Here is a 1153433-nt window from a genome sequence, read left to right as displayed (position 1 = left end):
ACTGTTGCCAGGCCTGTCCCTCTCATAGGTTAACATGGGGGCTATCTTTAAATATGATTCAAGGGTAGATTCCCTTTGGGAGTGGATAGACATGTGGAGTTTGGGGTCTCTAAGCTCACAATTTAAAAAATACCTCTTTTAGTAAAGTTGATTTTAAGAGTGTGTGTTTGAAATTGCCACTTTTAAAAAAGTGAGCATTTTCTTGCTTAAACCATTTCTGTGACTCTGCCTGTTTGTGGATTCCTTGTCTGGGTCAGTTTGACAGTTGGGCTGGTTGCACCTCCCACTAGACAGTGACACAAAGGGAGCTGGGGTGTAGTCTGCATTTCCTGATGAGCCATCTGTGCTAGGAAAGAGGGGAGGGGAGGAGTGATCACTCACACCTGAAAGGGCTGTGCCTGCCGTCACACAGTGCAATCTCCAACCCCCTGGTGTGTGTTTGGGGCCTGGCCTGGGCAAGGCAGGATTTCACAAACAAGAGAGACTTTCCTTTGAAGTAGGCCTACTTCAAAGGGCAAAATGGGTATAAGAAGGGCACCCAAACCCACAGACTTTAGAACACTTCTGGAAACCAAGAGGAACCTCTGCCTGGAGAAGAGCTGTACAGCTGAAGAAGAAGAGCTGCCCTACTGTGACTGTGCTTTGTGGAGCCCTCCTGCAGTTGCTGCTTCTGCCTGTGCTAGAGGATAAAGATTGGATCTTGTGCTGCCTTTGTTCTTGTGAAGATCTCCATGGACTTGATTTAGAGCTTGCCTCCTGTTGTTTGAAGTCTCAGGGACAGCAAAGACTTCTCTCTGCCAGCACCTGGAGTCTCTGGTGAGATTCCTACTCTGCCAAGTGGTGCCCATCCAGTTCCTGGGACCCTGAAAGGAGAAGCTGGCATCCCAAAAGTAAGAAATCCACGCACAGACCGCCGTGCGGGGAAAAGATCGACACAACTCTGATCTGCAGCTAAAAAATAGATGCACCGCTTGCTTTGCGGCTGAAAATCGATGCTTGCCTGCAATGCGACCCGAAGATCGACGCCCGGGCTGGAGAAAAGATGCACATTATCGCTGACGGAGGCTGGTGAGATCGCAACCCATGCTGTGTGGTTTTCAGATCATCGTGCAGCTAGATTTCAGACGCAAACACCGCTGGACGTGTCAAAACGACGCAAGGCCCGCCTGGACCTGAGAGTGTTGACCGGATCTTCTGCGGAGAGAAGAAATGACGCACGCCGACCCGACCAAAGGAGAAACAACACAGTGAGTGATATTGACGCATCGCAAGCCCTTTTTGATGTACACTCACACTTGCTGGGGTATTTTTTATTCACCAAAGGTACATTTTCACACTAACAGCGTTGGTGTGTATTTAAAATTACATGAAGACTCTTTTTGCATTTTTAGTGATAACTTGACTTGTGTATTGTGGATTTTTGTCATTTTGGTCTTTTTGTGTTTAGATAAATATTTTCTATTTTTCTGACCCTGTTTTGTGTCATTTTGAAGTGTTTTCATTTAGTTACTGTGTGTGTTGTTACAAATACTTTACACATAGCACTCTGAAGTTAAGCCTACTGTTTGTGCCAAGCTACCAAGGGGTTGAGAGTGGGTTAGCTGAGGGTGATTCTCTTTTACCCTGACTAGAGTGAGGGTTCTTGGTTGGACAGGGGGTAACCTGACTGCCAACCAAAGACCCCATTTCTAACATTATAGTTCCACCATGGATGGAAACTCAAGCATGCATTGTGATTGTCTGGCTGCAACCTGAAGGACAATTTGTGGCCACCATATTAGGATTCAGATACTGAGTCCCAGATTCATACAAAAGAAATTAAAATTAGGGATAAAGGGTAAGGATAGTGGTATTGTGACCCCCAGGACCATGTGGGGAGCCTTTGGACCAAATGTAAAAAAATTGCATTTTTATGCTGCCATGAATGTGCATATCCACTGTGAGCCACAGCATGCACTCCTCCACACCCCACAGAGGGTTTTGCACAGGGCATGTGCCATGGCTGTGTGAGACAGGGGTGGTGCAGCCAACTCAGCACCTTGTACAGCAATGTACAACTTACTTTAGATTAAAAAAACATAGAAATTAACTTGAAAAAACAATGGTTAAAGGGATATTATAGTTGGGGACACATATTGGCAATGTCCCAATTGGTAATGTCCCATTAGCCCTTCAATTGGAGCACTATTTATGGGCACACAGACTCATCTGTTTGGCAATCTTCCCACTTTCAACTCCCTGAAATAATACACCTTTATCATACCCCTCCAATTAAGAACGTTTTTATGACGCTGAATGCATTTCCTTATGATGCATAAAACCTAATTGTCCTTTAATTCTATAATAATGCTTTAATTTTAATTTTATTCTGGTGCGCCAAAAGTGTTAAGTTGACCAAACAGCGTAAAATAAGGTTCAGAGTAGTAAGCCTCCTTCTGGTAACTTTCTTCTCTTATTTTCCTACCACGCACACACACACACACACACACACAACTGTACTCAAATGTTCTAAATTAGTAAGATAAAAGGTGAGGAAAGCCCCGCCAGAATATATATTAGTTAAAAGAAGCTTGCACACACAGGCGTTAGCAGTGTCTGCATTCACTCACTGAGCTATGCTTTGTCAAATTTACTAAAGAATGTTGAATTCAAAAGCCAGCACATTTCGAAAGCAGAGTCCTACCCTGGAATGACCAAATGTGCAGAGCCTTTCACAACTGCTAATGCGAATCACAATGCGCACATTGCAAAATCTTGTGAGTTACAACTGATAACAAAGAAGCATTTCCACTTCCTCAGAACTAACAAGGAAATAATTTAGAGATTTGCCAGTGCTCATTCTATCAGATAGCACTGAATGGTTACTGGCTTCCAATGGCAGGTGGCATCTATTTACAAAGTGAAAGCTGGACCTGGTATCCCGTTTCTTCTTTCTACTCCCGTTGACACTGAAAAGAGCAGATGATCTTCTGGACCACTGCATCAATGTGTCTTAAAAATGTCCCACCGAATGCCTATGCAGGGATGAAATTCTGCTGTTCCAAGTTCGCCTCCAGCTCTGCATTCGCTACTGTGCATCACGGGGCTGGTTTCGAAATCAAACCCCTGGCTGTCCACGAGTAGAGAAAAACACAAAGATATAGGATTGGTTGATTCATTTTACGACTCCTAATTTGCTTGCCATTTAGAAATAAGAACCCCATAGAAAGTGGATGAGTGCAAGCGTCGAATGGAGCAACATGAGGCTCAACGCAGTGTGCTCTCAAACTGCCTGTCACACGGCTGTGTGGAATATGATAAAACATATGAGGAAGGAGAGGATGGTGAGAGGTAACATATCAGGATCTGAAGCCCAGATGTTGTGATACCAATGAAAAACATTATCTCTCTTCATCTGGGATCTGTTAAGGGACAGCAGCAATCGATTATGAGCGGCTTTGCTCTAATTTAAAGAGAGTGGTTTAAGGTTTCTGTCCATTTTCACTTCGATTTCTTTCCTTTACCTTTAAGTTTGAATTACATTACACAGAAGCGACTGCTCCTTTATTTTGATTGCATTGCACGCTCTAAGTAGAAGCAGGTTTGAGAGTCTCTGCAGATTGAAACAAATCCACCCACCAGACTCTCAAAGCGAAAAAAAGACCTGGGATGAACTAGGAGGCGCGCGCCCCTCTGTGCTCAATAAAAGATGAAAACGCGCTTATCAATTAGCGCTCTAATTGTATGATTGCCAAACACATACAACCTAAATGCATGCCTGTGCAGCCTGTGTCTCCGCTGAAGCTTTCTGAAGCGGTTTATTGTTTCAGATAGTTTGTCTCAGATTGTTTCAGATCCTCTCTGCCTTTCCTCCTCCTAATGGAACTTGCCATTCTGTTTACAAACAAACTTCCGGGGAAGGAAGCCTGCTAGCCGGGGGAATGTAATACTGCTCTCCTGCCATATCACCCCTGTCAAATCTCCTTAAACTAGCCGGCTGATGAAAGTTGCAAGAGGGCAGTGAACAGTCCCTTCATGCTTTGAGAGCAGTCCGTAAAAAAGGGGTTTCCTGAACTTTTGGCCTCTGGAAAATGCCCTTGTAGCTGGCCAACTAATACGAGGTAACAGTTGCAACAGCAAGTTCCCAATATACTTCCGATTTCTTTAACTAGTCATCCTTGCGCACAATTTACATTCCAATTCGTTTTCATTAGGACCTACTTATCGTGAAGTGTTAATGTTTGTACTTGGTTTGTGAGAATAAAGCTAACATTCTAGTACGACCCCTATTGAATGCATGTGAATCTTTCACAGTAGAATATGCGTTCCGTCTTAGGAGAGATGGTACACATAACACTCACCTAAAAAACAAATTAAAAAAAATCACTCCTTTTTTAAATTGAACAACGTAGAGGCAAAAGAGGTAAAAGGAACCGGCAGGTCTAAAAAATATTGTGCATCTAGCAAATGGTGTGATATTCAGTGTGGCCGCAGGGACAGATAGTCTGTTGCTACCAGGTAACGAATTGTTTTATCCAACAAAAACAGCATTACAAAGCTGCGCAGCAAAACTGTCATTGAGATTAGATTGAAGTAAACCAATGTTGAATGTAATGATAACAATGAAAAAAAGTCACTGCCTGTGTTCGCATTTTCCTTGTTTATTTTTGCCACATAGCACACTGAAAACAGCCAATTCAGTTCCTGTTTTCCATACAGTAAACTGGAAATAGCCGACACGTTTTTTTTTACTTCCGACATTCTCAAGGTTATAAAAAGGTCACAACATACACTGAAGGCACATTCAAATTCGAAGTCTAATTATAAGTATATGGTTATCGTCGACGCAAAAAAGTGCTTCATGCTCAACTGTAAAAGCATGCTTGCGTATCTGTCACTGTTAACCGCTGAGCCTACATTGTAATACCCAGGCTCTACAAAACTTGAAAAGCACGGCTAAGACCCTGGTTATGCGTGACCTCGTTGTCTTTACATATTCACGTGACCTAGCAGATCACGACTCCTACGGGCTGAGGTGTTTACCAGATGTAGTAACTACCCCCCGTTTCAAGATTGTCAAAGAAAAATGAGGAAATGGTGTGAAACTGGTGTTTTTGCAACACATTTTGCATTGTTTGTAATTTACCTGAATCTGGCCAAAGGAGGACTATTACCTGAAGACTTTGAAATCCAATAGCACATTATTATTTATATCCTTTCCCTCTTACCTCCAATGATTGTGATTTGTATTCTCAAAGCTCAATCGGTTGCTGGCTAAACAGCAGATAAAGCCTCCCCTTTGCCTTCTGGCACAACCGAATCTCCAGCCCTGACTGATTCCACCTGAAAATCGCAAATAACAAAAAAACATATCTTTGATTTTAAATGACCAATTGCAACCTCTGAGCCTTGCCATGACCCCTCTGCAATTTTCCTGCAGCCAACATGTTGGGAGCCTTAAAAATCTACGCAAGATAATTCAACTCCTACTCAGACTCCCTTCAATTGCACCACCCACACTCTTTCCAAGACATTTCCTTTAGCCCAAACATATTTTCATGTCCTGAGAATCTAACAACGAATTTGGTAGCAGGCTCACTAATCAAATAACAGCACTTGGAACTCCTCTGAACTCCATCTTCTGTATCTCTTAAAATATCCTCTGATCATAGAACAATTCTGTACTCCACATGTTCAGTTTTACACAGAATGGAGGCGATGTCACACAGATCACCCTTCTAAACAACCATTGGCTCCAACATTTGGCTTTGCAGCGTTGGGGAATGCAGTTTTTAAAACTATTCAAAGGGACTACTTTGGGTGTGTAAGTGTGCAAGAGCAAAATGTCGTCACTCACAGAGAGATGTGCCAATGGTTGAAGTGGACTGACCCTATGTCCCTTGCTGTATCCTCCGGTGTACTGAACAAAAATCTGAATGGCACACAGGCAGAACAATGGATGAAAAAATCTGGCTGAAAACCCCTATAATTAAGTATATTGCATATATAATTTTATAAAAATCAATAGGTCCTGGTTGACGTCAGACCTAAAGAGCTCAAACATGTTCAAATGAAACAAAATCTCATATCTCATTCTCCAAATGCTTTGCCTGATAGTCTTTAAGTAGCTATATTTTACAAGTTTCTTAACACAACACTCGTAGACTCACAGGTTTCAGGAAATTATTGTAAAAGTGCTGAATTTCCACTCCACTCCACCTTCAACTACTAAAAACCTTGTACAAATGCTTTGCTATAAAGATTCCTTGACACCCATCTGACCTTGAAACACTAGATATTGAGACTCCCTTACAGATACGCCACTATGAAACAACATTCTTGTCCCGTGCAACAGCATCTCCATGACAACAGCATCATCATGAAACCACATGCCTGTTCTGAGACAGTCTATCACTACACATTAATTGAAAGACTGCATTGGGAGACCTAAGTGTTTATAATCATTCCTGATGAAGTAGGAATGACGTTAAATGTGGTCTACTTCTATTTAAGTTTATAAACATCATCTGCTATGTCCCTCAACAAACCCTGCCCCCTTTCATTCTAAATATGAACGTCTACACCCTCATCAGCCTACTCAGGAGCTTCTACATTTTCTTCCAGTCCCCCACTTACTTAGAAGTCCCCCACAGCGAACACACTGGTTGGCCATAAGATATGTGTGATGAAAGTACAGTTCTCCAACATATGTGAAGTTCTTGATGTCCTCAGGGAGTGATGGGTGACACATGTTTTTACCTCACATGCCTTCTCCGCGCAGACTTTGCTATGAATGCCTTTACCACACAGATAATATGTGAGGGTGCAAGCAGTGCATGGAAAGTGTACGAGTTTATAGATTTTAAGTATGAGTTACAGTTACTTGAGATGACTCTAACTCGTGAAATGCAGGGGTTTTGTTTGTTCCAAACGCTATGTTTTAACTGACATTTTCACCTAACAATAAGTCCCTTCTACCTTTGGTTTTTAAAGTGAATTTCCAGGGTTTATTTTTAATGTAAAATAAGATATGATTACAATATGTCACAGTTTGTACTTCTCATAAGTCACCAGTTCAGTTGGGTGTTGAAAATAGAAAAGGGAAATGGGGAAGATAAATGTAAACTGTTTGGACGTTATGGGGTTAATCAAATAGTTACGATCAGACAGCAGTGCTTTTGCTTTAATTCCTGCCTCCTTTAGAGCCCTTTTGGCAGATTTCCTTTACCACAACCAATACCATTCAGTCTTTCATTTGTTTACTTTCTTCTATGTGGACTACTGAAGCCCTTGTTAGATTTCACATTTACATATGATTATCAGTCATACTATCTGTGATTAAAAATTAGTTGTGCGCGCAAAATCAGACACAGTTAAATTATGAAATTGTTATTTAAAGCATTTGTGAAGCATCCCTAAAAGCCTCCTAAATAGATGACGTATTTGCCTTTGATGGTAATTCAACAAAAATCGAGGATAAAATAAAAGGTTTATTCAGTACGAACAAGTTAAAATAATAAAGTCTGCATACTAAACCTACATAACCTACACAATAAAGCCCAGTACTCGAAGATACAGAGAAGTCTTATTTCTGTATCATTGAATTTACTAGTTTATTACAAACAGTACCCTGAAGCACCAGATATTTTATTTATACTGTGCTCAAAGTGCAGTCATCTTGATTCCCTATGCACTCGGTAACACACCACATGCATATTGAATTAAATTGTGTTGCATTATGTTGTCCCCAACGTGAAGAGATATGGCAGACAGATGCCAAGGTACTCTGTAGGTTGTACTTGGTTAGAAGAGTGGACATAAAAGTGTTTTGATGCTGTGCAGGAAGATAATGTCTATGCACAAATCATGTGTAACGTGTTGCTGCAACTGGGCAAACGGTGGAGCGAAAAGGAGGCAGAGGAGTGAGAGCTAGGATGCCTATGCTTATAAAATATTGTTGCTGATTGAAAGGGTGTGAGCTGCAAATTGAGATTGTTTGAAAAGTGTTTGGTGTCATGGTAAATGTCTCCTATACCAAATGTTCAACTTAGGTCAACTTAGAAAAACGCTATAACTTGCAGAATTCATGTTTAGCACATCACATTTAATGCAGTTCCTTTTTTTGGCCCTTTCCCCAATAAATTTCATCAGGATTGATCAGTTAAATATGTTGTGGGAAAATATGATTGGGATAATTAACACACAATTAGGAATTCTGATCCTGCCACAAAGTGTTGTCTGCACAAGCATGTGTTATAGGAAATGTAAAATATATACGCAAAAATAGAATGCAACAACAGACATTGGCAGAAAGCGCTACGCAGGTGTATGACATATTTCGGACATTTTTGCTTATGCAGGGTCATCCCCAATCTTTTTGCCTCCTATTTGTTCTGACCTGTTGCTGTTGGCTTTTGAACTCTGAGCACTTTACCACTGCTAACCAGTGCTAAAGTGCCTATGCTCTCTGTGTAAATTGTATTGTTGATTGATTTATCCACCATTGGCATATTTGATTCACTGGTAAGTCCCTAGTACAGTGCACTAGAGGTGCCCAAGGCCTGTAAATCAAATGCTACTAGTGGGCCTGCAGCACTGGTTGTGCCACCCACATAAGTAGCTCTATAATCATGTCTCAGACCTGCCACTGCAGTATCTGTGTGTGCAGTTTTAAATTGTAAATTCGACTTGGCAAGTGTACCCACTTGCCAGCCCTAAACCTTCCCTTTTCTTACATGTACGGCACCCCTAAAGTAGGCCCTAGGTAGCCCCAAGGGCAGGGTGCAGTGTGTGTTTAAGGTAGGACATATAGAAATGTGTTTTATATGTCCTAACAGTGAAATATTGCTAAATTTGTTTTTCACTATTGCAAGGCCTGTCCCTCTCATAGGTTAACATGGGTGCTACCTTTAAATCTGATTAAAGTGTCGATTCCCTTTGGGAGCGGATGGACATGTGGAGTTTGGGGTCTCTGAGATCACAATTTAAAAATACATCTTTTAGTAAAGTTGATTTTGAGATTGTGTGTTTGAAAATGCCACTTTTAGAAAGTGAGCATTTTCTTGCTTAAACCATTTCTGTGACTCTCCCTGTTTGTGGATTCCCTGTTTGGGTTAGTTTGACAGTTGTGCTGTTTGCACCTCTCTCCAGACAGTGACACAAAGGGGGCTGGGGTGTAGCCTGCATATTCTGATGAGCCATCTGTGCTAGGAGGGAGGGGAGGAGTGGTCACTCGCACCTGAAAGGGCTGTGCCTGCCCTCACACAATGCAGTCTCCAACCCTCTGGTGTGTGTCTGAGGCCTTGCCTGGGCAAGGCAGAATTTCACAAAGAAGTGAGACTTTTCCTTTGAAGTAAGCCTACTTCAGAGGCCAAAATGGGTATAAGAAGAGGACCCAAAACCACAGACTTTAGACACTTCTTGGGGTAGACAGTCTACCTCACAGACACTTTTGGACAAGAAACCTGCTGGTGAAGAATCCCTGAACCAGACCTGCCAAGAGGAATTGCCTGGTTGGCCAAAGGACTCACTGGGACTGCTTTTCTGACAAGGACTGCTGCCTTGCTGTTGCCCTGCTGCCTTGCTGCTCTCTGGCTGTGCTGAGAAGTGCTATCCAAGGGCTTGGATAGAGCTTGCCTCCTATTCCCTGAAATCTCAGGACCAAAAGGTTTTCACTCCTGCAACTGGACTCCTTTGTGGTGAAAATGTGATGCAAAGCCTGCTAAAAACGACTCACAGCCTGCCCCGCTGTGAGAAATTCACAGCACGCCGAACCGGAACGACGCAGCGTGACTTCGCAAGGAGAAGATCAACACTGCACCTGCGTTGCAAATGGAACTTCGACACACGGCCCACCGGATCAACGCACAGCCGACCCGGGACGACGCAGCCCGACTTCCAGAGAGGAATCGACGCAGCGCCTGCCATGCAGGAGAAATGTTCATACAACGCCCACTAGATCGACGCAGCGCTTGTGACTTCGCTCCGCAAGCCCAGGATTTCACGCACAGTCCCCGGGGCATCAGAAACCCCCGCAACCCAAAGAGGAACCAAGACCGCACGCCTGAAATCGACACAAAGCCTTCCCTTGCGTGGAAAATAACAACGCAAGTCGGTGTGCGAAGGGGCGAAACCAATGCACACCTCCCCATTTTCCATGCATCGTCTTCTCTGCGGTCCCTTGCAGAGATTTTGCACGCGAACCAGGTACTTTGTGCTTTCAAGAGACATTTATTGTTTTTAAGAGACATTTATTTGTTTTACAAAGACTTAAGACACTTTGTATCACTTTTACAGTGATATCTTAATATCTACTTATTGCATTTTAATAGTTTTGACCTGCATTTTATCAGATAAATATTATATATTCTTCTAAACACTGTGTGGTGTATTTTTGTGGTGCTTTATGGTGTTATTGTATGATTTATTGCACAAATACTTTACACATTGGCTTCTAAGTTAAGCCTGACTGCTCAGTGCCAAGCTACCGGAGGGTGGACACAGGATAATTTGGATTGTATGTGACTTACCCTGACTAGAGTGAGGGTCCTTGCTTGGACAGGGGGTAACCTGACTGCCAACCAAAAACCCAATTTCTAACACACGGCCAACCAGACCCAGGGATGGGATCTTGTGAAACTATGAGAAGACTGACACTACATGATCAATCAGTGCAGAAAATGAGTATTCAATCAGCTTGGCACAATACAGATCTCACCGCTGGTGAGAAAGTTACAAAAGGAGAGAATAGGTGGCACAGTGTTGTGCCATTTGTAGAGAATTTAGTGGACTGGACTGAACGACTAGTGTCACGGATGAGTTAATGGCCCCAAGAAGGATCTCTTGATCCACACGACATGGCAAATGCAGAAGATTGCATTCTTTATGTGGAGGGAGATCCAGACTCAGGTTATTCCTTCATGTGGAAGTGTTTCCGTATATGGCGGAAATATGATAGACTACATAATCCCCAGCATTCCACCACTCCCTTCCATCAGATGCCCCTGATATGTAATGCACCAGGGGCACCTCATTATGTTCCATGGCCACAAATGGACAAGGAGCATCTTAGAAAAGTGGTGGTGCTGCTTACAGAGAAAGAAGAGAAGTGGATTAGAGCTTTTGAAAAACAAACTGCAGGTATTACTTTAGCAGCAGGCAACATAAAAAGTCTGCTTAGCTGTCTTGTAGGAGATGAAATAGGCATTGCCAGATATTGGATCTCTTAGAACTCAGTCAATGCAGTCAAACAAGGATTTGCCTCGGTTCCTTAAAAGGTTGAAAGACAAATTGGTTTAAGAAGTAGGCCAGGTTTGAAAGGTAAAAGGAGTAAATGCTGTATTATTTTATAACATGGTGAAAAAAGGGTTACCCTCTGATGTACATGATAGCCTAGATAATAAGGTGGCGTTAGAAGCCAAGCCCTAGACACATATACAAGTGCATATAATTCATTTTTGTAAAAAGAAACAGGAAAAAGAGAGGAACAAACAGGAAATGATGGACAAAGCGACAGCCACATTAGTACAGCAGGAGTTGGCAAAGAAAGGAGCAACGGAAGGGACTGTAGCAGCAGCTGCCACTCAGATGACTGCAATATTTGTGGGATTGGTCTCAGGGACCACTCAACAACAATACCCACAGCAACAGAACGATGTAAGGATACAGGGAAGTAGTGGATGAGGACGAGGAGGAATAGGAAGAGGTAGGATTGGTTCTCAAAGACTGGATTCGGTTTGTCATTATCGTCAGAGGTATGGACATTTTATTAGAGACTCTAGAACTAAGAGACAGGATGAGAAAAATTGAACAGTAGGAGTTTACAATCAGCCAGGGAATACAGTGGTACAGTCACAACCTAATCTGCAAATCAATTATCATGTCCTATGGGCATTTATTATTTTTATAGAACCAGAAAAATGGTTAGAGACATATTGGATGGCCAACTGTTTTGTGATGACAATTCTAAGAAAACAATTATGGTTTTTCAAAGTGACATACCATTGAGGACTGTGTTGGAAGTGAAGACACCCACACCAGGAAGAGCTTTTAATTCTGTTAGGGAAGCGATCTGTCCTAAGTACCAGGCATTTCATGGACTAAGAGTCCTCATGATGTAGGCCTTATTCATACTGCTACACCATTATGAATTACATTAAAGGAAGGTGATATTTTAACCAGAGTGAGACAGTATCCTCTTTATGAGGAAGCAGATAAGGGCATTGCCCCTACTATACAGGCCTTTTTAGAGCAAGGAGTAATTTACCCTGGAGTATTTCCTTTCAACACCCTGATTTCCCCTGTCAAGAAGTCTAAGGGCAATACTTGGGGCATGGTTCAAGACCTACACCCACTGAGTGATGCAGATGTATCGGATTTTCCAGTTGTTCCTGATCCATCTACCATTCTGAGATATATTCCTCAGGATGTTAAGAATTTTTCCATTATTGATCTGATGAATGCTTTCTTTAACATCCCTCTTTATCCAGTCAGTCACTATTTGACGGCATTCTCTTATCTCTGGACTCAGTATCTGTTTTCTTGTTTGACTCAAGGGTATTGTGAGTCCCACAGAACTTTTAACAGAGTGGTAGGAAACAATTTGTCAAATATTTAAACTTTCAGTGTGACAGCACCTTGTTGCAATATGTCGATGACATACTGATTTGTAGTCCTTCTAGCGGCAGTGTAGAAAGGACACTACATCTCTCTTAGTTACACTGAGGATACAAAGCAAAGAAAGACAAAGAATAGTATGGTCAGGAGGAAGCTCATTATTTAGGATAATTGTTGTCAGCTTCTGGACAATGAGTAAACCTTGAAAGAGCAGCATCCATTTGTCACATGATAAGAACCAGTTAAAGGAATGCAGAAGTTTTTTTGTCTCTAAAACTATGTGAAACAATGGGTTTTTGATGATAGTACCTTGATTGTGCCTTTGTTAGCTTCTATCAAACAGGCCAAAGATAGAGATGACAGGACAGAATGGACATCAGACGTGAGGGAGACTTTTCAGAAACTAAAGACTGAAATAACAAATTGTCTGCTCTTGGGGATTCCTGATTATACCAAGGAATTTTATTTATTTTGCGGTTGCAATGGTCAGGAGATGATAGCCATCCTTACATAGAACTACAGTTTGGGATTTACGCCCACTGCATAGTTCAATGGACAGTTAGATCCAGTGATGTAAGGACATTATCCCTGTGAACAGCCTCTTGCTACTGCAGCTTTTCCAGTGCTGAAGAGCACCCCATCATGGGGAAACCTTTGAAACGTTATGCAGAACATGCAGTATGTGCTATCAGTCAGAAAGCTAAGACTACTCTGACTACACTAAGAGTTTCAGGATATGAGGTGATACTGTCACTACCATCTTTGAAGATTGTAAAGTATCATACAGAGAACCCTGCAACATTCTTTGCCCATCAGAATTAGATTCTGAGGATGATGTGCATGATTGTGCAACTTACGTTCCTAATGTGCCTGGTCAAGCAACAGAGGATCCGATACCAGATAGCACTGTCTATTTTGTTGATGGTTCTTCTACCATTGACCAAAGAACAGGAATTAGATGCACAGGTTCAGCAGTAGTCAGAGCACAACAGCATGACTCTTCTGATACACCCCATATAGTGAAGCAGTTGGCATTACTACTGCATTCTTCTGCACAAGTCTCAGAATTAATAGCACAGCACAGGTCAGTGGACAGGATTTTGTGTTTCAGGGTAATGTAATAGCGGATTGGGCAGCTAAAGCTGCAGCTAGACGCATGTTCCCACTCTTGCTAGCAGCATCACAACATGTGTCTGAATCTAATTCCATCACACACAATGATACACCATATTTTGCTAAGACAGGGCATTTATATCTGTGAAAATTGCAGGAAGCTGCTACTCAACATGAAAAAGAGTTATGAGAGATTAGAGGATGTACCCAGTCAGGGAATGGCCTAATATATAAACAACTATCTGAAGGTAAACCAAGGATGCCACAGGACTTACTTATGATGGCGCTTGATCAGTTGCATTTACCAGCTCATACTTCAAGAGATCACTTGTCTATGCAAATACAAAAATATTGGTTTGGTCATAATCAGCATGACATTCCATGTACCTTCATATTTGCATTGTCTGCCCCAGCAGCTTTCTCCTAATCCCACATTGAAAGTAATAAATTCCATCATTCCACAACTACAAGGTCCCTTTAAGAATCTACACATGGACTTTGTTGACATGATTGATAGGTGCAGCAACTATAGGTATCTTATAGTTGTGGTCAGCCCTTTTTCCAGATGGATTGAACTAGGACCATGTGTTCATTCTGGTGCTAAATAAGCACCTACCTTTCTAATTCGTGAAGTAATTCTATGATCGGAAATTCCAAAGGGAATTAGATCTGACAATGGCACCCATTTTTTTATGCAAATACCAACAAAGTTAGGGATAAAGCGGAAGCTATCATCTGTGTACCACCCTAAAGTAATGGCATATTGAATTCCTAGATGCTACATTGCATAAGAAATGGCTGTGTTGCCTACCACTGGCACTCTATTCCCTGAGTAATACATCTAGTTCTGATCATCACTTGACGCCCCATCAGATAGTGACAGCAATATTTATGAATACGCAAGTCTCTGCCACCAGAAGTAGCGTACAAAAGGAAAGCTTTGCAGAAATTCTAAATGATGAAATGCGTGTGTAATTTTCTGATTTAATGAAAATCGCAAAGTAAATTTCTAGAGAGATGACTAAGGAAAAGGAGAAGTGCACCAACATTAAGGGCTACCTCTCAGTTGTCCACATAGGAAACAAAGGGCCTTATTATGAGTTTGGCGATCCGACCGCTGGAACCCCACTACAATGGTGGGGAGACAACTGCCAAGTCGGCGGCCTCCCCACCACTCTATTACAAACTCCTTTCCAGGCCCACAGGCAACATAGTGTGGCAGCATGGCGGCATTGGCTTCAGCTCTCATGGAGAGCCATGGCCAATGCCACCACACTGTGTGTGCCGGCAGCACACTCAGAATGCTCACTTTCTGCCATGTCAGACAGTGGACATTCTGAGTGTGCTGACAGGAGGCCCCTGCACTGCCCATGCCTACAGACCTTCATGTGTACAATCCATTCAGTCCTCTATAAGGGTCCTCTATCACTTCTGCCAGAATGCACATTGGAGGTTTTGTCACATTGTGTTGTTGTATAGCCATTTTAATTATGTATCTGGGAACGTTATTTTAGCAACCAGGCCTGCTTCTTGTGCCCTTTAGCCTAGTAACATTTGATTCTGCTTAATTTTATTATTTCAGAATCGGCCATATTCATGCTGGTGTTTTATTTTTTTTATCTAGTTGTTCTTTCGCCCCGGAAAGCATTGCATTTCTTAACATCATATTCTTTTCACTCTGTGCTTTCCTCAAGACTGCAGCAAGATAGGATTGTTGGCACAAATAGTACACTGCATCTCTAACGTTCACAGAAACACATGTATACTTACGTAGAGAGATTTCTCGGAACATCATCTGTTTCATTATAAAACATTTTCCCTGTTTCATGCTCATTAAAGGGAGGTTCCAGCCAGAAGACAATGACTGCATGCTGTTTAATTTTGTTACAGCTGCTTGCTGAGACCACCAGTTCCCTGGCCCACATGGGGATGGTGTCTCTATAGATCACAGGCATCTTCACCACTGTCACATTCAGGTATGGGGGATTATGTCTTCCCAGGGAGGACCGCCAAAGGGTGGATTAGGGCTTATCCTTCTGTGCTCTAATCTAGCTAGGGTAGAAATTGCATATAGTGTGCATAGTGGCAGTATGGTGGGACTTTTTCTGTGTTTCACTTTCTTTGTCACCATTTTGCTTCCAGTATGTTTCATCATTCTCATTACTGCATTTCATGCCATTTTATTTAAGATGCGGCTGATTAAATAAATCTCATTGAACCATTTTCTTCCTCTGTTTGTCTCTGCATGTGTGAGACTAATGCAACTGAGAGAAAAGGATGAGATCTGATCCACCACGATTTCCCTGAGAAGTCATCTTGTCATGCATCTGGTTACCACAAATCGTCCCTGCTCTTGGGAAGAGATGAGGTGCTGCTCGCTGGCCGGAAACAGATTAAATTTACAGTTGTCAGATGGTGTGGGATTAGACTCAGTTCCCCACAATTCAGATGATGCTGCCGCCCAAATCCAGCAGCCTCATTAGCATAATGGGAGTCAACACAACACAGCGCCCAACCTTTGATCATGCACTCATTTTGGGATCCTCCTGAGTATCTCTTTCCACTAAGTGCTAAAGGCACCTCAGTTCTATATAGGTAGACATCTGTGGTGTTCAGGAATTCCTCCTCAGCTAGGTAGGTAGTACGCTGTAGGTTGTTCAAGCTTGAACCTTAAAAGGATCAATTCCCATTTGTGTCCTTATCTCTGAACAGGTATATTTACCATGGCGAACCCACAACGGGTTGCAATTGCAGTAAACATGCAACCTCCCCTTACTGCTCACTTTCTAGCTAATGGTCTTATAGCCCTGCGGGGTCCAGAAAGATTTGTAGTTAAGGTTCATCCAGCCCATTGAACAGAAATATTCTACACATTGGTCTCCTTTCTAGCAGTCAACGGGAACCATAATACATTTCATCATTTCACACCTGCTAACATATTTGCACAATACAGAGCTTATGCATACTTAGAGATACCTCTATCTTAAGACCATAATAATTGGCTGGATGGCACCCTACCCCACACAATACCACAAGCTAGGTTAGGTCCACTGAGCAATGATGGTCCAACCTGGTTTTTATTGGCCACATATGCACCACATCCTGATGCAGCCACCTTGGCAGTAGCTGAGGTTCGCCAGTTATACATTGAGATTACAGCAATATATAGACTATTAGTGCAGTTTGTAATAAAAACATTAAATACTGACCCAGCACGAGCTGCCCCAGCGCAACCACATGCAGTCACAACAGGCATTAATCCTACAACTGTACATTCGATCAAGAGAAAGGTACCCCCCAAACGAGAGAAATTCTGTTTTGGTTAGCTCAAAAAATAAATGTGCTGGAGGCAGTTTTTCCCTATACAGGACCTTAAGATAGACATAGAATCCTCTTATCTGCTTGCCATTTGGGATGGTTCCCACAGTAGACAACTGCAAGACTTGGGCCACAGTATTTGCCACATTCTATGAGACTGCACATGGCACAATAACACTTGCAATCTTCCGGAATTGTTGAAACAAATTCAAGATGAATACGAGGCTGCCCTGGCCCTGGCCCTGGATTTGGTGATGCAATTAATAGGCAATTTTACCACTGTATCTTCAATAATATTAAGCATTCTTAAGGAGGAAGTAGTTGCACTAGAAGTGCACATGCAGCTGTGGGACGTTCCTTTACAGGATCAAGAACGTGAGCTGCCAATGATTACTGCTGAGAACTACTCTGTCATTGGGAGCCAGACCTACTAAACAACATTACAAGGTAAGTCCGATAAGGATTCGAACAAGCAAGCAACTGAGAGTTCTAAAACATGCTGGGATAAACAAAAGCAAACATGTAAAAAAGAAAAGGGAGAATCTCTGCATTTAGAGACCCCTCAAAACTGTTAGAATCTTAGAAATAGAGATAATATAAAAACTCCTGATATCTACCAATATACTGATAAATGCCAATCTCGTTCCTTTCACAACTCACCAGATTAACGCAAGGAGAGAGGAAGGTGGTCAGAACAGTGAACTGAGTATGTGAAACCGAGAAAGGAGTCACAACGCTCGTCAGACTTTTTGTTAAGGAAGAAGAAAAAAATCTCCAACAAAAACGTCAATTCAAAAAGAAAAAAATGGCAGCAATTTCTATACAAAATGCCACTCAGGATGAGAACTTTACTGAAGAACAGGAAGTGGGCACTGGCCCTGCTAGACAGCGCGGCAAAGGTCTCAATAGTTCTCCGGAATCTTCAAGAGCATCTAGAGGTGAAAGCATCTAATGACTTTTTGTGAGTTGGGACAGAGGACAAGCGCATCTCCACACCCGATAGGGTGTATGAATTAAAAATACAACTAGAACGAGACACTCTGGCCCATATTTATACTTTTTGACGCTAAACTGCGCTAACGCAGTTTAGCGTCAAAAAGTTTTGCGCCGGCTAACGCCATTCTGAAGCGCCATGCGGGCGCCGTATTTATTGAATGGCGTTAGCCGGCGCAAGCAGACCGGCGCTGCCTGGTGTGCGCGAGAAAAACCACGTACACCAGGCAGCGCCGGCGTAGGGGGAAAATGGCGCATGGGCGTCTTAAAATGGGGCAAGTCAGGTTACGTCGAAAAAATCGTCGTAACCCGACTTGCGCCATTTATTTTCGACGCCCATCCCCCATCAACATGACTCCTATCATTGTAAAGATAGGAGTCATGCCCCCTTGCCCAATGGCCATGCCCAGGGGACTTCTGTCCCCTGGGCATGGTCATTGGGCATAGTGGCATGTAGGGGGGCACAAATCAGGCCCCCCTATGCCAAAAAAAATTATTAAAAAAAAATAAAAAAATACTTACCTGAATGTCCCTGGGGTGGGTCCCTCCAGCCTTGGGTGTCCTCCTGGGGTGGGCAAGGGTGGCAGGGGGGGTCCCTGGGGGCAGGGGAGGGCACTCTGGGCTCATTTTGAGCCCACTTGTCCCTTAACGCCATGCCTGACCCAGGCGTTAAAAAGCGGCGCAAATGCGCCGTTTTTAGCCACGCCCACTCCCGGGCGTCTCTTTTGCCCGGGAGTATAAATACCACGTAAAGGCCTGGGAGTCATTTTTTAGACGGGAACGCCTCCCTTGCATATCATTAACGCAAGGAAGGGGTTCACGCTAAAAAATGACGCACATTCCGGGAACTTTGGCGCTATTCGCCTCTAACGCCATAGTATAAATATGGCGTTAGTTGGCGTTAGTTTAGCGTCGAATTTGCGTCGAAAAAAACGACGCAAATTCGGCGCAAACGGAGTATAAATACGGCCCTCAGCGCGCAATAGACGCTTTCTTTTGTGATTGCGTAGTTACCATCTATGATATTTTTATTGGCCGAAAAAGATTGGCCACTAGAAATTGTCCGTAATCTCCCATATGAATCCTATTTCTCACCCCTTGCTCCAAAAGAGCTCAGGGAGACTTGCTCTATTGACTGGGCATTGGCACAGGCACCTACATTATGTAACCACCATGTAGGGTGGGATAAAGATTCTCTCTACCATATAATACCAATTAGATCCCAACCACAACCTCAATCCCAATATGCGATAAAGCATGAACCTAGAGCACGCATGAGGAAAAACCTCACACAGCTAGAGTACCAGGGCCTAATCTCACCAATGAACAACCCATTGTTCTCCTTAGCCAAACCGGACCATTTATATAGAATAGTCTTAGGCTACAGACATTTAAATACTCACACATGCACATTTGCCATTCAAAATGCACATAGGACTGCACTTATTAGCAATATAGTGCACAAAACGTACCAAATATAGCACCTGAACGTAGGGATTTAACAAGCCTTTAGTGTCTTAGGTTCATTGAAAAAAAAAATCCAACTCACACAAGGGTCTAAAAAGAGTCCAGGATTGTTTGCAGTAGGCACTAAACATCAATACTTCGCCACCTCAGTGGTTACATGAAAGTTGGTGAATTCCATCCACAACACACCTACTTGCAGACCTTAGGGGACTGCACTGCACAACTAGCAGAGCTCAAGGCTCTGTTGATGGCATAGGAACACATGGATCCAGGACAGTTAACATTAATCATTAGTGATTCGCATTACTGTGTCCAGTCCTTCAATGAATATCTACATTGCTGGCACCGGAATGGGTTTATAGTTTCAAAAGGTAACACCTTAGTAGCGGATCTGAAAGAAATGCTACCCAATGTCCATGTAGTTCAAACATTGGGACATCAACGTATTGGAATACACGTTACCGGCAATACATCGGCTGATGAAGTGGCCAAGTCAACAGTAGTTACGGCTTCTGTTGCTGCAATAACTCATTCATGGACGAGGTTGGATGATGAGTTGATTTAAGCAGCGCAGGAGGGAGTTGCTTCTGCCTATTCTGCCTATGCTGTTCTGGCGGCTACTAGTTCACTATTACAAGCATGTTATTGGTGGCCAGGCCTATACAAACAGACCAACCAGTATGTCCTTTGCTGTGACATCTGTCAGCAAATAAAAGGGTTCAATGTCAAATGCCCACCACAGACACCCCTCTTAATTTCCAACCAACCACTACAATGTGTGTACCTGGACCATTGTGGTCCCCTTACACCTGATGGTGCATACAAATACATCCTAGTCGCTGTTGACTCATGCTGCAGATTTCTATGGGTATGGCCATAATGCTCAGCTGACGCTCAAACTGTTATTAAAGATTTGCAAGTCTTTCTCAGCACATATACAAATGCAGCATTCCACTCAGAACAAGAACTTGCTTTCCCCTTAAGGGTATTTAGGGACACCATGGCTTCGTTAGGGTTCCAGCTGTATTTTTCGTCTCCATATCATCCTGAGGGAAACAGTGTTGTGGAGAGAAAAAAATGGGAATTAAAGCCATCCTTAACAGCTAGGGTATTAAGCACAGGTCGCAGTTGGCTTAATCACCAGTATGGAGTCCAAAGAGCACTTAAAAATCTGCCCAGAAGGTCCTTGGGAGTGCGTACCCCATATGAATTCCTTTTCAGAACACAAAAGTCTGTTCCAGATCTTGATGGTCCTGGCGCGGAGGCAGCAGATAGACCTTTTAACACCTACCGACTGGATTCTAAAAGGTGATGATCTAGTGTGTGAAAAAGATTGCTGTGAAAAAGGAGTTCAGTCAGGTTCCAGTTCTGGGAATACATGATACAAGGTGTTATTGTACCACCGCTGCCTGTTTCTAAAGAAAATTGATTTGTCTCCATCGACAATGTCAAGCTACACTATATGGACGATCCTGCACAGCAGACCTAGAGGACTCCTGGGAAGACCCAGACTCCCATTCATTACAGACCAGGATGTTCCTCGACAGGTTTTAAGCAGCAACGCTGACACCTCTCTGAGCTTCAGGAGGGTGAAAAATGATATTTCATTAGTCCCACTAACTTCTGTGATGAGCAATGTCAACAATCTTGAGAGATATTACTCAAATTCTGCTTAAATGGATGGAATAGTCTACTATGGACCACTGAGGGAAACTTCTGAGAGCTCTCCTGCTCCAAACACAGCTCCAGTGTTTGCACAAAGTGCTTCTGGATATTTTGCCAATGTCAATGACACCTTTTCCGACTCATCTGCCTCTTCTGTAACAAGACTGTCAAGAGCACATAAGCTGATAAATTGACCTAAAATTAATTATTTCATTCTTCCATGGGACTATCTGTGGCTCCTATTAACTGCACTTTCCTTCCATCTTTGGATTGGGCTTCTCATCATCTTTTTCCTACTAATACGTGGTCATTAACTTCCTGAACGCTCTACAATTGAATTGGTGGATGAGGTCCTAAAACCACATTTTTTCTCCCATAATGTCTTCAGAGAATTGTCCCTAGGGAGCATTTCAGCTATACAAATTCCTGATGGGATTGTTTGGGATAAAGTATCTTTTGATATACATGTCCGGATGGAGATTATTCAAATTCCATATGTATTTAAACCTTTAATGAATGATGTAACTATAGCTGGAGTTGTTTCTGATGATTGGGATGTAAAACAGTTGATTCTATGATATCTGAATAAGAATATTTTACTGTATTTGAAAGTGAAGATGCTTATCAATCGAAAGAAAATTATGGAGATATGTTCTGTTATAATTATTATGGACATTATTACAGTCACTGAGCAAGTACCCCAAAGACTGTTTTTAATTACAGACAATGGGAACATTGTCCAACTCTGCCAATGGGGAGTTCGAAAACATACTCTGAAAAGGTTACATATTTTTTGGGCACAATGTTAAAAATACTGAGTAATAGTATTTTAAATTGCCAGTGATGGAAATGCAACACATCTTATTAACTGATACAGAATTGATGTATTCTGATTCCTTTGTTTCCCAGTTGGATAATCAAGGCTATGCATATTGGCTGAAGTCGATTGATTTGAAAAGTGCATGGTGAACTAAAAATTGGCAAGTAAGGAAGCTTTATTTTTAGTTCAAATTATATTTTCAAATGAAACTGTATAACAGACAAGTTGTTTAGTCTTGGCAAAAAATAAGGATTTGAATGTGCCCAGTATCCCTGCCCCTGCTGAATTTTATAAATGGTAAACATACATTAATGTAACTGAAGATCAGCTCGATGGGTGGGTCCAAAATGGAACTTATAACACATCACTTTCATGACCTGGTGGATGGCTATTGTGGCCAGTGGACACAAATGGTTGTCATGCACATTTTGTTAACTTCTCAGAGGCTTTTAGAACAAATAGACCAGACCCTCGCTATGTGTCATCAGAACATTTGGGTATAGTAACAACATACAGTGTAGGGAAGCTATGCCAAAAATGGCTAAAATGTTCCTCACTAGTTGCTCTTAAAGAATACCTCAGTCTCCTGTCTAATAACATAGACTTGCAGGATTTCCTGTTAGGCCCCAAAAGACAACGTAAAAAGTGCGTCTACAGTGAAATTTGGAAATTTTCTCAACAAGAATCTGCTGCCCAATTAAGGCAAATAGATCAGGAAAATTTACAAAAGCTTTGACGGTTGTAGATAATGGGATTAACACCTTGTCCGACCACATATACACTTTAAACAACATTGTCTCATCTGCAATGTGACATGTCATTTTTACGACATGGACAGAGTCATCTAAGGTCCATTATGCAGCTGGGTTGGACACTAAAGACACGGAAATCTGGTCGCGTTCCCAGGCAACATGTCAGCGTGAAGGAAATATTTTTTGCATTTAATTTGACACGACAACAACAAATAATGGCTAAAAAAGGAAGTAACTTATATTATGTTAAACACCGTAAAGTTAGTAAAGTTTCCTTTTTCTGCTGAATGGTTAATACATGGGTTTTTTAATCTTCCTATTTCAACACTGCAATTCATGTCCTGCTTGAAAAACATTCCAGTAGGCTTATATGAAAGACTAGTAGATAATTACATTCACAAGGTGTGAAAGCTTCCCTTTTCGCGCAAATGTTTAAATTACATGAAAGAGGTCTTTCTTAGTGGCAGTGAATGTGCGACTTCTATGAGCCATTTGATGGTTTGTAGGCAGGTGTCCTTGCATGGGGCATCTAATGCTTAGCCATCGAATTTAGCTTCCTATCTGAAGGGAGTTCTAGTCCCCTTGATTAGACCTGCATACCAGGTGCTCTCTAATGAAAGCTACGTGCTTCTCAACAGTAAGAGCTGTTGTGCAATGCAAGCGGAATTTTTTATGTCATTTTGGTCTCCCAAATTGTCACCTGTTGCAGGAATGTTCTTTTTCCCCCTACACAACAGACAAAAGTAGCAGATAATTGGCATCACATTGCTCCTTCAAATGTGAATTTTGAGAAGTTGAGCAGACTAAAGGCTTTATTGTTTCAAAGACATGTGGCGTTGACATCTGCACGCGATACCTATGCAATCCAAGTGGGGAGGTCATCTGCAGATATACAGTCCCTTTTGAATACAAACTTTCCGAGACACTTTGGTGAGCTCGTGGGATGAATTTTTAACATGTCTAGTACTACTGGGAATGTACATTTCTTTAAGACTGTTCCTGGTTTTGTTAACACCTTCTCCTATATATTTGGCTTAATACCTTCAGTCATACACTCAATATTTTTGAGTATTTTCAGCGGATCTCCTGTTACTTGGGCTGTAATAGTTGGCATCTTGCTGTTGCTGTTTTTTATTCGCAATGGCTGTCCCATCGCAACAAAGATGACTGAAAGCACTTCCACCAGCGCAATTGTGTCGTGAACACCTGATGCATTATTTCGGAGCACCACTCCTAGAAGAATTGGAGTGCAACTGGCCTCTGTCATTCAGACCAGTTTTGGATTGTGTGCAGCCCGTGTTTCGATGCCTTTGGTGCCTTTTTGAATGTGCACTGAAGTTTGTCTTTCTACGCAGCGCTTACTCTCATTGGAAACTGATCTGTTGATGTTCTTATTGAGGCTCATTATTAGACATGTGCGTTGAGGGTTGTTTTTCTATGGGAAGCCATCTATAAGTTGCCCTTCATGGATCATGCAGCTCTTGACTCAACATCGGGCACAACACGGAATGCTGCTGCCTCAGTTGGAAGTAAGGCTTTAGAACATGAGTGCTCATTGGTTTTCCTTGGCACTGATTTGGTCACATTACCTCCTGCTGAAGTGGAACAGTTCCTTGCTTCAATTGTCCCGAATGTAATTGGAGATTTTAAAAATGACATTGAGTTTTAATTTTGTTTTTTTTGGCGCCACTGCTAAACTTTTAAATTGACCCCTTTTAATATTTCACATGCTCAAGTGTGTTTAACTTGTCACGATTAATGTTTATGTATATAGGTTTTAACCAGTTGCATGCCACGGACGTAATGGTTACATCTGGTGGCACAGCGCTGCTAACCAACTCACTCCCCCCCGGGTAGGGATGGCAGCGGAAGCGCTTCTGCTGCCACCCCAACCCTCCCGGCGACATTTGATGACATCCACGCATATCACACAATGACATCATCAGAGGTCGCCCCATCGCACTGGAAGCTATGCTTCCACTGTGACCCGAGGAGAAACTGATTAGTTTCTCCTCTGGAAGGGGGAAGGGGGAGGTCAGAGAGGTATCAAAGGAAAGGAAAGGCTTTTTCTTTCCTTTGATGTCTCTCTGAGAGCGATCCTGGTTAAGGAATGTCTTCTAGACACCAGGGATTTTCTTTTTTACAATTTCACATAAGGGGATCAGCACCTTAGGCAAGGGTTGCTCCCCATGGGGCATATCATTTTAGGCTATTTCTGCCCCCCTTGGAGGCAGATCAGACTATTTGTCTTAGGCCCATCTGTCCCCAAGGGGGGGCAGAAACCACTAGATACCTGGGATTTTTCATTTATTTTGCTATTTTACCTAAGCGGATTGACCCCTTAGGCAAGGGTCGCTCCCCATGTAAGCATATTTTTTTAGACTATTTCTGTCTCCCTTGGGTGCAGATTGGCCAATTTTAATTAGGTCCATCTGCCCCCAAGGGGGGCAGAAGCCACTAGACACCAGGGATTTTGGATTTATTTATTTTACATAAGGAGAGCGGTCCCTTAGGCAAGGGTTGCTGCCCATGGGGACATATTATTTTAGGCCATTTTTGTCCCCCCTTGGGGGCAGATTGGCCTATTTTAAAAAGGGGCCATCTGCCCCCAAGGGGGGCAGAAGTCACTAGACACCAGGGATTTTTGATTTATTTATTTGACATAAGGGGAGCGGCCCCTTAGGCAAGGGTCGCTCTCATATGGGCATATTATTTTAGGCCATTTCTTCCCCCTTTGGGGGAAGATTGGCCTATTTTATTAGGCCTGTCTGCCTCCAAGGGGTGCAGAATCCACTAGACACCAGGGAATTTTGTTATGTTTTTTTACATAAGGGGAGCAGCCACTTAGACAAGGGTCGCTCCCCATGGGGTCATATTATTTTAGGCCATTTCTGTCCCCCTTGAGGGCAGATCAGCCTAGTTTTATTAGGCCCATCTGACCCATTAGGGCAGAAACCACTTAGGTACCATGGATTGTTGTGTGTGTTTTGTTTGGGGGTCCACCTCTTGGGTAAGGGCCACTCCCCTTTGGGGGCAAGGGTCGCTCCCCATGAGGGCACATTACTGTTGGCCATTTATGCCCCTCTGGAGGGCAGATCAGACTCTTTTTATTAGGCCCATCTGCCCCCAAGGGGGGCAATAACCACTTAGGCACCAGGGATTTTTTTGTGTGTGTGTTTTATTTGGGGGGCTGCCTCTTGGGTAAGGGCCACTCCCGTTTGGGGGGGCATTCATTTTGGCCATTTCTGTCCCCCTTGGGGGCAGATTGGACTATTGTTGTAAGGCCCATCTGCCCCCAAGGGGCAGAAAGCTCACTAGACAACAGGGAAGAATTTATTTTAAAAGAAGAGGGTGGGTGCATGGCCATACCCCCACCCTAGATAAATGGGGACAAAGTAATTCTGCCACCGGGGGACAGATGGGGTAATTACCCCTGATGCGCACCCTGGTTGGGGGGCAGGAAGGCCACTAGATGCCAGGGAATTAAAATAAAAATAGAGGGGTGGGGGCTACCAACCACTAACAGCATAATTATGCCCCAACTGAAAGGGGCAGCAGTCTTTCAGCCCTCCCTGCAAACTAAATCTCATTCCAATGGCACACAAGAGGACAGTTGACTCTTTACACGCTGCCACATAGAAAAATCTATCAGACCTAGACCCAACTAAACATCTGGGTGAGTCCAGGGTGGTGTGATTCACCTGCACCCCACACCATTTTCTTACCCACAACTCCAACTTTGCTTAAAAGCATGCTTTTTCATTATATTTTTGGGATGGAACTTTCTGGAATCCACAGGAATCCACAAAAACCCTACCACCCACCATTGTCACATCTATACCGATAGAAAATTCTGCCTCACTTGTCAGCCTCAAAACGTTTGGAAATAAACCTCCCTTTTTGTCCCATTTTGGTTCCCCCACAATTTTTACTTGCTTTTGGCCCTTCCCTGTCACAGGCACTTTGCCCACCTAGACAAGTGATGTACCATTTTTATCGGGAGACCGAGGGGAACGCTGGGTGGTAGGAAATTTGTGCCAGTGCAGTGATCCCACACAGATATGTGAGGAAAAATTTATTTTTGTAGCTAGATTTGAGGTTTGTGGGGGATTCTGGGTAAGAAAACGCTGGGGGAACCATATAAGTCATACCCCCTGGAATCACTTTGGTGCCTATTTATCAGAAATGTCTGGGTTTGATAGGTTTCCCTAGATGGCTGCCGAGCCCAGGTCTAAAAGCGCAGATGCCCCCTTTGCAAAAACATGTAGTTTTGTAATAGATAATTTTGATGTGTTAATGTTGTGTTTCAGGCACTTCCCTGTCACCGGCACTAGGACTACCCACACAAGTGAGGTACTGTTTTTATCGGGAGACTTGGGGGAATGCTGGGAGGAAGGAAGTTTGTGGCTTCCATCAAATTCCATAACTTTGCAGCACCGAAATGTGAGAAAAAAGTGTTTTTTTGCCAAATTTTGAGGTTTGCAAAGGATTCTGGGTAATAGAACCCCGGGAGAGCCCCACAAGTCACCCCATCATGGATTTCTCAAGATGTCTAGTTTCCAAAAATGTATAAGCTTGCTAGGTTTCCCTAGGTGCCAGCTGAGCTAGAGGCCAAAATCCACAGCTAGGCACTTTGCAAAAAAAGCATCCATTTTCATTGGGAAAATGTGATGTGTCCACATTAAGTTTTGGGCGTTTCCTTTTGCGGGCACTAGGTCTACCCACACAAATGAGGTATCATTTTGATAGGGAGACTTGGGGGAATGCTGGTGGAAGGAAGTCTGTGGTTCCCCTCGGATTCCTGAACTTTGCAGCACCAAAATGTGAGGAAAAGTGTTTTTTTAGACAAATATTGAGGTTTGCAAAGAATTCTGGTTAACAGAAACTTGTGAGAACCCCACAAGTCACCATATTCTGGATTCCCTATGTGTCTAGGTTGTAAAGGTGTATAGGTTTGCTCGGTTTCCCTAGGTGCCGGCTGAGCTAGAGGCCAAAATCCACACCTAGGCACGTTGTAAAAAACTTGTCAGTTTCCATTGGAATAATGTGATGTGTCCACGTTGCATTTGTCGCCCCAAGTGGGAAGGGTATGCTTAGACGTGGATCCTGTGCTCACTGCGCCACTGGATTCAAGCTAGCCTAGCTGATGAAGGGTGATACCCTGAAACTGGTCCTAGGATGTTTGTTTCCGGTCCAGGGAGGAACTGGCTTGACAGTTCGGGCTGGACTGTTCCCATGGGGAACAGGGTCAGACTGATTTGCATATGGCTGGGTCCAAACTGAGGTGGCGTGGTGAGCAAAAAAATCAATGGATTAAACCCAGATCTTTGTGACTGGGGGTGAATGTTTGCATTGTTCAGCATTCCATCCATCATCTGTTCTTTTTGCATTTGTCACCCCAAGTGGGAAGGGTATGCCCAGATGTGGGTCCCATGCTCACTGCGCCACTGCATTCAAGCCAGCCTAGCTGATGAAGGGTGATACCCTGAAACCGGTTGTAGGATGCTTGGTTCTGGTCCAGGGAAGACATTGTTTGGCAGTAAGGGCTGGACTGTTCCCATTGGGAGCAGGGTCAAGACTGATTTGCACATGGCTGGGTCCAAACTGAGGTGGCGTGGTGAGCAAAAAAACGATGGCTTAAACTCAGATCTTTGTGACTGGGGGTGAATGTTTGCATTGTTCAGCATTCCGTCCATCATCTGTTCTTTTTGCACATGTTGTGTTTTGGGGCATTTCCTGTCATGGCCACTAGGCCTACCCACACAAGTGATGGTACCATTTTTATCAGGAGACTTGAGGGAATGCTGGGTAGAAGGAGGTTTAGAGTTCCCCTCAGATTCCAGAACTTTCCATCACCGAAATGTGAGGAAAAAGTGTGTTTATTGCCAAATATTGAGGTTTGCAAAGGATTCTGGGTAACAAAATCTGATGAGACCCCCACAAGTCACCGCATCCTGGATTCCCCTAAGTATCTTGTTTTTAAAAATCCCTTTAAAAAAGGTATGGTAGGTTTCCCTAAGTGCCGGCTGAGCTTCATTCCAAAATCCACAGCTATGCACTTTGCAATAAAAAATATGTCAGTTTTCAATGGAAAAATGTAATGTGTCCTTATTGCATTTTGGGGCTTTTCCTGTTGCGGGCACTAGGCCTACCCACATAAGTGAGGTATCATTTTTATGGGGAGCCTTGGGGGAACACAGGATAGAAGAACAAGTGTAATTGCCAATTGTTTATCTCTACATTTTTGTCTTCCAAATGTAAGACAGTGTGTAAGAAAGAAGTCATTTTGAGAAATGGCCAGTAATTCACATGCTAGTATGGGGACCCCCCCAAATTCAGAGATGTGCAAATAATCAGTGCCTCTAAACTCCTTTAATTGTTTCCATTTTGGAAATAACTAGGTTCCCTTGATTCCTATTTTTTACTCTTTATATTTTACTAAATGAATTGCCGTATAGCCGGTATACAATGAAAACCCATTGCAAAATCTAGCTCATTTATGGGCTCTGGATACCTTGGGTTCTTGATGAACCTACAAGCCCTATTTATCCCTGCAACTAGAAGAGTCCAGCAGACGTAACAGTATATTGCTTTCAAAAATCTGCCATACATGGACAAAGTTACAGAAGAAAACATAGACAGAAATGGCTGCTTTTTTCAATACAATTTCAATATTTTTGTATTTCAACTGTTACTTTCTATAAGAAAACCTTGAAGGAGCTACACAGGTGACCCATTGCTGAATTGAAAATGTGGTCTACTTTTCTGAAATGTTTAGCTGTCCGGGATCCACCATTGTTTTTATACCCATTTCTGTCACTAACTGGAAGGAGTCTGAAAGCACAAAAAAATAATAAAAATGGGTATGTCCCAATAAAATGCCAAAACTGTGTTGAAAAATGTGGTTTTCTTATTCAAGTCTGCCTGTTCCTGAAAGTTAGGAAGATGGTAATCTTAGCACCACAAACCCTTTGTTGATGCCATTTGCAGGGAAAATCCACATGCTTTCTTCTGCAGCATTTTTTCCCATTTGTTCCCCCCCCAAAAAAAACTTTAGCTGTATTTTGGCTAATGTCTTGGTCTTCTCAAGGGGAACTCACAAACTCTGGGAACCTTTAGAATTCCCAGCATGTTGGAAAAAAGGACACAAAATTGGTGTGGATAGCTTATGTGGACAAAAAGCCCAAAAAATGGTTTGGCACAGGAGGGGGAAAAGACCTAGCAGCGAAGGGGTTAAAGCATTGCATTTTTGTTGTTTTATTTAGGGACTAGGTTGCTTAACCACTTCTGAACTGACAAGGGGGAGTGTTGTATAGGCATTTTAGTGATGTCTCGGGACATTTTATTTTAGCAACCAGGCCTGCTGCTCGTGCCCTTTAGCCTAGTAATATTTTATTCTGCTTGATTTAATTATTTCAGAATCGGCCACATTCGTGGTGGTGTTTTATTTTCTTTATCGGGTCTTCTCACCTAGGAAATCATTACATTTCTTAAAACAATTTTTTTTCACTCTGTGCTTTCCTCAAGGCTACAGCAAGATAGGATTGTCAGCACAAGTGGTACACTGCATCTTTAATGTTCACAGAAACCCACATGTCCTTATGTAGGGACATTTCTCAGAACATCAGTTGTTTTATTATAAAACATTTTCTCTGTCCCATGCACGTTAGCGGGAGGGTCCAGCCAGAAGACCACAACTGCATGCTGTTTGATTTTGTTGCATATGCTTGCTGAGGCTAACGGTTCCCTGACTTGCATGGGGATTGTGCCTCTATAGATAGAAGGCATCTTCACCACTGTCATATTCAGGTATGGTGGATGATGTCTTCCCAGGGGGAAATCCTGAAGGGCGGTTTAGGGCTTATCCTGCTATGCTCTAACATAGCTTAGGTAGAAATCACATATAATGTGCATAGTGACAGTATGGTGGGACGTTTCCTGTGTTTCCCTTTCCTTGTCACAATTTTGCTTCCTCATTTCCTCATTTTCATTATTGCATTTCATGCCATTTTATCTAAGATGCAGCTGATTCAATACATTCATTTGAATCATTTTCATACTGGGTGAAACCTGTAAGAAAGGATGTGATTCATCATAGCACGTTGTCTGTGATTCTAATGTGGCAAAGGCTGACAAGTGTGTGGTAAGATACTGTGTCAAAAACTGCAGAGAAGCCGAGCAGGCTCAGGGCGACTGATTCTCCTCTGATGAGTAGGGTGCGGATGTGGTCTTTTATAGCAATCAGGACTGTCTGGGTGCTGAGGTTGGATCTTAAATCTGATTGGGACGGGTCTAGTAAGATGTTTCTCTCTAGGTGTTTAGTGAGTTGGAGGTTGATAGCTTTTTCGAGGACCTTGGCAGGAAGCGGTAGTAGAGATATCGGGTGGTAGCACTGGAGTTGGTTGGGGTTGGTGATGGATTTCTTGAGGAGGAGTCTGACCTGTGTGTTTTTACAGGCTTTGGCATAGGTGGCTCTGTCTATTGAGGTGTTGAGGTTGGTGGTGAGTTGGCAACTGATCTTGTCTCTTCCGAGGTTAAATTGTCACTGGGGACATGGGTGCTCCTGAGTGGATGGAGCTCATAAGTGTGGTTGTGTTGGCTGTGCTGAGTTGATTCCAAGCAGTGAGAGGATGGTGGGTAATGGGGGTAGGTGGGATGTTGAGGAGGTCTGTGGGTTGGGGGTTAAAGTTTCTATAGACAATTTGTATCTTATTGTGAAAGTGGTCAGTGAGGGCTTTGCTAAGTTCATGGGAGGAGGGGGTAGGGTTTTCGGTAGCTGATCGGTTGATTAATTCTCTGAGAATGTTGAAAAAAATCTTAGGCTTTGATGGCGTTGGTCTGTATTCGATGAGACAGGGCTGCTTTTCTTGCTGCTTGATCTGGTGGTGGTAACATTTGATGGCTGATTTGAAGATGGCTCGGCAGACGTGGTTCTTGCTGGTGCGCCATTTTCTTTTCAGTTGTTTGCACTTGTGCTATGCTGCACTGAGTTCCTAGGTGTACCAGTTTGTTCATTTGTGAGGTTTGTGAGTTTTGTCTGGCTTGGTTGGGGTGACTTGGTCTGCAGCACTGGTAATCCAGTTGTTGAAATTTTGTACTGTTGACTCAAGGTTGGTGGTGACTTCGAGTTGTGTAGTGCTGAGGGTGTCAGTCCATTGCTGCTGGGTGACCTTGGTCTAGCTGCAGGAAGTGTTGCTGTCATGATAGGGGATGGATGGATGGGTGCCTAAATGGAGAAGTGTACGATGGAATGGTCCAACAAAATGAGTTTCTATGTGTGGCTGTATCTGATTCTGTAGCTGGATAGGTAGAAGAGCATAGGTATTTATGCTGGCAAGTGTGAAACTTTCAAGGAACCCAGAGTCCATTATGCACTGCCTTTGGTTACCGGAGAGAGCTATTATATAGAAAGCCTAATTCCTTCATAAAAGAATGACAACGTCATGTGAACTACCAGTAAATCATGATTATGTTTGTGAACCCATATCAGCAGCCTACAAAGGGTCAGTGGGCTTTAATCAGATAGGTCTCTTGAAGAAGAATATCAGGTTAGTATTGTTTCACTGCTCTTTGGACAGACCCTCTGTCAGATCATGTCAAGGGGCACAGGGCAGAAGGGGCTTCTGAGCCCCAATCACTATGGCTGAGATAGTTTGCCACTGGTGTACTGGGGACTATATTACTATTACTCTGCAAACTTGGGCAAGTAACTCTCACTGCACTTAATTCTCAAGGTTGTGGGGGCAAGCAGTCAAAGGCTCCTCAAGGAGGTAGTGTGGGTGTTCAAGAGCTCAAAACTCAACAATCTGCCAACAACACAAAAACATTTTGTGCAGCCCAATGCTTTTCATTTTTCCTTAAAAGAAAGTACTTAATTACATGGCATAACATAATACTGGCAGTTACACAGCATATAGAATTCTTGGCATGGGAAAATGTACTGATTATACAAAGGTTCCATTCACTAAGGGTGTAGATCTACCAAGAGCTCAGTTTGTTTTCACCTTTTTTGCACTTACCTGCAAGTTTGTTCTGAAGACCTAAGTTTGTTAATCATTCTGCTCTTCAGTCTCTAATCCACTCATGTGGGCTGGGTACATGCATTGGTCTTGCAACTCTTTTAATGTAGATGCTGCAGTTGAAGCTTCACTTAGAATTTGACAGCAGGGAGACTTCAGTGTGGCTGCTCACAAAGCAGCTCTCATCTTTGGCAGTAGAGGCTGGGTGCAGATGGGATGCTGGAATGGCAGTTGTGTCATCCAGGACAATGTTGACCTTGTGAATGTCTTTGGCAGTCATGAACCATGGGCCTATCAGGGCTCCCACTTCAATTAAACTGATGCCTTGACATTGCCATTGGTAGCACCAGTCCTTCATTTATGTGCACTGCCAATCATACACATTGCCTGGTACTTGCAGAAGTGTTTATGTGGTTCTCAATGAAAACTAGTCAGGGCGACGCAGGGACCATTTTGACTCATTGGGTCAGTCCTGGTTTTTCACCTTTCTCGTCACTCGCTTTATCTGTTTATTCCTTATTCTGGGACCCCACCTGGCTTCTCCTCCTTGATAGTCTCACCTTGTGTGGGACCAGACACTCCTTAACTCTCTCAGCAGGAAAGCAGGATTACAGGCCCCAAGCAGCCACTCGCGCAGAAAGTGCAGACTTGAAGTGCTATTTCCTCACTCCAGGAAGACATGCTGTCATTGATACACAACCCTGCTCACACAGCAGTCCAGCGAATATTCTGTGAAATACTCCTTTCCTTGGACATGGAGAACTTGGAACTAGGACAAAGGTGGGTGGTTTGGATCCTGATTGGAGACATTTTCCAGACAGGAGATGTCTAAAGTTTCAGAAATGGTGTGGGGTGGTTCTCTTTCAAAAGCCATTTTGTGGCTGCTACTCATACACAGCCTTTGAGCAAGGTAATGCCTCTCACAACAGACAAAAATCATGATGACTGCAAGTAGGAGCACCAAAACAAGGGAACAATGAAGTGTGGCTGGCTGCCAACTGTGTTCCTACAGTAGTAGTCAGTAACAGCAAAAGGTATGCCCTACCAAGAACTTTCTCACTTTAAACAACAGAAACTTCAGACCCACTGCTAGCCCATACCATCCATCCAATGGCATTGAGAGAAAGAAAAAGATTCATCAGCCCTTTGTTGTAAGGTCTTAACTGAATTCCTAATGGGATCCCTGTCTCCATTCTCCTTCACTTCATGGTTTGATTATCCACCTTTCAACCACATGAGTGCAGTCAATACACTTTCTGGGTAACTTGTATTCACCATCCATTTTGTGCCATGCTAAACCTCTGACCACCCAAAATACATCCAACTGGTCACATTACTCAGACTCAGATCACACACAGAATGCTATTACTATAGATGTGCTGCACATTCACTGCATGCACATTAATTTGCTATACACATACAAGCTGAATGATAGCACAAACCTCAGGTTTCTTGTGACAGCGGAACTTAATATGACGGGGTCAGTAGACCACTGTCTCCTTGACACAGGTCACATTATTGATCCATAAAAACTCGGTACTCTGCCCGCATCACTTGTATGACATACCCAGGGAGCGGTCAGTATTCTTACACGTACTATGAGATCATGCTTCTTGCACCCCTTCAGGTGACAGGACAGATTCTGGACCTCACATGACCAGAGACCTAGGTTCCTGAGCACACACTCAAATAGAGTGTCACCAGGGCCAAAGAAAAGGTCAGGATGACATTGGTACTAGCAGTGAGGCATTATGGCAGTAGTACACATTAGTTTGCCATGCAGGGGACATTCCAGTCCCAGCACCATATATTGATGTTATCATTCAGGCCACTACATTTCAAGGTAAGACTCACACGGATGGAGTGTTCAATGCAATTCAGTCAGTGGCAGTCAGTCATCCAGGGGATAAGAGGCAAAACATCATGTTTGGTGCAAGACCTACCCTCCAAGAATTTCAGTATGGCAAAACCTGATTAAAACTAAGCTAGAACAATAAACGAAAAACAAAGTGAAGAGCATCTAGTACCAACTCCCCTCCCCCTACACTTAAATTGAAAAGTATATGTTATCTGCTGCTTAAACATACTGTGAGTCCCCATAGGAATAAGGAACATCAGTACTACTTTTAACGTAATAAGGAATCACTGCACCCAAACCATAAACAAGCACACATAGAAAAACCTGAAGGAGTGAGTGGAGTAGCCCTCACACATTTAAATATAGTCACATAATCTGCATCTCCCAACTTAAGACATATGAGTGCTATGGTGGAACAAATAGGTATGAAAATGCACACCTGCCACTGCTGAAAAGCCTAGCTCAACCATTGCTAGGTCTAACATAGGGCGGGTCAGTTGGAAATGATCAGCAAGTTGTGCATATTGACAAAGTAACTATAGGAAAAAGAAATACATTTTGTCAGGATATGTGCTTTGGGTTCATTTTAATACGGGGCCTTTTGAGAAGATGAAGTTCATGCAAGACGATGTGGGGGATCTGCCTGAACTAGTGGACCAAGAGACAAGGGGCTCTTTATTGCCAATAACCATGAAATGTATAGTTAGGGCCTAGGTTTGTATTATTCCTTTACCACTTTTGCAAACTTTTGACCCAGCCTTGTTTCTGATGAAGTCTGACTGTTAGTCTACTTCCCTTAAAGCTGCAGCACATTGTACTAGGATGAACCTTTATCCATGTCCATGGTGCTTTTAGCATTTCAAAAATGAATCATTTGCCTTGATGAAGCACTGTGAATTTTACAGGACAGAGAGAAAGTTGTGAAGCTCCACTGCTCTAAGTTTGCATTTGACATCTTCAAATGATTTCCTCAGTGTTTGACTAAACTAATATAATACAGAAAGATCATTATGTAGTGGGAAACATAATCAACAGTTTCAAGCCCTCTTTCAAGATATTATCTCTATCATTGTAGTTGAATACTTTATCGATCATTGGTCTGGACATCTAGTTGGCATGTTCCAGCTGGGAGAATAGAGGCAGGTTTCCCACCATTGGAATCATATTTTCCATCCCTTACTCCAGAAAATGCTTGGGTTGCTTGTCTTCCACTGCCACAAGAATCCCAGAAAACATAAATTGTTCTACCTCATCTGGCCCTCTGTATTGTGCAAGTGGTCCTCCAGGGCTTTTTATGTTGCAGTCAGATGAGCCACAGATGTTTGTACTTATTTAACTGCATCTTCCATATCTGATATCCAGGATTAAGCAGTACATCCAGGGTTAAGCTGCAGAGTTCCTTTGACCACATTGCGGAGATCCTAATGCAGGAGAGATGCACTGAGACCCACTTAGCTAATCTTACCCTCTAGAGCAATGTGTGATGACTGAATTGCCGGAAGTTAACTTGGGTGATGAGGAAGGGTCAGTCTGCTCAGCAGAAGTGTCAGGTGATGATGTTGTGAGGGCTTTGATCTTCACAAATATATCTAGGCTTTCTCAGTGGAGAGTGCTGGCCATAATGAAACAGCAGGAAAGGATCTGAACATTGCATTAGTTTAAGCTATTGCCATGTGACACCACAGGGTCAGAAGCCAAGGAAGACAGGAGATTGTGCCACCCATCTTTTGGTATGCTGCAAACAATATGTTTATATTCCCCCTGGGGCTCATACCACTTCGCCAGGTGATTCGATAAACAAACTGTGTTCCAGGAGCTAGAGGGTGAGTAGAGAAAGATCTGCCATCTAGCCAATCTGTAGTAGCCCAATCCACAAGGGACCACAGGGCAGGCACCCACCCAATGAAGTTAGACCACCAACTCCCTTACCAACTGTCTTACCCACCTCAGCAACATGGCAATGGTTGGTGAGGTTGTGGTTCTAGGACCATGATGAGGTTCCCGTTGGACTTACTGGCTCTAGAAATGAGGATGGAGAAATCAACGTCCTCCACTCTCCTAGAGGTCAGGGTTGAGTTTCCCCAGACAATCTTAAGCTCGTCTATCCACAGCTATCCATCACTCAAGTGGTTTGGCAGGAGACACAAGCTGTCATTACATGATGTGTTTTCCCCACTTTGAGAACATGTTATTAACCTGAATGCTGCATTGAATTTGGAACACTTAGGGCCATATGTACGAACACATTTTCCCATAGACACAGAATGGGTAAAACCCTTTGCTACATCTGGCCCTTAGGCCCTGATTACAAGTGCAGTTGCTATTTATCACACATGATAAATAGCGATACCACAGGGTATGTTATTTATCTGGTGTGATAACTAGAACCTGGGGAATAACATGAAAGTTTTGGTGGTTAATGTACCGAAATTCACATGATATGGTAAATACTGCATGCTTTTCCCCTGTTAAAGTTTGGCCTGCTGAAATTGAATGAATATTGAGGTATTTAATGCATCCCATAATGACCAGATGTGCTAAATACAACAAAATACATAATTATGCCCCCTGCGCAAACCGAGGTTCATGCAGAAGTTAGAAAACAATGACCCACTTGTAATCAGGACTTAAGTGTATTAGTGCCCAGCATGCCTCCTCTCAGGATATGCTACTGTATGCAATACACACTCAATCAGGGTCCTTTCTACAGGTCAGAATAGAGAGGGACCAGAAGTGAGTTCAGCCAATTTAACCAAGCAACATTGACTTGGCTGTTCATCTGAAGTGCTGGCTGTCTGCTCCAGCACCTGCCATTGGTGCTTTTGACTCTCCATCAGCAAGCCTATAGTCCAGTGGACAGCCAAGTGGCAAATGAGATGGAGAGGAGGGAGGCCTCTGATGCAAATTTCAGAATAGCCTCCTGGTAGCAACAGCCCAGAACTACCACTGTCCCAGGCTTTCAAAGTTGTTCCAAATCCATATCCTTCCTAAGTCCATCAGAGTGGTGCAGTGGGATGTGACTTTTTAAATGATATGTCAATAGAAATATTGTGGACAGTTTAATAATAAGTAAGTACTTAAAACATGCTTTAGTTGTACTCCCAATAAATGAGTCTTTGAGTCCCAAGGTTCAGTCATTTTAGCTGTATAAGGCAAATTGCAGTTTCAAAGTCCATTTTGGGCCGGTTAACGACTCATGAGTAAACAGACATGGCTGGCTCTATTAGTAGTTCTATTTAGGCACAAATGAATATCTAAGGTGGACTGGTTGAACTACTGCTTCTCTGTCTTGACACATGTATAATAGCACTAGAGTCACAAAAATGTACTTGCCAAATGACAAATTTCGAGATCTGGTATGGGTAAAAGTTAGCAATTTCTTCACTTGTTCACAGGACACTACTGCACTTCTTGCTTGGATTTTTGAGTCTGGTGCTGCATTTTAGGGCTCAGTGTATATAGAAATGACAATGACTGAGCCTAGATTTGTCAAAGAACTCAATTGTTTAGAAAATATGTAAAGATTTAGCAGGTCACTGAGCACAATTAATAATGCCTCATACGGTATATGTGCTATGGATGTCAAGGACTCATGAACTGTTGGATAGAACAAGATTGAAAATGTAATTTGAAATGATGCACAAATATGATACACATTCTTTCTGTAGGTTGTGTTCAGCCTGACTGGCGTTACCATAGGTTATTTGCAGAGGCACTTTAGGAAGCACAAGGTCCTGTAGGCAGAATGTTCACTGGACAAGAATTTTGTTGCAACACTGAAATTAGAACTTATGTGAATGTTTTTGTATTAGAGTGCTCTCGTACCGCTACTTAGGCCTAATTTTTGTCAATACGTCATACCGTTGGTGGTGGGGTTGAGGTCCTCTCTTGATCTTCCCTGATGATGAAGATTATGAGAATAAAGTTATTGTAAGTCTTGCTCATCATCATCGATATTATCAAACTTCATCGAATGTAGGGAGTAAAAGAAGCCATGGCCTTGCAGTGGCAGCTCGTAAAAGTTGTTTGGAAACTAAGATGCCACTAAGGTCTCTGGCCAAAAGGGACTGAAAGTGTGAGACACTACTTCATATGTTCTCCAGGAGGTGTAATGACACAAATGGAAACCCTGTCAGTAACAACCATCATCCAAGTTATACAGCACATGAGGTGGACCAACTATGCTGTGTGCATGCATGCAATGCTGTGTCAGAGAGCTGATAGTGCTATCCCATCTCTCAGATTTCTAACAGAGCGTTGTATGCCCTCAGCCAATCACATAATGTTACTGGCAGCATTAGGCATATAGCCTGTTGCCATTCCACATGTTGTTTCTTGTAAAATGCTTAATGGTTATCCATGTATTGTAGGTCTGCTCCATTAGACACAGTAATGTTTATGATCACATTTTCGGTCAAAAAGTGTACATGTATGTGTGTACCTGTGTGTTTGTGTGTATGCATATCCATATGTGTGTTTGCATGTTGGGGCTCCCTCTGTGGGTATGTTGCTGTCTGGTAGCCACCACCTAGCATCTGGTAGACCACACTTATGGCAAAGAATAGGTACCTGGTCTTGAGTCCTTTCCTGATTTCCAGCAGTGCGGGTGGATCCGAGAGGTGAGGGGTAGGTTGTTCCAGGCCCTGGCTGAGAGATAGGAGAAGGAGCGACCTCTGCTGTGGCTTCGATGTATGTGAGGGGTATGAACGAGGTAAAGGGAGGAGAAGTGCAGTTGTCTGGCGGGTTGGTGGCGGTGGTTGATATATGCCGGTCCTTGGTTGTGCAGGGCGTTGTAGGTGTGGGTTAGCAGCTTGAAGTGACATCTCTTCTGAATGGGCAGCCAGTAGGGCTTCCTGAGGTGGGGGTGGTGTGGGTCCGCTTGGGGAGTTCGAGGATGAGTCTGGCTGTGGAGTTTTGTATTGTCTGTACCCTCTTCAGGAGGTGCAAGGTGACTCCTGTGTTGAGTGCATTGATGTAGTCCAGCTGGCTGGTGACAAAGATTTGGGTGATGAGACATCTGGTGGTGACCTGGAGTCATCTGAAAATGTTGTGGAGAATGTGAAGAGTGAGGAAGCAGGCAGAGGAGAATGTGTTGATCTGGTTTTTCATGGGGAGCTTGCAGTCCAGAATGATGCCGAGGCTGGGGGCCGGTCTGTTGGTGTTGTTGAGGGCCCTAGTTCTGAGGGCCACCAGGAGTCATTACACAGGGAGGTGTTGTTCTTGAAGAACAGTACCTCTGTTTTGTCAGTGTTTAGTTTCAGGCAGCTGTTTTTCATCCAGTCTGCAAGTTCATCGTATGCCTGTGAAAGTTGGTCTTTGTGGTGGAGGGCTCTTCTGACAGAGAGAGAGAGAGAGAGAGGATGAGCTGGGTGTCATTGAAGTAGGAGATGATGTTTAGTTCGTGAGTTCTGACGATGTCGGCCAGGGGGATCATGAACATGAACATCATTGGGCTAAAGGATAAGCCTTGAGGTACTCCACAGATGATGCTCTTGTGGGTAGGGGTGTAGGGAGGAAGGTTGATTCTTTGAGTTCTTCAGTTGAGGAAGAGGCAATCCACCTGAGGACATCTTCTTGAATTTCGATGTGGTGAAGTCTCTTAATGAGGGTGTGGTAGGATACAGTGTTGAAGGATGCCATAAGACCGAAGAGGATGAGGGCCACTGTTTTCCCTCAGTAAAGTAGGGCTCTGATGTCATCTGTGGATGTGATGAGGGCAGTTTTGGTGCTGTGGTTGGCTCAGAATTCAACTGGTAGATGTCCATAGGCTGTTGTTCTCCAGGTGTTCTGTGTGTTGGCAGTTGATGGCTTTTTGGAGGACCATGACATTGAGGGGGAGCAGAGAGGTGGGACAGAAGTTTTTGATACTTTGAACTGTCTGTAAAATCTATGGTATTAGACAATTTTGAAGGTAATTAAAAAAAATGGATTGGGTTATTGTTACATTTTACATTTGTTTCTGTAAAATTAAGATTGTTTTACTAATCCATAATCGTATTCATATATATGAACTCAATTCCTGAAATCAAAAGCAAGAAGTAATGTAATCTTAGTAACTCTGCTAAATTAAAAAGTAGACACTGAGGTTAGATTAATTTATATTAATTTATATTTTCTGCAAACATGGTACATATTCAACATATACACATTCACTGTATCTAGTGTGTGCTTTTTAGTGAATGCAACTCAAACTATACAATATACAAGTGAACTTACTTAAAAAAGCCAGCATCTTAAGCTGGCCCAGTCTGTGTCTTTGTGATGAAAAAGAGAATGGAATAAGGGAAAAAAGTGGAGGGGGTAGCAAAAAAACAAGGGAAAAGGAGGAAATATTCTGCCCTTCTTCCATTCTTTTACGTGTTGACATGCCGTATGCAAAAACGTTTCTTCAGTTTGTTCATGTGTCTAATTTTTTTGTTTAATATGTCTTTATTACCATCTAAAATATCACATTTAGTGAACCATATATGCTTATAGATAAATAACAGCATTCTAGTTCTTACAACTTTCATGGATCTTGTGGTGCACGTACATAACAGTGTGTCTGAGGGGCAGACGAACACATAGGGCCAGCTGTCCAGGGGTGTGGAGGCACAGTCCTCCAACCTCAACTTGTTGCCCATACTCATCAACAAAGGCATAACGCCATCAAAGCAACAATAATACGTACAACAAAAACAAAAAAGAACCATTGTAGGGGTGGCAGTTGTGTATTAGGATAAAATGTCTACAAGAATCACACAATGGGGGTGGGGGGCAGTGTAATGATGGGGTAAGAAGGAATGAAGCCTGTTGTGAGTGACAGACAAGGGGGCTACCCATCTATGGGCAGGGAGGCAGCTGCGACTTGCCCCCTCAGCTGGGTATGAACTCTCTCAGGAGTGGCCCTTTTCAGTCTCTAGTAATGGTCAGTTGTCAATGGGGTTATCTAATTTGGCAGCCAATTAGAGCATATATGTGTCCCAAAGCATGGCAACTCCAGCTCCACCCTGTTGCCTGGTGTCATATGCAATTGTGCCTTCTTCAGCCACTACCCACTTATGTGCCACCTGGAGCCAGCGTATCACAGATGGGGGCTGTGCTTCCTTCTAAACCATTGCCTTCAGTTGCTTAAAGAGGACCATGGTCAAGTCTGCTAATTTCAGATAATAGTTTGTACACTTCATCTAGAGGTAATTAGCACATTTATCACTTCTGAGATATGTTCCATCAACTGAGACCACAACTGTGCCAGAATTGAACAGTCCAAGACCATATGTTTGTTCATTTGGCTCATCCCAGGTTTTAACATCATAGGGCAAAATATATGCCACTGATTCTATAAACTTGCCAGGTTTCCAACTGGCATCCCACCCCATTTTGATTAGCCAAAATGTCAAAAAAATATACATAGGAACGAAGTTACAATTTCTATAATCCTGTAGTCAGTGTTCATGACCTGCATCTTAGAGAAATGAAGACAGACAGATTTTATAGAATCAAGACTGAGTATGTTTGAGGCACTCAGTTAGCCTTTGATGTTCATCAGCTTTTTTAAATGTCACCAATAAAGTTGGGAAATTTCTCCTTCATGAAGGCAGGCATAGTTTCCTGACTTCACTTTATTTCATGTGTTGGGAAAACTATCCTGCACAACCTGATGCAGGTTTGGGGTCAACAAACTTTCTAACCTTGCACACTCCTAGTATAAATGTCAATTCCAGTGTCAGACCTGCATAACCTGTTTTTCCCAATAACAGATTTTCTACTTCATGAATGTGAGGTTGTCTCTATTTTATAAATACAACTTGGGAAGAAGCTAAATTTGTAATTGCTGATTCATTGAAAGATTAAAGTATTCTTCTTCTTGTCCTTAGAACCTGGCCTAACTTTTTTACAAAAAGACAATAGTATGGATGAGAGATTTATGCATGTTTACTCTATCATGATGGATTGGCTCAATTCATCCTACTTTCAACTCCACAAGTCACTTCAGTATTCTGAGTACTAATTCAGGATCCGCTTGGATTCTTGTCCTCTTTCTCAGCTGTAGATGGCAGCTAAGACATTAGCATCCAACTTTTTTCAGGCCATGCATCTATCCATAGGCTTAGGTGCAGTGCCTAAGAAGGTGCTTAAGGTGGTCATGAAGTGGTTAAAAAATAGATATATCTGGACAATTGGTCCCACAATACCAAAAACTTCAAAAAGTGGGATTTCTGATTGGCAGCTGAAGAAGCTTTTTACCACATCTCCCCTTTTGATGCCACAGAACCTGGATTGGTAAAGGTACCGCAGTGCCAAACAACCAGATTAGCTGGCCACAAGCATGAGAAAAATGTTATAGCCATCATGACAGGATTTGTTGAATTGGTCCCTTTGTCCTAAACTTGTTAGAAAAAATATTGTAAGAGAAAAGGTAGGAATACCTTGATCTCCTGGTACTTGTGGGGGGGCCCAGAGAACTCCCCGAGGGGCTACCTTTTTATAAAAAGAAATTGTGCCATTGTGCCTCAGTACTCCCACAGGTTGCTGGGCACCACTCCGGTGAGGTACCATGGTACTCCAGTGAGAGCCACTGCTCAAGCTTTGACCCATGGTGCTGTGGTACCATGCACTCGCACTCTTCTCCATGGAGCTCTTGTATGGGGTGTGATGCTTGGACATGGTACTGCAGTACCCCCCCAATTGTTTATATATATATATATATATATATATATATATATATATGTGTATATAATATATACATATTTCTGTGTATGTGTAGAATATATATATATATATATATACATATATATATATATATATATCCACTTATCATCCACCCCTAAACAAGCCAAGCTCACCAAGCTGGAAGCCCGATACACCGCACCTAAGGCTTTACAAGTTTTTCCTTTTATATTTTATTGAGTTGCTCGTCACGAAGTGCAGTGCAAAAAAAGACACACATATATATATATATATACAAGAAACGAAGAACAAGGGCATTGCATGGAGTCGGAAAGAGGCGTCGCTGGAGTTGGTGCAGTGTCAGTCCCTTCCGAGGAAAGAGGCATCAGTTCCGCGCTGCCGACCAGATGGAGGTGAGGTGTCGGTTCCGTCCAGATGTGGGGAGAGATGATGCAACAGCGTCCGTGATGTGTCGATTCCTTGTGACCCGGCAGGGTCGCTGGTTTCAGTCCGTCAGGATATGGTGTGTCAACTTCGCAGTGTCGCAATGACCCTGATTGATGTCAGCGGAGTCGCAGCAACATCGGACTTGTGTTGCAGGCCTCGGTCGTTGCATGCAGCGAGGTCCATGGAAGAGGAGCAGGCTGGGACATCGTTCCGGAGTCGCTGGAGTCGGATACTAGAAAAAAGCTAGTAGTTGAAATCTTTGCTGTCCTTGAAACTTCAGAACAGAAGGCAAGCCCAATCAGAGCCCTTAGAGAGCATTTTGGGGGGGAAGTCAGAGTCCTTCCAGTGCAGTCAGAGGCCAGCAGGACAGCAGGGCAACAGCAGGGCAGCATTCCTTCATAGTAAAGCAGCCCAGAGAGTCCTTTGGGCAGCCAGGCAGGTCTTCTAACAGAGTTCAGGTGCAGGTCCAGAAGTGTCTCAGTTGGTGGGGTCAGAGACCCAGTTTATATACCCAAAATGTCTTTGAAGTGACTTGAAAGAGTGATGTTGAAGTGCACAAGTTCCGCTTTCAGCCCAGTCCTGCCTGCTAGAGTCCCGGTGGCGGTTTATTAGCCCTTTGTGTGAGGGCAGGACACTGTGAAATGTAAGTATCAGGCCCTCCACCCTTCTAGCCCAGGGAGACCCATTCAGTAATCAGATGAATGCAGATGTGACTGAGTGTCCTGTGTTTGTGGTTGTCTGGGTGAAATGCACAACTAGCACAGACCAGGGGTTAATTTGAGACAGGCTGTAAGGCACAGATGGTTTTAAGTGTACAGAAATGCTCATTTTCTAAAAGTGGCATTTCTAAAATAGTAATATAAAATCCAACTTCAACAACAAGCAGGATTTTTTATTACCATTCTGACCATACTAAACATGACCTGGTTACCCCTTTCAGACCAGAATCTACCACTCAAAAAATATATGAGGGCACGCCTAATGCTATTCTGTGAAAGGAGCAGACCTCACAGTAGTGGAAAACAGATTTATGACTTTTTCGCTACCAGGACAGATAAAAAAAAAACATATGTACATGTCATACCTTTTACCTACATAGCACCCTGCCTTATGGGTTACCTAGGGACTACCTTAGGAGTGACTTATATGAAGAAAAAAGGGAGTTGGCAAGTACTTTTAGATGTCAAGTCAAAGTGGCAGTGAAACTGCACACACAGGCCTTGCAATGGCAGGCCACAGACATGGTTAAGGAGCTACTTGTGTGGGTGGCACAATCAGTGCTGCAGGCCCACTAGTCGTATTTAATTTACAGGCCCGGGGCACATGTAGTGCACTATATTAAGGACTTATAAGTAAATCAAGCATGGCAATTGGGGATGAACCAATGTTACCATATTTAAGGGAGAAATCATATGCACATTAGCACTGGTTAGCAGTGGTAAAGTGCACAGACTCCTCAAACCAGCAAAAGCAGTGTCAGGAAAGTGGAGGGAGGCAGGCAAAAAGTTGGGGGACGACTACCCTAAGGCTGTCAGGTCTAACATATATATATTAAATGAACTGTGGTTTGAGGGTCTTTGGGGTTGGCCACCCACCAGTGGTAGGCCACAGATGTACCGAATGAAATTACTTGAAATTCACTGACTCTATGGGGCACTGTCAGAATAACAGGATGATATCCCCAGTGATTTCAGCAATAATAACCTTTGAGACATCAAAATGATGTCCTTTTTTATCATAAAAATGTGAGGTCATAAACTATAACTGCTGAATTTCAGTGTTTTATATTTATTATACTCAGAGGGGCTTTCATCCCGCCCTCTCCCTATGTTGGTCTATTTTAGTATCAATCACATTTTTCATTCACCCACTTCAGTCATTAGCTAGCTTCACTGTGAGTCATGCAATTCTGCCGTTTCACAAGGAGCACATCCACATACAAACTAGTTTTCTTCTTTGCTGGGGCCTGCTATGGGAATGTGTTCTTTCTGAGCCCCAAAAATTATATTTAGCTTTTAGTCAATGTTTTTTTTCAATATATTAGTAAGGGCCCGGAAACTCTCTCGACAATAAAGTTGTACAAAATTCATCACAGAATCCCCATTAACAAAGACGAATGGCAGCCAATGTCAGACCCATTGGCTTTGTCGTTGCTTGGTATATATCTGCTCTCATTTATGAGTCCTAGAAAAACTCGTCTCTTGAGATTGTTCATCGTTTTAACTTTTGAAAAATTCCGACTAATTTACAAAAGTGAACCGTTTTCATTATTTCACTAGAAAAACTGTAATGCCTCCAGAAAGACAGAGTTGCCTGCTGGATTAAAGTAAAATAAATAAAGGGTAATGGCAGGTAATCGAGTAAAGCCACAGTTGCTCTGTAACACAAATCTCAGTTTACACTGCTTGCTTTTCCAGATTCCTGTTTTTCTCATCTCAGATTACTAGCCCTGTGCGTAGATCATCCGCAGTTTCGTAAATCAAAGCAGGATATAAGACATAACTCAAATATCTAATAGAAGTAGATAATGGTCTTTTCTCCTTATTCACATATCATATCTAAATCATTAATTTGTAATGGTTAACGCTCTAGCATGTAATTGGCGTCCAAGTGCAACCGTTTGATGTGCTTTGTTAGCCAACACATTTTGAGGAAATAATCAGGAAAGACATGTCGATTCAAATGGCTGTCCGGGAAATGTGTCCAAGTTATGTTGAACTGCTAAACAATGTTTTTAATTCAAGTGAAATATGTTTGTTTTTAAATGTAAGGGAGTTTGTGAATCAATTAGATATGATGATTACTTTCATTATATCCACTGAAGTTGCCTCCTTTTCATAAGCTTTACAATTCACTTAAATCTTGGAACTCTGTTTTGCAACATGCACAAACAATTAAATGGGAAGTTCAACCAAACACCCTTTTTGGAGCATCTGAATGGCTCTGGGCTTAAAATCACATAGTTATACAATAATTATTTTTTTCCAATATAATTTCTGTCAGCTGTTCCAACCTTAACAGCTGAAAATTAACACCTGGCAGCCACCATTCTCCTTCTTCCTTGACATTCTCTGCTACATGTCAAGAGTGTGCCTCATAAAAACCAAGGGCCTCTTACAAGAATCTGATGCATAGGCATAGATACTAATGTGTCAGATTTCTTGCACTTTCCTAAGATCCCCTAGCGATGCAATGGGTGCGCTGTATTTACAATAGAGAGCTCCAGGGTGCACGTTTTCACAGATGCATCAGAAACTCTGAAACAACTGTTGGAGCTGAACTCATGCATTGATGGAGTAGCATCGGAAAAATTGATACTACTCCAGCAATGCAAGGAGGCTCCCATTTCTCTGAGCAGATGGAAACATTCTGATGCAGTGAAGTTGCAGAATGACACATTTAAATGTTGTAACTTTCACTGCATCAGTTCTGCATGGCTTTTTGCCTGGGAACTCCTACCCTGCATACATTATACTTGGCACAGGTATCAAATGACGCAGGGCTTTATAAACTGACGCATTTGGTCCAATGCTTCAGTTTGTAAATGTGGAGCAATTTAGAGCACTGCTTGCGCCACCGTTGCAAAATAACAATGATGCAACATTGGTGCAAAGGCCTTGTAAATGAGGCCCCAAGTAGGGAATATCATGGGACCTTAAAATTGCAGACAGAATATCTAGTGACAAAAGTTTTAAAGGTATGTATAGATATTCTATGCCTAACTCCAAATAATGTACTTTAACAATATATACACACACACATATCTCCTTCATGGTATGTAGAGGCGTAGTTAAAAATAGTGAATCTATACTTTCGTTATATGCACTTCCCTTTCAATATGTTTCCCCTCAATATTTTGTCTATGATATTATGATACCATGATATTCCTATGCTCAAGACTCATTTAAAGTGTAACAATGACATATGATAGTTTGTTACTGGATGTAAGGTCATTGATCAGCACAAAGTAAGCCAATCAGAATTAGTGTTATAGACCAGCAAGAACCATGACATTTTTTATAGGATGCAGACATGTAGATGTATCATATTAGGAATCCAGAGTAATATCTCTTACTGAGAACCTGACAAGAAAAGTCAGTCTATAGATTTAAGCCTCTCCTTATGAAAAAAAACAATAAAAATCACTTAAAGTTTCAATATAGCACCATCATCAGGTTGCAAGGAGTGGCAGGATGCCAGCCCAGATGTCTTGATGTCTCGATCCAGTTGCATGCCTCTTTGGGATCCGTGAAGACATAACTTCCCATCCATAAGAATCCAAAGTCTTGCTGGGTACAGGAGAAAGTATTCCTCATCAGGCTCACAGAGCCTGCATTTGACTGATAAGAACGAGCCTCTCTGGCAGTGCACAGCCAATGTATGATCTGGAAAAAGTGTTATACGGACATTGTCCACAGCAAAGTTGGTACATTTGCAAGCCTCTTTGAGGATAAGGTCTTGATTATGGTAATTTAACACACAAAAGACTAGTGGTCTGGGATTGATTCCCAGTGGAAGCCTCCGGGCTGGTACGTGGTAGATTACAACATCCGGACCCTCATTGTTATCAGGGAAGCCCTCAACTTGGGCATTGTTCTGTCTAGAGTGGCCCTCAGTGTCCTTTGCCCTCTCTTCTAGTACATGTATCTGGTCAGTAACTTGTCAGTAACTTGGCGTACTTGTGTCTCCGTCTTACAAGTCTGTGGCTGCAGCGTAGCAAGTGAATGTTCTGTGTCACAAACCCTATCTGTTATCCGATCATCAGCATGTAAAGGAGTAAGGTTTGCAGTGACAGTGTTAATTTTACTTTCAAGTGAGACTCTGGATTTTTCAATAGCTGCTAATGCTATGTCCAGTTTATCTTCATGGGTAGTGGGACAGTCACAGCAGGCTGAAGGCTCCGTTGAGTCAGACAATTCTACAGCTGCAACTGATTGGCGTGAAGGTGCACCTGTGGAGCATGAGCTTAGGTGACCCATGTAAAGTTCCAGACAGGATTCCTAGCATACAAGATTGGTATACAGCGAGGGTGGGCCCGCTTGCGATGGTTGGCACTCACAGCAGCACAGGCAGCTCAAATATCAATCCAACAGTGCAATATTGAGGTAAGATCCTGCAAGATCCCTATCCACCATTAAGCAGTGAGGAGAGGGACCATCAATACTTGCTTGCCCCAAAATAGATTAGTTCATCGTAGAAAAACAACACAACCAAGGAGGAGGTAGTGATGTTTGGCGCCCAAGTGCACTCGGTGTGCAGTGTAGCATGACCATCCCCAGAAAGCAAGCTGTATCGCAGTGACGCTTCACCTCCTCAAATGCAAACTAAATGTAGCGGCTGTCTGGATCGCAGCAGTTTTACAGGCTGATTGGGCAATAGTAGATGTGAGTCCAAAGTGCACTGTGTTGAAACTCAGGTTTTATTTCAATAAGTACAATGCACCCATAAGCTCATAATAGGAGGCAAAGTGATCGAGACAATTCACAGTGGTAGGGCATAGGAGCAGGCAACCCAGGTAATGACCAACAGAAGGTAGGCCCAAAGTCTGCATGGGGAGCATTGATCCCAGCAAGACCTCAAAGGTAACTGTGTCATGGATTGCAGGTCAGCCAGACAACATTTGGGAGCATGTAAAAGGTGGATGAAGACCTGGTGCATTGCAGGTGGCCAACAACATCTCCTCAGTACCCAAAAAACAAGCAGCTAACTCACAAACCAGTGGCTATATCTTTTGTCCAGACCCCACTGCCTGTGAATCCGAGTGCCACAGTTCAAATCTATGGCGTGTAGATGCTGCACTGCAATACAGCTGTGGGTCATGTATTGCGAACCCTCCACAAGTAAATCAAATGTGGGAGTGGTGAGGGGAAAGAATGAACATGCATGCATCAGTGCCAGATTAACCGCCAATGCCGGATTTTCTTCAAGCAGCGATCAGCACCACCACTGCACGGCTGCATGGCCGGACACGCTCAACGGTGGCAACAGTAATAGGGCACTCGTCCCAGTTTGTAGTCCTCCAGTGTATCCCTCACCAAGTACTAGTGAGCAACAAATATAGTGGGGTACCAGTGCTCAATAGGGGCGGCGTGAGGGCAGCAAGCAGCTACGGGAGTCCTCCCATATCCCACGGTCAGCACGTGCAGCTCCCATGAAGACCAGGGCGCAGCAAGGTTTCTTATTTTCTTCATCTACTCTGAAGTGCGTGGGACATGCAGAAAGTCGTCTTTAGCAGTAAAACAGAACTATAGACTGATTTCGGTCACCTGTCTTGAGACCAACTCCATGAAATACGTGCACACATAAATAACTGAGGCCATTTTCTGAAAAGCAAAGCGCAACCCAAATGAAATATCGCCAAATGCATTTAGGATTAATTACTGAAAACTCGAACACAAAGACTGCCAAATCCGACAGTGAGTAGGCTTTTATGTGAGTTGCAGCCTATAGGCTTGTAAGAGAAAGGGGAAAGGCCAAATGCTGCAGGATTAATTTACTGACTAGCTATAAAAGAATTAGTCACAGGAGACCTATCTTGGGGTGTCTGGCAGACATCAACACTTAGTCTCATTGTAACAAAAATAGTTCACAAGGATTCATAAAACACTTTTTCTATTTTGATTGCTTTTAAGTTTTAGTTTGTTCTTTCTTACAAAATCTGTGGTGGGTCAGAATTAAAGGGCTGGCTTGCTGTCTTAATGACCGCAGCATACTGCAGGCCTTTTTGAGCCGGATGAATACAAAGTTGAGGACTAGTAGAATCAACATTGTAGTGAAAAACAAAGTCCACGGGAGACTTTGTGGGATGCAACGTTGTTCTAGTGCTGAGACGTTTGCTGAGGATATTGGAGTATTGCAAAATTAATTCCAAACAACTTTATCATTATATCCAGTACTAAAGGCAAGGAAAAACTAGGAAAAACCCTTCGTGTTTTAAAGGCAAGAATTTACACTTCTTTAAACCATTTTTTAGTTGTCTTATAGCAAATACCACAATCCCATGTACTCCGTACAAAAGGAGGAGACGTACACACAGCACTGGTTCTTCTCAGTTACCCAACAAGCCTCTCACACGTTATCATTCACATCGCTATGAATTAGAACTGCTCGGAATCCTGCACAAGAAACATTTCAACTGAATTCTGTAAAACAAAATAACTTCAGTAGGTCTGAGGTGGGTTATGTCTTGACCTGGCCTATCTGTCAGTCTGTTACTCTGGCATTGCCAGAGAATCCAATTTGAAAGGGGGCAGTGTGTTGGCCACTTTGTTTAATTCTGTCACGGGCCACGTGACCAAAGAAAGAAAAACAGCCCATCTAGTAGTGCCAGAGTGACAAGATGTCCAATAGGCCAGTCCAAAAGTGGTGTGGGTCTTCTTTGCAGCTATGCAATGTTTGTCTAAATTTTCAGTGCTCTCAGCTTCTGGGCAGGTCAAAGGTAGCTTTAGGTCAGTGATCTTCTTATCGGTTCTTTTATTCCCTCTCTATTTCTCCAAAGTTCTAACGCCCTGGTTTAGTGCCTCTGTTACCAATTAACTGCTACAGTATCTATGCTGTGGATTGTTTCTAGTGGTTATGATTTGTTTCTTAAATCATTGAAGCTTGTGGATAGAGGTTAATCCATATCTCAGAAATTCTTTGGGTGTTTTCAAAGTACAGAGTAATTGCCTCTTGGTGTCAATCATTATCACCTTGTGAGGTTACCCACCTCAGAATGAGCACTCATCACTAAGTTTTCAATGAATGTCAGGATCATTTTTTTGGATACTTGGGCAGTTGATGATTTCCGGTTCATGGCAATGTCCTACTTAGCAGGGACCATGGCCAAGAATCTAGGCACACCGCCAGTTTCTTCACATCAGATCTTCCTCCTACCCTGTCTATTTCATTCTATATATGTCCACAATATTCGGCAAAGGTCAGGCAGAACCAGACCACGTGGAAAAAGCCTACTTCTGGGTTGCTGCTAGGAACATGCTGTTGAGAAAATTGAAAGCATCATGTGCACTTTCTTGAAAATAAGGTTAGCCCTGTGTAAATACTTAAGTTGCAGAATTTGATTCTGTCATTACTTGGGACCTTAATATCAGTGCTCAATCTCCAGCTGTCAGTTTTCTACCAAAGTCATCATTTGACATGAAGATTTTCCAAATTGCATTTCATGGAGTCAGTCAGTAAACTACACAGCAATGTCAATGATTTCTTTCTATTTCTCAGTGTTTTTAATGTTACCAGCACTCTATGTGTGGGTCGTTCTGAAGTATTTACCTGTCATATTGTGCATATCAACCATTTAATCGTCTCATAGGGCAGGAGCTGTCCCAGTGGGATATCATAGGTTTGAAGAAATTCCTGAAAGGTCTTTCTTCAACCAGAGTTGTATAGGCCTGCCAAGTTTTTGTGTCCGGACTCCTCTGCTATCACCTAGTTGGCTTGTAGCCTCTTCCCCCTCACCAACTCATTAATCGCTTTCCTAATTTCCCTGTCCCCATCACAATCAGTTAGAGCCGCACACTTATAAAATAGTCGACAGCCAATTGAGTCCTTTATTGTAGTATAATTCTGGTTAATAGGTTCTGCTTCAGTCATATACCTTTGAGTCAATTAAAATAATTCTCTCCAATCACTTTCCACCAAATAAAGTTTCCCAATGCGTTTTGTCCACTGAACATTTGGAAATTCTTCAGGGTTGAAATAAAAGATACAAAAGTTCATACTTTTATGTATAAAATAGGTCTAGCCTACTATAAAAAAAATCAGATTCCATCTTTGAACTGTAGCAGGTGACACATATCATCAATAATAAACTCGCATTGCCTTATGCATGTGACAGTTCACCTTACGTGAAATAAAGTTCTTCGAATTTTCATTTTCATTTGTTCCAGTTAGCAGTAAGTTACCGTTGGGCGAATTGATATCACCAAATGCTAACTCAATAAACATTAATAAAAAACAAAAAGCACTTTATAGCAGTTTATAGTATATAAAGTTCATGTATGTGTTTTTCATAATTAACAAAGTCAATAGCTGCTCTTAAACCTCATTACACAACTACCAAAGTTAAAATATACCTTCGGTATTTTCTAAGATAGTAATATACAGTCTCCATATCTAATGACATGGTTGTTTTTATCGCAAAGTTTCCCATATCATGTATTAATAGCTATTTGTTAAAATGGCAGCTTTGTATGAATTAAACAAAAGCGGTTAGCAAATGGCTGAGCAATTTGTCACATATCATATATGTCAGTTGATTCTTAAGAACATTAACCCCTGATAAGCCATAGGAATATCTATTAAGCCATCAAAATGCTTCTTTTTAGAACACCTAAAAGCCAAACAAAAGCAATTATTTTACTCTATGATTTTCTGATGTACTTTATCTGCATGTGTGTGAGCAAACTGCCCACCTGATACTAAATCAAATGCCTCTTCCCTGTTTGCTTTTGATATAGCAGTTACTGGTCCCTCTTAATATGGCCATGATAAGTATACATGTAAAAACATTTAACATATAGATTGCTATTTTTTTGGCATACTCAAGATTGCATTTTTTGCTGCCCAGCAATATCCTTTTTGATAGATCACAGAGAGGCCTGGGAATAGCAGGAAGAGTATGGTAATGGTACTGGGTCCCGTCTTCCAAGTGTCTTTGGACTCCAAGAAATAATGGCATAAAAGGCCTGCTCCCATGAATCCCCCTACTGCCTTAGCCATTGCACCACTTATACAGGTGGAGCAAGAGGCAGCAAAGACCCTGAACAAGAATTTGACAACAGGTATGTGGAGGACATGGTTCTGGAGGGGCTTGCACAGCTTTTGAAATAGAGAACAACAGACCACAAGATTCACACCCTGCTCAGTGGATGACCTGATTTGAATAATCAGTTATGCATATCTCCTGGAAAGACCCTTTTATCATGATCTAGTCAAGTATTGAATTATCTGCAGCATGTTTTGCTGACTGCAGCATATTGACATTTACATTGCAGAGTGACCGGCAGGAGTAGTTTTTCTAAAGATTCCTCCCCTGCACCCTCAGCCTTTGTCCACAGACAAGAAAAAAAGTTGAAGGGTTCTGTTTGTTTTCACTTGGCCCTCCTTTGTCGCAGGCTTTCATTATGGTTGCCAGTAACATGCTTCAGCCATGCCCACTGTTTCAGGACAGGAAGCCATTAAAACAGTGGTTGGGCATGCTGCTGGGCATTCCAAGGAACAGTTAAGCAATGCCTAAGGCAAGCTCGCCTATGAGCGCACCATTCTCACCCAGCACCACCCATGCTGCCAAATCCCGCTCTCACCAGCTGGTTTATGCCAAAAGTGAGCTTCTTTTACTCTACGCAGGTAGTTTAAGTGATCATTATACGCACACAGCATCTTCTTTCTCCTATCCTGCTGGCATGGCTTTTCCGCCTACCATAGCTTCTGACTCCAGTCCTCCTCCATACACCATTGAATTGCATACTAATTAATCTATGGTCCTTTCCCAAACACAGGGGCATATGTTTGAGAGGCTTGCAACACCATTGCTCCAACATTTTTCACAGATTTGCTGTGCAACCACTACTTCTTAGGTCTTAGGTTTGTCTCAAAGCTGCACCTCAAACAGCTGCACCATGCAGAAATAAATATATGCAAGGTAGGCGTTCCTCTGCAAAAAGTCATGGAGAACTTTGACTTTGGCAATATGTAACACATCATATGGATGCAGCATGCAAAGCCCAAATGAGCAAACATTTTATGTGCATCAGTAACCCAGACATAGGAAATGATGCAGTTGCTGTGCTGCATATACCTAAACATACAAAAACCTTTGGCAACCTCAACTACACCACGGAGGCCGTTATTCCACAAGTAGGAGTAGCGAGGAGACCACCACCACATAGGCGGCAAAGGAGGATGGAGCATTTGTTCCACCAGCTAACCTCCGTCATCAATCTCAGGGAGGATGAGGTGATCAAATTCTATAGGCTCAGGAGGGAGTTAATTATGGAACTGCTGCAGAAGATTGGGCCAAGTCTGCTGCCGCCAACTCTAAGGCCCACCAATGTTCTTCCATATGTTAAACTGATAGCTGTGCCATTCCAGGTGCCAACAGCAAGAGTGGCAGGAATATTTCAGGCATTTTTTCTTCTTGCCTACTGTCTTGGATGCCATTATTCCCCTCACACCACAGTAACTCCTCTTCCCCAAGACACAACAACAACAGCTGGAGACCAAGCAAGGCTTCTATGCCATTGCAGGGCTTCACATGTCTTGGGGCTTATAGACTGCACAAATGTGCAATTGGTTCCCCCCAACAGAAAAAGCACACCTGTTTTGTAATAGGAAACACACAGTCGATCAACATCCAGGCCATTGTGGCTCATCTGGGGAGGTTCACCACTGTGCTGGCAGAACACTCGGGAAGCACACATGATGCATACATCTTCAGGCACAGCATCATAAATGAACGCTTTCAGAATGGGCGATATGGGGATGGTCTATTTGTTGGTAAGTAAATCTGAACTACAGAGTACACCAACTCAAAATGTAGAAATAAATGACAGACTAGCCATATATGTGTCTGTTTACAGAGCTAAGGCCATCTGTGCGATGGGTGTGCCTCAAACTTGCATTATGGTACATGTGTAATACAAATCCATAACTCTGATACATCAATGCACACAAAACCTATTTGGGTGGTTTCCTATGTCAAAGCATGTATGACTAATGCCTTTCTGTGCACAATGTTGTGTTACTTCACTATGTGCAAAGGAGATGTCCCATCTGTTTTGTGTGGGTGTTTACATTAAACTGTCATGGTTGGTGACATATGTCATCTATAACAAACAAGGGAATCCTGGGAATGCATCAAAAACATGTTGCCCCCAGCTGAGTTCTAAGAAGGATGAGTAACTGTAGTCCCTGAACTCACTACTACTTCCTAAGTATGCTGCATTCTGTGGCACACATACATAGTTGACTATGCCTCTATGGGCTATATATGTGTAGGAATGTGTCTTTTCCTTCATAAAGAGTAATCTGCATTTAACACAGGCACCCTTGCACCATAGTGCAAGGGTGTCTATATTTGTGCTAGGCTGCCCATGGCGTGTCTGTGCAAGGTGAATGGACAGGAAAGTGCACTTTGGCCAAAATACTGTGCAACATTGCCCTTTCCCAGTAAGGCAGTGTGGAGTAGATAGGTCACTTGACGTACTTCACAGTGCTACTTTCCTAAATTTATGCCAACTAGTATCATGTGCACATAGGTGGTCATTCTGACCTCGGCGGTAAAAGGCGCTTACCACCGGTCAGAAGACCGCCATAACACCGCCGGTCGCGGTAAACCGCCACGGTCATTCTGACCCACAACTGGCAAACCGCCAAAAACCCGACATCAACAAAAGTCCGCCACAGCAACGGCCAGCGCAAAACTGGCGATGACCAAACCTCCACCGTCACGCCAACAGAAATACGCCCATGCCATTCTGACCCACAAATCCCCGCAGCGGTCTTTCAACCGCGGTATTCCATTGGCGGTACACACCGCCGCGGTCAAAATACACACACCTTTACAAAACACTACCACATTGGACAATTCAAAATACACACACCTGAGACACATACACACACCACTCCCACATACCCACACCAATATAAAACACACACCCACACTACCCACAACCCTTTACGACCCAAAGATTTTGGCAAGTGAGAGAGAGAGACAAGCTAGGAGCACCCACTGAGTCTGAGCCACACAACACCATCACCCATACACCATCCACGCACCTCACAGCACACACCCCAACACATCACCCCGCACACCCTCACACATACCACTCACACTACACCCATGGCACCCATAAACCCTTACGACCACAATTGCGACTGAAGGACAGAGAGAGACAGCACAGCATAGAGTAGACCATCACACAGAGGCAAATCACAACATCACCCACACAATTTCCACGCACAAAACACCATACACCACCACACTCACCACACTCTACAACACATACACCACCCCTCACCTCATCCACACCACCCCATGGCACCCCAAAGACACCCCAGGTTTTCTGACGCACAACTCAGGGTCATGGTGGAGGAAATAGTTCGTGTAGAGCCCCAGCTCTTCGGGGCACAGGTGCAGCACACCACCATTGCCAGGAAGATGGAGCTATGGAGCAGAATAGTGGACAGGGTCAACGCTGTGGGACAGCATCCACGCAATCGGGACGACATCAGGAAGTGGTGGAACGACCTATAGGGGAAGGTGCGTTCCATGGTATCAAGGCACAACATCGCGGTACAGCGGACTGGCGGCGGACCTCCACCTACTCCCCCAGAATTCACAGCATGGGAGGAGGAAGTCTTGCACATCCTGCATCCTGATGGCCTCGCAGGAGTAGGCAGAGGAATGGACTCACTGCACATACCCATCTCCCCCACAAGCCACCATCACAAAAGCCCCCACAAGGGAATGCCAGCACTGGGGTACACGGCCACCCACCCAATACACGAAATGGCACACACAGAAGCAATAACCATACTCTTATACCCCTGCAGGACCCGAACGCCACCACACCGCACCACACCGCCCAGGAGGGTCCAGAGATGTCCATCCCACCCCCAGAAGAGGCCCCCAGTGATGACAGCAGCTCTGTCTCCCTGGACCCAGATGACCAGCCCGGCCCATCGGGGATCTCGGGACAGTCGGTTCCCCACAGACAGCCACAGGCTACAGCAGACCTAACCCCCTCTGGGAACACCAGCACAGCTCCCACCCAGCGGGCCCATGCCTCTGTCTCCAGGACACGTCAATCAGCGGTGTGTCCACCACTACAGGGCACCCAGGTTGACCCACCACCCCAACAACAACAGGGACCTGGGGGCAGTGGTAGTGGGCACACGGTCCAGGGCACAGAGGCCCAGGGAAACAGGGGAACTGGGAGGGCTGCTGTGCGACAGGGGGGGGACAGGCCCAGGGAACCGACTCTCCAAGAGGCCCTCTCCTCCATCATGGGAGCATACCACCGCTCCCAGGAGACGATGGCGACGGTACTGGCCAGGTTCCAGGAGATCCAGGTACTGAAGGAGGAACAGTACATGGGGTTCAGAGAGGAACTGAGAAACATTAGTTCCGCAATGGGGACCATCGTCGTGGCCCTTAACCAGATAGTCACCACATTGCGGGACCATGTGGCACCACAAAGGGCCCCTGTCACTAGCCTGACCAGGAACAGCCTACCACCTCCGCTAGTGGACAGGAGGCCCCCACACAACGACAGGCCACCAGAACCCCACCTCCTGCAGAAGAAGAACCACCCCGCAAGCGGTACCTGAGATCTCACAAGAAGACAGAGTAGGATGCCAAGACCCCCGCCAGCAAACGATACCCCCTGATGTCATCCCACTGTCCCACATTGTCACCCTGTCCAAACTTAAACTGCCCCTGCTCCATCCTTCCACAGGCATATGGACAATGCACCTGTGAGACTGAAAACTGGACTCTGCCATGGACATTACTCCACCATCACCCATCACCGTTTTACAATCATGTCCCTAAATTTATCACTTCAATAAAATCACTTATTGCACTTAAATAATCTGGAGTCTGCTTGTATTTTGAACAAATGTGTTAGACATAACGGTGCCAAAATGTTCAGTTACATTGTGATGACAACATACCACTGTCACACAGCTGTAGTCCATGGGCAAACAAAGCAGAGGTCACGCAGTGGGGCCCACAGCTCTGAAAACGGAAGGGAAAGTCACAACTCAGTTAACAGGAACTGGGGGGAAACACAGACAGTAGAGAGGCAGGAGACTTTAAGTAAATGTAAAATGGCTGGGTTGATTCGTACCTGTGTGCTACTGAAAATACTGTTGTATCACTGTGTCCCTGTTGTCTGTGTCGTCCCCGTCGTCTTCCTCCTCTTCACTCTCCACAGGCTCCACAGCTGCTACAACACCACCATCTGGACCATCCTCCTGCAGGAAAGGCACCTGGCGTCGCAAAGCCAGGTTGTGAAGCATACAGCAGGCCACGATGATATGGCACACCTTCTTTGGTGAGTACATTAGGGATCCACCTGTCATATGCAGGCACCTAAACCTGGCCTTCAGGAGGCCGAAGGTCCGCTATATCACCCACCTAGTACGCCCATGGGCCTCATTATACCGTTCCTCTGCCCTTGTCCTGGGATTCCTCACTGGGGTCAGTAGCCACGACAGGTTGGGGTAACCAGAGTCACCAATTAGCCACACACGGTGTCTCTGTAGCTGTTCCATCACGTAAGGGATGCTGCTATTTCGCATGATGTACGCATCATGCACTGACCCAGGGAACTTTGCATTTACATGGGAGATGTACTGGTCAGCCAAACAGACCACCTGGACATTCCTCGAATGATAACTTTTTCTGTTCCTGTACACCTGCTCACTTTCACTGGGGGGAACCAAAGCCACATGGGTCCCATCAATGGCACCAATGATGTTGGGGATATGGCCAAGGGCATAGAAATCACCCTTCACTGTAGCCAATTCGCCCACCTCAGGGAAAACAATGTATCTCCGCATGTATTTCATCAGGGCAGACAACATTCTGGACAAAACCTTAGAAAACATAGGCTGAGACATCCCTGATGATATGGCCACTGTTGTTTGGAATGATCCACTTGCCAAAAAATGGAGTACTGACAGAACCTGCACCAGAGGGGGAATCCCTGTGGGTTGGCGAATGGGGAACATCAGGTCTGGCTCCAGCTGGGCACACAGTTCCTGTATAGTGGCTCGGTCAAGTCTGTATGTCAGTATGACATGTCTTTCTTCCATTGTCGACAGGTCCACCAGGGGTCTGTACACGGGAACATTCCTCCATCTCCTCGCAAGTCCCAGCGGACGGTGCCTAGGAAGGACAACATGGAGCACAGAGTCAAGCAACCCACAGGTACGTAACCACAGCTTGCACAGAGCACGAATCGCTTTGCATTGAATGGCTTGTATGAGTGGCAATGCAAGGCCTAGGCGACGCAGTACAAATTAAGCCATGTGGGCCCTTGAAATGGTGGCTGCCTGACCTGTGAAGTGTGACAATGGGATGTGAGGTCAATGCGCTGGCGTGGCACACCGTGGCGGTAGGCGGTCGAAGACAGCGGCGCAAAGCAGCATTGGTTAACATTGAACCCTATGGGTCTCAGGAGCCAATGACGATGTGCACCGGCGGTCGCGGTACGCACCGCCGCGGTACGCACCGCCGCGGGCGTGACCGCCATCTTCTATCTGCTTAATCACTCGAGACCTGATCATCCACAGGAGAGGACCTATACTGCAAGTGCTGCTGTGACCTCGGTCTGGAAGATACAATGGCTGCTGCGACTGGGGAAAGGGCCCCTGCCTTCACATCTGAGGAATTGGAGAAACTTGTGGATGGGGTCCTACCCCAGTATGCGCTACTCTATGGTCCTCCAGACCAACAGGTAAGTACACTGGGACCATGCTTTGTGGGCAATGCCTGTGTTGAGTGGGGTGGATGAAAGATGGTGGGGAGGGGAGCGAATGAGGCATGCATCGCACGACCTATGAGAGCATGTGCCATATGGCAAGGTTGGGGAGGGGGGGCCACTCACATCGACCATGCAGAAAATTATGTATTTTTTTTTCCCACCCTGTCCATGTCACATAGGTCAGCGCCCATCAGAAGATCGACATTTGGCGTGCCATCGCCAAGGACGTCCGGACCCTGGGGGTCCACAACAGACGGGGCACCCATTGCCGCAAGAGGTGGGAGGACATCCGCCGCGGGAGCAGGAAGACCGCGGAGGCTCTGCTGGGGATGGCCTCCCAACGTAGGAGGGGTGGCTCCCGTCAATTGACCCCCCTGATATCCCGGATCCTGGCGGTGGCCTACCCCGCTTTGGATGGGCGCGTGAGGACATCACAGCAGACACAAGGGGGTGAGTACCAGCACATTCTGCTATGTTAGCGCACAGTGGAGGTGTCTGGGTGGGGGAGGAGGGCTGTGGGTATCTCTAGGCCAGGGCGACTTCTGTAGGCTGGTCCCCTCCGTAAGGCATGCCCCTGTGCCCCCGCCCCCCACCTCTGTAGGGTGCTAAGTACAGCTATCCATGGCCCTGGGTCACCTATGTGTGCAGTTGTCATCCATAGGCTTGTAGGCCAAGTCACAATAATTGAGTAGTGTACACCGAGTGCGCGGCGTAGTGCAGGGGGCTTCTGTGTCTGTCCTCTCCGCCAACGGTGTCGCCAATGCATGCACTCAACATGTCATTTTTTCTCCCCCCCCCCCTTTTTTGTGGTCTTCCTGTTCATGTGTGCATTAGCATCATCAGGTGGAGGAGAAGTAGCATCGGAGCACGAGGGAGCTGCATCTCACATGGCCCCGGAGGGCCATGCAACCGACTCCGAGTTCACCAGTGAGACGGAGGGCGAGGGGAGCTCCACAACGGGGACCCGTGGAGACGTCAGCGACACAGACACGTCCTCGGAAGGGAGCTCCCTTGTGGTGGCGGCAACATCCGTGCCCACCGCTACAACAGGTACAGCCGCCACCCCGCGCACCAGCTCCGCCCTCCAAGCAGCCCCTCAGCGTTCACCCCGTGCCCGCTCGGCCAGGAAGGCGGGCATCTCCTTCGCCCCAGGCACCTCAGGCCCTGCCCCAGTTACCCCTGCTGCCCTCAGTGAGGAGATCATTGACCTCCTCCAGACGCTCATTGTTGGGCAGTCTACCCTTTTGAATGCCATCCAGGGTGTAGAAAGGGAGGTGCACCGGAGCAATGCATACCTGGAGGGCATTCATTCGGGTCAGGCTGCCCATCAGCGATCGTTCAACGCTCTGGCCTCAGCACTGACGGCAGCCATTGTCCCTGTCTCCTGCCTCCCCCCTCCAATTTCCTCATCCCAGTCCCACTCCCCTGTTCCTCTGCCTATCCCAGCCACACCTACAGACCAGCCTGCACACACATCAACACCCAAGGGCAGCTCATCCAGACATATGCACCACAGATCACACAAGCATTCACACATGCAACATCCACATGCAGACATGTCAACAGCCACTGCCTCCACTGTGTCCCCCTCCTCCTCGTCTCCCTCCTCCCTCCCTGTGACGTCTCCACTCACACCTGCATGCACACCACCATCAGCCAGTACGTCCATCACCAGCACACCCACCAGAAAACTCCGCACACGTGCAGTCACCACCCCCACTGCCATTTACATGTCCCCTGTGTCCTCTCCCAGTGTGTCTGTCACCCCCTCTTCCAAACCACACAAACGCAGGCAGCCACCCACCCAACAGCCATCCACCTCACAACAGCCTCCGTCACAAGCACCTGCACCCAAAGACAGCACACTTGACTCTCCTACAACCACATCCTCTTCCTCCACTTCCATACCCACTGCACCTACCCTTCCCACTGCTCCTAAAAAGTTTTTCCTCTCCAAACTGAACCTCTTTGCATCACCTGACCCACCCCCTCCATCTCGGAAGGGTCCAAACAGCACCTCAGCCACCACAAGCCCTGCACCTACAAGGACAATAGTCCAGGGCTTTTGGAGTCCACCAGCTTCTAGGGCAGCAACATCGGCCAGCAGCAAGGGGACAGCCAGCCCACCCCCTGGGAAAAAAACTAAAAAAGGGAAGGGCCGGCGCGAGAGGCCAGAGACGGCAGCCCCCAAAGGCAATACCCTGGCACCGTCACCTGGCACATCCACAAAGGGAGGCAAGGGCCCCAGAGAATTGGCAAAGGAGGGCAAGGGCAGCAGGGCGGACATTTCCGGCAGCAGGCGAGCTGCCCAGGAGGGCCCCACCAGCCCCATTTCGGATGTGAAGGAGGACACCCATGGGCCCAGGACTCCAGCACAGGAGGGCCCCGCAAGCGAAAGGTCGGATGGCGACTGAGCGGAAAATATTGGCCCGATCTGGTTCCCTGGGAACACATGTCACGCACCGCTGAACAGGGCCCCGCCGTGACAAGCACCGCTGAACAGGGCCCGCCGTGACAAGCACCGCTGAACAGGGCCCCGCCGTGACAAGCACTGCTGAACAGGGCCCCGCCGTGACAAGCACCGCTGAACAGGGCCCCGCCGTGGCAGGCACCGCCGAACTGGGCCCCGCCGTGGCAAGCACCGCTCCGCTGGGCCTGTCCTCTCAAGCACCGCTCCGCTGGGCCCTTCCTGTCACGCACCGCTCCGCTGGGCCCTTCATCTCAAGCACCGCTCCGCTGGGCCCTTCCTGTCAAGCACCGCTCCGCTGGGCCCTTCATCTCAAGCACCGCTCCGCTGGGCCCTTCCTGTCAAGCACCGCTCCTCTGGGCCCTTCCTGTCAAGCACCGCTCCGCTGGGCCCTTCATCTCAAGCACCGCTCCGCTGGGCCCTTCCTGTCAAGCACCGCTCCGCTGGGCCCTTCATCTCAAGCACGGCTCCGCTGGGCCCTTCCTGTCAAGCACCGCTCCGCTGGGCCCTTCCTGTCAAGCACCGCTCCGCTGGGCCCTTCCTGTCAAGCACCGCTCTGCTGGGCCCTTCATCTCAAACACCGCTGGCCCATTGGCAGGGCCGGATCTGTGTCGGCCAGGGCTTCACGAAGCACTCTGGGCACCATGCCTCCTCCAGAACCAGTGGAGTCTGTAATCCACTTGATGGACTGTGGCTTTGCACTCCCCAGGATGGTACAGTGGGCAACCCACCCACTGTAGAGACTTGTGAGACTGTGGCTTTGCACTCCCCATGATGGTGCAGTGGGCATGGAGGCCCCTCGTGGATCTGCCGTCGTGGACTGAACTGGCTGAGGTGCCCCCCTTCCCTTCCCCCTGAGGTGGCTGTCGTTTTACTATTTGATGCCCCTGCAGTGTTCTCTCCAATGTAATCGGGTCTCGTGTGTGGGCTTCGCCCATGTGTTTAGGCCCATTGGCCCACGAACAATGGATGATAGCCAATATGGGCCGGACTTTTGACCTATGTATATATTGTTCATGATGTAATATATTTTATTTATATTTTCATATTTCACTCATGCTATATTATACTTCATTTTTAATGATCATTTTATTTTGTCTTTGCATTCTTCCGGGGGGGTTGGGGGGTGTCACTCTGACTTGTTGCTCTGCATTGATGTGTGTGTTGTAGTGGGTGAGGGTGGGGGTGGGTGTGTGGCGTATGTGTGTCCCCGTAATTTTTTCCCTCCCCCCTCCCCTGTGTCGTAGGTGCAGTACTCACCGTTGTCTTCTGCGCCGGCGTTCGTGCTCCTTGTAGAGGAGCAGGTAGACAATAGCTGGTAGGATGTGTAGTTCGGGTTCCATGCTGTCCAGATTCCTCGTGGGGTGTATGGAGGTGAGCGTTTTCCCGTTCGAAGTTTGTTTCCGCCGTGTTTTTATCGGCGGGCTCCCGCCCCGGAAAAGGTGGCGGATTGGTGATTTGTGATAGGGTGGGCGGTACATTGTCTGCCGCCTGTCTGTTAGCAGTGACCGCCGCGCTGCTTGTCTGTACCGCCGTGGTGGTCGGAGTGGTAAAGTGGCAGGCTGTGTTGGCGGTTCCCGCCAGGGTCGGAATTCAATTTTTTGGGCCACCTGCCTGTTTGCGGGTTGGCCGCCACTTTAACACCGACCGCCAGGGTTGGAATGACCCCCATAGTGAGAACAACGTACAGCAACATGTAGCTAATGATTACAGATACTAACATTCCTACAGTAATCTGTAAACGTCAATAACTACGGAACATATGTGAGCAAGAATGTGTCACTACACTCTGTGTGAATGAATGGAACCACATCATCTGCACTGGTTAATACATGCAAGTATTCTTGTATGTTGTCCAAAGTGACAGGACCAACACTGGAAGAAGTATATGCAAAGTCCATGTGCGGTATGCAATGTAACTGCAGGCTCCAGAAAGGTTGAAATATGAACATTGTGTAACTTTATGGCACCAACAGTAAAAAACAGACTTATGTCTCACCCATACTGACAGTGTAGGTATACACATATGCATAGGGATTAGGCCATATTGACATATGTAAGCAACTTGAAAGTTCACAAGTTTTGTGATGTAAGTTACCCAAATAAACTGCATACCAACACAGCAATGGGACAAAGCTTAACACAATGCTGTCAAAAATATCAGACATATGTCATGAATGTAGAATAAAATGCAACCTATTAATGGTATTGCAGTGTAGTCAGGACACCAATGTCAACATTCAGTTGGCACAGCAATGATGACAGAGAACCACATATTCCCCTACAGGTTAAAGTCATGCACATACTTGTTAAAAAAAACAAAGTATTGTGCATAGGTTTGTAGTAGACAGGTACTTGTAATGATATTACTGTGTCCCATATAAATATGACTCACATTGCAATGCCTATCTGTCAATAAAAGTGCACCATGACAACTTCTCAGTCAAAAACAATAGCTGAAGGCTGAGAGTAAATTTGATAACAATACATGTTACATATTTTAATGGCGACAAGTATGCACCAAAATCACATATTAAAGTAAGTGAAACAACTGTGTCAATGTCTTGTAGGCCACCTGCAACATCAGTGGTTTTACATGGACATATGTATGTGTGGGTGTCTAACATGTTGACCATGTCACTAAGTACCTAGAGTAGACCAAATGTCAACAAACTGATCATTAATCTGTCACCTACACATGTAATGAATGCACATAACATGGAGTGAGCAAGAACTTCTCTAACTACCCATCACAGTAAGCTACTGGAGAAACATGAACGTTAGGATGTAGAAATGTCCAAAGTATCAGGCCATGGTCATCATTTGCTATTACACAGAGAACTAGAAGATACATGTGTAAACGTATTTTCAACTGTATATGTACTACATTATGTGAAATGCTGTAGGAAACATGTATGTGTTATTCAGTACATATAACACACATGGAGAGGGATGTTGCTGAAAGAAAGAGCAAAGTTATTAACATACATCATTTCTTTTTAACTTTCAGCTGACCAAGGAAAGGACTACAGCCTTAGGTCATGATCCCAGTAGCACAACCCCAGACTGACCCAGAGCAACACTACAACCAGGCACTGGTGAAGACCCACCATATTTTGGATTACACTTTTTGTGTGCTGCAGTCCCGAATTAGATGCCTGGACATTTCAGGAGGCAAATTGGAATACTCGCCCCCTGTGGTCTGCAAGATCATACTAGTCCGTGCCATCCCCCACAACATTTGACCCTGTCACCAGGCAGGTTGCTCCCACCATCTGCCACGCAGCCCCCTGTGGGTTGAACCTCCGTTGCCGCTTTTGCCGCCTGACTACTCGCCCCCTTTTTTCTGTACCCCTGCGCTTGGCTTCTGTGCCACTTTGTTTTTTCATTCTGTGCCCCTGTGTTTTGCTTTCTGTACCCCTGTGCTCTGTTGTCCCTCTCCCGCCATCTTTTCCCGCCGTTTTTTCCCCGGGTTTTCCCCCGGGTTTTTCCCCGGGTTTTTCCCTTGCTGCTGAGCCCCTGCTGCCCGCCCCCTTCACTCCCATTGGCCGCCCGCTCCCACCTCCCAGCCGCTCCTCCCTCCCTCTGCCCTCATATGGAGGCCGCGAAGCGGTGGTAGAGAGCGACCTTTGACCCTGTCACCAGGCAGGTCGCTCCCCCCATCTGCCACGCAGCCCCCTGTGGGTTGAACCTCCGTTGCCGCTTTTGCCGCATGACTACTCGCTCCATTTTTTCTGTACCCCTGTGCTTGGCTTCTGTGCCACTTCGTTTTTTCATTCTGTGCCCCTGTGTTTTGCTTTCTGTACCCCTGTGCTCTGTTGTCCCTCTCCCGCCATCTTTTCCCGCCGTTTTTTCCCCGGGTTTTCCCCCGGGTTTTTTCCTTGCTGCTGAGCCCCTGCTGCCCCGCCCCTTCACTCCCATTGGCCGCCCAGCTCCCACTTCCCAGCTGCTCCTCCCTCCCTCTGCCCTCATATGGAGGCTGCGAAGCGGGCACGCCTAAGGCAAGCCCGTCTGCGCCCGTCCGCGCCTGGACCGCACCCAGTACCAGAACCCCTGGAACCCGCACCCCCGCAACGCCAGACTGCACTACGACGCAAGCACCCTCCACGCACTCAACACCAGGCGAGACCACCCCTGCTACCGGGCCACCCCGAAATGCACCCAGGGGCCTTTCACCTGCCGGAACTGCAGATTCACCAGCATCCAACCCTCCACACCACCAGCCAGAGAACCCAACCACCTCCGCTGCATCCTCCACAACACCCGCTCTGATCGCAAGCACGCCATCGAACTATGGGACCTCCTAAACTCCACCGCCCCCGACGTCGCCTTCCTGACGGAGACCTGGCTGAACGCCAACTCAGCACCAGACATCGCCACAGCCATCCCACAGGGCTACAAGATCTCCCGCAGAGACTGCACCAACGGAGTGGGAGGAGGAATCGCCATCATCCACAAGTCTCCATCAAAATATCAACGAACACCGATGACACCCTCACCACCGCCGAGCACATGCACTTCCAGATCCACACTGACCCCAACACCACCCTCAGAGGAACTCTCATCTACAGACCTCCCGGACCCCGCCCACAGTTCAGTGACACCATCGACGACCTCATCAGCACCCACGCCCTCGCTTCCACGGACTACATCCTCCTCGGGGACCTGAACTTCCACCTCGAGAACAACAACAACGCCAACTCCACCGCCCTGATTGACAACCTCGACAACCTCGGACTCAAACAGCTCGTAAAGACACCCACTCATTACGCTGGACACAAGCTCGACCCCATCTTCTCCGCAAGCCCCCATGTCTCCTTCAACCACACCACCGAACCACACTGGACCGACCACAGATGCATCCACTGTACCTTCAGAAAACCCACCACACACTACCACACCCAACAGCTACCATGCCGCTGCTGGGGCAAGGTCACCGAGGACCAACTGACTACCGCCCTCGCCCTGAGACCACCCACCGACCCCGACACCGCCGCGACCAACCTCACACAGTGGATCAATGACTGCGCCAACACCCTCGCCCCTCTCAAGACCTTTTCAACCAACCACACCAACAAGAAAGCTGCCTGGTTCACTGAGGATCTCCGGATCTCCAAGCACACCTGTCGGAAGCTGGAGAAGAAATGGCTCCACGACCGAACACCAGACAACCACACAGCCCTCAAGAGCGCCACCCGCAGACATCACCAACTCATCAGGACCGCCAAGAAGACCGCCTTCAAGGACCGCCTAGACAACAACGCACACAACACCAAAGAGTTCTTCAGCATCGTGAAAGAACTCTCCAACCCCAGCTCCATCACCAACGACATCCCGCCATCTCAAGACCTGTGCGACTCCCTGGTGTAGGAGGCTGGACTGGCTTGTAGTGAGTACCAAGGGGTACTTGCACCTTGCACCAGGCCCAGTTATCCCTTATTAGTGTATAGGGTGTCTAGCAGCTTAGGCTGATAGATAATGGTAGCTTAGCAGAGCAGCTTAGGCTGAACTAGGAGACGTGTGAAGCTACTACAGTACCACTTAGTGTCATATGCACAATATCATAAGAAAACACAATACACAGTTATACTAAAAATAAAGGTACTTTATTTTTATGACAATATGCCAAAGTATCTTAGAGTGTACCCTCAGTGAGAGGATAGGAAATATACACAAGATATATATACACAATAGCAAAAATATGCAGTATAGTCTTAGAAAACAGTGCAAACAATGTATAGTTACAATAGGATGCAATGGGGAAACATAGGGATAGGGGCAACACAAACCATATACTCCAAAAGTGGAATGCGAACCACGAATGGACCCCAAACCTATGTGACCTTGTAGAGGGTCGCTGGGACTATTAGAAAATAGTGAGAGTTAGAAAAATAACCCTCCCCAAGACCCTGAAAAGTGAGTGCAAAGTGCACTAAAGTTCCCCTAAGGACAAAGAAGTCGTGTTAGAGGAATAATGCAGGAAAGACACAAACCAGCAATGCAACAACTATGGATTTCCAATCTAGGGTACCTGTGGAACAAGGGGACCAAGTCCAAAAGTCACAAGCAAGTCGGAGATGGGCAGATGCCCAGGAAATGCCAGCTGCGTGTGCAAAGAAGCTTCTACTGGACAGAAGAAGCTGAGGTTTCTGCAGGAACGAAAAGGGCTAGAGACTTCCCCTTTGGTGGACGGATCCCACTCGCCTTGGAGAGTCGTGCAGAAGTGTTTTCCCACCAAAACAATGCCAACAAGCCTTGCTAGTTGCAAATCGTGCGTTTGGCGTTTTTGGACGCTGCTGGGGCCCAGGAGGGACCAGGAGGTCGCAAATTGGAACTGAAGAGAGAGGGGACGTCGATCAAGACAAAGAGTCCTCACTGAAGCATATAGCACCTGGAGAAGTGCCAGAAACAGGCACTACAAGGATGCGTGAAACGGTGCTCGCCGAAGTTGCACAAAGGAGTCCCACGTCGCTGGAGACCAACTTAGAAAGTCGTGCAATGCAGGTTAGAGTGCCGTGGACCCAGGCTTGGCTGTGCACAAAGGATTTCTGCCGGAAGTGCACAGGGGCCGGAGTAGCTGCAAAGTCGCGGTTCCCAGCAATGCAGCCCAGCGAGGTGAGGCAAGGACTTACCTCCACCAAACTTGGGCTGAAGAGTCACTGGACTGTGGGGGTCACTTGGACATAGTCGCTGGATTCGAGGGACCTCGCTCGTCGTGCTGAGAGGAGACCCAAGGGACCGGTAATGCAGCTTTTTGGTGCCTGAGGTTGCAGGGGGAAGATTCCGTCGACCCACGGGAGATTTCTTCGGAGCTTCTGGTGCAGATAGGAGGCAGGCTACCCCCACAGCATGCACAAGCAGGAAAACAGTCGAGAAGGCGGCAGGATCAGCGTTACAGAGTTGCAGTAGTCGTCTTTGCTACTATGTTGCAGGTTTTGCAGGCTTCCAGCGCGGTCAGCAGTCGATTCCTTATCAGAAGGTGAAGAGGGAGATGCAGAGGAACTCGGATGAGCTCTTGCATTCGTTATCTAAAGTTTCCCCAGAGACAGAGACCCTAAATAGCCAGAACAGAGGGTTTGGCTACCTAGGAGAAAGGATAGGCTACTAACACCTGAAGGAGCCTATCAGCAGGAGTCTCTGACGTCACCTGGTGGCACTGGCCACTCAGAGCAGTCCAGTGTGCCAGCAGCACCTCTGTTTCCAAGATGGCAGAGGTCTGGAGCACACTGGAGGAGCTCTGGACACCTCACAGGGGAGGTGCAGGTCAGGGGAGTGGTCACTCCCCTTTCCTTTGTCCAGTTTCGCGCCAGAGCAGGGGCTAAGGGGTCCCTGAACCGGTGTAGACTGGCTTATGCAGAATTGGGCACATCTGTGCCCAACAAAGCATTTCCAGAGGCTGGGGGAGGCTACTCCTCCCCTGCCTTCACACCATTTTCCAAAGGGAGAGGGTGTCACACCCTCTCTCAGAGGAAGTTCTTTGTTCTGCCATCCTGGGCCAGGCCTGGCTGGACCCCAGGAGGGCAGCTGCCTGTCTGAGGGGTTGGCAGCAGCAGCAGCTGCAGTGAAACCCCAGGAAGGGCAGTTTGGCAGTACCAGGGTCTGTGCTACAGACCACTGGGATCATGGGATTGTGCCAACTATGCCAGGATGGCATAGAGGGGGCAATTCCATGATCATAGACATGTTACATGGCCATATTCGGAGTTACCATTGTGAAGCTACATATAGGTAGTGACCTATATGTAGTGCACGCGTGTAATGGTGTCCCTGCACTCACAAAGTTCAGGGAATTGGCTCTGAACAATGTGGGGGCACCTTGGCTAGTGCCAGGGTGCCCTCACACTAAGTAACTTTGCACCTAACCTTTACCAGGTAAAGGTTAGACATATAGGTGACTTATAAGTTACTTAAGTGCAGTGTAAAATGGCTGTGAAATAACGTGGACGTTATTTCACTCAGGCTGCAGTGGCAGGCCTGTGTAAGAATTGTCAGAGCTCCCTATGGGTGGCAAAAGAAATGCTGCAGCCCATAGGGATCTCCTGGAACCCCAATACCCTGGGTACCTCAGTACCATATACTAGGGAATTATAAGGGTGTTCCAGTAAGCCAATGTAAATTGGTAAAAATGGTCACTAGCCTGTCAGTGACAATTTGGAAAGAAATGAGAGAGCATAACCACTGAGGTTCTGGTTAGCAGAGCCTCAGTGAGACAGTTAGTCACTACACAGGTAACACATTCAGGCACACTTATGAGCACTGGGGCCCTGGGTTACCAGGGTCCCAGTGACACATACAACTAAAACAACATATATACAGTGAAAAATGGGGGTAACATGCCAGGCAAGATGGTACTTTCCTACACAACCCCCCCCCCCAAACGAAGGACAATAAGACTAGCCATGACCTGATGAGTCTTCATTGTCTAAGTGGAAATATCTGGAGAGTCCATCTGCATTGGAGTGGCTACTCCCAGGTCTATGTTCCACTGTATAGTCCATTCCCTGTAGGGATATGGACCACCTCAACAATTTAGGATTTTCACCTTTCATTTGTTTTAGCCAAAGTAGAGGTTTGTGGTCTGTCTGAACAATGAAGTGAGTGCCAAACAGGTATGGCCTCAACTTCTTCAGAGCCCAGACCACAGCAAAGGCCTCCCTCTCAATGGCAGACCAACGCTTTTCTCTAGGGGTCAACCTCCTACTAATAAAAGCAACAGGTTGATCCTGGCCCTCAGAATTAAGTTGTGATAGGACTGCCCCTACTCCTAATTCAGATGCATCAGTTTGGACATAGAATTTTTTAGAGTAACAAGGGCTTTTCAGGACAGGTGCAGAGCACATGGCCTGCTTCAGCTCCTCAAAAGCTTTCTGACAGTTTGCTGTCCATAATACCTTTTTAGGCATTTTCTTGGATGTGAGGTCATTAAGAGGGGCTGCAATGGAGCCATAGTTCTTAATGAACCTCCTGTAATACCCAGTGAGGCCTAGGAAGGCTCTCACCTGAGTCTGAGTGGTAGGGGGAACCCAATCAATAATTGTTTGGATTTTCCCCTGAAGTGGTGCAATCTGTTCCCCCCAACAAGGTGTCCCAGATAAACCACCTTACCCTGCCCTATCTGGCACTTTGAAGCCTTGATAGTGAGGCCTGCCTTTTGCAGGGCCTCCAAAACTTTCCATAGGTGGACCAGGTGATCATCCCAGCTGGAGCTAAAGACAGCTATATCGTCCAAATATGCTGCACTGAAAGCTTCCAGCCCTTGCAGGACTGTGTTCACCAACCTCTGAAAAGTGGCAGGTGCACTTTTCAAACCAAAAGGCATTACAGTAAACTGGTAATGTCCTCCAATGGTAGAAAATGCAGTCTTGGGTTTAGCATCTTCTGACAATTTGATCTGCCAATACCCTGCAGTCAAATCAAAAGTGCTTAGATACTTGGCAGATGCCAGTGTATCTATGAGCTCATCTGCCCTGGGTATAGGGTGAGCATCAGTTTTGGTTACCAAGTTGAGACCTCTATAATCTACACAAAACCACATTTCCTTCTTTCCATCTTTAGAATTTAGTTTTGGTACCAGTACCACAGGAGAAGCCCATGGACTGTCAGAGTGCTCAACCACTCCTAGTTCCAACATTTTCTGAACTTCTTGCTTTATGCAGTCCCTGACATGGTCAGGCTGCCTATAGATCTTACTTTTGACAAGTAAACTGTCTCCAGTATCTATAGTGTGCTCACACCAAGAAGTGGTGCCTGGCACAGTAGAGAAGAGTTCTGAAAATTGTCCTAGGAGATTTATGCAATTATCTTTCTGCTCAGCAGTAAGACAATCAGCCAAAACTACACCTTCCACAAGAGCATCTTGTTCTGTGGAAGAGAAGAGATCAGGTAGAGGATCACTATCTTCTTCCTGTCCCTCATCAGTTGCCATGAGCAGGGTGAGATCAGCCCTGTCATAGTAGGGTTTCAGGCGGTTGACATGGAGCACCCTAAGGGGACTCCTGGCAGTGCCTAAGTCAACTAAATAGGTGACTTCTCCCTTCTTTTCAACAATTGTGTGGGGACCACTCCATTTATCTTGGAGTGCTCTTGGGGCCACAGGCTCCAAGACCCACACTTTCTGCCCTGGTTGGTACTGAACCAAAACAGCCTTCTGATCATGCCATTGCTTCTGGAGCTCTTGGCTGGCCTGAAGGTTTTTACTGGCCTTTTTCATGTACTCAGCCATCCTTGATCTGAGGCCAAGTACATAATCCACAATATCCTGCTTAGGAGCTTTTAAAGGTTGTTCCCAACCCTCCTTTACAAGTGTGAGTGGACCCCTAACAGGGTGTCCAAAAAGAAGTTCAAAGGGGCTGAAGCCCACTCCTTTCTGGGGTACCTCCCTGTAGGCAAAAAGGAGGCATGGTAGAAGGATATCCCATCTCCTGCGGAGTTTTTCAGGGAGACCCATAATCATGCCTTTGAGAGTTTTATTAAATCTCTCCACCAGTCCATTTGTTTGTGGATGATAGGGTGTTGTGAACTTGTACGTTACACCACACTCCTTCCACATGGCCTTTAAGTATGCAGACATGAAATTGCTTCCTCTGTCTGATACTACTTCCTTTGGGAAGCCCACCCTGGAAAATATTCCCAGGAGGGCCTTTGCCACTGCAGGTGCTGTAGTGGTCCTTAAAGGAATTGCTTCAGGATATCTTGTGGCATGGTCCACTACCACCAAGATAAACCTATTGCCTGAAGCAGTAGGAGGGTCAAGGGGGCCAACTATGTCAACCCCTACCCTCTCAAAGGGAACCCCAACCACAGGCAGTGGGATAAGGGGTGCCTTTGGGGTGCCACCTGTCTTGCCACTGGCTTGACAGGTTTCACAGGACTTACAAAATTCTTTTGTGTCCTCAGACATCCTAGGCCAATGAAACAGGGGAACAAGCCTGTCCCAAGTTTTCATTTGTCCTAGATGCCCAGCTAAGGGAATGTCATGTGCCAGTGTTAGGAGGAACTTTCTGTACTCCTGAGGAATCACTAATCTCCTGGCAGCTCCAGGTTTAGGATCCCTATGCTCAGTGTACAAGAGGTTGTCCTCCCAGTAAACTCTGTGAGAGTCACTGACATCCCCATTAGCCTGTTTGACAGCTTGCTGTCTGAGACCCTCTAATGTGGGACAGGTTTGCTGTGCCACACTCAGCTCCTCTCTGGCAGGCCCCCCTTCACCCAAAAGCTCAGCAGTGTCTGCTTCCAGCTCCTCTGGTGTAGGTTCTGCACAGGGAGGGAATTCTTCTTCCTCAGAAGTTGAATCCACTGTAGAGGGAGGGATAGTAGGAAGTGGTTTGCTTCTACTAGCCCTAGCTTTAGGGAGCACTTGGTCCATTGTTCCAGGATCCAAGCTTCCCTGTCCTTTTTGCTTTTTGGCCTGAGCCCTTGTCAAAGCAAAAATATGCCCTGGGATGCCCAGCATTACTGCATGGGCCTCCAACTCCACATCTGACCAAGCTGATGTCTCCAAATCATTCCCTAATAGACAGTGTACAGGTAAATCTGAAGCTACCACAACTTTCTTTGGACCAGTCACCCCCCCCCCAGTTGAGATTTACAACAGCCATGGGGTGGCTTTGTGTTATGTTGTGAGCATCGGTTACTTGGTACTGGTGTCCAAGTATGTGTTGTTCAGGGTGCACCAGTTTCTCAATCACCATTGTGACACTGGCACCTGTGTCCCTGTAGACCTGGACCTCAACACCATTTATTAGGGGTAGTTGCTTGTACTTCTCCAAGTTATGGGGGCAAGCAACCAAAGTGGCTAAATCAATAGCCCCTTCAGAGACTAAAGTAGCCTCTGTGGTCTCCCTAATCAGACCAACCCCAACTAAATTACCAAAAGTGAGCCCAGCTACTCCCTTGGATTGGCTATTAGTAGGTTTGCTCCCACCACCACTGCTATTAGTAGGGACACTAGGTGTAGCAGTAGGGGTTGTAGTGGTAGGAGCAGTGGTGCCTTTCTTTGGACAACTGGGATCTGTTGTCCAATGGCCTTTTATTTTACATAAATAGCACCATGGTTTCTTTTCCTTGTTCTGATTAAAGGAGGATTTGGGCCCACCACCCCCACCAGAGTGTTTTTGTGGGCCTGATGAAGACTCATTTTTAGATTTGACCCCACCCTTGTCAGAAGACTTACCATCCTTCTTTTTGTTGCCATCTTTGTCACCCCCTGTATGAACTTTTCTGTTCACTCTTGTTCTGACCCATTTGTCTGCCTTCTTTCCCAATTCTTGGGGAGAGGTCAGATCAGAGTCCACCAAGTACTGGTGCAACAAATCAGACACACAATTATTAAGAATATGCTCTCTCAGGATTAAGTTATACAGGCTGTCATAATCAGTAACTTTACTGCCATGTAACCACCCCTCCAAGGCCTTCACTGCCTGGTCAATGAAATCAACCCAGTCTTGTGAAGACTCCTTTTTGGTCTCTCTGAACTTTATCCTGTACTGTTCAGTGGTTAAGCCATAACCATCCAGGAGTGCATTCTTAAGAACTTGGAAATTATTAGCATCATTTTCTTTCACAGTAAGGAGCCTATCCCTACCTTTTCCACTAAATGATAGCCATAGGATAGCAGCCCACTGCCTTTGAGGGACATCCTGTACAACACAGGCCCTCTCAAGTGCAGCAAACCACTTGTTAATGTTATCCCCCTCCTTATAAGGGGGAACTATCTTGTGCAGATTCCTGGAATCATGCTCTTTTGCAGGATGACTATGGGGAATACTGCTGCTGCCACCATGGGTATCTAAACCCAACTTCTGTCTTTCCTTCTCTAATTCAAAAGACTGTCTATCCAAATCCAGCTGTTGCTTTTTAAGCTTCAGTCTGGTTTGTTCCACCCTCAACTTATTGAGTTCCCTCTCTAACATTCTGTCATCAGGGTTGGTGGGAGGGACATTTCTAGAAACAGAGCTATGATGGGAATGAACAGAAGGAGACCTGTCCCTTACAGAAGGCACCCTAACAGCTTGGTTTACAGAAACATTACTACCAGTATGGTGAGAATAAATGCTTTTGCTATGATGTGAGACAACACTATTTATTTGGTGTGGCTCATCATCATTACCATCTATGCTAGATTGTCTAGTAATGGGCAGGCTAGGAAGTTTCTTTCCTGAATCTTTTCCTGGGGGAGTCCCTGAAACAGATTGGGAACTATTAGGTACTTTTTCAACAGATGGGGCACCTATGGCCTTATTCTGTTCTCTAAGCATGTTAAGTAACAGTTCCAAGGAAGGATTCTTCCCTACACTCAAACCTCTCTCTATACAGAGACTCCTTGCTCTTTTCCAGCTAAGGTTGTCATATGCAAGTTTGGACAGATCAACACTTTGGCCTGTGCCAGACATTTTTAGAGAGAGTTAAAGTGATAGAAAAAGAGAAAAAAGTTTTCAGAACTTTTTGGAAAGACAGAAAAAACTTTTTAAACTTTTAAGAACTTTTTGAAAGTTTAGAAGTACTTTTCAGCACTTAGAAAAGAGTGAAAAGAGGAAATGCAAAACTTTTTGGCTATGTGTATATACACTGACCTTGTTTTGTATATTTTTCTCTTATGAAAAGTACAATGACAAGAGTGGTAAGTAGTCTCAAGCACTTATCCCACCACTGCACAACCAATGTAGGAGGCTGGACTGGCTTGTAGTGAGTACCAAGGGGTACTTGCACCTTGCACCAGGCCCAGTTATCCCTTATTAGTGTATAGGGTGTCTAGCAGCTTAGGCTGATAGATAATGGTAGCTTAGCAGAGCAGCTTAGGCTGAACTAGGAGACGTGTGAAGCTACTACAGTACCACTTAGTGTCATATGCACAATATCATAAGAAAACACAATACACAGTTATACTAAAAATAAAGGTACTTTATTTTTATGACAATATGCCAAAGTATCTTAGAGTGTACCCTCAGTGAGAGGATAGGAAATATACACAAGATATATATACACAATAGCAAAAATATGCAGTATAGTCTTAGAAAACAATGCAAACAATGTATAGTTACAATAGGATGCAACGGGGAAACATAGGGATAGGGGCAACACAAACCATATACTCCAAAAGTGGAATGCGAACCACGAATGGACCCCAAACCTATGTGACCTTGTAGAGGGTCGCTGGGACTATTAGAAAATAGTGAGAGTTAGAAAAATAACCCTCCCCAAGACCCTGAAAAGTGAGTGCAAAGTGCACTAAAGTTCCCCTAAGGACAAAGAAGTTGTGTTAGAGGAATAATGCAGGAAAGACACAAACCAGCAATGCAACAACTGTGGATTTCCAATCTAGGGTACCTGTGGAACAAGGGGACCAAGTCCAAAAGTCACAAGCAAGTCGGAGATGGGCAGATGCCCAGGAAATGCCAGCTGCGTGTGCAAAGAAGCTTCTACTGGACAGAAGAAGCTGAGGTTTCTGCAGGAACGAAAAAGGCTAGAGACTTCCCCTTTGGTGGACGGATCCCTCTCGCCTTGGAGAGTCGTACAGAAGTGTTTTCCCGCCGAAAGAACGCCAACAAGCCTTCCTAGTTGCAAATCGTGCGTTTGGCGTTTTTGGACGCTGCTGGGGCCCAGGAGGGACCAGGAGGTCGCAAATTGGACCTGAAGAGAGAGGGGACGTCGAGCAAGACAGGGAGCCCTCACTGAAGCAGGTAGCACCCGGAGAAGTGCCAGAAACAGGCACTACGAGGATGTGTGAAACAGTGCTCGCCGAAGTTGCACAAAGGAGTCGCCGGAGACCAACTTAGAAAGTCGTGCAATGCAGGTTAGAGTGCCGTGGACCCAGGCTTGGCTGTGCACAAAGGATTTCCGCCGGAAGTGCACAGGGGCCGGAGTAGCTGCAAAGTCGCGGTTCCCAGCAATGCAGCCCAGCGAGGTGAGGCAAGGACTTACCTCCACCAAACTTGGGCTGAAGAGTCACTGGACTGTGGGGGTCACTTGGACAGAGTCGCTGGATTCGAGGGACCTCGCTCGTCGTGCTGAGAGGAGACCCAAGGGACTGGTAATGCAGCTTTTTGGTGCCTGCGGTTGCAGGGGGAAGATTCCGTCGACCCACGGGAGATTTCTTCGGAGCTTCTGGTGCAGAGAGGAGGCAGGCTACCCCCACAGCATGAACAAGCAGGAAAACAGTCGAGAAGGCGGCAGGATCAGCGTTACAGAGTTGCAGTAGTCGTCTTTGCTACTATGTTGCAGGTTTTGCAGGCTTCCAGCGCGGTCAGCAGTCGATTCCTTATCAGAAGGTGAAGAGGGAGATGCAGAGGAACTCGGATGAGCTCTTGCATTCGTTATCTAAAGTTTCCCCAGAGACAGAGACCCCAAATAGCCAGAAAAGAGGGTTTGGCTACCTAGGAGAGAGGATAGGCTACTAACACCTGAAGGAGCCTATCAGCAGGAGTCTCTGACGTCACCTGGTGGCACTGGCCACTCAGAGCAGTCCAGTGTGCCAGCAGCACCTCTGTTTCCAAGATGGCAGAGGTCTGGAGCACACTGGAGGAGCTCTGGACACCTCCCAGGGGAGGTGCAGGTCAGGGGAGTGGTCACTCCCCTTTCCTTTGTCCAGTTTCGCGCCAGAGCAGGGGCTAAGGGGTCCCTGAACCGGTGGAGACTGGCTTATGCAGAATTGGGCACATCTGTGCCCAACAAAGCATTTCCAGAGGCTGGGGGAGGCTACTCCTCCCCTGCCTTCACACCATTTTCCAAAGGGAGAGGGTGTCACACCCTCTCTCAGAGGAAGTTCTTTGTTCTGCCATCCTGGGCCAGGCCTGGCTGGACCCCAGGAGGGCAGCTGCCTGTCTGAGGGGTTGGCAGCAGCAGCAGCTGCAGTGAAACCCCAGGAAGGGCAGTTTGGCAGTACCAGGGTCTGTGCTACAGACCACTGGGATCATGGGATTGTGCCAACTATGCCAGGATGGCATAGAGGGGGCAATTCCATGATCATAGACATGTTACATTGCCATATTTGGAGTTACCATTGTGAAGCTACATATAGGTAGTGACCTATATGTAGTGCACGCGTGTAATGGTGTCCCCGCACTCACAAAGTTCAGGGAATTGGCTCTGAACAATGTGGGGGCACCTTGGCTAGTGCCAGGGTGCCCTCACACTAAGTAACTTTGCACCTAACCTTTACCAGGTAAAGGTTAGACATATAGGTGACTTATAAGTTACTTAAGTGCAGTGTAAAATGGCTGTGAAATAACGTGGACGTTGTTTCACTCAGGCTGCAGTGGCAGGCCTGTGTAAGAATTGTCAGAGCTCCCTATGGGTGGCAAAAGAAATGCTGCAGCCCATAGGGATCTCCTGGAACCCCAATACCCTGGGTACCTCAGTACCATATACTAGGGAATTATAAGGGTGTTCCAGTAAGCCAATGTAAATTGGTAAAAATGGTCACTAGCCTGTCAGTGACAATTTGGAAAGAAATGAGAGAGCATAACCACTGAGGTTCTGGTTAGCAGAGCCTCAGTGAGACAGTTAGTCACTACACAGGTAACACATTCAGGCACACTTATGAGCACTGGGGCCCTGGGTTACCAGGGTCCCAGTGACACATACAACTAAAACAACATATATACAGTGAAAAATGGGGGTAACATGCCAGGCAAGATGGTACTTTCCTACACAACCCCCCCCCCAAACGAAGGACAATAAGACTAGCCATGATCTGATGAGTCTTCATTGTCTAAGTGGAAATATCTGGAGAGTCCATCTGCATTGGAGTGGCTACTCCCAGGTCTATGTTCCACTGTATAGTCCATTCCCTGTAGGGATATGGACCACCTCAACAATTTAGGATTTTCACCTTTCATTTGTTTTAGCCAAAGTAGAGGTTTGTGGTCTGTCTGAACAATGAAGTGAGTGCCAAACAGGTATGGCCTCAACTTCTTCAGAGCCCAGACCACAGCAAAGGCCTCCCTCTCAATGGCAGACCAACGCTTTTCTCTAGGGGTCAACCTCCTACTAATAAAAGCAACAGGTTGATCCTGGCCCTCAGAATTAAGTTGTGATAGGACTGCCCCTACTCCTAATTCAGATGCATCAGTTTGGACATAGAATTTTTTAGAGTAACAAGGGCTTTTCAGGACAGGTGCAGAGCACATGGCCTGCTTCAGCTCCTCAAAAGCTTTCTGACAGTTTGCTGTCCATAATACCTTTTTAGGCATTTTCTTGGATGTGAGGTCATTAAGAGGGGCTGCAATGGAGCCATAGTTCTTAATGAACCTCCTGTAATACCCAGTGAGGCCTAGGAAGGCTCTCACCTGAGTCTGAGTGGTAGGGGGAACCCAATCAATAATTGTTTGGATTTTCCCCTGAAGTGGTGCAATCTGTTCCCCACCAACAGGGTGTCCCAGATAAACCACCTTACCCTGCCCTATCTGGCACTTTGAAGCCTTGATAGTGAGGCCTGCCTTTTGCAGGGCCTCCAAAACTTTCCATAGGTGGACCAGGTGATCATCCCAGCTGGAGCTAAAGACAGCTATATCGTCCAAATATGCTGCACTGAAAGCTTCCAGCCCTTGCAGGACTGTGTTCACCAACCTCTGAAAAGTGGCAGGTGCATTTTTCAATCCAAAAGGCATTACAGTAAACTGGTAATGTCCTCCAATGGTAGAAAATGCAGTCTTGGGTTTAGCATCTTCTGACAATTTGATCTGCCAATACCCTGCAGTCAAATCAAAAGTGCTTAGATACTTGGCAGATGCCAGTGTATCTATGAGCTCATCTGCCCTGGGTATAGGGTGAGCATCAGTTTTGGTTACCAAGTTGAGACCTCTATAATCTACACAAAACCACATTTCCTTCTTTCCATCTTTAGAATTTAGTTTTGGTACCAGTACCACAGGAGAAGCCCATGGACTGTCAGAGTGCTCAACCACTCCTAGTTCCAACATTTTCTGAACTTCTTGCTTTATGCAGTCCCTGACATGGTCAGGCTGCCTATAGATCTTACTTTTGACAGGTAAACTGTCTCCAGTATCTATAGTGTGCTCACACCAAGAAGTGGTGCCTGGCACAGTAGAGAAGAGTTCTGAAAATTGTCCTAGGAGATTTATGCAATTATCTTTCTGCTCAGCAGTAAGACAATCAGCCAAAACTACACCTTCCACAAGAGCATCTTGTTCTGTGGAAGAGAAGAGATCAGGTAGAGGATCACTATCTTCTTCCTGTCCCTCATCAGTTGCCATGAGCAGGGTGAGATCAGCCCTGTCATAGTAGGGTTTCAGGCGGTTGACATGGAGCACCCTAAGGGGACTCCTGGCAGTGCCTAAGTCAACTAAATAGGTGACTTCTCCCTTCTTTTCAACAATTGTGTGGGGACCACTCCATTTATCTTGGAGTGCTCTTGGGGCCACAGGCTCCAAGACCCACACTTTCTGCCCTGGTTGGTACTGAACCAAAACAGCCTTCTGATCATGCCATTGCTTCTGGAGCTCTTGGCTGGCCTGAAGGTTTTTACTGGCCTTTTTCATGTACTCAGCCATCCTTGATCTGAGGCCAAGTACATAATCCACAATATCCTGCTTAGGAGCTTTTAAAGGTTGTTCCCAACCCTCCTTTACAAGTGTGAGTGGACCCCTAACAGGGTGTCCAAAAAGAAGTTCAAAGGGGCTGAAGCCCACTCCTTTCTGGGGTACCTCCCTGTAGGCAAAAAGGAGGCATGGTAGAAGGATATCCCATCTCCTGCGGAGTTTTTCAGGGAGACCCATAATCATGCCTTTGAGAGTTTTATTAAATCTCTCCACCAGTCCATTTGTTTGTGGATGATAGGGTGTTGTGAACTTGTACGTTACACCACACTCCTTCCACATGGCCTTTAAGTATGCAGACATGAAATTGCTTCCTCTGTCTGATACTACTTCCTTTGGGAAGCCCACCCTGGAAAATATTCACAGGAGGGCCTTTGCCACTGCAGGTGCTGTAGTGGTCCTTAAAGGAATTGCTTCAGGATATCTTGTGGCATGGTCCACTACCACCAAGATAAACCTATTGCCTGAAGCAGTAGGAGGGTCAAGGGGGCCAACTATGTCAACCCCTACCCTCTCAAAGGGAACCCCAACCACAGGCAGTGGGATAAGGGGTGCCTTTGGGGTGCCACCTGTCTTGCCACTGGCTTGACAGGTTTCACAGGACTTACAAAATTATTTTGTGTCCTCAGACATCCTAGGCCAATGAAACAGGGGAACAAGCCTGTCCCAAGTTTTCATTTGTCCTAGATGCCCAGCTAAGGGAATGTCATGTGCCAGTGTTAGGAGGAACTTTCTGTACTCCTGAGGAATCACTAATCTCCTGGCAGCTCCAGGTTTAGGATCCCTATGCTCAGTGTACAAGAGGTTGTCCTCCCAGTAAACTCTGTGAGAGTCACTGACATCCCCATTAGCCTGTTTGACAGCTTGCTGTCTGAGACCCTCTAATGTGGGACAGGTTTGCTGTGCCACACTCAGCTCCTCTCTGGCAGGCCCCCCTTCACCCAAAAGCTCAGCAGTGTCTGCTTCCAGCTCCTCTGGTGTAGGTTCTGCACAGGGAGGGAATTCTTCTTCCTCAGAAGTTGAATCCACTGTAGAGGGAGGGATAGTAGGAAGTGGTTTGCTTCTACTAGCCCTAGCTTTAGGGAGCACTTGGTCCATTGTTCCAGGATCCAAGCTTCCCTGTCCTTTTTGCTTTTTGGCCTGAGCCCTTGTCAAAGCAAAAATATGCCCTGGGATGCCCAGCATTGCTGCATGGGCCTCCAACTCCACATCTGACCAAGCTGATGTCTCCAAATCATTCCCTAATAGACAGTGTACAGGTAAATCTGAAGCTACCACAACTTTCTTTGGACCAGTCACCCCCCCCCCAGTTGAGATTTACAACAGCCATGGGGTGGCTTTGTGTTATGTTGTGAGCATCGGTTACTTGGTACTGGTGTCCAAGTATGTGTTGTTCAGGGTGCACCAGTTTCTCAATCACCATTGTGACACTGGCACCTGTGTCCCTGTAAACCTGGACCTCAACACCATTTATTAGGGGTAGTTGCTTGTACTTCTCCAAGTTATGGGGGCAAGCAACCAAAGTGGCTAAATCAATAGCCCCTTCAGAGACTAAAGTAGCCTCTGTGGTCTCCCTAATCAGACCAACCCCAACTAAATTACCAAAAGTGAGCCCAGCTACTCCCTTGGATTGGCTATTAGTAGGTTTGCTCCCACCACCACTGCTATTAGTAGGGACACTAGGTGTAGCAGTAGGGGTTGTAGTGGTAGGAGCAGTGGTGCCTTTCTTTGGACAACTGGGATCTGTTGTCCAATGGCCTTTTATTTTACATAAATAGCACCATGGTTTCTTTTCCTTGTTCTGATTAAAGGAGGATTTGGGCCCACCACCCCCACCAGAGTGTTTTTGTGGGCCTGATGAAGACTCATTTTTAGATTTGACCCCACCCTTGTCAGAAGACTTACCATCCTTCTTTTTGTTGCCATCTTTGTCACCCCCTGTATGAACTTTTCTGTTCACTCTTGTTCTGACCCATTTGTCTGCCTTCTTTCCCAATTCTTGGGGAGAGGTCAGATCAGAGTCCACCAAGTATTGGTGCAACAAATCAGACACACAATTATTAAGAATATGCTCTCTCAGGATTAAGTTATACAGGCTGTCATAATCAGTAACTTTACTGCCATGTAACCACCCCTCCAAGGCCTTCACTGCCTGGTCAATGAAATCAACCCAGTCTTGTGAAGACTCCTTTTTGGTCTCTCTGAACTTTATCCTGTACTGTTCAGTGGTTAAGCCATAACCATCCAGGAGTGCATTCTTAAGAACTTGGAAATTATTAGCATCATTTTCTTTCACAGTAAGGAGCCTATCCCTACCTTTTCCACTAAATGATAGCCATAGGATAGCAGCCCACTGCCTTTGAGGGACATCCTGTACAACACAGGCCCTCTCAAGTGCAGCAAACCACTTGTTAATGTCATCCCCCTCCTTATAAGGGGGAACTATCTTGTGCAGATTCCTGGAATCATGCTCTTTTGCAGGATGACTATGGGGAATACTGCTGCTGCCACCATGGGTATCTAAACCCAACTTCTGTCTTTCCTTCTCTAATTCAAAAGACTGTCTATCCAAATCCAGCTGTTGCTTTTTAAGCTTCAGTCTGGTTTGTTCCACCCTCAACTTATTGAGTTCCCTCTCTAACATTCTGTCATCAGGGTTGGTGGGAGGGACATTTCTAGAAACAGAGCTATGATGGGAATGAAGAGAAGGAGACCTGTCCCTTACAGAAGGCACCCTAACAGCTTGGTTTACAGAAACATTACTACCAGTATGGTGAGAATAAATGCTTTTGCTATGATGTGAGACAACACTATTTATTTGGTGTGGCTCATCATCATTACCATCTATGCTAGATTGTCTAGTAATGGGCAGGCTAGGAAGTTTCTTTCCTGAATCTTTTCCTGGGGGAGTCCCTGAAACAGATTGGGAACTATTAGGTACTTTTTCAACAGATGGGGCACCTATGGCCTTATCCTGTTCTCTAAGCATGTTAAGTAACAGTTCCAAGGAAGGATTCTTCCCTACACTCAAACCTCTCTCTATACAGAGACTCCTTGCTCTTTTCCAGCTAAGGTTGTCATATGCAAGTTTGGACAGATCAACACTTTGGCCTGTGCCAGACATTTTTAGAGAGAGTTAAAGTGATAGAAAAAGAGAAAAAAGTTTTCAGAACTTTTTGGAAAGACAGAAAAAACTTTTTAAACTTTTAAGAACTTTTTGAAAGTTTAGAAGTACTTTTCAGCACTTAGAAAAGAGTGAAAAGAGGAAATGCAAAACTTTTTGGCTATGTGTATATACACTGACCTTGTTTTGTATATTTTTCTCTTATGAAAAGTACAATGACAAGAGTGGTAAGTAGTCTCAAGCACTTATCCCACCACTGCACAACCAATGTAGGAGGCTGGACTGGCTTTTAGTGAGTACCATGGGGTACTTGCACCTTGCACCAGGCCCAGTTATCCCTTATTAGTGTATAGGGTGTCTAGCAGCTTAGGCTGATAGATAATGGTAGCTTAGCAGAGCAGCTTAGGCTGAACTAGGAGACGTGTGAAGCTACTACAGTACCACTTAGTGTCATATGCACAATATCATAAGAAAACACAATACACAGTTATACTAAAAATAAAGGTACTTTATTTTTATGACAATATGCCAAAGTATCTTAGAGTGTACCCTCAGTGAGAGGATAGGAAATATACACAAGATATATATACACAATAGCAAAAATATGCAGTATAGTCTTAGAAAACAATGCAAACAATGTATAGTTACAATAGGATGCAACGGGGAAACATAGGGATAGGGGCAACACAAACCATATACTCCAAAAGTGGAATGCGAACCACGAATGGACCCCAAACCTATGTGACCTTGTAGAGGGTCGCTGGGACTATTAGAAAATAGTGAGAGTTAGAAAAATAACCCTCCCCAAGACCCTGAAAAGTGAGTACAAAGTGCACTAAAGTTCCCCTAAGGACAAAGAAGTCGTGTTAGAGGAATAATGCAGGAAAGACACAAACCAGCAATGCAACAACTGTGGATTTCCAATCTACGGTACCTGTGGAACAAGGGGACCAAGTCCAAAAGTCACAAGCAAGTCGGAGATGGGCAGATGCCCAGGAAATGCCAGCTGCGTGTGCAAAGAAGCTTCTACTGGACAGAAGAAGCTGAGGTTTCTGCAGGAACGAAAAAGGCTAGAGACTTCCCCTTTGGTGGAAGGATCCCTCTCGCCTTGGAGAGTCGTGCAGAAGTGTTTTCCCGCCGAAAGAACGCCAACAAGCCTTGCTAGTTGCAAATCGTGCGTTTGGCGTTTTTGGATGCTGCTGGGGCCCAGGAGGGACCAGGAGGTCGCAAATTGGACCTGAAGAGAGAGGGGACGTCGAGCAAGACAAAGAGCCCTCACTGAAGCAGGTAGCACCCGGAGAAGTGCCAGAAACAGGCACTACAAGGATGTGTGAAACAGTGCTTGCCGAAGTTGCACAAAGGAGTCCCACGTCGCCGGAGACCAACTTAGAAAGTCGTGCAATGCAGGTTAGAGTGCCGTGGACCCAGGCTTGGCTGTGCACAAAGGATTTCCGCCGGAAGTGCACAGGGGCCGGAGTAGCTGCAAAGTCGCGGTTCCCAGCAATGCAGCCCAGCGAGGTGAGGCAAGGACTTACCTCCACCAAACTTGGGCTGAAGGGTCACTGGACTGTGGGGGTCACTTGAACAGAGTCGCTGGATTTGAGGGACCTCGCTCGTCGTGCTGAGAGGAGACCCAAGGGACCGGTAATGCAGCTTTTTGGTGCCTGCGGTTGCAGGGGGAAGATTCCGTCGACCCACTGGAGATTTCTTCGGAGCTTCTGGTGCAGAGAGGAGGCAGGCTACCCCCACAGCATGCACAAGCAGGAAAACAGTCGAGAAGGCGGCAGGATCAGCGTTACAGAGTTGCAGTAGTCGTCTTTGCTACTATGTTGCAGGTTTTGCAGGCTTCCAGCGCGGTCAGCAGTCGATTCCTTATCAGAAGGTGAAGAGGGAGATGCAGAGGAACTCGGATGAGCTCTTGCATTCGTTATCTAAAGTTTCCCCAGAGACAGAGACCCCAAATAGCCAGAAAAGAGGGTTTGGCTACCTAGGAGAGAGGATAGGCTACTAACACCTGAAGGAGCCTATCAGCAGGAGTCTCTGACGTCACCTGGTGGCACTGGCCACTCAGAGCAGTCCAGTGTGCCAGCAGCACCTCTGTTTCCAAGATGGCAGAGGTCTGGAGCACACTGGAGGAGCTCTGGACACCTCCCAGGGGAGGTGCAGGTCAGGGGAGTGGTCACTCCCCTTTCCTTTGTCCAGTTTCGCGCCAGAGCAGGGGCTAAGGGGTCCCTGAACCGGTGTAGACTGGCTTATGCAGAATTGGGCACATCTGTGCCCAACAAAGCATTTCCAGAGGCTGGGGGAGGCTACTCCTCCCCTGCCTTCACACCATTTTCCAAAGGGAGAGGGTGTCACACCCTCTCTCAGAGGAAGTTCTTTGTTCTGCCATCCTGGGCCAGGCCTAGCTGGACCCCAGGAGGGCAGCTGCCTGTCTGAGGGGTTGGCAGCAGCAGCAGCTGCAGTGAAACCCCAGGAAGGGCAGTTTGGCAGTACCAGGGTCTGTGCTACAGACCACTGGGATCATGGGATTGTGCCAACTATGCCAGGATGGCATAGAGGGGGCAATTCCATGATCATAGACATGTTACATGGCCATATTCGGAGTTACCATTGTGAAGCTACATATAGGTAGTGACCTATATGTAGTGCACGCGTGTAATGGTGTCCCCGCACTCACAAAGTTCAGGGAATTGGCTCTGAACAATGTGGGGGCACCTTGGCTAGTGCCAGGGTGCCCTCACACTAAGTAACTTTGCACCTAACCTTTACCAGGTAAAGGTTAGACATATAGGTGACTTATAAGTTACTTAAGTGCAGTGTAAAATGGCTGTGAAATAACGTGGACGTTATTTCACTCAGGCTGCAGTGGCAGGCCTGTGTAAGAATTGTCAGAGCTCCCTATGGGTGGCAAAAGAAATGCTGCAGCCCATAGGGATCTCCTGGAACCCCAATACCCTGGGTACCTCAGTACCATATACTAGGGAATTATAAGGGTGTTCCAGTAAGCCAATGTAAATTGGTAAAAATGGTCACTAGCCTGTCAGTGACAATTTGGAAAGAAATGAGAGAGCATAACCACTGAGGTTCTGGTTAGCAGAGCCTCAGTGAGACAGTTAGTCACTACACAGGTAACACATTCAGGCACACTTATGAGCACTGGGGCCCTGGGTTACCAGGGTCCCAGTGACACATACAACTAAAACAACATATATACAGTGAAAAATGGGGGTAACATGCCAGGCAAGATGGTACTTTCCTACACCTGGCCACCTTCTTCCACTGCAACATCACCGACATCCACGACAGCTTCAACCCCGACCCCCCCGCACCCACCACCGAGTCCACCACCCCTGCGACTACCACTCGCACCAGTCGCCTGACCGTCTGGTCCAGCGTCAGCGACGAAGACACCATCAAAACCATGAACTCCATCCACTCCGGATCCCCATCGGACCCCTGCCCTCACCACATCTTCAACAAAGCCAGCGCAGCCATCCCGCCCCACCTCCGGAAAACAATCAACTGTTCCTTCGAGACAGCAACCTTCCCAGAAAGCTGGAAGCACGCCGAGATCAACGCCCTTCTGAAGAAGCCCAAGGCGGACCCCAAGGACCTCAAGAACTTCCGGCCCATCTCCCTGCTCCCTTTCCCGGCAAAAGTGACCGAGAAGATTGTCAACAAACAGCTGTCCCGCTACCTCGAAGTCAACAACATCCTGGACCCTTCCCAATCCGGTTTTTGCAGCAACCACAGCACCGAGACAGCCCTCATCGCCGCCACTGACGACATCCGGACCCTGATGGACAAAGGAGAAACAGCCGCCCTCATCCTCCTGGACCTATCAGCAGCCTTTGACACGGTCTGCCACCGCACCCTATCAGCACGCCTCCATAACGCTGGTATCCAAGAGAAGGCCCTGGCCTGGACCACATCCTTCCTCTCCGGCAGAACCCAGAGAGTCTGCCTCCCACCCTTCCGCTCCAAAACCACTGAGATCATCTGCGGCATCCCACAGGGATCCTCCCTCAGCCCGACACTGTTCAATATCTACATGGCCCCCCTCGCCCACGTCGCACGACAACACAACCTCAACATCATCTCCTACGCCGACGACACCCAGCTGATCATATCCCTTAACCAAGATCCCCACAACGCCAAAGCTAACCTCCACCGAGGAATGAAGGCCGTAGCCGACTGGATGAAGGACAGCAGACTGAAGCTGAACTCAGTCAAGACGGAGGTCCTCATTCTCGGACCCACCCCATCAGCCTGGGACGACTCTTGGTGGCCCACGTCATTAGGCACAGCCCCGGAACCCACGGACCACGCACGCAACCTGGGGGTCATCCTCGACTCCACTCTCTCCATGACCAGGCAAGTCAACGCCGTCTCCGCGTCCTGCTTCAACACCCTCCGTATGCTCTGCAGGATCTTCAAATGGATCCCCCTCGACACGAGAAAAACCGTTACCCAGGCCCTCATCACCAACAGACTCGACTACGGGAACGCCCTCTACTCAGGAATTACAAACAAGCTCCTGAGACGACTCCAATGCATCCAGAACGCCTCGGCCCGACTCATCCTCGATGTCCCCCGCCGCAGCCACATCACACTCCACCTGAGAGGCCTGCACTGGCTCCCCGTCAACAAGAGGATCACCTTCAAGCTCCTGATCCACGCACACAAAGCACTGCACAACACCGGACCCACCTACCTCAACAACCGACTCAGCTTCCACACCCCCGCCCGAAGCCTCCGCTCAGCCAACCTCGCCCTCACCACAGTCCCCCGCATGCGAAAAACCACCGCCGGTGGCAGATCCTTCTCCTACCTCACCGCCAAGACCTGAAACACTCTCCCCACCATCCTACGACAGACCCAGGACCTGCTGGCCTTCAGAAGACTCCTCAAGACCTGGCTCTTCGACCAGTAGCACCCCCCTCCCCAGCGCCTTGAGACCCTCGCGGGTATGTAGCGGGCTTTACAAATGCAGTGATTGATTGATTGATTGATTGACTAACTCATTGCACACGGCTTGATGGAGGAATTCGGATCTAAACTTACCACTGCATGGCAAGAGTAGTTTATCCCTGCCCTTAGTGTATAAGTGAAATGTTGAAGGGATCACAAGTCTTGCATGATCCCAAAGGGAAAATATGAGTTGAGTGTGTGCCATTACATAGTCCTGTGTCAGAGGATGCTGTCTTTTTTGACAAGAGTGCCATTCAAAGATCTGCTTTCAGAGTAGATGTACTACTACTAACGTTGACAGAAGTAAAACAGGGATCATGTATGTTTGGCATCATTATGTTCTTTCAACATTAGTATTGCAAATTACCATTTGACCCTGGTTCATTACAGTGAGGCGTAATGGCACAGTCACCTATTCCAAAGGTCTGTTGCTGTGTGATACGCTCACCCCTAGCTACCATCAGTTATAAAGAAATATTTGTGCATGATAACACCACGTGTTGAACACGTGACTATGCAAGATATACACAGCAGAAAGGTTGCAATGTGTAATGGTGTGCACATGCTGAGAGAGTGTGTGCTGCTAGAGTGTGTTCACCTTGAGACACTCTAGCACGGTCCAAAGGGGGTGTAGTTCCAAACAATGGGCCATATTTATGGGCCTTTGGTGCAGGGCAACACAGTAAGTCACCTTGCTGTACTGCCCTGCATCAAAGGGAAAGGGCAGGAATGCCCGTATCTATGGCATAAGGCACATTCCATCTTTTCCCACTGCACTAGTGCTGTTTTGGCTGCCTAGTGCCAATGCTGGCGCACTCACACCATGGGGTAATGATGCAAATATTGCATGCAAGAATGTTTGTGCGCATGAAGGTTTGTCTTCCTGTTAACCAATTCATCCCATGATCGATATTTCAGAATCTGCCTTTGCTGCAGAATTTAGCACACATAGAAAAACAGAGTAAAGTGGAGAAGTTCTAAATTCATGTAATGCCACTTCTGGGAAGGTACTACTTACTGGGGTATTTTCTGGTTTATCTCTTGTTGTATGTTTGGCAATGCATATATACAACCATCAGATGTGAATGGCTACCCACATGCAACATTCAAGGAGCCTCTCTCTGTAGCATAGGCAATGCAGTGATTTGCAATATATTATGTCACTCATGACTATTGATACTTGTCTGGGCTACTCAAGCTGACCTGTTAAACTGGCCTTGTTCAACTATAGATAAATATATTTGCATGGTACATCTACTGTGTTACATTGTGCAAGTGCAACACATATTGCTAAATATTTATAGCCCTGAGAGAAGGCATGTCTTTACCACCACATTACATGGCAGAACTCCACTAGCTTTGTGTGCAACTACATGGCTGCCTGACAATCTCAGGCGCCATATTGGAATGAAACCATTTTTTAAAAACTCCTGTTAATATGTAAACTGACTGGCACACACGCTGTAGTATGGGTAAGCCAGCCTGTCTCTGTGGTTCCCTAAGTGTGTTTTGAATCCGTAACACATATTATGGCAGGATTCCTGACATATTGAAGTAATAAATACATTGGGCTGATTAGGAATTATAATAGCATTGTACATCCGACCCAGGGTAAATAATCACAAGAACATATGACTATGGTGGATATCCAGGTGTGTATCCTTGTAACGACTGTGACAACTTGAGTGTGATCCGAATGCTCTACATTTCTGACTTGCTTTCCTATCATGTTGCCCGACTGGATGAAAATTAATGCACATGCACTGCTTGAGCCCAGACTCACTCCACGGCCCATGTGCTGGCCCACCAGTCATGAAGTGACAGGGACATGAACTAGTGACAGGGACATGAACTAATGACACCCACCCAGAATCACCACCATTACACTACTCTCTGTCACACAGACCTGCCAGGTTGTGGCAACCCAGTCCACAGCTCAGCAATGTGCCATGCACCACTGGATGTACTTAAGCATATATGACATAATTCCTCCATCACCACAGTTACCCAAGTCCACCCAAACCTTCTTAAAACTACAAAAGGAAGATATAGTTGAAAATGTCTCTATACATTACAGTATTTACTTGTTTACACAATAAATTGTCACTCAAGATGTCACACCTAAGAAGGCATAATATCACACATAAATGCACAATGTCCAATGAATTTCACACATAACCCAACTTTTAACTTGTCTGCTATAAATCCAGGCCCAATGAAAGTGTGCCTAAGGTGTCATTTCCTGAATTCCACAGTCCTCGACATTAGATCCCACACATTAGGCCTGTTTGTGAGTCAAAACCCACTCATCACCTTTGTGGCATGGCAAATTGCATCAGCTGCACCGTTCTGAAGCTGCGCATTGACACCAATGTGTTGAAACTAACCTTCACATGTTCTAAAGCACTGTGCATTCATTGTGCAATGGACATTTCAGTACCGATGTGTCATGGAAAATGGCGCATTTGATGAAAATGAGTGGGATACACCCAGGAAATGACACAGTGGGTGGCAGGCTGTGTACTAGGAAATGTAAAGTTACTTTCACTTTCTCTTACTCTCTGTTAGTTTGTGCTTGGTATTGGAGGTGTTTTGAGAGTGGCTGATGTTGCTTTTTGGTCTGGTCCGTGACTGCTCTGTCTCCATTTTTTGTTCTAATTTTGTCTATTTTTTATTGTAGTGTAAAATTGTCTTGCTATCGTCATTGTTCTATCGGGTGTTTGTACATTTTGGGGTTCTAATTGCTTAGCTGCAAGGTTAAGGGTTTTTATTGTGGGTTTAGTGGATATAATGTGCTTGTGGACATGTCAGGAAAGGATAGGACTAAGAACTTGAATGAGGCATAGTTTGGGGGCTGCTATGGATGCTGTCACATTATGTTCCTAACATGATGGCATCAGGGGGTAGAGTCAGCCAGGTCTACCCTCCAAAGGGATGTAAGGAGCACTGAGAGAGGGTGCTTTGGCACATGTCCAGGGTGTTTCGGGTGGGGAGAGCACCGTTCACCAGCTAAAGCACTGATTGGCTGATGCTGTTGCCCGAGAGGCAGATTTGGTACACCACCTTGGTGTGGAGATAGGTAGACAGGTAGGTATGTATGTGTGTTCCAGCTGCATATAGTTGTGGAACTATCACAATGTACACATTTGTTAAAATTGTAACAGACACTTCATCTAATGTTGTGTTTCCTAAATTCCTGTGTAAATCTGTGAAAATGCTATTTTCTTATTTTCTGCTAACTGTGGCCTGTTGTATGATATGTTTCTTTAAGAATCAAAATATGCAAGCTTGCATTATGAAACCTGAGCTGATGTCACGTAGGTGTTTGTGCAGGGCATTTCCCAAACATATTTAAAATTGGCACAGGTGATGGGTGAGGAAAGTAAGGTTCAATCTCCTATGAGCTTAATGCTCTAATGTGTGCTGTATTGTTCTGCACATTTGTAAGTTTTAACATGACACTAGGAATTATATTTTGTCATATAGGTGGGCCTTACAGAACTGAGATGTATACCATCTTCCAAAGCATGCACCCTTTAACCATGTGTCAAGGTAGCATGCTTTGCCGCTAGTCTGCACTCTGTGCACCTGTGACGTGATTAGTCTGATATGGTTGTCATGATGTCACATACGGGCTATAGCTGTCCTTACACATCCAAGCAATAATTTTCCCTGCCTCTGGCCATAGCTTTTGCTCCTTTGTGCCATGGTGAAAGGGGTCCTGAGATGATGTTACCCAGCAGTACTCAAAACAGTCACATCCCTGTGAGCTACATCTTAGTGTCACCTTACAAACACCTCAGCCATGTTAGGTGACTAGCTGCATCTCATATCTTCAGACAATGTATACATATGTGTGTCCAACATGTTGAAATTTCCAAATCTCTGGGATGTCATAGTACTGCTCATGATATTTAGACCATGTATTTGCATTATTTACAATGAAATGCACACATTTTTATCTTGTGTGTGGACCACCACCTTTCACAAGTGTCAAGGCTGCAACATTCCATGGTCCCAATGCTGCCAGTACAGTAGCGAAATACAAGCCTGTACCATTGTAAGATTTGTGTGTGATTCATGACAGCAGTATCATTGTGAAGCGTATGGTGATTCAGCAATCACATGTAACCATTTTGCACTCAGTGTACATGCACATCAGTACTTGTACACATGATAATGTAAAATGGACTAGGATTTATGTCAATGTGCATGTAGGGACAATGTACGCATGTCAAAAGGATTCATTAATCTTTCCCTGCTGTGGTGATGTTTGCTCACCAACAGGTGGCACAACTACCATCATCAGGCACTTAATAAGCTGATGTTCCAAAGATGCAAAACGTGACATCCAATGCATGGCACAACCATTACAAGCAATGACCCAACAGATGTGTGAGCCTAGTGGATTGAGCAAGGCTTATCTTGTCTTGCCACAGTATGAATGGCTATGTCCATAAATGAGTTAGACACTGACGATTTGGAACACATTACCCAGACAGCGTTACCAAGTTTAAACATTACTGTGTCATGTAACTTATAATTGAGTACGTGTCCAACTGCGAGATAAATTACTTCATTTTGCATCATACTACGCTCATACATGCTATATACGTAAAACCTCTCCTGCAACAAAAGATCAATGTGAAAGGCTTTATGCAAGATCAGACATTCATGCTGATTAACACTTAAGATGTTTTCAGGCCTATACCTGTTCCTGTAGCTATGTTTGATAGCAAACATCCAAACGTTTCTAACTTGTGTGACCAAGTCTGAAGGAAGGCCATTACAAACAAACCATTCTTCTTATGAATGATGCTGCGAATGTGGTTGAGATAGTGCACTATTTTTCATAATCACTGATTAGAGTCATAATAGAGGACATATTGGGGGTCATTTCAACCCTGGCGGTCGGTGTTAAAGCGGCGGCCAACCCGCCAACAGGCAGGCGGTAAAAAATATGGAATTCTGACCCTGGCGGGAACCGCCAACAGAGACCGCCACTTTAACACTCCGACCGCCACGGCGGGACAAACAAACAGCGCGGCGGTCACCGCCAACAGACAGGCGGGAGCCAATGTACGCCCACCTCATCACAACGCACCAATCCGCCACCTTTTCCGGGGCGGTAGCCCCGCCGATAAAAACACGGCGGAAACAGACATTACGAACGGAAAACGCTCACCTCTACACACTCCACGAGGAATCTGGACAGCATGGAACCCGAACTACACATCCTACCAGCTATTGTCTTCCTGCTCCTCTACCAGGAGCACGAACGCCAGCGCAGAAGACACCGGTGAGTACTGCACCTACGACACAGGGGAGGGGGGGGCAAAAAATTACGGGCACACACATACGCGACACACCCACCCTCACCCTCACCCACAACTACATACACATCAATGCAGAGCAACAACTCAGAGTGACACCCCCCAAGCCCCCCGGAAGAATGCAAAGACAAAATAAAATGTTCATGAATTTTGAAGTATATTGAACGGCTAAGTTAAAAAATATATCCAACATCTATAACTATATATACAAATGTAAATTGTCCTGTGCAAATTGGGTATCAGCCATTGTTCGTGGGCCAATGGGCCTAAACACATGGGCAAAGCCCACACACGACACCCGAATCCATTGGAGAGAACACTGCAGGGGCATCAGATAGCAAAACTACAGGCACCTCAGGGGGAAGGGAAGGGGGGGCACTTCAGCCAGATGAGTCCACGACGCCAGATCCACGAGGGGCCTCCATGCCCACTGTTCAATCCTGGGGAGTGCAAAGCCACAGTCTCACAAGTCCAGACCGTGGGTGGATTGCCCACTGTGCCATCCTGGGGAGTGCAAAGCCACAGTCAATCAAGTCCAGACAGTGGGTGGATTGCCCACTGTGCCATCCTGGGGAGTGCAAAGCCACAGTCTCACAAGTCTCTACAGTGGGTGGATTGCCCACTGTGCCATCCTGGGGAGTGCAAAGCCACAGTCTCACAAGTCTCTACAGTGGGTGGATTGCCCACTGTGCCATCCTGGGGAGTGCAAAGCCACAGTCAATTAAGTGGATTACAGACTCCACTGGTTCTGGAGGAGTCATGGTGCCCAGAGTGCTTCGTGCAGCCCTGCCCGACACAGATCCGGCCCTGCCCCTTCTGCCAATGGGCCAGCGGTGTATGAGACTGCCGTGCCCTGTCCAGTGGTGCTTGACTTGAAGGGCCCAGCGGAGCGGTGCAGAGACGGCGGGGCCCAGCGGAGCGGTGCTTGACTTGAAGGGCCCAGCGGAGCGGTGCAGAGACGGTGGGGCCCAGCGGAGCGGTGCTTGACTTGAAGGGCCCAGCGGAGCGGTGCTTGACTTGAAGGGCCCAGCGGAGCGATGCTTGACTTGAAGGGCCCAGCAGAGCGGTGCTTGACTTGAAGGTCCCAGCGGAGCGGTGCAGAGACGGCGGGGCCCAGCGGAGCGGTGCTTGACTTGAAGGGCCCAGCGGAGCGGTGCTTGACTTGAAGGGCCCAGCGGAGCGGTGCAGAGACGGCAGTGCCCAGCGGAGTGGTGCTTGACTTGAAGGGCCCAGCGGAGCGGTGCTTGACTTGAAGGGCCCAGCGGAGCGGTGCTTGACTTGAAGGGCCCAGTGGAGCGGTGCTTGACTTGAAGGGCCCAGCGGAGCGGTGCAGAGACGGTGGTGCCCAGCGGAGCGGTGCTTGACTTGAAGGTCCCAGCGGAGCGGTGCAGAGACGGCGGGGCCCAGCGGAGCAGTGCTTGACTTGAAGGGCCCAGCGGAGCAGTGCTTGACTTGAAGGGCCCAGCGGAGCGGTGCTTGACTTGAAAGTCCCAGCGGAGCGGTGCAGAGACGGCGGGGCCCAGCGGAGCGGTGCTTGACTTGAAGGGCCCAGCGGAGCGGTGCAGAGACGGCGGGGCCCACCGGAGCGGTGCTTGACTTGAAGGAGCCCAGCGGAGTGGTGCTTGACTTGAAGGGCCCTGTTCAGCGGTTCTTGAGACGGCGGTGCCCTGTTCAGCGGTGCTTGTCTTGAAGGGCCCTGTTCAGCGGTTCTTGAGACGGCGGTGCCCTGTTCAGCGGTGCTTGTCTTGAAGGTCCCTGTTCAGCGGTTCTTGAGACGGTGGTGCCCGGTTCAGCGGTGCTTGTCTTGAAGGGCCCTGTTCAGCGGTTCTTGAGACGGCGGTGCCCTGTTCAGCGGTGCTTGTCTTGAAGGGCCCTGTTCAGCGGTTCTTGAGACGGCGGTGCCCTGTTCAGCGGTGCTTGTCTTGAAGGGCCCTGTTCAGCGGTTCTTGAGACGTCGGTGCCCTGTTCAGCGGTGCTTGACTTGAAGGGCCCTGTTCAGCGGTGCTTGACATGTGTCTCCAGGGCACCAGATCCGGCCATGACATGGATTTCACTCGTCACCCGACATGTGGCTGCCGTGCCCTTCGTGCACATCTGTCTTCTCGCTTGCGGGGCCCTCCTGTGCTGCCGTCCCGGGCCCGTGGGTGTCCTCCTTCACCCCTGGAATGGGGCTGGTGGGGCCCTCCTGGGCAGCTCGCCTGCTGCCGGACTTGTCGGGCGTGCTGCCCTTGCCACCCTTCCCTGCTCCTCTGTGGCCCTTTCCTCCCTTTGTCGGTGTGCCAGGTGGCACCACACTTCCTGACGGTGTCAGGGTAGTGCCCTTGGAGCCTGCTGTCTCTGGCCTCTCGCGCCGGGCACTGGCTTTTTTGGCTTTCTTTCCAGGGGGTGGGCTGGCTGTATCTTTCCTGCTAGCCGAAGTAGCTGGCCTTGAAGGTGTTGGACTCCAAAATCCTTGGACTATTGTCCTTGTAGGTCCAGGTTTTGTGGTGGCTGAGGTGCTGGTTGGAGTCTTATGAGATGGAGGGGGTGGGTCAGGTGATGGAAAGAGGTTAATTTTGGACAGGAAAAACTTTTTTGGAGCAGTGGGAAGGGTAGGTGTAGTGGGTATGGGAGTGGAGGAAGAGGATGTGGTTGTAGGTGAGTCAAGTCTGGTGTCTTTGGGTGCAGGTGCTTGAGCTGGAGGCTGTCGTGAGGTGGATGGCTGTTGGGTGGGTGGCTGCCTGCGTTTGTGTGGTTTGGAAGAGGGGGTGACAGTCACACTGGGAGAGGACACAGGGGACGTGTAAATGGTAGTGGGGGTGGTGACTGCACGTGTGCGGAGTGTTCTGGTGGGTGTGCTGGTGATGGACGTAGTGGCTGATGATGTTGTGCATGCAAGTGTGAGTGGAGACGTCACAAGGAGGGAGGAGGGAGACAAGGAGGAGGGGGACACAGAGGAGGCAGTGGCTGCTGGCATGTCTGCATGTGGCTGTTGCTTGGGTGAATGCTTGTGTGATGTGTGGTGCCTATGTCTGGATGAGCTTCCCTTGGGTGTTGAGGTGTGTGCAGGCTGGTCTGTAGGTGTGTCTGGGATAGGCAGAGGTACAGGGGAGAGGGACTGGGTTGAGGAAGTTGGAGGAGGGAGGCAGGAGACAGGGACAATGGCTGCCGTCAGTGCTGAGGCCAGAGCGTTGAACGATCGCTGATGGGCAGCCTGACCCGAATGAATGCCCTCCAGGTATGCATTACTCCGGTGCACCTCCCTTTCTACACCCTGGATGGCATTCAAAAGGGTAGACTGCCCAACAATGAGCGTCCTCAGGAGGTCAATGACCTCCTCACTGAGGGCAGCAGGGGTAACTGGGGCAGGGCCTGAGGTGCCTGGGGCGAAGGAGATGCCCACGTTCCTGGGTGAGCGGGCACGGGGCGAAGGCTGAGGGGCTGCTGGGAGGGCGGATCTGGTGCGCTGGGTGGCGGCTGTACCTGTTGTTGCGGTGGGCACGGATGTTGCCGCCACCACAAGGGAGCTCCCTTCCGAGGACGTGTCTGTGTCGCTGGTGTCACCACGTGTCCCCTCTGTGGAGCTCCCCTCGCCCTCCGTCTCACTGGTGAACTCCGAGTCGGTTGCATGGCACTCCATGGCCATGTGAGATGCAGCTCCCTCGTGCTCCGATGCCACTTCTCCTCCGCCTGATGATGCTAATGCACACATGAACAGGAAGACCACCAAAAAAAGGGGGGGGGAGAAATAAAGACATGTTGAGTGCATGCATTGGCGACACAGTCGGCGGAGAGGACAGACACAGAAGCCCCCTGCACTACGCCGCGCACTTGGGGTACACTACTCAATCCGTGGGACATGGCCTACAAGCCTATGAATGACAAATCCACACATAGGTGACACAGGGCCATGATTAGCTGTACTAGGCAACCTACAGAGGTGGGGGGCGGGGGCACAGGGCCATGCCTAACGGAGGGGCCTAGCCTACGGAAATCGCCCTGGCCTAGGGTTAGCCACAGCCCTCCTCCCCCACCCAGACACCTCCACTGCGCGCAAAGTCAGCAGAATGTATTTGTACTCACCCCCTTGTGTCTGCTGTGATGTCCTCACGCGCCCATCCAAATCGGGGTAGGCCACCGCCAGGATCCGGGACATCAGGGGGGTCAATTGACGAGTGCCACCCCTCCTACGTTGGGAGGCCATCCCCAGCAGAGCCTCTGCGGTCTTCCTGCTCCCGCAGCGGATGTCCTCCCACCTCTTGTGGCAGTGGGTGCCCCGTCTGTTGTGGACCCCCAGGGTCCAGACGTCCTTGGCGATGGCACGCCAAATGTCGATTTTCTGATGGGCGCTGACCTATGCGACATGTACAGGGAGAGAAAAATAAACAAGAATTTTCTGCATGCTCGATGTGAGTGGCCCCCCATCCCCACCCTTGCCATGTGGCACATGCTCTCATCTGTCGTTTGATGCATGCCTCATTCGCTCCCCTCCCCACCATCGTTCATTCACCCCACTCAAACCAGGCATTGGCCACAAAGCATGGTCCCAGTGTACTTACCTGTTGGTCTGGAGGACCGTAGAGTAGCGTATACTGGGGGAGGACCCCATCCACGAGTTTCTCCAATTCTTCAGAAGTGAAGGCAGGGGCCCTTTCCCCAGTCGCAGCAGCCATTGTCTCTTCCAGACCGAGGTCACAGCAGCACTTGCAGTATAGGTCCTCTCCTGTGGATGATCAGGTATCGAGTGATTAAGCAGATAGAAAATGGCGGTCACGGCCGCGGTGGTGCGTACCGCGGTGGTGCGTACCGCGACCGCCGGCGCACATCGTCATTGGCTCCTGAGACCCATAGGGTTCAATGTTAACCAATGCGGCTTTGCGCCGCGGTCTTCGACCGCCTCCCGCCACGGTGTGCCACCCCAGCGCATTGACCTCACATCACACTGTCGCACTTAACAGGTCAGGCAGCCGCCATTTCAAGGGCCCACATGGCTTAAAATCTACTGCGTCACACATACCCAGGCCTTGCATCAACACTCATACAAGCCATTCAATGCATTGAGAATCGTGTACTGTGCAAGCTGTGGGAACGTACCTGTGGGTTGATTGACTCTGTGCTCCATGTTGTCCTTCCTAGGCACCGTCCGCTGGGACTTGCGAGGAGATGGAGGAATCTTCCCGTGTACAGACCGCTGGTGGACCTGTCGACAATGGAAGAAAGACATGTCATACTGACATACAGGCTTGACAGAGCCACTATACAGGAACTGTGTGCCCAACTGGAGCCAGACCTGATGTCACCCATCCGCCAACCCACAGGGATTCCCCCTCTAGTGCAGGTTCTGTCAGTACTCCATTTCTTGGCAAGTGGGTCATTCCAAACTGCAGTGGCCATTTCATCAGGGATGTCACAGCCTATGTTTTCCAAGGTGTTGTCCAGAGTGTTGTCTGCCCTGTTGAAATACATGCGGAGCTACATTGTTTTCCCTGAGGTGGGCAATTTGGCTACGGTGAAGGGTGATTTCTATGCGCTTGGACATATTCCCAACATCATTGGTGCAATTGATGGGACACATGTTGCTTTGGTCCCCCCAGCACGAGTGAACAGGTGTACAGGAACAGAAAAAGTTATCATTCCATGAATGTCAAAGTGGTCTGTTTGGCTGACCAGTACATCTCCCATGTAAATGCCAAGTTCCCTGGATCAGTGCATGACACGTACATCATGCGAAATAGCAGCATCCCTTATGTGATGGAACTACTTCAGAGACACCGTGTGTGGCTAATTGGTGACTCTCGTTACCCTAACCTGTCATGGCTACTGACCCCAGTGAGGAATCCCAGGACAAGGGCAGAGGAACGGTACAATGAGGCCCATGGGCGTACTAGGAGGGTGATCGAGTGGACCTTCGGCCTCCTGAAGGCCAGGTTTAGGTGCCTCCATATGACAGGTGGATCCCTAATGTACTCACCAAAGAAGGTGTGCCATATCATCGTGGCCTGCTGTATGCTTCACAACCTGGCTTTGCGCCGCCAGGTGCCTTTCCTGCAGGAGGATGGTCCAGATGGTGGTGTTGTGGCAGCTGTGGAGCCTGCGGAGAGTGAAGAGGAGGAAGACAAAGAGGACGACACAGACAACAGGGACAGAGTAATACAGCAGTATTTTCAATAACATACAGGTAAGAATCAACACCGGAATTTACATTTACTTAAAGTCTCCTGCCTCTCTACTGTCTGAGTTTCCACCCAGTGTATGTTCACTGAGTTGTGTCTTTCCCTTCCAATTACAGAGATGTGGGCCCCACTCCGTGACCTCTGCTTTGTTTCCCCATGGACTACAGCTGTGTGACAGTGGTATGTTGTCATCACAATGTAACTGGACATTTTGGCACGGTTCTGTGTAATACATTTGTTCAAAAATACAGGCAGACTCCAGATTATTTTTGTGCAATTAGTGTGTTTATTAAAGTGCTCAAATTTGGGTAATGGTTGCAATTCGGTGATGGGTGATGGTGGAGGAATGTCCATGGCAGAGTCCAGATTTTGAGTCTCACAGGTGCATTGTCCATATGCCTGTGGAAGGTGGAGCAGGGGCAGTTTAAGGTTGGACAGGGTGACAATGTGGTACAGTGTTATGACAATCCGGGGGTATCCTTTCCTGGCGGGGGTCTTGGCATCCTTCTCTGTCTTCTTCCTAGATCTCAGGCACTGCTTGCGGGGTGGTTCTCCTTCTGCAGGGGGTGGGGTTCTGGTGGCCTGTTGTTCTTGTGTCGGGGCCTCCTGTCCACTAGCGCCGGCGGAGGTGGTAGCCTGTTCTTGGTCCATGCTAGTGACAGGGGCCCTTTGTGGTGCCACATGGTCCCGCAATGTGCTGACAATCTGATTGAGAGCCACAACGATGGTACCCATTGCGGAACTGATCAGTTCTTCCCTGAACCCCATAAACTGTTCCTCCTGCAGTCCCTGGATCTCCTGGAACCTGGCCAGGACCGTCGCCATCGTCTTCTGGGAGCGGTGATATGCTTCCATGATGGAGGAGAGGGCCTCGTGGAGAGTGGGTTCCCTGGGCCTGTCCCCCCCCTGTCGCACAGCAGCCCTCCCAGTTCCCCTGTTTCCCTGCGCCTCTGTCCCCTGGACCGTGTGCCCACTACCACTGCCCCCAGGTCCCTGTTGTTGTTGGGGTGGTGGGTTAACCTGGGTGCCCTGTAGTGGTGGACACACCGCTGATTGACGTGTCCTGGAGACAGAGGCATGGGCCCGATGGGTGGGTGCTGTGCTGGTGTTCCCAGAGGGGGGTAGGTCTGCTGTGGCCTGTGGCTGTCTGAGGGGAACCGACTGTCCCGAGGTCCCCGATGGGCCTGGCTGATCATCTGGGTCCAGGGAGACAGAGCTGCTGTCATCACTGTGGGCCTCTTCTGGGGGTGGAATGGACATTTCTGGACCCTCCTGGGCGGTGTCGTGGCGTTCGGGTCCTGCAGGGGTATAAGAGTATGGTTATTGCTTCTGTGTGTGCCATAGCGTGCAATGGGTGGGTGCCCGTGTACCCCAGTGCTGGCATTCGCTTTTGGGGGCTGTTGTGACGGTGGTTTTGGGGGGGATGGGTATGTGCAGTGGGCATGCTTAGGTGATGGGTGTCCATGGTTTGTGGTCACATGCAGGGCTTGGTTTTGGGATGGGTGGGTTGTGATGGTGAGACATTAGCAAGGAGGATGTGTGATGGAGGTGGGGGGGGAGGGCGGGGGTATGATTTGGCATGCCGGTGGGTGGGGGGGGATGAAGTAGTTGAGATTCGACTTACCAGAGTCCATTCCTCCGCCTACTCCTGCGAGGCCCTCAGGATGCAGGATCGCCAAGACCTGTTCCTCCCATGTTGTAAATTCTGGGGGTTGAGGTGGGGGTCCGCCGCCAGTCTTCTGCACCGCGATGTTGTGTCTGGATACCATGGAACGCACCTTCCCCCGTAGGTCTTTCCACCGCTTCCTGATGTCGTCCCAATTTTGTGGATGCTGTCCCACAGCGTTGACCCTGTCCACTATTCTTTGCCATAGCTCCATCTTCCTGGCAATGGTGGTGTGCTGCATCTGTGCCCCGAAGAGCTGGGGCTCTACCCGAACTATTTCCTCCACCATGACCCTGAGTTCAGCATCTGAAAACCTGGGGTGTCTTTGGGGTGCCATGGGGTGGTGTGGATGAGGTGTGGGTTGGCATTTGTGGTGATGAGTGTGGTGCGTGTGGTGGTATGTGGTGTTTTGTGAGTGGATGTTGTGTGAGTGATGGTGTTATGTGCCTGTGAATGCTCTGTACTAGCTGGTGGTGTCTCTCTCTGGCCTTAGTCAATAAATGGTGGTCGTAGGGGTTTGTGGATGATGTGGGTGTGTGTTTTATATTGTGTTGGGTGTGTGGGAGTGGTGTTAGTATGTGTATCAGGTGTGTGTGTTTCAAAATGACCAATGTGGCAGTGTTTTGGAGCTGTGTGTGTATTTTGACCTCGGCGGTGTGTACCGCCAATGGAATACCGCGGTTGAAAGACCGCTGCGTGGATTCGTGGGTCGGAATGGAATGGGCGTATTTCTTTTGCCGTGACGGTGGAGGTTTGGTCATCGCCAGTTTCTCGCTGGCCGTTGGTGTGGCGGACTTTTGTGGATGTCGGGTTTTTGGCGGTTTGCCTGTTGCGGGTCAGAATGACCGTGGCGGTTTCCAGCGGCAGCAGCGGTGTTATGGCAGTCTTCTGACCGGCGGTAAGCGCCTTTTACCGCCGAGGTCAGAATGACCCCCATTTTATCTCAAATCATGGAGCTGTAAGGGTGTAGGCACAATATCAGTAGCCTTTTTGTTTTTCTCGTTTGTGTACTGCAGCCTGAGGTATGGCTGCTGTAATCTGGGCTCAGGGGAACTTGGGAATGCTTCAAGGTAGTCCATGTCATCCTTATGTGAAATGGAGTGACACAGAAACAATTTCACAGATGCCATGGAGGCTGTATGGATGTAGCCTGCAACTCTCTATAACCATGGTGTTGGACCATTCATTTGTAGACTGCCTGACTGAAGCTTAGTGTGAGTGTAGATGTCCACATGGAAGGATAAAAACACAAGCCCTTGCAGGTGAGCATGGAATTGCATTTAAATGGGAAAGTCATAACCTCATATACTCTATGTCCCATTTCCTTGGACTTTGCAGCAATGTGTACAATTCCACATGCATGGAGGCACTTTGTCCACTGCACATAGCCCAATATATTGTTCACTGACTGGTGAGGTGAATTATAATGGCCAGCACAAACAGTGTCACCCCTGCCTCATGGTACAAGGTTCCCTGCATCATATACCACATATTACTTGTACAGATGAAATTCCAACATGCATGCACACAGTCCTCACATGCATTGCCTGAATCATATTGTGAGAGCGGTAAGCAGCCTTGGGAAATTGTGTGTATACACATTCCGATGTGAGAAAGGCGACATGTTATTTTCTATAGCTGGATCCTAGATGGTTTATGTTAGATTTACATGGTATTTTCAAGATTTGACTTTGGTGAAGTGGACAACAGTTATGTCTTACAAGAGGTAGCTAAACCCATTCCATGTTCTGACTACTTAGCACTGGATGTGTTAAGGTAACAATTTGTGTTGCCTTGTGTATTTCCAGATGAGTAATGCAATGCAGAGGCACACAAACTTGATTTGCCTAGCCTACCACATTTCAGATATGTAAGTGAAGGACAAACCCAGTTGCATGATTGAATATCCACAACAGGTAACAATATCTGAACCCTCTGCCCTGTTCCATATGGGAAAATCACCATGCTTATTAGTCAGTTTCAGGAATGATATGGTTAGAAATCAATTTATATCTGCATTTCCATATGAATACCTTTGTAGCCAGCACTTGACTCAGTTAACCTTGCTTGATTAGATGTTTTTCTACTGAAGGTATATTGTTCATAACACTTTCTCAATATCCGGTCCTGTGCTGGCTTGACAAATGCAATAGTATGACAATGTAAGCCTATTCTTGCAGACATCATATATATTTTCAACTTTATCTGATATTTGTTCCCTTTAGCTCCCTAGACAACAATGCATATGAAGAGGCACAGCAAAATTACATTAGATTGAAATGCTATTGGCACATTTGTCCTGTTGCAAAGGCCTTCAGGAAGATGAGGGCCCTGTACAAAGAAAGGAAGGCAGCAGGAGCCTGGCAAGGAGGCAGGCAGGCAGAACAACAAGGCCAATCCAAGGACAAGAAAAGACTGGAGAATGACCAACAGCTCCATCATGGTCCTCAAGCCATTCCAGGCCCATCATTAGGACATCCAGTGCCAACAACACAGGGTCTTCCACCCACCACTTTACATGGGACTTAATTTGAAGAACATGCTCTGAAGGACCTGCAGAAACTCAAGATTAGGTTTGCAGGCATTGAAACTGAGCTTGCCAGTCTCTGTGCCATAAAACTCACATTGCAGTGGGCCATTGAGCACATCAATTTGCAGATTTAACTCTTCCATGGACAATTCCCTTTTCCCATTTTTCTAAACCTGTTATTTGTTATATTGAGTAAATTAGTCACAGTATAGTTTAGGAATCAGTATAAGGATAGTGTAGGTTAGTTTTAGGTTTTTACATGTTTGAGTAGGTAGCATATTTTAAGAGGTACTTTTAGATTGATAGCTTTTTTAGTCAATGAGGGTTGATGTTTTGTGGTTGTAAAAAAAAATGAAGAAAATAACAAAATATATATTTGTTTAGGTTTACATATACATGGTAGTGTATGTTTACGATATATTTGAGCTGATGTACGTCTATTAACAGTGGTGGAGTGTAGATGTTTAACCTGTCATTTGTATATAGTAGATAAGATGGTTGACCATAAGTTAAGATTGGGTAGGCTAGAGCTGAGGTTAGTTAGGATAGGCTAGGTAGGTATAGGTAGTTTTAGATAAGTAGGTATTGTGTAAGGCAGTGTTAAGTTTAGTTATTTTAGACTAGATATGTGTAGTTAGATTAGATTTGTGTTGTATATTAAAACAAACATTCTACTTTCACTACTTCGGCATCCATTCTTAACAATGATTTGCTTAAATAGAGTAAGTTGACCTGCTAGCTTTGTAGTTGTGTTGTTGTGCCAGAGGCCTATGGGGAATCGGTAGTGTACATGACAACTGAGTCAAGTGTGGTTGCTTTTTGATCAATAGCCACTGTAAGTGGGCCTCGTTTTAATTATTTTTTCACAACACACTGCAGGGAGCATAATACTGTTGCACTCTGTGTGAAAGTTATAGAACAAGTATAGTTGGGACAGTTTTTGCAATATAGATGACAGATTCCAGGCTACGGTGGAACACATTGGTGTCTGCCAACATCCCACACACCCTTGCACCATTGTGCAGGTAGCTCTTTGTTTTTGGCTGGTTTCTACTCATGAAGTATACACACCTGCCTTTAGAACCTCTATCATCATTGCCTTTGACTACTTGGTAAGTGTTGCACTACATGAAGTTCACTTTGGGTAACTACTTTTATTGATTCATGGCCATAAGTGTCTCATGTCAACTTCCAGTGGAGATGTGTTGCTTTATGCCTGCGTCTGTGCTCTGCCTCCCATGAGACAATGTGTGTGTACAAAATACTATAAATGTAATGTGCGGTTGCACTTGCAGTCAAAACATATGAGGCCTTATCAGGAGCAGAGTAGCACATTTGTCCTACCTACCCCAAAGTAGCATTATTCTGCCTTTCGCGTAGACACTCGGCCCCAACAGTAAGTGTGTGCATTTCTTGCAAACTAACATACAAGGTATTGGAATGCCCTTGTGCAACCTTGCATGGTACAGTTATTATGTTAATTCAGGAGGAGTATAGGCTTGAATATCTGACACAAATTAGTGCACAAATGTTATTTTCTGCACTTTAGGGTCTCTTCAGTGAGACCATTGGGGCTATCATATGTGTTTGATCAAGTTATCAAGTTCACTGAGTCAGAGATATGTGCAAATGTATAATTGGCTCACATGGCTCACAGACGCCATTTTTAGAAGGTAAACATTTGTATGTTTCATTTGAGCTTCTCGCTGTGTGTCAGTCAAGTACCTGAAGCATATTTTCACACCCTGTTGTTCCATTGTTAAGCAGCACTTTCCTCATTTTGCCATTGCAGTGGATGTACTCGTTGTTGGTGCATATCCTAAGAGAGCATGTGTTAGAGATGTTTTCTCACTTTCCTTGAAATGCTATGAAATTAGTTAATTAATCCATTAATCAACAAACAAACAACACTCTGGTTTATAGTCGTGAATTTATTAAACAATACATTTTTGGCTCAGCATGAGCTTTCTTGTAGAGGCAAAAACAACAAAATTGATTGTGAGCAAAAGATGCCCAGACAGAGTCCATTTGGGAGACATGTCATGCAACATAGAGAGGTGATGAGAATTTCTGTGAGGAGGTAGAATTTGCCATTAGGGAAGGTAGGCTTATTTAACAGTCCACAAATGGATAAGATTAACAGGTGCACAAACAAAAATGTACAGTGCTGGTTGGCTAGGAAGGTGGCATAATGACAGACACAGGACCACTGGAAAACTGGCAAGTGGGCACAGATAAATGTTACCTGGCAGTTCTCCGACAGAAGTTGGAGAAGCCCACATCTTCCTCCTCTGATGATTTCTGTGCCTCCCCCGAATTCGTGGTGTTTGTGTGGGAGGCAACTGAGGCACTTGCACATCAAGGGAAGGAGATGTGGCTCCCCTGTCCATGGCAGCATTTGTATGTGGCAGCAAGTAAGTCAGCACAGTGCTGCAAGGGACTGATGGCAGCTCAACAATGCAACAACGTCACTATAGAGGGCAGCCATTGTTGTTACATATGAGACCAACTTGTGCTCCATAGGTGCCATTATGTTAATGGTGTTCCTTTTCCCTGTTGTGGATGCAATATCTGCCACCTAATGGAGAGAACAAAATCCTTGGACCTGGAGCTTGGAAAGCCATGGGAACTAAAACACAACATAAAAAGTGTGGTATATGTAATGACTTGCCAATGTGGACTGATGTATGTAAGAATGACCACAAGAACAGTAAAAACACACATTAACAATCATGGGATCACAATTAGGTGTAGGAAGACAACAACAAAGATGATGCACCACTTTATAGAGGTAGGACACAGAGATGATGATATAAATGGTTTGTAATTGAACATTTAGGGGGGACAGATAAAAACGTAGCACGGAAACTATTCCACATAGAACAAAGATGGGTGTTTTGCCTTCACACTAATGTGCATGGACTTAACTATGAAATACCTTAGAATCCCTTGAATAAGGGGTAAGAAAGAATGATCTGTAGCCTACTCGCACAAAATTTGCAAGATATTGTGAAAAAGTGACTCTGTTTCCAGAACTATTTCTAATGAGTGACATACAACTCCGGTCATAGAACTAAAGGCAAGAGCTGTGTTGGGCCCTGGCACGGTATCCAGACTGTAGGTAAAATAGGCCCTTGTTTAATGTATCCACTGTAACATTGAGCACTGTTATATAATGAAAAGAGGTCCATTTAGCAATGGAATGCTTTCCACAGGCAACCATCCCGTTAACAGATGAGTCAAGAAACAACGGATCGCTAGTGTATTATAAAATATATTAAGTAATTGTGACAAGAAAATAAAATTAATGCAAGTTTTCAGGAGCTCTTGGTGTAGACCCCAAAAATGTCACATTTAATTCAGCCTGAAATTTGCCACGCAACAGTGGTGTACAAGAGCACCAGTGTATCACAGTATGCAAATTTAGGATGAAAATACACTTAACACAGGCTCTGATAAGTTTGGAGGGTAAAATAATAAACATTACAGCTTAGTCCAGTTGTAATATGTCCATTCAAATTGTAAGATGGGAGAAATTACATTTGAATTATATGACCAGTCGGCACTGGAAGATTACCACATTTCCCATTAATCCCTCTGTGACAAGTGTGGATGACATCACAGAGGAAGATGGATGCCACGTTGGGGGTGCGACGATGAATAAGCAGAGAGTTAAAATCCCCTGCTTCTGGCAACTAGGGGCAGCAGCGGCAGCACTATGAAGGGACCCTGAGTAGGTGTGAATGGTGGAGGAGGACCCACTTTGACGAAGTAAGCCGGGCGCGGGCCGGGCCCTGTCATTGAGTACTTGTGGCATGGGAGCTAGAGCGCCATGTTGAGAATCAGAGTCCGATCCGGACCAGCATACAATTTTTCTCCTGAGTTGTGGGGAATCAGTTTCTTGGCTCTGTTGTAATGTGTCTTGTTGTGAGAATGATGGTAAGTGATACAATACAACTGTGGGACTGCAGAGATCACATGACAATATGAGCTGGCAAGTACTTCAGATCAATATCGCTGGCATCACAATATGGCAATATGAATGTGCAGTGCAATATTTGTGTGAATAATGGCAAAAGAGAGACTACATAATCATGAAAGCAAGGAAACATATTTTTAGATGAGCCAGTGTTTATTTCAGGCTAACATCTCAATATGGCAATGTGAGCATGGCAGGACTGGGTCCTCAGGGGTGCACGAAAAAAAAAGCGACAGTACAAACTGTAAGTACAGCCTGAGATAAGTCAGGATAAGGGAGATACCCGCTCAGATAACCCCTGCTCACCCACTTGGTAGCTTGGCACAAGCAGTCAGGCTTATCTCAGAAGCAATGTGTAAAGGATTTGCACATAACACACAGTAATAAATGAAAACACTACAAAAGGACACCACACCAGTTTTAGAAAAATAGGCAATATTTATCTATATAAACCAGGACAAAATACGATAAAAATCCAACATACAGTAATAAAAATATGAATTATGCAAGATTTACGCAAAAATATAGTCCCTTGAAATCGATAGATCCACCTGGGGCTGTCAGGGCATCGGGGCCAGCTACAGTGTCGGGAAGACATGTAAACAGAACATTTGGATTTCTGATCCTCGCAGTGAGCTCCGGAGAGCGGTGTCACTGGAGTCGCGGTATCGGTTTTGGAGTCGGTGCAGGAGTCGTCGGGCCCTTGAAGTCATACGCGTTGCAGATCGAAATCCGGGCTGATGAAGTCAGGAACATTGGTGTGGATGGCGTCACGGCTGCGGTGTGAATTGGGACGATGCGACGTGCAGTGCCCACAGGTCACGGTGCTGGCAGCAGCCTGGTGACAGCATCCAGCGGCATCTGTGAGACTAGGGCTGTGGTGTGAAGTGGGGCGGTGAAATGCGTGGTGTCACCAGGTCACGGTGCAGGCAGCAGCGTCATTGTTGCTGAAGCACTGTCATCCGTAGGCCCAAACCCGCGGCGTGGGAGGGTGCTTTGTGACCCTTACGACCGGGTCAGCAGGCCACGATGCAGACAAGGATGCCTGGTGATGACACTGGAGTCGATAATGCTGGTGTCGGTGGACTGGGGTTGTGGGGCGGGATCGGACAGTGCTTCGTGCACCTCACAAGTGGTGTCCACAGGCCATGGTGCAGGCAGCGGTGCTGGTGTCAGCCGGAGCAGCGACCTTGCGGAAGCCCAGGCTGCGGTGTGAACAGGCGATGCCATAGTGCGAGGCCCACAGTTTGTGGTGCGAGCAGCGGCTCAGTGAAGTCATCCGATGATGGCGTAGGTGAAACCAGGGTCGTGGTGTGAAGCTGGGCAATGCGGCACCGCACAGACTCGGCAGGTCACGGTGCAGGTCAGCGGCGTCATTGGCGGCGTTGCAGTGGTTTCTCCTCTTGAACAGTACAAAACACACAGTTCCCACTGCTGCAGGTCAAGGAAACTGAAGTGTTTGGTGCCCCTGAGACTTCCAACAGGAGGCAAGCTCTACTCCAAGCCCTTGGAGAACTTTTTCAAGCAGGACACAGCAAAATTCACCCTTTGCGCTCTTTTCAGGTAGAAGCAGCAACTGCAGGCCAGTCCAGCAAAGCAACACAGCAAAAGGACACTACTCCTCCTTCAGCTCTTCTCCTGTGCAGAGGTTCTTCTTGATTACTGAAAGATTCTACCTTTCTGGGGATTGGGTTCACTACTTTCACTACCCCTTTCTTCCTTTGAAGTTGGCTAACTTCAAAGCAAAGTCTCACGTGTTGCAAGATCATTCCTTGCTCAGGCCAGGTCCCAGACACCCAACAGGGGGTTGGAGACTGCATTGTGTGAGGGTAGGCACAGTCCTTTTGGGGGTAAGCAACCACTCCTCCTTCCACTTTAGCTCAGATGGCTCATCAGGATATGCAGGTCACACCCCAACTCCCTTTGTGTCACTGTCTAGAGGAGAGGTGTAAACAGCTCAACTGTCAAACTGACCCAGACGGGGAATTCACAAACAGGCAGAGTCACAGAATGGTTTAAGCAAGAAAATGCCTACTTTCTAAAAATGGCATTTTCAAACTCACAATCCAAAAACCAACTTCACTAAAAGATGCATTTTGAAATTGTGAGTTCAGAGACCCCAAACTCCATATTTCTATCTGCTCTCAAAGGGAATCTGTGCTTGAACATGATTTAAAGGCATCCCCTATGTTAACCTATGAGAGAGATAGGTCTTGCTTGCAACAGTGAAACCCGAGTTTGCAAGGATTTCACTGTTAGGAGATGTAAAACACACCAGTACATGTCCAACCTTTTAATACACTGCAACTTGCCCATGGGGCTACATAGGGCCTACCTTAGGGGTTCCTTACATGTACAAAAAGGGTAGTTTTGGGCCTGGCAAGTTTGGTTTAGTTTTTAAAATTTATAGAGCGCATAGCGACCCAAGGGCATCCCAGCGCTAAAGCAACAAAGCACGAATAGGTAGAATGATCAATACTAATTACAGACTAGAATAGTTTTAAGCTTTTTTCTGAAGAGGCGCTCCGACGATTCATAGCGTAGCTCCATGGGAAGGGCGTTCCAAAGATGGGCAGCCTTGCTGGAGAAGGAGTTATTGCCCCAAGCTCTCTTAGACCGAGAGATGTGAGCATACCTGAGAGAGGAGGAACGTAGATTCCTAGAAGGAATATGCAGGAAAATTCGTTTTCTCAGAGAGATGGGACCCTTACCATGTAGGGCCCTGTGGACAATGCAGAGAGATTTAAAATGGATCCGTTCTTTGATGGGTAGCCAGTGAAGAGTAGAGATAGCCGATTTGGCGGACGAATATTTTGAGGAGTGAGTAAGGAGCCTAGCAGCTGCATTTTGCACTCTCTGCAGCTTCTTTATAACATAAAGTGGTGAGCTGAGGAACAGAGAGTTTCCATAGTCCAGCCGGGAAAGGATTAAGGCTTGAATGAGGATTCTTCTGGCCGTAGGAGGGAGAAAGGTGAGAATCTTTCTGAAAATGCGCATGAGAGCAAAACAGGTAGAGGAGACTTTGTTGGCTTGGGAATCCATAGTAAGCCGGGGGTCAAGCAGCACACCTAGGGGGTCATTCTGACCCTGGCGGTTGACTACCGCCAGGGCCGGGGACCGCGGATGCACCGCCAACAGGCTGGCAGTGCATCCATGGGCATTCTGACCGCGGCGGTACAGCCGCGGTCAGAAACGGTAAACCGGCGTTGTCCCGCCGGTTTCCCGCTGCCCTAGAGAATCATCCATGGCGGCGCTGCAGGCAGCGCCGCCATGGGGATTCCGACCCCCTTACCGCCAGCCTGGTTCTGGCAGTTTTGACCGCCAGAACCTGGCTGGCGGTAACGGGTGTCGTGGGGCCCCTGGGGGCCCCTGCAGTGCCCATGCCAATGGCATGGGCACTGCGGGGGCCCCCTAACAGGGCCCCACCAAGATTTTCAGTGTCTGCCAAGCAGACACTGAAAATCGCGATGGGTGCAACTGCACCCGTCGCACCCCTTCCACTCCGCCGGCTCCATTCGGAGCCGGCATCCTCATGGAAGGGGGTTTCCCGCTGGGCTGGCGGGCGGCCTTCTGGCGGTCGCCCGCCACCCAGCGGGAAACTCAGAATTACCACGGCGGTCTTTTGACCGCACAGCGGTATTCTGACGGCGGGACTTTGGCGGGCGGCCTCTGCCGCCCGCCAAAGTCAGAATGACCCCCCTAGAGTCTTAACTTGAGGTTTGGGGGGAGGAAGAGTGCTGAAGGTGTCTGAAAGCGATGGGAGAGGAAGAGCAGGGGAACCATTGCCCAGGACCAAAACTTCTTATTTTCCATCGTTAAATTTGAGTTTGGACTCATTCATCCATTTGGCGATGTCACTCATACAGCGGGAAAGGTTACCCACCGACGAGTCTCCAGAGCTGGAGAGGGACACCACCAACTGAGTGTCATCTGCATAGGTGACCAGTGACAGATTATGAGGGGCGATCACTTTAGCTAATGGTGACAGGTAAACATTAAAAAGAGTGGGGCTAAGGGACGAGCCCTGGGGGACTCCACATGCCAAAGGGAAGAGGCCAGAGAAAAAGGTACGGTCCAAAACTTGGAAGGATCTATCTTTAAGGAAGGAGGAAAACCAGGAGAGGGCGGAGCCTCCTACCCCTATATCTGATAGTCTCCAGCAGAGAAGATCGTGATCGACAGTGTCGAAAGCTGCACTTAGATCAAGCAGGATAATGGCTACGTGAGTCCCTAGATCTAAGAGCTGGCGAGCCGACTCGGTTACGGTGAGAAGAGCTGACTCAGTGCTGTGCAGGGCTCTGAAGCCCATTTGGGTGGGATTGAGGAGCTCATTGCTTTCAAGATAACTAGTTAGTTCAGCGTTGACGTGTTTCTCAAGAATCTTAGCGGAGATAGGGAGGAGGGCAATAGGTCTGAAGTTTTCCAATAAAGTGGGGTCAAGTTTAGGTTTCTTCAAAAGGGGCTTAACAACAGCGTGTTTAAATGACTGGGGAAAAGAGCCCGAGGATAAAGAGTTGTTAAGAATTTTAGTGCGGAGGAACAATGGTATCTGCTACATGCAAGAGAGCAGAAGGAGGGGCGGGGTCTAGAGGAGAGCCAGATTTGATTTTAGACAAAAGGTTATTAGTCACCTCATCGGTGAGAGGGGAGAAGGAGGTTAAAGAGACTCCTACAGAACGGGAATCTATGTCCTTACAGATAGGAGCAGATTCGCATAGGCTGGGAACCCAGAGTATATACTGATGACTTTTTCTTGAAAAAATTATGCCAGTAGATCACTGTGGGTAACAGAGGCCTCCGTCATGGGGGTAGATATGAGAGGTGTAGTCAGTTCTTTAAAAATTTGAAAAATTTCTTTCTGGGGACATGAAGAACATTCTATTTTCTCACCATAATAGATGGACTGGGCAATTTTAATATTATGGTGATATATTCTGATCGATTGTTTGTAAATCTCTCTGTTGGGGAGACTGTAGTTTTTACGTGAGTGCACTTGCCAGGTCGAATTGGCAGTGGCAGGTCTGAGTCATGTTTACCAAGCTACTTATGTGGGTGGCACAATCAGTGCTGCAGGCCCACTATTAGCTTTAGATTTACAGGCCCTGGGCACATCTGGTGCACTTTACGAGGACTTACCAGTAAATCAAATATGCCCATCATGGATAAACCAATCAACAGTACAATTTACATAGGGAGCACTTGCACTTTATCACTGATTAGCAGTGGTAAAGTGCACAGAGACAATAAACCAGCAAAAACAGAGTCCAGTAAACCATAAAAACAGGATGTCAGAAGGCAAAAAGACAGGGGAGACACGCCAAAAAGCTGCCAGATCTACACCTGTATTTTGATAGAGAAACACAACGATTAAGCCCACCTGAAGTCTACCCTCATGACTTTTCATGCAGTACCCTCAACCTGTTCTAAACATGCACGCAGGGACTGACACAACTTACCTGTTGTTTTGTTTTATACATTCTGACCAATAGTGTGTGACACTAAGTGGGACTCTATCCTCTAGTGACTGATGATGCTTTGCCCTGACAATTGCAGGGTAAGATGCACTGTACATCAAGTTTTAAGTTATTGCTATGATTTCACCCATTTGTCTTGGCACTACTTTGAATTTGTGAATAATCACAGTTTTATGCACAGAGTGCAGTGTGCAATGTTACTCAATTTTGGGTGTTTTTTCGGTTCCACAGGAAATGTTTTTACCCAAAACTAAGGAATATGGAGAATATTCTTAAATAATAGAGATTGCTTCTCCCTTCTGTTATGCATGTCCCTAGGAGACACCTAGAGGACCAGGTAGTAATGAATCTTTCCTAGTTGCATGTATGAGAACACAACACGTAACAGACAGTAGCCCTTCTGCCCTGACTAAGGCTACAAGACTTCATTGAGAATAGACTTTTCTAAGCAAGTACTTATAAAGAGTCCAAAACATGTTGGCATTGCATAAGGTAGCGATTAGGTTGATTACACCACTAACTTGTTTTTAATCCTACCCCGTGCCATAACCAATACAGTATTATCTTTAGACAGGCACAAAGGTATCTTAAATATCTTCTATAACCCTAGTTCTCACTGATCACAAAAAGCCTTTTCTGATCTACCTGTCCCAATAGGAGCAGGCTTCCCTGAGGGGTTATGGTTGAGACCGCCAAGTCAGTATCATCTTGGCATGGTGGGTCTTGGCCAATGATGAAGCATGCCACTATCAGGTGGGTGAGGCCTTTTCATCCATAAAAGAATATCCTTTGGTGAGGACTGATAAATGCAAGGGTGATAAGCTAGCAGCAACTTTAACCTTAGAAATATGAACCCACTCCTCTGTGTGATATATTAAGCATTGATTGGGAGTTAGTGGAATTGATGGAATACTCCTTTCTCTCTATAGTGTATGTAATGATGGTCCCCAGCCTGGTGGCAATCTTCAGTGGAGCCAGAAGTTGAGGCCTGTTGTACTTGCTTTTCCCTCATGACACCAGCAATATTAGCCAGGGACTCATCCATCCTTTGGAGTCAAGGATAGGTTTCTTTAATCGTCCTTATTAGGACTGAGGCACATATGGACTCCCTACAGGCTTCTCACTATGTTCTCCCTTGCCTCCCACACCACATCAACCATTCGTTGCTGGACTCCTACAACTCGCCGTTGGCATTATAATATGTTAATGATGATCTATGATAGGTGTTGACAATATTAATTTTGCTGACATATGATTTTATTGTCATTCACTTTATGTTACACATGGATGTGTTGAACATGTGTTACTCACAGTAAATGAGGGCAAGTTACACTGTTTGAGGCTTGCACATAGCAAAATCTGTACATTGTTCACACAGCCACTGTGTGACAAGGGGGTCATTTTTATGTCATAACACACATTGTCCCACATAACGACTTCGGCGGTCTTGAAAAAAGACCACCGAAGCTGCGGGCGCCACTATACCGCCAGTGCTGGCGGTATTGGTAGCACCCTATTTTTACATTTCTGCTGGGCCAGCGGACGGAAACATTGTTTCCATCCGCTGGTCCAGCGAAAAAATCACATCAACATTGCAGCCGGCTCATAATAGAGCCGGCGGCAATGTTGATGTGCAGCAGGTGCAGCAGCACCCATCGCACATTTCACCGCCCAAAATTCAGGAAATCCAAGTGTATGGGCAGTGCAGGGGACCCCAGGGGCACCCCGAGTCCCCCTTACCGCCAGCCTCACCGCCATGGACAGGCTGGCGGTTGGGGACTCATAGCAGTGCTGCCCTGGGGATTATGACCTCCTGGCGGAAGCCTGGCGATATAGTGGAGAGGCCGGCGGTATGGCCGTGGCTAATGCACCATGGTCATAATACACTAGCGGAACACCACCAGCCTGTTGGCGGTGTTACCGCCAGTGTTCCGCTGGCCACCAGGGTCATAATGACCCCCATTGTGAGGCAGTTACACAGCTTTCTGGCCTGCCCTGGCGGAAAGGGTGAGTGCAGGTATAGGCCCCATTAATCATGTTGATTGGATTATTTTCATAACATGGCTATACTGATGTAAAGTTCACTAACTGATACTATTACTGAGGATTTTGCACACTGACACCAGGGTTCTTGCATTGCCTGTAGCCATTACTTGACAAAGTGATGTTTGTTTGGTCACTTCTTAATTTTTGTCCATCATTCCTTTTACACAGTACAGCTTGTCAATTTCTCTCTCAGTGCTGTATTTCATGCAATTTTCACATTCATATGGCCAAGGGCTCATACTTGACACACATCCACACAACTCCACACAGCAAGTAGCTTTGATACACTGTAGGACTGGGTAAGGTCATGTAATTACCATGGTTTACTTATCTGTGTGTACTTCTATGATTTCCTAACATACACAGACATTTCCAAAGTCTAGACAAATAGGAACTGTGAACTATTGCTGAAGGGGTTTGTAGAAAAGTGCCACTGTTGGCATGGTTACCCCCCCCCACTTTTTCATTACATTGATGCCAACTTTGATTGAAAGTGTGCTGGGATCCAGCTAATCAGGCCCTAGCACCAGTGGTCTTTCCCACAATCTGTACATTTGTTTGCACAGTGTGCACACCCATGGCACACAGTTAAGTACCTTGTAAAAGGTACACCTGGTTCCAATAGCCTTGTGGCCAGGGAAGGTCCCCAAGGGCTGCAGAATGCGCTATGCCACCATGGGGGACCCCTCACCAAGCACATGCACACTGACCCTGCAGCTTGTGTGTGTTGGTGGGGAGAAGAAGGAAATGTTGACATGGAACCCCGCTCAGGGTGGCATGCCCACAAACCACTGCCTGTGGCATAGGAAAGTCACCTTTCTAGCAGGCCTTTCAGTCCTAAGGCAGGGTGCACTATACCACAGGTAAGGGCATAGCTGCATGAGCAATATGCCCCTACAGAATCTAAGTCCAGTCTTAGACATTGTAAGTGCAGTGTAGCCATATTGAGTATATGGTCTGGGAGTTTGTGATTATGATAATGGCTTCACTGAATACTGGGAAGTTTGGTATCAAACTTCTCAACACTATAAACCCACACTGATGCAAGTGTGAGATTTATTGAAAAATGCACCCAGAGGACATCTTAGAGATGTCCCCTGTTTGTTAACCAAACTGCTAGTGCACGACTGACCAGTCTGTGCCAGCCTGCCACTTTCAGACAAGTTTCTGACCACATGGGGTGAGACCCCTTGTGTTCTCTGTGGACAGAAACAAAGCCTGTCCTGGGTGGAAGTGCTTCACACCTCCCCCTTGAAGGAACTTTAACACCTGACGGTGAGCCTTAAAGGCTCAAGGCTCGGGTTACAGTGCCCCAGGGCACTCCAGCTAGTGGAGTTGCCCGTCCCCTCCCAGACGTAGCCCTACTTTTGGCAGCAAGTCTGGTGGGAAAATTCGGGAAAACAGGGAGGACTGACCACCCCAGCTAGGACCACCCCTATTGTGTCCAGAGCTGAGGTGCCCCCCTCCCTGCAGATTCCCCCATCTTAGTTTGGAGGACAGGGACCAATAAGGTTAGGTTTGTGTCCCCCTCTCCAAAGGGAGTGGACACAAGAAGGGTGTAGCCACCCTAAAGGTCATTAGCCATTGGCTACTGCCCTCTGACCCCTGTAACGCCCCTAAATCCAGGATTAAAGGGCTCACCTTAACCCAAGTCATCAGATTCCTGGTGACCTGACAGGAAAGAAGGACTGCTAAGCTGAACCCCACCCTGGGCTGACCTCTCCTGTCCCCCACGACGATGCCTGCAGTGTCAATCCAGAGGACCCCCCCTGACCGCGCACGTTCTGGACGATGATACCCATGGCCAAAAGGTCCACTGCACCCGCGGCCCCCTGGCCTTGGGGAAACCGACCTCCGATGCAGCAACGTTCATCAGGCGGCCCCCTGACTTGTCACATCAGCTATTAATATTTGGATCTTCTCCCCACTAAAATTGCTCTTCCTTTTCCCTTGGACTTCTGTATGGACACCTTGGCTGGTATTGGGGATTTTTCCTTCACTGCATGTGCTTGTCGCTTGAAGAATCTAAGAATGCTGACTGACAAAAAGGAAAATCATCTGTCTTGGTCCTTTTAGATCTTTGGCTGCATTCAACACAGTGTTCCATGCCATCTTTTAACATCGACTGGCAGAAATGGAGATCCGGGGTCAGGCCCTAACTCGGGTTAGGTTGTACCTTTCCACACACACTCAAGCAACCTCTCTCAGGCTATTCCACTCGAAGTTCAAAACAATCTCTTGTGGTGTTGAGCAGGACTTCTCCATCAGCCCCAATCTTTTTCATTCTTATGTTCACCCTCTGGCTTTTCTTATCGATTAATTTGGCCTAAAATATATGTTGATGGCACACAATTACTCTGTCCTCTTGAAACTCTGATAAGCACTCCCACTCCTTCCAAGCCTGCTTGTTCAGTGTGGTTAACAGGATGACTTCAAATTCGCTTAAACGGAAGATTGACCAGACAGAGATTTTTATGTACTCAGTTAACACTGCTGTCATGGTTTTACTTTCTCATCTTGGCCTACCCACCTCGGTGCAGCTCCCACCACAGTTTCCCAAGTAAGAAATGTTTGTTTTCGCTTAAATTAGTATCTGTGATTTTCATCTCATTTTGTTATTTGTCATCTACCACCTGCTTTCTTCCTTTGAAGTTATTGTGGAAGATTCCAACACATATGCCCTCTGATTCATGTTGATTAGTAGCTCTAGTATCTATTATGATTTGTCTATACTACTGCAACTCTCTGGTTCTCAGTGCTCTCAATTATATCATCGCACACTCACAGCAAATTCAAACACTCCTGCATGAATAGCTCTCGACGTTCTTTCACAGTTTCTTTCTTCTGCAGCTTAGAGCTCACTTCATTGGTTACCAATGATGGAGAGAATCATCTCAAATCCATGTGCATTCCAAGCCCCAAATACAAGCAAACTAGAGCAGGAGGCCATGGTTTTTAATAGATACAGTAAAACACTGGAACCCACCACTGTCCGGGGTAGTGTACTTTTGATCACTTTCTGTAATTTTACAAAACCATGAAAACCCGCCTCTTCACTAGACCCCATAAAAAACAGGTTAAACTACTCATTGTTTTTAGTAACTGAGCACTAAGACACCTTATTGGTAGCTGCATACTTTATAAATTATTCACAAATTCATCTGGAGGAAGACCTTTGTATGAGACCACAACCCGTACCGAAGCCTGTCATGTTATTTTCAGGCTGTTAGCACACTGATTCACTGACAGAGGCCATACTGAGAGGAGGCACTCAAATTAAGAGCTACACCACTCAGGATTATTATGAATATCATCCATCCGCATAAACAGCCATATTGGAAGTATTGATCAATGCAGTGTAGGTTCTACTATGGGCACAAACAGTATGAACATTAAGACATTGTATTTTATGTAAACGTTACCTTCAAGCAAGAATCGAAGATTTATTGGACATATAATGCAGTACTCAGTCTCAGAAATCCTTTAGCTTTGCTAGGTGTTAGAAATAGGGTCTTTGGTTGACAGTCAGGTTACCCCCCGTTCAAGCAAGGACCCTCACTCTAGTCAGGGTAAAAGAGAATCACCCTCAGCTAACCCCCGCTTACTCCCTTGGTAGCTTGGCAGAGCAGTAGGCTTAACTTCAGAGTGCTAGGTGTAAAGTATTTGTACCAACACACACAGTAACTTAATGAAAACACTACAAAATGACACAACACAGGTTTAGAAAAATAGGAAATATTTATCTAAACAAAACAAGAACAAAACGACAAAAATCCACCACACACAAGTCAAGTTATCAATTAAAAATCAAAAAGAGTCTTTAAGTAGTTTTAAATACACACTAGCACTGCTAGAGTGAAAATGTACCTGGTGCGCGTCAAAAATAACCCAGCACGGACGGGTGTGCGTAAAAAATAACTCCGCACGGCGGTACTTGAGTCAAAAATCCAGCTGCACGATGATCCAAAAATCATGCAGCGCAGGTTGTGATCTCCCTGCCTCCGTTAGCGATGCTGCGCGTCGTTTCTCCTGCTCCGTGCGTCGATTTTTCGGTCGCGATTTCGGCGAGTGTTGTTTCTCCGCTGCGGAGCCAGCGACGTGTCGTTTTTTCAGCCGCGGATCGGATTTGCGTCAATCTTTTCCCCGCACGGCGCTCTGTGCATGGATTTTCTTGTCTTTAGGCTGCCAACTTCTCCTTTCAGGGTCCCAGGACTGGATGGGCACCACAGGGCAGAGTAGGAGTCTCTCCAGAGACTCCAGGTGCTGGCAGAGAGAAGTCTTTGCTGTACCCGAGACTTCAAACAACAGGAGGCAAGCTCCAGATCAAGCCCTTGGAGATTTCTTCTCAAGATGGAAGGCACACAAAGTCCAGTCTTTGCCCTCTTACTCTGGCAGAAGCAGCAACTGCAGGATAGCTCCACAAAGCACAGTCACAGGCAGGGCAGCTCTTCTTCCTCAGCTATTCAGCTCTTCTCCAGGCAGAGGTTCCTCTTGGTTCCAGAAGTGTTTCTAAAGTCTGTGGTTTTGGGTGCCCTTCTTATACCCAATTTCTCCTTTGAAGTAGGCCTACTTCAAAGTAAAATCTCTTTGGAATGAGAAATCCTGCCTTGCCCAGGCCAGGCCCCAGACACTCACCAGGGGGTTGGAGTCTGCATTGTGTGAGAGCAGGCACAGCTCTTTCAGGTGTGAATGACCACTCCTCCCATCCCTCCTAGCACTGATGGCTCATTAGGATATGCAGGCTACACCCCAGCTCCCTTTGTGTCACTGTCTAGTGTGAGGTGCAACCAGCCCAACTGTCAAACTGACCCAGACAGGGAATCCACAAACAGGCAGAGTCACAGAAATGGTATAAGCAAGAAAATGCTTACTTTCTAAAAGTGGAGTTTTCAAACACACAATCTTAAAATCAACTTTACTAAAAGATGTATTTTTAAATTGTGAGCTCAGAGACCCCAAACTCCACATGTCCATCCGCTCCTAAAGGGAATCTACACTTTAATCAGATTTAAAGGTAGCCCCCATGTTAACCTATGAGAGGGACAGGCCTTGCAACAGTGAAAAACGAATTTAGCAATATTTCACTGTCAGGACATATAAAACACATTACTATGGGGGTCATTACAACATTGGCGGTAAAAGCCGCTTACCGCCGTGCAGAAGACCGCCAACACACCGCTGCGGCCGCGGAAAACCGCCACAGCGATTATGACCCACATCTCGGAATCCGTCGAAATTCAGACACCCACACAACTCCGCCACACCAAAGGTCAGTGATAAACTGGCAAAAACAAAACCTCCACCGTCACGCCAACAGAAACACGCCCATGCTATCACGACCCACGAATCCACGCGGCGGTCTTTCAACCGCGGTATTCCATTGGCGGTACACACCGCTGCGCTCAAAATACACACACATCTCCAAAACACCGCCACATTGGACAATTCGAAATACACACACCTGATACACATACAAACCACTCCCACACAATCAACACAATATAAAACACACACCCACATCACCCACAAACCCCTACAACAACAATTGCGACAGAAGGCCAGAGAGACAGCACAGCATAGACAACCCCACCACACAGAGGCACACGACACCATCACCTACACAACATCCACGCACAAAACACCACACACCACTACACATCACCACACTCATCACCACATACACCACCCCACACATCACCTACACCACCCCATGGCACGCCAAAGACACCCCAGGTTTTCAGAGGAGGAGCTCAGGGTTATGGTGGAGGAAATCGTATGGGTAGAGCCACAGCTATTTGGAGCATAGGTGCAGCACACCTCTATAGCTAGGAAGATTGAGCTATGGCGAAGAATCGTGGACAGGGTCAACGCAGTGGGACAGCACCCAAGAAATCGGGAGGACATCAGGAAGAGGTGGAACGACCTACTGGGGAAGGTGCGTTCCGTGGTCTCCAGGCACAACATTGTGGTTCAGAGGACTGGCGGCGGACCCCCACCTCCTCCCCCACAACTAAAAACATGGGAGGAGCAAGTCTTGACCATTATGCATCCTGAGGGCCTCGGAGGAGTCGGTGGAGGAATGGACACTGGTAAGTCAAATCTTAACTATCATATCCCCCACCCTACCTGCATGCTATCACACACCCCCACCCTCACCCCCTCCCCTATCACGCCAAATCCTCACTAATGTACTAATAACACAAACCACACATCCCAACACCAAGCCCTGCATGACACAACAAAGTATGGATACCCCTCACTAAAGCATGCCCACTGCACATACTCATAACACCCCCTAACCATCATCACACAAGCCCCCACACAGGAATGCTAGCACTGGGGTACACGCTCACCCACCCATTGCACACCATGACACACAGAGATGCAATAATCATGTTTTTACACCCCTGCAGGACCACTACCTAATGTCACCAGACAGGAGGGTCCATGCATCTCCACCCCACCCACAGAAGAGGCCCACAGTGATGACAGCAGCTCTGGCCAACTGGATCCAGATGACCAGCCCGGACCATCGTGGGCCTCGGGACAGTCGGTTCCCCTCACACAGGCACAGCCCAACACAGACCTTCCACCCTCTGGTAACACCAGCACAGCCCCCACCCAGGGGGCCCATACCTCAGTTCCTAGGACACGTCAATCAGCTGTGTGTCCACCACTACAGGGAACCCAGGATAACCACAACAACTGGGACCTGGGGGCAGTGGAGGTGGGCACACGGTCCAGGGGACGGAGGCACTGGAACACAGGGGAACTGGGAGGGCTGCTGTGCGACAGGGGGAGGACAGGCCAAGGGAACCCACTCTCCACAAGGCCCTCTCCTCCATCATGGGAGCATACCAACACTCCCAGGAGATGATGGCTACGGTCCTGGCCAAGTTTCAGGAGACCCAGCGCATGCAGGAGGAACAGTATTTGGGGTTCAGGGAAGAACTCAGAACCATCAGCTCCGCCCTGGGCACCATCGTAGGGGTGCTGAAGGACATACAGAACACCACGAGGGACACTGTGGCACTCCAAGGGGCCCCTGACACTAGCATGGACGATGAACTGCCCACCACCTCCGCCGGCGCTAGTGGACAGGACCCCCCGCTACAGGACAACCACACCAGCACCCCACCCCCTGCAGACGGAGAACCACCCCGCAAGCGGTCCCTGAGATCCAGGAACAGGACATAGCACGATGGCAAGACCCCCGCCAAGAAATGAGACCACCCTGATTGTCATCCCACTGTCCCACTTTGTTACCCTGTCCAAATTCGAACTGCCCCAGCTCCACTTCCTATGCCCATATAAGCAGTGCACCTGTGAGACTAATAGACTGGACTCTGCCATGGACATTCCTCCACCATCCCCCCTCACCATTTAGCCACCCCCTCCAATAATTAGCACTTCAATAAACACCCTTGAACCACAAAACAATCTGGAGTCAGTCTGTGATTTTTTAAAGTTGTATTATCTATGACAAGGACAAAATCCATTTGAAGATTGTAATGTAAACATACCTATGTCACACCTCACAAGTCCATGAAGGATGCAAGCAGATGACACACGTTGGTAACCACACCTGTGAAACTGTAATGGAAATGTACAACTCAGTTACCAAATACTGCTTCAAATTGACAGACAGGATAGAGGTAGAAGAGTGAAAGTAAATGTACTAGTAAAGAAATTGTTCTCACCTGTGTGTCACTGGAAATATTGCTGTATGACTGAGTCCCTGTTGTTAATGTCTTCTTCCTCAGCTTACTCCTCATCACTGTCCACAGGCTCCACAGCTGCCACAACACCGTCATCTGGACCATCCTCCTGCAGAAAAGGCACCTGGCGTCGCAAAGCAAGATTGTGAAGCATAGAGCAAGCGATGATGATCTGGCACACCTTCCTTGGTCAGTAGAATAGGGAACCACCTGTCATATGCAGGCACCTGAACCTGGCCTTCAGGAGGCCAAAGGTGCGTTCGATCACCCTCCTAGTCCGCCCATGGGCCTCATTGTAGCATTCCTCTGCCCTGGTCCTAGGATTCCTCACTGGGGTCAGTAGCCATGACAGGTTGGGGTAACCAGAGTCCCATAATAGCCACACCCAGTACATCTGGAGTTTACCCATCACATAAGGGATGCTGCTATTCCGCAGGATGTAGGAGTCATGCACAGAGCCAGGGAACATAGCATTTACCTGGGAGATGTACTGGTCTGCCAAACATACCATCTGTACATTCATCGAATGATAACTCTTCCGGTTCCTGTACACCTGTTCACTCCTGCGGGGGGGACCAGAGCTACATGTGTCCCATCAATGGCACCTATGATGTTAGGGATATGTCCAAGGGCATAGAAGTCACCTTTAACTGTAGCCAAATCCTCCACCTGAGGGAAAACGATGTAGCTCCTCATGTATTTCAGCAGGGCAGACAGCACTCTGGACAACACGTTGGAAAACATAGGCTGGGACTTCCCTGATGCCATGGCCACTGTTGTTTGAAATGACCCACTTGCTAGGAAATGGAGCACTGATAGCACCTGCACTTGAGGGGGGATTCCAGTGGGATGGCGGATTGCTGACATCAGGTCTGGCTCCAACTGGGTTCACAGTTCCTGGATTGTGGCACGGTCGCTCCTCCATTGTCAACAGGTCCACCAGCGGTCGGTACACCAGAGGATTCCGCCATCTCCTCACATGTCCCAGCTGACAGTGCCTAGGAAGGACAACAGCGACCACAGAGTCAACCAATTCAGAGGTATGTACCCACAGCTACACAGAACACGACACAAAATGTCGGATGCCTGACCTCTAAACTGGGACAATGGGTTGTACACGTTTGCGGTAGGCGGTCGTAGACCGCGGCGCAATGCTGCATTGGTTAACATGGGACCCTATGGGTCCCAGCAGCCAATGACGAAGTGCGCTCGCGGTGATGATACGCACAGCCGCGGATGTCACCGCCGCGGACGTGACCGCCATTTTCTATCTGTTCAATCACTCGATACCTGATCTTCGACAGGAGAGGACCTACACTGCTAGTGCTGCTGTGACCTCGGTCTGGAAGAGACAATGGCACGTGCGTCTGGGGAAAGGGCCCCTGCCTTCACTGCACAGGAGTTGGAGAAGCTCGTGGACGGGGTCCTCCCCCAGTACACGCCACTTTACGGTCCTCCAGACCAACAGGTGAGTACATAGGGTGCAAGTTGTATGGGCTATGCCTGGGTGGAGAGGGCTGGATGTAAGTAGGAAGGGGGCAGAGTTCAGCGAGCATGAAGGAGTGTGAATGTATGTGCCACATGGCAAGGGCAGGGATGTGGGCCACTCACTTCGACGGTGCAGTTGGTAATGAATTCTCTTCTTCCCCTGTACACGTCATGTAGGTCAGCGCCCACCAGAAGAAGGATATTTGGCGTGCCATCGCCAAGGACGTCTGGACCCTGGGGGTCCACCAGAGACGGAGCACCCACTGCTGTAAAAGATGGGAGGACATTCGCCGCTGGAGCAAGAAGACGGCAGAGGCTCAGCTGGGGATGGCCTCCCAACGTGGGAGGGGTGCTCGTCGCACCATGACCCCCCTGATGTTCCGGATCCTGGCTGTGGCCTACCCTGAGTTGGATGGGCGCATGAGGGCATCACAGCAGACACAAGGGGTGAGTACACTCACATTCTCATGACTTTGAGCACAGTGGAGGGATCTTGGTGGGGGAGGATGGCTGTGGGTTTCCCTACGCCAGGGCGAGTTCCGTAGGCTAGGCCCCTCCAGAATGCAGGCCATGTGGCTCTCCACCCCACCTCTGTAGAGTGCCAAGTACAGGTCTATATGCCCCTGTGTCATCTATGTGTGCAGGTGTCCACCATAGCCATGTAGGCCATATCCCAGGAACTGCATCTGTAGAGCCCAAGAGCGCGGCGTACTGCAGGGGGCTGCTGTGTCTGTATTGTCCACCAACGGTAGCGGTAAGCCATGCATTCAACCTGTCTTTCTTCTGTTTCCCCCCCTTTATGTGCTCTCCCTGCTCTCTTGTGCATCAGCATCATCAGGCGGAGGTACAGGGGCACCGGAGCATGAAGGGGCTGCATCCCACATGGCCATGGAGGGCCACACCACGGACTCTGAATACACCAGTGGAACGAAGGGCGAGGGGAGCACCACGGCGGTCACCGGATCAGCAAACAGCGACACGGACTCGTCCTCCGATGGGAGCTCCCTTGTGGTGGCGGCAAAATCTGTGCCACCCACTTCTACAGGTACAGCCGCCACCCCCCCTACCAGCACCGCCCTCCCAGCAGCCCTTCAGCCTTCGTCCCGTGCCCGCTCACCCAGGAGGGTGGGCATCACCTTCGCCCCAGGTACCTCAGGCCCTGCCCCAGTCACCCCTGCTGCCCTCAGTGAGGAGGCCATTGACCTCCTCAGGTCACTCACTGTTGAGCAGTCTACCATTGTGAATGACATCCAGGGTGTAGAAAGGGAGTTGCAACACAGTAATGCATTCCTGGAGGGCATTCATTCTGGTCAGGCTGCCCTTCATCAAACCCTGCAATCTCTGGCCTCAGCACTGATTGCAGCCATTGTCCCTGTCTCTAGCCTCCCCCCTCCAACTTCCTCCACCCAGACCCAATCCCCTGTACCCCAGCCTATCCCAAGCACACCATCAGACCAGCCTGCACACACCTCAACACACAAGGGCAGCTCTGGCAAACATAAGCACCACACATCCCACAGGCACTCACACAAGCATCACCCACATACAGACACAGCAACATCCACTGCCTCCACTGTGTCCCCCTCCTCGTCATCTCCCTCCTCCCTCCCAGTGTCATCTACACTCTCACCTGCATGCACTACAACTACAGCCACTAGGACTCACACCAGAACACCCAGCACCACACCCCGCTCACCTGCACTCACGACCCTCACTACCATTTACACGTCCCCTGTGTCCTCTCCCAGTGTGTCTGTGACGACCCCTCCCAAAGTACACCAACGCGGGCACACACACACCCAACATCCATCCACCTCACGACAGCCTCCAGAACATGAACCTGCATCCAAATCATCAAAAGTAACCCCTCCTTCAAACCCCTCCTCTTCCTCCACTCCCAGACCCCCTCCAGCTACCCGTCCCAGTGTTCGTCAGAAACTTTTCCTGAGCAACCTTGACCTCTGTCCCACCACCCCCCTCCTATTCATAGGTCCCATAGTAGCACCTCAGCCAAAAAAAGTCCGGTACCAGTGGTGGCTGTTAAAGGTATGTGGAGTTCACCGGGCACCAGGGCAGGCAGTGTGACACAGAGCCAAAGCACTGCCAGTCCACCCCCTGTGAAGCACCAGAAATTGACAGACAGTGCCCGACGGGAGAGGGTGAAGACTCTTGTAGGCAAAGCCACTCACAAGGGTCCTGGGGGGAGTGTCGAGTCAGCTGTGACTCCTCCCAAGGTGGGGAAGGGGCAGAAGAAGTCTCCAAAGTGAGGGAAGAGCAGCACGGCGGAGAAGGCCGCCATCCTCCCTGCTGCCCAGGATGCCACCGCCAGCCCCATCGTCACTGGTCTGGAGACCACCGCCAGAGTCAGTGCCCAGGAGGGCAGCAACATCGTCACTGGTCCGGAGACCACCGCCAGAGTCAGTGCCTAGGAGGGCAGCACACTCGTCACTGGTCAGGAGACCACCGCCAGAATCAGTGCCCAGGAGGGCCCCGGCAGCCAAAGCCCCGCTGGGCAATGAGAGACCGCCATGGCACACACCGCTGCACAGGTCAGAGACAGCAAACTGAAGCACCGCTGAACAGGACAAAGACCGCCATGGCAAGCACCGCTGAACATGGCAAGCACCGCTGAACAGGCCAAGCACCACTGAACAGGGCAAAGACCGCCATGGCAAGCACCGCTGAACAGGGCAAGGACTGCTGAACAGAGCAAAGACCGCCATGGCAAGCACCGCTGAACAGGCCAAGGACCGCTGAACATGGCAAGCACCGCTGAACAGGCCAAGCACCGCTGAACAGAGCAAAGACCGCCATGGCAAGCACCGCTGAACGTGGCACGCACCGCCAACTCAAACATCGTTAGGCCATGTGCGGCAGGGGCAGTGACGGAACTGGGACCGTCACGGGGAGCATGATGCACTGTGGGCACCAGTCCCCCTCCAAAACCAATGTAGACTATTATCCACTTGTGAGACTGTGGCTTTGCACTCCCCAGGTTGGTACAGTGGGCAAACCACCCACTGCAAAGATTTGTGAGACTGTGGCTTTGCACTCCCCAGGATGGTACAGTGGGCAAACCACCCACTGCAAAGACTTGTGAGACTGTGGCTTTGCACTCCCCAGGATGGTACAGTGGGCAAACCACCCACTGCAAAGACTTGTGAGACTGTGGCTTTGCACTCCCCAGGATAAAGCAGTGGGCCAACCACCCACTGCAAAGACTTGTGAGACTGTGGCTTTGCACTCCCCAGGATAAAGCAGTGGGCAAACCACCAACTGCAAAGACTTGTGAGACTGTGGCTTTGCACTCCCCAGGATGGTACAGTGGGCAAACCACCCACTGCAAAGACTTGTGAGACTGTGGCTTTGCACTCCCCAGGATAAAGCAGTTGGCAAACCACCCACTGCAAAGACTTGTGAGACTGTGGCTTTGCACTCCCCAGGATACATCCATGGGCATGGAGCCCCGTCGTGGATCTAGCGTGGTGCTGTCATCCGGTTGAGGTGCCCCCCTTCCCTTCCCCCTGAGGTGCCTGTTGTAATTGTATCTGATGCCCCAGCAGTGTTCTCTCCGTTTCTGGACAGGTATCGTGTGTGGGCCTCGCCCATGCATTTTGGGCCCAGTGGTCCATGGACATCGAAATGTGCATACCTGCACTACTAATCGTGATGTATATATTTGGAATGTGTATACATTTATGTATATATTAGCTTACTGTATTTTGATACATTACAATGGTTGTACTTCATTTCCTTTTGTCTTTGCATTCTTCCGGGCGGGTTGTTCCTGGGATGTTTGGTAATGCATTGGTGTGTGTGTTGTAGTGTGCGAGGGTCGGGTGGGGGTGGGGGTGTTGCGTGTGTGTGTCCCTGACTTTTGCCTCCCCCCCCCTATGTCGAAGGTGCAGTACTCACCGTTGTCTTCGGCGCCGCCGTTGCTGATGTTCGTAGAGGAGCAGGAACACAATCGCAGGGAGTATTTGGAGTTCCGGCTCCATGGTGCCCTCCTTCCTCGTGGAGTGTGTTCAGGTGAGCGTTTTCCCATTGCAAAAGCTGTTTCCGCCGTGCTTTTATCCACGGAGAATCCGCCCTGGAAAAGGTGGCGGACTGGCCTGTTGTAATACTGTGGGCGGTACTTTGTCTCCCGCCTGTCTGTTGGCGGTGACCGCCGAGCTGCTTGTCTGTACCGCCATGGCGGTCGGAGTGTTAAAGTGGCTGTCTATGTTGGCGGTTTCCGCCATGGTCATAATTCCCTTTTTTGTTCCGCCGGCCTGTTTGCGGTATTACCGCCGCTAGAACAACGTCCGCCAGGGTTGTAATGACCCCCTATATGTCCTACCTTAACCATACACTGCACCCTGCCCTTGGGGCTACCTATGGCCTACCTTAAGGGTGTCTGACATGTATGAAAAGGGAAAGTTTAGGCCTGGCAAGTGGGTACACTTGCCAAGTCGAATATACAGTTAAAACTGCACACATAGACACTGCAGTGGCAGGTCTGAGACATGATTACAGAGCTACTTATGTGGGAGGCACAACCAGTGCTGCATGCCCACTAGTAGCATTTGATTTACAGGCCCTGGCACCTCTAGTGCACCTTACTAGGGACTTACTAGTAAATCAAATATGCCAATCATGGATAAACCAATCAACATCACAATTTACACAGAGAGCATATGCACTTTAGCACTGGTTAGCAGTGGTAAAGGGCTCAGAGTTCAAAAGCCAACGGCAACAGGTCAGACAAAATCGGAGGCAGGAGGCAAAAAGACTGGGAATGACCCTGCATAAGCAAAAAAGTCCAACACTAGGCATTCACTGAAACCATTTGTTGTCTAAGCTGATTACAATGACTCTGTTCTTTTGTAAACGGTTCTTATGTAAACTGCTTGTATCTAGTGTGTAACTGCTCTGATGTAAAGTGTTCGGACATACACTGGGTCTTATTCACTCTATGAAGGTGCAAATTAATAAAAATAAATAGAATTATGCAAGGGGTGTGAACCATCATGCCCAGGACCAGCTTTGGGTTGAAGATAGTGTCATTATTCCATGACTGTCAACAATATGCCAAAAATTACTACCATATATGCAGTCATAAACAGCAGACCGACAATCCCATCAGGCTGTGCACTCTTAACCCACTAATCCCACATCGCTTGCTGAGATGCCATATGATGTAGTCATATGGGAAACCTGCTGACCCACCATCTTGTAGGAAGTAGTAGTAATGCCTGAATTAATGGTGATTAATGACAATACATCGATCCCCTGAGTCTGTGACACAGGCTATCCCAAAGCTGTCATTTAGTGTGCTGTGGATTGTGGCTTGTAAGAACGTTTTTGTGTTTCTGATTCTTCTGTTGCTGTATCAAGACCAGATAAAGGAGCCTCCTTCCGCCTGCTGATATACACTTTAGCTGGCAGGGTAACAAGGATGTTGGAGTGGGATGATGATCAAAAATATGGTACAGCTGTGTGTAATACATCATAAATTACCATTCAATTCTTGGCTCACAGAAACCCAACTACTTGATGGAGCACTGAAAACCACAGAAAGATCACAAGAACAAAAGTATTTTCATTCTCACTGCCTGTAAATGGAGGAACATTGGGGACAGGCCCATATCACTAACTCTCAAATGCAAAGTTGAGTAAGAGGCATTCTATAGTGTGCAAGTAGCTAGGACACTAATTATGGCATGGAAAACATTGAATTGCCATGCACCATCCAGGAAGGATTGCTCACACATTCCAAGATAAAGTCCTAGATAACAGGAGCAGGATAAAGCAATGCATTAATCTTAATTCCACATAGGATAAACAGCCACCAACACTACATTGGATGGGGAGTGAGAAGGAGAGCTGAACACTGTTTACAAGTAGATTTCATACTAATGCCTTCGCAATGGGCTTGTACGAAAGCTGTATTGGTTTCATAAAGGCTTTTGACTGATACCCCATTCCATCTCAATTTGAGCATTGAAAATGTTCATCCTCAAAGGAATTCATGCATTCATAGAAAATCCAGTATAAACTTGATCCTTGGTATGTAAAGAGTGAAACAATAGAAAGGTTTGCTGCGACCTGATGGGATTATGGCACAATTTTATAAAACCTTTAGCTCTGATCTAGTGTCCCATCTAACAGCCCTGTTTAACTACATGGCTGTGGCTTGCACAGTCACCCACTAGATGAGTGAAGCATTAATATCGGTCATCCTGAATCCCAGGAAAGATCCACATTGTTGTAGTTCATACAAGTATATTGTGCTGCTAAACCTGGATGCCAAACTGTACTCTAAAATACTAGCCACTAAATTGGACAAGATTATGCCTGACCTGATCCACCTGGATCAGTCTGGTTTTATCAAAGACAGGCAAACACATTACAATTTATGGAGGGTGGTCCACCTTATCAAAAAGGCTAATAAAACATATTCCAGCTATACTCTTGGCACTAGATGCTGAGAAAGCTTTTGACTGGTGGACTTGTCCACACTCTCCACCGTTTTGACTTTTGTGAAAAATGTATAACCATGGCACAGGCCAATTATGCTAATCCACGGTCACACTTATTGGTCAGTGGGTTGGGCACTGACACTGACCTTTTCAGCTTAGAGAGAAGGGTGAGACAGGGGTGCATCCATTCTCAATACCTATTTGCCCTAAGTATCGAACTCCTAGCAGCCAAGGTGAGTGTAACTCACTCCATCCAAGGCCTTCCATTTGGTTCATTATTCGCAAACAATGTGCTGCTGTTTCTTACCTCCCCTCAGACATCTCTGGTGGCTTTGGAAACTGAACCGACTATCTATTAGACGGTGGCAGGTTTTAAAATCAACTTACAGATCCTTCCTGTTAAATTTGACAGTGCCTACCAGTGCAACAGAAGCCTTGGTGGGCTCCGCTCCTTTCCACTGGACCAAAAAACAGGCATCTCCTATCTGGGTATTAAAGTCACCCTCATGTGATGGACTTGCACAGTGCAAACTATCCCCTACTCTTGGCAGCAGTAAAGGCTGACTTTTACAGATGGGCACCCTTGTACAGTTTGTGGCTCTGCATCATCCATGTGGTCAAAATGACTGTCCTACTGAAACTGTTATACCTCTTCCAAGGGCTTCCCGTTGAGGTAGATCATTACTTTTTACCTGAATTTCACTCTCTGTGAACCCAATTTAAACGTCAAGACCTCAGGGCCTGACTACCATACAAGTTGTTGAGACTAACAAAAGACTCTGGGAGTTTGCACTACCTGACTTTCATCTATACTATAAAGCTGCACAGTTAAGGGTGATCTCTGAATGGTCATTAAAAGAATCCAACAAACATTGGCTCCACATGGATAGAGCAGTGGTGGGTAGATACATATGGGCTGTCCTGTTGAAACTGAAGGTAGATCGATCCCCTAATGCATACTAAAATGACTCTTAAGGTATGGAATGAGGTGAACCGAGCCTCTGGGTATACTATGTTCCCCTCCCCCTTTACCCATATAAACATTTATCCTGCCTGTACACCTGCGCTTACACCAGGCCCCTTTGATCTCTGGAGGGAGTGGTGATGTCTCACCATCTCTAAATTGTTTCATGGGTGGGAAATGTTCACCTTTGAGAACTGCCAGTGAGATTTTGTTCTTCTGAGCTCAAAGCACTACCTCTACACACAGTTAAAACATTGGGTCCTTCACCAGAACGTAAGTACAGCGGCCACCTTTTGAGAGGTTTGCTAGACAGGCAGGTGGCCACAAGGGTTGTATATCATTCCTTTATTCCCTTGTGATCGCCACTATCAATGTCCCTCAGTCCTGCCACATCACCTTTTGGGAGCGGACACTTGATAAAACAATCCTGGATGGAAGGTGGTGCAAACTTTGGAGAGACATCCCCAAATGTAATCTCTCCAAGGGTATGAGGGAGGCACACTATAAAGTGCTTTATTACTGGTACCTATACCCTGCCAAACTGAAAAAATGTTTCGAGCCACATCTGATCGCTACTGGAGGGGCTATGGGCTACTTGGTGATTTTCATCATATAGGATGGGATTGCCCGATCATTCTCTCATTCTTGTCTGAAATTCTGGCCCAAATTAAGGAGATACCTGCTGGAATTACGGGATGAGTCCCTTAAGCATCACACCTCTGGACACCAGGTGATTCTGTGGCTGTGCCTCGGGGCAGCTAAAATAGCTCTAGCCACTTCATGGAAAAAAAAGTGAGACGCCCTCACTGTCTCAGTGGCATGCTTGGCCTTTGCAGGCTGTAACTACGGAGAGGATGGCCAACATTCTACTAGATAATTATAAAAAAGTTTGAATATACCTGAGGCCCCTTAAGAGAATTCCTCTCCGCAGGCCTCCTGCTTTTTGCGTGTCCCACCCAGACGCGGGTACTCCATCTCTTTCAAATTTAAAGTTAGCGGATCTCAGGGTATCGCCTTGTGTACTTTGTTTCCTGCTCCAATACTCCCTCTAGCTCGTATCTCTCTCGCCGCCAGCCACATCATGTGCCACTATGGCTAATGCACTCGTGTACTTTTGTTTAGGGTTATTGGGAGGAGGGGGATTGTGTTGGGTAAACTGATTATTCAGTCTTGATGTACAATCAACAGCTGTATCTCTCCTAGATGCACTGATTAACCAAGGATACCGCTATATGGCCGAAACTGTATGTAACATTAGCAATTTTGAAGTGCATTAATGGTATCTTCTATTGGCATTACTGTCGTTATCTTGGTATCTGCCCAAGAAATTCAACAAAGAAAGTTTGACAACGTAAAGGTTGCTGCTTTTTCTACAAAATTTCCTAGTTTGCATCTCACTCTCTATGCAAGTGGAGCCACTTTACCCAAACCCCTCTCTTAAGTTACACTCAGCTTACTTCCAATCAGGCTAGATTTCCCTGCTAATTTAGTGAATAAGGGGCCAGATGTACGAAACGTTTTGCGACTCGCAAACGGCAAAATTTGCTGTTTGCGAGTCGCAAAACGCGTATCCCAATGCAGAAATGCATTTAGCGAGTCGTTACCGACTCGCAAAATGCATTTCAGACTCGCAAATAGGAAGGGGTGTTCCCTTCCTATTTGCGAGTCGCATTGGGATGCAATACCATTTGCGACCGCATATGCGGTCGCAAATGGCATCGCAGTTACCATCCACTTCAAGTGGATGGTAACCCAATCGCAAATTGGAAGGGGTCCCCATGGGACCCCTTCCAGTTTGTGATTGCACCCAAAAATATTTTTTCAGGGCAGGGAGTGGTCCAAGGGACCACTCCCTGCACTGAAAAATCCGAAACTAAAGGTTTCGGATTTTTTTTTAAGTGCAGCTCGTTTTCCTTTAAGGAAAACGGGCTACACTTAAAAAAAAAAAACATCTGCTTTATTGAAAGCAGTCACGAACATGGAGGTCTGCTGACTACAGCAGGCCTCCATGTTTGCGAGTGCCTATACTCGCTATGGGGCCGCAATTTGCGACCCACCTCATGAATATTCATGAGGTGGGTCATTGCGACACCATAGCGAGTTGCAGTCGGTGTCTGAGACACCGTACTGCATACCAATTTGCGAGGTGCAAATTGCGAGTCGCATGGACTCGCACTTTGCACCTCGCAAATTTTTAAGTTGCTACATCTGGCCCAAAGTGTTGATAAATTTGCTGCTAATACTCCGAATTTTCAGCTGAAAATCCCAGAATATCCTACTCAATTCAGCCTGATAATGTACTGAAAAGTATGGTATTTATTTCATTCCACTAGTAATACTGACCAGTAATAGCAATTTTTCTTCATTTAGGGCTACGAGCCTGGCCTGAACGAGTGCAATAGATGGGAGGAGGGCTTTCTTTTCACAATAGTAAAGCATCCGGCTGCAACCTTTCTGGTCAACATGATTGGAAATACGTTTATTACTTCATATCTTTTAAACCTAGGGATTTTTCCTGCACCATTGCAGAGTATTCTGACCTTACTAAAGTAGTAGCATGGACTAAGCACATCATGCAAAGAAGTGCCTAAAATACAAGTTTCATGAAGGCAGTCTAAGGAAATGCAGGCATCGCCAAATATTTGTTTGAAATACTATACTTCCTTCGATTTGTTTTGCAAGTGGAGCCCACAGAAGTTTCAAATGAAACTTCGGCCGTTTGCATTGTCAGCACAGTAAATCCATACTTACATTCTTGAAAAAAAGCACATGATACTAATTTAAATTGAAAGCAGAACAAGGACTCACCTTTGCTTCACCTGAAAACGAGCCATGACTAAAGAAACCTGGAAATAGGGGCAAGACCTTATTTTTGTTAAACCATACTCCGGTGACACAGGAGCACTATGGATTACTAAGAAGAAAGTCCATGTAAATTTCTTTATACTTTTATATTTCTATGTTAAGCCGCAGACAAGGAGGAGGCCATTTTGGCACAAGGTACGCATGATTGCAATAGAAAAGCAATATTTCGTTGTGCCAGACATTGCAATAAACAGGGAAACATTTGGAATAGAAAGAATTGACGAAGCTAATATTACTGATGTTTGCTGACAGCCTATCGGCTTTTCCAATGCTTGGTTTGTTAATCTTTGGCTGTCCATGCAATAGTGAGCACACAAAAATTTGACGTCCTCGCATGTTTCTGTAATAAAAGTTTACAGAAACATTGAATGATGATCCCCACTGTGTGCACGTCCATGCATAGCCACAGGTGGACATCTTTGAATGCAATTGTAATAAAGCTTTACAGAAAATGTAAAGATGGTTGCCTGTGCGTCCATCTTTGAATGAGTTGGAAGTCGAAAGTTGGCAGTCTGTGCTTGCGTATGCAAATTCATACACACATACAGGTAACACTCTTTCAATAGAGTCTTTCAAAATGTGTTCTCCACACGTAGTAGGCACATGGTTTATATTGCACTGCAATCAGCAGCAATGGCCTGGTAACCGTATCTGGGGAGCTGCTAGGCCCTTGCAAAATTTGAAAAAGTGAAAAAAACAATAAGTATTTGGGAAAAATTGCATAATGGCTAACACGTCAATGGCATTAAAGGGTACTACTTTCTTTTGAGTAATGACATTGTGGTTTGGTGGAATGCCAGCACTCACAGAAAAGGAACAAGTTGTTGAAGTGGTTTGTCCCATTGCCCTATGCTGTACGCTCTGTGGGTAGAAGGAAAATGTGAATTACGTTGAAGCAAACCAACAAATAAAGTGAGATGGCTGAACACCCCTATAGGGTAATATATAATATGTATACTTTTGTAAAATCAGAAGGCTTTCTTTGGCTAATGCCATTCTCAAAAAGACTAAAGCAGAAAAAAGTGAAAATGGCACACTGTGATGCGGGTGTTATAAACACCATACCAAATTTCACGGATATCTTAGCAAACCAGGTGAGTGAAAAGGAAATGCATAACAATACAGCCATCAGTTACGAGGAACAGCCTTTAAAATTGACGGAGATCAAGAAGAAGGTGAGGATCCCTCTTATGTACAGGAACACATGTCTGTAAAAGTATATATGTATTTTTAAAATACAATCCTAGCTAGTAAGGCAATACAGCATAGCACAATAGAGTGGTTTTATACAGTGTTAAAGGGGTAAAGTGCAAGCATATTTGTGGGTAATGGGACTTTCTTCACCTGGTAATTCTGAGAGGTAGTAGTAGATTTGGGGCCAGATGTAGCAAAGGTTTGCGACTCGCAAACGGGCCGAATCGCAATTTGCGACAGTGCAAAATCGGAAATGGGATGCAAAAAGCCCATTTCCGACTCGCAAAAAGCGATGGGACCCGTTTGCGAGTCGCATCCCTTGCGACCCCATTTTGCGACCCGCAAATAGCAAGTCGCAATTTGCGAGTCGCAAACCTTATGCAATTGCAACTCGCAAATTGCGACTAGTCGCAAAAAGCCCAGTTTGCATGTCCCATTTACCACTAACTCAGAGCAGGTGGTAACCATTACCAAAGTATAAAAGGGGACCCAGAAGCCATCTGGGTTACTCAAGATGGCGGAGATTTACCTGATAGCAGTGAGGAGGAGAGTCTACGCAGCCCAGCAGAGGAGGAGGAGGGGCCACAGACAGGAGAAGATATATAGAACCAGGCAGACTCTTTTTCAGCAAACTGAAGAGGAGATCTATGACAAATACCGCCTTAGCAGCGCAGCCATTCTAGAATTAATAGATTTACTCAAACCACAGCAAGAACACCAGACTCTGCGTGGCTGTGCCATTCCTACGCATGTGCAAGTACTATGCTCACTGCACCTCTTGGCCTCAGGGAGCTATCAGGGGGTCATTGCTGTGGCAGGTGGGGTATCCCAAAGTGCAGTGTCAAGGTTCCTCAGGGCCTTCCTAGATGCCTTAGTCATGCACATGTCTCACTTCATATACTTACCAAGGAATGAGGCAGAAATGAACAGCACCAAGCTGGACTTTTACCGCATTGCCCACTTTCCCCATGTCATAGGGTGTGTAGATGGGACACACATTCAAATATGCCCCCCTGCAAATCTGGAACACATTTTCCGCAACAGGAAGTGTACCCACTCACTCAACATACAGGTTGTGTGCGATGCCCATTATGTCATCACGGACATCGTAGCTAAGTTTCCAGGCAGTACCCATGACTCATACATTTTTAGGCATAGTGGGATACATCAACGCCTGGAACGTGGGGAATTTGGAGACGGTTACCTCCTAGGTAGAGCCACAGACACTTGCAGACATACACACAGGTCACTGTGCACGACTATCTGACTTCCTAACAGTGTACTTTTGTGCCCAACAGGTGACAGTGCCTATGCTCTCAGGCCTTGGATCATGACTCAGTTTTTAACACCCAGAACTGAATCTGAGAGGCAATACAACAGTGCGCATAAGAGGACCAGGAACCTGATAAAGCGCACCTTCGGACTCCTGAAGGCAAGATTCAGATGCCTCCACCGCAGTGGAGGCGCCCTCCAATACACCCCCATTACCGCATTCAAAATTGTGGTCGCATGCGCCATCCTCCACAACATAGCCACCCGACGTGGGCTACCTCTCACCCCTGCAGACCCAGATCCTGATGATGAAGAGCAAGAACAACCACATCGCAATCAAGGGGATAGGAGTCTAGCTAATCAAGGCAGACTGAGACGGGAACACATTGCAACACAATATTTTGGACGGTACGTGTCAACTCCCACCATACTCACCTATTAACCAAAAGATCCATTTGTTAAGTGGAACAAAAATAACTGTTTTACTACTGTAATTAAGAACTATATACAAGTAGAAATTGTCCATGGGCAGGAAAATGCCAACCAGTCATGTGGCACATTAACGCCATGTGCCACAGTTCATGGTCCTGGGTGTTTTCTATGTTCTCCTGCCCCTCCTGCCAGCCTGGCTGGTGCCTGCTGCGTCCATGGTGCTCTGCCTACCACTCCTCAGCACCCTGCTGTCAGTGGCAGAGACACTGCTCACTGTTGAGCCCTCTTCACTGTCTTAGGGTGTTTCCCCTGTGGCCCTTGACATTTCCCGTGTCTCCATAAGTTCTATTATGTGGGTGAGACGTCCCAGGCCCCTGGCAACATCCCCAGCAAAATGGGCCATCTCTATTTGCAGCCCAACTGTCCTCCTCGACAGGCCTGTTGTATTAATGGCGAGCCTGCCGATCGATGTGGCCATCCTGTCCAGTCGTAGCATTATTTGGCGATCTCTGCGCCGCCCAGCCTCTGCCTGGGCCAGCAGTCCTCCCGCCAGTTCCCTAATGGCAAGGGCAATGTCCCCAGTGTTCTGGCACATCATGTCCATGCGTCTGGTGAGGTGCTGCATGCTTGCATGGTTGGTTCTCACAAAGCGATGCAGCACACCACTAATCCTGCCCAATATTCTGTTCTGCAGGCGCTGACCCCGCAGCAGATGTGCCTCACTGTTGGTTGGAGGAAGTCTCCTGGATGCAGACAGCAGCCCAGATGGTCTTGCCCTGCGACGCCTGCGCAGCGGTGGCTGCCCTGTGCTCCCACCTGTGTCCTCCCTGCCTGTTGCTGGGGCAGCTTCTGGCGTGAAAGTTGCAGCAGGTGTTACTACTGCAGGGATGCTGCTGACGGTGCAGGTGGGGGTGCTGGCGGGTCCTGGGGTGTCCTCCTGGGCCTGGGTGCTTGGGGTGTTGAGTGTGTCTTGCTGGAGACCTGTGGGACATGGGGAACAGACTGTCAGTGTCTACTATCTATTGCACACATCCTAATAAACATTTGTCTATGAACTGCCTATTTGACTACATTTCCCATAATGCATCATTCTGGCAATTTCTACCCTGAAATGGAGCTATTTTGGTTGTGCATGCACCTGTGTACATGGTGGGTGGGGGTTGACATTGATAGGGGTACAGGCTTATCACATGGTACTCACTGGTTGATGTGCTGGGCTCTGAGGTGTCCAGGTCCCCAAATCCACACACTGCCTCCTGCTCCAATGTTTCTTCCACCCTTTCTTCCAGGGGTGTGGGTGGTGGCACAGATGATGGTCCCCCTCCAGTGCCTCTCATCTCCCGGAGCCTTTCAGCCACCCTCTCCTTGGTCCGGGAGCGGAGGTCATACCACCTCTTCTTAATGTCCTCGATTGTCCTGTGGCTCACACCCAGGGCATTGATTTTATCTTGGATGTCCTGCCAGAGTATTTTTTTGGTGGCCTCAGGAACATTGAGGGCTGCTCTCCCAAAAAGCTCATCATGGTGCTGACAGCATTCCTCTGTCAGCACCTCCAGCTCCCTCTCAGAAAATTTTAGTTTTCTTTTTCGTGGGGTTCCCTCCATGGCAGCTGCTGTTTGTTCTGTGTGAAGACTGGCAGTTATAAAAGGGTGTGGTCCTCCCTCCTCCCAGGTGTATTAGTAAACTTCCTGGCTGTGATGTCATCATCATGTGCCAGGAAGTGTTTCCAGAGTGTTCTGGTGTGCTTTCTGGAGTGTTCTGCTGCACCTGCAAGCAATTTTCGAGGTAATCGCAATTTGCGACATATACTCGCTAATTGCGAGTTCGTTTTTTGCACACTCGCAAAAAGCGACCTCGCAATCTGCGGACTTGCACAATGCGTTGCGAGTCCGGCTGCGAGTCGCAAAATCGGATCGTTTTTTTTTTTGGCATTCCAAATTGCGACTCGCATTTTGCGAGTCGCATCAACTCGCAAAATGCGAGTCGCAATTTTTATTTTTGCTACATCTGGCCCATAGTTACTTGTTGGGGGCATGTTACTTGTAGAAGTGGCCCTTCAGATGCTTCTTGAGAGGAAGAAGTGATGGATTTTGATAGATCTGTTTCAGGATAGACAAATATAAATGTATAAAACCTAAGAAATAGACCTATGTGTAACATATTCTTTTTAAACATGGCTTTTGGTAGCATTTACTATTATCAAGAGAGCGCAACATCTACATTAGATGACATCACAACAACACGGCTGAAGGCAAGATTCAGATGCCTCCACCGCAGTGGAGGCGCCCTCCAATACACCCCCATTACCGCATTCAAAATTGTGGTCGCATGCGCCATCCTCCACAACATAGCCACCCGACGTGGGCTACCTCTCACCCCTGCAGACCCAGATCCTGATGATGAAGAGCAAGAACAACCACATCGCCATCATGGGGATAGGAGTCTAGCTAATCAAGGCAGACTGAGACGGGAACACATTGCAACACAATATTTTGGACGGTACGTGTCAACTCCCACCATACTCACCTATTAACCAAAAGATCCATTTGTTAAGTGGAACAAAAATAACTGTTTTATTACTGTAATTAAGAACTATATACAAGTAGAAATTGTCCATGGGCAGGAAAATGCCAACCAGTCATGTGGCACATTAACGCCATGTGCCACAGTTCATGGTCCTGGGTGTTTTCTATGTTCTCCTGCCCCTCCTGCCAGCCTGGCTGGTGCCTGCTGCGTCCATGGTGCTCTGCCTACCACTCCTCAGCACCCTGCTGTCAGTGGCAGAGACACTGCTCACTGTTGAGCCCTCTTCACTGTCTTGGGGTGTTTCCCCTGTGGCCCTTGACATTTCCCGTGTCTCCATAAGTTCTATTATGTGGGTGAGACGTCCCAGGCCCCTGGCAACATCCCCAGCAAAATGGCCCATCTCTATTTGCAGCCCAACTGTCCTCCTCGACAGGCCTGTTGTATTAATGGCGAGCCTGCCGATCGATGTGGCCATCCTGTCCAGTCGTAGCATCATTTACTATTATCAAGAGAGCGCAACAGCTACATTAGATGACATCACAACAACACGGTCATAACGGGAACTGGCACAACCTCTCGCTCACTTGCCTCACTATTTCTGTTGCATTAGTAAGTGCCTAACTGGTTTCTGCGCCAATACAATCAAGACTGTTTTCTTTAAAAATACTTTGTAATATTACATTTACAAAATGTCTTATTAAATATACAATTTAAATGTTTAGGCCTGGAGCAGTGCAATTTAGGTTCCATCCTTTATTTGTCACAATTTACACCATTATATAGTAGTATTTTACATTACCTTCACTGTGTGCCTTATGGCCTCATCACAAGATTGGCAGTCCTAGGACCACCAACCCCATGGTGGCAGGTCGGACCGCAGCGGCTGTTGCAAGATTGGCAGGTGGCCCCGCTTAAAGACTGCTGTCCCCGCCAGGATCAAAGAACCCGACGGGTTGATGGTGGTCAGGCTTATAACCAGCCATGGTGGTGCTGAACTCAGCATGGCGTGGCTGATGACAGCCACTCTTTCTGCCAGCCTTTTCATGGCAGGGATACCACCATGAAAAAGCCGATAAAAAGCCAGTGGCTGGGGCCACATGGGGGACCCTGCACTGCCCATGCACAGAGCATGGGCAGTGCAGGGGCCCCCCTGCCCAGCACCTTCGGAATGCTTTGCAGACTGTGCAGTCGGAGGGTGCTGGAGTGTTAGGATATTGACCTCGGCTCACCTAAAGGGAGTTAAAGCCAATTTCCCAACACTGTTCCCACTGGGCAGCCCGGCGGGAACGCATTGTAATATGCTCCGGGGAAACGTCACCGCCATGATGGTGGCATCTGCCCGTGAGTTTGGCAGTCCCGTGTTGGGACCGTCAAACTTATGATGAGGCCCTTAAACTCATTAACAAGTATGAAGCATTTAAAAGTATTAACAAAATGTAATCATTGTGGAGGTTACATATTTACATACAAATACACTAATATTTGGTTAAACATGTAATCAAATCAAATCAAATCATTAACATTTATAAAGCGCGCTACTCACCCGTGCGGGTCTCAAGGCGCTAGGGGGGAAAGGGGGAGTTATCGCTGCTCGAACAGCCAAGTCTTTAGGAGTCTCCGGAAAGCGGAGTGGTCCTGGGTGGTCCTGAGGCTGGTGGGGAGGGAGTTCCAGGTCTTGGCCGCCAGGAAGGAGAAAGATCTCCCACCCGCCGTGGAGCGGCGGGTGCGAGGGACGGCAGCAAGTGCGAGGCAGCGGAGCGGAGGGGGCGGGTGGGGACGTAGAAGCTGAGGCGTCTGTTGAGGTATTCCGGTCCCTTGTTGTGGAGGGCTTTGTGTGCGTGGGTGAGAAGACGGAAGGTGATCCTTTTGCTGACTGGGAGCCAATGCAGGTGTCTCAGGTGTGCGGAGATGTGGCTGTTGCGGGGTACGTCGAGGATGAGGCGGGCCGAGGCGTTTTGGATGCGTTGCAGGCGGTTTTGGAGTTTGGCTGTGGTCCCGGCGTAGAGGGTGTTGCCGTAGTCCATGCGGCTCGTGACGAGGGCGTGGGTCACGGTTTTTCTGGTGTCGGCGGGGATCCAGCGGAAGATCTTACAGAGCATGCGGAGAGTGAGGAAGCAGGCGGAGGACACGGCGTTGACTTGCTTGGTCATGGTGAGAAGAGGGTCCAAGATGAAGCCGAGGTTGCGGGCGTGGTCTGCGGGGTTCGGTGCGGTGCCGAGGGCCGTGGGCCACCAGGAGTCGTCCCAGGCGGACGGGGTGTTGCAGAGGATGAGGACTTCCGTTTTTTCAGAGTTCAGCTTTAGGCGGCTGAGCCTCATCCAATCTGCGACGTCCTTCATACCCTCTTGTAGGTTGGTCTTGGCGCTGGCGGGGTCCTTGGTGAGGGAGAGTACAAGTTGGGTGTCGTCGGCGTAGGAGGTGATGATGATGTCGTGCTTGCGTACGATGTCGGCGAGGGGGCTCATGTAGACATTGAAGAGTGTCGGGCTGAGCGATGAGCCTTGAGGTACGCCGCAGATGATCTTGGTGGGTTCTGAGCGAAACGGAGGGAGGTAAACTCTTTGGGAGCGGTTAGCGAGGAAGGAGGCGATCCAGTCCAGGGCCTGGCCTTGGATCCCGGTGGAGCGTAGGCGGGTGATTAGGGTGCGGTGACAGACGGTGTCAAAGGCAGCCGAGAGGTCGAGGAGAATGAGGGCGACTGTTTCACCGTTGTCCATCAGGGTTCTGATGTCGTCTGTGACTGAGATGAGGGCGGTTTCCGTGCTGTGGTTGGTTCGGAATCCGGTTTGTGAAGGGTCGAGCAGGTTGTTGTCTTCCAGGAAGGTGGTCAGCTGTTTGTTGACGGTCTTTTCTATTACCTTGGCTGGGAAAGGTAGAAGAGAGATGGGGCGGAAGTTTTTCAGGTCGCTTGGGTCAGCCGTAGGTTTCTTTAGTAGGGCGTTGACTTCAGCGTGCTTCCAGCATTCGGGGAAGGTAGCAGAAGAAAAAGAAGAGTTGATGACGGTCTGGAGGTGCGGGGCGATGATGTCGTCGGCTTTGTTAAAGATGAAGTGCGGGCAGGGGTCCGAAGGGGCGCCGGAGTGGATAGAGTTCATGATGGATTTGGTTTCTTCCGTGTTGATGTGGGTCCAGTTGTTGAGGGTGATGTCCGGGGAAGCGGGTTCAGTGGTGTATGGTTGGGTCTGGTGTCCGAAGCTGTCGTGGAGGTCGCTGATCTTGCGATGGAAGAAAGTGGCGAGGGATTCGCACAAATCCTGTGAGGGCGTGACGGCGTTGGCGCTGGCGCTGGGGTTGGAGAACTCTTTGACGATGCTGAAGAGTTCTCTGCTGTTGTGGCTGTTTTTGTCTAGTCTGTCGGTGAAAAAGTTCCTTTTGGCAGTGCGGATCAGGTGGTGGTGTTCGCGTGTAGCGTTCTTGAGGGCGGTCATGTTGTCAGCGGTGTGGTCCTTGCGCCAGGCCTTCTCAAGGGCACGACAAGTTTTCTTTGATTCTTTGAGGGTGTCAGAGAACCAGAGAGGTTTTTTGGTGTTGGTCTGTCGATGCGTGCGTTTGAGGGGAGCAAGGTTGTCAGCGCAGTTGGAGATCCAGTTTGTGAGGTTGAGAGCTGCGTCGTTGGGGTCGGTGGTGAGGGTGGGTTGGTTGGCGGCGAGAGCGGAGAAGAGTTGCTCTTCAGGGATCTTGTTCCACTGTCGATGAGGGATGGGTTGAGTGCGGAGGTGGGAGGTCTCGCGTCGGAATGTGAAGTGGACGCAGCTGTGGTCGGTCCAGTGTAGGGCAGAGGTGTGGCGGAAGAAGACGTGTTTGCTGGCGGAGAAGATAGGGTCGAGCGTGTGTCCGGCGATGTGGGTGGCGGTGTTCACCAGTTGTTTGAGGCCGAGGTTGGCGAGGTTGTCGAGCAGGGTGGTGGTGTTGGGGTCGTTGTTTTGTTCCAGATGGAAGTTGAGGTCGCCTAGGAGGATGTAGTCCGGTGAGGCGAGGGCGTGCGGGGAGATGAAGTCGGCGATGGCGTCGCTGAAAGAGGCGCGAGGTCCGGGAGGACGGTAGACGAGGGATCCTCTGAGGGTGGTCCTTGGGTCGGTGCGAATCTGAAAATGCAGGTGTTCAGCGGCGAGGGGGGGGTCTTCGGTGGAGGTGGTGACGCTGATGGAGTCTTTGAAGATGATGGCGACACCTCCTCCTACTTGGTTGGTGCGGTCTTTTCTGGAGATCTTGTAGCCTTCGGGGATGGCGGTAGCGATGTCTGGAGCAGAGGAGGCGTTCATCCATGTCTCCGTGATGAAGGCGACGTCCGGGGCTGTGGAGTCCAGGAGGTCCCAAAGTTCAACGGCGTGCTTGTGGACGGAACGAGCGTTGATCAGGATGCACTTGAGGTGGTTGATGGCGCGTGGGCTTGTGGTCGTGGTAGTTGCGTGGTGGAAGATGCGTTTGCAGGAGTTGCAGGCGAAGGGTCCATGGGTGCGTTTGGGGTGAGCTAGGAAGCAGGTTTTGGAGCGCCCTGGGTTGAGGGCGTGGAGGGTGGTGGGGTCGTAGCGGATCAGCGGGGCTTGGGGGAGCTGGGGACCAGGGGTCGTGGCGCTGGGCGTGGGCCAGGCGCGGACGGGCGCAGACGGGCTTGCCTCTGGCGCGCCTCTGGCGCACCAGCGGCGTGCCCGCTGCGCAGCCGCGCTGCGGCCGCCATAAGAGGTAGGAGGGGGGGGAGGGGTCAGCTGGGGGCGAATGGGAGCTGGGGGGCGGGGGCGTGCAGGAGGTCGCGGCGGGAAAGCGCGAGGGAGGGGGGGGACAGGTAGAGTGAGAGGAGCTGGGGGAGGGGGTTTAGGGTGGAGGAGGGTGAGTGTTAGGAGGTTTGGAGATTAGGGAGAGAGATAGGAGTAGGGTTGTGAAGATAGGGGAGGGGGGGTTGTAGAGGTGGGTGAGGGAGAGAGGTAGAGTGAGAGGATAGGGAGATAGGTAGTAGAGGGGGTGGCGGGAGGGGGGGAGAGATAGAGAAATAGATAGAGAAAATAGATAGAGAAGTCGATAGATAGGGAAATAGATAGATAGACAGATAGGTAGGTAGGAGGAGGTGGAGAGTGGGGGAGTTAGATAGTGAGATAGGGAGCTAGAGAGATAGGAAGATAGGAGGAGTGAGAGAGGTAGATAGCGAACGGGTTAGCTAGGGGTGAGAGAGGGGGAGGCGAGTGAGGGAGGGGGATGAGGAAGGAGCAGGAGGGCAGGCTCGGGGGAAGAAGACGGAGGAGGTAGAAGAGCCGAAGACAGGAGAACAGAAGACAGAAGAACAGAAGACAGAAGAACAGAAGACCGGAAGAGCAGAAGACAGAAGAACAGAAGAACAGAAGAACAGAAGACCGGAAGAGCAGAAGACAGAAGAACAGAAGAACAGAAGACAGAAGAACAGAAGAACAGAAGAACAGAAGACAGAAGAACAGAAGACAGAAGCACAGAAGATCGGAAGAGCAGAAGAACAGAGAAGAACAGAGAAGAACAGAGAAGAACACAGAAGAACCGAGAAGAAGAACACAGAAGCACCGAGAAGAACAGAGAAGAAGAACACAGAAGACCGGAAGGACACAGAAGAACAGAAGGGAAGAACAGAAGAACAGAAGAGAAGAACAGAAGAACACAGAAGAAGATTGCAGAGGGGGAGCGAGGAGGAAGAGACAGAGAGGAGGAAAAGAAGCAGGAGCAGGAGAGAAGGTGAGTGGCGCGGGGCAGGGCGAGGGGCTGGGAGGAGGGGGGTACTTACAGTTAGGTGGGTCTCAGGAACACAGGAACTCGGGAACTTGGAGGAGCTGCAGCGGCAGGGGGAGCGACCTACCCTTGGGTCAAGGGTAACATTACCTTTCCTATTCACATTTGCATTTATTCTGAAGGTTATATTTGTGTCTGTATAATAATAATGTATTTGATTTCACGTTAACTCCTAACTTAACTTATCCTGCATGCAGGCTTCATATTCAAATGAATTTAGCTATGCCACTGTGCTCTCTCATTATTTTGCAGGTGCATTATCATGCTTTTTGTTAGCTGGAGAAAGGAGTATTGCTGTATTAGCCTGCTGCAAGTGAGGTCTGAACTTGGCAATCAGCGTGGAGACTTAACTGTTGGAAGTAGGCCTTTGTTCACCATGTATCAGGACGCAAGATGTTCAAGGTTGCAGTTTACAGTCCCAGTTTGGAGGGGACACTTAAGGGAGGTCGCAAACGCTGCTGTTTGGTAACACATTTATTGGTTCTTCATGATGTAAGAAAAGATAAGACTGTTACTAAAACTCCTGTTATTTTAACTAGCGTTCTCACAGTAAAGTAGGCAGATTCCCCTTAGACTTGGAGACGTACAGACTTCTCTGCTTACTCTATACTTGCACATATGAAGCTTTAAGCTGGACACTTATTTCCTTTTTCTAGATGTCTGCAGAGGTCTATACTATGCAGGTAGCTTCTGTGCTCCCTACATAGAAACCTTGTGTTTCACCTGATCATTTTGATGTTGATCTATGTTTAGAAGATGGAACGACAACTTGTTTCAATGTTTTTCAATAGTGTATCGGCTGTCACTATTCTGTATCTCATCCCATTACAAATAAATCTGCTGTGAGATTTCAGATTACGACCTATATTTGGTGATTCCAGGGGCCAGATGTAGCAACCCGTTTGCGAGTCGCAAACGTGGGTTTGGCATGCAGAAATGCATATTGCGAGTCGTTACCGACTCGCAATATGCATTTCCGACTCGCAAATAGGAAGGGGTGTTCCCTTCCTATTTGCGAGTCGCTGTGGGATGCAATACCATTTGCGACCGCGTACGCGGTCGCAAATGGCATCACAGTTACCATCCACTTCAAGTGGATGGTAACCCACTCGCAAATTGGAAGGGGTCCCCATGGGACCCCTTCCAGTTTGTGACTGGACCCCAAAATATTTTTTCAGGGCAGGGAGTGGTCCAAGGGACCACTCCCTGCCCTGAAAAAATACCGAAACAAAAGGTTTCGTTTTTTTTTGCAGTGCAGCTCGTTTTCCTGTCAGGAAAACGAGCTACACTTCAAAAAAAAAAACTGCTTTATTTAAAAGCAGGTCGCGAACATGGAGGTCTGCTGACGTCAGCAGGCCTCCATGTTAGCGAGTGCCCATACTAGCTATGGGGCCGCAATTTGCGACCCACTTCATGAATATTCATGAGGTGGGTCATTGCGACCCCATAGCGAGTTGCAGTCGGTGTCTGAGACACCGTACTGCATTGGGAATTGCGACTTGCAATTTGCGAGTCGCTCCGACTCGCAAATTGCAAGTCGCAATTCCCAACTTTCGTACATCTGGCCCCAGGTCCTTATTGAGAAGTCACATTGGCTTCACAAGACTGAAATGGATTGTTGAGGCCTTCGTTCTGCTTCAATGCTTCAAGTCAACCAACAAACGTCCAATTACCAATGGGAAAAAATCTTTGATGACTTTACTAAATGATTGAGGTGTAAGCACCCACGTGCTGTCAGGCAACATGCTTAATGTGATCATGGTGCTCTCCATAAATAGAAGTTTACTAAGTGAAGGGTGCAAAAACAAATGGAACACGTGCTGACATTGAAATCACTCTGAAGGGCAGGTTTAAGAGGCCATTTTTGGAAAAATCCTAAGTAAGTAAGTGTCTTCAACCGCACCGACACCCCTCCCCCCGCGATTTTTCATAAACGAAAAGGCTGTAGTATTGTGAGAGTGCCCAAAATGCCCCTTTATATTCTCAGTGCATAATACGAGGAATAGAAAACAGAGTGTGACTGGTCTCTCATTTTATAGCATGTTGAAAATGAATATTAAGGGGCTCTAAACACAATTACAAGAATACACAGTGTCCAGCGCTTCACAACCTACCTACAGGCTATCAATGCAACAAGAGAAACAAAAGAATTGCACAGACATATTCCTCCTGCATTTTATTGGCTGGTTACCGTGGTATTGACTATCCAATTATGGAAGTATCTAAGACATCACACACCCCTAATCAGAACCAACTGGTCTCAACGCACACCATAACAGACTGATTTTAGATTGACATGCTGTCTACATATAAGACAAGATATACAACCCAAGCAGACTGAAATGCAACTTACGATTACATTTGCATACAATTTTTCTTTTAATGGCTCATTTACAAGTACCTATTTTCTGCCTTTCACCATCCTCTATATTACAATGACCCAATTCAACTAGTTCTCCACTATAACTTGCATTTTTAAGCCTGGCCCTAAATTAGATCTCTGTACATAAACCACTGATATGAAATACTGGAAAGCAATATTATGATATTCAGAAAAGTTAAAGAATGACTTGAGCTTAGCACAGTGCCCCACAATGGAATTGATAGCTGTCTACACTAAAATAACAGAAGTGGACCCTGAATCCAAGAACATTGGAGCTATTGTGAATCACAGTGAGATTCTTGAGGTTTAAAGTTATCTGTGATGAAGCAGAGTTTTCTATATCTTAATCTTCGGATTTAATCATTAAATAACCCCTGCCTCTGGTCGTATGTAGAGGTGGGTCGAACCTGTGGAGTTTTGTTCCATGGAATTCCTCGGAGGTAAATGAAAACTCTGTGAGATTCTGCAGAGTTCCATCAGTGGCCAGAAATAACACATCGCACTGCGCATGCTGATTTTAGTGCTGGGAGGTCATTCCATGCTGAAAAATAAGTGCAAACAGCATCATGTGGTGGGCCTCAGGGCACTACTACTTGAGTTGGTTTTGCTGCCACTCAAGTAGCATCTATCTCACGGCGAATGGTCACGGCCATCCACATTGGGAAAATCTCACTGTTTGCCCTCATAGTGCCCAAAAATTGAGCTAAGGGATACCAATTCTTACTCACCAACTTACCATTGGTGAGTCATGCAAGAAAAAACTCAGCCACGGGGCGGTTAGCGCAATTTGTCCAGAACTCCATGTCACAAGTGTCATAGAGAGTGGCAAAAATTCCACCACCTCCACCTGTGAAGCGGGATTCCTCATCCACACTAAGTCATATGGACCTTTATTCATTGACCATGAGAAGTGAACAGGAGCGATCATCCACATCAAACTCTATAGGCAATACAACTGCTAAGGACTATTAGTACAGTTAATAAAAATAATTTGTGTGAGTTAAATTGTTATATTTTTCAATTTCTTAAGTTTAACTCCACCGGTGGAGTGGAATTTATCATCCACTCCTAGTCATATGGACCATTAAGGCAATCACATTGCTAAAGACTTTTAATACAGGCAATAAAGAGATCTCTGTGTTAAATGGTCTTATTTCTCAATTTCTTAAGTTTTCATTATTTATTCAATAAGAATTAGGCCCTCATTACAACCCTGGCGGTCGGTGATAAAGTGGCGGTAATATCGCCAACAGGCCGGCAGTAATAACTGCAAAATTATGACCACAGCAGAAACATCTCTGACAGACACCCACTTTAACACACCGACTGCCAGGGTGGAATCAACAGGCACCATGGTGGTAACCGCCAACAGCCCGGTGGAAGACAATGTTCTGCCCACTGTATTATGAGACAGGAAAGCACCACCTTTTCTGGGGCGGTACCGACGACATCAAAAGCCTGGCGGAAACACTGCACAGAAGGGACACAACTCACCTGTGGAGACTCAGGGAACAACCACGCCGCCATGGAGCCTGAGTTGCATGCCTTCCCCATGCTCTTCTACCTGCTGCTCAACTATGAACACCAATGACTGTGAAGACGACCACGGTGAGTACTGCTGCCTAGCACACAGGGGAGGGGGGAGGAAAAAGAGAGTGACACACACACGCAACACTCCCACCCCCAACACCATATTGACCCTGTAACCCTCAGGAATAATGCAAGGACAACTACAATGGAGTAAAAAGAGTGTAATAAGATAAGTATAGCAGTAATACATGCATCCAAATCAAAAAGTATATACATTTTTACAAATCAAGGGACACTGCCCAGTCCTCAAAGTTCTTGGGCCACAGGGCCACTTCACAAAGTCCAAGGCCCACCTCACTCCTGCAACAACATGGAGAGAACACTGCAGGGGCATTAGGTCGAAAATAGCCAGGCACCACAGGGGGACGGGAAATGGGGGGGCACCTCAGCCGGAAGATGGTACAATGCCACTTGTCCTGGAGGAAGCAACCTGCCCTGTGCTTGGTCCAGAGGAGTGCAAGGCCACAGTCTCTCAAGTAGGTGACTTGCCCACATACTCAGGAGGGGGCAACATGCCCTGTGCTTGGTCCGGAGGAGTGCAAGGCCACAGTCTCTCAAGTAGGCGACTTGCCCACATGCTCTGGAGGGGGAAACATGCCCTGTGCTTGGTCCTGGGAGTGCAAGGCCACAGTTTCTCAAGTGGGTGTTTTGCCCACATGCTCTGAAGGGGGCAACATGCCCTGTGCTTGGTCCTAGGGAGTGCAAGGCCACAGTCTCTCAAGTGGGTGACTTGCCCACATGCTCTGGAGGGGGCAACATGCCCTATGGTTGGTCCTGGGGAGTGCAAGGCCACAGTCTCTTAAGTGGGTAACTTGCCCACATGCTCTGGAGGGGACATCGTGCCCGGTGAGCTTCATCCTGTGGAGGATGCGGTGAGTGGATGTCTTCTCCGCTGGTTCTGGAGGAGGCATTGTTCCCTGTGCTCTTGATCTGGGGAGGCTGGGGTTGGTGGGTGTCTTACCCCCTGGTTCTGAAGGGGACATCAAGCCCTGTGATGCAGATCTTGGGGAGTGCAAGGCCACAGTCTCTCAGCTGGGTGTCATACCCACAGGATCTGCAGGGGCCAGGCCGCACAACAGCCCATGGACGCAGGACTACACACTGTCTGCCGGCAGTGACGGCTGTTCAGTGCTGGCAGTGGTGGTGGGGGGAGGCTCCAGCCCTTCCCCTGCAGCCTCAGATGGCTGCCCACTGGCGTTGCTGCTTCTGGTGGTGGTGCTTCTGGTGGAGCTGCTAGTGGTGGGGGGAGGCTCCAGCCCATCCCTTGCAGCCTCAGATGGCTGCCCACTGGCGTTGCTGCTTCTGGTGGCGGTGCTGCTGGTGGAGCTGGTAGTGGTGGGGGGAGGCTCCAGCCCATCCCCTGCAACCTCAGATGGCTGCCCACTGGGGCTGGTGCTTCTGGTGGTGGTGCTGCTGGTGGAGAGGCTGGTGGAGCTGGTAGTGGTGGGGGGAGGCTCTAGCCCATCCCTTGCAGCCTCGGACGGCTGCACCACCAAGGTTGTTGGTGGTGGCTCAAACTGAGTCCCAGGACCAGGGCCCTTGTCTCTACTGTCTGCTGTTGCGGGCCCCTTGCCCTTCCTTCCTACAGCTGGGGCTGGCTCATTGCGCTTTCTGCCTGCAGCTGGGGCTGGCTCCTTGCCGGTCCTTCCTGCAGCTGGGGCTGGCTCCTTACCCTTCCTTCCTGCAGCTGGGGCTGGCTCCTTGCCCTTCCTTTAAGCACTTGGGGCAGGCACCCTTTCTGTCTGGCTGGTGGCCAGGATCCTTGCCCACCTGTAGTTGCTGGAGACACTACTGTGCCCATGGATTGGGTGGCTGAGGTGCTTGCCCAGGTTTTGATCACCCTGGCCTGACATGAGGGACGGAGGGGGGGGAGGGCTAGGGAAGAGGTCAATGGTGGCAAGGAAAAACTTCTTAGGGACATTGGGGCGGGAAGAGGGCGATGGTTTGGGAGTGGAGGAAGAGGGAGTGGTGCTAGGAGGTGTCAGCCTGCTGTGTTTGGGTGCAGGTGCATGGGCTGGATGCTGCTGTGAAGTGGATGGCTGTTGGGTATCTGAGTGCTTGCATTTGTGTACTTTGGGAAGAGGGGACATAGACACAGTGGGAGAGGACACAGGGGACGTGTGCATGGATGTGGGGGTGGTGACTGCCAGTGAGGGGTGTGTACTGATAGGTGTGCTGGTGATGGTGGTAGTGGAAGAGGATGTAGTGCATGCAGGTGTGAGTGGAGATACTACTGGGAGGGAGGTGGACGACGAGGAGGAGGCAGTGGATGTTGTTATGTCTGCTTCTGGATCGTGTTTGTGTGAGTGCCTGTGGGATGAAGTGTGGTGCTTGTGTTTGCCATGTCTACTCTTGTGTGTTGTCCTGGGTGTCTGCTCGTCTGACTGTGTGCTTGAATATGTTGGGGTTGAGGGGAATGGGATTGGGAAGAGGAAGTTGGCAGAGAGAGGGTAAAAAAAGGGACAATTGCTGCCATCAGAGAGGAGGCCAGAGCCTGGATTGATGTCTGTTGGGCCACCAAGCCAGAGTGAATGCCCTCCAGAAATGCATTGGACTGTTGCATTTGGGCTGCCAACCCCTGGATGGCATTCACAATGTTTGACTGCCCAACAGAGATGGATCGCAGGAGGTCAATAGCCTCCTCACTCAGGGCAACAGGGCTAACTGGGGCAGGGCCTGAGGTGCCTGGGGTGAAGGAGATGCCCACCCTCCTGGGTGAGCGGGGCACGGGAAACTCGCTGAGGGGCTGCTGGGAGGGCGGTGCTGGTAGGGGGGTGGCGGCTGTACCTGTAGATGCGATGGGCACAGAGGGGCCCGCCACCGCAAGGGAGCTCCCATGAGAGGAGGACTCAGTGTCACTGGTCTCAGCTCCTGTCCCCACCGTGGAGCTCCCCTCGCCCTCCGTCCCACTGGTGAATTCTGACTCCATAGTTTCGCTCTCCAGGGCCACGTGGGATGCAGCTCCCTCCTGCTCCGGTGGCACAGCTCCTCCGCCTGATGATGCTAATGCACACAAGAACAGGGAGACCACAAAGAGGGGGGAAAGAAAATAGAAAGACATGTTCAGTGCATGCAATACCGCCACCATTGGAGGACACTGCAGACACAGCAGCCCTCTGCACTACGCCATGCACTTTGAGTTCCCTAATTGACCACAGGGAAATGGGGTACAAGGCCTATGCCCGATTGCACAGGAGCCTGACTAGGTGTAGATGGCTCTTACCACTGGTGGGGATTGGATGCCACTGAGCCTCCCTCACAAAGGGTCCTTGCCTACAAGGCTCGCCCTAGCGTAGGGGAACCCACAGCCCACCTGCCCCATCCAGACACCTCCAATGCGCGCTGAATCAGATGGATGTGAGTGTACTCACCCCCTTGCGGCTGCTGTGAAGCCCTCAAGCGCCCATCCAACTCCGGATATGCAACCGCCAAAATCCGGAACATCAGGGGGGTCATTATGCGACGGGCACCCCTCCCACGTTGGGAAGCCATCCCCAGCTGGGCCTCCGCCGCCTTCTTGCTCCAGCGGCAAATGCCCTCCCATCTTTTCCGGCAGTGGGTGCTCCGTCTGTGGAGGACCCCCAGGGCCCGGACGTCCTTGGCGATGGCACGCCAAATATCCTTCTGGTGGGCGCTGATCTACAGGAATCGTACAGGGGAAAAGGAAAAAGAATAACCGTCCGGACCGTCACAGTCATTGGCCCACGTTCCCACCCTTGCCCTGACGCACATACACTCACCCCCCATCCCCACCACTCCAAACAGGCATTGCCCATACAGCATGCTCACAGTGTACTCACCTGTTTGTCTGGAGGACCGTAGAGTTGCGTGTACTGGGGGAGGACCCCATCCACTAGTTTCTACAACTCCTCCGATGTGAAGGCAGGGGCCCTTTCCCCAGACACTTGAGCCATTGTCACTTCCAGACTGAGGTCACAGCAGCACTTGCAGTGTAGGTCCTCTCCTGTCGAAGATCAGGTATCAAGTGTGTGAACAGACAGAAAATGGCGGTCACGTCCATGGCGGTGCGTACCATCACCGCCGGTGCACATCGTCATTGGATCCTGGGACCCATAGGGTCCAATGTTAACCAATGCAGGATTGCCCCTCGGTCTTCGACCGCCTACCACGACGGTGTACAACGCCAGTGCAGTTACCTCATATCCCCTTGTCCCACATTACAGATCAGGCAGCCGCCATTTCAGGGGGCCACATGGGATTAATTTGAAATGCTTCCCACATATATAGGCCTTGCATACACACTAAGACAGGCACATAGCGGATTGACAAATGTGTGCAATAAAGTTATCTATTTCGTACCTCAGTGTTGGCTGACCCTCTGATCGCTGTTCTCATCCATAGAGCACGTCCGCTGGGGATGGCGGCAATCTCCGGTGTACAGACCGCTGGTGGGCCTGTCGACAATGGAAGAGCGACATGTATTAGTCACCTACAGACTTGATCGTGCCACAATCCAGGAACTGTGTGCCCAGTTGCAGCCAGACCTGATGTCAGCTATCCGCCATCCCACAAGAAACCCCTTCTAGTGCAGGTCCTGTCAGTACTCCATTTCCTGGCAAGTGGGTCCTTTCAAACAACAGTGGCCATTGCATCAGGCATGTCCCAGCCAATGTTCTCTAACGTGCTGTCCAGAGTGTTGTCTGCCCTGCTGAAACACATGCGCAGCTACATCGTTTTCCCTCAGGTGGAGGATTTGCCTACAGTGAAAGGTGACTTCTATGCCCTGGGACATATCCCCAACATCATATCCCCGACACATGTGGCCTTGGTCCCCCCACGCAGGAGTGAACAGGTGTACAGAAACCGGAAGAGTTACCATTCAATGACTGTGTAGATGGTGTGTTTGGCCGACCAGTACATCTCCCATGTGAACGCCAAGTTTCCTGGCTCAGTGCATGACGCTTACATTCTGAGGAATAGCAGCATCCCTTATGTGATGGGGCAACGCCAGAGGCACCGTGTGTGGCTATTAGGTGAGGACATGGACCTTATACAGTGTGAATACAGTGTGAATAGTTGTCTGGGGTTGTCCCTAAGGGTTAGTGTCTGTCTAACAGTTGTCCCTCGACATTTGCAGGTAACTCTGGCTACCCCAACCTGTCATGGCTACTGACCCCAGTGAGGAATCCCAGGACAAAGGCAGAGGAACGCTACAATGAGGCACATGGGCGAACTAGGAGGGTTTTAGAGAGGACCTTTGGCCCCCTGAAGGCCAGGTTCAGGTGCCGCCATATGACAGGTGGTTTCCTATACTACTCACCAAAGAAGGTGTGCCAGATCATCGTGGCCGGCTGTATGCTGCACAACTTGGCTTTGCGATGACAGGTGCCTTTTCTACAGGAGGATGGTCTTGAAGGAGGTGTTGTGGCAGCTGTGAAGCCAGTGGACAGTGAAGAAGAGGAAGCAGAAAAAGAGGACATAGACAGCAGCAACACCGTGATCCATCAATACTTCCAGTGAGACACAGGTAAGAAGACATCACTGCCTCCTACATCTGATAAAATTGTTTGATCTCTCATCTGTCTGTCACTTTTACCCAGTGTATGGACCCTGATTTGTCACTTTCCCTTTCGATTTCACAGATGTGGGTCACACTGTGTGACCTCTGCTACGGTACCTCATGGAGTAGAGATGTGTGACATACGTATGTTGACAATACAATGGACATTGCTATTTTCCTCAGTTATTGCAAATACACAATTGTGAAAGCACAGACTGACTCCAGATTGTTTTGTGATTTAAGGGTGTTTATTTAAGTGCTAAATAGTGGAGGGGGTTGTGAAATGGTCGGGGTGATGGTGGAAGAATGTCCATGGCAGAGTCCAGTCTATTAGTCTCACAGGTGCATTGTCCAAAGGGGCATAGGAAGTGGAGCTAGGGAAGTTTAAGGATGGATAGGGTGACAAAGTGGTACAGAAGGATGACATTCAGGGTGGTCTCATTTCTTGGTGGGGGTCTTGGCATTGTTCTCTGTCTTTGTATTGGATCTTAGGGACCGCTTGCGGGGTGGTTCTCCATCTGCAGGGGTTGGGGTGCTGGTGTTGTGGTCCTGTGGAGGTGCATTCTGACAACTAGCGCCGGCGGAGGTGGTGGGCAGTTCATCGTCCAGGCTAGTGTCAGGGGCCCCTTGTTGTGCCACAGTGTCCCTCCTGGTGTTCACGAGATCCTTCAGCACCCCTACAATGGTGCCCAGGGTGGTATTGGTGGATTTGAGTTCCTCCCTGAACCCCAAATACTGTTCCTCCTGCAGCCGCTGGGTCTCCTGAAACGTGGCCAGTACCGTTGCCATAGTCTCCTGGGAATGATGGTAGGCTCCCATGATGCTGGAGAGGGCCTTGTGGAGAGTGGGTTCCCTGGGCCTGTCCTCCCTCTGTCACACAGCAGCCCTCCCAGTTCCCCGGTTTTCCTGGGCCTCTGTCCCCTGAACCGTGTGCCCACTACCACTGCCCCCAGGTCCCTGCTGTTCTTGGGGTGGTGGGTTAGCCTGGGTTCCCTGTAGTGGTGGACACACTGCTGCTTGACGTGTCCTGGGGACAGAGGTATGGGCCAGCTGGGTGGGTGCTGTGGTGGTGTTTCCTGAGGGGGGAGACTCTGTGGTGGCCTGTGACTGTGTCAGGGGAACCGACTGTACCGAGGTCCCAGATGGGCCGGGCTGGTCATCTAGATCCAGTTGGACAGAGCTGTTGTCATCACTGTGGGCTTCTTCTGTGGGTGGAGTGGACATGTCTGGAACCTCCTGTCTGGTGACGTTGGGTAGGGGTCCTGCAGGGGTGTAAAGGCATGATTATTGCATCTGTGTGTGCCATGGTGTGGAATGGGTGTCCATGCTTTGTTGTTGCATGCAGGGCTTGGTGTTGGGATGTGTGGTTTGTGATAGTGGGACATATGTGAGGAGTTGGAGTGATTGGGGTGAGGCCGTGGGTGGGGGTATGTGATAGCATGCAGGTAGGGTGCGGGATGAAGTAGTTAAAGCTTTGACTTAACAGACTCCATTCCTCCAGCTACTCCTGCGAGGCCCTCAGGATGCAGTATAGACAAGACCTGCTCCTCCCATGTTGTTAGGTGGGGGGGGAGGAGGTGGGGGTCCGCCGCCAGTCCTCTGAACTGCAATGTGGTGTCTTGAGACCACGGATGGCACCTTCCCCCATACGTCGTTCCACCTCTTCCTGATGTCATCCCGTGTACTTGGGTGCTGTCCCACTGCGTTGACCCTGTCCACGGTTCTGCGCCATAGCTCCATCTTCCTAGATATGGTGGTGTGCTGCACCTGTGATCAGAATAGCTGTGGCTCTACCCGGATGATTTCCTCCACCATGACCCTGAGCTCCTCCTCAGAAAACCTGGGGTGTCTTTGCGGTGCCATGGGGCGGTGTGGGTGATGTGTGAGGTGGTGTGTGTTGTGATGTGTGGGGTGTTGTTTAGGGGTATGTGGTGTTTTGTGCGTGGATATGTATGTGTGTTGGTGTTGTGTGCCTCTGTATGCTGGTGTTGTCTTTGCTTTGCTGTCTCTCTGGCCTTCTTCTAAATTTTTGGTAGTAAGGGTTTTTGGGTAATGTGGGTGTGTGTTTTATATTGTATTGAGTGCGTGGGAGTGGTGTGTGTGTATTTCGATTTGTCCAATGTGGTTGTGTTTTGTAAATGTGTGTGTATTTTGAGTGCGGCGGTGTGTACCGCCAATGAAATACCGCAGTTGAAAGACCGCTGCGTGGATTTGTGGGTCATGATAGTGTGGGCGTATTCCTGTTGGTGTGACAGTGGAGGTTTTGTTATTGCCAGTTTATCACTGACCTTTGGTGTGGCGGACTTGTGTGGGTGTCTAGATTTTGGCGGATTCTGAGCTGTGGGTCGTAATAGCTGTGGTGGAATTCCGCAGCCGCGGAGGTTTGTTGGTGGTCTTCTGCACGGCGGTAAGTGGGATTTACCACCAATGTTGTAATGAGGGCCTTGGTTTCAACTTCTAACCCTAGCCTGCAATACAATCAACAACACTGCCAAATATATCCCATTAATCATTCATCAGAATATCAAGACCATTCACAAACTTGGCTGAGGAGCATCTACATTCTAGTCATTTTTTCGTTCTCACTTGAAGTGACTCTTTGAGGACCAATGAGTCACATATCCCTTCCTTATTTAAAAGTGACTTAGCGCTGGTTTCCTGGGATTGGAGCACCACTGTGGTATTATCACATAATTTTTCCTTTATTTTCTCTTTAAAGTGATGTAATTAGGCACTGTTAGTCCACTGATCAGGGACGTTTTCTAACACAGAATGTGTAATGTGTTAGTTTCAAAACTGTCAGTCCGTTACTGTGACTTCTGGGCCCTTTCATACCAGCTGTGCTCTGGTGATTGTCTGAATAAAGAAAGTTTAACATAAAATGTAATGATGTATATCTGGGCACAACAAAGTTGGTGATGAGTGAGAGTTCATCCTCTGGATCTATTTAATCATTACTTTGTAGTTTCCAATGCAAATTATCAAGGCACTGTACGTGTTTTGGATGTGAAGGGTCCAGGGATCATTTTTATATTTTGAGGTTTGAATTGTTATATTGTTTCAAAAACACTTTTACAATCTTTGTCAATGGTGGTATTAGAATTTGGTATATGTTTTAACAGAAACTCGCATTGTGCAGTTAATTACTTTCTATGCCGGAGGCTGAAGTTCAGTTGGCCCAACGCTTGACAAAGCAGCAGCCTGAAGCACGAGTGATTTTCAGCATGTGACCCTGGAGTTCGACGCTTGAGAAGGCTACTCTTGAGTTTGCATGCGCTTACCTTACACGAGGCCATTCATGAGAGCTGAGCGCATCATTTATATAGGCCTTCCCTTACTTGTGAATTCCTCCTTGTGACACATCATGATTAGAGGCATCAAACTTGTATCATTGTCAGTATTCTTCAGGGACAATCTGCAGCAGTAGAGTAACTGAGTCTACGCTGTACTTTCCTCTTCTGGGACAAACTTTGTAGATTTCAGGAATTATGCATCACAGCACCACCTGCTGGTTATCGATCACAGTGACTGGCACACTAAATACACATGAGGAATATGTTTAACTGCAGCACCACCTGCTGGTTTCAGTGATCAGCACATTTTTACCTCATAAACTTCTTCAATATTATTTGTTGTTGTCAGTGATCAGCACACTTCATCATTTCATCATTGCCTTACTTTGTTACATTTTCTTTTTCTCTTTCTACCTTTTTGAATGGCTCTCTTGATTTTATTAGAAGTATTTTAGTATCAACAATTTCATACATTTACAAAAATGCAGTCTGTCACACCTCCTAGTCCATTTTTACAAGATCCAGGCGAACCTCCTCTGAAATGGAATTTATGGTTTAGATCACTCAAGGTATACTCGGTTGCTATTGATGGTATGAAATTCAAACCTGCTCACAAATGTACCTTATTGTATTATTATTTAGAAGTAGAGGAACAGCATCTATTTGACTATTTACCTTAATTTTTCAGCGGTATGGGTGATGAGTATGATGAGTTAGAAGAGACGCATTTTTAAGGAAAATTAAATTTGGTAGTGCATCATCAAACATCCTTTACACATGTACAAGCCCCCAATGAATCTATTGATTCAGATGTCACAGCGTTGAAAATGCTTGCTACTTATTATGAAATTGAGGGTTTCATGTCTCAAATTATACATGACCGAATTGTGTCAAGATGTTATCATAAGAAAATTCAATATAGGTTATTAGCTTGTACAAATCCATCTTTTGATGAGACCATTGATATTTCTAAGAGTATAGTAACATCTTTGGAAGATTCTCATCAATTAGGTACTGCCAATTCACAGACAAGTTTTGCAAAGGTATTGCAAGAGACTACACATAATAAACAATCAGCTGTACATGGTCCTTCGACCAGTATTGACAGAGGCAAAGAGTCATTTAAACCGCTGTGTTACAGATGTGGATCTTCATCACATTTGTCAAATTTCAAACATTGCCCCGCCACTACTAAATAATATTGGAAGTGCAAGAAAATCGGCCACCTTGGGAAGGGGAAGTAAGCAAGTAGGTATTAGGAGTGTACAAGATTAACATATACAAAATGAAAAAGATTGACTAACAAGTAGAGGAGTTGGTGCTTTCAATAGATTTTCTAGAGATAGGTTCTGTTCACAGCAGAAAATAAAAACAATGACCCACACATTCCTATTGTGATTTATGGTATTCACATCCTGTTACTATTAGATTCAGGTGTCAAAATCACAATAATTTTGGTTGAAAAAATATAATGATCGCTGGAGTGACAAAATATTATTATCTCCAAAAGTAATTGTTACTGCATTTAAAACCTTTAAAAGTAGTATAATAGAATTAGATGATATTTTTGGGCAAACATCACATTTGACACTAAATCAATCAGAGGAAAGGTTTTTGTAGCCCACAAAGGTATTAACAGTTAAGGTTGGCGGCATCAAGTTGATTTGAATCTAGTGATTAGACCTGGTCACAGGCAGCCAATCACTTTGATCAAGTCTGTTACAGAACTAACATCATGGAAACACATTTTCAGAAAAGTATTTCAAGATAAAGTCGGCAAGGTCAAAGATTTTGTTCACAATATCAAAGTTAGAGAGAACAGAATTCCAGTCAAGCACAAATTGCATACTGTTCCCTATAGCATAGAAAAAAGGAATTGCTATCAATTTTAAAGAAAATGCAAGATGATGGTATAATCAAACATGCTGATGCTAGTTTGTGGCTTTCACCTGTCGTTCTTGACAAGAAAAAAAATCTGGAGAATTGCGCCTTTGTGTAGATTTAAGATCACTCAATGAGGCGATTTGGGTAGAATTTTTTTGTCTTCCATGTATTCAAGATTTGATCAGGACTGTGGATCAGTCCAAATGGTTTTCAAAACTGGACCTCAGAGCGGCGTATCATCAGGTTGTGTTAGATGAGCAATCTTGCACTCTTCCAGCATTTGTTATACTTGATAGTGTATTTCAGTGTTGTTGCATACCATTTGGACTGCCCTCAGTGGTGTCAGTCTTTCACAAAGTAATGACAAGAATGTTAAAAAAGTATCAAATGTAGTGATATTTCAAGGTGATATTTTGATTTTTGTTGATACTATACAAGAGCATGACAAATGTGTTCAAGAGGCTTTATCTGTTTTAGAAAATAATGGAGTAACCATTAGAAGACAAATATGTATTTTGTGTAATGAGATAGAATATTTCAGACATGTTCTAAATGCTGAAGGAGTTAAAGCTAAGCCTAGCATTGTGAATGCCCCATATCGCATGACAAAGAACAGTAGAACAGGTGAAATTCTTTCTTGGACTATGTGAATTTTACACCAAATGTATAAAACATTTTGCAGATTTGACTGTTTCAAGAACTTACTTAAAAAGAATACAGAATTTGTATGGACGGATGCATTTCATCAAAGTTTTGACAGTATCAAACAAAGCATTTAGTCGGCTTCCTGTTTACAACCGTATGTTGAAGGTCATCCCAGTTCGATAACTGTAGATGCTAGTGCATAAGGTATGGAAGCTGTCTTGTCACAAGTATGTAATGGTAAATGAGTCACAGTGGGATTTGCATCTAGAAGATTTACAGACGTTGAATTAGGATATTCAGTAGTAGAAAAATAAATTTTAGCTTGTGTCTGGAGTGTGGTAAAATGTAAACAAAATTTAAATCTTATCTACGGGTCAGGCAATTTTGCTTATCCACTGACCACAAACCACTTGTGGATATATTCTAGGGGACCAAGATAAAGAAAACCACAACTAGGTTGGACAGATTTTCTATGAAACTGTTGGAATTCAATTTCAAAGTAACTGATATTGCTGGTATTAAGAATGTTAAAGCATTCTTTTTCATCTAGGTTACCAGTGGAGGATGATATGAATAAGGAGGGTGTACAGAAGGAGATTAAAGAATGCATCATTGTCAAAGTGGAAGAGATGGTAATTTGTTCTGATGAATGAATGGTGTAAACGATTAAGGGAGGATGTTGTTTTAAGCAAAGTGATAACACAGATGAAATAGAAATGGCCAAAGGAAAAGTAATTAGAAATATCTTTACAACCTTATTGCAAAGTGGCAGATGAACTATCATTGGAAGGTGAATTATTGGTAAGAGGAGAAAAGTTAGTGCCTCCAGAATTTTTTCATCAACGAATATTACAGACTGCGCATGTAGGGCATTTAGGTGTTAGTGCACTGAACGTAGAGTAGGGAATGATTTCTGGTGGCCAGGAGTTGATACAGATGTAGAAAGATCTGTAAGGTGTCGCTACAGTGATAAGCATTTAGGGCCAGATGTATGATTCTGGCCCATTGCGATTCGGTAATTGCGATTTTTAAGAAATCGCAATTACCGACTCGCAAAGGGCCATGTATCACATTTGCGATTCGGTAATTGCGATTTCTTAAAAACTGCGATACTGGCCCCATTCGCAGCAATTTGCGTTTTTTTGCAGAATAGCCTTGAGACCTGGATCCAGGTCGCAACGCAGCAAATCGCAATTTTGTGGTCTGGGAATGCCTTTGATGCATTGCAGACCACGATTTTGCACTCGCAAACGGACGATTTCACCGTTTGCGAGTGCAAAATCATTTGATACATCTGGCCCTTAGTAACCACTACACCCACACTCATACCTGTGGTGTCTCCAAGTAAAGTGTGGCAGGGAATTACTGCAGTTGGGACCATTTCACGTATTTCCCTGCAGAATAAGATATTTTATAGTACTTGTGGATCATATATCTAGGTGGGTGAGCTTCTCACAGACAACGGAGTTCAGTTTCCCTCTACAGCCATGACTTAGTTTTTGGATAAATGTGGAGTAAAATATGTACGTATTTCGCTATGTCCTCCTCAAGCTAATGGCAAAGTTAAGAGCTTCAATAGAGTTTTAATTGAATGTATTCAAAGTGCTGTGAAGTCCAAGGTAGACTGTGAAACTGCCGTTAGAGAGCTAATTGTGTCCTACAGGTCGACTCCTCATCCCATCACAGGGGAAATGCCATTTGAATGAGAGGGAAAAAAGTGACATCTTCTTTATGTCCCTTTTGGAAAACAAACATGATGAGTCAAGGATCTGATGTGTCTAGAGCTTGTGACAATGTAAAAGTATTGAGTGACAAACATACGCTATCAGAAATAATTGAGAGAAAAGGACAAAGTGGTTAGAAAAAATAATGTGAGAGTGGGAGACATGATGTGAATCAAAGACCTGGTGTTGCAGAAAAAAGTGTCTTCCAAGTTTTGAGATCCTGTTAGAGTGGTGAAAGTAAGAGGAAATGTGGCAAGAATGTTGACTGGCCAATGGTGGAATCTGTCATGAGTTGATCAATTGGAAGAAGGGATATAGAAAGTGAGCATGGGAACATCATGAAGAATTCTAAATCTGCTATATTAAGAAAACGTACAAGAGTTATTAGATTGCCAAATAGATATGCAGATCAATTCATTTTGTATGGGTTTTTATTTGAATATTTATTGATTGTATATGTGCATTTGATTGATTGCATAAAATGTAACTATTATTCTTATAACTATGCGCATTTTTCTTGTTAATATTTTGATTAGTTACATTTTACGGTTATAAATGTATAGTATACATATATTATTAGACATATTCTTTTGTCCTTATTCAAGCATATATAGGAAAAGATATGTGGTATTTTTACACACAACTTCCTTTATTTTATCTTTAAAGTGATGTAATTAGGCACTGTTATGTCATTGATCAGTGATATTGTAACCGGGCCACTAAGTCCCTGGTTACTACTGTCAACCCTGGACCAGCCGCGCAGTACCCTGGGGGCACCGAGGAGCAAAACAGCCCAGAGGAGTTCTGCCTAAACACGGATATCCGGGTTTCTAAGGAAATAAAGGAGAGACTGCTGACACGCACAGTCTGAGAAGTACACAGAAGAAGAGGACAGAGAAAGAAGACGCATGACCAACACCAGAGGATGAAAGAGGGGCCGCAGGAGGTCAAGACACCAAGACGCTGTCTGCGAAACAGCGAACAGGAGCATTATCACGCCACGTCCCTGGAGGGACGTGGCTAACGCACGTACGTACCTGGCTTTGAAATCCCTATAGTGCGATATTCAGGTGGGAGGAGAAAGCGGGTGGTGTGGGTCGAGAGCTGGGGAAAAAGCAATAAGAACAACTCAGCACCGTTAAAAGGACAAACGGAATCAATTTTTTTTAATATCTTTCTTTCTTTGGGCATTAGTGAGGGTCTTACTAACAAACACCACCAACGGTTGTGAAGTAAACAGCCGCCTGCTTAAGTTCAAAGAGTAATTTGGATCGTACACAGCAATACCCCACAAACTGGTGAGATTTTGGCACCTGTTAATAGTTTCACGGTCCCCCCACCTACCACCCGCACTTACCCTTCTAACCATACCCCAGAAGCCCCGGAATACCCCACTTACCTTTTTTGTTTGTTTGTTTGTTTTCCTCCTCTTTTCCAATCGAACTTCATCCGGGGGGCAATTCCGATCTTATCCAGACGACGGGGAGCGTCTTTCCAAAGAGAAGGTTCCTAGAGGAAAACCAAAAAAAGGAATTAGAAGTAATAAAAGGGATGAGAAGATTCATAAAAGAAAGAAAAAACAAGGGACTTAAAAGCAGAGAGAGAAGACAATAAGGGAAAGACTGAAAAGCTAACAGAAAGGAACTGAGAGCAAAGCGAACACTGACGGCATAGAACTCATAATAGCAGAAGGTCATGAAATAAGTGAAGTAATAAAATCACAATGTTCCTAACACCAGAGTGCGTCTATTATAGAGTCTTTTACATCCTTTCTTTAATAACGCTATCCCCTCACCTCCTACAGATATGTTCTATGATAGAATGTGTAATGTGTAAGTTCCAAAACTGTCAGTCTCTTACTGTGACCTCTTGGCCTTTTTAAACCAGCTGTGCTCTGGCAACTCTGTCTGAATAAATAAACTTGAACATAATACCTAGCGGTGTGTATCTGGACACAACAGTCACATTAGCTGACCACCCTTTCTCCCACACCTCAGACTCTTGAAGACCAACCCTACTAAATCCCACTGATACATCCCAATTTCCAGCTGTGATCCCACTACAATGCCTCATTACTTGATCAGAAATATGTGATGTTCTCGATGGATATGTTGGCATTGGAGCCATACCTTGATTTATTGTAACAGACCTATAATATAATAAACCAAATTAAAATTGACCTCATGTATCATGTGTTTACTCTTTGCATGAATGCTCTACTATGCTTAAATAAATAAAAAATTATTTCCCAGAAGAAGCATGTGACTTAACCCTGTTTATTTTTGTAGCAAAATTTCTTTCTGATGAAATAAGGGTAACATGAGAGAAAAACAGTGCGTTATGTTATCATATTTCCTTAAAATTAAGAAGCAACTTTATCAAGTATAAAAAATGTATACCTTTTCACATGCAATTGCCCATATGTAAGTGCCCTGTGCAGGACTTTGACAGAATATGTGGCTAAACTGATATTTATTTTGTGGACCACATAGGCTTGCATCATGATCGCATTACCAGGCATATTTATGAATGTACTAAACCCAATATGTGCTATGTATCAAGAAAGCAGAAACAGTTTTAATTCAGTCATTTTTAATAATCTCCAGATTGATTAATGTGGGAACTTGGGAAGTCCTCAAAAATGTTGTGTTTTGGGGGGAATTGTAGAAATCCTGTTTGTAATTGCTATAGAAATCATCTCAAGTGTTGGTTAACAGCACAGCTGTTGCTTATGCTGCTACTCCTTCAGGATTTGAAAAACTGTGTGGTTAGAGTAGCTTTGCATTATCTAGTTTCCACTTATCCCAATGTGTAAATTGGGTATGTAAGACATCTTGAATCAAGCATACTTGGTCACAGAACCCAGAAACATTATGTGCTGTCATGAGAAACCGTTTCCACAAAAAGATGTAAACTCAACAACTGTCTGGTAAAGATCTGATTATTACATATATGTATTAGTATACAGTGTTACTTCGTATGGTCTAATTACCTATTAAATGATTACACTAAAATAAATAGGGAGGCTGAAATGTACCCCTCAAAAATGTATTTTGTTTCTATCTTCATATCAGTGTGACCAGGACAAATGCATCATTACATTTTATGCAATCAATCAATCAATAATTTATTAAGCACGCTACTCACCCGGTAAGGTCTCAAGGCGCTGGGGGGTGGCAGGAGGGTGCTAATGCTCGAAGAGTTATGTTTTGAGGCACTTTATGAAGGCTAGGAGGTCCTGGGTCTTGCGTAGGTTGGTGGGGAGGGAGTTCCAGGTTTTGGCGGCAAGGTGGGAGAAGGATCTGCTGGCGGAGTGGTGCGTTGGATGCGGGGGACTGTTGCGAGGGTGAGGTCTGCGAAGCGGAATTGGCGGGTCGGGATGCGGAAGTTAAGTCGTTCGTTGAGGTAGGCCGGTCCAGTGTCGTGAAGGGCTTTGTGAGCATGGATTACGATTTTGAAGCCGATCCTTTTGTTGATGGGCAGCCAGTGTAGAGATCTGAGGTGGGCAGAGATGTGCTTGTGACAAGGAAGGTTGAGGATGGTGCTCATGGCGAGGGAGGTTGAGGATGACACATGCGGTGGCATTCTGGATGCGCTGGAATTTTCTCTGAAGCTTGGCTGTGGTTCCAGCGTAGAGGGCATTGCCGTAGTCCAGTCTTCTGCTGACGAGGGAGTGGGTGACCGTTCTTCTGGTTTCTATTGGAATCCACTTGAAGGTCTGCGTAGCATACAGAGGGTGTTGAAGCAAGAGGATGATATGGCATTGACGTGCTGAGTCATGGAAAGAGATGTCTAGTATGAAGCAAAGATTGCATGCGTGGGTGGTGGGTGTCGGGGTGGTCGTAGGGTGGCAGACCACCATGAGTCATTCCATGCTGTCTTGTTGGGTCTGAAGATGATGATCTCGGTTTTTCCTGAGTTCAGCTTGAGGTGGCTTGCTGTCATCCAATTAGCGATGGTGAGGAGTCCGGCGTGGAGGTTGTTCTTGGCGGCAGAGGGGTTCTTCGTGAGGTAGAGGATGAGCTGGGTGTCGTCGGCGTAGAAAATGATGTTGAGGCCGTGGGGGCAGACGATGCTGCCGAGCGGAGCCATGTAGATATGGAAGAGGGTGGGGCTGAGTGAGGATCCTTCGGGGACTCCACATATGGTCTTGGTGGCTTTAGACCGGAATGGAGGGAGGCAAACTCTTTGGGTTCTTTCGGAGAGGAAGGAGACGAGCCAGTCCAGGGCTTTGTGGCGAATTCCGGCGTCGAAGAGGCGTGTGTGAAGGGTTTTGTGGCATACAGTGTCGAAGGCTGCGGAGAGGTCAAGAAGGATCAGGGCAACGGTTTCACCCTTGTCAAGTCTGTCCTGATGTCGTCAGTGCAGGCGATGAGGGTGGTCTCGGTGCTGTGGTTTTTGCAGAATCCAGACTGGGAGACGTTGAGTATGTTGTTGTCCTCCAGGAAGCGGGACAGTTGTTTGTTGACTATCTTCTCTATGACCTTCGCAGGGAAGGGAAGTAGAGAGATAGGTCAGTAGTTTGTGAGGTCTTTGTGGTCTGCTTTGGGTTTTTTGAGCAAGGTGTTGACTTCAGCGTGTTTCCAAATATCTGGAAAGGTGGCGGTCTCGAAGGAGCTGTTGATGACGGACCGGAGCTGGGAAGCAATGATTTGGCTGGCCTTGTTGAAGATGTGGTGGGGGCAGGGATCTGTGGGGGAGCCTGAGTGGATGGAGCTCATGGTTTTGCTGGTTTCTTCATTGTTGGCGGGGGTCCAGGGTGCTCAGTACATTGGTGCAGCAGGGTGCTGTGGGGTTGGCTATGTCGGTGATGGTGATGGTGGGTGGCGGCGTTATGAAGCTTTTGGCACAGTTCGAACTGTGAATACCACAGCATATGTTTTTGCCATAAGAAACAACCAATATGTTTTTACAACATGGTTGTTTTTCACGTAAAAAGAAATCTGAAAGGAAAAGAAAAAAAGAAAAATTAAAATTTCCATCATTATAGCCGTATGTGCAAAACTTTTGTCACAAATGTAGTCTCCAAATTGCATTTTATAACTAAAAATGTATCTTTTGTCTGAGAGATAGAAACTAATTTTCCATATTCTAATTGTATTGATTCCTAAATAGGTAACCTTTTAAGTATAGATGGTTGTGAAAGGAAATTTAACAAGCACTGGCAGAGCCAAATTTGCCATTGCCTGCTTTTTGCTAGTATTAGTATTGCTAGTACGCCACAAACAATAGCAAATCCATTGGAATGTCATCCATTTTAGAAGCATATCGATTAAATTTTCAAAATGGTTCTCACATTATATGTAGAAGCGACATCTTGGAAAATTATTATGTATTAGTGGTGCTTGTAGAGCGACCACCACACAGAAACTACAGAGGTAAAAGTTATTGTAAGTTCCTATATACAAAAATCCATCCTTAAGAACTATTCACCACAGTATTTGTTCTAGTCTTTTTTTCTTTAAAGCCTACAAAAAATCATGCTTATCTCTCCGGAGCATTTCCTTATTAGCCAAAAACGTAAATATAAAATATATGTTGCAACAATTCAATAAGATACCAGCTCATGTACAAAATAATATTTATTGATTGTTGGCAATGTGGACACTCAATGACACGTTGTTAATATGCACATTTTTTTTAAGAATGTTGCAACTTCAGATCTGAGCAGCACAAGAGACGCAATTATGGGGCACACAATGTGTGGAAAATTATTAATAAAAAAATATATGCATTGCATTTTTCAGATTTTATTAAAACTAAAGTCTCATTTTGCTTTTCGCTTGTATCAAAGTACTTTTTTCTTGAAGTTCCAACTAAACAGATGGTGGTGATGCCTCTAGCTCTTTTATGCAACCAAAAACTTAAGTCCATTCCCTAGCAAGGAGCCAGACTCTGGGGGTCATTACGAGTTTGGCGGTCCCAGGACCTCCATGTTGGTGGTGGCGGTCGTATCGCCAACAGGCTGGAGGAGAAGACCGCCAAATAATGACCATGTTGAAATTCTCAGCATACTGCAGCCAAAGCATCGTCAGCACTGCCACTGTGGTCTGGCTGTCTCAGACAACGGTAGACACCTGCAGGCCGTCAGAGACATGTTTCCTCCAGATAGATTACGAGGCTGCACACCACCCAGGTTTCTGCCGCTGTCGCACCACCACAGAAACCCAGGCGGAAACCAACTGCATAAAAGGAGACACTCACCTTTAGGAAGCCATACTTGTCCGGAGCCGCAGAACTACACATCTTCCTGCTGCTCATGCTCACCCAAAGACTTTGGAATCTACGATTACAGCAACCGTGAGTACACACTCTTACCTGTCATTGTTGTATTTTGTCAATTTTTGTACACACACAACATACATTGGGGAAACAGATGTAAGGGTGACACTCATACATAACTGCACACTAACACGCATTTTCACATACAGCTACACACACATGCACATATACACAACAAACACCCCACAGCCACCACAAACACACACACATACACATGTCACAAGCACACACAAGTACACACAGAAACACTGCACAGCCCCTCACTTACACAGTACCACACAACACCACAACACATCACAAACATAACACAACCCCACCATCTTCAATCACTTGGCAGGGACCCACAGGGAACACTCCCAGGGACACATCACACATACTTCACAATGTAACACCAACAGGCAAAATACACATACAAATACACAATCAAACTACTTACTGATTGACCTACAAAGAACACTGTGTCCACCATTTCATGCATATAACATACAGTCAATGCACACAAAGCCACACAATACACCAACAAACACATCACAACACAAACAACAACCAATACCAACACAACAAATGTACATCACACAACACATACCCTACCACTTTTGGACAAAATCACTGCACACAACCTCACTTAGGGCCAGATGTAGGAACGGAAAATTTTGCGACTTGCAAATTGCGTGTCTGACCGACGCGCAAATTGCAACTCGCAAAATGGGATGCAGAAAGGTGTCTCAGACACCTTCTGCGACTCGCTATGGGGTCGCAATGACCCACCTCATTAATATTAATGAGGTGGGTCGCAGTTTGCGACCCCATAGCGAGTCCCTGCACTCACAGGGATGGTGGCCTGCTGTAGTCAGCAGACCTCCATGTCTGTGACTGCTTTTTAAATAAAGCAGTTTTTTTTCTTTTTGCAGCCCGTTTTCCTTAATGGAAAACGAGTTGCAAAAAGAAAAAACTTCCGAAACCATTTTTTATATTTATTTTCAGACTAGGCAGTGGTCCATAGGACCACTGCCTGCTCTGAATTTTTTTTTTTTCGGCATTCACAAAGGGGAAGGGGTCCCATGGGGACCCCTTCCCTTTTGCGAATGAGTTACCACCAGTGTGACACTGGTGGTAACTGCGAGTTGGTTTGCGACCGCATTCGCAGTCACAAAGCATCTCAGCATGGCGATGCGGTCGCAAAAAGGAAGGGAACACCCCTTCCTATTTGCGAGTTGCATCCTCAAATTGCGAGTCGGTACCGACTCACAATTTGAGGATGAGCATCGCGTTCGGCCTTTTGCATGCCGCAAACTGCGTTTTTCACAGTTTGCAACATGCAAAAGGCTTCCTACATCTGACCCATACTGCCTAAACAATACACAGCCCAAGCAGAACGCACACACACACACAAACACACACACACATACAGATACACAACTAATGCCAGCCACAAACAACTCCATACTAGGGAACAAAATGCATGACAAAGATGTAACCAGGAAACCACCAACTGGTTTGTTCAAGTAATTATTTTGTGTATGAAATATTAAAAGCAAAGACCATAGGCCGGTCCATAAGTCCAATGTCTGAATACACACAGTGCATATATGTGTGCCCCCAACTTTACTCCTGACTGTCAGGTAACCGCCACAGGAAGGGCATCTATGGGGCATGCAGGCACCTCAGGCGTTATCTGGGGAGGTGAAGGAGGGGTTGGGTTTAGGTCCTGCAGGGGGGCCTTGGGATCTGGCTTGGGAGGGGGGGTTGGGCTTGGACTTAGGTTTAGGGGAGGGTTGGCTTTTAGGTAGAGGGGTAGACTTCTTGGCAGGGGGTGGGGCATGGGAACTTGGAGGGGGGCATGGAGGTCTTGGAGGTAGAAGGGCCAGATATGGGGAGGGACACAGCATGTTTAGAGGTATCATGGAGTGGGGAAGGAGTAGGGAAAATGACAAACTCTGAAACAAAAGGAGAACGTTTTTAGACGGGGATGGTCATAGCAAAAGGGTTTGGGTGGGGAGGGAGAGGAAGTGGTTGTCTGAGGTGTTGGTGTGGATGCCTTCGGTGCATGTTTGTGTGAGGTATGCTTGTGGGTGGTGCGTGTCTGTTGGTTGAGTGAGTGTGGGCGTTTATGTGTCTTGGAAGGAGGGCGTTGAAGGAGCTGGGAGATGCCATGGTGGGTAGGTGAGTGTTTGTTGGGGTGGTGACTGCTGGTATGGTGGATGTGCTGCATGTAGGCATGTATGTGGTTGTGGTGTCTGCAGATGTGGTGACTGGGGTGGATGTCTGAGGGTCTTTATGGTGCTGTCTAAGGGTATGATAGGTGTAGTGGTTGGATCTGTGAATGTTGGTGTGGTGTCTGCAGGTGTTTCAGGTGTGCTGTCAGAAATGCTGGGGGTGTCAGGGCAGGTTGTGACTGTTTCTGTGTGTACAGGTGTATGTTGCTTGTATGCATGCTGATGGTGTGTCTTATGGTGCTTGTGTTTGTCAGAGCTACCCTTAGGTGTTGAGGTGGGTGCATGCTTTTCTGTCTGTGTGCTGTGGCTGAATCGGGGAAGAGGGGTTTGGGATTGAAAAGAGGAAGGTGGAGGGGGTACAGGAGACAAAGAATGACTGGCTGCTGTCAGTGTGGATGCCAGAGCCTGAAAGCATCTCTGTAGGCCAGCCAGTGCAGCTTGAATGCCCTTTAGGAATGCATTGCTCTGTTGGAAATGAGTTGCCAGTACCTTTATGGCATCCACAATGGTTGACTGACCCACAGAGATGGACTTCAGGAGGTTGATGACCTCCTCACTGAGGGCAGCAGGGCTGACAGGGGCAAGGGCAGAGGTGCCTGTGGCAAAGGAGATGCCCACCCTCTTGGGTGAGGGTGTTCGGCAAACTGGGTGGGGTGCTACAGAGAGGGCAGTGGTAGTAAGGGGTATTAATGTTAGCCTCCATTGTCCTTAATGAAATCAAGATTCTCTATGTATGTTAATTGGAGAATTTCATTACAGGACTGGAGGCTTCCATTATTCATGTTTAAAGATTTCCAATGCTACCCCACTCACATGTTCCACTGGTTTATGATAAAAAGTTGCAAAAGCTCTATCACTTGACCAATCTGCTGCTTTCATAATGTCAGCAAGTGTGCCTCCTGCCCAGAACACTTTACTGGCCATAGCAACCCTAGAGGAGTGAGCCCCAAATTTAGACATGTCCATTCCTGCTTCAGACATAACAGTCCTCACCCATCGTGAAACAGTAGCTGTTGAAACTGCTCTGTAAGGTTTAACATAGGAAATTAACAGTTGATTCTCACTGTCTGGTCTGAATTCCAACATTGTTTGTTCAAACTGTTACACAACTCACTACACACAATTTCCTGCATTCATTAAAATATGGTTAAAATATTTTTTAGAAATCATATTGGTCCTTTTCCAAATCTCAAAAGAGGCCCCATCTGGGGTATATAATCTACTTGAAATCTCAAGTGCTTTTACATCTGACACTCTTCTGAAAGATATTAGACAGAGCAAAGTTGCAAGCTTTAAAGAAATCTATTTCCTAGAAAGATAGGAATTGTGAGGCCATGAGACAAACAGGTTGAAATTGTGATTAACATTCCAAAGTTAAACATTCCTATCAAAGCCTGATTCCTTTCATCACTCTGAGTATCAAGGGGTCACTACCAATAGGGTAATCATTCACCAAGGAAGGACAGGCCAAAATACCAGACCTGTAGCAATTTACGGTTCTTTAAGAGAGGCCTGCTCTGAACAACTGTGCCATGAAGTTTGCCACTTCTACAAAAGGAGCCTCCACAGGATCCAAATTTTCCTACAAGCACCAACTACACAACTTACTCCATACTCCATACTCCTGCATATCTTTTCCTGGTACCTGGTTCCCATGATTCTTCCAAAAGATCTTTAGCCTATCCTGAAAGGCCAGAGTGTCCACCAGATCTCCTGAAATCTTTCAGACAAGAATGTTCAGGTTTGCTTCCAGCACCAAAGGATGCTCCTCACTTTCCTGTCCTTCCAAAAGAACTGACGTTTCTAGAATCATACAAGAAACCTCCACATCCAGTTCCATTATTCCTGGAATAAACTTGTAAGCTCCTAAAAGGAGTCATTAGAATGATGCTGCAACATTCTTTCCGGACTTTCTGCAACACCCTCTGGATCAGTGCAAAGGGAGGGAAGCATAACAGTTCTTTCCCTTCCAAGTCTGCAGTAAAGCATCCACCACCAATGCCCTGGGATCTGGGCTCCAGATGTAAAATTGCTCTATGTGATACATCAGTCTGCTGGCAAACAGATCTATCTGAAAGGGGCCCCATAGGTTCTGGATCTTTTGGAAATACACTTGATTACATTTCCAGTCACTAGTATCACTTAAGTATCTTGAATTCCAGTCTGCTCTAATGTGCTGATGACCTGTGATAAGCTCTGCCTTCAAGGCGATTTTCTGGCTCCAAAAAAAATACCAATTACTTTTGGCAAACTCTGCAAGTTGCTTTGACCTTGCTCCCCTAAGCAATTGATATAAGAGACTGCAGTGAACTTGTCCATTCAGATCAATACTACACTGTTGGCAAGAGTGGACTTGAAACTCATTAAGACATTGAGGCCTGCTTACAACTCCAGTCAATGTATATGTAGGTACAACTCCTCCCCTGGACCACCTTCCCCTCGCTCTAGTTTTCGTAATTTGGCACCCCAACCAAGGTTGCTCGCATCTGATTCACCAATAAATTCTGGGGGATTTTCAAATGTAGCTTTCCCGTTCCCACTGTCCAGGTTGTTCAGCCATCATTTGAGGTCTTCTTGAGCTTCCTGGGACAGGGAATCATATCTGCATTCCATAGACAATTCCTCAGACCCATGGTTTTCAGTCTCTGAGCAGCACTGTAATGCAATGGTCCTGGGGAGAAGGCCTGAATGGATGAAGACAAGAGGCCAATCACCCTTGCCAGATCCCTCAAACTTAGCACTTATTTTCCTAGAACGTGAAATGCCAATTTATCTGTGGCAGACACAGTTGGGTTGTGCTGATACCTGGAATCCCAACAATGCTAGATTCTGTGTGGGGGTCATGATTGACTTCTCCACATTGATAATGAATCCTAGCCTTTGCAAGAGGTCTGTGTCCATGTCATGTGCATCAACAATTCTCCTTGATCTTGAGACATCATTAAAATATCATCCAGATAAATCACTAAACGTAGCCCTCTTTTTCTTAAGAAAGCAACTACAGGCATAGGACTTTGGTGAAGCACCAAGGGGCTGATGAGAGACTAAACAGAAGACAACAAAAACGGTACAAGACACCTTTCCAGCTGAACCGCAGATACTTTTGGAAGTCTAAATCCATAGGGATTGTGAAGTAGGAATCCTTTAGATCCAACTTCACTAACCAGTCTTTCTTCTGCAAAATGTCTCATAGAAGATGGATCCCTTCCATCTTGAAGTATTTGGAAACTAGAAATCTGTTCAACCCTTTTACATTTATTACAGGCCGCCATCCCTTGTCCTTCTTTTTTACTAAGAAACCAGTACATACAAAACCTCTTTCTGATTCTCTGACTTTGCATATTGCTCCTTTGAGCAACATTTGGGAGACCTCTGCATCCACCAATGCCAATTGCTCCTGAGGCAGTGCTAATTCTCCCAGATGCCAATCCTTATAGGAAATTTGACAGAAATCTTTTGGGGATCCTCTTACAGACTCTAACACCCATGCTTCCTTTGTTGGAGTTGATCAACTTTGGGCAAAAAGTCATAATATTCCTCCTATTTTTGGTTGGGAAAAACCAATAGGAGGACTTACCTTGATCTACTGATCCTTGGGATCTTCCCCTGTTGCCTCTTGCACTGGAAGCTTGACCTCTTTGCGGTTAGAAAGTGTTGGTTGCTCTGAAATTTCTCCCATATGCCCACTGGTCCTTTTGGTAGTATTGGAACCTGGGTATCCCATGGCTGACAGCCAGTCCCCTCCTGTCAGCCCTTCCAAAAACTCTATTGTTAAACATTCTTCTTATATTTGGTTGTGCCTTACTAAAGGCAGTGAATGAAGAGACATATTTAACCAAGGTCTTAATAATATTGTCAGCAAATAGAAGACCATTTGGGTCCTCTGGAATCTCTTTGTTGGCGAGGTAAACCAACAAAGGACAAATTTTCATCAAAATGGCCTTCCTTCTCTTAGCAATCAGACTGGCATTAGCATTTCCAAGGAGGCATAAAGCACGCTGACCCGAGCCACAGAGATGCTCTAAGTCTGCAGGGATGCCCTTAAATGAAGCTTCCTCAGCCATATCTAAAATCCTGGCCAGCGGACCTTGGATGTCTTATAATCTGTCTTGGAATTGTTTGAGGCAGCACTCAAGACCTTTCCTAAGATCTTTCCCCATCTTAAAAAGGAAACTCAGAAGTTCTGGGTCCAAATTAGGTGTTAGCCCTGACTTATTGTCTAGGAATGGTCTTGGACATTCCGCACTCATCCAGTTCTGCATCTCCTTATCAAGGGACTTGCATATCCAAAACTTAATAAAGGAAGCCACATGGTCCATAGGCCACCAATCTCAGTCACTTAGGTGGACTATGCATGTAGGGTTAAACATTTCAACACCCGAAGAATCTCTAATAGCCTGTGAATTTGCTGGCAGATCTAGGTCCTCATCAAGGATGTCATTCTCTAATAATTCCTGCAGATCAAAGACATTCTCATCTACCTCATCTTCAATATCGGTATAGCCTGAATAATCATCATCAGGATCAAGACTGTGGTCTCTTGTGCCATGAAGGCTATTCATTCTTTTCATGCTACAGGGTACACTTATATCCATTGCGCCAACATGGTTCCTCTTGCTATGTGTGTCGCTCTGGACACCTTGCTCCTTTGTAGCGCTCAGGCTACCCAGTGATTGATCATGGTTTCTCACAGTGCCCAGGCTGTTGAAAGTTGAGCATGGTCATTACACTCAGGGCGCCCACTGAGTGTAAATCAGTTTTTCGTTTTTTAGAAGCCTTGCCTCCCTTTTTTACTTGAGGAGGTGTCTCTTCATCTGACATTAAAATATAGTCCTCCTCTGAAGGTGAACCCCTTTTACTTTTTCCGAAGGCTGCTTCCACAGCCTCTTTGAGAGAACAATTAGTTATTTTTAAACATGTCCTCATTTCACTGAGTTATCAGTATCTCCAGTGGCTTATCAGTTTCAAACATTTCTGAGGTGAAGAAAAAAGACCACATCTTAAAACCCTTTTCTTCTCTTTTTTATAAAAAAATAGATTACTATTAATTATATTACCATTAATTAAAGAAAGTTTTAAAGTAACACTGCTCTCTACTGGTTAAAACTCCCACCTACATAATGTTAACCGTCAGTAGGAGCATGTTGCCATAGGAACGCCTTGGGTGTGCCGCATGTGTTTGTTGTAACATGAAGAAGGGTTTGTCCCTTTTCTATTACAGCGATATGAGCTGCCTACTCAAAATACAAAAAGGAGACGACGTCCGTATCCTTGACCTCAGCGCTCCGGTAGTCAGGTAAGTGTTAGCCAACGTTAAAGGACCCCTTCCAACCCATACATTTTTAGCAGTGTTGCCAGATTTTAAAAGCCTTCTATAGCCCAAAGCTGTTGAACGACCAGCCCAAAGTAAGCCCAAATGAACCGGTCCCAGCCCAAAAAGTAGACCAAACTTTTAACACTGAACTAATGCAATCGTAAGCTGGAGCAAACATTTTAAAGCATAAATCAAATGCCATCTAGCATTCCCAGTGTGTATCTGCAGTCTGCTCTTCTACTGTTCTACTTTCTGGGCTTTTCATTAAATGGGCAGAAGACCAACATTTAACTCGTTTCCTGCCTCCTTTAGACGTACTCAGGCACTACCCCTACACTTGTTTTAGCGGGCTACCTCTACCCTGGACAGTGGAGGTCAACAGGGCCCTGCAGAAAAATACATCCTTGTGTGAGGTGAAAAAGGCTGTTTGTGTGAGGCGATAGACACCCTTCTGCAAATTGCTACCAGAGGCCAGAACAGTGACCCAAACTCCATGAACTTGAACTTAAATTATTGGTAAAGGCTAGTGTTTTGTGTCAAATGCAAGTAATGGCTACGCTGAGCAGAGCATGACTATAAGTGATGTCAATAATTTAGGCACTAAGATCACGAACAGAACCATGCAGTGCGGCTGAGCACTGACCATATACCCTCATTTCGCTTAGCTCAGCCAATGAGACCACATTTGTGCTTGCACTGCCTGCAACTGGAGTGAAATAAATGAATAAATCAGCTGAGCACACAGTTCAAAGTGCATTAAAAAAGGTATGGGAACTGTGATGCTGCATGCAATGGGGCGGGGTTAAACGTGTGGCTATAAAAAAAATATATATATTCTCTTTCAGGTAGTCACATACATAACTCATGCCTTAAAATAAAAAATAAAGTTACGTTAATCACTGTATATTATGAAACCTCTATTAGTTAACGCACTGAAAGGTCTGTGTATAACCAAAAAGCCACAGAATGAAATCTTCACTGCTGCAATGGAGAATTTTGTGTTGTGCAAATGTAAGTCATTAGGTTAAACTTGCATTACTGGCAGTATCAGATAGACTGATACCAAACATGCAAAATGGTTTCAGATAAAATGGTTTAAGTAATACCCAAACTGAATGATTTATTTGTATTTAACTTCCCTGAAAAGCACGCACTGCGCAGCTGGTAACCCCCTTGGATTACGAGTTGAAAACAATAACTTTGTCATCACCAACCTTCATGTGATTCCATCCAGTGCTTAATTTGAGCTTGTTGTTTCCGGTGCAGAGCACTGGCACTTATTTTTGAAGGACGGCACTCTTTTTTCCTGCCTCAAGCATTTACTGCGAGCAAAATACACATATGGGAAAGACCAGGAATGCAAAAATGAAAAAGAGCATCAGAAAGGGAGAGAGCAGAAAGCTGCAGGAGTGAGGTGAAATGGCTTAAAATGGACTAAAAAGGCCCAACAAGGCTTCAGGATTACGCTGCCCTAGTATTCCGTGTTTGCACATTTAATTGCAGCAGCCGCATGTTTAAGAGGAGAGCTTTGGGCACCGGCACATTTTTATTTACAAACTAAGCACTGGCTATGCCAATCATTCTAAGTCAATCCTGCTATGCTTTAGATCCTATGCACTCTCAATTCACAATTAGCCCCTGAATATTAAAAATAAGGAATACATCTACTCACAACAAGTCACAAAGGCAGAAATTGAAGGACACTTACCTTGTCTTCCGCAGCTGTGCACCAACAGGCCGCACATGAGTGTAGTAGGTAGCACCTACACAACAGGAAGGGGCTAGGGGGGTGTCACCCCTCTCCTGGGCCCCAATCTTGCACTCTGGAGCTGGCTTTAATTCGGGGTCCACTCCAAGAGCACAACAGGAGAGACTTTTTAGGGGTGGGGGTGGCACCACCACCACACCTGCGCAGGCTGTCGCATTGTTTCAGCACTTTGGTTCTCTGCTTCCTATTTTCCTCTCTCGCAACCTGACCTCCTTTTTGCTTCTTCACCTTTTGACGCTTCACATCTCGCTATCCCATCTCTGTGTCTTATCCTCCTACCTATCACTTTTGTTTCATATTTGGTTTCTTTCTTCTCTCTCTCCTTTCCCCTCATTCTCTTTCTCACTTTTGTTGGTTTCTCTTTTCAACTGCGCTTTCATTCTACCTCTGCCACTGACTGTCTTTCTCCCTACCTCTACCTTTCTGTCTACTGCTTTCTCTGCCTTACCTACCTCTCACCCTTATTACTCCCCCACCTTCTCTCTCCGATCTTTTCTTCTCTATCAACTTCTTTATCTACCCCGTCTAACTTAATCTTCACTTCACTTCCATTTAACTTGCCTCTCTTCCCATCTCTCCTCTTAGGTACCTCATCTTTCTCTATTTTAATTCTGTCTTCTTGCACCTTCTCATTCCGCTAAATCTCTACCTTTCCCTTTACCTCCTTTCTCTATTTACCTCGCTCAACGGCAACCTCTTATAGCTCCTTCTACCACTCATCATCCCTCTGTCTTAAACGTCTTGTTGCTCCTACATGCTGTTACTCTCAAGACAATGGAACCGCAGAGCGACTTTTCAATGGTACTTCAAAAAGCTTGCCCAGTAAAAATAATTCTCCTTTTACTCAATTTACAAGCTCCGCTGTTGCCATACATAGCTCAGGTAAACGGTAGATTGTGCCGAAGCCAACATGATTCTAAAATGATTTTAAAATCTTACTGTTCCTTGAAATGGCCAAAGAAATCCAGTGGGTTCTCAGGGTTTGAGCCGCTGGTCGCCACTTGTTAAGTAATGCCCTGCACACAATGTCAGCTTCAACTGTGCTTTATTCCCGCAACAAACCGTTAAGCATCAGCCACACTCATTCCTACCCCAACCGTCGTCTGTCTCTCGCCTTCACCACCCGAAAAATTCCTGAACCCTGCTGAATCTACATTCTAGGCATGTTCTCATAAACACATACATATAAACACAACAGGATACTTACCACAATCTTCATATAATCGCACACAAAGAAGGGGCATAACACAAGCCCCTGTAGCCCAGCGAGGAGCAACCCTTAACCCTTCAGGGGCCCCTCAACCCTTCGAGGGTTCCCCATTTAGCACAGGATCAATAAATATATGTGAAAATAGGCAATTAAGGGGATCCCTCTTCATATTCTGTGCCGGGGGAGCATCATGTTGTGTTACATCACTGACTGGAAGGTCTGTGTGGCTGAGGCTCTGTGTGCGCGCCGCGCCGCACCGCACCACGCAGTTGCAGATTAGAGGCAGCAGCCCGCGCTGCCGCACAGGCAGGCAGGCTCAGCCTCAGTGGTGATGTCACTGGAGTGGGGCCGGCCGCACACAGACAGGCTCAGGGAGGGTCCAGGGGGTCGGGCGGGAGGACACCTATCTCACGGGGCGGGGCCTGGGGCAGTACATCTCCGGCGGCGCCGGCCCCGCAAACAATTTTGCGCACACAGGGCTAAAAATAGCCCAACAATCAGGCTCCCGCAATTGGGTTTTTTTCCCGTACAAATGGGAAAAATATCGCCCATTTGTGCGGGAAATCGCCCAATCTGGCAACACTGATTTTTAGTAATGTGCGGGTTAGACACAGTCACAAGAAGGGTAGGAGCTGAGCTTGAACTCTTCGCCACAGACCTGTATCCCCAGAAGGACACTCGGGTTAAGCCGAATGCACAGAGGCCACGAGCTGAGCTCTCCGCCATCAGTCTGCATGTCTTTTGAAAGATGTGCAGGCTCTAAGGGCAGAGAAAAATACTTCCATATGAAAGAAAACGTGGATAGAGTAATTGCAAATGTATATGATGTCCCCTTAAAACGGGAAATCAGATGTAATAATCCAATAAACCAGATAAACCTGACCATACATTTGTAGGGTAAATACGATTAAAAAATATACCCACTTACCTCATGAAGGTACTCTGTAAAAAAAGGATTAGATGAATATGACACAAGCATCAGGATAAGTAAGGGCGGGATACTTAACTGTGTAGGAGCAGCAAATAAAAGTGCATTCAAAATTAAGATCTTTTTATTATGCTTGCATGATACAGGTGAGTACAGCTTTTCCCCTCCAGCTTATGGTCTGGTTTAAATTGTCTTTTTCCTTTGTTAAGTAAATAATATATGACTTTTAATTGTGGATAATCTTTGTCGTACTGATGGTGTCCTTTGATATGTTTGTTTCGTACGAAGGGAATTTGGGGGTAGGTAAAGGACGTTTTATACTGCCATAACAGTATGTTTTTCATACCGGGGAGCGAGTTAGTAAACTCGCTAACCCAGCTCCAGAACATTGAGCAACGACCTGCTCTGCAAGAAATCAGAGTGTCGGAGTGCTGGGCATTTCACACGGCAAGCAAAGAGCTTCTTCTTAAAGTCAATCTTTCTTCACTTTTTGGGCTCTGGCTTCAAGGGCAGAGCGCCTAATTTCTAACACGCTCACCCATATCCCACTTACCACTCTTTCTTGGCTCCAATTTCAATGGCAGGGCAGCTCGTTTATAACGTGCTCACAACACCCTGGGGAGCGATGCCTGAAGGCATACTGCGTGTGGGCTAAGTCTTCATGAAATAGGAAGAGGACCTGCTGCTTAATCTATGAAAGATTGGAAGGAACGGCAATTTTAGTTTAGGCATTAAGAGAGCGTAGCATTTATGCTCAATATTAACATGAAATGTTTATGAACTAATGCATAATAATGCTGCATAGAAAATGTATTAATGTACTTTTGCTAAACACGCGCTTGAAATGTGCCCATGGGGAGTGACCACCAATGTATACAATGACTAATGAAACTAATAACAATGAAAATGAGATGTTTAATGTATGATTTTACACTAATATTAAGAATTATATGTTAAGGTTTTGCTAATAAATCATTAGGCTTTAGTTAGCATGAGTCGAGGCCTTGCTGCCCAGTTTTTCATATTAAATGTGTTTTTCTAACGTGCAGTGTGCTGACTTGCTGAAGGACATGTACTTGTATTTTTCCAAAGCTAAAGGATGAATGTAACCTTAGTAGATCCGTTCTCATGAAATTCGACTTGCTAGGAGAAACATTTTTGCTGAATGCAACACTGTAGACTGATAGCAGGTACAAGGTCACCTGAACCAGTGCAGACAATGGACCTACTGACTGAAGCTGCGAGAGGACCACGAGAGTATGAAATCATACCGGACATTCTGCCCACTGGAGACGTCAATCATAAGAACCAATAAACTACGTGAGAACTGTTATGGGGTGACAATTTTGACGAAATCATTGCAAACTTATTGGATGGAGATAGTGGGGTGCCAACCCCAACCAATCAAGAACTAGGGGACTGTACAACGAAAAAGGGATAAAAAACCCTATGACACAGGGAGCCATTTAGATAGAGGAGGGGGAGATGCCGTTGCGAATTTTGTTATGACTCATACACTTTGTCACTCTGCATAGAGACTTTGTTGTTTGGTTCTTCAAACCATCCTTGCCTAGCCTTGCCCGATATATATACTTTTCCTCCTTATGAGGGAAGTGTCCCTTTCACCCGTTTTGCTGTGTTTCCCTGACTAATGGCGAATCAACTGATGTCCTGAGGACGAAGACGGAATCTGTATGCTGACCCATTACGGACGGTAACTATATGATGATGAAATTGTAATTGTCTGATTGCCTTTCCTTTCTAGGTACCAACTGCTTCTTTTGACAGGGACCATAGTTAGATGTTTTTCCAAATTTGTGTTACCAAATTGTTTTGCATGAAGCCCAACATGCCAATGCTAATTCGAGGTTAGTTAAGGGGTTCACTAAACTGACGCAAACAGACAAATGACTGGTACAATGTTTTGTTCAATCAATCAATCAATAGTTTATTCGGTCCAAATTTGGGCCATTTAAAAGATTTAAAAAATATATACATACGTACAGAAAGATAAAAACCATAAACCAGTACACAATAAAAGGAACAATAGTAAAAAAAGTAGGGGTCCAGTAGCTGCCTGAGAAAGATTATATAAATAGGAGGGGTGAAAGAGGTGCTCGGAATAGTCTCTGGATCTTACCCTGTACATAACCCTGAACAGTAGAATAATGATAACGTAAAAGCTGTTGTGTGGCACATCTCTATATAAAATCAGGCATTGAAACTCCAGACAGTAAAACTGATTAAAAAATTTAAGAAGTCAGACAGTGGTAGATGATGCTCTAGGTTAATTAGTTTTTTTTTTTTGGGTTAATTAATCCAATAAATAAATTGCATCTTGACAATTATAAAATTAAGTATAATTTTAAATTTATAAAACACTTTAGTTAAAATAACTCAATATAGCACTTATTCAGAGATACGGTTTTTTGTGCTCAATAAGTCGCGGTTTACAATTAGAGCCCAAGGCTGATATAACAGGATGCTGATTTACTGTTTTCAAGACAGCTCTTCAAACAGTGAGTTAAAATCTAGAATAGTCCTATTACGAATTTTCCATGCTGCTGCCAGATATTTAGAAACAGCGCTGATTATCAGTATGGAAGTGTCGTATTTACATATTCTGAATAGACTGTTGCGGGATAGTGGTTGGAGTGTTCTGCACAAGGGAATAATCCACTTCCCTCGGGGACCTTTGTACAGAGGGCAGAAAAATAGGATGTGTTCAGCTGTTTCCTTGCATAAATGACAATTTATGCATTTGTCCGATGGGGAACTGTTAGTCGACCAACCAGCCGTGTAGCTATTAACCGCCAATGTCCCGTACCTGAGCTGGAGTAGTAGAGAGCGAGCGCGGGCTGGTATGGGTAGATCCAGGGAGCTTTCAGGGAAGGGAACGTGTTTGACCAGCAGGAATTCAGCTGTCAGCCGACCTGACACATGTGAACCGAGAGATTCCTCGTTGATTTTTGCCCAATAATGTTCTTTGATCAGGCGTTTGGCACTGCCAGGAATCATCTCGGGGTTCTCCCAGTACTGGGATAGACTCAGTTTGGTCCATGCCGCTTTCATCTCCCTGAGCCACCGTACCTTTTCCCATCCGTGATGAGGTGGTAATAGTTCTTTAACTGCTGCCCTGTAGGGTTCAAGTTCGTCTGTTTTCCATAGTCTGACCCAATACAGGAGTGGTCTTAGATAGGCTATGTCTTTGATACTATTTAAGCCCAGGTCCAGTCTGAGGGGGAGCATTGGCGTGCCCCTCCCCAGTCTAGATATGTGTCTGAGGAAGTTGTTTTCTTTGGTTTGGAGAGTATCCATCTGTCTATGTAATCCCCAAAGTTCTGCTCCATATAGGGCCGCAGCACGGATTTGTGCTTTATATATTTCAGAGATAAGGATCAGAGGGGGGCTTGTGGCAGTGCTAGCTTTGCGTCCTATTACTCCACATCTTTGGCTAATTGTTAGTGCCCCTTTCCTTATGGCTGGCTCCCAGCTGCCCTTGTCGGATAGTCTAATGCCCAAGTAGTCATATTCCATTACTCTCTCCAGGGGAGTTAAATCCATCTTTATGTTTGCGCTGAGCTTCTTGTTCGGGGCGCTGTATATCATAAGTTTGGTTTTCTTATGGTTTATGTCTAATCCATAATTTCTGCAGTAAACACCAAACTGATTTACCAAGTTTTGAATTCCCATGGGTGATTTAGACAAAAGAATAGTGTCATCTGCGTAGAGTAGGCAGGGGACTTTGGTTCCAGCCTGCTTGGGAGAATCATTTGTGCAGTTTGCTAAGTACTTGATGCAGTTGTTTATGTATAATAGGAAGAGAGTTGGGGCCAGGACGCACCCCTGTCTAACTCCCCTCTCAATAGCCACTGGTTCTGTGAGATCACCCTTCTTGCCGTTCCTGATTTGGACGTAGGTATTTTCATGTAGGCGGGTAATAAGTTTCAGAAGGCCATGCGGGACACCCATATTGGCTAGCGTCAGCCATAACTGGTTTCTGGGGACCAGGTCGAACGCGGCTCTGAGATCAATAAAAACTACGTAAAGGTTACCCCTTCCTATTTCTACAGTTTTCCATTTTATTGTTAAAAATCTTAGTACCTGATCTATAGTACTGACTGCTGGTCTGAACCCTGCTTGTAGATCAGAGATGGCGTTTGTTTCTAAAATCCAGTCTTCTAGACAGGACAAAATTTGCTTTGCAAAGATTTTTTGGAAGTTGTCGAGTAAGGAGATTGGGCGATAGTTGGCAGGGTTAGAGGGGTCGCCTTTCTTAAAAATGGGGACTATCTCTGCTCCCAACCAGGAGCTCGGAACAGGTGCTCCAGCAGCTATCTCATTTGAAATGAGGTTTAGGTATGGGGCCCATACATCTGGATTTGTCTTGTAAAGGTCTCCTGGTATTTTATCAAGGCCGGGGGCCTTTCCCCATTTCATTGAGGCAATCGCAGCCTTGGTATCTGCCAAAGTGAATTCAATTTTGGGGGTCTCGGAGGTCATGATATGGATCAGATCCCGGGAAGCAGCATCGGTGGTCCCCAGGTATAATTGGGAAAAATGGTCGGACCATTCTGCAGGGAGTATTGAGGCACCAGGCGAACGGTGTGGTTCATTGCTGGCATCAGCTACCAATTTCCAAAATTTCGTGGTGTCGTTTGTTTTAGCAGATTCCAGGAGGAGGACCCATCTTGATTCATCCCATTCCCTACGGGCTCTACCTTGTTCCTTTTTGTAGTCTTTTCTAGCTTCCCTTATATAATCCATCTGGCCACCTCTTAGGGCTCTCAGCAACTTATGCTGTGCTTCTCTGCATGCAGTGTTGAACCATCTTGCGTTAGAGTTCTGTTTAGGCTCTGTTGCCGACTCTTTAGTAAGTAGAGTTTTTAAAGAGTTAAAAAACAGTGTGTGGGCTGCTATAAGCCCACCACTATCTTTCGTGGGTTGAAGTATATATTCCATATGATCCGCCAGCTGCCAGTACACTTTTGCCAAAGTGGTTATGTCAGTGTTCAGGGATTTCCATCTAACATTTCGCCTGTTGTTGGTCAGTGCGAGCTGCTGACTATAGGACTTGGGGCAGGAGGCTTCAAGTAGGGGTAGTAGGTTCCTGAGTGATAAAATCAATGGTTCATGGTCGCTTTCCTCATGTTCTGTGATATTCATATCGACCATGTGACCCCAAAGGCGGATGTCGAGCAAGATGTAATCAATCTGGCTCTTCTGCAACCCACGTTTAAATGTGGGGTGAAGGTTAAGATCCGAACGGGAACGGCCATTGCAAGCCCGGAGACCGTGTGCCAATGTAATGTCCATGAGCTGGTATGATAGTCTGTTGATTTTAGGTCTTTTGCTTGACACCAGCTGGGGGATGCCCCAATGAGCATCTTCATCTTTATATAGTTCCTGGGCCAGTGAGTAGGGTTCAAAAGTGGTGTTAAAATCTCCGGCAATGAGAATAAAATGAGAGGGTGATTTATCGGTGAGAAAATTGTCTAAAATAGTCAGTGCGTTGGACTCATATTTATTGCCCAGGCTCCTATTATAGATGTTAATTATTAAAAGTGGTTTCTCTCTAAGGGATGGTATTGATAGACCCATTAGATCAGGGCAGCCCAAGTCAATTGGTTCAATTTGGCATTTGAGAGAACAGCTGAGCCATATTAGCAGGCCACCTGAGGGTCTCCCTGAATTCACCTTATTTGCTGGAACCCAGTAGCTTTTGTAACCGATTCTATATTTAGGCTCCAGCACCCATGTTTCTTGGTAGAGACATATTTTATGTTTGTCTATGAATTTTCCCCATTCAGGTTGTTCATTTTACTCTCCAACCCGGCAATGTTCCAACTGAGGATGGTATCTAAGCCATCTGGTTTGTTATGGGGAGCTTCAGCCACGGGATTCTCTCTCGGGGCTAGGGTACCGTGGGGAAGCAATATGCCCTTCTCGGTCGTGTCTAGGGTGCTTCCAGCCCCATCTAGGACAGGGGGTGGTCTAAGCCAATCAGATACCTGGAGTAGAGGTGGGTTTGCGGGTTTGCTGTGATCTAGTGGGTCTGTAGCTAAACTAATCTCAATCACCCAGCGCTCCTTATCTGTTCCCCCGATATGAATTTCAGAACATTTAAGATAGTCTGACTGGGCGAGAGCGGGGGTTAGAGTAGATTCACTAGTGTTGCTAATGGGAGTATATTCGGCCCCACAGTTGATTTGCCCTGTTTTATGAGTTTCATTTTTCCCAGCTATAGGATAGTTTTTGTTCCAGTTGCTTGAACCTCGGGAATTAAGAAAAGTCATGTGTGATAGTCAATCGTTTTCGGAGAGTGTGGGCGAGGCAGGATTGCAACTTGGCTGGAAATCAGTTGGCATCTGAGCCCTAGGAAAATCTCTGGATGTCATTGTCACCCCCTTGAAGCCTGGTGCAGCTTTATGGGGGTAAAAGGCCTGATGTTTTGTTGAATGATGCGCTAATGATAGTCTGCTAAGGTTAACCTATGTTGACGTCGTGCTATGTTCTAATGTTTGTGATTCTTGCCTTATTTAAATCTTATTCGAGTTGCCATATGGTGTTTCTTGGTTTTGAGATTAATAAACTTGCTAGTAGAATTGTAATCAATAGGGAATAAACTTCATATAATCGTACTAAACTGGTGTGGTTATTCATGACTGCAAGGTCATGGTGGTTCCTGAGTCTTATTGATGACGTTATTGACACATTGATTGACATGTTGATCAGTTATCTCATCCTAAGGTGTCTTCAATCAGGGTCAAAAGATTCATTGGCCTAAAACGAGTCCTAGAGTGAATAAAATAATCAGAAAGGGACGCGTTAGCAGTTTTGGTAGCAGAGCGACGGTTCTGGCATATTGCAGGTGATTTGTGAAATTTGTGTGGATTTAGGCCAGGTAACGTTGTTTTAGTAGGAGTGGGCATACTCTGCAGTATGAGAGTAGGGAAGCCGGCGAACTTCATGTGAGTGTGGCGCTTTGTGCTCAAAATTATCCACGTGGTTGTTGGTGATGTACGGACCCGGCGTGGTCTAAGACTCCGGAGTATATTGAGAAGTGTATGAGACACTTTGTTTATGTTGTAATTTGTGTGGTTTAATAGGTCAATTGGGTGTGGTTGACAAGTCGAGTTTGAGTCAAATTGTGTGATTGAAACCTTCGATGGAGATTTGGCAAGTTCTAAAGTGCACTAGAACACACCATTGACAAGTCAAGAGTAGGATTTGCGGGTCGAATTCTGCTTGCGAGTGCGGGAGCTGAGAAGGAGAGAGTAGCGGGCGAGGCTTCAAGTGAAATCTCTGTAAAGTTCTGAAGCGATTGTGTTACCCTTCCTTTAGTAAACTGGCAAATTTGTTTTTTTGTTGTTAAAGGTGCTCGCAATATATTGCATTAGTTTTGTGTGAGGAGGACAAGCCGCACAACTTTGTCAGCCGTAGAGAGAGTGTGAGTGTGACGTCATTTGAGCCACGCTGGGATAGGTCAGTTGCTGAGAAGGGTCGCGCACGGATTGGCAGCCGTCCGTGAGAGGCAATTGGTTGAGAAGGTAGGCGAAGAGTGTTCTGGGGATTAAAGTCACTTCCTGATTAGATTCCAAAACAAAATAAAAGACGCAAAAATGAAGTTTTTCAAGGCTTTAAAGTGTGCTTTGAGGGGAGATACATACATTACAGCGAGTGTAGGGGAGCCTACACCACCTGAGGGTACTCCAGATTATATCGGAATGGAGGAGAAGGGAGTCGCGCCATGTCTTTGGTTAAAGCAGTGGTGCAAATTTACAGAGAAGGAGGGATGTTTGGCGTTTCCGGAACACGGAACGTTTAATATAAGAATTTTGGAAAATTTGCGGTTGATGTTAAGTGTGCAAAAACCGCCCCCGAGACCAGCTCAGTATGAGGCATTATCAGTCTGGGATTTAATGGCCATACAACAGAGGCAGCAGAAATTTTTGAGGAGAATGAAAAGAGCAGAAAAGACTTTAGTGGAAGCTAAATGGGACAACGAGACCAAAATGTGGAGAAGGGGAATAGTTGACTAAATGTTTCTGGCAATAACCCAAGAAGATGAGATACTGGGAATGAAAGCCACTTGTAAGACAGACAAGGGCTCTAGTAAGCCAAAGGAGGCTCAGAGGTCTTGGGTAGATGAAGATGATTCAGACGATGAAGAGTTTCTTAATCAGTTGTTACATGATCGTCCGCCACCATATGCCATAAATGACAATGTACAGAGCACTAGTGTGGGTTCTGAAGACCCGGCACAAAATAAGGGAATCACAAGTACAGTGCAGACAAGTGATACAGTTTTGATACAGAATGGTGTCAATGTACCCACTGCGCCAGACACACAGATACAGTTGCAGCCACCACAGATTCAGAGGCTTTATCCTGATGTTCCCGTATTAGAGACAACTACGAGTCTGATGGTACCATCTGATCTGATATACACGAGATCAAAGTTGCTGCCCCAGCCGCAGCAACAGGTGATTCCGAGTTACACTTCTGTTGCAGGACCGCAGTCAGTACCTACAGCACCTATGATGAATCAAGCCATGGGAGTTAATGCTCCACAGGGTATGGGACTTGGACAGTCACCAGCTGCTATATCATTACCAATTACTGTTGGTCCACCAGTACCACTGTATGCACAAGGTAAGCCTGGCATATGTGATCAGGGAGTAATGACCCAAGAGGCAATAAGAGGAGGGTCTACCGGAAACTTGCAGGGAATGACACAGGGAGGACAGACAGCTGAAAGGTCCAGATCCTCGTTGGACTTTAGTCCGATTGGGGTTCCTTTGGAGACGATGAGAAAAGCAGGGTTGGGAACACTAACCCCACAGGTAATGAGTACAAATACGACACAGACACCAATGATGCAGCCTGGAAATGTCTCGTTGCAAGGCTTAACAGTGCAACAATTGAATGAGTGGTTAGACAAACTCAACACTCCGCAGACTACTACAGTGACCGCAGAGAGGTCAGAAAGGGAAGAATACCTGAATTTTGTGAGACTGGGTGTATAAGCCATGGAACTAGTGGAAGGAACAATGGGGGTGAACAGACTAGAGGCATACACGGAAGCAGAATTGAGGTATCTGTGCCCCAAAATAACCAAGGAGGTGCTCAAATTTGGGGAGCATTAGAGAAATGGGAAGGCAGATGGGCAAAGAAAAGAGATAAAAAGAAAGGTGATGGCCCAGAACCAAAACAGGCGAAAGCTGCACCGGACACAGGGACAATACAAATGTTACCAATGAGAGAAACAGCGGGAGGGGTTCTAGTCCATGTACTGTGGTGTAGAGGTGACATTCTGTCATTCACAAATGATTATCCCAGGTTGAGGGAGAAGCCTATAGAGTGGTATCAGCAGACGGACAGGTTTGTGAAACTTGCGAAATGTCTCTGGGAAGACTTGAATACCCTGTTTGAGATAATAGTTCCAGCTGACTTATGGCTTGAGTGCAAGAGGGGTGTGGATTGGCCGACAGAGGAACCAGCAAGGGACAAGGTTACCGGAGCACCATCTTCTGAGGTGATGAGGTATTATCACAAAGTGATTGAGTTTTTGAGGCAGAAAGTGTCGCCGAAAGTGACTGATTGGCAGAAAATTGATCGAACGTCACAGGAGGGCAAAGAGTCCATACATTCTTACTATGAGAGGTTGTTAAAGACATTTAAACATTACAGTGGCACAGACATGAATCACCTTGTGTTCAGGTTTGTCGGAGGGCTGAGACCGGAGATTAGCCAGATGATTAAGAATCATTTGATCTGTCAGTATGCGAAATACTGTAGTGACGAGATTGAATAGATGCAGAGAAAGTTGAAGGAGAAAGTGATGGTGATGCAAATTAAGGCAACACAAGCAGGGATGCAGGGAAATGGGATACAGCAGATGATACATCAGCAACCGCAGGGAATTGGAGTGTTTCAGGCACAACCAAGAGGTTGAGGAGGTTTTGTGAACCGTGGTCCAGATATCAATACCATTGTGGTTCAAAATGATGTGCAAGGGATGAAAAAGGTGACACCATGTCACACGTGCGGGGCGTGCGGCACTGGAAGCGGGAATGCCCAATGATGGTGCAGGATGTTGTTCAAGAAAGCAATGATACCAGTACATTTCAAAATGTGAGGGGTCCAAAAATGAGGGGCCGAAATCCAAATTTTCAGAATAACATATGGTGCAGATGCAGGGTCTCCAACCCATGTCACAATGCAAATGCCACGTGTTCAACAAGCACAAATGCAGCAGGTACAACAGCAGATTCCCATGGTACCTAGACAGCAAATGCAAATACCATTAGCTCCAATGGGACAGCAACAGGTGATGCTTCCTCAACAAGTCACAGGTCAAACAGTGAGTCAAAATAACACAGTACAGCAGTTCCCATTGCGGAATAAACGATGAATGGTCGGATGAGTGCAGGCTTGCGGCGTCCTTAGAAGTAGATCAGAGGGGACCTTATGTAGAAGGAAAGGTGATGGGTCATAAGGTTTCATTCCTAGTTGATACAGGAGCTACACGCTCTACAGTCAGAAGTGCAGAGGTTCCGAAATTGCCACTTTCGAGGCGTACCATAAGAGTGGTAGGAGTAGCAAATCAGTTCCTGACAAATCCGATTACAGATCCAGTCCAAGTTGAGATTGGTACCTTCCAGGGATTACATAGATTTGTAGTCTGTGACTCGAGTCCCGTATCCCTACTGGGAAGCGACTTGCTATGTAAAATAAGGTGTTCAATTACCTGTTCCAATGAAGGGATTGAGGTACAGACAAACAGTGATGATGAAGGGGACAATGGTCAGTTCTCAGAGTTAGAGACGGAGACCACAAATGAAGAATACCCTTTGATAACCCTATTCCCGATGTTCACAGTGATGGACTTACCAGTCGAATTACAGGGAACAGTGACAGAAAAGGTGTGGGACCTGACAGGAAAAGAAGTGGGACTAATAAAAGGAGTAGAATCGGTCAAAGTAGAGGTGAAGCCAAATGCAGTGTTTCCCCAGGTACCGCAGTACCACATGGCACAAGACGTCCTTATACAGGTGACGCAGATAATTGCAGACTTTATAAAGCAAGGTGTTCTAAAAGAAGTGATGAGCAGCCTGTGTAATTCACCAATAATGGGTCTGAAAAAGCCTTGCGGGAAAGTTCGAATTGTTCAAGACTTGAGGAAAATAAATGAGATTGTGGTAAAATGTTGCCCCATAGTGCCAAATCCAGCCGTGATCATGTTTCAGGTTCCGTGCAATGCAGAGTGGTTCACAGTTGTGGACCTGTCTCAAGCATTCTTTTCGGTACCTCTTCATGAGGATAGCCAATTTCTTTTCAGTTTCAAATTCCTGGACAAGGTTTACAGTTGGTGTAGAATTCCTAAAAGATTTTCTGAATCACCTTCCATCTTCAATCAGATACTGAAGAAGGATTTGGAGTCATTAGAACTGCCTTTCAGTTCAACTCTAGTGCAGTATATTGATGATTTGTTAATTGCGTCCAGAACAAAAGATTACTGCAGGTATGACACAATTGCCTTACTGAACCATTTGGGAAAGAATGGACATAAAGTGTCCCCAAAGAAGCTGCAATACTGTCAGAGAGAGGTGAAGTACTTAGGTCACCTGATTGAGAAAGGGTCGAAAAAAATATCCAAAGAAAGAGTGACAGCCATATTACAGATGAATCCCCGACAAATAAAAGAGGCCAGGATGTTTTTAGGAATGGTGGGCTACTGTCGCCAGTGGATTCCCAACTTCTCGATTATCTCTAAACCTTTGGTGAGATTGACTGTTAAAGAAGTCCAGGATGGCCCAGGTGCCATAACTATGTCTGAGAAAGAAATGAAGGCATTCATGGAACTGAGAGAAAGCATGTGCAGGGCACCACCTTTAGGTATGCCTGATTATACAAAGCCTTTTGTACTGTTTTGTCATGAACGTGATGCTTGTTCTTTGTCTGTCCTGACCCAGGACGATGGAGGTGCAAATCGCCCAGTAGCATATTTTTCAGCTACTTTGGACCCAGTCGCAGCAGCCTTAAAAGGTTGTTTGTGTGCAGTTTCAGCAGTTGGTCAAAGCCTCACACAGTGTGAAGGTATAGTGATGGGACACCCTTTAACAGTAATGGTCCCACATTCAGTTGAAATCCTGTTGACCCGAACAAAGACTCAGCATATGACAAATGCGAGATTGACAAAGTACAAAACAATTATACTGGGATCACCCAATGTGTCTCAGAAGAGATGTACTGTATTGAACCCGGCAACTTTACTTCCTATTGATAACGCAGACATTGATGATTCTGAGGAGGTAGAGCATGATTGTCTTGAGGTAACAGATCTGTGCACCAAACCGAGACCTGACCTTAAGGATACCCAAAATGATTACATTATATTTGTTGATGGTTCATGCCTGAGAGACTCAGTAGGAGTACTGAGAGCTGGATATGCCGAGTGTACAATCACTGGTATCTTAGAAGCTTCCTGGCTCGAAAGAGTATACTCTGCTCAAGTGGCTGAATTAATTGCTCTTACTAGGGCATGCCACGCAGCTGAAAATCTGAAAGTCACTATCTATACTGACAGCAGATACGGATTTGGAATTGTACATGATTTTGGCCAATTGTGGTCACAGAGGGGTTTCCTGACCTCTTCTGGTTCACCAGTGAAAAATGGCGAGAAAATTAAGGACTTGTTGCATGCGATTCAGTTACCTCTTGAAATTGCTGTGGTGAAATGCAATGCTCATGTTAAGTCACAAGACTTTGGGGGTCATTACGACCTCGGTGGTCTTTTGAAAAGACCGCTGAGGCCGCGGGAGACAGAATACCGCCATTGCCGGCGGTATTCCTGTCTCCCTATTATGACATTTCCGCTGGGCCAGCGGACGGTAACAGTGTTACCGTCCGCTGGCCCAGCGGAAATGTCACATCAACATTGCAGCCGGCTCGTAATAGAGCCGGCTGCAATGCTGATGTGCAGCGGGTGCAGTAGCACCCGTCACGCATTTCACTGCCCGAAATTTGGGCAGTAAAATGCGCGACGGGGCTATGCCTGGGGGCCCCCTGCACTGCCCATGCCAAGTGCATGGGCAGTGCAGGGGCCCCCAGGAGCACCCCAAGTCCCCTTACCGCCAGCCTTTCAATGGCGGTGTGTACCGCCACGGACAGGCCGGCGGTCGGGGACTCATAATCCCCAGGCGTAATCCTGGCGGGAAAATGGAGGGGCCGGCGGTATGGCCGTGGCAATTCCGCCACGGTCATAATTGCTGGCGGATCACCGCCAGCCTGTTGGCGGTGTTACCGCCAACATACCGCCGGCCACCAGGGTCGTAATGACCCCCTTTGTGTCAATGGGAAATGGATATGCAGATCAAGTCGCAAGGTTTTGTGCATTAAACTGTATATCGTTTCGAGATCAGTGGGAATTGTTACCTGAAACTGAAAATGAAACATGCTCAAATTATGCATTAAGGGTGGTTGACACGTTAGACTAATTAAAATCATTGCAGGGACGTGCCAGCAAAGAGGAGAAACGTTCCTGGCAGAGAATGCAATGCATACAGAGATATGATGACTTATGGGTTTCAGAGGAGGGAAAAATGGTTTTGCCAAACAGTCTTTTGTCACAATTTGCGAGGTTTTACCATGGTCAAGCACATGTTGGGAGAGACGCAATGATCAGGTTATTCAAAATCGATTCGTTCAATCCAAAATTCAGACAAGCTGCAGAAGTTATCTGTCACAGGTGCATCATCTGCCAGCAGATGAATGCGGAGAAAGGGACTGTGGTGAATTTGAGCCACATTGGGAGAGAAGGAGGTCCATTTAGCAGAATGCAGATGGATTTTATTGAGATGCCTGTGTGGAGGACTGAGATACGTGTTGGTGATTGTGTGCATTTTTAGTCACTGGATTGAAGCTTACCCTACACATAGGAATGACAGTCTCACAGTAGCTAAGCTGCTGCTTAGGGAGTTAATACCACGTTTCGGGTTCCCGATCTCTTTAGAATCAGATAGGGGAAGACACTTCGACAATGAGGTGATTAAGCTCTTGTGTGCTGCATTGAACATTGAACAGAAGTTGCATTGTAGCAATCGCCCTGAAGCATCAGGACTAGTGGAGCAGATGAATGGTACCTTGAAGTCGAGAATGGCACAAATGAGCTCAGCTACCAATCTGAAATGGCCAGATGCATTACCCTTAGTGCTGATGTCAATGAGAAACACACCTGACAAGAAAACAGGCCTGTCTCCTCATGAGATTCTTATGGGCCGAGCTATGAGATTGCCCGCAATGCCTGCAAATGTTCTTGTGAATATCACTGATGATATGGTGTTGGACTACTGCAAGGGTCTGGCTCACGGGGTCCGCTCTTTCTCTCACCAGGTGGAAGCTACCACATTGCCACTGATAAGTGATCCAGGTCACACCCTGAAAGCCTGTGACTGGGTGGTTGTAAAGAAACACGTGAGGAAGTCGTGTTTGGAGCCACGTTGGAAGGGGCCATATCAAGTAATACTGACAACTATTACTGCTGTGAAATGTGCAGGTCTTCCAAATTGGATACATGCCAGTCACACAAAGAAGGTGACGGGTCCAACTGATCAGGAACTTGAAGTGTCCAAAACAACAGCTGCAGAGAAGGAAGTCTCAGGGCCGGAGAGTATTCAAAGGGGAACTGAGACTGAAGGAGAGCCTGCTGAGGACGGCTTAATCACTCAAACCGTAAACGAGATCCAGAGGAGTGACAGTGAGCCTATCTCAGCTGAGACAACAGGGGAACCGACACAAAGAGAGGCTCTCCCAGAAGCAGACGGATACAGGTTTGAAGTTGAGCCCATAACTGACCCTGAAGGCGAAGGGGATGAGGCAGAAGGAAGTCGAGGTGTTCTGACTCCTCCTGAGCCACTTGCAGGTCCATCAAGAGAAAACACCATAGTACCAGAGGAGGGCACTGTTCAACAAGCTGAAGGATCGAGCGGAAATAAAACACTTAAAGGAGATAACTGGCCAAAGCCACAAGCTGAAAAGGAAAGAGTGATCCCTAATGAAACAATAGAGGAAGAAGTTGACACAACCAGGAAAGAAGATCTCAGTGAAGGAGAGTTACAGGGTGATCGTAAGCTAAAAAGAAAGAGAGTTGCAAACAGAAGATACGCAAGTCCTGAATGGGCGTATGCAACAACAGCTGAATGGCAACAAGAATTCCTGGCATTCTGTTTTGATCGAGAAATTCCAGGTCAATACTACGGCACCTGAATTCAATCATAGAAAGAGACTGTGTTAATATTTTGAAAAATTTAATAAAGAAAGAAATCTGAGAAAAAGAACCTGATAAATTACCGATGTGACACTGATAAACTGAATTGACTCTGAAAAAACGATTACGACAAGCTTCTAACCTGATTTGACAAAGGGTCCTGGGAGTGAGTGAAACGCTGTAAATACTTGCTAAAGAGAAAGAGACTTTGCACAAGAAAGAAAGAAAAAAGAAAAAAAAAGAGCTTTTTGGTCTACCTCAAAGTTGATTGTTTGTTCCTATTCTGCTCTCTGATTCTTTATAGATCATGAGTAACACTAGAGATAATGATAAGGGTAGGATGCTTGGTTGGTTGAGTGTTATTTTAGGCATTGCGTGCATAATAATAACTATAGGCGTGATTGTGGGAATGCCATTGGTGTATAAGAGTGCAATTAACAATGTTTCAACTCCTGAAACTGCTACACTAACACCATGGGAGAGGTTTGAGCAGGAGACACAATACTTGCATGAGGGAACTAATTCAAAAGGGGGACTATCTACTAATGTCTTCTATCGCTTGCTGAATGAGTATGTTGACACAATGGATGTGAAAAATTGCTAAGTGAGCACAAAGATTCCTTCGTCAGTACAAGAAGGGGTTACTTACCATAGTCTGCCATTAACATATGGGATAAGTTGTAGTCTGCTACTAACAAGATTCTATGATCAAAAACATGTTCAATACTTCTACTCTAATTTAGATGTAGTGTTTTCTTTTGTGCCTGTGATTCAGTTTCTAAACAAATTAGCTAAAGAACATAACATAAAAATAGTTAGGGGTTTCTTTGAGCCTACACTGACATTTGGGACAGCTTATGCGCACCGCAATAATCTAACCTGCTTACTGACGCCGGTAGAAAAGAGCTTCTTAGATTAGACTGATAATAGAAGAAAAGCATTAAAGGAAAGGTTAGAAAAAGGATTAGAAAAAAAAAAGAAAGCTTGCAAATGATTATGCTTATAGTGCAATAAAGACACAAGGCAAATTAGCTATAGATGCATTACACGTAGGAAGGCTTTGCATATATAGGCCACAATCTGAGCATGACACTTTATTTGTGGGAACGAGTGAGTGCAGGCATGTGTTTTTGTTTCAGAGTAAATGGATTTTCATGTTAAATGGACAGGATCCAGCGATCCCTGGGATCTATTATATATGTGGACTTAATGCTTGTTACCGTCTTCCAGAGGGATGGTATAGGACATGTTATTTGGGAATAGTTTTCCCAAAGATCTACCAGATTGATGACTTAAAACAACTTCCTAAAATGTCTGAATTACATCATACTAGACAAAAGGGAGAGACAGCGGCTGCTGTCGTAGGTGACATATTGGGAGCCATAATTCCTTCAGTGGGGGTTATCGTAAACTCCATAAAGATTTGAAAGTTGACTACTATTGTGGATAACATGCTGACAAACTTCACAGGGGCTATACTCCTGATGGATACTGAAGTTGCTGCGGAGAGGGCTATGACTCTTCAAAACCAGCTTGCTTTAGACATTCTTTTAGCGAAGAGTGGCGGAGTCTGTAAGATGCTTAATGAGCGCCATTGTTGTGCATTCATTCCAGATAATAGTAAAAAGATTAGAGGTGTGCTTACTAACCTAACAAGAGGCAGTGCAGATTTAAAGGAGCTGAAGGAACCCTGGGGTTTGGAAGAAAGTTGGAAAAGGAATTACTAAAGTAGGGAATTGGTTTAGTAGTATTTGGAATGGGGTACTTGCAAAAATATTAGGGGGTTTATTGATTATTCTAACTTGTTTATTTGGACTGTGGTTATCATGCAAAATTAGTAAAAGAATTAAAAGGAATTTGGCAAAACGCAATAAAAGAAAAGAAGAAAAGAAAAAGGAGATTAAAGAAATTTCGGAAAGATCACACGGGGAAAGAAATTGAAATGTGTAGCTTAAGAAAGTGAAAGGTTGTGAAGGGAAAGGTTTGTGTGATGACAAGTGTCATCAGAGGAGGGACTGAGAGAGCGTAGCATTTATGCTCAATATTAACATGAAATGTTTATGAACTAATGCATAATAATGCTGCATAGAAAATGTATTAATGTACTTTTGCTAAACACGCGCTTGAAATGTGCCCACGGGGAGTGGCCACCAATGTATACAATGACTAATGAAACTAATAACAATGAAAATGAGATGTTTAATGTATGATTTTACACTAATATTAAGAATTATATGTTAAGGTTTTGCTAATAAATCATTAGGTTTTAGTTAGCATGAGTCAAGGCCTAGCTGCCCGGTTTTTCATATTAAATGTGTTTTTCTAACGTGCAGTGTGCTGACTTGCTGAAGGACATGTACTTGTATTTTTCCAAAGCTAAAGGATGAATGTAACCTTAGTAGATCCGTTCTCATGAAATTCGACTTGCTAGGAGAAACATTTTTGCTGAATGCAACACTGTAGACTGATAGCAGGTACAAGGTCGCCTGAACCGGTACAGACAATGGACCTACTGACTGAAGCTGCGAGAGGACCACGAGAGTTTGAAATCATACCGGACATTCTGCCCACTGGAGACGTCAATCATAAGAACCAATAAACTACGTGAGAACTGTTATGGGGTGACAATTTTGATGAAATCATTGCAAACTTATTGGATGGAGATAGTGGGGTCCCAACCCCAACCAATCAAGAATTAGGGGACTGCACAACGAAAAAGGGATAAAAACCCTATGACACAGGGAGCCATTTAGATAGAGGAGGGGGAGATGCTGTTGCAAATTTTGTTATGACCCAGACACTTTCTCACTCTGCATAGACACTTTGGGCCTGATTATGACCCTGGCGGACGGCGGAGGCCGTCCGCCAAGGTACCGCCGTTGAATGACCGCACCGCGGTCAAAAGACCGCGGCGGCCATTTAAACATTTCCTCTGGGCCGGCGGGCGCTCTCCAAAAGAGCGCCCGCCGGCCCAGAGGAAATGCCCCTGCAACGAGGACGCCGGCTCAGAATTGAGCCGGCGGAGTTGCAGGGGTGCGACGGGTGCAGTTGCACCCGTCGCGTATTCAGTGTCTGCTTAGCAGACACTGAAATACTTTGCGGGGCCCTCTTACGGGGGCCCCTGCCGTGCCCATGCCATTGGCATGGGCACGGCAGGGGCCCCCAGGGGCCCCGCGGCACCCCCTACCGCCATCCTGTTCCTGGCGGGCGAACCGCCAGGAACAGGATGGCGGTAGGGGGTGTCAGAATCCCCCATGGCGGCGCAGCATGCTGCGCCGCCATGGGGGATTCTAAGGGCAGCGGTAAACCGGCGGGAGACCGCCGGTTTGCCTCTTCTGATCGCGGCCGAACCGCCGCGGTCAGAATGCCCTGCGGGGCACCGCCGGCCTGTCGGCGGTGCTCCCGCCGACCCTGGCCCCGGCGGTCTTAGACCGCCGGGGTCAGAATGACCCCCTTTGTTGTTTGGTTCTTTAAACCATCCTTGCCTTGCCCAATATATATACTTTTCCTCCTTATGAGGGAAGTGTCCCTTTCACCCGTTTTGCTGTGTTTCCCTGACTGATGGCGAATCAACTGATGTCCTGAGGACAAAGACGGAATCTGTATGCTGACCCATTACGGAGGGTAACTATATGATGATGACATTTTAATTGTCTGATTGCATTTCCTTTCTAGGAACCAACTGCTTCTTTTGACAGGGACCATAGTTCGATGTTTTTCCAAATTCGTGTTACCAAATTGTTTTTCATGAAGCCCAACATGCCAATGGTAATTTGAGGTTAGTTAAGGGGTTCACTAAACGGACGCAAACAGACAAATGACTGGCACAATGTTTTGTTGAATGATGCGCTAATGATACTCTGCTAAGGTTAACCTATGTTGATGTCGTGCTATGTTCTATTGTTTGTGATTCTTGCCTTATTGAAATCTTATTCGAGTTGCCATATTATGACTCTGCTAATGTGTTTCTTGGTTTTGAGATTAATAAACTTGCTAGTATAATTGTAATCAATAGGGAATAAACTTCATATAATCATACTAAACTTGTGTGGTTATTCATGACTGCAAGGTCATGGTGGTTCCTGAGTCTTATTGATGACGTTATTGAAATATTGATTGACATGTTGATCAGTTATCTCGTCCTAAGCTGTCTTCAATCAGGGTCAAAAGATTCATTGGCCTAAAACGAGTCCCAGAGTGAATAAAATAATCAGACGCGTTAGCAGTTTCATTGTTTTTTTTCCAGATGCCTCATGAGCGTTACTATGGTAATGCAACATTGAAACTGTTACCGTTTTTCCAGGTCTAATAGACGCGAAGGGCATCAGGGCTTTTATTACTTTTTATTTAAAGTAGTATAGGAGAAAAGTGTAAGTAAACAATTTCTAGAGAGACTTATTTACATAATTTGGTTCAGAGTTCTAATTTTAATTATACCAGACCTAATATTAATTTTTAATAATGTCTGAACAATCTTCAAATTCATTGCCCTCTGCTCCCCCAGTAAGGATGTGATAAAAAATTGTTTAGATAAAGAGTTAAAATAATTCTCTAAAACAAGCTGTTGCAGCTATTTTTAATAAAAGAAAAAGAGACCCTTTTTCAGAGGAGGAATATATTTCTCTCTCGGAGGAGGAGCCTCATGTTGTTATTAAGAAAGGGGGTAAGGCTTTAAGGAAAATCAAACATTTATGAAGGGAGATGCCTAATGCCCATAAAGACTTGAGACAAGGTAGCCTGAGCCCTACAAAAGACCAGGGTGTCCAACGTGCACAATTAGAAGGAGGGACCAATCTGGTGCAATCGGTATAGGTATCCCTTGCAGCACAAGTGGAATGAGTAACCTTCATGGCACAAGAGATGACTTCTACTCCCAAAATACATCTAACGATGATTTAATTTATGACAGTGATTTGGATATGGTGGTTTGGCCCACATGAAATTCTAGATACTGATTTTCTTGAAGAAGATTTGGCTCAGCCTTCTACTTCTAAGACTGTTAAGGATCCAATGGGTGCAGATATGTTTAACCCTACTCTTTTTACTCACCTAAGGTGATTGAACTGGTGGCCTATGGACCACGTTAGTTCTTTTATTAAATATTGGATCAGCAAGTCTCTGGATAGAGAGTCTTGTAATTTAATGAGAGCAGAATACCCTAGACCTTTCCTGGATAACAAGGCAAGAATTACACCTAATCTGGATCCAGAGTTATTACCCTTCCTGTATAAATCAGGAAAAGATCCACGAAAAGGACTTGAGCATTGCCTTGAGCAATGCCAAGATAGAGTGCTGGACATTTTGGGTCCACTCTCCTGGATTTTAGATATGGTGGAAGAAGCTAGTCTCAAACAAGTCTCCGTTGACATAGAGTTACTTTAGGGGTTGGAGTCAAAGGGCTTTATGCATGCTTGGCAATGACAATGCTGGCCTTGTAGCTGAAAGGAGGAAGGCTATTTTTATGAGAATAAATTCTAAACTAGGAGATTTAGCAAACAAAGAATCCTCCAGTGACCCTAATGGGCTACTCTTTGGGGAATGCTTTGTTGAGTGCTTAGACAATTATATTTCAACTTTTACTGTTTTTAGCAAGGCCCAAAATAACATGCAACAGATGTTATACAATAGAGTTTTTGGAAGGGCTGACAGCAGTGGACTGGCAGTCGGCCGTGGTATACAAAGGTCCCAATATTATTACCAAGACCAGCGAGGTTACCAGAGGGCTTTCCGCCCCAACTTTTTTCCACAACGAGGCAGAGTGTCTCGTTCCCATGGCAGAGGAAATTTTAAAGGAGCTGGTGATCATGGTAAGTGTACTTCTTCAGTTGGTGTTTCCCACACAAAGGTAGGGGGAAGATTGCGGATCTTTGCTCAAAATTGTTTAACCATAACAAAAGATTAATGGGTATTGCAAACAGTGAAAGGTTTCAAAATAGATTTTTGGGACACCCCTTTCCAATTTTGTCAACCAAGAGAGTTATCTTTGGATCAAGAACAAATGACACTAGTAAATTCAGAGGCTGCTCTCATGTTACAAAAGGGGGCGATTTCTGAGGATTTTTTAGTCAAGAAAAAGGAAAAGGGTTGGCGTCCAGTAATAAATCTAAAGAATTAAACAAATTCATTGTTTACAGGCATTTCAAGATGGAAGGGATCTATTTTCTAAGAGACATCCTTCAACACAGAAACTGGATGGTGAAGTTGGACCTAAAAGATGCATATTTCACAATCCCCATGGACGCAGGTTCACAAAGATTTTTGCAATTCAGATGGAGAGGCATTTTATATCAATTCTCTTATCTTCCTTTTGGTCTATCATCAGCCCCTTGGTGTTTTACCGAAGTGATGCATCAAGTGGTCGCCTTTTTAAGAAAAAGGGGCGTGCAATTAATAATTTACCTGGACGACATACTGCTGATGTCCCAGGACCAAGGGGAGCTGTTGAGACATATGAGGTCGACCAGAGAGCTTTTGGAATCCTTAGGGTTCATTATCAATTTTGGGAAGTCAGTCACTTACCCTTCACAGGTTTTGGAGTTTCTGGGTTTTCAGGTAAATACCAATCAGACCCAACTTTGTCTACTTCAGAAGAAAAAAAATCAAAGATAAAAAAAGAAGTAGGCCATGTGCTTACACAGGAAATGGTGACCCTGAGGGATCTAGCAAGGGTGATAGGGCTCTTTTCTTTTTCCATTCAAGCTGTTTCTCTGGGTCCTTTGCATTATAGGGCTCTACAGAGAAGACAGTAGGTTCGAGGAAGGGTCTTTGGTATGCAGATACAGTCCCTCTATCCCAAGGTGCTTGAGAGGATTTAGAATGGTGGTTGAACAACCTAGGGAGTTGGAATGGCAAAGAAATATTTGGGAATGTTCCAGAATTTACAGTGGAGTCGGATGTGAGCAACCTTGATTGGGGTGCAAAATTAGGAAAGATAGAGACTGGAGAGAAATGGTCCAAGGAAGAAAAGTTGTTGCACATAAACTGTTTAGAAATGCTAGCGGGATTGAATGCCTTGATGAGTTTAGAATCTACCTTAAAAAACAGTGTATATTTGATCCGAATGGACAATTTTACAGCCGTATCGTACGTCAATTGGTTAGGGGGACCAAGGTCAAAACCTTTGTCAGAACTAGCCAAAAATATTTGGTATTTTTGTTGGGACCAGAGAATTGTGTTGAAAGCAGAATTCATTCCAGGTCAGCAAAACCAGACAGCGGATTGGAACTCAAGGTATTTGAGGGATTCTAGTGACTGCAAACTGAATCCGGTGTATTTAAAAAAGATTCAGAGTCTTTCGGGTCCTTTACAGGTAGATTTATTTGCCAGCAGACTGACATATCAAGTAAGAAAGAATTACAGTTGGAGACTGGATCCCAGGGCTCTAGCAGTGGATGCTTTTGTACAGACTTGGAGTGGAGGGAATTGTTATGCTTTCCCACCATTTGCACTGATTCGGAGAGTCTTGTTAAATGTTCGAAAGGAATGTTGCATGTTTGTCCTGGTCACTCGTTTTTGGACTTCTCAGGTGTGGTTTCCAGGGGTAATGGAATTAGTAGTAGGTCCAGTATGTCCAGGCCTGTTGGAATCTCAAGACAAAGAGGAACATCCTTTAGTTCTAGAAGGGACTTTGAACCTTCTTGTTTGGAGGATATCACAGTATATTCGGGCCTTTCAGGAGAGGCTAAAGTTTTATTGAATGTGTCATGGGCATCAGGTACAAGAAAAAGATACAGAGGTATATAGAGGAAGTGGTGTTGCTGGTGCTTGGAGAGAAATTTGGATCCCGTACAGGCACCTATAGTAGAAGTTGCAAGCTATCTCGCTGAACTTATCGGGTCAGGACTCTCTTTCAGAATTGTTAACTGTTACAGATCAGTTATTTCTGCAGGTCATTCCCTAGTTAATAACTTTGCTATTGGGAGTGATCATTTGGTTTGCAGAGTTATTAAAGGAGTAAAACTTAAGCAGCGTCCTAGGACTCGCTACGATTCTTCATGGAATGTTAATAAGGTTTTTGACCTCTTTATCTTTTGGACAGATAATGTTTATCTTTCTTTGAGACAACATTTTTTGAAATTGGCTACTTTGCTTTGTCTTATTTCTTTTAGAAGAGTGTTGATTGTTAAAGCTTTGGAAATATGCAATAGGTTCTATTCCATAGATGGAGTTCATTTTGATATTTGGAAAAGGACTAAGAAGATGTCTGAGAACATTTTCTATACGCTTTTCAATTCATGCAAAAAAATATGTTTTGTGAGTTCTTTGAAAGTGTATGAGCAGAGGTTGTTGGAATTTAGAGCGGACGGTGAGGATCAATTATTAATCTCATATGTGAAACCATATAAGGCTGTATCAACTGCTACTATCTCCAGGTGGGTAACAGTGAGGTCTGAAGCTGGGATTGATTTATCCAGGTTTGAAGCTCCCTCTTCCAGAGGGGCAATGGCTAGTAATGTTTTCTGGGCTGGTGGAACACTAGCTGATATATTAAAGATGGCAGTCTGGTCAAAGTTTTATCTTAAACCAGTGGAGCATGTGAGCAGTCTGGCACTAGAGAGCTTTAAACATGCATAATGGTAGCCTCGGTCTTGTAATGAAATGATGATTCTCCATTTATCATACAGGGAGAATCTTGATTTAATTAATGACAACGGAGGCTAATATGTTGCTGGGGTGGTCCCAGATGGGTCTGCCACTGCAAGGGAGTGTCTACTGGAGGAGGATTATAATGATGAAGAACAGGATCCAGTCTCCCCCACGGCACTCCCCTCATCCTCTGGGCCACTGGGTCCCTTGGTGTTAGTGATATCAGCACTCCAGGTCCAGTGGCCAGCAGCTTCCCCACTTGGCTGTGCCCTGTCTCCCTCAACTGCTGATGCTGATGCAGAGAAAGAGAGAGAGAGACGATCATCATATTCTTAATATATACATGCAGAACACCATACAGAACAGTAACAACACAACTATGTCTAATAAAGCCCCAGATAGGAACCATTTAGAGCCTACATCATGTCTCAACTACATACGTTCAACATTCCTTTATGATCACAGTATCACCCGCAACATAAGCTAACCATCACAAGACTATGGGGGTCATTCCGACCCCGGCGGCCGGGGTCGGCGGTAGCACCGCCAACAGGCTGGCGGTGCTCCACCGGGCATTCTGACCGCGGCGGTACTGCCGCGCCCAGAAACGGAAAGTCGGCGGTGTACCGCCGACTTTCCGCTGCCCATGGGAATCCACCATGGCGGCGCAGCTTGCTGCGCCGCCATGGGGATTCCGACCCCCTCACCGCCATCCTGTTCCTGTCGGTTCCGACCGCCAGGAACAGGATGGCGGTGAGGGGTGTCGTGGGGCCCCTGGGGGCCCCTGCAGTGCCCATGCCAATGGCATGGGCACTGCAGGGGCCCCCGTAAGAGGGCCCCACTTTGAATTTCAGTGTCTGCTCAGCAGACACTGAAATTCGCGACGGGTGCTACTGCACCCGTCGCACATCCTCCACTCCGCCGGCTCCATTCGGAGACGGCATCCTCATGGAGGGGTGTTTCCCACTGGGCTGGCGGGCGGCCTTTTGGCGGTCGCCCACCAGCCCAGTGGAAAACCCAGAATACCCGCGGCGGTCTTTTGACCGCGCAGCGGTATTCTGGCGGTTCCCTCCAGGCGGGCGGCTCCCGCCGCCCGCCGGGGTCAGAATGACCCTCTATATCACCATTCCCATCAATCCAGCAGTATCACAAACAAATCATGCACAAGATGATTTGGCTACATCTAGAGACTCTCCCTGTACAGAACATCACTGTGTCTCAACAAATCATCCTTAGGAAATGCTATTAACTGACAACACAATATCATGCCTCCCCCAACCCATACTTGCCCAGTCTATCACCAGTAGTCATGTAACATGAAAGGAAACTGATCTCACTTAAATTGCAACACAGCATGTTGCTTTGCAATCACATACCTAACATCTGGCTGTCCAAATCATTCACATTGTGAAATACCTCAGATGAAAACACTACATAGGGCATACCCAAATAGTGTGCCACAAAAAATAACATAACATGTCATTGCAACATCTACCAAAAGTGTCTAAAAATATTTCAAAAGAGTTTCTGGACCCACCTACCTAACTCATTGACACATAGACAGCAAATGTCGGGCCTGCCATAGGGGCCTACTTCACCGTTAATATGCATGACGGCCACATACCATTCCACTATACATGCTGAGTAGAAACCTCTGCATGATTACATCAAAACACCTACATCACTTACAATACTCCAGACATGTGAAACCTAATACCTTGTACAGAAGTAACACTTACATATCCCACTACTAATGTAACAATGAATGACACATACACCTAGAGTTCAGCAAATTGACTGACAACATATCCCATAACACTAACATCTGTATGTCAGCTGGAGCCCCTGCTACACTATCAAGTCAGGAAGAAATGAGCTAAGCCATTGCTAAAACTGTCAAAACAGCCTCAGATTATCAAAGGTAAGTCTGGCAAAGAAGAGGTTACAACATAACAACAGGCATGAAGTATCGATTGGCACATGATGTAGGCACAACACAGTGTATGTTGCACCCATATAGGTATGGTACTGCCCTATGTCGCATAGACAAATTACATGGGCTAAGGGATCAGCAGGCTAGCCACTTACCTTTTCAACACAATATCCATGAAAAAATATATTTGAACACATGTTAATGATATGTCTTGTACTGTCATTGAATTATTACCACCATGATTTTCACTATGTAGGATGTCCACCCTGATGAAACTTCACATTTCACACTGTGTGGTTCTGACATAAGAATGGGGAAACCTCCTCAAACCTCATAGGAAGTGTAGTAAGTTTGCCATATTAAAATCCTGATTGGGATGACAGCCTCACATGAAGTTTACATCTATTTAAGGGCACAGGATTACTTGGCCCTGTTACCCATCTATCAGACCCAATGTTGCACATAGAGCAAGATCCAGTGGAATTGGACTGGTGAGACCAAAGAGATGTACAACTTACCAATTGGGTATATGGACTGTGGAGTGGTAGGTGGGAAGGGTGACACAGCAGGTTACACATCTGTATGGCTGAGTAGAGTTACACATATGACACAGTCACATGTGCATCACCACGTGCCTTCATCCTATTGGGTTGACATAGGTGAGTAACATGTCCCTATATTCAATACAATGTGTTTCAATGTTGGTAACTGTAGTATTATGTCTTCCTAGCAGATCCTTTACCTGTAGCACTTACCACAGCTGCAATACTTAGACATTATACACTGGCAGGGGCATGTATGTGTGTTTTGTCAGTAGTTACCCCCTTGTGGCTGCTGTGCTGCCCTCAAACGCCCATCCACTTCAGGGTAGGTCACTGCAAAAATGCAGGCCATAAGTGGGGTGAAGGTCCGACATGCACCCCTCCCTTCTTTGGAAGGACATCCCCAGCTGGGCTTCTGCTGTCTTCCGGGCCCAGCATTTCAGGTCCTCCGACCGCTTTCTATAGTGGGTGCTTCGCCAGTTGTGGACCCCCAGGGTCCGCACTTTCTTGGCAATGGCACAACAGATTCCCTTTTTTTGATTGGTGTTGACCTGCATGGTTGACACATGCAAAAGGTAAAAGTTATGTCCACATGCACTATACCAACACAAGTGGACAGAGCACTTCAGTGACACAAGCAGGCAAACATTCCCATCCTCTCAGTTCACATTCATGTACAAATTAGCAGATACATGCATTAACACATTCACTACTTTACATTTCAGGTACACCATCATACAACGCACCTTTCACACATTGGTATACCATTGGACTCACCTGCTCCTCTAGTGCACCATAGAGCTGTTCATACAGGGGTAGGACCTCCTCCACAAGCTTGTCTAGCTATTCTGGAGTGAAGGCTGGGGCCCTATAATCTGCAGAATGTGGCATGATTGCTCCAGGAGACAATACACAGCAGCTCAGGTAGTGGAGGTCTTGGTGGCAGCAGTGTCAGGAGTCAAGTGAGCAATACTGCAGAAGATGGTGGTCATGTCTGCCACGTACAGGACCATTACCACCGCCGGTCATTGCCATTGGCCCAAGTCCACCAAAGGCATCAATGTGTTCCAATGGCAATTTCTACCACATTGTGACATCCTACCGCCATGATGACAGCTGCCGGCGGACTTAGGTCATTTCCACATCTCCAGTACAGTAGGTCAAGCGGCTGCCATTTTGAGCAGATTTCACGTATGGAAATGTTTTGAAATCTGCATCATAAATGAAGCCTTATTTTGTGCAGTATTTCTGTAAGTACTGCCTTCATGTTTAGTTGTCTATTTGTGCATTTGAGTAGTAAAAGCTGTGTAACTGAGGGATTTGTGGTGATAGCAATGTATACCTATTCTCAAGATCCTATGTGCATTGTTAATGTAGATAATGTTCAAGAATATGTGTACGGGATGTAAAGTCGGATGGACTAACAAACACAGACAGTCACAGATGAATATGCATGTGTAGTACATTCGGTAATTGAGGGAAGTTCACCAAGAAGACTGTCATTGGATGCATAGCTATGTGCTGTACTATAGACGTCAGAGGTTGTAACCGACCTCAACAGCAGATATGTGCGACTCGTATGTGGACATTTACATGATGTGTACATTATTCATGTCACATACTATATTTGCATGTTTCCACATAGTGACCCTGCCATGAGGATAGGAAGACAACCACCAGTGTATCGTCCTTTAGTAGACCTGCACACCATGAAGGAAAGTCTGGCCACTGCGTACTTTCATAATACAGTGGCCCTATCTGCAGGGATGCCTTAGCCCATGTTCAGTCTGGTTTTGAAGGATGTACTGTGTGCATTGTTGAAACAACTGGACAGCTACATCAGGTTTCCACAACATGCAGATTTGGCCTATGTGAAGGCAGAAGTTTATGCTATGGGGCACATTCCACATGTGGCTGGAGCCATGGATGGCACCCATGTAGCCTTCGTTCCCCCCAGTGCCAATAAGCAGGTGTAAAGCAACAGGAAAAACTACCACTCCATCAACGTTCAAGTGGTATGTCTGTCAGACCAGTACATTTCACAAGTCAGTGCAAAGTATCCAGAATCAGTCCATGATTCCTTCATCTTGCGGAACAGCAATGTCCCACTGCTGTTGACACAACTCAACACAGAGAAGACCTGGCTGGTTGGGAAGTTAGGTTTGAAATGTGCGTTTGCAAAGTATGTTTCCTGTCATCACAATGTTGTATTTCCCACATATATGTTTGTGTTGTTATACCAATGTGTTCATAGAGGACTCTGGCTATCCAAAACGTCGTTGATTGTTGACACCAGTGAGGTACCCAACCACACCAGGGAAAGTCTGCTACAATGAGGCCCAAGGGAGGGCAAGTTGTGTAATAGAGCAGTATTTTGGGCTCCTGAAGGCGAGATTTAGGTGCCTGGACATTTTAGGAAGAGCCCTCCTCTACTCATCCAACAAGGTATATCAAATAATTGTTGCCTACTGCATGCTCCACAATCTTGCCCTGGGACGTCAGATACCATTCCTACCAGATGAGGGGGAGAAAGCAGAGCCTGTGGGTGGAAATGTAGATTTGCCAGGTGATGAATAGCCAGATGAAGATAAAGCAGGAGACTGCAGGGCAGATCTCATCAATCAGTACTTCAACTGACTAAAGGTATGTGATGTCTACTTAATGTTAAGATTTCATTTTGTAACCTACAGTTGATGGGTAGCATGTCACCTAATTTTAGCATCATCTATGGGGTTGTGGGTAGCTCCAATGCCTTTGAGTGAGTTGTGTATGCAGATATTAGATTTGTATTGTGTACTGGAAAGAGTGGTCTACAGTGTCATGTTTTGTTATAGCAGATGCAAAGTCACACTTGTGAACATAACTTTTCTGATTTGAGGAATGTTTTCTGCTATGTCCTATGCCTTATCTCTGTCAATCACAAATTTGCTGAGTTCCAGTTTGGCTCCTCATCCTTGGCAAGTGACAGACAGTGTCAAAAGCGGATGGGAAGTGCAGGCAGAAATGAGATGTGGGCATGGCTGAAACCAGGTACTAATTGCCATGAGTATGTGGAGTGTAACTAACATAGCCAGACTGCCAGGACACTGGGGTGGAAATGTGTTTTCCCTTCAGGTTCACCTGTAGGGTACAGGAGGTGGTCAAATGGTGTCATTTGTATCTCCATGTATGTCTGGCTCATGTGAAAATGTATAACCATAGCCTCTCCCATCACAATGGTTTCTGTTGAATGTAATCTTCCTTGAACCAGCTGTCAGTGTGTTCCTACTTTGCAGACCAATGCGCATGTAACTGTGGACTGACATAGGTCAGTGACAAGCCTTAAGGTATGTGACCATTGTGAGTGAAATATGCCTGGACTGGGGACATCAGTACTGATCTCTGACTGTACCATGGGGTATGATTATTAGGAAGCTAAGGTATGGATTTATGGTTAGGCTTTACCAGGTGATACAAAGGACTGGGTGAACTGTCTGGCATGCTGGATGGCACAAAAAAAAGCTGTACAATGCACATTAGTGTCATTGTAGGGACACAATATGTGAATAATCAATAGATATTGACCTTTAACCGGATATACTGCATGTGCATCCACTTTGCCACCTGGCTTCCCACCCCAGGTGAGTACATTTGTATCTTAGGATTCTTTATTCTATGGCCATTATGAATGGGCACTCAGCTATAGCTGTGCTTTGGTTGTGCTGATAATGGGAGTAGGCCATTGTATTGCTGTCATTGCCATAAACTGTTCCACACTTAAACATTCAAGAAAGGTTAGATTGGTAGTTAGTTTCACATGTATGATATATCATATTTGGTACACTGTTCAGCTTTTCACAATGATAGGATATTGTATTCTGGGAGTTGTAGTGGTATGAGATGCTAGTATTTCACGTGCAATTTCCAAGGGCTGTGGGGCCAGGTAAGTTTAGTGGACATGTGGCATGCCAGAGAGGGGTATTAGGTCACTTGGACAGAGGTGTAGTTGGGTGGTGTGTTAATTGGGGTAGGGTAAGGTTTTGACAGAGCAGGGCAGTAAATGGCAACTGAATGATATGAATGTTGTGGGTACTTATCCGACTCCACTCCCCCACGTATTTTTGTCAGGCCCTCAGGATGCAGTATATCCAAGATCTTCTCTTCCCAAGATGTAAAAGTAGGGGTGGGAGGTGGGGCTCACCAAAAGTCTTCATTACCGCCAGCTGGCGCCTGGATGTCATGGAATGTACCTTCCCCCTAAGGTCATTCCACCTCTTCCTGATGTCCTCCCTTGTGCGTGGATAGATGCCTACAGAATTGACCTTGTTGACTATTCTTTGCCACAACTCCATTTTCATGGCAATTGATGGGTGTGGCTCTACCCAGACAATTTCGTCCACCATGACCCTCAACTCCTCATCCTCGAAACATGGATGTTTTTGTGGGGACATGGTAGTGGAGGTGAAGATTGTGCGTTAGTGTTCAATGTCAAAGGCTGCAGAATTAGGTAAGTGGTGAGGTGCGGGTGCTGTGATGTGAGTGGGTGATGGTTGTTGTGGGTTGTGTGTGGGAGTAAAATGTGTGTTGTGTATGTTGTGCAGGTTTTTGATGTGTATTTAGTGAAATCTTAATGGGTGCCTATTCTTACTCTTTGTATCTGTGTAATGTGTTGGTTGTCAGTGTCTGTGTGTGACGTATTGTTTGCAAAGGATTGTGGATTGTGTAAGGCTGTGTTATACATTTCAGTGAGAGGGTGTCTCAGGTATGTGGATGTGTGTCAGGTATTGAGTATTTAAATTATCCAATGTGGTATTCTATTCAGTGAGATGTGACCACCGTGGTTGGCACCCCCAATGTTTTTTTCACTAGGGTGGAACCAATGTTATGATTCGTTGATCCCAATGTCATTGATGGGTTTTTGTTGGGTTGGTGGTGTTGGTGGTGGCACCGCCTCTTTCCCGTCTTCCAGTGTCCTGGCGATTTTGGAACTTTGCATGTTTTTGGCAGACTTCACAGTGCAACTCTTAATACGGTGGTCCGATTACCACCAAAATGGCGGTCTTCCCTTAAAACCTTCAAAGTCATAATGAGGCCCTCTGACTGTATTTTGTTTTTTGTGCTAAGAAAAAATGCAAATAGCTTTGCCAACAAAAATAGCCAGTCATGGGCTCCTAGGAGGGGCACTAACCCACACATCTTTACCCACCCAAGAAGTCAAAAGTGGTCTAGTTATTTTCGTAGCTTAAGGAAACATCCAAAAATGCACCTGGCTTCTATCTGGGGCACAGATACACAAGTCTCTGCCCTAGGAAGGAGCCATTACATCACTTAGACTCTTTACTCACAAATAGGCATGGTATTTGTAGTTTGTTGAAAAGTCCATGATACCCAAGTAAGCAATAGAATTGTGGTTTACAAAGTGTTTTCATACATATTGACCAGACATCTTGACAATGAAAGCTATTGTGAGGTGAGAAAAGTATGCATTTTTTAAATGTTGCAAAATCATAGGGAGTTATTTAAACCACTACAAATTCTGGATTACCCACAATATTAGGTAATTCAGAATTTTTCTGAATGTTTTAAAAAAAAAGTTATTTTTGGGACGCTGATTTACAAAAAAAGCCAAGAATGTCAAGAATATAACAAGCAACTGTCCATCTGGCATTCCCACATTTATCCCAATTAAAACAGTAACCCACAAGTCTTGGTGAGGGTGAATGACAAAATTATCAGTTCAAAAATATTGTGAGGCATGCATAATGTATCACAAATATAGTGACTGTAACAATAGCGAGTGGAAAAATATAAGTTAAGAATATTGTTTTTCTGTATACAAATATCATTAAAAAAATATTGTATATAATATTGTTTACTCTAGTTATATTAAATGTTGATTTTAATTTAGTTTATATAAATTAGTTATTATCTTAATTTTCAGTGTCTTATTGATATATTTGTTTTAATGTTTTAAAACACAATTTGCATTTCTTTAATAAGTAACTTTGAATTTAGTACTGGGTGGTTGGATTTGTAGGGGACTTGGCTGAGATGTTATTTAAATTACAAAGGATTGTTTTTTAATTTTGAATTATGTTTTTGTTAAATATTTCTTTATTGATTAATTATGTAAATTGATTAAGTGATGTTTATTTTAGTTATATATGTGCATTTATTTGCATGTTGAATAAATATATCATTCTTATTTAATGATGGTAATTTTAATTGATTATTTGTAATATAATTTGTTTGTTATGTTTTAATTAATCTTAGTTCATTAACTAGTGTATTTATTTATAACATTTTTATTTATAATTTATTGCAGTTGTGTGGTTTTGTTTGTCGGTAATAAGGAAGGAAGTGCATTTTTTTCAAATGTATTTTTTATTTGTTACATTGTGTTGTATTATATTTGATTTTTATATATATTCTTAATCTATATAGTGTATATTTTTATTTTTTAATGTTTTCATAATTTTGAGTTGTTAGGTATTTAGTGTTCGTTTAAAAAGTATTAGGATATGGAATGATGTGTGCAACTCTTACAAAGTACAACACTTTCCCTGGTTTTGCTTCTGTTGGATTAGGAATATAAAATTTTAACCCTCCTAGTCCAACACTTTAACGGCTGTTGCTTGTATTTGAGTGGGAAGGCTTAAACTAACTACTCAAATGTTGCTTATGTTGGATGGGAAAAGGAAATCTAACCACTCCAAAGTCCAATACATTCCCTACTGTTGCTTAGATTGGGAATAGTAAATATAAACCTCTCAAAGTCCAACACTTTCGTTGATTTTGCTCACAATGGAAAAGGAATAGTAAACCTAACCTCTCAAAGTCCAATACTTTCCCCAGTGTTGCTTAAGGTGGAGTGGGAATAGTAAATCTAACCATATCAATGTCCCACGCATTCACTACATATGCTCAGCTTGGAGTGGGAATTGAAAATATAATCCCAAACACTTGTCCCACTCTTCCTCAATACAGTTTTCCAACATTTGTTTAAATTGAAGTTAGATTACTGAATTTCACTTCTTTGAACCCCAACACATTTGCTAGTGCTGTTTATTTTTTATTGTTGTTATTTCTTAATATTGTGTATTTTTTTATCTTTATATTGCTTAAAAACATATAGGCCCTCATTACAACCCTGGCAGTAAATCCCGCTTTCCGCCGTGCAGAAGACCGCCAACATACCGCTGCCGCCGCACACCCACACAAGTCTGCCACACCAAAGGTCAGTGATAAACTGGCGATACCAAAACCTACACCGTCACGCCAACAAGAATACACCCACTATCACGACCCACGAGTCAACAAGGCGGTCTTTCAACCGCAGTAAACCATTGGCAGTACACACCGCCGCGCTCAAAATACACACACACTAAGAAAACACAACAAAATTGGACAATTTGAAATACGCACACCTGATACACATACACACATCACACCCACACACCCAATCCAATATAAATCACACACCCACATCACCCACAAACCCTTACAACCAAAAATTTGAAAGAAGGCCAGAGAGAGAGACTACCTAAAACAACACCAGCATCCACAGACACACAACACCATCACTTACACAACATCCACACACCTCAAACAACACACACCAACACATCCCCTCACACATCACAACTGACACCACCTCACACATCACCCACACCACATCATGGCACCTCAAAGACACCCCAGGTTGTCTGAGGAGGAGCTCAGGGTCCGGGTAGAGCCACAGCTATTTGGATCACAGGTGCAGCAGACATCCATTGCAAGGAAGATGGAGCTATGGCGCAGAATTGTCGACAGGGTTAACGCAGTGGGACAGCATCCAAGAACACGGGATGACATTAGGAAGAGGTGGAATGACCTACGGGGGAAGGTATGTTCCGTGGTATCTAGACACCAGATTGCTGTACAGAGGACTGGCAGTGGACCCCCGCCTCCTCCCCCACAACTAACAACATGGGAGGAGCAAGTCTTGGCGATCATGCATCCTTAGGGCCTCGCAGGAGTAGCAGGAGGGCTAGACTCTGGTAAGGCAAATCTTTACTACTTTATCCCCCCACCTGCATGCCATCACATGCCGCCACCCTTACCCTCACACCCATCACCCCAACAACCCACAGATACTCTACTAACACAACCCACACATCCCAAAACCAAGCCCTGCATGTAACACCAATGAATGGACACCCATCATCAAAGCATGTCCAGTAGAGAGACTCATTCATGCCCCAAAATCACCAATCACACACCGGCCACAGCAATAATGCATGCACAGGAGTAGAGGGTCACTCACCCATTGCACAAGATGGCACACACAGATACAATAACTATGCATTTACACACTAACAGGGCCCCTACCCAACTTCACCACACAGGACATGCCAGACATATCCAGTCCCCCCACAGAAGAGGCCCACAGGGACGACAGCAGCTCTGCATGCCTGGATCAAGAGGACCAGCCTGGCCCATCAGGGACTTCGGGACAGTCGGTTCCCCTGACACAGTCACAAACCACCACTGAACCTCCCCCCTCAGGAAACACCACCACAGCACCCACCCAGCAGGGCCATCCCTCTGTCCCCAGGACACGTCAATCAGCAGTGTGTCTACCACTACGGGGAACACAGGCAACCCCACTAACACAGGACGATCAGGGACCTGGGGGCAGTGGCAGTGGGCACACGATTCAGGGGACAGAGGCACAGGATAACAGGGAAGCTGGGAGGACTGCTGTGCGACAGAGGGAGGACAGGCCCAGGGAACCGACACTCCACAAGGCACTCTCCAACATCATGGGAGCTTACCAACATTCCCAGGAGACCATGGGCACGGTACTGGCCAAGTTTCAGGAGACCCAGCGGCTGCAGGAGGAACACTACCTGGGGATCAGGGAGGACTTGAAGTCCATCAACACCACCCTGGTCACCATTTCAGTGGTGCTGTCAGACCTTGTCAACACCAGGAGGTACACAGAGGCACACCAATGGGCCCTGACACTAGCTTGGACGATGAACAGCCCTCCACCTCCACCGGCGCTAGTGGACAGGAGGCACCGCCACAGGAACAACAGGCCACCAGCACCCCACCCCCTGCTGATGGAGAACCACCCCGCAAACGGTCCCTGAGATCCAGGAACCAGACAGAGAACATTGCTAAGACCCCCGCCAGGAAATAAGACTCCCCTGAATGTCACCCTTCTGTCCCACTATGTCTCCCTGTCCACCTTAAACTGCCATTGCTCCACTTCTTATGCCCCTTTGGACAATGCACCTGAGAAACAAATAGACTGGACTCTGCCATGGACAATCCTCCACAATCACCCCAGCCCATTTTACAACCCCCTCCACTTATTTGCACAGAAATAAACACACATCGATCACAAAACAATCTGGAGTCAGTCTGTGCTTTCACAAATGTGTAATTGCAATATCTATGGAATATAGCAATGTAAATTTACTTGTTCACATACCAATGTAACACAGCTGTAGGCCAGCAGTAAGCATAGCAGAGGGCACAAAGTGGGACCCAGATCAGTGAAATGGAAAGTCAAAGTGACAAGTCAGTGTCCATACACTGAGTGAAAATGACAGACATCTGCTAGCTCCAACAATAGTCTGAGATGTGGGAAGCAGTTACATCTTCTTACCTGTGTCTCATTGGAAGTATTGCATGATGATGTTGTTCGGTTGTCAATATCCTCTTCTTCTGCCGCCTCTTCTTCACTGTCCTCAGGCTCCACAGATGCCACAAGACCACCATCTGGCCCATCCTCCTGCAGAAAATGCACCTGCTGTCGCAAAGCCAGGTTGTGCAGCATACAGCAGGCCACGATTATCTGGCACACCTTCTTCGGTGAGTAGTATATGGATCAACCTGTCAGATGGAGGCACCGGAATTGACCTTCAGGAGGCTGAAGGTGCGTTCTATAATCCTCCTGGTTCGCCCATGTGCCTCATTGTAGCGTTCCTCTGCCCTTGTCCTGGGATTCCTCACTGGGGTCAGTAGCCATGACAGGTTGGGGTAACCAGAGTCACCTGCAAATGTCGAGGGACAACTGTTAGACACACACTAACCCTTAGGGACAACCCCATACCCAGACATCTATGTCAACTGTATTGGGACCTTGGCCTCACCTATTAGCCACACACGGTGCCTCTGGCGTTACCCATCACATAAGGGATGCTGCTATTCCTCAAAATGTAAGCGTCATGCACAGAGCCAGGATACTTGACATTGACAAGGGAGATGTACTAGTCTACCAAAGACACCATCTGCACATTCATCGAATGGTAGCTTTTCCGGTTTCTGTACACCTGTTTGTTCCTGCGGGGGGGGTACAAATGCTACATATGTACCATCAATGGCACCAATGATGTTGGGGATATGTCCCAGGGCATAGAAGTCACCTTTCACTGTGGGCAAATCCTCCACCTGAGGGAAAACGATGTAGCTGCGCATGTGTTTCAGCAGGGCAGATAACACTCTGGACAACACGTTAGAGAACATTGGCTGGGACATCCCTGATGCCATGGCCACTGTTGTTTGAAAAGACCCACTGGGCAGGAAATGGAGTACAGACAGGACCTGCACTAGAGGAGGGATTCCTGTGGGATGGCAGATAGCTGAAATCAGGCCTGGCTCCAACTGGGCACACAGTTCCAGGATTGTAGCACAATCAAGTCTGTATGTGATTATGATGTGTCTCTCTTCCATTGTCGACAGGTCCACCAGGGGTCTGTACACCGGAGGATGCCGCCATCTCATCACCTGCCCCAGAACACGTGCCCTAAGGAGGAGAACAGCGAGCAGAGTCATCCAACACTGAGGTATCACAATGTGTTATTTGCAGAAACGTTTGTAATTTGCAATGTGCCGGTACATGTCTGTATTCCCGGCCTGGATAGGTGTGACACAGTTTTTATCCATCCCATGTGGCCCCCTGAAATGGAGGCTGCCTGACCTGTAAGGTAGGACAAGGGGAAATGAGGTAACTGCGCTGGCGTTGTACACTGTCACGGTGGGCGGTCGAAGACCGCAGCGCAATTCTGCATTTGTTAACATTGGGTCCTGTGGGTCCCAGGAGCCAATGACGATGTATGCCGGCGGAGACGGTACGCACCGCCGCAGACGTGACTGTAATATTCTGTCTGTTCAATCACTAGATACCTGAACTTCAACAGGAGAGGACCTACAATGCAAGTGCTGCTGTGACCTGTGTCTGGAAGCGACGATGGCTACAGTGTCTGGGAAAAGGGCCCCTGCCTTCACTTCGGAGGTGTTAGAGAAACTAGTGGATGAGATCCTCCCCAGGTACATGCAACTGTAGGGTCCTCCAGATAAACAGGTGAGTACACTATGAGCATGCTGCATGGGCAATGCCTGTTTTGAGTGGTGTGGATGGAAGATACATGGGAGGGCTGAGGCCTGCATGTGCGGATATTGAGTGTATGTCCATCAGGGCATGGGTGGGAACTGGTGGGCAATGAGGATGACGGTCCGGATGGGTGAGTAATTTCCTTTCCCCCTGTACCATTCCTCTAGGTCAGCGCCCACCAGAAGAAGGATATTTGGCGTGCCATCGCCAAGTACGTCCGGACCCTGGGGGTCTACCACAGACAGAGCACCCACTGCCGTAAAAGATAGGAGGACCTGCGCCGCTGGAGCAAGAAGACAGCAGAGGCCCAGCTGGGGATGGCCTCCCAACGTGGAAGGGGTGCCCGTCGCACCATGACCCCCCTGATGTACCGGATCCTGGCGGTGGCCTATCTGGAGTTGGATGGGCGCTTGCAGGCATCACAGCAGCCACAAGGGGGTGAGTACACTCTCATTCAGCTGACTCTGCGCGCATTACGAGGTGTCTGGGTGGGGGAGGTGGGCAGTGGGTTTCCCTAGGCCAGGGCGAACTTGGCAGGCAAGGTCCCTTGTGAGGCAGGCTCTGTGGCACCCTAACCACACTAGTGGTAAGAGCCATCTACACCTAGTCAGGCTCCTGTGACTTCCAGGGATGCAGCAATTGGGCTTAGGCCTCGTACCCCATGGGCATGTGAATTTTCTAGAAACTGTTAGTGCATGGTGTAGTGCTGAGGGCTGCTCCCTGTGTGTTGTGCCCGCCAACGGTAGTGGTGTTGCATGCACTGAACATGTTTTTCTTCTGTCTCCCCCCCTTTTTGTTGTCTCCCTGTTCTTGTGTGCAGTAGCATCATCTGGCGGAGGAGCAGTGGCACCGGAGCAGGAGGGAGCTGCAACCCACTTGGCCCTGGAGGGTGAAGCAACGGAGTCTGAAGCCACCAGTGGGACGGAGGGCGAGGTGAGCTCCATGATAGGGACAGGAGCATATACCAGTGACAGCGACTCCTCCTCTGATGGGAGCTCCCTTGTGGTGGCAGGCACCTCTGTGCCCACCGCATCAACATGTACAGCCACCACCCCCCCTACCAGCACCGCCCGCCCAGCATCCCCTCAGCGTTTGTCCCTTGCCTGCTCACCCAGGAGGGTGGGCATCTCCTTCGCCCCAGGCACCTCAAGCCGTGCCCCAACCAGCCCAGCTGCCCTCAGTGAGGAGGCTATTGACCTCCTGAGATCCCTCACTGTTGGGCAATCTACTATTTTGAATGCCATCCAGGGTGTTGAGAGGCATTTGCAATAAACAAATGCATACCTGGAGGGCATTCATTCTGAGCAGGCGGCTCAACAGAGAACATTTCAGGCTCTGGCCTCAGCACTGGTGGCAGCCATTGTCCCTGTGTCCAGCCTACCCCCTCCAACTTCCGCTACCCAGACCCAATCCACTGTACATGGCCTATCCCAAGCACACCATCAGACCAGCATGCACACTCATCAACAACCAAGAGTGGACATGGCAAACATAAGCACCACACATCCCACAAGCACTCACACAAGCACCATCCCCATGCAGACACAGCAACAGCCACTGCCTCCACTGTGTCCCCCTGCTCCACGTCCTCCTCCTCCCTCCCTGTCTCGTCTCCACTCACACCTGCATGCACTACATCCTCAGCCACTACCTCCATCATCAGCACGCCCATCACCACACACCGCTCACTGCACTCACCACCCCCACTACCATTCACGCATCCCCTGTGTCCTCTCCCAGTGTGTCTGTGAGCCGTCCTCCCAAAGTACACAAATGCAGGCACACACCCACCCAACAGCCATCCACCTGTCAACAGCCTGCGGCCCATGCACCTTCACCCAAATTCAGCAAACGTACACCTCCTACAGCCACTACCTCTTCCTCCACTCCCAAACCCCCTCCAACTTCCCATCCCAGTGTGTCTAAAAAACTTTTCCTGGCAAACCTTGACCTCTTCCCTTCACCTCCCTCCCGTCCTTCACCTAGGGCCAGGCTTTCCAGGTCCCAGCCCAGCACCTCAGCCACCAAATTCCCAGACACAGTGGTGCCAGCAACTGCTGGGTCATCGAGTACACCACCCATCGGGGCTGCCAGTGTGCCACGTAGAGAGGGAAAGGACATTCCACCACCTGCCAAGGTGAAGAAGGTGCCCACATCCCGAAGGAAGAAGCCGCACCTACCAGCCACCAAGGGCTCCGCAAAAACAAAAGGGGATAGTGGCAAGAGACCTGCGGTACCATCAAAGGTGGGGAAGGGACAAAAGCAGAAGAGCAGGTCGGGACAGGGCACAGTGGCACCGACTGAGGGACCAGTGTACTCCTTCTGTCCATGACAACACCAACCTGTACGGCGGCGAACACCGCAAGCTGCCCCGCCACAAACCCCGCCACCAGCACCGCCACCTGCACAGCCACCTGCACAGCCACGTCTGCAGCCTCAGCGACAGTCCCCAGCATCTTCCCCAGTGACATCCTGCTGTGTCCCTCAGCAGGTGCTGACCCATGCACCACCGCCAGCACCACCACCACAGACACTGCCGCAAGCACCGCCACTAGCCCCGCGATGTGCTCGGACAGTGGCACCACCGCTGACATGGCTACTACCCCCAGTGGTCAGTCGTCCGAGGCTAGAGGAGAGTTCCTGGACCCTGGCCAGCTTCCATGAGGCATGACTTCCATCACTGTTTGCACCTGCAGGTGGAAGGCGAAGCCGCAGCAGTGTGGGGTATGTTGCTGCCTCCATGGTGTATCTTATTACTACCTGTTCCTCGGCAGTCTTGAGGCACACACACCCAGGTGAAGGAATGGTACCGACCACACTGCACGTGGAGCACTCTGGGCACCATGCCCCCTCCAGAACCAGTGGAGAATGACATCCACTACCCCAGTCCTTGGCAGGATGAAACACTCTGGACACCAGGCCCCCTCCAGAACCAGTGGAGAATGACATCCACTACCTCAGTCCTTGGCAGGATGAAGCACTCTGGGCACCATGTCCCCTCCAGAACACTGGAGACATACATCCACTACCTCAGTCCTTGGCAGGATGAAGCACTCTGGGCACCAGGCCCCCTCCAGAACCAGTGGAGAATGACATCCATTACCTCAGTCCTTGGCAGGATGAAGCACTCTGGGCACCAGGCCCCCTCCAGAACCAGTGGAGAATGACATCCACTACCTCAGTCCTTGGCAGGATGAAGCACTCTGGGCACCAGGTCCCCTCCAGAACCAGTGGAGAATGACATCCACTACCTCAGTCTTTGGCAGGATGAAGCACTCTGGGCACCAGGCCCCCTCCAGAACCAGTGGAGAATGACATCCACTACCCCAGTAATTGGCAGGATGAAACACTCCGGACACCAGGCCCCCTCCAGAACCAGTGGAGAATGACATCCACTACCTCAGTCCTTGGCAGGATGAAGCACTCCGGGCACCATGCCCCCTCCAGAACCAGTGGAGACATACATCCACTACCTCAGTCCTTGGCAGGATGAAGCACTCTGGGCACCAGGCCCCCTCCAGAACCAGTGGAGAATGACATCCGCTACCTCAGTCCTTGGCAGGATGAAGCACTCTGGGCACCAGGCCCCCTCCAGAACCAGTGGAGAATGACATCCACTACCTCAGTCCTTGGCAGGATGAAGCACTCTGGGCACCAGCCCCCCTCCAGAACCAGTGGAGAATGACATCCACTACCTCAGTCTTTGGCAGGATGAAGCACTCTGGGCACCAGGCCCCCTCCAGAACCAGTGGAGAATTACATCCACACTCCCCAGGATAAAGCAGTGGGCAAACCACCCACTGGAGAGACTTGAGAGACTGCGGCTTTGCAGTCCCCAGGATAAAGCAGTGGGCAAACCACCCACTGGAGATACTTGAGAGACTGTGGCTTTGCACTCCCCAGGATACAGCAATGGGCATGGAGCCCCCTCGTGCAGCAGTGGCGTTGTGGGTTCATCTGGCTGAGGTGCCCCCTCCCTCTGATGTGCCTGTATATTTTCGATCTGATGCCCCAGCAGTGTTCTCTCCGTTTCCAGTCAGGTATCTTGTATGGGCACCACCCATGCATTTTGGGACCAGTAGTCCACGAACAATGATTGGTACACTATCCGGACTTGTGCAGTTGGTGTACATATTTGTATATACTGAATTTTGAATTTTGACTATCAGATTTTTCATGATTACAATCGTTACAATCATTTAATTTTGTCCTTGCATTCTTCCGAGGGGTGAGGGGGTGTATATGTAATGTTGCTGCATGTATTTGTGTGTATGTTGTTGTGGGTGAGGATGGGGGTGGAGGGGTCCCTCCCCTCCCCTGTGTTGTAGGTGCAGTACTCGCCGGGGTCATCAACGGCATCTGACCTGCTCCTGATAGAGCAGGAGGAAGAGCAGCATTGGTAACACTTGTAGTTTGGGCTCCATGGCGTCCTGGTTCCTCGTTGGGTGTCGAAAGATGAGTGTTTTCCCTTTTGTGTAATGTTTCCGGCGTGCTTTTGATAGCGTTGGTTCCACCCCGGAAAAGGTGGCGGATAGGCCTGTTGTGATATGGTGGGTGGTACTTTGTCCTCCGCCTGTCTGTTGGCGGTTATCGCCGCAGTGTTTGTTTCTACCGCCATGGCGGTCAGAGTATTAAAGTGGCTGTCTATGTTGGCTGTTTCCGCCATGGTCGTGATTCCATTTTTTTTTCACCGGCCTGTTGGCGGTATTACCGCCGCTTTAACACCAACGCCAGGGTTATAATGAGGGCCATAATTATTTGTTTACATTTTATATCTCTTTGGGGGTGAATCACTGACAGGCCTGGTGGGCTGCAATAGGCAGGCTAATTCTAATTAGCCTAACGGTACTTCAACCTGGAAAAGTGTAACATTCTAAAAGTCACTTTTCCTGTATGTTTACTAAAAATCCAACTTCACCATAGGTTTGCATTTGTAGGCTTTCTAAGTCAAAGTTGCACATATATCACTTTAATTGTACCTTAGCTTTTCTTATAGAAAAACAGCACAGCATCTATACAGTAAAAATAGCTCGAGGGGCCTGTCACTGAAGTAACATATCAACCTTAAATTCTTACATGCTGCCCTTTTAAATATTATGCACCCTACCTTGTGGACTGCAAGACATACTTTTGGGTGATTTACTTAATAGTAGTTTTGGATCCTGCCACAAATTATTATTTTGATAGGTCTACCAGTATGTCTAAAAGCTGTAGCAGCCAGGTTACTTATGTATTCCTGAGCCATGTTTTTTTCTGTAATGTTAGTGGTTTGGGACCATTTGTACTGCAGTCCACAGGAGATATTAAACTTCCAAGTCATGGGTGTGGTTCCTGAACCATGTACTATTGCCTTACTGCAAAATGTTAAATGTGTCAACTAGAGATTAGACAATTTTACTTTGTTTAATATGTTTTAGGGATCAGAAAACATACACTATCTATTGGACAGCAGTGATCCAGTGTGCAGAGTTTAAACACCAGCATTCTCAGTCCACAGAAATTGGAGGTGACCATGCAAAAAGAAGCATTTCCTCACAATGGTAGTACAAAAACACTAAAAAACATTGCCCATTTTCACACAGCTAAACTTGATCATCAGAATATATATCTTTATTATAATTACATAATTTAAGAGCATACACGTGAACAAAAATTCTTGGGGTATTTATTGTTGAGCGGATGCAGAAACTGAGTAATTATATTTTGTAAGTTTGTCATACAGCTGTAGAAGAAGAGATATGTTTCCTACTATGGTAACTTTCCATTTCTCACAACTTCCCAACTATCCTAAATTATACTTGGTCCATCATGTTCACATTTTCACAGGCATGCATTTAGTGTTACACATCCTTAGCCCACTAATATTTTATTTACCTAAGTATATAAAGATAAATTAACAATATATTGTAGACAATTGTGCCATTAGAGCTAATGACATTTCAATGATTCTCTGTGAATAGATACTTCAGCATCTGTTACTCATTGTCCATTACACCCATGCCCTTGCCTTTAAGGGGGAATGTGTGTTTTATTGACTAGATTGATGACCTTAAATTTGGAGAACCAAACTTGGACCAGGCTTATGCGTGGACTAGATATCCCTAGTAAGCAGGATGTCAAAGTGAGTTGAACACTGCTGCTGAAAGAAGCTGTTATACATGCCTAAATCCTGCTTTCTTCCTTAGGTCAGTCCAGTACTTAGCAGTGTTATACATGCATAATAAAGCACTATGTAAAACCCAGTGATTAAAAATATTACTTGACAGAAACATGTTTGGTTCTGAGCAAATCGCTTTGAGTTTCATTCTTGAAGTACTTATTAAATCTGTACACTTAGGTTTACACCCTCACACGGGAGCTGATCTCTCATTTTTTGTAAGCGCTCATGTTTCTAAGAACACACTTGGAGACGTGCATCAGGTGCAGATTTCAATAAGTCCCCCTTTAAATGCTTTGTGCATTTCATTGTATGTGCATGCAGTTCCACATGCCTAAGCGTACATAGTATACAAAAGTGCTTTCTAAAGTGACTTTACAAAAGCAGAGCTGAAATGTTGACTGTCCAGTGGCATATTTTTCCCCCTTGAGAAACCACTTCCCATGCATGCATAGCTGATAAATGTGTGAATACCTATAACAGCCACACGCTTATCGACGAACATAGGACTTCATTACGGGTTTGGAGGTCTGACCACCTGACAGACATGGTGGTGGCTGCCAAAAGACCGCCATGTTGGCAGTCTCACATAAGTGTTGAACAGGCTAAACCGTGAAAAAACACAGCCACAAAAACAACACCGCCAGCCCGTCAACCAACCACCAACTGTATTATGATTCAGAAATCACAATGGCTGTCCTTCCTTGGCGGTCTACCAGTGGCGGCACAAACCGAGGAGGTCGGCGGTTCCCACAGAAATACACAACACCATATTGGATAGATTTAAAATCCACACAGCTGACATACATTCACACACCCAAAACATCTACAAATTGCAGTATAAAACACACCCCGTCACACACCATAATCCTTTGCATCTATAAAGCCACACATAGAAGCCAGAGCCCATAATCAGATACACTGTAGCATGGATTAGGCACCCCTCCACCTTTCACAGCGCACATATCCAACACCCACACAACACACCCCCCAGACATAATAGCACCTCCACACATCAATTACTAACCTTCACCCTCTCGTCACACCACACCTATACCCCAACTTCCTTTTTTTGTGTTGGCTACCACCACCATGTCACCACATACCCCCTCCCCATTTCACAGATGATGAGTTAAGAGTCATGGTGGATGAAATTATCAGAGTGGAGCCACACTTATTTGGAGCCCAAAACCAACAGACTACAATTGCGAGGAAAATGGAAATGTGGCAAAGAATAGTGGACAGGGTGAATTCTATAGGCAGCTACCTATGCACAAGGAAGGATATCAGGAAGAGGTGGAATGATCTCATGGGGAGGTGCATTCCATGTCTGCCAGGCACCAGCTGGCAATCATCAAGTCTGGCGGTGGTCCCCACCTCCTCCCCAAAAGTTCACATCATGGGAGGAGAAGGTCTTGGCCATCCTGTATCCTGAGTATGGGTTTGCTAGTGCTGTGGATGTCAGGTCTAACTCAACATTGAACACTGAGTATGAAGATTTATATTTGTGAGACATTTGAAGTAGAGACTGATATTGATACATGTGAACTCCATCTTGGGAAACCTTGAAAAAACTATGCGCTCCATAGGAATTTTGCTGTATCATTCAATGAGAATACAAGTGGTTTTTGGGCTGAAATGGATTCCTTCAACAGCGATAAGCCTTGAAAAAGTCCTATAATGGGACGAAACATGTGTCGGCTGAATCTTATCATCATTTGTGGAAGTACCTGCAGACGTAATCTTTATCACTAACTGTTGAAATACATGTGAATGCTGAACAGCGACTAATCTTCAGCTATGAAATAATATATTTGTGAAGAATCTGTTAACTTGTTTTCTTCTGTTTTTACATATATTCATGAGGCCACATATTAAAATGTAAATGTCTTGCAATGAGAACTTTTTGGAAAATAGAAATGGAAATTTTGTAATTATTATTTTTTGCTAAATAAATTAATTCCCCCCAAAGAAGGAACTAACTGATACACACCCTTATGTCCATGTTGTAAGTTGGGATATCGATTATGTATTGTTTTGGGAAAAAACGTTTTTTTGTTATTTGATTGACATTTTTTGTTTATATTAAATATTAGAATGAATTGCAGATGTTTAAGAAATTGAGATTGTGTGTGTTCCACTATATGGTTTTGGGCTGAGAGTAATACCTGGGGGAGTGGAGTCGGGTAAGTCACAACATCAATAAGGTCCCAAAATGTACTGTCATGCATGCTCACTGATCACCTTTTGCCACCTTCAGTGTCACACCACTCTCGACCCCTGTGTCCAAATGTCCAAATACTCCTGTCTGGCATATCACATGTGAAGTTAACTCACCTGGGGGCCATTATCTCTGTATGGTGTGGGCAGTACAAGCACTGACAGCACCACAACTCCCAGAAGGGACTGTTCCACCATTACTAAAACCAGAACAGTATACCATATTGAAAATAGCCTTGCATGTATACTAAACAATGGAGTATACTCACCTGAATGGTTCCCAATTGTATAGTCTGTGGGAATGACAGCAACGCTATTGACAGTTGCTAGTACAATACCACTAACACACAGCTACAATTGTGTCCTCTGCTAATCTGTCCCTTCTATCTCCCATCACCTAGAAAACTGTATTCACCTGGGGGGATAGCAATTGTATAGTCTGTTGGCATAGGACATATATTGACAGGAATGCTAAGGACAGGTGCCACTGGTGTACCCCTTACACACAACTAAAACTGTGTCCTCTGCTACTCTGTATCTTCTACCTCTCATCACCTAGAGAACTGTACTCACCTGGGGACATCTCACATATATGCAGTGTGCTTTACTTGGTGTAACCTGCTACATATAGCCAGGTAGAATGGTAACTCCAAATTTGATGGTCAGGTCAGTGTCCACATGACATTGTGGAGCAGTGTGTTAACTCAACAATTAAGTTTTGCTAACTGGGAGGTACCCTGAAATATATTATGCTCCACTGTTGCCAAGATATGAGTCTATGAACAGACATCCAAGTGCATCCTGTAGCAAGGTACTTAAACATGAAATGTCTGTAGCAGAGATGTTAGGTCTATATTATTGAAACTAGGTGTCACTGTCACATAAGGGGATCGATCAAAGTCAATCTGTATATGGCCCAAAGCATATCTGCCTGTACAAATTGGTGCTGCATGTCACAATACAACCCGTAACTGTCTGTTTCTCATTTTCAACAGGTCTACCTGCAACTGGGGACATGGAAAGCACTCCTGAGACTGCCACTTCCCCCCGGATAAAGTCCTCAGTAAGGAGAGCTCTCCTGAATGTGTGGATGTTGAGGACGGCTCTGGCCCATCTGCGGACCTAGTCAGATGACAACTGTCAGTCTCACCCTGCCCCTATCAACTCCTCCCAGCCCTGTTGCATCTACATCCCAGGCAACCCGCCACTTCCAAACTTGTGTCCCAAGGACAGTAACCACCATCATGTGCCCCCGAGTCCAGGTACCGGAATCACAACTGAAAAACCCTGACAAAGATTAACCTGGCAACAGAGGCAGTGGCAAACTGTGCCAAGGGTGCAGGAATGTGGGGGTAGGGTATGTGGGAGGGATGGTGTGGTCCAGTGGCATGAAGCTGCTAGGGATAGTTCCAATATGCCAAGGTGTGATGGGCCGGGTACTTGCCATGCTGGGGGAGGTCAAGCAGCTGCAGAGGAACAGCCACCAGGAAGTCATGCAACAGTGGGTAGCCCATATTGCCCACTTGGTCTCTCTAACAGGGGTGCTGAGAGACATCAACACCACCCTGAGCAGTGAACATCCAATACACCAGACCCACTCCATTGGCCAAGTTACACCAGCCCTTTCAACATCTGCGGCTCCCAGTGGAATGGAGGCCCTGCCAGGAGAAGGACCTGACCTGCCTCACACACCCCTGCCTCTGTAGCTGACGAACCACCCACTGCAAGCGTGGACATCCACCCAAACAATCAGGAGGTGCAGATTGTAAGACAACAACCACTGCCAGGAAGTAACCTCTAACTGATAGATTCCCTTTGTGTGCCTCAGATGCACCCTGTTGATTTTTCTACAACCCCTTTCCAATTTTACAGGATAGTAGGACACTGGACTTGGGACTTCAAATGTTGTGGCAGCTACTCTCATGATAACATCCACCATGACTCGTCCCTTCACTTTTAGAACATAAGTTTTTGTCATCACATTCATCCTAATCCCCTGTGCACATAAAAATAAATACAACTAATACATTATGGGGGTTATTCCAACTTTGGAGGAAGTGGTAATCCGTCCCAAAAATGACGGTAAAGTGACGGATATACCACCAGCCGTATTACGAGTCCATTATATCCTATGGAACTCGTAATACGGCTGGTGGTAAATCCGTCACATTTGGGACAGATTACCACCTCCTCCAAAGTTGGAATAACCCCCTATATGTGTATCAAAGTCACTTTTTCATTAATGTGAGTTGTTGAATGCAAAATGTATTTTGTGCTCATGATTGACTCATAACAGGCTGAATGAAATGTGAGGAGGGACATATCACAGGTAGTCTCATGCTGAGGATCACTACTAACAAAATGACACAGGAGGACAGTCACCAAACTCTTTTTTAATACGTTGTGTAGCACATAGGCTGCCCGAATGTCAGGACTGTCATGGCCAAGTATGTCTAAACATTTTTTACTTCTGCCTAGGTTTCAGTAAGTAACATCCCAGTGACCCCTGAAGTAAGAGGCATGTCAGACCATGTCCCCCAGAATAGCGCAACAGATTAGTGGGAAATGTCATCTGCTTGACCCTTATCACATACCAATAATATGCCTATCAAATCAACATACCCCATAATACAGACAGAGGACAGTACAACAGTCCATAGTCAGAGAACCTTCCACTAACAATGGTCAGGCATCTGTAGGCATGTTACTCACCCATGTCAGTGTTGACACACATGCACTGTAGCCTGTAATGAGAGAACACAATGACAGCTACATACAAGTCAAACAGGATCATTGTCAACTCAATGTGAAGGTTGAGGGAATGGATTGCACAAGATGACATATGTCAAAGACACATGATCACACACATGAAACCATTGGACCCACATACCATGGCAAACAGGTCCATTGTGTTGTGCAGATCTTTGCCATCCCTCTGTCTTAGCAGCATGGGCATGGGACTCATAAACCCCCCAAACATGTAACACAGTACTTGCATCAATCCATGACCACTTCACATGTCAAACTAGCTAAATCTACCTGCCATTAACACATGAGGATTGCATTGTGAAGAGACCTGGAAGGAAAAAGTGCTAAACGATTAGTTTAGGCAGGCAAAGGCTTGCATGAAATAGAAAATTGTGTCCGAAATATTGTTTCTTTGATTGTATGGTTTGACTGCCCCAAACGAACGAGATCCTCATGGGAGTCACAACTCCAAGTCTAAACGTATCAGAAAACCTGAGCTGTATACCTCATAGCATCAAATGTCCAGTCTGATGGTCACGCAGAGACCCTTCTCAACTAATCCTGCCCCCTACAGTACCCCAAGAAGTCAGTGAAATTATAAGAACATCACATACTTACACTCAGGTGAAGGACTGATTGATGAGATCTGCCCGCATGTCTCTACCTTCATCCTCATCACTGTCATCCTTACTTGGCATTTCTGCCTTCTCACCTAGTGGAACTGCTAGCTCCCCCTCATCTGGGATGCATGGGATCTGTTGCCTCAGGGCAAGATAGTGGAGCATGCAGCAGGCTACAAAGACACACTTTAGCAGGTGAGTAGAGGAGGGCTCCCCCAGACTTATCAATGCTGTGGAATCCTTCCTTTAGGAGCCCAAAAAGCCACTCCATAACACTCTGTGTCCATCCATAGGCCTCGTTGAAGCGGACTTCCCCTGGTGTGGTTGGGTTCCTCACTGATGTCAACAACCAGGGACAGTTTGGTTAGGCCGAGTCCCATGTAAGGAATTGTGATGTGTGTGCAAACATGAGTCCAGGGTATCACCACATTTGGCAGCAGACGTAGCATACAAACACACATGACATATGTAACGTACATACCAGTCTGGCCCTCTCTGGGTACTGTTGTGTCATCAGCTGTGGGATAGCACTGTTCCGCATGATTAAGGCATCATGGACTGAACATGGGTACCATGCACATTCTTGGGGAATGTAGAGGTCCACCAAACACACTACTTGGACATTTTTGGAGTGGAAATTCTTCTTGTGCCGATACACCTGTTCATTGGCATGTGGGCGAACAAAGGCTACAGGTGTACCATCAGTGGCTCCCACTACATGTGGGATGCGTGCCAAAACATAGAACCATGCCTTCACATGGGCAAAGTCCTCACATTGTGGAAATCGGATGTAGCTGTTCAGGTGTTTCAACATTGCAGAGAGTTCATCCTTCAAGACCAGACTGAACATAGGCTCGGACATCCATGCAGTTAGGTTCACTGTATTTTAGAAGGAGCCTGTGGCCAGCAAGTGCAGTATTGACATGACCTGAACAATGGGTGGTATGCTATTTGGATGACTGATGGCAGGCATCAGATCTGGCTCCAACTGACCACACAGATCCTTGATTGTCTGCCTATCTAGGCAGTAAATGTGTATGACATGTCTATTGTCCATGGTCTGCAAGGCTGCTAGTGTACTGTACACATAAGGTTGTCTGATCCTTCTCATTCCAGGGTAACAATGTGAGAGAAAATAAGAAGGTATGTCAATCACTTATTGTGCCCCTTGTAAGTGACACAAAATATGTCCAATAAAAATATGTGACATGCTATTTGATAAAGTGAAAACATGATACACAGCATATACCAGTGGTAAAAGTGGCACAGTAGTTGCATGTCATCCCCTTGCCTCAAATAGGATAGGTACAAATAAACTAATACATCAATGAGACTATGTGACACTAACATCAGACAATACCTGTGATTAAATGCCCAAAAACATAAGATTGCCCATGGCTGAGAGAATGGTGACTGTACCACCAATGATTTGTTGAAATTAGCAGAACAACATGACAGCATGATCTTTCAATCAGGACAATGCCAGCACTATCGATTATGCTATAGAAATGTTTTCTACATTGTGCCACACCAAATAATTACCTTATACGACCATCGAAAGGCTTTAAAATGGTGACCACCTGACCTACTCCACTGGACAATATAACACGGCCACAACCTTCAGCGGAAGTTGTCATGGCAGAAGGCGGATGCTACTGTGACAGACATTGCCATTGGATAACATTGGTGCCTGTGGCAGTCTTTGGCCAATGGTAGTGTCCGCCGGCAGTGATGGTCGTGTATGTGCAGACGAGATTGCCATCTTCTGCTTCATCTCTCACGTGACTCCTGACACTGCTGCCAGCAAGACCTGTACGACATGAGCTGCTGCCTCTGGGAGCAATCATGCCACCGGTGATAGGGCCCCTGCCTTCTCACCAGAAGAGCTGGAGAAACCTGTAGAGGAGGCCCTACCCCACTATGAACTGCTATAATGCACCAGAGGAGCAGGTAAGAGCACCATGTGCACATATGTGTCTGTAGTTCTACTAATCTTTTCCTTAGTTAGCATAGATTTATGAGCAACATTTCAGATTGTGTCCTTAAGGCCCTGGAGGTGCAATCAATGTGCTTGAATGATTTAGTTCCTGGGCATGTACCTAGGTAAAGTGACAGGTTTAGAGCCCTGAGACATTGTGGAGAGTGTGCAATGATTGTTCCTTGAGCCACCTTGTGATTGATGCACATGGTTAGCTGAGGTGCCATGACAGACATCACTAGTTAAATCCAATCATTAGATGTGCCTGATGTGTGGTCATATATGGCAACACGACAGCAGAAGGTTTTGATGCATGCTGTTTGCCGGTTTGTCGTCATACTTGTGCCCTTTCTGGATCTGCACATACATCTGTGGCCACATCTGGGCTTGTTGTAGTGTTGTACTGAAGCCAGCTAATGGCACTCTATGGCCCTAAGCTCTGCACAATGACCGCCATTGACACTTGGGTGTGGGATACATGAAGTATTGTGATGCATCTTACCTTTTGGGACATGGTATCATGTGTTGATTTGTGTGGTACGCCTGCAGAGAAAGTTGCATTTTCAGTTGCCACTTTCTGTAAATATTGCCACCTGGTCTGTTATGAAATAGCTTTAGCACTACAAGCGTGAGACTGTAGCCACACCCTGTATCTTTAAACAGCATGTGAAGATTGAAAACTCATGACTTACTACTAAGGTTCATCAACTGGAGCCTATGCCCAGTGATTACAATTATCATTGCATTGGGGGTATGGTGGAGAGCTGTGACAGATGTGCTCAGATAAACTCTGACTATTTGTGTACATATCCTTGACAGATCCCATGATCACACTGCCCTGTTTGTTCCTTAATCCAGCTATGATGCATACTGTGCATGCTCCTAAATATTTGGGCATTGAACATCTGCAAACAGTATGTTGTACACTGATGTTCCCTGATATATGAGCCTGTGTTTTTTACAGGATGTGGGACCTGTCCAATGCAAGGCCAGGTATATCTTACTTTAACATAGATTTTATGTGCACACTGGTTTTGGAAGTATGTTTAACATTTTATGGACTGACACAAAGACCCTCATCCCTGAAGTAGCATGTGGGTGCACATGTATGTGCATAGATGCACACATATAAGGGCTTGCATCTTTGTGTGCACAACATGTGACTCCTTTGTATGTTGTCCAATCAATATGGACCTGTTTGTAGCCTGGCTGTGATGTGTGGGGACCAGATGCAGCTTGTGATCATCAGAGGTTGTGGTTGATTGTGTGCAATGTTTGGTGTACCTGTCACTTGCCATATGGTGTGATATGTTGTATTGTGTTCCTGATCAATATCATGTGGATTGCTCATGTCACACAAAACACACTGCTTTACTAACTGGTCAGTGCAGGGGCTGAGCTGGTGGTTGTGTCTGCATTAATATTCCTCTATCTAATGACTGGTAGGTGCCATAGGTGGACAGGATGTTCAAGACAGGATGTTATTGTCGTGTTGGACTGACTTGTAATTAACTGCCTGTTCTTGTGTGGGACTTGTAGACTTGATTTTCTGTCTTGTCTTTTGCATCCATGGAGGTCAACACCCATCATTAGAAGGGGATTTGGTGAGCCATCGCCAAGAAGATGCGGACCCGGGGGTCAAAAGTTGGCGTAGTGCTCACTGTGAGAAGAGGTAGGAGGACCTGAGATGCTGGGCTCGGATCACAGAGGCCCAGCTGGGGCTGTCCTTCCAACAAGGATGGGGTGCGCGTTGGACTATGACCCCCCTAATGGCCCACATCTTGGCAGTTGGATGGGCATTTGAGGGCAGCAAAACAGCTACAAGGAGGTAAGTACAGACCTGACTCATGTTTGACCCTTTACCACGTGATTGGGTGAGGGACAGAATGCTAGCTCTGACAATGTGGGAAGTGTCACGTGTCACAGATCTTCTGTGCTCACATTGGTGTGTATGGGTCATGATTGCCACCAGGTGTGCACAATCATTTCGGTATGGGACCTGGTACTTCAATATAGGGACCCCTCAGTCCTATAGCACAGAATGGAGCACAAATGACTGTGTTTGGTGTTCCAGTAATCAGCTTTTACTACCCTGGTGGGTATTAGTTTCTACCAACAGATCACTCCTCCCTAAATTCACAGTAGAAAGGTGGGTAGCTTGTTGCTCTCTCTCCTCTGCTATGTATTAGGGGAGATGTATATGTGTAATTTCAGTTCAGGCAGGGGCCGGACAAGTCATCTCGATTGTATGTTTGTTAGACCTGACAGACATTTTGCCTCCCTCCCTCCATTTTTCTGACACTGTTTTGCTGGTTTTAGGACTTTCTACAATTCATCAGTGCTGTCCAGTGCTAAAGTGCATATGATTTCTCCCCTAAACATGGTAATATTAGTTCCTACCCAATTGGCATATTTAATTTACCTGTAAGTCCCTAGTAAACTGCACTATAGATGTCCAGAGCCTGTAACTTAAATGCTACTAGTGGGCATGCAGCACTGATTGTGCCACCCACATAAGTAGCCCCTTAACCATGTATCAGGTCTGCCATTGCAAGGCCTGTGTGTGCAGTTTTACTGCCACTTTGACTTGACATTTAAAACTACTTCCCAAGCCTTAAACTCCCCTTTATCTACATGTGTCACCCTTAAGGTAGGCCCTAAGTAGCTCATAGGGCAGGGTGCTATGTAGGTAAAAGGCAGGACATGTACTTATGTGATTTACATGTCCTGGTACTGAACAACTCATAAATTCATATTCCACTACTGGGAGGCCTGCTCCTCTCATAGACTAGCGTTAGAACTGCCCTTATATACTCTTAAGTGGTAGATTCTGATCTGGAAGGAGTAGCCATGTCATGTTTAGTATTGCCAGAATGGTAAGAGAAAATCCTGCTTACTGGCAAAGTTGGATTTAATATTACTGTTTTAGAAATGCCACTTTTAGAAAGCCAGCTTTTTTCTGCTCTTACTGCCATCTGTGTCTTATAGCCTGTCTCCAATCCATGTCTGGTCTGTGCTGGTTGACAGCTTCCCTTGTAAATTCCACCCAGACAGCCATAAGCACAGGACTCTCAGTCACATCTCCATTCATCTGCATACTGAATGGGTCTTCCTTTGCAGGAAGGGTGGAGGGGCTCACACTTACATTTCAAAGACTAATGGCCTTCCCTCATACAAAGGACTGATAACCCCCACAGGGATCCTGGCAGACAGGACTGCACTTCAAAACCACTCTTTAAAGTTCCCCCACCTCAAAGGAATGTCGGGTACATAAACCTATACCTGAACTCTGTCATAGGAACTGCCTGGCTGCCCAAAGGCCTCATCTGGGCTGCTTTGCTGAGAAGGACTGCTGCCCTGCTTGTTTCCCTTCTGGCCTCTGACTCTCCTGGAAGGACTCTGCCTTCCTCCAAAGTGCTCTCGATAAGGCTTGGATGTCAAACAACCATTCCCTCACCCTCCACACCCAACCCCCCTTCTGATGACAGTCCCTGTGTGGCAAAAAAAGTATTCCTTTGTAACCTTGACTTTTTCCCTACTCTGCCCCACGTGACACCCCCAAAAGATCTGTTCCCCTTTGAAAGGCATCCCTTCCACCTCCAAGGCCTCCGCTACTCCCCCTACCAAGAAGAAGTCCACTCCTCCCAAGAAAGTCCCCCCAAACTAAAACCAAAACCCAGACCTCCCAAGCCCAACCAGCACCCCGCCACCCCCTAATAATCCCTGAGATGCCTGCCTGCCCCCTTGATGCCCCTACCTGTGGAGGACATGGCAGTCAGGAGTCAAGTAGGGGCACCATTTTGTGCCTTTGGTGCCAGACAAACACTTTTGGACTGGCCTATGGCCTTGGACATTCATATTTATTGCAGTTTTAACTCATCAAAGCCAACCAGTTGTTGTTTTTTGGGTACATCTTTGTCCTGCATTTTCTTTCCTAGGTTTCTGTTGTTCCTCGCTGACATTGGGTGTGTGCCAGTATTTGTGTATGTGTGCTTCTTCCTGCTTCAAGTTATGTCACGGTATGTGTATGTAGCTGGAATGTTGTAATGGCATTGTGTTGTGTTTGTAGTGAAATGTGTTTGTTGTATTGATGTACAATTTGGTCCTGTACGGTATGTGCCTTGTCCCCTGATGTGGCTATTGTGTACATGTGGTGTGTGTTCAGGAGTTTTGTCAGTGCATGGAGTGTGTTGAGGTGTGCAAGTTTGTGTTGCTTTTCTGTGCATGTGACTATTTAGGTGGGTGTCCCTCGGAGCTGATTATTGTCTTGTATAATGTCTGGAGTAGTGTATGCTTTGTAGCCTTGCCCTTCACCCATATGTGTGACTGTGCATTACATTTGTGGGTGGTATTGCTTATCAGGGAGATCTAAATGGGGACTGTTCATGTGGGCATGTTTTTGTGGGCCTTGTTCCACATAAGATATGTCCCAATATGGCCTGTTTCCATGTATGGCTTCGCTGCTCCCATCGCTGCTGTGCCGGTGTTCTTGTAATGTGTCACTTGGTGTGTTTTGACTATTTGTGTCTGAGTGTTTTGTGCATGGCATAATTGGTCTTATGTGCTGTGTGTGTTTGTGTGTGTGATGTGAATGTTGATTGCTGGGTTGTTTGATGGTGGGTGTAAGGAAATGGGCTCCCTGTTGCAATTACCCCCCACTTTTTGCCTGATACTGATGCTGACTTGACTGAGAAGTGTGCTGGGACCCTGCTAACCAGGCCCCAGCACCAGTGTTCTTTCACCTAAAATGTACCATTGTTTCCACAATTGGCACACCCCTGGCACACAGATAAGTCCCTTGTAAAAGGTACCAGTGGTACCAAGGGCCCTCTGACCAGGGAAGGTCACTAAGGGCTGCAGCATATGTTGTGCCACCCTAAGGGACCCTAACCTAACACATGCACACTGCCATTGCAGATTGTGGGGGTCATTCTGACCCCGGCGGTCTAAGACCGCCGGGGCCAGGGTCGGCGGGAGCACCGCCGACAGGCCGGCGGTGCCAAGCAGGGCATTCTGACCGCGGCGGTTCGGCCGCGGTCAGAAGAGGCAAACCGGCGGTCTCCCGCCGGTTTACCGCTGCCCTTAGAATCCCCCATGGCGGCGCAACTTGCTGCGCCGCCATGGGGGATTCTGACACCCCCTACCGCCATCCTGTTCCTGGCGGTTCGCCCGCCAGGAACAGGATGGCGGTAGGGGGTGCCGCGGGGCCCCTGGGGCAGGGGCCCCCGTAAGAGGGCCCCGAAAAGTATTTCAGTGTCTGCTAAGCAGACACTGAAATACGCGACGGGTGCAACTGCACCCGTCGCACCCCTGCAACTACGCCGGCTCAATTCTGAGCCGGCGTCCTCGTTGCAGGGGCATTTCCTCTGGGCCGGCGGGCGCTCTTTTGGAGAGCGCCCGCCGGCCCAGAGGAAATGTCTGAATGGCCGCGGTGCGGTCATTCAGCGGCGGTACCCTGGCGGACGGCCTCCGCCGTCCGCCAGGGTCAGAATGAGGCCCTGTGTGTGTTGGTGGGGAGAAAAAGGCAATGTCGACATGGCATCCCCCTCAGCATGCTATGCACACAAAATACTGCCTGTGGCATAGGTAAGTCACCCCTCTAGCAGGCCTTACAGCCCTAATGCAGGGTGCACTATACCACAGGTGAGGGCATAGCTGCATGAGCAATATGCCCCTACAGTGTCTAAGTCTATTCTTAGACATTGTAAGTACAGTTGTGGCCATATTAAGTATATGGTCTGGGAGTTTGTCAAAAATGAACTCCACAGCTCCATAATGGCTACACTGAATACTGGGAAGTTTGGTATCAAACTTCTCTGAATAATAAACCCACACTGATGCCAGTGTTGGATTTATAAAAAAATGCACACAGAGGGCATCTTAGAGATGCCCCCTGTAATTTACCCAATTGTTCAGTGTAGGACTGACTGGTCTGTGCCAGCCTGCTGCTGAGAGACGAGTTTCTGACCCCATGTGGTGAGGGTCTTTGTGCTCTCTGAGGACAGAAACAAAAGCCTGCACTGGGTGGAGATGCTTCACACCTCCCCCCTGCAGGAACTGTAACACCTAGCAGTGAGCCTCAAAGGCTCAGGCTTCGTGTTACAATGCCCCAGGACACTCCAGCTAGTGGAGATACCCGCCCCTGGACACAACCCCCACTTTTGGCGGCAAGTCCAGGGGAGATAATGAGAAAAACAAGGAAGAGTCACCCACCAATCAGGACAGCCCCTAAGGTGTCCTGAGCTGAGGTGACCCCTGCCTTTAGAAATCCTCCATCTTGATTTTGGAGGATTCCCCCAATAGGAATAGGGATGTGCCCCCCCAACCCTCAGGGAGGAGGCACAAAGAGGATGTAGCCACCCTCAAGGACAGTAGCCATTGGCTACTGCCCTCCCAGACCTAAACACACCCCTAAATTGCGTATTTAGGGGCTCCCCAGAACCTATTAAACTAGATTCCTGCAACCTGAAGATGAAGAAGGACTGCTGACCTGAAGCCCTGCAGAGAAGACGGAGACACCAACTGCTTTGGCCCCAGCCCTACCGGCCTGTCTCCCCACTTCAAGAGAAACTGCAACAGCGACGTGTCCCCCAGGGTCCAGCGACCTCTGAAGCCTCAGAGGACTACCCTGCATCTAAAAGGACCAAGAACTCCAGAGGACAGCGGCCCTGTTCCAAAGAAACTGCAACTTTGCAACAAAGAAGCAACTTTTAAAGACCATACGTTTCCCGCCGGAAGCGTGAGACTTTCCACTCTGCACCCGACGCCCCCGGCTCGACCTGCGGAAAACTAACTCTACAGGGAGGACTCCCCGGCGACTGCGAGCAGGTGAGTAGCCAGAGTTGACCCCCCTGAGCCCCCACAGCGATGCCTGCAGAGGGAATCCAGAGGCTCCCCCTGACTGCGACTGCCTTCTTCAAGGAACCCGACGCCTGGTAAAGACACTGCACCCGCAGCCCCCAGGACCTGAAGGAACCGAACTCCAGTGCAGGAGCGACCCCCAGGAAGCCCTCTTCATAGCCCAGGTGGTGGCTACCCCGAGGAGCCCCCCCTAGCCTGAGGGTGTACTTTTTGTGCCTGCTTGTATCCCCCCCCCCGGTGCCCTACAAAACCCCCCTGGTCTGCCCTCCGAAGTCATGGGTACTTACCTGCTGGCAGACTGGAACCGGGGCACCCCTATTTCCATTGAAGCCTATGTGTTTTAGGCACCACTTTGACCTCTGCACCTGACCGGCCTTGAGCTGCTGGTGTGGTAACTTTGGGGTTGCCCTGAACCCCCAACGGTGGGCTACCTTGGACCCAACTTTGAACCCTGTAGGTGTTTCACTTACCTGCAAAACTAACCAAAACTTACCTCCCCCAGGAACTGTTGAAAATTGCAATGTGTCTAGTTTTAAAATAGCTTATTGCCATTTTTGCTAAAACTGTACATGATATTGTGTTGATTCAAAGTTCCTAAGATACCTGAGTGAAATACCTTTCATTTAAAGTATTGTGTGTGAATCTTGAACCTGTGGTTCTTAAAATAAACTAAGACAAGGTATTTTTCTAAACAAACAACCTATTGGCCTGGAACTGTCTTTGAGTGTGTGTTCCTCATTTATTGCCTGTGTGTATGTACAACAAATGCTAAACGCTACGCTCTGATAAGCCTACTGCTGGACCACACTACCACAAAATAGAGCATTAGAATTATCTCTTTTTGCCACTATCTTACCTCTAAGGGGAACCCTTGGACTCTTTGCATACTATTTCTTACTTTGAAATAGTACATACAGAGCCAACTTCCTACAGTGGGGATGTGTGTGTTCAATTACACATTAATGTACATGTGAGTTGTATGTGTGTCCAGTCCCTGGCCAGTGTTGGGTGTGAGTGTGTGAAATGTATTGTGACTAACATCATCTCCTGTTTGGGTTCTATTTACAGACTTTTAAATTAGGATAAACATACTTTCTGTAGATTTCTGCATAGATGTGGGTTTATATTTCATTCTTGTAAAATAATGTGAGTGGTGGTATCCTTTGATTTTAAGAATTCGTTTTAAAGACACTACATGTCCCATAATGCACTATAGTGGGTAGTAGGGAAGAGACTAAAAATAATAGACATTGAAAAAAACACTTAGACACTGTGAACAAGACCAGTAGGTCGAAACGCGTCAGTGGTGATGTTTGGTGATTCATACGACTGCAAATAAATAAAAAAAGCACAATAACTCTCATGGAGTGCAGCATCACAGTTGTTATCAACTGTTTGTTTTGAATATATCTATATCTATCTCTCTCTCTCTCTCTCTCTCATTCTCTCACTTATATATATATATATATATATATATATATATATATATATATATATATATATATATATATATATATATATCTTTTACTCATGCCAAAACAACATTAGACATAATATAGGGTGACTCCTAAAAGAGCTTTTTTGAATATTTCAATAAAAACATTTATATATGTTTGTCAATCCAAATTTTCAGGTTTGTAATACAAATATGGTTTACATAAGTTGACAAATGTTCACCTTCAGGACAGTACAGTGCTGCATTGCCATATTATATATTTAAATGAAAAATCTAAGATTTTATGATTGTGAAGTGATGCTGACACTGCCTTCTTTGCATGTCTTTGAGTCTTTTCAAACTTAGCAGCATTTACAGTAGACCACTTTAACTTTTGTCTCTGACAAATATCTGAGAACACAAAATGTTGATGGGAAGCATAGACATTAAGATGCTCATCACAATACATTCCGTACTGCTGACCCACTTGGACCTCCAACTATTCATACTGAAGCTTTGGTTGCCATGGAAAATGTTCAAAATTCAATGGAACAATGAAAAAGGTCATAGATAATTTAGACAACTTAGGGGCTCATTCCAACTTTGGCGGTCAAATAACTACGACTGTTAAACTGCGGGGAAGAGGCAACCGTCATAACTGTTGCATCCCCCCTTCCCCCAGTCGTATTAAGATGTTCCTACTGGGCTGACCGGCGGGAAAATTGTATTACGACGTTCCAGCTAGTCAGATCGGTGGGAACAGTGCTGTGGTATTTGTCCTCAGCTCACTAAAGGGAACATAGGCAAATACCGTAGCACACCAGTACCCTTCGAATGTGTGTGCATTCTGAGGGGAAGTGCAGGGGGGCCCCTGTGGCCCCCTACACTGTGTTTCTGCCAGACTTTCCATAGAGGGGTCCGTGCCATGCAAAGTCTGGCAGAAACACGTGTTGTGATCAGCATTGCAGTGCTGAATTCAGTGCCGCTGTGGCTGACCACAAGTCCACCCTCCGTCAGCCCATCGGGAAACTTGTTCCCGGCTGTGATCCCCTGGTGGTCCAACCATCAGGGTTATAATGTGGCAGTCGGACCACCTGGAGTATGGTGGTCCAACCGTCACCGCTGGCCGCCAGCCTCGTAATGAGGGCCTTAGTATCTCAATTGAATAGCAAATAACTAGAAATTTACAAATAGATAAAATAAGCAGGTGATCACAGTCTTTAAACTGAAAATGGAATATATGAATCTACTAATTATCAAAAATAATTATGATGTGTAAGTGGACAAGCAGGCAAAGGGAAACGCTTTCTCATTAAAGTAATTACTGCTTATGTGCATGATATTACTAGTTCTAATTTATCTTGCCTAATTACTGCTCCTACTGGATTAGCAGCACATGCTATCAAAGAATTACGGTACATTGTCTTCTCTTACTACCTGTGGAGCATGATATAAAACTGGAATACTTGAAATTGAATGCTGATACATGCCTGAAACGTGGTCCTAAAAAAATTAAAAGTTCCTAGTGTCATCAATGATGTCATTTGAGATGTCATCAGAAATGTCATCAATTATGTCATGGAACCTGTTGTGATATAATATGTGAGGTCATAAGAAGTGCATGGTGGGGGCGAAAGTTATAGCAAGCTGTGCTAACTATAACTGGTGAATTTATGTGGTTTTTTTTTAGTTCAAAATGTTAATGTTATGATTGACATATTTACCTAACTATAATGTTACTTTAAACTTTGTTTTTTTTTCAGTGAATTTCTAATTATTATTTTTAAACAAAAACAGATCATTTTATCACACTTAACTACAATGTTATTTTAAGACTTGATTTTTTTCAGTGAATGTCAAGAGTTTTTCAAAGAAAAGTAATATTTTATTGCTATCTGTAGATCTACCCCCCCCCCCACTGAACACAGCCTTCTGCCTTGTACAGTAGGAGTTGACCACAGGGCCTTATGTCTTTTTAAAAGACCAAAGCCTCATGAAGCATATTAGGCCCTGTGGCCTCGGGCCTTCTTTTTTCTAAAGATGAAAGGGTGCACCTTTACCCCCTTCCCAGAGCCTCAACAAGCCCATTAGGCCTTGGGAATTCCAGGCCCTGATGTTTTTTAAAGGGGAGAGGAGCCAAGGCTCCCCCCACCTCTAAGCCTTATTGAGCCTTGTGGGCCCCACCCACTAGGGCTTTTTTAGAAAAGGAGAAGGGGACCATATGGCTCCTCTCACTGGGACTCATTAGTACCTGGGGACCACATGCCCCAGGGGGTTATGTTTTTAACGGGGGCAAGTGTCCCCCCTCCTCGAGACGTATTTGGCCCTGGAGACCCAATCCCCAGGGACATTTTTTAAGGGGAGGGGGACACATAGTCACCCTCCCTAACCCTTTTATAGGCCCTGGTGATGCCATCACTCAGGGCCATATCTCTTTTAAAGGGCATGGGGGCGATGTGATACCATAGTGTGCGCCACTCCACTGTATAACGCACTACTCCACTGTATGCCCCTGCTCTGTATGCCATTCTACTCCACTCCAATACAGTGTACGGCATCCCACTCCACTCTGTTTTACGAGATGCCACTCCTCTCTATGACATTCCAATGCAGTGTACAATACTCCACTCCATCTACAACACGGTATCCACTCCACTGTGTGACACAATTTTCTGCTCTCAGGACATGACAGAATATGAGACCCACTCCAGTCTATAGCACTCCAGTCCATTCTATGACAGTGGAAATCACTCTGCAACACTCACTCTTGAACACTCTACTCCACTGTATGATACATCAGGGCACTCTATGACACGCCTCTCCACTCCGCAACACTCTACTCCACGCCTCACCACTCTATTGCACTCTACTCCACTCCACTAAACTATAATGCACCCCACTCCACTCCACTGTATGACACCACAGTTCGCTCTATGATATGCTACTTCACTCTACGACATACTACTCCACTCTATGGCAATAAACTCTACAATATTTTACTGCACTGTAGGCACATGATTACTCCAGTGACATATACAACAAAGCCATTGGGTCTGCCTGTATCATATACAACTAGGACTCCAAATAGACAAAGCCATATTTTATTTAGCCATTGTTTCGACTGCATTGTTGGCAAAATGGCATTTTCAGGAATCCTCCCAAGTGCAAATGATCTGCACATTTCAGCAGCAGCTTGAGTCTAAATGAATTGGCGTGCTTCACACATGGCATGTCAATACACCCAATACCATGGTTACTTGCCACAATAGGATTAACTACAACTTAACTTTGTACATTGTCTCTGCATACTGTAAATCAAAACATTTGGAAGTAGATGTCACAATACAACCAGTAACATTGTATGTTTTACACCAACATGTTGAGCTGCTGCTGGGCTCACAAAGACCACAAAACAGACTGCCACTACCCCCCTGCATCAAGCCCTCAGTGAAAAAGACATGCCAGGACATCTGGATGTGGAGGACGGTTCTGGCCCATGTGGACAACCTGGTCAGACGGCAACATTGAGTCTCACTGTGGGCAGTACATCACCTCTCATCCCGTTTGCCTCAACTTCACAGGCAGCCATTCACCCCCCAACCTGTGTACTGAGCACAGTGTCTACCATTTTGTGCTCCCCTAGTTCTAGATCCTGAGTTGCAGCACAACACTTTGGACAATGATGGGCCAGGATCAAGTTTGGAGAGGGCACCCTGTGGTAAGGGCACAGGCCCATGGGTTAGGGTGCGTGGGAGGGATGCTGTAGGCCAGCACCGTGGGGCCACTGGGTTTGATCTTGGCCAGGACACCATCAGCCACATCTTAGGGGGTTATCTGGAGTCCCAAGGTGTTGGACCTGGCCTTTTTACAGGGTCATCCCCAAACCTTTTGCCTCCTTCCTCCTATTTTCTTCTGACCGGTTGTTGTTGGCTTTTGAACTCTGGGCACTTTACCACTGCTAACCAGTGCTAAAGTGCATATGCTCTCTGTGTAAATTGTACTGTTGATTGGTTGATCCATGATTGGCTATTTTATTTACTTGTAAGACCCTAGTAGAGCGCACTATATGTGCCTAGGGCCTGTAGATTAAATGCTACTAGTGGGCCTGCAGCACTGGTTGTGCCACCCACATAAGTAGCCCCTTAACCTTGTCTCAGGCCTGCCATTGCAAGGCCTGTGTGTGCAGTTTCACTGCCACTTCGACTTGGCATTTAGAAGTACTTGCCAAGCCTAAAACTCCCCTTTTTCTACATATAAGTCACCCCTAATGTGTGCCCTAGGTAACCCCTAGAGCAGGGTGCTGTGTGGGTAAAAGGCAGGACATGCACCTGTGTAGTTTGTATGTCCTGGTAGTGTAAAACTTCTAAATTCATATTTATACTACTGTGAGGCCTGCTCCCTTTATAGGCTAACATTGGGGCTGCCCTCATACATTGTTGAAGTGGTAGCTGCTGATCTGAAAGGAGTAGGAAGGTCATATTTAGTATGGCCAGAATAGTAATACAAAATCCTGCTGACTGGTGAAGTTGGATTTAATATTACTATTCTAGAAATGCCACTTTTAGAAAGTGAGCCTTTCTTTGCGATTAAATCTTTCTGTGCCTTACAATCCACATCTGGCTAGGTTTAGTTGACAGCTCCTTGTGCATTCACTCAGACACACCCCAAACACAGGGTACTCAGCCTCACTTGCATACATCTGCATTTTGAATGGGTCTTCCTGGGCTGGGAGTGTGGAGGGCCTGCTCTCACACAAAGGACTGGCACACCCCCTACTGGGACCCTGGCAGACAGGATTGAACTGAAAGGGGACCTGGTGCACTTCTAGGCTCCTCTTTGAAGTCTCCCCCAACTTCAAAGGCACATTTTAGTATAAAACAGGGCCTCTGCCCTACCACCTCAGACACTTGCTGGAGAAGAAACCTGAACCAGAACCTGCATCCTGACAAGAAGAACTGCCTGGCTGCTCAAAGGACTCACCTGACTGCTTTCTACAAAGGACTGCTGCCTTGCTGTTGCCCTGCTGCCTTGCTGAACTCTTGCCCTGCTGCAGAAGTGCTCTCCAAGGGCTTGGATAGAGCTTGCCTCCTGTTCCCTGAAGTCTCTGGACCAAAAAGACTTCTATCTTTCAACTGGACTCCTTGTGTGGCGAAAAATGTGACGCACAGCTTGCTCCGCAGTGAAAAATTCACCACACGCCGAACCGGAAAGACGCCGCTTGACCCCGCGAGGAAAAGATCGACGCAACGCCTGCGGTGCGATCGGAACTTCGACGCACGGCCCGCCTGGACAACGCCGCCCGACTTCCAGAGAGGAAATCGACGCTACGCCTGCCGTGAGGGAGAAAATTCCACGCACAGCCCACCGGAAAGACGCGCAGCCGGACAACATGCCCAGGATTCCATGCACAGACCCCGGGGCGCCTGAAAACCCCACGACCCACAGAGAAGACTGTCCGCGCACCGGAAATCGACGCAACATCTTCCCCACGTGAAAAATAACAACGCAAGTCTGTGTGTGAAAGGGCGAAACCGACGCACACACCATTTTCCACGCATCTCCTCCTCTGCGCCCTTCCGGGTCTTTTTAAAGACTTAAGACACTTCATATAATTTTTCAGTGATATCTCTACAATTTCTTATTGCATCTTTTATCGTTTTGACCTGCAAATATCCAGATAAATATTATATATATTTCTAAACACTGTGTGGTGTATTTTTGTGGTACTATATTGTGTTTATTTATGATTTATTGCACAAACACTTTACACATTGTCTTCTAAGTTAAGCCTGACTGCTCAGTGCCAAGCTACCAACCAGAGGGTGGGCCCAGGATAATTTGGATTGTGTGTGACTTACCCTGACTAGAGTGAGGGTCCTTGCTTGAACAGGGGGTAGCCTGACTGCCAACCAAAGACCCCATTTCTAACACAAGGTATGATGGGCAAGGTCTTGATTGAACTCCGGGAAATAAATCAGCTACAGAGGCATGTGCACAGAGACATGCGGGAACAGATGGAGGCCACAGTACCAACATGGCCTCCCTAACATTCATACCACCCTAAGCAGGGATTTTCAGCAACAGTCTACCCCTTCTTTTGGCTCATCAACACCAGGCGCATCAACATCAGTGCCAGCCACTGGAAGGGAGGCCCCTCCAGAGGAAGAACATTCCCGGACACCCCTGCCTCCTTTGCAGCAGACCTCCCCCCCACGCAAGCAGGGACATCCAGCAGAGAATCCAGGAGATACAGATGGCAAGACACCCACCATTGCTAGCAGGTGACCTTTTCTTAAAGAACCTCCTGTGTGTGTCACACATGTACTCTGTTGACTAATCCTGAGCCACCTACCAGTTTCAATGGGATGAGTACTCTGGACTTTGGACTCTCAATGGTGTGGCATTTACTCCAATGATTTCATTCACCATGACTGACCCCTTCACTTTACATTTTTGTTACTTTCTGTCCAAAAGTTGTTTTCTGTATAAGCATTGCAATAAATTCCCCCATAACAATCTCGTTATCTGCTTGAATAATTTTCACATTTTGCTATGTAGAGATGTAAGATTGTGTGAACCATATGATGAAGACACAAGCTACTTGTGTAAGCAGGGATATGTTACAGGTACACAGTTTCCAGCTCAGGATTACATACATTACACCAACACATCTGTACATGTGAATGGTCAAACCACAAATTTTATTACATTATGCTGTCAATATGTCTGGACTCTTACGAACCAGATTGTGTGACTCATACTGAGTCAAAGTACAAATTACAAGGTACAGACTCCCAGACCACAGAAAGAAGGGATTTGCCAGACATTTTCCTGTAGAATAGGCAAACATTGAAGTTGTTGCTGTCATCAGTTTGAGCCTTATCACATACCACACCGAAGTAATCCAACATCACATAATGCAAGATACAGAAAGATGACAGTACAACAGTCCCTGACCACAGGCCCATCATAATCCAATTCCCATGCATCTGGTGGTATAGCACAAACATATGTCAGTGTTGTGGCACAGACACTGTGGCCTGCAATGATGAAACACATCTACAGCTCTAGATTAGTCATACAAAAAAGTGTTCATCCAATGTGAAGGTAAAAAATGACTTGGTCAAAAGCTAGGGCTACCTATTTGCTGACCACATGAATATACAAATGAAGCATCAGTCCCACAACAAGACACAAAACAAGTGCAATGTGCACTTCTGTACCTCCTCCCACAAACTGTGCCAACTGCCTTGTTACAGGTCTCATACATTCAAACTCTGCGATCTACATTACCTGGAACAGTCCATCTCCACTTTGTATGTCAAAACAGCATCAGATACCTACCAATGACACAACTCCGAAATGCCCACATGAATATGTCATGGTGAGGGCACCTGTACAAAGAACAAAAAAAGGAGTACAGGCTTGAAACCATACCTATGACACAAGTCACATAGCAAACAAATGGAAAATAAAGTATGTTGCAAGGAAACTGACACAAACAAAGCAACATCATCAAAGTGGGGATGTATCAAAAGCTTACTCATCATGCAGCCTTTGGCTGAATGTTGCAGTGTTTCAGCTACCTAGTTGTTTCCAAAACACTCAACTCTACCCATTCTCACAACTACATTTCATCGTACAGTCACAGTCATGACATCACATTACATACACTCATGAAAAGAAGCTGTTGATGAGATCTTCCTGCAAGTCAGCTGCTTCTTCTTCACCACTGACATCCTCACTTGGATTCTTACCTAGTGGATCTGGAGGCTCCCACTCTTCTGGGATGTACGGGATATTCCTCTGCAGGACAATGTTGTGGTGCATGCAGCATGGCACAGTGATCTGACACACCTTCCCAGGAGAGTAGAGGAGGGCTCCACCACCTGGTCCAGACAGTGTAATCTGGCCATCAGAAGTGCAAAAGCCCGCTCCACTCGCCTCTATATTCTTCCACAGGCCTCACTGAAGTGGACATCCTCTGGTGTAGATGGATTCCTCAGTGGCTTCAACCACAAAACTGTTTGATTATGGTGAGTCTCCTGTTAAGGAATGGGACATAATTGCAAAAAATGAGTCCCTCACTACATGATTGTAGCACCTGACATTGAATCCACACATTCAGGACAGGTGTGACTTACCAACCAGCCTGGTCTTCTTAGGGTGCAGTTGTGACTTCAGCTGGGGTATGGTGTTGTTCTGTATTATGAACGAATCATGGGCTGAACCAGGATAACGAGCACAGACATGTGAGAAGTAGAGATTTGCCAAACAGGCAACTTGCATGTTGATAGAATAGAAGTTCTTTCTGTGGTGATAGACTTGTTCAGTGGCCTGCTGTGGCACCATGATGTCAACATGTGTGCTGTCAATGGCCCCACCACATGCAGGAGGCAGCCAGAACCATAAAAAGCAGCCTTCACATTGACTAAATCCTCACATCGGGGGAACCTGATATAGCTGTCAATGTGTTTCATCATTGCTGAGAGGAAATCTTTCAACACCAGACTGAGCATAGGTTGGAACATACCAGCAGATAGAACCACTGTATGTTGGAAGGACCCTTCGGCTAGGAAGTGCAATACTGACATGACGTACAATGGGTGGTATGAGGGTTGGATAACTAATAGCTGGCATCAGATCTGGCTCCTACTGATGACACAAGTCCACTATTGTTTGCCTGTTCAGGTGGTAGATCAGTATGAAGTGGCATTCTTCCATGGTCTGAAGGGCTGGCAGTGGATGGTAGACAGGAGGTTGTTGCATCCTCCCTCTCCCAGGGTACCTAGGTGTGACAAGATATGATTTGTAACATTAGTCAGTGTGCTTCCAGTGACACACATGATGCATTTCAATAATATCATGTGACAAAGCATTTCTGACTAGATAGACATGACACCCATTACACAACACAGCTGGTAACTGCACAAAGGTCACATGTGACCTCCATGGTTTTCAGGACTTAGCCACAACATGGATTTGGATGGAACTCAGAGAGGGTCATATGTGACCATTATTTTTTTTCGGGATGTGTCCTCAACATGGATTTGGATGGAACTCAAAGATGTGGAACACAATTGCCCCTTGAAATGTGACTGTATATTTCCACCACCAAAAAAGACTGTCAGCAGTGGTGGTCCGTGCACCGCTGTTAAGTGCCATCTGTGCCCTGCAGCAAGCTACAATGGGGGTTGAGTAGAAGGAACTACATGACAAGACAGAATTAGGATTTTGTGATGCATCTAAACATAGAATATAGGTGAGACATAGTTTATAAAGGCAAATACAGCTTTTCAAGCCGCCAAAATGGCAGATGCCTGACCTACTCCACTGGACATTAGGAACCTCCTGCAACTGCCGGTGGAAGTCACCAGGGTGGTTGCAACTGTGCCAGACACAGCCATAGGCTAACGTTGTTGCCTTTGGCAGTTGTGGCCCAATGGCTGTGTCTGCTGGCGGTGACGACCACATTCATTGCAGACGTGACCGGCATTTTGTGCAAATTCACTCATGTGACTCCTGCCCCTGTTGTCAGCAATACATCCACAACTTTAGCTGCTGTGTGCCACCTATGGAAGCAATCATTCTGTGTCCAGCAGGCGATAGGGCCTCTGCCTTCTCTCCAGAGGAGCTGAAGAGGCTAGTTGATGACATCCTAACCCTGTATTGACAGCTCTATGGCTCACCAGAGGAGCAGGTAAGAATCTCATAGGCACAATAGATACTGTTCAACACCATCCTTTCCCTTCTCACAGGCTACAATGTGCCCCTGTGTATCAGTTAGACATGTTGTGTGCCTGTTGTTGCAGTCTGTGTGGCATCAATGGGATGTGCATGGTGCAGATGTTGGTGGCCAGTAACATATGTTAAGTTCAGTCACATTGTGTTGTGTGTTGTGTGAGGTGTTTCGAGGTCCTAGATCCCCCTTGTATTGGATGCACATAACTAGGTAAGGAGACTTTACTGCCATCTCCTGACATCTTTTTCTTTATGATGTTCGCAAATTTCAGACAACATGAATGTGCATGACAGCATGAGCTGTGTATGCATTTTGTGTGAGCAATTTGAGGATCTTGTAATCTGGCCTTGCCAAACTGTAGCCTGGAAGGCATATCCTCACTCACTCTGCCCTTTAGGTTGCCACACACACCACATGCCAAATTGATGATGATCACATGATGTACTGTCATTCATGAAAGTGATGGAATGGAGTGTCATGTATGTACTGCATGCTTAGCCAGCAGAGACCAGGGCCTGTCAAATGTATCTCCCAGTACAGGACACAGTTCAGACTGTGGGAGAGTCACTGTGGCTATGCAATGGTGGTACTGTGCCCTGTACATGAGTAGGTCCTATCATGTGGTCAATATGAGGCTCTAGTAGCAATACTTGCCCTGAATGCCTTAGTTGAATGATTAGATTTGGAATGAGTACTGAGGTAAATCCCTGAACTAGTCCATATGTGCATTTATCATTGTTGTCAATGTGACTCATGACAGGTCCCTTGCTTCAACAGCTCTGTTGTCACCTTCACAGAAGTCACATTTATCTTGCACATGCTATTTGCACTGATGACAGTCCCACAGTGCAGACAGTGTGTTGCTTCCTGGGAGGCGATGGCATGTGACTCAGTAGCTTAGTCACATTGCAGAAATTGTACAATGCATACCTAAGTATGCTGGATGCCATCTCTGTGTGATAGACATACATGTCCAAAGGAGTGCTCTGTGGTACAGGTATATACCACAGGACCTACCCCCCGAGGTGGCTTGAGCCTGCATTTGGTAGGCCACATGTCCACACATACATGCACAAGTAAGACACTTTCTGTACCCACCATGCCAGCCCCTTCATTGTCACTCAAGCGTAAGGGTGAAGTCTGTACTATGGCTGTTGCTTAAAGGGACTGTATGCAGTGAGTCAATCTCCCAGAGTGTGAATGTGTTGGTCCAATCAGGCCCCACGAGTTTACAATTCAGAAGCCACATATGTGTGTAGTGTTTCATTGTGGCTTACATCATAGTATATGTTGCTGGAGCATGGGCTACCTGATGTGAGTAGGTTTGCTTAGTCATTGTAGGCTATGAGCAGAGTAGTGGGTTAGTCTGCAGATGGATACAAAAGTGTGTAGCCATGTCCCTGTACTTATACACTTGTGATATGTTAACAAATTGAACATTTCTAGCTTGGTTTTTCATACTTGTGTGACCCAACCGACTGTGTGAAAACCTGTGGAGGTAATCTCTTGATTTATCTTTTGCATTCATGCAGGTCAGTGCCCATCAGAAGAAGGAGACATGGAGAACCATCGCCCTGAATGTGTGGACCCTGAGGCTCCACAGCCAGCGAAGAAAACCACTGTCGAAAGAGGCCATCACCGTCATGGAAGTGCACGGCCCTTAGCCTGTCCTGTATCAAACACCTTATGAAAAGGATAAACTACCTCTGACCTCCAGTCTCTTGGGCTGTGTGAGTGGGCTATCTTCTCCTACTATTCATGTTGTGGCTTAATGCTTTATTCATAAAGAAATAGGTGCTGGGGCCTAAGTTTTTCTTAGACACCATCACCGATGCTGCTGAACATTAAGGTTTATAAATACCAGGTCCTGAATCCACCTCAGACTCCTTTTCATTCAAAATCCTCCACTTCCTGTTTTTTCATCTCACTCTTGCAGGGCTTTTCATCCTTACTTTGTCCCTATGCCTTGCTTTCATTTCTTTTATCTTCCTCCTTCTGTCTACCTTTTCTGACTTTCTCCTTCTTGCCTAGGTATCAATTCTGCTGATGAAAAATTGCTGGTTCAAATCAAGCAATGTAGATGCCACAACAGCTGTCGATTATTTTGTTTATATTTGAGCTCCATTTGCTTATTTCATGTGATGGAATTGGGGACATCTTTTGAATAAGAAGGCTTTAGGATGCTTGTCGTCCTTTCAAAGGTAGGGGTGGGCAGAATATTCAGTTTTGCTCATGGAATTGGAGGAATTTTGGCAACGTTGTGTTACTCTTGTAACACAGGGTTCAGGACAAATTCTACCCATAGCCACACGGCAGAATTTCTTTTTGCATGCTGCTCCAGAACAGTAAGTGGGTGAGTTCAGGTGAAATTTCCAGTTCTCTAGAATGATTTCCAGTCACTAGGAGGATATCTGGAGAGATTTTTCTAACGCAGGTGGTCGTGACTGATCAAGGTCAGAAGGTGGATGCTCCAATAGAAAATCTACTCAAGCAGCAGCAAAATCAATTTGAGTCGCTGCACACTCTGGAGCACTCGCAATGCTGTTCATGCTGATTTTTCAGCATGGAATGCACTACCAACTCTAAATTACAATGCGAGCAAAATGACATGCCTATTACTTCCCATTGGCAGAACTCTGCTGAATTCCACAGAGTTTTTATGTAACTCTGCACGTTCCGCCAACCCCAATCAAGAGCCTCCTTCTCAAAACTATTCACTCACAAGTGTTTGTTATGCTCAAGCACCACCTGCTCTAAAGATTGCCTTGCTTGCCATAAATTGCTGCATCCATGACAGTAGGATCTTGTTTTATTCACTATCCAGCTGTTGAGGGTCGAACTGCTGCATTCCATGATATTTCCTTTTTTATCTGCTTGCAGTTGCCCTTGTAATGGGTCTTTTAGACACCTCTTGTCATAATTTGTCAAGTGATGGAATGATTTAGTGCTGCAGAGGAACCATCTTTGCTGCATTTCTAAAACACCAAGGGACAGATTTAAGAAAAGTGGCGCTGCACCACTTTCCTTATACCCCTTAGCATCCCACTACCGCCACCATGAGTGCACTGTATTTAAAATATGTTACACCATGGCACACTGTAGGGTGCAATAGCTTCAGCATTTATGACGTTACTGATGCATTGTTCAGGGTTAGTGCAAAAATGTTGGCGCTAACCCTGAACAGTACATAGGGGCCCATTGTAACCAATGGTGTCCCCCCTTTTAATGCCTGCTCTGAGCAGGCATTAAAAATGCTACATGGCTCAAAGAAATCTTTTAGATTTCTTTGCATAATTTTTTCGGGCCTCATAACGGGGGAACTCCCCCTTGCATACATATTGCCTGGCACAGGCATAATGAGGCTCAAGGGGTTAGAAAGTGATGCAATGCATGCATTGCCCCTCTTTGTAGATATGGTGCAGAGTTTTTGCCATAATATCACCACATTAGCGTAAACAATTATGCTAATGTAGCAATATATGGCACCAAATATGCCACAGGATCTAGAGATTTGACTTTGTTCAAAATTGAAAAGTTCTTCTCATTTCTGCGTTTCATTACTGATACATCAGTTTTCAAATTGTTTACTACCTCTAGAGACAGAGGGACTGATTAATGAAAAGTTTGTCCCTACTTTGTGTCATTTTTTGACCCAAAAGCAGCATAAAGTTATAAAATATAATTAGATTTTATAAGTTTGCACCGCTATTGCATCAAAAAATGACGCAAAGGTGGTGCTAACCTTTCATAAATCAGGCCTAGAATGTCTAGAAGGTGGTGGGATGGCCTGACATTTGTCAGATTTCACAGCAAGTCATTGGAAACTTCTTAATGATGGATTTTGTGGAAAGTATATCAGTGTTTCAGATAAACATATACTACACAGGTTTTTTTGTTTGTTGAAATGTTCACAAAATTATGGAAACACCAATAGAAACAGAAAGGGAATTTGTTTGAGTTGCAAACGCTGGCAAATTGAATCTTCACCAAATGGTGGATGTTGGTGTGTTTTACTTGGGTTTGCTATAAGTGTGCTTCTTTCTTATCAAATTGTGTCTCATCTTTGGTAGCCATCCCAGGCTTATTTTCTTGATAAAACAAACTTTCTCTAGATGTGGTAGATATTTCATCCAAAAATAAAAACGTGCATATGTTTTGGATATGTGTGAGGCTATGGACACACCCTTATATGGAATTTACAGAAAGGGTTACCCCTAAGAAGTTAAGCTGATAGTCAGAATAGGACCCCTCCTCTATTTGAGACAACCTTGAAGGAACACTGTGTCGTCCCCACCTTTGTAAAATGTTAAAAATTATGAAAAATGCAGCAAATCCTTTATTATGGCAGAATAGGGCCACAAAAAGATGTTTGCTGAAAATTATTCCCAAAACATTTGGGTAAATATCACTTGCATCTGAAAATTGTTACGGATGACAACATGAAGTTGAGAAGTGTGTGAGCTAACTGCATTACAGTTATTTATTGTTTCACTAACATGCATGGAGGGATCCATGTACCACCCTTGTTATTTGGCAACCTGCACAGTTACTTCACAGAAAGACTTGCCCCTGCACTGATGACTGAGCGTGTTACAGGCTGAATGTTACTTTGATATGGACTGCCTGACCCAGAATTAATTGAAGTCTGCCATGCTCCTCTCATCTTACACTGGGGTGCACAGTCATACACTTCTTCCACCTGCCGTACCTACTGACAACTGCCTGCTTAAAGAATGTACATTGCTTCATGGACAAAGACGGATGGACAAAAGTACTGCCACACTTCCAAGACTGACTACCCATAAACGCTTACCCTTGCACTGACAATCAGCATGCTTTGGGCTGTGTATTATTTCATAGTGGACTTCAAAACCGGTAGTCATTGCTGGCTTCCAGGAAGTGTCTGTGGCAGCTGGTGTATGTACTGGTGTTCTAATAAAATAACCTCTCATGTTTTGAACTCACCATCTTTTCCATGCCTAGTTCTTTGCTACTAGGCATGCAGCACCATCCACACAGCAAAGGGTGGCAGATAAGGACTTTTTGCTGTCAGTAGCCATGTGCTGTATGATCCTCCTGACCCCTGCCTACCATCTCTCACTTTAGGAAAAATACCTTTCTAGGCTTAAAAATGAACTTCTTCTGAAATTATATTAAAAGACACTGCCTGATATCCTACTTATCAACAGTGGCTAATCCAATCCATTGGATAAATAATCCACTAAAGAAAGCTTACACCTCTTAATTGACTACTGACAGTGGCAATGCTATTGTTAACTCAGTGGTAACCTGGTTATTACATTTTGTATGAGGATAGAGAAAATGGTGTGTCTTGGAAGATTGTAATACATTTTAGGCCTTCCACCATCTACCTTTCTCCTGCAGGTAGCCATGGCATACATACAGTCTGCAAAGTACTTTTCAGTGTCTTAACATTATCTCCTACATCTTTTATTCTAAGCAAACTGCTTGTGTAGTAGGGGTAGTTACGGTCCTTGAAGACTTTGGGCGTCATTCTGAGTGTGGTGGTCTGAGGACCACCACACTCGTGGTGACGGTCAGATTGCCGCACTTCATGTGGTCCAACCGCCACAATACAACCCTGGTGGTCAGACCCGCCAGGGCACCGCTATCACCACCAGGAACATTGTTCCCACTGGGCTGATGGTGATCTGAGTTGTACTCAGCCACCGTGGTGCTAAACTCAGCTCTGTCGTGCTGATTACAACTCAGCTTTCCACCAGCCTAATCTCACTCTCTGCACACATCTGTACATCTACCTGACGGAATAGTGCCAAGTACTAGAGGGAGGACGGAGAATCGGAAAAGAGGAGGACAGGAGGAAAAGAACAGCGCGGGCTCAGGAGATTTGAAAAGGAACAGGAGAAGGAAGTGGTGGTGGCGAAGGAGATCAGCTGAATTCAGTGGTCCCAAGCATAAGAACTGGGAGCAAGCCTGACCTTGACGTTGTGTGAGGCACAAGTGTAAAAGGGGGCAAAAGGAAGAGTGGAAAGTTCCTCCCCCGCCCTCCCTGGACAATCTAGAACGTATTCAAGTGTCAAGAAGCCTCCCAGTAGTTCCAGTAATTCCTTCAGGCCAGGTGAGCGCAGCTGTACTAGTAAACAGCCGCGGAGTGAGTGCACAGGGGCCACACGGAAGCGGCCCGCTAGGTTGGGTGCGACTTGTGAGTGCCCCGGGTGCCCCGCTCACCAATTACTGCAAGCTTTAACATCAACCCTTCAATCACTAGTATCAAATTCAAGCAAACTGTGAAAAACTGTGTTCCTCTTGCAGTAATCTGGGAGAAGAGATAATCACCATGAGGTCGGGACGACTGAGGATTCCAGCAGAGGGCAAAACCAGGCCTTCAACAACTCAAAGGAGGGCGAAAAGGAAGACAAAATGTCCAGCAAACTGTTCAATAAATCATTCAGCACAGAGGCTACAAAGCAGTGGGCCGGACCAGCTGGTAGCCCCCCTCACTCCTTTCCAGCTTTACTTTAAGAAATCAAGAGTTGCTAATAAGTCTGAATTTTTAAAAGATCCAGCAGCAGCTGTCTTCTCAAATCCCGACACTGACGAAGGTCTTCCAACCCCATTGGTTCCGCAAATACTGGCTTCAGGGCTGTTGGGGGTCGAGGAGCTATCAAATCCGACTGAGCAATCAGGGTTGGATTTCCCCTACCAGGAAGCTTCTAAGTGCCAAGAACACGAAGAACATAACGATTGCTTGGTCCAAGAACAACAAACCAACCTCAGGGAGGTAAACAGGTCAATAGTGCATAAAAACTTGCAAGAGGGAAAAATTGTGACTATAGTTCAGGTACATGCTCTGGAGAGGGAAACTTTTCAAGGCGAATATCAACACGCACTATCTATCAATTCAAGTAATACAGAACCTCCAATCCTCGCTGGCAATATGACAGAGGTACACAACGAAATTGTGTATGAGGAAACCTGCCAACAATCGACCCCTATCCCGTGCTTAAATTTCAACACCCGGGGGATCAATGAGAGATTGGACATCGGCTTTGAAGCAGCTGCAGGAAGTTTGGAAGACTCTTGGCTGCAGTCTCTCTCGATAAACAACAAAGATCTGGGTGAAGCATTGGACTTAAAAACCTTTGTCCTAGTAAGTCCTAAGGACCAGTATTTGGGTCAATCTCTGGTGGTGGGAAGCATTAAAAGTAGCACTGCTATGTTGCAACAAGAGAGAACTCTCAACTCAATCACTGAAATTTCTAGTGGTCTGATCAAACTACAATCAGATGATGAAGCAATGATAAGAAGTAATCCGAATGCCACATCTATCAAAAATACCCTCTTGGAGTCCATTAATAGGGAAACAAAATATTCTGTCCATAAACTCGGCACATGCAGGTTACCCTACCTGCGAGATTGGAGATCTTACCCGACTACATGCCTCTCTTCTAAACGCTCTACATACCTCAACGACGGTTCTCGACATGCAATCAGATAAACTAGGTTTACAAATGGACCTAATGAAGGTAATGGCTACGCATATTGCTGATATCAATCACAAACTGGACTTGCTGGCCATCCGGCCAACGGAGCAAAATTGCAATTACCAGCGAGCTAGTTGCAACTGTGGCCCAATAATTGATAAACTGAGTATGTTACCAAATATTTTAATAGAGATCCTACAGGAAGTCAAAACAAATAAAATCAACAAAGCCATTCCCAGGAATTGAGAGTCAGCTGACAAAGTTACATGCCAAAAGACATTAGGTTTTGTGGCAAGCAGTCCGGCTAAAAAAGAGGAAATCACTCAGTGCCCTAATCCAACTCACATAGATGGATGAGATGGATCATCACTGTCGGAACTAACAGCGGTCTCAAAATCTGAATGTATAAACGAGTACTCAGTCCCGATACTGAAACCCCCATCCAAGAGACAAAAAAAGCGAGCCAGAAAGGCAAGGAAACAACTACAGGCCAAGGCTGTTAAGGATAATTTTTACCCCATATTTTCAGTGCTCTGGAAATCACAAACTCAGGCACCGGGGCTTCTAGAAAGCACACAGCCCCCAAATCATATAAAAATCACAAGGTATGGGGTAGTCAATGGCTCAGGACAACCACCAATTGGAGACCTCTTACCTGCTGTTCTGCAAATGTCAGCAAAAAATAACATGCTCCAGCAAACACCCCAAGTTCAATCAAACCCGCACACTATGGAGTTGAGGGTGGAGGCTCCTCATCATGGGGGTTCAAGAGCAGAAAAATGCATGATTAGTGAAAAATTGGTGACACAACCAGATGCTCAATTACCAGTGAAAGTTCCATCAGGACCATCAAGGTTCGGAAAACGAAGATCAAAACATACTCCACAGACAGAGGCATCAGCAATCAATTTGTCTGGTAGGAATAAGAAGCAATTGACGCCTCCAAGGCCAAACTCTTACGCTGCCGTTGCACAAACTGCCGCCCCACAATCTACAGCAGCCTTCCCGAATTTACCAAAGGGCATCTTGTCAAGCATCAAAACGCCTCCTTGGAGAGGTTTATCCACCCAAGTCGCCGCCGCGCAAACCATAGCAATTCCTACTAATACAATGACGGGAACTTGGTGGAATCATGAACAGCAATCAGACATAAATAGCGATGAGGTTAAAGTACAGCCCTATAGTCAGAACCTCAAAACACCTCACTTAGTACACGACTTGCACTCCGGAATTAATACTACCAGTAGAGAAATTTACTTGATATCAGCCCAAGATACAACTACCCCACAAGGGAGGTCACAATTTCTAATGACAACGGCAGAGTGAAGACTAAAGTTGCGTTTCAAAATACGCAAATAGGAAAAATAGATCTTGACAATCATGCCACCTTAAGCAAGCAATCACTTATGCACAAAAGGGTCCCAAATAACAACCAGCTGGGGGATGATCAGCCAAGAAGACCAATGTCACAAAGCAACATGAGCCTGTCCCAACAATTACAATTCACTCACGCTATTGAAAAAGACAGGGAATCAAGGCAGATTCTTTTAACCCTGTATTTTAAATCACGGGGCCAGCAAGATAGCCTGAACAGGGGCAACATCATGAGGCTTCTGGCAGAGTTCCCATCAACTAAGGAGATCACATCTGCAGATCTAACATCAGTGAAATTCCTACCCAGCAGATCACCGAACGACCCGGAACAAACATTGACAATGTGGAGAACAAGTTAAATTGTTACATCAATTATGGCAGTCAAGCAGCAATTTGAAAACTGGGGTATACGGTTATCTCAATCAACTAGACTGCGCTATCCTCTTCCCCTACTGGCAAATTTAAGAGGAAAAGTAATCCAAAAACCGGAGCCACAGGCCCACGAACCTGGATGGGGTCCAGATTTTGGGGAACTCGTACAACGCCAATCTAAGAGGGAGGAAAATGTTTCAGAAACTTCAACTGGCTGGCTATCTGTAGGGATTGGAGTACAGGATGAATGTAGATGGATGGCGCATACCTTAAACCCGAGGAGAAGTAATTGACCTAGCACACGTAATGTAGTAGATATAGACCAAAGGTTGGCAGTCACCATTATGTCTTTGAACATCGCGGGAGCAAAAGCAATTGTTACAGATGGATTTAAAGTAATGACCAGTTGTAATTATTCAATAATAGTACTCCAAGAAACATGGCTGGTAGATCCAATAGAACTAGGAGGCTACTCTCTACATCACATCAAAGCCGTACAATCAAATAAATCGAGCAGACCAAGCGGTGGCTTAGCCACATATATTTCTACGGCACTTCATGCCACAACAGAGCAGCTAGCCTTCCCTACGACAGACCTACAGGCTATAAAAATCAATTTTAGTAATAGCCATCACGTTCCATTGATCATCTTCAATGTCTACGCTCATCCACGGAAGTATCGGAAAGCACTTCTCTTTGAACAACTACTCCAGAACGTAGAAGAGATAAGATGTGTCAATCCAACATGGGACATTTTAGTGACAGGCGATTTTAATACCAACCTGATATATACTCCAGAACCAGACGACCAACTGGCAGCTGAAAACGCTATTTGGTCAGTGTTGCCGCAGTTTACATCGGCACAGACGAGGCTAGATATAAGGGGCAAACAACTGGTAGAGGCACTAGAGCATCTGAGCATGAGAGTATTAAATGGCAGGGTGACAGAAGATCTTCCGCAAAAGCCCACTTATTACAGTGCAAAATCAGCAACCACAATAGATGACACGGTCATCTCTCTTCCCCTGCTAGCACATGTCAGTAAATTTGAAATCAAACCGACTCTCTACAGTGACCATTCATTTCAACACATAGAATTGGTTTGGAATGCTTTCTTTCAGCTATAACTGAATTGAGAACAGTAACCTCCGTTAACCTAAATCGTCTGATCTGGACAGAGTCCTCACTACCACGGCTGTGCAAAAATATAAAAAACTGTGCTTCAATCAATAGCGTGTCAAGATCAGTCAACCGTGGACGTGTGGGCTAGCTTTCTACGATCAATACCTTCACTTGGCGCAGCCAGGCGTCATGCTCCAAATAATAATCAGAAGTCACTGAGCATGCCATCATAAATCCTAGAATTAAGAAAAGAACTAAGGTGCAACCTTAAATCTACAAAAGGTAGACATCTTATGGAATCTTTATGCGCTCAAATACAAACCTTACAAAAAAACTATAAGAAACAGGTATGGCAAATACAAACAAAAAAGGAGGATGAATTGTGGCTCAAATTACTTGCCAATTCAAGAAAGGCCAACTCTAGAGCATTCTGGGCGTCAGTGAACGAGGTTGGCCGAAAGGTAAAGATAATACATTGTACATCAATTCCAGAAGACAAATGGGTAGATCACTTGACTGACATCTTCTTCAAGCCACTCTCTCCCGAGGAAAACCAGCAACTAAAGGTCACGGTAAAACCCACAGACTTTAGGCTTACAGAGGCAGAATTCAGTGCCGAGGAAATTGCCCAAGTCATCAGAAGGGGCCGTAGGGACGTGGCGCCCGGCCCTAATGGCCTCCTGCAAGCCATTTTCAAGGCGGATCCGGATTATTGGTCAGCAACACTGTCAATATTATATACCGAAGTAGAGTGCAACGGAATCATTCCAGACAGTTGGAAAGGATCCATCCTTAATCCGATATATAAAGGGGGTAGTCGAGCCAACCCAGCCAGTTACAGACTGATAGCGCTAATTGACAGTGAGGCCAAATACTTTGCCTCTTTAATTTTAGCAGACCTGCATAACTGGTCCAATCTAAACAACCTGGTCCCCATGAACCAAACTGGGTTCCGGAAGGGCTACGGCACAGTGATCAACATCCTCACGCTAGGTGATATTGCCAATTGCTTGAAGTGCTTAAAGAAAAATCTATATCTATGCTTTGTGGACTTCAAAAGAGAGTTCGATCGAGTGGACAGAGCAATGCTCCGGAGTAAACTGCGAAGCTGGGGATTGTATGAACGTATTCTGAGGTGTATTGAATTATTGAATGACAAAACCTGGATGCAGGTCAAGGTAGCAGATGGCTCAAAATTTTCTCGGAGAATATCAACAAATATAGGACTAAAGCAAGGCTGCGTCCTAGCCCCCCATCTTTTTAACCTCTTTATGGCTGATCTTTCAGCTATGCTGGATGCAACCAACTCGCATTCTCCCAGGATGGGAAGTCTGTCCATATCACATCTATCATATACGGATGATATTGTTCTGCTAAGCCACACAAAACTAGGGCTGCAACGGCTGGTTAGTACCTTGGGCATTTTCGCAAAGACAAACAAACTAGAAGTTAATATTTCAAAAACTAAAATGATGTCCATAGGATGCCCTTTGAATTCTGCAAACAAAATAAAGTTGAGCGGTATTGCACTTGACATGACTTGCAGTTACAAATACCTTGGTTTTACTATAGACAATAAGACCAGTCTTGTACCACAAAAGCAGTATATTGCACAGAAGTGCAAATCCTTGGCGGTTGCTTTCTGCACCTTAGCTAAGAGACTAAAACGTCCATCGTACAAACCATTACTATCTGTTATGTCTGCCAAGTTCCTCCCAGCCACTACATATGGAAGTGCGGCTCTACATGGGAAAGATGCTTTTCTATTGGATCGGCAACAAATAAAAATCTATAAGCAAGTTTTCAATCTTCCTCGTTCTGCTTCTCCAGCACAGGTTAGGCTGGAATTTGGACTAACACAACAGCAGTTTGACAGGAAAGCCCATGCAATAAAAACTTGGTACAAAATAAGCAAAAATACTGTCAGCCCTCTAGTCATGGCGCTATGGAATTCAGTGAATAACAATGTAACCTCAGTATACAACAGGTACTTGTATAACTCCTTGCAAGAAACACAAACAAAGTACCTATGGGATTCCAACATTTCATATCCTCTTTTGTTTTGAGCGTTAAAAAAGGAAATAGGCTTCCAATCATTTTTAGATGATAAAGTTAAATTTGCGCAGCACTCACACGCTTGGTCAGTAATGCATACCTATACCATCTTGGCGCCATCACATTATCTGTCCGCAACTTTCGCATCTCATATCAAGCATCGTTTCCTGGTGCTTTGCTTAGGAGCTTTACCAGCCAGAGTGAACCAACCATCGTGGAAGAACGGAGGAGAAATTTCCTGCAGGCTATGTAATGGCCCTAAGGAAGATATGGTCCATCTGATTTGTATTTGTCCGGTCTTAAAAGAAGCGCGTCAACAACTATTAAAACCGCTCTTTGTGAGAAATGGGACTCGCTCCTGTCGGCCAGCAGTGATGTCAATGTTTGACCCTCGTGATGTACAGTCAATATGCAGATTTATCAAATTCCTGACTGTACATACCAAAGATGTGAATCAGCTCCCCGGGACACAGTCTTGATTAATGAATCATAATTCTTTTAGAACTGAAAGCTGGTACTCTGTACTTTAGCCTACAAAAAAAAAAAAGATTTTACGATAGGTTTTTTATGGTAAAGGAGCTTATGGAATTTTGAGAGAATTTTAAATGGCATATTATGAGCTGATTGTTATGGTTTTTATTAACTAAACAATAAAGATACTATACTATTGGCTGGTGGAAAGCCAGTGCCAGGTGCAACAGGGAGGCCCCTGCACTGCCCATAAATTTGGCATGGGCAGTGCAGGGGCCCTCCTACCCAGCCCCATAGGAATCCAATGGTGCTGTGGTGCTAAGTATTGGCCACTGCTCCCTTAAGTGATCCGAGACCAATACCAAGGCACTGGTCCCACCGGTCAGCCCAGTGGGAATGTCATAATACAATGTTACCACCGATCAGCTGGTGGGAACATTGTAATATGCTTGGGGGGATGCCACTGCCATGACGGTGGTGTCCTCCTCCCTGCTAGTTTGACGGTCAGCTCGGCCGACCACCAAACTCACAATGAGGTACTTTATGTGTAGATATCCATTCAGACCAGTTTACTCTAACTTTGCCACCACATTTCTCAATATTGGTTTAACTCAGGAATTACCTGCCACCACAGACATTACAGTTGTGATTCTATGTTTTCAAAAATATTCTTCCCTTAGCATGATCTGACAACTCTAGATTTATCATATGGCTTCAAATTGCCAACTGGCCTCACCTCCTTTTTCACCTAGAATACTTATCCCAAAAAAGGCTTTCAAGTTCAAAACTGCTTCATAATATGTCAGATTTCTTGTCTGGTGGAACTACTGATTACTTTTCCAACTCCTGGAAGTGATTCTGCCAAACATTTAGTTCAACCATGAAAAACATTGACCTTCAAATCAATAAAATCACAATTTTAATCTCACAAAACCCACTGGATTTCTTAACAACTTGAAACTATCAAGCAAGTCAACTGCAGAGCCAAGGCAAGATGGCACAACCACTAGTAGTAAAAGTATGCCTTCAAAACAGTAAAACAAAACTACTGGATTAAGACTAGTACTAAAGCCAAAATTCAGACTTTAATATTTTTTTGAGCTGGTAAACTCTACACTTATCCAACTCTATTTCAGTTTTGTGAATATATCCACCATTTCCACACTGACAAACTCTACAACATTGGACAGGGAATGGCCCAAATGTTAAACCGTCAGATCAAAGTCTAGGTCCAACCTCAAGTTTTTTTCTGGCCTTTTCCCAAAAGCCAATGATCCTCAAGCACATTGAGTGCATCATCTTAAATATTTTAAAGGCCATGGACCATTCCACTGTCACAACCACACTTCAACAATTGGTCATTAATTCTCTCTTCAAAAAAGGCCAACTTTGAACATATAACTTTATCCAAATATGCACCAATCACCAACTTGTCTGTTATTGCCAATATCCTAGGGAAGAGTTTGTCAGTCAAAAACATGCTTTCCTGTACGCCTGCCGGATAATAAGGGACATATTTACATGGAACTGGCTAAGCAGGGAGCTGCGCCACAATTGGAAGCTCCATGCTGCATCAGTTCTGAATGCAGTGCTGCACCATGTTTACAAAAATACGGTGCACCCTGTGTTTTCCCTAGTTTTGGTGCTAAATTTAGCTGCCCGGGCCAATGCAGGCATTCTTGAACCATAGCGCAAGGGTGTCTGCACTGAGGGAATGATTGTTTATGTGCAGGAAGGTGCACATTCACATTAATGACCCATTGCTCTTTCCATGCGTGCCACAGAATGCAGCACACATAGAAAAAGTTAAAAAGAGGAGAAAAAAAGTATTTCTCCTTGTTGTGCCATGCTAGTGCCACCCCTGGGGTGGCGTTAGTTTTTGGCGCTGCCTCAGATTTGCAATTCCTTGTAAATCTAGGGCTGCATCAAAACAGTGGGTGTTGCAGTTGAACGCTCAAAGCAGCACCCATTGCAAGCCCGTCTTCCACAGAAAACTGCACCGAACGGGGCCATATTTACAAGGTGGCATTCAGCCACAAAAAGTACCTTAGGGCTGTCTTGTAAATATGGCATGGCGCAGTGCACAGCTCCACCGGAGCATCACTAAACGTGATGCTCCAGTGGTGCTAGGGGCATGTAAATATGCCTACAAGGCCAGATGTACGAAGCCTGTTTGCATTTCTTAACAATCCGAATCGATATTTCGAGCCGTTAAGCGATACAAACTGGGTTTTTCTAATGTTCAAAGCCCTTTAAGGAATAGCAAATAGGGATTTCCTATTCTGATGTACCAGGCATTTCCAAAATGTGATTTTTGCATTTTGGAGATGCAATTACCACTGGCTTGAAGTCTGTGGTAACCAGGTGCAATTTAAAAAAAGCACCCTAAGGTGCTTTTTTAAATAGCAATAGAGCACACACATGCCCCTATGTGCGCTCTACAGGTGAACCCCTATTTTTAGGGTGCACCAAGGGGGGTCTTTTTTCTATTGCCATCGCTGGTTTTGCATTTCCTAAATAGTGATTTCTGAATAGGAAATTTCTATTTAGGGAATGCAAAACCCACCCATTGACTCAAATGGAATGGGTTTTCTTAATAGTGAATAGGAATCACTATTAGGAAATCGGTATCTTTGTACATAGTATTTTGCATTTCTTAAATAGCGATTTCTACGAAGTCGCTATTTCAGAAATGCTAAATTGCATTTTCGTACATCTGGCCCTAAGTGCCTCTCCACTCACAAATGTGGCTTCTACCTCTTATAAAGTGCTGAGAATGCCTTGATTATATTCAGTGATTATGCTCGCGGGTTTGTAGGTGATGGGTTAGTAATGTGCAACTTATTTGTGGTGTTTGACACTATTGACCAATCCATCTCACTACCATGAACCATGCCACAAATAGTCACAAAAGGTCCCTTTGTCATCCTTTCTTCCCAGAAAGTTTCTAAATCTTGCAGAGTCCCTCAAGGCTCACCCTTCACTCATGTCCTTTTTTAATATTCACCTGTTCCCATTTTTTTACTTCTTTGACAGCAGTCATAAACAGTCTTTATTCAAGCTTACATTAGGGTCAATAGCAAAAAAAAAACCTTCAGCTTTTATAAGCACCAACCATTTGTAGATTAATAATAAAATGGCAAATATCAATTTGAGACCAAATACAGGCCTTACATGATTCTACTTGCTCTCCGAAATACACTCAGGCAAACCAATGCAGCAGCACAGAAGGTCAAAACCCTGGTGGACACTTTTAACCTTGACACAATTCTTAACCTCAAAGTAAAAAAAAAAAAAACTATTGTAGGCAACTGCAGAATTGGACAAATTTGGCAACTCTGCAAATACTCTTTTAACGCAGAGTACAGTCAAGTTGTACCAATTGCTGCGTGGCAGATTTTTTTCCCGTTTCTGCAATGCAATTAAAATGGAAACAATGCGAGGCTCCAGCAAATGAGCTGCAAGGTTGAGCGACATTTGTCATCCCCTAGCATAAATTCCTGCAGCTAGGAAGGAAATGGAAGCTATAAACAATAAATCAGTACAATTGCATTGCAGTGCATATTACTATCATCATCAGCAGTTAAAGAAGACACCAGAGAGGAATAATTTCACCCATCATGTTTTCATGAAGTATAGGTAATGAGTGGTGGTTAGTCGCCTCCGAGTGATAGTGATTTTCTGAGTGTAGTAGATTGGTAAATACTGGGGGGTCCTCATCCAAATCTATACCTGTCCTGCTATGTGACTAGAGTGTCGCGGCCTAAGGCCCATGTGTAGAAAGAATAAGAAAGTGTACAGGTATAAAGTGTTTTTTCATGCGTTTGGTCTTTACCTTCCTCAGGAAGTTCTCCCACTGCAATGACTTTAACGGGTCTCCAATGGGACCCCTGTAATTTGTGATGGCATCTAGCTCTGAGTACATTCCCCTTTTAATGTCGTCAAGCCAGATGTTCATTTGGGGAGACGTGGGAGACTTCTAGGCCAGTGCTATCGAACACTTCACAAGTGCCAGAGTGAGGCCTAAGAACTTATGTATGATTTTTGTGGTCTTGGTGCGTTTTGTAAGCCCTAGCAAATAATATGTGAGATCCCCTATAATCTATCTGCCCACTGTCTCTGTTAAGTGTGTGTCTACCTCAAGCCAATACCCCATAACGTGTAGGCATTGGCACGCCATATGGTACAATTCTGCGTCCACTTCTGTGCATCTCAGGCAGCTGTAGGAGGTGGTCGAGTAAATACGTGTGTGTCTGGTGGGGTTCAAATATGCCCAGTGCAGATAACTGAACTGGGTAAATTTTACGAGTACATGACGCGAGACCACCTTTACTATAGATGGACAACTTCCTTATTGAGTGTTCGGTAGCTCTTGTTTTATATCCTCTTCCCATTTAACGTTAAGTGGAGCAAGATTTGGCTTGTCTGACGCCTGTGCTGCACTACAGAGGTACTACAATGATTTATGGACCCTAGTTTGTGTCGGTAGGGTTTGGAGAATCTGTGATATTTCCAGAACATCATGTTTTATTCTGAAGTATTGTCAATTGGTGCATTATGGCTGAGCACAAGTGGAAGCTGCTGTCTCCAGTAAGTCTTTGAATGGCCAAAGCAGTCCATCTGTAAATATGTCTCCCCAATAATGAAGCTCAGTCTCTATTCAGGATTGGGCGTCATGTAGAGCAGGTAGTTTTCTGCAGCTCGGTAGTGGTACCACCTGAATGGGTACATTGGGGGTTTGTGGGGGGGGGGGGTGTTGGAATGCAGTCTGCTTTTCCCCTCATTCCCTTCCTTAAGCACCATGTGGCCACCTGCATGAGGTTGTTTCTCCCCATGAAAGGTACAACCTGTGTTGAGTCCAACAACAATTATAATACAAGTCCAGGTGAGAAGGGATAAATCTGTTCCCCAACTCCTGTAGGTAATCGCCCACTGTGCATTGCATCAGCCATGGCAATTGTGCTGATATATAATAATGATAATAATTTACGCTACAAGCCCCCCTCAGCCAGCTGTTCCCCATATCAATGCTGTCAATAATGGTTAGACCTGACAGCCTTAGGGTGGTCATCCCCAACTTTTTGCCTGCCTCCCTCCACTTTTCTGACACTGTTCTTGCTGGTTTTATGACTCAGTGCTAAAGTGCATATGTTCTCCCCCTTAAACATGGTAACATTGGTTCATTCCCAATTGGCATATTCGATTTACTTGTAAGCCCCTAGTAAAGTGCACTACATGTGCCCAGGGCCTGTAAATTGAATGCTACTAGTAGGCCTGCAGCACTGGTTGTGCCACCCATATAAGTAGCCCCTTAACCATGATACAGGCCTGCCATTGCTAGGCCTCTGTGTGCAGTTTCACTGCCACTTCGACTTGGCATGAAAAAGTACTTGCCAAGCCTTAAACTCCCCTTTTTCTACAAATAAGTCACCCCTAAGGTAGGCCCTAGCTAACCAATAGGGCAGGATGCTATGTAAGTAAAAGGCAGGACATGTACATGTGTGTTTTATCTGTTCTGGTAGTGGGAAACTCCTACATTTGTTTTCCATTACTGTGAGGCCTGTTCTTTTCATAGGATAGCATTAGGGCTACCCTCATATACTGTTTGAGTGGTACATTCTTTCCAGAAAGGGGTAACCAGGTTATATTTAGTGTAGTCAGAATAGTAATAGGAAATCCTATTTATTGGTGAGGTTGGATTTCATAATACTATTTTGGAAATACCACTTTTAGAATGTGAGCATTTCTCTGCACTTAACATCCATCTGTGCCTAACAGCCTGGGATGGGCTGCTTGCCAGCTCCGTTGTGCATTTCACCCAGACAACCACAAACACAGGATACTCACTCACACCTGCACTCATCTGCATACTGAATGGGTCTTGCTGGGCTGGGGGGTGGAGGGCCTGACACTTACATTTCAAAGGCTAATGGCCTGCCCTCACACAATGGACTGCCAAACACCCTACTGGGACACTAGCAGGCAGACCTGTACTGAAAGGGGACCTTGTGCACTTCAAAACCACTCTTTGAAGTCTATCCCACTTCAAAGGCATTTTTGGGTATATAAACTGGGTCCCTGCACCCACCAAATCAGATACTTCTAGACCTGAACTTGCAATCTGTCAAGAGGAAATGCCTGATTGCCCAAAGGACTCATCTGGACTGCTTTGCTGAGAAGGGATGCTGCCCTGCTATTGCCCTGCTGCCCTCTGACTTTGCTCAGAAGTGCTCTCCAAGGGCTTGGATTGAGCTTGCCTCCTGTTTTCTGAAGTCTCACAGTCAAAAATATTTCATCTCTTCAAGGAACTCCTTGTGCGCACAGCCTGCCGGAAACGACACACAGCCTGCCTTGTGACAAGCAAATCACTGCACATCCAAACCGGAATGGTGCAGCCCGACTTCCCGAATGAAGAATCGATGCAGCGCCTGCCTTGTGGCTGGAAATTCAACTCACAGCCTACCGGATCGACGCACAGCCGAATCGCAACAATGCAGCCTGACTTCCTGAGTGAAGAATCGATACAGCGCCTGCCGTGTGACAGAAAATTTTACACATCGCCTACCGGATCAGCGCAATGCCTGTGACTTTGTCCCGCATGCCCAGGATTTCCACGCGTCATCACTGGGTGTCAAAAAGATCCTCGCATCGCAGTGAGGAACCAAGACTATGCACCGGAAATCAACGCAAAGCCCCTAGTTGCATGAAAAGAAACAACGTAACATCTGTGCCGCACAGGACATTCCGATGCACAGCCTATTCTTCCATGTATCTCCCCCTCTGCAGTCTACCTGCGTGTTATTTTTTACACAGACCAAGTACAAGTAATTTGTGAAACCAAGAGACAACTGTTAATTTCAAAGACTTAATACTCTTTTTAATCTTGTAAAAGTTATATCTCAACTTGTGCTTATTGAATCTTTATCGTTTTGACCTTAATTCAACCAGATAAGTATCATATATTTTTTCCAAACCCATGTGGTGTATTTTTGTGTTTTGTGCACTGTTACTTTATGATTTATTGCACAAATACTTCACACATTGCCGTTTAAGTTAAGCGTGACTGCTCAGTGACAAGCTACCAGAGGGTGGGCACAGGATAATTTGGATTGTGTGTGACTTACCCTGACTAGGATTGTGGTCCCTTCTTGGACAAGGGTGTATACCCCTGCCAACCAGAAACCCCATTTCTAACAATAATGAATAGAGTTCTTTAAGGAAGAACCTTCCCAGTTGCATCAGGATCACGAAAAAGAAGTACAGAAAGAAAGGCAGTACCAGCATCTTGGCAATTGTGTTGAGTTCCATGAGAGATTAGGGATGTCCACACCAGAAAGTGAGTGAAGCCCTTGCAGAGGCCAGGGTTTTCCCCACATTACCAGCTATTACAATCCTGCCTGCACAATAGATGCAGTCTCTCTAAGAATTTAAACATGTCGAATTGCCAAGCAAGGAGAGTAAGCTGTAATGTTGTTCATTGTCGGTTGGGGAGTGGACTGAGGTGGAAGAGGAAGGACTTATACCAATTGATCCTGCGGCCCGATACCCTTCCAAATTCCTCTTCTAAGGTAAATGTATCAGTAAGTTTGTCTTCATTTTCTTGGAGACAAATTAGGGCACCATCTGCATTTAGGGGTATTATGTTCCACCTCCAGTTCACCTCCAGTCCATGCAAATCTCCCAATCTGGGCCCCTCGCCTGCAGAGCGTAGGCCAAGATTTCTTAGCTATTGTTAATTTAATTGGGGAGAGCAGGCAACCTTGACGGGTGCCTCTGCCTTTCACTATGGGGTCAGAAATTACCTTTCCAATTTTCACTCTCGCCATTGAGCAGTGTATAATAATCAAACCTAGGAGAGGAACTTACTTTCTAGGTGCAGCCTCTGCAGACCATCAACAAGTATTGTCATTCCATAGTATCAAATACCTTGTCAATGTCAAGGACGGAGTCTGCCCATGGGGTTGCCCCCCGAGGAGCACGCCCACTTCATAATCAAAATCAGGCAGCAGAGATTTAGAAAAGTACTCTGGCCCAAGATAAAGCCATTCTGGTCTGACCCTACAAGTTTCTGAGGAGCAGCACCAAATGGTTCAACAAAACTTTGTCCAGTATTTTGTTATCTACATTAAGAAGTAATAGGAGGTGATAGGAGCCCACCAACAGTGGGTCTCTGTCGGGCTTTGGAAGGACTGTGAGTATTGCCACTCTCATGGAGGTCAGAAGCTGTCCCATAGTCTGCGCCGTTTCATACACTTGCAGTAGTTGAGGGAATAGTTGTTGCAGATAAGTAGCATCAAACTCCAAAGGTAGTCAGTCAGTTCCCCGTGTCTTTTCTCTTGCCATTTGTTTTATGGCTGCATGTATCACTTCTACATTCAGCAGGTGTCTAGCTCAGTGTGCTGCAAGTGGGACACTGTTGGCAGGAGAAGAGCATCTTGGTAGCTCTCATTGAGGGAGTCATCCACTTCCTGTCCTGGGTCATACAGTCCAGAGTAGTTTTCGTTGAATGTGTCATTAATGTCTGCCTTCCTGCTTACTGTCCTGCACTGGTGAGATCTTGTGGCAATTGTGATCCTAGGCATTTTGGAATGTAGAAGCCAAGCTAGCATTTATTCCATGATGTGGCCCTCCAAGTGTTGGCCAGCCTAGTATTCGTCATAGTCAAGTTTACATAGTTGTGTCAGATCTGCCTTGTAGTCCATCCTGTTACATGTCAGCCAGGGCAGGACTGTGGTGTTGTGTACTGAAGAGCATTTGAGTGCACGTTTGTTAGTTTCTAATGTCATTGACACTAGCAAAGGACAACCTCCACTGTCAACAGGTAATTAATACTTTCTGACCTGCACGGACTATTTAAAACTGATCAACCATCCCCAAGCTGCCTCCTTACTAATTTATTGACCTCTAATTCCCTTTTATTTTTCCTACAGCATACCCTTAATATAATTACTCTGAACCAGAAGAGGTATGTCCCCTGCCCACTACATGTTCTTCTTCTTTGGTAGGATATAAATTCCCTTATAGTATAATGCTACCTTCCTTGCACTTTTTGTCAGAACGAATTGATAGTGACTGGACCATGCCTTGACTTTGACATATACCTCTTAGATAAATTATGCCTGAACTTTCATGCGTTCTCTTTAATACCTTTACAATACTTTTTTCACGATTATCTCTATTTGTCTTCCCATCACCTCCATCTCCTCACATAATGAAGCAACATTAGATATTCTCATTCAAATAAACATATGTCCTCATAGCATTTAGCTTATCACTAGTTTGCAGTGACTCACAAGTGTGCCTATGTTTTGTTATGGTTTTTAGGATTTGTTTTATCACTTCTTTCCTATTGGGCCAATGATCACGAACTTCACTAATCTTGCATACTCATGATATTTTCAAGGCTTGAAAAGGAACCAGGCCTGTGCATCACCACGGGGCAAAACACATTTTGGTCTGTTGTTTCCTCACTCATGGATTACTATCTTTTTGCCAATGAAGGAAATAGGCCCTCATAATGCCATTGGCAGTAAATCCCACTTACCTCTACGGTGACGGCTGCCAACATACCGTCGCGGAGGCGAATATTTTATGACACACACACCAAACCGACAGAATACAGCAACAAACACATGTATTCCAGACCAAAGGTTAGTGCTAAATTATCAGTACAAACACCCATACCGTTACACCAACAAAACAACGCCCTCCACATTAAGACCCACAAATTACCACTGCGGACATTTAACGTCAGTAAACCATTGGCTGTATACACCGGCGCGGTCGGATTGGTCTCCCAAATACAAAACAACACAACATTGGCCAATACCAAAAAACACACACCTGACACTGATACACACACCCACCCACCCACGAACAGCACTATAAGACACACACCCACATTTCAAACAACCCTTTGCTAACATGAAAAAAAACAAGATATAGCCACGCAAATCATAAACACAAGTACACACACATCACAAACACCCATTCATCTGTCACGCACCCCACACCCTACCACAATACTCAACACCCTCTGCACAACAAACACCCCACATCACCCATGTCCCCACAAAGGCAGCCCCGTTTCACTGATGAGGAGTTGCGGGTCATGGTGGAGGAAATAGTCAGGGTAGAGCCACAGCTGTTTGGAGCACAGGTACAGGAAATCTCTATTGCCAGGAAGATGGAGCTATGGCGGAGAATCATGGACCGGGTGAACGCCATGGAACAGCATCCACGAACAAGGGACAACATCAGGAAGAGGTGGAACGACCTACGGGGTAAGGTAGGTTCCATAGCAGCAAGGCACCAGCTCGCTATCCAGAGGACCAGCGATGTCCACCCACCACCAATGCATGTACACCTTGGAGAACTAACAATCCCACAATACATCACAATACACAAACAAAGGTGGCAGGGCAACAACAACAATATAAGGGAAGCTAGGGATGTAGAAAATGTCATAGTCATGTAGCATAATACAGCACTTACATCCACACAAGTGCCCCAGCCAATCTCAGCGGTGAGGAGATGCCATGCCTACCCAGTCCCCCACCAGAAGATGTCCCAAGTGATGACAGCAACTCTGGAGTTCTGGATCTGGATGAACTCCCTGGTCAATCAGGGACCACTGGTCAGTCAGATACCCCAGCCCACACCCAGTTCACCACAGAGCCTCCTCCCTCAGTATCTAACACAACAGCAGCCAGCCAATGTCCCCACACCTCTGTCCCCAGGACACGTCAATCAGCAGTGTGCCCACCTGTACAGGGACCCCAGTCCACACCTCACAGGTAAGACAATCAGGGTCCTGGGGTCAGTGGCAGTGGGCACACTATTCAGGGGACACAGGCACAGGGGGCCAGGTACACATGAAAGATAGTTGTGTGCCAGGGGGAGGACAGGCCCAGGGAACCAACTGTGCAGGAAGCACTCACTAGTGTCTTGGGGGCTTACTAACAATCCCAGGACAAGATGGGTCAGGTGATAAACATCATGCAGGAGAACCAGTGGCTGCTGGAGGAACACCACTAGAAGATCAGGAAAGAATTGCAGGTCCTCAACACCACCATGGTCTCCATAGCAGGGGTGCTGGGTGATATGGCCAACATCATGAGGGGCTACACAGCACACCAGTGTGCCCCTTCCACTAGCCAGTCAACTGAACAGCCCTCCACATTTGCTGCAGCTAGTGTACAGGAGGCCATGCCACAAGACCCACAGGCCACCAGCACCTCTCCCCCTGCAAAAGGTGAACCATCCCACAAACGTTCCCTGCGACCCAGACAGACACCAGAGACACTTGCACGACCAAGACCACTGCCAGGAAATGAGACCCTCCTGAATGTCCCCCTTGTGTTCCACTGTGTCACCTTGTCTATGTTGAACTGCCATTGCTCCCCTTCCTATGGCCTCCTGGACACTGGACCTGTACTACAAACAGACTGGACCAATATCCTGGACTTTCCTCTACCATCACCACATTCCATTGCACTATTCCATCATAATTGTCACTTCAATAAACACCATTGAACACAAATGGAGTAATAGTGCTTTATCTGACAGAAATGTGCACTGTTCTGAACTGTATTATACTGTACAATTGTCCAGAACGTTGTGATTCCATCAAAAAAATGGCCTGTAGCAGTATGTAGTCATCACATCAGTACATAGCTGTACCACACCAATATCTGCAAAATGGAAAGACATAGGTGACAGTCAGTTGGGATGCTAAGGAAGTGACTGTCATCATGCTACAGCCACACAGAAAAAATAATTTATTAGAGGAATGGTCAGTTCTACTATCTTACCTGTGTGTCATTGGAAGTACTGCCATATAACTGATGTCCTGTTCTCCACATCCTCATCCTCTACCTCCTCATCCTCATTGTCCTCAGGGTCCACTGCTGCCACAGGAGCATTTTCACCCTCCTCCTCCTGCAGATAGGGCACATGTCATCTGATGGCCAAGTTGTGCAACATGCAGCATACAACAACTATCTGACAGACCTTCTCAGGGGAGTAGCAGAGGGATCCACCTGTCAGATGGACTTCAGGAGACCAAAGGTCCTTTCAATAATTCTCCTGGTACGCCAATGAGCATCATTATGCCTATTATCAACCTCTGTCCTCGGAATCCTTAGAGGGGTCAAAAGCCAGGACAGGCTTGGGTAGCCAGAGTCACCTTTAAGAAGAGAGGGACAAACATTAGCCTTGCACAATGGCATGCGGAATAACTCCTGAAGGCATACACTGACATGCATTGGGTGGGGACTCAGGCTCACCTATAAGCCACACCCTGTGCCTCTGTAGATGGGCCATCACTTGTGGGTTGCAGCTATTCCTCAGGATGAAGGCATCATGCACTGACCCAGGATACTTGGCAGTGACGTGAGAGATGTACTGGTCAGCCAGGCACACCATTTGGGCATTGAGTGAGTGAAAACTCTTTTGATTCCTGAACGCCTAGTCATTGGCTCAAGGGGGGAGGGGGGACAAATGCTATATGTGTTCCATCAATGGCCCCCAATAACATTTGTAATATGTCCCGTTGCATAGACTTCATCCTTCACAGTAGCCAGATTTTCCACTTGGTGGAAAATGATGTAGCTGCACATGTGTTTGAGCAAGGCAGACAAACCCCTTTCCAGCACTATTGAGAACATCGGCTGTGACATTCCTGCAGCCAAGCCCACTGTCACTTGGAAAGAGCCAGTTGCCAGGAAATGGAGCACTGACAGGACCTGCACATGAGGGGGGGACTTTAGACTGGGATGTTCAGTCTATATGTGAGCATTATAGGCCAGATGTAGGTAGGAAAACATTTGCGAGTCGGAAATTGCGAGTCGTTGCGACTCGCAATTTCCGACTCGCTAAATGGTATCCAAGAAGAAAAAGCGACTTCAATTTGCGACTCACAAATGAAGTCGCACCGCAGATTGCGAGTCCGCTGTTTGCGAGGTCGTTTTTTGCAACCGCGCTAAAAACGAACACGCAAATTGCGAGTGGGTGTCGCAAATTGCGACTGTGCTGAAAATTGAATGCAGGTGCAGCAGAACACACTGGAAAACACTTCCTGGCTCCTGATGATGACATCACAGCCAGGAAGTTTACTAATACACCTGGGAGGACCACACCCATTTTCAACTGCAGAACTGCAAACAGGAGGAACAGCAGCTACCATGGCTGAGACACCTAGAAAACGCAAATTGAAATTTGCAGAAAAAGAGCTGAAGGTGCTGACTGAGGAATGCTGCCAGCACCAAGAACAACTTTTTGGGAGGGCAGCCCTCAGTGTGCCAGAGGTGGAAAAGAAAAGAATCTGGACCGAAATACAGGACGAGGTGAACTCCCTGGGTGTGAGCCACCGGAGTATAGAAGAATTGAAAAAACGGTGGTATGACCTGTGCTCCCGGACCAAGGGGAGGGTGGCAGAGCGGCTCCGGGAGATGAGGGGCACTGGAGGGGGACCATCCACTATACCACCACCCACACCCCTGGCGGAAAGAGTGGAGGACACCTTGGAGCCAAAGGCAGTGTGCGGGATGGGAGAGCTGGACACTTCAGAGCCAGGACCATCAACCGGTGAGTACCATGAGACATGCATGTACACCCATATATGCCATACCCCCACCCACCTTTTACACAGCAGCATGCACAACCAAAATAGCTCCAATTCAGAGTAGCAACCACCTGCATGGTGCATTATGGGCAATGTAGTCAAGTAGGCAGTTGATAGGCAACAGTTTATTAGGAAGTTGATAACAGATGGTAGATACTGACAGTGTGTTCCCTATGTCCCACAGGTCTCCCACACAAAGCGTCCAGGGGCCACAGGTCAGCCACCAGCCTGCAGAGGACTCAGGACTACCCACCACAGGGACGTGCACCATCCAAACCCAGTCCCCTCATGATGCACCAGTTGCCATAATGTTGAGTGAGCCAGCACCTGGTCCCAGCCACAGTGCCGGTGTAGAGGACACGGAGCCTCCACTGCATCGCAGGCGACGTCTAAATGTCCCTCCAGTGTTGCAGGCTGAGTCAGGGGACGCCTCCATGTCGGCCGCAGAGACTGCACTCCTACGTGGTCAGCGCCTGCAGACACGGGAGATAAGGAAAATATCAGGGGCCATGCGTTGCATGGAACAGAACCAGAACAGTGGGCTGCAACTGGTACACACAGAGCTGCAACAACTCAATACACATGTTGGCGACCTTGCACTCTCAATGAGACAACTGGTGGCAGAACTCATAACTGAGAGAGAGGGTGCAAGGCGCTGTGACAGGCAGCTAATGCACCGGCTGGACCGCATGTCTGCCTCCATCGTCAGGCTGGCAGTGAACACCACTGGCCTGTCACAGCGCACGGTCAGCCTCCAGGTAGACATGGGCCACTTTGCCAGTGATGTGGTACATAGACTGGGACGTCTCAGCCACGCCGTAGATCTCATGGAGGCACGACAAGTGGCTAGGGGCGCGGCAGACACGCCGCAGGACAGCAAGGAGGGCTCCACCGTTAGCTGTGTCTCAGCCAGTGACTCCAGGGTGTTGCGCAGTGGTAGTGCAAGGCAGGGCACTGCTGACACACCAGGAACCAGCCATGCTGGGCGAGGCAGGCGTAGAGTGTGAGCTCCGCACTGTCCTGGACTACAGGCACATGAGATTAATGTGTCCTCATGCCAGGTGGACTTTTACAGCCCCTGAACTGTAGTTTATGTATATAGTTTTTTGGTGCACATTCTTAAATTCCTTGTTTGTTCCACTTCACACCTGGACTCTTTGTGTGACATTAGTGAGTGTGGTGACAGTTAGAACGTACCTTCCAAAATATTGGTTTGCAATGTGGTCCAGTCTCAATCTGCCTTGATTTGCAATGCTTCTATCCCCATGATGGTGATGTGGTAGCTCTTGCTCGTCATCCTCCGAATCTGGGTCTTCTGGGGTGAGAGGTAGCCCACGTCTGGTGGCAATGTTGTGCAGGATAGCGCATGCGCCAACGATCTTGAAAACTGTTATTGGGGTATACTGGAGGGCACCTCCACTTCTGTGGAGGCATCTGAATCTTGCCTTCAGCAGTCCAAAGCTCCTTTCTATGATATTTCGGGTCCTCCTATGTGCACTGTTGTATCGCCTCTCTGTCTCATTGCTGGGTGTTAAGTACGGGGTAAGTATCCATGGTCGTAGTGCATATGCACTGTCACCTGTTTGGCACAAAATGTACAATGTTAGCTGGGCATAGAAGGGTTCCACATTGACCTGTGTGTATGTCTGCAAGGTGTATTCAGCTATACCTAGGAGGTATCCGTCTCCAAACTCCCCACGTTGTAGGCGTTGGTGTATCCCACCGTGCCTGAAAATGTAGGAGTCATGTGTACTCCCTGGAAATTTGGCCTACCATGTCAGTGATAACATAATGGGCGTCACATACCACCTGTATGTTCAGTGAGTGGGTACACTTCCTGTTGCGGAACAGATATTCCAGATTTACAGGAGGGCATATTTGTATGTGTCCCGTCTACACACCCTGACATGGGGGAAGTTGGCAATCCTGTAGAATTCCAACTTGGTGCTGTTGATTTCTGCCTCATTCCTGGGTAGGTATATGTATCTGGACATGTGTGTGAGTAAGGCATCTAGGAATGCTCTGAAGAACCATGAGAGTGCACTTTGGGATACCCCACCTGCCACGGCAATGACCCCCTGATAGCTACCCGAGGCCAAGAGGTGCAGTGAGCATAGCACTTGCACATGTGTAGGAATGGCACAGCCGCGCACAGTCTGGCGTTGAAGCTGCGGATTGAGTAACTCTATTAAATCTAGTATTGCTGCACTGCTAAGTCTGTATTTATCATAAATCTCCTCCTCAGTTTGTTGGAAAAGTGTCTGTCTGGTTCTGTATATCTTCTCCTGTCTCTGGCTCCTCCTCCTCCTCTGCTGTGCGGCGTGGGCTCTCCTCCTCATTGCCATCAAATATATCTCCGCCATCTTGAGTAACCCAGGTGCCTTCTGGGTCTCCTTTTATACTTTGGTTCTGGTTACCACCTGCTCTGAGTTAGTGGTAATTTGGAAGTGAAAAATTGGCTTTTTGCGACTAGTCGCAATTTGCGAGTGGCTATTGCATTTGGTTTGCAACTCGCAAATTGTGATTTCCTATTTGCGAGTCGCAAAATGGGGTCGCTATTTTTGCGAGTCGGTAATGGCTTGCGTCGCATTTTGTGAGTCGGAAATGGGATTTTTGCATCCCGTTTCCGATTTTGCGGGGTCACTAATTGCGATTCGGGCCATTTGCGACTCGCAAAAGTTTGCTACATCTGGCCCTATATGCCTGCACTCCAGTGTAGACAAGTCCACAAGGGGTCTGTACACAGGGGCTTGCCTCCTCCTATTCCTCCGCAGTGGTAGGTACCTAAGGGACACAAAAGTGAGAAGAGAGTGAGAAATTGAACAATGGAACCACCACTTTTGTGTACATAGAGCATGTATGTAACAGGACAATGTAAATGGCAATGTATTTACAATCAACAGCAATGACGCAGTTTTCATTTTAATGTTGTGTCCCAGCACCATAAAATGGCAACAGCCTGTCCTGCATGTAGGGACAGGTGGAAGTGATGTAACTCCGCCGACATTGGGCGTCATGGCGGAAGGCGGTCTTGCACCGCTGTGCTATTCCTCATTGGCTAAAATGGGGCTCTATGGAGTACAGTATCCAATGAGGATCACCAGCGGCTGTGACGGTGTACACCGCCGCAGACGTGACCGCCATTTTCTGACTATAACCTCACTTGATTCCTGGCTTTCCACAGGACAACACCTCCATTGCGTGTTCTGCTGTGACCTTGGTCTGGAACCTGCCATGGCCCGTGTGACAGGGGAAAGGGCCTCTGCCTTCACTTCGGAGGAGTTAGAGTGCCTGGTGGATTGCATCCTACCCCTGTATGAGCAGCTGTATGGGCCTCCAGATCAACGGGTAAGTACACCATGGGGACGTTGCATGCGACAAGGCTGCATGAAAATGTGTGTGTGTGGTGGCAGTGTGTAATTTGGGTGGGGGATATGGTTGGTGGTAGTGTACATACAGGGCTCCGGGTAATGTGTGTGCCTGTTAAGGGGAAATGGTTTTCGTGGGCCATATGTGTGACAGGCAGGATTGTATGGTTAATGGTGTCCACCTGTTTGTGTTTCCTCTGCAGGTCAGCGCACCTCAGAAGAAGGGATTGTGGCATGTCATTGTCAAGGACCTGCGGACCCTGGGGGTCTATGTCAGGCAGAGCACTCACTGCAGGAAACGGTGGGAGGACCTGAGATGCTAGGCCCGGAATACTGCGGAGGCCCAGCTGGGGTTGGCCTCCCAACGAGGGAGGGAAGCCCATTGGAACCTGACCCCCCTGATGTCCCGCATACTGACGGTAGCCTACCCACAGCTGGATGGGCGCTTGAGAGCAGCACAGCAGCCACAAAGGGGTAAGTCTAGTGTGTGTGACAATCATCTTTGTTGCCTCGATGGGATCCTGGTGGTGGGTTTAAGACAGTCGGTGCCCCTTAATGCCAGCTCGTACATTGCTGTGTGGTCCAGCTCAGGGTAAATGGGTGAATAGCAAAATCAGGATAGCCTGCTAGGTAGCATTCCATGTCAGGCATGGCTCAGTAGGTCGGAGGAGGGGTGCAGATGGCAGTGTTTGGCTCTCCTCCTGCTGTGCTACCTAGCCAATGGAATGCCAGTGTAATGCATACTGCTCAATCTTGGTCACTGTGTGTGATAGAGATGTATATGCCGTCTGTGTTGTTGGTGATGTAATTGACCCAATGCTCCCTTTCTTCCCCCCATTTTCTTTTCTCAGTCTGTCTATGTGTGCATTAGCATCAACTGATGAAGGAGCAGGGACACCAGCAAGTGAGGGAGCTGAAGCCCATGTCGCCCAGGAGGCAGAGTCCACCGACGCTGAGGCGACCAGTGAGACGGAGGGCGAGTGGAGCACCACGGTGGGGGACAGGAGGTGACAACAATGACTCTGAAACCTCCTCCTATGGGTGCTCCCTGTTGGGGGTGGACACCTCTGGAACCACCCCAGCTACAGATACAGCCACCCCCGTACCAGCACCACCCTCCTAGTAGCCCCCCACAGCATTGCCCATGCCAGCTCACCCAGAAGGGTTGGCATCTCCTTCACCCCAGGCACCTCAGGCCCTGCCCCAGTCAGCCCTGCTGCCCTCAGTGAGGAGGCTATTGATCTCCTGAGATCCATCTCTGTAGGGCAGTCAACCATAGTGAATGCCATCCAGGGGCTGGCATCCCAGATGTAGCAATGGAATGCCTTCTTGGAGGGCATTTACAGTGGCTTGGCGGCCCTACAGAGATTGTTTCAGGCTCTAGCCTCCTCTCTGATGGCAGCCAGTGTCCTTGTTTCTACTGTCCCCCCTCCACCTACCACTTCTTAGTACCAGTCTCTTCAACCCCAACCCCTCCCATGCACACATACAGACAAGCATGCACACAAAACATCACACAAGAGTGGCACAGAAAAACACAGGCACCAAACTTCAAGCCATAAGCACTCACACAAACAACAGACAGTTGCACACACAACAACATGTACTGCCTCTACTGTCTTCCTCTCCTCCTCTTCCCTCACAGTCACATCCGCACTCACACCTGTATGCACTGTATCAACAGCCACCACCACCTCATGCAGCACACCCACCTCACTTGCAGACACTTCCACATCATCCATCCACAGGTCCTGTTCGGCCCCTCCCACCCTGTCTGCCCCCTCCCAAGAAACAAAACCGCTCACACTCAGACACCCAACAGCCATCCACCTCACACACGCACACTGTGCATGCACCTGCACCAATGTACAGCAGACGTAAACCCCCTACAACCACTACCTCCACTCTCATTCCTCCTCCCACATCCCACCCCAAAGTCACTAAGAAGCTTTACCTTGCCCATCTTGACCTCTTTTTCCCCCTACCCACATCCTGCCCATAAGTGCAGGGTCCCAACCACCCAGTCCAGCACCTCAGCCAACCAGTCTGCCACTGCTCCCATCAAGAAATCTGCTGCTGGCACTAAGGGGCCCCTGAGTGGGATGGCAGCCACTCCCAGTAAGACCATTCCTCCACCTCAGAAACGGAGGTCTAGGGCGGCGATACCTAAGGGACAGATGAAGTGGTCAGTGGAGGCACCTCCTAGACCTGGAGGCAAGGACACAAGTCACATGAAAAAGGCCAAGGGGGGGGCCGTCACAAGAAAGAACCCAAGGAGGCCCCTCCACTACATGAAGGCAAACAGCCCCCTCCACCACCTGAGGGCAAGGAGCCCCCTCCGCCACTTGAGTTCAAGGAGCCCCCTCCACCACCTGAGGTCAAGGATCCCCCTCCACCACCTGAGGGCATGTAGCCCACCCTCCAGGTGCTGTGGCCTAACACTTCCATCCAGAGACTACTGGAGACTACTGGGCAAGGAGCCCCCTCCGGAACCAGTGGGCATGATACCCACTCCAGAGACTGTGGCCTAACAAACCCCTCCAGAGACCTTTGGGCAAGGAGCCCCCTCTAGGACCAGTGGGCATGATAGCCACTCTAGCTGAGGTGCCCCCCAGCCCCCTTCCCCCTGAGGTGCCTGCCCATTTCCAACATGATGCCCCTGAACAGTGAAGTCCGGATATTTTCAGGAGTCAAGTTGGGGCTTGGATGATGCCCTGTGGCCAGGTGGCTCTTTGGTACTTTGGACTGGCCATTGACCCAATCTGTACATTGACATCTACATTTTGATTTCATTATTCATTATGGGGGTTGTTGGCAGCAAATTACAGTGTTCGTTCTCAGATGTTTGTCCTTGCATTCTTTGCTTGTGGGTCCTGTTACAGTCAATTTACTCTGTTGTGCGTGTGTGTGTCACTCTTCTTTTCCTCCCTCCCTCCCTTGTGTGCTTGGCGGCTGTACTCACCGTCGTCGTCTTCATCAGCGTTGGTGCTCCAGGGCAGCCATGGCGTGGTAGAGCATCGGGAAGACTTGGAGTTCCGGTTCTATGACGGCCGCAGAGTCCTCTGTGTCCCTGAAGGTGAGTCTTTCGTTTTCTGTGATGTGTTTCTGCCAGGCTTTTGATGGTGTTGCTACAGCCCCTGAAATCCTGGCGGTTTGCTATGTCATAATATGGTTGGTGGTACCTTGACTTCCGCCTGGCTGTAGGTAGCTACTGCTGTGGTCAGTAGTGTTCACGCCTGGCAGTTGGTGTGATACATTGGCTGTCTATGGAAGGTCTCACCACCATGATCATAATTTGGCAGTAATTACCGCCATCCTGTTGGCAGTATTACCGCCACTTTGACAGTGGTGGTCAGCACACCACCAATGTCATAATGAGCACCATAATGTTTAATCACTGTTAGCTCAAGATTACTATTATTATATCACCTCAACTTTCTCCTATAAGTAATGTGATGACCATTCAATTCCAATACTCACCACATTTAATGTAACTTGGAGACTGATTTTAATATCTCTATATAATACTAGAAAGTTAATTTCCCTATACTTTTAGTACATATGCACTTTCTGAGGGATGGGGGGTCATGCCCTCAAGGAATTAAATTACACACTTCACTAAAAACCGCAGCACAAAGATACTCAGATCATAAGACTCCTGGTGGCCCACAGCAACAAATTTTTTGAATTTCCTAAATTGCGATTTCTGAACCAGAAATCGCAATTTGGGAAATGCAAAAGGCCAGGGTGCTGGGGGCCTAAGGCCCCCTCTCCTGCACCCCAATTTTTTTTTTTTTACCATGTAAAGTACACACATGCCAAAAGGGCATGTGTGCTTTACAGATTAAATTTAAAAATGCAGTTTCACTGCATTTTTAAATTTTGCACCAGGTTACCATCTGGTTGCAGACAATGGTATTTTGCATGTGCAAAATACCATTCTGCGAAAAATTGCAATTTGCGATTTTTTGCAGAATTGCTTTGCGACCTGGATTTTGCGAATCGCAAATTGCGATTCGCAAAATCCAGGTCGCAACGCAGAAAATCGCAATTTTTGCGATTTTCATTTTGTTGTCTGCGAATGCCTTTGATGCATTGAAGACCACGATTTTGCACTCACAAACGTCTGATTTCGCCGTTTGCGAGTGCAAAATATTTTGATACATCTGGCCCCTACTCCTACAAACCACAATTTAGCAAGCAAGTAACATCATTTTAAAACCACAAAAGGGAAGTTGGGTTTTGTGAGAAGAACAGAGTATGTATTTGTGGATGTGGATACTTTCTATGAGTGTTCAGTGCTTCCTTGGAAAAAAGTTCGGGACACCTACATGTTAGCTATGTTTTTGCTTAAACTAATCAATAGTTGTCACATGGCCATTTCGTATTGACTTGTATTGGGCAAAAATGTGTACATATATTAGATTAAAATGTGCATGTTTTAGCTGCTCCGACTGACCATTTTCTAGTGTGAGCCATACACAGTTGAAATCACACTTGTCTTTGGCATTTTTGCTTTGCTGTCTGCTATGTAGCATTAAAATTATGTTTAAACTTGGGCTTCTCTACACGTTATGATTTAATTTTAATACAACTTGAAGGAAAAGATCATCTAATTATGATTCTTCTATATATGATTCACATTTCAGATTAGATAGAAGGAATAAACACAATTTGCAACCATGATTGGTGGTCACAGTTCCTTAGTATGGCCAAGACCAAATGCACATTTATGGCCAAATCAAAATGAACATTTTAAATGTCAGATATGGTTAGGGTATGGACTAGTGTGGACATGAAATCAACTAAAATATTGCTGCAACTAGGAAATAAAAACTTGCTATCTTCTGTTTTGGTAGTTTACACCATTGCCACGCAATAAATGCACTAATATTGTTGAAGAGGAATTGTTGTTGAATTTAAGAAACACCTCAAAACGTTCTGAAGCAACCCTTCACCTTCTAAGGCTTAAATCCAGCCTAAACATACAATTAATGATTATCGCTAAAGCCTTCATATGTTACTGGTGCTAGAGCTACCCTGTTTATAGAGTAAGGTCATCCAAGATATTGCCTCATAGTTCATCTTTTCTATTCTTGCGATCACCTTTCTTCTAATTTTATCCTCCTTATCAATCGTTTTTCATTCTTCTGTATTTCTCTTCTTCCAGAGTGCTCTGAAATGGATTTGCAAGTGCTTTATGCAACTTTATAAATAAATAAACTAAATAAATATCAATACTAGTAAACAGAGACACATTTGCAAAATCATTGTTTAATACAAATTTTGTCACTAACGTGATCTGCAACCTACCCTATTTTTAGGGTTGAGCCTGCGAGTGCATGCGCTAGAGCATTCATCTCTTGCAAGACTCTGTTTTGTACAGTGAAGGGCTTGGAGCCTGCCTGTTGCTTACCATTTGTTGATTTGCATGGCACTCTTCTTCACAGCCTCGTAATTCATCAAGGCAGACCTGGCATTGTTTCCGTTCCTTTATGTGGAGCAGGGACTAAGCACTGGTTGATTCACCTTAATTAGTGCCTGTCCATTGTTCCTAATGTGATTGAGGTACTATTTTGTTCTTTTTAACTGCAACAGAAGGCTTGTGACTGGCAAAAACATGCCCAGCAGGACAAACAAAATTGCAGTTTTATTTTTTAAAGCTAACTTTCTTTGTTTTTACTCAGTTGTCTTTATCACTTTCCACTCATTTTTTGTTTTGTTTTTTGCTCATGGGCGCTCTTCTGAAAACATGACAATTACCTTGTTCGAACTACTGAAAAGCAACATTGTTTCTTTATTATGTGTAAACTCCGAAATGGAGCTTTAATTCATATTTGTGCAGTACACATCAATCCACCCCATTCCAATCTGTCCCACTACAATCCACCTCAATCCACCCCACTTTACCCCACACCAATCCACCCCAATACAAATCAAATCACTCACCCCAAAGCAATCCACTCCAACCCACCCCAATCTAATCTGCCTCTCTCCAGTTCGCCCCACTCTAATCAAAAACAATCTGCACTACTCCAAAGCAATCTGCACCACTCTAATCCAAAACAATCTGCCCCACTCCAATCTATCCCATTCCAGTCCAATCATTGCAAAACAATATTTCCACTCCAATCCAAAAAATAATCTGTCCACTTTAATCTTCCCCAATACAAAAAAACTGCCCCACTGCAATCAGTTGCACTCCAATCCAAAACAATCTGCCCCACTGCAATCCAAAACAATCTTCCCTACTCCAGTCCACTTCACTTCAATTCACTTTAATCTGAAACTATCTGCACCACTTCAATTTGCCCCACTCACATCTGGCCCACGTCAATCCAAAACAATCTGTCCCAATTGAATTTGCCCCATTCCAATCCAAAAATCTACCCCTCTCCAATCCACCACATTCTACTCTGCCCCACACCAATCCAAAACAGTCTGTCCCACTCCAATCCGCCCTACTCTAATCACCCCCACTCCAATCCAAAACAATACACCCCGCTCCAAGCCAATCTGCCTCACTCCAATCCAATCCACCCCATCCAATCCAACCCACTCCCATTCAGTCCACTCCACAACAACCCAATCTATCCTAATACAATCTGCCTGACTCCAATCTACCCCATTCCAATCTGCCCCACTCAATCCAAAACAATCTGCCCTACTCCAGTCTGCCCCACTTCAATATATTGCACTCTGTCCCAGTCCAATTTGCCCCTTTCCAATGCAAAACAATCTGCCCCACTCCAATCCAAAACGATTTGCCCCACTCCAATCCAAAACAATTTGCCCCACTCCAATCAATCCCACTCCAGTCCAATTCACCACATGCCAATCCAATCCATCCCAAGCCAATCCAATCTAATCCATCCCAATATAGTCCAATCTAATCCTCCCCACCACACTCCTCTCCAATCGAATCCACTCCAATCCAATCTACCCACCCCAAAACACTGCACCCCAGCCCTATCACTCCAGTCCAAAACACCTACCCCAATTCAATCTAATACACCTTAATCCCACCCACTTTACCCCATTTCAATCACCCCACTCCAATCTAATCCACCCCACCAATACACCACCTCCACTCAATGCATCCCACTCTACCCCAATCCTCCCCATTCTACACCAATCCAGTCAACCCCACTACCTCAATCCTCTTCAACTCACTCCACCCTATTTCACCCCAATCCACTCCACTCCACTCTACGATACACTCTGCCACTTAATCACTGAACTCTACTCCCATCTACTAAACTCTATGACACTCTCTTCCTCCTACTCCACTCCTTGACATTCAAACAAATCCACTCTATGACACTATACTCCCTTACTCCACTCTGACTCTCCACACCACTAACTTTTAGCCATGCTGAAAAGCTGCCACACTGGTGTACAACATGGCAAAACACATTTCCAAAGCCAATATTGCTTGTTTAAGAGAGACCTATTGGCTTTGCCAATGCTTGTTGCTCTTCCTAATGCCCAAGATTTGTATAACACTAGCAATCAAACGATTGACAAAGAGCAATTACTGTTTCCTGTGGGATTTGCACTGAGAGAATAGATAAACTGTAGTAACAGTTCCAGGGTCCTGGGCCAAGAGTGGAAGTCAGTAATTTGTGTATAAGGATTATATTTATATTTTGCATTGCCTTACTTTTATATTCACATAACATGCCATGACTGTTTGTGGAAAACTGCCAAATCAATAGAGTGTATTTCTGCATGCAGAACATAAATGCAAAACAGTAAGTATGTGTGTAACATTTATGTGTCCCAATAGGGAAAATATCTTAGTTCTCCCCATGGAAATAGGTCTGTCTATTGTTAGGATGTTCCCTTTTGAGACACAGGCTGAAAAATGATCCCCTCTAGGCTCAAACAAGAGTACTGATTTTACTGTTTTCTGGATTGGAATGTTAAACTCCCTGAAAACAGATAGGGCCTGATTTAGATGTTGGCAGTAATGGTCCTGCCATCGGTTTTCCCACTGAAACCCTGTCCACTGCCATTACGGTTTGTCTGCTGGATTTAGATGTTGGCAGTCCCATAGACAATAACACGCCTGAGTCCCGCCGACTCTGCTGAGGAATCCCATCTGCCATGACCAAGCCATAGGAAAGAGTAGCTGATGGTGGGACTCTAGCCACACTTGCCGGCAAGAAGATTTGGATGTGCCTTAACACCAAGCAAAAAGTGGTTGTCTCACCTCCACTTCTGTTAGACAGCAAACAATATTAAAATATGAGTAACCAAAACAAAATAATTAACATGTGTTAAAAGGCCTAAATAGAGAACTGTGAGTTAGAAAAAGAAAACGTGCATGTTTAAAATATTGTTGACATGGTGTCCGCCACTTTGAATTTTCTGTGAAATAATAAATGACTGTGAAAATGTATTTTGATGAATTATAATTATATGTACTGACAAAAGATGATTAATATTAATGAGCAACACTAATGATGTGCAATTATTATTAGATTTTTTTTATTTCTCATGTATTAGCATTAGTGAAAGGCCTAGGTTTAGTATTTTTCCAGAAGCAGTGTTGAAATGGTATGCTGCCTTTACTGAAATGCTTTTGCAAACATTGTTTATTAGACATCGTATTAAAAGCTCACAGTGGAAAGCTACTGCTTTCTCAGTTCTGTTCACTCTGTGCTTCCTTGTGATAAATATTGCAAGTTTTAACAATGGACTTTAGTTTCTGGTAGGAAATAATGTTAGCTGAAATGTTGTGTACTGTATTGTTTTTTTACTATGTTACTATTTTGAGGAAACTGCAAACTCGAGAGTAGCATTGACCGGAGCCTATTTTGAAGAAGGAATGAAGAAAGATACAACTGAAGCTCAGACTGGATTTAATTGGTTGTGCACTATCCCACCTCATAGTTTTGTCCAATAGAAGCATAGCTAGTAACTTTTGGGACTTTAATTTAGCAAAGTTGCACTGATGCAAATCAGCTTCTGTTCAGTTTCTTTCCAGTTCAGTTCTGGTGCAGCTCCTCTGTCCAGCTACTTATGATTTTAACAGTGCAGATATCATAGACCCAATATTACTGAGCTGTTGCCCCTTTCCATGTTCCTGATGCTGACTGTTGAAGACCTGCTGTTCCTGTGCTCTGCTGATGAAGACTCTGCTAGCTGCTGTTTCACTTAGGAGAGTTACAACCATTGTGCATTTGTTTTCCTTTGCAGGTTTTCCCTTTAGAAATCCAACTGCATATTTTTGTTAGTGCCATAGTTAGATGTTTTCTGAATTATTTTTTGTCTTATTTAAAATTTTTGCATGTGACAAAGCCCAGTCCCTCACATGCTTTCTAAATTAGAATTTAGTAGCTAGGATTAAATCTGTAGCTATTTCTTAAATAATTCTGTTGTTATTCTGCATAATTCTGTTGGAGTGTTTAATGATGATTGCTCTCATAAGATTGATGTTCTTCAGATGCTTTGGACAGCCGTTGTTGTTTCTGTATTGCTATCATTTGGTTTTGTGCATCATTTACGTGACCTTAGCACTGTTAATAAAAGAGCAATAAATGTTTCAACTTTACTACATTGGTGTGGTGATTCATGGCTACATGGGTCGTGGTGTGTATGAATTACTGACTCCTTATTGCATATTGTTGTTCTTTATGGCTATTGATTCTCATTTTTTGATTTGATGATCTTATTACTCCTGTCTGAGTAAAAGGATTTGAGTTGACCACTGTGGGTAGTAGATGTCACTGCGCTAATATGAGTCACCTTAGCCTAATTTAAGAGGTCACACACCCACACTTCTGACTTGTGGATTTTGGGTAGAAAGGGGGTGAAAACATTATTTTTCTCCAGAGTCCACTTCCGTTTCCAGCTGGGCACAACTGGACACTCTGTCGCTGCTGCCACGGGACCACAGAGAAAACACACACCCCTCTGTTGCAGTAGGCAGAAGTAGGATACCCGCATTGGCTGTATACTTTAGGGGGGGTCACTGCTAATGGGCTCAGGGCTACTACAGACATATACATGACGGTCTTATCGGGCCGACGCGGCTTGGTGGTAATAACACCAAAATCTAAATTAAGTCCTTGGTAACTAACCAGAAACTTTTTAGAAAGTGAACTCATCCTAAAAGTCCCACACAAATGGCCTCCGAAGCCTCAAAAGATTTTAATGGTTGGTTTTTCTGGCGACTAAACTTGATTTCAATGTTCCCACACCTACAGAAACCAGGAGTGGGAACACTGGGCTAGGCATAATCACTCAACGTTGAACTCCACAGAGGAATTCTACTTCACTGGACTCTTAATCAGGCTACAGGAACAAGTGGCCACTCCCCAAATCACAAGTAATGGATCAAGTAGTCTGTTAGGAGTGACATGAAGTGAAAAAGCTTCCAGATCCCACACTTAAATTTGTATGCGCCGTACACGTGCAACACCATGTCCATGTTGTAGTATGATAAGAACCTTCACCTAGGAACCTTCACCTTTCTGGTCTGCAAAAAGTGCACAGGAAGACAACTCCCATCTGAAACTCAGTGGTATTAAATCACGTCAGAAGGCAATCTGGAACAAGCATGCTAATTCTTTATTCTTATTCGAACTAGTGCTAATTTAAAAATCCTAGCAGTGTAAAGTTATCCTTAGCAATATGAATTCATACCTTCGGGTTCTTCCACTGAGAATCAGCAGATGAGCCCTCACCCTTTGAAGAAAGTGATTGGACAGACCGATACAGTTGAAAAAAATGTTTTTAGAACAAGTTAACCATTCTACATTCTTGATAAAACAAAAGCATAGGCGTGGAATAGATTTCACAACACACTTTATAAATTCATTTTTAAAATGAAAGTGAATACTCCATGTGTTTATGTGTTGTATGTGGAGTTATTTTCAGTGAATTGTATTAATATCAAGACACAATATGAAAGTTTAAGAAGAAACATAGATATATTAGGAACGCATATAAAAAAAGGGAAAAAAAATGTAGCAAAAAGTCCTAATATATTTCAATTGTAATAAAGGTTATTCCTAATTTTGATTGCCCCATAAATATGATTCTTTATTTCTGTGCAACAGTCAAGTGAACATTTTTTGCTGGCATTGTCTGACTCCATTATTTCCCGTGTTAAACACCGAATTATCATCCAAACTGGTACACAGACAAGGGCTTAGTTTTCATTTACTCAATATTTATGCAGTGCTGATGTATTATTATTCTTATTTAATGATGTCCCTGATCTGTTGATTCAGTTTTAAAGAAAGATAATTCTCTCAGTGTTCCACAAATGATTGTACGGAACAGACGTTAATTAAATTACTCTGTTCATCATTGACATGTTTGCGACTTTTTTAAATGGTGCCTGCGGTGGCCAAATTGGACGATTACTATTGGAGCCTGACAGCCTGCCAGGCACCCAGCTGTGGAAAGCCTGTAGAGAAAAGAATGCCGCAAAATACCCAGCAACACAATCAGCGGTCATGGGGAAAAAGTGTTGTGTTTCCGAGACTGTAGACTCTGATATATTCTACGAGTTCTGTACATAAACATAATTAAATTAATAGAATATGTCATAGTGTGCGTTTTCAAGAAGGGATACATCAAATAATTATCCCTTGTAAAAGAGTAGCAATGCAAGTATGATAGCCTTGTATATTTTTCGAGTTAAGCTATTTCTAATTCTTTACGTGGGACTGATTTTATTAAATTAGTAGTCTTCGTTCAGGTCCCCGTTAAGAGATGGCTGCTAACCGGAACTGTAATACCAGGTCCAGAGTTACTGATTTTGGTATGTATCGCCACCACATTTACCGACAGGCACACGTCGTTTGATCTAGAACAGGAAATAACGTGTAAGGCTCAAAGTTACTGGGTTCATTACATACAGTGTCTGAACACTATTTTGTGTGTGCGTAACGGAACGTGAGGGGTGCCCCTTGCAAAATACATGGAGGGAGGCCTCACGCCCCACCTCCAGCCAGGAGCGCTGCTTGTGCAGAGTGCTAAAGGGGGCCCCATGGAGCGCGTGCCCTCCAAGCCCCCGCCCTCCCCGTCCCTCCTCCGGCACAACAGAGGCTGCAGGGGCCTATTGGTACCCCACTGGGAGACAGCTGCAACATTCTGAGGCCCAAATGCCACTTCCAAGAAAATCAGCTCTGTTACACACGTATTACATGTTCAGCTATCCTTCCCAAAAGGGCCAAAACCAAAGACAATGTTCATAAACAAATCTAATCTGCAACATTGTTCCTAATGTCAAATCCCCTACTGCTTGGATGCTAACATGACAGAAAATCAAAGATGGTGATTTTGTATAAGAAATAAGTAAATATGTATTAAACAAAAAACTTACACTCAAAAGAGAGGTATTCTGACCTGGCAGACCACAGCCGCCCTAGAGGGTCTAAATAGCACAGCCAATGTAAGAATTTGGATTATTGTTTTTGGTGAGGACTACCCTCCTCAAGGACTAAACACAACTCTTGTCAGGGTAAGTCCTCACAGTTACTACATTACCATGAGATGAACCCTTTGGTAGCTTTGGCACAGAGTAAACAGGCTTAATTTAGGACGCTGTGTAAAGTATTTATGCAGTACAAATACAGTAACACATTTAAAATGCAAAATAACAAAAATCCCAAGTCACATAACAAAGATTGAAGTTTTATGAACAAAATGACACCAAAAAGAAAATAAATCCAAAGAATGTAACTGTAAATAAGAATTTTTGAAGTTTTCAGTTGATATAGTTCCAAAAAAAGTAAATCGCCAATAATAGCTAATGGTTGCGGTAGACCTGGACCTAGGTGTTATTAGAGGCTGAACTTGATGGAGCTGGAGAGTTTGGTGGAGAGGGTTACTCCATCACAAACATGACAGATATCCCGTCCACCGCATTACGATCCCATTATAGCCTATAGGAATCATAATACAGAGGAAGGGATATCCGTCACATTTGTGTCAGACTAACCCATCTGCAAAACTCTAAATTAGGCCCTTAGCCTTTTATACACCAATCAACACACAAGTACACTTCTAAGGCTGCTAGAACCTCATAGGAGGCACCCAGAGACTTACAGGGTGTCAGGCAGAGACCAACAGCAGGGTTCAGTCCAGGTCCAGTTGCCAATCGTCAGATAGGTTATATCCAGCAAAAAGGCTCTTTAAGCATGTTGTATCTCTGTAGCCACACAGGAGGTCAGCCAACTGACCCTTGGAGTCCACTTTTATGTCCTGGGTACAAGAGCAAGAAAGTCCCCAGTCCTTCAGGGTTCCTCCCAGGTTACAGATAGTGGGTCCAGTTTTATACTGATCATCCACGGGTCTAGGAAGTGTTTTGAAGTGGGTTTCAGGAGGTGCCATATTTATACCTGCAGGAAGCTAGTGGAGTGGGGTGACTCCTGGGTACTCCCTAACCAATTGGGGTAAAAGTTCCCTGGGACAACCCTACCTATATTTTCAGTAGTTCCTGTTTGCCTTGCTGCACAGGCCAAAAATGTCATGTGTCAGAACATTTTGAAGATGGTGAAATCTACAGTCACATTGAAATTGGGCTCTGAAGCTGATAGTGTGTGGGGATTGTACCATGGCAATTACTAGTGTCCTCCTGCATCCAACACTAACATTCTATTTGAAACTGTCAGAGCCCCCACAACAAACCCAGAAATAAACGTCTTGTAGGACCAAAGCAAGGTCCTCCAGCAACTAGACAGTGGGTAAACAAGAATTGTTTTAGAATTCTGTCTCTCCCTTTCAAGTGTGCCCCAACTATTACATGTGGCTCAACAGACCTGTCAATCAGGATTTGATACCATAGCTTTGAAAAGGATGCTCACAGCTCCCACTCTTTATATTTTTGGAGTTCAGAGGAGACACCTTCACTCACATGCCAAAGCAATGACCTAAATGTCTCCTGCTAATGGCCACACCCTCATTAGTGTGGAAATATTTCCTAACTCTTGATGACAGTGACAGACAGTAGAAACGGTGACAGTTCCAAATTAAATGATGATAGCAGACTGTTAGTCTTTGAATGCAGCTGGTGCATTGCTCGGTGTGATCTAGGTATCACTTGACAGCATCTTCACATAAAGGAACCATAAACAATTCAGATAAAGAGGGAAGCAATGCAAAACTCTTTTCTCTTTCTAGAGACAGTTTAATATTTTTCTTAAATAAAAATCTGCAGAAAAAATAGTTTTCAAAGGAACATGTAATAAAATATTTCAAATTCTGCCTAAGTGGCCCAATATGACCGAAAAGATAAAACATGAAATGAGTATAGGATTTGTGAAGTGTCATGAAAACTACAGCGGAGTAATTGGAGCAATTTCAGTAATCTTGTGTTACTCCTTAGAAGATAAATTAATGAAATTTACATGATTATGTTGGTTTGCATAATTATGAGTAAAATAACAAACTTAGCCAGCACAAGCAGCTTCTGGTTTCTGCTCTTCCTGTTCTGTTATATTTAGCTCTGTTTTCATAGTGCAAAATTTATTCTCGGGTCTATTTTGGATGCAAGGGAGCATTTTGTGTTAATAAAAGAACACTAAAGGCTAGGTTACCCTCCTCACATAATTCCACACAATATTGTGTCACTTTGCTTTAATTTCAAGTAAGTACAAGACAGCAAATTATGAAAATGATGCCCACTGCATTGTCAACAAATGCTGTTACATTTCCAGACAAAAGCAGCCATTTACCACAGTCTAAAATGGTAAAATAGAACTACTGCAGCTCTTTAATTATTTAAGACACTAGCCAGGCCAACACTGTGACAGAAGCGGTGGCCCTTTCACATAAAGTGAACCATGGGAGGGCTAAATTAAAACTCAGTTTCTGACAAGCATTGTCAACAATATTATGTCTTCTCTTTTGGACATTCCCCTGCTTAGCCCTTTAGGTACGTGTGTCGGTCAATGGATATTTTAGGAACAGAACGTTATCCAAGTGTACAGTATGCTCTTTTAAAAACTGGTTTGGACCACTTTGGATATTAATAATATTTAATATTTAATATTTAATATCGCATATTTAATGAATGCAAATAATTATTTTGACCTTTTAGGTTATTAATAATATTTAATATTTAATATTTAATGTTTTATATGTAATATGTAGGTCATTTGGAGGACCATATAGAAATATAATCAATATATAAAGAGAGTAAATGATGTGGATAATTCTGCAATTGTAAGATCAATTTTGGTACAGCGTATGGGCTATTTTAGACACTCCAAGATGGGGCTGACATTTGCATACTATGTAATAGCTGGGTGATCTGATAGTCCTTCTTTTATTTTTGTCCTTATGTGCATGTTGGGTGTGGTATATAGTTGGTTGTGAAACACTCTCAATTGTTTTGTGATCAAGGCTACGGCTGAAACGCGTTGTTCTGGGAGGAAGCATTGGTGAATAACGTTTTTGGATCTCCACTTGGTGTCCGGGAACTCTCTGCATGTAACAGGAGGATTGCTGGCAATAATATGTGGATGGCTAGGTCCACGCCTGGACCGCTACTGAAGTAGCAGCCTTGGATGTCTGGCAACGTTGGTGCTTCATATATATATATGTGTGTAGAAATAGATAGACAGATAGATAGATAGATAGATAGATAGATAGATAGATAGATAGATAGATAGATAGAACTCTCTCTCTATATATATTATATATATATATATTATATATAGAGAGAGTTCTATCTATCTATCTATCTATCTCTACACATATATATATATATATATATATATATATATATATATATATATATATATATATATATATATATATGTATATATCCAAAAACAAACAATTGCAAAGCAATCAACTCGTTGCACTCCAAGACTTAATCCAAAAAGTGTACTCCAACAACACCACCAATGCGTCTCTCATACCCACTTGGAACAATATGATGTTTATTTAATTCCTGTGGGTTTTTTTGCTGGTAATTAACATTATGAGTAATTGCTTGGTGTTTTTATTAGCATTGAATCTAATGGGTGATGTAAAACATCGGTCTTGGGATTTTTGAGATGTTTTTGTTATATTTAATTTTGTTGAGACCACATGTTCCATAATGCACTTGGGTGGTAGTGGGTAAAAGAACTATAAAAGAGATTCATGGGAAGGTTTTTTATAAACTGTGAGCAAGACCGAGAGGTCGAAACGCGTTGGTGGTGTTGTTGGAGTACACTTTTTGGTTTAAGTAATAAACTCTCCTGGAGTGCAACGAGTCAATTGCTTTGCAATTGTTTGTTTGGAGATTGTAGAGGAATGGTCCTTTCCTCACGTGTGCACCCGTGAATTTGCACGCTACAATGTGGACCGTTTGATGGATTATATATATATAAAAATATATAAAAAAATATATAGAAAATATATTTCACAATCCTTCTAATATCATATAGAAGATTCCCGAACATCAAATGGAAGTCCAATGGTTCCTCCCAGGACAACGCGTTTCAGCCGTAGCCTTGCTCACGTACAACATGGGAGTTTGCTATACACAAACTATATATCACTACCTGCCTAAACACAAATGAAGGACTACAGGAAAACATGGTTGCATTACACTGTGCAAATTTGAGCGCCATCTTAAAATGGCCAAATCCATATAAAATGCTAAACAATCTCATAATCATGAATTCATCGACATTATTTGCTATTTAAATATTATTAAAATATTATTACATAAATAATTTATATAATAAATAATATTAATATCTATACAACCCATATTATAAAGGCATTATGCAAGCTGAATGTCTGTACTTTGGAACATTATATTGGCAATGCAGTGTACATATTCCTTAATACTCATGTGTTCCTGCAGAAAAGATATATATCTTACTACCTACTAGTATGTGAGCACTCCCCCAACCTGTCACATCAACCCAATAAATATACTGTAAAATCATAAATAATACAAATAGTAAAGGTTATTCAAAATCCATATCCAGCAACTCTAATTAACCTAAATGCACACTCATCTCCTCACTTGAGTTAAGTCCCCCCGGGCTCAAAGTGCTAAGCCTAATGATCATTTTTCTCTCTATTACCTCCCCTCATATTAGGCTTAATCTCATCAATGACTGCAAAACTCAGCAGCCTCTCATCCCCATTATGTTTCTCATGGAAATGCCTTGCCACAGGGTATGTTCGATCATGATTATGAATAGATCGAATGTGCTCCAAAATCCTCTTCTTAGCCTTATGTATTGTACTGCCCACATACAGTTTTTACAAGGGCACATCAGGCAGTAAATACAGAAATCTGTATTGCAATTGTAATGTCCTCGGATTTGATGGGTCCATTGACCATTATCCCCGAACACTTCAGAGCAATTGCTGCTATACTTGCACGCTTTACACTGTCTACAGCAGAAAAAGCCAACAGGATGATCTGGTGACCTACCTCTAACATTATCACTAGTCACTCTGTTGTGGCTTAGATCCTCTCTCAGTGATCTACTCTTCTGAAAAGTGATCAAGGGTACATTGGGAATGACATTGCTTAAAACATAGGCAGTGTGTAATATGTGCCAGCTTCTGTTCAAAATCTTTCTCAAAGCTTGGTTGGTTGGAATAGGTAGTAATGAATCTCATATTTTGCTCACTACCATCAGTTTCCACCCTCGGGTAAAGCAAGCTCTCCCTCTTTATATTAGCTGCCTTTCTTTTAGCTTGGAGGATAACTTTGCTGTTATACCCTCTCTCTTGGAAGCGTAAAATCATATTTTCACTTTCTTTCTGATAATGTTCCCACGTATTGCATATCCTACGCGCTCTCTAAAATTACCCAAAGGGAATACTGGCAATGAGATTCAGTGGGTGAGCACTGTACGCATTCAATAAGCTATTGCCAGCTGTGGATTTTCTATGTAGTTTGGTCCTTAGTGATTGCTCTTGGACCATCACATCCACATCCAAAAATGGAATCTGTTGTTTACTGCATTGTTCACTCAGATGTAAGTTATAGTCATTCCTATTCAAACAGGCTACAAAACGTCTTGCTGATTTCTCATCACCTTTCCAAATCACAAAGATGTCATTGATATACCGAGACACCATAAAATGACCCTCTCATCATAATCTGGTGAACTCATAGACAACTGCTCCTCCCACCAACCCATAACCAGATTCACATAACTGGGTGCAAAGCAAGTCCCCATTGCTGTACCATGAATTTGTCTGTACAGCCTATCATCAAAAAGAAAAAAGTTCATACTGAGACAGAAGCTGATCATATCACAAATCATCTCTGTATGCATCAGAAATGAGAGCGATCTTGCCCTCAAAAAATGTCGGCTCGATGCAAGCCCCAGATCATGTTGAATGCAAGTATAAAGGCTGGTGACATCCATGGTGAGAAGAAGGTAATCATCTTCCCATTGGATTCCATCAATTATCCTCAAAAACTGTGTTGTATCTTTTATGTAAGATGGACGACTCTCTACAAAAGGTCTCAAAAAGTAATCTATATATCTAGAAGTGTTCTCCAAGAGAGACCCTATAGCAGATACTATAGGTTTCCCTGGGTGGGTGGCACTGTTTTTATGTATTTAGGTACAAAATGGGGATCACTGGTGAATCACATTTCAGGAACTGATACTCTTCCCAATTTAGTAACCCTTTATCCCTCCAATCAAGCAACATATCAAAATATTGTGTGTTGGATTTTTTAACATCAATCCAATTAACCGGTATATAGCATGTATCATAATTTACTTGTCTCAATCCTTCTGCTATATAAACATCCTTATCCAAAACAACAACGTTCCCTCCTTTGTCTGATTGTCTGATTACAATACTGGCATCTTCCTTTAATCCTTGCAGTGCCTCCCTTTGTACCTTAGTCAGATTGTGCTGTTCATTCTTACTCATTTGGTATCTCACTTTCTTCAGTTGCTTAATAACATCCCTTTCAAAGACATCAATACAGATATATATATATATATATATATCACTTTGTTTTATAAATGTGTGGTTTTCCTGGGGCAGTGATCAGCCGACAGGGAAACCACACAAATATATAAAAAAGTGATATATAGAGAGACTCTCTTTCTCTCTCTCTCTATATATATATATATCTATATATCTATATCTATATCTATATATATATATATATATATATATATATATATATACATACATATATATGTATATATATTCCAAGGGGTATTTTTAGAAGAGATATATATATATCTATATACATACATATATATCTATCTTTCAGGCATAGATAGCTGTCAGGCAACAATAAAAATTCAAGATAACTCTTGTGATTCTGTTCCTGCTAGAGAAAGAGATTGGATGTTTGTCTAGTGGCAGTTTTAACGCCATAAAGTAGTGCAGAAGATTTATATGCCCGCTGCCAAGAACCGATCTGTATTTCATGTGAATAACTGAGAGGATTAGTAAAGCCAGTCGTTACCTGCACTTTAAAACAAATTGAGGGGGAATATGGAGAGATGAAGGGCACCTTTGGTGGGTGGTAGTGAGGGAAAAAAAGGAGGTCATGGGATGGGAGCACCGAAAATGATTGTCGCACTGCACTAGCACTAATGGTTGTGATAATGGATTTGCGGCAAGGTAAAGTAATAATGTATTTTTTATTTTTTTCTGTGTCTTTAGTGATTCTGCTGATTGAAGGGAGAAGCGAAGGTAATGTGACTGACATTTATTGTTGCACACGTCACACACACACAACCAACAGCAATTTTGCTAACAACATATCTCCCTTTCTACAGGCTAGTGTTTTAGAGGGAAAGTTGAGCCAGTAGCAGCGATGGCGCCTCTTTGGATGACTGCTTCTGAAGCCGTAACTCGGGTTATGGTGGACAGCTTCGAGGCAGGATCAGAGACTGAGACAGCAGATACTGAGACAGCATTGAGGGAGAGGGCGATGAAGTTGAATCTGGGAGTGATTTTTTAGTTGGCGGAGTCCCATCCAACGACACCACTTCCAGTGATTCTGAGAGAGATGATGAGGACAGTCATGCTGTCCCTTCGCAAGCAGAGTCTGTGCAGTGTTACAACAGTGGGTTAGTCCAACCCAGAGAGCAGGTGCATGCGACAGTAAGCACAGGGAAAGTGCTTTCTTGGCAGCCCCCAAATTTAGTTCAGCCACAAATTCTACCTTTTACTGGTGATGCTGGATGTAAAGTCGATACGACCAACTTTTTGCCAGTCGACTATGTCCATCTCTTTTTGGATGTTGACTGCCTTCAGAAAATTGTGCAGCAAACACATTTCTGGAGGAGCATGGAGGCACTCTAGGCCCTGTTCGAGGGCATGCTGGTGGAGTTGAGGATATTTTTGGGCCTTACGCTCAAAATAGGGTTAGTGCAGAAACCCACCTTGCAGTCCAACTGGGGGATTCGCATGGTTTCGATGACCCCCATCTTTGCACCTTACATGAGCAGAGATTGTTTCTTACTATTGCAGCACATGCTGCATTTCAATTAAAATTCTGCTGCATTGCCCCGGGACCATCCAGACCATGACAGGTTGCTCAAAATTCAGCCTGTGTTGAAACATTTGTCTGCCAGGTTTCCAGAGATCTATACTGCTGGAAAAATATAACAGTAGATAAGTCCTTGATCCTGTACAAAGAGAGGCTGCTGCTCAGACAGTAAATCGTGAGCAAAAGACCTCGCTATGGCATCAAGCTGTGCATGCTGTGTGAGAGCTAATCTGGCTATGTGTACAGTTTGAAAGTGGATACAGGGAAGCACTCCATGTTGCCCTTCCACAGTAGGGGTCACAGGGAGGATTGTATGGGAGCTTGCCCAGCCACTCCTTTACAAAGATTATAACCTTTATGTGGACAATTTCTATAGAGTAGTAGAGCTGTTCAGTGAGCTCCACAAAGCTGACACTGTGGCCTTTGGTACAGTTCATTGTCACCACAAAGGATTCCAGCAGGATCTTGTTTGCAAGAAGCTCTAGAAATCCTAGAGTACTGTGTTGCATTCCAACAAAATGCTTGCAGTCAAATTCTCAAATAGGCATGATGTATATGTGCTCACTACAATTCAATATGAGAACACGTCCCCCATCACAGTTTGGGGTCAGATGGCCGAAGTCCACAAGGCCACCTGTATATTTGATTACAATAAGTACATAGGTGGAGTGGTCAAGAACGACCAGGTTCTTCAACCAAACAATGCTTGTAGTAAAACTCACACTTGGTACAAGAAACTGTTTACACACCTCATCCAGATGACAACATACAATGTGCATGTTATTTACTGTCTTACGACCACAGGAAGACTCATGTCTTTCTATGACTTATAGATGTCTGTGATTGAAAGACTCACTGCTGATACAGAAGCAGCAGCCTCCACTTCATATGTTCTGGAGGATGCGGCAAGGGTGCAGGAGTGACACTTTGCTGATCGCATTCCAAAAACAACCAAAAAGGATTGTCCATGCCATCGCTGTAAGGTGTGCTCAAAGCATGGAAAGCGGCAGGAGAGTCATTATTACTGTCCCCAGTGCCCATCTCAGCCTGGCACCTATTTCCCTACTTGCTTTACGTTGTATCAAACTAAAGCAAAGTTCTGGGAAATTGACTGAGGTGAAGCTGCCATTGGGTAAAACTTTAAGTGGCTGTGCATGGATACCGAACATCCATGGGCTGCTGCTTCATTAGGGAAGCAGCCACAGAATTTTAGTTCATCTACCTCAGGAAATCATGGACTTCCATATGGCCTGATCGACACCTTTATTCACCATCAGAATGTGGTAGGTGTTCTGTTTGATAACGTGCATTATATTCCCCACTCTGATATTCCCCACACTGCATATAATAGTGGACAGAACATATGCCACATTGTCACGGAGCACTCTATGTGGCAAAATGTTAATGGCGTGACTGAATTTTGAAGTGCTTGTTAGGGAAGTTATGTATGCTACACAAGGACCATTCTGATTGCCGACGAGAACCAAAGTAAGTGTAATAAGTCAAGCAATTGTGTTGTGAGACATACTCACCAACATTTCTACTTGTTTGAAAGTGTGCAAACTCAATTTGTAGCTTCACTTTCAAAGCAAAAGTAGAAGTGTTGGTGATAGAGTCCCAAATTATATTTGTTTGGCTTTTTACTTTAGACCCCTTAGGTAGTATTAACCATCACGTCTGCCTTAGTTTCAATGGTAGATATGCTTGCTCAGTTCGAGGAATAGGCCTCGCCACTTTTCTTGAACCCTTAGCACCCCCGTAACGCTACCATGTGTGCTCCTTTTCTAATTACGGGAACTGTCATCAAAATATTTGACGCTTGTTTGGAGCTTTGCAGAGTTAGCATCAAAAATATTGATGCAAATCATACAAAGCCCATTGAGGACTGTTGTAAACAATGGTGTGTCTCCTTTTAATGCCTGCTCTGAGCAGGAGTTAAAAGTGCTGAAATAAGTGCTCCATTTCTTCAGCCCCCTTAACCGTGGAACACCCCCTTTGCATGCATTATGCCCGGCGCAGGCATAATGAAGCGCAAAGGGTTACAAAGTACATGCATTGTGCCACTTGGTAAATTTGGCACACTGATTTTGGCCTCGTTGGGCAGCATTAGCGTAAAACAAATGAATCTATTGTGGCACAAAGAGACATTAGGTGCTCTTAAATCTGTCCCTAAGTGCATGAAGGACATGTGTTCTTGAGCTTCAAGTAGCTAATGGTGGAAAGCATCAGTATAGGTACACTTGGCAATTATACAGGGTAAGTCAGGACTCTGATAAGGACACAGACATGAACAGGTAAGAAAAGCTTATGGCAGGTGTGCTTTCCTAGGGATATTTCACAGGTAGAAGGCAGATAGTAAAGGCAGTACAGATGTTCATCATCTACATCTATGGATTCAAACCCATTGCTGCCACTCTGACACTTAAGGACAATGACTCGTATGGGTCAGTGTTCGACCTGCTTGCCATGTTCATCCTCCGTCAGAACTTCGTAGATGTCCAATTTGCTGAATGATAAGTGCATTACAGTCACAGCACTGCACATAACAGTCGCTGGGACATATGCTACTTTCTCACACACTACCTTGTGCGCCAAACACTACTCTTCTTCATACTTTATGATGTTCTCTTTAGAGAACTTCATGAAAATTCCACAGCACGTGTACCTTAGTTTCAAAGGTAGATATACTCACTCATTTCAAAGCATAGGCCTCACAAGGCTTACTCAGAATCCCCCTACTTGCATCCGCAAACTGGAAAGGAGTTAGGATTAGCACAGTGAGTGCGCTAAAGGTGCTTGAAAAACATGTCTTCCTGAGCCTCATGTGCCCATCATGGGAGCCATTAGTTAAGGTTCCTTAAGCATGCCTTCTGTAATATTCAGGAAGAAGGAGGCGGTTACTAGACGGGTAGTGAAATGTTGTCAAACTTATTCCATCCTGTAGTGTATGAATGTGATGGGCCCTTTTCTTGCAATGGTAAGTTGATGTGAGTGCAGTGATTAATTGGGTTGGGCCCGTGGCTGGTGGTATGAAAGTGTTGTATGTTGTGCCTGAATAACTTGTGAATGGACCATAAAGCAGTTGGTGCAATGAAGTGGCTTGATGGCTCACCTTCAGAAGTGTTCAATATTCAGATACTTTGATAACTATTCATGCTTTGAAAGAATCATTTCTTGAGGTGCGAGTGGTGGATTAACTTTAACATACTAATACCATGGGAGTCCAAGGGTGTCAGACTTGGCTCTCACCAGCTTCTTTCACCCAGAATACCCTTGAAATCACAAACCTGCCATACAAAAAACACATTTTCCTTGCATTTCAGTGAGGGAAAGTCCTGGAATCTGCAGGCAACCAGACATTTCCTACCACCCAGTGTTCCCCTAAGTCTCCAGAGAAAAAAGTTCCCTCACTTGTGAGAGTGGGCAAGTGACCATGACAGGGAAGGGCCCAAAATGTATAGTGGAGACATCAAAATTACCTATCACAAAACAGCCTGGTTTTATAAGACAGGCACCTGTGTCTTTGGTCCTGGGCTCGGCGGCCATGTAGGGAAACCTAGCAAACCGAGACATTTCTGAAAACTAGACTCCCGGGGCAGTCCATGGAGGAATGGTCTGTGTGGATTCCACAAAGTTTTTCTACCCAAAATACCCTGCAAGGGGAAACATTGATTAAAAACACAATTTTCCCTTGTTTTTCTGTCATGTAAACTACAGGAATGTGCAGGGATCCATACAATTCCTACCACCCAGTGTTTCTCCACTTGTACTGATAAAAACACAACCCCACTTGTCTGCCTGTGCCTAGAGCCCATGTCAGAAATGGATCACTCCAGGATCAACAGTAGCCCTCATGCAAGTACTACCATTGACCTTTGTGTGATCCATTCCTGTCATGGGCACTAGGACCAGGCACACCAGTGGGGTAGCCTTTTTATTGGGAGAAGGTGCAAACAATAGGTGGTAAGATGTTTGTGGATCCATGCACATTCCTGTATTTTACTTCACGAAAATACAAAGAAAATAGTGTTTTTATTCAACACTTCATGTTTGCAGGGTATTCTGGGTAAAAAAAAAACTTTGGGGAATCCACACAAGCCACACTTCAATGGACTCCCCGGGGGGCATTTCTTTTAGAAATGTCTGGGTTTGGTAGGTTTCCCTAAAGATCCCAGGATTAATTAGTACAGTCACCATAGTTCTCATTATTGCCACAGTACGCTTTGGGCCCTTCTCTGTGGCTGGCACTTGGCCTACCCACACAAATGAGTTACTATTTTTATTGGGAGACATGGGGGAATGCTGGGTGAAAGGAAGTTTGTGTCTCCCTTCAGATTCCAGAACTTTGCATCGCTAGAATGTGAGGAAAATCTGTTTTTTAGTCACATTTTGAGGTTTGCATAGGATTCTGGGTGACATAACTTGGTGAGAACCCCACAAGTCACCACATTATAGACTCCCCTGGGTATCTAGTTTTCAAGAATGTAAAGGTATACTAGAATTTCCTAGGTTCCGATGAGCTAGAGGCCAAAATCCACAGCTAGGCACTTTGTGAAAAACCCATCCGTTTACTTTGGAAAAATGTGATGTGTCCACATGGTGTTTTGGGGCATTTCCTGTCACTGGCGCTAGGTCTACCCACACAAGTGAGGTAACATTTTTATCAGGAGGCTTGTGGAAATGCTGGGTTTGCGAAGTTTGTGACTCCCCTCAGATTCCATAACGTTGCATTGCTGAAATGTGTTTTTTTAGACACATTTTGAGGTTTGCAAAGGTTTCTGGGTGACAGAACCTTGCGAGAGCCCCACAAGTCACACCATTCTAGATTTCCCTAGGTGTCTAGTTTTATAAAATGTACTGGTTTGCTAGGTTTCTCTAGGTGCTGGCTGAGCTAGAGGCCAACATCCACAGCTAAGCACTATGCAAAAAACACATACGATTTTATTGGAAAAATGTGATGTGGTGCACGTTGTGTTTTGGGGTGTTTCCTAAGTGAGATGACGTTTTTATCAGAAGACGTGGGGAAATGCTGGGTGGAAGGAAGTTTGTAGATCCCCTCAGATTCCAGAACTTTTCATTGCTGAAATGTGAGGGAAATGTGTTTTTTTCACTCATTTTGTGTTTTACAAAGGTTGCTGGGTGACAGAACCTTGTGAAAGCCCCACAAGTCACCCAATTCTGTATTTCCCGAGGTGTTTAGGTTTAAAAACTGTATAGGTTTGTTAGGTTTCTCTAAGTGCCAGCAGAGCTGATGGCCAAAATCCACAGCTAGGCACTTTGCCAAAAAACAAGTCACTTTTCAGTGGAAAAATGTAATGTGCCCACGTTTTGTTTTAGGGAATTTCCTGTTGCGGGCAATAGGCCTACTCACACAAGTGAGGTACCATTTGTATCAGGAGAACTGGAGGAAGAGAGAATATAAAAACAAGTGTTATTGCCAATTGTCTTTCTCTACATTTGTGCCTTCCAAATGTAAGGCAGTGTGTTAGAAATGTCCTTTTGAGAAATGCCCTGTAATTCACCTGTAGTATGTGTACCTCTGAATTCAGAGATGTGCAAATAACCACTACTTATAAACCCCATATCTTGTACCCATTTTGTAAATACATTGGCTTCCCTTGATTCCCCTTTTTTCACTTGTTATATTTTGCCAAATTAATACTTGTATACCCGGTATACAATGAAAACCAATTGCAAGGTGCAGCTCATTTATTGGCTCTATGTGCCTTGGGTTCTTTAACCTATACACCCTATATATCCCCACAACCAGAAAGGTTCAGCAAATCTAATAGTTTATTGCTTTAAAAAAGAAGCCATATTTGGGAAATGTTACAAAAGAAAGCATAGACAGAAATGGCTGTTTAGCAATGATTAGCTGTCCGGGATCCACCATTGCTTTTACATCCATTTTTGTCACAAACTGGAAGAAGGCTGAAAGCACAAAAAATAGTGACAGTGGGGTATGCCCCACTAAAATGCCAAAACTGCCTGCTCCTGAAAGCTGGGAAGATAGTGTTTTTTGCACCACAAACCCTTTGTTGATCCCATTTGCAGGGAAAAACAGATGCTTTCTTCTGCAGCCCTTTTCCCCATTTATCTAAAAAAATCCAAATCTTAACTGTATTTTGGCTATTTTCCCAGTCTCCTCCAGGGGCACCCACAAACTCTGGGTACCTTTTGAATCCCCAGGATGTTGAAAAAAAGGACGCAAATTTGGCGTGGATAGCTTATGTGGACAAGAAGTTATGGGGCCAAGAGTGAACTACCACAAATAGACAAAAAAGGGCTCAGCATCTAAGGGGTTAAATAACATATGACAATCAATCAAAAATTAGTAAGTGTGATTAATGGAAAGTACATTTGGTTTATGTTACTGTGTTTTTCAATGTTGTAATCAAGTATTGTTTGAATATATTTTGCTGCATTATAAGCTGTTTGTGCTGTCTTGCAATATTTGTTATTGATCTCTGATGAGTTTCTAGAAGGTTGATAACAACATGTCTAATTATTTGTTGTTCGAAAGAACACAGTTTAACAGAAAGAAAAAAGCAAAAGAGCATTACACTGATAATATTTTATAAATGTTGAGCACAAAGAGAGAAGTGTAGAGAGGAGACCTTCACACCAGGCAACACTGAGACAACCATATAGAATAATATCACTACTTTTAAATGAAGACTATAGCTACTGGTGAGTCACTTAGCCTTCTCTTCTCCACTGGATAAATTATCAGTGTACCTGGCCTCTAGAAATAATAATAGCAAGGCTTGCTTCATGTTGAACACATGTTCTATTATTCAAACAGGTATGCAGGTGTGAACCATCTGAAACTAGAGGTAGGTTTTATTTTCTGCTGTGCCAGACTTAGGGCGTGCATACAGACACGTGGTGAGGAGACCACAATCGAGGTGGCCAATGGCATGAGCAGTGCAGGGGCCCCACTGTGGCACCCTACACTTGTTCTCCATCAGCCTTTTCATGGCGGTTGAACAAGGTTGGAATCAGCAGGACAGCACTGATTTCAGCCCTGCTCTGACTGATTACAACCTGCACCACCATCATCCCCTCGGGATTGGCGATCCTGGTGGGGATGAAGTTAGGTTGGCAGGTCTGCCAACCAACCTCGTAATGTGGCGGTTGGACCACAACAACTGGGGCGTCTGTCCTCGAGTCTGGCGGTCTGTTGACTGCCAGACTCGTAATAAGACCCTTCGCTTGGTACTTAGAAGCAACAGAATGGGGATGAGATTGCTTGTACATTTAACAGCAATTCTGTTGGAGCATTTCCTCTTATTCACACTCCTAGTAAACATTGCATTTTATTTATATTTGCTGTGGCTACAAATCAAATCCCATGCACTAGGCTGGGTTTTGATTTTAAAACACATCTTTAAAATGCATTCCTTGTTTTCTAGTGTTCTCGAGATTGTTATTACTTATTGAAAAGGGGCTAAGGCTTCACTAATTATCCCTGCAATGTCTCATGGGATTGATCATTATCTTTAAACACATCTCAGACAATACTGCTTAGTGGGTTGTGGTGTGATGGTAGTATTCCAGCTGGTTTTCTGTCTCTGGTTTGCCCATTGACTGATGACAGACACCTTAGTGCCAGGAGGTCCACAAACTGCTCTCTGCTGTTGTAGAGCAATGTGTAAAATGTATCCGTGCCTTAAGTAGTTGAATCACCGGAGCAGTCATATTATGCCAACTTAGACAGGGGTAAATCAATGCTTATCACAGCAACGCTCAAGGCATGTGCAGGTTTGAGCGGAAAATATAGCTGCACTTGCTGACATATCTAAAGCAAATAACAGAACATAACACCACTGCATACAGAAAGCAATATAATAACACAAAACATAGCATGTCTCATTTCAAAATATCATTCAAAACAGAATGCAGCACAAAAACAAAAGTACAGCATAACAAAATCATATTGCAGTATTGCTGCACAAATGCTCAAAAGCACAAATACAAGTAAACACATCAGTACCACAACAAAATGCCACACAACAAATATTCATAAACATTCTTGCCATGCATTGCTGTCCTCTAGAATCCGATTTTCATAATACTGTGATAAAGGTTGCTGCAAACAAGCATTGCATTAAGGCACCATAAGGACATGAAATTGCGCCAGTCATATTTTGTGAATATTTTGCGATCTGGCCCGTGTCCTTACCTCACGCTCACGCTCTCTGTGATTTCTTTATGTGAGATGGTCCAGGATGTTTTTGAAACTATTTAATACCGGATACTACAGATGTGATTCCCATTCAAGGAACCAATGCTTGAGTGATGAAGATTTTTATGTATTTTGAAGCTGCACATCTGCAGGAAGTTGGTGTGAATAAGATGGATGAAAATATGAACAAGTACATGGTGTGATGTCCAAAACTGAGAAAATATGGTTTTTCAAAATCTGTTACATGAAGAAAAAAGTATGTGTGGCAAACTGAAATACACTCACAAACCATTTAACATATTTAAACACTGCCATCGTAAAGGTTTGAAACACATGTGAATGTTCCCTCTGGGACTGTTGTAAACTTTCATGGACTCCTCTCATATATCTCAAGAGACTGCATATTTCATTTTTACATTTCTCTACATCCATTGTAACATTTATTTTTCAAATATGAATTAATGGGTTTTCTGTAGAGGTTGGAACTACATTCAGATCTTGAAAAATAGATAGCCACACTAATCAGTGTTTCATGTTGCTGCAAAGAAGACTTCACCTATGACACTGATATCGTCATTGCAGAATTTCAGGCCTCCTGTTTGGAGTGAAACTTAAAAACCTGGGGCCTTATTTATACTTTTTGGTGCAAAACTGCACTAACGCAGTTTTCCACCAAAAAGTTTTGCACTGGCTTGCACCATTTTTTAGCACCAGCTGGGCACCATATTTATGGAACTGTGCAAGCCGGTGCAAAGGGTAGGCTAGCTTAAAAAAAATGACGCTAGGCAAGTTGGAGTCAAAATAAATGACTCTAACCAGATTAGCGTCATTTTTTGACACTAAGGGGCATATTTATACTCAGTTTTTTTGCACCGAATTAGAGTAAAAAAAAAGACACTAATTCAGAGCAAACAGAGTATAAATATGCCCCCTATTACTGATATGTTGTTTTTTGTGGACGTGCATCAGTGTTCTTTCTTATTCTACTTTGCCCTGTTGTTTAAGTAAATGCATGAAGTTGTGAAAACGAGATATGTTAATGGTGCAGAAGAACATTTTTGTTTTAGATTTTGAGGCCCATATTTATACTTTTTTAGCGCCGCATTTGCATTGCTTTTTGACGCAAAAATGGCACAAACTTACAAAATACAATTGTATTTTGCACGTTTGCGCAGTTTTTGCGTAAAACAAATGTCGCAAATGCGGCGCTAATAAAGTATAAATATGGGCCTGAATGTGATTGTGTGGCTACTTATCAAAATATAATGGTTTTTCAGTACTATGGAGGTATTGTGATTCTTAAAAAAGACAGGTAGGTACCTACACTCCAATCACATTGCATTGCAAAAGGTAAAAATACATTATTGAACTGAGTAAAGTTTTGAATGGATAATTGGAATAATTGGGCACTATTTCCAATGATCTTTTTATGAATTCTTAATCTTCACTAAATTGCAGAATTATATTTACTCTATGAATGCTTCTTAAGTAACTCTCAATTTATTAGATGGACATAAAACGGTTCAGTTATAGATTAAGAAGTGGGTTGAAATAAAATATAAATATGGAATCTGACACCGTAGGACATGTCTCTCACCACTGATGTTTATTGTTCTCAATCAAGGCACAGATATTACTTCAAACATTAAACTATTTCACTGAAAAAAACAAAGGTTACAGGGACATTACAGTCAGACTCAGATTTTACTTGTACAAAACCATTGAAATTTGTCTGAGCTAACTATAATTTACACCCAGGTAATGCACTGCTTATGATCTCACATATTACACCCCTCATAACATAGTCAGTGACATCACTGACTGCATCATTGATGACATCTCTAATGACATTATTGATGACATCACTGATTACATCATCCATTGAGTGTAAGAGTTTTGTAAAATATTCTGAGTTAAAGATATTCTTTTTCTACTACTAATGAGTGATACTGTTTCTAATATATGTCATCTGAGTGGCACTTTGTATCAGTGTGGGGGTAGGTGTGTGAGCAGCTGTATGGGAGAGTGGGTGCATTTGAGAGTGTCTGTATGGATGAGTTAGTGTGTGTGTGAGTCACTGTATCAGTGACTGTGAGCATGGCTGTATAAGTAGATGAGTGTATGGGTTTATGGGTGACTGAACGGCTTTGTGAATGGCTCTATAAGTGAGTGGATGTATGGCTAAGCAAGTGACTGTTTGGGTGTATGCGTATATGTGTGGTTGTGTGAGTGCCTGTTTTGAATTAATGCGAGTGACTGTATAGATGAGTGATAGTCACATTGGTGATTGTAATTATGTGTGAATAGGTATGAAAGTGGTCTTTTGGATAAGTGAATGGACGTGTGAACAGCTGTATGTGTGCATGAGTAGCTTTGTTAGTAGCTGTGTGGGTGACTAGCTATGTGAGTGGCTCTGTAGGTGTGTGAATGCATGTGTGGGTGGTTGTATGGGTGCATGAGTGTGTAAGTGGCTCTATGAGTCTGTGAGCAAGTGTGTGAATGGTTTTGTGGTTGTGAGAGTAGCTGTATGGATGAGTGATTGGTTGTGCGAGTGGGTGTCTGAATGAGTGAGTGTGTGTGTCAGTAGCTGCATTGGTATGTAAATGGGTATGTGAGTTGTGGAGAGGGTGTGTGATTGGCTGTGTGTGAGCTTTTCTGTGAATTTCTAAAGTTGTTTTTAAAATTCTATTTCCTAACTTTAACGCCCCTGTAACCTTTGTTTTTTTCAGTGAACTTTCACTGTTTTTCTAACGAAAAGTATTCTAATTGTTATGTATTAATGTGTGTAAGTAATAAAAATGGGTAATAATGTGACAAAAGCTTGTACATTATGTAGCAAAAGGCGTTAAAAATGGGAATCTAAGTACAGACAGTAAGGCAAAAATATGAAGTAAGAGAAAGAATTTGACAGCTATAATATTAATATAGAATACATGATTTACAATATAGAATATGAAATATGGGTGTGTGAGTGGGTGTGAGAGTGTCTTTCTGGTTGTGAGAGAAAGTGTTTCTTTCTAAGTGTGAGATTGGATGTGAGACTGTCTCTCTTGATGTGAGAGTGTCTGTGCGAATGAATGTCTGATTGTGAGAGTGAGTGTCAGAACTGCTGTCTGATTGTGAAACTGGGTATGAGAGTGTCTGTCTGGATGTGAGGATATATGTGTAGCTGTCTGTCTGGATGTGAAAGTGGATGTTGGACTGTCTGTCTGAGTGTGCCAGTGGGTGTGAGAGTGTCTGTCTTGGTGTGAGAGTGGATATGAGAGTGTCTGTCTAGATGTGAAATTTTGTGTGAGACCGTCTCTCAGGATGTGAAATGAGTGTGAGAGTCTGGTGGTGTGAGTGTCTGTGAGAGTGTTTCTCTGGATCTGAGGGTGGGTTTTTACTGGGTGTGTCTGAGTGTGAGAGTGGTTGTGAGTGTAAAACTAAGTGTGTATATATATATTTTTTTATGTTCAGCAAAATACACGGATTCATCCGCTGAGTCACACCTGGGGCCTCAGGAGCCCGCAGATGGACCTGTGGATTTCTCCAAGCATCAACAAAATGTGTTAGACTATTTGCAGCCAATAGTTAATGTGGTATGCCATACAAATAAACCCTTGTTGGGTCAGGGACCTTTACACTGACTCCTTTCTCTCAACTGCAGCCCCCATTTCAGCCCCTGGGACTGTGCCCCAATGAAACAAAATGGCAGCCTCACCTTCCCTGAATTGTTGCACTAGCAATCAAATTCTTCCTTTCATTTGTTACTCTGCAGATTCATCCTTGGTGTGTCCGTGTGTCCAGACCTCTATATTGTTTTTCCTTCTATATCTCTAAAACTACTGAATGCATTTACACCAAACCACCAAAATGTGCTTTCTGGACCATGACCAAGCTTTCTTGCAAATTTGGTATAATTCCATCCAGCAGAGCGGGCTATAGTTTTGTTAAAAAATTAGGAAAATCCCATTGACATAGAATGGGGAAAAACTGTTTTGGGACCCCCCTTTTTCTCAGCCCCCACTTGACGGTTCATCACAAACCTTTCAACACTGTGGCTTTGAAAACTTCACAAGGATTCATTAAACAGTACGAAGATATATATAGATATACATTACCTAGTGGGGGTCATCGCTAGATAGGTGAGTCAGGACCTAGTTTCTATAGACAATTTTTTTTCTTGCCTATATCTTTGGCGCCGGGTGATTAATCTTCATGTAAATTTCCCCCAAAATGTTTCGCTCATTTCTGCTTCTGTCTGGAATGTTTTGGGGTGATCCATTAAGCTGGGGCTGAGAAAAAGGGAAAGGGGGGGTGTCCCAAAACGTGTTTTCTCCATTCATTTTCCATAGGGATTTTTAACAGCGATACCGCCCAAATCACTGGACGGAATTACACCAAATTTGGCAGCAAGGTAGTTTTAGAGAAATTAAAGAAAATCCAAATGTTTAGGCTGGTCCCCAAAAAAAGATTCTGAGAAAAAGTGTAAAAAGAATTGTAAAAAAACAAAAGGGGCCAGGGTTGAGTCACCTTGACCCCTTAGCTCTGGTGCTGGGGTCTCAGAGGCATTCCCCCAGAGCTAAAAAGTATTATTTAAAAAAGGTTCACCATGATTCGTGGCGAATCTGGCGAACATTAAAAAAATAAATTACAAGTGCGGGCTCCCACACTTGCTAATTCTGAAGCCCCCGGGTGGGCGCAGACCCAGAGGCATTTCTATTTTATTTTGGGGGTCTGCTGGACCCCCTGTTGCCCCAGGGATCACCACCTCCCAGAGCAATAAAAAGTATGTGTGTGGGAAGGCCAACTAGCCCCAGCTTCACCAGGGACTGCCACGTCCCCAGGTCTTTATACTAATTAGATGTGGGGGGGCTGTGTGGCCCTCTTGCAGCCCTGAAGACCCCCTCTACCTTGGGCTTTAAAACAAAATGATACGGGGGCTTATGAACCCCTCGTGGCCCTGGGGACCCACACCACCCCGGAGCACTAAAGAATTTGAGCCCCAGGGACCGCCATCTCCCTGGGGCTTTTAAGGAATATGGGGGAGAATACGCACAGCCCCAGGTACCACCCCCTCCCCAGGGCTTAAATACAATTGAATATGGGGAGCTGCGTGGCCCCCCCACAGTTCCTGGGACTACCACCTCCATTGGCAATAATTATATAAAGTGCGGGCCATGCAGCTCCCTCAGAGGTCTGGGAACCACCATCTCTCCGGGGCTATCAATTTATATACTGCGGGGGTTGCATGGCCCCCTGTAGCCCTGGGGATCCCCACTCCCGGGGCTACAATAAAGAAAATAAATTGTGTCCATTTTCAGACCTCCAAGCCCTGCAGACAGCAACCCTCTCAAGGCTATAATTGTTGGGGGGGCATGTGGCTCCCCTCAAGGAGCCACAGAGGGCCCTGGGGACTGCTACCCCACACCCTGGGACATAGCTGTTTGCTTTTGCTTGGTGGGAGCTGACAGCTTCCACCAAGCAAAAGCAAAGTCTGCTTTCTGCAAGAGAGAGCTGTCAAACAGCTCTCCCTTGCAGAAAGTGAGGTTTGCATCTGTCTTCCCTGCATGCAAATATGCATGCGGGGAAGACAGATGAAAACATTGCTCTCACAAGTAAAGAGATGCTATTAAAAGCACCTCCCTGCTTGGGGAGCATACCGGCTCCCACAGGATGTAGGGAGCTGGCTAGGACTACGGGGGCATTCAGGCTCACCCCGTGGTCCTGTGCGCTCTCTACCTCTCTCTCTCTCTCTGTCTTCCATCCTATACCCAGATGGAGAAGAGAGAGAGCGAGAGATAGTCATTCCAATGGTCTCTCCATGCAATGAGAAATGTATTATTATTTTCATTTTTTCAAGAAATATCATGTTCAAGGTATGTCATTCACCAAAGCTTAAAAAAGTTGATCTCTCTTTCTCTTCCTCTCTTTCTCCCTCTCTCACAATTACTCTATTTCAATCTCTTTCACCCACTCATACACCCACTCACGCCCTTAAGCACCCACTCTCAGACCCATTCAGGAACTCACACACCCACTCACAGATTCACTCAGACCCTCATGCACCCACTCACAGCCCCATTCAGACCCTTACACACTCACTCATAGACCCACTCAGACACTCACACACACACTCACATACCCACTTAGACTCTCACACACCCACTCAAAGACCCACTGAAACCCTCATGCACCCACTCACAGACCCACACAGAAACTGACACTCCCACTAAGATACTGATATACCCTCTCTCACAGCCAGACAGACCCTCTTGCAGCAAATCTCACTCTTAGAAACACCCTCTCACACCTATTCTCTCACTCAGAGAGACAGGCCGCAGCCAACTCCTACCACGGATGGCCAAAGGGCCAGGCACAGCATGTGGTTGGGAGGTTAAGGGGGTTGGTTGCAGGATCTAGCCGCAGGCCAGGGCCTGTGTCTCACTGCCGCTGCACATAGCCTTATTTAGAGTAACTACAACTCATGCCCTTAGGTAACTATAACTCACACCTCTGCCATGCAGTTACATGATCAATAATTTTACTACAGATGTTACAGTGACATTATCAGTGACGTTATCAAAGATGTCATGTGTAAGGAAATCCTCGGTTTCTCTGGCTCCCCCTCTCCAGGTTTTGGAGGTTCTTCAAAGTTGGCGACACCTGCAGAATCTGCAGACTTCATTATGGAGAGTTTCCTGTAAGCGGAGGGCTCTCAAAATGGCAGCCGCTGAGAGTCAAGGTTGCTGCTCTAGTGTTGAGGCTGGAGGAGCTCTTGTGGACAGCTGAGTGATGTGAAGCACGTGCGCAGCCTCTGAAACGTGCACTTCACTGAGGAGATTTTGAGAGACAGATGTCTTTCTGGAGAAGTCGTGCATTTGTTTTCCTGAGTCAACTTTTACAGTCACGCAAGTATTCTGAGAGAGACAGAGAGAATTCATTCTTAAGAGTTCTGGTTTCAAGCCATAGAAGCCTTTATTTCCTAGAACATTTGTTTTAGACATGAGGAAATAGTAAAGAGCAGGAAGTACAGTATATTTCAAGAACATTTGTTTTCTGTCATAGTAGAAATAGTGAAGAACAGTTATTCCTAGCCATGAGATAACTGTAAAGAACAGGAAGAGCAGTTATTTCAAGAAAATTAGTTTTAGTCATGAGAAATCTATAAAGAGCATGAAGAACAGAATTTTCAAGGAAATTTGTCTTGGTCATGAGGAAACTGTGAAGAGCAGTTATTTCAAGAACATTCGTTTCTGTCATGTGAAAATTGTGAAGAACAGGTTTTCTCCTACAATATTTGTTTTCAATTAAATCCAGTGTGCTGAAGGAGAGGAAAATAATATAAAATATGAAAACAGAAGTTGTATAATCTCATACCAAAAAATTCCACAAGTAACATTTCATCGCAATTTTTACCAATCATTGCAAACACAGAAGAGAAGCTAACACCTCTCTACAATGGGGTAGGCCACACTAAAAGTCACCTTTTATAAAGAAAAGACTAATCCTAGTTAAAAGGAATAGAGAAGGTAGGACTTAGTGAGAGAGAGTATTAATGTTTTGCTTCATCTTACAGCTTGAGTAACATAACCACTGAGTCCTCAAAAACAGCAGGCGAAGTGATAGACGAGTGCAGAGTGGAGGACGAAGCAGGCTTTTCTTTCATCCCCAACCCCTTTCCCCTCTAAGAGTTTTTTAGTCTTCAGATAAGAATATAGTTGGGGACTGAGAATTTTAGAGAGGCATTGGGTTCATGGCATCATTCTGCTCCTGTGAAGATTTGCAATAGATACTTTTCGTGACAGAGTGAAGTGCCCAAGATAAATTATTCATCCAAGCAGAATGGCTGAAGGATTAGATTTTAAAAATCTGGAGGAATTCTAGAAATTATCCAAAAATAATTGATAACAGTTATAGAGGAGAATAAAAACTTGAGGCAAGATTTAGCGGAGCTCAGAAAAGAAACCACAGAATTAACTACTAAGTTGGGTGGGTACTTTTCGGGATATAGTGCTACAAGCCTTTCACTAGATGGTCAGAGTTCCACACCTACGCGAAATCCTAAAAATGCAACTCAGGTAGTAACTGCTTGTCCACAGTGATTCCACTGCCCCCCACAGATCGTTTTAAAGGAGACCTCCAAAAGGCTCAAATTTTCCTAACCCAATGTTCACTGCATTTCATGTGCCGTCCCATGATTTTCCCTGATGCTCAATCCCGAGTGGACTTCATGTTATCTTATCTCTGTGGAGATGCCGCTGCCTAGTCCATGCCACTAGTGTAGTGTAAGAATGCACCCATTCTTTATAATTTTGAAGAATTCAAGAAGAAGTTCCTGAGGATTTTTGATAGAAGAAGAGTCTCCCAAGACACTGATAATGAATTGTTGGAATTGCAACAGGGTAATAAGGAGCTGGTGACTTACCTGGCTCAGTTCAATAAGCTGATCGTCGAGACCGATTGGCCAGAAGACAAGAGGGCAACCTTGTTTTATAGAGGGTTAAAAGCCCAAGGACATTGTATCACAGATTCCGAAAGAACCCACAGAGATTTCAGCATTAATAGATTTAGTTCTGGAAATAGACTATAGGCAAACAGAAAGGAGAGGAGAGAAGAAGAGAGATTTTCATCCAAGTGTTCCTAAATTTGATCTAATGATGACAGGATGCTTAAGAACTTCAGCTAGTGATTCTGGGGTGGAACCAATGCAGATAGGTACAGTCAGGGAACCTCTTTCTAAGGAAGAGAAGGAAAAGAGCAGAGTAAACAACCTTTGTATGTTCTGTGTAGCAAGAGGTCATTTTGAGAAGATCTGTCCAAAGAAACTGAAGCAATCGCTGAAGAAAAACTTGCAGCACCACCAGTAGGAAGAGTTGGATTGGTGAGTGCTATCAAAGACACCACTCCAAAGGTTCATCAGCTGGCCAATATCTTGCAGTCGTCTCCTCCCCGTCTTAAAATTCGGGGAGAGAATCCTACCTAATGCATCAGTAATGATAGATTCAGGTGCCACAGGGAACTTTTGCAATATAAAATTTGCTGGCAAGATTGGTTTGAGAGCTATACGAAAGGCAAGAAGTGAAGCTGTAAGAGCAGTAGATGGAACAAAACTCACCTCTGGTCCAATAGTAAGTCATACCGAATGGGTGGAGCTAATTTCTAAAGAAAGGCATAGAGAAATCTTGCGATTGAATTTGATAGATGCTCCTCAGTTCCAAATTATTTTGGGACTCCCAGGGCTCACAGAGCACAATCCCACCTTAAAAAATTGGGAAGAGTGTTCTGTAGAAATGAATTCAGACTACTGCACAAGACATTGTTTAACTGAAGATTCACAATCCAGAGGTTCTAACCCAGCCCAGCCCTTGGTTTATGTGAAGCTGGTTTAGCTATTTGTATGATACGCAGTGGAGAAATTCCTGAGGAGTATCAAGATTTCGAAGATGTATTTAATGAAGTAGAGGCAGAGAAATTACTTCCTCATCGGCCATATGACTACAAAATAGAATTTGAGCCAGGGGCTAATCTCCCTCTATGCCTTAAGAGAAAAAAAAAAAGGAACATCTAAAGGATATTCAAAAGTATTTAAAGAGTGGATTTATTCATCCGTTACAGTCTCCTGTGTCTTCTCCCCTACTCTTTGTACCCAAAAACGGAAGAAGGAGATTTGAGAATTTGTATTGACTATACAGCTTTGAATCCGAAAACCATTAAAATCAGATATCCATTCCCACTAATTTCAGTCCTTCTTGACCAAGTAAAAGGTGTATACAAAACTGGACTTGAGAGGAGCTTATCACTTTATCTGTATCCGCAAAGGAGACAAATGGAAAACAGCTTTTAGAACTAAGTATGGGCTCTTTGAGTATCACGTCATTCCATGTGGTTTGTGCAACGCTCCCGCTGCCTTTCAACATTTTATCAATGATGTATTGAGTGAGTTCATAGATAAATTCGCCATAGTTTACATAAATGATATTTTGATTTACTTGGCCTCAGAGCAAGAGCATCACAAGCATGTGAAGGGCGTGTTACAATGTTTACGAGAAAACTATCTGTAGTTGAAGCTATACAAAATGCACCTTCAATGTTCGAAAGGTAGGTTTCCTGGGGTTTATTCTTTCCGCAAAGGGTATAACCGTGGATGAACAAAAGATCAAGGCAGTAATCGGCTGGCCATCCCCAACAACAGTGAAGGAAATTCAAAGTTTCATTGGGTTTGCCAACTTCTATAGAAGCCACTCACGCAATTGTTGAGAAAGGAGTTCCATTCGTCTGGTCAATAGAAGCTGAGGAATCTTTTCAGCCTTTGAAAAAGAGTTTTACTTCTGCCCCTATCCTGCTGCATGCCTATCCTTCAGAAGCATTTTATCTGGAGACAGATACTTCCAATTTGGCAATTGGGTGAATTTTATCACAGAGACACAAAGAGCCCGGTCAGCTGCATCTAGTGGCTTATAGATCTTGCAAGCTGTTACCAGCCAAAGTAAATTATACAAGCGCTGAAAAGTAATTGTTAGTCATAAAAGATGCATTCAAAGAATGGAGACACTACCTGCTTGGAGCTAAACACCCAGTAACAATGTTTACTGACCACAAGAATTTACAATTTTTAAAGTCTGCGAGAACTCTTTCTCCTAGACAACTTCAATGGTCACTCTATTTTGTGAATTACAACTTTGTAATCACTTGCCATCCTGGAAACAAAAATGGGAAAGCAGATGCCTTGTCAAGAATAAACAGAAGGTGCCTATAGAAGATTAAAAAAATCATTCCGTCCTCAAAGATAGTGGAACTGTGTTTAGAGAGCCCTTGGACGAAGAAATTAAAAAGCACTTACCTTAAAAGAGATGCAGAAGTGGGTGGATGAGAATCCTTCATGAGAAAATTTAAACCAATTGCCGTACCATGATGGAACATTGTATCTGCCCACTCCAGAGTTAAGAAAAAAGGTGCTGTATGATTGCCATGATAATACTTTGCCAGGTCACAAAGGAACTGAGAAAACTGAAGAAGTGACTAAGAGACAATTTAGTGGCCAGGCATGAGAGAAGATATCAAGCAAAATGTGGCCAGGTGTTGAATTTGTGCACAGGGACAATTAACTAGACAAGCTCTTGGTGCCTTTTCAAAGATGGCCCATTTTGTTGCATTAAAGCATGTACCAAGTGCTAAGGAGTTGGCTCAAATATCCAGTGTCCACATAGTGCGAGCCCAGGGGCCCTAAAATCATAATCTCTGACTGGGGCTCCCAATTTCCTGTCACCATTTTTGGAGAGCTTTCACCATAGGATTAAATATAGAGACTAGATACTCCACTAGTTATCACCCAGCGACAGATGAGCAAGCTGAGAGGGTTAATCAGGAGCTAGAACAGTACTTGAGGCTATTCCTTTTGAATCAAGAAGGGGACTGGCCAGATCTCCTTTGGGCAGCCAAGAACACTTCCACAGGCTACACCCCATTTTTCTTAAATCACGGTAGGCATCCGAATAGCACAGTCAGCACTAAAGAGATTTCTGTTCCTTAAGTTAAGGATTTGGTACAAGATTTAAAGACCATTCAAAAGTTAGTTACCAAGAATCTGGTGCAGTCTAAGAAACAATATAAGAAATATACTGACAGAAAAAAAAGAGTCAAAAAGGAATACCAGGCAGGAGATAGAGTTTTAAGTACAAAACATTTGAGGCTAAAAGGGAACTGGAAGTTCCAAACCCGTTTCATAGGTCCTCGCGTAGTTGTGAAGAAAATAAATCCAGTGACATATAGGCTTAGGTTGCCTTCCCAACTCAAAATCCATCCAGTATTTCATATACCTTTGGCCAGGTTACCAAGAAAAATCACCACCCAAACTGATACAAACTGAAGGAGATGAAGAATTTGTGGTGAAAAGAATTCTAGATTCAAAGAAAATTAGTGGAAAACTATATTATTTAATAGACTGGAAGGGTTATAGCCCTCAGAAAAGATCTTGGGAACCACAAACTGAAGTCCATGCTCCAAGAATGGGTAAAGCCTTTCATTGTCAATACCCCTACAAGCCTCAATTGGGAGAGCCATCCTTGTAGAGGGGTACTGTCAGGAAATCTTCAGTTTCTTCAGCTCCCCCTCTCCAGGTTGTGGGGGTTCCTTGAAGTTGGCAACACCGGCACAGTCTGCAGACTTCGTTATTAAGAGTTTCCTGGAAGCGGAGGGCTCTCAATATGGCGTCCGCTGACTGTCAAGGTTGCCGCTCTAGTGTTGTAGGAGCTTTTATGGACTGTGAATTTCTTAGTTTTTTTATAACGTAAAGTAATCTTCATTACTGTAAGTTATTCCAACCACCGCCATGCACGGCCAAAGGCTGTGTGTGGTGGTGCTTGGCGGCAGGGCCTGGTTTGTGGCCAGGCCCTGCGATCAACCCCCCTAACCACCCAAATCCAGGAGTTGGTCACAGCCTATTTCTCTGGGTATGTGAATAGGTGTGAGAGTGGGAGTGTCTGTCTGGGTGTGAGTGGGTGCACAAGGGTCTGAATGGGTCTGGAGGGAGTGTGTGTCTTGGTGAGTGTCTGAGTGGGTTCCTGAAGGTCAGAGTGGGGCTGTGAGTGGTTGCTCAAGGGTCTCAGTGGGTCTGTGAGTGGGTGCAAAAGTGTGAGTGGGTCTGTGAGTGGGTGTGTGAAGGTCTGGGTGGGTCTGTGAGTGAGTACATGAAGGTCTGAGTTGGTCTGTGAGTGGGTGCATTGGGATCTGAGTGGGTAAATGATTGGGTGTTGAAGTGTCTGAGTGGGTCTGTGAGTGGGTGCATGAGGTCTGAGTGGGTCTGTGAATGGGTGCATCACTGTCTGTCTGGGTCTGTGAGTGAGTGCATGAGGGTCTGAGTGGGTCTGTGAGTGGGTGCGTGAGAGTCTGAGTGGGTCTGTGAGTGTGTGAGTGTCTGAATGAGTCTGGGAGTGTGTGTGAGGGTCTGAGTGGGTCTGTGAGTGAGAGCGTCAGTGTCTAAATGGGTCTGTAAGTTTGTGCATGAAGGCCTGAATAAGTCTGTGAGTATTGTAGTGAGTGTGTGAGTGGGTTCATGATGATCTGAGAGGGTCTGTGAGTGGGTGCATCAGTGTCTAAGTGGATCTGTGAGTGGGTGCATCAGTGTCTAAGTGGGTCTGTGAGTGGATGCATGAGGGCCTGAGTGGGTGCATGAGCGTCTCAGTTGGTCCATGAATGTGTGCAAGTGGGTGTGTGAGAGTCTCAGTGGATCCATGAGTGAGTGTGTGTGTCTGAGTGGGTCTGTGAGTGTGTGCGAGGTGTCTGAATGGGTCTATGAATGTTCCATCAGTGTCTAAGTGGGTCTGTGAATGGGTGTAAGAGGGTCTGAATAGGTCTGAGACTCGATGTGTCAGTGTCTAAGTGGGTCTGTGAGTGGATGCATGAGGGTCTGAGTGGGTCTGTGAGTAGGTGCATGAGGGTCTACGTGGGTCTGTGAGTGGGTACAGGAGGGTCTGAGTTGGTCAGTGAGTTGGTGCATGGGTGTATGATCTGTTAGTGAATGAATTAGTGTACAAATTCATCACAATGTTACACAGGGGCCACACTTAGCATTGTGGTATATTCATAAATATCATGCGTTGTGAGAACAAAATTATTATAAGGTCATAATTTCACCCTAAAGACCCCTATATCACAGCCCTTAGGACGGGGTACCTCCACCCTGACCCCTTACACCACTTTTGCTTTTTTTCATCCCAAGAGACCATCTCCTGTTACCTAAAATGGAGGCTGCAACTTTCTGGTCAGGTTGCAGCCAGTCAATCACAGCATTCCAGTTGGCGCACGCATTTGTGAATTCGCCGCAATTGCCATGAACACATTGCGATTGATCTGCAGCCCTAGATATAGAAATATATTTCCCCTTTAATTTTTTTAAAACTGCTGAACGGATTTACACCAAATAATAAAAACGTAATCTGCATACCAAAACCTACCTTTCTGCCAAATTTGGTGTAATCCTGTCCAGCGGTTCAGGCTGTAGTCATGTTTAGAACTACTATAGGAATTAAAATGGGAAATGCATGTTTTTTATCCCTGTTTTTCTCGGCTCTCGCTTGGTGGACCACCCTGAAACGTTTGGGCCCATATTTATACTTTTTGACGCTAAACTGCGCTAACGCAGTTTAGCGTCAAAAAATTTTGCGCCGTCTAACGCCATTCTGAAGCGCCATGCGGGCGCCGTATTTATGGAATGGCGTTAGCCGGCGCAATCAGACCGGCGCTGCCTGGTGTGCGTGGAAAAAAAACACGTAGACCAGGCAGCGCCGGCGTTGGGCAAAAATGACGTTAGGGCGTCTTAAAATGGGGCAAGTCAGGTTGAGGCAAAAAAATCGTCTTAACCCGACTTGCGCCATTTTTTAACGACGCCCATCCCCCATCAACATGACTCCTATCATTGTAAAGATAGGAGTCATGCCCCCTTGCCCAATGGCCATGCCCAGGGGACTTCTGTCCCCTGGGCATGGTCATTGGGCATAGTGGCATGTAGGGGGGCACAAATCAGGCCCCCCTATGCCAAAAAAAATTATAAAAAAAAAAAAATAAATACTTACCTGAACTTACCTGAATGTCCCTGGGGTGGGTCCCTCCAGCCTTGGGTGTCCTCCTGGGGTGGGCAAGGGTGGCAGGGGGGGTCCCTGGGGCAGGGGAGGGCACTCTGGGCTCATTTTGAGCCCACTTGTCCCTTAACGCCATGCCTGACCCAGGCGTTAAAAAGCGGCGCAAATGCGCCGTTTTTAGCCACGCCCACTCCCGGGCGTCTCTTTTGCCCGGGAGTATAAATACCACGTAAAGGCCTGGGAGTCATTTTTTAGACGGGAACGCCTCCCTTGCATATCATTAACGCAAGGAAGGGGTTCACGCTAAAAAATGACGCACATTCCGGGAACTTTGGCGCTATACGCCTCTAACGCCATAGTATAAATATGGCGTTAGTTGGCGTTAGTTTAGCGTCGAATTTGCGTCGAAAAAAACGACGCAAATTCGGCGCAAACGGAGTATAAATACGGCCCTTGGTGTGCAACAAGATTCACCTGCACACTTTGTTTGGAAACTTTTTGTGGCAATTCTTCACATGGAGCCAAAGATATAGGCAAGTAAAAAATTGATTTTTCTATGGAAACATGGTCCTAACTATAACTACCTATTGGTGACTGCCAGTTGACAGCTCCCCCCATGTCAGAACAAACACTTTGCTTCCAGGGGGCGAGAAATGGCAAATGTGGAGTTGTTGGTTTTTAACTGCCATTTTTGTTTCTAATGTATCCTTTAAAAAAATACAAAAAAGTTAAAAGTGATAAAAAACACAAAAATACAGTTGGTCAAAAATGTACTTTAAAAAACTTTTTTCAGAGCTACCTTATACTTTCCTTATGTATGTTATTTGTACTATGTCACCCTTTGATTCTTGATGACTCTCACAAGACACTTGTGAGAGCCATGGTGCTCTTATACTTGCATGTGTGACTATCAGAAGAGGCTCATGAGATCCAGATGTACAGTCCCCTGCAAAGGGGCAATGCTTGTTCCTTTATGCTCACAAGTGTCTCATGAGGGTGTACTTTATTAACGGAAATTGCATGTTCATTGACCATATCCTGTTGTAATCAATCAATCAATCAATCAATCATTAAATTTCTAAAGCGCGCTACGTACCCATTAGGGTTTCAAGGCGCTGAGGGGAGGGGGGGGTAGCTGCTATTGATCGAAGAGCCAGGTCTTGAGGAGTCTCCTGAAGGTGAGGAGGTCCTGGGTCTGGCGCAGGGGGGTCGGGAGGGAGTTCCAGGTCTTGGCGGCAAGGTAGGAGAAGGATCTGCCGCCGGAGGTCTTGCGTTGGAATCGGGGAACGATGGCGAGGGAGAGGTTGGCAGACCAGAGTTGGCGGGATGGGACGTAGAAGTTGAGTCTGTTGTTCAGGTAGGCGGGTCCGGCGTTGTGTAGTGCTTTGTGCGTGTGGGTGAGGAGTTTAAAGGTGATCCTCTTGTCCACGGGGAGCCAGTGGAGGTTCTTCAGGTGGTGGGAGAGGTGGCATCGGCGGGGTACGTCGAGGTTCAAGCGGGCGGGGGCATTCTGGATGCGTTAGAGTCGTTGGATGTCTTTTGCTGCGATGCCTGTGTAGAGTGCGTTGCCGTAGTCAAGTCTGCTACTGACGAGTGCCTGGGTCACTGTTTTTATGGTTTCCGTCGGGATCCATTTGTAGATTCTGCGGAGCATGCAGAGGGTGTTAAAGCAGGAGGAGGTGACTGCGTTGACCTGTTTGGACATGGTGAGGGCGGAGTCGAGGATGAAGCCGAGGTTGCGTGCGTGGTTGGCTGGAGTGGGGGGGGGTCCCAGCGCGGTGGGCCACCAGGGGTCGTCCCAGGCCGAGGGGTTGCGTCCGAGGATGAGGACTTCCGTCTTGTCGGAGTTTAATTTCAGGCGGCTGTTTCTCATCCACTCGGCGATGGATTTTAATCCCTCATGGAGGTTGGCTTTGGCGGTGAGTGGGTCATTGGTGAGGGAGAGGATGAGCTGGGTGTCGTTGGTGTAGGAGAGAATGCTGAGGTTGTGCTGACGGGCCAGATGTGCGAGGGGTGCCATGTAGACGTTGAACAGCGTCGGGCTTAGCGAGGAGCCTTGGGGGACGCCGCAGATGAGGTTGGTGGCTTCGGAGCGGAAGGGTGAGAGTCGGACTCTCTGGGTTCTGCTGGAGAGGAATGAGGAGATCCAGTTGAGGGCTTTGTCTTGTATTCCGGCTTCGTGGAGACGTGTTAGTAGGGTGCGGTGGCAGACCGTATCGAAGGCAGCGGAGAGGTCCAGGAGGATGAGGGCTGCAGTTTCGCCGTTGTCCATTTGCTGTCTGATGTCATCTGTGGCGGCGAGGAGCGCAGTCTCGGTGCTGTGGTTGCATCTGAAGTCGGACTGGGAGGGGTCCAGGATGGAGTTGTCCTCGAGGTAGTGGGTGAGCTGGGTGTTGACGATCTTCTCGATGACCTTCGCTGGGAAGGGGAGGAGGGAGATCGGGCGGAAGTTTTTGAGGTCGTTGGGGGTTTCTTGAGGAGGGCTTGGATATCGGCGTGCTTCCAGCTGTCCGGGAAAGTCGCAGTATCGAAGGATAGGTTGATGATCTTTCGAAGTTGGGGGGCGATGGTGGAGTCGGCTTTGTTGTAAAAGTGGTGTGGGCAGGGGTCTGAGGGGGATCCTGAGTGGATGGAGTTCATGGTCTTTCGAGTTTCGGCGTCATCTACGTGGTTCCAGGTGGTGAGGCGGACGGCGTAGGAGGAGTTGTCGGGGGTGTGGTCTGGCGGGGGTGTGGTGTTGAGGCTGTCGTGGATGGCGGCGATTTTCTGGTAAAAGAAGGTAGAGAGTGCGTCGCAGAGTTTATGGGATGGTGGGACGTCGTTGACGCTGGGGTTGGAGAGCTCCTTCACGATGCAGAAGAGCTCCTTGCTGTCGTGTGCATTGTTGTTTAGGCGTTCTGTGAAGTGGGAGCGTTTGGCGAGTCGGATAAATTGGTGGTGCTTGCGGGTGGCTTCCTTGTGGGTTGCCAGGCTGATGGGTGTGCGCTTGAGGAGCCATTTTTTCTTAAGTTTCTGGCACGTGCGTTTGGAGGTGATGAGTTAGTCTGTGAACCAGGATGCTTTTTTCTTTTCTTGGTTGACGGTGGGCCTCTTGAGTGGTGCGAGGGTGTTGGCGCAGTTGAGGATCCACTGTTGGAGGTTGATGGCGGCGGAGTCCGGGTCGGTGGGGTTGGACGACGGGTTCTTGGCGAGGGTGCTGGTTAGTTGGTCCTCGGTGACTTTGCCCCAGCGGCGGCGTGACAGTAGTGGGGTGCGGTGGTGTTCGGTGTGTTTCTTGAATGTGAAGTGGACGCAGTGGTGGTCGGTCCAGTGGAGTTCGGTGGTGTGGCTGAAGGAGATGTGGTTGCTTGCAGTGAAGAGAGGGTCTAGCGTGTGGCCAGCGATGTGGGTGGGTGTGTTGACCAGTTGTCTGAGTCCGAGGTTGGAGAGGTTGGTGGCCAGTGCTGCGGTGTTGGCATTGTTGTTGTTCTCCAGGTGGAAGTTGAGGTCTCCAAGGAGGATGTAGTCCGTAGAGGCGAGGGCGTGGGTGCTTGCGAGGTCGGAAATGGTGTCACTGAAGGGGGCTCTTGGTCCTGGAGGTCGGTATATGAGAGTTCCTCTGAGGGTAGTGTTGGGGTCCGTGTGGATCCGGAAGTGAAGGTGTTCAGCTGTCTTGAGGGTGTCGTTTGTGTGGGTGTGGATCTTGAGGGTGGATTTGTGGACGATGGCTATTCCTCCACCGATCCCGTTGGTGCAATCTCTTCTGGTGATCTTGTAGCCGTCCGGGATGGCGATAGCGATGTCTGGGGCCGAGGAGTCGTTCCACCAGGTTTCGGTCAGGAAGGCTACATCTGGGGCGGTGGTGTCGAGCAGGTCCAAGAGCTCGATGGCGTGCTTTCGTGCGGAGCGTGTGTTGAGGAGGATGCAATGGAGGTGGTTGGTGTTGGTTGTTGCAGGCTTCCTTGTTCTGTTGCAGGTGAAGTTGCAGGTGCGGCAGGAGAAGGGTCCTTTGGTGTGCTTCGGAGTGGCCAGGAAGCAGGCTGTGGAGGAGCCAGGGTTAAGGGCGAGGAGTTCGCTGGCTGAGTAGCGAAGGCTGGTGGTGCGGGGGGCGTGTGGACCAGGGGGGTGGTGCTGGGCGCGGTCCAGGCTCGGACGGGCGCAGACGGGCTTGTCTCTGGCGCTCCAGCGGCGCGGACGCGCAGCGCCAGCCATTAAGAAGGGAGGGGGAGGGAGGAGCAGCTGGGAGGCGGGAGGCGGGAGGGAGGGCGAATGGGGGCGCGAGGTGGGCGGGCCGCAGGGAGGCAGCGGCACGGGAAGCGTCAGAGAGCACACGGGTCTAGCGAAGCTTACCAGAGCCCACTAGACACCAGGGATGAGGCGCAGGAGGATGCCTGCGGGTGGAGGAGGGCCTCGAACACGCTAGCAGCAGCGTGGACGGGGGTCAGGGGCACGAGACAGCAAGGTGGTGCTGCGGACGTGGGGGGCGAGCTCTAGAGCAAAAACAGGTCAGAGGTTGCTCACCCTCGACGCGTTGCGCCAGCCATTAAGAAGGGGGGGGGGGGAAGAGCAGCTGGGAGGCGGGAGGTGGGAGGGAGCGGCGAATGGGGGCGCAAGGCGGGCGGGCCGCAGGGAGGCAGTGGCAGGGGAAGCGGCAATGGGGAGCGCCTAAGGGGCGAAAACCAGGTTAAAGAAGGCTCAAAAATTACAAAATAAGGCACAAGTCAAAAACAGTCACAATTACGGTAAATGCCACAAAATACAATCGTAATACAGCAATCAGAAGGGGCACAAATGGGGGCAAGAGCGCAAGGAGGCAAGGCGCTAAAAAGTAGAAAAACACTTACAGATACAGCAAAAAGTGGCAGAGAGCACACAGGTCTAGCGAAGCTTACAAGAGCCCACTAGACACCAGGGATGAGGCGCAGGAGGATGCCTGCGGGTGGAGGAGGGCCTCGAACACGCTAGCAGCAGTGTGGGCGGGGGTCAGGGGCACGAGACAGCAAGGTGGTGCTGCGGACGTGGGGGGCGAGCTCTAGACCAAAAACAGGTCAGAGGTCGCTCAATATGTATACTGCACAGATTTTCACACACCCTCTTTTTTGTATGATGCTGTGAGACTCTTGCAAGATCGTAAAATTATTTAATTACAATACTTATCTCTTACAATCTCCACTACTAGACTGTGGGGAAAGACTGACCTCTCCACTGAGAACTTGCATGAAGATAACTAGTGTGTAAAGTAGAATGTAATGAGACACTGCATCTCCATTCACACATTTTCCCAAGCTCAATAGTATGCATAGTAGGGTAGAGTAGGTTCTAACCTCACACGGAAGACCTCACTATTCCATACTAAGTATAACAAGTACTAGCTTCCCCACTGACACCTCTCCCCCAGGAAATAACCATGCACAATATGGTGTGTGAACGAATTTCTCTGTCCACCCACAGCTGCCCCTAGGGTGACTGACATATACAGTAGCATGTAGGGAAACATTGTCTTCTGCACTAGCACCTATCTCCAGGACAACTTGAGTGTGTAAAACGGTGTAGTGAACCGGTGACCTCTTCCTCACACCTCTCCTTAGAACACTAGTGATATGCAGTGCTATCTCAGAAGAGAGTTATCTCTCTGCTAACACATCTGCCAATGTTAGAGGTCTCTAGTAGAGTTTGAAAGAAATGTATCTCTCTACTCATATCTCTTCTTGTGCTGACAGGTATACACAGTAGGCTGTGGAGAAAAACTGACCTGTTTCCTAACACGTCTCTTGCCGGATAAGTCTGCATAGTACAGTGTGGGGGTAGAATGGCCTCTCTCCTGTGACATGTCTCTTGGATAATGCTTATGCAAATTAGAGTGTGAAAAGTGGCTTACCTGTCTGGTCATACCTCTCCCCAGCATGATAGAAGTACAAGTAAAGTATGGAGCTGAAATTACATTTATGCTCAAAATCGGTCTTGCATAACATTTATTGAGACTATGATATGAAAACACACTATAATCTCAGGTGAAGTATCTCCTCAGAGTAACATGTACAAAGTAGTCTGTGGTTAGAAATTGTTCTCTCTGCACATATCTCTCTTCATACTGATGAATATCCATAGTAGAGTATCAAATTGAGTATCCTCTCTGTCCAGAACTGAGTCTTAGATAACTTGTGTCCATATTTCATTGCGGAGATTTAGTTACCTGTGTGTCCAACGCCTTACACCATTGGCAACACCCCTAGATAGTAGGATGTGCACAGCAGATAATAGCAGTTTGTATTAGAGTATACACATGCACTTTTTTCTGTGTGAAGGCCCCTCTTGTATCACAGATCCATATTCTACACCATGCAAAACCTCACTGTTGCTGACAAGTATCAACTCCTCATTACCAAGTCTCTGTAGGATAAAAGATGTGCATAGTACCATTGACAAACATATGCATACAGATACATGTAGTATCATATTCACATTCCCTGAACATGGAACTGACAGTTTTACTGAATATTACTTTAATAAACTTGAAATGTATAATAAGTATTAAAAGAAACTAATTCAAAGTAACTTTAAATGTTTTTATTACAGCATAACAATTTAACAAGAATACAAAACTACACCAACTATATTAACAAACTATATAAACAACTATAACACAAAGAAAACAAGCAACTTTAAAATACATAACATCTTTTCCGATGTTTGGATATTTTGGTCCATAAGAGCTATTATTGCACTGCACCACTGCGTCACCTCCTCACTGGTTGTTCCTTCTTTATCATTCAGGATATTCCTTTATCCATATTAGTCCGGATGAGACCCTTTTATCCTTCCTGGGTTTGAAACTGGGTCCAGTGGACAGCTATTTGCACAGGCAAACAGACTGCTGTTTTGATATTTGATGAGACTTTTAAAATTGTTCCTTGGAGTTCTCTTGTACTAAACAAAAGCTTTCTATATTATATTTATCAACCTCTGTTTGTTTTGCTGCTTTGACACTGGGGACACATCACACTTTTGCCCTCATTATGACTTTAGCAGTAAGTGCTGCCTACCGCCCTGCTGACGGCCTCCAACATACCACCGCAGTGGCTAATATCCATTCACCATATGATGACACACACACACACCAATCCGACAGAATACAGCCATATACACAAATAAATTTGCCAGACCAAAGGTCAGTGATAAAGTGGCGGTCACAAAACCCATACCGTTATGCCAGCAAAACAACACCTACCACATTATGACTCATGAATCACCACGGCGGACATTCAATGGCAGTAAACCATTGGCGGTACATACCACCGCGCTCAGAATAGACACCCACATACAAAACAACACCACATTGGCCAATACGAAAACCACACACCTGACACCCATGCACACACCACACACCCACACCACTATAAAACACACACCAACATTACACACAACCCTTTATGAACAACAACTACTGCCAAGAGAGTGACACAAACAGCACAGACACAACTAGACACGCACACCACATACACACATACATCCCTCATGCACCTCACATTACACACTCCACCACATTACTTAACACACTCTCACCAACACACACCACACAACACCTATAGCACCACAAAGGCACCCCTGTTTCACTAAGGAGGAGTTAAGGGTCATGGTGGAGGATATTGTCAGGGTGGAGCCACAGCTGTTTGGAGAAGAGGTACAGCAGATATCCATTGCAAGAAAGAATGAGCAATGGTGGAGAATCGTGGACAGGTTGAACACCATGGGATAGCAGCCAAGAACCAGGGACAACATCAGGAAGAGCTGAAATGACCAACGGGGATGGTACGTTCCATTGCAGCAAGGCTCCAGCTCATCATACAGAGGACTAGCGGTCGACCCCCACCTCCTCCCCTACAGCTCACAGCATGGGAGGAGCAAGTACTGGCAATACTGCATCCTGAGGGACTCGCTGGAGTAGCAGAAGGACTTGACACTGTTAAGTCAATATTTACTACTTATCACCCCCATACCTGCATGCCATCTCACACCCTCACCCTCACTCCCATCACTCTACTCCATCCCACACACTGCACCTACACATATGACTAACCACAATGCCAAACCGTGCATGCTATACAAATGCATGGACACCACTCCCAGCCATGCATGGACATCCGTCATTAAAGCATGCACAGCATAAGGAAACTAACATCTCTACAATACATCACCATACACAAGCAAAAGGTGGCAGTGCAACACTAACGATAGAGAGGAAGCCAGGGATGTACAAATGTCATACACATGAAGCATAATACATCACTTACATCACCATAGGTACCCTAGCCAATGTCAGTGGAGAGGAGGTGCCATGACTATCCAGTCTCCCAACAGAAGATGCCTACAGTGATGACAGTAACTCTGGACTTCTGGATCTGGATGAGCTTCCTGGCCCGTCAGGGGGCCACTGGACAGCCGGTTACCCAAGCTCACCCACAGACCACCACAGAGCCTTCCCCATCCACCACAGCAACCACCCAGCGTACCCACACTTCTCTCCCCAGGACACGTCAATCAGTAGTGTGCCCACTTGTTCAGGGGCCCCAGGCCACACCTCACCCCCAAGACAACCAGGGACCTGGGGACAGTGGGCATTCCATTCAGGGGACAGAGGCACAGGCCAACAGGGACACTGGGAGGACTGCTATGCGCCAGGGGGAAGACAGGACCAGGGAACCGACCCTCCAGGAGGCACTGTCCGAGATCCTGAGAGCCTAGCAATATTCCCAGGACACCATGGGCCAGATCTTTGACAACGTGGAGGAGAACAGGTGGCTGCATGAGGGACAGTATCACAGGATCAGGGAGGATTTGCAGGCCATTAAAATCACCCTGATCTCCATAGCAGGGATGCTGGCAGACATGGCCAACATCATGAGGGAGGCAACAGCACACCAGTGGGCACCTACCACTAGCCAGTTCATTGACCAGCCCTCCACTTCTGCTGGTGCTAGTGGGCAGGAGGCCCTGCCAGAGGACCCGCAGGCCACCGGCATCCCCCCTGCAGAAGGTGAACCACCCCACAAACGTTACCTGCTACCCAGGAAGAAGCCAGAGACACTTTCAAAGACCACCGCCAGGAAATTAGACTCTCCTGATTGTCCCCCTTGTGTCTTATTCAGTCACCTTGTCCACCTTAAACTGCCATTGCTCCCCTTCCTATGGCCACTGGGACACTGCACCTGTGCTACAAACAGACTGGAACAATACCCTGTACTTTCCTCCATCATCACCCCATTTCATTGCACTTTTCCCTCAATTTGTTAGCACTAAAACAAACACCTTGAAGACAACTCAAATACTTGTATGTCATGCGTTGATAAAGTGTATTTATGTAAACAGTTACATTCATTGCAAATGAACTGTACATTGTGAGAGCATAGAGATAATGACCTGTAGCTGGCTGTAGTCAGCACATCAGTACACATTTGTCATAGCACCAAAATCTGTAAAATGATAAACCATAGGTGACAGTAAGTAGAGGTAAAAGGTAGTTAATTCTATCATGTCTCGGCCACACAGAATACACCAATAGTCATAGAAATGTGAAGTTGCACTGTCTTACCTGTGTTTCATCAGAAGTACTGACAGATAACTGATGTTCTTTTGTCCTCATCCTCATCTTCAGCCTCTTCATCCTCCCTGTCATCAGGGTCTACTGCAGCCACAGGAGCATCTCCTGTCTCCTCCTCTTGCAGAAAAGGTACATGGCGCCTGAGGGCCAGGTTGTGCAACATGTAGCATGCCACAACTATCTGGCAGACCTTCTCGGGTGAGTAGCAAAGGGATCCACCTGTCAGATCGAGGCACCTGAACCTGGCCTTCAGGTGGCCGAAGGTTCTTTTGATGATCCACCTGGTTCGCCCATGTGCCTCATTATAACGTGCTTCTGCTCTTGTCCTGGTATTCCTCACAGGGGTCAGCAGCCATAATAGGTTTGGGTAGCCAGAGTCACCTGCCAGTATTGAGGGACAACATTTAGCCACACACAATCCTATGAGGTTAACACCAGAGACATACACAAACATACACTGGGTGGGGGCCAAGGCTCACCTATTAGCTACACTCTGTGCCTCTGTAGTTGGGCCATCACATTTGGGATGCTGATATTCCTCAGGACAAAAGCATCATGCACTAACCCAGGACACATAGCATTGACGTGGGAGATGTACTGATCAGCCAGGCACACCATCTGCACATTCATGGAGTGGAAACTCTTATGATTCCTGTACACCTGTTCATTCTGGTGGGGGGGACAAATGCAATATATGTTCCATCAATCGCCCCAATACTATTGGGAATATGTCCCACTGCATAGAATTCGGCCTTCACAGTGGTCAAATCTTCCACCTGGGGGAAAGCAATGTAGCTGCACATGTGCTTTACTAGGGCAGACAACATTCTTGCCAGCACAATTGAGAACATTGGCTGTGACATTCCTGCTGCCAAGCCCACTGTCTCTTGGAAAGAACCTGTTGCCAAGAAATGGAGCACTGATAGCACTTGCACAAGAGGAGTGATCCCAGTCGGATTGCAGATGGATGAGATCAGGTCTGGCTCCAACTGGGTACACAGCTCTGTGATTGTGGCCCTGTCAAGTCTATAGGTGAGTATAATGTGCCTGTCCTCCAGTGCAGCTAAGTCCACCAGCGATCTGTACATGGGGGTATGCCTCCACCTCCTATTCATCCGCAGCGTTAGGTATCTAAGGCACACAAGACTGAGTAGGCTGTCACAATTTGAACAACAAAACCACACCAGCAGTCCACATGGTGCGCTTATGTATTTGTACAGTATTAATGGCAAAGTATGTGCCAATCTAATCTGTGACGCAGCAATTGTCGATATGCCTGTCCCCCCCCTCCTGAAATGGCGCCTGCCTGTCCTTTATGTAGGGACAGGTGGAAGTGAGCTAACTCTGCCAACGTTGGGCGTCTTGGCAGAAGGCTGTCTTGCTCCACCTTACAATTCCTCTTTGGATAATATAGGGCTCTATGGAGTACAGTGGCCAATGGGGATCTACGCCGGCGGTGTACACCGCCACGGACGTTACCTCCATTTTCTATCTCAATCCTCACTTGTTTCCTGACCTTCAACAGGAGAAGACCTACACTTCGGAGGAGATGGAGCGACTGGTGGATGGGGTCCTACCCTAGTACGAACAGCTGTATGGGCCTCCAGATCAACAGGTGAGTACACTTTGGCCATGATGCATGTGGCAAAGATGCATGGAGATGTGTGTGCAAGCATCGTGTAAGGGTGGGTGGGGGTGGGGGATTGTCTGTTGGCGGTGTACATGTTGTGCGCTGGGCTATATGTGTGCCAATGGTGATGGAAATGGGTATGGTGGGCCATTTGTGTGACAGGCTGGACTGTTTGTTTAATGGTGTTCTCCTATCTGTATTGCCTCTGCAGGTCAGTGCCCATTAAAAGAAGGGATTATATCATGCCATCACCAAGGACGTGCGGACCCTGGGGGTCTATGGCAGGGGGAGCACTCACTGTCGGAAATGTTGGGGGCACCTGGGACGCTGGGCATCGAAGGACGTGAAGGCCCAGCTGGGGAAGGCCTCCCAACGAAGAAGGGGTGCCCGTCGGACCCTGACCCCCCTGATGGCCCGCGTACTGGCAGTGGCCTACCCTGAGCTGGATGGGCGCTTGAGGGCATCACAGCAACCACAAGGGGGTGAGTACAGTGGGTATCAATACATAATTTGGCTGGTGGGGTGGTATTCGGTTGGTGGATGTGTGTTAGTAGATGCCCCTAAGGCCAGGCCTGACATTGCAGCGTGGGTCATCTGAAGGGTACTGGGTGTATGGCAAATACAGGTGACCTAGCTTGTTAGCAGTCCCTTTCAGGCAGGGCATCGTGGGTCCCAGGCGTGCTGCAGTTGGCGGGGTGTGGTCTTCATCTTGCCTTAGTGACTAGCCATATCCCTGGTAGTACAATTCATAGTGCCTAGACCTGTAACCTGTGTGTGATTGTGATGTGTATGCCAACTGTGGTGTTGGTGCAGTCATTGACCCAGTGTATCCTTTGTCTCTCTCCCCCTTTCTTGTTTTGTCATCCTGTCCTTGTGTACATTAGCATCATCTGGCAGAGGAGCAGGGGCACCAGCGACACCGAGGGAACCAGTGGGACAGAGGGCGAGGGAGCACAACGGCGGAGACTGGAGGAGACAACACAGACTCAGATACCTTCTCTGAAGGGAGCTCCCTGGTGGAGGGAGACACCTCTGTGACCACCCCAGCTGCAGGTACAGCTGCCACCACCCATACCAGCACTGCCCTCCCAGCAGCCCCTCAGGGAGTTTCCCATGCTCGCTCACCCAGGAAGGTGGGCATCTCCTTCGCCCCAGGCACCTCAGGCCCTGCCCCAGTGAGCTCTGCTGCCCTGAGTGAGGAGGCTATTGACCTCCTGAGATCCATCTCTGTAAAGCAATCAACCATTGTGAATGCCATCCAGGGGCTGGCATCCCAGATGCAGCAATGCAATGCATTCCTAGAGGGTATTCACAGTGGATTGGCGGCCCAACAGAGATCGATTCAGGCTCTGGCCTCCTCTCTGATGGCAGCCATTGTCCCTGGTTCTACCATCCCCCCTTCATCTCCAACTTCCCAGTCCCATTCTCCTCAACCCCAACCCATCCCAGGCACACATACAGACAAGCATGCACACAAGACAACACCCAAGAGTGGCACAGGCAAACACAGGCACCTCACTTCATCCCACAAGCATTCGCGTAAACACCATACAGTTGCAGACACAACAACATCCACTGCCTCCACTGTCTCCCCTCCTCCTCCTCCACCACCTTCCTCCCAGTCACGTCACCACTCACACCTACATGCACTACAGCAACATCCATTTCCAGCTTCACCACACCAAGCAGAACATACCCCTCACTGGCAGACACCTCCACAACAGCCATGCACATGTCTCCTCTGTGTGTCCCCCCTCCTAAAGGACACAAACACAAGCACTCACACACACAACAGCCATCCTCCTCACATCAGCATACAGCCCATGCACCTGCACCCAAGTCCAGTATACATACACCTCCAACAACCATTCCCTCAACCTTCACTCTCATTACTCCTCCCTCCTCCCACCCCAACGCCCCTAAAAAGCTTTTCCTTTCCCAACTTGACCTCTTCCCTACCCCTCCCTCCTGTCCTGCCCGTATGAGCAGGGTACCAAGGACACAGCCCAGCACTTCAGCCAAACAGTCCATGGGGACAGTGGTAGCACCACCTACTCATGGTGGTAAGGACACCACACCTCCATTGAAGAAGGGGAGGGAGCCAGCATCATTGAAGAAGAGTAAGGAGGCTGCACCACCAGACAAGAAGGGGAAGGAGCCTGCACTGCCAGGCAAGAAGGGGAAGGAGCCTGCACCACCAGGCAGGAAGGGGAAGAGCCCATCCACCCCTGCCAGGAAGGGTAAGGTATCCACGCCCCATGTACTGGAGGAGACAAAGCCCTCTACTCCAGCAGAGGCTGTCAGGGTGATACCTCCACCACTACCAGTTGTCATGGGTCCCCACTGCCGGCTGATGAATTGCAGTCATCAGAAAGTGAAAGTGCAGATGCTGTCCAGGAGGCTCCTCCATCTATCACCACACTGCAGCCATCAGAAAGTGCAGAGGCAGCCCAGGAGGCTCCTCCATCCACCACCGCAATGCATTTGCCAGAAAGTGCAGAGGTGGCACAGGAGACTCCTCCATCCACCACTACACTGCTGCCGTCACTGCAAGCGGACGCCATGTAGGCCACACTCCAGGGGCTACTGTGCAAGTTTCCCCCTCCACAACCAGTGGGGTAGTCACCCACTCGTGAGACTGTGGCCTTGAACTCCCGAGGACAGAGCAATGGGCAAGTTGCCCCCTGCAGGACCAGTGGGCAAGTCACCCACCTAAGGGACTGTGGCCTTGCACTGCCCAGGACAGAGCAATGAGCATGGAGCCCCCTCCAGAACCAGTGGGGTAGTCACCCACTCGAGAGACTGTGGCCTTGCACTCCCTTTGTTGCTTCTGTATGCAAATAATTAATATTTCAGAGCCAAGTTTCCATTTTCCTTCTAAAAAAGACACAATATGCAAAAAGATAAAAGTGACATACTGGTCAATAATTAATAACAGAGAAACATTGGTATATTTTTAAACCTATCTACATTTTGACCAAAAATCACATATTTAAATCTTTTGCACCAGTAATGTGTTATTTCTTTTTCTTGAAAACGTCTGTGCTCTCACCCACTGCACCTTTGTTATCACAAATAAATTATAACATGCTATCAAACATTTTTCATAAAAGTTTATGAAGTGATGCAGTCTTCTAGAGACACTGTTGCTAGCACTCACCGCAGCTTTTCCCTCTAGAAATAGCAATATCATCACTCAAACTTTTCATAGGGGTAAGTATATTTACAATGAGGTTCATACCAACAGTACAGATTTTACTCCCCAAACAAACTTTTGCTCTTTAAACAGAGTGTAGAGTAAGCTTACCAACATTAGTACACTTACTGACACTTCACAACACAGTTTATGAAATGTATTACTAAATACCTGAATTTGGAATTTGTTCTTAAAGCAAGTGACCCGAACAGTCTCTTTCAACTCCAGATATATTCAGTTCTGCTGAGCAAAACTCAAAGATACTTCCTTCTCCTCCAAAGCACCAAGGTCAAACAGAGCTATCTCTCGTTCTGCACCCAATCACATCACAGCATTTCATTAACCATGTAATAAAAATGCTAACTATTGGTTGAGCCTTGGCCCTTTTTATTCTTCTCCTCTTATGGTCTTGTGAGACTCCTGCAGGATCATAAAACACTTTGTGGCAGGCCCAGTAATTTTCCATGCAAGTCTTGTGAGATGTTAGCTAGATTATAACATTCAAAATATATATATATATATATATTAACCATCTACTTAGTTTAGTTTAGTTTAAAGGATTTATAAAACGCAGAGTTACCCTAGGGCATTCCAGCGCTGACATAACATGACTACTACAAGGAACAGAGAAAAAGTCCAGAGAAGTTCACTACAAAAAAAATAGAATACTTGTCACATTACTTATCTCTTACACACTTTCTCTCAAAAACAAGCACCACAATATCCATTCCTACTAATAAAATCAACACACTTCAACTATTAATGATCCTATGGGAGTCCCGCAAGATTGTAAAAATTAGTTAAAAACAATATACACAAATAATAGTTGCAATAGTTGTCCCGTACACACCTCCTCTCTAAATATAGGGGGACAGCATGCCCTTCTGTTGCCTCTTTGTATAGCCTTTTTACTTAATTTCCACAACACCTCAAATTTTTCACAGTAAACAGTAGTGTCAGCCATTTAATTTCTAACATTCCAACAACCAACCAATCAGAGTGCTTGGTCTCTTGGGAGGCTCCTGCAACAGTGTTGAGGCTCACAGGAAAAATGGGCCTTTTGATCAATCACAGGCCTCCATTTTTAAACCTGCGCTCTTGTGTTTGGCTCCCTGGACTCTCACATGCCCCACCGTACAATTATTTTTTACCCTTAATTTCTCAAAAACTACTGAACGGATTTACAACAAATCACAAAAAGCACAGTCAGTGGACTAAGATCTAGCTTCTTGCTGAATTTCATGAAATTCCATGAAATTCCATTCAGCGGTTTTTGCTGTAGCCGTGTCTAAAGATGTCTATGGAAAATGCATGGGGATTTTACATTTTCGGATCCTCTTTTTGCCTTGGCCCCTACTTGACATATATATATAGCAAATGTCTGTCCATAATATCAAAAAAAGAATAGCTGGCATTCCAAACTGTACAATCTCAGGAAAATGTTATTTGGCTTGGCTAACACGTTTCGACCTACACGGTCTATGCCCTCTATCAGTTCCCTTTACCCTGTCAATAGGTCTGATGAGAACCCATTCCTGGTACCCTCTTTCTTTAAATCGAGTTACCAAAATCTTATGTCCACTATGGCAAGCTTCCTTTACACTGCTGTTCCCCAAGGAGAAACTCCATCTTATAGTCTCGTGGTTGACGGCTGAGGTAATGAAGGAAACTATTACCAGCTGTGCATTTTCTGAACAGATTGGTCAAGATTTTACTGTTGTTCACTTCTACAAATACATCCAAGAAATCTCTTCTCACTTTATATTAATGGTAATTGTAAGATCAAGGTTCGGTGTATACATTCTGAATTTGTGAACAAACTTTCTGGCTGACGGTTCAGGTCCTCTCCTGATCACAAACAGGTCATCAATGTTTCTAAGTCAGGGGGACATGTTGCATGTCGTTCGGTCACCTTCTCTTCCTACCAGCCCATGAAGATTTTAGAAAAATTAGGGGAGAAGCAGGTGCCTGTCGTGGTTCCAAGGCATTATCTGTGTAGCATGCCATTGAAAAGAAAAATTTTGCTTTTCCGACAATATCTCATCATGTGATTCACCTTGTCTGTGTGTGCCAAATATTGTATAGGTCTGGCTCTGAGGAAATATCTACATGCTTGTATATGTACATTATGTTCAATGATTGTATAGAGAGAGCATACAGCCAGTGTCATGAGCAAGAAATAATCTTCCCATTCAAGGTCCTCAAGTCTACATGGAAGTCCTTGGTGTCCAATATATACGAAGGAAAACCAGTCACAAAATAGCTCAAGATAGAATCCACATATTTGAAGGTATTCACAAGAGCACTGCCCCTTCAGGATACTATAGGTATCCCATAGGGATTGGTATTGTTTTTATGTACCTTGGGGAACATGTATAACACAGGGAGACAGTGGAATTCCTTTCTCAAGTAGTTGTGTTCCTATAGTTCTAACATCACCTTGTCTCTCCATTCTTCCAAATTGACCAATAGTTATTCTTTGTTATTTCTCTTGAAAGTATCACAATGTCCCCCCCCTTTGTCAGCCGGACAGATACTGATGGCATCATCCCGGGCAAGGGAATCTGTGTCTGCCTTTGTTCGTAGGAATGTGAATTTGGGTTGAAACTTGCTGGGATAGGAAGTTTCGTATGCTTTACGATTCCTACCTCATTAAGTAGATCTTCAATGTTTACAGCAGTCACAGTACCCGGCTCACTTCTTCCAATTTAGAGTCATAAGCATATCAGTGCCCTACTTGTTAAGCTCTAATGCCATTCTTATCAATGTCACAACCTGTTGCTTTCATATGTGTCAGGCTCTTACCTTTACACAGGAGTGAAATGACCACAAAGAGAATTTCCTGCTTCCCTGCAAGCCTGACAGACATTGAAGTCATCTGACTCACTGGGATGAAGGGATGAAGGCTGGGCATGTGAACTCCAGATTGTCACCTGGCGATTTTGGATTTTTGCCTTCTCAGTATCTACAGAAAAACAATAACAAGTATTTAGTACTCAATAAACTTAAAAATGAGTAGCAACACAGATGACCCAATTCCCAATTACCTAATATCTCTTCTTCCTAGTAGTGAGCTGGGTATGTGTCAGGTTGTGTTCGGAGGTCACTATATCTGCAAGAGAGAAATAGAATTGTTATGTTAAGGAATATTGCTATGAACATGTATCCACTGGTATGCTGTGAACAGGCTCTTCCAAGACTCATCTATGTTTTAACAGTTGTGAAATAGCAACAATTCAGGTTCTTAAACCACAATTATCTTCTGGAATGCAGAAGGTTAATATTCGTATATGTTGCATATTTCCACAGAGTTCATGCTTAGTCTTTCCTTGTTACATAATCAATCCTCTACATACATATCAGATGTGGCTCTGTTTTTAATGCCCAAATAATGATTCAATATTCTGGTCTTTTTTTAGGATTTCTGCAATCAGTTGCTCCAATCAAGCACTTTAAAGTCCTCAGTACATTACATTGTTCGAGCTACATATCAGTCAAACTTCAAAAGAGTCATTAATTGTGTAGCTAAGCACTTATTGCATGATAAATTGGGTGAACAGTTTGCAGCTTACTTATTGCCCTTACTATTACAGGAAGATGAGACTCCACCAAGCACACCACGAGGAGGTGAAGGGTTTGACAAACCTGATGCCCAGGACGTACCAGTGGCGATTCCAGGAAGAATGAGCTGAGCCCCGGGACCGCGGAGAGTGGAAAACGGATGCCGGAGATGGACACCAACAGGAGCGGTAAGTAGAAGAACACAATTGTGAGATAAAATAAGCAGGCTTCCAGGACTTGGGACCAGCAGAAATGCTGCAGACATACAGAACAACGAGCAGCCATTTAGGGGCAGCATGCAGTCTTAAAGGTTACGCGCTCCACCCCTTAAAAGAGCTGATACAATCGGGATGCTGCACCCACCCTGTACTCGACAATATGTTTCAGATGGTGCAATTGTATTTTAATTTCAACATCCTTAGCAATTAACAAGTCTGTGCATTTCTCTACATAATTCAAACCTGATAAGGGACAAAAAAGAGAGTCCAATACGCAGAGCAGTTTTCTCAGCATCTGATAGGATGCAGTCAGAAAGGTTGATAATAATGTTATTTAGCATCTCAAAACCCATTATTGTCCTATGTGTAGGCCATACTAGCCTCTTCCCAAGGTGGCCTGTAGCCCTCCTCCCTCTCTTTTGTTTCCTCTGGTGGATCATCTTCCTCCTCTATTTGTTTCTCCTTGTCCTCTTCCCCCTCTACTTGTGCCTCTGCCTCTGCCCACAGTTGCTTGTTAATCACACTGAGCCCTCTCAGTAACAGCCAGTATTCGTCTAAAAACGTGGTTGGTTTGGGGCTATTTTCAGGTCCAGTGATTATGGTCTCCACATCTTCTGATACATTAGAGTCATTCCCTGTTTCTGAAAAAGTTTCAGGCACAGTTGTATCATATTGTATTTGACAAGCCATTAAACTGGTGTCCATTGTCCGTAAATTGTCATACCTTCAACTGAATGTGAGGGTCCAGCTGCTCTCGTCGTCTTGACAGTATCTCTCAAAAATGTCCCCTGTTTGTGTGTCTTTATTTCTTCCTAATGTTTGTGTATTCTTACTTCCATCTCAGAAATAAATTTATCTATGATCTCTTTTTGATCTCTGGTTTTTAGTTCTTCTCTAATGCCAGCAATGTATTTTGTCACTTCTTCTCTGTCAGACCATGCATATTTGAGTAATCTTTCCAGCATCCTCCTAGAGTTTGGCAATGAGTTTGTTGCTCATTCCTCTAAGGCTTGGGTTTGGAGGACTCATAAGAGAAGATTTCATATATGTGGAGTCCTCTTGAGATCATTTTTGTCAACATATTTTTCGAGGGAAATGCAGTGTTTGCTTTGTACAACTTTTTAAGGCTTCTAAGTTTGTCCAAAATGTCTGATACTTTGTTGCACCAGCTCTGGATATTCTCTGTATTTGGTCTGTACATTGCAGAACAGTTCCTTAGTTTCTCTTGCCCTATGGGTTTATAGATTTTCTGCCATATTGTATAGGATGGAGAATATATCTATCTATATATTTATATCTATATAGATATTCTCTCTCTCTCTCTCTCTCTCTCTCTATATATATATATATATATATATATATATATATATGTGTGCGTGTGTGTGTGTATATATATATATATAAATATATATATATATATCTTACCTCAGATATTACAGCACTCATAACATCATTAAAAATATCAATGTAACATTAGCAGTCAAATTATTGGCGAGAAAACTGTGCATTCATCCCAAACATCTTGCTAGTTTGATGTTTTGAAGTCATTGCATGGAGACAACATTTCAATGACAATCTCTCTCTTTCTCCCTCCCATCCCAGAATAGGATGGAAAACAGCAAGAGAGTGACAGGTCTCTGGAGGTAGCCTGAAGGCCCGTGACATCATAGCCGGCTCATCACGGACCATGGGAACCAGCATTGCTCCCCCAAGCAGGGAGCTGCTTTTAATAGCTTTTAATAGCGGCTCCCTGCTTGCAGAACCAACATTTTCATTTGTCTTCCCTGCACACATATTTGTGTGCAGGAAAGACAGATGAAAATTCCACTTTCTGCAAGTGAGAGCTGTTTGACCAATCTCACTAGCAGAAAAATGAATTTGTTTGCTTTTGTTTGGTGGGACCTGTCAACTTCCACCAAGCAAAAGCAAACAGCTATGTCCAGGGAGTAGGCACCCTGGGAAATAGCAGGAGCTGGCCCTGGAGGATGGTGGTCCCCAGGGCCATCATTAGCTCCTTAAAGGGGGCCGACGGCCCCCCTCCAACTGTGTATTTTGCCCAGGGAGGTGGCGGTCCCCAGGGCTTGGAGGTCCAAAACTAATTCCCTTTCTTTTTTTTCATGTTTGTTCCTGAGAGGTGGCGGTCCACGGGACTGTGTGGTGGTCACGCAACTCCCCTGCTTTGAAACAGAAGAAAGCCCCAGGGAGTTGGCTGTCCCTGGAAATGGGGGTCCTGTGTTGCACTGCATTAAATGAAAAATTGCCGGGGAAGTAGTGGGCCCGAGCACCCGCTCCTTATTATTCAATTTGCCCCGGGACATGAAGCCCCTACATTCAAATAGATTCAAGCCCCAGGGAGGAGGTGGTCTCAGGGGCAGTGGGGGCTGTGCGGCTCCTGTATTCAAATATAATCAAGCCCCTGGGAGGTGGTAGTCCCCAGAACTGTAGGGGGGCTGCATGGCCCCCTGCATTGAAATAGAAGAAAAACCTGGGGAGGTGGCAGTCCCCAAGACTGCGGGTCCCAGGATGGCTGTGAACACTTCCCGGTTGAAGTGTTGGCAGCCAATCAAAGCTGTGCATTTCCATGCATGAGCACATCATTATGCGCAAAGCCATTGCAAACAGAAATGTGGATTTCCTTAAATTTCTCAAAAACTACTGAATGGATTTACACAAAATAAGCGAAAGTGTAATCTTCAGACTGAAAGACAGATTTCTGCGGAATCTGGTGTAATTCCATTCAGTGGTTTGTGCCTGTAGCCTTGTCCTACTAGAATTAACCTGGGACATGCAACTTTTTTGACCCCCCCCTTTTTCTCGACCCCCGTTTGACAGATCACCCAGAAACTTTCCATGTGCAACAAGAATCACCAGGGCACTTTTTATAAAAAAACTTCATGAAGATTTGACGGTGCCAGATATATAAGGAAGTTAAAAAACTATTTTTCTATGGAACATGGTCCTAACTCTAACTAACTAGTGGCGACCACCACTACGTAATATCTCATTTATATGCCGCCGCCATGCTCAGCTTTCTCTTAAAAAATTGTGTCATAGAAGATATTGTTAGTAATGTAATATGTGGGGTAGGTTGCACTGCATGGCAAGGGCGCAAGTTATAGTTACTGTAGGGCATGAGTTATAGCTTCTTGAGATCATTCTAACTATAGCTATTGAGTTTCTTTGGTTTTGTGTGTGTTAATTGGGAACGTAAAGATAATGTCCCTGTAAAAAATTTTTTTTTTTGTATATTTCAAAGGTTTTTTAAATTCTATTTCCTAACTATCACGCCCCTGTAACCTTTGGCTTTTCAGTGAATTTCTATTTGTTTTTAACATAAAATGATATTTAATTACGATTTTTTAATCCAATTGCTACAGTAAATGGCCTTTGGCTGTGCATCCACATGTAGCCAAACCCATATCTAGCTGCAGCCCCCCTACCCGAAAGCCCCTCTCTGAGCTGACTTCAGTCCTGGGGATGCAATCCCTTGGGGCCTGCCACATTACTTTCAGGGAAAGGGGTACATACCCCACTCCCTGGGACATATTTGGCCCTGTGGCCCTATATCTCCTGGATCCCAGTCATATTGTAAATGGAGAGTGGGGCATGCAGCCCTCCCCCTGGTGGCAATTTCTGTCTCCTAGAACCACACCTCCCTAGGCCTAGCCATACTAAGAATGGGGAGCGGGAACACGTAGCCACCCCCTGGGCCAATATCGGCCCTGGAACCCCATATCCCTGGGACTAGTCAATTATTAAAGCAACTGGTTGTGGGCACACAGCTCCCCTCCCTAGGTCAAGTTTGGCCCCGGGCACCCCATCCCCTGGTAAGGCCATTTAAAGGTGAATGACCTGGAGCCCACCTAGTGCACCCACTATATGTTTGTTGAGGGCCATGGGTGATTCCCCATGCCCCCACAGTCCAGCCGGCTTCCTGCCTTCAGCAGGAGCGGCCATTTCTCCTACCCACAGGGAGCAACAAAAAATGTTGTTCCCTGAGGGCCGGATCAATTTTTTCATCTCTTTCCCTGCCTGCTACTGTGGGGGCAGGAAAACAGATGAAAAGTCCGTTCCCAGAGGGTGGGAGCATTATTTATGCTCCTGCTTGCTGGGAGCAGACTTATGTCCTCAATACGGCTGAGGGGATGCTCACCTTCAGGAAGACAGGCATGTCCGCAGCTGCCATGGAACCCAAACTGGAAGTCTTCCTAATGCTCCAGCTGGCTATATGACTCCAGAACCAGCGATGGCGAGGAAGACACCAACCGTAAGTACAGCCGTCTAGCACACATTGGAGGGAAGGACATTAGTACACACACACAAACACACACACCGGCATGGCTAGTGGCAGCCACACACATATGCAAACAAACATCTGTAGCAGTACACACACATACACACACTCACACACAAACCACACACAACAAATCGCACATATGCAACACATACATGAGAAAGGATAGCCAGGACAAGTATGTAACCCTCGACACCAACGGTCCCTGGTGCAGATATATTGATGGGCAATATCAATGAATAATAAAACAATAAGCAACAGAGGACTACTGGCCAGTCCAACTTGAACGGGTGCTCCTGGCACACAGGGCAATGTCCATGGTCCCAACTTGACTCCTGACTGTAAATTGGACTCCATGTGACAGGGGCATCAATGGGGCATGCAAGCACCTCAGGGGTGAAGGGGGGGTTGAGGTGGGGGTTTTGGTTTTGAGGGGGGTCCTTAGGTGGGGTTTGGAGGGGTGGTCTTTTGGTTTTGGTTAGGGTGGGGCTGTTGTCCTGGATTTAGATTTTGGGGGAGGAGACTTGGCTTTTGCTTTGGGAGGGATAAGCTTGGCCTCGGTGGGGGTAGATGTCTTAGGTGGGGAAGGGGCATGGCTAGTACCAAGTGCAGTATGGGAGGCTTGGAAGGTGGAAGGCAGGGGTTTTGGGAGTGGAACAGGGTGCCGGGGGAAGGGGACTGGGTCAGTGAGAGGGAACACAGAGAACTCATGCAGGAAACATTAGGGGCACAAGGTTCGGAATGGGAGTAACTTTTGGGAGTGGAGAGAGAGGGAGTGGTTTTGAGGTATATACGGTGAGGTGCGTTGGGTGCAGGTGCGACCGTGGATGTCATGTGTGTACTGTGTGACTGTTGGGTGGGGAAGAAGTGTGGGCATTTAGGTGTAATAGGAGGAGGGGGAGATGCAGGGAGATGGCAGGGGGATGTGTGATGTATGTTGTGGTGGTGTGTGTAGGTAGAGTGGATGGGCTGCACGTAGAGATGTTAACAGTTGTGCTAGTGCACATGTGGTGTATGGGGTGCATGCATGGGGGTATGTTATTGTGGTGACAGTGGGGATGAATGCACTTGAGACAGGATCTGGGAGTGATGATGTGGTGACTGCAGGTATGAGTGGTGTAGTGCCTATGAGAGGAGAGGTGGTGGGAATCCGTGTAGGGAGTGGGTGGGGTTGTGTCTGCATCTGAATGTTGTGTGTGTGCATGGTGGCAGTGTCTTTTGTGGTGCCTATGTTTGTCCTTGCGATATGGGTCTGTTGATGTGGATGCATGTTGGTATGAAGGTGTGCCTTGCATGGGTGAGGGGAAAGGGATGTGTGATTGGGAACAGGTAGCTGGAGGGGGGACGGTAGAAGAAGGAACACTGGCTGCTATCAATGTGAAGGCCAGAGCCTCAAACGATCTCTGCAGGGCTGCCAGGGCACCATGAATGCCTTCCAGGTAGACATTCAACTACTGCATCTGTGATGTCAGTCCCTGGATGGCATTCACAATGGTTGACTGCCCCATAGTCAATAACCTCCTAATGGAGGGCAGGAAGTCTGACTGGGGCAGAGGTGCCGGTGGCGAAGGAGATGCCCACCCTCCTGGGTGAGCGGGCACGGGCAACTGGGAGGGGAGCTACAGGGAGGGTGATGCTGGTAAGGGGGGTGGCAGACAAGGATGGTGCTGGGATGGTCCCAGATGGGTCCGCTACTCCCATGGATCGACCATTGGAGGAAGAATCTGAAGATGTAGTTGTCGATCCTGCCTCCCCGTGGCACTTCCCTCTCCCTCTGTCCCACTGATTCCCTCGGTTCCGCTGGTATGAGCCTCCTGGGTCGCATGGACTGCAGCTTCCCCACTCTTTGGTGCCCCTTCTCCTTCACCTGATGAAGCTGATTCTCAGAAAGACAGAAGTGGAGAGGGAGGGAGGGTGGCAGAGAAAGACAGGGTGCAATGGGTCAATAACAACCCTACACACACATAGGGTTACAACAACATAATCTCATAATCTGCTGCTATGCTATGGCAGGCCATGCCCTCACCTATACATGCCACAACAGTAGGACACCATGGGGGATACCACAGCCATGCTAATGGAAACTGCTAATGGTGGAACTGTAGCACTCATGTACTTGATGAGAGACAACCTAGTCACACTTGCCCAGTACCTGGCACATTGCCATGGTCATGTGTGGAGACATTTCCTGTACACCTTACTCAACAGAATCCTGCTTGGGGAGGTAGAATACCCACTAATCCATTGACAAATAGCACAGTGACATTTGGCCCCTTTGTGCCTATCTACACACACAGTACATGGCAGCTGATTGAGGACACACTAATTACCACGCTCACAGTTATAGACTGATACTGAAGGCAATGCCCTGACACCTCACTTGTATTGATGCTGATGCTAGGAGCTTGGATCTTAAACCTTGTTGAGGGTCACCACACAATTCCCAAATTGGAAGTAACTGCCCAAATAAGTCACTGTCTGCATGTTATGGGCACACATCTATGACTCAATCCTGCCAGGGTAGCTGATACCCATAGTTGAAGTGCTACTAACAATGACCTACATTACATCATTCCACTAGTAGGAAACCTAAATCCATACAGGCAGAACATCATTGAGGTGTCAGTGTGTACTTATCTCCTTGTGGCTGCTGTGCTGCCCTCAAGCAGCCATCCACCTCAGGGTAGGCCACGGCCAAAATGCAGGCCATTAGGGGGGTAAGGGTCCAACAGGCACCCCACCCTTGTTGGGAGGACGTCTCCAGCTGGGCCTCTGCAGTCTTCCGGGCTCAGCATCTCAGTTCCTCCCACCGCTTTCTGCAGCAGGTGGTCAGCCAAGCATGGACCCCCAGGGTCCGCACTTGCTTGCTGACGGCACACCAACTCCCCTTCTTTTGATGGGCGCTGACCTGCATGGGTGACAAAGACAGAAGGACAAAGTCATGTAGATTGGCATTACAGGGTCAGCAGTGAACATCACACATCAAACACATTTCATGACCACAGTCATGTGTCCTCACGCCACTAATGCTCACACTCCTCACCCATCTCCATGCATCCACTCCATCTACCTCATCCCAACTCCTTTCATCCTCACATACATCACAATCACACATGACAGGGACTCACCTGCTACTCTTGTGCCCCATACAACTGTCCATACAGGGGTAGGACCCCGTCCACAAGCTTCTCCAGCTCTTTCTGGGTGAAGGCTGGGGCCCTATCTCCTGCAGGACTGGGCATCTTGGCTTCCAGAGTCAGAACACAGCAGCACACGCAGTGGAGGTCTTGCTTGCATGAGTGTCAGGAGTCAAGTGAGCTATGTAACAATAAATGGCGGTTACGGCTGTCGCGTTCATGACCGTCACCGCCGGCGGTGATCACCATTGGCAACAATGTCATCCAATGAAGAGTTGCATGGCAGTTGAGACCGCCTACCGTCATGATGTCTAACGCCAGCGGAATGAGGTCACTTCCAACTGTCCATTGCATACAGGACATGCAGCTGCCATTTTACATGCAATAAGTGAATAGTAGATGAATTTTATGTGCAACATGGATGGTATGTAGTGACTAGTGCATTGATTGACAATGCTGACAAATTGCATACATCATCTTTGGCTTCTCCTCTCTCCTGTTCCCAGATACGGTACAATGGGGATGATGAGACATGCCCCTGTGCACGGCCCCTAGTTGACTTGGCTACCCTGGAAGAGAGGCAAATAATTCAGACGTATTGTGCTGCTGTGTAGCCAGTTGAAGCCTGATCTATTGACTGACATAGGACATCCCTATGCCATCCACCCCTTAGTGCAGGCATTGTCAATTCTCTGCTTCCTTGCATCAGGGTCATTTCAGATAGGGATGCGGGGATCTCACAGCCGATGTTCAGCAATGTGTTGAAGGATTTACTGTGTGATTTGCTCAAACATCTGCCCTCGTACATCATGTTCCCTCAATGTGTGGATTTGACCACTGTTAAGGCTGCATTCTACGATTTTTCACATGTCCCTCATGTATTAGGGGCCATAGATGGTACCCACATTGCCTTGGTTCCACCCAGGATAAATGACCAAGTGGACAGGAATCGGAAAAACTTTAATTCCATTAATGTGCAGGTGATGTGTCCCATTGACCTCTATATCTTTCAGGTCTTGGCCAGGTTCCATGGTTCTGTACATGACTCATACATTCTGCGCAACAGCAACATCCCACACATGATGGCACAACTACAGAGGGACCGGGCATATCTCATCGGCATGTATCTAATAAGATGTGTTCCCCTGTCATCTCACATCACTTCACAATCTACCCTGCGTCCCCACCAGTTTTGAGCTGTGTCCTACCTTTGTGCACACATGTGACTCTGGGTACCCTAACCTTCCCTGGCTGCTGACACCTGTGAGGTATCCGACAACAGATGGCATATACCATTACAATGAGGTCCACAGCAAGACGCAGTGAATCATTGAGAGGACCTTTGGCCTACTGTAGGCCAGATTCCTCTGCCTACATGTCTCGGGAGGTATCCTACTATAGAAACCACTGACAGTCTGCCAGATCGTTGTTGCCTGTTGGATGCTACACAATCTGTCTCTGAGGCATCACATCCCATTGCTGGATGTAGAGGAGGTGGCAGCAGAACCAGTGGCTGATGAAGGGGACAAAGCCAGTGATGAGGAGGAAGATGATGAGGATGCAGCTGACTCCAGAGCAGAGTTAATTCTACAATACTTCCCATGAGAAACAGGTATGTGTCATGTGTAATGTATTTTACCTATACTCCTACCTGCCTTGTGCCATAGCTCCCCCTGGTGTCTGTCATCACTGGAAGTGTTGAGTGCAGCTCATCCTCTGGGTGGGTAGGGGGGTCATTTAGGCCATCAGAGGAGGTGTTTCAGTTCAGATGTGAGTGCTATTTGCATTGTGTTGTTGTGTAGCGTCAATCATGCAATTTATTGTCCATATGCTATGTTCCCTGTACTGCTTTGCCAACTGCAATTGTTGTGCCACGGATAGTGTTGTCATCAGTATTGCTATTATTCCTCACAGTCCATAATGGGGGAATGTATAACTCAACTTTTACAGCCTGTGGAACATACGTTTAAGTATGATTTGTTGGCTGTGAGGGAAATACTATTGGGTATGGATGTCGTGGAAATGTAGACCTGCCATTGGCACATGGTTTTTGATTCCATATGCTATCTCACACTAGGGATTGAGACATTTTTCACCATGTGTGTTGAGTGGCCTACAGTGTCTCCTATCACAATAGTATTCCCTGTCTTGGTCCATTTGCAGGGCATTCGTGAGGTGCAACTCTGGTGCCTGCCTTGCCTTGCCTTGCCTGGTGCACCCTTGACACATGTATCCAGATTATCTCTAACATCAACCTTGCTGCATAGTGCTCCCCCTTCTGCCTAACTCACAGACATTTGCAGGACAATGATTTGACTGTAATGATATGTCATTCAAATGCAAATCTTACTCATTATTATAAAGACACCTAGGCAGTAGCTGTGCTCAAAGGTGTTTAATGTTACTCACAAGTGCAATGTGAGATGAGTGGGTTCATAGTGGGTGTAATCATCAGAGTAGTTCTGCTGTTGGTAGTCCAGGTCTAGTATTCAAGGGGGCGTGGGAAAATGGAGGCATGACAGTGGACAGTCAACAGGATGTGTCAGTGGCAGACAAGGGAGAATGTTCAGGAGAGGCTCACTTCCTGGCAGTGGTCTTGGCACCAGGTCCTGCAGGATATCTGGATGGACACCCTCACATGTGTGTGAGTTCATCAGCTACAGGGGGAGGAGTGCTATGGTCTGCGTGTCCTCTGGCAGGGCCTCCATTCCACTATCTTCCTCAGAGGTGGAGGGCTCATTTGGAATGTGGTTAGTGGAAAGGGCCTGCTGGTGAATGGATGACGCATGCAGGATGGTTGTCAGTTCCTTCAGTGCCCCTGCAATGGAGGCCATGGTGGCACTGAGAGTCTGCCACTGCTGCATGGTCTCTTGGTGGTGTTCCCTATGCAGCTTCTGGTTCTCTTGGACGGTTGCGAGGGATCTTGCCCATGGTGTCCTGGGACTGGTGGTATAACCTGGGAAATGGCTTCCTGGCCAGTCGTTTTTTGTGGGTGCCCCATCCTTTGGGCCACAGGTACCCTCCCACTGCCCCTGTCCCCCTGTGTCTGTTTACCTCTGGCACAGTGTGCCCACTCCCTGTTGCTCTAGGACCTTCATCGTCTTGCGTGTGCAGCCTTGACTCTGGTCCCTGTACTGTGAGGCACACTTCTGATTGACCTGTCCTTGAGATACAGGTGTTGGGATATAGGGTTGGCTGTGCTGTGGTAGCGACATGGGAGAGGGACTCAGATGTGTCATGGGTTGGGCCTGTGGTGGTGGACTGACCAGTTGGCCCAGATGGCCCAGGCAAGTCGTCAATATCCAGACATCCACTGGGGCTTTCATCCTGGATCATCCGGGCTGTCTGTCTCTGGCATCAGCTGCTGGGTGGCAATGGCAGCGGGACCTGTGGATGGAAAGGGAGGAAGTTACATTGTTGAGATGTATTTGTTGGCTTCATTGTCTGATGCTTGGAGGACCTTGACTTGCTTCCCAGTGATGGCAATGACAGCTGCAGCACTGCAGACTTTGCTTGTGTGTGACATGTAGAGGCATTGTTTCAAATTGGCAATGAAGGTTGGGGCTTGTGGATTGCATTGCTGTAATTGCCATGTGTTGGTACGCAGTGGAAGCATCCAGTTGGTGTGGCATGTACTATGGTTGTCCATGCAGGTGTTCCACTGTGAAGTGAGACTACACATTCTTGATATGTAGGGAGTGATGCATTGTGGGAGTTGTGGTGCTTGGCATTGTGATTGATATCTGTGCATTATCTTGGGGTATGGGTTGTCTGGGGTGTGGGTCAGTAGGGGTGGGGTAGTGTCTGGGGGAATGATGGGTGTGGTAGTGTGTGTGAGTGACTGTTGAGGGCTTGCATGCTGGTGTGTCTCATGGTGCTTATGATTATGTGTGCTACTTGTATGTGTTGAGGTAAGTGAATGGAGGTGTTTATGTGTGCTTGAGACAGGTATGGAAGGAAGGAAATTGGATGTGGAAGAAGTAGGTAGTGGAAGGTAGAGTTGTGTGGGGTGGAATGCTGGCACTGTGAATGCCTTCCAGGTATGCAACCACCTGCTGAAGCTGGCTGGCTTGTACCTGGATGGCATTCAAAATGGCAGTCTAACCCACAGAGATATTCATGAGGAGGCCAGTAGGTTTCTCACTAAGGGCAGTAGGGGTAACAGGGGCAAGGGGTAAAGTGCTTGGTGTGATAGACATGCCCCCCTTCTTGGGTGAGCAGGCATGGCCAACTGGGTGAGGAGCAACAGGGAGGGTAGAGAACTAGGTAGCGGGCAAGGATGGAACAGGTACAGGTCCTGATGGGTCCACCACCACTAGGGAGTGGTCACTGGAGGAAGAATCCAAAGAAGAAGATGTTGATCTTGTGTCCTCCATGACACTTCTCTCACCCTCCAGGCCACTGGATCCCTCCGTGTCTGATGTCTCCTGACTGGTGGTACCGTGGCCACTTACTTTCCTGCTGATTTTGACCCTGTCTTCTCCACTTGCACATGCTGATGCTGAAATTACAAAGACAAATAGTGTCACTACATGTGCCTGATCACACTTGTACAACAGCTTTGTTTACCAAACATTACCATCATGCACAGTAGCCACCACCCATAAGCTTTAGCAAAGTGGCTCCAACGTTTGCTACACCATATGCATGCATGCTACATGACCTGTGAACAGTTGTCCACAAGAAAATCATAATCATAGACAAATTAAATTGCATGGGTGAAGTTGTGCAATCGCAATGCCCATAGAGCAAGTAGGAGACCTCATCACCTTTAATGGTTTGCTTGTGTAGCATTCCCCAGTAACCTGTTGACACAAAATAGTAAGATAATGCCAAGTTAAGTCTCACAGATCCCACAGAAGGTCATGCATCCAGCCAATCTTCATATACCCAATATCACATCATGATGAAATGATGGCTAAATATTCCAGCCATGTTTGTAGCGAGAAGTATAGTAGCTGAAAAAGGTGACATGGAATCACCATGTAAAATCCCAAATGGTAACTTCACAATATGTCCGTTGTCTAAGTAGACTCCTTGAAATTAAACGAATTTTGCTCTAACATATTGGACAGAAAGGTAAATTGTAGATAATTTGGGCAAAATGTGTGGGAGTTTTGACTACAAATATCCACACCACAATTAATCAACTAGTCCAGGGAAATCACCTGTCTTGATTGGTACTGCTGAGAATGCCCTACTCAGATTGCATGAGTAAAAGCCAATAGTCCATTCAATGTTGTAGAGTTTTAGGGATTCTCGTGTACTTATAGGAGGCCCCTAACAAGTTTATGAATGGGACGGCACATCACTGTCACTTTTTGAAATGCAAAAACAGATTCCCTTGAATGAATGAGCGTACACAACCACATATGCTTCCCACAATCCTGCAAGTCACTCATTGATGCATGTCAACAGTTACATAATGAACCTTTACCATCTAACATGTTCTAAGTACTTCACCAAATGATCAATGGCATGGAAATGCTCATTTTGAGTTAAAACAGTCGTCCTACCTGTCAGGTCCTTTATTGCTTCTGCAATTGTACATGCCAAATTACATTGAATGATGGGTGAGGGTATGTGTGAGCCACCAATCAATCTTGACACACTCCTGTCTGTGGCACCACATGAACTTTAGCCCCATCACATATGTCCAATATCAAACACATGTTGGCATGCACACATATGTGAGGGTATCAGACATCATCCCATGAAGACAGGTAGACCATGCATGAAACAGCAGTGAAAATTGTATGTCAAAAGTGAAAGGTACACATGCTAACATGTAAGCAGAAGGAAAGATGAAAACAGCAATGTTACCAAAACCATGTCACTTGACATTCACTACTTACCAAGGAAATGTATTGCTCTGTGACTGCACCTAAATGGCAATGTATGCTCACTCACATGTATGATGGCTACCGTCACATGAGAGACAGTAGTGAGGCACCAGCGTTCATGACACACTGATGACAAGTGGCCTGTGAGGGACAGATACCAATACACTCACTTGAGCAGACACATGCCTGAGCACAGTGATCTATTACCTCATGTTGTTTGTTGTTGAGGCTGACACACTGAAGACAAATGGACTGTTGGTTACAAATGACTAGGCCTGGACGTAGAGTTCCACTTCACCGGGGGAGTTTGTGGAATTCAGGCACTTTGCTCTTCATGGAGTAAAGCAAAATTTCTGAATTGCGCACTTCGGTGCAGAGGAGAGTTTTTCGCTCATACAAGATTCATTTTTGTTCTCTCTTGTGAGCACAATGATACTCCCGGGCCGCCAGTGAGCGCAGGTGAGACTTTACATTCGCTTGCACTGCTTCTGGCCACGCTGATGGCCAAAACGGTGCCACTCACAAGAGTGAACTCACTTCTGGAGTAGATTTTCTACTTTAGACCCACTAAATCTAGTCAAAAACAGATTTTGACTAGATTTGTTTCGTCATTGGACTCTGCCATTTGTGTTTTCTCAGTGAGAAGCCTTTTTTTGTCAAACAGAAAGGAAGGGTGTCAGAAACTCTAACTTCCTGTTCCTGTCCAACAGGCTCCCCCATCTCCTGGTCACTTTTCACTTGGATTTTGAGGTTGAAGGACCACTCTCTTTGTCTCCTGGATATACCTTTGAATTTCAGTACTTTGTTTTTGTAGATTAGCATAAGAAAGTTAAAAAACTATTTTATAAGGGTGTTGTTTGTTTGCTTGGGCATGCACCAGTATTTATTTGTACTTTAATTAGATTTTTACATTTTATAGTGTGGGTGGCCTTGAGTTTTAGAGTAGGCCTAGTTTTTATTTATTTTGCATTTCATTATTTTTCACCTTTTGTAAAGTAAAGGAAAATTGTTGCACAGCTCAGTACCTTTTCTACACGTTTGTAACATTTGCAATATTATTTTACTATGTGGCCTAGATTTTCAAAGGGACATCTAGCCAGTAGTCATTAGTGAATGAAAATGAAATATATATTTCAGTGGTATATGTTTTTAAAACTTTATTTAGGGCAGGGCTGACATTGGCTTGACTAAACATTTTGGTTATTGTTTGCATTTCATGTTTTATTTTTCCAAAAAGTTAATATGTTCTGGGATAATATTTAATGGCATAGGACGATGTGTGTTGTTGTGAATTTTTTATAGCTCAGTTAATTTCCATGTTTTAAATTGCGGAATGAATGTTGGTCACTTTTCTTCAGTGTTACCATCACAATGCCTTCTAATGGCCAGTGTGTGTGTGCATGTGTGGATGTGTGGATGTGCGTGTGTGTGTTTGTCATTGCCTACCATTTCTCTTTGCTCTTCATGCAGTGTGGCCAGGGGCCATTTCTGTCCATAGGCTTGCATGTGTTGAATTGTTCTCCATGCCTCCTTGTTCACTGTTGTTGTTTGACTATGTGGCTGGCTGCATTTTGTCCATCCAGCCAGAGATTTCTTACTATAGGCTTGCATGTGTTCTTTGTTTACCATGCCTGCTCCCTCCTTGTTTTTGTGTTTGACAATGTGGCTGGCTGGCAGCCGTTTTGTGCATGCAGCCAGAGTGTCTTTGCCATAGGCTTCCATGTGTGCTTTGTTTGCCATGCCTCCTTGTTCCTTCTTGTTGTTGTTTGACCATGAGGCTGGCTGGCAGCCTTTGTGTGCATGCAGCCAGTGTGCCTTTACCGTAGGCTTGTATGTGTCCTTTGTTTGCCATGCCTCCTTGCTCCTTGTTGTTATTGTTTGACCATATGGCTGGCAGCCATTTTGTCCATCCAGTCAGTGTCCCTTTACCATAAGCTTACATGTGTTGTTTGTTTGCCATGACTCCTTACTCCTTGATGTTTGAGCATGCGCCTGGATGGCAGCCATTTTGTGCATGCAGCCAGTGTCCCTTCACCATAGGCTTGCGTGTCTCCTTTGTTTGCCATGCCTCCTTCCTCCTTGCTGTTGTTGTTTGACCATGTGACTGGCAACCATTTTGTGCATGTAGCCAGTATGTCTTTGCCTTAGGCTTGCTTGTGGCCTTTGCTTGCCATGCCTCCTTACTCCTTGTATATTGTTGTTTGACCATGTGTCTGGCAGCCATTTTGTGCACGCAGCCAGTGTCTCTTTGCCATATGCTTACATGCAGACATTGTTCATTATTGATTTTTGTTTCTCTTTTTATTTATATTTCATAAATTAAAATTGTTTATCTTAATTTTCTATTTCACATTTTATTTTAATTGTATATATATATTTTTTTTCATTGGTATTACATTTTTATTTCATATTTTACTTTTTTATTTTTATTTTTATATTTTAGTTTTTTTAATTTGTTTATTTTGTTTATTTTTATTTTATATTTATTTTACTTTTTATTTTGTAGCTATTTATTTATATTTATTATTTTTATTTTTATTTCAATCTATATTTAATTCTACATTTTGCCTTTATCCATCCACATCCATCCATTCCTCCATCCATCCATTCATTCATTTATCCATCCATCCATTTACCAAAGATGCGCTGCTGCACTACAGCATACAGTTTCTTTTGGTGTAATTCTATTTCCTCCAGGAAACCCTGGCTGTAGAGCACTGTAGACAAATCAACAGCATAATTAATAATAAGTAAACAACTGCACTAATATTGTATTTGACTGTACTATTTCAACCTGTAACAATACAATTTTTCACTAACTACATGTTTTACTTATTTGGTCGTTTTTAGGTGCACAAGACAAGATACCCTGCATTACCTGCAGTACTGCCAAAGAGAAGGCCTTGCAGTTAATTTGGTCTTCCAAATTCTTTTGCTTGTGCATCTTAGTGCCACTGCCAACCTAGCGCTCAAGAGGGCCCCAAAGAAAGTTGATCCCAAGAAAGTGGCCATTAAAAAGCTTTCTGCCAGTGGCGTGCCAACCTCAACCTTTTTTGGGGGAGGTGTGCCTGCCACACCAGACTCTGAGGAGGAACCTGGGACCAGGACTCCTGCTTTAACAGCATCAACTCAACTTAAGCCCAAGACTATGGGGGTCATTCCAACCTCGGCGGTAAAAGGCGCTTACCGCCAGACAGAAGACCGCCATAACACCGCCGCGGTCGCGGTAAACCGCCACGGTCATTCTGACCCACAACAGGCAAACCGCCAAAATACCGACATCCACAAAAGTCCGCCACACCAAAGGTCAGCAATAAACTGGCGATGACCAAACCTCCACCGTCACGCCAACAGAAATACGCCCATGCCATTACGACCCACGAATCCATGCGGCGGTCTTTCAACCGCGGTATTCTATTGGCGGTACACACCGCTGCGGTCGAAATACACATATTCATACAAAACACTACCACATTGGCCAATTCGAAATACACACACCTGATACACATACACACACCACTCCCACACACTCAATACAATATAAAACACACACCCACATCACCCACAAACCCCTACGACCAAAAATCCTGAACGAAGACCAGAGAGAGACACCACAGTCAACTACCAAGCATCCACAGGCACACAATACCAATACCCACAGAACTTCCACGCACCTCACACAACACACCACTAAATAGCACCCCACCTATCACTACACACTCCACCCCACACATCATCCACACCACCCCATGGCACCTCAAAGACACCCCAGGTTCTCAGATGATGAACTCAGGGTCATGGTGGAAGAAATCGTACGAGTAGAGCCCCAGCTGTTCGGGACAGAGGTGCAGCACACCACCATTGCCAGGAAGATGGAGCTATGGAGCAGAATAGTCGACAGGGTCAACGCTGTGGGACAGCACCCAAGAAATAGGGACGACATCAGGAAGAGGTGGAACGACCTACGAGGGAAGGTGCGTTCCATGGTATCAAGGCACAACATGGGGGTACAGCGGACTGGCGGCGGACCCCCACCTCCTCCACCAGAATTTACAACATGGGAGGAGCAAGTCTTGAACATCCTGCATCCTGAGGGCCTCGCAGGAGTCGGTGGAGGAATGGACTCTGGTAAGTCTCATCTTCACTACTTCATCCCCCCCACCCCACCTGCATGCCAACTCATACCCTCGCCCTCACCCTCACACCCATCACAACTACCCCTTGCAAATGTCTCACCATCGCAACCCACCCATCCCAAAACTTAGCCCTGCATGCGGCCCCAAAGCATGGGCACCCATCACCAAAGCATGCCCAATGCACATACCCATCACCATCCCCCCCCCAAAACACCGTCACAACAGCCCCCACAAAGGAATGCCAGCACTGGGGTACACGGGCACCCACCCATTGCACGCCATTGGCACACACAGAAGCAATAACCATACTTTTATACCCCTGCAGGACCCGAACGCCAGGTCACCGCGCAGGAGGGTCCACAAATGTCCACTCCACCCCCAGAAGAGGCCCACAGTGATGACAGCAGCTCTGTCTCCCTGGATCTAGATGACCAGCCCGGTCCATCGGGGACCTCGGGACAGTCGGTTCCCCTCAGACAGTCACAGGCCACAGCAGACCTTCCCCCCTCTGGGAACACCAGCACAGCACCCACCCAGTGGGCCCATACCTCTGTCCCCAGGACACGTCAATCAGCGGTGTGTCCACCACTACAGGGAACCCAGGTTAACCCACCACCCCAACAACAACAGGGACCTGGGGGCAGTGGTAGTGGGCACACGGTCCAGGGGACAGAGGCCCAGGGAAACAGGGGAACTGGGAGGGCTGCTGTGCGACAGTCGGGGGACAGGCCAAGGGAACCCACTCTCCACAAGGCCCTCTCCTCCGTCATGGGAGCATACCACCGCTCCCAGGAGACGATGGCGACGGTCCTGGCCAGGTTTCAGGAAATCCAGCTTCTGCAGGAGCAACAGTATATGGGGTTCAGGGAGGAACTAAGAAACATCAGTTCCGCCATGGGTACCATCGTAGTGGCCCTGAATGAGTTAATCACCACATTGCGGAACACTGTGGCACCTCAAAGGGCCCCTGTCACTAGCATGGACCAAGAACTGGCTACCACCTCCGCCGGCGCTAGTGGACAGGAGGCCCCGACACAAGACCAACAGGCCACCAGAACCCCACCCCCTGCAGAAGGAGAACCACCCCACAAGCGGGCCCTGAGATCCAGGAAGAAGACAGAGTAACATGTCAAGACCCCCGCCAGCAAAGGATACCGCCCTGATTGTCATCCCACTGTCCCACATTGTCACCCTGTCCAACCTTAAACTGCCCCTGCTCCACTTCCCACAGGCATTTGGACAATGCACCTGTGAACCTGATAGTCTGGACTCTGCCATGGACAATCCTCCACCATCACCCCTCACCGATTTGCAACCACCCATCCAAATTAGAGCACTTGAATAAACACACTTATTGCACATAAACAATCTGAAGTCTGTCTGTGATTTTAACAAATGTATTAGACATGACAGTGGCAAAATTTTTATTCACATTGTGATGCCAATAAACCGCTGTCACACAGCTGTAGTCCATGGGTAAACAAAGCAGATGTCACGCAGTGGGGCCCACAGCTCTGAAAACGGAAGGGAAAGTCACAACACAGTTACCATACACTGGGGGAAAAAGTCAGACAGTAGAGAGGTAGGAGTCTTTAAGTAAATGTAATATGCCGGTGTGTACTCTTACCTGTGTGTCACGGAAAATATTGCTCTATTACTGTGTTCCTGTTGTCTTTGTCGTCCTCTTCAGCTTCCTCTTCTTCACTCTCCACAGGCTCCACAGCTGCTACAACACCATCATCTGGACCATCCTCCTGCAGAAAAGGCACCTGGCGGCGCAAAGCCAGGTTGTGAAGCATACAGCAGGCCACAATGATCTGGCACACCTTCTTTGGTGAGTACATTAGGGATCCACCTGTCATATGGAGGCACCTGAACCTGGCCTTCAGGAGGCCGAAGGTGCGTTCGATCACCCTCCTTGTCCGCCCATGGGCCTCATTGTAGCGTTCCTCTGCCCTGGTCCTGGGATTCCTCACTGGGGGCAGTAGCCAGGACAGGTTGGGGTAACCAGAGTCCCCTAATAGCCACACCCGGTGCCTCTGGAGTTGACCCATCACATACGGGATGCTGTTATTCCGCAGGATGTAGGCGTCATGCACTGAGCCAGGGAACTTGGCATTAACATGGGAGATGTACTGGTCTGCCAAACAGACCATCTGTACATTCATCGAATGATAACTTTTCCTGTTCCTGTACACCTGTTCACTCCTGCTGGGGGGTACCAAAGCCACATGTGTCCCATCAATGGCACCTATGATGTTGGGGATATGTCCAAGGGCATAGAAATCACCCTTCACTGTATGCAAACCCCCACCTCAGGGAAAACGATGTAGCTCCGCATGTGTTTGAGCAGGGCAGACAACACTCTGGACAACACCTTGGAAAACATAGGTTGAGACATCCCTGATGATATGGCCACTGTTGTTTGAAATGACCCACTTGCTAAGAAATGGAGTACTGACAGCACCTGCACTAGAGGGGGGATCCCTGTGGGTTGGCGGATGGGTGACATCAGGTCTGCCTCCAGCTGGGCACACAGTTCATGTATAGTGGCTCGGTCAAGCCTGTATGTCAGAATGACATGTCGTTCCTCCATTGTCGACAGGTCCACCAGCGGTCTGTACACGGGAAGATTCCTCCATCTCCTCCCATTGCCCAGCAGACGGTGCCTAGGAAGGACAACAGCGAGCACAGAGTCAATCAACCCACAGGTACGTTCCCACAGCTTGCACACAACACGATTCACTGTGCATTGAATGGTTTGTATGAGTGTTGAGGAAAGGCCTAGGTATGTGTGACGCAGTAGAAATTAAGCCATGTGGGCCCTTGAAATGGTGGCTGCCTGACCTGTGAAGTGTGACAATGGGATGTGAGGTCAATGCGCTGGCGTGGCACACCGTGGCGGTAGGCGGTCGAAGACCGCGGCGCAAAGCCGCATTGGTTAACATTGAACCCTATGGGTTTCAGGAGCCAATGACGATGTGCGCCGGCGGTCGCGGTACGCACCGCCGCGGGCGTGACCGCCATTTTCTATCTACTTATTCACTCGATACCTGATCTTCCACAGGAGAGGACCTACACTGCAAGTGCTGCTGTGACCTCGGTCTGGAAGAGACAATGGCTGCTGCGACTGGGGAAAGGGCCCCTGCCTTCACTTCTGAAGAATTGGAGAAACTCGTGGATGGGGTCCTGCCCCAGTATGCGCTACTCTACGGTCCTCCAGACCAACAGGTAAGTACACTGGGACCATGCTTTGTGGGCAATGCCTGGGTTGAGTCGGGTGGATGAAAGATGGTGGGGAGGGGAGCGAATGAGGCATGCATCAGATGACGGATGAGAGCATGTGCCACATGGCAAGGGTGGGGATGGGGGGCCACTCACATCGAGCATGCAGAAGGTGATGACAATTTTTCTCTCCATGTACATGTCACATAGGTCAGCGCCCACCAGAAAATCGCGATTTGGCGTGGCATCGCCAAGGACGTCCGGATCCTGGAGGTCCACAACAGACGGGGCACCCACTGCCGGAAGCGGTAGGAGGACATCCGACGCGGGAGCAGGAAGACAGCGGAGGCTCTGCCGGGGATGGCCTCCCAACGTAGGAGGGGTGCCAGTCGTCAATTGACCCCCCTGATGTCCCGGATCCTGGTGGTGGCCTACCCCGATTTGGATGGGCGCGTGAGGACATCACAGCAGATACAAGGGGGTGAGTACAAATACATTCTGCTGACTTTGCGCGCAGTGGAGGTGTCTGGGTGGGGAGGAGGGCTGTGGGTATCCCTAGGCCAGGGCGATTTCTGTAGGCTAGGCCCCTCGGTAAGGCATGGCCCTGTGCCCCCGCCCCCCACCTCTGTAGGGTCCCAAGTACAGGTATCCATGGCCCTGTGTCATCCATGTGTGCAGTTGTCGTCCATAGGCTTGTAGGCCATGTCCCACGGATTGCGTAGTGGACCCCAAGTGCGCGGCGTAGTGCAGGGGGCTTCTGTGTCTGTCTTGTCCGCCAACGGTAGCGGTAATCCATGCACTCAACATGTCTTTATTTCTCCTCCCCCCCTTTTTTGTGGTCTTCCTGTTCATGTGTGCATTAGCATCATCAGGCGGAGGAGAAGTGGCATCAGAGCACGAGGGAGCTGCATCCCACATGGCCCTGGAGGGCCATGCAACGGACTCTGGGTACACCAGTGGGACGGAGGGCGAGGGGAGCTCCACAGCAGGGACTCGTGCTGATGTCAGTGGCAGCGACTCGTCCTCTGAAGGGAGCTCCCTTGTGGTGGCGGCAACAACAGGTACAGCCGCCACCCAGCGCACCAGCACCGCCCTCCCAGCAGCCCCTCTGCGTTTGCCCCGTGCCCGCTCACCCAGGAAGGGGGGCATCTCCTTCGCCCCAGGCACCTCAGGCCCTGCCCCTGTCACCCCTGCTGCCCTCAGTGAGGAGGTCATTGACCTCCTGAGGACCATCATTGTTGGGCAGTCTACCCTTTTGAATGCCATCCAGGGTGTAGAAAGGGAGGTGCACCGGAGTAATGCATACCTGGAGGGCATTCATTCGGGTCAGGCTGCCCATCAGCGATCGTTCAACGCTCTGGCCTCAGCACTGACGGCAGCAATTGTCCCTGTCTCTAGCCTCCCCCTCCAACTTCCTCCACCCAGACCCAATCCCCTGTACCTCTGCCTATCCCAGACACACCTACAGACCAGCCTGCACACACCTCAACACCCAAGGGAAGCTCATCCAGACATAAGCACCACACATCACACAAGCATTCACACAAGCAACATCCACATGCAGACACACCAACAGCCACTGCCTCCATTGTGTCCCCCTCCTCCTCGTCTCCCTCCTCCCTCCCTGTGACGTCTCCACTCACACTTGCATGCACAACATCTTCAGCCACTACGTCCATCACCAGCACACCCACCAGAACACTCCGCACACGTGCAGTCACCACTCCCACTACCATTTACACGTCCCCTGTGTCCTCTCCCAGTGTGTCTGTCACCCCCTCTTCCAAACCACACAAACGCAGGCAGCCACCCACCCAACAGCCATCCACCTCACAACAGCCTCCAGCCCAAGCACCTGCACCCAAAGGCACCAGACTTCACACTCCTACAACCACATCCTCTTCCTCCACTCCCATACCCACTACACCTAGCCGTCCCTCTCTTTCCAAATTGATTTTCCTTTCCAAACTTGACCTCTTTCCAACAACTCCCCCACCCCGTCCATCTCATAAGACTGCAATCAGCACCTCAGCCACCACCAAACCAGGACCGATCAAGACTGTTGTCCAAAGACAGTGGAGTCCCCCACCCTCAAGGGCAACTAGTTCTGCTAGTTCCCACCCCCGGAAAAACACCCAAAGATTACCAGTGCCCGGCGCGAGAGGCCAAGGACACCAGGGACCAAAATCCCTACCCTGGCTCTGGCTGGAAGTGGGGTGCCACCTGGCACACCGCCAAAGGTGGGAAAGACCCACAGACGACCAGGGAAGGGTGGGAAGGGCAGCACGCCCGACAAGTCCGCCAGCAGGCCAGCTTCCCAGGAGGGCCCTACCAGCCCCATCCCAGGTGTGCAGGAGGACACCCAGAGGCCCAGTTCGGCAGGCCAGTAGGGCCCCGCAAGCCAACAGACAGATGGGCAGGAAGGCCCCGCCAGCCACATGTCAGGTGGCGAGTGACATCCATGCCTGGGCCGAAACCGCTGCACTGGACACTCATCTCAAGCACCGCTAAACTGGGCCCTTCATCTCAAGCACCGCTGAACAGGGCACCGCCGTCTCAAGCACCGCTGAACAGGGCACCGCCGTCTCAAGCACCGCTGCACTGGGCCCTTCATCTCAAGCACCGCTCCGCTGGGCACCGCCGTCTCAAGCACCGCTGAACTGGGCCCTTCATCTCAAGCACCGCTGCACTGGGCCCTTCATCTCAAGCACCGCTCTGCTGGGCACCGCCGTCTCAAGCACCGCTGCACTGGGCCCTTCATCTCAAGTACCGCTGCACTGGGCACCGCCGTCTCAAGCACCGCTGAACTGGGCCCTTCATCTCAAGCACCGCTGAACAGGGCACCGCCGTCTCAAGCACCGCTGAACTGGGCCCTTCATCTCAAGCACCGCTGAACAGGGCACTGCCGTCTCAAGCACCGCTGAGCAGGGCACCGCCGTCTCAAGCACCGCTGAACAGGGCACCGCCGTCTCAAGCACCGCTGAACAGGGCACCGCCGTCTCAAGCACCGCTGCACTGGGCCCTTCATCTCAAGCACCGCTGAACAGGGCACCGTCATCTCAAGCACCGCTGAACAGGGCACCGCCGTCTCAAGCACCGCTGAACAGGGCACCGCCGTCTCAAGCACCGCTGCACTGGGCCCTTCATCTCAAGCACCGCTCCGCTGGGCACCGCCGTCTCAAGCACCGCTGAACTGGGCCCTTCATCTCAAGCACCGCTGGCCCATTGGCGGAAGGGGCAGTGCCGCATCTGTGTCGGGCAGGGCTGCACGAAGCACTCTGGGCACCAGTCCCCCTCCAGCACCAGTGGACACTGTCATCCACTTGAGAGACTGTGGCTATGCACTCCCCATGATGGTACAGTGGGCAAGCCACCCACTGTATGGACTTGAGAGACTGTGGCTTTGCACTCCCCAGGATGGGACAGTGGGCAAGCCACCCACTGTATGGACTTGAGAGACTGTGGCTTTGCACTCCCCAGGATGGGACAGTGGGCATGGAGGTCCCTCGTGGATCTGGCGTTGTGTACTCATGTGTCTGAGGTGCCCCCCCTTCCCTTCCCCCTGAGGTGCCTGTAGTTTTTCTATCTGATGCCCCTTCAGTGTTCTCTCCGTTGGTGTCAGGTATCCTGTGTGGGCCTTGCCCATGTGATTTGGGCCCAGTGGTCCACGGACAATGACTGCTAAAAGTATCGGACTTTTAATATTAAGGTATATATTAGTTTTAAATGTGTGATATTTTTATATGCCAATAGTACAATATATTCGACTGTTTATGATCATTTCATTTTGTCTTTGCATTCTTCCGGGGGCTTTGGGGGTTGTAACAGTGATGTATTGCTATGCATTGATGTGTGTGTTGTAGTGGGTGAGGGTGGGGGTGGGTGTGTAGCGTATGTGTGCCCGTAATATTTCCTCCTCCCCCCTCCCCTGTGTCGTAGGTGCAGTACTCACCGTAGTCTTCTGCGCTGGCGTTCGTGCTCCTGGTAGAGGAGCAGGAATACAATAGCTGCTAGGATGTGTAGTTCGGGTTCCATGCTGTCCAGATTCCTCGTGGGGTGTATGGAGGTGAGCGTTTTCCGTTTGAAATGTCTGTTTCCGCCGTGTTTTTATCGGCGGGGCTACCGCCCCGGAAAAGGTGGCGGATTGGTGGGTTGTGATAGGGTGGGCGGTACATTGACTCCCGCCTGTCTGTTGGCGGTGACCGCCGCGCTGTTTGTTTGTCCCGCCGTGGCGGTCGGAGTGTTAAAGTGGCGGTCCTTGTTGGCGGTTTCCGCCAGGGTCAGAATTCCATTTTTTTAACTGCCAGCCTGTTGGCGGGTTAGCCGCCGCTTTAACACCGACCGCCAGGGTTGGAATGACCCCCTATGTCTGTCAGTGGGGCAGCCACTACAATCATGACAACGCTGACGGGCTGTGATATAGAATTGGATTTGACCCTTTCGCAAAGTCATCCCAATCATATCAGGACACAGAGTAAAGTGGACAGCAGACACAGTCAGCATTAGTAAATCATCTCAAAGTTGGAACAGAACAGGAGCAAGAACCTCCTCTTTTAGAATCAAGGGCTCCCAGGTCTCCAGAAAGAAAAAGGAAGGGTACTATTCAACCATCTTCCACAAGCACCACTTCTGATGACGATGATGGGGACAAGGAGTGGACCCCAGCAGAGTCCAGGAGATGCCAGGAGAGGTACAGGAAAATAAAAGTTCCAGAAAGCCTTAGAATCATGGAAGGGGATGATGAGGATGATGACGACGAGCAAGTCATTGTGGTGGCTGGCTAAGAGGAGTCCAGCATTACTTTTCAACTTGCTCCAAGGAATGTGGCATAGGGAGCACCACCAGCTCTCATATTTGTAAGACCCTAGTAAAAACCTGCACCAACCTGTACCTCAGTAGAAGTATGCATTTCAGAGAGGCAAGCTACACACCCACCTATGTCCAGTTCTTCATCAGGCATCGACAGTGGCCCAATAAGAAAGTAACTCCTCCCCAGTTTGGGACATTTTTGCAATTAGCCAAAAGGCGGAGAACATTGCAATGTGATCCATTTGCCACATGAGTGTTAGTCGAGGTAAGCCTGGTTCACATTATGGCAGTGCACCACAATCACCCACCTCAGTGACCTAACAATGGCACTAGAAGACTCAGAGTCAGATGGAAACACCACGGCATTTGGTGAATGCACTAATACGCAAATTGAGTTTACCACCACCCATGTCTCAAAAATCGCCTGCATCAGTGGCCCCACAAAGGAAGAAAATCCAGGCTACTAGAATGAACACATTTAGGCATGAGGGGCCCTATGACTTCAATGACCCCACGGGACATTTGTAAAAATGGGAAGCTGGCAAAAATGTTAGCGCTGGACATCCTCCCTTTTTTTTTTGTTGAAGGTGTGGGATTCTTATAGTTTTTGGTAGCCATCAGCTCAAAAATGGAAGGTTCCAAGTCAGACCTATTTTGCCAGAGTTGCTGTTTCAGCACTGCATTCTGATGTGTTGTAATTGGTTGGACAAGCTTTGCAACAAAGTGTTGTCCACACTATCCACCTGATGACAGACATGTGGACCAGTTGTCAGGCGACTGATTACATGTGCATCACTGCAAACTGGATCTCTTTTGTGAAGGTAAAGCATAAGCTATCTTCAGGTCTTGGCCCTGAAGAAATTTTTAAGAGCATTCGGCGGCATGCAACAGTATCCATGTTCATCGCGGAGAAGTCACACACAACTGTAAATATCTTGGAAGAATTTAATATCAATGTGGCTAACTGGCTGCGACCAAGACGTCTTCGAATTAGATTTGTCGCCACGTACAATGGCAGTAACATAGGGGGTGATTCTGACTGTGGCGGGCGGCCGAGGCCGCCCGCCACAGTCCCGCCGACAAATGACCGCACCGCGGTCAAAAGACCGCGGCGGCCATTCTTACATTTCCGCTGGGCCGGCGGGCCCTGTCCAAAAGAGCGCCCGCCGGCCCAGCGGAAATGCCCCTGCAACGAGGATGCCGGCTCCGAATGGAGCCGGCGGAGTTGCAGGGGTGCGACGGGTGCAGTGGCACCCGTCGCGTATTTCAGTGTCTGCTTTGCAGACACTGAAATACTTTGCGGGGCCCTCTTACGGGGGCCCCTGCAGTGCCCATGCCATTGGCATGGGCACTGCAGGGGCCCCCAGGGGCCCGCGGCACCCCCTACCGCCATCCTGTTCCTGGCGGGAGACCCGCCAGGAACAGGATGGCGGTAGGGGGTGTCAGAATCCCCATGGCGGCGGAGCGCGCTCCGCCGCCATGGAGGATTCTCCCGAGCAGCGGAAAGTCGGCGGGAGATCGCAGACTTTCCGTTTCTGACTGCGGCTGAACCGCCGCAGTCAGAATGCTCAAGGGAGCACCGCCAGCCTGTTGGCGGTGCTCCCGTGGTCGGTGACCCTGGCGGTCACGGGCCGCCAGGGTCAGAATGACCCCCATAGTCAAGGACATGGCAAATGCTGGCATTTTCAGGGACCTGTGTTTGGTGCACTGCATCAACCTAGTTGTGCAAGACTTTCTTAAAAAGAAGACATAGTCAGCAGCATATTGACCACCTGCAGACGCATATGCACTCATTTCAGCCATTGTTTTACAGCCCGGAAACAGTTGCAGATTACTCAGCGTGATAACAGAGTACCAGTTAAAGCCCTGATACAGGAGGTGCCAAAACCTTGGAATTCAACCTATTATATGTTGCAACGTCGATTTAAGCAGAACACACATATCAATGACTATGTTGTTCAAAGAGGAAGGGATGCAATTGGGAAAGCTATGGCCATGGGTGCACACAAATGGTGCCTAGTAAAATGCCTCACACAGATGCTGCTTCTTTTTGAGGTTTTCATGTGGCATTTAGCAAGGAGGATACTACAATGGGCCAAGCTATACTTTTATTGCATCTACTACAGGTGCAGCTAAAGAACGTGTCCGAAAGGTTAGCATTTGAGGGTGCAAATGAAAACCCAAGTGCCATGCCATGGGTGGGAACCTAAGTTAGTGCAAGGCTGCAAAATGACATTGGCCCTCATTACAACTTTGACGGGCGGCGGAGGCCGCCCGCCAAAGTTGCGCCGCAGGAATACTGCACCGCGGTCTGAAGACCGCGGCCGGCATTCCAAGTTTTCCCCAGGGCTTTCGGGCGGCCGCCGAAAGAGCCGGCGGAGTGGGAAGCTACTGCACCCGTCGCGTATTTCACTGTCTGCTATGCAGACAGTGAAATACAAGCGGGGCCCTCTTACGGGGGCCCCTGCAGTGCCCATGCCATTGGCATGGGCACTGCAGGGGCCCCCAGGGGCCCCGCGACTCCCCCTCCCGCCATCCGGTTCTCGGCGGGAGAACCGCCAGGAACTGGATGGCGGGAGGGGGAGTCGGAATCCCCAAGCCGGCGCAGCAAGCTGCGCTGGCTTGGAGGATTCCTTGGGGGCAGCGGGAAACCGGCGGGAGACCGCCGGTTTCCCTTCTCTGACCGCGGCTAACCGCCAGGGTCGTAATGAGGGCCATTATCTCCTCCAAAGAGTACGTCTGTGCCACACTACTTGATCCACGCTAAAAGAATTCATCCCACTTTCATTCTTTTTTCTGAAGGTAAAGTTACACAATATAAAGGGTGGATTGTTGAACAAGCAGGAGAACTGGAAGAAGAATGACTGGAACTTAGAGTTCCAATCCACAGTTCTGGGGTCCCACCTTCATCTTCCAGAGAGGACAATCTTGTTTTCTCACATTAACCAACCCCGCCAACAAGAAAACCGGCGACAACAGCAACAGAAGAATCACACCAAACCTTTGCATTGGCTTGGCTTCAAGTAGCAGGTCTTAAGTCCAGTGAAGAGGTGAAGGCAAAAGCAGCTAAGCAAGTGGCAGCACCAATGACCATTCAGAGGATGTTCCCGGAGTATCTGGATTACCCAAAAGAGGTGTATGTGGATCAAAACCTATTGGTGTATTGGTATGGTAAGATGCACCAATGGCCAGATCTCAGCAGTCTGGCAGTAAAGTTTCTGGCTTGCCCTGGTGCCAGCGTGTCTACTGAATGTGTGTTCAGTGCAGCTAGTGCAGTTATTACAGTGAGAAGGAACAGTCTCTCACCTCAAAACATGGAGAGATTAACCATGATCAAAATGAACCAGCATTTTATACCACTTGATTGTGCTGCTCCTGAAATGCCACAGAAGAGGATGATTGGTCAGAATCAAGTGTGTTAGCTGACCAACTTCTGGGTGAACAACCAGGAATTGAGGACTGAGTATGCCAGTGCCACCACAAAGCCTTTTAATTAGTTCTCATTGAACTATTTTTTTTTCTTTCTTTGCAAAAGAAATGCTAGTTGAACATTATGTTTGTGTCAGATTTATGGTGCCCCACCACTTTATAGTCAGATATAAGCCCAGATTGGAGATGCACCCGTGTGCAGTGAAGAAGCCCCCATATACCCTTTACAACATTGGAGACGATGCCTGCCTCACTCACATGCCATTGCGTATAGTATTTTATTTACATGACCTAGCAGGGCTGCCCTAGAAGATCATTGAATAAAAGATTGCCCGTGCCAAAGGTAAAACCATTGTGTGGCTACCATCAAAGAGGAGATATTTTGTTACACCAACATGCTTGGATTGGAAGAGGTAACTACTAAGTAACTATTGCACCAGTGAGTGGTGATATTTGATTGTGAATTTGTGAGTGATGACTGATGTATATGGTGGCTAAAAGTGAGGGAGGCAGAGAGTTCAGCAAATTTGTAAACTTGTTTCCAATGATTTGCAATGTTTGGGGATGATGGGTAATAATTTTTTTCTGAAAGTGATTGGCCTTTCAAACAAATCTACACACAATACTCCAGTTCTGTTTCTCTAGTTGTTCTTAAACAGCAGTGTACTTCACAGGTCTACCTTGCTTGATTTGGGAATGGGACAGAGTTACTCAGAATCAGGAGGAGGAAAATGGAAGGACTCTGGGTGGTTCTACCTCAAAAGAAAGAAGAAGAAAGTTATTGACTTCAAGGAGAAACATTGATGATGACAAAGAATCTGAGGCCAATTACTCACTCAACTCTGTGAACTGGAGAGAGGTGCATTCATTTGGAAATGCTGCTAAGCATGTGCTTGCTGCATTGCTGGTTCAAACGTGAAACTCCTCTTTTGTTCTTGCTCTGCGTCTTCTTGGTACACAGCTGACTCTTCATGTAGCTTACCTTGCATCCTGTTTTACCCCTCTTCTTTACTCTATGATGCAGCTATAGTTTTTTGAATATGCAGGCCTTCTCCCAGAGCTCTCCTGCGTGAACAAAACATGGGGAAAGCTCAAGACTCCAGCTTACCTACCAGACAGTCAGCCAATAGTGAAGGATATTCCAAAAAGAATGGAGAAGCATTGCCCAGTTTGGCAAAACATTATAATTTTCCTTTCAACAGTCATAATTTTTAGAACTGGTTAGGATTAATTCAATCTTCCATAATTTGTATTTAGAAGACTTAACATTTAGGATATACTATTTGGGGTCACTCAGGGGCAGAAGGACTGCTTGCAATGTATTTAAATTAACTGTTTCATACATATCACGTTGTTTCCTTCCACAACAGATTGATCATGGTGTACTGCTTAGAACCTCACTAAATATATTGTTGTGGTTTCTTTTGTGTAGTGTTTGTCTTTGTCACACCTTTCCCCAAATCCCCTTTCCCATCCATTCATTGAGCCCCTAATCCTCTTCCCCCGGGCTGTGCAATTTATTGATGTGTCACTAAATTGTACAACATAAATGAATCACTCACTTGCTGGGCCAGATGTGGTAAAAGTGACAGCAACTCACTGCATGACCTTCTAGACTTCTATTACATGAGCAGTATTCCACACTGACCCGATCAATATCATAATTCATGAGTGTGTTCCTGACTTCCTGATTTAATTTCCTAAGTTTAGTTTTATAGATCCTCACCATTGCTCAGAAGAAACTGATAGTGCTAGACTTTATTATCATATCAGTTCTTCTTTGTTTTGGGTTTAATGCTGTCATTGTGGAAGACTGGGTTCATTCTTCCTAAAGGTATGATATATGACCCACTAACTCTCTGTTTACTTTTAATCTAGTGGAAAGTGATTGATAACCCTTTGATTAATCCTGCAGTTGGAGTTTGCATAGGTGGGGGTGGCACCCTATGTCTTCACTGTTAGCGCGCTAGCCTGCTACTCCTATAACCTACCATCCTCTTAAGATGCCACCTTAGGAAAACCCCTGACGTAAGAAGACTCCCTCGCTTCATCTATTTATGTAAGAGAAGAACTATGGATTGAAGTGAACTTGCTTAGTTAGTAAATTAAATAAGTCCTACTGAAGAAGATGCTGTCTGTGTGTACTAGTTGTTAGTAGGCAAAATAGGCAACGGCAGCCATCCCCCCCAGTCAATACACAGTTACAGAGGGCAGTAGAACAAGGCTATAAGTAAATGGCATATACTTTTTTGCAGATTAAAAAACAGGCTACACTGAAAGACAGGAGTGCAAACTAAAACACCAAAATAAAGATTTAAAAAGCTAAGGAAGAAAAAAAATCCTTTTAATTATGTACAAATAGAAAGCCTTCCTTCCCCACCCCCAACAGTACCATCCCTCTCCCTGAAAAAATGATATCCCGTCCCCAAAAAGTCCAAAGAAAAGTCCAAAGTCCATACCAACTCCCTCTCCACCCTCTCTAACCACAAGTCCCTCCCACCAAAAATGTAAAAATTAAAAAAGGGCCTAGAAGAGGACACTGTCTATATGGGTGCGTAGCTGGTATAGGCTCCGCTCAATCCTGGTGATCCAGTTCTCCATGTGATCCACCTGCTACAGGATGCCATTTAACAAGCCCTATTGGAGCAGGAGGGTGTAGCAGCAGGTGCAGTCAGGGACCTTGACTGCTGCAGGCAGTGCTGGCAATGTACTGGCTGGGAGGCTGGGGCCTGGCATACTGGTGTGCTGGGTCCTGGATCCGAGACAGCTGTTTTGGCCTCTTTCTCCTCCCGGACCACGACCCACCAATATTCTGCCTAGATATTCCCCAGCCTCTGCCCCCGCAGATGGGCTGCTATCTCCTGCCTAGTTGGCAGTTTTCGTTGAGCAGGAGTAGCTATATTAAGAAAAGGAAGAATTAAAAAGACAAATTGCAAACAATGCTCTGAACAAACACTTCTTCAAAAGTATGTAGTGGGTGGCAAAGTAGTACTACATTGTTAGTCCACTAGGGACATTAGAATTTGATGTGACTATGAGCAGGAGAGTCACAAGGGCATTGTTTTATTGTTTACCCACACATGCCTCACATAAAAAGCACTGACTGTCTGGTAGAAAAGAATTAAGGCAAAAAAGCATGAGATAAAAAAAGTGATTTCCATTTTTTTCTTTTAAAGGCTTTTCTAGTAACTAAAACAGGCACACTTAGTGGAAACATAAAAATGAATTACCTCTTATTTATGAGTAAGGCATTGTACACTATGGAGTACTAGTTGTTGTGCCAAGTTATTGGATGCATGCTAGCCAATGCTTTGAGTACTTTCCTACTGTCCACAGCAGGAGCAGCTATAGTTGGCAATTGCCAGTAATCAATTACAATGGCGCTGCTGTTCCCCAATTCCCTTTCACTTAGTTTCTACCCTGACTCCAGAGGCAGATGAATAAATATTGGATACGTCACACATGTCAGGTATAAAATGCGGATATATATTGTGTTTGCCATAAATAGATGATGGGAAAATGATGCACTGCACTACAGGGAAAGGAATGGGCTACAAAGATTGTAATTGGCACATTGGTCACTTACTAGTCCCACTTTACTCACTGGCCTCACCCACCATCCCAAATTCTTTCCAACAAATTCATTCATTGAGCAGTAAGGAAAGGAAACTTGACTTAAGGCACAGGGATTATAAAGGTAAGAAGAGCTTTTGCTGTAGAAGAATAGAGGGGCATCAGTGATGGATTTATTATGTGCCTAAGCTTTGGGTTATTCACTTAGTGGAAAAATAAAAATGAATTACCTCTTATTTATGAGTAAGGCATTATACACTATGGAGTACTAGTTGTTGTGCCAAGTTATTGGTTGCATGCTAGCCAATGCTTTGAGTACTTTCCTACTGTCCACAGCAGGAGCAGCTATAGTTGGCAATTGCCAGTCATCAATTACAATGGCGCTGCTGTTCCCCAATTCCCTTTCACTTAGTTTCTACCCTGACTCCAGAGGCAGATGAATAAATATTGGATACGTCACACATGTCAGGTATAAAATGCGGATATATATTGTGTTTGCCATAAATAGATGATGGGAAAATGATGCACCGCACTACAGGGAAAGGAATGGGCTACAAAGATTGTAATTGGCACATTGGTCACTTACTAGTCCCACTTTACTCACTGGCCTCACCCACCATCACAAATTCTTTCCAACAAATTCATTCATTGAGCAGTAAGGAAAGGAAACTTGACTTAAGGCACAAGGATTATACAGGTAAGTAGAGCTTTTGCTGTAGAAGAATAGAGGGGCATCAGTGATGGATTTATTATGTGCCTAAGCCTTGGGTTATTCAGTTACTGTATAACGAAAGTCTAAAGGAAACAATCTGAACAGGCATAAAATAAATATTTTATGGGAGTACTGCACATCATTTCTTTGTTCATGGGTGATGAAATTCCAATGGGTAGGGAGGGGGTTGATAAATGATGATGGGATATATATCTGCCTCATTTAAGAAATACAGTGAGTCAAGGGATTAGAAGACAAATTAAAATACCCCTTACTTTTAACCATAGGCTTGATAACCATAAATTATAAAACACAAAGACCCTCATTACGGGTTTGGCGGTTTTCGGGCAAGACTGCCATGTGAAATGGTGCCACCATACCGCAGTGGTGGCGGCATAGCAACCGCCGGATTACGAGTCACAAAACACAAACCGCCCAAAAACAGATATACAACTAACACCGCCATGCCAACCCAAGGCCAAAGAGTGACTGATCAACCATCTGCCTCGCCACGCCGACACCATTGCGACCATCCAGCACAGCGGAACATGCACATCAGAAACCGTTGGCAGTTCGCACTGCAGCATAACAAAAAGGCACAATGGAAAGTAGCCAACACCACATTGGCTAGTTCAAATATCCCTCACCTGACAACCATACACACACCACACACACCTGACTAGCCACCATTTAACGCCCCCCAACAGTCCCTTGCACCAAATACTTGCAGCCACAGCCACACTCGAAATGAAGCACATGCCAAACACAGCAAACAAATATCACACAGCACACAGTGCACAAATCAACGCCACAACTTACCAGCACACACAGCCAAACACCCCACATCACACCCCGCACTACACCTGACACGCACAACACAACATGTCACGCCAGAAGCATCCAAGGTTCACTGACAATGAGATGCAGGTCATGGTGGGTGAGATTATCAGAGTAGAGCCACAGCTCATGGGAGTCCAGGTACAGCAAACATTCATAGCCAGAAAGACAGAGTTATGGCAGAGGATCGTTGACAGGGTCAACGCAGTCAGCACATTCCCGCGCACTAGGGAGGACATCAGAAAGAGATGGAACGACCTCAGGGGGAAGGTCCGGTCCATGGCGTCCAGGCAGAGGATAGCCAATAACAAGACCAGTGGTGAGCCTCAACCTCCTCCCCTTCAGTTGACATCCTGGGAGGAGAAGGTCCTGGATATATTGCATCCCAAGGGCCTAAGTGGCATCAGCAGAGGGCTTGACTCTGGTTAGTCAGCAATTCCCCCCAAGCACCAACCACCCATGCCCAGCATGCCTCCCCACCACTCTCCAACCCACTGCAAGCCAACCCACTGCCCCGTCCCAAACACCCCACACCCCCATTCTGCATGTCACCCCACCCCACTCCCACCAGCCCTACTCACACACCCCTAATGCACAGATGTCAACCACAATGTGAAGAACCACAGCTCCCATAATCCAATCCAAATCAATGTCTGCAGTGCAGCAGCTGTCATTGCCATCACTGGGAAGCAAGTTGAGCCACTGCATGCATCACAACAGGGACATAACAATTACATATGCATCTACAGGTACCCCTGTAAATGACACCCTGCAGAGGATTTCAGGCCCAGACAGCCCTCCCCAGGATGAAGGCCCCACTGGATGTCTAGATGAGGACAACTTGCCTGGGCTATCTGCGGACACTGGACAGTCCACCAATGGCACACCAACCCTGGACACACTGGACGCCCTTACCCATGTGGCAACAACACCACAGCCACACCCTGAAACCCAAACTTGTGCCCCAGGGGCCCATCAATCAGAGGTGTGCCCCATAGTACAGGGGCCAGAATCAAGTGCACACACCCCAGACAATGAAGGCTCTGCTACTACTGGGAGTGGGCATACTGTACCAGTGGCACAGGCACAGGGGGCCAGGGGTAGTGGGAGGGGAACCGTGGGCCAAGGGTCGGGACAGCCACACCAACTAACTGCCCAGGAGGGCTTCAACCAAGTCCTGGCTGTATACCAGCACACCCAGGACACAGTGGCCCAGACCCTCGCTACTGTGCAGGAGACCCAGCAGCTGCAGGGGCAATACCATCAGGAGGCCATGGAACAGTGGAAGGCCCACAATACCACCATGGCCTCCATAGTAGGGGTGCTCAAGGAACTGACCACTCTCATGCATGAGTCCAAAACCCACAAGCAGGACCCTACCACTGGCCACATTTCATCACAGCCCTCCACATCAGCTGCAGCCAGTGCCATGGAGGCCCTGCCACAGCACTCGCAGAACACCAGCACCCGACCCCTATATCTGATGTACCCCCACACAAGCAAGGACGTCCAAGTAGGCATCCAGCTGGACATGATGGCCAGACCACGACCACCGCCAGGAAGTGACCCTCTTTTGAACATTCTCCCTTGTGTGTGACTGTGACACCCTGTCAACTGTCCACTCCCATATCTCCGGCTATCCATTGCCAGCAGACTGGACCTGGACTACCTACAGCTGGCCTCACCACTCTGATGATCTTTGCCTCCATGACCCCACTTATCACCCCTTACACTTGTCCATCCAAAATAAATGACAATTCCGCCGCCATGACCCCACTCATCACCCCTTACACTTGACCATCCCAAATAAATGACAATTGAGCACAGTTCATGTCTTTCTAATAATTTGTCATGAGTATGCATGGAACTGCCAATACATGTACATCTGGCAACCCATCGTCCAGCACATTCATGGGAGGGTGACAGTGGGGGGAGAAAAATGCCAGGGGGTCGATCGTGGAGCAGGCAGTGGCTGGAGAGAGTGTGTCAATGGAGGCAACATGCCAGGCAGGGACCAGAGTTCACCTCAACATTGGCGTGAAAGTAGAGCCACACAGGGACAACAATCACTGTAGGAGTCACAGATACCAACTCCCACACAAATGCACTGTAGGAACAGGAATCCAAGGCAGATATGCCAGTCAGGTCCACAACCATGTGGCCAGTACCAATACACAAACACAACACATACCAATCCAATGGTCCAAACCTCACAGCACCCAGCACCAGACCTGACCCCTATACTCAACTCCACCAACAACAATGTAGAAATGCCACCCAATGTAGACTCCCAGGATAGATGCTGCACAGAAGCAACAACTGTGTGTGGCACACACATAGCACTTGAACTGCCAGCTCAGGGAACATTCCATACACACATGAATGGCAGTAGTGCAGCAGCACAACAGCTACCTGACAATAGTCATTACCTGTACACTGTGACTACCTAAGTCATGGGCACATGTGACAACCCCCCAACCCATCCAGAGTCAGGGCTGCAACCAATACCGTGAGTGGTCACAGACAACAGGTGGCATCAGGGGCAAGGCAGACAGTTGTAGAGGACACATACCACACAGTTTACACATACCTGCATCTCAGCCTAAGTAATGTTGAATCATCTCCGCCCTGAGTCAGATGCATCCTCATCATCCTCCTCTTCATCACTCCATTGTCCCCTTCATCATCCACTGGCACAACTACCCCCTCCTCTGCAACCAGCAATGGTATCTGATGCCTCAGGGCCAGATTGTGCAGCTTGCAGCAGGCCACAGTGATCTGGCACAGGTTTTGTGGCTTATAGAGCAGGGCACCCCCAGAGACATGCATACAGCAGAACCTGGCCTTCAGCAGGCCAAAGCATCTCTCAATGACCCATCTGGTACGACCGAGAGCCTCATTGTAACGATCCTCTGCAGCTGAGTTTGGATGCCTCACGGGTGTTATGGGCCAGGGCAGGTTGGGATAGCCAGAGTCACCTGTGAACATAGAGGGAAAAGGCATGTCATGACTGGGAGGGCAATAGGGGAGGTACACAAGGGTGCAGAGAGCTGAGGGGCACACATTTGCAGGTGTACATACTGAAGAGCCAGGCCCCATTCATCTGGAGTGGTGCCATAACGTGTGGGACGCTGTTGTTTCGCAGGATGTAGGAATCATGCCAGAGCCTGGTTACCTGGCCATCACCTGGGAGATGTATTGATACAAGAGACACACCACCTGCACATTGACCAAATGAAGGTTTTTGCGGTTTCTGTACACCTGTCCATTCCTCCTGGGTGGCACCAGGGCAATGTGGGTGCCATCAACAGCCCCAATCACATGTGGGATGTGTGCCACATGGTAGAATGCAGCCTTGACAGTAGTCAATTATGCACTTTGGGGAACCAGATGTAGCTGGACCTTTGTTTTATCAGGTCACATAGCACTTCCCTCAGGATGTTGCTGAACATGGGCTGAGACATCCCCGCTGCGAGGCCCACTGTGACCTGGAAGGAGCCTGAGACAAGGTAGTGGAGCACTGACAACATCTGCACTATGGGAGGGATGGCATTGGTATGGTGAATAGCAGGCAACAGATCCATGTCCAACTGGGACACCAATTTCATTCTGGTCACACGGTTCAGGTGATAGGTCTGGATGATGTGACGCTCCTTCAGGGTGGCAAGGTCGACTAGGGGCCTGTACACTGGTGCATTCCTCATCCTTAACCGTCCATCATACTTGGGAACAGGAGAGAGCTGTTTCAATGTCGTGCTCCATAGAACGTGTCGACCGGGTTGATGTGGCCGCAGGACAGCACATATCACCCATAATGCACTAACTTTCAAACACATTACACATTGGAAATGTAAAATGGTAGCCACCTGTCTGCATGCATGGGACAGGTGGAAGTGAGATCATCCCGCCGGCATAGCACGTCATGGCGGTAGGCAGTCACAACTGCCGTGCAACTCACCATTGGGTCACACTGTTGCCAATTGGAGGCAGGGGCCAATGGTGATCATCTCCGGCGGTGACGGTGATGTCCATGGCAGCCATGACTGCCATTTCATGTGCTCCTGCTCACTTGACTCCTGAACCTCGCGCACTGAAGACCTACACTGCGTGTGCTGCTGAGTTCTGACTCTGGAAGACAAGATGCCACGTCCTGCAGGAAACAGGGCCCCAACCTTCACCCAGGAAGAGTTGGAGCGACTCATGGATGGGGTCCTGCCCTTGAATGGAAAGTTGTACGGGGCACCAGAGCAGCAGGTGAGCCCAATATCATTGTCCTAAATGTGATATGTGCGCATGGGGATGGGAGCGTTACTAGGTGGCAGTGTGTATGGAGCATGAACATGGGTGAGGGGCCTTAGGCTACGTTGGCTGATGACATGTGAGTATGGAAGTGTGATGTGTGCTGTCCGCTACTGTCCGAGGGATGCCACTCTACATGACTGTGTCCTTCTGTCTGCGTCACCCATGCCGGTCAGCGACCATCAGGTGAAGCAAGCAAGTATGGACCCTGGGGGTCCAGGGCTGGCGGAGCACCCACTGCAGAAAGCAGTGGGAGAACCTGAGACCCTGGGCCCAGAAGACTGCAGAGGCCCAGCTGGGAACGTCCTCCAAATGAGGGATGGGTGCCCGTCAGACCCTGATCCCCCTAATGGCCTGCAGATTGGTGGTGGCCTACCCTGAGGTGGATGGGCGCATAAGGACAGCTCAGCAGCCACATGGGGGTAAGTACATACTCTCATTTACAACATGTGTTGGCATGCTGGCTCTGGGTGGGCACCATTGGGTAGCTGTGGCGTGGATGCTAGATACAATGATGTCCACTCTGGGTTGTGGCCATCTGGGCAGGATTGACATCACAGGTGTAGGTAATGCCATGCAGTCAGTGGTAGGGGGCAGCCTCCTCCAATGTTGAAACTGTGAGGCCACCTACTAGCTATATGTGCTTGCCAGCTCATGGTAAAAGGACCATTAGACCAGGGGTGTCAGGGCATTGTGATTGTCCGGGTCAACCACTGTGCCAGGGGTGGATCCATGACCTCAATCTGCTGGCAGGCACTGCATGTGTAGTGGGGTAGGTGCACCAAGTGGTGACAGTGTTACTTGACAATAGCCAAGTAGGCGTGCCATGCAGGGCCTAGTTGAGTGTGCAGTCCTTTGCATGCCTGTCTCAATCAGCATGGGTAGTGGGAAAGTACTGGACAGGTGTGGCGGGTATGACACTCCTTATGCACATGTTTCCATCAGTCAGACCATCAGCGGTTGACATGTGCATTGTTGCGGTTTCTTTCATGGTGTTCCCAAGTAGTAGGATGTTCAGAGGTGGGCATAGTGTATGATGGCATGGCATCAAATGCTGATGTTCTACCCTGTGTGACTGTTGTGCTGGCATTGACCCATTGCACTCCGTCTCTCTCTCTCTTCCTCCCTGTCCTCCCCTGTCTTTGTGTGCATCAGCATCATCTGATGAAGGAGAAGGGGCACCGGTGAGTGGGGAAACAGCAGCCGAGGGGACCCAGGAAGCTGACACCAGTGGAGGCAAGGGGAACAGTGGGATGGAGGGCAAGGGGAGTGCCACTGGGGAATTTGGATGGACCACTACATCTTCTGATTCCTCCACGGATGGATGCTCTCTGGTGGTGGCGGACCCATCTGGGACCATCCCAGCACCATCCTTGTCTGCCAGCCCCGTTACTAGCGCCGCCCTCCCTGTAGTGTCCCACCCAGTTGCCCATGCCCACCCACCCAAGAGGGTGGGCATCTACTTCGCCGCAGGCACCTCTGCCCCTGCCCCAGTCACCCTGCTGCCCTCAATGAGGAGGCTATTGACCTCCTGAGGTCCGTGTCTGTGGGGCAGACAGCTATCCTGATTGTCAACCAGGGACTGGCATCCCAGATGCAACAGTGCAATGCATTCCTGGAAGGCATTCACAGTGCCTTGTCTGGCCTACAGAGATCGTTTAAGGCTCTGGCCTCCTCCTTGAAGGCAGCCAATGTCCCTTCTTCTTCCATCCCCTTCCAACTACCTGTTCCCAATCCCACATCCCACTCCCCTCACCCATCCAAGGCACACCTACTGAACCACATGGATCCACATCAACAGACACGGTACACAAGGACAGACCTAAGCACCACAGATGCCACCACCGCCATGCACACACTCAACAGACACATGCAGACATGAGAACATCCACACCTTGCACCGACTCCCCCACCACCTCCCCCCACACAGTCAACATACCACTCACACAAGCAGTCAACATCACATCAGTCACTGATCCTGCCACATGTGCACTCACTGCCACTGTCACTACATCCCCTGAACATCATTCATGCACCCCATACACCACTGGTGCTGACACCAGGACTGTCAACACACCCTCATGCAGCACATTGACCATACCTGTAGACACCACCCCAACATTCACTCATACAACCCCCTGTCATGTCCCTGCATCTCCTCCCCACCTCCTCCCAGTACATCTAAACACCCTCACTCACACACCCTACAGTTCCCCAGCACACACATATTATCCACCCACGCACCTGCACCTAAGGCACATCCACGTACACACCTCACAACCATACCCACTCCCTCCACTCCCAATCGTGTTACCCTTGACCTCCCATGTGTCCCCAAAATTTTTTTCCTACGTGAGTTTACCCTGTGCCCCACCACTGACCCAGTCTCTGTTCCCCCAAGTGCCCTCATACCTACCAATGCCCCTGCCTTCCACCTCCCAGTCTGCCACTGCCCATGCCCCTCCACCACCTGCCACTTCTGCCCCTGTCAAGTCCATTGCTCCTGCTGCCAAACCCAAGCCCACTCCCTCCACTTCCCAGGCCAAGCCCACTCCCTCACTTCCAAGGCCAAGCCCAAACGCCCCCGGTTAAATCCCCACCTCCAAGGGCAAGCCCACAGACCCCTTATCCAAGTCCACCCCAAAAGACCCTCCTCCAGGCCCAGATGGAAGGACCCCCTCCTTCAAGCCCAAGAACCCCCCCCACCTCTATCCCCCACACCCCTAAGGTATCTGCATCCCACATTGATGCCCTTGCTCTGTGGAGGCCTGTACTTTGCAATCAGAAGTCAAGTTGGGGTGTCAGATTGTGCTCAGTGTGCTTGGGGCACTGTGGACTATTGGGCTGGCCTATTGGCCGGTACGTTCATTGTTTTATGCACAGTTATTACAATGTTATTATATTTATGCGGCACAACACCGTTGGTGTCGATGGTACCTACCTAGTCCTGGCTTTCCTTCAACATATATGTGTGGTGGTTGTGGGTATTAGTGTGTATGCATGTGTGTATGTGTGTTTGTGTGTGTGTGTGTTGGTAAGGGTGTTTGCGTGTGTGTCTGGGCATGGCTTCCTGTGTCGTCCGTGTGTTGTGTGTGTTCTAACTTCATTCCATCCAGTGTGTGCTAGGATGGTGTCCTTACGGTTGATGTTGTGGTCGCCATCACTGGTCCGGGAGTTGTATGGACAGGTAGAGGATTGGGAGGAGTTGCAATTCTCATGCAATGGCACCTACAGCTGTGCCTGTGTTCCTGAAAGTAGGTGTTCCTTTTAATGTTGCTCGTTTCCGCCAGGCTTTTGGTGACAGTGGTTCCGCCCCAGAAATCCTGGAGGTGTGCAACCTTGGAATATGGTCGTGGGATACATACAGTCTGACCACCAGGCTGAAGATGGCTGCTTCCTGGAGCACCAGCCCTTCTGCTGTGGCAGGCCGAACGGTAACTTGGCTGTGTTCTGCAGGTGCCTTCCCAGTACTTGTGATCTTCACCGCCAGGTAAGCTGACTGCCAAACTTCTAATGAGGGCCAAAGTAAGTGAACTAGGTGAGCAGCATACCCCTTTACAGAAGAGCTTCCTTCTTTATTCATCCAACCAATTATTCAATCATCCTTTCATTTTTCGAACTATATTCACCCATCACCACCAGGATTTAAGCTTTACTTTCTTTCATCCAGTTTTTCACCCAAATTCACAATCCTTTATCTATCCATTCAGTACCCATTATACACCTTTTCTTTTGATCATCCTTTCAACCATCCATCCATTTTCCACATAAGCATCCATGTGTCCTTTTTTATCCATCCATGCATTATTTTCTTTCACTTTTTTCACCAAACCTTTCTTTTAACATTCTGTTCTTTCCCGTTTCCATCAAGCCATCATTTGTAGTGTAAATTATGTTGGCTTCTGCTGAGTTGCAGGTAGACGGGCCATAATACCCCATCCACGGCTGTAGCTGTAATGCTGGGGGTTCACATATCTGATCACAACAACACCCTTGTAGTTATTGAGCAATAGTAATTGTCAATAAGCAAGCAATGTAGCTTACCATCACCTGCCCCTGCTGCTGTGTCTTTCCCTGGTCCATCTGCTCCTGCAGTGGTGGAACTTGAGCTGGCTCCACTGGTCCGTTTGGGTAGAAAAAAACAGTATACACTTTTTATATGCCAGGTACACCTCCCCTTCTTAATTAGGTTAGTACTCAGAATCTTATATCAAACAAATCACTCTGAGCATTTTGTTTGAATGTTAGAAAAGCCAAGTAGTCAAGCCAACCAAAAGCTTTGCGTAATGAAGGGGCAGAGCTATAGCCTATGATGATAATGACTCAGAATCAGTGCAATCAAAGGTTAGAATACAAAATGGTCAATGAAAGACAGGAAAAAGATAATGCAGGGATACAGGAATTAAACAAAAATTGGATAGGGCAGCTGGAAAAAATCCTGGAGACAGTATAAAAAAGTAAACAAGGCAAAATTAAAGTAGTATAATAGTGGGGGGAGGTAAAAGTTAGGGAATTAATAATTTTAAATAAAAGGACTTACTGAGATGAGCAGAGTCATCAGCATTGGGGATGGTGTTTGGCGCCTCCCCAGCTCCTGCCAGACTGAGGTGCTCATTCCGAGTTTGGGGGAACTGAACCGCCACACCACCAAATAACGAGTAAGGCGGTATACCCAACGCAATACAGACAACTCACCAGCAGCGCCACTGCCGCCAAGCAGCATCTGTTGGCGGAAGACAACTTCAGGCAGGCAGCAGCCAACGTCCCACCCTCCATATTCCGATTAACCACTGCACCAGGATATCCGGTGGGGCCTTACTGCCATGAAACACCTGGCAGAAACAGAAAGTATAAAAGGAAACACCCACCTCCAGGCACAGAGACGCTGCCACTGCCGCCATGCCAAATGAACTGCTAGTCTTCCCAACGTTGCATCTCACCATACACCTTCAGGACCACCAACGATGATGAAGACGACAACCATAAGTATACATAGCACAGAGGGGAGGGAAATAGCAGTGATACACTCCCACACAGAACACACATACCCCCCACACACAGTGAAAGCCACACACCCACACACACAACATACGTCAATGCCAAATACCCAATACACACACAAAGCCATGCAGATACTTGCCAAACATACAGCACAACACACAACACCACCAACACACCCCATAACCACACGACAACTACCCCACAAACACCTTAACAATGGCATAGACGGGCACGTTGTGCAACACCACACATACACACACACACACCATGAACTCCAGGTAGCAATGACACACAATCAATAGCTGTGAACACACATCCAAACAATGATACAGGTGACACAACACGTACAACCAACAATCAAGGAAATACATGCAACTCTAGACACACGGACGCACACAACACCCCATACAAACACACAAGCAAGCAGACACACACATCACAACATCCCCATGACCCAAACCATCAATCAAACGCATGCAACAACACAGAGACAATACACACACAGACCTCACACACCTTTGCACACAGATTTCACACCACCATGTTGAAGGAAACCAGGACAAGCATCTTATCTTGCCAACCATAGAACTGTGGGCAGATGTATTCAAACAATAAATAAACTATATACAAAATATGCCAATGGCAAGTCCAATGTCCACTTCAGCAGGACACATTGTCCATTAATATGGGCCCAACTTGACTTCTGATTGAAAATAGGACTCCACTTCATAGGTGCAGCAATGGAACAGGCAGGCACCTCAGGGGTGTGGGGATGTTGGTGGAGGCTTGGATGTGGAAGGGGCACGTTTTGGCTTGGGCTTGGAGGGGTGACCTTGGCACTGGGAGGGGTGGATTTTTTGCTGGGTGGAGGACCAAGGGAACAGCAGAGGAGGTACCCAAGGAATGGGAGGTGGAAGGGCCTGAGAAGGGCAGGGGGACATGCTGTTTACGGGGAAGATGGGATGGGAGAGGAGTAGGGAAGAGGTCAAGGGCAGCAAGGCAAACTCCTTTAGGTACACAGGTGGTCACATGATTGAGGGTTGGGAGTGGAGGTAGAGGGAGTGCTCGTCTAAAGTCTGTGTGCTGTACGTGGATGCTGGTGTGTGCAGTGTGTGTGGTGGCTGAATGTTGGGTGGGTGAGTGGGTATGTATGCATTTTTTGGGAGGGGGCAGAGATGCAGGGAGAGGGAATGGGTGATGTGTCAGTGAATGTTGTGGTGGTGGGTGCAAGTGAGGTGGATGTGCTGCAGGTGACAGAGACAGTAGTCGTGGTGAGTGTGGATGTGGTGTTTGGGGTATGTGACTGTGAGTCTGCTGTTGGGGTGATTGAGGGAATAAGAGGAATGACATCAGTACCAGTGTGTGATGATGCAGTGCTGGCAGGTATGAGTGGAGATGTGACTGTACGGGAGGAGGCGGTGGGAGAAGTGTCTGATTTTGTGTCTGCAGATGTGTGCTGTGTGTGTGCATGCCTGTGTGAACATTTGTGATGCTCATGTCTGTCTTTGCGCACCTTGTCTGTTGTTGGTGGTGTATGCTTGTGTGTTGGTGTGACATGGACGGGTGCAGGGAGAGGGCTTGTGGATTGGGAACAGGTAGCTGGCGGGGGACGGAAGATGAAGGGACACTGGCTGCCGTCAACGAGGAGGCATGAGCCTGAAACGATCTCTGAAGTCCAGGCAAGGCACCGTGAATGCCTTCCAGGAACGCATTTGTCTGCTGCATATGGGATGCCAGTCCCTGGATGGCATTCACAATCGTCATCTGCATCACAGTGATGGACCTCATGAGATCAATAGCCTCCTCATTGAGGGCAGTAGGGCTGACTGGGACAGGGGCAAGATACCTCCAGATTTTCCCACTGTAAAAAAAGCTTTCTACAACATCTCAAATGTCCCACATGTAATTGGGACGATTTATGGGACCACATTGCCCTGGTACTTCCGAGGATCAATGAACAGGTCTAGAGAAACAGGAAAAGTACATATTCACTCAATATACAGGTGGTGTGTCTTGCAGACCAATACATTGCACATGTGAATGCTAAATTCCCTGGATCAGCACATGATTGCTTCAGCCTGAGGAACAGCAGTGTCCCTGCAATGATGTCACAGCTACAGGGAGAAAGGGCCTGGCTCATAGGTATGTGCACTGCTCTCCATGTCAGACGTCTATACCTCTCATGAAACAGTCAGCACTCCACCTAGCAATGTTAACTATGGCCATGTTTCCTTTTCCACACAGGTGACTCCAGATACCCCAACCTGCCCATGGCTCCTGACACCTGTGAGACATCAAACTACACTAGGGGAAAACAGGTACAATGAGGCACATGGCCGGACGAGGCGTGTGATTGGGTCTCTTGAAAGCCAGATTTCGTTGTCTTCATGTGTCTGGTGGTGCCTTACAGTAGAATCCAGGGAAAGTCTGCAAGATCATTGTTGCATGCTGCATGCTCCATAATCTGGCCCTCAGAAGGCACATCCCACTTTTGGAGGAGGGGGACATTAATGTTGGAGCAGTGTTTGTGGCCAGTGACTCTGATGCTGAGGGGGAGGCTGACGAGGATGAGGCACATGACAACAGGACTGACATGATTTGTCACTACTTTCCTTGATGTACAGGTACATCTACATTACATATCATCTGCACATGGGAGATGTATTGCTGAAGCTAATCTGTAGCCAGTATTTGCATGCATCAAGGTATTTTTGGGGACAAGAGCCTTACATATTGGTTAACGACCTTGAAGGGTAGGTGACTCACCATGAGAGGTAGTGGAAATGCACAACTGCTAAGTTCATTTGTGGAATGCTGGTGCCATTGCGGTACAGCCTTGTAGTTGTACTAAATGTTTTAGGGTCCTCAGGCTGCCTGTTTGAGGATATGTTAGGGGGACTTATCAGTCTTGTCCTGCTGTGTAGGCATGTCATGCATTGTCATCTGCTGTGTCAACTTCCTGTTCCGGAATACTCAGGAAGTTGTGCGTTTGAGAATGTTACCTATGTTTAATCTTTTCTGTCCCACACCTGTATGAATGCCAATGAAGACCGTTACATATGGTGTAACATAGCTGCTGGGGCAGTCATCCTTTGTTTGTGTTCAACTGCTATTGATGTACAACAGTGGATTACATTCCTTACAACCTTGTACCTCATTCCATTTATTTATCCCTCTTCAGGTGACATATCTGTTTGCACTCTGCTTGCTGATTTGCCTGTTGGCATAGTTGACAGTGTATGTTAAATCAACATGGATGTACTTACACACCTGCTTGAGTATCCCACTACATCACTAACTTGGACATTTTTGTTGTGTAGACATGTGTATTCTTTTGTTGTTCCGTAACATATATGGCAATACTAACAATAAAGAGACATGCACCATGACTTGTGATAATAGGGGTTTATTTAGTGTTGAATTTCACAGTCTAGAGAAGTGAGGTAGTGCTCAGGGTGATGATCAGAGTGGGTGGTCCAGCTGTTAGGTTCATAGGTCCTGTGTCCATTTGCCTCGGAATGATGTGATCTTGGTATTGGACAACCAACAGAGTGTAACAGTGGGACACAAGGGTGACATTTCAGAAGAGGGATTGCTTCCTGGTGGGGTGGATTGGTTTTGGCCTGAGGTCCTGCAGGATGTCTGGATGGGCGACCTCTTTTATGGGGGAGTCCTCAGCTGCAGGGATAGGGGTGCTGGTGCCCTGTGGGTCCTCCTGCTGTGCCTCTATTCCAGTAGCAGGTGCTGATGTTGAGGGCAGTGGTGTTGACTGACTACTGGATGAGGTCTGCTGTTGGGTGGAGAATGTCTGCAGGATGCAGCTGAGTTCCTTGAACTCCCCTAATATGGAGGCAATGGTGGCATTGTGTGCCTGCCACTGCTGCCTGGCCTCCTGGTGGTATTCCTCCTGCAGCCTTTGTGTGTCCTGCAAGGTGGTGAGTATCTGGCCCAACTGGTCCTGGGTTTGCTGGTAGGCTCCCAGGACGCTGGAGACGGCCTCCTGGCCAGTCGTGTCCTGTACCTGCCTCGTACCTTATCCCATGATTGGCCTCCCACTGGCCCTTGTCCCTGTGACCCTGGTGCAGTGTTCCCCCTCCGACTGACACCAGGACCATAATTGTCTTGGGTTTGCACTGTTGACTCCTGCCCCTGTCCTGTGGAGCAACACTGATGATTGATGTGACCTTGGGACACAGGTATGGGAAGGTGGGCTCTGGTGTGCACTGGCTGTCACAGGGAAGGTGGTTTGAGTTGTGGGCAGGGTGAGGTTTGGTGGTGGTAGATTGACCACTCATTCCTGATGGGCCAGGTTCATTGTCCGAATCCAGACTTGCATGTGAATCCTCCCCTATTGGTGCTGCATCCAGGCCTGGGTTTCCTGTCACTGATCCTCTGCTGTCTGTCAGTACTTGGGAGACCTGTGAGATGAGAGGTATTGTGTCAGATGATGGAATTGTAGTGGTGGCACACATAGTTCCCTCATTCACTGTATTTGCAAGGCAGTAATGGCAATAATGGCATTGACAGTTTCCAGTCCACTGCTTGTGTTTGCATGAGTGGAAGGTTGCAATGGCCCTAATTTGGAGTACAGTTTACATTTGTCTTGCTACTGTCATTGCCATGTACAGGTGTGCATTCCTACCACATATTGGTGATGAGTAGTGACATGGTTTAACATGCAATTGCAGATATGTGATATGAACGTAGCAGTCAGGCAAGGGTAGGGAGTGTTGTATTGTGGTAGTTGTGGTACTTTCTGCTGTGTGAGGCAAACATGCACTAGGTTGGGCTGTGAGGGAATGGTGTTAGTGGGGAGATGTGGCATGCAAGGGTGGGTTTGGGGCCAATAGTGGGTTTGTGCACGTTCGGGTGGTTTGAGGGGGTGAGAAGGTGGTGGGGGTACATGCTGTGTATAGGGACATGGTGGCCAGTAAGTACAGAGGACTTACCAGTGTCCAGTCCAGTAGCAATTCCCGTCAGCCCTTCCGGATGTAGTATGTCCAGGACCATCTCCTCCCACAGTGCCATTTCTGGGGGAGGTTGTGAGGGACCTCCACCAGTCCTGATGACGGCCACTTGGTGCCTGGAAGCCATGGCCCATACCTTCCTCCTAAGGTCATTCCACCTCTTCCTAATGTCCTCCCTTGTGTGTGGATGGTTCCCCACTGCATTCACCCTGTTGACTATCCTCTGCCATAAGTCATGCTTCCGGGCTATGGATGTCTTCTGGACCAGTACTACAAACAGTTGTGGCTCCACTTTGACTATTTCTTCGACCATTACCCTGAGCTCCTCTTATGTGAATCTGTGTTTTTTTGGTGGTTGTGTTGTAGGTGGGGGTGTATGGTGTGCAGGGATTCTGATTGTTATGTTTGTAGTTGTGAATATGTGTAATGGCATGTGCGTGTGCTCTGTGGTGTTTGTGTGCAGTGGTGTGTTGTGTGATGCGTGCTTAGTATGATGGTGCCTGTGGTATCTAGGTGCAGTACCTCCTTTCAGTGTGCTCTTCTCTCGCTCGGTGTAGGGTTTCTATTTGCAAAGGGTTATGGATATGTGTGGGGGGTGTTTTGTAGTGCTGTGGACAGGTGTGTGTATGTGTTACAGGTGTTGCTATTGGTTTTATCCCATCTGGTGCAGTGTTGCTTAGATAGTGGCTGTTTTTTTCCCGCGTCAGTTTGGACCGCCAATGGATTACCACCTTGTTGGTTTTCACAATGCTGATTTGTGATGCGGAATTTGGCGGGCAGAATTTTCTCGGCTTGGCGGTGGTGCACTCGCCTCCTTCATACCATCGTTTGGGCCGACAGTGTTGTTTTTTTCGGTCTATTTTTGGCGGTGTTGTGTGGGTCACTCGTAATGCGGCGGGCTTCACTCACCATCGCCGGCGGTGTATCGGCTGCTGTTTGCACGGTGATCTTCGGTAATGACCGCCAAACTCAGAATGAGCATAGTGCCCCTCTTCTTGCATTTGGGTGCTGATGTAAGAAATAAAAAAGATTTTTAAAAAATACATTAGTGGTACCGATAATCTCCACAAAATTATTAATTAACAGGTAAATGCAACACCATTCTGATTAATCAGATCACCTAAGGTACTAGCATGATCGACTATCTTTGAGTTGGCTATTTTCCTAAATTCTTATTCTGAATTTTCCTTAACAAAAATTACATCTGGAACTAATCCACTGGAATGAGCGATCTTTGATTCTATTCTCATTTCTCAACCCCCTTGTTGAACCATCTCAGTCTCCATTATTTGCAAAGCAAAATGCATATTTGCATCATTGTGAAATTGCTTGGGACTGTACGAGCTGCATAGATAAAAGTCACAAAGAATGCTAACTCACTGATGTCACTAATTAATGATAGAGTCAGGAGGAAATAGGAGTCTACGTTGCAATGACTTCTTAAATATTCAGACGAACCAAGTGCCTACAAGTACGATGATGTAACACCGAGCACCTGCTAGCTCTAACTGGATCACATAATAAATCATATTCTTAACGTAAACTAAATGTAACTTACCTCTGAGTGCAGGACACATGCTATTCAGAATAAAAGATGGCATTGTAGTCCACCACACCTTGGGACTCCTGATAGACCCTCAAGACATAACTAACTGTATTTTGGTTGTCAGTAGCCACAGGGACCTCAATCCACTGCCCCTCATCATCCCTCCCATGCACCCTACCCCATGAGCCTGTACCCTTTGCACAGGGTGCCCTCTCCAACTGGGTCCTGGACCCTCAGTGTCAGGAGTGTTGAGTTGTACCTCAGGTTCTAGGACTACGGGGCACAAGATGCTTGAAACTTTGCTAGATCCACAGGTTGGGTGGTGCATTGTTGCCTGTGATATTGATGTGACTGGCTAGGAGGTGTTATTGTGGGCACAGTGAGACTCACTGTTGCTCTCTGACAAGGTTGCCCAGATGTGCCAGAAGCATCCTCCACATCCAAAAGTCCAGTAGTCTTGTCATTACTGAGGGCTTCACCCGGGTGGGGAGTAGGAGTCTGGTAGGTAGACGAAGTCTGCCCAGGGGCTGTTCAGCTCGACCTGTTGATAAGGAGAGCAAATTATTATTGGTTGAAGTGTAACAAAGACTTTGGACATTTTTAAGTGACAGGTTAGCCTATTGTGCTATGTTACCATGGTATTGTAGTGTTTGACATGACATATGTGAAGCTTGCCTAAACTATTAGACTCAAGCAGCATTAGATGTCCTGATCAGTTGCACTTTGGATGAGGGAATTAAAATGACATCTTACCAATAGAGAAGCTAACACAGTGGAGAGGCAACATGTGCATTTGACCATTCAGAGGCCTAGTTGTGTGTGATACAGGCAAACACACAACTTTGTTGTATATGTATGTGCAGTCATCATGTGTGCAGTGCTGTGTCAATATGTTTGCTGCAGCTACAAATCTGGTGATGCAGCTTAAGGCCTTAGGAATACTTGGTGTACATACTTGGTATGGTATTATTCCTGTCCTCAATAGTTTAGTCTTGGGATAGCAGGTTATGATGGAGCTAGGTAGAGAGACAAGTCTCTGAGTTGAGCATGATCTGTATATTGCTCTCTCCCAGGTGAGTAAACGTAATTCAAGAGATAACAAACAGGTGTATTTGGGCAAGTGAACACTGGGCTTGTGGTTGGAGTCACAGAAACAGGGCCTCCCGGGAGTTTCAGTCATGGCACTCCATCTACTGCCCACACAAGACAAATGGTTTGCTCTCAGTTGAGTGAACAGCATTTGAGAGATAACAAACAGGTGTATTTGGGCAACTGAATACTGTGCTGGTGGTTAGAGTCACAGCAACAGGGCCTCCTAGGAGTTGCAGTCATGTGATTCCCTCTATTTCACACATTAGACAAATGTTGGGTATTACATATCTGTTGCCAGACTCATTTAAGTTGTAGAATACATTTATATGTTGAGACATACCATGAATAATGGGATGATTTTCTGATATTGAAACACTTGCAGGCGTCATTCCAACTTAAGGCATGTGATGGGCTTTGGTAGCCGTGCTGTTAAGTCCAACTATACACATTGACAATCTTACATTTCAGATACATTGGGTATTGAATGTTGGTAAAGTCAATGAATGACACAGTGGCAAAAGCTGAGCTGTGAGCATGCAGGACATTGCAGTTTTATAAGAGCTTTGTGTTGTAACTTAACAGACTCCACTCCCCCCAAGGTATTCCAGTCAAGCCCTCAGGATGCAGGATGGCCAAGACCTTCTCTTCCCAGGGAACGAGTTGTAATGGGACACTGGGAGGACCACTGCCAGTCTTGTTGGCCTCCATCTGTTGTCTTGAGGCCAGGGACTTCATCTTGCCACTCACATCATTCCACCTCTTCCTAATGTCCTCCTTTGTGTGCAGGGTGGAGCCTACAGCATTCACTCTGTCAAAGATCCTTTGCCACAATTCCATTTTTCTACTGAGGAGCATGCTGTACTTGGGTTAAAACAATTGTAGCTCTACTCCTATGATTTCATTCACCATGACTCAACTCATTTTCTGAGAAACAGGAATTTTTGGAACTTGACATGATGGGGAATTAAAGTAGGCGGCAGGGAGTTACTTACAAAAGAAAAGTGATGTGGGGAGTAAATGGAGAAAAGTGTGTGAAAGGGGTTAAAGGGATAGTGAAAAAGGGGTGCCTTATCTCTATGGACAAAATCAAATCTTGGTTGTAGTAGAGATGCAAAGGATCATGGTCTGTGAAAGGGAGTGTTTTATAGTGTGATTTGCTTGTGTGTCCACTGGGTCATGATTGCCAGTTGTGTTGTTTTTGGTAATCCAATGGGCACTTGTCTGTTGCTTTGCTGCATGCGTACTGTGTTGGTTGCCCGCCATTAGGTAACTGCCGCAAGGGGATTGCCACGTCAACTGTGTGTTTGTAATCAGCTCAGTTGTTGGCTGCGGTGCTGACATTGCTGACTTATAGACCACCAAGATAGCAGACCACTGTGCCGCTGGCAGTCTGCACTTTGGCTTGGCGGGTGGTGGTTCAGCCTTTATGCATCTTATTACATCGTTCTGGGGACCGCCACTGTAGCGGTCTTTTTGGGACTGCCACGTTGATGATCTAGCACCAACTGCCAAACCTGTAATCAGGCCCTTACTGTTTGCTCTCACTTTGTGGAAGCTTTAAAATTGCTTCTGCCAAAGGAGCGCAAACACGCTATGTCACAGGGTGGGCACCTCCCAGGATGTGGCCCAACTTGGGAGTATAGATACACAAGCATGGGTAACCGCGCTTGCTTCCTTTAAATTTTGCTGGGATCCACAAATCCTACACGGTTCCCAATAAAACTGAAAAAAAACATATTTTGGCCTCTGGCTAGGTCTCTGTGGTACCCCATACCAGGCCTAAAGTGTCAGTGTATTCCTACCCCACCCTTCTTTATTTTTTTTGCCTTTTTTACTTGGAGCTCAGAGAAGTCCATGTTCCAAAGTGGCTGCTACCACTTCCTGATTGAAGTGATTGCAGCTAACCAGATCTCATTTTGAGACATCTGGAAAATCTGGGCCCTCCACATCCCTAGATATACATAAATCTTTTTTCTTCAATAACTACAAAACTGCTGAACAGATTTATTCCAAATTATAAAACGGGCTCTTTCTGGACCAATATCTACCTTTCTGCTAAATTTGGTGTAGATCATTCAGCAGTTCAGGCTATAGTCGTGTTCAAAATTCTTATCGGAAGTTGCAAGGGGAAAACGCATTTTTAGGACTCCCCCCTTTTTCTCTGCCCCCATTTAAAGAATCACCCTGAAATTGTATAGACAGCAGCTGAACTGACTGGCATACTAGTTTTAAAAAGTTTGGGAACATTCGTCAAACTGCAGCAAAGTTATTAGCAAAACAAAAAACATTCTATCCATGGAAACTAGGTTCTAAATACAACTAACTACTATAAACACATGCCTATATTTTTCCACTATCTCTATTCATAAGTAGAAAGTAGAGATGTTTCAGTCACATTTGTGCCACTCGGACATTTTGGTGACAAGAGAGGGTCTTAGTCTAATCTTTCTAAACTAAAAGGAATGGAGACAATCGTATTTAATCAGCTTTTGTTAGTCAATTAACTGTTATTTTACAAAAACCTCAAGGCATATATGTGTGCTCCACATCAATCCTATTAAACAGTACATTCAGTATTACTGACCAGTACTTACAATATAATCTTTGTGAAAGCACGAGCTAAACAAATGAAAAGCACATTCCAATATGACTGAAATGAACATTCAATCAGAAAAAATCAGAGTACAGAAAAAGGTGATAAAATCAATAATAACAAATGACTCTGTGATTATCAATAAATCGTTTAATTTGGAGTACTCTTAGAGAGTTTAGATAAATCCTCTTTGAGGTTTCACCTGCCTAACAACTTTTATCTGTCTGGTAGGTAAGGGTATCTGTTGGATTATATCAAAAATTTACATTAGGTTTAAAGCCAATCCTTTGCTAATTATTGGTTGGCTTTATTGTGATTCTCATTTGCTAGCTTCCTATTCAATGGTTTGCCTTTTACCACCCTTTGAATTGGTTGACTTGTATCCACTGCCCACATTTAGGGTTCTACATTTTTTATTTTTTAAGGAATCTCTGAGAGTACAAGCTTTCTAGCTTGTTCCTTTTGTGCTGCTTACTCCACCCAAAAATATTCACGCATTGCGCTGTGTTTCTCGCCCAGTCCCACCTCTTCTCTCTCTCAAGTGCTACTCTTTCTGTTGGTTATCTCCTGCTCAACCCTAAGGTTTCTGTGTTGCTCCCTGCCCCTCATCTGGGCTTTTTGCTTATTTTTGTTTAATGACCTCACACACCATGCTTTCCCGTCTCACTCCTCGTTGCTTCTCCCCACCCTCACCTTTGTTGCTCCCAAATACCCTGTAGTTCTTTAAATATTTTGTTTTAATTTTTTGGAGTATCAACAGCTCCCACTTCCTGCCCCACCGCTCTGCATTCACAAATGTATTGTGCACAATATACTTTTTTTTTTATTTACTGCTCCAATGTTTGAAAAAGATATCAAATAAAACCCATTGTGAAACAAAATATTGTGTCAAGAATATTGTGATGTTGGTTTTAATATTGTTGTAAAAAGTTATCATACTATATATCATTTTATGTTTTATTTTGTTTTTGTAATATTTAATTAGTTTTATATTTTTGTTAATTTTAAATCTCTAGTTTATTTATTGTAATTTATAAACATTATTATTCATTAATTATGTATTAAATAGAGGAGTTTTGTATTGTTATGGGAGTGGGATGTTGGGTTCATATCGGAAAACAGTAGGGGTAATTTTAATATATTTTTCTTTCAATTTGAAAATTTGAAAATTAATATATTATTTTACGTTTGTTATGTTTTATTTCATGAACAAAATAACTTAAGAATATTTAGCTTTTTTAAATCTTATTATGTGTTGTAACATTTAAAAAAGTGAATTTAATATGCTGTTTCTTATAAATTTGATATATAATTTAATTGACCTTTGGCATTCAGAATGTTCATTTAATTATTTAATAAATTCCCTTATAATGACATTGGTATTTGATTTTGGTAGTATTTCCATATTTATGCTTTATTTTAAATTAAACATTATTTAATATAGTATGTGGTAATTAATGTAATGTTAAATGTGTACATTTTTTATATTTCTACATTTGTAAACATATCTAAAAAAGTAAACAAATTCATTATTACTCAATTCATATTGTTTTTCATTTTTTAATAATTTTTATGTAATTATTAATTATACATTTATAGGATTTCTTTACATGTAACTTTTTTGATTTAGATAAAAAAGGTAAATTAAATATGTCTATCAGCAATGTTGTTTTTAGGTGTGTTGTACAAAAGTAAACTAATTATTGTTTTTTTCTGTGTTATGTATAGATTTAGGGCCTGATTACGAGTTTGGTGGTTGGCTTTCCCAATGGCTAGACCTGTGGTGAGGAGACCTCTGTTGAGGTACCAGTCTCCCCACCGGCCCTATAACGGCTTTCCCACTCTGCTGATGGGCGGGAACAAAGGTCCCCTTATATCAGACCAGTAGGAAAAGGTGCAGCAGTATTGCCTCTGGCTCATAATAGAGCCAGTGGCAATGCTGCTGCACACAGGGGGTACCAGCACCCACAAAATGTGCACTGTCTGCAAGGCAGACTGTGCACATTTTGTGGGTGCTGGGCAGGTGGGCCCTGCACGGGCCTGTGGCCCCCTGCACATGTTCTCCACCAGTCTTTTATTGGCGTCAAACACCATGAAAAGGCTGGTAGAGAACACGGTTGTAATCAGCAGGGCAGAGCTGAGTTTAGCACTGCCTTGGCTGATTACAACGTGCACCGCCATCATCCCATCGAAGATCATGGCTGGGACTGCGGTAGGTTAGCAGGACTGCCAGCCAACCTCATGATGTGGTGGTCGGATTGCCACTACCGGGCAGGTATGACTGCCACAGCAAATCTGTTGACCGCCAGACTCGTAATAAGGCCCATACTGTTATGTTACATTTTTAGATTCATATATGAAAATGTAATTTTCATTATTCATACCTTTTAATAATTTATTTAAGTTTGTTCTATTTTGTTTATATATTTTCTTGTTTGTTGCAATTGTATTGTACTGATTATTTCTATGTGATATGATTTATGATTATTTTTTTACGCAGGTGTTTATTCTTGAAACAAAATAATCGTTAATTGTTTAACAATATTCTTGATATTCTTTTGAACACATAACATTTTATATAATTTTTATAACAATGTTTCACATAGAGGCATTTTTTTCACATTTTTCTAATGTACAAAACATTATGGGCCTTATAACGAGTTTGGCGGATGGTTTAGGCCGCCTGCCGAACTTCTGATGGGGAGGTTGCTGACATAGTGGCTACCTCCTCCCGGGCCCATTATGAGTTTTCCGCTAGGTCAGCAGGTGAAAACCTGAGTTTACGCCCACTGCCCTAGCAGGAAACAGCCTACAGCATTGTATCCAGCTCTTAATCGAGCCAGTAGCAATACTGTAGGATGCAGGGTGCACCAGCCCCCTCTCAATGTTCACTGTCTGTGAAGCAGACAGTGAATATTGTGACGGTGCTGGCTAGGGGGGCCCCTTCACTGCCCATGCCAAGTCCATGGGAAGTGCAGGGGCAGGGGCCAGGCTTTTCATGGCGGTGCAACTGCCATGAAATGTCTGGCAGAGAATAAGTTCGTAATTCCCAGGACAGCGCTGCTTGCAGATTAGGACTGGCAGAGCTGGCGGTCCTATCGCGGCCCGACCTCCCTGGTTCTAATATGGCACTTGGACCTCCGCATTGGCGGCGGTCCGACTGCCATCTGTGAGTCTGACGGTCAAGTGACTGCCAGACTAATGATGAGGCCCTATAGTTTTAATCATTGTTTGCATATTTGTATTCAACATTTTTCAAAATGTGGTACTTTTTTTAAACATATACATTAGTAATACATACATTTTTTATGAAAAGTTTGATATACTTTACTCTACTTCATTCAACTACAAGCAGCCATAAAATTTCCTACAGAGAAAAATCATTTTTTTAAAAATCTGACGTTAGAAACCATAAAAACAAGTATAGTAAGTATAAATACAAAATTCTTAATTAATAGACCAAATTCTTAAACTGCATAAAATGAAATTCAATACTGCCATGATCACCTCTTCATTTTCCAGCCCCTTCAAGTAATCAAAAGCAGCGATACATGATCTAATACCGGCCACTAACAGTTGTGGGAGTAAAAAGCGCCTTCTCTCTTGTATATAAAAAATACAAACTAAATTAAGGTGAAGTGTAGATTGCTTGGCCAGATCTTCACAAAGGCAAAGAGGCAAACTTAAAAACCAAGTTCCTCTATGCGGAATAGTCAATAGGAAATGAAGTGTGTTAAGCTAAAAACTTGTCAATAAAAACTCATGACTCTCATTTCCAAATGTTTGCAAAGAAAGTGCAGGACGTGCTAGCATAGACCCAGTTAAGGCCCTTCCTCCCTCATAACCAGTTCACAAATGAGCCCTGTATGTCAGTTCTAACAAAAGTTCTTTCACTTTACTTAAAGGGATACTCAATAAACAGTTCGCACTGTCCGGATTATACCAAAATGCTGCAACCCTCAGCCTCACAAAGCTGTTCTGAATGGAATCCAGCCACGGGATATCTGTGGCATTGTCCATTTTCATACAGTCCATCAAAAAACGCTTACATAACTGAGCTTCAGGGTTCTTCCAAATGTGTGTCAATAATAATAGATGTTGAAGTTTAATAAAATCCTCTAAATAGGCCATCCCCACTTCGTCGTGACAGAAAGATACAGAAGTACACTGTGGGATCTTTGTCTGAACTTATTCTGAAGCACCTGCAAAGAAATACAGTTGGTATAGCTCCAAATACCCCTCCAAGTGAAGCAATAGACACACATTTCCTCTTAGATATACACAATAATTCTCTTACAGGTTTATGGCACAACCTTTTCGAGAATCTAAAAACTGCTTCAATCGACCTCTGAAATTGCAGGACCCTAAAATTCAACAAAAAACTCCAATTAAAATCCACATTAAGTGGAATACCTAAGTATGTAAAAGGGAGGCTTTTCTTGATTTCCTCCCTTCTAAGTAAAAACCTCCTTGACTTACTTAGTTTGGGTCCACATTTCATAAAAAAATGACCTGGTACAATTAAGTCTTAGGTGTAGTTTACCCATTAAGGAATGAAAAGCATCCAACAAAAACTGAAGACCATTAGCTGTCTGGGCTATCAAAACAGTGTCATCCACATAAAGTAGGACTGGTATTTCCCCAGAGCCACGTTTAGGAATATTAGCCCCTACCCCAATTAAATGATCTCCAAGGCCACTAATATACATTTTTAAAAAAGGAAATGGCACCAGGACACAACCCTGACTCACCCCAGAAACTGTTGGAAAGTCTTCAGTAAGGTCTCCCTGTCTTGAGAAGCGAACTCTTGCTACAGTATTCATGTGTAAACTTTGAATCAGGGAGACAATTGCACTATCTATGCCTAGTTGTAACATTAATTCCCATAGCTTGGAGCAATCTACAGAATTGAAAGCACAAGTCAAGTACATGAAAGCGAGGTGCAAACTGCCTTTTTTGCTTTTTATATAATTTTGGACTATAAGGGAAAGTTGAAGACCTGTTCAACTGTGCTGAGACCTGAACACAATGCACACTGAAGGTCTGAAAGCCCACAGTTGTCAGCCACCCAGCCTTTCAATTTTGCCAATATGACCCTGCCCAAGATCTAAACTGTACTATTCAAAAGTGAATTTGGACAGTATCAATGAGGTTGCCTCTTGTCCCCCTTCTTAAAGATCGGCACAATTGTGGACTCCTTCCATGTTTGAACTAGCAGGCCACAACTAGCACTTCTCACCACCTTAGTAACTAAGGGCCTGATTATGAGTTCGCCGGACGGTCTATTTATTTAGAAATTTGTATTTACATCGTATATACATTTGTATGGTTTTTAACGTTGGAATTTTTTACAAATTATTTTTCTTTGTAGCAACTTTTAACACTTCTTGTAGTTGAATAAGGTAAAGTAAAATATATCAAACTTGTCACTAAAAGTGAATGTATTACCAATGTATGTTTTTGAAAAAGTGCCATATTTTGAAATTTTTTGAATACAAGTATTGAAACAATGATAAAAAATATAGGGGGTCATTACGACCTCGGCGGTCTTTTCGCAAGACTGCAGAGGTACCACTGTGCTGAAGACCGCCAGTGGTGGTGGTCTTCCGTGCCGCGTATTATGACCGCTGGCAGGCCGCCGTCCTTTTTCGTACGGAAAGCTGCCAGCAGCCATACTGGGGGACTGTGGGAAAGTAGAGGTTGCTCAACCTCCACCGCCACGTCAACAGAACACCGCCCACTGAATCACGTCCCATGATTCGGTGTGGCGGTGTTCTGGTGACGGTGTTCTGGTGGCGGACCTGCCCCCATGGATCCCGTCCCCTCCTGGAGGATCAACGGCCAAGGTAAGTTGATTGTCCGTTAGGGAAGGGAGTGGGGGGGTGTTGTGTGTTGTGTGCGTGCATGGAGGTGTGCGTGTGAGAGTGTAGAGGGGTGAGTGAGTGAGTGTATGCGTGTGGGGGGTGTTGTGTGTATGGGAAATGTGTGCGGGTCAGACGGTGTGCATGTCTGTTTGTATGTGTGCGGGTATGTGTTGTCGGGGTGTATGTGTGCGTGTAGGGGTGTGTATATGTGCATGTTGGGGGGGTGTGCGTGTCGGGCTGGGGAGGGGGGTTGTGCCACCGTGGGGGGTGGCAGGGGTGTGGGGGGTGTGGGGGTGGATTCGTGGGGGGTAGCGGGGGTGGGGGAGACCCCTATCAGGGCCAGGTAAGGAATTCCCTGGCACTGATAGTGCCTACCGCCATGGATCTCATGGCGGTTCCCAACCACCCGAGATCCATGGCGGTATGCAGGGTCCTGATACCATCGGCGGTCTAGTGACGACCGCCGGGCTGGAGACCGCAATCTCCAGCCCAGCGGTCTTCACGGCCATGGCGGTCGGAATGGTGAAGTGGCGGATAACTGCTGCGGTAACCGCCGCGGTCATAATTCCATTTTCTTTTCCGCCGGCCTGTTTGCGGTCTTACCACCGCTTTACCACCGACCGCCAGGGTCGTAATGACCACCATAATGTTTTGTGCTTTAGAAAATAATACAATTGCAACAAAAAAGAACATATATAAACAAAATACAACCAACTTAAATAAATATAGTTATGAATAATGAAAATTAAATTTTCATATATGAATCTAAAAACGTAACATAACTTTATGGGCCTTATTACGAGTCTGGCAGTCAACAGACCACCAGATTCGCCGTGACGGTTGTACCACCATGGTTGTGGCAATCCGACCGCCACATCATAAGGTTGGCGAGCAGTCTTGACAACCTGCCACTGTTCCCACTATGATCTGCGATGGGATGACGGCGGTGCAGGTTGTAATCAGCCAGGGCGGTGCTGAACTCAGTGCAACCTTGCTGATTACAACTTTGTTCTCCACCAGCCTTTTCATGCCGCTTCAACTGCCTTGAAAAGGCTGGCAGAGAACATGTGCAGAAGTCCATCCAGCGGGCCCCTGCCCAGCACCATGGAAATGCACACAGTCTGCTGTGTAAACAATGCACATTTTTAGGGTGCTGGTGCCCCCTGCATGTGGCAGCATTACTGCCAGCTCTATTATGAGCCAGCAGCAATGCTGCTGCACCTTTCCCACTCGGCTGATGGGAGGGAACCTTGGTTCCCGCCAGTCAGCCCAGTGGGAAAGTTGTAATAAGGCCGGTGGAGAGACCGCCACCTCAACAGCGGTCTCCTCACCACGTGTCTAGCGGTCGTCTTAGCCAACCCCCAATCTCATAATCAGTCCCTACATTTATACATAACACAGAAAAAATCAATAATTTGTTGACTTTCCTACAACACATCTAAAAACAATATTGTTCAAAGAAATATTCCATTTACCTTTTTTTATCAAAAACAAAAATATGACATGTAAAACAATCCTATAAATGTTTAATTTATATAATATAAAAATTATTGAAAAATGAAAAACCAAAATGTTGAATTTTTTAGACATGTTTAAAAATGTAAACATTTACTAAATGTACACATTTAACATTACATTAATGACCACATACTAGATTAAATAATTTAAAGGTAAAAAAAAAAAACATAAATATGGAAATACTACCATAATCAAATACTAATGTCATTATAAAGAAATGTATTAAATAATTCAATTAAAATTCAGAACATTAAATTGCAATTAAATAATACATTAAGGGCCACATGTACAAAGATCCGGTTTTGTGACTCACAATTTGCGATTTGCAAAACCGGATGTACAACAGTGTTCTTTACACTGTTTGCGATTCCCAATGGGGTCACAAATGACCTACCTCATGAATATTCATGAGGTAGGTCGCAATTTGCGACCACATTGGGAATGGCCACCCTCACAGGGATGGTGGCCTGCTGGAGACAGCAGACCACCATGTCTGTGACTGCTTTTAAATAAAGCAGTTTTTTTTTTTTTAAATGCAGCCCGTTTTCCTTAAGGATAACGAGATGCATTTCAAAAACAAAAATGAAAAGTTTTCTTTTCATTTTTTCAGAGCAGTCAGATCTGCTCTGAAAAAATATTTTTTCGCTGCCATTCACAAAGGGGAAAGGGTCCCATGGGGACCCCTTCCCATTTTTGAATGGGTTAGCACCAGTTTGAAACTGGTGCTAACTGCAATTATTTTGCGACCGCACTCGCGGTCACAAAACAATCATACGTACCATTTGGATTCGGTATTAGGAAGGGACACCCTTGACACGCCCCTTCCTAATACCGAATCGTAAAACCCAAATAGCGATTCGGTAACAAGTTACCGAATCACAGTTTGGGCTTTGTACATCCCAAAAAGCATTTTTCAAGTCGCAAACTTTCTGGGAATCGGCCCTTTTGCGACTTGAAAAATGCTTCATACATCTGGCCCTTAATTTATTTTAAAAAACAGTATATTAAATTTCCTTTTTTAAATTAACAACACACAATAAGATAAAACAATCTTAATATTCTTAAATAATTTTTTCATAAAATAAAATATATCAAATGTAAAACGATATGCTTAATTTACAAATTTTCAAATTAAAACAAAAATATATTTAAAATACTCCTACTGTTTTCAGACATAAACCAAACCTTGCACACCCATAACAATAAAAAAATCCTCTAATTAATAAATAAATGTTTACAAATTACAATAAATAATTTGGAAATGAAAAATGAACAACAAATATTAAAATAATTAAAAAATACAAAAACATAATAAACCATAAAATGACATGATATTATACGGTAATTTAAAAAAAAGATACTTTTTACAAATATATAAAATATTCTTGACACAATATTTTTGTTTCACAATATTTTTTATTTGATATCTTGTCCAAACACCCTTGGATAGTAAATTTGAAAAATATATATATCTTGAACACTAGTACATTTGTGAATGCAGAGCGGGTGGGGCAGCTAGTGGGAACTGTTGATTCTCCAAAAATAACGAAAAACAATATTTAAAGAACTACAAGGTATTTGGGAGCAACAAATGAGTGAGTGGGGGGAAGCAACGAGGAGTGAGATGGGAAAGCAAAGTGTTTGAGGGCATTAAACAAAAATAAGTAAAAAGCCCAGATGAGGAGCCGGGAGCAACACAGAGACCTGGGAGTTGGGCGGGGGGAAACCAACAGAAAGAGTAGCACATGGGAGAGAGAAGAAATGCGGTTGGGGGAAAAACATAGAGCAATTGGTGGATATTTTTGAAGGGAGTAAGCAACACAAAAGGGAACAAGCAGGAAAACTTGCACTCTCAGGGATTCCTTAAAAAAAGAAAAATATAGAACCCTAAATGTGGGCAGTGGATACAAGTCAACCAATCCAAAGGGTGGTAAAAGGCAAACCATTGAATAGGAAGCAAGCAAATGAGAATCATAATAACACTAACCAATGGTTAGCAAAGGATGGGCTGTAAGTCTAATGTAAGTTTGTGATATAATCCAGCAGATACTCTTGCTTACCAGACAGATAAAAGTTGTTAGGAAGGTGAAACCTCAAAAAGGATTCATCAAAACCCTCTAGGATTAGTCGAAATAAAATGAATTTTTGATAATCACATAGTCAATTGTTGTTATTGATTTTCTATACTCTGAGTCTTTCTGATTTAATGTTCATTTCAGTCATATTGGAATGTGGTTTTCATTTGTTTAGCTCATATTGTAAATACTGGTCAATGGTACTCAATATACTTTTTAATAGTACTGATGTTGAGGAGACAAATATGCCTTGAGATTTTTGTAAAATAACCATTAGTTTTCAAACAGAAGTTGATTAAACACAATTGCTTCCATTCCTTTTAGTTTAGAAAGATTAGACTAATACCATTGACCCTCTCTTGTCACCAAAATGTCCCAGTAGCACAAATGTAACTGGAACATCTCTACTTTCTACTTATGAATAGAGGTAGTGGAAAAAATGTAGGCATGTATTGATAGTAGTTAGCTATACTTAGAACCTAGTTTCTATAGATAGATGTTTTTTTGTTTTGCTAGTAACTTTAGTGCTGTTTGAAGAATGTTCACAAACCTTTCAAAACTAGTATGCCAGTCAGTTCAGCTGCTGTCTGGAACGTTTCAGGGTGATTCTTTAAATGGGGGCAGAGTAAAAGGGGGGTCCCAAAAACACATTTTCCACGTGCAACTTCCCATAGGGATGTTAAACACGACTATAGCCCGAATCTCTGAATGATCTACACCAAATTTGGCAGAAAGATAGATATTGGCCCAGAAAGAGCCTGTTTTATAATTTGGAATAAATTTGTTCAGCAATTTTGTAGTTATTAAAAGAAAAAAAGATTTATGTATATCTACAGATGCGTAGGGCCCAGAAATTCCAGATTTCTCAAAATGAGATCTGGTTGGCTGCAATCACTTCAACCAGGAAGTGGTGGCAGCAATTTTGGAACCTGGACTTGTCTGAGTTCCAAGAAAAAAAATAAAGAAGAGATGGGGTAGGAATATACTGATACTATAGGCCTGGTATGGGGTACCACAGCGATGCCGCCAGAGGCCAAACATTTATTTTTTTCAGTTTTGTTGGGAACCGTGTAGGATTTGTGGATCACAGCAAAATTGAAAAAACCAAGTGTGGTTACCCATGCTTGCTTTTCCTTACCCCGAGGTGGGCCACATTCTGGGGGAGTGCCCACCCCAGGACATAGCATGTTTGCTCTCCCTTGCCGGAAGCAATTTTAAAGCTCCCACAAAGCGAGAGCAAACACTAAGGGCCTGATTACAAGTTTGGCCGTCAGACTGACAGACCGTCAAGGTGGCAGATCCAAAAAGACCACCGCAGGGGAGGTTTGCAAACTGCCATATTACGATGTATACATCAGAACTACCACCCGCCAAGTCAAAATCTAGACTGCCAGCAGCATGATGGTCTTCTATCTTGGTGGTCAACACTTCAGCACCATCAGCACCGCAGCCATCCGCTGAGGCGAATACAAACACACAGTCCATTACAAATGCTATGATAGCAATTAACCAACATTAAATCACAGGACTTATTACATGAAAATAAAAGAAATCGATAATGAGGGGAGGTGACCAGTTCTATTACCTCACACTCTGCCAAAGTTGTTACTATAAATATCATCAAGCCACCCTTAGCATGACCGGATTTAGATAGGGTGGCCGCCACATAGTAAGTGGTAAAACCATGCAGAAATGGGGGGTCTTTCAGCAAAGTCTCTTGACAACAAATAACAATGAAATCCGTGTGCAATCCTGCAACATGCCATGAAATTAGATCAAAAGAGACTTCTTGCAACATATCATTTGCTAATGACTGGGAGTATGAGATTTTCATGGACTGCGCCTCCCTCCTCAGAGCAGTGTCCAATGACCATCTGAAAAACCTTATACCTTACTGCCCACCTAATCAGGGTAGCCATTCCAGTTGCTCCAAAGAGGACAAAGGCAAAAATGTAATAAAAGTGGGGACTGCAAAATTCAGGCGATTATCTATCATTTCCTACTGTGCACCCTGATATGTGAAATTTCTAACAACAGGAGCCATCCCCAGTGTGCTAACAATCATACCTTCCAGTTCCAAGGAAACATTGACTGATAAGGGTGCCAAAGTGACCCCATCACAATGCTGCTGAGTCCGCACTTCATTGGCATGAGCCTTAGGCACGATGTAATAAAACAGAATACCTTTATGTCATCAGCAAGTAAAACCAAGGGGAGACGGCCCAGCCTCGGCCGGCTGCAGATGGGCGCAGATAGCCCGGTCTTGGCCTGGTCCCTGGCGCGTCCTCCACAACAGTAATCACTGCTGAACTTAAGTGCCTCCAGGCGTGTCGTGTGAGGAGACGTCACTCCTGTCACATTGGTGACTGGGGGCTGTAGACAGGTTCCCCCTGGTCTGTTTCCTAAAGTGTCCCCCGCAGCAAAAAGCACTGCTGAACTTAAGCACTTCTGGGTGCGTCTGGTGAGGAGTTAGCCCTCCTGTTGCGTTGGTGACTGGGGATTGTTGTTAGGCTTCCCTGGTCTGTTTTCCATGGCCCTTGATATACTTTTTAAAGTGTATTGTACCTAGTACTATGCTGTATTATATATCACATTGTTTTTATATTACTCTTTGTTTTATACTTTAAATATTTATTTCCATTTTCATTAAACAATTATTGATATTTTCTACATATTTTATAATAATGTTGCAAACTTTTTAAACATTTTTTGCACAAGTTTTAGTTAAAGTCCCTTTATACATAGCCTTTTTTGTTCATTTAGCAGCCATTCTTTTAAGCTAATTCTACTTTTGTAGTCTATTTGTGTTATTTCCTGCCTGATTTGTAGGGTTTGAGTCATGGTTACCTGCTGCTGATCTTTGGATAAGGTAAGATCTTTTAAAGATTTTTAAAGTGTTTTTGGGATGAAGGATGTAGGCAGATTAGGTGAAGGTGAGCTATTGAGTTTTTTATTTATTTTAAGGGTTAGTTAGTTGTAGTTTGTATTCCGTTGTTTAGTTGCATTGTGTGTTAGGCCTACTTGCAGTTTGATAGGAGTGTAGTGTATTTTTCGATATTGTAATTTTATAATTTATGGTATTATATTTGTAATGTTATGTTTATGTTGTCTTTGAACATAGTGGTTTGTCGGGTGGGTAGTCTATGTTTTTTAAATGGTTACCAATTGATATTTTCCTATCAAACTATGGTTTTTGCTTTTTTTAAGGAAATTAATTTGGATTCTAGTAAACCAATATTTGTTTTCTTTAAGTTGTGGGGTTTTCATTAGCTTTTTTTTTTTTTTGTTTAAGACTCATGAATTTGGATTGCTTTGATGGATTTACCTTTAACTGTTTAATGTTTGCATTTTTTTGGGGCTCTTTCAAACTACAATTTATCTTTTTTGGTGGATTATATTTTGAGAATGTGGATATGGATAGAGATTTACAGCTGCGTAATTGTTTATGAAAAGTTGATTTATTTTTTGTGGGTGGGAAATGGTATATTTTATTGTGTATGTGTGTTTGCTGTAATTTTAAAGTATTGTTTTACATGTCTGTGTTGAATTTACTTGGTTTCATTTTGTGTTAATTCTAATGTGATTGTGATTATTGATGGGTTGAGTTTTAATTCATTATTAAAGCTACTAACTTTATTACAAGTCTGATTTGTTATATTATTTCTAAGGGGGCTGATTACGATCACAAACTTGGTGGCATTGCTGCTGAGACTACCAATATGGTGGGGGTGAAGCTACTCTCAAGGCAGCAGCCTCATCCCCATTGTATTACGATGTTTCCACTGGGCTGACCAGCACAAACGTCATATTGCAACATTTCTGACGTTAAGCCCAAAGGAAACAGTGTACTCATGTACTAAGTAAATATCCAATCCACCTCTCATGCACTCCGTCACTCATCCATACATGTATTCATACACACAGTCAGTCACCCATGCAGCATTTGTATATTAATTTAACTTTAAATGCACTGATCCAGTCACTCCATCACCCAAGAATCATTCATACATTAAGTCAGTCACCCATACACCAGTCACACACTCACTCACTCAACCATAAATGCATTCATCCACTCACAGTCACCCATACATACACTTATGCACTCACTCACTCACCCATATATGCACTCCTGCACTTACTCACTCACTCATACAGGCAGTCATGTACCCACTCAGTCATCCAATAGGGTTATTCCTTTAGGGAGCTGAAGACAATGCCATTACACACAAGCATCCTAGAATTGCACACTGTCTGCATGGCAGACAGTGTGCATTTCAAGGGTGCTGGCAGAGGGGGCCCTGGTCATGGGCAGTGCAGGGGCTCCCCTGTGGCCCCCAGCACAGGCATTTTGCCATCCTTTCCATGGCGGTGAAACTGCCATGGAAAGGCTGGCAGAAAGTGGAGTTGTGATAAGTGAACTCAGTTCCACTGTGGTTGACCACTACTCCAACCTCCGCCAACCCGTTTTGAACCCTGACCCCAGTGGAGGCAGCAGTTTTCTGGAGGTTCCATTGTCAAGATCATAATCTGCTGGTCTGATCGAAACGAGTGCGGATGTCCAACCACCACTGCGAGTTTGGTGAACCTCGGACAGCCAAACTCGTAATCGAGCCCTATGTTCTTTTTGACTGATGTATAAGAATATATTATTTAACCTCTTAGCTGCTGGGCCTTTCCCCCCACCAGTGCTGAGCCCTTTTTTGGCTATTTGGAGTAGTTCACGCTTAGGCCTTCATAACTTTTTCTCCACATAAGCTATCCACGCCAAATTTTCGTCCTTTTTTTCCAACATCCTAGGGATTCTAATGGTACACAGAGTTTGTGGTTTGCCCTGGAGGAGACCAAGAAATTAGCCAAAATACAGTGAAAATTTCGTTTTTTCCCAAAAAATAGGAAAAAAGGGCTGCCGAAGAAGGCTTGTGGTTTTTTTCCCTGAGAATGCCATCAACAAAGGGTTTCTGGTGCTGAAATCACCATCTTCCCACCTTTCAGGAACGGGCAGAGTTGAATCAGAAACCACATTTTTCAACACAAATTTGGCATTTTACTAGGACATACCCCATTTTTCCTATTTTTGGTGCAAAACTAGAGACGTAGGGGAATCCAAGATGGGGTGACTTGTGGGGCTCTGACCAGGTTCTGTTACCCAGAATCCTTTGCAAACCTCAAAACGTGGCTAAAAAAACCAGTTTTCCTCACATTTCAGTGACAGAAAGTTCTAAAATCTGAGAGGAGCCACAAATTTCTTTCAACCCAGCGTTCCCCCAAGTCTCCCGATAAAAATGATACCTCACTTGTGTGGGTAGGCCTAGCGCCCGCGACAGGAAATGCCCCAAAACACAACGTGGACACATCCCATTTTTTGACAGAAAACAGAGCTGTTTTTTTCAAAGTGCCTACCTGTAGATTTTGGCCTCTAGCTCAGCCGGCGCATAGGGAAACCTACCAAACCTGTGCATTTTTCAAAACTAGAGACCTAGGGAAATCCAAGATGGGGTGACTTGTGGGGCTCTGACCAGGTTCTGTTACCCAGAATCCTTTGCAAACCTCAAAACGTGGCTAAAAAAACCACATTTTCCTCACATTTCAGTAACAGAAAGTTCTGAAAGCTGAGAGGAGCCACAAATTTCCTTCCACCCAGCGTTCCCCCAAGTCTCCCGATAAAAATGATACCTCACTTGTGTGGGTAGGCTTAGCGCCCGCGACAGGAAATGCCCCAAAACACAACGTGGACACATCCCATTTTTTCACAGAAAACAGAGCTGTTTTTTTCAAAGTGCCTACCTGTAGATTTTGGCCTCTAGCTCAGCCGGCACATAGGGAAACCTACCAAACCTGTGCATTTTTGAAAACTAGAGACCTAGGGGAATCCAAGATGGGGCGACTTGTGGGGCTCTGTCCAGGTTCTGTTACCCAGAATCCTTTGCAAACCTCAAATCGTGGCTAAAAAAACACGTTTTCCTCACATTTCAGGGACAGAAAGTTCTGGAATCTGAGAGGAGCCACGAATTTCCTTCCACCCAGCGTTTCCCTAAGTCTCCCGATAAAAATGATAACTCACTTGTGTGGGTAGGCCTAGCGCCCGCGACAGGAAATGCCCCAAAACACAACGTGGACACATCCCATTTTTTGACAGAAAACAGAGCTGTTTTTTGCAAAGTGCCTACCTGTAGATTTTGGCCTCTAATTTAGCCGGCACCTAGGGAAACCTACCAAACCTGTGCATTTTTGAAAACTAGAGACCTAGGGTAATCCAAGATGGGGTGACTTGTGGGGCTCTGAGCAGGTTCTGTTACCCAGAATCCTTTGCAAACCTCAAAATGTGACTAAAATAACACGTTTTCCTCACATTTCAGTGCCAGAAAGTTCTGGAATCTGAGAGGAGCCACAAATTTCCTTCCACCCAGGGTTCCCCCAAGTCTCCTGATTAAAATTATACCTCACTTGTGTGGATAGGCCTAGTGCCCGCGACAGGAAGTGCCCCAAAACACAACGTGGACACATCACATTTTTTCATAGCAAACAGTGCCTATGTGTGGATTTTGGCCTCTAGCTCAGCCGGCGCCTGGGGATACCTAGCAAACCAGTGCATTTTTTAAAACTAGAAACCCAGGGGAATCCAAGATGGGGTGACTTGTGGGGCTCTGAGCAGGTTCTGTTACCCAGAATCCTTTGCAAACATCAAAATTTGGCCAAAAAAAACACTTTTCCCTCTCATTTCGGTGACAGAAAGTTCTGGAATCTGAGAGGAGCCACAAATTTCCTTCCACCCAGCATTCCCCCAAGTCCCCGATAAAAATGGTACCTCACTTGTGTGGGTAGGCCTGGAGCCCGCGACAGGAATAGATCACACAACGGTCAATGTTGGTCCTTACATGAGGCAGCTGTTGGCCCTGGGGTGATCCATTCCTGATGCAGGCACTAGGTGTAGGCACTCAAGTGGGGTAGAGTTTTTATCAGGACAGGTGAGGAGTCACTGGGTGGTAGGAATTTTGTGGATCCCAGCATATTCCTGTAGTTTGTGTGACAGAAATGCGAGAAAAATAGAGTTTTTATTCAACATTTCAGCTTTGCAGGGTATTCTGGATAAGAAAACTTTAGGAAATCCACACAAGTCACACCTCTGTGGAATCCCCCGAATGTCTAGTTTCCAGAAATGTTTGGGTTTAGTGTGTTACTCTATATGGCTGCCGAACCCAGGACCAAAAACACAGGTGCCTGCCTTACAAAACTTGTTTTTCCATAGATAATTTTGATGTCTCCACAATACGATTTGGGCGGTGGAATTTGGGGCTGAACTAAATTGGGGAGCTCCCAAGAGAGCACTCTCTCTCTCTCTCTGCTTGCCGCCGCATTCACCTGCTCTCTGGGTTGGGATAACCCACTATTACCCAGTTGCACAGACTGCTTGCGAAGGGACAGCAGGACGGTCCTCATCACCTCCCTCATAATGTACTGGAAGAGGAGTTATCGAATGGGACTCCTCCGACTGAAAAATCACTCCCAGAGTCTGCGCCATTGTCCTATTCCTCAGATGCTGTCTCAGTATCTGATGCCTCAGTCTCTGATCCTTTGTCAGAGCTGTCCTCTATAACCCGAGTGCCGGTAGCAGTCATCCATCAAGATGCCATCTCTGCTATTGGCTAAACTGTTGCTCTAAAACACTAGCCTACGTAGACAGTTACAAAATCGATGGTGTGTGTGAGATACGTGCAACAGTAGAGGCCACCTTACCTGCGCTTCTTCCCTCAATCAGCACGTTCTTTCAAGACACTCAAAAAACACCTTGTCACATACCATTCGTCACAGTCTTTAGCACCTCCTGCGCCCAGTCCAACAATCATTATTGGTACTCCCACTCCCTCCTCCTCGGATTCCCTCATTACCACCCAGCAAAAGTGCCCTTCATCTCTCCATAGCCGGCCTCCACCCCGCACATACATTTCATTGGTATTATAGCGCAGGTAATGGCTGACTTTACTAATGTACTCAGCTATTTACATAAAATACAGATTTGCTATTTGCAGTAGGCATATAAACCTTCTGCGCTTCTTTATGGCACTAAAACTGCCACTAGACAAGTCTGACCCTTTTGTAGCAGAAACATAGTCACAATACTTACTTGACTTTTTTATTGCTGCCTAAAAGCTACAGTTGAAAAGCGTCAGTTGAAGTATGTGCATTGCTTTGAAGACGTGGGTCTGGTTTTCCTGGGGGCCGATCGCAGCCCCCAGGGAAACCACACACATATTGACAATTGACAATATTGATATATATATATATATATATATATATATATATATATATATATATATATATATAATATAGATACATAGATCTATATATAGCTATAGATCTATCTATAGATATATCCATGTAAATAGACATATCTACATAGATATATATATATATATATATATATATATATATATATTTATATATGTGTAGATCTATTTTTTTTAGTTGTTGTATGGTTTCCTGGGGGCCAAAATGGCACCTAGGGAAACCCTACAACAACTAAAAAAAATATTGCCCCCACAGGGGGTCGCCCTGCCCACGGGCGACCCCCTGTCCATTTATTTGTATTTATTTATTTTTTTTAAAAGTGCCCCCTGGGGGGCGCGATTGCGCCCCCCCCCCCAGGGGGCAACTACCTTTAAAAAAAAAAAGAATTAGCCCCGGGGGGGGAGGAGGCGGCCCGTTTTCCGAGAGGGCCGACCCCCCCAAGTGAAATCCCTGGCGTCTAGTGGTGTTTCCTGGCCCCCGATCGCAGCTGTGCTGCGATCGGGGGCCAGGAAACACTTTCAGAAGGCCTCGTAAGAAAGGGGAGGCCTTCTGAAAGTGTTTCCTGGCCCCTGATCGCAGCACAGCTGCGACCGGGGGCCAGGAAACACTTTCAGGAAGGCCTCGTAAGAAAGGGGAGAGTCTCCCCTTTCTTACGAGGCCTTCCCGAACGTGGGGAAGGCCGTTTTCCCCATCAGAGCAGGAAGCGTCCGCAAGGCTGCTTCCTGCTCCGATTGGGGAAATCAACTTTGTAACGTCAGCGTGCCTCACGGCGCGCCGACGTCACAAAGGGGTAGGGGGGCGGGGGGGAGACACGGAAGCTTACGTGTCTCCCTGGGATGTAAAAAAAAAAAAAATCCTCGGGTGCGACGCACCCGTGGATTTATAAACCCCCTCCCTGGTGTCGGCCACTGGTCGTGACCCGCACCAGGGAAGTAGTGCGGGCGTCGGCCAGTGGCCGACGCCCGCAGGGAAGGGGTTAATACTTATTTAACAATATTTAGGTTATGGTGGTGTTGGTGGTGTCTACCTCTGATAAGGTTTGTTGCTTGCTTTGTAGTTATTTAATAATTTTATAATGGGGATTTTTCTATTGCTTCTAAGTAGTGTACCCATTCGTTGTTTTTAGAGATTCTTACTTTACATTGTAGCATGTACGTTGTATTGGTTTATTTACTTATTTTAAGTTTGATTTAGGCTACATATTGCTCTATTCTTAATTGTTGGCAACTTTGTTTTATGTAAGCCTTCTATGAATTTGTAGAGTGTTTGGTGGGCTCTCCTTAGTGTGGCTTGGAAAGTGTTTTTTGCTCCTTCTACTACATTGTTTGTTAAGACTACATGAGCTGTGGTGCTGTCATAGACATTCTACCATAGTATTAAAATTTGAGTTGCCATCTGTGTTCCGAACGGTGCAGTCTGCCAGCCCAAGTATCTTCAAATAAGTCCATTATAGAACTTAGGGCCTCATTACGCGATTGGCAGTCCGTAGACTGCTACGGTGGCATTGGCAGCCTGACCATAAAGCACAGACCACCGCTGTAATGAGGCAGCACAAACAGGCCAGAGAGGACTGTGTTGCCATAGAAAACATTGTGAGGCTACAGGCCAATGAAGCCTGTGTTGCCTTCGGACACATTAGGAGGTTGCACACCGGCAATGTGACAGTGGAGGTCCAACCACCACATCTCAGAAGGCAGAAACACGGAGTATAAAGGGAGAGACTCACCTGCAGGCAGTCTTACATGACTTGTGTCACAATGGAGCCCATCACACAAGTCCTGCCACTGCTGATGCTCATTGAAGGTGCACAAAATCCATGCTGCAATAGTCACACCATCATCCACATGATATGGGAGTCACACTATAGGCACCTAGTGCACTTGTCATTGTGTCCTATGTGGAATCATACACAAATAGGAATACATGTAGAGGCACAATACACCCCCTTTGGGCAGGTCACTCACAATGTTCTGCAACACTAAAAAAAAAACATGTCTACTCATCTCAGGCAACATTGGCTCATACAACACCAACAACACAGCAACATCACATCTACAAATACAGCTCACACACTCACATTGCACACATGCCATGGATTGTCATCACATTCAATACACATATGTATGGATGTGGCATGGAAGACAAAGACTACTACCATTAAACAGCCCTGCAGTGGACACATACATCACCCACATTGCAACACAATGGAAAGACAATGAGATGCACAATAGTCAAAGAGACAAATATGCAAAGCTCACTATGCAAACATTACCTGCACAATAGGTATGGGGCATCAAGAGCACTCAAGGAAGAAGACAGCACTGGTACACATATCACTTTGTACATGCCCCTTAAACAACATATATACAGGAACTGGCCCTACATGTATCTCAGGAACAAACAATACTAGAGCCAAATGGCATGCCCAACTGCACAATGTGGAAATGCAAGCCAACAAAAAACATACAACTCCAACTGCATGGAACATACATCTACATGAAGTAGCTGCAAGGTACACACAGTTAAATGGATACATGCACAGTCAAATGCAAACAAAGGTAACACATTTGAACATACTTCATGTCCACACAAACAAAACTCAAGCTGCCACACATTAGATGAATCTATTTTCCATATCAGGGGACAAATCTAACACCATACATGCTCACATTGGACAACACAAGATGAAATACTTACCATACCAAACAGTTCATAATGCAATGCCGCCACCATGTCATTTACACCCACATATCCATACAGTCAACATATACCCTTGTCATGGGGGACACCAGCACTGCCCACAAAGTCAAACCCTCCAAACAACAGCAAATGGCTCAGCAAGCAGGCTGAAACACTCACAACTGTAGGCATAAAATATATGTTACTCAGGAACAACGTCTTGGTAGAAAAGGAATCGCAGGACAAATGTGTACCCAACAAAACAACTGTTTGGATTTATTTATAACCAAAATTGAAAAGTCCAGTGCAATTAACCAGCCCATATAGAAATGTCCCAGTATCTCACTGTGCTCTCTCTTGACTCCTAATTGCCAAGGAACCTCTACAGGAAGGGGCATCAAGTGAGCAGGCAGGTACCTCAGGGATCATCTTTGGGGGAGGGTGGATTTAGGATGGGTGGGTTTGGGTTTGGCGGGGTGGACTGCTTCTTAGGAGGGGTGGGCTTCTTCTTTGGCTGAGGGGCATGTGTGCTTGCAAGGGGGCAGGTGTGACAGCGGAGGACTTGGAGGTGGAAGGGATGGGTTAGGAGGTGGGTCAGGGTGCTTGGCTTTGAGACAGGTGGAGGGAACAGGAGAAAGGGAAAGCTCAATCAAAAGTCAGACTTAGGAACATGGGAATAGTCATCAGAAGGGGGATTTGGAGGTCGAGGTAGTGGTTGTCTCCTGTGTAGGTGTGGATGTCTTGGGTGTGTGCATGTGGGAGGTATGCTTGCATTTGGGGGTGTCCGTTGCGTATGTGAGTGTGAGCATTTGCATGACTTAGGGGCTGGGAGGTGGAGGTGCTGGGTGATGTGGGAGTGGTGGATGTCTGTGTGCCTGTTGGGGTGGTATCTGTAGGTATAATTGATGTGGTAGATGTCTGTGTGCCTGTTGTGGTGGTTTCTGCAGGTATGGTGGATGTGGTGGATGCCTGTGTGTCTGTTGGTGTGGTGTCTGTGGATATGGTGGTTGTGGTGGGTGTGTCACTGACAGTTGTGGTCGTGTCTGGGGTATGCTTCATGTTGTGTCTGGTATGGGGGTGATGGTGAAGGTGTCAGGGGAAGTAGAGACTGATGTTGTGTTTGTTGGTGTCTGTTGTGTGTTTGCGTGCCAATGTGTTTTGTGATGCTTGTGTCTATATGTGCTGCTCTTCTGTGTTGAGGTGGGTGCGTGCAGATCAGTCTGTGTGCTTGGGATAAGTAGGGGATTTGGATTGGGAAGAGGGAGGTGGAGGGGGGACAGAAGGTTGGGATTGACTGGCTGCCATCAGTGTGGAGGCCACAGCCTGAAAAGATATTTGTAGACCAGATGTTGCACAATGAATGCCTTCCAGGAATACATTGGTTTGCTGCAGCTGGGTTGCAATCCCTGGATGGCATTCACAATTGTTGTCTGACCCACAAATATACTCTTAAGGGGGTCCATAACCTCCTCACTGAGGGCAGCAGGGGTAACAGGGGCTGGGGAAGGGGTGCTTGCAGCCAAGAGAAGTCCACCTTCTTGGGTGAGTGGGCACTGCCAACTGGGTGAGGACCAACAGTGAGGGTGGTGAGAGAACTGGGATGGCAGACAAAGATGGTATAGTGGTACTCCCCAATGGGTCCACCACCTCTAGGGAATGGCCACTGGAGTAAGAATCTGATGATAAAGAGGATGTTGAACAAGTCTCCAATGTGGCACTCCCCTCATCCTCCATGCGACTTAGTCCCTCTGTGTCAGTAGTGTCTTGACCTGAGGGCCCGTATCCAGATTCGTCCCAACTCACAGTGCCCTGTCTCTTTTGTTTCCTGCGGCTGATGCTGCAAACACAAGGAGAAATACAGTCATCACATGTCCATGATCACACTTGAGCAACAGCTTTGATTAGCAAACATTGCCATGATGTCCAATAGGCCACAGCAACATACCCCAGCTAAAGTGGCCCATACATGTGCCATACCATATGCATGCATGACAACTGAACTGTCAACCGTTGCCCGTGGGAAAATCAGGATCTCAGACAGCTACAATTGCATGGCTGAAATTGTGTAATCATAGTAACCATTGAACAGTAGGATACGTCATCACCCTAAATACTTTGCCTAAAGGAGCACACCTCTGTTACCTGTTGTTCTACAATAGTAGGCCAATGCCAACTGTATTCCAACAGATCCCACAAAAGGTCATGCGCACATCTATTTGTTACATACATATTGACCCAAAAAAAACGAAATTATGCTCCAAACTCCTGCCATGTTGCTGGCAAAAGTGTAATAGCCTGGAGAAGGTGACATGGAAATACTCAGTTCCACAAAGCACACTTCACCAAGTAAAAATTGTTCCAATGGAGTCATGGAGTTAGGACTAATGTTGCTCAGATAGGCCACACCTTTGGCAGGGAAATGGACACTGTAGACATTATATGCAATATGTCAGGGAGATATGTCTCTAAACTCCACAACACAATGAATCAGCAACCCAGGGAAATTATTACTAATGTCTGGCACCCCTTACAATGACATACTATGAGTGCATCACTAGACACCAATAGTCTCTGGATATTGGAGAGGCCCAGAGATTTGCAAGTACTTGTTGAAGGCCCTCAACATGTTGCCCAATTGGAAGCTACATCATTATCTCCATTTTGGTCATGCAAACACAGATGTCTGTGGATGACTGCTTCTACCTAACCACATGTGATCTCAGGATAACTGCAAGTAACTCCATGATGCATGCCAAAAGTCAGATTACAAATCTTACCCATTTCACATGTGCTAAGAACTTTGCTACATGATTCTACATCAATGGGATAAAACTGCACATTGTGGCTAAAAGACTCTAGGCCTACCTGTCATGTCCCTCAGTGCTACTGCAGTTGTACATGCCAAATTACATGCTATCACGTGTGAGGGTATGTGTCAGCCAATAAATAATGGTGACATATATATATATGTAAGAGGCACAACATGAAATGTACCCCTATTGCCAATGTTTTATTCCACACATAGGTTGACATGCACATATACAGACGTCATCACATCAACCCAGGTAGACCATGCATGAAACAGCAGCTTACAAATGTTTTGCTAATGAGAAAGGGACACATGCTGACATGTAGGCACACGGAATGTTGACAATAATGACGGCACTATAAATCATGTCAATGGACATTTCCCACTTAGCAACGGAAAGTATTGATCTGTAGCTGTGCCCAAAGAACAATGTATGCTCTGTCACGTGTAAGATGGCCATCTTCACATTATGGACAGTAGTGAGGTACCAGCACCAGTCATATGCTAAAGCCAACTAGCCTCTGGGTGTCAGATGTCAAAATACTCATTTAACAAGACACATGGCTGAGGACAGTGATCCATCACTTTCTTACCTTTGACCTGTGAAACTGAAGAGTAGTGGTTTGTTTCATAGAATTTAAAACCACTGCAACAACAAACAGTACTTGATTGATCAATGTACACAGCCATATGTTGTCCTTCGAGAACAAGTTGTTTTTGGATTGTCCCCAGATGTGTCCTAGGTCCCTGGGCAAATATGCAAGGCACATCAGTGTACAAAACATGACATGTCTACACACAAAAAAACACTCATCTACCGTGTTACACATGGCTCATCTCTAATCATCAGGGGGAGCTGTCAGAACCTAATACGTTCACTTGGAAATGTGACAGGCAGGAATATGCCTTGGATTCACTTCCTTGTGGCTGCTGTGCTGTCCTCAAATGTTCATCAAAGTTTGGGTAGGCCACCACCGCAATGCAGGCCATTAAAGGGGTCTTGGACTGATGGGCACCCCACCCACATTGGGAGGACATCCCCAACTGGACCTCTACGATCTTCCGGGCCTAGCATCTCAGGTGTTCTCACCTCTTCTGACAGTGGGCACTACACCGGCTGTGGACCCCCAGGGTCTGCACCTTCTTGTTGATGGCTCCACATAGTTGCTTTTTCTGATAGGCATTGACCTGCATGGATGGAAAAGACAAATCAAGAGATTACAGTCACCGTTTTGTTTACAAATGATTGAGTCACATACATGTCAGTAATATCAAGCTAGGATTTTTCTATTTGTTCATACTCCCCAAGTGTAAAGCATGCAGGCCAATAAGTACAGGGACATGACTACAGATATGCGTATTTGCATCTGCAGACTAACCCATTAGTCTGCTGATGGCCTCCAAAGACAAAGCAAGATTACTGACATCAGGTAGCCCATGCTTTAGCAATCTATACTGTGATGTGAGCCACAATGAAACACTACACACCTGTCGGGCTTCTGAAGGGTAAACTCCTCAGGTCTGAATGGGCCAACACATTCACACTTTGTGAGAATTACTCACTGCATGCAGTCCCACAGACAACTGCCAGAGAACAAACTTCACCATTACACATGAGTAACAATCAAGATACTCTTGTGGTGGGTACAGAAAGTATGTTTGTTGTCCATGTGTGGAAATGTGGAATAACAAATATAGACTCATACCACTTTAGGGGGTGAGGTTCTGTGGTATGTACCTGTTCCATAGAACACTCTTTTGGACAAATGCATCTATCCTACAGAGATGACATCCAACATGCAAAGTCATGTATTGTATAGTTTCTGCTCTGTGACCAAGCTACTGAGTCACATATCAAAACCTCTCAGGAATCAGCACACTGCCTGCACTGTGGGACTGTCAGTTATGCAATACGCCTGTACAAGACAAATATGACCTTCGTGAAGGTGTCAACAGAGCTATGGGGGTAAGGACCATGCCGTGAGTCTAAAACACATATTGACAATGATGCAAAATGCACCAATGGACCTCTGTACCCATTCCTAATGTAGTCAAAGGAATGAGACATTTAGGGCAGGTTCTGCCAGTGGAACATCATATTGGCCACATGCCAGGATCTGCTAGGGTAAAGGGAGTGGGTACAGTGCCACAGTTGCATAGTTACAGTGACTCTCACACAGCCTAGACTAGGTCCCATACTGGAAGATACAACTGATAGGCCCTAGTCTCTTCAGGCTGAGTAGACAGAACTTACATGACACTCCATTCCCATCATTTCCATGCGTGACAGTACTTCATGTGGAAGACAGCAATTTAGCTTGTGGGCTGTGCAGCAATCTGAAGGGCAGATTAAGGCGGTCATTCTGACCGCGGCGGGTGGTGGTCGCCGCCCGCCATGCGGTTACCGCCGAATGACCGCACCGCGGTCAAAAGACCGCGGCGGTCATTCCAACTTTCCCGCTGGGCCGACGGGAGACCGCCAAAAGGCCGTCCGCCGGCCCAGCGGGAAAGCCCCTGCAACGAGGAAGCCGGCTCCGAATGGAGCCGGCAGTGTTGCAGGGGTGCGACGGGTGCAGTGGCACCCATCGCGATTTTCACTGTCTGCAAAGCAGACAGTGAAAATCTTTGTGGGGCCCTGTTAGGGGGCCCCTGCACTGCCCATGCCAGTGGCATGGGCAGTGCAGGGGTCCCCAGGGGCCCCACGGCACCCGTTCCCGCCATCCTGGTTCTGGCGGTGGACACCGCCAGAAACAGGCTGGCGGGAAGGGGGTCGGAATCCCCATGGCGGTGCTGCAAGCAGCGCCGCCATGGCGGATTCCCTGGGCCAGGGGAAAACCGGCGGGAAACCGCTGGTTCCCCTTTTCTGACCGTGGCTTTACCGCCGCGGTCAGAATAGCCCAGGAAGCACCGCCAGCCTGTTGGCGGTGCTTCCGCCGCCCTCCGCCATGGCGGTCATGGACCGCCAGGGTCGGAATGACCCCCTAAGTCATGATATGCCTTCCACACAACAGTTTCGAAAGGCCAGATGTGGGTTGAAACATCTGTGGCAGTACACAGATTGCTCACATGAGTCTCAAATGACATACAATATGCTTATACAGCTCATGCACATACCTGTTGTCTGACATTTACAACAATCATGAGTAAAAAGATCTCAGTGGATGGTAATAATGTCTCCTTACCTAGTCATGTGCGTCAAACATTAGGAGGATCTAGGACCGCAAAAAGCTCACACAACACAATGTGAACTGAACTTAAGATACATTCACATTTGTGTGCTTCTTATCCAGGTTCAGCCTATGATTCCTTCATAATGCAGAACAGCACGTTACCCCAGCTGATGTCAGAACTGTTCCCAGAGTGGGCCTGACTCGTTGGTAAGTCACATATGTCCTGATTGTGTGTGTGCAATGTCAGGTGCTACAATCATGAAGTGAGTGACTCATTGTTGCACATATTCCTTTACAGGAGACTCTGCACTCCACTAAGGAATCTACATATGCAAGGGGAAATCCGCTTCAATGAAGCCCATGGAAGAACACAGCGGTAGTGGTGCAAGCTTTTGGCTTCCTGAAGGCCTGTTTTAGGTGTCTGGATAGGACTGGTGAAGCCCTCCTCTAGTCACCCAGAGAAGTGTATCATATCACTGTGGCAGGCTGCATGTTTCCCAACATTGCCCTGCAGAGGAATATCCTGTACATCCCAAAGGAAGTAAAACCTGCAGTGCCACCTGGGGAGAATCCTAAAATGCCAAGTGAGGATGACAATGGTGAAGAGGAAGGAGCGGGAAGATCTCATCATCACCTACTTTTCATGAGAGTTAATATGTCATGTGATGTAATGACAGGGACTGTACAATGAACTGTAGTTATGAGAATGTGTGGAGTTGAGTGTTTTAGCAACAACTAGGGAGCTGATACTTTCAGCTAAGGGCTGCTTGAAGCATTTCCCTTTGCCATATCCCTACCTTGATCGTGTTACTTTGTTTGTGTCAGTTTCCTTGTAGTGTAATTACATTTCCAGTTGCTTGCTATGTGATTTGTGTAATAGGTAGGTTTTTAAGCCTATACTCCTTGTTTTGTCTTTGTACAGGTACCTTCACCATGACATTCTCATGTGGGCATTTCAGAGTTGTGACATTGACAACTATCAGATATTGTAGTGTCATACATCGAGGACATAGATTGTTCCAGGTAATATAGGTCACAGATTTGGGGTATATGAGACCTGTGCAAAGGCAGCTTGCACAGTGTTTGAGTGGAAGGTCAGAAGTGCACATTGGTCTTGTTTTGTGTGCTGTGTTGGGCTGATTGCATCATGTGTGTCGTCATGTGGCCATGAAATATGTAGTCATAGATTGTAACCCAGTCATTCACCCTTCACATTGGCTAACACTATTCTTGTATGACCTGTATGTAGCTGTAGATGTGTTTCATTATTGCAGGCCACAGTGGCTGTGCCACAACACTGATATATGTTTGTGTCATCTCACCAAATGCAGGGTCATTAGATTATGATGGGCCTACGATCAGGAAATGTTGCACTGCCATCAGTCTATATCTTGGATTATGTGATGTTGGATTACTTTGGTGTGGTATGTGATACGGCTCAAGCTGCTGACATCATCCACTTTAATGTTTGTCTATTCTACCTGACAAAGTCTGACAAATCCTTTCTTTCCATGGTCTGGGGGGGCTGTACCTTCGAATATGTACTTTGACTTGGTATAAGTTACAAAGGCCCTCATTCCGACCCTGGCAGTCATAGACCGCCAGGGCCGCAGGTGACGGAAGCACCGCCAACAGGCTGGCGGTGCTTCCTGGGCCATTCTGACCGTGGCGGTAAAGCCGCGGTCAGAAAACCGGGTACGGCGGTTTCCCGCGGGATTTCCCCCGGTTGCCCAAATCCGCCATGGCGGCGCTGCTTGGGGATTCTGACCCCTTTCCCACCACCCTGTTTCTGCCGGTTTTTACCGCCAGGAACAGAATGGCGGGAACCGGTGTCCTGGGGCCCCTGGGGGCCCCTGCACTGCCCATGCCAATGGCATGGGCAGTGCAGGGGCCCCCTAACAGGGCCCCAGCATGCTTTTCACTGTCTGCCAAGCAGACAGGGAAAAGCGCGACGGGTGCAACTGCACCCGTCGCACACCTGCAACACCGCCGGCTACATACCTTAGGTAGCGCCCGCCGGCCCAGCGGGAAAGTTGGAATGGCCCCAGCGGTCTTTTGACCGCGGGGCGGCCAAATGGCGGTTCCCTCCAGGCGGGCGGCAACCGCCACCCGCCGGGGTCAGAATGACCCCCAAAGCCTTGTGGCACAAAGGTCCAAACATATGGCGAACCTATGTGTTGTACACTGGAATAAAGTGATCGGTATAGCCAGACACTTGCCCTTCCTGATCAGGACACTACGTACCTGTAACATACCCCTCCTTGCACAAGTAAGTAATGTCTTCACAATATTGTATTAATCTCTACATAGCAAAATGTTGAAATTAAGCAAGCAGAAAATGAATTTGTGATGGGTGAATCTATTACAATGCTGATGCAGTAAATAACATTTGGACAGAAAAGAAGAAAAAAATAAAGTTAAGGTATCAGTAATGGTGAATGAAATCATTGCAGTAGATGCCACAACATTGGGAGTCCGAAAGTCCAGAGTACTCCTACCATTGGAATTGGTAAGTGGTTCAGAATCAGTCAACAGAGTGAATATGTGGCACACAAAGGGGTTGCTTTAGGAAGAGACACTTGCTGACAGTGGTGGATGTCCTGCCATCCGCAACTCCTTGATTCTTTCTGGATGTCCCCGATTGCTTGGTGGGGGATCTGCTACTACAGAGGCAGGCGTGTCTTGGGCAGGTCTTTCACTGGCAGTGCCTCCCTTCCAGTGGCTGGCACTGATGTAGGTTTGCCTGGTGTTGATGAGCCAAAAGAAGGGGAAGATTATTTTTTAAAAGACTTGCTCAGGAATGTGTGAATGTTCCTCATCACCCCTGTTAGGGAGGCCATGTTAGTATTGTGGGCTTCCATCTGTTTTCGCATGTCCCCATTCATGCCCCTATGTAGCTGCTTGATTTTCCAGAGTTCAGTCAAGATCTGGCCCATGATGCCTTGGGACTCCTGATAGACCCCCAAGATGTGACTGATGATATCCTGGCCAGGAGCAGCCCAAGTGGTCTCCCCCACTGGCCCACAGCATCCCTCCCATGCACCCTTCCCCCACTTCTCTGTGCCCTTGCCACATGGTGCCCTCTGCCACAGGTTCCTGGGCCCCCGATTGTCTGAAGTGTTGTGCTGCAAGTCAGGATCCAGCACTTGGGGGCACAATATGGTAGACACTGTGAATAGTACACAGAAGGGGGGGGTGAATGGTTGCCTGTGATGTTGAGGCAATGGGCTGGGAGGTATTGATGTGGTCACAGTGAGACTCACTGTTGGTGTCTGACCAGGTTGCTCAAACAGTCTAGAACCGCCATCCACGTCCAGACGTCCAGGATTGTCTTCTTCACTGAGGGCTTCATACAGGGGATAGTGGCAGTCTCTTCTGTGGCCTCTGTGTGATGACCAGTGGCAGCTTGACCTATTTATGTAGAAGATACAATGTTACTGGTTGTAGTATGACATGTACTTCCAGCAGTGTGTTGTTACAATAAGTATAGACCTTGTACAAAGTTAATTTGGAGTTAATTCTATTGTGGCAAGTACCCATGGTACTGGTTGTATTGTCGTGAACTTTGTGAAGCATGCCACTTCCATTTATGTCAAGCAGCTGCTGAAATGTAAAGATCATTAGCTGGAAGGATGGCCTGAGAATGCCATCTTACCACCAGTGCTGGCAAAACATTCGGAAAGGCAAAATATGTCTTTCGCCATCTTGAGGCTTTGTTGTTTGTGATGCTGGCAGACCCAGGAGTTTGTTGTATATGTTACTGAAGTCATCATGTTGTCAGTGCATTATAAATGTGTCTGCTGCCAATACCATTCTGGTTATATACCTTTAGGCCTTTGGGATCATTGTTTTGCACACTAGGTGACTACCCTTCCTGTCCACAATAGTTTCATCTTGGGTTCGCAGGTGAAGATGGAGGTGGTAGCCAGACACCTTTCAGAGTTGAGCATGATCTATATTTTGGTCACTCCCGGCTGAGTAAACCTCAATTAAGAGTTAGCACGCAAGATTCTTTGGACAAGTGACCACTGGCCTGGTGTTTGGAGTTACTGAAACAACTCCTCCTGGGAGTTACAGTCATGTCACTTTCCATACTACTCATACTTGACAAATGTTATCCTCCCAGGTGAGTAAACTTCAATTGAGAGTTCACAAATAGATGGATTTGGGCAAGTGAATACTGGATTTGTGGATGGAATTACAGACATAGGGCCTATTGGGGTTTGCATCCTGGTCATTCCCTCTATTTCCCACCACCATACAAATGTTATCCTCTCTGATGAGTAAACATCAATTTAAAGTTAAGACACAGGGGTATTGGGGAATGCGAACACTGGGCTTGTGTTTGGAGTTAGAGAGATAGAGGCTCATGGCCTTAGCAGTCAAGTCGCTCCCTTGACTTCATACACTTGATAAATGTCATCCCCACAGGTTAGCACACTTCATTCATGAGTTTCCAAAGAAGGGTATTTGGAGAAGTGAAAACTGGACTGGTGGTTGGAGTGATAGTAACAGAGCCTCCTGTGAGTTGTATTCATGTAACTCCCTGTACTAAACACAATAGACAAATATTATCCTCCCAGGTGAGTACAGTTCATTTGAGAGTTAAGACACAGGGGTCTTTGGACAAGAGAACACTGGTCTAGTGTTTGGAGTTATGGAAACAGGGCCTGCTGGGAGTTGCAGTCATGTCACTCCCTGTACTACAAAACTATACAAGTACTATACCCACAGGTGAGTATACTTCATTTGTGAGTTACCAAACAGGGGTTTTGGAGTTGAATACACTGGTCTGGTGAGTAAAGTAACAGTGGAGGACCATCCTGGCCTTAGCAGTCATGGCACTCCCTGTACTATATACACTATACAAATGGTATCCTTCCAGCTTAGTTAACTCATTTTAACTCACATTGAGAGTTGCCAAAAACTGGTCTTTTTAAAAATGAACACTGTTCTGTTGTTTTACGTTGCTGTAATAGTGCCTCCTGTGATTTGTAGTCATGTTTTTCCAACTAGTTCACACACTTTCACAATGTTACCCCCCAGGTGAGTATACTTCATTTGGGAGCTGACACACAAGGGTATATGGGCAAGTGACCTCTGTGCAGGTATTTATAGTTACAGATACAGGGCCTGCTGGTAGTTTCAGTCAGGTCACTCTCTCTAGTACACACACTACACAAATATTATCTCCCAAGGTGAGTGCACTTCATGGGTGAGTTACCAAACAGGAATCTCTGGAGATGAGGACACTGGACTGGTGGTTGGAGTGGCAGTAACAGCGCCTCATGTGAATTATAGTCATGTAACTCCCTGTACTACAAACACTATACAAATGGTGTCCTCCCAGGTGAGTCCACTACAATTGAGAATTACCAAACAATGGTATTTGGACAAGAGAACACTAGGCTGGTGGATGGTTTTACAGACATGGGCCCTTCCTCCTTAGCCTTAGTAGTCATGTTACTCCCTCTACTTTCCACATTTGAAAAATTGTATACTCCCAGCTGAGTAAACCTAAATTGTTTGTGGCTAAACAGAGGTCTTTAGACAAGTAAACACTGTTCTGTAGTGTGGAGTTGCTGAAACAGTGTCTCCTATGATTTGCAGTCATGCCACTCTCTCTAATCCAAACGCTATACAAATATTAACCCCCCCAAATGAGTATACATCATTTGTGAGTTGACAAACAGGGGTAGATGGGCAAGTGACCACTGTGCTAGTGTTTGGAGTTACAGATACAGGTCCTTCTGGGAGTTGGAGTCATGTCAGTCCCTGTACTACAAACACAATACAAATATTATCCCCCAGTTGAGTACACTTACACTTCATGTGTAAGTAACGAAGCAGGAGTCTTTGGAAGAGAGGATACTGGACTGGTGGTTGTAGTGACAGTAACAGAGCCTCCTGGGAAATACAGCTATGCAACTTCCTACAATACACACACTATTCAAATGGCATCCTCCCAGGTGAGTACGTTTCAATTAAGAGTTAAGACACAGGGGTCCTTGGACAAGAGAACAATGAGCTGGTGGTCGGAGGTATGGATACAGGGTCTGCTGGGATTTGCAATCAGCTCATCTCCACTATTTACCAACACTTGACAATTGGTATACTCCCAGGTGAGTGAAGAACATTGAAGAGATTACAAACAGGTGTATTTTGGCAAGGGAACCCTGTGATGGTTTTTGGAGTAACAGACACAAAGGCTACTGGGAGTTGCAGTCACGTGTCCATGGTGTCATCTCAGGTGACTCCACTTCAATTGAGAGTTACCAAACAATGGTATTTGGACAAGAGAACACCGGGCTGGTGGTTGGTTTTACAGATGCAGGGCCTTCTTGGCCTTAGTAGTCATGTCGCTCTCTCTACTTTCCACAATTGATAAATGGTATCCTCTCAGCTGAGTAAACTTAAATTGTGAGCTGCCAGACTGTGGTCTTTGGACAAGTAAACACTGTTCCGGTGTTTGCAGTTGCTGAAACAGTGCCTCCACTGAGATGCAGTCAGGTCACTCTCTCCACTGCACATACTTGACCAATGTTCTCCCCCCAAATGAGAGTCCACTAACAGATGTATTGTGGCATGTGACCACTGTGCTAGTGTTTGTAGTTATAGGAATAGTGCCTGCTGGGAGTTGTAGTCATGTCTGTGCATGTACTACATACACTTGATAAATTTTATCTAATATTGATAGGTAACACACATGGGTATTTGGAGAAGTGACTGCTGGTCTGGTGTTTGGAATTACAGAACAGTGCCTGCTGGGAGTTGGAGTCATGTCAGTCCCTGTACTACACACACTAAACAAATATCATCTCCCCAAGAGAGTACACTTCATTTGTGAGTTGGCCAATAGAGGTCTTTGGACAGCAGAACACTGGGCTGGTGAGTGCAGTGACAGTAAAAGTGACAAAAGCTGAGCTGTGAGCATGCATGAGATTGCATTTTGGTGACATTTTTAGTGTTGTGATTTACCAGACTCCATTCCCCTAAGTATTCCAGTCAAGCCCTCAGGATACAGGATGGCCAAGACTTTGTCCTCCAGGGTAAATTATATAATGGGGCACTGAGAGGGCCACCACTGGTTTTCTTGGGCTTGAGTTGGTGCCTGGAGACCAGGGACTGACCTTGCCCCTGAGGTTGTGCCACCTCTTCCTAATGTCCTCCTTTATGTACAGGGTGGTTCCTACAGCATTTACTCTGTTGACTATCCAGTCCCACATTTCCATTTTCCTACTAAGAGGAGTATGCTGGACTTGTGCTCCAAACAATAGTGGCTCTACTCTTATGATTTCATCCACCTTGACTCTTAACTGATCCTCAGAAAAGCAGAGATTTTTTTAACGTGACATGGTGGAACATAAAAAAATGCGTGACAGTGACTTTCAGGGGAAGTGCAATAGTGTGTAAATGGACAAAAGTGTATGCAGGGTGTTCAATTGGATGGTGAAAAAAGGGGTGCCTAATCTATATACTCTACAAAAAAAGGTGCTCGGGCTTCGTTGTCTTGCAGTGGAAATGCAAAGGATATTGGTCTGAGAAGGGGTGTGCTTTATAGTGAGCTTTGCAGGTGTGCTCAGTGTGGCAATGTGTGTCAGCTGTGTTGTTTTCAAATTCATCCAATGTGCATTATTGTATTACTTTGGTGACCATGGATTGCCATGGTTCAGACGGCCACTGGCCTTTAGGGCCTGATTACATGTTTGGCAGCCACACTGCTGCACCACCTCAATGGCGGTCCCAAGAAGACCACTAATCCGGCGGTCTTTTGTCAGCCATATTACAATGCTTCTGTTGTGTCTGAGGTCTTGTGGTGTTGGTCTTCCATATGTATTCCGTATATGCACACAAAGCAAGGCTGAAAATACACAGATATGTATCTCAACTATGGAAAACTTACCTTGTCCAACAGCACGAGTCCACAGCCGTTGTAACAATAATGAAATGTGCAAGCAGCTTACCTTATGAGTTGGCCCTGATGGAGTGGATTATTTTTGTGGACAAGTGTCTGCCGCAAAGGGAGGACCTTGCTGAGGGGCTACTTGATGGGAGGAGGAGTGGACACTAGACATAAGTTGAGTGCTTACCTGATTTCTCTTGTTTCTGCCTGATTGAGTATGGAGGTCTTCCCGCCAGACTCGGCTTGGCAGTGATCCACAGTGTAATACCACTGGCAGTAACAGAGGCAGGACTCCCTCCATAAGCCGCTGTAGCCTGTGACCACTGTCACTGTGGGCAGTGAGAGGCATGAGGTGGTGGTTGAGCCACAGTGGTCTTTTGTCTATTTAACCACATGCATCATAATACGGCGGTCGGACTGCCAACACTGCGGCGGTGATTCCGATGCTGCCCCATGGCGGAACCAAGACCGCCAAACTTGTAATCAGTCCCTATGTATTTATTCATTTTGATGGTAACATGGGCTTTCTTTAAGTAAGTTATAGTGGTTAGCTGCCTCTGTTACAGGGACATAGAGACTGATTATGTTGTTTGAGATCTTGGGACCGATGTACCGTCTTTGGCACTCGGACTGCCGCCTTCTCAGTGGTCTGACTACCCACTTACGATCTGTGCAGTCGGACCGCCATAATACCACCACCACTGCCAACATTTGAGCTACCGCAGTAGCGGCGGTAGGGACAGCAGCAGTCAATGGTGGAGGTGCCAGCATTGGCACCTTCGTGTGTTTTATTACCTGCTTTTCTGCTGAGCTTTTTTATAGCCGGGACACCATCACATAAAAATGTCAGTGGAAAGGCAGGTAAAGGGCCACAAAAAAGAGTCCCAGGGTAAATAATCCTGTGTGGATTGTGGCCTGAACCCATGTTGTTCCCCCCATGTCTGCAATGTCAGTGTGTGCACTGTTTGTCATGCACAACATAGTGCATGGAAAGAGTGCGCCTGACTTGCTGGAGGTGCAGCAGTTTAGTCGGCATTGGCTTCAGGCACTTTCCTAGTGCTGAAGCATACCGCCTTGACTGCTGTGCCCACACACCAACAGCCCCGCAGGACTGTCATAATGTGGTGTTCGGGATGTCGCAGGCTTGGTGGCTTTCTCCTGACCATAGCTGCAGCGGACTGGCAGTCCAACCGCCAAAGTCATAATCAGGCCCATAGCCTAGTGTTATTAGTTTTTTTATTTCAGAGGCAAATTGACTGTTGCATATTTTACATTATGTGCAGATGATTGGAGATGTCTCCAAATGCTTTGATTAAAATGGTGGTAACAGCCTTTAATGGTTGTGTGTGGGTATTATTTGTATCATGGCTTGTTCACAGTTGATTATTATTGTATGTGGGGAATAGTTGTCTGCTAATTTTAGTGTAGTTTATTTAGTTTATAGTAAGTGCTACTTTGTTTAATAGATATCAAGGCATATATTAGGGGTATATTGGTATTTTGATATTCACCATGTATTGTGTATACTGAGTGAATGGTTTAGGACCTATTTTGAATGTTCTGTCTATCATGCACGTTTGACATTATCTTACTCTTAATAAATATTCTACTTTATCAAATATAATAGTGTACATTTTTATTATTTGGGTCATCATAATGGTACAATGGTTCATTAACTTAACATTATGTGTGATGATTAAATGTTCAGCATTTGGTTGTCTTTGTATCTTCTAGAGGCAGCAGGAGTGTCACTGGTGGATTTTTTAGTTCATGCTGTTTAGCATATAAAAGTGAGTGTAGCTCTTAGCTGTCCTGTGATATGTTCAGGTGCTTTAAGGGGTTATAACTTTTCGAATTTTAGTAGAGCACTCTTGGGAACTAGTGCTTGTCTCATTTAAACCTTGAAGTAAATGTTCTACTTTTGATTTTGGAGACATTGGATGGTGGTTGTGTTCGCCAACATTGAAAACAATATTATTTTTGTAGTAGCCCTCCTATTACATTCATGAGAGGGGTATTTTGTATATTTTCAATTAACATTCTTTTGTGCTTTCTTGACTAATGCTCATGTGCAAGACTAATTGTTTACCTTTCTGTGGAGTGATACATCTTACTCTTTCTGTCATTCTGTCTGGAAATATTTTAATAATATATTTACATGAAATTTAATTAGTTTACTTTTGCATTGCTAATGTTAATAAAATATTACAACAATTGGTTTCTATTTTATACCTACATATATGTTGTCAATTGTAATTGCAGCTCTTTTTTCAGCTTTCCATTGAGGCTCTTGTAATGTGTCTCACGTGGTTTATTTTCTGTTAGATTATTTATATTTTAAACATTTATTTTTGGGTAGTTTATAGAGGGTGAGTGTGTTTGGTTTTACTTTTTACTTTTAAACTTTAGCTGATATTTATAAGTGGTTTGTTTTTACTTACATTTTGTGTGCCTTTTTCCAGGTATTTGATTGATGACTTTTCATGCCAGGTTTGTAGGTTGTAGCTGTTTTTAATTTCTTTTGTAGTACATAACGTTTGGTTGCTATTTTTATATTGATGTTTTTTTAAATAAAGTACTTTCAACTATGTTCAAACAAATGGTTGTAAAGGTATTTTTCTTCTTCTTTGGTCTTCTCTTGGCAATCTTCAAGAGTCTCGTTCTCTTGCAGCTTTAGGCTCTGATGATGACTTTGGTGGTCTGACCACTGGACTGCCAATACAGCAGTTGGGAGGATGCTGTCAAGCTGGTGGCCTTCTCACCACTATATTATGACACTACCGCCAGGCTGGCAGTAGTGTCTGCGGTGGCGTCCCATAAGCTTGAAGCACATGCCGCTGCAGGGCAACGCCAGATGCACCTTGGGTGCACTTTTACCATGCACAATGTTGTGCTTGGCAACAGTGTGCACGGACAATGCAGACATAGAAGCGCAACATGTGCCCCCAGCCACACTGCCCAATGGGCAAAATCGCCCTGGGCCCTGGTTGGGACTCCTTCCCTGCCTTCCTGCTGAGCTCTTCTTGGCAGGGTCACCACCATGAAAAGCTTGGTGGGAAGGCAGGTTGTGATTAGCTCTTTGGTGCCAGCATGGGCACCACCGCAATTGACCACAACTTTTCCTGCCACCGTGGGATCCAAGATCCTGACGGTTGCAGCAGACTTGTAGCAGTCCGAGCGCGATCCTCATAATCTGGCAGTCGAACTACCATACTCATAATCAGTGCTTTAGGGCCTCATTGTGAGTTTGGTGGTCAGACAATGAGGCTGCCATGTTGGCGGTCCAGAAAGGACTTTCAGACCACCCTATTATGAGTTACACAGGAAGGGACGCTGACAGCCAAGAAAAAATGGGTATCTTCCCAAGTGCAAATGAGCTGCACATTTCACAGTTGCTTGAGTCTAAATGAATTGGCATGCTTCACACATGGCATATCAAAACACCCAATACCATGATTACTTGCCACAATAGGACTAACTGCCACATAACGTTTCACAAGGTCTCTGCTTACTGTAGCTCTAAACCATTGGAGGTAGATGTCACATACAACCAGAAACATTGTACGTTTTACATCAACAGGTCGGGCTGCCACTGGGCACACAGAGGCCATGGACAGACTGCCACTGTCCCCCTGGATGAAGCTTTTAGTGAAGAAGACACTCCTGGATGTATGGACATAGAGGACAGTTCTGGCTCATCTGGGCACCCTGGTCAGATGGCAACCGTGAGTCTCACTGTGCCCACAACTTCACCTCCCAGCCCTGTTCCCTCGATATCATAAGCAACCATTCACCCCCAATCTGTGTACCTGGCACAGTCTCTACCATCTTGTACCCACCAGTCCCAGATCCTGAGTTGCAGTGCAACAGTTCTGACAATGAGGGTCCAGGATCAAGTTACAGAGGGCACCCTGTAGCACGACCACGGGCCTTTGGGGGTAGTGCGCGTGGGAGGGATGCTCTTGGCCAGGACACCATCAGTCACATTTTGGAGTTCTATCAGGCGGGTCAAGACATGATGGACCAGGTGTTACCTGAAGTTCAGGAAATCATGCAGCTACAGTGGGGCATGCAAAAGACTTGGCGGAATAGATGGAGGCTCACAATACCAACATGACCTCCCTAACAGGGGTGCTAAGGGACATCCATACCATCCTGAGGAGAGTTTTTTTAACAACAGTCTACCCCTTTCTTTGGCTCATCAACATAAGGTACATCAACATCAGTACCAGACAGTGAAAGGGAGGCACTTCCAGAGGAAGAACCAGCCCCAGGCACCCCTGCCTCTGTAGCAGCAGATCCCCCACACAAGAGAGGACATCCAGCAAAGAACCCAGGAGGTGCAAATGGCAAGACACCCACCACTGCCAATAAGTGACCTCTTCCTAAAGGACCTCCTCTGTGTGCTACACATTCACTCTGTTGACTGATCCTGAACCACCAACCAGTTCCTATGGGTGGAGTGCTCTGTACTTTGGACTTCCAATGGTGATTTCATTCACCATGACTGACCCCTTCACTATACATTTTTCTTACTTTCTATCCCATATTTACTTTCTGTATTAGAATTATAATAAATTCACCCATCACAAACTCAATGTCAAAGATGTAAGACCATGTGAACCATAGCATGACGATACAAGATACTTGTCCAAGCAGGGCTGTGTTACAGACACACAGTATCCAGCTCAGGATTACAACTATTACACACCAACATGAGGCCTGGGCAGAGTTCACAAAGTTGCACTACGCGGAGCTCCGTGAAGTGCCCAAAAAACTCTGCTGTGCTATGTGGAGTTCAACAAGCAGGGGTATGCGTTAGATCGCACTGTTTGTGATGATTTTTAGCACCAGGTGTTTGTCCCTCACTGAAAAACCAGTGCGAATAGCTCCCTGCACAGCGCAAGAGGGCACTGCTTCTTTTCTGCCACTCAAGTTGATTTTCTACTCAAGCGGAAGCTATCTCAACGTGAACTGAAGATTTCTCAAAGTGAGTGGTTGCAATCATCTACTCGTGTTGAGAAATCTCTCCGGGAAGTGATCTTAAGTAAGCTTTTCCTTGCTTGCCCTCACCAACTCACCGTTGACGAGTGCAAGAGAGGAAAAAACTCCACTCCGTTCTACTATGTGGAGTTTTTTGGAACTGAGTACTCTAAGCAGCGCACGGAGTGGGAAAAAGTCTTCAAACTCCGCTAGCGGAAGAGAGTTCACCACCCACCCCTAAACAACACATACATACAAGTGTTTGGTCAAACCAAAAATGTTATTACAGTTTTCAGTACATAGGTTCTCAATGTTTCTGGACTATTGGAACTCAAGAATGAGTGACTCATACTAAATAAACAAACGTGATGACAGGTACAGACCCCCAGACCACGGAAAGAATAGATTTGTCAGACATTGTCCTGTAGAATAGGTAAGCATTACAGTGGTTGATATCAGCAGCTTAAGGCTTATCACATAACACACCAAAGAAATTCAACATCACATGATCCAAGATAGAGACAGATGGAGGTACAGCAGTCCCTCATCACAGAAACAACATCATCCAATTACCATGCATGTGGTGGTATGCCACAAACATATTTTAGTGTACCTCCACCCAAACACTGTGCAAACTGTCTTGGTACAGGTCTCATACATCCTAACTCTGCAACCTACATTATTTGGAATGATCCATGTCCACTTTGTATGTCAAAACAACATCAGATACCTGCAATGTTATTACTCTGAAATGCTCACATGAAGATGGTATGGTGAAGGTACCTGTACAAAGAACAAAACAAGGAGTATAGGCTTTAAACCATACCTACGACACATGTCACATAGAAAGCAACTGGAAAACAAATTACAATGGAAGGAAACTGACAAAGACAAGCTAAAATCTTCAAGCTGGGGATGTGTCAAAAGCTATCTTATCAAACAGCCTTTGGCTGCTATTGCAAAGTATGGGATCCCTAGCTGCTTCCAAACACTCAACTCCACACATTCTCACAACTACAGTTCATTTAATAGTCACAGTCATGACCTCACATGACATATACTCATGAGAAGTAGCTGTTGATAAGATCTTCTTGCAAGTCAGCTCCTTCATCTTCACCACTGTCATCCTCACTTGGCATTTCAGGAGTCTCACCTGGTGGCACTGCAGGCTGCCCCTGGTCTGTGATGTATGGGATATTCCTCTGCAGGGTGATGTTGTGGAGCATATAGTATTGCACAGTGGTCTGACATACTTTCCTGGGTGAGAAGAGAAGGGCTCTACCACTCCTGCCCAGACAGTGGAATCTGACTTTCAGGAGTCCAAAAGCCCGCTCCACTGGCCACCATTTTCTTCCATGTGCCTCATTGAAGTGGACTTCCCCTGGCATAGTTAGATTCCTCAGTGGCCTCAACAATGAAGGACAGTTTGGATATGCAGAGTCTCCTGTTAAGGAATGGGACATAAGTGCAACAATGAGTCACTCACTTCATGATGTAGCACCTGACATTGCACACACACAATCAGGACAGACAAGACTTACCAGCTAGCTAGGCCTTCTCTGGATGCAGTTGTGACATCAGCAAGGGGCATGGTGCTGTTCTTTATTATGAAGGAATCCTGGAAAATGGGCATAGACATTTGGGGGCATATTTATACTTGGTTTGTGCCATTTTAGCAACAGTTATTTTGATGCTAAAATGGCACAAGCTTAACTTCATATTTATATTTTGATATTTTAGTGTCAAAATATTGGAGTCTGTGTCATTTTCGGGATGCGCGAACCCACCTTGCGTCAATGAGATGCAAGGTAGGTGTTCCTGTCCCAAAAATTACAATAAGCCCTAAGCGCCATATTTACTCCTCCTTTCCAAAATAATGCATGGGTGGGAGGCGGACCCAAATAATGACGCTAAACCTGCTTAACGTAATTATTTAACCCCTGTGTCAGACCAGGCATTAGGGTACCTGTGGACCCATTTCCATGGCCAATCACCGTGGAATGGGCCCACAGATGCCACCCCTAGCCCCAGGAACACACCCACCCACACAAGAGTGATACCATAGGATGGGGGACCCCATCCTGGAAAAGGATTGGTAAGTATTATTTTTTTATTCCTGTGTCATTGAGGGCCCCTTACATGGGGGTCCCTTGCCTTGCACTGGGTGTTATAGCCTTGCCCAGGGGACACTGGTTCCTTGGGCTGGCCATTGGGGTGGTTTACTAAGACAGAAGTCATTTTTGGATTGTAGTGCGTCAAAAAATGAGTCTCGGCTGGTTAGCTGCCGCTATACAGCCTAGAGTCATTTCTGACCTACTAACGCCATTTCCCCTCTCCCCATCCCCCGGCTAGCGTATTTTCTTTAGACGCTAACCTGTCCTATGTGCCACCGTGCACCATTCCATAACTATGGTGCCCGGTTGGCGCTCTGGAATTGCGCTATGGATTTTGCTGCTAAACTGTGTTAGCGCAGTTTTGCGTCAAATTCCATAAATATGAGCCTTGAGATGTAGAGGTCCAGCAAACAGACAACTTGCATGTTGATGGAATGGATGTTTTTTCTGTTAAGACAGACTTGTTAGGTGGCCTGCGGTGGCAACAAGCCAACATGTGTGCCATTAATGGCCCTCACCAGATGTGGGAGGTGAGTAAAAACCATAAAAGTCAGCCTTCACGTTAGCTAAATCCTCACGTCGGGGGAACCTGATAGAGCTGTCAATATGTTTCAATACTGCTGAGAGGAAATCCTTCAACCCCAGACTAAACATAGGTTTGGACATACCAGCAGATAGGGCCACTGTAAGTTTGAAGGACCCTGTGACCAGGAAGTGCAATACTGACTTGACTTGTAAAATGGGTGGCATGCGGGTTGGATAACAAATAGCTGGCATTAGATCTGGCTCCGACTGATGGCATACATCCACTATTGTTTGCCTATCCCAGTGTTATAATATAATTATATGCTCCATGCTCTGAAAGTCTGGTGGTGGACGGTAGATAGGAGGTTGTCACATCCTCCCTCTCTAAGCGTACCAATGTGTGACAAGACATGATTTGAAACATCAGTCAGTGTGTCCACAGCAACATACATGATGCATGTCAATAATATCATGTGACAAAGCATTTCTGACTGGATAGACATGACGCCCAGTACACATCACAGCTGACAGCTGGCAACTGCACAATGGTCACATCTGACTCACATTGTTGTCAACACATGGGTCCGCAAGATGGATGTTCACCCAACTCAAATATGTGCTACACAATTGGCACTCAAAATGTGACTGTATTTTCCGACTGCCAAGAATTACCATTGGGGGTAGCAGACCGTGCACTGTCATCAAATGACACCTGTGTCCTGCAACACACTACACTGTTGGTTGTGTAGAAGGACCTACATGACATACAGAATAAGGGTCTTTGTGATGATACAAAACATGTATTGTAGGTGTGACTCAGTTTACAAAGCCAAATAAGGCATTTCAGGCTGCCAAAATGGTGATGCCTGACCTACTCCACTGGACATTAGGAACTGCTTGCGACCATTGGGGGAAGTGACCTGGGCGTTAGGCAGTTCCATCTGCGGTGGCCACAGTCATATGCTAACCTTGTTGCCTGTGGCGGTCGCAGCTCAGTGGCTATGTCAACAGGTAGTGATGACTGCATATGTGGTAAATGTGACCGCAATTTTGTGCACATTCACTCCCTTGATTCCTGACATGGCTGCCAGCAACATATCCCCTAGCTGAGCTACTGTGTGCTCCCTAAAAGAGCAATCATGTCATGACCAGCAGGTGATAGGGCCCCTGCCTTTTCTCCAGAGGAGCGGGAGAGGCTTGTTACTGAGGACCTTCCCATGTATGGACAGTTCAATGACCCACCAGAGGAGCAAGTAAGTACCTCATTGGCACATTTGACTCTGTTCAACACCATCCTTTCCACCTCACAAGCTACAATGTGCCCCTGTATGCCAGTTAGACTTCTTGTGTGCCTGGAGCTTGTGGGTGTACCTCTGCTAGTGCAGGGGTGCCCTCACACACCGTTGCCTGCACCCTGCCCTCTAGGCTGAGAAGGCCTACTCTAGGGGTGACTTACAGTGGCCTGATGCAGTGACCTGTAGTGAAAATGGGTGCATGCACCCGGTTTATGCAGACTGCAATGAAAGGCCTGCAGAACCCTTTGCATGGGCTGCCTATGGGTGGCAGAATACCTGCTGCAGCCCAAAGGGATCCTCTCTAACCCCAATGCCCTGGGTACCTAGGTACCATATTCTAGGGACCTATAAGGGGGACCAGTATGTCAATTGTGGGGATCAAAAGTTACCAGCAACCAAATTTAAAGGAGAGAGCATTATCACTGGGGTCCTGGTTAGGAGGATCCCAGTGAACACAGTCAAACACACTGACACACAGGCCAACAATGGGGGTAACCAAACTAGAAGGATGCTACTTTCCTACAGTTGGACTCACAGCCATTTGGATTTTCGGCACCTTTAATGATCATCAGTAGCAGCAGGAGGTGTGTGATGGGATCCATGGTGGCACTGGATGTGTAAGGCTGTCTGCAGATGAGTGTCTCCCTTTGTGCTCCCCGTTTCCACCTGCTGAGACATTGGTGGTGTGCAACCTCATAATGTGTCAGGCGGAAACACTCTGCCAGCCTGTTTGTGCAGCCACGTGAGTGCAGCAGTCTGTGCTGCCTGGTGGTGCTGGAGGAAGCGTGGCGGTAGACCCGCATGACTCATTATACGGCAGTCGGACTGCCAACACCACCATAGCAGCCCACGGACATCCAAATTTGTGATGAGGCCATTGGTCTTGAGTTAATCAAAGAGGTGGCGTTGGCCCAACCCCTGAAGAATGTAATCAAGTTTTCCAATAAACACTTCCACATAAAATAGCAGGCATTCAAGGACAATGATAGAGCAGCTTGGGCCTTGGTATAACAAGCAAACATGTCTTTAACCCTCTGGTAGCTTTGTACAATGCTGTTGGGTTTAACTTAGAGGCAATGTGTAAAGCATTTACGCAGAAATTAAATAAAAGAAATCAGAGAACATATTAACACACAAAGGTAGACCAGAATTACAAAAATCCAGTACCTAGAACCAGAATGATTAACTTTTAACATTTTTGGTGAAAATAGAGCCAAAAAGCGCATAGGGCCTCATTCTGACCCTGGCGGTCCTAAACCGCCAGGGCCGCGGGCAACGGAAGCACCGCCAACAGGCTGGCGGTGCTTCAGTGCCCATTCTGACCGCGGCGGTAAAGCTGCGGTCAGAAAAGGGGATCCGGCGGTTTCCCGCCGGAATACCCCTGGCAGGGCTGAACCTCCATGGCCGCGCGCGATTCCGACCGCCTTTCCGCCATCCTGTTTCTGGCGGTTTTTACCGCCAGGAACAGGATGGCGGGAACGGGTGTTGTGGGGCCCCTGGGGGGCCCTGCACTGCCCATGCCACTGGCATGGGCAGTGCAGGGGCCCCCTAACAGGGCCCCAGCATGATTTTCACTGTCTGCATAGCAGACTGTGAAAATCGCGACGGGTGCAACTGCACCCGTCGCACCCCTGCAACACCGCCGGCTCCATTCGGAGCCGGCCTCTGTGTTGCAGGGCCTTTCCCGCTGGGCCGGCGGGCGCTCCTTTGGCAGGCGGCCGGCGGGCGCTCCTTTGGCAGGCAGCCGGCGGGCGCTCCTTTGGCAGGCGCCCGCCGGCCCAGCGGGAAAGCCAGAATGGCCGCTGCGGTCTTTTGACCACGGAGCGGCCAAATGGCGGTAACCGCATGGCGGGTGGATACCGCTGCCCGCCGCGGTCAGAATGACCGCCATAGTGCCTGTGGTTGTGTGGTTGTCCTAGACCATGTCAAAACTCAAAAGTGCTAGCCAACTGCAATGAAGTACATGTCAGATGCAGGGACCAGGTTTGACCTAGTGGAGAGTTTACCTTCTACTCTGTCCAGTTCCATGCAAGAAGCCTCAGCCAGAGCTTTGCATTGGTGGAGGCCGTGAGGACATCATTGTTGGCACAAAGAGCAGTTCACTGTTGGAGCTTTGCAGTGGTGAGAGATGCAGGCGGTCGTTGATGATGGGAACAGCATTTCACCATTGGAGCTTTGCAGTGGTAGAAGACACGGATTGTATTACTGATGCGAAGAAGACAGAACATCTATATTTTCATCTGATGTCCAGTCCTTGTAGTTTGGAGGTCTGATGAGTACACTAGTACACTACAAAGGGTTTAGGGCCTAGGGATGCTCTCCTTGGGGGCCAGCACACATTCTAGAAGAGGCCATCAGCAGGGCTACATCAGGTCCAGTTGGTGCTGGACAACTTAGCAGTTGCTGTGGAAGACTCTGGAAGCTTGTTGAGTGCCTCTAGTTCGAACAGGAGATCAGCCAACTGAACCATGGAGTCTTGGGTTCAAGGCAAGAAGGTCTGAGCAGGTCCAACCTTTCTTCAGACAGCAGGGCAGTCCTGCTTCTGAATCTTCCAGCAGTCCAAGAGTTTTGTGATTCTAAGTTCAAATGGTACCACTGTTAAACACAGTGCAAACCTGTACATGGGAGGACATCCCTGGCCTACTCCCAACTAGGTCTGCTCTTTTCTCCCCTCTTCCCTGAAATTGGCTCCAACCTGGCTAGGTGGACAAAAGCAAAGGCAGGTCTGGTATCAGTTTTCTTTGTATGTGTCGTAGGCAGGTTCCTTTTAAGTGTAGACAGGGCACAAGTCCTCCCCAGCCATCCTGTCAGGATGATCCATTCCCTCTACACCAGACCTCTTTTGTCTCTTATTTAGAAAGAATGCACATCACATCACAGAAGAAACATTAACAGTCAGGTGACCATAGACTCTGGCAGAAAGGCATATTTTGTTTAGACCGAAAAATGTCAACTTTCTAAAAGTGTCATTTTCAGAATAGGTACTTAAAATCCACTTTTACCATTAATTACAAGGACTTTAAATTACAATTCAAGAGTGTAGAAGACGTATTTCTCTATCCACTCCCACAATGACGTTATCACATATGAAGTGTAATAATGTAACCCTGTGTTATTCTTTGGGAGAGTTAGCCTTTCTACAGTGACAAACGACTTCAGGAGTTTTTCACTGCCAGGACATGTAAACCTTAATCACACATGTCCATGTCCTACCTTTTACATACCATCCCCTTGACTTTTGAGCCTTTAGGGCTTACCTTAGGGGTAACTGCTAAGTCTTAAAAAGGAAGGTTAGGCCTGCAAAAAGTGTAGTTTGTCAGGTGGAAATGGCAGTTGAAACAGCACTCCAGGCTGCAATGGCAGGCCTGGGACATGTTTTACAGTGTCACTAGTAGTGGTTGGCACAATGAGTGCAGAAGCCCAAGAGTAGCATACAATGTGCAGGCACTAGGGCCTATATTTAGACTTTTTTAGCGCCGCATTTGCGCTGCTTTTTAACGCAAAAGCGGCACAAACTTACAAAATAGAATCGGATTTTGTAAGTTTGAGCCACTTTTTGCGTTAAAAAGCGGCGCACATGGGGTGCTAAAAAAGTATAAATATGGGCCTAGGTACCTCTATATTAGGGACTTTTATAGGTAAATCAAATGGACCAATAAGGTGTATTCCAATTTCCCATGTTTAGAAAGGAGAGCACAAGCACATAGCCTCTGGTTAGGAAGACTAAAGTGCACAGAGTCCTAATAGCCAACAAAAATATATTCAGCAAAGAAAGGCAAAAATCTGGGTTGACCCTGCAGAAATGGTCAGGCCCAACAAGATTGGTTGCACTATAAATCCTGATGTGAAGTCTACATGATGATGAGGGGATACTGGGTGCTTCCTACAGGGCCTTGAGTAACAGTAGAGTAATGATAATCATCATAATGATAATAATAATAATAACAATAATAATAATAGTAATAATACTAACAACAACAATACTTTTACTACTACTATTACTACTACTATTACTACTGATAATAATAATAATAATAAAAAACAAATAGCCCTTAAACCACATTACAAAGGATATTGTAAGTCCATGAGGAGTTCTGTGACCACATAGAGGAACAAGGCCAAATGGAGAGTTCCTTCATAAGGTTAATGACCTCCATGGTGATTTTGACAATCTATTAACTTCCTGCAAAGGGTACTTCATTCCTTATAATACATGGTCACATGATCACTTCTGCCACAAACTGCTAAATCCCAGGTACGTTGCTCCTAGATATGAAAGAGATAGTATGATGTAGACATGAAGAATAAAAGCTGAATCTGTCGTACGAAATTAAACACACCAATATAATTTAGCAATTTGTTGCAAACATATTTTTGAATTAGCTTAATGTAAGCCAGATTTAAGCAACAGTCTGTAACTCACAACATGTAGAAACATGCAGAAAAATCTGTTTTCCCTGTATTGACCCAGCGAGTGCGAAAAAACAACATATTTCCATTAAAGATCCCCTTTCTGCTGAAGAAATCAGTTATTGTTTTCCCTGTTTAACCTGAGGCTGTAATTGTGTTCTGTGAATTGCCTTTCACAGTTGTCTGTTGGCTCTGGAAGCAAGCATTATGACATCACAGCTCAATTCTAATAATTATTACTGTTGAGCAGCTACATAATTTCATTATCATCAATCATTAGACATACAACAACTTGATTGTATTAGGGAAGCTAGATAAAGCATTTTTACAGGGTTTTGAGCTTCCATGTATAATATGAATAATAATCATAATAATGCTAATACTAATTATTATTATTATTATTATTATTATTATTATTATTATTAAGTAACCTCTGGCTTACAGCATAAGGATACCGGAAGTCATTGAGGAGTCCCATGACCATATAGAGGAATGAGGCTGAAGACTGAGTTCCTTTGTAAAGTTATGGACCACCAAGGTGACTTACAATATACTTATTATGTATGTCTAAAGGGTATGTTATGTTAATTTGTGTAGTGCACTAAATCACCCGAGAGGGTATCCAGGTGTGTCGTCCCCAAAGTGTTTATATGAAGAGCCAGATCTTCGGCTTTTTGAGGAACTCACAAAGTGAGGAGAAAGCTCTGATGGTTTAACGGAGGTCGTTCCACGGCTTCGGTGCAATGTAGAAGAATGAGCAATCTCCAGTTTTGTTCTTTATAATAGATGGTCATACTATCACCTTTCCCACAAACCACTTACATTATTGGTGCATAGCTCTATCATATAAAAAAGAACCAGTTTGTAGACATGAAGAATGAAAACAGAACCTCTAGAGCAAAATTAAACACGTCAAAAGAGCTATTAGAAATTTGCTACATAAAAAGATTAGACTTTGTTTAGTACGTCTGTTTATTTTTAGAAAAGGGGTAGGAGCTCGAACAAGAAGAAACATGCAAAAAGATTCTAACTATTCTATATTTACCTGAGCAGTGCAAAAAATAATTTTATTGCCAAAAATATCTCCTTTCTGCTTGTCACTGTACAGCTAGAAAAACAGAGCACAACAAAAAAGAAAAGCCATGTTTCATTTTAGTGTTTTTTTAAACAGCTACATTAATTATGCCCTGTGACCTGACCTGACTTTCCCTCCAGCTGCTGACTCTGACAGCAGGCATTGTGATGCCATAACTCAACTGTAATGAGTTATTATAGATGAGCTGATTCCTCATTTATTTATAATAGGCAACTGGTGCGTCACAAGTCACCTGTTATAAAGAAATTAGAGACTGTGTTTCTGTTCAGGGATTGCAGAATCACGATTATTATGATAATAGTGATATTAATCCTTTGTGCAGGTTTTGAAAGCACTACTTGCATCTAATACACTGTAATCAGATTCCATTAGACAATTAAATAAATAAAAAGTGAATTCTAGTTAACGTAATCTTAACCATTAGATATTTATAACAGTTATGCAAAGAAATGGTTTTCTATAGATGCTGAGAGCGATAATGAAAAGTAACTATGATGCCTTCTAAACAGACTTGCCATGAGATACAGAATATATTTAGAAATATTATCAGTTACTTGACAAGTTATTTTTAGAAGGAAAGTATTAACAGTCTTCGAAGGCAGTCTGTTTTTAAGGTGCACACGACCAATTGATCGATGTCACCTGTAACTATTATTCAGAATTAGAGTTTGCCACAAAAAATACTCATTCAAAATCTGACTAACGTCCTGCCATACTTCAAGTGTTCTAGGCTATTATGCACTTTTAATATAGAATGCGCATCTGCCACATTTGTGAGGGAGTGTGTAATTTGCCAAACGCCAAATAAGGCCTTACATTTGAATAATATCACTGTAGCAATTTCTACCCTGTGTGCCGGTATTTGGCTGCACGAGAGCAGACCACGTTGAATGACCGAGCCGATAAAATCTAGTCCCAAGACATGGCGCATCATGCGATTTCTCGCTTCAGAGAATAGAGGAGAGATCTATTATCATTTATACACTCACTTCTTTTTTATCAAAAATTAGGTTTGTCTAATACTTAACATGTTCTCTGAATGTTGTACTAAAATTAATGCTATAAAACAACTACTGCTTGCAATGTAGAAATAACACATATCAAAATACTCGATTCAAAACATGGCCGCGTGCAAACTTTCAGAAATATGCAGCGCTTGTGACTGCACTACACCAACCAACTGAGTGAGACGGCTGGGGGCATATGTAAAGCAGGGAAAGGACTGTGGCAGTAGAAAAGAAAGGAATTTGACATTCTAAATACAAATTTAAATAGGTAGAACATCCAAGCAAAGGACACGTCCAGGCTGGTTGTCAACTCGAGAAAGAAAATGACTGAAATGCATGAATTTGCTGGACGGGATGGTATGCATAAAGCGGGTAGACTGAAAACGTATTCATCCGCACATCTCACAAGTCACGGTAATTAAATTAGTCCAGACTGGCTACCAAGCAACACAAGCAAGCTGCAACTAATTTAAAAAGAGCTAAAAAGAACTGTAGTGAAAGCGAACTTTTTGTATCTAATTAGGAAGGGAAAGCATAAGGGAATTGAGAGAAGGAAACCAGATTTATGAAGACATTTCCAAATGGGGATTTGAATTGAAAATATTATTGTGCACTTTAAAACCGTTGATTAAAACAGACCCTCCCTTGTGCACGTGCGTTCCATCTCTGTTCTCAGGTCCAATGGCGCGTAGTTTCTCGCTTGGCTCCTCTTCTAGACAAGGCCGCATCGTGTGTGGAATGAAAAGAGAGGACAAAAAGACGTTCCTTTCAGTCGTCTCTTTTATAAAGGCCACCTGCGCATTAAAACACATGTTCATGGTCCGAAGCATTCACTTTCAATGCGAAAGAGCCTCACTCTGAAGGACGCAGGGCTAAGTACTGTCAGGGCTGAGGAATTCGACCCTTCGCCTTTATTTTTATAGTATTTCCTTCAGCGATTACTTCAAAGAAAACACCAATGACAGAAATTAGGGAGTCTGGACTTCTTCATTGGTTTTTCCACTCAAGATAAACAGAGCATCTAAAGTGGGAAAATGTACCATTGCGTTCAGGAAAACCAAAATTCTAACTGCAGTTTGGAAGTGTTCTTAAGTTGAACAAACTCCACGCATCAGTTATGAAAACTAATACCAGGCGAGGCACTGAATCCCATCAGGAAAAAATATGTTTTCCTGAATTGTAGCTATTCTATTCCTCTCATGTGAGAAAGTCTTTTTGAATTATGCAGAGCCAGCCTCTCGGTGGTGGTTTATTTGATTTCTCCTTGGAAGCATCCCTTGAATAGCCAGAAGTTTCAAAAATACTTAGATTGAGGCTCGCCAACATAAACAACAATATAACAGCTCCATTACGGGCAGTGAAATGTTAACTCGATACACTGCCCTTCCATGGTGTTGCTGTGAGAATAACAGTTAGCTATTACAGCAATGTATCACTTTGACTACATCCAGTAGAGGACTAACATCTGCAGCTTTCACCTAAGTGCGATTGTCATAAGTATCAACTTCCACCCACAGAACGTTACTTCTACATTTGGGGGACATTGCAGCCCCAAACACCAAGTAATTTAGCGGTGGTACCCCACCTCGGTCGCCCACCTAGGTCCCCAAAAGTGAGATTATACCTATTTGTTTGGAAGAGTAAAGACCATTTGTTGGTACTTTAACGTACTCCCAGTCCTCAAAAGTGTTACCTTTGAATCTTTATCCCAGTGAACGTTCATCACCACTTGTTTCCATGCCTCTTTTTACAGGTTACCAATCTCTTTTTGTAGCTTCCCTCTTCAATTCGTGCCTATGTTCTCCTTTGGTGGTTGGGCTGGGGCATTGTTATCATCTAATACAGTCATCCTGGCATTGTTTAAGTCCATCACACAAGCTGCATGTGCTTTTCAATGTGTTCTAATCAACTATTATACAAAGTGGATTTATACTGCAGGCTATTATTGTGGCCTGTCCTGGCTCTCACCCACTTTAATTGACTCTTTTTACTAAACGATTTAGATAAACAGATGTGCCGACCCAGGCCTGACCCACTGGCTACTAGTTTACACATTTATAATCCAGAGTTTACATTACCCTCTAACTCAGCACATTGTTTGTCATGGAGCCCTCGTCATACCATAAGTCCATCCTCACCTCTACCGTGTAAGGGAGTTGACACATTTGGCTAGTCCAGACAAAACTATACAGACCTGGGCTGATCAGAGAGCATGGTACTTTCCCCTGACCACGGTGCAATGTTGCAAATGTTATTCGGCCAATTGCACGATCCTTTCATTTACACATTTTAAGTCAGAATGTTTGCTTCATGAAAAAGACTAAGGGCCTGTTAGAAATGGGATTTCTGGTTGGCTAAGGTATGCACCTACGCCAGGCAGAACCCACCCACTTTAGTCAGGGCAAGGGAGTTACACGTCTAAGATAACCCCTGCTCACCCCCTTGGTAGACTGGCACGAGAGTGAGGCCTATCCTAGAGGCAATGTGTAAAGCGTTTACACAACACACACAACACATGTGACACACTATCCCCACCACAAAGGAACCACAGCACCAAGTTATATGGTAATATACTGTATTATATACAACACAATTATTAGACCAAACACAACATGTCAGTAATCTCCTGCTACCCAAGCAGTTGTCAGATCATTACACATTAGTTACTCTGCAGAACTAGCAATAGTCACATACAACACATAGGTTACTTAGGGCCTGATTACAACTTTGGAGGAGGTGTTAATCTGTCCCAAAAGTGACGGTAAAGTGACGGATATACCACCAGCCGTATTACAAGTCCATTATATCCTATGGAACTCGTAATACGGCTGGTGGTATATCCGTCACTTTACCGTCACTTTTGGGACAGATTAACACCTCCTCCAAAGTTGTAATCAGGCCCTTAGTATTCTGCAACATGAGCAGTAGTCAGGAATCACATTACTACACAAATGCACTTGTCATAGGAATATCATAATAGCCCAACTCAGGAACATTATAAACCTTATGGCAAGTCAGGAAAACATATTAGCATGTTCCGCCCATAAAAGGAACATTAGCATACATAAACAAAACTCCTCATAAAATAGGCCGATACACATATAAACCAGTAGTGTCCATATATGGAACACATGACTTATATAGGTCCACAGACAGAGCCTGTTTTTATGATGAAGGCACCTCCAGTGCCACGAGGAGAACAAAAGGGGCCCCAGTGCTTCATTGCACAAAAACTCCTGTGGCCCGCAATCTCTGGGGACCCACCCCCAGACCTCCACTGGCCCTCCAACCAGGGGGGGCAAACAATGCCCCAAAACAACAATAGGGGGCCCAGCAGCACGGAGAGCCTCCGATGAGGCTTCCACCCTGCCTGCCGCCAAGATATCTGTATCGGGCCCCTCCTTGGGCCTGCAGTTACTTATGGGCTACAACGGGAGGCCGGCAGCGCGGGGGGCCTCCGGCGAGGCTTCCACCCCGCCTGCAGTCTCGGTCGATGACTGGGGCCTCCGTTGGGGCAGGGGGACCCTCTGAAGACGCTTCCTTCCAACATGCCCATCTACGCAGCAGAAGATGGGGCCCGGTGGGACGGGGAGCTGATGCTGTATCTACAACTGGTTCTGGGAGTGCCCCCTCTCTACTCTAGCACAGGCTCCAAATATCAATTGGGGGTAAACAACCCTATTTTGTGAGGCCAAGGCACAGCCTTTAAAAATGCAGGTGTGCCCTGCCTCTCCCTTCTCTCAGCCCAGGAAGACTATTCAGCATGTTGAAGCACCTCTGTGACATCTCCACCCTCCCTGTCTACAGGCTGTCTGAAAAATATGCACAAAGCCCAACTTTCACTCTGCCCAGACATGGATTGGAGTCAAGCTGCAAAACACTAGAGTCATAAGCACAGAGAAATGCTCACTTTCTAGAAGTGGCATTTCTGTAATAGTAATAAAAAATCCACTTACACCAGTAAGCAGCTCCCCTCATGAGCCAAGGGACAGGGATGGAAGGGGAATCGATTCTCCTTCCGCCCGCCCCCCTTGTGACATCTGATGACGTCAGAGAGCAATCACTCGTTGACCTCATCAGATGTTGCCCCCATCGTGCTGGATCGGAAGAGAAATGCTTGCATTTCTCTTCCGATCAAGGGGTGGGGAAGGAAGAGAGGCATCAAAGGAAAGGAAGGGCATTCCCTTTACTTTGGTGTCTCTCTGAGTATTTCTGCAGCCCAATCATAAAGCAATCGGGCTGCAGAAATGGCCACTAGACACCAGGGATCTTTGTTTATTTTTGTATGTGGCATGTGGGGAGCAACCCCTTGAGCAAGTGTCACTCCCGGGGGGGGAGGGAAGGGAATTTTATAAAGCCTTTTCTGACCCCTTGGGGGCAGATCAGCCTATTTTAATTAGGCCGATCTGTCCCCAGCGGGCCAGAACACACTAGACACCAGGGATTTTTTTATTTTTAACTTTTTTACATGTGGGGAGCGACCTCTTAGGCAAGAGTCGCTCCCCTGGGAGGGCAAATTGTTTTTAGGCCATTTCTGCCCTCCTTGGGGGCAGATCAGCCTTTTTTTATTAGGCCAACCTATCCCCAAGGGGGGTAGAAACCACTAGTCCCCAGGGATTTGTATTTTTTTATTTTTCAGGAAAATTTCCCGCAAGGGGAGCGACGCCTTAGACAAAGTGGGGCATTGGGCACTTCCTGGGTCTCCATATTGTCTTCTTCTGTCATGGTTGTCTTCCCAGCATGCATTATGTCTTTCCTTTTCTACTTGCCTTTTCTTCCCATTGATTTCTATGTAGCCATTCCCAATCAAAGATGGTGTGATTCGTTTTTCTGTTTTGTCACTTCCTGTTTAATGGTATATAAGCACCGCAGTTCCTTCTTTCTTAGCGTTGCAAACACTTCCGTCTTGGTGCTGATCCTCGTGCCTGTTTCCAGTTTTCTACTCACTCCTGCTTCTTCCTTGCAGTTTTGACCTCTATTTTTTGTCCTTTTTATTGTTTTTGACTCTTTTTCAGGAGTTCATGTTATAGAGTTTTTTCCCATTACTCAGGTTTTTCCTCTGGGGCTCCTTCTGGAGGGTGCGGTCTGCCTTGGTGTTTTTTCCAGTCAGCAGCACCGTGGCTACTAGAAAGGGTCGCCCCTATCTTGGCCAGTCCAGATCCAGTAACAAATCAGGCATCTCTCCAAGTACTGCAGCGTACGGTGGTAAAAGACATGCAGACCGTGACACACAGGGTGCTCCACATCAATTGCCTCAAACAACACTTTGAGAGGTCTGAGCTCACCATACTGCTGGTGACAGATGAAGGTGGAGTACAGTAAACCTCTCTCTGAGCTCTTAGACTCCACGGAGAAAGGTGGGTCTGTGGAAGGAGTACTCTTTTTCCCCAATCTAACTCATGAAAAACAGTCACTTCCACTAAGTGTTGGAGCATTTTTTCTCTCTCTTCTCCCTTATTCCTGGGACTAATCCCCTGTGTACCCATGATGTAGACACAGGGGACAACCTCCTTGTTAATAATAATTCTTGCAGGTTTTCAGATAAGGTGAGAGCCAGCATTACAAGTGAAGTCTCTGAAAATGCTGGCATTGGGAGTTATAGAACCCTCCAGTAGTCGCTGGTCCAGTCCTGTGGTTCTGATACCAAAAATTGGCCCACCAGGCCCACACCTGAACTGAGGTTCTGTGTGGATTATAGAGGTCTAAATTTAGAGACAAAGACAGATTCTTATTCCATCCCCAGGCTGATGACCTGATTGACCACTTAGGTACTGCCCAATACCTTACATCAGGGTGCTGACAGATTGCCTTAACGGAAGATGCTAACAAGAGGTCAGCCTTCTCCAATCCAGAGGTCCACTACCAATTTTGTGTGATGTACTTTGGACTCAAGAATGCCCCTGCCACCTTCCAGAGGCTGGTGAACCAGGTCCTTGCTGGTATGGAGTCCTTTTCAGCTGCCTATCTGGGTGACATAGCTGTCTTTAGTAGCAGTTGAAAGGACCACCTCTTTCAACTCCAGGAAGTGCTTCACATTCTGCAACAGGCAGGTCTGACTATCAAGTGCCAGATAGGGCAGGGGTCTGTGGTATTCATGGGACACCTGGTGGGCAGGGCTAAGGTGCAACCCCTCCAGTCTAAGATAGAGATTATCATGGCCTGAGAGCTCCCCAAAAAACAGACTGAGGTCAGATCCTTCTTGGGCCTGACTGGGTACTACAGGAGGTTTGTCAAGGGATATGACACCATTGTTGTGCCCTTGACAGAGCTGACTTCTAAGAAGCAGCCCAGAAATGTGATTTGGACAGAGGCATGCCAGAAAAGCATTTGATTCCAAGAAGCAGGTCATGTGTACAGCCCCTGTACTCAAGGCCCCTGACTTCATCAATGAGTTTATCGTGCAGAGAAGTACCTCATCACATGGCATAGGGGCAGTTTTATCACAGCTAATTGAAGAGGGCCTGAACCAACCTGTAGCCTTCTTCTCTAGGAAGTTACTCCCCAGGGAACATAGGTCGCATGCTATAGAATTAGAAGCTTTTACTGTAGGTTAGGCACTAAAGAAGTTGAGGCTATACCTGTTTGGCACTCACTTTCTGATTTAGACTGATCTTAGACCCCCTCAGTTAGCTCAAGCAAATGAAGGGTGAGAATCCAAAACTGTTGAGGTGGTCCATTTCTCTCCAGGGTATGGTCTTCTGGGTGTGACACAGCCAGGGTAGACCAAGCCAATGCTGGTGGTCTAGCCAGGCTCTTCCGCCTTAGTGATGAGAGCACCCAAGAGGTTGGATAGATCTCCCCACTTTCAGGGACCTGTCATTCTTAGGGTGGTCTTCCCCCAAACATTTTTCATTCCTCATCTCCTCTTTTTGCTTTATCTTTTTCTTGGCCTTAGGACTCTGAACACTTTACCACTGCTGATCAGTAATAGTTGTGTGTGCTTCTCCCTTAAACATGGTAACATTGGTGTATACACAATTGGCATAATGAATTTACTTGTAAGTCCCCTGTAAAGTGGTATGTCATTTACCCACAGCCTGTAAATTAAAAGTTACTATTAGGACTGCAGCATTGATTGTGCCACTTTTAGAAATGGGGTCTCTAGTATGCAGTCTGTGTACACCCTGTCCAAGTAGGAACCCTCACTCTAATCAGGATAATGTATTCACACTCCTAAGGTAACCCCTGCTCACTCTTATAGTAGCTTGGCAGGAGCAGCCAGGCTTATCTCAGAGGCAGTGGGTTAAGTATTTGTACCCACACACAGTAACACAGTAAAAACACTTCAAATGGACCCCACACCAGTTTAGAAAACTAGCCAATGTTTATCTAAATAAAACGACTAAAATGACAAAAATCCAACATACACAAGCAAAGATATGATATGTTTAAAGATTAAATCCCAATGAAGCGCTTAGATACACAATAGCTCCAACTGGTGCTATCACAGCATCGTGAAGGAGTTGTTCCCAACAATCCAACACCACTTGCGAGGGAGAGTGGCACCGATCATGGAGTCACACAGACCCCAGGTACAGTACCTTAGAAACGAGGCAGAGTCAAAGACGTAGCATGGAGTTGGGGAGGTGAGGCATCACTGTGGCTGGTGGGGCGTCAGTTCCATGCTACTACACAGGAAGTGAGGTGTTGGTTCCTTACAGAGGTGAGGCGTCAGTTCATTACGGAGACAGCAGAGGTGAGGCGGCAGTGAGGTATCTGTTCCCAACAATTTGGAGGGGTTGATGAGTCCAGTCAGTCAAGACGCGATGAGGCGACTTCACAGGGTTACGGTCATACCACTGGTCTGCAGGTGCCATGGCAGAGTTGGGTGTCATAGATGCTGGTGACATGGCACTAGGGACTCCCAATGTCACAGGACTTCAGAGGTGCTGCGGCGGCTTCGGGTCAGCGGAGCCAGGTCTGTAGCATTGGTCGCAGTTGTTGCACTTCAGCGCGGACAATGGCTTCAGATGCAGGCAGCGGAGCTGAGTCAGGTAGCGGCACCTGTTCTGGAGTCAACTGGAGTCAATGTGCTTGGTTCTTCTTGTGTTTATGCCAGCTTTCACTCCCAAGTGTCCAGGAACTAGAGTGGGCACCACCTGGAAAGTCAGGGTCCTCACCAAGAGAAACCAGGGGCTGGCAGATGAAGTCTTGGTTCTCCCTGAGACATAGCAGGAGGCAAGCTCAATCCAAGCCTTTGGAGAAACGTCACAAGCAGGATACACAGCAAAGGCCAGTCTTTGTCTTCTCCAAAGCAGAAGCAACAACTGCAGGCCAACCCAGTAAAGCACACACATCCAAGGGGCAGTACTCCTCCTCACAGCTCTTCAGCTCTTCTCCTTGGCAGAGTCTCTTCTTGATCTAGAACTGTTCTAAAGTTGTTGGGTCAGCAGTCCAATACTTATACTAATTTCTGCCTTTGAAGTAGGCAAACTTTAAAGGAAAGTCTTTGTAATGCAGAAGGGCCTGCCTCTCCCTGTCCTGGCCCCAGCTACACTCTAGGGGGTTGGAGACTGTATTGTGTGAGAACAGGCAGATTCCTATTCAGGTGCAGTTGTCAGCTCCTCCCACCAGTCTAACCGACGAAGACCCATCAGCATAAGCAGGGCACACCTCAGCTCCCTTTGTGTGACTGTCTAGAATGAATTCACCAGCCCAACTGTCATCCTGACACCCACCCAGACCCAAAAAGTGGTATTTTCAAACATGCAATTTAAAAACCACATTCATTAAAAGATGTACTTTTAAATTGTGAGTTCTGAGACCCCAAACTCCATATCTCTATCTGTTTCCAATAGGAAATTTAACTTAAAAGATAGTTCAAGACAATCCTCATGTTAACTTATGGGAGAAATAGGCCTTCCTATAGTGAAAACGGAATTTGGCAGTATTTCACTATTAGGACATGTAAAACACACCAGTACATGTCCTACCTTTTAAATACACTGCACCCAGCTCATGGGGCTGCCTTTGGCCTACCTTAGCGGTGACTTACATGCAGTAAAAGGGAAGGTTTGGGCCGGGCAAGTAGGTGCAGTTGCCAGGTCGAAATGGCAGTTTAAAACTGCACACAGACACTGCAAAGGCAGGTCTGAGGCATGTTTACAGGTCTACTCATTAGGGTGGCACAATCAGTGCTGCAGGCCCACTAGTAGCATTTGCACTGTAGCCCTGATCAGCAGTGGTAAAGTCCCCAGAGTACCAAAACCAGCAAAAAGAAAATCTAGCACACAGTCAAAAATACAAGAGACAGAGGGAAAAAGACAGGGGAAACCATGCCAAGGATATCAGATCTAACAGCCACCCACTTAAGTAGCCCTTTAAACATGTCTCAGACCTGCCACTGCAGAGCTTGTGTGTTCGGTTTTACTGCCACTTCCACTTGGCATTTAAAACCCTGTGCCAAGCCTTAAACTTCTCTTTTCTTACATATAAGTTATCCCTGTGGTAGGCCCTAGGTAGCCCATACAGCAAGGTAATAAAAGTAAAAGGTAGAACATGTACTTTAAGTTTAACATGTTCTAGTAGTGACAAAAGCCAAGTTCATAGTTCACTACTGTGAGGCCTACTCCTCTCTTAGGCTAGCATTGGTAATTCCTTAATATACTTTCAAATTGTAATTTTTTATTAGAAGGGATTATAATGATAAACCCTCCTTAATGGTATAGTTGGATTTATCATTACTATTTTGCACATAGTAATTTTTAGAAAGTGAGCTTTCTCTGCTCTTACTACTCTGTGTTTCGTGCAGCCTGTCTACAATGTACATCTGGGGCGGGTGACAGTAACACTTTGTGTATTACCTCTAGCAAGCCACAAATACAGAAAGGGTGGGTTTTGACAAATAACTCATCTGCCTTCATTTGCATTCTGATAGCTCCTCTTGGACAGGAAGAAGGGGCAAACACACCTGAATAGGTAGTGCCTGTTCCTACACAAAGTGCTGATTACCCCCTACTAATAGTCTGGAGCCAGAGCTAGGTGGAAAAGATCTATGTGCACTTCAAAGACCCTTCTTTAAAGTCACCCTCAATTCAAAGGCACAACTGGGTGGGTGTTCAACTGGGACCTCTGACCCTACCAAATCAGTACACTACTGGACCTGTGAAGGACCTTGCCAGGAGTAAGGACTACTGTGCGACAAGGATTGACACTCTGCTGAACTGCTGCCCTGGAAGGATTGCTTTAGTGCTTTGCTGAGCTGCCCTGCTGCCTGCTGATATCTGCCCTGCTGAGGACAAGGACTAGACCCATCTCAGTTGAACCTAGAGTGACTCCAAGGGGTTGGTGGCTTGCCCCCTTTCTGATGGCTCAGGACCATCGAAGACTTCCTTCAACCCTGCAACAACACTGCAACTCTGCAATCTGTGAGTCCTGCCCAGCCAAGTGGCGCCAATCTAGTCATGGACCCTTGAAAAGTGATTTCTGCTGAGCTGATCCATCAGAACTGATGCATTGAGGCTGTCACGCCGAATGGAACTGGTGTATTTTACCCTGATGATGATGCATTACCCATCTTTAGCGCTGCTCGACATCAAAGCCTCCCTGAGTGTGAGGCTTGATGACCACAGATCCCCCATCTTCAGTGCTGCTCCACTCTGTAGCTTCCCCAAGTGTGCAGCTCGACAATGACCCAGCACTTGCATATCAAATGGGTTTTAAAGTCTGCACAGACTGTGCAGGTCAGAACAGACACATCACCTCCATCCACGAAATCAGCACAGACGCATCACCTCCTCTGCTCAAAGCAGCGAGCCTTCAACCCTTCCTCCATTAAAGGTACTTTTTCAGCAGGACTTACACGAGTCCTGTCACCGGCCTGCCCTCCATTGCGGTCGGCATGAACTTTGGATTTATCCCGGTCTAGCGTGACCTCAAGTAACCTCTAGTTTTACTCATAAAATTATAATCTATTGTTCTAAACCTGTGTGAAGTATTTTTGTGATGTTTGCATTGTGGTACTGTGTGTCTGTGTTGCACAAATACTTTACACATTGCCTCTTTAGATAAGCCTGACTGTTCTCTGAAAAGCTAGCAGAGGGTGAGCACAGGTTATCTCACAGTGACAACCAGAAACCCCAGGTCTAACACCAGGCCGCTATACTGCACTCCACTTTATGTCACTTCACTGTCCACCCCACCACACCTCTCCACTCTAAGTCCCCCCACTCTATGCTATTACATTGTTTGCAACTCCACTCAATGACACTCAACTGTATGGTATCCCACTCTAACCCACTCCTCTGTACACCATTCTACACCACTGTATGCAACTCCACTGTACAATACTCCAGTATGTACTATTCCACTGAACGCCACTCCCCTGTACTTCCACTCTAATCTGTACTATTACACTGTATGCCACCCCACTGTAGCACAGTCCACTGTACATTAAGCTACTGCATGCCACTCCACAGTGCTTCGCTGTAGTGTATGCACTGTGGTGTACAATACTCCACTCTACACCAATCTATTGTACACTGTTGCATTGGATGTCTTTCTACTCTATGCCCCTCCTCTGTATGCTATTCCACTCGGGAAACATCCCAAACAATGACTTCCGAACAACGAAGCCGTGGACAATGAAAGCGGAACAACGCTTTCGTTAACCACGACTTCCTTGTTCGGTGCCTTAACCATGCATGGGCTGAACAACGCAAATGCGTGGTTAAGGCACAAAAGAAGGGAGTCGGCTTTGTCGGAGGACGCGATTAGGTAAGTGGGGCTGGGGCCGTTTTAGGTGTGGGGGTGGAGGGTTTGGGGAATTTTTAGTTTTAGAGGTGGGGTCACTGTAGTTTTAGGGGTGGGGTGGGGTCGGGTATTTTTAGTTTTTGGGGGTGAGGGGTTGGGGTAGATTAGGTTTAGGGGCAGGGGTTGGGGGGTCGGGGTAGTTTAGGTTTTAGGGATGGGGTCGCTGTAGTTTTAGGGGTGGGGTGGGGGTCAGGGTATTTTTTGTTTCTAGGGGTGGGTTGGGGGTAGTTTTAGGGGCGGGGTGGGGGGTCGGGGTAGTTTAGGTTTTAGTGGGGTGGTGGGGTCGCGGTAGTTTTAGGGCAGGGCTGGAGGGTCAGGCAGTTTAGGTTTGGGGTGGGGGTTGTGTTAGTTTTAGGGGTGGGGTGGGCGGTCAGGGTATTTTTAGTTTTTAAGGGCGGGGTTGGTAGTTCAGGTAGTTTAGGTTTTAGGGGGTGGGGGATCGCAGTAGTATTGGGGCAGGGGTGGGGGGGTCGCAATAGTAGTTTTAGGGTCAGGGTGGGGGTTAAGGTATTTTTAGTTTTTAGTGGCGGGGTCGGGGGTTGGGGTAGTTTAGGTTTTAGGAGCGTGGGGGGTCACAGGTAGTTTTAGGGGCGGAGTGGCGGGTCGCTGTACTTTTAGGGGTGGGGTGGGGAGGTGAGGGTATTTTTCATTTTTAGGGGCGGGGTGGTGGGTCAGGGTAGTTTTAGGGGTAGGAGTGGGGGTCAGGTATTTTTAATTTTTAAGGAGGTGGAGGGTTGCTGTGGTTTTAGGGTCGGGGTACTTTAAGTTTTAGGGGTAGGGGTTGGGGTAGTGTTAGAATTGTTTTTGGGGGTGGGGGTGGGGGTGGGTGGTTGGGGTATGTTTGTTTTAGGGGTGGGGATGGGTAGTCGCATGCTGGAACCACGCATGCCATTCACGCATGCCTTCACCAGGAATGCCTTTACAACGAAAAATCGTTGTTAAGGCATTCATGGTAACAACGAGGTCGTTGTTCCGACTGGGTTGTTTAGGCATGAGTGGTTCCAGCATGCGTTGTTCTGACTCCTATTCATTCCACTCTACCCTACTGTACTGTATGCTATATCAGTCTATGCCACTCCTCTGTATGCCATTCTACTGTATGTTATTCAACTGTATGCCAGTCTACTGTACCCCATTCCACTGTACTATACTCTGTGCTATTCCACTGTACTCCACCCTACTCTCACCACTCTATTACACTGTACACATTCTACAGTATGCTATTTCACTCTACCCCACTCCACTGTTCACCACTGCTGTCTATGGCTCTCCAGTCTATGCTAATACACAGTATGCATCTCCAATGTATGTTGCTCCACTGTATGTAATTCCACTGCATCCCACTCCACTGTATGCCACTCCAGTCTACACTACTCCAGTATACGCTATTCCACTCTACATTCCTGTAATGAACACCACTTCACGTTATGTTTTTCCAGTGTATGCCACTCTACTCTATGACACACCACTGTTCACTATTCTATATGTGGCACTCCCCTGGACAATACTCCACTCAACAGCTCTCCAGTGTACACTACACCACTGTACTCCAGTCCATTCTGTGCAATTCCATTGGACAACATTCCACTCTTTGCCACTCCACTGTATTATATTCCATTCTACCCCACTCCAGTGTACACCACTCCAGTGTACACTACTCCATTATATGCCACACCACTGTGCATTACTCCACTATACATTAATCCACTATACACCACTCCACTGTACACCACTCCACTATATGCAATTCCACTGTATGACACTGTATTTCATGACAGTCCACTGTAGGCCAGTGAGTACACTATATAACACTCAACAAGATGCCCCTCCATTTCTCTCTACGTCATGCCACTTCACTGTATGATATGCCACTGCACTTTACAACAGTCTCCTCCAGACACTCTACTACCCCATTATGCCACTTCTCACTATAACACTGTACTATACTCTGTCAGTCTGCAACACTCTGCTCTAATGTATGAAATGCCACTCCACTTTGTGATACCTCTCCACTCTGTTACTCCACTCCAATATACGACACACTGCAACACTCCATGTGTAAGACTTTACTCCGCTGTACACCACTACACTCCACTCTACTCCACTGCACTGCATTGTACTGTACAATACACCTCTCTACCGCACTACAGTGAAGACACTCTCCTCCATTGTATTATACCTCAGTCAAATTAACAACACAGTCATGAATGACACTCAGCACTGCAATTTGAAACATATTGTTATTAAATGATAAAAAACATTGAAATTCAATGGAAAAAAAACAAAGGTTAGGTATAAATTATAGTTAGGAAAACTTTATTTATTCTTTCTATGCAAGCCCAAATTAAATTAAACAAAACGTAAATCTTCTGTTATAGTTATAACTTACATTTTTAATTTATGCACCACATACAAGTTATTATGTCATACACGCCATATCCAGTGTTGTCATCTCACTCGCCTCACTACACTAACTTTAACGTGCACCACTCCATGCACCGATTTCTCACAAATTATGTCATGTAAGATGTCACAAGTGCTGTTATCAATAGCATGATTTCACATGGTAGAAGTGATGTAAAAGGCAATTTTATTCGACCTTGGAAGAGAAAGCGTATTTATGGAGCTTGGGAATAAATATTTAAAATAGTCCAGCTTTTCATAATCAGTGCATTGATGAAGCACATATCTGGCTGTAATAGGAGGAACTGACAATTTGTTGATGTTTTACACCTAATGTCCGGAGGTTGCTGGTGGATATAATGAAGGATTCCAGTTGCCTGCTGGAATTAAAACGCACACATTCTTCATTTGGGTGGGTGACAAGGGCTCAGAAGTAGTGGAGATAGCAAAGTGTTTAGCCAGAAGAGGCTGCAAGGGAGAATATTAATGAGCAGAGGGCAATCCTATATGTGATCATTGTGGAGAAGTTTTTAACCAGGAATATTGGTGAAAGAAAGGCAGAAGAAGAAAATCGGTCTCTAATCTTCTGTAATCAGACTTACCACTCTGTCTCATGTGAGAAGTGAGCAATGGTGCACATGGTTGCCAAGTTGAAAAACATATGGTGGCCTTTGTAACATAAGAATCAAATGTATCACTTGCTATGACAGTGTTAAAAAGGGAAAAACTAAAATCAAGTCTCTAGCTGTGTATATTGCAACTTCCGCATTGCATCAGGTTTGTAGCTATGGTCATGCAATTCAGATATGAACAAAAGAGTCAGTCGTTCAACAAGCACCTCATCAACACTTGCAGATTTCCTTCAGAGGTCCTCTATCCCTTCACCTGAATATTGGATGCCCCTTACGGCATTACACCTCCTCGTGTAATTACATAGCAAACATGGTAAAACATTTACAATAAATGCACCATTCACAGTAAATATTTACCATGAGCACACGGAAACAACAGAACTTGAGCAGCTGTTGTTCATGGTGCTTTTGGTTTTTCACACTATTGTCTTGATGCAAAAGTCCTCCTTGTGACAACTTTTATACCAGCTACACAGTTGGTGCCACATTTGTAACAGCTTTATAAAACCACCCTGGGGAAGGGGTTCTGCCCCCCCACTACTAAACAGGCCTTGGTCACCTCTCTGTTAAAGCCAGGCAACCCTGCTGATTAAATGCCCTCTTACAGACCCTTACCACAGCTCAAGACTGAATATTATATCTTGAGAAAAGTGTTGGCAGGCTGGTTACTCCCCCTGTTCCCACAGTTGATACAAACTGATTAGTGTGGCTTTATTCCACGTCGCAGCACTTCACTCAACCTATGCTGCTTTTGTCATCGGTGGTCAATATCTGATGGCCGATTACCTCACATGGGATATCCGGCAGGCCTTTGCTACTTTGGGTTGGGACTTTAAGTTTGCTGCTTTGACACATTTTGGTATTCACCCTACCTACCTGCACCAAGTTAAATTACTGTACACTTGTCCCACCTCGTGAGCTAGAATGGGCCCACATTTCTCCTCTCCATATCCAGTGAGCCATGGCACTACGCAGGGATGCCCCTTTGTCTGTTATTATTTGTTCTGGTGCTGGAACCTCTAGCACAACAGAGTCAGCAAGATGCACAGGGACAGGGTATTCCCAGGTGTCCTGTGATACATGCTGTTTCGTTGTTTGCTGATGATATGGTACTGTATGTAAAGGATCTCTGTGTGGATTTAACCGGGACTTCATGGTTACTTTTCACATTTGGTGACTATTCTGGTCTCCACTTGAACTGTGATAAAACCTCTGCCTTTTCCTTTGCGGACACATATGCAGGGCCTAAACTGCCTTTCCATAATTCACATGTGTGAAGTCGTCTTGAAATACATTCTTGATGTTGATTAGTATAGAAATCCAAGATTTATTGTAGAGATAAAGAAACTCCATCCACTCAGCTCAAATCCAGCCTCAGATCTCCAATACACTTTAAAAAGCATCTCATTCTAGATTCCAAGAGACAGGAGGTCACTAAGGATACATAATACTAACAAACAGAGAAAAAAGAGGGACATGTTCAATATATACATAGAGAGGGAAAAACTCTAAGAAAGAATCGATCATGATATCACTCACCCCCGACTAAACCAAAGACAACAAAAATAAAACAGGAGGATTTCACAATAACATCAGCATTTGCACATGTATAATCTATTGAATTTCCAAATCCTTCCATCATCAAGTTTGGCAGCTCCTTCCTTGATCACTTTTTGGAGTTTTCCAAATTGTCCACCCACTGGTTTTTCTTCACCTTTACTACCTCACCAACCTTAACATTGATATCTTAAACAGCCTTGTGAATGTTAAATTTCACTTTTGTTCCACAATCACTCAATTCCTTTTTGCTACTTGTTTCCATTTTCTCTCCAAAAGTAGCACATTGACCCCTATACAGCCTTACTCAAGGAGGGCACAATTTGGTGCTTGGTTTGCAGAACATGTAGCGTGGAAATTTGAGCTGACACTTTCAATGTATGAATACATTTCTCAATCACACCGTTAGTTTCAGGGTGGTACAGAGAACATTTTGTGTGAGTGATACCCCTACCCTTCAAAAACATTTCCATCTCAGAGGATGGGAACTGAACTCCATTATCCGGTAGAATGCAACTCAGGGTAGTATCCAAAGCAAAGACTTCATCAAGAAACTTGCAGATTGTATGTGTTGAAATATCACAAACTACTTTCAGTTCTGGCCACCTTGACAGCATTACCATTATAGCCAACATGTACCTTCTATCTCCCCATTTGCTATCAAGTGGACCTAAAATGTCTAATACAATTTCTTCCCACAGTTCCTTTCAACTCTCTGCAAATCATGGCTGCAGGTCTAACCTTTTCCATCTTATCACTGTTTGTGCAGTCCCTCACCAATCTTTCAACATGCACATCCCGTCCTGGCCACCAATATGACACTCTTGATCGTTCTTTCATTTTGCAGACACCTTGGTGACCACCATTACCCAGTTATAAGAAGCAACTTCTCAATCCTACTGGAACAACTAACCTATTCCCTCTTAATTCCATGTTGCTGCACACAGATAGTTCATTTTGTATCCTTTCATAACCACCAAATTCTTCTTTAGGTCAGATATTATTATTATGTAGCAACGTCTTTACTCCACTTATTTCATCATCTTTCTGAATCTCATCAGTCCACTCACTCTCAGTGACAAATACTCCTGTAACCAAGCAGACCTTGCAATCTTCATCTTTCCACCAACTCTCCTCAATAATATGTTCCTGAGAGTCATTACTTACTAACCAATACAAACAATCTGCAGTTTTGTTCTCAACACCTGGTATTTATTCAACTCTGAAACTGAAATCCTATAAAGCTACTAGTCACTCATTGATGCAAGAAGATATGCAATCAAGACTCTTCTTACCAAACACCTCTTGCTAAGGGTTGTGGTCAATCCTTACCACAAATAACGTACCCCACAAGAACTGGGTACATTTCTTCACTGCCCAAAATGTGGCAAGTGCCTCCTTCTCATGGCAGAATAGTTGCAATCACACAGTTAAGTGACCTTGAACCAAATGAATGGTGACCATCTCAGAATTTTGATCTAGTTTGAGAATAACTCCTAATCCTTTCCCAACGGCGTCTGTTAATCCATGACAAGGAACACTGGGTAGAAAACCGCTTAAGTGTTTGGCTTTGCACAAACAATTCTTAACATCAAGAAACTCATTCTGACATTCTTCTGACCAATTAAACTCAAACCCCTTTAGCAGGGGTGCATCTGGAAAAATGGTCTACAAATCTACAGTAGAACTCAGCCATACCTAAGAATGGTTGAACATCCTCTTTCTTCCCAGGCAAAGGTAGATCAGCAATGCTTTTGACCAGTTCATCTTTAGGCTTCACCCATTGGCCAGAAACCATATGTCCTAAGTATGTGATTTCCAGAAGACAAAATTTGAATTTGTTTAACTATTGAGGATTTGTAACACTTCTCTGATATAATCTAAATGGGAGTCTATAGTATCACTGAAAATAGGTACATTATTCTGGAAAACATTTACAACAGAAATCTTTCCAAACATGTCTTTCATCAACCTTTGAAAGATTGATGCTGTGGAGCACAACCCAAAGGGCATCATGTTGAATCTAAAAACACAGAAAGGAGTTATGAAAGCAGTATAAACTTTAGAATCCTGACTCAAACACACTTGATGATATGCAGATGTAAGGTCTAATGTGGAGTAAAATGTTGCCTTTCCAAGAATACTCATAATTTCATTAATGTTAGGGAATAGAAATTTGTCTTCTACTTCTGTTTGTTACGTTGCCTCAAATCAATACATAATCTGATATCATCTGAAATTTTAGCAGCTACAACTATTGTAAAAATTCATTCAGATACCTCCACCACTTTAATTACCCCTTCAGAACAAAAACAGTCTAGTTCTCTTTTGATTGCATCTTGTACATGAATAGGAACACTTCTAACATTGCATGTCACTAGTGCAGCCCTCTGTTTGAGCCCTGTGATGTACATATCCTTTAACACATCCCATACTCTCAGAGAAAACATTAGTAAATGACTTCATAAAATCTAATTTAGGAAAAACAACATCCAAAACGTCAGTGTAGACTTTTCTGACTTGGACCTAAGCGCAGGGTTAGTAAATCTCTAACATTTTTTGTTGGGGCCAGCTCAAAATAGTGTCCCCTTTGACAGGATCATATGCTTTCCCCTGTATGTGATTCCCTTGAAATACAATTTTAGCCAAGAAATACTGAATTAGTTCACTAGGTTTCCTTCTATAGCTGCAAGGTGAAACATCCAGACTTTCCAACTTGACTTTACCCGGAAAATGTTTAGCCAAATCAGAGTTGGAAACTAGAGAACAACGTGGCACCTAAGAGCTTCATAATATTGATCTGCACTCCATTTACACAGACCATATCAGGTTATTCACATACACACCTTATATTGCTCACTACTTGTAACACAATTTGAATATCTTCAACATCCACTTCCACTTCATTACCTTTCATCCTCACATTTTTGGATCTGCAACATTTACCTAAGTGTCTTCTTTTAGAACAGATCTTGCAAATTACTTTAACAGCTGGATGCTTGGAATTGGCATAATGAATAGGACTCCCACACCTATAACCTATGCTGTTTGGAGCCTTCTTGTAACCCATGTTCACTACTTGAACTGTGGCAGATCACTCATTTAGTTTTTTTTAAATTCTTTCATGTATGTTAATGAATATTCAACACATCTAGCTATCTGAAAATCTTCACTTAAAATAGGATCACATTTTGCCCATTACTCCTGCCTGAGCTTATCAGAATGACACTGCAATATAAATTGATCTCTGATCTTTCTTTAACATTGTCTCCAAGATTACATGAAAGCCACCAATTTGCAAAAGGCTGTAATTATATCTTCTACAGATTCATCTGCACCTTGTTTCATTCTTCCAAAATAAATTCTCCCTAATATTATTTAAATTTGCTGTAGGAAGTAATCATCCAGTCAATTAATTGCCCTCTCAAATTCATTTAAACTATTGTTACCATGCCCTTCCTCTTCACTTACATATTCTGAAAGATTTTCGAAGATTACTTGTCCTTCAGCCTACAGTGAAGTAACATGGATGATTTTGTTTTGAGACATATAGTAGAACCACATACTTTTAAATAATTAATAAACACTTTTTTACATTTGACCCAAGCCAAAATTGGTTCCCCTGGTAATGCAAGATAAAGTGGAAGAGGAGTTATGTTCTGCATGATGATAACAGAAACCTGTACCTATATGTGAAAAACAAATAGTGGAAAGAAATATAAATAAATTATTACAGTACTAAAGGAAAAAGCAGAAGAAGAGATAGAAGAAAGCCACAAAACTTAGAGAAGACAAAGTACTCTGGTTGCTTGGCAACTCTCCAGTGTGAGGACACAGCACATCACAAGCCATTAAGAAAATTGACACAAGCAAAGTTTCCAACTGTGAAATAATGCAAGTAGCTTGCACAGCAACACAAGGACAATTCCAGCCCAAAGTACTCTGTTTGCTTGGCAACTCTCTAACGTGAGTATGCAGCACATTACAAGCTGTGAAGAAACTTGTCATGAGCAAAGATCTCAGCAACTCTGTGCTGCAAGTAGATTGCACAGCAGCACAAGGATGCTTCTGGTTCAGATACCGAGGTTGCTGGATAACATCAACATGAGGTTGAATCATGTCACAAGGCGTGCTCTTGATGATACCTTGCTCACCAGACAAAGCGTGTTGCTCCCTAGCCATGCTGTAAGGAAGGTGCGAGTGGTGAGCAAAGCTCCCAGCATCATGTGGCTTTGGAGAAATGCAGGATTGAAAAGACACATGGAACAGGCAAATCCACATGTAAGCGCAAAGGTAAGGATTGCAGAATACAATCAAAAGTTGTGCGTAGGTAGGAGGCAGGCGCGCTCAATGCAGAAAGTTCCAGGGAGCGGAAGACTTGCCAAACAATGCAGTGGATATCAGAGTAACAAGTTTAAGTCAAATATTAATCAGGAATGGATGGAAAAAGCCAGAGTTTAAATCACAGTGCCTGAGTAGCCAGAGCCATAAGTGTCAGAGAGAGACAAAAGCTGTCCAGTGAAGATCAAAATTCCGGAGTTGGAGTTCCTTTGTAAAATAAATAGTAATCTCAATCTGCAGGCATGGATGAATTTGTAGAATAGGTGTAGCCCATCCCTGTCACCAATGTGAAGTTGTCTTCAAATACATTCTTGAAGCAGAGTAGTATAGAAATCCAAGAATTATTGTAGAGCTAAAGAAACTCCATTCGCTCAGCTCCAATCAAGCCTCAGATCAAAAAGACACTTTCAAAGCATCTCATTCTAGATTCCAAGAGGCAGTAGATAACCAAGAAACATAACTCTAACAGAGAAGAAAGAGGGATATGTACAATATATACATAGAGAGAGAAAACCTCTTAGAAAGAAGAGGGCACAATATCACACCATATTAAAATAGCATCCCAAACATTCTGTTATTTAGGCATTCAAATAGATTGTGAAGATCTAGATTTATTAGATGGGAATCTATTGAAGACAATTGCATCCCTTAAATCACAAATTGTCTTTTGGGTTACCTTACCATTATCAGAGGTGGGTCTCATGACTCTCGTTAAGGTAATTATCTCACCCTGAGTACTCTATCACTTTGTGAATTTGCCGGTGCTTGTAGCTGCATAGATCCTCAAAACACTGAATACACTGCTCACAGATCTGATATGGGGCAATGGATGGTGCAGGGTCAGTTTAAACAAGATGCAGCTGCCAGCTGATAGGGGTGTGATGGGTGCTCCAAACTTTAAAACCTACTGCTTGGCAGGGCAACTGCAATGGTTAGCCTATTGGCTGGCAGGCCATAATCTGTCATAGATAGGCTACATGAACACTATGCTTAATCAGGGTAAACTGCATAGCTTGCTCTGCCCTGGTTCTGCAGAACCCTCATTTTATTGTACTCTATTACGCATTGCTCTTACATGCTAAAAGGTGGCCCTTTGTAAAACTGCCCCTTGTGTACCATAAGCTCAAATATTCCTTTGTGAGGTCTTCCTACATCCTCCGGTACCCTGACAGTGAAGCACCTGCATTCCTGGGAGCAGGGGGGAGTGACAACAGTTGGAGTGCTCCTCAAAGGTAGCACCCTCACATCACAAACAGATTTTGTTCATGCTCATGGTCTTCCGAAAACATTATTTTTGATGCATGCTAGAACATTTGTTATATTCAGCAAAATTTGATGCCAAATGGTACTGAACCGATCACTCACTACTTTATAAACATGAAGCATGTTATGGGTCACGGCAACCACCTCAATTATTGGCTGTACCGGGGATTGCGTACACACGTGATGGTTTCCCTATCTCCCTTATGAACCAGGTGGGAGGATGATCTCATGCAAGATCTTCACAATAAGGAGTGGGCCTTCCTTCTCGAATACACGAGCCAAATTTTATCACATCTCTTGCTTCAAATTTATTCAGTTCTCCATTCTACATCAGACCTACCTCAAGCCACACAAACTTCACTCTATGTTCCTCTCTGTATCCTCTGCTTGCCCCCGCTGCCGCACTCTGGATTAAGTTCTTCTGCATATGTTATGAGCCTGTCCCTCAGTATCCTCCTACTGGTCAGATATCCAGGCTGCTTTACCGGAGTTGGCTGAGTTCGACCACTGGCACACTCTTCTTGACACAAGACAATGGAAGTCCCCGGTGGCGCCTCTTATTTTACAGTAGCGCAAGGAGGTGCTGCACTAGGATACGGCTGAAAGCGGTGCTGTGTGTAGGGAAAAATACAGGGGTTTGTGGACAGGCCCATCGCTATGTAATGGGATCCGCTGTTTGAATCCTTCACTGTTCAGGAGTCTGCTGATAACTTGACTAGTTTGGGGTGGACCTCATCTATCTTATCTTGTGTTTTGTACTTCACAGGATAATGCCACAGCCCTTATCTAAGATGCAACTGTAATGCACCTACACTACCCTGTTATGTTTTAGTATGACGTAAAGTGGATTGGCTTGTGGTTCATGACACCTATTGCCACTAAGGCCTGTTCTTGATGGATTTGTAGGTCCCACTGATCCTGTCTCCACATGGATACATCCACTCAGATGCAGAATGTGGTAACATAATTGCAAACCGGGACAATGACAAGTATGGGGGAGAGGAGTGGGGGTTAAATGCTTATGTTTGAAACTTATTCTGATCACATTTCACTGTTCACATATATGGAGTACTTATGTTTCTCCCCATTTTCACTATTTGCACTGTGCTTACCAATAATTCCTGCTTTCCTTTTCATGGTCCAAAGATTGGTATGGTGGCGTATGTATGTATATAAAAATGCAACAACGTTTGTGTTAAAAAAGCAAAAACAATGGTATGTCTACAAAGACAATGCCAGAGTCTTAATAATTTTCTGCTCTCAGGCCTCATGGAAAGTCTTGCTCAAGTTGGTTTCGTGGCTCAGGTCGTTTATAAAACTCACAAAAGGTTTAATAAAAGTGTATAAGCCATTGGCTAGGACCACGTCACTGGCATACAGTTGCACAGGCAGCAGTTTATTTTTTAACAACAGCGGATCATGACCATTAACAATTAAATGAGCCTCTAGGTCAAGAAAATAAAGAAGAAGAAAAATTGAAGCCAAGATGCATCCTTGTTGGACACCACGGCCTAAGCTAAAAGAACCAGTGCATTCACTATTCTGCTTTAATCTGATTCTAGCTTAAAGATTACTATGTAGGGCCCTTAAAAAACACCAATTCCTTATTCATACCTTTTTCAAGCAAGATTGACCTCAATTTATATCTATAGACACAATCAAATGAGCTCAATATATCCATGAAAGACAGATATAAAGGTTAACAATGGTCTATTTATCAGTTAAAATGGTGTAGGTTTAAGCATTGTTGAAGTGCCCCAATTCCTGGCCAGAATGCACACTGAACAGATGAGAAAATGTGGCGGTCTGAGATACAGGTCAAAATTCTGCACAAGACAACTCTCCCTTTTACCTTCACCACTCAATCTAACAATGACATAGGCTAGTAACATCTTGTGTGCCCTTTTCAAACATAGGGGCAATAATAGTAGAACTTCAGAAGGATGACAACCCAGGTCTACAGGCAAAATGTATGCTATTAGTGAGTGGAGATGGCCATTCTTAAAATACATATCCATTGGTACATCCTCCAGGCCTGTGGCTTTATTAGGTAGACTTCTCAGAATAGTTGATAAAAACTGCCATATTAAAAGCAATCAACAGGGTATAGATTGAAATATACCCCTCTTGTCCATCATCACCAGCTCTGGGAAGACTATAAATTTTGAGAAAATTATTTACCTAACTTTCAGTGGCGATAAATACAGCTTAACAGGATAGGTGATGTTTTACATATTTAGGAGAATTAACTGCTTTCCATAAAGCTCTAAAATCTTGTGATTTTCAAGAAACTGCCATGCCATAGTCTGCTGCTCTGTTTTCCTTTTATTAAGAGATTGTTTATATGGCAACCAGCACTGAATTATCAGTTACTTGTGTGTAGGGGCTCTCATTAGAGCCTACCTTGATCATTTGTTTGAGGTGGAAAATGCGTTATTGAACCATGAATTGGGGTCACGTTGGGTGTTTTTTTCTAAGTTTCAGCAACAAGTCTTTTGTTTTATTCCACAACACAAATAATAATAAACAATGCTCAAAATGTCTCAATTAGTTATGACCAATTATTTTAACAGATATCCCATGTCTGCCAGTTTTGAAAAAAGCTGTGTACTTTTTTCTTCAGCTTTTAGGAGAACACATTCTCCAGAATTACCCATCCTAATCTTCACTGGCATAGATAGAGTGATCACTAATGGATTGTGATCACTTTAAATGTTATGAGCACTATTTTCCTCTAAGATGAGGTAACACTAAGTTCGTCAACCATACATATAATCAATGATAGAGTTTGTTCCATGTCCTAGAAATATAAGAACAACTGAAATACTGGAATTCACAAATTCTAAGGTTTTACAAAGACTTGCCTCCTTGAATAGCATCCTTGGTGCATCTTGTCTCAAACAGATAAGGGCTAGTAAAAGTATTCACTGTTGGGAGCAAGGATGTACCTTTCAACTTGATGTTAAGATTTAGCTGTAAGATTTGACAAGTAATCAATGAATCCAAACAAAACAGAAAAATTACAGCTATCTTTCTTCAAGAGGTCACTCAATAGTAAAAAGTAATCAACACTAGACAAACAATTCTAGGCCACTTTAGATGAAAAGCCTGTATAAAAAGACACTCAACAGGTATCAAAGTTATGAGAAGGGGGGAGTGATTCTAAACCAAGCAGACAACCCAGATTCTGGCCATCCGATGGCGTGCGGATCGCGGGCTTAGAATAACAGATGCACACGTCACAATAGATGTCATTTGTGGCCCATGTTCCCTGCAACATCAAATGTCAAAGTTGACTGCAAAGCCCCTGCAGGGTTCTTCACAGAATTTGGAACAATCTCCTACAATGTTTCAGCAGGACACCTTAATATTTGTACTTCTAAGCTCAGCGCCCATCTCTTTCAGCACACAGAGAGAGAATGAAGAGGTTGAAGGGGTAAAGGTGTAATCATCCTGTCAGTCATTGGAGACTAAGGGCCTGATTTTTTTTATTTGAAGGACAGCTTGTCGTTCCACCAGGGGAATGGAGTAAGTTACTAATGCCCCTTTCTCTGTCCCCATTGGGGAGGGAATGTCCACCAAATTAATAAATGACCATCAAGCAAGGGGACATTTGTAATGCATTTGCAGGAACTGTCGCCATAGCAGTTCCTGCAAAGCATTTTACTGTTTGGTTCACAACTGCGCCAGCATGACACAGCCCGGCGCCAAACAGTTTTCCCTTTTTTATTTAAAAAAAAAAATTCAAAAATTGAATTTTCCTTTTGGAAATAAAAAATGTAATGCTTTCCTTGCCATGAAAGGCATCTCTCATGATGGGGGGAGCATTATTAGCATTGTACTGTGCCTCAACACCAGAGTTTGCCTTGTGGTGACGGACAGTAGAAAATAGCTACATGTCCATCCATCCTAATTAGGTGGGCAGATATAGAACCATTTCTCTGACAGCCCTCACTCTGATGGGCCATCGGAGAGGTTTGGCTATGATGGTGATGGAGTATACACCTCTAAACCTATGGTCTGTCCGCATTTAAATTGACCTCTACTGCCTTTAGGCACTGTACCAGTGGGCACAAGTTTTCATCCAATAAGAATTAGAATTTTTGGCTAAAATCTCCAGTATTTCTTGAATTATCACCTTATCAGACACCATGGGGGTAATTTTGACCCTGGCGGTACGAGACCGCCAGGGCTAAAATGATGGAAGCACCACCAACAGGCTGGCGGTGCTTTCAGGCGGATTACGACAGCGGCGGAAGCGCCGCGGTCGCACCGCCGGGGCCGGCGGTATTCCGCCACTTTTGCCCCGGCGGTGATAATCCGCCAGGGCAGCGCTGCTTGCAGCGCTGCCCAGGGGATTACGAGTCCCCGACCGCCAGCCTTTTTCTGGCGGTTTGCACCGCCAGGAGAAAGGCTGGAGGAACGGGGAGCCCCTGGGGGCCCCATGCAGCTTTTCACTGTCTGCTATGCCGACAGTGAAAAGCGCGACGGGTGCAACTGCACCCGTCGCACGGCCGCAACACCGCCGGCTCCATTTGAAGCCGGCTCCTATGTTGCGGCCGTGATCCCCGCCGGCCCAGCGGGGATCTCCAAATGGCCGTGGAGGGGTTGCGGCCGCACGGCGGTCAGATCTTGGAGGTCGTAATGACCCCCCATATGTTTAAAAATAGTAGGGCACTTTTCATTAGTTCTTGTTTTAACAGGTTTTGGGGCTTTTCTCTTCCTTTTCCGAGCAAGTTCAAATTCAGAAAGTGAAGCTAAAAAGTCTGTAACAGTAGCTGTAGACAGGACAATATAAGGTTTTAATTATGTAGAGGTGGGATTACGATGACTTGAGCTGCTCATAAATGGGGAGCAGGCAAGTTGTTTGATAGTGAAAGGCATCTTTCAGCTGGTTTAATTTCTTTAAAAATTACACCCGTAACCTTTATCAGAAAGCTGTCAATAATAGAGCTTGTCTCCCTACCCAGAGTTTTGCCTCCAGCTTTCCCCATACTCATTGCTTGAAGCAGAGGCGGTGGCCCAGCCTAACCACCTCTGGGCTCTAACAGGCACAGACAGGAGTGTTCTTGGCCTGGTCTTCGCCCAGACACACTATACATGCATCCTTCGGGTGCTGAGCGTACTGATTGCAGTGCTTGGGTCAAGTCAGGTCCATGTTCTCCTCCACCATCACCACCTGCAGGGCACAGACTTCTGGGAACTGTAAACCTGGTGGTCTGAAACTGCAGTCTGTAAATCAGGTTGAACGACCTCTTGTCCCATGGCCTTCACCCAGTCCACTCCGCATAACATCATGCATTGTCGAACAGTCTTTTTGCTTAGTCCATACTTGTTTTTTGCAAGATCTTATAAATTAGGAAGTTGCTAGGGCCTCATCAATCTAAACAAAACATTGGCTAAAATATTTTTTTCTTAAAAAGCAAACATTGTATTGTAGTCCCTGCTACTTAAGGCAATTGCTTTACTTCTGGCTGTGCTCCTTGTGAAAGGGCAGAATGCTGTCACTCACAGTGAAGTTCAGCCAATGGCTGAAGTGAACAGAGCCACTGCCCTATGTTGTGTGCTTTACTGAGTAAAAGAACAATGTCAATGGCACTATAATAGACCAATGGATAAAGGTTAGCATTTGAAAGCCATTATCATATATTTTCTTTTAGTGGAATCGAAAGGTCTCGTCTAACACCCGACCCAACAAGACCTGTATTAATTAGTTCAGCCTGTGTCTAGTATATTATTTCTAGAATGCTCACCCCAACAATATTTATATCTCCTTGTAAGACGTTTTCCATCTTTATGTCGATATTTGAAACTAGCAAAATTACGTTCAATGTATAGTTGTGTTCCTCTGTGGAGATGCATACGTTTTGATCCTGACGAAATAATGTTATATTATGTAGTGCATTACAAGGGTGTAGCACTAACTTTCTATAGAAATACTTAATGCACACAAATAATAAAAAATAACATACATTCACTGAGTTAATATGTTATAAAGTAACAACTAGAGTTGCTATTCATAAACTGATAGTTTTTTTGCACAATATCTACTGATGTAAAAGATTAAAGTTCTAAATGAAAATATTGCTCGATACAATATTGAATCAATGATAAATATTTCTAAAACGTATTATTGTAGCGTGTTCTTTTTCTGTAGTTAGTGGCTCACTTTAGAGTTTGTCTGTTGCTGGTTTCATTGGTGCGTTTAGCACATTTCAGCCTCACACGAATTCGCTCTTTTTTCACACTCATTCTCATGCCAAAAAGTCCTATTCAATACCCTACGGGAATTGAAATCTAGGTACCTGGCATGAAAGTAAACCCATTTAGAAATGAGATATCATTACAGACCAGAGGCAAGTAACATGAAGCATTAAATTGTAAGAACGACATAAATGAAAATATTTTCATAATCAAGGGACCAGAGTACCTGCGCTCTAATCCAATTTAACTCGGTTTTCTTTCAGTTTGTGCCAAGAGGTGTTCACATTTCTCCTAACCTTCCCCTGCAGCCAAATTCTGTTTTAACAGGAACCACTGTGTGTTACAAAGTAGAAACGGGGAAAAGTTTAAATGCAGCCGGCAGCTACTGCGACATTTTTATTTTATCAACAAGCATAGGCCAACCGCAAGTTATTCATGGAAACCACCAAATTGAATTAGTTCATCTACATTTCAACATTAATTTGTACGCTCAATTTTTGGGAAGTTTTGCATAAGCTTTAAAAGATGTCGTGCTTTGTTCCAACAGTGAGGTCATTAAAGCAAAGACCGTAGCTAGCAGGGATACCAACATTACTGAAATAAATTACATTTCTAGGCATTTCAAATAATGCATGCGCGTTTTAAGGCTATTACAAGTGGCCGGGTGTTTGGGTTCATATCTATCAGAATCAAAACAATCCAGCTCCGCTGGGCCGAATTTATAAGTAGTAAAAGTATCTAACAATTAGCAATTTGCCACTGGAAAATGTGAATAGCATGCAACTTTTTTTGCTTACGTTTGACCTGCCAAAATCCATCAGGGGAAAACTGCGGGAGTGGGTGTTAGCTTGCAAACTCCTAATGCGATATGTGTGGTAGCAGGAAACCTCACATATCTTAATTAACAAAGCCATTCAGAATGAGGTTTTAATTGCAAATATTCTGATGGCTCGCATGTAGGCAGGCAGATGGGGAGCGATGGATAGCTCAAACACACATAGGGACAGACTAGGAGAGTCATTCTCTCGCGCTCTCTCTCTCCCTCTCTCTCTCTCAGCATGCAACACCTACTTCTGGATTGCTATTGGTTTTTAGATGTGCTAAGAAGTTTTTAAAACCAGTTTTTATTGAATATAATATCATTAACCGAGTACAAGTGCTTAGACTTTTAATAGACATGAGATTTCTGAATGTAACTTGTGCACTAGGCCAATTTTTAATAGGTTTAAAAGTGGTCTTAACAGGACTTACAGTGCCGGGTATATTGTAGGGAGGAAAGATGAACTATGAATTTGAAATGGCACAAATTGATTGCTTTTAAACTGGATGATGGAATTATGGAAATCCTGCCATGTAAAATGTATAGCACTTTAAATAGGAAATTGCACTTTATGTCATTATAAGGATGTGAGTCTTGTTAAAACTGTATATGGGATGATTTGTTTAGTATGTTGTACTTTTAAAGATTTGCAAGGAAATGAAATTGGCCAATGGTTAAAATAACTTAATGAATTATGTATGTCGAGTTATAGGTTTTTAAATCGGATTTTGTATATCTTTTGATTATTTTTATACTTTTAAGGTTTAAGCCAAATAAAGAATTTATGACTGACCTCCCCCCAGTACAAGTTGTCTGACTGACACACGCAAACAACCAGTCCGTCCTAAATAGATAAGAGGAAAGTTGTCAATGGTTTTCTGACTTCAAATGGCTGCTTCTTCCATCTCCGAGCCAAAACCAGGAAATAGTTCCTTTATGATGGGACCAATTCCGAAAAAGTGCTTCAGTTTTGACATACTAGACAACCAACATGCCATCCTGTGCAGTTGTTTGCAGAAGTAAAGGTCACCATCACTTAGGTTGAAAAGGTCATGTCCTCTTTATGGGAGGACGGTTGGAAGTGCTACGGTTCTGTATTCTTTCAGAATCAAATGCAGACACTTTAGCTGATGAATTTAAAGGAAGTAGGCGTTACCACGCGTTAACAAACTCTTGTCTTTACAAACAGCAATTGTGTAGCCCATACAATAAAATACAGTGGCCAACTTTTTTTTACAGTTTGTGCCACAACATTAGGACATAGCAAAAAAGTAGTAAAAATAAATAATTTATGGCAGGTAATGTATCCACATTGGCATTCATAGAACCTAGACTGTGCATTACGTTTACAGTGATACGTGTTACAGGAAGGCCTATTATTTGCTGAAGAACCTGAATAAAACAAATCCTAAAATGTGATGATTGCTGAACTCAAATGTAGGTAGGACTTTACCTCTATACAAAGATATTATTCAAATTCAGTTAGTGAATAGGGGTTTTTCGAAAGGAGGTTTTAAGTGTCTTGACCCTACTGAAAAGGCGCTTCAATTACAGAAAAAATATATGCGTGAAGACAGTTCGTGGTGTCTGGTTTTGAGGCTCTTTATTATGTTAAAACACAGAAGTTAAAAGGGACCGGGTTTAGATTTTTATACCTCGTGTTCTAATTGTAACAGGGTACATATCGGGAAGACACATGACCATTTTAGACATTATTCAGCTGACTTAAGTGTCACTGGATGTAATATATATTGCACCTGTTAACGTCCGAGGTTCACAATTCATAGGATGCAGTAAACATTTCCTATTACAAGACCAGCCTTCAAATACTGGGCATGTGAATGTTGGTGTTTTTCTCAGCAAAAGCAAACAACACCCACTATTTACCAGGCTTTTTCCCAATTAAATTTCAGCCGATTTGGTCGACTGGGATTTAACTGGTAGAAAAAGACTTTATCGAGTCCAGTATTTACCGGGAGCACTACACTCAGCACAACTCACAATTCCAACTTTAGAGTTAAATAATACCATATTGCTTCAAATTTCATAACATAGGTTTTGCGACTGCCCAGTGAGCCCCGAACTTTAGTGGTCAAGAGAGCCAGTGTAGGGTAGCACAGAGGTCCACTAATCGTTTCATGGACTTAGTGCTGCTAATAGCTTGCCGCACCATAGCAATGAACTGGAAGGCGAACATACTTCCAAGCCTGCAGCATTGGTGCACCGCAACTCTCAGTTGGAGCAAAGCGGAAGCAGTGTCACTGAGACAAGAAGAAGTGAGAGGGCTGCGTAAGATTCCTATTGTTGGCTCAAAACTTTAGGGCATGGATACTCGCAAATATTTCCCCAGGGGCCACAAAATACTCTGAGTGGCATTCCCGAGAGCCGCACCTATGCCAGCAGGAAAGGGGGTCAGGGTGATGAAAGGTGGGAGTAGGGGGACGCGAAGCAGATGCGGACAACAAACCGAGCCTTTGTGACTTCTGTCTGCCACCAACGCTCTATTCTCACGCACCAAGAATTAAAGTCAAAGCATTAACTTCTCATGTGAAACGAGATAGGAAAAGAGAAACTCATCTGATGGCTGAATTTCAAAATGTGAAACCAGAAAACCTGGTATCCGTATTGGCTTCCCACTTGACCAAATTGTGTGATAGTAGGCAATTGGTTAATTTCACTTTGCCTCTTTTTTCTTCATTACCACATATGAGAGGCCCTTGAAATACAGTTCAGGATGTGAGCTGTACAGAACCTTCTCTTGTGTTTTATTCAATGAAATATAATGTTCTTCCAGTTATTTAACAACCAAGACTACACACAAGGTGCACCGGACAAATGAGTTGCCTCTTCATTCAATAATGCCATTGTTTTCTGAATGGGGGCGGCATGAATGTTTCCAAGATCATGTTTGTAAACTATCACTGCTAATAAACGCCTCTCAATGCAGTGATATAATCTGATCTACTAAGGTAAAATGCTCATGCTTGTTAAGAAAACACACTTTTTTGAAGTTTGCAGAGAGCATATCATGTCTCTACATGTTTGGTGCAAGATGTCTTTAAAACTAAAGCTGTTCCTCAAGATAAGTTGGCTACGACACCATCTTTGCTTTTTTCCTATTACTTTAGTTAACGTGTAAATAAATTATGTGCATTTCACAGTTTTCTGAATGTTCCTGCTCCGTCAAGTGAACAGCAGCCAGGTGCTGCCGTTAACCAGAGGGCCGCAATTAAAGGTCAAGAGGGCCTCATGTGGCCCCCCGGGCCGTCCTTTGAGTATCCCTGCTTTAGAGCGATTTGCAGATATTGAAATACACCATCACAGACTAACTGTAGGGCTTCTCAGGCTTTACTGCACATTGCTGTTGCATGTCAACCTGCTTGAGACCTTTCCCCCTACACAATTTCTTTCCCCTGCCCCCTCTCCCTCCTGCTGCTGGCAGGATGCGCGGAGTGCTGGGGGTTTTGGTGTAAACAGTACGGATAGCGTTTGCTGAATGGCACTCTTGGGTGGATGAACAACATTGCCTTCGACCAGATCATGGACGGATTAGATTGGATCAACAGGGTGGTTCTGGTGCTGAAGTGTTTTCTAGTTTATAAAGTTTTGTATTCATGTTATGAACCAGATACTCCTGTTGAAACATTGTCTGTAATGTACATAAACAATTTCAGTATATGGTGCTGCATACTGATCTGGCTGGTAATGTAGTCAAATTATAAAGTCAATAAAAATAGTTTTAAAAAAATGAGTGCCAGTGTAGGGTGGGTTACAGTAGTGGAAATGTTGAAGGAAACTAGTTGAAGTCACATAAGCTGTAAAGAAGGAGTCAAGGCAGTGGTGTAATATAGGCCCCTGAAGCCCCCATAATGAGGGGGAGCATGCTCTAGGGAACTCCCTCAGCACAGTAACCTGGCCTTAGAGCTCCTGACTGAGTACGAAGGGGCGGGCTTCCCCATGTACTCTGCAGGATAGGGGACTCATTTTTCGTTACGCCACTGAGACAAGGCCCATCTTCCAGGCCCAATAGTATCATAAGTTTAATTGGAGCCTGCGCATTAACACTCCCTTCATTCCCCTTTTAGAAAACTCTCACCACATTCCTGCAAGGTCCTAAGATCTCAATAGAACAGCAGACGTCTTTGTAGTGCCTGGGAATGAAAGCCACGCCCATGTCTGATTCATCAGTTGGTATCATTTGTACTTACCTGAAGGGAGCAGTGTGACTGCTCTCAGCACAGTGCAATAAATCCTTAACATCTTTGAATCCAACTTCTTCTCCAGCAACTTCCAAGTACCTTGGTGTTTGGGGCTCAACCTTGAATTCCCTGAAAACAGAAACGAAAATGAAGACAACAAATGAACACTAGACAACTGCTGTTCTATAATATGCCTACATGCATATGCACAGCACTACAAAGGAAATGTACTTACCCTCCATTAGGTTGCCAATCCAAGGTGGGTCTTCATCGTCGATCAATCTGGCTCTAGAGGGAAGAATAAAGAAATGTGACAAAAAGATCCTCTGAATCTACAAGATACATGTAGACTTTGATACCCAGCATAATTGCGGAAATGAGTTGTTGAAACCAATTGGCATCCAATTCATTCCTAGACAAAGCTACTCAAGGTTCACCCACATCAGTGGAAAAAAAAGCTACACTTTATGAGGAAGCACATATAGACATGTAGATAAAAACACGCAGGCCAGGCTGATGTTTCTGGGTCTCTTTGACGTTTTCTTTACAGTGAACCCAAGTTCTTGTGACAGGTTTGAATTCTAGATGGACATAACATGCATAGCCCTAAGCTAACAAATCAGGATTGTTACTAGATCCTGGTGAAATTTAAATTATGCTGGTGTAGTTCACATAATTTTGGAATTTCACAATTATATTTTTTCTGTGAAATTCCCAAAACTACATCTTTATGGTACCTTGTGTAATTAAGCTGCTGTTCATTCCAAAATTATAGCGCAGGAACAATGTGAACAACTAGAATGCGAGGAGCAGTCGTCCACGGCAATTGTTTTATTCACACTTTTTTAGTATGAAATCAATCTTCACATAAAAATGTATGCAAGTATACGTCATACCCTAACACATAGAGCTAAATGACTAATTTGCATTTAACACAATTATGCATAATTTATGTAATTTCCTTTTGAGTAATTAGGCAAAATTTTGAATAGGTGAAATAACTATAACTCGTGCCCTACAGTAAATATAAATTGCACCTCCGACATGCAGAGTTTTCTCATCAATTATGTTACTGCAAATGTAACAGTGATATTATCAATGATGTTATAAAAGATGTCATGAGTACCGTAATATATGGGGTTAAAAGCATTGCATGGTGAGGGCACGAGTTATAGTTACTTGAAGTAACTCTAGCTATAACACCTGAATTTCGATGGTTTTGTATTTTTCAAATGTGAGTCCAACTACAACGTCCTGGCAACCTTTGTTTTTAAAGTGAATTTCTATGGTTTTTTAAATTCTGTTTCCTAACTATAACATTTCAGAGTGAATTTCCATGATTTTTTCAATGCAATGGAACCTTAATTACTATACTTTAATCCAATCACAACCACGCACATCCATCAGCCGTGCGTGGTGGTGGTTGGCTGCCCAGGCCCTCTGGCCAACCAATTCAATTCAATTTTATTTATTTATGTTTTGGAACTTGATTGAGGTCCACATAAGAATAGACATAGCAACAATGCTTTTTTTGTCTCTGCCACTCTTTGCACCTAAAATCTAGTTGGGTATGTTTAAAAATTATACAATAAAAGGTTCTATAAAAGAGCTCAACAATACTTTTTCCAAGCTTATAGTTATTCACTACTTTACTCTTATCAAAGTACAAAAGATAAAATGGTGCAAATGCTCACATCAGTGCAATTATAGTATCATTAAGTACGAAAAACATTAGGCTATTTAAGCTCATTTCCAGCCATTTTTTACCTTAAAGTGCAAAGTGCCAGGGTATAATTAAAACATTAGTATAAATAAAGCAGTTGAGTACAATATATACAAACACACCGACTAAAACAGCACCTATCTACCCGTAATACTACAAATATAAGCGTGTGCATGAAATGGGATTTTCGATGGCCGATCCCAATTCTTCCTTTAATGCTTCTTACTTAAGTACTTTGCTTTCTAAGCCTTGTATAAATCATGTATTAACAATAAAATTAAAACATTAGTTAATTAATTGCCTTGTTCGAATTCACAAAAGAACCCCTCATATGGGTGTATGACAAGTACTTTTGCCCCATCCCCTATAAGGTGTATTATTATGCCGGAACCTCCTAATTATTTTGTCTCATAGCATAATATGTGAAAAGCACATTTAATTCTTTGAGATTATCTAGGCCATGATCAAAGGTTTATGTCATGAATGCATAGATGTTACAGGGTTGATATTCAGAGTATGATCATAGTCCAAAGCTCTTGCCATCTCTTGGTTCTGAGGTTGTAGTCTGTTCTTGTTCCATGATTCAAACAAGGGGCTTTGCCCTCACTTCAAAAGGGGTCTCAATCTGATATCACGGAGGCGCCTTTAGTCAAGAGTCTATTGATGAGTTATACTGCTATGAATGAACAAGAGCATATTTGTTCTAACCTTTTCTTTTCAGTTCTCTCTCCCTGCAGTTCCCAACCCTAATTCCCTTCCCCCGACTGGCTTCATCATAACTCTGTGCTATAATAGCTTTCTGAGTTGGTGACGCTGGGAGGTGGGCCTTTTGTTCAGCAGTGTGCAGATCCAGAGGAAAGGACACTGTGAGAGAATAGTGAGCCCACGATTTTATACTTTCCTCTTCGTCTGTACGTCAGCTGCTCAAAATGGCCACCATAGTTACCTTTATGCAAGTAGTCACTCAGATGCAAAGGGATTTGACAGATTCAAAAAATATTACAGCTGATTTAGTGAATAAAGTAACTCAGTTACAGAGTAAGGTGGATGGTTCTGAATCTCAGTCTCGTCTTGTACAGATCCAGAGGAAAGGACTGTGACAATACATTTGGTTAAAGATATCCGAGCATGATTTAAAAGAGTCACCCATTAGCCAGATCAGACATTGGATCAATGTAAGGAGATTATTTGTTATACTGAATATACGCATTCTTTTTCCTTATCATTATGGTCATATCAGATCATTATTCTACGATGTAGGTAAGAGTAGGTGTGTCTGTATCAGCAAAAGTTATGGTTGCAGATGTTGATTGTCACTTGACTCTTCTTGTCAGGGCTATGGTTCTTTCCAGGTTTTGGACAAGTGGCATTTGTCTAGCTTGTTTAGGTGGCATTTTGAATTCATATTGTTCATTATTAGTTCCAGAAAAAAATGTAGAGATGACAAAGTCTTATTTTAAGTCCTCCAATGTTTCTAATTTCAATATCTGCCACTGAGTGCAGACGTTTTTGTTGTCTTAATTTTCAATTAGTCAAATAATATTGATGGCAGAACAATACTTAGTGCACTTCTAGTTTCTTTTTCGTCTAGTGCAGTTCAGTATACATTTTTGGATCTGTAAATGATAGACATTGAAAAAGAATATATTTAATGGAATGGATTTGAAAATGTTATGGATGTTAAATTACCTGTATCTTATTTTCTTTAAAAATACATCCTTTGTACACCTACAGGTTGTTTGCATTCATCAGCGTCCCCAACTTAACCTCTTAAATTAAAGGTAGAAAGTATCTTCTTTGAATTTAGGCATAATTAGATGCCTTTTCAGTAGATGTCTATTGAGTGAAAATATGTTAAAGGAATATTTGAAGTTTAAGCATAAATTATTATTAATTGTAGGTGTTTGTTAGCAGTTGTAATACTAAATATAGCTGTTATCATTCAATAAACCTGCCTATCCTCGCCACTTAGGGCGACTTCAACAGCACAAAAGGATGATGGGTGTGGTGCTTCTATGTGTGCCCTAAGTGGCTAGTATATGCCTAGACATAGATCCCTTGTTCGCTGCACCACTGGATTCCAGCTACCCTGACTGATGAGGGGTGGTACCCCTAAACCGGTCCCAGGATGCTTGCTCCAGTCCAGGGAGGACCTGACTTGGCAGTTCAGGCTAGACTGTTTCCATGGGGAACAGAGTCAAGACTTATTTGCATATGGCTAGGGTCAAACTGGCCTTACGTGCCAAGCAAAATATAAATGGATTAAACCCAGATCTGTGACTGGGGGTGAATGTTTGAAAAATGTCAGCACCCCGTCCATCATGTTATTTTGTGATGTTGAGTATGTTTTTGTGTCATGATTTTAATTGTTGTTGATGTTGTGACATACAGCAATGTTAGAACCCTAACTTGCCTTTAAAAGTGTAAAAAATCCCATGAAAATGTGCAACCAGCCTCCCACTTTGTAGGAAAGTATCATATTCTTGTGAAAGTCTGAGCAGAGAGTTTTGACCACCATTATACAGAATATTTGTAGATGAATGCTGAAGGGAAATTGGCACAAAAGAAGGCCAGTCATGTACAGACTTTTTAATGTGATGATTTGTGCACTGGATCAATTAGATGGATTACAATGTATGCTTTTATAACAGTGATTTACATGAAAAAATGCTCCTCATTCTTGTAGAAACATCCAAGTAGGTTTGGAATTAAAACGTGTTATTGCTCCAATTAAAGCTAAGATGAATACATTGAATACATGAGCCCCTGCTCAGTTTTGGTGTTTTTTCAATAAAATCTCAGAGAGAGAAAGTATAAATAGAGCTGAAAGAGAAATGGTTTTGAATCTCCTCAGGATACATCAAAGGTGGGCCTTGAAAACGATTTCCTGCTGTACTGGAATGTGTATAATACTCAGGGGCATATTTATACTCCGTTTGTGCCGAATTTGCGTCGTTTTTTTCGACGCCAATTCGACGCAAAACTAACTCCATATTTATACCTTGGCGTTAGACGCGTCTAGTGCCAAAGTTCATGGAGTTAGTGTCATTTTTTTGCGTGAACACCTTCCTTGCGTTAATGATATGCAAGGTAGGCGTTCCCGTCTTAAAAAATGACTGCGATGCATATGCGTCGTATTTATACTCCCGGGCAAAAATGACGCCCAGGAGTGGGCGGGACTAAAAAACCCGCATTTGCGCCGGATTTTAGCGCCTGGGTCAGGGCAGGCATTAAGGGACCTGTGGGCTCAGAATGAGCCCAGAGGTGCCCTCCCCTGCCCCCAGGGACACCCCCTGCCACCCTTGCCCACCCCAGGAGGACACCCAAGGATGGAGGGACCCACCCCAGGGACATTAAGGTAAGTCCAGGTAAGTAATTTATTTTTTTCTTTTTTTGTGTCATAGGGGGGCCTGCTTTATGCCCCCCTACATGCCACTATGCCCAATGACCATGCCCATGGCCATTGGGCAAGGGGGCATGACTCCTGTCTTTGCTAAGACAGGAGTCATTTCTATGGGGGATGGGCGTCGTAAAAAAATGGCACAAATCGGGTTGTGGCGATTTTTTTGCCTCAGCCTGACTTGCACCATTTCTGGACGCCCACACGCCATTTTCCCCCTACGCCGGCGCTGCCTGGTGTACGTCGTTTTTTTAACGCACACCAGACAGCGCCGCCGGCTAACGCCGGCTAACGTCATTCAATAAATACGGCGCCCGCATGGTGCTTCAGAATGGCGTTAGCCGGCGCTAATTTTTTTGACGCAAAACTGCGTTGGCGCAGTTTTGCGTCAAAAAGTATAAATATGGGCCTCAGTACATTTCTATAGAATATGGTCTCATATCAATTACAATATACGTGTCATGATAAATCATGATGCAGAAGAGTAAACATGAATTAGAGATTCATCATGCAACAATATGAATCTGCTTAAATTACTTTAAGCAAGTAATATGTTTTTGTTTAAAATATAGGAATACCATTACGGAAAAACTAGAAAACTATCTAAATCTGTTATGTAGTCTCAAATTGTATTCACTCCTTCTAGGCACACAAAAATACTACATCATCTTGGCTCACATAATGGATTAAAGTACCTGTGCACCTGCTACTTTCAGGCTAGAGAGATATGACCTCCTGCATGATCTGTGCCTAAATTGAAGTAATGTACATTATTGGGATTGCTAAATTAATTAATTATGTAATCAATCCAATGGATAGAAATATAGCCTTATTAATAACCTATTACCTAGCTTTTTCCACTCCTTTTAAATCCATTTAAAAAACGGATTTATGAAACACTATGACATTAGTTTAAAGACTAAGGGGCATATTTATATTCTGTTTGTGTTGAATTTACATAATTTTTTAATGCAAATTCGTTGCAAACCTAACTCCTATTTAAACATGTCTAACATCAAAATATAGGAGTTTGCACCATTTTTTGGATGTGTGCACCTACCTTGTGTCAATGAGATGCAGGGTAGGCGTTCCCATCTACAAACTTGGTGCTACTCCCATAGTCCCATATTTATTCCTGTGCTAAAATGATGCACAGGTGGGAGGAGGGGCCAAATGATGGTGCAGCATCAGCATTATTTAACACCTGGGTCAAACCAGGTGTTAGGGGACCATGGAATGGATCCACAGGTGCCCTCCCAAAGCCCCAGGTACCACCCCCACCCTCACCAGAGGGACACCAGAGGATGGGGGACCCCATCCCAGGTAAGTCTGGGTAAGCATTTTTTATCTTTTTTGTTTTGCCTTCAGGGGCCTTAAATTGGGGCCCCACTGCATGGCACAGTGTGCAATGGCCATGTCCAGGGGACACTTGTCCCCTGTGCTGGCCATTGGGGTGGTTGGCATGAATCCTGTCTTTCCTAAGACAGGAGTCATGTTTTTGGTGGTTGTGCACAAGGAAATGGCGTTACTCTGGTTAGAGGCATTTTCTTTGCCTCTAACCCGGCTAGCGTCATTTTTTGACGCACAACCCCTCTCCTTCACTAACACCCACCCAGCTAGCATCTTTCTTGAAGACGCTAGCCCAAGTTTAGTGCCGGCTTGTGCCATTCAATAAATGCAGCCTCTTGGTGGCATTGTTAAATGACGCAAGCTGGCGCTAAACTTTTTGCCGCAAAACTGTGTTAGTGCAGTTTTGCAACAAAAAGCATAAATCTGAGCCTCAAGATCAACATTATGATGCCACATTTATACTGCTGGTGCATTTCATATTACAGTCTAAAATATAAATCACAAACTCATTAAATCAACATATACAATGGTTTCTCTCAAATATCGGCTTCATATTTTCAATTGATAAATATTATCCCATTAAACATAGACTTACAATTTATGAACAATTACCACCAACATTGTAAGACCAGTTTTTTTGCAAAAAGGGAGCATCAAAATGCCCTAGATCCTGCTACTATGCCAAGAAGTACTACCAATAACCAGTCCCACTGTTTTGTCAATGGATAGACACCAACATTCTAATAATGTCAATAAAACACACAGAAGTGCCACTATAGTACCAGGCCAGTCTTTTATCAATATAGTGGCATGGTTGTGCCATGCAAAGAATTTCCACCAATATGCCAAGACTGGGTGCCAGGTCCCCATAAACAAGAATTGACATGTTGTGATGTGTTATGTTATCACACTGTATGTAGTTCTGAATTGCCTTTAGTTTAGCTTCTAAGTGTTCTTAGGTTCTGATGTGTTCATGTCCGTTGAAGAGAGAGGAAGGAAGGGGAGTGTGACAAGAAGGGTTTTTAGAAAGTTAAATACGACCTACTATACCATATATAACATTCTATTGCCATTGCAACCGCTGTGAATAAAAACACATAGGCTTTGCAACTTCCAGAGTGCTTTTTTCTATGTACAAACTCCTTGTATTAGTCAGAAATGTCTTTCTAACTCATAAAAGCGGCTTTGCGACCCATTAGGAATCACCAGTAAGAGGGGACATGAATTCAGGATGCACAGCCCACTGCAATTGCGAACTATTAATCAGATAATGATACCAGTAACTCAAAGGTGGAGATATCTGATTTGCAAAGAGAATGCTGTTCCCATGTGCAGCTTCACCTTTGAAAATCATGTTACACCATATCCACATCCAAACAACCACTGCCTGCTCCCTCAATATGTTAATGCGAAATATTTGTTTTATCTTTGAAGTAGTACTTGTCCGCTTAATGGACATGGGCACCTTAAACGAAGTTTCCTATTTGGGAAATCAAGTGCAAGTTTGTTAGTCTGTTGTCCAATGCAGGCTACCATCCCAGCATGCAAAGCCATTTGGAGGGGTTCACAAACTGTAACCTGCTGAATTAATATTCATCAGGCAGTTCAAGCCATTACCCATTGTGAATGTAAAATTTCTAATACAGCCTAGGTAGCATCCTAAACTGCATATCCATTAACACACTAGTTGGTGCTCTAGTTCCACATACTGTTTTTTGAGTGGGTCTTTGTCATCGGGCTCCTAAATTCTAACCCTACATTATGAGATTCCTGCTTGTTTCATCATCACCTTCTGCTGTGATTCCTTGGCCATATGAATGCGACATGGTCATTCTGCGTAATGAATATTACTACACTGTTGACCTGTTCCTGTTATTGAGCTCATGTCTCTTTTGTTTGCCGTAAGAACTTGAGTTTTAGCTCCAGGTCTCGGTCTCTTCTTAATGAATATAAAACAGATGACATTAAATAAACAATAGTGACTAAAAGTAAAAGAATAGTTTAGATTAAAATGCAGAAAACATGAACCTTGAAAAGCCACAAAGACACAATTAGGGTTCATGATATTGAAAGGAGGGTGACATAATTTCACTTCTCAACATATCTTTGTCTTCAGCACAGCAAAGAAACGTACAGATGTTCAGCAATTATTTGGTTTACAGTGTATGGCTGTCCTGAGACTCATAGTAGCTCTGAAAGCTTTGCCAAGTTTTCTGACAGATGGCCGAGTGATATCTGTAAATTCCTTATTAATGCAATCAGAAAGCAGGTATGGTATTTCCGATGGCAACAATATTAGGACAGATGTGGACATGTTCCTTCTTTAACTCAAACAACAATACCTCTAGAGTCTATTGCTGATCTTTCACTAGCACATTACTTCATTTGTGTGTTACCTATAAATTGTGGCCGTAACCCCTTGACGCAAGGTCTTTTTGGTGCATCATGACCCATACAACAGAACTAAGTGGTAATCCTTCTTTTAGTCACAATTTTCTAACACCATATACATTGAGGTTTTTTCCATGTTATGCATCATGATTGTCCTCCTGGCCATGCACTATGTGGCCACATGATGCTCACTTCCCTGTGACCTTGATTTGCACACGTTTGTTATTCCTGTTAAATAAGCACTTAGGGCCATTTATATGACCATTTATAATTGCAATCTCCAAATATTGATTTTTTTCCCAATCTCTATTTGGCAATCGCTATTCTTAATGTATGAAAGTTTTAAATTACTGGTTCCCAGTGGGCCACAAATTGACCTACCTCATGATTATTCATGAGATACGTCACAGCCATCTAAGCCAAATGAAGTTTCCATATAGATATGGGGGTCTACTGCTTACAGATTTTAAGTTATATTTTTGGGCCGCTTTTGCTGGCCGACTAGGTAACCTGCTCATGCTAGCAGACCCAGAAGCATTGGTGTTAGGTTATGGCCTGGCTCTAAGCCCCGAACATCAGCTTTTAATGAAGAGAAGCACAGATCCCAATTACTACAAGAGGGTGAGGTTCAAGTTTGTGAGGGATGCTGTATCCACCTTCAAGGACGTATTTACAAAATGTTCTCTGAAATCTATTCATCAGACAACACCACTATGGGATAACCCGGTTTTTCTGGGGTTCTTTTGGGACTCCATTTGTAAAGCTGGAGTGAGACGAGGTATCCTGATGGTGGGACAGCTTTTCAACCTACTGGTTTTCGGACCTTTGTTGATTTGCAAGCAGCATATAGCCTCCCATATTCACACTTCTTCAAATATCTGCAGTTGAGGGACTATTTTCACTCTGGAGGCAAGGGTTTAGTGGAATTGGAAGGCTCTGTTATAAAGGCGAACCTGATTGATACCCTCCAAAAATCTCTGATTAGTAATTATCTATCAGGGATTTTGTGATCAGAGGAAAGATGATAGCCCCCAGTTGACTGTTAAATGGGGCAAGGTTCGCTCTATCCTGTTAGGTGACCCACCACCACCGCACCCTGGAGACACCCAGGGTGTTTGAATCTGTGGAGGGGGCAGTACATTCTGTGAATCTGAAGCTGCAACAATTTCATACAGATTACTTGCTCTACCACACACCGGCTAAACTAGTAAAGTGAGGGGCAAGTCACAGCGCAGACAAAACTATCTGTCCTAAATGTGGTTCTGTAGTAGCTGACATACTAAATATGTTTTATACATACCCTCCCTTAACTGAGTTCAGGGAAAGGATGAATGCATTGGTTTCGACAGGCCTTGGATACGAATCACAGTTTACCTCAGTAAAGGTGAATCTAGGGTACAGAATGGAGTTTGACATTGGGTTAACACGACTGTTGTCTATATTAATTTTCCCTGCTAGGCTTTGTATTGCTAGAGCTTGGATCTCTATAGCTCCTCCTCTGCCCATGGAGTGGCGGGCAATTATACGGCAAATACCTGATATGGAAAAGGCTTTAGTTATAACAAGGGGTCTCCATTCGCTCAGGAACTGTGAGAGGATATGAACATAGTTTAAGTAGGATTATTAATGATTTCGTATTTTCTGCACTCTGAGTTTTCTTTTAGCTAATGCTCTCTGGCTTTACCTCATACTTTGTATGACCCTTCCTTATTGTTTCCTCCACTCCTCGTCTTTTGTTCTTGCCATAAGCTCTACATGTAATAAACTTGTTGAACTCTGGATTACTAAAAAATACATTAAAAAAAAGGGAATTTTGGAAAAGGATGCAGCAGTCTGTGGACCCAGGTCTTTCCCTCCAGATGGCGAGAGCCTGCTGACATAAAGAATAACTGAGAAAGAAATCAACACTTTACATCTTGTGAATGGTTACTGCCTGCCCACGACAGGCGTTAACTATTCCATGCTTTCTGCCACCTCAATTTCTGCATAACCTCACTAGTTGCAAGAGGGAAATGCTCCTCTTTAACTTATGACATGCAAGGTTTTTATTTGTGAATTACAATGCATATTTGTGTATTATGAATTGGGACACTGAATTTGCAGTTTTGGTTTGTGAGTCAAATGTTCCTTTGTGTATCAGACCCTATACTTTCTACTATCTTCTCTAACTCTTAGCACATGGTGTCATGCATGAAATCTGGCAATTGTTTAAGGACATTCCAATGGGTTTTACTGTGTAATTCTATGGTATACACAATGTTTCCAGCTACAACTGCTCAGGAGCATCTCGGGCACAACTAGCTCATCATACAAGTGGCGTACTGGCCAATTTTACTCTTCATAATAAGTCAAAAATGCCCAACAGAAACAAATCAAGAATATATATATTTTTTAAAAGAATCACAGCCATCACAGGGATGGTGGCCTGCTGGTGTCAGAAGACCACCATGTGTGTGTTTGCTTTTGAATTAAGCAGACTTTGTTTTAGTGTGCCCACTATGCAATTCCAGAAGGGGAACAACCATATTCAAATCAGTCATGAACCTTCTCCAATAGACGCAGACAATCCTGATCTTCCATGTTAGGCCCTTTCTAAATGGTAGACATACAAGCTCAGGTCATTTTTAGCTAGGATTAAATTCATATTGGGAACTTTTTCTTCTCACATCCGGCACTTCAAAAACAACATCATCTATTTGAAGACTTAAATTTCCTTTTTTATGACACTTTCTTTGCTTGTCTCCCTGTTATTCTATGCCTTCTCTCTGGAAAGTGCTCTGCCACCCTTTGTCCAAGGTCTTGGCGTGCTGTATCAAGAAAATAAATGAATGAATAAATAAACATATAAATAACTAAATAAATAAAAACACACATGCATACATATATACATACATACATAAATAGAGCCCTTTACATTCCCATTCTAGTTGAGGGCTTGGCAATTACAAAAGAATGCAGGTAAACAAATTTATAAATAGCACTGATATTCTTTTCATGCCAGATGGTATATGCTTCTGTCTTATGTCAAGGTATATGCACCGTACTAGCATGCCAAGGCACTTCAGTTATTAGGTCTGGCCTTTGTGAAAGCTTAAGCTGTCTTACCAGGCTTTTGTTTTCCAAACAAATCATGGTCAGCAGGCTTCATCCATTGGTCTATTGAATTGGCATTCATTTGTTGTGTCTGCTCACCATATGGTCAGCCCATTTTACCTATTGACTCATTTTACTCTGAGTGACTGCACAAAGCTTGTGCACATTGTTTACCTTTGAAAAATATGTCATTTCTCTTCAGTGACCAAGATCTTTAATGTGTTTTTAATGTTATTTTTACCTTTGATTTTTAAAAACAGATATTTGTTTTGCTAGTACTTCAGGTGCCCATTTAAACGGTGATCTATTTCCTGTCTTCTTTTTAAAGTTGGTGTTATAAAGATCTCCTTTGGCACTGGAACATTGCAGCTAGATGCAATCGGAGTGCTTGGCTGGGTAATGCATTCTTCTTGTAGCATACGTAAAAATAATTGTAAGAAGAGAGGCACAACTGAAATGCTTGTTGTTTTGTATTTACCAATAGTAAAAAACAGCCACATAAATTAATGATTTTTAAATATAACCTTTTTATTGCATGCATATGGTGGCACATTTAGGTGGTGGTCTTTTTTTATTACTATTATGGCGAACGCATGCAATAAAAATAAAATGTTGCCATTGGAGTAGCTTCAAGGGCTTCACATAATGACTTTGCCAATGCTTGTTTTTAACTTAATGTAGAAAGCTGCTGACCTGCTCACAGAAGAGCACTGCATTGACTATACAACTGCCTGAGCCATCCTACCAGCTACAAATGTGCAAAATATGGAGATTGTAGCTTGAAGTTCAACTTATTGTTCACAAATGTGGCTTTTCCTCATAAAAGAGAATGTAAATTGAATAACACTTACTTGGTAATAAAAATGGGGACAATGCCGTACTAAAAGCATTGCAATGTCCTGGTTATCTCATAAAATCCTAATCATATATAACTTCGAAATCTTTGTAAATTTGTGCAGTCTGAAAGTAATATGTGGCAGGAAAAAATGCTTTGCAACTTTTCAGACAACAACAATTTATCAAGACTATGCCACAAAATTAAGTACAAACTGCACAGCAGGACATGAACAACAATACACCAGCATCATCGCACAGGGTTGTGAAAACCATGGCATAGTCAAGGATTTATTCAAGTGTAAACCTCAGATATTTGTTTTGTTATGTACAGTACTGGAATTCCCTAAACTAATTCTTGTTTGACTACCTGGCCTTTCACATTTGGAGATATAAAGTTTCATCTTGTAAACGGGCTAGAGCTTTTTGAATGTGTCAGCCAGCATGTAAAAGATTTTGCTCTTAACTTAACATGCACTTACAGGGTAATTAAATTGTTTTAGCACCTTTCTTGTACATGTTAGCTGCGGTTTTAATAGCCAGTGACACATTTTGTGTAAACTGTGTGAATTTCTCAGACTCGTAAACCAGGAATCTGCCAATTCTCCAAACTCTCACACTTCGTATAAGAGGTGTAAAAATAAACTTGGAAAAATAAGATTACGTAGTTCCACGATTCTTCGCTCTTAATGCTTTCATTTGAACATGATTGATAGCTGTAAAATACATTGGATTCAATAAGATAAGTTACACAGATATTTATATGGAATGGAGGTTTGAAACAACACTATACTTTTGTTTTGTTTTGTTGGGACTGATCTGCAAAAACACCAGTCGAATTGCTCACGTGCTAAATTTGAAAACAAACTTACAAATGCGTAAAATGTGTTACGGGTGCTTGAATTGCTTTCCGCAAATGCATGTTTTCATAATGGAAAATCTGGGGTTGCGGGTGCCTTACTGTGGCATGCGCACCGTTCAGCATATCCTTCATTTATGGCCTCTCCGGGGAACTGGTGGGTGCTTGCGGCAGCAACAGGCCAATATCCGTCCAATCACGTGGTTCCAGTTCCTCAATACATATTAAAGGAGTAGATTAGAGGAGGGGAAGAGGGCTGACCTAAATCTTTGAATTCAGCACCTGTTGTCATTAACTCGCGCTCACGCAACCTGATGGTTCTAATTATAAATGCTGCCAACATTTTTAAGAGTTGTTTGGCCGCTCACCAGACTGGAGTCATTCCCCGAAAAAAATAGCAGGTCCAACAATATCCAAACACTTGACTGACGATAGTAAAGTATACTGTCCTGTGAAATTTGGAGGAAATTGTGCAAATGGTGACAGACGTTTGCTGTATTTTGTCTTCCATTTGTAGGAGAACCACTTTTCATCATGAACAGAGTTGGTGACAACTCCAGCACAAAGCTGGAATGCAAATTGACTGTGACTGGAAATCAGTGTCAAACTCTCTGCTGGTCCACTTTTCGATGTTTTTCTCAGGTGTTCAATTGCCGCTACTGTATTTACATATGTATTACTATTGTTGTGTCTGTCATGTTTAATTGCCACATTTAATATGCATGTCTTTCAATTGTGCTGCATACACTTTAAATATTTTGCTTTGTTTCTTTCTCTCTTCGTTTGAATGTGGTTCCCCCTTATATGCTGTATCATCAAGAGAGATGGTCAATTATCTCTGAATAGCTTTATGTTTACTGTCTTTCTGTGTTTTTTTAAAATTCACTTCGATCTGTGATCATGTTGTTTTTCCTATTGCGTTCTGTTGGATTTCTTGTATACTTTTATATCTTTTGTAATTTTGCTATGGGGACGGTTTGGCGTCTGCTTTGTGGCATATACAATCAAGGTAGGCAGTGTCAATGTTATGATAGTGGTGAGGAGAGGACAGAGTTAACGCATTTGTTGCCAGGATGTTTGAGTGATTATGACATACATTTTATTTCTTCTTTTTTCTTAATTTAAGCATGGCCACTAACCAAAAGGGAGATTGTGAGAAAGTACCCAGAACACATATTGCCTACTACAACTCACTATAACAAATAATACTGTAGGTATATGAAAGACAGAAAAAGCTGTCTAGTAGATACTAAGTAGAAATGCACTTTATTTTGGAGTAAAAGCCATCAGTTACCCTAAGGTGCTTGTGTCATCAAAGGGCTCCTCCTCGAATTGGTCAGGCGTGAGTTTGGAGCTCTTTTTGACTTGAGTGTGTTAGTAATGTGAAGGAGTCCTATTTGTAATGGAAACAAAAGAGAAAACAAGCATTTGCAATGCAATAGGTCTCGCCTATTTAGAACAAGTTAATTGTCATCTTTTGATGACAGCGCCCACCAGCAAAAACAGCGCCCACCAGCAAAAACACAACATGCATGAAAACTGAGAAAAGACGACTTGACAAAATAAAAAAAATATATATTTAAAAAATAAAACTTTGCTATTTTGTTTGTCCTGCTGGGCACGTTTTTGCCAGTCACATGCCTTCTGTTTGCAGGCATTAGAAGTTAAAAAGAACAAATAGTACCTCAATTACATTGGGAGCAGTGGACGGGCACTAATTAAGTTGAATCAATTAGTGTTTGATCCCTGCTCCACAAAAAAAAAAGGAAATTATGCCAGGCGTGGCTTGACGAATTACGAGGCTGTAAAGAAGAGTGCCACTTAAACCAACAAATGGTGAGCAACAGGCGGGCTCCAAGCCCTTTACTGAAAACAACAGTCTCGCCTGTGAGGCACATGTGCTAACGCATGCACCCGCAGGCTCGACCCTAAAAGGAGCAAGAAAAAAGTAAATGACCAACTGGTAGTCAAAAAACTTCAATTATATCGCCAGTGTGCACATTTAAAAAATAAAGAGAAAACTTTTCAACCTGCTGAGTGGTTAGCATGTTTGTGCTCTCTAATAACTGCCCTGTAATGGTCATGAGACATTCATCAAGACGTGAGCCTGTCTGTGAAATGTTCTATCGCAATTTGTAGTTGAATTCATATGGTATGGTTTCTAGTCATACAAATTCTGTATTTGATCAGAAATGGCCAAGGATGGGAAGGGCATCTTCCTTCTTTGGGTGACCTATAGGGAAATGGTAACATAAAAACACCCAAAAAAAGTGTTCTCTTAACAACAGTTAATGTTCATTTATATTTCTTTAAGGGTTTCACTCACAAATGCTTAATACCAAATGCATTTGCAACCCCCCAACGCCCAACGTGTGGTGAAAAACATACTAGTAACATTTGGATACTTCACCATAATCTTAGTTGACCCTCTCTCCCAACATGGTGGCTGGACAGTAGCAGAATCTAATCAACATGAGACCGTAGCATGTAAATTATATAATTCAATGTTCACTGAATGATTCTAATGTATACTACAATCAAACACTTAATGTACGGGAAGCTTTAAAGCAAAATTATAGATGCTAGACAACATAGTCGATCGTTCATTGACTTGCTGAGTGTAAATGAAAAAAATATTAGTCCTACGGTAAATGCCCCAAACCAACAGTAGTTAGGTGACTCTCCTATTTATCAATATTACGGCTCATCAGATGAGTGAAAAATGTTGTATAAACACATAATCTACCACTGAATCACTCATATTGTTAAGGTTGTTAGGGCATATGGTGGTTACGAACAAATAATCATGTTATATAGCCACAGAGCCACTCTCGTTTCAGGAGCTGCTAGAACACATACCAAGATGAGCAGCGTGACATCTCTTACAAGAATATCCTGACTATTGTGCCTGTATTCACATTCAAGCCACCATGGAGACAATGTCGTCAGCGCAGTCCTTTCTCTTCACTGATGATCGAGAGCAGTATGAAAGCTATGAGGCTGGTGAACATAGGAAATGTAGTTCCCCGAGTGCCACTCACTGGCAAGATGTGGCAGCTGTGCCCATGCTAACTAAGCATCCGTCATTAAAATAATCCACGTGGGAAACTACAGTTTAGGGGAAATTATTCTCTCGCTGCCTGAGGAAAGTGCTGTCATGAGGGATATTCCTGTGTGATGTAAGGAAATTATTATTCAAGAACTAAGTTTCATATTTATAAGCAGCTTGGTCACATATGAACCAGCATCCCATAAATATGGGCAGTGCCTGCTGTATAATGTAGTTCTTCATTATACATATTAGTGGGAAAAGGGGATATTTAACACAATGCAATAGTGTGTGTAATGTTGTAATATGTCACTTAAATGTACCAAATAAATATGTTAAGAAACAAAACCTTGTTATAAAATGTCAGAAGGCTTAGGTGTGTCTACATACATACCATAGTTTTGGGCAAACAAACCTACCCAGAGGCAGAAATGGAAATATGGACGTTTCTAGGTTGGCAGTTGTTGATACTATGTAGGATGACTTTTATTACCGAGGACGGTATAACGTCTTGATGAAGGGCCTCGAAAAACAGATCTCCATGCCTAGACCTAAACATATATCACATAATTCATAAATTCAGTCACAAGTAATTCAAGTTGACATTGTGCCCTCCACAATTAGAGGCCGTATGAAGGTAGCAACTCCACTTCACTGTATGCCACTGCACTCTATGCCACTGAACTATATGCCACTGCACTCTATGCCACCAAACGTTACACCACTGCACTATACACTACTCTGCTGTATGGCCACTGAACTCTAAGCCAGTACACTTTGTGCCTCTGCACTCTATGGCACTGCATTGTAAGCCGCTGCACTCTATGCCACTGCACCGTATGCCACTGTACAATACGCCACTACAGTCTATGCCATTGCTCTGTATGCCACTGCAATGTATGCCGCTGAACTTTACACTACTAACTATATACTGCTGAACTCTATGCCACTGCATGCTTTGCCACTCTACTGTACTCTTGGCCACTCTTTTTTATGCCACTCTATGCCGCACCACTCCATTCCGTGCCACTTCACTCTATACCACTGCACTGTACTCTGCACCACTGCACTCTACATCACTCTACTCAACTCCACACCAGTGGAGTCTTTACCACAGCACTCTATGCTACTGCAGTCTGCACCACTCTACTTTGCGCCTCCGTATTCTACACCAGTGCACTCTATGCTACTACACTGTGTGCCACTCTACTATACATCACTCTAGTCTGTGCCACTGCATCCTATGCCATTACGCTGTACTCTAGGCCACTACACTCTACACCTCTTTACTGTACTTTACAGCACTTTACTTTAAGCCACTCCACTGTATTCCACTGCACTGTATGCGTATGCCATGCCATTGCACTCCACACAGTGCCACTCTATGCCACTCCACACTACTCCACAGAATGCCACTCTACAGTATGCCACTCTACTGTAGACCACTTTAATCTATGTTGCTGCAAGCCACTGTAGTCAACTGCTCACTCCAAAACTCTACTGTACACCACTCTACGCCACTTCACATCACTCTGTGCCACTTCACCGTACCCCACTTCACTCTACATCAGTATACTCCATGCCAATCTTTTGTACACAACTCTACTGTGCCCCACTTAATTTTATCTAATTCTACTCTACCCTCATTACTCCACACCACTCTAATCTACGACACTCTATTCAACACCACTTTCCTCTATGCCAGTCTATTCTAGCCCACTGTACTCTACCCTACTTAACTTTACCTCACTTCACCCTACCCTACTTCATTTATCCCAGTTCACTATGCGCCACTCTACTCTAAGTCACACTACTCAATGCCAATATACTCTATACCACTTCAAGCCACTTTACTCCATTCCACTCTGTCACACTACTCCACCCTACTGGACTCCACTCTATGGCACTCCACACCACTGTATGGATCTGCACTGTACATTATTGCACTGTACGCCACTCTACTCTAGTCAGCACCACTCTACTCTATGCTAGTGCACTCTACGCCACTCCACAGTACTCCTCACCACTCTGTTGTACACCACTCTACTTTGCACCACTGTCCACTGTAGTGTGGCAAGCAAATTCACAACATTTTTTATGGAGGTGCACCAGTCATAGCACATTTCAGACAGGACACAAGTCATAACTGTAAGTTATAACTATTACTTTAGAATTTCCAATGTTTGTGTAGTTTAAGTTGTTTTTTATAGAAAGAACACATAGGGAGTCATTCTGACCCTGGCGGTCCATGACCGCCATGGCGGAGGGCGGCGGAAGCACTGCCAACAGGCTGGCGGTGCTTCCTGGGCGATTCTGACTGCGGCGGTAAAGCCGCGGTCAGAAAAGGGGAGCCAGCAGTTTCCCGCCGGTTTCCCGCTGGCCCAGGGTATCCGCCATGGCGGCGCTGCTTGCAGCACCGCCATGGGGATTCCGACCGCCTTCCCGCCAGCCTGTTTCTGGCGGTGTCCACCGCCAGAACCAGGATTGCGGGAACGGGTGCCGTAGGGCCCCTGGGGGCCCCTGCACTGCCCATGCCACTGGCATGGGCAGTGCAGGGGTCCCCTAACAGGGCCCCACGAAGATTTTCACTGTCTGCTGTGCAGACAGTGAAAATCGTGACGGGTGCCACTGCACCGGTCGCACACCTGCAACTCTGCCGGCTCCATTCCGAGCCGGCTTCATTGTTGAAGGGGCTTTCCCGCTGGGCCGGCCGGCGGTCTTCTGGCGGCCGCCCGCCGGCCCAGCGGGAAAGCCAGAATGGCCGCTGCGGTCTTTTGACTGCGGAGCGGTCTTTCGGCGGGAACCGCTTGGCGGGCGGCGACCGCCGACCGCCGCGTTCAGATTGACCGCCATAATGTTTTCCAAACTATACTCTTTTTTGTTGAATCTATCTATCTATCTATCTATCTATCTATCTATCTATCTATCTATCTATCTATCTATCTATCTATCTATCTATCTATCCCACTCATACCTACCACCTCCTCCATTCTGTTCCATTCAGCCCATAAATTAGGGTCCCTGCATGACACATGACACATTTCTCCCACAGTTTCTGCCTAAATGTCTTCTTTTCATGGCTTCTACTACTATTCCATCTTCTACCTTTCATTAACCACACAACTAAACCTACTACATGATGATGCAACTTCTCCATAACCAAACCTAAATCCTAGCCTAATCCATGACATTACATTGGAACTCACCTTACACAAAACATGCTCCACTGAACAAGAAAAAAATATATGTTGTACGTTTAATAAATCTGGGGTGGATAGTGGAGCGGGGGACTCAGTCTAGACCTAGGGTGGGACTCAGCAGCGAGTATGATAAGAGATGGGCCACTAGAATTAATAACATGCCATTAGTTGTCCCAAACTAAATGCCGCCCTGCTGGGTTGGCTCTAATAATGTTGTGCCTGGTATGTAAATATGATGTAATAAATTGTGCATCATAACTTTTAAGGAACATATTTTTCATTGGAAACATTTATTTATAATTTGTTGCTCAGACATTTTAATAACACATCAGGGCCCAGATTTACAAAGAAATCATTCAGCAAAGTATAGCAAGTAAAGTTAAGGAAATACACCCAAAGGAGAGGCAACAAATATGTGAGTCTAACATTTAAAGTTTCACATGTCTTGAAATGTTGATGATAAAATCCAGTTCTTTTTTGTCTTTCCAATTTACTTCAGCCAACGTGTTTAACTCACACACCTAGAGCTTTATCAGGGATTATAATCTAACAAAGAGTATTCAAACTGTCAGTTTAGGGCCTTCCTCATCTAAGAACATGACAATAATAACCACTAGCCATGATTTTAATAGAATATCCTTCACCTTACTGTCTATTGGTGCAGTATGTGGCATAGAGTTCATACATTTGTGGTGTAATCCATCAAAATGACTATCAGATCAGATCATTAAAATTAGGGCTTAGAGGAGATTGGGGAAATGCTCTGTTTTTCCCTTGCCGGAGATTGTGAAGCTGATGTGACCAATTGAAGAGTAATCATATCAACATCCTCAAGCGCAGCAAGTCATCAACGTTGTAGGAAATTGGTTTACTAGTCGATGGGGGTGAAACCTCCAAGCAGAGGGCTTGTTGTATTTTACCATTATGTCGATCCTTGGGCTTTAGGAAACGGCTTTTGACCGTTAGGATCCACAAAACGAATCCTTACGGGTATGTGGCAAGCACTCAGTCAAATTTCCTAGAGGCAATATGGTGTATTAAAGCAATAATTGTGAGGGCGATGCAGAATATTTACTTTCAAAGTCTAACTTGAGTGTTGAACCCTGAGTTGTAGTCCACTACCTATTTTTTATTAGAAATTAACTCTGGAACGTGATGTATTGTAGCAGCAATGAGATACTTGTTACCTCCTGAGTGATTGTTTATTTACTATTTAGTTCTTCACCATCTTCGTGGTCGTGTATATACACTATACTTTTATTTTGTTAATGATATACACTACCATCTTATATGTTCTATTCTATTATTATGTAAAGGATTACATTTTAAATTCTTTTTATTTTTATTTTTATATTTATTAATAGTGTTTTGTATATTGTGCTTTTATCGTATTTTATACAGAAAAAAGCTGAACTGGATTGAAACCTTACTCAAGCAGCAACCACAATTCTTGTTAGGTTAAAACACAAGCAAACTTCAAATTAACCTGTGCTTAACCCTCTGGAAGCTTGCCGCAAAAGCAGTCAGATTTTTATGCAACACTTCAAACAGTAAGAAAGTGAAAATACAACACAAGAAAAATAAAAAAATGTAAAACAAAAATACAATGTAATATATTATTTAATGCCAAAACAACCAAAATCCAATTAGTAGACTGTGAGATATGCAATTTTAAAATGTAGGTAAAAATAGTGCTCAAAAGCACAACGCTCCAACAGTGGTTATCTAGTCAAGCTGATCTGCCTGGCCTGGCAGTTCAGGCCAGACTGTTCCAATTGGACCAGGGTCAAGGCTGATTTGCATATGGCTGGGTCCAACTGAGGTGGCATGGTGGGTGAAAAAAGATGGATTGATATGCATCCCAAGTGATTGCCAGTGACTGAGAATAATTCAAGCATTTCATTCCTTTGTTATCTTTGCAGCTGATACCCAAAGTGAGATGTGCATGAACAGACGTAGGTCCCATGCTCACTGTGCAACTGGAATCAAGCTATACCCTGCTGATGAGCTTATGATAAGGGCAAAACTGTTTCTGAGTTGCTTGTTTTGCGGTTTAGGGAGGACCTGGCCTGGCTGCTCAGACTGGACTGTTCCGACTGGAGCAGGAGCAGGGTCAAGGCTGATTTGTGTATGGCTAGGACCAAACAGAGAAGTGTTTCACTACCAGGACATGCAAAACGTAGAAGTATATGTCCAACCTTCTAAATACACTGCACCCTGTCCTGTGGGCTGGGTAGGGCCTACCGTAGAGATGAATTTTGTGCATTAAAATTAGAGTTTGGCCCAGCAAATGGTTTATTTTGCCAGGTCAAAATGGAAGTTTAAAACTGCACATACAGTTCGCAATGGTAGACCTGAGACATTTTAAAAGGACTGCTTATGTGGATGGCATAATTAGTGCTGCAGTCCCACTAGTCACATTTAACTTACAGAACCTGGGTGCACATAGTACCACCTTATTAGGGACTAACATGTAAATTAAATGTGGCTACTGGGAGTAAGCCAATTTCACCTTGTTTAAAGGAGAAAGCACAGCATTTTAAAACTGTTGTAAAGTGTGCAGAGCCCTAAAGTCAACAAAACAAATTCAGCAAAAAACAGGAGGAGGAGTAAGGTGAAATGTTTGAGGGAAGACAACCCTAAAGTTGGTAGGTCTGACAATCATCATCACCGCACATGCTTAACAACAGAGTACCAATACATAAACAAACTTTGTTTTGCTGGTTTTTATACTGAAAAAGCTAACCTAGTGTCCTTTCATGATCCATGATGAAACTATGGGAGGTGGGGCAAGCAGACAAAAAGCAAATATATACATTCGATAATTTCTGATGCCTCTCTAGGGCCCCTGGGGACCATAATGGAGGAGGGAGGCATCCAAAAATTTAATAAATGAATCAAACACAATTAATCAGAAGCACAAATAAATATATCAGGAAAAAACTAAAAAATGAAGACAAATATCATAGACTTCTTCTAAGATAAAATTAATTACCCCTCCAGAAACAAGTAAACCACAATAACAACCATATCACACATACAACAACTCGCAAAAATGTTGGGCATGCACATGAGGAATAAGGAAGCTGAGAACAAAGGAATATGTCTGAATGCAGGTGCCTTGACACCAGAAGCCACCCCAGCCCTAGCAACTAACATGCAGGTACAGGCAAAAACTGACCACATTTTGCATTTAACATAAAGCCATCCATATCCCACCAAACTTATTGAAAATATGTAGCACAGTAGCAATGCCAATGTGAAAATATATCTTAAAAATACACACAAGGCCTACTGCCGGGCAGATTAGGCCCCAAACACATCAAAATGGTTAACAAATCAGTACAAAATTCATAAATAAACACAAGCAAATGGAGAAAACATATGTTATGTTATCTTATTTTATCTTATGTTATGTTATATTATTTGGATTTAAAAGCACAGCTTATTAACAAAGAGTTATCCATGCTGTTATGCTCCGTGCTTCCTTTTCTCATAAATGTTCAAACATTATCCATTTAAAAACGTTAAACCCAGAAAGCCCCCTACTTGAACTTCAGGCTACAAAACAACACAAATTAAAAATAAAAACAAAAAATTACAGAAATAGTGGTCCTTGCCCTCTCACAAAAAATTAACATTTTGCAAAGCAATGCATTTGCCAGCGTATGGATGCAGCAGAGATTGCAAACAAAAAGAGTGTGACATTTTCCTTCAAATAGCAAATGATAAAGGTCTGAATAAAGCAGAGGGAGGTGTCTACAGACAGGAAAATGAAGTTGGTGCTGTATGTACAGTAGCCTCATGGTCTATATGGCCCTTTCCTCCTGTTAAAGGATGTGCTTCACTCTCAAAAAGTACCTGAACAGTCTGTTCAGGTAAATATTCAAATCAAAAAAGTATCTTCAGTTTGATTGTCCGGTACCTCATGCTCAAAGCTTACCTGAACGGTCCCCTTGGGTTAAAAAACAACCTTAAACGTTAAACCTCCCACATTAAAGAACAGCTGTTTCGGAAGATGCTCGCGTTTGTGATGAACATGCTATTAATGTGCTACTCACATTACAATTTTTGCCCCAAGGTAGATTTTCATTTACTAATATGATGTAATGGTATAATCTTGGTAGTTACACGAAAATGTTAATACACAGTATGACCAAAAGTATGCTGGTAATGTTGAAGTAATGTAAATCTCACCCAGGCCTACTCTCGACAGTCCCATAGTTTCTTTATTTCTGTACACTATACATCATTCACACTATGTCCCTTCATTAGAAGGTGTGCTGTCATTGTTGTGATGATCTGTTTGTATCTTATGTTGATCTGGTGTTCTGTAATTCTAGTTTTGATTTCTCATGTTGTTATAACTAGGTATCTCAAACCACAAGGGCTTCTGAAGATATAGGTAGCCAGTTTGGCAAATTAACCTAAAACAGATGTCCGGTCAAAATGTATCAGCAGGGCTCAGATAGCCTGTTTACAGGAGACATAGCTTACAGATATTTTTTATATAGACGGCTTCACTTCACTACATACAGCTGCTACAGTATCTAGAATGGGAAGAGGATAGGGTGGGTTAATATTCCTAATATCTACTGCAGTTCCTTTTAGGATTCTTAAAACGTCTCTTGTCTCAACTTTCTATCAGCTCATTTTATTAAGTTTGGATAATAATCCTGACTTTCTGATAGTAAACTATTTTAACAACATTGTTGAGGGTACCAGGGCCATAGTCCTAAAAGATTTGGGCAATGCTCTACACAGTTTTTGCTATGACAAAGCAAAGGAAATTATATAATGTGGGCAGCAGATTTTAATCGATCCAAATGTACATTAGTCCTGAACAAGCTTTGTGGCTTTAATGACCCCTTTGAGGTGGACTTTAGCCATTCCCTGTAATGGTCTTATTCTCAACAATCTAGTTTTGAATATGACTTGAACCTTATGGCTCCAAATCCCACAAGGGGATGTTGCAATTTAGCAACCTTTATAGGACTGAGAGGACAGACTAATATAGACCACATATTGGTTTCTAGAAATCACAGTGTGACATCAATCAATCTGGCAGTAGGAAAAATTATGTCATCGATCATAATCCTCTTATTTTAACAACATTGCTGACATCCCCTTTGAATAACAACATAGATGCTATAGGACACATTAAACCAATAGGACAAAAAACTGTCAGGACAAAATGGGCGGGAGTTTATCCATTCAACTTCATGTCAGAACTAATAAGAGGAAACAAAGATTTTTACTCCTGCTTTAACAATAATGTAGACACATTATCGATGCACACATTTCCAAATCTGTTAACCAACATTTGAGCAAAATTATCATTGTTAAAAAACAAGGACCAAAGGAGTGGTTTGAACGCCATTGCACAAAGACATGCAGGGATTTAATCAAGCACCTACATGCTTATCCAAGGGATGTGATAGCTGTCCAAACTAGCAGAATACTGTACAAACTGGCCACTAACTCAACAATTATTTTTTTTACAAGATATAGCTTGGGCTGACACGCAAGATAATATACTTTTTTGGAAGACTATTAGCACTCCCTTTCTTAAAGATAATTCAGCCAGAACCTTGAGAACTCAATCATAGCCGAAGTTTGGGTGAACCATTTTTCTTTGCTCTTTACACCCTCAATTGAGCAAGATCATGAAGGTTGTTTTCCATCGGATATAACCCAATTTGATAACACCTTCAATATAGAGGAAGTGCAAAAAGCACTAGCCGAATCCACACCAGGGAAAGCACCCAGCCCAGATGGAGTCCCCATAGACGTGTATAAGTATGCCCTGGACTTTTGGCTGCCCTTACTCACACTTGTGTGTAATGCGGCTGGGTCGGGAAGAGTGCCTCCCTCTTGGTACGAATCCCTAAGTATCTCAATATTTTAAAAGGGTTCCAAACAAGATCTGAAATGTTATAGACCCACTTCACTGCTTGATTCTTCAGCAAAATTCTTAGGTAGAGTCCTATTGGAGAGATTACAGGCATGAGCCGAAGACCATAACATTCTTTCACAAGCACAGTGTGATTTTAGAAGGGCCTTTGGAACCATGGAACAATGATTCAGCTTAAACCTCCTAAAAGGGAAGTATTTAAAGACTAGAACAGGCAACCTGTATATGTGTTTCATGGACCTAAGTAGCGTGTTCAACCTAGTGAATTATAACAAATTATAGATTTGCACGTCAGCATTAGTGGCCCCCAAAGAAATAATTTTATTACTTGCCTACATGTATAGCAACTTGATGGCAAGTGTACAGTATGGAGCACATGGGGAATCAATTAGACCATTCTAGATATGCAGGGGGTAAGACAGGAGTGTGTCTTAGTCCCTTTCCTTTTCTCAATTTATTCTAATGTTATTGATATGCAACTGCAGTCACTTGGTGCTGATTCTCCAGCGGTAGCAGTCAGATCCTTACCTATCCTGCTGCATGCAGATGATGCAGTGCTCTTGGCACTAACTCCAGTGAGCCTGCAAGCCCTTTTTAATTCTTTAAATGACTTATGGAAAGTATTGACCTATGATTAAACAGGAGAAGACTTTCACAATGTCACACTGTAGCAAAAAAGGGAAAACCTACCCCTTTTATCTAAAAAGCAATAAGAGTGCAAGCACTAAGCAATTTTCTTACTTTGGCTTACGTTTCTCAGATAATCGGGGCTGGGATTTGCATAGAGAGGTTAGTGCGATGTATATGTCTAGGAACAATGAGGAGATATATAGATTCACCGCCAAAATAGAGACTAAACCTATACCAGAAATGGTAACACTTTACAGTGCCAACATGGTATCAGCTCCAACATGTGGTGCCGGAATCTGGGGATAATCACATTTTACAAAAATAAGAAAATAGGTTCTTGAGAAGGCTGTTCGTGGTACCACTATCACCCCTTACTCCTATTGTCCATATGGAGCTGGACCTCCGGACCACATTGGATGTCTTAGAGGCCAAACCACTGCTACTCTAGTGTTCAGTGTGGTCAAAACCAAAGGCTCAACTAACCCAGGATATTAGAGATGTTTTGGCATTGGACCAGGCATGTAAAATACCACAGCTATCCCAGATTAACTGGAGTTTACAAATCATTGAAGACAATGATACAAATGTGTGGAAGAAGCCAGAGAACATCTTGCACCTCCCCAAAAACACATTACCTCCCGTCCCTCCCTCGCCTTCCTTATAAACAATGAGGCTTCCTGCCTCCCTCTAGACCCTCCCTTCCCCTTTTAAACCCCCCCCACCCCTACCACCTCCTGTTTTTTTTGTCTGGCCCACGCTAGACTTACCTTTTCTCTTTCCTCCATGGCGGGGCCTCGGGACGTTGTTTTCAGCACTCCTCGGGGCGCGGGGCTCCGCAAGGTGTGCTCTGGCCGGTCGCATCTTTTCAGACGGGGCTGCTCGTAAGACGCGTCCTGGGAGTCAGCTGATGGGGTCAGCTGGCTCTTTGCGGCTGGGGCATCAATTTCCGGTTTCCTCAGCCCGCGGAGCCGCGTAGAGGTGCTGAGGTGCATTTTTTCACTCCTGAACTGGTAGGACGGGCGTTCTGCCCGCAATTTTAACTGCGTTCTTTAATTTTGACTTTGTGGGGATTGGTTAATGGTTGTGTTGTGGGAGGTCCTGGGCCCTGTATATTTGAGAGTGTATTCAGGAAGGTGGTAGTGTTTTTTGATTCTACCATGCCTAAGGTGCCTGCTAAGCGACGGAGGATTGTCTCTTCCTCCTCCTCAGATGAGGAGGGTGCTGCTGACATTTCAACCCCTGGGGGTCCCCAGGGTCCGGGTGGTGGTGCTGCACCACTCATGTCCAGGGAGGAGGTGCAGGAGATGATCGAGGTGGCTGTTTCCAGGGCTCTTCAGGCAGGGATGGCCAGGCCTAGTCGGTCTAAAGCTGCACATACACCTGCTACTGCGGGGAGGTCATCCTCAGAGGATGAGGAGGGAGAGGCTCCATCTACTTCCTCTGGGGGGAAATATGTCTCCAGAGAGGAGATGTGGGAAGTGATGGCACATGTACGGGACAATTTAGGGTTTCCAGTGTTTCAGCCTACAAACTCTGACTCTCACTTATTCCCGCAATATCAGACGCCTTCTAAGTTTGCCATGCCTTTTCAGGGACCTGTGAAGGATATGGTGTTTCGAGAATGGAAGGATGTGGATAAGGCTCAGGTTCCACGATTCCTTCAGAAACTTTATTTACTTGAGGGAGAGGATGTATTACCTTTATCTGTCCGCCTGGATTAAATTTTGGCTAGCCTGATTGGCAAAACGGCAGTCAATCCGGAGGATTGTGTGCCTACTGATGCCATGGAACGTAAGGTGGATTCAGGGCTCAAGAGGGCTTTTGCGGCTGAGAATCTGGCTCTGAGAGCAGATATATATTCTGCTTATGCGGCCCAGTCGTTGGTGCAGGACTTTGATAAGCTGGCAGTGGCTGTTCAGGAAGGGGCGGAGTGTTCCGAACTCCTGGCTGGTATGGAGCAGCAGGCCAGGTTGTTGGCGGATGTATCGTCAGATGTTGTCCGTACTTCGGCTCTGGCGTCTGGAGCTTTGATTGGGGCCCGTAGGTCCCTCTGTTTGCGATCCTGGAAGGCCGACCCTGGGGAGAGGTCTGCCCTCCTGCGACTGCCTTTTGAGGGTCGTAGCTTGTTTGGAGATCAATTGCCTTCCATGCTTTCCAAGGTGTTTAAGGAACGGAAGCATGCCTTGCCTTATAAAGGGGGATCTGCTTCTGGGAAAGGGTGGAAGAAGCATGCCCATTCTTCTCCCAAGATGGATGCGAAATCTTTTTCTTTTAGGAAACGTCCTTTTCAGCCTCGTTTTTCCCCTAAGAAAGCTGCTCCTTCGAACCGGGGTGGGTTCAAGAAGGGGTCCTGACAATCACTGTGGGCCTGGCATAGGGCAGGTTGGGGGAAGGCTGAGGCACTTTCTTTCAACTTGGCAGGAGAGTGTCAGCGATCATTGGGTGCTGGACATTGTGGCCAATGGTTACGTCATCTATTTTGTTGTGGTGCCTCCGGATTCGGGGGTGCGTCCCACTCCTCTGCCTACAGTCGGGGCACGGAGAGAGGCATTGTTGGACGGAGTCCGGGACTTGCTTTTGAAAGGGGCCATTTCCCGCGTTCCCCTGGAAGAAAGGGGTCAGGGCACTTATTCTGTCTTGTTTCTGGTTCAGAAGGTATCAGGGGGGTTTCGGCCTGTGCTCAATCTGAAAGGAGTGAATGCTTGGATCAAGACAGTGCATTTCCGCATGCTGTCAATTCATACTATTTTCCCATTGGTCAGTCAGGGGGACTTTCTGGTGTCACTGGATCTGCAGGATGCTTACCTACATGTGCCTGTGGCAAAGACTTCTCAGAGGTTCCTAAGGTTTGTTGTAGATCAGGAGCATTATCAGTTTTGTGTACTGCCTTTCGGCCTCAAGTCTTCTCCGCGGATTTTTAAAAAGGTGCTGACCCCCCTAATGGCTTTGCTGCATTCAGAAGGGGTGTTTATTCATCCATATCTGGACGACATCCTGATTCATGCGCCCTCGCAAGGCCTGTTGCGGAGGCAGGTGGCCCGGGTTCTGGTGCTCCTGCAAAACCACAGGTTTTTGATCAACTGGGGGAAATCAGATTTGGTCCCGTCCCAGGATCTGGTTTTTCTAGGGGCTCGGTTTCGGACTCTTCTAGGTTTGGTGATAGTGTCAGAAAAGAGGTTAGGTGTACTCCAGTCCATGGTGAGGGAGGTTTTGTTACGGACTGCCCCGTGCTCTTCTGTGGTTGCGTCTGCAAGGTCATTTGGCGTCGGTGATATTTCTGGTCCCTTGGGCGCGTTTCCATCTTCTTTGTTGGATGACCTGGTTCCTGAGAAGGTGGGCACCAGGGTCCGGTTCTCTGATGACCAGGATTCCGGGGTCAGGGTTGATTCGCAGGGAGTTGAGATGGTGGTTGGATTCCAATCATCTTCGGGTAGGGGTGTCTTTTTCTCCTCTAAGCCCGGTGGTGGTGACAACGGATGCCAGCCTCTCTGGATTGGGTGCTTGGATGGGGTCGGCACAGATTCAGGGGTTCTGGTCCCCGCTGGAGGCCAATCGGTCGTCCAATTGGCGCGAGTTGAAAGCTGTATTGTTGGCTCTGATACATTTCCAGGTGTCCCTGAAGGGAGCTGCGGTTCTTATTCGGACGGACAACTTAGTGGCCAAGGCTTATGTCAACCGACAGGGGGGGGACCAGGTCGAGGGCTTTGTTCAGTCTGGCCAGGAAGATTTTTTTGTGGGCTCAGGAGTGGGTTCCTTCTCTCCGGGCAAGGTACATTCGGGGGGTGGTCAATGTTCGGGCGGATCTGCTAAGCAGGGTAATTCCTTCCTTTCAACTTTTCTCCCTCCGGAAGTCACTGTTTCTTCATCTGGTTCGTCTCTGGGGTCTTCCAGTGCTGGATATGTTTGCGTCCACGGAAAATGCAAAGCTCAGTCGCTTCTGCTCCCGGTTTCGGTGTCCTCAGGCTTGGGAGGTGGACGGGATGTCATGTCCTTGGCCGAGGGGCCTTTTGTGCGCTTTCCCGCCGTTTCAGCTGATCCGGTCTTTTCTGTTGAGGGTGCAGCATCTGGGGGCCAGGGTTATCTTGATTGTGCCCCATTGGCCGAGGGCGAATTGGTTTCCATTGCTGCAGCTGATGGCATCCGGCCGGATGTGGCTTCTTCCTCTTTGTCCGTCGCCCCTGGAGTTTCCTTGCCTCTCGATGGGGTCATTGAGGAGGTTACACTTGACGGCCTGGAAGTTGAATGCCGGGGTTTGACGGGTCTGGGGGTACCAGTGACTTTGAGTTCTACTTTGCTGGCTTCCAGGCGGTGTTCCACTTTGCTTTCCTATGGTAGACAGTGGAAGGTTTTTTCTTCTTGGTGCTTCCGGCATAAATTGGATCCTACCTGCGCGTCTATCTTTGATGTGATGCAGTTCTTACAGGATTGTGCACATGTGGGGTTGTCAGTAGCGTCTCTGCGGGTGCAGTGGGCGGCTATTCAGGCGTTTAGGGGTCCGTGACGTAATCTTCCAGATGAGGGTCATTTGATGCCTAGATTTTTTCAGGGGCTTCTTAATTTGTTTCCTCGCCCTGTACGTTCTTTTCCTTCGTGGGATCTTTCTTTGATTTTAGATGCATTGACTGCTGCCCCTTTTGAACCACTGGGGGAATGTGATTTGCGCCATCTTTCTTTGAAAACGTTCTTTTTGATGGCCATTACTTCGACATGCCTTTTAGGGGAATTGGGGGCCTTGGCCTGTTCTTTTCCTTTTTATGAAGTTTTTCAGGATCGGGTGATTCTTGTTCCGGTGCCTTCTTTTATTCCGAAAGTTAATTCTTCTTTCCATGCTCACCAGGAGGTCATCCTTCCTTCATTTTGTCCGAATCCCTCCTCGGTGGAGGAGGTTCGTTTACATTCTTTAGATGTGCGCAGGGCTTTGTTGGAGTATCTGCGTGTGGTGGCTCCTTTCTGTAAGGGTGATTTGCTTTTTGTAAATTTCGGTCCGGCCCGTAAAGGGGAAAACCCTTCCACGGCTTCCTTGAGTCGGTGGGTGAGATCGTTGATTCTGTTGGCTTATTCCTTGAAAGGGGTGGTTCCACCCCAGGGGATTCAGGGTCAGTCTACCAGGGGTATGGCGGCTACGGTGGCTGAGCTTCAGGGGACTTCAGTGGTGGAAATTTGCAGGGCCGCCACTTGGGCCTCTCCTTCGACGTTTGTTCGGCATTATCGGCTGACGGACTTGGGTGGTTTGGAGTCGGTGTTGGGTCACCGGGTCTTATCCTCTATGAGGTAATAGGGGTAGGGTCTTGGTGGCCTGTGTGCATTATAATAAACTTCTTGCAACTCAGTGTCCGTCTCCTGTGTGTTTCTTGCTATGTCTCATTGGTTATAAGGAAGGCGAGGGAGGGACGGGAGGTAATGCGTCCATTTTCTTACGATAATGGCATTACTCCTAGTCCTACTCCCTCGCCTTCCTTTCTGTTCCCTCCCGCCCCCCCAGTACGGACTGTCTGAGTTGCTACTTGGGCTTGGTTTTTGTACAGGAGGTGGTAGGGGTGGGGGGGGGTTAAAAGGGGAAGGGAGGGTCTAGAGGGAGGCAGGAAGCCTCATTGGTTATAAGGAAGGCGAGGGAGTAGGTCTAGGAGTAATGCCATTATCGTAAGAAAATGGACGCATTAAAGCAGTATTTTTAGAGAAAAATATGTGAGAGTAACTAAAACTAGGGGACGAGGCCAAAGTCACAGTGACACCCTACAGTGCTCCCTTAGATTGGTTCATAATTCGTATCATGGAATTTGTTTCCCAAGATTCAATTTTTCTATAATACATCACCTGGTAACCTTCCTGAATGAACCAAGGTGGCACATAACGATGTCAAATGCCTGTGTGACATCTTATCGACCCAATCAACTTTGCATGTAACTCTCTTTTGCAAACTTTATCACAAAGGCAGAAAAAACCTATAAAGTCACAATTTTTAAGCAAAAGATTGTATAATTACCAAGATGCATACCAATTTCTGATGGGAATGAATGGCATGAAGGCCAGTTACGTCTTCGCAAAATTGTTTATATATGTATCAAGAACAAGGAGATGATTATAGGATGGCTGGTCATATTTAATACCATTATGAGCAGTCCACTCTTCATTTCTGATTTGATCACTTTTGAATTCTCAGATGTAATTATCTTCAAAGACCGACATTAGAACTTTTTTCTGTTTTTTTAATGTATCTACTTTAACCATTGATAATATGCATTCTATCCACCCAACAAGGAAATAATTAAATGTGAATATTGCTAAATGAGGGCTTATTGATGCTTGCACTTTAAGTAGGAGTTTTGCGAGGAAATGGAAAAAGTTTGCGATTTTTATCTCTATTTGCATCGTATTTAGTTAACTCTGATCACCATTTCATCACAGACGGATTATTTATTAAGTGAAAAAGAGTTATGACTTGTTTTATTTTAAATAAGTATTTTATTATGATGAAATGTTGTAAGATATTGTGCTTTTATGGTAATTATGATATGGACCGAATAAAGTTTATTCTAACTCTGATATAGTTTCTGTTCTTTTCTGTTCTTTCTTCGCTGAATTTGCAAACGGTACTTTTCCTTCATGGGTGGTGCCTGCTCAGTCATGGTTCCTATTTATAATCTTTTTCAGTTTGCTGAAAAATGTCACATTTGTTCTCTATGAGTTTCTTGAAGTGCTGTTCTGTTACTGTTCATCATCCTCATTTTAACCTGTATCACCGTTAGAATATGCTTTTTTATCTAATGGTTTTGCAGGTTTCTGGACATGTATTATGAATATGGTCAAGTCATAGCAGTTCCTCTGTAAACGCAAAAACTGTCCCGCTGGTACGTTTCCTTGGAAGGCTCGAGGGTGGAAGTTATTAAAATGTGGAATGCCATTTTTGTCTGTTGATTTCCTGTATACCTCAGTTGCCAACCTCTGTTTGTGGGATATATGACCACATACAAAAAGGTTATGCTAGTTTAACTCCTTGTGCTAGTAAACCTAAGTTGTTGGTTTCATGTGATGATCTATGTCATAATGTTTTTCAGACTTCATTAATTGCCTTCCAAAACCTCTAAATTGTCATCAAATTATGTTCTATAGTTTTGCCATTATTTATATATGATTAGTTCTGCCCACTGATGTCCCTTTGATTTTCAGATATCATTTGTTAAGGAAAACTTTTCTTTCATGGCTATTCTGGCACATTTCCTGATAAAGTGTACTGGAATCATTGATGTTGATGATGCTTGTAGCAGATCTTCAACTGTTTTACTGGCTGTTCCTGTGGAATGCTAGTATAGTGCTTCCACATCCAAACTCATTAGGATACATTTCTCAGGATCAAAAACAATTTTCTTGAAGACGTGTAGAACCTCCTTAGCATCTTTTAGAAAGTAACGCATGTCATGCACCCAAGCTTTTAGAAACTAGTCTCAGAACTGCAATAATGGCTCCAGGATCGAGCCTATCCCTGAAACAATGGGACACCCAGATGGTGGTCTCCTCTCTTTATGAATTTTCAGAAGGGTATGGAAATTGGGGATTCTAGGATTTTCTGCCTGTAGGAATTTCCCTTCATGTTTTGTAATTCAGTGCTTCTCCACCCTTCCTACGCCACATGTTCAATAAGACTCCTCAAATGATTTGTGGGATCTACAGGGGAATTTTGTTATATATCTTTATTTAGGTTTCACAAAAGAGACATACAAATGCAGCGCAACACTTCAGTTCATAACAGCCAAAGCAGCAGGAGTACTCGTCCAACTGTAATAGAATGTGTAAAGAAAGAAGAAGTTAGCCTGGCATGGGGGAGCGAAGAAGTCATATGTGTAACAAGAAACCTTTGCGTCTGGAAGGCAACAGGGTGAAAGAAAATGGAGAAAGGTTGTTTGCGATCAATAGCGCCCATCATGGGTGCTATAGGCAATCACATGGATGGAAGCACATGGGGTCCCCCCACTAATCATTCATAGTGGGGGGGGGGTATTGAAGTGCAGCGCTGGCAAGAGGCAGAGTAATTCAGGGGTGGATATCTTCAATCAACTCCAGTCAGGAATGGGGCCTACACCTGCAAGTAGATCTGAAGATTGTCTGACAGCTTGAATATGAGCCTCTCATACAAGGCCATTTAAAAAATCTCATTCAACCATTCCTCATTTGTGGATTTGTGCAGGGTGTGCCAGTGGCGAAGAACGCAAAGTTTGCCCACAGTTAGCTCTGTAGAGAGGAATTGGCATTTGTGCTGTATCAGTGAAGGAATGTTAGCAGTGTTGTGCAGCATCACTACATCCCGAGACAGTGGCAAAGGGATGCAAACAGATCTGCGTAACGTGCCTCCCACTGCGACTGATACTTCTGGGCAGTCATGTAGGACATGTACTGTGTCACAACAAGGTTGCCAGCATCTCCAACACCATGATTGATGCAGCAGCCCTGTGTACTCCAATTTCATGGGGGTCCAGCATCAGCCTTGAACTGTAACAGAGAGACATAATTTCATCCTAGACACCCTAGGGTCTACATTCTTCAAAACTTCTGCCCAGTTCTTACCCTTGTAGTTCATTGTAGTCTCTCCTGCCATGTGTCTCGCAATCTCTGGGCCTGGGGTATGGAGTACTGATGCTGTATCAGCATGTTGTAGAGGCCAAATTATCCCCTTAAAGTGACAGTAGCAGTGGAGACTACCAGAGAAAATGGCAGCACCCAACATGACATGCCCTGTTTGGTAAAGATGCAGTGGCTGAGTTGCAAATATGTCCACTGCTAATTAGGGGTTAGTGTAATTCCTCCCTCAATTCTTCAAATAATTTAAGGGTGTCATGGGTAACGATCTGGAATATGGACATGATGACAGCCTGCTCCATAATGGACAGTTGGGCAACACCTAATTCAAAGTTATGAGCACGCTCCCAGGAGTGGACCATTTCCTGGATCACAGTGGTGGGGGGGCAGTGTCACGGGCGCTCCATATTTATAGAGGTACTGCAATCCTCGGGAGTTGTGGTAGAGGTTTCTTTCTATCCAGACCCGGAGTGGAGGGTCGCTGCAAAGATCTTTAATTTTGCTCTTCCTGCAAAAGATGTTTTTTTTTTTACCTTTAATGGCAGTAAAGCTCTTCATAGTTTGCTGCACAGGTTATGTTTCTGTACTCTAATTTAACACACACCATAATAATCACAAGTAGAGCCTCTGAGCAAGGACAGTTTTGGTCAAGGTAACACTGGGTAACAGCGTAAATGCCACAAGAAAGCGGAGTCAGATTGCCTTAGTAGCAAACAATATTAATTTCCGGTATATGTGGGCCGGTAATGGAGGGGCCCGCGGAGAGAAAGAGCTCCGCTCTAGTCTACCCTCGGGCTCTTTCAGGAAGGGGAAGTGACGGAGCCGGGATGGGATTGGCTCCCAGGTAAGTGGGGGTGGGATGCGAGGGTGGGGATAAAAGTGGGTGGACCGGCCTCTTTCCGCGCAGCCCATCACGCGGTTAGTTTGGCCTCCCACCCACCCGGCAAAGGAAGGGAGATAGGAGAGGAGTGAAATTTGATTTAAGTGAAAGAGGGGGTAGGCGGCAGATCGTCAGTTAGGGCAGATTGCAGGAATGAGCGGGCAGTAGATGGGGGAGGGTGGTGAGTCAGATGCAGGCTTGGCCACCCTTCCAGGGAATAAACAAGCAGGTGAAGGCTGTGAGTGGGGGTACGCACAAACCAAATGGGGCATGAAAGGAAAAGGGGAGTGTGTAGGGGAATGGAAACGAAATGAGGGTTTGGAGTGGAAGGATGAGCGAGGAGATGTAAAGAGAGGGCATTATTAAAGTTCTAGTTTTCGGAGTAAAAGTTAAAGTTTGTGTTGCTTGTTGCAATCCTGTCCTAATAAATGACCTTTTACACTGAATGGCTGTCACTGAATTATTTCCCGAGGATCATTTCATCTAATGAAGCTAACATGCTTGCAATGGGCATGCCTCTGCAGATGGTGGGCATTTTGCTCTCTGAAATAAGCACGTTACACATTGTTATTCACTTTATTGTAATAGTGTAGTAGTATTTCAGCAGCACAGCACAGTAGTTGAGATTCCATTTAACGGCGATCATGGATGTGTCCTAAAAGATACCCAGACATATAAACCTTGTAGATTGGATTCAGTACATCTTTCGAAAATCATTTATCTTGTTTGCTGGCAAGAACCTCACACACTCAAACTAAAAACAGAATGCATTACAGTATTGCTTCGAGAACAACTCTCTTTAATTGCTGATAAAAATAAATCTGTGTTTCAGTGATGGAAGCAGGGTGGGAAGGAGACGCATGTAATGGAAAAAATTAGCTACTCTTTTCTAATGAAGGACGAACGTAAAGTGAACAACAATTAGGAATACAATACGTGGCGATCAAATGAGCACTAGACAGTACCAGAGCAGCTACCACTAACACACACAACAGGACACGAGGCAGAGGAAACAGGTGACTGACAGAGTGTTATGGCTGGTAATAGACGTAAGCTGTTGTGAATTCTTGCCTGTCTGATAGGGAGTACTACACCGAAGAAGGAACAAAAATAGCCCAGGAAGAAGTTATTCACATCCTGGATAAGGAGGAAGGATGGGAAGCGATGGAAAAAAATAGAGTATGTAAACAGTCTGAATTGCTCATGGCGCATTTTAAGTGAGCTAAAAATATCACAATTTATCACTGTAGAATCGTTAAGAAATGGTGCACTGTGTGCTGCATTGCAGAATAGTAATGGGCTGTTGTTAACTCTACAACTAGTCTTTTCTGAAGAAAACCAAAAATATAAAATAATGATAAAATAATAAAAGGGCACACATTTGAGTCAGTTCTATTACATTCATTATCGGTAACTTCTATAGCAGTCATTCACGAAGGAAATTAATTAAATGTTTTATTTCTACAAATGGGATGAAAAAAAGCAGAATATAATGAACATTTCCATCCCCACAATTATTGTGATTTTATTCAATCACTTATTAAGGAATCTGTTCGAAACAGACTATCACGTTCAAACAACTAGAAAGCAGGTAGAGACAATATTTTCTATTCCTTTCTTGCAATTAATGTTAAACCTTGAATGCTGCTTTGAATACTCCTATCACGTTGTGCTGTGTAGACCATCATGCAAGCCTCTCCGGGTTCAGGGCTTGTGTTGGTAGCTGTAAATCTATTTAATCTAAAACATTTAAGTATAAAACCCATTTTTACTTTCTTTGTGAGACAGTAGAATAGTACAACATTCCTCGACCAAATATATTGAGCAAATCTGCCTACCAAAATACTACATTAATCAGAAACATATCAAAATAAAGAATATGGAATCTAAAATCAATATATTAATTCATCATGAAAGCTAATCTGCAGCCTGGAATTACCAATACTCCTTTAATCTGAAATAGAGTCCCAGAGCATTTTGCCATACTTCTTGAATGATTACGATGAATAGGTTCGTTCTTAAATAATGTTGCTTTTATTAAACATGTGTATTCATCTTCATTAGGTGCCCCTGTTGTTTTTTTCACAGCATATTTGAACTGTGTTCTTGGGATACTGGAAATCTAGGCCCGTATTTATACTCCGTTTGTGCCGAATTTGTGTCGTTTTTTTCGACGCAAATTCGGCGCAAAACTAACGCCATATTTATACTTTGGCGTTAGACGCGTCTAGCGCCAAAGTATTGGCAAATAGCGTCATTTTTTTGCGTGAACGCCTTCCTTGCGTTAATGAGATGCAAGGAAGGCGTTCCCGTCTAAAAAAATGACGGCGACGCAAATGCGTCGTATTTATACTCCCGGGCAAAAATCACGCCCGGGAGTTGGCGGGTCAAAAAACCCCGCATTTGCGCCACTATTTAACGCCTGGGTCAGGGTAGGCGTTAAGGGGCCTGTGGGCTCAAAATGAGCCCACAGGTGCCCTCCCCTACCCCCAGGGACCCCCCCTGCCACCCCTGCCCACCCCAGGAGGACACCCAAGGATGGAGGGACCCACCCCAGGGACATTCAGGTAAGTTCAGGTAAGTATAATTTTTTATATTTTTTTACTTTTTTTTGGGTGGCATAGGGGGGCCTTATTTGTGCCCCCCTACATGCCACTATGCCCAATGACCATGCCCAGGGGACACAAGTCCCCTGGGCATGGCCATTGGGCAAGGGGGCATGACTCCTGTCTTTACTAAGACAGGAGTCATGAAATGGCGTCTGGGCGTCGTCAAAAAATGGCGCAAATCGGGTTGAGGCGATTTTTTTGCCTCAACCTGACTTGCCCCATTTTAAGACGCCCTAACGTCATTTTTTCCCAACGCCGGCGCTGCCTGGTCTACGTGGTTTTTTTCCACGCAAACCAGGCAGCGCCGGTCTGCTTGCGCCGGCTAACGCCATTCCATAAATACGGCACCCGCATGGCGCTTCAGAATGGCGTTAGACGGCGCAAAATTTTTTGACGCTAAACTGCGTTAGCGCAGTTCAGCGTCAAAAAGTATAAATATGGGCCCTAATACTCATGAATGGTTTGACCATCTAATCTTCAAATACGTGTTACTCGGGCTTGCAAGAATCAGTATAATGTATTGATTTAATATTGTTTTGGTATTTATTATTTTATTTTGTTACCATTGGTATTATTTATTATTAGTATTATTTTGATTGGGCGGGTTGTGGTGCTCTGTAAAAATACCAGTGTAAGTATGACATTTCTTTTGTTTCAGAAAATTACAGAATTTGTTTTGATACTTTTGTAGGCCCAGATATTAATCCGACTATACATTTTGCTCATGGGTTTATCAGTCATGCCTATCTTGCTGCTCATGGACAGACAATCTAGCACTTCCTCATTATAGTTGTATTTGTTTTGTCACTGTTGGGATATCTTTGAGTAACACTATTTGTCATCAAACAACGCACAAGGCTCTAGCAACTACCAGAGGATGATCATTTCTCTACTTTCTAATTGGGCCAATATGCCACATCCTTGAGCTCGTGGATTGTAGGATGATGGGGCAAATAAATAAGGCAGACACCACAGAGGTGGTTCGTGAGGTCTGAGTAGGCGTCTGGAGCAGAGTGGCCATACCAGGCATACTCCTGGGCAACAGTAAATGTACCTGTAGATATTCAAAAAGGACAGTGTTAGATAATGCAACAAAGAGGGACTCCGGAGGAAATTTTCACTGTACTTGGTAGGGCTCCTGAGCATCATTTATGAGGAAAAAGGCACAGCAGATGTTGGAAAACAGATATTCAGTAAGTTAAATTAGGGTTGTAGAATAGAGCCCATCTAATTGATGCTGTAAGTTAGGGTTGTAGAAGAGAGGAAATCTAATTGATACCGGAGCAGGACTGGAATATCACACATTTGGGGGACAATGCCATCTCTCTCTCAGTCTGATGGTCATCTTTTGGCAAGTAAAAATTCAGAAATCAGCATGCAGAAATCATGCAGCAATGGGCTGGCACTAATGGATCATATCAAACTTGGAAGCCTATGTGCTCATGGTGGACACAGAACTATTAGTGTCCAATTAGGCCAGGAAGATAGGTTTGAAATACAACAGAACTTTTAAAGAGTCTCTAACCAAGAGTACAAAATGTCCAAAGTCCCTCAAGAGAGAGACAACAACTAGTACAGTGATTACCTATTGATTGATTTGTTGCCTTGACTTTCTATAATTATGAGAAGGGTATGTTGTCTCTTCTAAGGAATCCGGTATCCTACTACTGGTTTGTACTGCAGTTCTTGCTTCCTCTCATAGATATGTTGCTGTTTAATCTGATGATGATGGTGTGTCTTCCTTGATCTTGATGTGGGCGCTGGGCAACAGTCTTGTCTGAATTGTGTGCTGCCCTATACAGATCTGTGATAGATAGCAAGAGAAACAGGGCCAGATTTACAAGCATTTTGCACTGGGTTTGAGCCACAAAAGTGATGCAAACCTCTGCAAAATGCTTTTTGTTGGATTTAGTTTCCATTGCCAAATTTATTTTGTGCTGAAATGTTACCTGAATGTAACACAAAGCAGTGCAGTTTTGTATTACTCTACATGAAGGGTGAGTCCCATGGGTAGTAGATATGCTTTTCCATGCAGCCATCAATGGTTTTTGATGCAAAACCCTTTTTACTAATAATTGTAGACCATGCTTTGCATAAAAGTAAAACAATAACCACTTTGAAGAAGGCGTCAAAAAGGAGACAATCTTCTATTTCGCCTAAATATTCGCACTTTGCAAGCATGCTACACTGTACAGCATACATTTGTAGAATGGAAGTTTTAAAGTTAGTTTAAGCATAGTATTTTGTATCGAAATGGCTCTCTTCCAGTACAAAACCTATGCTAGACTTACACAGACACCTTTACAAAATGAACAGCAAACTATTGGGAAGACAATTAAGTGTACATGAGGACGGATTTTCTGTTCTTATCTAAGTATCTTGAAGATAGCTATATCAAGGTACAATTACGCAGAGTATAGAGGTAAACTAATACTCCTCTATTCATATTTACTAAGTAAGTATTGCAGTCATAAATATTTCTACTATAATATTAAGGTAGTACAATATTGAAGTCTCATTGGTCTGGTACCCTTCCTCTACATGTATTGCAAGGCAGATGCTACATTTCACACAGCCCTTGGGAAGATGGTAGGTCTTAACAAAAGCCACAGAAGGCCAGCTTCAAATTGGACAACCACCAGCTGACTATATTTATGACGGCCATGAATACAGGACAGGTAGCAGCTGGAAAAATGACCCATTTCACCAAGGACAACTTCTCATGTGAAGTTCTCTTCAGTATAAGCTTTAACAAAGCCACATGGGATAGCATATGCAAATGGTTCTGCATTCTGTGGCTGAAGATTAAGGGGGTCATTACGACCTCGGCGGTCTTGCAAAAAGACCGCCGAGGCCGCGGGAGACAGAATACCGCCATTGCCGGCGGTATTCCTGGCTCCCTATTATGACATTTCTGCTGGGCCAGCGGACGGTAACAGTGTTACCGTCCGCTGGCCCAGCAGAAATGTCACATCAACATTGCTGTCGGCTCGTAATAGAGCCGGCGGCAATGCTGATGTGCAGCGGGTGCAGTAGCACCCGTCGCGCATTTCACTGCCCGAAATTCGGGCAGTGAAATGCGTGACGGGGCTATGCCTGCGGGCCCCTGCACTGCCCATGCCAAGTGCATGGGCAGTGCAGGGGCCCCCAGGGGCACCCAAAGTCCCCTTACCGCCAGCCTTTCAATGGCGGTGTGTACCGCCACAGACAGGCTGGCGGTTGGGGACTCATAATCCGCTCATAATCATGCACCGCTGCCCTGGGATTATGACCGCCAGGCGGAAACCTGGCGGGAAAGTGGAGGGGCCGGCGGTATGGCCGTGGCTTTTCCGCCACGGTCATAATTGCTGGCGGAACACCGCCAGCCTATTGGCGGTGTTACCGCCAACTAACCGCCGGCCTCCAGGGTCGCAATGACCCCCTAAATGTTGAGCAGTAAGACTCCCTATCTAACTGTACCTAGTGAAGAGACAGTTACAATAAAGGCTACCAGGACCTAATCACAAATGACCAGCAGTATGACAGAGTATGAAAAAGACATGGCTTCTACACGGCCAGTGGTGCCTGACATTCGACTCTCAACTTCTGGTATGTGCTAGGGAGTATCAGCTAGGCATAAATGAAGTGTACAGTTGGAGTTTCAATTATCAATATTGAACAGGCCACTCCATGTACTCTGGCAGGAAGCCAAATACATTAGAAAACACTGTAAAGGGAGACCAATATGCCCTGTATATGAGTTTCATCTTAACAGCATGCACTAAATTGATGCAATGAATTATACTTGGATGAGGGGCATAGTCCCAAGAGACTGTGTCTGCATTTCTACAGCAGTATTTACATTCTGAATGCATGCCAGTGTCGGCACAGGAGTTCTGTGATGTCTAACACTCTTTTCACAAACTGATTAATCTAGGTCTAATACATGATGACGTTGTCTGCAATGCTGACACTCACCTCTTGTGCATTCAGAAACACCCTCTATTTATGTGTACATTTAACTGTTGCCTGCTAATCCAGGTATGGCGGAGCAGGAGGAGAGAAAGTTATTATCTGTTTAGTCAAACTGATTAATCTAGGTCTGATACATGATGGCATTGTCTGCAATGCTGACACTCACTTCTTGTGCATTCAGAAACACCCTCTATTTATGTGTACATTTAACTGTTGCCTGCTAATCCAGGTATGGCGGAGCAGGAGGAGAGACAGCTATTATCTGCTTACTCAAGCTCTTCTAAACACAACTTATTAGTGACTTGCAGGCTAAACTAGTGGATTGCAGGTTATATTGGACTCCAATGGACCTCCTTTTCAACGATGTATGACATGGAATCTCATTGTCACAGCATGAATCAAAGAACCACTAGAAATGGCATTGCGAGAAGAAGGGAGGACACAAAATCCCAAGAAGAACAATATTTTGTCATGTTTTGCTCTGTTATGCATGTAGGACTGGGTGAAATTTGAATTTTGCTACCAAAATTACTGAAATTCCTGAATGTTGTGAAATGTCTAAAATGTCACTGTACTACATTTTGCATATTTGTTTTTAATCTGAGGACCCACCTTGCATAAAAAGCCTTCATAGATGCCATCCAACAAGTGGTTTACAAATAAATAGCCTTCTCAAGACACATTTTCTGTTCCAACCAGTCTCCTGCTGGGAATTTCGCTTTTTGTATGTGTGATGTGTTCTTGCGTAAAAAGAGTTGTACAAGATATTGCCAAACTACGTTTCACTAAGAAAGTGTAGTTTGGGAAAATGTTTATGGAATTTCCCTAAATGTTGGGGGAACAAAATACACAGTTGCACACAGCTCTAATATTATGTAACATTGATAAATTACAAAAAATTGCACCAATGGGATATCATAACACTCAAACTGGAGGTATTACAGACATAACTGTATGTTTAGTTAATAAATAGATGGTAGTATTATTTACTATCAGATATGAGCTTGGTAGGCCCTTTTGTGGCAAACCTGTGACTGCTAAAATGTGTGCCAATATTTATAGTGTATTGGATAAGGGGGAGAGTGTTTTTTACAAAGGATTTATTCATCATAACTGATTGGTTAACAATTGTTTTGTTAGCAAGCAACTCTGTCATTTAAATTGGAAGTCAGTGTAGCTGGTCAACTTTGGAGACTTTGTCAGGGTTTTTTGTAAGTATCTGCCTATGGTTGCTTTGAGTGGCTAGTTATGATTAAGGTTTAAGTGCTGCAGGGGTTGATATGTATTTTATTTACCGAGATTAAAGGTCACTTCAAAAATTGAAGATCCATGTTTTTGTAGCTTTCTAGAGACACTTTTAAAAATGTTCTTAAATGGATGGGGAAGGACTCTTAAGGTTTGCTGGCTTTGACTGAAAAGGAATGACTCCCCCCACCAATCCAGTTTTATGAATGGTTACATTTTAATCTGTAAGAGTGTATTGGAACAAAGGCTAAATCTAAGGCAATGGGTCTGAATTTGTTTGTCGGTGGTCCAATTCTTTTGGCAATCTGGAACCCAGTGCAATGTGAATTTGGCTGGGATGTTCACCTTGCTTTATATAGTAGAAGCAACTTGGCTTTTGAGTGCTTGAAATATGCAGGTTGTTTAGGAGGAATGTTCATGTTCCTATATACAGCTTCCAGGCGAAAAAGTGCACAAATGGATGTAAATAGGACCTTGTGGGAGGAACCTAGATCAAGTGGAATTTTGGTCATTTGCATAGAGTATGTCACTACTGAACCTATTTTAGGTACCAAAGTAAGGCCTTTATCTAAGATGTTTCCAAAGATTTTTAGTGTGCTTGTTGCAGAAGATGGCTTTCCTAGATTTGTGGAGTAGACTGGGATCTCTTGAGTTGGAGTCTATTTTCCTCGTACTTCTAAGGAGTGCTAATTTGTCTTAGTGGGATTTAAGATGATTAGTATTTTTTAGCAATTGCTCTCAATCAAGCAATGTGCCAGTCTTTAGGTTTCCTTGTCATGGAGGCAATTAATGTTGAAGACAATCTCTGTGTTACCTGCATAAATAGACAAATAATAAAGATAAGTTCAATCAGTGCATCTAAGTTAGATGTTGGAGAGGAGAAGGCTAATGGCTGAGCCTGAAGGACTTCTGATCATCAGAGGGAAATGTTCAATGGGTTTCTGAAGTAAGGAGGTAATGTCAGTATAGTAAATGATAGTCAATAATTTTGGTGGAGGAGACTCCAGCCTGTGCACCAAAAGGGGTATTACAGCATCTATCTACCTAATTTGTTTGTTTAATCATCCATTTGCTACATGTCTGTAATTAGTAGGATTCTTGTTTCATGGAAGATATCTAAAAAAATGCATATTTATTTTCATTTCACATAATTCAAAGTGTGGTAGACGTAGTGCCTTTACTCAGATGGGCTTAATACATAGGATAACTTGAACATTGCTGGGCAGTGTATCAGTAAAAGGAATCAATATTTTTTGTTGTGTGAGATTAGCGCTTCGAAAAAGTGTTCTGAGAATGAAAAGAAGGCCTTATGGGCGCCTATTGTCGTTGACACTGATGATTACGGATCTGGTTCAGAAAGTAAGTATGTCTGAGGTCCTTCCTAGAAAACGAAAGGCCAGGCCATCACAAAATAATTGAAAGCAGGACCTTTCAAATGACCAAGCTGTTGGTATCTTAATTTCAGAATCATCTCGAAAACCTAAATTGCAGGATACTATGCACATAAGAGGTGAGACTATTACATTTATTTTTTGCTTTCCAGAATATTACTCTGTAGATGTGTAAATTGATATCTGCGGCTGATTGTGCTGCCTGATTTTGACATTTATTCATTACATTTTGGAATCACTGATGCCAAGCAGCAGAATGTCTCAGTTGCTGGCCGTGAGGTTTTTGCAATAGTTTAAAGAGAATCTAGGAGCAGGCCTTTCCAAGAGCAATCTTGTGTTCTAGAGGGAAAGAGGGTTTTGGTGTTCACACATTTCATTTTTGCTGTGCGTGGCAAAGTATCTTTAACTATGGGAAATTTCAGCTACATTACGTGAAATTATGTATAATTACACAACATCCAAACCTGTCATCTCGTGCTGTATTTTAGCGTGAAATGCATACTCATCAGGTTTTGATGTAAGGATGCTTTTTGGGTATTATTCTGGCAAAGATAGGGTCCAATCAACGATGGAGAACCTCAAGTTTGAAATTATTCAGCCTTTGTCCTCGTTTTCCAGGAGTTCAGTTTGCTTTGTAATAATTTAGCTTCCAGATCTTTTAGGAACCACAAGTAATTTTCTGAGGAGAAGTTAAAATTGCACCTATAGTTTTACGACCAACATATTTTTTACTACTGACAAAGTTAAATATTTTTTACAAAAATATGTGTGTGTATGTGTGTGTTCACTACCATCTATAAATGAATCCAGTGCCTGCATAAAACTGTTTTGTAATATGGGTCTTTAGAGTGACCTACTTACAGTGGCATATCAATGACACAAATGCCCTTAGTATATTGTGGCTGAGAAACAGAAGCATTTCTGTGTGTGGGAAGTAGTAGAGGGTACTCTTACCTACGTGTATTTGTAAATCGGCCACATAGCGTCCAATCTATTAGCAAAAGTGCAAAGAGGGCACAGCTATTTCTATTTGCTTTAAATATATATGGCCATTCACTAAAAATTCCTAGTTTATTGTCATTCTAGATGTTTTAGAGTAAATTCACAAAGGCATGTAAGAGTACTTAAAAGAGTAACACAGGACTCCAAAATGCCTCTCTGAAATAATATTGGAAACTTTATGGCAACAAATATGTTGCATTTCTTTGACAGTTTGTGAGTTTGGGAATTCCCAGTACTATACCAATGATTAGATCTGTAGATAAGGAACCAGCAAATTCGGAGAAAGTGCTGGGAATAATTATAAAGGTCAGAAGCCTCTGACATTTGAAATACAGCGCTATAGGTCTATGCTGCATTAAGCCAAAGGAGCGCATGAAACAAGAGACACATGAACTTACATTTATACAAAGTCCTTCTGTTCCAAATGATGTATACGAAGCAGGAATGCATAGCATTAAGTGGCTTTTGCATCTCAATGTGAGGCGAACTACAGTACCTACACTGCACTACAAATTGCTGGTTTCTGGGAGTTTAATTTGCAATCAGCACCCTTTCCTTCAAAGAAACGCAGCTTAAACGTGAAAGTTGGCTAACTACCTATCACCCCAGGCTGAACGCAATGGCTCAAATAGCAAGGACTCTAGTATCAAAAGTGATGTTACCTCCCTGAATGCAGAAATAGATGACATGATTTACAAATGTAAACTTGAACTTTTGTGTAAGTTTACATTTGTTTGATATCCACAAAGATGTTTTACGAGTAGTATCTTTAGGAATGCGGATTCTCCACTCATAAAAATTTAGGACAGTCCAATATATTTATGTGCGGAGACTCTGCAGTAATATTGATACTATTAATACAATAGCTTTATGCATAGAAAACAATCCTAAACTTACACAAAAGTGCAAGTTTGCCTTTGTGAATCAGGCCCACAATGTCTGCAGTGGCACTGAATTCCGGTGCGGCACCTCCCTTAGGGCCGAGGAGTGTTACCCCCTCCAGCAGCGGCAGCAGAAAAACCTTTACAGGAAAATGATAACAAATTGTGTTTATTATCATATTCTTGTAAAGGGGTGGGGCAACGGGGTGACGAACAGTGAGGGGGAATGCACAGCACTCCCCCTGAGTGCGCATGTATGTTTGGCCGACCATCTCGGGCCAGCCAAACACACAAGCGCAGTATGTTCTCTCCTGCCCGGCACTGTGTTGCCGGTCTGGAGAGAGCAGGCACAGGTTCCCAGTATTCCTGGAACCAGCCTGGCTGGGCGCCCCCAGCCAATCCTAAAGCTGCTCTGAGCAGCGTCAGGATGGCTGCAGGGCAGGCTGGGAGCCTGTGCCTGCCTGCAGCAGAGATGATGGAGGAGAGGAGCGGAGCGGCGCAATGGCGTGCAGGTAAGTGTTTTTTTACTATTAGTTTTATGTTTATTCCCCAATCCCACCCCACCCCCACGTGCGGCGAGGTGCAACTGACTGCATTATTAGCTTCTTGTAAGGCAAAAACTTTAAAGAGCATCAGATTAATTTGGAAGGACCTGGACGTCTGAGTACTACACTACCCATGCCTAGGCAGCAGCCAGAAGCACCTTGTCTTTGCATCCCTTATGAATTGATTGGATGTTTCATTGTGTTCACAATTTCCTATTGGCAAAAGGGGAGAGTGAAAGTTATTTTCGCAAGAGCACACGACCTGTCAGTTTTCACTCAAGCATTTGAAGAGGAAGCAATCCAAACCCAGTGAACTGTTATCTGAGCTCTTGAAGGCTGATTTCCGCTAAATGGTTTAAATATTGAAGTCATGCATTTCCACACAGGTCAAACCCTATCTCGTGAGCGCTCCAGCCCATAAGGGGATAAAAGCCAATATTATTGATTCGGGTAACAACATTGCCTCCTTTTTGATTCACACTTTGTTCCTTTGAATGTTACCAGCATTAGTAAATATTGTTTTATAATATGTGAAATTCTCTAAACTCCATATAAAAGCCCACGTGCAAAGTCCTTCTTACAGGCAACTTGTATCACATCTAATATCCCAGCCAGTCAACTATAAAAACTGTAATTAATTATTACATTTGTCTTCTGACAGCACAAAGCCTACTGCCAAAGACAGCGGTATGCGCGAACGGCAGATCAAGGAACATAATTGCAGATGCAGTTTGAACAAGGAAAACAGGCATTGGCCTGTCTTTCTTTTGAAGTTTTTTTCTAAAATGAAAAGCATTTAATAAAAAGGAGATATTTATGGCAACATGTTTATTTTTTTCTGCACAATAGAAATCTTTTGGCAAAAAAACACTAAGGGGGTCATTCTGACCTCGGCGGTAAAAGGCGCTTACCGCTGGACAGAAGGCCGCCATAACACCGCCGCGGCCGCGGTAAACCGCCACGGTCATTCTGACCCGCAACCTGCAAACCGCCAAAAACCCGACATCCACAAAAGTCCGCCACACCAAAGGTCAGCGAAAAAATGGCGATGACCAAACCTCCACCGTCACGCCAACAGAAATACACCCATACCATTCCGACCCACAAATCCACGCGGCGGTCTTTCAAACGCGGTATTCCATTGGCGGTACACACCGCCGCGGTCAAAATACACACACACATAGAAAACTCAGCCACATTGGTCAGTTAGAAACATGCACACCTGATACACATACTAACACCACTCCCACACACCCAACACAATATAAAACACAAACCCACATCACCCACAAACCCCTACGACCCGAAATTATTGACGAAGGCTAGAGAGAGAGCACAGAATAGACAATCCCACAACACAGAGGCACACAACACCATCACCCACACAGAATCCACGCACCAAACACCACACACCACCACAGGCACCACACTCATCACCACAAACGCCACCCCACACCTCATCCACACCACCCCACGGCACCCCAAAGACACCCCAGGTTCACTGACGCCGAACTCAGGGTCATGGTGGAGGAAATAGTCCGTGTAGAGCCCCAGCTCTTCGGGGCACAGGTGCGGCACACCACAATTGCCAGGAAGATGGAGCTATGGCAAAGGAAAGTGGACAGGGTCAACGCGGTGGGACAGCATCCACGCAATCGGGATGACATAAGGAAGCGCTGGAACGACCTACGGGGGAAGGTGTGTTCCATGGTATCAAGGCACAACATTGCAGTGCAGAAGACTGGCGGCGGACCCCCATGTACTCCCCCAGAATTTACAGCATGGGAGGAGGAAGTCTTGCACATCCTGCATCCTGAGGGCCTCGCAGGAGTAGGCGGAGGAATGGACTCTGGTAAGTCAAATCTTCACTACTGCTTCCCACCCCCACCCCACCTGCATGCCAAATCATACCCCCACCCTCACCCTCACCCCCACCCCCATCACACCAACTCCTAGCAAAAGGCTCACCATCACAACCCACCCATCCCAACACCAAGCCCTGCATGCGACCACAAAGCATGGACACCCATCACCAAAGCATGCCCACTGCACACACACATCACCCCCACAAGCCACCTTCACAAAAGCCCCCACAAGGGAATGCCTGCACTTGGGTACACGGACACCCACCCATCACACGAAATGCCACACACAGAAGCAATAACCATACCTTTATACCCCTGCAGGACCCGAACGCCACCACACCGCCACGGAGGGTCCAGAGATGTCCATCCCACCCCCAGAAGAGGCCCCCAGCGATGACAGCAGCTATGTCTCCCTGGACCCAGGTGACCAGCCCGGCCCATCGGGGACCTCTGGACAGTCGGTTCCCCACAGACAGCCACAGGCTACACCAGACCCAACCCCCTCTGGGAACACCAGCACAGCTCCCACCCAGCGGGCCCATGCCTCTGTCTCCAGGACACGTCAATCAGCGGTGTGTCCACCACTACAGGGCACCCAGGTTGACCCACCACCCCAACAACAACAGGGACCTGGGGGCAGTGGTAGTGGGCACACCGTCCAGGGGACAGAGGCCCAGGAACACAGGGGAATTGGGAGGGCTGCTGTGCGACAGGGTGGGGACAGGCCCAGGGAACCGACTCTCCAAGAGTCCCTCTCCTCCATCATGGGAGCTTACCACCACTCCCAGGAGACGATGGGGACGGTACTGGCCCGGTTCCAGGAGATCCAGGCACTGCAGGAGGAACGGTACATGGGGTTCAGAGAGGAACTGAGGAACATCGGTTCCGCAATGGGGACCATCGTCGTGGCCCTTACCCAGATAGTCACCACATTGCGGGACCATGTGGCACCCCAAAGGGCCCCTGTCACTAGCCCAGGCCAGGAACAGCCTACCACCTCCGCCGGCGCTATTGGACAGGAGGCCCCCACACAACAACAGGCCACCAGAACCCCACCTCCTGCAGAAGAAGAACCACCCCGCAAGCGGAACCTGAGATCTCACAAGAAGACAGAGTAGGATTGCAAGACCCCCGCCAGCCTAAGATACCCCCTGATGTCATCCCACTGTCCCACATTGTCACCCTGTCCAACATTTAACTGCCCCTGCTCCATCCTTCCACAGGCATATGGACAATGCACCTGTGCGACTGAGAACTGGACTCTGCCATGGACATTACTCCACCCCCACCCATCACCGTTTTACAATCATGTACCTATATGTAGCACTTAAAATAAATCACTTATTGCACTTAAAATAACAGGAGTCTGCTTGTATTCTTAACAAATGTATTACACATAACGGTGCAATAATGTCCAGTTACTTTGTGATGACAACATACCAATTTCAATAAGCTTTAGTCCATGGGCAAACAAAGCTGAAGTCAGGCAGTGGGTCATACAGCTCCGAAAAGGGAAGGGAAAGTCACAAATCCGTTAACAGGAACTGGGGGGAAACACAGACAGTGGAGACGCATGAGGCCTTAAGTAAATGTAAAATGGCGTGGGTGATTCTTACCTGTGTGCTACTGAAAATATTGTTGTATGACTGTATCCCTGTTGTCCGTGTCGTCCCCGTTGTCTTCCTCCTCTTCACTCTCCACAGGCTCCACAGCTGCTACAACACCACCATCTGGACCATCCTCCTGCAGAAAAGGCACCTGGCGTCGCAAAGCAGGATTGTGAAGCATACAGCAGGCCACGATGATATGGCACACCTTCTTTGGTGAGTACATTAGGGATCCCCCTGTCATATGCAGGCACCTAAACCTGGCCTTCAGGACCCCGAAGGTCCTTTCTATGATCCTCCTAGTTCGCCCATGGGCCTCATTGTACCGTTCCTCTGCCCTGGTCCGGGGATTCCTCACTGGGGTCAGTAGCCACGACAGGTTGGGGTAACCAGAGTCACCAATTAGCCACACACGGTGTCTCTGTAGCTGTTCCATCACATAAGGGATGCTGCTATTTCGCATGACATACACGTCATGCACTGACACAGGGAACTTGGCATTTACATGGGAGATGTACTGGTCAGCCAAACAGACCACCTGGACATTCATCGAATGATAACTTTTTCTGTTTCTGTACACCTGCTCACTTTCTTTGGGGGGAACCAAAGCCACATAGGTCCCATCAATGGCACCAATGATGTTGGGGATATGTCCAAGGGCATAGAAATCACCCTTCACTGTAGCCAATTCACCCACCTCAGGGAAAATAATGTAGCTCCGCATGTATTTCATCAGGGCAGACAACACTCTGGACAAAACCTTAGAAAACATAGGCTGAGACATCCCAGATGATATGGCCACTGTTGTCTGCAAAGACGCACTTGCCAAAAAATGGAGTACTGACAGAACCTGCACCAGAGGGGGAATCCCTGTGGGTTGGCAGATGGGGGACATCAGGTCTGGCTCCATCTGGGCACATAGTTCATGTATAGTTGCTCTGTCAAGCCTGTATGTAAGTATGAAATGTCGTTCTTCCATTGTCGACAGGTCCACCAGCGGTCGGTACACGGGAGGATTCATCCTTCTCCTCGCAAGTCCCAGCGGACGGTGCCTAGGAAGGACAACATGGAGCACAGAGTCAAGCAACCCACAGGTTCGTTCACACAGCTTGCACAGTACACGAATCGCTAGGCATTGAAAGGCTTGTATGAGTGGCAATGCAAGGCCTAGGCCTGTGTGACGCAGTAGAAATTATGCCATGTGGGCCCTTGAAATGGCGGCTGCCTGACCTGTGAAGTGTGACAGTGGGATGTGTGGTCACTGCGCTGGCGTGGCACACCGTGGCGGTAGGCGGTCGAAGACCGCGGCGCAAAGCAGCATTAGTTAACATTGAACCCTATGGGTCTCAGGTACGCACGGCCGCGGGCGTGACCGCCATTTTCTAACTGCTTAATCACTCGAGACCTGATCATCCACAGGAGAGGACCTATACTGCAAGTGCTGCTGTGACCTCGGTCTGGGAGATACAATGGCTGCTGCGACTGGGGAAAGGGCCCCTGCCTTCACTTCCGAAGAATTGGAGAAACTTGTTGATGGGGTCCTCCCCCAGTATGCGCTACTCTACGGTCCTCCAGACCAACAGGTTAGTACACAGGGTGCACGTTGAATGGGCTATGCCTGTGTTGAGTGGGGTGTATGTAAGATGGTGGGGAGGGGAGCGAATGAGGAGTGCAACGCACGAAAGATGAGAGCATGTGCCACATGGCAAGGTTGGGGAGGGGGGGCCACTCACATTGACCAGGCAGAAAACTGATGCGATTTCCTTTACCACCCTGTACATGTCATATAGGTCAGCGCCCATCAGAAGATCGACATTTGGCGTGCCATCGCCAAGGACGTCCGGGCCCTGGGGGTCCACAACAGACGGGGCACCCACTGCCGAAAGAGGTGGGAGGACATCCGCCGCGGGACCAGAAAGACCGCTGAGTCTCTGCTGGGGATGGCCTCCCAACGTAGGAGGGGTGCCAGCCGCCAATTGACCCCCCTGATGTCCCGGATCCTGGCGGTGGCCTACCCCGATTTGGATGGGCGCATGAGGACATCACAGCAGACACAAGGGGGTGAGTATCAGCACATTCTGCTATATTTGCGCGCAGTGAAGGTGTCTGGGTGGGGGAGGAGGGCTGTGGCTATCTCTAGGCCAGGGCGCATTCTGTAGGCTAGGCCCCTCCGTTAGACACGGCCCTGTGCCCCCGCCCCCCACCTCTGTAGGGTGCCAAGTACAGCTATCCATGGTCCGGCCTCACCCATGTGGGCATTTGTCGTCCATAGACCTGTAGGCCTAGTCACAATAATTGAGTAGTGTACCCCGATTGCGCGGCCTAGTGCAGGGGGCTTCTGTGTCTGTCCTCTCCGACAACGGTGTTGCCAATGCATGCACTCAACCTGTCTTCATTTCTGCCCCCCCCCATTTTCTTTGTCTTCCTGTTCATGTGTGCATTAGCATCATCAGGCGGAGGAGAAGTGGCATCGGCGCATGAGGGAGCTGCATCTCACATGGCCCCGGAGGGCCATACAACAGACTCCGAGTACACCAGTGAGACGGAGGGCAAGTGGAGCTCCACAACGGGGACCCGTGGAGACGTCAGCGACACCGACACGTCCTCGGAAGGGAGCTCCCTAGCGGTGGCGGCAACATCCGTGCCCACTGCCACAACAGGTACAGCCGCCACCCAGCGCACCAGCCCCGCCCTCCCAGCAGCCCCTCAGCCTTCGCTCCGTGCCCGCTCGCCCAGGAAGGCAGGCATCTCCTTCGCCCCAGGCACCTCAGGCCCTGCCCCAGTTACCCCTGCTGCCCTCAGTGAGGAGGTCATTGACCTCCTCAGGACACTCATTGTTGGGCAGTCTACCCTTTTGAATGCCATCCAGGGTGTAGAAAGGGAGGTGCATCGGAGCAATGCATACCTGGAGGGCATTCATTCGGGTCAGGCTGCCCATCAGCGATCGTTCAACGATCTGGCCTCAGCACTGACGGCAGCCATTGTCCCTGTCTCCAGCCTCCCTCTTCTGACTCCCTCCACCCAATCCCAGTCTCCTGTTCCTCTGCCTATCCCATCCACACCATCAGACCAGCCTGCACACACCTCTACACCCAAGGGCAGCTCATCCAGACATAAGCACCACAGATCCCACAAGCATTCACCCAAGCAACATCCAGATGCAGACATGCCAACAGTCTCTACCACCTCTGTGTCCCCCACCTCCTCATCTCCCTCCTCCCTCCCTGTGACGTCTCCACTCACACCTGCATGCACACCACCATCAGCCAGTACTTCCATCACCACCACACCCTCCATTACAGTCCGCACAAGTGCAGTCACCACCCCCACTGCCATTTACACGTCCCCTGTGTCCTCTCCCAGTGTGTCTGTCACCCCCTCTTCCAAACCACACAAACGCAGGCAGCCACCCACCCAACAGCCATCCACCTCACGACAGCCTCCGTCACAAGCACCTGCACCCAAAGACAGCACAATTGACTCTCCTACAACCATATCCTCTTCCTCCACTCCCATACCCACTACACCTACCCGTCCCTGTCCTTCCCAAGTCCTTTTCCTTTCCAACCTTGAGCTCGTTCCAATCACTGACCCACCCCCTCCATCTGGTAAGAGTAAAAAAAGCACCTCAGCCACCACCAGCCCTGCATCTACTGTGACCATAGTGCAGGGCTATTGGAGTCCACCAGCTCCTAGGGCAGGAACATCGGCCAGCAGCAAGGGGACAGCCAGCCCACCCCCTGGGAAGAGGACAAAAAAAAAGAAGGGGCGGCGCGACAAGCCTGAGACGGCTGCCACCAAGGACAGTAGCCTTGCCCCGTCACCTGCCACATCATCAAAGGGAGGCAAGGGCCAAAGAGCTTCAGCGAAGGAGGGCAAGGGCAGCAGAGCGGAGAAGTCAGGCAGCAGGCGAGCTGCCCAGGAGGGCCCCACCAGCCCCATTCCGGTTGTGATGGACGACACCCATGGGCCCAGGACTCCATCACAGGAGGGCCCCGCGACCGCAAGGTCGGATGGCGACTGAGCGGGAAGTCTTGGCCAGGTCTGGCTCCCTAGAAACACAGGACAAGCACCGCTGAACAGGGCCCCGCCGGGAGAAGCACCGCTGAACAGGGCCCCGCAGGGAGAAGCACCGCTGAACAGGGCACCGCCGGGAGAAGCACCGCTGAACAGGGCCCCGCCAGGAGAAGCACCGCTGAACAGGGGCCCGCCGTGACAAGAACCGCTGAACAGGGCCCCGCCGTGACAAGCACCGCTGAACAGGGCCCCGCCGGGAGAAGCACCGCTGAACAGGGCCCCGCCGGGAGAAGCACCGCTGAACAGGGGCCCGCCGTGACAAGAACCGCTGAACAGGGCCCCGCCGTGACAAGCACCACTGAACAGGGCCCCGCCGGAAGAAGCACCGCTGAACAGGGCCCCGCCGGGAGAAGAACCGCTGAACAGGGGCCCGCCGTGACAAGAACCGCTGAACAGGGCCCCGCCGTGACAAGAACCGCTGAACAGGGCCCCGCCGTGACAAGAACCACTGAACAGGGCCTCGCCGTGACAAGAACCGCTGAATAGGGCCCCGCCGGGAGAAGCACCGCTGAACAGGGGCCCGCCGTGACAAGAACCGCTGAACAGGGCCCCGCCGGGAGAAGCACCCCTGAACAGGGGCCCGCCGTGACAAGAACCGCTGAACAGGGCCCCGCCGTGACAAGAACCGCTGAACAGGGCCCCGCCGTGACAAGAACCGCTGAACAAGGCCCGCCGGGAGAAGCACCGCTGAACAGGGGCCCGCCGTGACAAGAACCGCGTAACAGGGCCCCGCCGGGAGAAGCACCGCTGAACAGGGGCCCGCCGTGACAAGAACCGCTTAACAGGGCCCCGCCGGGAGAAGCACCGCTGAACAGGGGCCCGCCGTGACAAGAACCGCTGAACAGGGCCCCGCCAGGAGAAGCACCGCTGAACAGGGGCCCGCTGTGACAAGAACCGCTCCGCTGGGCCCTTCATCTCAAGCACTGCTCCGCTGGGCCCTTCATCTCAAGCACCGCTCCGCTGGGCCATTCATCTCAAGCACCGCTCAGCTGGGCCCCGCCGTCTCTGCACCGCTCCGCTGGGCCCTTCCTGTCAAGCACCGCTCCGCTGGGCCCTTCATCTCAAGCACCGCTCCGCTGGGCCCTTCCTGTCAAGCACCGCTCCGCTGGGCCCTTCATCTCAAGCACCGCTCCGCTGGGCCCCACCGTCTCTGGCACCGCTCCGCTGGGCCCTTCATCTCAAGCACCGCTCCGCTGGGCCCCGCCGTCTCTGCACCGCTCCGCTGGGCCCTTCCTGTCAAGCACTGCTCTGCTGGGCCCTTCATCTGAAGCACCGCTCTGCTGGGCCATTCATCTCAAGCACCGCTCCGCTGGGCCATTCATCTCAAGAACCGCTCCGCTGGGCCCCGCCGTCTCTGCACCGCTCCGCTGGGCCCTTCCTGTCAAGCACCGCTCCGCTGGGCCCTTCATCTCAAGCACCGCTCCGCTGGGCCCTTCATCTCAAGCACCGCTCCACTGGGCCCTTCATCTCAAGCACCGCTCCGCTGGGCCATTCATCTCAAGCACCGCTCCGCTGGGCCCCGCCGTCTCTGCCCCGCTCCGCTGGACCCTTCCTGTCAAGCACCGCTCCGCTAGGTCCTTCATCTCAAGCACCGCTCCGCTGGGCCCTTCATCTCAAGCACCGCTCCGCTGGGCCATTCATCTCAAGCACCGCTCCGCTGGGCCCCGCCGTCTCTGCACCGCTCCGCTGGGCCCTTCCTGTCAAACACCGCTCCGCTGGGCCCTTCATCTCAAGCACCGCTCCGCTGGGCCCTTCATCTCAAGCACCGCTCTGCTGGGCCCTTCCTGTCAAGCACCGCTCTGCTGGGCCCTTCATCTCAAGCACGGCTCCGCTGGGCCCCGCCGTCTCTGGCACCGCTCCGCTGGGCCCTTCATCTCAAGCACCGCTCCGCTGGGCCCCGCCGTCTCTGCACCGCTCCGCTGGGCCCTTCCTGTCAAGCACCGCTCCGCTGGGCCCTTCATCTCAAGCACCGCTCCGCTGGGCCATTCATCTCAAGCACTGCTCCGCTGGGCCCTTCATCTCAAGCACCGCTCCGCTGGGCCCTTCCTTTCAAGCACCGCTCCGCTGGGCAACGCCGTCTCAAGCACCGCTGGCCCATTGACAGTGCCGGTTCTGTGTCGAGCAGGGCTTCACGTAGCACTCTGGGCACCATGCCTCCTCCATTAACAGTGGAGTCAGTAATCCATCTGATGGACTGTGGCTTGGCACTTCCCAGGATGGAACAGTGGGCAAGCCACCCACTGTGGAGACTTGACAGACTGTGGCTTTGCACTCCCCAGGATGGCACAGTGGGCAAGCCACCCACTGTAGAGACTTGTGAGACTGTGGCTTTGCACTCCCCAGGATGGGACAGTGGGCATGGAGGCCCCTCGTGGATCTGGCGTCGTGGACTCATGGGGCTGAGGTGCCCCCCCTTCTCTTCCCCCTGAGGTGCCTGTAGTTTTATCATCTGATGCCCCAGCAGTGTTCTCTCCAATGGTATCTGGTCTCCTGTGTGGGCTTTGCCCATGTGTTTGTGCACATTGGCCCACGGACTATGGAACTTTGATAGAATGTGCAGGACTTATTGCCTATGTATATATTTTTGACTATGTTCATTCCTTATTTTGTATCTTTCATATAGCATTTTTCCCATACCTTCAATGGAGCTATTTATACATATATTTTATAGATCATTTTAATTGTGTCTTTGCATTATTCCGGTGGGTTTGGGGGGTGTCACTTTGACTTGTTGCTCTGCATTGGGGTGTAGGTATTTGGGGTGGGAGGGTGGGTGTATGGCGCATGTGTGTGCCCGTAAGCTTTCCTCCTCCCCCCTCCCCTGTGTCGTAGGTGCAGTACTCACCGTTGTCGTCTGCGCCGGCGTTCGTACTCCTGGTAGATGAGCAGGTAGACAATAGCTGGTAGGATGTTTAATTCGGGTTCCATGCTGTCCTCCTTCCTCGTGGAGTGTGTAGATGTGAGCGTTTTCCCGTTCGTAGTCTGTTTCCGCCGTGTTTTTATCGGCGGGGCTCCCGCCCCGGAAAAGGTGGCGGATTGGTGAATTGTGATAGGGTGGGCGGTACATTGTCTGTCGCCTGCCTGTTGGCGGTGACCGCCGCGCTGTTTGTCTGTCCCGCCGTGGCGGTCGGAGTGTTAAAGTGGCTGCCTGTGTTGGCGGTTCCCGCCAGGGTCAGAATTCCTTTTTTTTGACCGCCTGCCTGTTGGCGGGTTGGCCGCCGCTTTATCACCGACCGCCAGGGTTGGAATGACCCCCTAACTGCTGATCGGTGCTTTACATTTAACACTACAGGTTCTGCTTTTATTCTCCATGTCTAAAACAAACATAAAGGACCAAGACACCAAAATTGTAAGCAGTTTGTAGGAAGGGTTATGGTGTGACCATGTATTAGGAGGAATAACATACCCTCTGTCACACAGTAAGAGGACATTGCAAGGCAGTTCAGTGTTCCACAAACTCAGAAAATAATTCAGCCTTTGGGCTCATTCTTCTATTTGATCACAGATCTCCTCAACTCCTGTATATCCTTAAAATGTACAGCAGAGGGTAGTTCATCCCATGAATACAGATCTCATTATAGTATAGAATTACAGAGATAATTTTTATTATATAAATTTGAATTCTCAGAAGAATCAACAACACCAAATAAAAAAATGCTCACTTAAAATTTAGTATGGCTTTAAGAGGTGAGCGTTTTTTTGCAAAATACATATCTTACTGTAAGTACATGTTGTGACATCTAAGTTATTAAGCATACATATATAACACCATTATGGCCATCATTGTGACATTGGCGGTAAATCCCACTTACCGCCATGATGACTGCCGCCAACATACCGACACTGCAACGGATATCCGCTTACCATATTATGACACACACACACACCTATCCGTCACTATACAGCCACACACACAAATCCGCCAGCCCAAAGGTCAGTGATAAACTGGCAGTATCAAAACCCACACCGTTATGCCGACAGAACTACGCCCGACACATTATGACCCACGAATCACCACGGCGGACATTCAATGGCGGTAAACCATTGGCAGTACATACCGCCGGACTCAAAATAGACACACACATAAAAAACAACACCACATTGGACAATCCAAACAACACACACCTGACACACATACACACACCACACCCTCACCCCAATAAAACACACTCCCACCCTACCCACAACCCTTTACGAATACAAACAATTACCATGAGATAGACACCATGACCATAGACAAGACCAGAGACACATACCACTATCACCTAAACACCACCCACGCACCTTACATCACACACCCCAACACATCACCCCACACACCCTCACCCACACCACTCACACTATGCCCATGGCACCACAACAACACCCCAGATTCTCTGAGGAGGAGCTAAGGGTCATGGTGGAGGAAATCATCCGGGTAGAGCCACAGTTATTTGGAGCACAGGTCCAGCAGCTATCCATTGCTAGGAAGATGGAGCTATGGCGGAGGATCGTGGACAGGGTCAACGCCGTGGGACAGCACCCCAGAACAAGGAACAACATCAGGAAGAGGTGGAACGACCTATGGGGGAAGGCACGTTCCATTGCAGCCAGACACCAGCTCGCACTACAGAGGACTGGCGGTGGGTCCCCACCTCCTCCTCCACAACTAACAACATGGGAGGAGCAAGTCTTGGCAATCATGCATCCTGAGGGCCTGGCAGGAGTAGGAGGAGGACTGGGCTCTGGTAAGTCAACTCTATACTACTGCTACCCACCTACCTGCATGCCATCACATACCCCCACCCTGTTGTGTTGCGGGGACCTGTGGCGCCGCCTGGTCGAGTCGCGGCCGGGGCCGTAGTCCATTTTTATGGGCTGCGGGGCCCGCCGGCCCCCTTTTTTCCGGCTTCGTGCCATCCTCCCTGATGGAGCGGGGGCAGGAGCTCAGACTTGGGCTTCTGTTCTCGCCGCACACAGATTGTAATTGAAGGCCCTCGGCCCGCCCCCCCCTTGGCCTTCCCCTCACCTGGTTTCCACTCCTTGGCTTTCTCCTTCTTCTCTTCTTTGGGAAGCCATTTTTTCCTGTTTCTCTCAGCATACCTTTCTCTTCTTTGGTTCCCTGCATGCACCTGCTTCCCTTCTTACTATGGTGTTTTTCCTATCTAGTACTATTCCCCTTTCCCAATCCAAGATGGCAGTTTTTCATCTTCCTGTTTGTCACTTCCTGTCTAGGGGTATATAAGGGCATTGCATTCTCTTCTCTTTGTGTTGTATCACTTCTCCGGTATTGGTCACGCTCCAGCTGTTCTTCTTTTTGGAATCCAGTTTTTGCTACTGTTTTTTCCTGTTCTTCCTGGCATCAAGATTCTGATTTTCTTTGTGTCCTCCTTTTCTTCCAGGGAGTTCCCGTCTGGAGGTTTTTTCCCTACTGGGTTTTTCCTCTGGGACTCCTTCTGGAGGGCACGGACTGTAGTGGCGTATAACTGTCAACAGCACCGTGGCTACCAGAAGGGGTCACCCTTACCTCGGCCAGAGTCGGACCTGCAAGAACCGACGCCACACGCCATTTCCTTCAGGCCTGGACGGTAAGCCAAAGACAAAACCTGACACACCCTCACCCTCACTCCAATCACTCCACCACCTCCCATACACCCCACCAACACAACCCACCCATCCCAATGCTAAGCCTTGCAGGCACTACCACTCACAGACCTGCATGGACACCTATCACTAAAGCATGCACACTAGAGACAATCACCTAGCCCACCAAATAACAACTACCACAAGGCAAAGCTGGCAGGGCAATAACAACCATAGAGGGCAACCCACCCATGCACAATGTATTGCACACAGAAACAATAGCGCTGCATTTACATCCCTACAGGTATCCCAGCCAATGTCACTGGAGAAGAGGTGCCAGCAACATCCAGTCCCCTCACAGAAGAGGCCCACAGTGATGACAGCAGCTCTGGTCGCCTGGATCTGGATGACCAACCTGGCCCATCAGGGACTTCTGGACAGTCGGTTACCCAGGCACAGTCACACACCACCACAGAGCCTCCCCCTCAGGAAACACCACCACAGCACCCACCCAGCGGACCCATACTTCTGTCCCCAGGACACGTCAATCATCAGTGTGTCCACCACTACAGGGACCCTAGGGCACACCACAAACCCAGGACAATTAGGGACCTGGGGGCAGTGGCAGTCAGCACAGGGATCATGGGACAGAGGCACAGGACAACAGGGAAGCTGGGAGGACTGCTGTGCGCCGGGGGAGGACAGGCCCAGGGAACTGACTCTCCAGGAGCCACTCACTGTGATCTTGGGAGCATACAAACATTCCCAGGAGACGCTGGGCCAGATCCTGGACAAGATGCAGGAGAACATGTGACTGCAGGAGGGACAGTCACCTGTGGTTCAGGGGGGACTTGAAGTCCATTAACACCACCCTGGTCTCCATTGCAGGGGTGCTGGCAGACTGGCCAACAGTATGAAGGAGGCAGTGGCACAACAGCAGGCCCCTGTCACTAGCCAGACTACTGAATAGCCCTCCACCTCCGCTGCCACTAGTAGACTTCAGGCCCCACCACAGAACCAACAGGCCAAAAGCACCTCTCCCCCTGCAGAAAGAGAACCACCCCACAAACGTTCCCTGCGATCCAGGCAGAAACCAAAGACTATTGTCAAGACCCCCGCCAGTAAATAAGACTCTCATGATTGTCACCCATGTGTCCCACTCTGTCACCCTGTCCACCTTGAACTGTCATTGCTCCCCTTCCTATGCCCCCTTGGACAATGCACCTGTGCTACAATAGACTGGACTCTGGCTAGGACTTTTCTCCATCATCACCCCAGCCCATTGGACTTCCTCCTTTTCATCAGAGCACTGCAATAAACACAAAATACAAGTATGGAGTATGTCAAATGATTTAAGTATGTATTAGTTTAACAAAGTTTAAACATTGCAATTCAACTGTATAGTAATGTTTACATAGGAAAGACCTGTGGTTGGCTGCAGTTAACACACCAGGAGCAATAGTGGGGCACCAACATCTGCAAAAAGTGATGCCAAAGGATACAGTGAGTGGGCATAGAAGTAGGAATTCACAGCATGCAGTGACAATGTCAAACATTAAACTGTCAATGAAATGTGAAATAACACTGTCTTACCTGTGTGTCATTGGAAGTATTGACGAATCACTGCAGTTCTGTTGTCCTCATCCTCTGCCTCCTCATCTTCTCTGTCCACAGGGTCCACTGCTGCCACACGGCCACCTCCAGCCTCCTCCTCCTGCAGAAAAGGCACATGGCATCTCAATGGCAAAGTTGTGCAACATACAGCATGCCCTGATGATCTGCCAGACCTTCTTGGGTGAGTAGCACAGAGATCCACCTGTTAGATGGGGGCACCGAAACCTGGCCTTCAGGAGGCCGAAGTTACTTTCAATAATCCTTCTTGTTCACCCAGGTGCCTCGTTGTAATGTTCCTTTGCCCTTGTACTGGCATTCCTCACAGGATGTGTTTGGGTAACCTGAGTCACCTGCAAATATCGAGGGACAACTGTTAGCCACACACTAACCCTTATGGCCCACACCATGCCCATACACCAATATCCACTGGGTGGGAACCAGGGCTCACCTATTAGCCACACCCGGTGCCTCTGGAGTTGGGTCATCACATTAGGGATGTTGCTATTCTCAAGATAAATCATGCACTGAGTCTGGATACTTAGCATTGACTTGGGAGATGTACTGGTCCACCAAACACACCATATGCACATTCATCGAGTGAAAACATTTTCGATTTCTGCAGACCTGTTCATTTTGCTGGTGGGGGGACAGATGCAATATGTGTTCCATCAATCGCCCCAATGATGTTGGGGATATGTCCCATATGTCCCATTGCATAGAAGTCAGCCTTCACTGTGGCCAAATCCTTCACCTGGGGGAAAACAATGTAGCTGCACATGTGTTTAATCAGGGCAGACAACACTATGGTCAGCACTATTGACAACATTGGCTGTGACATTCCTGCTTCCAAGCCCACTGTCAAAAAGAACCTGTTGCCAAGAAATGGAGCACTGATAGCACTTGCACAAGAGGGGGGGATCCCAGTAGGGGGTGACAATAGTAGATATCAGGTCAGGCTCCAATTGGGCACATAGCTCTGTGATTGTGGCCCTGTCAAGTCCGTAGGTGAGGATGATGTGCCTGTCCTCCATTGTTGCCAAGTCCACCAGGGGTCTGTACACGGGGGATGTCTCCATCTCCTATTCATCCGCAGCGGTTGCAATCTATGGGGCAAAAGAGTGAGCAGCTGGTCATAATCTGTACATTGTAACCACTACAGTTCAATGCATATTGTGATTATTACAAATTACTGGTGGCATATGTCCAGAATGTGATATTGTGAACTGTGACGCAGTTAGGATCCATGTCCTGCTCCTACTCCCCCTGAAATGGCGTCCGCCTGTCCTGTAAGGAGGGACAGGTGGAAGTGAAGTAGTTCCACTGACGTTGTGCACCGCTGTGGGAGGCGGTCGGGAACCACCGTGCAACTCCTCATTGGTTATCATTGGGCCCTATGGGGTACAGTGGCCAATGGTGAGGTACGCCTGCGGTGATGGTATGCACCGCTGCAGACGTCACTGCCATTTTTTATCTGTTCACTCACTTGCTACCTGACAGGAGAGGACCTACACTGCATGTGCTGCTGTGACCTGTGTCTGGAACCTACTATGGCTTGTGTGACTGGGGAAAGGGCCCCTGCCTTCACCTCGGTGGAGTTAGAGACTGGTGACGGAGTACTACCCCAGTACCGACTGCTGTATGGGCCTCCAGACCAATAGGTGAGTACAATGTGAGTACGATGCATGGGGCATGAATGCATGGAGTGGTGTGTGTAAAGGCCTCGTGTGGGGGGGTTGGTGGATGGGTCCTGGGCAGTGTGCAGCATGTATCCTGGGCCATGTCTGTGCAAATGGGGATGGGGAGGGGTATGATGGGCCATGAGTGTAACAGGCAGGATGGTCTGACTCATACCTTTCCCTATGTATATTTCCTCTGCAGGTCAGCGCCCATTAAAAGAAGGGTAGATGGCCATCGCCAAGGATGTGTGGACCCTAGGCGTCTATGGCAGGTGGAGCACCCACTGTTGGAAATGGTGGGAGGACCTGAGACGCTGGCCATGGAAGACGGAGGAGGCCTAGCTGGGGAAGGCCTCCCAAAGAGCGAGGGGTGCCCGTCGAACCCTGACCGCCCTGATGGCCCACATTCTGGGCGTGGCCTATCTGGAGCTGGAAGGGCGATTGGGGGCATCACAACAGCAACAAGGGGGTGAGTACAGTGTCCTTCATACCTACATACGCCTGGTGGGGTGGTATTTGGGTGGAGGATGTGTGCCTGTGGGTGCCCATAGGACAGGCCTGACATTGCAGAGTAGGTCCTGTGTTGGGCAGGGTTCCGATGTGAAATTCCTCAAACCTAGCTAGTAGGCATCAACTACTGGGCAGGGGTGTGTGGGTCCCAGGTATGCTGCAGTTAGCGGTATGTGTCCCTCCCCATGCCCTGGTGACTAGCATTGTAACTGGTAGTGCATTGCCTAATGCGTAGGGCTGTTCCCTGTGTGTGAGTGTGTTGTGTACACCAATGGTGGTGTTGGTGCCGCCACTGACCAAGTGTATTCTTTGTTTCTCCCCCCCTTCTTGTTTTGTCACCCTGTCCTTATGTGCATTAGCATCATCTCGCAGAGGCACCAGCGACGGAGGGAGCTACATCCCACAGGACCCAGGAGCCAGAGTCCACCAGCGGTAAGGGCGCCAGTTGGATGGGGGTGAGGGGACACCACAGCGGAGACTGGAAGGGACCGTTCTGACATGAATACCTCCTCCAATGGAAGCTCCCTGGTAGTGGTCGACACCTCTGTGCCCACCCCATCTACAGGCACAACCGCCATCCCTCGTACAAGCACCGCCCTCCCAGCAGCCCCTCAGCGAGTTGACCATGCCTGCTCACCCAGGAGGGTGGGCATCTCCTTCACCCCAGGCACCTCAGGCCCTGCTCCAGTTAGCCCTGCTGCCCTGAGTGAGGAGGCTATTGACCTCCTGCGATCCATCTCTGTTGGGCAGTCAACCATTGTGAATGTCATCCAGGGTCTGGCAGCCCAAATGCAACAGTCCAATGCCTTTCTGGAGGGCATTCACACTGGCTTGGTGGCCCAACAGAGATCAATCCAGGCTCTGGCCTCCTCTCTGATGGCAGCCATTGTCCCTGTTTCCCCCATCCCCCTTCCAACCTCCTCTACCCAATCCCATTCCCCTCAACCCCAACCTATCCCAAGCATACAGGCAGACGAGCATGCACAAACAACAACACCCAAGAGTGGCACAGGCAAACACAAGCACCACACTTAATCCCATAGGCACTCACACAAACACCATCAAGATGCAGACATGCCAACATCCACTGCCTCCACTGTGGCCCCCTCCTCCTTGTCGTCCACCTCCCTCCCAGTTGCGTCTACACTCACACCTGCATGCACTACATCCTCATCCACTACCTGCATCACCAGAACACCTATAGGAACACACACCTCACTGGCAGTCACCACCCCAACAGCCATGCACATGTCCCCTGTGTGCTCTCCCACTGTGTGTGTGCCCCCCATCCCAAGGTACACAAACGCAAGCACTCAGACACCCAACAGCCATCCACCTCACAACAGCATCCAGTTCATGCAACTGTACCCAAACACAGCAGACAGACCTCCTACAACCACTCCCTCTTCCTCCACTCCCAAACCTTCTCCCTCTTCTAGCCTCAATGGCCCAAAGAAGCTGTTCCTCTCCACCGTTGACCTCTTCCCTACCCCTTCACGTTAGGTCAGGGTAGTCGAAATCCAGGCAAGCACCTCAGCCATCCAGTCCACTGGCCCAGTATTGTCCCCAGCAACCCCAGGTGGGAAAGTATCCCGGGCACCAGGCAGCCAGACGGAAAGGGTGCCTGCCCCAAGTGCTGCAAGGAAGGGCAAGGAGCCACCCCCAGCTGCTGCAAGGAAGGGAAAGGAGCCACGCCCAGCTGCTGTCAAAGGGAACAAGGAGCCATCTCCAGCTGCTGGCAGGAAGGGCAAGGGGCCTGCACCAGCAGGCAGTAAGGACAAGGGGCCTGGTGCTGGGACTCTGTTGGAGCCCACACCAGCAACCATGGTGGTGCAGCTGTCCGAGGCTGCAGGGGTTGGGCTGGAGCTTCCCCCACCACCACCACCAGCTCTGCCAGCAGCACGACCACCAGCAGCACCAGTGGGCAGCTGTCCGAGGCTGCAGGGGATGGGCTGGATCATCCCCCCACCACCACCACCAGCTCCGCCAGCAGCACCGCCACCAGCACCACCACCAGCAGCACCAGTGGGCAGGGGATGGGCTGGAGCTTCCCCCCACCACTACCAGCAGAAGCAGCAGCAGCACCACCACCACCACCAGCAGTAGGCAGCCATCTGAGGGTGCAGGGGATGGGCTGGAGCTTACCCTCATCACCACCACCAGCTCCGCCAGCAGTACCATCACCAGCAGCAGCACCAGTGGGCATCAGTCCAAGGCTGCAGGGGATGGGCTGGAGCTTCCCCCCCACCACCAGCTCTGCCAGCAGCACCGCCACCAGCACCACCACCACCACCAGCAGCAGCACCAGTGGACAGCCGTCCGAGGGTGCAGGGGATGGGCTGGAGCTTACCCTCATCACCACCACCAGCTCCGCCAGCAGTACCATCACCAGCAGCAGCACCAGTGGGCATCAGTCCAAGGCTGCAGGGGATGGGCTGGAGCTTCCCCCCCCACCACCAGCTCTGCCAGCAGCACCGCCACCAGCAGCACCAGCACCACCACCTGCAGCAGCAGCACCAGTGGGCAGCCGTACGAGGCTGCAGGGGATGGGCTGGAGCTTCCCCCCACCACTACCAGCAGCAGCACCGCCACCATCAGTGGGCAGCCGTCTGGGGCTGCAGGGGATGGGCTGGAGCCTCCCCCCACTACTACCAGCAGCAGCACCACCACCACCAGCAGTGGGCAGCCATCCAAGGCTGCAGGGGATGGGCTGGAGCTCCCCCCCACCACCACCACCAGCTCCGCCGGCAGCACCACCACCAGCACCACCACAATCAGCAGCAGCACCAGTTGGCAGCCATCCAAGGCTGCAGGGGATGGGCTTGAGCTCCCCACCACCACCAGCTCCACCAGCAGCACCACCACCATCACCACCACCAGCAGCAGCAGCACCAGTGGGCAACCGTCCGAGGCTGCATGTGATGGGCTGAAGCTTCCATCCACCACTACCAGCAGCAGCAGCAAAACCACCAGCAGCAGTGGGCCGCCACCCAAGGCTGCAGGGATGGGCTGGAGCTTCCCCCCACCACCACCAGCAGCAGCAGCACAACCAGCATCACCACTAAACAGTTGTCACTGCCAGCAGACATTGTGTAGTCCTGCCTCCATGGGCTGTTGTCCGGCCTGTCCCCTACAAATCCGGTGGGATTGACACCCAGCTGAGAGACTGTGACCCTGCACTTCCCAAGATCTGCATCACTGGGCATGATGCCTCCTCCAGAACCAGTGGGTATGGCACCCACTCACCCGATCCTCCCCAGGATGAAGATCACAGCGCACGATGCCCCCTCCAGAACCAGTGCAAAAATCATCCACTCACCCCATCCTCCCCAGAATGAAGATCACAGGGCACAATGCCCCCTCCAGAACCAGTGGAGAAGCCATCCACTCACCCCATCCTCCCCAAGATGAAGATCACAGGGTACGATGCCCCCTCCAGAACCAGTGGGCAAGTCACCAACTTGAGAGACTGTGGCTTTGCTCTCCCCAGGACAGAGTAATGGACATGTTGCCCCCTCCAGGACCAGGTGCATTGTTCCATCTGCCGGCTGAGGTGCCCACGTCCCTGTCCACCTGAGGTGCCTGCCTATTTTCTGACTGATGCCCCTGCAGTGTTCTCTCCATGTTGTTGCAGGAGTCAAGTGGGGCCTTGGACTTTGTATTGTGGCCCTGTGGCCCACGAACATTGAGGACTGGGCAGTGTCCCTTCATTGTAAATATGTATATACTTTTTGATTTGGATGCACGTATTGCTACTATATTTTTCTTATTACACTCACTCATTACATTCCTGTTGTCCTTGCATTATTCCTGTAGGGGTACGGGGTAAATATGTTATGTTACTGCATCTGCTTGTGTGTATGGTGTTGGGGATGGGGGTGTTGCGTGTTAGGTGTGTGTCACTCTCCTTTTCCTCCCTCCCTCCCCTGTGTGCTAGGTGGCTGTACTCAGCATGGTCGTCTTCGCCATCGTTGGTGTTCGTGGTGGAGTAGGACGTAAAACAACATTGGGAATATGTGCAGCTCGGGCTCCATGGAGGCGTGGTTCCTCCCTTAGTCTCCATAGGTGAGTCCTTTGACTTCTGAGATCTGTTTCCACCAGGCTTTTGATGTTGTTGGTACTGCCACGGAAATGGTGGCAGATTGGACTGTCATAATACAGTGGGTGGAACATTGGCTCCCTCCTGGCTGTAGGCGGCTACCGCCGTGGTGCCTGTTGATTACGCCCTGGCAGTCGGTGTGTGTTAAATTGGCTGTCTGTCTGAGCTGTTTCCGCTATGGTCATAATGTGGCGGTATTTACCTCCAGCCTGTTGGCGGTATTACCGCCACTTTATCATCAACAGCGAGGGTTGTAATGAGGACCAAAGTCTTGTAGGTGGATTTTTTACTTTATTTTTGTTTTAATCATATGAGAAAAAAAGAAAACAGATATAGAAGTTGAAGGCAGTGAGAAACCACTTCAAATAATAATCATAATCCTTGTCAGGGTGAACAAAAAAGACACTAAATAAACCTGTGCTTAACCTTCGGGTACAAAACAGTCAGGCTTAACTTAGAGGCAATGTGTAAAGTATCCATGCAGCACTACAACAGTATTCATTTGACAACAGAATGAAGTAAAATCCCTAACCAATTTAGACGAATAGAGAATATTCTAATAAACAACATTACACCAAAATGACAAAAATCCAATCAACAGAACTGGAGATATGATTTTTTTAAAAGGTTTAAATTGAAAATAGCACCAGGAAGCACAAAGAGACAACTGCGGTTATCTGGTTATGCTAGACCTTGTCAAAGTCAAAAGTTAAGGTGGATTATGATGGAATACAGGTTGGATAAAGGTACCAGGTTTGTTCTGGTGGTAAGTTCAACTCAAAAACAGTTCTGGAGGAAAAATAGTTGTCAATAAGTCGCTGGTGGGGCAAATCCCAGACTTCAGGAAAAGTACACTTTGAACCCAGCAAAGTGTCCATGACCTGTGCGGCACCACTTGCGAGTTAACACTCACTCCAATAGAGGCCAGCAGCATGGTCCAGGGCAAGTTCAGTTGGTAATGGTCAGCTGGGAAGAAGCAATGAGAGAGTCCTCCGGAAGCCTGCTGTGTCCATGTAGCTCAAACAGAAGATCAGCCAACTGACCCTTGGATTTAAGTCTGGGGAACTGGGCTCAAAACATTCGGTCCTGTCTTTTGTCAGGTTCTTCAGACATCAGGGCAGTCCTTCTGATTATTCAGAGGTCTAGCAGTGTCTGAGGAGAGGTCTGTGGGGTCCACTTTTAAGCCTAGTGTCAGCCTGTGAGTAGAGGACAATCCTTCCCCCTTAAAAAACAGTTCTGATCAGTTCCTCTCCTGCTGGGTTTGGTGCCAGCCTGACTAGATGACAAAAGGGAGGCAGGCCTAGATGTGAGCTTAATCTGTCAGTGAGAAGGACGTCATCCTTTGCAGCGTAGGAATGGACTGGGCAAAGTCCCCAGGCCATCCTGTCAAAAGAGAAGTCCCCCTCCCCACCCTTGGAATCCTTAGTCCAGTGTCAGGGAGCAATACACATCTCACCACAGGGCAGTCATCAGGGATTATGTGACAGCTGGACACCAGCAGGAAAGCCTTTTGGTCTTAGGCATGAAGATGACAACTTTCTAAACAAGCAATTTCAGAAAAAGTGATATTAAATCCAATCTGACCATTACGTTGGATTTCAAATGACTATTAAAATGAGTCATATGAACCATTATCTAGCTATTCCCAAACTGAATTTAACACTTATTTAAGGTAATAGTGTAAACTATTGTTAACATTATAAGAGAGACAGTCTTGCTACAGTAAACAGGCATTGGCAAAGCCATTACGCTTAGGCCATGCAAGATCTGTTGTCTTTCCCAATGTTTTTTAGAATTACTGTACCGCAGAGTGAGTAAGCAAAAATAAAAGTGATATGACAAGGCCAACATTTACAACATGCTAGGGCATGCTTTCTTCACTTTAAGCCATGGTAAACAGCAGCACAGGTTGCTGATCAACACAGCTTTAATTAAAAGAAAAAATGCTATGACACTGCCAGCGATGACTGCATCATACCACTTTTTTTCCTTTGAAACTACGTGCAAAGGAGTGGCAAATCACAAGAGGGATGTGCAGGGGAGGAGGACGAAGCAACATCAAAGGACGGGGGAGAGCAACATGAGGGAGGCGAGAGGGAGGAGGGTGAGAGCAGCAACAAAGAAGATTGGAAGGGAGGAGCTCGCCTAATCTCCCTGTGGCTAAAAAATGAATGTGTCCTTTTAAAATGGAACTGGTGCTCATGTAAAGCACTTCAGTGCTTTTGGGTTGAGTTTGCACTATATAAAAGTGCAAAAAAAGAAACAAAACAAAAGGAACATCAGGGAGGTGCAGGGGAGTGGGAAGGAGCAGCAAGACAAGGGAGATCAGGAGGAAGGGGGACAAGCACCACAATAAAGGGTGGATGGATGGACAGCCGAGAATTCACTCTTCCAGAGTGCATTTCCAAAGTTTTTTTTTTAAAAGTACCTGCAAGAGGTTGCAACTTTTGGAAGGACTGTGGCTGCAGACAGGAAAACGTACGAGGCGCATGCTCCACAGCAGTGGTGAACACTGGAAGTGCCAGGAGGAGGCCGGAAGGAGCAGGAGGTAATGACCAATCTTAAGTAAGAAAACAAGAGTGACGCGGAAGCCAACTAATGATAAATAATAGGCCAGAATGGGTGGGCTCTAAGCCTGCATTCAAGCTTTTTTTGTTAACAATAGAATCCTCTGACAGCGCATGTGTGCTGTTCAAACTAAACCTAAAAATTACTTCAGAGTTTTTTCACTGCCAGGACATTTGAAATATTAACATGTCCTATTTTTAAAAAACCATTCACAGTGCTTTACGGGCTTTTAAGGCATGCCTTTCAAGTGTACTAAAAAGGAAGGTTTAGGCCTGGCAAAAGGTTATTTTGCCAGGTTGAAATGCCAGTTTTAAAACTGCACACCCTGGCTGCAGTGTCAGGCCTGAAACATATTTTTGCAGTGCTATTGTAGCAACGTAATGAGTGCTGCAGCCTATAGTAGCCTTTAATAGGTAGGCCCAGGTACCAATGATCCCATATACTAAGGACTTATAAGAAACTTAATTGTGACAGTCAGATTTACACCAGTTTTACCATGTGTAAAAATGAGAGCATACGCACTTTACCACTGGTTGGCAGAAGCCAAGTGTGTAGCCAAGTGTGTAGCATTTCAAAGCTAACAAAAATGGGTTCATCAACAGAAGACACTAATCTGGGGTCATACCAAGCAAAAGATGTTTCCCGCAACTTCACAGGAAAATATGATTCTTATTGGCTCTAAGAAAAGTTCTATAAACTTTGATTTACTATAACCTGAAGTCATAGTTTAAACACACAAAGATGACTGAAAAAGATTTAACAAATGGTAAAAAATGGAAAGAAAATTGCTTTGGAAGGGTAAATCATTGGCCCACCCAGCCATGGCAATGAATTGCACTTCTTTTTTGAAAGATTTGTATATGTGATCAGGACAAATGCCTTCACTCACTATTTAAGAGAGCCAGTGGCTGAAGTGAACTGATCCACTGAACCCATGACGCAATCTCTGGTGAGAGGAAGTAAAAAGTGAATGCCTGTTGAACAGACCAATGGATGAAAGGGGGTGATTGAAACCCCCTCTATTTGTGAATTTTTTATTTATGAATCTGTCTCTAAACCAGACCCATAACAGTCCTGCCCAGATCCTAAAACTATCTTGGTAGTTCATTTAAACTGAATTTGTCTTTGTAGGAATGAACATATGTTGCTGTGTGATATGTTGGTATGGATGCACACATGGATATCGCATATCTAGTCAACCATATGCACAGATATCATACATTTTGGAAATGAATATGCATAAAGACAACACATGTACAGGTGTTCAGGCACGCACAGGTAAATGAATGGATGCATGAGTATATAAGTGGATGGATTGATGGCTGTGTAAGTGCATATATGAAGGGACAATGGAGAGAACTTATAAGGAATCAATTAATGTGTGTATTTCTGCAGGCATGAATGCATGGTTGTGGCTCTGTTGTTTTATAGAAATCAGAAAAATGTAATGATTTCTCTATCCAGATCTAAAAATCACAGGGCTAAATTAACATTTTACAAGTATTGGCAAAGTCAGTAGGTGTCCCTTTTGGGTTTTTAGCCATGCTCTATAGCATCCCGGTGTTGTGCAGCATGACTCAAGAAATGATAAAAAGGCACTATGATGTATTGGATGCACCATTTCCTAGGCATGTGTAACATGTATGCCCTCAAAGCAGTAAATGAAAAATAAATAAATAAGCACAAGTGGGGAAGAACAACATTGAGGGTGTTGTTCAGAGGAGCAACAAGGAGGACTAGAGTGGAGATGAGGAACAGAGCGTTGGGGTGGAGGGGTGGGAGCAGCACAGGCGGTGGAGATGGGATGGAGAAGTAACAGGCAAAAGAGAAGGCAGGTGGGAGAAAGCAAAACAGGGCAGAGGCAGGAAGGCTAAGCACTGGGCAAGAGAGCAATGTGTATCAGATGGGGAAGCTCAAGAGAGAGAAAGCAAGGGGGGGATTGCACAAGGGTGAGATCAACATGGAGGGGGTGGGGAGAGCTCAAGGGTGACAGGGAGCAACATGGAGTGTAGGGAGAGGTAATTACACAAGGGAAAGAGGTGTAAACTGCATGCACTCACCTGAATTACTTAACCCAAAAGAAAAAGTAGTGCTAAAAAGCAAGCAGCAGTAGAATAAAAGCTAGCCACTCAAAATAGATCGTAATGAGCTATGCTCCATTGGAGGAAAATGCAAGATTGGCAAGCTGGGACATGGCTAGGAAGCGGGCTAACAAGAGTGTTAGAAAAAAGAGCCATTGGTAAGTAATGAGCAGGCTCCAAGACGCTACATATTCTTGGTAGGAATACAATAAATATTTCGCAACCAGACAACAGTACTGTGTGATCAGCTAACCAAAAAGTCACAGAGCTAATCCACAATGACATTTGTGAGTAGAGAAGTAGAAATAGAGGTGTACTACATTACACACTCATAAATACCAATGTAAAGTTGCCCCATATGCTTGACCCTAACACCAAATTAATGTTTCGATTTTGGTTGCTCACTCAGTTTACACTCGTGAAAATTATTTTTCATACTCATCTTTATTGGAAACGAGGTGGCCAATTCACAGGAGGATTTATGAGTGCATTAAGTAGTACTAAATTAGGTACTTATACAAGCCTTTGCGAATTGCCCTCCACATGTTAGAATTCAGGTAGGAATGACTGAGCCACATCTACAAATTAGGGCATTCATAACATTGTTGAAACAACTGTCATATTTACAAAAAGATCTTAAAAAATGAAAATGCAATATTGGATTATTCCCTAGTTTTTGGAAAACAATTTCAAAATAAACTATTATATTTCCCAAATTTTTTAGAATTCATTCGCATGACCTTTTCAGTATTACTTTATTCAGAAACTAAAGGCTTATATTTGTGGTCCTCTTATAATCAAACCCAATATTTTCCATATAATTATAAAGTTACTTGTGATCTGGTCACAAAATTAATATTCCCTCACTTTAAAGTAGAAAGTGAATGGAAATATGTACACAAGGAAGAAAGGATAACTCTGCATACCACTAGAATTTACTCATTCAATTAATTTAATTGGCTCCTGAACAATCTGGTGAAAATAATACTGTAGAGAAATGAAAAACTAAAATGGGAAGAAATATAAAAGCTTCTTCTTTTTTTAGGTGCTGGCTGTGAGAGATGGTCTAAAGCCTGTGCTAGATTTAGATCCATCTGCAAATTTGCCAAAGACTTATGAAGTGTAGCATCTTCCCCAGCCTGGTATCCTCTGAATACCTAGGCCACGCACAGAACTGTAAATCACACATCTTTATTATTCCACATGTACCTGTGAACTGCAGCATTCTAAAGCAAACTCTCATACATTCTATTATAGTGATTATGTCACACACTGACACAGAAGACACTACGTCTCCCCCCTGTTAAATGAAAAATTTAGTTTTTTTAGAAATCATTAGACACACACACAATCTATATATGCAATTAATCTTAGTTATTTGATTTGTCTACCCAAGATGATTATCAGGAGCTGTGAATAGTCAACTTCAGTGTCGGAAATTGCCAAGGATGGTAATTAATCAGAAACAGTCATTGAGTTTTCAAAATCAGTCTTTCTTTCAACATCTCAAGCTGAAGATTGATGAAATACAGGCCTGAAGTTAGAAGAGTCTCTGGTAAGGGACTTCCTAGGTTATGGGCAGTGACCATTTGTCTTTTTTTATATACACTACTTGAAATTGTTCAGCATCATAAAGAGCATCAGATTTTCTTTGTCATAGCTGTAGAAGGATCACCAAATCTCCCTTTTGGAATGAGGCGCTTTTTGCATGTCGCCTCTCTTCTGCATACATTTTCTGTTTTTGAACCAAGTCCCTCGTACAAATCAAGTTTTCGTTAGTATCTCACTTTGTGGTTTACTGGGGTATCTTGGTTGCCGTTGCTCTTCTGAACATCAAAGTTGCAGAACTTTTACCTGTTTTCAAGTGGGCTGTTGAACAATTAACTCGTAGATTATAGTTTAGCACTGTTTTTAAATTGAGCTTCTCAAGAGTTGCAAATTGCACTGCTTTCTTTAGGGTACCCATAAAATGCTCAAGACGTCCTTTGCACTGTGGCCACAAGGGTGTGATCTTTTGATGTTTCACATTCAGATGCTCCAGAAACGCTTTAAATTCTTTCCTATGAAAGCATGGACCATTGTCCAGCTTCACAATGATTGGCAAATCCCATGTTGTAAATATGCCATTAAGGGGCATATTTATACTCCGTTTGCGCCGAATTTGCGTTGTTTTTTTCAACGCAAATTCGGCGCAAAACTAACGCCATATGTATACTTTGGCGTTAGACGCGTCTAGCGCCAAAGTATGAGGAAAGAGCGTCATTTTTTTGCGTGAACGCCTTCCTTGCGTTAATGAGATGCAAGGTAGGCGTTCCCGTCTAAAAAAATGACTGCGACGCAAATGCGTCGTATTTATACTCCCGGGCAAAAATCACGGCCGGGAGTGGGCGGGGCAAAAAACCCCGCATTTGCGCCTCTTTTTAACGCCTGGGTCAGGGCAGGCATTAAGGGACCTGTGGGCTCAGAATGAGCCCAGAGGTGCCCTCCCCTGCCCCCAGGGACACCCCCTGCCACCCTTGCCCACCCCAGGAGGACACCCAAGGATGGAGGGACCCATCCCAGGGACATTCAGGTAAGTTCAGGTAAGTATAATTTTTTTTTTTTTTTTATATATTTTTTTGGCATAGGGGGGCCTGATTTGTGCCCCCCTACATGCCACAATGCCCAATGACCATGCCCAAGGGACATATGTCCCCTGGGCATGGCCATTGGGCAAGGGGGCATGACTCCTGTCTTTACTAAGACAGGAGTCATGTAAATGGCGTCTGGGCGTCGTTAAAAATGGCGCAAATCGGGTGGAGGCGATTTATTTGCCTCAACCTGACTTGCCCCATTTTAAGACGCCCTAACGCCATTTTTCCCTACGCCGGCGCTGCCTGGTGTACGTGGTTTTTTTCCACGCACACCAGGCAGCGCCGGTCTGCTAGCGCCGGCTAACGCCATTCAATAAATACGGCGCCCGCATGGCGCTTCAGAATGGCATTAGCCGGCGCTAGTCTTTTTGGCGCAAAACTGCGATAGCGCAGTTTTGCGTCAAAAAGTATAAATATGGCCCTAAGTTTCTCAATCACTCGTTCATGTATTGTGGATGAAAGATCTTCAATAAGCTTATGTTGAGTGACTTTGGTTGACAGGCAATTTCATAGATGACAGGCTTCAAGCTCACTTTGAACTCTTTCATCTAGGTATGGAAACCAAACACAGTTTCAAAGAGCTCCCTTTATAGCAAGAATACCACGATGTCCTTTGGGAGCCACTTCTATCACTTTTTGTTGTAAACTCTCTAGAACCAGGACCCTCGCAGAATAACTCTTTCTTGAGTTAAAGATAATTCATCCTTGACATTTGTTAGAAATGGGGGTCTCCGTTGGCAGTAAGTTTGCACTCTGTCCAAGCAAAGACCCTCACTCTAGTCAGTGCAAGGAAGATACTTTCTTAAGATAACCCAGCTCTCCCCTATGGTAGCTTGGAACAAGAAGTCGGAATCATTTCAAAGGCAATGTGCAAAGTATTTGTACCAGTTTAGAGAAATTGCCAATATTTATCTAAAACAAACAAGACTGAAACAAAATATAATCCAACATACACAAGTAAAGTTATACATTTTTAAAATAATAGAATCTTACTCCATAGAAAACAATGGACACATTGTTGTTACACAAACTACCTGGTTTGCGTAAAAAATAAAGCCGCACGGACGAGCATGCGTCGGAAATGTTAGCAACACCTCAATTCCTTACTCGCAAGTGAGGCCGTGCATCGTTTCTTCTCCGGTCAGGTAGGCAATGCTTCGTTTTTTTCTCCCGCAAGAGAGCGATGCATCAATTTCTGGATGGGCACCTCAGACTGGACAAGCTCATGTTGATTTTGACGCCCAGTAAAGTTGCGTGCAAAATCCGTCTGCAAGAGGATGAGAATCTGTGCTCAATGGTATTTGCTTTGATTTTAGCAGCTGCAAGTGGGTGTTGCTTAAATTCTCCAGCTGCGATGCAGGTGATGCATCAATTTATCAGCTGCGATGCAGGTGGTGCATGGATTTGAGCCACGATGGGGGTGGCACGCCATTTTTACAGCCACGTTGCAGGTGGCGCGTCAACATTTTCCCTACACACCTCCTGTGCATGGATTTCCATCTTAGTTCAACCATCTTCACCTTTTAAGGGCCATGGGACTGGAGAGGGCACCACTTCACAGGGTAGAAGTCTCAGCAGAGAATCCAGGTGCTGACAGAGGAAGTCTTTGATGACCCTGAGACTTCAAAATAGGAGGCAAGCTCATTCCAAGCTCTTGGAGACACTTCACAAGCAGGAGTATACCACAAAGTCCAGTCTTTGTTTTCTTTCAGGCAGAAGCAGCAACTGTAGGCCAACCCAGCAAAGCACAGTCACAGGAATTGGGGCAGAACTCCCCCTCCAGTTCTTCTCTTGGCAGAGGTTCCTACTGGTTCCAGAAGAAATCTGAAAATCTGGGATTTTGGGTCCACTACTTATTCCCATTTCTGACTTTGAAGTAGGCAAACTTCAAAGGAAAGTCTCTGTTGTTCAGAAGATCCTACCTTGCCCACCCCTGGCCCAAGACTCACACCAGAGGGTTGGAAACTGCATTGTGTGAGGGCAGACACAGCCCATTCAGGTATGTCAGCTCCTCCCTTCACTCTAGCTCATATGACCCATCAAGGTATGCAGGCTACATCCCAGCTTCCTTTGTGTCATTGTCTAGTGGAGATTCACAAACATCCCAACTGTCAGAGTGACCCAGACAGGTAATACACAAGCAGGCAGAGTCACTGAATGGTTTAAGCAAGAAAATGCACACTTTTTAAAAGTGGCATTTTCAAACTGACAATTTAAAAAACAACCTTACCAAAAGATGTATTTTTAAAACATGAGTTCGAAGAACCCAAACTCCAGATCACTATCTGCTCCTAAAGGGAAACTGAACTTACAAGTTATTTAAAGGCAGCCCCCATGTTAACCTATGAGAGAGATAGGCCTTGCAACAGTGAAAACTGAAATTGGCAGTATTTCACTATCAAGACATATAAACCACACCAGTACATGTCCTACCTTTAACATACACTGCACCCTGCCTCTGGGGCTACCTAGGGACTACCTTAGGGTGCCTTACATGTCCAAAAAGGGAAGGTTCGGACCTGGCAAGTGCGTACACTTGCCAGGTCAAATAGGCAGTTTACAACTGCACACACAGACACTGCAGTGGCAGGTCTGACCCATGTTTACAGGGCTACTCGTGTGGGTAGCGCAATCAGTACTACAGGCAGACTAGTAGCATTTAATTTATCAGCCCTGGGTACATCTAGTGCATTTCACTAAGTACTTACTAGTAAATCATATATGCCAATCATGGAAAAGCCAATTACACACACAATTTCCACAGGGAGCATTTGTACATTAGCACTGGTCAGCAGTGGTAAAGTGTCCAGAGTACCAAAATCAACAAAAACAAAGTCAAGCACACAGTCAAAACACAGGAAGCAGAGGCAAAAAGACAGGGGAGACCATGCCAAGGTTGCCACGTCTAACAACATTCTTGTATTTTTTATATTTGCCATTATTACTTACGGGTCGATCATGTTTGTACCACGACTGAGGTGCAATTATGTCCTTTAACTTTCGCATGTTTTTATCATGAGTCATAGCATTGACGTCCTGGGCAAATGATACAGCAGCTGACGTTCTTGACTTGACAATGAAATGGATGTGGCCTCAGCCATTTTGGAAGGGGTGCTGTGGCCTTAAGAAGGCACTCTCAAAAAGTGTCAAGCAGGATTTTGATCTTTTCCAGGTCAATGCACTATTGGATAATCATGCTCTTGCAATGGTAGTCCCCATCTTTCATTTTGAGGCGGCATCTTGGCCTTTGGATTGCCAAAGATAGTCAGCACGGCTTGATGATCAGTCACCAGCATAAAAAGGTTTTCTGTACAGGAATACATAGAAATATTCACAAGCCCATAACACAGCCAAACATTCATTTTCAGACTGTGAGTGGGCACGTTCCGTGTGAGATAAACTTTGACTACCACAGGACACAATGGGGGTCATTCTGGTGACCGCCAGGGCCAATGACCGCGGAAGCACCGCCAACAGGCTGGCGGTGCTTCCTGGGCCATTCTACCGCCGCGGTCAGAAAAGGGGAACCAGCGGTTTCCCGACGGTTTACCCCTGGCCCAGGGAATCCTCCATGGCGGCGCTTCTTGCAGCGCCGCCATGGGGATTCCGACCCCCTTCCCGCCATCCCGTTCCTGGCGGTATTTTCCGCCAGGAACAGGATGGCGGGAACGGGTGTCGTGGGGCCCCTGGGGGCCCCTGCACTGCCCATGCCACTGGCATGGGCAGTGCAGGGGCCCCCTAACAGGGCCCCCTAATGATTTTCAGTGTCTGCAAAGCAGACACTGAAAATCGCGACGGGTGCCACTGCACCCGTCGCACCCCAGCAACTCCGCCGGCTCCATTCGGAGCCGGCTTCATCGTTGCTGGGTCTTTCCTGCTGGGCGGCGGCCTTTTGGCGGTCGCCCGCCCGCCCGCCCAGCGGGAAAGTCAGAATGACCGCCGCGGTCATTTGACCGCGGTGCGGTCTTTTGGCGGGCGGCACCCGCCGCCCGCCGGGGTCGGAATGACTCCAATATGTCTTCTTGCATTTTGGCATTCACTATGCTGTGCAAGTATAGCGGCTCCCACCAGGGCTAGTGTCAACCACAATCTCAGTATGGAGCTTTGGATTGAAGCATGCCATTTCTGTAGCATTTTCTATGGCATATTTGATTCTGATGGAACTCTTTTCACAATCAATTGCCCATTTGAACAAAACATTTCTCTTGGTTAATTCTCGTAGTGCAGTACTTACAGTGGCAAAGTAATTTATGTATCATGAACAGTAGCTGGCCATTCCAAGAAAAAAAACATCATTGCAAAATTCTAAGGGGGTTCACCATTCGTTAAAGTTTGCACTTTTGCAGGGTCAGGCATCATGCCCCAATCAGAAAATATATGGAGAAAGAATTTAATTTTTTTTATATTGAAAGTCACACTTGTAGGCCTTTAAAGTGAAACCTGCATTACTGAGTAATTGACATACTTGTGTGAAGGCTCTATCGTGCTCCTTTTGTATAGCTCCAAAATCACTCTGACCTTGGGGGAGGGCATTACTCCATCCCAAACGTGACAGATATCCTGCCCACTTTTTTACAAGTTCCATAGTTTGGGATGGAGTAACCCCCTCTGCCAAGGTAGTAATCAGGCCCTAAGTTTCTTGTAACTAAGCAAACCAACATGTGTAACAAAAGTTATAATATATCAGCAGTTTTCCTCTAGCTCTAACTGGTGACAATCTTTTTCCAAATCAAATCAAGAAAAGATCTTGAAACTATTTAATTGAGTAATCATGTCTGCAATGTGCGACTGCCTCGCTCTGTTCACATGGCACATGTCAACGTATATGCGCACAGATCCTTCCTGGTCCTTTTTAGTCACTACTACTATGGGAGAAACGCATGGCATTGGGCCAGTGGAGCGTGCAATAATGTCATCCATTAGCAATGATTCAAGTTATTGTTCAACAGCTTCTTGTAAATGAAATGCAACTTGTCTATGTCTCTGAGCAACAGGACAGACATCCTCATTAATATGCAGTTTTACTTTAATGGTCTTCAACTTTTCTAAACCATGAAACAATGAGGGGAATTGACTTACTGTCTTGTGATGAGCATTCATGTTGTAATTCCTTGAAATCAGTCCTATGTCAGCAGCCGTGTGAAAACTGAGCAAACAGGCACTTTCTGCTGTACCTTGAAGTACATGTATCAGTTCTTGAACCTTTGTTTTCTTATGTTTCACTGTCTCAATAAACAACCTTTTACTCTTCATGGGTGTCAGTGCAGCCCAAGGGTATATTTTGGTCTCTGGTGGCTTGAGCCCCAAAAAGTGAGAAAATTCATTGTACTTTTCTTCAGACATTATATTTATTGAAACACCACTATCGATGACTAAAGGTATTCAACATGAATTTATTTTCAATGTAATCTTTGCAAAGGGTTTGTATGATTTTGAAATTTTGATATATTAACTTTTCTTTCTGACTTTTCTCCTCAAAGGCAACAAGTTTGAAATGTGCGCATTTCTCTGAGGTAAACATTAACAAGGCACTATCATTTTCTTCCCTTTCACTTACTAGTGTGGCTAAAGAACTACCTGACAGTGATTTAGAAGGCAATCGACTTTGTTCAGTATCTATTTTCCTCAACTGATGTCACTGCTTGGCCTTGGGGGTGTGCATCGAATGTTTCTTCTAGAACATCCTGACTGCCATTTTGTGTTTGTGCCATGACTCACTTACTTTTATCTGCACTCTGAAAATCATCACAAAATGGTTCTCTTTACCACAGCCTTTGCACAATTGACCAATTGTGGGATGCTTTCCTTTGTGTGGAAACACAAATCCACATCTGAAACATAACTTCTTTCTTCAGGTGGACATCACTTTGTGTCCTTCAGTCTTTTGGTTCGAATGACTTTTCACACCTATGACTGACTCACTCTGGGCACCTTAGGCCTCCGTGTTAGCAGCTTTTCTCTCAGCACATTCCTCAGCTTTGGCAGCCATCAGCACTCACTCCAGACTAGCAATGTTTGTCTTCTGAACGAATCAAACAAGTATCCATCAATTACACATGGCTTTTCATTCTCAAATTCATTGAACTTACAGTGTTTGATGAACGTGTAGGGGCTTTCCACAAATTAATTGATTGTTTCACCAACTCGCTGACATTCTTGACTAAAACATATTGTTTATAATCAATGTTTGGTACTGGATTGAATTTGAAATTCAATGCATTCTTAATCTAATGGTCTGTGACTTATTTGTCAGTTCTTGACATTTTTGTTCTGACTTCTTTCACACTATCAAAAGCAAGATTTTTAAGATACTTGGTAATCTTTCTATTATCTGTCTCTTCAAGTGCATCAATGAAATCTTCAGATGTCTCTATCCATGCAGTTCGTCTATTGCCAATAGTTTGCTTTTTGGCAGTGTTGAATAGTTGTGGTGGTTTAAGGAAGGTGGCAACATTGTAAACTGATGTGCAACCCACTGCTGTTCAGAGCAGTTTTTTCCAGGCCTATCTGACTGGAAATCAGTCTCTGTTCCATTCATGCCCCAGCTCCGGCCCGGCGATGGGCTGGCCTTGTGGTCATCCTTGATGTGCTCTATCGACAGAGCGGCCTTTTGCCAAGTTTCTGGCCACTGGAAATACAGACCACTCCTGTAGTACAACCCCAGTGCTTCTTCTAGAACCCTGTGTGAGCTGTAATGCAGCCACATTCTTTAGTGGGCTTGGTAAGTCCTTTACTTTATTCTGTGTATACTTCAGTTTGTATTGTTTTATACCTGGTTGATCCACCTTTAGCACTATTTGATATGTGATAACTGTCTTTAGTTGCACTTTGTAAGCATAGTTGAATCCACCCTCAGATGTTAATGCTCTGAATATTGTATAACTTTATTTTGAGTGGCAGAGCAGTGCTTTTTTGTATGATCTTGTTTACAGTTTCTGGACCACCCATGCATAGATTTTTCCATGAAGCTCTTTCTATTCACATGCTTTACATTGCTGGAGTTGTGCTTTGACTCCACATATGCCAACTGTTGACTCAGCACTTTGACGGAGGCACATGTGGCAGGCTCAAGCAGTTTGCTTGGGCCATAGTAAACTCTGCAGGAGAGCACTTTCTTCTTCAGGTTACTTATCCCCTTTCTCATTGCCAGTTGTAGCATCTTCCCAGCTTGGTACCCACTGAATGACAGCCAATACATGGAGCTATAAATCACACATCTTTAATTCTCTGCGTGTACCTGTGAACTGCAACATTCTAAAGCAAACTCTCATACATTCTATTCTAGTGAATATGTCACACACTGATACGGAGTACTTGGGGAGCCACAAAGGTTCCATTCGGATCATTCATGACACTACAATGAGATGGCTGTGGATACCTGCCAGTAATTTTGCCCTAGCGTGTATTTTATATTGTATCTTTCACTGTAGGCTCGGATGGCAATTACTATCCATTCTCAGTTTCTGAGGTTACATTGGCAATTAACCTGCACTACTGGAATTTCAGTACCCAATAAAGGATCTCTCTACAACATATTTCTCTTAGGCAACATACACCAGGTGTTACATGGCAAAATTTGCAGAGGGAAAAAATCTTGGATGTGTGATTTTTGCATAAACTGGAAATACCACTGGATAAGAGATGTAACAACCTGCAATGGAAGAGATGAAATATATGCTTCCGTAAACCTCTATCCACATGTTTAAAATACATTTGATGCTGCCGGTGAGGTTATTGGCCTATGAGGCTAATGTTGATATATCGGTAAATATACTTTGTCTTCTTCATTTTTCAAGCTTGTAGATGATTATAAAGTTAGAAGGCACCAAAGAGGGGTTCCTTCTTCTAAGCTCAAATATAGTTTGGGGTGAAAAGAGTGTTCTAATTGCTATAAACAACAATGTGTTTATCTGTTTATCTAGACATTATAGACTAACAAATGACCAAGTGTGGTGTTTACTGGCTTCATTGAATCTTTTCACCGGTTCAACATAAGCTTTCAGGCCAGGTGGTTCCAAGATTCAGATAAGTACTGCATCACTAAAGTCTAGACTCTGTGCACTCTGTTGTACACAGAACTAAATGCCATTTAGGAGAGGTGATTAGAGTAGGTGTATAAAGAGATTCTTATTCCTGATGAGAGTGCTGTTGACTGTAGGGCTCAACATTGAGCATGTAAATGCTGAGACATACAGAGGGTCATAACCCATTTCTGTTCTTTTATGTAGTCATATTGTTACAAGAGTTATACCACTTTTAGGTAAATCTCAGACCATTATAAATTCCCAGGGGTTTCTAGGTAGTCCAGTTGATTAATCAAGGTGGTAAATAAAGTTGTACATTAAATTAGGGGACTGTGCATGATTTCATGATTCCAAAATGACTCTCCTCAAGATCTCCACACTAAAGGGTTTCTTTACAAGCCCCTTCGCTCTCAGTGCGTACCTTTTTCCCATACAAATCGTGACACATTGATGGTGCAAGAGGCTTAAAAATAAGCCCCTAAGTGAGGTCTGACCTAAAAAAAAAATGAACAGACACTTGGCGGGTCAGGAATAGACCTTATGACTAAGCATCTTGTGTGGGTGCTGGCCAAGCATGCTGAAAAAGCAACTTCATGAGAAGTCCCAAGGGCACTCTGCCGGCAGTAAGTTCAAGTTGTAACATGCCCTGTCTGTCCTTTTCTTGTCATTATTTGACCCATATGCAGAATCCATTAACATATAATTAGATGAATTTCATTCCACAGAATAAAAAAATGCAGATTTCTATTTGTGAGTAACTTATCAAATGGAAGGGATTGCACCTACAGTAACAGCAATAGCTTGTGTATGCTTATCCCACTTTTATTTCTGCTCTCTAGGTTTGCAGCCATGGTGTAGAGAGAGTAGGTATGATCATAATAGTAACAAAGGCAGACACAGTGAGTAAATGGGTCTACATAGGATTCCTCAAAATCTGATGCTGAGGCAGCTGAAATGCAGATGGCCAAATGACCTCCAATATGGGGAAGGTGGAGATCAAGTGATAACTGTAACCACAGCCACTTTCCAGTATATTCATGGCCCATAGAGACAATTCTAGTGGCTATGAGGAAGCACAAGAGCAATATAACCATCATCCCTGCCTCTCTACCAAGCTAACTGAAAAATACTGAGTGATAAGGAGAAAAAGCAGGAACCTGAGAAAAGGGACAATTTGTCAATAGAGTATGTACACTACAACAGTTGTTGGGGTGATGACCCATGGGAATAGACTACAAGTGAACCAGTGCCCTAATATCTAGGAATCACACTACGTTCTCCCACTGCAAGCATCTCATGTTGTAAAGGTTGTATGTAAAGTAGCCATGCATAGGTTTTTTCATGGTACATGTTTACATTTTTCCTTGCAGGAACCCCACTCTCCATGATGATTCCTAATGACATCCTAATTCATGTTTTAATCAGTATGTACACCAGAATTGCACCCCTACCTAACATCAGAATTGATATCAATACTATCAATGTTCAATTGCACCTATACCACTTCTCCCATCAGACTTAAACTATTCACACGTTGTTCAAAGATATAAACAATTAAAATGCCAAAACCAAAATAAAAAAGAGAGGCAGGGGAGATTTCAAATTTGAAGCTTGGGGCACTTGTTCGATAGTAGTTATAGTAATTATCTGAGCAGGTGATTTTGCTAATAAATCAACACCTGATCCACTCTGTATAGGGATTCTTTTTACAACCCACTCCCCAGTCACCACAACAATTTAACTTGAATAATTTTAAAAGGTTTTATACAGTAGTTTATATTAAAAGGAAAAGGAAATTGAGCTACAGCTGCAAGAGAAGGTGAGAAAGTACATGATACTAACCCAGACAATGACTCACTATAAGAGGTTGCAACTTATGAACTTTAAAGATATAAGGGAGTTTTCTGGCACACCTTCTTGCATTCATGGTTAATATAATTGTTACAATCTTTCTTCTATCCCACATATCTTTCTGGTGTTTACCAAAAGTCCAAAATCAGATGTTTCCAGTCCAGTCTAGCTTTAAATATTTGACTGCTTTACTAGTCTGCTCTGACTGTTTTATGTTATAAACTGTTCTTATACAATGACTATATAAATGTGACCACATACGATGAAGACAAAATAAATTTAAATTGATGCACCAAACTAAATGCCTATCATAGACTTCATGATTACTTTTACAACTGATTGTATGTGTGCTCCAACTTTTTCCGCATCCTGTGCTAGTCTGAACTATACTTATTCTTAGCTTCCTGAATTGTCTGTTTCTTGGTTGTAGATCTGTACTGGGCTACAACCAAATCATTGCTAATGTCCTCTCACTCAGACCTAGATGCACAAGGCTACACTGATTTGCATCCATGGCCTGCAGATGTACAACCAACAGTGTCCTAAAGTTCCCATGACATTGTTTCTTCTGTCCCATTGATTCATAGATTCTGTGTTCTATAATTCCAAACTGTATGTTTAAGTTCTTGAACATTCAGGGAGGTTTGCTTACAGTAAATAAAAACAAATCAAATTGAGATGTATTAGTCTATGTGTGCTCAGGAGATTAATATATACATAATACATGTATGCATATTACATATATGCATAATACATATATGCTTACTATATTTAGATTATGGCAATTACAGTTCTCACATTGGAAGTTGTATTTTATGCAATGTCACTCTTACCTTTGACTATGTATCCAACTTCTTTCTCGCTTTGATCTTTTTAGTCCTGTTGAATGTATTCACAGCATACAAACAGTTACTTTAACCTCATTTCAATGGTAGGAAATTCCAATGCACAACCTTTACTAAGCATCCTCAAAGCCCTTGGGTGTCAAAACATTTGAGTATCTCAGAAACTCAGACATATTTGGTTTAGGTCTATATTTTTATATATTCAGTGTTTGCATTAAAGGTGGATGTGTATGTTTTTGACACAGACTTTTCCTTCTTTGAAACAATTTAATTCCCCCACCTGGATCTTGTTCATGTAGGGTTCCTGGCAGTAGGTTTGTTCTGGACAGACAAACTGTCATATGCCACAAGGCAGTGGGGAGCTTCAGGGTCAGTACCCCTCTGAGCAAGTATTGTCCCTCCTGGGCTCACATCTACAAATATCTCTTTGTGGAGATCGGCAATACATTATGCCAGATCCTGTGCACTTTAACTTCTGGTGCGTTCTTTGGACTAAGGCACCTTTCTTTGTCAAGCTTCTTAATGGAACACTGACAGTGGCAAACTTAAGGATGCAATATGCATAGTAGCTTGAGAGGCCTGCAAGGGAATGTATAGCAGGCATACACTGAGACGCTGGAGCAGTCATCAGTGCTGCAATCTTATCTAAGTCAGGGACACATGCCAATGAAAGACATGCCAATAAAACTTGAGGGGTATCTTGATAAATCAATAATTGCCCTTATTTAAAATAAAATTGCTTTTTTCCCTGCTTGCCAGACTTAACAGGGCTCTTATCACGCTGTTATGGATGAAACAAATACAATCATGACTTTTATAATCCTATGTTCCTTTCACATCAGTGTGTGGCAAGCATGGCTATGTACTTGAAACTTTCTTCTAGTTTTTGTTGATGGTAACCTTTGTTTATAGTTTGAGAAGAGTTTTTCCTCATTTATTTGATATAATGCCCTAAATGTGGGCTTTTAGATGCATTTCCTATTGATTTGCAAAATCTGGGTGGATGATGTCAATACAGATTCAAAAATAGTCCCCAACATCGCATTTCGGTCAAGGGACAATCAAGAATACCCAAGGTTAGGAGTCAGTGAGAGGTTCAATAATGTCCCACTTCAGTATTTTTTCAATGTCCTTTTCGGTTTGGCTGTTGGAAGGTATTTCCCTGAATTGTTAAGCTACTGGCTCTATAAATTCATTGATGTGTAGACAAAGTATTCAGCCTTTTGGCTGGCCAGCATCCACAGTCTCCTCTTCTGAACCCTTGTCCACAAGTTGACTTTGCACCTGGTGAAGCCCATTCTGGCTACACTGCCTAGACTTCCATTTCTATGGAGAAAGAGAATGATGGAAGAGTTTTATATAAAATCAGCCCAGACATGTGCGAGGTTTCTTGAAGCCATAGATGCACAAGTTTGCATGTTTTAACAAAGGCTTGTTAGGCAGGGTTTCAATCAGCCTTGTCATTAATTATGGCACTCATATCAACCAGGAATGGAATTGGCACCCCTTGAACATCCACATCCAAGACTAACTTAGTCAGGTCATCATCATCATCTGTCAGCACACTGCTTCAAATGGAGAAGGCTTTGGTTATCCTTATTATCGTTCTCTGCACTCAACAATATGGATTCATTCTGAGCTGAGACGTCTCTGATGCAATGATGTGCTTCATGGTTCAATAGTTTTTTGCTTCTTATCATTTTGTATCATTTGGAGATGGAGACTGCCAAGTGTTACTGTTGATCATTGTCTGGCTTCTGCTCACTCTTAGAATGTGGCTTGTTTCCCATAATTGAGGCATGTGCTGTGAGCGGCAGGATGAGAACCATTGTATGGCAAGTTTCATCAACATAGGCATTAAGATTTCAACTCTTCCGTTACATTTCGTCATTTATGTCTGCTCATTATTTCAGTCTGGTATTTGGCTTTGTGAGATGCCTGAACAATGGTCCATATTTCATCCAGCTTACAGATTTTGTAGTCACTTTTGTTGGAAAACAATGAAGTCACACCCTTCAAGGAGCTGTAATTTTCTGGTGTGTAACAAATTATTCTTTCATCTTTCCAGGCTTTTGAATGGTGGAATGAAATACGTACCTTCAGTGAGCAACATTTTTCTTGGTTGAAAGATATGTCATTAGACAGCCTTTGAACTTGATATAAGGTTTCCTCTAATTTTTTCCATGCTAATGTTGAACTTATGCACCCTTCGCACCACTAAAGGACCAAGCTTTTCAGTCTGAAGGAGAGAAGGGTGGGTGGCTCGTAGAACATGCTCATGACTGTTGTCAATCAGTCTGTGTCTTTGGGTTGCTACATTTGTGTGTTTTGGGTTGGGAAAGGATTGTGGCTGTTCCAGGGTAGGTAACATTGCAAATTTTGTGAGCACATACAGATCACCAAATTGTTTGGTATTCTTGATCAGTTTGCTTATAGATTTCTATCCTAGATTTGAAGAACAATTGGCTTCTGTCTCAAGCAGGATCAAGTGCCTTTCTAGAGCTGTAAATAGAAGACAACACATGCATGTTTTCAAGAGTCTAAGGTATAAAGGGAGGGTTTTTGCACATAGAAAAGTATTTCCCAATAGAAAACATAGCTGTGCCGCAACACATTAGTTACTCAGAAAGATCCACTACACAAATTGTACCTTATGTACTATTTCTGTAATGTAATGCATATAATGCATTTTCTGAAATATTCCTGATTTCTTTGTGAATCTACAAAAAATATAGGAGGAAGAGTTTTGGAGCTAAGGTCTGACAGGGTGGCTAGTCTGGCTAGACATTTGACTGTTAGTTCACTGAAAAAGTTTGCATAGTTTTCTCATCAATAATGTTGCTACAAATTATGCAGTGACATTATCAATGGTGTCATAGAAGTTGTTATGAGTAAAGTAGTATGTGGGGCAAGTAGCAGTGCATTGTGAGGGTGTGGGTTATAATTTCCTTAGGCACGAGTTACTGTTATCAGAGATATACAGTTATCAGTGATAACTATAACTGGTGAATTTCCGGTATTTTGTGCATTTAAAATATTTCCTTGACACTGAAATTGCCCCCTAACTGTAACGTTACTTTAACCTGATTCTTTAGTGAATTTCTAGGGTGTTTTAACAGAAAGTAATATTTTGTTTCCATCTATGAAAACTAACCCAACACTGGCACTCTGCCAACCCCCAAGCCACACTTTGAGACCAGAGGACCTCTTCCAGAGACCGCCTCTCGCTGAGCCACTTCTGGCCCCACATTCCCCATTTCCGGGGGCCAAAAGATATTTAAAAAGGAAAGGTGTGTGCATGCCTCCCCTTCCTGAGCTACATAGGACCATGGAGACACCAAACCCTGGAGACTTGAAGAAGAGGGAGGTGCATGGCCCCCCTTCACTTAAGACAACAGAGGCCCTGGAGACCTCAGGGCCATTACTTAAATATAAGGGTGAGTTGCTCAACTCCCCCCTAGAGCCTTAATAGGCCCCAGGGACCCGATCACCTGGAGCTGAAGGCGATAAAAAGGGGAAGGGCCATATAGTCTTCCTCCCCAAGCCTTAATAGGTACTGGGAACCCCATCACCCAGGGCCAACTGCCATAAAAAAGGGGAGGGGCCACTCAGCCCTCCCCCCCAAGTTTTATTAGGCTTCAGATACCCCATTCTCAGGGACCGCATGACTTAAAATGGGGAGAGGGGCTGCATGGCCCCCATTAACTGAGCCTTATTAGACCCCATGGACCCCATTCCACAGGGCCAAATGTCATAACAAAGGGGAGGAAGTCAGGAGGACCCCCTCCCTGACCCTTATTTGGCATAGGGACCCCAATCTCAAGGGGCCAAAATCTATTGTTAATGGGGAGGGGCCAAATGCACCCCTTACTGAGACTTAATCGATCCCAGAGATCATATCCCCCTGGGCTGAAGTCTATTGTTAAATGAAGGGGGGCATGCAGCTCTTCCTCCCTGAGCCTTATTATGCCCTGGGGACACCATCCCCAGGGGCAAATGCAATAAAAAATGAGATGGTGCTGCACAGCAGCCCTCCCTGGGCCTCAATAGACCTTGGGTCCCCATCCCTAGAGCCAAATACAACAAAAAAAAGGGGGGCGTGGAGGATGGAGTCCTTGGGGCCTCTTAGAGGCATGGGGACAGGTTCACATGCCCTGTCACTTTTTAAAATATGTCAGCCCCAGGGATGGGGTCTCTGTGGCCTTTTAAGGCTCAGGAAGGGGTGCTGTGTGCCCCTTCCTCTTTTAGGTTGACACAGCATGGAAGATGGGGGTCCCAGGGATTTTTAAGGCTTGGGAGGAGGGGCTGTATGGACCCACTCTTCCTTCATTCAAAGCTCATCTCCAGGAGACGTGGCCCCTAGGGTCTTCTACAGTCTTAAGGACGATCCTCACTGAGCCCAACACTCTTCAATATATAGATGGCCCCATTAGCAGCCATCGTCAGAGGTCACGAAATGAACATCCTGTCATAAACCTATGACACACAACTCATCATATCCCTCACTGAAAACCCATACGAGGCGAAGAGGAACTTCCACATAGGAATGGAAGCCATTGAGAGAGAGCTGCCTCTAGCTTAAGTTGGACAAGACAGAGCTCATCATCTTCGGAAACTCCACCTCAGCCTGGGATGGCTCCTAGTAGCCCACATCTCTCAGCGCCCTATCTTCTCTGACTGACCACGCCCACAACCTAGGAATCATCCTCGACTCCTCTCTATCAATGACCCAACAGGCAATCACAGTCACCTCCTCCTGCTGGCACACCTTCCATCAACTCTGAAAGATTATCAAATGGATCCCAGTAGACTGTCACAGGACAGTCATCCTTGCCTTAGTCACAAGCAGGCTCAAGTACGGCAACGCACTCTATGCCGGCACCACAACAAAAAAACATCAGAAAGCTGCAACTCATCAAAACACAGCAGCCAGACTCGTCCTGAACCTCCCCTGTCAGGAACATATCTCCCAGCACCGGAGGACCCTCCACTGGCTCCCAGTGGAGAAACAAATCATCTTCAAGCTACTCACTCACACCTACAAAGCCATTCACAACATCGGACCGGCCTACCTAAACCAACTTGTCTCCTTCCACAACCCCGCCAGACCCCTCCGCACTACCCACCAAGCACTGGCCTCCATCCCACGCATATCGGAAACAACTGCCGAAGGAAGATCCTTCTACTACCTTGCAGCAAAGAGCTGGAACAACTTACCCCTGCACCTCAGGCAAAGCCCATCGCTCACCATCTTCAGGAAGAACATCAAGATGTGGCTCTTCTGTTGAGGCTCTGTCTGCCTACCTCAGCGCCTTGAGACCCTCACGGGTGAGTAGTTGCGCTCTATAAAAACTGATTGATTGAGGAGGGGGCCATGTGCCCCGTTCCATTTTAAATATGTTCATATTTCCTTCAAATGTGTCTCCAAGGCCTTTTTAGGCTTGGGGATTGGAGCCATGTGGCCACCTCTCCCCTTCATTAGAATATTGGTCCAGGGAGAGGGAGAACCCAGGGATTTATAGAGGTTTATAGGGACATTATAGTTAGATACACATTTAACACTCACAAAACCATAGCAATTCTATAATTATATTTACCTGAGCTAACTATAGTTTACTCTCTCACAGTGCACTGCTTATGACCTTGCATATTACATCACTCATGACATGGTCAGTGATATCACTGATGACATCACTGATGACATCTCAAATTAGATTTTGTGTCTTTTTCAGTGATTTTCTCAGACTAATAGATTAATATTTAGAGGTCTATGTGTGTTTTTAAACATATTTTTTTCCACAGTTCAGTGAATCTGCGGATCTGTGGGCTGGAACCGTGAATCCTCCATGATGCCTGGAACACAGCCCAAAGTGCAACTTCTGATTGGCTACTGTAAGTCACCATCCATGTACATGGCAAACCACACCCTCAGACAGTCATTTGGGTTTCAGGTCTTAGTGAAGGCTACTGAAATGCAGTGCTGGTCTGTATTTTTTGGCTTCAAAGAAAAAATATTCTGCAGTACTATATGTATGCCTTCAGAAGAACCAAGACAGCCTGAACATCTTCAGGAGGAGGAGGAGAAGACTTACCACCAAAGAAGGAGTCAGTTGTGTGAAAGCATTTTACAATACCTTCAGAGGAGAAAAACGTTATTGCCAAGACTGTGTAATTTAACACCTGCAGGGAAAATTATCAAGAGGGACGGGAACAAAGTATTTCTATGGGACATCTTCCAAGTGGAAGCACTTAAAACCCATCCATGACAGAACCTACAATCGAATGATGAGGGAGGAGGCAGGTGCAGGAGAGTCATCTGGAGGAGCATCTGCAGAGCCATCAACATCACAGCAAGTGATAAAAATTACAGCATTTTCACAGAAGCTGAGTGAGATGGTACCTTATTGCGACAAATGTCACATGGCTATGGGTCTAAACATCTTGCCCTTGGCTGCATACATAGATATAGTAAGCAACCACACATATTGTTTTTTATCCTCTTTCAACCTTACCTGTTTTGAGATACTGAAGCCAGTTGCTTCCTCCAAGATGCCTTCCCTTACCCCTTTTATTACCTTGTTATTTTATTTTTGGAAAACAATAATAAAACTGTTACAAAAACCAATAAAAACAGTTCTTTTTAGAACCAACTCATCTTTTCAAAGAAAAAGATAACTACATGTTTTATGTTTTGAGCAACTGTGTGTTTAAGTGATTGTAAGTTTTTGTATGTGTATCATACCCCACATAACGTACATATCACTACTTTAATATTCATTAAGGGGAATAAACCTATAAAGTATAGAAGACATTAGCAAACGTTTTGCAATGTCATCTAGAATACTAAAAAGGAAATGAAAGTGCAAGTAGTAATACATCTTATCACCTTCTCAGCACTGGTAAGGTACAGACAAGTTTATGTAGAAAGAGCACAGCAGGTAATAGCATTTTGCATGCTAGGAGTGCCCATCCTGCTAGACTTAAATGGAGTATACCCTATGGGGAACTGTTGAGAGCAAGAAGAAATTGCAGTACGAAGATTGGATTTGAGAAAGAGCAAAGTGACATGATTGCCAGGTTTAGAGCCAGGGATTATCCTGGCAGCGTTATTAGGGATGCTTGCAGGAAGGTAGCAAGCATTAATCGGGAGAGCATCCTATTTCCAAAAACACGAGACAGTGCTGAGAAGGTGATAAGATGTATTACTACCTACAATGCCGGCTCCAAAGCAATGGTGAATATTTTAAAGCAATATTGGCATTTGATTAGAACGGACAGGGTGATAGGTTCATTAGTGGGTCCCTATCCGAGGATAACATACAGGAAGAATAGATCTCTGCGGGATATTTTAGTACACAGTTATGTAAATAAAAGTAAGAGTGAAAGTGTGGGATTTATGAAACAGACAGGTTTTTATAAATGCATGAGATGTAAGGCATGCAAGTATAGTAAAAATTGTAAGACATATATGCTGCCCACAGGGGAGGAGAAGAAAATTAATAGATTCATAAATTGCAATTCGGATTATACTGTGTATGTCATTAAATGTCCGTGTAACCTCTGTTATGTGGGCAGCACAATTTTTCCTGTCAAAAAACGGATATTGGAACATTGGCGGGCGATTAAGAACAATGATGGCAATTATCCCATAGCTCGGCACTGTAGACAATTTCATGAGGGGAAAGTTGATGATATGTTATTTTTTGGAATTGACAGGGCCCTGCTATCCCCGCGAGGAGGAGACAGGGAACGGACTTTGAGGAAAATGGAATCGGAATACATTATCAGACTTAATAGCAGAGCCCTGTGGGGGTTGAACCAGGATGAAGAACTGTATGTACATGTGGGTTAATGGGAAATGTATGACTAGGCGCTGTTTGATTTAGCTGGCACCAACACCTCCCATTGTGAAATAAACTGCAATGATTTTTGTTACTACTATTATATAATATATATATTTTCTTGGCATTAGTGGATGTAGGCATTGCAGTAAGTAAAAAGTTTTGTGAAAAAGTTTTGTAAATGTTATTAGGATGTAGAGAGTCAGGATATATTTATTATTAGAGATGTTAGCAGGATGGCATGAAGAATGATATTTGTGTTTTTTTTTATTTAGTGAAAATAATGGAAAAGTGACTTTATTGGGAAATTAATTACGGTTATAAAATTGAGATAATGAGTTAATAATGGAGGAAACACTTTAAAAATTATAGTTGATTTATTTTGGATTTCTGATGCTTAAGATTGTTAAATTGTAGGATTTTTTCTATGTCTATGGGAAACAGAATACAAAATAAGGGGGTGAGGGGCGGTGCGGCTTGTATATTTGATCAGTTGGAATAAGGTGGGCTTTGAAGAAGACCGTTCTGGTTGAAACGCGTTGCCCAGAGCCTTTGGATTTGTTTCAGTTTCGTATTTTCGGTATGGAATAAATTAATCATTGTGCAGCAGTACAGAGTGCCGGCGTTCTCTTTCATGATTATGGACTGAAAGGAAATTCTTGTATATATATATATATATATATATATGTGTATATATATATATATCAATTTGCTCATCATTTAGTTGTCCAACTAAATATTCTAAATCAATTGTTTCCTGTCTTGCTTGTTTCATTGTAGTCTCCACCTCATTCATTGTAATAGCAGCTTCATTTTCAATTATCGACTGCCCAACTGGATCTTGATTTCGAGGACATGAATTCTGGCTGCTTTCTGACCTGTCCTCAGCTACCACAGCAGTAATTGTTTCTTCCTGTTCAATTTCATCATGTAACATTTTCAAGTAGTTTGGAAATACTGAACACTCAATGCTATCATTTGCAGCATTGGAAGAGTCTTCATAGCAGTCAGACTCTCCTAGTAACTCTGATTCAGAATACCAAGGTTTAAACAGCTACAAGAGTGAAACATAGAAATATTCTCTATTTTTTAGCAGTCTGGCAACTCAATTTTCTATGGTTAATTAGACTGCTTTAGCTGTGTCATACTAGACAATCATCAAAAACAACTACTGCAAATTTACCTTAATTTACATTTTCTGTCACATTGTTTCTATATGTGTAGTTTTGGAGCATTTCATTAAGACAAACATTTTCAAGTTGTACGCTCCTTTCTGGATATTAAGGCCCAGATTTATGAAAAAGTAGTGCATTAGTTCTGATGTTCCACTTTTCCGGCACCCCCCTATCGGCACCTAACAGCACCATGGTTGTGCCATATTTAACATATGGAGCACCATAGTGGTAGTTAGGACAATAGAGTTAAAATAGTTGACTATTGTGTCGCTTTGCTACACTAGCTTCACAAATGTTAACACTAGTTTGGCAAAGTGCAAGGAGGCCATTTGATTACAATGGGTTCGTCATGTTAACGTCTGCCCTTGAGCAGGCATTAAAATGACACCGAAAATGGGTCAGGGAAATCTTGTAGATTTCACAGTGCCATTTTTGCGGGCCTCCTAATGCTGAAATGGCCCCCTTGCATACATTATGCCTGACACAGGTATAATGTCGTGCCAGGGGTCGCAAAGTGGTACAATGCATTCATTGCGCCACTTTGTAAATATGGCACAGCGAAACTAGCCTTCTTGAGCCATATTAGCATCAAGAAATGATGCTTATGTGGCTCAAGAAGGCACTAGGCCTTCTTAGATCTTGCCCTAGGTGCCCAGGATGTCTTTTTTCACAATGTCTGCACTCTTTGGGTCAAATTTGGCAAGTTATTGAATTTCTGAAAATTGCTTTAAAATGCTATTTCAAGTGCATGCTACATCTAGACTCACCAAAACAATTCCTCTCTATTTAAAATATAAACTAGCTGAACTCAGCCGAACACACAATTCATAGGGTCCAGTTTGCCTTGCGTGAAAGCATCTTCAAAGTGAAGCTGTACAATTTTTTTGTTGAAGGCATTTCAGCAGAATTCTCTACCCACACATGTTTCACCTCCTTCTCAGATTTTGTTATGTATATTATGTATGAAGTTACATAATGAGCAATATCTATAGAGCTGTCTCCCACAAAATAAATATCCATATTGGTATTACATATTTTCCACATCTTTTATTAAATACAGCATATGAATATAAAGAGCACTGCTTGCTTGTCTCTCTTTATGCCAAAATAAATCAGTAACTTCTCCAAGAGGTGGTTATGTTTGAAATTTTGTATGTTGCATGGCTTGAAATCTGTGGTTAAAATACTTGCAACCATTTGCAGGATCCAAAAAGCAATATTCTCCCTGATTCTTTAATTTGATGCCTTTAATGTTTAGAGTTTGCTTTTTCAAAAAGTAATGTAAGTCATCCCATGCATACTCTGAACAACTCTGAGTCACAAACTATGTTGTTGCACCTAAAGTTCGAAACATACACTTCAGCTCACCATGATAACAATACCAATACTCATTGGTCCCATGTTGGCATGCCATAGGTTTATCAAACTGTACTCCAAGGGCTAGATGTATGAAAGTTTTGCGAGTCGCAAATGGGTTGCAGCGCTATTTGTGACCTCGCAAAAAGTGAAATGGTATGTTCCAATGCCATTTTGGAGTTCCAAATAGTGATGCGACTCATTACCGACTCGCAACAATTGCGACTTGAAATTGAGACTCGCAATTTAGAAGTCGCAAATTGCGAGTCGCAAACCGAATGCACAAGGCAGTCGCAAATTGTGGCTTGTCGCAAAAAGCCTGTTTTGCACACCCATATTAGTACTGATTCCGAACAGGTGGTAACCAGAACCAAAGTATAAAAGGAGACCCAGAAGGCATCTGGGTTTCTCAAAGTGGCTGCACTATACGTGATAGCATGGAGGAGGAGAGTCCAGGCTGCCCAGCGGAGGAGGAGGCAGAGATAGGAGAGGATATACCGAACCAGGCAGACACTATTTCAATAAACTGAGGATGAGATTTATGATAAATACATACTGAGCAGCGCAGTTATCCTAGAGATCATTGAACTGCTGAAACCTCAGCTAGAACGCCAGACAATGCACGGCTGTTCCATCCCCACACATGTGCAAGTGCTCTGCTCACTGCACCTCTTGGCCTCGGGTAGCTATCAGGGGGTGAATGCTGTGGCAGGTGGGGTATCCCAAAGTGCCCTCTCAAGAGTCTTCAGACGTTTCCTATATGCCATACTGGCACACATGTCCAGATATATATACCTTCCCAGGAATGAGGTGGAAATTAACAGCACCAAGTTGGACTTCTACAGAATTGCCAACTTCCCCCATGTAATAGGGTGTGTGGATGGGACACATATACCAATTTTCCCACCAGCAAATCTGGAATATGTGTTCCGCAATAGGAAATGTACTCACTCACTAAACATCCAGGTGGTATGTGATGCCCATAATGTCATTACTGACATTGTGGCTAAATATCCAGGGAGTACACATGATGCATACATATTCAGGCACAGTGGGATACACCAACGCCTAGAACCTGGGGAGTTTGGTGAAGGATATTTATAAGGTACTGTCTAGTACACTGTGATGTCTTAAATACATGTCACTGCGTAACCCTGTAATGCCCTGCTAATTTTGACTCTTTTGTCACACAGGTGACAGTGCATATGCCTTGAGACCATGGATACTCACCCCATGCCTAACACCTGGCAATCAGAATGAGAGGCGATACAACATAGGACATCGGCGGACCAGAGCTGTCATTGAGAGGATGTTCGGCTTGTTGAAGTCACGCTTTCGATGCCTGCACAAAAGTGGAGGGGCACTCCAGTATGCCCCTGAAACTGCATGCAAGATCGTTGCAACTTGTGCCATCCTCCACAACGTTGCCACCAGACGTGAGCTATATCTCACCCTCGACGACACAGATTCGGAGGATAAAGAGCAAGAGCTACCACACTGACAACCTGGGGATGGTAGCATCGCAATGGAGGGCAGACAGAGACGGAACCGCATTGCAACCCACTACTTTGGCAGGTACGTGGCAACCATGACAACACTCACAAATGTAAGACACACATAGCCAGGTTGTGTAGTACAACAAATTATCCATTTAATTTCAGGAATATAATGAAGTCATTTTTGTCAACTCAACTGCACGAGAAAAGCAAAATGTAATGTCTGACATATTAAGTTCGTGTGCCTCAGTCAAAACACAGATTAGGTAGCTCACAGCCTCCTGCGACTACGGCCACCATGGCCCAATCCAGATTGGTCTCCTGACCCTTGCCGGGCACTGCTACACCCCAGGATCCGTGCATCAGAGGCAGATACACTGCTGACGCTCGAGATCTCCTTGCTGTCCTGAGGGGTATCGCCAATGCCCATAGATGCCTTGCTGGTCTCTAGCAGGTCCACTGCATGGCTGATGCGCCCTTGTCCCCTTGCCACATCACCAGCAAAATGGCCAAGTTCTACCTGCAGCTTTACAGTGCGCCTTGACAGGCAGGTAGTTGTGGTTGCAAGGCACCCAATTGATTGACTCAGTCGGTCCAAACGGGCAGCAGTGTTGCCCTATCTGCCAACATTTCCCTGACCAAGTCGTTGATGGAGCTTGTGAGGTTTGCCATGTTGTTGTTCATGGTAGTGAATTGGTTGTCCACATTGGCAAAACCCTGGGAGAGGGTCTGCTGCAGTCTGTGCAGGTTCCTATTCATAATCTGCATGTGTTTATTTTGCAGCCGGTGACTTTGCAGTAAGGATGCCTCCAGTCCTAGAAATTGTTCACCGGTGACATCCTCCTCACTGGCTGACTGTATTGGATGTTGCCGTCTCCGCACAGACCAAACTGACCTATGTGGCTGACTCCCACTCATCAGTGGCCCCGTGTCATGTTGCCTCCTCAAGATCCAGATCAGTGTCGTTGGTGTTCTCTCATGCATGTTGGACGGGTGGTGAAGTCATGCACTCCCCAGCAACTACAGTGGCTGCCTCGTCTGCTGTGTTGGTGGTTGATTCTTCTCCCTGCACAGTAGGGTTGTTGGTGGGTCCTTGTGGGAGACCTCTGGGACACAAGGGATACACTGTCAGTGCCTCACATATGTTTGATGTCTCAGAATAAATATTTCTCAAAAGTTGGACTACTGTACTACATTGCCCATAATGCATTGTTCTGTAGGCTGCAATATAGGCATGGAGCAAATCTGGAGGATGCATGCTTATGTGTACTGTGGATGTGTGCATGGTGCATTAAGTGGTGTAAATAAGTGATTTTTGGTACTTACTTTTTTATGTTCTCAGAGCAGAACTGTCAAGGTCTCCAATTCCTATTACAGCCTCCGGCTCCAGGGTGGTCTCCACAGTGGTCTCTATGGCTATAGTGGTGGTACTGTTGATGGTCCTCCTCCAGTGCCTTGCATCTCCCTCATCCGATCGGCCACCCTTTCCTTGGTCCTGGACTGCAGGTTGAACCACCTTTTGCGGACCTCATCAATTGTGCGATGGCTGACTCCAATATCATTTATCTTAGTTAGGATGTCCTGCCAGATTTTCTTCCTTTGGGTGTCAGGGACACTTTTTGATGCCTTACCAAACAAGACATCATGATGCAGGAAGCACTCCTCTGTTAGGACCTCCAGCCACTTTACAGAAAACTTCAGTTTCCTCTTCCTCCCAGCAGTGGGTGTCTCCTTGTCCTGAGCTGACATGGCTGTAGTAGCTCCTCTCAGCTGGGTGTGACTCTGCTGTTTGTGCTGGGAAAGCTCCTCCCTGTTCCATGGGGGTACTTCCTGCATCTGATGTCATCACTCAAAACCAGGAAGTGTGTTTATAACTATTATTTTGCACCTGCGTGCAATATGCGAGCCAGTCGCAATTTGCGACTTCGGACCACACCCTTGTGCAAATTGCGACTTCGCAAATTGCGAGCTCGCAAAAAGCGATTTTACAAATTGCGAGTTTGCAAATTGCGGTACGACTCCGCACCGAATCACAATTTGGTTTTGCGATTTTTCGTGCATCTCGTTTTGCGAGTCGGAAATAGCAATTCGCAAGTAGTAGCTATTTCCGACTTGCAATTATTTTTTTTCCTACATCTGGCCCCAACTTCTCATCTTTTCCATTAATTTTGTCAACAGTCTTTTGCAGACATATTTGTCGATTAACTCCATTTTAGGAATATGGTTAACAGCATATGACAGTGTAGACAAATCACTTTCAAATACAAGATGGAATATACATAAAATACTTTATTCAAAATTTAGGGATCTTTGAATATAATCTTGTTGATCTATACCCAGATGCAGGTATTTGTACAGGGTGGTCATCATACATTCCGTGCAATCCAGTTGAAAAGAGTTGTGGAAAACATTGAGCCCCTAAACTTTTCTCCCACCCTCAGTGGAGCTCCTTTACCTTGTTTCATCTGATACAGACCAACTGCATCCCCCACAACCTCTTTTGAGTGCAGTCTATGGGTAGTGTAGTGTTCTTACATTTCTTCATATGTGCTTCTAGACACTTTTTCATACTGTCCACTTCAAGGCAAGATTTATTTATCCATGAAAATTCCATGTTCAACAGATTCTACATCTTTGTAATACATATTATTCTGTTCACTTTACTCATACCCACTAGTTCCTGCCAGATGTTTTGGTTTGGACAACATTAACTAGAATAACAAATGGTTGTTCCAAACCTCTCTCTACACCCACAGTTTCAATACTGAGTAAGAGTAAGAACACAACTCTATCATTAAGGCCTTTATGTAGCTCAGTCAGGGGTAGCTTCCCAGTATTTGGTTCCATATGAACTATTGCTTGAAAAGAGTGTATAGATTCTATCAGTATTGTTTCATAATCATTTAGATATCAAAATTGCTCTGGTAATTGAACCAGCTCTAACTTATTATATATTGCTCTGGCCAGCATTTTGTTGTTCTCTAGCATATCTTAGCTACACTTGCAAATGATCTGGCGTGTTACCAAATCAAAGCATTCTTCCAAAAATAAATGCATTGCACATTCTAGCCACTTTTCTCTGTTTTCTTGCTCATTTTTCAAGAAAACATCAACATTTTAAATTTGGCCTTTATAGTGATTGTGCTGACAAAAAATAAAAATATAGGTCCTGGTTTAGATATAGGTGATGAGTTATTCTATCACAACCGTGACGGATATCCTGATCGCCAAAATTTAAATCCCATTATATCCTATGGAATTTAGATTTCAGCGGATGGGATATCCATCACCATTGTGACAGACTAACTCACCCTCTAATGTCTAAATCAGGCCCATAGTTTGGCTTCTCTGTAGAAAGTGCATTAAACTTGAAATTTCTCATGCAATTTGATCAGTACTAATATCTGAGTTCTATTCCTCAACATCGGAAGATACCAACTCCTGATTTTGCCCAGACTCCACTTCAGAACCACAGAAACGTAACTGAAAATGTTCACAAAAAAATGTCAACTCTGATACTGTACGATACAAAACTGGTTTGCTCATTTTTCTTAAACACAACAAAGTAAAGTCTTTTAACTGGATTTAGCATTTTTGAATGATAAACAGCCAACATTTCAAAATGATGAGAGGTGCTTGTGCACACTTTCCTGGATAGACAAGCCAATGATTGCCCTTGTAAATATGGATCTAAACTTTGCAACATTGAAGTTTTCCGCTTCACACTTTTACCAGCAAACTTATGTAGAAAAGTTCTTAATATATCAATTGATTTCTGGAACACTACAAATACTACTGCAGTCCCATTTATATACAGTGGCATGTCTATACCTTCTTTGTACCTCTTCAGTTGTCTCTTTATCTACATTTTTAGGACCCATCTCCATTTTTGCAGTGGGAGCACCACCTTTTGCCTCGTAGCATCGGCCAGTTGTTTCACCTATATGTACTAATGTGTTTTCTTGTAAGTAGCTTTCTTCATTAAAATAATCCTAAGTACACAACGTCTGCTTCCATTCTCCTTTGAAAATTTTGCAACAATTATTTTTGTTGGTAAGCCTTTTTTGCCTTTTTCTCTTTCATAGGTAACACTGTTTGATCCAGTGTTTCCATTCTGTTCAGGATCAAAATAAATAGTTTCTGCTTCAAGACAAATGCTTTATTAACTGCACTCTCAATATGTGGTTTTGCTTTAATGCTGCCCTTTTTCTCCTACTCTCCCTTATGTTTTGTAGCAAATTCTGTATTACCCTACTTTGAAACATTTGCATTAGAACATCTTTAAATTGTATCTGTCTTCTTGTAAAACTACCTGTTTTTGTATAACACTTTTTACTTTTAATGTCACTCCTCCTTTACAATACTTTGCTTTTTATTTGCAAGTTTTCCCACATTTCACATTTTGCCTCATACTGTTTTAAGAAACTCCTTAGTTCGCTTACCAGTAGTTCTTTTTTGCAGCAGTTCTTTTTTGAAGCACATTCTTCAGATCATGACTCTTTTTGCTCTGAGTTTTAAGAAAATAGTAGTATTTCTTCTGTTTGTTTTTCTTTGTGCCTTTGCTGGCATTGTAAATCTTCCTCTTTAAACACAAGTAGATGTCTGAAAAGCAAATAAAAAATATATTTAACTTTACATGCATTGAATTTAATTACATATTATAAGCAAGTACGTAGCTATATAGGTGGTTATGTCAGTGTGTAATAGGCTGTCTCGGTCTGTCAATAATATAACCATTTCTTTTCCTCCTTTGCTGCTCACTATGGCCCTCATTACAACCCTGGCGGTCGGTGATAAAGTGGTGGTAATACCGCCAATAGGCTGGTGGTAACTACAGCCAAATTATGACCATGGTGGTGAGAACTCAGATAGACAGCCACTTTACCACACGACCACCAGGGCGGATACAACAGCCACCACGGCGGTAGCCGCTTACAGCCAGGAGGAAGTCAATGTTACACCCACCATATTATGACCCTGGAAACCACCACCTTTTCCAGGGCGGTACCAATGATATCAAAAGCCTGGCGGAAACACATCACAGAAGGGAAAAGGACTCACCTTTGGAGACACAGAGAAGAACCACGCCGCCATGGAGTCCGAACTTCAAATATTCCCTTTGATATTATAAGTCCTGCTCCATCACAAACACCAACGCCGGCAAAGACGAACACGGATAGTACAGCTGCCAGGCACATAAGGGGGGAGGAAAACAACAGTGACACACACACGCAACACACGCACCCCTACCCCAACACCATACACACAATCAGCTGCAGTAATAAAACATATTTACCCCATATCTCTGAGGAATAATGCAAGGACTACAGGAATGTGTTAAAGTGACTGTAATAATAACAACACAGTAGAAATACAAAAAGTCAATCTCATGGTATATAGATATGTACAGTTCAAGGGACACTGCCCCGTCCTCATTGTGCATGAGCCACAGGGCCACAGGCCAAAGTCCAAGGCCCCTCTTGTCACCTGCACCAACACAGAGAGAACACTGCAGGGGCATCAGTTGGAAAATAGGCAGGGACCTCAGGGGGATGGGGAATAGGGGTCACCTCATCCGGCAGATGGAACAAAACCACTCGTTCTGGAGGGGGCAACATAGCCTGTGCTTGGTCCTGGGGAGTGCAAGGCCACAGTCTCTCAAGTGGGTGACTTGCCCACATGCTCTGGAGGGGGCAACATGCCCTGTGCTTGGTTCTGGGGAGTGCAAGGCCACAGTCTCTCAAGTGGTGACTTGCCCCCTTGCTCTGGAGGGGGCAACATGCCTGTGTTCTTGATCCTGGGGATGCTGGGGTTGGTGGGTGTCTTACCCACTGGTTCTGGAACGGGCATTGTGCCCTGTGCACTTGATCCTGGGGAGGCTGGGGTTGGTGGGTGTCTTACCCACTGGTTCTGGAGGGGGCATTGTGCCCTGTGCTCTTGATCCTGAGGAGGCTGGGGTTGGTGAGTGTCTTACCCACTGGTTTTGGAGGGGGCATCGTGCCTTGTGCTCTTGATCCTGGGGAGTGCAAGGTCACAGTCTCTCAGCTGCATATCATACCCACAGGATTTTCAGGGGGTAGGCTGCACAGCAGCCCATGGAGGCAGGACTACATACCATCCACCGGCGGTGATGGCTGCTCAGTGGTGGTGGTGCTGCTGCTGCTGGTGGTGGTGGGGGAAGGCTCCAGCCCATCCCCTGCAGCCTCGGACGGCTGCCCACTGCTGGTGGTGGTGTTATTGCTGCTGGTGGTGGTGGGGGGAGGCTCCAGCCCATCCCCTGCAGGCTCGGATGGCTGCACAACCATGGTTGGTGGTGGGGGCTCTGTCTGAGTCCCTGCACCAGGCCCCTTGCCCTTCCTGGCAGCACTTGGGCAGGCTCCTTGCACTTCTGGGCAGCAGCTGGGGCAGGCTCCTTGCACTTCTGGGCAGCAGCTGGGGCAGGCTCCTTTCCCTTCTGGGCAGCAGCTGGGGCAGGCTCCTTGCCCTTCCGGGCACCAGCTGGGGCAGGCTCCTTGCCCTTCCGGGCACCAGCTTGGGCAGCACACTTTCTTTGAGGCTGGCTGGTGCCCTGGATCCTTTCCCACCATGAGTGTGGCCACTGTACCCATAGGGCCCAATGTTAACCAATGAGGGGTTGCACAGCGGTTCAGGACCGCCTCCCACAACAGCGCACAATGTCAGCGGAATTACATCACTTCCACCTTTCCCCCCACACAGGACAGGTGAATGCCATTTCAGGGGGGGGGGGGGGACACGCCCTAGGTAATAACTGTGTCACAGTTCAAAATAGGACATACAGGACAAATACCACTTATACATTACAAATTAACATCATGTTGTGGCTACAATGTTCAGTTTGTGACTGGCTCCTCACTCTTTTCCCCATAGATTGCTACTGCTGTGGATGAATAGGAGATGAAGACATACCTCTGTGTATAGACTCCTGGTGGACTTGGCAACACTAGAGGACAGGCACATTATCCTCACCTACAGACTTGACAGGGCCACAATCACGGAGCTGTGTGCCCAAATGGAGCCTGACCTGATATCTGCTATCTGTCACCCCACTGGGATCCCCCCTCTTGTGCAAGTCCTATCTGGGCTCCATTTCTTGGCAACTGGTTCTTTCCAAGTGACAGTGGGCTTGGCAGCAGGAATGTCACAGCCAATGTTTTCAATAGTGCAGACCAGAGTGTTGTGTGCCCTGATTAAACAAATGTGCAGCTACTTTGTTTTCCCCCAGGTTGAAGATTTGGCCACAGCGAAGGCTGACTTCTATGCAATGGGACATACCCCCAACATAAGTGGGGCAATTGATGGAACACATTTTGCATTTGTGTCCCCCTGTTACAACGAACAGGTGTTCAGAAATCGAAAGAGTTTTCACTCCATGAATGTGCAGTTGGTGTGCTTGGCTGACCAGTACATCTTCCATGTCAATGCTAAGTATCCAGGGTCTGTGCATGATGCCTTTATCCTGAGGAATAGCAGCATCCCAAATGTGATGGCCCAACTACAGAGGCACTGGGTGTGGCTAACAGGTGAGCGCTGGTTACCACCCAGTATATGCTGGTGCATGGGTACGGTGTGGGCCATATGGGTTGGTGTGTGGCTAAATGTTGACCCTCGATATTTGCAGGTGACTCTGGTTACCCCAATCTATCATGGCTACTGACCTCTGTGAGAAATGCCAGGACAAGGGCAGAAGAACGTTACAATGAGGAAAATGGGCGAACAAGAAGGATTATCGAACGTACCTTTGGCCTACTGAAGGCCAGGTTCTGGTGCCTCCATCTAACAGGTGGATCCCTGTGCTACTCACCCAAGAAGTTCTGCCAGATAATCGTGGCATGCTGCATGTTGCATAACCTTGCCTTGAGATGCCATGTGCCTTTTCTGCAGGAGGAGGAGGCTGGAGATGGCCGTGTGACAGCAATGGACCCTGTGGACAGTGAGGATAAAGAGGAAGAGGATGAGGACAACAGAACTGCAGTGATTCGACAATATTTCCAATGACACACAGGTAAGGCAGTGGTACTTCACATTTCATTGTCATTTTTGGATTAGCTGTGGCACTGGCATTCTGTTAATTCCCACTTCTATGCCCACTCATTGTACCCTTTGGCAACTCATTTTGCAGATGTTGGTGCCCCACTATCACTCCTGCTTGGATCGCAGGGAACGTTTGCGGGGTGGTTCTCCTACTGCAGGGGGAGGGGTGCTGGTGGCCTGTTGGTCCTGTGGCAGGGTGTCCTGTCCACTAGTGGCAGTGGAGGTGGAAGGCAGTTCAGATGTCTGGCTAGTGGCAGGGGCCTGCTGGTGTAAGACTGCCTCCCTCATAATGTTAGCCATGTCTGCCAGCACCCTGCTATGGAGACCAGGGTGGTGTTGATGGCCTGCAAGTCCTCCCTGATCCCCTGGTACAGTCCCTCCTGGCGTTGCCTGTTCTCCTGCACATTGTCCAGGATCTTTTCCAGCGTATCCTGGGAATGTTGGTATGCTCCCAAGATCTCTGCAAATGCCTCCTGGAGAGTCGGTTTCCTGGGCCTGTCCTCCCCCTGGCGCACAGCACTCCTCCCAGTTTCCCTGTTGGCCTGTGCCTCTGTCCCCTGAACCGTGTACCCACTGCCACTGACCCCAGGTCCCTGATTGTCTTGGGTATGAAGTGTGCTCTGGGGTCCCTGTGGCAGTGGGCACTCTGCTGATTGACGTGTCCTGAGGACAGAGGTATGGGAACGCTGGGTGGGTGCTGTGGTGGTGTTTCCAGATGGGGGAGGTTCTGTGGTGGTGTGTGACTGTGCCTGGTTAACCGGCTGTCCAGAGGTCCCTGATGGGCCAGGTTGGACATCCAGATCCAAGCGACCAGAGTTGCTGTCATCACTGTGGGCCTCTTCTGTGGGGGGACTGGATAGTGCTGGTACCTTTTCCCTGCTGACATTGGCTGGGGCACCTGTGGGGATGTAAATGAAGTGTTATTGTTTCTGTGTGTGACATACTGTTTGTATTTGCCCTGGCAGCTTTCACTTGTGTACGTTGGTGTACGATGGGATGATTAGTTCTCTCTAGTGTGCATGCTTTAGTGATAGGTGTCCCTGCAGGTCTGTGAGTGGTGTCCATGCATTGGTATGGCATGCAGGGTTTGACATTGGGATGAGTGAGATGTGATGGTGGCATGTGTGGGAGGTGGTGGAGTGATGGGAGTGAGGGTATGTGATGGCATGCAGGTAGGGGGTGATAATAGTATAGAGTCCAGTCCTCCTGCTACTGTGCCCCCTGGACTTGGGGATGCAATTAATGGGCAATTTTGCCACTGTGCCGTCAATTATTTTGAGTAATTTTAAAGGGGAAGCGGTCGCACTAGCAGTGTGAATGTGGCTCCAGGATGTTCCTCAACAGGATCAGGAACGTGAGCTGCCAAAGATTATCGCAGAGACCTATTATAGTATTGGTCGAGATAGTCTAGGGGCCAGACCAACTAAACCGCAATTTCAGGGTAAATCAAATAAAGATTTTTTCAAGCAAGCTCCTGAGGGTAACAAGAAACACTGGAATAAAAAACAACAAACTCCTAAAAAAGAAAGGGGAGAATCTTCGCGTACAGAGACCCCACAGAATTGATATAATCTCCGTAACAGAGATAATATAAAAATGCCTGATAGATATCAATATACTGATACACGCCAATCTCGTTCCTTTCAGGACTCATTTGAAAAACGAAATGAGAGAGGTGGCCGATCAGAGCGAAGAAAAGTGTATGTGAAACCGAGACAGAAATCACAACGCTCATCAGAGGTTTCTGTTAAAAAGGAAGAGAAACCACCCCAACAAAAACCCCAATTTAAAAAGAAAAAAGTGGCAGCAGTTGCAATACGACATGCTGCTCAAGAAAAGGTTACTCTTGAAGAACAGGAAGTGGGCACTAGTGCTGCTAGACAGCAGGGCAGAGGTCACAATAGTCCGCCAGAGTCTTCTAGAGCATCTGGAGGTGAAAGCAACTGATGACTTCCTACAAGTAGAAACTGCGAACATGCGAGTCTCCACAACTGATAGTGTGTATAAAGTAACGCTACAGTTAGAAGGAGACATTAATCGCACCATTGATGCAATCTTTTGGGATCGCGTAGTAAATATACATGATATTTTATTGGCCGAACATGATTGGTCACCTGAATTTGTCTGTACCTGCCCATATGGGGAAGAGGTTATTAAACCTTCTTTCTCACCCCTTGTTCCTGAGGAACTCGTTGAATCCTATGCCATCGATTGGGCATTGGCGCAGGCACCCACGGTATATCACATTCACATAGGATGGGATAAAGAATTCCCCTACCACATAATACCTATTAAAAATGAACCTCAACCACAACCCCAATATCCAATAAAACATGATGCTAAAGCACCCGTGAGAGAGATTCTCACACAACTGGATTACCAGGGCGTAATTGAACCTTGTGTCTCCCCAATGAATAATCCCTTATTCCCAGTAGCCAAACTGGACCATTCATACTGAATAGTCTTAGACTACAGGCACTTAAATTATCATAAACACACATATGCTATATAAAACTTGCATAGCACAGCACTAATGAACAACATAGTACACAGGGAATACAAAACAATACTGGATATTTCCAATGTTTTTTTTTTTCTACCTGAATATAGCACCTGAGAGTAGAGACTTCACAAGTTTCAGCGCACTAGGCTCTCAGAAAAATTCAGTAGTTTGCCTCAGGGGTACAAGAACAGCTCAGGACTGTTCGCAGCTCATGTGATGGCAATTTTGCACAACATTGACCCTGAAGCATTGTCCTATATAGATGATATCTATCTTACGGATGATGAATTGCTACAACATTTAAGACGGGTAGCCCACATTGTTGTGGGATTTGCTGAATTTGGCTACAAATTAAACTTAAAAAAAACAAAAATAGCCTTCCACATCGTCCTGTTTTTGGGATATGAGCTATTGAGTGAAGGAAAGAGTCTAGCGCCACAATTCTTATGAAAATGTGCGCAATTACAACCTCCAAACACGATTAAAAAACTCCAATCACTATTGGGTTTCCTAAATTTTGGCAGAATTTATATTCCAGATTATGCAACACGCATAAAACCTTTCATATGACCTAATACATCCTGACTTTTCCAGTAAATGTTGGACAGTCGAACACACATGCATTCTCGGAGACCTGCAGACAGACATGCTTGCAGCACAACAGCTACATACAAGGGACAACAAAACACACTTGGTCATCAGAGTAATTGCTGGTGCAATAGTTTTTACATATGTAACCTTTAATGAGGGTGAGACTGTCCTGATAGCATATAAATCACATTTGTACTCACTAGCAGAAGAACGCTTTGCTCCCACTAAGAAAATCTCACTGCTGTACAGATGGCTGTCATTAAAGAAAGCCTCTGGCCCAGGGTAAACAAATGATCTTTGTTTCGCCCATCCCAGCCCTTGAGGCTGTCACAAAAGCCAGCGTTCCTAACACTCAAGCATTACATCCACGTTGGATACAATGGGGAATGTCTCTGACAGCCACTGATGTAGATTACATTTTTGACCCAAAATTACAAACTCAAGAATTTTTGCAATATGAAAGATAATACCCAGTTCCTGCAAACAAAATGCCTATTGATCAATATCAAAGAGTCATGTACACCGATGGCTCTGCACAACCTGCAATTGGCACAAAGCATCAATACTCAGCTGCTTCCGCAGTCGTAAGTGGCAACATGGAGGACAATAAGTTTTGTCCTCAACATACATTCACGCAAACCCTAGGGGATTGCACAGCACAAGTAGCAGAGCTGAAAGCTCTGGTGATGGCACTGGAATATACGGATCCTACACAGCACACGCTGATTGTTCGTGATTCGTACTATTGTGCCCAGTCCTTCAATTAATACCTGCATTACTGGCGCCAGAATGGGTTCAGAGATTCTAAAGGCAACACCATTAAACACAGACTACTGTGGTGAAAGTAGCAGATCTGAAGGAAACGCTACCAAATGTCGAAGTAGTACATACACTTGGACACCTGCCAGTTGGAATAGACGTGGCTGGGAATACACTGGCTGATGAAGCCACAAAGTCAGCAGTTGCTACGGCCACTGTTGTTGCAGTAACCCGCTCGAGTCCAAAACCGGATGCAGACATAAGGGCTGCGTGAAAGCTATGGCTGATAAAACGCCCTATCCAAAAACTTTTCCTACTAAATATTCCTACCGGATGGGAGGCAGCCTAAATGCTGAGGTTAAGATACCAGGCGTAGCGGTATCAGACATTCCCAACAAAAATTTAAGACCAGAGTTGATTAAAGCAGCGCATGAGGGGGTAGCATCTGCCCATGCTGGTGTGGCTGCTTCAATATCATTGTTACAAGCCCGATATTAGTGGCCAGGCCTATGCAAAGAGGCCAAACAGTGTGTCCTTTGTTGTGACATCTGCCAACAAATTTAAGTTTCCACTGCTAAATGCCCGCCACGACACCCCTCCTAATGTCAAACAAACCTTTACAATGTGTGTACTTGGACCATTGTGGTCCCCTAACACCGGACAGTGCATACAAATACATTCTAGTCACTGTTGACTCCTGCTCCAGATTTCTGTGGGTGTGGCCAAAACGCTCGGCTGACGCCCAGACTGTTATTAAAGATTTGCGAGTCTTTATCAGTACTTATGCAGTTGTAGCTTTCCACTCGGACCATGGCCCTACTTTCGCCTCAGGGGCATTCAGGGACGCCATGGCTTCATTGGGGGTTCAACTCCAGTACTCGTCTCCATTTCATCCCGAGGGAAATAGTGTTGTGGAGTGATTAAACCGTGATTAAAAGCAATCCTTAACAGCCAGAGTTTTAGGTATGGGTCATAGTTGGCTTAATCACCTGTATGGAGTCAAGAGAGCACTTAACAATCTGCCTAGAAGGTCCCTGGGGGGTCGTACTTCATATGAGTGCCTGTTCAGAACTTGAATGTATGTTCCAGATCTTGATGGTCCTGGCGTGGAGGTGGCAGAAACACCTTTTGACATAAATGAACGTGTCACTGTCTTACAGGAATGACAACAGTTCCATGACGACAACTCTTCTGCCAGTGCTGCCTCCACAGGAATTAAGGATGTACCTGTAACGCCTACCGACTGGATTCCTAGATTGGGGGATCTAGTACTCGAAAAGGTTGCTGTGAAAAAGGAATTTGGTCCTTCTTATCGTGCACCGGTCCCAGTCTTGGGAATACACGGTACCAGAACTGTTATTCTACCGCCGTTGGCAGGTGCCAAAGAAAACCATTTTTTCTCCATTGATAATGTCTTACTACACCATGTGGCTGATCCTGCAGAGCAGAGCAAGAGGAACAGCCAGTAGTTCCCGAATCCCTCTCACTACTGGTCAGAAGTTCCTTTACAAGTTGTAAGCAGTAACACCGACACCCCTCCGATCTTGGGGAGGGTGGAAAATGATCTTGCATTGGTTCCACTAACAACAAATAACACGGAAATAACTGATCGGTTTGATACTATTTCGACACAGACAGATGGGGCCACCGTGTGAAATGTCAACTCCAACAGCTAACATGGCTCCAGTCTTTGCACAACCTGCTTCTGAATACTTTGCCGACATCAACAATGACTTTTCTGACTCATTCGCCTCATCAACACCTGAACTGTCAAAAACAAGTGAGCTGATAAAATGGCTTAAAATAACTTATTTTATTCTTCCATGGAACTACTTGTGGCTTTTCTTGACTGTACTAGCTTTCCTGCTTTGGAATGGGTTTCTCATCACTTTTTTTTTATTAATACATGGTAATTTTCTTACTGAAAAATCAACAGTTGAACTGGTGGATAAGGTCCTAAAACCACACAAGGTCCACAGAGACTTGGCTTTTGTGAACATTTCCTCTATACCAATTCCTGATGGGATTTTTGGGATAAAGTGACATTCGATATATACAGCCCCACTAAGGTCATTCAAATACCATATGTGTTCAAACTTTCAATGAATTATATAATAATACCCGGAGTTGTTTCTGATGATTGGGATGTGAAAACTGTTGATTCTATGATATCTGAATTACAATATAAAACTGTTTTTGAAAATGAAGATGTTTATCAATTTAAAAAGAATTATGATGATATGTTTTGCTATAATTATTATGGGCATGATTTCATCCACAGAGCGAGCAGCCCAAAGAATATTTTTAATTATACACAACATTGTCTGACTCCACCACAATGGAGTTCCAAAACGTATTCTGAAAAGTTTACATATTTTTCTGGGCACGATGTTAAAAATGTTGAGTCGTATTATTTTAAATTACCACCTACAGAAACATACGCATAATATTGACAAATACTAAATTTATATATTCAGATTCCTTTGTTTCCCGGTTGACTATAAAAGGTTATGTTTATTGGCTGAAGTCGATTGACCTAAAAAGTGTGTAGGGAGCTAGACATCGGCAAATACAGGGGAAGGAAGCTTTGTTTAGAGCATGCCTGATACCTGTTCAAATAATGTTTTTAAATGAAACTGTGCACCAAACGAGTTGTCTAGGCTTAGTAAAAATGAAGGAATTGAACATGCGCAGTATACCTGCCCCTGCAAAATTTTCTAAATGGCAAAAATATATAAATGCAACAGAAGATCAGCTGGATGAATGGGTCAAGAATGGCATGTTTAATGTTTCACTGACACGTCCTGGCGGGTGGTTATTGTGGCCAATAGATACCAATGGGTGTCACAAATGTTTTATCAACTCCTCGGGGGTTTTAGAACTAATAGGCTGGACCCTGGCTATATATCATCCGAACATGCGGGTATAGTAACAACATACAGTGTAGGGAAACTATGCCAGCAATGGTTAAGAACTCCTTCACTAAATGCGGTTAGAGAACACCTCAGTCTCCTGTCTAATAATACCGACTTACAGGACTTCCTGTTAAGTCCCAGAAAACAACTCAGAAAATGCTTCCTATATGAAGTATATAATGACATTTGGAAGCTTTCACAACAAGAAGCTGCTGTTCGGTTAAGGCAAATAGATCAGGAAAATCTAGAAAAGGCATTATCTGTTGTAGATAATGGAATTAATACCCTGTCCGACCGGGTATACACCTTAAATAATACTGTCTCTTCTGCTATAGACATTATACAAACAGATATGTATGCATTACATCATGGACAGAGTCAGCTAAGGTCCATTATGCAGTTGGGTTGGACACTTCAAACACTGAAGGTAGGTCGCGTTCCCTGGCAACATGTCAGTGTAAGGGAAATATTTTCTTCTTTTAATTTAACGCGACAACAACAACTAATGGCTAAAAAAGAAGCAACTTATGTCATGCTAAACATCAAAAAGTTAGAAAAGTTGCCTTTTAAAGTGGCTGAAATACCATCTGCTGAGTGGTTAATACACGGGGTAATTAATCTGCCTATTTTCACACTACAATTCACCTCCTGTTTAAAACACATTCCGGTAGGCAGATATGAAAGGTTGGGAGATAGTTACATTCATGAGGTGTGGGAGCTACCCTTCTTGTACAAATGTTTCAGTGGCATGAAAGAGGTCTTTCTTAGCGGCAGTGAATGCAAGACTTCTATCAGTCGTTCGATGGTTTGCACGGGCGTGTAACGTGTCTGCAGCGATCTTGGCTTGCTATCTGAAGGGAATTCCAGTCCCCTTGATTAGACCTACGTTTCAGGTGCTTTCAAAGAGCAGCAATGTCCTCCTCAATGGCGAAGACTGTTGTGGGATGCGAGCCGGAATAGTTTATGTTGTTTCGTTATCTAAGATTGTTACATGCTGTGGGAATGTACTCCTTCCTCCCACTAAAATAAAAGAAGTAGCGGACATTTGGCCTTATATTGCTACTTCTAATGTGAATTTTGACAAGTTGAGCAGACTCAAGGCTTTATTGTTTCAAAAACATGTGGCCCTCACATCTGTACGCAAGACCTACACACTGCAGGTGGCAAGATCGTCAGCAGAGATACAGTCTCTTTTAAGTACTAACTTTCTGAGTCACTTTGGTGGACTCGTGGGACAAGTATTTAATGCATCCAGTACAACTGGAATCACAAATTTCTTTAAGGCTGTTGGTTCTGGTTTCTTTCACAGATTCTCCTCCATATTCGGTTTAATACCATCAGTCATTCATTCAATTTTCTCCAGTATTTTAGGGGGATTTCCAATAACTTTAGCTATAATAGCTGGCATTTTGCTGTTACTACTTTTCATGTGCAATGGCTGTCCTGCCACAACGAGGAGGAATGAAAGCGATCCCATCAGCACAGCTGTGTCGTGAACGCATGATGCAGTATTTTGGAGCAACACTCCTGGAGCAACTGGAGTGTGACTGGTCCCTTTCACTCAGACCAGTTTTGCATTGTGTGCAGCCCATGTTTCGGGTGCCACTGGTGCTTTTTCGAACAAGCACTGGAAGTTTGCCTTTCTACGCAGCGCTTGCTTCCATTGGACGCTGATCTGTTGATGTTCTTGCTGAGGGCTCATTACCAGACATGCGCGTTGAGAGTGCATCTGCTACTTATGAGTTGCCCTTCCTGGAGGATGGGGCTCTAAACTCATCATTGGGCACACCATAGAATGCCGCCATGGCTGAGGCTCAGGCTATGGAACATGACTGCTCCTTGGTCCTTCTCAGCGACGCCTTTCCAACTTTAACACCTGCCGTAGTGGAAGATTTCCTGTCCTCCATTGTCCTGGAATCAATTGGAAATTCCAAAAATAACTATGACTCTTGAAATTCGGTCCTTTTCATGCCACATGTTTACAGTTTAAAATTGTCCTTTTATACGCTCATGTGTCCTTTTAACTTGTCATTATTGACACTTTTACATATATCTTAGGTTAAGTTTTAGTAGCTTTTATGGATATTTCTGCTTTGAACCACCTTCAACCGACAAGGGGAGGGTGTTGTGTAGCCATTTTAGTTACAGCTCCATGCACATTATTTTAACACACTAGGCCTGCCGGTGTGCACTTTAACCTAGATGTATTTTATTCGGCTTTGTTTAATATTGTTACAGTAGCAACTTTTACGGTCTTATTTTCTATCTATCTTACTGTTTTTGCCTAGGCCAGCACTCTGTTCTCAAACAAGACAATCTTGCTCACTCTGTGCTTCTTCCAAGGCTGCAGCAAGATAGGATGCCGGTGAACGTGGTATAAGTTTAGTCTCTGACATTCGTAGAAAAACACACATCCTTATGTGTGGACATTTTCTCAGAACAACAGCTGTTTTATTATAAAAATACTTCCATGTCCATTATACGTTAGAGGGAGATTCCAGCCAGAGAACCACGACTGTATGTTAATTGCTGAATGCTTCGCTACTGCTGCTTTTGCAGAATCCAGGCCTTTGCTCAGGTATTGAGGATGATGTCTTCCCAGGGGAACCTGTAGGGCAGAATTAGAGCTTAACATGCTCTGTTCTATTGTAGCTTAAGTAGGAATTAGTCCATTGGCTGTAGTGACAATATGGTAGCGTTATTTCTATGCTTCACTCTCCTTGTCACCATATTAATCTTGTCATGCCTTACCATCCTGGTTATTGCAGCTCACGCTTTGCTTTCTAAGATGCAGTTGCTTCTTTAAAAACATTATTGAAACATATACTGCTTCTGTTTGTCATTGTGTATATGAGACTAATGTAACTGAGAGAAAAGGATGAGACCTGAGTGACCACGGCTTCCCTGAGAAACCAGTTATGTCATGCGCTCGGCGTCCCAATCATCCCTGCCCTCGGGTAGAGATGAGGCACTGCCAGTTAGCCGGAGCAAAACTCGGATTGGAGCGTCAGACGTCACATATAATGGGTCAGACTCAGTCTCCCACACCACAGGCAATTCTGCCGCTCAAAATCCAGTAGTCTCATAAGAATAATGAGAGCCTACGCGACAATTTGGTGGGAGGATTTTTGTCAGGCTGGCGGTGCTAGTGGTGAGACCGCCTCTTTCCTGCCCTCTAGTGTCCTGGTGGTTTTGGAAATTTGTCTGTTTTTTGGCACACTTCACAATGTGACTCTTAATATGGCAGTCAGATTACCGCCAACATGACACTCTTTTGGCAGCTGCTACTGCGGCAGTCTTACCATCAGACTACCAAAGTCGTAATGAGGCCCAACATCGCAACAGAAACAAGGTGTTGCTATGGGTTCCAAATTTTCACCATCATACGCAAATTTATTTATGGGGTGGTTCGAGGAAACATGGCTATGGGGACCAGGAGCATCAGAATGGCACACTCATATCCTCTATTGGGGGAGATATATAGACTCGCGTTTGGTTAAATGCCCGGACACTCGGTCAAGATTTGACATTTAAGGAAACGATGGCGGTAAGACGGCTTATACAGCGTTTTTAATGACAGGTCAGTCTATACAAGATGAGTCTGTTAACGTGTAGTGGAGCGATAGTTTCTCTAGTTGATTTGGTTACTTAAAGAAGTATTTCTTTCCCGCTATAGAGGAAGGAAGGAAACTGGTTTTGAGACTAGCGTCAAACAAATGTTTCTCAACTCCTTACTGTGAGTATTACAATGGGTATATAGAAAACATTGTTTCTGATTTAGTTTGATAACAAGAAGGGAGAAAGTGATTATCTTTCTCAATCTCATTATATATATTTTTTTACAGATCGCTTAGATTTAAATCATAATTCTTAGCAATAAACGGAGTCTCTTGTATCAGGTAAAAATTATATTTTTTTTGCAGTCCAATTGGATGGACATATTTTGGTGGTCTCTGGTGTTGGGTGAGTCTCTCGTTGGTGCACGTTGGTTCATTTAATTAATTTATTTATTATTAATATGAGTATGTAGGACAATCATGAGTGGTAACTAGGTGAACACATTTCATAATAGATTTCCATCATGTTAAAGACAATTATATATTATGGGACTTATATGTTAAATACGTAAATTAAGTACACTTTGGACTAATTAAGAATTGGAGTACTTGACTGATTAGATATTGTACACTATTGACAGCGGAAAGAAGCCCTGAAGAAGTGTATGGGGAGATATTTACCCAGACGAAACACGTGTTGGCATGGCTGTAGCTGTTAACAAGAACAATTAAAGAAGAGGATGAATGTTTTCAAGTGGAATAATGGATTTGTGATTTTATTGTTTATTGATATTACTTATAAGGCATGAGTGCTTCCATCATAGAGTACACCAACATCGCAACATGTTTTGGCTCTGTGATGGATCTGCGGATCTGGTCCCAACCGAAAGCATTCATGCAAAACAACCATTTTAGTACAGTAGGCATGTAACTGGCTACATGAGCATGTGAGAGAGTATGGGAGTGGCTGTATCAGAATGTAAATGGATATGTGAGTGTCTGTTTAGGTCTCATTGGGTGAGTAAGTGGTTGTGTGAATCTCTCAATGGGTGTCTGACTGTTTATGTGGGTCAAGAACTCGGTGTGTCAGTGAATGTATTTGTGTGAGTGTGAGTGTGGCTGTATGAGTGTTTGTGGGTATGCGAGTGTCTGTATGGGTGTGTATGAGTGTATGTGTGTCAGTAACTGGGTAGGACTGTGAGTGCATTTGTGAGTGTGTGAGTGGGTTTGTGAGTGGTTGCCTGAGTAATTTTGTGGGTCTCTGACTGGGTGTGTAAATAGTTGTGTGGATCTGTCACTTGGGGTGTTAGTGGCTGTATAGGTCTGTAAGAGAGAATGTCACTGTGTAACTGGGTATGAGTGGGTATATGAGTGGCTGTATGAGTGTATGACTCGGTGTGTGAGTGGCTGCATAGGTCTGTCAGTGGATATGTTGGTAGTTTTTTGGTTGTGTGAGTGTCTGTGTCAGTACTTTTGAGGGAGTGTGAATGGTTTTGTGGGTCAGTAAGTGGGTGTTTGAGTGGCTCTATGGGTGTGTGAGTGGCTTTATGGGTGGGTGAATTTGTGTGGGAGTGGTTGTATGGGTCTGTGAGTGGGTATGTTAGTGTCTGTATGTGTATGTGAATGGATGTGTGAGTGGCTCCGGGCTGTGTGACTGGGTACCTGAGTGCTGTGTGGCTCTGTGAGTGGGTATATGAGGATGTGAGTGGGTATGTGAATGGATGTGTGAGTAGTTGTGTGTGGATGTGATACAGTGTGTGAGTGGGTCTGTGAGCGGGTGTGCAAGTGGCTGTATCAATCTGTGAGTGGATATGACAGTGGCTGTATGGGTCTGTGAGTGGGATTGTGAGTGGCTGTATGGGTCTGTGGGTGGGTGTGCAAGTGGCTATATGGATCTGTTGGATCTGTGAGTGGGTGTGTCAGTGGCTTTATGGGTCAGTGAATGGGGTTGTGAGTGGCTGTATGGATCTGTGAGTGGGAGTGGGAGTGGTTGTGTTGGTGGGTGTATAAATCAGTGTATGAGTGGGTGTATAAATGGTTTTGTGGGTCTGTGAGTAAGTGTGTCAGTGGCTCTATGGGTGTGTAATTGGCTGTGTGAATGGCTGTATGGATCTATAAGTGGGTGTGAAGGTGGGTATATGCGTGTATGAGTGTGTGGCTGGGTGTATGAGTGGGTGTGTGAGTGGTTCATGGGTCTATGATTGGGTGTGTGTCTGTGTGAATGTCTCACAGGGTTTGTGAGTGGCTATGTGGATGTGTGAGTGAGTTTCTGAGTGTCTCTATGGGTGTGTCAGTGGGTGTGTGAGTGTCTCTGTGGATGTGGGTGTGGGATTCTGTGTGAGAGTGTCAGAGATTGGACTGATATGTCAGCGGGTGTGTGAAGGCTTCTTTTGAGTATGTGGGCATGTGAGTGTGTCACTGGGTCTGAGTGGGTGTGTTAGAGACTGTATGGGCATTTGAGTAGGTGTATGAGTGGCAGTGTGGATCTGTAAGATAGTTTGTCAATGGATCTGTGAGTGTGTGTATTTTTATTCAAATTTGGGCTGGATCTGTGGCTCCTTCATGAATTTACATAGGGGGCCCTTCTGAACTCTGCAATATATCTGGGAATCTATGCATGTGGAGAAGAAGGTGTTGAGCAATTGCTTGCCCATCAGGGGTCTCTCAGTGACCCATTTTTCACTCCCAGGGCGTCATGGTACCTCTACCCAGACCCTTTCAATCAGTATAGATTTTTATTTTGAGGCCCCTGGACGGTGTCCCAATAGATCAAATAGTGACTGCAACTTTCCTGTTAGATTGTAGCCAGCCGATCATGGCATTGCTGTTGGCACATAGATACATGGATCTGCGGATCCAATGCGGTGGATCCGCAATGGATCCATGTCCCTAGATGTCTCTGTTTCTTTTTCCTTTAATAACTCAATAACAACTAAACTAATTTGCATCAAATTTTAAAAGCACTCCTAGTGGGCCAAGGTCTAGCTTTCTGCCAAATTTGGTGTCATTCCATTTCGCGGTTCTGACTTGTACTGGGCGCTCCCTCATGTCTGTACAAAGCTAAAGCCCCTGAAGAGCTCTAATGAGAGTGAAACGTGTCAGGGGTTGCTTGTTCTCATCCCAGGTCGACTTAGATGGTACTTTACTTGTCTAAAGCTGTAATACTGTGCCTGTAGTGGTAAATTGCTTTGGTCATTTTATAGCTCGGCAAGGATGACACTGTGTCAATCCTATGCCTAAAGATTTTGCTGTACAAATGGCAAAATACTTTGTCCCTATCTAGCTTGGCATGCAAAGCACTGTGCTGATCCTATGCTTAAAAACTTTGTTAGAGAAAACAGACATTTGAGGTGAGCAGATCTAGAGTGTCGCTGGTGTTGCATGGTTCTCCTTACTGGAGCTGCTCTCCACCTAAACTTTAGAACTACCCAGAGTTGTATCTTCTTTTTTCCATAATGTCGGTATCACTCTAACCCTGTAAGGGCTTTTTTTTTAATTGTACTGGGTGCTCCCTTGTGCCTGGACAAAGCTAAACCCCTCTGAAAAGCTCTAATGAGAGCAAAACACATGTCAGGGGTTGCTTTTACTCATTCCATGTTTGATTGGATGGTATTTTACCAGTCCAAAGCTGTAATACTGTGCATGGAGTGGTAAATGGCCTTGGACTTTTTGGAGCTCAACAAGGTTGACACTGTCAATCATATGCTTATAGATTTTGCTGTACAAATGGCAAAATACTTTGTCCCTATCTAGCTCAGCATGGATAGCACTCTGCTAAGCCTATGTTTAAATACTTTGCTAGATAAACCGACATTTGAGGTGAGGAAATCTAAAGTGTCGCTGATGTTGTAGGGTGCTCCTTACTGGTGCTGCTCTTCACCTAAAGTTGGGAACTACCCAGAGTTCTCTCTTGCTTTTTGAATAATTTCTGCAACACTCTAACCCTGAAAAGGCTTAATTTTGAATTGTACTGGGGGCTCTCTCGTGTCTTGACAAAGCTAACCCCCTCTTAAGAGCTCTAATGAGAGCAAAACTCATGGCATGATTGTCCTACGTGGAGACCATAAAATATTACAACAGTAATCAGACTTAACTCTGGGACTCAGAGGCACATTGTAGCCAGTGGGAATGGAAATGATGGAGTAAAACAGAGTAACGTTTGCATGTAAGATAGTTACCTGTTCCTCTGGTGAGCCATAGAGTTGGCCATAAAGGGGAAGGAACTCATCAGCTGGCAGGTCTAGCTCCTCTGCAGAAAGGACATGGGCCCTCTCTCCTGCTTGGTCTGCCATGATTGCTTCCAGAGGTGACAACAGTAGCTAAAGTGAAGGAGGTCTTGATTGCAGCTGTGTCAGGAGACAAGAGAGGTATTTTTCAAACCGCAGTGTACATGTATGCAACATATGCAGTCATCAGCATATACGGATATAGCTATTTGCTCTCTACTGTCACAATTACCAATGTTAGCCTATGGCTGTGTCTATCGTGGAGTCAATGGCTCACTGCATGGTCAACTTCTGCTGGTGGCGTTAGATACACAATGTCTAATATGAGAGGTCAGGCAGCCACCATTTTTGAGGTTGAAAGCACTGTATTGGTGACTGTTAACAGTGTCACCACCACTCCAATTGAGGGGTTACATGTTTAAATATGGCCAAATCTATTGACATTTAAATTTTGCTCCACTCTTCATTTGTCTAGTACATTAGTGTGTATATAGGCTACATTAGCGCAGTGCAGTGTACACCACAGTTGATGGTAAAAAAAAATAAAAAGTGCAAATAATACATCGAGATGTATTATTTACACATTAATGGTCAAGACACATGTCACGTCACAATGGGGATTGGTGATGGATGTTTCACAATATTCTATTTAAAAGTAATATGTGTATATTGCAATCTGAATCAGTTATGTAGTGTCACATGAGTTTTGGCTTACTCTTTACACATGTTACTATGGATATGGCGACCAATGTTTTCCTTGGCATTTCCCTAAATTAAGGCCAATGACAATACAGCCAATAATAGACCAAAGAATGAAAAGAAAATGTGCTGGAAAAGTGTGTGGAGAGTAGTAAAAGGGAGTGGGTAAAAAAGGCCTGAATTCTCTCACCAAAATGTTGTCTCAGATTGCTGTGCTGCAGGGGAGTGGCAAAGGATCAAGGTCTGAGATGGGGTGTGTTTTATAGTGTGATTTGCAGGTGTTTCCACTTGGCGAATGGACATCAGAAGTGCTGTATTAGTATCCATCCAATGACCACTTTTATGGTGCTTTGGGGAACGCCTCATGGGGACCACCAGTGCAACTTTGTGTTCTTAATCTGCTCAGTGCGAACCTGCAACCATGACGGCGATGGAGTACAAATGGCCAGCACTGTAGTCTGCTGCATTGCAGGTGGAACACACTACATTGGCCTGGTCAGTGGTTCAGGCTGCATACAATGTAATAGGATGGGTGAAAGACCTCCAACTCCACAGTGTACTTGGGACCACCGCTGCTGCGGAATGGCAGTAAAACCACCCAAACTCGTAATCAGGGCATAAGTGAGTAAGTGTGTGGGTGAGGGACTGCTTGTGTTATTTGTTGTACAGATGAGTGAGTGGGTGTACAAGTAGTTGTAAGGGTGAGTGACTCATTGTCTTTTTGACTGGCTGTCTGTGTGGCTGTATTGCTGAGGAAGTGAGTGAGTGGGTGCATGTGTTTGTGAGTTGCTCAGTCAGGGGCTGCACACGAGAATAAGTGAAGATTGTATTAGCTATCTAGGTGGCTGTGTAGCTGTCTGAATTGCTTTATGGGTATATAAGTCAGTGTGTGAGTAATTGCATGGCAAAGTGAGTGGTTGTGTGACCGGCTACATGAGTAAGCCAATGGGTGTGTGAGTGCCTTTTACAATGAGTGAGTGTTTTTCTGTGTAGTTTAACTGGTGTGTGAATGGGTATGTCAGTGGTTGTGTGAGGGTGTGAGTTGGTGTATGGGGGTGTGAGTGGGGTGTGAGAGTCTTTAGGTGGTTGAGTGATTAGTGATGTCATTTGAGATGTCATCAGTAATATCATCAGCGATGATGGGCCTCTTTACAAGGCTCATTACTAGGGTTATGACGGGGCTGGCATTCTCAAGACTGCCAGCCTCACAGTGGCAGTCAGGACTGCTGCTGCTGTGGCAGTCCGACTGTCACATTAAGACCCTGGCAGTCAGACCTGCCATCTCCTCCGCGATCCTGATGGGTTGACAGCGGGTGGAGGTTGTATGCAGCACTGCCCTGCAGATTACAGTCTTGTTCTCCACCAGCCTATTCATGGCGGTTTTACTGCCATGTAAAGGCTGGCAGGGAACAGGTGCAGGGAGACCCCTGCACTGACCATGCAGTTGGCACCTAATAGGTCAAGTGGGGTGGTCGACACTACGGCGGTGGCCACCCTGTCGGGAGTTTGGCAGACGGGCTTTACCATCCGCCAAACTCAAAATGAGGCCCTATGTCATGAGTGATGTAGTATGTGAGGTCATAAGCACTGCATTGGGGGAGGTGTGAGTTATAGATAGGGGTGGTAACTGTAACTGATGAATTTCTATGGTTTTGAGTAAGTAAATTCAGCACCTCGTGATTATATCCCTGTAATGTTTGTTTTTCCAGTGAATGTCTAAGTTTTTTAAATTCTATTTCCTACCTATAATGTCCCTGTAACCATTGTTTTTTCAGGGAATTTCTATGATTTGTTTAATGATAAGTAATTTTAATTACTTAATGTTAATCCAACCACCTCTGGTGTGCTTGAATCTTTCAACTTATCAAGATTGCATTTTTTGTTTTTTTTACTTTAGCAACAGCCAATCACAGTTACACTTACTTTTTCATAAAAACCACCTACCTAATTTTCACTATATGCACAGTTACATCATCCAATGAAATATATATATTTTTTTAAACAACTCCTGTCCTCCATTTAAACTCCCTTTCAATTGTAGAACTATCTCATTCTGTTCCAGCCTTCTGCTATGCGGAAACTCCAGTATGCCTATGAAATGCTTAGAGTATGGATTGTGGCTCACAACTTTGTTGTTTGGGCCAGAGAGTATGCTAGAAAGAGTGACATTAACAGGGACTTGAGTTTGTCAAATGTGGACATTATTTGGACTGGCCAAAGAGGGCTAAAGTGGCATCAACTGCTGCCTTTAATTGTAAGCATTAGCAATTCCCACCACCCTGACCTCATAATTTTGCACTGTGGTGGCAATGACCTGTGCACCCTTACTGGGGTAGGACTGGGAATCCTAATGAAGGATACCTTTGCTCAATTAATGGTATTTTTTTCTCAAACTGCTTTGATATCCCCCAACATATGCCAAAGGCAGAAATGAAAGTGGTCAACTGATTTCATGTCCACAGATAGACAAAGACTGGACATATGCCAATAAAACTGTTTCTGTATTTCTCAGAGACCACAATATGGGCTCTATCTACAGAAACAACTTGCACTTTGACATGAATGGAATCTCTAGAAATGATGGAGGTCACTTCACACAAAAAGGAAACAGGGTGTGTCTGAGCAACTTGAAACACTGCATCCTGAACTCTGTGTAGTTATTAACAACGGGACAACAAACACAAAAGCTCTTCTTAGAGCCATCCTATTTCATAAGCACTAGTATATTTTATTTTTTCAGTTCTATTAAAAAAAAAAAAAAAATAATCAGGAATATGGCGTGAATACTCATAACAAAAGCAGATATTCAATGCACACCACCACATTAGAAATTCACAAGTGCTTAAATGCTTAAATGTTTGTACCTATTACAATGGGTACATCGATGTATCTGGGTCAGTGAGTGTATACATGAGTCTCTAACTGGGTCCTTGAGTGCATGCATGAGTACCTCACTAGATCTGTGAGTGGCTCCATCCATCTCTGAGTCTATGAGTGGATGCATGAGTCTCTGAGTAGGTCTATGAGTGGGTGCATTAGTAACTGATTTCGTCTGTCATTGCATGCTTGAGTGTATGAGTGGGTCACTGAGTGCCTTGAATAAACAAAAAATACTTTTTTGCTCTAGGTGGGTGCCAGGCTAGGGTGTTAGGGTAACCATACCCTGCCCCCTTTTCTTTTTTTTCTGTTTGTGTTAGGACTCAGCTAAAGCTGAGTCCCAAAATGGCTGTCAACACTTCTTGATTGAAGTGTTGACAGCCTATCAAATCTCAGCACAAGATAGGGACTATCCACAAAGTAGTCAAGGTTCTAGATATACAAATCCAGATTTCTTTTAATATCCCAAAAACTTCTGAACAGATTTACACCAAATAACAAACAAAACAGGATTTGTGGACCAAAAAATACCTTTCTATCCAATTTGGTGTAATTCCGTCTTGCTGTTCTGGCTGCAGGTGTGTCTATGGAAATTAATATGAAAAATTCACTTTTTTTGACCACCCCTATTTCTCAGCCTCTAATTGATCAATTACTCTGAAACTTTACAGATACAGCAGGACCCAAATGGAGTCAATGATATAGCCAGGTTAATAAATGTTTTTCCTATCGAAACTAGGTCCTAATTATAACTACCTAATATATGTATACTTGCGGTCACCAGTAGGTATTTATTGTTAGGACCTAGTAATTTAAGTGAATTTCTATGTCTTTCTAATGCAAAGAAATTTTAAGTACTGTATGTGAATCCAACCACAGCCTTTGGCTGTCCTCGGCAGAGGTGACCAACCCCCTATAACCACCCAACCCTATGCATGGTCTTTGGATGTGAATGGCTGGGCTTGGCCCCAAGGCCTGTCCTGTGGCCAGGCCGTGCGGCCAGCCCACTATAACTAGGGCAAGTGTTATAGTTTCTTGAGATAAGTATAACTATAGTTGTAGAATTTCTATGGATTTGTACATGTAAAATGTGAACCTAACTATAATGTCCCCCTAACCTTTGTTTATTTAGTGAATAAAAATACACACAAATTCTAAACAAATTATAAAAATACATATATTTAACAAATATTATTAAATCTGTTGGGGTCTGGGAATAGTAGATATAATCACCCCACTCCAGTATCTCCAACAGTAGAAAGATTGTTGGACTTTGGAGGGATTAATATATTATTCCCACTCCAGTCTGTGTAACAGTAAAGATAGGTTTGAACATAAGAGAGGTAACAATAGGGAAAGCATTGGACTTCAGAGGGGTAGGATTTACTATTCCCACTCCAGTCAGTGCAACATTAGGGAAAGCTTTGGACTTTGGAGGGATTCAATTTTCCATTCACACTCCAGTCTAAGCAGCAGGAGGGAAAGTGTTGAATTCTGGAGGTATTCACACTACAGTCTGTTCAACAGTAGGGAAAGCGTTGAACTATGGAGGGGTTAAATTTAATTTTCCCAGTCCAGACTAAAAACAGTAAAGAAATCGCTAGACTTCAGAAGGGTAACATTCCCACTGTTTTCTGTGCAATAGTAACTTGGACTTTGGTGGGGTAAGATTTACTACTCCCCTCCATTCTGTGCAAGAGTAGGGAAAGCTTTGGACTTCGGAGGGGTTAAATGTGCTATTTGCACTCTAGTCTGTGCAACAGTAGGGAAAGAGCTGGAATTTACAGGGGTGACATTTACAATTCCCATTCCATTCTCTGCAACAGTAGGGAAAGCATTGCACTTAATTTAATATTCCCACTCCATTCTAAGCAACAGTAGGTAATCTCCTTCATTTCAAACATGTTACATACTTGAATAGCCCTGGTAATTTAGGAAAAGTATAAAACTCTAAATATAAACATTATCACTAAAATAAAGTAATTATACAATTTACAAAAAATCATAACAAATGTAATAGTTAATTTTCAATTAAAAATAATGCTTACTTAATTATTAGCTAATTAACTTTCCACCTTATACCCAAACAAACCTAGCAACCGACACTGAAAATATAATGAAAATAAATAACACAATTTACACAATTAATAACAATTACATAATAAATTAACAATAAACAGTTAATTGTTAATCAATTGTTACTTAATTAACTACCCAATCTACAAACCCAACAGCCCTCACCTACATTATAACTGAAATACATAATTATTACGCAATTCACATAATTATGAATCAGTTAAATATTTAATTGTACATTATTCATTATATTTTTAGTTATTATTTATTAACTTCCCAGCATATACTCCTATAAACCTAGCGACCTTGAAGTAAAATATAACTATAATAAAACAATATTATATAATGTACATAATTTATAATCAATTTGATAAGTAATAATTAGTTGTTAATTGACATTGTCCTAAATAACTTCCAACACTACGCCTGTACAAATCTAGCAGTCCAGGCCTAAAACGTAACTAAAATATATGATAATTGTACAATTTACATAATTATGAAGCAATTAAACAATTAATGATAAATTATAAATCAATTGTTAATTAAATAACTTTCTGCCTTATAACCTACAAATGTAGCAGCGCACACCTAAAATGTGAGTCTAATAAATCAGTATTACATTATATATATAATAAATGCAAATCACATATCACTTAGAAATTATTAATTAATTAATAATTAGTTATTACTTTATTGACTTTCCGCCCTATTCCATACAGACCCAGTGACACACTACAACACTAAAAATTACTAATAACAATTGAATTAAACATTCTAAATCTCTTAAAATTACAAACTACATCTAAGAAAATTAATAAGAATTATGCAAATAATAGTAACAAATAAAATTAATATAGAAACTAAAACACATTAAATTAATTAAAAATGATTTTCTTTAGAACTACATTATTGAAACTGCTATTTACAACAATTATATTCTTAACAACAATGTTACTTACCTGAAAAAACAACACTCTTGACATAGATATTTCTGTATCATAATATTTTTGCATCACAATATTTGCTTTCGATATTTCTGTCTCCTGATATTTACAACTCAATATTTTGTCAATATTTTGTCCAAATACACCAAACTGCATCCTTTTGAATTTATAGTGTCCCTGCGGCAAAAGGAATGCTGTTATATGTTTCAAGTGTTCTTTAAGATCAAAAATACCTTCAGAATACAAGCACGCTGATATGATTTTTTTTTTTTAAAACAAGTAGCAGGAAATATTGTCTGATGAACACGACAATAAGATCACTTTTGCAATAGAATTATAATATATTTCTCTGCAGCTCAACTTCCAATAGAATAGGTCGGAGTTTCCACCAGCAAGAGCACATGATACACTTGAGCTAGTCCTTTGTGCTCTTGAGCAATGATCAAATGAAAATGCACATCCGCACTCTGTACACAGGAAGTGGTACATTCGAGCCAATCAATCAATCAATCAAACAATTTATAAAGCACGCTACTCACCCATTAGGCGCTCGGGGGGAAGCTAATGGTCAAAAAGCCATGTCTTGAGGTGTTTTCTGAAGGCCAGGAGGTCTTGGGTCTGGCGTAGTTGGAGCGGTAGGGAGTTCCAGGTCTTTGCGGAGAGGTAGGAGAAGGATCTTCCTCCGGTGGTGGAGCGGTGAATGCAGGGGACGGAGGCGAGGCGAGGCTGGCGGAGCAGAGCTGGTGGGCGGGGGTATGGAAGGTGAGTCTGTCATTGAGATAGGCCGGGCCTGTGTTGTGGAGGGCTTTGTGTGCGTGGGTGAGTAGTCTGAAGGTGATCCTCTTCGATATGGGTAGCCAGTGTATTTCTCTGAGATGGGCTGAGATGTGGTTGCGGCGTGGGACGTCAAGGATCAGTTGGGCGGAGGCGTTTTGGATGTGTTGCAATTTCTTTTGTAGTTTGGCTGTGGTTCCTGCTTAGAGCGCGTTTCCGAAGTCTAGTCAGCTGCTGACTAGGACGTGGGTGAATGTTTTTCTGGTTTCAACAGGAATCCACTTGAAAATCTTGTGGAGCATGCGGAGGGTGTTGTAGCAGGAAGAGGAGACTGTGTTGACCTGTTGAGTCATGCTGATTGCTGAGTCAAGAATGATGCCCAGGTACTGTACTTGTGTAGTGGGGGCGGCTCCGAGGGATGTAGGCCACCAGGAGTCCTTCCATGTGGAGAGGTTGCTGCAGAGGATGAGAACCTCTGCTTTGTCTGTGTTTAGCTTGAGGCGGCTTGAAGCCATCCAGTCGGCGATAGCGTGAAGTCCCTTGTGTTGGTTGTTTCTTGCTGTTGTGGGGTCTTTCGTGAGGGAGATGATCAGCTGGGTGTCGTCTGCGTAGGGTATTATGTTGATGTTGTGGGATCATGCGATGTTGGCGAGGGGAGCCATGTAAACGTTGAAAAGAGTTGGGCTGAGGGAGGATCCTTGAGGAACGCCACAGACGATTTCAGAGGATTCAAATAGGTAGGGCAGAAGGCGGACTCTCTGGGTTCTGCCGGAGAGGAAAGAGGAGATCCTGTTGAGGGCCTTGCCATAAGTCCCGGTGTTGTGGAGGCATGTTCGAAGGGTGTGGTGACAGATGGTGTTGAAAGCTGTGGAAAGGTCCAAGAGGATGAGAGCTGTGGTTTCGCCTTTGTCGAGCATGGTCCTGATGTCATCTGTGGCAGCAATGAGTGCGGTCTCCGTGCTGTGGTTTTTGCAAAATCCGGATTGGGAGGCATCTAGCGCTTTGCTGTCTTCCAGGTAGCGGGAAAGTTGGCTGTTCACGATTTTTTCGATGACCTCCACTGGGAAGGGGAGGAGGGAGACAGGTCGGTAGTTAATGGGGTTATCTGGATCTGCTTTCAGTTTCTTCAACAGGGCATTGACGTCGACGTGTTTCCATTTCTCCGGGAAGGGGGCTGTCTCGGAGGAGCTGTTGATGATTATGCAGAGGTGGGGTGCGATGATGTTGCTGGCTTTGTTGAAGATTTGGTGCGGGCAGGAGTCTGAGGGGGAGCCGGAGTGGATGGAGGCCATGGTGTTGATGGTGTCTTCATTGTTGACGTGGGTCCAGGAGCATAGCGGGTTGGTGTTGTTAGATGCGTCGGGTTCTTGGTTGGCTGTGGTTGGCTGATGGGTCTGGGGTTCGAAGCTGTTGTGGATGTCTTCAATCTTTCGACGGAAGTGAGTGGTGAGGGAGTTGCAGAGTTCCTGTGATGGCGAGGGTTCGTGGGCGCAAGTACTGGGGTTGGAGAGTTCTTTGATGATGCCGCAGAGCACTTTGTTGTTGTGGGCATTGCTGTCCATTTGGTTTTTGTAGTTGGTTCTTTTGGTCGTGCGGATCAGCTGGTGATGTTTGCGGATGGCAGTTTTGAGGGCGATGTGGTTGGGTTCGGTGGGTGCAAGGCTCCAGGTCTTCTCCATACTTCGACATTCCCGTTTGGAGGCCTGCAGGTCAGGGGTGAACCAGCTTGCCTTTGGTCTGTGGTGGGAGTCTGAGGGTTGTTTGAGTGGAGCAAGGGTGTTGGTGCAGTCTTCTAGCCATTTGTGCAGGTAGGTGGTGACTGTGCTGGGATCCCAGGTCCTTGGGGGGGGTGCCTGGGTGAGGGTGGAGATCCACTGTTCTGTAGAGATTCTGTTCCAGTAGCGGCGGCGGGGGTTGGTGATGAGGTGTTGAGTGACCGGCTTCTGAAAGGAGAAATGGATGCAGCGATGGTCGGTCCATAGGAGTTCGGTGGTGTGGCTGAAGGAGACGTGGTCGCTGGCTGAGAAGATGGGTTCGAATGTGTGTCTGCGGTGTGGGTCAGTGACGTGACGTGTTGCTTGAGGCCGAGGTTGGAGAGGTTGTCGATTATGTTGGTGGTGTTGATGTCGTTGTTGTTTTCTAGGTGGAAGTTAAGGTCGCCAAGGAGGATGTAGTTGAGGCGAGGGCTTGGGAGCTGATGGTGTCAGCGATGTCATCACAGAACTGCGGTCTGGGGCCTGGGGGTCTATAGACCAGAGTTCCTCTGAGGGTGGTGTTGGCATTGATGTGGATTTTGAAACGGAGGTGTTCGGCGGATTTGATGGTGTCGTGGGAGCTGGGGGAGACTCTTATGGTGTTTTTGTGGACTATGGCGATTCCTCCTCCTGGTTTGTTGCTGCAGTCTCTTTCTGGTATGGCTATGGCTATGTCTGGTTCCGAGTCCGAATTCATCCAGGTTTCGGTGAGGAATGCGACGTCGGACGAGGATGTGGTCAATAGGTCTCAGAGTTCGATTGCATGCTTGTAGACGGAGCGGGTGTTGAGTAGGATGCATCTTAGGCTGCAGTCTGAGGCCTTGAGTTGGAGCTCAGAGGTTAGGTTGCAGGTGAATTTGCAGGTTAAGGGTCCTTTGGTGCGCGTGGGGGTGGACTGGAAGTAGGTGGAGGCGTGGAGGTCATAGGCAGTGTAGTGGTGATTGGTGGTATGAGGGGGCGTGTTGGCCAGGGGTCTGGCACTGGGCACGGTCTTGGCGCGGACAGGCGCAGACGGGCTTGCCTTTTAGCCAGTGCCTCTGTGCTCAAGAGCAAGCGCCAGGTGACATGTTTAAAAAAACTCCTCTTGCCAACAAAAACAGAGTGCTCAATCCTGTAACTCCCAAAATTGCCCGAGGTGGAAAAATAAAGGTAAGCCAGTCTCCAGTAGTAGCTGTAGCTCGACTGTTATCACCAAAAGGTTCCATGAAAGTATACAAACGCAGCTATGGTCACATGTTGAAATTTTTGCAAGGTAATTCAATCCACTATAAAGTTGACAGCTCTGTTTAGTGCAGCACAGTATCTGCTTTAAGCCAGGCTGTCAAAGAGAAATGAATGCACTATTCTACATTCTAATAGTAAACCGTGGAAATGTTTCCTCAGTTAAACATAAACCATTTAAACTCATTACAGCAATACTGTTGCACTGATTACATTGGTGCAGCTGTCATCGAGCCTGGTTGTCACCTTTTCTTCATAGGATAGTTGAGGACGGAGGAAGGTAATAAGTGACCTGATGCCAATTTGAAATTGGTACCAGGACACTGATAAAACTTAGCTCAGACAAACTTTATTTTTTCAAATGCGCAAGTGTCTCTTCTTGCAATGAAGCATGGCAGGGGTTGGCGGGGGACATACATAAACTCCCCCTTCGACAATGCAGGGGAAAATAAATGCCCTTGTGGAAATATGTTGGGGGTATGGACCGATATTGCAACTCATAGGCAAGAAAGTGGTAGAAATACACAAACCCCCTTTCTCAGGAGAAGCAGGGGCATGATCAACTCCTTTTTTACTCTTGGGAAAGGTAGGAAGGAAAATGCTGAAATTCATCCACACACTGTTTTGCAAGGTGGTTGAGTGTGGAGGCACAAACCACATTCCCAGTACTTGGATAAAGCCATCAATGTGTGTGCATGCCAATTGCTGGTTGGCAAAACATTTTTGACTAGGACAATTATATGGTGCAAAACCATTTTATATTTAATACCATGATAGCTTTGAGAAGATGGTAATGTGTGACAACATTTTTTGTGAACTTTTAAGTAGACACACTACATTTGAGGCAAAGTAGCATGACAACAACAAAACTATATTCCAATCAGACATCACAATAACAGGAGAAAAGAACATCAACATAAGATACCGTGATGACAACTACAACCAATACAAAACAGAACAACATGACAACACAATGACAAGATAAAGATCACAACACACACATCAGCACAGCACATCGACATAACACAAAGAATAACACAATGACAAGTTTGTAATTTTATTGTACAAGGTTGTGCTGTTTTTGTGTTCTACTTTTGTGTCATGTTGTTGATGTGCTATTTAGTGCTGGCGCTTCTGTTCTCTTGTATTGAGTTGCTTTTGTGGCACATTGTGCCACTCTAAAATGTGTAATTGTAATGTGGTGGTTTACTTTCTTGGTGTGCTTGTTGAATTACTATATACTTTTCTGTTGTCACTCTGGAGTGCATGTGTTACTCTTTTGTTTTGTGCTGTGTTTTGCAGATGTGTTTGCTGCTAAACTGTGTTTTTGTGTTGCATTTTATTGTGATAATGTGCTGTGGTATTATGATTTTTTGTGTTATGTTATGCAAATTCTGCTTTTGTTATGTTGTTATTTAGCTCTGATTTATGTTATTGTGTTCAGTTCTTAACCTTTGTTGCATTAAAACAAATGGTGCTGCATTTTCATCCAGAACCAGACTAGTCTTGAAGGTTCCAATGACAAACAACCATTTACTAATCTCTAAGGGTGTGTACCCAATGATGCTCTAGCTCTTCAGTTATACATACCTTCTGTAGCGCTAAACTGTGGCAGAAACCAGACTTAAACAACACTTCCAGTTCTCACGTTGTATGATCCGACTCCAATACAGCTCTTAGCTGTTCCAATTAAAGCACAGTTTAAACATAGGACAGTGGCAGCCACTCAGATTACTGCTTTGCTAATTTTGAAAGGTTGACACAAAGTACAGCATCAGTGAATGATAAATGGAGAGTTGGTTTTTCACAAAAAATACTGAATTAAGAAATGGCACGCAATGTAGCAAAGAACAACACACCTGGCAAATTTGGTGTAGTTTTAGTCAGGAGTAAGTTTTATTTTGTTGGCTAAATTAGTCTTTGGAAATGCCCATGGTAAACCAGAATATAATTGTAAATGTTCTCCTCCCCTCCCTGTATTGTTTACATTGCTTTCTAAAATCTCATGCTATTTGGTTAAAAGGGTAGGGCAAAGTTAATAGGTGTAAACATGGGTTTTGATTTTGACTATTAACAGTAAACCTAAAGAAATTACGACAATTAAAGAACTAAGGGGGTCATTCTGACCCTGGCGGTAAAATCCGCCAGGGCCAACGACCGCGGGAGCACCGCCAACAGGCTGGCGGTGCTCCCTTGGGCATTCTGACCGCGGCGGTACAGCCGCGGTCAGAAACGGAAAACCGGCGGTGTACCGCCGGTTCTCTGCTGCCCTGGGGAATCCTCCATGGCGGCGCAGCTTGCTGCGCCGCCATGGGGATTCCGAGCCCCATACCGCCATCCTGTTCCCGGCGGTTTGGCCGCCAGGAAGAGAATGGCGGTATGGGGTGTCGTGGGGCCCCTGGGGGCCCCTGCAGTGCCCATGCCAATGTCATGGGCACTGCAGGGGCCCCCGTAACAGGGCCCCACAAAGATTTTCAGTGTCTGCCATGCAGACACTGAAAATCGCGACGGGTGCAACTGCACCCGTCGCACCCCTTCCACTCCGCCGGCTCCATTCGGAGCCGGCATCCTCATGGAAGGGTGTTTCCCGCTGGGCTGGCGGGCGGCCCTCTGGCGGTCGCCCGCCAGCCCAGCGGGAAACCCAGAATACCCGCTGCGGTCTTTTGACCGCGCAGCGGTATTCTGGCGGGCCCCGTCTGGCCGGCGGCTTCCGCCGCCGGCCAGGGTCGGAATGAGGCCCTAAGGCCCTGATTTATACTTTTGGTGCAAAAGGCAAAACTGCACTAATGCAGTTTTGCACCCGAAAGTTTAGCACCGTCTTGCACCATTTCTGTGCACTAGCCAGGCACCATATTTATGGAATGGTGCAAGCCGGTGCAAAAGGTAGGCTAGTGTAAAAATAAATACGTTATTTGGGTGGGGCTGGTGGCATAGAAGAAGGGGGTTTTGCACCAAAAAATTATAGGCAGGTTAGAGTAAAAAAAAGATTCTAACCTGCCTAGATTCTTTTTCTGATGCAAAACCATCCAAACCACATGTCTCCTGTCTTACAAAAGACAGGAGTCATGCCCACCACCCTAATGGCCAGCACAGGAGACCAGGGTCCCCTGGGCATGTCCATTGCACCCACTGCCATGCCATGTAGGTGGGCCCATTTCAGGGCCCCCAATGTCACTTTAAAAATAATAATAAAATACCTACCTGTACTTACCTATATTTACCTGGGATGGGCTCCCCCATCCTCTGCTGTCCCTCTGGTGTGGGTGGGGCTGTCCCTGGGACTTGGGGAGGGCATCTGTGGGCTTATTTCATGGTGTTCCACCACGGAAATAGGCCCACAGGTCCCCTTTCACCTGCCGTGACCCAGGCGTTAGAAAATGGTGCAAAGCAATCTTTTCACCATTTTTTGACCTCTCCTCCACCCCATGCCTGATTTTTGCACTGGAGAATAAATGAGGGCTAGGGCCTTAGGGTCGTTTTTTGCCCAGGAATGCCTACCTTGCATCTCATTGCCGCAAGGTAGTTTTCCGCAGGCAAAACATTACTTTAACTCCAATATTTTGGCGCAAGACATATGTAGCGCCAAAATATAAATATGGAGTAAAGTATGCGCCAGATTTGTGTAAAACAAAATGATGCAAATCCGGTGCAAACAGAGTATAAATACGTCCCTAACGGTCTCATTATGAGTTTGGTGGTCCGTCGACCAGCTTGGTGGCGGTCTGACCACTGCAACCTTGGTGGTCGAACCACCAGATTACAAGTTTGGTGGTCAGACTACCAGAAAAATGCCAACAGACCGCCGGCACCACCTTAGTCAGTGTTGTGGGGGGCTGCAGCAGTCCTGACCACTATGGCCAATGGTGGAGATCCCGGTATTTGGATCACCATGGCCAATGCGACCTGCTGGACCGCCAAGATTTCATTGGCGATCCCACCGCCATGGAAAGCTTGGCAGTCAGGCAGGTAAGGGGCCCAAAACTGAGGGCCCCAGGAGGTATGGCCTCATGGAGGGTAAGGCAGGGACAACTCCATAGATATAAAGAAGCTAACAAAAGTGGGCAGTGCCTGACAACAACGTATTTTACTATAAGTTGACAGTTCAGACACCATTCCACTGTGGCAGTTCGCACACTAAATCCATACTTCCAAGAGCTTAAGATGTTATGATCGTTGGCAAGGATCTTATATCATTAAAAATCACTCTCCCCAATATTTTCACAGATGAGCCCATCAGAGAGATCAGCCAGTAAAATTGAAGGCCCAAGCGAGACCCCTTCCTAGGAAGAAAACCAGGAGGATGGCAAGGAATCAGCATTCAATTAGCCCAAAACATTAGTGAGCAAAGGGGTCCAGATATCTTAATTACACTACAGTAGATCGATCAATCGAAACTCCATCTGACCCTGGAACTTTATTTGAGGATCTGTACTGGAGGGCTGTAATTACTGCATCAAGATTAATCTTTAAATTAGCGCTAAGAGCTCCAGTAGCAGGCTGACTTACATATGTTGCTTCACTGCTGTTAAGGTGATAGACACTCAAAAAATGAGATACCAAAAGTTCTGCATTAATGTGAAAGCTAAGTGGTGGTGTACCTCTATTGTTGCTTCTATTATGATTGACCATACTCCAGCAGGGTTTTAAAACATTTTGTTCATTTCCAGCCATCATAGTTTTGGGGATATTTGCACTAATATTTTTCTTTCTCTGCATAAGGGTGTGATTGTACTAAGATCTACACCTCATTATACTTTCCTTATTCCTGTGCTAGTTCCTACAGCAAGCCTCAAATTTCAATTTGCTGAAGAGCCAACTGAATCAAGCCATTTAGGGGTTGGGGGCTCTGTGCAATAAACAGTCTTTCAAAGCAATTTCATCAGCAAGAAGCAAATGGGGGAAAGACTCAACTATGGCACCACTCTCTACCCCTTGTGTAACAGATTTTGAAAGCCTTAAGATTACCCTTAATCAATTTTCCTAAAAGATGGTGGAGTTAGGTAGTTTCCATGCCTCTTGCAAATTACCCTCTGTGGGGCACAAGTGAATTCTTGAACCTAACCAAAGGTTGATTCAAGGTAGAAGGTGCTTCATCAGTCTAAATTTGTCCTCTAGCCAAGGTGTATCAGGAGGTAGTTTCACAGATCCACCCTTATGGTTTTCAGTTCATGTTAACTCTGAGTGTTTAATATTTTGATCTTCCAGTAACAATTATGTGCTTGCAATGCCAGCCCTCAGTGTCTATTTTTTTAACTATTTGGGGGTGTCCATATTCATACAAACAGTTCCAGAGATCATGTGATTTTTTCATATATTCAATTAGAAATTACGCCCTCACCCATCCAGCCTTCCTTAGCTCTATATTCATGTTTTATCTGCTAACTGCTTTTTCCCAATATAAAATGTATTATTGCAGTATTCAGGTTATCACAAAAGTTAATAGGAATACTGCAGGAGTCAGTGCTAAGATTAAAAACATATTGAGGCTAAATAGACTTTTTGTTCTGAAACAGTAAGAATTGCCGATCCTCATTTTACCGCCTACTTCTGTATTTTAACCAGAAGTTGAATAAATTTCAGAATATAATTATTATGTGCCTAAATAGCATCTATAGCTGTCACAGTCACCAGATAGTCACTGGGGTGTCTTTGACTGAGTCCATAATTCCTATAGGGATGGCCTCATGATCATCTTCAAACAGTAATAGCTATGTGCACAGAAGAATATTCCAGAATTATCTGAAGCTCTTTTTCCATATTTTAGTTTGTGTTGACCTGATCCAAAACCATGTTATTAGTGACAATTTGATTTTATTGCCACTAAGTTGGCAATTTTACACCCTCATCATTTCTCTGATCACAATTGCAAACAACTCAGTAATTAGCTCAAATACTGTGGTTTATAGGGGACATTACTGTGTTTTGCTACAGCTCAAATAGCCCATCTTTCTTATGATGCTAGGTGTCAGTGTCCTTGCCCCATCCCCCATATAAATAGGTTCTATTGATCTGATTACCTGGGATAGATTATGAATTTGTGTTTTACTTTTCACAAAAATTCCCACTTCATAAGGTCAAATAGGTTTTCACTTCCAGGAAGGTTATAAGGGTCTTCCTACTCCATCTTTCAAATATGAAATTGCATTGACAAGAAAATATGTTTGAGTTGAGATGACTCTTCCCTGGATAAAACCTGTTTGAGCAAACCCCACCAAGATTCCCAGCACATCCTCTAACCTATGGACCGGATCTTCAACTAGATGTTATAGTTTTTATTGAAAAGTCAACCTACACTTTTAAGGAATCTTTACCTGGTTTCCAAAACGTGCATAGAATGACTTCTTTAAAACTTTCTGGTTTCAACCTCTGTTATATTTCATCAGAGCTTTTCAAAAGAATATGACCTTACTCCTCCTGCACTCCCTATGTCTTGAGTTAATTTTAACTGGTTCATTTGGGAACTAGCAAGATGGCGACTATGAGCTCCGATATGAGGCCATTGTCCCCCATACCCTGTAGCCTAGCTTCATGTATTGGGGCAGAACCTTAGCCACCCACTTGAGGAGCCATAGCGAACAGACATAAAACATCAACATCAACAGCTAGTAGTCTGGAATGGAGAGTCTATTGCAGAATGTGGTGCTGATGCAAGAGGTGTAAGGTGAGGGCATTGGGTGGTGGAGCTGGAGTAGTGCTCTCCATGGTCAATGCATTGAACGAGGAGTCAGAACAGTGTATGAGCCATATGAAAAGAATAAAAATTTATGTTGATTTAGGCAAGATGCGAGAGATAATGACAAGGTGCATTATAGCTTGACGGTGATAAAGTGAATAAATGAAAGAAGGCGAAAGAATACTCTGGAGCATTTGGAGAAACTAGGCCAAATTAGGGAAACAATAGGGGCCAAGCACACAAACAAGGGTTTAAAAAGTGATGAGACATTTTCTGTGAAAGGTAGATAAGAACCACTAGTGTCAGATGGCTACTGAAACCTCCTGACCCAAGAACGAGTTGGTTTAATCAACCATGCCACAATATGAGTACAAATGGCACCTTGTGGCAGCAGAGTGGACTGTAAATCCCATAGCTAGAGAGTGAATATAGTCTGTGTTTAATTTGTCTTCTACCAGATTTCCCACACCCTTTGTTACACCCTTCGTTTCCTACCACTGCATTTTGTCTATTAGTTGGTGCTTCTAAAATATACAATATGAATAAATTAAAGCTGACTGGTCAAATAATGAGGAACTGGTGTGAATAAGGTGAGTGAGGTGTTCGGTCATCAGTCTAGGAGAGCAAACACCCATACAAGTTCTTATTGGAAAACAAATTTGTAGGTGATACCAAAATTCTTACCCTGTTAAAACCAGTTCTTCCAAATATAGACTCTCAGGTATGACAGAGTGCTTGAAACAAGGTAGCGCATCAGACCATAGGGATCTGAAGAAAGAGTCTGGGGTAGAAATCATTATCAAAGAAGTGCTTTTAAGCCTGAAACTGGTTCTGGCTCAGCCAAAATAATGGAGAAGATGGAAGAGCTTCAAACTAGTGCTTAATTTGAACTGGTGATTGCCGGTGGGGCCACCAGCTCTCATTTTCTGGGACCGGGACTTATTGTTCATGATCACACTTTGACCTACAGCAAGAGAGAGTATGGTAGAAAAAGGGAAAGAAGCAAGAACAGGAAAAAGGCAAAACAATGACACAGGGAGAACGCATGGATGAAATAGAACTTGTAAGAGTGGGAGAATGGGCAGGAAGTTTCTTGTGGTGGATGAAAAAGGCATGAGGTACAGTCAAGACTAAACATACTTGGTATTCCACAAGTCTGACATTCAGCTGTGCTTACTGCATGCTTCTGAGGAAAACGTTGGGCACCAACACTCATTATTTTACAAATTAAGCAATACTTCTAATAGAGTCACACCCTCTAGAGGCAATGTATGGATGGTCCTGGAGGTGGCTGAGGTTGGTAATAAAACTGCAGATATTTCCATAATTGGTCAAATCCTGCCCAATAAGCAAGAGAGAGCTGGCTTGGTCAGAGCCAAAGAAGCGCTACAATGAGTATGGAAGTATGAGATGGTTAGAAAAAATGAAATTATGTCTCAAAGAATTGTAGTACTATGGTACATATGAATTAGAGCCAAGTGAGAACTCAAGATTTTGGTTATTTCAGAGCTGACTCAAGAATATAGAAACCTGAAGTGCTCCATTATAGACTATGAGAGTAAGTGCAACCTGAAGCACCATCCCAGCTCTCTGGGGAACTACGTGGAAAGTTGAACCTTCCCATTTATGTTTTTATCTATGGCACTACTAATAAGTGCTGGAACTCTCTCCCTTTTCAATTGAAGGAATACACCTTTTCATCATCTTTTAAGAAAAACCTCAGACTTGACTTTTTAATCTCTAGGTCAGACTTCTCTTTCTACTTTTTTCCAGCTTTCCTCTCTGTTTAAATTGGCAGCACAAAGACACCTAAGGACATAAGTGCACTTTATAAAAAAAAAAAATTCTTATCTCCTATCTAAGACTAAGTTCCCCTGCAAAACGCTTACCTAGGTACATTTTGAGAAAGATACATAAAGTTGGGAGTATAATTAGGATTGATTGGATTTCTGTTTCCCTAAAACTATTTCTTGTCTCTAAAAATGAGGCCTGGATGGTAGAATAGATCATCATTGACTGGGCAATAAACTGAGAAAAATCCAGTGTGTCAGAGACACTTCCAGTGGAGGCTCTGCCATTTGCTGACACTTTGGTGGTTCATGTCCAGAGCCATCACTTACTTATACAGGTCTAAAGAGTCTGGAGTCACTGTAGGCCCACGGCAAGGAGAAGGAGTAAGCATCATAGGGGCATTTACTATAGTACAAGTCATTAGGGCAAGGAGACAAGTCAAGCAGCCAGAATTCATGTGGCCATTAGATAGTCATGCAAGAAAGAAATCTTCCAGGAGGAAGTGGATCGTACAGCAGGGTTTGGATTAAAGGCAGGGGACTAGTTCTAGGATGAAAAGAGGTGGATTCTTAAGGCAAGCCACTACCTGCTAAGGAGATTTGTTTCAAAAGACGATCCTACTGAACTGCGCTGAACCATCTCAGGGAAAAAGTCCTATCACAATGGTGCCAAAATGCAGCTGACTGTCTACAAGCAGTGTGGAAAAGATGTTTTCTTTTGCCACACTGGAGAACGCATGGCCAAAAATAAGATCAAATTAGGAGGCTTAAGGCCTGGTTCACAAAGGTAAACATACTTTTGTATAGGTTTACTAGTTTTCAGTATATCACAAATTACAGTACCCCTTCGCTGCCAGGCCTTTTCCCCTCAGGTGTCAGGCCTTTTATTTGGCTATTTGCGGCAGTTCATACTAAAGCCCTCATGGCTTTTTGTCCACATAAGCTACCCATGCCAAATTTGAGTCCTTTTTTTCCACATCCTAGGGATTCTAGAGGTACCCAGAGTTTGTGGGTTCCCCTGGAGAAGACCAAGAAATTACCCAGAGACAAGAGACACTTGTTGCTTTTTAAAGACTTAAGACTCTTATTATCATTACAAAAGTGATATATCAACTTGTACTGATCAAACCTTGATTGTTTTGACCTTACTTCACTCAGATAAATATCTTATATTTTTCTAAACCTGTTTGATGCATTTTTGTTGGTTTTTTCACTGTATTATTGCATGATTTATTGCACAAATACTTTGCACACTGCCTACTAAGTTAAGCCTGACTGCTCAGTGACAAGCTACCAGAGGGTGGGCACAGGATAGTTTCGATTGTGTTGTGACTTACCCTGACTATGATTATGGTCCCTACTTGGACAAATGTGTATACCTCTACCAACTAGAGACCCCATTACTAACAAGGTCCAGTCCAATGGTCTTGGGGGTTCCTGGGTTGTCCATACTTTCTTCCCAGACTGTAAAGGCACAGTGGTAGAATTGTGGTCATACCACTCTTTCACCACAGCCTGGCTGGCTTCTAAGCCATCTGAAGCTTACTTCCTCAACTTAGCCATTCAGCTCCTGGAGGCCAACATGTAGCTCACTACATCCCAGGAATGTTCCTGGAAGATTGCTCCCATCCTTCCTTGACCAAACTCAGAGGTTTGCCCATACAGAAGCTCAAAGGGCCTGAAGCCCACTCCCTTCTATGGGACCTCCCTGTAGGCAAACATCAGACATGGCAAGATGATATCACACTTTTTCCTCAAGGGCTCAAGTAGGCCTACAATCTGGACCATTCAAGGTCTTGTTGAATCTCTCAAAAAGTCTATTGGTTTGTGAGTGTTAAGGAATAGAGAACTTGTAGGTTTTCCCATTCTCCATTCACATTGACTGCATGTATGTAGACATGAGGTTTGTGCCCTGTCAATCAGAACAGCGTTGGCTAATTCCACTCTGGTAAAAATTCCCATAAGGGCCTTTGCCACTGCAAGTGCAGCTGTGGTCCTCGGATGGATTGTGTCTGGGTGCCTGGGGCATGATCCACCTTAACCAGGATATACCTGTTGCCTGATGCAGTCTGGGGATCTATAGTCCCAACAATGTCAATACTCACTCACTCAAAGGGTGGGCTAATGACAGGCAAGGTGGGCTTTCAGCCTCTGCCCTATCTTCCCACTGACCTGGCAAGTGACACAAGCCCTCCAAAATGTAGCTGAGGAATGCTTGATCCTGGGCCAATAAAGGTAGGGGACAAGCCTTTCATAGGATGGGTCTTGGCATAGGTGCTCCACCAGGGGAATTTTGTAAGCCAGCTCCAGAAGGAAGGCGCTGTAGCATTGAGGGGTCAACAAGGCCCTTGTTACCCGATGCACAGGAGCCTTAGGCTTACTGTAGAGTAGGTTGTCCTCCCAGTTAATGTGACAACTCCCAGAGGCACTAGCAACTGTTTGGGTGTCATCCTGTTGCCTCAAGTCCTCAAGGGTTAGACACTCCTTTTGTACCCTACAGAACTCCTTGGTTGGGCCTCTTCCTACTTGCCATCCAGCAAGTCTAGAAAAGTTGCAAAGAAAGCAATGTCTTTCTCAGTGTACTCTGGGGTGGCCACTGTAGGTGGCCATTCCATCTCAATGGTAGTACATTCATGGGCTGGTTTCCCATGCCATCGGCATTTCCCCTTCTTAGCAGCTGGTTGGGCCATTGTTCCAGGCTCCAGCTCTTTCTGACTCCCATCCTGGGCTGTCTTGGGCCTTGTATTAGCACCGATCTAATCAGGTAACCCCAACATCTCCACATGAGCCTTGACTTCCACTTCCTTCCAGATAGTGTGCTCAAGGTAATTTCCAAACAAACAGTCCACAGGCATGGCAGGGCTCACAACAACCTTAAGAAGTCCTGAAAACCCTGCTCCCACTCAAATGGAACAAGGGCCACAGGATGACACTCTCTGCTGGCATCCACCACCACCTGGTGGAATGCATTGGGAATCACCTGCTCTATGGATACCAGCTGACTCAATACCATAGTCATGCTGGCACCTGTGACCTTCAGAGTCCTAATACCATGCCTGTTAGAAATGGGGCTTCTGCTTGACTAGGGTATGTGCCTAAGCCAGGCAGAACCGACCACTCCAGTCATGGTAAGTCAGTTACACACCAAACATGACCTATACTCATCCCCTGGTAGCTTGGCACAGACCGGTCAGGCTTATCCCCGATGCAATGTGTGTAAAACATGTGTGCAACACACACACACCAGTGACACAATAAATACTCCACAAAAGAACTCTACACATTATAGTACAAAATATGTGTCTGTATTATATATTTCACAAGACCACAACAACATGAATGATAAATATGTTGGGTGTTAGATATGAGTCATAAATGCTTTGAACTTTCAGAATGAGGGATAACTATTTTGTACTTTAAGCATAATTGGTATGTAAAACCATTACTCAAATAGTTCTCGTTAGCAAGAACAAAAAGCCAAACATCAGCAAAAATAACTTTGTGAGTGATGCAGGTCAGGTTATGCAAACAGTAATGCTTGACAAACTGTCACCAGAATACATGACCCACCAAATGTCACTACAAGTACTGAGTAAGTAACTGCAATATGGTTTAGAACAAACACTCCTAAAAAAATCCCATATGCATTCATAAGGCACAGGACACCTGCGCTCCTGTTAAATGAAATATGTAAAGTGTTAAGTGTCTTGCTGGAAGGAATATCATGAGGAACAAAGGGTAGGCACATGCATGCCTACTCGTCAGTTTATGATTTTTCTGTCACCTTTCCACAGACCTCTCAGGAATGCTGTAACACTGTGTGGCAATCAGGGCCCTCGTGAGGTTTACCCCTTGATGCCATAAACCATGAGCAAGTGCCACCCAAACTATGTGCCTACACAAGAAGGTAGGGGGTACCCACTGTAAGATTTAGTGGGGAGGCCTCACTGGGTCCCCCTGTGTGCAGGGATGTCCAAAGACAGCACCTTGTATATGTGTGGTGCAGCTGAAAGCAGTGCCACCCATGAAGGTAGTGCAGGATGGCGGCACGATTCCCCAAGGGCTCACTCACCCTAGGGCCTGTTGGGGTGACTTGGACAATCTCTTGAGGCCCATCCTATCCCAACAGAACAAATGATTAAGATGGTGGTTCCTCCTGACAACCTCACATCCCTTGGCAGAACAGAGTCAGGGAACAGCTGGCTGCAGGGTCACAAACAGTAGAGCATTCCAGTGAGTCATTTAGGCCATCAAACAAATGCAGGATCAGGGCAACAGCAGAAGAACAGTCCAGATGAGTTCTTTAAGCAGTGCAGCAGTCCTTCTGACAGAGGTTCATTCTCAGTTCCGAATGTGCTCTGAAAACATGGGGTCAGAGCCCCTGTACCTATATTCAAAATGTCTTTGATCTGGCGTGACATTGAAGAATCCCTTTCAAGTGTACAACAAACCCCTTTGAACCCATCCCTGACTCCAGACATCAGTAGGGGGTAAATCATCCCTTTGTGTGAGGGCAGGAGACAACCTATTTACTTGTAAGTATGAACAACCTTTCCTATCCCAGCCCAGGAAGACTATCGACATGCACATGAATGCAGATATATTCCTTGCCACGCTCAGCCCTTCCTGTGTTGTGGCTGTCTAGAAAGTATGCACCAAATGTACCTGTCACTCAGCCCTAGATGTGGATTGGAGTCAGGCTGCAAAGCACATACTGTTATCAGCACAGAGAAATGCCCGCTTTCTAAATGTAGCATTTTCTAATATAATAATGCAAAATCCAACTATACCTGTAAGCAGAATTTCTCACTACCATTCCAAACATACCAAACATGGCAGCACTACTCCTTTTAGATCAGCAATTACCACTTAAAAGTATATAAGTATATTCTCACTGTAACCTATGAGAGGAGCAGCTCTCACATTAGTGAAAAATTAAATAGGCTGTTTCTCACTACTAGGACATCCAAAACATAAGAGTACATGTCATACCTTTTACTTGCACAGTACCCTGCCAATAGGACTACCTACGTCCTGCATTAGATGTGACTTAGGTACAATAAAAGGGGAGTTTAGACCCTGGCAAGTAGTTTGAAATGCCATGTTTAGGTGACAGTAAACTGCACATGCAGTCCCTGCAGTAGCAGGCCTTAGAAAGGTTTGGAAGGCTACTTCTGTGTGTGGTGCAATCGGCACAGCAGGTCCACTAGTAGCATTTAATTTACAGACCCTAGGGGGGTTATTCCAACTTTGGAGGAAGTGGTAATCCGTCCCAAAAGTGACGGTAAAGTGACGGATATACCACCAGCCGTATTACGAGTCCATTATATCCTATGGAACTCGTAATACGGCTGGTGGTAAATCCGTCACATTTGGGACGGATTACCACCTCCTCCAAAGTTGGAATAACCCCCTAAGTATCTGATATACCACTTTACCAGGGACTCACAGGTAAATTAGATATGTGAAAAAGGTGTTAGGCAATCATGCTAAGTTTTAAGGGAGAGGGCACATGCACTTTAGCACTGATCAGCAGTGGTAAAGTGCCCAGAGTCCTAACACCAACAAAAAGAAGGTCAGAAAAATAGGAGGAGGAAAGCAAAAAGTTTGAGGATAACCCTGCAGAAAGGCCATTTTCCAAAAATGCACATTGATGGTGACCCAGTGCCTAAACTGTGTAGTATTTGAGAGCACGTAGATCTTAGTAACCAGCTCACTGTCACCCAGGAACACTAGGGTAACCCCACTAAATTCCCCCGTAACCAGGACAAACTCCTCCTCCAGCACTACAGTAGTCACCCCTAGAGTCTATCATCCAGTGGGAGGTGGTGCTCCTTTTGGACACTTAGCAACTCAAAGTACTCATAGCATTGGGGAGTTTAGGGCTGCTGACTTTCGTCAGGATCGGTTTTTTTTCTGGTGGCCAGAATGGGAAAGAGAACCATACCCTTTCCCCTATCAGTGATTTTAGCGACCTTTATAGAACTCTGTATTTTTATCCCCCCCTTCTTTCTTCTGGTGTGAACCCTGACTACCCTTTCGGGAGCCCTTCCTCCCCCAGATGCCTTTTTGGACATTCTGGTGCTGACACAGATATCCTCCTCCTCAGCAAGCTTTGTGGGATAAGCAGACTTAATATCAGTTGGGTGTTGGTACTGCTCTGGAAAACAAATATCAAGCATGTACTCCTTTAAAATTAAATTGTGCAGCCCCGAATAATCATCAACTTTGCTGCTCCTCACCTAGCCCTTCAGTGCCTTGCTGGCATAATCCAGGTGATGATATCTTGAGGATGCCACTGAATCTGAGCCTATACCTCTCAGGGGTCAGTCCAAACATACTGACTAGGATAGCCTTCATAGCAGTGTAACATGTATGGCCTTCTACCTCCAGTGTAAGGAGTGTGTCTCTCCCCAATGTGACCTTATACCTCCATAAGCTACCACCCCAGAACTCCTCTATGACCTTGTGCACTCTTAGAGCAACTAGATAGGCTATAGACCATTTGTTATGGCATCCGCACCACATAGCTGGGTGCCACAAATGTGGGTATCTGGACTCTGGAATCACCAGTGGACACTGCAGGTATGCTGCCACCATTGCTGTTTCTGTTTTTCACTTGCAGGGCTGTTATGTCTAGCTCTTTGAGGTTGAGCTCATGGTTGAGTTTCCATGGCCAGCCTCCTCTCTTCTTGAGCCTTCTCCAATTTAGCAAGCTCTAGCTTGAGTTTCCTTTCCTCCCTCCTGTCTGTCAGCTCCTCTGGGGAGAGGTTCCTGGAGGAAACACTGCTCTCTTGTCTGGGAACCACTATTGCTTCTAGCAAGCTGCTGGTCCCATCTAAAGGTAGTCAGTCGGTCAAAAGATTCTTTATTATTATTGTTTAGACAAATGCTTATAAAACAATGCATACAAACAACCACTAGGTTAAAATAGAAATAAATAATGGACATCAAAGTAACAAATACCCCACCTCCCACTCCAAATTCTAACACATTTTTATCACATCCTACCCTCCAGACCCCACAATACACCCGAAATGGACATCATGGGTCACACACAAAATCATGCTTACTACATAGGATGTGACAATTTATACAATACATAAGTTTGAAAACATTTTTAGGCCACGCCTATTTTTAAAAATGTTGCTAGTGTGCAAGCAACATCTAGAAACTCCATGTTTGTCAGTAATGCAAATGCCTGATTACAATGATTAATATTGTATGTTAAGAAAAGCGGTTTTAAAATCTGACAACCTATTCTATAAAAATGCAAACAATCAAGTAAATGTGTATCATTTAAAATGTGAAGACCTCAGGCCACAGGGACAATTACTATACCGATTGTAAAGTGCATTAAATGCCTCATACTTTACCAATCTACTCTAAGAGGCTACCCAAACTTTTTAATAACAACATCCGCAGTTGGTGAGTTGGAAATGAGGATAAAATGTCGTTTTTTCCAGGACTCCAGCAGATAGGAGGCTAAGGGTTTCCTTACAGCATAGCCTAGGTCTGCCCCCCTAGATTATTTCCGACAAGCTGCTTTCAACTCCCCCTTTGACAGGAGGGAAGCCCCCATAACATTGACTTGAGGTGCTCGAGGAAGTAGACCTTTGGACCTCTTCTCCTGTGCACAGGGGTGATGGATGCATGGGTGTCTTTTAGTGTCTGTTTTTCTTGTCTGGGAGCACTCGCGGTTAAGGGATCCTGTGTGTTGAGGCTGCAGGTATCATGGGGAAGTCCAGCAGGGGTGGACCCAGGGTGTACTTCAGCTCTCAGGACCCGGGGACGGCTTTGGCACCAATGACCCACCTCAGCTGGGATCAGGGGTCACAAGTGCAGTGGTTGCTGGTCGTGTCAGATTTTCTCTTACCACCAAGCTGTGAGAAAGGGGCCCTGCATGCAGGGGCAGCAGGTGACTTGGATGAGTCAAGGAGGGATAACACTTGGGTGGACCTAGGTTGAGGTCAGTAGTGGAGCTCTGCTGGCATCATTGGTGGGTTTCCCATCAGGTTGAGGCCAGGTCGCGTTTCCAGGCTGCAGAGTCCTTGTTGGATACCTTGGTGCTGAACAGGTCCACTGCTCATGAGAGTCTGAGTCTTTATAGAAGGTAGGCAGGCTTCCTGGGTTTCTTAGAGCTGCAGCTGCAGGGTGAGTCTTTTTGTGCAGAGTCCAGTGAGGTTAGCAGGAAGGCTGGAAGGGCTGGTACCGGATCAGCTGCTTCTTCTTCCTCTTCTTCTGCGGGGATGACTCTTCTATGTCCTTCTTCTTCATAGGTAGTCAGGATCTGAGTTCTAGGGTATCTGGGTAGGTTTTCAATGGGCACCTCTAAGGTGCCCTCTGTGCGCATTTGTTAGTACATCCATCACTGGGGCCAGTAAGGGTTTATTCTTCTGAGGTGTTTGATATCAAACCTCTCAGGATTCAGAGAAGCCATCCCAGGATTCAGAGAAGCTGTCCTGTAGTTGAGGACCAGTGTCCAGCACATGAATTTAAAATAGCTTCCCTGTGCACTTACTATGTCCCTGATTTGACAGAGACACAGGAGGGGCATATCTGCTCATGCATATAAGCCCTCACATGTGCCTGGATGCACCCAGTTTTAGGGGTGACTTACATGTGGCACATGCAGTGATAGGGGACCTGGCACACAGGAGTGTGTGACAGGTCATGTTTTCAATTTGGCCTGCACCAAAATACACAGTCTGCAACGGCAGCACTGTGTGGGTTAGGTGAGGGTTCTCTGAGGGTGGCACAATTGGTGATGGAGCCCTCAGAGTCCTTCCTTAGTATCCCAGGCCATAGGTACCAGGGGTACAATTTACTAGGGACTTCCAGTAGTAGCTAAAGAGTTTGCCAATTTTGCGAAACAACTGTGCAGTTTTGGAGAAAAACATCTGGCACTGGGGAACTGTTGAGCAGAGACTCGGTGCACTAACAGTCATAGCCACATCAGAAACAAGGCAAAAAGTGGGGGTTAACCATGTCAAAAAGAGTGCTTTCCAATCCTACCAAACTCCTCTTGGTCCTGGATTTCTGAGGAAGAGTCCTTAAGCTTTTACCTCTATATATGCCTTTCCTTGTTCTAAGGCAGTATAGATGCCAGTTCCTAGACCACCCATGATACCATCTTTTGATCAGCATTGGCCTTTTAGGAACATACATCTTGGAGCTATCACCAATATCCCCCACACTCTGTCCCTGCCACACCAGTTGTGGGAGGGTACCGGCCTTACATTTTTAGGTTATAAGAGTTAATTAATTTTAGCTTGTTAAGTATTTCTTTTAAAATACTGGCCTCAGCTCTCAGTGATTCGTTTGTAGAGAAAGATGATTCCAATAGGCCATGTAAAGTCCTTTACATTTGTAAGAGGACATCCAACATTGGGGAAGGGCCTGACGGAGTGGAGTCTATATTTGCAGCCGATGAGTCCAGAATTCCTTGGTCCACCCCTTGGGGGAGACACCTGCAAGATCAAACTTAGCAGCCATTTCTCTTCAAGACAACTAAACTCCTGGTGAATCTCTAGACCTTCCTCACCCCGCTACCCTTCTCAGTGCTCCAGGCCCCTCGTCTGAGCCTGCAAAACTTAGTACAGATGGTCCGAACAAACAAGACGAGGAAGATAAACGGGATGAAAAATTTCAGAGTTTCCAATGATATCCAGGACCTCTTTTACCTGGCTATCCAGCATCTCCGAGGGATGTCCTGAAAGGGAGGCCACTGGGCCTGCTCCTGTGGAGTCTTGTAACACTATATTTTGAAAATGCTTCCCCACAAAATCCTTAATCAAAACTGCTAGAGTCTTTCCTATAGATTGAATGCTTCCAATTTTCAGAGTCCCTTCTGCTTCATTCAGACTTGCATGACCCCTTTTTGAGAGTGAAACAACCTCCAGTCCAATGAAGTCTCTTGTGTCATCTGTGTTGGCCATCACACCCCCAGCTTTCATGCCCTTAACAAAAGTCTGCGGCTTAGCACCTCTTTTCTTTTGGGGCTGCAACTGTGCTCTGGTTAGATGTACCACTCAACAAAATAGGGAGCAGATTAAACTTCTTTTAAATGTGTCCTCTTACCTCCTCCTCCTAAGTGCTGTGACTGTGACTGATGCCACCACCCTATGAGGCTGCCTGACTGTAGACAGTAGAGGCTAGTATCATACCCAGGAGCCAAGGCTTGCCTCAAGTAACTATGTCCTCGATGTGCAAACTGCTTGCATAGCCTCACATTTTCCCAATCCTCATGAATACCTGTCTGCCATCGGCCAATACTCTGCAAGCTCCGCAGTGGCGTTACGATCCACAACCGCTGGCTCCCTTAACTCAAGGGCCAGGTGGATTGAAGAAGGCCTCAAAAAGCAGCAACAGGCAGCTGGTGAGCGAACAGGAGTGAGGAGAGGATGGTGAGGTGGTAAGCAGGCTAATGAGTGCTGACAAGCACAGGCAGACAGACGAGCGAGCACAGCGGGTGGACACAAGTTTGGTGAATGTGTTGCGTCGCAACACTCAGAACATTAAGAGTGGGACCTCAGGAACCGTAGGTGCTTACAAGGAGAATCTCACTGGAACCATGGAAGACAGCACGCTGAATGAGCCATATCAGACTCCAGAATCAGGTCATCCACCTCCTCAGGAGTTTCCTGCTCCTCCTCCGGGATGCCATCCCCTGAAACCTGGGTCTCTACCCAGGTTTCCAAGGCTTTCTGCAACTCCACCTTCCTGGTGAAGCCTTTTGTAGAAACTTGAAACCCCTTCCAGAAACCTTTCTGCTGAGGCGCAGTGTAAACCTCTATCCTGGTGAGCTCAAACTCAGTTCCTGCAGGTGCAAGTGCTGCTTCTCTAGAGTGAGACATAATTTAGCAGAAAAATCAAAAAGCAAATCAGGGAGAATTGAAAAAAAATTGAAATGATATTAGTATAGAATTGAAATGAACAATAAGTCACTATGTGGTTTTGCACAAGCACAAGTTCTATCCTCCCACTGATCACCAATGTAAGACTTGGTGTTTCTGTTTGTCAGGGTATGAATTTTTAAGGAAGGAATCAAAAAGTAGTGATTTGAAGTCAATAGCTCATAGAGGTTACTTGAGGTTGTGCTAGACTGTTATAGATCCAAAATTCAGGCCATTCACTATAGTAGGAAAGCTGTCTACAAGTCCTGCTAAAAAAATACTTTTGATAGAGGAATTGTCAGCATCAAAGGCTTGATGAGTGGAGCAGATAAGGCGATGTGTGGTCACCGATATCATGAATGGAGATGATGTGTAGGTTCTGATCCGTGCAGTGTTCCAGAGTCTTAGTGCTGTTGCAGGGTTGAAGGAAGTCCTTGATGGCCCTGCGACTTCAGAACAGGAGGCAAGCCAGTAAGTCTTTGAGATCACTACGAGGTCAAGTGAGATGGGCCCAGACCTTGTCCTCAGCAGGGCAGAGATCAGCAGGTAGCAGGGCAGCTCAGCAAAGCAGAAAGTAATCCTTACGGACAGCAGCCCAGCATACTAGCAATCCCTGTGGCACAGCAGATCTTACTCCTGGCAGAGTTCTTCTCAGGTTCAATAGTGTACTGATTCGGTAGGGTCAGAGGTTAAGTACTTATACCTAGTTATGCCTTTGACGTATGGATGATTTCAATCAAGGGTCTTTGAAGTGCACTGAGGTCCTTTCTTCCTAGCCATGGGTCCAGACTATCCTTAAGGGGAAATCAGCCCTTTGTGTGGGGACAGGTGCTATCTATTCAGGTGTAAGTGTCAGCTCCCCCCAGTTCTTCTGCCCAGGATGAGCTATCAGAATGAATGCAGCTGAGTTCTTTGTCACACCCACCCTTCTTTTGTTTGTGGCTGTCTAGAGGTAATGCACAACTGTAGCTGTCACACTCCGTAGATGAGCATTGGAGACAGGGTGCAAGGCACACAGAGCAATAGACAAAGAGAAATGTCCACTTTCTAAAAGTGGCATTTCTGAAATAGTAATGATAAATCCAACTTTACCACAATGGAGGTTTTATCATTACCATTCCAAAAATGTGAAACATGAACCAGCTACTCCTTGCTAACCAGGAATTACAGTTTAATAGTGTATTAAGAAATTACCAATGCTAGCCAATGAGAGGAGTAGGCCTCACAGTAGTGAAAAACAAATGTGGCTGTTTGTCACTACCAGGACATATAACACAAGTATATGTTATAAGATTTACTTACATAGCACCCTGCCTTAAAGGCCACCTAGGGTCTACCTTAGGGGTGACATATGTAATAAAAAGGGAAGTTTAAGGCTTAACAAGGGGTTCTAAATCTGCAACTGAAACTGCACACACAGACTCTGCCATGGCAGGCCACAGACATGCTTAAACTTTAAAGGGCTACTTCAATGGGTGGAACAATCAGTGCAGCAGGCTCACAAGTGGCATTTAATTTACAGGCACTGGATATATGGTATACCACTCTACAAGAGACTGACAACGAAATTAAATATTCCATTTGTGTATACACCAATGTTACCATGTTTAGGGGACAAGCACATGCACTGTAGCACTGGTCAGCAGTGGTAAAGAGCATAGAGTCCTAAGGCCAACAAAAAGATACAGTAAAAAAAGGAGGTAAGAAGGTAAATGGTTTGAGGGAAGACCACCTTAAAGATGAGAGGTGTAACACATGGCATACAGTGAAGTGGGGTACAGTGGAGTGGTGTATAGCGGAGTGGTGTACACTGTAGTGGCTAACAGTAGAATACCATAGAGTACAGTGGTGTATAAGGGAATGGCATACACTGGAGTGGAGTACAGTGCAGTGGCATGCACTGGAGTGAGGTAGAGTGAAGTTGCAAAGAGTAGAGGTGCGTTCAGTGGAATATCATAGAGCGTAGTGGTGTATAGAGGAGTGTAATAGAGTGGTGTGGCATAAAGTGGAATGGTGTATATTATAGTGACATAAAGTGGAACAGTATAGAGTGTAGTGGCGTACAGTGGCTTGGCATACAGTGTAGTGGCATACAGTGCAGTGGTGTGCAGTGGAGTGGCATACAGTGGAATAATGTAATGGAATAGATTAGTGGAGTGGCATAGAGTTTAATGGCATGGAATGGAGTGGCATACTGATAAAGATTACATTAGGTAGGAATGTAGAATATGATGTGAAAAGTAATGCAAGACAGTGATTTATGCTTCCTTGTGTTTATCCAGATGAACCAACCAATGCAGGGCCGTGCATGGTGGCCTTTCTTTGATTTGTAAATTTCTCTCAGGTATTGTGTTGGCCAGGCAACACAATGCATGACACAAGGATAATGGAATACAAAAATTAAAGTGTTAAAGACACATTGTGCCACAGCATACTGCAGTACTTTTTCAGCATACTTTGGTACATGGTGATCGAAAGGCATTATTTAATTTTTAATTTAATTTTTCTTAATTTTTGTAGAAATGTACTATATATATATATATATATATATATATATATATATATATATATATATATATATATATACAGTATACACCGAATCTTACAGTTAGGCTAACATTTCACACATACAAAACCAGTAAACCTCAACAGTTATAGTTACCTCAGCCATAACTTGCGACCCTGTAATGCACTGCTTATGACCTCACATATTACATCACTGATGACATGGTCAGTGACATCACTGATGACATCTCAAATTACATCACATCAAGTGATTTGCACCCACATGAATATCATCTGGGGAGGTGGCTGTCCCCGGGGCTGCGAGGAGGTGGAGATACCCCATGCATTCAAAGTAATAATTGCCCTGGGAAGATGGCAGTCCCTGAGGCTTCAGCAAGCCCAGGAGGGGGGCCCCGTGTGCCCCCTTCTAATTTTTGGCATGACTCCAGCACCAGAGCTATTGGATCAGGGTGACCCTACCCCGGCCCCTTTTCTTTTTTTTAAATCTTTTTTATGGGACTTAGCTGAAGCTGAGTCCCAAGATGGGTGCCAAAATGTCCTTGTTGATGTGTTGACAGCAAATGAGATATCAGCACGACGCTACAGTTATTAGCAAAATAAAAAAACTTTTTTTTTCTATAGAAATTAGGTCCTAAATATAACTACCTAGCGGCTACTGCCACTAGGTAATATAAATACGCTTTGGGTGTTATTTTGTAAGCTGGTACCAGAATAAATTATTCATTGAGCACTGACAAAACAGTGTTTATTTCATTTCCTCAGGAGTGCGTGTTCATCACAGGCGTGCAATGCATATATAAATATATATATATATATATATATATATATATATATATATATATATGTATATATATATATATATATATTTTTTTTTTTGTGGTAGTTGCCACTAGGCAGTTATAGTTAGGACCTAGTTTCCATTAAAAAAAAGTGTTTTTTGTTTTGCTAATAACTCTGGTGAAGTTTGATGAATCTTCATAAAATTGGCCAAGAAAATACAATGCTCTCCTCAGCGTCTGTCTTGACAGATTTGTGGTGATCCATCAAGTGGGGGCCAAGAAAGAAAGGTGGGAGATTGAACAGCGATAACGCCCAAACCATTGGACAGAATTACACCAAATTTGGCAGAAAGGTAGCTCTTGGACCAGAAAGCACCCTTTTTGTGTAAATCCATTCAGTAGTTTTAGATAGATTGAAGAAAATACAAGTTTGTATTTATTATGGACATTAAGGATTCGCAACCTCTCTCGATCTTGTGCTGAGATCTGATTGGCTGCCAGCACTTCAACAACAAAGTGTTGGCAGCCATGTTGGGACTCAGCTTCAGCCGAGTCTCAGAAAAAAGGTTAAAAATAAAGAAAAGAGGCCAGGGTATGGTCACCCTGACCCCATTGCCCTGGTGGCAGACTCCTGGAGTGATCCCCCAAGGCTAAAAAACACTTTTTTTTCAAAAGTTGCTGCAAATTCACGACAGGATTGCGAATCCAGACAATAATTTAAAAAGAAAAAAGCAAGGCCTCCCGCGCTTGTTTTCTATCAAGCCCCCGGGTGGGCCAGGGTCCTGGGGCATTTAATATTTCAATGTGGGGGCTCTCCTGTCCCTCCACAGCCCCGGGGACTGCTACCTCCCCTGGATTCTACATTAAATGAGGGGGGCACCCAGCCCCCTGCATCCCTGGGGACCACCACCTCCCTGGGGCACAGATCTGATTTAAGTGGGAGGGCTGCCAGACCCCCGTAGCCCCAGAGACCACCACCCCTAGGTGCTGTAATAAAATTAAATGTGAGGGAAGGTCATCCAGTGCCCCTGCAGCCCCGAGGACCGCCACCTCCCCGGGGCACTTGTCTAATTGTATGCGGCCTAAGGTTACTATAATTCATGCACCCACCATGCACAGTTATCTGAACAATAATTTTACTGCAAATTTAACAGTGTCATTATCAATGATATTATCAAAGATGTCATGAGTGCTGAATTGTGTTGGGTAATTAGCAGTGCATGGAGACGGTGTGAGTTATAATTACCTTAGAGTGCGAGTTATAGTTACTTGAAAGAACTCTAACTATAACTGCTGAATTTCTATGGTTTTGTACGAGAACATTCAGAACCTAACTATAACGTCCCTGTAACCTTTGGTTTTTTAAGTGAATTTTCAAGGTTTTTTAAATTTTATTTCCTAACTATAATGTACCTATAAACTCAGTTTTTTTCATTGAATTTCTACAGTTTTTTTAACATAAAGTATATTTCATTGCTATACATTATCCAACCACCGCCACACATGGCCTTTGGCTGTGCACGGCTGCGGTTGGCTGCAGGGCATAGCCTATAGTCAAGCCCTGCAGCCAACCTCCTTAACCCAACCCCACACTGCGCACCGCCTTCCCATGTTGACGCTCACAGATGGGTTTGTGTCAATTAAAGTGATCAATATTCACACCTCTTTCCAAAAGACCATGGGCCTCATTACAACCCTGGCGGTCATAGACCGGCAGGGTGGAGGCCGGAGGTAGCACCGCCAACAGGCTGGCGGTGCTACATCAGGTATTCCGACCGCGGCTGTGAAGCCGTGGTCGCCCAGCCGGGTCCGGCGGTTTCCTGCCGGATTTCCCCCGGCTGGGGGAATCCTCCATGGCGGCGCTGCATGCAGCGCCGCCATGGGGATTCCGACCCCCTTCCCGCCAGCCTGTTCCTGGCGGTTTACACCGCCAGGAACAGGCTGGCGGGAACGGGTGTCGTGGGGCCCCTGGGGGCCCCTGCACTGCCCATGCCACTGGCATGGGCAGTGCAGGGGCCCCCTAACAGGGCCCCATTAAGATTTTCAGTGTCTGCTTGGCAGACACCGAAAATCGCGACGGGTACAACTGCACCCGTCGCACCCCAGCAAATCCGCCGGCTCCATTCGGAGCCAGCTTCATCTTTGCTGGGGCTTTCCCGCTGGGCCGGCGGGAAAGTTAGAATGGTCCCCGGGGTCATTTGACCGCGGGTGGTGTTTGGGCGGTTTCCGCCCGGTGGGGGGCGCCCGCCGCCAGCCGGGGTCGGAATGACCCCCCATGTACAAGGGTCTGTAAGTATAGGGCAGTAGATCCCAGGAACTTATTAGTTTGGTGTTTGCCTATCCCTGCTGTTTCCCTTTACAAATAGGAATAATATTTGGAGAACTCCTGGTAATTTTGGTCATTACCTGGTGGTCACCCTAAGTGTTTCCAAAGCTCACAATTGGGAACACTGTATTCTTCATTTTAATTAAACAAGCTATCTGTTTCATGGACCTGTTATCTAATAGTGGTGCAGATTCGATAGCAAAAGGGCCTAAAATAGTGTTATTTTGGAGTGGGTTTGAAGGGTGCTAGAGGTACGACATTCTGCATCTCCTTCTGAAGTATGCCTCCCTTCTTAAAAGGCAGACGGGGGCCCTGCAAAACATCAATGCATTAAGAGGCACCATTCAGGAGGACCCTTCTCCTCTACCTTTGCAGGCAACCTAGAAGATTCCTATAAGGGTGAGGACTGATTCATCTGGACTCAATCATGTGGGGGTCTTGAGGGCTCACCATAAGGGTCTGGAGACCTCCTGCATAGCAAGATGGTGAAACAGTTTTAACTATTAATAGACCAAGCACAACTGTTTCCAATTGTGACTGACAGGGCCCACAATCTTACATTTCAGCTTTTGCTTCTATTCACCCTTTTTGTCCTTTTTAATCCTCGCAGTTTTGACTGTGACACCTAAAATATATTGTTTTAAATGTTAAAATCTGTATCCAGTACTGAATCAGCCTGGTTAAAAAATACATTTGAAATCTATACATGGTTAAAGGGCTATGAAGTCTGGATGTGTTCAGTCTTGGTATGTTTCAATTATAAACAGTGTGGTCAGTTTGTTTCAGAGAGTTGTATGTATTCGGCGCACAAGATCAAATTTAAATATCGCAAGACAAATTAATTAACAGAATAATTGTTAACGTGATAATAACGTTGACATAAAATCCTCTCCTATTTGCCCCAAGCTTCTGTTACGAATAATCTAAGATAGTTTATGGGTGTTTGAAGATTCAAAATGAGGATAACTGTTCAGAAACCATTGTTTTGTTTTGTTTTTTAACCAGTCAGCAGAAGTTACTGTAAGAAGCGAATTTATTCACGTCTCTCCGTTCTTTGGTCAGACTTTCAAATCGACGCACCCAGGCACCGCTATATTCCCATTTTAGGGAAAGAATCCGTTCTCATCGCTCACCCCGGTACACAAACCTGGGGTTTGGCACGAGATTCCGTGGTTTTGAGGGCCGACTTTCAAGTGAAGTGGAATTGCAGGTCCCGAGCTTTCACACACCCTTGCAAGCAATGCGGTTTACGTCCCTCAAATGATCCTCTGCCAGAATCCAATGTTTCCAACAGTCAGGTTGCACACTGCTCCATCGAGTACGTGTTTTCCCCTGGGAGAAATTACAGGGCATTCATTTGACGTGTCCTATGCTTAGAGCATACAATAAATAGTATTGTTGTGTTGTATTCTTTACGGCTCCAGTGATGAGTTGAACGTTCTGAAGCGTGGCGAAGAAAACATTAAAAGAAAACAAAGCTGCAGCCAAGCTTCAGTGTTTGAATAGAAAACACATTTTGATAGGTTGCATGCATCTGAGGGCTCATTCATAGACATACGTGGTCATAAACACAGCCTTGGAATAGAGAGGAACCGTTGTTAGCTCACCAAACAACCTGACACCAGCTGCACGCCTGAGAAACAACACTTTCCATAAGAAGTGGTTCAGGCAATGCTAATCCGTTACAGGGCACCCAAAGAACTCACTGCACAGATTTAGCGACATCAGTGGAGGCTGGTATTTCGAAGGAATAGTGGACCAGGCATACACACGAAACTGGGACCTGATGCATAGTAGATTTTGTGCATGACACATACGGAATTAGAGATAATTCGCATTTCCCCTTGGAGATAATGAAGTTGATGCAGTTAATTAGAAAGTAGGTCAACGACTGTAAGTGTTAAATTGTAGAGTATTCCGTTTTTTAGGCAGCATATCCAAGACAGGTCAAGTTGCCATGTCTATCCTAAATTGAATGAAGGTGTTAGCCATTGTTATTCTCCGCAAAAACGAAAGTCTATGAAGGGCTCTCAATGAATTAGAGTAAATTGTATTTATTTGAGAAATATGCCTGTCCACGTTGAGTTCAGAGTCCAGCCTCATAACAAGACCCTTGACACCGGTCACTGAGTTAAGGGCACTTGCCCACATAGAAAGGCCATAGCGAAGATTTCCAGAGATTAATTTTCCTTTGCATGCACATCATTTCAGACTTTTACAGGTTCAGTTTGAGATAGTTTTGAGCCATACAACAATTTACTACCTCTGTTCTGTGAGTTTCTCCCTTAAGTGAATTGAATTGTATGGCTTATCTATCAGATGAATTAAAATCTGGGCATCATCAGCATATAAGTGTGTTATCACATGTACATGTTTATTAATATAGCCATGACTTGAATATAAAGGAGATATAAAAGAGGGAAGAGAGAAGAGTGTGGGACTCCCCTTTGAATGTGAAACTGTGCTGAAGTACCAACGTAGCTGAACCTACTGGAATTTTTTGAAGACAAATGCTATCCATTTAAGAGCCATGGGTCTGATTTAGAGTTTGACAGACGGGTAACTCCATCACAAGCTTTATGGATATTCTTTCTGATGTGTTACAAGTGCATGACATCCTACTGTACTTGTAATATGACAGTCGGGATTTCTGTTGCATTTGTGACAGATTATCCTGTCCTCCGAACTCTAAATCTGGCCCTATGTGTTTAATGGAAGCATTTTGTATTGTGGGTAATAGTAACATATGATAAAAGGTGGTAAATGGGTCAGAATGGTCCAAGAATATTATTACGCTGAATCTCTACTGCTAACATTTTGAGGCCACCTATCACTGAGGTGATAACAGGGATGAGAGAAAAATAGATTAGAATGGAGCAAATCATGTTTTTGTGATCACAAAAGTGCCAATACTTCAGAATATGCCAAGATCCTGAAAGATTTATTGCAAAATAGTCTTATGGTATGAAAATAATTGAGGGATATGTGAAGCAGTGAATATTCCACTGATTAAGGGCTTTCCAGCTAGCACTGTTATCAGATTCCAGCCTTTTCTCTTGACAGAGAGTAACATCAACTAATAAATTAGTGGCATAAACGTAGCATATGGCAGCTAATAAATCTGTAGTTTCAAAAGCCTAACAGAGAAAATAACGTAAAAATGAAAATGTACACATATAAATGGTGGTGGACATTGTGCCTACCATTTGTATTTTGACATGAAATGTAACATGAAACTATTGTACATACATAAATGTGTGAATTATTAATGAATATTAATATAAAATTGTTTTTTAGGTAGAATCAGTAGAAATAAAATGTATTATGAGTATTACATGAATATGAATTAAACACACTTGTATTGAATTACGTGAATTCCATTCACATGTGAAGAAAAATAAATACACAATTAAAATTAATTCTAACATACTATTATGAATAATGTATGCAATTAAATAATTTGCTTTGCATATACGAATTGTAAGGTGTGCAATATGTTTATTAATGTACATTTAGGTTTCTTGATTTGTCTAGGCCCTAAGATTCATTTTGCAAACAGCAATGGAAAATCACTTGTTTATTCTGTCCCCTCTAACCTGGATTCTTTCCCTAGACAGTTAATGTAATGTTGAATGTTCTATTGTATTGCAGGAGAAAAGCATGTTTCAAATGTAGTTACTGTAACAGTATTTGTTCTAGCTGTTGAACTGAATAGGAAATCACTGTATTCATGTGAAAGAACATTCATTTAGTTCATTGTGTGTTATGAGAAAGGAACTGTAAGTAGAAAATCATTATAAAATGTAATATTTCTACAGAATTGTATGAAGTCATACAACAAACAATGCACTTTTGCTGAAAAGATTCTCAAAAACTTATCAGAATATGGTGGTGCCATCTGCAGTGATTGGATGCTGAAACTGACACACAGAATGTGCCCACCTGAAGAGCCAATGAATGGATTGTTCGTATTTTAATTAGGTAAAACGTCGAAACTGAAGTCAGTCCATCACCAGCTCTTCTTAGAATCTTGTCATTCTATTCTTATCTTAAAGCTGTTCAAGTTTGCTGTCCCATTCTCTTTTCTGAGGTTCCTCATGAGTTTCCTATTCATAGTCTTAACTGCCCTATTCTGTTATGTGGTTCAGTATTAATAAGGAAAACTAATTCGGAACTGTCCTATGTGCAGCTCATGTTCTGCACCATCCTGATGCTGCTGTCAACTGATTTTGGAAGAAGGTGACCTTCCCCGTGGAATCATCGTGTCTGCTGTCTCATGAGGAGAGATGTAGCTAAATGTGGTTTCTTGTTTCCTTGTTAGCCTAGTTACTTATACCAGCATATTTGTAGAGTCAGTTGCCCTAGTTAGATGATTTTTCTAAATTATTTTTGTCCTCCTTTATTTTTGCTTTTGCCCGCACGTTAGCCTGTGCCAACACATGAAGTCCCAATTTGGTTAGTGTGAGGTCTTAAATTGTTTGTTAAAATTATATTTTGATGATTTACTGATGTCAGCATCATCTGCTTTGAATGTTAATAATCATGAGCATATTGTTTTGTTGCTAATCTATTCTTTTGGAGCGTCTAGCAGTATTGATGTTTAGTAAGTTGAATATTTTCATATGTTTTGTTGAGCCTATGGCTTTCATGTATGTTTATAGCTTTGGTTTGCGCACCATTTACATGACATTGACTTTCGAATCGTAATAAACCTTTGAAACGTTTTTCGATTTGGAGTCTGATTTAGAGTCTATATTGTTATGGTATTTAGTATTATGTGTGATATAATGTCACTGATTTGTTATTGAATGATTCTGACTTCTACACTCTTCACCACGTCCAAAGATCCAGTCGAGCTCCATAGGTGAGTTTGATGTTGGTGTCTCACCCTGAGCGCTGGTGGTTGTTGAGCCCGTAGCTGGAAAGTAGGAACTTCCCAGGGACCCAGCGCTCCAGCACTCTATATCCAGAGTTTGAAAATTAACAAAAATGTATTGAATTTTAATCTATGTGTTGCCTTTTGGAAAAATGCTAATACTGTACATGCTGGTAGGGTAAAGTGGTTGGTCAAAGGCAATTACAGTTCAATTGCCTGTAAGTGTATCAGGAGCACAAGTGTCATAGATTTTGGATGAACTTTCAATAAAGTGGTTTGTTTGTCAGATTACTTACAGCTAACAATTGCTTTAAGTATTCTCTCAAATAGGCTTTTACCTTTAACATCCATCTTGTCTTGCTTGAGCCAATCATTTTTAAACAAGTATTGGAGAAGCAAATGTTTCTTCCATGCTGAAGGTGAACAATTAATCATATTGTACTGGAATTCTTGCACATGAGAGTTCTCAAATTGTACTGGAATTCTTGCAGTTGTACAGTCCTGGAAGCAATGAATCACAGAGCCAACAAAAGAGTCCATGTAGTCTGGATTACCATGGAGCGTAAGGCAGAGATGTATAATTTGTGGAACATTTGCGGAAAGACCAAATTGTGCATGTAAGTGGCCTCAAGGTTTTTAGGCCAGTCTTTCAGAAAGGCATCTAAGTGACCAAGCAACAACCGCCCAAATATCATTTAGTTTTAATTTCACCTCTAGAAAATCTTAACGTTTGGTGAGAATCACCCCAGGTCACAGGGGACCCAATGGCACTGAGAAAGTTGAGATCTCCTGTTGGAAAGTGGATTATTGGTAAGAGAAGGTAAGTACCTACTCCTAGCAGTAGGCCACTAACCTCCATTTAGGTCCAGTTAGGTCTCAATAAATTAAACCCAGCTCAACCCTTGGCAGCTTTTCAATGATCGTCAAAGCTTAATTTAGGAGATAGGTGTGTGAAGCATTTAAAAATCACAAAACAGTAAACAAGTAAAACACAAAAAACAATAAAAATCCGAAACCAATTTACATAAATAGAGTATGTTTTTATCTTTAACATGACACCAAAATGATTACAATCGGATAAGGGGAACCAGAGATATTCATTTTCAACAAATTGATATTTTCTAGCTCATAGAAAGTAAAAGCACCAATCTGGTTGCACTAGACCGGGGCAAGCAGGAGGCCCGGTCAAAAGTTTACCTTCATACGAGATGAAGTCACAAATCTGCTCTGACCTTTCAGGGGCCCTCTTCGTATACGCGTCGCACGATAAATGGGTGATGAATTCTATGCTTGGACTTAAACAATTTTTTGGGATGAAAATCTTCACCAGGGCCAAAGCTGAATCTTGATCCTACTTCCCTGGAGCCCTCCTCAGATATGCTGCACTGAAAGTCACGGTCAACTTCTTACCTTCGGATTTGGTCAATTTCTTGGTGCTTTTTCTCTCCAATGTTGGACGACCCTCCACATCAAGCCGATTTTGAGTCAATATAATTGGATTGTCTTTCCAGGAGCCTCTGGTGAAATCCTGGAAGTCTGGGGCTCTGGAACTTTCCAGCAGAACGAACCTATAAGTCAGGCCGGGTCGCGGTCGACGTAAGTCGGCTTGACTTTCGACGGAGGATTGGTTCCTTCATGGAACATTTTTACAAAAGTTCTCCAAACTTCTGTATCTTCTTCCAGAAGGTCTTTGAAGGTCCTTTAAGAGTCCACAGCTCACCTCAAGGTTCCAGAAACTCTGAGTTGCTCCTTGGGGGTTAGGATGCTCACTCCCAGAATTGACCTGGTTCAAATCCAAAAATTCCCATTGGCCAGCTGGTCAGTTCCTTCAGGTTTTGCCTGTAGCAAGCAAGGAGTTCATTCTTGAACCAGCTGAAGACAGCCAAAGTCCTTTTAGTGGTGAAGCCCAAGTGTGCAGCTAGTGCAATCCTTCAGACTGCAGTGTCCAGGTTCAGTTCAGGGTCCAGCAGGGCAGTCCTTCTTCTTCTGTTGATGTTCCCTGTAGAGATCTGAGGAGTGGGTGCAGCTCTATCATATTTATACTTACTCCTGGGGTGAAAAGCAGTGGGGGCGACTGTCTAATCACAGACAGACCACTTCCCCCTTGGATGACCACTTCCTGGGAAGTGTAGTAAAAATCAACCCCAGGGAGCAATATTCTTCAAAAATCCAACATGGCTGAAACTGATTTTTGGAGGTTAGGTCTGGCTGAGCCCACCCACTGGTGTGGCTTAAAATCCTAAATACACACCTCTCCTGCCCTCTCCTAATCTAATTAAGAGGAGACTTAATTGTATGGGGTTGCAGGAAATGGGGGAGGACTCGAGCTGCTCTAAATGTCCTTCCCTCCTTTGAAGACAAGTTTGGTTGCTCTCTCCCCATCCTATTTCACAATCTGCTGAGGCAGACCTCCTCCCCCAGGCACATCCTTTGTGTTCAGCCCAGGCCACTTCACTTAATCAAGACAGCCTGGCCAGACAACTTTCAGGTAGAGTTTTTAAACTCTTTAACTGAACTAGATATATTACATCCAACAATGGCAAGTTGTAGGATGTATTATAACAAAATTTTAGCCTATGGATGCCATTCACTAAAGTGAGGGAAATGAATTTGGCTATTTTACATCCCCAGGTCTTACAAAGCAATTTTTATAAGGTCCCTGCCTATAGTTATATGGCACCCAACCCTAGAAGCACTTAGGGCACACCTTTGGGGTGACTTATATGTCAAAATAAGGTCGTTTAAATTCCAAATTCAAATTTGCATATAACTGTAGCCAGCAATGCAGGCCTGCCTTTAAAATGACACTGGGCACCACAGCAGTACACCCATGGGGGCACTATCTATGCTGGGGTCTCTAAACCTACATGCCCTAGCATATACTAGGGACTTATAGGTAGGTTAATACTGCCAATTATAATTGGCCTAATTTGCATATCCACTTTACACTCTTTTTAATATTAATGAGGTGGGCCTTTGCGACCCCCTTGCGACTCGCAGATGGTGTCAGGGACACCATCCTGCATCCAGCATTGCGACTCGAATGCCGGAATTTCGTACATCTGGCCCCTACTTATTAGCACATAAATAAACACCCTTGTAAAAAATACAAGTATTGAGTCTGTCAATTGATTGAACTATGTATTTGTTTAAAAATATGTAGACATTGCAATTCAACTGTACAGTAATGTATACATAGGTATGACCTGTAGTTTGCTGCAGTCAATACACCAAGAGCCAGGTTGGGGCACATATATTTGTAAATAGACATGTCAAAGAGTACAGTAAGTGACCATAGTAGTGGGACTATCAGCCTGCAGTGACAATTTCCAATACAAAACTGCAATGGAAGGTGAAGTTACAGTGTCTTACCTGTGTGTCACTGGAAGTACCGTTGTATGATTGATGTTCTATTGTCCACATCCTCGTCCTCTGCCTCCTCTTCGTCACTGTCCACAGGCTCCACCGCTGCCACACGCCCATCTCCAGCCTCATCCACCTTCAGAAAAGGCACCTGGAGTTTTCCTGACACCCTGGAGGTGTCCTGGGTACTGCTAACCAGTCCCAGGGCCAGTGCTCTGTGTAAAGTGGATATGCAAATTAGGCCAATTATAATTGGCAGTATTAACCTACCTATAAGTAGTCAGGAAAACTCTGCAATCAGCCCTGTTTTGTCACACCTCCTTAGATTAACTGCAAACTTTAAAATGTGTCCAGTGCAAAATCCTTTAAACAATTGTGCAAACTCTTGCAGCCTACCTTCTGACCCTATGCCAGCACTGGGAAAATTACTGAGAAGGAACCAGAAGCATACAATGACCATTTATCGTCCATCAACAACTGAAAGCCACTCCTTCAATCTGAATTTTTAATCTCTAAATTTATCTCTTCCCTGGGTGATGTCCAAAAACATAGGCCTGGTCAAACTCAGTACACATTCTTATAATGCCACATTGATTTTTGGTCCATACTGAAGACACATTTTGAAGTTAACCTCCTTGATCATCACTAATAACTAACTCTTCACCAGTGCTCACTTACTGGTTGGCCCAACTTCAGACCTTGGTCATGGTCAAAGTCTCTGCAGAAGTTTTAGTAATTCTTATGAGATTTTTCCTTTCCAATAAGATACCATTGGTCCTATTAGTGAACGGTTGGGCCCAATAACTACCATAGGGAATGTTTTAGCTTCATTTTTGTCTTTAACATTTACAGTATTATTATTTGCAGTTTCTATGTTATGTGATATTTTGCAGAATCGTAGACACACTATCATCTGGGAGGGAATCATGGTGGTGAGCAGAAGTCAGTCTCACCAAATCTAGGGCCTGCTGCGACTCCTCAAAAAGACAGATCTCCAGCTTCTATTGGAATTCAAAAAGTAAGGAGGAGGATCTTATATCTAGTGGCAAGTCATTCCATGCTTTAGGAGCGATGTAGGTGAAGGCTCAACCATTGAATCTGGTTTTCATATGTGTGGTATGTGACTAGGAGTTTGGATAAGTGAAGGAGCCTGGAAGGTTCGTGAAAGCAGATACAATTGTTGCTGCATTCTGGGCCAGTGTTATGTAGTGACTTGAAAGTATGGGTGTTTGAATTGTGCTCATTTGTGTATGGGGACCGAGGGGAGCTCCTTCAAGGGTGGTGTAATTTAAGTGTGGAATAAAAGGTTGAGAATGATTCTGGGACTCTGAGTTCTGAATGGTCAGCAGCATTCTGGTCATTTTTTGGCTTATCCCGCCTTAGAGTGTGTTCCCGCAGTCCGGCTTTCTTGTGACAAGATTGCGAGTTATGTTTTTCCTGATGATTATTGGGAGCCATTAAAAATGTTACTCATTATCTTCAGTAGGGGAAGCATGAAAGGTTGTTGACATTGACTTTGATGGTCATGTCAAGTTTGCTGTTGACTACAATCCTGTTGTTCTTGCTTTGGGTGGTGGGCTGAGTGCCAGGCTTATCCCCGGGGGTCATTTGTAAAGCATTTGCACCACACACTCACACCAGTGACACAATAAATACACCACAAAAGAGAAACTCTACAAGCTTATAGGTACTTGTAGTATATATACATCTTAGTCCCTGAAGCAACATAAATCATAAGGAGTGTGCATTTTAACAAATTCCCAGCAGATGATACCTTCCACCTTGAGTAAAACAATAACCCTCAGTGACACACAACCCCTTATCTGAGGATGTTTAGAGCAGGAAATGTATCCCACTAGAATATACCCCTATGAAGAATAATTACGTCATCACCGATCCTAAGTACTGTGGACATTATACAGCTTGCTGACATAGTCCTAGCAGTTCCAGTATCAAAACGATATGCCTTATGATAGCAGACCATGAGAGGCAATAGCACACACAGGAATCGTCCCCAAACAGTAATACCAACATGGATCAAATCATCCCTGTTCTTAGCAATAGGGCAGTCCACCTGCACTCATATTAGGCATATTATGGTCATTCTTCTGTACTGCCACAACATATGCATTGGCAGGGGTGTGAAAGTCCTGCACCTGCATTAGGCTTTATGTAGTGATCCCACTCTCAGGGCATGGCAGACAGTGCTCCTTGATGATCAGGAATACAGTTCCCTGGTGCAGGAAGCAGAACTGAGGCCCCAGATGTCGATCAGCTCCTGGTTGCATGAGGCACAGGGGCCGGCAGATCCGGAGACCCACAACATCCAGGTGAGAGCCAAAATGAAGTATTTAGAGGAGCTGTGGCACTTCAGCCAGAGTGCGTGGCTCTATTGAACTCAACGCCTCTCCAGCTATGATTCCAATGTGTAATTCCCGGGTTGGGGAGCACTACCCACATGTGGCAGAGGGTACTGCGATGATTCCCTGAGTCTCCCATATCCCTATCACCCAAGAGCAGGAGTCACAGCCCCCACCCGCTGTTTCTCTTCCATGCGGTGCATCTGCAGGTCAGGCCGGACACCACGGGTGTCGGGACTGACCCTGCACTGGTCTTTGCTCCTTCTCTCAGTGGCTTCTGCAGGGTTGGGAGGCCAGGGTTGCTGGGTGATGTAGTTTGGACATGGGTCTTCACTCACTGCCACATTGTAGACACGCCTTATAGATTAGCACACCCTCCTCTCAGAGTTCCTTAAGCCGGGAGGCATGGCGGCAGCATTCTCGTGCACTGATCTCCTCCCTCCCAGCCTGCACTCTGTCTCAAGTCACTCGGGCTGCAGGGTAAGAGAATACTTTGCACAGCTACCATAAAAGCGCTGACCTCCTTCCTCAGCTTCACAAGGTTCGTGGAGTACCACAGAGCACTGGCCACTCGCCAGTGAATTATGGCACGGTGGGTCCCCACAGTGCTCACCAGACGATAATGTCACCTAGCAGATGGGACCACAATGCACTCCCCAGGGCCTGTACTCAAAAACACAGGGCAATGGTCCCGTGCCAGAACCCCAGGGGATTGAAGAAAGGCACGTTCATCATGCACTTGTTGTGGAAAAAGACCAATGAGTGGAAAAACAGCATTCTCTCTGTGCTGGGCTTCTTGGGAGGCACAAAAAAGGGGGCACAACAGGTGGCAGGCCGGCCAGCACCACAGGGCAATCAATGGTGGTTCCTCCTGGCAGTCCCACAGTAGTGTCCAACCAGTGCAGCTGGCAGTGGACAACAAACAGAGAAGCCCTCAAGCGAGTCCTTTAGGCCACCCAGTGCTTCATGCAGCAGGGAAAAAACAGAACAGCAGTTGAAATGAGTCCCTCAGTGCAGCAGTATCCATGACAGAGATTTGGTCCTAGGTCCAAAAATGTTCTCCCAGTCAAGGAGCGAGAGCCCCCTGTATTTATACTCCAGTTCCCAGCTGCTTCTAGAAGGTGGGAGAAAGTACCAGCCAGATCTGCCAGTTCCAAGAATTTCCTTTCTCCGCTACTCCAGATATCAGTAGGAAGGGTAGGACAGAGCCTATACAAGTGTAAAGTGCACTCCGCCTACCTCTCTTCCAGCAGAGGAAGACCATCTGTTTGTAGATAAGTGCAGATGTAACCCTGTCACACCTAACCCACCCTGATTGATGGTTGTCTGGAGAGTATGCACAGAGTGGAGTTGTCACTCTGCCCAGATGTGGATTGTAGTCAGGCTGCAAAGCACTAGAGCTATAAACAGAGGGAAATACCCACTTTCTAAAACTGGCATTTCTAAAATAGCAGGTAAAATCCACCTATAACAGTAAGCAGAATTTCTCACTACCATTCCAAACTTACCAAACATGCCCACACTACTCCTTACTGATCAGAAATGGCCCGTCTATAAGGGAATTCCCAATGCAAACTGATGAGAGGAGCAGCACTCACAGTAGTGAAAAATTAAACAGACTGTTTGTCACTATTAGGATATGTAACGCCTTAAAATATATATCCTACTATATACATACAGAGCACCCTGCCCATAAGGCTATCTAGGGCCTACCTTAGGGGTGACTTAAGTGTAATAAAAAAGAAGTTTAGGTTGTTGCAAGTAGTTTGACTAGCCAAGTCAGTGTGGCAGTAAACTGTGCATGCAGGTGATGCAGTGGCAGTCCAGAGACAAGTTTGAAAGGCTACTTCTGTAGGTGGTGCAATTTGCGCTTCAGGCCCACTGTTCGCATTTAATTTACAGGCCTTGGGTGGGCTCATTTTATGAGGGACTTATAGGTAAATTGAATAAGCCAAACAGGTGTAAAACCAAGTTTTAGGGCCAAGAGCACATGCACTTCAGCTCTGTTAAGCAGTGATAAAGTGCCCAGAGTCCTGAAGCCAACAAAATGAGGGTCAGAAAAATAGGAGGAGAAAGGCAAAATGTTTGGGGATAACCCTGCAGAATGGGCCGTTTCCAGCATGCAGGCATTGAACTTGACCCAGGTACTGGGCATCTTGTCCTTGAGAGAGATAATGAGATGCATGTCATCAGTGAGCGGATGATGCTGGTGCTGGCGAGGGTCGGGTCTAGGGAGAATCCTTGCAGAACTCTGCAGATGAGGTTGCAGTCATCTGTGGTGTATGCTGCCAGGCTGACCGACTGGGTCCTCCAGTTAGAGAGCCCCTCAGAATGTTGTGTAGGCTTTGGATGAGTATGGGGTGGTGGACGGTGTCAAACACTGCAGAAAGATCAGGAGGATTAGGGCCATTGTGTCTTTGCCATCCAGAATCATGTGGATGCCATCCATGGCCGCAATGAGGGCAGTTTCCATTTTGTGGTTGATTCTGAAACTAGACTGAGTCATGGCGGTTATTGAGGTAATCAGTGAGGCCTCTCTTAATGACTTTCTCTGAGACCTGGTAGCAGGGAGATCAATCTGTAGTTAGTGAGCTTTGAAGAGTCAGCAATGGGAAGACAGTTGCATGTTTCCAAGCATTTGAGAAGGCCGCAAAAGAGGTGGCGGCATTCAGAAGGGGTGTGAGCATGACGCTGATGGGCTGCAATCCTGGAGAGGATCGGGAGTGGCACAAGGAGTGCATAGATCTGATGAGGGGCCTTAGCTCATAGATGTCATAGTAGCTGCCGTTTCTTCTGGGATAATGACAAGCGGTGTGTTTATCATTGGTTCTACAGATAAGAATGGGTGGCTTTTAGTGAAGCCTGTCAAGTCCAGTTGCAAGTTGACTTTGCTGTAAATGGTGGTGATTTTGTTGCTGTAAGAATGGAGAGAGATTGATGAAGAGGTCCTCGGAGAAGGTGATCTAGTTAGAGGTTCTCATTGGTGAGTTGAAATTCTTCACAATGGCAAAGATCCTTTGCCTGTTTTGGTTCTAGCATTAATGTGATCCACCAGAGCGGTGCATTTGTGGCACAGATCACTTGGTGATAGTGTCTTAGGGTGGATTTGGACATGCGTTTGTCTGCATTGTACTGACTCATTCCCCATTTGCACTCCAGTTGTTTGCAGCAGCATGTCATCAGTCTGGGATTCTGTTAGTACCAACTGGACTGGGCTCTGGATCTTGTTGTATTGCTGTGTTTGAGAAAGTGTTGCTTCTTCTAGGGAATGCATTTTGTTTTTATAAATCGTTGGTTTGGACCTTTATCTCATATTTCTCCTATCTGTGTCTTGAATCCACTGTGAATCTGTGCTCTGCTCCTCCATGGTATCAAAGGTAAAGCCAGAAGCAACCTTTTGGAAAGAAGTGTTAATAAGTAGAAAAAGTATTTATTGTTAGATTATAAATAAGAAGAAAAAGTATTTATTGTTAGATTATTTCAATTCCTTACATACATAGACACAATTACCTTTTTAAATGAATGAGTTCAGTTCATCTACATGATATGAACTTAATATATGTTAATATTGAAACTGGTTTTCAAAAGACTGCAGTCAGATTTAAGTCCATATCTATGAATGAAAGCAATGTTGCAAAGGCCAGGCACTTGAGATGAGAGCACATCTGATTTTAATTCAACAGTTTAATAGTTATTAAAATAAAGTTAGGCTCAGAGTTGATTAAACACACAATATCACTAAGTTTAAATGATGCCTTTGAGGCTGCTTATAGAATCTGAAGATCATTCTGATGGAATGTCCTTGCTGGGTATTTTTTGCCTGTACTTTTAGGTATTTGGTGAACCTGCAGCTTGAATGGAAGTTGAAGTCATCTAAGCAAGCAATCATTGCTGGACGGCTAGTTCTAATTTTTCAGGGAGTTAAAAATGGCTTTAAAAAGGCGGATTCTAACGTCCTTGAATTCGAGGAAGGCACATAGACGATAAAGTGGTGATTCTAAATTTTATCAGTAGAATTGACAGGGTGGCATGGTCTTTTGGCTTCCATGGAGGAGATCTGCCCTTTGATGGAAATTGCTGGAACCTGTGTTGCAGATGTTTTCTTTTTCTCTTGCTCAGAAAGGTTTCTGCAAGTAGTCTTGAGGTTTGAGCTGTTTTTAAGAAGTGATAACTGACCATGCGTGGGAGCAAGCTTTTTGTCCTCAATAAAGGAGAACGTTTTTGCTATTCTGTTGCTGACATTTTTTAGAAACTTATGGCTTATTTTGGTAGACCACAGGTCTTGTAAGCCCAATGTGTTTAATGAAGCTGTTAGTAGCTCAAGCCATGGGTTTTTTCTGTAGGCTAATGGTATTAGAAAATTCCAGGCAAGTGTTAAATCGTAATGATCTAGTATTAGAATGTTTCATTTTATTAATTAATTTTGTAAATGTTAGTTGACTTGTGATCAGCTGATATTGGAGCCTACATTCCAGCCTGAGTTGACTTTGAGAAGAGTTTAATGGGAGGCAGAGGATGGTTCTGTGTATTTTTGGGATTGCTAAAGAAAACAAGCAATACCACTTGGAAGTGAAGCTAGGCCATAGTTTAAAACTGGGTCTAATTTGTTTTCAATGATTTTCAGTAGCGTTTTGAAGGAAAGGCCCTGTAGTTAGAAGTGTAACAATTTAAATGCAAACATCAGGGTGTTTGCTTTTGCCTTCAAGAAGGCTTTATGCTCTTGAAAGATGCTATTGTGGCCAAAAATAATACCCAGATAACTATGTGACCTTACGGTTTCAACCTTATATTTAATAATGAACCATGTCCCTTGTTTCTTGATTTTTCGATCCTTGCACCATGATTCTAGTTTCATCCCAATTGATATCCAGATTGAAGTTGGTAAATACAATACCAGTTTCTCCAGTAATATTTGTGAATCAATCATTGTTTTGCTCATTAGGAAAGTGTCATCCTCATATTGTAAGATTGGTAGAAGCATTTGTACTGATTTTACTTAGTTAAGGGCAACTATAAGGTATGTTGCAAAGAGGTTGAAAGGTGGAAGAGCGAGGACACATCTCTGTTTAAGCCTGTTTGAGGTGTAGATTTCTCAGGAGATTGCACCTTGATTTCCATTTCTCCATATGTAAGATTTGTATAACCTTCAGATTTCGGATAGATATCAATCTTTTAGACAGGTTTGACCATATAAACAGTTATGATACTTTGTCAGAAGGCAATTTCAGGTTGAAGAAACTGAAATAAAAATAGGCCTAGGCAGACCTGATGGAGTCCGACTCCGTGGAATTCTGCGGAGTTGAAAATTACTCAGTAGAATACCGTGGAGGCAGAGTTCTGTGCTAAGCTAAGTTCTGCACTAAGCAGGGTTGGGCCTGGTCATCCAGGCCTGACCCTGCTTACTGTTTCCACAATCAGGCGCATTCAGAAGATCCACAGTAATGAAAGCTGCCATTTCAGGCCTCTTGTGCACCAGCCTGTCCTGTGTAAAGTGCATATGGGACAGGCTTTTGCACAACAGGTATAAAATGGCAGTTCTCTTTCACTGCCTATTGCCAGAGGCATTAAAAACTGCAGGCCTGTTGTGCACCAGCCTTCCCTGTGTGCACTGCTCACAGGAAATACCACTGCACAAGAAGCCTGAAACAGCAGTGTGCACAAGCAACAAGAACAAAGGAAAGAGATGAGGACTTATCTGGGTCTTCCCCGGGGTCCTCCTCTCCTCGTCGTCTGACCATGACAAGTCTTCTTCAGCAGCTGCCTCCATCTGGCTCTGCTCCAGTGCATGCTGCAGCTGAGATATGGGCTGCACAGCACAAGCACAGACTTACTGCACTTGCGCTGTGCAGCCCATATTAGGCTGCAGCACCCACCGGGTGAGCTCTGCCCTGCTGGTGGGGCTTGTGGTGTTTTTGGATAAGTCCATGCTCCAAGCAGAACACAGAGTTCCAAAAACTCTTTTAGCTCCACTAGCGGAGCGGAGCTTCCAACACAACAATGTTTTTGTTTACATGGATTTTGGCATTTGGACTGGTAAGGCAATACTGTTTTGGTCGGTCCCCATACCACTTTGAAAGCCAGTTTGTGTGAAGGAGATTATCTTCTGATTGTCCATCCACTCTTCTAGTTCTTGGGATTTACAGGCAGCGAAGTATTTATTTTCTGTATTTAACACAACTATTAGCCCGTAGTTTCAAGGGTTGGTTGTCTCACCCTTTTTTGTGAATTTGTGAACTGCCAGCAGGATTGATCCATGTCAATATTCTGGATTGTTTGAAATTGAATATATTAATTGAATATTTGGGTAAACAAGGTTGGCCAAAAGCAATGTTTGAGTTTCAAAAGAGCAGCTGGAAGTCCACTTGGACACAGGAACCATCTGTTCTCCCATTTTAATAATAGCAGATATGTCCTTGGTGGTTTCCAACTCAATTTGTTCAGGGGTCTGCAGATTATTCATCAGTGTTTTGTTGTTTGCCAAAATTACTGTTAGCTAAGCTTTGGAGTCGCTTGTCGGTAAAGAGTTATTGTCAGGTCAAGTGTTGTATAATGACTAAAGGATGAGAATCAAGTTGTTAATAATAATAGTTTGTGTTTTCAATGGGTGATAATTATATGCTAGTTGTTGATGAGGGCGCATAATTGTTTTGGGTTATCTTTCTCGCAGGTACTTCGTAAAATATTCCAGAATTTTTCCTGTGCCAGTTTATTTTGTTTTCCAAACTTCCTTCTTGATTTTCTTTTTTTAGTTCTTGAGTACACCTTAAGTTCAGTGGATTGTTGGTCATACTTCTTATTTACCTGAAAAATTGTTCTGCCCTTGGAAGTTCTTAGTGAAAACATCCGTTCAAGTGGTTGTGGGTTTTTCGGTGAACTCTGACATGGTGATACAGAGATAGGAATGTTAACAATGGAACCCTGATAAGGAAACCTTGGCATTTTGTACACTAACCCATTGACATAGACTAAGACAATGGTTCTTGAATACTGTGCCAAAACATCAGACATACAGATTGGGAATATATTCTGGAGAATGACTTCCATAATTCATATGAATACTTGGGCGTTGATACTCAAAGAAGAGCATGGGAAAAAGCACATGGAGCCAGATGCTACTATGTGGACATTTGGACAACAAGAGAAATATGAGACAATACACAGAACCTAAACACTGCGACATGTACATCGAAATAAGAACAAAGAGACAAGAGAACTGGGGCATAGACACTGAAAAAAAAAACATAAACTCTAGGATGCTGTTATAAGACTCAGGCCCTGGGGAAGACCTTTATTTGGACACTGGGATACCAACATTCGGAATAGGGCACTAACGGCCTGATTTAGAATTTGGCGGAGGGATTACTCTGTCGCAAACGTGACGGATATCCTATCCACTGTATTGCAAGTTCCATGGGCTGTAACTGATTTGTAATACAGCAAACAGGATATCTGTCAAGTTTGTGTCAGAGTAATCCCCTCCACAAAACTCTACATCAAGCTCTAAGGCACTGCTGCATGAACCCTGGGACACTGACACTGAGACACCGAGAGTGTAATGTAGAGCATAAACTGAGATTCTACTATAGGCACTAGAAAATGAACATATTAACACAAAAAGTTGGATAGTGGCCTTACGTCATTCACACATTCCCAAAAACACAGGATCCAATTCCCTGAACACTAGGCCACAGATAGAGGTATTTTAACACTGGGACATAAACCCTAGAATATTGGTGTTGAAACATGGTTCCAGACACACATGCACAGAAAGGCAACAGAGGCTAAAGGACATGGACATAGGTACAAGGACACTGGGAAAATACACTTGAATGCCGACATGGATAAGGGAACACAGACATCAGGACATGAAAATGGGAACTCAGACTTAACAACAGACACTGACCCTTATGTGGCAACTGAAGCTTGGACACTGAAAACCATACACAGAAGTGGAGAATAGACCCCAAGTTAAAGACATGAATATTAACAATAGTATGATGTCTTTGAATCTCATTCAGTAGAACATAGGCACTTGCATATGTGGGCAAACACAGAGGGTTTAAGGCAATATGACAAATAACTAAAGACATAAACACTGATATGGTGATACAAATCCTAAAAAATAGACACTGACATATTAGTTCACGGTCATTAGGACATCAACACTGACACTAGGAAATACCTACTAAAAATGTAGACAGAAAAAGTGAGTTTGGAGCAATGACACATACCACGACCCTGCAAAATAAATTCAAGAAAACAGAGTCTTACACTTACTCAAAATGTAAGACAATATGACACTGAATAATGGAAGTCCACCACTTTGACAAGGGCAGTGGAACAAGTGCATTAAGCTCATACTTAGATAGAGGGCATTGATATGCACATGGCATTGATATGCACATGAGAACTCAGACTCTGTGAAACAGACAATAAATATTAAAACTGTGACACTGGCACTGGACCATCGGTACTAGGGTATGGATACTGGAAGAAGGGTACTAGTAGATTCAATTGGCACTGAAACATTGAAAATTGGACATAAACTATATCACACAAGCAGCGGTGGCTTATCCGCAATGGCGGAGGAGGGTCACCACACTGGCTAAGAGCCAGCAGCTGAAAAATAAAATATTAGATCATTGTCTTATTTTTCAGCTGCTGGCTGAGCCAGTGTGTTGAGGGAGGGGTGTGGCCAGGCCATCAGAGGGGGAGAAGGAGTGGAGAGCACGTAAACGTGTGCATGTCAGTTTGCCCAGCAATCTTAGGTAGGCCAAACTGACATGTGCACTTTCTCCAACCCAGCTGTGTTGCACAGTTGGGTTGGAGAAACAGCACAGACTCCCATGCACTCTCTAAGCAGCAGACCAAGCCACTCAAACAAATCCTGGTGCTGCTCTCTCGCTACATATAGCATGAGAGCAGCACCAGGATTGTGTATTGGCATAAAGAGGACACAGGACAATGACACAAACACAAGCTTAGATATGAGACATAGGGACTGACACACAGGCCCTGACAGAGAAGTTGGAACAGTGACAATGAGACATAGACATTAAAGCAATAAAACTAGATCAGTTCTGTATAGTAATGATGTAAGTGAAATGAAATTCTGCTAGTGTCTTTCCTGGCACTGGGACATATTTGATGCATACTTGTTTCGGTGCAACATGATGCCCCCTTGCATACTACAGTTTTGGTTTGAAAAAATTGTGCAGTAGTTACTCCTAACCTTTTTCCATGATCTATGTGCACAGAAAGTAACCACTGGATTTCCCATCACCCATATGCACAAGAGGTAACATCACTGGATTTCCCATAATCCATCTGCTCAGGAAGTGACATCACTGGTTTCTCGCCAAGACTATCTTTAAAAGAAGAAACCAACCAAGAGGACTTATTTTCATTATCCATCTGCACAGAAAGTCCCATCACTAGATTTCCCATCATCCATCTACAAAGGAAGTGACATCACTGGATATTCCATTATTCATCTGCATGGGACGTGACATCACTCCTCCCCTCTCCTAGACCTACTCAATGGCTGCCACAGCGTGGATGGCTAGGAGACATGTGCAGAGGGTCAAGCCGGACTGCACCCATACTTGAAACCCCTGTCTTCCTCCTTCCCACAGAACCCACGCTGTAAGCCTGTGCTCTCTAAACCCCAGCCTCCACTCCACATTTTGCTGCCTCACCACACAACACCAAAGGAGAATTCTCCTGTACTTCCTGCAAGTTTTCATGCACATACCCAATCTCAACACTCACTGCACCCACCCTAGTAGCACCCAACACCCCACTTTCACTCAGTCTTGCATACTCCTCAATACCGGCTCACTCAAACCTACACATGCCAGAGAGATTTAGGACTTACTGCACAGTAATGTCCCAGATCTACTTTTTCTCATGAAAACCTGAATGAACCCTGAATTGGCACCTGGTATGACCAGAACCATCCCCCAGCTACAAGGTTGCCAGCCAAGAAGGACTTCACAAGCCTGGAGGTGGAATCATCACTATCCACAAGAATACCATCAGCTGCACCACATCCATGGACACGTCATCCTCCAAAATGTTCTTCAAGCTCCAGATCACAGCCAACTTTACCCCAAAGGCACGCTCATCTACAGACCACTGGGATTTGCACTAACTTTGCTGACACCAGCATGGACCTTGTCGCACATCTTACCCCTGATGCTAGCAATTACATCCTGTTCAGAAATCTGAACTTCCACACCAACCCCAATTTAAAAGCACACATCGGAGACCTGGATGCCTAGGCCTCACCCAATGAGTGAAGGGACCCAATAACTTCACTGGAAACCTCCTAGACCCTATTTTCATCACCTTCAACAACATTCAAGTCAACAAGCCCACACCAGCCCATAGACAGATCAAGCAACTCCACTCCCTTTGCTGAGAATACCCTTTGTGGATCCTTGAATGCTCATCAGCTACAGACCAAACTCCCTGCTACTGTTCCTGGCCAAAGTCTTAAAGAAAATCATCAACAGACAACTCAAGATATACCTCAATGACCACCAAATCGTTGATACCACTGAGTCTAGTTTCAGTCCCAAACACTGCACAGATCTGTCCTTACTGCCTCCACAGATAGCATCTGCATGACTCTCAAAGGAGGAGACATGATGGCTCTCATACTCCTGGATGTCTCCACAGCATTTGACAAAGTCTCCCATCCTATCCCCATTCTCATCCAATGCCTATAAAACATAGGAATCCAAGGACACACTGTCCAATGGATCAGCTCCTTCCTAGCTGGTAATACCCAATCAGCCAGCTTGGCACCATACACCTTGGATGCCAGTGACCTCATCTGCAGAATTCTGCATGAATCCTCCCTGAACCTGACCATCTTCAACCCATTCATGTTTCCTCTAGCCAGCATTATTCAGTCTCACAACTTCTGCAGATGGCATGTAGCTTATTCTCTCCCACACAGACAAGATGCCCAGTACCAGGATCAAGTTCAATGCCTGCATGACTGAAATTGCCCACTTGATGAATGTCAGCTGTCTAAAGCTGAACACCAACGTCACCAAAATCATGATCTCAAGGAAGAGCATATCACTATGGAACTCTACCTGGTGGACAACAGAGCTAGGACCGAGACCCACTTAAGACCTACACCAAGAACCACGGGATCATCATGAACAGTAAATTCCACATGACCACCCAGGTCAACGCTGGCCCCACCTCACACTTCCATAACCTAAAGATACTGAGGAAGATTTTCAAATGACTGCCAATCAGAACCTAAAAAAACTGTTTTGTGCACCCTGGTCACAAGCAAGCTGAAATATAGGAATACCCTATATGTGGTATAAAAAATAAAAAAAACAGAGGCTGAAGACCATTCAGAACTTGGTGGCCAGAATCACCCTCCTAGGCCACACTCAAATCATACCACACCTGAAGGGGCTCCACTGGCTACCATTTCCCAAATGAGCACAAATTATACTCTTCACCCACACTTTTAAGGCACAACATAACACCAGCCTAGCACTTCTGCTTCACAAACCTTCTAGAAAACTCTGCTTATTCAAACGCCTATTCCCCCCTCACCTACAGGAAATCAGATCTGGCAGCCAAGCTTCCTCCTACATCAATCCAAAAGCCTGGAACAACCTGCTGATACACGTAAGAGCCTCCTCCTCACTTCTTGAATTCCACAAGAAGCTGATGATCTGGCCTTTTGAGTCATCCTACTCTACCCTATGTGTAGCTAGACTCACACCTTCCTAGTGCCAGTATACTCTTGTGGGTAATAATGCATGCTACAGATTTACACAGCCTCACATTACATAACATAATATAATGTCATGAAATGTCTGTGATGCCATGACATGACATGACCTTTTGAGCCATAACCTTTTACAACCCAGTTTTTCCTTCAAGATAGGGTATGTGCATAGTAAACATTGAAAAATAGCTAACATAAGTTCATTTTTGGTTGATTATGGCTGCATAAACAGAAATTATGTGTTTGTCAAAGTGGCTGACCATTGCTGAATGTCTCAACTTTACTCATTACTACCAATTTAGTTATTTAGTTTAATGCATCCAGATTTTGAGACTCTAAGGCTTTTTGTTCTGCCCCCTAATAATTTAAAATGTATTTCCATAGGAAGGGGACTTCCTTAAGAATGACCTACTTGTGTACATTAAAGCACACTCCAAGCTTCAATTTCTTGCAAGTTTCAATGGTACTCCCACATATTTACCTTGCCCATCATTCCAGCTTTTCTACAACCTGCATGTAGTTAATGGAGATGTAGCCGGATGCAGTGATCCTGTGAAGTCATTGGATGTTTGCAGCTATGCTTCTGTTGTTGTTTGGTGACGTCTTCTGCATTTAGCTACATTTGTTTTTGGGCAGTCAACCATGATAGTTTTTTTGAAATTGTCTACACATTCATTTTTAAATTGATGTTTGCAGTTTTAGCAAAATAATACATTTCTGTCATACCCTTAATTATATGTTCAATGATGTTCAAATGTTGGAACTTGGGGGGTCTCTCTTGCTAGTTATCTGGCTTGTGTTAGGTCAGTGTAATCTGTTGTCATCATAGTCTTAGTTTGTGAATCATCTGGTGCAGTGGTTCCAAACCTTTTTACTTCTGTAGACCCTGGCTTTGTCATTATTAGAACCCAGCAACAACCAATGAATCATTATTGGAATCTGGGGATCCCCCACTGTGTCATTACTGAAAGCTGAGGACCTAATCTGTTAATGTTTTTTTAATTTTCTAAACAGTCGCGGCCCCCTTGAGGAGGCTTTGCGGACCCCTGGGGTCCCCATCCACAGGTTGGGAATGACTGATCTGGTGTAATCGATCTTGGGGATAGATACCGATTCAATATATGTGTCTCTTGTCCAGCATATGAAATTCGGCATAGAAATTTTAATTTGGGGAGAATGATGTAGGCCTCTTGTCAGACCCTATTCAGGGCCTGACATTTAGGGCCACAAGACCTTAGTCCTTAGGGCTTGGGTCGTATTGCCTCTGTTCTCAGCGGGTCTGTCCTACTAGGCTCAGCAAACTAGGCCAAGTGCAAACCCTTCAGGACTTGGCTCTCAGTGGTAGCAATAATGAGCAGTCACAGACTTCTCAGGGAAGTAGTGTGGGGGTGCATCAAGCTCAGAAAGCAACACACTCAGCAGGGCAATAATTGATTTTCTAAACCAGTGCTTGTCTTTCATAAAATGTAATTACTTGAATACACTCAAAAGCAAAATACTACACACTACAATATGCAGGAATGAATATCCTCTGACATGTGGCCACTGTACCCAGGTTTAAGGTCATCTCCCTACTTCTCTTACATTGATGTAAGATATGGTACAGCAAGTTTCAAGCACTGACAAAATGCTACCCCTCTGATTCAGAGTTTATGCTCTTAGGCTCATGGCCTCAGTCCCACTAATCAAATCTCACCAATACAAGTTATTTTCTCCTGTTTCTTGTGGTCGCTACCTGAAACACGTGTCTTGTCCCTTTTACTTCCTCTGAGGGGAAGACATACCAAATAAGAGTGTGCCAGCACTCTGGATACACATATGGAAGCAGCAGATGCAAAGCCGCTACCCACAGTCTGGCTTTTATGGCATGTCCAATTGTTCCGGGCGGTCCCTGGTGATTTACAGGCCCTCTTCCAGGTGCAGGGTGAGTCAGAGGGGTCAGTGGTTAAGTGGCTACCAGCAGGTCTCAGGGCTGTGGTAGTGCTCTAAATCCAGTCACAGTGTTGGTACAGCAGCTTCATGCGCAAACTCAGGTCAGTCATCACAGTGGTGCAGTCCGCTTTGGCCCCACTTTCCAACTTGGAATGGCATGGTCCCCTTTCAGGACAAATGTTCAAGGTCACTGTGGTGCAGTCTGCTTTGGCATAATTCAGGATAGAACATTGGTGCAGCCCTATTTCGGGGTTATAGTGGCGCAGACTGCTTGAGCACGCTTCGACAATACTGCAGTGCAGCTGCTTCAGCCAAGAAAGTCAAATCTTCAATTCAGGAATATGCCAGGCATTCTCTATAAAGGTCTTACTGGGCAAACAGACCTTCTGTTTGGAAGTCAGCTGCTTCTGCTCTTTCAGATAGTCAGCACCTCCTACAAGGTTTTTGCTCTCCTTCTCTCTTCCTCTAGGGCAGGGTAGCATATAGGAACTTCAGGACAGGGGTAAAAAAATCTTCTTTTCACGTCAGATTTCTGGTGATATTCCCTCACGTGTGGGATGCAGGCTGCTAGGAAGAGACCACACAGCACAGCAGAATGCTAGGGGCCAGATTTATGGAGCTCTTGCTCTGTTCTAACGCCACATTAACATAATTTTTTGGCGCTAGTGTGGCATTGAAAGGGGAAAAATGGTGTGTCATATTTACAAAGTTGTGCAATGCTTACATTGCACCACTTTGTAACCCCTTGCACCACATTATGCCTGTGCCAGGCATAATGTATGCAAGGGGGGGCGCTCCAGCGCTAGGAGGGCCATAAAAATTGCACAGATTATTGTTATTCGTTTCCACCATTTATATCAGCATTTCTTAATGCCTGCTAAGTGCAGGCATTAAAAAGAGGCTCCCACTGATTACAATGGGCCTCTGGGTGCTTTGCAGGATTAGCATAATAATTTTTGCTCTGAGCAGGCATTAGATTTCCTTGTGACATTTTTTTGGTCCGCTAACGGGGGAATGGTCCCTTTGCATACATTATGCCTGCCACAGGCATAATGTAGGACAAAGGGTTACAAAGTGATGCAGTGCATGCATTGCACCACTTTGTAAATATGGTGTGGTGATTTTGGCCTTCTAATGCCACATTAGCATCAAAACATGATGCTAATGTGGTGTTGGAATGGTGCTAGTGGCTCTTAAATATACCCCTAAGTGTTGCTCTTTCAGACTCAGCTCAAGGCGCAGCAGAGATTGATGTGTGTAGTTAGGTAAATGAAAAACCCTCATGCATGCAGGTGAGAACTTCCCAGGATAGGCTTGGTGATTGTGGGAGATAGTTGATAATAGTTTTGACATAGAGACCTTATGAAACCTTCAACCAAAGGACTGAGTAAATGATTGTTTAATTTGCAGAGTGCAAGGATTACTGCAGATGATTTTCTTGTGAGTTGTAGTAGTCCAGGTCCAGGGCCTATCTCATCTCAAGGGACAGGCTTGGGCCTTTGTGCACACAGATTAGTCTATGGCTGTTGCCAACATTAAAAACCAGGATACCAGATACTTGCAAATGGGCACCAAGGGGAATGAGAAAGGCACAATGCAGGGGACATTCCCATTCCAACACACCTCTCCTCTGGTTTGTAAGTACAACTCTACTTGATTGTATTAATCTTTATTTTTCATTGGAGAAACACATACTTTTTTAATACACAATAGGTCTGTACTCAAGACTAATATTGGTTCTGCCATGCACGTGTGTCTATTTGTTTATATCATATCCTGGAATATTCCATATACAAGGTCATGTCCCATATTTCCCATTGTAGCCAGGTGTTTGATAAATGGACCAAAATGACAATTATAAGACCAATTAGGATATGTGTGGCTTTCAGCAAATATTATGGTATATGCAGGGCCCACAGAATTATACAGTGATGGAGGACAAACATATGTGCTAGGACTGACTAAATTAGAATGCAAAGCAGTGATGGATGGAATGCTTGAATTAATCTCAGCCACTGGTAATCACTTGAGCCATCATTATTTTGCGCACCATGCCACCTCAGTTTGGACCCAGCTATATGCAAATAAGTCTTGACCCTGCTCTAAAATGATCAGTCCAGCCCAAACTGACAAGCCAGGTGCTCCCTGAACCAGAACATAAGCAGTCCAGGACTGGTTTTGCCCTAGTTATTGGCTCATTCAGAGGCGGTTTCTCCTAATGAGTGGAGCGTCACAGGTAAACACACAGAATAATAAAATGGTCATTACCATTTTATTATTCTGTGTGCTGGAATGCCGGCATGCACTGTTACAGTGCATATGTGAGGCTGGGGGATGGGCTGTCATAGCAGCATGAAGACTGCTGCCAGTGCACATGTCAGATAGGCCAGCTACCTACAGTTGGCCTATGCAACATGCGCACTGTAGACCCAGCAATCCCAGGGTTGTGAAATAGCCTGGGTATTGAGAGCACAGGCCCCCAGCCTTAAAATGAGCACTGGGTTAGCCTGCTTCAACCAATCCTGGAGCTTAGCTCATGCTGAAAACAACGTAAGAGCAGCTTCAGGATTGGTTGTTGGCATGGCTGTAAGTTGGGAACCACCTTCCTATTCGTCATCCGGGACTTGGAGGAGGAGAGACACGCAGCATGGGTGAGTCTTTTTGGCATCGCGCCGCAACCCGCCCCACTGCTTTTAAAAAAATACTAGCCCCTTCATCAGCTGGATAGAGCTTGGTTCTAGTGATATAATGTTCACAGGATCCACGTCTGCGAATACCCATCTGTCTCAGAGCGACACAATGAGTATGCAAGGCAGTGATAGACTAAATGCTTGAATTAATCTCAGATGCTGGTAATCACTCGAATCGCATTCCAAACCATCGTTATTTGGTACACCATGCCACCCCAGTTTGTACCCAGCTATCTGCCAATCAGTTTTGACCCTGCTCTAATAGAAACCATCCAGCCTGAACTTCCAAGCAAGGACCTCCCCAAACCAGAACACAAGCAACTCAGTATCAGTTTCACCTAAGGTATGGGCATATTAGCTGCGTTCAGATTGGTTCCACTGACACAATGTGCATGAGACCCATCTCAGGGCATACCCATTCCACTTAGGATGTCACAATAAGTATACAAAACAGTGATGTATGGAATGCTTGAATTAATATCAGTAAATGGTAAACAGTGGATTGGGTTGGACTGGGATGAGGCCCAAGCAATTGCCAGTGGCTGAGATTAATTCAAGCACTCCATCCATCAACTTGTTGTTTTTGCATAAAGCTAACTAAATTAAGCAGCAAGTAAAGACAAACTGTGCAGCATATTATCCAAACAAAATCGTGTAATACAACATATTCTGTGGCATTATTGTTAACTGATTTTGAAGTTATTCAAGTGATCCAATAATGCATGTTTCTTGAAGAAAAGAACTACACTTTGTGCATATCCTAATTGAAATGTTATTTATCAACAATTAACATTTTTTATTTGGCACGGAAACACAGACATGTCAACATTGTCCTTTCGACTTTCCAGATTAAAGGTGATTGTTTACAAGTTTTGTAATTTCACACTTAGCCCCATGCACACCTATGTGCAAACTGTTTTTGGAATCAAAGTTAAAAACACCTCTCCAAAATTATACATCACTTTTCATTGTAATTATGTACATGTCTCACTGGATGTACTTTAGGATTCAATAGCACAGCTCTATGCGTCATGTTTGTGACTCATCAGACGTCTCTGGTCCGATTTACAAAGTCATTTAAACTATTAGAATCAGAACTACTGTTCTGCAGTTCCAGGGTATTGATAAAGGCAATTGAAAACGGTATAATCAAAATATAGCTCACAGGCAGTAGTATCTATTGAGTGCAGAAATATCTGACATGTGTGCGGAATAATGCATTCATGATACCTATCACTGAGGAGTAAATGTTTCAGTGTCAAGATAGGATGACTCAAAAATTAGGAACATTTCTCCGAAGTAGGAGTGGGGGGTTTAAGGAGAAATATAAGGTTATACGTGCTGTTATTTACACACACGTGGCACATCATGTCTACACAAGGTCTCCAATTATTGTAACAAACTCCACGAGCCCTCCACTGATGCACAAGTTGCCTGAGTTGTTAGACACTCGTCACTCATGTGTAACCTTCCTTTCCTGTTTTAATACATGGCAAGTCCTCCTTCTGAGAGCCATCAATTTCATGTTATTGTGTGCTGGGGATTACACTGTCATATGGCTTCTACTACATTCCCCGCCTCAACAGATCTCTTATAGACGTTCCGAATGTATTCATGAGTGAGATGTAATCAGTTTAGAGAGCTGAACAACTGCAACTCTTTCAACCATGTTTGGTTTGAAGGTGAAGCTCTGCATTGCATCTCTCTTAATTTTTCTACCCCCACCCTCAGGTATTCAACCACTGTCCTTCAACAGGGGCTTAACAGACAACACACACTGACGCAAGCCCTAATTATTAAGCAAACATTTGGTATCTTCAGGTTGCGCTGAGATGCCTTGTTTGCGCTCGGGCTACTCCGGTATTCCGCCTAAGAAGTGTGCAATATATTCCTAGTCAGTTCTGTATTGCACAATATCTCCTTGCGACCGGATTTACACACAGACTCACACTGTGCACTGGGCCAAGAGATCAAGAAATTCTGCAAGTGAGTGACCATCCTATAGCGCAACACTTTATCTGAGCTGCAACTATAGTTTTTTTCGGCGGTAGATCTTTATTGAGTTTTTGAGATGTACACAAAAGGTCAGAAGCATGGTATAGGTTCACATTACAGCAACCAAAAGTTTATACAGTACTTATATTTCTCAGCACATATTTGATGTGTGTTCCCATGCACCTCAGGATACCAAATTTAGCAGTGTCCAAAGGGGCAGAACCGAAATAATAATGTGAAATCTACCTATTGTCCCTCCATGGGAGAACACAGTATCTGTACATGCAGCAATGTTGTTCAGGATGGGGAGAGTCATTGTGAACCAATGGGGGAGGATCACCTGGGGTACCTGAAATTCAGGAAGTGGAGTAGGTGAGCTGTGTATAGACAGAATAAGCAACCATGGCTTTAGTCCTTGAGACTTGAGACTTAAATCAGAAAAACTGCCTAATGAATGTGAACGTGATGTGGTGGTTGTTTGGTAATCCTAGATAGGGCCTACAGTCTCCCTGCCCTTAGGAATGTTGGGGTGTTCATGGGCAGTGGAATCTCTCTTGTAATTGAATATCAGACTCCACTTAGAGATTTAGCTCCATCTTAGCTCTTGAAGGGCTGTAAATAAAGGGAAGTCTCTTGAAAGTTCATGCACTTATGTTATGATGGACGTAGAACCAACTATTATTGACACAACAATGTCCAACTTAGTTACTGACAAACTGACACAAAGTTATTAAACATGTAATTTAAGGTGCTTAAGATGGGCCCTGGTACATCAGATAATGACACATCTTACCCACCGGTCCACTGATGTTTTATGTGTGGATGGACATGATGGACCAGACTTATAAACTGCACTTTGTAGTATGTTTTGCAGCACTCTGTAGTTGTATAAAACTCACTACGAAGTGCTATTCACAAAGTGCCCTTTTGTAGTAGGTTCCACTTTTAAGTCAGTTTACAACTTTTTGGTATTCACAAAGTGCACCTTTCTAGTAACATACACTTTGTGAGCATCGAAACCTAGTAAACTTACTCAAAGTGTAAACGTACTCAAAAGTGTAAATTACCTTTGTGAATCAGGCCCTGATAGTTCAGTTGCTCCCCAAAAGACCAGTCAGTCGGGTAGTAGTATGTGAAGTTGGATGGAACAGCTATCACTTAGGAAAATGAAAAGCATTTGAGAGTAGGCATAGTGTGTGCCCTTACACCTGACATTGGTACTAGGACATTTGTTATGGTCAAATAGATATTGTTGGCATCTAACTCCTGATCACCATTTTTCATCTATATTCAACAGTGACTAATTTAGAAGTGGCATTGTGATGCACATGCCCACAAAGAGCTTCGGGTAACATTTTGTAAAGGCATAACAATCAGACTCAAGGGTATCAAGGAGCCAGGCTGCACATATGCTGGGACACACCCATGCTGAGCCAATACGTCTGAGATACTCTTTGCAGTCCAAAATTTGCCAACATGCATCAAATCATGCAAACTGCATCAAGGAGAGCTACTTTATATTGGAATCCAAACGTGAACATTCAGAAGACGCTCATATTATCACATAAACTCACAACATTTTAAAGAGATTTATAGTATGGTAGTACAAAAGTTATAAATGCTTGCACTGAGATTGTTTGGGCCAAGATATGCACCTTCCATGACTTCAAGCCCTTGATTACAAGTCCTTCGTAATTGATGCATTATTTATCACAACCTATAATAATGATACTCTGGGAATCATTATTTATGGTACGAGATGAAAGATTCGAAATACAAGTTTATTTCAGAAACGGGGGCATCCTCCTTGGATTGTCGTGCTAACCGCGCCCAAATCCATAAACTTGCTATTTGCTTGGCTTTCTCACCAGTATATTTAGGCAGGTTTGACTGTCACAATGTATCTTTCAAAAATGCGACATTCGGTAAAATCCCACCAACCTATAACTCCGACACGTGTGCAAACGGATGTCACAATTTAATGAGGCGCTTGTAATCTAGGCCTACGTAAGAAGCACTGTCAGTTAAAACTTACATGTTTTATGGGAAATCCCAACATACATGAAACATTGCCAGTTGGATGTCCAGAGCTCTTGGCTTAATTTAGCTAAAAGTGCTATGAACTCTGGGTACTATTTCTGTCAAGACAGCTTGCAGGGTTAAACCATTGATGAGAGCAGTTCTGTGGCAAACAACATTAACATCGGAGCCATCCATTTAATGGCAAAAGTAGATAGTAATCGTTGACTACAATGCGGTGTTTTACATCCATCCTAATGCTCACAAATGTTACATTACCTCAAAAAAACTTGTCTTTAGTACAAGTGTCAGATTAACGCTGGTTTGTCTCGCCCCAGCTGCTATGGAAAGTATAGGACTTTGGGTTTGCGTCAGCTGGAAGGAATCATAGCAGATATGCAGATGACTTTGACACTGATGGAAGCGATATCACCATCTTAGTCTGTGTGGATTTCTCTGAACCGTTTCATAAATTCCCACAATTTCTTTTCGAGCTGGAATGTTTACACAGGCGCGATTCCATCGATTTCAGTGGGTCTCTAATGTCAGACGGCGGTGTAGTTATTTGTTTGCCAAATATTATTCTTAGCTAATTAAACATTGTTGGAACAATACGGCCGTTGAAAGCTGTTTTGTTAGTCTAGGTGTGCTGGTCCAGCTGCAGAAAACAAGGTCTGATTCATGGTGCACAATAAATTAATGTACGTTTGCTTTGTAAACCCGTTGCCTTATTACTCGTGACAAATCAGTGAATTAACATCAAACCCCTTTTTTCTTAAGCAACAAGAGCGCAATGCTTGGAAAAAAAGATGAAAAATGTAGAAAAAATGAGCACTTTTCCATCGTGGGGAACACAGATCTTTTAAAACGTCTGAAGGGTGCGATGTGTTACCTCTAGGATGGTGTAATATTTCCGGTTCCAGTTTTCACTTAATCTTTTCTACCTGTCTTAGGTGACTGTCAAAAAGAATAATAAGCAGTTTGAACGGTTTGAGCACGCTATCAGTAGTAGAGCTGCCTTTCCAGCAAGAGTCCGTCATAGCATGTCAAAGCTGAACATTCGACCTTGAATAAGGCGCCCTTTTACGCATTTTAAGTCTGCTTGTTTTATTTACAGTTGGATATCCACGTGCTTGTTTTCAAACCTTTTTTCAAGAGCTACACTGAGTGAAAATTCATTTATTTTTGCGTCTTGTTTTAAATATTTATTTACACTTTTTAGAAGCGCTGTGGCCCACCGTGACCCATCTAAATATGGCTGTGGTTGTGGAACGAGTGTCCTACACAGGCAGACATGGTGCATCATTCATGGGCTGCCGCTCACAGGCTGAAGTTAGAACGATCTCCTCAGTGCAGTACTAAGCTCGGTCATTTGAAATTCCTTTACTGGGTCAGATCGCTTAGAGAACATTGGGAAATATTTAAGAAAAGTGGTGTTGCACTGTGTGCAGTGCCGCTTTTCTTGCGCCCTTTACCGTCTCGTTACCAGCACCATGTGTGTGCCATATTTAAAATACGGCGCACCATGGCGCAGGGTAAGGGGCAATAGCATTATTTTTCATGACGCTATTGATGTACTCTGCAGGAGTAGCGCCAAAATATTGGCACTACTCCTGCAGAGTTCATAGGGGCCCATTATAAATAATGGAAGCCCCCTTTTAATGCCTGCTCTGAGCAGGTGTTAAAAGTGCCATAAAAAATGACAAGAGGAAACCTAACAGATTTTTTCCACCCCTGTAACGGGGGAACGCCCCTCTGCATATATTCTGCCTGACGCAGGCATAATGTAGCACAGAGGGTTTCAAAGTGGCACAATGCAAGCATTGTGCCACTTTGTAAATGAGGCACAAGGATTTTGGCCTTGTTGGGCCACATTAGCATAAACAAAATGACGGTAATGTGGTGCAAGGTGGCACAAGGGCCTTATAAATATGTCCCCTTGGTTTTATGCATATCTCATATAGCAGAGAGTTTACCATGACGTTACACACAGGCCTGATGATGCAGATATTGGCACATATAGGTTTTGCTTATCTTTGCAAGCTACTTCATTGATAAGTGAAAATACAATTTTCCAGTTGTTAGAAATGGGGTCTCTAGTTATCAGAGGTATACACCCTTGTCCAAATAGGGACCACAATACTAGTCAGGGTAAGTCACACACAGTCAAAACTATCCTGTGCCCACCCTCTGGTAGCTTGGCACTGAGCAGTCAGGCTTAACTTAGAGGGCAATGTTTAAAGTATTTGTGCAATAAATCATACAGTAACACAGTGAAAACACCACAAAAATACACCACACAGGTTTAGAAAAATACCCCTTATGGGGTTCCTAGGGGACTGGAGGTCCACTAAGTAAGTGGCCTTCCCTTTATGCTCCTTTATCTAAAATGGGCCAGTCCAGCAGTCATGGAAAGCTCTAGGCTCTACTGGCTCCATCACCCAAATTTTGTCTCTGGGCTGAAACTCCACCAAGGTGGTCTTCTGGTCGTACGAGCATTTCATAGCCTTGAGGTTGCTATTGGCCTTTTTTTCGAGAAGCATTGCATCTGGTTGCGGAGAGCCAACATGTAGCTGACCACATCCTGGGGGGGTTTCTTGGGAGCTTTCTCCCATCCCTCTTTGACAATGCTTAGGGGTCCCCTAACAGGGTACCCACAGAGAAGCTCGAAGGGACTGAACCCTACCCCCTTCTGGGGTACCTCTCTATAAGCAAAGAGAAGACATGGTAAGAGGACGTCCCACTCATGCCTCATGGCCTCAGGGAGGCCCGTGATCATGCCATTTAAGGTCTAGTTGAATCTTTCCACAAGACCATTGGATTGAGGATGATAGGGTGTGGTGAACTTGTAGGCTACCCCACATGCATCCCACATGATCTTCATGTTTGTAAACATGAAGTTTGTGCCTTTGTCAGACACAATCTCATTTGGGAATCACACACAGGTAAAGATCCCCATCAGAGTTCTGGACACCGCCGGTGCAGTTATCGTCCTCAGAGGGATTGCCGCTGGATAGCGGGTGGCGCGGTCCAACAAAACCAGGATAAACCTTTTGCCTAGGGCAGTTTTGGGGTCCAAGGGACCAATGACGTTGATGCCCACCTTTTTAAAGGGGGTGCCAACAATGGGGAGTGGGATCAGGGGGCCTTGAGCCTTTTCCCTGTCTTACCACTAGCCCGGAAGGTAGGACAGGACCCACAGAAGGCATCTGAGGTTGTTTGCATTCAGGGCCAATAGAAGTGGGTGACAAGCCTGGCAAAGGTCTTGTCTTGCCCTAAATGTCTTGCCAGGGAAATGTCGTGAGCCAGGTCCAGTAGGAAGGTCCGGTAACACTGGGGGACCACCAGCACATGTGCTGCCCCAGCCTCCGGTACCTTAGGTTCAATGTAAAGGTGATCATTCTCCCAACAGATAAGGTGATCACCAGAGACTTCACCGGCTGCTTGGGATGAAGCCTGCTGCCTCAAGCCCACAAGAGTGGGACACTCCTTCTGCTTCTTGCAGAATTCTTCCCTGGTGAGCCCACCCTCAATGGTCACCCAGGGAAGCAATGTTCTCCCCGTTTGGCTCAGGGGCCTCCTCCTCAAGGATCTCGTCAACCACTGCGGGAACGTCTGGGACCAGTTTCACGTGCCTTTTGCCCCTCTCCTTTGCCGCTGTCTAGGCCATTCTTCCAGGCTCCGGACGCCCTTGACTCCCCTCCAGGGCAGCCATGGACCTTGTGGTCATGCACACCCACTCAGGCAATCCTAACATCTCCAAGTGAGACCTTAGCGCTGCCTCCTTCCATGTAGTGTGCTCAAGGTCATTGCCTAATAGACAATCTACAGGCATGGCAGGACTCAGAACTACTTTCAGAGTACCAGAGACCCCCCCTTCGAACCCCCCTCCACCCTCAAAGGGAACCAGAGCTACTGGTAGGTGGCTCTCACGATTGTCAGCGACTATGACTTGGTAGAATGTGTTTGGTAAGGCCTGCTCTGCTGATACCAGCTGAACCCTGACAGTAGTCATGCTGGCTCCTGTGTAATGCATAGTCTTTACCCATTGCCCATTAATGGTGACCCACTGCATATACTTGGAAGTATTTGCATGCATGAGGACTTTTGGCACCATTTCTGTATCACCCAGGGCCACTAGGGTTACCTCTATCTGTTCGCCAAATCTAACTGGGACTACCTCCTCCCCTAGCGCTACACAAGCCAACCCAGCAACTCTGTAAAGCAAATACTGAGCTCTCCCAGGATCAAACTGTACAAACCCATGTAATCATTTACTGTACTGCCCCTCACCCAGCCATTCAGTGCCTTATTGGAAAATTTTATAAAGTCCATCCAGGTTTGGTTGGGGAGCTTGCTATTGTCCCTGAATCTTTGACAATGCTTTTCAGGGTTCAGGCCAAATGTAGCAATCAAAATGGCTTTCATAGGGGTAGGTACATGGTCTGGCCCCCAGCCTCAAGTGTAAAAAGTGTGTCCCTGCCAAGCATTGGTAAGTGTTTCCACAAGCCCATTGCTCTTCAGGAACCCCATGAGCCCTTAGTGAAACTTCATAGGCAGAAAACCACTTATCAATGTCATCTCCCACTGCATAACTTGGCACCACATCCTTGGGTATACAAACCTTTTTGTCTCCAGCAGGTCTTGCATGTATGCTGCCACTGAGCAGTCAGGCTTAACTTAGAAGGCAATGTGTAAAATATTTGTGCAATAAATCATACAGTATCAAATTGAAAACACCACAAAAATACACCACAGAGGCATAGAAAAATAGATAATACTTATCTGAATAAAATAAGGTAAAAAAACAAAGATCCAATAAGCACAAGTTGAACTATCACCATTAAAAGGTTTAAAAGATTCTTAATCCTTAGAAATGAACAGTTGTTGCTTTGTTACACACAGTATGTAGTATGCCTAAAAGATAACAACGCATAGAGACCGCAAAGGAGGAGATGCATGGAAAAATAAGGTGTGCGTCAGATTTTCCGACGTGGCACAGATGATGCGTCATTACTTTCCACGCTGCAAGGGGCTTGCGTCATTTTTCGGCGTGCAGTCTTGGTTCCTCAATGTGATGCAGGGATATTTTGAGTCCCAGGGGAAATCCTTGATGTGCTGGAAGAAGGCACGGGCACTGTGTCAATCTGGTAGGCGATGCCTTACACTTTCCATCACAAAGCAGGTGGTGTGTCGAATTTCCTGTCAGGAAATTGGGGATGCTTCGTTCCGGTCAGCTGTGTAGCGATTTCTCAGTCGTAATGCAGACTTTGCGCTGATTTTGGCAGGCGGTGCATCGATTTTCAGTGCACAAGGAGTTTCCTGAAGAGATGAAGTCTTTTAGGCCCTGAGACTTCAGAAAACAGGAGGCAAGCTCAATCCAAGCCGTTGGAGAACACTTTTGGGGAAGGCAAAGTCCTCAGCAAAGTCAGAGGCCAGCAGTGCAGCAGAGCAACAGCAGGTCAGCAGTCCTTCTCAGCAAAGCAGTCCAGATGATTCATTTGGGCAGGCAGGCAGTTCCTTTTGACAGAATGCAGGTGTAGGTCCAGAGGTGTCTGAGTTGGTGGGGTCAGAGACCCAGTTTGTATACCCAAAATTGCCTTTGAAGTTGGGAAAATGTCAGAGTGGTTTTGAAGTGCACATGTTCCCCTTTCAGTTCAGTCCTTTCTGCCAGAGTCCCAGTAGGGGGTTTTGAGTACATCATGTTAGGGCAGGCCACTGGCTTATGAAATGTAAGTGTCAGGCCCTCCACCCTTCCAGCCGAGGAAGACACATTCAATATATAGATGAATGCAAGTGTGACTGAGTATCCTGTACTTTGTGGTTGTATGGGTGAAATGCACAAGGGAACTGTCAACAAGCCCAGCCAGTTGACTGGCTGATTGATTGGACAGAGGCTGTAAGGCACAGGTGTTTTTTAAGTGCAGCGAAATGCTCACTTTCGAAAAGCGGCATTTCTAAAATAGTAATATAAAATCCAACCTCACCAATAAGCAGGATATTCAATTACCATTCTGGCCATACTAAATATGACCTGGTTACCACATTCAGATCAGAATCTACCACTCAAAAAGTATATAAGGGCAGTCCTATTGCTAGTCTGTGAATGGAGTAGGGCTCACAGTAGTGGAAAACGACTGTAGGAATTTTTCACTACCAGGACATGTAAAACACATATGCACATGTCCCGGCTTTTACCTGCATAGCACCCTGCCCTATGGGTTACCTAGGGCCTAACTTAGGGGTCACTTATATGTAGAAAAAGGGGAATTTAAGGCTTTGCAAGTACTTTTAAATGCCAAGTCAAGTGGCAGATAAACTGCATGTACAGGCCTTACAATGGCAGGCATTAAACATGGTTAAGGGACTACTTATGTGGGTGGCACAAACAGTGCTGCAGGCTTAATAGTAGCATTTAGTTTACAGGCTCTGGGCACATGTAGTGCTCTTTAAGTAAACTGAAAATGCCAATTGAGGATGAACCAATGTTACCACATTAAAGGGAGAGAGCATATGCTCTTTAGCACTGGTTAGCAGTGGTAAAGTGTGCAAAGTCCTAAAACCTGCAAAAACAGTGTCAGAAAAGTGGAGGGAGGTAGGCAAAACGTTGGGGGATGACCACCCTAAGGCTATCAAGTCTAACACCAGTTCAAGAAATCATAAGTTTGCACTCATAGATTAAAAACGTTCAGGGCATGATGCTTTGAAATTATTGAACAAATGGCACTTATTGATCTGGAAAACACAATGGAGAAGAATGTGCGAATGAGCTGTTGAATCCAACAGTGATAAGAAGTCATGTGAAAGCGGAAGCTTGACTAAATGGTGAGAGGAGAAATTGATGTGTAAGTTCCTAAAATAACATTATGATTTATGATTCCCCTTTTATTCACATTTTCCTTCTGCAAGTTTAAGACAAGAGGGCTGTTTATGACTTTCTTATGTGTACCACCCCTGTGTTTCTTGCCACTGTTCTGTACAGGGAAATTCGTTAGGACTGTGGCCCTACCAATCTATGTCCTCTTAGACTACCTCATTGCCTAGGTGTCTGGATGTTTGTTGGGCTTGGTGCCACATAGTTATGAAAAAAGATAGGCCCATATTTATGAAAGGTTAGCATCACCTTAGCGCCATTTGTTTTGGCGCTAAATTGGCGCTCACCCAACTCCATATTTATATTTTGACGCTAGACCCGTCTAGTGTCAACATATTGGAGTTTGAGCCATTCTTAGGAAGCGTCAACCTACCTTGTGTTAATGAGATACAAGGTAGGTGTTCCGTTCCTAAAAATGACGCTAACCCTCCAGCGCCATGTTTAACTCCAGGTGCAGAAACGACACGCAACTGGAAGGTGGGCCTAAATAATGGCGCTAAGCTGTTTGGCGCCATTCTTTTAATGCCTGGTCAGACCAGGCATTAGAGTGCAGGTAGGCCCATTTTCATGAGTAAACACCATAGAGTGGGCACAAAGATGCCCACCCCAACCACCACTCACACCACAGAGACACTACAGGAGGAGGGAGCCCATCCCAGGTAAGTTGCAGGTAAGTGTTTGTGTATGTGTGTGATGTGCCATTGGAGGCCCCTTACATGGGGCCTCCTGCCTGGCACTGGGTATGTAGACCTTGCCCAGGGGACACTGGTTCCATTTTTTGGTTGCTTGTGCGTAAAAAAAAGACGCTAAGCTAACTAGCGGCAGATATTTTGCCGCTAACCAGCCTAATGTAATTTCTGACCCACTAGCACCATTTCCCCTAACGCCATCCCTAACCAGCTGGCGTCTTTTTCTGAGATGCTAGCCATTCATTAGCGCCATCGTGCATTATTTTTTAAATATGGCGCACAGGTGGCGTTAGAGAATGGCGCTAGCCACCATTAAAACAAATGACGCACAACTGCGTTAGTGACATTTTTCATAAATATGGACCATGGTTACTTATGTCTTCATCTTAGCATCGCCACTTTATGAGTATTTCTGATTTCTGGTGTCTTCATCCAAGGCGTTTTTTTTGGCAAAAGAAAGGAGGAGAGAAAGTAAATGTGGTCAGAGCGAGACCTGATCGGGTCTTGTGTGCCGCCCCTTTGATGCCTCCATAGCAGGTAGGGGGTCCTCCTGGCAACACATTTCAGCAGGGAGAAATGGTTTATGGGTTTCATACCTTCTAGATACTCTAGCCTTCTCCTCCTCTGCATAGGAAACAGGAATCAGTGAATTTTTAAACCAGTCATGTTACGCGAGTTCAGCTTCTCCAAATCAAACGATTAATGCACATCTTAATTGAATACATTTTTCACAGGAACTTCTAACATGATATGAACATCACACATAATATTTACTTGCACAATTTTAATTTTCTACACATTAGCTGACTTACGTCTACAGGAAGCTAAGTGAATCCTCCCATACTTTTTTTATTCATCATTCCCTTGAGTGAAGGCAATAATTCCTGAACACTTCAGGACTACGTGGTTATTCCCTTACTGTCAAGTATGGCCATTAAACCCTCCACAGTTAAAATGTCAAGGATCCTGATTGCCACACAATACTCCATGAACTGTAGGGGCCCATCACCAATTTGTAATACAGGAAGCGACCTTTCTGTCATTGTGTGTCACTTGCTCGAACGTGACAAAATGTAACACCAGAATAACAATGTGTTGTAGGATTAGTAAAGCCATAGATGGAACTCAAGTCAGTGAGAAGCAAGACAGGTGTGGTCATAAAACTCACCTAATTAAAGAATCTGCATCTGAAGCAACTTCGATGTAGACATACAATATCTCATGAAACAGCTGGAGTCTGTAAAGCTGCTTGTGTTTAGAAAGCTGTTCAGAGTGCCTAATGAAAATGTATTTGAAGTTATTTTATCCAAAGTGCATGTAACTAAAGTAAACAATATGATGTGGACGGTAGAATTAGAAAAACAAAATGTCTTCACAGTTTCGAAACTGTTCACCTTTCATGTTGTTAAAATATAATTGCTTGCCAGAACTAACGATTCGTGACCTAGTGATTGAGCAAAACCACCAGCAGTTAAATCAAATGCCACAGCATGTAAAGAATGGCATGGTAGCTCCCTTCATGTCAAATATCCATACTGGGTTATTTCTGTTTGAATATATAATCTCTGCCATTATTATGGGTTTTGTCTTTGACCAGTAAATGGCACACTGAGAAAATGGAGAAAAGTTAACTTTTTTCTAAAGATGCATCAAAATGTATTATTAGTAGTTGTGCATATTAATGTTTTTGTTTTTTATTTAATAGGGGAAATAGCAAGAAAGAACAGCTCAGTTCATTAAAAAAAATTATTAATCAGGAACAACTCATACAACATTAGTTTGTATTTGGAATTTGTCGAGTGAAATACAGAAGTGCAGTAAAAAATTAATTTGAGCAGCACTATACAGCACACCATTTAATTTTAGAAACCAGCAATTGATAGTTTAACATGATGATGTTACACTAATTTACAAATGTAAAGAACAATGAGATGAAAATAATTATAAAGAAACAATCCTGATTGGTTTAGTGAAAAATCCGGCATTAGAATTCCCTATGCTCGGCTCCAAGAACAGAAGCTTTGAAGTAACCCGTATGGCCTGCTTCATTTTCTGTATCACAATTCTTTATTAATCCCTTAGCTGTTGAGACTTTTCCACTCCAGTGCAGAGCCCTTTTTCGGCATTTGGGGTACTTTATGGTAAGGTCTCCATAACCTTTTCTCCACATAAGGTGTCCACGCCAAATGTGTGTCCTTTTGTCCGAACATCATGGGGATTCTAAAGGTATCCAAGGTTTGTGAATTCCTCTGGAGGGGACCACGAAAGTAGGTAAGATACAGGTATATATATTTTTTTTCAGGGTGTGGAGACAAAAGTGCTCCACAGAAAAGTGTCTGTTTTGGTCTGAAAATAGCATCAATCAATGGTTTGCTGTGCTAAAATCACCATCTTCCTATCTTTCAGGGACATGAAGAGTTTTATGGAAACACCAATTCTTTTACCACAGTTTTGTCATTTTTATAAGAGGTAGCTAACTTTTCTGATTTTTTTGTAATTTCAACCTATTTCCAGTTTGTGGTGGAAACAGATGTAAAATGCTTGGGTCATTCCAGAAAGTAATACATTTCTGAAAAGTAGGCAAAATTCTGAATTCAGCAACAGGGTAACTTGTATAGGACCCTCAGGGTTTTTCTAAAGAACGTAACTGTTGAAATAAAAAATATTAAAAATGATTTTCATCTGAATCTTTTTTTTTCACAATGGCTAATTTATTAAGGCTATACAACAGTACATTGCCTAGATTCTTCTGGTCACTGGGATATGTAGGAATTGTAGGTTTACTTGAGGTACCCAGAACCAAAAACTGAAGTGCACCTTCCCATGGTTTTTCATTGTGCACCAAGTATAGAGCAATTCATATGGTAAAATATAAAGAATGAAAAATGGGTATAAAGGAAACCTATGTATTTTTGAAATGCAGACCAGGTACTGAGCGCCTAATTCAGAAAGGTAAACTTACAATTTTGTGTAAGTTTCCAATTGTTTGCTATTCACAAAGGGATTTATGAGTAGTATCTTTACAACTCTGGAGTATCCACACATAAAAAGATAGGTCTTTTTATGTGAAGAGATTCTGCACCAGGAAAGATAGTGCTCATAAATCCCTGTGTGAGTGACAAACAATCATAAGCTTACACAAAAGTGTAAACTTACTTTTGTAAAACACACCCTAAGTTTATGAGCAGTGCCTATCTGTACATCACTGAATTTGTGGGTACCTATACTAGCATTTGCTTTGGAGGATATTTTGCAAAATGACTTCTTTCTTACACACTGACTTACATTTGGAAGGCACAAATGCAAAGAAAACCATTTAGAAATAGCAAATTTTCTTCTATTCTGTGTTCACACATGCCTTTCAACAAAAGTGGTACCTCACTTATGTGGGTGGGCCTAGCCCCCTGCGACAGGAAAGTGCCCAAAATTCAACATGGACACATCAACTTTTTGCACTGTGAACCAAGCCTTTTTTGCAGTTTTGTTAGCTCTACATTTTATTCCCTAGCTCAACCAGCACCCAAGGAAACCTACCAAACCAGCATATTTCAGGAAAAAAAAAGAAAGAAAAGGCCAGCGGGTACTACTGAAGGCCAAGCCCTTCTCTTAGGTCCCCTATTCATCTCTATTTTTCATCCTACACAACTTCAAAATAGCTGTCTCAATTTTAAAATGAAATTGTGAAATTGTGTGGCCACCACTAATCGTGCTGGCTTGAAGAGGTCAAGATGTGAAGTACCACAATTAGCATATTTATTACTTATAACGTTTATTTGTCATACATATTAGCTACATCTCCGAAAACTCTCTATGCCTTTCAAGGACATTTCAAAGTCACAAATACAAGATTCAAAATCCTTAAACACAAAGAGAGATTAGAAAAGCGTAATCATTTGTGAATTTTCTCTTGGGAGCTGCTGCATGCAAGGATTGCCAAGTCGTAGGGTTCTTTATATGGGAGAAGTAGTATTCTTTATAATCTTCAGAAGTGCATCCTATATTCATACACATAGAGAATTAAAGCTCTGGACTAAAGCTGAAGAGTAAATGAAGTCAGGTTGGAAAGCAGAGGCCAGTACACTGTCTTTCTTAATTTTTTACCATGTATAGTGGCGTAACAAAACTTGAGGGGACCCCTGCAAAGTACATGGAGGGGCCCCACTCTGGACTCACTCCAGAGCTCTCAGGCCAGGGTAGTGTACTGAGGGGCCTCCTGGAACTACGGAGGCCTTAGTCACGCTACTGACCATATAGCAGCCTATTCTAGTTGTGGGCGCAGAAAATGCATTTGTCCCTAAAATGGAGTAAATATTAAATTTTCGTAACAGTACTTGTTTGAGGCAAAAAGTTGGTCTACACTACAATATCTCAAAGAAGGTTTCAAAAGAATAAAACTGAATTTACTCAATAAGACAAAATGTACTCTGATTGTGAGCAGCATATAAATGGTATGAGAAGCTTAATTAAAAAAAAAAAAAAAACGTATTATATGATCACTTTTGATATATTGTTAAATGATAAAATTGATTATCTATACATGTAAATGTGCACTTGGGTTATATGTGCTGCAAGTGCTTATTTTGAGCCAGTGTTTTCTAGTGCTCAGCACCAGTACTTAATTGTTAACACCAGTACTTGTGACAGCTACCACAAGGTGGCGTTGTATTGGCTAATTTAAAAATTATCACACCAACAGTAAATTATTAATTCATTATACACTAAGGACCATATTTATACTTTTTTAGCGCCGCATTTGTGTCATTTTTTGACGCAAAAGCGGCGCAAACGTACAAAATATAATGGTATTTTGTAAGTTTGCACCGCTTTTGCGTCAAAAAATGCCGCAAATGCAGAGCTAAAAATTATAAATATGGGCCTAAAAATGACTATTACCTGCCACCTAAGCCATTCTTATAGCTTTGGGGGCTTGGATTAGTCCAGATCGTCACACTTGTAGGTCTTTGACGTTGTTAGTGGTGTTATTCCTATATCTGACAGCATGGAACTTATTTTTTTTGGGCAAATTAAGCAGTGTGCGCCTCCGCCTGACGAACAAAATGTAGGTTATTTTTAGCATGCCATTCGATTTTCCAGCCTCTGCTAAATGAAAGTCAACCGAGATTTATTCAATACAACCGTTTGTTCTACAAGTTTAGATAGAAGACCGACGTACCACGGCAAGGAAAATGTGAACGTAGGTAATGAGCTATTTCGGTAATACCATGATCCAATTTTGAAATTGCAATATATTTCACCAGCTGCAGACTCTCTAAATGTAAAGTCAACGTTTTCTCAAATGGAAACTTCTCTGCTTGGGAATCAAGAGGCAGTAAAAATATGCAGTGCCTTGGCTGCTGAATTCAATTAATTACTAGTTACCGACTAGTGCTTCATTATAAAAAATGATGCTCAGAACACGCAAACATAAATCATAATAACGACAACGACCATACAGCTCTCTCCTACTGCAACTCAGTCCATATGAGGTTTAGACTTGAAACATAGGACCCAAATCATTCCATAACTCATTCAGTGACTGAAAACAGAGAAACACGCGCAGCAAAGTGGGTGGAAAGACAAAACAGCTTAGAGAAATGGCATGGATCATCACACTGCTTGGTCACCCTTGGCTAAAAGTGATATCAAAATAATATGCGAGGTGTTTCTAAAAAAAATGAAAATTCACCATACATCCTCTTTTTAATTATACTACATTCATAGCCATCAGATTGAAAGTTTCAGGTATTGACTATAAAATATATCCAAATGTTCTTTAATGCAGTGTATTTCAAGCCCTTCTAAGTTCAACGTCAGTGTCAGCAATCTCTCATATATACAGTTAATTTCTCTCAGCATGATGGCTTGCCTTTTTTTCTCTAGGGTTCATTAGCCAATGCCCTACAAACCCTCACATTTCTTTTCAAGCTATGTTGGCAACGTCATTTTTATGGTTCTACCATGTTTAATTAGGTCTGACTTAAGACCACAACTGTCACCTACCTCATATGGTCAATAGAAAAAGGGATTTGAGGAGTACCTCTGAGTGAGGGGATTTGGAACCGCCGACATGTTAATTAGCTTTAATACAGCATTTGATTGGACAGAAGTTGTGTGCTTCCGCCAAGAGAGTGCTTGTACTGCATGCCTATTGGCTGTTTGAGGGTCTCCCCTCACCTAATATGGCCATCATATTAAAACACAATAATGTGATGGCATGCAGGAAGAAATCCTCTATAATACTGTATTCCCAGATGCTTAGGAAGTTGTTTGTTTACCAAGATGTGTGATCTAGCAGCAGAATGACTTGCCCAAATTGACATTCTTTCCATTTTCTGCACTTTGTTGGCCAGTGAAAGCAGGCTGCAACAACAGCAGAAGCCAACTGCCACGTATGCCTGCCCAGAGCAATGTAGCAGGCACTGCCTAAACCACTGCAGTCTCTGGATGCTAGCCCTGGTGAAGCCACTCAGTGAGCACCACTGAAAGTGGAAGTCGTTGGAGGGTGTGGTTGACAAGGTGTCCACATCACTAGTCTGGCTTGCCTGTGGTGGTCACAGAGGTCCTGCTGCAGGTCTTTAGAACTTTTTGTGTTGTGCACCCACTCTCTAGCTGCAGTTGTGCTTGTGAGTGGAGGCGTGGTAAGGTGCTCTTTGAAGGTGGACGATAGGTGGGTGAGAGAGCACTCTCTGAAGATTGAGATGGATGTGTGGGAGAGGATGCCATCAAATTATGAGTAAATATGCCAGGTGTGAGTTTGGACCAGCATGTGTACCCTAGCCTTAGCCTGTTCCTCCAGCATTTGATGAGCTGTGCCTCAAACAAAGGTCAGACTGCTCTCAAAATTAAATGTCCCAGTTCTGTGTTAAAAAAGAAGACACTTCTGTAACTTTATTGCAACATTCGTCATTGAAATGTAAACAGTATCCTCAATTTAGAACATCCATCCAATGAAACGTTTTGGTGGCTAGCAGCAGATACTAAGGATCATTATTAGAGCTGCATTTCTCTAATGTATGCCTGTAAAGTTACTGCTTGTCAGTCGTGTTACCATGGCTATATTGATTCAGTGCATGCGTGGGGGTTGTTTACCTGTCATTCAGTGGAAATATTCATGGTTTGCCGCGGGCTTCTCCTCTGACGGTCATGGGTGGATTCCTTACAGACCCTTCAATCAGGCATAAGAATGAATTAAATGTCTATCTGGAGGAATGCAGCATGAGCAACATGCCTTTGTAAGCGGTGTGTATTGTGAGTTCAGGATAAGCTGTGTGTCTGCATGAGTGCAGTGTGAACAGAGTGTCCGTGTTAGTGCAAGATAAGCGGCGTGCCTGCTGATTACAAGGTGAGTGGCGTGCTTCTGAGTGCAAGGGGAGGAGTGTGTCTGAGTTAGAGTATGAGAAGAATTGTGCCTGTGTCAGGGTATGGTAAGTAGTCTGCCTGTTTGAGTGCAGAGAAAGTAGTGCCTTTGTGGAGTGAAATGTTTATCTTTAAGCGTGCAGGGTGAGGTTGTGCCTTTGTGAATTAACATTTGGTGCTGTTTCTGCATGAGCACAGGGTGAGTTGCGTGCAGTATGGCTGCTAGGTGAGGAGCGCATTAATGTAAGTGTGAATGTAGGGTAAACAATGAACCTGCATGAATGCATGGTGAGCGGTGTGCCTGGGTGAGTATAGAGTGAGCTGTATGTCTGTGTGAGTGCAAGATGAGTGACGTGCCTTTGTGTCTTTGGGAGTGCAGAGTGAGCTGTCTGTGTGGGTGCAGTGTGTGGATCCTGACATTGTGAGTGCAGAGCGAGAGGTCTATCTTTGTGCATGCTGGGCGAATGTTGTGCCTGTGTGAGTGCAGTGTGAGGAGAGTAGAGGGTAAGCAGATTTTTTGTGAGAATGCAGGGTGAGTCGTGTGCCGGTGTTGGCTCATGGTCTTCCTGTATAGATGCAGGATGAGGGAGTACTTGTTTGAGTGCAAGGTGAGCTGTCTTCCTTTGAATGGAGTGCTTGAGGAATGAAGGGTGAAAGATAGAGGACATAAGGGCACTCTGCCTATGTGATTACAAGGGAATCGGTCTACCTGTATGAGTGCAGGGTGACCAGAGAGCTTGTGTAAATGCGTGGTGTGTGCTCTGACTATGTGACTGCCAGGTGCGAAAGCAGTGTGAGTAGTGTACATGTGTGAGTGCAAATTATTTTTGATTGCAGAGTGAGCAGCGTGTATTGTGGGTGCAGGATAATCTATGAGTATTTTGAGTCCAGAATGAGTTGAGTATCTGGATGAGTACTGGGTGAGAGGGATGTTTGAGAGAATGCACATTAAGCAGAGTGCCATGTGAGTGCAAGGCGAAGTGTCCACTTAAGTGGGTGTAGGGTTAGGGAAGTGTTTCTATCAGTACAGAGTGAGGGGTCAACGTGTGTGAGTGTAGGATAAAGTGAGTTATGTGCCTATGTGATTGCATGGTGAGCGGTCTGCATTTGCAAGTGCAGGGTGAAGGGAGTGCTTGTGTAAATGCAAAGTGAATGGAGGGTCTGTGTGTGCAGAGTGAGTGGAGTGCCTGAGTAAAGTAAATGCAGGCAAACGGTGTCCCTTTGTGAGTTCAGGGTAAACAGTATGCCTGTGTGGCTCTACAATGAGCAGCCTGCCTGGGTGAGTTCAGGATGAAGGGAGTGCTAGTGTAGGTGCATGATGAATGGAGTGCTCACACAAATGAAGACTGATGTATCGAACAGGGTGGCTGTATAAGTAAGAGGTGAGCAGTGTCAAAGTGTTAGAGCAAGATAAGAGTTGTGTCTGTGTAACTGCACGGAGTGAGGTATGCATGGGTGAGTGCAGGGTGTGCAGTACTGTTGTGTGATTGCAGAGTGGGCATATTAAAGCTAGACCTATTACCAATATATTTTTACTGAAAAGTGCTGCTATATTCCTCGAGGTCTCTATTTCTGCCTACGACCAGCAACAACCAATATAACATATTAAATACCCTACACTGCCTGATTCCAAACACAACCACATATTCTGTACTCCCAGTGGGCTCATAGCTGTACAGAGGGATTGAGAAATCAATCCCCCTGCAACGTAGGCATCCCTGCACCATGGTGCAAGGGTGCTCTGTTGGTGCTCGTCAGCTAATTTAACGCAGGGAGAAACATAGGGATGCGCTGTTTTCTTTTAAATACGGTGTCTCCCTGCATTTTAGAAGTGACGCAGCGCTGCCAATTTTGGCAAAGCAGACGCACTGTGCCACTTCTAGTAAATATGCCCCCTGTATTTCCATAGCTTGTACCATCCCATCAATTTACTCCAGTTCTAACTGCACCTGAACTTCCAAGGTGACTTGCTCCCCCACTTATATCTTGAGTCAAAGGCCCCCTGGCCCTCTCCTGCGCTAGCAATCTCCCGGGAAGTGCAACTGCTACTTCCTTAGCTCTCAACAGTCTACGCCAACCCTACTTCTGTCCACAAGGCTCTCTTCAGCTTTTTCCACTCAACCCTCCTGAATCACTACATTACTAACATCCCATCTCCAACCACTTAGCCCCAAAGGTTTCCTCCAAGGGGAAACATCTGCTGACCATATGTATATTATTCCGTTTTTCCACCTGCTCTATGGTTCTTCTCAATTTCTTCTTCACTATCAACTCCGGGGGCCACATATTGATGCAGCCATCCTTGTACCATGGCACAAGGGTGCTGTGTTGGTGCTCAGCAGCTAGTTTAGCGCAGGGAGAAACACAGGGATGTGCGGTATTCTTTTAAATATGGAGCATCCCTGCATTTTAGAAGTGACACAGCACTGCCAATTTTGGCAAAGCAGCAGGACTGCACCACTACTAATAAATATGCCCCCAGATATGCCTAACTAATGTTCTAACGATAAACTCTAACCCGGCTCCCACCCTTAACCATTTTTTGCCAAGTTCTTGAACTCTGTCTAACTTTTTTCTTTCCCCCAACCTCCCATAGACCCATCATCTTACCCCTTGGGTTATGTTTAGTACGGGCCCTCACATACCAATGGGTACCCTCTCTTTAAGTCATCTGAATACTACACTGAAGTCAATCAACAAAATGTCCAATAGGCCAATAGACATTGCCAAACCACCAGAGTTTGCTAAATGAGTAAACATTATTCAGTCCCTTTCAGGAATCTAGCTATTCCCACAGCCTGCCTGCTTCCTCACTAGCCAAATGTCAATCCACACAGCACTGGTGCATTATAAACCTGGCGCGCCCTTGGCATTCCATGCTCCTTCATATAACAACCCTGACATCCCATTGTGACTGTTCTGGTACATGACCATTTCTGCTTATCCTGTCACTTCCACAATACTATCCTGTCCTTGGCAAGGTTATACCATCACTGCTTTTTGGTTGGCAAACACCATTCAAGTCAACTGCCCAGGTTTCCCACAAGCAAGGTAAACCCTCTGCCCACCCAAGTCATTCCCTCTATTGTCAAGAGTAAGCCTCCAACACTCCCTGTATCTCTGTTTGCAAACCTTATGTCCTCTTACTCACTCCATTTACCAAATCTGTATTTCCATAGCTTGCCCCATCCCATCAATTTGCTCCAGGTCTATCTGCACCGTAACTTCCATGGTGACTTGCTCCGCCACTTATATCTGATGCATTGAGTCAAAGGCCCCCCGGCCTTCTCCTGAGCTAGCAATCTGCCTCGAAGTGCAACTCCTACTTGTCTTCCTTGCCTCTCAACTATCCACGCCAACACTATTTATGTCCTCAAGGCTCCCTTCAGCTTCACCCAATCAACCCTCCTGAATCACTACGTTGCTGACATCCCACCTCCAACCACTTAGCCCCATCAGTTTCCTCCAAGGGGAAACATCTGCTGACCATTTGTATATTATCCCATTTTGCCCCCTTGCTTTATGGTTCTTCTCAATTTCTTCTTCACTGTCAACTCCAGGAGCCACATTTTGACTCCAGATGACTACCATTCAGAACTCGGCAGCCAGATTCACTCTCAACCTCCCCCGCTGCACTCATATCACATCACACCTGAGGGAGCTCCACTGACTCCCCATTTACAAAGCAAGCAAAATTCAAACTCCTCACAATATTTTCAAGACACATAAAACTGACCCAGCATATCTCAACAATCACATCTGCTTTCACAAACCTTCTAGATATCTCCACTCATCTGGACTCCTACTTGTACAAATCCCATACATAAGGAAAACCATATCTGGCAGTCGAGACTTCTCCTACATCGATCTGAAAGCGTGGAATGACCTGCAGCTACATGAAAGAGCCTCCTCCTCACTTCTTTAATTTCACAAGAAGCTGAAGACCAGGCTTTTCGAGTAGTTCCACTAGGCCATAGGTGAGGCTAAACTCAGACCTGCCCAGTGCCATGATAACCTCCTGGGTGGTAGTGCACTCTACAAATATGAATAATAATACATAACGTACCATAAAATAACATTAATCCTTAAATAGTCCCCCTGGCCACACTGGTGATATCCATTATTCTTCCCCCACGCAAACCACCCAAGGTCTAGAAAAGGCAATGCAAGACTCCATTTCACTGGCCTCTTGGCCAACTGTTCCCTTACACTTACTGGTCTGGCCTTATGCAGACAAATGCAGCATTGTTTTTGCCTGTCACATTCTACACCTGCCATTATCTGGCATACCCCCTCCTTCAGGAAATCCTGCATTCAGTCTCCCACATCCTCTCTTGTTTCTCCGCCATCGGACCGTTGCCCTCCACTCAGCTACCCAACTCTAATTCAATTTCCCAGTTCCATTCCCTCATTATCCCTTCTACTTGTATCTTACCTCGTCCATCTAGGAAATTGCTATTGTTCCACCAGTGGCTGATGACTCTTGATGTAACTTAAAGTATAAGTGATTATCTTCATTTCAAACCTACCCCTGAGCACCCTCTCTTTATAAACAGATCAACCTCACTCCCAATAGGGGCACATCCAAAGTAGCAGTTTAGGAAGGGTGTTAGACCTGGAATCATTTGGTGTATTTTCACTGTCTTTTTGCCTTCTGACCTCCTGTTTTTATGGTATGCCGGTCTTGTTTTTTTCTGTTTTTTGCCTCTGCGCACTTTACCACTGCAGATCAGTGCTAAAGTGCACATGCTACCTGTATACATTGTATTGATGCATGGTTTATCCCTGATTGGCATATTTGATTTACTAGTAAGTCCCTAGTAAAGTGCACTAGAGGTGCCCAGGGCCTGTAAATCAAATGCTACTAGTGCGCCTGCAGGACTGATTGTGCCACCCACATGAGAGCCCTGTAAACATGTCTCAGACCTGCCACTGCATGTCTGTGTGTGTAGTTTTGCACTACCAATTCGACCTGGAAATTTACCAACTAGCCTGGCCCAAACCTTTTACTACATGTAAGTCACCCCTAAGGTAGGCCCTAGATAGCCACATGGGCTGGGTGCAGTGTATTTAAAAGGTAGGGCATGTAGTGGGGTGTTTTACATGTCCTGATAGTGACATACTGCCAAATTTGGTTTTCACTTTTGCAAGGCTAACATGAGGACTGCCTTAAGTGCAGTTTCCCATTGGGAGCAGATAGGGATTTGGAGTTTTGGGACTCTTAACTCACAATTTAAAATCCACGTCTGGCTCAGACTGACACTTGGGCTGTTTGTGAATTCCCTCTAGGTATTGACACAAAGAGAGCTGAGGTGTGTCCTCCATATCCTGATGACTCTTCCTGGGCTAGAGTGGGGCAGGAGGAGCTGACACCTGCACCTGAAAGGGCTGTACCTATCCTCACACAATGAAGTCTCCAACCCCTGGAGTGTGTCTGGGGCCAGGCCGGGGCAAGGCAGGAACTTGTGAACAACGGAGACTTTCCTTTGAAATTTGCCTACATCAAATGCAGAAATGAGTATAAGTATCCCCAGACTTTTAGAACACTTCTGGATCAAGAGGAACCTCTGCCAAGGAGAAAAGCCAAAGAGGTGCAGGAGGAGTACTGCCAACTTTGCTATGTGTGCTTTGCTAGGTTGGCCTGCGGTTGCTGCTTCTGCCTTAAAGAGGACAAAGACTGGACTTTGCTGTGTATCCTGCTTATGAAGTTTCTCCAAGGGCTTGAAGTAGAGCTTGCCTCCTGTTGAAAGTCTCAGAGATATCAAAGACTTCAGGTTCATCTGCCTACAGCACTGGGAACTGGGTGTTTTTTTGCTGCAACGGAATAAAAACCACCACTACGCCGTCAATGACACTGCTGCCTGCACCATGACCTGATGACCCCACACAGAGCTGTGCTCACACCACAGCCTTGGTATCTCCGAAGCCACTGCTGTATGCTGATACCAACACCAGAACCTGCACAGTGGTTGTGTCCTACATTGCAGCCCCGGTCCACCAATGTCAGCTCCATCAACTGCAGCCTCGTCAACAGACACCCCTGCCTTCACCATGACCCATGGGTGCCACAGGAAGCCTTGGGCCTACTGCCAACAGTGCTTCACCAACAACAACAACGCACGCCTGCACCTCAACCTGGAGACACCACACCTGCAGCCCTGGTTTTAACGATGCCGCAGGACTCCCTGACTAAGCTGCTGCCTGCATCGTGACCTGCAGAGAACCGCATGTCTCATCATTCTGCTTCTCACCACAGCCATCAACTTCAGTGCTCCTGACTTCATCATCAGCCCAGAGTTCGATCTGCAACACGTGTGACTTCAAGGGCCTGATGACCATTGCACTGACCTCCAGAACCAACACCTGCTGATGCCTGCTGATGCCAGAGATATTGTACTCCAGATCTTATTGCTAGGACCACAATGCCCTACATTTCCAAGGTACTGTTTGTGGGCCTTACCAACATCGTAGCTGGCCTGCGACCCAGCGTCGGCCTGAACTGTTGGATTTGTTGTTCACAACGCCATGATAGCCCCAGGCAGAGCTATCAACTTCTAGAAACTGTATTTGTTAAGTTAATTCTTGACAAATTCATATCTTTATTACTGTATGTTGGATTCTTCTCATTTTGGTCTTGTTTTACACAGATAAATATTGACTATTTTTCAAACACTGGTGTGGATTCCTTTTGTAGTGTTTTCTGTGTTTTAGTGTGTGTTATGTTCAAATGCTTTACACGAGGGGCGTGGCCGGGCCACGAAACAAGATGGCCGCTTAGAGCGAGAGCTCTGCGCCGAGGCGGTCCCGGAGGGGCGACGGGGGCGAGAAGACAGCCGGACAACACACCGGGTTCGGTGCCCCTCCACCCCTACAACAGCGGCGACACGGAACCATGTCCGGGGACCCCGTAGGAGCGGGACGCAAGGCAGGAAACTCGCGACTCGCCCCAGGCCGATAAGGCCTGGAAAAAGGGGGCGGAGTCGCGTCTTCGGAAGACCGCGGACGGCATGCCCGTAGCAGCAAGGAGCAAGCTGAACAGGCCGCAGGGACTGCGGGAGTCGTGACGACCCGCATCCATCTCCCTACAACGCCAACAAACACCCGTGGACCTTCCCCCCCCCCCACAGGGAGACGGGAAGACACAGCAAAGGGGTGCGGCCCCTTCGACAGCCGGGAGAGAAACCCAAAGAGAGGTAGGATCGAATCTCTTCAAAATAAGAACGGCATCGCCGGAGGCAGAGGCACGACTTCTCTCCTCTTTTCCATCACAGAGGGACAACAAAAACCCTCCCGCTGAGATAATAAACTTTCTCCCCCCCCCCTCCAGACAACTAATACTGAGGAGGGCAGAGGGGCACGACGGGAGGCACGTGGAGGCGAGGGGACGAGAGGGGTGAGCGACTGGGGGGGCACCGGGGATGAGGAGAGCCAAGAGAATAGAGATACAGGAGAAGGGAGTGGACTGACACCAGTGTAAGCCACCGAACATCTATATCCTTATCGGAATCTACGGAGGGAATCTCGGGCCCCACGTGGTCAGACTCTGTAGACAATTGAGGCGATGCCCGGCAACAAACCGAACCATAAACCTGTCAGCAAGCCTGCACGACAACTATTATTCTCAGAAGCGCTACAACACAAACGCCTAACCCCCACGAAGATAAACCCTCAAACATCGCCACCTTTAAACGAGTTCACCACGATGCCTGATAAAGATCAATCCACGACTATGGACAGGATACTACAAGAGATCACCACCGTCAGCCGCCGCATAGAGGGGATGGACGCCTCTATAACTTCATTGACACTAGAAACCAAATCCATGCGATCTGACATTGCCGGCTTTCAATCTAGAGTGACAGGGCTAGAACAACGCATGGGATCACTAGAGACGCAGATTAACACGTCTCAGGTGCGAGAACAAGACTTCATCTACCTCAGGAGCAAACTAACGGACATGGAGGACAGGAGCCGGAGAGACAATATCCGCATACTTGGGATCCCGGAAAACGAAGAAGGCTCGGATATGCAGACTTTTCTGACCTCCACTCTTCCAAAAATGATTCCATTGGACTTTGACCCGCCGCTAGAATTCCAACGGGCACACAGGATAGGCCCAAAACGCTCTGACAACTCCTCAAGGCCCCGCCCAATCATCGCATGCTTGCTGCGGCATAATCAAACCCGACAAATACTCCAAGTAGCACGCAACCACAGCCCTTTCCGAATAGACCAGCACGAGATCCGAATAACCGCCGATTACTCCAAGGAAACCAACGAACGTAGAAAGGCTTTCCTAGCCCTACGACCCCGGCTTCGCAAACTAGAGATGAAATACGGTCTCTTTGACCCTGCAAGAATGTGGGTTACAAAAAATGGAGTATCCAAGGACTTTTATAACCCCGACGAATTGAGACTCTTCCTTGACTCTTTCCAATCCCAGCCTATGGACTCTTACAACACAGACAGTGAGCATGACATTGCAGGAGGCAGTGATAGGGCCGAAACCCCCCACTTGGGAATAGAACAGGTGAAGACGGCTCTACACGACACCGGAGCCAGTCATAGAGGTAGAGACATGGAGAGACTAACTAGATCATATGATGACAGGGGTCAGATTTTACACGCAGTAGTAACCCACACCCAATTATCGGAAAGAGACAAATCCCGCTCCCCTTTAAAGCCTACAACTGGGTCTTCTTGAGAAGGTAACGCGACAAGACGACTTATGGGACTATCGCCAGAGAGTCGAAAATAACAACTATAGACTCCGCGGAAGGATGAGTACCTTTCCAGATCATATGTGTATTACTATTGTAATTGTCTAAGACTGCTAGTATCAATGTTAAAACCAGATACATGAAAAATATATGCTCTTTATGACTAGAGCCGAGGCCCTGTAATGGAAACTACCAGTAAATCGTTATTTGCCCTCAGTACACAACAGATGACGATTACTAGAACAGGGATCAGACCCCACCAACTCACTGTATGTTGAATAAGGGCCCGGTCCCGACCCTATAACCCTATAACAAGGTAACAAGGTAACAGGGGCATTAAACAGATAACAAAAAATAAACACTAATTAACTATCATGGAACTTACCTTACATTCCACACACTACAAAGTATCTCATGGTAGTAAACAACAAAGTATGTGAAACTTTCCTAATACACACCACACTCGACCAGCGCCGACATTAGACCCGTTTAGCCCCCATTATCACCCCAAGGGATGGGACTAGACAACGTAAAGATAAATTAATTCCAATACAGGGACACACAATACGATATAACCTGAAACATATCAAAGCTCCCACTACTTGACTTTACCTTATTCTACAATAAGAAACTGGGGAAAAAAAATAGAACACGAGGACATAATACAACATACTACCGCATAACAAAGCGAAATATTAGGACATTCTACACTGCCACTCCACACCACATTATAACATCACAATGTAAATTATAAACTATTAGCTATTCTTTTCCCCAGATGTTCGTACCTACCCCCATCCTAATCATTATTACTATCTTAAACTACCACCAACAACAGAACGACTATGATGGTGGCACATACCAAGCAAGACCTTAGTAGGTCAGTATTATGATGTAATAATACACGGCAAGGAGTTAGTAATAGGATGAGATACGCACTATCCTCGCGTAACCCGGGGCTCAGCTACACTCATTACCTATCCTACGATTAATAGAGAGACGTTTGGCATAATGGCTCCTAACATGATAATGTGATAAGATGCCAGGATATGTTATGTTGATCAACCTAATATGTCACTGAACAGTTGTAAGGCGAGATGAGACGAGGCAGTGTTATAGTTGAAAAGAAATGCTCAGGAAGTATTATATTATACTGTATATTGGTATCTTTATGTACCCATGCATACGCGAGAACTATAATACTCTGTTTGAGCTCTCTCCCCCCCCCCCTCCTCTGCCCTGCCCCCCCCCTCCCCTCGCCAGCCGGTCTCGGTCTTTCTGTCTGCCCAGTCCCTACTTTAATTTACGACCCTATCTTATGAACTCCTAAACACCCTACGATACCATACAACATCAAGTACTAGGCACAACATCCTAAACACCATACCCCATCAACACCCGACACCCCCTCCCTCCTCTCCAGCGCCGCTCAGGTACTATAGTTATTAACCGATCATTACTTCTGCCAATATACACTTTAGTTATATAACTAATACACTAGCCACTAACCACCGATGAACAGACCCACTTCCCGATACATAAACATAAGCACTGCTGTGTGCCCCACCCCTCCTTATCACCGACATATCGATAACTGGCTGTCTGCTGTTTCCCCCCTTCGCCCCCCCCGATCGAGACCGCCCGACGGCACAAGAGCTCCGAGAGAAATCGGTCCCGCCGTTTACAGACCTAACGAACGAAGGAGGTTGGACTCCTAACCTCCCTCATCCCTACCCTTCTCCACTTCTTCCCCCAAATTGCACGCTCTCTTGCTATACTCTCAATCTCAACTTCAGCACACGCATCCATCCCTTCCCCCACTCCTCCCTCTTTTCTTCTCCCTCTCATTTCTCCTTGCCTTCTTTTTCCCTCATATTTCCCCTCCATCTGGCTCTCGTCCTACTTATATTACCTCTCTTCCTTCACCCTCTCCTCTCTCTTCTCTTTCTTCTCCAGAGGATTCCCTTGGCCTCCACCAGCTCCTAACCCCCGTATAAAATAAAATAAAATAAAACACCGTATCATATCGAAACACAACTCCCACTCTAACTACTAAGTCAATATCTCCCACAGGGTGCTTACTTACTCACAATTATCCAATATGTCGAAGCCCCACCCTCAAGCGACGCGACCATTACGCATACTCTCTTGGAATGTACACGGCATGACGAGCTATGTTAAGCGGAAAAAGATACTGTCCTATTTTCAATCCAAAAAAACAGATATAGCCCTGATTCAAGAGACACACCTTGACACTCTGGAATCCAGTAAACTTAAACGGGATTGGGTAGGGAGGGTTGCCTTCAGCTGCCGTCCAACGAGTCAGGAATCTGGAAGTAACGGACCCCGCAAATGTGGAGTGGCGATACTAGTGCGTAAATCCCTCCCGGTCACTATCATCAAAACCTGGAATGATACGGAAGGAAGGTATATATTTGCTAAATTAAAACTAGGGGACACTGTTTTATGCGTGGGATCCGTTTACGCACCAACCGGCCCAAAACGCCCATTCCTTCTACAGCTAAATCGCCTCCTGACAGAAATCGGAACTACTCGATACATAATCGGGGGAGATTGGAATCTCGTCCAAGACGCCATAATGGATAGGACAGGCCCTGTCGATGTATGTAACAATCACGACAGAGCGCTTCTGACAGACCTGACCACTGACGTCGGTCTGGTGGACTGCTGGAGAATACAACACCCGAAAGATAAGGAATATACTTTCTTATCCACCGTCCATGGCACCCAATCGCGTCTGGATTATTTCTTAGTATCACACACTGTAATCCCTCATATACAAGACACCTGTATCCTAGACAGTGGGCTCTCAGATCACTCCCCAATACTAATCCGGATCCAGGTGGGACTCTCCTTCTCTGGTCGTAAACCATGGCGATTGGCTGTACACAGATATCGCTCTCCACAAGGGAAGGAACAATTAAAAGCTCATGTAACCACATACATGGCCGAGAATTCAGGCACTGTATCCTCAAAAAGGATCCTATGGGCGGCAGCAAAAGCAACCCTAAGAGGGAATATGATGCGAGATGCAGCACTGGCCAACAAAGACAGAATAGCCCGCCAAACCACCTTAGAGACCATGATACGGGACCTCACTAAACAATATACCGCCCAACCATCCCCTAGGCTGCGACACGCCTTAGAACAGGCCCGCATGGCACACAATGAACTCTATACATCTCAGGCGGAATACGCACTGCAAAAATTGCGAGGCCGCCATTACGAACAAGGGGAAAAAGCAGGTCGCCTCCTAGCGGCGCAGCTCCGACAAAGAGAGGCAGCCTCTGCCATTGCGGCCATAACATCTTCTTCAGGAGCAGTGCTAACTCGCCCACAAGACATTGTAAACGAGTTTGCCAAGTACTACCGACATTTGTACACTCCTGAAACAACGACAGATCAAACACAAATGGAGACATTCCTTGCCGCGGCCAATCTACCCTGTCTGTCTGAGGCAGGCAGGGCCCTCTTGGACGGTAACATAAGCAAAGAAGAGATAACCCAAGTTATAACAAGCCTCCCCTACCATAAATCACCAGGAGAGGACGGATTCCCTGCGGAATTCTATAAATGGGCTGGGGAGGAGGCAATAACCGCAGTACATGAAGCACTGACGGAAGCATGTCAAGAAGGCTCCCTGGGCGCTCTATCCAATAAAGCCACGATTGTCATCTTGCCTAAGCCAGGGAGGGACCCCCTTCTTTGCGGCAGTTACCGTCCTATCTCCCTTTTGAATGGGGATGTCAAACTCCTAGCCAGTGTTCTAGCAGCGCGGCTCCGCAAGGTGATACCATTGTTGATTCACAATACCCAAGTAGGATTTGTACCAGGCCGTACCTCCAGAAATCATATGCGAACTCTTTGCCATACACTGTTAGAATCCATACAATTACCTGACGAAGCCCTAGCCCTGTCCCTAGACGCGGAGAAAGCATTCGACCGCATTGAGTGGCCCTACCTATTCACAACCATGAAGCATTTTGGCCTGGGGGAACAATTTATCTCTAAAGTACGTTTATTATATGACCACCCCACAGCACAGGTTAACTGTGGGGGCATCATGTCAGACCCATTCCCTATCGGAAGGGGCACACGCCAGGGATGCCCCTTGTCGCCACTTCTATTTTTATTGGCCATGGAACCCCTAGCTGCCACCATACGAAATTCTCACCAAATAAAAGGGATCCATATCACCGGGGGCATATCCAAAATATATCTCTACGCAGACGACATTCTGTTAACAATGTCCGATCTAGAAACCTCGCTCCCAGCACTACTTTCCACTATAGAATACTTTGCATCCCTATCCGGATATCGGGTAAACTGGGATAAAAGTGAGGCACTACCATTATCCCGCATAACGACGAGGGCAGCGATACATGGCCTTCAATTCAAATGGACCCCGACCCGCCTTAAATATTTAGGAACGTTTATTAACAGAGGTCTAGAACATATGGTCAGGGACAACATAGACCCCCTTATATCTAAAATGAAACAAGACTTTGCCAAATGGTCCCTACTAGGCCTGTCCATGTGGGGCAGGACACAGGCGGTCAGAATGGTCACCTTACCACGCTTCACATACGTGTTAGGCATGCTTCCCCTACAGATACCTCTTTCCTCACTCCGATTAATAGACGCATCCATAAGGGCCTTCGTCTGGGGCTCCTCACGCCCAAGACTGAAACCTGCAATAATACTGGCACGACGGCTCTACGGAGGATTAGGACTACCCTCGGTAGAACAATACTCTCTGGCCCTCCAACTCTCACAGCTAATATATACGCTTCCGGATATAGCCGATCCACCGCAATGGGTGATCACAGAGAAACTCCTATATGGACAGTATACGGAGATGGGAGGAACATACGCCGACCACGTTCCCTTAACTAACCCCATCCTCAAGGCTACAAACACAGCGTGGTGCAGAGCCCATCGACTACTAGGAGTACACCCCTCCCTGCATACTCAGGCTCCCATAGCAGGGAATAAAAGCATTAAAATAGGAGGGACTATTCTCAGATGGCCCCAATGGTCCGACGCAGGTATTCACAATATATCTCACATAATAGATGGAGATAGCTTCCGCACATTCGCCTCCCTCCAGGAAGAATTCGGTATCCAAAGTAACCAGGAGTGGCGATATCTACAGCTCAAACACTGTATGCGGAGAACATTAGGAACCCCCCCGTGGCTGCTCAAAACCTCACCCATCATCACCTATCTTCAGAAATGGGGCCGACAAAAAGGCGTCTTGGCTGGCCTCTATGCCGAATTAACTAACCACCTTTACTCTCAGCCTTTACTTGAACGACTATGCTTAAAGTGGCAGGACATACTAGAGATAACCTACACGGACGAAGAATGGCCAGACATACTAGAAGCCCTCGACAGGGGCGTACGTGAAGCACGCCTGAAATTTTGCCTATTTAAAATCCTTCAGGGATGGTACTGGACCCCCGTTAAACTTTTCAGGGCAGGGTTGATACCTCACGCGAACTGTTGGAGATGCACAGAGCCATATTGCGACCAACTTCATATCTTATGCCACTGCCCCACGGTACAGTCACTATGGGACGCGGTACGCCTCGCCTTATTGGACTTCATACAGATACCAAAACCGACCCCACCAGCATTTATCATTCTACATGACATTCGCCCGTATCCCTCCCTATCGCGGGCACATAAACGATTAATCCATACGGCGCTAGCCACGGCCAAAATATGCATACTCCGGCACTGGAGATCTAGCATTGCCCCAACACCCATGGAATGGATGACGGCCATGTATCAAACGGCTACCCATGAACGAGTGATTTATAACCTACAGGACCAAGCAGAACAGTTTGAGGAGGTCTGGCGCCCATTCTTGAAGAGACCATGAAGCGGCTGGTGGATGACCAACGGATGATCAATGTTCAATGATCAATGATTAGGGAATATTAATTACCAATCACCCTCTGAGAATCCTAGACTCCGGAAACACATTTAATCTCCTATTGCCCCCTCACTCTCTCCCTAACTACGCTATCCTCTCCTCTCTCTCTCTTTTTTCTCTCTCTTTATCAATCCACAGGCCTCTAATTTTGTCACATGCCCGAGACCCTGAACTACCCAACATAGTAATACAAGTCGCTTCCTAACACAAACAAGGACTGAGAAATCAACTCATATAAGATGTAGACACTCTCTAACCGACCTTACCATACCTATCATACATATTATCTACCCCTAGATAATAACTTGCTACAGACGGAGAAGTACAGAACGATCTACTCTTAAGCCTGAACAAGCTAGTCTCAGGATACAAAGACCCCCTGCCTACCTCGAGTCTCTTCATACTACATTCCCCCGCGATTACCTTTCCTCTTTCTCCCTCTTTCTTTCCCTTCCCTCCCCCTCCCCATTTCATATGACTATTTTGCCTCTCCCCTATACCAAGACCAACCCCTCCTACACAACCCTATCCTCGCTCCCCCTCCCTTTACCACCCCCCTCACCTGTTTTCCACTCTTCTTCAAAATAAGGGTACACAACTCAACTATGCCACTGGGAATTTTTACTTACCTGACAGTACATGTATATATGCTTACAATGGAAATAATTGTGGTAAACGAACAAAAACAATGTTTTGAAAGCTAAACAGTTTGTTTATATGCTGTATGTACCGCCTTATATATTCTTAATAAAACTTTTGAAACTTAAAAAAAAAAAAAAAAAATGCTTTACACATTGTTTCTGAGATAAACCTGACTGCTCGTGTCAAACTACCAAGAGGGTGATCAGGGGTTATCTGAGCTGGGTATCCTCCTTACCCTGACTAGAGTGAGGGTCCCTACTTGGACAGGGTGTAAAATGACTGCAAACTAGAGACCACATTTCTAACAAAGGGGAACCACTTTCTGCATGTACTGTTGTTTGTGGTGTCCATATGAACCCCTCTCCTCCACAAGCCTTCACCATGGCCAACTATTTCTGTCTGCAAACTCTGCCTCCCATCAGCTAGACCCGGTTCCCAAATATATCACAGCCACACTGGAGGCATTGGGTCTTTCAGCTTGTGTTACGCATTCACCCAATCCTATTGCTAATATACTAACACTGCGTCATTTGACTTCTCTCAACCAGAAATGTAAATCACTTGGCCAAGTCTTTCCCCCTGGCTTTCAGCCTTTTTTGTGAACCAGCCTTCTTACATCGTATTTCATCCTAAATCTTCTACAACTGTTCCATATCTCTCTTCGTTCACACCCTAAACAGCCTTCCTCACAGCCCCCCTCTTCAACTCTACTCTTCCCCCCTTCTCACCAACTCCATATACATGTTGGTATGTTGCTAATCTCCAGTATTCTTAACTCCCAAGATATTTCCTCGGGCAAGCCACCCTTCCCTCCATAACCCTCTTTCAGCATCCAGACAGTCCCATGCCATTCATTATTGCTTTGCAAACCAGCCTTGTTTTATGAGCTGAACCTCCATGGATACTGTTGTCATTTCAACCCAATCTCCTTTCTACCACAACTCACTCCTTAAACACTAAATACTCCATTATGTAGATTATCCTTCATGCAGCACATATGTAGCCTCATACCATTCCACCATGCAGCCATTTGAATGTCTCATGGACTGCTTGTAACCATTAAACCATTTTCCTTCTTACCTCTGATCCATAAACCATTTGGTGTCCACTGCACTCCATCCTTCTCTGCCCGTTCTGCACCTACTAGCAGTGCTGCCTCATGTCCCTCACTGCTGTTATCACACTGGGAGCAGAAACTCCAGTACTTTTGTCTCCTTCACCAGCATGTTCTAGGGTCTAGACTGAGTGTTCTCCCCACAAAGGGTGTCTGCAACCCTCTAAACTGCTACATACCCTTATGTTAAACATTGCTAACACCCCTTGTTGTCCCTGTGCTGCAATCAAGCTGTAAGATAATGATATGTACTGTTCTCCATAATTTCAGGCCGAGAATGAGTGCAAGGTGTGCCCACTCCCTTCTCAGCTTTCATAGCCCACTCTCTCAAAACAGGGCTAGACAGCAGCTTACCACCACTGTGCTGCGATCAATTTTGGAGTGATTGCTCTGGTATCTTATTATCTTTCACCAGAAATTTGGGGCCTAAAATGGATGCACTCCCTTCTAAGGGTACCCTCTCCCCTTTCACTTGTTGTGGCCACCATCTCCAGATGATCTCCCCTTGAAACACTGAAGGATAGTCCAAGTCTCTGTCTGCCCCTGCGGTCTACCATACCTGCCACTCCATCAATCCCTTGGTTCCTTGGAACACAACTCCATCCTACCCATACCTTGCATTACACCAGAGTCCTGGCAACAGCCCTGAGTCTGATAACCTTTTCTCTTCTGAGTTAGTGCTGCCACCTTTATCAGACAACTACAGTTCATAGTTCAGAACCATATTGCTGGCTAGTTTCCCCCTTTTCTATCACCAATCTTCATAAGGGGTCTCCAATATCTACTTCCCTTTAGGTTCTTAGAACAGCACCCTATATTCCTCCTTTTCCCCATTTGGGTAGAGGCTTTGCTTTGCTGTGCTGTCCTGCACCTCCTGTCAATGCCCCACAATCAGCACTTACTTTTTACTTCTATTCCCCTGCCTAATATAAAAAATATATTGATTTTTAATTGGCTTTAATGGAAGCACCTGCTTTTCAAACCTACATCACCCTCCAAAAAGTGTTCTTCGTACCTTCGCCTTAACAGGATCACCCTTTTTAATGCCTAACCTTCCCTATTATCTCATTTATTTTTTTAATATTGTACCGAGCATGGGTACTTGCAAACTTTCTCCCATGGGCCAAAAAGTATTGTCTGTAGTGTGTCTGAGGGCTGCATTAATGCCAGCAGGGTTTGGGGGTTGGTGTAAGGTGGGTGGGAGAAAAGTGCACATGGTGTTGACTGTGAGTCATTCAGTAATTCTGAGGGTTTCAAGGTTTCATTCTAAACTGCTTTCTAAATTAAGCCTCTGGTCGTAAGAAGAGGCATACATATCTGTAGGAAATCTAATGTTTCTGTGCGGTTACCTTGGATTCTTCACCTTTTGCTGCACCCTATTTCTTTGGTGACCTTACAACCCTGTGTACTTCACCCCGCTAACTCCCTCTTTAAACATAATTGAAATGCCATATTCATAATTGGCATATTTAACCTCCCTCTAAGTCCATAGTATAGTACATAGTGCGTGCCCAGGGCCTGGAAGTGAAATGCCACTAGTGGACTGCAGCATCACTTGTGCCATCCACAACAGTGGCAGTGCAAACACAGCCTCAGGCTTACCCTGTGTAGCCTGACTCTATCAGTACAGAAGCAGCATTTTCAACCTGTCAAAATGAACCTTTTCGACAGATCAATATCTCCCTTCCAAATATTAAGTCACCTTTCTTTAGGGCCTATAGATAAAAAACAAGGTGCAGGGTATTTAAAAGTAGTAAATGTAGAAATGTAGTGCTAACATGTCCTTAAAGTGACTAGCATCCAAAACATCCAAAAGTTATTTTTCAATGTGGCAGGCTTAGTTGTCCTCTTTGAAAAGACAGAGTGCAGGTTAAAATCCTAAACAACTATTTTTAATACTTAGTAAAATCAGACTTTTTAATAAATATTAAGGAAACAAGAATTTAGAAGGCTACCTTTTCTCTTCCTGAAGCTCCAAAAGGCTAGTTTGTATTTGCTCCTTAACTTCTTCCAGCCAGGAATTATCATTTGAATAGGTATAATGTCTTACAAGAGCTACTAAACAGGTCATTGTGACTGGTAGGATGGCCTGAATGGGCAGGTTGATTCATTTGAGCTCAGCTGAAGAGTGCCTACTTCCTTTTTTGTTATTACATGGTCAAATCTCATTTGAGTGTCAAAGCCTGCTGGTCAGGTTTGCTGGGTTTACATAACAGTTTGAGATGTACTTGAAAGGAAGCAAACAGGATGCAAGGAAAATTCTTGTGTATCCATGGCCTAATGTCATGACTACTGTAAGAGTGAATATTGCAGACAAAGGCAATAAAAAAACGACCTCATACAATCCCAATTTGGATCAGTAAAGTGCAAGCATGGAGATGGTCATGCTATATCAAGCCTCTATGTGTTGTGCTCAATTGAAAGAGAAACCTCAGTGAGCTTTAATTTATGTTATGTAATGTTGATCTATATAGGGACTAATCACCCAAGAGGGTATCTAGGCGCCTGGGCATGTGTATATTGTTGTGGTCCCTAAGGCGCTTATAAGAAGAGACACGTTTTCAACTTCTTGCAGAACTCAAGAAGTGAGAACTAGGGTCTGATGTGTAGACCAAGGTTGTTCCATGTCTTGGGTGCGATGTTAGACAATGAGTGATCTTCAGTTTTGATTTTGCAGATGCAGGAATGTGTGTGTGTGCGAGTGAAGCAAAGTGTAGGTGATGTGAGTTGGTGAAAGTGTATTTGTCTGTTCAGGTGTTCTGGTCCTTTGTTGTAAAGGGCTGTGTATGTGTTGTGAAAAGTTTTAATTGGCTGCACTTGTGAATGGGGAGTCAGTGAAGCTTCCTGAAGTGTGGTGTGATGTGGTCACCGTGTGGGAAGTGGAGTATGAGTCTTTGCAGAAATATTCTTCATCTGGAGTCTGTGTAGGAATTGTTTGGAGTTTCCAGCATAGAGAGTGTTGCCATAGTCCAGCCTGCCGGTGATGAGTGCCTGAGTGATGGTCTGCCTTGTTTTCTAAATCCTTCATTTGAAACTTTTTCACAACATGCGTAGGAAGCAGGAGGTACACACTGCATTGACTTGAGCCATCATGTTGAGCTTGTCATTCAGGATGATCCTTAGATTTCTTGCATGGTCTGAGGGTGTGGGTGATGTTCCTAGCTATGACGGCCACCAGGTGGAGTCCCAAGGAGAGGTCTTGTTGCCGAAGCTAGTACTTCCATCTTGTTTGAGCTGAGCTGCACGTAGTTAATTGGCATCCAGTCTACAACCATGATCAAGCAGTTGGTGAAGTTGGTCCTGGTGGTGGTTGTTTTATCTGTCAAGAAGAGGATGAGTTGGGTGTCATTGGCATGGGAGATGACGGTGATGTCTTGTGATCAGATGATGTTGGTGAGTGATGTCATGCATATTTTGAAAAGGGTGGAGCAGAGGTATGATCCCTGTGGGACGCTGCATATCATTTTCTTGGTCTCTTATGTGAAGGGTGGCAGCCTGACCCTTTGGGTTCTAACTCTGAGGAAGGAACAGATCCATTTGGGAGTGGATCCTTGTATGCTAATCTCATTGATACTTCGGGTGAGGGTATTATTGGAGACAGTGTTGAAGTCAGCAGAAGTGTTGAGCAGGATGAGGGCCGATGTTTCTTCTCGTCCAGGATGATTAGACTGTTATTGGTGGCCTCAATGAGTGTTGTTTTAGTACTGTGGTTCTTTATGAATCCTGACTGGGTGCTGTTCAGCAGATGGCGAATTTCGAGGTAGGTTGTGAGTTGATTGATGAAGGCCTTCACAATCACTTTGGCTGGATAGGGAAGTGGTGGGATGGGTCAGAAGTTGCTTAGTTGATTCAGGTCGGCTGTGGGCTTCTTGAGGAGGGCGTTGGTTTCTGCAAGTTTCCATTCATCTGGGAAAGGGTCAGGGTGATGCTAATTTGTGATGTTCCTAGGTTGTAGCTGTGGTGGGGGCACGGGTCCTTTGGGGCTCCTGGGTGGAAGGTCTGCATAATTCTCACTGTGTCGATTCTGGTGAGCCTTGTCCATTTAATCAGGTAGCTATTTTGGTTGGTCGTGGGTAGGTTCATTCAATTGGGGTTCTTATAGAGCATGGCTGATAACCTGATTTGGTCTCAGGGCACTGGATGGCCAGTTCAGTCGAAGAGCCGTAGGTTAGCAACAAGTTCACTGGGATTGGGTTGGTGTGCAAAGTTTCTGTAGATGTTTGCGGTTTTGCTGTGAAGAATTTGGATAGGTTGTTTCAGAGTTGCTGGGAGGCAGTGATGTTGGTGAGAGTGTCTGAGGGTGAGGTGAAATCCTTGATGATCAAGAAGATCTCCTTGCAGCTGTTGGAGTTTCCTTCAATGTGATCCACTAGTGCTTTTTCCTGGGTGTCTCTAATTTGCTGGTGATAGCATCTGAGTGCAGCCTTGTAGGTATCTTTGTTGGTGGTGTCGTGCCTAGCTCTCCATTTCCTTTCTAGCTGTTTACAGTATTGTTTGGTGTCTCTGAGGTCTTTTGTGTACCAGCTGGCCTGCTTGTATGATCTACTGTGCTTGTTGGGCTTGATGGGTGTGAGGGAGTCCACACAGGTCTTGATCCAGTTTTTGAAGTTGTTGATGTCCTTGTTGAGGTTGTCTATGAGGCTTGGTTGATCTGCGCTGAGGGTGCTCACCCAGTCTGCTTCTGTGATTTTGCCAGAGCTGTGGCATGGAATGTTGAATCTGGTACGGATGATGACTTGAGATATGTTGATTTGGACATGGATGATGGTTAGTTGAGTGGTCAGTCCATATGAGCTGTAGGGTTAAATTATATTTGATGTTGTCACTTCTAGTGAAAATGAGGTCCATTGTGTGTCTTGCAATGTGTTTGTTCTGGGATGAGTTGTGTGAGTCCAATGTTGCTCAAGCTTTTGAGGAGTGTTATGCAACAGGGGTTGTTTCAGTCCACCAGGTGAAAGTTGTGGTCACCAAGGAGAATGTAGTCTCTGAAGTCAACAGTGAGTGGAGTGACAATGTTGATGATGAGGTTGATGAAGTTGGCTCATAGTTGGGGTGGTCCTTAGGAAAGGGTACTGTTTCAGGGTGAAGGTTTCAATTGGAGAGGACTATAAGTATCTGATAAAGGTACTGTGCAAGACTGTAAAACAGGAGAGAGTGCTGTGTTTTAAAGCACATCATAAGAAGGTTACATTCACCCAGGAGTATTAGTTGAGGTTTTCGGAAAACTCATTTTGAAGTTGGGAAAAAACAATAAGATCTTGAGGCCCATTTTGTGTGCCACACCTCTGAAAACACACCGCAAGTACCATGCCATGATTGGAAACAGATTCATTTCAAAGAAGGCAGCTGTCAGCCAGCGCTGTAAAAAAAACAACCTGCGTATTGATCCAGAGGAAAACAGCATTCAGGGAGGTATCAGATCCTGGGTTCTGCCAGTCTACTGTTCCACCTCCCTGAAAGAAAAAAGGGAGAAATACCAAGAGTAATTCAGATGAGTACCATTTACATTATATTATATTTTACATTCATCATAACTAGAGACATTATGGCCAATACCAAGGGGGGTTAGTGATTATCATACATACTCACAACTAGAGGAGTCATGTTCTGGAAGAGACTTGTTGTTGTTTTTTTTATTAAGAGGAACCAGAGATAACAACTAGAAATATTTGCAAAGACCTTGCCAAAAAATTTAAAGATAAACTTAAACTGAGATTGCCTGATAAACTGTTAACATTATTAATCAACACAAGTAACTTTGATACTTGGCCTGGATTCGTTAAGGATTGCAATTCTGAAAGACTTGAATTTAGAAAGAATTGAGAGAAATCTACAGATATTCTTTTGAAAGAGATAAATGTGATAGCTGTATATTTCTTTTAGAGATTTGATTACTTCCAGGGGATAATAACCAACTGTTGTGTTTGCAACCACTGGAGATAGGAGACAGCAATACCTAAGTCAACCACTGTGTTAGGAGTCAAAATAGTGTGAGGCAATACTCTGCTGCTCCACCTTTTGAGGCAACACACCTAGTCTTGTCTCATCCGACATTTACTCCTTCCCATCAGTTTTATCTTGGATCAAGTGTGAAACTCACTTGCTCTGGAAAGTACTAGAGGGGATTGGTGGTACTTTTCCACAGTGTAAACTCTGTGTAGCAGGTTAGATTTCTGGTTGTAGCCTGGTCTGATCTTGGTTGTTGGAAAACTCAGCTTTTGTTCTAGCAGGTTTCTGTCTCTGTGTTTTACATATAACTCCAGGGCACACATGAATGATATGAAGCAGGATCCCAAACATTATTTTTGTATATTTACTGTCTGGTTGCTGGAATACCCTGCATTTGTCCTACCAGATTCCTGTCTCTGGGTTAATTGGGGTTACAGTGGCTACTTCAAAATGGAGTTTGTGTTACATGTAGGGGGACACTATGGCCCTTATTACGACCCTGGTGGTCGGTGATAAAGTGGCGGTAATACTGCCAACAGGTGGATCATTGACTTCCGCCTGGCTGTAGGCGGCTACCGCTGTGCTGGCTGTTGTTTCTGCCCTGGCGGTCGGTGTGGTACATTGGCTGTCTATCGGAGATCTTTCCGCCAAATTATGTCCATGGCGGAAAGATCTCCAATAGACAGCCAATATACCACACCGACCGCCAGGGCAGAAACAACAGCCATCACGGCGGTAGCCACCGACAGCCAGGCGGAAGTCAATGATCCGCCCACCATATTAAGACACTGCAAACTGCCACCTTTTCCGGGGCGGTACCAATGACATCAAAAGCCTGGTGGAAACTGAGCTCAGAAGGGAAAGGACTCACCATTGGAGACACAGGGAAGAACCACGCCGCATGGAACCTGAACTGAATGTCTTCCCAATGATATTCTACGTTCTGCTCCACCACAAACACCAACACCAGTGAAGATGACGACAGTGAGGAAAAAGAGAGTGACATGCATACGCACAACACACCACCACACACAAACACTCACACCCGAAACACAACCAGATGCATTACAAAAACAATTCTACCCCGTAACCCAGCTGAATAATGCAAGGACAAAAAGATTTTGAAACAGTGAATGCAATGGGATCAACACAGTAGGAAAAATAGGTTATGCAATATAATAGATATATACATATGTACAGAAAAAGGGACACAGCCCAGTCCTCAATTTGCGTATGCCACATGGCCACTGGCCAAAGTCCAAGGCCACACATGTCACCTGCTTCAACACGGAGAGAACACTTCAGGGGCATCAGTTGGTAAATAGGCAGGCACCTCAGGGGTACGGGGGACACCTCAGCCGGGAGATGTAAAAAGACCACTGGTTCTGGATGGGGCAACATGCCCTGTGCCTGGTCCTGTGGAGTGCAAGGTCACAGTCTCTGATGTTGGTGTCTCACCCACTGGTTCTGTAGGGGGCAACATGCCCTGTGCTTGATCCAGGGGAGTGATTGGCCACAGTCTGTCAAGTGGGTGTCATACCCACTGGTTCAGGAGGGGGCAACATGCCCTGTGCTTGATCCTGGGGAGTGATGGGCCACAGTTTCTCTGGTGGGTGTCATACCCACTGGTTCTGGAGGGGGCAACCTGCCCTGTGCTTGATCCTGGGTAGTGATGGGTCACAGAGTCTCAGGTGGGTGTCATACCCACTGGTTCTGGAGGGGGCAACCTGCCATGTGCTTGATCCTGGGGAGTGATAGGCCACAGCCTGTCGAGTATGGTGTCATACACACTGGTTCTGGAGGGGGCAACATGCCCTGTGCTTGATCCTGGGGAGTGATGGGCCACAGTCTCTCAGGTGGGTGTAATACCCACTGGTTCTGGAGGGGGCAACCTGCCCTGTGCTTGATCCTGGGGAGTTATGGGCCACAGTCTGTTGAGTGGGTGTCATACCCACTGGTTCTGGAGGGGGCAACATGCCCTGTGCTTGATCCTGGGGAGTGCAAGGCCACAGTCTCTCAGGTGGGTGTCTTGCCCACTGGTTTTGGAGGGGGCAGGCCGCACAGCAGCCCATGGAGGCAGGATTACATACCATCCGCCGGAGGTGATGGCTGCACAGTGTTGGAGCTGCTGGTGGGGGGAGGCTTCTACCCATCCCCTACAACCTCGGACAGCTGCACTGTGGTGGTGCTGCTGGTGGGGGGAGGCTTCTGCCATCCCCTGCAGCCTCGGACTGATGCACAACCATGGTTGGTGGTTGGGGCTGCGTCACAGTTCCTGGTCCAGTCCCCTTGCTCTTCCGGCCCGCTGGTGCAGGCTCCTTGCTCTTCCTGCCTGCTGGTGTAGGCTCCTTGGCCTATCGGGTGGCAGATGCAGGCTCCTTGCTCTTCTTGCCTGCCGCTGCAGGCTTCTTGGCCTTTTGGGTGGCAGGTGCAGGCTCCTTTCCCTTCTTGCCTGCTGGCGCAGTTTCCTTCCCCTTTAGGCTGTCTGGTGCAGGCTCCTTCCCCTTCAGGACATGTGGCCTGGATCCCTTTCCACCACGAGTGGGTGCGGTGAGGACTGGGCCCGTGGACTGTGTGAATGAGGTGCTTGGCTGGGTTCTTCCTACCCTGGCCATATGTGCAGGATGGGGGGGAAGGGTAGGGAAGAGGTCGATAGTGGATAGGAACAGTTTTTTAGGGACATTGGGGCAGGAAGAGGGAGAAGGAATGGAAGTGGAGTATGAGGGAGTGGTTGTTTGTCTGCTGCTTTTGGGTGCAGGTGCATGGGCTAATGCTGTTCTGAGGTGGATGGCTGTCGGGTGTCTGAGTGCTTGCGTTTGTGTATTTTAGGATGAGGGGACAGACACAGTGGGAAAGGACACAGGGGACGTGTGCATGGCTGTTGTGGAGGTGTCTGCCAGTGAGGTGTGTGTTCTGCTTGGTGTGGTGATGCTGGTAGTGGATGATGATGTAGTGCATGCAGATGTGAGTGTGGACGTAACTGGGTGGGAGGTGGAGGAGGAGGAGGAGGGGGAGACTGTGGAAATAGTCGATGTTGTTGTGTCTGCAACTGGATGGTATTTGTGTGAGTGCTTGTTTTTGCCTGTGACACTTTTGGGTGTTGTCTTGTGTGCATGCTCGTCTGCCTGTGTGCTTGGCATGGGTTGGGGTTGAGGGGAATAGGACTGGGCAGTGGAAGTTGGATGGGGGACAGTAGGAACATGGACAATAGCTGCCATCAGAGAGGAGGCCAGAGCCTGAATCGATCTCTGTTGGGCCGCCAATCCAGTGTGAATGCCCTCCAGGAATGCATTAGATTGTTGCATCTGGGCTGCCAGCCCCTGGATGGCATTCACAATGGTTGACTGCCCTACTGAGATGGATCTCAGGAGGTCAATAGACTCCTCACTCAGGGCAGCAGGGCTAATTGGGGTAGGGCCTGAGGTGCCTGGGGCGAAGGAGATGCCCACCCTCCTGGGTGAGTGGGCAAGAGCAACTCAATGAGGGGCTGCTGGGAGGGCAGTGCTGGTTTGGGGGTGGCAGCTGTACCTGTAGCTGGGATGGTCACAGAAGTGTCCACCACCACCAGGGAACTTCCATCGAAGGAGGTATCTGTGTCTGAACTGTCCCCTACAGTCTCCGCCGTGGTGCTCCCCTCGCCCTCCGTCCCACTGCTGCCCTAACCATCGATGGACTCTGCCTCCTGGGACCTGTGGGATGCACCTCCCTCCATTGCCGGTGCCATCCGCCAGATGATGCTAATGCACAGGACAGGATGACAAAACAAAAACAGGGGAAAGAGACAAAGGATGCACTGGGTCAGTGGCTGCACCAACACCACTGCACCCTCACATACATGGAACAGCCCTAAGCAATATGCATTGCACTACCAGAGAAATAGTTGGCGGCCAAGGCATGGGGAGGGGCACACACTGCCAAACGCAGAAAACCTGGGACCCATGCAGCCCTGACCAGTAGTGGATGCCTATGAGCTAGGTTGCAAGATTTTCCCTTCTGAACGCTAGCAGCCAGGAGACCTAGGCTGCAATGTGAGGTCTGGCCTAGGGGCACCCACTGACACACATCCCCCACCCGAATACCACCCTACCATCCGTAAGTTGTAATGGAGGGCACTGTACTCACCCCCTTGTGGCTGCTGTGATACCCTCAAGTGCCCATCCAGCTCAGGATAGGCCACTGCCAGTATGCGGGTCATTAGGGGGGTCAGGGTTCAACAGGCACCCTGTCCTCGTTGGGAGGCCATCCTCAGCTGGGCCTTCATGGTCTTCCATGCCCAGCGTCTCAGGTCCTCCCACCGTTTGCGACAGTGGGTGCTTCGCCTGCCATAGACCACCAAGGTCCGCACCTCCTTGGCGATGGCACGCCATATACCCTTCTTTTGGTGGGCGCTGACCTTCAGAGGCAATAGACACAGAAAAATAAATTTAGACAAACAGTCCTGCCTGTTACACATATGGCCCACCAAACCCGTTTCCATCACCATTTACACACACACATGGCCTAGAACACAACCTGTACGCCGCCCAGAGGACATCCACCCTCCCCCCTTACATGAGACCTTCACACACACAACTCCATGCATTCCTGCCACATGCATTGTGCTCACAGTGTACTCACCTGTTGGTCTGGAGGGCCATACAGCAGTCTGTACTGGGTAGGACCCCATCCACCAGTCTCTCCAACTCCTCTAAAGTGAAGGCTGGGGCCCTTCTCCCAGTCACATGGGCTGTGGTAGGTTCCTGACACAGGTCACAGCAGCACATGCAGTGTAAGTCCTCTCCTATGGAAGATCAGGTAGCAAGTGAGGAATATGATAGAAAATGGCGGTCACGTCCGCGGCGGTGCAAACCATCACCGCTAACGTAGATCACCATTGGCCACTGTACCCCATAGGGTTTACGACCGCCTCGCGCAATGGCGCACAACGTCAGCCGAATTACCTCACTTCCACCTGCCCCTCCACACAGGACAGGTGGACACCATTTCGGGGTGGGGGCACGCCCTGGAATACTGCTGTGTCACATGATGTATTAGGACATACTGGACAAATCACAATGACCCATTACATGTTTACAGTGTGCAAAGGTCAGTTGCAGCTCCATTGTTCAGCTTGTGGCCGGATCCTCACTCTGGTCTCCCTTAGATTGCTACCGCTGCAAATGAATAGGAGATGGAGACATACTCCCCGTGTGCAGACCCCTGGTGGACTTGGCAACACCGGAGGACAGGCACATTATCCTCACCTATAGACTGGACAGGGCCACAATCACAGAGCTGTGTGCCCAATTGGAGCCTGGCCTGATATCTGCTATCCGTCACCCCACTGGGATCCCCCCTCTTGTGCAAGTGCTATCTGTACTCCATTTCCTGGCAACTGGTTCTTTCCAAGTGACAGTGGGCTTGGCAGCAAGAATGTCACAGCCAATGTTCTCAACAGTGCTGACAAGAGTGTTGCCTACCCTGATAAAACACATGTGCAGGTACATTGTTTTCCCCCACGTTGAAGATTTGGCCACAGTGACCGCCGAGTTCTATGCAATGGGACATATCCCAACATAATTGGACTAATTGATGGAACACATATAGCCCCGCCAGAATGAACAGGGTTCCAGGAATCGGAAGAGTTTCCACTCTATGAATTTACAGATGGTGTGCCTTGCGGCCAGTATATCTCCCACGTCAATGCTAAGGATCCTGGGTCGGTGCATGATGCCTTTGTCCTGAGGAATAGCAGCATCCCAAATGTGATGGCCCAACTATCGAAGCACAGGGTGTGGCTAATAGGTGAGCCCTGGTTCCCACCTAGTATATGTTGGTGTATGGGTATGGGTATGGTGTGGGACATATGGGATAGTGTGTGGCTAAATGTTGTCCTCAATATTTGCAGGTGACTCTGGTTACCTCAACCTATCATGGCTGCTGACCCCTGTGAGGAATACCAGGCCAAGGGCAGAAGAATGAGGCCCATGGGCGAGCCAGAAGGATAATTGAAAGGACCTTTGGCCTCCTGAAGGCCAGGTTCCAGTGCATCCATCTAGCAGGTGGATCCCTGTGCCACTCACCCAAGAAGGTCTGCCAGATAGTGATGGCATGCTGCATGTTGCATAACCTGGCTCTCAGATGCCATGTCCCCTTCCTGCAGGAGGAGGAGGCTGGTGATACCCGTGTGGCAACAGTAGACCCTGTGGACAGTGATGATGAGGAGGTAGAGGATGAGGATGAGGAGAACAGAACATCTGTGATCCGACAATACTTCCAATGACACACAAGTAGGACGTGTTACTTTTTATTTCAATGACATTTGTTTGAAATTGTGTGGAAATGGCATGCTGATATTTCCCACTTCTATGCCCACTTACTGTTCCCTCGGGCAATTCATTTTGCAGATGTTGGTGACCTGACATATACTCCTGGTGTGATCACTGCAGCCAGCTACAGGTCATTAATCTAAGCACATTCTCTGTACAGTTGATTTGCAATGTTTGTACCTGTTTCAATGAATACATATTTGATATACACAACATACTCCAAAATTCTTTTTTTTCAAAGGGTTTTTATTGAAGTGCTAAAATATGGAGGGGCAAGTTCAATGGGATGGGGTGATGATGGAGGAAAGTGTAGGGTATTGTTCCAGTCTGTTTGTAGCACAGGTGAATTGTCCATGGGGATATAGGAAGGGGAGCAATGACAGTTCTAGATGGACAGGGTGATAGAGTGGGACACAAGGGTGACAACCAGGAGTCTCATTTCTTGGCGGTGGTCTTGGCAAGTGTCTCTGACTTCTGTGTGGATCGCAGAGAACATTTGCGAGGTGGTTCACCTTCTGCAGGGGAGGGGTGCTGGTGGCCTGTGACCCCTGTGGTGGGGCCACCTTGCCACTAGCGGCAGTGGAAGGCTATTCAGATGCCTGGCTAGTGGCAGGGGCCCGCTGGTGTGAGACTGCCTCCCTCATAATATTGGCCATGTCTGCCAGCACCCCTGCTATGGAGATTAGGGTGTTGTTGATGGCCTACAAGTCCTCCCTGATCCCCTTGCACTGTCCTTCCTGCAGCTGCCTGTTCTCCTGCACATTGTCCAAGATCTGGCCCATTGTGTCCTGAGAATGTTGATGAGCTCCAAGGATCTCTGCAAGTGCCTCCTGGAGAGTCGGTTCCCTGGGCCTGTCCTCCTCCTGGCGCATAGCAGTCCTCACAGTTTCCCTGTTGGCCTTTGCCTCTGTCCCCTGAACCGTGTGCCCACTGCCACTGACCCCAGGTCCCTGACTGTCTTGTGTGCGAGGTGTGGCCTGGGGTCCATGTAGAGGTGGACACACAGCTGAGTTACATGTCCTGGGGACAGAGGTGTGGGTACGCTGGGTGGGTGCTTAGGTGGTGTTTCCTGATGGGGGAGGCTCTGTGGTGGTGTGTGACTGTGCCTGGGTAACCTGCTGTCCAGTGGTCCCTGAAGGGGCAGGGGGGTTATCCAGATCCTGAAGACCAAAGTTGCTGTCATCAGTGTGGGCCTCGTCATTTGTAGGTCTGGATATTGCTGGCACCACCTCTCAGCTGACATTGGCTGGGGTACCTGTGGGGATGTAATTGAGTGGTATGGTTTCTGTGTCTGACATATTGTGCATCCGTGGCTTGCCCTCTTTGGTTGGATTTGCCCTGGCAGCTTTCACTTGTGTATGCTGGTGTATGGTGGGATAGTTAGTTATAGTGTGCATGCTTTAGTAATGAGTGTCCTTGCAGGGCTGTGAGTGTCCATGCTTTGGTACAGCATGCAGGGCTTGGCATTGGGATGAGTGAGATGTGATGGTGTGGTGTGTGGGAAGTGGTGGAGTGATGGGAGTGAGGGTGAGGGTGGGGGCATGTGATGGCATGCAGGTAGGGGAGTAGTAGTAGTAGAGAGTTGACTTACCAGAGTCCAGTCCTCCTCCAACTCCGGCCAGGCCCTCAGGATGCAGTATTGCCAATACTTGCTCCTCCCATGCTGTGAGTTGTAAGGGAGAAGGTGGGTCCACCTGGGAGGATCCACCGCCAGTCCTCTGGATGGCGTGCTGGTGTCTTGCTGCAATGGAATGTACCTTCCCCTGTAGGGCGTTCCACTTCTTCCTGATATCATCCCTAGTTCTTGGGTGCTGTCCCACGGCGTTGACCCTGTCCACAATTCTCTGCCATAGCTCCATCTTCCTAGCTATAGATATCTGCTGCACCTGTGCTCCAAATAACTGTGGCTCTATCCTGATCATTTCCTCCCCTGTGACCTTTAGCTCCTCCTCTGTGAAACAGGGGTGTCTTTGTGCTGCCATGGGTGTTGTGTGAGGTGTGTTGATGAGGTGTGTTGGATAATGTGGTGGGGTGTCTGATGTGGGGTGCGTGAGTGGTATATAGGTGTGAATAGTGTGTGACTCTAGTTGTGTCATTGGTCTTGGTGTCTCTCTGCTGGTAATGGTTTGTAATGTTAAAGGGTTGTGGGTAATCTGAGTGTGTGTTTTATAGTGGTGTGGGTGTGTGGGTGTGGTATGTGTATAGGTGTCAGGTGTGTGTTGTTTCAAATGTCCACTGTGGTGTTGTTTTGTTTGTGTGTGTCCATTTTGAGCACATCGGTATGGACCGCCAATGGTTAACCGCCGTTGAATGTCTGTCGTGGTGATTCGTGGGTCATAATGTGGTGGGCGTAGTTCTGTTGGCTGAATGGTGTGGGTTTTGATACCACCAGTTTATCAGTGACCTTTGGTCTGGCAGATTTTTGTGTGTGTGTCTGAATTCTGTAAGATTGGTGTGTGTGTCATAATATGGTGAACAGATATCCGCCACAGCAGCAGTAAGTTGGCGGCCATCAGCGTGATTTACCACCAATGTCATAATGAGGGCCTATGATTACCATATTGCACCCCCCACACACACATAGAACTCGGAACCCAATTTAAGTGAGGCCAAAGACTTTCTCCATCTTGAAAATATCCAAAGTGCGTAAGGTTTGCCCTGAAAACCTTCACTCTATTGCTTAGGGCATACCCAGGACTCGTTCACACCCACATATCAGTGCCAGGCATAAAAATGGCATGTCCATGCTCTCACTTCAAAACACTGCTAATCCTGAGGAAAACCAGAAGAGGACTGGACCAGCTGTCCCTTGTAACCAGGACAAGGAAGTGAACTCAAAAGGTGATAAGGCAGACCTCATATTCAAGCTACAAGGATACAACAAGATACAAGAGGCCCTTCCTGCAATGGTCCAGCTGACTAGTGGCAAGTAACCTGGACACCCTGTGAGTCCCTAAATGCCTGCCTTGTGGGCCTGGGGACCTTTAGAAGTGCACTCTTGTGGATTGCGACTTAAAGGACTAAGAAGATATAATGCTTGACTAGGATTAATCTGGTTTGTTTATCCATTTATCCAAAAGGCTCTCCATCATGGGTTAATCTTAAATTGCTCCTAGACCATAGTCTAGCAGGACCAGTGACTTCTATTGGCACTTTGTGCTTTTTTAATGCTACTTCCACTCAAAACTTTAAGAATTCATAGCTCCAGTTCCCATAGATGGATATTTGTAATCTTGGTTAGACTTTGTTTTCTAAATATTACTGTAATTTTCAAATTCGTTTTGGGATTTTTAGGTTGAGCGTAAGCGTAGGACCTCTTGTATACCTTTAAGTATACTTCTTCTGTGGGCTTCCAGCTATTCCATTTGTTAGTTTCAACGTCATTTAAAAAACCTTGCTTGCTACTGGTCAGTCATACCTCTTTGCCCCTCCTTCTTCTGTGTGGCAGCAGGGACCAACTACTGTATAATTACACTTTCTCCTATTTATCTGGTCTGTAGAGGGCTTTTTTACTTTTCTTCCTGCTCCTGTCCAGGGAACCTTCCCTTTACATTTGTAGAACGTTCTTCCTCTGAGCTTAGCTGTAAATAAGGCAATAAATCAGGCTGTTATCTTGGCCACATTTAGGGGGTCATTCCGACCCCGGCGGGCGCCGCCCGCCGGGCGGAGACCGCCAGAAGACCGCACTGCGGTCAAATGACCGCGGCGGTCATTCTGACTTTCCCGCTGGGCGGGGGGGCGACCGCCAAAAGGCCGCCCGCCCAGCGGGAAAGCCCCAGCAACGATGAAGCCGGCTCCGAATGGAGCCGGCGGAGTTGCTGGTGTGCGACGGGTGCAGTGGCCCCCGTCGCGATTTTCAGTGTCTGCTTTGCAGACACTGAAAATCTGAATGGGGCCCTGTTAGGGGGCCCCTGCAGTGCCCATGCCAGTGGCATGTGCACTGCAGGGGCCCCCAGGGGCCCCATGACACCCGTTCCCACCAGCCTCTTCCTGGCGGTATAAACCGCCAGGAACAGGCTGGCGGGAAGGGGGTCGGAATCCCCATGGTGGCGCTGCTTGCAGCGCCGCCGTGGAGGATTCTCTGGGGCAGGGGAAAACCGGCGGGAAACCGCCGGTTCCCCTTTTCTGACTGTGGCTTTACCGCCGCGGTCAGAATTGCCCCTGAAGCACCGCCAGCCTGTTGGCGGTGCTTCCTCCGTCCCCGGCCCTGGCGGTCCATGACCGCCAGGGTCGGAATGACCCCCTTAGTCTTTGTGGGCTTTCTGCATCCTCTTTCAGCTGCCTGGCTCCAGCCCCTCCATGGCTTGGATTTTCTTTACTAAGGGGGTCATTCCAACCCTGGCGGTCGGTGATAAAGCGGCGGCCAACCCGCCAACAGGCAGGCGGTCCAAAAAACGGAATTCTGACCCTGGCGGGAACCGCCAACACAGGCCGCCACTTTAACACTCCGAGCGCCACAGCGGGACAGACAAACAGGGCGGCGGTCACCGCCAACAGGCAGGCGGCAGACAATGTACCGCCCACAGTATCACAACTCACCAATCCGCCACCTTTTCCGGGGCGGGAGCCCCGCCGATAAAAACACGGCTGAAACAGACTACGAACGGGAAAACGCTCACCTCTATGCACTCCACGAGGACGGAGGACAGCATGGAACCCGAATTAAACATCCTACCAGCTCTTGTCTACCTGCTCATCTACCACGAGTACGAACTCCGGCACAGAAGACAATGGTGAGTACTGCACCTACGACACAGGGGAGGGGGGAGGACGAAAGGTTACGGGCTCACACATACGCCCCCCCCCCCAACTATCAACATACCAATGCAGAGCAACAACTGAGTGACACCCACCAAACCCCCCTGAAAAATGCAAAGACACAATAAAATTTCAATTTAAATTTATGTATAAATTAGGTTCATTGAAGTCATGGAAAATTATCGTCATGAAATATCAAAGCAAAAATCATGATCAGTGCGAAAGCTATGTACATAGTCAATAAGTCCTGCTCAGTGTGTCAAATATCCACAGTCCGTGGGCCAATGTCTACCAAACCCATGGGCAAAGCTCACACAAGAGACCTGAGTCCGTTGGAGAGAACACTGCTGGGGCATCAGATGACAAAACTACAGGCACCTCAGGGGGAAGGGAAGGGGGGGCACCTCAGCCACAGGAGTCCACGACGCCAGAACCACGAAGGGGCCACCATGCCCACTGTGCCATCCTGGGGAGTGCAAAGCCACAGTCCATCAGGTGGATTACAGACTCCACTGGTCATGGAGGAGGCAGGGTGCCCAGAGTGCAGCGTGAACACTAGCTCGACACAGAACCGCCACTGTCAATGGGCCAGCGGAGCGGTGCTTGACAGGAAGGGCCCAGCGGAGCGGTGCTTGAGACGGCGGGGCCCAGCGGAGCGGTGCTTGAGACAGCGGGGCCCAGCGGAGCGGTGCTTGACAGGAAGGGCCCAGCGGAGCGGTGCTTGACAGGAAGGGCCCAGCGGAGCGGTGCTTGAGACGGCGGGGCCCAGCGGAGTGGTGCTTGACAGGAAGGGCCCTGCGGAGCGGTGCTTGACAGGAAGGGCCCAGCGGAGCGGTGCTTGACAGGAAGGGCCCAGCGGAGCGGTGCTTGACAGGAAGGGACCAGCGGAGCGATGCTTGACAGGAAGGGACCAGCGGAGCGGTGCTTGAGACGGCGGGGCCCAGCGGAGCGGTGCTTGACAGGAAGGGCCCAGCGGAGCGGTGCTTGACAGGAAGGGCCCAGCGGAGCGGTGCTTGAGACGGCGGGGCCCAGCGGAGCGGTGTTTGACAGGAAGGGCCCAGCGGAGCGGTGCTTGACAGGAAGGGCCCAGCGGAGCGGTGCTTGAGACGGCGGGGCCCAGCGGAGCGGTGCTTGAGACGGCGGGGCCCAGCGGAGCGGTGCTTGACAGGAAGGGCCCAGCGGAGCGGTGCTTGACAGGAAGGGCCCAGCGGAGCGGTGCTTGAGACGGCGGGACCCAGCGGAGCGGTGCTTGACAGGAAGGGCCCAGCGGAGCGGTGCTTGACAGGACGGGCCCAGCGGAGCGGTGCTTGAGACGGCGGGGCCCAGCGGAGCGGTGCTTGACAGGAAGGGCCCAGCGGAGCGGTGCTTGAGACGGCGGGGCCCAGCGGAGCGCTGCTTGAGACGGCGGGGCCCAGCGGAGCGGTGCTTGACAGGAAGGGCCCAGCGGAGCGGTGCTTGACAGGAAGGGCCCAGCGGAGCGCTGCTTGAGACGGCGGGGCCCAGCGGAGCGGTGCTTGACAGGAAGGGCCCAGCGGAGCGGTGCTTGACAGGAAGGGCCCAGCGGAGCGCTGCTTGAGACGGCGGGGCCCAGCGGAGCGGTGCTTGAGACGGCGGGGCCCTGTTCAGGGGTGCCTGTCTTCACGGCGGGGCCCTGTTCAGCGGTGCCTGTCTTCACGGCGGGGCCCTGTTCAGCGGTGCCTGTCTTCTCGGCGGGGCCCTGTTCAGCGGTGCCTGTCTTCACGGCGGGGCCCTGTTCAGCGGTGCCTGTCTTCACGGCGGGGCCCTGTTCAGCGGTGCCTGTCTTCACGGCGGAGCCCTTTTCAGCGGTGCCTGTCTTCACGGCGGGGCCCTGTTCAGCGGTGCCTGTCTTCTCGGCCGGGCCCTGTTCAGCGGTGCCTGTCTTCACGGCGGGGCCCTGTTCAGCGGTGCCTGTCTTCACGGCGGGGCCCTGTTCAGCGGTGCCTGTCTTCACGGCGGGGCCCTGTTCAGCGGTGCCTTTCTTCTCGGCGGGGCCCTGTTCAGCGGTGCCTGTCTTCACGGCGGGGCCCTGTTCAGCGGTGCCTGTCTTCACGGCGGGGCCCTGTTCAGCGGTGCCTGTCTTCTCGGCGGGGCCCTGTTCAGCGGTGCCTGTCTTCTCGGCGGGGCCCTGTTCAGCGGTGCCTGTCTTCACGGCGGGGCCCTGTTCAGCGGTGCCTTTCTTCTCGGCGGGGCCCTGTTCAGCGGTGCCTGTCTTCACGGCGGGGCCCTGTTCAGCGGTGCCTTTCTTGTCTATCAAGGGAGCCATACCTGGCCAGGACTCCCTGCTTAGTCGCCCTCCGACCGTGCAGTTGCTGGACCCTCCTGTGACTGAGTCCTGGGCCCGTGGGTGTCCTCCGTCACACCCGGGATGGGGCTTGTGGGGCCCTCCTGGTCCGCGCCCCTGCTGGCTGACTTCTCCGCCCTGCTGCCCTTGCCCTCCTTCGATGAGGATCTCTGGCCCTTGCCTGCCCTTGATGTTGTGGCAGGTGACGGGCCACGACTTTGCTCCTTGGGGGCAGCCGTGTCAGCCTTCTCACGGCGGGCCTTGGTTTTACGGGTTCTCTTTCCAGGGGGGGGGGCTGGCTGTTCCCTTGCTGCTGGCCGATGTATCTGTGCTGGGAAAGGGTGGACTCCAGAACCCGTGCACAATGGTCAGACTTGATGCAGGGCTGGTGGTGGCTGAGGTGCTCTTCGGACTCTTACCAGATGGAGGGGGTGGGTCAGGTGGTGGAACGAGGTCAAGTTTGGAGAGGAAAAGTTTTTTAGGAGCAATGGGAAGGGTAGGTGCAGTGGGTATGGGAGTGGAGGGAAAGGATGTGGTTGTAGGAGAGTCAGGTGTGCTGTCTATGGGTGCAGGTGCTTGTGACGTAGGCTGTCGTGTGGTGGTTGGCTGTTGTGTGGGTGGCTGCCTGCGTTTGTGTGTTTTGGAAGAGGGGGTGACAGACACAGTGGGAGAGGACACAGGGGACGTGTAAATGGCAGTGGGGGTGGTGACTGCACGTGTGCGGACTGTACTGGAGGGTGTGGAGGTGATGGAAGTACTGGCTGATGGGGGTGTGCATGCAGGTGGGAGTGGAGACGTCACAGGGAGGGGGCAGGGAGATGAGGAGGAGGGGGACACCGAGGTGGTAGTGACTGTTGGCATGTCTGCATGTGGATGTTGCTTGGGTGAATGCTTGTGGGAACTGTGGTGCTTATGTCTGGATGAGCTGCCCTTGGGTGTTGAGGTGTGTGCAGGCTGGTCTGATGGTGTGGATGGGATAGGCTGAGGAACAGGAGACTGGGAGACGGTGGAGGCAGTTAGAAGAGGGAGGCTGGAAACAGGGACAATGGCTGCCGTCAGTGCTGAGGCCAGAGCATTGAACGATCGTTGATGGGCAGCCTGACCCGAATGAATGCCCTCCAGGTATGCATTGCTCCGATGCACCTCCCTCTCTACCCCCTGGATGGCATTCAAAAGGGTAGACTGCCCAACAATGATGGTCTGTAGGAGGTCAAAGACCTCCTCACTGAGGGCAGCAGGGGTAACTGGGGCAGGGCCTGAGGTGCCTGAGGCGAAGGAGATGCCCGCCTTCGTGGGCGAGCGGGCACGGAGCGAAGGCTGAGGGGCTGCTGGGAGGGCGGAGCTGGTGCGCTGGGTGGCAGCTGTACCTGTTGAGACGGGGGGCACGGATGTTGCCGCCACCGCTAGGGAGCTCCCTTCAGAGGACGTGTCAATGTCGCTGGTGTCACCACGGGTCCCCGTTGTGGAGCTCCCCTCGCCCTCCGTATCACTGGTGACCTCGGTGTCTGTAGCATGGCCCACCGGGGCCTTGTGAGTTGCAGCTCCCTCGTGCTCCAATGCCAATTCTCCTCCGCCTGATGATGCTAATGCACACATGCACAAGAAGATAAAGAAAAAGGGTGAGGAGAGAAATAAAGACAGGTTGAGTGCATGCATTGTAAACACTGTTGTCGGAGAGGACAGACACTGGAGCCTCCAGCACTACGCCGCACAATCGGGGTACACTACTCAGTACTTGTGACTAGGGCTACAGGTCTATGGACAACAAATGCACACATGGGTGATGCTGGACCATGGATTGCTGTACTTGGCACCCTACAGAGGTGGGGGGCGGGGGCACAGGGCCATGCCTAAAGGAGGGGACTACACTACAGAAAGCGCCCTGGCCTAATGTCACCCACAGCCCTCCTCCCCCACCCAGGCACCTCCACTGCGCGTAAAGATAGCAGAATGTGCTGGTACTCACCCCCTTGTGTCTGCTGTGATGTCCTCACGCGCCCATCCATATCGGGGTAGGCCACCGCCAGGATCCGGGACATCAGGGGGGTCAAGGTACGACTGGCACCCCTCCTACATTGGGAGGCCATCCCCAGCAGTGACTCAGCGGTCTTCCTGGTCCCACATACATTGTTTTCCCTGAGGAGGGTGATTTGGCCACTGTGAAGGGTGATTTCTATGCCCTTGGACATATCCCCAACATCATTGGTGCCATCGATGGGACCCATGTGGCTTTAGTACCCCCAAAAGACAATGAGCAGGTGTACAGAAATAGAAAAAATTACCATTCGATGAATGTCCAGGTGGTCTGTTTGGCTGACCAGTACATCTCCCATCTAAATGCCAAGTTCCCTGGGTCAGTGCATGACGCGTATGTCATGCGAAATAGCAGCATCCCTTATGTGATGGAACAGCTACAGAGACACCGTGTGTGGCTAATAGGTGACTCTGGTTACCCCAACCTGCCTTGGCTATCGACCCCAGTGAGGAATCCCCGGACCAGGGCAGAGGAACGGTACAATGAGGCACATGGGCGAACTAGGAGGATTATAGAACGGACCTTCGGGGTCCTGAAGGCCAGGTTTAGGTGCCTGCATATGACAGGTGGATCCCTAATGTACTCACCAAAGAAGGTGTGTCATATCATCGTGGCCTGCTGTATGCTTCACAATCTTGCATTGCGACGCCAGGTGCCTTTCATGCAGGAGGATGGTCCAGATGGTGGTGTTGTAGCAGCTGTGGAGCCTGTGGAGAGTGAAGAGGAGGAAGACGACGGGGACGACACAGACAACAGGGACACAGTTATACAACAGTATTTTCAGTAGCACACAGGTAAGAATCACCCACGCCATTTTACATTTACTTCTGGCCTCCTGCATCTCTACTTTCTGTGTTTCCCCCCCAGTTCCTTTTAACTGATTTTTGACTTTCCCTTCCCTTTTCAGAGCTGTATGACCCACAGCGTGACTTCTGCTTTGTTTGCCCATGGACTAATGCTTATGGACATTGGTATGTTGTCATCACAATGTAACTGAACATTATTGCACCGTTATGTGTAATACATTTGTAAAGAATACAAGCAGACTCCTGAAATTTGAAGTGCAATTGGTGATTTATTTTAAGTGCTGCATATAGGTCCATGATAGCAAAACGGTGATGGGTGGGGGTGGAGTAATGTCCATGGCAGAGTCCAGTTCTCAGTCGCACAGGTGCATTGTCCATATGCCTGTGGAAGGATGGAGCAGGGGCAGTTCAAGGTTGGACAGGGTGACAATGTGGGACAGTGGGATGACATCAGGGGGTATCTTATGCTGGCGGGGGTCTTGGCATCCTACTCTGTCTTCTTGTGTGATCTCAGGTTGATCTTCAGCAGGAGGTGGGGTTCTGGTGGCCTGTCGTAGTGTGGGGGCCTCCTGTCCACTAGCGCCGGCGGAGGTGGTAGGCTGTTCGTCGTCCGGGCTAGTGACAGGGGCCCTTTGGGGTGCCACATGGTCCCGCAATGTGGTGACTATCTGGTTGAGGGCCAGGACGATGGTCCCCATTGCGGTACTGATGTTCCTGAGTTCGTCTCTGAACCCCATGTACCGTTCCTCCTGCTGTGCCTGGATCTCCTGGAACCTGGCCAGTACCGTCGCCATCGTCTCCTGGGAGTGGTGGTATGCTCCCATGATGGTGGTGAGGGCCTCTTGGAGAGTGGGTTCCCTGGGCCGGTCAACCCCCTCTCGCACAGCAGCCCTCCCAGTTCCCCTGTTTCCCCGGGCCTCTGTCCCCTGGACGGTGTGCCCACTACCACTGCCCCCAGGTCCCTGTTGTTGTTGGGGTTGTGGGTCAGCCTGGGTGCCCTGTAGTGGCGGACACACCGCTGATTGACGCGTCCTGGAGACAGAGGCATGGGCCCGCTGGGTGGGAGCTGTGCTGGTATTCCCAGAGGGGGTTGGGTCTGCTGTGGCCTGTGTCTGTGTGTGGGGAACCGACTGTCCAGAGGTCCCCGATGGTCCGGGCTGGTCATCAGGTTCTAGGTCGACAGAGCTGCTGTCATCACTGGGGGCCTGTTCTGGGGGCGGGATGGACAAATCTGGACCCTCCTGGCCGGTGTGTTGGCTTTCGGGCCCTGCAGGGGTAAAAGAGTATGGTTATTGCTTCTGTGTGTGCCATGGCGTGCGATTTGTGGGTGCCCTAGTCCCCCAGTGCTGGCATTCCCTTGTGGGAGGAGTTGTGAGGGTGGTTTGTGGGGGGGATGGGTATGTGCAGTGGTCATGCTTAGGTGATGGGTGTCCATGGTTTGTGTTGGCATTCAGGGATTGGTGTTGTGTTGGGTGGGTTGTGCTGGTGAGACATTAGCAGGGAGGATGTGTGCTGGGGGGTTGGGGGTGAGGGTGGGTGTGTGGGTTGGCATGCTGGTGGTTGGGGGGTGAAGTAGTTGGGATTAGACTTACCAGAGTCCATTCCTCCGCCTACTCCAGCAAGGCCCTCAGGATGCAGGATGTTCAAGACCTCTTGCTCCCATGCTGTGAATCTGGGTGGAGTGGGTGGGGGTCCGCCGCCAGTCTTCTGCACAGCGATGTTGTGTCTTGACACCATCGACCGCACCTTCCCCCGTAGGTCATTCCAGCGCTTTCGGATGTCTTCCCGGTTTCTGGGATGCTGTCCCACAGCGTTGACGCTGTCGACGATCCTTTGCCATAGCTCCGCCTTCCTGGCTATTGTGGTGTGCTGCACCTGTGTGCCGAATAGCTGGGGCTCTACCCTAATTATTTCCTCCACCATGACCCTGAGTTCTTGGTCTGAGAACCTGGGGTGTCTTTGGGGTGCCATGGGGTGGTGTGGGGTGGTGTTTGTGGTGATGAGTGTGGTGTGTGTTGTGGTGTGTGGTGTTTTGTGCGTGGATGTAGTGTGGGTGATGATGTTGTGTTCCTCTGTGTGTTGGGGTTTTCGATAGCTGTGCTCTCTCTCTCTCTCTCTCTCTCTCTCGCCTTCTCTCCGAATTTCTAGTAGTGGGGGTTTGTGGGTGATGTGGGTGTGTGTTTTATAGTTGATTGGATGTGTGGGAGTGGTGTTTGTATGTGTATCAGGTGTGTGTATTTCTAATTGTCCAATGTGGCTGTGTTTTGGAGCTGGGTGTGTATTTTGACTGCGGCGGTGTGTACCGCCAATGGAATACCGCGGTTAAATGACCGCCGCGTGGATTCGTGGGTCGTAATGGCATGGGCATGTTTGTGTTGGCGTGACGGTGGAGGTTTGGTCATCTCCAGTTTATCGCTGACCGCTGATGAGGCGGCCTTCCGTGGATGTCGGGTTTTTGGCGGTTTGGCAGTTGTGGGTCAGAATGACCGTGGCGGTTTACCGCAGCCGCGGCGGTAGAATGGCGGTCTTCTGACCGGCGGTAAGAGCCTTTTACCGCTGAGGTCAGAATGACCCTCTAAGTGTGCCTGCCTATGAGCTGAGAGCTTGTAATTGTTTATAGCCTAGACACCCAGATTTACCAGGGCTCCGCAACCCTTAGGGACAGCGCCCACTTCTGCTCCATGCCGGGATTCCTCTCGCAGCTCCATCAGTGCACATCAGTTCACACACTACGAATCCTCAGCCATGCCAGTTCCAGGAACCCCACACATGCTGTCTCCCAGAGCTCCACAGTTCTTGCAGTCAGTACACTCTGCTGCTCCAGTACTGGGACCTCGGGCTCAGCTCTATTAGTGCTCTGCAGTTCACACATTCCAAGCACTCAGCCGTGTCAGTGCAAGGTGCCCCACACACACTATCTGCCAGAGCACCTCAGTTCTTGCAGTCAGTACACTGCTGCTCCACTACTGGGACCTCGGGCACAACTCCATCAGTGCACCTCAGTTCACACACTCCAAGCCATTAGCTGTGCCAGTGCCAGGAACCCCACACACGCTATGTGCCAGAGCACCTCAGTTCTTGCAGTCAGTGCACTCTGCTGCTCCAGTACTGGGACCTCAGGTGAAGCTCCATCGGTGCACCTACGTTCACACACTCCAAGCCCTCAGCCATGCCAGTGCCAGGAACCCCACACAGGCTGTCTGCCAGATTCCCTCAGTTCTTGCAGTCTGTATCCTGCGCTGCTCCAGTACTGGGACCTCGGGTGCAGCTCCATCAGTGCTCATCAGTTCACACATTGCAAGCACTCAGCCGTGCCAGTGCCAGGAACCCCACACATACTGTCTGCCAAAGCACCTCAGTTTTTGCAGTCAGCTCATTCTGCTGCTCTAGTACTGAATCCTTGGACGCAGCTCCAGCAGTGTACCTCAGTTCACACACTCCAAGCCCTCAGCCATGCCTGTGCCACAACCCTACACATGCTGCCTGCCAGAGCACCTCAGTTCTTACAGTCAGTACACTCTGCTGTTCCAGTACTAGGACCTCAGGCTCAGCTCCATCAGTGCACCTCAGTTCTACCCCCGAGAGGTCACTTTCTTTCCTATACTGGGATCCCACTCGCATACAGTTCCATTACAGCAGCTTCATTCTAATGTTCCGTCACACTGCCAAGCCAATACTCGACCTAAAAGAGCAAAACGCAGCTCAGTCAGTGCAGTCTAACATCCAGTGCCACTGTTGATGGAACCACCACAGCTCCAACAGAATCCATCAATTCTAATATTCAGTGCCAATTTCTTGTCAGTACTAAGCCTCACACTCACACCCTTCAGGACCCCTGCATCTGTGGTTCAGAGGCAATGCCACTCCCATACTGGGCCCCACTCACAGCTTCACCAGGGTACCTCCAGACTAACACTCGGCAACACTGGCACGCCAATACTAGATCCCACACATAGCTCCATTAACATACCTCACTTCTGACCTTATGTGCCTGTTACTATTCCAGTACTGCAGCCCACATACAACTCTGTCAGTGCACCTCAACCTTAACCTGCAGGACCTCATTATTCAAATACCAGGAATAACGCAGCTCTCCGTTTCTCATTTATCACCCACTGCCTTTCTGTTATTCCCGCACTGGGCCAGGACACAGCTCTGTCTATACCCACAATCCTGATCTGAAGCATCCCAAAATTGCTGTATTGGGGTTCACATACATCTCTGCTAATGCACCTCCTGCTGTCCTGCAGTGCCCCCTGCTGTTCCACATTCTCACTTCTGTTTGAGGATGTTTGATAGCCAATTAAATCTATGCCATCTTTATTTGGGAAGGTCTGTTTTACCTATCCCACTCTGTTCTTTCCTTTACTCTCAATATTTTCTTTCTCCCCACTTTTCTTTTTCTAGCTCTTAAATTTCACACATTAACAGTTTCACTCTTTCTTTCAACTGTTTATTTCTACTCTTCTCCCCTTTTTTAAAAATTTCTCTCTTCCTCTTGCTACCTCCTCTTTCAAACTCGCAAAAACTTGGTTATTTCTTTCCTTGTTTTGTTTTTCTCTTTTTTCTTCATCAGACATTCATCCTTTCACTATTATTTCTCTTCCTTTAATTCTTTCTTAGTTTTTTTGTTTGCTCTTTCCTTTGACTTGTTATGTGTCCTTTCACCTTTTTTAGCACTTTCTTCCTACATCTGGTGTTTTTCTTATCTTTATCAGTCACTTCACGTTTTACAATAAATCCCTCTTTTTCCTGTCTGTATGTGGAAACCACAAGTTACTTGTCGGGACCCGAAGTGTCAAAGTGGTTTTCCCATTCTCTGTCTGTGGGAAATGTGTCAGTACATACATGCCCTAGTTCTTTCGCTGCTTGTTTCACTCACCATCTCTCTTTTTCTCCAATTTTAATTTTTCTCTTTCATTTCACACTTCTTTCATTAGTTTTCCTCTTTAACTTTCGTTTACCATCTTCCTTCCCTTTCTTATCCATTTGCTCTATTTCTTCTCTTAGTTGTATTTTCATTTTCTTGTTCATTCTTTCCCTTCTATCTTTTATTTCTTTGTAACCCCTTTGCTTTCTTCCTTTTGTCTGTTGTATTTCTTTCACTTTTCTTTTTGTGCCCCATCTGCTTTCTCTCCTGAGGCCTAGTTTCAATGGAGCAGCAGGTGTAGTGGCACAGGGGCCCAGAAACCTAAGAACCTCACTCAACTCTAAATACTGCTGTATTTTCCTACTGAAATTGCAGTGAACCATTTGCCTTTATTACTCCAGGGCCCATAACAAGGTTATTACTCAACTTGTCCTCTCCATATTTAGTCCCAACTCCCTCTTTCCTTTCACCCTCCAATCCATCCCAAATGATATTTTTTGTTATGGTGTTTTGAGCATTACACTCTAATGCCAAAAGTTTATTTCTGATGAAGGTTTATATGATAATTGTATATGTTTTAAGATAGAGGTATAAGGTAAATGGAAGTGCTTTAGTTTAATGCTGGGCCTCTGGAATTATATGGCAGGGTGAAATTCTGAGGCAGTGTTGGCCAATTTATGTGGCAGGAAAAGTCCAGAATTTACAATGCCAATAGCTTTAAATCAAGAAAATGTGAGACCTATTGCATTGCAAATGCTTGTTATTGTTTTGCATTGAGAATTTATTACTTTGCCTTTTTGGTATTGCATAAATACTTTTCAGATGGCCCTAAGTTAAGCCTGTCTGCTAACCATCATAGCAACCAGGGGTTCGAGATTTCTTTAATTTACTGATTTTGACAGTTAACCCTGATAACGGTTGTGATTATTCCTTGAGGAGGGTAGTCACCCACTTCAACTATTAGTCAGTTTGTTTCCACTGTCCCTCTTCTGCACTCTGGAGTAAGCTTATTCTGCTTGCTTTTGTTACCTTTGATGAGTCAGGTGAACAAATGAAGGCCCTCATTACAACATTGGTGGTAAATGCCGCCTACCGCTGTGCTTACGGCCGCCAACATACCGTGACCGCAGCAGTATACTGCTACGGGTATTATGACCCACATAGAGAAATCTGCCACTATACAAACACACACACAAGTCCACCAGTCCAAAGGTCAGTGATAAACTGACAGTACCAAAACCCACACCGTTATGCCAACAGAAATACGCCCACAGTATCAGGACCCACGAGTCACCAATGCGGTCTTTCAACCACGGTAAACCATTGGTGGTATACACCGCAGTGCTCAAAATACACACACACTTACAAAAATACACCACATTGGACAATTCAAACTACACACACCTGACACACATACACACACCACACCCACACACCCACACCACTATAAAACACACATCCACTTTACCCACAACCCTTTCAACGAAAAAAAAGATTGCTAACAGAGAAAGAGACAAGCCAGGAGCACCCACTCAATCTGAGCCACAGAACACCATCACCCATACACCATCCATGCACCTCACAGCACACATCACAACACAACACCACACACATCCTCACATATACCACTCACACCACATCCATGGCACCCCAAAGACACACCAGGTTTTCAGAGGAGGAGCTAAGGGTCAAGGTGGAGGAAATCATCCAGGTAGAGCCACAGCTATTCGGATCACAGGTGCAGCAGATGTACATTGCAAGGAAGATGGAGCTATGGCAGAGAATTGTGGACAGGGTCAATGCCGTGGTACAGCACCCCAGAACAAGGGATGACATCAGGAAGAGGTGGGAAGGTGCGTTCCGTGGTTGCAAGACACCAGGTAGCCGTACAGAGGACTGGCGGTGGACCCCCACCTCCTCCCACACAACTAACAACACGGGAGGAGGTGGGATGGCTGACATGGCCAACACCATGAGGGAGGCAGTGGCACACCAACGGGTCCCTGACACTAGCCACACTGATGAATAGCCCTCCACCTCCGGTGGGGGCTTTGGGCTGTGGGTGCCCCTAGGCCAGGGTGAACTGGCAGGGTAGGTCCCTTGTTGGGCAGGCTCTGGAGCACTCCAACCCCAATAGGGTTAGTGGGCATCTACTACTGGACAGGATCCTGTGGGTTTCAGGAGTGCAGCTAATGGCATTAGGCATTGTACCCCATGGGCTGGTGACTAGCTGTGTAACTGGTAGTGCATGGCCTAGTGCTTAGGGCAGCTCCCTGTGTGTTGTGTATGTCAACGGTAGTGGTGTTGCTGGCATTGACCAAGTGTAACCTCTGTCTCTCCCCCCTTTTTTGTTTTGTCACCCTGTCCTTGTGTGAATTAGCATCATCTGACGTAGGAGCAGAGGCACCGGTGATGGAGGGAGCTGCATCCCACATGGGCCTGGAGGCCGAATCCACTGACGGTGAGGGCACCAGTGGGACAGGGGGTGTGAGAAGCACCACGACAGAGACAGGAGGGACACTACAGACAGCGACTCCTCCTCCGATGGAAGCTCCCTGGAGGTGGCGGACACCTCTGTTCCCACCCCAACAACAGGTACAGCCGCCACCCCGTACCAGCACCGCCCTCCCAGCAGCCCCTCAGCATGTTTCCCATGCCCACTCACCCAGGAAGTTGGGCATCACCTTCACCCCAGGCACCTCAGGCCCTGCCCCAGTCAGCCCCAGTCAGCCCTGCTGCCGTCAGTGAGGAGGCTACTGACCTCCTGAGATCCCTCACTGTTGGGCAGTCAACCATTCTGAATGCCATCCAGGGTGTCGAGAGGCATTTGCAACAAACAAATGCATACCTGGCGGGCATTCACGCTGGTGTGGCGGCCCAACAGAGAGCATTTCAGGCTCTGGTCTCAGGACTGATTGCAGCTATTGTGCCTGTCTCCAGCCTCCCCCCTCCAACTTTCTCTACCCAGTCCCTTCAACCCCAACCTATCTCAAGCACACGTTCAGACCAGCATCCACCCAAATCAACACACAGAAGTGGCTTAGGGAAACACAAGCACCACACATCATCCCACAGGCACTCACACAAGCACCATCCAGAAGCAGCCACTCCATCATCCACTGCCTCCACTGTGTACCCCTCCTCCCCGTCCACCTCCCTCCCAGTAGTGTCTCCACTCACACCTGCATGCACTACATCCTCATCCACTACCTCCATCACCAGCACGCCCATCACTACCAGCCCCTCACTGGCAGTCACCACCCCCACATCCATGCACATGTCCCCTGTGTCCTCTCCCACTGTGTCTGTGACCCCTCCTCCCAAAGTACACAAACACACACCCACCCAACAGCCATCCACCTCACAACAGCATCCAGCTCATGCACCTGCACCCAAACACAGCAGACTGACACCTCCTACAACCACACCCTCCAAACCTTCACCCTCTTCCCACCCCAGTGTCCCTAAGAAACGTTTCCTCACCAGCATTGACCTATTCCCTATCCCTTCCCCCCCCCCCCCCACGTCCTTCACCTCGGGCTAGGGTGGCCAGAACCCAGCCCAGCACCTCAGCCAGCAAGTCTACGTCCGCTGTTGTTTCTGGAGCTCTGAGAGGCTCTAAGGAGGCACCCCTCAGCCCAGCCAGTGTTCCACCAACACCTACCAAGCACAAGAAGTTTCCACCACCAGGAAAGGGTGCCCTGGGCCACAGCCCACCTGAACCTCCCTCTTTCCTGTCAGAAGGGACATGGGACCCTTTTTCTCCCCCCGTATTCTGGGACCTGGCCGTGTGTTCCTTGACATCCGCTCCCCCTCCTTCCTCTGTTGGGGACCCTGACCACCCTTGGCTGAGTCTCCCACATACACATTCTTGAGGTCCCTGGTACTCACCCAGCAGTCTGCCTCCATAGCAAGCTTCCTGGGGTCAGTCAGCTTACTATCAGTCAAGTGCTGGCGCAGCTCTGCAAAACAGAGACTAGACAAGTGCTCCCATGCAATTAAGTTGTGCAGCCCCTGAAAATCTGTGACATTATTGCCCCTCACCCAACCATCTAGTGACCTGCAGAAGGAATCCACACATTCTAACCATGTCTGGGAATCAGTTTTCTTACTCCCTCTAAACGGATCACTGTACTTGTCAGGAGTGTGGCAATACCTGGTGAGAAGGGCCTTCTTCATGTCAGAATAGGTGAGGTCGTACACTTACTCAAGCTAACAACGTGTCCCTCCTGTCCTCTGTGAAGTGGTTCCACAATCCTGCTCCCCAATACTTCTCAGGGGCCCCATTCATGTGGATAGATGCCTCATATCCCTGAAACCACCTCTGGATATCATCTACCCTCCTGCACTCCCTTCCTACTTTTTTGGGAATGTGTACTATTCTACCTGAATGTACTGAGGTATTGCTGCTACCATTGATGCTGCATCTACTCCTCTGATCCAGCTCCTTTACTCTGAGCTCATAGTCTAAAAGCATATTCTTTTCCTCCTAGGCTCGCTTCTCCCTTTGGTATCCCATTTCTTACCTCTCCAATTCTATCTGATGTCTCCTAGATTTGCTCCTGTCGTTCAGCTCTTCTGGGGTCAGACACTCGGAAATACTACTGCTGCCTGACCCAAAGGGTACCCCCCCCGGCAGCTCCTGCACCCTCATCACATATTCCCTTGGATTTGGCTCCACGGTCTCCCCAATTGGATCCTCAGAATGCCCACTGCCAGTACTGGCTGCTACCCAGCCCTCAGTGCCTTTTGTAGCTCCTCCTGCTTGGTGAGGCCTCTAACTTGGACTTTAAGGCTTTTGCAAAATTCCTTCACGATGTAGGTTTCCACCCTATCCTCCTCGAAACCCAAATACAGGAATGTAACCGATGATGCTCCTGGAACTTAAGACCAAAAATAGATCATGTGCATGAGGTACATAGTGGTCTGCGATATGGTACTAGTGTACAACGATCACTGTAGGCCAAGTGCAAATGCACATCCTATCCTCCCCACTGACAACCAGTGTTGGGTCTCTAGTTGGCAGTCGGTCTGTATCCTGTCCAAGTAGGGACTCTCACTCTAGTCAGTATAAGGGAGATACCCAGCTCAGATAACTCTTGCTCACCCCCTTTGTAGGTTGGCATGAGCAGTCAGGCTTATCTCAGAGGCAAGGTGTAAAGCATTTGCACATAACACACAGTAATACAGTGAAAACACTACAAAAGGACACCACACCAGTTTTAGAAAAATTACCAATATTTGAAGATATGAATTTTGCAAGAATTGACTTAAAAATACAGGCCCTCATTATGACATTGGCGGTAAATCCCACTTATCGACACGCTTACTGCCGCCAACATACCGCCACCACAGCGGATATCCGTTCATATTATGACATACACACACCAATCCGTCACTATTCAGCCACATACACAATTCCGCCACACCAAACGGCAGTGATAAACTGACAGTATCAAAACCCACACAGTTACGCCAACAGAACAACACCCATCACATTATGACCACGAATCACCACAGCGGACATTCAATGCCGGTAAACCATTGGCAGTACATACCGCTGCGCTCAAAATACACACACACAAACAACACAACACCACATTGGACAATGCAAACAACACACACCTGAAACCCATACATACACCACACCCACCCACTCACACCACTATAAAACACACACCCACATTACCCACAACCCTTTACGACTACAAACAATTGCCACCAGAGAGAGAAAGCAAGACCATTGACACAACTAGAGCCACACACTACTCACACCTATACACCACTCACGTACCCCACATCACACACCCCAACACATTACCCAACACACCCTCACCTACACACCTCACACAACACCCATGGCACCACAAAGACACCCCCCGATTCTCAGAGGAGGAGCTAAGGGTCATGGGGGAGTAAATCATCAGGGTAGGACCTCAGCTATTTGGAGCACAGGTGCAGCGGATATCGATAGCTAGGAAGATGGAGCTATGGCGGAGGATTGTGGGCAGGGTCAACGCCATGGGACAGCACCCAAGAACAACGGATGACATCAGGAAGAGGTGGAACGACCTATGGGGGAAGGTACGTTCCATTGCAGCAAGACACCAACTCGCTGTACAGAGGGCTGGCGGTGGACCCCCACCTCCTCCCACACAACTAACAGCATGGTAGGAGCAAGCCTTGGCAATCATGATCCTGAGGGCCTGGCCGGAGTAGGAGGAGGACTGGACTCTGGTAAGTCAACTCTCTACTACTACTACACCCCTGCCTGCATGCCATTACATGCCCTCACTTCCATCACTCTACTACATCCCACACACTCCTCCATCACATCTCACTTATCCCAATGCCAAGCCCTGCATGCTGTACCAATGCATGGACACCCCTCACAGCCCTTCATGGACACTCATCACTAAAGCATGCACACCTTAGAGAACTGACAATCCCACCATACACTAACATACACAAGTGAAAGCTGGCAGGGCAAATCCAACCAAGGATGGGAAGCCACAGATGTACAATATGTCAGACACATTAACCATAATACATCATTTACATCCCCACAGGTACCCCAACCAATGTTGGAAGAGGAGTACTGGACTCTGAGTAGTCAACATTCAACAATTATCACCCCCTACCTGCATGCCATCACATACCCTCACTCCCATCACTCCACCATCACATCTCACTCATCCCAACACCAAGCCCTGCATGCCATACCAATGCATTGACATCACTCACAGCCCTGCATGGACACCTATCACTAGAGCATGCACACTCGAGAGAACCAGCTAGCCACCACATACCAAGTTACACAAGTGAAAGCTGCCAGGGAAAATACAACCAAAGAGGGCAAGCCACTGATGCACATCATGTCACACACAGAAACAATAACACATCATTTACATCCCCCCAGGTATCCCAGCCAATGTCACTGGAGGGAAGGTGCCAGCAATATCCATGCCTCCAACTGAAGAGGTCCACAGTGATGACAGCAACTCTGGTCGCCTAGATCTGGATGACCAACATGGCCCATCAGGGACCACTAGGCAGTCAGTTATCCAGGCCCAGTCACACACCACCAAAGAGCCTCTCCCATCTGGAAACACCACCACAGCACCCACCCAGCATACCCACACTTCTGTCCCCAGGACGCGTAAATCAGCAGTGTGTCCACCTCTACAGGGACCCCAGGACATACCTCATACCCCAAGACAATCAGGGACCTGGGGTCAGTGGCAGTGGGCACACGGTTTGGGGGACAAAGGCACAGGCCAACAGGGAAACTGAGAGGACTGCAATGCGCCAGGAGGAGGACAGGCCAGGGAACCGACTCTCCAGGAGGCACTTGCAGAGATCCTAGGAGCTCATCAACATTCTCAGGACACAATGGGCCAGATCTTGGACAATGTGCAGGAGAACAGGCAGCTGCAGGAGGGACAGTGCAAGGGGATCAGGGAGGACTTGCAGGCCATCAACAACACCCTAATCTCCATAGCAGGGGTGCTGGCAGACATGGCCAATATTATGAGGGAGGCAGTCACACAACAGTGGACCCCTGCCACTACATAGACATCTGAACTGCCTTCCACCTCCACTGCCGCTAGTGGCCAGGAGGCCCCGCCACAGGACTTAAAGGCCACCAGCACCCCACCCCCTGCAGAAAGAGAACCACCCTGCAAATGTTCCCTGCGATACAGGCAGAAGCCAGAGAACATTGCCAAGACCTCCGCCAGGAAATAAGACTCTCCTGATTGTCACCCTTGTGTCCCACTCATGTACCCTGTCCACCTTGAACTGCCACTTCTCCCCTTCCTAGGTCCCCATGGACAATGCAACTGTGCTACATACAGTAACTATACCCTGGACGTTCCTCCATCATCACCCCATCCCATTGCACTTGCCCCTCAATATCTTAGCACTTCAATAAACACCCTTGGATAAAAATATAAGTATGGAGTAGTCATATTTTTTAAGTATGTATACGTTTAACCAGGCACAAAGATTGCAATTCAACTGTACAGTAAATGAGCACATATGAAAGACCTGTAGTTGGCTGCAGTGATCACACCAGGAGCTATTGTGAGGCACGAACATCTGTAAAATGAATTGCCAAAGAGTACCTTAAATGGGCATAGAAGTGGGAAATAACAGCATGCCAGTGCCAAAGAAATTCAAAATAATGACAATGAAATGTGAAGTTGCACTGTCTTACCTGTGTGTCATTGGAAATATTGTCTGATCATTGGTGTTCTGTTGCTCTCCTCCACATCCTCAGCCTCCTCATCCTCACTGTCCACAGGGTCCACTGCTGCCACACGGGCATCTCCAGCCTCCTCCTCCTGCAGAAAAGGTACATGACGTCTCAGGGCAAGGTCGTGCAACATGCAGCATGCCACTATTATCTGGCTGACCTTCTTGGGTGAGTAGCACATGGATCCACTTGTTAGACGGAGGCACGGAAACCTGGCCTTCAGGAGGCCAAAGGTTCTTTCAATGATCCTTCTTGTTCACCCATGCGCCTCATTGTAACGTTCTTCTGCCCTTGTCCTGGCATTCCTCACAGGAGTCAGCAGCCATGATAGGTTGGGGTAACCAGAGTAAACTGAAAATATTGAGGGACAACATTTAGCCACACACTAACCCATATGGCCCACACCATACCCATAAACCAACATATACTGGATGGGGACCAGGGCTCACCTATTAGCCACAACCTCTGCCCTGTAGTTGGGCCATCACATTTGGGATGCTGCTATTCCTCAGGACAAAGGCATCATGCACCGACCGATGATACTGGGCATTGATATGGGAGATGTACTGGTCCGCAAGGCACACCATCTGTACATTCATTGAGTAGAAACTCTTACGATTTCCTGTTTTGACGGGCGGACAATGCAATATCTGTTCCATCAATCGCACCAATTATGCTGGGGATATGTCCCACTGCATAGAAGTCAGCCTTCACTGTGGCCAAATTTTCCACCTTGGGAAATACAATGTAGTTGTGCATTTGTTTAATCAGGGCAGACAACACTCTGGTCAGCACTATTGAGAACATTGGCTGTGACATTCCTGCTGTCAAGCCCACTGTCACTTGGAAAGAACCAGTTGCCAGGAAATGGAGCACTGATAGAACTTGCAAAAGGGGGGGGTCCCAGTGGGTGACAGATAGCAGATATCAGGTCAGGCTCAATTTGGGCAAACAGCTCTGTGACAGTGGCCCTGTCCAGTCTATAGGTGAGGATGATGTGCCTGTCCTCCGTTGTTGCCAAGTCCACCAGGGGTCTGTACATGTACACTGGAGTACGTCTCCATCTCCTATTTATCTGCAGTGGTAGCAATCTATGGGGCAAAAGAGTGAGGAGCCGGTCACAAACTGAACAATGGGACAACAACAGTACAATGCATGCTGTCAAATTGTAATGGGACAGTGAGAATTGTCCTGTATGTCCAAATTTAAACAGTGACACAGTAATTATCCAGGTCCTGCCACCCCCCGAAATGGCATCCACCTGTCCTGTGTGGAGGGACAGGTGGAAGTGAGGTGATTCCACTGACGTTGTGCACCATTGAGGGAGGCGGTCAGGAACTGCAATGCAACTCCTCATTGGTTAACATTGGGCCCTATGGGTTACAGTGGCCAATGGTGATGTACGCCGGCGGTAATGGCATGCACCGCCGCAAATGTAACTGCCATTTTCTATTTGATCCCTCACTTGTTACCTAACCTTCAACAGGATAGGACTTGCACTGCATTTACTGCTGTGACCTGTGTCTGGAACGTACCATGGCCTGTGTGACTGGGGAAAGGGCCCCTGAGAGACTGGTGGATGGGGTCCTATCCCAGTGCGGACTGCTGTATGGACCTCCAGACCAACAGGTGAGTACATTGTGGGCACGATGCATGGAATGGTGTGTGAAGGCCTCGTGTAAGGGGGGTGGGTGGATGTCCCCAGGACAGCGTACAGGTTGTGTGCTGGGCCATGTGTGTGTAAATGGTGATGTGAAGGGGTAGGGTGGGCCATAAGTGTAACAGGCAGGACTGTCTGACTAATACTATTTTCTTGTGTGTATTTCCTCTGTAGGTCAGCGCCCATCAAAAGAAGGGTCAAATATCCTGAGCTGGATGGGCAATTGAGGGCATTACAGCAGCCACAAGGGGGTGAATACAGTGCCCATCATTACAACTTATGCATGGTAGGGTGGTATCTGGGTGGGGGATGTGTGTCCCTAGGCCAGGCCTGATATTGCAGCATAGGGGTCCCCTGGTGGCAAGGGTTCTGGAGGGATAATCCTGTTCCCTTGCTCGTAGGCATCCACTACTGGTCAAGGCTGCGTGGGTCCCAGGTGTGCTGGATTTGTTGGTGTGTGCCCCTACCCATGCCTTGGTGGCTAGCAATGTCACTGGTAGTGCAATGCAAGGTGCATAGGCCTGTACCCTGTGTGTTAGTGTGCTCTGTACGCCAACAGTGGTGTTGGTGCAGCCATTGGCCAAGTGTATCCTTAGTCTCTTCCCTCCCCCTTTTTGTTTTTTCACCCTGTCCTTATGTGCATTAGCATCATCTGGCAGAGGAGCAGAGGCACTGGTGATGGAGGGAGCCGCATCCCACAGGGCCCAGGAGGCAGAGTCCACCAACGGTGAGGGCACCAGTGGGACGGAGGGCGAGGGGAGCACCACAGCGGAGACTAGAGGGGACAGTTCAGACACAGATACCTCCTCTGATGGAAGCTCCCTGGTGGTGGCGGACACGTCTGTGACCACCCGAGCTACAGTTACAGCCACCACCACTGTACCAGCAACGCCCTCTCAGCAGCCCCTCATTGAGTTGCCTGTGCCCGCTCACCCAGGAGAGTGGGCATTCCTTTGCCCCAGGCACCTAAGGCCTTGCCCCAGTTAGCCCTGCTGCCATGAGTGAGGAGGCTATTGACCTCCTGAGATCCATCTCTGTCAGACAGTCAACCATTGTGAATGCCATCCAGGGGCTGGCAGCCCAGATGCAACAATCTAATGCATTCCTGGAGAGCATTCATATTGGATTGGCAGCCCAACAGAGATCAATCCAGGCTCTGGCCTTCTCTCTGATGGCAGCTTTTGTCCCTGTTTCTACCATCTTCCCTCCAACTACCACTTCCCAGTCCCATTCTCCTATACCCCAACTCATCCCAAGTACACAGCCAGATGAGCATGCACACAGGACAACACCCAAGAATGTCACAGGCAAATACAAGAACCACACTTCATCCCACAAGCACTCACGCAAACACCATACAGTTGCAGGCACTACAACATCCAATGCCTCCACTTTCTCTCCCTCCTCCCCTTCCACCACCTCCCTCCCAATCACGTCCACACTCACATCTGCATGCACTACATTAGCATACACTACCAGCATCGCCACCACACCTAGCAGAACACACACCTCACTGGCAGACACCTCAACAACAGCCATGCACACATCCCTTGTGTCCTTTCCCACTGTGTCTGCCCCCCATCCTAAAGTACACAAATGCAAGCACTCGGACACCCAACAGCCATCCGCCTCACAACAGCATCCAGCCCATGCACCTGCACCCAAAATCAGCAAACAGACACCACCTACAACCACTCCCTCTTTCTCCACTCCCAAACCTTCTCCCTCTTCCCGCCCCAATGTCCCTAAAAAACTTTTCCTATCCACTGTTGACCTCTTCCCTACCCCTACCCCCATCCTGCATGTCTGGCCAGGGTGGCAAAAACCCAGCCAAGCACCTCAGCCACCCAGTCTATGGTCTCAGTAGTCACCACACCCACTCGTGGTGGGAAAGGATCCAGGGCACATGTCCTAAGGGTGAAGGAGCCTGCACCAGGCAGCCTCAAGGGTAAGGAGCCTGCCCCAGCTGCTGTCAGGAAGACCAAGGAGCCTGCCCCAGCTGCTGCCAGAAGGAGCAAGGAGCCAGCACCCACCAGCAGGCAGGAAGGGCAAGGTGCCTGGGGCAGGAACTCTGACAGAGCCCCCACCACCAACCATGGTTGTGCAGCCATCTGAGGCTGCAGGGGATGGGCTGGAGCCTTCCCCCAGCAGCAGCAGCACCACCACCACCACCACCAGTGGGCAGCCATCTGAGGCTGCAGGGAATGGGCTGAAGCCTCCCCCCACCAGCAGCAGCAGCACCACCACCAGTGGGCAGCCATCTGAGGCTGAAGGGGATGGGCTGGGGCCTCCCCCCACCAACAGCACCACGACTGTGCAGCCATCACCGCCAGTGGACGGTATGTAATCCTGCATCCATGGGCTGCTGTGCGGCCTGACCCCTGCAAATCCAGTGGGTATGACACCCACCTGAGAGACTGTGACCTTTCACTCCCCAGGATCAAGAGCACAGGGCACAATGCCCCCTCCAGAACCAGTGGCTAAGACACCCACCTACCTCAGCCTCCCCAGGATCAAGAGCACAGGGCACGATGCCCCCTCCAGAACCAGTGGGTAAGACACCCACCTACACCAGCCTCCCCAGGATCAAGAGCACAGGACACGATGTCCCCTCCAGAACCAGTGGGTAAGACACCCATCTACTTCAGCCCCCCAGGATCAAGCACAAGGCATGTTGCCCCCTCCAGAGCATGTGGGCAAGTCACCCACTTGAGAAACTGTGGCCTTGCACTCCCCAGGATCAAGCACAGGGCATGTTGCCCCCTCCAGAACCAGTGGTCGTGTTCCATCTGCCGGCTGAAGAGCCCCCGTCTCCCATCCCCCAGAGGTGCCTGCCTAACTCCCAACAGATGTCCCTGCAGTGTTCTCTCCATGTTGAGGCAGGTGCCATGTGTGGTCTTGGAATTTGGCCTGTGGCCATGTGGCCTACAAACATTGTGGAATGGGCTGTGTCGCTTTTGCTGTACATACGTATATATCTATTATATGCCTAAATTAGTTATCTTGATGTGTTGCTCTCATTACAGTCACTTTTTCAAAATTGTTTTGTCCATGCATTAGTCATCCGAGGTATGGGGTAATTATGTTTTATTACTACAGCTGATTGTGTGTATGGTGTTGGGTGTGTGTGTTGTACTTGTGTGTGTTTCACTCTCTTTTTCCTCCCCCCTCCCTTGTGTGCTAGGCGGCTGTGCTCACTGTCGTCGTCTTCGCCGTTGTTGGTGTTCATGGTGGAGAAGACCGTAGAAGACCATGGGGAAGAGATGCAGCTCGGGCTTCATGGCAGCATGGTTGTTCGCTGTGTCTCCAATGGTGAGTCTTTTCCCTTCTGTGCAGTGTTTCTGCCAGGCTTTTGATGTCGTTGGTAATGCCCCGGAAAAGGTGGAGGATTGTGTTGTTATAATATAGTTGGCAGAACATTGACTACCCCCTGGCTGTGGGCGTCTACCGCCATGGTGCCTTTTGTTTCCGCCCTGGCAGTCAGTGTGGTAAAGTGGTTGTTTATCTGAGATCTATCAGCCATGGTCATAATTTTTACACCAACCGCCAGGGTTGTAATGAGGTCCACAGTTCCTTGAAGTCGATAGCTCCGTCTGGGGCTATCATGGCATTGTGAACAACAAAGCCAACAGTTCAGGCTAGCCGTGGTGTCGCGGTCCAGCTACGGTGTCAGGGAGACCCGCAAAAAGTACTTTGGAAATGCAGGGCATCGAGATCCTTGCGATGAGGTCCAGAGTGCAGCGTTGCTGGCATTGTGGCCATTGGTTCCGGAGCTCAGTGAGGGGGTCATTGGGCCCTTGAAGTCACATGCATTGCAGATCGAACTCTGGGCTGATTAGGAAGACAGGAGCTCTGGCGTTGATTGCGTCGGGGCTGCGATGCAAAGTGGGACGATGCACTATGTGGTGCCCACAGGTCACGGTGCAAGCAGCGGCTTGGTGATGGCGTCTTACGGCATTGTGAGACCAGGGCTGCGGTGTGAAGTGGGGTGGTATGATGGACGGTGTCCCCAAGTCACTGTGCAGGCAGAGGCATCCTTGCTGCTGATGGGACTTATCAGAAAATAAAATATGCCAATAATGGATAAACCAATCACCAATACAATTTAGATAGGGAGCACTTGCACTCTAGCACTGATCTGCAGTGGTAAGGTGCACACAGACAATAAACCATCAAAAACAAATCAGAAAAAATAGAACGAAGACTGTAAACATTTTGTGGATTACCCTGCAAAAAGGGCCATTTCCAACAATTACTGAATCGGAATTAAATAGATCCTTACATCTTACAATCTCCTTATGCCTTTAGTCTCTTTTCTGTAAACATTAGGAGTGCTTGGAAACAGACGTTGTTACGGTAGTGCGAGAGATAAAATTTTACTACTACATCCGTCGCATTAGAAGGTGTCATGTGGTAACTTACAAACCTTCAGTTTAAAGGCTAACAGAGAAATTAATATAAAACTGTAAAATGTGCACATTTGAATCATGGTGGACACTGTGGCCACCATTTGTATTTTGACATCATGTTTAACATGAAGATGTTGGTCAATTATATTTGAGCAAGCTACTGGCATGAAATAATGCAAAACCATTGTTATCAGTTGCATTTTAGAAGTGAAGCATTAAATGAATATGAATTAATCGTGTTTGTATTGATTTATGGGGATTTTAATTAACGTGATTTATATGTGTGTAGAAAAATAAAATAAAGTTTAAATTGTTCTAACATGTTGTAAATAAACTTTGCAGTAAAATAATTAGCTTTGCATAGTTGATTTTAATTATAAGGTGCCCAATAGGTTTTATAAATTGTATTGTGTTAATAATGTTAATGTGTATTAATGCTTTTGTAGCTTGACTAGGCCTGAAATATTCATCTTTGCAGCAGTAGAGGAAAATTACTTGCTGATTTTGTTCCCTTTGACCTGAATTCTTTCCCTAGGTTGTTGACGTGATGTTGAATGTCCTGTTGTATTGAAGCTAAAGAACATGTATCAATGATAACTATAGAACAATATTTGTTCTAGCTGTCAAACAAGACAGGAAACTCATAATTCTCATGTGAGAAATGTTTAGTCCATCCTGTGTACTGTGAGAGAAGATTTTGATGTAACAAACAACTAGAAAATGTAATATTTTGTTGGAACTGAATGAAATCATTGAAATGACAATGCACTTTCTCTGAGAAAATCCAGAATAGTTGCAAACTTGATGGTGTCAGTGGCAACCATTGGACACTGGATCTTGTGTATAAGATGAGCCCACCTGAAGGACCAATGAAACGACCATGGATATTTCTAATTAGTGGGGTACTTTGAAACTTGGAGTTGGTCTACTCCTGCCTCGAGCCTACTATGTTTCTGTCAGAGTCTGGTGATGCCTGGCGAAGGCTGCTGCTGTAATTTCCACCTCTTGTCCCTCTCAAAGTCTTCTGCCATATTTAATGTTTGTATTATAAGTTTCATCTATTCTAAATTACCCCATTCGTTTATGCTGATCAGTATAATATGTCCAACTAATTCTGATCTGTTGGCTTGTCCTATGTGCAGCCTGTGTTCTGCACCGTCCTGATGCTGCTGTCTCCTGATGTCGGGAGAAGGTGAACGCTCTATCTGATGAAGTATTCCTGGCTGGTGTCCCATGAGGAGAAGTGTAACTAAATGTGGTTTCTTGTTTCCTTTCTAGCTTAGGTAATTACACCAGTATCTTTTTTTAGAGAATAACCCTAGTTAGATGATTTTTCCAAATTATTTTTGTCTTTTCATTTTGCTTTGCACGCATATGTTAGCCCATTCCAACACATGCAGGTCTGATTTTGTGCTAGTTATAGGAGCGGCCCAGCTCTGAAATCTGAATGTTAATAATTGTATTTTCATGATTTACTGATGTCACCATCATCTGCTTTGAAATCTGATAGTAATGTGCACTTTGTGGTTTTGCTAATTTATGTAATTCTTTTGGAGTGTTTAACAATGCTGATGTTTAGTAGGTTAAAGTTCTTTAGATGTTTTGGTCAGCCAATGGTTTTCATGTATGTCAGTAACTTAGTTTTGCGCACACTATAAGTGACACTGATTTAGGGATTGTAAAAAAAATCTGAAACTTTATTCAGTTTGGAGTTTGATTTAGTGTTTAACTTGTTCATGGGGGTTTTATGTATTTGATTTTTGATTGAATAAATCTGACTACTACACTTTTCACTAAGTCCAAAGACCTAGTTGACCTCTAGTGGTGAGATTAGTGATGGTGTCACACGACAGGGCTCGAGGTTGCTGAACACTAGGTGGGAAGAAGACCTCCTTGAGCGATCCAGCATTAGCGAGTTATAGAAAAAAAGTCTGGCTAACACCCACCCAGCAAGATGTGCGATTCATTGAGACTTATAGACACAAACGTACAATCTCCACCACTAGAGGCCATACAGAGAAAATGTTTGAGCCCAAGGTAGAAAGGAACTTGACTTTTAATCCTGGCTTGACCACGTTAGAAAAATGGGATGTTTGTGAACTTTGAATTAAAAATCCTGGCAGGTTCGACAGAAGAGTGGCATTTGTTTGTTTAAAGTAGTTTCCGAGTCTCATCATCAGAACCTCTCACACCCCAATTATTGTATGATGAGCAAGATAGAAATTATGGAATCAAAACTCATTATTTTTAATAATAATGGTATTCCATTGTGAAATGTTGTGTACTCCCCTACAATCATTTTAAAACTTATTTCATTGTTCTGTTTTACAGAGATAGGAAGGGAAGAACATACATCAAATTAAAGCTAGTAATACGTATGTGATAAGAAAACAGGACTGAACCCAACAATCATTTGATTTCACCCTTGAGGAGAGAATACCAAGTTTAAAGTCCACTCACTAAAATATGGTGGTGTGACAAAGCTATGGACCTTAAAACAAGGAGTCCTGCATTTGGTGTTGGTACTCCTCCTTCACTAAATTATTTGCTCATTGTAAAATCATGTCCTTTATTTGTTTTTTCCCCTTCAATTGGTAATAAGTGACAGAAGTGTTAAAGCCAATGAAGGCTCATGCCAAGCTTGAGACAGATATCTGGCTTTGGCTCAGCTCAATGTTCTCTTGGCTTCTCAAGTCACAAATGAGCAAAGCCTTCATGTGCCTTGTTTCTGCCACTTCCACATAACCTAATGAACCAAGAATTAAAGCAAGAGCATTAACTTATCAATTAAAGTGAGAGAGAAAGATACCAATTTAGTGGCTGAATTCCACAAAGTGAAACCAGAAAACCTTGGCCCAATCCCGGCTTCTCCACTTGAACAAATTAAGTCATTGTAGGTAAATGTTTTATTTCACCTTGCCTTCTTTTTCACTATTATCACATATGAGAGTTTGACACGTTCAGGATGTACATTGTACAAAATGTCTCTTGTGCTTGATTTAATAGCCAGCAATTTAGTTCCAAATATAATAAGAAGCTAGCAAAACTTACAAATGACTTGCCTCTTGGTTTCATAATGGCATTGTCATCAGAGATGTTCAGATGGCATGAATGTTTGTAATCTCATGTTTGAAAGCTATCCCTTCTAATAAAAGCCACTCAATGCTGTGATCTAATCTGATGTACCAAGGAGAAACATTTCCATGTTAGAGAAGTACACTTTCAGAGATTCATCATATTTTTACATGTTGGTTGTTCACTGTCTTTAAACTTGAAGGTGTGACTAAAGATAAGTGGTACAAGACTCCTTCAGTTTTTTTTCTTTACTTCAGTTAATGTGAAAATAAATGCTTGCAGGTTTGTTTAACACTTTTCTGAATGTTAATGTCCAGGCAAATAAAAAACAAGACACCAGCTCGCTCTCCAGAGGACTGGCTGTGGATCCCCACCTCCTCCCCAACAACTCACAGCATGGGAGGAGCAAGTCTTGGCAATACTGCATCCTGAGGGCCTGGCCGGAGTTGGAGGAGTACTGGACTCTGATTAGTCAACTTTCAACAATTATTAGCCCCCTACCTGCATGCCATCACATACCCTCACTCCCATCACTCTATTACATTCCACACACTCCACCATCACATCTCACTTATCCCAATGCCAAGCCCTGCATGCTGTACCAATGCATGGACACCCCTCACAGCCCTTCATGGACATTCATCACTAAAGCATGCACACCATAGAGAACTAACAATCCCACCATACACTAACATACACAAGTGAAAGCTGGCAGGGCAAATCCAGCCACAGAGAGGAAGCCACAGATGTACAATATGTCAGACACATTAACCATAACACATCATTTACATCCCCACAGGTACCCCAACCAATGTCAGAGGAGAGGAGGTGCCAGCACTATCAAGTCCCCCAACTGAAGAGGCCCACAGTGATGAAAGTAACTCTGGTCTTCAGGATCTGGACGATCTATCTGGCCCATCAGGGACCACTGGACAGCCGGTTACCAAAGCCCAGTCACACAGTACCACCGAGCCTCCCCCATCTGGAAACACCACCACAGCAACCACCCAGCATACCCACACCTCTGTCCCTAGGACACGTCAATCAGCAGTGTGTCCACCTCTACAGGGACCCCAGGCCACACCTCGCCCACAAGACAATCAGGGACCTGGCGTCAGTGGCAGTGGGCACACGGTTCAGGGGACAGAGGCACAGGCCAACAGGGAAACTGGGAGGACTGCTATGCGCCAGGGGAGGACAGGACCAGGGAACCGACTCTCCAGGAGGCACTCTCTGAGATCCTGAGAACCTATCAACATTCCCAGGCCACGATAGGCCAGATCCTGGACAACATGCAGGAGAACAGGCGGCTACAGGAGCGACAGTACCAGGGGATCAGGGAGGACTTGCAGGCCACCAACAACACCCTGGTCTCCATAGCAGGGGTGCTGGCAGACATGGCCAACATTATGAGGGAGGCAGTCTCACACCAGTTGGCCCCTGCCACTAGCCAGACATTTGAACAGCCTTCCACTTCCACTTCCGCTAGTGGCCAGGAGGCCCCACCACAGGACTCAAAGGCCACCAGCACCCCTCCCCCTGCAGAAGGTGAACCACCCAGCAAACGTTTCCTGCGATCCAGACAGAAGCCAGAGACACTAACCAAGACCCTGCCAGGAAATTAGACTCGCCTGATTGTCACCCTTGTGTCCCACTCAGTCACCCTGTTGTTCTTGAACTGCCATTGCTCCCCTTCGTATGTCCCCTTGGACAATGCACCTGTGCTAGAAATAGACTGGAACCATACCCTGGACTTTCCTCCGTCATCACCCCATCCCATTGCGCTTTCTCCCTATATGTTAACACTTCAATAAACACCCTTTGAAAGAAATCTATTTGGAGTATGTCATGTATATCAAATATGTATTCATTGAAACAGGTACAGACATTGCTAATTAACTGTACATACAATGAGCATAGATTAATGACCTGTATCTGGCTGTAGTGATCACACCAGAAGTATTTGTCACATCACTAACATCTGCAAAATGAATTGCCAGAGGTAACAGTAAGTGAGCATAGAAGTGGGGGATATCAGCATGCCATTGCCACAGAGACTACAACCAAAGTCATTGAAATATAAAGTTACACTGTCCTACCTGTGTGTCATTGGAAGTACTGTCATATAACTGATGTTCTGTTGTCCTCATCCCCATCCTCTGCCTCCTCATCCTCACTGTCCACAGGGTCTACTGCTCCCACAAGGGCATCTCCAGTCTCCTCCTCCTGCAGAAGAGGGACATGGAGTATGAGGGCCAGGTTGTGCAACATGCAGCATGCCACTACTATCTGGCAGACATTCTTGGGTGAGTAGCACAGGGATCCACCTGTTAGATGGAGGCACCGGAACCTGGCCTTTAGGAGGCCAAAGGTCCTTTCAATGATACTTCCGGTTCACCCATGTTCCTCATTATAACGTTCTTCTTCCTTCGTCCTGGCATTCCTCACAGGGGTCCTCAGCCATGATAGGTTTGGGTAACCAGAGTCACCTGCAAATATTGAGGGACAACATTTAGCCATACGCTATCCTGTATGGCCCACACCATACCCATACACCAACATATACTGGGTGGGAACCAGGGCTCACCTATTAGCCACTCCCTGTGCCTCTGTAGTTGGGCCATCACATTTGGGATGCTGCTATTTCTCAGGACAAAGGCATCATGCACTGACCCATGATACTTAGCATTGATGTGGGAGATGTACTGGTCCGCCAAACACACCATCTGAACATTTATGGAGTGGAAACTCTTACGATTCCTGAACACCTGTTTATTCTGCGGGGGGAGGAATACAATATGTTTACCGTCAATCGCACCAATTATGTTGGGGATATGTCCCATTGCATAAACTTCAGTATTGACTGTAGCCAAATCCTCAACATGGCTGAAAAAAATGTAGCTGCAGATGTGTTTTATCAGGGCAGACAACACTCTTGTCAGCACAATTGAGAACATTGGCTATGACATTCCTGCTGCCAAGCCCACTGTCACTTGGAAATAACCATTTGCCTGGAAACTGAGTACAGATAGCACTTGCACAAGAGGGGGGATCCCAGTGGGGTGATGGATAGCAGATATCAGGTTAGGCTCCAATTGGGCACACAGTTCTGTGATTGTGGCCCTGTCAAGTCTATAGGTGAGGATAATGTGCCTGTCCCCCAGTGTAGTCAAGTCCACCAGGGGTCTGTACATGGGGGTATGTCTCCATATCCTATTCATCCACAGCGGTAGGTACCTAAGGGACACAAGAGTAAGTAGGCTGTTACAAACTGAACACTGGAGCCACAACAGGAGTTTGCAATCTGTAAACTTGCAATGGGTCAGTGTGATTTGTCCAGTATGTGCCTATTTCTCCTGTGAGACAGCATTATTCCATAGGACTGCCCCATGAAATGGTGTCTGCCTCTCCTGTTTGGAGGGACAGGTGGAAGTAAGGTAATTCTGCTGATGTTGTGCGATGTGGCGGGAGTCGGTCGGGGACCACTGTGAAACTCCTTATTTGTTAATATTGGGTCCTATGGGTCACAGTGGCCTATGGTGAGTGTATGCACCGCCGTGGACGTGTCTGCCATTTTATATCTTATTCCTCACTTGCTACCTGACCTTCCATAGGAGAGGGCCTACACTGCATGTGCTGCTGTGACCTGTGTCTGGAACCTACCATGGCACGTGTGACAGGGGAAAGGGCCCCAGCCTTCACTTCGGAGGAGTTGGAGAGACTGGTGGATGGGGTCCTACCCCAGTGCAAACTGCTGTATAGGCCTCCAGAGCAACAGGTGAGTACACTGCGGGCACAATGCATGTAGCATGAATGCATGGAGTTGTGTGTGTGAAGGCCTCGTGTAAGAGGAGTGGGTGGATGTCCTCTTTGTGGTGTACACGCTGTGTGCCGGGGATATGTGTGTGCCAATGGTGGTGCAAACGGGTATGGTGGGCCATATGTGTAACAGGCTGGACTGGTTGTCTCATGGTGTTTTCCTGTGTGTATTGCCTCTGCAGGTCAGCACCCATCAAAAGAAGGGTATATGGTGTATCATCGCCAAGGAGGTGTGGACCCTGGGGGTCTATGGCAGGCGGAGCACCCACTGTTGCAAACGGTGGGAGGACCTGACACGCTGGGCACAGCAGATGGCGGAGGCCCAGCTGGGGATGGCCTCCCAATGAGGAAGGGATGCCCGTAGAACCCTGACCCCCCTGATGGCCCGCATACTGGTAGTGGCCTATCCAGAGCTGGATGGGCGCTTGAGGGCATCAGAGCAGCCACGAGGGGGTGACTACAGTGGCTATCATTACAACTTACACCTGGTGGGGTGATATCCGGGTGGTGGATGTGTTTCAGTGGGTGCCCCTAGGCCAGGCCTGACATAGAAGTGTAGGTCCTCTGGTGGCTAGGGTTCTGAAGTTATAATCCTGCCTACCTAGCTTGTGCGCATCCACTACAGCTCAGGGCTGCGTGGGTCCCAGGTCTGCTGCAGTTGGCGGTGTGTGCCCTTCCTCATGCCTTGGTGGCTAGCAATATCAGTGGTGGTGCAATGTATAGTGTGTAGGCCTGTTTCCTGTGTGTGAGGGTGCTGTGTACGCCAACGGTGGTGTTGGTGCAGGCATTGACCCAGTGTATCCTTTGTCTCTCTCCCCCCCTTTCTTGTTTGTCATCCTGTCCTTATGTGCCTTAGCAACATCCGGTGGAGGAGCAGAGGCACCGACGATGGAGGGAGCTGCATTCCACAGGACCCAGGAGGCACAGTGCACCGACGCTAAGGGCACCAGTGGGACGGAGGGTAATGGACGCACCTTGGCGGACACTGGAGGGGACAATTCAGACACAGCTACCTCCTCTGATGAAAGCTCCCTGGTGGTGGCGGACACTTCTGTGACCACCCCACCTACAGGTACAGTCACCACTACCATACCAGCAACACCCTCTCAGCAGCCCCTCATTGAGTTGCCTGTGCCTGCTCACCCAGTAGGTTGGGCATCTCCTTTGCCCCAGGCACCTCAGGCCCTGCGCCAGTTAGCCCTGCTGCCATGAGTGAGGAGGCTATTAACCTCCTGAGATCCATCTCTGTAGGGCAGTCAACCATTGTGAATGCCATCCAGGGGCTGGCAGATGCAACAATCTAATGCATTCCTGGAGAGCATTCATATTGGATCAACCCAGGCCCTGGCCTTCCCTCTGATGGCAGCTATTGTCCCTGTTTCTACCGTCCCCCCTCCAACTACCACTTCCCAGTCCCATACTCCTATACCCCAACCCATCCCAAGTACACAGCCAGATGAGCATGCACACAGGACAACAACCAAGAATGTCACAGGCAAATACAATCACCACACTTCATCCCACAAACACTCACGCAAACACCATACAGTTGCAGACAATACAACAGCCAATGCCTCCACTGTCTCTCCCTCCTCCCCCTCCACCACCTCCCTCCCAATCACGTCCACACTCACATCTGCATGCACTACATCAGCATCCACTACCAGCATCACCGCACCAAGCAGAACACACACCTCACTGGCAGACACCTCCACAACATCCATGAACATGTCGTCTGTATTATCTCCCACTGTGTATGTCCCCCTCCTAAAGTACACAAACGCAAGCACTCAGACACCCACCTGCCATCCACCTCACAACAGCATACAACCCCTGCACCTGCACCCAAAACCAGCAGACAGAGACCTCCAACAACCACTCCATCATCCTCCACTCCCATTCCTTCTCCCTCTTTCCTTCCCAATGTCCCTAAGAAACGTTTCCTATCCACCACTGACGTTTTCCCTACCCCCATCCTGCACATAATGCCATGCTATCACAAACCCGGCCAAGCACCTCAGCCACACAGTCCATGGGCCTAGTTCCATCTGCGCCTAATCGTGGTGGAAAGGATTCCAGGCCACACATACTGAAGGGGAAGGAGCCTGCACCAGCAGGCAAGAAGGGCAAAGAGCCTGTACCAGCAAGCAAGAAGGGCCAGGAGCCTGCACCAGCAGCTGTTACGGAGCCCCCACCACCAACCATGATTGTGCATCCATCCGAGGGTGCAGGGGATGTGCAGGAGCCTCCCACCACCACCACCAGCACCACCACAGTGCAGCCGTCACCGCCGGCGGACGCAATGTGATCCTGCCTCCACAGGCTGCTGTGTGGCCTGTCCACTCCAGAACCAGTGGGCAAGACACCCACTCAAGAGACTGTGGCCTTGCACTGACCAGGCCCAAGCACAGGGCATGTTGTCCCCTCCAGAACCAGTCGGCCAAACACCCACTCGAGAGACTGTGGACCATCACTTCCCAGGACCAAGCAATGGGCATGTTGCCCCCTCCAGAACTAGTGGGGAACACACCCACTCGAGAGTCTGTGGCCTTGCACTCTCTAGGACCAAGCAATGGGCATGTTGCCCCCTCCAGAATCAGTGGGCAAGACACTCACTTGAGAGACTGTGGCCTTGCACTCCCCAGAGCCAAGCACAGGGCATGTTGCCCCGTCCAGAACCACTGGGCAAGACACCCACTCGAGAGATTGTGGCCCATCACTCCCCAAGACCAAGCACAGAACCAGTAGTTTTGTTTCCGCTCCCGGCTGAGGTGCCCCCCTGCACCTGAGGTGCCTGCCTATTTGCCAATTGATGCCCCTGCAGTGTTCTCACCGTATTGATGCAGGTGACAAGTGGGGCCTTGGACTTTGCCATGTGGCCCATGCAAACTGAGGACTGGGCAGTGTCCCTTTTTCTGTACAGTTGTAGATATCTGTAACATTGGGTAAGTTATTTTACTACTGTGTTGATATTAATACACTCAATTTAGTAAATTTGTTTTGTCCTTGCACTATTCAGCCGATTTAGGGAGATAAACTTGTTTTCTTGTGCATCTAGTTGTGTGTATGGGGTGTGTGGTGCGTGTGTGTGTAACTGTCGTTTTCCTCCCTCCTTCCTTAGTGTGCTAGGCAGCTGTACTCACCGTCATTGTCTTTGCTGGCGTTGGTGTTTCGTAGTGGAGCAGAACATATAATATCATCGGAAATACATGCAGTTCTAGTTCCATGGTGGCGTGGTTCTTCCCTGTGTCTCTAATAGTGAGTCCTTTCACTTCTGAACTCTGTGTCAACCAGGCTTTTGATGTTGTTGGTACCGCCCCAGAAAAGGTGGCGATTTGCAGGGTCTTAATAAGGTGGGCTTAACTTTGACTTCTTCCTGGCTGTAATCTGCTACTGCCGTGTTGGCTGTTGTTTCCGCCCTGACGGTCGGTGTGGTGCATTGGCTGTCTTTCGTAGATCTTTCCCCCAAGGTCATAATCTGGCGGTAATTACCGCTGGCATGTTGGTGGTATTACCGCCACTTTATCATCGACTGCCAGGGTCATAATGAGGGCCTGTGTTTCATTGCATTTCCAAATCCCTACATAGGACATGTATAAAAATACATGCCATGCCTACAAAGCACAGTCAGGGTTTTCCCTCATTTTTAGTGGTTGGATGGGGAGACATTCATACAGGGGAGGCACTACCTTCCATGTCAATCTCCTCCCCAAGAGGCCCTCCATGACCCTGAACAAGGGTACAACAACAGCGGTGGTCCCTTTAGATTACTTGTATGCCTTTGTGCCATGGGAGAACTTTAAAGAACAGGACCACACAAGAATTTGTGCAGGAATGGGTTTTTAAAGTAGAGTTGGTTCATAGTTACAGAGTAATGTCAGCTCAACGGGAACCGGCAACCGGCCCTCTGTACCTGCTGTTACAACATTCTTTCTAACGACAATTCTCTTCCCATATTTTATCTCTATTTTGACCCTCAATCTAACATTCTAATTACCACACATCTTCCCCCCAAAATAAAAAAGAAAACACAAAAATAAGATACATTTATTTTTTAAATAAGTTTCCTAAACTATAATAACCACTCTAATACGAAACGAGATATACACAAATATTCTGGGAAAGATTATCTGTAAATCCTCTGAGAATCACTGGTAATTTCTTCTTTCACTCACTTCATCGAGCAGGTACACAATTATTATTCTGAACACTACTGCTTTCAAAAACCCCATTACCAGAATTGTTACCACTACCACCACAAACTACTTCTGAATGTATAGCAGGACACACAACTAGTTGTAACTTAGATTCATCCCCCAACACATACCCATTAAAATCATCCTGCATCCCACAATCTTCATTTTCATGTATGTTAACACCTTCACGCAAACTCACATGCCGCAAATTACGTACCTTACCATCACAGCACCATTTAAAACCTTGACTATTTTCACAGGATGAGACCAACGGGCTGCTCCTTTTTCTACTAATCCAGGTTTATTTACAAGCACATATTGCCCTGCCACAATATTGGGCATGGTTCTCCCTCTATTCATTTTATTAAACACTTGACTTTGGTACTCTCCTACTAGCCTTCTTATTTGACCATCAATTTCTGTCAACATGTTCTCTTGTTTCCTATTCTTTAACCACCATGGAACTAGTTTAGAAGATGGCTTCCTCCCTCTCAACAATTCAGTTGGTGTCTTCCCTGTTACAAAATGGGGAGTAATTGTGTAAGATAGAAGCATAATTTGAAGAACTTATTTCCATAATAGCTTAGATTTCAACGCAAACTGTATAGCCTCTTTACCTACCCTTTTGAACCTTTCAATTTGACCATTACCTTCAGGATGATACAGTGACACTCTTACATGGTTCACACCATGACCTTTCAAAAAGGATTGCATTTTACTAGACGTGAGTTGTACACCATTATCAGATACCAAGGTTTCTGGAATACCTTCCCTGGCAAACACATCTTCCAAGAAATCAATGACCACATCTGTAGTTACGCTACCAACCATACAAACTTCTGGCCATTGAGAAAAATAGTTAATGAGGACAATAGCATGCGTCTTCTTGGATGGCAGTGTGGCAACCTGACCCATAAAATCAATTGCTACCTTGTGCAAGGTCCCTCAGGAAATTCAACCATTTGTAGAGGCACTACCACTGGTTTAACTTTTTATCACTTGATTTACATGCATTACATTCCCTCACCCAATGGTCCACCATACCATCCAGACCCGGCCATCAAACATTTTCTTTCATTTTCCTCCTGTAAACTTGCCATACCGCCATTCCCTTCATGTCCTAACTTGACCATACTCTCCCGCATCCCATAGGGAGATACTATTTTATCACCCCTTAAAATAATGCCATCATACATAGATAATTCATCCTTGCATTTCCAAAATGTATTATATTCATATTGCAACAGCTGTTCAGAGGGACACCCTTTTTTGAGAAATTCTTTCACCCTTGACAACACATAACCTTTTTCCATTTCCTGCATCCACCTTTGCTCGGATAGCTCCAATTCTGTTTTATAATTCTCAACAGACACCACGTTATTATATGTAAATGCTACATCACACTTACTATCATCAACTTCATTAACGTCTTCATTGTTTAAAGGCAACCATGATAATCCATCCGCCACACAATTATTTTTTGCCTGGAAAATGTATTATATTGTGATGGTACATTCATAATTTTGAAGCCAGTCTCGCTAAACCCTGGTTTTAAAATGTTTACCAATAGTTTATGGTCTGTACATATTTTGAATTTTCGACCCCATATATCCTTTTTAAACCATTGCACTGTCCAAGTTGCAGCAAGTAATTATTTTTCTATTACAGAATAATTCCTTTCTGCCTGTGTCAAAGTGCGGGATGCATAAGCAACCACCCACACATTTCCATTCTTTGGTTGGGAAAACACAGCACCAATTCCATACCCACTAGCATCCACAGAAATAATGTAATCAGCACGCACATCAAATGATTTTAAACATGAAGCATTGACAATTTCTTTTTTTATAGCTACAGATTCCTCACTATGCTTCTGTTTCCAGCAAAACATTGTACTTTTCTTTAGTAATGTTTTTAAATTCTCCACCTTAGAAGCATAATTTTCCACAAACTCAATAAAATTCTGTCAAACCTAAAAAAGATATTGATTGTTCTTTACAATTAGGCTCCAGAGCATCACAAATAGCTTGAACTTGGGCAATTTTCAGATGAATGCCAACGTGTGAAATAACATGTCCTAAATATTCCACTTGATGTTTGCCAAAATTACATTTTTGCTCCTTCACTGTCAAACCATTCTCCATTAACACTTGTAATACGTTTCTCAATATGCAGTCATGTTCATTCTCATACTTCCCAAATACCAAAATGTCGTCCTGGAACACCTTTGCAGCAGTTATTTTTGACAACATTCTGGACATTTCCCTTTGAAATACAGCAGATGCACTAGCTAAACCAAATGGCATCCTTTTATACTGAAACATCCATTCAGGTGTTCTAAAAGCTGTACAATGTTTAGAATCAGGATCCAGTCGTGTTTAATGGTAAGCCTTTGCTAAGTCAATTGTCGAAAATACTTTAGCATCAGCAAGAGATGATCAATTCTTGCAAATTTAGTAATGGAAAAGCATCCACCCAAATAGCTTCATTGAGAGAATGTAAAACCACACAGAGCCTCGAATCACCATTATATTTCAATGAAATTTCAATTGGAGATACCTAATCAGAACTTTCAATGGGTTCTATAATGTCCTTTTTGCATAAGTCATATAATATTTCTTTTAGTTTCACTCTGTAAATAAATGGAACATTCTTCAATTTCTGTTCAAAGGTATAGCATTTTTTTCAAATTATCGTGTGTTTAAATTTTTTCATATTGCCTAGTAGACTACTAAAAACGTTTGGAAATTCGTGGGCTCCTTACGACTTCCGCGGGTGACAGAGGCCACCCGCTAAAGTCCTTTTTTGAGATGACCGCCTATGTGGCCATCCCTCCGCAGGCCCTATTATGAGTTTCCCGCTGGCCAGCATTGACGATGTTGCTGTGCGTCAGGTGCCACAGCACCCGTCCTGCTTTTCACTGCCCGTAATTCGGCATGGGGCTGTCAATGGGGGCCCCTTTCTGCCAGCCTTTATAAAGTAGTCCGACCGCCATGCAAAGGCTGTCAGAAAGGGAACTCGTAATCGCTGCCCTGGTGGATTACAACCACCGAGACCGCCAGGCTGTTGTCTGGTGGCAATCTGGCTGTGCTGGTGGTTGGACCATGGCAGCTCCGCCATGGTCGTAATGTGGCAGTCCGACCGCCACCACGAATGTGGCAGTCTGAAGACCTACACACTCATAATGAGATCCCTAGTCTTTAATAGTTTGTACCCCAGATATTACATCCATCCACTACATTCATGGGTGGATCAGCATTAGTGTCCACTTTTATTCCAAGTACTGTCATATGTGGCCAACCCAAAATCAAAAATAGCACATATTGTACCATTGCCCTTATTTTCCTTTCTCACCACCCGAATACACCTCTCTGTTAGTTCTATACTTCTTGCCAATTCTACTGCGCCTTTAAAGACAATTCACCCGAAGACCACAATTCTTAGATTTAGCTTATATTAATAACTCGTCCCACAAAACCTTGTCATATGTTCAAAATCACATGTTACAGCCAATCCTATTAACACTGCCATATACTGGTCAATAGATTCATCTTCCTTTTTTTCTCTAGAATAAAATTTATATCATTCCATGACTCCATTAATAATCCTGCCATACCTCTCTTGTAATTGTTGGAGAGCACATTGATATACTCACCACAACCTTTCCTTTCTCAAAATAATATATGACCCAAAAGGTTCATATTATGGTGTGCGCACCACTGTTTTATTCTGCAGCGCACATAGTTAATCCAAATAATGAATAATAAAGAATAATACATTATTTAAAGGTGTGTGCATCACCGACACAGTTTGCACACTCTGAGAATTTGTTATATGCAAAGTACCTATTTGTTGTTAAAGGTGCACCATCACCAAGTACATCCAAGCATTTCATGTGAGCGCTCCGATTGAATATCAACAAGCATCTGTTCAGGTGTGGCAATCACTGTATGCAGGTGTAAGAAACAATTCAGCAATGCCTATTACCACGTTATATGTGCATGCATGTCGTAATACTTGCTGAAATTTCCTCCAATGAAAAAAGATGGCCACCAGTACATCGTTGAGCGTGATTTCTGTAGAAAGTACGGCTTGTTATTACCCAGAATCCATGTGGAATCACTAGCAAAATCATGCGATGATTTGCATGCTATCCTTAATGTGTAGTCTTCACGCACACAACAAGCCAGGTAAAGATCTGCATGCTCCTTTTCACGCACACAGCAGGTGTGGAGGTTGAGATGCAGAAATGTAAGTACAGGTAACACTCCAGCATCACTATCGCACTATAGATAATTTATCGCACAAGCATGCCGCAATAGTCATAACACTTGCCCCGATGACCCGTATCACGAGATCAGCTTCCTGGAAACTTCCCATCTTGTCGCCACTGTAAAGAATGGGAAAACGAAAGAATTAGTGCAAGAATGGGTTTCTGCTGTAGAGTTGGTTCGTAGTTATAGAGCAATACCAGCACAACAGCAACCGGCCCTCGGTAACTCCCGTTACAACTTTCTTTCTACCAACAATTCTCTTCCCACAGTCGGTCTCTATTTTGACCCTCTATCTAAAGTTCTCACCACCACAGGAACCCATCTCCCAATGCAACCTCAGCTGCTAAACTTTAGTGGACCTCATTACGCCCCTCAGAGGAGCAATGTTGGGGATCCGCCTGTCAAACCCCTGCAAAATGCCTCAGCTGCATTTGCATTACCGCAATGATCTGGATGTTGAAAGGGCCACTGATGTCATGTGACAGCACGTCCTCCATGACCACCCCAAACTCCCACGCAGGCCATGTTGGGCCAGCTTTGGTACGTAATACGCAAGTCAGAGATTTCCTTTTAATATAACAATCATGCATGCTACAAAGTAGACAAATCTTGTTTATGGATATTTGAAGCTCATTTGAAACACATTTGAAAATGAATAATGGTTTTCTGATTGAACAAAGTACTAAGGGTGTGACAGTGTGACTTAATGATGCAGCTGTGGTTTGAAAGCTTTCATTTAGAACTCTAACAGTTTAATTAGCTGTTTGTTGGCTATATTTGGGCTTTAGATATACCATGTACATATGTACACACATAATAGAATGAACAGGTATGCAAATAGTGAACTTTGTTTCTTATATTTGTACAAGCACTAGAGCTCTCACCATATGTAGAGACTAAGAAATAATGATGTAAGCAGGCCAAGTTTTAGAAGATGGCGTACGGTCTGCAAAAGCTGAAGCCAAAATAAAGTGTTTCAATGCCTTCTCTATGCCCCTGCCTGCACTCAGAGATAGGGATAGGTCTGAATTTAGAAATACAGGTAAGTAATCATAGACTCTTCTGGCACGTACCCAGCTGCCTGCAATTGATTTTGAAAGCATGATAATTATGATAGGAATGACACCAAAACTAATCAAATAGAATTAAGGGTGTGGTAATATAATAAACTAAGTTAACCTATGTCTTGTGTCATGTGTTTTGTATTCCAAAGTTGGGCCAGAACCAGCATTCAGTGAGTAGAATGTAATGCGATCATAGTGATCTCAAGGAGACAGGGAGACAAGGAGTTTGGTGGATGAGATCTTGTGAAGAATAAACCATCCATCTTTACTTAAACTACAGTTTCCAGATTGTTTTTCCCTGTGGGTCCCTTGTCACAATGGTGATGAGGATGGGATGCTGTGGACCATGAGGTAATCCCCAGGGAACAGACCTCATCAACAACAGGATTTGTGCCTGCTGCTGCTATCTCTACCCCTTGGACAGCAAAAGGGGTTATTGAAGACTCCTTCCAACTAAGGAGATTTTCTTCTCTCCAGAATTCAGGCTTTGTTCATGAGGTGACACTGTACATTACATGACAAAGCCTCATGGCTGACGAGAGACTGTGGTTTTAACATTTATATAGCCAGCGCTGGATTGAGTGATCATCCGCTTGTTACAAGGCTTTTGAGAATGTGCTGTCAGTTGACTGTGTTTTTTTCTGAAGATTTCTGGCCTCATTATGAGTTTGGTGGTCAGACCATCACACCGCCATAGTGGCTGCCGTATTACAAGTCGTGCAGGCAGGACGACAAAATTCTGCGACATATCGATTACCCCGAATACTTTGGAGGGCAGGAAATAGGTGGTCCGACCACTATCAACAACAGCCCATCAATCAACCACCGAACCTATTACAAGTACAAAGTCGCAGTCGCGGACAGCCATGGTGGTCTGCTAATGGAGTTCTGAACCACGGCGGTTTGTGCTCACCCAAGTAAAACACAACACCACTTTGAATGGATTTGAAAACAACACAGCTGACACACATTGCCACACCCCAAAAACTGTCAAAGCACACCGTAAAGCACACCCCTTCACAAACCACAAAACTTTGCACCCACAACATTTCCTAAGCACATATCCCATATTCTCAACACACTCCCATTTCCAACCACATCCATTTGCACTACCCAAACCTACCAACTAACCGTCACCTTTCCATTTCCCACTACTTAATTTTTTTTAATCCCCAACATGTCACCTCAGAAAAATCCCCATTTCACTGAAGAGGAGTTAATAGTCATGGATTAAATCATTAGAGTACAGCCACATCTATTTGGAGCCAGGTCCAGCACACTACTATTGCCAGGAAAATGGAAATGTGGCAAAGGATAGTCAATAGAGTGAATGCTGTGGGCCCCATCCGCGCAAGAATGGCTCACATCAGAAAGTGATGGAATAGCGTCAGTGGGAAGGTCTGTTCCATGGCATCCAGGCACCAGCTGCATGTCCAGAAGACTGGCAGTGGGCCCCCACCTCCTCCCTTACAACTCACATCATGGGAGGAAAAGGTCTTGGTCATCCTGCATCTGGAGGGCTTGACAGGAACACCTGGGGGAGTGAAGTCCGGTAAGTCACAACAATAATATATCACCAGAATTTATTGTCATACATGCTCACTGCTCACCTTTTGCCAACTTCACTGTCAAACCATACACCAGCCCAGTGTCCACCTGTTCATACACCTTTGTCTGGCCTCCAACATCTGAACTAGACTCACCTGGGGCAATGACAATCCTGTTTAGTGTGTGTAGTACAAGGATTGACATCACTACAATTCCCAGGAGGCAATGTTTCATCATTACAAAAATGTGAACTGCAACCTACCTGAAATTATCTTGATTGCCACCTCCACACTGGTAGTTACATACCTGAGAGGATGACATCTATTCACTGTGTGGGTAGGACAGACACTGACAGGAATGCTAAGGTCAGGAGGCACTGCTACTCTTACTCCACTCAGCCAACACAGCGTCCCCTGCTCCAATGACCCTGCTCCCTCTATTCAGCCTTAGAACTGTACCCACTTGAGAGGATGACATCTGTTCACTGTGTGTAGTACCTGGAGTAACCTGACTGTAGATCCCAGGAGGGTCAGTCCCTGCAACTCCTATCATCAGGCAAGTGTCTATTTGACATTATGCATCTGTCTGTGTACCCACAAATGAAGATTACCCTGGTTGGATGGACCAAGATACAGATCAGGGTATGCTGTGTGAAATGGCTAAACACCCAGACCCACCTTGAGCAGCTATGCCTTGATGAAAATTTTGTGGACAGGAAGGACGGCTCAACCTGTGTGCCAAAATAATTCTGAGACAGATCAAAGGCCCCAAGATGTATCAAGTGAATGGTATTGGCACCAGACACATTCACAGTACACTGACCACATGATGACAACTATAACATGTACAACAAGCATCTGGGTCTGCCTTCATAACAGACAAACAACATCTTAAAATGACCCAAACCACATCCTGCCCAGCCACTGTTTTGCCTGCACTGCTGGCAACAAATTAGTCTGTGGCCATCCTACCAAGTGCTAATAAACTGAGACATTCTGAAACTAGGTGACCGAAATGGAATACATATGTTACCAAAATGTCAAGGCAATACAACTGTCATATAAGGGAAATCTGGAAAGATAATGTGTACATGATCGTAGCCAAATGTAGCTATTTGCTATTGGAGGAAGATGACACAATACAACCTCTAACTTTGCATCACTCCCGTCAACAGGTATGGCTGCCACTGCAAATACTGAGCCCACTGCAGAGACTTCCACTAACCCCAGGGATGAAGCCCTCTGTGTGGATACCACTCCTGGTAGTCTGAACTTTGAGGGCAGCTCTGGCCTATCCAGGAAACCTGGTCAGGCAATACTAGTGAGCCTCATGTGACCACATTGACTCTTCCTAGCCCTGTTGCCTCAACATCTCAGGCTGCCAGTTGCCCCCTAACCTGTGTCCTGAGGACTGTGACTACCATCTTGTGCCCCCAGTCTAGTGTCCTGAGTCACAGTAACATACCTCCGGCAATGATGGTCCTGGAAACAGTAGTAAGGCGCAAGCTGTGCTCAGGGTGCTGGCACTTGGGGGTAAGATGCATGGGGGATGCAGCCTACAGCATGAGGCTGCTGGGGATAGTCCTGGCCAGGGCACCATCAGCCAAGTGTTGTGAGCCTCTGAACAATCCCAAGGCATGATGGGCCAGGTACTTGTAGAACTCAGAGAGATGAAGCAGCTGCTGAGTGACTTCCATTGTGAGTCTCTGGAAAAAGTGGAGGCCACCAACACAATCCTGTCCTCCCTAATAGGGGTGTTCAGGGAGATAAGGGACTGTGAACAACAACACACCCCTTCCTTTGACCAAGCAACACCAGCCCTTTCAACATCTGTTGCAGCTACTAGAAGGGAGGCCCTGTCAGGGGAAGCACCTGCCTCAGGCACCCCTGCCTCTGTAGCAGCTGATGCCCCTGCAAATGGGAACGGCCACCCAAGACTCCAGGAGGTGCAGATGGCAAGATATCAAGCACTGCCAGCAAGTGACCTCTTCCTGATTTCACCCCTTTGTGTGCCACAGATCCACTCTGTTGACTGTTTTGAACCACTTTCCATTTTCTGATGATAGTAGGACACTGGACTTTGGACAACAAATAATGTTGAATCTAATACTTTGATGTTATCCACCTTCACTTTATGTGTTTTTTGTTAAGTTCCACAGTTATTTTCTGTACATATGTAAACAGACCTATTACAAAAATACTGCTTGCTACCATCTTTCTACATATTGAGAGGTTGAATAGTAAACCCATGCGATGCACATGAGGAATACCTAAGATGGTAATGGAAGGAGGGATATTTCTCAGAATTAGCAACACAATGACACAAGTGTCTGGTCACAACAAACATTTGATTGCACAGTACAACACATAGGCTGTTAAAATGTATGGACTTTCATAGCCAAATATGACAGAACCATCTTGAGTCAGGCCAGATATCTCAAAGGAACCATCCCCCAGAACACAGAAGAAACGGCTTTGTCAGACCTTCTCCCATGGAATAGGTAACAGGTCAGTGTATATTGTCACTATCTTATGCCTTATCACATGCCAAAACCATGTCTGACAACTTAACATATGCCATAGCACAGACAGAGGACAGAACAACAGTGTCTGGTCATAGAGCCATCCTAATATGATTAACAAGCATCTGGTGGCATGATACAAACCTATGTCAGTGTTGTGGCACAGGCATTGTGGCCTGCAATGAGGAAACACATCAACAGCTACACAACGTTAATAGAGGATCATTGTCAGCACAATGTGAAGGGACAGTGCAAGGATTACACTAGATGACATGTTTCAAGGGCACATGATCACACACATGAAACAATTGGACCAACTTACCACATCAAACAAGTGTATTGTGTACTTCAGAATTCCATCCACCCACTGTCCAAGCTGCTTTGGCACAGGACTCATACACCCCATATAGGTGACCACCATTTCCTGGATTAATCCATGGCCACTTCATAGGTCAGACAGCAACAGATACCTGCCAATGTCACAACCCTGAAATGCCCACATGAGGTTGGCATGGTGAAGAGACTTGGAGAAAACACAAACAAAGGAGTCTAGGCATGAGAAATCACACATATGACCCATACCACATTACAAAAATTATCAGATCCACTCACGTTGCAAGGAGACTGACACAAACAAAGCAGATCATCAGTGTTGCAACATTTCCAAGTCTGAGTCAGCAAGCAAACCTTGGCTGCATACAGCCTAGCTTTACATCCCATGTAGATAGGAAACAAATCACTTCCTCCACACATCCTGACTCCTACAGTTCACCATACAGTCACAGTAATCACATAGCATGACATACTTACAATCATGTGAAGTAGTGAGTGATGAAATCTGCCTGCGAGCCTTCACCTTCCTCTTCATCACTGTCATCCTCACTTAGCATTTCAGGATTCCGGTGGTAATGCCAGCTCTCCCTCATTTGGAATATATGAGATATCTCTCCTTAGGGCAGTGTTATGGAGCTTGCAGCAGGCCACCATGATCTTACAAACGCTTTTCGGTGAGTACAGGTGGGTTCCACCTCTCTTGTCCAGACTGCAAAATCTGGCTTTCTGGAGCCGAAAAGCCAGCTCCCTAACACAACATGTTCGTCCATGGGTATCATTGAACCGGACTTCCTCTGGCATAGTTGGGTTCCTCACCTGTGTCAACAACCATGGACAGTTTGGGTATGCAGAGTCCTGTGTAATGGAATGGGTCATGTGAGTCCCTTTCATCTGAATTTTTGCTGCAGACATTGCATACAAACAGGTCATGTGTGACTTACCATCCAGCCAGGCCCTCTCTGGGCTCAGATGTTACATCACCTGTGGTATTGCGCTGTTCCACATGATGAAGGCATCATGGACTGAACCTGGATAATGGGCATAGACCTGTGAAATGTGGAGGCCTGCCAGACAAACAACTTGGACATTGATTGAATAGAAATTCTTCCTCATACAATAGACTTGTTCTTTGCCATATGGTGGAACCAAGGTAACATGTGTTCCATCAATGGCTCGCACAACATGTGGGATATGTGCTAAACCATAGAACTCAGACTTCACATGGACAAAATCCTCACATTGTGGAAACTGGATGCAGCTGTCCAAGTGTTTCAACATTGCTGAGAGTACATCCTTCAGTAATAGACTAAACATATGCTGGGACATCCCAGCAGATATGGCCAGTGTATTTTGGAAGGACCCTGTGGCCAGAAAGTGCAACAGTGCCATGGTGTGTAATGGGTGGTATGCCTGTATCGATGACAAATGGCAGGCTCAGATCTGGCTCCACCTGATGACAGAGATCCAGGATTGTCTTCTATTACCTGAAGGTCTGACAGTGGACGGTAGACAAGATGTCTGATCCTTCCCCTCCCTGGGTATCTATGTAGGACAACTAAAGAGTTTAGCTATAACTCTATTTGTCCCTTGCAACATACATTAGACATGTCACTGACAAACCGTGACAAGACATGTCATAAGTTGAGGACATGATGCACAGTACACATCAACACTGCCAATGACAGGAAATCAACAGGTCTCCCCTTTGCCATAAATGTGTACACATCAACTATCTTGATTTCAAGGATTTGTGCATAGTAATTGCCACTCAGATTGTGACTTGATGGCCCAAAACTTGACTTCCCCGTGGGGGTGGGGGGCTGTGTCACAAAAGAAGTTGCCACATGTGTCAGGCAATGTACAAATAAGGTGTCCAAATCGAGATCCCACATTACAAGACAGGATGAGCACATATCATTGGTATTAACAACATTTTCAGGGTTGTGATGCATTGTAGTTAGTCAAATAATGCATTTTATGCCTATAAAATGGCCTACTCCACTGGACATTACGAACTGCCCACAACAGCTAGTGGAAGTTATCACGGAGGTGGGTGGTTGCTACCACAGGAGACACAGAAATAGGCTAATGTTGTTACCAGTGATGGTCCCAGGCCAAGGGCTATATCTGCTGGCTGTGATGGCCAGGTATGAAGTGGACATGACCACTATGTTCTGAAATATCGCTCACTTGACTCCTGACACTTCTGCCAGCAAGACCTCCATGACCTGAGCTGCTGTGTACCACCTCTAGGAGCAATCATGCCACGTCCAACAGGTGATAGGGCCCCTGCCTTCTCCTTAGAGGAGTTTGAGAAGCTGGTGGAGGGGGTCCTATCCCTATATGAACAGCTCTATAGTGCTCCAGAGGAGCAGGTAAGTAACTTAGGTGGTCATTACAACCCTGGCGGACGGTGTTAAAGCTGCGGTAATACCGCAAACAGGCCGGTGGACAAAAAAAGGGAATTACGACCCTGGCGGAAACCGCCAACTAAGACAGCCACTTTAACACACCGCCCGCCACGGCGGTACAGACAAACAGCGCGGCGGTCACCGCCAACAGACAGGCGGAAGACAATGTACCGCCCACACTATCACAACACACCAATCCGCCACCTTTTCCGGGGCGGATTCACCGTGGATAAAAACACGGCGGAAACAGCTTTTGCTATGGGAAAACGCTCACCTCAACACATCCCACGAGGAACGAGGACACCATGGAGCCGGAACTACAAATCTTACCTGCCCTTGCATTCCTGCTCATCTACGACCAACAGCGACGTAGGCACAGAACATACCGGTGAGTACTGCACCTACGACACAGGGGAGAGGGGTGGCAAAAGTTACGGGGACACCCACTGTAGGAAGTTGGCTCTGTATGCACTATTTAAAAGTAAGGAATAGTATGCACAGAGTCCAAGGGTTCCCCTTAGAGGTAAGATAGTGGCAAAAAGAGATAATACTAATGCTCTATTTCGTGGTAGTGTGGTCGAGCAGTAGGCTTATCAAAGGAGTAGTGTTAAGCATTTGTTGTACATACACACAGGCAATACATGAGGAACACACACTCAGAGACAATTCCAGGCCAATAGGTTTTGTTATAGAAAAATATCTTTTCTTAGTTTATTTTAAGAACCACAGGTTCAAATTCTACATGTAATATCTCATTTGAAAGGTATTGCAGGTAAGTACTTTAGGAACTTTGAATAATCACAATAGCATATATACTTTTTACATAAAACACATATAGCTATTTCAAAAGTGGACACACTGCAATTTTCAACAGTTCCTGGGGGAGGTAAGTTATTGTTAGTTCTTGCAGGTAAGTAAACCACCTACGGGGTTCAAATTAGGGTCCAAGGTAGCCCACCGTTGGGGGTTCAGAGCAACCCCAAAGTTACCACACCAGCAGCTCAGGGCCGGTCAGGTGCAGAGTTCAAAGTGGTGCCCAAAACGCATAGGCTTCAATGGAGAAGGGGGTGCCCTGGTTCCAGTCTGCCAGCAGGTAAGTACCCGCGTCTTCGGAGGGCAGACCAGGGGGGTTTTGTAGGTCACCGGGGGGGACACAAGTCCACACTGAAAGTAAACCCTCAGCGGCACTGGGGTGGCCGGGTGCAGTGTGCAAACACGCGTCTGGTTTTCAATAGGTTTCAATGAGAGACCAAGGGGTCTCTTCAGCGATGCAGGCAGGCAAGGGGGGGGGCTCCTCAGGGTAGCCACCACCTGGGCAAGGGAGTTCCAATCCTTCAGGTCCTGGGGGCTGCGGGTGCAGGGTCTTTTCCAGGCATCGGGATTTTAGAGTCAGGCAGTCGCGGTCAGGGGGAGCCTCGGGATTCCCTCTGCAGGCGTCGCTGTGGTGGCTTAGGGGGGACAACTTTGGTTACTCACAGTCTCGGAGTCGCCGGGGGGTCCTCCCTGTAGCGTTGTTTCTCCACCAGTCGAGTCGGGGTCGCCGGGTGCAGTGTTGCAAGTCTCACGCTTCTTGCGGGGATTGCAGGGGTCTTTAAATCTGCTCCTCTGGAAATAAAGTTGCAGTCTTTGTTGAACAGGGCAGCTGTTCTCGGGAGTTTCTTGGTCTTTTGGAAGTAGGGCAGTCCTCTGAGGATTCAGAGGTCGCTGGTCCTGGGGAAAGCGTCGCTGGAGCAGTTTTCTTCCGAAGGAGGGAGACAGGCCGGTAGGGCTGGGGCCAAAGCAGTTGGTGTCTCCGTCTTCTCTGCAGGGGTTTTCAGCTCAGCAGTCCTCTTCTTCGTAAGTTGCAGGAATCTGATTTCCTAGGTTCAGGGGAGCCCCTAAATACAGAATTTAGGGGTGTGTTTAGGTCAGGGAGGGCAGTAGCCAATGGCTACTAGCCCTGAGGGTGGCTACACCCTCTTTGTGCCTCCTCCCAAGGGGAGGCAGTCACATTCCTATCCCTATGGGGGGGATCCTCCATCTGCAAGATGGAGGATTCCTAAAAGTCAGAGTCACTTCAGCTCAGGTTGCCTTAGGGGCTGTCCTGACTGGCCAGTGACTCCTCCATGTTTTTCTCATTATCTCCTCCGGCCTTGCCGCCAAAAGTGGGGCCGTGGCCGGAGGGGGCGGGCAACTCCACTAGCTGGAATGCCCTGTGGCGCTGGAACAAAGGGGGTGAGCCTTTGAGGCTCACCGCCAGGTGTTACAGCTCCTGCCTGGGGGAGGTGATAGCATCTCCACCCAGTGCAGGCTTTGTTACTAGCCACAGAGTGACAAAGGCACTCTCCCCATGTGGCCAGCAACATGTCTCGAGCCTACACAGGTAGTTGGTTAAGGTTTCAGGGGACACCTCTAAGGTGCCCTCTGGGGTGTATTTTATAATAAAATGTACACTGGTATCAGTGTGCATTTATTGTGCTGAGAAGTTTGATGCCAAACTTCCCAGTTTTCAGTGTAGCCATTATGGTGCTGTGGAGTTTGTGTTTGACAGACTCCCAGACCATATACTCTTATGGCTACCCTGCACTTACAATGTCTAAGGTTTGGCTTAGACACTGTAGGGGCACAGTGCTCATGCACTGGTGCCCTCACCCATGGTATAGTGCACCCTGCCTTAGGGCTGTAAGGCCTGCTAGAGGGGTGATTTATCTATACTGCATAGGCAGTGTGAGGTTGGCATGGCACCCTGAGGGGAGTGCCATGTCGACTTACTCGTTTTGTCCTCACCAGCACACACAAGCTGGCAAGCAGTGTATCTGTGCTGAGTGAGGGATCCCAAGGGTGGCATAAGATATGCTGCAGCCCGTAGAGACCTTCCCTGGCATCAGGGCCCTTGGTACCAGGGGTACCAGTTACAAGGGACTTACCTGGATGCCAGGGTGTGCCAATTGTGTAAACAAAAGTACAGGTTAGGGAAAGAACACTGGTGCTGGGGCCTGGTTAGCATGCCTCAGCACACTTTCAAATCAAAACATAGCATCAGCAAAGGCAAAAAGTCAGGGGGTAACCATGTCAAGGAAGCATTTCCTTACACCCACCAAACATCCCCACCCCCACCCTCGCATATTACAACATACACACCAATGCATTCACAAAAATCACATGAACAACCCACAATCCCCCCGGAAGAATGCAAAGACAAAGCGAATAGCGGTCAAACTTTGTATTGTGCCAATATACTACTCATTAAAAAACATACGGATATATATCACAAAATCTGTCAAAAATAAATGTACAATACAAGAAGTAGTGCAGATATGTACACAACAATGTCCGTGCACCAACAGTCCAAAAATGCATGGGCGACGCCCACAATAGATACCTGACCAAAATCCGAGAGAACACTGCCGGGGCATCAGATAGAAACAATACAGGCACCTCAGGGGGAAGGGAAGGGGGGGCACCTCAGCCAGATGAATGCGAAGCCAGATCCACGACGGGGCTCCATGACCATTGATGTATCCTGGGGAGTGCAAAGCCACAGTCTCTCAAGTCACTTCAGTGGGTGGGTTGCCCATTGATGTATCCTGGGAGTGCAAAGCCACAGTCTCTCAAGTCTCTACAGTGGGTGGGTTGCCCACTGTTACATCCTGGGGAGTGCAAAGCCACAGTCTCTCAAGTCACTTCAGTGGGTGGGTTGCCCACTGTGCCATCCTGGGGAGTGCAAAGGCACAGTCTCTCAAGTCTCTACAGTGGGTGGGTTGCCCACTGAACAATCCTGGGGAGTGCAAAGCCACAGTCTCTCAAGTCTCTACAGTGAGTGGGTTGCCCACTGTTACATCCTGGGGAGTACAAAGACACATCTTCGCAAGTAGATGCAGTTCTCAACTGGTACTGGGTGGGACTGGTGCCCAGACTGGATGAGTCTCCCCGTGAAATTACATGTCCTGTCACAGTCCCAGCTGCACATGGGAGAACGATGCCTGATGTGCCGGACTATTCATACCCACACGGTCTTTGCCCTGTTCAGCGGTCTTCACCATGGCAGTCTTGGCCTTGTTCAGCGGTGCTTTGCCATGGCAGTCTTTGGCCTGTTCAGCGGTGCTTTGCCATGGCGGTCTTGGCCTTGTTCAGTGGTGCTTTGCCATGGCAGTCTTTGGCCTGTTCAGCGGTGCTTTGCCATGGCGGTCTTTGCCCTGTTCAGCGGTCTTCACCATGGCGGTCTTGGCCTTGTTCAGCGGTGCTTTGCCATGGCAGTCTTTGGCCTGTTCAGCGGTGCTTTGCCATGGCGGTCTTTGGCCTGTTCAGCGGTGCTTTGCCATGGCGGTCTTTGCCCTGTTCAGCAGTCTTCACCATGGCGGTCTTGGCCTTGTTCAGCGGTCTTCACCATGGCGGTCTTTGCCCTGTTCAGCGGTCTTCACCATGGCGGTCTTGGCCTTGTTCAGCAGTGCTTTGCCATGGCAGTCTTTGGCCTGTTCAGCGGTGCTTTGCCATGGCGGTCTTTGCCCTGTTCAGCGGTCTTCACCATGGCGGTCTTGGCCTTGTTCAGCGGTGCTTTGCCATGGCAGTCTTTGGCCTGTTCAGCAGTGCTTTGCCATGGCAGTCTTTGCCCTGTTCAGAGGTGCTTTGCCATGGCGGTCTTTGCCCTGTTCAGCGGTCTTCACCATGCCGGTCTTGGCCTTGTTCAGCGGTCTTCACCATGGCAGTCTTTGCCCTGTTCAGCGGTCTTCACTATGGCTGTCTTGGCCTTGTTCAGCGGTGCTTTGCCATGGCGGTTCTGGTACGGATATTGGTGTGTGGCATGACGATCTCCACAATGGACATTGGTGTGTGGCATGACCAACTCCACACTGGACGTTAGTGTGTGGCTTGACGTTCCATCATTGCCCAGCGGGGCTGTGGGATTCTGGACCCTCCTGGGCTGTGACTCCGGCGGTGGCGGTGGTCTCCTGACCAGTAACGATACTTGAGCCCTCCTGGGCTGTGACTCCAGCGGTGGCGGTGGTCTCCTGACCAGTAACGATACTTGAGCCCTCCTGGGCTGTGACTCTGGCGGTGGCGGTGGTCTCCTGACCAGTAACGATACTTGAGCCCTCCTGGGCTGTGACTCCGGCAGTGGCGGTGGTCTCCTGACCAGTAATGATACTTGGGCCCCCCTGGGCTATGACTCTGGCGGTGGCGGTGGTCTCCTGACCAGTAACGATACGTGAGCCCTCCTGGGCTGTGACTCCGGCAGTGGCGGTGGTCTCATGACCAATGACGATACTTGAGCCCTCCTGGGCTATGACTCTGGCGGTGGTCTCATGACCAGTGACGATACTTGAGCCCTCCTGGGCTATGACTCTGGCGGTGGTCTCTGGACCAGTGACGATACTTGGGCCCTCCTGGGCTATGACTCTGGCGGTGGCGGTGGTCTCTGGACCAGTGACGATACTTGAGCCCTCCTGGGCTATGACTCTGGCGGTGGTCTCTGGACCAGTGACGATACTTGGGCCCTCCTGGGCTATGACTCTGGCGGTGGTCTCTGGACCAGTGACGATACTTGGGCCCTCCTGGGCTGTGACTCTGGCGGTGGTCTCCTGACCAGTAACGACGGTGCTGGCGGTTGTGTCTGGACCGCCGGAAATGATGGCGCACTTCTCCGCTGTGACACTCACAACAGGTTGGGGAGACTTCCTCGGGACCTTCCCCACCTTCTTTTGAGTTACAGATGACTCACCAATCGCCTTGGATCCCATTTCACTGTTTGTCCCACCAGGAGTCTTGACACGGTCCCGTCGTCCACTCGCCAATTTCGGAGCCTTTACAGGGGGTGGGCTGACAGTGCCTTGGCTCCGGGTCCTACTGCCTGCCCTGGTGGACGGGGCACTCCAAAAACCTGGTACACGCACCACTGGTACTGGAGGCTTTTTGGCTGAGGTGCTACGACGGGACTGATGAATTGGAGGGGAGGGTGGGGGCAAAAAGGTCAATTTGACATAGGGACAGTTTCTGACGTACACTGGGATGGGTAGCTGGAGGGGCTCTGGGAGTGGAGGAAGAGGAGGTGGTTGTAGGAGGTGTCACTTTAGCTGTTTTGGGTGCAGGTGCAGGTACTGGAGGCTGTTGTGAGGGGAATGGATGTTGGGTGAGTGATTGCAGGCGTTTGTGTACTTTGGGAGGGGGCGTCACAGACACACTGGGAGAGGACACAGGGGACGTGTATATGGCAGTGGAGGTGGTGAGTGCAGGTGAGCGGCTTGTGGTGCTGGGTGTCCTGGTGCGAGTCCTAGTGCCTGTAGATGTGGTGCATGCAGGTGTGTGTGTAGACGAGACTGGGAGGGAGGAGGGAGAAGAGGAGGAGGGGGACACAGTGGAGACAGTGGATGTTGCTGTGTCTGTATGGGTCTGATGCTTGTGTGAGTGCCTGTGGTGTGTGTGGTGCCTATGTTTGCTTGAGCTATTTGTGTGTGTTGACTTGTGTGCATGCTGGTCTGTAGGTGTGCTTGGGATGGGCTGGGGTACAGGGGATTGGGTCTGGGTGGAGGAAGTTGGAGGGGGGAGGCTGGACACAGGGACAATGGCTGCCATCAGTGCTGAGGCCAGAGATTGCAGGGTTCGCTGAAGGACAGCCTGACCAGAATGAATGCCTTCCAGGAATGCATTACCGTGTTTCAACTCTCGTTCTACACCCTGGATGGCATTCACAATGGTAGACTGCCCAACAGTGAGTGACCTGAGGAGGTCAATGGCCTCCTCACTGAGGGCAGCAGGGGTGACTGGGGCAGGGCCTGAGGTGCCTGGGGCAAAGGTGATGCCCACCTCCTGGGTGAGCGGGCACGGGGCGAACGCTGAGGGGCTGCTGGGAGGGCGGTGCTGGTAGGGGAGGTGGCGGCTGTACCTGTAGAAGTGGGGCGCACAGATGGTGCCGCCACCACAGGGGAGCTCCCATCGGCGGACGAGTCCGTGTCGCTGTTTGGTGATCCTGTGGCCGACGTGAAGCTCCCCTCGCCCTCCGTCCGACTGGTGAATTCAGAGTCTGTGGTGTGGCCCTCCATGGCCATGTGGGATGCAGCTCCCTCGTGCTCCTGTGCCACTGTACCTCCGCCTGTTGATGCTGATGTACAGAAGGACAGGGAGAGCAGAAAAAGGGTGGAGACAGAAGAAAGAGAGTTTTAGTGCATGGCATACCGCTACCGTTGGCGGACAAGACAAACGCAGCAGCCCCCTGCATTACGCCGTGCTCCTGCCCTCTGCACATGCAATTTCTGGGATATGGCCTACATGGCAATGGTAGACATCTGCCCACATGGATGGCAAAGGGGCAACTATACATCAATTTGCCTTTTTTTTGAGCTGGGGTAGAGTGCCACATGGCCTACATAACGGAGGGGCCTTGCCTACCTAACTCGCCCTGGCCTAGGGACACCCACAGCCCACCACCCCCACCCAGACAGCTCCACAGCACGCAAAGTCCATAGAATGAGGTTGTACTCACCCCCTTGTGTCTGCTGTGATGTCCTTAAGCGCCCATCCAACTCTGGGTAGGCCACCGCCAGGATCCGGAACATAAGGGGGGTCATGGTGCGACGGGCACCCCTCCCACGTTGGGAGGCCATCCCCAGCTGAGCCTCTGCCGTCTTCTTGCTGCAGCGGCGAATGTCCTCCCATCTCTTCCGGCAGTTGGTGCCCCGTCTATGGTGGGCCCCCAGGGTCCAGACTTCCTTGGCGATGGCACGCCAAATGTCCCTCTTCTGGTGGGCGCTGACCTACATGACATGCACAAGAAAAGAGGAACAGTCATTACCTACTGCACCGTCGTTGTAATTGGCCCCCTCCCAACTTTATCCCTGTGGCCCATTCATCCCCATGCATGACTGTTCTATGTACTCTGCCCCCTTCCCTCATCCACCCAGCCCTTTCCACCCAGGCCTAGCCCATACAACGTGCTCCCTGTGTACTAACCTGTTGGTCTGGAGGACCGTAGAGTAGCGTATACTGGCGGAGGACCCCATCCACAAGTTTCTCCAACTCCTGTGCAGTGAAGGCAGGGGCCCTTTCCCCAGACGCAGCAGCCATCGTCGCTTCCAGACCGAGGTCACAGCAGCCCTAGCAGTGTAGGTCCTCTCCTGTCGAAGGTCAGGTATCTAGTCATTTTTATGTTAAATGTTATTGTAAAGTATTTTATGTACTTATTTAAAATTTAGATCAAAGCAAAAAATGCATTATAAAAGGAATGTTTAGTACAATTAAGTAAATTTAATTATTTAACCCCCAGTGTGCCCGGTACGAGCTGGTCTCGTCCTCGGCCACGGGTCCAGTATGCCAACGAGGAGACCAGCTCGTCCTGCACCCGGCCCATGGGTCGAGCGCGCCCCCGTGGGCCTCCCACCTACACCCCATCAAGGATGGAAGGGGAATCGCTTCCCCTTCCACCCGAGCCCCCCCCAGTGACGTCTGATGACGTCAGCCTGCAAATGGTGCGCTGACCTCATCAGAGGTCTCATCTCATGCATTTCTCCTTCGACCGGGAAGTTGGGGCAGAAAAGAAAAGGAAAGACCTTTCTTTTCCTTTCATGTCATTGTAAGCAGTTCTGCAGCCCGATTGTGAAGCGATCGGGCTACATAAATGCCCACTAGGCTCCAAGGATTTTGTCTTTTTTTTTGCTTGTTGTGTTTACACATGAGGAGAGTGGCCCCTTAGGCAAGGGCTGCTCCCCAGGTGGGCAATTCATAATTAGGCCTTTTTGCTCCACCCCCCCCCCCGGGAGGCAGAACCCACTAGACACCAGGGAACTTTTCTTTTCTTTTTTTTTATATGTGGGGAGCGACCCCGTAGGCAAGGGTCGCTCCCCAGGGGGCAAATTATTTTTTGGGCCATTTCTGCTCCCCTTGGGGGCAGATCAGTCTGTTTTAATAAGGCTGATCTGCCCCTCAGGGGGGCAGAAACTACTAGGCACCAGGGATTTTAATTTTTTTACAGACGGGGAGTGACCCCTTAGGCAAGGTCCACTCCCCTGGTGGGCAATTTTATTTTAGGCAATTTCTGCCCTCCTTGGGGGCTGATCGGCTTATTTTTCTTTGGCCAATCTGCCCCGAAAGGGGGCATAAACCACTAGACTTCAGGGATATTTTTTTTACTTCAATTTCACGTAAGGGGAGCGACCCTTTAGGCAAGGGTTGCTCCCCTGGCGGAGAATTTATTTTAGGCCATTTCTACCCCCCTGGGGGCAGATTGGCCTATGTTAATTAGGTTGATCTGCCCCCAAGGGGGGGAAGAAACCACTAGACACCAGGGATTTTAAGTTTTTTATTTTTTACAGACGAGGAGCGACCCCTTAGGCAAGGGTCACTTCCCTGGGGCAATTTTATTTTAGGCCATTTCTGCCCACCTTGGGGGCAGATCGGCCTATTTGTCCTAGACCAATCTTCCCCTCTTGGGGGCAGAAACCACTAGGCACCAAGGATTTTTTATTTTTTTTTATTTTTGCAGATCGGTAGTGACTCCTTAATCAAAGGTCGCTCCCCTGGGGGACAAATTTATTTTAGGACATTTCTGTCCCCTTGGGGGCAGATTGGGCTATTTCTATAAGGCCCATCTGCCCGGGTGGGCAGAAACCACTTAGGCACTAGGGATTGGTGTGTGTGTGTGTATGTGTGTTTTGTTTGGGGGGCAGCCCATTGGGCAAGGGTCGTTCCCCATGGGGGCACATTACTGTTGGCCATTTCTGCCCCACTTGGGGGCAGCTCTGCCTATTTTTGTGAGGCCCATCCGCCCCCAAGCGGGGCAGTAAGCTCCCCAGAGACCCAGGGGGATTTTTTTTTCAAAAAAATAAATTGGGACAAAGTTGTTCTGCCCACCGGTGGGCACATGGGGCATTTTAACCCCGATCCACTCCCCAGGGGGCAGAAAGCCTAGTAGATGCCAGGTAATTAAAAAAAAAAAAAAAACTGGGGTGGTGGCTACCAACCAGTATGGGCATGGTTATGCCCCCACCCCAACTGAAGGGGTAACAGTCTTTCAGCTCTACCCCGCACACTAAAACATCTTCTCCCACGGCAAGCAAGAGGACATTTGATTATTTTGGGTTTTGGTTTTACATTTGGGCCATGAGAGCATGTCTAACTCTCCAAATCGTCCCACGTGGAACGGTGAGAGACACACTTTTGGACTTTGGAACGCTGCCATGTAGAAAAATCTTTTAAACCTAGACACATCTGAAAACAAACCATCTGGGTGAGTCCAGGGTGGTGTGCTTCACATGCACCCTGCACCATTTTCTTACCCACAATGCCCGGCAAACCTCCAACTTTGTTGGAGATCTCATTTTTCCCACATTGTTGTGAAGGAACCTTCTGAATCTGCAGGAATCCACAAAATTCCTACCAATCACCATTGTTGCATCTATACAGATAAAAGTCTGTCCCACTTGTCAGGCTAAAAATGTTTTTTTTCAAACTGCCCTTTTAGACCTGCTTTGGTTTCCCCTCCTTTTCTACATGTTTTTAGCTCTTCCCTGCCACAGGCACTTGACCCACCTACACAAGTGAGGTATAATTTTTACCGGGAGACTGAGGGGAACATTGGATGGTAGGAACTTTGTTCTGGTGAGGTGATCCCATACAGAAATGTGGGAATAATTTTATTTTTTTGCTAAATTTGAGGTTTGCTGAGGATTGTGGGTAAGACAACACTGGGGGATCCACGCAAGTTACACCTCCTTGAACTCCCTCGGGTGTCTAGTTTTCAGAAATGTTAGGGTTTGGTATGTTTCTCTAGATGGCTGCTGAACCCAGGACCAAAAACGCAGGTTGCCCCCTCAAAAACAGGTAGTTTTGTATTTGATAATTTTTTTTTGTCCAAATTGTGTTTTGGGGGATTTTCTGATGCGGGCACTAGGCCTACCCACACAAGTGAGGTGCCATTTTTATTGGGAGACCTAGGGGAATATTGGGTAGATGGAAGTTTGTGGCTCCCCTCAGATTCCAGAATTTTGCAGCACTGAAATGTGAGGAAAAAGTGTTTTTTGGCCAAATTTTGAGGTTTGAAAATGATTCTGGGTAACAGAACCTGGTGAGAGCTGCACAAGTCACCCCGTCCTGGATTTCCCTATGTGTCTAGTTTTCAAAAGCATAGGTTTGGTAGGTTTCTGTAGGTGCCTGCTGAGCGAAGGGCCAACATCCACAGCTAGGCACTTTGCAAAAACAGGTCAGATTTCAATGTAAAAATGTGATGTGTACATGTTGTATTTCCTGCTGTGGGCACTAGGCCTAGCCACACAAGTGAGGTACCATTTTTATTGGGAGACTTGGGGGAACACAAAAAAGCAGAACAAGTGTTATTGCCCTTGTCTTTTTCTACATTTTTTCTTTCCAAATGTAAGACAGTGTGTAAAAAACATGTCTATTTGAGAAATGCTCTGTAATTCACATGCTAGTATGGGGACCCCAGAATTCAGAGATGTACAAATAACCACTGCTTCTCAACACCTTATCTTGTGCCCATTTTGGAAATACAAAGGTTTTCTTGATACCTATTTTTCATCAAATGAATTGCTGTATACCCGGGATACAATGAAAACCCATTGCAAGGTGCAGCTTATTTATTTGCTCTGGGTAACTAGGGTACTTGATGAACCTACAAGCCCTATATATCTCCACAACCAGAAGAGTCCAGAAAAGGTAAAGGCATATTGCTTTTGATAATCTGACATCGCAGGAAAAAGTTACAGAGTAAAACGTGGAGAAAAATTGCTGTTTTTTTACCTCAATTTCAATATATTTTTTAATTCAGATGGTATTTTCTGTAAGAAAACTTTAAAGGATCTACACAAATGACCCCTTGCTGAATTCAGAATTTTGTCTACTTTTCAGAAATGTTTAACTGTCCGGGATCCAGCATTGTCACTAACTGGAAGGAGGCTAAAACCACAAAAAATTGTGAAAATGGGGTATGTCCCATGAAAATGCCAAAATTGTGTTGAAAAATGTGGTTTTCTGATTCAAATCTGCCTGTTCCTGAAAGCTAGGAAGATGGTGATTTTAGTATCACAAACCCTTTGTTGATGCCATTTTCAGGGAAAAGCCACAAGCCTTCTTCTGCAGCCCTTTGTCCAATTTTTCTTTAAAAAAAACTAAATTGTCACTATATTTTGGCTAATTTCTTGGTCTTCTCCAGGGGAACCCACAGACTCTGGGTACCTCAAGAATCCCTAGGATGTTGGAAAAAAAAGGGCGCAAATTTGGGGTGGGTAGCTTATGTGGAGAAAATGTTGTGAGGGCCTAAGTGCAAACAGCCCCAAATAACCAAAAAAAGGACTGGCACCTGAGGGGGAAAAGGCCTGGCAGCGAAGGGGTTAAAATGGCTGAATAGATACATAAAAATAGTTGAATGTTTTGACAAATCTAACAATATTTCCTATTTAGCATTTGATTATTAAATCATAAAACATTTAATCAACTATTTGAATTAAAAAAATTATGTAAACATGTTCTACTACAATCAAATTAAATTGATTTCATTGATTTCTATACATTATTCCTTATTTTGTTTTTTATTTAAAATAAATGTTTATGTTTTTTTAATATTTAAAAAAGTATTTTTACTAATTTACTATGAAGTTTAATAAATATTTTAATTTTCCCTATGAATTTGGAGAATATGGAGAAATCCACCCAACTGTAGAGTCTTTACATGGTAAAATATCGGGAAATGCAAAAAAGTTTACTTTACTTTACTAAAAAAGAAGTATGTGACTTTATTAAATAAATTCAAAAAATAAAAATATTTGTCTGAAGTTTAAACTAAACAGTAAATTCCCACCTAATCCAAACACTGATAGGTTTTCTTCTGAATTACAAATTATTTAATCTAATGTATAGACTTGATTAAAAGTAATTTACTTATCTTGAGTAAATGTTAATGTTGTATTCAGAAAAAGTTGTTTCTTTTTTATAATTATAAATGTATATGTTTTCTTTTGAGACATTTTAACTTTAAAATATATTAATTATATTTCTATTTACTATATTTTTTTCATTTAATGTAACATTCTTTCTTGTGATGTTTTATTTTAAGTCCTAACACTATTAATTTCAATGGGGGTGTTACAGTACGATCGGTTGGACAGGTGTGGTGCTTGACTTACTACAGCTCGGAGATGCAGTAAGTTACTGATTTTATGGGCCCCTTTTTTGTTGTTGTAACTTTAGAAGTGCTGTTTGTGAAGGGCAATGGGATTACTCTTGAGTGCATGAGTAAATGGCCCTCACTGGACACCTCGGATACCCTCCCTAAACTCTCCCTTAGTCCTCCCTAAACCTCTCTGCAGGAGGCTGGTTTGTAGTGGGTACCCTAGGTACTTACACCTTATGCCAGGTCCAGTTATCCCTTATTAGTGAAATGTAGGCAGTATTCTAGCAGCTTAGGCTGTCTAGAGGTAGCTGTAGCAGAGCAGCTTAGGCTGAACTAGGAGACATGCAAAGCTTCTGCAATACCACTATAGTTACACAGTACTTATGCACAATAAAAGACAATGCTCAGTGCTACCAAAAATAAAGGTACTTTATTTTAGTGACACAAAGCCAAAAATATCTTAGAGGCAATACTCCTTCTGGAGGTGTGTATTATACAGAATATATACACTAGAGACCAAAATCAGGTAAGTAAATAGTCATAGAATAGTGCAAACAGTAGAAAATACAATAAAATGCAATAGACCTAGGAGCAACACAAACCATATACTAAGAAAGTGGAATTCAAATCACAAATTCCCCCATAGACAAATGTAGTGTGTAGAGGGGCACTGTGAGTGTAAGAGAACACCAAAGGTAAGTAAAATACCCCACTCAGAGACCAGGAAAGTAGGAGTAAAGTACTGCAAGTTTCCTCAGGACACACTACAAGTTGTGATAAGAGTTATTGCAAGAATCAAGCAAGGCTGCAAGCAACAAATGGTGGATTCCTGGACCTGAAGACCTTTGAGGAGAGGAGGCCACGTCCAGAAGTTGCAGAAGATTCCAGGAAGGACAGGAGCCCCTACCAACCTAGAAGATGGTGTAAAAGAGGATTCTCCGGTTAGAAGAAGTATGCAGAAGATCACCAAAGAATATGGCTGCAGGTTCCTGCATGATGCAGGAGATGTCCCAAGTCAAGATGTTGGATGCAGGCTGTCTGCATCCCTGGATTTGTCCAACAAGGCTTGGTTCAAGCAAGGTCGCGGTTGGCGTCAAAATGGCACTGCCTGGACCCAGGAGGGACCTGGGGGCCTCAACTCAGACTGAAGAGGCAGAGGGGGCTCCCAACACTGGAGAGCACCCACAGATGACCAGGCAGCACCCACGGGAGTCCCAGGACATGGAGAGAAAGAAGGTGCAAATTGCGGTTGGTGCAGCACAACAAAGGAAAGTCCCACGCCGCCAGAGAACAACTCAGCGAGTTGTGCGTCACAGGATGGAGTGCTGGGGACCTCGGCTACACTGTGCACAAAGGATTCTTGGAAGAAGTGCAAAAAGCCCAAGGAGCTAGAGATGACATGGTCCACAGGGGTACTGTTGCAAACCGTGAAGGCAAGCTCTTACCACCTCCAAATTTGGACAGCTAGACCTTAGGATAGTCTGGGTTGGATAGGTCCACCACCTGTGTTCCAGGGAGCACGTTTGTCGTCAGGAGAGGCGTCCCAGAGAACCGGTTGCTGTCTTGGAAGATGCCTGAAGGAGCAGGGAAGTGACTCTGTCACTCCACGGGAGATTCCTTCGATTCTTATGGTGCAGAATGAAGACAGGGAGTCCTCAGAACATGTACACCTTGGAAACGTTTGCAAATGCTGTCTGGAGCTGAAGTTTCAGGTCACAGGGGTCGTCCTGGATACTTTGTTGCAGTCACAAAGGTTCCTGGAGCTGTCTGCAGTTGAACCGACCGTCAGAAACTGAAGCAGAGGATGCAAACGATTCCTGGAGGAGTCTTGCAAACTGGATCTGAAGAAGAACCCACATGAGAGACCCTAAATAGCCCAGAGAGGGGTATTGGCTACCTACCCAGGTATGACCCTATCAGGAGGGGTCTCTGACGTCACCTGCTGGCACTGGCCACTCAGAGATCGCCAGAGTGTCCCCACACCTTGGAAAACAAGATGGCTAACGCCAGGGACACAATGGAGGAGTTCTGAGCACCACCCCTGGGGTGGTGATGGAAGGGGAGAGGTCACTCCCCTTGTCTTTGTCCAGTTTCATGCCAGAGCAGGGACTGGGGGTCCATGTATCAGTGTAGACTTGCTTATGTAAGGAGGACACCATCCGTGCCCTTCAAAGCACTTCCAGAGGCCATGGGAAGCTACTCCTCCCAAGCCTGTAACACCTATTTCCAAAGGGAGAGGGTGTAACACCCTCCTCCAAAAGGAAATGTTTTGTTCTGCCTTCCTGAGACTTAGCTGCTCAGACCCCAGGAAGGCAGAGCCCTGTCTGTGAGGTGGGAACAGCTGTAGCTGCAGTGCCAGCCTCAGAGAGCTGGTTTGGCAGTACTGCGGGTCCATGGTGGAGTCCCCAGGATGCATGGGATTGCCCCCCAATACCATATTTGGAATGGGGGGACAATTCCAATATCTTAGACACCTTACATGGCCATATTCAGAGCTACTATTATGAAAGCTACATATAGGTATTGACCTTTATGTAGTGCATGCTTGTAATGGTATCCCCACACTCACGAAGTCCGGGGAATGGGCCATGGACAGCGTGGGGGCACCTTTGCTAGTGCAAGGGTGCCCTCACACTTAGTAACTTTGAACCTAGCCTTAAGTAAATGAAAGTTAGGCATATAGGTGACATAGAGGTTACTTTAGTGCAGTGAAAATGGCTGTGAGATAGTGTGTGCACTATTTCACGCAGACTGTGGTGGCAGTCCTGAAGAATGGTTTGTCTAAGCTCCTTATGGATGGCAAAAGAAAGGCTGCAGCCCATAAAGATCTCCTGTAACCCCAATGCCCTGGGTACCTAGGTACCATATACTAGGGACTTATAAGGGGGTCCAGTGTGCCACTTGGAACTGGAATATGAAGTCACTAAATTATAATGACTAATTTGGAAGCAGAGAGAGCATAAGCACTGAAGTTCTGGTTAGCAGAACTTCAGTGACACAGTTAAGCACTACAGACAATGCACACATTTGGCCACAAACTATGAGCACTGGGGTCCTGGCTAGGAGCATCCCAGTGAGACAGGCAAAACATACTGACAAACAGGCAGAAATTGGGGGTAACATGCCAAGAAAGATGGTACTTTCCTACACTCTACCATTTAGTACTACGTTTAAGCTTTTTTAAACCACTCTCCTGCTCCCTCCTACATTTAGTACTAAGTAGTATACTTATGTTTGTGGGGGTCTCCCTATAGAAAAGATAGGATAGGTGTGAGATTGTGAATAGCATGTAGTAGTACTATTATTGTAGTACTGCTAACCATACTACAAAATGCAGTTTGTGACTCGACCCACTCAAAGTAAAAATACACAGGGCCTCATTACGACTTTGGTTGTCTTTTGGCAAGACCACCGCCATGTTGGCAGTAATCTGATCGCCGTATTAACCGTTTCTGTGCCTTGGACGAGGTCACCTCGTCCAAGGCTACAGTTCCCGTGTGCCTTGGACGAGGTCACCTCGTCCAAAGCACAGGAACTTGGGGGAGCGCTAGCGCCCCTCTGTGTACCCCCCTCACCTCCCCAAGGCGGGGATGGAAGGGGAAGACCTTCCCCTTCCACCCCAACCACCCCCCACCCGCTCTGTGACGTCAGCGCACGCTGATTTGTCACAGGGGCCTCCCCCATCAAGAGGAATGCTTTGCATTTCTCTTTCAATCACGTGGGGGAGGCCCGGAGGGGCTTCAAAGGGAAGGAAATGTATTTCCTTCCCTTTGAAGTCTCTCCCAGGGTTTCAAAAGCCGGATTGCTTGCAATCCGGCTTTTGAAACCCCACTAGACACCAGGAATTTTTTTTTTCTTCCAGAAAGTGAGTAAAAGGGAGCGACCCCTTGGGCAAGGGTCGATCCCTGGGGGGGGGCATTTTTGGGGGAAGGCCTTTTCTGTCCCCCCTGGGGGCAGAAACCTCTAGGCACCAGGGATAAAAAAAAATTATTTTTGTTATGTTATTTTTTTTTTTTTTTTAGGTGGGGAGCGACCCCTTAGGCAAGGGTCGCTCCCCTAGGGGGCAAATTATATTTAGGCTATTTCTGCCCCCCTTGGGGGCAGATTGGCCTATTTTGATGAGGCCAATCTGCCCCCAAGGGGGGCAGAAACCACTAGACACCAGGGAGTTTTTTTTCTTTACGTGAATTTCACGCAAGGGGAGCGACCCCTTAGGCAAGGGTCACTCCCTGGGGGGGGGGGGGGAATTATTTTTGACCATTTCTGCCCCCCCTGGGGGCAGATTGGCCGATTTTAGGTCAATCTGCCCCCAAGGGGACAGAAACCACTAGGCACCAGGGATTTTTTTTGGGCGCCAATGTCACGTAGGGGGAGCAACCCCGTTGGCAAGGGTCACTCCCGAGGGGGGGTTGGAGGGGTGGTGGGGCAACTTTATTTTAGGCCATTTCTGCCCCCAGGGGGGGCAGAAACCTCTAGGCGCCAGGGCACATTTTTTGGGGTGTTTTTTTTTTTGTTTGTTTGTTTTTTTAGAGATGGGGAGCGACCCATCAGGCAAGGGTCGCTGCCCTGGGGGGCAAATTGTATTTAGACCATTTCTGCCCCCCTTGGGGGCAGATTGGCTGATTTTAGGTCAATCTGCCCCCAAGGGGGCAGAAACCACTAGGCACCGGGGATTTGTTTTTTGGCGCCAATGTCACGCAGGGGGAGCGACCCCGTAGGCAAGGGTCGCTCCCAGGGGGGAGGGGGGGGCAAATTTATTTTAGGCCATTTCAGATCGGCCTATTATTAGGCCAATCTGCCCCCGGGGGGGCAGAAACCTCTAGGCACCAGGGCAATTTTTTTTGGGTGTTCTTTTTTTGTTTGTTTGTTTTTTTTAGAGATGGGGAGCGACCCATCAGGCAAGGGTCGCTGTCCTGGGGGGGCAAATTGTATTTAGACCATTTCTGCCCCCCTTGGGGGCAAATTGGCCGATTTTAGGTCAATCTGCCCCCAAGGGGGCAGAAACCACTAGGCACCAGGGATTTTTTTTGGGCGCCAATGTCACGTAGGGGGAGCAACCCCGTTGGCAAGGGTCACTCCCGAGGGGGGGTTGGAGGGGTGGTGGGGCAACTTTATTTTAGGCCATTTCTGCCCCCAGGTGGGGCAGAAACCTCTAGGCGCCAGGGCAAATTTTTTGGGGTGTTTTTTTTTTGTTTGTTTGTTTTTTTAGAGATGGGGAGCGACCCATCAGGCAAGGGTCGCTGCCCTGGGGGGCAAATTGTATTTAGACCATTTCTGCCCCCCTTGGGGGCAGATTGGCTGATTTTAGGTCAATCTGCCCCCAAGGGGGCAGAAACCACTAGGCACCGGGGATTTGTTTTTTGGCGCCAATGTCACGCAGGGGGAGCGACCCCGTAGGCAAGGGTCGCTCCCAGGGGGGAGGGGGGGGCAAATTTATTTTAGGCCATTTCAGATCGGCCTATTATTAGGCCAATCTGCCCCCGGGGGGGCAGAAACCTCTAGGCACCAGGGCAATTTTTTTTGGGTGTTCTTTTTTTGTTTGTTTGTTTTTTTTAGAGATGGGGAGCGACCCATCAGGCAAGGGTCGCTGTCCTGGGGGGGCAACTTGTATTTAGACCATTTCTGCCCCCCTTGGGGGCAAATTGGCCGATTTTAGGTCAATCTGCCCCCAAGGGGGCAGAAACCACTAGGCACCGGGGATTTGTTTTTTGGCGCCAATGTCACGCAGGGGGAGCGACTCGTAGGCAAGGGTCGCTTCCGGGGCAAGGGGGGTTGGGGGGTCAAATTTATTTTAGGGCATTTCTGCCCCCCGCCCCGGGCCGGCTGAGCTAGAGGCCAAAATCCACAGGTAGGCACTTTGCAAAAAACATTTTTGTTTTCTGTGAAAAAATATGTCGTGTCCACGTTGTGTTTTGGGCCATTTCCTTTCGTGGGCGCTAGGCCTACCCACAGAAGTGAGGTACCATTTTTATCGAGAGACTTAGGGGAATGCTGGGTGGAAGGAAATTTGTGGCTCCTCTCAGATTCCAGAACTTTCTGTCACCGAAATGAGAGGAAAAAGTGATTTTTTAGCCAAAGTTTGAGGTTTGCAAAGGATTCTGGGTAACAAAACCTGGTCAGAGCCCCACAAGTCACTCCATCTTGGATTCCCCTAGGTCTCTAGTTTTCAGATATGCACAGGTTTGGTAGGTTTCCCTAGGTGCCGGCTGAGCTAGAGGCCAAAATCTACAGGTAGGCACTTTGCAAAAAACAGCTCTGTTTTCTGTCAAAAAATGGGATGTGTCCACGTTGTGCTTTGGTGCATTTCCTGTCGCGGGCGTGGGCCTACCCACACAAGTGAGGCATCATTTTTATCGGGAGACTTGGGGGAACGCTGGGTGGAAGGAAATTTGTGCCTCCTCTCAGATTCCAGAACTTTCTGCCACAGAAATGTGAGGAAAATGTGTTTTTTTAGCCAAATTTTGAGGTATGCAAAGGATTCTAGGTAACAAAACCTGGTCAGAGCCCCACAAGTCACCCCATCTTGGATTCCCCTAGGTCTCTAGTTTTCAGAAATGCACAGGTTTGGTAGGTTTCCCTAGGTGCCGGCTGAGCTAGAGGCCAAAATCTACAGGTAGGCACTTTGCAAAAAAGAGCTCTGTTTTCTGTCACAAAATGGGATGTGTCCACGTTGTGCTTTGGGGCATTTCCTGTCGCGGGCGCTAGGCCTACCCATGCAAGTGAGGTATCATTTTTATCAGGAGACTTGGGGGAACGCTGGGTGGGAGGAAATTTGTACCTCCTCTCAGATTCCAGAACTTTCTGCCACAGAAATGTGAGGAACATGTGTTTTTTTAGCCAAATTTGGAGGTTTGCAAAGGATTCTGGGTAACAGGACCTGGTCAGACACCACAAGTCACCCCATCTTGGATTCCCCTAGGTCTCAAGTTTTCAGAAATGCACAGGTTTGGTAGGTTTCCCTAGGTGCGGGCTGAGCTAGAGGCCAAAATCTACAGGTAGGCACTTTGCAAAAAACACCTCTGTTTTCTTTAAAAAAAATGGGATGTGTCCACGTTGCGTTTTGGGGCGTTTCCTGTCACGGGCGCTAGGCCTACCCATACAAATGAGGTATCATTTTTATCAGGAGACTTGGGAGAACAAAGTGTTATTGCCCCTTGTCTTTCTCTACATTTTTTCCTTCCAAATATAGGAGAGTGTGTAAAAAAGACATCTATTTGAGAAATGCCCTGTAATTCACATGCTAGTATGGTCACCCCGGAATTCAGAGATGTGCAAATACCACTACTCCTCAACACCTTATCTTGTGCCCTTTTTGGAAATACAAAGGTTTTCTTGATAGCTATTTTTTACTCTTTATATTTCAGCAAATGAATTGCTGTATACCCGGTATAGAATGAAAACGCATTGCAGGGTACAGCTCATTTATTGGCTCTGGGTACCTAGGGTTCTTGATGAACCTACAAGCCCTATATATCCCCGCAACTAGAGGAGTCCAGCAGACGTAACGGTATATTGCTTTCGATAATCTGACATTGCAGGAAAAAGTTACAGAGTAAAACGTAGAGAAAAATTTATGTTTTTTTCACCTCAATTTCAATATATTTCTTTTTCAGTTGTTATTTTCTGTAGGAAACCCTTGTAGGATCTACACATGACCCCTTGCTGAATTCAGAATTTTGTCTACTTTTCAGAAATGTTTAGGTTTCTGGGATCCAGCATTGGTTTCATGCCCATTTCTGTCACTGACTGGAAGGAGACTGAAAGCACAATTTCTTTGAAAAATGGGGTATGTCCCAGTAAAATGTCAAATTTGTGTTGAAAAATTGGGTTTTCTGATTCAAGTCTGCCTGTTCCTGAAAGCTGGGAAGCTGGTGAGTTTAGCACCACAAACCCTTTGTTGATGCCATTTTCAGGGGAAAAACCACAAGCCTGCAGGCACTTTTTCCCATTTTTTGGAAAAAAGTGAAATTTTCACTGTATTTTGGCTAATTTCTTGGCCTCCTTCTGGGGAAACCACAAAGTCTGGGTACTTCTAGAATCCCTAGGATGTTGGAAAAAAAGGACGCAAATTTGGCTTGGTTAGCTTATGTGGACAAAATGTTATGAGGGCCTAAGCGCGAACTGCCCCAAATAAGCAAAAAAAGGCCTGGCACAGGAGGGGGAAAAGGCCTGGCAGCGAAGGGGTTAAGAGTCACACTGTGAAGTCCACCAAAAAACTGCCAAATTCCCAAAACTACCAGGACACTGGAGGACGACATAGAGGCAGTTCCACCACCAGCACCGCCAGCCCAACAAAAATCCACCCATCAGATCATGATCCACTAATTACAGCAGCAGTTCTTCCATGGTGGAAAACCGTTGGCAGTGTGAGTTGCGGTGGTCTCAACTCACTTCTGTCAGAACACCACATTGGATAGTTTTAATACCCCACACCTGATAGACATCCACTCAGTGGACACACCTACTCACTGCATTCTATAACATACCCCAACACTACCCACAATCCTTTGCATACAGAACACCACACACAACCAGACAACCAACATCCCAGAGAGTTCAAAATAGCAAGAACAGGCACCCACTGACACTTCACTACGCACACATCACACACCTGCACAACATACCGAACACACACATCAGCACCACACTAAATCCACAACACCCAACGTACACTTACATTACAGCACATACACCTCGCAATTTTCTAAACTCTGTACCATTCACTTAGCACAGAACCACATCATCTGCACAACCACTGCCATGTTCCCACAAAAACACCCACATTTCACAGATGAGGATTTGAGGGTCATGGTGGATAAAATTTGAAGGGTAGAGCCACACCTGTTCAGAGCACAGGTACAACAAACATCTGTTGCCAGGAAAATGGCGTTGTGGCAAAGGATAGTTGACAGGGTCAATTCTGTATGCAGTTATCCACACACAAGGGAAGACATCAGGAAGAGGTGGAATGACCTCAGGGGGAAGGACTGTTCCATGGCATCCAGGCACCAGCTCGTTGTATTAAAGACTGGTGGTGGAACACACCTCCTCCCCCTACTTTCACATCTTGGGAGGAGAAGGTTTTGGACATCCTGCATCCTGAGGGCCTGACAGGAATACCTGGGGTAGTAGAGTCCAGTAATTGTCAAAGCATTCATGTCAGACAATTGTCTTGTCTTGCATGCTCCCTCACCACCTATACCCACCCCAATTAACACTTCACCCACTACAACTCACTCCTAATCACCTAATACCCCTCCCTGGCATGCCACATGTCCACCAACCATATCTTGCCCCACAGCCTTTGGAAATGGCACGTGAAACACTGGCTAATGATTGCACTACAACTCCCAGAATTCAAAATACCAACATATTCAACACCAGTAAGCTGCACCAAATATTACTTGTCATGCATGTCAAACCAATAGCTAATCTAACCCATCTTGATTGTGCTAATGTATAATAGTACATGGCAATGAGATGAATGCAATGGCTCACACACACACACATCCCAAGCAAAACACAGCTATAGCTAGCGCCCATATAATGGCCACAGATCAAAGATCCCAAGCTACAAATATACTCACCTGGTTTGGAAAGTCAGATGGCTGAGTGCACATGCAATACAACAAGATACAGGTCAATGTCCATTCTAAACGGGAAACATCCTGAACAACTAGGTCTAAACCACTACTTGCCTGAACCACTACTGCTAAACAACTAAAAAGTCTCTACAACTAAGTACTGAACAACTACTGTCTAAACAACAATTGTGTCTGAATAACAATTGCCTGAACAACTAAATTTAAGGTAAGGTTTTCCTTTTGGTTTTTATGGTTTATTAGTTGTTTAGAATATATATATATATTAGTTGTTCAGGCAATTGTTATTCAGACACAATAGTTGTTCAGACAGTAGTTGTTCAGTACTTAGTTGTAGAGAATTTTTAGTTTTTTATCAGTAGTGGTTTAGGCTATAGTTGTTTAGGACCTAGTTGCTCTGTCACATATTCATTGTAAACTCATATATTGTGTTCCTACAAGGACACACCAATTGGCATTCTACAGCACTTACTTGTGTGAGCAATCATGCTAGACAGGTCACTAGGTAATAGAGGTGAACAGCCATGTCAATTTTCAGACAATATCAGATGCTAACATCTGTACTATCACTACCAACATAGCTTTACAGCATAAAACATGGTGTATGGAGTTGGGTTTCATATTATACCAAGTTACATAGTGCATAAGCTGTCAATATCATCGCTGGGGAACATGTCAAGGCACTGTCTGCTTCTCGCACAACTGCTACAATGCACCCATTGTAACCTGCACTCTGTGTTCCAGTCCCTCCACAGGTAACCTTGCCCTTATCAGAATGGAGGGGATATTCTAGACTGTCACTAGCCCTCTGGATGAAGGCTCAGTGAGGACAACACCCCTGGATGTCTGGACATTGACGAATAACCTGGCCCATCTGGGACACCGTGTCAGTCAACATCTGTCGGCCTCGCCCTGCCGACATAAACTCCTCTCAGCCCTGTTGCTACTACATCCTAGGCAACCATCCGCCCCCCCAACCTGTGTCCCAAGGACTGTATCATCAATTGTGTGCCCCACAGTACAGGTACCTGAGTCTTACCTTGCCACCCCTGACAATGATGGACCTGCCACCACTGGAACTGGGCACATTGTGCCAGGGGCACATGCACATGGGGGCAGGGTGTATGGGAGGGATGCTGTTGGCTAAAGGGTGGGGTCTCAAAGGGACACTACTGTATTGTCCTGCTTTAAATGCTGTGTGTAAAGTTTGCAACAAGAAAAGGCACTTTGTAAAATGTTGTAAATCATCATTGGATTCCAAGCTAAATCTTGTTAAGACTGTCAATGATTGTATACTGTCTGTTACTCCTAAATGTGGTCATAAAAGTCATCCCAAGGAACAAGCTATGGTGAATGGTATAAATGTCGAAAATTTGTTTGATTCAGGCATGATGGGCCAAGCTATCACCATGTTGGGGGGAATCCAAAAGCTGCAGAGGGGCAACCACCAGGAAGTCATGCAGCAGTGGCAGGCACAAAATGCCCACTTAGCTTCCATTGTAGGCGTGTTGAGAGACTTGTGCACCACACTGAATAGGTCTTGTACCCAACATCTGGCCACTTTTACTAGCAATGACACATCAGGCCCTCCTACATCTGCAGCTGCCAGGAAGTTAACCTCTTCTGAACTGTTCCCCTTGTGTGCCACAGATACACCATGTTGACTGTTCTGTAACCATTCTCAGTTTTCCTATGGTGCAAGGACACTGGACCTGTGTCCCCAAACGGTGTAGCAGCAACCCTGTTGATATTATCCACCATGAATAAACCTATCACCATTTTTTTTGTGTGTTTTACGTTTATGGTCACATATGTTTTTGTATTTCCACAATAAATCACACTTTAACAAAGGTCCTGTTCATGTCTCATTTATCAAACGTGTAGACTAGTTAGGCATGCAAACTCTAAACTGATCCTGTCCCTCTGTATTACATACCCATTGTTATGGCCCCCATACGTCGACTTCATGAGTAGGAGACTCATTACAGTAGGATTGTAACAGGACAGATACCAGTTAGGTTGTAAACTACAACTACACACAATCAGTGAAATATATGCTAAACAGCACAAAGAGCATGACTGTGAGTAGCATCAGGATGCCTGCTAAGGTTGAACACAAAGCTAAACTACATAATAGAGATGTTAGGGTCTTGCCACTCTACCAATAGGGCAGGAGGCACACAGATTGGTTCTTTGTACCACCTGGCAAAGCCTTATCACATATCCATACCATATCTTTCAAATATACATATTCCATGGTACAGACAGAGATCAGTACTGATCTATCCATACCTGGAAACGTTCACTTGCATTGGTCACATACCTGCAGGCTTGTCACTCACCTATGTCAGTCCACAGTGACATGCACATTTGTAAGCAAAGTAAGAACATACTGACAGCTAGATTCAAGATAGGATACATACAACTGTTACCATTGTGCAAGAAGATGCTATGGTACTACATTTACACATAAGTCAGACACATATTCAGACACCAATGACAGCTTTTGACAACGTCATGTACCCTACAGGTGGCCTTGATGAGAAAACACTATTCCACCCCAGTGTCCTGACAGTCTACAAATGTCAGTCACACTCCACATAATCAGGACTCAAAGTGCCTGGTATCAGCCGAGTCCATTTCTCATGTCTCTCTGCAATTCCCATCTGCTTCTGACACTGTCTGTTGTTTGCCAAGGTTGATCAGCCAAACAGGATTTAGGTAAATCTTTTTTTTTGTAAGAGAAGAGGGATGGGACAGAGCAGAAAACACTCCTCAAATCAGAGAAATCATGTCCAGAAGTGTAACTTTGCATCTGCTATTTCAAGACATGAAACTGTGGACCACTCTGTTCTGTGCACAATATAAATTACAGTTTGCATGTACAACTCACTCTTAGGCATTGGAGCTATCTACAACCCAACAGAGGATGCAAGATAGGTGGTGACATGCTACTCATCTACTTCAGGTTGCAAAACATTACATCTACTTCTCATGCCTTTTAGTCAGTTGAAGTACTGATTGATGAGATCTGCCCTAGAGTCTATTGCTTCATTTTCCTCTGAATCTTCATCACTTGGCAAATCTGCATTTCCACCCACAGGTTCTGCTGGCTCCCCTCATCTGGTATACATGGTATCTGTCATCTCAGGGCAAGATTGTGGAGCATGCAGCAGGCAACTATTATCTGACATACCTTGTTGGGTGAGTAGAGGAGGGCTCCTCTGTCCAAGCAACTAATCTTGCCTTCAGGAGCCCAAAAGTCTGCTCAACGACACACCTTGTCCTCCCATGGGCCTCATTGTAGCGGACTTCCCCTGCCGTAGTTGGGTACCTCACGGGTGTCAACAACAAAGGATGGTATGGATAGCCAGAGTCACCTGTGAACAAATTAGTAGAACAACACACACATATATGTGGAACATGCAGCATTGTGATGGCAGGAGACATACATTGCAAGCACACATTTCAGTTGTAACTTACCAATCAGGCAGGCCGTTTCAGCAGTGGGACATTGCTGTTCCGCATGATTAAGGCATCATGGCCTGATCCTGGATACTTGGCACTGACTTGTGAAATGTACTGGTCTGCCAGACACACCACCTGAACATTTATGGAGTGGTAGTTTTCCTGCTCCTATACACCTGTTCTTTGGCACTGGGGGGAACCAATGCTACATGGGTGCCGTTTATGGCTCCAACCACATGTGGAATGTGTCCCATAGAACAAACCTCTGCCTTCACATTGGCCAAATCCGCACTTTGGGGAACCCTGATGAAGCTGTCCTGGTGTCTCAACAATGCACACAATACATCCCTCAAAACCAGTCTGAACATGGGCTGAGACATTCCTGCAGTTACCACTGTGTTCTGAAAGGATCCAGTGGCCATGAAGTGTAGAACTGACAAGACTTGAACAATGGGAGGTATGCTATAGGGTTTGTGAATGGCAGGCATCAGATCTGGCTCCAATTGATCTCAAAGATCCATGATAGTATGACGATTCAGCCGATATGTCTGGATACAATGTCGGTCCTCCACGGTGTGCAGGTCACTGGTGGTTGTCATCTTCTCCTCATGGCATGAAAAATATGTTAACATATTTCAAATTAGTATGTGACATGCAACATGCAGACATCTTGTAAAGTCAGATACACAACTCACACATATCTGCTGTTGAGCTCGGTTGCAAACTCAGATATCTATAGTACAGCACATAGGTATGAACCAGAGGACACCCTCGTTGGTGCACATTCCCCGATTAACTATTGAACTACACATACAGATTCATCTGTTACTGTACATTGTTGTAAGTCCACTTGATTTGACATGTCTTACACATATTGTTGCACATATCAACTTTTTCAAAGCACATGGGAACATCCAAGTAGGTGTACATTGCTATCACCACATGTCCTCCAGTAACACAGCATTTACCGGACTGATGCACAGTTTGACAACTAAACATGAAGGCATAATCACAGTTGTACTGCATGATATGCTGTATAGTTAATGACACAGATGATAAACCTCTTCCACACAAGTTATGTGCTTAAAATGGCAGCCACCTGACCTATTGTACTGGACACATGGAAGTGACCTAAATCCACTGGTGGAAGTCATCATGGTGGTAGGTGGTCACAACCGCTGTGGAAATTGCCATTGGAAGATATTGCTGCCAGTGCTGTGGCACTTTTCTTGCACCTCCTAGCACACTTCTAACAACACCATGTGTGAACTGTATCTAAGATATGGCGCACCATGGCAGTAGTTAGGGAACTAGTGTCAAAATATTTGAATCTAGTTCGTAGCTCTGCAGGATTGTAGTAAACAAATGTTACACTAATCCTGCAAAGCCCATTGAGGCACATTGTAAACAATGGTGTGCCTCCTTTTAACACCTCCTATGAGCAGGCCTTAAAAGTGCTGAAAAAAATGATGCAAAGAAATCTCTTAGAGTTCTTTGCGCCATTTTTTCAGACCTTCTAGTGGGGGAATGCCCCCCTTTGTATACATTACACATTAGGCATAATGTAGGGCAAAAGATTAAAGGGCACCATTTTGTAAATTTGGTGCTGCGATTTGAGCCTCGTTTGGCCACATTAGCATTAAAAAATGACACTGATGTGGTGCAAGGAGGCGATAGGGGCTCTCAAATCTGCCCCTAACAGTCTTACATATCACAAAAGCGTAATACACCTGAAGCCATCTGGTTGGTGACAAACTGGTAAAATTAAAGTACTTAAAGTATTTAATTTAGAAAGGAACAAAATAAGGGGGTTAATTTTGTTGTAGAATTATGGTTAGTGCTGTAGGGGAAACAGCCTTTACAGCAAAGGCTGAACCCTGCATGCCAGTACCGCGCAGGCTTTTACAACAAATATGCCTTCACCACACATGCCATCACAATGAATTTCATAGTAAAGGAATTCATGGTAAAGGCATATTCGTTGTAAAGGTTTTACTGGTAAGTATTAACGTCCTCATTTTGAGTTTGGTGGACAGGAAAGCCCATCCACCAAACTCCCGACAGTGTGGCTGCCGCCATAGTCACGACCACCCCGCCAGACCTATTAGGCTGATGGGCAGAAACTGAGGTTTCCGGCATCAGCCTAGTGGGAAATAGGTGGCAGCATTGTCTCCAGCTCATAATCGAGCCGCAAGCAATGCTGCAGCCGCAGAGTTTACCAGCACCCTTGCACATTGGGATCGTGCTGTGCATGCCAAGTGCATGGGCAGTGCAGGGCCCCCTTTGTGGTCCCCTGCTCCTGTTCTTCACCAGTCTTTTCATGGCTCTAACACCGCCATGGAAAGGCTGGCAGAGAACAAGGTTGTAATTAGCAGGGCGTAATTTGAATGCAGCACCGCCCTGGCTGATTGCCATCTCCACCATTGCGGTCACCAGATTATTAATGTGGCGGTCAGACTGCAATAGCGATGGCCCAATGTGTTTGTGTGTGTACATATACATATATATGGTACACATACATGGTTTCCACCCATCAGCCCAGCGGGAAGTCATAATGGGCCTGGTGGGGAGGTAGCCAGAAATTCAGCGGTCGAGTCATTCCATCCGGCAAAGTCATATTCAGGCCCTAAGTGTACCACTCATTTATTTTTATCTTCTTCTTTGTTTCTTACCTTAGCACCCAAGAGGAAGAAGAGGGCAACATTGTGGGGGGTTCCAGGAGGAGACGAGTGTGCCCGTGCTGCCACCACCACTGCAGTTTGTGCAGATCTGCTGGCCCCAATAACACTTCCTGTTATATTATTATTATTTCCCTAATTTTCACATCTCCTCATTTTGCTTCAATTTTAATGAGCCTGTGTACATTTTTTTAGACTTATTTTTGTTCTATGTAAGCTCTGTTAAATTCTTGTTATCCCTGCATTTATCTATTTTTCATGTTTCTGTACCTGACTTCCTCCTGTCTGTACTAGCTTTCTTCTGATTTGCCAACCAAGACATCACAATAGGTTCTCCTGGATTTACCAAAGCATTCTACCCCTTTATTGAACTTCAGTGACTTAGCTCTGGAGCTATTAAAAGAGGAGGTTCTTACTCGACAGAAAGCTATACCTCCTGTTCTGCTCCAACTTCGGGAAGATCTGCTATTGCTGGCTGTGGCTGCTGTTCACTTTGCTCTGTTTCCTGAAATGATTAGGTACTACTTTGCGAAAGGAACTAATCAAATTCAACATCACAGCGTGTCAACGTCGCCATGCTTGCAGTGGCTACCTCACTGACAGACATGGTCTTTGGCCTCGAATGGGGTGGTGCTGTTGATGAAGAAGTACTGCTCTCAGGTTCCTCCCCGGAGGCCAGTGTGGCAGGCACATGTCTCCGAAAAAAGTTGCAGTTGGCACGCCACTGGGGGAAAACTGCTTCTTCATCTCACTGGCCACTTACTAGGGAGTAACTTTGTTTGGGGCCATCTTAAGCTCTACGGGCCTTGTTCACAAAGGTAAACTTAGATGTTTGGTCTAAACTTAGACCTAATGTCAAAGTTTACAACTTTGGTAATTCACAAAGGGCATTTATGAGTATTATTTTTACGTCCACAGTCGGGCAGAGATCCAAATGCACAATATGGCCGCCAGTCAGCCACATGGTCAAACAGCAAAAACAAGGAACATGGAGGCATGGCAATCATAGGACATATTCAAGTCTATAGCGATGGGACATTGTCTATATAGACAAAATGGCTTCCAGCCAGCCACATGGTCAAACAACAACAACTGGCAGCAAGGAGGCACGGAAAACAAAGGACACATGTAAGACTATGGCAACAGGACATTGGCTGGATAGACAAAATGTCTTCCAGACAGGCATATGGTCAAACAACAACAATAAGGAGCAATGAGGCATGGAAAACAAAGGACACATGCAAGCCTATGGTAAAGTCACCCTGGCTGAATACACAAAATGGCTGCCAGCCACACGCTCACTCAACAACAACAAGGAGCAGGGAGGCATGGCAAATAAAGGACAAATGCAAGTCTATGGCAAATGGACACTGGCTGGATGGACAACAGTCACATGGTCAAACAACAACTGCGAACAAGGAAGCATGGGGAACAAAGAACACATGCAAGTCTATTGACAGAAAATGGCCCCTGGGCTGGCCACTCTGATTGGAGAACAAAGAGAACGATGACAAACACACACTGGCCATAAGGAGGTATGGTAGTGGTGGTAACACTGAAGAAAAGTGACCATCAAATATTATCCCGGAACAGATGCACTTTTTGCAAATAAACACTGAAACACTGTCCTGGCTGCCGGCACATCCGGAAGCAGTGCGAGTGAATGCGAAGTCTCGTGAGCACTCGCTAGCACCCTGGGAGTACTGTGGCACTCGTGAAGAAGCACCAAACCCAATATCGCGGGGGTGAACAAACTCCGCTCCGCACTGGCACACGGGAGTTCTTTGCCCAGGGCTTTTTTGGGGTGGGTATGCGTTTTTGGGTGGCAAGGGAATTTTTGAGGTTTAAGGTGGGTATGAGTTTTGGGGTTTTAATGTGTTTTTAGGGTTTAGAGTGGGTATGGGTTTTTAGGTAGTAATATGTGTGTACGGTTAAGGGTGGGTATGGGAGGTGATTGGATTAGTGTATAGTAACTAAAATTATTTTTACAATATTAAAAAAACATAGAATTTCCCTAAAAAAACAAAGGTTACAGAGACATTATAGTTAGGAAATAGAATTTACACAAAAAAAATAGAAATGTACTTTAAAAAACAAAGGTTAGAGGGATGTTTGAGTTAGACTCACATTTTAAATGTACAAAAGCATGGAAATTCAGTTATAATATTTCAAGTAACTATAGCTTGTGTCCGAAGGTAACGATAACTCACACCCTCACCATGCACTAGTAATTACCCTACATATTACAGCACTTTTAGAACAACATTGATAATGTTACTGTAACATTTTCAGTAAAATTATTGATGAGGTAACTGTGCATGGAGGGGGTGCGAGTTATTGTTACCTTAGGGCATGAGTTATAGTTACTTGAAATATCTCTAACTGTAATAGCTGAATTTCTATGGTTTTGTACGTTTAAAATGTGAGCCTATCTATAACGTCCCTGTGACATTAGTTTTTTTCAGTGATATTTTTCAGCGATGTTTTTAGATGTCATGAGTGATGTCACCAGTGATGTCACTGACAATGTCATGACTGATGTAATATGTGTGGTCATAAGCAGCACATAATAGGGGCGCAAGTTAAAGTTAGGTCTGGTAACTATAACTGATGAATTTCTTTCAATTTGTACATGTTAAATTGGAGTCTAACTATAATGTCAGTCTAACCTTTGTTTTATTCCATGAATTTCTAAGGTGTTTTAAAATTCATTTCCTAACTCTAACGTCCATGTAACCTTTTATTTTTTCAGTGGATTTCGAAAGTTTTTTAACTTCTATTTCCTTACTCTAATGTCCCTGTAACCTTTGTTTTGTTAGTGAATTTGTAAGGTTTTTCAAATTTTATTTCCTCACGTTAACATCCGTGTAATCTTTGTTTTTTCAGTGAATCACAAACATTTTTTTTACGTAAAGTAATTTGAATTACTATACGTTGATCCAACCACTGCCAAGTACAGGTCCAAACACATGACCTTTGTTATATAGTTGCTTGATTATAGGGGTAGACCAAACACATGTGCGGCACAGGGGTTTGAGCTTAAAGGAGGTTGATGACTGTATGTGTGATTGTGTGGTTATCGTAGCATGTCTGGAATACTAAGTGACTGCATGAGTGGCGGTCTGCTTTTCACCTCTGTATACCAAGGTCAGGTTGCATGGTTTGTAATTTGAGTTTCCATTTTGGAACCATCTGGTCTGCATCGCTGTAGCATTACTGTAGGATATTTTCCTGTTCTTTGTAGAATCAATGTAGAGATAAGGTCAGATCCACAGTTTGGGCAAGTCATATTTTGATTACAATTTCTATACAATTTGTCAAAAGACACATTATTGCAAACCACTAATGTTAAGTAGAGAAATCGTTCAAAATTGATTTGAGTGCTAGATTTAAAATAGCAGTCTTCACAGCCATGGTTCCATTTGTTAATGAGTTCAAATAGATCAACAATATTTACTTCTTCTTGTTTCAAGACTCCAAGGATGACTATAATAAATCCAGTACATTTATATAAAAGGTGTTGGATCCCTGAAGCTGAATGTTTTATAGTTTTGTCACTTATTATACATTGTAGCAAATGATAGTGCATTGTCTTATCTAATTTTTGTTCAATTTGTTTTACTACATGTGGTAAATGGAACAGTACATTGACAACAACATGTGCATAGCAGTTGACTCCTGAACTGTTTTCTAACTGGCAACCTACAATTTCACCATCATTTTCCAGTTTTCTCTTCTTAGCCCTCTCTGTGGTGTCCTTTTCTCCTTTCTTTTCTTGAGGGTCCATAGACTGATTTGTAATTTATTTTCCACTTTGGACAGAGTACCCAGTTCTCATAAACAAGGCACTGTCCTAAATGAGGAAAACATATACTTCTTAACTGATTGTACTCTCTTATCCAGCTTACATCAGCATTAACTTTGTTCTCATCAAAGTCAACCAAAAATAAACCTGATAATGTTCTAATACGTGACAATTCTACATATGACATTCATTCTTCGAACACAGAACTTCCAATATTAACTAAAGCTGCATTTACACTTAAACCTTGTGATTTATGGATGGCCACAGCATATGCTAAAGAGAGAGGAAATTATTGGCATTAGATACATAAACTTTCACAAGCAAAACCCATACAATACATCACCCAATATTTTTCACATCATCTATTTGACCAAATTTCATAGCCAAATATTCTACTTCATCTCTATTTGGAAAATTATTAAAAGCAATAACTTTACCCATTACACTATTTACTAAGCCTTCTTCAACATTTAAGTTAAGTCACAAAATACCTAGACAATTTTTACAGATACATAAACACTTTCCTAATCCTGATGTCTTAGATATTGATTTCTCCAAGAAATCCAATTTTCATTTTAGTTTATCTATCAGCAGTATTGTAACTTCCTGATGTTCCATTTTTTCAATAGCTGTAATTTCCCAAATACCTTCTTTCTCCAACTGTAGTAATTGTTCATTAACGTTGGAGCACTCTTGAAGTGTTGGGATTAAACAGACAATGGAGTCCTCTTCTTAAATTAAATTAAGCATTATTTTGGGTGCTGTAATGTTAGATGGGAATAGACTCTTGATAAGGTGAGTTTCCAAAGTATGTTTCTCCTGTTTCGTCAGGACTCGAACTCTAACGCCTTTAGTATATCTTTTTGTTCCATATCAGATGCTTGGCACATGTTCTTCTCTAATTTCTTATATTCAAAGTTTAACCAAATGTTTACGTTGCCAATACATCCCAGGGAATTTCTTGTTTCTTCATGTAAAAGTGTTTTAAAAACAGGTTGTCATTTTACAGGAGTAAGTTGGAATAGGTCATTAAAGACAATGAAATGCTTTCCTCCAAAGAGTACATCATAGTTAGTTCCTAAACTGTGCTGCACCCTGAGGTGTATGAAGGCAAGCATTATGTTTGATACCATTCTCACCTCATCAATGATTAATAGCTTCATTTTTTTTCAATATTCTTGATAGTTCATGGAAAACATCACCAGATAATTTTTGATATTCTAATGTATTGTCATGTTCAAATAGTAGCATTAGTAGTCAATGTGGAGTAATTCATGTAATATTATGTGCAGCTAGTCTTGTTGGTGCTGTGACTGCAAATGAAAAATTTAAATCTGTAGTCTTCTGTAGCTAATTGGTGACAACTTTAATTAGTGAGCTTCTCCTAGTCCCAGCTTGTCCACTGATGTATAGTAATATTGGTCCCTAGAGGATCAGCAATGTAGTGCTACTCTGCCACCAACTACCTAAGTGTTTATTCAGAACATTTTTTAATATGGCTGGTGATCCTGAAGGAGCAAGAGGCTAAAACAGCTGCCTCAGACCCAGGACCCAGCACAGCAGCACCCCAGCCCTGGGTCTCCTGACAAGTACATCACCGGCACCGCCACCAGTAGTCAGGGTCCTTGACTGCATCTACTGCTGGACCCTCCTGTTCCAACAGAGCATTGCTCATCCCCTTCATGCAGCTGATGGACTGCATGGAGATCTGGCTTGCCAGCATTGAGCAGAGCCTGGACTAGCTCCAGACCAATAATGACAGTGCCCTCTTTTTAAGCCCTATTTTATTTTTTTGTTTTGTGGGAGGGACTTTTTGTTGGTGGAGATGGTGGGGAGGGCTTTGGGATGGACTTTTGATTTTTCATTGGACTGTTTGGGTACGGGTTTATTCTTAGTTCAGGAAGGGGGACTGGTGTAGGTGTAGAGGAAGAGTTTGTAAATAATTAAAGGAATTATTTATTTATTTTACTTCATTTGCACATCAAATCTTTTTTGGGTGTTTTACTTTGCACTGCTGTTTTTTAGTGTAACCTATTGTTTTATCTGCAAAAAAAAATGTAATTTTCTTATACCCTTGCTCTACTGCCCTCTATAACTATATGTAGGAGTAGGAGTTAATTACTAACTAAACAAGTTCACTTCAATCCATAGCTCTTCTCTTACCAGAATAGATGAAGCGAGGGAGTCTTCTTATTGAAGGGTTTTTCCTAGGGTGGCATCTTAAAAGGGTGGTTGGGGTAATAGTAGTATGAGGTAAGTGTGCTAACAGGGAAGACAGAAGATGCCACTCCCACTTATGTGAAATCCAACTGCAGGATTAATCAGAGTTATCCATCACTGTCAACCTGATTGAAAAATAAACCAGCAAGTTAGTGGGTCATATATCATAAATTTAGGAGGACTGAGACCAGACTACCACAATGACAGCATTAGAGACACAACAAAGAAGACCATATGATAACAATATCTAGCAATATCAATTTCTTCTGAGCAATAGCGGGGAGCTATAAAACTAAATTTAGGAAATAAAGCAATGGAGTCAGGAGAAGTGGGCTCAGACTCAAGAGTGGTTGGACTTAGTTAAGCATTTAAGGAGTACACACACAAGGCATGAATCATGATGTTAATGGGGCTGGAGTGGAATATTTCTCAGCTAAGAGAAGGTTAAAAGGTCATGCACTGAGTTGGTGTCACTTTCACCATATCCACCCCAGCAAGTGTGTCATCCATTTATGGTGCAAAATTAGATCACACCTCAATAAATTGACAGCCTGGGGAAGGGGGTTGGGGGCTCGATGAATGGATGGGAAAGGGGATTTGGAGAATGGGGTGACAAAGACAGCCACTACACAAAAGAAACCAAGACAATATTCATTGGGGCACTGAGCAGCACACCATTATCAAACTGTTGTCGAAGGAACCAAAGGGATAAGTATAACACAGTTTAGCTAAATGCATTGCAAACAGATCTTCTGTCCCAGGAAGACCCCAGATAGTATATCCTAAGTATTATGTCTTCTTGTTTTAAACTATACAAATCATGGAAGATTGAAGTTAACCCACCCAGTTTTAAAAATTATGATTGTTAAAAGGCAAATGATTACGTATTCTCAAACTAGATGATACATCTCCATTCTTCTTTGAATGTCCGTCACTCTCGGGTGCCTGTCTGAACCGTTCCGGTAGGTAAGCTGGAGTCTTAAGCTTTTCCCAAGTTTTGTTCATGCTGGAGATGACTAGGAGAAGGCCTGCTTATTGGAAAAAACACTAGCTAAATTAATGAGTAGAGGAGAAGGTAAAAAGGAAGCAAGGTAAGCTTCACGAGGAGTCAGGAGTGTACCAAGAAGACTCAGAGGTGGAGCAAGAACATAAGTGGAGTTTCACATTTGAGCCATCAATGCTGCAAACACATACTGAGCAGCATTTCCAAATCAATGCACCTCTCTCCAGTTCACAAGCTGAGTGAGCACAAGGTCTCAAAGTGTTGGCCATCATCATGGTTTCTCATTGAAGTAAATAACTTTGTCCTTCTAGCTTTTGGGGTAGTCTCGCCCTGAGTTCTTCCATCAACCTTTACCAGCTTCTGAATAAATCAGCCTCATCCCAAATCGAGCAAGGTAGACCTGTCAAGTTCCCTGCTGTCTGTTGAAGAACAAATATAGAAAGAGAACTGGAGTATTTTGTGTAGATTTGTGTTTTGTAACTAAAGTGTTTGGTCTGTTTTGAGGAACCAGAAAAAAGGAGTGGGCCCTGCAGGTAAATTTCACTAAGTTTGAAAAACCAATCACTTTCAGGAAAAAATGACCATCCATCAGCACCCAAACATTGCAAATCATCAGAAACAAATTGACAAATGTTTTGAACTCCCTCCCTCACTATCAGCCACCACATACATCAGTCATCACTCACCATCAGTCAATATATCTCTACTCATTGGTGCAATAGTTACTTAGTAGTTACCTCTTTCAATCCAAGCACAGTGGTTGAACAAAATATCTCCTCTTTAATGGTATCAACACATTGGAGTTTGGCACTGGCACTGGCATTCTTTTAATCAATGATTTTCTATGGTAGCCCTGCTAGGTGATGTAAAAAACAGGATGGGAAATGGCATTTGAGGGAGGCAGGCATTGTCTCCACTGTCCTGAAAGGTATGTGGCGGCTTCTTCACTGCACACAGGTCCAACTTCAATCCAGGCGTATATGTTACTATAAAATGGTGGGGCAGCATAAATCTAACACAAACATAATGTTGCACTAGCAATTTATTTTGCTAAGGAAAAATTTATAAAAGAAGTTCAGCAAAAAATAGGTTAAAAGTTATATGGTGGCACTGGTATACTCAGTCTGGGAAGTAGAGTTTGCCCTCAAATTCTGGTGGTTCACCCAGAAATCGGTTAGCTAACGCACTTGATTCTGACCAATCATCCTCTTCCTCCTCCTATGATGTTGATAATGTTGTAATCAGGTGGTATAAAATGCTGGTTCATTTTTATCATGGTTAATCTCTCCACGTTTTGAGTTGATGTACTGGTCCTTCTTACTGTAACAACTGCACCAGCTGCACTGAACACATGTTCAGCAGACACTCTGGCTATAGGACGTGCCAGAAACATTATTGACATCCTGCTGAGCTCTTGCATTGGTGCATCTTCCCATACCAATACACCAATGGGTTTTGATCCACATACACCTCTTTTGGGTCATCCAGATACTCCCGAAACATCCTCTGAATGATCAATGGTGCTGCCAATTGCTTGACAGCTTTTGCCTTTGCCTCTGCACTGGACTTAGGACCCGACCCTTGAAACCAAGGCAATGCAGAGATTGGGTCTGGTTCTTCTATTGCTGTTCTTGCTATTTTTCTTGTTGGTGAGGTTGACAGATTTGAGACAAGACTGCCCTCTCTGGAAGTTGAATGTAGCACCTCAGAACTGTGGAGTGGGACTCTAAGTTCCAGCCATTCTTCTTCCAAGTATCCTGCTTGCTCAACAATCCACCCCTTGTATTGTAAAACATCTCCTTCAGAAAAAGGAATGAAAGTGTAAATAATTTCTTTTATAGTGTGGATCAAGTAAGGTGGCACAGATGTACTCTTTGGAGGAGATAATGTCATTTTGCAGCCTTGCATTATAAGTCAAGTAATAGCTTAGGCTCTCAACCAAGGCATGCACTTCTGGGTTTTCGTTTGCACCTCGAATGCAAACCTTTCAGACACGTTCTTTAGCTGCTCCTGTAGCAAATACAATATCAGGATAGCTTGGCCCATTGCACTGTCCTCCTTACTAACATCCCATGTGAAAACCACAAAATGGAGCAGCAACTGAGTGAGGCATTTGACTAGACTCCATTTGCCCACACCGTGGTTATAGTTTTCTCAATTGCATCCCCTCCTCTTTGAACAACATAGTCATTGATCTGTTTGTACTGCTCAAACAGACATTGCAACATATAATAGGCTGCGTTACAACATGTTGGCACCTCCTGTATCAAGGCTTTAACTGGTACTCTGGTCTAACGCTGAATAATCCGCAACTGTTTGCGGGCTGTAAAAGAATGGCTGAAATGAGTGCAGATGCATCTGCAGGTGGTCAGTAGGACTATATCTTCTTTTTTTAAGAAAGTCTTGCACAACCAGGTTGATGCAGTGCGCCAAACACAGGACCATGGAATAGCCACCATCTGTCATGGCCTTGACTATGTTACTGCCATTGTCTGTGGCAACAAATCCATTTTGAAGACCTCTGGGTCGCAGCCATTCAGACACCTTGCTATTAAATTTATCCAAGATGTCTGCAGCTGTGTGTGATTTCTCCATGGTGAACATGACTTCTCTTGAATGCCACCCAAATGCTCTTAAAATGTTCTTCAGGGCCAAGACCTGTATATAGCTTTTGTTTTACTCCCACAAAAGAGATCCAGTGTGCAGTGATGCCTATGTAATCAGTCACCTGACAACTGGTCCACATGTCTGTCATCAGGTGGATAGAGTGGCCAACACTTTGTTGCAAAGCTTGTCCAATCAACGGCAGCATATTGTGATGTAGAGCTGGAACAGCAACTCTGAAAAAAACAGGTCTGATTAGGAACCTTGCATTTTCGGGAGATGGCTGGCAAGAATTGAACAAATCACACTTCTTCCACAAAAGAAAAACGAGGAGGTCCACCGCTTTATTTTTTTTACCAGTTTCCCATTGTACAAACACACCATTAGGTGATTGCGATCGTAGGGCCCCTCATGCCTAAACATGTCCATAATAGTAGCCTGGATTGTCTTCTTTTCTGGGGATATTGAGAAAGATGACTTTCCAGAAGTAGTAGGTGGTGCTAGACTCAATTTGCATTGTGGGTCAGATACTCTATGCTGTGGTGTCTCACTCTCCATCGGACTCTGAGTCATCTTGTGCCATTGTGAGGTCACTGAGGCGGGTCATTCTGCTGCACTGCTAGGGACTGGGCTGCTATGCATTAGGATGATGTCACCATCTTCTTCCTCACCTTTCACCGTTACTTGTAGCTGATGTTTCCCAGCTCTCCTCAGCTTCACAGCTACAACCACGTTTAGCCATTTTTTAAGGTGCTCCTCCCACCAAATTGCATGATATTTTTTCATATGGGTCATCTGGTCTCCAGTACCAGGCTTACCACGACCAACACTTGGATGGCAAATGGAGCATATCACAATGTTCTCTTCCTTTTGGCTAATCATAAAAAATTCCAAACTGGGGAAGAGTATTTTCTTATCAGGCCACTGCCAGTGCTTGAAGAAGGACTGGAGGTAGGTGGGTGTGTTCATTGCCTCTCTGCAGTGTGCCCTTCTACCAAGGTATGGGTTGGTGCAGGTCTCTGCTGGGGCCTTATAAATATGGGAGCTGGTAGTGCTGCCTGTGCCACATCCCGTGGAGCAGGTTGGATAATATCAAAATCCTCTGTGGCTGTGCCAGCTTCCAAAATGACTGGCTCTTTGTCAACATCCTCCTCATCATCATCACCTTCCATGATTCTAAGGCTTTCTGGAACGTTTCTTTTCCCTTTCCTCTCCTGGTGTATCCAGGACTCTGCCGGGGCCCACTCAATGTCCCTATCATCATCAAAAGAAGTGGTGCTTGGAGAAGATGGTGTAATAGTACCCTTCCATTTTCTTGTGGAGATCTTGGAACCACTGATTTGAATAGCGGAGGTTCTTGCTCAACAGAAAGCTCAACCACCTGTTCTGCTCCAACTACGGGAAAATCTACTATTGCTGGCTGCGGCTGCTGTCTACTTTGCTCTATTTCCTGAAACATTTGAGCACTAATCCAATTTAACATCACTGTTCATCTGCGTCTCCATGATTGCAATGGCTGCCTCACTGACAGACTTGGTCTTAGTCTAAGGTTGGGGTGATGCTGTTGATGCAGGAATGCTGCTACCAGGTTCCTCCCCAGAGTCTGATGTGTGGCAAGCATACGTCTCCCGAAAAAGATGCAGTTGGAATGCCACTGGACGAAAGCTGCTTCTTCTTCTCACTGACCACTTTCTTGGGAGCAACTTTCTTTGGGGCCATCTTAAGCTCTAGGTTAGCAGTGGCACTATGATGCACAAGCAAAAGAGTTTGGAGGACTGAAGTAACTGTAAGGCCTTCTCACCTAAAAATAACCAAGCAAGAAAAACATGTAATTAGTGAATCGTGGCATTGTTCCAGGTTGAAATAGTACAGACAAATGCAAGCTTAGTGTGGTTGGTTACATATGTTATAAATACCAATTTAATCAAACATTGTAATGGCAAACCACACCACCACACCATGAAAAATACATTTCAAATCATACAGTACAACAGGCAGTTGTAGCTCCTTGCTTTATCTCCATCCATTTTAAAGGAGACAACCAGGGGTAGTCAGAGAGAGGTGCATGGGTAAATGGAATAATCCTTTAAGTAACCTATGGCGGCAAGGTGGTCCAGCAGAAATGGAATAATTATTATTAACAAATTAAATCCACAGCTGCAGTCCAGGTGTCCTGGAAGAAATAGAATTACAATTACACCTAAAGAAATTGAATGCTGTAGTGCAGCTGTGCGTCTTTGGTGGTTGGATGGATAGATGGAGGAATAGATGGAAGTGGATCAATGAATCAAGGCAAAGTGCAGAATTAAATAAAAATTAAAATAATATAAAACATTTTTAAAAAAAATAAAATATAAAAAATAAAACAAAAAGAAATATGAAAAATTTAAAATGAAAACATTAAAATAAAAAAAAATAAAAAAAAGGTTAAAAAAGCAAAAAAGCAACAAATTCTTTTAAAAAATGAAAAAAATAAAACACAAACAATGAAATAAAAAAAATAAAAACTTACAAATAAAAATTAACAAATGAAATGAAAAACACAAAAAAAGAAAAGAAAAAAAAGAAAAAATTTCAATAGAAAAAATTCAAAATAAAATAAAATTTAAAAACAAATGATCAATAATTAACAATGTTTGTATGTAAGTCTATTTCAAAAGACACTCTGGCTACATGTACAAAATGGCTGTCTATCTGGCAACCACATGGTCAAGCAACAGCAAGAAGGAGCAAGGAGTCATGGCAAAGAAAGGACACATGCAAGCCAATTACAAGGAACACTGGCTTGATACAAAAGGGCTTATGGACAGCCATATGGTCAAACAACAACAACAAGGAGCAATAAAGCATGGCAAACAAAGGACACATGCAAGCCTATTGCAAGTTCACTGGCAGGATGGACAAAATGGCTGCCAGCCAGCCACATGATCAAACAACAACAATAAGGAGCAAGGAGGCATAACAAACAAAGGACGCTTGAAAGCTTGTGGAAAGGTACACTAGCTGGATATCCTAAATGGCTGCCAACCAGTCATATTATGAAACAACAACAGCAAGTAGCAAGGAGGCATTGCAAACAAAGGACTCATCCAAGCCTATTGCAAAAACAACAAGTGATGGACGGAATGCTGAACATTGTCAAACATTCACCCCCAGTACAGTGATCTGGGCCTAAATCCATCGTTTTTTTGCTGCCCATGCCATTCCAGTTTGGACCCAGCCATATGCAAATCAGTCTTGACCCTGTTCCCCATGGGAACAGTCCAGCCCGAACTGCTAGGCCAGGTCTTCCCTGGACTGGAAACAAGCATCCTGTGACCGGTTTCGAGGTTTCACCCCTCATCAGCCAAGCTAGCTTGAATCCAGTGGCATGGGAAGCACGGGACCCACGTCTGGGCATACCCTTCCCACTTAGGGCGACAAATGCAAAAAAACAAGTGATGGACGGAATGCTGAACATTGTCAAACATTCACCCCCAGTACAGTGATCTGGGCCTAAATCCATCGTTTTTTTGCTGCCCATGCCATTCCAGTTTGGACCCAGCCATATGCAAATCAGTCTTGACCCTGTTCCCCATGGGAACAGTCCAGCCCGAACTGCTAGGCCAGGTCTTCCCTGGACTGGAAACAAGCATCCTGGGACCGGTTTCGAGGTTTCACCCCTCATCAGCCAGGCTAGCTTGAATCCAGTGGCATGGGAAGCACGGGACCCACGTCTGGGCATACCCTTCCCACTTAGGGCGACAAATGCAAGAACAACAAGTGATGGATGGAATGCTGAACATTGTCAAACTTTCACCCCCAGTACAGTGATCTGGGCCTAAATCCATCGTTTTTTTGCTGCCCATGCCATTCAAGTTTGGACCCAGCCATATGCAAATCAGTCTTGACCCTGTTCCCCATGGGAACAGTCCAGCCCGAACTGCTAGGCCAGGTCTTCCCTGGACTGGAAACAAGCATCCTGGGACCGGTTTCGAGGTTTCACCCCTCATCAGCCAGGCTAGCTTGAATCCAGTGGCATGGGAAGCACGGGACCCACGTCTGGGCATACCCTTCCCACTTAGGGCGACAAATGCAAAAACAACAAGTGATCGACGGAATGCTGAACATTGTCAAACATTCACCCCCAGTACAGTGATCTGGGCCTAAATCCATCGTTTTTTGGCTGCCCATGCCATTCCAGTTTGGACCCAGCCATATGCAAATCAGTCTTGACCCTGTTCCCCATGGGAACAGTCCAGCCCGAACTGCTAGGCCAGGTCGTCCCTGGACTGGAAACAAGCATCCTGGGACCGGTTTCGAGGTTTCACCCCTCATCAGCCAGGCTAGCTTGAATCCAGTGGCCTATGGCAAGGGACACTGGCTAGATGGACAAAATGGCTGCCAGTCACATGGTCAAACAACAACAGCAAGGAGCAAGGACGCAAGGCAAACAAAGGACTCATGCAAGCATATGTCAAGGAACACTGGCTTTGTGCACAAAATGGCTGCTGGCCAGCAACATAATCAAACAACAACTACAAGGAGCAAGGAGGAATGGCAAACAAAGTACACAAGTCAACTTGTGGCAAGGGACACTTGCTAGATGGACAAAATGGCTACCAGGCAGCCACATGGTCAAACAACAACAACAAGGAACTAGGAGACATGGCAAACACAAAACACATGCAAACCTGTGGCACAGAGACACTGACTGCTTGCACAAAATGGCTGCCAGCCACATGGTGGTGTGATATAATTAATGCCATTGTTTGTCTTTCTTGTGCATGATAAGTGCTACCATCTTTCTAATTGTAGTGTGCAATAGTGAATCTCTGTGAAGCATTTCTTTAAAGAACAAATCTTACCATCTAACTATATACAAACCTGGCTTATAATTTACCAACATCTACCCAAACCACTAATACATTGCTGTCAACTTCAACAGGTTCAAGGTTCATATACACCTACAGTACATGATTCCCCCTTTTCCTTTTGAGTCCCAGAAGTCAAAGAAAATCATTGTTTCTGAACAGCATATCATGTATAGACATCTAAATAATTTCACATTTACTAAGACATTGTTAAGCATAACTATAACCCTTACCATACCAATTTTTCTACCAATTACACCATGAAGTAAAGCAATACATACATAATAAACAGTTTCATGACAACGTTCAGTGTACCATCCTCTCACACACCTAATTTGCACCCCAGAGAATGTAATCTTAGTCACCCATTAATGAATATATAAAACAGTCACACTACCACTTCTAGATTATCTCACCTACTTTGAATAATTGTCTATGTATTTCATACACTCTTTTAAGAATCTTGCATAAGCATATCAATTTTTAATCATTTTTTTATTAAGAATTAAATGTAATTCACATACCTGAAGATTGAGTTTGTTGGTGAAATATTTGTTTTCCTCTTATCAGATAGATTCAAAAGTCTCAGGAATTGTAAAAACTAAGCATAAAACGACACACCACTCTCATGCAAAGGTACCAAGAATGGCAACCTTTTCAACTTTGCATTGTCTGAAACTGGTGATGTCAGTAGATACAAATATACCTTTGATATTTTACTTTTGTATGTCCAGTTCTGAAAGGTTAGTATGTGTTAACCATTTCATGTAGTTTTATAAAGAAGCCCAATATGGAGGGAGTTTTGTCCATATTCATGTCTTAATTGTGATTGTCACGACAAATTTGCAGAAAAAACGTGTGTCCAAAACATATAAAGCTTGATTTTTTTATGACTCTACTTCTACAGTACACTTTTTTAGCAACCCTTCACAAGGAAATGAAACCCCTATTCATCAATAATGAGTAAAAACAACTTTAATTTGTCAAAAGAAAGAACTCTCTCTTCTCCCAATACAGTGTTAGCACAGTCTCCATAGCAAACCACTGCAAGCAGATGGTCACATGTTCGCAGACAATTCCATAGTTAGAAAAATAGTTGCAGCAGGTGTGGTTTACTATACAGATTGAAAATCATAACCATGAAAGTATTACCATTCTTTCTTTTCCACACCCCAACATAGTCCAACTTAATAATCCTTTCAAATCACAACCTAATTTTATTCACTAGCACATTCATACCATCGAATAATTTTTTTTTTTTAACTTCAAGCAGATCTCAATTTTAACTGCCTTCCATTTTAAATACTGCATTATTTACACCAGCCAACTCATCTCTGCTACTGCTCCTTCACTTTAAAATTGTTAAATAGTGGATTGTTTGACACAGTTATGTTTTGGGCTATCAAGGCTGCTAGAAAGAGTGGTATTGACAGGGACATGGGTTTGGCTAATGCATTAATTTGATTGGCCAGAGAATGTTAACGTAGCATCAATTTCTGCCTTTGGTTAAAAGCATTAGTGATTGCCAACCCCCTGAACTCATGATTGTGCAATGTGGTGGTAATGATCTGGGCACCCTGACTGGGGTAGGGCTATATATCCTAATGAAGGATGCATGTGTACAATTCATGACACTTTTCCCTCACACTGTCTTAGTGTACTCTAACATATTCCAAAGACAGAAATGGAAGTGGTCAAATCAGCGCTGTCCACAGATTGACAAAACCAGGAAACATGTTCATAAAACTGTTTCTGCATTCCTCAGAGACCATACCATGGGCTGTATCTACCACAACAACCTGCAGTTTGACATGGATAGTATCTATAGAAGTGATGGTCTGCACTTCACAGATGAAGGCAACAGGGTGTTTCTTAGTAACCTGAAACTCTGCATCCAGTCTTAAATGTAGCTGTAACATACTCACAATGAACACAACATCTGTTCTCAGGGCCACCCTACTGCCCAAAGGTTTTGTTGTCTTCAGTAAAATATAGTTTTTTAAAAATGTTCTAAATATTCACAACAACATCGTGATCATCGTGACTAACAAAAAAAAAGCAGCTTTCAATTCACACCGGGCCTTTTAAAATGTGAATTTATAACTATATATACATAATTATACTACATAACTATATATCTAATTTTCTGCAATACACAATGAAGATCGAATGGGAGTGTAAGTTTCTGAGTGGTTCTGTAAGTGGGTGCATGAGTGAGTCAGTAGGTCTGTGAGTGGGTGCATGATTAAGAGCCTCTGTGATTGTGTGTATGAGTGTCTGAGTGGGTCCGTGAGTGGGTGCATTAATGTGTTAGTGGGTCTGCCACTGCATGCATGAGTCTCTGAATGGGTGTCTGGGTGGGTGTGTCAGTGTCTGAGTGGGTCTGTGAGTGGGTGTGTGAGTGTCTAAGTGGGTCTGTGAGTCGGTGCATGAGTCTCTGAATCGGTCTGTCAGTGGGTATATCAGTGTCTAAGTGGATCTGTGTGGATATGTGAGTGAGTGTATGAATGTCTGAGTAGGTCTGTGAGTGGGTGCATGAGTGAGTCTGTGAGTGAGTTACTGATTGTCTGAGTGGGTTTGTGAGTCAGTGTGAGTCAGTGTTTAAGTGTCTGAGTGAGTCTGTGAGTGGGTTCATGAGGGTCTGAGAGAGTCTTTGAGTGGGTGCATGAGTAGGTCTGAACCTGGGTGTGTGAGTGTCTCAGTGGGTATCTAAGTGGGTGCATGAGTCTCTGAGTGGGTCTGTAAGTGGGTGCATCAGTGACTGAATGGGTCTCTGAGTAAGTGTGTGAGGGTCTGACTAGTTCTGAGAGTGGGTACATGATGGTCTGAGTAGTTCTGAAAGTAGCTGCATAAGTGTCTGAATGGGTCTGTGAGTGAGTGAGTGTCTGAGTGGGCCTTAAAGTGGGTGTTACACTCTCTGAGTAGGACTGTGAGTAGATGCATGAGTGTCTGATTCCTACTGTGAGCAAATGAAATAGTTTATGAATAAGTCTGTGGATGTTACTTTGTTGTCACTAATAATCACACATTCATTGCAATGTTACACAGGGGCTGTACTGAGCATTGCAACATATTAATAAATATCATGCAGTGTGGAAAAAAAAAAATTAAGTGCATATTTTGACACTCAGAACACGTATGTCACAGCACTGGGGTCAGAGTAACTCCATCCTTACCCCTCATACCCTTTATCAGATTTATTTTGAACTATGTCCCATAACATAAAATGGCAGGCGCACCTTTCTTGTCAGGTTGCGGCCAGCCAATCACAGCATTTCTGGTGTCTTGTGCATTTGCGAATATGCCATCAATCGCCGTAAAAAGCGCTGGCTCTGCTGCCCTAGATATACAAATGTATTTGCCCTTCAATTTCTCAAAAACTACTGAATGGATTTGCACCAAACAATGAAAAGCACAATCTGTGGAACTAAATCCAGCTTTATGCCAAACTTGGTACAATTCCGTCCAGCGATTTGGGCTGTAGTCATTTCAAAACTCCAATGGGAATTAACATGGGAAAAGCACATTCTTTTTACCTCTCTCTTTTTTGCTGAGCCACCTCCCCAGGGCAACTAATCAACAATGCAGGGGGTGCCGGGCAGGTGCTTCCATGCCCCAGGGATCACCACCTCCCTGGGGTGCTGAATTAAAAATGAAGGATGTGCTGCACCGGCACCACCGCACCCTGGGGACTGTCACCTCCTCGTGTCGATCAAGGAAAAATGTTGGGGGTGCTGTGTGAGCCCCCCACTCCTTAGGGACCACCACCTCCCTGGGGTAATAAAAACTTAGGGCCATATTTATACTCCGTTTGCGCCGGATTAGCGTCGTTTTTTTTAACACAAATTAGACGCAAAACGAACTCCATATTTATACTCTGGAGTTAGACGTGTCTAGCGCCAAAGTCCATGGAGTTTGCGTCATTTTTTAGCGTGTACACCTACTTTGCGTTAATGATATGCAAGGTAGGCGTTCCTGTCTAAAAAATTGACTCCGAGGCATGTGCGCCGTATTTACACTCCCGGGCAAAACTGACGCCCGGGAGTGGGCGGGTAAAAAAAAATGACGTCCAGCCGCTTTTGCGTCGTTTTTTTGCGCCTGGTCAGGGCAGGCGTTAAGGGACCTGTGGGCTCGGAAGGAGCCCAGAGGTGCCCTCCCATGCCCCCAGGGACACCCCCTGTCACCCTTGCCCACCCCAGGAGGACGCTTAAGGATGGAGGGACCCATCCCAGGGAACATAAGGTAAGTTCAGGTAAGTAATTTTTTTTTTTTTTTTGGGTTCCATAGGGGGGCCTGATTTGTGCCCCCCTACATGCCACTATGCCCAATGACCATGCCCAGGGGACAGAAGTCATGGCCATTGGGCAAGGGGGCATGACTCCTGTCTTTGCTAAGACAGGAGTCATTTCAATGGGGGTTGGGAGTCTAAATAAATGGCGCAAATCGGGTTGAGGTGAAAATTTTGCCTCAGCCTGACTTGCCCCATTTTTTGGCGCCCAAGCTCCATATTCCCCAATGCCGGCGCTGCCTGGTGTACGTCATTTTTTTTAACGCACACCAGGCAGCTCCGCCGGCTAACGCCGGCTAACGTCATTGAATAAATACGGCGCCCGCATGCCGCTTCAGAATGGCGTTAGCTGGCGTTAGATTTTTTGACGCACAACTGCATTGGCGCAGTTGTGCGTCGAAAAGTATAAATATGGCCCTTAATAGTTTCTGGCAGGCAAGCGTGGCCCCCCTGGGGAACACTACATCCCTGGGTCTACAAATACATTTACAGAACAGGGTCCATTGCCGGCCCCTGGCCCTGGGGACCACCACCTCCCCGGGTAATTGAAAGGAAAGAGGAGTGCCATGCATCCCCCTTTGTGGAGCCATGCCCCTCCAGGACCAACTCCTGCTACCTCCCAATGTGCCCACCCTCAGGAGTAGCCAGTCCCTTTTGCTTGGTGAGAGCCGACAGCTTCCACCAAGCAAAAGCAAACAAAACTCCTTTTTCAGCAAGCAGCAGCTGTTGGATAGCTTCAGCTTGCTGAAAGTTGAGTTTTGATCTCTTTCCCTGCACGTAAACATGCATAAAGGAAAAGAGATGAAAACATTACTCCCACAAGCAGGAAGCTGATATTTAAAGAGCTCCCTGCTTGCAGGAGCAATGCCGGCTACCTCAGGAAACAGGAGCTGGCTAGGACCATAGGTTTCATGAGTTCCCTGGGCACCATTCTATATATGGCTGGTCCCTGGGGACTGAGGTCTCCGGTGCCAAAATTGGCCTGGGAGTGGGGGGCTACATGGCCCCACTTCCTTTTGAAAAACATATTTAGCCCCAGAGAGGTGATGGTCCCTGGGGCTCCGGAGAGTCCATATGTCCTCCCCATGTGGCGGTGGCCCCTGGGAATTCTTTTTTTTTTTAATATGAACCCCTGGGGAGGTGGCGGTCCCCAGTGCCCAACGGGGATGGGACCTCCCATACACCTTTTTACTGTTGTCACAGGGAGGTAGTGGTCCCCGGGACTGGGGCATGGTCTGTGAAGCCCCCTAAGTTTTTTTATAATAGAGCCCCTGTGAGGTGGTTGTTCCCAGGGCCTGGAGGGGCCTGTGAAGCATTCTAAATATAAATATTTAATGTTGCCCCTATATGCTTCAAACCCCTTTGATCGTTTGTGGCATGGGGTTTGGAGCTTTTGTGTGGTTATAGGGGGTTGGCCACAGGCACAGTTTTTTCATCAAACATTTTACTGCAAATATTACATTGATATTATCAATGATGTTGTCAAAGGTGCCATGAGTGCTATAATTTTTGGGGTAATTAGCAGTGCATGGTGAGGGTGCAAGTTATAGTTTCCTTGAGATAACTCTAAAACAGGCAAATTTCTTTGGTTTTGTGCATCTTGTAACATCCCTGGTACTTTTCTTTTTTTAAGGGAATTTCTATGTTTTTTTAACGTAAATTAATTTTGATTGCAATATGTTAAATCACCCAACTCTGTGCACGGCCATTGGCTGTGCACGGCAGAAGTTGGTTGCAGTTGCTGCGACCAACCCACTTTAACTACACAACTCCGCACCACACAGGACTTTGGCCTCCTGTGGCAGGCGTGACGCAGGGCCTTTTCTGCCGCCAACCCCCTATAACCACTTAACCCTGTGCCATGTATGGCCTTTTGCCATGCACAGCGGGGGTGTCCCCAGGGCCTGGCCTGGGGCCAGGCCATGCAGCCAGCCCCCTATAATTACCCAACTCTCTTTCACGCACAGCCTCCAGCTGTGTGAGGTGGGAGTTGGCCACAGGGCCTCACTTTTGGCCATGCCTTGCAGCCAACCAGCTATACCCACCCAACTCTGTGAGGCAGGAGTGGCCGCAGGGCCTGGCCTGTTGCCAATCCCTGTAGCCAACCCCCTAAAACCACCTAACCCCGCACCATGAGTGGTCTGCAGCCAAGCCCTGTGACCAACCCTATATAACTACTCAGCCCCCTGCCACACTCAGCCTTTGACCATGCACAGCAGGGGTTGGCCAACATTCAAACCAATTATCTTGCTAGTGTGACACTTTCAAGTTATTATATATAGAGATCATTGCAAAATCACCCTCTCTCTTTCTCTCTCTATCGTCTTTTCCATCCCATGGTGGGATGGAAGAGAGAGAGAAAGTGAAAGATTGATAGAGAGAGAGCCATTTGGAGGAAGACTTTGACACAGAGAAATTGAGAGAGAGAAAAAGAGAGAGAGAGAGATTTTCTAAACTTTGATGAATATTTTGGGACAAATTGAAAAGAAAAATATATTTCTCAAGTAAAAAGAGTGTGATAACATTTTGGTACATACCTTAAATATTTTAATTTGAAAAATAATTAAAGCAGGAATGTGACTACTAACACACCTCGATTGGAACCCTCAACCTTCACGATGAGGACTGGAGACCTTAACCTCCAGGCCACATGTAACGCTTTGCTGTGCAGTTTCCAGCATAGATATGACGCTCAACCCAAAGATTTTAATGACAAAAACACGTAACTGTTGGTGTAAATCAGTTCAGCAGTTTGGGCTGTAGTTGTGTTAAGAAAATATGAAGTCCCTACTGACATTGCATGGGGAAAAGCATTTTTGGACCCTCCTCTTTTTCTCTGCCCCCCCTTCACAGATCACCCTGAAACTTTTCATGCAAAACTAGGCAAAGCAGGGCACTCTTTTGGAAAATTTTGTGAAGATTCATCAAAAGGCACCAAAGTTATTTGCAAAAAAAAAAAACGCTCTTCGTCTATGGGAAAATTGGTCTGAACTATAACTGTCTAATGGCTATCAGACGTAGGAAATATCTATCTATCTATCTTGTCCCAACACTGCTTGTGAATGAACAGACGCCAACACATCCAGCTGCTTTTCAGTCTCTGATTTATTTCTCAGAGTCCACGTCACACATTTTGACCACTCAATGCTGGTCTTGTTCACACTACCCGACCCCATTTTTGTTTAGAGGTTATAAAGCTTCACATGTTAACATACCGCATCATAGACATAGAAGAATATAACATATTTCAAACCTCTGTTTTCTTAACAAAATACATTCTTAAATTTCAATTCTTATGTATAGCTAACTTATAGGGCTTCATTATTTTAATTTGCTGTGCTGAATAGCTCTATCTATCACTAAAAAAGAAAATTCAAACTAACAAAATTCATACGTTGATAATCCATTTGCCTCTCATTAGTAAATCACTTTTTAGACTTTGCAATTCTCTTTCTAAATGTCTACAGTAGTACTACACATCCAGCATGTCTGACTATGATGTTATCCTTAAGTAAGATTTTCTACTGGTCCCTTTGTAGAAGAAAAAATATATCCTCAAGTAGGATAAGTCTGAAATACTCATTACAGTAGGCTTATTTTACCAACCTATACCTATATTTTCACTAAGTGAAATTGCAAAGCAGATACGAAATACAAAACAATCTCCTAAAATGGGGTAGATCTTTTGAAAAAGAGAGAAAAAAGGGCATTAAAGAAAATTATACAAATCTTCTTCCATGTTATTCCATTAGGATTTTTAATATCTAATTCCAATATGTACTTTGTTTCCAATTGGTGTAACATGTTTTCGCTATTACCACCTCTTATACTCTTAAGAACATGGTCAACCACAAAATATTGCAGTTTATCAGGCTTTCCTTCATGCACCAGATCAAAATGTCATTCTACCATGTAGAATTTATCCACATTTCTAATAGTGCGGACATGCTGGAGGATTCTCTTGTGTACTGGATGTACTGTGGTGCCTACTTATACCAGGCAAAGAGGGCACATAAGTATGTAAACTGCAAAGTCAGTTTTACAGCTAAAAGCTCCCCTGGTCTTACATGGCTTTTTTTTAGAAAGGTGTGTCATTTTCTGTTTTATTTCCACCAAATTGGCAAGTTTTATATATTCAGTACAGTGTCTAAAACCTTTACTTTCACTGAACCAAGTTTCTTTATGTTATTTCTTTTGTGTAGTGTTCAACAAAGTATCTTTCACTGATTACACTTTCTGTATGTTAGTAGGACTTTCTTTGAAAACATGTCTTCTATAATAGAATTCTTCTTCACAAGGTGCCAGTGTTTAGACATCATTTTTCTTTCATCTTGTCACTCGGTACTAAAATTTGTAATGAAACTCTTGTGTGGCATTTCTCATTTCTTACTCCTTAAGGCAACAAACACCAATTCTTCTCTGTTTGTATTACATGTTCTCTGCTTGGCTGCTTTCAAAATGTCTTCTGAATAGCCAGCTGAAACATTGTAGTAGAAATATAATTTTGTTCTTTGGTGAGATCATCTGTTTGAGTCACTTCTTTCTTGGATCTATATATATATATTTGATAATTAACAAGAAACTTGACCAGCCTGTAACCAATCACGTTAACCTTGTGGACCATTTACTATCAGATTTGAAGATTTTCCCTGTGGAACATGTTTTAAAGGAAGAACTACTGGATATCAGAGAAAATATCTGGATGTACGGTTTAAAATCACTGCATCCAGATGGACTGAACATCACTGACAATACCACTTGATTTCTGCATATCTGAAGAGTTCTCAGGACTGCATTGATTCCATATTCCAATTGGAATCTTCACTCATGATGCTTTTAAAAATCCAGCAGTGTCAGCTGTGCAGCCACTGAGCAAGTCACCTTGTACTACATGAGGAACGCAGAAGCTGAAACGTTGTAGTAGAAATATAATTTTGTTCTTTGGTGAGTCATCTATGTGAGTAACTTCTTTCTTGGAAATTACATTTTGTTGTGACTCATTGCATCCTTTGGGATCCCGATTTTTGCCCTGGCTGGCTGTTGTTTTCTTGTGATCTGCCATCTTCCATATATATATATATATATGAGAGCGTGAATTTTCTAATATATTTATTAATGTTTTTTGTATTAATAACAAGTGATGAACTAATGTGTAAAATAAGAAAACTTTTAAAGTTGTTTTTCTGTTCTTGGCTGAGCAAAATTATATTCAGATGCTGTAGTTATTTTCCATGATTGGAAGCTGTCAGGGAGTCGGGATCCTCGGGGTTTGCGCCTGTTCCCGATATGTCCACCTCTTGGCAGCTCCAAAATCTACTAGCCATTAAAGCACAGAGTTAAAGAATGGCCACGTGGGGGATGGGGTTTTAGGTTGGGAACAGCGGGGAAGGAGACCTGTAGAAGTAAATGTTAAGAACACAATAGCCAGATTATTCACATTGACTTTCATAAGCTTTGTTCCTAATATCTATATAATGATAACATGAATGATCAAGAGCTTTCCTATATCATGACCTTATTAGCTCTGAGTACCTGGAAAATAAATAAGGATTATGCAAGCTTTCATAAGAGAGTTTTGTAGAATAAAATTTTATGCTCTGAACCTTGAACTGACTCAAGTTATTTCTTCGAATAGAAACTACGTAATAATAGTAATCAATAAACACATTAGTTTTCAAGAATAAACTGCGTTAGACTCATGAATGATACTGCAAGGACACACTATAACAGTAATCAATGAACACATTGGGTTTCAGGAATAAAATGTGATAAGCTCCTGAATGAACACATTGGTTTTCAGGAATAAACTGTGATAAGCTCATGAATGATACTGCAATGACACACTCTGTCTAGACTTTCAAGATTCAATTGCTTAGGAATTATTATACACTTTAAATATCAAACTCTGCATCAAGATTTCAATGTCTAGAAATGATCACACAATCAGCTGATCTGAAACACAAGGGTTAAATGCCAAGAATGACTGGCACTCTGCCATTGATTCAACCATCAGGATTTGAATGTCAAAATACAATCGCACACTCTGCCAATCTGAGTTGCAAGTTTTAATTGCCAAGAATGAATCGCGCACACTGATGCAGATTCGACCATCAAGGTTCAAATGTCAAAACATGATCGCACACACTGCCAATCTGAACTACAAGAGTTAAATGTCAAGAATGAATCGCGCACTCTGCTGTTGATTCAACCATCAAGGTTTAAATGCCAGGATATGATCGCGCACACTGCCGATCCGACCTACAAGAGTTAAATGCCAAGAATGAATCGTGCACACTACTGCTGATTCAACCATCAAGGTTCAAATGCCAGGATACGATCGCGCACACTACTGATCCGGACTACAAGAGTTAAATGCCAAGAATGAATCATGCACACTGCTGCTGATTCAACCATCAAGGTTTAAAAGCCAAGATACGATCGCGCACACTACCGACCCGAATTGCAAGAGTTAAAGGCCAAGAATGAATCGTGCACACTGCTCTGCACAGAGACCTCTGAATAGTGAGCATGTGGAGCTGGGCTGGCTCCCTTAAATAGAGCCAGGCCCAGCCCACGTGCCACACCCAGCCAGGCTGCAGGAAAGGTTTCTAGAAGGGCTTAGATTAGGGACCACACCCTAACCACACCCTGTAATCCTGCAGCAAAGTCTTGAAAATGAGCAGTACATTGCAAACAGCATTAATGACGTTTCAATATGAATCTCTGCCATGCAAAAGGTTAACATACTGCATTAACACATAATGCATGAATTATTACATTACATAAGGATTAGCTTTTTGCATTACATCGCCCGTAGAGCGCGCGCTATCCTTATGTTGACAGTACTCCCCCCTCCCATGCGCGCTCTAGGTCCTGGTTTGTCTGGGTTTAGGCGATGAAAACGCTGCACTAGTCGAGGAGCATGAATGTCAGATGCGGAGACCCATGAGTTGTCCTCTGGACCGTAACCTTTCCAAGATATTAGATACCAGAGATTACGACCTCTAAATTTTGAATCTAGAACCTGTTTTACTTTGTATTCCAATTCTCCTTGTACTAGAACTGGATCTGGTTGTGAGCATTTTTTTGGACTGCTCTTTTCAGGAGATAAGTATGAAATACTGGATGAATACGTAGTGATTTTGGTAACTGCAGTTTATAGGTTACTGGATTGATCTGCTGAAGGACTGTGTAAAGACCTATATATTTGGGATTAAACATATGTTTTTTCTTGAAATCAATATGCCGTGTGGAAAGCCACACCCTGTCTCCTGGCTTATATTGTGGTCCTTCACAATGTTTTTTGCCATAATATTTGTAATATGTTTGTTTTGCTTTATCTAGGTGTTGTTGGATTTGTTTCTGGGTTTGATGGAGTTGTAGTATTGTTTCTGACACCGCTGGTGTAAGTGCACTTTCTTGTGGAATTGTGATTGGCAAACTAGCAGGATGGTAGCCAAATAGACCAAAAAAGGGTGTTGCACCAGTGGAAGTATGATACGAGTTATTGTAGGCCAGTTCAGCTAACCAAAGCATTGATTTCCAAGAATGAAGTGCTTTCTCAGCGTAAGCACGCAGGTATTGTTTCAATGTCTGATTGAGTCTCTCAGTTTGGCCATCCGTTTGAGGATGCTGACTGGTAGATAGCATAGATGTAACTTGGAGTGTTTTGCACAACACCCTCCAGAAGTTAGAGGCAAATTATGATCTGGAGAGGATCACTTTTGGTAATCCGTGATAACGGGCCACTTAATTTAAAAGTATTGTTGCCAATTCACTGGAGGTAGGCAATTTCCTGCAAACAATGAAATGTGCATATTTAGTGAGAGTATCTACTACCACAAGGATCACTGAGTGAAATTTAACAACTGGCAATCCTGTAATAAAGTCTAATGATATGTGTTCCCAAGGTCGGAGTGGAGTTGCGAGAGAATGTAATAGCCCTTTTGGTTTTGAATGACTTGTCTTGATGCGAGCATAAACTTTGCAGTTGTTTACCATTTGCTTGACATTTTTTGTCAAAGTAGGCCACCAAAGGTATTGCTGTATTAGTTCAAGAGTCTTAGGAATACCTGGATGACCTGCCGTAGGTATAACATGTAACCAATGAAACACTAATTTGCACAACTTGGTAGTTGGAACAAATAAACATGCGTCATGAAAAGGTAGGCCTTGTTTGATTGATCTTTTGGGATCTGCTTGAGCCCAGTTCTGCCATTTTTCACTTGTGAAAGAATTATGAATCTCTTCAAAAAAAGTCTTCTGTTTTGATGATACAAAGGATTTTGTCTGGAGCAATGATAGCTCGTGGAGGCTGGCTTGTGGGTAACATGGCAGAATCTTGTCTGGACAAGACATAAGCTTTGCGATTGTCTTTACCAGGACAGAAGGTTACCACAAAATCAAACTCAGCAAAAAACAGTATCCAATGCAATTGTCGAGGAGTCAAAAGTCTAGCTGAGCTCATGAACTGAAGATTGCGATGATTTGTGTATACTGTGATGGTGTACTTTGCACCTAGCAAATAGTGTCTCCACTTTTTGAAGGCAACACGGATTGCTAGAAGCTCTTTCTCAGCGATGACATCGTTTTGTTCTGCTTCATTTAGTTTTCGAGACATGTTGGCTACCGGGCGTAGCTGACCAGTATCTTTACTGCGTTGTGATAACACTGCACCAAGTTCCACATCTGAAGCATTTGCTTCCACTACGAACGGACGTTCAGTATCTGGGTGGGTCAAGACTGGGGCAGTGGAGAAAAATTCCTTTAAGGTGGAAAAAGCCTTGTCAGCTTCTGGAGACCATACAAATGGTTCTTTCTTTCGTAATAGCTTAGTGGTTGGTGCCACTATCTGTGAGAAATGATCTATGAACCTGCGATAAAAGTTTGAAAGCCTAGGAAGCATTGAACACCTCGAACAGTATTTGGACTTGGCCAGTCAGATACTGCTTGTACTTTTCTTTCTGCCATGACCATGCCTTTAGGGGTAAGAATGACCCCTAAAAATTCAACGTTGGTAACATGAAATTCACATTTAGTTAATTTGCAATATAGATGATGTTTTTGAAGGGCTGTGAGAATCTTCTTGACATGTTGCACATGTTCGACTTCGTTATCAGAATAGATTAGAATATCATCGATATAGACTATTGCAAATATCCAGAAATTCTCTGAGGACATCATTAAAAACAAATTGGAACGCTGCTGGTGCATTACAAAGTCCAAAGGGCATGACTGTGTATTCAAATGGACCATATAGAGTTTTAAATGCAGTTTTCCATTTGTCACCTTCTCTCATTCTGACTAAGTGGTAAGCACCTCTTAGGTCTAACTTGGTGTACATTTTGGCCTTTTTAACTTGATTCAAGAAGACGGGAATCAAGGGTAATGGGTATTTGTTTTTTACTGTGATTTTATTCAATCATCTGTAGTCTATACAGATTCGAAGATCCCCATTAGCCTTTGGGACAAAAAAAGAGGAGATGCGGCAGGAGACTTGGAAGGACAAATGACTCCATTCACTAGAAATTGGTCTAAGTATTTTCTTAGGTGTTGGTTTTCGTGTTCTGACAGGGCGTACACACGACAACTAGGGAGTATAGCACCAGGAGTCAGATCAATTTGACAGTCATATGGTCTGTGAGGTGGCAAGGTTTCTGCTTATTTTTCATCAAATACGTGTTGGAAAGATGAATACTGCCTGGGTAGCGTTACATTTTTTTCCGCGGCTGTGGCTATGTGGGTTTTGTGAGGAACTGTGACTCTCGCTGTCTGGAGACATTTTTCTTTACATATGAGTGAAGAAAACATGATTTTTCTTTCTTGCCAGTCTATCACAGGGTTATGGTGACTTAACCAAGGCATTCCAAGGAGGATCCCATACTGAGGAGCATGGATGACATCAAAGATTAGTTTTTCTACGTGTTTGGTATCTTGATTCCCCCTTTGCAGATCACAGATAAGGGGAGGGTCTGTAGAGTCACTGGACCTCCATCTAGGAGCTTTCCATCTACGGCTTGTACTATTTCTGGTGTTTTCTTCTTCTTACATGGGATCCCCCATGTTTGAACCAATTGTGCATCAATAAAGTTGCCAGTAGCCCCTGAGTCGACTAAGGCTTTCTTTAGATAACTACTTCTTTCTTCTAGGTCTTACATGAGATGTCTTGACTGTGAAGGGTCCATAGTTACACCCAAGAGCAACCCTTCTTTACACCTTGAGTGTCCTAGTTTTCCGGCTCCATTTGTACATTAGCTACGGCTTTCTTTGTGGAGATTTGTTTGCCTTTTGGTTTTACTGTACATTCTTTGACAAAGTGACCCTTTCTACCACAGTATAGGCACTGTCCGTTCTTTCTATGTGGATCTTTTTCTTCTTTCGTCAAGGGCCGTCTGATGGTTCCAATTTCCATTGGTTCATGATTATGCTCTTTCTGAACTTGTGATTCTCTGTGTTCATGAACTGCCCAGGAATGTTTCTCAGTCTTTTTGCGTGTTACTTGTCGTTCAGAAAGATGATGGTCTAGTCTTAAAACAAGATTTATCAAGCCTTGACAATCCGTGGGTTGAGGATCGATCTGAGCAAGAATGTCTTTTAACTCATCTTTGAGTCCTTGATAGAACAGGGCTGCTTGTTTTTCGTCAGGCCAAGATGTTTCTCCTATCAGATGATTAAAGCTAGCCAAGTACGAAACTAAGGGGATCATTCTGACCTCCGCGGGCGGCGGAAGCCGCCCGCCTGGCGGGAACCGCCAGGAGACCGTACCGCGGTCGAAAGACCGCCATTCTGAGTTTCCCACTGGGCTGGCGGGCGACCGCCAGAAGGCCGCCCGCCAGCCCAGCGGGAAACCCCCTTCCATGCGGATGCCGGCTCCGAATGGAGCCGGCGGAGTGGAAGGGGTGCGACGGGTGCAGTTGCACCCGTTGCGATTTTCAGTGTCTGCTTGGCAGACACTGAAAATCTTGGTGGGGCCCTGTTAGGGGGCCCCTGCAGTGCCCATGCCATGGGCACTGCAGGGGCCCCCAGGGGCCCCACGACACCCGTCACCGCCAGCCAGGAGGATTCCCTTGGGCAGCGGGAAACCGGCGGGACACCGCCGGTCTCCCGTTTCTGACCGCGGCTGTACCGCCGCGGTCAGAATGCCCATGGGAGCACCGCCAGCCTGTTGGCGGTGCTCCCGCGGTCGTTGGCCCTGGCGGTCCATGACCGCCAGGGTCAGAATTACCCCCTAAGTCTTTATTGCCTTGTCGCAATTCTAGCAGTTCTCTGTCTGCGGATAAAGTGACAGTTCTTCGATCAAACACTCTTTCAAATTCCCAGACAAAGTTTCTCCAATTATAAAGCAGTGGACTGTCTTTACGCACAAGAGGAATTGCCCAGGTGGCCACGTCTCCAGTCAAATAGGATAGCAGGAAGGCCACCCTGGATTGGGCATCAGGGAAGGTGTTTGGTCGACAGGTGAAATGTAATTCTACTTGAGTCAAAAAGGATTGTGCTTTCTGAGGATCACCTAAAAACCTTTCTGGAGGAGCCAAAGGAATGGCTGAGGGAACTGTGAGAGAAATGTTAGTTGGAGGATTTCCTCCTGAACCTTGAGTAGGAGGACCAAACCAACCCGCACCCAGAGGACCTTGCTCCTTCTTTCCTACTCTGTCTTGCAACTGACTCACTCTCTCTGCTAGACTGGTTGCTATATCGTTAGATGCTACTACATCTGATTGGAGCTGCGTAATTACTTTAACTAGCTCATCCAATGTGGCCATATTGACAACCTAGCGCAAACCAGGAGGATAAAAAAATGTGTGGGCTCACTATTTTGTCAGGGAGTCCGGATCCTCGGGGTTTGCACCTGTTCCCAATATGTCTACCTCTTGGCAGCTCCAAACTCTACTAGCCATATTAGCACAGAGTTAAAGAATGGTCAAGTGGGGGATGGGGTTTTAGGTTGGGAAAAGCGGGGAAGGAGACCTGTAGAAGTAAATGTTAAGAGCACAATAACCAGATTATTCACATTGACTTTCATAAGCTTTGTTCCTAATATCTATATAATGATAACATGAATGATCAAGAGCTTTCCTATATCATGACCTTATTAGCTCTGAGTACCTGGAAAATAAATAAGGATTATGCAAGCTTTCATATGAGAGTTTTGTAGAATACAATTTTATGCTCGGAACCTTGAACTGACTCAAGTTATTTATTTGAATAGAAACTACATAATAATAGTAATTAGTAAACACATTAGTTTTCAAGAATAAACTGCGTTAGACTCATGAATGATACTGCAAGGACACACTATAACAGTAATCAATGAACACATTGGTTTTCAGGAATAAACTGTGATAATCTCATGAATGATGCTGTAAGGACACACTCTGTCTAGACTTTCAAGATTCAATTGCTTAGGAATTATTATACACTTTAAATATCAAACTCTGCATCAAGATTTCAATGTCTAGAGATGATCACGCAATCTGCTGATCTGAAACACAAGGGTTAAATGCCAAGAATGATTCACGCACTCTGCCATTGATTCAACCATCAGGATTTAAATGTCAAAATACGATCGCGCACTCTGTCAATCTGAGTTGGCAAGAATGAATCGCACACACTGATGCTGATTCAACCATCAAGGTTCAAATGTCAAAACGTGATTGCACACACTGCTGATCTGAACTACAAGAGTTAAATGTCAAGAATGAATTGCACACACTGCTGTTGATTCAACCATCAAGGTTTAAATGCCAGGATATAATCACGCACGCTGCCAATCCGAACTACAAGAGTTAAATGCCAAGAATATATCGTGCACACTGCTGCCGATTCAACCAACAAGCTTTAAATGCCAGGATATGATCGCGCACACTGCCGATCTGGACTACAAGAGTTAAATGCCAAGAATGAATCATGCACACTGCTGCCGATTCAACCATCAAGGTTTAAATGCCAAGATACGATCGCGCAAACTGCCGACCCGAACTGCAAGAGTTAAATGCCAAGAAAACCATCGCTGCACGTGATTTAACCAAAAGGCCCAAAACTCAAGTATTTCTGAATACGGAGTCGGGGGCCTAACCGGACTTCCTCCTTACCGCCCTGCTTGAAGATCACCAAGGAAATGAAGACAGGGCCTGGAAATCCTAGGTAGGCCTCCGGAACAGGAGCTCAGGAAAATGCTGCTGCTCTGCACCAGGACCTCTGAATAGTGAGCACATGGAGCTGGGCTGGCTGCCTTAAATAGAGCCAGACCCCGCCCAGTGCCACGCCCAGCCAGGCTCCAGGAAAGGTTTCTAGAAGGGCTTAGAATAGGGACCACCCCCTAACCACACCCTGTAATCCTGCAGCAAAGTCTTGAAAATGAGCAATACATTGCAAACAGCATTAATGACGTTTCAATATGAATCTCTGCAATGCAAAAGGTTAACATAGTGCATTAACACATAATGCATGAATTATTACATTACATAAGGATTGGCTTTTTGCATTACGTCGCCCGTAGAGCGCGTACTGTCCTGATGTTGACAGAAGCTTCAAACTTTAAATGTTTTCAAGCTTGTGTAGATGTATCCACAGCTACCCCTAGTGGGTTACGGTGACATGTCTTACAAGGTCATATTTTAACTGAGCATTGCTTAAGTTGAAATGTTCTATTGTTTGAGAATGTTACTAAAATCTGATCTTTCCTTGAGGATGGAAGTAAAGTAGCAGAGAAAGTTTCTTCCTGAGAACAAGATATGCGAGAGGCGGATGAGACAATGGAGTTACAGATGAGACGGAAGGAGAGGGTATCTACCAAAAGAAAATGCTATAGTTAGCGTAGGTTTGTCAAGTTTAGGTCATCAAATTAGTTGTCGATTGGTCGAAATGAAAACACCCAATAGACTGACCAATCAGGAGTTGATTAGATTTTAGTATAATAATCTGTGTAGACTATTTAGAGGGTGAGAGAGCTTGGAGTTCGTAGGAATGCGTGGACCGTGGGTTGGTTGTTCCTTGAGAGCAGTCAAGTGTCAAGATTAGCTGTCGTTAGGCCCAAAACTGTTGATGGTGTCCTCAAGTGGAACCTGATCATTTGCTGATACTACAATTGTGGTAATGTCTGTTATAAATTGTGAATTGTGTCTCTCATGTTTTTCAGAAACCAACTGCAACTAATGATTATATTGCTGCACATTATGAGTTTTATATATTGACATAATTAGTGTTTTTCTAAATTTGTGTTTCTAAATTCTTTTCACATGAAGCCCAACATGTAATGCTAATTTGTGGTTAGTTAGGGAAATAATAATCTATTGCTCATGATCTGGTTTTAATTCATTTGATGCTGAACTAATGTATTCCGTACCATCATTCCCGGTTTTTGTATTATTAATAAGTGTGATTCTTTTGGAGATAATTTGTTTAACTGTTTTAATCAAATTGAGATACATATGCCATTTTAATGACCCGTTAATTGATTCTATATGCTTATCATTTGTGTTTGAGAGTTATCTTCGTGATCTTAGCATTGTTAATATAGGGAAATAAACTTATGTATTCTTGTTACTAAACTGGTGTGATAATTGACTGAAGCTTTATAATATTGAATATTGTTGATTTGTTATTGATTTGTTGGTTTTCATAATTCCCATTGGTGACATCCCCTCAAACCTATGTTGCTTCGATCCATCGTCCTCTAGTGCAGGATCCATTTTATGGTATTGAGAAAAGTTTGGCTCTTGTGGCGCGCTCATATATATATATATATATATATATATGTATATATATACAGGGAGTGCAGAATTATTAGGCAAGTTGTATTTTTGAGGATTAATTTTATTATTGAACAACAACCATGTTCTCAATGAACCCAAAAAACTCATTAATATCAAAGCTGAATATTTTTGGAAGTAGTTTTTAGTTTGTTTTTAGTTTTAGCTATGTTAGGGGGATATCTGTGTGTGCAGGTGACTATTACTGTGCATAATTATTAGGCAACTTAACAAAAAAAAAATATATACCCATTTCAATTATTTATTATTACCAGTGAAACCAATATAACATCTCAACATTCACAAATATACATTTCTGACATTCAAAAACAAAACAAAAACAAATCAGTGACCAATATAGCCACCTTTCTTTGCAAGGACACTCAAAAGCCTGCCATCCATGGATGCTGTCAGTGTTTTGATCTGTTCACCATCAACATTGCGTGTAGCAGCAACCACAGCCTCCCAGACACTGTTCAGAGAGATGTACTGTTTTCCCTCCTTGTAAATCTCACATTTGATGATGGACCACAGGTTCTCAATGGGGTTCAGATCAGGTGAACAAGGAGGCCATGTCATTAGATTTCCTTCTTTTATACCCTTTCTTGCCAGCCACGCTGTGGAGTACTTGGACGCGTGTGATGGAGCATTGTCCTGCATGAAAATCATGTTTTTCTTGAAGGATGCAGACTTCTTCCTGTACCACTGCTTGAAGAAGGTGTCTTCCAGGAACTGGCAGTAGGACTGGGAGTTGAGCTTGACTCCATCCTCAACCCGAAAAGGCCCCACAAGCTCATCTTTGATGATACCAGCCCAAACCAGTACTCCACCTCCACCTTGCTGGCGTCTGAGTCGGACTGGAGCTCTCTGCCCTTTACCAATCCAGCCACGGGCACATCCATCTGGCCCATCAAGACTCACTCTCATTTCATCAGTCCATAAAACCTTAGAAAAATCAGTCTTGAGATATTTCTTGGCCCAGTCTTGACGTTTCAGCTTGTGTGTCTTGTTCAGTGGTGGTCGTCTTTCAGCCTTTCTTACCTTGGCCATGTCTCTGAGTATTGCACACCTTGTGCTTTTGGGCACTCCAGTGAAGTTGCAGCTCTGAAATATGGCCAAACTGGTGGCAAGTGGCATCGTGGCAGCTGCACGCTTGACTTTTCTCAGTTCATGGGCAGTTATTTTGCGCCTTGGTTTTTCCACACGCTTCTTGCGACCCTGTTGACTATTTTGAATGAAACGCTTGATTGTTCGATGATCACGCTTCAGAAGCTTTGCAATTTTAAGAGTGCTGCATCCCTCTGCAAGATATCTCACTATTTTGGACTTTTCTGAGCCTGTCAAGTCCTTCTTTTGACCCATTTTGCCAAAGGAAAGGAAGTTGCCTAATAATTATGCACACCTGATATAGGGTGTTGATGTCATTAGACCACACCCCTTCTCATTACAGAGATGCACATCACCTAATATGCTTAATTGGTAGTAGGCTTTCGAGCCTATACAGCTTGGAGTAAGACAACATGCATAAAGAGGATGATGTGGTCAAAATACTCATTTGCCTAATAATTCTGCACTCCCTGTATATATGTATAAATATGTGTGTGTGTATATATATATATATAGAGAGAGAGAGATACACACACACACATACATGTCTTTCATTCTCTCTATATGTCTGTATTACAGAGTAATTTCTGTAACTTGCCAGATTAAGTGCTTGAGCCACTGTGCAAGAGGTTCTGAGCTGGAAAGGAAACAGAAGGCCAATGAAACTGTCAGAATTTCTCTCCTGGCAGTGCACCATTCGTTTTATTTACAGTCCCTCTCTGGGGAGTTTGAAAGATGAGCTCCAGATAAGAAGTAATAGAGGAAATGATGGAATGGCTGCTCTGTTTCTTTCCATATTTCCTGACCTTTGGGGGCAGCCTCGACTGATCAACGCCTTGTAAATTTCCCCTTTGTTTTATTCTGTCAAAATCAACAAATCAGGCGGTTATTCTTATTTTTAACAAGTGTTTCCACATTTGATGTAGAAAGTAAATCTTTCCTGAAAAGTACATTTTAAAATAAATCTCATGCTTTTACCAATCAATCTTTTGTTTACTGCCCTTTCCACGTCTCTAGGTTTGTTATTTTTAAATATGTCATGTACATCTATAACATGAATAGGCCCATGTGTAATTTTAACTGGTTCCTTGAAGAAATACAGTGTTTATTAATTGTTTTTTTCCCTGTCAATAACTGGAAAAGACAAACGGTCTTTAAATCTCCCAGACTATTTACTGCAGCACAACAGATTGCCACCGAGTGCTGTTGAGGTACACATATTGGACATCCTCAAAGATTTACTGTTCTTGTAAACCAGAGACACTAGTGTGATTCATTAAAACAGAAACTTCTAAATCACTCAGGTGAAATTTCACAAACGTCCACGTTAGGGACGCGCAACGTCCGCGTGAATAGCTTAACTGTTGCTTGAAAAGTGTGCGTTAAGGGGTGGATGATCCGAGGGATGTTTCCATGATTGGAGGACACTGTACGACATGACCGGGACTAGCAAAGGAGCAAGAATGAAAGGTGTGGACGCCAGCTTGTGAGCGCGACATGGGGAAAATCCGTTTGCACCCTTTTGATATAAAATGAAATAAATTACACGTATTTGTATCCAGTGCATACTATCACGTTTGCCTATTACTGAGGTACTACAAACGGGGTGAATTGATTTGCCTAGTTTTTGCAATAATAAACAAACATTTGAAAAGTCAATAGGTCTCGCCCATTGCGAGAGAGTTTGGCTTTTGCATTTTTTTTTAACCATGTTATACATCAGCGCGGCTATTGTGCAGCATGGTTGAAAGTATGCTTTAAAAACGCCACGATGCGGTTAATGTTGGCTGCATCATATCGTTTTAAAAAAAACTTTCAGTCATGCTGCACAGAAGCTACGCTGGTGAACAACATGGCTATCAACACGTTTGCTATGTCAAAAGAACTCTCATAGGCGAGACCTACTGGCTTTCCTGGTTCTCGTATCTGTACCTAAACCACTCTCAACCCTGTCTCCTTTTCTTTTAATAAAAACTGACTATTTGTGTATCGAATTGTCTCGTGCTGCTTCAAAAATAACTTTTATGGTTATCCAACTCACTGATAACTTATTTTATGAACATCTGAATGTTAAAATACTGAGTTTTGGAACGAAGACCTAGGGGATGCACTTTATCTCTTGGCGGGCAGCCCGTTTTTCCAATGTATTTGCACTTCTTATTGCCTTACACACTTAAGATCATTGAAGTTGAAGGACGATTCTTGATACTCTGGTTTCCCACACTCAAAGCTTGTCCATCTGTACGTGAACCCCTTCAGGGGGTACTCGAGGATTCTGTCGGTGACCTATGACACCATCAGTGGTGTGACAGCTTCCCGGACCAGCAGACTACCCATTGCTCCTTGACATCCTCTTTGCACATCTGTCATTCAAGCACTCTGTGGTGCAGGCATGTGGCATACAGCACTTCACTAAAACCCATAAATAAAAGTATGTTGGTGCCACCCCCAGCCCCCACTAGGTAGAGAGCTCGGAGTTTCACAACAACAACGAGCTCTTATCATGTAGTGCTTTTCATGGACTTGCAATTTCAAAGCACTGTACTTGACGTGCAGTTATTATCTCAGCACAGTGGTACTCAGTTTATTGACGTCAAAATGGTGAGTGACTAAATTGGCCTAATCGGGATTCCAAACTGCTGTATATTTATCCTGTCCTAATTGTCTAGTGCTTGCAGCTTCTTTGTCGAGTACCTCTTGCTTAAATTATTCCAACTCTCTTGTATGTATTTTTTATCATCCTTAAAAGTATGAAAAGCTGACTTGGTCCAACAGGGATCTCAACTGGAAATTTGCAGGTTGTACTCATACCTTTTCAGCAGGTGAAAGCCAATGGACGGTTTCAGCAATACTGACACTCTCTATATACTGAGGCATGCACTGGTATAGCAAGGCTCTAGAAAGAGGCCTCGTTCACAGAGAAAAATATGTAGGTTGATTGGGAGGGGGTAAGGGTAGACTACTACATGCTGCTCAGTGCCCTACTGGCACATTCATCCCTCCATTTGATGGGTACGGTTGCAATGCGGGTTACGCCTATTTGATACACCATGATGTTTTGTTTTTTTGAATTACCTAGTTTTAGATGTTTTTCTGTGGGTGAGTCTCACTACATATGTCTCACCCACAGTAATCACATGGCAAACGGACTGCGCCTGTTTATCGCCAGTGCCCACCCATAAAGAAAAGACTGATGTTACGCAGCAAGTGTAAGGGGCAGTAGACTGGTTACACATGAACACATGTTCACACCGATGTGTACATCCGTGTGGCGGCGAACATGAGGCTGTTATAGTGCACAGCCTGGTAACTGAGCACAGGTAGCCAGGGTAGATCTAGTAGCAGGATTAGATATGACCTGGGATAGGCCCTATAATATTAGTGGGCACTCCTAGTTAAAGTCAGTGTAATATACTGTTGTGTCTGTAGTGACACTTTATTATACACATGGGGGAAATTTGAAGTGCAGTTACCCTTCCCTTAGGCCTTTAAAGTCCCGTGAGGTATGAAACTGGGATGGAAAAGGTGCATCCAGTTCACAGTCCTAAAACATTAGATGTACATCTTATGGGCCATCCATAATTGTCATATTCCTCTGGCTCAGCTCAGGATCAGAATCCAGGCCTTTTGTCATTCTGCCGGACCAAGTTAGTACATTTCTCTCCAGCAGTAGAAATAAAGGCCTCTCCACACAAATGGCGTAATTTACAGTGCTTAACACTGTTTCCCTCAGCTCCTGAGCAGGAAGGGATGGGACGAAAGTCTGCATCTATTAATTACCTGCCTCACTGTACCAGGGCTGGGGACAGCCCTGGCTTCCTGAACAAAGGAGGGAGCCAAAACAACTGGAGCCAACCCAGGAGCGGACTCTTCTTTCAAGTTTTCATCTAAAAGGTCCTAGCAGTGATGTCAGTGGGGGGAGGAGCTGAGAATCCAAGAGCAGATGTGACAAGTGACTCAGGATGAAATCATCTTGAACTGTCTTAGCATGTTGTGCAGGAAGGTTGAGACAGGGGTGGAGAGGAGATCCTGGCTTCTACAACCTTCCACTCCCTCTTAAAAACTATTGTACAAGGGAGAGAAAGGCTATTGACTCTTTTTGCTGCTAGATCCTGGGACTTAAACAACCATGGGCAGCTGGAAGGAGGATCCCACGATCCCCAAAAGGAGTAAGGACTCTGCCCCGGTTGCACAAGGACCAGTGGGTCTGTTTAAGGACCAGTGAGAGCTGCCCTCTTACCCCCGCTGTTAACCTTTTGGGGGAAAGACCTGGGGCCTGATTCACAAAGATAAACTTAGACCAAAAGTCTAAGTTTAGAACTAAAGTCTTACGGTCTAACTTTACCTTTGTGAATCAGGCCCCTGACCGTCTGCACCCAGAAAAAAAGAGGAGGGAGGAAGCTCCCCACCAGGAGTAAAACAAGGCCCAACGAGGCCATAGTTATGGCTGTTCTAAGATTGGGACCTTTGACCCACAAAGGATCAAGCACATGGACCTCTGCTAACTGGTGGAAGAATTACCCCTGGAGGGGGACCCACGCACGATCCCTCTGAGTAAATATATAATTGAATTGTGCTCTTAACCCTGACACTTGCCCCACCCCAAGTGTCAGAGCAAAATTCTATTATATATTTACTCAGAGGGATTGTGGGTGGGTCCCCCTCGTTGTTTCTACCGTTGCTCCCATTGTCTTCGTCCTGTCTTTACAGTTGCCCCCGGACCAATACAAAGTAAAAAGGAGTGCCATCAGGCACCCACTTATAATGGTCACCCCGTGCCCCCACATGGCTGTGGCAGGGGAAGTGGGTGGCTACAAAATACCAAACTCCCTGCCCGCATGGATTAGGCAAGGAAGAATCACTCTGCCAGCTCCCGTTCTGGCAATCCAGGATCCCAGCTGGAGGGGAGCTAGCTGGGGCAGCTGGGAGTGGGGCCCCCAACTGCCCCTAAACTTTAGGCATGTTAGGGGTGTCCTGGTTGGGAACTGGCAAAAAAAGGAAGAAAAAGAGATAAAGCAGTGCAGCTCTCCCTGGCCTTCTTCTTGACTCTGTGAGTATAAGTTTACTTTTTTAATAGTCATTCATGCAGCATGTCATGTACGGCATCCTTTTTTATGACATGATTTTCCCATCGTTCAGTTCTGTCTCAGGCTTACAATTCTTTGAGTCCTGATGATTATCCCACTATCCATAATGGGATTGAAATGCCATCAACCTTAAAATACATGGATCCTCTATGATTGTACATATGGAATTTCCTTGATGGACCAGGCTATTCTTGCTTTACTGATCCACCTGTTGTTAACGCTTTACTACCTGAGTGTATCACTTCAAAAAGAGAGCACAGTGATCCTCGGGTTACCTTTGTTAAATAGTACTACCCACATAAATATTTTTGAAGCAACAGGCATTTTGCAATTACCTGTGAAAGCTGGAATGAGGTGACCATGACTCAGCCTTGCGTATTCATTTCATAGAGGTGAACTTTTTATTTAAATTCAGCCTGTGTCCATTGAAAGGACTTGGCTGGTTTTAGAAGAAAATGTTCAATCTGTATTGGATGACATCTAGGGGAACTGACACTCATCACCTGAAACATTCTCCAGAGGTAGCTTCTACTTTGTGAACTAGTTTCCACCCCAAACCAGATGTCAGTAACCTTTCTATTGTTGTAACCACAATTAAAGTTTGAATGCATTGATAAGTAGAATAATACATTCAAGGAGAATGCTGATGTCAATCCCCTCCTATTTGCAAGTCTGTGTCAGCCATACAAATTATTTTGCTAGTCTGAAAGACTTTTTCTAATCTCAAAATTGGTTTTGTACATTGCAAATACAACTTTGCCTCAAATCTTGTGTCTTTTTTGAATCACAGTCTCTGCAATGTGACCAATTATGTATTCAGAGGTTCAGTACTTTCTTCAAGACGTTTGTATTCATTGCAGTGCTACATGCATTTTGCAGCTGGCAGTGATGTTCAAAAAAGGAAATATTCAAATAGACCAATTATGACAATGGAAGAATTCAGGCGCAAAGACTACTGTCTTTCCAAAGAACTTGAGAGAAATGTTGCAGTGAAAAATCAATTTGTTCACAGTGGTGCCTTGTCGAGTAATCTTATGTTCTAGTGGTACCCATTTACATAAAGCATACCCCTTAGTCTAAAAACACATTCTAGTGATAAGGCAATAGCCATGAACAAGCATTTCAAGATCACAATACAGCGTGTATAATGATGGCAAGATGTGCTAATTGATTGTCAGAATCTGCGTGTGTCATACCTTACTGGAATGTGGAGGAGATGAATTCAGTACTGCACTCACATTTCAGCTTTACAGATATTGCACTGTTGCAATTCCATACTATCATTTAGACCATGGGTGTAGCTATCAATGGGCAGCAGATGCAATGGCACAGAGGCCCAGGGGCCTGAGGGGCTTGTTTAACCACATTTATTGTTGTATCTTACTAGCCAACTAACAGGCATGGGCTCATTTTCCTCAAGTGTGCCATGGCCTATGGCCCCTTTGTTACGCCCCTGTTCTGAACAGACTTACTTACTTGTACTGGTTAGCTAATGTAAATGCTGCTTTGCAGCTGTCAGCCAGTTCAAACATTGATGCAAAACTGCACTGCTACCAGTACAATCCAGAAATATTAATGCCAAATGTTGTAGTCATTTGTGCAATCTTTATAATCCAGCTGCAGAGGTCTAATGTCACTCCCGATTTGCCCTAAATCCCAAGAAACATCTTCCAGAGACGGCAAGATTGACATGGGAATTGGTGTCCTATGAGGGAACAAGCCAGTGCTGCATTAGATCTATTAATGAGGTGATCGTGAGGGCAAGTCGATTCGACAGGGCCAGGGTGTAGATTTTACAGTCAAATCAATGGGGTGATATGAGCCACAGTTTAGAGGGTCTTCATTCGTTTTTATGAATATAGAAATATAAGTTTCTTGTCAAGATAGCAGAATTGATGTTAAAAAAGCCAATGAGTTTACTAGCTTAGTGAAAAGAGGAGTCAGGATATTCTTAAACTACTTGGAAACCTCAGTTAGAATAGAGTCCGGCCCTGCTGCTTTACCATTTGCCAGTTGCATAATAGCCATTTCAACCTCTTCCTTAGTTATTATGTAGTCCAGAACAGCTTGTTGTACCTCTGTAAGCTGGCTCAGTCTTGAGATCTGCACGTAAAAATCCATTGTGTCCTGAGTAGTGACACAGTCTTCCTTATATAAGTCCAAATAAAACTGATGGAAAATCACCAGTATCCCAGGGCCACTTGTAACCACCTTTCCAACAGAGCCACTAATACACCGAATCAAATTGTTGATGTTCTTCTCCTTCAATTGGAAGGCCAAGAGCTGCCCCATCTCTTTACTATTTTTAAAGTCTAATGAGTGCCTCTCTTGATATTTAAAGCTGGCCCTATCTCAGATCCATTTCTTTAGCTGCATCTGCAGCATAGGCAATTGATAAACGATCTTTAGAGTCCCCTCTGGACAGTTGGGAAGCTTTGGTAGGATTAATATTACAACTTAAGTTGGATAAGCCTTTCCCGTAACCTGCTGTTTGTGCCCACTCCTGCTTGCCTTTATGAATAGTAAAGCTAGTTGCCTGACCCTAGATAAAAGTCTTTAGGATATCCCAGACCATAATTGAACAGGCTGTCCCCCTATTAATATGAATTAATTTGTTCAGACTTGAACCTATAAAGTTAATGTACTGGGGTCCAGTAACAACCTACAGTCAAAAATCCTTCTGCACAAGGGAAGAGAGTCAGACATTTAGCTAGAATTAACAAAAAGTGACAGTGGATCATGGCCAAACACAATCTGCAGGTTTAACTTAATAGTACAGGAAGGAGGATATGGCTAACAACGAACATATCCAGCCAGGAGCATATACCATGTGAGATAGAGTGAAATGTGAATCCCAGCTGGTGCCCCTGACCGGCACACTAAATGTCACACATAGCATGTGTAGTGTTAATTTGCTTAATAGTTGCCCGGGACTTAGCCATCCTACTCTGAGTAGCTAACAGAGATGCTGTTGAGTCCACCCTCTGCTCCATAACCAGACTGATGATTTTGCACTTAACTATCAAGTCAGGACATAGGCTAAGTTCACCCCATAAGAAGTTAAACAGAGAAGGATCAGCCAAGTTTGAGGCATAAACAACACAGACCATTATTGAAATGTTACTGTTACCTATACGTGCAATTAGCCATCTCATAGACCTCTCAAGCTTAACCCAGCAGGCAGACCATCCTCTCCCTTTAGAGATTCACCCCCCTCTTCGGAGCATTGATCCCAGCTGCAGCAAAGGTACGGTAGCCAAAACCACAGAGTTTGGATAGTTCCCCAATTGTAAGGTGGGTCTCCTGAATACAGACAAGATGAGGGCTAAGTGTACAAAGTTCTTCCGTCACGGAACTCACTTTAGCGATAGAGTGCATGCCATTAATGTCCTACCTAAGGATCTGTAACCCCTGGTTGTGACCACGGGTGGTATCATCTATTGATAGGTTGAGACAAACTCCTATGCACAGAATGATGATTCAACTCCACTGCCATCCATACTATTCCTCTTCTTTCTGCCTGCATTAACCCAAGTGCTTCCCGGAACCTTAGAAACCTTACCCAAAACCGGATGCAGTCCTTCACATCCTCCCCCTTCCAACTCCCATCCCTATTACTAAATCCATCAGCCCAACCCACCTCCACCCCACTTCGCACCACACAGGCCCGTTCCTGTTCCACTGAGTGAATTGGTGACCGGCTGATAACAACCCCTCCATCTCCAAGGGTAATCAAAAATCTCAAATAAGAAAAAAAATGCTCCCATACATAGAAGAAAAAGATAAAAAGGCAGGAGAGCAAGGCTACCATATGGGTAAATAAGAAGGAAAGGGGGGCAGGCAAAAACAGAAGAAGAAAAAGCCATGAAAAGCTAAAGACGATAGAAGGCCACAGAAATCCCATGTAAAATTCCAAGAGCATAACCAGTAAAGAATTAATAAAAAAAATCCTCTAATCACTGTTCAAGTACTCCATTACAAACTAGCCTTTTGATTCTGCTGAAGCAGATATGCTAATTAGAAAATTATTAAAGATGTTTATGTGCCTGAATAATGAAAAGTTTGTAGAGAAATTAATGTGCACTTTTGAAAATGTGCCCTCTGGGCACGACAACCATATATACAAGATTGTACTAATATAACTGAAATTGTATGAAATGGTTACAAATATACAAGAATAATGTAGTAATCTGTCAGATTGAAATGTATAACCTATGCTTTACTTTAATTTATACTGCTAACTTAGCCAAAATCATGTCCTAGTCTTCCTAGGCCTCGCACTCAGAGGGCAGAAATAATAACCATCTTTGCAAGAAGCTGACACGACTCTGAACTGTCCGAAGTTAAAGTTGCTTAGCTAGAATTTCCTGCAATGTACCAGCGGACAGGAGATGATGAAGACAATTTGATACAATTATGTGTAGAGTAGGCTAAATGTACTTTCCCAGGACTTGAACAATGGAGGCACTGACTTAAGAGGAACATGCAACAATTTCGATACCTGAAGAGCCGGATGATGAAGTCACCGTATAGCGGACCAATCCGGATCTTGTGAAAGGACTAATATTAAAATTGGTAGATTTGGTAAACAAATGCTATAGGTTAAAGTCATATCTGCTGACTGACTGACCAATTAGGAATTAGGGGGATGGACTGGGATACTCTAATAAAAAGTCATGACAAGAGGCTAAAATTAGAGATGCGAGGGGTGAATTGATGACGTCAGGAGACTCTGTCCGAGGTTCTGTTGTTGGGCTCATACTCTGCGAGCCTGATGCGTGGCTGACTAATTGATGACCTGAAAATGAAGACTGACTTTGTTGCTGATCCATTCTGTGGATAGGTAGCTATGAAAATGTGACTGACTAATTGTGCCTTTTCTTCTAGGTACCAACTGCGCTGATTATAGAATTCTCACTTAGATAGATTGTTTTTCTCCAAATTAATGTTTTTATCTAGATAGTTTTGAGTGAAGCCCCACATGCTGATGCTAATCTTGGCTAGGTAGGCTGTCAGGGGTGACGTTGACAGTGACAAATGACTGATGAGCTATTTGCTGAACTCTGCTATTAATGCTGGTATTCTTTTGGCGTATGACGGTGCATTTACACATACGTTTTCTTCAAGTTATGAGATGATGTTTTCATTAATGAATTAATAATTGAACTGATTGAATAAAGATTGATTTAACAGATGATTTAGTATTGTAATCAATAGGGAAATAAAAATTGTTTAACTCTTCATCGAGTTGTGGTTATTCATGAGAAGATGTTTTAGTAATGGTAGTTATGCTTATTGTTGATTTCGATAGTCACTACATGACTAGGATACTCCATGCGATCCAAAAGGTTCATCGACCTATGCATGTCCCCTTGTAAAGTTACTTACTAAGGACCAGGCGCGCTTGCAATTCTCCCCATGATTTTAACAATTCCTGAGTCTTCTTTGGGTCTTGGAAGTAGATTATTTGGCCCTTATAAGTAATCCTCCTTAGAAGGGTCCAACAGTGAGACCATACTCCCAAGCTTCAGGAAAGATGGTATTGCCTCCTGCAGTTGCCATCTGCACTCCACTGTCTCATGGCAGAATTCAGACCTTTAAAAGAAATCTACTCTGCAAGCTTTGACTGATTTATTAGGGCACAGCCAGCTGGAAGATATGCTTCCAGAACATAAAAATCCGTATGTGATTCAAAATAGCCCTTGGATAGTTAGCAGTGTGGCCTTTTTTGCTTATTTGGCAGTGGAACCTGTGCACATGTTGTACTTGGCAATCTGTGTCCCAGTCACTAAGTTGGGAAAAGGCCTGTTGAAACAGATAAACAATGTATCTTCTGGAGTCTTTCCTCTCATTCCCCTCTCGTATCCCCAATACCCAGTGGTTATTGCATAGCATCTGGTTTTGAACATCCTCCAGCTTCTGTGACATAGGGCCTCATTATGAGTTTGGCGGTCCGTCAACCGCCATGGTGGCTGCAGTGGTCTGACCACCATCGGGTTCGGGGTCAGACCACCAGATTATGAGTCATGCGGGCCAATGAAGCAAAGACTGCGGCGGTCCCACCAGCACCGCCAGGCAGCACAAACCAAGCTGCCATGGTCATGAGTAAGCAAAAACTGTACAATGTGACCATGGCGGTTCACCCACCACATCTCAGCAGGTGTAAACAGAGAGTATAGAGGAAGACACTCAACTCCAGGCAGCCTCACAAGTCCGGTGCTCCCATGGAGCCCATCACACATGTCCTGCCGCTATTGTTAATCATCGGTGGAGAACAAAATCCACACCGCTGTGTTCACAACCAACCCTAAGTACACACACCTGCCTGTGTCATTAACCACACCAATAGATCGTTGCGCCGTCGTCCACATGAGGTGGGGGTCACACTACTTGTACCAAGAACACATCGCATTGTGCACACAGTCGGAATCATACATAGAATGGAAACATTCACAGTCACAATATGCCTCCTTTGGGCAGGCCACTCACACTGCACAGCAAGCACTACATAGAAATACATGTTACACATCTCAGGCACAAAGATAGTGAAGGCTATACAACATTGCCTCACACAACACCAACAACACACCAACATCACATATACAAATACAACTTACATACTCAAATTCCTCACAGGCCATGGACTGTTGTTACAAACAACACACAGATGTATGGATGTGTCATAGAACACAAAAACCACTCCCATTAAACAACCCTGCAATGGGCACACACATCACAGCACAATAGAAGGACAATGGCATGTAAAATAGACAGAGAGAAAAGTAGACCAGGATCTCCATGCTAACAATACCTGCACAATAGGAATGGGGCATCAGGGGCACTCAGGGAAGGAGGCTGCACTTGGACACATATCACTTTGCACATGCCCCTCAAACAATATGTACACAGGAAATGGTCCTACATGTGTCTCAGGCACAAACTCTACTAGACCAAAATTACATGTCTATCTGCACAATGTGGAAGTGCAAGTTAGCAAAGCACATACAACTCCAACTGCATGGGGCATACCTCTACAGGAACTAGCTGCAAGGTACACATAGGTAAATGGGCACATACACAGTCAAATGCAAACAAAGGTAGCACAACTGAACACACTCCATGTCTGCACAAACAAAAATCAGGCTGACACACAATAGATGAATGCATAATCCTGATCAGGGGGACAACCTAACATTATACATGCTGACATTGGACAACACAAGATGAAATACTTACAATAACAAACATTACACAATGCATGACACCACCATTGCATTTACACCCACATATCCATACACTCAACATCTAGCTTTGTCCTGGGTAACACCTGCACTGCCCACAAAGTCAGATACAGCAAACAACAACAAATGGCTCAGCAAGCAGGCTGAAATAAACACAACTGTAGGCACACAACACAAGTTACTCAGGAACAACATTAAGGTAGAAAAGGATTTTCAGGACTAATGTGTATGCAAAACAAAATAACTCTTTAGGCTTATTAAATAGTGACGATGAAAAGTCCAATGCCATGGGCAGGCCAATTCCATTGTCCACAATAGCACAGTATTGTTCCAACACTTGACTCCTTACTGCCAGGGAACCTCCACAGAAAGGGACATCAAAGGGATGGACAGACAGGCACCTCAGGAACCATCCTTATGGCTGGTGGGTCGGATTTGTGAGGGGGGTTTGGTCTTGGGCTTGTTAGGGGTGGACTGCATTTTGGGAGGGTTGGGCTTTGTCTTGAGGGGAAGTATGGGTGCTTGTAGGGGGTGCAGGGGGAGGACTTGCAAGTAGAAGGGAGAGGGTGGGAGATTGGGTGAGGGACTCTTGGGTTTGGGACAGGGGGTGGAGGACACGGGGAAAGGGCAAGGTCAAACATAAAAACCTTCTTAGGAACAGTCATGAGAAGGGGGTTGCGATTTGGAGGTAGAGAGAGAGGTTGTCTGCTGTGTTGGTGTGGATGCTATTGATGCATGCTTCAGGGAGATATGCTTGTGTTGGTGTGGTACCTGTTGGGTGGGTGAGTGAGGGTGTTTCTGTGCCTTGGGAGCCTGGGGGTGAAGGCACTGGGGGAAGGAGTGAGTGTGCCTGTTGGGGTGGAGACTGCAGGTATGATGATGTGGTAGATGTCTGTGTGTCTGTACTTGTGGTGCCTGCGGGTATGGTGCTTGTGGTGGATGTCTGGGGGTCTTCTGGGGTGGGGTCCGTAGGTATGATGGGTGTGGTGGGTGTGTCACTGACTCTTGGTGTGGTGCCTGTGGATATGCTGGATGTTGTGTGTGTAATGCTGGGGGTGGTGTGGGTGTCTAGGGAGGTTGTGAATGCTGTTGTGTCGGTGGGTGGTTATTTGTTTGCATGCTGGTGTGCTTTGTGGTGCTTGTGTTTGCTTGTGCTCCTCTTGTGTGTTGAGATCTATCTGTGTGCTTTGGGTAGATAGGGGAATGAGGGATTTGGATTGGGAAGAGGGAGGCGGAGGTGGGACAGATGGTGGGGAGCTGGCTGAGGTCAGTGAGGAGACCAGAACCTGACAAGATCTATGTAGGCCAGCCATTGCAACATGAATGCCTCCCAGGAATGCATTGGTCTGTTGTAGGTGACTTGCCAATCCCTGGATTGCATTCACAAGAGCTGATTGACCCACAGAAATACTTTTCAGGAGGTCAATAGCCTTCTCACTGAGGGCAGCAGGGTATAATAGGGGCTGGGGCAGAGGTGTCTGCAGCAAAGGAGACAAACACCCTCTTGGTTGAGCAGACACAGCCAACTGGGTGGGGAGCAATCGGGAGGGTGGCAATTAGAACAGGGGATGGTGGACAAGGATGGTACAGGGGGATGACCCTATGAGTCCGCTACTACTATGGAGTGGCCACTGGAGGAAGAATCTGATGATGATGATGTCCCAGTCTTCCCTGTGGCACTCCTCTTTCACTACAGGCCACTGGGTCCCTCTGTGCTGGTGGTGTCTTGACTTGAGGTCCCGTGACCAGATGCTTCCCCCCTTGGCTGTTCCTCCCCTCCTTCACCTGCTGGTGCAGATGCTGCAAATGCCAAGAGAAATAAGGTCATCACATGCCCATGATCAAACTTGAACAACAAGTCTGATTATCGTACATTACTATGATGTCAAGTAGTCCCCAGCAAAAACCTTCACCCATACACGTGCCACCGCGTTGCATGCATACCAAATTAACTGTTAACAGTTCCCCACAGGAAAATCAGGATTTCACACAAGTACAATTGCATGGCTGAAGTTGTACAATCACAATACCCATTTGACTAGTAGGAGACACCATCACTCTCAAACCTTTGCCCCATGGGGCAGGCCTCAGTCACCTGTTGGCTCACAATAGAAGTCCAATGCAAATGCATTTCCACAGATCCCACATGAGGTGATGCACATATCTATACGTCACATACATGATGACTCAACAATAAGGAATAATGCTACTAAATCATGCCATGTTGATGACAAAAGTTTAATATCCCAGAGAAGGAGACATGGAAATGCCCATGTCACACTGGAAACTTATCAACAATGCACACTTCACCAAGTGATATTTGCCCCAATAGAGTCATGGAGGCAGTATTAATGTTGTTCAGGTAGGACACACATGTGGCATGGACATGGAGACTGTAGACATCATGTGCAACATGTCAGAGAGAGATGTCCCCAAAATCTGCAACACAATGAATCAGTAAGCCCCAGGGTAATCACTGCTAATGTCTGGCACCTCTTACAATGATGTACTCAGAGTGCATTAGTCAAAGCCATTAGTCCTTTGGATGTTGGAGAGGCCGTGAGATTTGCAAGGACTTGTAGAAGGCCCTCAACATGTTGCCAAATAGGAAGTTACATCACATGTGATTTAAACATAACTGCAAGTCAACCCATGATGCTTGCCAGCAGTCAGGGCACAAACCTTACTCATTACACATGAGTAGTGCACTTTTCCACATGATGCCTCATCAATGGCATAGATATTCACATTGTGGCTTTAAACTACAGGCCTACCTGTCATGTTCCTCATTGCTAATTACGTTGGACATGCTATGATGGGTGAGGGTATGTGTGAGCCAATAAACAATGGTGACACACTCCTGTCTGTGGCACAACAGTAAATGTGTCCCCATTGATAATGTACCATTCCACAGCTTGCCATGCGCACATAGGAGAGGGAATACAGACATCATCCTATCAACACAGGTAGACCATGCATGAAACTGCAGTATACAAACGTTTTCGAAAAGAGAAAAGGGCACAAGGAATGTTGACAACAGTGATGGCAAATAAATCATGTCAATGACATTCCCCACTCACCAAGGAAAAGTACTGACCTATAGCTGCATCCAAAGAAAAATGGAAGCCTTGTCACACTATGTTGGACATCTTCACATTACAGACCGAGGTGAGGAACCAGCACTCATCATATGCTGAAGACAACTAGCTTCTGGGTGGCAGATGTCTATATACACATTTATCCAGCCCCATTGCAGAGGGCAGTGACCCATCACCTACTTACCTTTGGTCTATTACACACAGTGCAACAACAAACAGTACTTGATTGATCAATGTACCAGCCACATGTCGTCCCTGCACAGCAAGTGGTTTTTGGAATCCACCCAGTTGTGTCCTAAGTCCCTGGTCGAATATGCAAGGTACCTCAGTATTCACCACATGACATGTTTACATAAACAATCCCTCATCTACTGTGTGATACCTGACTCATCCCTAATCGTCAGGGTGAGCAGTAAGAACCTAACTTTTTCACTTGGCAATGGGACATGCCCTGTACTCACACCCTTGTGGCTGCTGTGCCAAGGTCTGGTTAGGCCAATGCCAGAATGCTGGCCATTAAGGGGGTCAAGGTCCAACAGGCACCTCACCCACGTTGGGAGGACTGCCCCAGCTGGGCCTCAGCTATCTTCGAAGCACAGCGTCTCAGGTCCTACCACCTTTTTCTGCAGTGGGTGCTTCGCTGGATATAGACCCCCAGGGTCCGCACCTTCTTGGCGATGGCTCTCCACAATCCCTTCTTAAGATGGGCATTGGCTTGCATGGATGCAAAAGACAAATCAAGAGATCATGATCACACGTCTCATCACAAATGGTTGAGTCACATACATTTCAGTAGCATCAAGCTAGAACTTTCCTGTTTGTCAATAATCCCCAAGTGTGACATATACAAGACAATAATTACAGGGACATGACTACATACATATTTATTTCCGTCTGCAGACTAACCCTCTTCCTTGCTCAGCGCCTATAGTGACCAAGCAAGCTTACTGGCATCATGTAGCCCCTGCTGTAGCAAGCTGTATTGTGATGTGAGCCACTATGAAACACATCACATATGTGTGGCTTCTAAAGGGCATACTCCTTAGGCATGAATGGACCAACACATTCACACTGTGAGAATGACTCTCTGCTACAAGCCACTGCCAGAATACAAACTCCAACATTACACATGGGTAACAATGAAGGGACTGGCATGGTGGGTACAGTATGTGTCTTCTCAGTCCATGTGTGGACATGTGGACCAACAAATGCAGACTCATGCCACTTCAGGGGGTGGCATTCTGTGGTATGTACCTATAACAGAGAACACTCCTTTGGACATATATGTCCATCCTACAGAGATGGCATCAAACAAACAAAGGCATGCATTGTACAGTTACTGCTGCGCGAGCAAACTACTGAGTCACATATTATGGCCTCCCATGAATGAACACGCTGTCTGCACTGTGGTACTGCCATCTATGCAATATGCCACTGCCATCTCTGCAATATGCCTGTAGAGGACAAATATGACTTCTGTGAAGGTGACAACAAGGCTGTGGGAGTAAGGGACCTGTCATGAGTCAAAGACACACATTGACAATGATGCTAAGTGCACGTGTGGACTAGATTACTTACGTCTGCACCCATTCCTAATCTAATCAAAGTAATAAGGCATTTAGGGCAGGATTTTACACTGGACCCTTATTTTGCCCAAATGACAGGATCTGCTGTGGTACAGGGAGTGGGCACAATGCCAGAGTTGCATAGCCACAGTGATTCCACCCCAGCCTAGTCTAGGACCCATACTGGCAGATATATTTGATAGGCCCTGGTCTCTGCAGGCTGAGCATACAGAACCTACCTTATCATCACTTCCACGCATGACAGTACATCATGTAGCCAACAGCAGCTTGACATGTGGTGTGTGTGGCAACCTAAAGGGCACAGTGAGTCATGATAGGCCTTCCAAACATCAGTTTAGCAAGGGCAAATGTGTTTAGCACCATCTCTGTGGCGCCATACACATTGCTCACATTACTCTCAACTGACCCATACAACAGGCGTAGTCAGCTCATGCTGTCATGCATATACATGTTGCCTGACACTTACAACAATCATGGAGAAGATGTCAGTGGTTGCAGTAATGTCTTCTCATCTACTTATGGGCACCCAACACAAGGAGAATGTAGGAACCCAAAATCCTCACACAACACAATGTGACTGAACTTTTTATACGGCACTGGCCACCAATACCTGCACATTGTCCATCCCATTGATGCCACACAGATTAAAACAACAGGCACATGAGTAGTCAACCCTGCACACATGCCCACATTCTAGCCTGTGAAGAGGGAAAGAAAGGTGAAGTGCAGAGAAAAATGTGCATGTAAGATACTTACCTGTTCTTCTGGTACACCTTAGAGCTGTTCATACAGAGGTAGGACCTTGTCTAGTAGCCTCTCCAGCTCTTCTGAAGAGAAGGATGGGGCCCTATCATGCACTGGACATGACATGGCATGATTGCTCCCATAGGCAGTACACAGCAGTTCAGTTTGTGGAGTTCTTGCTGGCAGCAGTGTCAGCAATCAAGTGAGTGATTCTGAAGAACATGGCAGTCATGTCTGCCACTTATGTGGTCAGTACCGCCAGAGGACACAACCATAGGCCCGCAACCGCCACTGGCAACATCATTAACCTATGGCTGTATCCTCCGCGGTTGCTACCGCCTACTGCCAGTTCTTAATGTCCAGTGGAGTAGGTCAGGCAGTCGCCATTTTAGAGGCCCGAAATGCTGTATTGGGTTTCAAAAACTGAGTCACACCTCTGAAAATGTTGTTTTGTGCTCACAAACATGCTTATCTTGTCTTGTCATATAGGTCCTACTACTCAAACATCATTGTAGTCTGTTGCAGGTCACAGATGGCGTTTAATAGTGGGGCACAGCCCACACCAGCCAAAGGTCATTTTTGCGGTTGTGATATCCAGTCAAATTTCAAGGGGCAACTGTGATGCACATTTTGAAGTTTGGTCCAGATACATGTTGTGGACACATGTGGGGAAAATTATGGGGGTCACATGTGACCCTTGTATTATTAGCAGCTGTGATGTGTACCGTTTGCCATGTCTATCTCTTCTAAAATGCCTTGCCACATGATTTCATTGACATGCATCATGCATGTTGCTGGGGATACAGTGACCAAGTTAGGACTCATTTCTTGCTATAAATAAGCATGGAGAGAAGGAGGATGCAACAACCACCTGTCTACTGTCCACGGCCAGACCTTCAGACCATGGAAGAATGGCACATCAACCTCCTGTATTATCTGAATCTGCAAAAAACAGTGGACTTATGTCATCAGCTGCAGCCAGATCTGATGCCAGCTATTAGTTATCTAACCAGCATACCACCCATTGTACCAGTCATGTAAGTATTGCACTTTCTAGCCACTGGGTCCTTCCAACATACAGTGGCAAAGTCAGCTGGCATGTCCAACCTATGTTCATTCTAGTGTTGAAGGATGTCCTATCAGCAATGGTGAAACACCTGGACAGCTATATCCAGTTTCCCCCGACGTTAGGATTTAGCCCATGTGAAGATAGACTTTTATGGTTTTGCACGTATCCCACATGTGGTGGGGCCCATTGATGGCACACATGTTGGCTTGGTCCCAACGCATACCAATGAACAAGTATACCACAACAGAAAGAACTTCCATTCCATCAATGTGCAAGTTGTGTTTTTTGTGGATCTCTACATTTCACAGGTCTGTGCCCTTTATCTGGGTTCAGCCAGTGGAAGTCCACTTCAATGAGGAAGAACACAATATATAGTGGAGCAGGCTTTTGAGCTCCGAAGGTCAGATTTAAGTATCTGAGCCCTCCTCTACTCACCTAGAAAAGTGTCAAATCACAGAGGCATGCTGTATGCTCCACAACATTGCCCTGCAGAAGAATATCCTATACATCCCAGAGAAGGGGAAGCCTGGAGTGCCACTAGATGAGACTAATGAAATTCCAAGTAGGGATGGCAGTGGTGAAGAGGAAGGAGCTGACTTGCAAGAAGATCTCGTCAAGAGCTACTTTTCATGAATGTAAGTATATTGTGATGTAATGACTGTGACTGTAGAAAGAACTGTAGTTGTTAGAATGTGTGGAGTAGACTGTTTTGGCAACAACTAGGGAGGTAATACTCTGCAATATTTAGCCAAAGGGTGCTTGAAGGGTTAGCCTTTGATATGTCCCCACCTTGACGTAGCTAATTTGTTTGTGGCAGTCTCATTGCAATGTAATTTCCTTTCCAGATACTTGCCATGTGATTTTTGTAATAAGTATTTTAAGCCTATACTCCATGTTTTATCTTTGTACAGGTACCTTCACCATTACATCCTCATGTGGGCATTTCAGAGTTGTGACATTGGCAGGTATCAGACGCAGTTCCAACATACGAAGTGGACATGTATTGTTCCAGGTGATATAGGTCACAGATTTGGGGTGTATGAGACCTGTGACGAGGCAGCTTAAACTGCATTTGGGTGGAAGGTCAGAAGCTGACATTGTACTTGTTTAGTGTGATGTAATGAGACAATTGCATCATGTGTGTGATCATGTGAGCATAAAATATGTTGTCATCAAGTGAAAGCAAGGCATTCACCCTTCACATAGGCTAAATACTCTTCTTCGATGACCTGTATGTAGCTGTAGATGTGTTTCATTATTGGAGGCCACCATGCCTGTCCCTCAACACTGACATATGTTTCTATTATACCACCAGATGCATGGTCATTGGATTATGATTGACCTGTGATCATGGACGGTTGGACTGCCCCCTCTCTGTACCTTGGTTTATGTGATGTTGGATTACTTTGGTTTGGTATGTAATAAGGCTCAAGCTGGTGACATCATTCACTTTTCTGTTTGCCTATTCTACAGGACAATGTCTGACAAGGCTCTTCCTTCTATGGTCTGGGGAGCTGTACCTTGGTATGTGTAGCTTGACACAATATGAGTCAGCCATTCTTGACTATGACAGTCCAGACATACGGACAGTCTATGTGCTGTACACTGGAATACAATGGTTGATGTGACCAGATACTTGTAGTAATATGTTTGTGTGTGTTGGTAGTGATCCGTAGCAGGACACTGTACATGTAACATGTCCATCCTTGCATTAATATCTTGTGTCTTCCTCATTTGCTTCATATGGTCCTACTTTTCTACATTGCAAAATGTAGAACTGAAGCAAGCAGATAAAGACTTTCTGATAGGGGGATATATTGAACATTTGTGCATAAAATAATATTGGGGCATGGTTGAAAATAACAGTGAAGGGTTCAGTCATGGTGAATGAAAACACTGGTAGATGCCACATCATTGGAAGTCCAAAATTCAGTGTACTCCTCCAATTGTAAATCGAAGGTGGTTGAAGAACAATCAACAGAGTGAATATGTGGCAAACAAAGAAGGTTATTAGGAATAGGTCACTTACTGTCAGTGGTGGGTGTCTTGTCATCCGCACCTCCTGGAGTCTTTGTTGGACATCCCCTTTTGTGGTTGGGAGGGATCTGCTGCTACAGAGGCAGGGGTGTCTGGGGCAGGGTGTCAAAGCCCAGCTCACCTGAGTTGTTGTTCTGTTCTGATGGAGGTTGAAGACAATCCGACCCCACCCTGAAACTGCTTGTTCCAGCACACTAGTTTTTAAAACAGTGCACTAAGAACAGAAGCTCAAGGGAAGGGGGGAAGTGGATAAAATAAAAAAAAGAGAGACAACACCGTTCTTGCGTTTCCACTGTTGAAGTGCTGCACAAATCTGCGGCCCTTTCTGACTTCTGTAGAAACTGGTGCCTAATGAAACATAAACAAAGAACAGATAAGTGCAACCTATTCCTAAATGGGTTCCTGACTATCCCTTTATTTATTAGAAATTCTCTTCTAAAAGTACCTCTTGGAACCTGGTCTCTAGTTTCCAGGTTTGGAATGTGTTACTGCTCTGGGATGTGTTTTCTATTACTGTAAAGCTTCTAAAACATTAAACAAATACCGTTATCAGAATTACCAATATCAAACATTCATCATAATATAACTAAAGCCTAAATTCCCAATTGCAGACTCACTTTTCCCATATTTCCATAATCTTTTATAAAACAAATACTGTACTTTTACATCAAAATACAGCATGTAATTTGTGCAAGTCCTTGATTTACTGTTTGCCTTGCTGTCAATGGTTTCCACTGTTCGATTCCCAAAAGTTCCATGAAAAAAAACAATGTCCGCTTCACAAAGTTCCGCAAAATACTCCTGCAACAAAGAGCCTGAATCACAATGCTCGTGGAAGGCACTTCGCCTCAAATTGTCTATACACGAATCCAGAAATTGCCGTCAAAGCTCCCTCAGGTAATAAAAAGTTTTGCACTTACTTGTTGCTGGCAAGAGATACTGATCAGTCTAACCTTGTCTTCTTTCTCTTTTGCAGGTTACTCGTAGGAGAGAGGCTGAGGCAAGGAGGAACCGGAAACCGGAAGAAGGAAGAGCCAGCAGCTGCGCCCATTGAAGTCAAAGAAAGTCTGTAAAGAGCAGGAGTGCCAGCGCCGAGGGATCTGTTCTCAGGTAAGCGGAAGGTAGACAAGCACAAGCACTGGGTGAGGCTCGGGGGCTGCCTTTTATAGACAGGGCTGGGTGTGGTTCGAAGAGCTGGGTGTGGTTTGAAGGGCTGGGTGTGGTTTGAAGGGCTGGGTGTGGTCCTCACATGCTGCACATGTTCTTGGAAGGTGTGCAGAGCTGGGTGTGGTTTGAAGAGCTGGGTGTGGTCCTCACATGCTGCACATGTTCTTGAAAGGTGTGCAGAGTTTCAGTTATTATGCAAATGAGTTGGATTAACACATGGCCTAGGGAGGAGTGTTTTAAAGAAGCCTTGGTAAAAGCAAGGCCCAATGTGTAAACAAAACAGCACATTAAACAACATACACAGAAGCCTAGGGGAGGGGGAAGGTGAGATAACAAGAAAGGCTTTCAATAGTAAGTTTAAAAGGGAGCTATTACAGAACCCACTAGTGCAGTGAGAGGGGACATGCTCTTTGCTGTGTACAAACCCTAACAGTTGCCCCCCTCAAAGGCCCTCCTACAGGACGGGGTTTTCCTGGATTTTTTAAATAAAACCGTCTAATCAGCTGTGGGGCATGTACATATGATGCTGGTTCCCATGAATTCTCAGATTCATCATATCCTTTCCATTCTACTAAATAAAACAGACGTCCACTAATTCTTTTTGAGTCTTTTATGCTTTTCACTTCATATTCCAGATTTCCCTTAATTGGTATGGGTGGAGGTGGTGGTTCAGGTCGGGTTTTTGAGTTGTACGGCTTAAGCAAGGACACATGGAATGTAGTATGTACTGGATATTCTTTTGGTAAATCTAATTTTACTGTTACCGGGTTTACTATGGCAGTTATACTAAAGGGTCCAATGAAACGTGGTTGCAGCTTTCGGGATCCCTCTATGTTTAGGTTCTTTGTGGAGAGCCATACCTTGTCACCAATTTTATACATTGGGGCCTCAGACCTGTGTTTGTCTGCTTGTCTTTTCATGCTTTCCTTGTACTTTAATAAATGTTTCCTGGCTTTGTCTTGTATGTCACCTAACCTCGTTAGTCTATCCGTTACTGTAGGCAACAGGGAATCTTCTAACAAAATGGGTATAGCTCTTGGATGATACCCCTGCAAGAAATAGAATGGTGAGCAAAGTAGAGCTGAATGCTCAGTATTATTATAAACAAACTCTGCTACAGGAAGAGCTTCCAACCATTCACTAGAATAATCAGCCAATAAACAACGTAGCGTTTGAAGTAAGGTTTGGTTCAGTCGTTCAGTCTGTCCATCTGTCTCTGGGTGGAAAGCAGTGGATAAGGCCACATCTATTTTCAGTTTTTCACATAATTTTTTCCAAAATCTGGAGTTGAACTGGCTCCCTCGGTCTGACACCACTTTGCTTGGCAAACCATGTAAACGCACAATTTCCCTTATAAAAATATCGGCAAATTCTGCCGCCGTGGGTAATTTCCGTAATGGTACAAAATGTGCCATTTTAGATAAAAAATCCACTATAACCAACACTGTTGTGAAGGATTTTACAGGTGGTAAACCTACAATAAAGTCTACGCTCACAGTGTGCCAAGGTTGTTTGGGTGTTGGCATTGGTATTAACAAGCCGTCAGGAGCCTTATGAGAAGACTTATGTCTTGCACAAATTGGACAGGTAGTGACAAATTGCTTAATGTCCTTTCTTATAGTGTCCCACCAAAAGTGTTTTTGCACATTTTCCAGGGTTTTTACCCAACCAGGATGACCTGCTAACGGTGAGGCGTGATGCCAAATTATCACCTGTGTTTGTAATTCAGAGGTGGGCACTAACAGCATGTTGTCGTGATACAATAAACCTCGTTGTATTGTGTTATGGGAATCCTTTAACCAATCCTGAGGTGCTACTTGCATGTGTGCATTATATAGATCTGTGATGAAATCCTTCTGTTGTACTGGTGCCAACAACTTTTGGGGAGGAATAATGGGTTCTCCTATTTTATCTTGTTTCATGTCTGAGGTATGTCCGTATCTAGATAACACATCAGATTGAATTTGTTGTGCACCTGGTCTATAGGTTATAACAAAGTCAAATGTGCTAAAAAAAATTAACCAGCGCATCTGACGTGGTGTTAGTGCTTTAAGTGATCCAAAAAACTGTAGGTTCTTATGGTCAGAAAAGATTGTAACTGGGTACTTGGCTCCCATTAAATGGTGCCTCCATTCTGAAAAGGCTACTTTGATAGCTAGTAGTTCCCTTTCAGCCACAGTGTAATTTTGTTCAGCTGGCAATAACTTTTTGGAATAGAAGGCTATAGGATGTAACTGGCCATCTACTGCATCTCGTTGAGAGAGAACTCCTCCTAAAGCTACTTGTGAAGCATCCGCTTCAACAAAAAAGGGCAAGTCAGGATCAGGATGTTTCAGAATTGGGGCTGAAGTGAACTTTTGTTTTAGGAGTTGAAAGGCGTGTGCCGCCTCATCAGTCCAAAGAAATCGTTGCCCTTTCCGCAACAAGGTAGTTATTGGGGCCGCAATGTCTGCAAAATGTGCAATAAACCTCCTATAAAAATTGGCGAAACCCAGAAATTTCTGAATATCTTTTACAGAGGATGGTTCTGGCCAATCAGCAATAGCACTGATTTTCTTTACATCCATAGTTATTCCTTGAGGTGACAGGCAGTATCCTAAAAAGTCCACCTTGCTGACATTAAAAGTACACTATTCTAACTTAGCAAAAAGATGATTTTCTTTTAACTTTGATAATACTGCACGAACATGTTGGGTATGTTCTTCTGAGTTCTTAGAGTAAATGAGGATGTCGTCTATGTATACTATGACACAAACGTCCAGGAATTCGTGTAGGACCTCATTTATAAAGAACTGAAAGGCCGCAGGGGCATTACATAACCCAAAGGGCATTACTGTGTACTCAAATAAACCAAACTTTGTCTTGAAAGCTGTCTTCCACTCATCCCCCTCTTTTACTCGGACCAGGTGGTAAGCTCCCCGCAGATCTAGTTTAGTGTATACAGTAGAATGTCTTAATTGATCCAACAACACAGGTATTAGAGGAAGAGGATATTTATTCTTTATTGTAGCCTTATTTAGTCCTCTATAATCGATACACTCGCGCAGGGATTTATCCGGCTTCGGGATAAAAAAGAGTGGAGATGACACCGGAGATGTGGAATGACGGATGAACCCAGACTGTAGTAGGTCATCTAGGTAGGTTCTTAAGTATTTGGTTTCTTCGTCAGTCAAAGCATATACTCTGTTATTAGGTAAAGGGGCCCCTGGGATAAGATCTATACGGCAGTCATAAGACCGATGTGGGGGCAGCACACTAGCCTTTACTGGATCAAAGACGTCTTTAAAGTCAGAATATTCAGGAGGGAGACTTGGTTCATCTTGTGTAACACTAGCACAGTGTAATACTGTGCTCTGTTCTGTACCTGCTTCTTGATAGCAATTGGTTCTACAGAAAGAGGAATCCAAAGTAACAGTTCTATTCACCCAATCAATTTTTGGGTTATGAGTTGTTAACCAGGGTACCCTGAGAATCAAACCAAAATTAGGAGTATCTATCAGATCAAAGCTAATCACCTCTGTGTGCCCGTTCTGACAGACCATAACAAGTGGACTTGTTTGTTTTGTGATTAATCCAGAGGTCAATTCTGACCCATCCAGTGCACATACTGCTTCTGGACAAGGCTTTAGGCACATAGGAAGTCCTAAGATTTCAGCTAACTTATTATCCACAAAATTTCCTGTTGCGCCTGAGTCCAGTAGGACAGGGAGAGAATGCCTCACTTGGGTAGTAACAATTAAAACGACCTGAATTATGAAATGTCTAGGTATGTGCGGTACCCTGAAGGCTGCAGCATTAGAGGTTTGATTAAGATGTTTTCTCGAACAAGTAACCTCTCCCCTTGTCGAGCTTAATCGTTTCCCGATTCAGTTGAGGAGGTGGAGGAAACAGCACCCTTTCGTGGAGTTTTAGGCTTTACTGGACATTCTCTGGGAAAGTGACCTGCCCTGCCAAAATATAAACATAATTGAAATTTTCTCCTTCTTTCTTTTTCCTCTGATGTGAGTGGACCTCTGAGTGTCCCTATTTGCATAGGCTCTGTTTCAGGGAGTTTATTATCTGTGTCTTTCTTCTTGTGTCTAATAAAAGTTAACCGTGATTCCAGTTTGTATTTATCTCCCTTTCTTTCTCCTAGTCTATGTTCTAATTTCACAACTAAATCTACAAAGTCCGAATAGTCTTTTGGCAAATCAACGATATGAGCCAGCGCGTCTTTTAACTCGTCTCTCAAACCTTTATAAAAAAGGGAGACACGCTTTTCTTCTGGCCACTGTGTCTCGGTGAGTAAACGATTAAAACTAGTGAGATAGGTCAATAAATCCTTGTTACCTTGTTTAAGATTTAAAAGCTCATTATCACTTGCCTGCATGAAAGTGTGTTTTGCAAAAAGGCTGGTCATGGTACGTTTAAATTGATTCCAATTATGGAGGATGGGATCATCTCTATCCACGAAAGGAATTGACCAATTGGCTGCTGTGCCACCCAAATAAGACAACACGAATGCCACTTTCGTATCATCAGTAGGGAACAGTTGTGGCTTACAAATGAAGTGTAATTGACATTGATTGATAAAAACATGGAATTTGTTACTATCTCCATGAAAACGTTCAGGTGCTGCTAAGGGCACAACATTAGGAACATTAACAGTAACCTCAACTGGGGAAGGCAAAGTTGTATGTTTTGATGGTGCCCCTGTCTCTGAGGAGGTTTTAAACAAAGGCGTAGAAGCTGTGTTCCACTGAGATCCCCTAAATTTATACCTGCTTAAATCCTGTTTTAAAGAGGTATTCTCCATCTTTAATCTCTCTATTTCCTCTTGCATATGTTGCAAGATGCCAGACACTGATTCATTATGAGCCAAGTCCTCATTTAGGGCCTGCGCCATATCCGTGACGTCAATGCCCTCTATTTCTTCCCCGGTATTCATCATCCACCAGAACTGAAATTTTTTAAGGCTTGTGCTTCTGTCAAAGCCCAGCTCACCTGAGTTCTTGTTCAGTTCTGATGGAGGTTGAAGACAATCCGACCCCACCCTGAAACTGCTTGTTCCAGCACACTAGTTTTTAAAATAGTGCACTAAGAACAGAAGCTCAAGGGAAGGGGGGAAGTGGATAAAATAAAAAAAAGAGAGACAACACTGTTCTTGCGTTTCCACTGTTGAAGTGCTGCACAAATCTGCGGCCCTTTCTGACTTCTGTAGAAACTGGTGCCTAATGAAACATAAACAAAGAACAGATAAGTGCAACCTATTCCTAAATGGGTTCCTGACTATCCCTTTATTTATTAGAAATTCTCTTCTAAAAGTACCTCTTGGATCCTGGTCTCTAGTTTCCAGGTTTGGAATGTGTTACTGCTCTGGGATGTGTTTTCTATTACTGTAAAGCTTCTAAAACATTAAACAAATACCGTTATCAGAATTACCAATATCAAACATTCATCATAATATAACTAAAGCCTAAATTCCCAATTGCAGACTCACTTTTCCCACATTTCCATAATCTTTTATAAAACAAATACTGTACTTTTACATCAAAATACAGCATGTAATTTGTGCAAGTCCTTGATTTACTGTTTGCCTTGCTGTCAATGGTTTCCACTGTTCGATTCCCAAAAGTTCCATGAAAAAAAACAATGTCCGCTTCACAAAGTTCCGCAAAATACTCCTGCAACAAAGAGCCTGAATCACAATGCTCGTGGAAGGCACTTCGCCTCAAATTGTCTATACACGAATCCAGAAATTGCCGTCAAAGCTCCCTCAGGTAATAAAAAGTTTTGCACTTACTTGTTGCTGGCAAGAGATACTGATCAGTCTAACCTTGTCTTCTTTCTCTTTTGCAGGTTACTCGTAGGAGAGAGGCTGAGGCAAGGAGGAACCGGAAACCGGAAGAAGGAAGAGCCAGCAGCTGCGCCCATTGAAGTCAAAGAAAGTCTGTAAAGAGCAGGAGTGCCAGCGCCGAGGGATCTGTTCTCAGGTAAGCGGGAGGTAGACGAGCACAAGCACTGGATGAGGCTCGGGGGCTGCCTTTTATAGACAGGGCTGGGTGTGGTTCGAAGAGCTGGGTGTGGTTTGAAGGGCTGGGTGTGGTTTGAAGGGCTGGGTGTGGTCCTCACATGCTGCACATGTTCTTGGAAGGTGTGCAGAGCTGGGTGTGGTTTGAAGAGCTGGGTGTGGTCCTCACATGCTGCACATGTTCTTGAAAGGTGTGCAGAGTTTCAGTTATTATGCAAATGAGTTGGATTAACACATGGCCTAGGGAGGAGTGTTTTAAAGAAGCCTTGGTAAAAGCAAGGCCCAATGTGTAAACAAAACAGCACATTAAACAACATACACAGAAGCCTAGGGGGGGGGAAGGTGAGATAACAAGAAAGGCTTTCAATAGTAAGTTTAAAAGGGAGCTATTACAGAACCCACTAGTGCAGTGAGAGGGGACATGCTCTTTGCTGTGTACAAACCCTAACACAGGGTCTTCCTCTTACAGGACCTCCCTTCCAGTGTCCGGCACTGATGAAGGGCCTGGTGTTGCAGCATCAAAGAAAGGGGTAGAATGTTGTTGACGATCCCTGATCAGGGTACTATTAATGTCTCTCAACATTCCTGCTAGGGAGGCCATATTGGTATTGTGGGCCTCCCACTGCTCACTCATTTCCATATGGATGTCTCTCTGTAGCTGCTTTATCTACCAGAGTTCAGCAAGTAAGTGGCCATCATGCCTGGGGACTCCTGCTAGACCTCCAAGATGTTGCTGATGGAGTCCTGGCCAGGAGCATCCACAGTGGCCTCACCATGCTGGCCCTCAGTATCTCACCCATGCATCCTACCTGTCCCACTGGCTCCAAGACCATCATTGTCCAAGGTGCTTTGCTGTGACTCAGGGTCCTGGACTGGGGGCACAAGATGGTAGTGATGTGAAACATACAATTTTACTGGTTGTATTGTGATATCTACTTCCAACAGTTTACAGTGACATTTTACAAAACCCTTGTACATAGTTGATTTGTAGGATATCCTGTTGTGACATGAATCCATGATACTGGTTGTATTGACCTGGCATTTTTGAAGCATGCCAATTCCATTTACGTCAAACAGCTACTGAGATGTTCAGGTCATTAGCACTTGGAAAGTTGGGCTAAGAATTACATCTTGGCAGCAGAGCAAGGAAAACAGTGGCTATGCAAGATGTGGCTTTGACCATTTTGAGACCTAGTTGATTGTCATGCATCCAGACCCAGGATGTTGTTGTATATGTGATTGGAGTCATCATGTGGCCAATGCTTTGTGAATGTGTCTGCTGCCAATAACATTCTGGTAATGCATCTTGAGGCCTTTGGGATCCTTGTTTTGCACAGAGGGTAAGGTGTCCTTCGTGTCCTCAATGATTTAATCTTAGGTCAGAATGTCAAGATGGAGCTAGGTAGCAAGACACATCTCTGAGTTGAGAATGATCTGTACCTTGGTTCTTCTTAGGTGAGTTAACTTCATTTGAGAGTTCACTAACATATGCATTGTGGCAAGGGCACCCTGGGCTGGTGATTGGAGTTAGAGAAACAGGACCTATTTAGCTTTGCAGTCAGGTCACTCCCTCTACTTCCCAACACTTGACAATTGGTATCCCACCCCCAGGTGAGTAAACTTAATTTGGGAGTTCACTAACAAATGCTTTGGGCAAGTGCACGCTAGGCTGGTGGGTGGAGTTACAGGAACAGGCTCTCTTGGGAGTTGTAGTTAGGTCACTCTCACTACTTCCCAACATTTGACAATTGGTATCCTCCCAGGTAAGTAAACTTCATTTGTGAATTCACTAACAGATTCATTGTGGCAAGTGCACACTGGGCTGGTGATTGGAGTTAGAGAAACAGGGCCAATTGGGCTTTGCTCTCAGGTCACATCCTCTATCTTCCAACATTGGACAATTGGTATCCTCCCAGGTGATTAAACTTCATTTGAGAGTTCACTGGCAGATGTATTGGGGCAAGTGCACACTAGGATGATGAATGGAGTTTCAGGAACAGGCCCTCCAGGGAGTTGCTTTCAGGTTACTCCCTGTATTACACACACTATACAAATGTTATCCTCCCAGGTGAGTACACTTCAATTGAGAGTTAACAAACAAAGATATTTAGACAAGCAAACACTGGATGTGTTTGGAGTTGGAGAGACTGAGCCTCCTGGCTTTAGCAGTCATGTCACTCCCTTTACACTTGAGAAATGTCATCCCCCAGGTGAGTACACTTCATGTGCGAGTTCCCAAACAAGTAGTTTGGCGAAGAGGACACTGAACTGGTGTTTGGAGTGACAGTAAGAGAGCCTCCTGTGAGTTGCAGTCATGCAACTCCATGTACTACACATACCATTCAAATATTAGCTTCCTGGTGAGTACACTTCAATTGGGAGTTCATAAACATGGATCTTTAGAGAAGAGGACACTGGGCTGGCTGAGTTGGGTAACAGTGCCTCCTGGCCTTAGCAGTCATACCAGTCTCTTTACCACACCCACTATTCATATGTTATCTTCCCAGGTTAGTACAATACAATTGGGAGTTCAGAAACAAAAGTGTTTGGAGAAGGAAACACTGTGCTGATGTTTAGAGTTACAGTAACTGGGCCTGCTGGGAGGTTTGAACTGACCTTCAGATCTTAAGGGTCGGCTTGGGATGTACCAATTCATGGCAGACTTCAGATATCCAGATCCCTGAGAATGCAGGGCTTTATACTTTAGGCAGAGAGCTTTAAAATATACTTGTTTCCTTATTTACCACCTCCCCACCCAAAAATAATTAGGCTAGGCTTCAGGGGATGGGGTCTTCAGTGTCGAGATTGACCTGGGGAAAGGGCCGCATGGCCCCTCTTCCCCCCAAAAATTTAATGTTTAGGCCGGGCTCTAAGGGATGTGGTCCCCAGAGTGAGATCTGCATGGGGAGGGGGACCACAAGGTCCAATACAAAGGTCATCTGCCACCGGCAAACTCTTTAGGACGGAAGACCGCCAGTCCAGTCTTCTACCTGCTGACCCTATTAAGAGTTTACAGCTCAGCCAGTGGACAGAAACAACGTTTCCACCCGCTGGCCCAGCGGGAAACTCACCACAACATTGACGCCAGCTCATAATCGAGCCGGCAGCAATGTTCTGGTGCGTCATGTGAGACAGCACCTGTCACGCTTTTCACTGCATGGTTTGCAGTCAGTGAAAAGCACAACGGGGCTGTCCATGGGGGGCCCTGCACTGCCCATGCCAAGTGCATGGACAGTGCAGGGACCCCATGGGGCCCCAGGCACCCTGTCCCTGTCAGCCTTTGCATGGCAGTGAAACTACCATGCAAAGGCTGGCAGATACGGGGGTCGTAATCCCCAGGGCAGCGCTGCTGTGGACCAAGACCACTGGCAACACTGGGGTGTTAACCGGCGGCAACCTGGCAGTGCTGGGGGTCGGACTGCGGTGCTTTTGCCATTATCAAAATGTGGAGGCCGGGCTGTCGCACTGGTGGCGGTCTGACCGCCACCGCAGCCCTGTCAGCCTCATGACAGCCAGGGTCGTAATAACGGCCCAAATGTTTATGCCAGACTCCAGGACATGGGATCCCTGGAGCAGAGATTGCACTGGGCGCCAGGGTATGGGGTATGGGGGGCCATGCGGATCTGGCTTGTTATAGGGGTTGGCCACAGGGCCTGGCCACAAGCCAGACCCTGTGGCCAAGCCGACTGTGAACAGTCAAAGGCCATGCACAGCACTAAGTTAACCCCCACTGTGCACGGCCGAAAGCCATGCACAGCACAGGGTTCGGTGGTTATAGGGGTTGGCCGTAAGGACTGGCCACAGGCAAGGCCCTGTTGCCAGCCACAGACATGCATGGCGAAAGGCTGTGCACAGGGCTGGGTTGAGTGGTTATAGGGGCTGGCTGCAGGGACCGGCCCCCAGCCATGCACGGTCATGGCTGCATTAACATATAGTAATGAAAATTAGTTTACGTTAAAAAAAATTATAAATTCACTGAAAAAAACCTAAGGTTACAGGGACATTATAGTTAGAAAATAGAACTATTAAAAACATAGAAATTCACTTTTATTTACGAAAAGTCCTGGCATTCCTCACTGGCGTCAGTAGCCATGAGAGGTTGGGGTAACCAGAGTCACCTGCAAATATCGAGGGACAACTGTTACACACACACTAACCCTTAGGGACAAACCCATTCCCTGGCACCTACTCACATTTTGTGGGGACCTTGCGCTCACCTATTAGCCACACCCGATACCTCTGGAGTTGGCCCATCACATATGGGATTCTGCTATTCCTCAGGATAAAGGCATCATGCACAGACCCAGGATACTTTGCATTGACATGAGAGATGTACTGGTCCGCCAGGCACATTATCTGCACATTCATCGAGTGAAAGCTCTTTTGATTTCTGAACACCTGTTCATTTGTCCGAGGGGGTACAAATGCAATATGTGTACCATCAAAAGCCCCAATGATGTTGGGGATATGTTCCATTGCATAGAAGTCAGCTTTCACTGTGGCCAAATCCTCCACCTGGGGGAAAACAATGTAGCTGCGCACATGTTTCATCAGGGTAGACAGCACTCTTGTTAGCACTATTGAGAATATTGGCTGTGACTTTTCCAAGCCCACTGGAACCAGTTGCCAAGAAATGGAGCACAGATAGGACTTGTACAATAGTGGGGATCCCAGTGGGGTGACGGATAGCAGAGATCAGGTCTGGTTCCAGTTCGGCACACAGCTCTGTGATTGTGGCCCTGTCAAGTCTGTAGGTGAGGATAATTTGCTTATCCTCCATTGTTGCCAAGTCCACAAGGGGCCTGTACACGGGGGATGTCTCCATCTCCTATTCATCCTCAGCGGTTGTAATCTAGGGGGCAAAACGATGAACATCTGGTCAGTATTCAACATTTCCAAAATGTACAGGGCATTGCATGTTGTGACTGAAACAGTATGTTGTGGTATAGGCCCAAATGGTGCCTATGGCCCTCATTACAACCGTGGTAATACCGCCAACAGGTCGGTGGTAAAAAAAATGGGATCATGACCACAGGTCCACCAACACAGACAGCCACTTTAACACTCCTACTGCCATGGCAGTAGCAACAAACACCATGGAAGTAACTGCCAACAGACAGGCGGAAAACAATGTACTACCCACCCCATCACATCCCACCTATCTGCCAGCTTTTCTGGGATGATACCAACGCCATCAAAAGCACAGCGGAAACAGAACACAGAAGGGAAACCACTCACTTCTGGACACTCAACGAAGAACCAGGGTGCCATGGAGCCCGAGTTACAGGTCCTGCCCATGCTGGTCTACCTCCTCATCTACCAGGAATACGAAAGGCGGCGGCAATGACCACAGTGAGTACTGCACCTAGTACACAGGGGATGGGGGAGGCAAAAGAGAGTGACACACACACGCAACACGCAACACGCAACAGTGTAACTTCAGCTTCCATTGCAGTTTTGTGTTGTAAATTGTCACTGGCAGGCTGATATCCCCACTACTATGGCCACTTAATGTACCCTTTGACATGTCTATTTACAGATATATGTGCCCCACTCTGGCTCCTGGTGTATTGACTGCAGCAAACTACAGGTCATACCTATGGATACATTACTGTACAGTTGAGAGTCTTATTTCCTGGCGGGGGGCTTGCCAATGTTCTCTGGCTTCTGCCTGGATCGCATGGACCGTTCGTGGGGCGGTTCTCCTTCTGCAGGGGTTGGGGTGCTGGTGGCCTGTTGTTTCTGTGGTGGGGCTTCCTGTCCACTAGCGTCAGCAGAGGTGGAGGGCTGTTCATCTGTGTGGCTAGTGTCAGGGGCCTGTTGGTGTGCCACTGCCTCCCTCATGGTGTTGGCCATGTCTGCCAGCACCCCTGCAATGGTGACCAGGGTGGGGTGGATGTCCCTCAGGTCCTACCTGCTCCCCAGGTACTATCCCTCCTGCAGCCACTGGGTCTCCTGCAACTTGGCCAGTAACTGGCCCATCGTCTCCTGGGAATGGTGGTATGCTCCCAGGATGTTGGTGAGTGTCTCGTGGAGAGTCGGTTCCCTGGGCCTGTCCTCCCCCTGTCGCACACCAGTCCTCCCACCTTCCCTGTTATCCTGTGCCTCTGTCCCCTGAACCGTGTGCCCACTGCCACTGATCCCAGGTCCCTGACCGTCCTGTGTTTGTGGGGTTGCCTGGGGTCCCTGTAGTGGTGGACACACTGATGATTGATGTGTCCTGGAGACAGAGGTATGGGCCCGCTGGGTGGATGCTGTGCTGGTGTTTCCTGAGGGGAGAGGTTCTGTGGTGGTATGGGACTGTGCCTGGGTAACCGACTGTCCGGAGGTCCCAGATGGGCTAGGTTGGTCATCCTGATCCAGGCGTGCAGAGGTGCTGTCATCACTGTGGGCCTCTTCTCTGGGTAGACTGGATGTTGCTGGCACCTTCTCTCTGGTGACATTGTATGGGGGACCTGTGGGGATGTAAATGCAGTGTTATTGTTTCTGCGTGTGACATCTTGTGCATGGGTGTGTTGCCCTGTATGGTTGTGATTGCCCTGGCAGTTTAGGCTTGTGTGACTGGTGATTTGGTTGGATAGGTGATTGTCTCAAGTGCGCATGCTTTGGTTATGGGTGTCCATGTGGGTCTGTAATGGGTGTCCATGCATTGGTGTTGCATGCAGGGCTTGGTAGTGGGAGGGGTGGGTTGTGTTGATGGGGTGTATGTGAGGTGGTGGAGTGATGGAGGTGAGGATAAGGGTGGGGGTATGTGATGGCATGCAGGTAGAGGGGTTGAAAGTAATTGAGATTTGACTTACCAGAGTTCAGTCATCCTTCTACTCCTGCCAGGCCCTCAGGATGCAGTATTGCCAAGACTTGCTCCTCCCATGTTGTTAGTTGTAGGAGTCCACTGCCAGTCCTCTGTACCACTATCTGGTGTCTTGCTACCATGGAACGCACCTTCCCCCATAGGTCGTTCCACCTCTTCCAGGTGTCATCCCTTGTTCTGGGGTGCTGTCCCACGGCATTGACCCTGTCCACGATTCTCCGCCATAGCTCCATCTTCCAAGCAATGGATGTCTGCTGCACCTGTGATCCAAACAGCTGTGGCTCTACCAGGGATGATTTCCTCCACCATGACCCTTAGCTCCTCCTCTGAGAACCGGGGGTGTCTTTGTGGTGCCATGGGTGTAGTGTGAGTGGTGTGTGTGAGGGTGTGTGGGGTGATGTGTTTGGTGTGTGAGTGGTGTGTGTGAGGGTGTGTGGGGTGATGTATTTGGGTGTGTGCTGTGAGGTGCGTTGATGGTGTAAGGGTGATGGTGTTTTGTGGCTCAGATTCAGTGGGTGCTCCTGGCTTGTCTCTCTCTCACTTGCCAAAATGTTTGGGTCGTAAAGGGTTGCGGGTAGTGTGGGTGTGTGTTTTATAGTGGTGTGGGTGTGTGGTTGTGGTGTGTGTAAGGGTGTCAGGTGTGTGTAGTTTGAATTGTCCAATGTAGTTTTGTTTTGTTAGTTTCTGTGTATTTTGAGCGCAGCAGTATGTACCGCCAATGGTTTACCGCAGTTAAATGTCCGCTGCGGTCATTCATGGGTCATAATGCCGTGGGTGTAGTTCTGTTGGCGTAACGGTGTGGGTTTTGCTACTGCCAGTTTATCACTGACATTTGAGCTGGCGGACTTGTGTGTGTGGCTGTATAGTGGCGGATTGCTATGTGTGTGTCAGAATATGGGTAAACCGCCGCCGTGGCCATATGTTGGCAGCAGTCGGTGCGGCGGTAAGCGGGACTTACCGCCAATGTCATAATGAGGGTCTTAATGTTCATGTTTGTCAGGTGAGGAATTATGTCACTAATCCAGATATATTTGTGAAATTTATTGCATTCTTTTTAGGTCTCACCTACTGACAGTACATGCGTCATCAAAGCGAGGGATATTGCTTACTAAAAAGAGCTTGGAGCCCACCCATTAGATACCATTAGTTGGCTTTAATGTCACTATATTTTGCTGCCTCCAAATTGACCAGCATTTCCCGGGCATCATTTCCTTTTTATTTGGTGGAGCGTGGACCAAACACAGATTACATCCTCTTGACCAGTGATGTTGCAGAAATGATATTGCTACCTTTGATGTCACAGTGATCATCTATATGTGACAATCTTTGCATTTTGTTATTTGACGCTCCAATAAATTAACTGTAAAGTAGTGCACTGAAAGCCTATATTAAAGTGCATTCACTTTAGACTAGAGATTGTAAGTGATGTGGTATATCTCTAAAACTCCAAGTATAACTAATGAATTTGGTTTCATGTGTTTCTTTATCATGTAATTAATAGTTTTCATTATAACAATAATGAATTTCAAAAAAAATGTTTTAAATACTACATGCAAATGTCGAAAATACAGTTCTGCATTACAGCTAATCAAATGTACTAACAGATTTATGCTGTTTTAAATCTATTTTAAAATGAACACTGACAAAGCTTATTAATGATGAATTTATAACTGTGAATGTTAGATGTGCATTATTTTGAATAATTGAAGCAGCAATTTTAATTCACTTTACTTAGTTTAAGTGAGGCTTGCAAGGCCCTGTTTCATAAACGTGTACAAAAATGTTTAGCAATTCTTGCTAACATGACATTCTTTTATGTTCCTTTCCCACGCACTGCTGGCTTGGAAATAGATGTCCTACTGTTTTACGCATAGTGAGTCTCAGAAACTAACCTTGAACTTAGTACATTGAGGAATTGTGGAAATGGACTATACTCAAATGTTTCAATCCGTACAGATGAGCTAAGATGGTTGTCTTTCCCATGTCTATAATGGGAATTTTTCCTGACGTTTCAAGTGAATCTCATGTGATGGACTTTCGATTCATATGGAGTGATCGATGAGCGAATCATCTTGAACTTTGGACTTTAATATACCATTACTCAGTTGGACTTTACCCACTCTTCTTTCATGATCCCCTTGGACTCTGAGAGGTACAGACCTCTCTAGTCTTACCCTTCATTTCAACATTTTGCTGAGATTTAGAATGTTATTTCCCCTGACCCAAGGAGCAGACTCTTTACCGAGCTTCTTAAATTCTAACGCCTTCCCTTTTTACCTACTTTTTGCCAATTTTGGTTAGTTACCTTTCACCCAAGATATTGTTTTTCCAAATTCTTTTTGTCTATTTTGTTTTTACTTTTTGTCCTCATGTGTTTTAGCCCTGCACATGCTAATTTGAAATTTACCAATCTGTAGTGGTTTCCCTTTGATCTAGCTAGCTTACTTTGGTGAATTTTAAATTGCCTTAGTGCTTAAAAGACCTCAACAGTGCTTGTTTTCTACTCATCAAATTATTCTTTTGATGTTTTGTATTGCTATAGTTGAGTTCTTAGTTCTTTTGATGTTAGTTCGCTTGAATCCTTTCCATTGCTTTGGTCATCTCATGATGATTCTGTACCTTTATAGTTTTGTTTTGAGAATCAGTTTCACAAATTAAACCTGAATCTGTAATCAATCCTTTAACCTTATTTCCGACTGAAGTTTTCCTTGTATGGCCAAACGGGTCAAACTGTCATTTTAAAATTGTGCTGTTTGAGTTTAATGCCTAATTTTCTCTAGCTCTTATGCTGGTTAAAAAGACTCATTGACCTCATTAAAAGCATAATCTGAAAATACTTTACCACCAGTGTCTGTCCAATGCTCCTGCTGTCATTGAAGTACTATTTCTTCTTCCCCCCCCAAACACCCCTTTTTCTGTGTTGCTTCTTCCCCTCCCACTCACCCCTTGTCTGTTATATTAGTGGCTTGAGATCATAATTCTGGTTGTAAACCATTGATCAGTTACTGACTCCGAAGTTGCAGTGGTATTGATGCTTTCTTACTGCACTGTATACTACTGATGTTTAATCATCCTTTGTGAATGTTGCCTCATTCTGTAAGATCATGTGTTCTATCTGTGTTGATTGCCAGTATCATGTAAAACATGCAATTTACTGAATTGTTTATAGGGCCTGATTTTGGCAGACGGGATATCTGTCACCGCTGCAACAGACTAACCTCGCCAACTATCTAAATCAGGCCCTTAGTTTTATATCGGTGCTAATGTAGATCCAGTTTTTCATGATCTACCCTGAAATGTGTTAATGCATACAGAGCATGAATAACTTATGCAGACTACATATTGGACAGTAAACGGTAGCTAGATGGGAAACATACAGGAGAGAAACTCGATAGTGCTTAGAAATGCAGATTACTGTAGTGACATGCTTGACACCACCGCTAGTTTCATTCTCCAATGGGTTTGTATAAGTTATCATAACAAAATCTGTTGAGGTGTATTTTTTGTTGCCAAAACTGCATCAGAATAAAGGTGTAAATACATTGGTGAGGTAAGTGTGAGCACAGATTTCCTCCTGCCTTTGCACTTGTCCTGCCTATTGCAAGCACAGTATCATGCATTTCTTGCAGAATATGCTCATTAGTAGGTATAGTTTGTGACTGTAGCTTTGTATTTTTAATTTCACTTTGTCCCCCAACAATGCTTCCCAATGCTTCAGGAAGCTTTGAAATTGTCATCTAAATGGATGTGCCATCATAACCCCCATCCCATGCCTCATCACTATAAACATTAATGTATTGTGAAAACACTAACAAAATCGATTGCTCTCGGGGCTGAGCCTAGCTGGTTAAGATAGTGACTGTCTAATCCCTGAGCTCCTGGTTGGCCCGATAAATATCCTGGCATAGCCTCTGTGTGTCTAGATACTACTGCCTAGATACAGTGTCAGAAGCTCAAGTGCACACCGAGCGCAGACCTGTTGAGCGTCGGAGCCCTGCTACTAAGGGACCTGCCCAAGTGACTGGCGTCACCTGCATCCAAGCCTGTCAATAATGACATCCGGCCTTATCGCTCGGGACGACATCAAGTGCCTCAGCGACTGTCTGGGGACCTGCCCACCACAAAAGATACAGTCACACACCACCAGCAGTGCAAGGAAACCTCCCGGGCCTGCAGGAAGGCTGCATGACCAAGAGTAGAGTGTGCAAATCCCCCTGGAAGTCAGTGATGGTGAGGAGTGGGGGGATGGGTGAGGCATGCCCATGGGTCCCTGGACAGCAGCACACACAGTGGCTTGACCTGGCAGTTGGAGCCCGTGGGAGTTCTTACATGGCTCCAGAAGGTGCAGGTCCTACATGGTGGTGCCCAAAACAGTAAAAAGGCCCATACAGGAGGAAGGCCACATGTGCAGGCCTCTTCCCCCCAGTGCTAGTGACGAACACTTGCAGCTTGGACATCCCAGAGCACAGCCCAGTTGCAGAATTATTGAACTGGACTTCTGCAGTGGTTGAGACTAAATACAGGCTGGAATCCATATGCCATGTGGGTGCCCAGTGAGGAGGCTAAACTTCACTTGAGGTGCAGGGGCTTCTGGGCATGGGTGCCTCTTCGTTTCTTGCTAATGACTGAGTCAATCAGGTTGCTCTCATTAGTGGATCTGCTTCTGGGGGGCCATTGAAGGCTAACATACAGTCATGGTGCGTATCAGCCCAGATCTCCAGCACTATTAAGAGGGACATTGTAGCTCACTGTTCCGTGCCTAGATTACATCCTGCATGCAACAGACAAATGCCAGTCTGGGTACCCTGCTGTGTTGTTTTCTGTGTACATCTGTACAACTGTGTGGTGTCCCTGGGACTGAAGGTGGAACGATGTGTGCACCAGTGGATCTGCCTGGACCTCTGCAGTGGGTTGAGGTGATACCCTAGACAATCACCACCAGGCAACGATGCACTCAATGCCATAGACCCTGGTTCTTGGCTTGGCTGGACAAGTTCCCTGCTGAACCTAGCACCTCTGGTGATGCTTCAGATCGGGGGGAACCAACGTTAGTGGGAAGGGACTGCCCATGACAAATTCATGCCTGGCCGGAACACTCCCATGCCAGTTTTCATCCAACAACTGCGGTATGCCGACCATGGGCAAACCTAGACCCAAATCTCAAGGACTGCACTTGCCCGTCCCAGAACCCAATCTCCCACTGATGGAAGTGAGACCACACCGTCCAAAGTGCAAGACACTCTTAACAGGATCCTGTGGGCAATTGAGGACACCAAAATGACCTGGAGTCAGGAAATAGGCAAGGTTTCCACGGAACTAAACCACCTGCATACAGACCAGCACAAACTGTCTGATAGTGCGAAGGACACCGAGGCGGTGCTGGAGGATCTGCAGCCGTCTCATCAAACTTTGAATTCTCAAATTATTCAACTTACTGAACATATCCAAAGACTTGAAAGCAGAGCTGAAGCTGCTGAGGGACGAAGCCGACACAGCAACATACGCATTTTTGGGCACCCGGAGGGAGTGGAGGGATCGGACGCAATGGCCTTCCTGGAGCCCTGGCAGGGATCGCTCATGGACATGCAGCCCTTCACATTGTTCTTTGCACTGGAAAGGGCACACCGCATACTGACTCCGCTTCCCTGCACCAGGGAGACCACCTAGCCAATGATGGCTAAATTGCTGCACCACTGGGACCAAGACCTGCTGCTACAAAAAGCACGCAAAGCGGGCCCATTTGAAATTGGTGGCAGGTGGGCAACTGGGTTCCCAGACTTTATTGGCCATGGTTCAGGCCAGACGAGCCCCTTTATGCCTGTGAAACACACCCTGTGTGAAGAAGGAATCTTGTAATCCTTGATATTTCTCACTAAACTGAAGATCATGCTGGAATGACATACCCACTTTTGCCAAGACCAGGATGAAGCATGGGTCTGGCTCGAGAAATATCAAGTGGGAACCGATGTAATGCAAAAAGATGAGCCTAATATGCCCCTATGCCATGGGAAAAGGATGCGCCCACTGGACCCACCAAAAGCTACCTGGGTGTTGAAACCCATGTAGCAGCAGGCATGCCGGGGGAAAAGGGCAGCCCTGCAGGTGGCTCTGGAGGAAGTGGGCTTCTCAGGCAAAGAACTTGGAGTTGAGACAGATTCCCCCAGACAAAGGAGGGTCCACTGAATCTGACTCTATCATGAGCATGATGGAGGGGATCCCCCACATGACACCCAAACAGTGGGAGACATCGTTTTGCTGCGTTGGTCCCACGTGTTCCGCTGTTGGCTGCTTGATAAATTATGTGGGGCGATCCGCCCACTGGTAAGTGACTCTAAAGATCTTGACAGCCACCCCCGATCACCCACTCAACACTCCAGATGGATGATGACAATGAATACTTACATATTGGTTTATATGTTTTGGGTGGCCAGCCATTGCTTGGCTGCTCTTGGGAAAGGGAGGTGGAATTAGTCTCTTTTTAAAGGTTTTGCCCATGGGCACCTTTGGGAGCAAGGTACACTAGTGAGACACTTCATCAGGAGGTATAGAGGGTTATGAACTACACTATTCGACACACACACTGGATGATATGGCTACCACACATCCCAACCTCAAACTAATGACCTGGAACATCCAAGGTCTGGGTTCTGCATCTAAACGTCATGAAATCCTACCCTATATAAAACTCAGGGGGATACACATTGCCATGCTGCAGGAATCACACCTCACCTCAGTAGAAGCCGAAAGCCTTTGCAGGAGATGGCGGGGGCAGCTGTATGCAACCACATATTCTGCTTCTACAAGAGTGGCAGCACTTTGGGTGTGGGCAGGGGTGCCCTTTGAGGCCTCCTTGGTAGATGTTGACAAAGAAACCATTATTTGCTGGTGGAGTGACGCCTCAATGGCAAACCATTGGTACTGGGAATCATATATGCTCCTAATCAAGACGAGATCCCATTCCTGCTCTTTATGTCCGCACAGTTGGCATGATTTACTGACATCCCATTCCTCATAGGGGTAGACTTTAATGGTGTCCTGGACCCCGATTTCGACCGCTTGACCCCACCACTATGAGGTACGGTGACGACTGGATGGCAACTGTTTTGACAACCTGGATATCCCATGGGGCATTGTCGACATATGGTGCCTTCAAAATCCCCTTGATAGAGACTACTCGTACTACTTCCACCTATACCACGTGCACACTAGAATTGACGAGATTGTATGCTCTACTTCCCTTAGTGGCACAATTACACATACAGAATACGGACTGTATCTGACCACAGCCTACAGGTGATATCCTTACAGATAACAGAAACCTTCCCACCCATTCCAACTTGGCGCTTGCCCTCCAATGCACTGAAAGATGAAGTCTTCCTGGATGCATTAAAAGCTAGGTTAACTGAATATACATTGCTAAATCCAGGGACAGCTACCAGCCGGGGATCTGAATGGGAATCCCTAAAAGTGGTGCTGCCTGGGCACTGTCTGGGGCAAACAGTGGGATTCAGGCAGGACTTGGAACAAGACATTTCATGCCTATAGGCTAATCCCCATCAGTGTGACACTGAACTTGACGGTACCTCAATGGCACAAACAAGACTACTAGAAACCCGGGAACTATATGACTCAGTGCTAGAGCTACTCCTCTGCTACAACTATAAGTACTATATTGCTAGAACACATGAGGAAAAAGGGTGGGAGGGGAAACTTCTGGCCTGGTTGATCCGCCTGGAGACAAGGGGGACACCAATCGCCCGACTGATATCCATGGAGGGCACTATACTTTTCTCAGCCACTCAAATAAATACTGAATTTATGAACTACTATTTGTCCCTATACGGTTCCTCACAGGCGAAGCTGCTGGAAACGGTGGTCTTTCTGATCCCCCTCCCCCGAAAGGTTGTTCCTGAGACTGACAGAGAGGAACTGAGGTACACAGCTGACAATGGAGGAGGTCAAGGCTGCCACAAAAACCCTAGCAAACAGTAAGACCTTGAGTACTGGCGGCCTACCACTGCAGTTTTATAAACTGTGTATTGGAGCTCTGGCACCAAAGTTAATGGAGTTGTAAGCCAAAGCCTATGTGAAGAAGATTTTAACGGCCATGACCCGTGAAGCCATGGTGGTCCTATTGCCTAAATCCAAATAAACCGATGTGAGGGTCACTGATTTTTGGCTGCTACCCATTTAAAACTCTGACTTTAAGATACTTAGCAAGGTGGCTCTAGCCACTAGACTATTGCCCCATATGCGTGCTCTAATATATAAAGTGACCAAAACAGGTTCATACCTACCCATGTCACTTCCCAAAATCTCCATGGGCTCTACTCCCTGCTCAATGATGATTCCCACCCACTGGACCCAGCAGCAATTATGGAGTTGGTGGACCTTGAAAAGACCTTTGATATTGTGTGCTGGGACTTCCTAGAAACCACCATGTTGCAGATGGGATTAGGGAATGCTTGGGTCGATTGGGTAAAGTTGCTCTATACACGTCCTACAGAAAGGGTTAAAACGGCATGGTTGATCTCAGGTAGGTACGACACAAGTGTCCGCTGTCACCACTGTTCTTCACCATAGCCATCAAGCCCCTGGCATGGAGACTTAGGAATACACCGAGATGGGAAGACCCACATAGTCTTGTTATACACAGTTGGCCTTCTTATATACTTTAGGGACAGGGCGATGACCCTGCCACAGGTGCTTGGCCTACTAGATGACTTGGATAACTGTTCCGGACACTGCCTGAGCTGCAGGAAGACATGTGTGTTTGTGATGGCCATCGGGCATGCCCCACCCTGACTCCTTCCCAGATGATGTCACTCGAGCACTTCACTCGTTCCGTTACCTTGGTATCCAAATTTATTATGAACTTCGTGATCTTCATGAAGGTGATCTATGGAAAGTGCTCAGAGTGCTACAGTCCGCTGTCACATTTTGGCATCCCCTTCGCCTACCCACCATGGCACGCATCTCTCTCACTAAGATGACATCAGAGCACTGGGTCCACATGTCACTAGCGTTGCTCCAAATAATCCTGGTGGAAATGCGGAGATTTCCTTGAAAAGATGACTAAACAGGGCACACAAAGTCATCCACAAAGTGGAACTTGTTGCTGATATCAATACATTCTTGAGTGTTATTCCAACAGAATACATTTTCTTCATTATTAATGCACAAACTGATTAATTTTACCCTGAAATCATGTAGTAACATGCTGCATGTTTAAATGTTTAGCAGCCTGTTTAGCAGCCTGTGTGTGTCACGCATCATTTTCATGCAATCCTCTAGCCAAATTCATCAACACTTTGGTGCTCATACAAAAATCATCAAACATGATACAATCAGGTGCAAAGTGTTGATTTGGGATTTAGCAACAAAATAATCTAAAGTATAAATATTTACTGCTTTATAGTACTTTGCGTCACAAAGGTGTTCCATGAGTGTTAAATGGGTGCCCAAGGTTCTAGATGTAAAGCAGTATGATTAACATTTGTAGACAGGGCTCTCCACCAAAAAATCCTGCCTTCCTGAGGCATGGGCAAAGAACGAGATATGTTGTCTTTCCTCCAAACGCTGTCACCATCGCACGTGTGCTGCCCTGAACACATACAAAGTGGAAAACTCTTTTAAGTTTGCATAAGCATAGTATTTTGGTCTGGAAGGGTTCCGTCCCAATACTGAACCCATGCTAGACTCATGCAAACACCTTTGCACTATGGTGTAATGATGATTGCGTGTTAAGTGGTCTGGAAAGTGTGCCAGCATTAGGCAAGAGACAAACAGTGCCATATCTTACTAGAAATCTTTGCATGAAACATAAAAAAAAATCCCCTTCATTTCGTATCAAGAAAGAATCACTGCTAATCATTAATTTTGAAAGAAGGCAATTGAAACAAAGTTAAAGAAACTGGCATACATACTGTCATATTACTTACCTTATTTGGCACCTACAAAACTTGCAGCAGAGCAAAAGATGCTGCCCCTTCGTTAAAGCCTGACTAAAAGCTTGGCTGTGAGATATCCTGTGCTATTGTTGTGAATCATTTTCCAGTGTGAGAGTGCAGAAGTGATTCTGCAATAATAAAGTGTAACTGTTGTAAATAATTCCAGTTCCTTTTCGCCTGTGTTTGCATGCCATTTGGCTATTCAGGGTGAAAGCATACCTCTCATAGAAAAGTTACTGCTGGAGACTGATTTGAGAAGAAAATGCCTCTCAGAGGGACATGTTCTTCTCGAATCAGTTTTCTGTGGACACAGGTTACACAAAATGTTGCATTATACGAAATGGTGAAAAATATGCCAAATTACCAAAACACAAAATGTACGAGTTATACTTATGCCTACGTAACGGAAATTACACACTGTCTTCTTTTTAAAGACTGCCTATCACACAATTTGCCTTTCCTTATCATTGACTTAATTCGGAAAAGGGAGTAAATTATTCTGCCTTAAATTTCTTTTTATCAGTCTTTTTTATCGCCACTTTCAAAGACACACACCTCAACCGCTGAACCTATTGCAGTCTCTGCATGCCTTGTAAACATCAACAGCACTGCAGCAGCTGTGTTTCCTCTCCTAAAATGAGTTCCCATAAGGGGCAAGGATGTGCTACTCCCTGAAAGGTGTCTGTTTATTGGGCCTCCATTTCACTGCTTGTCTCTGAGACAATAAGGTTGTAAAACCTCCTCAATTTAATCTGGAATATTTGCTTCTTTTATTGCCCCTTTGTTAGTGCCGTGGATGCTTCCAAGTTTTAACACTGCTTTCTCTCCTGTCAAGTAAAAGCAAGCAATATTGTAGCGGATGTGGCTAATAATTAATGACACCTTAGCATCACCGGATGAGGGCCCTTATTGAAGTCTTTCAGCGTTCACGACTTGTTTCCTGGGATCCTAAATGCAGGTGTGACGGTGACCTCTCCCAGATTAGAAAACTAACATTGTTAGTCATTTGTTTTGAAATGGTAGATAGACTAGTGTCAATCGTAGTGTGAGATGCTTTCTGCGTGCGAAAGAATGCACATCTGTCTTGAAGACAAGGTCTGGGGCTAAACTACATGCACATATGTTCGGTGCTTATTAAAAAACGCAATGAGGAATAGATATTTTAGTCAAAGGTGTGATAAATGCACAAAACAGAGGTCGTATGATCTTTAAACTGCGTGGTAGTACAGTGAGGACAAATGAAAACACTACGGTTCATATAAAGTTTCATTGTTTCTTCGCAAAATAATATTAACTTTCCTACGGACAAAAATATGTAGAGCCATTATTGAGCATTCACAGCAGAATACAAAGAAACAGCAAGACTTTTATTTAGTTTCTATCGTTTTTCTTGACGTTTGGGAAAACACAAAACAATTTCCCAATGGTAGGTGTACAATAAGTCTTCTGCTCCCAGGCCCGTTTAGTCAAGTTAATCGCTTTCCTTTCCTCTTTTCAAGTCCACGAGTGTCCCCATTGGTGCTCTGGTGCTCTTTCTTGTCTCTTATCTCTCTCAATAGTCTTAGTGCTTGTAGTCGTTTTGAGCAAGTCATGCGCTCCCCACCGAAATAAAAAGGACGGTCACCCACGCCCTCGTCAGCAGCAGACTGGACTACGGCATCGCGCTCTATGCAGGAACCACAGCCAAGCTCCAGAAGAAACTACAACATATACAGAACGCCTCCGCACGCCTCATCCTCATTATCCCACGCCGCGACCACATCTCAGCCCACCTTAGAGACCTACACTGGTTTCCCGTCACCAAGAGGATCACCTTCAAACTCCTCATCCACGCCCACAAAGCTCTTCACAACACGGGCCCTGCCTACGTCAACGAGCGACCCACCTTCCACGCTCCCACCCGCCAACTCGGCACTCACCACCGTCCCTCACATCCATCGAACTACAGCCGGCGGCAGATTCTTTTTCCACCTCACCACCTAGACCTGGAACACCCTCCACACCCACCTACAACAGACACAGGACCTCCTGACTTTCAGGGAACAACTCAAGACCTGGTTACTCAAGCAGTAGCAGTCCTTCCCACCCCCCCTCTTCAGCGCCCTAAGACCCTAGCGGGTGAGTAGCGCGCTTTACAAATGATTGATGCGCTGATAAAGTCCTCAACCCAAAACTGCAGAAGTCGGACAGGGATTTTGTCATACTAATTGGCGGATGGGACGAATCCCTGAAAGAAGTGGGGCCTAATACTTGCCACATGGTCCACTCATAGTTTTCACACAAAACACCCATATACTAACACTGCTTCTCACACACAAACACACATGGACACACACACTTTCGTAATCACTGACTTCACTCACAACTACTGGCATTCAGGGGCTCTATGTTGAACTCCTAGAGTACAGGTGTTCTGCTTTAATAGTGCAGTGGGTGCAGCTGCAACAAGGCCTTTCTGCTCTGGGGCAACTGCACCTGCTGTGCCAATGGCAGAGGCACCTCCGACTTACTCCTTATCTCTCTCACAATCTCCCCCTTACTCGCTCATTCTAACTCACACTGCTTTACTCGCTCACTCGCTTTCCCTTATTCACTTACACTCACTCATTGTTTCTCACTCTTTCATTCTCATTGCCACTCTTAAACACTACACTCAAACTCATTCTCTCTCAATCACTCACATGCACACTTTCACTCACACACACACACACACAGAAACAACACTGATATTTTTTTGCTTACCTTTCTTCCTTTTCTGGCAACTCAAAGGCTCTCTGGAACAGATCAGAAACCTGGCGCTAGACAATGGAACCTGCAAGTCATGAGTCTTAACCAGGAGCCAAACAGAGCAGCAGGGCCAGGTTTCAAAGGCATGCACACTGCTAAATTAAAATATTACTAGTGGAATAATGAAATTTACAGTGGCCCAGTGTCTCACAGGTGGCAGGGCTATAAACTGAATCACCTGAAGGGGAATCACTCCTGGTGTTAGTAAAGGTGTACTACTACTGCCATCTACCCTGTTCCTGGGCATCATTTTGGGGAAGCTTGTACTGCTTGTGCCCACGCTGGGCCTGTGTTGGGTATTGGCAGAAACGTTTTCACTAAAAAGAAAAGAACAAAAGTTCTCTGGCAAACCCATCCATATACACATGGCTCTAGAAAAGTCTACACCAAACACAGTTTACTTTCAAATTAACATCCACAAACCTCTCCTAAACGAAAACGAAAACAATAGTTTTTTTAATCATGTACCATGAAACACTACAGACAACAGACACCCCCAAATAATGCAATATCCAGTATTGTGCAAAAGACTGCTCAGAATAAACATGCACCACAGTGCCATACCAACAGCAGAAAGCACTATACAATTTTGCTCAACACAAAAGAGCCACAAAGACTTGCATTGGCAATATTTTTGCATTAGTTGTTAAATACTATTCATCATAGTCACCATCATTTTTTATAAAGGCCATTTGCTTAATGCTACTCTCGATCTTCGCTCAACAGTTCGTCTTTTATGGCCCTGGAATAAACAGTGCTGAAATATGCTCACTTCCCCTACTCATTTAAACATCTCCATCAAACCCCACGTCCCCTTTCACCCATCTCCCAGACTATGCTCATTTTAATCATTGAAACAATGAGCACAATATGTTTAAGCTACCAGTAATGTGGAAATGAATGACAGAAAAGCCCAAGTGGGTGTGGCTGAGAGAGTTTGTGGAAACTGGTCTGGCTCTAGGCACTTCCACGCTAATTGATCCATTTGTAGCTTAGCACTTAAAAATGGTGCTCAGCTAATTGAAACAGTAACACTTAGCAGACAATGAAACAAATCTGGAAAAGACTAATAATAGAAAAGAGGTCATCTTAGTCAACAGCACACACTACAAATGGAGTGATTATTGGCACGGTTTCTTTGAGTCCAGAGCGCACCTGTAGAAAGGTTCCTCAGTGGAAGGTGGCCCTGTGTTTACTGCGCTGTAAAAAAAAACAGCACCACATGCAGTCCCTTCTTGTGAGCTTTGTGACCGCATCTGAGGAAGCGCTACATGTTCAGAGTGACGGGCTCCAGAACATGTGAGCTCACCACTGCCAATCCTATGGGAATGCTGGGAGGCAAGTGTGTGGCCAGAAGGCCCCATGATGGTGCTGAATGGAAACAAAGCCTGAACTTTGCTCTAGTGCCTCCGTTCACACATTGTGTCTTCCTAACTACAGCTGATACTTAAGTTGGGTAGTGAAGAGTGCTCAGGCCCACCGAATAAGGAATATTTATTCTGCTTCCTCACAGGATTATACAGGTCGATTTCGAGTTCCTCTACAATTACGTACGTTTGAAAAAAGCTATATTCTTTTTCAATTACCAGTTGTAAGCCTGAAGTCTTCCGTCATCGAGGTGCATGTCTTCCAGTGGCACCGAATCCACACAACAGGCCTGGACTGCCTTTGAGGCAGCCTGCAAGCAGGTGCTCTGTGCGGTCCTGTGAGCTGGAGGACTAGACTTTGAAATTACTCTGCTACATGATTACATTCCTGCAAAACGTCATGGCTGACATGCATGAGGGTAGGATCATTTAACCAGCAAGGGACAGAAGCAGAACCAATCACTGTGCAGCTTCAAAATAAAGCCCCAAAGTGAATGACCACATCATTTAGGTTCTCCTGTCCCCATGGTACCTCGTGAGCGTGGGCCTGTGCTTACGGGTCAATTAAAAGCACCTTAACCAAAACCAATCCAAATGTTGCTCTCATCCTATTTATATGAGTAATCTACATGAGAGTAACACAACGATTGCTTGGGCAGGTGAAACTAGCATTCCAAGGTGCTCCAAAGGAGACTGTTAGGCTGTGGGGTGTTCCACTGGGGCTCCTTAATACAGCGCAGGTTCAACGGGCTTGAAATGCGCATGTCTATTTGGACACAGCAAGGGACCTGTCCAGCCTGACATGTGCACTTTACTGATAATGCAAGTAGCCATTCATCATCTTTGCTTACCGCCAATCAAGAGGACTGGTCCCGCCCTCTAGCCTGACATCCGTCAATACAATTGCCCTAGACAGGGAAAGGAAGAGGTAACTATAATTTTTTTTTCGGCAGCTCATATGAGGGGCGGTGCAATGTCCCTACCTTCTAAGGGGAGGAACCGCTCCTGGCGATACTGTTTGCCCTTGTTCATGTTTTTATAAGCTAGCATTTCCATGCCCCATTTAAAAAAAATGCAGCCATACATTGAACCCTGGAGTTTCTCTTTTTACATTGCAAGTATTGTGTATTTTGTTGCCATTAACAATAACAAACTATTTTTCCATGCAGTTCTGTGCAGAGGGTATACATTATCTCTGATGGGCATCTTAGTATTATCACCAATGGCACCTGGCCATGACAGCTCTCGTTATGTACAGTAAGCTTTTTTTTTCTCCTGAAACTCTAGCAGTATGGTGTAATAACATGAACAACTTTTCTTATACACACTGCACCACTTCTGCCCACTGGAATAACAGGATAGGCTTAAAAGTAACCAGTGCGACTCCCGCCGAGCAGCCACAGAGGAGACCATCAAATTTGCAGCTGAAGAACTGCAAGTACTTATGGGTGTAGTTATTGTTTTTGAGAGGCACCTATTCAAATTCGACTGATGTGGACTCATAACAATGTTAAAAATAGACTATGAATAACATATTTGCCAGTGTTTTACCTTGCATGCTGTTTAATTGATAAGGATGTTGGCAGGCATCCTCATTATGACAAATGATAAAACCTTGTACAAAACCTGGACCATGCTCCTGCTGTTACTAGTGTATGACAAATAAACTATATATATATCAACAAATATTAAACTCAGGCCATGACACTTTGCTAAATCTCATGTGAAGTTAACAGTATGTATTAGTGGAGAGGCATTTAGAACACTTGACTTCCTTGCAATACAGGATGCCTACAGGATCTGACCATAAACATGATATGCTACAAGTACCCCAGTATTTCGTGTGAACAGTCCTGCTCACACATGATTCAATGCTATCACAGGGAGAAAATGGCAAAATCCATCTACAAATTCCAAGTGTAACCTCTGCGCCAAGTAGAAACTGGTGAAATATTGGCTGCTGAATGCTGGCTAGTAAATCAATGAAACGCTGGTGCATCAACTACTGCAAAAAATTGCAGCAAGTGAACAGGCAAGATGACACATTAAGTAGTGCTCACTGCTTTCATCCGGTATAACATGCAGGTTATGCCAATGTAAGCAAGTCTTTCATTCCTCCTTTTGAGATTTATTAAATTCAGTGCCATTAAATTAGCTAATAGAAACACCACTTATTTGCAGCACACAGTGATGGCAACAATGTGCCATTGAGCAACGTAAAACTATGGGTCAGATGCACAAACCTTTTTTGCAGTTGCAAATACTCCAAATCAGAGTTTCCAACTACAAAAACTTGTTTTTAATATGTGCCAATCCTATTTTGGGAACCGCTAAAGATTTACTATCTTCTATAATAGGCTTGCGACTGGATGCCACTTCCATAATTGAGAGGGCATGTTGTGGACATTCTTTCCAAATACCAAACTGATATCCAATGGATCAATGTTATGCAACTGTAATTCTGGTCACAAACTATTGAAAAGTTACAGAGTCCTGACTGAGGAAGGTAACTGATTAGCAAATTGGAAGGCACCCCTATTGGATCCCTTCCATTTCGTGAGTTTTCGTAAAAGTTTAAGGTGTAATAGGTAGTGGGCCAATGGACCACTGACAACTATCAGTCAAACTTAAAAAAAACAATATATTTTTTTAAGCACGCCTGTTTCCTTCAAGGAAGCAGACTACTTTAAAAATATTTTTTTCTAAAATCAGTCTGAGACATGGTTGTCATCTGACCTTTGGTGGCCACCACATTTCATTTTGTTTGACTGGAGTGGCTCAGGGGCGGCTCCTTCGCAATGCTGAAGGAGCGTCACCCGCCTGGTTAAGCCAGGAGATGGAATATGAAACAATATTTAATTATTGATTTATCTTTCATCTGCTGGCTCAGCCAGCAGTATGTTCATTGTGGGACGGGGCTTGTCTGTGGGAGGTGGGTGGGGGAATAAGGGGAGAATGCACTCAGTGCGCATGTGTGTTTGGCCAGCCGTCTCAGGGTGGCCAAACACACATGCGCACTTAGGTTTCTCTAGCCTAGCTGTATGCACAGCCGGGCTGGAGAAACATCACAGAACCCGGGCTTGTGTCTGAGCGGCACTCCGAGCCGCTCAGACCAATCCTGATGCTGCTTACCTGCTATATTAAGCATGTAAGCAGCACCAGGATTGCCTGGGAGCCTGTGCTGGTGTCCCAGCAAGCGCTGGGACACCGCAAGATGACCAGAGGAGCAACACAGCAGGAGGCAGGTGCGACGAAGGGAAAAAGGTATGGTCTTTTAAATAATTTTTTATTTGGCTACCGTCCCTCCACCACCCCCTTCTGCCTTGAGATTTGCGGCAGCCGACGCTAGAGTGACTCACAGTTTGCAGCCTTTCTTCGTGAATATTGATACAGTAGATTTGAGTGCAACCTGCTCCGATTTTGAATTTTAAGAACCGACCTATGAGTACATAAGTCAGTTTGTAAAATGTAATACTGGTCACAAAAAACTAGACGCAAATTGTGACCCAGTGTAATCGTATATATCTGGGCCTATGATACTATTATCACAGTGAAATGTTGCAAAATGAAAACATTAGATTTTTTCACAACCTTCTCACTGATATGCTTCCTTCCTGTACATTTCTAATATAACTTTCTTGTGTTTTGGCATGCCCTTTTGCTGAATACACATCAACCTTTATTGGCATTAGTTTGAAATATTGAATATTAGGACTTCATTTACAGTTTATTGAGAAATTCAGAGGTGACCTGTGACCCAGTGGTCTTCGCTGTACAATGAAAGGAACCACTGTAATGGCAAATCATTTCAGTGTACAAAATATTTGCTGGATGGCTGCTCTCGATTTCGATGGCCATTCACCAGAATTTTAACTTTTTTTTCAGAAAAAAACTCCCAAAGTAGGAGTTTGTTCCAGAAAAGAAACTAATGACTCCCTACACCTGGGAGTTTGCTGCTAGGATGTAGGGGGGTCATTATTATTTTTCAGTCCCTCACTGACAGGGTTTACCTGGCGGTGTCAGAAAGGAAAGGAAATACATTATACTGTGCACCTTACACAGGGTAGGTGGTGTAATGTCCTTCCCCCAAGAGCCCTTAATCTCTCAGGCTGTCGGAGGGAGTTTTCCCATCTTTCCATCTTCAAATAGGATGGGCAAACTGATAGCTTTGTTGGCAAAACTCTGACTCAACCCCTTAGTTTCCACCTTCCTGAACCTTTAGTGAAACTTCTAGAAACTTCTGTCAGAGTTTACCACGTCTGGATTATCAACTATTCCTATTGTAGGTCTCCTCTGAAAAAGCAAGCTTTTCATGCTAGACTGTCAGCAGTGGCATTTAGGCCCTCATTAGGTTTTAAGGCCGCCAGACTCCTGGTGGCGGTCAGACCGCCTCATTACAACCGTGGTGGAGCTGCCACGGTTCGACTGCCGACACCAGCAGGTTGTCGCCAGTCAACAGCCCGGCGTTCTCGGCGGTGTAATCCGCCAGGGTGGCACTGAATGCAGCACTGCCCTGGGGATTACGACTCCCCAATCTGCCAGCCTTTTCATGGCAGTTGGACTGCCATGGAAAGACTGGCAGAATGGGGGTGCTGGGTGCCCCATGGGGGCCCCTGCACTGCCCATGCACCTGGCATGGGCAGTGCAGGGGCCTCCATTGACAGCCTGTCGCACTTTCCACGTCCCAAATTACGGGCAGTCGAAAGCATGACTGTTGCTGCTGCACCCGCCACACCAGCACATTGCTGCTGGCTAGATTACGAGCTGGCATCAATGTTAAGGCCCTGTTCACCGCAGGGCCGGTGGGCAGAAACGGTGAACTCGTAATAGGGCTGGCTGTCTTCAGGCCACACTGGTGATCAGATGCCGGTACAAGCTTGGCAGGCAGCCTCCGCCGCCTGCCAAACTCGTAATGAGGGCCATAATGTTTTACTCCTTTTCTCACTTAAGACTGACAACTAATTCTAATATTATTTTCAGGGGGCTTATTCACAAAAAATAGCAAACTGGCCCCTGTAGATTTACTTTCATGTGCAGAAATGCTACTTTTGGGATTCACCAACTACTCAAGGACTCTGCATAGAAAGCTTCACCTGTTGCAGGTTTCCATGAGGACTCCATGGGGAATCACATGACTTTCAATCCAGGAGTCCATTCTCTCTCAGTATGATAATCTCCATGGTGAAGAACTCTATACCGGAGTGATGGATTTCCCTAAGCAAATGGAATTTCTCAAATCTTTCAATTTTACAAGTGGAAAATATTTTTTCCTATAAAAAAGCCCCTTTCTTTACATCCTCACCAAATTTGGGGCAAGTCTGTTTTCCTTTCCACCCTGGAAGGGCTTTTACATCAGACCTGTGCTGGAGTAAGTCTTTGACCATTTCCATGGTTGGATGGGGCAGAGCCTGATTATAGTTTGGAAATTATGACACCATTGTTTATTTGTGATTGTTCCCTACTTTCGAGGCAAACCGCTACTTGAAACACCAACTTCCTTCCCCTTAAAGTTGCAGAGACCTCTGCAGTCATGACAAAGGTCATCTCTGCCTAAAAGGGCTTAGGTATGCCAGGAATCCATTGATCATGGACGTCATTTAGGGGTCGCCAGGGGTCGCAGCTGCAACCCCTTGCTTTCCCCTTGCAACTCCTGGCACTGCCTTTGCGACCCCTGGCCTCAACAGGGCAAGATCAGTGCCTGGAATAGAGCAGCAGCTTCTCCATAGATTGTCCTTATTGATGTCCTTTAGGGCGCCATTCTCCTTGTTTTCTATGAAGTTTTCATTTCACTAATAGTGAAGAAAATTGCATTTTACACTATTATTTTAATACAAAATGGAGCTGACAGGAATTTCCCTGGCAGTTGAGATAAGTAAAAAATGCTATTCAATGTTTTTGTGTACATATTTACCGGTGAGAGTGTGTTTACATGAGAGAGTGTGTATGTATGAATGTGTGTAAGTAAAGGGCAAAGGTTGTGTGATGTCAAATCTACTACCCCTGGCATTTTTGTGAACTGACGTCCATGCCATTGATAGGTGTAAAAATGATTAAGTTGGTCATACACTCAAGTGCAAACACATTTTCTTTTGTCACTGGAGTGCTATATTTATTTCTAAAGGTGAATTTATGACCATTTCAACAAAATTATTATGAATAGGGTATTAACACCTTTGGCGACAAGGACGTAATGGTTATGTCCGGTAGCGCAGTGCTGGGGTGCCACGGATGAAACCATTACATCCTGGTACCGGCCCTCGGGGTAAGCGCTAGCGCTCTCCCCAAGGGCCTCCCACCCCCGTACCCTGGGCAGGGATGGAGGGGAATCGCTTCCCCTTCCACCCTTGAGCCCCCCAGTGACATCAGCGATACCTTATCAGAGGTCGCCCCCATCGTGCTGGAAAATCAGCTTCCAGCGTGATCGTAAGAGAAAGGCTTGCATTTCTTTTCCGATCGGGGTGTGTGGGAGGTCAGAGAGACATGAAAGAAAAGGAAAGGCTGACCGATGGCTTAGCGATTGGGCTGCAGGAATTCCCACTAGACATCAGGAAATGTGTTGTTTTTATGTTATTGGCATGAGGGGAGCGGCCATTTGGGCAAGGGTTGCTCCCCAGGGGGTCATTTTTCTATAAGGCCATTTCTGCCCCCTTTTGGGACATATCAGCTTATATGAATTAGGTCCATCAACCTCTAGACGCTAGGGATTGTTTACTTTTTATTTTTTTTACAGGTCAGAACCAACCTCTTAGACAAGGGTCGCTCCCCTGGGGGGCAAATTTATTTTAGGCCATTTCTGCCCCCCTTGGGGGAAGATCGACCTATTTTTATTAAGCCAATCTGCCCCCAAGGGGGACAGAAGTCACTGAACACCAGGGATTTTTTTTTTTAATGCCAATTTCAGACAAGGGGAGCGACCCCTTAGGCAAGGGTCGCTCCCCTTGGGGGCAAATTTATTTTAGTCCATTACTGCCTCCCTTGGGGGCAGATTGCCATATTTTAATTAGGCCAATCTGCCCCCAAGGGGGTAGAAACTACTAGGCAGCAGGTATTTTTTTTACAGATGGGGAGCGACCCCTAAGGCAAGGGTCGCTCCACTGAGGGCCAATTTTATTTTGGGCCATTTCTACCTATTTTTATTAGGCCAATCTGCCCCCAAGAGGGGCAGAAACCACTAGACACCAGGGATACATTTTTTGCACCAATTTAACGCAAAGGGAGCGACCCCTTAAGTAAGGGTTGCTCCTCTGGGGGGCAATTATATTTTAGGCCCTTTCTTCTGTCCTCAAAGGGGGCAGAAACCACTTAGGCACCAGGGATTGGTGTGTGTGTGTGTTTTGTTTGGGGGGCAGCCCCTTGGGCAAGGGTCACCCCCCATCGGGGCACATTACTGTTGACCATTTCTGCCCCCCATGGGGGCAGATCAGCCTATTTTTGAAAGGCCCATCTGTCCCCAAAGGGGGTCAGAAAGCCCACTAGACACCAGGGAAACCTTTTTTTTTAAAAAGAGGGTTGGGGTATGGCCATACCCCCACCACAAACAAATGAGGACAAAGTTGTTCTGCCCACCTATGGGCACATGGGGCAATTACACCCGATCCACTCCCCGGGGTGGGCAGAAAGCCTACTAGATGCCAGGGAATTTAAAACAAATACAAAATAGTGGGGTGGTGGCTACCAACCAGTATGGGCATGGTTATGCTCCCACCCCAACTGAAGAGAGTAACAGTCACTCAGCTCTTACCCACACACTAAAAGATCTTATCCCAACTGCAAGCAAGAAGACATTTGGTTATTTGGGGTTTTGATTTTACATGTGGGCCATGAAAGATTGGCTAACTCTCAAAGTCATCCCAATTGGAATGGTGAGGGCTGCACTTTTTGGAATTTAGGACACTGCCATGTAAAAAAATCTATGAGAACAAGACACATCTGAAAACTAAACATCTGGGTGAGTCCAGGGTGGTGTGCTTTACAAGCACCAGCACCATTTTCTTACCCACAATGCCCTGCAAACCTCCAACTTTGCTAGAAACCACACATTTTCCCCACATTTTTGTGATGGAACATTCCAGAATCTGCAGGACTCCACAAAATTCCTACCAACCCAACATTGTTGCATCTATACCGATAAAAATTCTGCCCCACTTGTCAGCCTAAAAATGTTTTTTTCCAAACTGCCCTTTTGGACCTGCTTTGGTTCCCCCTCAATTTTGACAAGGTTTTGGCTCTTCCCTATCACAGGCACTTGGCCCACCTACGCAAGTGAGGTATCATTTTTATCAGGAGACTGAGGGGAACGTTGGGTGGTAGGAAATTTGTGCCGGTGCAGTGATCCCACACAGAAATGTGGGGAAAATGTAATTTTTTAGCTACATTTGAGGTTTGCTGAGGATTCTGGTTAGGAAAACATTAGGGGATCCATGAAAGTCACACCTCCCTGCACTCCTTCTGGTGTCTAGTTTTCAGAAATGTGTGGATTTGGTACATTTCCCTACATGGCTGCTGAGCCCAGGACTAAAAATGCAGGTGCCCCAGCAAAAACAGGTTATTTTTGTATTTGATAATTTTGATGTGTCCACGTAGAGTTTTGGGGCATTTCTTGCTGCGGGAACTAGGCCTACTCACACAAGTGAGGTACCAGTTTTATCGGGAGATGTGGAAGAATTCTGGGTAGAAGGAAGTTTGTGGCTTCCCTCAGATTCCAGAACTTTGCAGCACCGAAATTTTAGAAAAAAGTGTATTTTTTGATTTGCAAAGGATTGTGGGTAATAGAACCTGATGCGAGCTCCATAAGTCACCCATCATGGATATCCCTAGGTGTCTAGTTTTAAAAAATGCACAGGTGTGGTAGGTTTTCCTAGGTGCTGGCTGAGCTAGAGGCCAAAATCCACAGCTAGGCACTTTGCAAGGAGGGGGGAATTAGAGATAGAAACTCAAGAAGGAAAGAAGAAGGAAGGAAGAGGAGAAAAAAGAGGAGGGGAAAAGCAAGCCAGAAAAGCAAGGAAGGCGGGAATGAAGGCTGAAGGGATGTAGTGAATGTAGGAGGAAAAAGAAAGAATGAAGGAATGAATTGTGCGACCAAGGAGACTCATGGCCGCAACAGTAAGCATTGCATTTCAAACTATTCCTTTGTCACCAGCAAGCGACTGGATCACATGCAATCATTCAACGCAGGGGAACTGTACACATCAGCTGGAAGAACGAGACCCTCCAGCGGGAAGCTAAAACTGCGAATAAACATGTGATGCAATGTTTGCTGTCTTGAAGAATTGGAGGAAGTGATGGGAGAATGATAGCAATAACAAAGTTCAAGTGACTCAAGCGATTGGAGACATTTGTATACGTCTGAAGAGATGTTTGTTTATCTACTGCTCAGATCGCCACTCTTTTCTATTTTAAATACCATATGGGAACGGAAAGCTGTTTAGTTTCAGGTATCAAAATGAGGAATGATGAAGTTCTGAAAAAAAAATAGTGAGTACATCAATCTGAACCGCCTTGTGCAGTGCCAAGTGAGAGACACAGGTTTGCTAGAATAATATGGGCCCTCCCCCTGAATATGTTATCACTTGGCAACTCTGAAAGCATCTTCCCTTACAGAGAGCAGGAAATCATTCTCGATGGGCCCCTCGGCTATTTAGAGGATCTAGTTCCAATTCAGTGTACAGTTTTTTTTTACATCCTCAAGAAAGACAAGACAGGTTCCTAAACCTTACTTGAGACAATATTATGGCGCACAGGCTCCTATGTTCAGTTCAATGCTTCATTAATCAAAGTTTGCATGTAATGTGTTAAAACGAGTGTGCGATTCTTAAAAATAGAAATGACGAGTTATTCTTGGTAGCTACAGGTCTACTTCAGAACTGTTCTGATATGAGCACAGAAACTCGTATTATAAGTGGGACAAAGCAGGTATCCACATTAGAGGATAACATTTAGGGCCATTCCGAGAAGTTCACTGTTTCTTGACCTGGGTTTAACGCATTTGAAAATACCATGCCCATAAATCTTTGACCAGGGGACACAGAAACCCTCTGCAGTACTGAGCCCAACCCCTACCTACCCTACGGCTGCAACTATTCCCCTGGTTTTCCCCTCCACATAATCCTATAATCCTAGATTTCAGCACCCTAGTATCCCCACACGAAAAACATAGAACTAGCAATGAGGGCCTATAAATATTTCATTGCAGTGCCACAGGCAGATTTACTGTTCCAGTGACGAGAAAAACATACTCTTGAGGATACTTTAGATCATAGCAAATCAGTAATAATGCACATGGGGGTTTCAAAATGGGTTTATCAATGTATTCACCGATCTTCATGCACTTGTAAACTGCAGGACTAGGTTACTTGCAAAGACATTACAGGCAGGAAGGAATACAGGAGATGAACATTAGAGGGAAAACTATTAGAACTCTGCAAGACCCACATTCAAAATGTCCCCGGTGTGCTGGGAACTTTACACACGCACTTCAGGGTCATTTTTTAGACTTCTGGTAGCACCACATAGGGCTCTGATTAAGAGTGCCATGAGGGAAGGTGCTACTATGACACCCAATAAAATCTGGTTCCCGAATTTCCAAAATTATCTAGTGCAATCTGTTGCGCTTATTGTACGGTTTTGTCGAATAACATATGACTTTTGGTGCTTATTGCACCAAACTCCTCATCGTGGTTAGTACCATATTGTTTCCCCAGCTAAATCCCACCAGGTTTCTCCTGCCAAAATGTAATCAAGAATACTGGCTTTATTGCACCTTGTAATTACTGGGTGCACTAAGCTGTGATCAACCTTGAATTCCAATCTCTGTGGAAACAGGCTTGTATGGGTGCCAGACAATTCTGCCTCACTCACAAACAGGGACATCCTCTCTTTGCTAACCTCACATGAGAATGTATGCAGGTAGGAAATTGCGTTGGACGGATGTGTGCAAATCGGGTGTCAGTTATGATGCCATTTGAGCTGACATCATATCTGTCAAATATTTCTGATGGCTGATAATTTCGAAGTGGAAACAGGTCAGCTCAGAAACCAAAGACCAGCCTGCTCTTGAGTTTAGAGATAAAGGCGGTCATTCTGACCGCGGCGGTCGGCGGTCGCCACCCGCCAAGCGGTTCCCGCCGAAAGACCGCGGCGGCCATTCCGGCTTTCCCGCTGGGCCGGCGGGCGACCGCCAGAAGACGTTGAAGGGGTGCGACGGGTGCTGACAGTGAAAATCTTTGTGGGGCCCTGTTAGGGGGCCCCACGGCAGCCGTTCCCGCCATCCTGGTTCCGGCGGTGGACACCGCCAGAAACAGGCTGGCAGGAAGGCGCTCGGAATCCCCATGGCGGTGCTGCAAGCAGCGCCGCCATGGCGGATTCCCTGGGCCAGCGGGAAACCGGCAGGAAACCGCCGGCTCCCCTTTTCTGACCGCGGCTTTACCACCGCGGTCAGAATCGCCCAGGAAGCACCGCCAGCCTGTTGGCGGTGCTTCCGCCGCCCTCCGCCATGGTCAGAATGACCCCCAAAGTAATTTATTACATGCACACAGAGACTGAGGCCCATATTTATACTTTTTGACGCAAACCTGCGCAGGCGCAGTTTTGCGTAAAAAATATTACGGCCAGCTAATGCCATTTTGGTGCGCCGTGCGGGCGTCATATTTATACTTTGACGCACGGCGGCGCAAACAACATGTGGGAGTCATTATTTTTGACGCACACCGCAGCATCAAGTCGTAAAGGAAAACAACGTTAACACAGTGGAAATGACTGTGGGTCGATTTACGACACCGCAAACAGGATATGCGCCATTTTTTTTGACACAATAGCGTAAAGAAAAACTGCGAACAGAGCCATTTCACCAGAGGAGAGCCAAAATGGATCCCAGATGCCACTACAGACCCCAGAAGATGACAGCAGACCAGGAACTAGCCAGGAGGACCCACACAAGAACCAGGACACTTTTAAGAAGAAAAGAAAGTGTCGATTTAGTGCAGAGGAGCAGGAAATTCTGGTTAAAGAGGTGACGGAACACCAGCACCAACTGTTTGTCACATCAAAGTTGCCAATCAGTAGGAGAGAGGCAATGTGGCAACAAATTGTCAACAAGGTTAACAGTGTGGCTGAAGTACGCAGAACAGTCATCGAGTGCAAGAAACGCTGGCATGACTGCAAGCACAGGACCATAGAAAAGATGGCCAGGAACAGGATGGCAGCACTGCAGACTGGAGGTGGGAGTCCAGCACACCAGGAGGCCGTGGACCACATGGAGGAGATGGTCGCAGCCATCATCCCTGAGGAGATCGTCACAGGGATTCAAGGACAGGACAGTGCAGACTACCAGGAGACAACGCACATGCAGGGTAAGTCGCATGGGGAATTAAAATGCAATACTGTCATCTACAACCGGGAGGGAATACCAACCACTAAATGCATGGATGTCATCTAATACATGGAGTGGCATGGGTAAAGGGGCATGGCAAGGGGGCATGGCCTGTTCTGAGAAGATCTGGGGCACACCATTACACAACACCAACAACCTCTCCATGGGGGCATGCTCTCATGCCAACGATGGAGCAAAGGGAAAGCCACGACAGGAGGGAAGGCCACTACGTCAAACTGACATCCTGGCACACGTCAGCCAACATACCCCCTACATTAAGTAGGGCCCTATTAGCAATCCTCTAGCCATTCCGACAACTGCAATGTAACTGCGACAACAGTTGCCACTACCACCTCTGCTCTGTGTGCAGCTCAAGTAGCCAATGGAAGTAACCTCCCCATTGATCGTACACACCTAAATTAGGGGGTGAGGATGTCAACTGCAACAATCCCCAGAAACAAGACAAAGGCCCTAGTACTCTCAAATGTCAATGCCCATAGTTGTCACAAACATCAGCCAATGTAAACAACAATAGGAGCTACACAGCACTAAGGACACACCCATGCTGCATATGTCAGGGTCCATCCTGTGCCTGGGTAACAAGGCAACATCCCAAATGTCATACTGCTCAGACAACAGCACTGAGGAGGGGACACATGTAACTGGTCACTGAAATACACCTGCACAGTCAGAGGATGAAATTGGACACTGATACGATTATCAGGGCAATCCAATGTAACACACATTCCCCAACATCAGCAGGACACATTAACAATGTCAACATCCATATCGGATCATAACATTGCCATGCATAGGATATGCCACATGTCAATGACATTTAAGTAGATGTGAACGATCAGAGATTGGGGCAGGTCCAGATTGTTAAGTGTGCTGCCAGGGCCATCAGTACACCCACAGCCAGTGAAAGGTCTCACCTTGAGAATGGATGTACACGGAGGGTCAGGTAGGAAAAGAAGGTGGCAATTCTCTATTTGGCATAAATCAACACCTAGAGGTGATGAGGCTGACACGTCTGATAACTCCATAACATACATGTGACACACAGGTGGGCCATAGGCCTGGAAGAATGCCCATCTGAAGGACTGGAGAAATTAACACAAAACACGATCACAAAGTGAATTCATCAAAAGGCAGGCACGTCACATAAAAATTGCCACAACACAGACACACTAATTGTACCCTGTTTCATTGCAGAGGAAGATGGATCTCCTGCCGATATGCCTGTCCCAGATTTCCCTGATGACATGGATGACGAGCCGATAAACATTCCCCAGGAGACCATCCAAAAGGTCCTTGAAACCCTCCAGACCCCACCTTCTGTCACAAGGAGGAGCACAGAACAAGCAGCCATCGCAGAGGAACCACCCACCACCCCAATTGTAAGACCTGCTAGCTACAATACAGCTGAGGACTCAGACGACACTGGCACCAGCTTTGAGAGAACTGTAGTTGGAGTACAGCGGGAGCTGGCCAAGGAGGTGCGGGTGGGGATGCAAAATATGGCAACCAGCCTTGAGGGGATGCGTTCGTGCATGATGTAATCTGCAGATCAGGCAGCAGCTATGCAAGCCCTAACATCTAACTTGCAGGAACTGCAGAAAACCCAGAAGGAAATCAGCACAGCTGTAATACAGTTGACCCAACACCTACATCAGCAATCCTGTCAACGCCTGCACAAATGCAACATTGAACCCCTCAGAGCCGACCTGGCTGCCTACCATTGTGATGTGGCTGCTATTCTCAAGAACCAGCAGATCCTCCTTGCTGCAGTACTGCCCTTAAGACCTTCACAGGAAGCAGCAACCGGGATGTCTGACTCCACGTCTTCTAACACTGAGGTGTGTGTTGCCCCTTCACAACCAACAACAACAAGGACAAAGCAGGCAACACACACATCAGAAGAAGAAGACATGGAACAGATCACATTCACAAGGAAAATGACCCGGAAGCACTAATCCCTGCCACATGGCCAACATTTACCAAGGTCCTACGCTTTGTAACTTGCCAGTCTTGCAACAACTGTACTCAAGCACTGTTCTGCAAACCACTGTATATCTTGTCACCCAGCCCAGTGATTGTCTCTCTCCTACTCATTGGCTAAGTCTGTCCCTCTGCACTGTTTGAAACAGCAACCCCAGCATGTCAAAAGCATTTTGGTAAACCCTTGTGTTGGATCACAATGTAAGATGTCACTATAATGGACTCACAATCATGGACAATGTACAGATAGCACTACAGCACTTTTCAATAAATAGTACTTACACAACAAATCTGTCTCTGGGTAATGTGACATATCAACTGTGCAGTAGATAACTGAAATGTGCCTACTGTCAAATTACGTAGCTTGTCAATACAACTGTCCTGATATTATGTAGTCAGAGAAATCTGCAGAGTGCCCATGATTGCATCATACTCTGCCCATCCTGAGGGACAAATCTGATGAAGTGAGAAACTTTACACCATCATGCTGTGTTGGACAGAAGAATGCTTCCTCAGGGGATAACTAAGTCATCAAATAGCGTTAGCAAAATGTTGTCACCATGCAAAAATAACACAATAAACATGCCACACTAATCTAAGTAAACACTACAAAAACTGCACAAATGAAGGTGTCTGAGTTAACATACAAATAGGTAATCATGCCGAACTGTGTCACAAATGATGTATGAGGGTCATGAAGACAAGAATACAAGATTGCCAATGAGAACTCATCTTATAAGGGTGTGCATGATCCTCACACTGCAGTCAGACCTAAAACCGTTTCCCCAATATCAAGTCTGGAAGCACTGTTAGTGACTTTGAAAACACACTTATCAACAGAAACACATTGGGATCCATATTAACTGTGATTGGTTGTTGCAACAAAGGGTCGACACTTTGCAAGGTAGCTCTGGGCTAGCTGCCAATCGCACAGCTCAGTTGGGATTTGTTTGTAGCATAGGACACAGATGTTATAGTACCAAATTGATGTACACTGAATCCAAACCCACGATCAAGTACCATTCAACACATACTATTAAGGGGTGACCAAATATTTATTAAATGCTAACCATAGATGAGGAAACTGAAGGAAAAATCTTACCTACCCTAATCTACCCTGACTACTCATTACCCACAACTGTCCTTAACTAACCTAAGCTACACTTACTTATCACATGTAACGAAACGTTCTAAACATCTATCCCCCACCCCCCCTTATGAGACGGGACACATGGAGGACAACACATACTAACCTAAACACATACTATACTATCCTACACAAATATATATTGCTTTGGTATTTTTCTTTTTACATTTTTTTTTTAAAGTTTTTTTTTTAACACACAAGAACCCCAACATAGACCACACACTTAATAAGTAAAAATATAAAGAATGAGGACCCCCCCCCACACCAACACTAACTAAACTAATAGCCTATTCTAACCTAACACTAAGCCCCCTAATCCCACTAACTATAAGAACAAGGAAAGAGGAGGGAGGGGAGGGAATCATGTCGATCAAAAAAAGTGTCTAGAGGTTGGCCCTCCGGAGGGTCCTCTTAATGTCCTTGACCCGCCGTTTAATGTGCCAAACGTCCCGGCTCAGGTGGCTCTACTTGCGCAGCACTTTGTCCATCTTATGTTCCATTCTGTTGAAGGCTGCGGGGTCAACAGATGGAGCAGTGGCAGTCTGGGTACCGGTGGAGGAGGTCTGTGTGGGTGTGGTGCCAGGCCTAGTGGGCTGTCCTGCACCGGTGGCAATGCTGGGGCCAGGAAGTTGCCAGGCCTAGTGGGCTGTCCTGCACCGGTGGCAATGCTGGGGCCAGGAAGTCCAGCAGATGTTGGACCAACAGTGGCAGCTGTGGGTGGGGCCACCTGGCTCTGATTGGTGGTTGTGCTGGTGTTGGCTGTGGTGGGCAAAGTAGGACCACCCTGTGGGAAGGCTCGCCATGCCTCGGAGGCCCGTTCATGGCAATATCGCCGGGCCATCCTCCGGAACCCCGACTCCACCAGCAGGATGTGCTGATATTGCATGGCCCGGCGCTGAAATTCACGGACCTGGTCTGGAGTCATGTTAGCAGCTGTGAAGACAAATGCAGATATTCTACATTAGTAACTGCATTGTGTGAAACGGCACAGCAAGTTAATCAGACATTACATCTACTGTACTTGTAACAGCTCATATCACAATACAGAGCATCGAATGTCCCTGAGGAACTATATGGCAGGCCAGACTACAAAGGTCACATCACACAAAGCACATCCATAACCTACAAGATGGGTAATAACTGGCTTTGACTTGCAATCTGAGTTCTGACAGTTATCATCTAAGAATCATGCTGCATATCCTCCGCCAAGAGCTGGGCTACAAATGTCAGTGTACGGAGAGCAAAACTAAAGCCACATGGTCTGCAAGTTGTAACTGGACTTGCCAGTATAGTACCAAGTGTCAAACCTGAGTGAGTATACTAGTATGCAACCAAACCGTCACTTATTCACATGTATGTGTAACATACTGGTAGCATCAGTACTAGGTACCCCATTCACAAACCCATGGCCGTGTTTGAGGGGGGGCGGTGGATATACAACTATAATTTGCCAACAACATGTACACCGAGGAGTGTATAGGAAACTCCACACATGTTTGTTTCTACAGACACACCACAGGTAAGGTCTATCTACAATTAGGAGTCAGCAAACCCTAGAGCACTCTTAGGGTCAGACATGTCAGGAAATGCAGAACTTAGTACACAACATATACTTCCAGTGAGGCCTGACTTACATCAGACACAGAGTTGCTAGAACACCCACGATCATGAATTGCATGCACACCTAGGCCATTGCACTCAGGTTCCACAGACTTGATGCACCACATGTGGAAGTACATGCTGCTAGGAGGTTCTACCTACTGTTTCAAAATTACATAGGTAAATAGGGAAGCAGATGTCTATTGGAAAGCTATTAGCTCTACCAATCTTAGAGAATGTGGGTCTGACAGGCTGACTAAATTGGGGCTGACTTCCGTTGCGACTCTTGGTGATACAAGTGTCATACACATGACTATCCCCTGTACTCACAGTGGGGCCTACAGGGATGTCCTACAATCCCTACATGATACCATTGGATACACATTGGCAAACTCAAAACATGTGGTGAGAACTGAATTCCCACTCATGGAACAAGTGAAAAGCTTGCCCAACGCATCACACCTTGTTATGCGTCCAACTCACACGAGTCCATAACAAGCAAACACAACACATAACAGACATATCAACACTTACTGGAGTGGTCGGGGTCCTCAAATGTCGCCACCTCTCCCACAGTGTAGGGTGCCGGTCCACCTGTAAGGTATGGAAGGAAGAAATGTGCTCAAAATCTGTGCACAGTGCAACAATTTCATAAACATTTACAATGTGTAGGCTTAATAATGAAATGGCAGCTATTCAGACATGATGGTACTGGATCTGATATATCACGGCCAACTTGTACATAGCATGGGTCTCCTGTGACAGTTACACACATATCTGCACACATACATTGGCCCTAACTATCATGTGGTTGCAAACATGCTCCATAATTGGTGAGCACTAAAACATATGGTGTGTAATCGTCTCATCATGTGCATCCAAGAGAGACATCCAAAGCCTGGTTACTTGAGGACTGCATTACCAGTCAAACATGCCTTGTGGCCATGACATATTTATTACACATAGGCCCAATGTACAGAAAGAGGGGCAGAAACTTTTGTAAGCCATCCTGTTGTTACAGTATAGTCAATTGATGTGGCCCAGCTATGGTGATTTGCACCAACCATGGAGATGTGAAGCCATGTGCATACACTTGGACTGCCATCCATATTTAGATTGTGGCTCAACTAATTCCAACAAACATCTTAAGATGTTAGCTGAGGGCACCTTAAACCTTTTCATGATGTTTTCAAATCAAGAACTGACATGTATCCAAAAAGATCAAGGAACACAATAATCCCACACATTCATAGTACTTCTGTGAACGCTTTCCTTCCACACTCACCAGACTCACATGAGACATATGTCTGAGCCACTTTGCTGTTATCAATTGACGTGAAGGCAGCACTCATTTTCAGCATCATGTAGTGATTCTAAAGTCAGTCTAGCAATTGCGTCAACATAGTTGGCCTAAATGTTGGTACATCTGTACTTCTCTGTCAATAGTACCCCATATAGACATGATTGGCTCCTATTTTGTTAGATGTTCTGACAAAAATGCCACACCAATTTTCTTCATGGAAAAGTAACCTGTAAGTTTGCTGAGCATGTGCTACCTGACAGCTAGCAATTGTGATCCTTGCCATAGTGCATCAATGATCCCCTTATATTTCCCCAGCATTACACACAGTCAGCAAGTTAGCTGGCAGACATTGCACTAATCCCCGGATGTCACTACAGAGCATTTAATTGTGCACATTAACATGATTCGTACTCATCAACAGTGCCACCAATCATGATTCCCATATGGTCCAAGAGATCCTGCTCCCTGGTGATGAGGTCAGCCCACCGGTGCTTCAGCTGGTGGTCACTCCTCTGGCTGGCATACACACGCTGCAGGTGATGCAGCACCTTTCCCCACCAGATTCTGCGCACCTCTGTCGGATACCCCTGTATCACCCTGCCCCCTGCCTGGATCATGAGCGGCAAGAAATGCGTCACCAGCCAAATGAAGCCCCCCAACTCCTCTTCCCCCATCCTGCCAAGACGTGGCCTACCAGACATACTTATAAGTGATGATAAGGAATAGGGGTAAAAGAAATAGAAAGGGGAAAAGGGTGAAAGTAGGGGTACAAAGACAGAAAAAAAGTAAACCTAAACACTAAAAGAGCCCAACTATCCCCAAACTAACACTACCCACAACAGACTCCCACAAACAAGAAAAACACAAGATAAATGGACAAATGTAGACAAAACACAGTACTACAGTATACACAAACAATATTTATTTCACAAATGGACTTTACAGATAGCACACAGGACAAAAACAGCACAAAATCCCACGACAACACTCTCTACACAGCCACACAGTCTAGAAGGATCATATACTGCAAAGTGAAAGTGAAAGTACACCCACTGTACATGATCTGTAAACAGGATATCCTATTACATCACTTCCTGCATGAAAAGTCCCGCCTTTTTCGCGTTATGCGTCATTTTTTGTTCACCAAAACTGTATTTGCGTCATTTTGTTTTACGCACAGACGTGAATATTAACCCGCATCCACATAATGATACATGGACTGTACAAATATCTGGATGCGGGCTAAATTTCACTCCTGTGCGTCAAAAAAATGACTCAAATACAGTTTTGGTTGTCAAAAAATGACGCACACCGCTAGGGACGTCAAAATTACAGTGCATTAACTGGTTAGGGGCATTTTTACTTGTTTTTTGGTTATTTTACATTTGGAACACATCAGAGATTGTCTAATTGAAGACAGTATGGTGTTGATGGTGTATGTTCACATGTGTGACATCATACTGCAGCGGAACATCATCTACTACACCCTTCACAGTATTTTTACAGTTGGGTGACGCAATAGATGGTCATAAGTGTGGCCTACATATATGTGTTGCACAAATTGTGCATGTTTGGCATAAGGAGAGGATAGCAATGTGACGCACATATGTACAATACCTAAATGCCTTTGGCTCAAAGTGTGTGCTTTGACAACTAATGTGTTGGTTGACCAAGTGTGTGTGTATCACATGAAGCATAATTGTACATATGGTTGTATGAATGTGACGTCCATGTGTCCAATCCTTAGATGCAAGTCAAATTGAAAATGAGCAAGGGCATGTGTTAGTCATACATGTAACAACACCCGTAAAGTGTACTTCCAAGTTTTAGGGTCACGTAGACACCACAGTCAGGTGTCATGTTCCGGCAGGTGTCATTACAACATTTGTACACAGGTTGGCCTCTGCACTTCCCACTGCATCTGGGAACATCATAGCCTCTGTGCTGATTATTCTCGCAGCTATTCACCACACACAGCCCATCACTATGTTGTGCGCACTGTGATGCTGTGTGTGAACTGTCATGGTCCTGACATTTGTGTATTATTCATGGACATTATCAGAGGTTGCTAGTTGTGCTGAAAGCCCCGTACCCAATCCCTGCCTACGGCCCTGGGACACTGTCACAATTTGTCATTCATGCATGAATGCAACCCAGACAAGGGATGGGCCATGAATTTTGCTTTTCCAAAGGATGTAACTCAAATGGTACAGTTAAAAGGCAGATGATGCTATACAATGTATTTGGGTATTCATGGAAGAAGCCCATGCCCAATGCCCCCTGATGAATGGGAGGTTTGCTAACGCAAGTGTGGTACATATGTAGACACAGGGGTACTTTATTGTGACGCACAGACAGTTGCCAGTCAGGCTGACAGAATGCAAGGTGATTCAGGATCCAGTTGACAAGTTACGTAATCAGTGGTCTGACTGAGACTGTTTTGAGGACAAAGTAGACAGTTGACATGTCAAACTGTGTACGTCCTGTGTTTTTGAAGGTGACAAATGAACCCAAGGGCTGTGTTACACGGCTTAATTAGTATCAATGGTTGACGGTGTATTTGACATTATGGCAACTCCTTTGCTGTTCCAGGCATCATCAGGGGCAGTGCTTTTTTAAATGGGTGGTGTGCATGGAGGTGATCATAGGTGTGGGCTGCATCTGTTTCTCACCAGTCCTGTAGGTGAGACTTGCATTCTAAGGGCCAACGGACATTTTCACAAGGGGAAGCAATCTACATGTGCTAACAGGGCTTTGAAACTAGAAGAGAGTGTATACATTGACCTGACGTCCTTTCAGTCAGATGTTCTATGACAATGGCATACCATAGTAAAAGGGTGTAGCACACTGGTTTGCTAATGTTGGCCTGTGTGTGTAGAAGAGGTATATCAGGGTACACATCTTAGTATTCCAGGGACCTCTTCCGACAGGTGGGTTGTGACCAGGTGCTTGGGTGTGTAATGAGTTAGGAAATGGGCTGACATGTACATGGAATGTCATGTACGCAATGCATGTCATATGTGTGGCACTTGTGCTGTCTATGTTCTGCTTCTATGGAACTCTAGTCACAGATAGTCCTTGCAAATATTGGATGCAGTTGGACTAACTGCTGTCAAGGGTCTGGTCAGGCATTCCTGTTACTGATGCCAAAGCACATTGACTTCCTCATGTATGAGGCTTGTTTTCCCCTTATTGAGTGATGGTGTCTTAGTTGTGTGCCATATGCTGCGTTTGACCTTGCTTTCAACATGTATGTGTGAAATAGTTGTGGTCCTCTGCTATTGGCCTTCAAAGGAGATATGTACATGATATATGTCATTAAGAGTGTGTGTGTATGTGACCATTGTATGTTAGGCATCACATTAGCTCTGGGATGTTCCGTGTCCTACTCAGTATCTCAGCAATGCTCCATGAGGCAACACTCTTATTCTGATAAGTAGAGATGAAGGTGTGCAAAAAGGAATAGCCAGACCATGATATGGTGATTAGAATAGGTGTTTATTTAAATCCGTTAACTAAAGTGGTGAAGGTGATCATATTCAGAAGAAATTATTTACAATCTGTTGCCGCCTGCGTATACCAGCAGCTGTGTTCTGTAGTTCCCCCTCCTGTTGCAGGCCAGCATCCTCCTCTTTCTCCTCTTCAGGCATGTGTGGCTCTGGTTCCAGGAGGGGAATGTTTCTTTTGATACAAATGTTGTGCAATATTGTACATGTGAGGATGATCCTACAGACCATCTCAGGGGAATATAGGAGGCTACCACCAGTGATGTCGAGCCAGCGGAACCTTGACTTCAGGATGCCGAAGGTCCCCTCGACAATGTTGCGTGTCCTCCTATGGGCGTCGTTGTATGCACGCTCTGCAGCAGTACTTGGGTTGCCAAATGGTGTCATAATCCATGGATGGATGCCATACCCCTGATCAGCTGCAAGAGAAAATGAATAGGATCATGTTGATGTAGCTGGCACTGTTGAAAAGACCTTTCATGGCAGTAGTTGTCTTGTGTTGTCTGTGACTCTTTTCTGTACTAATGTGGCATCCTATGCTTGTAGGCTGTACCATCTGCATTGTGTTGTTTCCTTGGCTGAACGAGTGTTTGTCTGCTATCCGTTTGTCAGCAGTATGTTTTGGGATTTGCAGTACAGTGTGCCCTCCCTAGCATTGTGACTTGTGACACATTGTGATACAGGTGTCCGTGTGTCTTCACTGGGGGTGAGATGATAGTTCCATGCACAGTTAAAATTGAAAGTGTTGTTAACACGTTCATATCAAAGTACCCTGGACATCCCATACCTTGAAACTTATGCAATGGATTAATGTAAAGGTCGTTGGGACACTTACAATTTGCAAGGTGACATTTAGGCAACCACACTCATTGACGTCTTAACATTAGGCTGTACAGTAATTTCCGATGTGTGACAGGTTCAATGGTGACTTAAGAAACATGGCTAGTGATGTCACGACCTCAGTGTGTTCCTGTTGACATGTTGCTGTTGTGGTGTATGTGTTGTGTGTCCTAGAGGGTTGCTATGCAGTGTGTATAAAAGTAGGTTTTTGTACTTACCAACAAGTAGTCCATTGCCATACCGTCCATCCTGGAAGTGTTCATTGATGGTGCAGTGACGGAAGATGTATGAGTCATGTACACTCCCAGGATATTTGGCCATGATGTTGGTGATCAATCCTTGGTGATCGACTATGGCCTGCATGTTGATGGTATGTGTGGGCTTCCTGTTGCGGTAGAGGTGTTCAGTTGCAGCAGGTGGCACAAGGTGTACATGTGTGCAGTCGATTGCACCAAGGACATGTGGGAAGACACTGATGAGGTAGAACCCCTGTTTTGTTTCCTGCTGCTTCTGCAGTGTGTTAGGGAAGCAGATGTGGCGGGTGTCAGTCGAATGATGGCATCCAGTACTTTGGGCAAAAAGGCGGAGAATGATGGTTGTGATATTTGGCCAACCAGGGCACCAGTTGTTTGGAAAGAGCCACTTGCCAGCATATGAAGTACGGCAAGCAGCTTTGTTTCTGTTGGGATGGTGCGGGGTGTCACCAAAGTGGGGGCCAACTGCTGTTCAATGTTGCGCAGCAGCTGCAGAATGGCCTGCCAGTTCAACCAGTACCTCTGTATGATGTTGTGTTCCATGAGGCCCTGAAGGGTGGTTTTTGGGCGGAATATCCTCTCCTGCCTTCTGCACTGCCTTTGGGGTCCCTGCTGGTGTTGTTGTAGCTGCTGTTGTTGCTGCTGGGCTCTGCGTCTGCGTGCACGCTGGATTAGTGTCACCTCCATGGCTCCCTGTTGCTGCTCTGCTGCTCTGCTGTTTGTTCTGTGTGTTCTGATTAAATACAGGTGTGTTTGCCCCATTTTAATGCCTGCCCTGACCCAGGCGTTAATTTTTGACGCAAATCGGGCTGTGCGTAATTTTTGCCCGAAAGCATAAATACGACGCATGGCCGTTTAAGTCATTTTTGGGACGGGAACGCCTACCTTGCATATAATTAACGCAAGGCGGGTTGCCACATTAAAAAAATTACGCACACGGCGGATTTTTGTCGTCCGCGGGCTCGGGCATCAAAGTTTAAATCCGGGGCAACGTTTGCGCTGATTGTGCATCAAAATCTTTGACGCACAATCGGCGCAGATGGAGTATAAATATGCCCCTGAGCATCCTGGGATATCAAGCTGGAACAGTCTAAATAAAGAAGTAATACATGATCTTTTATGCTACCAAACCACAAAGATGTTCATACATTTCATTGGTTCTTGACATTGACGTATGATCATTCCTTCAACATTGCTAAAGGTGTTACAGTTAATTCTTCTTAACGCATCATATATAGTAAAGCATAGACAATGAAATTACAGAATATGTCCTACGTGTCTAATATTGTGTGAAACATGTTCCTACAGAACTGAGAACAACATGTACACAAATCAAATCAAATCAAATCATTAATATTTATAAAGCGCGCTACTCACCCGTGCGGGTCTGAAGGCGCTAGGGGAAAAAAGGGGGGGGGGGTTACTGCTGCTCGAAGAGCCAGGTTTTTAGGAGTCTCCGGAATGCGGAGTGGTCCTGGGTGGTCCTGAGGCTGGTGGGGAGGGAGTTCCAGGTCTTGGCTGCCAGGAAGGAGAAGGACCTCCCACCCACCGTGGAGCGGCGGATGCGAGGGACGGCAGCGAGCGCGAGGCCCGAGGAACGGAGGAGACGGGTGGGGGCGTAGAAGCTGAAGCGACGGTTGAGGCAATCCGGTCCCTTGTTGTGGAGGGCTTTGTGTGCGTGGGTGAGAAGTCGGAAGGTGATCCTTTTGCTGACTGGGAGCCAATGCAGGTGTCTCAGGTGTGCGGAGATGTGGCTGTTGCGGGGTACGTCGAGGATGAGGCGGGCCGAGGCGTTTTGAATACGTTGCAGGCGTTTTTGGAGCTTGGCGGTGGTCCCAGCATAGAGGGTGTTGCCGTAGTCCAGGCGGCTCGTGGGTCACGGTATTTCTAGTGTCGGCGGGGATCCAGCGGAAGATCTTGCGGAGCATGCGGAGGGTGAGGAAGCAGGCGGAGGACACGGCGTTGACTTGCTTGGTCATGGTCAGAAGAGGGTCCAAGATGAAGCCGAGGTTGCGGGCGTGGTTTGCGGGGGTCGGTGCGGTGCCGAGGGCCGTGGGCCACCAGGAGTCGTCCCAAGCGGACGGGGTGTTGCCGAGGATGAGGACTTCCGTTTTGTCAGAGTTCAGCTTTAGGCGGCTGAGCCTCATCCAATCTGCGACATCCTTCATGCCCTCTTGTAGGTTGGTCTTGGCGCTGGCGGGGTCCTTGGTGAGGGAGAGTATAAGTTGGGTGTCGTCGGCGTAGGAGGTGATGATGATGTTGTGCTTGCGTACGATGTCGGCGAGGGGGCTCATGTTGACATTGAAGAGTGTCGGGCTGAGTGATGAGCCTTGAGGTACGGCGCAGATGATCTCCGTGGGGTCTGAGCGAAACGGAGGGAGGTAGACTCTTTGGGATCGGTTTGAGAGGAAGGAGGCGATCCAGTCCAGGGCCTGGCCTTGGATCCCGGTGGAGCGGAGGCAGGTGATTAGGGTGCTGTGGCAGACGGTGTCGAAGGCAGCCGAGAGGTCGAGGAGGATGAGGGCGACTGTTTCACCGTTGTCCATCAGGGTTCTGATGTCGTCTGTGACTGAGATGAGGGCGGTTTCAGTGCTGTGGTTGGTTCGGAATCCGGTTTGTGAAGGGTCGAGCAGGTTGTTGTCTTCCAGGAAGGTGGTCAGCTGTTTGTTGACGGCCTTCTCTATTACCTTGGCGGGGAAGGGGAGGAGCGAGATGGGGCGGAAGTTTTTCAGGTCGCTCGGGTCAGCCGTAGGTTTCTTTAGTAGTGCGTTGACTTCGGCGTGTTTCCAGCATTCGGGGAAGGTAGCAGAAGAAAAAGAGGAGTTGATGACGGCGTGGAGGTGCGGGGCGATGATGTCGTTGGCTTTATTGAAGATGAAGTGAGGGCAGGGGTCCGATGGAGCGCCGGAGTGGATCGAGTTCATGGTGGTTTTGGTTTCTTCGGTGTTGATGTGGGTCCAGTCGTTGAGGGTGATTGTCGGAGGTGTGGGTTCAGTGATGCTTGGTTGGGTCTGGTGTCCGAAGCTGTCGTGGAGGTCGCTGATCTTGCGATGGAAGAAGATGGCGAGGGAGTTGCACAGATCTTGTGAGGGCGTGACGGCGTTGGGGTTGGGGTTGGAGAACTCCTTGACGATGCTAAAAAGTTCTCTGCTGTTGTGGCTGTTTTTGTCCAGTCTGTTGGTAAAAAAGTTCCTTTTGGCAGCGCGGATCAGGTGGTGGTGTTCGCGGGTAGCGTTCTTGAGGGCGGTCATGTTGTCAGCGGTGTGGTCCTTGCGCCAGGCCTTCTCGAGGGCGCGACAAGTTTTCTTCGATTCTTTGAGGGTGTCAGAGAACCAGAGAGGTTTTTTGGTGTTGGCCTGTCGATGCGTGCGTTTGAGGGGAGCAAGGTTGTCTGCGCAGTTGGAGATCCAGTTCGTGAGGCTGAGGGCTGCGTCGTTGGGGTCGGTGGTGAGGGTGGGTTGGTTGGCGGCGAGTGCGGAGAAGAGTTGCTCTTCGGGGATTTTGTTCCACTGTCGACGAGGGATGGGTTGAGTGCGGAGGGGGCGGGTCTCGCGTCGGAATGTGAAATGTACACAGCTGTGGTCAGTCCAGTGTAGAGCGGAGGTGTGGCTGAAGAAGACATGTTTGCTGGCGGAGAAGATGGGGTCAAGCGTGTGTCCGGCGATGTGGGTGGCGGTGTTCACCAGTTGCTTGAGGCCGAGGTTGGCGAGGTTGTCAAGCAGAGTGGTGGTGTTGGGGTCGTTGTTTTGTTCCAGATGGAAGTTGAGGTCGCCTAGGAGGATGTAGTCCGGCGAGGCGAGGGCGTGCGGGGAGATGAAGTCGGCAATGGCGTCGCTTAAAGGGGCGCGCGGTCCAGGAGGACGGTAGACGAGGGATCCTCTGAGGGTGGTCCTGGGGTCGGTGCGAATCTGAAAATGCAGGTGTTCAGCGGCGAGAGGGGTGTCTTCGGTGGAGGTGGTGACGCTGATGGAGTCTTTGAAGACGATGGCGATACCTCCTCCTACTTGGTTGGTGCAGTCTTTTCTGGAGATCTTGTAGCCTTCGGGGATGGCGGTGGCGATGTCTGGAGCAGAGGAGGCGTTCATCCAGGTCTCCGTGATGAAGGTGACGTCCGGTGCTGTGGAGTCCAGGAGGTCCCAGAGTTCAACGGCGTGCTTGTGGACGGAACGAGCGTTGACCAGGATGCACTTGAGGTGGTTGATGGCGCGTGGGCTTGTGGTCGTGGTAGTTGTGTGGTGGAAGATGCGTTTGCAGGAGTTGCAGGCGAAGGGTCCATGGGCGCGTTTGGGGTGAGCTTGGAAGCAGGTGCTGGAGCGCCCTGGGTTGAGGGCGTGGAGGGTGGTGGGGTCGTAGCGGATCAGCGGGGCTTGGGAGAGCTGGGGACCAGGGGTCTTGGCGCTGGGCGCGGGCCAGGCGCGGACGGGCGCAGACGGGCTTGCCTCTGGTGCGCCCGCTGCGTGGTCGCGCAGCGGCCGCCATATGAGGTAGGGGGGGAGGGGTCAGCTGGGTTCGAATGGGAGCTGGGGGGTGGGGGCGTGCAGGAGGTCGCGGCGGGAAAGCGCGAGGGAGGGGTGGGGACAGGTAGAGTGAGAAGAGCTGGGGGAGAGGGGTTTAAGGGTGGATGGGGGTGAGTGTTAGAAGGTTTAGGAGATTAGGGAGAGAGATAGAAGTACGGTTGTGAAGATAGGGGAGGGGGGTTGCAGAGGTGGGTGAGGGTGAGAGGTAGAGTGAGAGGATAGGAACATAGGTAATAGAGGGGGTGGCGGGAAGGGGGGAGAGATAGAGAAATAGATAGAGAAAGTATATAGATAGAGAAATAGATAGATAGAGAGATAGGTAGATAGAGAGATAGGTAGATAGGAGGAGGTGGAGAGTGAGGGAGTTAGATAGTGAGATAGGGAGATAGAGAGATAGGTAGATAGGAGGAGGTGGAGAGTGAGGGAGTTAGATAGTGAGATAGAGAGATAGAGAGATAGGTAGATAGGAGGAGTGAGGGAGGTAGATAGCGAACGGGGTAGGTAGGGGTGATAGAGAGGTGGAGGCGAGTGAGGGAGGGGGATGAGGCAGGAGCAGGAGGGCAGGCGCGGGGAGAAGAAGATGGAGGAGGCAGAGGAGCCGAAGACAGAAGATAGAAGACAGAAGACAGGAGAACAGAAGACCGGAAGAACACAAGAACAGGAGAACAGAAGACCGGAAGAACAGAAGAACAGAAGAACAGAAGATCACAGATGAAGATACGAAGAACAGAAGGCAGAAGACAGGCAGAAGACCACAGAAGAAGATGAAGAAGAGGAGAGGCGAACAGGAGAGGCAGAGAAGCACCCAGAAGAAGAGAGCAGACGGGAAAAGAAGAGTACAGAAGAAGATTACAGAGGAGGAGCGAGGAGGAAGAACAGAGAAGAAGAAAAGAAGAAAAGAAGCAGGAGCAGGAGAGAGGGTGAGTAGCGCGGGGCAGGGCGAGGGGCAGGGAGGTGGGGGGTACTTACTGTGAGGTGGGTCTCAGGAACTCAGGAACCTGGAGGAGCTGGAGGAGCTGCAGCGGCAGCGACCTACCCTTGGGTCAAGGGTCGCTACCACTGTCGCGCAGCGGCCGCCATATGAGGTAGGAGGGGGGGGAGGGGTCAGCTGGGGTCGAATGGGAGCTGGGGGGCGGGGCGTGCAGGAGGTCGCGGCGGGAAAGCGCCAGGGAGGGGGGGACAGGTAGAGTGAGAAGAGCTGGGGAAGGGGGGTTTAAGGGTGGAGGGGGGTGAGTGTTAGGAGGTTTAGGAGATTAGGGAGAGAGATAGGAGTAGGGTTGTGAAGATAGGGGAGGGGGGGTTGTAGAGGTGGGTGAGGGTGAGAGGTAGAGTGAGAGGATAGGAAGATAGGTAATAGAGGGGGTGGCGGGAAGGGGGGAGAGATAGAGAAATAGATAGAGAAAGTAGATAGAGAAATAGATAGAGAAATAGATAGATAGAGAGATAGGTAGATAGAGAGATAGGTAGATAGAGAGATAGGTAGATAGGAGGAGGTGGAGAGTGAGGGAGTTAGATAGTGAGATAGAGAGATAGAGAGATAGGTAGATAGAAGGAGTGAGGGAGGTAGATAGCGAACGGGGTAGGTAGGGGTGATAGAGAGGGGGAGGCGAGTGAGGGAGGGGGATGAGGCAGGAGCAGGAGGGCAGGCGCGGGGAGAAGAAGACGGAGGAGGCAGAGGAGCTGAAGACAGAAGATAGAAGACAGAAGACAGAAGAACAGAAGACCGGAAGAACAGAAGAACAGGAGAACAGAAGACCGGAAGAACAGAAGAACAGAAGAACAGAAGAACAGAAGAACAGAAGAACAGGAGAACAGGAGACCGGAAGAACAGAAGAACAGAAGAACAGAAGAACAGAAGATCATAGATGAAGATACGAAGAACAGAAGGCAGAAGACAGGCAGAAGACCACAGAAGAAGATGAAGAAGAGGAGAGGCGAACAGGAGAGGCAGAGAAGCACCCAGAAGAAGAGAGCAGACGGGGAAAAGAAGAGTACAGAAGAAGATTACAGAGGAGGAGCGAGGAGGAAGAACAGAGAAGAAGCAAAGAAGAAAAGAAGCAGGAGCAGGAGAGAGGGTGAGTAGCGCGGGGCAGGGCGAGGGGCAGGGAGGTGGGGGGTACTTACTGTGAGGTGGGTCTCAGGAACTCAGGAACCTGGAGGAGCTGGAGGAGCTGCAGCGGCAGGGGGAGCGACCTACCCTTGGGTCAAGGGTCGCTACCACTGTCGCGCAGCGGCCGCCATATGAGGTAGGAGGGGGGGAGGGGTCAGCTGGGGTCGAATGGGAGCTGGGGGGCGGGGCGTGCAGGAGGTCGCGGCGGGAAAGCGCGAGGGAGGGGGGGACAGGTAGAGTGAGAAGAGCTGGGGAAGGGGGGTTTAAGGGTGGAGGGGGTGAGTGTTAGGAGGTTTAGGAGATTAGGGAGAGAGATAGGAGTAGGGTTGTGAAGACAGGGGAGGGGGGGTTGTAGAGGTGGGTGAGGGTGAGAGGTAGAGTGAGAGGATAGGAAGATAGGTAATAGAGGGGGTGGCGGGAAGGGGGGAGAGATAGAGAAATAGATAGAGAAAGTAGATGGATAGAGAAATAGATAGATAGAGAGATAGGTAGGTAGAGAGATAGGTAGATAGGAGGAGGTGGAGAGTGAGGGAGTTAGATAGTGTGATAGAGAGATAGAGAGATAGGTAGATAGGAGGAGGTGGAGAGTGAGGGAGTTAGATAGTGAGATAGAGAGATAGAGAGATAGGTAGATAGGAGGAGTGAGGGAGGTAGATAGCGAACGGGGTAGGTAGGGGTGATAGAGAGGGGGAGGCGAGTAAGGGAGGGGGATGAGGCAGGAGCAGGAGGGCAGGCGCGGGGAGAAGAAGACGGAGGAGGCAGAGGAGCCGAAGACAGAAGATAGAAGACAGAAGACAGGAGAACAGAAGACCGGAAGAACAGAAGAACAGGAGAACAGAAGACCAGAAGACAGGAGAACAGAAGACCGGAAGAACAGAAGAACAGGAGAACAGAAGACCGGAAGAACAGAAGAACAGAAGAACAGAAGAACAGAAGAACAGAAGAACAGAAGAACAGAAGAACAGAAGAACAGAAGACAGGCAGAAGACCACAGAAGAAGATGAAGAAGAGGAGAGGCGAACAGGAGAGGCAGAGAAGCACCCAGAAGAAGAGAGCAGACGGGGAAAAGAAGAGTACAGAAGAAGATTACAGAGGAGGAGCGAGGAGGAAGAACAGAGAAGAAGAAAAGAAGAAAAGAAGCAGGAGCAGGAGAGAGGGTGAGTAGCGCGGGGCAGGGCGAGGGGCAGGGAGGTGGGGGGTACTTACTGTGAGGTGGGTCTCAGGAACTCTGGAACCTGGAGGAGCTGGAGGAGCTGTAGCGGCAGGGGGAGCGACCTACCCTTGGGTCAAGGGTCGCTACCACTGTCGTGCAGCGGCCGCCATATGAGGTAGGGGGGGAGGGGTCAGCTGGGGTCGAATGGGAGCTGGGGGGCGGGGGCGTGCAGGAGGTCGCATCGGGAAAGCGCGAGGGAGGGGGGGGACAGGTAGAGTGAGAAGAGCTGGGGAGGGGGGTTTAAGGGTGGAGGGGGGTGAGTGTTAGGAGGTTTAGGAGATTAGGGAGAGAGATAGGAGTAGGGTTGTGAAGATAGGGGAGGGGGGTTGTAGAGGTGGGTGAGGGTGAGAGGTAGAGTGAGAGGATAGGAAGATAGGTAATAGAGGGGGTGGCGGGAAGGGGGGGAGAGATAGAGAAATAGATAGAGAAAGTAGATAGATAGAGAAATAGATAGAGAAATAGATAGATAGAGAGATAGGTAGATAGATAGAGAGATAGGTAGATAGAGAGATAGGTAGATAGGAGGAGGTGGAGAGTGAGGGAGTTAGATAGTGAGATAGAGAGATAGAGAGATAGGTAGATAGGAGGAGTGAGGGAGGTAGATAGCGAACGGGGTAGGTTGGGGTGATAGAGAGGGGGAGGCGAGCGAGGGAGGGAGATGAGGCAGGAGCAGGAGGGCAGGCGCGGGGAGAAGAAGACGGAGGAGGCAGAGGAGCCGAAGACAGAAGATAGAAGACAGAAGACAGAAGAACAGAAGACCGGAAGAACAGAAGAACAGGAGAACAGAAGACCGGAAGAACAGAAGAACAGAAGAACAGAAGAACAGGAGAACAGGAGACCGGAAGAACAGAAGAACAGAAGAACAGAAGAACAGAAGAACAGAAGATCACAGATGAAGATACGAAGAACAGAAGGCAGAAGACAGGCAGAAGACCACAGAAGAAGATGAAGAAGAGGAGAGGCGAACAGGAGAGGCAGAGAAGCACCCAGAAGAAGAGAGCAGACGGGGAAAAGAAGAGTACAGAAGAAGATTACAGAGGAGGAGCGAGGAGGAAGAACAGAGAAGAAGAAAAGAAGAAAAGAAGCAGGAGCAGGAGAGAGGGTGAGTAGCGCGGGGCAGGGCGAGGGGCAGGGAGGTGGGGGGTACTTACTGTGAAGTGGGTCTCAGGAACTCAGGAACCTGGAGGAGCTGGAGGAGCTGCAGGGGGAGTGACCTACCCTTGAGAATGTACACAGTATAGTACATTCCTAAAGAAAGATTGCTTCAGCTAGCATGCAATGATATTTCATATTTCTTGCAACATAAGGCATTCTGAGCAACAGTAAAATATATCAGTAACCTTAGTTCATGTATATCATGAGTTGTTCGACAGAAACAAGCCTAGTTGTCATTGGGTACCACAAGGCTCAACTGGCCCAAAATGGGTCTCAGGAAAATGCGAACCCACATTCCACCCTCCGATACTCAATGACAACCTAAACTTCATGATGGAGTGGTGTCAATTATGTGGTGTCAACACTTCTGGCATTGCTTTCACTTCATAGTTGGCAGTGATGCGTAGTATCCTTGCTGCAGGCATTCTTTATGAGGACAGTCAAGAAGGAAGGACAAACCCTTACCAGCACACATAGAGTTATGAGTGCCACTATCCCTATTACCAGTACTTCTATCAGCTATGATCCCCAACCACGGAACCAGGCCCCAAGTGTCCCCAGTATTCCTCCGACCTATGTTGAAACTGACACTTCCTTTGCCCCCTTTTCTACCTTCCTTATATTTCCTATTGCCCCTCTTATAGTACTGCAGTTGTCCGGAATATACACGCAGCACTCTTGATGGATCACCTGACAGACACCACCATCTTTTTCTAGAAGGATGTCTAACGCCATTCTATTTTGAATCACAATAACTCTTAGATCCGTAAGTTCGTCAGTAATATTCCCCAGGGCTGTTGCTGTGGAGCTCGCCAATGTTTCCACTAACCTCGCCAACTCATGTATTTGATATTCAGAATGCACAACCCCTATTGGTGGTATCACTATTCATAATATAGCTATAGCCTTATCTGTCCAAGAGGGGGTCCTTCTTCTGTGTATTCTCTGGGGAGCCTTGTCTACTATTTGGGACAAACTTGCCACATGTGAAATGCGTGGAAATACAAACGCTGGGTAGCAGCTGCCCCACCACCATGCTGGAAGCCTAAAGTATGCAGAATTTCCACACACAAAAAATATGCCTGTGTCGCTGAGAGGCTCACTGATAAGCCCTTGGGGCCATCCCATATTTTGTCTAAACTGGAATATTTATAGCATGTGCTGACGCCCACATCTATGTTGATATTGTAATGTATACCAACATTCATACATGTTGCTGATGTTGGCGAGAACTGGTATAAGTATGTAAATACTGTTCATAATTCACTATTCAATTTATTTTTCACTGGCACGCTGCCCATGTGGTATCAAATGCACCATGGTGCCCTTTTCTTCTCATTTATTCTAAGAAATGGGGTGTCCACCTCTTCAGATGTCCTATCTTTTACATAGCCCTTGTTCCTTTCTTCATTAAATGTAGGGAGGAGTTCATTCTTTCCCAGTCGAGGGACCAGTTTCCCACATACTGTTTCATTTCCCTGTCTGTGTATTTTACGGTCTCTCTTCTTTTCTATACGTGGTCTAAAGTTCTCTATAAACCTTTCTATCATTGTAAAAGTCTCCATAATCTTATTAATCGTCGTGCTAACAAAGCCATTTGCGACCTCCTTTCGTACTCTGGGGAGGCTTTTTATTTTTCCCTTAAGTTTCTTTTCTAAAATATTGTTCACTACATGGCATGCAACATATTGGCTAAATGGGATGTGTGTAATTTGTAGTCCCCTGGACAGCAGCAGGCAGGTGGGTGCATATACAGCAATCTGAGACATTTGCAACTTCTTTATACAATCTAACCATTTGTACAAATGCGTTATCAGTAGAAGTTTCCTCATGCTTGCTCCACGATGTCTGTCCCCTGCTACCCACCTCTTCCAGCGGGCCTGTGTCCTTTCCCTGTGTCAAGTGCAATCCTTATGCTGCTGTCTTCTTTCCTCTTGTTCCTTCGGTGGTACCTCGCACTGTGATGTCAGAGGTTAACTAGCACTTGATGCCAACAAAGGTGCTTTGTAGATGTATGCAAACAGGACCCGCTTGCACACTGTGGGGGTCATTCTGACCCTGGCGGTCGGTGATAAAGCGGCGGCCAACCCGCCAACAGGCTGGCGGTCCAAAAAATGGAATTCTGACCCTGGCGGGAACCGCCAACAGAGCCCGCCACTTTAACACTCCGACCGCCACGGCGGGACACACAAACAGCGCGGCGGTCACCGCCAACAGGCAGGCGGCAGACAATGTACCGCCCACCCTATCACAACTCACCAATCCGCCACCTTTTCCGGGGCGGGAGCACCGCCGATAAAAACACGGCGGAAACAGACTACGAACGGGAAAACGCTCACCTCTATACACTCCACGAGGACGGAAGGCAGCATGGAGCCCGAATTGAACATCCTACCTGCTCTCGTCTACCTGCTCATCTACCACGAGTACGAACTCCGGCGCAGACGACAACGGTGAGTACCATACCTACGACACAGGGGAGGGGGGGAGGAGCAAGGGTTACGGGCACACACATACGCAATACACCCACCCCCCAACTATCTACACACCAATGCAGAGCACCAAGTCAAAGTGACCCCACCCAAACCCCCCGGAATAATGAAAAGATATAATTAAAGTGAGAAACTAAATTTATGTAAAAAATAGGTTCATTGAAGTCATGGTAAAATAGGAAAATGAATCCAAAAAATTCAAGTTTAAACATTGCGTAACCGATAAATAGAGGCAATAAGTCCAGCACAGTCACTGAAATTTCAACTGTCCGTGGGCCAAAGTGTATCAACACATGGGCAAAGCCCACACAGGAGACCTGAGTCCGTTGGAGAGAACACTGCAGGGGCATCAGATGATAAAACTACAGGCACCTCAGGGGGAAGGGAAGGGGGGGCACCACAGCCACATGAGTCCACGACGCCAGATCCAAGAAGGGGCCACCATGCCCACTGTTCAATCCTGGGGAGTGCAAAGCCTCAGTCTCTCAAGTCTCTACAGTGGGTGGCTTGCCCACTGTCATATCCTGGGGAGTGCAAAGCCACAGTCTCTCAAGTCTCTACAGTGGGTGGCTTGCCCACTGTCATATCCTGGGGAGTGCAAAGCCACAGTCTCTCAAGTCTCTACAGTGGGTGGCTTGCCCACTGTCATATCCTGGGGAGTGCAAAGCCACAGTCTATCAAGTGGATAACAGTCTCCACAGGCAATGGAGGAGGGAGGGTGGCCCGAGTGCAGCGTGAACAGTAGCACGACACAGAACCGGCACTGTCATTGGGCCAGCGGTGCTTGAGACGGCGGGGCCCAGCGGAGCGGTGCTTGAGACGGCGGGGCCCAGCGGAGCGGTGCTTGACAGGAAGGGCCCAGCGGAGCGGTGCTTGAGACGGCGGGGCCCAGCGGAGCGGTGCTTGAGACGGCGGGGCCCAGCGGAGCGGTGCTTGACAGGAAGGGCCCAGCGGAGCGGTGCTTGAGACGGAGGGGCTCAGCGGAGCGGTGCTTGAGACGGCGGGGCCCAGCGGAGCGGTGCTTGACAGGAAGGGCCCAGCGGAGCGGTGCTTGACAGGAAGGGCCCAGCGGAGCGGTGCTTGACAGGAAGGGCCCAGCGGAGCGGTGCTTGACAGGAAGGGCCCAGCGGAGCGGTGCTTGAGACGGCGGGGCCCAGCGGAGCGGTGCTTGAGACGGCGGGGCCCAGCGGAGCGGTGCTTGACAGGAAGGGCCCAGCAGAGCGGTGCTTGAGACGGCGGGGCCCAGCGGAGTGGTGCTTGACAGGAAGGGCCCAGCGGAGCGGTGCTTGAGATGAAGGGCCCCTGTTCAGCGGTGCTCCTCCCGGCGGTGCCCTGTTCAGCGGTGCTCCTCCCGGTGGGGCCCTGTTCAGCGGTGCCTTTCTGGACGGCGGGGCCCTGTTCAGCGGTGCCTTTCTGGATGGCGGGCCCTGTTCAGCGGTGCCTTTCTGCACGGCGGGGCCCTGTTCAGCGGTGCCTTTCTGGACGGCGGGGCCCTGTTCAGCGGTGCCTTTCTGGACGGCAGGGCCCTGTTCAGCGGTGCCTTTCTGGACGGCGGGGCCCTCTTCAGCGGTGCTTGTTCTGTAAGTCTAGGGAGTCAGACCTGGCCACGACTCCCTGCTCAGTCGCCCTCCGACCGTGCAGTTGCTGGACCCTTCGGTGACGGTGTCCTGGGCCCTTGGGTGTCCTCCCTCACACCCGGGATGGGGCTTGTGGGGCCCTCCTGGTCCGCGCTCCTGCTGGCTGACTTCTCCGCCCTGCTGCCCTTGCCCTCCTTCGATGTGGCTCTCTTTGCCTTGCCTCCCCTGGATGTTGTGGCAGGTGAAGTGGCAGAACTTTGGTCCTTGGGGGCAGCCGTGTCAGTCTTCTCGCGGCGGCCCCTTACTTTACGGGTCCTCTTTCCAGGGGGGGGGGCTGGCTGTCCCCTTGCTGCTGACCGATGTATCACTGCTGGCAAAGGGGGGACTCCAAAATCCATGCACTACGGTGACACTTGAAGCCGGGCTGGTAGTGGCTGAAGCGCTCTTGGGACTCTTAGCAGATGGAGGGGGGGGGGTCAGGTGAGGGAAAGAGGTCAAGAGTGGAGAGGTAAAGTTTTTTAGGACCAAGGTAAAGGGTAGGTGTAGTGGTTATGGGAGTGGAGGAAGAGGAGGTGGTTGTAGGAGAGTCAGGTGTGCTGTCCTTGGGTGAAGGTGCATGGGCTGGAGGCTGTCGTGAGGTGGTTGGCTGTTGGGTGGGTGGCTGCCTGCGTTTGTGTGTCTTGGAAGAGGGGGTGACAGACACAGTGGGAGAGGACACAGGGGACGTGTAAATGGCAGTGGGGGTGGTGACTGCACGTGTGCGGACTGGACTGGAGGGTGTGCTGGTGATGGAAGTACTGGCTGTTGGTGGTGTGCATGCAGGTGTGAGTAGAGACGTCACTGGGAGGGAGGAGGGAGACGAGGAGGTGGGGGACACAGAGGTGGTAGTGGCTGTTGGCATGTCTGCATCTGGGTGTTGCTTGGGTGAATGTTTGTGTGATCTGTGGTGCTTATGTCTGGATGAGCTGCCCTTGGGTGTTGAGGTGTGTGCAGGCTGGTCTGACGGTGTGGTTGGGATAGGCAGAGGAACAGGAGACAGAGACAGGCTGGAGGCAGTTAGAAGAGGGAGGCTGGAAACAGGGACAATGGCTGCCGTCAGTGCTGAGGCCAGAGCATTGAACGATCGTTGATGGGCAGCCTGACCCGAATGAATGCCCTCCAGGTATGCATTGCTACGATGCACCTCCCTCTCTACCCCCTGGATGGCATTCAAAAGGGTAGATGACCTCCTCACTGAGGGCAGCAGGGGTAACAGGGGCAGGGCCTGAGGTGCCTGGGGCGAAGGAGACGCCCGCCTTCTTGGGTGAGCGGGCACGGAGCGAAGGCTGAGGGGCTGCTGGGAGGGCGGAACTGGTGCGCTGGGTGGCGGCTGTACCTGTAGAGGCGGGGGGCACGGATGTTGCCGCCACCGCTAGGGAGCTCCCATCCGAGGACGTGTCGGTGTCGCTGGTGTCACCACGGCTCCTCGTTGTGAAGCTCCCCTCGCCCTCCGTATCACTGGTGGCCTCGGTGTCTGTGCCATGGCCCACCGGGGCCTTGTGAGTTGCAGCTCCCTCGTGCTCCGGTGCCAATTCTCCTCCGCCTGATGATGCTAATGCACACATTCACAAGAAGATAAAGAAAAAGGGTGGGGGGAGAAATAAAAACAGGTTGAGTGCATGCATTGTCAACACCGTTGGCGGAGAGGACAGACACAGGAGCCTCATGCACTAAGCCGCGCAATCGGGGTACACTACTCAGTACTTGTGACTAGGCCAACAGGTCTAGGGACAACAAATGCGCACATGGGTGATGCAGGACCATGGATAGCTGTACTTGTCACCCTACAGAGGTGGGGGGCGGGGGCACAGGGACATGGCTAAAGGAGAGGACTACACTACAGAAAGCGCCCTGGCCTATGTCACCCACAGCCCTCTTCCCCCACCCAGGCACCTCCACTGCGCGTAAAGATAGCTGAATGTACTGGTACTCGCCCCCTTGTGTCTGCTGTGATGTCCTCACGGGCCCATCCAAATTGGGGTAGGCCACCGCCAGGATCCGGGACATCAGGGGGGTCAGGGTACGACTGGCACCCCTCCTAGGTTGGGAGGCCATCCCCAGCAGTGACTCGGCGGTCTTCCTGGTCCCGCGGCGGATGTCCTCCCACCTCTTGCGGCAGTGGGTGCCCCGTCTGTTGTGGACCCCCAGGTTCCGGACTTCCTTGGCGATGGCACGCCAAATGTCGACTTTCTGATGGGCGCTGACCTATTTGACATGTACAGGGTGGAATTTGAAATATCATAAATTTTCCGCATGATAGATGCGATTGGCCCCCCCTCCCCAACCTTGCCATGTGGCACATGCTCTCATCTGTCGTGCCTTGCACTCGTCATTGTCTCCCCACCCCACCATCTAATATCCACCCCACTCAACACAGGCATAGCCCATTCAACGTGCACACAGTGTACTTACCTGTTGGTCTGGAGGACCGTACAGTCGCGCATACTGGGGCAGGACCCCATCCACAAGTTTCTCCAACTCTTCTGTAGTGAAGGCAGGGGCCCTTTCCCCAGTCGCAGCAGCCATTGTCTCTTCCAGACCGAGTTCACAGCAGCACTTGCAGTATAGGTCCTCTCCTGTGGATGATCAGGTCTCGAGTGATTAACCAGATAGAAAATGGCGGTCACGCCCGCGTCGGTGCGTACCGCCGCGGTGCGTTCCGCGACCGCCGGCGCACCTAGTCATTGGCTCGTGAAATCCATGGGGTTCGATGTTAACCAATGCGGCTTGGCGCCGCGGTCTTCGACCGCCTACCGCCATGGTGTGTCACGCCAGCGCATTGACCTCACATCCCACTGTCACACTTCTCAGGTCAGGCAGCCGCCATTTCAAGGGCCCACATGGCTTAATTTCTACTGCGTCACACAGGCCTAGGCCTTGCATTGCCACTCATACAAGCCATTCAATGCATTGAGAATCGTGTACTGTGCAAGCTGTAGTTACGTACCTGTGATTTGCTTGACTCTGTGCTCCATGTTGTCCTTCCTAGGCACCGTCCGCTGGGACTTGCGAGGAGAAGGATGAATCCTCCCGTGTACCGACCGCTGGTGGACCTGTCGACAATGGAAGAACGCCATATCATACTACGATACCGACTTGACCGAGCCACTATACATGAACTGTGTGCCCAGCTGGAGCCAGCCCTGATGTCCCCCATCCGCCAACCCACAGGAATTCCCTCTCTAGTGCAGGTTCTGTCAGTCCTCCATTTTTTGGCAAGTGGCTCATTCCAGACAACAGTGGCCATGTCATCTGGAATGTCACAGCCTATGTTTTCAAGAATCTTGTCTAGAGTGTTATCTGCCCTGACGAAACACATGCGGAGCTACATTGTATTCCCTGAGGAGGTTGATTTGGCCACTGTGAAGGGTGATTTTTATGCCCTTGGACATATCCCCAACATAATTGGTGCCATTGATGGGACCCATGTGGCTTTAGTACCCCCAAAAGACGATGAGCAGGTGTACAGAAACAGGAAAAGTTACCATTCGATGAACGTCCAGGTGGTCTGTTTGGCTGACCAGTACATCTCCCATGTGAATGCCAAGTTCCCTGGGTCAGTGCATGACGTGTATGTGATGCGGAATAGCAGCATCCCTTATGTGATGGAACAGCTACAGAGACACCGTGTGTGGCTAATTGGTGACTCTGGTTACCCCAACCTGCCTTGGCTATTGACCCCAGTGAGGAATCCCCGGACCAGGGCAGAGGAACGGTACAATGAGGCCCATGGGCGAACTAGGAGGATCATAGAAAGAACCTTTGGCCTCCTGAAGGCCAGGTTTAGGTGCCTGCATATGACAGGGGGATCCCTGATGTACTCACCAAAGAAGGTGTGCCAGATCATCGTGGCCTGCTGTATGCTTCACAATCTGGCATTGCGACGTCAGGTGCCTTTCCTGCAGGAGGATGGTCCAGATGGTGTTGTTGAAGGAGCTGTGGAGACTGTGGAGAGTGAAGAGGAGGAAGATGAAGAGGACGACCCAGACAACAGGGACAGAGTTATCCAATAGTATTTTCAGTAGCACACAGGTAAGAATCACCCACGCCATTTAACATTTACTGAAAGCCCCCTGCATCTTTACTTTGTGTATTTCCCCCCAGTTCCTTTAAACTGATGTTTGATTTTCCCTTCCCTTTTCAGTGCTGTATGACCCACTGCGTGACTTCTGCTTGGTTGGCCCATGGACTAATGCTTATTGACACTGGTATGTTGTCATCACAAGAATAACAGAACATTATTGATCAGTAATGTGTTATACATTTGTAAATAATACAGGCTGACTCCTGAATGATTTCAGTGCAATGAGTGATTTATTTTTAGTGCTAGATATTGGTACATGATATTAAAACGGTGATGGGTGAGGGTGGAGTTATGTCCATGGCAGAGTCCAGTTCTTGGTCGCACAGGTGCATTGTCCATATGCCTGTGGAAGGATGGAGCAGGGGCAGTTCAAGGTTGGACAGGGTGACACTGTGGGACGGTGGAATGACATCCGGGGGGATATTAGGCTGGCGGGGGTCTTGGCATCCTACTCTGTCTTCCTTTGAGATCTCAGGTTCCTCTTGCGGGGTGGTTGTTCTTCAGCAGGAGGTGGGATTCTGGTGGCCCGTCGTTCTGTGGGGGCCTCCTGACCACTAGCGCCGGCGGAGGTGGTAGGCTGTTCCTGGCTAGTGACAGGGGCCCTTTGCGGTGCCACATGGTCCTGCAATGTGGTTTCTATCCGGTTAAGGGCCTGGACTATGGTCCCCATAGCGGTAGCGATGTTCCGGAGTTCATTGCTGAACCCCATGTACCGTTCCTCCTGCTGTGCCTAGATCTCGGTGAACCTGGCCAGTACCGTCGGCATCGTCTCCTGGGAGTGATGGTATGCTCCCATGATGGTGGTGAGGGCCTCTTGGAGAGTCGGTTCCCTGGGCCTGTCCTCCCCCCCCTGTCGCACAGCAGCCCTCCCAGTTGCCCTGTTTCCCCGGGCCTCTGTCCCCTGGACGGTGTGCCCACTACCACTGCACCCAGGTCCCTGTTGTTGTTGGGGTGTTGGGTCAGCCTGGGTGCCCTGTAGTGGCGGACACACCGCTGATTGACGTGTCCGCGAGACAGAGGCATGGGCCCGCTGGGTGGGAGCTGTGCTGGTGTTCCCAGAGGGGTTTGGGTCTGCTGTGGCCTGTGTCTGTGTGTGGGGAACCGACTGTCCATAGGTCCCCGATGGTCCGGGCTGGTCATCAGGTTCTAGGTCGACAGAGCTGCTGTCCTCGCTGGGGGCCTGTTCTGGGGGTGGGATGGACAAATCTGGACCCTCCGTGGCGGTGTGTTGGCGTTCGGGCCCTGCAGGGGTAAAGGAGTATGGTTATTGTTTCTGTGCGTGCCATGGCGTGCATTTTGAGTGCCCTTGTCCCCCAGTGCTGGCATTCCCTTGTGGGAGGTGTTGTGAGGGTGGTGGGGGGGGTGTATGGATATGTGCAATGGTCATGCTTTGGTGGTGGCTGTCTATGGTTTGTGTTGGCATTCAGGGGTTGGTGTTGTTTAGGGTGGGTTGTGCTGGTGAGACATTGGCAGGGAGGTTGTGTGCTGGGGGGTTGGGATTGGGGGTGAGGGGGGGGTTGGCATGCTGGTGGTTGGGGGGGGTGAAGTAGTTGAGATTCGACTTACCAGAGTCCATTCCTCCGCCTACTCCAGCGATGCCATCAGGATGCAGGATGTTTACCACCTCTTGCTCCCATGCTGTGAATTGGGGTGGAGTGGGTGGGGGTCCGCCGCCAGTCTTCTGCACAGCGATGTTGTGCCTGGAGATCATCGAGCGCACCTTCCCCCGTAGGTCGTTCCATCGCTTTCTGATATCTTCCCGATTTCTGGGATGCTGTCCCACAGCGTTGACCCTGTCTACGATCCTTTGCGATAGCTCAGCCTTCCTTGCTATGGTGGTGTGCTGCACCTGTGTGCCGAAGAGCTGGGGCTCAACCCTCATAATTTCCTCCACCATGACCCGGAGTTCTTGGTCAGTAAACCTTGGGTGTCTTTGGGGTGTCATGGGGTGGTGTGGATGAGGTGTGGGGTGGTGTTTGTGGTGATGTGCGTGGTGATATGTGGTTATGTGTGCGTAGATGTGGTGTGGGTGATGAAGTTGGGTTCCTGTGTGTGTTGGGTTTTCTATTGCTGTGCTCGCTCTCTCTATCTCTCTCTCTCTCTCGCCTTCGCTCCGATTTCCAACTAGTGGGGGTTTTTGGGTGATGTGGGTGTGTGTTTTATAGTTGATTGGATGTGTGGGAGTGTTGTTTGTATGTGTCTCAGGTGTGCGTATTTCAAATTGTCCAATGTGGCTGTGTTTTGGAGCTGTGTGTGTATTTTGAGCGCGGCGGTGTGTACCGCCAATGGAATACCATGGTTGAAAGACCGCCGCGTGGATTCGTGGGTCAGAATGGCATGGGCGTGTTTGTGTTGGCGTGACGGTGGAGGTTTGGTCATCTCCAGTTTTCCGTGGCCCGCTGATGAGGCGGCCTTCCTTGGATGTCGGATTGTTGGCGGTTTCACAGTTGGTGGTCAGAATGACCGTGGCGGTTTACCGCGGCCGCGGCAGTAGAATGGCGGACTTCTGACCGGCGGTAAGGGCCTTTTACCGCCGAGGTCAGAATGACCCCCTTAGTCTTCTTGCTTTAAAAGTAAAAGCAAAGAGATACTGGGATTCCCTATGGAGAGGCACGGTAAAGAAAGCATTGCTGAGGTCTAAGATAATGAAATGGGTGGCTTTGATTGGGATGTTGGATAGGATGGTGGCTGGATTTGAAACCACTGGGAGTGATGGTACTACTGCCTTACTGAGTTCTCACAGATCTTGAGCAAAACGGTACACCGGGGCTCCATCAGGCCCCTTGGTGATCTTCTTTACCGGGAGAATCTGAGTATTGCAGGGGCTACTTCATATTTTCCGCAATATCCCTTTCTTCAAGAGGTCCTCTATTACCAGGGCTATGCCCTCCTCCCCCTCTTTAGCTATTTTGTATTGAAGTACCTGTGGCAGTGATGCTCCGGGGCGCAGTGTCACCCGCACTGGGGGGGTAGTCCAATATCTTTCCCACATCATTCAGTCCCTGTGCTCAGACCTTGCTAGGGACCGAGTCTTGTAACTCTCCTGGGAGGCCCTGCACTTGCACTTTTTCTTGGTGATAGCATCTTATAAATGCCTGTAACATTATCCCATTCTCCTTACTTCCCAGAATTATCTCTTCAGGTGAGCAACTGATAGTACACTGTAATTTGCATAGGACGTCCATTCCCAGCAAGTTGACTGGCCAATGTCTACCAAAGATGAATTAATATTTTACAATGAAAGGGCATACTTTAAATTTCAGTGGCTGTGTTAGATGTTCATTCACAGGTTGTCCTGTCATTCCTACAACTGCTATTTGTGTTCCCGATAGTGGTGCATCTGGAATGTTGGATGCTTTCAGCATTGACCTGGTTGCTCCTGTGTCTACTAAGAATGGTACTGTTTTACTCAACATTGTCCTAGCTACATATGGGCCGTCTTGATCTACTGATATTACCGGACCCACAAAGTATGTGTCTGGAGTAGGCCTGTTCCATTATCCACCACTGGTCTGAGGTGGCGGTGGAGGTTGAGATGTCTGTGGCCTGTCTTGGTGTGTGCAGTTGGTGGGGGCATAAAATACATTATCAATGTAAAGTGGGTGTGGTGTTCCGTGTTGTTGTCTCAGCTGACTCCTATCTCTCTGTCCCCTGGCTAAGAGGGGACATTCTGCTTTCCAGTGTCCCTGCTGGTTGCAGTGAAAGCATGCAGTGCCCGGAGGGGGTTGGAAGGATGCTCGCTCGTTTTGCCCCCACCTCATCCTCTGCCCCTCCACCTGCCCTGGCTACTGCTGTACAACGGCTCCTGCACCACCATTAACTTAATCTTGTCTCTTTTTGTCTTTTCTTCATCCGCCTTCTGCAGACGTGTTTGATAGTCTGCACAGTACCTGGCTGCTGCTAATATCTTAGGTTCCTGTTGCCAGCATACAAATAATGTTTGTGAGTGCACCTGAATGGGCTGTTGTAAGCCATATACAAACATAGTGATAAACACTGGCATCACCTCCCGTAATGGATTTTTCATCCCACTGCTTTGCTGGTATACATGAGGGAGACGATCATAGTAACTGTTCACACTCTCCTTTTTCTTTTGCTTCGTATGTATTATTCTTTACCAATCTACCTTTTCTTCTGGCACCTTTCCCTTAACGTATTCCAGTACCTTTTTTCTTGCCTTCTCTACTTCTTCTCCTGGTACACCCACTTTTCCCCTCTGTGGCTCCTCTGTTGCCACCCCACCACTTTCTTGCAATCCTCCCATAGGTCTTTTGGAACTATTATATTAAACAATGTAGCTAGGTCTTTCCAAAGTAACCCTCCCATTGCCACTATCCTATTCAATTCTGTGTACCACTTGTAGGGTTCCTCTCACAATTTGGAAAAGTCCTTGGTGAATGAAAAGAAGTCACTTTGAGTACAAGGTAAATGGGCGTAGGATGGTGTGGGTTCATCTTCCCCTATAGATAAAGTTGGTACTTCTCTTAGGGGCAGAATTTTTACTGTTTCCGCATCTGTTCCTGTTTTCAGACCCTTGATAATCTTTGCTGTGTTAATGCCTTCCATCAACTCTTTCCACTTCTGTAACTTTAGTACTGCATAGTCCAATTTCTCTGTCAATTTAGCATTGTCCTAGGAATGCAACTCTGTATCTGTAAAGCTTAACAGGGAGGTATCCCAGCTGTACTCCTGTGGTAGGGGGCCTGTGCTTTTGGTGTGTTGTGTGTATTTCTGGTGTACCTGTGGAGCTTGGGCCATTAGCTCTGCCTGGGCTAGGGTCATTATTTCTTCCCTGTGTACCCTGGTATTATTCCCCTCCATGTCTGCAAGTGCCACCCTTTTATCAATCATATCTGTAGCGTGGCACAGCAATTTTGTACCGTCTGATTTAGGAAATATTTTCTTCTGTATCACAGGAGAGATACACGGTGTGTTCCCCTTTGACTGGGTGTTTGGTATGCTGTCTCTCCTGCTCCCTGATATTGCTGGAACTTGTAAAAAGTTTGTCAGGAGGTTAATGTTGTGTTGTGTATGGTGTGCATGGATGCATTTGTCCCATATGACCTTCTTCATTTCCTCAATTCCCATGTCGGAATCCCCAGTGGTATCTTCAAACCTCTGCATCCAATTAATTTTTAACAGGGATGGCACTTTGCCTCCCTTCCCCTCACTTTCTCCTAGTAATTGTTTGCTAATCTTGCTCAGTTTTCGTGCAGCATGGGCTACTTCCTCTTTTATTTCTTGCAGCGACAGATAGTCTGTCACAGCTTTGAGTTCTGTCTTTCGTGCCTCCTCTTCTACTAGGCGCTGTGCCCCTGTCACTGAGCACTCAGGCTGTTCCTTTTTGTCAGAACCAACTGTCTTGCTGCTATACCCTAGCCTCCCCATCAGTATATGTTCTATGAGTGGGTCCTCCTTCTCCTCCTCTTTCATACCCTGTGCATCTTGTTCCTGTGATTGTGAACTTACCACAGGAAGAGATGGGAATGTCCCCATTACCTCAAGCGTTTTGTCTCTCCATCCCTCCAATTTTTCTTTCCATTTCTTCTCTGAGTAAAATCCTTTTTTCAGTTCCAACAACTCTTAATGCACTTTCTCTTTCACATCGCTAGTCGCAGGCAAATCACGCAACACGGCCTCCCACATCCTGAAGGCATCCCATTCTAAACTCCTTATTTTCCTCCCTTTGAGAATCAGCATCTGTTGCAAATATGACAACTTATTCATGTCATATGTGCCAGTCATAGGAAACTGCAAATCCTGTATCGAAGCCGTCAACTTATGCCACTTGTCAAGGAACAGTAATGTATGAAGCCCTTGTTTAATAGCTACTTGATGCACTGGGGAATCTTTAGGGGGGCTGGGCTTTTGGGTATCCAAATGTTCCTTACTAAGAGGGCTCCCCATGACTTATCTGCAAATGTCCCTTATGACTCTACACAAACGATTCAGTTGTACTTGACGTGGCAAAACAAAAGGATGTCAGCAGGCTGTCCTTGCTGCTAATTCCCAGTAAAACATGAGGGAGGAGACAATGGGTATCTCAAGCAACGAGACAGTCATCTGTCAGCAGCATTTGTTATTAGTGAAGCAGAGAGCGCATTTTAATTTTACCACACTACACTCCATTCTTGTTCAGCGTAAGCATCCACAAGTTGGAAAGAGGTAGAGTCTAAAGGTGCTGTATTACCAGCATCCTTGTACGGCCAGAGAGAAAGATGGCAGCAAGGTAAGGAAAGAAGTTCAGAATTCCACACTCTTGCCATCCTGCCCAAAATCAGGCGGCGGCTGTATGGAATTTAAACCCAGCCCAAATTCATGGGGGGCAACACACAGACGAGGCATAGGCGGTGAACTCTACACACAATTACAGTCAGGCCAAGAGAACACAAGAACGGGGGCTGGCCCTGAACCGTGATAGTGCCTCCTACCCTTTGCACTCGGGAATCCTAACAGTGGAGTACCTTAGACAGCAGCCACAATGTGAGGGAAATAATCACACAATTTGTTATTACAATTGCAAGATGGCAAAAGGTATCTAAAAATGTTCCACGTTACGGTCTCTACGGGGGTCATAATGATAATTATAACCATACATTTTGGTCCTGGTATAATAGCAGCCTCAGTCCGTCAGTTTTTACTGTGTACCAGTATACCCCAATGTTATTTCATCAACCTCTTATACCAGGAACCCATGCACAGTCACCCTCAGGCATACATTTCCAACTCATCCAGGCCATTAAACGCAGGCAACCATCAACAATATAGCAGACCACACCATAGGTAACACCTTCAGGAATCACCCATACTCACACGCTATTCAAAATATCACACAATCCACCGGTGGCACGCAAATAAACACAAATCTGTAAAAAACAAACAATAATCTCAAAACTTAAACGCAATTGATAAAACAAAAATCATCAATAGACAGGGCACCCCCTGCCCTCTACCCTGGAGTGAAGAACTACCACTCAACAACACCTGGGCACCTCCTCCTATTATACTGGTGTGGAGAACTACCACCCCTTCTGGCCAAAATATTCCTCCCTAGTCCCTCTGGCTGGGGATGCCAGTGCCTTGCACCCCAACCCCTCCTGGTTGGAGGCACTGGTATCACAGCTCCTCTGCCTGTGACCCTAGGCAGCTCCTCCAGCTGTCTGCAACATCCAGCCCCGCTGGCTAGTATTAACCGCAAAGGACGTTCATACTGAATACAAAATAGCAAAGAAAAAAAGGAACTAAGCACTGAAAAGAAAAGGGGGGAGGAAAGGCTCTAGTGAGAAAAAAATTATAATATTAATACAGAATCCCAGAATCCGACAAGTGGTGGGTGGCCACCGTGGGGGCAAAAGTTTCGGCACCGGCATGCCAATGACGGCAAAGGAAAAACATAACAAGAAAGAAGAGTAGGCTTAATGGAACAGAAACCGTCAATATCAAAAGAACCCCAAGCTCCATTTAAGAAGTTAATAAGGTGCTCCACCTCACTCCACCACTGTCCCCCCTTACAAAAAACACACCACACAATCCATAAAAAGGGTGCCAAGAAAAACAAAATGAGTGGTGACCAAAGAAGTGACCGATACTCATGACAGCCCCGGCTCCCTGTCCAGGAGGGGCCTCTCCAGCGCACGGTGGGAAAGCTACGGGTACGGGTCCCTTCCCACACACAGCCAGGCCGGGGAGATTGTCAATCCGAACACCGCATTCTCCACAAACAGCTCAGGTCAGCTCAGAAACCAAAGACAAGCCTGCTCTTGGGTTTAGAGATAAAGTAATTTATTACGTGCACACGGAGACTGAACAGCCTGGGAGATCAAGCCTGAACAGTCTAAATAAGGAAGTAATACATGATCTTTTATACTATCAAACCACAAAGAAGTTTGTACATTTCATTGGTTCTTGACATTGATTATGATCATTCCTTCAACATTGCTAAAGGCGATACCGTTATTTCTTCATAACGCACCATATATAGCAAATTCAAAGCATAGACAAGGACATTAAAGAATATGTCCTACATGTCTAATATTGCGTGATACATTTTCCTACAGAACTGAGAACAACACGCATGCAGGATAGTATATTTCTAAAGAAATATTGCTTCGGCTAGCTTGCAATGATATTTCATGGAGGCTGTTCTAATAGCAAGCCTTGCAACATAATGCCTTCCGAGCAACAGTAAAATATATCAGTAACCACAGTTCATGAACATCATGAGTTGTTCGACAGAAACAGGACTAGTTGTCATTGGCCCAACTGGCCCAAAATGGGTCCCCGGAAAATGTGATTCCACAACAAGAGGGCAGTTATGCCTTCAAAAACATCTTCTTTGGATGTCCTATACTTGTAGGGCTAGAATTCCATGGAGAAAGGTCAGGACATCCCCCTTTTCTCTTCTAATATCCTCCTATAAATAATGTAAATTTTATTTTTTGTTCTTTATATGTGCATGCATCCCAAGCTATACCCGCAATAAACACAAAAATCCAAAATGAGAAAAAATTCTAAGTTGCTTCCTTCTATCTCTCAAGTATCCAAATAAAAAATGATAAGTTATTCACAAAACACGAGAGAGGAGACTCAGAGACAGAAAGAGGAATTCAGTACCAGTCTGTACAAGAGCCAGTGGCATAACAAAGGCCCCCGCAGCCTCTGCAGTGCTGGGGGCCCCCGAGCTCTAGGGGTCCTCCTCCGCACAGTACACAGCCCTAAGAGCTCCAGGTAAGTCTGGAGTGGGGCCTCCATGTACTTGCAGGGGGACCCCCTCATGTTCCGGTACACCAGTGACAAGAGCTATAGTCTTTATTCTTTATTCCATTTGTGTACAACATAAAACAATCATTTGTGGAAAACTTTTCAGTTGGAGTTTTTTCACTAAAAACTGCTGAAGATTCAGCTTGAATACTGGCTGCTAAAAACCTGTTGTGAGAAAAAAGATTGTGTGTAAGAAATTGGGTTATTTGGGCTTGGTGACTACCGACTTCAAGGAATATTCACAACTCTTATCAGGGTGAATGTTCAAAGTTAACAAACCAAAATGAGTTCAAATCCCTGTTATGTGTGGCACACAGTAGACAGGATTAAGATAGGGTAATATGTAAAGTATGTAGGCAGTACCAAACGAGTAATAAAGTCAAAATGCAAAACAATGAAAATTCCAAACTGAATTAAAAAAGCATAGTGAAATTTAATAAACAAAAAGACGTAACAATGACAAAATTCCAACATGGGGAACTGGAGATATACATTTTTAAGTAGAAAAAGTGCCAAAAACTCACAAACCACTATTGTTAGTCAATTTTTGAGGTCGTCCAGGAATTAGGCACAAATTGAGGCTGATAGCAATGGAGCACCGGTAGGACACACCAACCAGGTTCATCCTTGTCAAATATTTTGTCTTCTGACCGAGTCCTTTAAGTCCTCAACCACCATAGGAGTACATTTCTAAGGCCCCCAAGATCCTCAGTGAAGGCACTGATAGACTCACAGAGTGTAAGGCAGAGGCCAACAGCAGGGTCCAGTCCTGGTCCTATTACCACCGGTCAGCTAAGGCCATCTAGGGGAAGGCCTCTTGTAGCTTGTTGTATCCCAGTAGCCACACAGAAGGCCAGCCAACTGACCCTTGGAGTCCGCTTCTTTGTCCTGGGTACAAGAAGAGGCAGGTCCATCCTTCAAGAGTCCTTTCAGGTCACAGATTGCAAGTCCAGGCTGCTTCTCTTCTTCCTAAGGTCAAGCTGTGTTCTCAGGTGGGTGCCTTAAATGCCACATGTATGACTCACACCTCAGACAGTGGATTGGAATGACTCCTGGACACTTCCTTACCAATGGGCTAAAAGTTCCAGGGGTCAACCCCACACACTTTGGACATTTTCAAGATGGAAAAAAGTCTTCAGTCACAATAAACTTGGGCTTTGATAGCCTGTGGTGTGTTTTCAGAGTACAGTATGGTAATCCTTGTGTTCTCCAACATCTTCCACTAAAGTCCAGTTTGAGTCAGCCACTGTAACCCCACTAAATCCAGAGTCAGAAGTTCAGTGGGAAAAGGGCAGGATTCTTCAACAACCAGACAATGGATACACAACAATTATCGTATCATCCTTTTATTGTACTTTCAAGGGTGCCCCATAGCATATATGTAAGCCCAGCAGACCTATCAAGCAGGATTTGACACTCAAGATGGATTTGACAATATAGTGTCAAATAGGATGTCCTCAGATCTCATCCTACATAATTTTTAGAGTTCAGAGGAGTCATCTCTGTCCATTCAGGCAAGCATATATTTAGCTCTTAGGAGGCATTTCTCACCTATTAACACTGCACTGCAAAATTATCTTTCATAAGAAAGATTATGCATGTTGGGTTTAAGCTCAAAGTTGAAGTTGCACGCAAAAAGAAATAATGCACACCCAGGTCCAGTTAAAAAAGGCCAACCTGGCATATCGTTTGTCAAAAAAGAAAATAATTTCAATTACAATTTGTGCAGATTGTTCACACTCTGTTCCTCTAAGATTGGAATAAAAGCTTTGACTTAGCATACGTTTGGATACATTTTAGGTAACTATTGTTGTATTTCATTCAACACCAAGAACATCTTTTATGCTTTGAAAATCTGGCTAATAAGCAGCTGTGAGTGGTGAGCCACTGCATCTGTCACCCTCGCCAATCTTCCAAAGTTCGGAGTCTCTGGTGAATGAGATGGACTTTTTGACAAAAGTACTTCTGCTGGTTAGGGGATTTCACCTGAGACGGTTGCAATATTCTTTTGGAGGTGCTGAGGATCTGCCTTGGCTAAGTAGGTTACATTGCTACGGAGAGAGGAGTACTGAAGGTTACCCTGTGGGTGCTTGATGGAGGAGCTGGCCAGAGAGACAGAAGAGAGACTGCACATAAAAGTACAAGAAACATTCACTACTTTGGCTTGGGGATCCAGTACCATGGGTTTCAGTGGTCATATTTAGTCCCTTTATGAAATCCTGATCCTTTGCTTGGTAGAACACCCTCTTAATTAGTTGATATCTGGGTATGATCATATCTTCTTTGGGTCTGTGACCTGTGTATGTAGATCTTCAACCTTATCTGGTCCACCCGCGATCGCTTTGCAAGCCTGTAGAAGTAAATGAAAAGAGATATGGCTGGGCAAAGGAAGGAGCTGGGACCACAGAAGGTGGTTACAGAACGACCCTCAGACTGGTTCCCCTGCACTGCATCATGAGGTAAATGGTCCTGCTGAGGTCTGCAACAATATAAAGACTGCCTCTTACACCTTCTAATTTAAGGAAACCTGCCACAGAGACAGAATAGATTCAAGGACAGGGCAAAAGTTGAATTATTTTTAATACTGTGAAACTTAATCTGTTTAGTTTCCATAGAATTAGTATCTGTCTCCAGTATTATGCTTGATTACATTTTACAGTATATTTGTAGAGTATTCTTTCTTACAACGTTGAAGCACTGGCTGGAAAATCATACTTTTTAGGGATTACTTTATGAGTGCAAAGTTCTTCATATTTACACCCACACTGCTTCGCTCAGTAAGACTTATAATGCTCAACCTACTACCCCAAAAAGCTAAATGTTAAAGGGGTAAAGTGTGTGCTCAATTGTCAATGCCCTAATACAGTTGTTCTTTTGACCTCTGTTGAGCCCCACCTAATCACTACTAGAATACATGGAACCAGTGCTTAATTTGTGCTTGTTGTTTCCGGTGCTGAGCACCGGAACTTATTTTTTAGGGCCGGGGCTTATTCTTGTGCCTCAAGCATTTGCTGTGAGCAAAAGACACATATGGGAAAGACGGAGGAAGGGAAGAACGAAAAAGCGTCACAAAGGGAGATAGTAGAAAGCTGCTAGAGTGAGCTGAAGGGGCAGGGAGTGGCTTTATATGTATTGAAGAGGCCTGAGATGGCTTCAGGATTACGCTGCCTCAGTATTCCGTGTTCACACATTTAATTGCAGCAGCCGCATGTTTAAGAGGAGGACTTTGGGCACTGGCACCTTTTTATTTACAAATTAAGCACTGCATGGAACCCCACTGAATCATAACTGGAATCTGGGGATACCCACTGAGTCATTACTGGAAACCCAGGACCCAGGCCTAAGCATTCTATTTAGACCGTAGGCTATATTGGCAAAGATCACTAGAAAATACTACTCACTATGAAGAGGGAAAGAAAAGTTTATTTATTTGTTTTTTTTTTCCAGGTCTCGTGTAAGACAGCTAAAAGGGGAGAGGAATGCAGGAGTGACTTCTTACAAGTTTAAATGGTGGGTCAAATATTTTGACCCACTGACAGTCACTGCACGATTGAGAGCTCTGGAGTTGAGGCTGAGAGCAGTGTGAGTTTCTCACAGTGCCTGCCACTGAATCAAATTAACTTTATTTAAAAATAAAAAGTATATCTATCTGCTGCCTAGGTACTTCTCTCCATCTCTGCAGTCTGTGGCTCCAGCACAGGCTCCCAGAGCCTCGGCTAACACCCCTCTACCAATCCAGATACTGCTCTCATGCTGCTGATAATGTTAAGCAGCAAGAGAGAAGTGCCGGGATTGGTTGGAATGGGTTGGCTCCACGCTCACTCAGGCACCGGATGCCAGTGCCTGCTCTTCACCAGCTGTCTAAGACAGCTTGGGTTGGAGAGATTTAAAGTGTGTATGTCAGACTTAACGCCGCAAGACAGCCAAACAAAGTGACATGTTCACTTTAAACTGAAGTGCACATCTCTCCTTCCCTGCTGTCAATAAGCAGCAATAGCCCCATCTCAGACTTGGCTCCCAGCATGAAAAATAAAATAGTAATACATTAATTTTATTACCATTTTATTTTTCATGTTTGCTGCACTCGCACTGAGGGGCGATGCTCCTTCGCCCTAATAGACGAACTGCCACTGGAGAAATGCTTTACAAAAACGATGTTAAGTGATCAAATAGTTAACACCAGAATCACTGAAGGAACAGTAAAACAGTGGGTGTCATGCAAGAAACACAAAGAAGGAGAAATAAATAGTTTGAGAAGTAATTTGAATTTTAATTCCCTTCCGAATGCCAAGGCATCTGAATTCAGTCTGCTATGTTCTGGTGTCATTTTCCACTGTCTGCAGGAAAATATTTGCTTAAGGTTTTGGTTTTCTTGGTAAATGCAGCTGTAATATTAATCTGGTTTTACCCTTGCTGTGATGTGAAGTTCATTTTGTAAGTCAAATGGATAGAAAAGGTCCCATTTACGGCTCTGAACAGCGTGGGCTCCTGGGATGTGATTTCCATAACAAGTATCTGGTATTATTTTTATTTTTGGCCCCAGCACAGTTGACAATCATGCATGAACAGTGAGGGCCCACTGTGACACAGAATGCAAGCCAGATATGGGCTGTATGGTCTGTAGGGCACACAATATTTATCTTCCTTTACCAAGCATGACTTTTGTCAGCTGGTTCAGCTGTGGTGGACTGGCAGTAGTGGCAGCTGAAGATTCTAGTAGCAGTGCAGCCTTTTTTATCTATCCCATCCTAGGAGAATTGCCTACTGACTCTTCCTGTTTTAAATTGGTCTGTCGGTCCCCTGCACACTGGTACTTTTTCTGCCACCATGTGGGATGTGAATAATACAGGTATGAATACCATTTGTTTGTAAATAAATTTGTTTTAAAGGCAGACCCTAGGAGAAGTGGGGACAGTCCCTGCACCATTTCCTGACCTTTTCTTCCACAGAGGTGTTACAGCTTGAGAGCTAGCTGAGTGGGGAACCCTCTCCCACTTTTGTGCCGCTTATGAGTTCTGTGAAAGAGAGTATGCAGCTCCACTCATGCTGACACTAGCCTAGATCACCCATATACGTATGGGACAGAAACCACCAGCTGGAGTGCCAAGATTTCTCAACAACCAGTGCCCAGAGGGCCACATCAGTGGAGATCAAGAAGCTCATCAGTGCTGCGGGGGTAGGGTTGCTGTCTCAACTCCCTTTTGTGAGGTTTGTCAACAGGAACATGGGCATTTTGCAAACCGCCAGGAAGAGCTGCCTCAAGACTACTTTGAAGTAAGAATGCAATTGATTTCTGAGGAGAGGTGCTGGATATAATTTTCAAATAAAGAAAGGCTGCCCATACATTGAGCACAGTCAGGAGATGAAGTAGGAGAACCTGAACCAGTGTGATGCAGCCCAGCAAAGCTAGGCCCTGTGTTGCGGTCTTGTAACCCTGGGTAATCCTGCAGTGTGCACTGAAATGAGAATGCTTGCTTGCAGTCTCAATGTGCGGTTAGGCACTCGGGGAATCTCTCCTGACCCATCCATGGAAGAATTGAAGACCGCAACTGGCAAAACCCCTTTCAGCTACAGAGGAGAAAGTAGACCAAAAGCCCATAGACAGTGTGGCACCAAGAAGAATTGCAACTACTTTTGGCAGTTTCACCCAGCTTAAACCAGAACTATAAAATGACAAATAAAATGATTAAATGACAGTGCAATCTCAACAGTGCATCTACTAAGCAGTTGCTGCTTGTTCTTGCACCGGTATTATGACAAAGACTTTACTTCATTTGCGTACAGTTATGACCCCATGCTAATGAAAAAATGGTTGCTTGACTTTACGTAAGTGCAGCTGTGCAATGAGTGTTACGGAGGAGACACACCTGCACCTGACACCCTTTCGTTCACAGGAAAGTGCCCCATGGAGTCGAAAAAAGTTACTGCAAAGGCACACAGTGTTGGCACAGCACTTCTTTGTGACAGCCACAGATGTGTAGTTATACAATGCTTAATCCCAAGAGACTCATTTACGAACCACACATTAAAGGCCAGATATATACTTAATTCCAATAGCGATTACCAAATTGCGTTTTTTTGCGAATCGCAATTAAGCAATTGCTATTGGAATGTATGAAACTCCAGGAGTTTCATGTAGCGATTTGCAAGGGCTCACAAATGGACCTACCTCATTAATATTCATGAGGTGGTTTGCAATTTGCCAGGCTACAATCACAGGGCTACAATTGCGAATGGCTACAATCACAGGGATGGCGGCCTGCTGGGCTCAGCAGACCACCATGTCTGAGATTGCTTTTAAACAAAGCAATCTTTTTTTTTTCAAATGCAGTCCGCTTTCCTTAAAGGAAAACTGGATGCGTTTAAAACATAAAAATTATAAAAGGTTTTTGCATGCATTCACAAAGGGGAAGGGTCCCTTGGGGACCCCTTCCACTTTGTGAGAGGGTTACCATCAATTTGAAATTGGTGGTAACTGCAATTGTTTTGTGACTGTATTCATGGTCACAAAATAATCATACATACCTCTGCGAATCGATATTAGGTAGGGGAGCCCCTGACACGCCCCTTCCGAATACCGAATCAGTATGTAGTCGCATATCTAATTTGCGATTCGGTAACAAGTTACCGAATCGCAAACTGGACTTGATACATACCAAAATGCATTTTTGTGATGGCAAAAAGCTCGTTGGGCCGTTTATGATCACAAAAATGTTTGATACATCTGGCGCTCAGTCCTTTTTAGGGTCTGGATTGACAGCGCTGATGTCCTCAGATAATTATGTGAGAATCTCCTAGAGAGGAGCTTTGGTTTCACCCACATCTTTGGAGTCAGAAGTACATGTTTTGATTGGGCAGAATTTTTATGCTTCCATAAAAAAGAGCTTGCCCTCGACGCAGCTGTGATCACATTGTTAATTTATTCAGCTACCTGAGCTTGATTTTTTCGGGGGCACCGCATGACATTGTAATGCTAATATGTTGACTCTGGCATAAGCGCAGGTGAATGGATGTCAGTCGTTAACCTACTTCGGTTTTTGTGTCTAGATTGACAGTGCAACTGACACCTGTCCTTTTACCTACACCATTACTATTCTACACTTATTTGCTTCCTCACAAATTCATATTCATTTCTATGCTATCTGCTTGTAATGCTTCACATTACAATACACCATAATCTTAAAGAAAGACATATTGGCTTTGCTAATGCTTGGTGACACATTTTTAAGTCTTAGTAAGAAGAAACTTCATGCAGTATGGATTTGTCATACTTCATCACTTCTGGTAACATAACTTGGGGTTCAAGCAGTTTTTGGTTTAAAATCTGTCGCATTGCATGTTTTATAGTAATTATGAAATGTGCGTTTGAATTGTTGAATATCTGTTTTTGTTGTATTAATTGTTAATGTGTTCATTACTCTGGAATAAGTACATCTTTGGTTTTGAGTTCAGACAATGATTCTCACAGAATCCAGTTTATTTATTCAAATCAGCCTGAACCAGTCCTAGAGTGTTCCTTCTAGACACAGCCCCTCCTTTATTATAAAGACCATCGACCTACAACGATTGTCTAAAAAAGTGACCATTAAGCAAAAACGCAACTCAAAAGTGCCCACAAATCATAAGATACACCAGTGCCCAAGCCCAGACAGGATCACCTTCACTCCCCTGATGTTTTGCAGATTTAGTTATTATTCTAACATGTCATCCATCAGACGTAGGAATTCCTGTAGGTCAAAAGTGCTTCCTTTTACTGACCTCCATTTCTCTTGGGACCTGTGTGCTTTGGTCGCGTCTTTTCTCCTGTCAGCACTGAGGCTGGTTAATGCCACCTTGCCTTTGAACCGATCTTCGACTTTCATTTGCTGCTTATGACGTTATCTTTTGTCTTAGAGGATGTTTTACATTATGTAGCATTTCGCATAGCACGGCGAGTAACAATGCATTCACTGTTTGTTGGAATAATCTGAACGTTTCCGATATGGAATCTCTGTTTATATTTAGTAGAAATCAGAGCCTTACATTGCATCGATGAACATTAATTTTTTAATGTGGCCATCGGTGCATAGTTATTAACGATTTCCCATATGTGTTCAATCCTAGAGACAAGGAAAATTAGAAAAAAGGCTATTTACTAAGGATACAAGGCCAAACCACTGTTCATGCCTATCCCGGACCACAAATAGATGGTACGTCTCCAGATTTATCCAGGCCCACTCGTTGCAACCCTCGGCCTTTATATATTACATTGCTGTCCTGAGGACACATCGTCTGCTGGGATACAGTTCCATGCATTCACCACACCATTCCATGAAAATGTATTTTTTAATGATGGGTTAGGTCCATTTAAATATATTCATCCAAACTATGGCTCTGTCAATTCAGACTAAAGGTCATGTGATTAAGAGGTTGTCATCTGAGAGTAAACTTTGCAATTGTTAAGGGTAACGACTATTCATATTAATTTCCGTCCCTACAGGTGTGGAGAGGACCTGAGGGGGCTTATTTTTTGCACTGTGGTGAGTGTAGTCCTATGGGAATATTTAAGACCCCTATCAGCTTTCTAACACCAAATTAGCATAATGTTTTGACGCTAAAGTGGCGTTAGAAGGCCAGAAACGCTGCACCATATTTACAAAGTGGTGCAATGCATGCATTGAGCCACTTTGCAACCCTTTGCGCTACATTAGGCATAATGTATTCAAAGGAGGCATTCCCCGTTAAGGGGGGAGGTTGTCTAGATGGCCCAGGACCAAAAAAGCAGGTGCACCCCACGCAAAACAGGTAGTTTTGTACTTGATCATTTTGATGTGTCCACGTAGTGTTTTGGGGCATTTCCTGTCGCGGGCACTAGGCCTACCCACACAAGTGAGGTACCATTTTTATCGGGAGACCTGGGGGAATGCTGGGAGGAAGGAAGTTGTGGCTCCTCTTAGATTCCAGAACAATCTATCACCGAAATGTGAGGAAAAAGTGTTTTTTTGTGCAAATTTTGAGGGTTGCAAAGGATTCTAGGTAACAGAACCTGGTGAGAGTGCGAACAAATTACCCTATCTTGGGTTCCCCTAGGTGCCTAGTTTTAAAAAAATGTATAGGTTTGCTAGGTTTCCATAGATGCTGGCTGAGCTAGAGGCCAAAATCCACAGCTAGGCACTTTGCAAAAAACAGGTCAGTTTTCTTTGGGAAAATGTGATGTGTCCATGTTGCGTTTTGGGGCATTTCCTGGCGTGGGCACTAGGCCTACCCACACAAGTGAGGTACCATTTTTATTGGGAGACTTGGGGAAATGCTGAGTGGAAGGACATTTGTGGCCCCTTTCAGATTCCAGAATTTTTTATCACTGAAATGTGAAGAAAAAGTGTTTATTTCCCAAATTTTGAGGTTTGCAAAGCATTCTGAGTAACAGACCCTGGTGAGAGCCACACAAGTCACCCCATCCTGGATTTCCATAGGTATCTAGTTCTAAAAAATGCACAGGGTTGGTAGGTTTCCCTAGCTGCCGGCTGAGCTAGTGGACCAAAATCCACAGCTAGGCACTTTCCAAAAAATACATCAGATTTCATTGGAAAATTGTGATGTGTCTATGTTTCATTTCTTGTCACAGGCATTAGGCCTACCCACACAAGTGAGGTACCATTTTTATAGGGAGACTTGGGGAGCACAGAATAGAAGAAAAAATGTTATTGCTCCTTGTCTTTCTCTACATTGTCTCCTTCCAAATGTAAGACAGTATGTAAAAAAAGTATATTTGAGAAATGCCCTGTAATTCACATGCTATCAAAGGGACCCCAGAATTAGAGATGTGCAAATAACCACTGCTTCTCAACACCTTATCTTGTGCCCATTTTGGAAATACAAAGGTTTCCTTGATACCTATGTTTCAGCTCTTTATATTTCACCTAATGGATTGCTATATACCAGGTATACAATGAAAACCCATTGCAAGGTGCAGCTCCTTTATTGTCTCTGGGTACCTACAGTTCTTGATAAACCTACAAGCCCTATATATCCCTGCAACCAGAAGAGTCCAGCAGACATAACAGTATATTGCTTTCAAACATCTGCCATGAATGAAAAAAGGTATAGAAGAAAACATGGACAGAATTTGCTCTTTTTTTACCTCAATTTCGCTATTTCTTTTATTTTGGCGGTTAGAAAACCTTGAAGGATCTACACAAATAATCCCTTGCTGAATTCAGAATTTTTTCTACGTTTCAGAAATGTTTAGATGCCCGAGATCCAGCATTGGTTTCACACCCGTTTCTGTCACTCACTGGAAGGAAGCTGAAAGAACAAGAAATAGTAAAAATGGGGTATGTCCCAGTAAAATGCCAAAATTGTGTTTTCTGATTCATGTCTGCCTTTTCCTGAAAACTGGGAAGATGGTGATTTTAGCACTGCAAACCCTTTGTTGATGCCCTTTTCTAGGAAAAAAGCACAAGCTTCTGTCCTGCCGCCTTTTTTGCCATTTATTTTTTAAAAAACAAAATTTTAATTATATATTGGCTAACTTCTTGGTCTCCTCCAGGGGAACCCACAAACTCTGGGCACCTCTAGAATCCCTAAGATGTTGGAAAAAAGGACTCAAATTTGGCGTGGGTAACTTATGTGAACAAAAAGTTATGAGGGCCTGAGCGCGAACTGCCCCAAATAGCCAAAAAAAGGCTTGGTGCCTGAGAGGAAAAGGCCTGGCAGCGAAGGGGTTAAACCTATTACCCATTACTGTTCACCCGTAAACACTTCACATTCACCTTTTAACCCATTACCTTTCATTTTATATCCATCACCTTTACATCATTCACACCTAAACCATTCACCCTTTATCCTTCACCTTTAAAACTCTCACCCTCAAATACTTCGCCCCTTACTCCTTTGATGCTTAACCATTACCCCTGTCCATTAAGACGTTATGGGGGTCAATTCACTTTTCTTCCTAGTGAGAACACTCACTGTAGGTGTCACATTCTACTCGATGATCTTGAAGCCCATCCTTTTTTCTTGGAGGGTTTACTGATGATGTTCCTCTAGTAAGTAATTTCTACTTGGGTGAGAAGATGTCCCAATCCTTTTGAATAGTTTTACAAAGCTGAAGAGGTTTGATATTCATGTACATCTCAACTTCTTGTCATCTGATGATTCATTTTCTTTTGCTGAGCTCCTGGATGTAACAGAGCCTGTCTTGTGGCTGTAGAACAGATGCAGTGCCTGTTTCATCGCTGCTCCATCAATCAAGTGCCTCTAGATTTTCCATGCATCATTGCCGGGGCATCAATTTTTTTATTGACCCTGCACCGCAGTAAGGAACTGAGGCTGCGTGTCTGGAAATCAACGCATCACATTTCCTGTGAGGAAAGAATCAACGGAGCACCTCCGCTACCAGTAAAGAACCAACGAATTGCCTCTCCTGCGAGGAAAGAATCAGCGCCTCTCCTCCCCTATGGCACGCATCATCTTTGTTTTTGATGCATCCCAGGTACTTTGTGCTAAAGAGATATAACCATTGATTCGTATGGATTAAGACTCATTGGAGCCTTTAAAAAGTAATATCTTTACTTGTGTATGTTGGATTTTAGTCATTGTGGTCTTGTTTAATTCAGATAAATATTGGCTATGTTTTGTAACTGGTGTGGAGTCTTTTCTTTTTGTTATGTTTTCACTGTGTTATTTAGTGTGTGTGAGTACAAATACTTTACACATTGGCTTTGAGATAAGCGGAACTGCTCGCTGCTCATGCCAAGCTACCAAGGGGATAATCAGGGGTTATCGCAGCTGTGTGGCTCCCTTACCTTGACAAGCATGAGGGTCCCTACTTGGACCGGGTGCAAACCACTGCCAACTTGAGACCCCATTTCTAACAATCGGTAATTTCCTCCAACATCGTTCACAGAGAAACAAATGTCTGGGAAGGCCACACCCCTGTCTTGTCCCGCTGGCTCTGTTGAGCATGAATGCACCAGGCCTCCTTGTGTTTTTTGTGTCTTCATAGTCCCCATAGTCAGCAATCTAGGTGTAGTGCATCTTTAAAATTTAGAAAGCAGTGCAAGTGAAAATCTAATTTAGGTTTTCTGTCATTTGGTCACAGTTGGTATCAACTCTGGGCTACATCAAATCATGCCACAACTGTGTAATTTAACATTTACTCATGCCAAGGTTTCAATCACTGGGTGCCGTCCCTTCATCACGTTGATTTACCGACCACCAGACCATGCAGAACACGGTGTTTGTCAGATTTAATTTTTTTTCTAAGGTATGCTAACTCCCTACAGTCTTCTTCATGATAGAGCATATCCATGTCAAGACTTGACCTTCAGATTTACTTCTCTGCATTTTCTGAACATAGTTGTTCCTTATATGTATGGATTTTCTTTGGTTTCAAGATGTCCAGAGGAGTGCTGACATTGAGCTAGTGGTTACTGGTGGGGCCCACGGGTACTTAATTTTAGGGATCAACACATATTTTTCCTCATCAAACACTTCCGGAGAACAAGAAAGGGAAACAACACACAAGTAGGGGTGAATGAGGAAGAGCCCTTACAAAGGGGTTTAAGCAGGGGTCAAGTAGTGCCTGGTAGTGGATTAAAAATCCATTATATCGATTCTGGACCATGTAGCTTTGGAATTTTGGGCACCGACATTTAATAGCACCAGTTGTGGGGCTCTGAGTGGAGCTCTGACTGATGGCACTCATTCCTTTACAAATTAAACACTGACCAACAGGCAGTAAACTCGGTGCACTGCATTCTTGGAATTTGGAAAGTTGCTTCAATTGAAATCCCAGTTTAGAGTACCTTTTGTGTGGTCACCGGTATCAAACCTGGACTTATGGATGCCAAGCACAATGACATCTTTTCTATGTTTACACATCCTAAGGTTTCTAGCAATGGGTGCCAGACCTTTCTCCTCTTGATTGGCAGGCTGTGAGTTTGCACTGAACACGATAACAAATTTGGGAACCACATAAATGTCAAAGTACATACTTATTCAAACAAAATACTGTTTCTTGTTTTTCTTCTTTACTTCACAGATGGTTGATAGGTCTATACATAGAGGATTCATGTATTTTTTACCCCTTTACAGTGATTTCAGTGTTGTTGTTATCTTCTTTTCATCACAGTACCAGTTGAAATCATGTTATGCCTTTGAAGCCTTGTGTAACTTGGCAACACATTTATTAAAATAATGGCAATGTTTAAAGCTGATCTGGACCAATGCTTGATATCAAGATAACTTCTGATCGCTTGGGCATCACCCATGTAATCCAAGAAGCGCATGTTGCCTGTCTACAACCACCTGTGCCTCAACCAGGTAACCCAGGAAGCACATGTCAACTGTTGAAAACTGCTGGTTCTTTAATTGATCCTCCTAATGGAAAAAAGACAGTTGAGAAACATGTGCAATTACAATAACGACTAACAAGTTCCTCTGTTTTCCCCATGTGTTTCTTTGTACCTGATTCAGGTCGGCTATAAATGCTGGTGTTTCAGACTAAATCCTGCTTAGCCTCATTTAACTTGGAAGCAACGCTTACCTGTCTCGAGTCCTCAGCAGCCTTCCCTTTGCAGTGACAGTCCTCTCTTTGCAACAGCATCAAGACCTTTACAGGGACAGGCTTCTCCTCGCAGCAACGTGCTTCCTGACTTTTGACTTAGTATTTCTGATCTTCTCCGCAGTAACATCAGTACGTGTAAAAGGCAGGCAGCTTGCAATTAATCTCTTGCATCATGCTTTCTTGCACTGGCAGAAAGACACGTCATCCCAACTAAGGTAACACAAGTTTTTCCTTTTAATTTGGGATCTTGATCAGAGCTAATTAATCAAACGTATCTAAAGCCAGTAATAATATTCTTATCAATCTTGTGACTGAAAATACATTAGAGAAAAGTTGTATTTCCTGTAATAGCTGCACCTTCCTTGATCTTGTGCTCATAGTTGGTTTTCAATCTGTGTTTTCTTGATCAGAATCTGATGATGGTGTTTTAAAGACTTTTGGGAAAATTGAGAACTATAATCTGGTTGCCATTGCATATTTGCATATGAACCTTGAACTCTTGAACTACTGTAGAATTTAAAGCAGTTTTGTTATGATTAACCAAGTTATTTTGTCTCAGTTGAAATCCTAGTACATAACAATTCCAGTCCATGATAATCCCTGGATAATTCTTGAACCACACTGGGGAATGTTTCTAGTGTGAATTATTGGTATGCTGATTTGACGTTAGTTAATGCCAAGCATTGCCCAGAGTAGAGAAGTCCTATTATTTCTCTCTTTCTCTCTCATCCCAAACCCTTTTCCCTGTGCAAACTCCTAGGGTTGCAGTGTGTCCTTCATTGCTGCCCTGTCACTTCTCATTGGGATTCAGGACTATCGTCGCTCCATAAAAACCACTTGGAGTTCAGGTGAGTGGCTCGCAACATGTATTTTGTTACGTAAACATGCAGGAAAACGAAGTCTGGTTGTGTTAAGAATTTAACTACATTTTTGTAAAATCAGTTGGAGTTGAGAATGGTATACCCATGAAAATTAGTGAGGTAACAGTTATCTGTTGTTCATGGAATGGGTTTTGGGATCTAAGGGCCAGATGTAGCAAAAATAAAAATTGCGACTCGCATTTTGAGAGTTGATGCGACTCGCAAAATGCGAGTCGCAAAGTGGAATGCCAGAAAAAAAAGCGATCCGATTTTGCGACTCGCAGCCGTACTCGCAACGCTGTGTGCGAGTCCGCAGTTTGCGAGGTCGCTGTTTGCGAGTGTGCAAAAACGAACTCACAATTAGCGAGTGGGTGTCGCAAATTGCGAATACCTTCAAAATTGCTTGCAGATGAGGCAGAACACTCCAGAAAGCATACCAGAACACCCTGGAAACACTTCCTGGCACATGATGATGACATCACAGCCAGGAAGTTAACAAATACACCTGGGAGGAGGGCTCAACAGTGAGCAGTGTCTCTGCCACTCACAGTAGCATGCTGAGGAGTGGTAGGCACAGCACCATGGACGCAGCAGGGACCAGCCAGGCTGGCAGGAGGGGCAGGAGATCATAGATAACAGCCAGGACAGATTCATGTGGCACATGGCGTTAATGTGCCACATGACTGGTTGGCTTTTTTCTGCCCATGGACAATTTCAACTTGTATATAGTTTCTTCATGACATTAATAAAACAGTTATTTTTGTTCCACTTAACAAATGGTTAATAGGTGAGTATGGTGGGAGTTGACACGTACCGTCCAGAATATTGCGTTGCAATGTGGTCCCGTCTCAGTCTGCCTTGATTAGCTAGACTCCTATCCCCATGATGGCGATGTGGTTGTTCTTGCTCTTCATCATCAGGATCTGGGTCTGCAGGGGTGAGAGGTAGCCCACGTCGGGTGGCTATGTTGTGGAGGATGGCGCATGCGACCACAATTTTGAAAGCGGTAATGGGGGTGTATTGGAGGGCGCCTCCGCTGCGGTGGAGGCATCGGAATCTTGCCTTCAGGAGTCCGAAGGTGCGCTCTATGAGGTTCCTGGTCCTCTTATGCGCACTGTTGTATTGCCTCTCTGAATCATTGCTGGGTGTTAAAAATGGAGTCATGATCCATGGCCTTAGAGCATATGCACTGTCACCTGTTGGGCACAAAAGTACACTGTTAGGAAGTCCAGATAGTCGTGCACAGTGACCTGTGTGTATGTCTGCAAGGTGTATGCAGCTCTACCTAGGAGGTATCCGTCTCCAAACTCCCCACGTTCCAGGCGTTGATGTATCCCACTATGTCTAAAAATGTATGAGTCATGGGTACTGCCTGGAAACTTAGCTACGATGTCCGTGATGACGTAATGGGCATCACAAACAACCTGTATGTTGAGTGAGTGGGTACACTTTCTGTTGCGGAAAATATGTTCCAGATTAGCGGGGGGGCATATTTGAATGTGTGTCCCATCTACACATCCAATTACATGGGGGAAGTGGGCAATGCGGTAAAAGTCCAGCTTCGTGCTGTTAATTTCTGCCTCATTCCTTGGTAAGTATATGAACTGAGACCTGTGCGCTACTAAGGCATCTAGGAATGCCCTGAGGAACCTTGACACTGCACTTTGGGATACCCCACCTGCCACGGCAATGACCCCCTGATAGCTCCCTGAGGCCAAGGGGTGCAGTGCACATAGTACTTGCACATGCGTAGGGATGGCGCAGCCACGCAGAGTCTTGTGTTCTAGCTGTGGTTTTAGTAAATCTATTAATTCTAGAATGGCAGCGCTGCTAAGGCGGTATTTATCATAGATCTCCTCTTCAGTTTGCTGGAAAAGGTTCTGCCTTGTTCTATATATCTTCTCCTGTCTGTGGCCCCTCCTCCTCCTCTGCTGGGCTGCGTAGACTCTCCTCCTCACTGCTATCAGGTATATGTCCGCCATCTTGAGTGACCCAGATGCCTTCTGGGTCTCCTTTTATACTTTGGTAATGGTTACCACCTGCTCTGAGTTAGTGGTAAATGCGACTTGCAAACTGGGCTTTTTGTGACTAGTCGCAATTTGCGAGTTGCAATTGCATAAGGTTTGCGACTCGCAAATTGCGACTTGCAATTTGCGGGTCGCAAAATGGGGTCGCAACGGATGCGACTCGCAAACGGGTCCCATCGCTTTTTGCGAGTCGGAAATGGGCTTTTTGCATCCCATTTCCGATTTTGCACTGTCGCAAATTGCGAATCGGCCCGTTTGCGAGTCGCAAACGTTTGCTACATCTGGCCCTAAGTGTGCTGTATAGGTCTAGATCAAAATATTGATGCATAGTATTAGAGGGTTTGAGGTGAGCCCCAGAGAATCATTTTAAATTAAAAAAGTTCACCTTATGTTTTTCTTTAAACAATCAAGTTGACTTCTAAGGAAAAGGAGATGGGAGCAATTGTATTTAGAAAACCTTAAAATTAAACTAGTTTGTAGACTTTGAAATTCAGACTTTCATTATACTATTATTTATGGTGGCCGTTAAAGATTTAACACCTTTCAACTTCAAGGTCAAACTGCTTGCTGTTTGAGATGGTGGTAAACATGGACAGGTATTAAAGTATTCCAAAGATGGCCCCACAACTCTATAAGAGGATGCAACATTTGGAGAACAATTTGGCATAAGTAATCCACCAAATTCAAATGCATATCACAACAAATTCTTATATGATTAATTTAAACTCCCAAATACGGAAAATATGATTTACAAACCATAAAAGAGAATTCACTACAGAACAATAGCAACAGTACTGGAATGTGGTGTCCACAAAAAAGGGAACTTCTCTTACCTGTAAGTTATGTATAATACGAAAGTGGCATATAAGATTCTCTGCATGTTTTGTAGACATTGAAATCATAGTAGGAAAAATAATAATGTGTGGAACATGAATATTTGAGTTGATGTGATGGTTGTAATAGCGATAACATTGAAGAACATCAAATGGTATCAATGATGGGGTGAGTAAATAATGGGAGATGTTTAAAACATGTAAGGTTATAATTTCTTGAGAACCATAATCCAGCATGTTGACTGGCATAGTGGGTTTTGAGATAATACGTGTTAAAGCTGATCAATGCAAATTGTTATAATGGTGATAAGATCGGAGTAATTATAGAGGTATGTGGAAGTGAGATGAGCAAACAAAGGGAGGTGTATAAAACTTGTTAGGTCATTTAATGCTAATCTGATCCATGCATTGTAGTTAATTGAATACTAAGATGATCTGTGCAGTTTAACAATGTACTTGATGTATGAGTCAACATGTAACCAAGGCTCTGGGATATAGTGATTAAAGAAGAGATGATACTGTATTGAAGAATGTATGTAAGCCTATTTTATTCTAGGACTTTCATAAATATGAATGGTTTTAAATGTGATCAACAAAAGGAACGATTCATGTAAGAGTAATAATTATATGTCAGAGAAACAATGATGAATCTATTAGAGTAAACAAAAAGTGTCATAAATACTTTTAGCTATACCATCTAGAATGTTGTTACAATGTGGACAACATTGGAGTATTTACAATCTGGCAGTGTTGCATTCCTGCATTGTTTTTCATGTGGGTGGTAATCTGTAGTTTTAATGGTGTTTTGCAACCCTGAGGAAACAGGTGACCACGGAAGAGTGCTGGCAGCAACTGTTGACAGTTTACTGTAATATTTAAATGCACTATATGTAGGTGTTTTGAAATTTGAAAATGTCAATACAAAATAAAAAAAAAGCTGGGTTTACATGGATGATTATGGACTTTGAAAAATTAACATGAATGGGATTCCCTAATCTGACATGAGTGAATATAATAGGGTAAGGGAGCCACCCTTTTCTTTGTTATCCATTATCTTGATTTACTGCAAAAAACACAGGGCCCAATACACAAAGTTAAAGTTGGACCTTTGGTCCAACTGTAGACCAAAAGTCTAACTTTATGACTTATTCCACCCTGAGGGCAGAGATTCTACCCTGAGGGTGGACATAAAGATATGACTTGTATCTTACCTTTCTGAATACCAAAAAGTCGTAAACGTAGACTTTCAGTTTAAACTTAGACCAAAGCTCTACCTTTATCTTTGTGAATCAGGCCCACAATGTTTACCAGTTTTAGTTTTTTTTTCTTCAAACATGTTAAATATCTTTAGGCATCCTCCTGCCAATCTCCCTCAAGCACAAACACATCCCTGCCAAATCGTCTCCTTAAACCTTGCACCTCTAGGTCTCCTGAGTGTCACAATACCATATGTTTGGGTTTTGTATGGCTTTGTGGTGCCTACAGGTGATAAATTGAGTATACTGTATTTTGAAACTATTGAAAGCAGCTGGAAGAAAAATGCCCCTTTAGGGAACCTATATTTCAGTCTCTGATATCACCCCTGGACTATATTCAAACATACAATAACAATATATTTTTAATTTCTACAAATTATACTGTTTCTATCACTCTGTGCCATTCTGCTTTCTCCCTGATTGACTGGCTGGGCCAACACACTAACAAGAACATTTTCAGATTTTTAATATTTTCTCCCCATAATGTAATGGTTTCCAGCAGTCTTCCTCACACAAGACTGGACCAATTGAGGGCTTATCAGTAATGGGTAGATTTTTTATAGGTTTGAGTAAAGATCCACACACTAAACACCAGGAAATATCTTGATGGGGAGAGTTCATGGGGGATGACTGCTCCATCTGGGTGCAGTGTTGGCTGACACCCATGGGAACCTTTTACCCCAGATGTTACTGGGATTTACAGGCCTCCCTTGGCACTAGGCAACACTGCAGAGACACTGGGAAATCCAGAGTGATGTGCCTACTTGGTTCCCAATACATTTTGTTCTGTAGAACCCCTGTAAATGTCACAGTTTAACTAAAAAATGACAAGTCTTACTTTTTCCTGTGAATTAAACTCCAGAAATTTAGGCAAACAGCAAAAATCCTACCATCTATTGTTCCCACACCTCCCCCTAAAAAACAGTACTCCATATGTGTGTGAACTGATTGCGCAGGAAAGCAGCAGGCCAAAATCGGGACATGTAAAGACCACATTGACATAATATAGACTTCACATGGTCACATATGTTGACTGGTCCTACTAAACCATCCTTCAGAAAAGGGGTTATGCAGGGACTGATTAATGCCCATGATTAAAAAACTGCAATTTGTCCGTAATGCAGCAGCTTAAAAAAATCCCCACATACTGGTCACCTGCACTGGTTTTAACAGGCTAGCACTGATTTCTGGTGCAGAAAAGAATCCATTTTAAGGCACTGTGCTTGGTCTATCGGGCTATTCATGGGAGAGGCCTACTGCTCATAGAGCAACTAATCACTCCTTATATTTCCAGGAGGTATCTATGGTCTGGAAATCTAATGTTGCTAGCAATCCCTAGGGTCAACAAGAAAAGGTGCAAGGGTTGCTCCTTTGCATACTTTGTCCCCAAACTCAGCAACAAACTCCCGCTGTCCTCAGAGTGAAACAATCCAAATCTACAATTAGGAAACTCCTACACTCCGATTTATTCTAGGCTCGTGTCACTCATTTCTAAGCACATCTAGCAAACTGGCTGATAAACTGTTTTTAGCACTGAGAGGCCCAGCAGGGTAGCTATGCACATCACAAAAATTCTAGAATAGAATAGAATAGTTATAATGCCATCCACGAATGTGAGATACTGCTTTCATTGGTGGAAGACGACAGAGCTGAATGGCATCTCTGGCTTAAATGGCATTTCCTTCAGCCTGTCATATGTAAACACCTTGAAGTCATACTGCACAGATATATGGTATAATGCTCACAACTCATACCTGAGTTCTGCCTCTATATGCAGAAGACTTTCTAATCTGCCAAGATTTCTCAAATATTTTTATAACATAATCCTGTTGAACACTGTGCTACTTAACTGGGTCCACTTGCATTATTTCACCCCATCCGCCATTATAATGGGACGTGCCACTATCACAATTTCGTAACTGCTTGGAAATGGCTTGAACTATTAGGCATTCTCCCCCTGCATATTTGTGCATCCCTTGCAAAATGATGTAGTGTCTTCTTGTAAAAGAACAGAGACAGTGTTAATTCTGGTGACCACTTGCATAATTTGGCAGCCCTCTGACACAATGCTTTTCATAACATTTCTTTAAATTCAGAGTGAGAATTGTACCTATATGTTTGCTAACTAGTTTCAAAATAACTAAACCAGCTTTCCTGAAATCAAGAAGCAGTCTTATCCCTCAATTATTTTTAATAAGCCTTTCAATTGTGTTACGTTGATTTAAAATATGTTTTCTTTATGTGGGTATCTTTCTGCACTAGTAATAAACATCAATATTCAATCTCAAGTTCCAAAAGTAAAGTTTTCAATTCATGAGTCCTTAGTGAAGATTTTTTGCTTAGGTTATAGCATATGTGAGAGTAAAACTTTGTACCTCTGGCTTCATGCAGTCACAAACAATATTCAATGAGGCTGTCTAAGTGCTATTATTCGCCTTTTCCTCAAAAATTTGAGTCATATAATCTGTAAAGATTTCATCTTGTAAGAGGCTTCTATCAAATGTCCAGTGCCCATGGTTCGTTGGTGAACAAAAAGAGACCCCCCCTCTCATACTTATAGAGAGAACATTATGACCTTAAACTATGGATGACTGAAGACCAATAGTAATAGATGGAATTACATTTTTGGATACTAAAAGAAATCCATACGGGAACATTATCCATGAGGGGGCAGAATAGTACTTATAACCAGCCAGATTTGATCTTTTTGCATGACAGAAATAAACTAGGTCAAAGGGGCTACTTTGGAATGATGTGTGACATGAATTGCAAGATTAATGTCCAAACAGAAAATGTTTGGCATTTCACAATCTGAGAGCTCCAACAGCAGTTGATTAAAAATATAAGGATCGTCCTGATCGGGAGCATAAATTCTGCATATTGTTATGTGCATTTGATCACTTTTAATGTGGGCAATCAGTCAACTGCCTACGGGATCAGCTTTTAGCTTTAAAATCTCCCATATTACTGTATAAAAGTGCAACTCCTGTTGTTGCCACTTCTGGGCTAGTACATGCTACTTGCTTATATCCTAATTCTGACAATCTAGTTGACTCAGGGCTTCATTACAACTTAGTCGGTCTGCCCGTCGGATCGCCAAAGCCAGGGGGATGAGGCCACTGTCAACTCGGCTGCCTCACCCCCTATCATATTACGATGTTTCCACCAACCTGACCAGTTGAAACATTGTATTATGATGCTCCTAGGGGTCAGCCTGGTGGAAATAATGCAGCAACATTGGCCTTAGATTCCTTGACGGAGTCAAGGCCAATGCCATTGCACACCAGCACCCTCAGAATGTGTACTGTCTGTAGTAGCAGTCAGTGTACATGTCGAGGCTGCTGGCAGGGGGGCCCCTGCACTGTCCATGATATGGTGATGGGCAGTGCAGGGGCCTCCCTTTGGCAGTCAGCACTTGCTTTTCGCCAGCCTTTCTATGGTGGTTCACCACCATGGAAAGGATTGCAGAACGGGAAGTTGTGATCAGCATGGCTGACTACAACTTCAACTGCCGCCATCCCATCGGGATCCGTGATCCTGGCAGTGGTGGTGGTCTCCTGGTAGTCCGACTGCCAGTGTTGTAATCTGGCGGTTGGAAAGCCAGGAGTGCGGTAGTCTGACCGCCACCGCAAGTTTGAGGGTCTGAATATTGCCAAATTCGTAATGAGGCCCTCAGTCTTTAAATGATACGTTAGTCTCCTGAAGACATTCTATCTCAGATTTGTATACTCTCATACTACACGTATCTTCTATTATGTCCTAGTGCTGGTAACATTCCAACTGGATAATTTGATGCCTTAATTCTTTGAAAATTGATATGGGCTAGCAATCATCAGTCACATATTTCTAGATAGATCTTAAGTACTGTGTAGATACATCTCCATGTATTTTACATCTTTGTTTTCTGCAGACTAGTCCCACCACCACCCAAAAAAAGCCTTCCTTGCCCTTCATTTGATACCTCCCCTCATAATCCCCCAGTAGGAGAACATATGGTCCACATCCCATTTACAGAATCTGCCTCTGTAGAAGCTGAAAGTCCTTCCCTCCAAGATACACATAGGTGAGTAAATCATCAGTGAGAGCGATGCAGGAGAGAAAAGTAGTTGAGAAGTTTTTGAAAAAGGGAAAATAAGAGAATGAAAATATATTTTGTCTCAGAAAGCTGCTGATTGGAAATGTTATTATCAGCTGATTAAAAGGCAGGAACGTGAGTAGAGACCCAATTGACCTCCTTAAACAGAAATGGAAAAAGACAAAAAAAGAAAGTGGCACAGCAGAGATCCAAGAAGAGTTCTGAACTCTTGAATCCAAAATAGTAGATCATTATCTAGTTTTCATTAATCAATCATTGTCTCTTAAACCTCTTTATGTCCTTTGCTCCACCAATTTCTCTGTCTGTTCCACGGAGGTACACATGTGTGTATAAGATTTATAAACCAACTTGAGACATGCCAGTTCCTGTAAATAAGTCTGTGGCCCAACCTTTTCAAATTTTGAAATGATTTGTTTAAATCACCAACAGCATTCAACTCTATGATGAGAGAAATCAGACCTTACAAAGAATGTACATGTACCACTTCCTACACATTTTTTTGGTTGTGTCGCCTGATAGAGCAACTGACAGAAAATGCAGTTCCCAGTATATATAAGAAAGACCCTTCCATGAGAGTTCTTATGTTCTTCTTTTGGCTTAGTAAAAGGAAATCGGTGTGCCCGCTGGACTTGATGGTCAAAGTCCCAAACTTGAAGATCAGGAAAAGCCCTCTAAAAGTGTCAAACAATGAGTCCCTTGAGATTGTTACCTCTGCTCCTTCTGTGATCCCAAGAACACCCAGATTATTAGACTACATGTGGTTTTCCATATCTTTGACTTTATCTTGCAAACTCTGGGGCATACTTATACCCTGGTTGCGCCGGATTTGCGTAATTTTTTTTCTACGCAAATTCAGCGCAAACCTAACACCATAGTTATACTTTGAAGCCCGACCCCGCGAATGTCAAAATTCCGCTGTGTGCGTCATTTTCGGGTTGCGTGAAACCGCCTTGCGTTAATGACATGCAAGGTAGGCGTTGCTGTCCAAAAAATGAGGCGGAGTCGGAAAATGGCGCACAGCCCGATTTGGGTAAAAAATGAACGCCTGGGTTAGGGCAGGTGTTAAAATAGGGCAAGCACACCTGTACTTAAGGAAAACACATGGAAGCAACATCAGAGCTCCAAAAGGAGGACATGGCGGTTATATTCATCCAGCATGCATGAAGACGCAGAACACAGGACCAACAGCAGCAGCTTTCACAACACCAACAAGGACCCCAAAGGCAACGCAGAAGGCAGGAGAGGATATTCCAGACCAGGACAACCATTCAGGGCCTCAGGGAACATGACATCATCCAGAGGTACAGACTAAAATGGCAAGTCATACAGCAGCTGCCTCGTAACATTGACCCACAGTTGGCATCCAGCTTGCAGACACCCCACATCATTCCACCAGAGTTCAAGCTGGTAGCTGTCCTCCACATTTTGGCAAGTGGCTCTTTTCAAACCAGAGGTGCCCTGGTTGCCGGGATCTCACAGTCCTCATTCTCTGCCTTCCTACCCAAGATACTGGACGCCATCATCTCCCTCACACCCCACCACATCAGCTTCCCAAACACACGGCAGAAGCAGCAGGAGACCAAACAGGGCTTCTATCAAATCAACGGCTTCCCACACGTGCGTGGTGCCATTGACTGCACACATGTACGGATTGTGCCACCTGCTGCAACCGAGCATCTATACCGCAACAGGAAACACACACACTCCATCAATGTGCAGGCCATTGTGGATCACCGGGGATTGATCACCAACATCGTGGCAAAGTATCCTGTGAATGTACATGATTCATTCATCTTTCGCCACCGCACCATCAATCAACACTTCCAGGATGAACGATATGGAAATGGCTTACTTGTTGGTAAGTACAGAAACCCAGTAATTTACACACAGCACAGCAACCCTGTAGGACATACAACACATACACCACTACAAGGACTCGTGGTCAGGAAGACACTGAGGTTGTGACACTGCTAGTCATGTTTGATATCCTGGCCCAATGGGATACACACCTATGGACAAATGACAGATACAAATTACAACAAATGCCACTCCAGAGCCACAAAGGACCAATTTAAAACCACACAGTGACAATGACATGGCCTTAACTGGTAGTACAACTTGGAAGATGAATCTTACAATATCACATCAATAACACTCAATCACACACACTTCCAACCAATACGTACTGTGTAAAGGGTGTGTAAGGTGGTTTGCTGCATGGCAAACACCATAAGACACATAGCATGATGATGATGACTCTAATGAAGGTGACATGGAATCATTGAGGCAGTACCAACATCTCACATCACTCCTGGGGTGACATTGCCCGCTACCAATAAGGAAGTGGACTGTGCCAAGAACACATATTGATGTGACATTATTTCTAAGTGCACATTGTGACACATACGGATTGAGACAATTACTCAGATACACAAAAGATGTACAGGCATATGGACCTTCTGACACTTAAACCTTCACCCCCACAACCAATTTAGCCAGCTCACCTGGACCAGTTCAGTAGTGTAGGTACACGTTTGCACATGAGCCAACTCGGTGAGGGCACAAAAATAGGTTTGCATAGAACTTGTCACACAGGGGATATTTGTGCATTGTCAATTGTCAACACTTCAGTGCTGCAAACGTATGGAGATGTGTTGTACAATATCACCTAGCCAAATCAAAGGGCCTCACTGTTGTTTTTCACATGCTATTACATACTTTGAATTGGATGGGATGTTCAAGCCACATAGTTCAACCGTGTCACCACCACAGTGGAATAGATTCTTTGTGTGGAAGTAGCATGGCACCTTCAGTGAAGACACATGGACAATTCTTTCACATGACATAATGCATGAGAGATACACAATGGACTGCAAGTTTACAAATATACCTCTGATATCTGGTCAATCAGCCAAACACCAGTTTAGATAAAGCAACGACCCAATGCTGACAGAACATCCTAGAAGCCGAGGATCCCACACAATAACACAAACACAGATGAGTCACAGATGACACACGATAACAACTGTCATGCAAAGTGATAATCAAGGTGCAAGCAACATCCAAATATTTACACCCATTTTCTCTTTCAGCTGATCAAGGGTACGGGGTCCAGCCATGGACCATGACCCCATTTGCAAACCTGTAATGAGGCACATCGGAGGACAAGCACCATAGTAGAGAGGACTTTTGGCATCCTAAAGTCAAGATTCAGGTGACTGGACATCATCGGAGGCAGCCTCCTATAGTCCCCTGAAATGGTGTGCAAGATCATTTTGACCTGTGTCATCCTGCACAACATTTGTGTAAGGAGGAACATTCCCCTCTTTGAACCAGACCCACAAATGCCTGAAGAGGAGGAAGAGGAGGATGCTGTTCATCAACATGACGGGGACCATCCAAACACTGCAGCAGGATTGTGTCGGAGACAACCCACTGTACAAAACTTATTTTAACTATAGTCACCATCACCATTTTCTTACCATATGTCATTAAACAACTACCTTCATCACTCAATCATGCTCTGGGTAATTATTTATGCATCACATGATCCCTAGGAATCATAATCAGAGTTTAGCCTCATGGAGTATTGCAGAAATACAGATTAGGATACTGAAAAAGCCACATCATATTTGATGGGTATGAATGTACAACCAACATCACACACAGTAGAAATAACATATGTCCAGTATATTTCACAGGTGAAGGTCAAGATCAGAGGACTAAATCTCTGAGACACATCCATGTTGCCAGCATGGGCCACTGCAGCACATGAGACACAATTAAGACACCATCAATCATAAGGTTAAATAGTGTCTCATACTTGAAGCAGTGGGTGTGCTATTGCATAGGTAACAGGAATGTATGACCACACCCTTGACAGCAGTAAGTGTGACATCTGCTATCTCTGCAAGGAGCATGTGTGACAAGAAATCCATCTAAGCTGAAAATGGATAGCACAAGTGCCCCAGGTATGAAAGCATTGCTTACAACACATGCCCTGCTCATGCCATCCCAGGTAATAAGTCCTGCCATTGCCAGGTTTTCAGTCTCTCCCCAACCTTCTCTAGGGGACCCTGTAAATGGACTATCTGTAACCTGATAACCTTCATCTACACACACCCAGACTTCCATTCTGACTCCTGTGTGCTTCCCTCTTGAGAATGGCATGCCATAGTCATAGTTCATCTGTCTGCATGGACTACAGGTCCGATAATGCACTGCCTGGTAGTCGGTTGGACCTGTAATCACCTGTCCATTGCTGCCCATGTGAAAGGTACTGTTGGCCCTTTGAACTTGATTAACACCTACAGGAGTTGTGAGAGACTGAAGCTGCACACACCAGTGAGCACTACCATGCAGACCAGCCATTTGAACCTGCACTGCCACTGCTGCTGCCTGGAATTGCTTAGAAACTGCCACCTTATGAATATCCTTGTTGTGCATTGCCCGTATAAATCAGTTGTGTAACAGAGCCCTTGGGGTATTATGTAACGTTGCAGCCTACAGCACAAATACAGTTTTTAGTCACAGCTTTTCCCAGTCAGAGTCTGCTCACTGTGTATTTGCCTTGTTCATGTTTGTTCCTGACAAAGCCTGCATCCTGTTAGCCTGACTGGTTCATGTCTTTTTGTTACCATAGAGGTTACCCATGGCTACATTTGTCTCATAGTTGCTTTCCATGCCCTCTCGTTCCTCATGGGGTATTGGGTCTGGTAGGTCTACGATGAATACGCAAATAGATTGTATAGTGTGATCAGTTTACTTACTGTATCATCGTCTGGGACATATATCCAAATAGCTTTGTTGTGTAGCCATTTTAGTTATTGCTCCATGCACGTTATTTTAACACAATAGGCCGCTGTGCACTTTAACCTAGATATATTTTATTTGGCTTTGCATTGTTATTTTTACAATAACCATTTTACGGTCTTGTTTTATTTTTCATCTATCTAGCTGTTTTGCTTAGCCCAGCACTGTGTTCTCAAACAAAACATTCTTTATCACTCTGTGCTTCATTCAAGGCTACAGTTTGGTACATTGCCGGTGAACGTGGTAGAAGTTTAGTCTCCAACATTGGTAGAAAACACATATCCTTACGTAGGGACATTTTCTTAGAACATCAGGTGTGTTATTATAAAAACATTTCTAAGTCCCATTATACGTTAAGAGGGAGATTCCAGCCAGGGAACCACGACTGTATGCTGATTGCTGAATGCTTTGCTACAGATGCTAACGCAGACTACAGGCCTTTGCTCAGGTACGAGGGTTGATGTCTTCCCGGGGAACCTGAAAGGCAGAATTAGAGCTTCACATGCTGTGCTCAGATTATGACTTAGATAGGAAATAATCCATCGATCATAGTGACAATATGATAGCGCTATTCTCATGCTTCACTCTTCTCGTCACCATTTTAATACTGTCATGTTGTGTCGTCCTGGTTATTGCAGCTCACTCTTTGCTATATAAGATACAGTTGTTTTATTAAACCAATCATTAAAACATATTCTGCTTCCATTTGTCATTTATATATGAGACTGAATTGTAAATGAGAGACCCGGATGTGACCTGAGTGACCACGACTTCCCTGAGAAGCCTAAAATGTCATGCGCTCGGCTGCCCAATCATCACTATCCCCTGGTAGAGATGAGGCTCTGCTAGTTAGCATTAGAATAATGTGAGCCTAATCCAGCCCCCATCCCTTGTCTGGGTGTCATGTATTCATCAGTGACAAACAGTGACAGTGTACTATTGCTGTATGCATGGGTTTTGTAGGGTGCCTCCAGCACAACAAACAAGGGTTGCAAATGTGTATGAAAGGACAAAACATGTTTGTGCCCTGACGGTCCACACACAGATTCACATTGGCCGCAACCTAGTGATGGTGTTTGTGTGGTGACTAGCTGTGAGATTAATCAGCACAGAGGCACTGATGTTCTCTGTTGCAGTGGGAATTTTAGAGGCCACCCTGTGTACAAATGTTGGGGTGAAACCTGCCTGTTTCATTTTACTGATCTATAAAGTTTGTGAGCACACCAAGGTTGCCCTGTTGTCAGCCTCATGAAAGTTCTGCAGTGCCATAGCTGGACTATCCCCATGTGTGTTGTCAAATTCTCTTTGGCTTTCGGTCAATTCTGCTTTGAAGGATACTCTGTTAATTCAGGGAATGGCTCCACAGACTCATGACTAGACCTGCATGTAAGTGTGACAACATGGAGGCCAATAGTGACACAGGGTACACATGGCCACACACTTGACCTGGACACCTTTGTACAATGCACCAATGGAAATTTGTGAACATATGCAGCATGGTCTGCTGGTCCTCCATTGCCACAGGAGAAACATGGGCCATTTATATACCTGAAACTGTGGTGTAACATTATATTTTTGGATTAGTTTTGGGACTCTGTGTCACAAACACTGTACCTACCTAGCATGTTCAAATACCTGACTCATGGGTGGTATACAAACAAGTGACCAGGAAGTGGTATTCAACATTCCAGTACATGTGATGGCTTACCTTTGTATCATTGCCATTATCAAACATCCTCTATCTATCCTCTGCATAGTTTGTCATGGGAGATGTTTGGTCCCAAAAGTCAGGGAAGTTCACACAGCATTAGATGCTATAGGTATGACAAACATATATCCTGACTGATGTACCACACTGAATGGCAACTGATGGTTATCCACATTTACAACACATGCATACGAGCACATTAATGAAAGCACGTCTTGTGACGTTCACACAGAGACACAACAACAATTGAAATAGCCAATTCACAGACATAAACACACAGGCCATGAGTGAATGTATTAAGCTGCGTAGCCTTGCTATTCTCTATTGACACACCACCTGCTCAAATTTGGGAATACCAATTTATATTCCAAATGTTTGGGTTACTGCTGCGTCAGGTAAGAGTGCTCATCCGGTACAACAACATGAGTATTATGGACCGCAGTAGTGTGGTCTGCCACATGTGCCAAAACACTGGAACACACAATGCAGGCGCAATCAGCCTATCTCTGTACAGTTACAGCTTTCATGTACGTTACAAGTGAGAGAAATGACACTAACACAGTTAAAGACAGATAGTTCGATGCAAACGCGTCAAAAAAGACGCACATGCATCAAATTTTGCCGCATATGCGTGGAAAAATGACGCTCACACCCATGATACATCCATTGGGCCCGAGCGGTAATTCCTACACTGTACCCCATGAAATTGGTTATCAATGAAAAATTTATGGAGTTATGAATGCAGGGGAATTTGGAAGCATTTGCGTCAAAAACTTTTGACGCACAGCCTGTAAGCTTCATAAATTTTTCATGCATCATAATAAAAATGCACCACATTTGAGACAGGAAGTGATGTAATAGGATATCCTGTTTACAGAAATGGTACAGTGGGTGTACTTTCACTTTGCAGTCTGTAATTCTTCTAGACTGTGTGGCAGTGCTGAGAGATGTGTCTGTCCAAATTGTGCTTTTGTCTCCTGTGTGCCATCCTATTTGTCATCTGTTGTTTTTGTAATTGTCTCAGTTATTCAGTGTAAGTGTGTTTTTGTCATATTTTGTGTCTAATTTTGTCTTTGTAGTTTTGGGAGTGTGTAGTGGGTATTGTTAGTTGGGGGATTGTTGGGCTGTTTGTGGGTTACTTAAGTTTCATTTTCCTCCCTCCTTTCCCTGTATTTTCCTCTGTACCCTTTCCTATAGCTATTATTTCTGTCATGTTGGGTAGGCCACGTCTGGGGAGAATGGGTGAGGAGGAGCTGGGGGCATTCATTTGGCTGGTGTGCCACTTCCTCCCCCTGATGTTAGAGGCTGGTGGCAGGGTGATACAGGGGTATCACACGGAGGTGAGGAGGCCTAGGTGGTCCAAGGTGCTGTACCATCTGCAGAGAATTGTCAACACACAGTGCAACGACCACCAACTCAAGCATCGCTGGGCTGACCTTGTTGCCAGAGTGCAAAACCCGCTGCACCACCTGGGTGTGGTGATTGGTGGCCCTGTTGGTCAGTACAATTCAGACCAATGTGCACATTTAAATGCTTTGTAGTGACAGTAGCAGATTTGTTGACATGCTGCATGCAATGTTAGTGGACATGTGGAATGCAAGTTAAATATACAGTGTCCCTGATTTATACAATATTTGCTCCACATTACCGTCATTTGTTGATGCAAAAGCTGCACAAACTTACAAAACACAACTTGATCTTGTCAATTATGGCTGCTTCAACCTCAATAGATGATGGTAATGCTGCTCTAACTTATGTTTTATTCATGGTCTGTGAGTGTATCAGGAAAGAGATGTATTTCACAAGCTAAAGCAAGGAATTAATGTAGTCCCCAATTATTTGGAATACATGTCTGAACTGTATTCCTGGCCATACGTACAAAGTTCTTCCTAACTGCTGGTAATATCTTAGGCTGATACTTTGACTTTGTTTGTGCAGCACTTGAATTAGAAATGGATGCCAAAGTAATGCACACGGGTTCATATCTAAATGTTTGGTGCTACTTTCCATAGCTGTGGCATTAAACATGAAGCAAATGCTACAAATTGAAGATAAAAAAAATATATCTGTCCCTCTCTTCATTGTTCCTGTGTGTTTTCATTTGCCTTGGGCACAACTGCTGGAACAGAGCTGAGGCATTTGCCATCTGTGGCACTTTATAGCCATGCAATTCTCATAAGTTATTGGGTCATCATGGGATACCTGAAGTTGGTGAATGCATGGTCACAGTTTATTACTTTCATGATGTTGTGCAAGGGACCCCTGACCGATTCCATCATACATATAAAGTGCCAAAATAGTTAGCTAGTTTACGTTTGGTACGCCCCTGCTGATCTATTGCAGCATATGTACGATAGCTAACTTCCCAGTATGAAGGCTATCACAGACATGGCTGTATGCTAAGATCAGCAGACCAGCATTCCTGTGACTGCTGCCATTCTCAAGGTGCATACAAATTGAAACCTCCTCACCAAGATTGCCACAGTAGGACACTTGCTAAACCATGTTTCAATTATGGGACAGTGTCAGTTTGTTGTATACCCAAAGATCACCCAACTTGGATAATGTAAGATGATGAATGTGGCTAACTGTGAATCCCAATACCCAATATAGGTACACAGGGCAATGAGTGGCACATTTCAGGTGCAATGACTACACCTGTGCCCACGAATTCTGTCATGGATAACCAAAATAGACACTGTCAGCATTTATTTCTTTGTTGTTTTAATTTAGATAAATGGTCAATCCATGTTTAGCGTAAAATTGTCATCAAGTAACACACAGGATCCCTGCCATTATGGTGTCATAGGGGGCATATCTGGCTCTGGGTACACTGGCAATGTGGCATATGTAACCTACAGACAACACAGGCACACATTTAATGGACCATGGAAAGCATAATAATTCATGAGCTAAACTCAACCCACATGAGCATCACACAGTAACTGATTGTCCCTTGATGCACAAGCCACAATACCTGAGTGACTGGTATTGCAGTGCACCAGGAACGTGGCTTTGCATGTCTCTCATAACAACAAATGAATAAATGGAGTACACTTTATAAAGGAATCTGCAACCAATTGAGTGATCATGTTTGTCACCACATGATTGTTAGGGCCACTGCATGTGTGAATATGTGTGTGTATCACTCACAGGAGTGACAGGGCAAATACATGTTTGCAGTGGTATGTCTGTTGGAGTACCATCATGCTTGAGGGGCTGGACTATCATATATAATGTCACACACAGTACTTGTTTCTTCCAAGTGTTGTACAGTGCGCCGACATTGAGCACATTTCACCCTTCCATGTTTTACAAGTGGACCTGCCCCCTGCACAATTGGAGAAGTAGCTCGATTTGAGGACCCAGACATATCCAGTAAGTGTTGATATGTTAGTTCTGTGTTGTGTTTGCAGCTGTTGTGTGATTGACTCCTGTGTGTCGGACATATAGCAAGGTATGATGTGCTGGCACTTGATCCGATATGTGACTTCACTGGAATTTGATTTGTTTTTCCATATTTGAGGTGGAAAATCAGTGGCGTAGAGTCATAATTTGGGAATGTAGTGCAGCGCTGTAGGCATGGGCAGGTGAACAGGGTGACCTTTGTTTGTTACATTTATTGTAATTAAATTTTTGGAGGTAGCCATTTTCATGATTTAGTCAGCAAGTCATACCCTGAGTCACACAGAGCAGGAATGCCGAAGTATTACCCACAGACTTGAGCCTCCCTGTTAACTAATGAACATGTAGGACTGTATGTTTGACTTCCTAGCAGCATCTAGCTCCACATGTTCTGCTATGTTTATGCGGCACTTGAGTAGAATGTCATAGGTGTGTATGCAGCTCAAGCCCAGATGGGTGTTTGCATCTATGTGCATGTTTTTGGAAAGGTATTAGTAATATCAAATGATGTGGACAATTGTCCGCTATTAGGAACATAAATGTGGATGTGATTGTACAATGTTTGTGTCTATCCTAGTTGGACACCCTCCTTACCTGTGGTGGACTGACTAAAACCATGGACAGCTGTCCAAAGCTTCCTGGCTGGCCTTGAAGTTCGAATGTATGTGTTGCATGTCCAGCCCCCCCTGAGGCACAGGCTTAGGGTTGTGAAATATGTGTACCTAGGTGTGAGGATCCCAATGTAGAACACAGGCATGTAATTCAAAAATTCATTTGTTCCAACCTAGGATGCCCCCTCATGATTAGCAACTGCATACCATCCTGCCAATTCCATTTAGAAATCACAGATCTTGTGGCCCTTGATAGTCATCCAGACGATAGTCATTAGTTGGCCTGTCACATGTGGAGGACTTGCAGCATTTGTTATGTGACTAATGGCAGAACAATGATGCATAGTTCATTTAAGTATGTACACATCTTTTTGAGCATTGCTGTACTGTTAGATAGGACATGTGTAGGCTGCGTAGGCATGTACTTCCTCAGGGACAATCTGTGATCTGTGCTTTGATTTGGCCTATTTAAGCTAATTTTGAGGAGTTTTTTGAATATCATCAATAGCTGTATCACACAATGATGTGACTAATGTTTGGCTTTATCTTTTTTTAATAGCAGCCTGTATGGATGTCAATCAGATCTGAGAATTCCAGAGGAGGGCGATGCGTTACCGCCACATTCTGGATGTTGAGTCTGGGTTCCGCCACATGGCACGGTGTTATCGCCATGAGAGAGCCACAGGGGTCTGGAGGGCATTTGCCCAAGGGGGCCCATCCGTGTCTACAACAGCCGCCACAATCAGCACCAGCACTCCGACCCAAGTGGCACCAAGGATGACAGCCACCACTGCAAGTCCCTCAACATCATCCGCTCCTTGACCACTGACAGCAGCCCCTGCACCTCCCCCTCCAAGCATGCACTGGCAACAGCACAACCCTCCACAAGTGGCACACACACCACCCCTGCTGCAGTCATTGACAATGGTGAATTTATGAACATCTGACATGACATGCAACGGACGTTGCACAGAATGGACAGGCTGCAGCAGGAGGTGTCCCACATTAGCAGGAGAGTGTGTGGGTTAAAAAAGATCCTGCGGAGGGCAAACTTGTAACTGTTGGACCCTCAGCCATTATTCCCTCCCCTCCCTCCTCTTTCCTGGTTCTTATATTTAGTGGGTTTAGGGGGCTTAGTGTTAGGTTAGAACAAGCTGTTAGTTTAGTTAGTATAAGTGGGTTGGGGGTGGAGAGTATGATATTTGTACATGTGTTTTTTTTGTGGGTGGGTGGGGGATGATGTTGGGGTTTTTGTGTCTAAAAAATAAATATATATATATATTTATATAATTGTTTAGGATAAAATAGGTTGTGTTTAGGTTAGTATATGTTGTCCTCCATGTGTCCCGTCATATAAGGGGGGTGTGGGGTTGATGTTTAGAGTGTTTAGTTAAATGTGATAACTACGTTTAGCTCAGGGTAGTTAGGGCCAGTTGTGGGTAATGTGTAGTTAGGATAGGTTAGGTTAGTCAAGGTGTTTCCGCTTGTTTTAGTATCCTTTTTTACTGTTAAATAAATATTCAGGTACTCCTTTACAGTGTGTGTCATATGCTTGGGGATCAGGGCCTTGGCATGGGTGAACAGTGTCAATTTAGTATTTGCATTTGTGTTCCATCCTGCATCCAAATCCCAATTGAGCTGTCAAATTGGCAGCTACACCAAAGCCACTTCTCTATGCATCTGCCATCCATTGCACCCACCACTCAAGGTTACTATGGTTCCCAATGTGTTGTTAAGTTTGGATGTATGTTTTCAACTGTCATACTTTGAGACCAGAGTTTGAATCTTGGACACTGTGGTACGTCTTCCTGCAGCCTGATGTTCATGTGAACCCTGATAAGGTGAGTGATGGCATATTCTTATGTAGTATAGTATACATAACTCACACCTATAATTTCTTACTTTGTACTGCCAGGTTACATATTTGTCCATACATTTGTACACATCCATTCCTGCTGTATGGTGTGATTAAGGGGGTGATTCTCACCCTGGCGGGCGGCGGAGGCCGCCCGCCAGAGTTCCCCCCTCCAAAATACCGCTCCGCGGTCGAAAGACCGCTGAGGGTATTTTGGGTTTTGCACTGGGCTGGCGGGCGACCGCCAAAAGGCCGCCCGCCAGCCCAGTGCAAAACACCCTTCCCACAAGGACGCCGGCTCAGAATTGAGCCGGCGGAGTGGGAAGGTGCGACGGGTGCAGTGGCACCCGTCGCGTATTTCAGTGTCTGCAAAGCAGACACTGAAGTACAAAGTGGGGCCCTCTTACGGGGGCCCCTGCAGTGCCCATGCCATTGGCATGGGCACTGCAGGGGCCCCCAGGGGCCCCACGACACCCCATACCGCCATCCTGTTCCTGGCGGGCGAACCGCCAGGAACAGGATGGCGGTATAGGGTGTCAGAATCCTCCATGGCGGCGCAGCGAGCTGCGCCGCCATGGAGGATTCATTTGGGCAGCGGAAAACCGGCGGGAGACCGCCGGTTTTCTGCATCTGACCGCGGCCAAACCGCCGCGGTCAGAATGCCCTGCGGGGCACCGCCAGCCTGTTGGCGGTGCTCCCGCCAACCCTGACCCCGGCGGTCCATGACCGCCGGGGTCAGAATGACCCCCTAAATTTTAGAGTAAGATGTCACATACCTAAAGATTGTCTAGAAGAAAACATTTTAACAAATTGATTTTCTGCTTAGACATCTCTTGAAGCAGAATTATTCTGCCCAACACAGCATTATACTGTATTTTTTCTATTTACTTCAGAAATAACCCTCAGGAAGGGCAGATGATGGTACAATCCAGACCCCAGTGCATAGTTATCAGCCCACAATCTTTCAAGGCAGTTGTATTGACATTCTATGGCCATTGACATGAGACATATATCACTAATCTCCTATACGGTTGATGTGTCACATTACACAGGGACAAAGTGGTTGTGTAAGTGCTATTTATTTTAAAGTGCTGTAGTGCTATATTTACATAGTCCAGGATTGTGAGTCCATTAGTGTGAGACATTCTATTGTGATACAACACAAGTGCAAAGGGACATGTCATTGGACATGCTGGGGTGAAGTATCATACAGTGCAGAGGAACATGAATTGCCAATGAGGTAGTGAGAGACAATCACAGAGCATAGTGTCAAGGTAAACAGTGGGCTGGAGAACAGTGCATGTGAGCAGCTGTTGCAAGACTGGCATGTTACAAGCACAGGACCTTGGATATAAGTGCCCATTTGTCACGGATTTGTGCTACCGGGTACTCTTACGGGTGAAGGTGATCTGTTCCACGTCTTCATCTTCTGATGTGTGTGTCATCTCCTCTGCCCTTGGTGGTGGTGGGTTTGAAGGGGCAACACACACTTCAGTGTTTGAAGAGGTGGAGTCAGAATTCCCAGTAGCTGCCAACTGTGGGGCTATTAAGGGCAGTACTGCAGCAAGGAGGAGCTGCTGGTTCTTAAGTATAGCAGCTACATCACTGTGGCAGGCAGCCAGGTCGGTCCTGAGGGGGTCAATATTGCTTTCGTGCACGCAGTGAAAGGTTTGGTGTGCAAAGTGTTGTGGCAACTCCCTTACTGCTGTGCGCATTTCCTTCACAATTTGTTGATGTTCTTGCAAGATAGATGTTCGCCCTTGCATGACTGCTGCCTGTTCTGCAGATGACATCATGCACGAACGCACCCCCTCTAGGCTGGCTGCCATATTTTGCATCTCCACCCGCACCTTCTTGGCCAGCTCCTGCTGTACTCCAACTACAGTCCTCTCAAAGCTGGTGCCAGTGTCGTCAGAGTCCTCGGCTGGGTTGGAGCTGGCAGGTTGTGCAGTTGGGGTGGTGGGTGGGTCCCCTGGGATGGCTGCTACTTCTGTGCTCTTCCTTGTGACTGAAGATGGGGTCTGGAGGGTTACAAGGACCTCTTGGAGGGTCTGCTGGCTGATGTTTGTCAGCTTGTCATCCATGTCATCAGGGAAGTCCATGACAGGCATATCCACAGGAGAGCCAATGTCCTCTGCAATGATATATTGTGCAATTAGTGTGTCTGTGTTGTGGCATTTGTAATGTGACATGCCTGACTTCCTATTAGTTGCACATTGTGATCTTGGTTCCTGTTCATTGATACTGTCATTAATATTAGTATTCTCCCAGGCTTATACCCTACCTGCATGTCACATGCAGTGTGGGCAGTATGGGGAAATGTCAGCGTCACATCCTCTAGGTGTAGGTTCCACCCAAATTGTATGTTGCCACCTTATTGTCCTACTTAACCCTCTGTCTACTTCCAATATGATGGTGTGGCCTTGCACTGGCTGTGGGTGTTCTGATGTCACTTGCACCACACATAACAATCTGGAACTGACCCAGTCTCTGATATTTCACATCCACCTATATGTTGCCGAGACCTAACATATACTATGTATTACATTGGCATGGCACAGTACAGGTGTCAGCATTGGTAGTGTGTGCTGCTGATGTTGGGGAATGTGTGCTACATTGGATTTCACTGATGGTCCTAGCAGTGTTCCATTTCCAATTATAACTGTGCAGGTGTGTTCTCCTTCCTACGCACATATGTCCTCCCCCTCAATGCAGTTGTCTTAGCACTATGACACTTGAGATGTTGCATGATGGCATTGCAGATATTGTGAGCCAGGAACAGGCTAGACCCTGACATGTGCAGCATGGGTATGACATGACTGCTGTCTACCTCATTATGTTAATAACAATACCTGATGTTTATAGCACCTATAGACATGAGTAATTGACAGGATTTGCACATTGTTAGTAATTACAGTGGATTGATAACATCATCATCCTGAACCCTCTATTTTGGGTGTGTTTGATCCATGGGCACCTAACTGCCATTTGCTACTTGACCTGCACACACAGCACAGGTGGTAGTGGCAACTGTTGTCATTGGTACATGCCACTTGCGGATATGGCGGGAGACAGGAAATTGAGCCCTAGTTCATGTTGTGACAATACCAGCTGCCGTGTGACAGCAGGCCAGTTTAACGTTGTACCCTACCCTCCTGAACTGGCATTGCTTTTCAAATAGCCTTGGCATGTCAGAGTACACCCCATGCAAAGGTTGTTGGTGTAGTGTTGTGCTGTGTTCCAGGATTCCCCTGCACACTCATGCCCCCGTGCCATGCCCCTTTGCTCTTTCCACTACCTGATTATCATGGCTGACATGCATTGAGTAGTAGGTATGTCACCCCCGGTTGCAGTTAACAATTAGGCATTTTTGTTTCCTATGCCACTTATCCTGCATCTGTGTTGTTTCCTGGTAGTCTGCACTGTCCTGTCCTTGAATCCCTGTGACGATCTCCTATGGGATGATGGCTGCCACCATCTCCTCTATGTGGTCCAGGGCATGCTGCGGTGCTGGACTCCCATCTCCAGTCTGCAGTGCTGCCTTCCTGTTCCTGGCCATCTTTTCCTTGGTCCTGCGCTTGCAGTCATGCCAGCGTTTCTTGTACTCAGTGACTGTTCTCTGTACTTCTGCCACACTGTTCCCAAATTGCCTCTCTCCTCCCAATTGACAATTTAGAGGTGACAAAAAAGTTGATGCTTGTGTTCCGTCACCTCTTTCACCAGTATTTCATGCTCCTCTGCACTCAGCCGACACTTCCTTTTCTTCTTCTCTCTCTCCTGGGTCTTGTGTGGGTCCTGCTGGCTGGTTCCTGTTCGACTGTCATCTTCCTGGGGTCTCTCATAGCCTCTGAAATCCATTTTGGGGCTCCTTTACACATTTTGTAGTGTTTGTGCGACTTTTTGACGCTATTGCATCAAAAAAAGGCACGTATCCGGTTTGCGGCATCGTAAACCGGATGAAAGTCATTTTCGTTGCGTTAACGTCATTTTTGTCAGAGTCACCAGATCCTCGGGGTCTGCGCATGTTCCCAACACGTCCACCACTGAACAGCTCCAAGACTCTGATAGATAAATCACAGAGGCTAAGATAGTTCAAGAAGGGAAGAGGGGATTAGGAAGGGAACAGCTGGGAAGTAAGAAAAAAGGTTAGAACACACAATATGAAAATTATGGGGGTCATTCTGACCCTGGCGGCCGGTGACCGCCAGGGTCACCGATCACGGGAGCACCGCCAACAGGCTGGCGGTGCTCCCAAGAGCATTCTGACCGCGGCGGTTCAGCCGCGGCCAGAAAGGGTAAACCGGTGGTCTCCCGCCGGTTTACCACTGCCCTACAGAATCCTCCATGGCGGCGGAGCGCGCTCCGCAGCCATGGGGATTCTGACACCCCCCGCCAGGAACAGGATGGCGGTAGGGGGTGTCGCGGGGCCCCTGGGGGCCCCTGCAGTGCCCATGCCCATGGCATGGGCACTGCAGGGGCCCCCGTAAGAGGGCCCCGCAAAGTATTTCAGTGTCTGCAAAGCAGACACTGAAATACGCGACGGGTGCAACTGCACCCGTCGCACCTTCCCACTACGCCGGCTCCATTCGGAGCCGGCGTCCTCGTGGGAAGGTCGATTTGCCCTGGGCTGGCGGGCGGCCTTTTGGCGGCCGCCCGCCAGCCCAGGGCAAATCCCAAAATACCCTCAGCGGTCTTTTGACCGCGGAGCGGTATTTTGGAGGGGGAACATTGGCGGGCGGCCTCCGCCGCCCGCCAATGTTAGAATCACCCCCTATATCTCCTGAAAGCAATACTAGACTATGATTTTAAGCATAGTCATTCTGAAAACGTGAATAATCTAAGAATTAAGTTTAAAATGACTAGGTTTCAAGATGGCCAGATACCTGTAAGGGAATCAAGATTAATTAAATGAAAACTTTCTTATTCAAGCATTTTCCCTTTACATGAGAATCAGAAACAATATTCTGATGAAATTTTAAATCAGTCGTATAAATCCTTTTTTTTTAAATGTGTAATAGAAACATACAATATTACATTTAGAAACTCTGGCCTTTTGCGTTTTCTAGAAATGTGTCAACACAGATTACACACTTTGCAGATATATATTTATATATAAAATAAACACTATGGAAGAATTGTGCTTCAATGACTAACAATGGTTGCGCGCAATAAATAACAAGCTTTAAATTATCTTGAATCGAATTGCGCGTCTTGCCGATTCATAAGCCTCCATGTAAATGTTAATAAATGGTAGCGCGTAATGAAACACAAGTTTTTAAATCTTCATAAAACGAATCACGCATCTTGCCGATTCGTAAGCGTCCTTGTACATGTTAAAAACGATAGCGCATAATGAAACACAAGTTTTACACTTTTATAAAACGAATCGCGCGTCTTTCCGATTCATAAACATCCAGGCAAGTATTATAAACACTCAAATGCACTTTTCATGAGCTCAAAATAAGTTGTTAATCAAATAAATAATTAGACTCAAGAATATGAGAATTTTAAAAATAAACGGCGTTGGGAATAAACCCAACTACCGTTTTACCGCCCAAGAACAAGATTCACCAATGAAGCATGAAAAGCAGAGGACTGGAAAATCAAATAGGCCACTGGGACAGGAATTCTGGAAATAGCTGCTGTTCTGCACCGGGACCTCTGAATAGTGAGCACTGGGAGTTGGGCTGGCTCTCCTTTTATAGAGTCTTGGCCCAGCCCTCAACCACGCCCAGGCATGCTGCAGGGAAGTCTCTGGAAGACCCTGGAAAGGGACCACACCCTAACACACTTTGAAAACCTGCAACAATACATTGGAAAGGAACAGTATTTGTTAACATATTAAAAATCAATCTTCAGGATTGAACGCTGCAATGCAAAAGGTTAAACCACAACTTATCAGCAAAATGCAGACATTACGGTGTTTTGAGAGTGCTGGGATTTTGCATTCTAGTCGCCAATAGAGTGCGTAATGCTCTGGTGTTGACAGTTTTTCTTTATGACGTGGCACATTGGTTTGAGTAAACAAAAATCACTCTAACCAGTGGTTTGCGCCGCCGCCCGGGTGGCGCAATGAAATGGCATTAGCTTGCATTTCCATTTTTGACGCAAAACTGTGTTGAGGCAGTTTTGCGTCAAAAAGTATAAATATGGGCCTCTGTGTCTGTTGATTGCCCACACAATGCCTCGTAACCACAGCAACGTCTTCCAACTTATCAGATGATTCACCTTCTTTAGTCAACCATTCAGCAAAAAAGCACATGTGCTTAGAAATTTTGAACATAGATGCTGGTGCTTTTTAAATTGATATCCGTAGATTAGCCACAGCCCTTTTTATTTTATTCTCTGTGAGTGGAGATGAGCTCTTAGATCACTGTTAATTAGTCTTCCTCCACTGGTTTATCCATAATGTGGTCCGGAGGCTTCACAGTGTCATGAAAGCTTTTGGCCTATGAAAATAATATTAAGAGTGGGTTGCTGATTTTTAGATAAACTAGGAATGGGGTACGATAATAAACTGTATTATCCCAGAACATGAGGTTCTCTTCCCCTTCAGAACTATTGTCATTTATCTCATCCATGATATTATGGGCCTATGCCCCAGATGCTAAATTGTCCATTATTTGCATAGACTAATTCATTGGATTTTATCTGGCTTTATTAATCCCTGGATCAGATTTTGCCTCTGATTTGAGATCTGAAAATTCTGAGAGAGAAAAAAAGTGTTGTGCAAATCTGTAGCATGGTTCTATGTATTGGGAAGGAATTCTGATTGACTAAGCTTATCCTCACCTAATTGGGGTAGAGATTGATCCATGATTGGTTGTCCCCAGAGAGTGCCCGGGATTAGTTTTAGTCCTACTACTATTGTTTTTACAAAAGTGGATCTCTGACTGATGCATAACTAACAGTAGGGATGTTGGCATAGGCTTTCTGCCACTGTCAAGATAGATGTGACTTAAACCTATCTGCAAAGAAACATGTGGGTTGTGCTGTAATTTGTCTTGCAAATGTGTATTATTCGATGTTACACCACTTACATTGGCAGTAATACAGTCAATAATAGTATCTTCTTCTTGAACATTCTTTTGGCAATTTATGTTAACAGCATGAGTGAATCAAACAGGGAAACAGCCTGGTGCAGGGAATGGAAAGCCACAGTGGGAGGTAGAGCAGCCTCTAAGCTGAAATCGAAATTTGTGCCTCAGTACCTCCCCTCCTTTCAGGATAAACTACATCTACTAGCAATGCATTCTCTCAGGAAGGCGACACTCTAGTGTGCACACACCATCTTTTCTCAATTGCCTATAAGAAGTTTTCAATGTGCAAGTTTTGTGATTATCCTTTGCATCTGTGTCTTAAAGAGACCAGCTTCTCTCTGAAGAAATTTGTAAAATAATGTAGTAGTACAAAACAATATTTGAACATATAATTTCAATAGACAAACGTCTGCAGCAAATTCAGTGCAATAAATAAAAACAAATTATGAACAAAACAACCCAAAATATCAGCAATTGGTAAAGGTACTCAGGAGGAAAGAATTTTTAAATAAAACTCCTAAAATGCCCATACACACAATTAAGCAAAACATCCAATGTTTTAATAGAGTGTTGTCAACTGTGGTTACTGGTGGCCACTCCTGTACCAAAAATGAAAAACAGTTACTGGTAAACTTTTTAACCTCACCTCAGATAAAATGACAATGCAGAATCAGATATCTTGGAAGCTATCATGAAATACATTTGCAGGTGAATTTCTGTAGATAATGTAACAGTCAGGAAAAGATTGCCCAGGGCCCACAACTCCTTCTTTGCAACGTCTGACATTTGTTTCACACCAGGAAGCAACAGGCATACCAGCAGCAAGAAAGACCATGTGGCAGTCACTAGGTCACTCAGTTTTTAAACTCCTGCACTATTCAGGGCACATTCCAACGGTAAACCAGCATATACCAAGTGCATCCTAGATCAACAGGTTCTTCAAAGAGGGTGCATGCCTACTGGCAAGAAAATCCAAGTAGGCCTCTCTTCCCCGAGGCTAGCATATCACTTTTCATTGGCCATGGAGGATCGTCAGGAAACTGGCATAACTGATCTTGGGAAGAAAGTCCAATGATAGTGAAAAGTTACAAATCAGGAACAAGAAATTGTCATTAGTACTCCAATCAAAAGTCAACAGCAAAGGTGATCTGTCTTCTTCCTAACAAAGCGTCCTTGTAAGGCTTCTGCCTCAAATCCCAAATTCCACCACTATTCCTCTTACCAAGGCCCTATTTATAGTGGTAAAAAAACACTGGTTAGTGGACAGCCCTAAACCTTTCCTGACCTATGGCTTTAGGGATCATTGACAAAATATCAGATACAAAAATATCGCATGGACAGAAAATTGTGTTAAAGATATTGAGGACCAAAATAATGAGAAGGTAAGTGCAAACAGGCAAGTATAGATTTACTATTCTCAACTCCACATCTACGTACCTTGAAGATGTATATGTACTGTCAAGGTACACATATGTGGAATTATATGTAGTAAAGCTTTCTTTACCTATAGATACGTACCTTAACAATATTTTTGTATTTGATGTTCTTGACACTATATTTTGTCCACACAATATTTTTTCTAATATTTTATGTAAACACCATCTTTCGTGTTCCTTTCACAAATTTACTAAATATATCCTGATTTATGGCTAAAATCATCAGAGAAGGCACAATTCTATATGTTTTGTGAGATGGTGTTAGTCTGTGTCAGGTGTAAACTAATACCACACTCAGACGTGCATGAACCAGCAATTATATAATATATAACTAAGAGACTCACAATGTTGACCACTGCCTCTCTTACACTTAACTCACGGATGATGCCGGTGGGAACTTTCTTCACTTTTCACCAGTGCATTAATTATTCTTCCCTCTCTAAGGGATGTATTTATCCACATTCCCTGTTTCACCAGCACTGATCTTACTGAATACCTCTGGCACTCCCTCCTTTCTTTATGTCACATTACTAAACATGCATGACCAAAAATCCACTTAGCTTATTCAATAGCATTCTAACACATTGAATCCTTACCATCTATACCCTACAGCCTTGAAAAAGCCCCAAGTAGATACACCACAGGGGGTGAAACATGTGTCAGCTTTTTTTTTCTCCTTGCCTCAAACATTTATGACTTTTATTTAAAACTGACACCAATCAATAATCTTGGACCTCAAGGCTCTTGAAGCAAATGTTCAGAAATTCTGCTTGAATTGGCAACCAATAAATACCTTATACACTCTTAGTGGGTTCTCAATCTTTTATACCCTTAAGATCTAGTTAACTATTAGGGCCCTCATGTTGAAAATCATTTTTTTTAAGGAATACATACTTATTCGGTATTTGGAAGGGGCATGTTATGGGCATCCTTTCTTGCTACAGAATCTTTAAAGTATGTATTAATATTTAGCAGCTAAAATCTGGTCACAAAAAATAATATTTGACCTCTTCCTCAAAAGTAATCGTAAACCATTCCCAAATGGTAAGGGGTCCCCATGAGATCCCTTCCCCTTTGTGAATTCTCCTAGATATGTTTTTTATGAGCAGGCAGTGGTCTGTGAGACCACTTTACTTTAGTAAAGTGGTAGTTTGAGGGGAAAAATATTTGAAAGCTTCTATATATGTTAAAAACAATGTACAGAGTACCACAACACTGGCTTAAGAGTACTGCAGTACCTGGGAAAAAATATATATATATGTTTAAAAAAATTAAAATACATTATTATACACTTTATTTTATAAATATAGTAAACTAATTATATTTTTAACATATTTAAATGTGCACTAAAAAATCAATGGAGTAGCAAAGTAATAACTACAAACTACCACACTACTTAAAACATGTGCAGTTCTCCCTATATTTCAATAACAATATATAGAAAACTATAAATACATTCCTCTGCCTTTTACCACTTTAATTAAGTATGTACTGCGGTGTAGCACAAACTTACAGTGGCATAATATATAACTATATAATATATTACAATGTTTTTAAAGCTTGGAGCTTTAACACTACTTACACTACTCACACATTCTACTAAAAATGACCAGTTACACCTCATAATGTATATTCATGGCACATTACATTTGTATTGTTTCACACACTTTCACTCTTTGTTTAAATTAAGACACTCCACTCTACACCACTCTACTCAAAACCTCTCCACTATATGCCACTCCACTCCACATATGACAGTACATGCTATGCTAATTGACTGTACACCACTCTACTCTACTCCACTCTACTCTACCCCAATCCATTCTACATCTCTCGACTCTACATTATTATACTCTATGCCACACCATTGCATGACACTTCAGTCTACGCCACTCCACTGAACACTCCACTCTATGCTACTCCAGTATACACTATTCCAATTTATGCAGCTTCATTCTACAACACTACACACTACACTATTGTACTCTGGAACACTCCACAGTACACCACTTCAGGGTACACCAGTGTACTGTATGCTGTTCCCCGTATACGTCACTTCACTGTTTGCCGCTCCTCTGTACTCCACTACATTCTATGCCACTCAACTCTTTGCCACTCCACTCTACTTCATTACACTCTATGCTACTGCACTTTACAATATTTCACTGTACAACACTGCACTCTATGCCACTCTACTCTATGCTACTCCAGTATATGCCACTCCACTCCATGTCACTACACTGTGTACCACTAAACTCAGCTTTATTTCACTCAACCGCACTCCACTGTATGCTACTACCCTATATGCCACAAGATTCCACCTCACTCGCCTCAATGAGACAACACTCTACGCTATTACACCGTATGCCACTCCTCTCTACAGTACTCATCTCTACACCATTACAGTACACTATACCATGCTCCACTCTACAACACTCCACTTTGTGGCATTCCACTCTTTAACACTTCACTCTAGAAAGTTCCACTCTATACAACTTCACTGTACACCACTCCAGTCTACACTATTCCACTAAACACCACTACACTGTACCTCACTTTACTCTGGGACACTCCACTGTATGGCACTCCACTTTACACCACTGCACTCTACGCTATTCCACTGTAGCCAATTCCACTCTACAACACTCCACTCTACCCAGTGTATGTTATTTCGATGTACTCCACTTCAGTGTATGCCACTACACTCTGCACTGCTTCACTCTATGCTATTTGACTTTATGTACCCTGTACCTCACTCCTATGTACACTCTACACCACTCTAATGTATGCCACTCCACTCTATGCCACTCCACCTTAAGCTACTGCACTGTACACCACTCCACTGTACGCTATTCCACTGTACGCTGCCCCAATGTATGACACTCCAATATATGTTATACCACTGTGTGCCACCACACTGTATACCTATCTACTTTACACTATTCTTTTGTACACAACTCTGCTGTACAAGACTCAACTCTATGCTATCCCACTCTATACAACTCCTTTTTACACCACTCCCCATACTGTATACCTTTTTATGCTACTCCACTTCACAGCACTCCACTCTACACCACTCTACTCTACCACACTCAACTCTACGCCACTGCACTTTTTCCCACTGCACTCTATTCCACTCCATTCTATGTCACTCTTCTCTATGCCACTCCAGTCTATGTGATTCCACTGTACGATACTCCAAGATACACTAGTCCACTCTATGCAACTCTACTCTCACCACTTAACTGTATGCTATTTTGATCCATACCACTCCACTATACGCCACACCACAGTAGCCACTCCACTATACGTTAATCCACTCTATGACACTTCACTCTACACCACTCTACTCTAAGCTATTCTACTCTATGCAATGCCAATCTACACCATTTTACTATATGTTATTCGATGATACGCCACTCCACTGCACTGCACTCTAAACTATTCTACTGTACCTCACTCCACTCTATGCTACTTCAACCTATGCTATCACACTGCACACAACTCAAATCTACGCCGCTCCACTGTATCTTATTCTACTCTACCCCACTACACTGTACTCCAATGCAGTCTACGTAACTATGCTAGTTCACTTTATACAACTCTACTCTCACCACTCCACTGTATGCTACTTCATGCTATGCCATTCTATGCCACTCCAATATATGTTATTCAACTCTATGCCACTCCACTCTAAGCTGTTTGACTCTACGCTACTCCACTCTACTCCACTTTACGCTGTTCCACTCTATGCCACCACAGTGTATGCCACTCCAGTGTACTCCACTAGAATGTTTGCTACTTGGTGCTACAATACTTCACTATTTCAATGTATGATAGTTTAATGTATGCTATTTTAATGTATGCTAGTCTACTGTATGCTATTTCACTGTATGCCACTCTACTCTATGCCACTCCATTGTAGACAACTCCATTATATGCTATTCCTCAATATGCCACTCCACTGTACTAGAATCTATGCTGTTCCATTGTACCCCACTCCACTCTTCGCCACTCCAATCTCTGCTATTGCATTCCACTGTACACTACTCCATATACTGTATTCCACTCTTTGCCACTGCATTGAATGTCTCTCTATGCTCTTCCATTGTATGCCACTCCACTACACATCACTCTACTGTATGCTATTTCACTCTATCCCACTCCACTGTATGCCACTACAGTTTACACCACTCCAGTATATGCCACTTCACTCTATGCCACTCAATTCTTCGCTATTTCATTGGAGGCCACTCCAATCTACGGCACTCCACTTTATACTATTCCATTCTACTCCACTACACTATATACTACTCCAGTCTGCAGTACTAGACTGTAAACCACTGCACTCTATGTCACTCCAGTATATGCTTTTTTTACTGTACACCATTCCACTGCATGACACTCCACAGAATGGCATTCTACTGGCATTCTACTGTACGCTAGTCCACAACATGACATTCAACAGGATGCTATTCCACTGTAGGCCACTGCACTGTGTGCCACTCCACGCTATACCACTCCACTGTACGCCGTGCCGCTGTATGCTACTCCACTCTCTGCTATTCCACCATATGCCACTACACTGTATGCCACTCCTCTCTACGCTGTTCCACTGCATACCACTCCACTGTTCTACACTGCAGTATACACTATTTCACTCCATGCCACTCCACTCTTCTCAAACTTCACTGCATGCTATCCCACTGTATGGTACTCCACTTTGCAGCACTCCATTGCACACCATGACAGTGTATGCCACTCCACTCTAAGCCACTGAACTGTATGACACACTCCTCCCTTTTATGTAACTCTACTGTGTAAAACTCTACTACACTTTATGGCACTCTACGACACTCTAATCCTCTCTCTCCCCAAATACTGCACTGTACAACTCTAGACTCCATTCTATGCCCATGCACTCCATTGTACAATGCTCTTTTCCATTACACAATAATTATGAATAGTTTACAACACAGCACTTCACTCTATTATACAAGAGGTCACTCCAGTTTATAGCAGTTTCTTCCACTCAATGCTACACAACTGCCCAGTACTCCACTCCACACCACTGTAGTCTACCACAAGCCTATACATTCCATTACACTTTACTCCACACTACATAATGCCACTCCACTGCACTGTACTCTGCTCTACCTCACTTTGCGAGACTTTACCTCTCTCTATGCCACTGTACAACAATCTATTTTATGTAACTCCTTTGTACGACGCACTACTGTACCCTATGAATCTCCAGTCTATGACATTCTACTAACCTGTATGGAACTCTGTGACACTTTACTCCACTCCTTCCCCAACACTGTACAACACCTTACTGTATGCTATTGTACAACTCTCCACTCTATGCCACTCTATGATACTCTAGTCCTATATACACAGCTGTATGCAACTCTGTGTGTCACTGCACCCCATTTTACTCCACTGACACTATGAAACAGTACTCCACTATACTCCACTGCACTCCACTACTCTACTGTACTCCACTCTACTCTACACCACTCTATGCCATTCGACTCTATAACACTGTAAGCAAATCCACTCTAGCACACTCTACAACATTGTACTGTAATATGTGCCAATCCACTCTTGAAAACTGTATAACACTGTCTGAAAGTCTACTCTCCTGTAGTCAACTACAGTTTCCAATATTGTACAAAACAACACTGCACTGTAGAGTAGAAGACAGTACTCCAATTTATAACACCGTACTCAACTGTATGCTACAACATTCTACTCTGCTGCACTCTATGATACTATGCCCTACAACAAGCCACTCCACTCTATGACAATTTGCTGGACTCTACGCTTGTAAACTCCACTCTAGAAGACTGTACTACACTCTATGCCATTCTTTAACCCTCTACTTCATTCTATGGCCTTAAAATGTATACCACTGTAGTACAGTGCATGGCACTTGATGAAATAACACTCCATTATTCTCTGCAACACACCACCCCACTATATAACATGCCATTCCACTGTGCAACACTCTCCTCCAGTGTACTCTATGACACTCCTCTCAATGATAATCCACTATACGACACTCTACTCCACCCTACTCCACTCTATGCCAATCCTTGCTACAACACTCTGCTCCACTCTATAACAGTCTAAGACACCCTGTTCCCTTGTTTTACACACCACTCTACTGTAGAATATGCCACTCCACTCAACAATACTATACATGACAGACCATGCTACTCCACTGTATAAGACTTTACTCCAGTGTACACTACCCTACTCCACCCTACAAAACTCCACTCTAACACAATATACTCTACACTACTCTTCTCCAGTCGAATACATGACACTCCAATTAATGACATCTTACATTAATGACACTCAACACTATGATTTAAAACAAATTTTTCTTAAAAAATATAAAATCACTGAAATTCAATGAAAAAACAAAGATCCGGATAAGATATAGTTAGGAAAAGTTTATTTATTCTTTCTATACAAACCCAGCATCAACTACACAAACATTAGAACTTCTAAAGTTATAGATAACTATAATTTCTAATTTACTCACCACCTTCAAATTACTATGTCATGCTTCTCCATACAGAGTGTTGTCACCTCAGTCGCCACACTACATTAACTATAATATCACCTTCGCCATGCACTGATTATACCCTTCCGTATTACATCTCTTCTACCATGTGAAATTATAGCATTCATAACAATACTTATGACATCTCAGATGACATCCATATGTGAGAATACAGTGCATGTTATCGTGGCAAGTTTTAGTACATGTTGTGTGGCGACTGAAGTCAACAGCAGCTTTAGCGTTTCTCACAGATTTCTTAGAAGAGGCTTTGACATTAAGCCATAACCTATTTTAAATCAAGAACTTAGAGCACTACCTTTACCCCAAGCATTAGTTATTTGTAAATTGTGCACCATATAATTTTTAACATGCACAATTACAATTGCCTCCAGGGCTTACACTATTCCATGTTATGGATCCAGATGTATACACTCAGTAAATCCATGATATAAATGACTATTGTGTTATCAGTTATGCAGGCAGTGATGTCTTCAATGATGTCATTTGAGATGTCATTTGTGAAATCATCAATTATACCATTTAACATTTCATGAGTAATGTAATATGTGAGGTAATAATCAGTGCATGTAATTATAACTGGTGAATGTTATTGAGTTGTTTCAAAACCTAACTGTAACATCACTTTAACCTTTTGGTTCTTCAGTGAAAATATAGTTGTCACAATATCTCAGGTATTGTGTTTTGTTTATTTTTTCCAATGCTGCAGGAAAGACTCATCTAAATCCAGGGGAGAAATATTGTCTAGTAGCAAACTGACAACATTTATAACGAAGAAACTTGGGTTCCATCCTCACCTGACCTTTTAGACCACTTAATCTCACTGTTCTTGATTCACATTCTTGTTATATTTTGCAAAATTCAGTGAAGATTTCATGAAATTATGCATTTGCAGTGAAATATGATTTGCCAGCATATCGCATCACTTTTGTCTACCCAACCACACCCCTAAAATATAAATGTATTGCTAGATTCTAAGATGGACATTTTCTGTGCAAACTAATCACTCACTACTATCAAGTAAGACATTTTCATTCTAGATGTGCATTAGAGTAAAATTAATTATACAAATTTTAGAAGTTTTCAGAAGTGTGCAGCAACACAAAATTCAAGACTGTCCAAAATGTTGACAGCATTAATAAACTTTTGCCAAGGCATAATAAAATGTCAGAAACATGGAACCAGATCTTTACAACTTGACATGGGGAGAACATACTCATGCAAGGTTCAAAACTCCCTAAATGGATACATTAAATAATCAGAACATTGTGTTCTAAGTATATGCAACAAGGCTAGAATGTCAGAAACTATGTTAATATCTGGCTCAACATTTTCATTTTTAGCTCTAATATAAGTTGTTGTTTCTCTATATACTGCCTATATACATGTGCAACATATTTCGATGAAGTAGTCATGTTTACTTTCCCCTCGTTCCAATTATCTTCATGTCCCATAATTTGGCAACCAAAAAACAATAAACATTTGCAATTTAATGGGTCTAGTGTTTGTTCGAGTTAAAGGAGTTAAAGCTATTAGCGTTGTAAACTCCTAACTGGTCTTTTTTTGCCACATAAACTGAAAATGAAAAGTAAAACAGTTTCACATAAGCAAGCGGACGGCCATCATGAGTGCAAAGCAGACACACAAAAGTAAACAGGAGTTCACTTGCAGTGAAATGTATCAGCAAAAGTGCAATTCTCCATTTAACTGGCAAAAGTGTAATTATCCATATACCTGGCAAAAGTGCAAATATCCATGTAACAGGGTCGATGTCATGCGAAGCGCTCGACTACTGCCCGGCGAGATTGCGCTGCCTACGAATTAAAGAGAAAAAGTAGTCCAGAAACCATACCGGAAATATGTAGCCTCGTATGTTTTCAGTAGTTGGCGGGTGAGCTCAAGGTGGACTAAACACTGAAAAAGGAATGACATATGCATGCCTTTCACTAATTAAATCAAGCGAATTTTAGAAGGCAAGCCCACGAACCAACCAAACTGATGGGCGTGACATGGACGTTGTTGTTAAAAGCCCACAGAGAGATTACACCAGGGACAGAGCCCTTTGCCCTCAACCCACAAATGGGAGTTGCCCGTTTCATCATATAGGAGCTTCGGGACATTAATCATTCATCCTTATTGGAGCAGTGTGTAAAGATTATTTCAACTTTACTTAATTATATGTCACACGACTTTCAACATTTCTTTTAGGGAAAAGAACCACACCTGTTATCTCATTACACATGTACAGTCATAACAAGACGACACAAAAACAAATATTTGTCCATAGGTATATGAGAGACACAAGTCCTTATATATTAATAATTTCATAGTCAGACCTCCTATGTAGATGACCCCATCTTCTAAGGTCTGTCGCAAAAAGGTAGCCCTTTTTAGAAAAAACTTTAGCGTCTACGTCCCATTATTATGTGGTGGGAATTGTGGCTGGCAAACTTCCTATTCGCACATTTATGTAATGCTTCGGTTTTTTTAATGATGGACTCCTAGGGAAACAAAATGTCTGCGGGTGGGAACATTTAAATTCGTGTGACGTATAATTAAGTAAAGTTGATACAATTTTTACACACTGCTCCAATAATGTTCAAATGATTATTGTGGATTAAAGGTGTTTAATTTATCCCTCTGGAGTCTATTGTTTCAGGTATATTCTACATAATTTGCCAACGTCACCATATGCAAAACTCTTTTGTGGCTACCATATTTCAATTTAGATAACCAGCTTCCTGTAATTTATTTATTTTTTAATAGAGGGCCAACGTAATAGTCAAAGCCTGTGTGTTGCCATATGCCTGCTTCTTTTAGAGAGAGAGGTAGAGAGAGAGAGAGCGAGAGTGTGAGTGATTGTGTGTGTGTGTGTGTCATTCACTATAGCTGCTTCACACACATGATATTGCTGTGAATACTGGTATTGTTTTGTGGCTTTATAGTGTACATTACGACTGTGGATCAGAACTTGCCCTAAACCGTGTGCTTCATTTGCTAGTTTGATCCCAGAATAAGTTTATGTCAAACCTTTGCCCTAGAAAATCATTTGCGGAAATGTAATCTGCGTAAATATTGGGCTATTAAGGTTGGAGGGGGCGGTGTACTGAATGAACGCTTTATGCCCATGATAAATAGACAGGCACAACCACATTGCTAGGTAAATGTCTCTGGTCATACAGTCTCAAAGAAAAGCCGTCTTGAAAATAAGCTTTCGCATCAATCTGCAAAATGTGTCTCATGCTCCCAACAGGGCATAACTAAAATCACAGCTCAGCAAATAGATATCTTTCAAATAAACCCCAGTAGAAATCTTGAGAGTAAAGTGAAGAAAGCCAGCAAAGATAAAGGGACAGAGTCCTAACAATGACTCCCATGGTAAGCCACGCTTCATTTGATTTGTTATTAAGCGAAAGATCAAATACGAAAGTATCGCATAAACATCCTTGTAATCCCCGTGCCATTTATCAGTCTTGCAGCTCTTTTCAAGTCTCTTCCCCCTGAGATGAGGCCTGCTCGGGCATTCCCAGCGTGTCATCTCCACTGCAGATGTCTGATGGAGGCTTCTCATGCCGGGTTGTCAGAATCTGCCCGGCGCTCATTGGTCTCTCCTGAGCGTCCCATCACTGGCCCACGTTTTCAATCACTCCCTGATGGCATTCTCACGTCTCACAGAAGGGTGTCCCTCAGATCTGGCAAAACAATGTGAATCGCAGCCAACCTGAGATATCCGACATCGAACTCACAGCAGATCTTTTGCCTTTTCCACGTACTGGTGGAAATTAGCACAGTATTCGTCCCGCTGAGAGGCAAACAACATAATCCGTGCTGTCAAAAGACTGCTAATGTGCTCTGTTTCTTCGGCACTGACAGTGAAGAGTTCATGGCTTTTAAAATATGAAAATTATCCCCCTTGAAGCTGAGATGGCTGGGTGTGTCACGTGACTGTGACGAGCACAACTCAGCATAAACCTAACACTAGAGCTCTGCTTTAACAATGTATGAATCACTTCTCCACTCTAGAAAACCCCTGTTGACTTGTAAGGGAGTTGCGGTTAAGAGTTGCTGGAAGTAGGATTTAATTAAACAAAGACATACTACAAAATACATTCTGGGGAATGTCAGCTCCTGATGTCTCTTGAAAAAGATAAGAAAAGTCTTTTTTAGTGTTTTTTCGTTTTCGAAAGTTCAGGGAACCCGTTACTTTTTTCTGTTACTCAGCAATGCAATATTAACAGTTTACCAACGTTTAGTAAATCATTTCATATTTAATTATTGAGCTGTTTTTGTGTTCGTTGATTCGGAAATATAACGCAGGCCTAGATGCTATCTACATAAATGATAATGTAAACTTTCAGACTACCCCCCTACATTTTTTCTAATTAAATGAAATTGGTCAGAGGGGATCCATCACATTCCTTATTAAACGTCCTAAATAAATTTTTTTAATGGCAAATTTCTGTGCAATAATAATGAAGCAGGCTTAATTTACAATGTAATTTCTTCGAATCCTTGATTAAAGTGGAAAAAGGTCAGGTGGCCAAGTGAGCAAGGAATATTCACTAAAGTAATCATGGCAAAACGTGAAAGAAGGAAACACAGTCATGCCACACTCAAACAAATTAAACCAGACAAAAAGGCAATGGAACGTACTACTGAAGTCAGCAAATGCACAACAAGGTGGTTCCCATATCGGCACAATGACTTCTCAAAGACATTTCCATGAATACATCAGAGCGTACATTCCCCTCCACAAGAAGCCACATACCGTCATCAGTGCGTCTCCAGACAGCATCTGCAAAACAAGGAAAGAACTATCTTGTCAATGCAGCTGGATATTGTTTTGTGTTGTATTTCATTATGTTGAAAGTCATTTATGGATTTTATAGCCATGCTTCTCAAGATCCAACTCTGAGGACATGGATGAAATGCACAATAGTTTAATATAGCGCTCATTTGACTTGTAACCCTCCACAGTTTACATTAGCTATTTCCGAATGCTCCGGTAATCAGTAAATTATTAAAGAGCTTCAAGATTCTTAGAAGACTGTCCTACGTGCCTGAGCAAGCCAGGAGCATGTTCTACAGTCCAATACCAAACATCGTCAGTGTCCTTCCTCTTGATTTCAGATTTGTAATCTTAGGAGGCCTGATCACGAGGTGGACCATGAGAAGACGTTGTGGACAGATAAGTAGCCAAACTCTGGAACTATCGTGCTCCATGCCCCCTGATTTCGTCAATACCATAAACTCAATGTGTACTGTAGCTGCTGGCCAGTGTAGATGGGACACTTAATGTTGGACGTGATTTGTTCAGCCCTGTTGACAAACTGCTTGCATTGATCTAGTGTGAGTCTGTTGGTTCTCTAATGAAGTAGGCTAGGAAGCCACTGTACACAGAATTGCCAGCCTCCAGAGAGAACAAGGTGATGGCTCTGACAGCTATTGTATAGTGAGGCTTTAAGTACAGGTTGATATTCTTAGCGAATGTGAGATAAATTAACAAGGCCTCAGACAATTTTGAGATTTGCTATTCGAGATGTAGGGTGTGATCAATTCTAAAGACTGTCTTGTTTACCTCTTATGGGGAACTGGGTAATGGACCAAAGGTGAATGATAATATGCCATAGTTTAGATGTGTCCTTAAAGCCAATGCTTTTATTTTGGCACTATTCATAACCGGTTTGTTCTACCCATCTGCGACAAAATGTTTATTCACAATTATTAATGGCAATTCCTGTTCTCTCTGTTGGATGCATACATCTCCTGGTTGCTTGCAGCTTCACGTGCATAATTAAACTACCATGTCTAAAATCAATATGATCAAGCACCTATGAACACTGCCCAGTAATCACAGTGATTAAGTGGGTTTATATTACAGTGGCCAAAACACTGATTACTAACACCGCAACCACCTCAATATTATGCAGGAACACAACACGAGCACAAATGTGTGGCATTTAAAGGATTCCACTATGAGAACTTCCATAAACAGACTATATAAGCCCTGAACACTGACATGAGACGATCAACAGAACAACTGAACACAACACATTCATAGTTACACACACATAAAAGTAAAAACAAATGATCACCTTAGAAGGTATGTTAGATCTGGCATCCTTAGCGTGGTGTCCCCTATGTGTTTGCCTCTGCTTCCTGTATTTTTGACTGTGTGCCGGCCTTTGTTTTTGCTGGTTTTGGTACTTTGGGTACTTTACCACTGCTGACCAGTGCTGAGGTGCAAGTGCCCTGTGTGTAAATTGTATTGGTGATTGGCTTTTCCATGAATGCATATTTGGTTTACTAGTAAGTCCCTAGTAAAGTGCATTAGAGGTGCCCAGGAACTGTAAATCAAATGCTACTAGTGGGTCTGCAGCAGTGATTGTGCCACTCACATGGTAGTTCTGTAAACATGGCTCAGACCTGCCACTGCAGTATCTTTGTGTGTAGTTTTGTATTGCCAATTCGACCTGGCCAGTGTACACACTTGCCAGGCACAAACCTTCCCTTTGACTACATGTAAGTCACCTCTGAGTTAGGCCCTAGGAAGCCCCATGGGCAGGGTGCAGTGTACAGATGTGTTTTACATGTCCTGATAGTGAACTATTGGTACTTAAGTTAATATAATGCATACATTGTCATATATTGATGACTTCTGTGACATGAGGGACAGCAACAAATTATCAACTACATCACCACATGTGGATAATCCACATACATGTAAAAAGAAATTATTGAAGGTAATTTAACAAATTATTGAAGGTTACTAAACATCTGCTTCTGAATACCCAGACGTTCTACCATTTTCCATGATGCTGGAATGTTGACTTACAAATAAAGCACTTTCATCTCGGCAAGTTCAAATGGAGCAAAACAACAGCACCATTCATACCCAAGACAGAACAGCATTGCAATTCCAATGGGAACTTCTAATGTCATGAAACACCAAACTACCACAGGATGTGAGTTTCACATGCAGATCCCCATACAAAAAATAATTTTGTGTAAAAAATAAAACATGTCTCTATCAGTGAACCAAAGATGATAACGCTATACTAAATGCAAACGGTTAGGCAGAAGGAGCAAAGCCTAGCTCACAACTAAATTACTGGCAAGTAAAAAAAAATATTCTTCTGCACAAAGTTTATTATTAAATGAGGCCTGTACAGTTTCTTACAATAAGAATCTTTGGCCAACTGCATAACCTGCAGACTCTGGAATGGACTAGGGTTTAATCTGTACAACAAAAAAACAATAAATTAAAAAAGAAGTGTTGGATTTTGGTCTCTGAAACGTTTTCTTAAGAGGTTAAGGACGGGGCGTAGACTGGGAAGTCAGTCCTTACCTTCATCACTTTTTGACCATGACATAGGCTGTAACGGGACGACTGATCTGGAGGCCACCAAGCTGTGACAGCTTTCTGTTAGACTGGTTTGACTGTCCAGGAGAGAGAGAGACACTGACAGCTGATACACTGCATGACAAAGGATAACTCTAATGGCTGCCCTACTTCTATTTCTGCTGATCTTTGTGGAAACAAACAAAGTACTACTCTTTTAATTTTAGAGACAGCAGGAGATGAGACAAAGAGTGACGGTTCAATGAATTAGCACATATAAAGTACTAACTAAATTGGCACTTTCATCTTTGCCCCATTACCTTCAGAATTTTAATGTGATAAAATGGAAACTTTAGATATTTGTATTTAAATCTTTATGATAAATCAGACAAATGTTTTCCTTTGGAAAAGATGACCTTTGGATTGACGTTGCCCATTTTCAGTTTCATTATTATTCCTCTCCATACTGAAATAAACGAAACTGTCACACCTGTGCTTTAAATATGGCACTTGAAAGTCCTTAGTATTTCTTTCAGGCATATTTCACATTAATTTATAACGTGTAGTGTAGACAATTGTTTCCATGTTGGAGTTGTCTGTGTTTTATGGTAAACAATACAAAGCTGTTTGGCAAGAAATTGTTGCCAGTCATAATGATCTGTCAGGCATATGCAACACTTCAGATAAGAGGAAGAGAAAATCATTAACAAAGATGCCCAAGATCAAAAGGAGAGTCAGAGGAAAGGCGAGATCTAATAGGAAGGAGTCTTTGCAAAAGGTAACAGCAGAAAGCCAAATATCAGAAATAACAGGTACTAAAGACCTAATTCAGCATTCAGAATAAAAGAAAGGGTATGCAAGGCATACAGATAACAACATTGATAGTAAAGGGGATATGGGGTAAAAACTGATGAGCTCCACACAGTAAAACTGAAAATCAGTACACCCTCCAACCCCCAACCCAGAGAGGTGGAGGTGTGGACTACAACACTCCACAGAAGGGAGCTCTTGGGGTGTTAGTTAGACCAAAGAAAATACTTCGTAGTGGGTGTGTTGATGAAAACAATGTAGGAGCAGAGGGAAAAAAGAATGCGGAACCCATCCCCTGGTGGGCATGTGATATTTTATTCTTGTGCTGATCAGGTGGGGATTTTAAAAATGGGGTGAAATTTGACTCAGTACAAGTGGTCAACATAATTTCTACCTAAGAAGACACTGAAGAAAGGTGTAGGAGCATATAATCAGAAGTGAAAGTCACCTTGCAAAATGGCAAGGTCTAAAGATAGAGGTAAATAGAAACCAGTATAGCTGAACAGGTAATGCACTTCACTGGCGATTGAACGTGGTTTAATCAGGATATAAAATACACAACCTGGTATAGAATGTAAATGACACAAGATACACCCCCCAGGCATACAAAAGTGGTGACTCTCGGAGCATGCTACCTGAGGGTGAGTCAGCGGTACTGTTCTTTAATTTGAAAGGATTCATATTATTACACACATACCTCCCACCTCTCTTTTCTCTCTGATAAATTGTCCACCAGCACCTTTTTGTGCTTATTGAACTTAATACACAGTCTTGATAGAAAATGTCCTAGAGTGGAATAGTATTTCAGAGGATAGATTGAAAATATAGTTAATACTTGGCAAGAAGCAAGGAAACATGTCACACTAGACAATGGCAAACTATGGAAACAGAGGTAGGAGGATAGCACACAGGGAAATAATGTAGAGAAAAAAGCAGGAACTGATAAAGGGGTAACTGCAGAAGAAGTGCAAGTTGAAGGAATCAGGACGCACTGAATAGGCAACTACTTCAGAGCAGTGCTAGGTCTGAAAATAACGATACACCACAAATAGTGCTGGTTCCAGAAACAAGAATGATAACCAATGTAAGTTCAGGGATCAAAGCAATACCATAAGACAGTGAAGGAACAGGAAACAAGCAGGTGCAAGAAGTAAGGATTTGCTATTGCTCAGGGATCAAGAATCATGCATTCGTGGAAACAGAGGTTCAAACCAAACACAAACCGAGCTAGCCAACAACAGGGCTGATGCAAACAGAGGCTTCAAAACCACTAACACATTGTCACATGCCTAGGTGTGATTGAGCTAGCACCTGCTAGCCACAAGTGTTCTGATTCCTCCACCTAGCCTTGACCTGCAAGTGTGAAGACTAAGCAATGAGCAGGGAATTGCAATAATAGCCATCTTGGGCAGAAAAAGCAAACATGCTTCCCCATAATCCTGAACATTTTACAGGAGGTTAGAAGTCAGTAAGGTGATATCCCGTGAGGCCATCTTTTGTGGGAAATGTGGCATTTGGAAAGTAAAGCTGTCTGGGGTTCATAAAGCCCCACATGGAGCAAAAATTAACCTCTCGGGTGCCCTGGATCAGGTGGTTACGTCCGCTGCCGTGGCGCTCAGGCACCAGGGATGTAACCACCTCAACCAGGGATGGAAACCCCGGGATTGCTAGCGCGCCCCCTGAGGGCCTCGCCCCCCCTCCCATGAGCAGGGATGGAAGGGGAATTGCTTCCCCGTCCACCCCACCCCTCTGACCTCCCCCAGTGACGTCTGATGATGCCAGCGCGCGATCGCGTGCTGACCTCATCAGAGGCCGCCCCCACCGCTAGGAAGAGAAATGCAAAAGCATTTCTCTTTGGTTCATGGGCTAAGGGTCTTTCCTTTGATGTCTCTCTGAGCATTTCTGCAGCCTGCTCGTGATGCGATCAGGCTGCCGAAATGCCCACTAGACACCAGGGAGTTTTTTTTGTGTGTTATTGACATGAGAGGAGTGACCCCTGGGGCAAGGGTCACTACCCAGGGGGGGAAATTATTTCAATGCCATTTCTACACCCCTCAGTGGCAGATCGGCCTTTTTTAATTTGGCCAATCCGCCTCCAGGAGGGGGGGAGAAACTTCTAGACACCAGGGATCATTAAAAAACATAGTATACTTTTTTACATGTGGGGAGTGACCCCTTAGGCAAGGGTCACTCCCCTGGGGGGGAGGGTAAATTTATTTTATGCCATGTCTGCTAATCGGCCAAATTTATTTTAGGCCATTTCTGCCCCAATGGGGGTAGATCAACAAATTTTTATTAGGCTGATCTGCCCCCAAGGGTGGCAGAAACCACAAGGCACCAGTTTTTTTTTGCACCAATTTCACGCATGGGGAGCGACCCCTTAGGCAAGGGTCATTCCCCTGTGGGGGGAATTTATTTTGAGGTAATTTTTGATCAGCCTATTTCTTTTAGGCCGATCTGCCCCTGGGGGGGCATAAATCGCATAGGCACCAGGGATTGGTGTGTCTGTGTTTTGTTTGGGGGGGTTTCTGCCCCCCTTGACGGCATGTCGGCCTATTTTTGTAAGGCCCATCTGCCCCCCACAGGGGGCAGAAAGCCCACCAGAGACCAGGGAATATTTTTTCCCAAAATAAATAGGGACAAAGTTGTTCTACCCACCGATGGGCAGATGGGGCAATTACCCCCAATCCACTCCTGCGGGGCAGTAAGCCTACTAGATGGCAGTGAATTAAAAAAAAAGTGGGGTGGGGGCTTCAACCAGTATGGGCATGGTTGTGTCCCCACCACAACTGAAGGGGATAAAAATGTTTGTGATGGAACTTTCCGGAATCTGCAGGAATCCACAAAATTCCTACCACCCAGCATTTTCGCATCTATACTGATAAAAATTCTGTCCCACGTGTCACCCTAAAAATTTGTTTTTCCAAACTGCCCTTTTGGACCCGCTTTGGTTCCCCCTCATTTTCAACATGTTTTTGGCTCTTCCCTGTCCTTACCAGGAGACTGAGGGGAACTGTGAGTGGTAGGAAATGTGTGCCAGTGTGGTGCTCTCACACAGAAATGTGGGAAAAATTTGATTTTATTGGTAAACTTGAGGTTAGCTGAGGATTCTAAGTAAGAAAACACTGGGGGATCCACTCAAGTCACACCTCCCTGGACTGTCTCAGGTGTCTAGTTTTCAGAAATGTTTGGATTTGGTAGGTTTCCCTAGATGGCTGCTGAGCCGAGGACCAAAAACGCAGGTAGCCCCGCAAAAAACAGGTAGTTTCTATGTGATAATTTGTGATAATTTTGACGCCTCCACATAGTGTTTTGGAGCATTTCCTGTCGTGGGCACTAGCCCTACCCACACAAGTGAGGTACCATTTTTATTTGGAGACCTGGGGGAACGCTGGGTAGGTGGAAATTTGTGGTTCTCCTCAGATTCCAGAACTTTTCAGCACCGAAATGTGGGGAAAAGGTGTTTTTTTGCCAAAGTTTGAGGTTTGCTAAGGATTCTGGGTAAAAGAACCTGGTGAGAGCACCACAAGTTACCCCATCCTGAGTTCCCCTAAGTGTCTAGTTTTCAGAAATGTCTAGGTTTGCTAGGTTTTCATAGGTGCAGGATGAGCTAGAGACCAACATCCACAGCTAGGCACTTTGCAAAAAATAGGTATATTTTCTTTGGGAAAATGTGACGTGTCCATGTTGTGTATTGGGGCATTTCCTGTTGCGGGCACTAGGCCTACCCACACAAAGGAGGTATCATTTTTATTGGGGAAATGCTGGGTTGAAGGAAATTTGTGGCTCCTCTCAGATTCCACAACTTTTTATCTCCGAAAATTTAGGAAAACGTGTTTTTTGCCAAATATTTTGGTTTGCAAAGGATTCTGGGTAACAGAACCTGGTGAGAGCCCAACAAGTCACCCCATCCTGGATTCCCCTAGGTGTCTAGTTTTCGAAAAATGCACAGGTTTGGTAGGTTTCCCTAGGTGCCGGCTGAGCTAAAGGCCAAAATGCACAGCTAGGCACTTTCCAAAAAACATGTCAGATTTCAATGTAAAAATGTGATGTGTCTATGTTGAGTTTCCTGTCGCGGGCATTAGGCCTACCCACACAAGTGAGGTACCATTTTTATCGGGAGACTTGGGGAACACAGAATATCAGAACAAGTGTTTTTGCCCTTTGTCTTTTTGTACATTTTTTCCTTCCAAATGTAAGACAGTGTGTAAAAAAGACATCTATTTGAGAAATGCCCTGTAATTCACTTGCTAGTATGGGGACCCCAGAAATCAGAGGTGTTGTGGTGACTTGCATTGCCTTGTGTATGTTTGTCTACTGGAGGCATGGAACATCATGACATCATAGTTATGATGTCATGGTGTTCTATGTCCCTGGAAGGACGGTTGTTTCTCTGTGCCCCTTCGTATGGAGACATGTACTTCTCTATCTCGGATCAATAAACAAAGATAATCATCAACCTCTTGCTGCGCATGTGGATCTCTTCAGGTGTGCAAATAACCACTGCTTCTCAACACCTTATCTTGTGCCCATTTTGGAAATACAAAGGTAACCTTGATACCTATTTTTCACTCTTTATATTTCAGCAAATGAATTGCTGCATAACCGGTATGCAATGAAAACCCATTGCAAGGTACAGCACCTTTATTGGCTAGAGTTCTTGATGAACCTGCAAGCCATATATATGCCGAAACCGGAAGAGTCCAGCAGATGTAACGGTATATTACTTTAAAAAATCTGACATTACAGGAAAAAGTAAAACGTGGAGAAAAATGGCTGGTTTTTACCTCAATTTCAATATTTTTTTTAACTCAGCTGTTAGTCTCTGTATGAAAACCTTGAAGGAGCAACACAAATGACCCCTTGCTGAATTTTGAATTTTGTCTACTTTTCAGAAATGTTTCGCTTGCTGGGGTCCAGCATTGGTTTCACACCCATTTCTGTCACTAACTGGAAGGAGGCTGAAAGCACAGAAAATAGTAAAAATGGGGTATGCCCCAGTAAAATGCAAAAAATGTGTTGAAAAATTAAGTTCTCTGATTCAAGACTGCCTGTTTCTAAAATCTGGGAAGATGGTGATTATAACAACGCAAATCCTTTGTTGATGCCATTTTCAGGGGAAAAAAACACAAGCCTTCTTCTGCAGCCCTTTTTTCCATTAAAATAAAAAAATGTTTGTTGTATTTTGTCAAATTTCTTGGTCTCCTCCAGGGAACCCACAAACTCTGGGTATCTCTAGAATCCCTAGGATGCTGGAAAAAAAGGACCCAAATTTGGCATGGGTAGCTTATGTGGACAAAAAGTTATGAGGGCCTAAGTGTGAACTGCCCCAAATAGCCAAAAAATGGCCTGGCACCGGAGGGGGAAAAGGCCTGGCAGCAAAGGAGTTAAAGGAAAGTTCAAAATATTGTCTAAGAGGCTGGACGTCAGTACACAAATATAGCTCAAGGTCACAGGGGTTAGTCCACAAATGGGAAGGTCCAGCAGGTACATCCCCAGTGGTGTCATTCTACCCATCTCCAGCTTAATCAAAGTCTTTGGGGTAGAGGAGAATGGACTCACTACTTTACTTACAATAATATATTTGCATAAGCATGGAAATGTGTATTTAAGGTAATCTGACATAATGAGTATAAATGGTTTTCAATTGTGATTTGGACTGCTTGTACATCCAAGTCTTCCACATGTAGTCTAGATTTCATATGGGGTTGGAAATTCACACTTCAATGGCAATACACTCCATAGTCCCAGTTCTTTTCCACCAATAAACCAGGATCACTCTTCTCACTTCTGAACATTATCTTGGATTTTGCCCCAGTTCTTGGTCCTCTGCTTGATTCTCATATCAGTGTCTGTAAGGATCTTGATCTCCTTTTATAATTCACATATGACTGTCCCTTCATGTGCCTGTCTCTTGCAGGACTTCCTCATTTGGTTCGCCTCAGAGCACCTTCAGGCCACAATCCCTAATTCCAATTCAGGGATTATCCTGGCCAACCTTTAATTTTCTGTTTCTTTATGCCACTATCCCTTCTGCACCTTGCTCCCTGGTACATTTTCACTGCCCTTTCTGAATGCTCTCCACAGTGGGGGTTCTGTGTTGGTCCCTCCCTTCTCTGATCACTGACTCCACTCTGAATCTTGTCATCTCCCATTTCCAACCTGAGGCACAGGTGTACAGAGCACCTGTTTTTGTGTCCCAAAATGGAGTATGAAGCTCCATACAAATGCAAGTAGAATAAACTAAAATAACTACCTCTCTGTCCTTCATGATTATTCATTCTCCTAGGCCTTGCTCAATGTGGGTTTGCTATCACCCCCTTTTGGTTCATCAGTGTCCCATTTCTACCTAAAATGTTGCTTCTCCTCCTGTATATCTTACAAAGCTGGAAACCAACATACCACGTATCCAAGTACTACCTTACATATACACCCTGCATAGGACACAGGGGCCCAGTCGTGATAGACTCCACTGATTTTTAACTGAGAGAACCTCTAAGCAGAGACAGACTTTGCGATGCAGGTAACACGGACTGTACCCTATGACTTATTTATAAGCTTGCACCATTAGCCAATACCTAGCTGGGAGAATAGTCACCCATGATGAAAGGAGTACCACAATGACTAAACACCTACAAACTAACTCCCTCAGTCAGGGAGCAGCAAACAAAATGAAGAGAGAGGACTGACCCAGGGACAAGAAGTTTGTATAATCATCCCCCTCCTCCTAAGGATTGAATGATTAGGAACCAAAAGCCAGGACTGAAGAAATAAAGGATGTGCTTACTTCTATGAGAGGGGAAGGAGTTAGATTAAACTGCCATCTCTTACTCTGTATGCTCTAGCTGGAAAGATCGAGTGAACTGTGAACTGCTGCTGTGAGACTGCAGCGGCGCAGAAGATGAGATGCCAATGTCAGCATCACCTGCCTGCTGCCTAGCCTGCTGGATGGGTCCCTCTGGAGTGTTGTGCTTCTAAAGCGTGGATCCCACTACATGAAACACTGCAGGTGAGTAAGAATGTTAAAGAAACCTCCAGGAATGGAACATGCTTAATGCCAAGTGCACCAAAACACTCTCACATGCAGTCCACTCTACTCACTGTCAAAATTCTTTCTCCCTGAATGTAACATCGTGCCATGTGATGGGCTTCCCAAGCTCCAATGTCTGCCACTTTCTACATCAAAAGTTGATGTATTTCTCTCCTGTGTCATGCTTTCACGCAAACAACCATGCACTGCACGAATGGCAGGACTGGCTGTTCTCCTCCAGCTGCAACATACCTGGGCCACTCCACCATTAAAACACAACTAGAGATTCTGGTACATCATGAAAAAGGAGGCGAAGGGATAAGCTAAATAAATACTTAATTGTGAACACAATGCCCTAAGCCCTGAGTGCATAATACACTGTGAAAAGATTCATACAAGCATGACTTAAGCTGGCTTAAGAACCTGTCGTATATGTATCTCCCGTTTGGCTTTTCCTGTGCACTGAATGTTAAATTACCCTGTTAGAGAAAGTCAGCAACAACCTACACCTATGTTCTGTTTACTGAGCTATTGGACCAGAGTGAATGGAAATCATATAATTTACAAAATAGCTGAAAGTGGCTTGCCATTTTGACTTATTGTGTATTTGTTGTGTGTTTACTGTATCTAAGGTCCTCCCACAACTACCCCTAAAGAATGTCTTGAATGTTCTACCTTATTGACCTCTGAAAGCCAAAGTTAAATAAAATAATCAAAATACCAATTCAGGTAGCTCACACTATTACCTCATTTCATTTGGTCCCAAGACAATGGCCTTACTGTTCACAAGGACTTCCTGGTTGCCATCGAGCCTAAGAGTTCTCAGAGTAGTGGCCTGTTAGGCACGACATAACATAAAATGGGCAAGCAAAGAATGGGGCCTGAATGAGTAAGATTGCAAAATTATTCATTTAGGGCCTGAGTCACAAAGGCAAATATACTCTTTTGTGTAAGTTTACTATCTTTTATCTGTTTCACAAACTCCGAGTGCACACACATTTTATCACTGCGGAGACTCTCAGTCGGGTCAGAGAATGCTTCACATAAAGAGATAGGACAGCCTGTCTTATTATATGGGAGTTCTCCTCCTGACTGCTGAGTCATACATTTACTATTAACTTGGAGTTTGTGAATCACAATAAAGTAGTGATCTTACACAAAAGTCTGAGTTTACATTTGTGAATGAGGCCCTTGGTGATGACGTGGCTCTGATCTACTGGTGATATTCAGCTATCACTTGTAATTGTCAAGCCTGAGGGGCTAAAAGTTCCGTTTGTACAAGACAAACTATATTATGGATACAAAAGGGAGCGTTGAGAAGTGTGAATCGAAAGTACATGATGATGAACACAGGTTGCTCATTTTTGTTTTGTCTGGCACAATGTTTCTGAAATGAAACTCCTTTGAGTGCCACAGGTCTTCACATTGACCAAACATTTGAAAGATAAGCTTATCTATACTGGCATTTCACAACCACCTGGAATGGTGCATCAAAGAAAAAGAGAGTGAAGGATTGCTGAAAGACTCAACAAGCTGCAAAGGTAAATGTACGCTATCACATAATATAAAAACTGAAATATTTTAAATCCTTTCTAAAACTGAGCGGCAAGCAAAATGACTTCCAGATTGGACTATTGCTTCCAGAAGGCTTCATGTACAATGTTAAAATGACGTTTTGTCTTCACGGTTCTGTAAAGCTCTGACAGGCCCACGCAGATGTTGGCGATGTTAGTTGCAGTGTAAGACATAAGTACTTCTCTGGAGCATGTTCAATGATTAGGTTATTTAAACAAATGAAAATAATGTTGAATTTACATTGAAAATTTATTTTTAAAATGCGGACTCCGTGAACAGTAATATGTGGTGTCTGGAAACAGTAGTATTTTCAAGAGAAATTCCCTTGAGGAGGAATTCAAAACCTAAAGGAAGCTGTACATTCGGAAAGTAATTCGTTCACCCCTACTTTTTGTAAAAAAAATACGTGAGTGTAGTTTTGCAGAATAACTTATCCATATCATCAGTTAATAGTTAAATGAAAATTGCATATGCGAATAATTCGCATGCATATTTGAATAATTCTAACCAAATATATATCAAAACATATCTACATTTTGATGTAAAAATTAATTGTAGTGTATCACGTTGTATGATTAGCTATCCATCTGTAGTGTCTGTACGCATATTTATTTACAAATCTGTCCCAAATAATACTTCTGATATATTTGTGTGACTGCAAATACATTTGTTGTTCTCAAAGATTCTGGTGAGTAAATGTCAGGTTCACCTGTAAAAACTAACATTAAAAAGTAAGAGCATTTCTGTAAATTTGACACTGGCCCTCTACTGTATCAGTTAATCAATTAAGAAGTAACTGATGTTCTGTTACCAAAAATAAAATTCAGCTTTTCATATGAAGTTCATTAAATTTATTTTTTTGAAATCATAAATAACACATTGAGTAAATGGGACAACTAAACTAGAGAAAAAACTTAATCACATTCCTGAAATAAAATATATCGGGGTGCCTAACCATTTTTCCTTCACTAGTTCTGTGATTCAAACAGTTCTGGGAATAATGATGGAAGCACTTTTCCGGCCAGGTCTAGAGAACTATTTATGATTTTATGACTTGTTTGGAACACAGATGAGGATTAAGTAATGCACAGGGGTTTGGTACTTCCAGCAAAACACTTTTGAGGGTTTATGTGAGATTTTCGGAAGTTAATCAAACTCTTTTTTACCACGGATTTTGCTTATAATCTTAACATTTGCAAACAATCTCCAACATCTTATCTTTTTTTCCCTCCACATAATCTTTTCTTGATACTTGTCCAACCTCATCTTTCCATTTAGTTCTTCACTTTCTTTCCTCTTTTATAATCAGCTAGGCTAGAAAGCTGAGCTGGTGCAAAGACCCTGATATGTAATTTTGATACATCTAAAAGCATACATGATGCACCAAGTTTGTAATAGCAGCGCCAAGTTCTCAGTAGCAAATGGTTTATTACTTGAAATAATGCACGGTGCCAAATTGAGCATGCAGTGTTATGGTTTGAATAAACTGTTCATGCGTGGCAAATTACAAGAGAATTGGAGTGTATGCTATGGAGTCACGCAGCCAGAGTGTCCGCTTGGGGGATCAGAACATAAAACTGATTTAATCGACTAGTGATTAAATTATCCACCACTGAGAAAATATAAACTCAAATCTTCTCTTCCTATGTTTTAGTTGCATCACAGTGTTTGTACCCTTATGGTAGGTTGAGAGAGACCCCTGAGGCCATCCATTCTGTAGCAAGCATCCTCTCAGTGGAGGCACTAAGAGACAGATTTACTATCATTTCAAGCAGCGCAGTGCAGCAAGGCAAATTGCTGCCCTATGTTGCAAGAAAGGGAGGCATTCAAAATGCTCCATATTTACAAAGATAAGACTCATTTCTGCTGCCTCTTTGCACTGGCTGGTGCACTGTGTTTGCCTAGTGCCTAGTGCCAATGCAGGCACCCTTGCACCATTACAAGTAGGATTGTTTTTGTGCAGGAAGGCACACCTTCTAGCACAAAACAATCCTTCAAGTAATTGTCCTTTTTCTATGTGTGATGTGGAATGCAGCACACATAGAAAAAGGAAGTAACAAGGAGAAATACAGATATTTCTTATTCCGCTTGGGTCTGGGAGGTGTATCATCATGATGCATTGCCAGGTTTACAACAGTTTTTAACTCTGGGAATGAGCAAAAATCCTCCATGGGTGGATGCATGGGGATGGTCACACTCCACTCATGGCACACTCCATGCTCTAATCTAAAGCAAGACACTGAAATCTTGCCTTTTGTCATATTCCATGTTGTAAGGATAATGGAAGCTGTTTGTAAATCTGGCTCCAAATGTCTTATATCTCACAGATTGTTTGCTCTTTGGCGTGCTTCTGACATTGGAGCATGCAAAGGCCTAAAGGGAATTCCCTCATCACCTGTCAGCATTCCTTTCCAAATAAAGGAATGCTCCTGCAGAATTAAAGGAGGGACTTCAAGAGCCTTCCTTACATAACACCAATTATCACCTGATACAGAGCAAACTGCACACTGGGGAATTTGCAGATTGGTCGATCCAATATTTGGCAATACACACAACATGTGACGTCAGTGACATTAAATATCAAACAATATACAGGGACAGATGTACATCTGTAGTTGTCATGAATATCTCATTCCAAGGAGCCCCATTTGTACACAATTGGGCAACGGCACATGCGTTAAAACAAATTAATTGTGAATAATTCATTAAAAATAAAGTAAAAAAGCTACACAACAGGAGAGTCAGTGCTCCCTCACCACCTAGCCTAGACAGAGCTGAACTTACTCACTGTAGCTTCATAGGGCCAATATGTGCAACAATAAATATGCCCTGGTTTTGCTGCATAATCTGGAAGGAATAGCCCCATCCCTTCACAACCCCCTTCTATTTAATTTCCCACATCTTCCTGGCCTTTCATAAGGGATGGTAAGGATTACTGATCCTCTCCCCTACCTTACCCACAATGTAAAAGAGAATAAAAAATAGGCAAAGAGAAGCTTACAGATGACCATTGGCCTCAATATATTCACTTCACCTACTGTGTTGAAATAGGCAGAGGGGTCGATTTCACACAACCCACATTGACCAAGGGCTGGGGTGCCTGATTCACCTTTTATGCCCTTTCTTCACTATAAAAGTAATGTGAAGGTGGGCCATCACAGTATGTATCTCATGTGAAAACATGGTAACAGCAAAGTAGTCAACCGGCGTGCCCCTCCATCATTCCCCTTTTTGTGAGGGCAAATGATAGCTGTGCCTGCACCATTCGTCCTTGCCCTTGGGTGGGGATTGTGTTATTGACTCCTCCCCCTTCTTTATCAAGAGCAAGAGAGTGTTGCTTTTTTTAGTGCTTCTTACTGTTTGCAGTGATTAGGATTTTATGTAACAATGTTAGTTATAGGAGTGTGGATTCATTATTATTCTTGTCCACCTTGTCCAAGAATGGCGAAGCATTAGTGGCTCAAGTCTTGCCCAACCACAACCTCTCACCTTGCTCAAGGCCTAAGGGCATAGGTTATCTTATTGCCCCATATCCCAGCCTTGCCCAAGGTTGAGGGCTGCAAAAGGTTATGGCTGTGTAGCAGCTAACAGCTGGCCATTGGTCGGTGTGCATTTGTGTCCAGGCCAGCAGGTCATTTGTGAGCTTTAACAGGCCTCCTTCCCCCTAGCGAATATTAGGGTGAAAGAGGGTAAGAGCAGTACATACCTGTCATGCTTGCCTGTTTAAAATGATGATAGGTCAGAAGGACAGGTGTGACTGTGATGAAGCACCTCCATACTTATTTTATGACATTGTAGAAGGGTTGTGACAGCTCAAAGCTGTGCCTCTGACCTGCTTACAAATGCTCTATGGTCAGCAAAACAGATGCCCAGTGGATGTACTCTTCTGACCTTCCCAGGCTGTTAGACAATGTGTGGGGCAATCATTCAAACCATGTCTTTGTAAAAGATGAGGTATTTTTGTGGAATATAGTCCCCTATCCTTGGGCATTTCCGAAGGGGATTATGGCCACAAATGTTGCTCCGCCATTGTCTGTGGACAGTAAGGAATTATGGTGCCCAGCTCATTTCCACCACATGTATACATTAATTAAGGTAGCATCATACAATAATTGAATGAGATCAGGGTGGAGCTAATCTCTACTGTGAATGGCAGCATCCTGCTTTGACTCAGCAAGAGTGAACTTCAACGGTGTTGATAACAGTGGGTGCACGGTGCCTCAAGACTCCTGACATCCACAGGCAAATTCAATGTAAAGGGCACATTAGAATCCATGATCCATCTATCGATATGTGAGAGAATTGCCAGCTGCTCAGTTAAGGCCCATCAAGAACAGTGTGACCAGGAGACCGGTACACCTTTAGTGGAATCCAATATGACAGATGGTAAGCACACAAACCAAGGTATACTAGCAGAGAACATGTCTGTGAGAACCCGGATGCGACAACCTTGCAGGGGATTTGAAAGGTGCTGCCAACAGGAGACGTGATTGAGTTGGATACCAAACAAGGAGTCTGGACCTGCGAGGATAATATCAGAGACACTAAAAGAAGAGTCAGAGAAGTGGATGCCTGGACTCATGAGAAAAGCAATAGAGACATTGAGCATGGAGTCAGAGGAGGGTTGATGGGGGTGGGTGGGAAGAGATCAGATCCAGAACCAGGGGAGGAGCCGGGAACCCACCAGAACAACGTCGTGTTACAGTGTACACCCAGCAACCTGAAGGAGGAAGGCACTGTGGTCCTGACTGCTGTGGCCCTGCCCCAGGGCCGTGGCTACAGCTGTCCCACCAAAAGGTCACCAGACGAAAGCCAACAGAACACTGAGATGGTGATGAGATCAACCTGAACTCTTATATTTATTCTCCCTATGCCTCTATTTCATTGAGCACCAATAGAAGCCCCCACAAAAGTAACTTGAGTTATTGATGTGACTGGAAGCCTACTACAGTGGTGTCAGAAGTGGGATATTTGCCCAAGACTGCAGTCACTACTCAACCCATAACAATGGAGAACATGATAAAACAGTTAGCCGAAGGCCAGTGGCCCTTACAGTTGGTGGCGGAGAAGCAATCTCAGACAGTACAACAGAACAAGGAAAATCTTCAAGCTACCTTAAAGACATAAGCTACTCTTATTGTGAATAATAAACAAGCTCAGGGTCCGGCTATCCTAAAGCTAACAGATGCAAAAACAAATTTGAAAGTACATCCCAATGTTTAGAGCAATGTTCTTCAAAGGTACTTGGCAGGAGAGGATCCTGATTATTTTTTTCAAGGTTTGAGAGGGTGGCTTCCACTGCTGCTTGGCCTACAGAATGCTGGGTTCAATATATAGCTCCTCTGCCATCCGTACAGTCACAGATGGCATATTATCTCACAAACCCTCAGGAATAAACCTTTATGCAGACATAAAAAAACATATTGGAACACCTGGGGTATGAAATGGATTTCTATATGGCAAAATTAAGGAAAAAGAAACTCAACAATAACCCAAGAGCTTTGTACTGTTGCATACAGGACTTAGATAATAGATGGCTAAAACCAGCCACATCTACTTTTGATGAGGTTATCGAGAAAATTTGCCTTGAACAATTCTTAGAGGCACACCTGGGTTGACACTGGCATGGATTCAGCATCATCCGAATGTAACTGTAAATTTGGCAATAGATCTAGCTTGTGCATTCCATTGATCTGCATACTTTAAATTGGACCCGTACTAAAGTCAGCCTTCTTCACCGTCCTCACAGAAAATATCACTTAGTCCTAACCCATGTGTCCTCCCTAAAATTAAAACCAAATTGAAAACAGTTGGGAAGTGTTAGAAATTGGTTCTCTTGTTGGCAGAGGTATACACCCTTGTCCAAATAGGTACCACAATCCTAGTCAGGGTAAGTCACAACACAATCCAGATTATCCTGTGCTCACCCTCTGGTAGATTGGCACAGAGCAGGCAGGCTTAATTTAGAAGGCAATGTGTAGAGTATTTGTGCCACAACTCATAGAGTAACACAGTGAAACCACCAAAAAAATGACTCCCCACCTGTTTAGAATAATAGATAATATTTATCTGAATAAAATAAGATAAAAATGACAAAAATCCAATATGCAAAAGTTGAGATATCACCTTAAAAGAGTCTTAATCCTTAGGAATCAGTGGTTGTATCTTTGTAACACACATTACCTGGGATGTGTCGAAAACAACGACGCACGGGGGCCTCAGAAGAGGAGATGTATTGAAAAATAAGGTGCAGAGTCAGATTTTCTGGCAAGGCACAGACAATGCGTTGTTTCTTTCCATGCTGCAAGTTGATGGGTCGATATCCAGGAGCGCAGTTCCTCACTGCGATGCGGGGATATTTTGACACCCAGGGACGATACATTGAAAATCCTGGACGTGCTGGTACAAAGGAGCAGGCGCTGCGTCGATCCGGTAGGTGCTGCAGTGATTTTTCAGATGCGAGGCATGCGCAGCATCAGAGTTCCAGTTGCAAGTCCAGCACTGTGTCATTCCAGTCGGCGGTGTGACAATTTTCCAGCCACAATGCAGGTGCTTCATTGATTTCTGTAGACGTTGCATTGATTTCTGATGCATGAAGATTTGCTGAAGGGGTGAAGTCTTTGTTGGCCCTGAGACTTCACAAACAGGAGGTAAACTCAATCCAAGCCCTTGGGTAGCACTTTAGGAGGAACGCAGAGTCCTTCCAGCAAAAGCAGGCTCACCAGGCAGCAGGGCAACAAGCAGGAAAGCAGACCTTCAGCAAAGCAGTCCAGATGAGTCCTTTGGGCAGCCAGGCAGTCTCTCTGACAGAGTTCAAGTATAGGTTCAGAAGTGTCTGATTTGATGGGGTCAGAGATCCAATAAATACACCCAGAAATGCCTGTGAAGTGGGGAAACTTCAAAGAATGGTTTTGCAATGTACAGGTTCCCCTTTCAGCCCAGTGCTGTCTGCCAGGATCCCTGTGGGGGGTTATCAGTACTTTGTGTGAGGGCAGGCCACTGGCCTTTAAAGTGTAAGAGAGACCCCTCTTCCCTTCCTGCCCAGGGAGACCCATTCAGTATGCAGATGAATGCAAATGGGACTGAGTTTCCTTTGTTTATGGCTGTCTGGGTGGAATGCACAAGGTGAGCTATCAACCAGCACAGAACAACATGGATTGGAGACAGGCTGTAAGGCACATATGACAGTACGTGCAGAGAAATGCACATTTTCTAAAAGTGGAATTTCTAAAATAATAATATCAAAACCAATGTTACCAGTAAGCATGATTTTCTGTTGCCATTCTGGTCATACTCAACATGACAGGGCTACTCCTTCCAGATCAGAATCTACCACTTAAAAGTATATGAGGGCAGTTCCAATGCTAGTCTGTTAGAGGAGCCGGCCTCACAATAGTGGAAAACAAATTTGTGAGTCTTTCACTACCAGGACATGTAAAAGACATACGTACATGTCCTGCCTTTTACTTATATAGCACAGTGCCCAATGGGTTATCTAGGGCCTACCATAGGGGTGACTTATATGTAGAAAAAGGGAGGTTTAAGGCATGGCAAGTATTTTTGAATGCCAAGTCGAAGTGGCAGTAAAACTGCACCTACAGGCCTTGCAATGGCAGGCCTGAGACACGGTTAAGGGGCTAGTTATGTGCTTCAGGCCCACTAGTAGCATCATATTTACAGGCCCTGGGCACATCTAATGCACTTTACTAGGGACTTACAGGTAAATTAAATGTGCCAATTAGGTATGAGCCAATTATACCATGTGTTTAGGGAGAGAGCACATGCACTTTAGCACTCGTTAGCAGTGGTTAGTAGAGGTAAAGTGTCCACAGTCCTAAAGCCAACAAAAATGAGGTCAGAAAAAGAGGAGAAGAAAGGCAAAACGTTTGAGGTGACCCTTCAGAGAGGACTATTTTCCAACAGGAAAGAAGCTATGGAAAGTCCCTAGAGCTTCCAATGTGAAAGGATGAGGGCACATACCAAGAAACTGCCCCAGAAGTTATCAGTAGCAGAACCTATGGAAGTGGGTCATACAAAAGGGCTTATGTGTGGGACTTCCTACCGAGGGCTATAGAAGACAGGTAGTCAAGGCGTTGCTAGCTTCTGGATTTCACTATACCGTGATCCATCAAAAGTAGATTGATCCTGGCCAAGAACAGAATGGGAGAAATGTGGCTATAACGTGCATGCATGGAGATAAGAAAACCTATCCCACAGCTAAATTTGAACTACACAGAGAAGGAGAACTAGAAAGCTTACAAGTAGGGGTCATCACCAGTTTAGTAGAGGATGTGATAATGGGGACAGACCACCCTCAGTTTCTTCAGTTTTTGCTATCAAAAGGAGGTGAAGCAACAGAGTCAATTTGGTTAGTCAAAGTTCCCTTTCAAGGCAAAGAGACAGAAAATGGTATGCTTAAAATAAGGAAGTCTAAACCACATCAATACACTCTTGTGCTAGTTGAATGCACCACTAGACACCCGGAGGCCATACCGCTACCTAGTATGACCACCTCTGTGGTGGCCTATGCCATGATAGATTTCTTCACTATGGTGGGATTTCTCAAATAGGTGTTGACCTACAAGGGGACTCATGTCTAAATTAATGCCTAAGGTTTGCAAAATACTGGGTGTACAACAAATCCAGACTTCATTTTATCACCCCTATATGAACAGCCTGGTAGAACGTTACAACCACACTGTTAAGATAACAGTGAAAAAGATGGTGAGTGATACTGGAAGGGACTGGGATAGAAAATTATCATTGGCACTATTTGTCATTCGATGACATATCCAAAATCTCACCGGATTCGCTTCCTTTGAACTAGTCATTGGCAGGCAACCATACACTTTGCTTGAGACGGCTGAGGATCAACAATTGGAGGAAGAGGAGGATGAGGGTCAGAAATTACTTGATTATGCGATCTATCTGAAGAACAATGTCATGTCTCTGTGGGAGAGAGCAAGAAATAACCCACACAATGCCCAAGTAAAACAAAAAGCCATATATGACTAGCAGTCCAAGGTCCAAGATTTTAAGCAAGGGGATAGTGTACTTATTTTGTTGCCGTCCTCCAACAACAAATTATTGACCAAAAAGCAAGGTTCTTTTGTGGTCTTTCATCAAATTACTCCTGTAACATATTGGGTGGCTGTGCCTCATAAAACAGCAGGAAGTCAGAGCTATCATGTGAATCTTGAATTGGGAGGAGACTATAGTGTAGGACACTCCCATTGGCACCATTATTGTTTGTCACTAACTCTAAACCACTAGAGATCACTTTTGCCTCAACGGGGCAACCCAAGGAGTTAAGGGAAGCGAGATTGGTATACTTTGTCAATCCTCAGCAGGAACGCCAATTATGAGATGACCTACATACAGACCAGGAGATACTTTGTGGGAAGCCCAGGAAAAACATGCTTATTGAACATGACAATATTGCGGAAGGTAATCAAGTGATTAGGTTACGCCCTTATAGAATTCTCCAGACAGGAAGCAGTAGAAAGGGAGGTAACCACCATGTTACAGGAAGGAATCGTTGAACCCTCAAACTGCAGCTGATGTTCCATTGTCATTTTGGTTTCTAAACTGGATCTTTTAGGTTCTGCATAGATTTCCACCATTTCAACAGTATATCCAAATTTGACACTCACCCTGTGCCCCAAGTAGATGAGCTGATAAAAAAGTTGTGAAAAGCTGTATTTCTTTTCTCTCTCGAGCTCAGAAAAGGGAAGGGCAAGCTGCCTTCACTGAAACTGTGGGAGAAAAAAACTGCCTTTTCAACCCCTTTGTGCCTATCTTCATTTAGGGTTCTACGTTTTGGACTTCATGGGGACCCTTGCACGTTTCAACGGCTGATGAACCAGATCCTGTGTCTGCATCATCAGTATGTGGTTGCATAATTGGATGATTTTTTTTCAGTACTTCTTGGAACCTACACATTCAACATTTGCAGGCTGTATTCACTGCTCTTAAAGAGGCTGGGCTCACAATTAACTCAATGAAGTGTACCCTGACCAGCGATTCCATCTGGTTTTTATGGTATCAGATTCAGGCTGCCATGATTTGCCCACTGGCTGATAAAGTCGAAGTGATTAGAGACATTCCTAGACTGTCCACAAAGAAAGAAATCTGGTCCTTTTAGTTTTGGTGAGTTATTACAGGAGATTTATTCCCCATTTCTCAGAGTTGATTTGTCCTCTAACCAACCTCCTTAATCGTGACCAGCTTCGTAAGGTTATGTTGTGGTCCCCTGGCCAACAGCAGAGGTTTGACCTTCTGATCAACACTTTGGACCTCATTCCGACCCTGGCGGTCCAAGACCGCCAGGGCCGCGGGCAACGGAAGCACCGCCAACAGGCTGGCGGTGCTTCATTGCCCATTCTGACCGCAGCGGTAAAGCCGCGGTCAAGCGGTAAAGCCGCGGTCAGAAAAGGGGATCCGGCGGTTTCCCGCCGGATTTCCCCTGGCTGGGCTGAACCTCCATGGCGGTGCTGCAAGCAGCGCCGCCATGGGGATTCCGACCCCTTTCCCGCCAGCCTGTTTCTGGCGGTTTTTACCGCCAGGAACAGGATGGCGGGAACGGGTGTCGTGGGGCCCCTGGCATGGGCAGTGCAGGAGTCCCCTAACAGGGCCCCAGCATGATTTTTCACTGTCTTTCACTGTCTGCAGTCTTGTCCCAGCTGGACAGGGATTGTACGCTTCATCCATTGATTTACATTAGTTCAAAGCTCCTTCTACAGGAGCTACGATATGCACTATTACGAAGAAGTCTTTGGCCACCAAATGGGCCCTGAAGTCCCTTGAGTATTATTTGCTCGGTCATACTTTTATGTATTTAAAGGATCCTGTTATTTTGGTGTGGTTGGCCCAGAACAAGAATACCAATAATACCAAGAATAACAATCCCAGGATCCTGAGGTGGTTCCTAGCACTCCAACCTTTCTCTTTTCTCTTTTCAGTCCTGGTATAGGACAGGGTAGTTGCAGACCAACATGGACTACTTAGCCAGGCATGCAACCTCTGAATGGTCGACAGGATCCTGAAATCGACATCCTTGCAGGGGGTATGACAGGTGTGGCCAACAGGAGAGGCATGCAGATTGGAGTGAGGAGTCAGAGGGGTGTAATGGCAGTAACCTTGAGGATAATATCAGAGATCCTGGGCACAGAGTCAGAGAAATGCACATCAGGACTCAAGAAGAGAACAACAGAGACATTGAGCACCCTGTCAGAGGAGGGCTGACAGGAAAACAGGAGGAGATCATGCCTGAAACCAGGAGATGAGCCGTGAACCTGCCAGAACAACAGAGTGTACACTTGTCAACCGGAAGGAGGGAGGTACTGTGGTCCCAGCTGCCACAGCCCTACTATGGGCCTCTGGCTACAGTTGTCCACCAAAAGAGCTTCAGAAGAAAGCCCAGCGGAACACCGATGTGGTGACAGCATAAACCTGAAGTCTTTAAATTACTCTCCCTACTCCAGTATTTGATTAACCTACCCACAGATCTGGTTCAGTATGCTGCACCAATTGCTCTGGCATCCTAACTAGCTTCCCTACTACTATTCTCTGAGACTGCAATAGAGAATGTACACAAAGCCCTTAATGACGATAATAAGATGTCTCAAGATTCTCAAAAATTGAGTGCACTTTACACATCTAATTTATAGAAGAGAACATCTCCAGCACATCCTCTGAAATAATCTCCCTCTGCTCCGCCCTCACAACCTTTAACTCATTCCTCATGATGACTGAGGATACATTGACCAGCACTGAATACACAATAGCAGTCTTTATAGAAGGGAGCATGAACATTGGTTAATGCAAGCAAAAATAACAGAGCTGGAAGATCCAAACAGGTGAGATAGCCTCCTATTTTCTGGCAACCTTGAGAAGGCAGAAGTAGTCAGTAGTTTGCCTTTTATGCTAGAGTTTACCCAGACAGTACCCACATGGTGTTTGGTTCACCCCTGGACTTACAATGGACATGCAGGATTGAGTCACAAATCATCAACAACAATAAAGCCCCACAATAGATGAGTGTCTGTTTTCTCTGCTATCAGCAAGCACACAGTGTAAACAGAAATGCAAACATGCAATGTCATTTCTTGTATGAGAGTAACAAAAAACACATATATTCAGGACAACCTTGTGCCTCTTGCAGTTTAGAAACAGAATATTATAGCTGGTGCAAGAGGGTTTTGCCACCTCACCAGGTGATGACCGCTTCTCTCAGATATGAAGGGCATGCCCTCAACTAATACCATTTCCTCCCAAGGATGGGGTTCCTGCAAAGGTGCTTCCACTTACCATAGCGGTTTTAAGAACCAACTGAGCTTGTGACAGGACTCCCAGAAGTCATTTAAATCCTAGACTTAAAATTCCCAATGGGAATGGCCAGGACTCATAACCATGGCCGGCTTTAGCGCTGATGGCGCCTGTGCAACAATGTTTGTTGATCCCATAATGACCACCTCCTCCACAGATTCTCTCACCACCTCCGTTTAACGGAGCCCCTCAAGTCACCATAACCACTTTCTTTCTGATGCATCTAATTAGTTTTATAGCACCACATGTACCAGCTTAGGGTGACTGAGCACAGAGACAATCAATCATACTTGTGTAAATCAGTGTTAAGCAAAAGGTACATGAGACAGAGGACTGACTACAAGGTGTAGGAGTCACATGTCATCCATACTTGTAGGCAGTATAGTTTAAGAGGGTTTTTTTTCTGGAGAAGCACAAACTCAGAATTTAAAATGTAACACCATGGCTGGGGATTCTTTTTAACAATAAGAATCGATTTCTACGAAGTGAACCCTTTTTGCAACATTAGGATAATGAAAAACTGGGGGAAAGTCATAACGCTCTAATCTATACCTTGCAGTTTGCATGCACCTTTTTGATGAGAGTTAATAGCTCACTGTTCTATCTTAGGATTTTACCTTATAAACTACAAGTAGCAAACTGGTGAAAAATCATAACGCTCTAATCTATACCTTGTAGTTTGCATGCAGCTTTTTGATGACAGTTAATAGCTCACTGTTCTATATTAGGATTTTAACTTATATGCTGCAAGTAGCAAACATGAAGGATAAAATGCTTGCTCAGTAGACCACCATGTATGTGACTGCCTTTCAATAAAGAAGTTTTTATTTGAATGCAGCTCACTTTCTTTTCATTTTTTCAGAGGAGGCAGTGGTCCGTAGGAGCACATGCATTCACAAAGAGGAAAGGGTCCCATGGGGATCCCTTTCGGTTTGCTAATGGCTTAACACCAATTTGAAATTGGTGTTAACTGTGATTGTTTTGAGATCACATTCATGGTCAAAAACCAATCATACATATCACTGCGACTCGCAATGAGGAAAGGAAGCCTTTGGGATGCCCCTTTCTTATTGCGAGTCGCAATCCCTATTTTGCGAGTCTGTAACTGCATACCGACTCGCAAAATAGGTATGGTACAATGTACCAGGCCATTTTACGGTCATAAACTGCGATTTTCACCTTTCACCGCAAATTGTTGTCATACATAGGGCCCTAAGTAACTTTGGCACAATCGCTACGAAGTGGGGAAGGCATATGGAAAAGGGAAACAGATTATTCCATTAGGAAAGGGCAAGCTCTCACCAAACAAAAAGTGTAAGAACATCACCTTCTCAGCTTCTTTCAACATAATAGCGCTAACTTGGTTGATGTGTTGAGGGACCTCTTACAAAAAAAAATTACATTGTAAAACACTTTATACCTCAAAGGCAGAAAACACTCTTTCTCTCTAAACAAAGGCATTATGAAAGGGGTAAGAAAAGTTAACTTGCTTTTCAGTTAAGGCAATCAGAAGCTCCCCACGTAATCACTACATTTAAGAATAATCAGCGTGACATGCTCACTAAACAGGCATTTTAGCTGCTTTTCATTCTTTGTACACTGACCTCTTTACAGCGGAACGTTATGAGACCTTGCATGAAGAAAGTGATTTGTTTCCTCTGGAAGCCATATCCCCACCATTACACCTGAAGACTCTGAAATACTAGATGTAGACACCAATGAGGGTGAAATGTGCCCGGTTACAGGTCCTAGTCCTTCTTCCAAACCCCTTGAATTTACTGTTATCCTGCTGAATTGACAATAAAAATCCCTAGTCCCTTTCCTCTGTCAACTGTTCAATGAAATTCAAGATGGTTCGTGCCTTCATACTTAAACCTGGCAAAGACCCCCATAGCTGCATGGGTTAAAGACCCATATCACTGATTAATGTGGATATTAGAATATGTGCAAAGGTCCTGGATGAGGGACTCAAAGATCTGGTACTGTCTTTAATTCACCAACACCAGCTGAGCTTTGTACCACACCGTTCTTCATCAACACACTGAGGGGCATATTTACAAGCCGCTAGTGCCATCTTGCACCACACTAGTATCATTTCTTTTTTACTTTAAGGTGGCATAAATGAGACTTTTCTCCCATGTCGTATTTGCATTGTGCCACTTTGTAAACACTTGCACCACATTATGCCTGTACCAGGTATGACGTATGCAAGGGGTGGCACTCTGATGCAGGGAGGCCCGAAAAATGGGGCATTGAAATTCACAACATTTCACTGCACCTTTTTTTCAATAATTTTTAATGCCTGCTGTTAGAAGGCGTTAAAATGACGTACCCATTTTAATCAGTGGGACTTCCTGTGCTTTTCTGCACTAGTGTAAAAAGTTTTGATCAAACATTTTGACTCTATTGTCCTAACAACCACCATGGTGCACCATATTGTAAATACAGCACAACCATGGTGTTGTTAAGTGGGGCAAAGGCGACGCAAGAAAATTGGCGCATCAGGACTGATGGGCCCCTTTCTTGTAAATAGGCCCCTTAAAGTCATTGACTCACATTCTGTGCCAAGGTAGTAATGAGGATGATGAAAAGATGGTGGTGTCACTAGATGCAGAAAAGGTATTTGAATGAGTGGAATAAAGCTACTTGTTTAGAACTCGAAAACACGCATGGGTCTCAGTCATAGTCCATTGCCCAAACTCACAGGTTGTATATGAAACCAACTGCGGTAGTATCATGCAACTGACACTCCTCTCCCCCTTTCTCTGTTGATAAGGGCACAAGACAAGGGTGCCCATTCTCCCCTTTACTTTTTAAAATGTCCCTTGAACCATTGGCAATTGCCATTAGACAGCACTAACATATCTTGGCTGTGCTTACCAGGGCCGGCGAATCAAAGGCATTTTTCTATGGTGACAACATGCTTCTAACTTCTCTAACACACCTTACATTCTTATTTTCGGGGTTCTCTTCAATTTCAGAGTATTGCATCAATTGTGAGAAATGCAAGGCAGTGACCATGGTGAAATTGACCACAGCAACCATATGGGTCCTCATTCATTTAATTGAAAATCATCCAAGCTTAGGAATCTGGGGGTACTCCTGAACCAGGGTCATTAAACCATAGTAGAAGACAATTTGATCCCCTTATAGCCTCAAATGAAACTAGATTGCAGATGCTGGACAGCCCTTAATCTTTCCCTCTAGGTTAAAATCCAAGTTGGTAAAGTGAATGTGGCACACTGTTTCAGCAATATATTTGCAATGGTACCACTAGCATGCGTTCATAGAGGAATGTTGTTAAAGTTATACTCTATTATACTCTGTGGCAAAACAATTTGTGAGTGAGGTAAGAAAAACTGTGCAGAAAATGCACAAATTGCTGGTATACATAGTGGAGGCCTTAGATTACGTGGAGTATTAATGGCTATCATTTCAAGCAGCCCTGCTTTACTACTAAATTCATGACACATTAGAATGGCTGAGGTGGGTAGAAATAAAAATGAGAACACTTAAAGGCATGGGATTTTTAGTACATTTTACTTGAAGGATAAACACAGAAACATCCAAGTTCATCTAGTCATGTGAGCCATCTCTTATAATTGGAAGAGAGCACATCACCTCCTGAAGATCCAGAGAGCACTACATATGGCTGGAAGTCTTCAGGGTCTATAGACAGACAGGCTATAGAGAAAGGGGTTCCACAAAGGGGCAAAGCAGATGTGTTTTACCAAATGAGCACCAAAAGAACCCTAATGTATTTTTGTCTCAAGCATTGAGCTCCTCCAGCATCTAGTAAGGGCCATAAAAAAGTGTAAAGCAATAGTTAGACAGGTGGTTACAATCATAAGATTGTGAAGAGTTGTTTAGCCTTTTTATCTGATGTGTATTTTTTGTTTCCATCGTAGAGCCAACACAAAAGACCAGCACCAGAATATCACGAAAGGTTAAGCGCATGTGGACGCCACTAAAGGACCTCACAAAGATCGGTCAAAATGACCTAATGCCAACAACTGGAGAAAGACTCCCAGTGCTTTATAACAAACTGTGCGCAGACTCTGCAAACACAGGCCTTAGAGACATTTGTTACTCTAACCCCTACACTTCTTTACCAGCAAAACCCACAACCCGTACAGTGAACATGCAAACAAGAAGGACAGATTTGGCTAGGGGTGTAGACCTCAAAGGGTGCACACTTCCAGCCGCAGACATACAACAGCCAGGGACATGTAAAAACCAAGAACTAGATCTCAGGCTAAACAAAATTGAGTCAACTTTCCTTAAAGAAGAAGAAGAAATCCACAGTCCTGGTTCTACAGACTGTCCCTTTAGATCTATCCTTAAAAAACACAGTTACAGCTCAGCCAGGTCCCCATAATCTTCATGAAGGAAAATGTTCGGCAGCTGTGAGGGTGAATGTCAATATGCTCCCCAGAGGATCCCCAAAACCAACTATAAATATCTCACATAACCTTTGGGACAACGGCTTTGAAAATGATCATCCCGTTCTGTACCATTATTCTGCATGTATAGGGCTTCTCAAGAGGCTAACCTGTGAGCCACAACTTCATATAAAAATCTCACAAACCATAGTTGATGAGGGACCTGATAACGATCATTCCCAATAGGACACACTTTATGTAGGTACAGGGTTTCTCAAGGGTGTTACTGGAGAGCCAGCGAGTTCTGAAACACCAGCCTGAGCCGCAGCCATTCACAGTTTTCCTTTTAATGTAGATCCTGAGGGGCAGCAGCGACCTGTTACCAGCCCCAGCATTTCCTACTCCTCTACCATGCAGAGCTATTATGATCAACATTTAAATTGACCATATCCTATGTCACCGGTTATACCTCCAGGCATGTACGATCCCAACAGCCCTGTGTCAAGTATAAAACCCTCATCATCCTCCTCAACGTACCCACCAGTAGTACAGGATGGAGTGAATGTCATAATCAGAGCTTTGAAACGGAGTAGAGTGGCAAGGCAACCTCATGAGCTGCTGTTGGATAGTCCGATGGGTGTTTTTTTGACCCCCTCAATTCCAGACCTTCAGAACAGTGTTAGTGGTAGTAACCTGAGAGCGGAGCTCAGGGGGATTCAGGGTAATATATGCCCCACCACTACTGTCACAGATAAGGCCTCGGAATATGGGGTTTTAGCCCAAAAAGATATACTAGGGTCTTATGTGAAAGATATGCACCAGGTTGTCAGAAAACTAAAATCCAGTCTGAACTCTAAGGCTGTAAAACTGTGGAAGACAGAAACTGAGAACCATCCCTTGAGGGATGTACAGAAGGAGATAATCCAGATGGTACAAAGGTGTAAAAGCGATGTGTAACAATCTTGCAAATCAGCTGTTGCAAACGTACATTTTATTTCATATTGACAAGTCTGCAGCCCTCCCTAAAGAACGGGGTTTCAGCTTTATTAATAACTCAGTCCAAAGTTTCAAATTTAACAAGACATCCTTACTAAAGCGTGACGGATCTTAGTAGTCTGCACGGCCAAAAATAAGTTATAACCCGCACACAGAGCCTTAATGTTTCAAATACCATGACAGCGCATTCTAAAATGGCATGGACTGGACCCCAAACACAAATTTAGGAGAGGGCTCCAGGCACTCCAGGAGTTTCAAGTGTTCACTGTTCAAAGCTGAGAGACTCGGATACACTGAACACAAAGACAGTCTCAAGGTAAAGGCTGTAGCTGGGAAGTCGGGGAGGGCATCTTCAGCAAATACTCCTAAGACCAGTTAAACTGGCTCCAGGGGCCTTCCTAAAATGGGTGTGCAGATAAGAAACAAAAGTCGGCTAATAGCCCTAACCAACGTAGGCTTTTAATCAGTAAATGAAAGAAAATCTGAATTTACGCTACAAGGAGGCATAAAAATACTCTGCCTCAAAAGCAGAGTCAGCCCCCCAGAAATGGTTCACCGGAGAGCTCAACATCCAATGCAAACCCCCAATCTGAGGATTCAGAGATGGTGTTTTTAGAGAGCGTCAGAAGGTAACTGCGAAATAGAGGGACTTAACACTACAAAGTATTATGAAGAATTCCGGTTTGTTACGGTGGAACTCATATGTTCTTCTGATCAATGGTTTTTAGCTTTTCACCAAGCCATTCAAATGCTTGTAGAGCAGTTTTTACATGTCATGGGGCCGAATTATTTATTTCAGCTCTGTTTCCACAGGCAGGGTATTGACATCCCCTTGTTCAACAGATGAACGCTCTGCGATGTGTTTGATGCTGTGAAATCTTTAGAAAACCTCTTTAAACTTTTGCAGAGGAAAGCAGAAATAGCAGCATTTGGGACTTTTAGAATAGTCACCCTCATTCTTTGGGCTCAGGAGGGGGGGCGTTTCCAAATCTTTAAAGACTATCTTCTACAGTACTGTCATTGAAAAAAAAACAGCGGTTGTTGCTCAACTTTAACAACACCTGTCTGATGGCTAGCATCGCTGTATTACTAATGGATCGTAGCACTGCCGACGCGGTTGTCCTGTCTTGAGAAGTTAAAGCCTGTGCTGAGCTTGAAATACCTCCCGACAGACTGTCTGGATTTGGAGAACTGGGTCATTTTTAGAATTTTTTTGTTATCATGGTAAAAGTTCTTTACTTCAGCAGATCATGGAAGTACTTCACATCCAGAGAGGCTGTGAAAAGTAGGACAGTTTATATCCTCCATCATGAAAATGGTATCTTGAATCTGAAGGGTTTTCTAGGAGCCAAGTACGTGTGCACCCATTGCAATCACATCTACAACACACAGACAGCTCACTGTAAAATGTGTCAAAGGGACGGTAGAACTCATCACCCTGGCTCCAAACTGATGCTGCTAACGGCTGTACCTTTACATATAAGGTTCAGAGATACTTTGAATTTTATGCCCATGAAATTGAGCAAGTGAACAAAAGCCTTTGGTATTCCAGACTGTAAAGGTTATTTCCCCCACTTTTTTAGCACCTGAGTGAATCAGAATTATGATGGTCCCATGCCTCCTCCCAACCGCTACAGTGTGGAGTATATGATGCCGGAGAAGAAAGAGATTTTTCTACAGTGGGTGAAAGCTTACTGTCGGGCAGATGTAATGATCTTGAGAAGAGCTTGCAATCTCTACAGAAATGTTGTTGTAGAGATTGCAAAACAAGGAAAGGTTCTGAAACCCAATACTGCCACGCTGACAAACTCCATAGAGTACATCAACCCTTTTCAACATGTGACATTGGCTTCCGTGTGTATGTCTATTTACAAGCACATGTTTTTACAACCTGAAAGCATAGATGTAGTGCCTCCTGACCTCTATAATGGTAAACAGAAGGGTTATTCTATCCCCTCTATTCAATGTCTCATGTATGTTTCTGACAAGGAAAACATCTTCATCCAACATTCCTTCAATACTGCGTGGGCCCTTATTTCCTAGATCGGGTCGCTGTAATTAATGGTGTGCCAAAAGCCTTTGAATACAACAGTTGCTTTCACCACAGTTGTCCCCACTGCTACAACCCACCCCCCCCCACCCCTGGTTTAATATACTGTTGGGTACCAAATTTGAACATTTTCACAGGCGTGCTCTGTTAAAGGCACAATATGTTGAAAATTGTGGTTTTATTCTGAGATCCTTCTGGGAGCATGAGTGGCTAGATTAACATAAGATGTGAAACTCTGCTACTTCATGAAGAACAATGAGTTACTTGAACATTTGGAGTGACGCAACACTTTTTTGGGGGGTTGTACAAGTGCTATACCGTTGTACAGGGAGGTTAGAGAGGGTGAAAAAATACATTATTACTATTTCATGAGTTTGTATCCTTTTGTGAACAAGATGAAGTTATACCCCCAGGTCACTTAAAGCCATAGACAAATACTTTGGGTTAGTTAAATGTCAAGTCTACCCACCACAGAAGCTTTACTTTCCCGTACTATCGTACAGAGTCAATGGTAAGCTAATGTTACCTATGTATCAAGCATGCACTGAAAGTAAAGAGACTAGTGAGTGCAGACATACTGAGGAGCAAAGGGTGCTCACCAGGACCTGGTGTAGCATTGAGGTACCGACGGCCCTAAAGAAAGGACAACGACTTGGAAAAATAAACAAAATTTGCCATTGTGAGAAGACACCAACCCAGCTCTTCTCTGAGTATATTAACTTATTTCTTAGAGACAATCAGGAAGTATAGGGGTTTCCAGAATGGTGCATTAATTAGCAAAAATACATTGATGATTACTACACTCACGAGGGTATATGCTTGAGACCCAAGTTCATCAAAGTCAATCCCGCCAGATGACAATTAGACAAGCTGTGCCTCAATTCCTTATGGGGAAAATTCACGCAGTGTACAAACTGTCAAACACAACCACCATCACAGATCCAGATGAACTGTTTAAATATATTTTACCTCCTTGTTTTGTAGTGTCCAGCTGCAAGTTTATCGATGACGAAACGGTAGTGCTGTGTTAGAGTCTTTCAACCCCGACTATGGACACCAGGTTACAGCACCTGTTCTCATGCATTTTAGCAGGCACCTCAAAATATGGTAAATGCTATTTTATCAAAAACCTCTAACAATATTGTTTGGCTTTATTCATGCTGGCAAGATCTTTATATGCAGCTACACCTAAGGTTCCCACACATCATATTTATAGAAGGAATACCAAATCATCTCAATGACAATGCATTGTTTCCTACAGGTCTTATGAACATGGTAATCATAGATGATCTTATGAGCGAAGGTGGAGATCACCCTGAGATAGTGAAAGATTTCACTCAATATACACACCATTGCAATTAAGAGGTGTTACACAACCTCACACTTTTGACAAACTGCGTATTCTGTTTCAACAGCATTTGGCGCAGACCTAGAGTTTTCTTTCACATATTTCATAACAATACGTTCATTGTTAACAAAGTCGTTCGAATAAAGATTAAAAAAATTACATTTGTAAACATCATACTCTCAAACATTTTACTAATAAAATATATACAATGCTTCCCGCATGTTACAGCGAGAGAATCCTGTACCTGTATTTTGTTATACTCCAACCTAATAGAAACTTTTTTTACATATTTGAATACAGTTTTTGTATAGATGCCATGCTCAGGGAACACCGCTGTGCTGTCAAACACTGTAACCATGTCTTTATCTAAAAAGCAAGCTACCCAATGAGTTTCTTCAATGTAGTGCGGATCTGTGTTAAAGACAAGCGTGTCGGGTCTTTCGGACCCTATTTTACCAGGCAGAGTGTCCCTTGTACAAACACCTAAAAAGTATTCCTTAGCGTATTTATGATGGCTGAAGAACTCCCCAATCTGAACAGTGTCCATTTTATAATATTTTAATGAGAGTAACAGAAAATCTACCAGGCGTGGTTGATCTGAATGATGTTGTCGAATACAAAGAATATAACCGTGTTCACATTAGTAGTCAAGGGCTGACTAAAAGGTATTTCTGCTTTTAGATTTCCATTTTTGATCAAGCTGTAGTGGTCGCCGTCTTCCATGTCAGGAGGCAGATCAAAAGTGAACAGTGTGTAGCTCGTCCTATATCCTTCTCTTGATAGGATGACTCCAGAGTCACTCGAGTGCTTCCCGGTTATCAAAACCAAGCCCAGATATTCCCCGATAAAATTAGTATCTCCAAAGCTGGGTGTGTACGGTTTTGCAGGAATCATAGTCCCCTTGTGGAACAGTGCTGAATAGTTGATGTCGTAGTGCTTGAAATTGGAAGGGTTTGAGGTATAGAGACCGCTAAAAGCTGTGTTGTTGACAAAACCTATGATAATAGTTTTCGATAGTTGCCCCAAAAATCAAATTTGCTGCTGTGTTATTCTGGTACTGGCTGAGATGCTGAATATCTTCAGAGCTACTCTTTCAATGGCGTACTTGGCATTTGATAGTTGTAAGGTTTTGGCGTGAGCTGCTATAAATTTTGGGTACACTTTCACTTTCTTTACAAACAAACTAGCGGACAGGTTGACCAGTTTATACTGTTTTGCATCCCTGCTGATGAGACAAAAAGAGTCCTTTTTGCAATTAAGTTTAACCTTAAGATCGATGTAGTTGATGAGTTGTTTATCTTGGAGGAAAAGATCTGAATGTATATGCCCAAAGAGGTCTAACGTCTACTGCCAGCCGCAAAGCTTGCTCTTTTTTCCAAATCTTGATTGTTATCATCCAGTTCCTTGTCTTCAAAATGTGCATAAGTCCCCTTGTGAAGAGCCCTGCTGAAAGAATACTCTCTATGTAGGCTCTGTAGGCATACATGTTATCACTTTGCTTGTTGAGTCGATCGCTGAGAGTAATGTCCACCTGATTAAACATGGTCCCTATAGGGCAAGCGATCATTGCCACTTTAGCGGCCGTCCGGTATGTTGACACCGCCCGCTTTTATGATTTCACAGACAAGATGCAGCCCAGTATTGTTGAGATCCATATACATATCTGTGGATCCTGACACAAAACTCGACCTGCATCGATGGCATCAAAGTGGCTAGAAACAATACTTCCATGAAAAATAAATTTCAATACTGGTCTGAGTGGGCTTTAGAGAAAACAAGTCTAACTCTGACTTGACACATTCTCCCAATGCCCAATGTATGAAGGCCATGTTTCAGGTGGTTGTGTTTAAAAAATATTTACGTTTTTAGGTGTTCTCTTGTTCTTTGAGGCTCTCTTCCCTCTTACAGATCTTCTTTTGTGAGCTCTTTTTGAAGAGTACCTCCTTTTTTATAGGGAGCACACAGACCCCTTCATCTTGAAGAACTTTGCTCACTTTTAATACATGTGCTTGGCCTGTAAACAAGTCCTATGCCTTCTTGGGTTATTTGTTCATGCGTTCAGTGACAGCAGAAGTCACAGATTCCACCAATGGACAATGTTCGAGGCCGCCGCTTTAACATGGGGTTTTGCAATTTCGTAGCCTCTTGTCAAGCAAGGCATAGTTCTTTAAACAAACACCGGAAAAAACCTCCAAGCCCCGTCCTGTACATAACAGGGGCCCCTCAAAAAAATGGTGACTCTCCATCTACGGCTTGGTGTCTCTAATATTCCCTGTACAGAGCAGGTTTACCGTATGTTTTCACAATCACAATGATGACTTTTTAATATTCACTGTCGCTGTTTTAAATGAAGTTTAACAATAACATTTGCATATTTAAAGGACACTGACTCTGATTGATCGTCGAAGTTCATGACCAACATAGTGTCAAAATGTTCTTTAGAAATCCTATATAGTCGGGTTTGATATATTGAATATTAATCACTGTGTTATTTTCCTCCTGTTGGACTTGGCATTGTTGGCGTGGTCTCCTCTAACTTTTTGCCTCTGGTTCTCAGGTTGTTGATGTATGCTGGACTCTGTTTTTGCTGTTTTTGATACTCTGGGTACTTTACCATTGCTAACCAGTGCTAAAAGGCAGGTCCTCCTCTGTAATATGTATGTGTAATTGGCTATCCACGTTTGGAATATTTGATTTGCTAGTAAGTCCCAAGTAAAGTACACTAGGGGCACCCAGGTCCTGTAAATCAAATGCCACTAGTGGGCCTGCAGCACTGGAAGTGTCACCCACATTAGTAGCCCTGAAAAACATGGCTCATTCCTGCCACTGCACTGTCTGTAGGTGCGGCTTTAAACTGCAAATTCAACTTGGCAAGTGTACCCACTTGCCAGGCCTAAACCTTCCCTTTTTTATACATGTAAGGCACCCCTACGGTAGGACCGAGGCAGCCCCATGGGCAGGGTGCAGTGTATGTTAAAGGTGGGACTTGTACTGATGTGTTTTGCATGTCCTAGATGTGAAATACTGCTAAATTCTGTTTTCACTGTTGCAAGGCCTATCGCTCTCATAGGTTAACATGGGGGGGCTTCCTTTAAATATTATTTAAGTGGTATTCCCTTTGAGAGCAGATAGAAATAGGAGTTTGGGGTCTCTGAACTCACAATTTAAAAATACATCTGTTAGTGCAGTTGTTTTCCGACTGTTAGTTTGAAAATGCCACTTTAAGAAAGTAGGCATTTTCTTGCTTAAACCATTCTGTGACTCTGCCTGTTTGTGGATTCCCTGTCTGCATCAGTTTGACAGTTGGGCTGTTTGTGAATCCCATCTAGACAGTTAGACAAAGGGAGCTGGGGTGTAGCCTGCATATCACAATGAGCCATCTGTGCTAGGCTGGAGGAAGGAGTGATCACTTGCACCTGATGGGCTGTGCCTGCCCTCTCACAGGCACCTCTGAAAATGGTCGAACAAGAGCTGAAAACCATGCACAGAACTCATGCAGGGAAATTTTCAACGCACCATCTGCAACGCAGCTGATAAACAACACGCGGCCGACTTTGCGGCTGAAATTGTTGCTCCACCTGCACTGCAGCTAAGAGATTGATGCATCGTGGCTGGAGCAACGATGCACAACACCCGCATTCATCTGCTGATAACACTGTGCGACTGGATTTCTCACGCATCGTCCCTAGGTGTCAAAGTCATCCCGACCCTGCGCAGATCCGAGGTGCCCTGTCCAGAAATCAAAGCATCACTCTCTTGCATGGGAGAAAAATGACACATCGCCGACCTGACCGGAGAAGAAACAATGAACCTGGGAGGAAGGAATCAACACATCACTGCCTTTTCCAATGCACGCTCACCCGTGTGGCTTTATTTTTTATGCTAACCAGGTACTTTGTGCAAAATCAGTTTCCATTGTTTTCTATGAAGTAAGACTCTTTATTCTTTTGAAAATTAATATCTTGACTTGTGTATGTTTGATTTTGTCATTTTGGTATTGCTTGATTTAGATAAATATTGCCTATTTTTCAAAACTGGTATGGTGTCCATTTGTTAGTGTTTTCACTGTATTACTGTGTGTGTTGGTATAAATACTTTACAAATTGCTTCTGCCTGCAAGTGCCAAGCTACCAAGGGGGTGAGTGTGGGTTAACCAGGTGGGTTTCCCCTTTTCCCTGACTAGAGTGAAGGTCCTTGCTCAGACAGGGGGTAACCTGACTGCCAACCAAAGACCCCATTTCTAACACCCCCTTTCACCTAGACCCATCTTAACAATGGTGCACTGCTATCCCTGACCCTCTGTGGCTCTACAATGTTGCTATACACGTAGAGAGTATAGAACCCTCCGTTAATATCGGGGCATTTAGGTTCCAGCTATACTTGGCATTTTATTTGTTTTACTGTGCCTAAAACTCTTCTTAATTTACCTTCACAGCTCAACACTGTATCACAATTTGGAGCTTTAAGAAACCCCTTCCTTCTAACGTTGTCTAATACTAGCTGAATATTCATATACGTTTTGATGCTGACTATGGTTTTGTTGATCGCTTCGCCTACCCCAGCGCTCCGAGTGTTGTGAGCATGTGTGTCAGACGTGACTATTATAACCTCAGTTACAAAATTAATGATCCGCAACAGGAGGCTCACGAGTGTCTATACGACTCATGGATTTCAAGAACAATCCGTCATAGATGTAGCTTGTTAGACCCAAACAAAGTATATAAACTGTTAAGGTTGGTAAATGGTTTGTCCGAGGCTATGCAGTGCGACAGTCCTACGTGTATAGCCAACTGGTGTATCAATGCATGGCTACCTACAACTGATGAATATGGAGCACGTACAAAAGCCATATGAGGGAGTTAATATTATCACCGGAGACCAACTTGCCTTGGAGCTTCTGACAGAAGATAATTTCAGAAATAAAGGCTTTGTATTGTATGACAGAGAGTTGTATGATCTTTTGAATGCCGTCAGTATGCTGAGTGTTCAAAGCTATAGAAGGTGTGGGTTGGAAGTCCTGTCTATTGAGTTTATAGCTGTAGAAAGAGCAAAACCTTTAAGTGGCCATATGGCATTGCAGGATACTCCTGGAGCTTCCTTTTCAAAATCTGCAATTTTATGGGTACAAACACGTTTCTTATGCAGCTCTTTGCTTTGGATTGTGGAACTTTCAGTCTGTTTTGAACAGCATTAGCAGTTAAAATTTACAATGTTAACCTTTGGCAAAGTCCCCTATATCACAGTTTTTTTTTTTGCTGATGCTTTCTACGGTTCAAAAAAGAAAGAAAGACAGACTATTAGTTAAAAATAGAATATAGATGCATATACGGTATGTGTCAATAATTATTTTTACTAACCTTGTCATTTTTGTGGGACTCCGCTTTGGCTATGAAATTTTTATCGCCACTGAGGCCCATTGAGGCCTTACTGGCATCAGAGTTTGCGTGCTTCTGTTGCACGACGATAGCCTTCAGAGCCAGTGCCCCCAGAAACCCCATATCTTCATTGACCAGTGCGTGAGGAGCTGTTATAGATTCTTCACTATCTTCAATGTTGATTAAATTGATTCCAGCATTTGTTTCATTATTCAAGGCTTTGTTACAGCTGTTGGAGCCCTTAATAGGGGATATCAGTCATAGCAAATCCTTGAGGCTGAGCGTTTCCATCCATACGCAGAGCTCGTCATCAAAATCAGTGACGTGACTACCCTATTAAAGGTCGCTCTGCTGCAAGCTCTACTCCACTGCCGCTAGTCTCAGGCTATGATAATATTTATTGATAGTGTTCAAACCACCATCAGAGGGCCTCTTTTAAATCAGGTGGCGGTATCTCTTCATAATGATCGAGCAATCTCTTTCTGGAGGGCAGCTTCTGGGTTTGGCGTAGGCTGCTTAGGAGTTCCTTATATGTGTTATAAGCTTTTAGAAAAGGGGCCTAGTCCTCTACAACACATCATGGTCACCTAATCTCCAGGGGGTCTGGTTCGCTGAGGGCTGCCGTCTAGCCCTAACCATATTTTACGACCAAGAGCACGTGACTGGCACATTAACAGGGTGATGTCACAACACATGTGACCCAACATGGTCACGTGACTCCCAGGAAGTGCATGAAAGTTAAAAAGAAGTCAAGTTTCTAGTTGTTAACTCCACTTGCCTTATAAGTGAACTAAAGGGCAAACCTCATATAGAGAAAAGTTAATAATATTGTCAGCACTTGTGTATTTTTTTATTTCCAGTTACAATACAAAAATAGCAAATCAGCAAATACAAAGTGGAGTGTATATGAACAATGAGAAAAACAGTTAACATTAGTTTATTATATTTTACATGGTCAACATTATGAAAATAAGAGCTGTTCCTTCTACATTGTTCTTAACATACACTGATGACGATGTGGTCACCCAAAAAATGCCGTCATGTTTCTGTCGTAGAGATTTAGATACAAGGTCCTTCTCCTGTTTGCATTATGACAGTAAGCATTGGTCCCAAACTGTTTCTCACGTACACATCTAGTGTATATTCTTGGGAGGCATTTCATTGTCAGCAAAGAAGAGATTTACCCAACAAAAATAAATGTTAATTTATTTGCTTAGAAATATTTGTCGACATTATTAACACTTTTGCAAACCACAGAAATTACTGAATCCATATAAAGAATTATGAAGCACTCACATAGATGAATTATGCAGCAATGTAAGTGAGGCAATAGCTTCCAAAGGAAAAAATATTAAAATAAAAAATAAAGTGAAAAAAAGTCTGAACGTGCTGAATGCATGCTTCACCTAGAACGCCTGTTGCTGGAAGCTGAGGTTACGTATTTTCCAACATGCGATAATACCAGTTGTAAATACACAAGGCATCAGGATGACCATTAACAGATAAAAGTTTTGAAACTATCCCATAAAATGATAAAAAATACCATTACCCAAAAGCAGGAAGTAAACAATCCCCACTCTCAAAGAGACCAAATCAAAGGCCACAAATCACAGTTCTTATCCTTATTGGGTGTGAATGTGGTATATCACCGGGGCAGTGCGAAAATTTGTGTACTGTTAACTAACATGAAATACTACTGCTGTGTTAACTCTTGTGAACAGTAATGAGGTGTGGGAATTTATCTGATGAACTCAGCAGGAACATAACTTCAGTGGGGATGTATGAAATGTCACATCCCTGGTAAATGAATTTGAATGCTCATAATCTGAGTCATGTTATGACATCACCTACCTTAGCTTTTACTCAATAGCAGAACTGTAGTAAAGCTTCCCACCATGAAGCAATAGTTAACGAGTGGGGTCACTGCAAGCTCTGGCCTCTGAGTTGCTTGATTAAACAGAAGGGAGCACTAGAGTCGGTCCCTGGCTTGCCCCGGGGGGCGCTGGTGAGTGTGCTGCTTGGTTTATACAGAGCACTCAAGTGGGTCCCTGTTTTGACCTTAGGGGAACTGGTAAGTGCACTGCTCGCTTGGCAGACAAAATAGAGCACTAGAGTGGGTATCTGCTTCGGACCCGTGGGGATTGAAAAGAGCACGTTGCATTCGGAACATTGGCCTCCCACAAAGCTTAAACAAATGTTCCAGCAATACAGAGGTACACAGTACTTGGGCCACGGGACACTGATAAGCGAACTGACAAGGAGCAACAGGAAATAGTAAGCTACAGTCAATAGAAATTCAGTCAAAGTAAGTGGCAAGCACACAAACCAATTAAAAGTGAGGGTGGTATGTAAGCCTCTTTTAAGAGTTATATTAAATACAATAGATTTCACAAACACAGCACGAGCTCTGTGTAGGAGATACCTAAAAATGGTCAGCTAAATCAGAATGCCATACAATACCTCAAAATTAAATCTGCCATAAAATCCAAATAAATTTGTCACAGAACTTCACAATAAACAAATAAATGCTAGAACTCTAGGTGCACACTTGCACCACCTCTGGAATACACCTCCTGCCTACTAAGAATGAAACCTTGTATTTTATGCTTGAGAACAATAATCTCATACTCTTGTGATAATTCAAGCCTGGAAAATCTTTAAATACAGTTAGAACCCTTGCGCCCAGAAAACTCAGGACCATCAACACTTCTGAACCCACAGCTCAAACAAACCCAAGCAATTCATCGCACTACAGTTAAATTACAACAACTGGTGAAAAGACTGCTACTCATGCAGTTCTGACTGTGAACAGAGTGGCTTTGATATGCTAATACGTGATGACCCTATTCCACATTGTGAAAGTGTTGCCTGATGGTAAAATAATATATGTGCCTTATTATCATTACAAACTAACACTCCAATCACTGTGTTCTTGAGTTACTCTTAATATAAAGCAAAAATAAAAATTCACCAAATTAATAAATCAGTGCATTAGCTGAAGTGAATATTATTCACACAGCATTGTGTTTGGAAGTAAAACAAAGCTAAGGGCCCTATTCACATGGGTAAATTTGCATGTGTACATCTTGCCACAAGTAGATCTAAACGTAACCCAAGTTGTAAATCCCTTCATGGACGTAATTCTTCATGCCATGTCAATGTGCATATGAACACATAGAAAGCCTTACAAGTATCCGCGTACTCAAATGAATAGGGTGAGACTCTACTACTGACGTCATAAATGTAAAGTTACTGTCAGTGACATATCATTATTCAGTGGAGATCATCTCTACTGCTGCTCAGTTATTGCTATAAAAACATAATAGAGAATTTACCTAATGGCTATGCACCTTGGATTACCAGAATGACAGGGATCTACACACCTCAACTATATCTCAATATATTAACACATTTTAACTTCTCATAATGTCTTAATTGCTATTTCAATATTTTAGAAGTAAATTAAAAAAAAAACTCACCCACCTTCAACAGTACCATTTGTGTTGAATGTGTCCCAATCTTGCATGCAAATAATATATTCGTTTTTCAGATTTAAATTTCATAAGAAAATATCTTTATAATAATCCGCACATTCTATTGAAATGATTGTATGTATATTAAAAAATAACATTTAGATTTAGAAATGAATTTAATAATAAAAGTACATTCAATTAAATAAAATGTAAGTTTAAATTAACATGTTGTTTAATTTAATTTATATAAGGTGTTTCCCTACTAGTTATGAAGATAATAAGATACCGTTGATAGTGTTCTTGAATATAGTGACAACTGACTTGATTAATGGAATGTGGTATTTTTATGCATTTTGCCATGTGAAATATACTTATATTGCAATAAATATTTATTTACATGTTTGTGCTACATCAAATATATTTATATGAGTGTTTTTATTTGTAAGAATGTGTGTCTTTTCGTGATATTGTAACGTACTATGTATTCACACTATGTATATTTGTTTGCACAAATGTTTTTAAGTGTCCTTATATACATATATGTTTTTACTGCCCTGATGAAGTTCCTTCTGGGGATGAAACATGTTGTCTGGGCTGACATGGTGTGTGTTATGTAAAGAAGACTGTAGAATAAATACAAATTGTATTTTTGACAATCAACTGTGTTTGAGTCTATTTGATGGACTTAGGGCCTGATTTAGATCTCCGCAGAGGGGCTACTCCGTCGCAACTGTGATGGATATCCCGTCCACTGAAATATAAATACCATTACTCCATCACCACAGTGACAGATATTCCATCTGCGTAAGTCTAAATGCAAAAGTATGGTATTTAGATTTTAGCAGACTGGCTATCTGTCACCATTGCAATTGAATTACCCCTCTGCTGAGATCTAAATCAGGCCCTTAATAGTTTATTGAGCAGTTGAACGTCAGGGGTTGAGCACCTAAGTTGTTTTAACTTACTTTTGCGGACGTGGTGCGGTGGGGTGTACCCATTACTGCTCTCCTTTAAGAATTGTTTCTTTATGTGGTAGTGTTTTTCCAATCCACCATTAATTTCTATGGAAATGTATGGTGCGTGCAATCCAAAGCAACTGGCCTGGAGTACATTTAAGCCTATTTTGCCAATATTGTCAATGTAGTAGAATTTAATGTGCATTTTACATATTGGAGTTGTCACACTCTGATCTGGGTATGTGTTTTCCATTATCACGCCCTTCCTTTAATCCCTCCATCAATGTCCATAACCCTATTCATTTTGTAATAACTTTTTCATATTTATCATTACCCCAACACTCCCTCTGGCTATTCCTATTTATGCAGAGATCGAGAAAGAGGGCCTAACAAAAAATGGGAGGGAGAGACAGAAATCTCTGGCCAGAAGTTTGTGAAAATCATTTTGGAGTTTGTAAAATGGTGCTAATTTACATAACTCAAAATAACGTTTGTGAATAGGCTCCTAAGGTTATGAGCAAAAGCAAATGGTGATGATCTAAAACAAAATGATGGCACACTCTGAAATGTAATTGTCAAACATAAAATGTTTTAACATTAAATACATGAGCCTAGTAAAGCTAGATATGGGACTTACTTCATTGCCTCTCTCCTGGATAATATTTTTATGGCCAAATTCATTATAAATAGCCTTAATACTTAGCAAGCATTATTAACAACATTTTGTTTTATTTTTATGACATTTGGTAATGTTTTCTGAATTTGGCATGGATCAATATAAACTCTTTTGAGATTAAATATCTGGATTAGCCTTTGGATACCAGGCCAGTTCACAATGAGTACTGCCTCTGGAAAAATGGGATTCTTTAATTCAGATATTTGCGAAGGGGAACAAATGACTTTGACCACTGTTAGAAACTGGGTTTCTGGTTGGCAGAGGTATGCACCCTGTCTAAGCAGGACCTCAATCCTAGTCAGGGTCCATCAGATACACCATAAATGTACTCACTCTATAGTAGCTTGGCACAGAGAAGGCAGGCTTAACCTAAGGGGCAATGTGTAAAGTATTTGTGCAAAACGTCAAACAGTAAAACAGTGCAAACACCACACAAAAAACACACCTGGTTAGAAAATTAAAGCTTAATTTTATGAACTAAAAAAATCAAAATGACAAAACTCCAATAAGTAGAAGTCAAGATATGACTTTTTAAAGATTAAAATCTATCATAGTGCTTAAATCTGGTTGAGCTAGTCTAGGTGTAATTTAAAAAGGTAAGGCTGTTTATTATGGAGCATAGGTCAGATCCAGTCCCAGACAAGTCCTGCTGAACTGTTACCTTCTCAAACGTTGAGCCAAAAGTCCAGTTCACAGGGAAGAAGGTCATCTGGAGTAAGGAGAGCATTGCTGGAGGTGGGCCACAGCCTCAAATAGTCAGCCTGGCATTGAGGATGGGCAGACTGGATACTAGCAGTTGTGAGTGCCAATGGTTGCTGTACAATTGACGAACTTGCAGTGGCTCATGCTGATTCTTCATGCGAGTGGGGCGGTCCCTGTGCAAGTGGGTCTGTTCAGGGTTTCGAAGAACCCAATAGCTTGATTTCAGGAGCCACAAACCCACTTTCCAGGGCCAAGCACCTCTTGGGGATCAGGGAATGGTTGAAAATGAGTCCAGGAGTGGTAGCAGATGTGTTGGAAGACTTTTGTGTCCCTGAGACTTCAGAAGAACAGAAGGCAAGTCAGCAAACCTTTGGAGTCACTCTGGTTCTGGGTTGGAGAGATTCAGGTCCAATCCTTGTCATTACCAGGCACTGAGGGCAGCACTCAGCAGGTCAGCACAGCAGAGCAGCAGTACAGCAGAGTCCAGTAGATTTACAGACTTTCCAGCAGCTCAGCAGTCCTTCTTCCTGGCAGAGTATCCACAGGTCAAGAAGGTCCAGTTGGTGGTGTTTGAGATCCAGTTCTTATACCCAGTGGTGCCTTTGAACTGGAAGAGACTTCAAATAGAGGCCTTTGAATTGCATAGAGTTCCTTCCCTTCCTGCCCTGGCTCCAGACTCACTACAGGGTGTTATACAGCACTTTGTGTGGCATCAGGACACAGCCCATTCAGTTGTAAATGTCAGCTCCTCCCTCCCATCCTGCGGAGAATGGACCATCAGGATGTGGACGGCCCATCAGCCAAAGCTAATTTCCCTTTGTGTGTAGCTGTCTGGACGGAATACACAAGAGCCCAGCTCTCACCCATCCAGACGTGTATTCAGAGGCAGGCAGAAAGGACCACATGGTTAAAGTAAGAAAATACCAACTTTCTAAAAGTGGCATTTTCAGAATTACAATTTAAAATCTGACTTCACCATCAGTTGTGATTGTAAATTTTGATTCCAGAGACACCAAACGTGGGGTTCCCATTTCTTCCCAACTGGAAATGACACTTATAAAATATAGTAGGCCAATTCCAATGTTATCCTTTTGGAAAGATAGGCATTGCAGTAGTGGAAAGTAAATTTAAGAATTTTTCACTGCTGTGTCTTGTATCCCAATTTTTAATTACACTGCACCCTGCCCTTGAGCTGTCTAGGGCTTACCTTGGGGTGGCTTATATGTATTAAAAAGAAAGGTTTTTGCATGGCAGTTGGGTTAACTTGCCAGGCCGACAATGGCAGGCCTGAGTCACGTTTAAAGGGCTACTGAAGTGGGTGGCACAATCAGTGTTGCAGGGACACAGGTAGCATTTAATTTACAGGCACTAGGCACATGTATTGCTCTTTACTAGGGAATAAAGAGTGCATTAAATATGAAAATTGTAGATGAGGTAATAATACAACGTTATAAGCAGAGAGCACATGCACTTTAGCACTCGTTAGCAGTGCTAAAGTGCCCAGAGCCCTAAAGCCAGCAAAATCAAGGTCAGCAAAACAGGAGGTCAGACAGCAAATTAAGGTAGGGAACCACTACAAGGATGCCAGGTCTAACAACTTCTATGTATACTAAAAGTCTGTAACGTAAAATGCACCAGAGAATAAACTTTATAAAGGGAAGTCATAAATTATTTTTAAAACAATGTGGGTGAGTTGTTGATGTTTTTAACAACAGAATTCCAGTGGCTGAATCACAATAATTTTTTGTCTGGCACAATTTCATGCCTTTGGTGATAAGAGAAGGCAGAGCAAACACATTTTATCACTGTATAATTCAAGTAGGATTCTGGAGGCAGTAATGTGTGGCAAAAATATGTGTGCATATTTGTTGTGTGGCATTTTTCTGTGATGGTGATTTAATACGCTCTTTGTGCAGGTGTGTTTTTGTGAAGTATAATTACAATAGTATTTTGTTATGTTTATCATGTATGAGGTGTGGCATTATGTTTTGGCATTATTGTTGTCTTGTAGCCTGTTAAATAATAATTGTGTTGTTACATTAATTCGTGTATGTCACTGTGTTCTGAAGTTTACTTTAGCTGTGTCAGCAGATGCTGCTACATTTCCAGCCAAACATACCACATGACCATTTCCACTGGAATTATACAGCAGGAGAGGGTCAAATATGCAGCAGTGTTGAGTAAATTATGCAGCAAGAGAAGGCAAATTATGTGGCTTAATGTGCCACATTTCTCAATAGTATTACTTCATTATTTCGTCATATTTTAACTTGGCAACGCTGTATATTGGCTGCACCTCGTTAGTATCTGTTTAACAATAAGCATCAGAAAGTTGACCAGTCCAGCTTTGGTAAAGGGCCTTCCATTTCTTTGCAACAGGTATTGCTGCATCTTAGTAACTTTTGAACCTTTTGAGTTTTAAACATTTTTTTGTTAAAATCTTCAGATTATGCAACAGATGATGGATTATGTGGGAACTGCAGCAAATCTATAATTATGCGAAAATCACCACGGCCGCACAGTCGCATAATTCCAGTGGCACTGTACATGGCAAGCAAAAATTTATCTCTGACTAACTTGGTAAAACTGGGTTGCTCCGGCTCTTCAGATATTTAAGGCAACTGCCAAAATCTATGTAATAGGCTCTATCTCAATTTACCACTCATAGTGCTCACTTTAGGGCGTATCATAAAAGATTTTTGACTGGAGCTATTTCATGCCATGGTTGGTAATATAAGGGAACGCTTGGTGCAACACCTTTCCCACTGTATTATGAAATCGTGAACGATTTAATGTGTGACAAGATTGTTTGTGTATATATATTTGTTGTGTGACACTTCTTAACGGCGGTTATGAGTTCTTGTTATTTCTGTGCTGCTGTGTCATTGTGCTGAATTATTGCATTGAAATGACCTATATAACAGCAGTCCACACAGAAAATGTGCACACATTTTTGTATCATATTAGCACCCCCAGAATCCAATTTTCATAATTCGATAGTAAAAATGTTTGGCGCAAGCACTGCCTTTAATTACCACCAAGCACATGAAATAGCGCCAGAAATATGTGACATGAATTTGCACCGAGTCTTAACTTAGTCCTTCTAGTTTTTCCAACATGTGATATGGGCCTGCATGCTGTAATGCACGTGATTTTTTCTTCCACAAAAAAAAAGGATTATTCCAAACCTTAATTTTCTTTACTGACAGGACGCCCAGGAACAGATGACATTTTTATCATATTCACTGGCAGCAATTAATTTCTCAGATATGCAGGTTTATGAACAATTACGGCTTTTAATGTGATGCCAGCTATTTTACAGGTATGATGTGACACGTGGATGGGGTGTAGCTGGCTGCTGACGACTTGAAAATCTCTCTTTTAAAACTAGTTTATCTTTAGCTAATGTGAAACCACTGTCACCTATTGTCTGTTTGACATTTGGACTTGGTGAGCTTTTTTCATGGTTTACTGTAATTGCTGCATTTTTCATGCAGTTACGTGGAACACTGCAGACTCAGAAATGTCTACAATGTTATGTGCTCTGCTGGGGAACTTCAAACATATTAAAGGATTAACAGTCAAAATAGGACCTCAGTTCCCACATGAATAAGTAGTTTTGTTTAATTGTCTTGAATAGAACTAATAAGGCAAAGGATGAAAAGGGATCGATAGATGAGAAATACATAATTTACTACAATTTTACATGCAGTTTACAGCCACACAAATACTATATAAGTATGAATACATGTATCGACGTTAGCACATTTTATACAACAGCTTTGCGAAGTTAAATGACTCAAATCGCTTTCTGAACCTCTGAGCCCTAAGTCTCTGTGTCACACATTGGTGAACTAATTGCTTCACTGTAAGGAATATGTTATCCAAAGGTCTGAAATACCGCAAATCAACCACATCCCTGGGAGTCAGGTATTTCCCTACGGCTCCAGTCACTGAAGTATTTTTCTACAAACTGTATTAAAAAATAAGACTTGAAGTGGTTCAATTTAAGACCTCAGCTAAGAAGAACATATCCAGGACCTTTAACTCAGTAGGGAATTTTCAAAGTAAAAGGATAATATTCGTGTTTTTGATCCTCGTTCAATGCAAAGTGGTTTAGATTGCCCACACTACTGGATTAGAAGCTGTTTTCCCACAGAAAGGAAGTGATGACATTGTTATTACATCAGCCTACTGCTAAGCTCATGTCTGGAGTTTTTCATGAACGTACCATTAGCATGTGATGAGTATTGGTTCTGAATGCTCCTTCACTGCAACTATTAGTCTAAACCAAGCACACATTGTCCATTCGAAATCACTTGGGCAACCAAGCAACAGTTATGTCGTCACTGTTTCTTTGTACATATTCTGCTATTTTCAATAAAGATAACTTTTTCAGTTCGAAGGCGAATGATTCTATTGCTTTTAAATATTACTATTGGTCTAATGTCAGGTTTTGCTGCTGTATATAATATGTATTTAACACAAGGAATCTCATTTGGGTGATTGTACGATGTAGCAACACTGTAGGCCAATAACAATGGCAAACATACATATGTATATTTACTCACATGCATACTTCCTACTACACCTAGGTGTAGCACTACAATTGTTTGCTATTTCTGAGTGTAGATTTACATCAACATACATGTCTCCAGCCCCGCAAATCAGGGAGTGAAGGGTCCTACAACAGAATTTTCGATTGTAAAGTTACAAGAAGTAACTGTACACACATAAGTGGAGTTCTCTGCCACCATTGCAGACATCACACTATTAGAAAACATGCAAGTGATGCAAAAAATATTGAAGTTTATCTTCTGTAAAAAAAAATAAAAAAAACATTTTAATGTATTATGAAAATGTGAATTATTTTTAATTATTTTTTTATTAAGTTAGAACAATTCGAAGAAATGTCCTTAATAGAAATTAAATGTTCCTTCATGATCGATACTATCATTTTTATTACGTGTCAGGACTGGAGGTTCAGATTGTGCAAAGGATCTTGCAATGCCATAATGTGTTGGGATACTTCCTCTGCCAGATGGTGATAGCGAAATTGTGGATCCAAGAGAATGTTCAGAAGATGGAGGAGGTGGACCATTAGGTCTGAGGAAAGTTTCATCGAAACTGGAAACCATAGTTGAGTTGTGAACTCTAGATGTGCATGATAAGAATTTGATTCACACCCCATTTCCTAATCTGGGCCGCCACCCTGGTGAACATGGAAAAAGAGGGAAATGCATAATTGGTCTCTGAACACCAACCTTGAAGGGTGCATCCGTCACCACTGCCTCTTGATCCGGTATCCATGGAGGTCATTTAGGGGTCACCAGGGGTCACAGCTGTGACCCTTGCATGCCCTTTGCTACTCTTGGCACTGACTTTGCAACATCTGGTCTCATAGGTGGCAAAAAGAGTGCCTGGAACACAGTGGTAGCTCGTCCTTCTTGAGGCTCCACTCCTTGTTTTCAGTCAATTTGTTTATTACACTAATAGTGGATAATAACATATTATGCACTATTAGTGTAATACAAATGGTGTACAATTAGCTGGAATTTGCCCTTCCATGCCAGCTGAGGTAAGTAAAAAATGCTTTTAAATGTATGTTCTGTGCTTGCTTGCAGGTGAGAGTGTGTTTATGTATGAGAGAGTGTGTCTAAGTGTGAATTTGTGTGTTTGTGTAAGTATCTGGGTATGAATGAAAGTGGTTGTCAAAGGGCGTGTGATGTCACTTCCTCTACCCCTGTCATTTCGATGAATTGACGTCCATGCCGATCTCTAACTAAAGTACCATGGGAACTGTTGGTGCAGGCGAGAATCAAGAAGGTCCACCTGTCATGGGCCCCAATGGGATAAATTTGCTGGACATACTGTAAAGAGAAGCTTACATGTACTAGACTCATGAAAAAGCATGGACTGCATATCCTTCTTTGTATTCCTGGTAGTTATTCCGCTGAAATAGCTATTTGTGTCTGAAGGCAAAAATACAAGAAATCCTTTGCCAGTTCTACCAGAAGTTTTCAGGGAGTGCCAACCAAGTGTCAGCCAGGTGTTTGAAGTAATGTAACATTGAGGCATTGTCCATCTTCAGGAGTACAAAACGGTTCACTCAGTCTGTTGTCGAGCATTTGACAGTGAAGAAGCCCATTGTTAGTTCCAGACAGTATATGTATAGTGCTAACTCTTCTTCTGACCACATCCCACACCACAGTGGACATTTCTCTGAACCTGGAACCCCATCCTGAACTGCTGAGATCCCCATGTATTGTGACCTCTAAAAATGCATTCCATGAGATTTTGTGTTAGAGCAACTTTCTGAAAGTAGGTGAGGCATTTTCTCATGTGAGAGATCTTCAAGCATTGGAAGTAGGCCAGGGTGGGCAACTTAATTCTGCTCATGGAATTGTCAGAATTTGGTGACAGGTGTTACTCTTGTAATGCAGAGTTCCAGACAAATTCTGCGGTTCACTGACAAAAAATCCAAAGCCTAAATATCGTGATCCAAAAATGTTGTGTCAAAAATATATTTGAGCACAAAAATATACTTTTCCTATACTTATAATTGAAAATACAGATATATTGAAAACAAAATGTTTTACACATATTGTTTTTTTTAAGTATATATAGTTAAAACTAGTAAACATTAAAACATCCAAAATATTAACATGTAACTTTAATATAATGTCAATTAAATATTTTTAAACAATATAAATATAGATATGAATATATACTTATTTAAACAAACATACACACACATATATATATATATATATACATTTATTTAAATACATATAATGCAAAGCTATTATTAAAATAATTATTTTGGTTTATATTATATTTTAATTATTTAAAATTCTATAATATAAATATAATAATAAATTAAAAACTGTAACAAATAATTTAGAAACAAATTAGTAACCAATTCAATCACACATAAAAAAGTAAAAAAATATAAAAAAATAAATTTTACTAAAATATATTATATATTACAAACATAAGTAATTAAAAAAAATAATTTAAAATACACAGAAACTAGGGAGGTCATTATGACTCTGGCGGTCGGAATGATCTGACCATCAAAGCCATGAGGAGGTGGCTGCTGTCATACTGGCAGCCTCCCCCCAATCATATTACGATGTTTCCACAAGGTTGACCAGTGGAAACAGTGCCACAGCATTGGCTTCTGCTGTTGTTGTCTTCTGGATCCATGCTTTTCTTGATTACTGTCACTGTTCTTTCCTGCTGCCCATTCTTCTGGGCTTGCGCTGGGGGGATCTACGATTCAGTCCTCGCCATTTTCTAGGGTTCTGCAACTGCCAAGTGTCAGCATGCTCCAGCAATGCTTCTGATCAAGTCAATAGCCCCTGATGTTCCAATCATTGTTTTGCCTCCTGTGCTGAATAAAAGAAGTGGGCTTTATCGCTGTGGACTACTCTGAGCTTTGCTGGGAATATGAGGACATATTTGAGTCCCAGCTGACGTAGAAATTTCTTGATTGGCACAAAAGCACCTCTTCGCTTCTGTACCATGGCAGTGTAGTCAAGATGTAAGTTAACCTCCTGCCCTTGGATTCACCATGTGCCATGCTTATGGGACAGTTAAAGAATATTGTCTACGTCTCTGTAATTCATTAGCCTCACTGTAGTTGGTCAAGGGAAATGTCCTGGTTCTGAGGCTCTTGCTGGTATTCTGTGTACTATTTCAACTGAGAAGAAGCACAAAGGGTGACCATGCACGGCCGTCATCCCTAACCATTCCTCTATCAACAGCTCCATGTTCTGTCTCTCCACCTTTTCAGGGACCCCAACCAAGCAAATATTGTGTCTTCTTGATCTCCCTTCAGCATGCTCTAGACAATCTGTGAGGACAGACACTCTTTTCCAGTTGTGCACATCTGTTCTTCAGAGTTTACACGGTTGGATGGATCTCTTACAGTTCCATTTCTGTTTCTCAAGTTCTTTCAGTAAGTTTCCTGTGGTCAGCACGTAGGATGGCAACTTCATTAACCACTGCTGTGATTTGTGCCTCCAAGGCCTGTTTCATATCTTTTATCACAGCTGATATGTGGGCAGGTAATGTGCCGTCTCCGGAGTCTGGGGTTGGCACCATGTTTTCTTCTTCCACTACTGGTAGTCCTGGTGTTTTTTTGTCTACGTTGCTTAGGTCTCACCATGTTGAATTAATTTGTGTATGCGCTGGAGTCCACTAGGGTGGTTGTTCCTCTGTGTTATACATGGTGTCAGAATACTCCAAGGCATTCAGTCCCTGTGCCACCAATCAGGTCAGGGTTCAGAGAATCTTGTGTGTAATGGTTGCCCCCCGAGTCTTCTAGGGTTTCCACTTTCAGTGCGCATCTGGTGAGAGTTGCTGTGCTGGTCTGCGGCTCATAGGACCAGGGAAGTAAAAGTAGAAGGGGGAGGCAGCGCGGTCCCCCACGCAATGCTTTCGTCAGGGCCCAGGGATGCCAGGTATTCTAGGGATTAGGACCAGCATCTCAAGTAATAGTGTCCGTAGTGTCTATATGTGCTGTGTAGAGGTCTGAGCCCTAGTGCCTACTATCCCCTCTTTGTGAAGACAGCTATGGGCTAATTGTGCCCTGTGCTTTTGTTGCAGGGAGGCAGGCCATGGCTGCTCTTCGTGGCGAGGGCAAATAAGGGGGGAAACCCAGGTATCTCTGCTCGCTTTTGTCCTTGCATACACCACCACGGCCCGGGCTGCCTCTCTTATAGTCTTCCTGCACACATTTAGGCCAGCTAGTTAGTTAAATGTTGCAAGGGTGGGCAAGTGGGTCACTCCCGTTCAGTCTTTTTCATAGTGGACAAGCAGATGTTGCCAAAGTATGGGGCATAAAGTTTGGCAAGGTGCTCGACCTCCAACATGGCATCTATTTTCTCCTGCAGGTTCTCACAGCCACCCTTTCTCCCTCTTTACAAATTCACTGCTACCGCTGCAGAGTGAGTTGCACAGTTCATCCAGGTCAGGCAGCAGGCAATACAAATTACTCAGTGTAGCAGGGCTCTGGATTTGGTTTCTCTTCTTCCCTTCGGTTCTCTCCAGGCCCCCTGCCTGTGCACGAGACAGGGTAGGTAGCTTGGGCCACTCACCTCTTTGGTCGCATCCTCAGGTTCTAGGCCCTGGGAGTGCATCGTTCCTTGCAGTCAGGCTGGGGTAAGTCCCTCGCCACCCAGCTGCTGCACAGAGCAGCGGAACACTTGCCTGCTGTCCTAGAGCACCAGGTGTGCCTGGGCAGATTTGGGTGCACCACCCACTCACCGTGTCTCCTCTTCCACGTCTCCTTCTTGGCCACTGCAGGACCACTGCACGCTCTCTATGAAGTTGGGCTATTTTCAGTCACTGCAGCCAGAGCTTGCCTCCACTGCTTGTCATCTCTGGGTCCCTATGACCTCCTTTCTACCCCACTGAGCCACAGGGCGGTAGGGGCGGCCAGAGCTCAGCCGAGCACATCCACCACCATTTCCATCCTGGCCATGCACCCTGTCCAAATATATTTTTGATTGAGTTCTGTGCTTTTTCAAGGAAGTGAACATAGAGGCATATTTTCCCAGTTCAAGAGAGGATTTCAGAAGAGACATTCCTGCACAATTGAGCCACCTTTGAAGTAGCCAAATCTCCCAACTTGAGGTCTAGCTTCATCAGCAAGGTTTTTCTCAATTTTTTAGAAATCACGGAGTTTACTTTCCAGAGATAGGTCATGGCCCTTTGGGCCCAGTCAGACAATAAATCAGTGTAAATGAGTGAGCTGACTCACTAGCTTCCTTCGCCCGGTCCAAAACTTTGTGAAGGGACCCACTACATCCAGAGGTTTATCCTGGCTAGCTCATCAAGATCTGTCTCCCTTCTTGGGGTCCTTGATGATGTTGTCTAGGAATGACGCCATCCTGCTGTCGATCTCTGGGTTAAGCAACAGCTTGCCATCCAATGTAGTTTTATGGCATTCAACCCTTAGGTAGATCCTCACTTCTTTATCTAATGACTTCCAAGTCAGCCAGCCACATATTGTGCCACCTTAACTTAGAGGACCCAAGGTGAAATATGTCCTTTGGAACTAACCTAACAGAAGAAACTGTGTCATGCTGCTCCTGCCTGACACCTTTGGGCCTTTGGGGTTGGCAACTGGACTCCAAGACATCCCTGCATCAGATACATTATCTGAACCTTCCTGCGATACATCATCGTAAGATCCATTGTCCAGGTTCTTAAGGGTCTCTGGTAAACTGATTGGGTCTTTGGGCATAGTTGTCACACACTCACCTAGTTCCAACTGCAGAGACGATTCTTGACTTTTGATTTCAGCTAGGGCAGCTAAGTAAAACAAATAACAACTGTCTGGTTCCAAAACGTGCCTCCTGAGGGAAAAAGATTATGGGATAAAACAAGAAAAGATGAACTTGCATCACTGAGGGGACTTCTCTACTGTCTTGTGAGCTGCTTAGTGGGATTGACCCTCCCTGGACTGCGTTATCCTCAGTGCAGGTATGATACTCTAAAAACAACAAGAGGCAATGTTATCCATAGGTTTGTCGCATGGGCTCTCATTATCCTAATGAGGTTGATGGATTTGGGTGGAAGTATCACCTGTGGGGAACTGAGTCCGGTCCCACATCATGTGACAACTGTTGGCCTTATCCGTTTCTAGCCAACTAGCAGCCCCTCAACTCCGACGAAGAACAGGGATGATTTTTGGCAACGGGTGCATGACAAGAATGACTTCTCAGGGAAATCGTGGAGTATCAGATCACATAATTTTCTCTCATTTACGTTAGTCTCACACATGCAAAGACAAACAGAGGCAAAGAATGGTTCAATAAGATTTATTGAAACAACTGCGTCTTAGATAAAATATAATGAATTGCAATAATTAAAATGATGAAACATGATAGAAGCAAAATAGTGATGACAATAATGAAACACAAGAAAAGTCTCACCATACTGTCAATACTGTGTATAATTTATGCAGTTCCTACCTAAGCTATGTTAAAGGACAGCATGATAAACCCTAATCCGCCCTTCAGGATTCCCCCCTGGAAAGACATCATCCCCATACCTGAGCAAGGAAGCCTGTTGTCTATGGAGACACCATCCCCTTGTAGGCCATGGAACCAGTAGTCTCAGCAAGCAGCTGTCAATCAGCATGCGGTCGTGGTCATCTGGCTGGAATCTCCCTCCAACGTGCATGGGACAGAGAAGTGTTTTTATAATAAAACAACTTATGTTCTGGGAAAATGTCCCCCTGTAAGGAACTGTACGTTTCTGTGTATGTTGGAGGCGCAGTGTACCACTTTGCCGACAACGCTATCTCGAGGCAGCCTTGAGGAAGGCACAAAGTGAGAAGAATGTCTTGCTAAATATGCAATGCTTTCCTAGGCGAAAAAACAACTAGATTAAGAAAATAAAACAGCACCACGAGTGTGGCAGATGCTGAAATAATAATAACGAAGCAGGATAAAATGTAACTGTGCGTAAAGGGCACAAGCGGCAGGCCTAGTTGTTAAAATATCATGCCTAAAGACATTAATAAAATTACTATTCAACAGGTTCCCAACTCAAAATCATCTATCCGTGGTCCCGCTATTTATGTACAATTAGAAACTTCATCATAAATATGGCATCAGAGAGAGCAGAAACCATTTCAAGAATAAAGAAGATTTTCTGGCACTTCAGAACATACAGGGTTCAGAATTGAACTCAAATACATACTCAAGCTCTAGACGTTTCTCCTGAAATACTAGATATAACTTGTCAAGAACACAGTGGCAAACTTTCAGTTTGGATACTATAAAGTTCAGAGTGCTGGGCCTTATGGGGGTTAACAATGTCCAAATGTGCTCACAGCTTCATAGTAATCAGTCTTTGAATTACTTGCTAACCTATGGATTAGTGCACACTAACCCGAGGCAAAAGTACTTAACCACATCTAGGCCCTGATTTATAATTGTTTTTGCGCCACATTAGCATCCTTTTTTTATGCAAAAGAGGACAGGAGACTCGGTGCAAGAAGCTCTAGAGGAGGTGGAATCAGGTATCATGAAGGAAGGCTCTGGAAAAGTCACATCCGCCAGGATCGTAGGATAATAAGGAAGGCTTGGAAGACCAGAGTGCTGGAAGTTCCAGGATACTTAGGAGGTGAGTGCAGGGATGAAGCTTGCACAGGACTGGAATGAGATGAAACATTGATGCAGGTTCAGAAGGTGTATTTATGCTGGAAGAAAGCAGTGTTCCAGAAGGCATGGTCCCCATGTGGAAGTATGGAGTATTCCAATTAAACTGGGGAAGATTACATATTTTATACAAAGGATAGAAGGCCTTGCGGGAGGCAGGTGCAAACGGAAGTGGCAGCAATAAACAAGTATAACAGGACCCCAAGTGCACAATGGTACAATTCAGTCATTCACAGTGGAAGAGTAACTATCTTAAATAGATATGTGATAGTCTGCAGGTGCAAAACAGACTAAACTTGCATAGCAACAGAACAGGAAGGTTAATGGTTCAAGCTTCCCAGAAGGGGGACCATTGAGTGCTTAAGACCAGAAGGCACCACAAAGGAAGGATGATTTGGAGTACTAGGGGAAGGCAGGCACCACAAGGGAAGGGGGACGTGAGCCTGGGCCATGGAGAAGGGAGCAGATCGAGGAGACAAAGCCTTTCAATTACCTCTATGGACTGCAGGAGCAAACCACGAGTGGCCTGTGTGCACTTGAAACATCCTTCTGTGATACCTGTTGTGCTCATGTCAAAGGGAAACCGATTAGTCACACTGTGAAGCATCACAATAATAGAACAATAGCCATAAACGACAGCAATTTGAGTGTTAATATCATTCCCATACAGTGAAAGATGCCCAGAAGAACGGAGGGTAGTTAGCTGTGTTTTAGCAAAGAAAGAGGAAGATGGCCTTTAGTCTCATTATGTTATAGACTTAAGGTTCTCATTATGAGTTTGACTGTCTACGGACTGCCAGACTCCCGGTGGTGCTCGGACTGCCACCGACAGGAGATGTCCGACTGCCATATTATGGCCATAGCAGAGTCGCCACGGTCCAACTGCCGGCACTGTCAGGTTGCCGCCAGCCCATGGCCTGGCGTTTTTGGTGGTCTCAATGGGCCAGGGCAGTCCTGCAAGCTGCATTGCCCTCCGGATTACGTCCACGTTTCCACCAGCCTTTGCTTGGTGGTCCCACTGCCATGGAAAGGCTGGTGGAAAAGGGGTGCCAGGCGCCCTGTGGGGGCCCCTGCACTGCCCATGCACTTGGCATGGGCAGTGCAGGGGACCCCATGCTGCGGCACCCGACGCACCGCAACATTGCTGCTGGCTCAATTACGAGCCGGTGTCAATGTTTTGGTGAATATTCCACTGGGCCAGCAGGCGAAAACCCTGTTTCCACCTTCTGGCCCAACGGGTGGAAAATCAGAGTGGTGGTTTTCCGTTCGAAAGAGTTTGGTGGGCGACCTCAAAATGAGGCCCTCAGTGTAGTGATTAGTCAATGTTTTGAACAAAATATGTTCCCAGGTTCTAGGGAAATATGGTATGTTGCCATTTTACTGATGTTTTGCTGCTGCTGTTTGAATAAAGTATTAAAACATATGAAATCATCAAATTAAACGAAATCAACACTTAATTAATGTAAATACATCATTTTAATTTATAAATAACTTTCAGTCAATAACAAAAAAATCCACCTCGCACTGACATGTTTATTTGTATTCAATATCTATCCAATTTTATTAAAAGTTAAATGTTGAATTAATTTAAATATTTCTTCATGAATAATAAAGGCTCCAATATTTGTTTCTGACTGTCCTGAAACTCTAGCATCAGCTGTGTCTCAAGAGTCTCAAGCTGTAGAAAAAAACTTGCACTGCCATTTGGGAGTGGTAGGCACCCTTAGATGTGCCTGACCAAGAGTCATTCCTAGTACAAAATTTGAACTTGAGGGTCATGTTGTGTGGAAATAGGGTATTCAATTCTGGCTTTCTACAGTGCAGAAATTGCAAGCCATCCAAAAACAGTGTCAGGGTTCAATCTTTCATCACACCTGATTCCAAAATACAAAAAGGGCTCTCATGGCATTCTGACATTTGCGTGCATGCGCTGAAGTGTCCCTACAATCTGTATTATATAGGTAGCACTGTATAGTGTGAAGAAACATGTTCTTGAGTTCATGAGAGCCATAACCCACCAAGTCAACCAATATCCAGCTGAGAGGCGTTTCAAGGAATACCATTCAAGTAACAGCAGCTTTGCAAATTTTTGTCATTGACCAGGTTCCTCTCAATATACAGGGAGGTGACGGAGTGTTGTCCATGCACAAGTTTTGAGTCCAAATTAATTATCTGTTTCAGTACCCTTTACCCTTGGGACTCAATATGGATGAAGAACAGACCATACATCTGGGCTAATATGTAATGTAATTTAATTATTTTTCTGCCTTTTTCTTAGCTTTCTGACACTGCTGTTGTTAACTCATTTTATCATTCTTTACACAGGTGGTTGATGGAATGGCTGCAGAGAATCTGCTTGAGCATTTAAGCTAAGGATGTCATCTTTTGCTATTGTTATTTGACTATCAATGCTTAGTTGAACTGTCTTGTCTTTTTTTTTATTAAACTTGGACTTATTTCAGGGCCTTTCTCAAAGCTCATTTGAACTGTATTGGGTTTTCCCCACATATACAACTTTTCTAATTTATCCTAAGACCTCTGTGATGATTCTGAGTAGACTTCTCTGATATTTAATGTATTCACATTGAGTTTAACCATTAGGCCAGTTCATTAATATTTGCAAGTGTTTATTTTTTAGAAGAAGAGGGGCTCATTTTCCTTTTCTGACACCTTAACTTTATTTATTTTGTTGGTGCCCACCTGGGCCTATTCAGTTGTACGTCCCCCCCTTTTTGCCCATTTGGGTTGCAATTTGGTCATTTACTGTTGTGATTAGCCTACTTAGGCCGTATTGCACAATTTTATTAAAATGTTTGTCAATATGATGTCTTATCATGGTGATACATTTGCATGATTTGTTTGGGGTATTGAGCTGCCATTATTTACTTCGACAACAGGTTTATAGTCATATTTTCATTGAATACATTGCCAGAATTTATTTTTCCTGTATACTTAATTAATTTACAACTTGTACTAGTTCACAGTGAAATCTGTATTCTACATAATAATATGTTGTTTAAGTTTCCATGTACCTGGGTCTCTTCTACAATATGGTGCTCTGTATTATAACAGTTTTGCAGTCCTTTGTTTGTGTCTGTGCTCCACTTCACTTCTTTTAATGGTTGCTACAATTTCCACTATTCACTCATGAACCAAGACACATGTGGTGTCAAAACACGTTGGGTGTGTTGCCTTCAATAAACCTCATTGGATTATTTCTTCATTAGTGTGTGCGTCTTCCTTCCAAAAAATGGAAGTCAGCTTGGTTTGATTCATTGAGTTTCCCACACCTGAGCTCGCACCCGTTCAGGGACCAAAAGCTTTGCTTAGATGCAGTTGTTGATGTTTGTATGAATGTATACACCAAGCATGCTCATGACTGGGGTGTGTTTTAGGAGTGTCTTTGCAGTGACTTTGTGGCTGATTCCCGTACGCACCATAATTGGCTTTCACAGAGATTTGAATGGGGTTTTTAGCTGTTAGTATTTGATGAAAGAAGAAGAATGTATTGCAGTGTCTACACACCTTAAGTGAGTATTTTTATCCTTACAAAACAAAAAGTATCACATGACTCTCCCTGTGTTGCAACAATTGTTTTCACAGGTTCATCTCTCACTAAAGAGCTTGTCAAAGGTGCGCACATCAGGCCTCATTTCACTGTAAGGTATGTATGTATAGTTAGGCAGGGATTATAGCAGCCCCGACGAAGGCCAAGACCTGGATGGGCTTTAAAAACAGCCAAAACATATGGGTATAATAGTAAGGGTGGATGAGTCATTATATCTCATCCTAAAACTAAAATTGTACTGTTTTTACTCATATCTGTGGTACCCACAATAAAGAATAAAACTCCTGGGTTCACTTCAAGATATTGTATGCATAATTTCACACAATAGTCACTTATTTAAGAACTCCCAGCAATGGTTGTTCCACCATGATGGTATCTACCTATCATGCTGTGGAAAATTACCTAAGTTGTGGGTGAGGTGATTTTTCCAAAAGCATTTGTTGATTCAGATAAAGCACTCCCCAGAATATTTCAATTTTCTACTGATCTGGCCATGTATTTTGTGCTTGAACCAAGGACGTAGATTCAGGGGTGTGTATGGAGTGGAACACCCCCTAATAATTTCCTAGTTGGGTCTTGGCCTGACTATGACAGTCAGATCAGCCAAGAAAATAGTTGTCAAGAAAATCAAGCAACAAACATCATGCAGAAATATAACATCACTTTAAATTGAAAAGGTGTATTCCTTTAGCATGCAGAACCCTTTCACTTTGGCACTTCAGGTTATATTACTGCATTGAGAGGCATTTATGAAAGTGATAGATTTAAGACACTAATGTAGAAATATTCATGCATCTCCACCCTTATGACAATGCCACTTGTGAAACTGTATTCAAGCCAGTTGTCCTGTTTGATTATTATGTAGCCAAGCTTCTTGTTTTAAACGGAGCAACATTATGGTTGTTAAAATCAAATGCATAGTTTTGTACAGCACACTTCCTGTGCTCACACATTTGAAAGTACACTCATGTGTAATAATGAGGAAAAAAGAGGGTCAAGGAAGGACTGATTCAGGATTTTCTGTTTCCTCACTGTGCAATTTAGCTACTAGGTGGGTATCTCTTTCTCTCACCCGTTTCACATCAAAGGTTAATGTGGCATTGTTAATTCTAGGTGCATGAGTTTAGGATGTGGGGGTAGTCAGATGCCAGATTAAAGCTCATCTAGTTTTGGACTTGAGGGTCCAAGAGGACCTCGATATGAGCCATAGCCAGGCATCTGGCTTGCTCTGTCAGAGGCTCGCCGACCTCTAATACTGGTCCTTATATGGCGGAGTGACCTACAGAGAAATGTGTGATGCGGAGGTAGCGCAGAGGGCACAGATTTGATTGGACGACTGCCCATCACTACCACTTCACATCAAAATGCAAACAGTGGGTCTGGACCTGTCAGAAATCACATGCAGCAGTAATTAAAAGCTTTGTGTGAAATGTGTCCCTATTTGGTCTTAGATTCATGTCCTTTACTGGCAAAAACTATGTTTGAATTCTCAACAATGACTATGTAAACCTTGAGGTAAACCTTGACAATGATGCATCACTGTTTACATTTCATTTTAACTTCATTGTGTATTCCCTAAGAGTATTTGTCACCATGTGGCGTAGGCTCTCATTATTCTAATGAGACACCTGGATTTGAGCAGCAGAATCACCTGCGGTGTGGGGGGACTGAGTCTATCCCACTACAGGAGACACCTGACATCCTAATCGGGTTTTGCTCCGGCTAACTAGCAGTGCCTCATCTCCACCCAAGAGCTTGGATGATTTGGCAGCCGAGAGAATGAGACAATTGACTCCTCAGGGAAATCGTGTTCACTCAGATCACATCTGTTTCTCTCAGTTACATTAGTCTCACCTATGCAAAGACAGTCAGGGGCAGTATATGTGTCAATAAGATTTTAATGCAGCAACTGCACCTTAGATAATAAAGCATGTACTGCAATAACCAGGATGATGAAGCATGACAGGATTAAAATAGTGACGAGGAGAGTAAAGCATAAAAATAATGCTACCAAATTGTCACTAGAATTATTGAAATAATTTCTACCTAGACTATGTTACAGCAGACCAAGTTAAGCTCTAGTTCTGCCCTTCAGGTTTCCCTGGTAAGACATCATCCCTCATTCCTGAACAAGAGGCCTGTAGCCTACAGAAGCAGCTGTAGCGAAGCGTTCAGCAATCAGTATTTGTCTTTTAACCACATGTTGTATTTATGTAGTTGTTTCATGTAGCATATGCTCCTTTTATGAGAGCCAGCTCTAGGCTTCACTGTGCATTCTAGTTGTGGGTGAGTGCTTATGAGTGGGAAAGAGTGAGAGCAGAAGTGAAATTGAGGGTGTGAAGATAGTGTGAATTTCACACAGTGCCTCTTAGTGTTGCAAAAATGTTTTCAGACTTTTTGCACATGCAATTGTTGGTCTCTCTGCAGAGTGCACACAATGATGGTTACATAACTGTGATTTTAATGTAAAATGTCTGAAGAAAGTACACAACTCAAAATATTGACAGCACCAAAGGGAAAATGAAACGGACTACTTAAAAACAGATGGGTTGTATGGGGGAAGGGTGGTGAAGTGAGCAGATAAACATACGTTTGCGCATGAGAGTGACAAAGTGGTGTAAAGAGGAAAATGATGATGCATGAAATATGCAGAAGATTTCAGAAAGATATGGGAAGAAAAAAGGAGTAAGTGTGCAGCAGACTGAGAGACGACAGAACTCTTAAGATCATCACTTCCACAGATCTTAGCAATGTTGAATTCAGTCTCAAGTTTTCAAAACTGAAACATTTTAATTTCTAATTTTTTACAACATAATCATTGTTGTACCCCATTTATTTGACACTGCAAAAAAGTATTGGCAAAGCCAATTGCTCTGGCTTGTTTTGTAGGAGCATGTCTGTTGTATTATTATTATATGTATAGATGCAACTCAGAGAGCGAAGCTCCTAAATATTGGTCAGGTGAAAACAGCAGATTTTAGTTTTCCACATCCTTAAAGGTAGTTTTCCACACACTTAATTGCCTCTTGTAAATTATTCCTAGTTACACTTCTTTCCCATTGTGTCTTTTAAAGACTTCTCACTTTTTTCATCCTACTAAACGCACTGGCTTCCTGGGATAATGACCACAGTGATCTGATCATGTGTTGTACTTCAATCCCTTGTCAGGCCTCCTGTGTGTGCTTTGACATACATAGCACAAAATGTCTCCTCTGGTTTATTTGTCACACAAGGTTGCATTTTCTGCTACGAAAATAGTGCTAAATGCAGGTTAATGCTCCTCATGTATTTCTGCTTAATCTTGTGTGATTTTGTTGTAATTTTGTATAATTACGCTATAACAAATTATGCGACTAATATCCACCCCTATTGTGTAACTACGTTTTAATACCTTAGAGTGCACCTGCTGTGGATTCAAATCACAATTCCCCATCTTCTTTGAAGACCTTCAGGAATGGTGCCCATGTTTCTCAGCGAAAAATGCTCAACATTTCTATGCACGCTGAGGTTATGGAAGGGCCGGGAGATGGTACTTAAATAACAGTTGTGTAAAACTCACTGAAAACTTTACACTGGGGTTGAGCTAAAAATTCGATGCAAACCTGTGCTAAATGTTTATTTTTGATTTACTTTCCAGCATAAAACATGTCTTGTGCTAAAATGTTGCTTAAAAATGTTTGTTTTGCATTATTTTGCATGGGTGGTATATGGGCACTCCCCAGCAGCCACCCACAGTCTTTAATGCAAAAGCCCTATCTACTAATGATGGTAGACAGGGCTTTGAGACAAAAAAGGAGAAATGCATTTATTTCATCTAACCTTTCCCAGTTTTCAATGTACAACACATATCCAAAGTAGGAGAAGTTGTGAAGTCAGTCTATGCACGGTAATTTTGTGCGGGAAGGATGTTCTTCCAGTAAAAAAAGCTATGCCAGACATATATGTGTTTGCTCCCTTACTGGTGCTTCCTTTCATGTAATACTGGCAAATTATGACCTATCATTAATCAACATATCTTTTGGGAAAAAGTTAGATGAACTCTATCCAAAAGCACTTAGAAGGGCATCAGAGCCACATAATTAGGAGAGGTAGTTCAAAATGAAACAACCACTTGAAGTCAAGCAATGAACAATTTTACACCCTAGTAGAACAAAAAAAATGTCAATGTCCTTCAGCTCATAAATCAACGCACACAATCTTCATATCTTTCATTTTTTTATTTTATTTCCATATTTCCTAGTAAAAGGGAGAAAGAAAGAGGTATCACTGGTTTCTTTCTGTGTAGATAACCACAATGCACAAGGGTTTTATGGTCCAACTATTTTCAATATTTCCATTGATGGAGTTTTAGTTTCCTTATATCATTAAACATTCTTAGGTATTCTGCAGCGCATTCAACTATTTTACAGTTTTTGTCTAGCCTGCACTCCTGATTTCTACCTTCTTCCAAGCGTGGTCTGCTTCTTTGCCTGGGCTACTAAAAGGTCTGCTCTTGCTGTTTATCCCAAGCCTGGTCTCCTCATGTTAGGTATAGACTAAGACGCCTGCTCTACTGGTCCTCTCAGCTCTACAGTGCTGTGAGGAGGAACTGGGCTAAAGTGGACAACACAGTGCAGATTGTCTGATAGAGGCCCTTTGCTGACTAGCCTTACTTTTCCAAACAACTGATTACTAATACCCCTAACCATATTCTTTACCACAGTCCAGTAGCACCAGCCCACCCTATCCTTTTTAGTTGTGTTCACCTCAGTGCTGGTTGGGAACTTTCAGACTCACAGGTTTGTATGTGGAGATCATTACCAGGTCTGATGCCTCTATCTCCCCAATTGTGTACATACGGTCCTGAACCTCACATCAGCAATGCATATAAAATGGCTATGAGTGGAGAAGTTAACTGATGACTCCCCCCAGTCAACATTGGATAATGATAATCCTTTGACCCAGGAGGGAAACAAATGTACCTTCCTCCTGGCAAACTGTCGCTCCCTGGTAGTGCATAAATTTAAACATCCGTCTGCTCTTAGATGAGCTCTAACCTATGGTCCTTTTTCTTACCGAGACCTGGCTCCATGAGGGTTCTGCCCCTGATATTGCTTTGGTCTTACCTCATAGCTATCTGATAAATATGCTTGATAGTGTCCGCCCGAGGTGGGGGTATCGCGATTATCTACAGAGACAATTTAAAGGTTAATTCACATCCTATGCAGTTAGTAGGCTGCAAAAGTATGTACATCTCTATCACTTTGAATCCTCAGTTTACTTTTTCCGGTGCTGTGGTTTATCATTCCTCAGGTCCCCCTGAAAATTTTCTACACTCCCTCTCAGATCACATTGCTGAGCTAACATGCATTAAACCCAACTTCACACTGCTGGCTGATTTTAATATTCATGCTGAGGACACAAATAACCCCTCTACCAGATCTCTACTCCTGGATATGGATGCTCTAGACTGTGTGCAAATGATCAAGGGCCCTATGCATGCGAAGGGACATACCATTGACTTAGTATCTCATACATTGAGGTGTTGATTCCCTTGCCTCCCCTTACTCTGGCCTAGTCTGACCACTTCTTGATAACCCTCAAATTAGCCATTCCAATTCCCAGAAGATTCTCTCACAACACATCTCTACCTTTCTGACGCTGGCATAAACTCAAAGCCAGTGCCCGGATTAACACCATGGAGAGGTTGAAACCCTCCATCAAGGAGAATATTATGGACTTGTTAGAAACATTTAATAGCTGGATTACTACTAGCTTAGATGTGCTTCCGCCCTGTTGTATTAAAACCAGAGGATGTTGTAGAAAAGGCCCTCCTTGGTTTTCCCCTCACCTTCAACATCTTAAGAGAGGATGTAGGAAATTAGAAAGAAGATGGCGAAAATCCTATGATGATTCTTTAAAACAAGGATACAGAAGAGCCATTAGATCCTACCACTCAGAAATTAAAGTAGCCCAATCTACCTACTATGCGGCTAAAATCAAGCTGGCATCAAACCCCCCTAAGGAGATTTTTCAGAAATTTAATGAAATCAGCCAGCCACAACAGAACTCGCCTCTTTTGGAGGCTTCCCAAGAACATAGTAATAACCTTGCAATGTTCTTTCAACAAAAAGTTCTAGACATCTATTCGACTCTTCCTACAGATGCTGTTCAGTCATAGGAGGTGGTAGGACAGCAGTCTCTGGGTCTCCCACCTTTTCGGAATTTCTTCCTATCTCCGAAGACTCGTGCTAAAATCTCCTACCACTCTTAAGTCAGGGTCCCCTCTCGATCCAGCCCCTCCTTACGTGTTGGCATTAGGGGCTTCATTTACTGTACCCGTTATTATAAGCTTTTGAACTCCTCACTGTCTTGGAGCACAGTACCACAACAATGGAAACATGGCATTGTCAAACCTCTTCTGAAAAAACCTAACTTAGACGCTGCCCTTCCCAGTAATTATAGACCTATATCATTATTCCCTGCTCTTTCCAAAATAATTGACAGGCATGTTAACGCTCAACTGTCCCGCTTTCTTGAGGATAACAATATACTTAATTCTACTCAGATGGGTTTTAGTCCCGTTCATAGCACAGAGTCAGCTTTGATTGCAGTCACAGGAGAGGCGAGAAGGCGTTTGGATCAGGGCTTGGTAACAGCAATCATTCTTCTGGATCTTAGTGCTGCATTTGACATGGTGGACCCTGACATATTACTTGGTCGAAATATCGGGTTCTGCCCTAGACTGGATTACATCCTATATTGAGGGTAGATCGTATGAGGTCTTGGACAGGTCCTATTTTTCTTACCCTGTCAAGAATAGCTGTGGAGTGCCTCAGGTGTCCTCTCTTAGCCCTACCTCACTTAACATTTACATGTTACCTTTTGCAGAACATGTTAAGCTATTTGGGCTGTCCCTAGTGTCATATGCAGACAACACGCAACTAGTAGTATCACTATCCATAAATTCCAGCGCAAGCAGCCCATTACTTGCCCCATGCCTTCAAGCGATGGCAGCACGGATTTCCCTAAGTAGGCTGAAACTCAACAATAATAAGACTGAGGTGATGATACCTGGACATCACTCAGAGCTGAGATCTAATCCCTCTATCTTGAAAGGTTTGGTAAATCTTCTGCCCCCTAAAGAACTCATCAAGAGCCTGGGAGTCTGGCTCAATCCTCAACTGACTATGGTTCATCAGGTCAATAAGGTCTCTGAAACCTCTTTTGGTTTGCGTAAGCTGTTGAGGAAGGATTTTAGAATCTTCCCTTTTGTTGCCAAAAGACTCATACAGGCCATGATTAGTTTGCATCTGGACCATGGTAATGCTCTGTATATTGGATCTCCCAAATTTGTGATTAAAAAGCTGCAGGTGGTTCAGAATGCCTCTGCCCTTCTGCTTTTAAATATATTGAGGCATGAATCAGTCAAATCAGCAATTTACTCTCTTCACTGGCTTCATGTGGCACACCAGATAGAATTTAAGACCCTGTGTTCCATTCACAGAGCCCTGCACAATAGAGGTCCATCTTTGCTTAGGACATTGGCTTCCTTTTATACTCCTTCTAGACAGCTTAGGTCCTATCTCGCCTCCCTAGCCTTGATTCCCAGAGTAAAGAAGTTTAGATAGGATGGGCGTTCTCTGGTCTATCAAGGATCCAAGCTATGGAACTCATTGTCACTCAGTCTTTGCCTCACCAGCCATGAACTATCCTTCCGGAAGGCTCTTAAAAATGGCTGTTCAAAGCATAACTTTTCTGTTGGCTCTGTCTCGCTTTCAGCGCTGGGAGGCTTTCGGGTAGCCATGCTCTCTACAAATTTGCATAACATAACATGATGGAGGGTTGGGCGGAGGGCCTGCCTGCAAGCAAGGCTCCCACCCAACTCTGCAGCACTCTTCAGAAGCTCATGTGCAGCCGAAAAGGCAAATGGATGTGGATTGTGTAAACAGTCTGCCTGAATGCCAGGCCTTGAGCTAAATCTCCACCATGCCAGGATGTAACTGCTAACCCCTGCTATGCACAGCCTAATGTAGTGCCCAGTGGGACTTGGAAAATTAGAAATATATTATAAAATGAAATTCACAGAAAAACACAACTGGAATTCACAAGTTATGGTTCTCAATGGCCACAAAATATGTAATTTCTTGTGTCACTGGTCCTGTTGCTCTTTTGTCTGCTTTTTTTTGTAAATTGGTGTTTTGAACGTCGTGGTCAACTGAAATTATTGCATTCTAACGATTGTTTTTCAGTGAAAATATGTTTGTGGACAGATAGATAGATAGATAGATAGATAGATAGATAGATAGATAGATAGATAGATAGATAGATAGATAGATAGATAGATAGATAGATAGATTTTTCTTATGTTGGCTTTAAAATAAACTTACCCCTGAATTTTAACGTGGTCAAATCCCCCAGCCTACTGCAAATGAAGTTTGGGGGAAAACAAAGATCCAAGCTTGAAGGAAAGCCCTGCTTCTTCTCCAACTTCCCCTTAGCTCAGGAACATTGCAGAGAGAAGTTCTAAGGCGAGAAGTCAGACAGCAGAAACCTCACTTCTTTCTGAATAGGGACAACAACAAGGGGCCATGGTTTAAAGGACAACAAAACACTGCTACTAAGCACATTGCATACAAACATTCAGTCCCCGACATGTTCATGGAAGAAGAGAAGCACATTGAAATCCCTGAGTAATGGCGAAAGGGAGTGTACTAAAGCAACAGTACCTTATCATGAGAAACCAGATGCTGTTGGAAATGGCCCTTTACTGCAGGATCATCCCCAGACTTTCCCCAGACGTTTTGCCTTCCTCCTCCTCTTTTTCTGTCTCTTTTTTGTTGGCTTTAGGACTCTGTGCACGATTTTACTGCTGACCCGTGCTAAAGTGTAGGTGCTCTGTTGCTAAACATTGGCTTCTACCTGTTTGGCATATTTGGTTTACTAGCAAGTCCCTAGTAAAGCGCACTATGGGCCTGATTTATACTTTTTTAGCGCTGCATTTGCATAATTTTTTGATGCAAAAGCGGCGCTAACTTACAAAATTCAATTGTATTTTGTAATTTTGCTCATCTTTTGCGTCAAAAAATTATGCAAATGCAGTGCTAAAAAAGTACAAATCAGGCCCTATGTGTGTCCAGGCCCTGAAAGTCAAATGCTTCTAGTGAGCCTTCAGCAATGGTTGTGCCACCCACTACGGCAGCCTTTCAAACATGCCTCACGCCTGCCATTGCAGGGCCTGTCCATGGAGTTTAAACAAGCCCCTTTGACCTGGAAAGTGTACCCACCTGCCAGGCCCAAACCTTCCTTTTTATTACATATAAGGAAGGCCCTGGTTAGCCCCGTGGACACATACTTTTAAGTTTAACATTTCTAGGTAATGAAAAATGCCTAAATTAAATTTTCACTATTGCAAACACTATCTCTCCTATAGGCTAATATGGGGATTGCCTTAAACCATCTTCTAAGTGTAATTTCCAATTGGGAAAATATAGCAAAATGGAGTACGGTATCTCTGGATTCAAAATGTAAAAACCTATATTTGGCAAACCTATATTTTGCAGGTCTGAAAATGACACTTTTAGAAAGTTGACATTTGACATTTTCTTACTTCAAACATCCTTAGCCTGCCTCCAATCCACATCTGGTCTGTGTAAGGTTAGGTGACAGCACATTTGTGCAATCCATCCAGACAGCCATGAATACAGGACACTCAACTGCCCCTGCATTCTGATATGTCTTCCTAGATAGGAAGTGTGGCAGGGCTCTCACTTACACTTCAAAGGGTAGTGGCCTGACCCCACAGAAAGGACTGATAACCCCCGCAGACCTCCTGGCAGATAGGACTGGGTTGAAAGGGAACCGTGGTACTTCAAAACCACTCTTTGAAATCTTCCCCACTTCAAAAGGAAATTTGGGTATAAATACTGGGCCTCTGACACCATATACACAGAACACTTCTGGACTGAGGATATTCTATCAGGAAGAGGGACTGCAGTACAGTCAGTAGGGACTGCCACTTTTTTGTTTGCTCTGCTGTGTTGGCATGTTGCCTACAACTTCTTGCCTTGAAGTGAGGAGACTGAATCTAACTCTCTACATCCTGAAAACTAAAGTTTCTCCCAGGGCCTGCCTGAGCTTGCTTTCTGTTTCTGAAGTCTCAGGGACATAAAAACTTTACCTGCATCTTGCCACCAGTACGTGGGCTCCTCTGCTGTGAGTCCTTCTCTGCCAAGTGGTGCCAAATCTAGTCCTGGGCCCTTGGAGGTGTGTGTGGTGCGGCAACACAAGAACTGATGCAAGAACACTGGCACGTCACTTGGAACTAACGCATCCCACTGCAGAAATACCTCTTTGCTGCTGCAAATCATCATTGAGCATCGATGCAACAAAGGTACTGTCAGCGGGTCTGCATGACTCCTGTACCCGGCCCACGCTCCATCATGGTCAGACTGCACGTTAGAATTTGCCCCAGTCCAGTGCCACCAGATAGTTTCCTTTGGAGCTATTGTCTTCTTAGCACTGCATTTTGATTTAATCTTTGAAAATTCATACCTTGCCTTGTGAATGTTGGATTTTTGTCGTTTTGGTTGTGTTGATCTAGATAAATATTGACTATTTTTCTAAAATGGCATTGAGTCCTTTTGTTGTGTTTTCACTGTGTCAGTCAGTCAGTCAAAATAACTTCCATAAAAGTACACATACATACATATAAATCATCATAATATACAGTACTTATTGTATAATTCAAAGACAAGTCTCTTTGATCTGCAAATCTATAAAATCTAAGTTTACCACTTAAGCCTACTAATCAATATAAAATAATAAATACTTATAAAATCATATAGAGCAGTAAAACAATATCTAAATTCCCTTAATAGGTAATCACGTTACTGATTCGTATCGGTTCCTAATGGTGATAGCGGATTTGATAAAACTTAAAATAGAACCGCACATTTGTGTGGATGAAAGGCTTTGAATGCCAATCAATCCTTCTTTATAAGAAAGGGTGTGCAAATTACGCAAGATAGGTAATAAAAAAAATTCCCTAGGAGCTGAGTAAAGTGTACAAAATAAAATAAAGTGACAAGTGCTTTGTTTTGAAAAATTATCACAAGGGCATGGTGGTAATATTTTTTCCCACACACATTTTGTCGGAAACGCCACTCTAAAATGGATCAAGTTAAATCTAAAAAGTACAAGTAAAGAGTATAAGGAAGGGATCGGGAACCAAACAAAATAAGGTTCTAACGAATCTAAAGATGAAATTTGTACATATGAATTAAAATAACTCAATTTCTCTGCCACTTGATATCTAAGGTTCATAACATGCTCTTTATATCGGAGTTTAACAATTTCTTTTGCATTGGCAGACAAAAACTCTGGTTTGAAATACATGTACTCCAAGTCCAAGTTTCGAAAGCCATTGTGAACAGAATTTAACCATGGAATTTTGCTAAAATGTGCTAACGAGATACAGTCTTTTATACAATCATGTGTTAAAATGGCCACCGGATTTAACCATACATTTATCCATTACAGAAGTGGGGCACTATCTATCAAGTCTGTAATATATCAGATTCCCAACTCCTCATGGCATATAATATTTGCTACGTTCTTGGGCACCATAAGTAGCCGATGGAGAAATTTATTCTCTGCCAGTTGTAATATACTCGAGCTGGTATATCCCCAGAGGCCACTCCCATAAATCGCCGCCGAAACACATTTGGATTTATAGAGCGTGATGATCTGGTGAACCGGTCTATGCCCTAATCTACGGGCAAAGCGGAAGATTGCTTCAACATTTCTTTCCAATTGTTGGAGCTTAAAATTCAAATGAAATTTCCATGACAGAGTGGTACTTAGGTACAGACCCAGATAACAAAAATATTTTACCTTTGTTAAAACGTTTCCTCCCATTATAAAATGTTTAGTGCGTGTGTTTTTAGGGCCGCAAATCATAACATGTGATTTTTTAAAATTAACTTTCAGATCAAGCTCTTGTATGTGTGTTAAAAAAAGATCCAAAAGGGTCTGTAGGCCATTACCCGTGTGAGCAATTAAAACGGCGGCGTCGGCATATAATAAAATCGGCAATTGTCTAAAACTCATCCTTGGGAAATCCTTGCTATTTTGGGCTAAATAACTATACAAACCATTTACATACAGCAGAAATAAAAAAGGTGCCAAAGTGCAGCCCTGTTTAACACCCCGATTGGATGCAAGAGGATGGGATCTTTCGCCATGTTGTCCAAACTGAATTATAATAGTAAGGTCAGAATATAGGCGTTTAATCAAATCCAACAGATCTTGCTCGATCCCCATTGTGTCCATTATTTTCCCCAATTTTGCTCTGTTCACCATATCAAATGCACTGGACAGATCTATAAAGGCTAAGTGGATAGATTCCCTTTTTGCAGTAACATATTTGCTAAGAATGAGATGTAAGTTTAGGGCCTGATCCACTGTGCCTAATCCAGGCCTAAACCCATATTGAATTGGCGATAGAATGTTTGTCCTTGCAACCCACTCCTCCAGCCGAGTCAAAATGATGCTCCCAGAATCTTTGCCGTGGAGTCAATGAGAGAGATGGGTCTATAGCAAAAGGGGTCAAGCCTATTACCCTTTTTAAATATCGGGACAAGTATTGCCATTAACCATAAGGAAGGGATAGCACTTTGAATAGCACTATTCAAAACATTTGTAATTAGTGGAACCCACAGATCAGGTAAAGATTTAAATAAGTCCACTGGAACCCCATCGGGGCCGGGGGCTTTCCTTATTTTCATTTTATTTATTGTTGCACTGATCTCATATGCCTCAAATAAAATACTACTCTTGACTGGAATGGAAGTGGGCGAGCGTGGGAGGACACATACCTCCACACCATAATTAGGGTTATTTACGGACTGAAATACAGTTGAGAAATGTTCTACCCAGACCCCTTCTGGTATCAGACAGTCATCCTCCCTATTTGCCTGCCCTGAGAAATATGGATGATTAACCACCTTCCAAAATTGGGAGGGGTCCTGCAATTCTGTGGCTGCCATGAGATCTTCCCAAGCACTAGTGCATATTTCATTCTTTCTTTCCTCAAGAACTGACATGTATCGGCCCCTAGCCTGTTTAACGAAATCGCGGCTGAATGGAATAGTTTTAATAGCTGTCTTTAGATCTCTATGGGCAGCCGTACAGGCCGAATTGAACCACCGTTGAGATTGTGCGCCTTTGGAATGTTGGGCACACGTCAGTGCCTCAGAAATAGCACAACTTAAAGACTCAAAAGCAGTTATAAGAAGGTTGCAAGTGGATTGCAGGGACAAACAAGTATTAATGTGGACCTTATTTTGAATTATGAGGACCTCATGAAAAGTATTTGGGTTTACTCTCTCCCATCTCATGCGGGGGCCAGAATTTCTTTTAAAAACCTCTTTACCTTTATGTACTATTCTAGGTAGAATTTCCTTAGTTTTAAGAGCTAATTTTATGCTCAAGGGATTAAGGTCACTGGCACAATGAGATTTAATTTTAAAATCCACCATTGAACGTGAAAGTGAAGGACAAATAAGGATAAAATCAATAGTACTGCCATTAGTGCTCCCTGTATAGGTGGGCATTTCCCTTGACCGACTATTTGTCATATCCCTTGCAAAAGCGACATAAAATTTGTAGATAAGGGTATTCAAGGTATTACCTAAATTAGAGTGTATAAAATGGGTAAGTAACTCTCTGCCTTCTGTGGAAGCACCACACAGATGAGGTAATTCATGATTTCACAATTGAACATTAAAATCTCCAACCCAAATCATATCAAATTCCCTGTCCTAAAGTATTGCAGCAGAGTCTAAAAAATCTGTAAGCTCTTCGAGGCTTCCTGGGTGGGCGGTACTCGGAATATTATTATAAAAATGTAAAAGTAAGATGTCTTTCCACCCGGTCATTGATAATAAAACCACCAAGAAAAAAGCAGAGGACCAGATCAAAGAAACCTTGATTTTTGGAAGTAATAATGACACAAGTACCAGGAGCCCGCCACTTGCTCTGCCTGTTCTGGATGGAAGAGCTGGCTGGGACACATAATAGTAGCCATCTAGATAAAAGTGTGCCGTATGCCAAGTTTCTTGAAGACAGATGATATCAAATGTGGATACAAACTCCAACCATTCTAAATTTTCAGCTTTAGAACGGAGACCAGCAATGTTCCATCTAATTAAGGATAAAAGTTCATTACTTTGCTGGGACATTATCCCAGGCCCCTTAATTATAGCCGTATCTGTTATATTCTGTAGTAATCTAACTGGCTCATCAGGTTCTGTAGGTGATTCCAAAAGTGTATGCCCTCCAGCCAACTCGTTTTCCTGTACAGTATCATTTAGAAACCCCAACCCCTCCATTTGTCAATCGATTGCATCAAGGGAGGACTGATTTTGGTTGCACTCAGGATCGACGGTGGGGTTACAAGAAGGTACCTTTGGCAAAACTATACTTTGTCCATGGGGAACCTTCATAGAAGGAAGTAATAGAGTGGTCGACCCATAAAAAAAACGTAAAGAATACATTTTGATCCCACCATCCCCTTTTGCACACGATGGTAGAGTCGCCAGCAAATAGTTAACGAAGTGAGAATTTGCTAAATTGATCACTATGCAATCACCTTCGTGTACCTTTTTAGACAAACCTACCCACTTCCCCCTTCTTGCCATAATTATTCTATTATTTAGATCATCTTGATATCTAAGTTTTCGGCTCATCCAGTGTGCACATTTCCTTATTAGAGCATGAGTATCTTCCTTCTGGGTATGATCAAGAGGGGGCACATTAGCTAGAACTAAAACATAAGGAAAGCTATCCGGTGGAAGCTGTAAAACCTCCTTTGTACTGAAAAGAGGTCTAGGCTTGAAAACTGCATCAGGCTTCAATAAGGCGGTCGCACCACCAGTCAAAGTGGGCAGGGGATCAATAAATGAATCATCATGGGAGCCACAAGTAGATATACAGTGAGACGAGAGTTGATTATGATTCGATGAGCAATTAACCTGCTGTGAGGGTTTGGGATCAGACACCAATTTCCGAATAGAAGAAGTGGAATTTATGCCAGTTTTTATAATAGACTGCTGAGAAAAAAAAATAAAAACAGATTCTTGTAACTGCTCAAATTTAGAATTAATTAATGATGTTAATCTCTCCTCTAAAGCCACAAGAAGGGGTTTGAGGATTAAGTCCAAATTAGTCAAATGATTATCTCTTGAATTCCTACAATTTGAGACAAATTCGCCAAATGATAGATTTGTCTTAGAAGGAAGTTCAGCCGGAGCGACCAATGATGGAGAAATAAGTTCCTTAGCCTTTGATGATTGTTTTAACAACTTGGTACATTTGCGATGTCCCCCAGCTTTCCTTTTTTTGGGGGGAGGGGGAATGTCAGCTAAATGTTCAATGTTAGCTACATTAGAGGACTGTAAGGAATGGAGGACATTAGCATTATCTTCAGGGAGAAGCGTATCAGGGTTATGGGGGCAGTTAAAGAGTCTACAGATTGTGTATAAGTTGGTGGTTCTAAGAAGGCTCTTTGAGTCAAGTTATTAGCCACCCCAATCCTTTCTTCTACTTGAACAATTTCAGTTTCAATGGTCCCAATAACTGAAGATAAGTAACTAGTTATGGACGATTGAACAGGCGCAGCATGTGTTCCTTCAGCCCCAAGTGTGATGTTCTTCCTTTTACCCATCGTCTTTCAATTGATAAAGGGGCAAAGTGCCAAAATTTGGCCCAATCCAATCCGACAAGAGTAATACAAAAACAGAGTATGGCAGTGTAAGGTATATAAATAATGTATATAGATAAAAACCGCTCAGTTAGCAAGTCTTACTTGGTACTGACTACTCAGGGACTTCCTGAAGAACTCATGGGGCCCAACGAGCGGGAGCATGAAAGTCTCCTGTGGCAGCCCTCCTCCTGCTGCCCAGCTCCAGTCACAGCTGCCCCACAATATCTTCAGGCAGCCAGACACCTATGGAGTGGCTAATCCAAAATCTATATGGGGTTATAGAGGGATATCGGGGGGGGGCCCTGCCCTGCCTCTTCCTGGCAATGATGGGCAAGGACGGGCCCGCCTTTGGCCCGGGCTTTGCCCGGGCGCGTCTCACGCACGTCCCGCGAACGGGAGCACTGTTGTTGAATTTAAAGGGCTCCCTGGCCCTGGGTCAGCCCCTCCTCCTCCTCCGCGGCAGCAGCGTCAAGCTTCAAGCGCGTTAACTGTGTTACTGTGTGTACAAATACTTTACACATTGCCTCTTTAGTTTAGCCTTACTGCTCTATGCCAAGCTACCAAAGGATGAGCAGAGGTAAACATTTAGGTGGTCATTACAACCCTGGCAGACGGTGTTAAAGCGGTGGTAAAACCGCCAATAGGCCGGCAGTAAACAAAATTGGAATTAAGACCATGGCGGAAACCGCCAGCAAAGACAGCCACTTTAACACTCCGACCGCCACGGCGGTACAGACAAACAGTTTGGCGGTCACCGCCAACAGACAGGCGGAAGTCAAAGTACCGCTCACAGTATCACAACCTACCAATCCGCCACCTTTTCAGGGGCGGATTCACCGCGGACAAAAACACGGCAGAAACAGGACTTCGAAGGGAAAACACTCAACTCTCCACACCCCACGAGGAATCCGGACACCATGGAACCCGAGCTGCACATTTTTCCAGCCCTCATCTTCTTGCTCCTCTACCAGGAGCACGAATGGCGGCGGCGAAGACAATGGTGAGTACTGCACATACGACACAGGGGAGGGGGGAGGGAAAAAACAGGGACACACACACGCAACACCCCCACCCGCACCCACTACAACACACACATTAATACATATTCATACATTATAGTTACGCCCCCCAACCTCCCCGGAAGAATGCAAAGACAAAAGGAAATTAGTGTAACCATTTTAATATATTAAGATCAAGTACGCAAAACTATGAATATACACCATAAACAAAATATACACCAAGCTTAGTAGTCCAGGTAGTGCTCCAATAAAGTCCGTGGAACACTGGGCCCACACGGTATGGGCGAGGCCCACACAAGATCCCCGACCATGACGGAGAGAACACTGCAGGGGCATCAGAGAGCAAGAAAACAGGCACCTCATTGGGAGGGAAAGGGGGGCACCTCAGCCGTTTGAGTGCACGACGCCAAATCCACGAGGGGGCCACATGCCCACTGTTCAATCCTGGGAGTGCAAAGCCACAGTCTCTCAAGTCTTTACAGTGGGTGGGTTGCTCACTGTTCCATCCTGGGGAGTGCAAAGCCACAGTCGCTCAAGTGGATGCCTTTCTCCACTGGTTCTGGAGGGGGCATGGTGCCCAGAGTGCTTCATCCTGCAAAGGACAGAGGTAGTGGATGTATCTCTCCACTGGTTCTGGAGGGGACATGGTGCCCAGAGTGCTTCATCCTGCTAAGGACAGAGGTAGTGGATGTATCTCTCCACTGGTTCTGGAGGGGGCATGGCGCCCAGAGTGCTTCATCCTGCTAAGGACAGAGGTAGTGGATGTATCTCTCCACTGGTTCTGGAGGGGGCCTTGTGCCCAGAGTGCTTCATCCTGCTAAGGACAGAGGTTAGTGGATGTATCTCTCCACTAGTTCTGGAGGGGGCATGGCGCCCAGAGTGCTTTATCCTGCTAAGGACAGAGGTAGTGGATGTATCTCTCCACTGGTTCTGGAGGGGGCATGGTGCCCAGAGTGCTTCATCCTGCTCGTGACTGACTCAGAAGCGTCAGTGCCCTTGGCGCTCATGGGCCAGAGGTGCTTGTGGCGGCGGTGCCCTGTTCAGCGGTGCTTGGAGCGGCAGTGCCCTGTTCAGCGGTGCTTGGAGCGGCGGTGCCCTGTTCAGCAGTGCTTGGAGCGGCAGTGCCCTGTTCAGCAGTGCTTGAGGCGGCGGTGCCCTGTTCAGCGGTGCTTGAGGCGGCGGTGCCCTGTTCAGCAGTGCTTGAGGCGGCGGGCTCCTTTGCAGTGACTCAGCTGCTGGCGGTCCTCTCTGTCCCAGCGGGGCTTGTGCTGGTGGTCCTCTCTGTCCCAGCGGGGCTTGTTCTGGCGGTCCTCTCTGTCCCAGCGGGGCTTGTGCTGGCGGTCCTCTCTGTCCCAGTGGGGATGATGGCCTCCTGGGCAGCGCGGATGATGGCGGTGGCCTCCTGGGGCAGCGGGGATGATGGCGGTGACCTCCTGGGCAGCAGGGTGGATGATGGCTGTGGCCTCTTGGGCAGCGGGGATGATGGCGGTGGCCTCCTGGGCAGCAGGGATGATGGCTGTGGCCTCCTGGGCAGTGGGGATGATGGCGGTCTCCTCCGCCGTGCTGCTCTTCCCAGACTTTCCTGATTTCTTGTGGCCCTTCCCCACCTTGGAAGGTGTCGCAGCTGACTCCACACTCCCACCGGGACCCCTGGGAGCGGCTTTGGTGGCTGGAGTCTTCTCCCTCTCCCGCCGGGCACTGGCCAACTTCTGATGCTTGACTAGTGGGGGACTTTCCATGCTGTGGCTCAGTGCCACACTGGCTGCCCTGGTGGCCGGTGCACTCCAGATTCCGGTGACTACAGGCACCACTGGTCCCGGAGATGTTGTGGCTGAGGTGCTAGGTTGGGACCTGGAGAGTCGGGCCCTAGGAGATGGACGGGGTGGGGGAGGTGTGGGAAAGAGGTCAAGGTTGGACACGAAAAGCTTTTGGGAAACACTGGGACAGGTAGCTGGAGGGGGTTTGGGAGTGGAGGAAGAGGTTGTGGTTGTAGGAGGTGTACGTTTGGTGACTTTGGGTGAAGGTGCATGCGCTGGAGGCTGTCATGAGGTGGATAGCTGTTGGGTGGGTGTGTGCCTGCGTTTGTGTATCTTGGGAGGTGGCGTCACAGACACACTGGGAGAGGACACAGGGGACGTGTGAATGGTAGTAGGGGTGGTGACTGCACGTGAGCAGGGTGTGGTGGTGTGTGTGCTGGTGATGGCAGTAGTGGCTTTAGATGTAGTGCATGCAGGTGTGAGTGTAGACGAGACTGGGAGGGAGGAGGGAGACGAGGAGGAGGGGGACACAGTGGAGGCAGTGGATGTTGGTGTGTCTGCATGTGTGTGATGCTTGTGTGAGTGCCTGTGGGATGTGTGGTGCTTATGTTTGCCAGAGCTTCTCTTGTGTGGTGAGGTGTGTTCATGCTGGTCTGAAGGTGTGCTTGGGATAGGCTGGGGTACAAGGGATTGGGTCTGGGTGGAGGAAGTTGGAGGGGGGAGGCTAGAGACAGGGACAATGGCTGCCATCAGTGCTGAGGCCAGAGTCTGAAAAGCTGGCTGAAGGGCCGCCTGACCAAAATGAATGCCCTCCAGGAATGCATTGGTTTGTTGCCTTTCGACACCCTGGATGGAATTAAAAATGGTAGACTGCCCAACAGTGAGGGTCCTGAGGAGGTCAATGGCCTCCTCACTGAGGGCAGCAGGGGTGACTGGGGCAGGGGCTGAGTTGTCTGGGGCGAAGGTGATGCCCACCCTCCTGGGTGAGTGGGCACGGGGCAAAGGCTGAGGGGCTGCTGGGAGGCCGGTGCTGGTAGGGGGTGTGGAGGCGTACCTGTAAATGCGGGGGCACAGATGTTGCCGCCACCACAATGGAGCTCCCATCAGAGGACGAGTCTGTGTCGCTGGTGTCAGCTCCTGTCCCCGCCGTGGAGCTCCCCTCGCCCTCCGTCCCACTGGTGAACTCCGAGTCCGTAGTCTCGCCCTCCATGGACATGCGGGATGCAGCTCCCTCGTGCTCCGGTGCCACTGCTCCTCCGCCTGATGATGCTAATGCACACAAGAACAGGGAGACCACAAAAAGGGGGGGGGAAGGAAAGAAGAAAGACATGTTCAGTGCATGCATTACCGCTACCGTTGGCGGACACGACAGACACAGAAGCCCCCTGCACTACGCCGTGCTCTTGGGCTCCACTGTTCAATCCCTGGGAAATGGCCTACTAGGCTATGGACGACATCTGCACACATGGATGACACAGGGCCATGACTAGGTGTACTTGGCACTCTACAGAGGTGGGCTGGGGTGCCACATGGCCTCACTTATGGAGGGACCTTGCCTAATAAACTCGCCCTGGCCTAGGGAATCTCACAGCCCACCTCCCCCACCCAGACCCCTCCACTGCACACAAAATCAGCAGGATGAGAGTGTACTCACCCCCTGGTGGCTGCTGTGATGCCCTCAAGTGCCCATCTAATGCTGGGTATGCCACCGCCAGGATCCTGAACATCAGGGGGGTCATGGTGCGACGGGCACCCTTCCCACGTTGGGAGGCCATCCCCAGCTGAGCCTCCGCCGTCTTCTTGCTCCAGCGGCGAATGTCCTCCCATCTTTTCTGGCAGTGGGTGCTCTGTCTGTGGTAGACCCCCAGGGTCCGGACGTCCTTGGCAATGGCACGCCAAATATCTTTTTTCTGGTGGGCGCTGACCTACATGCATTGTACAGGGGAAAGAGAAACTTATTACCAACTGCACCATCACAGTCATTGCCCCCCATCCCTACCCTTGCCATGTGGCACATGCACTCACCGTCGTTTCATGCACGCCGCACTCTCCCCCCCCTTCTTACATCCACCCCACTCCACACAGGCATAGGCCATACAGCATGCTCCCAGTGTACTTCCCTGTTTGTCTGGAGGACCGTAGAGTAGCGTGTACTGGGGGAGGACCCCATCCACGAGTTTCTCCAACTCCTCCGATGTGAAGGCAGGGGCCCTTTCCACAGACACTCGAGCCATTGTCTCTTCCAGACCAAGGTCACAGCAGCACTTGCAGTGTAGTTCCTCTCCTGTCGAAGATCAGGTATCGAGTGATTGAACAAATAGGAAATGGCAGTCACGTCTGCGTCGGTGCGTACCGTCACCGCCGGCATACATCGTCATTGGCTCCTGGGACCCATAGGGTCCAATGTTAACCAATGCAGCATTGCGCCGCGGTCTTCGACCACCTACCGCGACGGTGTACAGCGCCAACGCAGTCACCTCACATCCCATTGTCCCACTTTAGAGGTCAGGCAGCCGCCATCTCAGGGGCCCACATGGCTTCATTTTTAACTGCGTCACACATACCTAGGCCTAGACTCAACACACATACAGGCCACTTTTCGGATTATGATTTGTGTTCTGTGTAAGCTGTGTGTACGTACCTCCGAGTTGGTTGACTCTGTGCTCGCTGTTGTCCTTCATAGGCACCGTTCGCTGGGACATGTGAGGAGATGGCAGCATCCTCCGGTTTACAGACCGCTGGTGGACCTATCGACAATGGAGGAAAGACTTGTGATCATCACATACAGGCTTGACCGTGCCACAATCCAGGAACTGTGTACCCAGCTGGAGCCAGACCTGATGTCAGCTATTCGCCATCCCACAGGAATCCCCTCTGAAGTGCAGGTGCTGTCAGTGCTCCATTTCCTTGCAAGTGGGTCATTTCAAACAACAGTGGTCATAGCATCAGGGATGTCCCAGCCTATGTTTTCCAACGTGTTGTCCAGAGTGTTGTCTGCCCTGCTGAAACACATGCAGAGCTACATCGTTTTCCCTCAGGTGGAGGATTTGCCTACAGTGAAAGGTGATTTCTATGCCCTGGGACATATCCCCAACATCATAGGTGCCATTGATGGGACACATGTGGCTTTGGTCCCCCCCCCCAAAAGCGTGAACAGGTGTACAGAAACCGGAAGAGTTATCATTCTATGAATGTGCAGATGGTATCTTTGGCAGACCAGTACATCTCCCATGTTAATGCCAAGTTCCCTGGCTCAGTGCATGACGCCTACATCCTGCGGAATAGCAGCATCCCTTATGTGATGGGTCAACTCCAGAGGCACCGTGTGTGGCTATTAGGTGGGCACCTGGAAGCAAGTCAGTGGGAATGGTTGTCTGTGTCTGGGGTTATCCCTACAGGTTAGTGTGTGTCTAACAGTTGTCACTCGCCATTTGCAGGTGACTCTGGTTACCCCAACCTGTCATGGCTACTGACCCCAGTGAGGAATCCCAGGACAAGGGCAGAGGAACGCTACAATGAGGCCCATGGGCGAACACGGCGAATAATCGAGCGGACCTTCGGCCTCCCGAACGCCAGGTTCAGGTGCCTCCATATGATAGGTGGATCCCTATTCTACTCACCAAAGAAGGTGTGCCAGATCATCGTGGCCTGCTGTATGCTGCACAACTTAGCTTTGCGACGACAGGTGCCTTTTCTGCATGAGGATGGTCCAGATGGCTGTGTTGTGGCAGGTGTGGAGGCCGTGGACAGTGAAGACGAGGAAGCAGAAGAAGAGGACATCGACAACAAGGACTCGGTGATCCTGCAATATTTCCAGTGAGACACAGGTAAGAATACAAACCTGCCTACTACATGTACTTTAACACTACTACCTCTCTACTGTCTGTCGTTTTCACACAGTGTATGGTCACTGAGTTGTCACTTTCCCTTATGATTTCACAGATGTGGGTCCCACTGTGTGACATCTGCTTTGATTCCTCATGGACTAGAGCTGTGTGACATAGGTATGTTGACATTACAATTGAAAAAGCTTTTTGCCACAGTAATTGCTAATACACTAATTCGAAATCACAGACTGACTCTAGATTGTTTTGTGCTTCAAGGGTGTTTATTTAAGTGCTCAATATTGGAGGGGGTTGCAAAATGGTGAGGGGTGATGGTGGAGGTATGTCCATGACAGAATCCACTCGATTCGTCTCACAGGTGCATTGCCCAAATGGGCATAGGAAGTGGAGCTGGGGCAGTTTAAGGATGGACAGAGTGACAAAGTGAGACAGAAGGATGACATTCAGGGTGTTCTCATTTCTTGGCGGGGTCTTGGCATCGTTCTCTCTCTTAGTCCTGGATCTCAGTGACCGTTTGCGGGGTGGTTCTCCCTCTGCAGGGGGTGGTTGTGCTGGTGTGGTGGTCCTGTGGCGGTGGCTCCTGTCCACTAGCGCCGGTGGAGGTGGTGGGCAGTTCATCGTCCAGGCTAGTGTCAGGGGCCCCTTGTTGTTCCACAGTGTCCCTCCTGGTGTTGAGTACTTCCTTCAGCACCCCTACGATGGTGCCCACGGTGGAATTGATGGCTCTGAGTTCCTCCCAGAAGCCCAAATACTGTTCCTCCTGCAGGCGCTGGGTCTCCTGAAACTTGGCCAGTACCTTTGCTATCGTCTCCTGGGAGTGGTGGTAGGCTCCCATGATGTTGGAGAGGGCCTCGTGGAGAGCGGGTTCCCTTGGCCTGTCCTCCCCCTGTCGCACAGCAGCCCTCCCAGTTCCCCTGTGTTCCTGGGCCTCCGTCCCCTGGACCGTGTGCCCACTGCCACTGCCCCCCTGTTATTGTTGGGGTGGTGGGTTAGCCTGGGTTCCCTGTAGTGGTGGACACACTGCTGATTGACATGTCCTGAGGACAGAGGTATGGGCCCGCTGGGTGGGTGCTGTGCTGGTGTTTCCAGAGGGGGGAAGCTCTGTAGTGTCCTGTGACTGTGTGATGGGAACCGACTGTCCCGAGGTCCCTGATGGGCCTGGCTGGTCATCTAGATCCAGTTGGACAGAGCTGCTGTCATCACTGTGGGCCTCCTCTGTTGGTGGTGTGGACATGTGTGGACCCTCCTGTCTGGTGACGTTGGGTAAGGGTCCTGCAGGGGTATAAAAGGATGTTTATTACATCTGTGTGTGCCATGGTGTGCAATGGGTGGGTGACCGTGTACCCCAGTGCTTGCATTCCTGTGTTGGACCTTGTGTGATGATGGTTTAGGGGGGTGTATAGGTTTGTGCAGTGGGCATGCTTTGGTGATGGGTGTTGTGTTGCATGCAGGGCTTGGTGTTGGGATGTGTGGTTTGTGATGTTGGGACATTTGTGAGAGTTTGAGTGATGGGGTGAGGGTGATGGTCGGGGTATGTGATGGCATGCAGGTAGGGTGGGGGATGCAATAGTTAAGATTTGAATTACCAGAGTCCATTCCTCCTGCTACTCCTGCAAGGCCCTCAGGATGCAGAATCGCCAAGACCTGCTCCCCCCATGTTGTAAGTTGTGGGGGAGGAGGTGGGGGTCCGCCGCCAGTCCGCTGAACCGAAAGGTAGTGTCTTGAGACCACGGAACGCACCTTCCCCCGTAGGTCGTTCCACCTCTTCCTAATGTCATCCCAATTTCTTGGGTGCTGTCCTACTGCGTTGACCCTGTCCACTATTCTTCGCCATAGCTCCATCTTCCTTGTAATGGAGGTGTGCTGCACCGGAGATCCGAATATCTGTGGCTCTACCCAGACAATTTCCTCCACCATGACCCTAAGTTTGTCCTCCGAGAACCTGGGGTGTCTTTGCCGTGCCATGGGGTGATGTGTGTGGTGATAAGTGTGCTGATATGTAGTGGGGTGTTGTGTGAGGTGCGTGGAAGTTATGTGGGTGATGGTCTGGTGTGCCTGTGGATGCTAGTATTGTTGATGGTGGTGTCTCTCTCTGTGCTTCTTTCTCGCTTGTGGTCATAGGGGTTTGTGGGTGATGTGGGTGTGTGTTTTATATTGTATTGGGTGTGTGGGTGTGGTGTGGGTATGTGTATCAGGTGTGTGTATTTCGAATTGTCCAATGGGGCTGTATTTTGTAAATGTGTGTGTATTTTGAGTGCGGCGGTGTGTACCGTCAATGGAATACCGCGGTTGAAAGACTGCCCCGTGGATTCGTGTGTTGTGATAGTGTGGGCGTATTTCTGTTGGTGTGGCGGTGGAGGATTTGTTTTCACCAGTTTATCCCTGGCCTTTGTGTGGCGGACTTGTGTGGGTGTCTGAATTTTGGTGGATTCCGTGCTGTGGGTCATTATAGCTGTGGCAGATTTCCGCGGGCACGGCGGTGTATTGGCGGACTTCTGCACGGCGTAAGCGGCTTTTACCGCCAATGTTGTAATGAACGCCTTAGTGTGTATTTTACTAGCCCTGACTAGGATTGTGATCCCTACTTGGACAAGAGTGTAAACCTCTTCCAACTAGAGACCCGTTTTCTAACAAGCATCAAAGAAAAAAAGGTACAAAAAATATGTTGCACTCTCAGATGCTGCTGAGCATTGAGCCTGAGCGCCCGGTGGTGAGTTACCCATTTCCTAATGATGACAGACATAAAACATGAAGAGGTTGGGACAATATCATTCTTATGGTTCCTGACTAAGTGGTAGGAATTGAAAAAAAGTATAATTGGAAAAACTAGAATGCAAATCTTGGAGGGTCAATGCACCCTTGTTGTAAGGAAGAGGATGAGTAAAGGCCCTAGGGCTATATGTGACCCATTCATTGGCAGTAAGAGTGCTTTCAACTCTCTTCATATTTGTGTGGACTTGAACTCCTGCAGGCAATGTTTGCATCAGTAGCCTTGCTACTTCAAGTTCATGTAGGTGCATTCTTGGACAATCCTACTAATGGTACTGAGAAGGCAGGGCTTGCTCTGTTATAAAAACCTGGTTGATAATGTGTTCACTGGTGCACTTTCATCTTGGCATAAACCATTGCAAACAAGACGTCTAACACAATGGGAAAATGTGGTGAATGTAGCAGAACTGGTGCTCCACCCTCTGCATAGTTGCACTTTGCCTAGTTAGGCCTTCACTATGTATAGATTATAAATTTGGTGTGGTAACTGTACACTCTGCAGTTCTAGTGGACTACTTCAAACAGTCAGTACACTATTATAAAATCATTTTAACTTTCAGAACTTGGAATGTGACATAATATGCTAACTGTTTAAATCTCCCCCAGTTCCGAGGTCCATAAAACTGAAATTCATGCTATTTTCTGTATGCTTTGAACCAAGTTTTAGCTGCCTGTAATTATGGAGGCAAACACCAGCAGTGAGTTCATTTAGGGGTATATTTACTAACATTTTGAGTTGAGTTTGCACCACAAAAATGACACAAATTGGCACAAAAACTTTATCTGAAATGTACTTTACAATACGAAACGTATTTGCACATGAAAGTCACTTGAAAGTAATGCAAAGCAGTGCTTACATCTGCTTTGCTTTACAGAGCGTGAAGAGGGCATTCCATGGTTGGTACATGGGCATTTCTATGCAATCCCCATGGTTTTTGATGCAAACCCCTACCAACTAAAAAAAAGTAGGTAGGGGTTTTCATAATAAAAAACACTGTTTTAACATTGGCTTCGTGGAGGAAAAATGCTTTTATTTCTCCATTCTTGTCTGGGTTTGCATGTATGCTGCATTGTAAAGTCTACTTGCAAAGTAGGAAATGTTTAAAAGACAGCTTAAGCATAGAATCTTACGTTGTGCAAGTGCTGTGCTATTTTAGCCTGCATCACACAAGGCATTTCCACACAAAACCTAACTCAACTAAAACAGTGGGATTTATAGAGATGCCACTGCACGACGCATCATCAAGGGTGTAGGTAAAGATGCAAGGGCATTAGTATAAGAGGATCTCCATCCAGAACTCCCTAGCAAGCTCATCTACACCATGGAGGTAGTCATCTCGGAATTGGAAGTTGACACAAGACATCGGTTGTGATAGCAAAGGAGGGGAGAGTAGATATTCTGACAAAAGGTCAACCTCTTAGATCTGAGGGAAGAGGATGTGATCCAGTTATATGGACTGAAGAAGGAGAGCATCCTATGTTTTCTGGAGAAGATTTCTCCAAGTCCTCAACCAGCAACAAGAAAGACTAATGCCATCCCACCACATGTGAAATTGTTGGCAGTCCTACCCATGTTGGCTTCTGGCTCGTTACAGAGGAAATCTGCAATGTTGGCTGGCATTTCACATGGTCCCTTTTCTGCATTCCTGCCATCTGTGTTGCATGCCATCATCAAACTCACACCGCAGTACCTGGCATTTCTCAAAACTGGCCAACAGCAACTGGCTATTTTATGGCATTGTTGGTTTTCCTTATGTGCTTGGTGCTATAGATTGCACCCATATGCAATTGGTGCCACCAACAGATACTGCATACAATTACAACAATCGGAAGCACTGTTACTCAATCAATGTTCATGCAATTGTCGATCGTTATGGCCTTTTTACAAATGTCTTGTCAAAGTATCCTGGAAGTGCCAGTGATTCCTAGATATTCAGGCACTGTTTTTTAAGCCACACAACTGAACAATATAGCTAGATATGCTGTGCTGTGTTGCGCTGCCTGATAAGAAGAGTGATCTATTTTGCCAAAAAAATCTATTTTTGGTGCATTTCTGTCCTCATACAGCGCTAGCATACTCAGTCAGACTTGCACCAAGCTAGTCATCCTTGCAGCATGTAGCAAAGGTGACTGTGTTACAGTGAGGATTGTGTGTGTGCATTGAAGGGGAACTTCGTACCCAAAATATGCGTTTTATCCTTTAGCCTCTACCTGCGTGTTATGCATAATGCATTTGAATGACTATGATACACTTATGAAACAAATAACATCTATATCTTTATCTAATTACTCATAAGGATTATAAACTGTGTGAATGTGAACAAAGAAACAAATACAGCCAGTGTAAAATTGTGCTTTGATGGGGTGATGTCATATTTAGCTGTGATAATGATAACATATAGGCACAAACCTCAAATATTAAGGACTCACAGTTGATGTAGGGTTACAAGAAGTCACATATCCATATAACAATATGTATCATGTCAAGACATGTGTCATCCAAATTCTTTTGAACACATACATGCTGATACATTACCAAAGTGGGGTGGAAATATGTTAGTATGAAAATTTTCATCAAGCTACAACATTTCTGCATGATAAAAATGTTCAGTTAAACTTCAATTGTAACTGTGGCTTAAGAACATACAACATACATGAAGCTGTTGATGCTGAATAAAAAACTTATTAGAACTAAAATGCAGCATGTGTATTAATGGAACTTGATTGACAAAATTTAGAAAGCGTTGAATAGTATATGTGTGCAAAACCTAATAAAGTATGTATTGTGTGATATTGTATGCATTTGCCTGTTTGAAATACCTTTGCAATATATCTGCGAGTGACCTAAAAGCAGTCATTGTAAACCAAATATAAGTTCATATGTGATGTGAGTAAGTTCATCTACAGCCAACTTCAGCAAATGATAGTATACAATGATACATTGTTTGTCAGGTCACGTGCTCACTAACAGTACTCAAATCAATTATGTGTCAGGATCTTTGAAATAGGATCTAAAACAGATATCGAGGTTAGCATGATCAAAAGGCTTCCAGAAATACATATATGTGTCAAATAGGAACTTTGTTGTAGGTAACCTCTACAGTGCTAAACAACTACATCACACACATATCATAGTTAGGCCTGATTTAGAATTTTGATGATGGGGCTACTTTGTCACAAACGTGACAGATATCCTGTCCACTGTATTATGATTCCATTATTTCCTATGGTCATCGTAATACGATGGATGGGATATCTGTCATATTTGTGACAGAGTAACCCATCCCCCAAACTCTAAATTGGGCCCTTAGTCAACATATAAAGTCTGCTTGGAGATGAAAGTACACTACTAAGTCTAACATGTGTTTCTGTATCTCCTTTCAGGTGATCAAGGCTATGGTCTCCAATCATGAATGATGGTCCCCTTTACAAATCCACATCATAATGGGCAGAAACAATATAATGCTGCATTGAGAAAGACTAGCAACATTGTTGAAAGCATGTTTGGAGTGTTTAAATTTATTTACAGATGCCCGGACTAGTCAGGTTTTAGATGCCTGTACTTACTGCCAATAGGGTGCAAAATAATACTGGTGTGGCCTTCGTGCAGAATATCTGTTTGAAGAGTAAGCTACAATGGAAGCTTGATTCTCAAATCACATCAGAGGATGAGGTGGATGAAGAACACTATTTAAATAGTACACTCAAGGGCAGGTTGTGCCAAGAAAGACACAGTAGTTGCTAGTTTATTTACATAATACCATTAAATTATCATGGAAATACTGATAGAAAATTGTAAACCTATAATAATGAAAATATTTAAAGCTCATCCATGGTGTGGTGTTTGTGTGAATGCCAAGCTACATATATTGTTACTCATTTCTTACCAACTAGATGAAGGCCTCAACATGTTTGAATCTAGCTCTTCTAGTTGTTAAAAATATGGGGGCATATATTAAAGTAAAAAAAGCAACACAGCAAGCCAACTTGCTGCACTATGCTGCATGAAAGGAAAAGGACAGGATTTACACATCTAGCTAGGTATGGGTCATTCCTGTCTTCTTTCTCTTATGTATCACAGTGCAACACAGAAAGCTGTCTTGTTGCGTTCCTCTGCATGAAAGTGTGTTCAATAAGTGTAAAAAGGCTCACAATCCTTCCATTAAGTCAGTCTCTGAAGAAACCTAAAAATTGATTTGTGTTGCATATTGGAACTTGCATGAAGAGTGTCAACAAATGTAGCAGCTAATATCATCACGGATCTTGGGAGACATCTGTCATACAGAAAGCTCTATCCTTACGTGTTGATGTTAACATGTCAGTTGGCAGAATTGCCTGGATGCATGTGTGAGAATCCACAAAAACACAAATGCTACACCTTCCTAGGGCTGAATATTGTAAGGTTTACATTTACTCATACTTGCTCCAATACACATTTAGCATGCTTTGTTAAGCAATGCAAGGAGGCTCAGAGGCCCGTATGAAAACATTCTAAAGTGGAACAGTAGCTTGCATTGCATTGTGCAGAAAAGTCAGATAAGGGAGTTGTTTGCGAAGCATTGCTTTACTTCAGGAATATAGAGATGTGTAATGGGTGAAGCATAAATGTCAACATGCAAGCACAAATATTTGTTGAACTATACAAATCTTTACAAATAAGGTGTAATTGTGGGGCGTGGACAATATTTGTAGAAAACATGTTATAGTTTTGCATTGGCTTTGTGACACAACATTATCCACTAACGAGCAGTGAAGAGCTACCTAATGTAACTCATGAATAAGAGGTGTATAAAGTATGTGTGTATCAACAAATATTAAGCTTGACCCTTTATGTCAATCTGTAATATTAACAAGGCCACATGATAGAATACTTAGAAACTTCAGTTCCTGCAGTGTATGTATTTGTTGAACACGTATAAATAGATATTTGCAGTGGATGCTGAAAACATTGATGCATCATAGAGGATTCTAAGCATGTTTGAATGTCCATAAAATACACACATGCATAGTGTATGTCAGTTGCAATGTTTTTCAATGATATATGTGTTGTGGTTTGAATAAAGTGATACAGATATGTTGGTTTCCTCAATGAAGTCAACATGTATGTGAACAATCCTCTCACTTGTACATAGATGTGGTCTGCCCATGGCAATTCATGACATATAAGTAACCATAGCATATTATGGCAGCAATGCAGGTGGAGTCATACCATGAGGTACCTTATTCATAGATCAGACTTTCCTTTCAGTATTTATCAGAATAAAAATGTCCTTTTCCTCATGTATAGGCAATATGAATGCAGATGAGAAGAAAGAATATGCTTCAGGACAAGCCTGTTATGAAAAAATATGCAAGGTGGCAAAAGGTTTTCAGAAAATGGGTACAAATTATGAATCGGTGAAGGCAAAAGGCACTGGGGTCCATACACCAGCACCCACAATGCCTTCAACATCCACCAGCACCACCACACCTCCTGGATAGAAGACCAGAAAGAAAAGGAGCCACTCTACAGCTACAAAATGTGACTAGAAATGAATTGTAAAGGCCCAAAGGATCAAACTGGCAATGCTGTGTTATCCAAGTATGAACCAAGGGAGCTTGCAGCGGATAAGTGGGCAGTTTGAGAAACTGAATAGGTGGATGCAAAAACATCACTGATTGCTGCAGTCATGCCTCCATTCACTGATGAAACAATAGTGCTCTCTCTTTTTCGATATCTCCTCATTTCTTTCGTCTTCCCGTACATAATATCTTTGTTTATTTAGATACATAGGTATTACATGTAGTGTAGATCTAATGTAGATATATTGTACGGTAATGAGGCATAAGTAGTTTACTTGAATATTTAATTTGTAGGTAGAGTAGTTAGTTTGTGGAAGCGGGAGGATGTTAAATGTTTTTTTTTTTAATACAAAAATATATATTGGTTTACATTCTTGTTTTAATTTAGTATATTTGTAGGACAAAGTATATGTAGGTCTTTTGTCTGTATTTTAAAGGGGGTGGGTGGCTGATGTTTAACATGTCTTGTGTCTTAGATTGTTAAATTAGAATTACATAGTTATAGCTATAGGACAATATAGATTACAATAGGTAGTATAGTTTAATATAAGATAGATAATAGTGTGTGAAAGTTTGTGTAAATAAATATTTTTCTATTATGCATGAGTGGGTGATATGTTTCTATAGGGAAAAATGATAAGCAGTTCTTTATTGACGGAAAGGTACATTGCTGCTAAGGTTTAGGCATTGATCTGTGATGATTGATAGGTTTACATGCAAATCTGCAGACACATCACCAGAGCATGACATGAGCTCCGAAGTCCTACAATACATAATACAATATGTACCCATGGAGAGTAATATTTGTTGTACGTGAAATGTATTCATATAATTCAAATGTTGCACACATAATTTGGGTTGTACACCCAAAACAGAAACGTTGCTAGTAGAGAAGAAAATAAAACATCAATATAAATGTGAAATGATGGTAGACATATCACACAAATCCAAAACAAGGTACTCTATACTGTGACTTGTCTGTAACACATTACCATTAGCTAAGAAAGGTGCTGAATGACAAGAAGAGATGACCAAGAACAACTGCATGTCACCAATTGAAGACTGTAGTAGCTTTATATTAGAGTGGCTTTCAAACAAAGATATTCACTTACAGTCTCCTGTTTTCGCAGACTTGGGCCCTACTGGACATGGTTCTTTTTAGGGTAAAACCCTGAAATGTTTTGCATTTTTGTCCCAGCCAATGCTGTCTCCCACTGCCGGACCTTAGGGCTCCCTTCACTTCTCTGCTGTCTGGCAGAGGGGAAACGAGCCCCTAGTCCAACTGAAGATAGGTTATGGGGAAGGACATGGTAGGATCGCCGCCCCCAGCTGGCCCCTTGCGATAGGTGTACTAGATACCTGGGGGCGTGAGGGAGGGGTTGGCCCTTGTTGCCAAGGTAATTTTCGGTGCATTTGCTGGCCCCATTGGCAACCGTACTGGCCACGTTCGAGCCTTGATTAAATAGGCTGTAGGGGCCTGCAGGTACCTGTGCTCCTGATAGGAATCTCGTGATGGGAACTAGACCTGAATGGGCTCAACTTTGTCCCAAGAGGACCCCAGTAGAGGGGACGGGTTAGTGATTGGCGTGGAGCTGGATGGACACCTCCCGAAGGAGGTGCTCAGGAAGGGGTGACTTTCTGGGGGGAACCCCTACCGGAAGGGAGCCAGTCAGATCCCAAAGTCGGAAGTGGGTTCCCTGATACATGGCCATGGTCTACGAGCATCGGCCCCCATGTGTGTGCAGGGTGGAGATACAGGTGTGGTTGCTCCCTGAGTTGGGAAATCGCGCTGGCCAGTGTGTGTGGGACCAGCCATGGTTGGACCCAGATTGTGCCTCAGGCCTGGAGGGCCAGGTGAAGTATGGGCCTGGCACTGCCAGCCTGTAGAAACATACCCACACACTGGAGATCCATGTGGTGACTTGGCGCAGTAGATCAGAAGGTGCCTAACCTGAGCTGGGCCCAATATGACTCAGGAGAAAAGGAGTTTGGAGAACTTCCCCTCTGCCAAAGCAGGTTGAACATGGCTACGTCCTCCATATGAGTTAGAAACAGGCACCGTCACCCGTATTTACGAACGAGTATTCATGATAGAAACGGAGACTGAAGGCTCCGGCCAACCGAGATGCACGATCACCATGGTGGTGGCTGTAACTTAAGTGTTACCGGCCTTGGCAGGTTAGTGCATGCGATGAGGTACAAGTGCCTGGGAAGTGTCCGACACCCATGCATGTTTGCACTGCCACTGATAGCTGCTCTGCCCGTACAGTGATATGGGACACCGAGGCTTATTAAGTCCAGTTGCAATAAGGGAATGCTGGGGATTAACCTCATTCTGTTTGGTATGGTTGGACTCAGGATGACAAATCCGAGCTGTTGGTAATGGTAGCTTTGCCACCCCGACCAGAAAGTGCCAATTCCAGGAAGTGAACATTTCTTGGTGTTGGGACTGGTTTGTGTGCCCCATAAATTAGGCTTCTTTCTAGGGGTCCCGGGGAAACAGCACATGTTCGCATTTCCTAGATGACCGCTGTAAAACTCGGGCATCCAGAACGACAGATCCCTACCATACAGGGCCTGATAAGATAGTTGGGGGAGAGGTTGTGACACTATGCATCTGGGAGCCAGAGCCCAGCACCCATAAAGATAAAGATCTGCATTCCAGGACCCCAGGGCAGACATGGAGGAAATTTAGGGGAGACATCAGTTGATCAAAGGAATAACTTTCAAACCACCCCACACTTCAAAGACTTTACTTAGTATCAGTAGGGGTACTCAAAGTCTGCAACTTAGAGGACCACGACGTACATGTGGGACCAGTGCGGCTGGACCGCGTCATGCACTGTCAGAGGAATCTGGGTGCCCAGGATGATAACCATCCAAAGATGGGGATCTGTGCACCCTTCCTTTATAGAGACTGGCCTGAGGCTGATTGTCTGCTGTTGTGTGGCTTCCTGAAGTGGCTCTCCAAGGGGAGGTTGGCTGCCACCTTTTCTCTGAGGAGGTCTCAGGGAGATCAAAGACCTCCTGAGAGGAACCTACATCATGATCAGTACATCTGGAAAACGGTGTCCTCTGTTTGCATGTACATGGGGCCAGGCTCCAGCTGGCAGGAGCAGTATGCCTGTGGACCAGGAACGAAGTCTGGAGACCGGGTGCACCAGGTGCCGGTTAGCAACATACTGATCGCACCTCTGTTGTGTGGCCATTCATCATGGGGACCACTGCACCCCGAGACAGCTTGCAAAGTGAACATATCACTGTTGCAGGACCCTGCTGGGGGCTTATTAAGGTCGAATGGATGCATTTCTCTCATGTGACACTTGGCTGCATGTTCATTGTGTGCTGTGCCCGTTTATAGGTTGGAACCTGTGGCAGTGCGGTATAAATCGAGCAGTGCTTTACTTGGCCTTGTATTTCAAGATAGAACTTGCGTCTAGTGTGTTTGTCCGGAGAGTTCCGTACTTCTACAGTACATCAACCCAGAGGGGTACTGAAACCAAGTCCTGAGGTGAATCAGAAGGTCTGGTGCGGTCCAAGTCTTCATGCATCAGACTAGTGTCTCCTGTTGAGGAGGGCAAGATGAAAGGAGTTGGTTGAGTGACCCCAGTGACGTCCGAGCACCACCAGTAATCTGGGGTACAGCACTGAGCACTTTCTATGTGGGATTCAACCTGTCTGGGGACACTGGAAGTTCACAATCAAGAGACATGGACCTGGTAATTTGTTGTTGGCAACCTGAAGTATGGAGGCTGGGTCAAGTCAACACGCCCTGACGGCACCTCTTCATTCTGGAGGTGCTGAATTTGATTACTATTTTGGAACACTGGATTGTCTGGCATTGCTGAGCTCCTCCGAGTCTAATGGCTGGCCCCCGTGATCATCCTCCAGTGTTTTGCAGATCGCTGCATGACCCTCTTATTGGGAGCTTGAACATCTCCTCTTTGGCTGTTGTCTTTCTGGTCCCCAACCTTGACCCCGACACCTGGGGACTTGGGACTTAGCCGTGAGTGGCTGGGTGCCCAGGTGTAAGTTACTATAATCTTTGGAGTTGTGGTGGGGCAAGATTAACTGAGGCTGTTTGGCAGGTGGAGGGTAGGTTGGGCCCCAGAGGGTGTGCAAACAAATGAGCATCCACTTACCAGTTATTAATGCATCACATTATAGTGCCGGAAGCAATTGTGTACGTGCATACCAGCTACCAATGATAGCCGGGCCCCTTGCATACGTGAGGAGTAGATGTGAGGGAGTAAGTCTGAGCATCAACAACTCCACTCCACTGACCTTCTGGTCAGCGTCTGCTTGCTCCTTCCTGCTCAGCTCAACCTGCTGCTGTCCCTGCATCTGCTCTCTTCAAGAGCCTGCGGGCTCTGAGATCGAAGCCCACCTCCACCCACAGGCTCCCACCTGAGCCTCACCCCTGGTAGCCTAGTGGCCATTTGCTTCTGTCTTTCTCTGTCTTTTCTGCTTTTTTCCTGTGTTCCACTCTTTTCACTCTTTGTGTCTGTTTTCCTTTTTTTGTCTGTTTGTCTGTTTTTCTCACTTCTCTCTATCACTCTTGTGCTGCGCTGTTCCCCACACTCCCTCCCTGCTTCTGCTGCCCCTGAAGCTCCACCCCCTCTTTGCAAATCACTTTCCCACCCTTCCATCTCCCATCTGAACAGCCCCTCTTTTCTTCCTCCTCTTTTTGATGGTGGCCTCTGTTCATGGAAGGGCGACTCCACTGACCTTCGTGTCAGCGTCTGCTCACTCCTTCCTGCCCAGCTCCACTTACTGCTTCTCCTGCGTACGATCTCCTCAATGCCAGCTCTGAGATCGAGGCCCGCCTGCCCCTCATCCCTGGTGGCCTAGTGGCCATCTGCTTCTGTCTTTCTGCTTTTTTCCTCTTTTCCAGTCTTCACTATTTTTGTCTGTTTTCCTCTTTTTTGTCTGTTGTCTGTTTTTCTCCCCTCTCTCTTTCACTCTCCTGCCACTACCCTTTCGCCCTCCCTGCTGCTCCTCCACATCCCACAAAAAACACTTTCCTGCCCTCCTGCCTCCCAGCTGACCAACCCCTTCATCCTCTTCTTAATGGTGGCCAATGTGTGACCATGCCGCTGGCATGCCAGAGGCAAGTCCATCTGCCCCAGTCCATGCCTGGATCACACCCAGTGTGACAGACCGTGGCTCACGTGCCACCCGTCAGTACAATGCCAATGCTCTGCATGCCCTCAACCCCAGAAGATCCTCAGCCTGCCACCTTGCTGACCTGAAGAACTTCTCCTGCCACTTCTACTTCTGCACCAGTCCCCACCTGCCACAAGTCCCCACACCTAGCCCAGAAGGACACCTCAAGTGCATAGTCCTCAACACAAGCTCCCTCGTCAAACATGCAGCAGAAGTTTGGGACCTCCTTGAGTCGATCATCCCTGACGTCGCATTCCTCACAGAGACCTGGATCACCCACACCTCAGCCTTGGACGTCACCATCGTCATTCCTGATGGCTACAAAATCGTCCACAAAGATTGAGACAATCGAGCAGGAGTAGGCATCACCATAATATATAGGAACACCTTCCACCTGTTAACCACGATCGAGAAACGGAACCTACCAACCACCCTAGAACACCTACACTTCCAGACCCAGACCGACCCAAACACCTCCCTCTGTGACATGCTTGCATACAGACCACCCAGGCCCAAACCCCAGTTCAGCGGAGCCATCGCCGACCTCTTGACCCCCATGCACTGGCCTCCACCGACTACATCCTACTCGGCGATTTCAACTTCCACCTCAACAACCACAACAACGCAAACACCACAGCCCTCTTGGGCAACCTTGCAACCCTCGGTCTCCCGCAACTAGTCAACGTCCCCACTCACTCAGCAGGACACACCCTCGACCCTGTCTTTTCGTCAGGAAACAACATCACCATCTCACACACCTCTGAACACCAATGGACCAACCAGCGATGGGTCCACTTCACCTTCATGAAGACCACCGCATGACACCACACCCTCTGTCTCCCCAGCAGAAGCTGGGGCAAAGTCACCGAAGCTCAGCTCGTGGATGCTAACAGCATAGAACCCCTAAGAAAACCTGCCAGAAACCAGCACCGCAAGAAACCAAGCTGGTTCATGACAGAACTCCAAGAATCTAAACGCACGACTGGAACGAAAATGGAGAAACAGCAAAACAACTGAGGATCACTCAGCCTATAAAATTGCAGTCACCATGCACCCCCAGCTCATCAGAGTCTCCAATAAAGCTGCCATTCCAGAACACACACAAGAGCTAGAAACTCTTCACCACAGTCAGGGAATTCAGCAACCCTGAATTGGACACCTCATACATCCCCCCCCAAGACCTATGTGACAACCTCAACACATTTCTTTACCCAAAAATCCAGGACATATATGAAGGATTCAAGAACAAAATCCCACCCCCACTGCCCAACAGCACCTCCACAGTCCCCACGCTGCACTAGACCCTGAACCAATGAACCCCTATCTCCACAGAAGACACCTGGAAACTTGTGAACTCCATCCACTCAGGGGCACCTGCAGACCCATGCCCACATCACATCTTCAACTTGGCCAGCACCACCATTGCACCAGAGGTCTGCCGGGCTATCAACAATTCCATTGAAATAGCCACCTTCCCATCCAGCTGGAAACATGCAGACATCAACCTGCTCCTAAAGAAACCCTTTGCCAACCCAATGGATCTGAAGAATTACAGACCCATCTCACTGCTCCCCTTCCCTGCCAAGATATCTGAAAAGGCCATCAACTTACAACACACGGAACTCCTCAAAGCATACCAGATCCTGGATCCCTCCCAGTGCGGATTCAGGAGCAACCACAACAACGAAACAGCCCTTTCACAGCCAACAATGACATCTGCACCATACTGGACCACAGAGACACGGCCTCCTTATCCTCCTCTACCTCTCCACCGCGTTTGACACGGTCTCCCATCCCACCCGCTGCATCAGACTCCATGACGCCGACATCTGTGGTAAAGCACTGGAATGGATTTGATCCTTCCTCACCGGAAGAACCCAAAGTGACAGACTGCTGCCGTTCACCTCAGCACCCAAATAAACATGTAGCAGAGTACCCCAGGGATCCTCACTAAGCCCGACCCCTTTCAACATCTACATGGCACTGCTCACTAAAATTGTCAGACAGCGTGGCCTAAACATCGTCTCCTAGGCCAATGATACCCAACTGATCCTCTCCTTGATCAACGACCCATCAACAGCCAAGAGAAATGTCTACAATAGAATGAGAGCAGTCACCGCATGGATGGAAACCAGCTGCCTCAAACCCAAATCAGACAAGACAGAGATCCTCGTTCTCGATTCCACCCCGTCTACCTGAGATGACTCCTGGTGGCCTATTGCCCTCACAATCGACACCACCCCCACCGACCACGTACACAACCTAGGCATCATCCTGGACTCCACGCTCTCCATGACCTATCAAGTCAATGTCGTCTCATCATCTTGCTTCCACACACTGCACCTACTTCGGAAGATTTTCAAGTGGATCCCCACCGAGACAAGAGAGATGGTCACCATGCGCTTGTCAGCAGCAAACTAGACTACAGCAATGCACTCTATCCTGGCATCACAAAGAAGCTCCAAACAAGACTACAGAGAATCCAGAACGTAGCAGCCAGACTCATCCTGGACATGCCCCGCCACAGCCACACACCCGCCCACCTCAGAGACCTGCACTGGCTCCCAGTCAAGAAACGCATCACCTACAAGCAACTGACACACTACTACAAGGCTCTGCTCCACATAGAACAGGCGTACCTCAACCACCACCTGTCCTTCAACACCCCACCAGACAGCTCCGATTCTTCCAATTCACCCTTGCCGCCATCCCCAGAATCAAGAAGAGCACAGCCGGAGGAAGATCCTTCTCTTATCTCGCAGCCCAGACTTGGAACACACTCCCTCTCAACCTCAGACAGGCTGCCTCACTGAAGCACTTTAGGAAGGATCTCAAGACCTGGCTATTTGAGTGAGCAGCACGCCCACTACAGTGCCTTGAGACCCTATGGATGACAAGCTGTCCTTTATAAGTAACTGATTGATTGAATGAGTGCTGGGGCAGCACTGTCGTGTTGCTGGGTACTTAGGCTCTGCAAGGGGGGAAACAGCGTTCACAGCGCAGCCCGAACCACGCATGCTGTTACATCGCAAGTGTTATCACTAATGTGTCTTTAAGATGCATTCCTTTACCACGCATATTTTTGCAACGTCATGCCTTAGGGAAAATTTTGTTGTGCTTCAAAGTCCAATGCTTTCCCTACTGATGCAGAGACTGGAGTTGGAATAGTAAATTATTCCTCTTCAAAGTCAAACCCTTTCTCTGATGCATGTCATTGTAGCTATATGTGTGGTAAAGGAATGTGTGGTAAAGATGCATTTTTTGTAATACCTAGGATGTAATGGCATGTGTAGTAAAGTCTTGCAATATTCCAACATACAATCCCAATGGAACCTTGGCGTGGCAGAAAGGCCTTGGTAAAGCACTTCAATTTAACATTTGTAGAATGAGTCTGAAACTCTGAAACTCCAGTCTCTTGACAAACCAAAATGAATTGTCACATGTTCATGATAATGAACGTTCAAGAAGGTATTTCTAATCAGATAACATAGAGTAAACCCTGCCTTGTCAATATTGGGGAGCTTACAGCAAGGTTTAAAATTCACACACAGTTAAATTCTGTGCTTTTGCATTTCTTATCATGTTTTGGGTATATTTTATCTTTGCACTTAACATCTATGAGCCCACCACAGTGCTAAACAATCGTAATTTTCTCCTCTCAGAGCACACGTTTCTGCCTGACAAATGATGCACCCAAAGTGCGCCTCCACCCATAGTGGTTAGTGACCACTACCTCAATCCCCTAAGCATATGGAGAGATGGACAGTTGGTGGTGGCAAAATATTTAGTTCAGTGGAACAGGTCCTTTATCCCCTGATAGATGGTCTATTGACCCTCTTGTTAACCCCTGGGACACGGTCTATTGGCCTTGTCATTGAAACTCTGGGCTCTTTAGTTCCCCTTTGATTTCTCCAAAACGCGTTGGTCATTTTATATCATATGGTTGGAGCGTTGGTGTTAGAGGCTTATGTTTGAATGTGGACTAAACAAAAGCAGATTATCTTCCTGGTCAGCAGTTTCCACAGACTTATCGCACCACATTTATCACACCTGATGTGGATTCGCCTAATGTCTTCATAGTTGACTGTGGTCTCCCCCTTTGCCATTTGCTAAGGAGGTCTAAGAATTGAAGACACCTCACCATGAGGCATGTACTGTTACTCCCACAAAACACATTCCAGTGACTAATTTGCTCATTCCTCTTCCCCTCCAGCAAGAAAGAGGTGCCATTCGCTAGGTTCGTTGGAAATTTGAAAAGAGAGAACGTATGTATCTGAATATTTGTTTGCTAGTAATTCTAGATTCCTTGCTTGATCACAGAGACATTGTGACAATAACATTCTTCTTATCTGTACAATGCAAAAACGGGTACATAATGAGCAAATGAACAGACCATGCACAGTGATCGTTACATGTGTGCACTCAGTATCAGGAGTTTAAATAACTTATCAAACGCCCAATGAGCCCTTTAGCTAATTTCTTGCATATAGTTTGTTGAAGAGTATTCTTAAAAATGTATTTATTTATCTATTTATAGTTTTTGTAGTGCGCTCAAACTCTGATTAGTAGTCTTAGAACCCTTTTGGAGTTGGGAGGGGTTAAGGAGGAGTGAAGGGTTTGACTTAAAAAGCATACCCTGGAACATGACAGAAGCAGAACAAACAAACAGAGTAGACGAATAATGTATCAGTAGATCGCATTGCCATGAAGCCATACTGCACAGGAAGCATGAGCTTCACTAACTTTACATTTAAAAAATACTGAATACAAATGTGTAGTTTAATTGTTACGTACAAGAAAAAATGTAATTTATATTTAAATTAATATTTTCAAGACTTCCCTGATAATGTTCTTGCACATTAGTAAATTTAGAAGAAATTACTTATACACTAGAAATGTTAGAGATGTTTGAATGCAATATCGATAGAGTTGGATCACATAAAATAATGCATTATTGAAACATGTACACTCTATATGTGATAGCAAAGCTGTATGCTATTTTGTACATTAATTGGTTTATACTAGAGGGAAAACATAAATATTCTTATTCTGAGTCAAAAATAAATGTGATACATGCCATAAAACTGAAAGTGCAGTCCCGAGTGTCGTCCAGTGAGGTACATCAAATTGATATATTATACAGAACACTAATGTCAGAAAAAATACATCAAACACTCTACAGGCACTTACATTTCCCATGGGGTGTATCACTTTCATATTGCAATTAAGCCATCAAATTATTTTTTCTTAAGCCCCCGAAGCCATCTATACCCGCTTTCGTTCGCCTGTCATCTGCGAGTAATTTTCATGTTGCCGAATATTTTTGTATATGCAATGAGCAGGACGTCACCTGAAAATTTACAGACACAATACAAATGAATAATTCCTTTATCTAGCACCTCCCTACTCTTTCAAAAGTAAAATTATAGGGCTATATAAATAATTTAATTATAGAGGCCTTGTTGTATTTTTAAATACTCAATCTGCTTACAAACATTTCCTGAGCTTTAAAATACTATGTAGCCTCAAGGATATATACTGTGTGACGTTTTGCACTTGGGCTCCATCAATCACATACGGTTGGTACCTTTTTCACAGATTGCGTATGAAAGAATAAAGCAAAATAGTCAGGCAAACAAGCATTACTACCAAAACATTTTATGTGGAACACTTGTATGCACATCTTTTTACTGCATCTATTATAGATGTACTTAAATAATGTCTCAGGGTTTAGTCTCATCATTCACATTAACAAGGTGAAACTAGTTTTATACCTGGGGCAGCTGGAACAGGAGCACAGGAGGAAGCGGCCCTAGGAGAACGTAGAGCCTCCCCGGACGCCTGGTTGGTAGCCATGCTGGCGGAATAGACGTAGAAATTTTACGACATACTAAACGCAGTGCTGAACATCAAGGCCATATTGGAACCCAAGATTGATGCACCACGTATAGACATGGGCCACCAGCGGGAAGAACATAAGAAACTGAAGGAGCGTGTGGAAGCCACCGAAAACACAGTATCTGATATGAGCCCATCGGCGTCCGAAGTTGCCTTTCACATCAATGCTTTACAAAAGGAGGTGGCACAACTCCGACAGCAGGTAAAAGATCAGGAAGGAAGGTCCCAGTGTAATAACATACATGTGGTGGGGCTACCGGAGAACGAGGAGGGTGCCAGCATGGATCTCTACATGGAAGAATTGCTTTCTCAGACAGTCCTACAAGGCAAACATTCATCCTTCTTCTCAGTTCAAAGAGCCCACAGGGTACCGGGGGCCCCTCCCCACCCAGTGGTGGTTCCCCTAACATTTATCGAGACAGAAACCACATCCTGCAGGTGGCCCCTGGAGAATATCAGAAGCGCAGGTACACATTTATCCTGACTACACTCTAAAAGTGCATCGGAAGCGGGCATCTTTCCTAATGGTTATACGCACACTCAGGTAGCACAATATTAAATATGCGCTGCAATTCCTGGTGACTCTCCAGATCACAATGCATAACAACACCATCTTTTGTACCACACCATATGAAGCCTGGGCATGGCTGGAGAGCAGAAGCATAACCCATGCAAAGGAAAAACTACCTTCACGATCAACTAGACCTACCAGATGGGAGAACCAGGGCGTCTGCAGACGTCAACCACAAGCTGACTCCTCGAGAGAGCAAGCAGCCAAAGAGAGAGGGCAGATAATGGCCGAGATGGAACTTTGGGCCAAGACCCCACCTCCACCTGTGCTAAGCGGGGAATGGCTGGAAACGGATGTACCAGAACTAGAAGATGAACAGATACACGCACTCTTGGGCGATGGCCCGCCCGTAACACCTCAAACCGCAGAAGACTTGCTATGAGATACAATGTTATTCTGGGAATAATGTGGGAACTGCAGTGGGCCCCACACACGGACGAATTACTATACACATAGAAGGCAGGGTTCATATATCCATCATAAGAGCTGGGCACTATTATCATGTATGATGATACTTGTTCCTGATAGTCCAGTCACATAAACCCCCACATACACCACAGTGTATTCACAGTTGAAGAACAGAAAGTTTAGTTCTGTATAAGCATTAGAGTGCTATTTGCTGACAATCAGTTGGTGTCCCAGCCTGGGATGGGGAGTTTACTGTCATACCTATGTTATGTTAGTGGGTCTGTTTTACTGGTTTCCAACAGTTTTGAACGGTTGTGCATTTCAGGACGTGTATTGGAGGGGTGGCGTTGCAGGGGGTGCTGGGTGGTCAAAGTAAAATCGGAAACCGCAGTCGCCCCCACTCTGAGGCACCCAATTTATAGGTAACCTCATATACTACTAAACAGGTAGCACAATACTCTTTTATGACGTGGAATGTAAGAGGGCTGGTGGGCTTTGGTAAAAGAGACAAGGTATATCAGTTTTTATGATGATGCAAAATACATGTAGCTTTGCTGCAAGAAACGCACCTTACCGCACCAGACCTGGAAAGGATGTGGAAACGATGGCGGGGCACGTTAGAAGGGACCACATACTCGAGACACGCCAGGGGAACACTTATATGGGTGGTACCAGGGGTGCCCTTGGAGATACTACACACAAGGACAGACCCAGAGGGGCGGTATGTAATACTTGGAAGGGAATCTATATGGAGCACTGATCTCTCTGATCTCACTGTATGCCCCTAACGCCAATCAGAATCCATTCTTGCAATCACTTACAACAACTCTACTCCACAACCCAGCAGCACCATGCTACTGGGGTGGAGACTATAATAGCATCCTGGACATAGAGCTGGACCGATCTCGTCCACCGGTACCAGGCACCCAATATATATTGATTTCAGAAGATTTATGTTAATGGGCAACACACAACCAATTAAACGACGCATAGTGAAGCTTTCACCCCACTGAGCGCAAATACTCATATTACTCAGGACTGCATGTACTGCACACTAGGATTGACCTTATTTATTGTAATCCAGAAGCATTATTAAAAATGACTAATACTGAGTATACTGGGCATGCGCTATCAGACCACTCGCCCCTCAGGATTTGGGAACAGTGAAATCGCACCGCTCCAAACATACCCACATGGAAGATGCTTGTATCAGCTTTGTGGGATACAGCCTATAGGGACTCCCTCAGAGAGCATATCAATACTTATTTTGAGACAAATGAGGGCACGGTGTCAGATACGGGGACTGAATGGGAGGCCTTTAAGGTGGTACTCAGGTGCCACGCTATAAAAACGAATTTCGGAGCTAGGTTTCGCCTGCGGAGGGACCTGCAGGAACTAGAAACAAAAATGCGATACTGTTAGATTTGGCATCCTTGGCGTGAAATCCCTTGCTGTTTTTGTTACTCTGGGCACTTTACCACTGCTATCCAGTGCTAAAGTGCAAGTGCTCCTATATAAAATGTGAATGTAATTGGATTTCCATTACTGGCATATTTGATTTAATGGTAAGTCCCTAGTACAGTGCACTAGAGGTGCCCAGGGCCTGTAAATCAAATGCTACTAGTGGGCCTGCAGCACTGGTTGTGCCACCCACATTAGTAGCCCTGTAATCAAGTCTCAGACTTGCCACTGAAGAGCTGAGGAGAAGTGCTGCCCTGCCTGTGACTGTGCTTTGTGGAGGTATCCTGCTGTTGCTTCTTCTACCTGGTGAAGAAATCTCCAAGGGCTTGTCCTGAGCTTGCCTCCTGTTGTTGAAGTCTCAGGGCCATCAAAGACTTCCCCTGCCAGCACCTGGACTCTCTGCTGAGATTCCTGCCCTGCTAAGTGGTGCCCTATCCAGTGCCTAGGACCTTGACGGATGAAGCTGGCAGACCAAGATTGAAAAGCCACGCATAGACCGCCGTGAGAGGAAATTTCCAACGCAACCTCCGAGACACGGCTGAAGAAACGACGCGCTGCCGGCTTCGTGGCTGAAATCGATGCACCACCTGCAGCGCGGCTGGAAGATTGACACACCGGCTGGAGAAATGGAGCGCCTCACCGCTAAAGGAGGCTGGTAACATAGCAACCCACGCTGCACGGTTTTGCTGATACCGTGCGTCAGGATTTTCGACGCAAACCTTGCTGGGCTCTGAAAAATGATGCAATACCTGCCCGGACATGAGTGCTTGCCTGGATCGATGCATCGCTCTCCTGTGGAGAGGAAAAACGACGCATACCAACCCAACCGGAGAAGGAGAAATGCTGCACGGTCGCCATTGTGGTTGAGAAACCATTTTTGACGTGCATGTTATTTTGACGCTACCCAGGTACTTGTTAATGATAACAGTCTTTATACTGTTTACAAAAGGATTTAAGACTCTTTTGATTTGAAAATTAATAACTTGACTTGTGTATGTTGGATTTTTGTCGTTTTGGGCTTGTTTTGTTTAGATAAAAATTTCCTAATTATCTAAACCTGTGTTGTGTCATTTTGTAGTGTTTTCACTACGTTACTGTGTGTCTTGGTACAAATACTTTACACCTAGACTCTGAAGTTAAGCCTGCCTGCTCGTGTCAAGCTACCAAGGGGGTGAGCGGAGGTTAGCTGAGGGTGATTCTCCGTTACCCCGACTAGAGTGAGGGTCCTTGCTTGGACAGGGGGTAACCTGACTGCCAACCAAAGACCCCATTTCTAAAAGATACTATGAACAACTCTTACCCACAGACAATACCGCGGCCAAACTGTTAGCAAACATACGCCTAGCCCACAAAAAAGCGCTCGACAGACTTGCCCAACTGAATTACAGAGAATATCAAGTGTGCAAGCATGCAGAGGGTGATAAGGTGGGCAAACTCCTGGCCTGGCTTTTAAGGTCGAAGACCGCCCAAACCCCAATTACTACACTATGGGGTAGGAACGGGCAGTTGCTGAACACGCAGGAGGGCATTACTGCATCATTCTGCGAGTACTACTCCGCATTATACACTGCCCCGGAGATGGACAAGGAGAGTGATAAACAAGAGACGTTCCTGGGCTCCTTGTGTATGCCGTGCATGACACCGGAAGATAGTGAGGTATTAGAGACCCGGCTGCAGTCATCGGAGATAGAAGAGGTAATCAAATTCACGGTGCAGGGAAAGACTCCGGGTACCGACAGATGGCCGATTGAATACTCCACCGCTTGTCAGACAATATTAGCTCCTAGACTGTTAACGACATATAATGCTGTATATGCTAAGGGAATCTTATCTACATCTATGAGAGAAGTGACATTGGTGGTCTTACCCAAACCGGGAAGAGACCGCCTATTGATGGGGTCATACAGACCACTATCACTACTTAACTCTGACTACATGATACTCGGTCGTATACTGGCAAACAGGCTTATGCCCAAAATCACAGGGATGATCCATACTTACCAGAATGGATTCATCCCGGGCATGAGCATGTTTGTAAACCTCCGGCATTTGTTTTCAATAATGAACTGGACTCGCACAGAGAGGGTAGGAACATGGGTGTCATCACCTGATATAGAAAAAGCATTTGACACACTGGGGTGGGATTACTTGATGAGGGTGTTAAAAAACATGGGCATTGGTCCTGGCTTCTTGAGATGGATCAGGCATTGCTAGTGCGGGTGAGGACGGGCACCCTGATCTCGGCTTCCTTTGCTATTGGGCAAGAGACTCGTCAGGGGTGCCCTTTGTCGCCATTGCTCTTCGCATTGGCAATGGAACCCATGGTGCATGCCCTCCGGGCGCGTGCTCCTGATTGGGGACTGTACACGGGTGGTAATTGGCACATTATCTCATTATACACAGATGACACATTGTATACCTGTGTAACTCTGCCGGGGTACTACCCGAACTGATGGCACTGCTGCAGCAGTTTGGTAGGGTGTCTGGCCTCAGAGTGAACTGGGAGGAGTCCTGCCTGTTCCCCCTCACACCCCTGACTACAGCCCAACGAGAGCGACTGCCCACCACCCCACTCATATGGTCCTGTGACACTTTTAAATGCCTAGGGATCAGAATATATCATGAGGAAAAGGATCAAACTTCGGCACTGTTGCAAACATTATTAACCCAATGGGGAGAGAGAAAAGCGATCACGAATGTATACAATGCATTAAACATAGACAGCACACAATCTCTGGGAAACAGCACACCAGACAGCGCTCACAGATAAACAATGGAAGCAAACCCTCCTAGTCCCGAAGATTATTTCCACGAACGCTTTCTACAAATATACACAATTTAATTACTTATATCACACTTCTCTTATCCCCGCAAGACTGGCAAAAATGTATCCGGGAGTAGAAGACAAGGGTCCGAGATGCCAAGCCCGTGATGCCAAATTTCTGCACATGGTATGGACATGCACCCACGTAACCAAGTTCTGGGAATCTGTAACTGAGATACTGAATAGCTTTATGGGGTGCGGAACACGCCTGGGTGGAACACTCTACATACTAGGGGTAACATACAGATCCTCGAAGTGCAGGGCCACTAACAAGGTCTTAGACATAGCACTGATCCTCGCAAAATGACGATTAGCTATGTGCTGGAAATCTAGCATAACACCACCGGTTATGGGATGGCTAACAGACCTATGCGCAGGAATACTGGTGAAACAATAAATAATGCAAACCGCACACGCACATAGCGGCCCCTCACCCAGGTCTCCAGACTTGGCAACAGTTCTAGAAGGAGTTGAGAGACTCTTCAACCAGCAGAATGATTAGACAGGCATGGGACACGTGAGCCCTCACTAAATGAGAGATAACCAACCCCACCCACTCAACAAACAGAATACTGCTGCAACTGTAGATTGGGACACAAGCACCCGCTCACACTCGCACACCCGGAATGCACCCATAGATGTTACTAGTTATACTGTTACCTTATTCTCTTTTAGATAGATTAGATACATAAGTCACTCTTGGGTACAATAAACATGCAATACCTACCATAATCAGTCGTAATACTGAGTGTGCTAAGCACGAGTACACATAACCAAATGGTATTTATGGCTCTAATACTGTAATTGCCAGATACATTATGTTATGAGATAATGCTTTCACAGTGCATTGCTATGAAAAAAAAGAAACAACGTTGTATTAAATAGATATGCACCCTAAAACTGTTTTCTAATTTTCAAAACTAATAAAGAGATATAGAGAAAAAAAAAAAAACACAAAGCTGCACATGGTTATGTGACCCAAGATTCAGGCAAATTATGCCCAGGACAACAAAATGTTCCATTTAATTGAATGATTATATATACAGATTTCCACTACAAATCCAACTTTTCCATTGCATAGTGTTTTATCACACAATTTCTTACACAGCCAAATCTCCTTTCCTACTTGATCCCAGCAAAGATTTCCCACTTATGATATGTCATCAGGTAGCCTTATACATCCTTTGGGGGATGTAGACCTCACAGTTTTGACAAACTGTATACATCATTTTATCACAACCAGGACATATCTAATTTTGACGTACATATGAAATTAATTATATGCATTGCACCCTGTCTCCTGGCCTGTTTTGGCCCTACCTCAGGTTTAGGCCTGACAAGGTATATCATGCCTGCTCCAAATGGCTGTGTAAATGTACACAAACAGGCTGCACTGGCAGGCTACAGTCATGTGTAAAGACCTACATAAGTGTGTGCCGCAATGGTGGTGGATGGACACTAGTTGCATGCAATACACATGCCCTGGTATATGTAGGATTATTTTACTAGGTTATTAGACTCTAAAATTAAATTGAAATGTGGATGTAAGCCTATGTAACCACGTTGGAAGGAGAGAGCACAAGCACATTAGCATTGCCTGGCATTGGTAAAGTTAGCTGAGTGCTAAGGGCATAAAAAATAAGACCCATACTTATCAAGCTTTAGTGTAGCACTAGTGGCACACAAGTGATGCAAGGTCAACACAAAACCAAACTTAGATTTACCAAGCCACACAAGGCCACCTTTAGTGGCCCTGAATAGCCTGACAAATCTAGAGTGATGCAAGGCAGAGTAAATCTTTGCCCTGCCTTTCTCTGCAGCAGGGAGGCACGTAATGGATGGAGCGTGGGTGTTCCCACACATCCACTCATGCATTCTGACACATTCCCAGATTTACCAACACTGGTAAACCTGGGAAATGCATCAGAATTGTACACCTCCCCACCAGATGTGCAATGAGGAGCAATATCTTTATTTCTACATTTTGTTTCTTTCTGCTAACTGTGCAACATTGTGTAGCATATGTAGAAAGAGGAAAATGGCTCTGACGAATGTTTTTTGCAGGAAGGTGGCCCTTCCTGGACCAAACAATTCCATCCTACAATGCAGGAACACTTGCAACATGGTACTAGCTAGTAGTTTGTGTGCCAGCACAAGCAGAGAGAACGAATGTGCCAAATAATGGTAATTATAGATCATTCCTGCACTGTGAGTTTCAAACAGTGCATCAAGGTGGCTTGCTGCATTGCGATGTGTGAAATGTTCATAAATATGGGCCTGTTGGAAGTGGCTCGATCAATTTGGCCAAAGCAAAAGCTCAGCCAGGCAGAACATACCAGTACTGTCCAGGAGGGTCAAGTATACCTGATAGATTACCTGCGCTCACACTTGGGTAACTTGGCTTGGAGCAGTCATGCCTATCCCAGAGCCAATGTGTAAAGAAACAGCACAGCACATTCCTACAACACCCCATCTGAACAACCCCTGAAAAGAGCCTTCACATGGGGCGTATGCATGGAAGACTGTATTAAACACACACACATGATTAACATTGTTTGGATACAATGTGCCAGCATAAATGTAAATGAGCATATAACACACAGCAATTTGTATTTGGGTGTGAATCTCAATGACCCAAGCAACACATGGTAATAGGCCCCACCGTGCTAAACATTGATCATTGTATATACATTTGAGAGAGCCATTCATTCCCTCCCTGCTGTCAGCACTAGGTCCACCCTCACAGTTCCCACGATCAGTGTAGCACGTGCAATCTAGGGTGTGCTCCGGGGCTGACAGTAGCAGCACAATTTATATCACAGCAAGCCACACTCCCACCAATATCCACGGGCTCAGCCGTACCAGTGAAAGGTGAAGTCAACCTTATGCACCCCTTTGCAAGGTTGTATGTTGGAATATCGCACGGCTTTACCACGCATGCCGTTACATCACAGGTATTACAACAAATGTGTCTACACCACGCATTCCTTTATCACACATATTGTTACAACGACATGCATCAGGGAAAGCGTTAGACTTTGGAGAGGAATAATTTACTATTCCAACTCCAGTCTGCACAACAGTAGGGAAAGCATTGGACTTTGAAGCCCAACACTGCTTTCCCTAAGGCATATCGTTATAAAGATATGCATGGTAAAGGAATGCAATTGTGGTTCAGGCCGCTTTGTGAACGTTGTTTCCCTTCCATTGGTCATCTGAACCCAGGCCAAAGTAGTCAGTGCCTGGTTTATTAAGCCAAGCCATTCAAAGCTCATTGTTATGAAGACAGCAATACAACAAAGACCTCGTCATAGGAAAAACCCTTACCTATCAGCTGGGCCAATCAATGTATGGATGCAAAGCCTAGGTGTCTCTGGTATGATTCACTTCCCGATGTGAATAACAGCCGCAGAGAGGTGCCTTTGAGAAGGTGCCTCTGTGAAACTAGATTTTAGTACAATGTAATTAAAACACTCCATCACTAAACGTGCCTTGCAGAGCACCATTTTAGGAATATGCTTTTTTTCGGTAATGCTATGATGTAGAGTACACAGTCTTCTGATCAGTCCAAGCAGATAAATGTCATTTTGAAGTCACAGTAGAAACAAACCTTAGCTCCTTCAAGATAAGTGAATCCGTTGTATTTTGACACCTGCAAGGATGTTTTACTTTCCACTAGATGGAGCCCAAATGCCTATTCCCCAAGGGGTATCCAGGCAAAGTCAAAACTTTGTGTGGATATTGAAGTGGGAGTGGGGTGCCCGAATTGAGAGGGGCAGATACTTTTTATTTAAACTGGGGGATCCAACCCGTGAAGTCTCGAAGCAATTGGCATCTGAAACATCCATCTGTGTTAAACAGAGATGTGAGGGTACCTGCAACCTCACCCTCTTGATTCTGTAAAATAAGGAATATGGGTCTCCCACTCTCTTGGATACTCAAATAATTGGAAGGTTCACTGAAATCCAACTGATACACTGCAGTAATATCCTAAACAAAGCTATCTCCTAATGCACTTTGGATAATCATTTAAGGTCTTTCAAGGAAATCTGGAAAATTCCTGCCAGGCCTCTGTTTTACAGTTCATCTCTCTTTTATTAACGTTTTATGGCTATACCCTCATCACTAAACAATTACTTGAAAGCTAGACTCAAATCGTGACTGTGTCACACCTATGCCTTGTTGTAAAATTACCCCAACTGTTAAACAAGCATTTGCAATGCAACGGGTTTCGCGTTTGCTCATGTTAGAGCTGATAGCGTTGTAAACTCATAACCCGACTTTTCACCTATAGGCAAAAGTGCATTTATGCACGTAACCCGAAAAAGTGCAATTAACTATGTAAAGCGCTCGACTTCTGCCAAGCGAAAGCGCGCTAGTAAATTAGAGAAAAAGTAGTCCACGAGCCGGACAGAAAACAGCGAGCCTCGCATGTTTTCTGTACTTGGTTGACGCGCTCGAGGAGGGCTCGCCACTGGAAAAGGCATGACGTATGCATGCCTTAGACTAATGAAAGCAAGCAGATTTTAATAGGCAAGCCCACGAACCAATGAAAAACAGGACGTGACGTCGACAGGGCTCCGAGCTCTTTTCTAAACACTAAAGCGTCTCGCTGCGATACGCATGCGCGAGCGCATGCAACGCAGGCTCGTCCCTAAATAAAGACAAAGCGCCCCACCCCTTTATCCGCCGTCTGTCCTCAAATACGTCCCATTCTGCACCTTTAACCAAGAATGCTGTGTCACATTCAAAGCCCCTGGATCGAGTCACAACATTTGCAATGTTCCGCTTATGAGTTCATTCCAGTCGCACCAATTCGGAAAACTGTAACATCCTCAGGTATCTGGAACACGTGATTCCTTCGGTTGACAAGACATTCAAACACAACTTCCACATCCTTACAAATTGTTCCTGTTTCACCTTCAGTGACCTAGATATATTTTCCATCCTCACTGGTTCCCACATTTTATTTAGTCATGTATTATAGGTTGGTATTTCGGTCATGGCCCATTTGCTTAGTAGGACTTGTTTACAACAACAGAGTTATCAGTCGCCCCTCATAGAACGTGAATATTATAGGTCTCCCACTCTCTTGCATCCCATCTTTTGTCAGACAGTGAATGACTCTATTCCATATGTGGGAGGGAACTCTGGGTTTCCCAAGAGTGGTGTGAGGGGCGAAAGGAAAGAAGACAACACCCTATTGTCACCAATACTTTCCACATCCCTGGTATCACTCATGTGGACGGCGACAAAATGTTATCCTACAGGCCTACAGCATTTAGGCAGACATACCCCTCTATAGGCTGGTCCATGAAGCACCTAACTTCTCACTACATGCCCTGTTCCATTCTAAAACGCAACACATATGCTGCACAACATATGGCGGCCCCACCCCTTCAGCACTTGTATGACACTGAAAAATATGTGTGGTGAGCCTTGGCTTCTTCCCTACACATACAAAGTTATCAATGGTTTTCTGTATGATCTTCAGGAGCCCTTGGGGTGGTCGCACTTGCAAGGTCTGTGCTACATATAAAAATCTGGGGAGCACCACCATGCTCACTACAGCAACCTATCTCGCCCAAGAGCATCTGCCCATAGATACATCTGAAAGTCAGCCTTCAGGACACTTAGCAGGTCTTCAGAGTTCTCCAGTGTTGTCTTCACAGGGGAGAGGAAGAGTTTTACCCCCATGTAAGTGGTGTAAGAGCTCACCCAGTCTAATGGATAGTTCTCCTGGTGTGCATCTTGTTGTAATAATGAAAGGAAGTGATTCAGAATCTATGATTTTTATAAATTAAAACACTGTATCTAGCCTTCTCCTTTAAGAGGGAAAGCAGGGTCAGAGCAAGGTCCACCAAGTTTTACAGCACATCATCAGCATATGGACAGAGTTTGTGGCCTCCAAGTTTCACTCCTCTTATTGGTTTATGATGGAAGCATGCATGCCTAAAGCACGCATGCCAGAACAACGTGGTCTTAAGAATGACCATGTCTTTACCACGCATGCCTTTACCATTCATGCCTTTACAACAAATTCTGTTGTAAAAGCATGTATGGCAAAGGAAGATGCAAGGTAAATCCCCCCCCTCTCTTGGCTCCCCGCCCAGCCCCTAAAAGTGCCCATCCCCCCACCCTGAGTCCTAAACCACCCCAGCCCTGAGCCCTAAAATGGATCCCACTCTGCCCCTGAAAGGACCGTGACTCCCCAACCTAACGCCTAAAACCTTGCCCCTACTTAAAACTACACCGACCCAGCCCCTCTGCCCTGATCCCTAAAGCTGTCCACAGCCTTGCAAACTGCCCCTTCCCCAGCCCTGAACCCTAAAACCCTATGCCAAACCTCACAACTACCCCAAACTCCCCTGAGTCCTAAAACCCTCACAAATACCCTGATACCCCCACCCTGAGCCCTAAAACCGTACCCCTACCCAATAAAACTAACCAGACCACCCCGTAAAAAAAAAAACCTGACCTCCCCCCAGCCCTGAGCTCTAAAACTGCCCCCCACCCCTCAAAAGTAACCCCACCCAAACCGGGTCTCAGCCCCTAAATACCTGCTACCTGCCAAAAAAACAGTAACCCGATTTTACCCCGGTATAAAATCGAAATAACTCGACTTCCCCCCCGCCCTGAACCCTAAAACTTCCCCCACCCTCAAAAGGACCCCTCCAAACCCGGTCCCAGACCCTATAGTCCTGCTACCTGCCTAAAAAAAAAACCACAATTTCCCCCCATAAAAATAACTAACCCAACACCTGTCCTAAGCACTAAATCTGCCCCCACCCGTAAAAACTATCCCACCCAGTCCCACTCACCTGTCCCTTTGCTTCCTTGTCCTGCTTCTGCAGCTGCTAGACCAGGCTCTCTGCCTTAACCGCGCACATGTGTTGTTAAGGCAGACACCCCGCCAATGCGTGGTTCAGACAAGCGTGGTTTTGCTTGTGGGGAAATGGAGTGCATGGCGCGGCCTGCATCATTAATGCTGTTTCCCCCTCTTATTTACATAATCAATCTTACTGTCTTTGCCCATGGCTCCATGCACAGGGTGAACAATAGAGGAAATAGAATGAACCCCTGTGGTGTGCCCTACCCTATGGCAAAGGGAGTTGAGGCTTGCCCATTCAATAGCATGCTGGACATCTGGCGTCTGTACCCGCTCATCACTCAAGTACAAAATCTGGGTCCAAAGTCAAAGGCTCCAAGAATCTTCTGGAGATATGGCCTGCGCACTCAAAATGCCTTTTCTGCATCAAAAGAGAGAAGCACTGCATCAATCTTGGCTCTCTTCACTTTGTCCAGGAGTTGGCTCACTAGCTTAGTATTATTAGACACCCCAGTCCCAGAAACAATCTGGCCTGTTCTGGATCCTGAAGGTTCTGCATGTGAGGGTCCAACCTCATCACTAGTATACCTGTGAACCATTTCACATTGAAATTCAGCAATGATATGGTTGGGTATGATGCACACTGAGTTAGAACCCTTCCCAGCTTAGCTAACACCACCACTGTTGCCTTCCTCGTGGTATCACTTAGACCCTGCCCTTCCTTAAAAGAATTAAACAAGTGCTCGTATACAGGTGCCAATATCGGTCAAAAAGTTTTATCGAATAAGGTGGAAAAACCATCTGCGGCTTTTTTAAGGCGTAATCCTGCTATGCCACTTATCACATCCTCCAATTCAATCAGTTGATCCAGCCTTTTGACCTGTGCTAGATTAAGACAAGTTAGATGGGTTCCTTCCATAAAAGTCACCTATCTCCTTGTCTGCCCCCAGTTAGAAAACTGTAAAAGAGTTCCTTATACTTTTATCTTTGTGAATGAGGGTTCCCTCTGCAACTCCAATGGCACTAATTTTTTCTTTTGTCATTTTGGCTTGTAATTCACAGGCCTGTAGCTTACCCCTGTCTAAGATGTTCATTTCAACAGGAGGAGGGCATATAGGCCCTCATTATAACATTGGCAGTAAATGCCGCCTCCCGCCATGGCGATGGCCGCCAACATACCGTTGCCATGGCTACCAACTGTCCACCAAAATATGACCGTATCTAGAATTCTGCCAGAAGGATGTCAGAATTCCAGCTACGTTCATGACAGTGGATGGTGGAAAGGTGGCACTGCTGCCAGCAGCAGCGCCACACCATTAGAACGCCGCGGACCGTATCATGACCTATGATATGGCCTGGCGGTGTTCTGCTGGGGGATGCTGCTGCTGGCAACAGTGCTGTGTCCCGTCTTCTGCCAGAGGAACCCCTGCAAGCAGGTAAGTTGGATTCTCTTACAGGGGAGGGAGGTGGGGGGTGCTGTGTGTGTGGGGGTGTGTGCGGGTGTGAGGCGTGTGTAATGCGTGTGTGCATGAATGGTTGTGAGGGTGCGTGTATGTTGTGTCATGTGATTGTGTGTGTGCTAGAATGTATGTTAGTGAGTGTTGCTGTGTGTGAATGTATGCATGTGTGGGTGAATGTGGGTATGCATGTGTGTATGAGTGTGTATGTATGTGCGTGTAGGTGTGTGTATGTCGGGGTTGGGGGAGAAGGGGGAGAAGGGCTCTGGGAGAGGGGCAGAGGAGACCCCTATCAGTGCCAGGGAAGGAGTTCCCTGGCACTGATAGTGCCTACCGCCATGGTTTTCGTGGTGGTACAGAAGCCACGGAAACCATGGCGGTGGGCGGGGTCGTATTGCCATGGGCGGACTACAATCTCCAGCCCGGCGGTCGTTACCGCCGTGGTGGTCGGTGTGTTACATTGGCGGCTTGGCTTTAGCCAAACCGCCAATGTCATAATATGGTGGTATGTACCGCCAGCCTGTTGGCGGTTAAACAGCCACTATTACACTGACCGCCAGGGTCGTAATGACCCCCATAATTCCTTATCCAGATCTATGGCACAAAGGGACAGATTTACAAGAAAGGGGCGCATCAGCTATGATGCGCCACTTTTCTTGTGCCCCCCTAACGACTCTATGTGAGCACTGTATTTAAAATACAGCGCACCATGGCACACGTTAGGACAACAGCATCAGAATTTATTATGCTATTGTGGTACTTTGTAAGATTAGCTCCATAAATTGTGGCGCTAATCCTGCAAAGTAAAGGGAGGCTCATTGAAAGTAATGGGCACATCATGTTAGCGCCTGCTCTGAGCAGGCATTAAAAATGACACTACCAATGGCACAGTGAAATGTTGTAAATGTTGTAAATTTCACTGCGATATTTTATGGGCCTCCCTGCAGGAGAACACCCACCTTGCACACATTATGCCTGGCGCAGGCATAACGTGGCGCGAGGATTTAGAAAGTGGTGCAATGCAAGCATTGTGCCACTTTGTAAATATGACGAAGGACAATGGCCTCCTTAACGGTACATTAGCGTAAAAAGCAATGATGCTAGTGTGGCGTTAATAGGTGCTAGGGCCTTGTAAATCTGCCCCAAATTTGGGTTTTCATTCCCTACAATTGTCTCCATGTACATCGGGACCCTGTCCTACGACAGACACTCTCAAGTTCCCTAATCTAAGAACCCAAGTCCCTTTCTCGCCTTCTCCCTTTCTTTGTTAGTTGAAGATGACAAAGAGATCAGATTTCCCCTTGTCATTGCTTTCAGAGCACCCCAATACCCTTGTGGACTGGTGTGTGAGTGGTCGATTTCTTGTACATACCTTGCTAAACCCTTCACTCTCTGATCCCTGTTAGATGGGTTCTGTAGTAACACACAATCCTCTGTTTCTTCAAGTCTCTGCCACCTGAAAGACTATGGGCACTGGACCAGTGCTTTGTTACCAATCTTGACCTCTGTCAACTACATTTGAATGTTAGCAATCCACATGAGATAACCCAGCACATCTTCTAAGCGCTGCGGGGAAGTGAAATAATTCCCTTGCATTTGGATGTCCATCACGCCACAAATCAATTAGACCTGTATCCAGAAGCCATTGTTAACCAATGTTTGTTCACTCTCCAAATAACCCTACTCTCTGGGCAGAGTGGTCTAATTTCCTGTCCATAGCTAAGATAAAATGCCTTCCAAAATCACATCCCTGTCCAGGGTTTGCATAATGAGTGAGTGTGTCTTCATCAAAAATACCTCTTGACCATCATTGGGTGCATAAAGGGAAAACACCAGGAATGATCACTCACCCACCACAAACCTATAGGCCAAGGCTTGCCCTCCGTCTTCTATGAGCACATTTCCAATTTTCCCTGTGAAAGTGCAAGCCAACCGCATTGTCACTCCCCCATTTTTTAACTCCAGAGGAGAACTTCTTTATAGGAAACCACTTGGTGATATCTGTGCCAGTCTTTTTTGAGCGTGACAACAGATATTACTGCGGGTGTAGTGAAAATAGGACAGTAGGCCCAACCATTTTGGAGGAGAATTTAAATCCCTTACATTTAGTCTCACTATCTTAATTTCCCCCATCTGGTCAGCCAAGAAAGAACATTTAGTGATGCCTCACCAACCAGCTCATCCCACTTATGATCCTACCTAAGCAGGCATCCTTGGATACCCAAAACATGTGACAGGGCCCCCCCAAAATGCCCCAAAAAATCCCTATCCCCGTCCCCAATATCAAAACATTTCAAAACATGGCGTGTCTCCCCCTTCTTGAGCATTCAGGACACACATAGGCATTCCTGTCCTCCCTTTCCTCCCTTCATGGAAAGGTTCCATAGTCCCTTTAGGGGTTCTTGAAAAACCATTAAGAACTTAAGAAGCAAAGAACTGTAGAATAAAATTAGTGGGCTTTAAAAGGTGAGATGACAGCTGCACTGTCAAGCCAGACCTAAACATCCATGTAGGTTAATGGCTGCCCCCACCCCTTAGTCTGTGCTGCTGCCAGAGAAAAACACCATAAATTATCTAGTTTTCTAAGACACTTTATAAGCATTACAGTGGCAGGTGTGTGCCCCTGAAAGTTCAAACGTAGGCAGCTTGATAAACAAACAAAATGATCACAGCTATGTGGAGGGCAAGCACTCGTTTTCTGGAAGTGCACAACTTCTGTACAATCAAAATATGTATTCCTGGTTCCCAACATTTGGGAGGAGCCAAAGTCTCTATCTAGTGATGCTCACAATTATCTGGTGACAACTGCACTGTCAAACCAGACCACAACCATCTACTAATGAAGAAGTACTTCAATTTTTAAAACAATGCTAGGCCTTTGCCGAGGTTTGTTTGATTTTCTCACCGAGACGCCCTAAGTGTGACAGGTATGTACAGGTGAGGATCTGGTAATTAATTCAGCACGTGCATTGAAGCCGCACTGCACCAATATGGCCTAACAAGGCCAACTCCAGTTCTTATTTGCTTGCGTTCCCCTTTAGAAGAGACTTACCCTCGATGTTTGGGCCTGATTCTTCCTATTAGAGAAGGACAAATGCTGATTTGCACATAGTTGGTCCTGTCTTTAGCGGCACACTGGAGAGCAAAATAATAGCCCGGAATATATATCAAAGCGAAGCCAGTGACTAAAATTCATCCAAGCATTTCGCTCATCAAAGTGAAACGTTTAGCACTCAAATTGCAATTAGACAAGCATTCACAGTTCACCATTACGCTAAAGTGTACCTGGTATACAAAGAGTTGCACAGATAGAGACTTGTAGCGGTTTGTAAGCCAAGCACTCTTAAAATGATATCCCACGGTCTCGAGAGATTTCTGAGTCTAAACTGTCAACGAGCACATTGGGCTTAGAAGAGAGACTGAGCATTTTATCTTATCTTAAAATCAAAAATAAATAATCCACCCCACACCCTGCTCTTTCATACTTCCATAACGTCCGATATTTGGTCTGGAATGTTGTTCGCATTCCCTTAATCAGTCTCTTGGGCATTATGTTCCAAACTCTTTCATTTCGTGAAATTACGGCTTCTTGAAGAACGTAAGGGATCCATTTATCATGCCCCGAGGATAGTGTCCTATTTGTCTTATGATTCCATCCATTTGATGGATGAGAAGATAAGTATGTGAGTGGTTGTTATTTTTTGCAGCAATCCCTGAAGGGAGGGGTTCTGGGTCAGACTACCCAAAGTGACAACAGGAGATGGATGAGAAGCTCTGGTACAGTGTTACGGCTGTCAGACTGCCTTATTAGCAGGGCATCAGGGGAACCCTCAAGGAACTATTTGACTTTATATGCCTCCTCTAGCACGGAGAAAGAGGAGTTTTCCAGCCTGGCAAACATGAACACTACATAATATATGACTGGTTAACAAGACAGATTATCAGGTTAACAGGCTATCTGTTTGAACAAGCCCATGGGTGTCTTCTCATCAGTGGGATCATATTTAGTCTTTCTTTACTACCAGATATACAAATTGTTTGTGGCAGGCATGGGTCAATCAGGCATAAATTAAATATCATGCACTGGGTTTAATCATATTTAATGTATTTTATGCTTCAATAGACCTTGTGCAGAAGCAAGTTACAATCTCTCCATAGTCCTAAACTTATTTTTAGCTTGTAGTTTGTGATTAGCATAAAAACAGTAAACGGTGAGAATCAGATCATAATCATCTCTCTTAGACTGCGGGGCAGATTGGCCTTACATTGGTTCATATAAACTACTAGTTTTTTTTATTTATTAATAAAAAAAATTTTTTTTATATTTTAGAAACACATTTATCAAAAATTCTGTGCTTGTTGAGTTTACTTTAATGCCTCATTATTCTATCTCTGGTGGTAATGGGCCTAAAATGGGTTACGTTTCCTGAGTTCACATGGAGGTAAATAATAACCGAATAAATGTTTCTCCAGCCGATCGCGTCAATGGGTCCACATACTGGTGAGTGGAACTGAGTGTGAATGTGATTCCTTTGGGTGATCAGAGATACTAAGAGAACATCACGGATAGCAGGAGCTGTGAAACGGCTGAATATGTGGGGGCACAATAAACATCTCTCCTTTAACACAGAAATCACAGTAACATTCCAATGAACATTCATGTTCAGGAAATAAAAAGAATAAATACGTTTATATCTTGTATCCTTTTATCAAAACAGCCTATGCAAAATCCCAAACTGGAGATTCTCACATACCGTCTACCCCCGTTTTTACAAATTGCTCCTACACTCAATGGCAATGCGTGGACACACTAGTTCTTTACCTCATTTTTGTGTAGAAATGTTTTCTAGGTCTGTATGGTCGGGTCTAGATAGGATCAGATAAGCATAATGATCTGATGCCCCATGTCCTGGTTGCTGAGATGGAGGCTGGTGAAAGCAACTCACTCTCAATCCAAATGGAATTGTGTTGTGAGAATCTTGAATTGTGTTGGGTGGATCTGGGACACAGTTGGATGTATAGCACCCAAATAGAAAGGCATCTGTTTAGACCAGTTTCAGGGTTTGTGGAGGAAGCAGGCAGCAATAGATATTCAGGCACAATGGAAGGCAGGCAGGCTTGGGTGAAATCTGTGATGTTCTACTCAGTTTGTGAATCAGCAGGTATGAAAGGGCTCAAGGTGTGATTAGTAATCTGAATGACTCCTCAGCAGAGTCACTATTTATCTGTATTTCTACCTACTACGACTGACAAACTGGTTGTCTCTCCTTGGGTGTGGTCCTCCCAGGGTAGATTCTGACCTATGAGGCTGAGCTTTAAGAAGATGGCTCTCTTCTCCTTTCTTTCTCTCTGGGTGACTTTTAGCCCCTAGACAGACAGTCATCTTGGAAAAAGTGACATTCCACTTATGTGTAGTAAGCTCATTTCTGGGAGGAACAGCCAGGCTGATCTGTCAGCATCATATCACAAAATCAGATAAGGACCTACATCAATCATTCAACTACCCAGAGAATTTGCTGTAGGCAATGACTCAGCTCATATGACTCTGACTGTAATGGTCATTGACACCATTGCATGAGCAGGCTTGTATGGTACAATATTGGTGGCTTTCTTCCTCAGGGTTGTGTCTAAAACACGTCTTCTGAAAGAAGATTCTTCATCCCTCACATCACAATTGGGCCTACCTGACCTGGGTGAGGAGAATGAACCAGCTGGCTCGTGGAAAAGATAGGCATCAGGAGTTCAAAACCAAAGCTATTCAATGATGGGTATGCAGTGGTCTTGTCTGTAAGCATGATAGGAGTCTGGCTGCAGTGCGTAAAGTCAAGTAATTTAACCTGATATTTCTCTTCATTCAAGCTTTGTTTTCAGACATTACAGCCCGGATGCAGTGAGCAAGGTTTGTATGTTTCTGTTCCTGAGCTGTGGTGTCCAAAATAATGCACAAATTCGAAGCAATATAGGGTTACATTAATGGATTTTACATGCTGCAGGCGCATAGAGACAAGGGTTCAGCTCTGCCTTGAGCCAGCAGAGCCCATCATGACACCAGTGGCAGCTCATCCGCAATGGCGGAGGAGCGTCACCCCCTGGCTAAGAGCCAGTAGCAGGAAAATGAAGCAATACTTCTATATCGTTTTATTTTTCTGCTCCTGGCTCAGCCACCATGTTTCGGGAGGGGTGGAGCTGAGCCATGGGAGGTGGGAGGAGGGTTGAGGAATGGAGTGCACTAAGTTTGCATGTGTGTTTGGCCAACTGTTTTAGGACAGCCAAACACACATGGGCACTTAGGTTTCTCCAGCCAGATGTGTACGAAGCTGGGCTGGAGAAACTACACAGGTCCCAGGGTTGTGTCTGAGCAGCAGTCGGAGCCGCTCAGACCAATCCTAACGCTGCTTTCATGTTAACTTTTGCATAAAAGCAGCGCCAGGATTGCTGCGGAGCCTGTTCTGGTGTCCCAGTGAACGCTGGGACACTAGAACAGGTAAGGAGTGACAAGTGAGATGGCAGGAGACGACGGGAGCAGGAACAGTAAGTCTTTTTTAAATCATTTTTGGTCCCCCTAACCCTGTTGTCCCCCCGCCCCTAGCCTTGATATTTGCGTTGGTCGCCGCTCCCTAATACAGCCACTGGAGGGGCAGAAGGCTAAAGGGGCATCGCATCACTTTTGCTTCTATCCACCAGGGTATGAACAAAAAACTGCTAGCTAATTGCAGAAGTAGCAGACTGGCAGTTCCTCATTACTGAGAGGTAAACTCTTTTACTTAACTAGTCTAGTAAAAGGATGCCTTTACATTTTCCTGAAATAAAATTTGCATGCCTGTTCAATAAAACCAGAACAAGTCAATATTTTTAAATATTATCTTACATTAACATACTTGAATAAGTGAAATAAATGAAAAGAAACATTAAATCTCGTTTTTATTAACATATTTTATTTGTATTATACTATATAGAAAACACATAACAATAATTAATTTAATACTTAGGTTTTTTTCATGAGTTATGACATTTATTTTAGCACATGAATTATTTATAAATTTAGCTTACAGAAGCATTGGAATGCTGTGAGCAAAGAAACAATGGACTGACATGCACTACTCCTGGTGAAATACTGTGCTATGGTGCACAGTCTGGTAAAGAGACCCGCCATGTGGCTCTTTTGCTCTGAATTCTCAACATTGGTTCTGTTTGTTATTACAGACAGAGCAATGTGTTCACTTCCATCTGTCCAAAAAGGTATGTTGGTGGCATATTTTACTCTGCAATTCTACTAGTGCAGAACAATTATTTCCATGGGTGTATTCCTCTTGCAAATAAGTAATTCCTTGTTTTTTCCTGGCACTTACCGGAAATGCACTAACAAAGTTATGGTGGTGTCTGCATTACCCAGCTGTACGTGGGCATTTGAGGTTTTCACCAAGGCGAGGGCTGTTAGGGACCACACTTGCATTTGAGAAGGCACTCACAACTCTGTCAAGTGTCAAGAGAGGCCCCACAGCACACTGCTGAATGCAGTGTTCATTGTGAACCTGTATTCTCCATCTGAACGCAGCTTACCCAGGTGTGTTGTGGATAACTGATCTAAAAGCAATCCCAGCCCTGACAAGTTTCTGAGGTCCATGCATGATGTGCTGCCCCATTCCAGGTTTTTTCTATGAATTGTGGGACTTGTAGTCTTGTTTTTCCATTATAAAACAGGACTACAGCTCCCAGAATGTAAAGAAAGAAAATCTAGAATGGAGCAGCACATCGCACATGGGCCTGGGAAACTTGGCAGCTATGCAATCTGCGGGACATTTGCTAGTGTCTACTCGACAATGGGGCTAGCATGGAACAGAGCCATCATAATTCTTGGTTTGAAAATGTTTTCAATTTTTTTATATTCCCCCTCCTTTTGCCACTGTTGCAAGATCCCATTTCTCTTGTTGGCCCGTGAGTCTGATCATTTTTTACTTTCTGATATGTCTGTGATATTTATTTCCTTTGCCTCCCTGCATGTAATCCTTCCCCATCAAGCACGTCTCCACTCAAGAGTGTCTTTGCCTCTGAATCTAACAAGATTGTCTCCAGGGGGCATTCACTGATTGCAAAAGGTGCTTCTGTGTTACTGCAACTGCATACCACGATCTACAGACATGGGAATACCCACCTCTCTGTATAACAAGAGAGCAACAGTGCACTAGATACTGCACTTCCACCTCCTCCACACGTTTGCTTTGGTGATGAATGCATGCCTGTTGCCAGAACTGTTATGTGGTACTGCAAGAAGGATATTGCATAAACACTCATGACAACACCAAAATGGCAACTCAGTAGTCTATCACACACCATCTCTCTCATTTATGTGCATTTACAGGATAGCGAGAAGACCAATCAGAAAAGAGTGATAGGTTCCTGAATCTGATTGACCAATGCGGGGGAAAGCCTATTAAATGTCTGTGCTACAACTTTGATAGTTGGTCAGTTTTGACAGCAGAACCACTGGAGGACAAGAAAGATGAAGAAATAGAAGAAATCAATCATATTAATATCTCTGAGGTAGGAAATGCTGTGCTGGGAGATTTGGCCATTGCTCCAGAAAGTAGACTTTGGTAGGTGAGCATACTGATGAAAGTCAGATCTTGGAAACTATTGTAAGCTGTCAATAACTTGATTGCTTTGTGCTGGGCCTACATATTAATGCCCTCCCATGCTCCACTGCCTCGCCTCCTCCACCACTATAGCTACCCTAACTAATTAAATCCCTATGTTTGATCGGGGATTTTTTAGTGGCGAAAAAAGTTGGAGATCTTAGCTGTGGCTGCTGCATATCTCAAGGGGAAGTGCAGGGGGAGGAACGTGGGAATAAAAAAAAAAAACATACCTTTTGTCATTGCCACCACCGCCTCCTGCCATGTTGCTCCTCTTCTCTCGAAGTGGTGTCCCAGCATTCACTAGGACACCGGCACAGGCTCCCCAGCAATCCTGGAGCTGCTTTCATGCTGAACCTAGCCTGAAAGCAGTATCAGGATTGGTCTAAGTGGCTTGGCATGCCACTCAGACACAATCCTGGGGTCTGTGCTGTTTCTTCAAACCTCAGAGCACATGGGTGTTTGGCCAGCCAGAGTCGGCCAGCCAAACATACATGCGCACTTAGGTGCACTCATTCCTCCTCCCTCCCACCTCCAGTGGCCCAGCCTTACCCCATCCTTCGCATGCTCCTGGTTGAACCAGCAGCTGAAAGACAAAGAGATAAACAAATATTGTTTTATCTTTCAGCTCCTGTATTAGCCAGGGAGGCGATGACCCTTTGCCATTGTGAAGGAGCCACCCCTGGGAGAACTCTAAAGAGGAGTGGCAAAGAAGTGTACCTAGAAATCCTTTCCAGCAGTGGTGGCATAAATAATGAAGGGCATCTCTTAAAACATGCACAGTAAAAGTATGTGCTTTACACATCATAACACTTGAGCAGTATGCAGATGCCTCCACACATATCATATAACAAACATATGACTAAAACAAGGTAGGCCTATTGGTTTTGCCAGCGCTTATAAGCAGAGTCAAATAACTGAATGTTTCAACTCTGAGAATATGAAGCTGACTTACCCATTACCAGGCTCAGTGAAAAACTGAAACAAAAACTGTTTTTCGGAGTGTCTCATTCACTCTTAAACTCTCATTCATTCACTCTCATTCACTCTTAAACTTCCCCTCATCCAGCCTTCTTCTGCAGTCTCTTATTGTTCAACAATTACTCCCTTTTTCTCCGCACATACCTTAGAAATCCTCCCTCTGCATATATCAAACATCACCTCTCCCCGTTAGCATGTCTTTTCACACTCTCCTTCACGTTTCATCCCCTCTACTTCAAAATCCCCCACACATGTAAGCCACCCACTTATCTGTAAAAATGGCATTTTATTTTACTTCAATGCTGTTCATATTCCAACAGCTGTGAACCTCTTTTACACAATTATTCCTACAATTACAATGTGCACATTTGTGACCACTGCTCTGTTTACTCAGTAGTGAGGCCAAGGATTGGATGTGTTTTTAGTCTGTCCACGTTCCACACTAGAGGTGGGCGAGCCGAACAAAGTAAAAGGGAGAGCCCGCGCATGAGCTGAGCCCTGAAAATGCTCGCTATGAAAATCCTAGAAAAAATATCACATAAAACATAATAAAGTCTCAGCAAAAAAATCTGAAAAGTGTATTTCTTTAACATGTGGAACCTTTGACATTAATAGCCACATTGTAGCACTGCACTGAGAAGTACTCATTAGAAGTGATATTTTTTAAACACCAATCGTTAGTGAACTAAAAGGAAAGAACAATTGTCATACAACCTGTACGTGGTCCAGAATATTATGGAGCCACATTATAGTCTATTAAGTCAAACACAATAGGTTTTTGTGCAGCTGACATTCTGAAAGCACACATTTGAATTGCTTTCATACACAATCATTGACGAAAAAGTATTTAAGCCAGTAAACTGTGTTCATCAGGTTTCCTGGTTTCACTTTGCACCTACAAATCAGTCAGTGAATGGATATTTGTTTGTCTTTCCTTATGCTAAGGCTTTGATTTTTATTAATATTAGTGTATGTATAATCGCAAACTCGACCCAAAGGTATTAGAGTGCTCTATATGACCACCAGTTGCAATACACAAGGTAACATTCATTGTTTATGGGAGGGGTAAATTAAATGATTTGTTCAGAATCAGAGGATGTTGAGTTGCTGCTGAGACTCAAACCTGGTTCCCCAGTTCACAAAGTCGTTGGCTTTGCTGGTAATACCACATCCTGGGTGAAGGGAAAAGGGAGGAAGACAGGCAGAAGCCAGCCACATAAAAGTTCATCTCCTTATAGGCTTAAGGTTCCAACAGGACCTCGATCTGAGCCAGGCTTCAGGCTCGAACGTGAATTGAGCTTTCAGTGGCTCGCCCACCCCTATTCATGACCCACTGACATGCCCTGTTGGAAACTCCACTGCCTTCAACCTCTGCCACAGAGCTCTCAACCATGCCCCATCATAAACATCCAACCAAAACCAGAAGTCACAAAGACACCTTGAGGCGACACATTTCATGGTATGTACTGCATATTACTTCTATGTTACGTAAAAAAAACAGATGGAAAAAGCAAACAATCTTAGGGAATGCAAGATGAAGTAACACCTGAAATATAAACATGGACTGCAATGCTGACCGCGATAACCGTACACAGTTATTGTTGAAAAGTCTTTCAGTGTTTTTAATCTGTAATGTTAAGGATATGATTTTAGGGCCCGGGCTCGTTTCAGGGTCACTTCTTAGTAACTGGAAGATGTGAGACCAGCGTGGACACAGTCTACTTAAAACACTGCATTTGAATAATTAGTAAATTACACATTTGTATTTAATGAATGGTACTCAGGGTTATTTATTTCATGTCATGAGATATATTTCCAGGTTCTTAAAGCTTACATTTTATGCAAAAATCATTTTAGAGACAATGCAATAACCTAGGCTCTGATTCACTGCTGAGATAGCTGAGTGACAAAAGCTGTTAAAACAAAAAAAAGAACAGATTGGAATTTTACAAATGGTAATTGTTTAAAGGGTGGTGCTCTATATTGTACTGTAAGTGTGAGACTTGCCAACAAAGCCCTAAAGGTTCTGGATTTAGTATATTTGACAGTATTTTAATAGTTGGTTGTCAGTGCTAGATTACTCCTAATGGGCTACAGTCCTTGTGCAGCTGTCACAATGCAGCTGTAATGCGAATTCGTCACTTTTGGCTTGTAAACATCTAAAGTAGTGACTTCATAATCTCTCCTCAGCCGGCATTCAAGATATGTACTCTGTATGATTATGTGATTAGTCCTTGAAGGATCTGTCAGCACATTTTGAATGGCAAAATAACCCAACTGGAATATCCTTAAAGTATGTGGGAAGTGCGAGGTAGGTTTACTTGTGTGCTCCGTATGGTGATGTGTAATTCCTGTATATTAGATCTGACAGCCTTAAAATGGTATTTCCCACATTGTTTTGCCTGCCTTCCTCCATTTTCCGACCTCCTTCTCGCTTGCTTTAGGACTATGTACACTTTATCACTGCTAACCGGTGCTAAAGTGCATGCACTTTTTCCTCTAAATCATGGTAACATTAGCTTAACCCTAAATGACATGTTTAATTTACTTATAAGTCTCTAGTAAAATGCGCAACATGTGCCCAGGGCAAGTCAATTAAATGCTGCTTGCGGACCTGCAGCACTGGTTGTGCCATCCACTTAAGTAGCCCTCTAACCATGTCTCAGACCTACCACTGCAGAGCCTGTCGGAACTTAAGAAACCCATATTACCTGTACAATGATCTTAGGTGGATCTTTAAAATGATCAATACTCCACACAGGAATCACTGACAAGCATTGAATAGCACGGAGGACACTGTGCCCAGCAACTAACCCTGTACCAGGGTAGAGGGTTCGACAGAGTCCAGGATGGTTATAGAGTCCGAAATCTTATTGGGGATTCACAGAAGACTGCGTGATGATGTCCTGGGAAACCGTGAAGGTGAGAGAGTGCAGCTTATCAATTTAGAAATGAACATGTAATGTTTATGAACTAATGTATAACAATGCCGCATAGAAAATGTATTATTGACATATTTGGAGCCATAATTCCTTCAGTAGGGGTTATTTTAAACTCGCTAAAGATTCAAAAGTTGTCTACTATTGTGGATAACATGCTGACAAACTTCACAGGGGCTATACTCCTGATGGATACTGAACTAGCTGCGGATAGAGCTATGACTCTTCAAAACTGGCTCGCTTTAGACATTCTTTTAGCAAAGAGTGGTGGAGTCTGTAAAATGCTTAATGAGCGCCATTGTTGTGCATTCATTCCTGATAATAGTAAAAAGATTAGAGGTATGCTTACTAACCTAACAAGAGATAGTGCAGATTTGAAGGAGCTGAAGGAACCTGGAGTTTGGGAAAAAGTTGGGAAAGGAATTACTAAAGTAGGAAATTGGTTTAGTAGTATTTGGAATGGGGTTCTTGCAAACATATTAGGGGGTATATTGATTGTCCTGACTTGTCTATTTGGACTATGGTTATCATACAAAATTAATAAAAGAATTAAAAGAGATTTGGCAAAACGTAATAAAAGAAAAGAAGAAAAAGAAAAAGAGAAAATGTTCAAAGAAATTTGAGAAAGATCACATAGGGAGGAAGACATTGAGATGCGTAATCTAAAGAAAATGAAAGGTTGTGAAGGGAAAGGTTTTGTGTGATGACAAGTGTCATCAGAGGAGGGACTGAGAGAGTGCAGCTTATCCACTTAGAAATTAACATGTAATGTTTATGAACTAATGGTTAATAATGCTGCATAGAAAATGTATTAATGTACTTTGCTAGACGTGCGCTTGAAATGTGCCCACAGGGAGTGGCCGCCAATATATACAATGACTAATGAAACTTATTGATAATGATGAAATGTTATATTAGAGTATAATTTTGCACTAATAATAAAAGGCTATATGTTAGAGCTCTGCTAATAAATCATTAGGCCTTAGTTAGCATGAGTCGAGGCCTGGCTGCCTGGTTTCCTATTAAATGTGTTTCTCTAACGTGCAGTGTGCTGACTTGCTGAAGGACATGAACTCGTATTTTTCCAAAGCTAGAAGATTAATGTAACTGTAGTAGATCCGTTCTCATGAAATTCGACTTGCTTAGTGAAACATTCTTGCTGAATGCAACAGTGTAGACTACTCACAGGTACAAGGTCGCCTAAACCGGTACAGACAATGGAACCACTGACTAAAGATGCGAAGAGGACCACGAGAGTATGAAATCATGCCGGACATTCTACCCGCTGAAGACTTCAATCATAAGGACCAATAAACTACGTGAGAACTGTTATGGGGTGACCAATTTAATGAAGTCATTAAAACCCTATTGGAGGGAGATAGTGGGGTACAAACCCCAGACCAATGGAAAATTAGAGGGATTGTACAACAGAAAAGGGATAAAAACCCTTGAAACAAGGAAGTAAATCAGAATAGGAGACTAGGAGATAGAGGGGGGGGAGATGCTGTTGCGACTTGCTATGACCCAGACACTTTGTCACTCTGCATAGAGACCTTGCTGTTTGGTTCTTAAAACCATCCTTGCCTTATATTGCCCGTTTACACTTTATCTCCTTATGAGGGAAGTGCCCCTTTACCCGACTTGCTGAATTCCTGGCAGATGGCGAATCAACTGATGTCCTGAGGACGAAGACCGAAACTGTAAGCTGACCCAATACGGAGGGTAACTATATGACAATGGAATTGTAATTCTGTTTGCTTTTCCTTTCTAGGTACCAACTGCTTCTTTTGACATAGACCATAGTTAGATGTTTTCTAAATTGGTGTTGCTAAATTGTTTTGCATGAAGCCCAACATGCCAATGCTAATTCGAGGTTAGTTGAGGGGTTCACTAAACTGACGCAAATAGACAAATGACTGAATCTATGCTTTGTTGAATAACGTGATAATGATACTCTGCTAAGGATAACCTATGTTGACGTTGTGCTATATTCTAATATTCGTGATTCTTGCTTTGATGAAATCTTATCAGAGTTGCCATATTGTGACTATGCTAATGTGTTTCTTGGTTTTGAGACTAATAAACTTGCTAGTAGAATTGTAATCAATAGGGAATAAACTTCATATAATAGTACTAAACTGGTGTGGTTATTCATGACTGCAAGGTCATGGTGGTTTCTGAGTTTTATTAATGTCTTTAACTAATCTGAATTGTCTTATTACAGTAAACCTCGATGACATTATTGACTTATTGATTGACATGCTGATTAGTTATCTTGTCCTAAGGTGTCTTCAATCAGGGTCAAAGGATTCATTGGCCTAAAACGAGTCCCAGAGTGAGTAAATTATTCATAAAGGGATGCGTTAGCAAAGGTAAGGCCGGAAGAGATCGGACAGAGGGGAGAAACGTGAAGACGAAGGAGACCGGAGTTTGAGAAGCAGAGAGTGGTTTGATGAGGAGAAGTCAAATTTGTCGTCAGAGGCTGACTCAGGAGAGACAAAGGATCCAAGCGCTGTGGCAGAGAAGAAGCCGAAAACCAACCAGCAAAGAACTGAAGCAGGAGTGCGTCCTGGCTACCAAATTGTTCTGCGGTTTTTAGCTGACCTGCCTCAGGCACTTGCCACCTGAAATTCGCAGGCCCTAGGTCTAGGGGGCCTGGTGCTGCCAAGCTTCATGTACCCTGACAACATAGTACTAGTTAGTCACTCTAAGGTAGGCCTGCAGTGACTTCTTAACATGACGCAAGAATACACTGATGAAAACGCGCTGAATATTAATTTTAACAAAACATGCAATGTGATGATAAGCAACCGGGAAGACAGATCTTTGGGCATGGTTCTGGGGCAAGACGCAAATTCAGCCAGCCATGGAATACAAATATCTAGAAGTGATTGCTGACAAAACAGGCAATTTTGTGCAACAAAGAGACACAATAAAAATGCCTGGCTCTAGCAATGTCACAAAAAAGCTTAAAAACAAAACTGACTGGGACATCGTTTTCCCCTCTTCTCCAGGTAATACATGCCAAACGTCTGTCCACAATAACATATGGTAGTGAGATCCAAAGAGTCAGGGACACACAGACCCTAGACAGTATGCTTGTGAAAGCATATACGATCATCTTCGGCTTACCTAAGCACACCTTGCCTGCACAAATTAGGTTGGAGTTCGGTCTGCAAAAGCAGTCCTTGGTGAGGAGAGAAACTTTCATTAACTTCTGGGGTAAAACTGGGGAAGCAGCCTGGCACTCTTAATTATTATTTATGGCACAAGCGTTTACGGAGGGATTCATCGCCTGCCAGAGCATACCTCAAGAAATCCTTGGGGAGGACAAGGCTGACCCCACAAGTCACCTCATCTTCAAATAAGTGGTATGGAAATTACTTAAACTCCTCTCCCTAGTGGAGGATATGGCTACATTATCAGCTAGAGCCCATGCCTGGATGCCACTAAACTCCTACTCTGCACTAGCGTCCTAAATTACTTCAGCCTCAGCTTTCCTAGATTCATCAGAGAGCAATTTCTGAAGTACCACCTGGTGCTGTTACCCTGTGCAGTGCATTTATCACACTGGCTGAGAGAACCCATAGTAATGACCCGCCACCTGTGCAGCACCTGCATTGAGGACTTACCACATTTGGTATGCACCTGTGAAGAGCTGATGAAGGAAAGAAGACAACTCTGTAAAGATCTGTTCAACAAAAGAGGGATCTGTTCACAGATACAGGACTGTTCGTCCCTGAAGACCCACAGCTGAACTGTTGATTTGGTAACATTTCTCGAGCTGGTGAGCAGGAAACTGCCAAGGGTTACATAACTGACTTGATTTTACCAACTTGCGCATATGTACTTCTGGCTTTCATCCCAGGTGAAGCTAATTCTGACTAGATCAGTATGGTGTCCAAACATGTCTTTGCACACAGCACATCCCCAGACTACGACCTCCTCCTGCACTTTTTGCACGAGGATTCTTTCTTGAGCTAGGCAACGGCTTTGGGTCCAGATGTAGGTAAGTTGGGTTTTGCGACTCGCAATTTGCGAGTCGCAAAACCTTATGCACAACAGTGTCCCTGACACTGTTTGCAACTCGCAAGGGGGTCGTGAATGGCCACCTCATGAATATTCATGTGGTGGGTCGCAATTTGCAACCCCCTTGAGACTCGCAGCACTCACAAGGATGGTGGCCTACTGGAGACAGCAGACCACCATGTCTGTGACTGCTTTTAAATAAAGCAATTTTTTTTGTTGTAATGCCACCCGTTTTCCTTAAAGGAAAACGAGATGCATTACAAAACTAAAAAATGAAATGTTTTCGTTACATTTTTTCAGAACAGGCAGTGGTCCGCAGGACCACTGCCTGCTCTGGAAATATTTTTTTAATGCCATTCATAAAGGGGAAGGGGTCCCATGGGACCCCTTCCCTTTTGCGAATGGGTTAGCACCCATTTGAAATGGGTGCTAACTACGATTGATTTGCGTTCGCGGTCACAAAGCAATCCTGCATTGCACTGTGACTCGCAATTAGGAAGGGGACACCCCTTCCTAATTGTGACTCGTAAACCCATTTTGCGATTCGGTAACCAGGTTACCGAATCGCAAAACGGGTTTTGTGCATTGCAAAGTGCCGTTTGCACGTCGCAAACAGCGAAATTCTCTGTTTGCCACATGCAAACTGCTTCCTACATCTGGCCCTTGGTCCTCTGCCGCCAGGTATCTTCTGCCCAAAAACCTGCATCTGTCATAGCCTCCCAAATGAATTTTTTAAGTAAATTTTAAGCCGTTTGAGTATGAGAAGATTTTACGTTATTTATGTGCTATATGGTATACTGTGAATTTTCAAGTTAATGTTTGGTGTTTTTACTGCAATGGTTTTAAGAACAACGCAAATAAAGATGAATTTGAATCTGCTGAGCCGGTCTGTACAATTTTATCCTGCCATGTCGACCTAGCCAATAACCCCTTTTGCCAGGCCCAAATCTTCCCTTTTATACATATGTCAACCCAAAAATAGGCCCTGGACAACCCAGAGGGCAGGGCACAGTGTATTTTAAAGGCAGACATGTACTTTTAAGTTTTACATGTCCTGGTAGTGAAAAACTACCAGAGTAAATTTTCACTACAGCAAGGCCCATCTCTCCCATGGGATAACATCTGGATTATCTCATTACATCTTATAAGTGTAATTCACAATCTGGAAGAGATAAGTTTGCCAAGTTTGGTGTCTCTGGAAACACAACTTATGGTGAGCTGGATTTTAAACTGCCATTCTGAAAATGCCACTTTTAGAAAGTTGGCATTTTCTTACTTAAGCCTTTTGGTGCCTACTGACTGTCTCTAATACATGTGTGGGGTAGGGTGAGAGCCGGTCATGTGCATTCCCTCAAGACAGTCACACACAAAGGATGCATGGGTGTGACTCATAGGCTGTCCTGGGATGGATGTAAGGGAGAGGCTGACACACCTGAATGGTCCGTGTCCTGCTATAGTCAAAGGGCTGTATACCCTCCTGTAGTGACTAGTAGTGACTCTAGAGCCAGGGCAGGACTGGGGGAACTCTGTGCAGTTTAAAGACCTCTATTTGAAGTCTCTCCCACTTCAAAGGCACATTTGGATATAAGTAATGGACCTCTGACACCACTAACTCAGTACACTTCTGAACCTGTGGATATTCTGCCAAGTGAAGGGGCTGCTGTGCATGATACAAGGACTCCCACTCTTCAGAGCTGCTACACTGTTGGACTCCTGTTTTGCTGTACTGACCTGCAGCCCGCTGTCCTCTTGCCTGGGTGTGAGAAGGACTTCACCTACATCTCTACAACCCAGAATGACTCGAAGGGCCAGCTGACATGTTTCCTGTTTTCTGAAGTCTTAAGGACTTCCACTCACTCTGCTACAGCACCTGGACTTTGCATGCTGCAAGTCTTGCCCTGCCAATCTGTGCCATTCCAGTCCTAGCTCAGTGGAAGTGGGTATAAAGTGCAACTTCAACCAGAACACATGCATTCTCATCAGAACCGGCACATCTTCGCATTTGCGTGAGTTGAAACCAGTTCATCCTCTTCATTCCATGGAGTGGGCCAGGGGCATCGCCCACGAACTTGCGCAATACCCTCACAAGCTCCTTTCTACTTGTCAATAGGATCTAGAAAAACAGAGCAGAAGAAAGAAAAGCAATGTTTTAGTTCTTTAAACTGCTGCTTTAATTTTGCCTTCTGACCTAACTTGCCATTTCTCTGAGCTTCTTGCTCTGGCAGCATGCATTGTGAAGTTAGAACTCAACTGTAATAGCTTATTACAGTCGAGTACTGACATAATTTCTCTCTATAGATAAGTTGGTGCATCACAAGTAGTCTACTATATAAGGGATAAAGTACTCTGTGACAAACATTATATTGCAAGTCAGGGAGGAGTTCAATAACCATAGATAGGAACAAGGCTGAAGGTCGAGTTCCTTTATAAGATTATGAAACTTTTCAAGACTCATTGCAACAAGCACGTGCTTCTCATTTTTATTGAAATGCAAACCTAAGGGACTACTATTTTTGTACTTTATCATAATGTATATAATTCAAAATCTTTGTCTTCCATATAAATATAAAACGATGGACGTATAGGGAAATTAGACCCCAAAGTAAGTCTCAATACCTCTTGATAAACCAAAAATTCCTTTCTGCCAAAGGGCTTTGAATCCCCATAGCTTAAGAAATGCTACCCCAGAGACACATTATGACGATTGCAGCTCTGGCTATTAACATTGGTCTTTGAAGTTAAGACATGGTTGAACACACCAACGAATAGTATGAAGTACAGACGCTTAGTAATACAATTAATATAAAAAGCTTAATTGAACAAAAACTGACTCTCTTCTCTTTATAAGGCTCACTTAACTTCATTTACTTAAAGTAGCTAATCAGATCATCTACATATCCTGTAGAGCCCTGACAGGTGGATGTCTTTATCTCACTTGACCAAATTCTCGAAGAGTTCAAACACTGTTAGTGATTTCCTCTTTATAAAATCTGCAAGGTTCACCTCTAAAAATGAACTTACCGAAACAATGGCCCAGATTTAAAAGGGCCTAGTCCCTCCTTGAGCCACATTAGAGTCATTTTGTTACACTAAATTGGCCCAACGAGGCCAATATTGCTGTGTAAGAATTACAAAGTGGTGCAATGCATGCACTGCGCCACTTTGTAACAACTTGCGTCATGTTATGCCTGTGCCATGCAAAATGCATGTAAGGGGGGGGGTCCCCATTAGGGGGGCCGAAGAAATAGTGCAAAGAAATCTAAAAGATTTCTTTGCTCCATTTTTTGCAGCATTTTTAACGCCTGCTCAGAGAAGACGTTAACCCCTTGGGTGCCCTGGACGTAACGGTTACGTCCTGGGCAGCACCGCTCGGGTGCCTAGGACGTAATATTTACGTCCAGATGGGGGACCACAGGGGAAGTTCTAGTGCTCCCCCGGGGGCCTAGCACCTCCCTGCCCTAGGCAGGGATGGAAGGGGAATCGCTTCCCCTTCCACCCCCGCCCCGACCCCCGTGGAGTCTGATGACATCAGTGCACAATCGCGCACTGACCTCATCAGAAGCTGCTTAGCTTCCAGTGCGGATCAGAGGAGAAATACAAAAGCACTTCTCCTCCGATCATGTGGAGGGGGCAACAGACCCATGAAAGGATAGGAAAGGCGTTTCCTCTCCTTTCATGTCTCTCTCAGCCTTTCTGCTGCCCTATCGCGTTGCGATCAAGCAGCAGAAATGCCACTAGACACCAGGGAATGTCTTTTTTATGTAATTGAATAAGGGGAGCGGCCCCTTGGGCAGGGGCCACTCCCCAGGGGGGCATTTTTTTTTAGGCCATTTCTACCCCTCCCTGGGGGCAAATTAATCTATTATAATTAGGCAGATCTGCACATTAGGCGGGGGGCAGAAACCGCTAGACACCAGAGATAATTTTTGTTTTTGTTTTGTGTAATGTATGTGGAGAGCGACCCCTTAGGCAAGGGTCTCTGTCCAGAGGGGCAAATGTACTTTTAGGCCACTTCTGCCCCCCTTGGGGGCAGATCGGCCTATTTTTATTAAGCCGGGCAGAAACCACTAGTCACCAGGGTTTTTTTTTGTGTGTCATTTTCACGTGAGGAGAGTGACCCCTTAGGCAACGGTCGCTCCTCTTAAGCAATGGTCGCTCCCCTGGTGGGCAAATTGTCTTTAGGCCAGATCAGCCTATTTTTGTTAGGCCAACATGCCCCCAATGGGGGAAGAAACCACTAGACACCAGGGATTTTTATTTTTTTGCATCAATTTCACGCAAGGGGGACGACCCTTTAGGCAAGGGTCATTCCCATGGGGTGCAAATTTATTTTAGGCCATTTCTGCTCCCCTTGGGGGCAGAGTGGCCTATTTCTATTAGGTCGATATGCCCCCAGGGGGTCAGAAACCACTTGGGCACGGGGATGGGTGTGTCTGTATGTGTTTGTTTTGTTTGGGGGGCAGTCCCCTGGGCAAGGGTCACTCCCCATGGGGGGCATATTACTGTTGGCCATATCTGCCCCCCCCCCCCCGGGGCAGATCCGCCTATTTTGGAAGGCCCATCTGCAGCCAAGGGGGGGCAGAAAGCCCACCAGAGACCAGGGAAGATGTTTTTTCCAAAATAAGAGGGTGGGGGGGATGGCCATAACCCCACCCCAAATAAATGAGTCCAAAGTTGTTCTGCCCACCGATGGGCAGATGGGGCAATTACCCCGATCCACTCCCCAGGGGGGGGTAGAAAGCATACTAGATGACAGGGAATTTAAAAAAAAAAAAAAAATAGTGGGGTGGTGGCTACCAACCAGTATGGACCTGGTTATGCCCCCACCCCAACTGAAGGGTGTAACAGTCTCTCAGCTCTCCTCCCACACACTAAGACATCTTATCCTATGCAAGCAAGAGGACATTTGATTATTTGGGGTTTTGGTTTTACATTTGGGCTATGAGAGTATGGATAACTCTCAAAATCGTCCCACTAGGAATGGTGAGGGCTGCACTTTTTGGACTTTGGGATGCTGCCATGTAGAAAAATCCAGAAGACCTAGACACATCTGAAAACTAAACATCTGGGTGGTTCCAGGGTGGTGTGTTTGACATGCACCTGTACCATTTTCTTAACCACAATGCCCTGCAAACTTCAGACCCTTTCTGCTGCTTTTGTTTCTAGTTGGATGTTCAATTGGTACTTATGACTTGAACATTTTGCAGTGTTAACCTGTGTAAAAATGACAAGATAAGGAAGTAATACTATCCGCTATACACTGCATAATTCACCTTTTCTTACCACATAACTTAGTCAACCCTGCCACATAACTTGATTCTCCCAGTTGCAGAATTCCAATGGCCCTTTCTATAGTCTAAAGATGTGCCCTTTGAGACAAGCCTTGCCTCCTCTGTTTCTCTTTCCTTCACTTGACTACATTCCCCATTTCCTCTTGAAGAAACTATGTTACGGCTTTAGTTCTCACTCTAACCCCGTCACCTAGCCTCTTATTTGTAAAAAATTGGAGGGTATAGTCAGTGTTTCTGCCACCTTGCACCCAACCTCATTTCAAAATCGTAACAAATATTCTCTCAAACATTTAAACATAAACTGTTATCAGTTGTGTTAAAAATTGGGTCTCTAGTTGGCAAAGGTATACACCCTGTCCAAGTAGGAACACCAATCCTAGTCAGATCACACACCCTAAATTAACCTGTGCTCACCCTCTGGTAGCTTGGCACGGAACAGTCAAGCTTAACCTAAGAGGAAATGTGTAAAGTATTTGTGCAACACTTATTTACATGGATACACTACAAAAAAACTCCACACCAGTATAAGAAAATAAAGTATCTTTATCTGGATAAAAATAAGACTAAAACAACATAAATCCAATCAATATTTCTCAAGTGATACTTAATTTATTCTGGAATCGTAGTGCTTTAGAACACATGCACTTCTCTTAGATTTATTACAGTAATTCCAGTCCAAGTACATCAGTATCTGTTAGGGAATCGAGAAGCAGGACTCTCCCAGTGGGGAAATGCAGGAAAGGCAAATGGTGTTTAAAAGGCCTCCTAGCCCCTCATGATATGCCAAACTACAGAAATATTCACACAGTTCCACAGTACCTCAGCTCTGGCTGGAGCAATTCGAGTGTCATTCTCCTGGAGTGGCGCTGGTTCCCACAGCAATCTTTTCAGCTGTGAGGCAGCCTAATGGCAGGCCCAGCAACCTGAGTGGGCCCCAGAGTCCTGATGCTGCACTCTCACTCACAGCTAGCCCTGCTCTCCTGACCGCGGCTTCGGCAGACACTCCATCCCGAAGTGAATTCCTGGCTGTTACGGGGACACTGGGTGTCCGCACATGAAAGCTTTCCTTGGTGCTGCAGCATCAGCTAACTCACAGATGTGGCAATTAAGATTGGTGTAGGGTGTAGGTCATTGTAGACAGTAGTTAGAGGTCTAATAGCAAATGCTGCGACTTTGCAGAGTGTAGTACCCTCATTATGTGCATGGCGGTTCAGACCGCCATGCCGGCGACGGTGGAAAAGACCGCCACCGGCATGGCAGTCTGAACCGCCATATAATCAACACAGGGGGTGGCCCTCTTCCACCGCCAGGCTGCCGCCGACAGGCAGCCTGATGGTGGAGGGAATCATTATCCGACAGGACAGCGCTGCTGCCCATCGGATAATGATCCCTTCTGCCACCAGCCTTTCCCTGGCCGGTTCTCCGCCACGGAATGGCTGGCAGAAGGGGTGCTCTGGGGCGCCCCTGGGGGCCATTGCACTTGGCATCGGCAGTGCAGGGGCCCCTGTGTAGTGCCCCATCGCGCAGGTCACTACCCGATTTACGGGCAGTGATCTGCGCAATGGGTGCAGCTGCACCCACCGCACAGAGGCATTGACGGCGGCTCCATGTATTCTGCTGGGCCGGCAGGGTCCCGGGGGTTGGCGGTCAGTGAAATGACCGCCAGCATGAACACGCCGGTAAACACCGCCATGTTCATAATGACCCCCATAATCTTTAATGGCCCTGAGACTTCGACAAAAGGGGGCAAGCCACCAAGCCTTTGGAGTTCTTTGGGTAGCAAAAAGGTTGCAGAGGGCAGATTCTATCCTCCCTCACCATCAGAGGTAGCAGGCAGCAGACCAACATAAAAGAGCATGTTGCAGATTGGTAGTCCCTCCTGGCAGTACAGCAATTGGCAGGCAGCTGGCCAACACAGCAGAGCAAGTAGCAAAGTTGCAGTCCGTCCTGTCAGGACAGCAATTGTGATTTTAAATTGTGAGTCCAGAGACACCACACTGCACCTTTCTATCTTCTCCCATTTGGAAGTTACACTTAAGGGATGGTTCAAGATAACTTCAATGTTAACCTATGGGAGAGATAGGCCTCAGAATAGTGAAAAATGAATTTAGTGTTTTTCACTACTTGGACATGTTAAACTTAAAGGTACATGTCCCACTTTTTAAATACACTGCACTCTGCCTTGGGGTTAACTAGGGCCTACTTTAAAGGTGACATATACGTAATAAAAAGGAAGGTTTGGCCTGGCAAGTGGGTGCACTTACCAGGTCAAAATGGCAGTTTAAAACTTCACACACAGGCTCTGCAGTGGTAAGCCTGAGACATGTTTGAAAGGCTACTGTGGTGGGTATCACAATCTGTGCTGCAGGCCTATTAGTAGCAATTAATTTACAGGCTCTGGGCACATGTAGTATACTTTACTAGGGTCCTACAAGTAAATTAAGTATGCCAGTGGTGGATAAGTCAATATCATCACGATTCAGAGTACAGACCATCTGTACTTTAGCAATGGTCAGCAGTGGTTAAGTGCCCAGAATCCTAAAAGCCAGAAAAAATGAAGTATGAAACCAGGAGCTCGGAGACAAAAACATTAGGGGAAACCATGCCAAGGAGCCAGATCTAAAAGGTTGATTGACTTTCATAACTACCTCATCTATAAAGATAAGGAATTCCATATGATGTTACATTTGTCCCACTTCTGAGTTTCATTTGCTATTGCAGCCCTTTCTGTGAAAGTATTGACACAAAATGCTGGAGCGGCTGAAATTGGACTGCTAAGTAGCAGTTGTTAATGCCAATCCTCAGAAGGGGATTACAGACTGCATGCTCATTTTGGTGAGATCCACAGGTTTGGGAGTAAGAATGTGGAACAATTCCTTGATGCATGTTTCTGGGTATGGTTCTATAGACTAGGATTTAATTTTGCTGAGTAGCTTAATGAATGGATTTTCACAATGTAGGACAAACCTGTGATTAGGTTGTTAGACATGCAACAGGGCAGCATAGACTATCCAGCGCTATTGTATACAAGTAGATCTACTTCAGAATTATCGGCTAGTGTGCAAACAATAGTGCCAGTTTGAGAGCAAGCTACAAAATTTCAAGGATGGAGGGGAACACTTCCTAGAGAGGCAACCTTGTGGCATAGTGATGCAATCATAGAAGTGAGCAAACATTCCTTCAACATGACACTAACTTGTGAAATCCAATACTTTTAGATACCTACAGGGCAAACATGCTTTAGCATTAACTCCTCTTACTCTCCCCCTTACTTAATGAGTGAGTGAATGTGTCTATTCACTAAAGTTGCCCGTCACTTCCTCACTCCTTTTTCTATGTCCATTCTTAGTAGGAAATCTACTCACAAAACACTGACCTTCACAAGTACAAATTTTATGTGTGCCCTTGTCACTTCCAACAGCATTTGAGCAGCCTTCTGGGGCATCTCCTTTGTATACCGATGTGCCAATCTCCCTTGAATTAGCATATCCTTGATGAAGATAGGAATTCCTCTGTTTTTTCACTGTTTCTGAGGAGATGTTCCCTGTGTGTCTGACTACCACCTTGGTTCTATATTTTTCATCTTTCTCTATGGGCTGCTTGTGGTACCACACTGAGCTGAGATAATTCATATGACTACTTAGGCATCAAACGTTGTTTTGATGGCTGTAGTCGGCTCTGTTTTTGGTGTCTCTACGTAACGGCTGTAAGAAGGCACCATTCCTTCATATCATTTCTAGGTGGAGTTGCACAGCAGCTGTGAGTGCCATCTTGTTGTTCACTGAATGGCTTTGGGTTGCATGGCTGGTATCTGGGAGCAGCTTTCCTGCTATCTCTCTTTGCTCTTTCTCTTTTTGGCATATCACAGTTGTTGTTAGGTTACTGCGTTCTTTTAGTCAAGCTGCCGGGGGTCACCTCTCACTCAAGTGTTATTCTTTTCTGAGAGTACACTTTTATATTCTCTCTCCAGTTTGTCAGTTCCAAAAAAAAGGAGAAAAGAGGAAGAGAAGGAAGGGATGGCAAGCATAGATAGATGTTGAGAGACATTTTTTAAGGACAAAAATGTGTCCTTCTCCCTATTTTATATACAATCTAAAGGAGCAGCTTACCTATCGCCTCTTTTTTGATTTGCTGCCTCTTCCTCTCTCTGATACTACTGATACCAGAACATTGAGAGTCACGTCCCCGAGGAGGAGGTGATGGATATCTCATCTGCTGAAATATAAATCCCATTATATACTATGGGATTTTGGTGGTCAGGATATCTGTCACTGTTGTGACAGAGTAAACCCTCTGCCAAACTCTAAATCAGGCCACTAATTCCAATTACTCCTGTGATCTAAGTGAGTATGACATGGTTGTTATCCCTCTCAGCTTATGATGATGGGACTCTCCTTTTTACCCTAACCACAGTGGTATTTAAAAAGAGATGCCAGCTTGAGGGCTTTGGATGCAGTGCAAGCAGGCAGCACATGGCCTCTGGGAGCAGTCAACTCACGGTGGTCTGAAGGGCAATATAGTTTTTTTTTGCAGCTGAAAATTGGAAGAGCTCTGGTAGTATAGCAATGTCCTACCTGAACCATCAGTTCAGAAAAAGTCTTCCTTTTCTTAAATCAGATTGTCAATCAAATTTGCTCTTGAGCTGAGCACAATCTCTTGAATCTTAGAGAAATATAATCAGGGAAATACAGAACACTCACACGGATGCACTTAGCAGAACATTCCTAAACTCATAGAATTTTGTCCTGGCCTCACTAATTTTCTAAGAGATATGCAGATGGTGGGCAGTTCTTCTAGTAGATTTATTTGCTACATGCCAGAACTCTCACCTTCCACAATTCCTGTCACGAATATAGGACTCAGGGGTGACAAGAATAGATGTGCTGATGAGTTTATGACCAGAAGGACTCCTCTACAGTTTTCTCCCATTCAGCGCATGCCAAAGGTCCTAGCAAGAATCCAAAGAAAGTTGGCAGAATTTATCTTGATCCCACTGTTCTGGATAAGGAGACCTTGAATTCTGCATTTGAAGCTTCTACAAGTAGACCAGAAGTGGGTATCTCAAGTAGCTTCTTTAACCCTAATATGACTCCCTTTACAAGTAGGCCCATTGGTCCACTTAAGACTATTGTTTGGGAGGTTGAGAAGGACAGAGGGGTCTTGAGTAAGGGTCTCTCTGTTTCTAGACCTTTACAGACTTCCAAAAGATTCCAGAAGAAAATTCACTAATAGGGCTTACAGCCATCCCAGGAATTCCTTTAACTCCTTGTGCAGAGAGAGGTCTTTGTTCCCAGTTCACACTTCATTATCTTATATTTTCCAGTTTTTGCAAGAAGGTTTCCATAAGGGTTTAGCGGGATCCACATGTCTACTTCAGTCATCTGCAAGAAGGGCATTCTGATTCTTTTGGGATCAATTAACCTCAATAAAACCGCTGATATTGATAATCTTTTTAGGTTTTGATCTTTTGAGGAGGTAAAAAGTTCTTAATGCTTTTCCAGCCCAGGATCTTCCCCTGGTTCTAACTTTTTGCTGAAACCACATTTAAAACTGTAGAATCAACAAATGACAAGTTTCTCACTCTGAAGACCATTCTTAGGTCGAGTCTAGGCAGCAAACATGCGTTGTCTTTGAGACATGCTGTATCTTCTCTGTAGGCTTCGAGCACGAGCAACATTTTTTATTAGGTCTTTTGTGTGCCGTTCTGAAAACTTGGCTTTTCAGTGGTCCATTGGCTTTATTTGTCCCACCTTTTGGTGTTTCGTTCCCTCCCATGGCTACTGGCCCTATTACATGAACTTGTTCCCTTCTGTCTATATGGATTAATTTTGGTTCACTATTTTTTTTAATTCCCGGTGCATTTCTTCGGAATGTGGTGTTGAAATGTGGTGTTTTTCAAGTGAAATGCACTCAGATGACATCATCAACATTTGCATTTTGCAACCAGAAGGTAGCGTGTGTAAACAAACTTTGTTTGCTGATTTGCTTTTGTAGCGCAAGTGACTTTTGTTTTATCAGCATGGCACCTGCTTCATGGACACCATGCTTCATGTGTGTCTTATACTTATAAAGAAGGTGCTTCCAGTATGTGCTGAGTTCGGCGCCTTGGTAGGGAGGCAGAGGGTGCTGCCGGATGATTAAGAAAAAATTATACTTTTGCTTCAGGCCTTCCATGATAGGAGATGATTTCCTTACAAAGGCTCTCAAACACATCTATCACATGTTCATCAAATAAACATGTCAGGGTTGGGACATGAAACATCCAGTGCACGCGTTCTCATGCTATGCATAAAACAGATCTCGTCCCGGGACTGCCTCCGCTTAGTCACACATGCATAAGATTTGACACTTTTATACAGTTCTTTGGAGGCGAGGGCTTGTGGCAATAAAAACCCAAAAGCAAATGGTGCATTCCTTCTTCTACTTACATTGCGCGAGCCATACCTTCTCTTCATTAGGATTGTTTGTAACCTGTAGGGCTCTCTTTTATAACACCTTTTGTTTGCCCCTCCTGTCTCCCTTCTTTAATCTCTGCCTTATCTCCAGCCTTGCTTAGCGAACTGTTGGCATGAATAATCTCCATGCTTTTGCTGCACCAATAAAAACACCACATTTCACAATGACTTCCGCTACGTGCTATTTACTTATAACTTTCTCTTCATTTAATTCACTACTAGGATTGGGTGATGTTTACATTTAGTAGTTCATGATTTACAAAGCTGACAAGTAGTCCCATGCCGGGTGCACCACTAGCAACCATTTTGGATTTTAAGCCAACAGTACATTGTGTGCAGTGACTTTCCTAATAAGTGGCATATTGACAAGAATAAACACAGCATGCTCAGAGGGGTCCCTACAGTGAGGGCTTTTCTTCGGTGTGCTGCATATAAACAAGCTTTCTAGTACACGTGCCTCCTCTGCGGAGGTGAACTGCTTCCCCCCCACATTAAATATGAGTGGAGCTGTGGAAGTTGCAAAATAAGGGCCCACCCCAGCTCATTTGTTACAATAGAATGCAAGAGGTGTTTTATTTTAAATGAGCATCATCTGCCACATGAACATCACTTATATCTTGAGAAGCACTTGTAATAAAAGCAGATGCCACCCTGCAGTTTTCCTAGATCAGACAAAATAGAACAAACCACTTCAGAATACCTACCAACCATAGCTATAAAAAGAACCCCTTGTTTCCTAATGCATAAAATAGAATATTAACCCTGTTATCAATATAAAAGTATTATGAAAAAATATTTATCGGAAAAATTGAAAAAGTTTAATGCTGCAAAACTCATTGGTACCAGCATGCTTCACAGAAGATGGACCCATTATTTAAGGTGCAAAATGTTGCTGTTTCTTACACACACTCACAAAACTGTTTTCACACACAGAAACTATTTACTCTTTCTTTAACACCAATGTGAAGTAATTGTATGGCTCTACAACCCCTAGCGGAACAGCACCCAGGATAATGTGTTGCATGGCTATGCCAATGTTTGTTTTGATTGCTATCACCTCAGCTCACTGATTAGTTGGTGAGCTGGTTTGTTGTCATCTTTACCTTCTAATATTTGAGGATTGTTCCATTCCTTGCTTTGATCCCTATTTTTAATTTAAAAAATTGACACTGATTTTCCTGGGGCTCAGGAGATTAATCTGCCTTCTGCATCCCAAGATGAGACTGGAAAGGAACATTTAATACATCTCCTTGATATAGTTAGAGCTTCATCAATCTACCTCATGAGAGCAGCAGAGTACAGAGTCTCTGATTCTTTGTTTGTCAAATTCGGTCCGGTCAAGAGGGGTGAAAAACTACCCACTTTGACTTTAGAAAGGTGGATTAGGGCAGTAATATCCTCAGCTTATTATGACTGTGAAAAAGAAATTCCTGGCATTGTTAAAGCACATCCTACCAGTGGAATGACAACCTCTTGGTCTGAATGAGCAGGAGTGTGAATCGGGCATATCTGTAAGACTGCTACATGGGTTTTTTCAGTCTGTATTTGTATCACATTATGATTGCAGGTAGCTCATGACTTTAAGCTGGTTTTTGATAAAAGATTAGTTTGGAATCCATGTCAGCTTAGGTACCCCCTTATATCCTAAGAGCAATAGAACCTGATTCATTATATTGTGTATGGGTTTTGAGGAAGTTGTTGAATGACAAAAGTTCTTCTGTACTCAGTACTAAGATGTGTTTTGTGTCCTTCTGTGTTTGGGCTGATGAAGATAGTTTGAGTAGTCCTCATTAAGTAATGATTGAGATGAGGAAGGAGAAAAGGAGGTAATGTTCAGACTACTTACCAGTAATCTTCATTAGTTTGATTCCCTCTTACTTGTCCTAGACCCTTGGTATCCTGCATGAGGGTCGAAACACCGTTGACACATTAATCAGACAAGGCCTCTTCGATTATGGTTTGAATTATCAATCAATGTGTTGACAAGCATACTTTATAACTTAACAAGAGGCTGTCTTTGTGAGATAGTGACATAGTTTATTAAAACAATAGAACTAGTATTACTTACACTCTTACCAACCTACTAAACTGCTTTGGAATGCACTGACATGTATTTGTAAAAGTAACATTGCTTTAGGATTGGAAACATTAACATTAAATGAATGGTGAGAATTATGTGGGTGTTATACTTATGTATGCAAAATTGTTCTTATAGAAATAGAGGCGTATGAGAATGGAAGTGAATGTATCCAACCTTGCCATCTAACAAGACAATTTATTGTCCAATGTTACAACATGACCTGAATATTTTTACTTTGTAAACAAATGTATCAATCAACTAATTATAAAAGGTGCCTTAGGGAAAGCATTGGTAGGGTATTGTTCCAGAATCAGAGACTAGAGATCACAGGGCTCAGCTGAGACCATTGGAGAGAGATATAGAGAGGGCCACTGTGCTCCCCGAGCCATGGTTCCCTTGTCACTGCTGTTGCTGGAGCTGAGAGCTATAGGTAACTACATAGACTAATGAATTACATAGAGATTGAGAATTTTAGAGATAGATCACACTGAATTGACTACATAAGTTTAGGGTAATAGAATGTAGTGTGGATAACATTGTGAGAATCTTCCAGTTACTGAGCTATGAGATACATCAGAGTTATTGATTTCACTTCAAAAATTGTATTAGAGAGAGACGATAAACTGTTTCAGAATAGTATGATAGCTGTAAGCACATGAGACATGTAGCCATGAGAATCCTCTGTAATGTAACAGATTGAACATTTGTTTCCAACTTGCACAGACTGAGAACAGTTTTATTCAGACGTATTATGTTTTGTGGAACAGAGATTAATAGAGTAGGGACAGATTCAGAACACTTTTCATGTGTGTTTCTGTAAGTTGATATTATTTGATTAATAAACCTTACAAAATCTTTTGAGAATAAATATTTCAAAACAAATAAAACTCTCTTTATTGACTCTAAGAACCTAATGTACTAAATAATTGATTGTTGTTGCAGCACTGTAAATCATTTTGCCGTTCTTAGACAAAGATCCACATGGAGGGTCTAGATAGAAAGACATTAAGAGGGGTGGTGCACCCAGCAGTTTTTCTGGTAGCAGAGGAACTGGGTGAATGCTAGAAATGAAAAATTAAACTGCAACAAATTAAAAAGGTGTTAGAAGCTAAGTGAGAGCGATAGACTAGAAAGTAATGCTCAAAGCCCTACTTCAGTGAGGGAACGAGGAGTGACCGAAGGTGGTCAAAAGACTTTCAGTGGATGTAAATATCAATAGGGTTGTTGTGTGGATGAATATAGAATTTTTTTAATGGTTGTTTGGTTCTAAAATGAGAAGAGGTTATTGGACTAAGAAGTAGTCTAAGATCCCAGGATAGATAGAAGAATTGTTTTGTCTGCTAGGGTAACATGTAAATCGTGACACTTCATCCATTACACAAAATTTGTGAACTGATGTCTTTTGTGTGAATGTACTAATATATATTGGTGATTGGGGAACCGGAAGCGTAAAGGTGGCTCATCGCTAATACTGTAGGGTGATTTCCCACAGGTCGAGAACTCATTTAGATGAATTAATGAAGGTTTGCACTGTGATTGGTGGAAGTTAATTGAAGATGTTCTGTTTCTGATTGGGTTTTTTAAAAACTTTTTTTATTGGCATTTCAATCAAAAGTAAACTTTGTAAATCGGTGACATGAAATTCAAACATTGTTAAAGAGGGTATAGGGGCAGTATTCATGAGGTAATCAGTAAACTTTCATCTACTTACCTCCCCCCACCTTTCTTTAGTAACCCCAGTGCTGATACAAAGGTCCATCCACCCTTGGTTCCAGGCATGTCGGGTGGCAGCCATTACAAAATACATAAAGATCCTTGCTATTCGTTTGATTTCCCCCCAGACTTTGTTCCATTTGGGTGGACATCCTCTACTTTCAAAAACTGCCTTCTCTGCCTGCATACACCACTCCATATCTCTTTTCCATTCACCCAAGCGTGGCTCGCCATCACTGCCCTAAAGCTTGACTATGTTTCTTTTGGCCACCATCAGAACCAAGGTCAACCACAGGCAGTCTCAGCGGTTAGATCTTTGTTACCCCAGATATCACCCAAGCGTGGCTCGCCATTACTGTCCCAAAGCTTGACTATGATTCTTTCGGCCACCATCAAAACCAAGATCAACCACAGGCAGTCTCTGTGTCATCCCAGATATTCAAAAAGTACCACTTAGCCCCTGGCTCCAACTCCCCTCCACACACACTATCCATACAACACACCATTTTCATCCAGTAGTTCTGCAGCACTGGGCATTCCCAGATCATATGGTAGAATGTACCTGTTTCTCCACATAGTTTGGGGCAAGATGCTGCGTCCAGTCTACCCATTTTCAAAAGTGTAACAGCTGCATAGTAACTTCTGTGAAGTACCTTTAACTGTACGATGTGGAAGCATGCAGGTCTAGCCACCTACAGTGGAGAGGCCACGGCTTCAGGCCATTTGTCATCCTCTATGCCACCCAAGTCCCTCTCCCATGCCTCCCTGAGTTGGGTTAAGGTATCAGGGGAGTTATTTAACATTTCACTGTGGGTGAGGGAGGTTGCCTTCTTGGGCAAGGAGTCGTCAGGTAGCCTATCCTTGAACGAAGATGATTCTGGAGGATCCTTTCCCCTAGGGATCACTGCACAGAGGGCATCATGAATCTGCAAATACCTGTACTTCACTTTGGGAGCTTGTTGATAGTTAGTTTGTAATTCTGTCAATGGGAGTACCGCCCCATCCTATCAAAGATCCCCTACTCAGGATAGGCCTATGAGGTCCCATTTATCAAACCCCTTTTGGTGAACCAGGCTGCCCAGGTGTACTGTGTCTCACAGGGATGTAGTCTGTTTGATCTTCCCTTCCCAGCCCATGGCTTTCAATGCTGTGTGCCATACAGAAATTGTGATGGGTGTGGGGTCAAATCTTGATGGGTGTTTCTCACCCCGTAAAGTAGTCGTAAGTAACCCCCCCCAGTTGCATGTTTCTTCTATCTAGCCTATAGGCTTGCTCAGGTGCACCCAGTGATTGACCACAGTTAGTTGGGAGGTCCGGTAGTAACTTTGTATGTCAGGAAAGGCTATTCCTCTATCGTACCAGCCTCTTATTAACTTATGGAGTGCTATCAAAGGAGGACCCTCCTCCCAGCAAATTGTGCGTGCTTCACTGTGGATGGTTCAAAAGTAAGACTGTGGCACTGAGTCAGAAGTGTTCTGAAGTACGTACAGGAACTGTGGTGGGGCCATCATTTTAAAGAGAGGTGATTTACTTTGCAAGGAGAGAGGTAAGGTTTGCCAATGCATCACATCCCTTTGCAGATGCTATAGCAGGGGTTCAAGGTTATGTTTCAAAGAACACGTTTGAGTCTCTAGTGACAAATATGCCTAGGTATCAGAACCCCTCCACCACCACACGAGCCGCACATCTAACTGGAATGATCATTGACCCTCCGTGAAGGACATAGATCAGGGATTTATTCCAGTCAATTGTGTAGCCAGAGTGTTTACAATATGTAGTAGCCATTACATGCATTATTCTGTTAAGTGTGTTAATGGGGGGTCCACCATTTAAAGCAGGATGTCATCCTCATAGACGGAGATGCAATCCTCCCAATCTACTGTCCATCACAGACCCCTCATCAAGGGATCTCCATGGATCCAGGCCACCAGTGGCTCCAGTATCAAGGCAAAAATCAAGGGAGAACGGGGGCATCCCTGACAGGTACCCCTCCATATCAGGAACCACAGTGATGTGCCCCCATTCACTGCTACCTGTGTCAGGGGACCGGAGTATAACAACCGGATCCAAGAGACGAATCCGGGGCCCAAGCCCATCTTTCCTAGGACCGCATACATGAAGGGCCATTCCACTGTATCGAATGCCATTTGTGAGTCCAATGACATCACAAGTGCATCTTCTCGGATCTCTGAGGCGTGTCCCAGCACACCATGGAGCTGTCTCTAATTGACGGCTGTGTTCCTGCCTGCCACAAAACCAGATTGGTCCGAGTGGATCAGAGATTTGACCACCCACACCAGTCTTGTGGCCAGCAGTTTCACAGGATTTTAACTTCTGCATTTTGCAGTTATATGGGCCTGTAGGAGGCATAGTAATCAGGCAGCTTATTGTCTTTGTGAATTACCACTATGCTCGCTAATCACTGATTATGAGAAAGTTGGCTGGTGTCACAGCTCTCGAGAAAAATACACAGAAGGGGTGGAGCCAGACTGTCAGCTGTCAAATTGTAAAGTTTTATAGGAAGGCCAATGGGGCCCACTGCCTTGCCAGATACCAGGTGAGAGATTGCCTGCACTATCTCAGCTTCTGTCAAATCTTCATCGAGGACTTGTCTACCTTCCCGGGAGAGTTGTGGCACAATGAGTATCCGCGAGGAGTTTGCTGCATCCGTCAATCGTGGCCGTGTGTGTTGGAAAATAGAGACAAACATAGTAATCTGTAAGCACACCCACTTTGCCTTGCCGGTCACTAATCAGTTCATCCCAGTGGTCATGGACATGTAAGACCCATCAAGGCACCGCCTCCCTTTTATCCAACCAAGCTAATAGTTTTCCAGCCTTGTCCCCTACTTCATATATATGCGGCGCTCAGAGGCTCGATAGTGGTTCCTAGCCACCTCCTCCGCCAAGTCCCTGTGTTCCTTCTGTTTAAGGGCTAGTGCATGATGCGATGGCCCCTGATCCCCTGACTTCTGAAGGGACTCCAACTGGTTGATTTCACTTTCAAGTTGTTCCAGCTGGGCTTGTTTTTCCTTTCTGTGTCCCACTAATAATGCTATACTCTGACCTCTAAAAGCAGTTTTGTAGGCTTCCCACAGAGTGCATGCGGATTCCACTGAGCCTTAATTTTCTTGAAAGTAGTGTTTCAGGCCTCCTGGAGGCTTTTGCAGATGTGAGGTATCTTTAGGTACCAAGGGTTGAGCATTGTCTTCCGTCCACTCCCCACCCTTGAGGAGCCATAGATGACAACTACCGGGGAATGGTCAGAGATGCAGTTGAGTGTTGCTACATGAAAACTCTTTAGTTAGTTTGAGGAGATAATCAATTCAAGTGAGGCAATCATGTGTTCTCGAGAGATGTGTGTGTGTGTTGTACCGAGGGATGGAGGGTGCGCCAAGCATCAATCAGTCTAATTGCTGACATGAAGTCAACCAGGGGATGTGATGCTGTCCTTTGGAAACCTGGGTGCCAACATTCCATCATATCACATACCGTATCATCGGAATCTCATCCAAGATGAAGGCTACCCTTACGGGGCTGAAGGAGCAGGGCCCCCAGGTCTGACAGAGCTGTCTTCTGAAGTCTGCGTGGGATAAAGAGGGAAATAATATTGAGGGGTTTTCCCTCCCATTGTCCTGACATCACTGCTTATCTCCCATGTGGGTCTGTCCAGGTGTGTTGTACTGTAAGAGGGATAGATTTGCACAGTAAAATGCCAACCCCAGGATCCTCTGCGTGAGCTACCATTTTGTTGCCCTACTTCTCCAGTGTACAACAGGACTTGCCTTGAAAGTGTGTTTCTTGCACTAAAACTACTTTGGGTGCCAAGAACTTGAGGTACTGTAAGACCACCCCCCATTTGATTTTGTCTCCCAAACCATTTACATTCCAGGACAGTACCCTAAAACGGGGCAGGTTAATAGTAGTCACCATGGGGGTTCATCATAGAAAGGGGCCTTGGGTTTTCACGGATGGGACCTTCCTGGGACACCAGGTGGACAAAGACCCTATTGCAAGGGCAGGAGGTCCAGTCCAGAAACCATGGAGACCAGGGCTCATTATTCTCATTGCTGCTTCCATCTGGGGTGACAAGGGAAAATAATCAAGTTGGGGCCCTGCCCTGCAATCTGTTTCTCCAAATAGATTCTATTTGGAGATGTTCAGTCACCATTAAACTAAGACCACTGTCCTAAGAGGGACTAATTAAACATTGAACATCACTCCAACCATCTTTCCCCCTCCCTGCTTGATGGACTTAAAAATGTCTGCCTTCCCAACTTCACGGAATGCCTATCACCCCAAAACATTGTACAAGTTTTAAACTAAAGGGGGTCATGAACAGTGGTGACACACCGCCCCATCTTTCACCAAAGAAGGAGATTATGGGGGTCATTCTGACCCCGGCGGTCAGAGACCGACGGGGCCAGGGTCGGCGGGAGCACCGCCGACAGGCCGGCAGTGCCCCGCACGGCATTCTGACCGCGGCGGTTCGGCCGCGGTCAGATGCGGAAAACCGGCGGTCTCCCGCCGGTTTTCCGCTGCCCTTTAGAATCCTCCATGGCGCGGAGCGCGCTCCGCCGCCATGGGGATTCTGACACCCCCTACCGCCATCCTGTTCCTGGCGGGTCTCCCGCCAGGAACAGGATGGCGGTAGGGGGTGCCGCGGGGCCCCCGTAAGAGGGCTCCACTATGTACTATGACACTGAAATACGCGACGGGTGCCACTGCACCCGTCGCACATACCCACTCCGCCGGCTCCATTCGGAGCCGGCTTCCTCGTGGGGAGGGGTTTCCCGCTGGGCTGGCGGGCGGCCTTCTGGCGGTCGCCCGCCAGCCCAGCGGGAAAGCCTGAATGGCCTCCGTGGTCTTTCGACCGCGGAGCGGCCATATGGCGGTTCCCGCGATGTTACAACATTTATCTTGAAGCATTCTGTGGACATGTCAGTTCCCCCTCCACGATACAGCAGCTATATGAGGGCAAAGACAGTGCCTAGTATGCCATAGGCATTAGAGTGCATTGTGTTTCATCTACTGCGAAAGGCGCTCAACCCCTCCATTGATTTCACCTGCTGCCCAAGGCATATTAAAGAGACACCACCCAAGGAAGAGCCATTGCTTCAAGGAGTTAGGGTAGAGTCACTGGCCAGCAGCATTTACCAGCTCTTGTGTTGGTTCCATATGGTTGTGTTGGCATTGCAAGTGTTGTTTATGTTGATGTCGACCCACTGGTCTCCAGCTGTTCAGCCACTCTCGGGGGTCCTCTGGAGTGGTGAAGAATAGCGTCTTGACTTCCGACTCCACCCTTAATTTTGCTGGGAAGACCATAGAGTATTTAATGTTGTGTTGCCTTAGTTCATTTTTGGTATCTTGGAAGGATCGCTGCATCTGCTGTCCCCGAATTGTAAAGTCTAGAGAGAAGGTGACTGTTGCATTGTCAAGCCTTTCCAGGGGTGCAGCTTGGGTTGCCTGGAGGATGACATCATGGTCTCTATAGTTAAAAATGCAAGCAAGGATGAGATGTGGAGGGGCCCCGGGTTCTGGAGTAGGTCCTGGAAACCTATGTGCTCGCTCCACCAAGAAAAATTTGGAAAGGCCATGAAACTGCAGATGTTTTATAATCAGATCTTCCCAAAGAGATCCACTGCTGGACCCTACGTACTCTCTGGCACTCACACAATTCTCACATTGTTGTGCCAGGAGCATCCTTCATAATCCTCTCATTTAGCTTCCAGCACGTGTGAGGTGGATATGAGCTCTTTGAACTGGTTCCATTTCTGTTTTCAAGGTTGCAATGGTGTCTTCCACCTTATGTACCCTAGCACCCAGGCTGCAGAGGTCGGTGCGCACCAGTCTGACGTCTGTTGAGACTGAGTCTATTTTTGTTTCCAGTGCTGCACGTACACCCTGTATTGCAGCCATAGGGGGTGATTCCGACCCTGGTGGTAAATACCGCCAGGGCCGGGGCCCGCGGGAGCACCGACAACCGGCTGGCGGTCCTCCTTTGGGCATTCTGACCGCGGCGGTACAGCCGCGGCCAGAAACGGAAAGTCGGCGGTGTACCGCCGACTTTCCGCTGCCCAGGGGATTCCGACCCCCTCACCGCCATCCTGTTCCTGGCGGTTTCGACCGCCAGGAACAGAATGGCGGTGAGGGGTGTCGTGGGGCCCCTGGGGGCCCCTGCAGTGCCCATGCCAATGGCATGGGCACTGCAGGGGCCCCCATAAGAGGGCCCCACTTTGAATTTCAGTGTCTGCTTAGCAGACACTGAAATTCGCAACGGGTGCTACTGCACCCGTCGCACACCTTCCACTCCGCCGGCTCCATTCGGAGCCGGCTTCCTCGTAGAAGGGTGTTTCCCACTGGGCTGGCGGGCGGCCTTTTGGCGGGCGGCCTTTTGGCGGTCGCCCGCCAGCCCAGTGGGAAACCCAGAATGACCGCCGCGGTCTTTTGACCGCGGTACGGTCTTCTGGCGGTTCCCGCTTGGCGGGCGGCTCCCGCCGCCCGCCAAGCCTGGAATGACCCCCATAATGTCGACAAGCGTGGTGGCTTCTTGTGTCAGGGTGCCCTGGACCTTACGCAAACCGCTGTCTTCCATCTGTGGCGTGGCCGCCATAACTGTGGGGTGTGTGTATATGCTAAGCTTTGTTTGATGAACCGGGCGGGCCCTTTACCACCAGGCATTTCCAGTATGGCGTTGGGTTTTCTAGAAAGTGTCTTTTGTTAGGTTAATGAGAGCTGTTTGTGCCCAAGGGAGGCATGGTACTCACCGCTGCCTGCCTGGTGGTGAGGAAAGTCACACTAATGGCCTGTCAGCTTTCTCACAGTCTCCTGTCACTCCCACTGCACCCAGGGCACCTCTTGGGCACTTTCAGAGTGGCTCAATGAGCTTCAGTCAAGCCAGGGGCACATGGCCACACAGGATAGCAGGAGGTGTGCTTGGCTCTCAAGTGAGTAGTCAATATGGTAGGTGAGCGCTATTTCCCACGATCTGGTCCAATCAGCTCTCACATGTATGGTCCTCAGATGGCTCCTAACCCACTGCCGGTGGACCACACCACCACCCAGGTTGCTTCCAATGGTTCAGTGTCTATGGGTGAGGGGAAACAGCTGAAGGTACCCCCTCACCATTATCCTCAGGGCGGCCCTCCCATCAAGCCCAGGCCTCTCTCTAGTGTTACTCGGACCACTCACCCCCATCACCACTGCAGCGGTAATGATGAGCTCTCCAAGGCCTCCACACAGTCTAAAAGGAGGCCGTCTCTCTCCACTAGGCTTACTAGCCAAATGCAAACATGGATGCCTGTAAATGCACCAATAGTAGTGGAACAGCAAATACTGCCACAAGCAATAATAGCCCAACCAATTGCTCCACAGCCTGTTGCTGTGCAACTTCTGACACAGCCAGCTGTTCTCAGTACTCCTGCTCAAATTAGGCCTTCTTCGTTGATACTTTCATCTGAGGTATCAGTTGGGCAGGTTATAGTCACTGAAACCACTGGGCTAGTGTCACAGCAAACAGGACGTAGACAGGTTACATCAACTGCAGAGACAAAACAAGCTTCAGGGGCAATCTAGTAAATAGGTGTGTTCCGACTTCCCAAAATTTGCAACTTATGATTTGGACACCACCACAGAATGTTATGGCGTTAGGAGAGGGAACTTGATTTGTCTTTACAGCACATCCTTCACAAACAGAGGAAATATCAGTTAAGGATGGATCCCAGAATGGATACAGGAAGTCATTAGATAATACAAGAAGACAGAAGAAGCAGAGAAACTGAGCACCAGCATTAGTGTACTTGGTGCTGAAATAATTCTAGAAACTCAAAAAGAGAGACCAATAAATATTTCACAATTGAGAGTAGAATTAGAAGAAATATTGAGAGGAGGTTTAAATACTGAGCATATTGAATTATATCAAGAAAAGGAATTGGTCTATATATGTAAAGAAATTAGCATAAGAGCAGCGCACGTGAATGATCAGTTGATAGAATTAGCAAATAAAAACAATACAGACATTTAGGCCCTCATTCTGACCCTGGCGGTCGGTGATAATGCGGCGGCCAAGCCGCCAACAGGCCGGCGGTCCAAAATATGCAATTCTGACCCTGGCGGGAACCGCCAACACAGCCCGCCGCATTAACACTCCGCCCGCCACGGCGGAACAAACAAACAGCGCGGCGGTCCCCGCCAACAGCCAGGCGGCAGACAATGTACCGCCCACCCTATCACGACCCACCAATCCGCCACCTTTTCCGGGGCGGGAGCACCGCCGATAAAAACACGGCGGAAACAGACTACGGACGGGAAAACGCTCACCTCTACGCACTCCACGCGAGATTCCGGCAGTATGGAACCCGAGTTGCAGGTCATCCCCGCACTCCTATACCTGCTCCTGTACCAGGAGCACGCCCGGCGGCGCGGAAGACATCGGTGAGTACTGCACCTACGACACAGGGGAGGGAAAAGAGTACCGGCACACACCCACCCACCCACACCCACTACAACACACACATCAATGCATTCCCACAGATCACTGTCACAACCCACAAAACCCCCCCCTCCGAAATAATGCAAAGACAAAAAGAAGAGATCATAAACGGGCAGATATATTGAAATATGGACACCAGTAATCCCAATAAATAAATAAACTATGTACAAAATATATACAGCTACTAAATGTAGTCCAACCACTGTCCGTGGACCACAGGGGTCCTGTGCAAAGGGGCAAGGCCCAGTCCCACGACAAGAACTCCACGGAGAGAACACTGCAGGGGCATCAGAAAGAAAATAGGACAGGCACCTCAGGGGGAAGGGAAGGGGGGGCACCTCAGCCACTTGAGTACACGACGCCAGATCCACGAGGGGACTCCATGACCACTGGGCCATCCTGGGGAGAGCAAAGCCACAGTCCATACATTCCATACAGTGGGTGGCCTGCCCACTGGGCCATCCTGGGGAGAGCAAAGCCACAGTCCATACAGTCCATACAGTGGGTGGCCTGCCCACTGGGCCATCCTGGGGAGAGCAAAGCCACAGTCCATACAGTCCATACAGTGGGTGGCCTGCCCACTGGGCCATCCTGGGGAGAGCAAAGCCACAGTCCATACAGTCCATACAGTGGGTGGCCTGCCCACTGGGCCATCCTGGGGAGAGCAAAGCCACAGTCCATACAGTCCATACAGTGGGTGGCCTGCCCACTGGCCCATCCTGGGGAGAGCAAAGCCACAGTCCAAACAGTCCATAACAGACTCCACTGCCACTGGAGGAGGCATGTTGGCCAGAGGACATCCTGCAGCCCTGCCCGAGACAGATCCTGCCCTGCCACGTCTGCCAAAGGGCCAGCGGTTCTTGCCTTGAAGGGCCCAGTTCAGCGCTTCTTGCCTTGAAGGGCCCAGTTCAGCGCTTCTTGCCTTGAAGGGCCCAGTTCAGCGGGTCTTGCCTTGAAGGGCCCAGTTCAGCGGTTCTTGAGACGGCGGTCCCCAGCGGAGCTGTGCTGGAGACGGCGGGGCCCAGTTCAGCGGTTCTTGAGACGGCGGTCCCCAGCGGAGCGGTGCTGGAGACGGCGGGGCCCAGTTCAGCGGTGCTTGAGACGGCGGGGCCCAGTTCAGCGGTTCTTGAGACGGCGGTCCCCAGCGGAGCTGTGCTGGAGACGGCGGGGCCCAGTTCAGCGGTTCTTGAGACGGCGGGGCCCAGTTCAGCGGTGCTTGAGACGGCGGGGCCCAGTTCAGCGGTGCTTGAGACGGCGGGGCCCAGTTCAGCGGTGCTTGAGACGGCGGGGCCCAGTTCAGCGGTGCTTGAGACGGCGGGGCCCAGTTCAGCGGTTCTTGAGACGGCGGGGCCCAGTTTAGCGGTTCTTGAGACGGCGGGCCCAGTTCAGCGGTGCTTGAGACGGCGGGGCCCAGTTCAGCGGTGCTTGAGACGGCGGGCCCAGTTCAGCGGTTCTTGAGACGGCGGGGCCCAGTTCAGCGGTTCTTGAGACGGCGGGCCCAGTTCAGCGGTGCTTGAGACGGCGGGGCCCAGTTCAGCGGTGCTTGAGACGGCGGGGCCCAGTTCAGCGGTGCTTGAGACGGCGGGCCCAGTTCAGCGGTTCTTGAGACGGCGGGGCCCAGTTCAGCGGTTCTTGAGACGGCGGGGCCCAGTTCAGCGGTGCTTGAGACGGCGGGGCCCAGTTCAGCGGTGCTTGAGACGGCGGGGCCCAGTTCAGCGGTGCTTGAGACGGCGGGCCCAGTTCAGCGGTTCTTGAGACGGCGGGGCCCAGTTCAGCGGTTCTTGAGACGGCGGGGCCCAGTTCAGCGGTGCTTGAGACGGCGGGGCCCAGTTCAGCGGTGCTTGAGACGGCGGGGCCCAGTTCAGCGGTGCTTGAGACGGCGGGCCCAGTTCAGCGGTTCTTGAGACGGCGGGGCCCAGTTCAGCGGTTCTTGAGACGGCGGGGCCCAGTTCAGCGGTGCTTGAGACGGCGGGGCCCAGTTCAGCGGTTCTTGAGACGGCGGCCGGCCTATGGCCAACTGTTCATTGCCTGGTGGTGCCCTCCTGGGCAGCGGGGATGGTGCTCCTTCAATGCCCACCTGGGCTGTGGGTGGTGGGGCCCTCCTGGCCAGCTGGGCTGGGTCCTCCCTGGCCAGCGGCTATGGGGGTGGTGTGCTCCTCCTGGGCAGCAGGCCTGCAGCCTGACCTCTCCGACTTGCTGCCCTTGCCCTCCTTAGTCGGGAGTCTGTGGCCCTTTCCTCCCTTTGGAGCTGTGGCTGGTGACTGTGTCTGGGTGGTGTCCGGGGGGGGATGTAGAAGACGGGCTCCTGCGGTGCCCCTTCCGCCTTCTGCTCCTCTTCCCAGGGGGTGGGCTGGCTGTCCCCTTGCTGCTGGGCGAAGATCCAGACATGCGGGCTGGTGGGCTCCAATACCCCTGCACCCTTGTCAAGGGGGCTGCAGGGCTGGTGGTGGCTGAGGTGCTCTTCTTACCCCGACGAGAAGGAGGGGGGGGCTCAGGGTCAGGAAAGAAGTTAGCAGTGGCGAGGAAGAGTTTCTTGGGACAATGGAGAGTGGTAGGTACAGTGGGAATGGGAGTGGAGGGAGAGGATGTGGTTGTAGGTGAGTCACGTTTGCTGTCTTTGGGTGCAGGTGCAGGAGGGATAGGCTGTCGTGAGGTGGATGGCTGTTGGGTGGGTGGGTGGCTGCGTTTGTGTGGTGTGGAAGAGGGGGTGACAGACACAGTGGGAGAGGACACAGGGGACGTGTAAATGGCAGTGGGGGTGGTGACTGCACGTGTGCGGACTGGACTGGAGGGTGTGCTGGTGATGGAAACACTGGCTGATGGTGAGGTGAATGGAGGTGTGAGTGTAGACGTCACAGGGAGGGAGGAGGGATACGAGGAGGTGGGGGTCACAGAGGTGGTAGTGACTGTTGGCATGTCTGCATCGGAATGTTGCGTGTGTGAATGTCTGCGTGATCTGTGGTGCTTATGTTTGGATGAGCTTCTCTTGGGTGTTGAGGTGTGTGCAGGCTGGTCTGATGGTGTGGGTGGGACAGGCAGAGGAACAGGAGACTGGGAGGAGGGAGTTAGTAGAGGGAGGCAGGAGACAGGGACAATGGCTGCCGTCAGTGCTGAGGCCAGAGCCTGGAACGATCGCTGATGGGCAGCCTGACCCGAATGAATGCCCTCCAGGTACGCATTGCTGCGATGAACCTCCCTCTCCACCCCCTGGATGGCATTCAAAAGGGTAGTCTGCCCAACAATGAGCATCCTCACGAGGTCAATGAGCTCCGCACTGAGGGCAGCGGGGGTAACAGGGGCAGGGCCTGAGGTGCCTGGGGCGAAGGAGATGCCCGGCTTCCTGGCAGAGCGGGCACGGGGCGAACGCTGAGGGGCTGCTGGGAGGGCGGAGATGGTGCGCTGGGTGGCGGCTGTACCTGTAATGGCGGGGGGCACGGATGGTGCCACCCCCGCAAGGGAGCTCCCTTCCGAGGACGTGTCCGTGTCGCTGCAGGGTCCAGTCGTCCCCGTTGTGGAGCTCCCCTCGCCCTCCGTCTCACTGGTCCAGTCAGACTCTGTGGCATGGCCCTCCTGGGCCATGTGAGATGCAGCTCCCTCCTGCCCCGATGCCACTTCTCCTCCGCCTGATGATGCACACAAGCACAGAAAGACAAACAAAAAGGGGGGGGAGAGAGAAATAAAGGGATATTGAGTACATGGATCTCCGGTACAGTTAGCGGACATGACAGACACAGATGCCCCCTGCACTAAGTTGCGCACTTGGGGTCCGCTACGCATTCCGTGGAACATGCCCTACACGCCTAGAGTTGACAACTGCACCCATGGATGACACGGCCCAGGGATGGCTGTACTGACACACTACTGAGGGTGGTGGCTGGGGACACAGGGGCTTACGGGGGTGCCCAGCCTACAGATATCGCCCTGGCCTAGGGGGACCCACAGCCCTCCTCCCCCACCCAGACACCTCCACTGCGCGACAACAGAGTAGATAATGCTTGGACTCACCCCCTTGTGTCTGCTGTGCTGCCCTCACGCGCCCATCCAAATCAGGGTAGGCCACCGCCAGGATCCGGAACATCAGGGGGGTCAGTTGACGGCAGGCACCCCGCCTACGTTGGGAGGCCATCCCCAGCAGAGACTCAGCGGTCTTCTTGGTCCCGCGGCGGATGTCCTCCCACCTCTTGCGGCAGTGGGTGCCCCGTCGATGGTGGACCCCCAGGGTCCGGACTTCCTTGGCGATGGCACGCCAAATCCCGATCTTCTCATGGGCGCGGACCTATGTGACACGTACAGGGAGGGAGAAATACCACGTTCAAGTTTGTCTGCATTTTCGTTGCCAGTGGCCCAACGCCCCCCATCCCCGCCAGGCCCCCCGCCAGGCCCCCCGCCATGCCCCCCGCCAGCCCCAACATGCCCCCCCATCCCCGCCAGGCCCCCCGCCCTGCCCCCCGCCAGGCCCAACATGCCCCCCCATCTCCGCCAGGCCCCCCGCCAGGCCCCCAAGCCAGCCAGTGGCCCCAAATCCATATTGAATTAAACTCACTTGTTGGTCTGGAGGACCGTAGAGTAGCGCATACTGGGGGAGGACCCCATCCACAAGTTTCTCCAACTCCTCTCCAGTGAAGGCAGGGGCCCTTTCCCCAGTCGCAGCAGCCATTGTCCCTTCCAGACCGAGGTCACAGCAACACTTGCAGTATAGGTCCTCTCCTGTGAAAGTTCAAGTCGCAAGTGGATAAGTAGATAGAAAATGGCGGTCACGTCCGCGGCGGTGCGTCCTGCGGCGGTGCGTACCGCCACCGCCGGCGCCCTTCGCCATTGGCTCCTGAAACCCATAGGCTTCAATGTTAACCAATGCGGCTTCGCGCCGCGGTCTTCGACCGCTGACCGCCGCGGTGTGCCACGCCAGCGCATTGACCTCACATCCCATTGTCACACTTCACAGGTCAGGCAGCCGCCATTTCGAGGGTCCACATGGCTCAATTTTAACTGCGTCACACAGGCCTAGGCCTTGCATAGCCACTCAGACACGCCATTCACTGCATAGAGAATCGTTTACTGTGCTAGCTGTGAGTACGTACCTGTGGGTTGCTTGACTGTGTGCTCCATGTTGTCCTTCCTAGGCACCGTCCGCTGGGTTTGGCGAGGAGACGGATGAATCCTCCCGTGTACCGACCGCTGGTGGACCTGTCGACAATGGAAGAACGCCACATTATCCTGACCTACCGTCTTGACCGTGCCACTATCCATGAACTGTGTGCCCAGCTGGAGCCCGACCTGATGTCCCCCATCCGCCAACCCACAGGGATTCCCCCTCTGGTGCAGGTCCTGTCAGTACTCCATTTCTTGGCAAGTGGGTCATTTCAGACAACAGTGGGAATTGCTTCGGGGATGTCTCAGACCATGTTTTCGAAGGTGTTATCCAGAGTGTTGTCTGCCCTGATGAAATACGTGAGGAGCTACATCATTTTCCCTGAGGTGGGCGAATTGGCTACAGTGAAGGGTGATTTCTACACCCTTGGACATATTCCCAACGTCATTGGTGCCATTGATGGGACCCATGTGGCTTTGGTTCCCCCAAGAGACAGGGAGCAGGTGTACAGGAACAGAAAAAATGTCCATTCCATGAACATCCAGGTGGTGTGTTTGGCTGACCAGTACATCTCGCATGTAAATGCCAAATTCCCAGGGTCAGTGCATGACGCCTACATCCTGAGGAATAGCAGCATCCCTTACGTGATGGAACAGCTAGAGAGACACCGTGTATGGCTATTGGGGGACTCTGGGTACCCCAACCTGTCGTGGCTACTGACCCCAGTAAGGAATCCCCGGACCAGGGCAGAGGAACGGTACAATGAGGCCCATGGGCGTACTAGGAGGGTGATCAAATGCACCTTTGGCCTCCTAAAGGCCAGGTTTAGGTGCCTGCATATGACCGGTGGATCCCTAATGTACTCACCTAAGAAGGTGTGTCACATCATCGTGGCCTGCTGCATGCTTCACAACCTGGCTTTGCGCCGCCAGGTGCCTTTCCTGCAGGAGGATTGTCGAGACGGTGGTGTTGTGGCAGCGGTGGAACCTGTGGAGAGTGACGAGGAGGAAGACGACGGGGCTGAAACAGACAACAGGGACAGAATCATTGAACAGTACTTCCAATAGGACACAGGTAACAATTCAAACATAATTTAGTAAATGTGAACTACTCTCCTGCATCTCTGCTGCCTGCCTATTTGCCCCAGTGTATGATGACTGAGTTGTGGCTTTTCCCTCCCTATTTCAGATCTGGGGTCCCCACTACGAGTCCTGTGCTTCGTTTCCCCATGGACTACAGCTTTGTGGCAGCTGTTTGTTGACTTCACTATGTACAAGGACATATTTGCACTGTCATGTCAATTACAAAATTTTGAAATCACAGCCAGACTCCAGATAGTTTTGTGCAAAATAGGTGTTTATTTCAGTGCTCAAAATGGGATGGGTGGTTTCAAGTGGGTGGGGGCTATGGTGAAGGAATGTCCATGGCAGAGTCCAGAGTAACAGTCACACAGGTGCATTGTCCAGAGGCCTGTGGAGAGATGGAGCATGGGCAGTTCAAGGATGGACAGGGTGACAATGTGGGACAGTGGGATGACATCAGGTGGTATCCTTTGCTGGCGGGGTCTTGACATCCTACTCTGTCTTCTTGCGAGATCTCAGGGCCCTCTTGCGGGGTGGTTCTTCTCCTGCAGGAGGTGGGGGTCTGGTGGGCTGCTGTTGTGCGGGGGCCTCCTGTCCACTAGCGCCGGCGGAGGTGGTTGGCTGTTCTTGGTCCAGGCTAGTGGCAGGGGCCCTTTGTTGCTGTTGAGTGTCCCTCCTGGTGTTGATGAGGTCCTGCAGCAGCCCTACCATGGTAACCAGGGTGGAGGTGAGGGCTCTGATGTCCTCCCTGTACCCCCGATAGTGTTCCTCCTGCAGTACCTGGATCTCCTGGAACCGGGCCAGTACCGTCGCCATCGTCTCCTGGGAGCGGTTGTATGCTCCCATGATGGTGGTGAGGGCCTCGTGGAGAGTGGGTTCCCTGGGCCCGTCCCCCCCCTGTCGCACAGCTGCCCTCCGAGTTGCCCTGTTTCCCTGGGCCTCTGCCCCCTGGCCGGTGTGCCCACTACCACTGCCCCCAGGTCCCTGTTGTTGTTGGGGTGGTGGGTTATCCTGGGTGCCCTGTAGTGGTAGACACACCGCAGATTGACGCGCCCTGGAGACAGAGGCATGGGCCCGCTGGGTGGGAGCTGTGCTGGTGTTCCCAGAGGGGTTTGGGTCTGTAGTGGCCTGTGCCTGTGTGAGGGGAACCGACTGTCCAGAGGTCCCCGATGGTCCGGGCTGGTCATCGGTGTCCAGGTCGACAGAGCTGCTGTCATCGCTGACGGCCTCTTGGGTGGGGGGTGTGGAGATTTCTGGGCCCTCCGTGGCAGTGTGTTGACGGTCGGGTCCTGCAGGGGTATAGAGGTATGGTTATAGTTTCAATGTGTGCCATATGGGTGTTACTGTGGGTTCCCGTGTCCCCAAGTGCTGGCATTCGTGTGTGGGGGCTTTGGTGAGGGTGGCTTGTGGGGGGGATGTGTATATGCATTGGGCATGCTTTGATGATGGGTGTCCATGCTTAGTGGACGCATGCAGGCCTAGGTTTTGGGATGTGTGGGTTGTGATGGTGAGACATTGGCAGGGAATAGGTGTGCTGGGGGTGGGGGTGAGGATGGTGGTGGGGGTGAGGATGGTGGTGGGGGTGAGGATGGTGGTGGGGGTGAGGGTGGTGGTGAGGATGGGGGTGGGGGTGGGGTTCGAGGATGGGGGTGAGGGTTGGAGTATGATTTGGCATGCAGGTGGGGGGGAAGCAGTATTGAAGCTTCAACTTACCAGTATCCATTCCTCCGCCGACTCCTGCGAGGCCGTCAGGATGCAGGATGTTCAAGACTTCCTCCTCCCATGTTGTAAATTGTGGGGGTTGAGGTGGGGGTCCTCCGCCAGTCTTCTGCACGGCGATGTTGTGCCTGGATACCATGGAACGCACCTTCCCCCGTAGGTCGTTCCATCGCTTCCTGATGTCTTCCCGATTTCTGGGGTGCTGTCCCACAGCGTTGACCCTGTCGACAATCCTCTGCCATAGCTCCGTCCTCCGGGCAATGCTGGTGTATTGGATCTGTGTGCCGAACAGCTGGGGCTCTACCCGAACGATTTCCTCCACCATGACCCTGAGTTCTTCGTCTGAGAAGCGGGGGTGTCTTTGGGGTGCCATGGGGTGGTGTGTATGATGTGTGGGGTGGAGTATGTGTAGTTAAGTGTGTTGAGTGTGGTGGTGTGTGTTGTTTTGTGTGTGGATATTGTGTGGGTGATGGTGTTGAGTGGCTGTGGCTGCTAGTTTGTGGATGGTGGTGTCTCGCTCTGGCCTTCTTTCTGAATTTTTGGTCGTAGGGGTTTGTGGGTGATGTGGGTGTGTGTTTTATATTGTATTGTGTGTGTGGGAGTGGTGTGTGTATGTGTATCAGATGTGTGGAATTCAAATCGGCCAATGTGGCTGAGTTTTTTTCGTTTGTGTGTATTCTGACCGCGGCGGTGTGTCCCGCCAATGGAAAACCGCGTTTGAAAGACCGCCGCGTGGATTCGTGGGTCGTAATGGCATGGGCGTATTTCTGTTGGCGTGACGGTGGAGGTTTTGTCACCTCCACTTTTCCGCCGACCGCTGGTCTGGCGGTCTGTTGTGGCTGTCGGATTTTCGGAGGTTTGGCTGCTGCGGGTCAGAATGACCGTGGCGGGTTTCCGCGACCGCGGCGGGATTATGGAGGATTTCTGACCGGCGGTAGGCGCCTTTTACCGCCGAGGTCAGAATGACCACCTTAGAAAAGTGTACACCTTCAGAGGAGCTTTAGGGTGCAGATAGATGACAAACCCATTGAAAAAATGAAATGAACAGCTTACTGAATTGTTAAAGCATGTACACAAATGGAGTGAGACAGAAATGTACAAGATTAAGTTGGAAAAAATCGGGTAAAGAAAAGGAAGTTAGCGGAGGAAGCAGAGGAGAAAAAAAAGAAAATGAAGAAGAGTCAGAAAAGAAAGAATCCTCTACTGCATATCCATTTAGAGAAATGTTGAGCAGAATGTACATTCATGTGCCATGGAGCAGAGGTGATCTTCTGTCATTTACTAACAATTTCCCGAAATTAAGAGACAGTCCCATGCAATGGTATACCCAGGTTGAAAGGTTTGTGAAGTTGTCAAAAGCTTTATGGGTTGATTTACATATTTTCTTTGATATAGTGGTACAGAGTATGAGCTGAATGCAAGGTAACAGTTCAATGGCCAACCTCAGAATGTCAGAGGGAAGTTGGTACAAATGCTCCGTCCCCTATAATAATGACAAAGTATAATGAGGCGACTGAATTTTCCAAGAGGAGAATCCCTCCCAAGGATCTAATTTATTTAAAATTGAACAGAATGCCGCCATGGATTAAGAAAACTGTGCAAGAGTTTTATGAATGGTTGATGAAAGCCTTTCAGCGGCATTCAGGACAGACATTGAGATCCTGGAGATATAGGTTTCTATGTTAAGACTTTTATGCTTGAATTGTGACCTGAAATTTGTTAGCGTATACAGCAGACTGTTATTTGTTGGCAGACGAAAACCTTGGATGAGATTTTGAAATGTACACAGTATTGTAGTGATGAACAGGAAATTAAACAATGAAAAATCAGGGAGAAATGAATGTTAGCCCAGACAAAGTTGGCACAGCAGTGGTTTCAGAACTCCGCAGACATTGACAATTTCACTGCAATTCAAGGGATGAGAGGAGAGATGCAGAAAGGGAATCAAACGATTTAGGAAGAGGAAGGGGAGTTGTTAATTATTCAGGCACAGATGTCAATATTGCAACACTAAAGAAGAGAACCACCTGTTACATATGCAACAAGAAAGGGCACTGGAAACAGGAATGTAGATTTAGGGGGTCATTCCGACCCTGGCGGTCGGTGTTAAAGCGGCGGCCAACCCGCCAACAGGCAGGCGGTAAAAAAAATGGAATTCTGACCCTGTCGGGAACCGCCAACACAGCCCGCCACTTTAACACTCCGACCGCCACGGCGGGGCAAACAAACAGCGCGGTGGTCACCGCCAACAGACAGGCGGCAGACAATGTACCGCCCACCCTATCACGACCCACTAATCCGCCACCTTTTCCGGGGCGGGAGCCCCGCCGATAAAAACACAGCGGAAACAGACCACGAACGGGAAAACGCTCACCTTTATACACTCCACAAGCAATCTGGACAGCATGGAACCCGAATTAAACATCCTACCAGCGATTGTCTACCTGCTCCTCTACCAGGAGCACGAAAGCCGCCGCAGGAGACAACTGTGAGTACTGCACCTACGACACAGGGGAGGGGGGAGGAGAAAAGGTAACGGGCACACACATACGCGACACACCCACCCCCCCCCCCAAATCCCCACTCACCAAAGCAGAGCAACAACTCAGATTTACACCCCACAAACCCCCTGGAATAATTCAAAGACACAATAAAATGATCATTAAAATAGAAGTATATTAAAGCATATTTGAACTGAAGTGAAATATGAGATATTTAAAATAAATAAATCACAACATGAACAATGTATACATAGTCCGAAAGTCCGGCACATATTGGGTACATGCCATTGTTCGTGGGCCAATGTGCATTAACACATGGGCAAAGCCCCCACACGAGACCCGATTCCATTGGAGAGAACACTGCTGGGGCATCAGATAATAAAACCACAGGCACCTCAGGGGGAAGGGAAGGGGTGGGCACCTCAGCCACATGAGTCCACGACGCCAGATCCACGAGGGGCCTCCATGCCCACTGTACCATCCTGGGGAGTGCAAAGCCACAGTCTCTCAAGTCTCTACAGTGGGTGGCTTGCCCACTGTACCATCCTGGGGAGTGCAAAGCCACAGTCCATCTGGTGGATTACAGACTCCACTGGTTATGGAGGAGGCATGGTGCCCAGAGTGCTTCGTGAAGCCCTGCCCGACACAGATCCGGCCCTGCCAATGGGCGAGCGGTGCTTGAGAGGAAGGGCCCAGCGGAGCGGTGCAGAGATGGCGGGGCCCAGCGGAGCGGTGCTTGAGATGAAGGGCCCAGCGGAGCGGTGCTTGACAGGAAGGGCCCAGAGGAGTGGTGCTTGACAGGAAGGGCCCAGCGGAGCGGTGCAGAGACAGCGGAGCGGTGCAGAGACGGCGGGGCCCAGCGGAGCGGTGCTTGAGATGAAGGGCTCAGCGGAGCGGTGCAGAGACGGCGGGGCCCTGTTCAGCGGTGCTTCTCTTGGCGGGGCCCTGTTCAGCGGTGCTTCTCAAGGCGGGGCCCTGTTCAGCGGTGCTTCTCACGGCGGGGCCCTGTTCAGCGGTGCTTCTCACGGCGGGGCCCTGTCCAGCCGTGCTTCTCACGGCGGGTCCCTGTTCAGCGGTGCTTGTCTTGTGTTCCTAGGGAACCAGATCTGGGCAATCATTCCCGCTCAGTCGCCATCCGACCTATCGCTTGCGGGGCCCTCCTGTGCAGGACTCCTGGGCCCGTGGGTGTCCTCTGTCACACCCCAAATGGGGCTGGTGGGGCCCTCCTGGGCAGCTCGCCTGCTGTCGGACTTGTCCGCCCTGCTGCCCTTGCCCCCCTTGGCGGAATCTCGGGGGCCCTTGCCTCCCTTTGTGGATGGGCCAGGTGACGGTGCAAGGGTGGTGTCCTTGGGGGCAGCCGTCTCAGGCCTGTCGCGCTGGCCCTTCCCTTTTTTGATTTTTTTCACAGGGGGTGGGCTGGCTGTCCCCTTGCTGCTGGCCGATGTTCCTGCCATAGGAGCTGGTGGACTCCAATAGCCCTGAACGATGGTCCTAGTAGGTGCAGGGCTTGTGGTGGCTGAGGTGCTGTTTGGACTCTTACGAGATGGAGGGGGTGGGTCAGGTGATGCAAAGAGGTTAATTTTGGAGAGGAACAACTTTTTAGGAGCAATGGGAAGGGTAGGTGCAGTGGGTATGGGAGTGGAGGGAGAGGATGTGGTTGTAGGAAAGTCAAGTGTGCTGTCTTTGGGTGTAGGTGCTTGTGCTGGAGGCTGTCGTGAGGTGGATGGCTGTTGGGTGGGTGACTGCCTGCGTTTGTGTGGTTTGGAAGAGGGGGTGACAGACACAGTGGGAGAGGACACAGGGGACGTGTAAATGGCAGTGGGGGTGGTGACTGCACGTGTGCGGACTGTTCTTGTGGGTGTGGTGGTGATGGACGTACTGGCTGATGGTGGTGTGCATGCAGGTGTGAGTGGAGACGTCACAGGGAGGGAGGAGGGAGACGAGGAGGAGGGGGACACAGAGGAGGCAGTGGCTGTTGGCATGTCTGCATGTGGATGTTGCTTGGGTGAATGCTTGTGTGATCTGTGGTGCTTATGTCTGGATGAGCTGCCCTTGGGTGTTGAGGTGTGTGCAGGCTGGTCTGTAGGTGTGTCTGGGATAGGCAGAGGAACAGGGGAGTGGGACTGGGTTGAGGAAGTTGGAGGGGGGAGGCTAGACACAGGGACAATTGCTGCCGTCAGTGCTGAGGCCAGAGCGTTGAACGATCGCTGATGGGCAGCCTGACCCGAATGAATGCCCTCCAGGTATGCATTGCTCCAATGCACCTCCCTTTCTACCCCCAGGATGGCATTCAAAAGGGTAGACTGCCCAACAATGAGCGTCTGGAGGAGGTCAATGATCTCCGCACTGAGGGCAGCAGGGGTAACTGGGGCAGGACCTGAGGTGCCAGGGGCGAAGGAGATGCCCGGCTTCCTGGCCGAGCGGGCATGGGGTGAACGCTGAGGGGCTGCTGGGAGGGCGGGGCTGGTGCGCTGGGTGGCGGCTGTACCTGTTGTTGCGGTGGGCACGGGTGGTGCCGCCACCACAAGGGAGCTCCCTTCCGAGGACGTGTCGGTGTCGCTGACGTCTCCACGGGTCCCCGTTGTGGAGCCCCCCTCGCCATCCGTCTCACTGGTGTACTCTGAGTCGGTTGCATGGCCCTCCAGGGCCATGTGAGATGCAGCTCCCTCGTGCGCCGATGCCACTTCTCCTCCGCCTGATGATGCTAATGCACACATGAACAGGAAAACCAAAAAAAAGGGGGGGAGAAGAAAGAAAGACATTTTGAGTGCATGCATTGGCGGCACCGTTGGCGGAGAGGACAGACACAGAAGCCCCCTGCACTACGCCGTGCACTCGGGGTACACTACTCAATTATTGTGACTTGGCCTACAAGTCAATGGACGACAAATGCACACATAGGTGAGGCCCAACCATGGATATCTGTACTTAGCACCCTACAGAGGTGGGGGGCGGGGGCACAGGGCCATGCCTAACGGAGGGGCCTAGCCTACAGAAACCGCCCTGGCCTAGAGATAGCCACAGCCCTCCTCCCCCACCCAGACACCTCCACTGTGTGCTAATATAGCAGAATGTGCTGATACTCACCCCCTTGAGTCTGCTGTGATGTCCTCATGCGCCCATCCAAATCGGGGTAGGCCACCGCCAGGATCCGGGACATCAGGGGGGTCAATTGCCGTGTGGCACCCCTCCTAGGTTGGGAGGCCATCCCCAGCAGAGCCTCGGCGGTCTTTCTGCTCCCGCGGCGGATGTCCTCCCACCTCTTGCGGCAGTGGGTGCCCCGTCTGTTGTGGACCCCCAGGGCCCGGACGTCCTTGGCGATGGCACGCCAAATGTTGATCTTCTGATGGGCGCTGACCTATGTGACATGGACAGGATGGAACAAGAAATATCATCACTTTCCTGCAAGTCTGTGTGAGTGGCCCCCCCTCCCCAACCTTGCCATGTGGCACATGCTCTCATCTGTCGTGCGTTGCACTCCCCATTCACACCCCTCCCCACCATCTTACACCACCCCACTCAACACAGGCATAGCCCATACTACGTGCTCCCTGTATACTTACCTGTTGGTCTGGAGGACCGTAGAGTAGCGCATACTGGGGGAGGACCCCATCCACAAGTTTCTCCAATTCCTCAAATGTGAAGGCAGGGGCCCTTTCCCCAGTCGCAGCAGCCATTGTATCTCCCAGACCGAGGTCACAGCAGCACTTGCAGTATAGGTCCTCTCCTGTGGATGATCAGGTCTCGAGTGATTAAGCAGATAGAAAATGGCGGTCACGCCTGCGGCGGTGCGTACCGCGGCGGTGCGTACCGCGCCCGCCGGCGCCCATCGTCATTGGCTCCTGAGACCCCTAGGGTTCAATGTTAACCAATGCTGCTTTGCGCCGCGGTCTTCGACCGCCTACCGCCACGGTGTGCCACGCCAGCGCATTGACCTCACATCCCATTGTCACACTTCACAGGTCAGGCAGCCGCCATTTCAAGGGCCCACATGGCTTAATTTGTACTGCGTCACACAGGCCTAGGCCTTGCATTGCCACTCATACAAGCCATTCAATGCATAGCGAATCGTGTTTTGTGCAAGCTGTGGTTACGTACCTGTGGGTTGCTTGACTCTGTGCTCCATGTTGTCCTTCCTAGGCACCGTCCGCTGGGACTTGCGAGGAGATGGAGGAATCCTCCCGTGTACAGACCGCTGGTGGACCTGTCGACAATGGAAGAACGACATGTCATACTTACATACAGACTTGACCGAGCCACTATACAGGAACTGTGTGCCCAGCTGGAGCCAGACCTGATGTCCCCCATTCGCCAACCCACAGGGATTCCCCCTCTAGTGCAGGTTCTGTCAGTACTCCATTTTTTGGCAAGTGGCTCATTCCAAACAACAGTGGCCATATCATCAGGGATGTCTCAGCCTATGTTTTCTAAGGTTTTGTCCAGAGTGTTGTCTGCCCTGATGAAATACATGCGGAGCTACATTGTTTTCCCTGAGGTGGGCGATTTGGCTACAGTGAAGGGTGATTTCTATGCCCTTGGACATATCCTCAACATCATTGGTGCCATTGATGGGACCCATGTGGCTTTGGTTCCCCCCAGTGGAAGTGAGCAGGTGTACAGGAACAGAAAAAGTTATCATTCAATGAATGTCCAGGTGGTCTGTTTGGCTGACCAGTACATCTCCCTTGTAAATGCCAAGTTCCCTGGGTCAGTGCATGACGCGTACATCATGCGAAATAGCAGCATCCCTTATGTGATGGAACAGCTACAGAGACACCGTGTGTGGCTAATAGGTGACTCTGGTTACCCCAACCTGTTGTGGCTACTTACCCCAGTGAGGAATCCCAGGACAAGGGCAGAGGAACGCTATAATGAGGCCCATGGGCGAACTAGGAGTCCACCACCTTCAAGGGCAGCAACATCAGCCAGCAGTAAAGGGACAGCCAGCCCACCCCCTGGGAAGCAAACCAAGAAAGGCAAGGCCCGGCGTGAGAGGCCAGAGATGGCAGCCTCCAAAGGCACTACCCTGGCACCGTCAGGAAGTGGGGTGCCACCTGGCACATCTACAAAGGGAGGCAAAGGCCACAGAGAATCACGGAAGGATGGCAAGGGCAGCACGGCTGACAAGTCCGGCAGCAGGCGAGGTGCCCAGGAGGGCCCCACCAGCCCCATTCCGTGTGTGAAGGAGGACACCCACGGGCCCGGGACTCCAGCACAGGAGGGCCCCGGAAGCGAGAAGTCGGATGGCGAGTGAACTCCATATATTGGCCGGATATGGTGCCCTGGAGACACATGTCAAGAACCGCTGAACAGGGCACCGGCATCTCAAGAACCGCTGAACAGGGCCCTTCAAGACAAGCACCGCTGAACAGAGCCCTTCAAGACAAGCACCGCTGAACAGGGCCCTTCAAGACAAGCACCGCTGAACAGGGCCCTTCAAGACAAGCACCGCTGAACAGGGCACCGCCGTCTCAAGAACCGCTGAACAGGGCCCTTCAAGACAAGCACCGCTGAACAGGGCACCGCCGTCTCAAGAACCGCTGAACAGGGCCCTTCAAGACAAGCACCGCTGAACAGGCCACCGCCGTCTCAAGCACCGCTGAACAGGGCCCTTCAAGACAAGCAACGCTGAACAGGGCCCTTCAAGACAAGCACCGCTGAACAGGGCACCGCCGTCTCAAGAACCGCTGAACAGGGCCCTTCAAGATAAGCACCGCTGAACAGGCCACCACCGTCTCAAGCACCGCTGAACAGGGCCCTTCAAGACAAGCACCGCTGAACAGGGCCCTTCAAGACAAGCACCGCTCCGCTGGGCCCTTCATCTCAAGCACCGCTCCGCTGGGCCCTTCATCTCAAGCACCGCTCCGCTGGGCCCTTCATCTCAAGCACCGCTCCGCTGGGCCCTTCATCTCTGCACCGCTCCGCTGGGCCCTTCATCTCAAGCACCGCTCCGCTGGGCCCTTCATCTCAAGCACCGCTCCGCTGGGCCCTTCATCTCTGCACCGCTCCGCTGGGCCCTTCATCTCTGCACCGCTCCGCTGGGCCCTTCATCTCAAGCACCGCTCTGCTGGGCCCTTCATCTCAAGCACCGCTCCGCTGGGCACCGCCGTCTCAAGCACCGCTCCGCTGGGCACCGCCGTCTCAAGCACCGCTCCGCTGGGCACCGCCATCTCAAGCACCGCTCGGCTGGGCCCTTCATCTCAAGCACCGCTCCACTGGGCACCGCCGTCTCAAGCACCGCTCCGCTGGGCACCGCCGTCTCAAGCACCGCTCCGCTGGGCACCGCCGTCTCAAGCACCGCTCTGCTGGGCACCGCCGTCTCAAGCACCGCTCCGCTGGGCCCTTCATCTCAAGCACCGCTGGCCCATTGGCAGAAGGGGCAGGCCCGGATCTGTGTCGGGCAGGGCTGCACGATGCACTCTGGGCACCATGCCTCCTCCAGTACCAGCGGAGTCTGTAATCCACTTGAGAGACTGTGGCTTTGCACTCCCCAGGATGTAACAGTGGGCAAGCCACCCACTGTAGAGACTTGTGAGACTGTGGCTTTGCACTCCCCAGGATGGCACAGTGGGCAAGCCACCCACTGTAGAGACTTGTGAGACTGTGGCTTTGCACTCCCCAGGATGGCACAGTGGGCAAGCCACCCACTGTAGAGACTTGTGAGACTGTGGCTTTGCACTCCCCAGGATGTAACAGTGGGCAAGCCACCCACTGTAGAGACTTGTGAGACTGTGGCTTTGCACACCCCAGGATGGGACAATGGGCAAGCCACCCACTGTAGAGACTTGTGAGACTGTGGCTTTGCACTCCCCAGGATGGGACAGTAGGCATGGAGGCCTCTCGTGGATCTGGCGTCGTGGACTCATGTGGCTGAGGTGCCTCCCCTTCCCTTCCCCCTGAGGTGCCTGTAGTTTTTCTATCTGATGCCCCTGCAGTGTTCTCTCCAATGGCTTTGGGTCTCCTGTGTGGGCTTTGCCCATGTGTTGAGGCCCATCGGCCCACGTACAATGACTGAAACCCAATTTGGACAGGACAATTTACATATGTGTATATAGTTATAGAAAAAAATTACGTAGCCTTACAATATATTTGAATTTCATGATCATTTTATTTTGTCTTTGCATTCTTCCGGGGGGTTTGGGGGTGTCACTCTGAGTTGTTGCTCTGCATTGATGTGTAGGTAGTTGTGGGTGAGGGTGGGTGTGTCGCGTATGTGTGTGCTCGTAATCTTTTCTCCTCCCCCCCTCCCCTGTGTCGTAGGTGCAGTACTCACCGTTGTCTTCTGCGCCGGCGTTCGTGCTCCTGGTAGAGGAGCAGGTAGACAATAGCTGGTAGGATGTGTAGTTCTAGTTCCATGCTGTCCAGATTCCTCGTGGAGTGTGTAGAGGTAAGCGTTTTCCCGTTCGTAGTCTGTTTCTGCCGTGTTTTTATCGGCGGGGCTCCCGCCCCGGTAAAGGTGGCGGATTGGTGAGTTGTGATAGGGTGGGCGGTACATTGTCTCCCACCTATCTGTTGGCGGTGACCGCCGCACTGTTTGTTTGTCCCACCGTGGCGGTCGGAGTGTTAAAGTGGCGGTCTGTGTTGGTAGTTTCCGCCAGGGTCAGAATTCCATTTTTTTGACCGCCTGCCTGTTGGCGGGTTGGCCGCCGCTTTAACACCGACCGCCAGGGTTGGAATGACCCCCTTAGTGTCATATTTAGCCAACTTTAATCGGCTGGTCGCTGAGACATCCTGGCCTGAAGAAAAACAAGCGGCCTTGTTTTACAGGGACTCAAAGAGGAGCTAAAAGACATCTTAGCGCAAATCGACCCACAACCTGCAAACTGTCAAGATTTAATAAACCTTGTCTTGAGGCTTGATCATCGTTTAAATGAACGAAAAGGAACGCGTAAAAAGACTGAAAAACATTCTTGGCATGCTCATGATAACAAAGACTCAAGAACTCCGAGAGAAAGAACGGCGAAACCGATGGAAATTGGAACCATCAGGAGACCTTTGACCAAAGATGAAAAGGACCTACGCAGAAAAAATGGGCAATGTCTCTATTGTGGGCGGAAAGGTAATTTCGCCAAAGATTGTCCAATCAAAACAAAGAGCAAGCGAGGCCCAGTTCAGAAAGTTGCAACCAATGCATCAGTCGAGTCGGGAAATCTAAAGCACCCAAGTTGCAGAGAAGGGTTGCTCTTGGGTGTCACCGTGGATCCTTCACAATCCAAACATCTAAAATTGGGAATAAGAGTTCAGGTCAAGAAAAAGACCTATTTCAAGCAGGCTCTAGTCGACTCTGGGGCTACCGGAAACTTTGTTGACGCCCAATTGGTTCGTGCATGGGGGATCCCATGTATTGAAAAGAAGACCCCAGAAACCATCCAGGCAGTTGATGGAAAACTCTTGACTGGAGGTCTGATAACTCTTCAGACTGTCCTCTTGATAATAATTTGTGAAGGTAAAAATCAAAGAAAGAAACATAAAGAGGAACTCATCCTTGACGTGATCCATGCTCCCCAGTATGGGATCATCCTTGGCTTGCCATGGTTAACTCATCACAATCCAGAGATTAATTG

The sequence above is a fragment of the Pleurodeles waltl genome, chromosome 1_2 (genome assembly GCF_031143425.1).
Source record: "Pleurodeles waltl isolate 20211129_DDA chromosome 1_2, aPleWal1.hap1.20221129, whole genome shotgun sequence".
Lineage (NCBI taxonomy): Eukaryota > Metazoa > Chordata > Amphibia > Caudata > Salamandridae > Pleurodeles > Pleurodeles waltl.
Note: the sequence above shows the minus strand (reverse complement) of the source record.